The sequence below is a fragment of the Lichenostomus cassidix genome, chromosome 27, assembly GCF_008360975.1.
Source record: "Lichenostomus cassidix isolate B80296 chromosome 27, HeHo_3.0, whole genome shotgun sequence".
Taxonomy (NCBI): Eukaryota; Metazoa; Chordata; class Aves; order Passeriformes; family Meliphagidae; genus Lichenostomus; species Lichenostomus cassidix.
Window position 1 is genome coordinate 2,353,555 of NC_139507.1, and position 1,069,230 is coordinate 3,422,784.

The 1,069,230-nt window shown below is 52.5% G+C and overlaps 96 protein-coding genes, 2 long non-coding RNA genes and 2 pseudogenes across 178 annotated transcripts in view; 56 read left to right on the forward strand and 44 right to left on the reverse strand.

Annotated features, from left to right (window-relative positions):
* Positions 1-6,654, reverse strand: part of LOC146426524 (G protein-activated inward rectifier potassium channel 1-like) — an 8,500-nt gene extending 1,846 nt beyond the window's left edge. Inside the window, exon 1 of the mRNA XM_085083690.1 lies at positions 5,668-6,654. Coding sequence (XP_084939816.1) covers positions 5,668-6,318 — 651 coding nt within the window. The 5' untranslated portion in view covers positions 6,319-6,654. The remainder of the gene's footprint in view (positions 1-5,667) is intronic.
* Positions 6,655-6,710: 56 nt separating this feature from the next.
* MPP3 (MAGUK p55 scaffold protein 3) lies at positions 6,711-30,251 on the forward strand. Of its 3 annotated transcripts, XM_085083688.1 has the most exons (20): positions 6,711-6,921; positions 7,771-7,937; positions 9,807-9,917; positions 10,947-11,065; positions 11,558-11,635; positions 13,653-13,733; positions 14,249-14,386; positions 15,277-15,358; positions 16,163-16,248; positions 17,702-17,776; positions 18,771-18,967; positions 20,571-20,635; positions 21,828-21,848; positions 22,926-22,967; positions 23,419-23,583; positions 24,347-24,427; positions 25,853-25,946; positions 26,759-26,867; positions 27,853-27,975; positions 28,849-30,251. In XM_085083688.1, the coding sequence occupies exons 3-20, from the start codon at positions 9,893-9,895 to the stop codon at positions 29,029-29,031; spliced, it is 1,764 nt and encodes a 587-aa protein (XP_084939814.1). In that variant the 5' UTR covers positions 6,711-6,921; positions 7,771-7,937; positions 9,807-9,892; the 3' UTR covers positions 29,032-30,251. The 3 variants fall into 3 exon arrangements, with proteins under 3 accessions (XP_084939814.1, XP_084939813.1, XP_084939815.1); XM_085083687.1 differs by lacking the exon at positions 7,771-7,937; XM_085083689.1 differs by lacking the exon at positions 7,771-7,937 and having other exon boundaries at positions 6,713-6,921; positions 28,852-30,251.
* Positions 16,244-36,411, reverse strand: LOC146426526 (uncharacterized). Of its 2 annotated transcripts, XM_085083696.1 has the most exons (5): positions 36,027-36,411; positions 33,588-33,702; positions 32,651-32,717; positions 23,876-23,973; positions 16,244-16,436 (listed from the first exon to the last, which is right to left on the reverse strand). In XM_085083696.1, the coding sequence occupies exons 1-2, from the start codon at positions 36,313-36,315 to the stop codon at positions 33,629-33,631; spliced, it is 363 nt and encodes a 120-aa protein (XP_084939822.1). In that variant the 5' UTR covers positions 36,316-36,411; the 3' UTR covers positions 16,244-16,436; positions 23,876-23,973; positions 32,651-32,717; positions 33,588-33,628. The 2 variants fall into 2 exon arrangements, with proteins under 2 accessions (XP_084939822.1, XP_084939821.1); XM_085083695.1 differs by lacking the exons at positions 16,244-16,436; positions 23,876-23,973 and adding an exon at positions 31,259-31,845.
* A 68-nt stretch (positions 36,412-36,479) lies between these two features.
* Positions 36,480-48,561, forward strand: DUSP3 (dual specificity phosphatase 3). Of its 3 annotated transcripts, none has more exons than XM_085083694.1 (4): positions 36,552-36,679; positions 40,200-40,370; positions 42,536-42,762; positions 46,234-48,561. In XM_085083694.1, exons 2-4 carry the CDS (start codon positions 40,285-40,287, stop codon positions 46,437-46,439), a joined length of 519 nt encoding a protein of 172 aa, XP_084939820.1. In that variant the 5' UTR covers positions 36,552-36,679; positions 40,200-40,284; the 3' UTR covers positions 46,440-48,561. The 3 variants fall into 3 exon arrangements, with proteins under 3 accessions (XP_084939818.1, XP_084939820.1, XP_084939819.1); XM_085083693.1 differs by lacking the exon at positions 36,552-36,679 and adding an exon at positions 37,468-37,606; XM_085083692.1 differs by lacking the exon at positions 40,200-40,370 and having other exon boundaries at positions 36,480-36,679.
* Positions 48,562-53,094: 4,533 nt separating this feature from the next.
* On the forward strand, positions 53,095-58,934 carry SOST (sclerostin). The gene is made up of 2 exons (XM_085039838.1): positions 53,095-54,075; positions 57,107-58,934. Exons 1-2 carry the CDS (start codon positions 53,856-53,858, stop codon positions 57,523-57,525), a joined length of 639 nt encoding a protein of 212 aa, XP_084895964.1. The 5' UTR covers positions 53,095-53,855; the 3' UTR covers positions 57,526-58,934.
* A 120-nt stretch (positions 58,935-59,054) lies between these two features.
* On the reverse strand, positions 59,055-86,904 carry LOC146426529 (uncharacterized). Of its 2 annotated transcripts, none has more exons than XR_014846165.1 (3): positions 86,768-86,904; positions 83,827-83,931; positions 59,055-59,928 (listed from the first exon to the last, which is right to left on the reverse strand). It is a non-coding gene; the product is annotated as an uncharacterized LOC146426529 (long non-coding RNA). The 2 variants fall into 2 exon arrangements; XR_014846164.1 differs by lacking the exon at positions 59,055-59,928 and adding an exon at positions 80,484-80,927.
* MEOX1 (mesenchyme homeobox 1) lies at positions 78,193-84,118 on the forward strand. The gene is made up of 3 exons (XM_085039837.1): positions 78,193-78,781; positions 82,103-82,275; positions 83,129-84,118. Exons 1-3 carry the CDS (start codon positions 78,331-78,333, stop codon positions 83,249-83,251), a joined length of 747 nt encoding a protein of 248 aa, XP_084895963.1. The 5' UTR covers positions 78,193-78,330; the 3' UTR covers positions 83,252-84,118.
* Positions 86,905-101,386: 14,482 nt separating the features above from the next.
* ETV4 (ETS variant transcription factor 4) lies at positions 101,387-115,157 on the forward strand. Of its 3 annotated transcripts, none has more exons than XM_085083547.1 (12): positions 101,387-101,951; positions 102,024-102,123; positions 102,318-102,365; positions 105,831-105,884; positions 107,153-107,273; positions 107,737-107,883; positions 108,677-108,921; positions 110,763-110,837; positions 110,935-111,003; positions 111,364-111,536; positions 112,590-112,691; positions 113,327-115,157. In XM_085083547.1, the coding sequence occupies exons 1-12, from the start codon at positions 101,907-101,909 to the stop codon at positions 113,546-113,548; spliced, it is 1,401 nt and encodes a 466-aa protein (XP_084939673.1). In that variant the 5' UTR covers positions 101,387-101,906; the 3' UTR covers positions 113,549-115,157. The 3 variants fall into 3 exon arrangements, with proteins under 3 accessions (XP_084939673.1, XP_084939676.1, XP_084939674.1); XM_085083550.1 differs by having other exon boundaries at positions 102,027-102,123; XM_085083548.1 differs by having other exon boundaries at positions 101,390-101,951; positions 111,367-111,536.
* A 1,998-nt stretch (positions 115,158-117,155) lies between these two features.
* DHX8 (DEAH-box helicase 8) lies at positions 117,156-131,105 on the reverse strand. Its single transcript, XM_085083311.1, has 23 exons — positions 130,953-131,105; positions 130,501-130,586; positions 129,835-129,907; positions 129,411-129,496; positions 128,710-128,819; positions 128,288-128,602; positions 127,840-127,984; positions 127,109-127,312; positions 126,711-126,798; positions 126,307-126,404; positions 125,666-125,813; positions 125,162-125,343; positions 124,470-124,664; positions 124,084-124,269; positions 123,391-123,601; positions 122,891-123,072; positions 122,066-122,206; positions 121,662-121,817; positions 120,738-120,875; positions 120,195-120,323; positions 119,190-119,386; positions 118,864-119,043; positions 117,156-118,331 (listed from the first exon to the last, which is right to left on the reverse strand). The coding sequence occupies exons 1-23, from the start codon at positions 131,062-131,064 to the stop codon at positions 118,112-118,114; spliced, it is 3,582 nt and encodes a 1,193-aa protein (XP_084939437.1). The 5' UTR covers positions 131,065-131,105; the 3' UTR covers positions 117,156-118,111.
* An 897-nt stretch (positions 131,106-132,002) lies between these two features.
* NBR1 (NBR1 autophagy cargo receptor) lies at positions 132,003-149,982 on the reverse strand. Of its 4 annotated transcripts, none has more exons than XM_085040116.1 (21): positions 149,799-149,981; positions 147,435-147,497; positions 146,132-146,150; positions 145,731-145,753; positions 144,735-144,929; positions 144,141-144,215; positions 143,348-143,565; positions 142,158-142,322; positions 141,487-141,693; positions 140,728-140,887; positions 139,966-140,253; positions 139,387-139,539; positions 138,849-138,924; positions 138,432-138,542; positions 137,452-137,643; positions 137,200-137,334; positions 136,210-136,564; positions 135,832-135,932; positions 135,216-135,291; positions 134,650-134,755; positions 132,003-134,259 (listed from the first exon to the last, which is right to left on the reverse strand). In XM_085040116.1, the coding sequence occupies exons 1-21, from the start codon at positions 149,955-149,957 to the stop codon at positions 134,089-134,091; spliced, it is 3,048 nt and encodes a 1,015-aa protein (XP_084896242.1). In that variant the 5' UTR covers positions 149,958-149,981; the 3' UTR covers positions 132,003-134,088. The 4 variants fall into 4 exon arrangements, with proteins under 4 accessions (XP_084896242.1, XP_084896241.1, XP_084896244.1 ...); XM_085040115.1 differs by having other exon boundaries at positions 132,003-134,262; XM_085040118.1 differs by lacking the exon at positions 149,799-149,981 and adding an exon at positions 147,677-147,695 and having other exon boundaries at positions 132,003-134,262.
* A 228-nt stretch (positions 149,983-150,210) lies between these two features.
* Positions 150,211-169,321, forward strand: BRCA1 (BRCA1 DNA repair associated). Of its 3 annotated transcripts, none has more exons than XM_085083353.1 (22): positions 150,211-150,337; positions 151,028-151,134; positions 151,572-151,625; positions 151,979-152,059; positions 152,553-152,641; positions 153,540-153,685; positions 153,894-153,996; positions 154,832-154,877; positions 155,331-155,473; positions 156,033-159,290; positions 159,951-160,036; positions 161,219-161,397; positions 161,565-161,731; positions 162,191-162,516; positions 163,138-163,225; positions 163,824-163,901; positions 164,388-164,428; positions 165,083-165,166; positions 165,569-165,623; positions 166,801-166,874; positions 167,268-167,328; positions 168,288-169,321. In XM_085083353.1, the coding sequence occupies exons 2-22, from the start codon at positions 151,055-151,057 to the stop codon at positions 168,389-168,391; spliced, it is 5,343 nt and encodes a 1,780-aa protein (XP_084939479.1). In that variant the 5' UTR covers positions 150,211-150,337; positions 151,028-151,054; the 3' UTR covers positions 168,392-169,321. The 3 variants fall into 3 exon arrangements, with proteins under 3 accessions (XP_084939479.1, XP_084939481.1, XP_084939480.1); XM_085083355.1 differs by having other exon boundaries at positions 153,897-153,996; XM_085083354.1 differs by lacking the exon at positions 150,211-150,337 and adding an exon at positions 150,438-150,688.
* A 13,882-nt stretch (positions 169,322-183,203) lies between these two features.
* On the reverse strand, positions 183,204-199,349 carry RND2 (Rho family GTPase 2). The gene is made up of 5 exons (XM_085083264.1): positions 199,139-199,349; positions 198,963-199,050; positions 188,636-188,745; positions 185,406-185,540; positions 183,204-184,619 (listed from the first exon to the last, which is right to left on the reverse strand). The coding sequence occupies exons 1-5, from the start codon at positions 199,238-199,240 to the stop codon at positions 184,371-184,373; spliced, it is 684 nt and encodes a 227-aa protein (XP_084939390.1). The 5' UTR covers positions 199,241-199,349; the 3' UTR covers positions 183,204-184,370.
* An 11,936-nt stretch (positions 199,350-211,285) lies between these two features.
* Positions 211,286-219,691, forward strand: VAT1 (vesicle amine transport 1). The gene is made up of 6 exons (XM_085040020.1): positions 211,286-211,661; positions 212,503-212,710; positions 213,046-213,216; positions 213,304-213,393; positions 214,321-214,562; positions 215,567-219,691. Exons 1-6 carry the CDS (start codon positions 211,335-211,337, stop codon positions 215,666-215,668), a joined length of 1,140 nt encoding a protein of 379 aa, XP_084896146.1. The 5' UTR covers positions 211,286-211,334; the 3' UTR covers positions 215,669-219,691.
* Positions 219,692-219,994: 303 nt separating this feature from the next.
* LOC146426537 (uncharacterized) lies at positions 219,995-226,156 on the reverse strand. Of its 2 annotated transcripts, XM_085040011.1 has the most exons (5): positions 225,869-226,156; positions 225,464-225,567; positions 221,680-224,553; positions 221,138-221,346; positions 219,995-220,655 (listed from the first exon to the last, which is right to left on the reverse strand). In XM_085040011.1, exons 1-5 carry the CDS (start codon positions 226,044-226,046, stop codon positions 220,586-220,588), a joined length of 3,435 nt encoding a protein of 1,144 aa, XP_084896137.1. In that variant the 5' UTR covers positions 226,047-226,156; the 3' UTR covers positions 219,995-220,585. The 2 variants fall into 2 exon arrangements, with proteins under 2 accessions (XP_084896137.1, XP_084896138.1); XM_085040012.1 differs by lacking the exon at positions 225,464-225,567 and having other exon boundaries at positions 225,869-226,070.
* A 204-nt stretch (positions 226,157-226,360) lies between these two features.
* On the reverse strand, positions 226,361-229,460 carry IFI35 (interferon induced protein 35). Of its 2 annotated transcripts, none has more exons than XM_085040017.1 (9): positions 229,321-229,460; positions 229,152-229,244; positions 228,760-228,912; positions 228,318-228,425; positions 227,871-228,015; positions 227,517-227,704; positions 227,159-227,348; positions 226,780-226,886; positions 226,361-226,661 (listed from the first exon to the last, which is right to left on the reverse strand). In XM_085040017.1, exons 1-9 carry the CDS (start codon positions 229,333-229,335, stop codon positions 226,470-226,472), a joined length of 1,191 nt encoding a protein of 396 aa, XP_084896143.1. In that variant the 5' UTR covers positions 229,336-229,460; the 3' UTR covers positions 226,361-226,469. The 2 variants fall into 2 exon arrangements, with proteins under 2 accessions (XP_084896143.1, XP_084896145.1); XM_085040019.1 differs by having other exon boundaries at positions 227,517-227,650; positions 229,321-229,455.
* Positions 229,461-230,116: 656 nt separating this feature from the next.
* On the reverse strand, positions 230,117-232,314 carry RPL27 (ribosomal protein L27). Its single transcript, XM_085040025.1, has 5 exons — positions 232,175-232,314; positions 231,995-232,077; positions 231,647-231,816; positions 230,957-231,067; positions 230,117-230,203 (listed from the first exon to the last, which is right to left on the reverse strand). Exons 2-5 carry the CDS (start codon positions 232,073-232,075, stop codon positions 230,155-230,157), a joined length of 411 nt encoding a protein of 136 aa, XP_084896151.1. The 5' UTR covers positions 232,076-232,077; positions 232,175-232,314; the 3' UTR covers positions 230,117-230,154.
* Positions 232,315-233,216: 902 nt separating this feature from the next.
* On the reverse strand, positions 233,217-236,753 carry RUNDC1 (RUN domain containing 1). The gene is made up of 5 exons (XM_085040015.1): positions 236,308-236,753; positions 235,567-235,725; positions 235,099-235,297; positions 234,741-234,830; positions 233,217-234,210 (listed from the first exon to the last, which is right to left on the reverse strand). The coding sequence occupies exons 1-5, from the start codon at positions 236,635-236,637 to the stop codon at positions 233,345-233,347; spliced, it is 1,644 nt and encodes a 547-aa protein (XP_084896141.1). The 5' UTR covers positions 236,638-236,753; the 3' UTR covers positions 233,217-233,344.
* Positions 236,754-236,794: 41 nt separating this feature from the next.
* On the forward strand, positions 236,795-239,078 carry PTGES3L (prostaglandin E synthase 3 like). The gene is given in 8 exon segments (XM_085040024.1): positions 236,795-236,923; positions 237,315-237,428; positions 237,564-237,630; positions 237,918-238,016; positions 238,392-238,446; positions 238,449-238,481; positions 238,586-238,639; positions 238,869-239,078. Coding segments are annotated over 7 exon segments (423 nt in total). The 5' UTR covers positions 236,795-236,915; the 3' UTR covers positions 238,633-238,639; positions 238,869-239,078.
* A 36-nt stretch (positions 239,079-239,114) lies between these two features.
* On the forward strand, positions 239,115-243,732 carry AARSD1 (alanyl-tRNA synthetase domain containing 1). Its single transcript, XM_085040016.1, has 12 exons — positions 239,115-239,300; positions 239,374-239,496; positions 239,577-239,736; positions 240,174-240,231; positions 240,577-240,733; positions 240,821-240,937; positions 241,557-241,687; positions 241,862-241,928; positions 242,096-242,187; positions 242,661-242,715; positions 243,277-243,371; positions 243,510-243,732. Exons 1-12 carry the CDS (start codon positions 239,262-239,264, stop codon positions 243,643-243,645), a joined length of 1,230 nt encoding a protein of 409 aa, XP_084896142.1. The 5' UTR covers positions 239,115-239,261; the 3' UTR covers positions 243,646-243,732.
* A 1,425-nt stretch (positions 243,733-245,157) lies between these two features.
* Positions 245,158-248,050, reverse strand: G6PC1 (glucose-6-phosphatase catalytic subunit 1). Its single transcript, XM_085040021.1, has 5 exons — positions 247,758-248,050; positions 247,161-247,270; positions 246,742-246,850; positions 246,385-246,500; positions 245,158-246,285 (listed from the first exon to the last, which is right to left on the reverse strand). Exons 1-5 carry the CDS (start codon positions 247,985-247,987, stop codon positions 245,774-245,776), a joined length of 1,077 nt encoding a protein of 358 aa, XP_084896147.1. The 5' UTR covers positions 247,988-248,050; the 3' UTR covers positions 245,158-245,773.
* Positions 248,051-251,037: 2,987 nt separating this feature from the next.
* Positions 251,038-255,284, reverse strand: LOC146426544 (amine oxidase [copper-containing] 3-like). The gene is made up of 4 exons (XM_085040013.1): positions 253,381-255,284; positions 252,997-253,282; positions 252,161-252,290; positions 251,038-251,999 (listed from the first exon to the last, which is right to left on the reverse strand). The coding sequence occupies exons 1-4, from the start codon at positions 255,182-255,184 to the stop codon at positions 251,697-251,699; spliced, it is 2,523 nt and encodes an 840-aa protein (XP_084896139.1). The 5' UTR covers positions 255,185-255,284; the 3' UTR covers positions 251,038-251,696.
* Positions 255,285-255,978: 694 nt separating this feature from the next.
* Positions 255,979-260,792, reverse strand: LOC146426545 (amine oxidase [copper-containing] 3-like). Its single transcript, XM_085040014.1, has 4 exons — positions 258,730-260,792; positions 257,470-257,755; positions 257,120-257,249; positions 255,979-256,593 (listed from the first exon to the last, which is right to left on the reverse strand). Exons 1-4 carry the CDS (start codon positions 260,297-260,299, stop codon positions 256,309-256,311), a joined length of 2,271 nt encoding a protein of 756 aa, XP_084896140.1. The 5' UTR covers positions 260,300-260,792; the 3' UTR covers positions 255,979-256,308.
* Positions 260,793-262,173: 1,381 nt separating this feature from the next.
* LOC146426546 (amine oxidase [copper-containing] 2 pseudogene) lies at positions 262,174-268,252 on the reverse strand (annotated as a pseudogene).
* Positions 268,253-268,796: 544 nt separating this feature from the next.
* PSME3 (proteasome activator subunit 3) lies at positions 268,797-274,964 on the reverse strand. The gene is made up of 11 exons (XM_085040023.1): positions 274,814-274,964; positions 274,196-274,228; positions 273,831-273,893; positions 273,275-273,379; positions 272,931-272,979; positions 272,219-272,331; positions 271,660-271,728; positions 271,380-271,447; positions 271,183-271,237; positions 270,888-270,974; positions 268,797-270,382 (listed from the first exon to the last, which is right to left on the reverse strand). The coding sequence occupies exons 1-11, from the start codon at positions 274,853-274,855 to the stop codon at positions 270,302-270,304; spliced, it is 765 nt and encodes a 254-aa protein (XP_084896149.1). The 5' UTR covers positions 274,856-274,964; the 3' UTR covers positions 268,797-270,301.
* Positions 274,965-275,065: 101 nt separating this feature from the next.
* BECN1 (beclin 1) lies at positions 275,066-279,182 on the forward strand. 2 transcript variants are annotated; one of them, XM_085040029.1, is made up of 11 exons: positions 275,068-275,246; positions 275,335-275,402; positions 275,481-275,539; positions 275,900-275,990; positions 276,245-276,381; positions 276,549-276,743; positions 276,943-277,089; positions 277,582-277,731; positions 277,820-277,880; positions 278,349-278,491; positions 278,792-279,182. In XM_085040029.1, exons 1-11 carry the CDS (start codon positions 275,120-275,122, stop codon positions 278,958-278,960), a joined length of 1,347 nt encoding a protein of 448 aa, XP_084896155.1. In that variant the 5' UTR covers positions 275,068-275,119; the 3' UTR covers positions 278,961-279,182. The 2 variants fall into 2 exon arrangements, with proteins under 2 accessions (XP_084896154.1, XP_084896155.1); XM_085040028.1 differs by having other exon boundaries at positions 275,066-275,246; positions 275,335-275,539.
* A 350-nt stretch (positions 279,183-279,532) lies between these two features.
* CNTD1 (cyclin N-terminal domain containing 1) lies at positions 279,533-283,366 on the reverse strand. The gene is made up of 7 exons (XM_085040022.1): positions 282,985-283,366; positions 282,817-282,892; positions 282,412-282,571; positions 281,797-281,959; positions 281,214-281,358; positions 280,737-280,833; positions 279,533-280,343 (listed from the first exon to the last, which is right to left on the reverse strand). Exons 1-7 carry the CDS (start codon positions 283,154-283,156, stop codon positions 280,182-280,184), a joined length of 975 nt encoding a protein of 324 aa, XP_084896148.1. The 5' UTR covers positions 283,157-283,366; the 3' UTR covers positions 279,533-280,181.
* A 245-nt stretch (positions 283,367-283,611) lies between these two features.
* COA3 (cytochrome c oxidase assembly factor 3) lies at positions 283,612-284,337 on the forward strand. The gene is made up of 2 exons (XM_085040027.1): positions 283,612-283,867; positions 283,948-284,337. Exons 1-2 carry the CDS (start codon positions 283,627-283,629, stop codon positions 284,058-284,060), a joined length of 354 nt encoding a protein of 117 aa, XP_084896153.1. The 5' UTR covers positions 283,612-283,626; the 3' UTR covers positions 284,061-284,337.
* Positions 284,338-284,490: 153 nt separating this feature from the next.
* WNK4 (WNK lysine deficient protein kinase 4) lies at positions 284,491-296,730 on the reverse strand. 3 transcript variants are annotated; one of them, XM_085040008.1, is made up of 20 exons: positions 296,152-296,730; positions 290,853-291,025; positions 290,452-290,672; positions 290,215-290,372; positions 289,607-289,695; positions 289,313-289,532; positions 288,909-289,236; positions 288,618-288,748; positions 288,480-288,547; positions 288,248-288,389; positions 288,050-288,166; positions 287,821-287,976; positions 287,479-287,536; positions 287,204-287,338; positions 286,486-287,072; positions 286,135-286,231; positions 285,597-286,023; positions 285,281-285,483; positions 285,072-285,169; positions 284,491-284,989 (listed from the first exon to the last, which is right to left on the reverse strand). In XM_085040008.1, the coding sequence occupies exons 1-20, from the start codon at positions 296,623-296,625 to the stop codon at positions 284,972-284,974; spliced, it is 3,900 nt and encodes a 1,299-aa protein (XP_084896134.1). In that variant the 5' UTR covers positions 296,626-296,730; the 3' UTR covers positions 284,491-284,971. The 3 variants fall into 3 exon arrangements, with proteins under 3 accessions (XP_084896134.1, XP_084896136.1, XP_084896135.1); XM_085040010.1 differs by having other exon boundaries at positions 284,491-284,992; XM_085040009.1 differs by having other exon boundaries at positions 285,597-286,020; positions 296,152-296,729.
* A 4,691-nt stretch (positions 296,731-301,421) lies between these two features.
* Positions 301,422-304,120, reverse strand: VPS25 (vacuolar protein sorting 25 homolog). Its single transcript, XM_085083388.1, has 6 exons — positions 304,010-304,120; positions 303,752-303,897; positions 303,604-303,657; positions 303,149-303,237; positions 302,578-302,653; positions 301,422-302,067 (listed from the first exon to the last, which is right to left on the reverse strand). The coding sequence occupies exons 1-6, from the start codon at positions 304,054-304,056 to the stop codon at positions 301,955-301,957; spliced, it is 525 nt and encodes a 174-aa protein (XP_084939514.1). The 5' UTR covers positions 304,057-304,120; the 3' UTR covers positions 301,422-301,954.
* Positions 304,121-304,525: 405 nt separating this feature from the next.
* On the reverse strand, positions 304,526-307,151 carry RAMP2 (receptor activity modifying protein 2). Of its 3 annotated transcripts, none has more exons than XM_085083404.1 (5): positions 307,034-307,151; positions 306,737-306,887; positions 305,583-305,672; positions 305,094-305,196; positions 304,526-304,950 (listed from the first exon to the last, which is right to left on the reverse strand). In XM_085083404.1, exons 2-5 carry the CDS (start codon positions 306,795-306,797, stop codon positions 304,695-304,697), a joined length of 510 nt encoding a protein of 169 aa, XP_084939530.1. In that variant the 5' UTR covers positions 306,798-306,887; positions 307,034-307,151; the 3' UTR covers positions 304,526-304,694. The 3 variants fall into 3 exon arrangements, with proteins under 3 accessions (XP_084939530.1, XP_084939531.1, XP_084939529.1); XM_085083405.1 differs by having other exon boundaries at positions 307,030-307,118; XM_085083403.1 differs by lacking the exon at positions 307,034-307,151 and having other exon boundaries at positions 305,094-305,285; positions 306,737-307,023.
* A 588-nt stretch (positions 307,152-307,739) lies between these two features.
* On the reverse strand, positions 307,740-310,672 carry LOC146426554 (uncharacterized; annotated as a pseudogene).
* Positions 310,673-310,865: 193 nt separating this feature from the next.
* Positions 310,866-323,328, forward strand: EZH1 (enhancer of zeste 1 polycomb repressive complex 2 subunit). Of its 2 annotated transcripts, XM_085040056.1 has the most exons (21): positions 310,866-310,936; positions 311,496-311,616; positions 311,965-312,093; positions 312,353-312,472; positions 312,959-313,079; positions 313,764-313,937; positions 314,841-314,943; positions 315,212-315,375; positions 316,143-316,234; positions 316,806-316,980; positions 317,411-317,607; positions 318,024-318,115; positions 318,661-318,701; positions 319,055-319,180; positions 319,650-319,828; positions 320,324-320,419; positions 320,777-320,858; positions 320,982-321,062; positions 321,179-321,263; positions 321,366-321,465; positions 323,049-323,328. In XM_085040056.1, the coding sequence occupies exons 1-20, from the start codon at positions 310,926-310,928 to the stop codon at positions 321,424-321,426; spliced, it is 2,250 nt and encodes a 749-aa protein (XP_084896182.1). In that variant the 5' UTR covers positions 310,866-310,925; the 3' UTR covers positions 321,427-321,465; positions 323,049-323,328. The 2 variants fall into 2 exon arrangements, with proteins under 2 accessions (XP_084896182.1, XP_084896181.1); XM_085040055.1 differs by lacking the exon at positions 323,049-323,328 and having other exon boundaries at positions 321,366-322,621.
* Positions 322,991-331,524, reverse strand: CNTNAP1 (contactin associated protein 1). The gene is made up of 24 exons (XM_085040054.1): positions 331,367-331,524; positions 330,221-330,322; positions 329,829-330,022; positions 329,581-329,728; positions 329,177-329,380; positions 328,925-329,109; positions 328,696-328,839; positions 328,100-328,361; positions 327,870-328,019; positions 327,631-327,802; positions 327,436-327,542; positions 327,211-327,330; positions 326,866-327,069; positions 326,619-326,775; positions 326,336-326,463; positions 326,054-326,221; positions 325,760-325,978; positions 325,443-325,682; positions 325,132-325,368; positions 324,853-324,980; positions 324,649-324,742; positions 324,298-324,531; positions 324,128-324,175; positions 322,991-324,043 (listed from the first exon to the last, which is right to left on the reverse strand). The coding sequence occupies exons 1-24, from the start codon at positions 331,443-331,445 to the stop codon at positions 323,853-323,855; spliced, it is 3,915 nt and encodes a 1,304-aa protein (XP_084896180.1). The 5' UTR covers positions 331,446-331,524; the 3' UTR covers positions 322,991-323,852.
* A 1,598-nt stretch (positions 331,525-333,122) lies between these two features.
* Positions 333,123-336,198, forward strand: CCR10 (C-C motif chemokine receptor 10). Its single transcript, XM_085039828.1, has 2 exons — positions 333,123-333,711; positions 334,731-336,198. The coding sequence occupies exons 1-2, from the start codon at positions 333,700-333,702 to the stop codon at positions 335,811-335,813; spliced, it is 1,095 nt and encodes a 364-aa protein (XP_084895954.1). The 5' UTR covers positions 333,123-333,699; the 3' UTR covers positions 335,814-336,198.
* Positions 336,199-337,857: 1,659 nt separating this feature from the next.
* PLEKHH3 (pleckstrin homology, MyTH4 and FERM domain containing H3) lies at positions 337,858-344,918 on the forward strand. 5 transcript variants are annotated; one of them, XM_085083703.1, is made up of 13 exons: positions 337,858-338,127; positions 340,062-340,117; positions 340,767-340,855; positions 340,976-341,170; positions 341,352-341,509; positions 341,642-341,798; positions 341,980-342,277; positions 342,375-342,582; positions 342,820-342,956; positions 343,076-343,196; positions 343,281-343,730; positions 343,803-343,994; positions 344,075-344,918. In XM_085083703.1, exons 1-13 carry the CDS (start codon positions 337,975-337,977, stop codon positions 344,261-344,263), a joined length of 2,403 nt encoding a protein of 800 aa, XP_084939829.1. In that variant the 5' UTR covers positions 337,858-337,974; the 3' UTR covers positions 344,264-344,918. The 5 variants fall into 5 exon arrangements, with proteins under 5 accessions (XP_084939829.1, XP_084939825.1, XP_084939827.1 ...); XM_085083704.1 differs by having other exon boundaries at positions 337,860-338,127; positions 341,668-341,791; XM_085083699.1 differs by having other exon boundaries at positions 343,281-343,994.
* Positions 344,919-345,815: 897 nt separating this feature from the next.
* Positions 345,816-352,910, reverse strand: TUBG1 (tubulin gamma 1). Of its 2 annotated transcripts, XM_085039824.1 has the most exons (11): positions 352,750-352,910; positions 352,417-352,529; positions 351,733-351,900; positions 351,417-351,485; positions 350,528-350,607; positions 349,809-349,935; positions 349,007-349,093; positions 348,648-348,797; positions 347,195-347,347; positions 346,759-346,920; positions 345,816-346,530 (listed from the first exon to the last, which is right to left on the reverse strand). In XM_085039824.1, the coding sequence occupies exons 1-11, from the start codon at positions 352,796-352,798 to the stop codon at positions 346,333-346,335; spliced, it is 1,356 nt and encodes a 451-aa protein (XP_084895950.1). In that variant the 5' UTR covers positions 352,799-352,910; the 3' UTR covers positions 345,816-346,332. The 2 variants fall into 2 exon arrangements, with proteins under 2 accessions (XP_084895950.1, XP_084895951.1); XM_085039825.1 differs by lacking the exon at positions 351,733-351,900.
* A 60-nt stretch (positions 352,911-352,970) lies between these two features.
* RETREG3 (reticulophagy regulator family member 3) lies at positions 352,971-360,672 on the forward strand. The gene is made up of 9 exons (XM_085039826.1): positions 352,971-353,291; positions 353,829-353,935; positions 355,089-355,119; positions 356,184-356,310; positions 356,998-357,082; positions 357,502-357,639; positions 358,103-358,182; positions 358,533-358,665; positions 359,131-360,672. Exons 1-9 carry the CDS (start codon positions 353,098-353,100, stop codon positions 359,562-359,564), a joined length of 1,329 nt encoding a protein of 442 aa, XP_084895952.1. The 5' UTR covers positions 352,971-353,097; the 3' UTR covers positions 359,565-360,672.
* Positions 360,673-360,809: 137 nt separating this feature from the next.
* Positions 360,810-362,953, forward strand: PSMC3IP (PSMC3 interacting protein). Its single transcript, XM_085039833.1, has 8 exons — positions 360,810-361,224; positions 361,305-361,411; positions 361,482-361,571; positions 361,640-361,751; positions 361,865-362,010; positions 362,149-362,202; positions 362,283-362,342; positions 362,422-362,953. Exons 1-8 carry the CDS (start codon positions 361,194-361,196, stop codon positions 362,479-362,481), a joined length of 660 nt encoding a protein of 219 aa, XP_084895959.1. The 5' UTR covers positions 360,810-361,193; the 3' UTR covers positions 362,482-362,953.
* Positions 362,954-364,348: 1,395 nt separating this feature from the next.
* On the reverse strand, positions 364,349-367,363 carry MLX (MAX dimerization protein MLX). Of its 3 annotated transcripts, none has more exons than XM_085039830.1 (8): positions 366,945-367,363; positions 366,710-366,746; positions 366,496-366,585; positions 365,972-366,078; positions 365,658-365,757; positions 365,296-365,395; positions 364,869-365,070; positions 364,349-364,756 (listed from the first exon to the last, which is right to left on the reverse strand). In XM_085039830.1, the coding sequence occupies exons 1-8, from the start codon at positions 367,086-367,088 to the stop codon at positions 364,649-364,651; spliced, it is 888 nt and encodes a 295-aa protein (XP_084895956.1). In that variant the 5' UTR covers positions 367,089-367,363; the 3' UTR covers positions 364,349-364,648. The 3 variants fall into 3 exon arrangements, with proteins under 3 accessions (XP_084895956.1, XP_084895957.1, XP_084895958.1); XM_085039831.1 differs by having other exon boundaries at positions 367,044-367,358; XM_085039832.1 differs by lacking the exon at positions 366,710-366,746 and having other exon boundaries at positions 367,044-367,359.
* Positions 367,364-367,365: 2 nt separating this feature from the next.
* Positions 367,366-371,452, reverse strand: COASY (Coenzyme A synthase). Its single transcript, XM_085039823.1, has 9 exons — positions 370,787-371,452; positions 370,264-370,478; positions 369,982-370,113; positions 369,583-369,772; positions 369,185-369,249; positions 368,352-368,436; positions 368,129-368,226; positions 367,892-368,038; positions 367,366-367,623 (listed from the first exon to the last, which is right to left on the reverse strand). Exons 1-9 carry the CDS (start codon positions 371,400-371,402, stop codon positions 367,567-367,569), a joined length of 1,605 nt encoding a protein of 534 aa, XP_084895949.1. The 5' UTR covers positions 371,403-371,452; the 3' UTR covers positions 367,366-367,566.
* Positions 371,453-371,521: 69 nt separating this feature from the next.
* On the reverse strand, positions 371,522-373,367 carry HSD17B1 (hydroxysteroid 17-beta dehydrogenase 1). The gene is made up of 6 exons (XM_085039829.1): positions 373,218-373,367; positions 372,903-373,064; positions 372,430-372,609; positions 372,260-372,353; positions 371,979-372,162; positions 371,522-371,907 (listed from the first exon to the last, which is right to left on the reverse strand). The coding sequence occupies exons 1-6, from the start codon at positions 373,345-373,347 to the stop codon at positions 371,737-371,739; spliced, it is 921 nt and encodes a 306-aa protein (XP_084895955.1). The 5' UTR covers positions 373,348-373,367; the 3' UTR covers positions 371,522-371,736.
* Positions 373,368-373,732: 365 nt separating this feature from the next.
* NAGLU (N-acetyl-alpha-glucosaminidase) lies at positions 373,733-377,584 on the reverse strand. The gene is made up of 6 exons (XM_085083384.1): positions 377,050-377,584; positions 376,792-376,939; positions 376,518-376,664; positions 376,245-376,330; positions 375,823-376,079; positions 373,733-375,624 (listed from the first exon to the last, which is right to left on the reverse strand). The coding sequence occupies exons 1-6, from the start codon at positions 377,469-377,471 to the stop codon at positions 374,408-374,410; spliced, it is 2,277 nt and encodes a 758-aa protein (XP_084939510.1). The 5' UTR covers positions 377,472-377,584; the 3' UTR covers positions 373,733-374,407.
* Positions 377,585-379,031: 1,447 nt separating this feature from the next.
* Positions 379,032-406,366, reverse strand: ATP6V0A1 (ATPase H+ transporting V0 subunit a1). 9 transcript variants are annotated; one of them, XM_085083377.1, is made up of 23 exons: positions 406,238-406,366; positions 405,901-406,044; positions 405,634-405,712; positions 405,236-405,333; positions 404,606-404,734; positions 400,144-400,226; positions 399,261-399,387; positions 397,920-398,002; positions 397,199-397,292; positions 395,667-395,879; positions 394,903-395,053; positions 394,516-394,655; positions 393,574-393,731; positions 393,054-393,144; positions 392,233-392,351; positions 391,721-391,937; positions 391,037-391,144; positions 390,244-390,312; positions 388,050-388,157; positions 387,453-387,470; positions 385,554-385,671; positions 384,972-385,143; positions 379,032-380,406 (listed from the first exon to the last, which is right to left on the reverse strand). In XM_085083377.1, exons 2-23 carry the CDS (start codon positions 406,015-406,017, stop codon positions 380,313-380,315), a joined length of 2,586 nt encoding a protein of 861 aa, XP_084939503.1. In that variant the 5' UTR covers positions 406,018-406,044; positions 406,238-406,366; the 3' UTR covers positions 379,032-380,312. The 9 variants fall into 9 exon arrangements, with proteins under 9 accessions (XP_084939503.1, XP_084939500.1, XP_084939501.1 ...); XM_085083374.1 differs by having other exon boundaries at positions 400,144-400,247; XM_085083375.1 differs by having other exon boundaries at positions 400,144-400,247; positions 406,235-406,348.
* A 2,176-nt stretch (positions 406,367-408,542) lies between these two features.
* Positions 408,543-423,672, forward strand: CAVIN1 (caveolae associated protein 1). The gene is made up of 2 exons (XM_085083385.1): positions 408,543-409,166; positions 421,263-423,672. The coding sequence occupies exons 1-2, from the start codon at positions 408,747-408,749 to the stop codon at positions 421,926-421,928; spliced, it is 1,086 nt and encodes a 361-aa protein (XP_084939511.1). The 5' UTR covers positions 408,543-408,746; the 3' UTR covers positions 421,929-423,672.
* A 593-nt stretch (positions 423,673-424,265) lies between these two features.
* Positions 424,266-437,698, forward strand: STAT3 (signal transducer and activator of transcription 3). Of its 3 annotated transcripts, none has more exons than XM_085083597.1 (24): positions 424,266-424,419; positions 428,190-428,336; positions 429,093-429,237; positions 429,401-429,499; positions 429,747-429,842; positions 429,926-430,007; positions 430,382-430,476; positions 430,685-430,836; positions 431,277-431,435; positions 431,536-431,628; positions 432,333-432,392; positions 432,673-432,702; positions 432,814-432,907; positions 432,990-433,037; positions 433,256-433,339; positions 433,435-433,533; positions 433,686-433,821; positions 434,052-434,104; positions 434,190-434,284; positions 434,555-434,694; positions 435,058-435,273; positions 435,498-435,540; positions 435,877-435,989; positions 436,068-437,698. In XM_085083597.1, exons 2-24 carry the CDS (start codon positions 428,209-428,211, stop codon positions 436,121-436,123), a joined length of 2,316 nt encoding a protein of 771 aa, XP_084939723.1. In that variant the 5' UTR covers positions 424,266-424,419; positions 428,190-428,208; the 3' UTR covers positions 436,124-437,698. The 3 variants fall into 3 exon arrangements, with proteins under 3 accessions (XP_084939723.1, XP_084939726.1, XP_084939725.1); XM_085083600.1 differs by having other exon boundaries at positions 435,058-435,270; XM_085083599.1 differs by having other exon boundaries at positions 424,278-424,419; positions 428,187-428,336.
* On the reverse strand, positions 436,331-450,706 carry LOC146426569 (uncharacterized). Its single transcript, XM_085083316.1, has 5 exons — positions 450,647-450,706; positions 450,106-450,379; positions 449,605-449,973; positions 443,714-444,686; positions 436,331-441,651 (listed from the first exon to the last, which is right to left on the reverse strand). Exons 1-4 carry the CDS (start codon positions 450,704-450,706, stop codon positions 443,749-443,751), a joined length of 1,641 nt encoding a protein of 546 aa, XP_084939442.1. The 3' UTR covers positions 436,331-441,651; positions 443,714-443,748.
* On the forward strand, positions 443,815-459,327 carry LOC146426570 (signal transducer and activator of transcription 5B). The gene is made up of 19 exons (XM_085083669.1): positions 443,815-443,924; positions 453,652-453,789; positions 453,887-454,043; positions 454,126-454,215; positions 454,366-454,540; positions 454,615-454,745; positions 454,845-454,996; positions 455,068-455,223; positions 455,304-455,483; positions 455,623-455,710; positions 455,811-455,933; positions 456,082-456,174; positions 456,311-456,517; positions 456,690-456,784; positions 456,851-456,981; positions 457,647-457,817; positions 458,020-458,071; positions 458,291-458,398; positions 458,467-459,327. The coding sequence occupies exons 2-19, from the start codon at positions 453,662-453,664 to the stop codon at positions 458,591-458,593; spliced, it is 2,364 nt and encodes a 787-aa protein (XP_084939795.1). The 5' UTR covers positions 443,815-443,924; positions 453,652-453,661; the 3' UTR covers positions 458,594-459,327.
* A 309-nt stretch (positions 459,328-459,636) lies between these two features.
* Positions 459,637-462,887, forward strand: GHDC (GH3 domain containing). Of its 3 annotated transcripts, none has more exons than XM_085083625.1 (8): positions 459,637-460,006; positions 460,088-460,218; positions 460,293-460,869; positions 461,121-461,304; positions 461,394-461,465; positions 461,574-461,707; positions 461,839-461,927; positions 462,005-462,887. In XM_085083625.1, exons 1-8 carry the CDS (start codon positions 459,793-459,795, stop codon positions 462,107-462,109), a joined length of 1,506 nt encoding a protein of 501 aa, XP_084939751.1. In that variant the 5' UTR covers positions 459,637-459,792; the 3' UTR covers positions 462,110-462,887. The 3 variants fall into 3 exon arrangements, with proteins under 3 accessions (XP_084939751.1, XP_084939749.1, XP_084939750.1); XM_085083624.1 differs by having other exon boundaries at positions 459,654-460,006; positions 462,022-462,887; XM_085083623.1 differs by having other exon boundaries at positions 459,647-460,218; positions 462,022-462,887.
* A 1,222-nt stretch (positions 462,888-464,109) lies between these two features.
* LOC146426572 (inactive phospholipase C-like protein 2) lies at positions 464,110-474,564 on the forward strand. Its single transcript, XM_085083587.1, has 6 exons — positions 464,110-464,307; positions 468,580-471,069; positions 471,288-471,491; positions 472,001-472,076; positions 473,506-473,615; positions 473,722-474,564. Exons 1-6 carry the CDS (start codon positions 464,128-464,130, stop codon positions 473,905-473,907), a joined length of 3,246 nt encoding a protein of 1,081 aa, XP_084939713.1. The 5' UTR covers positions 464,110-464,127; the 3' UTR covers positions 473,908-474,564.
* Positions 474,565-474,724: 160 nt separating this feature from the next.
* On the forward strand, positions 474,725-476,340 carry HCRT (hypocretin neuropeptide precursor). Its single transcript, XM_085083667.1, has one exon. It carries the CDS (start codon positions 475,832-475,834, stop codon positions 476,147-476,149), a length of 318 nt encoding a protein of 105 aa, XP_084939793.1. The 5' UTR covers positions 474,725-475,831; the 3' UTR covers positions 476,150-476,340.
* Positions 476,341-476,763: 423 nt separating this feature from the next.
* KCNH4 (potassium voltage-gated channel subfamily H member 4) lies at positions 476,764-486,675 on the forward strand. 6 transcript variants are annotated; one of them, XM_085083581.1, is made up of 16 exons: positions 476,764-476,939; positions 479,390-479,623; positions 479,751-479,882; positions 480,037-480,179; positions 481,064-481,307; positions 481,520-481,677; positions 481,986-482,193; positions 482,337-482,531; positions 482,728-482,927; positions 483,301-483,550; positions 483,655-483,869; positions 484,820-484,867; positions 484,953-485,320; positions 485,434-485,537; positions 485,622-485,719; positions 485,787-486,675. In XM_085083581.1, the coding sequence occupies exons 1-16, from the start codon at positions 476,864-476,866 to the stop codon at positions 486,246-486,248; spliced, it is 3,135 nt and encodes a 1,044-aa protein (XP_084939707.1). In that variant the 5' UTR covers positions 476,764-476,863; the 3' UTR covers positions 486,249-486,675. The 6 variants fall into 6 exon arrangements, with proteins under 6 accessions (XP_084939707.1, XP_084939708.1, XP_084939709.1 ...); XM_085083582.1 differs by having other exon boundaries at positions 485,622-485,701; XM_085083583.1 differs by having other exon boundaries at positions 485,625-485,701.
* Positions 486,676-486,914: 239 nt separating this feature from the next.
* Positions 486,915-499,242, forward strand: RAB5C (RAB5C, member RAS oncogene family). The gene is made up of 6 exons (XM_085083662.1): positions 486,915-487,011; positions 495,045-495,289; positions 496,329-496,480; positions 496,763-496,885; positions 497,596-497,689; positions 498,082-499,242. The coding sequence occupies exons 2-6, from the start codon at positions 495,124-495,126 to the stop codon at positions 498,195-498,197; spliced, it is 651 nt and encodes a 216-aa protein (XP_084939788.1). The 5' UTR covers positions 486,915-487,011; positions 495,045-495,123; the 3' UTR covers positions 498,198-499,242.
* A 1,782-nt stretch (positions 499,243-501,024) lies between these two features.
* HSPB9 (heat shock protein family B (small) member 9) lies at positions 501,025-501,860 on the reverse strand. Its single transcript, XM_085083664.1, has one exon. It carries the CDS (start codon positions 501,755-501,757, stop codon positions 501,173-501,175), a length of 585 nt encoding a protein of 194 aa, XP_084939790.1. The 5' UTR covers positions 501,758-501,860; the 3' UTR covers positions 501,025-501,172.
* Positions 501,861-502,743: 883 nt separating this feature from the next.
* Positions 502,744-503,598, forward strand: LOC146426577 (heat shock protein 30C-like). The gene has a single exon (XM_085083663.1). It carries the CDS (start codon positions 502,835-502,837, stop codon positions 503,441-503,443), a length of 609 nt encoding a protein of 202 aa, XP_084939789.1. The 5' UTR covers positions 502,744-502,834; the 3' UTR covers positions 503,444-503,598.
* A 563-nt stretch (positions 503,599-504,161) lies between these two features.
* KAT2A (lysine acetyltransferase 2A) lies at positions 504,162-510,981 on the forward strand. Its single transcript, XM_085083596.1, has 18 exons — positions 504,162-504,745; positions 505,295-505,418; positions 505,497-505,642; positions 506,028-506,117; positions 506,260-506,441; positions 506,692-506,883; positions 506,973-507,079; positions 507,220-507,327; positions 507,414-507,550; positions 507,683-507,891; positions 507,962-508,088; positions 508,344-508,454; positions 508,546-508,689; positions 508,947-509,061; positions 509,154-509,190; positions 509,325-509,388; positions 509,593-509,677; positions 509,904-510,981. Exons 1-18 carry the CDS (start codon positions 504,518-504,520, stop codon positions 510,095-510,097), a joined length of 2,400 nt encoding a protein of 799 aa, XP_084939722.1. The 5' UTR covers positions 504,162-504,517; the 3' UTR covers positions 510,098-510,981.
* Positions 510,982-511,083: 102 nt separating this feature from the next.
* Positions 511,084-515,740, forward strand: DHX58 (DExH-box helicase 58). 2 transcript variants are annotated; one of them, XM_085083614.1, is made up of 12 exons: positions 511,084-511,693; positions 511,771-511,972; positions 512,071-512,261; positions 512,460-512,576; positions 512,793-512,919; positions 512,999-513,181; positions 513,265-513,521; positions 513,644-513,793; positions 514,022-514,183; positions 514,475-514,665; positions 514,832-514,928; positions 515,204-515,740. In XM_085083614.1, exons 1-12 carry the CDS (start codon positions 511,526-511,528, stop codon positions 515,381-515,383), a joined length of 2,025 nt encoding a protein of 674 aa, XP_084939740.1. In that variant the 5' UTR covers positions 511,084-511,525; the 3' UTR covers positions 515,384-515,740. The 2 variants fall into 2 exon arrangements, with proteins under 2 accessions (XP_084939740.1, XP_084939741.1); XM_085083615.1 differs by having other exon boundaries at positions 511,819-511,972.
* A 10,322-nt stretch (positions 515,741-526,062) lies between these two features.
* ZNF385C (zinc finger protein 385C) lies at positions 526,063-585,074 on the forward strand. Of its 5 annotated transcripts, none has more exons than XM_085083627.1 (9): positions 526,063-526,204; positions 544,281-544,529; positions 572,535-572,677; positions 577,150-577,260; positions 578,822-578,993; positions 579,420-579,749; positions 581,244-581,431; positions 581,596-581,709; positions 582,011-585,074. In XM_085083627.1, exons 1-9 carry the CDS (start codon positions 526,168-526,170, stop codon positions 582,233-582,235), a joined length of 1,569 nt encoding a protein of 522 aa, XP_084939753.1. In that variant the 5' UTR covers positions 526,063-526,167; the 3' UTR covers positions 582,236-585,074. The 5 variants fall into 5 exon arrangements, with proteins under 5 accessions (XP_084939753.1, XP_084939754.1, XP_084939756.1 ...); XM_085083628.1 differs by having other exon boundaries at positions 526,064-526,204; positions 581,596-581,694; XM_085083629.1 differs by lacking the exon at positions 526,063-526,204 and adding an exon at positions 540,423-540,585.
* C27H17orf113 (chromosome 27 C17orf113 homolog) lies at positions 544,436-568,618 on the forward strand. 3 transcript variants are annotated; one of them, XM_085083613.1, is made up of 3 exons: positions 544,436-544,529; positions 564,681-565,308; positions 566,297-568,618. In XM_085083613.1, the coding sequence occupies exons 2-3, from the start codon at positions 564,790-564,792 to the stop codon at positions 567,827-567,829; spliced, it is 2,052 nt and encodes a 683-aa protein (XP_084939739.1). In that variant the 5' UTR covers positions 544,436-544,529; positions 564,681-564,789; the 3' UTR covers positions 567,830-568,618. The 3 variants fall into 3 exon arrangements, with proteins under 3 accessions (XP_084939739.1, XP_084939737.1, XP_084939738.1); XM_085083611.1 differs by lacking the exon at positions 544,436-544,529 and adding an exon at positions 560,661-562,927; XM_085083612.1 differs by lacking the exon at positions 544,436-544,529 and adding an exon at positions 562,942-564,016.
* Positions 585,008-587,207, reverse strand: NKIRAS2 (NFKB inhibitor interacting Ras like 2). Its single transcript, XM_085083665.1, has 3 exons — positions 587,048-587,207; positions 586,547-586,788; positions 585,008-586,192 (listed from the first exon to the last, which is right to left on the reverse strand). The coding sequence occupies exons 1-3, from the start codon at positions 587,139-587,141 to the stop codon at positions 585,953-585,955; spliced, it is 576 nt and encodes a 191-aa protein (XP_084939791.1). The 5' UTR covers positions 587,142-587,207; the 3' UTR covers positions 585,008-585,952.
* Positions 587,208-587,319: 112 nt separating this feature from the next.
* On the forward strand, positions 587,320-607,985 carry DNAJC7 (DnaJ heat shock protein family (Hsp40) member C7). The gene is made up of 14 exons (XM_085083626.1): positions 587,320-587,564; positions 595,148-595,236; positions 595,480-595,604; positions 595,691-595,804; positions 596,123-596,197; positions 597,681-597,799; positions 598,126-598,279; positions 599,010-599,174; positions 600,188-600,279; positions 601,334-601,407; positions 601,710-601,856; positions 602,080-602,232; positions 602,723-602,785; positions 603,112-607,985. The coding sequence occupies exons 1-14, from the start codon at positions 587,335-587,337 to the stop codon at positions 603,147-603,149; spliced, it is 1,638 nt and encodes a 545-aa protein (XP_084939752.1). The 5' UTR covers positions 587,320-587,334; the 3' UTR covers positions 603,150-607,985.
* Positions 607,986-609,597: 1,612 nt separating this feature from the next.
* CNP (2',3'-cyclic nucleotide 3' phosphodiesterase) lies at positions 609,598-614,407 on the reverse strand (the record flags this gene model as incomplete). The annotated part of the gene is given in 5 exon segments (XM_085083317.1): positions 609,598-610,162; positions 610,651-610,790; positions 611,354-612,023; positions 614,049-614,066; positions 614,069-614,407. Coding segments are annotated over 5 exon segments (1,620 nt in total), but the record flags the coding sequence as incomplete, so codon positions are not given.
* Positions 614,406-623,548, reverse strand: ODAD4 (outer dynein arm docking complex subunit 4). Its single transcript, XM_085083622.1, has 12 exons — positions 623,366-623,548; positions 622,841-622,972; positions 622,424-622,577; positions 620,128-620,189; positions 619,278-619,428; positions 618,280-618,504; positions 617,741-617,948; positions 616,133-616,219; positions 615,741-615,937; positions 615,475-615,575; positions 615,186-615,261; positions 614,406-614,723 (listed from the first exon to the last, which is right to left on the reverse strand). Exons 1-12 carry the CDS (start codon positions 623,474-623,476, stop codon positions 614,497-614,499), a joined length of 1,731 nt encoding a protein of 576 aa, XP_084939748.1. The 5' UTR covers positions 623,477-623,548; the 3' UTR covers positions 614,406-614,496.
* Positions 623,549-624,313: 765 nt separating this feature from the next.
* Positions 624,314-650,173, forward strand: ACLY (ATP citrate lyase). 3 transcript variants are annotated; one of them, XM_085083584.1, is made up of 29 exons: positions 624,314-624,471; positions 630,821-630,990; positions 632,337-632,459; positions 633,456-633,518; positions 633,802-633,992; positions 634,935-635,014; positions 635,463-635,597; positions 636,926-637,040; positions 637,539-637,675; positions 638,074-638,135; positions 638,307-638,424; positions 638,565-638,719; positions 639,112-639,202; positions 639,617-639,646; positions 641,354-641,495; positions 643,222-643,390; positions 643,798-643,902; positions 644,144-644,340; positions 644,491-644,572; positions 644,897-645,007; positions 645,984-646,111; positions 646,304-646,397; positions 646,654-646,808; positions 647,161-647,311; positions 647,830-647,973; positions 648,151-648,264; positions 648,776-648,858; positions 649,102-649,178; positions 649,350-650,173. In XM_085083584.1, exons 2-29 carry the CDS (start codon positions 630,832-630,834, stop codon positions 649,442-649,444), a joined length of 3,306 nt encoding a protein of 1,101 aa, XP_084939710.1. In that variant the 5' UTR covers positions 624,314-624,471; positions 630,821-630,831; the 3' UTR covers positions 649,445-650,173. The 3 variants fall into 3 exon arrangements, with proteins under 3 accessions (XP_084939710.1, XP_084939712.1, XP_084939711.1); XM_085083585.1 differs by lacking the exon at positions 624,314-624,471 and adding an exon at positions 625,130-625,275; XM_085083586.1 differs by lacking the exon at positions 639,617-639,646.
* Positions 650,174-651,053: 880 nt separating this feature from the next.
* On the forward strand, positions 651,054-657,025 carry KLHL11 (kelch like family member 11). The gene is made up of 2 exons (XM_085083610.1): positions 651,054-651,561; positions 651,775-657,025. The coding sequence occupies exons 1-2, from the start codon at positions 651,065-651,067 to the stop codon at positions 653,369-653,371; spliced, it is 2,094 nt and encodes a 697-aa protein (XP_084939736.1). The 5' UTR covers positions 651,054-651,064; the 3' UTR covers positions 653,372-657,025.
* A 179-nt stretch (positions 657,026-657,204) lies between these two features.
* Positions 657,205-661,337, reverse strand: KLHL10 (kelch like family member 10). 3 transcript variants are annotated; one of them, XM_085083607.1, is made up of 6 exons: positions 660,742-661,337; positions 659,821-660,008; positions 659,522-659,730; positions 658,813-659,430; positions 658,213-658,362; positions 657,206-657,690 (listed from the first exon to the last, which is right to left on the reverse strand). In XM_085083607.1, the coding sequence occupies exons 1-6, from the start codon at positions 661,215-661,217 to the stop codon at positions 657,319-657,321; spliced, it is 2,013 nt and encodes a 670-aa protein (XP_084939733.1). In that variant the 5' UTR covers positions 661,218-661,337; the 3' UTR covers positions 657,206-657,318. The 3 variants fall into 3 exon arrangements, with proteins under 3 accessions (XP_084939735.1, XP_084939733.1, XP_084939732.1); XM_085083609.1 differs by lacking the exon at positions 659,821-660,008 and having other exon boundaries at positions 657,205-657,690; positions 659,522-659,768; XM_085083606.1 differs by having other exon boundaries at positions 659,522-660,008.
* A 449-nt stretch (positions 661,338-661,786) lies between these two features.
* On the forward strand, positions 661,787-665,929 carry NT5C3B (5'-nucleotidase, cytosolic IIIB). Its single transcript, XM_085083656.1, has 9 exons — positions 661,787-661,925; positions 662,091-662,189; positions 662,637-662,706; positions 663,144-663,190; positions 663,629-663,714; positions 663,892-663,981; positions 665,021-665,183; positions 665,296-665,496; positions 665,756-665,929. Exons 1-9 carry the CDS (start codon positions 661,923-661,925, stop codon positions 665,864-665,866), a joined length of 870 nt encoding a protein of 289 aa, XP_084939782.1. The 5' UTR covers positions 661,787-661,922; the 3' UTR covers positions 665,867-665,929.
* Positions 665,930-667,112: 1,183 nt separating this feature from the next.
* Positions 667,113-673,144, reverse strand: FKBP10 (FKBP prolyl isomerase 10). Its single transcript, XM_085083616.1, has 10 exons — positions 672,723-673,144; positions 671,190-671,335; positions 670,675-670,864; positions 670,271-670,416; positions 669,976-670,165; positions 669,588-669,733; positions 669,283-669,472; positions 668,805-668,947; positions 668,480-668,643; positions 667,113-668,204 (listed from the first exon to the last, which is right to left on the reverse strand). The coding sequence occupies exons 1-10, from the start codon at positions 673,142-673,144 to the stop codon at positions 668,019-668,021; spliced, it is 1,923 nt and encodes a 640-aa protein (XP_084939742.1). The 3' UTR covers positions 667,113-668,018.
* A 1,255-nt stretch (positions 673,145-674,399) lies between these two features.
* Positions 674,400-678,594, forward strand: P3H4 (prolyl 3-hydroxylase family member 4 (inactive)). 2 transcript variants are annotated; one of them, XM_085083637.1, is made up of 8 exons: positions 674,400-674,956; positions 676,322-676,471; positions 676,588-676,759; positions 676,831-676,959; positions 677,064-677,209; positions 677,296-677,379; positions 677,575-677,716; positions 677,808-677,950. In XM_085083637.1, the coding sequence occupies exons 1-8, from the start codon at positions 674,456-674,458 to the stop codon at positions 677,816-677,818; spliced, it is 1,335 nt and encodes a 444-aa protein (XP_084939763.1). In that variant the 5' UTR covers positions 674,400-674,455; the 3' UTR covers positions 677,819-677,950. The 2 variants fall into 2 exon arrangements, with proteins under 2 accessions (XP_084939763.1, XP_084939762.1); XM_085083636.1 differs by lacking the exon at positions 677,575-677,716 and having other exon boundaries at positions 677,808-678,594.
* A 2,448-nt stretch (positions 678,595-681,042) lies between these two features.
* Positions 681,043-698,692, forward strand: JUP (junction plakoglobin). 3 transcript variants are annotated; one of them, XM_085083601.1, is made up of 15 exons: positions 681,043-681,106; positions 690,594-690,826; positions 691,787-692,040; positions 692,264-692,502; positions 692,922-693,123; positions 693,541-693,685; positions 694,058-694,161; positions 695,127-695,465; positions 695,853-696,008; positions 696,153-696,272; positions 696,432-696,582; positions 696,702-696,823; positions 697,087-697,126; positions 697,457-697,624; positions 697,850-698,692. In XM_085083601.1, exons 2-14 carry the CDS (start codon positions 690,601-690,603, stop codon positions 697,600-697,602), a joined length of 2,244 nt encoding a protein of 747 aa, XP_084939727.1. In that variant the 5' UTR covers positions 681,043-681,106; positions 690,594-690,600; the 3' UTR covers positions 697,603-697,624; positions 697,850-698,692. The 3 variants fall into 3 exon arrangements, with proteins under 3 accessions (XP_084939727.1, XP_084939729.1, XP_084939728.1); XM_085083603.1 differs by lacking the exon at positions 681,043-681,106 and adding an exon at positions 681,142-681,251; XM_085083602.1 differs by lacking the exon at positions 681,043-681,106 and adding an exon at positions 681,250-681,339.
* Positions 698,693-700,840: 2,148 nt separating this feature from the next.
* Positions 700,841-712,085, forward strand: HAP1 (huntingtin associated protein 1). 6 transcript variants are annotated; one of them, XM_085083588.1, is made up of 17 exons: positions 700,842-701,280; positions 701,529-701,796; positions 702,260-702,451; positions 706,825-706,901; positions 707,021-707,137; positions 707,237-707,340; positions 707,588-707,696; positions 707,830-707,908; positions 708,019-708,149; positions 708,225-708,299; positions 708,395-708,532; positions 708,612-708,679; positions 708,757-708,924; positions 709,122-709,438; positions 709,524-709,742; positions 710,215-710,317; positions 711,067-712,085. In XM_085083588.1, the coding sequence occupies exons 1-17, from the start codon at positions 700,963-700,965 to the stop codon at positions 711,461-711,463; spliced, it is 2,880 nt and encodes a 959-aa protein (XP_084939714.1). In that variant the 5' UTR covers positions 700,842-700,962; the 3' UTR covers positions 711,464-712,085. The 6 variants fall into 6 exon arrangements, with proteins under 6 accessions (XP_084939717.1, XP_084939714.1, XP_084939715.1 ...); XM_085083589.1 differs by having other exon boundaries at positions 700,845-701,280; positions 709,125-709,438; XM_085083591.1 differs by lacking the exon at positions 710,215-710,317 and having other exon boundaries at positions 700,841-701,280; positions 711,067-711,260.
* Positions 712,086-712,215: 130 nt separating this feature from the next.
* LOC146426594 (gastrin/cholecystokinin-like peptide) lies at positions 712,216-713,848 on the reverse strand. The gene is made up of 3 exons (XM_085083668.1): positions 713,191-713,848; positions 712,516-712,710; positions 712,216-712,431 (listed from the first exon to the last, which is right to left on the reverse strand). Exons 2-3 carry the CDS (start codon positions 712,706-712,708, stop codon positions 712,310-712,312), a joined length of 315 nt encoding a protein of 104 aa, XP_084939794.1. The 5' UTR covers positions 712,709-712,710; positions 713,191-713,848; the 3' UTR covers positions 712,216-712,309.
* Positions 713,849-716,838: 2,990 nt separating this feature from the next.
* Positions 716,839-718,030, reverse strand: EIF1 (eukaryotic translation initiation factor 1). Its single transcript, XM_085083666.1, has 4 exons — positions 717,869-718,030; positions 717,377-717,540; positions 717,187-717,288; positions 716,839-717,059 (listed from the first exon to the last, which is right to left on the reverse strand). Exons 1-4 carry the CDS (start codon positions 717,897-717,899, stop codon positions 717,015-717,017), a joined length of 342 nt encoding a protein of 113 aa, XP_084939792.1. The 5' UTR covers positions 717,900-718,030; the 3' UTR covers positions 716,839-717,014.
* A 17,661-nt stretch (positions 718,031-735,691) lies between these two features.
* On the forward strand, positions 735,692-740,489 carry LOC146426596 (keratin, type I cytoskeletal 14-like). The gene is made up of 8 exons (XM_085083644.1): positions 735,692-736,252; positions 737,435-737,517; positions 738,043-738,199; positions 738,703-738,864; positions 738,951-739,076; positions 739,163-739,383; positions 739,851-739,882; positions 740,214-740,489. The coding sequence occupies exons 1-8, from the start codon at positions 735,755-735,757 to the stop codon at positions 740,309-740,311; spliced, it is 1,377 nt and encodes a 458-aa protein (XP_084939770.1). The 5' UTR covers positions 735,692-735,754; the 3' UTR covers positions 740,312-740,489.
* Positions 740,490-744,824: 4,335 nt separating this feature from the next.
* LOC146426597 (keratin, type I cytoskeletal 14) lies at positions 744,825-749,327 on the forward strand. Its single transcript, XM_085083633.1, has 8 exons — positions 744,825-745,384; positions 747,023-747,105; positions 747,353-747,509; positions 747,766-747,927; positions 748,014-748,139; positions 748,226-748,446; positions 748,817-748,866; positions 749,055-749,327. The coding sequence occupies exons 1-8, from the start codon at positions 744,887-744,889 to the stop codon at positions 749,150-749,152; spliced, it is 1,395 nt and encodes a 464-aa protein (XP_084939759.1). The 5' UTR covers positions 744,825-744,886; the 3' UTR covers positions 749,153-749,327.
* A 5,663-nt stretch (positions 749,328-754,990) lies between these two features.
* On the forward strand, positions 754,991-758,364 carry LOC146426598 (keratin, type I cytoskeletal 19-like). Its single transcript, XM_085083648.1, has 7 exons — positions 754,991-755,521; positions 755,883-755,965; positions 756,207-756,363; positions 756,440-756,601; positions 756,885-757,010; positions 757,106-757,332; positions 758,277-758,364. The coding sequence occupies exons 1-7, from the start codon at positions 754,991-754,993 to the stop codon at positions 758,362-758,364; spliced, it is 1,374 nt and encodes a 457-aa protein (XP_084939774.1).
* Positions 758,365-765,137: 6,773 nt separating this feature from the next.
* On the forward strand, positions 765,138-770,039 carry LOC146426599 (keratin, type I cytoskeletal 19-like). The gene is made up of 8 exons (XM_085083635.1): positions 765,138-765,760; positions 766,688-766,770; positions 767,130-767,286; positions 767,513-767,674; positions 768,092-768,217; positions 768,322-768,548; positions 768,870-769,015; positions 769,784-770,039. Exons 1-8 carry the CDS (start codon positions 765,188-765,190, stop codon positions 769,807-769,809), a joined length of 1,500 nt encoding a protein of 499 aa, XP_084939761.1. The 5' UTR covers positions 765,138-765,187; the 3' UTR covers positions 769,810-770,039.
* Positions 770,040-774,912: 4,873 nt separating this feature from the next.
* On the forward strand, positions 774,913-780,188 carry LOC146426600 (keratin, type I cytoskeletal 19-like). Its single transcript, XM_085083641.1, has 8 exons — positions 774,913-775,482; positions 776,427-776,509; positions 777,039-777,195; positions 777,609-777,770; positions 778,230-778,355; positions 778,531-778,757; positions 779,240-779,355; positions 779,890-780,188. Exons 1-8 carry the CDS (start codon positions 774,994-774,996, stop codon positions 779,913-779,915), a joined length of 1,386 nt encoding a protein of 461 aa, XP_084939767.1. The 5' UTR covers positions 774,913-774,993; the 3' UTR covers positions 779,916-780,188.
* A 7,030-nt stretch (positions 780,189-787,218) lies between these two features.
* On the forward strand, positions 787,219-792,411 carry LOC146426601 (keratin, type I cytoskeletal 19-like). Of its 2 annotated transcripts, XM_085083617.1 has the most exons (9): positions 787,219-787,857; positions 787,947-788,029; positions 788,637-788,793; positions 789,038-789,199; positions 789,480-789,605; positions 789,801-790,027; positions 790,315-790,703; positions 791,148-791,249; positions 792,089-792,411. In XM_085083617.1, the coding sequence occupies exons 1-9, from the start codon at positions 787,219-787,221 to the stop codon at positions 792,112-792,114; spliced, it is 1,911 nt and encodes a 636-aa protein (XP_084939743.1). In that variant the 3' UTR covers positions 792,115-792,411. The 2 variants fall into 2 exon arrangements, with proteins under 2 accessions (XP_084939743.1, XP_084939744.1); XM_085083618.1 differs by lacking the exon at positions 791,148-791,249.
* A 6,568-nt stretch (positions 792,412-798,979) lies between these two features.
* LOC146426602 (keratin, type I cytoskeletal 17-like) lies at positions 798,980-804,770 on the forward strand. Its single transcript, XM_085083619.1, has 8 exons — positions 798,980-799,750; positions 800,516-800,598; positions 801,042-801,198; positions 801,754-801,915; positions 802,270-802,395; positions 802,608-802,834; positions 803,631-803,998; positions 804,448-804,770. Exons 1-8 carry the CDS (start codon positions 799,037-799,039, stop codon positions 804,471-804,473), a joined length of 1,863 nt encoding a protein of 620 aa, XP_084939745.1. The 5' UTR covers positions 798,980-799,036; the 3' UTR covers positions 804,474-804,770.
* A 2,943-nt stretch (positions 804,771-807,713) lies between these two features.
* Positions 807,714-811,392, forward strand: LOC146426603 (keratin, type I cytoskeletal 14-like). The gene is made up of 8 exons (XM_085083645.1): positions 807,714-808,232; positions 809,037-809,119; positions 809,310-809,466; positions 809,662-809,823; positions 809,998-810,123; positions 810,216-810,442; positions 810,597-810,685; positions 811,108-811,392. The coding sequence occupies exons 1-8, from the start codon at positions 807,798-807,800 to the stop codon at positions 811,125-811,127; spliced, it is 1,299 nt and encodes a 432-aa protein (XP_084939771.1). The 5' UTR covers positions 807,714-807,797; the 3' UTR covers positions 811,128-811,392.
* A 4,922-nt stretch (positions 811,393-816,314) lies between these two features.
* On the forward strand, positions 816,315-820,311 carry LOC146426604 (keratin, type I cytoskeletal 19-like). Its single transcript, XM_085083640.1, has 8 exons — positions 816,315-816,852; positions 817,672-817,754; positions 817,908-818,064; positions 818,264-818,425; positions 818,600-818,725; positions 818,818-819,044; positions 819,599-819,678; positions 819,989-820,311. Exons 1-8 carry the CDS (start codon positions 816,397-816,399, stop codon positions 820,006-820,008), a joined length of 1,311 nt encoding a protein of 436 aa, XP_084939766.1. The 5' UTR covers positions 816,315-816,396; the 3' UTR covers positions 820,009-820,311.
* Positions 820,312-828,327: 8,016 nt separating this feature from the next.
* Positions 828,328-833,339, forward strand: LOC146426605 (keratin, type I cytoskeletal 19-like). Its single transcript, XM_085083646.1, has 8 exons — positions 828,328-828,883; positions 830,228-830,310; positions 830,640-830,796; positions 831,058-831,219; positions 831,348-831,473; positions 831,590-831,810; positions 832,532-832,560; positions 833,054-833,339. The coding sequence occupies exons 1-8, from the start codon at positions 828,443-828,445 to the stop codon at positions 833,089-833,091; spliced, it is 1,257 nt and encodes a 418-aa protein (XP_084939772.1). The 5' UTR covers positions 828,328-828,442; the 3' UTR covers positions 833,092-833,339.
* Positions 833,340-837,480: 4,141 nt separating this feature from the next.
* LOC146426606 (keratin, type I cytoskeletal 19-like) lies at positions 837,481-842,377 on the forward strand. The gene is made up of 8 exons (XM_085083638.1): positions 837,481-838,110; positions 838,595-838,677; positions 839,484-839,640; positions 839,933-840,094; positions 840,232-840,357; positions 840,495-840,715; positions 841,536-841,561; positions 842,060-842,377. Exons 1-8 carry the CDS (start codon positions 837,547-837,549, stop codon positions 842,140-842,142), a joined length of 1,422 nt encoding a protein of 473 aa, XP_084939764.1. The 5' UTR covers positions 837,481-837,546; the 3' UTR covers positions 842,143-842,377.
* Positions 842,378-845,769: 3,392 nt separating this feature from the next.
* LOC146426607 (keratin, type I cytoskeletal 23-like) lies at positions 845,770-856,138 on the forward strand. The gene is made up of 8 exons (XM_085083634.1): positions 845,770-846,399; positions 849,890-849,972; positions 851,347-851,503; positions 852,922-853,083; positions 853,172-853,297; positions 854,044-854,264; positions 854,946-854,971; positions 855,620-856,138. Exons 1-8 carry the CDS (start codon positions 845,770-845,772, stop codon positions 855,721-855,723), a joined length of 1,509 nt encoding a protein of 502 aa, XP_084939760.1. The 3' UTR covers positions 855,724-856,138.
* Positions 856,139-865,794: 9,656 nt separating this feature from the next.
* On the forward strand, positions 865,795-875,842 carry LOC146426608 (uncharacterized). Its single transcript, XM_085083318.1, has 16 exons — positions 865,795-866,306; positions 867,099-867,181; positions 867,381-867,537; positions 868,047-868,208; positions 868,290-868,415; positions 868,565-868,785; positions 869,369-869,418; positions 870,088-870,182; positions 872,007-872,744; positions 873,095-873,177; positions 873,407-873,563; positions 873,841-874,002; positions 874,101-874,226; positions 874,593-874,810; positions 875,075-875,157; positions 875,371-875,842. The coding sequence occupies exons 1-16, from the start codon at positions 865,884-865,886 to the stop codon at positions 875,466-875,468; spliced, it is 2,982 nt and encodes a 993-aa protein (XP_084939444.1). The 5' UTR covers positions 865,795-865,883; the 3' UTR covers positions 875,469-875,842.
* Positions 875,843-877,455: 1,613 nt separating this feature from the next.
* KRT222 (keratin 222) lies at positions 877,456-883,651 on the forward strand. Of its 2 annotated transcripts, none has more exons than XM_085083657.1 (6): positions 877,456-877,615; positions 879,232-879,360; positions 879,549-879,769; positions 880,059-880,135; positions 880,310-880,415; positions 881,763-883,651. In XM_085083657.1, exons 1-6 carry the CDS (start codon positions 877,520-877,522, stop codon positions 881,974-881,976), a joined length of 843 nt encoding a protein of 280 aa, XP_084939783.1. In that variant the 5' UTR covers positions 877,456-877,519; the 3' UTR covers positions 881,977-883,651. The 2 variants fall into 2 exon arrangements, with proteins under 2 accessions (XP_084939783.1, XP_084939784.1); XM_085083658.1 differs by having other exon boundaries at positions 877,577-877,697.
* Positions 883,652-886,458: 2,807 nt separating this feature from the next.
* SMARCE1 (SWI/SNF related BAF chromatin remodeling complex subunit E1) lies at positions 886,459-902,036 on the forward strand. 6 transcript variants are annotated; one of them, XM_085083651.1, is made up of 11 exons: positions 886,459-886,601; positions 887,333-887,383; positions 887,900-887,943; positions 890,813-890,917; positions 893,167-893,247; positions 894,351-894,482; positions 895,997-896,168; positions 897,782-897,954; positions 898,949-899,050; positions 899,574-899,784; positions 900,507-902,036. In XM_085083651.1, the coding sequence occupies exons 2-11, from the start codon at positions 887,377-887,379 to the stop codon at positions 900,713-900,715; spliced, it is 1,236 nt and encodes a 411-aa protein (XP_084939777.1). In that variant the 5' UTR covers positions 886,459-886,601; positions 887,333-887,376; the 3' UTR covers positions 900,716-902,036. The 6 variants fall into 6 exon arrangements, with proteins under 6 accessions (XP_084939777.1, XP_084939779.1, XP_084939780.1 ...); XM_085083649.1 differs by having other exon boundaries at positions 886,462-886,601; positions 900,504-902,036; XM_085083650.1 differs by lacking the exon at positions 886,459-886,601 and adding an exon at positions 886,791-886,923 and having other exon boundaries at positions 900,504-902,036.
* On the reverse strand, positions 900,670-904,954 carry LOC146426611 (uncharacterized). Its single transcript, XR_014856721.1, has 3 exons — positions 904,604-904,954; positions 903,506-903,589; positions 900,670-902,963 (listed from the first exon to the last, which is right to left on the reverse strand). It is a non-coding gene; the product is annotated as an uncharacterized LOC146426611 (long non-coding RNA).
* A 4,536-nt stretch (positions 904,955-909,490) lies between these two features.
* CCR7 (C-C motif chemokine receptor 7) lies at positions 909,491-919,317 on the forward strand. The gene is made up of 3 exons (XM_085083655.1): positions 909,491-909,780; positions 914,663-914,712; positions 916,004-919,317. The coding sequence occupies exons 1-3, from the start codon at positions 909,729-909,731 to the stop codon at positions 917,066-917,068; spliced, it is 1,167 nt and encodes a 388-aa protein (XP_084939781.1). The 5' UTR covers positions 909,491-909,728; the 3' UTR covers positions 917,069-919,317.
* Positions 919,318-936,302: 16,985 nt separating this feature from the next.
* On the forward strand, positions 936,303-953,371 carry TNS4 (tensin 4). 2 transcript variants are annotated; one of them, XM_085083604.1, is made up of 13 exons: positions 936,303-936,415; positions 942,384-943,021; positions 946,562-946,988; positions 947,147-947,562; positions 948,381-948,467; positions 948,924-949,040; positions 949,296-949,388; positions 949,670-949,747; positions 950,131-950,202; positions 951,187-951,355; positions 951,673-951,741; positions 951,956-951,982; positions 952,509-953,371. In XM_085083604.1, exons 2-13 carry the CDS (start codon positions 942,511-942,513, stop codon positions 952,636-952,638), a joined length of 2,196 nt encoding a protein of 731 aa, XP_084939730.1. In that variant the 5' UTR covers positions 936,303-936,415; positions 942,384-942,510; the 3' UTR covers positions 952,639-953,371. The 2 variants fall into 2 exon arrangements, with proteins under 2 accessions (XP_084939730.1, XP_084939731.1); XM_085083605.1 differs by having other exon boundaries at positions 947,150-947,562.
* A 2,745-nt stretch (positions 953,372-956,116) lies between these two features.
* Positions 956,117-964,052, reverse strand: IGFBP4 (insulin like growth factor binding protein 4). Its single transcript, XM_085083659.1, has 4 exons — positions 963,611-964,052; positions 957,594-957,748; positions 957,343-957,477; positions 956,117-957,051 (listed from the first exon to the last, which is right to left on the reverse strand). Exons 1-4 carry the CDS (start codon positions 963,990-963,992, stop codon positions 956,923-956,925), a joined length of 801 nt encoding a protein of 266 aa, XP_084939785.1. The 5' UTR covers positions 963,993-964,052; the 3' UTR covers positions 956,117-956,922.
* A 945-nt stretch (positions 964,053-964,997) lies between these two features.
* Positions 964,998-972,942, forward strand: LOC146426615 (uncharacterized). 3 transcript variants are annotated; one of them, XM_085083595.1, is made up of 23 exons: positions 964,998-966,522; positions 966,744-966,883; positions 967,227-967,295; positions 967,472-967,534; positions 967,618-967,683; positions 967,929-968,144; positions 968,330-968,695; positions 968,893-969,012; positions 969,089-969,142; positions 969,323-969,349; positions 969,653-969,754; positions 969,931-969,975; positions 970,147-970,227; positions 970,331-970,372; positions 970,502-970,529; positions 970,735-970,793; positions 970,874-971,008; positions 971,137-971,199; positions 971,297-971,365; positions 971,550-971,618; positions 971,777-971,971; positions 972,199-972,311; positions 972,462-972,942. In XM_085083595.1, the coding sequence occupies exons 1-23, from the start codon at positions 965,988-965,990 to the stop codon at positions 972,670-972,672; spliced, it is 2,868 nt and encodes a 955-aa protein (XP_084939721.1). In that variant the 5' UTR covers positions 964,998-965,987; the 3' UTR covers positions 972,673-972,942. The 3 variants fall into 3 exon arrangements, 1 of the variants encoding a protein (XP_084939721.1); XR_014856719.1 differs by having other exon boundaries at positions 964,999-966,522; positions 971,777-971,975; positions 972,462-972,601; XR_014856720.1 differs by having other exon boundaries at positions 965,000-966,522; positions 968,333-968,695; positions 971,777-971,975; positions 972,462-972,601.
* A 691-nt stretch (positions 972,943-973,633) lies between these two features.
* TOP2A (DNA topoisomerase II alpha) lies at positions 973,634-991,548 on the forward strand. 2 transcript variants are annotated; one of them, XM_085083575.1, is made up of 35 exons: positions 973,634-973,772; positions 974,124-974,267; positions 974,451-974,541; positions 974,970-975,033; positions 975,486-975,631; positions 976,167-976,264; positions 976,564-976,776; positions 976,982-977,155; positions 977,353-977,454; positions 977,885-978,022; positions 978,135-978,273; positions 978,549-978,706; positions 979,104-979,229; positions 979,680-979,790; positions 979,882-979,987; positions 980,361-980,470; positions 981,196-981,288; positions 981,735-981,849; positions 982,128-982,249; positions 982,618-982,766; positions 983,066-983,297; positions 983,427-983,561; positions 983,659-983,859; positions 984,409-984,604; positions 985,867-985,958; positions 986,144-986,290; positions 986,412-986,495; positions 986,593-986,790; positions 987,689-987,794; positions 988,083-988,223; positions 988,671-988,815; positions 988,955-989,016; positions 989,132-989,257; positions 990,242-990,441; positions 990,902-991,548. In XM_085083575.1, the coding sequence occupies exons 1-35, from the start codon at positions 973,740-973,742 to the stop codon at positions 991,037-991,039; spliced, it is 4,635 nt and encodes a 1,544-aa protein (XP_084939701.1). In that variant the 5' UTR covers positions 973,634-973,739; the 3' UTR covers positions 991,040-991,548. The 2 variants fall into 2 exon arrangements, with proteins under 2 accessions (XP_084939701.1, XP_084939703.1); XM_085083577.1 differs by having other exon boundaries at positions 989,138-989,257.
* A 1,435-nt stretch (positions 991,549-992,983) lies between these two features.
* Positions 992,984-994,839, forward strand: GJD3 (gap junction protein delta 3). Its single transcript, XM_085083661.1, has one exon. The coding sequence runs from the start codon at positions 993,275-993,277 to the stop codon at positions 993,992-993,994; it is 720 nt and encodes a 239-aa protein (XP_084939787.1). The 5' UTR covers positions 992,984-993,274; the 3' UTR covers positions 993,995-994,839.
* A 90-nt stretch (positions 994,840-994,929) lies between these two features.
* Positions 994,930-1,015,584, reverse strand: RARA (retinoic acid receptor alpha). Of its 2 annotated transcripts, XM_085083642.1 has the most exons (9): positions 1,015,338-1,015,584; positions 1,008,343-1,008,637; positions 998,056-998,204; positions 997,810-997,951; positions 996,742-996,902; positions 996,480-996,656; positions 996,194-996,398; positions 995,863-996,021; positions 994,930-995,545 (listed from the first exon to the last, which is right to left on the reverse strand). In XM_085083642.1, the coding sequence occupies exons 2-9, from the start codon at positions 1,008,518-1,008,520 to the stop codon at positions 995,334-995,336; spliced, it is 1,383 nt and encodes a 460-aa protein (XP_084939768.1). In that variant the 5' UTR covers positions 1,008,521-1,008,637; positions 1,015,338-1,015,584; the 3' UTR covers positions 994,930-995,333. The 2 variants fall into 2 exon arrangements, with proteins under 2 accessions (XP_084939768.1, XP_084939769.1); XM_085083643.1 differs by lacking the exons at positions 1,008,343-1,008,637; positions 1,015,338-1,015,584 and adding an exon at positions 1,003,012-1,003,283.
* A 3,312-nt stretch (positions 1,015,585-1,018,896) lies between these two features.
* CDC6 (cell division cycle 6) lies at positions 1,018,897-1,022,732 on the reverse strand. The gene is made up of 12 exons (XM_085040032.1): positions 1,022,641-1,022,732; positions 1,022,199-1,022,450; positions 1,021,735-1,021,944; positions 1,021,370-1,021,569; positions 1,021,119-1,021,282; positions 1,020,877-1,020,983; positions 1,020,602-1,020,741; positions 1,020,415-1,020,515; positions 1,020,217-1,020,281; positions 1,019,884-1,020,083; positions 1,019,634-1,019,774; positions 1,018,897-1,019,528 (listed from the first exon to the last, which is right to left on the reverse strand). The coding sequence occupies exons 2-12, from the start codon at positions 1,022,440-1,022,442 to the stop codon at positions 1,019,439-1,019,441; spliced, it is 1,662 nt and encodes a 553-aa protein (XP_084896158.1). The 5' UTR covers positions 1,022,443-1,022,450; positions 1,022,641-1,022,732; the 3' UTR covers positions 1,018,897-1,019,438.
* Positions 1,022,733-1,023,299: 567 nt separating this feature from the next.
* Positions 1,023,300-1,035,033, reverse strand: WIPF2 (WAS/WASL interacting protein family member 2). 2 transcript variants are annotated; one of them, XM_085040034.1, is made up of 8 exons: positions 1,034,893-1,035,006; positions 1,028,436-1,028,548; positions 1,028,118-1,028,250; positions 1,027,861-1,027,980; positions 1,026,788-1,027,438; positions 1,025,505-1,025,714; positions 1,025,289-1,025,390; positions 1,023,300-1,024,582 (listed from the first exon to the last, which is right to left on the reverse strand). In XM_085040034.1, the coding sequence occupies exons 2-8, from the start codon at positions 1,028,496-1,028,498 to the stop codon at positions 1,024,542-1,024,544; spliced, it is 1,320 nt and encodes a 439-aa protein (XP_084896160.1). In that variant the 5' UTR covers positions 1,028,499-1,028,548; positions 1,034,893-1,035,006; the 3' UTR covers positions 1,023,300-1,024,541. The 2 variants fall into 2 exon arrangements, with proteins under 2 accessions (XP_084896160.1, XP_084896159.1); XM_085040033.1 differs by lacking the exon at positions 1,028,436-1,028,548 and having other exon boundaries at positions 1,034,893-1,035,033.
* Positions 1,035,034-1,035,462: 429 nt separating this feature from the next.
* On the reverse strand, positions 1,035,463-1,043,593 carry RAPGEFL1 (Rap guanine nucleotide exchange factor like 1). The gene is made up of 15 exons (XM_085040030.1): positions 1,043,025-1,043,593; positions 1,041,013-1,041,091; positions 1,040,245-1,040,395; positions 1,040,077-1,040,174; positions 1,039,452-1,039,564; positions 1,039,104-1,039,271; positions 1,038,927-1,039,024; positions 1,038,632-1,038,754; positions 1,038,370-1,038,548; positions 1,038,206-1,038,296; positions 1,037,451-1,037,501; positions 1,037,150-1,037,237; positions 1,036,996-1,037,060; positions 1,036,678-1,036,732; positions 1,035,463-1,035,990 (listed from the first exon to the last, which is right to left on the reverse strand). Exons 1-15 carry the CDS (start codon positions 1,043,452-1,043,454, stop codon positions 1,035,866-1,035,868), a joined length of 1,914 nt encoding a protein of 637 aa, XP_084896156.1. The 5' UTR covers positions 1,043,455-1,043,593; the 3' UTR covers positions 1,035,463-1,035,865.
* A 4,113-nt stretch (positions 1,043,594-1,047,706) lies between these two features.
* CASC3 (CASC3 exon junction complex subunit) lies at positions 1,047,707-1,059,335 on the reverse strand. Of its 3 annotated transcripts, none has more exons than XM_085040036.1 (14): positions 1,059,032-1,059,335; positions 1,057,232-1,057,259; positions 1,056,906-1,056,943; positions 1,055,296-1,055,454; positions 1,055,068-1,055,219; positions 1,054,488-1,054,664; positions 1,053,599-1,054,284; positions 1,052,024-1,052,088; positions 1,051,704-1,051,818; positions 1,051,059-1,051,157; positions 1,050,260-1,050,474; positions 1,048,956-1,049,078; positions 1,048,734-1,048,797; positions 1,047,707-1,048,136 (listed from the first exon to the last, which is right to left on the reverse strand). In XM_085040036.1, the coding sequence occupies exons 1-13, from the start codon at positions 1,059,302-1,059,304 to the stop codon at positions 1,048,753-1,048,755; spliced, it is 2,175 nt and encodes a 724-aa protein (XP_084896162.1). In that variant the 5' UTR covers positions 1,059,305-1,059,335; the 3' UTR covers positions 1,047,707-1,048,136; positions 1,048,734-1,048,752. The 3 variants fall into 3 exon arrangements, with proteins under 3 accessions (XP_084896162.1, XP_084896164.1, XP_084896163.1); XM_085040038.1 differs by having other exon boundaries at positions 1,048,734-1,048,810; positions 1,059,032-1,059,334; XM_085040037.1 differs by lacking the exon at positions 1,048,734-1,048,797 and having other exon boundaries at positions 1,059,032-1,059,334.
* Positions 1,059,336-1,059,493: 158 nt separating this feature from the next.
* Positions 1,059,494-1,066,592, reverse strand: MSL1 (MSL complex subunit 1). 2 transcript variants are annotated; one of them, XM_085040039.1, is made up of 8 exons: positions 1,066,350-1,066,592; positions 1,063,170-1,063,393; positions 1,062,485-1,062,867; positions 1,061,760-1,061,824; positions 1,061,481-1,061,548; positions 1,061,125-1,061,249; positions 1,060,972-1,061,044; positions 1,059,494-1,060,835 (listed from the first exon to the last, which is right to left on the reverse strand). In XM_085040039.1, exons 1-8 carry the CDS (start codon positions 1,066,491-1,066,493, stop codon positions 1,060,745-1,060,747), a joined length of 1,173 nt encoding a protein of 390 aa, XP_084896165.1. In that variant the 5' UTR covers positions 1,066,494-1,066,592; the 3' UTR covers positions 1,059,494-1,060,744. The 2 variants fall into 2 exon arrangements, with proteins under 2 accessions (XP_084896165.1, XP_084896166.1); XM_085040040.1 differs by lacking the exon at positions 1,066,350-1,066,592 and adding an exon at positions 1,064,904-1,065,132.
* Between the last annotated feature and the right edge of the window lie 2,638 nt (positions 1,066,593-1,069,230).

A 1,069,230-nucleotide genomic window follows, 5' to 3' on the forward strand; every position in this document is an offset into this window, starting at 1 on the left:
GTTGTTTGAATTCTCCTTTCATTATTTCTCTGTGTTACTAACTTTTGCTTGGCAGACACTGTGATGTACTAACTCAAAGGTAAACATCATAGTAATTGTGCAGTATGTCTGGTTAGTGGCATTTTCACAAAACCAGCTGAATTGATACTGATGATGCTATCATCCCTTGTATGTACCATCTACTGTGTACTGAACTTAATAATGAACTTATTATTAAGCTAAATGCCTCATTTTTCTTCCCATCATTTCACGGGTCCAATAAAGATACTGATATGATAGCTTCCCTCCACCCCATAGCGTTCCCTCCACATTTTTCTGGTATTGAAAGTATAACTAAAAGTTACATCAGTTGGCTAGGCAGCTCCTCACCTGATTGCTTTGAAGGTCTCTGATTGAAATTGCCCATTTAAATCAGAAGTTTTGCACAGGTTATATAAATCCTATTTAAAATCCTTCCTGCTTATTATTTGATTTAAAAGCACCTAACTCTTTAAGAAGATGACTACTGATTATAAATAAATAAATAAATAAATATTATTATAAATCATAGTATCATAGAAGAATAAATAAATAGTTTTAACAGTGTTGCATTTGTATTGACAAATGTATTGGTTCCTCTGCTTGGAAACACTGTTCACTGAGAGCAAGCCAAAGGCTTTTGCCATCAACTTAGATCTGATCAGTATTCCTTTAAAAAAGTTTCTGTCTTTAAAAAAATCCCCAAGCAACTAATATATATCTTCATATTGTCTCTCCTCTTCACATGTACCTAAAAATGCTTATTATAACTGCCTGGTATTTCCTGGAGATTACATAACCAGTCAGACAGCTGCTAGAGTAGAGCTCCTTTTAAATACAATGCAGTATTTCATTTCTGTGCTGTATGTTTGCTTTGCCACTGAGGAAAAAATATTCTTCCTACCTAAGTAATAAAGTTCTCTCCTACACAGGAGGACAAGAGTCAATTCCTCCATTACTGATAAAGACAGAGAAAGTACCAGCTGATTGTGTGTAAAAGCATTTTCACAAATTATTTCTGATTTGAACCACAGAAGTGCTATGAAATAAAAGCAATCAAAACTGCTGCTATGTCTGTTACATGCAAAGGTGTAATCAACCTACTGCAAAACCATTTTTTCTCTTTTCCTGAGGCAAGCTGCAGAGCTCAGCTGCACACTGCGCCACTGCTTTTGTTGCCTGGCTGCTGCTCTTGCAGTGGCTGCACAGATTGATTGGCTGTGGATGATTTTCACTCCAAGGTAACATGAGCTCTAAGAACCAACATCTAAATCTCAAATTTGTCCCCCAAGTTTTGTCATATATTTACCTAGACAAAACTGTGCACCTCTGCACTAATTGCTGCCTGGCTGACTTAAGAACTGCTTGATCCACAAACCATTTTTCTTTGTGGAAGAGTCTTCGATCAAATGCATTCAATAGTAAACATATCCAGTGAGGAGGGTTAGAGGTAACAGATCTGGGAGAAAGCAAAAGGTTGTGTTTGAGGTATTCAGTATCTTCCATACAGGATTGATTTATGCAGGGCATGAAGAATTTTTAAAAGATGTTTGTTTGGTGAATAAAAAGAAGTTAATCTGAATGAAGATAGCTTAATAGCTCAAATACATTCAGGCTCAGCGACCTTTGTGTTTTAGATATATAGCTTTACTCAAAGGACCACAAAACAAGGCAGAGGACTATAAACTGTCAGCAATTAGTGTGGAAGGAACACTTGTGATGCTTTATTTTGACCATCCACATGACACAAAGACAAGTACATTTTGCAGATTTGAGCACACGTTGAACAAGGGCACAATTACTTAGAAATGCCCTAGCTTCCAATTTAAATGTGGTCAGAGATGGATGATCTAAAGGTCTCAAAGAATTTCTCCAAAGGTTAATTGCTTCACAGCTAAGGGGGAAAAAAAGAAAAAAGATTGCTGTGTCTTTAACTTCCTGCCACTGGATCTTTGTTTTGGTTTTTATTACAAGGCAGATTTCCACTGCATCACCACTCAGTCTGTTTTAGTGTCTGATCAAACACATTGTGCTCTTCAAATTGTCACTCCTATCCTTTATTCATTCTCTTTGCTTTTCTAGACCCTGTTGTTTATGCATATCTCTCTTTAACTGTACATGATGCAGTTTTATTATTATTATTAACTCTCTGTCAGTTCAGTCATTAGAGAACTCACATAATTATGTTTTGATATCCAGGTGGACTAATTAAGCCCTGGAGCAGAAAAAGTGGGATGCAAAAGATGCAGCACCATCATGCTTAATTTAATAGTGTAGCCTAGAAAATGCTAAACTAGTACATGCTCATTGCTCCTCCCCCACACTTAGACTATCAGCTGGCAAGAAGTCTTATTACATTTTATATTACTGGAATAATATGATCTTGTTACTCTGATATCATTGTAAAGGTTTGTGTGGAGTTCCATTCCAAAACCTGAGAGGGAGGTAATCAAGAAGACAGAGCCAGGCTTTTCACAGAGGTGCCCAGCAGTAACAAGAGAGACAACAGGTATAAGTTGAAACAAGGGAAGTTTGGATTGGATTGAAGAAAAACTTTTTCATCATGAGGACAGTTAAGCAGTGGAAAAGCTTGCCCAGCAAGGCTGTGCAGTTATTTTTCCTAGAGGTTTCCAAAACTATATTGGAAAAAGCCCAGAGTAACCTGGTCTGACCTCCTAGCTCACCATACTTTCAGCAGAAGGTTGGACCAGAGACTTCCTGAAGTTCCTCCCAACCTGAATAATTCTGTAATATTAAAAAAGATTTTTTTTTTTTGCACTTTCTGCCCTGCTTATCAGCTTATTGAAATCACAATATAATGGGTCTTCTTACTTACTCCCAACGCCTGTCACCTGCCATTTGCAATTTCTGTTACAATTTTGTTTGCTTTCAGCTTATTCAAAGCTGGTAGTAAGTCCAGCCTAAACAATAGCTGCTGCTGGTTATAACCCAAAACTCTATGGCTCTCATGCTTCACAACTGTATTTTAAAAACTATTGTTAGCACATGTGGAAAACAGGCTATGATGATTTTATATTCCTCAACTTTCTGAATCAAAATGTCCTACACTAGCTGAAACACTACATAGATGATTTTACACACCATCATGTTTACCAATGACATATGTAGTCACATCAAGAAAAGGTAAAAGTAAGTACCATAATTGAGTTTTAAAAATTCAGTACTGAAACTGCACATTTTTAGCAGCTAGTTCCAAATAGCTTTTTTCTATTTCTTGCTCCAGGATTTTGCTTTTTCCAGCTTCTATAGCACTCAATGTAAATTAGAGAGACTTGGGTTTCTGGAAAAGTTTTTTGCTGAAACACACACAATTAGTCTTGTAGCTGTTTTCCAAACTCTACATTACTTAGTCCAAAAAGAGCCTCAGAGGTTTCCAAGATACCACTATGCCATGCTGCTGCACAGTCCCTGGACCCAAAGAAAAGCCAGCCCAGTGTGGTAGCACTATTGTAGTCTACTGAATGCATTAGGGCATTTATCACCCTGTCAGAAAATGCTATTCAGACAGACTTAGATTACTATATTTTCATTACAAAGATAAATCCTCAGAGCTCCACTGGTCCAACCAAAACACCACATTCGCTACTAAATATATCTCCTATCTCAAGTGCAAAAATGGGATGTGCTTCTTCACATTCCTTCACTGTGACACCACTACAAAAAAAAAATTCTAGCTATCTAATCAGGTACAGCAAGTACAGCAAGATCAGCTGTTGGCAGCACTGCAGGGAAGAAGAGGGGACAGAGCTCAGATCACAAGGCAGGATTTGCTGAAGATAGCAAGAGAATTCTGGCACATTCACCTTAAGTTTGCAGGACACACCAAGCTACTTCAAAGCAGCTGATAGAAACTCACTGAGCAGCCACCACTGACCACTAGAATGGTGTGTCCAGTTCAGAGGGCAGCTTAATAAAATGATGAGGATTTACAGAAAATCCTGTGGGAAATAGATATGGGAACTAATACCACACCTTTCAGTGAGGACTGAGGGGGCAGCTATTGTAAATTCAATTTTAAACCTTCTTCTGTTCATAGCTTGTATTTGCCAAAGGTCGCAAAGCAGCTTGAAGACAAGGCATGGGCATGATGATCATACCAAAAATAAAAAAAATCAAGAATTGCTCACTGATTCATTGCCTACACAAAAGCTATCCTAAGACACAACAGTCATGCAGGTCCATCAAATGTCCCTGAGTTTTCTGTCCCAGTCACCTGCATATCAGCACTGTGCAGCAATAGAACTGTCAGCAGAAAGCACATCAGGTTGGATATTCAGTGTCTTATTTCAAAAGAAAATGAGTTACCCTATCTGTGTAAAACAATGGGACACCACTGTTATTCCACTTTGACGTGCATTCCATTTTGAATGATGGAATTGAATACTTTAGGCAAACTTTCTGCTGGAGAGCAACAAAAACCATGATTCAGCTGGCTTTGCAATTCCTACAAAAATTGCTCCAGTACAACTCCTTACAGCTTGTTCCCATATATATATCCAACTTCTTTTTAAATCTTAGCAGATTCTCCATTTTAACTGGTATTCTGTAACAGGAAAAATTAACAGCTCAGGCTAGCATTCAGCACAGAACAGAAGGAAAACAGCCTTTCATATTTAGCACTGCTTCATCACATACTGCTTCATTCTTGTTTATGCAGCTTATTAAAAAGGCCAGTTGCTCCAAAGAGATAATTAGTAGATAGAGTACAGAACATTTATAACACTCAAATATGATATCCTGAAATTAATGTCATCATTGGGATCCAGCTTTTGACAGCTGAGGAGCTCCAGACAGAGCTCCTGTGACAAGACAGAGCTGCTGTGAGATGCTACAGTGCTTAGCCTTGGCATGCCATACAGGGTTTTCTTCCATTCTATTCCAGTCCAGTTTATCTGCTGGACTTTCATGCCTGCCAAACTCTTCTGTCCTGATTTTTTTTTTGGTTATGGGCTCCTTTGAATTCCAGTTCTCTTGCATTCTGAATTATACTGACCATTTTCAGCAATTAATAGACACTGGTGACAATCAAAGGGTGTTTCCACTAAAGAACCTATCCAATCCCTCTGAAATGCTGGGAGGCCATTAGCTGGAACACTGGGATAAAGATCTGCAAGTCAAAGCTCACCAAGTTTCCCCAAGGGGAAGAAGGGGTCAAGGTTGATCTTCATCCTAGTTTAATGTCACCACAAATCAATTCTTTATTCCCAGCCATCATCTGCTAAGCAGCATGCCTCAGTACCTCTCCTTGCAGCTATCCTGCATCCCGACACATCCATCCATCCTGACCAAATTGGGTTTCAGAATCTCACAATCCCCAGAAATGCCCCTGGGAGGTCTCTGATCAGACCTTTTTGCCCTGTGCCTGCTTGGCTCTTTCTATGGATAGCTACGCCTAATTCTTCCCTAGTCCTTCACACCACCGCAGTCACATCCTCTCACCCACCTGCCAAGGGACAGGACAGCTGCCCCGGGGCAGGGCAGAGCTGCAGGGGCTGCACAGGGGCTGCACGGGGGCTGCACGGGGGCTGCCTGCCCCATGTCCACATCCTTACACTTGGCCAGCACCCTGCCCGTATCGCCCACCGCCACCCAGCTGCCCTCTGCCACCCTCTGTCGCGTCACCCTCACCTTGATGAGCTTGCAGCGGATCTGGGCAGACACCATGTGGCTGTTGCGGAGGTTGCCGACACGAAACATGAGGCAGAGCTTGGCATCCCGCTGCGAGATGACCGCGGCACGGCTGAACATGAGCGTCTCCGCTCGCTTCTTGGGCTGGGACATCTTGATGAACATGCAGCCGATGAGGAACGCATCGACAATGGAGCCCAGCAGCGACTGGAAGAGGAAAAGCACGATGCCCTCGGGGCAGCGCTCCGTGATGTAGCGGTGCCCGTAGCCGATGGTGGCCTCGGTCTCGATGAAGAAGAGGAAGGCGGAGGGGAAGTTGTACACGTTGGCCACGCACGGGCTGTACGAGTCGCCGTGCGCCTGGTGCAGGTCCCCCCGCAGGTAGGCGATGCCCCACCACATGGAGGCCATGACCAGCCAGGCCACCGTGTAGGTCAGCAGGAAGATGAGCAGGTTCCAGCGCCACTTGAGGTCCACCAGCGTGGTGAAGAAGTCGGAGAGGTAGCGGCTGCTCTCGCCGCCCAGGTTGCCGTGCTGCACGTTGCAGCGCCCGTTCTTGTCCACGAAGCGCTGCCGCTCTCGGCGGGCGCTGCAGCTAGCAAGGCCCACGGCCTGGTACTCGTCCCCAAACTTCCTGCGCACGGCTGACATGCTGCCGGCCGCCGAGGTGCTCCGCGGGTGCGGTGAGGATGCGGCGGGGCGGGAGGGGAGAGGAGAGCGCACTGCGCTGCCTGCGCGCAGCAGCCTCGGGACACGGGCTGTGCCCGGAGAGCCGCGGAGCCGGAGCGGGGCGATGCCGGCGCCGCCCGCCCGCGAGCAGGGCAGGGGAAGGGCCGGAGGAGCCGCGGGCAGACGGAGAGATGCCCGAGGGACCGAGCAGCCGACGGGCAGAGACGAGCTGGGCTGGGCTGGGCAGGGCGAGCCCGGCTGGGGCGGGGTGAGCGGAGCTGGGGCGGGGTAAGCAAGGGCTGGGGCGGAGTGAGCGAGGGCTGGGGCCGGGCGAGCCGCGGAGCTCGCCGTGTAACGCCGGGGAGCGGGGCGGGGCTGGGCTGCCGTGGCCCCCAACCAGCCCCGCCGCCCACCAGGCCACCGGCAGCTTGAGGAGGGAGGGATGAGGGCGTGGGTAGAACGGCTCTGAGGGCGCATGAGCGAGGTGCGCAGCGGGCTGCGGGGACGCGAGTGCCGGCGGTGCTCCGCGGCCGGCCGGGGCAGCCTCCAGCGCCGCAGGAGCGCAGAGCCAGGCCCGCTCCGCAGGTAACGCTGGCCCGGCGGCAGCGCCGGCCCGGGGCGAGGCGCGGTGGCTGCAGAGGCGGCCGGGCGGCGCCATTTTGCAGCCCGGCGCACCGCGCTGGGCTCTGCGGCTGCCGGCAGCCCGCGGCTCTGCCGGGTTCGCCTGGCGGGCTCGGGCAGAGGCTGAGCACTCGGGGCCGTCCCTGGTGGGTGTGGGGCTGGGGCGTGTTCGCCGAGCAGGTCGGGCAGGGATGTCTCGCTGCTGGCGGGCGGGCGGTCCGGTGCGGAGCGGAGCCTCGGTCCGTGCGCGGCCGGGCTGTGAGGCGCTGTGGGGCCGCCAGTCTCACCTCCGGCACTCAGCGCTCCCCGAGCTCGGTGCAGCGCGCAGAAAGCCCTTGCCGGGGTTGCCAGAGCGGGCTCGCCGTGCTCTGCCCGTGGGCTGTCAGGCAGATCCCCACGTCCCCTGAGGGTTGTCCGGCTGTCTCCATCCCGGCAGTGTCCAGGCCCGAGCGCTCAGCCGGAGCGGCGGCCCTGCCCTGCCCTGCCCTGCCGTGCCCTGGGCTCGGAGGAACGGTCTGCCCCGTGGTACCCAACATGAACCATGTGCGATCTCCTCCATGCTCTGCTCAGCCGCCAGAGCAGTCTCTCTTCCCGTGCTAGAGTAGGTACGGCAGCCCTTGGCAGGCAGCTTCACTCAGGTTTGGACAGGAGGAGAAATCCCGTGTGGCTATCAGCTATGGCTCTATTAGCACGCAGAGGTGTTTTCTGACCTGCTCGCTAGGGTGATAAAAAATGTTAAACTGCAGTTGCTTTCTGAAAGCAATTCCAGCTTTGAGTGATGCTCTCTGGATGACAAGCTTTGTGTTGTGTTAGGCTGTGAACCACAATAGGTTTAGTTTACAAGGTAGTGGGGATGCCATTCTTCTTGGCTGGGACACCTCGATGAACGTGCAGCCGATGCATATTATACTGCTGTGCTAAATCATATTGTTCTTCTCTTTGCTCTCCTACTTTGACCCCATGGAGAGCACCAGTTCAGGGTATTTAGCCCTTTCCAAATATTAACAGTCGTTTTCCTAGGTGAGAAAGGTGCTTCAGGCATTTGGTCTCGGGAGCAGCTGGGCAAGGATGTGTGTGAAAAAAGAAACACAGTTGGGGTAGATACTTTTAAAGAGGAAAAGTGTATTTGAGCCTATTCATACTGCACTGATGAGAGGACAGATTCATGGTTTTGAGATTCATCTTGTAAAATCCTACATTCAGGGACTGATCTTAATACCTTTGGTAGGCAGCCCTGGGTTTGGAATGCTTTTCATTCTTTGGAGTGTTCATTCCAGTCAGTCCTCTGTAACGGGATTTTCACAGAGCATGGAAAATGCCTCTAGGGGAAGCCTCCATTTTGATTGCTGTGCCTAACTCGACTAATTCTGATGCTCCTGAGTTTGCTGTCAGGGTTTTTAAATGCTAAAATATGTGTTTTCCAGATTCCTGTGTGGGCTGCTTTTTCACTGAGAATCTGGAAAATAACTTGGCCTTCCGTGGGGCTTGGTACTGAATAGGTTTGACCGTAGGAAGAACACATTGTTGCAAAGATAAAGCATGCAATGGAAGTTCTCTTTTGTAATAATTTGAGAAGATTTAAATATGTGTCAAATGAAATGCCACAGTCAAGGAACCAAAGCAGCTGAATGAATTGCCTATACATTTCTTTTGGCATGAAGTATGTATGGGGGGGTGAAATGTTTATTTCTTCTAAGTAATAGGTAATAAGAGTGTTTAAATAAAGGTATGGTATATTTAATACACTGGAGTACAGTCGATGGATTAGAGTGAAGTTTCAACACTCAGTTAATTTACTTAGAGAACTCCAGTTATGTTTTGATGCCCAGATGGATTAATTAATTCTAGTAGTGGAAAATATGGGGTGTAAAACACAGGTGACTGTTGAGCCTAGTATTTCACTATGTTGTAGAGAAGTTCAGGAATCCAGAAAATGCAAAATAGACATGTGCTAATTTGCCATGCAGTACTATGGTATTTTCATGGAGCTAGTAAAAAAAAATTGAATTGGAAGAGCATCAAATTTGTTTCATACAATCAAAATATCAGAGACTTATCGACAGATAGAAACACTAAGAGCATTTTTTTATGGTATTTAGCAAAGAGTTGGAGTATGTGTGCTGTTATGGAAGTTTATTTTTATGCAAATGTAAGTCCTAGGAATTTTATAAGCTTGAACAAGTGTCCTGAAACACAGTGTTTCATCTTGGACTGGCAATTATAAGCATAGATTCCATTTGGTTTTTCTTTTTTTTCTAAGATTACTCCGGAGTCATTTGCTCTCAGTGACAAGAGAAATCTGCAATAAAAGTATCTAAGGCAATTTCTGAGCAGTAGAAGTAGCCTTATTTTTTTATAACATCCTTAGTGACCAAGGCTGATGGAGTGACAGTCCTACTAGCTTTAATGAGCTGCAGGTAACTGTAGCCTGGTCTTCATCAGAATTCCAGGAACATGGAAATCTCTCTGAGGTGTGCTTTTAGGAAGCCCCAGAACATCTCGTTGTGGCATTTTCCTGCCTACTCTATTTCTGTGTAAGATATTTTTTCAGTGCTTTTAAACATCCCTTCTTTTCTGGATTTTCTTTTTTTAGACAGTTTTTTAGTTAACACTGTCTGTCTTGAGGGAAACTCTCTTTAGCATCAGTTTTAGCCAAGCTACAATATGGTTATATAATAACCTAGTATTTTCCATTTGTGTTACTTGCATAGCAGAATAACTGCAGAACTCTGCTTGAGTCGGGTTAAACTGAAAATTTGAGAGAGAGATGTACTAGGAATTCGTTATTTTTACATATTTGACATTTTTCTCACATGCTTGAGCTCAGGTATTATGTTTGCTCATTTCAGGACTGCCTCTGAGTCGCAGTCCAGAAAGAAGAAACAATCCTGTTGATTTAAGTTGAACATTTGTCTCTAAGATTAAGAACAAAGCCATGCCAGTGCTTTCGGAAGACTCAGGTAACTAATCTGCATGCTTTCAACAGCACAGTGACTGAAATCATACCATATGTGTTTCACACCAAAATTAATTCAAATTGGAGTAAAATATAACAGAATTAAGATAATTCAACTAGAGGTTTTTTGGCAATTACCTACAAGAAGGAAGGTGGAGTGTAAAAGGTGATAATTAATAAAGTTTGTCAGGAAACAGTTTCCTAAGTACCCAAGAGCACCTGAATGTATTCTGATAGACAAACTTGGACCTCTGAGTGTAACAGTGCCTTCTACATGTGCTTATCAAAGATCAGCCCACATATATCTGCTGCTTGCTGTGTCACTTCTTAATATTTTCTGAACAGAGGTTGGTAAACTTTGTTAATATTCTTCCTTGTAACTTAAAATACCACTGATTTCATTCAAGGCTACTTTACTGGCTTCTCCAGTATGCTGCTCAGGGTGAAATCATACATACTAAATGATACTTAGCATGAAAGCAGAAGTGAGTTTGAGTCTCCTGGATCAAAATGCACTCTGAGGTTCATGGAGAGAATAGCCCCAGGAACAGATTTTAACTCCCCTCCCCACCCCCCTTTTTTTTTCCCCTTTTTATGTTTGGTCTTGTCTTCCCAGACATAGTTCACCAGGAAAAACCTAGCAAAAACTTGTAAGCAAAGTTGCTGGGGAAGTAGAGCTGCTACCTGTGCAATAAGGGAAGTCATTCAGTCATTTTGAGAGTCTGCTGTGGCACTAAAAATTCAAAGGTTGTAAGAGAGCTAGTTGTTCTGGAAACAAAAGGTAATAAACATGAAGTGGGAAAAGTAAAAGGTAATTTCAAAAAATACATATTTCTTTGTTAGCTTTTGCCTTAGTGTGATGCTGTGTTTGCCATTCACGAAGGGAGCATTGCAAAATGAGTGGTAATTAAACACAAATCTCTCCACCAATGTGGTACCTAAATAAATGCAGTGACTGGTTAAATCTGCAGTAGAAGGTTCTGTGGGAAATGCTATGTACAATGGTTTTGTTCTGTCCTGAATCTAAACTTAGGATTGCATGAAACTTTGGCCCTTTTGACGTCTCAGCTAAGACCTGATTCAAATCATAAAGAGGAAATGGGATTCCTTAGGGATGTCTTCAGTGAAAGGAGTCTCAGCTACCTGATGAAGGTAAAAGTTTACATTTATGTATATATGTTTTCTTTACAGTTTACTTTTTCTTTGTTCCTTTGCTTTATCAACCATTTACTTTGCCAAAGCTTTTTTTTTTTAAGAATTCTGTACCAACCAAAGCATATGTGTTTAAGCACAAACATTAATAATGTTTGACAGTTAGCATATTTTGTTCAGAAATAAATTTTTCTGCTCTTCATGCTAAAATGATGATACAGTGCCCTGTAGCTAAAAGGTAGTGTGAAATGGCTTCATTTTTTCCCTTATGCTCTTAAAGTCTTATAAGATTTTCTGACTGTCTGAAACTACCATGAGCAAAAAGAAAATGAAAAGACTCCTAAAGAAAACAAAAATAACCCCAAAAGAGATTATTTTTCTGGCACATCTCAGATAAATTATGTTCTTTAAATAGAAAAATAATCCAATGTAGGTATATTTAGAAAGTTTTGTATCTCTTTGTAGAAATATCCCTGAATAATCTTTTTTCAGATTCATGAAAAGCTCCGACATTATGAAAGACAGAGTCCAACTCCTGTTTTACATAGTGCAGCAGGATTAGTTGAAGATGTGAGTAAAATTCTTGTCTCGTAATTTTCCTGTTATTTAAGCCTGCTTTTCTAACAGATCAAAGCTTTGCAATTGCACTATGTGTGAACATGTTTCTCATCTACCCCAACTGTCGTAATAATCTGTTGGCCATGATTAATCAAGGAAATGAGAGTTCAAAAATACCAGGCCATGAAATGTCTAGTGTAGATGGACACATTCAGGTAGAATGTAAGGAGATTATTAATGGCTTTCATAAGGGAGAGGCTGCAAAAAGCATTCAGTCCTCTCTTGAGAACAGGCTATCCCAGCTGGGCATTCAGTCTTACATTCAGACTTTAATCCATTACAACCCAAGCAGCATTGCTGTTGACATAGAGTGGTTTGGGTTGGAGGGACATTGAAAGGTGATCTCATCCAACCACCCAGCCCCAGGCAGGCTCACCTTTCACTAGATCACATTGCTCAAAGCCCTGTCCTACCTGATTTTGAACATTTCCACTGGTGGGGCATCCAAAACTTCTCTGGGCAGCCTTGTTCCCAGCATCTCACCATGCAGATGTTCTAGCATCTGACCACCTTCATCATAAAAAAGAGTTCTTCCTTATAGCCAAACTAAATCTTCTCTCTTTCAATTTACACTGCTGCCCTATGTCCTGTCACTGCAGGCCTTGGTAAAGAGCTTTTCTCTTTTTTGTAAGCCTCCTTTATATACTGAACAACAGCAGTAGATCTCCCCAAAGCCTTCTGTTCTCCAAGCTGAACAATCCCAATTGTCTCATCCTTTCCTCACAGGAGAGATGTTCCAGCCCTCTGAGCATTTTCATGATCCTCCTGTGGATGCACTAACAGTTAGGTCCTTGTGCTGAGGACTCTGGAATTGCACACTGTGCTCTAGGTGAGGGAGTCTTAGGAGAACAAGAGTAGAGGGAGAGAATGACCTCAGCTGGCCTTGCTTCTCTTCATGCAGTGTGGGACACAGTTGTCTTTCTCGACTGCAAGCACTCATTGCCATAATCTATCTGATTTTTCATCCACCAGTATCCTCAAGTCATTCTCTGCAGGGCTCTCAATCAATTCACCTCCCAGTCTGTTCACAGAGCAGAGTTGTGTCTTAGGTTTGTGTGCAACATGATGCCTGAAAACGTGAAATTTGCACTGCATTTGATGGCTCTTTACAGGCACCTATTGCCTGCCATAGTGTAGGAGAGGGCAGTGGAAGGTTTGGGAGCTGGAATATCTTCCTTTCAAAGTCAGGAGACCCCAGTGCCCCATCTTCCCATGCAGCATACCCCTCTCCCTTTTCCCACATACACTGTGCCACCTTCACAAAAGTTTTGCCATTGCTATCTGTCAAGTCATACAAAATTTCCATCTTCAGAATAGCAGAGAGGTTTTTTGTAAGACTATATGACTTCCCTATTTAGAGCCCTTAACAGGGTGAGGAAATCTCTTTTGTCTCAACCCATTTTCCCTTCCTCCTCCCTCCCCTGCATTCTCTCTCCTCCCACCCAATCAGGCCAGTGCAGAAGTGCCTCCATTATTTCTCTCATTTTTGTTTAAAAGGCCTGAGACTCCAGGGATATTTTGGTATCCAGGTTTTGCAGTGGAACAAGGGAAGTTATGTTGCATGTTCCCCACAGGTAATACTACATGATTGCAGAAAGGTTTAAAGTGTTGTACCAAATAATACAAGCACAGGAGTGTTGTCTCACACATAATTTGTGTATTCCGTATAGAATTTAAAATTTCAGAACTCTCTCCTGAAATTATATTGATAAAATAACTCTTAAAATGGATGTTTAGGGATTATGATTCTGATTCCTAATGCTGTCTTCTGTACTGTCTAATAAAAGTAGCTGGAAAAGTTTTGATTTCTTTCAGGTTTCATGCACTATGGAGAGAGATCAGTTTTGATCTGTGCCCACTACTTTGATGGAGGATAATATTAGCAAACACTCAACAGAAATGTAAATAAATACATGATGTTGTTTGGCAGACTCCTTTAATTTTGAGGTTGTAAATTTTTATTTTAAAGGTAATAGAAGAGTTGCAGACAGCACCAGTGAATAATGAAGAAAAAGAGCTACTTCAGTTGTTGTCAACACCACATCTCAGGGTAAAAAACACATTGGAGACTTTAACGAAATGCCTTCGCAGAATTGCAGTAGAACGTTTTGTAACATAAAAGTTACATTGAAGCATCCCTAGGAGAAAGGAAAAACCTCCTGCAGACTAGTTCTATTCCACTGGGATTTCCTGCACAGACTTTAGGATGTGAAGGAAATTGAAAAGAGGCACCATCAGCCTTTTCTGCATAATGGACCATGCTGTCTTCCATTCCTGTTTTCTGAGGGACCAGAAGAGAAAAGGATACTTATTTGCTTTTCATAATCCACTTAAGTTTGGCTTTTTTTAGGCTGAGCTTTGTTGTTGCCTGGATTTATTTTAAATATTGAGATATACCAGTATATAGTTTACCTGATGGGTAAGGTAATTGCTAAATATTTTTTGGAGGATTTGTGGTGAGGATAGAAAGGGGGAGGTTTAAGTTTGCTGTAATGCTGGAAACATGAGAACTGGAAATTTTAGAGTGACTCCATTACATTACTGTTTTTTATTTCCTTTATGCAGGCAATGCTTGTAGTACATGACACTGTAGCACAGAAGAACTTTGACCCAGCCCTTCCACCTCTACCTGATAATTTTGATGATGATTTTGATGAGGAATCAGTGAAAATTGTTCGGCTAGTGAAAAATAAAGAACCCTTGGTACATATTAGATAATCCATCTCTTGTAATAAAACTTGATAGTGCAAGAGTGTTATTGTGAGTATGGATTAGATATTTGAAGATGTCATCAAATAGCCTTCAAAAACTAGGAGTGTTCTGAAGTTAGTAAAATAACAAAAAAAATTTGGTAAATGCACCTTCACAATTTTGCATTTAGATGCTTTATGGGTGTGGGTTTATAATGCTGCTTAGCACAGGAAACACAGTGAAGAAACTATATGTTGAAGCAATTATGCTTCTTATATGTATTAATTATTTTCATACTGTAGCTAACATTCAGTGACTTAATATATATGCACCTGCAGGAAAGTCAGTGATGTATGGTAAGAGTATTTTTGGTACCTGTAGGTAAGCATTGTATTGTCCAGGTTCTAATTTTATACAAATGGAAGAAATGGAAGAATTGATTTCCTAAGAAGAAACAGTTGTGTTGGGAAAGAAATTTGCTTTTTATATCACAGTAGTAGAAGGGAGCAGGGACTGAATTCCTGATTAAAGCTTTGTATTGTCAGCAGAGGTAGGAGGAGGAAAAAAAAATCTAATTACTTGGCTTTCATTGTTTTTATATATAAAAGTGCTGACTGTATTATATAAAAATTCAGAAGAGGAAGAGAATTTATTTCAATAAGCTGTTTTGCACACTTGAGTGACTTTGATGACCACAATAATGCAGCCAGCAGAAAGGAAGGTGTGCACACCTTGTCATAATCACTTGAATAATGGTGGAAATCATCAAGGAGAAAGAGAAAATCCACAGAACAAATGAATTCCAGTTTAAAAGACATAATAGGATATGCATTATTTCACCGGTTGCTGTATTCAGAGCAGATTTCTTACACTTTTTGGGTGGGGGGTATGTTTTATTTCAGGGAGCTACCATCAGAAGAGATGAGCATACAGGAGCTGTGATTGTAGCAAGGATCATGAGGGGTGGTGCAGCCGATCGCAGTGGTATGATTGCAGTAGTGAATTTCTGAAGTTTCTGCATTTGTAAACTTCTAAACTTTCCTAAGCATGCACTTAGCATTTCTGTATTCCATCAGTAAACTGTTAAACTAATTACATATGTTTTTTATTCAAATGGCCATTAGGAAAAATGAAAACAGAGATGGAAGAAGTAGGTTTGAGCTTTAGAATAAATCAAAGAGTGTTTGTTATTTTTAATCTAGCATCTTGGTTTATTCAGTGTATCATGTGGTGTTTTCTGTTTGCTTCACTGGGAAATTCTTTTATGTCAGTTAACAGTAGCTATATATACAACAAGTACAGCATCTCTTATTGAACTGGATATACAAACCTAAAACTTGTAAAGCCTCTTCATGGCTTGTTTAAAAAAAAATTAGCATTCTTTCTGGGAGTGTGTAGTGTTGATCTGCCAGCTGGCAGACATGTCATTCCTGCCTTTATAGACAGCAGTGTGTCTTCTGACTTTATAAGATTTGGTCACACTCATGAAACTATTCCAGTTTTGCATACCTAATACTGATCCAGACAGTGATTTTCCAGAGAACCTCTCCACAAGTTGCTTGTTCATGCTGGTCTCCTTTGAGACTGTGCTGCATGGAAAGAAATGTGCCATGAGGAATAAAGGCAGGAGACTTTGAGGCACATTTCCGATAAAAACACTTGGCTCTAGTACTGAATCCATCAATCTGGATGAGGGAGGAAGTACATGCTAATGACTTTTGCTTGGTATCAGAGGAGTGGTGCTTTCCAGTCTGTAGACCTATTTTAATTGACTTACCATCTTTTCAGGTCTTGTCCATGTTGGAGATGAACTAAGAGAAGTCAATGGTATTACTGTGCTTCACAAACGACCAGAAGAAATAAGTCAGATTTTGGTCTGCACTGATTTTCATTTCAAGATCTTTTCTGTTTGGTGATCTAGTAATTGCAGTAGATGATGAAATTTAACCATGAGTTTAAAATATAGAGCTAAGAGATGCAATCCCTGCTTGTCTTTGCATTAAGAGTTTTTCTTCTCCCAGTGGATTAGTCTTCTCCTTTTGACTTCAGAAACTTCTGCGAACTGGATTGGTACCAAGTAAGATACAAATACAAAGTTAACATGTTGCTCTGTCAAGAACTTCCCTTTAATGCTTTGTTTATGACAAGCAAACTGCAAATTATAAGTACATTCCTAGAAGATTGTTCATACTGGGGTATGTTAGGAAGCTGAAGAAAGTATTTTCTGTGTGTTCAACAGAGCTGTCAGTCTGTTCTTTACCAGCAGATTCCTGGCCACACGAGCAAATTCTTGCTTCAAGCTTCTCTAACATGAATACCCACAAATTTTGGTAGAAAGTGTTGTAGCTCTTATGCTTCTTTATCTCTGGCTTCCTTCTTGTGGTGTGGTTCCCCCTTGTCTTGGTGTGGAGTTAGTTACACAGTAAGAAGACTGGCAACACTGAAGACTGGCATCAGTTCCATCACCTAATTTCAATTTTGATCAAAATAATCCCAAATAATGACAATAACTGCTTTTAATTCGGGGGGTGGGGAGGAGCAGGGGTGTCAAAATGACATTTTATTTGTGGGGACCTTGGGATGCTATTCATCTGTCATGTGTAATTGCTAATTACATCTGTCCCATGTGAACTAATGCCTGAAGTGTAACACTTTTCTTATGGTTTATTTTTTGAAGAAAAGCTGTAGATGTTTGTGTTTGCTTTATAATCTGTGCAGAACTGCAGGCTTCTCTACAGCACAGTTCATCTCATGCAAAATAATGCACCTAAAATGGATCAGAGAAACCCATTCCAAATTTCTAGAAAGAAGGACCTAGAAGTGCTTTTGCATTTACTATAGTAATTGTCATTTACTAGCAAAGATTTCTAGAGTGAAAGCAGTGTTTATTTTGTAGATGTTTACATTTCACTCTAGCAAGTTAGCCACTCCATGAAAAAAACACAGCAGTATTTTTCAGAGCAGCACTTCAAAATGATTAGTCTGCAAAAATTAAATCAGTGTCATACTAAAAGCCACAGAAGTGTTTCATGTCCTGTGAACTGTAGCCCAGAAATTAATGCAGTTACTAAAAGCAATCAAAGGAATTTTAATGGAGATCTTAATATGTTTTAGCCAAGTAGTTAGTGTGGATGTCTCCATGGGCAAGACACCGTTGTGGAGTCATGGAACATCATGATAATCTCTGTAATGCATTAAATAGTGGATTAGCTTGGCCTGTTAGAGTTCTGAGAAGAAGAGCTGTTATCTCCTTAAGTGGAGCTTGAATAGTCTGCATTGTATCCTTGTCCTGCACTCAAAGTAAAAAACCATTTCTGTTTTTCTCAGGCTCAGTCTCGAGGGTCGATAACATTAAAAATAATCCCAGCCATCAAAGAAGAAGATCGCCTAAAAGACAGCAAGGTACAGAACTGAAATGCTGAAGCACAGATTCACTGTCTGACATCTCTGTAAATGCAACAGTCCTGCTGTTTCAGTGGGAAGTGCCACAGACAGATAATTGAATTAGTAAAAGAGCAGAGTGGTTTCTTGTGCACTACCCTTTTATTCAATAGAATTACTTGGATGACTCTTCCCCTCTTCATCTTGGCATGTGTTCTTTTATGGCATTTCTGAAATCTAGCTTTTTCTTTTTGTAAGAGGCTTCATGTAATTAAATTTGGTGTTCTGCTAGTCTCCTCTTACCATGGCAGCTGCAATCTGTCCATTAGCTCTGGGCATTTTGCCACTTGCCTGAGTGAAAATGGACTTATCTCCAAAAAGAGCTGCATTCAGCATGTGACCCCATCAGCCCACTTCACCTGCCTGCCTTCAGCAGCAATAATTTACTGCTCAGCTGGTCCCTTGTAAGGTTCCTCTGTCAGTCTCAATGCTTCCTTACTTTTGGTTGCTGAATTTTTCCCTGAAGCCCACAAATCACTTTCTCAAGTGGTTCTACTCTTATGTGTTAAATAGTGTTAAGATACAAGTCCAGAGTTGAAGAGTAGATTTTGATGCATTAAAGGAACATTTTAAATACAGTCTTTACAACGGGGCAGCTTTGCCATAAATCCATTTGTATTGTTTTCTCCCTTCCCTAATTCCTTTTCAACCATTTCTTTATTGAATAATTTTGTACTTAAAGTAGATTGTGATTTGTGTTTCTTGGGTCTTTGGTCTTTTGAGTCTCATGTACCACAATGCAATATAAGGACTGTGTTGGAAAGTTAATTTATTTTTCTGCATAAATAAGTCAAAACACAGATGCAGCTTGCCAGGTGTCTGTATTTTTGAGTGCTTGAAAGAGGGATAAAATGTATATATAGTTAGCAGTGTTAGCACTGGGGAAAGCCTTTTAAAGGCAGTTTGACATTCCAGGTAGGACAAGAAGAAATAACTTGTGAACTTCCTTTTAAAGGTGTTCATGAGAGCTCTTTTCTGCTATAATCCCAAAGAAGACAAAGCCATTCCTTGCCAGGAAGCTGGGCTGCCATTTAAGAGGCGACATGTCCTGGAAGTTGTGAGCCAAGATGATCCCACGTGGTGGCAAGCCAAGCGTGTTGGGGACACCAACCTCAGAGCAGGCTTGATCCCCTCCAAACAGTTCCAAGAAAGGTTTGTCAGCAAAGATTACAGATTTTTTTTTTTTTACTTTTCACATGTATATAGTGTCACATTGATGTTATGCTGGGTTTCTTTCACAGAATATGAAGGGCACAGTCATGGCAGGGTAAATACAGCTGCTTAGAGGAAAGTGCTAAAATGCTCTGTCTTCACTGATTATATAATAAATTTCCTGACTTGATTTGGATAGTTTGCCATTGACTTAACACTTTATAGCATGAGGACTGAAGCACTTGCTAAACAAACATGAATGAAATCAAATGTGGAATATCAATCTCTTAACCCTCTTGGCTTATGGAGACACTGTGCTTCACAGCCTTGTACTTCCACAGATTTATTGTAGTTATTTTGAATTTATGCATATAATAATAGTAAGAAAAAATTTATCTGATCTTTCTTCTGGCACCTAAGAGAGTATTTAGCTTGGACTGGGATACCTTTTAGAGCTTGAAGTTTCTCTGCTTTCACAGCAAGATAACTTGTACCTTCTAAAGCAAAAATGTCCCTCAGTTCTTGTCTTTACAGTGCAGAAGTCCTGTATTTAAAAAGGAATCTGTTTTAAGCCACTGCTGTCACTTTGTGATTCTTACTCCACATCACTGTACATGTCATCTCTGGATTGTAGGTGTTACACAGGTAACACCTACAGGTTTTTTTATCTCAAAATGGAACAGCTCTGATTCTCTTGCTGGCCTGCATGATTTCCATCAGGTTTCTGATAGAGGACTTGACTCCTACTTGAGGAGGAGCAAATTCTGCCTGAACAGCTGTTTCCTTCTTCCTGGGCATGCATATATGTAAAAAAATGCTGCTGCACTGCACTGCATTCCTTTTTCTCAGATGTTGTAAACATGTAAAAAGCTGTATGTAGGAATTAGGAATATAGAAATTGCTTCAGTATCTGTTTCCCCTACATGACTGCATAAATACCTGAGCAGCATCTTTTGTCTGTTATAAAAATTGTTCTGTTGCAAAAAAAACACTTGGGAAGAAATTGTGATTTCAATTGCCAGCAGTGAGAGGTTTCTTGAAGGTTGGATTTTTTGCTGGATTCTTGGGTATTTTTGGTGTTGAGCAAGTAGGAATTGAGATCTGGTTGGTGATTTTTAACAAGAAAATTTTAGTTGATACTCTGTTCTTATATTTTCACACTAGTTGGGTAACTTGGTTTGTTTAGCAGTAAATAACAGAAAATTTCCTGACATGGCAAGCAGTGGATAATTCCTATGTATGCATAGCTGCAGTGACTGTTTTGGACAAAGGTTATCTACTTCTTGTAATGTTGTAACAAAAGATCATGTGGGCAAAAGGGAAATAGAAAAAAAAAGGATTGATAAACTATTGATTTCTATGCTCCAATATATGAAAGCATAAAATGTTTTAGAATCACCTCTCTCATTCCCTTATCAGTAACAACCTAGAACTGTCACAATTTTGAAGAAAGTTGTTTAAACAGCTGAATCAGAGACATTTAAAATTTTTTTGAGAAAAAGCACTATTTCATTCTTTATTTTCAGTGCAATGTGTGTAACATGCTATAAATTTCCTGCAATTCTGAGTTTACCTATGTAAAATAGAATTCTTTCCTGTGCAGACGACTGACTTACAGAAGAACAACAGGCACTCTGCAGAATGCCAGAACCCTGAAGAAACCATTGTGTAAGTCTGTTCTGTTCTTTCAGTGATGTTTTAATTGATACTAAGTTCTCAGTATTTTTCTGTTATTTCATTAATGATGTGTTGGAGTGTATTTTACCACTGATTGATATTTTGATTACAATCTGCCATGGATTGATATGCATGGACACAACAAGGGGGGATTTGGGTTTGAGCTTTATCCAGTGGTGCTAGTGCCTGTTATTTTCAAAAAGCATAGCTGTCCCTCTCTTCCTGCTCTCAAGAACATGAAACTTTACATATTTAGAGGCTTAAAATTTGCTGATGTTCACCTTTTATCTATGGTTTAAAACTTGAAAGCTGCAAAAATAACCTAACGCAGACTTTTTGAAATCCTTATATAAGTGCATGAAACTACTCTAAATTCGTATGAAAATAAACTGTAGCTTTAAGAAGGATAAAAATCACTGGAGCTGGAAATACAATCTGTATTTCAGGCTTTGTGTTACAGAGCTGGTCTCAAGTAGACTTTAGAGTGATTCTTGTTTGCAGCTCTGAAGTCTCTGTCACTGAATTACTCACCAAAAAAACCCACTACTTGTGATGAAATTACTAATAAGTGAGGAAATTACTAATAAGTGATGAAAAGCAGAAGCAGATCATCCCAAAATGTGTTTCTGTTGCTCATGGGTGCTTCAGCACAGGTGTTACTGCTGTGGGGGAAGCCCTGGGGCTGTGTGAAGCCAGGAATTGTGCTAGGAGTGCCACCCTCATGTAGACAAGGAATCTGGAAATTGTCCCTTTGAGTAAGAGAAGTGAATTCCTGCCCATGGTGCATGGCACTCATCATGAGGAGATACAGGTGTTCTTGTGCTACAGGGAAGGAAAATGCTCAATCAAATTATAAAATAGCATTGCTGATTTAAATGAAGCTTTTCCAAATTGGTTTCCATTGCATTCAGATTAGGAGACATGTGATGAGGATTGCTGATTAAGCTTTATACCAGATGTTTTCAAGACAGTTAAGCTGATAAGTGGTTATAATACTAAATTTCAGCCCAGAATTCTTTAATCAGTTGATAAGGGTATTGAACTGCAGCACTTCTTTTAAGGTAGAAAAGCCTGTTACACAAATCAAACAAGAAGAACCTTCCTTTCCATTTTCTCTAATTTTGCTCAATTATTTGTCCATCTTTTAATATCATACCAATTCTGCCTTTCATGCTAACTCTAGATGATCAATCTTCTGACAAAGGTAGGTACTCTTCTAACTCCCTTTCTGTCTGAATATAAACAACCAATGTATTTTCTAAAATACTTGATATGATTCCAAAGGGAATATATTGTTCCTAGGGCATTTTCTTTATGAGTTATTATCTAAACTAATTGAATGCAGATTGTTGACTTAAGTACTGATAACTTCCAAGTTTGCTTCTGATTCAAGAGAAAAGATTTGTCTTCTGATAGGTATTTACATGTTCTGTAGGCTTCTGAGTGAGGTTCAAAGAGCTGCAAATTAAATGCAGTCTTTGCATCTGGTATGTTTAAAAAATAGAGAAATATTGGAGTTTAACATTTTAGGGCACCAAAGTGATTTGTCTTCATTGTTCATTTGAACTGTTTTCTGTGTAATTTTATTTTCATTATGAGCAACTGTGTTTGGCTTATGCAGTTTACATGTCTCTGTACCAAACACCAAATATCAGGTATTTCCTGTTGAATTCTGTATGCTGTGATTTTTTTTTTTTCACATTACAGTTGCTTCTTGAGATTTCTATTCCAAGTATTAATAAGCAATTAATAATAAAGAAGTAATAAGCAATCATAATTTAACCTGATCAAAATGAGGGGGTTAGAGTTCATCTTGGGCATTTCTGATTCCCTTTTTTCAAGCCCAAATGAGTATCAGAAGAGGCAATTTTTGTACATAATCATATTTATTAAGTTATTCATTAAAAAAAGAGTTCTATGGTTTTGGAGTCTTCTTTTTTACTTAAGCCTGAGTATTATACTTTTACCAGAAGCACTGATCAAATGTCATGAATGCTGAAAAGCATAAACTCTGGGAACTGTAAATAGCAAGATGTAAATTTCTGTAGTTCAATATCAAAGTCAAGGATTTTTTTCAAATACAAACCACTAGCCAAGGCAAGTATTTTTTTGGTATCGGTAATGTTTATCTGAAAAAAGTAAGTGCAAACAATGCAGGATGTAATATTTCTTTCCTTGCCAATGAGTCAGACTTGTATCACACCCATTGTCTAAGATATCTCCCTCCTCCTTCTCACTCCTCTTTCCCCTTCCCCACACTTCCCTGCTTTTCCATTTCCAGAGGACTGTGACTGTGAAGGATATTTCAATGGACATTACATAGGTGAGTAACCAAAACCCCCTTACCTCATCCCTAACCCAGCCACCCTGAAAAACCCAAAACCAAACACAATGAAAACATGAAAACACAAAAACCCCACCAAATAAAACCACCCAAAGAAACCCACCTCCACATTAACAAATTAAAACTGCACTATTCGTAATTTCCCATACATTCATAAACTAGATTATCTCTGTGAGTGCATAATTGGATTTTGGCATAAGCAATACTTGGCAGTTTAAGGTTCTTTGGGGCTTTTATTAAAAATTGCTTTTCTTTCTCTCCTGCAAATGTTTAGTCTATAATATTAGCATATATGCACTGATTTGATTATTAACAAAATTTGTGGGAATAACTCATATCTGAAGACAATAACTTGTAGCTGAACAAGCTTGAAAATCTGGATAAGTGGAGACATATTAATATATGTTTTTTCCTGTGTTTTTCTGCCCAGCTGGTTTACGCAGGAGCTTCAGGTTGAGTCGGAAAGAGAAGGAAAACCACCTGAATGAAGGCAAGCAAGCCGAGCAGGCAGATGGAGCTGAGCTCCTCACCTATGAAGAAGTCACAAAGTATCAGCAGCAGCCTGGTGAGCAGCACAGGCTGGTGGTTTTGATTGGTAAGATACCCAATTGGGTCAAAATTTTTCATCTTTCTCCCTCTTCCCTTAAAGAAAACCACTTCGAGAGGTTTTCTTTAGATGTTTGGTTTGGGGGTTTTGGTGGTTCTGGTGGGTTTTTTAAAAGGCTTTTCTGGGTTTTGTCAGAACTCACTCTTTTTATTTTAAATTCCATTAAAAACCAAAGAAAAACAAAAACCAAACAAAATAAAAATAAACAAAAAACCAAACAGAAAAGACAAAAAAAGAAAACAAGAAATAAACACACACAAAAAAAAGGAATCAAACTCACCAAATCCTTCTTAAAATAGTGATGCAGAACTATTTCTCATTTTGCTGATTCACTTTTTCCTTTGGTTGTTACTCCAGCATTTGCTTAGGCTGTCAGAGCTATTGATGAAGAGGTAGATGTTAGAATTATCTAACAAGATTTTGCCTGCAATTTTAATTCAGCAGGCTTATCAGCCTTGTGTTAAGCCATTTCCCAGGATGCCTGAGAACTGAAGGGTATCTGATAGAACCAACTGCTAAGGTTATAGATTTTCTGACTTGCTGTCTGCCAGGTGTTTGTCTCACAGTTATTCAGGAATTCAGTTTGTTCCTGATGATGTTCTGTAAAGCAGAATCTGACAGAGCAAGTCACAAGGTCTCTCATGAGCAGCTTTCTTCAGGAACACTCCTGAATCATATTATTTGTATGAAACTGATTTATTTCTTTTCTGCAGTATTTCACTTCACACAGAAATCACTTCTATTTCATTAGGTTGTTTGGGGGCCAAGTTAAGTGAGCTCAAGCAAAAAGTTGTGTCAGAGAACCCCCAGGAGTATGGTGTTGCAGTTCCACGTGAGTAAAATGGGCTGATTTGTGTTTGGTGTGTTTTTGTTCCATAAATGCTGTCTAATCAATGTGGTGCCATCTGCACTGATGAATGGTAATTTGTGTTCTGACTATTGATTATGTGCATATTTCTGAAGTAGTTCAAATTATTTTTCTCATTTTAATGCACCGTGCTTGCCCTTAAAAGGCGAATAAATCATTATGTAACTTGGCACATAAGCATTTTGGAATTCAGTCAACTCAGTGGGGCTTTTTAAATTGTCTTTTCCTAAGTGGGCAGATTGCATTTTCTCATGTCTGTTGAATTAAAAACTTAATACAGGAAGAAAAACTGGAGTGTGACTTGCAAAGAGAGCTGATGAGATAAACTCGTTTATCTGAAGAGTCAGCTAGAACATTGTGTGTTTAAAAGAGAGTGATTTTCCTTAAGAATAGCATAACAGCTGCAGTTCAAAAAAAAAAAAAAAAAGCAGACAGCAATAAGCCAAGTGAAAATTTGGGCAAGATTTTAAGTTGTTGATTAGTATATCTAGGCTGATCAAACAGGCAAATTAGAGTAATAGAGAAGTTAGTGATTCTTCCATGGCTTTGTGGTTAGAGTTACACTGAATTTCTTTTACTGGTTTATTTTCTAAAATAAAAAAAAATCATCAGACACCAAAAAAAAATCCCATTGATACTTGTATTCCCCAACAAGCTACTTTTTGAATCCAAAAAATTAACATTGAGGGCACTGTTTCTATGTTATATAAGAATTTAAAAAAAAAAAAAATTCAGGCAGACTTCAGTAAGTTAGCAGGAGAAATCAAATGGCTAATTCCTGCTTGAATTTAAATATGTACACCAGAAAAAAACCAAAATAGCAGACATTACTTTCATGGTCAGGCATAGATTTGTAAAATGATCATCAAAGCTTCTCCTACAATTACAAAATACAATAACAATTACAAAAAGAAATTACACCAAAGGTAAGGAACTCTCATAATCATGCAAACTTCACAGTACCTTGGGAAAACAGCCATCAATAGTCTTACTGTAAATTCAAAGGCAAAATAATAGGACTTTATGTATTTCCTGGTTTTATTTTAGAGCTTTCAAAGAAAATGAGAGTCCAGGATTCCAAACAGTTCAATTACACTCTGTTCTGTAGGATTTACTCTACTGCCTCCACCAGGTGTAAGAAGTGTTCTTCCTAATTATTTCTGTTAGTTACAGCACTCTTGGGAGCAAAACAACTTCATGTGCAATCATACAGCTCTTGAGATTGAGTTTTGAAACAAAATTATATGGTTTGATTTACATTTTGTTCATTTCAATTTGCCACTGTGTAACTTTCTTTGTTTGAGGTCATGAAAATGTGAATGGAACTAGGTAGAGAAAATGTTTGGAAAGCTGATGTGTCTCCCATGTTTTGCTTCCATTCTCTTCCAGATACAACTAGGTCAAAGAAAAGTCATGAGAGAGAGGGAGTAGAATACAATTTTGTTTCTAAGCAATCATTTGAGACAGATGTGCAGCAAAACAAGTGAGTTCATTTCTTTAAATATTTGACTATTTAAAAATATTTAAAATTTTAAATATATTTAAATATATTTAAAAATATTTTAAAATATTGCTTGTTAAATCTTACATCATATGATTACCAAAATCAGGTGACAAGTTGGACTGGAAGGATTCAGTTGTATTAGAAGGATTCAGCTTTCTAAGTAAAAAGCTCTTTATTAAGTCTGGACTGTTAGAGCAAACTCGAAAATTCAGCTTAGAAGCAAGTTAGGAATAACACCAGTGGGAGGATCCTATATTAGAATTTAAACCTGCATAAGTGTTGTGATTGGTCAGAATTGAATCTAGTGAGAGAAACAGATATTTATCTGGGCCTCCTCCCTCTCTATTTAATATGAAGGGTAAAAAGTTTTATTCTCAACTCTACTTGAAAGTGTGTGGTAGAGTGAATCTGTATGTGGCTATAGTGGACTTTCAGTGAGGCTGAGTGTGTTTCTTCAAATTTCAGGTTTTTACTAGTCTCCCAAAAAATGGGAGAATTGCAGTTCATTCCCTTGCCAGCTTTGTTCTATTTTCTGTGAAAAATATAATTTCTTCTTCCCCTTTTTGTCAGTAGTGCTGATTAGCTAATACTGATAGATGAAGAATTGCTACTAAGCAAGGAAGGAAAACAAGACAGAAAACAGTTAAATCCCTACCCACCTACCCCTGATTTTCTGCCTTTCTCCTCCCTGTTTGACCACTGTGACTTCAGCAAACAGCTCTCAGATGTTCTAAGTTAAATATTTGTAATATTTTCTGCAGATGGTATTTAAAAATGTCTTGACTTTTCAGATTTGTGGAACATGGAGAATACAAAGAAAATTTGTATGGTACAAGTCTGGAGGCAATCCGGTCAGTGATGGCCAAGAAGAAGGTTTGCTTGGTGGATGTGGTGCCTGAGGTAAGTTCTGCAGCTTGTTTTAAAGAATGCAAATATGATTTACTGTGCTGCCAGCCTGATGGATAATGTTCCATCCATTACTACCTGCCCTGCAAGGAGCAGTGATGCTCACAGCTTGTTTCCTGGCTCTTGGGAAAGCAGTGCAGTGCTTACAGTTCCTGGATTTCTCTTCAGTAGTTCTCACTGTGGGATTTCTCCCTTGCTGTAGGACTAATGTGCATCACTGTCCCAGCCTGCTCAGGTCCTAGAGAGAATCCTCACAACAGAGTTGTTTTTCACATTCCAGTTCTGTTGCTGTCTTGGTTTGAGACAGTTCAAACTGGTGGGCACTCTGAAATGAGTAACCTTCCCCTTGACCAATCCCTTCCCACCAGTAAGGAATGAGATATGACTAGATAAAAGTGAAAAAATAAGTTTACTGACAGAAAGAACACCAACAGGCAAGAGGGGGGAAAAAAAGAAGTGCTAGATATCAAACTCAAAGATACAGTTCTGATTTTTGGGGGCAGACAGATGCAAAATACAGTAACATTTTGAACACCCCAGGAGGAGAAAGAACATGGTAAGCAGTGCTACTAGACCTGCTCTTAACACCTCCATACTGTGAGTTAATACTTGAGATTTTAATCCAGATTTTGTAACTGGGCTAGGAAAGGACTCGTGGTACTACCTCAGATGAATTGTAAGTTTAAAATTTGCAGTGTTTGACTGCTTATCTTGCCCATGAAGTCAGGGTTTTTTTACACTTCCCTGAGTATTTTTTGCCATGTCCTTGCTCCTCAGAACTTGTGCCATGTACTCTTGTGTGCCAGCCAGGACACTGGCATGAAATTGGAGTGCAGAGCAAAAGATTCTTGTGGTCAATGTGTTATACACAGGACTGGACAGCACAGTGTGTCAGCCTGTCCTGGTGAAACCATTGAAACAGATTTATCATTGACAAGCAGCAAAAAGAAGTCTGGTAACAAAAACCATCTGTTCACAGGCAGTGAAGCACTTGAGGACTCCTGAGTTTAAGCCTTATGTTATCTTTGTGAAGCCTCTCATTTCAGAAAAGAAAAAACATGTCTCAAAATCTCCCATGTCAGAAGAAATCTCAGCCCCTCTTGTAAGTATTCTAACTTCTAATCTCTTTTTTTCAGACACAAAAGAAGTATTTGGGCTAACACTTCTATTACATGAAAGAGTTCTCTTCCATGACAGGGGTTAAAGTGGGGCACTGAGTAGGTCCTGTGCACATACAGCCTTTCAGATGGAACTTCAGGATGGGATTTTTGACTCCTTATGTACTCAGGTTTTACAGTAACATGAAGCCAAGTCTTCCATATGGATCTGTACATCATCAAGGCTGCAGCAGGGGAAGTTGGCACTGAACTCAGCTAAACCAATAATCATTTTACATTTCTCATGAGCAGCCCCATCAAATGGTGAAGTGCCACCCACCCCAGTGTCACCAGCCTTCACAAACACAGCATGGGGGATGTCCTATGAGGATCAAACCTAGATCAACTGCAAATTGGTGATGTGTGAATCTGAACAGAAATACAGTGCATAATGGCATCACCTTGGGTAACTTTAAATTTGGATGTTACAGAACTTAGTTCACTTGCTTAGTTTTTAGTAGTTTTAGTCAAAATTACTGAACATGGGACAGTGTATGCAGCATTCCTTTTCAATTTTTGAAGAGTGTGAGTTCCATGTCTTAGCTTAGGCAGCAACTCTAACTACATAAAATGCAGTATCACCATTTTATGTCCCTCCTGTAACATATTTCCTCCCCTTGCATTTTTTGGAACAGCTACTATTAGCATACTGCTCCTTGATCTCAGTTTGAATATCTTCAATACCTTTTCCTAATGGTAGCAGCTTTTGTTTCATGTTCTTTCTCAAAGTAATGACTCATTGTGCTAATACACTTCAAAATGCTAATAACTAGAAAGACATTCTGTAAAACTCCATACCAACATCTTGTGTTGATCAGCAGGATGAAGAACAGCAGGAAATTATTAATTCAGCAGCATTCATTGAAGAGCAGTATGGGCATTTAATTGACACTGTACTGGTGAAAGAAGATCTCCAGAGTGCATGTAATGAGCTGAAAACTGTGTTAGAGAAACTGAACAAGGATTCCTTTTGGGTGCCAGTCAGCTGGGTTAGATCATAGCTTGTTGCCATGTTTGAGGGAAAGACTGTATAAAAATGTCTTGTACATACGTGAATTAGTAAAAGGGAAATAAGCTGAATTTGCTTCAAAACTTCTCTGATCTAGAAGGCAACACATCAAGACTGTATGAGGAAAAACCAAACAGAGTCCCAAGCTGACACTGCCTTTCTGAGTCCAAGTTTTGAATAGCAGCTGGCATTTAGAAGTTGATACTCAGACTAAATAAGCCAATCTTTTACTGATCTTTCGACTGTAAATAGTGCATTTTGTTACAAGGAGATTTCACAGAGGGTCCCACACTTCCAGAGCATTTTAGTGCTGAGACACTGACACAATGGAAGTTTTGCCCTCTGGCCACAATTCTAGCCACAGATTTTGTGGTTGGAGCTAAAACCTCAGAATAAAATACCCTTTGGGAACAAGCTGCTTTCAGCTGGGTGGGAAGAGTGTTCTTTGGAGAGTGGTTAGACCATGTCTGGCCAGCAAGACATGCTTCCCTTCACAGAAGCATTAATTGCAAATCCTTTCCCATCAGGCACTAAAAACAAGGCCAGCTCTAGAAGGGGTTTTTATGTCCATCCCATTTCCCAGTACTCCAAGTTGTCTTGCACAGGTATTACTCTCCTCATCCATAGATATTTACAATATACATGAAAACAACTGCATATGGTTCTAAAATAGGACATTTAAGAAGCTTAGTTTCTACAAAACATCTTTGCCTATGCTACCTGATGGGATACAGCCTTGACACCAATGCAACACCTCCAAAAAGGGCACTAAAAGGTGGAAGTAGTAAATAGCTGAGCTACAGGTCAAAATCATCACCTTCCAGCATTTCTGACTACTTTTGTTCTAAATCTGGTAAAGGTTTCCAGAGCATCTGATTGGCCTGAAGAAGAAAACTGTTAGAGGAGCTTGTATATATATTTGAGGAGACTTGAATATACAGTATTTTTAAGTGGGTCTCAATAAGATGCAGGGATGATTCTGCAAGTACCTGTGCTTTTTAACTGGGGGTGTGAGGGGAGAGCATTGTACAGGTGCATGTTAGCTGTAACTAGTTCTGTTGTCATTGCCTGCTGAGGTCTGATATTTCCTGTGTATTGTGCCCTTTAAACAAGACCTTTTGCTGTACCAGTCTTGTTCCTTATGGTGTTATTCTTGTTCCATGACATTTAGCAGAACTAAAAGCTGCATATTAAAAGCACATTTCTTACACACCAGTGTCCCTGAATCTACATTACGTCTAGCCCTAAAAATTGTGTAGAAGAGTCACCTCATCCATCTTCTCCACTCCTATCCCTCCTCTCCAAATGGCAATTTTCATGGCTGGTCCTGCAGTGGGTGTTGAGGTTCTGTTCCAACTGCTACAGAAACAAGAACTTTTCCCAATCAGATCTCTGCCCCAGCTTGTCAGACTGACCTCAGCAAACCCTTCATGTGCAGAGCTCTCAGCTCTGTTCACCAAAAGTCATTTGGCTTCTTAGAGAGGCACATTGCCAAGGGAATTTTGTGACAGATGTACCTTGATCCTATGAAAAACTGTTTAATATTTTAAGAACTCTCTCAGTAACAGCATTTCAAACTAAGTCATTTTGTGAAAATATTAAATGGCCAGATTGGTCTCACGCTAGATCCACAGTTCAGGTTACAAACAGATTTTTATAGTCTGCAACACATAAACATGTTTAGAAGATTCAGATTTAATTTAAAGAAAACTAAGGGTCAGAATTTATTTAAAGCAAGGTTGCTTTAAAGCATTTAATCTTAAAGTATTTTGAATGCCTAGCAGTAAATAAAGCTGCATGTTTGTTTTATGATCCAACATAGTCTAACAGTAGAAACATCCATTAAGAGAAGCAAGGCACAATTTATATTTTTAATTACTTTAATGTAAGTTACCAAAATACAATATTGCCATTAAAAGTGTAAAATGTAAAAAGATAATTTTGTAATGGGATTGGTGACAGACAGACTCATCTAGTGGAAAGTCTTCCAGAGGCAGCACAGGCAGCACAAATTTGGTTGCTGAATGAGGACAAGGGTGTGGCTTTGCAGAGAAGTGAGGGATTTTCCTGACAAATGTTAGAAGATACATCCTCTTCATGACAACCCTAACATTAACCAGTAAGTCACCTTTTTATCTGGGGACATGTAGCAATTTTGACTTTTCAAAACCATCCAAAATCAGGACAATGTGTCCACTGCTCAGGGTAACTCCTGAGGGTTAACTACCTGAAGGGAACTTGGGTGGCTAAAAGACTCCCACAGCCATCCCAGGGAAGAGAAGCTTTGCAATAATATTCAAAATTGAATACTTACTGATTGATGCTAAGGCAGGAATTCCAGCAAAAGTCCATGTTGAATGTCATCCAGCAAGAGTACAATGCTCTAAGCAGCACTATGATTGAATAGGGGAAAAACCTGAGAGCTACAGGAAGAATACCTGCAGATAGCAGTTGTGCAAAAGGGAAGGAGAAATTGTATTTTGTTAACGAATAAAAATGTATTTTGCTAATGAGTTTGTGTTTTGGATCTGCACAACTGATGGCACATCAACCATGGCACAGAGTAGAGCTTGGAATCTCACCCCCACCCTCTTTTTTTAAATTTTTTTAAAGTCCCCTCCAGTCAGGCACATTTAAATAAGTGGACAGTGTGCAGCACAAGAGCCTTTACCCTGCTGTGCAGGAGATTCCATTAGCTGCACTCCCTGCTTCCCTGGGCTTCTATCCCAAAGCCTTGGGGTCTGCAGGATCCTCACAAGTTCCTCAAAGGCATGGTGCACTCCATCCTGTGTCTTGGCACTGGTCTCTAGAGGAGGGGGAAAAAAGTTATTTTTGGGGATCAGAGCGAAGAGGGGATTTTTTAACGAGTGAAACTCCTCTCCATTCTCTCTTAAAGGTACACTGAAGTTGAACAGGATAAACAGAAATGCATCCCAGTCTGAAGCATCACATTTTTCCACCTAAAAAAAAAATCCCCAGTTCCCCATTTTCTCCATACTGGAGAAATTGAAATTGTTCTCAGGTTGTGACAATAAATCTACAAGATAATTATTCCATAACAAAGCTGAGAAACAAAGAATACAGAGGGAATTACATGTTGTCCCCTGTGTGTTTCAGTTTCTCCTAAAAATCTTTTCAAGAAGATTTCTCTTTAGAATCTGTTTGTTCCCCATCTTTATATTGTTCACATTGTACATTTTTTTTTCTCTAAGAATATTGTCTTTTGTGTAGCTGCAGCAGAAACCTGGAAATGAAAGATTAGCCAAGGTCCATGTTGACACCAGTAAGGAGAAAAACTTCAGTCTTCTGGGCTCTGAATTAAAAAATCCTGCTACTTTCAAGAGAATATAAAATTCATGCCTGTACAGTACATGCAGTAAATCTGTTTCAGAGAAAAGTGTATTTAGTTGCAGTCAGTGCAGAGCATCTCTGCAAAAAGGTGAAAGCTACATCCATGCATATGAATTACAGCAGAAGGAACCCATATTAATTAATTATTTTTTAAAAAAGGTATTTAAAGCAACCCATCAACCTGAAATATGATTGTACATTCATGCTTAGCAATACCAAAATAAACATGAATATTTAGTTTTTGTCACAGAGGTGCATACCTATAAAAAGCAGGGAGTGTTTCCTAGCAAACTGGATTCCTCCTTGTCTCTCTATTTCACAATCAGGCTGCAGAGACAAATTAAAAACATGACCAAAGCTACAATTGCCACTTTGAAGAAGCACCTCCCTGCAGAAGTGAGGTTTTGTTGAAAGGAAAAAAATGTCTGTAATATGTATGAATCACCTGGATTTCCCCACTCCATAGCTCACTGCTAGGCTGGCTGCTTGGGGGTCAAACTGAACAGCAGCAACACCAAACCACAGAATCCCAGAATCCCCTGAGCTGGAAGGGACAGGAAGGATCATCAAAGCCCCAAGAACCACACCATGTGCCAAATCAGTAGGAAATGAATGTGCTGCTATGTTCTGAATCAACTACAACTGGCAAGATCTGTGCCAGAAAGGCACAGCAGTCACATAGTCAGAAAGGCAAGTCAAAGGTTCTGAAACTTGCACAGGGGAGCCACACTGAAAGCTTCTTGTCACAAGGCAGGAGCAAAGCATCCCACTGAAGGCATCTAAATATGTCAGAAGAGCCCAGGAACAAGCAGCACCCAGAGCACCTCACAGCCACAGAGATCACACTGCAGAGCAGCTGAAGAGCTCAGTTCCCCTTCCCCAGCACCTGCAAAACAGACTCTGGTCCCAAAGCAAGGAGCAGCTGAGCTGCTGTGCTGCAGTGAACTTCACAGCTGGACAGCAGCTTTGGGCAGCTTTGCACCATCTTAACCAAATATTCTCAATTGCATCTCTTCAGAAAGTTTCCATTAAAATCTTTAATATCTGCTTCTAAAATGTTAGAAGTGGAGCTTTCCCAACTCAGCTGCAGAGTACATTACCTCCTCACACAACAGATGTGTTACTTGCAGCATTTATCTCACACTGATGAGTAAACAATCCAGGGAAGAACAGAAAAGGATGCATTCCCAAACTGACCTTACCAGTTTTATTGCCAACCAACATCTTCAGTGTTGCTTTTAGTGCTGTACATTTCCAGCTCCTTCAGCCAGCTTTCCAGTCCTGTGAAAGTCTTTTCCTGTAACATCATACACTGGTGACAGAGGAAAAGGAGCTTAACAGCTGCAGAGTCTTGAGCAATGTTTACTTCATTGTGACAGAACTTAGGCCACACTGCCTAACTGCTGCCCAGCAAAAGTAAACTACCAGGGAATTACAGAAAGAAAACAATATGAAATTCAAAAAAACCCTCAAAACAACCATATACTCTGCCCAGAGGTGGAACACATTGGGCTGTGCTCACCCAAAGTCACTTGAGGATTACTCTGCGAGTGAAAATCAAATTTACCAATAGAAATATTCTACCTGCTGGTAGTTCTCAATTGGGCCACACAGAGTATTTTAAAATAGGTATTTTGTTGCCTGATTTAATCTGTAAGTACACACACACTGCTGCTAAAAACACAGACTAAGTTAAAAGCTATTTTTGGGCACTGGTAACTTAATAACTGCATTTATGTAAATAACTAAGGTTTAAAAATCATAGCTAGGAAGAGTGTTTTGCACAGCAAGGTTCAGATTAACCTCCACAAACCCTGAAATTAGGAATCCCTTTGTTTTCTAATTGCTGTTGTCACACAGAAAAGGCTTAGCCATCCATTACCTGTGTACAAACCTTGAGTCTTACCATAATCACAACAATCACATCAATAGTTTCTGGTGGAAAAAAAGTAAAAACATGATGGGGAAAAGAACACAACACAAACCCTGATGAGCCTTATTGCCAGAAAATCACCAAGGTAATAACTGCAAAGCTAACAATTCATCCATTCAACAGCTTGCAGCATGACATCTCTGTTTTATTTAAAATATTTTGAAGCAGCAGTTTTTTCTGCCAGTGGTTTTGCAGGACAACCTCCTCTTGCAAGGACGTGCACATTTAGGAGTAATAAGGACCACAATTTCTGTAATCATGCTTTTGTTCCATTTACTTCATTCCCAAACCAACTCCTTGAGCTCCTCAGTAATAACTGGCAGTCAGAGCTCTAAAGCATTCATGTCCTGCTGTATCCTACAGAGGGAGGGGAAAAAAACCCAAACACACAATATCAAATGTATTTAAAACAAAAAAAGGTATTTTAAACTAAACAAGATGAGCAAATTTAAAATTTTCCTGACCAGTAAGGATATGTGAAACATTAAGATACAAGAATGAGGAAAGCAGTCAGAAAACAGCAGCAACAGAAAATGGTTAAGGAATGGTAGAAGAGCATGGAGAGGACTTGACTGCAAGCAAAGATGATAAGCAGAGAGCTGTAACAAGGGTGAGACAATAAGAAAGTAAAAGGGACTCTAGAGTAGATAAGAAATTTTAAATCAGTAGTTTCATTCAGTTATTACTGCTGTATGTCTCAAACTCATGAATAAGTAAGAATAAGCGAGGCACTGAGAACAACATGAAATTCAAAAAAACCTTTAAAGCAAACAATAAGGAGGCAACAAATCCCACAAATATTATGTTTTGAAGAAAATTTATTTCCTTTTATGTACAGCTTACAATTGATAGACTAACAGCTATATTGTATTTTTTTTTTTAAGAACCTAAATTAGGAGTATACTTACCTAATTCGATTAATTGTTACTAAGGACTTTAGTCCCAATCACTTAATTAGTAATGCCATATTCTTTCTCAAACACCTAAGACCATCCACATAAAATCTCTCCTTCCTAAGGCTCTTTCATTCCACTTACTTAGAAGAATAAAATGTTTCATTTATATCATAAATAATCCTGATCACACTGCTGCAAACAGATTTCCATTTGCAGATGCTGAAAATACAGCAGCAGGAAGTTTGGGACAAAAGTTCGACTTTCCCAGTAAATCTGAATCAACCTTTAAATAGCTCAACAAGGTTTGGATTTGGTTTTTTTTGCATGATTTTAACCAAAATAAAGCACCTGGTGTATAATACACACAGAGGTGCTACACAGCCCTGCAGGCAATCAACCTGTAATGTTGAATACATTGAATAATTGAATACAACCCAATAATTACCCAGAGTAAACCTTTCTGTGGTTTACTCGATTGATTTGCTTTGGGTCCTGCAGGCATGGAGCTGCTGCCTTTCTCCAAGCCAACATCTTCACAAGTTTAACACCTCCCAGAGCCTTTGAGAAGCTGCAGTCCAAGTCTCTGCTGGAACCGCAGGAATCCCAAACCTTGACTGAGGAAACCTTTCCAATTGTTTCTGTTTGTCTGTGTGATCCTGACAAACATCCCACATGCCCTGCAGCCTCAGCGTGCAATGGCAACGTGCAGAAGAGTTCAGCAAAGAGAGCAGCAGGAAGACAGAGGGGGAAAAACCACTCCTCGTGTATCTCAAACCCAACACATCCCCACCTGTCAGACAGGTGTACCCAATGGCCAGCTGTACTCACGGCCCTCCAGCACCATGCTCTTCACTTTAAAATCAATATCTGAAGAGTAAAAGGGCAGGTTTGTCAGCAGGAGCTGTCGAATGGCCACCTCAGCCACCTGCCGGGCCCGCACCATCGCTGCTCCGCAGGGCCCCAAGCAGCCCAGCCCGGGTGGTTCCCGGCTCGCCGCGGCGGGCTCCAGGCGCTGCTCGATCCGTGCAGCTCCGCGGGAGGCTGTGGGGACAGAACCCTGGGCTCGGCTCAGCGCGGTGCGGCGGCACAGCTCCATGGCGGCCCGGCAGCTATGCACTGCCCACAGCGCTGTCCCCGAGCAGCACCAGCTCCGGCGGCAGGCCCGCGGGCTCCATCCCCGCTGCACGGCTCACGGCAGAGCCCGGCGGTGCTGAGGATCCGCTCGCCGCTCACGGCGCTCCGGCCCGGCAGCTGACGCGGCTCCGCCTCTCGGGAGGGCCGGGCGGGGCCGGAGCGGCCCGCAGCGCCCAGGGGCTGCTGGCTGGCGGCGGCTGGGCCATGGCCGAGTACCAGATCTCGGTGGAGGAGCTCAACGACCTCCTGGCTAACGGCAGCGGCTGCTACAGCCTGCCGAGCGCGCACAGCAACGAGGTGGTGCCGCGCATCCACGTGGGGAACGCGTGAGTGCAACGGGGAGCCCAGAGGAGCCGAGAGGAGCGGAGCGGGGCCGGGAGGAGCAGGCCTGGCTGGGCCTCAGCGGCGGGGCTGGGCTGGGATGGGCCGGGCCGGGCCGGGCTGAGCCGGGCCGGGCTGAGCTGGGCTGCGCAGGGCAAGGCAGGGCTGTGCAGGGCAGGGCAGGGCTGGGCAGCAGTGCTGGGCTGGGCTGTGCCGGGTTGGGCTGGGCAAGGCTGGGCTGGGCAGCAGTGCGGGGCTGGGCTGGGATGGGCAGGGCTGGGCAAGGCTGGGCTGTGCAGGGCTGGGCTGAGCTGGGCTGGGCCGGGATGGGCAGGGCTGGGTTGGGCTGTGCTGGGCAGGGTTGAGCCGGGCTGAGCTGGGCTGGGCAGCAGTGCGGGGCTGGGCTGGGTTGGGCAGCAGTGCGGGGCTGGGCGGCAGCGAGCAGCGGCTGAAGGGCGGGCAGGCTGCAGGCTGCAGGCTGCGATCTGCGATCTGCTGGGTCCCTGCGGGGTTTGTTCTTTGCACCATTCCGATCCTATCCTGTTGATTCTCTTCCCCTTTTTTCGCCCATCTTTGTGCACTTTTTCCCAGTGAAATTGAGGATTTTTTAAAAAAATATATGTATAGTATATTTTTTTAATATATATATATATAGTGTAAATGTATAGTATAGTTGGGGTTTTTTTAATATATGTATAGTATACTGGCTCCCTGTTGTTATTTTAGGTTTGTACCTCCTAAAGAAATAGGAGTCAAGATCACAGGCTGTCATGAACTTTCTCCTAAGCCAAACCAGATGATGTTTGTCACTGCCAGTTGATGCAGGACATGCACTGGAGATGGGACTAAATTCATCCAGTCTGTGTCTGACAGCCACCATCTCCTCATATTTGCAGCAGTTGCCTGGAAGAAATGCAGTCATAGCTTGCGAGGTGATTTGTGCAGTAAATAATTTTAAAACTACTTTGAAGGTAGTTAGCTACTGCAGGGTAGTTTTCATTGTTCAGTAATTTAATTATAGAGTTTGGACTTTAACATGTTCAGATGCAAGGGTGTCTAGGAACAGAGCATGCATGTGTAAGTTGCACAGAGGAAAATCTCTGTCTAGTAGAAAACTTTACCGTTGAGAAGTGCTTTTTATGTAATAACTGACAAAAATAGTTGAAGCACCACTGCAGTTTGTAGCATAAGAAAACTTCAGCTGCTAGTTGGACAAACAGGCAACGTGAAGTTGTGTTGTCAGTGTTTTTAAAAGAACACTGAAAAATTGTGGAGGGCAGCAAGAAGTAAGAAATAACTTCGTGGCTGAAAAATTATTTCACAATGGGAACAGACAATCTACCTAATTTGTCAGCTTGAAGATTTAAGTCTGTCTTAAAAGATTTTCAGTTATATCTTTGAGGCATCCACAGATAGTTAAGGTAGTGCTGAGGTCTAGTTGAATAGATGGATGTCCATTAAGGTTTGGACACTGCATGGTGAACTTTGATATTCTCAAACTGGAGATAATATTAATTCTTAAGAGGATTTTTTGTGTCAAGTGGAGTTATGGCATATACTGAATTATAAGTAGCATTTGCTGTATTAGTCATTCTGAAAGAATATGATTGTTTTCACATCATTTTGATCTTTATGTCCTGCTTTTGTACTCCTGCTGTGTAAGGATAAGGCTGAAGAGCAGCCCAGTTTTCTGACTTGACTTCTCCTGTGAACTGCTGGGGAAGTGAACATCCTTTGTGTTCATTTTCCCAGGCATTGTGACTCCAACAGTGTGCATGGCATCAACAAAGATTGTAGTGCTCTGTGCCAATGAGCCATAGCTTGCTTTGGGGTGTGGATTTACAGTTCATCAGCCTGTCTTGTTCCTCTCCAGCGTCTGCACAGAGCTTGGAACATGTTTCAGATTTGCTATCTTGCTCCAGTGCAGTGCACTGATGGTGTTCATGTTTAGCTCAGTTTGGGCCTTGCTGAATCTCAGAGCAGGCAGGTGAAGCACTTTACCTCCTCCTGCAGGAGAATCAGAGCCTGAGGGAATAAAGCAGAGCAAAGTAATGTGGTCATTTAGTGTGGCATTCAGATCCTTGCTCTGACTCAGGTGGATCAAACCCTTCTGCAATATAGAGTCACCTTTAGGACAACGAGCAACAGAGATTTGATAACAATAAAAATTTTGATAACAATAAAAATTCACAGAGCAGCCAGAATAGGGGGATTGGAGTTCCAATACATGATATAAAAGCCAAAGAATTTGTACAGGAACTCACAGGAAAAGATTAAAACCTCTGAGTGAGATTCAGAAACTTCTATTGGTTACTTTTAGGAATATTTTGCAGAGGGGTGCTGCTGTCTCTCCTTAAGAGTAACTCATCTGTAGATAAAAATGACAGCATAGAGACATTCAGGCCAATGAGATTACATTGGGTCATAGTGCAGAATAACAGTTTATCTGTCAAATGACTTCAGGTTTTGCAGGCAGAGCCAAAGTAATTGATCTTCCAGGCAATACATGAAAGTCAAAATTAATAAAAATGCAGAGATAAAATGATAAAATATTTTTTAAATTATGGGTTTCCATATTACCATAGGCAATTCTGACCTCTCAAGAAGATTAGACAACAGTAAAAACATAGGATTCCTAAACCAAGAATTGCATAGGTGATAGACTAGCACAATTTCATATTTTTCAAAAAACAGCAAAATAACAATTTGGGATGCACTGCAAGTGCACATCGTTTTGTGTTCCTGTATGAGTGAAGATGTGTTGGAGGGAAGAATTGGACAGAATTCATTTTTGTCAGGGCTGCAGGTGACATCAGAATGGGGGCAAGAGGGAGCAGTCAGCACACTGGGGGGTGGTAGGTAGGCTTTTTATCCAGAGCAACCATGCTTGTGAAAACCAGTGTTTTGCCTCAAAACAAGCAGGCTTAGATTTCTGGACTCCTGACTGAGGGAATTTGTTTGTGGGGTTTTTCCCAGACAATTGGAAACCTGTACAATCCTAGCCATGTCTCCAGAACTGTGTTTGGTAAAAATGTTCTGGTTATGAATGCCCAACCTTAGTTTTTCTGTCTGCTTTAGTGTATGTGGGTAACCCATGAAGCAATTCTTTGTTCTTAATGGGCTAGAAGTGCAGGTGTGGTGTAAGGAGTATGGAGGGCATTCTCCCCAAATTCATATTAAATTCAGTGATTATAGGGGAAGTGTTGGTAAGGAAACAATTTTGCATGCACAGTACAGTGCAAATTAAAATGCAAATAGGCTGGCATTTTTTGCCATTAAAGACTTGCTTTGTTTGCTTATAACTCCATATGCCAGTAATTCAGTAATTGGTTGCTTATAACTCCATATGCCAAAATCATGTATCCTTAATTGCTGATGAATGAAACACTCCAAAACCTGTGTTTTGTGGCTGGTGAAATAATTCATCTCAGTTCAAAAGAAACACTTCTTCCTAGTGTTACTCACAGGATGAAGAACTCTAAATCTTCCATACTGAGAATGGACAGGACTCTGATTTTTTTTCAGGAGCCAGAAGAAGCTGATGTTAGCATCTCTCTGCTATTTGGAGGAGCTAGCATTTCAACATCAGGCATGATGCAGCTGGAATGAAATGTTAAGGATGAGAGAGATCCAAGGACTGTTTGCAAAGGGAGAAACAAATGCCATACAAATGCTCTCTTTTTCACCTCTAGCTGTGTAAGAAAATCATCTGTAAGATCTGCAAAAATCATTCAGTGGGAATGAGTTTGCCTCCAGGGAAGGCAGTCTGGCAGATTCAACCATGATTTTAGGATGGGAGTTCCTATTGATCCCAAATTCTGTATGCTGATCTATATAATATTACTTAAACAATATACTCACCCTACTGAGCATAGGAACTCAATGCTGAATTAACACTTTTTGGTTTGGCCTTGCTCTATAGGATTTTTGTGTTGAAAGCAGAATTCTCCAGACACTGAAACTTCTCCCCTGGCACAGATGATGTCCTGCCAGATGGAAAATCTGTCAGCATTTGTTTGGGTAATGAAGTCTTACAAATACTTGGTTCATTGCCATAGCTGCTTGGCACAGACAGCAGAAAATGTAGAAGCTTCAGTCATGCATAAGTCTTCATCTGCTTACACTAGAATTAAAGGGGTGAGCAGTCATCAGGAAGAAAGGAATTCTCAAGATGTTCATGGCCTTGAATTACATCAAAATTGTGAGTGAACTCAGAGATTCATATAGATGTAAACCAACTCATTTGGGTATTCATTTTTAGAATACCTGAGTGTCCAGCCAAAAGCCCTGGATGCATTGCCACCTCACAGAAACTTGTCCAAAGTGACACTTCACAAATGCTTCTCTGGAGTTCAGCTTAATATTAAGACTTCTTGTGTTTCCAATTTACAAATTGAGCTGTAGGGAGTTTTTAAAAAATATTTCTGTTTCCATATCCAGTTAGATCCATACTGAAAGCTGCTTTGAAAATCAATCTGTCTAGGTTTCCTCTTTTCACAAGGTGTGCAGGAACTGAGTTAAGCTAAAGCCTTCTGTCACATTCTGCTAATGTTGACCAGTGGGGCTTAGATTTTCCCAGGAGACCACATAGTGTGATAAAATATATGAGGTTTTCTTTTCTTCCCAGGAAAGTGAGGCAAATATTGTGACTGACACAGGGAATAATCAGATTCAGAATGAAAAGCAGTGGGTTTGTGGCAAAAAGGAGTCAATGCTCTCCTCATATTATTTAATGGTTAGCTCCTCTTGCTACAGGTTGCATTTCAGGCTCAAGTAAGGATTTGTGTATGATCAGTTGTGTTACTGAGCAGATGGATTGTTTGCCATTGTACAGCCTGGAGCTTTTATCAAAGCTTGTGGCATTATTACTGGATCCAATTAATTGTCATCATCAAGCCTGAAAGGCATGATTATGATGTAGCATCCAGCTCAACTGTTCACTAATAGGGTAAGTTACTCTTTTAGCCACCTGAAGATGGAAGGTAATGGTTTTTATTGGAAAAACTGAGGAGTTGGAAAGGACTTAGCTGACCTAAAAGCACTGAATGCTTTCTCAAGCACATTAACATCTTAAAACTCACTCATCTGGATTCTTTTACATTCGGATATTGATTTCAGCTGAGACACTGAAAATTGTAACACTTGTGATGAAAGCACTGAGCCTTAAAGACTGAATTGTATCTCTGTGTTCCTGGCCTCTGGATAGCCTTGGCAGATCTTTCCATGACTTCAAAGGTGTTAAATAGCACAGGACTACACCTCTTAGTAGCCCTCAGATGAGTCTTTTGAAGATGCAGGAACATTTACTCAGTTACTTTCTCCCTGTGGCCTGAGAAGGAGCCAGTGCTGTTTCACAGTGCTAAAAATGGCCCCCTAAAATGTCAGTTTGTCTGGACTGTCAGCTAAAGTAGCAAGTACTGCTTATCAGGTTCTGCAACACTGGTACATGACAGTAGAGGCTTTTTGTAACTGGTTTTTGAATTATCATATGTGGATAACGGTTAATCTTAGAAGTTAATGGTTTGTGTTACCATCTGCAGTATTTTCCTGCTTTGGTCAGGATTTTATATTCAGAAAGTTAGAATTTTATGCCATAGCAGGATCTAGCAGCTTCACTTTCATGTGTGCTTTCCTCAGTGTCAGCCAAGTAGCATTCTCTCATCCACAAGCAGTGACCATGGCTCTCAATATTCTTTTGAATTTATAATCTGTAGTTAATTCACTTTTGGGCACAGTATATTTGGCATCTATCAACAGACAAAAATCAAAGGGTTTGGTTGTCAATACCTTCTGAGAACATCATAAGTACTGAGATGATTCACCAGATTCTAATCATTTTCTTGACACTTCTTGTCACGCAGGTTCATAGCCAAGAACATTATGAGGCTGCAGCGTCTGGGGATAACCCATGTTCTGAATGCAGCAGAGGGGAAATCATTCATGCATGTGAACACTAATGCAGAGTTCTATGAAGGCACAGGCATCACATACCATGGCATTAAAGCTAACGATACACAGGAGTTTAACCTCAGTCGCTATTTTGAGGAGGCAGCTGATTTTATTGAGAAAGCACTTGCCCAGAAGGATGGTAAGGCAAACTGACCTATCTTTCTACCATGTTTTCTGTGCACTGCTTATGTTTCTTGGCAATTTACTGTTTGAGATGGTTCTTTGCTCGTATTATCAACAGAACAACCAAGTGAAAAATTCACATAAAGGCCCTGAATCAAAGACACAAGAATATACAGTAAGACAGCTTATTCTTCTGTTTATACATGCAGGTCTCCAGTATATGGCAAAGGGAAGTCTGTGACTGTAGGGGTGACTTTGAAATAGGAAACAGCTGCTGCATCTTATGATAGTGTCTTTCTGGGAAGAAATGTTTTTATTTTTCCTAAGAAGTGTTAAAGCACATTAAAAATAATTTTTAAAAAGTAACTTCAGGGTCTAAAAGTTGTTTTAGGACATTAGAAATTTCAATCCAAATGCAGAAATGATACAAGTAATTCAAGTACTGAAGAGTAGTCACATAACCTATTACATGGATTTTTTTCCAAATGTAAGAATAGAGAAATAAAAAATAAGAGACTGTCACCTTGCAGTTTGTATTACATTAAGTCATTACATTATTTTGTGTGCTGATTGCCTCTATTTCCTAGGATTGCAGGAAAGCTGAAGGCTATATTTGCCATGTTGTTTATTGCCACAGTTCTCTATAATGTGTTTCCTCAGAGCAGAAACCCTAGGACACAGTGCAGTGGGACAGATGGTGTTTGTGTTGACTATTTCAACATAGCAGTTACTTATTTCTACACGTGCTTCATTTCTTTCTTGCTTTGTGACTGAGCATTAAATAGGAGGAATGAGAACTCCCACAATTCTAGAAGTTCTTTCTCTGAAATGGGCAAAGGGTTAATGGAGCTGTGATGTGGGCTTTGACAGATGGAAATAAATTTTACATCCAGTTTGATGGAGTATGAAAAATTCTAAAAATTGAAATGCAGTTAGCATTGTGAATCACTGAAGCAGGCTGCAAGAGGAAATAAGGGTGTGCTGTGCCATGACTGGACCTGCTTAGTTTGATCTAAATACCTGCAGAGTCAATCTGAGTTTGCATAGCAGTTCTATTTGCTGATTCTTTCAGTTTTAGTAGTTGTCTGCCATGCCCACCACTGTTTACATAATGGTGCTACACAAACCTCTGTAGCTGGGTGATGTTGGAGCCAGACTTAAGATAAACTGGCTACTGCAAATTATTAGTTTTGTTTGACCTTGAGGTGTAGAGTAAGGATAGTGGAAATAAGAAAGATATAATAATATTCTCCCTCAATTTCATTTTAGAGTTCTGGAAGGCAGCCCTAAAGACACTGCCTTTCACAGGGAAAGGCTAGAAACCTTTTTGCTTCTGACCATTTGTGGAAAAGTCAATTCTCTTCCATGTATATGATCAAGAGTTTGGCTAATTTATGACTACAGACTCTCAAGAAATGTTGAGAATTAATTGTTTTAGCTTTTACCATGCTAGTGATTTGCCTTGAGCAGCAAAGTTTTTGCTGTTTAAGGCAAATGTGGTGAAAGGGTTTCTGCTGGTGTGATTCAAAGCAAGTTGTGGGTATGATAAGTGTGTATGTGTGTGTAGTTCAGCTGTTTTCTTATCTCAAAAAACTATTTACTCTGGGGAGTAGACTGAGGCCACCTGTCCCACTGCATTTGGAAAGGGGAAAATTTTTGTGTCTGGAAAAGCAGGTCAAAGGGGAAGCAGCTGAGAAACAATAAAATCAGGTTCAATATCTCAAAGAGAGCAGTGGCCTGCTTTTTTATTTTTGGATACCTGGCTATAGGATTTACCCTGTGGTGGGCTAACCTTCACTGGATACCAGGTGGCCACCAAGCTACACTATCACATCCCCTCCTCAGCTGGACAGGGGGAGGAAAATACAACAAAAGGGTCCTGGGGCAAGATAAGGACAGAGAAATCACCCAGCAATTCCCATCACAGGCAAAACAGACTCAGCTTGGGGAAGTTCATGTCACTTAATGCTAATCAAATCAGAGTAGGATGATGAGTAACAAAACCAAACCTTAAAAGACCTTCCCTCTACCCCTCCTTTCTTCCCATGTTCAGCTTCATTCCCTGTTTTCTCTCCCTCATCCCAAGCTGCACAAGGGGACAGGGAATGGGGATTGCAGCCTTTGCTGCTCCTTCCTCTTCATTTTTCCTCCCTGCTCCAGTCTCACCCATAGGAGACATCCAAGAACTTCTCCAATGTGAGGTTTTACCAGAAGCTGCAGTTTTGCATTAACTGCTCCAGTGTGAGTCCCTTCCTCCATGGGGCACAGATTGCTTTAGTGCAGATCTTCCACAGCTTCCCAAGTCCTGCCTGAAAACCTGTTCCAGCATGTGTTCCTCTGTCCATGGAGCCACAGGTCCTGCCAGCTCCTGCTCCAGTGCAGGCTTCCCATGGGGTCATGGCCTCCTGTTGGGAATGTCCCCCAGCTCTGGTGCTGGCATGGGCTCCCCCATGGGCTGCAGGTGGATCTCTGCACTCCTGTGAACCTGCATGGGTTGCAGGGGGACAGCCTGCCCTGGTCTTCCCTACAGGGGAATTTTCTCTCCAGTGCCTGGAATACCTTCTCCCCTTCTGTCTCCACTGACCTAGGTGTCTGCAGAGTTTTTTTCATATATTCTCACTCCTCTCTTTCCCCTGTTGTTGTGCAGCAGGTTTTTTTTCCCCTCCTAAGATAACATTACCCCAGAGGTGCTACAACTAGCACTGTTGGGTTTGGCGTTGGCAAGTCCATCTTAGATCCAGCTGGCTCTGACTAATTTGGACACAGGGGAAGCCTCTGGCATTTTCTCACAGAAGGCACCTCCCTGTAGCCCCCCCACCATCAAAATGTTGCCATGCAAACTCAGTACAGCCCACCTAATATGTAGAGTGAGTTCCCTAACTAGCTGGGAGCATTTTATTGGTGCTGATGAACAGCATGATTGGGTATTTCTGGCTCTTGTTTCTGCACTATAGCCAGCTTCATCTACTTGAGTATTAATGTGGCTTCATGAATGGCCAGAGAAGTAGGCAGGTATGATGCAGCAGGGAGTTAGCATGACCATTGGCAGCAGTGCAGCAAAAAGGCTGAATATCTTTGAAGAGATGCAGTACCTGGCAAACAGCATATTTGTTTTCAGTGTATTTTAAACTTCATTAATTTGTGCTCTTTGGTGCTGCTCATCTTTGGGGGCAAAGCTTGTCTAAACCACAAAAGACTGGAGAAGCGCAGTAAATAGTTTGACTCTTGTAATATAGTAGCAAATACATTTTAGTGAGATAGTTTGATATACAACCTAATTTTTTTTGTTTTGCATTATCTGTGGTCACAGACTAAGCTAGTCACTGACAGCACCTTCCTTCCAACTTCTCCATGTCTCCTACAGTGTTTGCAACCCACAGCTCTCAGTCTGCCACAGGACTGACATTAATAACTCTATATCCTAGCTATTTCATAGTGCTTTTCAGCCCTCAGCCCCACTCTAACACAGCTGCCTGTCTCCCTGCAGGCCAGGTGTTTGTGCACTGCCGCGAGGGCTACAGCCGCTCGCCCACGCTGGTCATCGCCTACCTCATGCTGCGGCACGGCATGGACGTCAAGGCTGCGCTCTGCACCGTCCGGCAGAAGAGGGAGATTGGTCCCAACGATGGCTTCCTCAGGCAGCTGTGCCAGCTCAATGAGAGATTGGTGAAGGAGGGCAAGATCAAGCCCTAGAACAGAGCGCTGCAGGGTTATTTTTTTTTAAGTTTCTCAAACCTTTAGAGGATGTCTTCAATGCTTTAGAGACCCAACTTTCAACCGCCAAGCTAAAGGGAAACAGAATTCCTGCTTGTCTAGTGAAAGTGTCTTTCTTGACCTCTGTGACTGTCTTTCAAGGTGGTACATAATTGTGTCACTGTTTGGAGCTGTTGCAATAAAGAGATGTTTCTAGAGGGGTGAGGGATAACTCCAGGGGTAACAGCTGTCTTCACATGTATTTTACAGCCCCTGCAGACTCCCTGGCAGATGTGGTTTGCACTGACATTGAATGTGATTCTTTTAAGCCTTGTCTTTAATCTCACCACAGCACCAGGTTCTGAAAGTCCCCACGCCTCTCTTCACTCATTCTTAATAGGAGCACTGTAATTTCTTTTTCATGCACACGGGTGCCTAAAGTTTGAATGTAGGAGCTTCGAGGAATTGAGAAGCATAAATACAAATGCACAGTTGCACTCACTTGGAAAATGAAGTGCATGCAGTGTTTTGTGTGGGTTTATGCAATACACAATGTGTGATAGTAAAGCCACTGAGAGCCCATTCTTGATGCACACTGTATTTCCAAGAATAGTTATATCTCTTGCTGTTACTATTGAGATGTAATAGTCTGTTATTAAATGCTCTTTTATTTTTATTTCAAAATCATCACTAGAAAAAAATGCCAAGAGCAAATGCTGAGGGAAAAACTTGAACAAGGAAGAAATCATATTTAAAAGTGCTTGTAGTTTATATATAATTAAGTCCTAAATATCTGAATATAATGGCTTTCAAAGCTTGTGTGGAATTACAGTATCTTTATCTCTTTACTGTCAGTGTTTAGTAACACAGATTGGAATGACCACACATGCAGATTACTTCCAGTAGGGCAGCACAGGTGTGCTCACAAAGCAGAACACTCTTGACTTCTTGGATTGCTTGCATGGTATCATTAAATAGAAATGAGCATTGTAATGTACCACATTGTATAGGAAATATTTACTTTCTATTGAAATAAATGATGTCTTGATTCTGTTTGCCATGCAGATGAAATGAGTCATTGCAGTGTTGAAAGAGAGAACTTTATTTGCACTGTGCCTGACTTAGTGTGTAAATGTGTTCCTGTGAGTTACAGCTCTGTATGAATGCAAATGATCCCCACTGCAAACTCAGAATTGGTGGTTAAACTAACAGAAGCCAGGGTGACTGTGTTCCATTCTTACCTGTGCTGTAGTGTAGTTCCAGAATGAAAAATCTTCACACTATTTTAAACAGAAACACTATGTCTTAGTAGTGTAATCCCAGATCTAGTTTTATCTACTCTGTTTAGTAATCAGAAATCACAAAGGACATGCATACATTGTTTTACTCCTGTTGTTGGGGTTGTGCAGAGGGAAGTTCTGTATAGCAAGCTGACTTCCTTGGAGTTAAACTCCAGAGGTGATTATTCTGCTTGAACACCAGTTTAACTGTTTTTCCTTCCACAGGGTGGAACTGCCAAATCAAGTAGCTTTTTCTCTATTGTGTCCTTCAAAGTGACACTTAGGGAACACTCTGCATGAATGTTTCCTGTCACATCTCTGCAGTCAATCAGTATTCAGTGCTTGCTTTGAGTCAGGTTGGGTCAGTAATAATAAGCAGTAATCAATCCCAGTAGCTAATTACATATCTGTTTGCTTTCTCCCATTAATCCATTTAATCAGGAGTAAATTCATTGCTTCTTCAAAATTCCTAGTTACTAATTCCATGTGTGAAATAGGAGTAGTGGCTTTAGAAATAGGAATACTGGCCTTTTCTACAATACTTGATTTTCCATAGTGCATAAATTACCCTTTTAAAATTTTTACTATTCGCATAGATTTTTTTTTTGTCTTGTCTCACACCATGTATTCTTAACACCTATGTGCACTGAAAGGGAAAAAAAGGGAAATTCATGTGGATGCACTTTGTCTTTCACCTGTTACTTGGAACTCAAAATTCCAGTCCATTAAAAAGCTAAGAAACCATGAGGCATTAGAACTTTGTTACTCTTGGGGTAGATTGTAAGAAGGCTAATGACTGTCAGATTGGAACCCGAATGGTTTATTAAAATGGAGTCTGTTTACCTTGTGGCTGTGTTTCTGTAGTTGTCAGTATCAAGAAATTTTGAAAATCAAAACAGAGGGGAGTGTGTTCTTATATTCAAAATAATCTTTTACTTCATGGGACATTGGTCACTTTAATGGTGACTCTGACACGTTTGTCTCAGTATAACAACTGATTTAGCAAATGTTTTCTAATATGAGGGTAAAGAGGTATAAGTAAGACAATGTTCTAAATTGGTTTTAAAAGTGAGGTGGTACATCATATTTTAAACTACTGATAGGCAGCTCAGTCATGAAACCATTTCTGCTTTTAGAGTAGGCTAAAAATAGTTCAAATGTCAGATCACTGCTCCATTAATGGATCATACCCTTCCTCTTTTAGTCTTGCTCTCCAAGTACAGTCGTGTTGCAAATTCCTCTGCCCGTTTTAGCTGGCCAGGAAGATCTTGTATCCTTCTAACCCATAGGGATATGCTGTATAGTTCTTCATTTCTCCTTGTGATTGTAGGAGGAAAGATTGTGTAAAACGTGGGAATTAGAGCTTTCTTTCCATGTAATATGAAACAGAGAAAATATTGGAAGAAATAGAACTTTGTATTCCTCTGAAATTGCTGTGCACCTGCCCTTGGCTGTGAGATGTTCCTTACAAACATTCTCATTCAGGAAGATACATTTTAAAAGAACTGTTTGTTGCAAACAGCAACACTGTTTTTGTAGCTGAAACTTCTTGGCCACAGCTATAGTAGTGTAATCAGGATTTCCATTAATATGTTTATCCTGAACAGCAGTGTGGTAATTTTTGTGTAGATAGTATTGTGGAGAAGGGATGGTGTCTCTATAAAATATGCATCTATCATGGAACAAAGATATCTACCCTGTCAAGTCTAGCACAATGAAAGAAAAAGCAATAGCTTTTGGCAATTAGCTTTAAACTACCTTTTATTTTTTTATCTTAGTTCTGCTAGTTCATGATGATGTTTTTAGCACAGAGAGACTGTCTAGTGGAATCTTAGTTTAGCGCAGAGGTTTCTTCTAAAATCACTTTAAGGGCTTCACCAGTGAGTAAAACTAGAAATAAAACAAGTCTGAGAGGTGTCTTTTAGGGATTTGCTGGTGAGAATTGGTGTACTGTTAATGTCTTCTGCAAATAAATCCTGGAAATAAGTGTTAGTTGCATGTTTTAATTTGAATTCCAATGTCGCTGGCTAGCTGACTCACCAGATGGAGCTGTAGGCTTGTTATTCTTCCTTAGAGAGTCAGCTCTGAATCCCTGAACAATGCTATTGTGTGAATCCAGTGTAGTCTTATCACTGAAAAAAACAACTACCAGAATGATTTATCAGTGTGTGGTAGAATACTAAAAATCCATTTATTTTGTATACTTGCAGGAGATCACAGCATTCAGACTGTTCTATTCACATTGTAGTTTGTGACATTGCCAAATTCTGATGAGACAGCTAAAAGCTGATTGGGAAAGGCTGCATCATGGAAAAAAAACCTCTGTTTGAGAAGCAAAGTTCCCAGTTGTGTCCAAACTGAATTCCTGGGCAGTGTGTGAAGCATGAGCCATTGTCCACAGTGCTCAAATTGCTCCCAGCTTAGGGCTTGGATGCTGAACAGAACCCCTTTGGCCCAGCTGTGGGCAGAGTGAGCACCTGAGCTGGAAGTGAGTGAAGCAATTTCAGCAAGTGGTTCAGATGTGTCTTCATTGCAGTGCTGCAGTGCAGGCATTTTGGGACAGATGCTTGAGTTCAGAAAGCAGCAGCAATGGACTCAGACTGAGTATGTGGTGCCAATTAACTCCTTGTGTGTTAATTAATGTGTCTGATTCCTTCTCAGAGTACTGTACTGGTTTTGGCTGAGTTGATTTTATTGCCAGTGTCTGCTAGGGGCTGTGTTTTGTGCTGAGCACAGTGATGATCTTACAGAGATGGTTTTGTTGCTGCTGAGCAGGGATTACCCAGAGCCAAGGCCTTTTTGGCTGGGGAGGGGCTGGGGGTGTGTGGGAAATGGGGGGAAACTCCCTGAGACAGCAGATCCCAAGGGACCAAATGGATATCCCAGACCATTTGGCATCGTGCTCAGCATATAAAGTTGGGAGTGATGGTGTTTGTCTTCCCAAGCAGCAGTTCCACGTCCTGCTCCCCTGGAGGTGTCTGAACACACCTGCCTGCCCGGGGGAGGCAGGGAATTCATTCTTTGCTTTGCTTGGCTTGCATGCCTGGCTTTTGCTGTTCCTATTCAACTGTCTTTAGCTCAACCCATGAGCTTTTACCTTGCAGATTCTCTGCCAGTCCCCCTTGGTGGGGAGTGAGTGAGAAGCTGCGTGAGTTTGGCTATGGCTGTGGGCAAACCACAACTCGTGACTAAGGCTGATATTTTTCAGCTCAGAAAATAACATCTCAGTTGTGAATATAAGGGCTCCAGCATCAGTCCCACCCTGCTAGGAGAGGGTTCATTCTGGGTACATACTATCCTTGATAACTCTTTTTTTTTCCCCCCCCTGTGCTTCATTAACAGTACAAAAATCAATTTTTTGTGGGGAGCTGCAGCTGCAGAAAGGACTGTGAGCAGGCAAGCAGCTACAGTATGTGAAAGAATGGGTTTGTAGTTAAGGAATCTGAATGTCTGTGAGATTTGGGTTCTTTTCTGGCATCTATTAGGCTGCCCTCCCACCTTATGGACAAGATATTTTAAGCCACAGGCTAAATACAGGTTCTGATTTTTACATTCAGAAAAATCTTTGGTATTATTTCTCTCAGTGGGTTATACAGATAAATGTTAAAACAACTAATACAGGGGATTGTTTAGGTACATGAGAGAAGCTACATCTGAAAAATTTGCATGTTTTGTGTGACAGTTGATTATTCTAAAGGAGATTCTGTCTAGTAGGATTGCTCTGACAATGATAGCTTTTGGAAATATTCTTCAAGCAGATATTCCATTAAAAGACATTAACAGAAACTGAGTTTTGGTGGATACATACAATTCTGAAGGCATTTAAACAGGGGAATAAATAGGTAGCAATGGTTCAGTGATTACCAACTTTGTTCTGCTCTCCTGTCCTGCTTTTCAGCTGAGCTCCAAGGTGCCACGAGCTGTGATGTCACTTTGGACAAGGTGAATAGCCATACATGGTGCTATTCCTAGCTGACAAAAATAATACCAAAATCTTTGTTTAGTTCCTGGTCCTTCAGGACTTCAAGTCCTTCACAACTTGTTCAGTTTAGCTCTAAGCCAAAAATAGATTTACTTGTAAGTAAGCAAAATTAGGCTTAGAAGAACATTTGCAATAGTTGAGAGTTTGGGTTTCCTGTATTGGTGAGACCATCATTAACTGCTGTGACAAGAGGAGGAGGCTGGTAATGAAAGATAATCAGTGCCACTGATGATGATGATAATGATGATGATGGTTATAGAGAAAAAAGAATCAGCATATTGGAGGCATATGATTGTCTGTGACAAATACAAATATTTGTTACAGACAATAATTGTTGTTTATAATACAGACTGTACAAAGCAGTCTGTATTAAAGGATGTATTAAGAATATGTCCTGACTGGCTGAAGAGAAAAAAATCTTGTAGAAGGAGAATAGTCTGTTGTATTTCTCCATAAAAACAGAGTGATTTCTGAGATGGGAGGATGCTGGGCTGGAGGCAAGGAGGAAGGGGAACAGGCAGTAAGGGCACACTGTTGTATGAAACACAATGCATGATTTCTTTTAGACATTCTTAGGAGTATTTGGAAAGGAGAACCTTCTGAGAATGCTGATTTCTAATTCTGGGCTGAGCAAAAGGCTAGGAAAGGAAAGCACCTTCCAATACATTGCAGATGCCAATATTTTAGGAAAGGACCATTGTACAGAGCAGGTGTGCTAAAGCTCATCCTGGTGCATCTGCTGTGTCTCTGTGTGACTAAAGAGGTGAAATGTCCTCAGGTCATTGTTTAATATCAAGGGCTCTCCAAGGCAGAACACACCTATATAGTAAATTTGGTGACACCTTTTTTCTGTTCCCCATCAGGGGAATTGTCAGAACGATGTGCAAGGCATTCTGAGTCTTACAGTAATAGGGGTAAGTCAGAATTGGTTTTGAATCTCTTCTACAGGAAATATTTTCATGAGAAAATATGTGACAAGCATGGCAGTAACACTCAGTTGTCCCTGTACTGCTTTGAGCAAACATTTTGTTCCCAGCAGCTGTGATGAGCTCAGTGTGGATCTAACCTAACTAAAGGCTGAGGTGCTTTCTGATTAATGTATTTAGCCTAACATCATTTGCAAATCCCTTCAAAGTGGATGTGGTCTTGAGACACAGAAATTATGATATTATCACCACTATCATCCCATTTTTGCAAGGAAGATCAGATTTTAAAACATGATACATGAATACATGTCAGGCACAGATGCTCTAGACATAAAGTCATCAGTTCTCTCTTTTTGTTGGTTCTATCATGACTGGAAATCAGTCTGGCCATGTTCTTGTGTTTAAAATAAACAACATGTTTTTGTGTTTAAAATAAACAACATAAATAAGCAGTAGTATGAAATGAATTTAAAGCAAATGCAAACGTGTTAAGATTTTTTTCCAAGTGTTAAAAATGTGAGAAAGAGCACATCAAAAACTATGATGTGCAACATTCTGGCTGTTTACCCTAAAAAACATACTCCAAATAACGTTTTTTATGGAAAAGTAAACACAACAACTTCTCATATTGAAATAAACCTCTTCCCTGTTCCTTCCAGTATATTTGTGGAACAAAATGTAGAGCTCCTTGTTTTGGAAAGGGAAAAATGCTGCCCTACCCCTAATCATTTCTCTGCAGAGACTGAAAAGCAGTTTGTAGGTTTAATTACTTTACACAGCAAGCAAAGGGAAAAGGAATAAAAGAGCAAAAGTAAAAAGTCTGAAAAACTTTTGGAAAAGACAATAGCCAAAGTTTCAAATATGGATGGAGGTAAAAGCAGGATTTAATTACAACATTGTTAGTAAAAAACTGCAGAAAGACTTGTCAGGTTGCAATTCATTGTAGTCTTGTCTATCACCATTTGTTGCCAGGCTCAAAAATTAAGTGAATATGAGAAGTTTTTTTGCATGAAAGTTGTAAAATATTGTCACCAGCCCACCCCCACACACCCATTTTATTTCACACTGACAAAAGCTGAGATGAATGAGTTGCTGTCTGGCCCTTCCCACTTTGTGTAGTCATTGGCTGGCTTGGTTCTAAAAAGGATTTTAAAAAGGGGAATAATGTGCCTTTGCCTGGGATCTGGGACTGTCAGGGTGCTGAAAAGCTGATCTGTGAGCTGCCAGCATGCAGATCTGCTGGGCAGTGTGCGCTGTGTGCGTCGTGACACAAATCCCATTCCAGCCGGCGGGAGGCTGGCAGATGTTTAAAAATGATGCCACAGAAATCATTCCTGAGATCACTGAGAACACAGAAACGCCGATGGAGCAGACTTTCAGCAACAACAATACAATGAATCAGGCAAAACATGGAGGAAGACACATACAACAAACTCCAGATCTTAACGGTAAGAAAAATCTCATTTTTACTGTTTTGGATCATAGCAGACAATATGTAAAAGAATATTTTTTATCATATATGTTTGTTTATTAACACTTTTAGGTGTGGCCCAACTGCTTTAAGTGATAGGGATTTATATCTACTATTGAGAAAGTATGAATATAAACATTAGAAAGAATATATTGGAGTTTACTGATGAAAACATCACTGCTGCTCTGCCCAGCTGCTCTCTGCAGACAACTCAATACATAAAACCTGAAGTAGATATTACTTACCACTTCTCTGTGTTTTATGCTTCCAGTGTGAGAAAATACCACAAGTCACTTTTCTCTCTTTAATATTAAGATGGGGGAATGTGCTGACAGTGGAGACAATAATATAAATTCTTAATATTTAGGGACATCCACACTAGTTGTGACTAAGATCACACATCAGAAATGGCACATGAAGTTTGTCTTCAGCTGGATGAGAGCAATGCTGCTCACTGTGCTTTGCTAAAAGACACATCTTCAGTCAGATTCCAGCAGCCAAAAATGCTCCATGATCTATTGTCACTGCACTTGACCAATTGTCTAACTTTAGCAGCAATGCAAAACATCTCCTCCTTTTGAGGAGAGACAGAAGGTGGAAAGCCAACACCAAACAGAGAAAGGTAGCTTTAAAAAAGTTTTCTGCTGGAAAATAGGGCAAAATGGTGCTCCAGACACACAGCAGAAAGCACAGAGCAGCACAGCAACAGATCAAACTTAGAGTTGCCACTGTTGTGCATTGCAGATCTCAGCCAGCCTTCTTTTTCTGGGCACACATGGAAGGCAATTGTGAATTTCTGCTGCAGCTGTCAGTTAAGGCTTTTAAAACCATAGGGTTAACAATATTGTAAAAGAAAGGAAAAAAAAAAAAGGAAAGAAAAAATTTAAAAAGGAAAGAAAAAATTAAAAAAAGAAGAAAAGAAAGAAAGGGAAAAAAACCCCTCAAACCAAAAATTCTAATGCTTTTGAGTTAATTCCTGAGGTTGGAGCACTCTGTTTCTCCCAGGCAGCCCCACCAGCCCCAGGTCAGAGCAGGTTGGTTTTCTTGTCACATCTGAATCCCTTCATTTTTTAGCCTCTTAACTACTCTAACATCAGGTGATGGGAATCTGCCCCATGATATGTGCATATTTTTTGAAGTGGAAAGGACATTTACTTAGGAAATCAAACAGTGAAGGACACTGGGCAGTTGTTTATGGTCTTGCATGTTCATTTTGGCATCTTTAACATAAAGAATCAAAATTATGACCCAAAGTGGGCAGATCTGTCTGGAACATATGGGGATGCACCAGACCATGAATGATTTTGCACTTTGAATGATTTTGCACTTTGTTCAACCTGCACATGACAGGACAGGGCATAATGCACATAATATCAGCCTATAGAGCTGAAGCAAAGGCCTGGATATTTAACAGTACCTGCCTGTGCATTATGGGGTACAAAACACCTTATTCAATGCATTTTTTTTCTTCCAGACAGGCAAAATTTTCGTAGATGCTTAGGGAACTCGGAGTTCACATTGCCAGTATTTTTGCCACAGCTGACAAGGATTGTTTAATTTCATTAATGCAGTCCTCCAAACTTCTAAAAAAAAGAAATCTTGCTATCTGTACTTTGACAAATAGAAATCTGAGCACCAAAAGTCCTGTTTCTGTACTTCACAGGAAAATCAGAAATTAAAAGGTCTGTACAAATACTGTTCTGTCACTAATGATTCAGGGTCAGAATTCTCTTTTGCTGAAGTAAAGAGGGAACTTTGAAGCGTTCCTGAGTTAAAACTGTCCTTTTGACTAAGAGAAGAACATTAATATGTGTTTATCTAGATGAAGTTATTTGATAAACACCTAAAAATCAAATTTTGTGTCTTCCCAACAAGTCAATTAACCAAGCATGTCATTTGGGAAAAGAGACACTTTTGGGAAAAGTTATGTCCCTACAACTGGGAAGTTTCTAAATACTTCATGCTAAAAAGACTTGTATTTTCTAATGCTTCTTTTGCCTATAGTTATCCATTGAGAAAAAGGAGAGGGAAAATCTGTAAGGTTCCTAATAGCCAGAAGATGCCTCTAGCTATCTGAATGAAACTATGTGGGCCATGTGGAATTACCACAGAGAGTAGTGAACTTGGAAAAACTAGTGCCAGAATAGTGGGAATTCCTCAGTGCTGCTGTTACCTGCAGTGATTTTTCTCACCTGGAACACATTGTGCAAGCTAAAAATCACTTAAGAAACACTTTTTGTGGCAGAAGGATTTAAATCTGGAGTTAACATCTGAAGTTAATAGAGTTAAAGTAGAGCCATGGGAGAAGGAGTTGTCCATGGGTAAATGAAGCCAGGAGATCACTGTCCAAATTTCCCATGAAGTAGCAGCTGCTGCTGGGGCTGAACTCCTGAAGCTCCATGTCCCTCTGCACAGCACTGACATGAAATGTCCCTGGTGGATTTTATTTCCCAATTTGTATATTGTTATTCAAGGGTCTCACAGCCAGAGCAGCCAAATAGCCACAAGCTGCAGGAGTGGCTCTTCGGTGACATTTCTCCTGAAAATCTGCTGTTCCAGACATTCCTCTTGTACCTATCTCAGAGAGACACCTGCTGCAGAGACCAAAAAGTGCTTTCTCAAAGAGGAAGCAGCCAGTCATTAATGAAGTTACTCTTGTTTGCAGTTAGCAGCCAGTAATTAATGAAGTTACTCTTATTTGCAGATAGCAGCCAGTAATTAATGAAGTTGCTCCTGTTTGCAGATAACAGTCAGTAATTAACAAAGTGACTATTGTTAGCAGACAGCAGTCAGTAATTAATGAAGTTACTCCTGTTTGCAGCCAGCAGTAATTGATAAAGTTACTCCTGTTTGCAGCCAGCAGTCAGTAATTAATTAATGCAATGACTCGTTTTGCAGCTAGCAATCAGTAATTGATGCAATGACTCGTTTGCAGCTAGCAGTCAGTAATGAATGCAATGACTCGTTTGCAGCCAGCAGTCAGTAATTAATGCAATGTCTCTTTGCAGACGCAGAGTTCAGCTGCCGCGAGATGCGCACCACGCGCTACCTGACCGACGGTCCTTGCCGCAGCCTCAAGCCCGTCAAGGAGCTGGTGTGCTCCGGCCAGTGCCTTCCCTCCCACCTGCTGCCCAACTCCATCGGCAGGGGCAAGTGGTGGCGGCAGAACTCGCTGGATTATCGCTGCATCCCTGCCCACAGCCGCACGCAGCGCGTGCTGCTGGCCTGTCCCCAGGAGGAGACGCGGACTCACAAGTTCCGAGCCGTCACAGCCTGCAAGTGCAAGCGCTACACTCGCTACCACAACCAGTCCGAGCTCAAGGACTTCGGCAAGGAGCCTGCCAGGCCTCAGAAGAACAAGAAACCCCATCTGTCCAGAGCCAGGAGTGGCAAATCTAACCAGCACGAGTTAGAAAATGCTTATTAGGAGGTGGCTCTGGGTGGCACAGACTGGCAGCTCTGGATGTTTTGTAAACCATCAAAAGGCGCTCAGAGGCCACAGCATGATGTTCTGACTGCAGTAGGTTCCAATTCCTTCTGCTAAGCTGGGTCAAAGGCTCACACAGACAAAAATTGATCAGATTGTAGCACTTATGGTCTGATAAGAGAATGAGATAAAGCGAGCAGGAGGGAGCTGGAGGGACACCTTGGAGGTTCATGCGAGTTTGTGTGTCTGGTCTGAGGAGGAAGGCAGAGGAAAGTGAAGCTGTTATGGTGACAATCAAGCTTGGCTAGAAATCATTCCACTCACTTGCTGTGAAAAGAACACTGAGATCCCTTTCCCAGACACGTGCCGTGATGCAGGACAAGCTCACAGTTAGGGAAGCACCAGTTGGCACTCTCTGAATGAGCCATGGAGAGTTAGGGGCAGCAGGGATTTCAAGTTACGGTGAATGAAGTCAAATTGTTGGGAAATTAACATGTTATCAGATGTCCTCATGCACCAGGTGTTTCCTCTCAAACACAGAAACCAAAATCTGACAATAGTGTCCTCAAAACAGAAGTAAAAATGTGACAAATCTATTTCACACTTTTGATTAAAAGAGTGTGGGACCAACAGGTTCCAAACTGAGATTTGGCAACTAAGACCATATTGATTTAGGAACAATGATTTGTTTTAGGGACAGTTCAGGAAATTCTACTAAGTGGAGCAGGTTTATGAAACAGATGCTCCTCTCAAACCAGATAACCTCACTGATGTTTGTCCTGTAAACAGCTAACAATATACATAGTTTACCATAAAAGATACTGATTACTCCTTATTTCCTAGAACACATTTGACTTTAATATCAGCTTAGATATGTCCATTTACATTTCCTGTTCTGTAGAGTTTGGATTATCCTGCACCACACTTTGTAGCCCTATAGCTGTGCAAACCAAGCTCTGTGAGTAAGGTGGTGGTTCTGCATTAAAAGTGAGCCTCTGCTAAGTCATGAATTCCTCTAGAAAAGTCTTTATGCAGCTTTGATAAGTCTTTAGTTTGGCAGCAACTTTCTTTTACTTAGCTTCTCGACACTCAGACTAATGTTTGTGTTTTTACATTAAAGAATATTGTTAGAAAGTGAATTGTATACGTCCTGTAGAATTTATGCTGAAATAATATAAGCTGTGGAAATTTGCAATGTTGATAGATTTTTCAATTATTTTATGTGGGATCAGAACCTAGAGAGAAAAGGTATCATTTCAGAGAGAGAATTATGTATTTATTTTTTTCCAGAAGTTATTTATGCAATGTTTTAACTTGTAGAGAATGAGGAGTAATACTGCTTTTAAAATATTAGTCTGTTATTTTTAATTTTAAATACATTGTTAATAAAGTTGAAACAATGATTAATTGTAGGAAGACTCCTTGATTTTCAGCTCCAGCATAAAGCTGATTTCCTGCAAAGCCAGTGATTTACAGAACAGTCAGGGTGTCAACTCCACTTTCTGTGCTCAAAAATGTTGAGGTCCTTATTTCCAACAAGCCACACATCTCTAAAGAATCTCCATTTTGGCACTTCTTGCTCTAGCACAGGATATTTCATTCCTGGGCAGATGAGTAGCTTAGAAGTATTTCTGTATTCTCATTTCTGTTTTCCCCAGTGGAGTGACATTTCCTGATTCATATGTTCACAACTGGATAAAGCCACCACAGAAAACAATAAATCTGTGAACTGTCAGCCAAGATTTCTTGATTGAAATCTGATTGCTTCAGGCTTCTTTCATTGGGAAAAAAAAATAAAGTAAAAAGAAGTCTGCAATCCCTTTGCAAGTGCTGCCAAGCAACAGTTAAAAATTTGTACAATTTGGTATTGTAGATTTATGCTCATTTCCCTTTAGTCTTTAGGAAACATTTTCCAATAAAGTCAGAGAAAACTGAGCTTGGAATGCACAAAGCATTCAGATCTTTCAATGCAGATGTAAACATGAACAGCTTTTTCAAGACAAGCAGTATATGAGGTGTCCTTTCATTACTAGAGTTCCATACATCGTATAAAACCCAAAATAAACCATTGTCATAACTGCCACAACATTTTCCAGACTTATCTTTAACTTCATGAATTTGACACTTGGGGCTTAATTTGCAGAATTCACTATTAACACTATGAGCACTGCTGAAGTGAGAAAAGCAGAGCAGTTCTCTGGCAAGATGTTCCACAGTCTCTAAAGCATCTAAAGTCACTAGAATATTGTTTTTAAAATGTTGATTGTGATAAGCCAGTGAAAGAGACTTGCTCCACTTCATGTCAGGCTTCACTCTGGGTTTCAGGCAATTCAGAAGCACCAGGCCTGCTTCAGGTGGACCAGGAATGTCTTTCTCCCAAGTATTTCACCTGAAAGAGGTTCTCTTCCCAAAAAAAAAAAAAATTCTCCCATATAATTCTTGTCTACCAAAAGTGCAAATGTTTCCTGCTGTTGAACTGCCACTCAGAATCTTGAGTTTTTCTGCCTTACAATGTAAGGATTCATTCTTTGCAAGTTATAAAAACTTTTACAAGAATCCCAGTGGATTCTGGGGCACTTTTCCTGCTGCATTTCCTCTTAACACCCAACCTGCTTGCAGGGACTTCTCACTGGTTTAGCCACAGGTGCAAAGTGGATGAGATGAGCAGTCTGCAGGTATCATTGCTCCTCTGTGACCTTAGTGCTGAAATAGTCAGCTCCAACCACCACTTCTGCAATTTATGTTATCAGGAAATAAATAAATAAATAAATAATTTATATATATATATATATATATATGAAATTGTAGTGTTTTGCAAACAGCTGGAGAAATCAAAATATATACGAAGTTTCAGAGGTAGACTGCTGCATTCTCCTCCACCTCCACATCCATGTGTGTTCTTTTCAGACAGAGGATTTGGGGTTGTTAATTCATTTATTTCTTTATTTATTTATGCAATCATCCTCTTTTTTTTTAACCTCTAATATGCACGATTTGCGAGGAGAAAGAATCCCTAACTGTGAGTTTTTAAGAAGTGTCTGTAGGAAATTGGAGTTTCTCTTTTACACAGAATTATATACTTTCAGTTCATTTCAGAGAATGGACAGTGACCTGATATGTGCTCCTCCCACAAAAACATTAGACATGGATTTTCTTCAGAGCTAAACTCTTCAAACAACAGTGTTCATTGGAATTTTTGCAATAAAATAGCACAATTGTGCATCATTTAGGTGCTGCTAAAATGCAAGTAGTAACAGATCACTGCTTTTACCTTCACTTGGCTGAGAACTGAACCATTGCCACAATGGGAAGTCCCCAGAAAAGCAATCAGGGCACTTTTTTCAGACAAAATTCATGATTTCTCCAAATCTGCTTTACCCCAACAATTTGTGTAGACTGTGGCACATTCTCTACAATATACTCACTGGCTTAAAATAGTCACTGTGCTTACTTCATTTCTTTTTCTGGCAAAAACACAACTCTGCTCTTATTCAGTGAAAAATAAACCTCCCAGCAGAAGAACGAGCCTGCTGGTGTTCATAAGGCCCCAAAGATTTTGCACGAGGTTCAGCTTTTTAATTAGAAATTGCACAAAAAAGAACAGAACTTTTTATTCCAGGGCCCAGAAAACACATTACATGTGTGTTCTGCAAGTGTGGTTGAGAAAGTCAGTGTTGTGAAACACGGAAGGAATAAACATGTATTTTTTTAGCCACATGACATCAACTCATAATTAGCTTGTTTCACTCAAATTAGTGCAGCATATGGGCACAGAGAACAACTTTTCTATAATAAACAGCCTTGAAAGCCTTAAATTATCATATAACATATTTATATGGAGCTGGAGCTTGGATTGAACATACTGTGCAGCTGGAACCTGAAATTTGATAAACTGGAACTCCCCTTGACAAGTCTACTTTTAAAATAATTCAGCATTTAAAATAAAGCCAGGACAAGCTGCAGGACTTGCAGCACATGCAGCCAAGGTTATTTTGCTGCACTAAGCATTGCAGCTGCTCCCCTTTCAGTCTCAGAGCATCAAAGCACAATTCAGCTCAAAGTTTTTTCAAGGGATTGACATTTCTCTTCCCACAATTGTGGAAATTCAGTTTTAATACTGGATGTTGTAGTGTCCAGCAGCAGATTTTTGTGGACAAGGCTCCACATGATGCCTTGTTGCCATTTCATTGAATTAGGAATATGGTGCTTTGCTGTATTTTTTCATATTATTTACCAAAATGAATTTTACTCCTGCTAGAGTATAACAAACATAGAGCATCTGATGACCAAAGGGAGGAAGCAATGCTGATTCTGCTGTCTCTCAACCATTTCTGATGCTGCATCCTGAACTGGTTATTCCTTTCAATCCTAAAAGCTTTCACTGTTCTTTTATGAGAACAAATTCTCACCATAAAAAGAGGATAACAAAACTAATCACTAAAACCTGAACAGAGGTAAAACTCATCAGCACAGGCTCTGCTAATTCTGAAGTAAAACAAATACAAAGAGAATCTTCAAAACATCTCACCTTTGTCACATCACAGTGTAGAGCTAAACTGAGCATGCCAGGGATCCAGGGGCAGCCACAGCTTCTCTGGGCAGCCTGTGCCAGTGCCTCCCCACCCTCCCAGGGGACAATTCCTCCCCAAAATCTAACTCTCTTCCAGTTTAAACCATTGTCCCTCATGCTGTCACCAGACTCCCTGATACAGATACTCCCCATGTTCCTGTAGATCCTATTCAGATCTACAGGATCTAAATAAGATGATTGCTCAGAGTTCTCCTGGAGCCATAAACATCGATTTTAGCCCTCCCAGGTGTGTGATAAGAATCAGATTTTTTTGCCCCATATTGGCCACTTAGATTACAGTAGATACCAGCAGGCCTCTCATGACATTTGGGAACTTTAAACTGAAATGGTGAATTTTCTTAGGAACTTGTGCTTCACCCATGCTGTGAACACATTGTCCCTCAGGGCAATACCATAAATTTCATCTCAAAGAGGAGTGCGCAACTCAACAGAGCCTCAGCTGAGTCCTGAGTCCCAAATGGTCCCAAATCCTTGTCTGAGTCACAAATCCAAACTCTTGCCTCTCCCTGCTGAAGATTCCCACATGAGGCTGTTTGGAGTGTTAACCCTAAGACTGAAGCTTTCTAGTTCCTGGCTTTCCAGGCAATTTAAATATACTCTCAAGCCAAGGAATAAAAGGGTATTTATTTCATGGTTACCAAGTCCCTATATTAAACAGACATCATTATCACTCCACTAACAATTTAGTGCTTGTAGCCTGACGTTATTTCAATTAAGAAAACAGCTCAGCTCTGGCTGAATAAATAAGTGATGTCATTCTTCATTCAGACCTCCAGATTCTTCGGTGTAAAAACTTCCCTTAGGAGAGCTTTTGGGACACGGTGGCTCCTCTGAGACTATTTACATCTCTCAATTTCTCTAATCTCTTCTTCCTTCCTTCCTTCCTCCTGTCTGTTTCCTTCCCTTTCACTATAAACTGGCCAGTATTTAACTCTAATGCTTCCAGTCTGCCCAACATGCTTTTAAAACTGGGTGGTTGTTGTTCTGTTGTTTTGTTGGGGTTTTTTTATAACCAGAAATAAAGCTTAATTTAAGGTAATTACTCTCCCATTTGGACAGTTTTGCTATTTGCAGGGTCTTATTTTTTTTCCCTAGTCAAATTAGCAGGAGAAGTTAGTTTTAAAAGTGATAGTTTTCTCCTAAAATTGTTCTTCAGATTAAGGGTGGCGCTCAAAACCAGAAACTCCTCACTCCTGTTGAATTTCTGCATGTCTAGAAACAGAAGTAGTGCTATCAGGGAATTATTGAGGGGAGGAAGAGGATAGACAATGACATAGACTTCCAGTGAATTGACAAAATACATGTTTAATTGATCACCAATTAGCATGGGCTTCCAAATAGATTAATCTTCAAATCAGAGGTGTCCAGAGCCCTCCAAGGAGCAAAAATAGGCCTATTTGAAAATAAGCATTTCTGTAGAACTGGTTTCTTTTTCAATAACATCTCTGATATGGCACTGAGAGCTCACAATCAGTCCTAAGGACTGAACTTGCAATGGAACAACTGTACTTTGTGGGGAAAAAAAGTGTTAATAAATGCAAATGTTCAATGGAGCATAATTCACTGCTAGGAATAAGTGAATGGGATATCCTTAATGGGAAAACCAGCATAATTCCAGAATTCAAGCATCACATCCTCAAACATATCCCTTTCTCCTATTTGGAATGCTGTCTGCAAGGATTGTAACTAGTTTTTCATTATTTTGGGGGTTTGGAACCTCAGCATGGCCATTGCATGTGGTTTGCAGCACAGTCTGAACTGACAGTTTGCATATGAGCAATAAACTCAGTCCACATCCAATTTCCTTTTAAGCTACACAGCCCTCAAATATGTCATTCTCTTTTGCTCAGCAGTCCCATCACTCTCTGCTTGCTGAAAAACACCTCTGCTATTTTGATCTGTTACAGGCAGACACACCAAAGGACCTTGGATTTACTTGCATTTCCCTGCAAACAGTGAAAATATAAATTCTAATATGTATTTAGGGTGCAGATAGAATGACACCTGCCAAAGAGCATTCATGCAAATATTTTTATGGGTGGTCTTTGGGGAAATGGCTAAAACATAGCTGGACCTGGCTGTCCAGGGAGACCTCACACACAAGTCCAGAGAAAGGCTGCTGCAGAAAACTTTAAAAAAAAATGAAATAAGAAAACATCAGTAAGATGAAAGTCATGCCCAAGAGATAACAGTAACTGATATGGGTTTCAGTGGAGCTGTACTGATTTTTGACATCTGGATCCCAAGACAGTATTTAAAGGGCAATCACCCAGATTGTCCTAATGAAGTTCAAAACAGGATCTTCTACTTATGAAAGGCCAAAAAAGCCACACTAATCAGCCAGAACAAACCCAGTGAGCAGTAATAACAAAAGTATTCTTTACATCTGCAGCCTGTGGCAATTTAAAATCAGTTAATTTTCAAAAAGTTCACTCTGAATCACTGGGAAGTATACTTAGTTCCAAGTAGCACATACATAAATGATACTGATTTGAAAGAAATAAACTAAAATAGAATAGGATAAATATATTGCAATTGTGTGGCAATGTATTTGTTATGCAAGAAAAGCAGCTGGAATATTGGCAAGTCAAATCAGGAAAGCTGAAATGGGGTCTGAGTTACTAAGTCCATTTTGTTTGGCTGACCAAAGCCACGAGACCTGTGCATGCTTGGTGTTTTGTGTCCTAAATTACAATATCTGGCAAGGAAAAAAAACGGGGTTTTGTCTTTGATCCTCAGCTAAAGCAGACTGAGAAAATCCCTTCATAATTGGTTAATAGTTCATGGGGCTAAAATCACTGTTGTAGCACAATCTGTGGGAACAACACAGGAGAAACATTTCCTGCAGAAAGAATGCTGAAGTTTAATTACTGCACATCACACCAGAGAGAATTTCAATTTTTAGGGCCCTGTGTTCAGGCAGTTACTAGGTAGCCAGCTTCTAGTGGAATATTGATGCTTTAGTCTAATCTCTGCTGTGCCAGAGAACAGTGCAGGGGCCTCATTCTCATGATGGGGCAGGAGGAATTCTACACATTTCTTAGCTCTTATCCTCATGTACATTGCTATGCCAGGCAGTTTAATTAATAACTGTCCACATCTTGTCATTTATCATGACCCAAACAGGAGGTGAGGACCCTTCCACATGCATGCTGTACAAATAAATTAAAGTTGTCTCCCCCAGTCTCACGGGTTTGCTGCTGTCACTCACTCGTGTTGTCCTTCCTGCACTTCAAAGAATTGCATCTTATCTGCTCCCAGGGCTGGGCAGCTATTTAGGTTGTGCAGCACAAAAGCACTAATGCAAGCCTGCTGGATAATCCACCAGCAATGAGAGAATTAAATTATTGAGTGTTTTATTCACCATAAAACATTTACCACTAGGTTTTCAATGTACAGCAAGGAAGGCTGTTCCACGAGCAAAGAAATGCATAGAAATGCATCCTTGAGATAATGTGGAAACACCACAGTCAGATAATGATGTCAAAATAAGCTTTTTCACTGACTTCAGACATCATTAGGGCAATATCTGATTTTCATATCACAAAGCTAAATACTAACTAGTTCAGTATAAGTAAATTGCTCCTCTTTCTTTGAAATTACAAGTGCCATTCTGCATATGAATACTCAGAATGGCTCTGGGTATTTTTCAAGATTTTCAAGCCTAAAAAACTTCCTCTCTGTGAATGCAATTTACAGGAAAAACCAATTCCAACTGAAATGAGAAGGTGGACATAGCTAGAGAGGGAGAGTGATGGACACACTTCCGAACACAATCAATTTTTGATAAATAAAAATAAGAAGTTTATCAGACATGCTCTATCTTCAGGGACACAGCATACCAGGGACCAAACACAGGGAAACAAGAGTCCCACAGATACTGTTATTTAAGTTTAAATAAAACCCCAAACTGAACTCCATTTACTCTGCACAATAAACTGAACTGTGAGAAATTTTCAATGTGAATTTGTGATTGCAGACAGAACTTCCCATGTCTGTCCAAGACAAATGATGGAACATCTCTGGTTGGTTTTGCAGCAGATCTGGCTGATGCTGGAATTGCCTTGTTCATGGCTGCTGAGGGGCAGCAGTGAGGGATGAACTCCTGCAGGGACTGCCAGAACCTTCCAGACAGAAGGAAGGTGCTGCCTGCCCTTAAATAATCATATTAAAGTATTGGTTAAAGCCACTAGGATGGTTCAGGTCACACTTTCACCAGGAAAACAGTAAAGAAAATAGTGGGATGTGCTAGTGTGAGCATATTGAGTGTCCCAGCTCTGTCCCACCCTGCCTCTGTGTGAGGGTGATCCTACAGACCCTACAGGAGCTTCTGTAGCCCTGGGGAATTGGTGCTTCTTTCAAACCATCCACCCAAATTTCATGAAGAGAAGACATGCTCAGACAGACACAACACACAGATCAGTGCCAGCAAGAAAATCATGCAGCAGAGCTCGTGAGATTCTCTTGTCTAAAATGTTCCAGGGACACAAAGCACCAAGGAAAAAGGTGTTTTGACCAAAGGAAAGAGACTTTTCACATTCGCAGAACCCATGGCAGACTTCAGGTGTCAAAGAGCTGAACTGGGAGCACATTTTAATAATGTGATCTGTGGTAATTCTGGCCCCTTCTGGCTGCAGTAAATTGCCCTGTTTGGCTGGAGCCAAGCTGAAATAGCACCTTGGGCATGCAGCAGGAAATTACCTCAGAATATACGAAGCCTCAGCCTCTAGGTGATAAGTAAGGACCCAACAAATTAATCTCATCATCTGCATTCATCTTTGGGTGCTGCTCTGTGCCAGGCCACAGCGTGTGGGCTGGAGACTATTTTTTTCATTTGTCTAACTGAAATGGGCAGTTTGAGTTACTATGATACAAATGTTCTATTCTGTGCTGTCTGCAGCGTGGATTGTTCTTACTGAAATAGGAAGAGGGATCATGTCATATTTTACAGACACGTGGAGAAATGATTGTGAGCTTTCTTTAGTCAACATATTCTGAATTATGCATTGTATAAGTCTGGTGAAGGGAATTTATGGACATCCTCGGTCTATTTTCCTTTAATGGTAAGAATCTTTATTAATAATTGTAACTTAATTATTTATTATGACATTCAGAATCCACTAGCTTTTACACTCTGTCTTTGAATTGCATTCCTCACGGTATTGTTAAGTCCTTTCAAGATCAAAAATCACATCTAAGTGAAATGGAAAAAAAGTTTCCTTAAACTCGTGATTGAAATTTGGGTATGCTATTAAAAAAAAAGAAAAAAAACCACATTACTTCACATTACTTTATAGAAAACAACCCACCCTCCATTTCAAGGAAATACATTTATTTTTCCAAAATATGTCAGTAAATTTTGTTGTCCTATGAATTTTTGAGCAGCAGAAAGGACAGAATCATTCCAATTCTCCCTTTTTTCCTTCACACACACAGTGACTCCATGGCAGACATAAGGAAGAGAGGCAAATCTTTATTTTGCCTATATTCTGTCTTTCTTATGCTCATTTTAGAGATAGCAAATTGAGGATTTTGGTGTTTTCTCCCAACCTATTATTTATTTTGAAAACTAAATGCTTTTAGGCACAGAAAGACCATTTTGTGGGCAGAGTTTTTAGACTCTTCAATAAATGTATGAATATGTGCTCAAGACACAAACAACCCACAGATTACTGTGAGAAATAATCCTTTTACTGTAATATCAGTCCCTAATGATTAATTTCTAATCCTTGGCAAATGACAAAAAGCATGGCAATAAACAGAGGAGAATATATGTAATATCATTCATTTTGCCAGCCCATTTTCTTTGTTCTGCAAACAGTAGCTATCAATGTATTTAATAAGTCATCTCTGAATGGTGATCACACATGACAGATGTACCAAAAGTTAATTTTCTGTTTGTCTCTGCTTCCTAGAAAAGGCAAATTATTCCTCTTGGATGAAATCTAAGGCATGCAAAGATGTCAGCACAAGCAGTACAAACGTGAATATTTCTATTGTAAGAATCTGTTATTTTATTTCTTCTACCCTTTATATTTGGGAATAGATTCTTACCCCACAAAACCATTGAACCAATGTCTCTCAAACAAGAACATTCTCCTGGTATTAGCCCATGGAAAGAAGTTTCCAGGCAAAAGTCTGTGGCTGGTGACACAGAAGGAAAAAGAGGTTTTCTTGTTCTAATGGGTTGTACTGCAGGAGACACAGTTTCTGGACAGATTCTTTCTGAATATTCCTCAATATCTGACTTTGCCATCCTGCACAGCTCTGCTCTGCACAAACACAGAGTTACCTGGCTTCAAACTGAGCTCTAGCTCCTGGCTGTGCTGACTGCCTGAGGAGAAACAGCACCAGAGGGCAAATTCCATGAGAGACAGACCCTGTGCAGCATGAGCTATGTTGGAAACCTAGGAGATTGGAAAACACATCTTTATCTCTCATAATTTATGAAAAACCCCAACTTCCCAGTCATCTGAAGGCCTAGGATTGACTTCTTTGGTGAGAAGATGGTCTTTAGTGAGAAGTAATTCTTACTCTTGCAAACACAGATCTAAAACTGGTCAAGGTATGAGAAGTTATAATTCAAAGATTTTTTTTCCTTTGCTTCTATGGTTAAAAGCAGTTTAACCCTTTGACTCTAAACTAGGAACAGTTCTTCATGTTCTAAAGGGAATTCAGTATGTTTGTGCATATTTGGATGGTTAAACAAGTTGAAACATAAAATGTTCACTATTGCTGCACAGTGGATGAGGCAAAGCTACTACCTTACAAATAAATTCATAAATTCATAAATTAATTCAAGTGACCCTTAAAATCTATACACACTAATGTTTAGTCCAGGATCCCCTACTGATGATACATAAACCCAACTGATTTACATGTGGGCTTCCAATGTTAGTGTGATAATGAAGTGGGAATAGTTATTCCACCTTTGAAAGTCCAAAGCTCTGTGGCACAGAATTCTACACTTTGGCTACAAGGCCAGAGAAAACTGCATTTTTGCAAGGAAAGGGGAGAGGAAAGGTCAGCTGCTCAATTATTCATTAGCCTCTACAAAAGCATAACACTTTGAAATTGTCACTGAAATAATGACTGCAGCCATAGGGACTAGAATTCAAATATTAGGACAAGAAGCTTAGTTTTTAATTCTCTGAGCAAGGGAAAACAATTCAGGTTTATCTTATGCTTGCTCACCTCTTTATTACACTTTTCTTTGCTGGAATACCCTGCACCAGCCTTGGATGGATCTGGCTTGGTCACCTGCTTGTCCTCCACTGTGGGGTCACTGTGACATCTCAGAAAGCCCTAAACTGGTGAATTCCCAAAGTTTTCTCCTCACTCTGGGATGATGTTGGCAGAACACTCCATTCTCTGCTCTGTTCCCTGTACTGGGTTGGCTCCTGGGAGGTGACCAGGAGAGCCAGGCTGGGGACACAACACACCCTCAGAGCTGCTTCTCTTGAGTGACAACCCAGCCAGCCTGGCTTCAGCAAAAATTCCTCTCTTCAAACCCTAATTACTGTGCTGGCAAAGCACTCCGAGTGGTTTTTCTAATTGTTTGTATTTATTTGCAAAGTCTCTACTGCACAGGGTCCTGTGATAAATATAATTCCACTCATGGCTAATTCGATGCTTTTTTGGGGGTAGAAGGGAGAGTAATTTCATGGTAAACCATAATTACTAGTACAAGAAGTACCTTAATTGCCAATCCAATCTGAGGGAGTAGCTGAGGCTCAAATCAGCCTAATTAGAATTCTACTTGTTCATAATAAATAAGTGGTAATTACTAATTGGATCTAGCCTACAGTATTCTAAAAGTGTGAATTTAATGTTAGTTTGTGTTTATTTTGGCCATTTCCTGCTTGCATTAGACTGACAGTCTGGCACAGAGGAGACATCCAAGAACTTTTAGCCTTCTCCTGCTGTCAGCTCCTCGTGGCAGAGACCTCTGGCAAAACAGACAACTTGATAGTGCAACCTATATCTGCTGAGTGCTGAATATCCAATATCTTGAATATCCAGTTCCAGCTGCAGGTGCAGCACACAGACTCCTACAGCTCTATGGTAACTCAATCACCACGTGGAAAAACAGTTCTAGCTTTCAGCTCCCCATTCCTCACCTTTTCTGATGAAACCACACATGTTAAAAATGTCTTGTGTTATTATTTGGGTCATTCATGGCTTCTGATTGATGCCAAATTAAAAGGGGAACTTTTAATATCAGTATATTGTTATTACAATATACTGATAACTTGGCTCCAGCTGTTCATCAAATATGCATTGAATCACAAGCAGAAATCACATTCTACATGAAAGGAGGTTGTAGCCAAGGGAGGATCAGCCTCTTCTCCCAGTGACAAGACAGGAGGACAGAGCCTCAAGCTGCACCAAGGCAGCTCTAGGCTGACATTGGGAAGAATTTCTGCCCAGAAATGGTGATCAGACCTTGCAAGGCCCAGGGAGGTGACAGAGTCACTGTCACTGGAGGTGTTAAGGACAGATTGATGTGGCACTCAGTGGGTGACAAGGGGGTGTTGGGTCTTGGCTGGACTGGATGATCCAGGAGTTCTTGTCCAGCTTGACAAAATAACAGAATTGATAATCCTTCTGTGATAACAGGAGGGTTGATTCTGTGGTAACAGAAGGATATCTCCCACACTTCTCCCCACATTTTACTGACCCAAATAACTGATGCTCTTGTAGGCCTGAAGCAACACTAGTAAGAATAAACAATGCATAATAAAAGTATTTCTTCTGTATAAAATGCATAATAAAAGTATTTCTTCTCTTTTTTTTTCCCTAAGAACTCACTAGTGGGTAATGGGAAGATTATCTCAGACCTACAAACACATTCCAACTTGGGGTTGGTACAAGTGTACAGCAGATTTGACAATTAGAACATTTTAGTAATAAAAATTCAGAGATTTTTCATTTCCAGTGACCTTTACCAGTCTACTTTAGTCGCTTTCCTACTAATGGGGAACTGAAATTTGTTAAATACAGCAGCTACAGGTGCAGCAGCTTTGCATCTTAAAGAATCCCGTGAAAAACACGGGTAAGAAGCAACTGTGGGAATCAGAACAGATATTTTGTGGCATCACCCTGGTCTTGTAGGGCTCTCTCTAATGGGTAAGAGTCATGTTAGCTGGTCACACTGACTGGCCAAAGGACAAATATCCAACCAAACCCCAAATGTCAGGCTGTTTAAATCTGTCAGTATATATCTGTCATATATCCCCCTAGCTACAGGCAGACACAGTGTAACACATCCTTGGAATGGAACAAATCAGTAACTCCTCTTCACCCCATTTCTACCTTTTTTTCCTTTTATTTTTTTTTCTTTTTCCCCCTTTTTTCTTATTCTTTTTTTTCTTTTTCTGATTTTGAATCCTTCAGAAATAAATAGAATTCCTTGGGTTTTTGGTTGTTTTGTTTTTTTTTACATCAGCTTCTGTTCTCATAGCTTCTGGGCAAATAGTTCCTTATTTGCAAGAGGGCTTAAGGCCCTGGGAACCCAGCAAGGGGCAAGTGGAGGAGCTGCTCACACTCCTCCTTACCAAGCTAAAAATCACTTTTTCTATCAATCAAACCCTACATGAGGCCTCCTTCAACTTACAGGCTCCTCACCTTTGTGTTATGATCCTGCCAGTCACTGTCGTGGCAACCACGGAGATCATTCCAGCTGAGAAAACTCCTACTTTTTTGGGGTAGCCAGTTGCTTGACACGTTAAAAAAATAAAGCATCCACTTGAAAAATTTTACCTTTTTTTTTTTCTTTTCTTTTCAGGCATGGAACTAAAAAGAACAAGACATGTAGTACCCTGGAAAACATGAAAATTGAATTTTTTCTCCTTAAACTATAACTGTTACCTCCTGAGTCACAGCAGGAACCATGGTGCCTCTCTGTCTTTGAGCAGCAAACCACAGGAGTGACTGTCACTGTCACCTTCTAGCACAGAATTTTGCTCCTCACACACATTTCTCCCAAAATAGCAACAGCCAGAAAAAAAATTAATGCCTCCCCTTACTCCCAGACACCAATCTGGCAAACACACTTGTAATTTGCTGCAGGGAGCTGGATTGTATGAGTTACAAGCATAAAATAAAACCAAATGAGGAAAGAGCTCCAAGCAGGGAGAGGGAGCATGGATTCAGCAAATCTGGGGGGTTTTGTGCCTTTGCTGCACCCAAAGGCTCGTGGAGTCTGAATGTCTTCACTCCTTGGCCTTGTTCTGCTGCAAAAATCAGCCTTCACAGCTCTCTTTTTCCTTATCCAGAATGGTCCTGGCTGCAGCCATGGTTTCCCTCCTCCTTTGCCATCCGTTCCAGTGTGAGGTGTGTGACCTCGTGGGCTTTTCTTGGCTCTCACTGCAGCATTGGCCTTTCCTGAAAGGAAATTCCAGCTGGGAATTTATTAACTGCTCCGTGTGCTTGGCTGGGAGCTTCTTTCATGCCAGTGAGTTCCTCCCTGGTTTTTTTGCCCCTCAGCTGGAATCTCCATCTCTCAGCTGCATCCTGAAGGTTGTGTGAGCAAATCCTGCCTGTGGGGCTGTGGAGCAGACTGTGCTCAATCCATGGAAATTCTCACATTCACCAAGCTACAATTCAATGATTTTTAAATTTTTTTAGTATAAACAAAAAGAATAATGGAGCTTCTTGATAAAGCATCTTCATACTTTTACTCTATTCTATTCTATTCTATTCTATTCTATTCTATTCTATTCTGTTCTATTCTATTCTATTCTATTCTATTCTATTCCATCCCATTCCATTCCATTCCATTCTGTTTATTTTCAAGGGGAAGGAGGGGAGGGGAAAAGCACCGTTTTATTTAAATTTCAGCTACGACTTCACAGCTGTTTCTTTACCCAGAATCGCAGGTAGACATCTCCACCTCGTGGTGTGAAAAAAAAGTATCTCTCAGAAAATTCCGAATTGCTGTTTTATGCGAAGGCAACGTTTTAAAATGACTTTTGTAAATTATTTTCCAAGGCAAACTGTCCTCGTCAGCAGCACATTTACTTAAAAAGTCAGGAAGGAAAAAGGTTTTGTAGCCTATTGGCTTGTATTTTCAGTACACAAGCTGACATGCTGGTTAGTGTAAATTTTGTTTTTGTGGTCTTCACAGCTTACAGTGTTTTGAAAACAGTGAAATTGATGCAATGAAATGGAAATGTGGTTACATTGCATTTAAAAATGTACCAATAGAGGGAGATACTCCACCATAACAATTTATTCCTTCACAGCAGAACTTACTGGCAGAGAGAATTTAAACTAACAGAAATAAGTAATTGTTGTTCTAGTTCTAAGATGTAATACAACACAAGGTGTTCTATGGTTTCAGCAGAATTCCCAAAAAAAATGGCAACTGACTGACTTTAATTACTAGATAGGATTACATAGGACACCTTTAAAACCAGAATTTACTCCAATCTCTTCAAAACTATAAACATTCTGTGACTATATTCCACATCATAATAACTTATAGAATGTTTTTTATGCCAAAAAAAATTCTTTTTCCATTACAGTCATTCAACATAGGACTGAATTGCGGCTCTTCCAAAATTATTTTACAAAAATTTCATTTAATTGCCTTTAGTTCGAATACTGAACTCACTGAAAGAGGTCACACAGCAAAAGGTGGTCTCAAGGAAAGCAGTGCAGACCTCTTAGCACTGAAGAAATTTAGCAATTTATCACTTGTCGGATAATCCTAGAACTGTATTTATTAAGATCTCCAGAAACATATGGGATTCCTAACACAACAAAATCTCAAAATGAAAATGTTGCATTCTGCTCTGCCTCAAAATATATTAACCATGCACTGAAGTTTAAGTGTAGATTTGTTAATCCATATCCACAAAAAATGGTTTTAAATGGCTGAATGTTCTGGTCCTCTCTGGTCCTTGGGGATGCCATGATTCCTGTTTCTTTCATGTTGTCTGATGAAAAGAACAGAAGAGTTTTGTAATCTGCCAAAAGCTGAGCTAATTTTGTATTTTTCAAACTATTTGCCAGCCAAACTCTTTAACTGTTCCTTTGCTGACCTTACAAAATATTCTTGATTTAATAGAAAGTTTCTGCTGCCTTGGAGCTTGCTCAGGACATTCAGCTCTCCACGAAATAGCTAAAATAGCATGCACAACATCAAGACAGGAGTCGTTAAAAAAAAGATGATTTATCAAAGTTTTTGGCAAATAGTCTTTCCTGTCTTAAGGATTAATGTGGTAGCTGAGACACTATTTGCTTTTACGACCTTTCAAGGGAAGGATATTCCTCATCTTTACATGGTCTTGGGCCTCAAATCCAGAAAAAGAACTGAAAGAGGAGAGACAGTGAGGAATACAGAAGTTGTGTCTGGACTTGCAAGCCAAGATCTTTGCTCCCTTAGCACACAGCTGCTGAAAAACTGAGCATGCTTTGCTTCCTGTAATTGCTAAATTTCAAGATATATATTTACCTATTTTCATTCATATTCACTTCTTAATAGTAGAGAGAACCCAAAAGGCAATGTTTAAAAAAAATTGCTTTAAAATATCCCAGTTAAGTGGGGAACAGATTCAAGGCACAAAAAAACCAAAAAAAACCATGTATGCATCCATCCACCCTAGAATTTGTTGTGTCTGATTTCCCATTTTCAATGACAGCAGCACCACTTTTCCCTTTTTTTCTTTTTTTTTCTTTTCTTTTTCTTTTTTTTTCTTTTTTTTTTTTTTTGTGGTTTCATGTCACTATTTTTAGGAATGAAACACTGTGTAACATTATAGCAGCTGCATTTCTGCAAACTTAAAGCTGCCCCCTCGTTCTTCTGCTTTTTGCTTCTATGGCTCCCCGTCCTAAGATAAATTATCATGTGAGTGTCTCTGAACACTTCTTGATGTTTCCTCTGCCTGAGGGAGGATTTCTTTTTTTTTTTTTCTCCCCACTACTGTGAAGCCATCAAATTTAATTAATACCGGAAATATTGACTTAGTGCTAAGAGAAACATTATCATTATATTAGAAATTCTTGTGGTGGTGATGCCAACTCCCCATCTGCAGAGCAAGTCAGACACTCCATCTCAGTGAGTGAACCACGTTTTAGATAAAAGTCTTTCGAGCTAAAAGCAGCATTTATTCACCTAACTTCAGGTATTTATTATACTCCTTCAGATTGAGAAGCTGGCTGTTTTGTATCTTCTCTTCAACACTATCTCTCTGACATTGCAGATAATTTATGCTTGAAAACTCCCCACAAATTGACTAAAAACTTGTTCCTAGAAGTTTAGGGAGAAGAGAGATAAAGATATCATACAACTGTGATATCACTGTTAAAAAATAGCTGCTTTTAATTTTTTTTTAAGAAGGAATGTAGGCTTTCTCTCTAAATCTCCTTCAAATTATCAAAAGTCTAATACTGATTTCCTGCAAACACAGACCTTTTAAACTTGACTAATTTGTCACATGGCATTACATCAAAATGCAAGTTAACATTTCATGATATTTTGTCCAATATCTAATGTCTTTTAATAGAGCTCTTTAGCTTTCTTTGGTGGGAGATCACTTTTCCTTTCCAGGTGCACTGCCTCTATTAGTCTGAGCTTTACCCTTCTATTCTTTTATCCTTTCAGAAAGGCTGAGAATGCTATTAGAATGACAAATAGATACACAGAGCCCACCTTTGGGCTTGGCATTTCCTTCCTAATTCTCCCAGCTGCTGGAGCTCCTTCTCCTCTCCTCAGGTGCTCACTGCTCCTGTCCTTGGCACCTCTTCTCCAGCTCTCTACCCTCTGCTGGCTCTGCTTTTTCCCTGGGAAAATCACCAATTGGACTGAGAAAAACTCAAAGAGAAATCTCCACCTCCCAGCCTCCAGCTCATTATGGGCTCATCCCTCACCAAAACCGACCTCCATTTTTTTCCATCCATTTTTTCAGCACTCGGCTGAAGAGATGTTGACTTTGCGAAGGTTAAAGGTGGCTGCCTCGGCCAACAAATGGGGTTTGGCAGGAGGGATGGTTGTTGTTCTTTCAGGGTGAAGTGTCAGGAAGATGCAGAGGTGCCTCAGCCCCTGCTGAGGAGCAGAGTGACAGCAGCAGCTGCCGAGGGTGCTGAGCCCTGCAGGACCTCAGGCTTCCCGCTTTCCCATCCCCTTTTCCCACATCTGAAGTTGGAAGAATAACAGTGAGAGCTCCATGAGGGAGGCAGGGTCCGAGCAGTTTGAGCTGGAATGCAAAGGGATGTGCAGGAATTCCCTGGGGCCCTGCAGAGCTCTGCTCAGAGCAGCAATCCTGAGTGGGAGCTGAAGCTGATCCTGACTGAAGGGGATGTGGGATGAAGGGAGAACCCTCCTTTCCCCTCTATCCCTGCAAGGACAAATGTTTGCCTAATTAGATGGATCTTTTTGTAGATCCATCAGACTTGGTCTGAATTCATACAAACCCCACATAACCTGTGTAAGTGAAGTGTTATACATATGACAACACAAAATATAAATTAAATATTCTGCATTTCTGGACTCTGACTTAGATTCTGCCACTGCCTGAAACACTTGCAGTGTTCACAAATTCATTATAACCTGATCTTTCCAAATAAAGATCAGTCTGAGGGTCTTCCTCCTGCCAGTGAGTATGAAGTACTTTGAAATGTTTACTATTTAATGCAACACAGCAACAGATTTAAATATTTAGGTGAGTTCTTCCTAGAGAATTAATTAGGTATTAGATATTGAGTATTTTGCAAGAAAATGAAGATTTGTGTGATAGAAAGGAATCTGATGTTCTTGTTCAGAATGATCTAAATTAAAATCACTTGGTTGTCTGGAAAAGGCCAAGTTCTAAGAACCACCAGATATAACATGATAAACACATTCCCCACCCCACTCAGAGTCCATGAAATTTTACAATTCTGAGCTATACAAAACCCAGAATAAAGTATCATTCCAGCTCCCGTGGAAAATGAAGACTCCACGCCTGTTAAATCTCTGTGTTCCTGAGAGAACACAAAACCCAGCAGCAGTAGTGGGAGAAGGGAAAGAGGCACAACCTGCAGCAAGGCCTGGGGGAGTGAGGGTTTGAAATGCTTGCAGGCAGATTCTGGAAACATGGAACACATGCAAACATAAATTGTCATTAAAAATATGGAGAACAACCTCGAGAGGAGTTGCAGGAACCCCAGCATAGCAGGGTTTGCCATAATTCTGTGAAGAAGGGATTGAGAACAGATTCCCTGTTAATGTCTTTTCAGCTGTGAGGGCTCTAGGGTCTAAAAATCTGCTTTCTGTTAGGAAAAACTATAAAATGTTCAACGAAAGATGAAAAACATGTCTTTCATTGGCTTAAAATCAGGAGATTTCCTTGCAGGAGGGTGTATTAAAAATTCCCTAGAAAGTAGAATACAGAAGGAATAACTGCCACTGGCAGCAAACTCCAACTCTTAGCATGTGTTACAAATCTAACAAAACAAACAAACATCACTCAAAGCCTTGTATGTGTGTACAAGCCAGGTTTAATAATTTTTTTTTCACTTTAGGGGTGGACCTTAAATTATATATAATTAGTGAAGTTCTTTCTTACTTTTATTTCCCACTTCAGTTCTTGAAATTTGGTGCCTGTTGAATTCTGGTTTAGGTCTTTTTCTAAGACCTAAGCCCAAGATGGAGGATTTTGTTAACAGTGCAATAAAAATAACTTCATAGTGTTACAAGGAAACATTAAAGACTTTTTTGTGTGCTGCTCCTTCCCTTAAAAAAAAAAAATACAGACATTGTTTCTTTAAAAGGCTCCATCTGCAAATCCCATTAGATGTGCATATAAGGTTTCAGATGATTAATAGCTGCCTGCTTTGCTTTGGTTGGAGGGGCTGAGGGGATGTGTGTTAACCCCTCCCTCCCCTTGCTCACATTTCACTTCACAAACTTGTCACTGTCTCCCCAGCACAGTATTTAAAAAGTGTTTCCCTCATGCCCAGCACTCCACAAGGAAGCTGCAGGCCTTGGGAAGCAGCTCATGGCAATCCCTGCACAGACCTGGTTGTCCCAGTCAGGGCAATGAAGACGTTTTTAGAAGAGTTCCTGAAGTAACAACCCTGAGACAGCATAAAACCCACCAGCAAACTGTTGTTTAGGGAGGAGATCTATTCTGTACCATTTGGAAGAGTTTCCTTCACTTCTCTCCTGCTCTGGAAGGCTGAGCTGTCACCAGGCAGGAGCCCTGCAGTGTGGGCAGCACTGGCAGCAGATGGATCCCAGCAGCAGCAGCTGCATGCGCAGCCCACAGCCTCCCCCTGCGCTCTGGGGGTGCATGAGGAGCACCCCGGGGGATGTGAGCACAGCCCCAGGGCTCAGCCACTACCCAGCAGCACCATTCTCCTTCCAGCAAAAGGCAGAGTTTGCTGCTTACTCTGATTTCTCAGCCTCCTGCCTGGTGACAGCTCCGCACAGCTTCCCACGCGAGGAGAGGGCGTTTGTGGAGCAGCATCCCTCCTTTCAAGGCTCTGAGTGGCACCTGGCAGCAGCTGAGGCCAGGAGAGGACTGAACCCAGCACTGGCCTTGGCTTCTGGGGAGTCAGAGGGCAGTAGCCCAAAGCCACTGAGTGCAGCAGTGGGTGCGGATGAAGATGATGAGGTGCCGGCAAATGCTTCAAATGGCGCTGAGAAAAAGCCATCCAAAAGGAAAAAGGAAAGCTCAGGTAGGTGATGTGAAATCAGGGTTGTGGCAGAGTGCTCAGAGAATGAGAACACCTGGTGAGATTGGGAATTCGGGAAGAAAGCTGATGAGCAAAACATCTCAAGTAATACTTGACTGGGGAAACTCAGAAAATAACATTGTAAGTAACCGTCTTATTCTTATTCTTATTCTTATTCTTATTCTTATTCTTATTCTTATTCTGGTCTCTGTACTTCACTCCTGCAGATCTTGTGTACTGAACTAGGCATTTTACTCAGCAGCTCAATGCTCATTTGCTGTAACTGAGCAGGAATCACATGGCATTTACACACAGAACTGAAAGCCCTAGGATGTGGAGTTAAACATTCCCACCTGCCATTTGTCTGAGCAAAAGAGAATGGCAAAGAGCAAAGATCCCTCATCCTGAGCTGCCTGTGGGAGTTGGAAATGTCATACTAGGATTTTGACATCTTGGTTTATGGTAAGAAGTACACCAGGAAAAGTCTTCCTTTAAATATAAATTCTATTTGGTCTCAGTAGATGTTGAATATTTTAACCTCAAAACAGGAGGTACTAAAACTCTTCCCATCAGCACAATGCCCAACAATGCAGAAAATGTACATAGTTTTCATGGTGTCAAACCACATTCTTTCTACAGTGTAAAAATCAATAATTTCATAGTTCTACAAACTCTAACTTGCTGATGTCTCAATCCAGATATTTGAAATATGCATATCTCGATCCAGATATATGAAATATGCATAAAATTGTTTTTTCCTAAGGAAGCTGTTAAAATTTAAGAAGCTTATATGCCTTTAAATGCCATAGCATTCATTTACAAAGTACAGTGTGCTTCTTCCCACAGCACTGCTTCCAAATGGAGAATATTTTCCAGTAGTCCCATTTCACAGGTAGAGAATGCAGGGATAAAAATATTGATTGGTTAATTTCTAGGTTTTGTAGATGTTTGTAGAATTTTAATTCATTTATACTGAAAAAGCACATTTGGGCAAAATTTTCCCAAATGCAAAGAAGTTTAAAAAAATAATAATTTAAAAGGTGAACAATGCTTTCATTAAATCATCAGCTAGTGATAGGTAAACAGCAGATTTCAGTTTACTCAGATCAGAGATATATCTTTATTCTTAAAGAGACAGATTCCAAAGCACATCTCCCTGTTTTAAGTGGAAGAAAAAAGTTCCTTTATTCTCTCTTACCAGCACTCTTCACATTTTCTTTTCATACTTGCCGCTGTCCCATACACTTTTCCTTTCAGGGAGCTGTAATCAATGACATCCCTGAAGGGTTTGGTGTTCCTGGTCACCTTCTGGTGACCTTTACAACCCTGGGGAGAGGCAGCTCTGAAGTTCAACCCAACACTGGAGCTGGTTGGAATCTGGAAGGACAAACACTCCATAGGAGAGACACAGATCTGCCTGTGATTCCTAAGCAGAATCTTTTCTCCTCTCCTCTCCTCTCCTCTCCTCTCCTCTCCTCTCCTCTCCTCTCCTCTCCTCTCCTCTCCTCTCCTCTCCTCTCCTCTCCTCTCCTCTCCGCTTCCCTGAACTTCTCTTCCTCTCCTTTCTTCTTTTCAAACTGGGAGTACGGTAGGAAAAACCTGCCCAAGATGATTTGTCCTTTCATACATTTGTCATTCTGTTGTCAAAACTGAAGCACCTAGACCACATTTTCACTCTTGGAATGTCACAAAACCTCAAGCCATGAATAAGCACCTGTCTCTTGGCAATACCCTGTGGCACACAGGATGAGAGATTCCAAGCTACACATCCTACTCTGCTCCCAGAGATACTTGTGAGCCTCTGGGAAACAGGGAACAGTGTGTTTGTGCTGTAAGGGATGAGAACAAAGGGGATTGCAAAACTACAGGCAAAAACTTGGGGAGAAACTTCTGGAGTTTTGTTCTCCAACTTTATTTGTGGATTTCTGAAGTAGCAAAACCAGTATGGAACAAACAAGGCTGATTCCCTTGAAATGGAAAGCAGCCCAGCTGCAGCAGGTGATGCACTGCTCCCCATGTGCATTGCCAGCAACCAGAGCTGTGTTTGATTTCTCTGTTTCTGATGGACAGAGATAAGCTCAGAGATAGTCACAAAGCCTACAACTCACAGATTTCTCCAGTTTTCCTATTTTGGCAACCAAAAGGACACCTAGAAGATGAAGCTGCACACCATGCTTATGTTGTTACCATTTTGCTTATCATTTCTATGTAGAAATATTATGCTAGGACACATAGGACTCCTTACCGGTAACACATAAAAATATATTAACTAATCCTCAGCATAACAAAACCTCTACTGTGTTTAGTTCAGAGAATCTAGCAAGAGGAGCCAGATGGGAGAAAGAGTCAAGGAACTTGCAAAACTGAGACCCTGAAAGACTGGCAATTTGGACTTTGGTCACTGAAAGAAATACGTATTTCCTTGCATTGCTTGGAGACTCTTTAAACACTGACATTAAAAACTCAGGAGAAAAAATAAAAGAAAAAGAAAGGTGGGGGGGAAGAAAAATTAAAAAAAGAGAAAGGATGAAAAAAGGTTGCCACAGTCTCAGGCAAAGTCAGTTTGTGTTTGCTTTTTATCATAACTGGGACAGCATCACTTTGACTATGGCTTGAAATTCAGCTTTGAAATACAGCTCTTGACCACATTGCAGAAATGCACACAGAGAGCAAAGAGCTTTTTCAGGACAGCACAAGGATGATACTGAGGCCAGTCATGTACACAGATACCAGATCTGCTTGTAGTTTTCATTTAGCAAGGATTAGAAAAAGTTTAAAAACTGCAGTGATTCAGATGATCCTGAGCTAGTGCAAAATACACTGTTTCTCTGCTTTTGCTTGTTTTACCAGCCCACATCCCCAGTATTTCCAGGGTGCTCACTGAGTGACTTGTTCTTGTGTCCTGCACCAAAGGTGGGCACCATACACTCCTAACATGTTGCACTTTGCCAGTACTTAGATGCATGGTAGATCAGGGGAGGGTGAAAATATGAATATAAGGAATAAAAGTAAAAATGGGGGGGGAGGAAATTATTTCACCGCAATGACAGCAAGGAATGAGAGCTTCTTTCCCACAGCCACTGTTCTGTGGCTGTGCAGAGCCAGGCAATGCTGACAGCACTCCCCATCCTGACTGAGCTGTGCCACCTCTGTCCCCTCCAAACCAAGGCAGCACCAATGAGTCGTGCTGAGCTCAAGGAGGCATAAAGCAAACGTCTTCAAACTTCCCCTGAGCACTTCCATGAGTCGTTTAGATCTCTGCAGCTGCACATGTTCACTCACATCAGCATAACCACGAATTACACAAGTGTGTTTGCCTCGTAGAAACCCAGAGCTCGAGCAATAAGGCAGAAACCAGCAGCAAATCACGGAAGGAAAGGACAGCTTTCACTAAGGAGCAGCTACGGGAGCTGGAAGCTGAATTTGCCCACCACAACTACTTGACAAGACTCAGGAGATACGAGATAGCTGTGAACCTGGATCTCACCGAAAGACAAGTACTTGCCAAACCCTTGTCTCCCCAGCTCCTTCTTCCTCCCCCACAACTTCTCCCTAATGCTAAAAACCAGATATGTTACTGGAGGGTTTGCTTTTGCAATGGCACAGAGGTGTTTTAAAACAAAGCCTCCTTATTAATCCAAACACCTTTGTTCCACGTTCCTGTAAGTAGCTAATAAATTTAATTATGTTTCTCTAAACTAAAGATAGACTTGGTAATAACTGGTCTCTACTGAGTTATGGTTTACCACCATTCATTGGTACATATTGATGTATCAAGGCTTACATATGGAATATGGATATCACCTTAGACTGTGACTAACAGGAAATTACTAGAATGAAATGTTTGATACATGCATTATTACTGGGTCAGGTGGTATTTTGAGGTGACAAGGAAAGACAAATATACAGAGTTTTGTGGAGAGAGGTATTTCTGTTCTCTCACTGTCATCTCAGTCCAGGTTTCCTTATCAAGGCTAAGTGGACAGCAGAAGAATTGTGTAATTATGTGAGGCAAATTAAAATTCCTGAAGTATTAGATTGGATGGCCTGGATGTTAAGAATACTTGAGAGGCACTGTGCCCATTGTGTTGAATGTTTATTTGACAAGAGAGATTCTAGGCAAAGCACTTGTACCACCTTTGAGGGTTTCAGAGGAACATCTCTGTGAAGCATTTTGGAAAGAATTGTTCCAGTCTATGTTACAGAGATGGATTAGCCAAACTTGTCAGGCTCTGTCCTCCTTGTCTCCTGCAATTCCACAAATCATCTGTCTGTTGATACACACATATGCTTAGCTCTTATACAACTCAGATTGAGGCAACAAGTAATTATTTTCTTTTGATCACCCAGGTCAAAGTATGGTTTCAAAACAGAAGAATGAAGTGGAAACGTGTGAAAGGTGGGCAAGCAGTGCTCCCACATGAACATGACACAGAAGATGTGGACTCTGCTGCCTCCCCCAGCTCTGAGTAATCCTCACAGCAACGGAGAGGAGCATGGAGAAAGGCATTGATGTGAATGTGGATGCAACTGCTTAGAATCAGCTACACAACGAGATCATCCTGCTTGCAAATCCTGCAGCTCATAGTGTTTAAAAGGTGCATGATGCTTGGGGTTACAGAGGCAATTAAAGAGCACAGGGGGAAAAAAGCCAGAGGAGAGCAGATTTTGATTTTTGTCTCTCGAACTGTCTTACTACCGCAGACTTGTCTACAGAAAAAAAAAAACAAAAAAAAACAATAACAAACACTGCATATAAAACAGGAGTAATGTTGTCTAGACTCTCAAACATCCAGCAAATACAAATTGTTGGTCAGCAAGTGATAATGCAGCTGTATTCTCACCCAGTCTTTCCCTGGTCACACCTATTCAGTCTGCATTTGGACTTGACAATGCACATTTTCCTTGTGCCCTACTGTGAGAGAAATAAATACTGTGATAGTTATTGATTTTGCTTGCAAAATGAGTTGAACACTTATATGACTAGGCAATAAGATTACAAAATAAAATGTGAGACTAGAAATATAGATACACAGAAGCTTGCTTACCAGTTTCAGAAGAGATGGCTTTCACACTGACAGTCCAAGAAGGTGGATGCCTTATTGATGGCAGCAATTTGCAGAGGGAGATTTCTTCCAAGCTTACTGTAAATCCTGAAATTAAATTGCTAGATCTCAGTTTCAAATATTTTTTCAAAGCAGTCATGACCAAATGTCCCAACAGGCACAGCAGAGACTGAACTCTCAACACCATAGATATCACGATTTTGTTTTCAGGTTTTCCAATAAACTGCCACAGAACCAGCACAAGAGGAACATTTCCACTTGAGGTTACCCCTGTTTTCTACCAAAACTTGTAGTGTATCAAATCACAAAGATGTACAAAAGCTTTATTAGATGTACAAAAACTTTAAATACTTTAATGTTTCAGTAAATGAAACATTTCATACTAAAATGGTTTAAATAGTTCAAAGGTAACCATTATTTGCAGCTACAGCACACTGCCTTCCTTTCACTTTGCTCTACTGCACTGCTATTGTGGTTTCATGTGAACTGTAGATATGCTGGGTACAAATTTGTATATCTGGATTATATGTTTATAAAGCTGTTAGTGGTAATTCCACTTGTAAAAGACCTCAAAAGAGATAAAAATCAACTTTTTTTTTTTAACAGAGATGTTGTATTCTTTCCAAAGAGCTGATTACTGTACCTACTGAGAAAAAACATACAATTACATTCCCTGCTAACATTTCCAAACTCTGATGGACAGATGAAAAAATCAACAGCTTAGAATATATATTTGTGCAAAACCATTTTTTAAAAAATTATTATTTTTAAAAAGAAGTTATTTAAAAATAAAGAAACTTGAGCAGTTTGGGCAGCTCTGAGGAAATGAATTAGGTTTCCCATACTGCATGATTTGCTCTTACCCACTTTATTAAAAAACAACAGTTATCCAAAACAAAATGCCAACAGTCCTCTGCCCCTGAAAAAAGAAAAACTGAGAAAACAGCATCACTGATGGCTCACACAGGACCTCTCCACAAACCATGTTGCAACCACAGCATGGATGTAAACCTGTGTAAGTCCTGTGAGTATAATAATTGCTATATAATCAGTTATGATTTTTAGGAGTATGTATGTTCTCTCTTCAAGCTAGATCTGCCCCTGTTTCTTCAGATTTTTATGGAAGGGAAAAATTACCCTCAACTTCCTCCTAGGACAGCTGTGTGCACATGGTGGATATTTAAACAGAAGGTGGTACAGACAGGGAGTTGTAGTTGGATCCCAGTTACTTCAGCTGTGATAAGCTGAGGTGGACAATGACAGAACACCCTGATTTTGGTTACAAACCTAAAGTTAACACTATTTTAAGAAGCTCACTACTCAAGTAGCATAAAATGAGTTGGCTAAAAAAATGTGCACAGATGAGAAGATACAATTTACTGTATCTTTAAAAACAGAAAATGTCTGTGGCTCTACCTCTTAAACCTTGGGGCCTTCTGATTAAACTTCTGACTAAACTCAGTAGTTTAGCACTTGGCAAAGACTAAAGAAAGCTGTGTTTGGTGAAGAACTCTGCTGCTCAGATATCCTACCCTCTTCTCCTGGAACACAACCATGGAGCAGGAGTTCTTTTTCACTCATATCCTTGTAACCTCTCAAGCCAACTAACACTGTCCATCACCTCCTCCCCACTGTGGTTAGAAAGTTTGCAACCTGCAGAAGCAGCTTCTTTTGAGGTGAAAACTTCCAGGCTCTTGGCTACTAACATAAAATAAAATCAGCTCCTCATCCGGAAGAGAGGCTAATAAAACTTCCCTTTCAAGGAAGCTGTCAATGGTAACACATTGAGTCCTAATTCACTTAAAAACTAATCAATGGGATCTCATCTGCACCCATAAGTACAGCTCCTAAACAGCTCTTGCTCTGAATTTTGAGAAATAAGCTATGAGTCACCTGTGAGACCATCTCATTCTTAGGCAGTTTCTTCATTAAACCATCTGCTTACTCTAAGATTTTATTGTTTTGAGAAGGAACATTTCACTCCTGACATCAAAGCATTTGACCTCTGAACCTCTGGTGCCAAGAATCTTTCAGGCAAGGCCTGTCTGGGAGTAAAATCTTTGACCTGCAATGATTTTTCTCAGAAATACACATCAGGCTGTGTTCTCCTCCTCACGGAGGGGAGGGGAGCTATCCAGGGATGTTTGGCAGTGTTTTCCACTGCCAATAATGCCTTATTCTCAATAAATAGTCGGAGCACACACTCATGGCATGGGAGAAGTCTGGCAGGCCTTCCCAGGCAGCACAGGCCAGCAGAGCAGAGAGACTTTTTGCCATTGCAAAGATCCCACAGGGAATGGGGATATCTGCATAAACACAAAAATATGTGCTGGAGCCTTTCTATCTGAGCTGCCTCTTCTAAACAGAGGAAGAGAAATACTTTCCTTCGAGTCCCAGACTTTATGGACTCTTTATCTCTGCAGCCAGATGCCAACACAGCAGAGGCCCTGATTGGTTTCACAGGTTGTGTGTCCTCTGCTGTTAGGCCTCAGTTTCTCCATGCCGTTCTACAGTGGCATAAAAATCACTCTGCAGTGATTTTTCCAGTCAGTGGAGCTACTAAAACTCCAAAGATAACCCAAGGCCAATCCAATGTTGCCTTGAACATCTCCAGGGATGAGGAATCTACAGCTTCTCTGGGCAACCTGTGCCAGGGCCTCACCACCCTCCCAGTGAAATATTTCACAGCCATGCTGTGAATAAGGAGCCAAACCCTCCAGTTCATGCTGTCTGGAAAACAAGAGAGCCCTTTCAGCAAACATTTCAAAGACAGAGATTTTGATTGGGACATATTCTACGTGAGCAAAGCTTACAAATCCTGCTTCCTGCAGAATTTCCTGCCCGTGGAAACAAGCACACACAACAAATCAGGGCATTTTACAGAGCACACCATTTTTCAATTACCCCCATTTGCTTCCCTCACCTCTAGCAGTGCTCATATTAAGTTTCACCAGCCACTATCTCATATTTTGGATAATTCCCTTCCCTTGAGGGAGGTGCACAGCCCCTTCAAGGAGTGTGTCTGCATTGCTGGGCTCAGAATGCTGGATCCACACAGCTCTTCTGGGCACATAGACAGGAAATCCACTTTCTTCCAGTGATTACAGCAGAAGGGCTTTTGTCTGACTGGAACTTGCTATAAAATAATCTCAGGCTCAGGCTGAGCCATTCAGGCTGTATTTATGAGTTAAAATGGGGTAGTTTCCACTGCAGTTCTGGTCCAGGTGTCAGCAGAGCCCCACCATCCCCACACACAATGCCACATTGTTTTAGTTTCCACGTGAAGGAAAGATTTCCATGCAGTACCAGACTCTTACAGCACTATTGCCTTCCTCTACACCATAATTGTTATTTTATTTTTTCAAATAACTCTTGGACAGGGATAAGCAGCCAGGTTGTCTGGAAGCTCCTTCGGGAGCAGATTGCAGAAGAGATAATGGGAGTGAGTAACAGAGAGGATGGTGACTTCATACCATGGAGGTTTGAGTCATGGTTCTCTTTCCTCATTAAAGAAGAAAACATTTTTTCAAACCTCCCTCAATTATGCTGTACAGCCCTGGCTTTGGAGCAGGAAACAGACATGTGAATGGACATGCTTTCTTGCAGCCTTTCATTTTTAATTCAGTGAAAGTTTCTGATGGCCCATGCTCATACCCCATGGTAATTTGTCACCCAGAATGGCACAAGTGGAGTATTCCCTACACCCAGGAATTCATCACCAGGTGAGTGTCAGCCCAGCAATGGTACAGTTAAGTCGATGTTTGGAAAGACACCAAAAAAAGGATTATTTCCTTCTTTCTTTCAATACTCCCCCAAAACTTCCTAACAATTTTATACCTCCATCTATTTTTAATTCTATTTTTCTATATTTTGACCCTTTTCTGTATATCTACATTTCAACACTCTCCCTTCTCTGTTTCTTTCCTCAGAGATGATCAAGAAAAGTGATATAACTGTTGAGAATCTGTGCAGTTTCCAATTCAGAAAAAGAAAAATCTAATTTAAGATCTAATTTGATTGCTCCATCCACTTTTCTTAGCTGAGGAGGACAGACCCCTGGTCCAGTGTCAGGGTATCTAACAAATCTGGTCAGGAAGTTATTTTCTAGGGAATAGAAGTATCACTCTCCATAAGTGATACAGTATATATATATATCTCCATAGGTGATATATGCATATGCACAGTTTTTTCTGTCTCAAGTTAATTGCAAAGGAGATTCTGGGGGAAATTGTAGCTCAAGAAGCTGATCTTCATTCAAGTGTACTAACATCCAATACTCTATGATTATACTTAGAAATGGCACAAAGTATAAAATAAGGGCTCTTATTTAAATGTCCTGGCAGCATGGACTTGTGTCAGGCTACTTGCTGTCTTCAAGTCACCTATATTTAGCTGGATTGAGTTATAAACTTCCTTAAAGTATCGCAATAAAAAAAATAAATCTATTTAAAAGAGAATAAAATAATGAGGTGAGAAATTGCCTCAGGAAAACCTTTCAGGCACATCTCTCACTGGTTTATTTGCAGAAGAAAACACAGACACAACTGGAGTATGTTTCACATTACAAGACTTAAGGGTTCTTGTCTGCACTGAAGACATGTTTATACTGTTGGGTTCCATTACGAATCTGTTTTATATCCTGGGAATGCTCAGAGTCCTTCACACACTCCAGGCAGGAAGTCTTTAATGCACACACTGAGAAGACATTTTCAACTATTCAAATATTAAATAAATAAGCACGGAAAAAAGTCATTCTATTGCAATAATTAAATTCTTCCTGTGCCTTTACAAGATTTCTGAAAAAAAACCCTAAAAACCAAAAAAACCAGGCTTCCCAATCCTGGCACAGTTGTACAAAAAGTCCAAGAAAGCCATAAGGGAAACAAACTCAGTGGAAAACCATCCACTTACCCCTTGCATTTTGTAGCACCATGAGATATTATTTCAGATCAGAGCCTCATAGAGTTTGGCTCAGAGGAGGCCTTGTCTCAAATGCATTTTGTGATTTAAAACAGGCAAATATCAAGAAGAAAAACAGAATTGTCACATGTATGTATTCCTTCCCAACTGTAAAATGGGGAGCTTCCAATGCTGGAAGAGCCCTGGTGAGGGAACTGAGACACCTGGAGTCCTTGTCTGGTTCAGTACTGATCTTCTTCAAAAGATTAGAACATGGCTCACATTATCTCCTCACTGCTTACACATAGTAGTTCCTTTTCTCTGTGCATTGTGAGCATTTCTCAGCCAATAACAAGATGAGAGAATAACTGGAGAGGAAGTTGTGCCTGAAACTTTCTAGAGCTTTCAGTGCACTTAATAATACTCTTAGTGATGAGCTCTAACTTCTGGTCAGCCCTGAAGTCAGGTAGTTGGACTGGGTGATTGTGACTTCCAATGAAAAAATCTCTTCTAGCTGCAGCTGCTTTGACATTTTCTACAACATGAATATGTAGGAAAAATATAACTCACCATATGGAAAACAATGCAAAGGTAATAATTTTGGATTTGTAACCTGTGTATAACTTCAAATATGAAACTGGGCTTGAATTTTCACTTTCCTTCACAGTTGCTAGGGCCAACTTGACCAGAGTTATTTTTAAGAGAAAAATGATCTCTCTTTTTACAGTCATCTCTCTGCTGTAATTCCTTTGTGTCTCTGCCAGAATCAAGATGAGGTGACGCCAAGAAAAAGGATGAGCTCATTGCATTTAATGGTATGAGGTTTCACAAATAAAAACTACATTACTCAACTGAGAAGTAGTCAGTGGTATAAAGCAGGGTTAAAGGCAGGTAGTTTTAACTGGAAACAAAAAGAATTCATTAATTTCTCATGCTGGTTGTCATTAGAGAACTGAGCTGATTAGCCTTCCTTAGGGATGGAATTGCAGAATATTCACCATTATTGTATTGTTACTGCACATTTATGATACCATTGAAATAAAAAGACAAATGTTATTGGTAAAACAACATCATGAAAGCAGTGAATTATAGGAAAGAGTAATTTGGATTTTCCTGTTCATATCCAGGGTATAAACCTCAGCCTCTGGAATGATGGATTCAGCACTCTTTCCACACCTTTTTGATTTCTAGCATCACACTGAGCTCAAAAAGATCTTACTCCACCGAACACTGAGTCCTTCTTAGTGGTGCTAGTTTAGAAGAATCTCTCAAACCTGGGGAATCTATTAACCATCACCTGTAGAGCAGTGCATTTTCCCAAAACAGCCAGAGGCACAGTCTCCTTTACAGGTCCCATGCAATCTTCGCAATATGTCACATAAAAACAAAAGAGCCTTCAACAGGGAAGGTGTTCAGGTGCCTCTAATGCCCATCTGAGCTCATGATGTGTTTGACTGGGTGCTAGATTTTTGCACAAGGTACAACTAAATCATTTTGTGCAAGGTAGGCATTCACAGGTGTCAAACATTATTCTCTTACGTGAGCAAAATTTAAATAAAACTTACAGATCTGTAGTTCTCCTGTATCCTTATGAAAACCAGGATATGGCAGCCTATGCTGCCAAGTATGCCATGACTCCTATCTGGAAAGCAATAGGAAGATATGATCCCTTCTGTCTCCTTCACTCTTCCTGCAGCATAACTGGATCAGAATCCCCTCTGGTGCTCCCAGTGGTGTCTGCTGCAGTGTCTCACTGACACAGAATGACCTAATTTGTTATGGCTGGTAAGAACTGAGAGGAATTAAATCCAGGGTCTGTAGTTAATTGGGGTCAGGTTGAGATGATTTATGATCGGAGGAATGTACTCACTCTTTCCACTATCACACAAACAACAGTATCAGTTGGACCCAGCAATCTTTGGAATCAAATTGAAATTGGGATTTTCCAGAAAATGAGTAGTAGCAGAGGCAAAACCCATGGGAGAAGGCAAGCAGTGGACAGATGAGGCTGGATCTGAACAAAGCCAGGTACCTTCTCTTCCCACCCTGCCAATCAGTTAACCTCCAGGCCCTGATTTACTGTGATTCAGAGGAGAGATGGAATAGGTCTATGCCAAGGAAATTTCATCTGTCTGGAATCTGACAGGAAGAAAAAAATGTTTGAAAATTTCAGGGGAAGTTGGGATTTGTCCCAGTTACAGTGTCTCAGCCAGGTCCTGTTACCGAGTTAAGCTTACTGAAAAATAGTGGCAAATGCTTTTCCATCAATCCAGAAGTCTGAGTTTGGTCCCGAGTCAAAGTTTGCTCCCTGTGCAGTGCAGCCCATGACCCTAAACAGGAGGAGCCTTCAGCAGGCTCCCCCTTGCCTTTGGCAGCATATCTGAAATGAACATCTTTCTTTTCTTTGTGGACTTTAGAAAAGGATTAAAAACGAGTTACTCTATTTTCGAGTTCAAGGCATTTTATCACACTTCAGCAGTTAAATAGAATGTAAAAATAAACCTATTCAATATTGGTTTCCTTTGGAAAAAAAAAATCACAGTTTTTTTTCTTCCCTAATTAGGACTCTGCTTCTTCATTTTTCCTAACTTCATGTCCTGTTTTTGATTACACAAGATGCAGCCATTCATGTGCCCAGTGACACCACTGACTGACTGGTTGGTTTTTTTAAAACTAGAAAAATCATCTCTATTCTTCTAATGTCTATCAAAATAGCAAGGAGAATGAAGGAGAGAAAGCAAAATTGTTCCAGCCCCAGGAGTGGTGGTTGTAAAACCCCTCTCCATGGGTTTCTGTGCCTCTTAATGATCACAGTTTTGCTCACACACACCTTAACCTTTCAGCCAAGTGAGAGCATATCAACCCTTTTTTTTATTTTCCTGTTTCCTAAGAGTGTCTTTGCATACTACTCCACAGAGATAAGATCTCAAAACATATAAACCTCCTCAGGAGAAAGAGAGGCCATTATGGAATGGTGCAAAATGCTGCATGAGGGCACAGATGACTGACAGTGCCAAATGCAGATGGAATCATCTCTGCTGTATCTCAGAGACTTCATCTAGAGACACATGCTGAAAGATGTGCTAAGACATCCCCTGAACCCAGTGGAAGCCCAGAGAGCTCCAATTCCAGCTCAGGAAACACCAGGAATGTGCCTTTGCCCTTATAAATCTTTCAGACTCCCTCTCATCCGTGGGACTGTCAGTGCATGCAGTGTGGCAATCCCTGCATTTGGCAGAGCTCTTTGCTACCTGCAGTTTAACTCCCAGCCCAGCAGACTGCAATAACACAGGATATTTATTCAGCTGCGCTTCTCTGGTGTATCCTGGGGAGAAAAGGTATGTTTTGGCCTCTTTAATCACTTCATTCTTTGCTGGAGTAAACAAGAGGAGCCACAGGGGGTTGTCTTTGCTTGTGAGGTTCTGCTGTGCACAGGGTTTGCTGCAAGAGACACCTTCAGTGTAAGAGCACAAAGCTCCTCTGCTGGAAGGAGGGGAAGATGAGCTGGGGTGACTACAGATGGAACGCAAAAATAATGAATAATGGTCCAAACAACTCCTTTCCATCCCTCCCAAGAGAGCAGGCACCATCTGAACTGCTGCATCCAAGGTGGGACAGGTTTGCTCCCACACAGGCACTGAAAAGGATGTGAATCAGTGGAGTTCAAAGTTCAAAGCAGCCCAGTGCTCTGCCGAGTTACTGACACGGAGTTACTAATTGAGTTACTAATACTGAGTTACTAATAACACTCTTGGATTTTTCAGGCTCTGTGCTCCACCACCTCAGCAGCTTTCCAAAGGGGCCACTGCAGCCTCTTGTGAAGGGAAGTGCTCTGAAAAGGGGGAAAGTGCTGCAATCACATGAGGAGAGCTCCCTAAGAAGTATCTGCCCAATACATTACCCTGAGTTTACACTAAAAACTCTGACAAACAGAAGGAACTGGTAGGTGCTTTAAAACATTGTGGTGGGACAAGACTTTCCCTGCTGCTCAGGAGCCTCCTCATCCCTGCACTCCAATCACACGGTTTCCCCTTCCCCATCTCCAGGCAGAGAACATATCTTGGCCAGATCCATGAAAGGTACTCAAATGGAAAAGGAAAAATCTTTTACTAATATTTACAGTTGGGTTAGCTGCACCATATAAATAGATCCAAAGTAAAAAAAAAAATAAAAAGGAGACACTATTTACTTCTTCAGAACCAAGGGTGGACTGGTCTATGAGGCACATTTATGTGAGTTAATATGGCTTGTAAATAGTGAATTTAAAATTAATTTCATCTGTAAGTCACGTTTGTCTATCTTTAGGTTTTCAGTATGAAATATTGGCCAGTTTGTCTGGCAAAGCAGCAGGAACTTCACTCCATCAGGGGCTTCTTTCAGAAAATGTCAAGTGCTCCAAACGGATGATTCACTTCTTCCCCTCACTCAGCACTAAGTTCTCTCTGGAAAGCCTACTTGGCCAAACAACAGGACTAAACAGTTTTTAAAGAAAAGACAGTAAGATTCTAATAAAGGAGGATCTTCATTTCAGACTTTCAGAATCTGAAGTTTTAATATAATGATTACCATGGAAAGAAATATCTCAGGTCCTATAGCTCTGTGACATTCCAGTCCCAATGCAGGTTCTTTAGAAAATAAGTTTTCTAGAATTGTAATTCCATGGGTTTTTCTTGCCACTTTTAAAAAGAGCAGAGGTTACCCACGTTTTTCACACAGTGTTCCAGTGCATATAAGTTTACTCCCCCATCCCTTTTCCGCTTACATGTAATAAAAAAAAAGTCTGAAGTAGCAAGTGAAGATAAAAGTAAAAAGGGCTAAGTGTCCCAGGGGGCAGATTTGCTGTATTACTTCCAATACTTTTAAAACTGAAAGTGTGAAAACACATTTGACTGATACTTCTACTTCTACATGGATATTCTTAGGTTCCTTAATGTGATTTATATGCAAGAATGAAGTCTATATTGATTGATCAGGATCTAGCTATGGATAAGGAACTTTCCTAGATACAGCACTTATTTTGCATCACTGAACTTCTCTTCATTTTTAAATAATGAATACTGATGGCCTAGCATTAAAAAAAAACCTGTAACGTAACTGAATCAAATTAATCTTCACTGGTATTTAAAGCATAGCATATTCTGAATTTTCTGATTTTCAGGAGGTCTGTGTTAATACCTTCCTTCAAGATGCTTTTCCCAGGTTTGTTGTCACTGAATTATGTTCCCGTGACTGGTGGATCCTTGTTTAGCTTCTCAGGAAATTGCACTGATATGGCAGAAGATACAAGGCAGAGATTCTGCTTTTTGTTTTCTAATCTTAACAATCAACCAATCAATACTGCCTGTAGCTAGACAACAGAAAGCTGATTTTTGGACCAAAAGAAGAATCCTATGAAAAACTGATTAATTTTCTTCCCCAAATTTAGTTGGGTGGAACATTTTGAGTTTGGTTGCCAGAAAACCCTTTCCTTCACAATGCACTCCTGGGTCCATCAAATTCATCTTCTGCACTGTCCCAGGCTTGGGATGCCAAGCTAGGGGCTTTAACTGACATCTTAGTACAAAAAGGCTGAGTGATAATTTGTAGAAAACTGGGAATCCACTGTTTAGCAGGGGCAGAAATTAGCTCAAAGTCTCTCAGGATGAGCCTCTTCCTGGAGCTTAACCACCCGCGTTGTTGGATACTCTGCAATCCACTCTCTGACGAACAGAGAGAAGTTTGGATTATTGTATTTCTTTTGGGCTGCTAAGAGTCATTTCAATTGAGTTCAGAGCTGAGGAATTTTTGCACCGTTGCTGCTGAGAAGTGTTCAGCAGAGCCTGAACACCCAGCCTGGTTTTACCACCCCATCCCTGCCCCATCCCCGGTGCTGTTGTCCCATCCCTGCCCCATCCCTGCCCCATCCTTGTCCCATCCCTGCCCCATCCCCGGTGCTGCCGCATCCTCCCGGCCCTCTCTCCCCCTGCCGGGCCGCAGCACCTTCCGGCACGGTGGCAGTGGGAGGGTTAAAAAAGTCTGCTCCGAGTTTTTTGTGGCTTCTTTCCAAAAGGTTTCAGTTAACACCAAAGGTCTCCTTATAGCTCACTCACTTTAATAGATTTTTCCCATTGAGTTCTTGCTTTATAGACTATCATTTCCTTTTCTGCAGGGGAGCTATTTTCTGGGTCACTGATCCAACCAACTTAAAAGGGATTTCATTGATTAGGTTTTATTGGTGGTTACTTCAACCATAATGGCACAAGTTGCTAGTACCTGCTAACAGCTGTGGCTCTGGCTTTGGTACCCTGGCTCTGGACTCTTCTACAAGTGAAGTTCCTCTCTCCTGCCTTGATTGCTTGCTAATTACTTAGCACCTTCTCTACCCCTTTGCTACCTCAGTTGCTTTTCTACTTTTACATTTCAGCACCCCAGGTCAGCTGCATGGCAAAATATTCCTGACAAAATCCCCAAATCCTCTCTTTTGTTGCCTGTGGCACCTCATTCCTCTCATTTCTCTGTGTTTACCTCTGGCCATCCCACAAATAACCTCCAGCTGAAGCTCTGTGTCCCAGCCAGCATCATGCAAACAGATGAAGCCAGGAGATCACCACTTCCAAAGCAAAATGAGCAGAATGTTCTAATGAAGGATTTTTTTTTTAAGTGAAAAATTACCTGACTAGCATTGAAGCATCCTCCCTTCATACTCCTGACTTTCAATGCTTCATACTGCTGTCTTTTCCTAGGTGAAAGAAAGATTGGCAGGTCATGTCTGTAAGAAACACAAATTAGTAATCAAGACAGGCATTTCTTCAAATACCCTACAAAAAGGTACAACTCTCCTTTGACTCCTGAACAATGCAGACTCCACACTCTAAGTTGTCCAAGTTGTTTTCTCAGCATTGTATTCTTCATGCTAGTGCTCATAAATTTGACACTATGTGGTATCAACTCTTCTGCTTAATTTTTTAGCATGGTTTATACTTTCACTAGGGTACTTTTGATGCCACAAGATTTTTGCCTTTTATATATTTTTCATATATTCATAGCTCTGTACATTATTATTGTATAGTTATATAGTTTCTTAGCTAACATTCAGTACTTTTCCAGTGCTTTGTTAGACAAACACATTCCTGGAATCCTATTCTAGTCTTGCTTCTTCAGTGAACCAAGGCCATTCTTCTACTCTCCTTAAGAGCAATAACGCAAGTGATTTGTAACTTGCTACTTCTAGATTAATTTCCTTCCCTCTAATATAGCTGCTTTCCTGTCTGGAAGCTACCTGCTTCTCTTTGTGCTAAACAAGGTATAATGGGCTTATGAGGAGATATCGTTTTCTTCCAGCTTCTTTAAAAAAACATCTAACAGCCCAAGAGGGTTTACAGATTGTTGAGCTCACTCAGAAAGGAACAGAAGGTCAATGGCTGGGTTGGTACCAAACTGCCTGGCTCCAGTGCCAATGGAGCAACCTGGCTGCTTCTGTCATTTCTGGAATCAATTCTGAAGCTCTTCTTCTTCCTGCATCACTGAGGTGAGCAGCACTGAATGAGACCTTGCAGCATCAGGCCATGAAAGCTGAAGTACAGAGAAATTCCCTGTCATTCTCTTGATGTCCCTTCACAGGATAAAGAGAAAGGGAATGGAGGGTGACAGCCTGCTGCTCATTCCCTTTTCCCTAGAAGACGTGGCCCTTTCTCTGCACTTCATCTTCTGAGCAGGGATCTCTCTATTTGCACTCACAACTGTCCTGGTACATTATAGCAATATGACAATCAATTAACTGCACACTCTATCAGAATAAAAAAGCCACCCAACCTTATATAATTCTTTTTAATTGTTTTCTTACATTATAGCATTTTGCTAAACTTATTCTGCCATAGTTCACATAATTTAATTTCTCAAAGTGCTAATAAAATAATTGCTTCCTTCCGGTAGACAGAGTGCCTGAACTGTCTTCTCTCGTTCAGAACATTATAAAAAGTGGCTGTCATGAATGCTTAAAAGGACTATTTTATTCACAAGGCTTGATACAAAACTGTTCTCTCCAGAGTCTGTGTTGTGTCTCAGATAGCCACAAAGGTGCAAGAAACCCACCCAGACACTTCCTTGCATACTGGGACTACCTGCACTAGAGAAAGTCACCTAGAGTTGAAAAGCATGGCAAGTCTCATAAGCAAAATTCTGTGGGTTAGTGGAAATCTCCTGTCCTATTGCCTTCATGCAGCAGCTTGAAAATAAAACAAAATTCAAATCACAAGTGAGTCATTTAATTACCACAGATTATCTCACTGAAAGAGACTGAAAAAAATCTTTGTGATTCAGGCTTGAGAAAGAGAATTTCCTATCATGAAAACATTCAGTGCATTTCAAACTTTGGTCTCATTCTGCATTTTGGACTTCCCTGTACTTCTGCCAGTTACACCCATCCTGTTCCTGGGAATATGGACTGATTATGCCACATCCAGTTTCGAGCCTCATAGGCCAAAACCTTTCTTTTCTGTGCTTTTTGTCTCAAAATGAATTAGGATGGGGACACCTCCAAACTGTGAAAGGTTCCTGGGGGTCATTCTTGTGGGATGAGCAGCAAAATGAGTGACCAGAGTGCTGCTGCAGCAAAGCAATTCAGCAGGGCTGCATCAACCAGGGCATCACCAGCAGAGTGAGAGAAGAGAGAAGTCACTGTGCCTCTCAGAGCTGGACAGGCCATGCCTGGAATACAGTTTTGATCTCTGCTGTACAAAAAAAAAAACCAAAAAAACCCCCCCCAAAAAAAAAAAATAATGTGGCTAGGCTGGAAATGTTCCAGAGAAAGGCCACAAAGATGATCCAAAGCCTGGAAAGCTGCCATATGAGGAAAGGCTGAGAAGTGGGTGTTTTAATTCTTGAGGGGAAAAAAGGTTTAGGGGAAACCTTATGACAGTGCTCCAGTATTGTCAAAATAGCTACAGCAGCCAGAGGGCTCAGTGATGGACACAAAGGAATGGATTGTAGAGCAGCCTGCATATTTCTGAGTTAAAATTCACATTTTCTGCTTCTGCCCAGCACCCAGCTGGAGTCTGATGATTAACTACTAAGCTTCACACTCTTCTAGCAGTCTTCTTCATGTTGATTCGGAAAATCCTCATCAGTACTCTGGCCCAAGTCAGACTGGATGGAAGATCACACAACCTCCAAAGGCAGAGGCTTTGCCCACAGGCTCATCAGCTGCCCAGGCTCCAAATTCCACAGCCTGGGCAAGACCAGCAGGAGGCTGCAGTGACAGCAGCATGCAGCAAAGCTGGCATGGATGGGGCACAAGGGCTTGACCCTCCCTCGGGTTTTCCATGTCAAAATGCAGCCCACTGCACTTTTCACTGAGCTACTGAAAAGCTGTGGAAACACAGCCAAGGTGATTTCCCTAGGGAAACAATCACACATGCAGTGCCCAACCTCTTCCTCACACACTGCCAGGTGCTGGCTGAGCTGGAGCTGCTCAGCAGTGCTTGGCAGCTGTTTGAGTGTCAGGATTTCTGTGTTTTCTCAGGTATTACATCACCTTACCAGTAAAGATTCTGGTAACAATAGACAGTTAGTGGACTCAGCACCTTATTCACGATATTCCTGTTCAAGGAACAACAGGGTATTGAAGAGCAGCTGGGCTGATTTCATGCCTGGTGTTGAGAAACCTGAGCTCTTCATCCAGCTGTTTATTATTATTTTTATAAAACTGCAGGTCTGTCCTTGCTCCATTCTGCAGTGCAGAGAGGTTTTCTTCTAACTTTCAGTATGTCACTTTCTGAGACATTTGTAATTTGATCCTGTCTGTGTCAGCATCTCTGTCTGAGAGCTTCACATTACACTAACCACAGCTGCTGTGGGCTGCAGGGGATGCAGCTGAAATTCAGGGTTGGGTTTTCTCCAACCCATACAATAGATGGGAACAGTTAAATCTTAGGGATTGGCACAGGAAGGGGAGGGGGATTGGCACACAATTCGGTTGGTAACTTAGAAAAATAAACTGTAAGTCCAGGGAAGAAACACCTCAGGCTGTGTGTATTACAGTGATGGAAGAAATCTGTTGCTGACACTTTATAAGCAAGAATCAGCTCACTGGGTTTTGTATCGCTGCTGAACTCTTCACACACTCCACACCTCGAGAAAAAAAAATAATAATAGAAGGTAATTAATCACCCTGAGAATTAATTGCTCACATTTGATTAGCCTGCCTTTGAAAACAAATGTGACATAAAAAATAAAAAAAGTCATTGACAGCACATCTCTGTCAGAGAAAAAATTTTTTAAAATAGAATTACTGCCTGGTTAGCTCTAACAGCAATGAGGGGCAGAAAGGATCACCTGGCTTTCTAAACTCCTTCTCAGAAAGGAGCCTGGGTTGTAGCCCAAGATTTTGTCAGCAGTTTATATCTAAAGGATAATAAAGGTATAATTGAAACTTTATACAGCTTTGTCCCACAGAATTAAGAATGGCCAATCAAATACATCAATATAAAAATAAATTACTTATGATTATGATTAGACTAAAAGATCTTAATCAGAATTATTTACTACATAATATGGAGAGCTGTAACTACTAGTACAGTAGAGTGCACTGTTTTTGAAACAAGATTGAAGCAATTACATTAAATTGCTTACATTAAATAGCCAATTACATTAAATAGCCAAACCAGTTATGAAGTAGATATTGATGTTACTCACCCAGACCAACAACTGTGGGCAAATCTCCTTCACTCAGCCTTTGAGGAGTGAGCTTGAGAGTCATCCCCTCTCCAGGGAGGAATTTCCACACACATTCTAAGGAGGTGTTAGAAGAGCCTGCTGTCAAAAAGTGGGGCTGGGCTTTTATGGCATAAAGTCTCAGGGCCATCTGTCAGCTCAGCAGCTTTAATTATCTGTAGTGTCACCTCCTGGTTCCTTTACCAGGTACTTTACCAGCTCTGCCACATATTCATCTCACTCTGAGCATGTTCAGCTTTGAGTTTGAGTTTTGCAGATAGGGTGAGGTTTGAGTTGTTTTACCCCCACTCCACGCAGAGCATCATGCTACATGGATGCTGGGCACTGTCCTGGATGCCCACTGTCCTGGGCAGCTTGTTCCAATTCTTGACAATCCTTTCAATGAAGAAATTTTTCCTAACATCCAATGGAAACCTCTTGTGCCCAACTTAAGGCTGTTTCCTCCTGTCCTACCACTTCTACCTGGGAGAAGAGATGAACCTCCACCTACCTACATCCTCCTTTCAGGTACTTGCAGGGAGTGAGAAAGTCCCCCTGACCCTCATTGTCTCCAGGGTGAGCACACCCAGCTCTCAGCTGCTCCTTATCAGACTTGTGCTCCAGAGAGTCACTAGTCTCTATTCTCAGTGACAGACAAGTGAAAAGACAATTATATTGAGACCTAAGGCTTCTCAGGCATCAGCATTCCTGTTCCTGCTAGTTGGACGGGAAATTAGAGCATCACAGAGTAAACAAATCTTTCAGTAGAAAATCCCATCCTGTTTGGAGTTCAGAGCACAGCCACGATTGAAGTCAGAGCTCAGTAACAAAGCTTCTATTATCTCTTTACTAGGGAATGTAGCTCTAATAACTGAGTGTCAAACTAGCATTTTTACTGTGATACATATAGGCAAAAGTGCAAAACATGAGTGTGTGTTAACACCTAGACTTTGTAAGGTATTTAAAGTATAAATTTAATAACAACCAGCTAACAGGGAGAAATATTCTCTTACCGTTGTCCAATAAAACTGGGTTAACAGCCTGAATAGACTGCTACAAATTATATGCAGCAGAAACAAATTTGGTAAAACTGAAAACCCAGATTAACTGATATGCATCAATGATTTTCTCGAAGCAGTGTAAGCTGGAATTCCAGTGCTGCATTTAACCACATCTACAATGTTTGGGCATGTGGGAACAGTTCCTGGCAGCTAGCATGTGTTGTTCTGCTCCCACAGATTTGTCAGAACTCTGTGTCAGTCAGGGTTCCTGACACAGTGGGGAGTTGTAGCCTATTAGCAGAAAGGTCAAAATATTTATTGACTAGATAGTTAAACTTCACAGACACTTCTCTCACAGTGAGCAGCAGTACAGCAAGCTGGGGAGGGGTGTGAGCCATAGAGGAAACATCAAAAATGTACATTTCCATTTAGCCTTACAGATAACTTTTCCCTTTTCTTTTCCTCGTCTACTTATTTTTCTTCCAGGAGTTGGCATTTCAGGAATTATTATCTTATTAGCACCAGGTCTTGCCTGTCACTAATATCTTTTGAAGGATAAAGAGGATTAATAAATGTTAAATAGCGTCTTGGAATTTTATAGGAGACATTTGGGGAAAAAAACAAAACAAAACAAAACAGGATGAATGCACATGGCCCAGGAGACAGCGTCTGGCATCTGAAAAAGCAAACCGATTTTTTTTTTTGGTGTGCAAATCCAAAGACAAGGGGGTTTCTTTTTTTTTTTGGTTGGTTTTGGTTTGGGTGTTTTTCATGTTCTTTTCCTTTAACATTTGTATGAGTAAACCTGATTTTGATAGGCAGAGCTTTAGTTACTTTCGCTCCAGCTGGAGCTCTGCAGCCTCGTGAATGAACTTCGGGAGATTTTTCTTTTTTTATGAATGGGAGCTCCGCTCCGCATGAATGGCAGAGTTCTGCAATCTGATTGGTCCCTCGGGGTAAAAGCCACGCCCACTGGTCAATGGATGACGGGCGAGCCGAGCTGCGATTGGCTGGCGTGCCGCAGCGCAGAGCTTCATTCACAAATTCCGTGAAACAAAGGAGTGGGCGAGCCGGGCGGTGAGCGAGGGGCCAATGGGCGACCAACCCCGGGCCCACGGTGGCCTCCGAGCGCGCTCGGGGTGGCTCCGCCGTGGGCTCCGCGTGGGCTGGAGCGGCCTGCGCTGAGAGAGGGCGCCGGGCAGAGCCGAGCGGGGCTTCTGTCCTGGGCGGCCGGGGGGTTCGTCCCTGCCGGGAGCTGCCGGGCTCTCTGCCGCCTGGTGTTCCGAGTTTCGGCAGCTGCGCCGCGGTGGCGCCTCGCCGGGGGAGGGACAGTGCGGGGAGCGGCGGCGATCGCGGTCCTGCCGCTGCTGCGGAGCTCGGCCGGCGGGGAGCACCCTGCCCGGCCCGGCCGGAGTGCCCCATCCCCGGTACGCGGCCCAGATGCCCGAGGGGAGCGGCTAGAGCCCCAGCAGCATGAAGGGGTACCTGGACCAGCAGGTGCCGTTCACCTTCCCGCAGGTGAGTGGCTGCTCCGCCGGCCGGGGGTTCCGTGCTCCGGCAGGGCTCTGCTCTGAACTGCTCCTCCTCCAGCAGCCCCCGGGCCAGGCGGCTCCCGGTGGCGGAGGAGCTCTGCTGGGCGCTGGGAAGATCCCCGGGGAGCCGGGAGTGCCCGCGGCGCAGGACTCGGAAGGTGAGGCAGGGCTGGGGGTGCTGCAGGCGGCTGGGCAGGCAGAGAGTGCTCCCCCAGCTCCTCCATCCCCTCCAGCCCCTCCATCCTCTCCTCCTGGTTCCGCCGCGGCTGGAGCATCCCTCTGTCCGCCCCGGCGCTGAGGATCCTTTCCCTTTCCCTTTCCTTTTCCTTTTCCCCTTTCCCTTTCCCTACAGAGCTGTTCCAAGACCTGAGGCAGCTCCAGGAGACCTGGCTGACTGAAGGTAAGCTCCTTCCCCGAGCTTTGCTTGGTTTTGCTCGTCTTTGAGTTGTTTGTCTTCTAAGGTTTGTCCTGCTCCTTGGCTGTGTTTGCCTGGCTCCGAACAAAAGTGGGTTTTTTCAGACTTGCCAACCTCTGGTTTGTGTAAATTAAGAGGCTGAATGACACTATTGTGCTGGGTATTTGCTTATGAATGGAGCTTGGCTGCTGGCCCGCTTTCCTGGGGACAGTTTTCGCTTCAGGCTATTTGTAACTGGTTCGATTTTATGCTAATTTGTCACTTATCTTTGTTGGTTGCCAGAACGTTGATATTTTCTTAAACAATAGTCTTTTAATTTGGGGAACAAAATGTTTCTCTCTTTCTTTTTTTTTTTTTTTAACTTTATATAATACTTTTTGGGGACCTCCCTGCAATTTACACACTTTTCAGTTTGGTGTCTAAACTGTTTAGCTTTGAACTTCAAGGAAAACTTCGAATGCCAGGAAGTCAGAATAATTCCAAGTGAAACTAGTTTTAAACGTGGTGAATTTGCTCTAATTCCAGTACTGCAGCTGATCCATTTACTAGAAAATTCAAAACACATCATCAAGTACAGACTCTTGATAAATACAGAAGTACTTATTGTGACCTAGGTACTTAAAAATATTTAACAATAAGGATATAAAGATGTGTGTGGCATCTGAGCAGGTTTATTTCCTCTAATTTTACTACAAGTGAAGGACAATCTTGTCTAACAGTTCTTTTATAAAGTCTTCAAAAAGGTATTCTCCAACTAAGCGAGATTATTAAGGAAAAAAAAATCAAATGTTTTATGTTCATTTCGAAATGAATTGAATTGAGATGACACTGATCAGGCAGTGTTTCAGGAGTGTGAGGATTGTAAGGCTGCAACAGGAATTACCAGGAGGTTGTTTCAATATTGAAACATGCAGGGAACTTCTATCAGAGCAGGAAAATAGGTATGAATTGCTGGTCATGTACCAGAGCTGCTGAATGTGCACACAGGCTGGAGATGGATTGCTTTGAAATCTTAGCACAATTTGAGCTGCCAATAAGTTTGCCTCAGAACTGAATTTTGGTAGACTTTTGATTTTAGATTTTCTGATGTCTGATAATATTTTTAGCTCACCAATCTAAAGAATTTGCATAGAATCTCTTTCAATATATTTGAGTGTTTGTAGGATGAATGTTGAAGTCCCCTGGGGTGAAGGGAAGGTCACACATAGCACTGGAGAGAAAGAGGTGCTCTGCTTTTATCCAGGATTAGGAAATGACAATGCAAACCTTATTGCATGCTTTTAGAATATAGGCAGAGATATTTTTTATATATTTTGCATAGCTCATAGCATCTAATCAGACTCCAAGTGAAATCCCTGAGACATTCAACATGTGTTTTAATTATGATTTTAGACTGCTTACCAGGGAAGTAGTTTCTCACACTGTCACTCCCATTTCCAGACTTATAACGAGGAAAAAAAATGACCTTCTGAAGCAAATTATCTTTTGGTTTTTTCCTACTCACCAGAATGTCAAAATATTTTCCTGAATGATGAAAATATTTTTTACTAATGTCTTTTGTGTGTCTCCATTTAAACATTTGTTCATGAGATGAAGACATCAGAACACTTGAGAGTACCTTCCTAAACAACGTGGAAGAAAAAGTGAAAACATGAAATGTTTTATTTATTCTTTTCCTCTATCACATTTTGGTTTTTTAAATATTTATTTATTTATTTATTTACTGTTCTTACTGTTATTTTTTTAATAAAAGAGAAACAAACCCAGGAAGGAAGCAAGCTAGAAATAAGCCATCAGCCTAAAATGTTAATGAATTTAAACCACATATACATCTGTATACGTGTGTTTATATGTGTCACTATATATATTTGTGTGATTTCAGTCATAGGTATATCTCTTTGCTATATTTTAAAAATATTTTTAATAGTGTCAATTGACAGCTGATGAGAGTCAAAGAATAATTCTGCATATAAATGGCTCTTAAAAGAAACATGCTGAAAAATCCTAGGCCTGGTTACTAAAAATCTAGTTTTGCTCTGCGCTGTTTTTCCCAGGCTCTGGTAGATTTCCTGGGTGTGGATCTGGCAGTTGGTAACTGGATGGAGCTAATTCCAAGCCAAATCATTTCTAGAAGTGCTTTAGCATTCAGAGAAAGAAAACAAAATCTTCCTTGGAGAAAAGCAGCTCAGGCAGCTCCCTGTGATGGCTGCAAGGAGGAAACTCCCATCTCCAGGTGTCCTGAGGCAGCAAACTTCATTTCCAGTGCTGCAGCTCCTGGAAGCTGAGTGGGGAATGGTGGAGTCTGTGCTGAGTGACTGTAACAAGACCAGAGTTGGGCTTCAGGTGTCTGATGATTATCCCAGTTCTTTCCAGGATAGCTGTTGGTTTGGGGAGAACAAGAAAATACCTATTTTGCAACTATATGAAGTAGATAATGAATATTCAAATTGAAATTGTCTTCTGGCAATTGTCTCTTCAGCCTTCCAGCACAGGACTGTAGCTGTCTGCAAATACCACTGCCCAGCAGTGAGGGTAGAAGTTTCCATTGCAGTTTTGCCCTTCATTTCCCACCTGTTCTGTGGCTCTGTTGCTTTCAGAGTGTAATTCTCTCAGTGACACTGTCAGTGATGCTTGCAGAGCCTCAGGGCAGCAGGCTGTGAAATCCAAACTCTCATACAATATGATCCCTGTCATTTCTTCTATTTCTATCTTTTTAAAATATTTCCATATTTTAAAATTATGCTTTTTAAAAATAACTCACAGAATGAATTTTCTAGGGGTTTTTTTCATCACTGCCCCACCTTTCAGTGTTTTTATTTCCAGTTTGTTGTCATACAGGTTATTTGAAGGAACACTGATCACAGAGCAAAGGGTTTTGAACAGTTCCATTCTTATTCACCACCTGTTAGCACAGTGTTGTTACTCCCTGAGGTTTATTTTTGTCATGTCTAGTATAGCTTAGTTTCAAGTGACTGACATTAGTGAGTTTCCATTCTTTATCTCACTTAACTTTGACTGCATCACCTTTGCTTTAGAGCTGAGAAAGTGCAATCTGCTGTCCTCTCTGCAATAACCAAACCTGCAGGTTTGCCTGTGATGTTCATGCAGCAGCATTTCCTTCAGCAATAGTGAGATATAATGAAATAACAACAACCTGCTGCAAGCTCTGCCTTCCCTGCAGTTAAAGGGATGTAAAAGTAACTGTTAGGAGTAATAAAATATGGGGAAGGTTCTCCCTAAGGTTTCTCCCAGGACACACATGTATTCATTAATTCCAAAGGGAAACTTTCCTTAGTCTCTGAAATCATCTCAGCAGAAAGCTCAGATCTTTCCTGCATAGATTTATTTCTGCCTTACTGTTAATTTTACTGTACAAAGTGCCAAAACTAACTCTTCCCTCCCTCTTTTTTCTCCCTTCCTCCCTCCCTCCCTCTCTCTCTCTCCTGACAGCTCAGGTTCCAGACAATGATGAGCAATTCGTGCCTGACTTTCACTCAGAAAACTGTAAGTAGCATGAGGATGATCACATCTCTTGGGGAAGGGGAAATCCAAATTTTGGTGCCTTTTCCCCCTGCCCCAGGCTGTTACCCCCCACATAAGCTGAAATGAAACACTTTTACTGGTTGCTCTTGTTTACCTCCTTCCCCCAGACTTGGCCTTGCAGCACAGCAGGTCTCTCTGAGTCAGATATCTTCTTTCTTTCTCTTTTTGACCTAGAACTGAGGAGAGAGATGATCCCACGTTTCACCCTGAGCGAATTAATGAGTCAGATGTAATGTGATATGGCTGCTCCAGCTAGTAGGGGCTGCAAAGAACTGGCTGCTCCTAACACATCCAGCTTCTTGAAAATTCCATGGAGTTCAGTGTACTGGAGAGAGCAGTTTGTAAATTTGGTTTTTTTGTCCCTGAGGCCCAGCTGACCCATCAGCCCTTTTTCTGGCCCTTTAGCTCTCTGCTTGCTTCTGAAGGGACATTTGGTCCTTTATGGGAGGGAGAGCTCATGGAAATGGCTGGTGCATTCTGAAAAAAACTCAGCAAAAATATGAGGTGTTAATGGATCAGGATGTTACTTCCCATCCTTAAAAGTAACCACAGTGCTGAACATCCCAGACCCAGAGCAGCACCATGGCAGCTTAAAGAGGTGGGAGTAAGCTGGGGAGGAAGGACTGGAGCTATCCTAACTAAGAAATTACAGTTTTGGTTTGAAGGGCAGATCTTTCCCTAGTTTGAAAAAGTAGCCTAAACTTGTGTACCTTTCTGGGGTTCCTTTCCTTCCCAAGTGTCAGTGACCTCCTAAGAGCAGCAGCAGACCACAGGAAAAGGCAGGAGATGCTCAGCTCATCCTTCAGCCAGGACTAGATTTTCTGAGGAACTGGGAAGCAAGTTTTGTCCCGTGCTGGATTCAATAAAGCATAAGAAGTAAATATCCACATCCTACTTCCGGGTGATGTAAACTGCAATCCACATTTGTTATTCATGAAATTCTGACAAGGCCAGAAATATCCCTCCTTGTCTGCATCAGGCTATTGCCACACACCAGTGCACTGAAAATGGAAAGAAACCTTTTTTTTTTTTTTCTCCCTGGACTGTCACTGATATTTGGGATGAGCAGAGCAGTTTTGAGATTCCCCCAGTCCCACATCAAGGGATGCTGGACTGTTAGCATAGAAGAGATTCAGCAAAGGGACACCTGCATTTGGAAATGCCTGATAATCACAGCTCTCCGTGAAGAAGAAAAGTGTCAAATTTGATCTTTCCTTTCTCTCCTGCAGTAGCTTTTCACAGTCCTCCTGCTAAGATTAAAAAGGAGCCCCCAAGCCCCTCGGAGGCCACGCTGTCCTGCAGCCATGAGCAGCCATTCCAGGCCAGCAGTGAGCAGTGCCTTTATGCCAGGTAAGGTGGGGGAGAGGCAGGAGCTGTTCTGAGATCAGTGCTGCTGCATTACCTGATGAGGGATTGTGTGACACCAGCCTGCTCTGGCTGTGTACATCAGCTCTGGGTTTGCCTCTCTTTCCTTCTCCCTGCTGCTGTTCCTCAGCCACCTTCACATCTACCCTATGCCTGTCCCCACTGCTTTCCAAAATCTGTCCCACACCTACAGCTCTGCCCACAGTGCCAGGCCCTTGCCTGGAAAAAGCCTCAGTGTGGCTTTTTCAGCACAGACCTTCCTTAGTTTTCTGCTTGAAGGGTTGTTGCTGTCAATGGACAATCAGAGAACAGGGAGTTGATGCTGGGAGTTTTCTGGCCCAGGTGGCTGCACAGAGAGCAGCAGCTTTGCCTGTGACATGTTCCCAGATGCTGCCACCAGTCCTTCTTGGAGAACTGTAATGCTGCATGATCTGTTTGACTGTTGCAGTGCCTATGATCCACCCAGCCAGTCCCCCAGCCCAGGAATCCTGATACAATCACAGCTCCAACAGCTCCCTAGACAGGACAGGAGCTTCCTGACCCCTGTGGGGCCACAGCACTCCACATCCAGCTGTGGATACCTCAGTGAAAACAGGTGAGTTCCTGCCAGGAGGAGGCAGCCACTGGCAAGGATTGGCCTCCTTGGCTGCAGCCTCCAGGTGGAAGTGGAAGTGGAAGTGGAAGTGGTCTGTCTGCAGCAAGCTCAGGATTCCCTCCTGTGGGACTCACCAGTGCTGCTGAGGGTTTGAATTCCATAACCTTAACCCTGTCAGATGCTGGGAATGCTGGGCTGTGTAGCAGCTGATGCCTTAGAATTTTAGCTTCTATATTTTTCATGTATCTGTAATCCTGTAATTCTTTAGTGTTTAACTCTAGGCTCCATATAGGGTGCTAAGCTGCCACTTTTAGTTAAAACAATTCCTCTCTAAGCCCAAAACTCAAGAACACCTTACTGTCTCAGCCCCTGAGATATGTAAACAGTGAACTGGGGGGGAGCAAACTTGGAGTCACTGGCTTCATTACCTGAAGCTGTAACTGGAGGATTAAACCTCAATATGCAAATAGGAAAAAATGTGAAATGTATGAAAAACTCGTGACCTGTTGTTCATTTTGGATGCAGCCCCTGGGTGGGCTGTGAGTGCCCTAAATGCACCTGTAGGCCCTTCAATAAATAGAACTGCTCTTTATTCTCCTAACTTTGTCTGGCCTCTCTTTTAGGTAAGCCCATCTTAGGCACCACAGCTACCCTTGGGAACATCCTTCCCTGGGCTCCTTTCCATGGCTGAGCTCCTACAGCTCCAGCAGCAGCTGAGGGAGTTTCTCAGCCAGCCCTGCAGCAGGGCTGAAATCATAGAGCCAAGCTGTCTCATGTCCTCTCTCTCTCCCAGCTCTGCCTATCAGCCACCTGGGGAGATGTGCCATTCCTTCCCATCCTCCCAGGCTGTGGCCCAGCAAGACCCCATTGCCTACCAGTGCCAGCTGCCCAAGGCCTGCCTGCAGTTCCCTCATCAGGGCTTCAAGCAGGAGCACCACGACCCTCAGTATGAGCAAGCAAACCAGGCAGGCAGCAGCCAGCAGTACCCAGCAGCTGTGGTGGTCAAGCAGGAGCAGATGGATTTCGTGTATGACTCAGGTAGGCAGAACCAGCTCCTTCTGACTGCAGGAATCAGGAATTCAGGGGTGAGAAACTCCTTGGTGGGCATCCAGCCCTGGTGGCCTTCGAGCTTTGAAGCTCAATAGCAGGATCTTGTGTTGTGTGGGAAAGTGGCCTGGTCAGTGGCTCTGGAGCAGGAAACTGAAACAGTTCTGTCTGTTCACAGCCTCCAGGATAAGGCTGGGACATCCAGCATGGTCTGAGAAAGACTTTCTGGTAGATAGCTGAAAGCTTTAGCAAGATAGGAGATAGAAGGTGATGTTAAATTAATTCAAACTAGATTAAAGCATGCTTTTTTTTTCCCCAAGGGAATAAGTAGCCAATAGGGAGACCAAAATCCATGATTAGCCCACTCACACCATCAGAAATGAAGAAAATAGTGTTTCCAGTTTTGTCTTGAAGGATATTCGTGAGCTGGAAAGTTGCAGTAAATAAGTGAGGTCAGCTTTGAAGAAATCATGCAGAAAACAGTCTGTGAATAGCAGCAGAAAGGAATGAATCAAATTTGTTGGATGTTGTACAGAAAAACTGTATTGGATTCTTGCAGCAGGAGGACTCTAATCTCTGGCAGAGGAAAGAGGCTCTGGGTGGACTCAGCTCAGGGCCAGGGTGCTGCTTGGTGTCCTTTGGAACATCAGCTTCCCCTGCTACTGCCCACAGAAACAAGGCAAGGAGAATAGAGATTTCAGGGGATGATGAGAGAAAAAAGTTTATAATGCCAGAAATAGCTCTCTAGATACCTGATCCACCAGGTGATCCCCTCATTTTTCCACAAGGGATAAATCTTAATCTTCTGTCAGACCTGCCCAAAACTCACTACCCTGAGATCACAATCTCCTCTTCCAGAGGGAATGTTACTTCTGGTTTCCTGGTATTTTAATGGACATCTGGAATTGTTCCCTTTAGCAGAAATAAACACATTAATAAAAAACTCCTGTGAGGGTACACAACTCACCACTGTGGTGATATTTATATTACACTTTCACTGGGTTGTTCTGTTCAGAAAATGTGCAAGAATGTTTTTTTTGAGAGTAGTTTATGGTTGTAATAACACCCACTCTGTCAGCTCAGAGCACTCTTCCCTTAGCATCAGCAAAATACCTGCTGGAAGCAATGGCTGGACACAGGTGTGTGAGGGAAAGGTAAATCTTTCCAGAGCTCCTAGTTCTAGTTTCATTTTCAGCTGAGAATAGCAAATAAGTTTGATTCAGGAAACACAAGATACAGAAGACACAAATTGCAGTGCACAGCCAGCACTACACACTACAGAGAGGATCATGAAAAGACTTCCTGCTTGTTTTTAACAAAGACTATTTTTCATTTTGTATTTTCTAAATGGTTTGTGAGAGTGCCCCACCATGATGTAAAAAAGCCAGGGACACCTGAGACGTCTGAAATGACATTTATGAGACTCTATCTGCAGAGACATTCAGATGCTACTGCTCTCCATTTACATCATCATAGTACCCCTGGAAAAATATAATACATTCTTAACTGGGAAAACAGCAGAGAAGTGTGTTGTTATCTCAAAGTAAGGTGAGGGAGAGGTCCAAATTTAGCCTGTTGCCAAAATTTTATATAAAAGTGATGTAGAGGTGACTGGCTGGCTATCCTGGCTGCTCTGAAGGATGGTGTGTGATAGTGCCACAAAAATGTACTACTCTAACTCCTGATTGGAAGGATATTGCCAATGAAGTTGTAGTTACCTGTCTGACACTAACCCTAAGAGGGCATTGGTTAGACAGCTGCACTCACCAGTCCACCTTATCATCCTGCCACCTGTGTTTTTGAAATAAAAGAGTTTGTTCATTGTCCTGTAGATGTTCCTGACTGTTCTTCCATGTACATAAATGTTGAGAGTTATCCAAGCCATTCAAACACAGAAGATACATTAGGTAAGAAATGCAGTGAATGTCTTCCTTTCCCTACACAGAATTTCCCTCTGGTACCACCCTGGCTGGCTGTGACTGCTGATGTTTCTCTCTCTTTCAGGCTGCAGCTATGACAAGCAGATGAGGTCCTTCACTGATGATGTCTGTGTTGTTCCAGAAAAATTTGAAGGTTGGAGAAAGAATGGCTTGGAGGTTTGGTGTAAGATAGGGTTACTCATCACCTTAGCTAGCCACTTGTGTCTACACTGTTCATTACACTGTGTTCTTGCAGGTGTGTAATGAACACACCCAGCTTTTTGGTATTCTATTTTTTGAGCTTTCTTAGCAGCAAACAGGCCTTCTAGCATAAGTAGCTTAATTGTGACATGTGCCAGAGCTGCTCTTGGAAGAGCTGCTTGGGAATTGGCCACTGTTTTATGTGAACTGAAATATTCCAGCTTTGTGAAATTGTGAAATGTGCTGGGATTTTTTCTTTTTTCCCCTGTGGTTTTTGCACTGCTGTTCTTAGGAACATCTTGTTTGTTGTCAGCAGGAGACATCAAGCAGGAAGCTGCTGGGTACCGGGAAGGACCTCCTTACCAGAGACGAGGATCTCTCCAGCTCTGGCAATTTCTGGTGGCTCTGTTGGACAATCCCACCAATTCCCACTTCATTGCCTGGACTGGTAGAGGAATGGAGTTCAAGCTCATTGAGCCCGAGGAGGTGAAGCCATGGAGGTTCTCTACAGGCTCAGGGGAATCAACCACTGTTTCTGGGGCTGCAGATTCTTAAGTGGCTTTTCCTTTGCCCTGTGAAGCTTCTGCCTGCCAGTGGTACTCGCTAGAGCCTGCAGCAAGTCAAGGCTTTTAGAAGAGGTCAAAACACTTGGGTGACACAAATACCAGGTTTAAGAAATGCTGCTTGTATGTAAGTTTAGAACCTCAGCTATGCAGTGAGTTAAATTATCCACTGCCTTCGCTTCTCTGCACACTTCACACTCAAGCTTGCAGTGACCTTTGCTGTCTTATCATGCTCCATACTTGAGGCTCACATTGAGGTTTGGAGTTTTGAACCTTACCAATTGCAGAAGTTTTCATAAGAATCTGGAAGCAGATATGTCCTAGTCTGAGTATGATTTCTATCAAAATTACTTTAACTAAAGTGTAATTTCAAATGCTGCCTTGTTCCAAGAAAAGCAGTGATACCTGACAGTATCTGGGAGATGTGTCCATAATGTCTGTTCTTATCTTGTACCAATTAGAGCTGCATTTAGCACTGCTCCTGCAACATATCAAAATTTATGGGCACTTTCAGTGCAGGTGAGTTGTCTTGGTGGGTTGATATCAGATTACAATGGATTTCTGAGTCTCATGGACAAAGCTGAAAGTCATGTAACAGGAGGAAGGTACAGGTTTTTTCCAGCTAATGTATCTTCCAGTGTGCTCCCTCATGCTTGGTCTCCTGATAAACATGGGACCCTTGAAGATGAAGTGTGACCCAGGATAAAGCAGCCCTTTAGCATCCTCCAGCTTTCAGAGTACTGCAGAGTGAGGAGCAGTGGTGACAGCAAATGAGCTCTGTAGTGGCCAAGAGAACTTCTCTGCAACACAGAGTGCTGGAGTTCTACTCATGTTAAAAAGCTGCTAAATCATTGATGAGTCTATTATCAAATGTTTGTGTGTGTCATGATACCATCCATCAAAGGAGCAACAGCTGGATAACGTTCTTTTCCTTTGGTTCCCAGACATTCCTACAGTTTGATGCTTCATTCTGCAGGTGGCCAGGCTGTGGGGGATCCAGAAGAACCGTCCAGCCATGAACTATGACAAGCTGAGTCGATCCCTTCGCTACTATTATGAGAAAGGCATCATGCAGAAGGTCAGTTTGCAAAGCAGGAGAAATCTTCGTGCTTTAAGTGATGCTTCTCTTGTTTGAGACAGGAAGTCCTACAGACAGAATGTCCTGGAGCTAGCCAGGCATCCCAAGCTTGCTCTCCCCAAAATTTTTCTTTGTCATAGTTAAATGGAGAAGCTGTGAAGGAGCTGAATGTGGGCAATGCATGAGAAATAAAACAAAGGGGGAATTATGATTTCTTTTTCTGTATACATCTGCGGTCAGGAAAGTTGGAATTTAGGCAGCTTCAAGGAGATATAATCAGTCCTTCCTCTTGTGAGAGAAAGGCTGCCTGGAGCTTGGTCCCATGTGGCAGGGATGGCATGTGGCACATCCAGGGCACTGCAGAGATGGTTGGGAGAGTAACTGTCACAGTAGAGACTGTTCAGGGACTGCTGCTGCTGCTGTTAGCTGAACAGAGTCAGCTGAGCTCCCAGGAGCTGTTCCAGGGGAGGTCAGAGCAGCAGAGAAGCAAGAGGACAACACAGGGAGAAATTTACAGCTCTGCCATGTCTCAGGGCAGGCAGATGTTTTTGCAAACCTTCTCAGGTGCTGGGGAGCATCACCCAGTGCTGCCCCAGAGCCTGCAGCACTCACCTCACCTCCTGTGGTCCCTGCAGGTGGCTGGGGAGCGCTATGTGTACAAGTTTGTGTGTGAGCCTGAAGCTTTGTTCTCCATGGCCTTCCCTGACAACCAGCGGCCGGCGCTGAAGGCAGAGCTGGAGCGGCAGATCAGCGAGGAGGACACAGTGCCTCTGTCTCACCTGGAGGAGAATGGATCTTACCTGCAGGACTTTGGCAGCTTTCCTGCACAGCTTTACAGCAAAGGCTACACCTACTAGCACTGCTGTGCCACACCTGGCTGCGTACAGGAGATGGATGGTTAGGATCCACTTGGGATCTGCATTGTTTCAGGCCAGCACTAAACTCTGGACACCTGCTTTGGTCAGGACAAGTGTTCAGGTACACAGTGGATAATCACCTCACAGGGCTCTCGTGTGTTTGTGATAAAAGTCTCTGAATGAGTCAGGATGGGGCACATTCTCAGCCCTGCAGACATCTTCTGAGCAGCAGAGCTACAGCCTCAGCAGCACAGCAGGTAATCAGTGTCTCGAGACATGAAACACGCCTGGCACAATCCTTCTCATTGCACAGGGAGGGGATGCTTTTTCCATGTACAAGAATGCTACAATGCTGCTGCTGACTCCATTCCTCCAGTACTGAACCTCTCTAGGAATTGCTTTCAGCTCTGACCTGAGGAACTCACTCTGCAAGTCTGATTTAGCCTTCTTCCCAGGATGGCTGCAGGACAGTGGTCACAGATCTTGGGGAATACTTGTTGTCCTGTATGTTTATTCTCCTGCCTTGTCACCTCCTTGCTCATGCCAGGAGTTTCTGGTATTTGGGCACTCTGAGCAGGGTAGGTTGAGCATTGGCCAGGATTAGACTACATGGCCCAAAACCATTTCTGGGAACTACAGAGGAGCTTGATTGCACTGGTCTGGGGCACAGTCTAAGCCAATGCCATGCTCAGGTAGAAGGAGTGTGGGAAGCAGCAAGGCCTGGGACACCAGCTCAGTGTTGTGCTGTGGCTTTTCCAAACAAAAACTTCTTCAACAAACATTCTCAGGATATTTGAAGAGCTGCCAGGCTTTTGAGTGTGTCCATTCTGGGCTTGGCTAGAAAATCACCTGAGGCAAGAGAAGAACGTGGTGGAGGTGTGATTAAAAAATGCTCTACAAAGTAACCTAAACCATACCTAGATCTTAATATAGGAATTCAGACTTAAACTCCACAGATGTTTGCATGTTTGAGGGGAATTCTGATGCGTTGAAAAGGCAACTCTCTGCAGCCTCATGCAGCACGTGCAAGTTAACTGGCAGATTTTCTACAAAAGCAAACATTTATAATGGGCACCACATCCTTATTAAGGGTATTTCATTTTTCAATTAGCAGTTAGACAGGGAGCAGTAGAGTGTAACCCATACAGAAAAAGTCTGTTTCCTACTGCTTCAGACTGGTGTTTCAGATGCTGAATACAGAACATTACCAATCCTGCCAGCATGGTAGCCTGTAGAGAAAATTCTGTATATTGATTGAAAGCCTGATTTCCCCTGATGACTCTCCCCTGCATGGCTAATGCCAACCCTCCCAGCCTCATCCCTGAGTGCAAGAGCCATGAAAGGCAGCATTCCCTGCCTGAGGAGAGGTCAGAAACCCAGAACAGTCTGCTCTGCTAATGCCTTTGCAGGCCCTGGGCAGACCTGGTGTTCTGCCAGCTCCTGACCCTCCTGCCTTGCCCTGCACCTTCCTGGCCAGCACAGTTCCTGTGCTGTCCCAGAAGTGAGGGTGAAGGGGAACCCTTCCTTTGGTATAAGCTGCCTTTACTATTTATGAGTGTAAAAATACTATCATTAATAAATTGGTCTGTCTTTGGCCAGTGCAACTCCATTGATTCCCTGACTGGTCCTCCTTTACCTTCTGAGCTTGCTTTGCATATCTTGGCACCAACTCACAGCTTTGGGCAGCTGATCCAGAGGGATCAGGCATGCATTGTTTACTTCTGAACCTTGATGGAGTTCAAGAAATTAACACTTTGCTCCCCTGCCATACTCACAGCCAGGCCTGCAAGATCCCAGTGAAATGTGTGACCTCCAGCTGTATCTAGTGTCAGGGGAACATCACTCATGCTCACAGCACACTGCCCTCTGAAGTTTAAATGAGTTTTTCACTCAATTTCAGCTCTGTCTCATGCAGCAGCACTTGCTGGGAAGGTGATCATGTGCCACCCCTGAGCTGGGAGCAGGGCCAGGGCAGAGCAGGAGGAGCACAGCCTGTCCCCAGCACAGCCAGGGACCTGCCAGGGCACAGCCACCCATGTGGGCCTCAGGCAAGGCTGTAGTGAGGAGTTACCTTGAGGGAGAAGAGCCTTTTTCACACTGTGCCTTCCTCAGGACAGTCAGGCACCTCCCTCTAAGGGAAGCATTTCTGCCTTCTGGAGGCTGCTGTGGCAATGCTTTTCCCAATGAGTGACACCAGAAGCTTGGTTTTCTTTGGTATCTCCATCTGTGGGATTCCCAAGGACTTTACATTTATCCAGTATTCTCTGGGCTACCCCCTCAGCCCAACAAATCTTCCTTCCAGAACTAGTTCACACATTTTGATGAAATTTTAGTTGCACATTTCATTCAGGGCAACAGATCAGCCACAGGGCAGTTCTGGGAATCAGCAAAGTAAGGTTCTCCTCACTGAGAGGCAGTGACCTCCAAAGCTCAGAGATTTATAATAACCAGATCAGAGAGTTGGGAGTCAATAAATAGATTCCACATTTCCAGTTCAGCTAGACTGAGAGGCAGCTGGGATGGAACTAATAGGCAAGAGACATAAATTTCTCCTGCTGCTGCTGAAAATGAGCAGGAGCTTCCAGGAGGGAGATAAACAGCTCCCACAGAACCCCATAAAACACTCTCAGGAAGGCTTCTCTAAGTCAGAGCCTAAGGAAGAATTTGTTTTTATTCCTAAGCACCACACCTCCACAATTTTTAAATCCCCTCTAGGGGTGGTGACTCCCCCACTGCCCTGGGCTGTCTGTGCCAATACCTGACAACCCTTCCAGTGAAGAATTTTTTCCTGATGTGGATTCAAAACTTCCTCTGGCACAACTCAAGGCCATTTCCCTATCACTGGTTGCCTGGGAGGAGTCCAATCACACTTGGCTCTCATCCCTTGTCAGGTAGTTGGAGAGAGTGACAAGTTCCCTCCTGAGCCCTACCAGCTCCTCCTCACCAGACTTGTGCTCCAGACCCTTCTGGGAGAGACTAAAACACTCAATGGCTCAAACTTTGTTAAAATCACCCAAGGGCTTTGCCCATAGTAGCAAAACTGCACCAAAGCCATCCCACTCCCCACAGTGTGACTCCTGACAGGAACCTGGGATAAGATAAAGATGGCACTATTGTGCAATTATCTCAGGTCTAGGGAGAAGTTAACAAGGCTAGGGGAGAAGAGCGTATCCACAAGGAAAGCCAAACCCAGCAGCTGTGCTGAGAATCAGCTCTGACTGGAGAAGGGGGTGCAGAGCCCAGACTCATTTGCTATGGCCAGGTTTGCACACTCTTCCCCCCAGGCAAAGGTGGAGGAGAGTTTTTGGGTGTGATTTAGAAATGTCTGGTACAGAGGAGCAGGGTGAATACCAATCCCTGGAGCATACAAGCCAAGTGAGAAGCAGACCCTGCAGAGAGTTCTCCCTTACACACACTGGCTCAGTGGTAAAACACCTCTGCACAACCCCAGAATGTCACATTCACACAGGACATTCCCATGAGAAGCAGTCTTAGAAGGGATCATAAATCATCAAAGACCCCCAAACCACCCCAGACTCATTCTCTTCATTTTAACAATAATTTCAGTAAATGTCCCAGCTTTGGAAAAAAAAAGTTTCTGCAGCTATGGAGTCAAATAAGTTTCATCTGTTAGCAACAAAAAAATATTTTACAGATAGCTTGGGTAAGACATAGTACACAGTGGGCAGTCACCGTCTTTTTAAACAATTTTTACACAATTTTTACAGACATTTTAGCTGTAAGAGCTCATTCTATTACAAAAACTCAACAGCTGTGATGTCACCAAACATTGCAAGTGAAAATGAAGCACATGTATAGGAAGTCTGAACATCTGTAACCACTTACATTTTCAGACTGAACTGTGCTGCAGAGGGGATGTGCTAATTACTGGTTGATAAACCAGCCTTCAGCACCCAGGAGATGGGGATGAAGGGTAAGACTTGCAGTCTGACCTGTGCCATTGTCCAAATGTACCTGACATTCTAGCTGGGTTTCAAGGATTTTTCCTGCCTTATCCCAAAGCCAGAGATACTAAGTATCTCACCACAGATGGCTTAAATAAAAGACAAATAGTTACAATGAATGAGAAAATGCATAAATTTGGTAAAATACAGAACAGGCTGCTCCCAAAAAGCAGTCACTGTCCAAGAGTGTAAAAAGAAATAAATCCCTTTTAGCAGGGTAAAGACACAAATTGTTCCAGCTTCTATTTGTCTGGTCACTCAGAACAGTCAGGTTGGTGAACAATCTGGTTTTGATCACTGGTTTTTTGTGTTGTTCAGCTCAGCACCCAGACTTCCAAGTCTTAGATTTTGTCTCTTGAAAGGGGAATCCCTAAAGTGCTCCAAGACCCACTTTGAGAGGCTGCAGTGGCCTGTGGAGCTGCAGCACATCTGTGCCACAGCTGGATTGCCCCTTGAGCTCCTGTTCTGCCAAGGCTGACTACCTGTTCATGGCACAGGTGAGCTTCCTGGGAGTGTCTGTCTTCCAGCACACTGGCACCAGTGCCAAAATCCCAATCCCACAAATACAAAAGCAGGAGAGTCCAGCAGGGAGCCGAGCTCATCGCCGTCGGAACGCTCGGGATATCCTCCAGGCATTGGGCTCCTCGTAGCGATTGTAGAGAGGCTCCAGCCGCTGCTGCTTCTTCTGCTTGCTCAGCTTGGTGGGATCAGAGACCTTGAAGAAAGCTGGAGCAAACTCCACCAGCCAGCGAGGGTCGATCGTTGTCACCTCACGCATGTACTCCTTGGTGGTCAGCACCAGCTCGTGATACACCACCCTGGGGAAAGGGACAGCAGCTCTGGAAATCAGTTTTTTCACACAAGAAGCAACAAGCGCTAGAGTAGCTAAGTTTGCTGCTTTATCTCCTTTTAAGCTCCAGTGCAGGCTCCAGAAGAACCATCCAGAAGAGCTATCCCTATTTCCCCTCTCCTACTTCCCAGCTACTCTTCAGCACAGAATTCCTTCATTCCATTTAAAACAATCCTCCCTCCCTCTTCAACACTCAGTGTTTTCAACTCACTTCCACAGTCCACAATACAGAAGCTGTAATGTGCTTCACAATACAGAAGCACACAACTGCAAACTTCAGGCCTGGCCTTGGCTCCAAAAGTCAGTCTCATCTCTGCACAGGTATTAAGTTTAGCAGCAAAAAGAGACAAAAGTAGACTTGAAATTCTTCTCACTCTGCTTGTTGCTAAGAAATCAGCAGCCTCTGCTCAGAGCTGTGCTCCACAAACAGCACACACCACAACTTTCTCTGTTATAAAGCTGAAGAGAAATGGAGAATTCCATGCTATTGGCTTCCTTACCATTCTGGCTGCCTGTTGAAGAGAGCACTGGATGGGTGGATATAGACCACTTGTTGGTCAATGAGTGTCCTATAACCTTCCTGGGGATCCTTCTTTGCTGCATTTCGGAAGAAACCACTACAAATGGCCTTCTGCACCCGAACTGTTGCCTTCCCACAAGATACCACATCCAGCTTATGCCTGCCAGACAAGAGTTAGAGAGAAACAGGTTAGAGCTCTCCAGATTTGGATGCAGCCACCAAGATCAGTTTAGCAAACTTTTTAGCTATTAAAATGTAAGAAAAATAAGAAACAAAGTCAGTTCTTGTCCTCCTTGACATGCTCACCTGTCCATAATGCCCAACATCTGCTTGCGGATGTCCTGTGCCCTGCGCAAGGATCTGGCCTGGATAAAATTTTCATAGCACCAGGGATTTGAAAATTTATTATTCTTCCACGAATTGTACACAGCCAGCAGGGTGAGGTGGTCACCTTCTGTTTGATGGAACTTGGCTTTCTTTTGATCAGCAAGTGCTTGTTTATCCTAACACATAAAATATACATCAGTCAGATATCTACATCATAGAGAAAATCCCTGTACAACACAAATTACACAGGCTCCTTGTCATTCATACCATGATGTTAAAACAGATGATACAACATTAATACAGCACAACATGTTTTATTCAATTTCAGTCCCTATTTTTGAAAGAACACATCAAAGTAAGTGGCTCCTTTATACTGCAGGAAGCATATACACACACTGAACTAGCTAGTTTTCTTACTGCTCTAGAAATAACTTCAGTTACTCATCAAAAAATGTGCTGAAGCAGTAGGCTTGAGCCTGGTGATCCACACACCTCTTCCCGCTTCTCCCATCTGCACATAAAACATTCATCAAATACTGCAGCTACATAGATCAAAACTGAAGTTAACAGACTACACTGCAGAAGTAATGGATCCAAAACAAACCTAATACTACAGCAGAGTCTGCTGCTTACTGACTTAAAAGAAAGCAGCACAAGACAGAGGTGCCATGAAGAAATACTTTCTGTGTGTCTGAAAATGCAAAGGCAATCTGAAGTCCAGAGCTGGGACTGACTTGGTTTAGGCTGTATGTATTTATTGGAAAATGCAAGACAGATTTTAAGACTTTTCACTTCTACCTTCCCATCTGCAAAGAAACTACCAACCCCACAGTTACAGACCCTTAAATGAAAAGGAACAGCAGAAAGATAATGCACAAGCAAATGGTCTGACCAAATTACAGGTTTCTTTTGGCAAATATGCTCCCACTAAACCCCTGAGGCATCCACACCAAACCCAGACTGTAGCACTGCCCAGTTCCTCACCTTTGGCCTGTAGAACACATTCTGCACAGACAGCATGGAGACTATGGTCAGCATTTCCTCACTGCATCCCAGGTGTACAGACATGATCAACATCTTACACAGCATAGGCTCCAAGGGGAATTCTGCCATCTGCAAGAAACAGGTTTCAGGGCATTCTATAACATCTTGGGAAAATCTTGAGTCTTCTCAGTGCAAAAGAAATTTTTCTCGCATATTTACTTTCCAAAGAGGTGTGCTTGACCCAGAATCACTTTACTCAACATTAAGCAAATTATTTCTCTGTATTCACTATCACAAGAATATCCCAATGCTTACAGGAAATTTTTTGACATGAATAAATGTAAACTTATGAATAAGGAGAAGCACTAGTTGCTCCTTAAAAAGCAGAAGGTAAGTGGTAAATGAAAAGCTAACAATGAAACACAAGAGAATGACAGCAAAAGGAAACCAACAATGCTAGGCAAGGCCTGCTGTGACTCCTCTCATGTCATCCCCTAAATATTGGCAACCAGGCAGAGGTCAGAGGAATTTTATTTTGCCTACCCTGCGCCCAAGTCGGGTGAGCAGTCCCTCATCATCCAGAGCTCCCAGGGTGTAGAGCTGCTCCATGGCTGTTATGAGAGTTTCCATGGGAGGAGCATCCATAAAGTCAAAGGACAGCAAATCGTTGATGCCCATAGCCTGGGAGGGATTGGAGAAAACCCAAGTTAAAACACTGACAAGGAAGACAACAAACTCCAGCCAGAGATAAAGCACCAAACAGAGAGGTACTACAAAACTTTAAGCAACCCCAGCCTCATGTTCTTATCCTGACTGCAGGTGCAGTCATGAATACAGAGCTGCCTTCCTGCACTTGAAATAATGTTCACTGGCCCATGGCATTCGTGCACTACTCAGCTTTCTGGTCTGTGCCACATATCTCTCAAGCAAGATGATTCAGTTGAGGAGAAACATAGGCTAAATGCTGTTTTTGAGGACTTCTTGTCTTGTAAAGCAGTGTGGCCTGACAGCTCCACAGTACATTAAATGTGCTCCCAGAAAGGGGAATGGCAGCAGCTTTCCCTATTGTGACTGGGTTAATCCAGTTCACAGACTTCCAGAGGGATGGCACACACTTAGACATGCCCATGTTTGCAGCTCTAAATCCACTCTAGAACAATGTGTCTCACCTGTTAACAATATAAATGTATCCTACATAGGAAATGTTACTGATCCTGACATTTCTGTTTCTCCTACATCCTGCAACTAACTGTTCTGTGCAGCTGAAACTCATCATTTAGGTGGATATCCAACAGAATAACCCTCAACAGAAAAACACAGGACCAAGCCCAGTGCCTGAGAATTGCTTTTGTTCAAGTCTCCCTTCCAAAATACCTCTGTTCACTAGGAGGATCTGAAATTACAGCAGTACTTCCTGAGATTCAAAGGCAGAGACTCTGCCTTGCTACAAGCTGGTGAAATACTTACCTTCAGGGAAAGCACTGTACTGGCCAGATTAGTTCTCTGGATTTCAGGCACATTGGTGGTTAGCATTTCATCTCGATAGGCTCGTTCTGTATATAACCTGTAGCATTTTCCTGGGCCTGTTCTCCCAGCCCTTCCTGCACGCTGCTTTGCTTGAGCCTAAAGGTAACAAGGCATCTCAGTAAACAGGTGAAAACAAGTGAAATAAAATGGTTATTCACAATTTTAGTTGTATCAATAGAAAGATTTTAAATACAACATAGGAAAGTATGTATTCCTCAGGCACAGCCTCAAGGAGCTATCAAAAATGTGGTTTTATCATTGCCTCATTTTGTTCATATGTGCTTGGATGCCACATTGGCAAGATACACAACACCCATGGGGAGAGGAAAACACAGAATGTCTACCTGTGAAATCGGTGTCACCACCAGCTGGTCAATTCCAGTCTTGGAGTTATAAACTTTCTGCTTCACAAAGCCAGGATCGACGACATAATAGATTCCATCAATAGTCAGAGAAGTCTCTGCAATGTTAGTGGCAATGACAACCTGCAAATGACAGTCTGAGTCAGCACAGCTCTGTGTCAAGCTGCCCAGTCAACCCCACCACCTGACCTCATCCATTGGAATAATATGAGCAGCTTGTTATAAATGCAACCACTGACACTTAATGTTCAAAGGAGAAGTGCGTTCACAGAGAACAGAAGGAGATATTATCTACAAAAATTGACAGGTTTTAAGTATCAACCTCTGTTTAAAGTTTGGGCAAAAATGGAAAAGAGTGTGATAAAATCCACAATTAAAAGCAAGAGAAAGCTTGTAAGCAGACTGCACTGCTTTCAGGGAGATTTTTTTATCTATCACTCAGACACAGCCTTTATTTAGAGAAAAATCTTCCTGAGAATATACCTCTAGATATTCACTAGTTTCTTGGTAGGAAATTTACCTCCATCCAACAGGAACTGCATTTAGATTTTAAAATTAACTAAAGTTAGTATCCTTTAAAGACTTCATTAAACAACACACCAAGAACATTCCACACAGAAGTTTCCTACACCAGATGTTTTTATACATGTTTTCAAAGGCTTAGGTATCTTGATATGTATACAACCAAAAATATGCTCTAAGCTATAAATCATCTTTTCTCCAAAAACTGTATCATTTCAGCAGTGTAATACACCCCACTATTAAAATGTATCAGCAGAAGGTGAAAGTGCACATAGATGGAATTACCTTTCTGCTCCCTGGTGGGGCTGGGTCAAAGATCCTGGTTTGCATTTCACTGGGTAAAGCTGAATATACTGGTAGGATAATTAACTCTGGAACATCAGGTCCTAGAGATTTCATCCTTTCATAGAGGATTTCACAGGCAGTGTCAATCTCTTCCTGACCAGTCAGAAAGACCAAAATGTCACCTACACAGGAAATAAACCAAAACATCCACAGATTCAATTCTATTTAGTACAACTCCAGCATTACCATATTCCCATTCCTCACCTTTTCCATTGATGAGGATCCCAAACTTTTGCTAGCCCCTGAGCAGCAACACTTAGCCAGAGGCAACATACTTCAGTCTTTCACCCAACTTTTTCAGCATTTTAGTTTCTGTATTTGCAAACAAGGATAGTCCTGACAGTATTTTGCTCATGTTACTAACATGATCCATGACTTATAGAAAGACCTTGCTCAGAGATCCTTAAATCACCAATAACCCAAGGCCATTCTCTACTCACCTGGTGGCTCTGTTAAGTGGATCTGCATTACTGTAATCAGACTGGCATCCAAATAATCTGTCTCTGGCTCTTTTGTGTACAGAATTTCTACTGGATATGTTCTGCCAGGAATTGTGAAGATTGGTGCTTCATAGAAATACTGAGAGAATTTCACAGCATCCAGCGTTGCTGACGTCACTATCAACTTCATATCCTGCCGTTTCTGCACTGTCTGTAGTAGGAAAAGTTCTCAAGTCACTTATTGCCTTTGGAACCATTAATATATGGCACTGGACTGAAGTCTGACAAACACAACCAGTAACAAAAGGTGGTTTAATGTCTGAGTAGAGGGGCAGCTCATCCCAGCACCCAGAATTTCAGAACACTGACCACTGAGGTCCCATTTGAAGCCTTTCTTAGCAACATTATCACAAGAAAGCTTTCGGCAGAGACAGATGAGCAAAGCAAGAGCACTCATCCACCATTATGAACATCCAGGATGGCCAATTCTCCTTGTTTCTGCTGCATTTTGCTTGCTCTGCCTTCACACAGAGGTCATTTCACTAATATTCAGACTACAAACCCTTACAAGCATTTGCTCTGCTTCAGAAGAGACTCTTGAAGCACACACATGAACCTGACTAGTCCCCTCTGCCTGTGCTCCTCTACCCATACCGAGGACACCACAGCAGTAAAAATCCAATGCTACATTACCTTCTTCAGGAGCCCAAAGAGCACATCTGTATGTATGGTCCTCTCATGGGCTTCATCCAGCATGATAATGGCATACTGGGTCAGATCTGGATCTATCAAGCACTCTCTCAGTAACATTCCATCTGTCATGTATTTGATGACAGTTTCAGGGCTAGTGCAGTCTTCAAAACGAATGGTGTAGCCAACCTGGAAGCAAGAGTTGCACAGAAACAGAAGTTACACAATTATCAGCTTCATTAACTCCCAGTTTGATTATTCCACAAACTCATTTTACAGCCTACAAGGGAACAGACACATGGACACACACAAGAAAACTAGCTCCAGCAGTGATTTTTCCTACTTTTCCTCATGCTTATTTGGGCATGTTCTTCAACATGGAAATTCACCTCTTGTCCCAAGCAGCAACCGAATTCCTCTGACACCCTCTTGGCAACAGACATTGCAGCCACTCTGCGAGGCTGAGTACATCCAATCTTTCCTCTCGAGGTGTATCCTGCCTCAGCCAGGTATTGGGTAATCTGGGTTGTTTTCCCAGATCCTGTCTCTCCAATAACAATGAGAATCTGGTTGTCATGCACAGCCTAGAAAAGATCAGGAAACATACACTTGTCAATATTTAAACAAAATCAAAACAAACCAAACAAATTCAGTATCTATCTAGGACTAGATTGAGCACCTGTTGCTATTGCTGCAGTTGACCCAGGCCAAAAATCATGTAAGTATTCCTATTGGTCAAGTCAGCAACCTGTTTAACTGCTCAGCTGATTTATCCCTTGCTCACATGATCCCAGTATCAATTTTGATTTACAGCAATAAATAGCTGGAACTTTAATAAAGTATATAGACATAGATAATACTTTAAAATAAATATTGTGAATTAAAGTTCAGCACTTAAAATTCCTAGCTGGCTCTTCACTTGTCAAAAAGCTAAACCAAGACTATTTATTTTAAATTACTAATTTACTAAATTTATTTATTTATTTAATTTTTATTTAATTTATTTAATTTATTAATTTAAATTATTTTAAATTTTAAATTACTGCTTGCCCAAACCAGAATGCCTTTTCAAGAGTCTTACTTGTATCAGCTGCTCCTTCAGTCTGAAGATTGGGAGGCTCTCTCTCTGTTCTATGATGGAAAGCTGGGTCTTTTTACCATAAGAAGCTTTGTTGCCACCAAATGCATGTTTCTTCCACTCTGGGATATCATTTGGCATCATCCCAATACCTCGCATGTTTGCAGCTATTTGTCTTCCATCCACTAGAAAAGAAACAATTTCATCATTACATCTAAGTTCACACAGCACAGACCCTGATGATCCTGCTCCAACTGCTCCACCACACATGCCTTCTTTTCTGTGTGTTTAAATGTTTTTGAAGTTCCTACATGTACACCCCCACTATTACAGGATATTGACATTCCTATTTCACTTCCCTTGACATTTCTATTTCCATTTCAGTGGGAAAGCATTTCTTTTTTGACTGCCTTCTACAGTGTGGCAGACAAACAAAATATCAAGACATTTCCCCTGGGTGGCTCAACTAGCACAAAAAACGCACAGTTTACCTGTGCTCAGACATACCATCAGGGAGAGGATCCACCCAGTGAGTGTTGAGGCCCATGGGGATAGAATCCATCTCTGCTTCTCTCTGGGCTTGTTTAAGTTCTCGCCTCTCTTTAGCTAAAGCACTTTGCATCATTGCAGCCTGGGACAAGGAACCATCTGGATTCTGGAGAGAAAGAAGAAAAGATTTCAAGCACTACCATTCCTTCAACTTCAATTATCTTTCTGTTGTCACTGTCCTTTAGAAGCATCTTCTGAAAATGCTTTAAAAAATGTTAAATTTTATTAGATTTTCAAGAGATTTCCATTAGGCTAGCCGCATGAACTTTCATGGTCATAACTAATATGGAGCATCCTTACACTGCCCAGTCAGAAGGATTATGGGTACAACCAATCAAAAGTATTTCTCTACTACCTTCTACTTTCAAAAGATAAGAAAAAGCAAAACAGAGAACGTACACTCTAACACACTTAAATAAAATGGCATTTCAGTTTCATTATTCCACTTTGTTGTCACCAGTTAAGTTAGAACCCAGCTTTATTAGGAAGGAGCTTCAGTTCAGTGGCTATATTTTTCAGGGTTCTCAGTAATGTTTACTTAATTACATATTTACTTAATTAAATCAAGTACATTGGTTTTAGCCCTGGAAACCTCTTACCTTTACTATTTTGATGGGACTCATATCCATGCTCTGTTTAGTGTGACCTCGAAGAAACGGTGGCTCTTCTTCAACTAGCTCAATCTCAAGATCCTCATCTAAAATCCACAAGTGACAAAGTTAAACATATTTCAGGTACATAAAATTGCCTCTTCAGATAATGCTTTCTGTGTATTCTTGGTTAAGAGTTTTAAAAGTGAAAACACTGCAAATAAAAATGCACAGACAGGGCACATCCAAATGCCATTAATAATAAAGCCACAGAAACCCTTGTTCCAAATGTACAAGATGTCAGCAAATTGTGAGATGCTTTATAGTTACTTATATCACCAATATCTTTTTGAATCAAAATACATCCAGAGGGACAAGAAATTTACAACAGTAAGACTACTGGGAAATACTACCTTCTTCATCATCGACTTTAGGAAGAATCCCAGTCTCCTCATCAAAGTCAGGAAACTCTTCCTTGGAAAGCACATTAGCTGCAATCATCTGGGAACAGAATGAATACAACATGAATATGTCCCCATGAATGAACACAACTCATGCCTATGACTCAGTTCTAACCCTATTCCTGTAAAACAGGAACAAAGGAATGGTCCTACATCCTGGCACACCTCTCCCCAGGTCATCCAGCCCCTGACCAAACAGCCCTTTTGTTATTCCAAACAGCACCAAAATAGTCCCAAATCAGAAGACAGCAATTCAGGGTTAAGAAGTTACACGATCAATTAATCCAGGAGCTGTATTCTAGTTCATGAAACTCCCTGGCAACTTTATTGACTGTGAAAGCAACACCCACCTGCTTGATTTCCCATTTCTCCGGGTCTGAAATGCGGGTGAGGCGTTTCCGCTCGAGGCTGTCGTCCTCCACCTCCGGGGCGCTCACCAGGGACAAGTGACTGGGTCTGTCTGGGTTCCTCATTGAGCTTTCTTCATTGATTTCTCCAACCAGGTTCCTCCTACGGTTTGGGTTCAAGTCTTCCCCAGTGTCTTGATCAACATCCTGCATTAGATTGATTGATTGATTGATTAGATCAACATCCTGCATTAGACTGATTGATTGATTAATCTATCAGCTCTAGACTTCTCCTTATCTATTAACTCTGGTGCTTTGTAATGCCAGTAACAGCCCATTCACAGAAAATGCTGGTTTGTAGGCTTTTTATTTTTTTCAGCTGGCACTGCCAAGTAAGAACATCCTCAGGTGTGGAACATTTTACTCGGTCTTGGCAAGAGTAGTGATTTAGCTTAAAATTAAAAGTTTCTCTCCTACTGAAAAAGGAAGACAAACAGCAACAGCTTGAGGTTTGCCTTGCCTCTTTGCTATCATGTCATGCCAAGAAATTGTTAAGAACACAACATCAAAACCAAGAACCTAGAGAAAACAAGTAAAAAGTAATAGGCCACTTAAATGCAGAACAGTAACTCAGTTTTTAACTCCCACTTGAATGGTTTTGTATTGGTTTCTACCAAAAAGTGTAAAAAATAGCAAAAAGAGGCATAATTTTAAGAATTTTAGCACCTCTGTACCTTCATGCTCAGGCTGGTTTTGGATCCAGTAAAGGATAATACTTTGACTTTCACTCTTTGTCCTTTGCTCACAACATCAGCAACATTGGCAACCCGTCCTTCCCTTCGCAGCTCTGAGATGTGAACCAAACCTTCCCAACGTTTCCTGGGGGTGAAACAAAGGGGCATGAGAGGGGCACACTATGACACTGACAGTCCTTCAGATCACTCAGAATCTATATTAAAATATTTTGCTGTCAACTGATTGATTGTGTACGTTCACAAACTGATTTTTGTAATGAGAATTTTATAATTCTCTGCTATCAAATTTATTTTTTGGAAACAGTCCTTCAGCTTGATGTCAAAGTCCAGCACACCTTCTGGTAGCCCCAAAACATCTTTCAGGTATTAGCAGAAAAGAGAAATCAGCTGAAATAGCAGTAGATCTGTTGTGAACATCAGAAGGTACCTTAGTCCTTCCAGCTGCACAAAGCATCCAAACTGCATTATGCTCGTGACTTTGCCGTTGTAAATGTCTCCAATGGAAGGCTCCTCAGCCGGTGGACGATCTATGTGTTTGTCTCTCCATCTCTCATGGCTCCTTTCCATGTACTTATCTCGATCCTTACGGTCCTTACTGGGACTCCAACTTCTGCTCCTTGAGCGGTATCTGGATTTCTTATCCCTGTTCTTATCCCAAGTCCTGGAACGAGACCTGGAGCGAGATCTGTGCCTTCGCTTCCTGTCCCTGCTACGACTGCGGCTCCTCTTCCTCTTCTTCGCCCTAAAAAACAAACAAATTCATCTTTGCAGTGAATTTCCAGCTCAGAACAGAGTGAGCAGGCAACGACAGCAGCAAAGATCTTCCCCCCAGACACACCAGACACCTACCGATGGTCGCTGCTCCTCTGCTTGCCCTGCTTGTCTGCACTGGGCATCAGAGCTTCGAGTTCTTTCAGGGCATCAGCTGCCACCTTCACGTCATCTTCATCCAGCATATTCTGCAAGAACAGAAAGCTGTTCTGCAAAAGGGCTGATAAAAAGCCTGTCACAGAGAATTAATCTACAGAATTATCATCATACGTGTATTTATTTAGAAAGAATGCAAGATAAAAAGAGATCAGACTCAATATGTGATACAGAAAAAAAGGAATAAAGCTCTCTCCCTATTTGGCCACAATACTGAGAAAATTCTGTGTTTATACAAAAGAAAGTTCCATCTCAATGCCCCAAATTATTATAGAAATACAAAATGCAAATGCCTTATAGCATCAGAATATACAAAATTTTTAACTAGTTTGTAACACATCATTACTTTGAACATTATGGAAGGAAGGCCAGGCTACAAATTTCCTGCCACAAGAGTCTCATCAACCATATATTCTCCAAAACAGTATCAACAAGGCAATTGCTAACAGCTATTCTTTGCAACAATGTGCAGTAAGTAACACCAGCCTTCTACCTCTTCCACATTTTACTTCTCATAGCTCACATTTATCCATGCATTAGACAGAGAAAAAAGGTTGAAACTAACTGGGGAAAAAAAAAAAAATTCACATAGTCACAAAAGAAATCTCAAATGAACGCCTTACCCTGATGTTGGGATTGTCTGGCCTGCAAAGGGCTGGATACAATTCCCTCAACTTTTCTTTCTCTGATTTGGGTTTGACAACTGCATCTGATTTTGAGATTAAAAAAAAAAAAAAGGCACAATGAAACACAAAACTTAGAAGTGCTACAACAATTCACTCTTGATTTTTCAACATAATTCAACATGAAGTTTAATTTTCATCTGAACACAAATGTTGATACAGCTTTTACAGAGACTCAATTCAAGGAATACTGTTTTACCTTCCTTCATATAGAATTCTGATCATTAATGAATATGTCAAAGACTGAATACTCTGAGCAGTACACTCAGAATAACAACAGCATGGTGCAATAGGATTTGCCTTACAAGACTAAAACACTAACTGCATCAATCTCACCAAACACTGAGCCACTGGCTCCACATACCTTTGCTCGTAGATGGTTTTGCTGGAGGTCGCATTGTCTGTATGAGACGTAGCAAGTTACTGATGAGGGAATCCTGAAAGAGTTAATGAGATACTTTAAGAAATGACTGCAACATTTTCATTATCAGAATGCACAAGTGAGGGTTTATTCACAGGACAAAAAAAAAACCCAATTCTGAAGATGCAGGTTGATTTTTACAAACTATCACTGGACTTTGTGTACATCCTATAAAGGTGTAAGTTGAAGCTGAAAATAATTATGATAATTTCATCTAAGTGACTTTTCTGTTAATAATTTTTAGTCACCTACTTAATCCAACCACAGTTATTCTGAGGAATCAACAAACACAGCATATTAGCATCATAAGAAGACTTATGACAACATATGCCTTCATGAAAAGTTGTTTCTTCCATATTTTATATGTTCAACATAGTAATAAGCAGTTCAAGTCGTCAGGAAGATGCTTTTCAAAGACAACAAAAGTCTTTAAAAATAGGAGGGAGGGGGAGGCAGGGGAGACAGGAATATCAGGAGCTAATCAGTACATAGTTTTCCAATTGGAGAAAAGCAATAATCACTCCTCACAACTCCCTCTTTAAAACAGAAAGCTCTATAAAATACACCACAGCAAGAAGAATACATAAATAACATTCAGGTCTCACTTACAGTGAACTCAGCACCATTCTTCAGCAGAATTGCTTTAAACGTATCAAACGTGGTGTTTTTCTCGGCAAGGCTTATCACAAACTCGGCTGTGAGGAAAAAAGCATGAAGTAAATGAAAACAAGTGACTAAAAAGCTGTGTAAGCACTGCACGGGGGACAGAAGCTGCTCTGGCAGCAAGGACCAAGCCAGGCCCTGAGCCTGCTGCGGGCCCAAGGGGCTTCTCCTCAGCTCCTCCCTGCTAGCCCAGACAGAAGCGTTCCCTCAGGCTATCGACAAGTTTTTATAAGAAAAATAATGGGTTTTATCCTCTAAATTCGAAAAGCACCTTCACAAAGCGCGTCCGGCCCGACAGCAAGGGCTCCAGCGGCCCTCCGCAGGCTGCCGGCCGGGACGCGATGCTCAGCAGCCGTGTGCCAGAGCAGCCCGGGCTGCCCACAGACCGCCCCGCTTACCCAGGTCCTTGTCGTTGATGCCCAGGTGGTTGTCGAGCTCGGTGCACACCTTGGAGACCAGAGACAGGTACTCGAGCTTGGCGAGCTCCTCGGCCGCCGCCAGCTCCGCCATGGCCGCTCGGCCGCGTCCGGGAGCGCCGGAAACGGAGCCGTGAGGGGAAGGGGCGGGGCCGGCGGGAGGGGCTGGGAGAGAACATGGACACAGCGGGGACAGAGCCGGGACAGAACACGGACAGAACACGGACAGAACACGGACACAGCCGGGACAGAACCGGGACACGGCCGGGACACAGCCGGGACAGAGCCGGGACACGGCCGGGACAGAGCCGGGACAGAGCTGGGACAGAGCCGGGACAGAGCCGGGACCGAACAGGGACAGAGCCGGGACACGGCCGGGACAGAACAGGGACAGAGCCGGGACACGACCGGGACAGAGCCGGGACAGCGCCGGGACAGCCCGGAGGGATCGGGCAGCGGGAGGGGTTTGCTGGGCAGAGGCTTCATGGGCTGCCAGCCTGGCCGAATCGGCACGGTCCTGTGAAGGCTTTCCTTAACGAAACCGGAGCGGTGCTTTCCTTCTCCAGCAGAGGACGGTGAGCTGAGGGTACCCCGAGTGCTGTGTGCGGGGGCTACACGGTGGGTACGGAGCAGAACGGCGTGGGGAGCGAACCCCGCGGCCTTACGGTGGGAGAAGTCTCAGCGCCGAAGGGCTTCGCTCCCCGGCTGCCCCCAGGCCCTGCCTGCTCCCCCCTGCCCGCCTGGGCTCTGGCCAACCCCTGGGTGAGAGCTGAAGCCCTGAGGCTCAGGGCTGGGGGTGCCCGTGCTAATCCAGAGCCTGCGGCAGGAGTAGGAACCCCATTCCAGTCCCATCCCACCCCCATCCCTATCCCAACCCATCCCACTACCACCCCAACCCATCCCAACACCATCCCATCCCATCCCATCCCATCCCACTCCCACCCCAACCCATCCCAACCCCATCCCAGCACCATCCCAACCCCTCCCAGTCCCACACGCCATGCACACCCGAAATAAGATACAGATGTCACATCTGCTCTATAGAATATATTATAAATTATATCATGCATCCATTAACAAAATATACAAAGCCAACGGAAATATATCTATCTTAAGCCTGAGCATACAGCATCTAAGCTCTAGTAAAAAGTAACCTAAAGAGAACAGAATTCTCACACTTGACATTTCAATCTGCAATGAAGCGTTCCTCCTCAAATGTCTTAGTTTTGTAATTTATAGAACACATTAACAGTCCAAGTACAAAGGTACACACAGCTAACATGGTCCTGCTGGGCCTGACAGACCCAAGCGAATAACCACACTATGCTTCAAAGTGTCATCAGCTTCTGCATTTCACCCCTCTCCTTTTGTCCTCCTTGTTCTAGACATGGCATTAGTCAAAAGATACTCAAAACAACACACCCTAGGTAAGGTGGAGAAAGTTACAGAAGGGTCTTTAACTGGTCCACAGCACACAGTTGTACTGGTGTACAGAGAGATGGCAAACACTGCAAAATACTTCTACTGTATTTCAAAATAAACATTTAAGAGTATATCTTCCACAATCTATAAAAATAGGTTTAAAACGGAAGTGGTATGATACATTTGTTTTCTTGAACTATTTTAATGGTATCTTATCTCTATGGGTACTAAGTCTTTTAAAAAATTACTACTGATAACCTGGTCAGTCACAATACTGACATTGCTTCAGCTATATTGTGACAAAACATAACACTAGTTTGAAGCAGGAGTAATATAAAATATTTTAGAATCAATGGTCTCTTACTGCAGCAAGGAAAAATGTTTACTTGAAAGTAAGAATGTAGCCAACACTGTCACCTGCTGAGGGACTGAACTCTGAGGAGTTACCTATGGATACCCCACTGCACAGCAGTGTCTGGTGCTCATGTCTCCTGATTCTCCACAATCAAATCTCTCAGCATATTTAGAAGGGAATTCTTACTTCCAAATTAAATATGGGCATCTAAAAATCTTATGAGAGAAATTAATTCTACAGGTGTGGCTATGGAAACACAGGACCAGCTAAAACCATCAGAGGAGACTGTACACTTGAAAGTGCTTAAGTTAATGCATTTTTCAAACTCAAATGTAAAGTTATGTGATCCCTGCTTCAAGCCCTCTTTCCATTCCTAAACATTACCAAAATTTGTACTCCAGGTCTGAGTTTCTACACATTCTTGAATTTTTCTATGTAGTATTAACAGAGTAAAATGTTTATACTATGGTGAAAAAAAGGTAATGGTCGAATTTTAATATTTTTACAAAGAGCCTGTAAAGATTCCTAGAAAGGCCTTTCCTACCCTTACACTCCATTTTTAACAAAATATTTTATGTAGATTATACTTTTACAGTTAGAGATCTGGTTTGCACTATCATGACTAGAGCTGGTTCAATTGCTGGTGGTAATTCTCCTGCTTCATTCTGCTACAAAAGCAACAACTTTACTGGTATTCATCAGTTTAACTGTAGTTACACTTTCAGACTTTTCAAAAGTCATTTGATAATTCAAGACGGCTTTCTTCTATGAGTAACTTCTTTTTCTTAGAGTAATTTGTAAGGTTTAAGTCTGTCACAATACTATCACACATTGGAAAACCAATTACTAAATCATCAGAAGAAACAACTTGCTAGTTTTGGGCATCTCTTGTAAATTAAGCAGAACTACATTTTACAGCAGCATTTTACATTGGCTCCTATTCCAAAGCTAGTTAAGCCAACAAAAAATTTCCAGCTGCCTAAAAGAAATGTGCACACACAATAAAATGGGAAGTTCTCATCTGGGTACAAAGTTTAGTGTTATACAATTCCCTGGTAAAAGGATTTGATGTGGAACTGAAGAGATTTAAAGACTACTCATTTAACTATGAGGTCCAAATAATACCTAAAATTCTGGTATCCATTTCAAGAGATGCCACGACAAGGGTTGTCTGACATTTCCATGAGGGTAAAAAAAAAATTAAGAAGTCAAATGCTCAAAGAAAAGACAAAATTTTAAGTCACACCTCCAACCAGAGCAGCTGAGCAGCAGCCTGCTACTGTTGCAATGTTTAATTAGAGTTTACTCAATGAAGACTATTCTTCTCTCCACCAGGCAGGTTTAGCACCTACTGTACCAGTCACTATTACTGAGCTGAAGCAATTCAGTTACCACTTGAATCATGTTATTGTTGTGTTTCTTCAGCAGCTGCAAGTTTAGCTGCCTGTCACAGAATCCCATCTCACACAGACTGGACAGCAGAGTGGCAGTTTGCTCTTCTGTAGCTGCAGGCTGCTGAAAACAAAACATAGTAAGATAAGCTAAAAATGGTAATTTATCTTTTGCCATTTGAACTAGAGGCCCTGCATTATACTAGAATTAAACTGAGGCACAGAGGCTCTTTTGGCCCCAATTAAGCCATTTATATTCCCTTTCACTGCTCACTTACAAAGGTGAGTTACTACTCTTACATGATGCTACAACAGACATGCTTCCATCCCTATGGCACAAATTTTCCAGTCTGCTGAGAGCAGCATACCTCAAAGGGATGCCATCAAGCTTAACATTTTATTCTTACATGAAGTCCAACACAGAATATTGATACACTTATAAAGCATACACCCTATAAATTTAACATTGTCATTCTATGCAACTCACATAACATACAGGAAAGACATTTACCTGTTCAACAATGGGTGGTCCTGCAAATAATGCTTTGTAGGCAGAAGCAGCAACTGACAAAGCTCCTTTCACAAGTTCTCCTGCAATGCTGCTTCCTTGAGGGTACCTGTGAAGAGAACAGGTGTTGCTTTAGGGTCAACAAAGCCAAAGGTTTGTTTCAGCGAAATGCAAGTCACTGCCTGTTGATGTGAGGACTGTTGGAGAGAACAGCCTATGATCCACAGGAGTCAGTGATGTTTGGGAACTGAGCTATACAAGTAAACCCACAATTAAATTGCGGGTGTACTTTCCACGAAGCGACCTTTTGTAAACAGCTCTTCATTAAAGAGTCTTTTGTAAGGAGCTCTTCATTAATTTTTGCTTGCCAATTCTGCATCCCTTAGATTTGTGTCCAAGCAGAAACCAAGATCTTACGAAAGCACAGCATGTTTCCTTTAAGAAGGGAGGCCTCTCTCCAAAATAATGACTACATGAAATCTGGAAGCCAGTGCTTTTTCCTAGGTGTCTAATTAAGCAGTTCCCAGTCTAAAATAGTACTTGTGAAGTCACAGCCTCAGCCTCATTACCTTGGGTATTCTGAGAACTTCTGTTTACTAGTGAGAAATGCAGAAGGTCCTGGTCCATGACTATCTTCACCACTGGGTTCTGGAAAAGGAAGGAAAAATGTCAATGTGTCCAGTTAATGACAGTTAAGCTGGAAAAATGCAACACATACACAAACAGAAAAAAGTGTCTCTTGGTACAAAAGGAATACTCTAAGTTTAGTTATGCAGACCAGCTATCCAGGATTCTCACTGCAGTGAAAGCAGTCAGAAGATTTTCAGAGCCATATGATTGATTCATCAGTGGGTGTTTAGCACCAGAGGAACTGCTGTCTCAGGGACTGTAACAGCAGCTTAAATACATAGCTCATTAATTCCAGAACAAGGTAATTTTCCAGATGCCTGTAAGTACTTTTGAGTATCCTCTTACCATTTCCAATAACAGATGTTCTTAACTGATCCACAAAGCCAATTATTTCTTTATTTGAAACATCCATACAGGTAAAGTTCAACACTTTACTTAAAAGTTCAAAATCCACTTAATTAAATTTCTGCTCCCCTCAAGAATAATGAGACATCAAATTCAATACTAGGCATAAGGAATAGGTGATGACAATAGTCTGCACCCTTCATTAAGTAGTGTCAATACCTTCTCTTTGATCATGAGGAGCAGAAGAGATATTCTCTGAAGCTGGTGTGTTTGGTTCTTGGAAGATGTGATTCTGAGGAGATGCAAGATTCCTGAGAACATAAGGCAAAAACATTACTACTATTATTCTACATGTAAACACATAAATAAGTCAAGATCAACAGAAAAAAGAAAAAACTTCACTTGCTCCCTTCTCTCCCTCTGTTGCACTGAACTAAATCAGTAAGCACAGGCTCTATAAGAAGTTGCACGATTTAGGACCATTTACTTCAAACTTTTGTTACAAAAATTCCTGTTTGAAAGTACTAGACCTTGCAGACTCTACAGCAATGCCAGCACCACCATCTCAGTCTGGTCCCCAAAGCATACCTTTGTGTCTGGGCTGAGGTGTCCACAGTCACTGGGGTTAATGGTCCTGCAGGCAGTGTTTGTGAAGTTGTCAAAGTGTCACTGACCCCCTGGATCTGTGGCTGGCTTCCCCCTTCTGGGTTCTCTGCCACTGTTTCAGGTTCTCCTGTCTTCTCTAAACCAGGCTGAGAAAGGGCTGAACTATACATGGACTCTCCTAAAGGCCGGCTGGTGTCAAAGCACTCAGGGAGAATAATGATATAATCCTCTGATGAAGCAGAGGAGCATTGACTCTGAACATCATCTTTATCATCTTCATCACAATTGCCAGTACCACTAGAGGGGTTTGTGCTCTCATCAGACAGTGGAAGGTCTCCTCGGAGGAAAAAAAGGTGAAGTATTAACCATTGTCCATTCTGTATGGACAACAACAGACACAGTATTGTTTCAGTTGTAAGAGACAAGTATTTAGAAACAACTGTAAGCCTCAGCTGCTGCTATTAATGCTGTAATTTGCCCTGTTTGTTGTGGGGAGGGTGTAGTGTGAAAGTGTAATAGATCTGAATGTTAAGCCTGTGCAAATATGCTGCTGGTATTAATGCTTATAGTAAAAAACAGGAATAAGAGCTATACAGAAAACTTAACCCAGAGTTTTCATCTCCTAAATTACACACATTAGAAACAGGTCAGAAACATTTCAAGCTACATGTACAAAATATGGAGGCACCAGTCATGTGTAACATATGAGCACTTATTTGAATATCCAACTGTAACCTTTTGTTCTCAATTTCACTTCTTTAAAGAACAGCTGTTAAACCAGCTGCTTGCTCAGAGTACTGACACCAATTTTCTCATGTCATGCTTTTTACAACTGGGACAATGTAATGATTCTCTTCATCTAATGAAGATCAGTTTCCTAGAACAGGGCCAGCTCTTTTTTCCCAGCTTTTCCTTTTTTTATTTTATTATTTTTTTACAGCTTTATCTTACATTCAAACCCATTTTACTTACCAGAGGAATTTTCTCTCATTGGCTCTGACTGATGAATCTGTGCTTCCTTTTTGGAAGTGGAATTACTATTTATCACAGGAGATTCTTCATTTATCATATTGCAACTGAAGCTGTCTTGCAATGTTTGTAAAGAGTCTAATGAAACAAACCAGGAAAAACAATTAAATGGTATCAACTACCTGAGCTGAGCAATTTGTGTCTCATGTCTGACTGCAAACAAGTCAAACCAGAGAAGGCAGCTAATGTACTTACTCTGGAGGATTTTGGGGGTTTTTTGGGGGGGCTTGTGGTCAGGTGCAGCATCCAGAGTCAGAGATCGAATTACAGTTTCACAGACAAACTGAGTCCCACTCATATCTTCTTCCCCTTCCTCCTGGTTCAGTGCATGTTCAGCTTTCACTTTCACCACGGAATTGTCCACAGAAGGGCAGGCTTCTGCCATTCCTTGGAAGGGGAAACATAATCGATTTTAGCACCACAACAAGAAAATGTAACTGTAAGAAGAGGAATTTCTTAGACTAGCCACAGCTAATATTGACTCTCCGTGTTACTTCTTTTTAAAAATTGAAAGATTTTTGAATTCAGCTCAAGTTGAACATGAAAGTGATTGAGAAGTATGGGGACCACACCTGGAGTGTTTTGAGTATAACCTAGTTTATAGAGGTCAGATTGTTAATTCTCCCAACAATTCTAGTGGTCAGACAAATAAAAAGAAGCATTTGATAGAACTTTATACAAGGGCATACAGTAATAGAACAGCAGGGAATGACTTTAAGATGGAGGAGGGTATATTTAGATTAGATATTAGGCAGAAATCCTTCCCTGTGAGGGTGGGGCAGCCCAGGCACAGGGTGCCCAGAGAAGCTGTGCTTCCCCCCACCCCCCAGAAGTGCCCAAGGCCAGGCTGGATGGGGCTTGGAGCAACCTGGGATAGTGAAAGCAGTCCCTGCTCATGGCAGGGGGTGGAACTGGGTAATCTTTAAGGTTCCTTCCAATCCAAACCATTCTGTGATTCTATGATTTGTATTTCCAGATCTACACATATTATGCTCCAACCTCTACAGTCACTAATGTGACTACAGACTACAGGTTTATGAGCCAAAAAACATTTTTTTTCTTCCAAAGAAGGGGAAGACAGTCGTTAGAATTCCTTTTAGACATCAGGTTTGCTGACTACACAGAAGTGACAATATCCTCCCTTCACCCCCAAGCTCCTCAGGACTACTGCTTACCAGGCACTAGTTTAAATCCACTCCCCTCGTTCTCCTCCTCTATCTGCCCTAAGCCAGGTTTCTCCAGCAAGGGGCTGTCACGTGGCAAAGGGGACATGCATGGAGTCATGTCTGGAAAACACAGGGAGCAAAGATAATTGGCACTAAAGGAGGAGCCTCCAGGAGGTAACATTTTTAGAAGTTACTCTTTTTAAGGGACATTCTTTCAAGACTGAAGAAACTTAGTTATTTTGCAAGATAATCTGATGGAATAAACAACTAGCTTTGCATTACACTGCGACTGGCTGTGCAAAGAAAATGGCAGCATTCCTCAACATCTGGAATGTTATGATCTTGGGGATATGAAGGTGAAAAGTAGCTAAGACTGAAAAACAGCTGTCTGTGCTGGAGAGAGCACACAGAATACAGGAGCCTTACCAACAGGAGTGTTGTGTGGCACTCGCTCCAATTCCTGCACAATATTAATGTCCAACAGCTCAAAGGACAGCAAATCCTACAGGAAGAAACACCACACAGTTCCCATGAGCAAACTCTGAAACTGAATCATATCTGTAGCTGGCAGCACAGATCCCACTGATGTACAAATAACACTTTGCTCCTCAACATGCCCTCAGAGGGCAGTTTTCCCACAGCATGTTTTTAAATCATGGAATATGGTGCACAAATCAGGGCAGCAAGAGACAAAGCTAAGAACTCTCTTGTTAGGAGCCAGAGAAAGACTCAATGCTGACTCTTTTTTCAGAACCTTAATCTGTCTTGCACATACTTTCCACATGCTGACAGTCCCTGATACCAGTTCAAGGAAACAGCTCTGCTATACAAAATGCAATATACTCTTTCTGAAAATAAAGTGGCTATTTTTAGAGCTCAGAAGTTTTATTCTTAGATGTCTGCATACCTAGACATCAAACCCAAGGTGGTTTGCTTTGTCTCTACCTGAATTTTAGCACTTTACCTGTGCAGTGAGAAGATCAACAGATGGGATGTAAAACTCTCTCTCACTTGGCAGGTTTTTGATCTTTAAAGGAACAGTTGGCAGAGATATTTCAGCCTGCTCTGTGATTTCACCCATCAGCTGAGCACCTGTTTCTGTCTTTAAGGTAGCATCCTGCAAAAATAGAAAAAACAGTGTCCCAGAAGCCCCTTAGGCACAGTAAATAAAACATCATATTTTCACATGAAAGCCTGAATTTTGTGTAAACACACAAGTAATTTGGCAGAGTAATTCAACTCATTACAGAGCCCAAAGGACAAGGCCTAACAAAGAGAAATCCTGCAGTGTTTCAGTTCAAAGAACTACACAAATAGCTGCAAAAGACTGCTAACTAATCTCATGCCTGTCAAAAAGAACAACTACTTTAGAACTCATAAATGCAGTATACATTGTGTTTCTTTCCTATTAAAAATAAAATTTAGAAGCAAATAGCTAAAAGAATTCCCTCAAATAGTTAGACAGGAATACTATGCCAAATAATACACAATGCTCCTCCCTAGGCAATTCAGAACTGCCCCAAATACCAGGTGAGTGACTTGCCTGTTTGGTTCTGGAAGCTCTGCTCTTCTGACAAGAGTCAGAATCCTTCCAATCAGTTTCTACATAGTCAGCAGCTGGAGAGGGATCCACAACAATACTGCACCAGATCCTTGGCCCAAACTGCTCCCCTCTGTGTGACAGTCTCCAGTGAGAAGTGTAAGTTCCTTCTATGTTGGGAGCTACAAACTCAACTGAAACAGTTCCTACTTGTCCAGATGGAAGGGATGGCACTAAGACATCTTTCTTCTCAGCAGATGCCAAAGTCAGATTTCCCCACATAAGTTTCAACTGAAACACACAACAGAAAAAGCCAAAAAGTTAACTTCACAAGAGTTCCTCTGCTGAAAGGTCTTGTAGATAGCAGGCATGGAGAAGGCAGGCTGCTAGTACACATTCTCACATTAGTAACTATCAACACAAAGATACCCCAACCTTTTAACACAAATGCAGCCACTTGTAAAACAAAGGGGTCTGGAGGTGAGAAAAGCAACAGACCAGTTGCAAACTGGGTCAAACTGTTCCATTATAACATGGGGGACATATTATTAATGGGAAACATGTTCAGTGATGGTACTCTTAATTGCTTTCTTCCTGTAGTCTACAGTTGTAAAGAGTACCTAGATAGCTTATTGCCCCACAATTCCCAGCTGTGAATCAACAGGCCAAAGGAAATCTAAAACAGATCCTAACAGAGAATTCACATACAAATGTTACCTTCCAGAATGATTTTAGTGTGTAAAAGTAAGAGCAAAGGCAAGATACCTTTGTGTCTGAGCTCCATTCCACATTGCCAGTATTCTTCATTCGCCAGTGTTTGATAAACTTTGTTCCTGGTTTCAAGTGAGTACCATCAGGCAAATTCTCATCCACAAATACTGCACTTAGTGTTGGGACAATTGCTTGGAAGGGTTGATTAGGACTCCTGGGATTGGAGAGAGGAAACAAACAAAAAAAACTTACACCAAAACTGAAAAAGTTCAGCTGCTGAGTAATGTTAATTCAGCTTTTAAATGCCCTACATGGCACATTCATAAACTCAAAGGGAATGGGAAATGCAAAGGCTGCAGTCTAATGAACCTCAGCCTAAGAGCACATAAAAACATAAGGAAGAAAAAATAGCACTGAACATAAATATACAGCATGTACTTGATTTTATGCAGACACACTTAATAAAGCAGGAAGACACAGACTTCTTTAAAATTGGCAGCAATATTAATTTATGCTGTATATATATGAATGTGTTTTTATAATCCTAGACACTCCCCTTCCTCCTAGATCTATATGAATCACTAACTTTCTGGTAATACCCATCAGCCACTATTTTTCTTTCTCCTACTCTCCGCTCAACTAAAAACACTTTACCTTGCAAATCCCATTTAGGCAAAATTCTCACACAGTCAAATGACAAATCATACTTCAAATGAGCAAATTCATAACCTTCCTCCTGTTACTTTAGCTTGGTCTCATAACAAAAGGTCAAACAGCACAACTACCAGATACTCAGTTAACAACAACCCTTACAGGAAGTTATTAGGCTGAAGACTCTCAGATTTCAGAGTAGGTGAGCCATTCGTTTCCAATACATGGATAGAGTTCCACAGATGGATTTTCCTGTGCAATTTTAGCTGCTTTTTGAGCTCTCGGACCTCTGCTTTTCGCTGTTTCTTTTCCGCTCGCAATCTTTGCTTCTCTGCCTTCAGAAATCTTTTGTCCATCTGTTTCTGGAGCCTGCAGAGCAATTCAGACACCTTATTACATTTAACTGATCAGAATTTATCTTTAGCCAACACAGTCTTAGTCTCAAAGCACCCCTTCAGGAAATGTCCCATGCTTCTAGACTGGATACCAAATGATTTTAAAAGAACATCCCAATAGCTGCTTGTGGAACTAATTCGAATGGTCTGTGAAAGAACAAAAAAGGGCAGACACAGAGTGCTCAAAGAAAAAGCAAGCTCTCAAAGTTTACTACTCATCTATGACACAAAGTCTGTCTTTTCTACTTTGTTATTAAAGATTTATGACTTAGGCCCTTTGTAAGTATGTAGCTATTTTTAGCTACTCATAATACAGTTTGAGTACCATTTCCATTTCTTGTTATCTCCAAAATCAAAGCTGAACCTCAGCTCCAACACAGGTGTTTCCACTGGCTATGAGGACAATCTTGTCAGACACTGACAGGTGCCACTATTTACCTGACTTGCTCCAGAGTGGCAGGCAGGCGTGGGGAGAACTCTGCAAGGCTGTAATTGTCAGCGACACAGAGGATGGGTCTGCGCAGCTTTAGCAAGACATGGTTGGGATCATGTGCATATGTTCCTGCTTCACACTCCTCACAGATATTGTAGGCTGGACAAAGGCTGCAAAGCAGGAAAGACTGAATGTTACCAAGAGGTAAAGAATTCCTGCAGAGAAATCCTGCAGAGAAACAACTCTGCATCGTGCTACCACGGTAAGCATTTCCCAAGTGACAGCAGCTGGTTGTCTCACTCATAGATCAGGATTTGGAGCCACGTGGAATACCTAGATGATAATCTCTATTCTTGGCAAAACTGCAACACAGTTCCCACTTCTTTCAACACACATTGAAAAAAATTCATGCTTCCTTTAGCAAAAGTGACTAAAATTGTTGCTAAAAAGGATAGAACATTTCGCTAAAATCCAGTGCCAAAACCAGCACCATGTTTATGAAAATACAGAGGCTAAGACAACAATACTGAAGGATGCAAACCAGATTGGTCCTGCAGAAACAGGGCTGATAAATAACAGACTGTCATCTCCTGCCAGCAAGGAAAAAATATCCAAAGAAAAACTCCTGTTGGCATTTCATCCACTGCTTCTGCCTAGTCCCAAAATGCTGATCTTTACAGCAATTGCCTCTTTAAATAAAACTCTCACTTCTAACACCTTACTTAAGACATTCATCAAAACCTATTTCATATTATAAAACTGACAACATTTTAAAAAGTATGACCTGCCCTAGTCTCACTGACTCTCAGAATCAAACAAACAGCTACTAGAGACAAGTGGTTCTAAGTCTTGTTTTGTGTTTAGTGGACTGAAGGAAACATTTTCCTTTACAATTACTGCATGTTATATGCAGATAAGGTAAAAAGTCATTGAGAACACAACACTATAAAGTTCTCTCACTTTAACAATCGCCTTTTCTCAAAATAGTATTAATCTTGCTTTTATGCAGATCAAGTCTAGTCACCACACGAGAGAACATCAGCTGCTGGTGAGACACATAGCAGACATTCTGAAACGTACAGCAGGCTGCAGATTAGAGAGCTAGAAGTCCATGACCCCAAGCCAGTTTCTCAGACTCACACACCATGCATGTTAGGTTTAGGCTCCCCACACTCCCAGCTCCATCAGACTCTACCTGCACTGGTAGCGAACGCCCACAATGCGAGCCTGGCAGTTGCAGCAGGAGATCAGCCAGTCACACTGCTTGCTGCTCCCCGACTGGCCCTCCAGAGGTGGAGGTGCTGCTGTGATTGAGCTCTCCGAGAAATCTGGAGGCTGACTGTGGTGAACAAGCTTCTCATACAGCTTCTGCTCCAGCCTCTCAACAGTCTCCTTAACTACTTGTTCCCTGAACTGGAAAGAAATTAAAGTAGTTGTGGATGAGACCCACCGATGAAGTTTGAAAAGCTGAGTTACATTGTCACAAGTCTCCCAATCTGCAAGTCATAGACTACTTCAGAATCATTTCCCCTACCCCTGGCACATTCTGCATGAAATCAAACAAATACCACATTCCTCAGAGAAGACTTTTATTTTATAAAATACCAACCCAGAGCTTTCAAAAAGGCAAGTTAAAAATCACATATTTGTGCTAAAATTATTGTTTTTCTTCCATAACCTTGCACGAAGGGAAGGAAACTCATCTCCAAAACAATCACAACTCCCAAACCCCTCTGGAGTCTCTACCATTAAGTTCTGATTTGCCCACCAGGGATGTTTTAAACATAACCATGAACTTTCCCATTTTTAAGTTTTCCCCTACACTGTAGACATGGTTATACATCTAGTTCCCATTAAGAACCTGGTCACAAGTGCTGATGGCAAATGTGTTCAGATGTCTAGAGTTAGGCATCACATAGATCTCTTCCATGCACAACTTCTTATCTATTTCTTTAAGTACAGCAATACTTGCAAGACAAAACACTTACTGTTTCCAAGTAGCTGGTAAACCATTCTGGAGGATTTTCATTTGTTCCTTCTGTCCTGGTCTGATTTAACTTTTGCTGGGGAAAAAAAAAACCAAAACAAACAAAAAGCATGCAAAGTTAAAAAAAAAACCCTCAACACAGCAAGTTAACTGCTGAAATAGCTTTTAAGTGTCTTTATAGAAAAATATTTAAAGTTCTTTAGCAAACAGTGGAGAAGCAACACAAGGTAGCCACTGATATTTTCCTGAAACATTTCTGCCTCATTAGCATTTGATTGTAATTATGCACCAAAGCCACAGAAGTCAAGTCAACCACAAGTTACTAGATGACAATGAGGGCTTCAGGAGACAAACTGCTCTTTTTATCAATATATTTAAGAACAGTCAACATGACAGCACCTGTGCTTCTAAAGACAGCAGCAAATTATGCTCTTAAAGACAATCAAGCTATTTGGTGAGCTTCAACAGGTGCAGGTAACTGAAAACAGAGCCCAACTTCTGAACTCAGTTTTTATATACAGGTAAAGAGGACAATCCATCTACAAAGTGCATTACATTTATTAATTCTTTGTTTGAAAGCAACTTGGCTTCCTACCTGAATGGTCATCTCCTTGTCACTTTTTAGTTCTTCCTCTAATTCCTGAGCTAGCATGGGGTAGTGCAAAAATGGTTTCTTCTCATCTTTAGGTACCAGCTTTTCTGTCACATTTTTTTCATGTAGTTGCAAAGCACAAGGAGAGGCTTTTTCATAGGCATTCATCTGAAGCTGATTTCCTTGTTTAACTGCAATCTAAACAAACAGTACATCCAATACACCACATTTTCCACTTACAATCAGCATACAAAATCTGTAAAAATACAGTATTACACTACATTGGAGAGTTTGGGGAAAGACTAACAGACACAAAAACTGAGATACCAAGTAGAGTCAGCTGATATTCTATTTCTAAAAGGTTACTAATATGCTCGTTAAAAAAAGTTGAGTAAAAGCCAAAGCATAATCACGCAAATATCCTACTGGAATTTTTCAGCCTACAATGAAGTATTCATAGGAGCCAGTAAACAATAGATTGTGTCCAGGAATTTATGATTATTCTGAAATTATCAGATTTGAAATTCAAACCATGAGCAAAAAGTTCTGAAAGACTTAATAATGTAAAAGAGAAATATAAAGAAATGCAATTCTTATTTTGTCTAATGGCTTATAAAGTAACTAAGCATGGACTCTCCTAAGTTTTAATTATATACTCTGGCAGTAGAGTCTATGTGGCAAGATTTTTGAAGGGATTCACTAGAGCCCAGTATTTCCAAATATGGCATTATTGCTGGAAATATTTGAGAAAGTCAGTCTCAACCAAGCCACTGCTCCTGAGGGTCCTGAATTTTAACTGCTTATTCAACTAATTTATAAAAATGAAGACTACCCAGGATGGAAGAAAAATGTAGTAAGACATTCAAGATACTGTTCAAAGCTCAGAAAACTGAGCTATTTTGATATCCTGGGCCAGGTAATGCTGGTTTTTTTCTCAGCTACACCAATTTGAATTGGAGAAGGATGAAGATATTGAAAAAAGTCAAAGAGCACATTTACCTTCAGAGCTTCTTCATATTCCTCTAAAGAAAAATAGAAAGAAATGTGAATATCCCGTATCTCAAAGAACAGATATAAGTTTAGCACACAGTATTTAGAAACCCTTACATGACAAGGGGCCTCCCCTACCTTCTGTAAATTCTCTTAAAATAGTGCAAGAAATTGTATATACAGCAACAAGCATACATTTTCACAGCTAAGAGCCACAACACTCCAGTAATTTAGTCACTTCCAATTTATTCCTATAGATCAAGAACTCCTTCCTTTGGGAAAAAGTCGATGCCAAATCATACATAAAATACAAATATCAAAAAGCAAGAATTCTCAACTCCGTCTCCAAAAACCACGAGCAACAGTTGGGGTCTCTTTCTTGGTTTCACCTCAACAAAGCAGCAGCTCACCTTTGCTATTCACAGAGACCTGCAAAGAGAAATAACAGTGAGCAAGAGCCACAGACACACTTGTGCAATTCTCTTAAAATTAACACACTTCAGAATAAACATACTTTTATTCACATGTTCTAAAACACCACTCCTTCAGACAGTTGTTATTGCTGCCCTGTTTAATCATTACCCAAAGCTGTGGTGTTTTGAAGCAGCTCATGTTTGTTACAGGATTGGCACAGGAAGGTCTGTGCACTGCTGGCACCCAGAACAAGCATGCTGTCCTCAGAAAGCCACTGTCTGTATCCCTGGGCTCACTGCACAAGGACAGGGCTTTAAATTTTGCTTAAATGCCCAGCAAAAGATCAGTTAAGTGTTTCATAAGCCCATTCTTCTACAGATACTCATTTATCAATTCTGCACATAGAAGTCACTAATACAAGAAGCTATTTAATCCCTACAGCACTGCAGGATTCTGAACAATGTTCGCTCAGTATTTCAGAAAAAGCTTTCACAAATGCCTCTATATATGTATATATTATACAGGCTGGCAAATAAGGGGAGAATCTTTCCCTGAAAGGTTGTTAGAAGCATCTTGAGATTTTGTCTTAGGGAAAAAAATAAGAACAAGGACCCCTATCTCATTTAGTAGAGCTATAATCCAAGCAGTTGAACACTGCATTTGCAAAAGGTCCCTCCTGTGTGAGGGTTACATTCTCCTCTGAAAATCTCTAAACAGAAAGAACATGAGAGGTTGAGAATATGCCAAGCAGGAAGTTACTCAACAAGGACAACTAGAAGTAACCAATTTGTTTTCTGAGTCAGTAATCTGCTTGGAGATTACAGCAATTGCATAAAGCAAGCAGAGGATTTGAGTACAGCAGATCACTGAAGCAAACATATGCTAATGACAGGGGACCTACATTTTCCAGAGGAAGGAGTCTAGATTGAAGAGACAGGGCTTTACCATGGCTGCAAACACAAATAGCTACAACTAGCTTATTCTCATTTAAAAAAAAAATAAAAATTCCTCAACAGAAACATTCCCCCTCAGAGCACAGAGAACCACTGGCGCTTTCAATGGGGTGGGAAAAAGAAAGGCAGTAGGTTCTAACAAAAATTTAAAATATGTATGCTGCATTAAGAGGAACACCACAAGACTATCAGCTATTTTCTTATTAAAGGGGCAAACGTTCCCCCACCCCAATCTGCGTAACAGACACTCCTGAAGGACCCACTAGAAATTATCACGAGGCAGAAAGGCTCCCCCACATCATTTTTTGGTTGAGCTACTGGGAGGGTGGGGTGGCAGGTATTTTACCTCATCATTATCCTCATCAATGTATTTGATCTGAATGTTGTCCAGGTCAAATGAAACTCTAACCTGTAATGAAAGACAAGAACACAAAACCATAGTGAGACAGGATGACAGATGTCCTCAGTTAATAATGATCTTTAATTGCAAATAACATTATAACCCTTCCATCCCTTCCTGCAGTTTCTCAGTTGAAGCAAACACTGCTTTACAAATCCATTCCAGTTGAACTCTTCCCAGTGCCTTACCTCCAACCTTTACTACCTTTCCCGAATGAAAACAACAGATTAATTTCTTTTGTGTTGTACCTTTCCTAGTTAATGTTTACTCCAAAACAAACAATAATAACCTTCCCATTCTAAGAGGACAACCTCGGTCATTGTAAACACTGCAAAACACGAAAGCAATGACAAACAATCCCTAAACTCTACCTTTAACATCAAAAAGCACCTGAAGACAGCTCACCTAGGTGATCAGCCTTTTTTCAGCCTGTCAGAATTTGGAGAATAAAGCTGAGCAGTTATTTTGCATTTTACATTAACAAGGCAGAACGAGCAGCACCAAAAGAACCATAAAATGAAAGCAGTTGTTTCCATTCGCTGAGTCTTTGAGGCTCTTGTACATTATTGCACCAGCTACCTACAAAAGCTGTATTTTTCTCAACACAAACCCTGTATGCAACAAGCATACATTTTCACAGCTAAGAGCCACAACATTCCAGTAATTTAGTCACTTCCAATTTGTTCCTATAGATCAAGAACTCCTTCCTCTGGGAAAAATTCGATGCCAAATCATACATAAAATACAAATATCAAACTGACAGGTCCTGCTAGCCCAAACCTAAGAGAACAACAGGAGCAGCCTCAGCCAACACTGGCTGCCTGGGACCACACAGCACCACCAGAGCACATGGATGCAGTGTACACGTGGGCACGTTTTGCAATGAGCCTGCTTCAGGCAGGTTCTTCCAGCAACATACCCCAAATTTTCTGAGTGCACTGAGAGAACCAACTCGTCTTGTCAAGAAGAAACTGTGGTCTGTACTTACATTGTCTAGTACAACTGACTGTTCCCCTAAACTCAATGTAGAGCAAGAGCTCACTTTATCCCTTATAAATATCAAACATATTTAATAAAAGATTAAAACATAAGAAAGACGTGAATTTAACCGATATTCCTTTGAAACAGTAATTCACACAACAGTCAAGCCGTGGTGCTACCCTGGTTAGGGAAACACTGTAATAGAACACCACACCTTGAACAAACACACCCTGGCTCTCAGACTACCCCAGATTAAGGGCGACGCAGTGCTTACACAGTAATCTGCTTCCAGCTTTGATGCAAGCAGGATTCTGACTAGCTCAGACATTCCTGCAGGGTCTGCTTGCCACTAAGTATTTTAAGGCTGAACTAGTGCCTCTTTCAGAGGACTGAAACACAAGTGAAAATGATGCAGTTCAAACTTTGAACTCGAGTAATTCATAAAGCAAAACCTTTCTGCACGTATACTAGAATATATTAGCCCAAAAAACAGCTGAAAAAGAGAAAAGAAAATTGTGACAAGATCTCTTCAGATACGACTTTGAAAGCATGCTACAAAAAACAGAACAGTTGCCACAGAATTAATAATCATCCCATTATTTTCATCACAGCCAAGGGAATCCTTACAACATGATTTCAACCTCAGTCAACACAGGAATTTTCACTGAACAGCTCTGAAAACAAGCATCCAAACAAACTCTGACCTACGCTAAGTGCATGATACACAGACCTTCACAAGCAGCTGCCCACGCATGCATAGCCCAGTCAGACTATTCCATCCAAACCAGCTCATCCAAAGCTCCCGGAAACAAGCGACCTGCAATGCATTACTGCCCCAGAGAGCACAGACAGATCTTCTGAAAAGCAGCAGACGTGTGTCACTTCACCATAGCTACTTCACGAAGTGAAAGAATGGGAGATAAGAGGAACAGAATGTACTTTACAGAGGGATACAGAGCCAAACCGAGCGTCCGCACCTGTGGTAAAGGGCAAAAAACACAACTACGAGCATCTGTTCACACAGGGAAAAAAGAACACAGAAGAAGCTTTTTCCAAAACACGCTTTTCACGTCACTCTAAGCATACAGCAGGAGTAAACCACACTAATAAAGAAAATAGAAAACCCAGCCGTATGAAGCAGCAGTTCTATAAGCCTGTGAAATGGGGGACACTGCTCGGGAAGGCGCGGGCGGAGCTGCCAGGCCCTGCAAGGCTCGCTGGCCTGGCCAGCGCCTCACCCACACGGCCAGCGCCTCAGCGCCACGGCTCCCCACGGCCGCGGCCCCGGAGGGACACCCCGCTGCGCCTCCCGCCGCCAGCCCGGCTCACCATGGCCTCCACGTCGGCCCAGGCCGTGCGCGCCGGGTCGGACAGCACGAAGCTGCGGGTGTCGCCGCGGCAGGTGACGCGCAGGGTGACCCGCGGCTCCATCGCGCGCTCCCGCGGCGCCGCCGACAGCCGCGCCAGCCGGCCGGACCAGCACAACATGGCGGCCCGGGGGCGGCCCGCCCCGCACCCTCTGCGCCGCGCTATTGGCTGCTCCGCCTGTCACTCACCCTGATCGCCGCTCTGATTGGTGAGAAGGCGGAGCCAGGGGCCGCGGAACCACAACAATAAACACAGCCGGGCGCGCGCGCGCACGGCAGCCACGCACGTCCGGCGCCTGCGCAAGGGCCGCGCCTGCGCGCGCCGGGATCACGTGGGAGCGGCAGCGCCAATCAGCTCGCCCAGCCCCGCCCCGCCCCGCCGAGGCGGAAGGAGCCCATAAGAGTGCCGTGCGGGGGCGCGTGCTGGCTCCGCGGCTGCGGATTGGCTGCGCGCGGCGCGGCGGAAAGGGCGCGAAACACAGTGCGGGGAGCGGCGCTGAGGTGAGGAGGGGAGAGGGCAGGGCAGGACAGCACCGGGCAGGACAGCACCGGGCAGGACAGCACCGGGCAGGACAGCTCGGGACAGGACAGCTCGGGGCAGGGCAGCACCGGGCAGGACAGCACCGGGCAGGACAGCTCGGGACAGGACAGCACCGGCCGAGCTCTGGCGGCCGCACCGGCAGGGACTGCGCTCCCTCCGCGGCTGCTGGGACGCCTCGCCTCAGCCGCCTGGCAGGCCTGGCTGCGGGGCCCGTCCGGAGCCGAGCTGCCGCCGCGGGAAGCTCAGCGGTTTCTCTTTGTTTTCAGGATTTCCACACTCGCTGTGGGTCTCACCTGTGCTGGCTCGTGTCGGTACGCCCAGGATACTCTGTATAAGCGTGTCTGCCCTCTTCTTTGTATGCTTTTCCACCTAGCGAGCCCCTCTCTTTTGCCGTTTTGTGCTTCGCGCCCTCAGTGTGTTTCTCCTGAGTGCTGCTCCTGTAAACCCTTTCTTTTTACTCCTTCGGCTACAAGACGCTCGAGAGGTTTGAACTGTAAAATTTTAGAGTAAGAATTCCTCTGTCCTGTAAAGTCTTGCTCAGGAAATAGCAGCAATGTATTTGAAACGGGAGAACGCAGTGATGGGATGCACCAGAGCAGAAACACAGCTGGTAACGGTTGGTGGTTTTTTGGTTTTGTTTTTTTCTGTAGAGTATTTTTGGATGACTTCAGCGAAGGATGGACCTCTCAGTGATTACTATCGGCCATGTACAAAATGTGCTTTCAGCGATGCAGAAGAACTTGGAGTGCCCAATATGGTATGCCAGGGAATAATATCAGTATAGTTAATTTTGGAGGTTTTATCTTCCTTTTTTTTTTTTCCTTTCCTTGAAAATACTTTGTCGGTTCCATGGCTAACCAGAAAGCAAAGAGATTTGTGCTTAGGACTAAACATATTGATGTTTTGTAAGGCTCAAGTGAGAAAGTGCAAGAAAGAACTTATATTTTGCTCTTATGTTGTAGTATATTTTGCTTCTCTGTTAGAACCTAAATGTGTCACTCCTGTATTCCGTGAGGCAAAAAATGTATCTGATTGGAGTACTGTTTGTAAAGCAGCTTTTTGTCACTTGTCTCTGAAAGGTAAATGAGGTCTGTAATTCTTTAATGCAAACAAATGCTGAAATAGCAAAGGTTCTGGTTGAAGTCTGGATTCCAAGTGTCTATAATTTCTGTGCTTTTGTTTTGCTTTTTGTAGCTTGGATGTGGTACAAGAGCCTGTTTCAACAAAATGTGATCACATATTCTGCAGGTAGGTTTGAAAACTTTCAAGTGCAATGCAATTTTTAATTTCCATGTATAATTCTTTTCGGTTTATCATTTTTAATTCCATAAATACTGGTTTAATTTCCATATATACTTCTTCAGTGCTAATCATGTATGTATACTGTGTTTTGATAACTTCATGTAATTTAGGGGAAAAATCAGTTCTGTAGAAGAGAGCACTGCAGCTTCACAAATGTGACAAAGGGGATCAGTGAACTCAGTGTAACACCAGAACAAGAATACACACTTGATTGCTGCTAAGTGATGAATGCACATACTCAGTTTTAGGGGAAATGATATCCCTCTTATGTTACCATCACATATGTTCTTTTTTCCAAGGTTCTGCATGTTCAAACTTATCAGCAAAAAGAAAAAAGGTGTGGCAGAGTGTCCTCTGTGTAAGACTGAAGTTACCAAGAGGTGAGGAATGCATGTTTCTAAGGGGGCTTGAGGATGGGATATGTGAACTCTGAGGCAAGGCTAATAGTCTTAAAATATATTAGCATAAAACTGAAATAAAGAAGAAAAGGTGGTTATTAACTAAGCTGTCTGTTTCTAAAAGAATAAATGTAGTGTCTTATCTCAATGTAAATTTTTTCCAAGTGATCACAGGTGAACACATCTCTCCTAACAAATGTCTCTGCTATATTAGTGTTTAGTCATTACAGCTCATTTCTTTCTACTAAACCTACCTGAGGAAAAATATTATATGTTCACTTTTGTCGCAGTTTTAATTCCCATAGTAATGGTTGTTTGGCAGAACTGTGTTGTTATTTCCTGGCAACAATTCCTTATTGTCTCATCTTCCACATTGGAGTTCTACCCCTTCTTTTGTTCAGTCAAAATTCTGGAAATATTTATAGTTAAACCGTTAATTTGTCTTAAAGTAACTGAAGTAGTGATGTTATTTCAGGAGTCTGAAAGAAAATTCCAGATTTAAGCAACTGATTGAAGGATTGTTGGAAACTATCCGTGCTTTTGAGCTTGACACTGGTGTGAAGTGTAAGTGTTGTCAATGGATGCCCCCAGGTTTTTATTTCAAATAAGATTTTGACATATCATGTTTATATATAAGGTATCCCATTTACTGTGCAGCAATAAATATGGGAAGAATTATCAAAAGGTTTTTTTCCGTTGCATGTAGAAGCATGAATTCCATCAAGTTGCCAAGATTTTCTTAGAAAAACCTCTTGAACAGTTTTATTGTGTGTTTGATGACTCTAACCAACCTTTTGTTCAGTTCCTGAAGCATGGCTGAATGTGTATCAAATAATGTTGAATCTGTAACTGTGAGGGAAAGTCCTGCTGATGATTGTGCCCAACCTTGCAGTTTGAATTTGTTAAACAGTTTCAGAGCCTGAATTAGCAGGTGATGTCACTGTGTATGTTAATTCATCCTGTTCAGATATATCCTCAGGGAATCCAAATTTACCTTTCTAGTACTCAGTGTCCTGTAAAGGGTATTTGTTAGGGTATTGGCGAGTCAGACTTGTGCAGTTTATATTTGGGTCAACAAGACATTGTGGGTGGGGGGAGATGGTAGTGTTCTGTATATTGTGCTATAAAAATAGACTTTATTTTTGAATTCTTTTCAAGTTAGCAACTCTAAAATGACTAGAATTAGATTCTGTTCCTACTACATTATCTATATAACCAAAATTGGTTGGGAAAATTAGTTGGCAGAATCAAGATTTTATTACTTTAAGTTAAAATAATCAGACTAATAATTCATCACGATTTCATTCTTGGATAAACATATTTTAGCTGTGTGTACACTAAGTGCATAGGGTGTCTGCAAGTTTGTTTCATTTCAATAATACTTGTACACAGTCATGCACTTTTACACAGTCATACTCTGTGTAAAAAAATTTTCTTTTTTTTACCAAATAATGTTTTTTAGTTTTAAAGAGTCATCACTTTCCTAAAACATCTACAGAAGGCACTGATGCTGAGCTCCTGTGTAAAGAAAGTTCTGTCATCCAAAGCAAGGGCTTCAGAAACAGGAGGAAAAGTGCTAGAGGAGATGGACAAGAAAATTGCACTTTGGTAACTGTTTTTTCCCATTTTTTTTTTCATGGATTGTTTGAAAACTGATATCAATATGATAAATTACTTGTACTGGAGTTGTGCATAGAAGCTACCAATGCATATGAACTAAGTATTTATTTCAACCCTCTGCTAAAGTTTAAATAGCTATGATTTTTTTTAATACCCCACTGTTATAAATAACTATTCCTTTCTGTTTTCCTGTCAGCAGGAAGCTAGTGTGAATATTCAGCTTACAGATACCAAAATGTGTCGCCTGAGAAACAAAGCCCAGAAATGTGACTCTCAAAAGGGTATTTATATGGAGTTTGGTAAGATCTGTTTTAAATCCACACTAATTGCTCTTATGTACAATGCCTGCAAAGTAATGAAAGGTGATTATGTTCAAAGTCTTTATAAACACTAATTTCTCCTTAACACCCGAAATGACAACAAAGAGACAAATTGTGGACAATTCCAAGTTGGTAAATCAAAAGGATTTTTTACCTAATTTATTGTATCATGGCAAATAATGCTGCTGTAGTGAACCTTTAAGCCTTGGTGTACAAAATCCAAAGAAGAGAAAATTACAGATGTGCAAAAACTTGCAGCTGTTATAGCTAAAGATAACTACTCTTTTCTAAAGAATACTAAGCTTTGTCACCAATGCTTGAGATGAGAATGAAATCTTTTTGAGAAATGAATATTTTATTGCTGTCTATCCTGGCTTTTCAGAATTTTATTTTATCTGGTGTTGACTGCTATGAGAAACAAGATAGATGCCAAGCATTATTTTTTATGCTGTTCCTTCAAGGAAGGAATTGCTGCTTTTAAAGGGTAGAGTTTGTTTCCTTGCTTTTTTCCCTATTGCATCTGCCAGATTCAAATTCGAAATTCTAAATATTATTAGTTTTTTCATGTATAAATTCAGAAATCAGAAACTAACTTTTAGCTAGTTAACTCTTAATTACCAGTCTGTTACTAGTCACTGTATTCAAACAGAATTTTATGCTGGAGCCATTTAGATAGTTATACATAGAAATCATTATAACTAGGTAAAATACTTCAATGATTTCATCTGCTAAAAGTTGAAAGCGTCTAGCTCTATCTGGCAAGTCACCTTTCTCTGAATCACTCCAACCAGAGTAACAGCTGATTTGTTTTCAGGCTCTGAATCATCTGAAGAGTTTTTTAAACAGACAAGAAAAACTGGGTGAGTAAAAGTGATCAATTCTTATTTTCTAAAGACAATAGTTCAATGTTCTTATTTCAAGTGTTCTAGTTTCCTAGCATAGGACTAGGATAGAATTCTTAAGCTGACAACTGATTTTCAGCTTTGAGGGCATTAGGGTAGAAAGAGTAGCTGAGTTCCAACAGTTTGCCATATTATATGCTTTAAAACTGTTTTCTAAATGTTCTGTTGCTTACATGGACATTCAATAGAAAAGTAAGTACCGTGCTTAGAAAGTAAATATTAAATTCAGGATTGCAAGGGAGGATCTTTGAACAAAATGACCTGAAACTCTGAAGGCATCTAGTTGTGGTATCAATCATGCAGCTTGACTTCTCCAGAAACTATTTCAGGGAGCAAAAAGGGAAAAATAAGTACTATCTTCTGTCTGTTGTGGTTTTATCTGTAATGAAAGTCGATTTTCTTTCCAAACAGGTCTGAAAACAAAGCAGCAGTTCAGATTCCTTCTCAAGACAGGCTAGAAGAACTTGAGAGTGCTGAGAAGGGGAATGAAAATTCTTGCAATGCACAGCCTGACAAGCTGTGTGCCAAAGAAATAACACTACTAAATGTCATAGGTGTGTTATTTTGGTGACAAAGATGATGAAGCTTGAAAGAGACCACAAGTTAACATTTTTATTTCATGGGATTGTGTGTGTATAAATATATATACACACAGTATATACATGTATATATTGTGTGTATATATACATACATAACTGTATATACATACAGCATATACAGCTTGCAGCCTATAATGTAGTTCTGTTGATCCCTACACCTAGTGACAGTATAATACAAGACAATTCCTGTAGACTAGACACTTAAAATGTTCTATGCACAGGAACAGAAAGGGGAATAAAAGTAACTTTATCAAAAAACTTAATTATTCTACATGAACCATTTTATGCTTTATAGCACAAATGGAGAGCACTGGTTGGTAATTAATGTAAAAAAAATAGAAGAACATGTAATATGATCTTTCTGCCTTTCTCTAGAGGGAGATTTGTGCAGTGTAATATTCGGGTTTGGGGGAAATAACAGTTCTTTTAAAACGAAGTAGCCATTAAGCTTGTTACTGTGCTTGTGTGTGTAAAATGGATCTTAATAATTTATAATACCTATAAATCTTCACAGGAGACAGTGATTTCTCAAAGGAAGGCTTGAGCGAGAAAAGCACTCCGAGCATCGCTGAATGTGCCAAACCTGACCCAGTGAATGTGACTGAATGCCAGAGTTCTCCTTTACATGTTCTTGCTGTAGATCCACTCCCAGAGCAGTGTGACAGGATAGGTAATGCCAGTCCCAGAGTGAAGGGGGACACACCATTCTTTAAGAACACAGAAGAAATGGATGAAAAGCAAGCCCAGTACAGCAGTGAAAGCAAAGAGTTTGATTTAGAAGATAGCTCAGAGAGCAGGCTGGATAAAAGCAAGGAAATGGATCCTGTTGTACAAAGTGTGGAAGCTGTAGAGGAGTGTGAACCTGAGAGTGACTCTTTCCAAGACAAAGAACTTCATCTGGAGAAGCAACTTCAGCCAGAGACACTTCACTCTGCCACCCTGAACAAAGTCTCCAAGAAGAGACTAAAGCGGAGCATTCAGAAAGTCAATGAATGGTTTTCAAAAAGCAATGAGATTCTGTCTTCCAGTTCTTCTCTGGATGAATCTGCTGGATCAGCTGATGATGGTGAAGGAGATCTGTGTTTATCAGATAAAGAATCCTGTATCTCAGAAAAGACTGACCCTATGTTAGATTCCATGGAAATCTCATCAGTTAAAGAAAACAAGAGGTCAAAACAAACGGTAGATAACATCAAAGACAAAATATTTGGGAAAACATACAAGAGAGAGAGGAAATCAAATTCCCCTTCTACCTCCAGAGACATTTTACCTACTACAAGAAAGGAGGATGTGGCTGCTGATAAGTGCCTGAATAATTTCAGCAAAGACAGACTCAAACGAAAAAGGAAGACTGCCTCTTTCCTGCAACCTGAGGATTTCATCAAGAAAAAAGAGACAGAAAAGGCAGATGGGGACCCTCAAAGTGGTAATCAGTGCCTTGGAGATGCTGAAAAGAAAAGATGTGATGAAAGTGTTGCTGTTAATGAGAGTCACCTCTCTTGGAATAAAGCAAATAATGCACTAACAGAACCTGAGGAAGGAGGAGGATCCACATGGAAGAAAGCTGCTGAGAAGGTCACTAGCAAGCTCTGTGATGGGGAACTAGAAATGTCTAACTGTGATCAGAAAAGCAGCAAAAAAAGAAATTCTGCAGCAAAAAGAGGCAGGCATTCTACCAGAACTATGTGTGCTCTGCAGTTGGTAGTGGATAGAAGTTCTGTTTTCCCTGATCCAGCTGAGCCACAGATTGATAGCTATCCAAGCAGTGGAGAGCCCAGGAAAGTTGATTCTGAGCAAAATCAAGTCAGACGCAGCAGAAGGCTTCAGTTACTTTCTGAAGAAATGACAAAAGAAACGAGAAAAGGCGTAAAGGGAGCAGGAAAGAATAACAATGACTGTGGAAGGTCTGTCTCTGGAGACCAAAGGAATGTGGCAACTCACTCTGCTGAATGCGAAGAGCTGTGTGAGCCTCAGGATAAATTGAGTTACAAGCCAGTTGCTGATTTGAAGGGAGGTGATCTGGAAGTAAATGAAATGCAGGTTAGTCTAAAGAATTTGCCTGACACTGTAGAAACTGGAAAAAGTCTGTTCAATCCATCTCCATGTCAGCCTTCAAACTGTGGTTCCACTGTGCCTCATACAGGTTCTGAAGACAGTGAAATAAAAGGTAGTCCTCTCCTTCTGCAACCTCCTGTTGTGCAAACTGCTTCCCACCAGACTGAAAAGATGACTGAATCACCTGCAGTTCTTCCCCAGGAGCGTGGGCATGATGCACAAAGTGTTCCAGGGGACTTCAAAACTGACAAGTTGCCAATGGCAAAAAATATTCTGGAATCACCTAAGGAAGCTGAAGACAGTGAATTAGACACTCAGTATCTGCGGAATATATTTAGGCATTCAAAGCGCTCATCCTTTAGGCTTTTTCAGACTTCCAGGCAGGCATGTGCAGTGGAAGATCCTGATTTTGAAACCTTAAATCTATCATGTGCTGCTCAGGTAGAAAAGCATAGCAAACATTTACCACCAGAAAGCTTGCAAGAAGAGAAAACAACTACTCAAAGCTTGAGCAGGGTTTCTGAGAAAGAGAAGTGTAACACCTGTGAGTCTGCATGTGTTGATCAAGGGACTCTGACACCAGCAAGAACAGGGACTGCTCAGACTGAGGGCAAAAACAGACTGTTAAAAGAACAGCAAGGCAATGGAAAGCCAGTGTCGACTGATGTAGGGATAGAAAGCGAGTTAAGACAGAATCCCATCAAAAGAAATAAAACCCAAAGGGATCAGAGTAACACAGAAAAGCATGATTCCAAACAAACTGATTTAAGCACAAGCCAGGAAATAGGCTTCAGTTCAGAAAGCAATCAAGCAGGAAAGACTGATGTTGGTTGCAAAGGACCAATTATGCATTTTCAATCTGGATCAATGATTTGTCCTGAAACCTGTCAGCAAAGCCCTGCTGAATCCAGTGGTGAAGTCATTAAGACAAGAAGCAGCAAAACAGGAAGAAAGTGTGTAAAGGGGAATGAGGAGCAAGCAGCCCAAGCTGTTAGCACAGCAATGCCTGACTGTTCATTGGCAGAGGCTCCAGAAGAACCTGTTGGAGGGAACAGTGATCTTACAGGTTTGTCTGAAACCCCTCGTGGCTTACTGTCCTCTGATACTGATATTGAAGAGAACACCAGCTTTTGTGAAATTGATAGGAAAGAGCAATCTGCAGTATTTGTAAAAAGTGACAATGCCCTGAGAAAAGAACTGCACAATAGAAATTCAAGTTCCAAGCCAAAATCTCAAGGTATTCAAAAGCCTCGAAGACGAGTTCAGAAACTGCCATCGTCAGAGGAAGAGTCCTGTGAGGATGAGGAGTTACCATGTTTTCAGACATTAATCTTCAGCAAATCAGTAAGCACACCTTTGCAGGCTGATAAACAAATTACATCTGTGGAAGAGTCTCCAGTGAGTCCCATCATGTTGCCTCACAGTGGCAGTAATGATACCAATATGCAGAAAGTGTCTGAAGCTGCCCTAACTAATGTGTGTGATTCACCAAGCCAGGAGTCAGAATGCTCTGTGAACTTATTTTCTTCCCAGTCCAATGCATCTGAAGAATCAATTAATGGAGCACAAGAGCCTGAGAAACATTTACCACAAGTTCATGGATCCAAACAAATGAGCAGTGTGAATGAGAGTAAAGAAACTTTTCCAAGTTGTAATGGGGAGCCTAAGAGAACCAAAGATGAATGCCAAGAGGATCCAGACACAGGAGCTAACCTAGGTACAAACCAGGATTTTTGTCTCTGCAGCTGTCTTTATAATGTCCTTGCATACCGAGGTTTTTGGTGTTTGCATGGGAACTTTGTTCTGTATTTAAGGGGTGCTTGCTCTTCTCAAGGAATGTATCAGCCTTAAACAATCAAACCAAAAACCCTCAGTGGTTTATTTCCTGGAAATTATGTTCTTGCAGTGTTCTTTGTTCAGAACACAAATGAACAGATTGGGCACTAGAGACTGTCTAATGGGAATTCATTTTTGAGGGAAATGCTAGTTCTCTTACAGCAATGTGATAGTTGCATTGTTAGCAAAATTTCACAGCCTATCCAAGCTTTTCCCCAGATGAAATGTTTGTTGAAATTGGCTGTAGAATTTTGTAGTGAATATTTTGACCTTTTTATGGCCTTTGTAAATGTTTAGGACTCTTTCATCACTGTTGAAACACTGAATTCTATTTACTTTGTGTGTGACATAGTATTCTTCAAAATGTTCACTTACAGTAGATCTGTGCTTCTAACCTCAACATTTTCAAAACTTGTCACTTTAGTATTACAGTTATTCTCTAAAACCTCTGTAGTTAAGAGATTATGGATAATGTTGGTTGGTTTGTTGTTTGGTGGGTTTTGTTTTTTTAACCCTGCAGTTTTTTTCCACCTTCCTCAAGGTGAAGCATCTGGATACGACAGTGAAACAAGTATTGTAGAAGATTCATGTGGAACATTCTCTCAGGGTGAAATCCTCACTACACAGGTGGGTGAGTTTGTGCACTAAATAGTAGAAGTAACTCGCATTTTAGGAGATAAGGACATGAAAACTGTGAAATCAATACAGTAGAAAAGTTCTTTCATCATGATTCTTTGCCACTAAATTACTTCCAAAAGCATAATTAATGAAGAACTGTAGAGCTGCTTCAATGCCATTATTTGTCCAAACACTGCAATGGCCACAGCTTGTTATGTGACATTGGTTTCAGGGCTTAATTGTGGGAGATGCTAATTAATGTATCTCTATGCTTGACCAATGCTGGAAATGTCAGCTCCCCTATATTTAAAAGCTTTAATGGTGGGAATTTATAAGGATTAGATTTGTTACAAAATGATATTTAGAAACACAGAGACTTATCCTCTGTGTATAAAGATTAAATAAAATAATTCCATATTAGAATATTATAGATACAAGTCCCAACAGGCAGTGTCTAATGAAAGGTGTGTCCAGCAGTGTATTTTTTTTCTGCTGTTAATATCTTGAATGCTGTTCAGTGGCCTGACTTTATGTATTGGGTGATTCTGGGGGTTCTTGTGGGTTCAGTAACAAAGAAGCTCCACATGGTGCCAGTGCTGGAGCTGCAAATGGAATACTCAGTTCTGTGGAAATTGCTTCATCATGTGAGATGAAGGGTTTGGGGTTTGAAAGCATCCTTTCAAACTCTGAGTTATTCTTATGAGGACCTGTCTATGGCATGTGTTTAGTCATGTAATGTAGTTTTTGGGGGGCAACATAAGGAAGAATATTAAGAAATATTTCAGTCCTTTAAATCATCTTCAGGGCTTTTAGTAATGGTGGAAAATGAAGATTCAATTTAAAATTTATTAGTGAACATCATGTATTGAGTAACTAATGCAATTTGGACTAAATTACTTTTGAATAAATTTGTGCAGGAGTTGTGTTGTTTACTTTTCTGATTGATTAAACTCTGAGAGATCTACACTGAAATAATGTGGCAAAATGAGTGTGATTTTTTTTTTTGGGGGGGGTGTTTTTGTTTCTGATGTGGGTTATGTGCAATATTTACAGTAAAAGCACCATAGTCACCTTTTGAACATGTGGCAAAAACTAATTCAGAACAATTTTGTTATTTCTCATTTTCAAGTGCTTGTTAAAGAAATTAATCCTGACTTTGCTAATGTTGGCATTCTTGTGCCTCCTTTGCAGCAAAAGAATGCTATGCAAAATAGCCTGAAAAAACTTCAGCAAGAAATGGCTGTGCTTGAAGCAGCACTAAAGCAGCATGGAAGTCAGAACTGTGAATTTTCACCTATCCCTGAGGAAGTGCCACATTCTAGTACTGAAGGAACACTTGGAATGGATCAAATGAGAGAAGAAAAAGAAAGGTCAGTGGTTTGTTTGGGGGTTTTTATGCTTATTTCTAAATTTTTTATATTAAAAAGTCTTAAATACCTCTGAGCTTCTGAGAAATTATGATATTTTCACTGTTGCTACTTTTTTTTTATACTCAGAAGAGCAAACATGGTATTAAAACCAATTTCCCTCTCTCAAGGTCTCCAGAATTGTTGCTTCCATCTTCTGATCTCCTTAACAAAAAGGATTTAGATCTGGAGAAAGGCCTTGAGCATGACAGGGATCAAAAGAACAAAACTCCCTCTGAAAAGACAAAACCTGTGCAAGAGGCAGTGCAAGAACACAGGCAGTGTCAGTTTGCAGCAGGTAACATCTAAGAGGAATCCCAGTGCATTTTGATTTCTGGTGTTTTTCTCCTTTTCATGTTTTTACATATCACCAAGATACAAATTTCTCCTGTAAAACAAGGATTTTAATTTATATGTTCCTGGTCATTTTAAAAAGGTGTTACTACTTTATTTGGCAGCTGTATGGCTGCCCTTCAAGATGGGGTGTGACAGCATTTTGACAGTAATAGGAGTTTTTCTGTCTCACTTCTAAATTCATAAACTTCAACAAATGTGCTACTAAAAGTTCCACAGGTATTCTAGTGTCTTGCCTATAGATCAGGAAAAAGTAATGATAGAGGCAAAGATGAAGTAATAAACACATAAGGAGAGGAAGCGACTGCAGGATTTAAACCTAAAAGAGAGAGCAACAGCCTTCTACTGTGACTACAAGAAAGAAATGCAATTTTCTCAAGGAGTTATTTCTCTTTTCCTTCAGAAAATGCAGAGGAGCAGAAATCTGGGATCAGGCAAAACAGTGCATCTGTCTCATCAAATCTCTTTGGAAATGTGGCCCAGAGTCCAGATAACTCTTCCTCCTCTGTAAGCCTTTTTACCCCTCAGACTGCAGAAGCCACAAATGGGCCTGTTGTGAGTCAGAGCACTGCTAAAAGCTCTGGCCAAGGACACAAATTGAAGAGAAATGTGTGTTCTCCTGTACCTGCTCTGCACAATGCAACTGGGAAAGAAAATGCTACAAGTCCAGCTGTGAGTAAGAAGAAAGAAATGTCAATTGTGGCATCAGGTCTGAATCACAGCGAACATGTAAGTAAATTTCAGAATTTTGAAATCTCTAATTAATGATTCCTGGTCACCACTGTAGTCCTAAACAGAGAGATCTCTAAGTATAATAGAAACTAATCTGGTAGGAATTGCAGGTGAGTAATGCAGCAACTTAAGTCAAACTTTATCGCTCCTAGAACTGTGAGAATGCTGCACTGTTAAGCTTTGAACTTTGGAAATTATCCCTAATGTCTGGGGGAAAAACATATGATTCCAAAGCCAGAGGACTTCCAAAAAGCCTTGGGTCTTGTGGAGGGGCTGTGTGGGTGTTTGGTTCAATTTGTGTGCTCAGATGATGCTGCTTTACCCAAATTGTGAGAATTTCTCTAAGTAGTAATCCTGAGTTGCTAATAAATCTGTTTCTGCCCTCAATTTTCAGAAGGATTTGGCTTTTGGGTTATAAAGCACATACCAAAAGCTCTGCTTTACTTTAGTCTGCTGAATGGTGCCAAAACTGACTTAAGGAGCTCTGTTGGCATGCAGAATGTACATGAAACTGTTACTTTAAAGTAACTATCCTATTACATTATGCTCCTACATACTGGGGCTGCTGGGGGAGTTTAAAACTGTTGCTAACTGGTAATTTTCTTAACTACTTTGCAGTTGATGGTCCAGAAGTTTGTGAAAAAAACCCAGAGCACTTTATCTAATCACATTACTGAAGGAACAACCCATGTCATAATGAAAACAGGTTTGTTGGGAGCTGGGTGATAAAATCCTGTATTGATAGACCATGGATAATTTTACTTTACTCTAGCCAGCAAGCAGTCAAATCAGCAACAAATTTAATAAGTTTGAGGAAAAGGTATTGATTGTTTTCTCTATTTTAAGTTTTTTGTTTAAGCTCGTGAATCTTTCTCATTCTATTTCACAGAATCAGTGTGAGGGAATGTTTTTCTTGTGTAATTCACAGTTAATGGTACTTGATATTGGTTTCTCCAGCTGCTTGGTCATAATTTTCAGGTGGTTACAGCATGCCTAGTGTGAAGTAGTTCAGAACCAGCCAAACAGAAACAAAGAGAGTTCCCAAAGAAATCATGCTTTTTCTTGCCTCTTATCTTTATTGACTAATTTATAAAAGGGTTCCCAAGTGGTACATGTGATTAGTTTCTGCTCATTTCCTTCAGTTTAGTAGGATCACAACAGTAGAATTTTGGAACTTTCGTATAGTTTGTATATTTTGCTTCTACACTTAGCAAAAAATGTTTGCTTTTACATACAAGTAACCTGACCTGTGTTTTTTGGTAATGGCAAAACTGAAAGAGATCTTCCTCTTGTTTGCTCTGCAGATGAGGAGCTGGTGTGTGAACGAACACTGAAGTACTTCCTGGGCATTGCGGGAAGAAAATGGGTAGTCAGTTATCAGTGTATGTATAACTTGTGTTTGAGCTAAATGGTCTTTGCCCTTCAACCCTGAATGTGGTCACTTGTTACAGGAAAGAAAAATGATCTGTTTCTCTTGCCATCTGATGTTTTGCAGTGTTTCTTCTAAATACTTTAAAATAAATTAAAATTAAAAAAATGCAAACAGCAGCATCAAGCTTCTTCTTACGCTTGTGAATACTTTTTCTCTTTTCAAATAGCCACATTGGATTGCTCCCCACCATAGCAAAAGCCTTTTGTCCCTCTTGATTTTAATCTTTGCAATGCATGGCATCAATTAGTGTAAAATTAGTGTTATTTATAAAAGGTAAAAAAATTCTTGACCTTTTTTTCGGTGTAGAAAGGAATCTCTCAGATTCCTTTAGTACAAATCCCTTCAATTTAATATAGCAATGAAGTCAGACTACTGGCAGTGGAAGAACAATTTTGCTGGATAAAATGACTTTTCTTGTTCTGATCTTTTTGTTTAGGGATAATTCAGTCTTTTAAAGAAGGAAGGATACTGGATGAGGTAGGTCTTTTATCTTGAGTGAAATGTCAAATGGTTAAGTAATGCTGTTACACTGATGGACTTAGCAGTTACTTCAGATATTGTGTAAACATTTAATATATGGAATTTTAGTTCTGAAACCTGAGATTCTAGTTTTACCAAATGCTAGGACCAACAGCCACACTTAGGCTATATGTGTTCGTTGTTATTGAAGACATAATTTTTTAACAGGTTATATTTTATTTTTAACAGGTTATAGATGTATTTTTGTAAGTGTTCCTACTGATTATCTATTAAACTGAATCTATTCATGATTATGGCATAGAGCAAAAGACCTATTCCTTGTTTAAGGAAGTAGTGTTATTTACAGAAAATTTCTATCAAATAAGACTTTACTGATAAGATAATTATGGTCTTTGAACATACTGCTGCTTTTATTCAGTTTGCTAGACTACTCTACAGCTTGACTATAATTTGTTTCTTTAAAAATTGCCTGATGCTGCAGGGGTTTCATTAGTCCAGCATTTCTCTTGCAAAGCCATTTAATTCATTTTCTGAACACACTCATAGATTTTCAGCTCTGAAATATAACATCTTCCTGTTTTGATGCAGAACTTTGACAGGAAAGTGTTCTCAGTCTCTAACTTCTGATTCCTTGCTTCTGTTATATTCCAGGAGAACTTTGAAGTTAGAGGAGATGTGATCAATGGGCGAAACCATCAAGGTCCTAGGAGGGCTAGACAGTCTCTGACTAAAAAGGTACAACACATCAGGGATGCAAACTCTGTCCTGCTGTGACTCTTTCAGATATGTGGCTGTGCTAGCTGAATATCTGGAACTTCTTCCAATTTCTCTGCTATTCTGCTTACTCAGAGCTGCACAAATTAAGCATTTTTACACATGAAAGGTCAGCTCAGTCAGCAGCAGAGCAGATATTCTGAAGTGACTCACGAAGCTTGGAGTGAATGCTATCTTTTTATAACATAGGGTTAGTGGTCCTTAATAATCTTTTGGTTTGTAGGTTACAAAGAGCTTTGGATATGCTTTCTGAAATACTGATAACTCACTAACAAGCCCTGGAAGTGCAATGAAAACAGCATATTAAGCATTGTGCTTTAAAAACCCCACATGAACTTTGTTAACATGTTCCTTGCTTTTCAGATCTTTCAAGACTTTGAGATCTGTTGCTGTGGACCTTTCACTGATATGACTACAGGTGTGTCATTTTAGTGGGATTGGAAGAATGGTTAACTGAAAAAGATATTTGGAGGGGCACTGTGCATTCACCAGAATTTTACATTTGACCTCCTCTTGGATAATTTTTTCCTCTGGAACTTTTAAAATACCTACATGGGGTAAAGTGTAGGTAAAGAACTTTATCCAGCTGTATCTCCAAATGGAGAGGAAATGGTGTTCTCCTCTATTTGGATGTCCTCAGACAACCCTGTGGCAATTTTGCTGTATTTCAAACTAGGCCTTTTATCTAGTTTATCTCTGAGTCTCTAGCACTGAAGGAAAAGCATTAATGTCACGCTGTCTGGTAATTGTTATTGATGCTCCTGAATATGCGAGTATTTTTTTTTCTGTCTTAGTAAACAGCTCCTAAGTATCTTTTTTCTAGCAGTTGACACATCCTTATTGTAGCCTTATTGTAGGAGCAGGTGTTAAAAGTAAAACACAGCAAAGCTAGAAGTTAATAAGCAAAGAAAAAGCTGTGCAGGATAGCTTCACTTTGTATTTTTAAAATTTAATAAAGTATGTTGCATGTTTTGAAAATTTAAGCTATAATTTTTCTACATAAAATATTTGTACCTTACTCCCCATTTTTGTGGTTTATTCAGCAGATACTTTCTGATTTGTCCAATATAACTTTGTTTTTGACTAGGTGAAAAATTCTCACATCTCTTGACATTTACAGTAATTGCTACAAGGGGTGCAGTGCTTTCACCTGCTGCAGTGATCCTCAGTTGTGGCACTTGACTTAATCTTCTTCACTACCAATTCAACAAATTGGTGGGAATTAAGTACCTTGGCTACTTTTGTTAATGAGAGATAATCACAGTTCTAACTTCTGATTTTTAATTTTCATTTCACGTCTTGCATCCTTATGATAAGAGGAAATAAATTGTGCCTTTAAGTTTTGGGCATGTGTTCCACTGCTTTTTCATGGTTTTGTTCTGTGCAGACCTGACTAGGGAGTGAGGGAAGAGGGAGTTGATGTTCCCTAGCAGGTTTGAAAGTGAAAGGATGTGTTTTCTACTGAGGCTAACATTTCTTTCAAATTAGGGTGGTTTGAGTGTTGGAACAAACACACAAGGGTTTAAGGAATAGTGTCAGCTTCAATGTGATACAAAACACTGAAGTATAACTGACTGTTCATCTGATTTCCTCAGAACATCTCGAGTGGATGGTGGAGCTCTGTGGTGCCTCTGTGGTGAAGCAGCTGGATCAGTTCACACACCCACCAGTGAGTGCTGAGGATGTTACCCTTCCACAGTTTCCAGAGCTGTCTGACAGCCTGACAGTGTCCCTTGCTCCTGGGCCTGGCCAGTCTGCACTAGAAGACAGACTTCCTTGTAGTGGAGGAAGGATTGATGTTGGCCAGATAACTAATTTGACTTGAAACTAGCACTGAGCCTTTCTTTCCAGCACAAAAAGCCTTTTAGTGCTTGAATGTAGTCACAGCATTTCTGGAGAGACATCACAGAAGGATCTTAGTCTTTCTCCCTCTACTACTTCTTGTCTCCCTCTCTAAAGTGATGCTCTGGAGCAGAGTTAGCCCAGTTATTGCACTGTAGATATGAGAATGATGTAAGGACAGGCAGATAACAATAGCATTTTTTTTATCTTAAAATCCTAGAATTCTACTGCTGTTGTGGTTGTGCAGCCAGATGCTTGGAAGGAAAACGTGGATTACAGAGGTAAAGCAACACTGTCATGAGCTGCTTTCTAGTCTTTATCACAGAGGGTTTGTAGAGGAATCAAAATTCTACTGCATCTGGAGTCTTGAAAGAAAAATCTAGAAGGTGAAAGTATATTGTGTCAAGAACCTGCAACAGAGTCTTAAAATCTACTCTGGCAGATGAAGGCTGTTGCCTCAGTTGTCCTCTGTGTATCCTCAGCTTTAGACAAACTTTCCTAATGGAATAGTTTTTAAAAGGTGGGGAAAGGTGACCTTGGAGGAGCAGTAGGATCTAGGAGAAAGCCTCAGATGGAACAAGATTCCCTTGGTCTGGAAAGGTCGTGTTAAAAAGCCTTAATTGATATAATATCACATTTTTTTCTTTTAAGCAAAATGCTCTGGAGAAACCATGAGACTTTGAAAGTGCAAGTGTTCCAGATTAATTTAGAGATAGTTGGGTTCTGGAATGAATGGGAGCTGGTTAGTCTACAGTGAAGTCCAGCAAAACAGTGGAGCAGGATGATGATGTAAAAAACCCAGCTGTTTCCATGGCACTGGAAAAATGAGAAAAAGATCCTGGAATGAGGGAGAACTGAAAGCACTTCAGTAATTTTCTGTTGCTTCTGTCATAATGAGACTTGTTGCTTGTCACACACTCAGTATGTGGAGGCAAACAGGAACCACAGCTCTGTCACTGAGATCCTGAATTAAGAGATAACTGCATCCTTTGCTTTTAGTGTTTATGCTGTGGTGGTCACTGCCTCCTGCTTGGTCAGTTCCCAAACAGCTCTGCTCTTTGGAGCAACAGCATTACCTGCTTTGGCACAGGGAGCAGCAGTGCCAGCCTTCTGGTTTTTATCAAGGCTTTTAAAATGTCACAGATAAAGCAAAGAGCTATTCTGAAAGAGTCAGTAGACTCACCTTAAGCTGGTTTGACTCCTTGCTAACAGTTGTATCATTTGTGTCTTTGTTTCACAGCAATCCAGCAGCAGCACAACGTTGCTATGGTGACTCGGGAATGGGTCCTGGACAGCGTGGCTTGCTATGAGTGCCAGGAGTTCAGTGCTTACCTCATGTCCTAGGGGTGAGCAGCACTTGTTATTAATGACTGAATTACTTAAACAGCAATTACCATCTGAAGATGGAATTACCCACTGTTCCTGAAAGCTTTGCGTTAACGTAAAGGACTTTTTTGCAATTATAAATGTTAAACAAATTTTAGAAGTTGGAAAATATGCATATGGCCTCCTCAGAGAAATGGAGGTATATTATTTGCTGCTGCAGCCAGTTCCTGTTTAGGTACTCGAGGACATTTTGGAGACAGTCATTTAAAAGAGGAATATTGGGCTCAGGGCTTGAATTACAACATACCTGCACTCTGGAGTAACCTCCATATTTTCATTTTGCTTAAATACAAACTCTGAATGCTATTTTGTGATTGATGCATCAGCCTTGGCCATGGATTGATTATGGTGGTGTTGAAAACTCTACAAACAGCTTTCCTGTTGTGTATCAAAATGCCACCTCACCCTAACCAGAAACACTGTCACATGTATGGTCTCCAGAAAGCCAGTGATTGAGTCTGAACAGAAAGCAAGTCTTGAAACCAGGAAACTTTACCAGTGTTGTCAGCCTGATTTCTGACAAGTGTATGTGGCACTGTGAAAGGATAATGAATAGGTGCATTTTAGTATCCCAGTGACCCATAATAAGCCCAATAAGAATCTGCTTCTAATAGTCCCTGCTAGCAAAATGAGGCTGCAAAGAAATTGGTTTTTTATGAAAGAAAATATCTTGCTTGTTTCTGTTGCCAAGCAATTCTACTTCATATCTTATTTTGTACTTCGAGAGCAGAAAGAGAACCTGTTCCCATGAACTGGTTGTTTAAAAAGAGCAAAGTGTAGCTAAGTTCAGGAAATTTTGTGATAAGATGCTGCTGTCTTGGAAAGTTACAGAAAGTATGTTTGTAAATATTTGAATGCACAAAGCAAATAAAATTATTTTGGCAAGTATTTTCCCTAATTGTTTCGCTTTTCTTCTGTGAACCAGTCCCTCAGGCTCTGCATTGAGGCAAATGTGAAAAAATACCAAAGTCCAACCTCCTGAAATGGGGAAGTGGAGACTGACTAGAGAAAGTAAAAAATGTAAATGAGATTTTCCAAGATGCAATCAGAATTGCAATTGCTATCAGCCTGAGACGTAAATGTGTTATCAGCTGTCTTGCAGCTGCCAAGTGCAGGTAGGCTGATCAAGCATTGCTGCTGCTGCTGTGAGTGCTTGAAGCATTTGCTCAGCTGCCACACGCCGCTGTTTTCTTCTGTGTGACAATATTCCATCAGCACGAGGCTGTTCAACACAGCCTCACTTGCTGCTGCTCCTCTTATCTCTGAAGCCCATGCTGGCAGTGGGTATTGTATAATCTACATTTCAAAGGATAGCTGGAGGCAATGACTAAACACTGCCTGTTAAATGCATGGAAAAGGCCAAGAAAAGCTGTTTTGCTTTGGCCGTTGTGAGATTGTCCCCCAGATGTTGATGCAAAGGTTCTGTCAGGTGAGGTATTAGCTCCAGCTGGGTAATTGTAGGAATGACACCCATGGTGCTGCCATTCCTCCTTGGAGGTGACCAGATCTGTGGGAACTCTGTTTTCCATAAAGTTAAGCATTACCTGTAAACTTTTGTAGTCACCTCCATCTCATGTAAGATTTGAATGAAGTGAAATGACTACCAAACAGCTAAAGCCAAGGCTCTGCTTCCAGAGGAACAGGCAGTTTAAAGGGAGCTGCATTGTGGAATCCATGTGGACTTCTCTAGTAAGGACTTCTCTTCCCAGCTTCAGTAATAAAGCCCCAGCATGTGGAGTTCTACAGCACTCTCTGGGTCATGCTATATGTCAGGATCAAGGTCCATTTCTTCCCTGTTTGCTCATTTGCCAGAGCAGCTTTGTGATACTTTGCAGGGTAGGAAGCCTGAGGTGAATGCAGTTTTCAAGTGTGGCTGGGCTGCACACTGCTCTTCTCAGCAGCTTTTGATCCTGTTCACTGGAGGGAGAGAGGGAGCACAGGAAAGGTTGGTGCCTGCTGTAAGTTTGCTGAAGCTTTGCCATCAGATAAGTACCACATCTGTAGTTAAAGCTGCTCTGGGTTTGCAACTCAACAGGAGGTTTTCTCACTGCAGCTCCATCAGGGTGAAATGGAGGAAACCTGAGTTCTGCTGCTGTTTGATGTCACAGCTGGGGTCCAGCTGCAGGAGGAATGTGGTGGACACAGAGTTTGGACCCCACCTTTCCTGAGATCCTGAGATTCCATGCTTCCTCTGACTCTGCAGGATCCAGATTCTTTCTGAATCTGCAAAGTTTTCAAAACCGCAGGAGTGGACAGGACATGGAATTCTTTCCTTCCCCTTCTCTCTAAGCTATTAATTGCTAAACTAATTTCTAATGCAAATGAGAGGAATTTGCTGCTTTGGGGCAACAGAGTGATAGGCAAGATGTGTGCTATTGTCTTTACAAACTGTTCATAGACTGTACACCAGGTAAAGATGGTTGTGGTAGTTGTTTGCCAGGAAACATCTTTTACATCCCTAGCAGGCTGGGGATAGCAGCTTCTGCTCAAAAGGAGATGGAGGGGGGGCTTGCTCTCTATGCTGTAGTGGAGAGATTTTAAAGGCATCTACCAGTCATTATGCATTGTAAATGAGCTGCTTTGAGGCTTGCTCTAAAAGAATATTAAAGTGGCAAATCCATTTATCATGTAGGAGGCAAAGGAAGACACAGCAGCTGGCATTCCCACAGCAGGCTCTCTTTCCTGCTTAGAGATTTAGTGGGGAAGCTCTTTAGGCTCCACTCCCTGCTGTGACATTTCTTAGGCCATTATGGTTTGGAAATGGACTTTAGTGCAAAAGTGCATCTTTAATTTATTGAAACTCCAACTCTCCTACCTCCTTCCCCTAGAGGAGGAAGAGGGAATTCCCTCCCCATGGGATGGATGGCAGAATTTGGGGTGTGTGCTTGGTATGGCACAGAAATTCAAGGAGGGAAAGCTGGGTTCCAGCAGGGCTGCAGCATTGGGTGGTTGGGGTCTTTACACAGCCCCTCTGTGGAGCACAAATTCATGAGCCCTCACTCATTTATAAATTTATATTGATTTATTTATGTAAATCTACATAAATTTGTAGATTTATAATGGCCTGAGCAGTTTCTGCCCTGGCACTGGTGCAAGCTGACTGAAGGATCAGGACACTGGCAGGTGAGATGTGCTGGCACTGCCCAGACTGTGAGGCTCAGTCATGCAGCAATCCCAGTAAATGGCTATTAAAACACTTTACAGGTGGGATTGATCATTCTCTCCTGACTGAGGTTAGGTATTACTGCCCCTGCTTTATGAGTTCTGCTGTTTCTGTAGGATTGTTTTCACCTTGGGTCTGGTGTCAGTTTTATTTTGCTGATGTTATGAGTAAAAACCTTGTGCATAATTTATAACAATCCCTCTTGGGAGGAAATGCCCATGAACCCATTTGGCTCACAGGACAGAGGATGTGATCTGAGGCCAAGTGCTGAAGCTGCCACCTTGTAAGCCTCAGTTTAGACTTGAAAAGCATCAATTCTTGTTTGCTTGTTTATTTAATGCAAAGAGCACTTCTGCAGAGCAGTTCCTTGCTCTGCTGTGAAGCAAAGCCATTCCAAACCCATCAGGCTTTGAGCCCTTAATGTTGAGAATGCTGGTTTGGAAGATTTGGAAGGCAACAGGCACTTATCTTCCCAGGCACATGAGGCAGGGCATGTTCCACAGGCTGTGGCTTATTCATGTGTCAAGGGCTGCTGTAACATCTAATTTTTAAAAAAGCTTTTGGGAGGTGATTTGCTGTAAATTTCAGCTCTTCAGCAGAACACAAAGTCTTTTTTGCTAAAGCAGAATGGAACACAATCACACCTTCAGATCAGCAGCCAGGCTGTCTCTTCCTCATTGTTCACTGCCATCCCTGCTAAATCCCTGCACCGCTCAGCCCTTGGAGAGGTTGAAGGCCTGAGTAGAATTCAAGGCTGTCATCTCTCTTGCCATGGGCTTTGGATGTTACGGTGACATGCCTTAACCCATTCCACTACTGAACTTGTTGGAAGTCAAGAGGTTGCAGGAGAAACTCTTGATAGAAATGGTTTTTTGGGTTTTTTGGGTTACATGTAAGTCTGTAACCAGACTTATAGGTCTGGTTATTGCAACCTTTGGTCTTACATCATTTTTTTTTTCTTTTCCCTTGGTCAGTAGCTAATTCTTGGGTGAAAAGCCCAAAAGAAAGTTGAATCCAGCTGTACAGAGAAACAGTTCTTTCCTTCTGTTCCCTGTGGGGATGGTACCCTACAGTATCAGAGCTGCTGAACAGTGCTGCTGGTCAACAAAAACCCGTGCAGGTGCACAGCTAATGCTGCTGCCTCTCTGGAGCAGCAGCTCTCCCAGCTCTCTGTGCTGTGCTCTCATCAGACAGGGTGCAGTCACTGTGCTCACCTGTCAGGTCGCAATCCAGCTGTGAAATCTGAGACTGAGCCCAAGTGATCTCTTAGTTCTCTTCTGTGTGAACCAGAAAGTCCAGAAATAAGAATGCTGTGTCATTACCAAAGCATTTCCCTGTGTGTATCTCCAGGTGTGTGCAGTGCAGTCCCTGTGCCCACAGGGACACTCCAGCTGCTTCCAAGCTCCCTGCTGAAGACACATCTGCAGTACAAACTCCCAGCACCAGGGCAGTGCCCTGCCAGGGGGGAGGACTGCAGGGGTGGCATTGGACTGTGCTGTGGGGAGTCTGTGCTGGGCTGGAAAGTCAGATGTGTCTCACTGTGCCAGAAAACCTTCACAAGCTGCAGGGCAAGCCAGAGAGAAAAGCCAGCAGCATGTGGCTGTGTCCTGCCAGTGAATCCTGCTGAAATGCCATGTGTGAGCTGGATGAGACCATTTCAGCTCCAGCTGGGGGTAGTGCTCAGCATGGACTCTCAGTGCTTGGAGCAATCTGCTCTGCACAGTGCAGGGCTCCAAACAGGAGCTGTGCTGGGGCTGCCTTGGGTCCTCCAGCCACACCCAGCTCTGGGAGCCTCTTTGGTGGAAAGGTGCAGGAGAGGAAGAAATCCCAAAGTTGAGAATGAGCCTCTCTTGAAGCTGGCAGAGCTGCTGCCAAGATCCTTTTCAAGCACTTACGAGGCAAGATTTGACAAAGGGCAGACTGGTCCAAAGGGAATGCAGTGAATCAGGGCAGCTATTTATACTCTTGTAGGGATGCTGGGTCAGCCATTTCCCACGAGCTCTCAATTCCTTTGTTCATTTTCCCCTATTCATGAGAACCTCTCCAGAAACTTTCCTAGGAGGTGTGTGGAGGCTTTCCTCCCCTCCTTGCACTCTCTCATGTTTCTCATTCCTGGCTTGGAAGACTTTGACTCACTGAGGCTTTATTTTGGTTTAAGAAATCTCTTGCAGAAAAATCATCAGTACTGCTGAGGGAAACACCTCAAACCAGCTCAGGATTAGATAAACAGAGATCAAAACTTTATACTTCAGGGGAAGAGGGAGTCTCACCATGAACCAAGTGCTGACAGACTTGTCATCATGGCTGGAACTGAGTGTGAGTGAGGAAAAACATCAAAGAATTTTCCATAACCTGTTTCTCACCTGGTGATTGTGATTATTTGTCATGGCAGGGAACCAGAGCCTTTCCTTGGACTGGTAGACTGTGACACACAAACTTCAGAGGTTGATTGTGGTAAAGGTCCCTTCCTGATACTGCTCAGGGAAACTAAGTTTTTATAGCCCATGCACCTGATCCCATCCCCCATTAGGATGCCCTTTTCCCTTGCCAGAATTTTTCTCTAGATCAGCAAATGAAGAAAACCTATTTTCCCTTGTCCCAGGGAGAAAACTCAGTGCCATTCTCTGTAAGGGGTGCAGACTTCAGGCTGTTCAGTGTATCATGCAGAGCTCTGTATCTATTCCTCGAGAACAGCTGAGCACAGAAATACTAATTTTAATCTCTAAATTATGAATTAAGTTTCTATGTGGTCAGTTAATTTAAGAGAGATTTCTGTGGTGACTCTTGCAGCTAATATTTCTCCTGAGAGTTGCAGGGAAGGGGGAAAGGAGCCTGAATTGTCTCTCCCCTTAGCCAAGCAACCAGCCGTGCATCTGTGTGAGTGTGTGCTGGCAATACTAATCAAAGCCCTGCTGGCAGAGCCCTGCACAGAAAACTCAGGGTTATGGGAGCAGCTCATTAATTTGCTGATCACCATGCAGCTTTCTAAAAAGCACTGACCCCTTCTTAATCCTGATTTGACTCTAACACCCAGACTACAGGGGTTGTCGTTTCCCCTGCCCAGTCGCAGAGCAAGTAAAATGCTTTCTGCTGTTATAAACCAGAGCCAAGGAGCTGGGAATCTGACTGGGTGTGGGGAAAACATTCATGGCCAAACATGGCCTTGGCCCTGCCCTGTAGAGCATTTCTTTAACTCTGCACAATTAGAGAGGATTGTAGGAAAAGCAGCCCAAGCCTGTGCTGCTCCTCTCACCCAGGGCGCTGCAGTAGGAGGGTCACACCAGAGTGGACAAGGTGCTCCAAGCCTTGAGAAATCTCTTGCAGAAAAATCATCAATACTGGGGAGGGAAACACCTCAAACCAGTTCAGGATTAGATAAACATAGATCAAAAATTTATATTTTAGAGGAGGAGGAAGCCTCACCATGAACCAAGTGCTGAGTTCAGCTGGGCAAGGCTTCCCTTGGAAGGATCTCCCAGGGTGTGCAGAGGGCTAGAGCTGCTCTGCCTCCTGCTAGCAGCCATTCCATGGCCATGAAGATCATAACTTCCAGGCAGCAGGAATGATGTTTCAGTCTCAATTACAATTTCAAAGCCCCGTGCTGGGCTTGTTCCATGACCTTGATATGAACAAGCACAGATAAAAAAAGGAGGAAATTCCATCTGTGTCTCTTGCACATAACTGTCTTTCCTAACAATGGCCTTTGTGCCTCCCCTTCCCACCTTTCTGTGGGGATAAATCAAGGGCCAAGAATATATTCATGCAATGCAGGCAAAAGCAAGAGACTCGAGGGGGAGATTCTGTTCATGGAGCCTCTCCAGGCCAGGGCTTGGCATGAAGTCATCTGCCAGAAAAAACATGTTTAATTACCTGCATTAATATTCAGGTCCTGAAGTCCTCAGCGTTTGTATTTATTCGTTTATATAAATGAAACAAGCTTTCCAGAGCATGGCTGCTGACAGCACGTTCCCTTGAGGCCCTTTCTGAGAGCAGCATTTGCCATTTTGCATACATACATTTCAATTGATTACAATGGTTTGATTGATTAAATGAAATAAGATGATTAATTGACAGCTGTAGGAATCAGCTGGGGTCAGAGTAAACACATGGAAATGAGCACGTGGCTCACTCTCAGTTCAGTTTCACCTTAGATCAGTGGTTCTTTGTCATTTTTTACATAAAGGGTTTGAGCATTTGATTGGAACAGAGGAACAGAGGAAAGGACTTTATGACAGAGGCAGACACTGGGCTCTGCAAAATAAAGCAAAGCCATTGCTAGGTGCCACAGTGTCACCTCTGTGCTTCTGGGCTCAGATCCACACTGAGCTGGGCAGCTCTTACCTTTTCTATTTCTCATGACTGTGCAAGGCTAATGGTCAGAGCTGGGAGCAATGCTGGATTCTTGCACTGATCTCTTCCCATCCACATGTATATAGAAATTGCAGCTCCACCCTGCAGTACCAGCACTGCTCCCACCCCCAAACCCACCCGCTGCCAGGTTGCCTTTGTCCAGCAACACCTCCCAGAGTTCTGGTCTTCATCTCAGCACTAAATAGGTGAAACTGGTCCTTAATGGCCAAATATCCCCCATTCCTGGGACTGACAGCTGCCATGGAGTCTCTGTACTTTCCATGTTCCACAAGAAAGCACTGACTGCCAAGGGATACAGGCAAGGGAAACTGACCTGCTCTCAAGGAGTATCTGAAAAGAATTATCAAAATAGGAACCAGTTTTGTCTGCAGAGCTTTCTTACTGTTCTTTCTTTCTGAAAGAGAATGTGGCATTTTTAATGTAAATGTCAAATTACTGCTGGCTAAATAGAGAGCTTAACCCCAGAATTAAGTCCTAGGGTCGGCTGGGTGGGAAGGGAAAAGCCCAGCCTGAGAAGCTGAGTGGAGCAAACATTCACTGCCAGACAAACTGAGAGGGTGGAGATAGGGCAATAGGTCAGATGGAAACAGGCATGGAAAGCACATCTAGAGTGGTGTTAAGGATGAATTCATGGCTTTGCAATGGTCAGCAGCACTGAGACACTCAGGAGAAAGCTGCCTATTTTGTAGCTGAAAGCACTTTGTGTTTTCCAGTCCACGAGGTTTCTGCAGCCCTCTGCTCTCACCTTGTTGCAGCTGCTCCTCCCTCAGATGTGCCAGTGCTATTCTTCATGCCCTCCTTGGTGTAAATGCTGAGTGCTGGTTCAAGGGAATACATCCTGGCTTCCCAATGTCCATAAATTATTGCCCAACTGGTATAAGGGTGACTAGGCAGTCCTAAGATTTTCATTTCCTTAAAACCCACTTGGCAACACCATGAACCAAAGGAGGCTCCTCGTGTAGACATTTAATGAGCTAAACCACTTCTGACAGCAATTACACAGCATCTCACACTGATATTCCCTCTTCAGACATGTCATGTATTGCCTGGGAAAATTATTTCCACATCCTTGTTCCCCTTCCATCCCTCATCACAGCCTGACTGACACTAATGGAAAATATTCATTGATCCACATGGGAAGCTCCTGATGGCCCAGTGGCTCGAGAGACTTGCTGTCCCCTCCTCTCCACAGGTATCCAGCTTGTTGAATAATTTTCTTGTGGTGGGTTGAGAAGTGCCAGTGAAATACAAACTGGGAGACTGACAGGGAGGAAATGTCATGGCTCAGCTGTTTTCCTCTTGTGTGAGGAGGAGTGAACCCACCTGCTGGGTATGGAGGTTTGCATCAGTGCCACTCTGGGGAACTTCCCTTAGGTCTATCTGTCGTTCAATGGAGATGGAAACCCTGTGAGAGATGATGTGTTTATTTGTGCACTGTGGGTACAGAGGCTGTTAAAATTTTGCACACAACTGATTCAAAAAGTCTGGACAGAAGTAACAAGTGTTTCCAGTTTGGGAACATTTCATTCCTGCCTGTAAATACGCGACGAGGGAGATGTATTTTCTTGGCAGGAAAAGCAAATGGCTTGTTAGCTGTTTGCTTTGCTGACCACTTGAATTAAGGTAGAAAATCAGAACTTCAGGTGTCCCCAGGTGAGAGCTGGATGGCAGCCTGGAGAGCACATCACTGCCCCTGTGCCAGCATCTTCCCAGTCCAGACAGGGAGGTTGGCTCTGTCTTCTTGGGGTCTCATCTGCTGTGGGTTCTCAGGTTTCTCTTACACTTATCATCTGTGTTGGGATCACTTTCAAATTTGCTTCCATCAACAAATCTAAACACAGACTGATCATCTTGGAAAAGACTCTGCCTAAATATGTTTAAGGCAAATACTTACTAAATAGAATAGATCATGCAGTCACCTCAAAACTGCCCAGATATTGTAACAACTGGAACAATAAAATCAAACTTACAGTCATACGTTGTATTGGGTTTGCTTGGCCTGGTTGTTGGTAGCAGGGGAGGCACAGAGGTGGCTTCTGTGAGAAGCTGCTGGAAGCTTCCACCACGTCCAGCAGAGCCAATCCCTGATGGCTCCAAACCTGGATGTGCCACTGGCCAAGGCTGGGCCAATTAGAAATGGTGATAACAAGTCTGTGATAAGAGATTTAAGAAAAACAAACGTTGTTGTGCAGTTGCAGTTGTGACTATGGAAGAGCAGGAGTGAAAACAGGTGAGGAGAACAGGCAGACATCAAGGTCATTGAAGATAGAGGAAGAGGAGGTGCTCCAGGCACTGGAGTTGAGATTCCTCTGCAGGCTGTGGTGAGACCATGGTGAGGCAGCTGTGCCCCTGCAGCCCATGGAGATCCACAGGGATGCAGAGATCCACCTGTAGTCCGTAGAGAAGCCCCATGCTGGAGCAGGTGGATACCTGGAGGAGGCTGTGATATGGTGGGAGACCCGTGGAGAAAGGGGTCCTACTCCCAGGCTGGAGCAGCCTGTCCTTTCAGACTGCACCCCGTGGAAGAGTGACCCACGCTACAGCAGTCTGAGAGGGACTGTTTGCCCTTGGGAAACTCACAATACAGCAGTTTTGGGAGGACTGTCTGCCTGTGAGATGGAGCCATGCTGCAGAATTTCCTGGAGAACTCCAGGAACCCCACAGGTGCAGCAGGGCAGTGACTCCTCTCCCTGAGCAGCAGGAGAAGCCTCAGGTGATGAACTGACCATAACCTCCATTCCCATCTCCCTGTGCCCCTGGGGTGGGCAGTAGAGCTGGGAAAGAGGAAGGGGTGGGAGGAAGGTGCATTTAAGGGCTTATTTTACTTCTCATTTATCCTAGTCTGATTTTGTTAGCTATAAAGTCACTTTATATCTCTAAGTTAAGCCTGTTTGGCCCTTGATGGTGTCTAGTGAGTGATCTCTCCTGGTCCTTATCTCAACCTGTGAACTCTTTTTTATATTTTGTCTCCTCTGTCCAGCTGCTGAGGGGAGTGAGTGAGTGAGTGAGTGAGTGAGTGGCTCTCATGGCTGCCTGGCATCCTGGCCTGGCCTGGCTCAATCCACAACATGCATATATCCAGAGGTATAGGGGCATCTACCATTACTAAAAAATACGTTATTAAATAATGGAGTTTGGGAATTGCAAGGTCAAATCAGAACAAAAATTATGAGACTGATGGTTTTGGAGCAGATGATCTAATTTTATTCCTGGAAGGGTAGAAGTCAAACAGTCTGGAGGTGGATATAAACATTACCAAATGTGCTGAAGAAAGATGCATTCTAATACTGAAAAAATAGCATGCCTAAAACCATCAGATCTGCAACGAAGAGCTACCTGGGTGAAGTGAGAGGGACAACTTCCATTTGGTTACATGTGTATCACTATATAAATATATAAATACACAAGCATATATCAAATATTCAGTTCTAGACCCCTTTTGCTGCAGTTGCAGAAGAAATGAACTCGTAGCTGCTTTTGATTTCTTTCTATTTGATCACCCAGTCTCCTTCCTTTTCCCTTGGGTCCTCTGATTGTTCATCTTACAGGTCATGCAGCTTTATTAAAATAACACACCAGGAAGACGTTATTAATTATTAATAAAGGCTTTATAGATTTCTTTTCAATAATTTAAATTCATTACAGTCAAAGCTATTACACTAAACACCAGATCAGTTAGTACAGATGGGATTGCTGACAGGGAATTGTCACTGTAATGTTATCCTAACTTGGAAGTTGTCCATTAATTAACACTTAAAGCCCAACTTGGAATCATAGTTTTTTTCTTTCCATCTCTCATATAGTGATTATGTCTCATTACCAACCTTACTGAAAGGACTCTTGAAGAGTTGCCACAGCCTTACAGACCTCCCAAGAGCCCTGGTGGGTCAGGAGATCACTCAGCCCCTGCCCTGCCCTTGCCTTTCCCAGGACTTTCCCTCCCCTTGCAGGGCATCACCCACAGGTACACAGAATCCTAAATTCACCTCCAGACCTGCTGCCCTGCCAGGGGCAGCACAGAGATCAGGACTGCAGGAGGATTTACCCCTCTGGGGAGCAGAACAATCCCAGCCTGAAGGGGCTGTCTGTCCCTGGCAGCTCCATGTACCCCATGGACTGGGAATGCTTTTTTTGGCAGGACACCTGCACTGGCAGTGTTGCTCATTAATTTTTCTGCCGGCACTAATTAGGGGCCTCAAGTCCTCCTCGCTGGCTGTGTCTTTCATGTGCCAGCTCCATTCCTTCCATCTGCCTGTTTGTGTTTCTCTCTTTCCTGTGCTGACTCATCTGCCCAAGCTCGGCAGCTCCTTGGCTGCACTGCTGGCCCTTGCTGAGAGCTGCAGAGCCACAAATCCACCTCTGGTGAGGCCAAGGCTTGTCCCGTGCCAGAGCAGGCAGGACAGAGTGCAGCTGGCATCCAAGGGGCTGGGAGCTCCACACAAGCCAGACAGCTCACAGCAGGTCCAGCACTGCCAGCTGACCAAGGGTGATCCAGGCTGGGATTGAGGCCAGCAGCTGGTTTTGGCTATTTGAGTCACTCTTTTGGGGAGCCTGGTTCCCTCCAAGGACATTGCAGGAGTCCAGGGAGACCAGCCTCCCATGCAGGCTCCATCCCCAGCTCACCATGAAGTCACCCCCTTGCCACCAGGACAATTCTTTCCTCTTCCCAAGGGTTGGATCCTCCTTTTCCCTCAGAGGAGGTGCTCTGATGAGTGCCTTCCCCACATCCATGAGGCAGCACGCACTGGGCTGAACCCACAAGCCTTTTCCACAGCTGCAGAGGCTGTCAGAATCCCCTGGGATCTGATGGGAGCCCCAAATGACATTGCTGGGTTACCTGGTGCTTTTTAACAAAAAACTCTGGTGTGTGGGAGTGAGAGCCACAGCTACATCCCCCACACAGGTACCTCTGCCTTTTTTTAATCCCAAATTACCTGCTATCAACTTCAGCAGATTCTTCAGAGCTGTTCCCATGCTGACAAGGGGAAAATCCCAATACTTTCATAGACTACTCTTCTATCTACTCATATATATATATATATACACACAAAAGACCCCCAAACTTCTCCTAGCAGGCTCTGGCTTGATTTGGAGGAGAAGAGACCCAACAATGGGTTCATTTGGTCTGTTCTGTGGCTCCCCTTTCCTGCTTCAGAGGTCTTTTTCTTTTTTTGCCTTTTCTATTCTTCTTTTGATTTTGCTTCCTGTTTTGTCTTGTTTATTCCTCTGTAGAGAAGGAGAGTGAGGGAGAGGAACTCCTTTGAAAAGTCTGGTTAAATGAGCTACTGTGGGAGTCCAAACATTCTTTATAGACAAGAAAGCTGGTGGAGAAGCAAGTGCCAGAATATTAAGCTGCTTACTGAATTGTGGCTGCAGAGAGCAGCCTTGGAGTCCTCTGAGGAGGGGCAGAGAAGGGGACAGGGACACTCATTTGCCCAGAATTCAATCCCACTCTGAAGCCCAAGCCTTCAAAGAAAGCTTCAAACAGTTGATGTCTGGGTTGTATACAAGTGTGACAGATGCATGCTTTGGGTTCAGCCCAGCTGTGGCAGCATTTGCATTTTGCCTTTCATGAGCTTCTCGTGGGTTGCACATTTCTGTGTCCAACTCTGCTCTGGTCAGGTCTGCATCTGAGTCTGGTCCTGCTCACTCTGGCAGAACTCACACTGTTTGGCTGCTATAATTTTTTTTTTTTTTCGTTTTTTTGGGGGATTTTTTTTCCCCTGCTCTAGAAGCAGCTGGGCACAAATCACTTCCATTCCAATATCGTTATTTTCATACCACGGGCTTCCAGTTAGTTAGAGCTGTGCTGAGGGGGGTGGGAGGTGGGTAGAAATGACATTTCCCTGCAGTACAGAAAATCAACAAATTACCAAAACCAGAACAAGGAGTTTTCCAGACAGATCCCATCCTTTCTGTGTAACCCCAAACACCAGCTGATGTTTGATGGGAGATGCCATGTGGCCATGGAAAGCAGAGGGAACACCATGGAGAATGCAGCTGCCTCTGCAGAGTCCTTCTTCCCTTCCTGGGGGAGCATCTTGTGGGCATTGTAGATTCCCCAGGCTGTAACTAACCTTGTCCTTGAAGCCACTGCTGAGCTGCAGGTCTCAATGAACAATGAAAAATGAATGTTGTGCTTTCCCTGCACTGACAGCCCTGTGCCTCCCCCAGCACAGCACAGAAACAGCTCTCTGCACTGGAACTGCTGCTGCTGAGGCTCCCACGTGTGCCTTGGGAGGGCTAGGTGATGTGCTTGGCCAACACTGCAGCAATGCAGTGCTGGAAGCCCTAAGGGAGGAGGTGCTGCTCTGTGCAGCCTCTCAGGACAGATCCTGGGAAATGATTTGCTTGTAGGGTGAGCTGACAAGTTAATACAGAGCCACTGTGAGTTCCATCAGTGACCCAGAAACTGCTTTTGTAGAGAGTGCCACATTAGATCTGAAAGTCTAAAAGATGCTAGAGCACAGTAAAAGGGAATGCACTTGCCAAACACTGCTGTGTGGACGTGGAAAGAAGGAAGTGACAGTGACTGTGTGACGTGAAGATGGTGAGGATGACTGCAAACAGATTATGAGGAGTGGCAATGACACCTGTGTGCAATTGATTGTTGCTATCCAAGCAGGGATCTGGTTTTGTTCAACAAGGTTTGCAAAGGCTCTGGGGACCCTAGAGAGTGAAAAAAAAAAGCATAATGATGCTGAGGGTTGCTCTTGACATCCTGCCTTGCTCAGTTCCTCCTCCTCCCAGACTGCAGATTGGCATTTTCACGCTCTTGCAGCCTGCACAGAGCACAAGTGTCCAGTCACTGATGGAGCTTTTCTTGTCCTGGTAAATCAGCAGCTCCAATTCACCAAAACGCCTTCACCATGCAGCTGCAGTCTAAGGCCTGGCTGTGAGAGCAGACACAAAATATTCAGTCAAAAGCTATTTCTGCAGTGAGGGCAGAGGCAGATCAGACTCTCCAGCTCAGACTGCTGGATCAGGCACAGACAACCTGCAAATACTCCACAGTATTTAAGGATTCAGGATAGAGGGAGAGGTTATTCAAGGCAGGTGTTTCAGCTCCAAAATGAATACAGGGAGATAAGTCCTCTGGGTTTTTCACTGCAGGGTATGCACAAGCAGATTTCAAGAGCTAGAGAGAGACATTTGGACACAAAGAGAAGTTGGGCAGTAAGAGATTTTGAGAGGATGTGTGGTTTGACTATTAAAAATGAACACAGTCGAGCACTATGAATTTTCCAATCATGTTTATTTTTCCTGTAGCCCACAGACACAGTTGGATCTGGCAACAGAGCAGATTCTTTTTTTCCATGAAGTGTCCATGTGACATCAAGCCCAGGCTAATACTGTCATCAAAGACATTCAGAGAGGGCAGCAGCAGAAGCAATGGGAGATGCTGGGAGAGGCTAGACAGCAAGGCACAAGGGCAGGGAGCACCTCCTCTCCCACTGCCACGGCAGAGACAGGGTGCAGATATGCATTAAATCATTTTTCTCATCTACACCAGACAAACACAGCACCATGCAACACAATCTGCAGCTGGAAGTGGGTGGAGAGCAGGATGTGGATAGTTATTGCAGTTCTTGTTGGAAGCTGTGTGTGCAGGACAGAGAAAGAGCCCAGGGAGTGACCAGGTGTCAGCAGCTCACACAGAGCTCGTGAGGGGCATTTGCTTGCTGAAGGGAACCACGACTTTCAGGATGCATCTACTGGGACAGACCTCTCCCTTGGAGCCAGATCCACTCAGCTGCATTTCAAAAGCAGTTCAAGTATCTAAAATATTGTGGAAAGAGACATCTGTCTATTGTCTTTGCAGGAGGTGGACGACTGTGGTGTCTCATCAGGTTAAGGTTCCTTCCCAGGGTGCCTTCCCTCCCAGCTCTGGCCCAGACCTGCACCTTCATGGCACTTGCTGTCCAACCGCCTCAAACAGCATTTCTCTTCTAAAGGAAGACTGGAAGAATACCTTCTCCTGATCACACTCTGCTGTTTGCAATCCCTCCTCCCTCCAGCCCAGGTCCCACGCAGCCCCCACTCCACCCTGTGTGCTGTACAGCTGCACAGAGCAGGGTCTGGGCTGTGGGAATGGCAGGGTGACACACACATAGCATTTCTCCCTTTTACTTTGTTTCACACAGACCTTCCAGCACCCGAATACTCCTCTGCCAAGTGGTTCCTTCATCCCAAGCAATCTGCACAGCAGCAGCCAGCCCAGAAGTCTCCACAGTGCAGGGCGACTCGTGCAGCCCTGCTTGCAGCTGGGACCTTTGCTCAGCCCTAGAGACTGAGAAAAAGGCTTTGGAAAGGCAGGCCAGCTCCTGCAGCCAGCACCATGCCCTTGTCTCAGCCACTTACTGTACAAATGGACAACACACACACATATTTACAGCCCATTTCTCACATGATGGAGCAGCTCTTGGCTCGGTCTTTCCTGATCTCCGTGTCACTCAGTAAGTCTGTCCTGCCAGGCATCTGTGACGCCCGCTTCAGTCCCCGTTTGGAGTTGCTGCGCTTCAAGTTCTTGTGCACCCTGTTGACCGAGGCGAGCGTGGTGACATGGAACACATCCCTCACGCTGTTCTCCGACACCTTGGAGGAGCACTCTGCGTACGCCACTGCCCCGATCTGCCGTGCCAGCGCGCTGCCCTGCCGGCCAGAGACAGCAGAGGGAGAGGGAGCAAGGTTAGGACAGCAGTGATCTCCAAGGAGCATCCTCTGCCACTGCCAGCAGCCCTGCCACAGCACAGTGGCACCATCGGGGCACAGAGGCTCCTCAGCAGCTGTGAACACAGTGCAGGGCTCTGTGAGAGCTCCAGAGGGGAGGGCAGCCTCCTGAGCAGAGAGGCCAAGCACTGGGCCCTGGGTTAATGGCACTTTCTCATTCCCAAAGTGCCACCCCTGCAACTGAGCAATCCCCCTCACCTGGACAGTCACCTGGGCTGCTCAGCATGGAGCCAGGCAGCAGCAGCTCAGAGCACAGCTGCCCCTGCACCACAGTCTGGCTCTGTCGCCAGCCTGGAGACACTGCTGGCTCCACTGGAGGCCACTGGCAGCCCTCAGACCCCCAGCCATGGCTTCCTTCCCCCCTGCAGCTTTGCCCCAGTGCAGTACCCAAGCAGGAGAGTCGCTGGGAGCAGAAAGAGCTGCACTGGACCAGGAGATGCCAAAGGACAGCACTCCCCTTTAGCCAGTCCAGCTTATCAAACCAGGCATTTTCACCTCCTTTGAGGAATTACTTTCTGGCTACTAACCATGTGGCTGCTCAGCAGAGCATCAGGAATCAGTCAGGGTCTGCCAGAGCTGGGGACAAGAGTGCTGTAAACCCGAGCAGCTCTGAGCCCCTGAGCCACAATCAACCCCTAACCCAAGCCCAGGGGGTCCCAGAGCACCCAGCTGTCCCCCCTGAGCCCGGGGGTCACTGCCCAAACCCACCTGCTCGTGTGTCACAGGGATGAGGCGCTGCTTGGAGAGCTCCCGCAGGGTGTTGAGGTCTGTCCTCATGTCCAGCTTGCAGCCAACCAGCACGATCTTGGCGTTGGGGCAGAACTCCTGCGTTTCCCCTTGCCACTGCAGAGGAAATCAGAGGCTCTGGTGTGTTTGGCTTTTCCAAACAGGGTGTCACTACTGTTCAGACACTGATTAGCATATCAGGGCTTTTTAATGACTGCCACAGGCAAGGATGGGAATGGCCAGAGTACCCTTTGGACAACTTTATGCTCCCTTTTTGCAGATTATGCCCTGCAAACCTGCAGCAGTCTCCTGTGCAAGGCTGTGGGAGGCCAGTCCTGGTTGTGGAAAAATAATGACCACGCAGTCAGATCTGGGACCCCAAGGGTCAACAAGGCCAGCAGGGAGCTCTTTGCACACTCACACACTATTTATTACTGGGAGCCACCTGTTAAAGACATTATGATATTCAAAGCACAGCTACAGCCAGGGAAATTAAGAATTAAAGCAATGGAAGGAGAAGGCCAGGGCAAACATCCATGTCCTTCATGTAAATGGCTCTTTTCAGAGCTCCCAAAATGAATGCCTGATGTCAGCTGTGTCTGCAGCAGTAAATAAATCCATCACCTGTGACCTCCCCCGGGGGGAGACCTGCACAGCTCCAGCAGCATGTCAATGCCCCAGTTACTTATCTAGTGGTACTATCTAGATAATAAATAGAGATAACCCCCAGCTGAAGTCGTCACTTGGAATTAGCAATTTCCTGCTACACTGACTGGTATATACCCTGGGCAATTAGAAGTAGAAAGGAAACTAAGCCACCACCAAGCCCAGAGTCCACAGCCTTGTGGGGAATGGAAGTGCCAAGAACAATCCAAATGTCATTCAACCAGCATCAGACCAAAGCAACTGCAAAATATGAAAAACCTTATTTTCTACCAGGAGATTATCTTGGGTAGCTTCAGCTGTCTGCTTGCCAAGGACATTTGTTCCCCAGGACTCAGGCACCCCCCAGCCCCTGGGCAGCATGCTGGACATCACAGTGCTGCAACCACAGAGCACCAAGGGCCAGCACACCCTCACAATGAACAGATCCAGATTCTTTTGCAGCTGGAATTCAAACACCCTAATTGACATGAAGGTGTGTTCACACCTGGCAGAGGTCACAGTTGTTCTAGTGACACAGGGCTCCCTGCTCTGTGGAGAGAGCTGTGACCCTCTCCCTGCATGCCTGACACCTCTGGGAGCCTCTGGGAGCCCAAGACCTGCTGTGCTATCAAGACTTGTCAGAGCAAAGGCACCACTCCATGAAAACTTCCTCTGTGTGAAAGGCAGAGCTGCTTGCTTGCACTCCCTCAGATGGCTCTGCCCCTTCATGTACATGCTGTACAACAGCCCAGGCATCAGAAGGAAGGCATTAATAGAGATTTCCTCTGCTGAATTTTTGCCTGAGGCTTGAACAGGAAATGTTATTTTCCTTATTTGCCTGATATCACAAGGTAAAACCTATTTCAGCTTCATGGTGTCTTAGGAATTTTCCTCACCGCCATAAGGCTGTGAGACTGCACCAAAGGAAACAAGGCATCTACTCAGAGGCACTTAAGAAATCCCGTGGGATTTAAGGTTTATTTTAAGTTACCATATCAAAAAAACATTGCCTAACAGCACTCAAAGCATCTGTGAGGCTGTACAGGGAAAGCCACGCACCGAGCAGGGTGGACTCACATGGAGAGTGTGCAGAGAGACAGAAATAACTCCCAACCCCACCTAATTATTGAAGGGTTTGTATTTCATTAAGGTGTAAGTGATTCACTTGCATTATTATTCTGCTGACTCCTAAGCTGAGCAGGGAATTCTTTCAGTCCACATGAAACAACCTCCCTCCACCCAGCCTGCTTGGTACCCAGGAGCTGCTCTGGAAGCCAACACTGAGCCATTGACCAGTTTATCTGAAGGGTCTTTGTCCCCTCACCAGGACACTCCTGAGACAAAGACCCAGTTCTCAGCCCTCCCAGCAGCTGAGTAAGAGGCACTTGCTTCAGCACAACGTTTGGCAAAATGTGGAGAGGCCAAGAGGGCAGCCAGTACAATGTGACATGTTCAGGCCGTGGCCATTCCAGCCCCAGCAGCCTGGGGCTCTCTGAGCAGAACAGCCACAGCAACCTCTGCTCTGTGGAGCTTTTCATGCCTCAGTGTCTCAGAGAGTGGCAGAAATTAGATACCAGCCAAGGCTCCCCCCAGGACAGGATGCAGCTGCCAGATGCTTTCCTGCACAGCAGAACCACAGCTCCCTGAATTTCATGGAAGGAAACAGGGTACAGCCAGGACCAGGGGATGCAACCGACCAGGAAACCACTTACCATCTCTCCTCTGAGCAGCATGCTGAGCTGCTGGACTTTACTCCATCTCAGAGGAAAGCCTTGTGTGGGACATTCTTCCAGAAGTGACCCACTGGAGACCAGCCTGTGGTGCTCCACAGCAGATCCCCAGCCCTGTGAGGCTCTCTGGGACCTGCCAGCTGGAATTTCACCTTTGCTGAAAGGCACTAAGGTGCAGGTAGAAAACTCTGGACTGCTCCTGCAGAGCATGGCCATTCAGCTCTGCTGGGGCAGGCTTAGGGCACTGCCTGTTCTCCAGGCCAGTGGCATTGAGCCATCTCATCTCATCTTATTAATTCACAGCCTTGAAATTCAGTGCCACAGCTCATTATTTTTGTTGACAAGCTCTAGAGGACTGATTGCTGTCTTTTTTACTATGCAGATGCTGAACTGAGGGGAGAGCCAAAAAACTGAGCACGCTGCTCACTTGGAAACACGCACCAGAGGCCACTTCTGAGCTGCTGCAGGCAATCCATAGTCACTGCTGGTTCTGCTAACAGAGATCCATAATACCTTCCAAGGTCTTAATGAAAAACAGAACAAATGCCCTGCATTTCTCTCTGTCCCCACTTTGTATGTGTGAATACACACAGACCCCACACACATGCTGCAAGCTAGCATGAGCTTCACCATTCACTGGGCTCCTTTCAAATGGAAATATCTTGCATTCTGTGCAGACCAAGCAGAGCAGCTGACCATCCTCCTCTGAGCACACAAACTCCAGCCACAGGGCCAGAGCTTTGAGCCCTGCTGAGAGCCTCAGGGCACAGGGACCCCGTGGTGGCTCCACAAGCTGCTGCTGAGCACCAGAAAGAGTGAAAGGCACGGGGGACTCACCTTCTTGAGCACACTGTCCAGGGTCTCTGGGCGGCTGATGTCAAAGCAGATGAGCACAGCGTCTGAGTCAGGGTAAGCCAAGGGACGGACATTGTCGTAATACGCTGAGCCTGCAGAGAGGAGTGAGGTGAGCAGATCCATCCCACTGACTGCTTCCTGACCAAAGAGACCCTCAGCCCTCTCCACCAGGCAGAGCTCTTTAATTCCAGTAGGAACTGGAGACACTGCCACACGATGCAGACTGCTCTTTTGGAGATAAAGGATGTGAAGCCAAGCTTTTGACCAACAACCAGGCACTATAAGGTTCAGCAGAGTTTGAATTGCAGACGATTTTGTTCCTCTGTTTAGGCCTGGAAGTCAGAGGTTTTGTCCTTGTTTTCTTATATTTACCCCTTTATAGAGTGAAGAGGTGAGTTTTGCCTCCCTCTCCCTCCCCAGTGAGCACCTGGCAAGTCCTGGTGGAGCTGAGCTCTGGGGATGCTGCTGAGGCAGGAAGGAGCTCAGCAGGGCTGTGGTGCCACAGCTCAGCACATGCCTCACTCAGCCTGGATTCCATCACTTGTCATGCCAGTGCTGCACCACTAACAGTGGAAAGGTGTGGCTGAGAGAAGACAGGGAATGCTACTGCTATTTTTTATCCTCTCTTGCTATCTTTATACCGGAGAGCTTGCTCACATATAGATTGTGAGCATTTATGACAGGTAAAAAATGAATTGCCTTTTTTTCTGGATTTGTGCTGGGAAAAGTCAGACAGATTCTTTTTGGTATATAAAAGAAGTGACAGGATTTGGTGAATAAGCTATAAATGTAAGGGGATGATGCTGCATTTCAGAGGAATTCTGTGAGCAGGCAAAGAGCCCAGCCTGAATCCTGCACAGCTTTTACTACACACATGTGCTCATGAACACTTCTTCAATGCAAATTTCAGGCACTAAAGTCACAGTGCCATGGTGTTTTTATTTGCAGTGCATGCTGTTGGGGAGTGCAGATACTCCAGCAAGCAGTCATGGAGCAATCAGCTTGCTGCTACTTAAAAACACTGTTTTGGTTTTATATTGCAAATACAAATGACCTAAACTTCCTGGAGGGATAAGAAGGAGATGTTTATTTATGAAAATTGGAACAGAGACAGCAGAGTCCTTGTTGATCTGCCTCCTCCAAAAGCAAAATTGCCCACCTTAGGCCGAGGAAACCAGACCTGCTTCTGCTGCAGCTCCTTGGGATGTCTGGACCCAGCCCTTTCCCAGCCCAGGAGAAGGGTGCAGCCCAGGTGTCAGGTGGCTCCTTGATGAAGTTCAGCACCTGATGAATTATGGATGATGGTGACTTATGTTTCCGGAAGGATGGAAATCTGCCTGGGCTGAGCAGGAGAGGAGAAAAGGCTGATTCTCTGCAGGAGCTCCAATGCTAGTCCTGTCTGCACAGGAGCTCCCAGCCAAGGTCCAGCACAGAGTGGGGCACAAAGTGTCCCCCAGCCCAGCACTGCACACCAGGGGCTCTGCAAACACCCTCAGCCCCTCTGCAAAACTGAGCCTGGGGAGCAGAGCCTGATGCTCCTGCCTCTGCCCAGAGCCCCCATGGGGCAGGCTGAGGGCCATGGGGAGCCTTCCCAAAGCCTGCCCAGTGCCATCCAGCTCAGAGCATGGCACCAGCAACAGCAGAGCTCAGGGGCTCCGACCAGCCCAGCCCCTGCCATTCCCCACAGCCAGGATTCAATGTGCGATTGGATTCCCAGCAAAACTGGGTCCAGCTGTGTCCAGCTCTTACTGCCAGCCCACAGCAGCAAAGGCACCTGCACCCCTTGTTCCCGTTGGGGAGAGATGGGTCTCTGTCCCTGCAAAGTCATGGGGAAGGGAAGCAGTTGGATCAGCACAGAAAAAACCAGACCCTGATGGCTGCAGAGCCCAGCCCTCTTCCTAGCGGGAAGCTCATGTTCCCCAGTGGAAAGGAGGAAGTCCCTGTGGCACCTTGGACAGCTCTGGGGACAGGGATGCCGGACAGGGAGGCACGGCGAGCCAGGGCAGCCCAGTGCCCCAGGCACGGAGATTTCTGACCTCGCCTCAGGCTCAGGCTGCTGCAGTTCACAGCTGGCAGTCACAGCATCTCTCCGGTGCCCACGGGGCTGCTCTGGCAGGCAGCACCGAGTACAGCAGCGCTGAGCTCCCCTTTGAACCGAGCTTTCAGTCTCACGTGTGGCGAGAGCTGACAGGACGGGACGGGATGGGAGATGCAGTGCTGATCTGCACGCTTGAATTAGCCTGGTCCTTTCTCCCAGCCGTGCCCTCTCCCCCGTGCACACAGGGGTGTCTGCCGGCAGATTGGGGCCCTGGCGCTGGAGGAAACGTTCCCACGCACATCCTCTCCCTGCAGCTTCTCAGTTTTACATAAACACTTCAGATAAATCGACCCCCTCCCAGCCAAGGAATGCTCCTTTTGTAGGGGTGGTTTTGGCTCATTCAGCACAGACATTGCCACAGCAAACTGTATCATAGCAACCTGCTGCTCCTCAGCAGCCAGCCAGCCCCTCGGCAGAGAGCTGACAGCGCTGCTGCAGCCCCCCATTATCCCAGGAGACCACCACTGCCTCATCCCAGCGCCAGGAATCACACTCTCGTCACCTGGGACCGCAGGAGGAGAGATTCCCATGCTGGCAGGAGGGGCAGAGGGAAGAGAAGCAGAAGATAAAGAACCTTATCGTTTTAATGAGATCAAAATTTGCTTGGCATTCATTGACTTTCTGCTCCCACTGCAAAGAGCAGGAGTCACCCAGGCACCTCGGCTGGCAGCTCAGCTCACAGCCAGCACGCCTGGCTGCAGAAGCTTCTATCCACCTCAGGAGACTGACAGAAACCAACAGTCAGGGCTGCCCTGTGGGGCAGGAGAGTTGCAGTGCTCCCAGCCAAGGTAATCCCCAGTTTGCTCTGGAGACATCTCTACTGAACCAGGAAATTCTGTTTGGGTGATTAGACTTCTAGTTTTTACATTGACTACTTTTCCATTGCATATGACAATTAAAAAAAAAAAAAACAAAAAAAACCACACCCCCCAAAAACACCTAAACAACCCACAAAACCCTCAGTGCCTTCAACTCTAGCTCTTCAGTTTTACTGATTATCAGCATTTGACACATTTCAGATACTCCAGCAAGACACTCCAGAGACCCCCAGCCCAGCATTTCCAAACACAAGCACCCAAGGCTGGTGTGTCTGCAAATTCAGCCTTCCTTTACTGCGTGAGTCATTCTCCCACTTGGCACCCAGGTTTGCAAAAAACAGGACCCATATGCATCTGTTCATGATTAAAGAGGAAATTGGAGCAAGCCAACAACCAGCTTAAAAATAAAATTGACACAGTTGTCTGAAATTCAGGGGTGGATACAAGCATGAGCAGCTCCTCTTTCCCCTTGGCTGGTAGATCCTGGAATGCCTGGCACCACAGCTCAGAGATGCCAGTCTAGGGCAGGGGATGGAAATATGAAGATTAGCACAATGTTGGTATAGATGAAACAGCATTTGTTTCTTCTTAGCTGTGGTAGAGATAATGAGCCTCCTCACACAGGCACCCTCCATCCAACAACAGCTATGATCTGCTCTACAAGGGGCTCCTGCAGCCCTGCTCTGGCTGAAACCATGAGATGAGCACTGCCAAAACCTCAATTTCTCAGCAGCACACTTGTCTTTGGGGGCTCACTGTAAACTCTCCCCATAGAGCCAGCAATGCTGAGGCACACGCTGCTTTCTGCAGGACTGCCAAGAACTGCCTTTGTGGAATGAAACAGAAATTCATCCCAGCTTTCTGGAGGGCTACGCTGACAAACTGAAGAGTTTTGGGTCACCTCCCCATACAGTGGTGCCAGATGAGCACCAGCTTTTAGGGATGACAGAGGATGTCCACTCTGACAGATCCCACCCACAGTTTAGCCAAGCTCTGGGTAAGAGGACAAAGCTGCCAAAGCAGGACCAAGACAACAACCCCAGGACTTCTACAACCTTCTGTCCTGCCTGGACTTTGACATTTGTCTTGTTTGTGCAACATCAGTGCAAACCCCTGAAGCAGAGGAAAGGAGCAAACTGCTCCATGACATAGAATAAACACTCTTCTGGGAAGTGTAAAATGACTGAAAAAAACAGCTCATCAGCTTGGACAATTAACCTCTGCTCCTAATTCTTACAATGCACATATAAAAATTAGTGGATTACTTAAGAGCCCAGCTGGCATACCTTGAGGATGAAGGGATTGGTATTTGCATAGGCTGAGGTGGCATTTCTGGGCCCTCCTCCAGATCTTATTACTGGAAGCCTGCCCCTCAGGAGGAGGCTGTTTTGCTGGATTTACCAGTGCAGGAATCCCCAGCTCAGGCAGGCACAGAGTGCTTCTGCCTCCTCCCAGCCCTGTGTCCTGCCTCACATACACAGCTACCAGTGGGCCAGAGAAGCTTGCTTGCAAACCTCCCTCCAGCAACTGTGAGAAGTCTCTGAAAACTCCTTGTGGAAGTCCCTGCTGGCTCCTGGGGAGCATCACTGAGTGTCTGGTGGAGGAGCCCACCCAGCCTTTTCACCATCATGCCTGCAGCAGCTGACGAGGGAGACAAATGGGGGGCAGAAGTCCCTTCCTGGCACTCTTGCCATGTCCCAAGGACAGCTGGCATTGCCACAACCTGCCTGTCACCCCTTCTGTAGGGTACAACAAGGACTAAGAGTGGCAACAGCTTCCCACAGCACTGCCAGAACACATTCTGCCCTTGAGGAACACGTCCGAGGGCTGAATGAACACAATTATCTTGATGAAATGCTGCACATTTCAGGTTTACTGTTCACAAGCTTTAGATCCCTCCCCAACCCCTTGGCTGCCAGATAAGGTTTCTTCCCACAGGGAAGGCTGGGCCTGTGCATTTGCAAAGTTTAATGAAGTGGAGATTTTATCTTCAGAATCTGGGGCAAAAGGAGCAGGGAGAGCAGAGCAGTGCTGTTCCTGCCACAGGAGAGAGCAGATCTCCTCCAGGCTGTGGGAAAGGTGTCTGCACTTGAGCTGGGAACAAACCCACTCCACAGAACACCCTTCCTTGTCTACAGGGTCACAGCAGCCAGCAGGGTCAGCTGGTTGTCACTAAAGACACTGTTCCTCAGCACCCCCAGGACATCCCATGGCCCCACAGAGGCTGAGCCTCTCAGATCTGTAGGGACAAAGCACAGAGGAATCATGCTGCCCTCGGTAAGTAACCTCCATCCCTGAGCCCCACAGCATTGCACACCCCCCCACACTGTGCACAGCCCAGTGAGATGATCCTCCTGGGCACTGCCCTGCCCTGCCATGTTCTGTCATGTCTTCTCCAGGTCCATCCTCCACCCACTTCAGTAAAAGTATTTCTGCTGCAACCTTTAAACTTCTGTCTGACTGGTTACTGACCTGCGTGAGAATGTGACCCAGCTGCACATATTTTTAGGATTAACCACGTATTTGTGCTGAGGCACAACACAAGCATGCTGGTTTTAGGCTCTCAGTCTCAACAGGAAGAATGGGAGGATCCCTTTTGGTATGGAAAGGGCAGCTCCACATTTCCTCTCTGCCTCAGTGCAAGTAGCATTGAACTCTTTCTGAGACAGAACTTGTTGTTACACTTTGGAAGAGGCAGCCATGGCAATCCTGGAGCTGCACACTGGGAATCCAGGCACAGACAGCCACAGCATCCATGGAGATGCCATTGCTAAACTCAGCCCCTTTCAGCTCTCTAATCTCATCAACATTCCTCAGTAGTTCCCTTAAAGAAGGATCTGTTATCACAGCCTGTGGGTTCCCACACAGGCCATTCCAAGGCAGACTGTTTGCTGAGTACAGGCAAAGAGGGAGGCGGAGGGGGATTTGCAATTCACAGTGTTATTCTTGTCTTGAAAGCACATCTGCTGAAGAGACAGCGGCTGTGGAGAGCTGGCAGCCACACAGCTCCTGTGCTGTGAGCTGAGCAGGGCACTGCTGGAGCTGTGGGCACTGCTGAAGCTGTGGGCACTGACCTTTGTGACGCTGCAGGCTCTAGCAGACCCTGAGACTCTCAACCACACTTCATCCTGATGGTCCACAAAGGAAAGTCCTCTCCAGCAGCTTTCTGAGGCAACAGTGACCTTGTGCAAGGCACAGTGCCAGCCTGGCTCTCCCACTGAGCACTGGCAAAATGTCCTTACCAGAAGCAGGCAGCTCTACTCTGCAGCTGGATCTGCATCAGCAAAAGATGCATCAAGAGCTCAGTGGCCTCAGGTCACTCACTGCTCTGCCTGCACTGTGAGGCCACAGGCACAGCAGGCAGGCAGGGCCTCTCAGCATAGGGGGATGAACCAAAAGCAAACAACTGAGTCCACACTGAAAGGCACAGTGTAGGTTCCTCCCCATTATTACCAAAAACAGAACAAAAAGTCTGCCAAGGTACAAGGTAAAGCCTCAGACCTGCCAGCATCTGTGCTGCAGCGCCCTGGCCTTGCCAAGGCACTGGGCAGCAGCATGGCTTGAGCTCCTCTCTCTCCTAGCTGGCAGCCAGTGCCAGAGAAGGGGCATTGGGCCAGTCCAGTGTGGGCAGCAGGTTCACTGGCAATGCCAGATCATGGTGGGAAACACTCCAAGCACAGATCCCTGGGAAGCAGGGCAGCCTGCTCGCTGAAGGCTCTCACTGCCAGAGACCTGCTGAGCACTGCAGTGGCTCTGCTTCGAGCTCCCAGAGCTGGACAGACCCGCAGACACTCCCAGATCCCACGGGGAAAGAAGTGTTGCACTGCTGAGGAACACCTCCCTGCCCCTGCACGCCTAGGGGTAACAATTACCCCTCAGACCTGAGTCACTGAAACGAAACTCACCCACTCCTTGCGGAGCATCGCTAATGATCACAAGCCATCCACCCTCCTCCACCTGCCGCGAGGAACAAAGCTTTTCCTGATGGGTCTGGGGCACTCGGGCTCTGGGAGGCACCCAGCCCTTTGGGAACAGCACTCCCAAGCCACCAGACATCTGACTGAACAGGAGTTTCCCCCACCACAAGATACCAGCACTGTGCAGAGGAGTTGTTTCTGCGCTGAGAACGTTCAGCCAACAGGCAGCAAAAGGAATTTGCCAGAAGAGGAGCAAGAAGAGCAGCAAAGCACAGTGTCCTCCATAAGGTTCATGAGCAGAGGTGCCAAGGCATGGCCACTCCTGGAGCTGGAATCATGTCCACCATGTCCAGCTGGCAGGCTCTGCACCCCTTCCCTCATAGACAAGGATGTCAAACTGATTTTCAATGGAGGCTTTATCAAACAGCATGTAGCACAGGCTTCCCAGGGGACAGGAGGAATGGGACGTTCCTGGAATGTTGTGAAATGGCACCTGAAACAGTTTTACTCCCACGGTCTGTCCTGAGCTGGGATACAAATGGAAGCAAACATGAAACACAACCAGCACCTGCAGATGCTGGAAATGGGGATTTTCTCCCCGGTACATTCCTAGATCTCAGGCACATCTAAGGCAGAGTCCCAGCATTTGGCCTATCAGAGCACCACAGGTTTCATCCTTGTGAAGGACTCTCAGTGCTGGGAACTCTCCAGAGTCACTCTCCAGCCTCAGAAAACTTTATCAATGGACAAAGAGTTAAAGAAAAAAAAAAAAACAAAAGAAAATCAGAAGTCCCAATACACCTCTGTCCATTCTGTGTCAATACTCCTCTAATGAGAGTCCCTGCCTGCCAGCTGCCAATGTCACAGCCTGTGTTTGTCACTTAGCAGGAAGGGTCAGTTCAGCACAAAAGGCTGCATTTTCTAACACACTACTCTCAGCCAGGGTGACAGGACACAGGGAGCAGTCAACAGCCTGGGCTGTACAGGACTACCAGTGGGATGGCTGAGTGGCCAGGTACACTGCAGTCACTCTCAGCCAACATAAAGGAAGTTTTCCAGGCCAGACTGCACTTTCCCCACCACTCATCACTGCTGAGTGATGCTCAGCTCACTCTGCACAGATTCCAGAGTCTCCAGATGCATCCTCAACTAAGTATGGGGCAAGGGGAATTTACAAAAAAGTGAAAAACAATATCCAGCTCTTCTCTCCAGGTCTCTGCTGATTTCTGGTGGAATTTCACTTCCAATTACTTATCTAAGAGATGGTGAGCATTTAAAATAGAAAGTGTTCCCCTTCTCATGTTAGGATCACCCTTTCTCCCTTTTCACTCTTGCTGGGATGGAATTTATCATGAACAATAAACCCCTGTGTGAAAAGCAGCTTAAAAGAGGGAGGAGGTAGCACAGAGAGAAGTGAAAGTGCCGCCAGTGCCTGTCATTCTCCATGGGGAGGGCAATGAGCTGCTCCTGATCCCTTCAGCTCAGCTGGTTCAACTCACTGTTGCACAGAACTTCTTCTGCCAAAGCTCCATTTATAAGGGGCTCCAAAGGGTAGTGGAAACTCAACAGTGGTTTGCAGCTTACAGCTAAAAATTTCAGTTTGGTTACTAGGGAAAATTGCTGTACAGTGCTTTACAGGATTGCTTATTAAGAACTAGCTCCTGTGCATTTCAAATCAAAGGGAATTTATCTGGAAAACTACCTGACTAACTCTATCTACAGCAAAGCTGTTAAAAAGGTCTGACATTTTTCATAGGAGAAGAGAGAAAGAATCAAAGTCCATTTCCTTTTGGCTGTGGAGATAAATACTGGAAAAACATATCTTTTGTGGCAAGGGAAAAAATGAATGTGTGACAGCATCAGATGCAGGTCTCAGACACATATATACAGCTTTAAGGACTTTTTATCATGTCCTTTTCTTCAAACATTTGTAAGACCAAAGCAAATCATTCTGGAGAATTACTAAAAAGTAGACAGTGCTTCAAACATGCTTCCACACCCTCTAAAGATGAAGTTTTTTATATCAAATACAGATACTCCAGAGCAAATCCATTCAGTGCCCAGCAAAGATAACCCACCCCATCCCCTTCCAGGGCTGCAGAAGCCCATGGTTTGGAAATCATGGCTGAAGGAGCTGTGGGTGAATGCTGATGTGCATCCTGGGGAGACACACGAGGTCAACCACCCCTTAGTCTTGGCATACCCTGAGCAGCAACAAGGAACCCTCTACACAGAAGGCCCCTGGGTTAGCCAGGATGGTTTCACTGAGAGGCTTCAAACACACATCAGCCCAGCACCAACCACCATGCCATGGTCGCCATGTCATAACCACCATTCCATGCTTCAAGCACAGCTCTCAGCCAAGCTCCAAGAGCCAAGACTTCATCCACAGCTCCAGCCCCAGGAGCTGCCCCAGGACTTGGTGTCCTTGTGGCTCACAGCACACAGCTTGCAAGCAAAGCTGAATCTAATTCCCTTTCCATCCCATGGAATAAAAACCAGCAAAACCAACATCTCCTGCATCAGGAAGCTCCAGAAGAAGACTCAAACATATTTTATATGTTTGAGCTAGTCCAAGATTCAGTAAAGCCACTACTCCAGGTAGAGCTATGCAGATTCTACAGCCGTCATTTGATGAATGCAAAATTACAGCAAGGAATCTGAATGAACAACAGCAAAGAAAGTCCTCGGATATGTTTTAATTTACTACTGCTCTTGGACAACCAGAAGACTTCATTTGTCATCAGGATGCCAGAAATTATGAGAATATGGGGAAAGAGCATCAGCAAGCATGTGATGAATATTCATCAGCAGAGCACAGCATTCAGCTGCACTGCCTCTACAAAGGAATCCAAAGGTAAATTAAAAAGTGCATGTGAACTTTGTGGGATGCCAATATTTCTATTAGCTCTGCATCAAGCACTTCGCTTGCAACTTGTGCCTCCAGTGACCGAGAGCACAAAGTTTGGGATGGCTCTCGGTGGGCTGGGACAGCTATGCCTGAGGCTTTGCGCAGAACCACAACTGAGGACACAGAAGCGAAACCAAACCAAGCCAAAAAGACGCCAGAGAACCCCAGAGGCTCTGTGGCAGCAGGCAATGACAGGCCAGGGCATCCCTCCCGAGGCGAGAGCTCCCTCCTGCAGGAGCACTTTCCCTCCTCCCCGCCGCTCCCCTCCAGCCTCCCCGGCAGCCAGAGCGCTTCCCTCGTTGCTCGCTGTCTCCCCGCACATCGGTGCGGCACCCAAAGGCCGTGCAGAGCCGCGGCGGCACCGCGCCGGCTGCGGGACAAGGGAGCGCCTGTCCGCCCGGCGGCACCGCGAGGTCCAACCCGGGAGGCTCGCAGGGCTCGGGGCCGCAGCTCCAGCTCCAACCCCAGCCCCAGCTCCAGCCCGGCCCGGCGGCCACGGGAACGGCGACACCGCCGGCCGGAGGGACGAGCCCGGCCCGCCGCGCCCCGCGCAGCCCCGGCCCACCTGAGGTGTCCCACATGTTGAGCTCCGTGCGCTGCTTGTCGATCTCGAAGCTGGCCGTGTAGTTCTCGAAGACGGTGGGCACGTAGCTCTGGGGGACGGAGGGGAGAGCAGAGGTGAGGTGAGCTGAGGTGAAGCGATGGGGAGAGCCCGGCCCGCCCGCCGCCCGCCCGCCGCACCTCGGGGTAGCAGTCCTTGGCGAAGACGTGCAGCAGCGCCGTCTTGCCGCACTGCGTGTCCCCCACCACCACGATCTTGCAGCGCGCCAGGTGCCCCTCCATGGTGCGGGGCCGCCTCGCCCGCTCCGCCGCTTTACCGGGCCGGCCCCGGCCTGGCCGCGCCCCCGGCCTCGACGGCACCAACCAGGCGCGGAGCGCAGCCGGCGCTGGGCAGGGCTCGCCGCCACGGCCGCGGCCCCGGGAGCCGCCCCCCGCCTGCCCCACCGCCCCTCGGGCCGTCCTCTCGGCGCTGCCGCGGCTGGGGAGGGCGGAGGATCCGGGACGGCGGTGGGCACTGCGCTGCCCCGCAGCCCCCGCCCGCCGCACCGCGGCTCTGCCCGGGGCTCTGCCCGCACCCCCGGTGTGCCCAGCCCAGCCCAGCCCCGGCTGCGGACCCTGCCGGGAGATGCCCTTTCCCCGGGGCCTCCAGCTCCGCCGCTGCCCGGGGAACGGGAGCTGCTCCCTGAGGAATTGGGCAGGAGCGGGGACAGCCGGCATTCTGGCCCGCCTCTCGTTCAGAGCATCCCGTATCCCCGATGTCGGTGGCCAAGTGACATCAGCAGGGGCAGCGAAGCAAGCTCTGCAGCAGCTGCAGCCCCCCCGGCCAGCTCACAGCCCTCTGCAGAGAGGGCAGCAACTTCTGCTCTCCATTCCTCCTTGAGCACAGATAGCACATCCGAAGATTACAGGCAGTGGTTTTAATTAGCAGAATTATTGAGAAAGGAAAGGCTTCTCTGCTCCTAATACTTTGCTGGTCACACTGCAGAAATGTTCACCTGAATGGGAAACTGACAAGCTGCCTGTCACAAAATGCAGTAAAAATAGACACAAGGAAGACAAAGCAGGCCTGGAGAAATGGAAATTAAAATGTTTTGGCAGTGAAACAGGATTATTAATGAACTGAGGGGGCAGATTGTTTCTGCTGAAATCACAGTCATTTTTTGTATATAAATATTGGTGCTGTGCATGATGTTGGGACAAGTAAAGGGCAAAGACTGGGTGCTAGGCAGGGGGGGAATGCCATGCAGGTACCCAGTGGTTTCAGGTGCTGCTTGGCCTTTTTACAGCCCTGCCAGCCAAGCCCCCTGGGACACATCAGCCTCAGTCAGCACTTCGGTGAGCTGGATGTCTTCATGTGGTCACAGTCCTCACAGGTCCCACATCTCAAGATGCACCCCTAGGACAGGAGCCAAGTGCAAGCAGGACTGAAGGTGTGTCAGTAGCACATTCAGCTGGTCAAACGGGATTTCAGGTCCCACCTTATCATCACACACCAAAGAAGACCTGAAAGCAAAGGGATGAGGTGGTCCAAGGAGACGAGGTAGCCCTGGAATCCCTGTAGTTTCTGTCCTCAATTGGTCTGTTTCCTGCATTTTGTGGACCAGGAACTGGCTCAGTCAGTTCCTTGCTCTGCAGCTTTGCTGTGGGTTTTGCTGCAGCATCTCCAGGCCTCTCAGTCTTGCCTTAAGCAAAATGAGTGACTGTCTCATGCTTGTTTCCTCCAACCCTCCCTGGTGGAGGGGAGGGTGCAGCACTGTGACAGGTTTTGTAAGGCCTGTAGGGTGTTTTCGCCTTCTTGTATGTCCGCATGTCACTCCATTTTTATGCAGAAGAATGGAATGAACAGTTCATTGTCTTGTGACTGCAGCTAAAGGAGTGTGGGGTCATGTCCCGGGTTAATGATGAAACTCTCTCTCCTCCGAGAGCGAAGGGCCCCGACACCCCCTCCCCCACCCACAACAGAGCCTCTTAGATGGAAGTGAAGAAAAAACTATTTATTTAACAAAACCACGCAGAGTGCCCTACAAGGCACAGGGGAAGGGGAAAAACAAGGTGAAAGGCAGTTATTCAACCTGATTAAAAAGTCCTTTTCTCAGACGCAGTCCCTCTCCTCCTCGCCCCCCACCCGGGGCCGGGTGGAGCTCCCTGAGAGCTCTGCTGTCCTCTGGCCCTCCTGGGTCTCCGGGTGGCAAAGCAGATCGAAGAGAAGGGGTCCGAACGAGGAAAAAAGAAGAAGAATGGAAAAAACGGGAACAGAGCTCACTCCGACCCCCGTCCAGCACGCAGTCTCTGCCGGGCGACGAATCCTCCCCCGAAGCGAGGCTTGGAGAAAATGTTTTCAAAACAACCCGCGTTTCTCTCTGCGGCTGGGTGCAGTTAAAGAGACAGGACCACACATTTTTACACATTTTTTTCTTTCTTGGGCATATAAGCCAACGATAGGGGATAAAGGATTATCATATCATCAATCCAAGACATTCCACCCCTTATTCCATAGCGTTGGCTTAAGGCCCACCTTAACATCTTCCAACTTCAAACACACACACATATATATATACACCTATATACATACATACACACATACATATATACATATATACACATAACTATGTACAAATAATGTCACGAACGGTGAACGGTGGTATGTTGCCATCCCAACCTTACATGTGGCCTTCACCCAAAATTAAATTTCCCTGAGGGACACATTGTGTTTTTCCATCTTCCTGCATTATCCACCAAGTACACCCTGGTCCCTGGGCAAAGACAACCCCACGGATGGGTTTGTCTTTATGTGAGGCAGAATCAATCCAGACAGTTTTCCCTAACAAGCCTCTGGCATGTACTGCTGGGACCTTATCTCCATCCACTGTATGTAGAAGCTCAGATTGGGCAGGACCTGCTCGGTTGATGGAGCCTCGGGTATTGACTAACCAGGTGGCCTCTGCTAAATGTCGCTCCCAATTCTTGTAAGTTCCCCCACCCAATGCCTTTAGGGTGGTTTTTAACAATCCATTATACCGTTCCACTTTGCCAGCGGCTGGTGCATGATAGGGAATGTGGTACACCCACTCAATGCCATGGTCTCTAGCCCAGTTGTTTATGAGGCTATTTTTAAAATGAGTTCCGTTATCTGACTCAATTCTCTCAGGGGTACCATGCCTCCACAGGACTTGGTTCTCAAGGCCCAGGATGGTGTTACGAGCAGTGGCATGAGGCACAGGGTAGGTTTCCAGCCACCCAGTGGTGGCTTCTACCATTGTGAGCACATAGCGCTTGCCATGGCGGGTTTGAGGCAGTGTGATGTAATCAATCTGCCAGGCCTCTCCATACTTATATTTTGACCACCTTCCACCATACCACAGGGGTTTCACCCGCTTGGCTTGCTTGATGGCAGCACATGTTTCACAGTCATGGATAACTTGAGAGATGCAGTCCATAGTTAGATCCACCCCTCGGTCTCGTGCCCACTTATAGGTGGCATCTCTGCCCTGATGGCCTGAGGCATCATGGGCCCATCGAGCTAGGAATAAATCTCCTTTATGCTGCCAATCCAACTCTACCTGGGACACCTTTATCTTTGCAGCCTGATCTACCTGTTCGTTGTTTCGGTGTTCCTCATTAGCTCGACTCTTGGGGACATGGGCGTCTACATGGCGGACCTTCTCTGAGTCTTGCCCTCCTTCAATTCACGCACTCGTCGTGCCAGGACAGCAGTGGGTTGTCCATCCCACCTGTTCATGTTTTCTCCACTGTCACACAGGAAATACCACAACTCATGTCGAGGGATATATCCAGTTCTCATAGCTGAGGAGCGTCTGCGTGGGGTAGCAGAACCTCTGGTCTGTACTGCTGAGATTTGGAGAAGGCTGTCTTTAATCTCTTTACTGAGTTTCTCATGATTCTTCTCTATCTTATTTTCTAGTTTCTGCAGATTTGTTTCCACAGCTGAGATTCTTGCATTCATTGGGCTATGCACGACATCTGCATACGCTCGGAGTTTCCTTGTCATATCACGCACAGTCTCATGCCCGTCATCTTGCTTCATAATGGCTAAAGCAGAAGCATACCCTGATGGCCCAAGCTTTAGGAGTTTCCGCCACATCACAGGTGTACATTCTATCCTATCTGGGTCTATAATCGGATCTGGGTTTGCTATGTCCTCTGGGAAGACAATTTCTACCACCGCCATTTCTCTCAAGCGTTGAATCCCTTGTTCTATGGTTCTCCACTGGGTTTGTTGCGAATAGAGATCGTCGGGATGTAGGTATCTGTCCCTCGCAGCTCTGATAGCTCGTCTCCAGAGGCTGCTGCAGTCAGGCCCATCTCGTATAGTTTGGTTGATATCTGGGTCACGTGACACAGTCCCTAAATGCCTTGCCTCAGTAGCATCTAGAAGTGTAACATCGCCTGCAGCATCCCAAAGACGGACTAACCAACTAATCACAGATTCATCATCTCGTTGGACATAATCTTTTCTTAGGCTGTGAAGGTCTCTCACATTCATGGATTCAACAATGACCTCTGACTCAGTTGCTGGCCTTGAGGGTCCCTCCCCACTGTCATCTGGGCGATCAGTCTTAAATTGGGCTTTCCTGCTCCTTGTAATAGGAGCAACTGCCATTGGCTTAGGCTCCCTTACTTCCTGTTCTATAATATCTGACAGGGTACGATAAGCATATGCCAGGGCCCAACATATTGCACTGCAGTTGTCTCTGCACTTCTCTTTCAGATACTTCCCCACCTCAGCTGGTCTCGGGATTTGTCCAGGGGGAAATTCCCAGTCTATTGGATCAGAGAATTTCTTTAAAGTTTTACCTATGTCCTCCCATACTCCACACCATTCAAATTTCCTCACATCTGGATTAGGTGCCTGCTCCTGCTCAGCCCCTCTGGACTTCTCAGCCCTCATTCTGGTAACACTGAACATCATATACACGGAAACTCCTAGGTAAAGCACCTGTACCACCAAGTTAATGGTCTCTTTAACATCCAGGGGAAACTGAATATTCTCAAAAGCTGATATACCAGATTTAAAGGGAAAGAGATGGGTGAGGAGCCAGGAAGCTTCACCCTCTACTTCTCTAACAGGTTGGGTAATATTACTAACAAAACTCCAAAACAGGTTACTAAAACTAGAGGAGGAAACTAACAGAGCATGTACATCTTTAACTGTTTCCCATACCTTCTTACAGATCGTCAGCATCACACACATTACTATAACAAGCCGGAGTCGTGTCCCTGATTGGTGGAAATTATACATTAGGGACAGGATTGCCCCTACCTGTTGGTAGGGAAACAAACCTATGTGCCAAACAGACAGTATTACATCAAACAACCTCCCATCAAACAGCATAGTGACTACTGATGGCTGTAATTCAATACCAAGCGTTTAAAACCAGAATGCAATTATTAGGGTTTTTTCTTCACTTTCTCTAACCCCACAAAAGGTGTAGAACAAGTAATCAAGGCCCCACGTTGGGCGCCAAATATGTCCCGGGTTAATGATGAAACTCTCTCTCCTCCGAGAGCGAAGGGCCCCGACACCCCCTCCCCCACCCACAACAGAGCCTCTTAGATGGAAGTGAAGAAAAAACTATTTATTTAACAAAACCACGCAGAGTGCCCTACAAGGCACAGGGGAAGGGGAAAAACAAGGTGAAAGGCAGTTATTCAACCTGATTAAAAAGTCCTTTTCTCAGACGCAGTCCCTCTCCTCCTCGCCCCCACCCGGGGCCGGGTGGAGCTCCCTGAGAGCTCTGCTGTCCTCTGGCCCTCCTGGGTCTCCGGGTGGCAAAGCAGATCGAAGAGAAGGGGTCCGAACGAGGAAAAAAGAAGAAGAATGGAAAAAACGGGAACAGAGCTCACTCCGACCCCCGTCCAGCACGCAGTCTCTGCCGGGCGACGAATCCTCCCCCGGAGCGAGGCTTGGAGAAAATGTTTTCAAAACAACCCGCGTTTCTCTCTGCGGCTGGGTGCAGTTAAAGAGACAGGACCACACATTTTTACACATTTTTTTCTTTCTTGGGCATATAAGCCAACGATAGGGGATAAAGGATTATCATATCATCAATCCAAGACAGGTCACCATCAGTGTCACCTGGAGCAAGCTCTTCCCCTTGCCCTTTCTGACAGCACTTCACCATGTTTCTCTATAGGAATTAGGTTTTTGCTCCCAACCAACAGGCTGTTGAAACCCTGCTTCGGTGGAGGCAGGACGCTCTCTGCAGGGAGTACTCAGACCTTTGCAAACCCAGCAGCTACATTTTCCTTCCCCAGGGAGAGGCAGCAAGTTGCCCTTCTTGCTCAGAGCTGCTGGCCACCATCGCTGCTGAGCCTCACATGCCCTTCAGTGCAGAGCACCTCTTGGCAAGCAGCACTTGCAGAATATGCTCAACAATCCACTGTCATGGTGTGAATTTTCCAAGTAGGCTGCAGAGACATGCTGTGACTGTCACTGTGTGTGGAGAGGCGACAGATGGCTCTCACACATTGGCTCCAGGAAATGCTTCCTCAGTGGCTAGATCCTCCCTTGCTGATCCACGCTCACAGGGTCTTGATTGCTATTATGAATTAACTTCATTGTGTTATATTTGTGCCATTTCCTGCGCAAAGAAACCGGAAGGCATCCAGACTACACTGGGAAAATATGCTGTGAGAAACCAATCTTCACTGAAGGACCCACAGCCTGAAACCTGGAGCCTGTGACATCTTGTTCTGACCCACAGAGCCCCAGACTTTGGTCCTGTACAGCCAATCACAGGCTCTGGACCTAATTTCAAGCGTGATGAGCAATGTCCTGTGCTCTGTCACATGGCCATGGTCCCTGCAAGGTGCACACTTACACCTGGAGAGAGGTGCACTAGTGTCACCCTGGGAACATGGACAGAGCTCCTGCTCATCACATCATGCAGTGACAGTGTCCTGAGTTTTTATAATGATTGTTCACTTTTTACTTTCATCTTCTCTGTGATGTTTGTCTCAGTATGCACTGTCTTATTTCCCAGCCTCTAAGCAGGGACAGAAATAAGGGATGTGCTTTAGTTTCTCACCAGATCTAGTCTTAAATATTTTTTTGACTTGTCAAATATGGGAAAGAGCTAGAAACTTCTCAGGCCAAGCTGTAGAGTTTTGCTACCTACGAACACTTGGAGTTAAATCATTCAGTCCCAAGTGGTGTGTTATTTGATGATTTCCTCTAGAAGATAAAGAGGTGGTAAAGCAGTAGAGATGCAGCAAAACAATACAAATCAGAAGCAATTAGGAAGGTTAAAAAAGGAAAGAAAAAAAATCCCAGCCAAATCCCCTTTCATGTGTCCAGCCTGTTTACATTCTGGGCTAGAATAGAGCTGATCTGACTCACTGCTGGCATTAATGAAGTTTGCACCTCTGGGTGAGCAATTTAATTTATCTCAGCAAGCCAAAGCTCATTATAACTGTCCATAAATGCTATCAGATGAAAGCAGCATCCTTCAGCAATCTCAAGGATTAAAGCAAGGAGGCATTCAACTGCCAAGGCTTCTGCTGGAAAGATTGCAGTCAGAGCATGTGTGCTAGAGGCTGAGGAAGCACAATGCCTCAATTACTGCTGCGGATTTCTCTGTATCGAGACAGTGATCTGGAGCCTTTCAAACACTCCTCTGGAGGTGAGCAGCTCCCTTTTCACCCCCTCTCTCTCCAGACATCTCTCCTTAGAGTTCATCAGGTCCAGTAGCAGCTGGAGAGAAATGGGGGTCTGGGGGACTCCATAGGTTGACCACAGCTGGTTGCTCTCCTCCAGGGAGCAGGAGGCTCCTTGGAGGGGCAGAGACTTCCAGCATGAAGGCATGAAAGAGACTTAGGGTGGGAGAGGGAAAATGGCTGATTCTGTCCTCTTGGGTGTAGAAAGTTCCCTGCCATGCATCCTCTCCCACGCTGGCTCCAGCTAGTTGAACTGCAGCTCCCAGGGCTGCTCTGGCCTTGCCCTTGCCCTCCCCTGGCTCTGGGTGGAGGCAGTGCAGCACCCACACGTTGTTCCCATCACTCCCTTTCTGCCAAGGCTGCCAGGGTGGCTGCAGCTCCAGCACATGGCCCTGGCAGTCAGGGTGAGCTCAGCTGGGAGTTCCCTGGCAGAGGTTCTCAGTGGCAATGACTTCTCCAGCAGTAGGTGTGATCTCCACTGCCTTCGCATTTGAAATCATACGTTCAGTTTTGCAATTCTTTTTCGTGTGGAGAGTGGTGGAGTTGGGGTGGACAAGGGAAGGACAGAAATAAACCCTCAAAACTTCTGTTTCTTTTCCATTTAGTTTTAAAAAATGAACTGCATATCTCAAACACAAATTCAGTAAAGAACACTTTTTAAAACTTCCTTTCTGCAGACCCAACTCAGTGAGGCAGTGTCCTCTAGGCTGTAGGGCTGCAGGCTGGAGGAAAGGTCTCTGATGCATCTGGGGGCTTCTGGGTGGAACTGCTTCCAGCCAGGCTGGGCTCAGGTGAGGGTCTGCAGAGGCACTGCTGTGCCCTGATGTGTTTCAGTCCCACCCTTGCTTTTCCCTGCAAAACTGCTCATGTCCCTGGGGTAAGCCAGGGGAGCACCAAGCAGCTGGCACTGCTGAAGCACAGTGGTGCCAGAACCTGCCAGGAACCAGGGCCCTCAGAGAGCAGCAGAGATGTTTGTGGTGCAGAGAAAACCACCAAGGCATAGCCACACTGCCCAGTCCTGCCTGCTGTACCCCTGAAAGCCTCAGCTCACAGAGGCAAGTCTGTTCATTTTCAGCGAGGTAAGACACGCTGACCAGATAATGGGCTTCTCATGGGTGCACAGCATGTGGATGTGCTAAGCCTGTAATTTTGGGACTGTAATTGTCAGTAAATTATTGATGCTGTGGCAGAAGGCTGAAGTTAAGAAGGATTCTCATTTCACACGGTTTCTCCAAGGACTGAGGAGGAGCAAGTGCCTCCTTCCAGAGGAGAGCACCGTGGGATGCTGTTCCGTGCACACCTGGGAGCTGGCCTTGTGCCAGCCATGCTGTTTTCTTGTGCTGCACATCCACAGCCTCTGTGCTGGGGTTGTGCAGGGAAGAGGCTGGAGAAGCCACAGTCCATGCCTTGTGGGAATGATGCTCTGTGCTGGGAGGATTTCTTCAGTCTGCTGCCTGCTTGAGGAGGGAGCTGCCGTCCACTGAGCTTCACTTACCGCTTGACAACTTGCCTCCATTTGTCTCTGTGATCAAAACAGCAGCACAGGGAACTGCAGCTGTGAGTGGCAGGTATGTCTGAGGGGTTGTGTCAGATCTCTTCCACCTGCTGCTCTACCTGTCAAATCTAAACGTAATTTACTGTGATACAGGCACAGTGTCACCCAGGAGGCACAGCATTTGTGGTATGTGTGATGCAGGTGGGACATCTTGTCTGTGTCTACCTCTCTGTGCAGCCTAGCACTCTGCAGACACAGGAGAAGAAAAGGCAGAACAGAAGCAGGAGGAATCTTTCTCTTGAGTTCTCAACAAATCCAGGTAGATGGATTGAGGTCAACACTTGCTGTAGAGCCAGGATACCAAACTATAGAGCCCTGAAAGCATGTGTGTGGGTCCTGGCACCCCATGGGGGCTGACCACAGCCCCACAGCCCCTTCCCTTGCCCTGGCCTGAAGCTGGGGGGACTGGGAGCAGCGGGGGGCTTGGGGACAGTGGGCAACACTAGCAGAGCAGAAGCAGAGGAGATGGTGGCACCAGGTCAGGGCCAGAGATGGAATGGGAAACCCCAGCTCTGAGCACCTCACTGTGGTGTGGAGCCACCCCATGTCCATCAGCCAGCCCCTGGCCTCCAGTGGGGTCTCAGGAAGCCTCACCCTGTGAGGAAAGGCTTTTGTGGGCCTGACCCTCTGGGATTCTGTCCTGAGAGCCCTGGGAGCAGGCACAGGCAGCTGCCTGCTGACAAGAAAACTGCTGCAAGGTTTTTTTTTAAATCTCCTGCCTGGTCATTGTTAAAATGTCCTTGAGAGCAGAGGAGAGGGACTGCTAGGGCCCTATGTAGAACTAAAAGGACATGGAACAAAGGGCCAGGCAGGGGAGCTGGCACTGCTCCTACTGTGGCACATCCTCCTCAGCCCCTTTCAGGGGATCAAGGGGCTGCAGGAGGCTGGAAAAAGCAGGACAGCAGCTTATGGGGAGGTGCAGGGCTGCTGTACAGCTGAGTGTCTGGCAGAGAGAACGAGAACAGTTACCTCGATGGCCTGTGCCCACCTCTGTCCATAAATCACACATCAGCACCATTAGAAGGGCCCTTGGCCATGTGCTTCTGTGCAGCAAAAGCTCACATTTGGAGGGCTTGCTGGAAAACAGGCTAGAGCAGTGAGCACCAATTCCAGTGGGAAAAGTAGTTTTCTCTAGCTAATGCTCCATTGCTGTTCCACACCAGTGTCTCATCCCCAGCAGGCAGTGGCAGCTGCTGTGATGTGCTGGAGATCCCAGGTCTGCAAGCTCAGAGTGCAGCTGCAAACACCCAGCCCATGCCCAACTACAGCACCTCCCTGCCTGCTCCCCAAACAGCTTCACTCACACCAATTCCAGAGCAGCAGCAAGCCAGAACCGACCTTAAACTTGCTGCTTCGATACAGTAAGAAAACTACCACAGGACACAAAGTGTCATGGGCAAAAATTTACAGGGAAAATGTTACCAACGGAGCTGATAAGAAAAGATTTATTCAGAAACATGAAAGAGACAAAGGCAGAAAGAACGCCCTGCCCCACCACAAAAACCTGCCACTGTGCAGAAATGTCCCTGTCCTGTCCAGTCTGCTCCAGAGCTTCACACAGCTGGAGCAGTCTTGCAGAAGAGGAACCTGACTTGCCAAATCCACTGCCTTCACTGACCACTCAGCCTCTGGGGATCATCCCCTGAACTCTGTGGTCTATAGAGGCTCCCTCTGGACCAGCATGTTCCATCCACCACAAGAGCACTGACAGTTGTGAAAATGAATCACTGAAAGAAGGAAGGCTAGGAAAGCTCCTAGGAAGAGCAGCAGAAGGTAGATGATTGTGCTTTTGCTGCTTCTTTCTAATCTGGGGTGTGAGAAATGCCCAGACAGCAGGAAGGTGCATCTGTATTTCTCAGAGCTGACCAACAGCAAACAAAGGGTAAAGCTGGACTGTGGTCCTGTCGTGCAACTGGACATGAGTTTCCTCCCTGTTCCCACTGCAGCCACCCCAACACCCATAAATCTGCCTCACAGCAGAATCACATGATGTGCAGCCTGCCCCAGGCTCTGCCCTCCTGCCTTCTTTCCTGTCTTTGTGCTGTTTCCGGAGCAGTTCAGAGGCTGCAATCTCAGGGCAGCACAGCCCAGAGTGTGGCCCTGCAGGGCACAGCCACAGCCATGCAGAGCTCCTGCAGCCCAGCTCAGCAGGCCACGCTGGGACTCCTGCAGCCAACAAAGGCCCTGGAGATGGCAGGGTTTGCTGATCCGTGGACCAGCCAGAGCTGGACAAGTGCTGTCAGAGTGCTGGGAGTGCCCTGCCCTGTGCAGACACTGTGCTGGGTTTTGCTTGGCTTGGGAATGACACAAACTTCCCCAGCACACTGATGCTCCTCCAAGTGGTTTGTGCTTTCTTTTTGGGCATGGATATTTTTCTGATTCGGGGGATCTTTGACTTGCTTGCTTGAGCAGTCACCCTGCAGTAGCTGGGGTTCATCAAGAACAGGCAACTGATGTGTGCATTCTGCTGTGCTCTGCACACACAAAATGGCACTGAATCAGCATTCCCGAGGGCAAGCGTGATATCTGGGAGAGGAACAGGGATCTGAGCCATGAGCTGATGGAGGAGGCTGATGTCTGCTGGCAGAAGGAGAGGCTGGATCCAGCGATCTCTCTGCACGCGCTGCCTAATTTATTTTTCTTTAGTTGCAGCGCTAGAACTCTGCTCCTCCCTCCAGCCTGTGCGCAGCCGGTGCCTCTCCTCCCTGTCGCCCGCAGCCATCGCAGGGCCGCGAGCAGAGCGATGGTCACTGAACTCCCCGCAAATGTCAGGATTTGCGCACTGTAAACTGTAGAAGTAACGCAGGGAAACGATGCTCCAGCAAAACTGCCATTTCAACCACGACCCCAGGAAGGACGCAAGCAGCGTGTTTGTTCGAAAGGAACCATTTAGCAGGGGGGAAAAGGGGGAAGGAATGTAAAAGACAAAAAACGCGGCGTGGAGAAGACAGTCCGTGGCGGAGGGGGACAGGGTGCGGCTGGGGTCCGGGCCCGGGGGACTGACAGGGATCGCCGCCACGCCCTTCTCCTCCGCCGCTCGGCGCTGCCCCGCCCGTCCCGCTCCGCCCCCGGCCGCGCCCCGGCTCTTCCCCGCCCGCCGCCGCCGCCGTGCGCCCGCAGCCGCTCCCGCCGCTCCGCACCGCCATGTCCGCCGAGCCGGCCCCGGCCGCCGCCGCCCCCGAGCCGGCCCCCGGCCCCGAGCAGCCCGCGGCTAGCGGGGAGCCTGCCGAGCACCGGGCGCTGGTGCTGACGGGGTTCGGCGGCTACGACAAGGTGAAGGTGCAGGCGCGGCGCGGCGCTGACCCGCGGCCCGGAGAGGTCTCGGTGAGCGTCCGAGCCTGCGGCCTCAATTTCGCCGACCTGATGGCACGGCAGGGCCTGTACGACCGCCTGCCGCAGCCGCCCGTCTGCCCCGGCATGGAGTGCGCCGGCACCGTCCGCGCCCTCGGCGAAGGCGTCCGCGACCGACAGGTGAGGGCGGCCCTGCCCGTTGTGTTTGCCGCGCTGCGGTGCCCCGAACCGCCCCGCAGGTGCGGCCCCGGCCCACCCCGCCCCTTGCCGGGCCCGGTGCCGGCAGCCCCTGCCGCTCCACCGGCGCGCTAGTGTCTGTCCCGGGGCAGGGACTCCCCGTCGGGCCGGGCGGCCCCGGCAGCGCTGAGCCCCCGCCAGCGGCCCGTCCGATCCCGCCCGCGGGGGCTTCGGCGGCGACCGGCCGGCGGACAAAGGCTCTGGACAAAGGGGCAGGGCGGGCAGGAATCCCCGGGCCGCCCTGCTGCTCCAGGATCACGGGAGCGCTGCCACCCACGGGCCGGGCTGAGGGGCTGGAGCCGCGGGGAGGAGCTGGGGGTGGCCGTGTGCCTTAGATGCAGGAGGTTTTCCTAAGGGTGGATATTGCTTTTCCATGATTGATGCTACTAAACGTCTTCCAAAGGCTCCTGCCTCTTGGCAGGATGATCCTTACAAGGAGCAGCAGTGATGCTTGCCTCATTGGGGATCTAACACGGATCCAGTGGTTGGTTTGGGCAACCACAGTTTGGGTTTGGGTACTACCACAAAACAAGAGCCTGGAGTGCCTGTGGTCTTTTTGAGGTTCCTGGTGTGCACCCAGGTCTGCAGTGAGAGGTGCTACAGTCTCCTGATAAGCAGGGCACAGGCTGTGGTCTCCTGCCTGAGTGCAGGGCTGCTGCAGTCCCTGCAGACCTCTGCACAGAGAGCAGTGTGCCTGCACTAGCTCTGACATACCAAGGCCGAGGGTGTGATGGCTTCTGCCAGCCTGGAGCTTGTTTCAGACCTCCTTGTCCTCTGATTTTAGGTTGGCGATAAGGTTATGGTCCTGGCTAGGTCAGGGCTCTGGCAAGAAGTCGTGAATGTGCCGGCCAGTCAGACTTTCCCAATGCCTGAGGGGATGAGCTTCGAGGAAGCGGCTGCTCTGCTTGTTAATTACATCACTGCCTACATGATTTTGTTTGACTTCGGGAACCTGAGACCCAACCAGAGTGTCCTCATCCACATGGCTGCAGGTAAAAAGTTCTTGCCAGACCATGCTGAGGCTCTTGGTTTCACCATGCAGCTTCTGAATAAGTGGCTTGGGTGAAGAAATGATCAGAATGGGGCTGGACTGACAAAATTCCACCTAGCAGAGATGTAGGCTTCATGCTGACCCCATTTCCCAGCAGCTGGGGTCAGTCTTCCAGTGTGTCCCAGGCATCAACCTCACCAGGCAGAGTGTCTATTCTGTACCAACTACATTGCTGTGCTCTGTGGTTGGTAGAGGCAGGGATAATTTACCCATTCAGAGGTTTTTCTGTCTGCTGGGGTTGTTTGCTTCTAAATCTTTCTCACTGCTGATTTTCAGGTGGTGTGGGAACTGCTGCCATCCAGCTGTGCAAGACTGTAGAAAATGTCACCATTTTTGGCACAGCATCTGCCTCCAAGCACGATTCACTGAAGGAGAGTGGAGTTGCTCACCCCATTGACTATCGAACAATGGATTATGCAGAGGAGGTCAGGAAAATCTCTCCCAAAGGTATGATGTGATGAAGTGCTTCTGCAACTGTCTTGCATTTCTTTCAATTGCAAAGAAACTTCTGTTTACTTCCAATTCCCTCTCTAGGTGTTGACATTGTCCTGGACCCACTGGGAGGATCTGATACAACCAAAGCGTTTAACCTGTTGAAGCCAATGGGCAAACTCATCACTTATGGTGAGTGTGAGCAAGGTGCCCAAATCCAGTGCCTGTGTGGAGGCACTGTGTGATGGTGGGATGGGATCCACACAGGAATGCTCTGTGTCAGGGTGCATGGCTGTCAGGCACCATCACTATTCCTGACTGCACTGTGTGTTGTAGTTCTGTTATTCCAGGATGCTTTGCCTTGGTGGGATGCTGAGGGGAGTGAGATTTGTGTCTTGTCCCCAGAGCTGTGTTCACACGTTCCAAAGCTCTTCCCTCCCATGGTGAAATCTCTCTTAGAGTAAAATCTGGTGCCTGCAGGGGAAGCTGGAATGTCCTCAGGGAGGAATATTGGCGTAGCTGCTTTGTCTAGGCTGAGTTAATGCACAGCCTTGCTTTTCTTTTAGAGGATGTGTGGGTGATGAGGTTTGAGGCTACTGAATACTTATCTCTCCATTGCCCAGCCCTGGAACACTGTGATTCTGTCCCATAGACAAAGCCCTCACACAACCCTCAGTGGAATTCCAGACACTTGCACCAGTGTGCTGCTTTGGTTGTCCCAGCCACTGCAGCTTGTGATTCCCCTGAAGAAGCAGGGCTGTAGAAGGGGAAAGCTGTCCTGCCAGCCTGGCTGGATGTCACTTGTAACCCTTTCTTACCTCTACCAGCACTCCAGTCTAGCTGCACTGCTGCTGCCTTAGCAGGGCCAAAGAAAGTAGTTGTTCTACATTTTTGCCATATGAGTGCTGATAATCCAAATTCTGCATATCTTGAGGATGAGGCAGGTGCCTGTTTTCCATTAAAGGTCAACTGGGTAGGTTCTGCTGTGACCCAGCTCTCTGCTCTGTCCATCACTATGCTGAGTGGCTGTTCCCCTGTGCATGGTCTGAGCTGTTCCATGGGATGCCCATTGCCTCTTGTGTTGTGTTCCAGCTTATCTGTGGCTTGCCTTCTTTTTAGGTGTAGCAAACCTGCTCACTGGGCAGAAGAAGAACCTCATGGCTATGGCTAAAACCTGGTGGAACCAGTTCAGCATCACTGCCTTGCAGCTCCTACACCAGAACAAGGCTGTGTGTGGCTACCATCTTGGATATATGGATGAAGAAGTTGAGCTAATCAGAAGTGTTGTAGCCAAGCTGGTTAACCTGTACAGTCAAGGCAAAATCAAGCCCAAAATAGACTCTGTATGGCCCTTTGATCAGGTGAGTCTGAGCAGTCGTACAGAGTGAGCACCTTGTTCATGGGAGCCCAACTGTTAAAAATGTCTAATAACCATCTGTTCTCAGATATTCAATGCCATTTTCCTTTTAAAATATTAAGGGTGAGTAAAGTGGCTGGGCTATTCTGCTCCAATGCACAGGGCTGGGCAACGTCAGACAGTGTCCCTGTGGAGCAGGGCAGGTGCTCAGCTGTGCTCTGTGGGCAGCAGCAGCCAGGAAGGGGCTGGAATATCCATCAGACTGGAGTATCTGAGTAGTCTGCACCCTGTAATTAAGCAGACAGATGGGAAGGTTGCTGCTTCCCTTCCAAGAGTGCAAAAGAGCTGAGGCAGTGAAGCAGAATGAGGATGTTGGAAGAGAGCAGCAGGTTTTTCAGCAGCTCTGCTCTGTTCAGGGTTATTGCATTGATATGTCCAGGCAGAGTCAGGCTCTTCCTTTGGAAATCCTGTCCTGGGGCAGGACTTGCTGCAAGAGAGCAAAGAACTTAGTGATGATCAGTCAGTGTTCATACCTGAGAGCTAGTCTGATGCAAAGCCTTAAGGAAACATTTGGTTCCAGGACTGGCCCCGGTGCTTAAAAATAATGATAATTATGATAAAACTCTGTGAATATATCATTTTGTATAGCTAGTAGGCTTTGTCCTCCTGGCAGATGGCCAGGTTCCTGCAGCTCCCCTCCCTTTGGAGAGGAAGCTGTGATGACACACACTGCACTTCCACATTTGTGTGAGCAGAGCATCCTTGTGTGTGTTAGGGTTGGTCTGTGTGAATTCTTGAGGATAGTTTCCTGTGGGCCTGCTGGGGTAGTTGCTGAGGTCTGTCCAAAAACACAGCTGTGCAGAGGCACCTGAGTGCTTGGGACTTGCTTGAACTGCTGGGGAAGCTTTCTTCCAGCTGTCCCTCAGACTGCTCTGGGGGGACTGAGGAGCCCAGGAAGGGCATGGAGTGTGGTGGGTGGGGGTCTTACCAGCCTCCTTTTCCTTCCAGGTGGCAGAGGCTATGAGGCAGATGCAAGAAAAGAAGAATGTTGGAAAAGTCATCCTGGTTCCTGAAGCACCCAAGGAAGAATCTAAAAAAGCAGAGAACTAAGAAGAAGAGATGTATGCAGGTTATGAATTCATGGTTAAACTCCCTGATCTCTTTGGGACCTGGAAATGGACAGATCAGTATCTTCCATCTTTCACCAGTACAAGAACATCATGGTTATCATTCAGATGAGGTTTGCATGCTCTTGTTGTGACTGACCCTGTGCCAGATATGCCTCCTGCTCTCTCTTTTGAAGCCTGTTTATTTCATACTGTTTTCTAATCACTTGTTTCTCTACCAAATTTCCAGACTAACCTTATTTTTCTCTCGCAGTGAGGCTGAAGCTTCCAAGCAGTTGGTGACTAACAACTGCACAGCCTGTCACTGTAAAGTCATGGCACGATGTACTGTAACAACTGCCAAGTACCTCTGCAGAAACTGAGCCCTGCTGAAGTGTTTGCACTGTCACCTTTGGGAAGCTTGCTCAGCAGAGGATTGGCCAAATGTAGGATGCTTCCTCCACAGCCAAAGGAAAACCACAGCTGGCCTAGTTTAATTTGAGCAGGGGGTTCTCTTCTGTTCACACTAACCCAGCTATACTCCCTCTGCTTTTTGTAGGCCACTAACACAGTCAGATAGTAACAGCTCATGTCACCTTTGCCTTGACCATCCTGGCAATTTGGAGTCTATGGCATATCATACTTCATTTGAAGTCACTTATCTGGGCAGTCAGTAAATACCCTGACAGGCTGGGCTGGGCTATGTCTGACTACAGAAGAAAAGTTTCGATTGGGTAATCTGATCTTGTCCATTTTCTATTTCCAAATTGTATAGAGAGATCTGAACAGTGTCTGATTCTTAGAGACCATAAGGACTCAACTGTGTCTCAAACGACTGGAAACAATTGATGTTGGCTCTGTGCTTTATTATGTTTGGCTCCAAGTTGGTATTGCTAGGGCTTCACCCTCGTGTTTGTATTTCCAAGGGCTGCAGTGTTGAATTGGTCTTCATCGAGATGGAAACAAAATAATCCCCTGTTAATGCTTTGTGCTGTGCCCTGTGCACCGAGGAGGTGTTGCAGTTTGGGAAGTAACTGTCCAGAGCCAGTGCTGTGGGCAGGCTGCCCAGTAGCCTGGGCTGGCTCTCCCTGTGGCACACTGCTTAGCAAAGCTGTTGCCAGGGTAGCAGTCAGATGATAAACAGCCCAGCTATGTGTCAAGCCTCTTGACCTGCACATTCTGTGCAGTTTTCCATTGTATCCTAGCTCACTTGCTGCAGTAAGGCTTGACTCTTCTTCCCCTGAATCTTTCTTGGGGTTCCAGTGCTGAGGGTTTAGGAGCTGCCTGGGGTGCTCCTCCTATACCAGAACTTTGTTTCTCTTCTACTTTCCTTCTGTGCATTTGGAAACAGAGCTGTGAAGAGACCCAATCCCAGTTCTGTGAGCATCTTGAGTCCTGGGTGATGCTGTCCTTCCCACTGGACTCTGCTTGCAGCTCTGGTGCTGTTGGTGCTTGCTTGTCATGGACTGTAGGTGTCGTGGGCTTTGGGGCTTCATTTTGGATTTGAAATGGTAAATCCAGGGGCACCAAGAAAAGCTGCCCGTCATGGAAGAGCTCAGGCTCCAGAAGCAAAACCTTGACACTAGAATCCTGCTTAACTAGCCCACAGGGAGGGCCCAGGGCCCAAGGAGGGCAGGTACCTGCTGGGCACAGGGCATGCAGCCCCTGCACCACCCAAGAGAGCCCACGCCACTCAGGGCTGGGGTTCCTCTATGGCTTCTTCCTCAGCCTGCTCCAGTGGGGCTCCTGTCTATCGGTGCAGCTTATCATTCAGGTGCTTGGGCTGAACTCTGAACTCAGTCCAGAGTTCTTTGGAAATGTATAGGTGCAGCCTCCAGGAGTCTTGACCTATTTAAATATTGCGACAACTCTGTTCCCTACAACCTCAGAGGCATGCTGGAGTCCTCTCACAGATCCTTGTCAGTTCATCTCTTGAACTTCATAAACACAGGCTGATGGAACTCACAAGCACAACTTTTTACCTTTCTGAATCCAAAATCTTGCTGCTTCTTTCAGCCTGCCCCGTCGTGCTCATTTAGATCAAATCCAACAGTGTCTAATGCTGCTTTACCAGGTGTGAAAACAGAAGGACTGTCTAAATTGCTGAAAAGGAAAGTCTGGACCTGTTCCTCTGAGAAACTGGACCTCACCTTGATGACAGGGCAGCATGCTCAAAAGGCGCACAGCCCCACACATCTTCCAGTTCTGCACGACTGCAAAAGGGAAAAGAATTACAGTGTGTTTCATAGTGACATCCTCTCCCTGCTTCATTCTGAGCCAAGCACGTGCTCAGTGCCTTACATGGATGGCCTTGGGTCAGGCGTGGCATGGTTCTCACAGCCTGGGAGCCTCACAGCTTCCCATCAGACCCCTCTGACCTGCTGCCTCCTGCTGCGCCGCAGGAAACAGCATCTCGGTGCCTTCTGCTACACGACTAGCAAGTCACTGGGGCCTTTTCCATTCTGGCCTTTCAAAGTATTGCCAAAACCCTGTTTTGACTCTTAGTAGCTCTGTTTTGTGAACACTGGTGATGTCGTTGGACTTTCCCTGAATTAGGTGTTCTCTCCCCAGGTGTTCCAGCCTTACCAGGGCTGACCTGGTGGTTCTGTACTCCCCAGTCCATAAGACCTGTTGTAAAGCCCTTGTCTCCCCCCAGGGCAACTGTTCGGCTCCAGGGAGAGCCTTGAGTGAGGCTTTATCAGCTGCTCCAGCCTTGGCTCTCTGGAAACAATCCCAGCTCCTGGCTCTCTTTGGGTAGCTGCTCTCATGTCTTCTACCTACAAATTCCTGAAACTCTTATCAAGGCAGGAATGCCAAGCAGCTACTGCCCGTTCGAGTTCAGTATTGGCTATTTTGTGTCCCTTGGTAGCAACACTGTTTTCTACAGACAGATCAAGGTTAAATGTAACCTTGCAATCCTCCGCCCCTGCACAATGCGCTGCTCTAGGTGGCTGTGGTTGGTTGTGCTTTGGTTTTTTACTTTTGTTTTTTGTGGGCCAGTAAGTATAGAACCTATGTAAAACAACTCCAAGTGTCTTAATCAAGTTAACCAGCCGCTTTGTATACTAAGGACCAAAGCAAAAAAACCAAAACGAAACCCTAGAATAAAAATCATTCCATTCAATGTTGCTTGTTTAGGGCAAAGTTGTGCTACTGAGGAACTGGGAGATTCCTGTGCTTAATCACGTGTGCCATTCCAGAAGTGCAATTTAACATTTATTTTACTGATTGTCTGACTCAAAGGTCGTGCCATGAGGAGTCCAAGTGGAAGTGTAAGGAGTTGATAAGCAGAGGTGTCCACAGCTCAGCATGGGGGGCCAGTGCTGTCATTGCTGTGGTGACCTCCCAGCCTGGTGCTGCTGGTCTTGGACAAAGTGCAACTCCTTTGCTATCACCAGACAGTGGGTGCCACATTTTTGACTCTTTGGTTTCTCTGAAGCTCACTTGTGTTGCAAGCTGACTGCAGGAGGGGAAGGGAGCAGAGGAGTGTGGCCCCTGCCAAGTGCTCTGGGAAGGAGTTCAGCTCTATGTTTTGTTTCAGACACCTGTATTAAGCTAGAATTGATTGGCCAGGGAGAAGTAAGGAGCACTCTGTGTGTCAGGCTTCAGTTGGTGCAGGATCCTCTCCTGCTGACAGCTGTTATCATAGGTGTTAAACCACTCTGGTTGCCTGAAGTCTCTGGTGCGCTGAGCCCTCGTGATGGCAAAGTGTTATTGGCAAGTAGTACATGAGCATGATGTGAAACGTGTTAGACTCTGAGTGAGCCTCTTACAGCATATGGTCTGGTCTGTACTGTCTGAATTGTGTTGATTTGCAGATATGTGATAGGAGTGATGCTCATCCTACAGACAGATAGCAAATCTTTTGTTTAAAAAATATATTTCGCTTTGTGTGTGTAACCAAGTTGGACAGAAAACAACTGTGCCACTGCTGTTTACATGACTACAATGTGTACTGCTCCTCTGTCAAATGTTACCATATGCCTTATGTGTTTCAAATGTTAATTAAAAGCATAACAAAACCTTCCACAGTATGCTGTTCAGGCTTCTGTTGCCATGATCCTGCTGCCCACAGCTCTGGGCAGGTTCAGTTTACAAAGTGTAACACTCCCAGCATGAGGAGATGCCTCTGCTCTCAGGCACAACTGTTATTTGTTGCCTTGAGTGTTGTTACTAACACCCTTCCTGGAAGGCAGCCCTGGTGAATTTTGTTTGCAAAGCCCTTAGCTGGGCTCTGTGCTTTGTGTCTGGGTGTCTCAGTAGCCAGGTGGGACTGAAGTGGGTGCCTAGGCTGAGGGTAAGACAAGGCATGAACAGCCACTACCAAACATGAGAATAAATCCTGTTTATTTGTATTTCTGCAGTTAAGAAACTGCCCTTGGGAGGCAGCTGTTGTGGGTGCTGAAAGCTGTTAATGTTCTCAAGAGAGCACCAGGTCACCTGCTGGCTTCAGAGCAGGTGCTGGGGAGGAGCTGGAGCATGGCACTGTCTGCTGAGGCCTGAACTGTCCGTGTGAAGAGCTGACAATAACGACAATTCATCTCTGGCCCAGGCTCAGGCAGCAGCTGAACTGGAACTGCCTGTAGTGGCAGGAGGTGGAAGAGACTTCCAGAAGCTGGGGCTGGACTAGGTGCAGACTCCTGCCCTGGTTTGTGTTGTGCTACTGAAAGCCACACAGGACTCAGCCTGAAATCAGCTGAAATAAGCTCTGTAACTGGCTGGCAGGACAGGCATCCAAGTGGAGCTGGAGTTTCTGGGAAGCACTAACCCAGGCTGAGGCTGCATGGGCAGGGATGGAGGTGCTGCTCTTTGCTAATATGCAGATTTCAAACACTTTTTCCTGAGCTGTCTCTGTTAAGCTGCAGTTTTCCCAGCAGGAAAGGAAGGCGAAGGGAAGCCACAGGCTGTGGCTGTGGGAGAATCACACAACACCCAGTTTCTTCAGAACTTTGTTGACCTCCTTGAGATACTGGGCATCTGGGTAGCCATTGCTGTGGGGCAGAGAGAGAAGCACTGTAAATCCTGCTGATGTGCCAAAACCACAGTGGGAAGCAGCCCTTTATTTTTGCCCCAAACTTCCAGCAGGGGCTGAGAGTGAAAGTGCTGCTCCTGGGATGTCCTGTTGCCTGCAGGCACAGGTCATACCCAGTGCTGGTTGCGTAGTGCTGTCATGGAAAAGGCTGTAAGTGAACAGGGCCCAGAACTGTGCATGGGGAACTTATGGGTTCCCACACCACGTATGGTTGTGGGATGGGCAAGGGCTTTTGCTCCAGCTGGAGGATGCCAGGGCTGGTCTGCCATGCCATAGCTGCCCTGCAAGCTGCAGCAAAGGGAGGCACCAACTCTGCCCCTGTGGGAGGGTGGAAGAGACATCCCTGCCAGGATTTGTTGAACTGGAGCCCATGGTTCTACTCCACCAATTGCTATAATACCCACAACCATACCCAGAAGCTTAGGATGAGCTGGGCCATACCTGGTTTTGCCTCCAGCCCAGGAGGTTTTGTGTGGGATAAGGCCCCATGTTACTTTTTCCTCTCCATTGCAGGACTTGATCTGGAATGTCAGCCCATGTTCAAATGCTTTCTTCAGCAGCATCGCTGTCTTCTGCCCTTCCCTGTTGTCAGGCAGGAAGGCACAAAACTGCCCCCCTTTGTAAGGCTGTCCTGGGCGGGGGTCCCCAACCTTAGAACAGGAATAAGACATTTTAAACAATGGCTGGAGTGCTGTGCCTATGAGGAGATTTCTAAGGTTTTGTCTAGCTTGAAAACAACACTGCTGACCACAGGCCCCATGGGCTGATAGTCACTGTCAACTAAACCCAGAGGTCACACAGGTTCTTGAGAAGCAACAAGCAGCTCAAAAACCAGGTGTGGAGATTTTTGCCTTTCATAGGTCAATACCTCTGCTGCTTTGCATGTGGAGTGGGGATCTGTGGCTGCTCTTTCCCCCCAGCCACCCTGACAGAACCCCCAGGTGGGTTACAGTGGTACAGGGAAGCCTTGGGGTGGTACCTACCCCCTGCACACCATCTGGGATGCTGTAAGTAACCTTAAGCGTTGGGTCTCGATAGTATCCAGGCAGGCTGTGAGACAGGGAGGAGATCTTGAATGTCCCCAAGATCTTGCAATTTGAGGCAGCTGAGGAGGATCTGCAGCAAGCTGGCTGCATACTGTCTGCTGCAAAACATGTCCTGCACAAGGCGTGACCACAAGGGCCCTGGCAGGTCACATCTGAGCCCTGGCAGGCATCACACTGGCCCAGAGGCATTGTGCTGCTTTCCTGTCCAAGGCTGGGGTCTCTTCTCTGCTGTGATGGGAGGTCATGCTCCTCCTGCTCATTGCTCCTGCTGCTTGGGAGCTGGGCCCTTCCCTGAGCCCTGGGCTCAGCTGTGGGTGCCTGTTGGGCCACAGCTGGTGGTGGCTCAGCCCTGGATAACCTGGTGGGCAGAGAGAGAGGAGCTCCATCAGTTGGAGGATCTGGAGAGTGCTGCTGTCCCATTGCTTCATTTTGGCCTCCTCTGCTCTTGTCTCTTGCAAACTGGAATCTGTCTGGCAGGACTTGTTTTCGCCGGGTGGTATCAGGCTCCCCCAGAGACAGCTTTGTCTTCCGCTGTTCCTGGGACTCCCTCAGAGCAGAAGGACTCAGCTTATCCCCTGCACCAAGGCTCAGAAGGCTGCTTCCTCCTCTCCCAGCCCCAGAATCAATGCAGCCCCTGGCCTCCTCCTGTCCCCTCCAGGGACTGGGGGACCTCTTTTCCTCAGCCTCTGGCGCCCAGGAAGCCCTGAGCACATCTGTAGAGTCTACTTTATTGCTGATGTTCAGGTGCTGTAGGGAATTCAGGCTGCCAGGAAGGGCTGCATCCAGCACTGGGTTATGGCTTCTGCTTGGCTGGATGACACTGGATTGCCCTGTACTCTGTGGTCCAGGAGACATGGAGGAAGACTTCGTGGCACTGAGCCTCCTGGAAGAAAATGTGTGGAAGGCCTCAGTCACTCCTGACAGCATCTCCTTGGGGCAGGCAAGACAGAGTTTGTGCTTGTCTTTGCTGAGTGCAACCTGGAGGGAATTTCCTTGCAAGAGGCTGCACAGTTCACTCAGGGCACTGTCATCTGGACCATCTACAGCGAGCTCTGAATAGCTCAGGCTCTGACACACCAAGTCAGGACACTTCTGCACAAGATCTTCCACCTTCCATTTAGCCTGGAACAGCCTTCTCCTGTCTGCTGCCTGCAGTGTCAGCACTGTGCAGTCCCCAGTGTGGCACTCCGAGATGTGCACCCCTGCTGCCCTGCACAGATCATCAATAGTAGCACGGCAGGCATGTTTCAGGTAAAACCACTGCAGAGAGTCCAGGCTCATTTCCTCACTCACACTGTTGCTGCTGCAGTCTCTGGAGTTGTTGCTTTCCTTTGACCTTGGCAGGGAGAAGCTGTTGGACCGTCGCAGCAGAGGCTTGGATGAAGAGGGTTTGGAGCCTAAAGCAGAAGAGGTCTGTGTCACATCACAGGTGCTGGAGGTGCCAGCAAGGGAGTGGTGCCCAATGGGACCTGTGCCTTTAGAGTCCTCAGGATGATGAAAAATGCTGTTTTCTTTGCCCACAAAGGGCAATGGCACCTTTTGTCCTGTAAGTCTGGTACTTCCTTCCCATTCTGTGGGGTTGTTCTGAGGCTCTGCTGCTGACCCCAGAACCTTATCTGTCACAGGGGTGGGAGGCTGATACTGCTGGGTCAGTGCTCTTGGGTTACTCAGACCAGGATCTTCTATCTCTGATGAATGTTTCCCAGAAAGCTGCATCTGTCCAACTGGTGGAGAATCCTGATTCAGCAAGAGGCCCTGGCGAGCCTGAGACCTGTCAGCTTTCAGGGCTCTGAAGTTGGCAGCTAGCTTGAACTCAGCCTTCAGCTCTGGCCTGCCTGGGCTGTGTCTTGTGGCTTGTCCTGTGTCTTGTGAAGTATCTGCAGGCACTTTGGCCAGGGGTAGCAGAGCCTCTGTGGTACCAGAGGTCACAAGATGTGCGGGCTGGGAGCTGCTCAGGCTGTCAATCATGTGTGCAGCACCTCTCCTGGTGATGGAATCCTGAAGGTACTGCTTGGCCTGGGACACATCAACAAGGTTTCCAATAAGATAAATCTGCTTCACATCCTCATGGCAGAGCAACTGGGGATATAGCTTCTGCAGCTCACGTGTCAGACCCCTGAGTGCCTCGCTGTCCATTCCCAGCCCTCCCTTAGCAATCTTCTCCTTGCGCAGGCTCACCTCCAGCTGCTGGTAGAGCTGCTGCAGGGCCAGGTGGGCCTTTTGCAAAGCCTCCATGCCCCCAGACAGACCTCCAGATGGTTGGAGGTACAAGATGGCAATGCCATCGCCACTAACATCCACCACATCCACATGATTTTGGCGCAGCACACGCTGGTACTCAGCAGCACAGAACTTCTGCATGTACAAGTAAATGTCCAAATCCATTGCTAGGGAAAAGTCTTCCAGCTTCCCCGAAAGTTCCACAGCTTTCCCATCCACTGGGCTCTGTGGTGATGGGACTTTAGCTGCCATTTCATGCACCTGGTCCCAGTTTGGCAGCTTTGCTGTCTCTTGTGCTGACTTGGCAGAGTCAGGCACTTGCTGGTGGTCATGCACTCCCATCTCTTTGGCCCCACGGCTGGAAACTGGCAGGTGGATCTCCCCAGTGGCTTGGCTCCTGAGGTTCAGGCTGCCTAGCAGATCCCTGCTGAAGGTCTGCAGCTCAGTGAATGGTCCCTGGACTACACAGTGCATATTCTTTGAGTTGAAGCTGAACCGTACATTGCTGTAGTCTCTGTGCAAGTCCCTCAGGAGGGTTTTGCCCGTGGGAAGCTTGCTATAGTCAATTGTCAACCATGCACGTATGAAGATCTGCAAAGTAGACAGCAAGGGAGTGAGAGAGCAAGGACCAAAACCAACCCCTTTCAAAGGCACAGAAGGCAAGTGCACCTGGCCCCTGCATTACTATGACACAAGAGATGAAACAGAGTCTTCCACCTCTCTCCCTCAGCATCCTACTTTCAAGAGAGATGGACCCTGACACAGACAGGATCAAAAGACCCAGACTAAGCAACTCCTTGACCTTTGCTAAAAGCTTTCTGCAAACAAGGAATCAGAGGGGGAAATTGCACAGAGATAAGGCCACATTTCTACACACTGGGAGCTCTCCAAAAAGCCCAAACCCAAGAAATCCACTATTGTTTCTGCATCTGAAAGGCAGTTACCCTCTTGCCCTTGCAGAGCTTCAGGTGCAGATCCTCAAGCAGTTTTGGCACCACATGCTTGCAAAAAGGTCTGCAAGGCCAGGCTAATTCCTATGCCCTTGTTTTTGGGGCTCAGACATGAAAACACAAGACTGCCACAATGTCTTGAGACTGGAGGGAGGGGCAAGAACTCTCCCGTGCTTCCCAGACACCAGCATGTCTGTATCCTAAGCTTTCCTAAGAAGGAGAGAGGAACAATACACTGTACCTCCAGCTGATGACATGGCAGAGGCATTAACAAGATCCCCTGTGTGGCACCAGATGGACTGGGGAAAAGAGCCTGTTCTCTCCAGCCTATCCTTCATTTGACAGGCAGAAATGCCAGATGACCGAGCGCACAGCCTGCCTGGCTGTCCCTGTGCTAATAGCTCAGAAAAAAATTCTTCATTTGAATATGAATGAAAATGGATTTAAGTGTAATTTGGATGAAAGGAGACAGTGAGGTCTCCTTTCCAGAGCTGTCTGCCAGGCACAGAGTCAGTGTGGGAGCAGCTGGGGCTCTCATGGCCCCTCAGTACCTCATCAGGGCTCAGCTCTGCAGCATATGGGGTCACCTCCAGTGGGTATTGAGTCCTTCCGATTGCCAGCACGTGGTTTTTCACCTTCAGGGTCCTCTGGGCCACTGGTGGGAAAAGCAACCCAGACCTGAGTCAGCCCAGCCAAGGGGCAGCAGAGGGGCTGTGGGGCTGTGGACAGTGGGACAGGGGATGGCAGGGCTGGGGACAGCAGGACAGGGGACTGCAGGACAAGGGAATAGTGGGGCTGGGGATGGTGGTGTTGGGGATGGCAGGACAGGGGATGGTGGGGCTGGGATGGTGGGACTGGGGACGGCGGGAGAGGGAATAAAGGGGCTGGGGATGGCGGGACAGGGAATGGTAGGGCTGTGGGACAGGCCGAGCCACCGAGGGTCCCACGGGAGTTACCTTCTGGCGCCTCGAAGGTGATGAGGGCGCAGGACGGAGACCCGGGCAGCACCCGGACATCGGCAATGTCCCCGCCGCCGTTGCGGGAGCGCAGGAAGTGGATGGTCAGCTTGTCGGCCAACCTGTCGGCAGGCAGCTCGGCGGGGAAGCCCTGCACCCTCACCGTGCGGCCCGCCATGCCCGCGGGGGCTGCAGCCCGGGCTGCCACACCGGAGCGCCTCCCGGGAGCCCCGATGGCTGCTCCCCCTCCTCGGCCCCGGTCCCACCCGGCTCTGCGGCCCCTGCCCGGCCCCGGCTCCGCTCTGGCCCCCGCCCCGGCCCCGCTGCGGAGAAATGAAAGCGAAAGCGGAACGGCCCCGCCCTGGGCCCGCGGGAAGGCGCAGCTCAACCCCGCAGAGCCCGGCCGGGAAGGGCCCAGCCTGGCCCAGCCTCCCCCAGGCCCCTGCAGGCAGCGCCCGGCCCGGCCCGGCCCCAACACGACAGACACGGTGCTCCCAACAAATGCTTTAATTTCCGCTGTGCCCGCGGGCCGACGGACACACCGAGCTCCTCAGCCTCGGGCTGACAGTGCTGGCCACGACTAGCCCAGAGCTGGCCAGGGCTAGCTGCGGTCCTCCACGAACACGGCCACCCCTGTCCGCCCTGCTGGGACGTAGGCGAGGGCATCCACCTCCCCGCCGCCGCGGCTGGCCTTCTGGAAGTGGATCTCCAGGGTGTCTCTCATGGACTCCTCACTCAGCACATCGGGGATGCCCGAAATCAGGACAGTCCTGGGGCAGCGGGAGGGCTGGAACTGGGCAGAGCAGGGGTGAGCTGCAGAGCAGTGCAGGGAGAAGGGCTTCAGGGCCCCCCATCTGTGCTGCCTCAGCCCAGGCTGGCAGGTGCTGCTTGCACAGGGTTCATGCCCTTACCTGCAGGTCAGTGATGTCTCCGTTCATGCATGGTGATATTTTGATTTCGTATTCCCCTCCCTTAATAAGCGCCAGGATGTGTCCTTTCTCAATCAGCCGCTCTGCCACTGCACATGGAGAGGAAAGCCCTGAGCTGTCCAGGTCCCACGTAAGCTCCAGGGGAGGTTATGTCCCTGGCACAGGCACCAAGGTTGAGCTGCCCAGCTCATTGCTCAGCTCACCCGCACCAGCACAGTTTTGGGGGAGGCAGGACATCCTGGGGCTCACTCTACCTTCCCTGTTCCCCAAACACATCTTCATCTGCTCTCAGATCTCCCCCCAAAGCAGGCTGGGCTGCTCCACCCTTGCCAGTCACCCAAGCCCAGCACACCCCATGCACCTCCATCCTGTGTGAAGGTCAGCACCACCAGGCCAGAGTCATCCAGGAATTCCCTACGCTCCACCTCGCTGCCCCCATTCTTTGTCTTGCTGAAGAAGAGCTCCAGCTTGTCCAGCAGGTCGTCCTTGGCTATGTCCAGGCTGGGCAAGTCAGACACAAGGATGCTCCTGCTGCTCTGAGTCAGCCTCATCTGTGGGTGGCACCAGCCATTCAGTGCCAGGGCAGGACTGGCCCCAGAGCTCAGTGGGGGTGAGTGGGGCTGGCAGCAGTGCCCTGGCAGAGGCAGGTTCAGACAGGGGGAAGCAGTGTGCCCAGGGCAGCTCCATGGCAGGGGCAGCAGGGGTCTCACAGGCCATACCTCGAGGGCAGATGGCAGCATTATCTCCACTGGCACTGCCTGCACTCGCATTCTGCACCAGTCGAGCTTCTCCAGTTCCTCCCCACAGCTCAGCTCCACCACATGCTCCCTCATCTCTATGATCCTCTGGGCCACTGCGAGCAGGGAGAGCCCCCAACACAGGGGAGTGACTGTCCCCTCCCAGTGCTCTACAGGATGGGACACGGCACAGCAAACGCTTTGGGGAGGGGCACAGCCCCACACAGGACAGGCAGAGGGACAGCACCAAACTCTGGCACAGGAAGGGGACACAGAGCAGGCCCCAAAATGATCGAGCAGGACACGTGGCCAGGGCAGTGCTCTTCTCACACTTACCTGATGCCTCCTCAAAGGTGATGAGAGCTGAGCCCCCTGGCAGAGGGTAGTGGATCAGCGGGGTGAGCATCAGCTTGTTCATATCCTGCTTGTTTACTACAAGTCCTTTAAAGATCATGTTCTTTTCTGGCAAGGCATTCAGCATCTAGGTTCAAGTACAGACAGCACATGGAGGAGACTGGATGCTGCACAGGGCATGTCCCTGCCAATCCACAGACTAGAAAAAAACTCATGGCTCAAATAAACTGCTGGAGAACCTCAGCAGAGTCTCTCCTAGGGTCTGGCTGTGCCTGGAATCCCAGAACCATGACCAGACCTCCTGGCCCTGGCAGAGGAGCTGCCTGCTAGCAGCAGCTGTTCCAGTCATCACACAGTGCCCAGCTGCAGCCTCTCCAGCCAGGCTTGCCCCTTGCCAGCAGACCCAAGTGCCCACACACACTCTGTTACCATCACAGGATCACTCCAGAGGACCCTCTTCTGCAATCCTTCCAGTTTATTTTTCAGGACCTGCTTCTCCTGCTTCAGTCTGTTGTTCTCCTCCTTTGCTGCATGAATCTGGAAGGAAGGAAAGTGGGGGCAGTGGGGAACACCAGGACACGAGGGGCTACAGTAACTTCTGTTCTGAGCACAGCACTGTTCTTGGGCACACAGCTCCACCCGCACCATTCTCCTGCTCTTGACTGCCTGCAGCCCTGCCCCGGGTCCTCTCCCTTGAGGACAACCCTCCCTTTGTCACAGCACCGCTTCACTTCTCAGCACAGGCCTTCTGTTTCCCCTGAAACCTCCACCCGATCTCAAGCAAGTGATCTCAGAGCAGCGACCGGCACGATGCAGCCCCTGCACCCCCTGCCACCCTTCCAAGCCAAAGACACATGCACTGAACACCGACCTCGTGGGCTCTCTCTATATCTCCATTTAAAGACATTTGTTGTTCAAACATTTTATTAAGTTCTTCTTTCTTCAGCTCTTGTGTCCTTTGCTCTGCAGCTGCCTTGGCCATTTGTAGCTTTGTACGGTCTTTTTCCAGAACACTGTAAAGCTCCTGTGAAAAGCACCATCAGACAGCAAGACCCTGCAGACATTGTGCCCCACATCAGCCACCCAGCCCTGGCTGTGCCTTTGGGAATGAGCCTGGATCCCAGAACAGGCTCTCTTCTCCATGGCATTGCCCCTCTCGGCCGCCTTTGACTCATAATCGAAGAAAAGACACTTGAGCTCTGGGGCAGGGCCGGCCGGGCAGATTCCTGACGCACCCCCTCTGACGGATGCAGCCAGACCCACCTTGCACAGCTCGATCTCCCGCCGGAGCTGCTCCAGACTCTCCCAGCTGTCGTCCTGCGGGGCCTCGTGGGGGGGCAGCCGGATGAAGGAGTCCTAAAGACAGGAGGTGTCTCAGCCGAGCTGCACCACCGCCCGGCCCGCAGCTCCCCGCGGCTCGGCTCTTCCTCACCTCCTCCGAATCCATCCTGGCGGCAGCACGGACGGCAGCCCCGGTCCCGAGGGGAGCTCTGTCCTGCCCTGTCCGCCGGGACCCCTCCCCGTGCCCGGTCGCTGCTGCCCGGGGCCAGCACCCGCTCCCGCCTTTCGCTTTCGCTTTCTCGGCCCCGCCCCGCCCCGGTCCCCTCCGAGCTCAGCCCCGGCCGCGGCGAAAGGCCGGGCCTGCCCAGCCCCGCCCGACATCCATCACCCCAATCTTCCTCCCGATTCCCGCCCCGCCTACCTCGCCTTCCCTGAGCACCCACCCGCCCCGCCAGTAGACCACTAGACCAGCTAGTAAATACCGAAATAACCTCTTCCCGCCCCGTTCTTGGATTTACACAGCAACCCAGCTCCTGCTGCCCGGATGGCCATCAGCCAGCACTGCCCCTGTTCAGGAACTTAACACCCACAGGGGGACATCACACAAATCACCACGCACCCAGATGACACCTGGATCACTTATTTGCATTCCCTCTCTCACCCTTTTTCTCACAGGGATTGACGCAGTTTTGGGAATAAGAGATTTTCACTGAACACCACAACATCAACCACCATGCAGCTGCAGAAGGGAAGCACAGCCCCAGCCCCACATGGAGCAGTCTCAGAGGTGATACCTGCACCAGTGGCTCTTGCTGCCCCAAAGCACCACAAACATGCTGACAAGTCACCTGGACTGCAATGGCTTTCCGAATTCTTAAGAGACAGATCACACATGATCATACCACAAAGGCTATTGCTTATTTGTTAAATAATGAATAAAACATATATTTTAATAAACATTTATTGATGCAACCTTGTTACACCCTTAGAATCGCAGCTTCTGGAAGAACCACTTATTCTTTCCTGTTTTGTACCTGAAAGAGAACACACAGGTTAGAGAAGGATCTGTACTAGCAGATAACAGCACCAAACCCATACCTGAGCTGTCCCAGACAGACAGAATAGCTCACCCAGAGGCCATTCATCTGGTCTCTTTGGCTTGGACTACAACTAAAACCACTTTATATATTGAAATTCCAAGGGAAGCATGTGCCAGGTTCCAGATTTGTCATGAAGGACACCTGCACAGTGACAGTTTCCACCACAGCAGGCACAAGCACAGGACATGGCCATCCTGCTGGATACCTCATGTGGAGGGCAGTCACTGGGAGATGGACTCAGAGAACAGCTCAGGGGCTGCCTGAGACACTCTGTGTCCCACTGAGGCCCCACAGCTCCAGAGGAAGGAGTTTCCAAATAGAAAACCATAAAGATCAGAAACCCAAGCACTCCCATGCAAAGCATCAGCACTGCCCTGCCCCCCCAGCCCAGTGATAAGAGAGAGGATGAACTGGCAGCATGTTATCAGATCATCCCCTGGCACCTGAAAGGCCCTGCACAGCCTGGCATGATGCTGCACACACATGATAAACATACACACAGTGCTGCACACGCGATGCTGCTGCACACATGCACAGGTGCAAAGAACATGCTCAACAAATGTGCATGCAAGGAAGCTGGGGCAGAAGTGCCAGCTTGGGAGACTCACAGGCTGTGGCACAGCCACACCAAGTCCTCACCCTGGGGATGAGCACCAACACCACTGAAGAGATGAGCTCCCAACTCACCTTTCCTCAAATTTCACCTTGGCTTCACGTCTTGCTTTGCGTTTCAGAGCAGGATCCCTGAACACATCCTTATTGACAACTGTTTTGTCCAGGGGAATATCCACAGAATACCTGGGAAAGAGAGCAGAATGGTTCAAAAAGGGCATGGTACCTGGCACAGGGCTGAAAACCAAGGGAGCCAGGACCAGTCAAATGCTTATACTACTGACAGGTCAAGCCACAACTCATAAAATCTCCTCAGTTTAGGAATCACCAAGTCACTAAAGCAGTCTCAGTTCAGCCTATAAAGAAAACAGCCACACGCTCTCTGAGGGATATGCAGTTCTGTTCGACATGGAGCATGGGAGCTGCTCTGGGAGCAATGAGGCACAGTAAGAAATGGCTCTGACAGCCTCACACCCTCACAGCTGTCTCAAACTGCTCATCTGCTGACACCCCCGAGCAAAACAAAGATCAGTATGGCTGAAATAAGAGTCGGCTGCCTCATTCCAAAAGTTCATTCATGCTTCCATTCAGCCTCAGATCCCCAACTCCCTGTTTTTGTAGAGCCTGAGCCTCACATTCACTCAACCACGGCATTAACAGTCCTCCTGATAACACCCGGTATTCAGCAGAGAATACAAGAACCACTAAAGCAACCAAGACTCCTCCAGCCCTGCCGGCAGCAGCACTCCGGGGGCCGCAACTCACCGGGTGGGCATCAGGTGGTTGTAGTTGTAAACCTTCACGAAGGACTTGATTTTGGACCTCTTGGCGATCTTCTTCTTGCCCATGGCAGCAGTCACCTTCCGCGGGTAGCGGTCGATGCCGGCCACCAAGGCGTGGCTGTACGGCCGGTCCGAGGTGCCATCATCGATGTTCTGAAACAAACAGGCCGCGGCGGCGATGGCACCGAGGAGCGGCGATGGCACCGAGGAGCGGCGGCCGCACGGGCCCGCAGGAACCCTGCCCGTGCCGCAACCCCGAGCTCCCGCCCGCCCCGGCACGACCCCGAGCACCCGCGCTCGGCAAACCCCGCCGGCTCAGCCCCACGCTCACCTTCACGATGACGGCCTTGCGCCCCGAGTAACGGCCGGCCAGCACCAGCACCACCTTCCCCGGCTTCATGAACTTCCCCATCTCTGCGGAGGCAGCAGCCGGCAGTCAGACCGGGTCCGCGCCGCGCCCCGGCCGCCACCCCCGCGGATGCCGACGGATCCCTCGCCCGCCCGAACTCACCGAAGCTCCGCCGCGATGGCGCCCAGGCCGGAAGAGAAATGTAAACCGCACCTCCCACCCAAACCCCGCGGCACTGCGTCACTTCCGTGCGTCACGGGGAGCCGCTGCGGACACCGAGCGGCGCTGCCGGCTGTCTGCCCGCCCCCTCTGCCCCTTCCCGGGCACGGCGGAGCCGGCTGTCCATGCCCCCCACCCCTTCCCGGGCACGGCGGAGCCGGCTGTCCATGCCCCCCACCCCTTCCCGGGCACGGCGGTGCCGGCTGTCCGTCCCGCCCCATCCCGCTCGGGCACGGCGGTGCCGGTGCCTGCCCCCTCTACCCCTTACGGGCACGGCGGTGCTGTCTGCCCGCCCCCGCAACCCCTTCCCGGGCACGGCGGTGCCGGCTGTGCTTCCCCCTCCACCCGCCCCGAGCACGGCGGTGCCGGCTGTCCGCCCCCTATACCCCTCCCCGGGCACGGCGGTGCCGGCTGTCCGCCCCCTATACCCCTCCCCGGGCACGGCGGGCTCCGCGTCACAGCCCCGGTAACGGACAAAGCACACAGCACGGCGGCAGGCTCGGCCCACAGGTACTACAGCGGTATTTAATACACCCCGCGGCACACGGGCTCCACTGACCCCCGCACAAAAGCCTGGAACAAGGAGCTAGATCCGTTGGGCAAAGCACCCGGCAGCCCAAGGGACACGGATCTGCCCCCACCTTCTACATCCACCTTGGGGAGGTCAAGTCCATGCACTGGGCAACCCCCAAGGTGCCTCAACACCTGCCAGCTCCCTCCTCCATGAGGGATCATATGTGCGCATGGTGTACAACAGAGACTGTGAGAAATAATCACAAAGGAGCTCAGCTGCACATCCCAAGGGCCTTTCCCCATCCCTAGGCCCCGTGCCCAGGCCTCTGCCCCCCACCTGAACAGTCACTGGCCACTGGGCTAGGCAGTTTGGCTCGAGAGCAGCAGGGATGGAGCAAGGTGAGGTGCTGCCCAACCTGCAGCCTCCAGCCGTTCTGCAGGGGCAGCATCAGACAACACACTTCCAGCATCATGACACCCTAAGATTTCCATAAAAGCAAATACCAAAGAGACAAACTTGGTCTTACAAAAGCCAGGCTTCTTGAGCCCAGCAGCTGCCTACTAGTGGAAAATGGATGATCTACAATTAAAAAAAACACATCAAAAAGCATCTTTGATGTTTTTCAGCTGCCGAACAGCCAGGTCAACTGGGAGGTTGAACTTCAAGTTGCTCAGGCGACTGAGGAGGGTGAGCGCACTTTCGAAGCCTGTGCTGGCCATGTAGCTCCAGGGCTGGTAGTGAGACTGAACCAAAGCTCCAGACTTGCAGATGAGGTTGAGCCATGAGACCAGGCGCTGCTCGTTCAGAGCCATGCACACCAGTGCCTTGAGCTCCGAGTCTGCACTGCGCTTGAAGGGGCTGTGCTCTGTGAGCACCGTGTGGATGGCTGTCAGCAGGCTCTGCTTGGGGGTTGCCACCACTGCTCCTGTCACAGGCAAGGCGAAGGCCTGGGAGAGCTTGCGAGCTGGGGATTCCACAAAGGCTTGTCCATTCTTAGCATTGTAATACTTGACAAAGAGTTCCCAGGGGTGCATGGTCCGTGGCGAGGGCGTGAACGCAGGAATCAAGCATGCGATGGGAGCCAACACCAGGCTCATGCCTGGGGAAGAGGCATAGAGCCCGTGAGCCATCAGGTCCCGCAGAGCAATCGTCAGTTCCCTGCGCACAGCCAGAGTCAGCTCGTCTCTGCCTCCAAGGGGAATCTCCTGCAGCTCAGAGGAGCAGATAACATGCTCTGCCTGCTGGTGTTTCAGGGCAAGCTGCCTCACCCGCTCCACCGACAATTCCAGATTCTTAATTAAGGGGGAGAAGTCCTGGTTGTCTTGGTCCTTCTGCCAGAGGGTGCGAGGGATCTGACCTGTGGCACAGCCAAACTGGCTGACAGCAAAGATCTGCAGCACAGCCAGCACACGGCGCATGAGCTGCAGGCCTGTTTCTTGCATCCTTCTGGTATCTTCTGGGTTCACTGACCAGGTTAGAAAAGAGAAAAACATACTCTCAATACAGAGTCAACAACTCTGCTTGCTCATATACACAAAGGGAGTGCACATGTCTGCAAATTCTATCAGGCCAACGTTCTGACTAGCAGCAGGTGCCTCAAGCTACATTACTGCATTTTCAGTAGGTTCATGGGATAAGGAGGGAAGTCTCAAACTCTACGAACACTGGATCCCCCTGGCTCACTGCACCTGCTCACAGAGCTCAGAGCTTGAAGATCACCAATTACCGTGCGCTTTGCACCAAGTTTCAGTAGTCTCTTCCTGACCCCCACTGAGGACCAAGCCCACCCTCTGTGCCACATGTTCAGCCTCTGTGACTACTCTGAGGATCCCATGGAAGGAGGGTAAAGGAACAGGGCACAGGCCTTCAGCAGAGGGAGTGTGGAAGCACAGAAACCAGCTGCCAGGAAAAAGCAGAGAATGACTGGTTTGTGCTCATTAAAGCTCCAGGGAGGTGAGGAGCTTTGCTGGCAATGTTGAGCCCAGCAGTGCCCACCTCTGTTCCCAGAAGGCCGGGTGCTGGGTTTGTAGGAGCCTCCACAGTCACAGTGTCCATCTTCTGCCTTGCCAGAGCTTCCAACTTCATCTACAAAAAGGATTTCACATCATTATTACACATTTGTGTATTTCAGCTGCATATCCCAAGTATTAAGGTCAACATTCCTCAGATCCCTCTGGACCTCTTTTGCCACTCTATTGATACTTTTCCTCACCATCAGTTTAGAGAGATTTGTACTTTCCCGTGACCCAGAAGCTGTTTCTGCATCTCCCAACATCAGTGACCTCCCTCCTCATGACTACGTCAGGGAATTACAAAACAATTCAGTCTGCTCATTCAAAAACTCATCACTGACCCTGAATGAAGTTGATGAACATTTCAAGGTCCCTTATCTGGGTCTTCAGTTGTTCCACCAGCTGCTCCTTCACCCTGGCTGGATTCACAATCTGTGCTATGGCAGCATCCACCCGCTGTCGCAGTTCCTCCGGAGAGAGCGTTGCAATATCTTCACTCAAGTCCATGTCCAGCTTCTTTATCAACTCATTTATAATCATCTGCAAAACACAGGTGAGCAGCACAATTTCACCATGAGGCACTGCTGCCCAGGAGCTTCAAATACGCCTTTTCCAGAGATTCCCCCAGAAACATGACACTTTTGCTGCACAGAAATGATTGCAAAAGACACAGGGCAGGTTCACACACATAGGTAAACTCCTGACACCCTGTTATAGCTGCAGGTGAAAATACAGATTGATGAGTGCCTACAGTCTGTAAGATACTCACAAGGGCAAGGAAATACAGCAGGAGGATTTGTGAACCTTACCCGTTGTCTTTCCATAACCACAGACTGTGGCAGAGAATCATAGCTGCCCTCTTGGTAAGCAAAGGTCTCCAGGTCATCCAGCTGTGTCTTGAGCTGCAGGATCAGCTCTTTCTGCTTCTCCTTCTGGGCCTCAATTTGCTCTTGCTTCTCTTGCTCACCCTGAAAAAAAGTTATCAGTAAATAAAATTGAAGACCTATTGTCATGTCCAAGCCCCAGAGAACAGGATTATGACATGAGGAGTGTTTCCTGCAGCTCATGTACTTCACTAGAGAGCACTGCAAACCAGTCTGAGAGAAAAATGTGTCAGAGCACCAAGCAGACATGCCAGCTACATCACTTCATCTGAGATAAGGGAGGGGAAACACCGAAACACCTCTCCAGACCTCCTGCATCCATGTCCTGTCCCACAAGGCCAGGATCCAGGAAGAAAGCAGCCAAATAACATGTACATATCACAGATCCTGAGTCACCTGTGCTGTACCAGGGCGTGGAGCGGTGACACACCACTCAGGGCTCTAGGGCACATCCCTGCAAGCTGGCTCCGAGTCACCAGGGGCCTGTGCATGTCTGCCACTGAGCTCTGAGCAAACCCCAACACCCCGGGCAGTGCAGTTGCCGAGCTCCTCCCGGCAGCGGGACTGCAGCCGCCGCTAACAAGGTGTTCAAGCCGGGTCAGACCCACACCGACCCCGGGGCTATGCCCAGCAAAGGCCCCACTCTGCCCTGCCGCGGGCACTCACCGGGGCGGCGCCGAGGCCATGGGGAAGCGGCGCGGGGCAGCCGCGGAAGGCGAAGTCCTCGAGGTCGCGGAGCAGGCGCTGCTGCTCGGCCGGGCCGGCCCGGGCCACCTGCCGCAGCCGGAACTGCACCTGCGCGAAGTGCGAGGCGAGCGCCAGCAGCGCCCCGTGCAGCCGCCGCCGCTCGGCCCGCAGCCGCGGCAGCGACTGCGGCGACCCGTCACCCGTGGCCGTCGCCTCCTCGTCCTCCTCGTCCTCGTCCTCCTCCGCCGACACGGCGCCTACCGGCGCCCAGCGCTCGCCAGGGCCCAGCGAGCCGCACTCCCCCTCCATAGCCGCCGCTACCGGCGCCGCGACACCGCCGCCATCTTGCCGACGCGGGGCGGGGCCAGGGGCGGGGCCAGCGCGCCCCCTGGCGGCCCGGCGCGGTGGCTGAGGCGGCCCGAGGGGCGCCCGCCGAAGGGGACGGGGCGGGGCGGTGACAGTCGCGGGCTGGCTGTCCCGGTTGGCTGTCCCGGGTTGGCTGCCCCGGGTTGGCTGCCCCGGTCCCGGCCTGCCCTGCCTGCCCGCGCCCCCGGCCCGAAATAGCGCGGGGCGGGGTCGGCACCGCCATGGCGAGGTGAGCACGGCCGGGACGGGACTGGCAGCGCCCGGAACCCTTGCACGGCGCCCGGTGGCCGGCCGAGGCACCACCCGAGAGGACCCTCCGACCTGGAGCAGAGGGGAACGGCGCCGGCCAGGCAGAGGGGAGCGGACACAGGCCGGCCGGGCCCCGCCGACTGCCCGGCCAGGGGCGTGTGGGGCGGGAGAGGGGAGCGTCACATGGCCACTGTCCACCGCTCACCGCCCGCCCGGCTCCCACCGCCAGGCCCGGGGCTCGGCCCAGGCAGAGCCCGTGTCCGGAACCCCTTCTCGGCCCCCCATCCGTGCCCCGCTAGGACCCTGCTGAGCACTGCTGGGCACCGGGGAAATGCCCGCGGGTGATACCCGCTGTTCTGCTCTTCTCCAAGGCAACCTGCAAAGACACTGTGGTATGACCGCCCGCGGTACGTGTACCTGGAGTTCTGTGTCGAGGACAGCAGGGACGTGAAGGTCATCATCGAGGACCAGCGCCTGGTGTTCAGGTGAGCTGCCACTGCCCTGCCGACCGACATGGTCCTGCTCTGAGGGTGGTTCAGAGAACCGGGAGGACTCTGTGAGAGGAGAGCACACCCGGCCTCAACCTTCTCCTAAGCCAGGTTGTTACGATATTTTGGCAGTTGCAAGAATGCAGACGGTGTGGAGTTCTACAATGAGATCAACCTGTATGCCAGGGTCAACTCCAAGGTGAGGTTTCCCACCAACAAACTGTTCTCCAACAGCCTGTCAGGCTCAGAGTCAGAGCCAACCTGTGTAGTCTTGAGCAATACTGCTTTGCATTGAAAGCTTCCCATCCTGAGAGCTTTAGTAGGGTGAGCCTGACAGACCCTGGGGCTGATGCTCACAATGCTGCCTTGAGCCAGAAACGACCTATCTCTGTGGTTCTGTGTCCCCCACAGCCTGCACAAGGCTGAGCTTTAACCCTGTGCAGAGAGGAGCTTGGTGGACACTAAGGCACCCCGATCTCTTGGCAGGACTCACGGGAGAAGCGTTCTGACCGCTCCATCACGTGTTTTATGAGGAAGTGGAAGGAGAAAGTAGCCTGGCCACGCATCACCAAGGAGAACATCAAGGTGTGTGTGGTGGCTGTCAGCCAGGACCAGCCTCAGTGTGTGTGGTATCCCCACTCAGCATCTTGTGGCTCCTAGGAACCAACGTGCCCTCAGGACAGACACAGAGGCCCCCACAGGGGGCCAAGACAGAGCTCCCAAAAAGCCTGACCTGATACTCACCACTAGTGCACAAACTTCTGCCCTTCAGGAAGGATGTGGCACCCCTTTCCTTGACACACTCAGGCTCAGGACCAGTGCTTGTAGGCAAAGGGACAGTCCTTGCTTCCTGCCTTTCCCCAGTCTGAGAAGGCCCCTCTCCTGTGCAGGAGCTGCCCCTGGGCTGCGTGTCCCTGCGGTGCTGCTCTCCCCCTCAGGGGATGCTCTTTGTGCCCACAGCCAGCCTGGCTCTCCGTGGACTTTGACAATTGGCGAGACTGGGAAGGAGACGAGGAGGTGGAGAGGGCCATGGTGGAACAGTATGCAGAGGTGAGCTGGGCCGCCAGCCTCAGGATCCTGGGGCACATCATGTGGGTGCTTGGGATGGGGGGACACCAGGCATTTGGGAGTCTAGCTGTCTGTTTCCCATCCAGATGCTGGAGAAGGTGACAGAAAAAGCCCCCCCACCAGCCATGGATGACCTGGATGTAAGTACCACCTGGCAGCTGCTTCCTAATGCCCTGCCGAGCACAGCCCACCCCCAGCGTTCTGCCGGCTCCGGGACACCGGCAGCAGCTCCTGCTGCACCCCTCGGGCAGCCTAGCCTGGAGCCAGTGTGGAAACGCTCTCCGGGACAACTGGCTGATGCCACCTGCTGCAACCGGGGCCAGCCCGGTCTCGGCCCAGTCCCTGGCACCTCGCTCCTCCCTCCCGCAGGATGACTGAAGCCAGGCCCCTGGGGACACCGCGGCTGCAGGAGGCCACCCGGTGCACCGGTAGCACGCACCGAGGAGCAGCGTGGGCAGGGTTCTCCGAGGAAGCGGGGCTGCCTCGCCGCGGGCAGCGCTCCCGACCCTGGCCGGCGGAAGCGGTCCGGTCTCTCGTACCCGGTTACTCGCACGGGGCAATAAACGTGAACTGCCGCAAGCGTCTGCTGTGCGCTCGGGCTGCCGCCGCTCGGGCTGCCCGGGAGCTATCCACTCCCACCGCCGGGAGCGCGCCGGCGCGTCACCCTGCAGGCTCCGCCCGCTCCCGGCACGGCGGCCGCTGCCGCCAGTCTTTGTCTCTCCGCGGCCGCTGGTCTCGTGTCGCTTCTGCCAAGCGGTCGTGATGGTGTTCCAGTGCCAGCGGGACAGCTGGGCCCGGCAGGTATTGTCGGGCCGGGGCCGGGGCGTGAGGCAGGCCCGGGCAGCCCCTCACGGCGCCACCGTCTCTGTCTCAGTTCACCACCAGGGTGGTGTCGTGCCGGGCGGCGGAGCTGCGGCCCGAGGGCGGCGGGGAGCCGGTGCGCGGGTTCCAGGTGGTGCTGGAGGACACCATCCTCTTCCCCGAGGGCGGCGGGCAGGTACGGGCCGGGCCGGGCGGAGCGGGGCGGGGGCCGGGCCGGGCCTGGCTGGCGGCACTGATCAGGTCCCGTGTCCGCAGCCGGATGATCGCGGCCTCATCGGGGACGTGCCGGTGCTGCGGGTGACCCGGCAGGGCTCCGAGGCTGTGCATTTCGTGCCGGCCGCGCTGGAACCGGGCACTGAAGTGCTGTTGTCGCTGGACTGGGAGCGCCGCTTCGACCACATGCAGCAGCATTCAGGTCCGTGCCGGTACCGAGGGTTGCCCGGTAACTCCCCGCGGGGCGTGCCGGTGGGGCGGCCTTGGGCGGGGGTTGGTCAGTGCCCAGCGTGTCCCCACCGTGGTCAGGGCAGGGAGAAACCCGACAGCTCTATGTGCTCAATCTGTTCCCGGGACTGCTGTGGGCAGCAGGTGTCCCTCTCCTCGGCTTGTAAACAAACCCACCGAAAACAGGTTTGGAAGGGAAAGTTGAACCTGCTTTGCAGTCCCCAGCGTGTGCTGCAGTGCTGCCGGGACCTGGGGCCCACGAGGCCAGAGCTGTCTCCTCACTGCTCCTGAGTGCTGGCAGGAGCCCCACAGCGCCCAGCACTTGCCTGTCGTGGAGAATGTCAACAGGGAAGACAGCCTGACTGAAAATACCAGTGGCACTGAGAGCTAGTGCTTGCTCGTCTCTTCCAGGACAGCATCTCATCACTGCTATTGCAGATCAGATGTTTGGATTCAAGACGACTTCATGGTGAGCAGGATAAAGGTTCTTTTGAGCCCAGTGCTTTCTTGTTTGGCACATGCTGCCTTTCACAGAACCTGAACCTTGAAACATCAAAAGCAATTTGGACATTTCACTTGAGCTCAGATGTTGCCGGAGGGGTGTCTGACCTGGAGAGAAGCTGTATAAAGTGTTTGCTCTGTCTTTTCCTCCTCAAGTGTTAGGCTTCTATCTGGTGCTTTGAACATAACAGAGAGAGGAGGGAAGTCTGTTTTGTTTCAATCTCCACATTACCAACAATGGTATACTGGTGCTGCACAAAGGGACCTCCCAGCTGGTCTCAGCTACAGCAGGAGATGTTCTTCCTTGGTGCAGGGAGCTGGGCCGTCAGCGAAGTGTCATTGAGCTGGACACCCCTTTGGTGACAGCAGAGCAGGTCGAGGCCCTGGAGAAGAGCGTGAACGAGAAAATTCGGGACAGGGTCCCTGTAACAGTGAGGGAACTGGCTGCAGGTGACCCTGAAATTGAAACAGTGAGTGGTGGGAGAGAACTGATGGTAGGGGTGGGACCGGAATAACTGAGCACAGATGTCACCTTGTTTGTCACTGTTTTCTGCCAGGTGAGGAGCCGGGGGCTGCCCGATGACCACGTAGGGCCAGTGCGCGTTGTGGACATCAAAGGCATCGACTCCAACATGTGCTGTGGGACTCATGTCTCCAACCTGAGTGACCTCCAGGTGGGCAGCTGCAGCTGGGCTGCCTCTGAGAGCCACACTCCACACGGAGCACAGCCAAAATCCCTGGCATCCACAGGCTCCTGAAGATTGTCCTGGTGGGGAAGGGGGTGGCAGCAGCCCCAGGCTGAGGGAGCCCCAGGAGGGTCACACACAGGCAGAGAGCCTCAGGCTCTTTTGTTTCTTTGTAGAAAAACTCAGTCCTGTGTGCAGCAGTGATGTTCTTGCTCTGCCAGGGGTGTCAGAAAGGTTCTGTCTGCTTAAAGCGCTGGTATTTTTGAGTGCTCATCATGGATGAGAAATCTTCTGTGCAGAGAAATGACGATAAAATTCTAGACCTGCCTTTAAGTATTTGTACCTTCTCAGTCATTGGCTGGAGTCTGTTTCCCAGCAGAGACATCCAGATGTGCCCTATTGAGTGAATCCTGTGGCTAGAGAGTTGCATAAATTCCACCGTATCACCATCCCTTCTTTTCTGTATGTTGACTTCATGGTTGATTTTAATAAACTTATTTTCACTGTCAGAGAGTCAATATTCCCCACCAGGCATAATCTGGCAGGAACTGACCACCTGTGTGTATTACCAAAATGCTGTTCTGACCAGGTTGATTTTCTTTTTAAGGTTATTAAACTCCTTGGTGTGGAAAAAGGGAAAAAGAACAAAACCAACTTGGTTTTCTTGGCGGGAAACAGAGTCCTGAAGTCAATTGAACAAAGTCACAGCACTGAGAAAGCTCTAACGTCCCTGCTCAAGTAAATACCCTTTCCACTTCTGTTATTAGGTTTTTACTCCTCCCCTGGAGAGATACCACATAAGCCCCAGGGTACATCTTGTGGAGCTGTGTATGATGTTGTCTGTTTTGCTCCTTTAGGAAATCCTTCCTTTGTCCTTCAGAGCAGTGATCCAAAGTCTCCTATTTCTTTCAGAAATGGACCAAGTGAGCATGTAGAGGCTGTGAAGAGACTGCAGAGCTCTGTGAAACTGCTCCAGAAGGTACAAGAATGGCTGGGGAAAGTGGGTTGTCACTATTTCCTGTAGAGCTGAGCTTTAGTTGTGGTAACTGGGAATCAAATCATAGGCTTCAGCTTTTGTGGATATTATGAAAAGTGCTCAAACCTCTGGGATCAAAACTGTGTTCACACCATTTACTTTTCTTTCAGAATAACCTGAACCTGCTTAGAGACATTGCTGTTTTGATAGCCCGGAACTTCAAGAGCAAACCTGCTCCTAGGCAGCTGTTTGTATTGCACAGGTATGGAGGAGCTCAGGGAAGAGGACCCAACAGTATCCCACACGTTTTAGGGCAGCTGGATCTCTCACACTTGTTCAGCTTGTTTTCTCAAGGAAGAATGTAAACAAAGTAAATAGAATATTAAACTGCCTTGGCCTGCTGGAAAGCTGTGTAATTAAAGGAATCTGTTTGTAATTCAGTCACTGAATTTTTCTGGTTTTGTAGCTGAGAAATTACTGTGTCCATCTAATTCCCTCTGCACTTGATATTTCCAAATAAAACCAGGGAGCTCTATTTCTTGAAGATAACACATGATTCCTAACATGTCCAAAGGAATGCCCAGTGAAGATTTACATATATAGACAAAGCCTAATCTCTATCATGAGAGCAAGAGGCCAAAATCCCTGATCAGGCCTTTGGTTTCTGATTAAAATTTTGTATTCTAGAGGGGGGTTTTGCTTCCTTCTGAAGTGTGTTTCTATCCATCCATACAGGAAAGAAGGTGATTCTGAATTTATGAACATCATCGCCAATGAGATTGGGACAGAGGTGAGTTGTTGATGAAGGCTAAACTGACACCACTGGTTTTTCACCCCAGTTATACACTAACAGGGGCTGGCCAGGCTGCTCTTCCTGCCACGGTCATGAGCTGCAATCTGGTTCCCTTAATAGGTAGCCGAGGTTACCTGTCCCCAGCAGCCTCAGTCTGTAGGGAAGTCCTCAAAAGTGAGAATTCAGAGCACTGGGGAAGAGCCTTAGCCCCCAAGAGCTATATAGAGCCTCATGGGCTGAAATAGGTTAGGATAGGATTGGATAGGAATAGAATAGAAAGAATAGAAGGTTTCAGTCACAATCACCTAGTTCAACTGCCAGCTGTATCCTTTTAATTTGGGATACCCCAGTACTGTTCTGTCCCAACAGCACCTGGCTGAACACAAAAGGTTCAGATGCCACTTCCCTTTTACTTGTTTCAAGCGTTCTCAGTCTCAGTAATGCACACAGACTTCTGAATTGTCAGTTTGCTGTTTGTGTCCTGTGGCCAGTGTCTGTCCTCTTCCTGAACAAGGAGGGCACTGATTTATCTGGAACAAGGCCCATGTCTGTCCACAGGAAACCCTGCTATTCCTGACTGTGGGAGATGAAAAAGAAGCAGGACTCTTCCTTCTAGCTGGACCTGTAGAAGCAGTTGAGAATTTAGGTCCCAGGTAACACATTTGGTGATTTGTTTAACGTGAGTAAGTTCTGATGCTGCAGACTGAGCAGCTGCCCAGTGTGATCCAGGCATGGATCAGTGTTTGGTGTCTGGAGCAGGTTGGGCTTCACCTGTGATGTTGTTGCTGCAGGGTGGCAGAACTGCTGGGCGGGAAAGGAGCCGGGAAGCGCGGCCGCTTCCAGGGCAAGGCAGCCAAGATGAGCCGTCGAGGAGAAGTGCAAGCTCTGCTCCAGGAATTCATTAGCCAGCAAAAGCCTGAGGCATAAGAAACAATTCTCAAAGTAAGGTTGTCTTCCTGTTGTTTGTACAGACTGCATTAAGTTCTCTAGCAGAGAATAAAGACCTGAACCCAACAGCTGGCGTGCACATGCTCTGCGTGGGCTGGTTTGGTGCTCACAGAAATGAGGAGAAGATCTGCCATTGACACTTTGCTGCAAGGGCTTATTTCTCAAGAGAAGTGGTACAGGGATTAAAGTAGTCTTTAGTTAACCACTTTGTAGGGTTCTGAAACCCAACAGAGGCCTCCCACTGGCAGTACTTTGGGATATTTTGCTTTGCACGAGTTGCTGAGGAGGAGTTACTTGGCACAAATGCTCAAGCAAGAGGGAGCTGGTCCCCCCAGACACCTTGGCCTGGGCAGGTGCCTCACAGGCAGGAGATCATTCCCCACTGCATACCAAGTCCTTTCCCTTGTTGGAGCACACGTTTTTTGAACATCGGTAGTTTCTTAGGCTGATGCAGCTGTAAACTCCCTCGGGATCAGGCAGAGCTGTTCCCGGTGTTCCCTCAGCTCACCAGGCCCTGGAGCTGCTGCAGTCTCTTCTGGAGGAGCTAAAGAGCACCGTGGAGCCATGAGGGGGCACAACAGGTAATTTGAGAATTTACCCTTCCTCTTCTTGCTAGAAATGGCATGACAGGTTTACTCCCGATTTGGTAATAAACAGAGAAGTAGAATAAAGGAAACTTCCATCCTAAGGAAGTTTATCTGTGATGAGCAAGGGGATGGAGCAGCCCCGGCAGATCATGGCTGCTGTGACTCCTGCACGGCCGGAGCCTGTGGCTGAGCTGTTGGGATGGCATCAGAACACAGGGAACACCACTGGGGCCTGGAACTGGGTGTGGGGTCAGTGCTGCAGGGGCTGGTGCTTTGGGGGAGATCCTGCTCATGCACACATAGAGTCTAGCAGGAAGAAAGTATCTGCACCTTCCTGTTTTCTACTATCTCAGACTGAACAAAGGTATTTACTGAGAAATTTACTAGCCAGGCTGCATAGCTTGGAAGGCAGCAGGTTGAGCCCACAGGACTTTCTGCTGCAGAGGGAGCACTGGGCTGAGGCAGGGAGTGGGATACTGAAGTGGGAAGGGCCTGACCCCAACCCCACAGCACAGCCAAGTGCCAGCTGTGTCCCCAAAACCCTGGGGGCTCAGCACAGCCCTAGCCGAGTCAGTTGGTCCCAAAGAGTTTGTTTCTGTAAACAGGAAGGTGACACAAGTTTGTCACTGTTACTGGCGCAAGGTGCACCCAGAAACCTTGGATAAACAGCACAAAAAGCAGCTCCTTGCCCTCATCAATGTTCAACTGCACCTCAGGGCAAAAGGTAAAGACCCAGGGCACCAGGCAGTGCCCTTCCCAGTAGCTTGAACATGTCTTGCAGGTGTTGAGGGTCCTCAGCACTCGGGAGAAGTGTCCTTCCTCTACCATCTGCAGGCCCTGCCACAGCCTGGCACCCAGGAGCTGATCCCCCATCCCACAGCACTGGCCAGCAGGACACCCAAACTCACCAGCTAAACAACCTTCAGCTTTAATAAAATACCTCCTGTGCACAACCCCATCCCCATGTCGTGTGTACAGATACACATTCCGTGTGTACACACATGGGGGTATGTGCACCCCACACTGTGCCACACACAGGTGAGCCCCCAACGTCCCAGGGCTGGGGGGGTCCCTCACACTGGCACTTTGTCTCCATGTCACAGTGTCTGCCCATTCCTGTCCCAGAGCTGTCTCTTCAGCAGACCCCAGGCACACAGAGGTGAGAGCCCTGCTCCCAGTGGTGCCGTCCCCAGCCCTGCAGCTTGCAGGTGGCATGTCCCCACGAGCTGTAAGGGAGTGCAGGATTGCTGCTGCTGCTGGGTCCTGAGCAGGTGACCCCCACCTGTGGGTGCAGGAGGGACAGCAGGGGAGTCCTGGGCATGCAGGGCTCTCTGTGCCATCAGCCAGCCGCAGACGGGCACAACTGGCACTGCAGGGTCCATGTTGTGGGAGCCACCCAGCAGCCCAGCCTCCAAGGTCTGCTCCCAGTGCAGAATCAGCAGGAAGCAAGCAGTGGCTGAGGTGCATCAAGGCCTGGTAGCTGCCCCTGAGCCCAGGGCTGGGGTGTCTGCCTGCCTGCCTTAGGCAGCCTTCTTGTCCTGTGCGGCCAGCAGCTGCGAGAAGCAGTAGGGGATGAGGCCAACAGTAGCCAGCGGCACAGCAGCACTCTTGCAGAAGGAGAGGGCGTAGAAAACCATCTGCATGTGGGAAGGTGGCTTGAAGGAATCGAAGATGTGGAGGATGAGGAGGGAGGTGACGATGCAGCCCAGGCGGAAGGGCAGCTGCTGGCCCTGCTTTAGGCGGGAGCTCTCCTGGTACATGTGGGAGTTGAGGGCCAACCCCAGCCCAAAGAGGATGCCCAGGTTCCGGAGGAGGCTGGCAAAGGGAGTGGTGTCAATGTGGACCCACTCAGGGTGGCTGCACCACCTCTGTGCTTTCTCCAGTGTCCAGAGCAGGTCCACGCCAAACACCCAGAGCAGCAGGTAGAAACCCAGGGTGAAGCTGAAGAGGAAGATGGTGATGCCCAGGTACCGACCGAAGCTGGCATTGTAGATGCTTTGGACATGCTGAAAGGCCTTGGCCACAGCCATCCCTGCCAGAAGCAAAGTGGGAGCATTGGTCAGTGCTGCAGGTACTGCAGTGCAGCACAGTGGGGCTGCAGGGAAAGGGATAGAGGGTCCAATACACTCACCTGAGAAAACCCCTGCGATCACCTGGTGGGGGAAGTGAGCAGCAATGAAGACTCGGGACAAGCAGACACAGCACTGAACTGCCCAGAACCCCATCCACAGCACTGCCCACAGCACCCTGCAAGGGACAGATGACCATGTTGGTGCCAGGGCCAGCTTGCACTGCCCATGCACTGTCATCACATACTCCATACAATGCCTGGCTGCCTGCCGAGCCTGTCCTCATGCAGACCCTACCTGGGGTGCCACAGCCCAGCTCTCTGTCCACAGCCTTGTGCCTTGATGGGCTTGGCTGTGCCTGTCAGTCCTTGGCTGGAGCTGCCCCTGCCTAGCACAGGTGGTTTTGGTACACAGCTTACCAGTATCCGAGTGTCCTTGACTGCTTCTTTCCCTTAGCAGCACAGAGGAGGGCTGTCACCATGACGTAGTAAACCCCTGCTGCACCCATGGCATGGCCAGACGGGCTCCCTGGGCAAGAAGAGAGACCCAGATCAGGCTCTGAAAGGGCCAGAGCTGAGCACAGGCAGGGGTTTGCTATGAGCCACTACAGTACACCAAGGGTCAAGGTCTGCCCTGCCTCCTTCCACTGCATCCCTGGGAGCACCACAGTAACAGCCCTCACTCCAGAGCTGTCCAGGGGCATGTGCCACCTGCAGGCTGCCAGCCACAGCCCTGGCCAGACCAGCACCCCGCTCCTTGCGTGTGCAAGTCAGTATGGACAAGCACCCCCTGCCCCTGCTTGGCCTGAGGGATCCTACCAGTGCTTGGGGATCCCTACCAGGGCCAGTCTCGCAGGTGAGTGGGAACTGCTGGATCTCTGGTGCAGAGCCGTTGCTGTAATAGTCCGTGTCAAGGACCCACCAGTATGGCCTCTCCCCAAAGAGGATCCTGAAAAGAAAAGAGAAGGGATCTGTTGAGGTCCTGGGCACAGCTGCAGTTTTAGAGCTGTCCTGGGAGATGGAAGAAGCAAAGGACCCACAAGTGGTCCACGGCATCCTGACAGACACAGCACCCAGCTGATTGCTTGGTTCTGACAGCTGACACTGTCCACGTCCCCATCCCCAGCTCTGAGGGGAAAGAACTTCCTGGGAGCAAGTCAGTGTGACCTCCTGTGGTGAGGGAACTCTCACCCCCACTCAGCACCACAGCCCTGGCTGATGGGAATCCCTGTTTGCAGGAGGCTCCATCTCTCTGCTTGGCTCTGGGAAAGGGGAAGCTGTTGCTGCATGGCTTGGGAAAGAGTGACCATTGTCACTGCCCAGCTGGGGCTGAACTCTGTTCTACTCCAGCACTGGGGCTGAGAGCGCCCATCTGGCCTGCATTAGTCCTGGTGTGCCAACACTCTCAGTGGCAGTGTCAGCTCAGGGCCACTCACCACTTGAAGACGAGGTTGAGCCAATCTCCGATTACAGACACCCAGATGAGCCTGATGCCCACTGCTTCATTGAAGTGGAACCAGATGGGGAAGAGAACATAGAAAGCGTTCCTGAGGTCAGCGGCGTAAGAGATGAAGAGGAACCAGTCCTGGGAGCCCTGGAAGCGCTGCTGCAGCCAGTGTGTGGTCCTGATGCCTGCATCATGCAGGAGGTTCATGTGCGCCTCCATCCTCCTCTGCTGCCGCTGCTCTGTGGCTCTGCCTGTCCTGTGCTCCACCGTGCCACTGGGGTTTTATACTCTGCAGGGTCTTGTTTTCACGGGCAGGTCGCTGTCCCAGCACTGATCTTTGGACCCAAAACCACTCTTGCCAAAGGTACATCACCAGGGGGGTGTAACAAACATGTTTGGAACGACTGACGTAAAACGGGAAAAGAGGCTTGAAGGGCGCGTGGAGAGCAGGGTGCTCCAGCACCAGCACTGTCCCCTGCCCCACACCATCCCCTCCTCGGGGGTCCTGCAGCCCTGACTCCTCCAGTGACACAAAACAAGAGTTCAGCTGCTCTGACTGAACCGCAGCCTTTGCTCCCTTATCCCACACTCTGTGTGACAGAGTTGCCATGTCCAGGGCTGATATTGCTCTCATCTCTCTGCCATCCCCCTGTGAACTACCATCAGAGCAAAGATGCCCAGGAGCATGGAGTGAGTCCATAGAGAGAGGGCAGACTGCCCACCCTCCTCCTTATCTGCCAGGCTAATTTAACCAGGACTTCACACAATGGGAAACTTTCAAAGCCATTCCTGGAGCTCTCTGCAGTCCTAGACAGCCAGGCCTGGGATGCTCCTGGCTGCCAGCCATGTTCTTCTGATCTCTAGTGTGGGGCTAAAGGACCTTAGCAAACAGGGACAGCATTTCTCCTCCCAGCACTGCTCCACAGGGTTAATCCCTCCTGCCCCATCAGACCCCAGCTGCAGGGACAGAGGCAAACACAGCACTCATCCTGCAGTGCCCATGGCCATCCCCTCAACCCCAGCCACACTCTGCTGTCCCTAGCAGCAGTGCTGGCACTGCAAATTTATCATCCACAACTTCCAGTGCACAAACACACAGGCCTGTGGCAGCAGCACAGGGTGCCCAGGCAGTACCCACTGCAGCTGAACAGGCAGCAAGGTGTTAATGATCAACAGCCAGTGAAACGCATCACTTATCTCCCTCCTGAGAAAATTCAGGTCAAGATCCTTGAACCACTGCCCTGTGTTGTTTGCCCCTGCGGGAGCTGTGTCCAGTGTTGAGTCCTGCTCACAAACAGCAGGAGTTACAGGTCCCATCCTGCCCCTCTGCCCACGCAGAACCCCGGGAGCCATGGTGTATGACAGGCAAAATGCCAGCAAACCTTGCTCCCTGAGGTATGGGCATGGATGGCCTGTGAGAGAAACTGTGCATCAGAATCAGCCCTGCTGCAGACTTGTCTTTCCCAGCCTGGCCTTGCTGCACCCAGAGAAGATTGTCCCAGAACCTGGACTGAGCTCCCAACCCACCAAACATCCCAGCGAAACAGAAGTTTGCACAGAAATTGAATTACTCTCGCAAAACAAATTCCCCAGCAGCTCATTCCAGGGTCCTCCACTGAGAGAGGCTTTGGCCAGCATGAAGGAATGCGACAGATTTGGCTTCTGTGTCAAAAATATTTTGAAACCATCAGCAATAAATCCTTCACAGGAGATTTCACAGCAGAAAATGGGGCAAAAGGTGCTGGGGGATGGGGACTAGTACTCCAGTCCTCTTGGAAAGAGTCACTGCAGGAAAACTGGGGCCATAGTGGGGAGAGGGCAGGAAGCAGGATGGGAACAGTCACCTCCTCCCTCCCAGCACAGAGGACAGAGAGGCTCAGCCCAGCAACCCCCTGTGCAGTGCCAGGTGCACATATCATGGGTTAGGACTCTGCCAGAGCTGCCAGGGTCCATAGGGTCCCAGCACTACTCTGTGCCCTGCCCTGCAGATGAAACTCTGGCTCCAAAGTCACTGTGTGGACCTGGGGCAGGTCAGGGCAGCAGGCACTGTCTGGGCACTGCAGGATTCTGCATCCTGGCCAGTCTCACCATGGCTCAGGGTCCAGCTCATCTCCTGCACCGTACAGCCACACCAGCAGCACCGCTGGGGATGTGCATTGTAAACTGGCTGGCTTTGCCAGGGAATGCATGGGGCCAGGATGGGGGAACCCGATTTCTACCCTGGGTCTGTGCACACCAAGGATCAGCTGGCAGCTCAGGAGCTGTGACTACAGTGGCAGCAGCTGGCTCTGGGACACAGTGTCCCCATGATTGCCAAGGTTCCGAATGCAGCAATGACAAGTGCAGCACAAGTGGTGCTCTGTGCCACATGCAATGCCAGTGTTTGGTCCAGAATGTTCCCAGCTGGCTGCAAGGCCCAGGCTGGGCTGTGCAGGGTGCTGGTCACTCCGTCAGCACGAGCAGAACCACACACATGTGGGCACGAGAACCAGCTGGCCACGACCTTCCTGTCCCCACACGACCTGGGAGGAGCCTCTGGGCACAGCCCCTGCTGTCACCCCAGGACACCCAGGGACCACTGCAGCCTCACACTGAGCCATGGCCTGAGCTGCCCACCCCTCCCAACACCTCTCCCCTGTGCTGCAGCAAGCTGAGCTGGCTCTCAGGGGGACACACCACAGCCATTAGGGCTTCTCAAGCCCCTCGCAGCAAAGTTCTGGACAGACCCATTCACTACAGCAAGGGGTCAGAGGGGATGGACACCCACCATGTCCCCAGGGACACCTTGGCGAGTGCTTAGCATCTGCAGCCACATGCCAGGGCTGGCGGTGGCCTCACCAAGCTTCTTGGTGTCCCCATCCCAGCCTGGCACACTGGGGATGAGCTCTGTGGGATCCTGCAGCCCAGAGCTGCACGTGAGCTGGGGGTGTAGAAGCAAGGGTCCCTGCATGGAGGGCTGAGCACACTGGGCAGCAGCCAAGCCCAGAACTGATTAACACAGCTCAGAACAACTGTTAAACATTAACTCCCTTGTTTATCCCATATCCCCTGGCAGGAGCCTCCTGTCAGCACCTGGGGTCCAGCAGCATTGCCAGGACACACTTGTGCAGCCATGCCAGGCACTGCACCGGGCACTGTGGCAGCCCCACGCCCCTTGGACCCCCACAGAGCTGAGCCAGGGCCATCCCTTCATGGCATCAGCTCCCACAGCATCAGCTGCACCAGGGTCTGGCCCTGGCCACAGGAGCAGCACCCATGAGCTACACCAGTTTGGTCAGGAAAAGCACTCAAGTGCCTGTTTATTGGGGAGGGTGACACAGGGCAGCCCAGCCCGGGAGTACCCATCCAGAGGCTCAGCTGTGGGCTCCTCCTGCAGCCTCCCAGAGAGCCCAGTGCTCCTTCTCTGTCGGCAGAGTTGGCACTGCAGCAGCAGTCAGAGCTCAGCAGTGCCTGGGCCCAGTGTCTGCAATGGCTGCGTGGCTGGGGAGGATGTTTTGGGCATCCTGTGGCAGGTCCACAGCAGCACCACACCACTCACTCCTGCCACTGTGGGCAAAACCTCGGGTGAACCACAGCTCGAAGGGCAGCTGCAGCTTTGTGCTATGGGCAGCCTCAGCCAGCACTGTCACCCTGTGTGCACCAACCTTGGAAAAGTGGCAGGAGCCTCATCCCAGAGGAGGGGAGTGGCTGTGGGCACCCCATAGTACATAGGGTGACATCCTGGATGAAATTAAAAAAAAAAATCACTCCTAGGGGCTGTTTTTCACAGGCTTTGGGTCCTCCTTTGGCAGTGCTGCAGTGCAGAAATGAGAGCTGAGCTTCTCCAAAACCTGACCCTGAGCACATGACACCCTGGGCAGGGGGAGGGCAGGTCCTGGTGTGGGACAGAGCCCCTCTGAGCGCCTACCCAGCAGCAGCCCCTGGCCCATCAGGCCCCACCAAGCGGTGGTGCCAGGCTGAGGTTAAGGAAGCCCCCAAATTGGAAGGGGGGCAGGTGAGGGGCACAGGCAGCAGCAGAGGACAGGCAGGCAAGGGGATTGGCCCCACATGCCCTGGCATCCTGCTCACTGCTGAAGTAGACACTGTCAGATGAATCCACTGAGGGGTCCTCGTTGAAGTAGTTGTAGGGCCTCAGGAAAAAGCCAACACCATTCCCCACAGTCACCGTGTTGGGAACATCTTCAGCACGGGGGACGTGCAGGAAGCCCACAGTGATCCAGGCAACCAGGTCCTGGGGAGAAGAGGAGCCAGGCATCTGTCAAGCTGAGCAGGACTCTTCCAGCCTAGCAGCTGCTCAGTCTGGCTCTGGGACAGGTGAAACCTCTGTCCAGAGCAGGAGCCAGGATGGCCCCACAAGGCTCATCTCCTCTCCAACCCAGGGACCCCACTTACCTCGTTGGTGATGGTCTCATTGTTGATGAAGTCAGCAAAGGTGACAGTGGGTGTCCAGGGGTCATTCTGGTTGTAGATGCTGGTGCTGGTGGGCTCCTCCTCCTTCCGCCGGGTGACAGCCAGCTGGTACCTGAGCACAGGGATCAGAGGGGATTGTCCAAGCCAGCACAGAGCAGGGCATGGCACTGCCAGCTGGGATGCACTGGCAAACTGGGGCTGGGTGCATCCCTGGTCTGCCCTAGGGTGGGGAGGGAAAAGGCTGGCAGGGATGAGCATGGCAGTAATGGGCAGCAGCACCAGCACTTTCAAACTTGCAGGGGATCCCTTGCTGCCCATGGCTTTTCCAGCATGGCTGGGAAACATGAATGGATCCAGGTGCCACTCAATGCCCAATGCACTCCCTTAAGCCAAGGCTACTTCTCCCCCACACAGACTTCCCCAGCATGAGCTCCCCCAGTTCACCCTGGCAGTGAGACTGGTCTGTGCTTATCCCAAGCATTCTCCAAAACACGTTCTGTCCTCATGGGAAGACATCACAACCTGGTGATGCCAGTGCTTCCCTTAGGAATTTGTTCTGCAGCCTACTTCCCCTCAAAGGGAAAAACACATGTGGTTGCTCTAAATTAGTCTGACGTGGGGTCAGATTCCTGCCTGTGAACTACCATGAGCAGTTGTTATTGAGCAACACTTCAAGGAAATTTCAGAGCCAAAAGCTATGCATGTTTGCTGATTAACCCTTCCCTGCAGCCTGGTGCAGACCTCCCCAGAGGTGACAGCCTCCCTCCTCCAGGAACAGAAAGAGCTGAGGCCACACGCTCCCCAGCCCTGGCACCCACCTGCCCCAGCTGACAGAGCGTTCCATGGAGCTGTTGGTGGGCAGGTGCTTCCCAGCAAAGCTGATGACATGGATCCGGTAGCTGCGTGGGTGACCCCACTTGTTGGGATTGGGGCTGGTAAAGGAGAGGTAGCGGGGCAGGGGGGCATTGAGTGGGAATGCTGCCTCATCCTCCTTCTCCAGCCTTGTCCAGCGGAGGTATGGCCGCTCAATGGTGTTCTGTGTGCTCCAGGGATCTTTGACAAACTCGTACTCCATGTTCTGGGTCTCCAGGGAATTCTGCTGCCCTGTGAAGCAGAAGAGAAAACTCTCTCAAGCTCTGCACCCCACGCAGAGCCTCAGGCCACAGTAAACCACACCAAACCACAGAAGTGGCCAAACCTACCATCAACATCCAGGTCCACCTTGTAGTGCATGTGGTGGAGGTGCATCGTCCCCAGTGTGTGGGGCCCAACCCTGTTGCCATAGTCAGTGCCTCGGCCATGGAGGAAAGAGGTGCTGATGTAGCCACTGGCATGCACCCGAACCTCCACAGTCCCATCGCCATGGAACATGAAGTCCCAGATGTAGTCATAGTTAATGAGCATGGAGATGGTACGGATCACCAGCGTGGTTTTCCGCAGCCCACCGTAGTAGAAGGACTGCGAGTCGGAGAAGTGGCGCCGTAGAGGGAGGGCGGAGTCATGCTCAAAAATGCAGAGTGAGTTTTGGTTGGTTTTGGGAGTATCTGCCTCTGCCAGGTAGTGCCGATCCACATAGGTGGCTGTGTAGGGGCAGTCGAGGCCCTGGACCAGCTCATAGGCAAACCTGCCGATGCCAAAGCTGCCATCGAGGTATCGGGTAGACATTCCCCCAGGGCAGTTGGAGCCGTACAGGGCTAAGGCTTCCTGGAGACTCAGCTCATAGATAATCCTCTCCCCACGGTACCTGATGTCAAAGAGGCGTGGGCCAGAGTTGGGGTTCATGCCGAAGGCGATGCTCCAGCCCTGGAAGGTGATGCGATTGTCCCTGACGCTGTAGCGGGGACCCTCGGGCTCAAACTGCAGGGGACCCGGGGGCCCAGGCGGGTGTCGGGGTCTCATTGAGCCCAGCACTGCATCAGCCTGGGGCTGCCTGAGTCTGACAAACTCCAGCACACCATACATAAACTCCCGCTCCAGATCCTCTATGCTGGCAAAGTATTGGCCATTGTAGAAGACTTGGCGCAGCTGCCAGCGGGAGATGTCGAGGTCCTCATGATCCACCAGCACCTCCAGCCCCACTGGAGACAGGTAGTAGCCAGTGCCAGCCACGTTGTGGAAAAGGACAAACCAGGTCACGCGGTCACCGGACTTGAAGCCCCGTGGGGCTGTGGTGAGGCTGACCAGGTTGGTCCCATCAGACTCACAGCATGCTGTGAGGAAGTGAGGAGCCTTTTTCAGCTCCATGTGAATGAGGGCGTTGATATCCATGTACTCCTTGCCGGTAATGGGTCTGCGGTGGTACGGCAGCTTCCCTCCGTACTTCTGCACCGTCACATCTCGGTGGTACACCGGTGTCGGCAGAGGACCCACCACGTACTCAGTGATGTTGGGCTCTGCCTGCTTCCCAAAGTACAGCACAGCCAGGGCCTCTCGGGCTGGACGAGCCCCACCGCCGTCCAGGAACTGCAGCACCTCTGCCTTGCTGGGGACCTGCAGATCCACGGAGGCGATGCAGTTGTCCGAGGGTTTGGCAAGGGAGGCGTCAACCAGCGGCACCCCGAGGTTTCCCTGCAGGTATCTCACTACTTGGGACATCTCCTCAGGTGTCAGGTCAGCAAACACCATGCTCTGGTCATCCTTGATGTCCTCCTGCTCCGGGGATAGGTGCTGGCAGGTTTTGGGGGTCCTTCCTCTGGTCAGCAACACACACACCAAAGCAAATATTGTGGCTAATGCCAGACCAAGTAGGATGAGTACAGTTTTCAGGTTCATTCCTGCTGGGGCACTGAGTGCTCCTGCAGTGTGCCAGGACTCGTTTTCAGCTGCAGAATCTCCCCAGCAACTCACTAGAACAAGGGGCTGGGTTTGGCTGGGTGTATTTTTCTCCCCTGTTTCCTCAGCAGGGAACAGCCCAGCAGGGAGGGTGCGAGGGGATGTTCTCACACATTGCCAGGATTTGCTGGGAACCATAAAAGGCAGCTTTGCTCTGCTTCCCTTGAGGGTCATAATTTTCAGTAAACCCTATGCTTGTACATCTGGCCTTCCCCTGTGGTTGTAGCTCCTACACTGCAGAGCTTGGAGAGGATGGATCCGGTAGTTTGGGGGAAATAAACACATCTCCCTGCTCGTCCTTCTCTTAACCCTGCAGATGCTGGGCAGGAAGCAGCAGCTGCTGGGATAAGCATTCCCTGTACAGAGCAGTGCAAAACACAGCACCACTGCCCCATCCTGACACAGCCCTTGTCACCAGCAGCCAACATCTCCATGGTCCGGTTGCTGCCAACATCCCCATGGTCCTGCAGCCAGGAGGGAGGGGACAGCTGTTTGTCACCCTGCAAAGGTGCCTACCAATCCTGAGCTACATCCTAACACAGATGGAGCTGTGAGGAGGGGAAAAAGGGCTCCAGAGCTCAAACAGCATCCTGGCAAACAGGCAGGGGCACTGTCTGTGCTGCATCACCAGCAGCCACGAGACCTCTTCCTGCAAGGTCCTGTCCAGATCCCTCCCTTGTGCCCAGCACTGAGGGCCTGAGAGCCACAACCACACAGTCCTGGCCATGACCCAGCCTCCCCCAACAGCCCCAGGGCTTGGTGCCAGCGCCCACCTCAGTCCATGCCCCCTGCGTCCTTGGCACACCCCAGCCCATCCCTCCTGCCCTCCAGCTGGACATCCCCATGCCCCAGTGAACACCCAGAGCCACATTGCTGGGCTGGTTTGTGGGCACATGAAAAACATGGCAGAGACCAGCATCATCCCCCAGGAGATGCTGCTGTGAGTTGCAAGAATGAGACACTTGACAGCATTGGACCAGCACCATTTTCATTATTTTAACCTGAAACATGCACTACACAGCACTTGCTTCTACAGCAGAGGAACAGTATTTTCTCCTCACTTTCCTCTGGCGACAGACTCAAATTCAGGAATTAACAGACAAAGTAGACTTCCATCTGGAATCATGCTAGGAAAATCATGCTTCTCTTTTCAAGAGCACTATTTCAAAAGCAGTGATAAGATGTGAAGTCACCAGACGACTGGAAATTGAGACAACTTCACTAAAAAGCTGAAAATGGGAGACAGAGCAGTCAGCCCGGTGTCTCTGACCACATCTCCCTCCCACCATCCTGTAGCATTAAAGCCTGCTCATATTTTGAAAACCATCAAAGGTGAATGGGGGGAAGTTTGGCAAACAAGAGGCACTTTTGGGCAGGCAGGCAAGAGGGTTGATTTCACATGCTGTCAAGTCCTGCTCGTTGGTGAAAAACACACCATCGTGGGAGTATATAGAGGGGTCCAGGTCATAGTAGTTGTAGGGTCTCAGGAGAAAACCAACCGAGTTTCCCACAGTCACAGTGTTGGGAATATCCTCAGAGTGTGGAATGTGAAGGAAGCCAGCAGTTATCCAGGCAACCAGGTCCTAGGCAGGGAAGAGCCACAAGCCCAGGGTTACTTCAGAATATGCAGCAGCAGTAACCAAAATACATATGGGGCCATGGAGAGTGACAGGAGAGAAGGAAGGGGACCCCCATGAGGACCAGCTGTCTGCATTCCCACACACCAAGCTCCCCTCTCCTGGGAAAGAACTCCTCCCTTCCCCAAAAACATGCTGCAGCCATGGCTGCAGATATCCACCGGAAGGATATGACCTTCTTGGCCTCACAGAGATTTTCACAGCATATTGCCAGCATTTCTCCACAGGGAGAAGCAAGCTTCTGCTCTGCACACTCTGATCTGTGTTCTCTGACCAAAGCACTGAGCAGACACACAGAGAAGGGGATGCTCAAACCCACTTTCCTCTTTCCCCTGGGCTGCTGCACTCACAGCTGGGCACATTGTCCCATGGGGGATGCTGGAGTCACTTCCCTCCTGGGGTAGACTTGGGTCTCCTGTTGAGCCTGGGGCTGGGATTACATTCCAGCCCCAGGTAAGGGGACCCAGCTTACCTCGTTGGTGATGGTCTCGTTGTTGATGAAGTCAGCAAAGGCAACAGTGGGTGTCCAGGGGTCATTCTGGTTGTAGATGCTGGTGCTGGTGGGCTCCTCCTCCTTCCGCCGGGTGACAGCCAGCTGGTACCTGAGGACAAGACAAGAGACAACAGCAGCCCCTTGAGGCAGGGCAGAGCTAAGTTAAAAGGCTCCTGGAAGAGCCTGCAGAGCACAGGCCTGCTCTGACAGAGCAACACCAGAAGAGTGTTGCCCTGTGCCTCCCATCCAGGGACATCCAGCAATGCCTTCCCAGCTGGCAGGGCTGAGGGGTCTTTGAGAACCTGCCATCCCACCCAGAACAGCCTGACCTTGCCCAGCTGATGGCTCTCTCCATGGAGCTGGCTTCAGGGATGTGATCCCCTGCAAAACTGGTGATCTGGATCCTGTAACCACGCTGGTGGCCCCACTTGTTTTTGCTGTTGGCCGCGAAGTAGATGTATCTGGGTATCTTTGACTGGAGTCGGAAGGCAGCCTGGTCCTCCGTGTCCAGCACTTTCTTGGTGAGTCGTGGCCTCTCTATCTGCTGCTCTGGGCTCCAGGGAGCCCGTGTCATCTCAAATGCCATGTCATGGGCCACGAGGGAGTTTTTCACCCCTGCGAAGCCAAAACAAAGTCACTGAGGAGCGTCCCCACCATCCCCTGTTCCCCAAGTACATCACTTCAGCCAGTGCCCACTCTCCCTGTCCTCCCTCCTTGCATCCTGGGCTCTGAGCACTGACACTGCCCGAGAGCAGTTGCTGCTCCACAGCTCCACACACCATGGCTGTACATGACATGTGTTGATCTATGGCTGAACACGTGTCCAAGCCAAGCAACACCACTCTGCAGCAGACTGAGAGACAAGAGGGGACAAGGGATGAGCTTCATCCCAGGGCAGAAGAACAGGTTTGCTTTCTGTACAAGCATAGTCTAATTAACTAGAGCACCAGCTGTGTTGCTGCTCATCAGCTCGTCCTGCACCATGGAGGCACCTGGAGCAGCCCAGGTGCTGAACACATTTGCACATCACAGACAAGAGCAGTGTTGCGCCATTCAGGTCCTGCCACAAAGAGATGTGGGCCCAAGGTTTGGAGCAACAGGAGGGGCAGGCAGCAAACTGATCTGGTGACAAGATGGCAAAGGGCTGCATTCGATGGCCAGCGCCTGTGCAGGTCTGGCAGAGAGGCAGAGAGTCAGCACCTCCTGCCCATCCCACCATGATGCCCCTCTGTGTTCCACTCCTTTTACACATGAGTTCCCAGCTTGCATAAAAGTAATTTCAGAGCTGAACGTGTGGCCATCTGTGAAAGTTTGAGCCCCACAGAAGATCCATGCACAGCCAACACTACTGAGCGAATTTCCTTTCTTTTTCTCGTATGAAAAACTTCTCACCCCACATCTCCCCTGCCAGTGTTAACAGTGACAGCCTGCCTTTTCCCTGTTCTGCAGTTTTGCCACCCCCCACTGCAAGCATGCCACTCTGTTCCACAAGTGGAAAGGAAAATTTGTATAAGCACCAAAAAAGTCAAGATTTGTGAGATTAAAAGAACTTGGGGAGTGCAAAAGGGAGAGATAAGAGCCAGACCTACCTCCCACGTCCAAGTCCACCTTATAGTTAATGAAACGGGTGTGTATCGTGCCCAGTGTGTGCTCCCAAAGCCTATTGCCATATCTCAGGCCATCCCCGTGGAGAAAGGAGGAGCTTGGGTAGCCCGTGGCCTGCACCTTGCCCTCGATGGCCCCATTCTGGTAGAAGATGAAGTCCCACACATAGTCATAGTTGCCCACAGTGGCAATGGAGCGAATGACCAGAGCCGAGTTCACAAGCCCCCCGTAGTAGAGCGACTGCAAGTTGGAGTAGTGGCGCCTCAGAGGGGAGCCCAGGTTCTGCTCAAAGATGCAGAGAGAAGCCTTCCTCTTCCTGGGCCTCAGGCTCTGGGACACAGAGTGTGTGTCCACATAGGTGGCCGAGTACGGGCAGTCCACCCCTCGCACCAAGGGGGAGGTGTAGCGCCCCAGGCCAAAGCTGCCGTCCATGTAGCGAGTGGACATCCCTCCCGGGCAGTTGGAGCCATACACCGACAGCGCCTCCTGCACGCTGATCTCGTAGGCAACCCTCTCCCCCTTGTGTCGGATGTCAAACAGCCGCAGGCCTGTGCTCACACTCATCCCAAAGGCAAAGCTCCACCCCTGGAACAGCACCTGGTTGTTCCTGATGCTGTAGCGAGGACCCTGCGGCTCGTACTGCAGCGGGAACAGCGCGGCTGAAGGCGCTCGAGGCTTCATGGAGGAGAAGTCCCCATCCCACGGGGCCTTCCTCACCTTCTCCACGCTGATACGACCCTGTACATAGGCACTCTCCAGCTGAACCATGTCCCTGTAGTACTGCCCATTGTAGAACACCCTCTGCACTGCCCACTGCGAGATGTCCAGGCTGCTGTGGTCCACCAGCACCTCCAGCCCCACCGGGTGCACAAAGAATCCACTCACATTCTGAAACAGGACAAACCAGGTGATCCGATCTCCAGACTGGAAGCCATGAGGGACTGTGGTCTGAAATGCCACATTGGTTCTGTCATACTCAAAGACTTCTCGCAGGAAGGTCGGTGCTGCAGCAAATGCCACCTTCTCCAAGAACACTCCCAGCTGCTTGTACTCACTGCCCAGCACAGGTCTGCGGTGGTACGGCAGCTTCCCGCCGTACTTCTGCACCGTCACATCTCGGTGGTACACCGGTGTCGGCAGAGGACCCACCACGTACTCGGTGATGTTGGGCTCTGCCTGCTTCCCAAAGTACAGCACAGCCAGGGCCTCTCGGGCTGGACGAGCCCCACCGCCGTCCAGGAACTGCAGCACCTCTGCCTTGCTGGGGACCTGCAGATCCACGGAGGCGATGCAGTTGTCCGAGGGTTTGGCACGGGAGGCGTCAACCAGAGGCACCCCGAGGTTTCCCTGCAGGTATCTCACCACTTGGGACATCTCCTCAGGTGTCAGGTCAGCAAACACCATGCTCTGGCTCATGGATTCTGTCTTCTCCACAACACTGGACTGGGATTCACAGCTGGGCAATCGCCTACCCCTGCTCAGCAGCATGCAGGATAGAATGAAGATTATCACTGCAGCCCCGACCAGGAGAACATAGGGAAGTTTGGGGTTCATCACTGCGAGTGCAGTGACAGCTCAGGCAGTTTGGCTGAAGAATCCAGAGTATGTCCTTCACCTGCAGACCAAGCTCTTTATTCATTTGCAACTGTGGGCGTAATGGTGACGCCTGTGCGGTGGGCAGGGAGCTTGTAGCTCCCATGGGGCTCTGAGAGATCACAGGTCCCAGCCAGTTTGGCTTGTTTCCTCCCCACCCCAGATGCATCCAAGGAGCCAGCCAGGGAGCCAATGCCTGGTTCACTCACCAAGCTGCTGATGGGTTTCTCTGCTGCAGGGTGACACCACAAAGAGCCGCAGTCTCACCTGTCCTCAGGGCCTTTGTTTCTTTCGGTGTCTCCCAGGATGCTCCAGCTCCATCTCCTGTGGGAGCTTGGCAATGCCACGGGGGAAGGCTCAGCCAGCCTGGTCCCTCCGCACCCAGTGCCCCTGGACCTGCCCCACTCCCCTGAAGGGCCACTCTGTGCTGGCACAGCCCAAGACCTGCTGGCTCCCAGCACCTCCACATGCCAGTTCTTCCTGTCGCCATTCCCTGTTGCCTTCAAGTCCTTCTCAGCCCTGAGGGAAGGGACCTGGCAGCTCCAGCCTGGCTCTGGCTGTGGGCAGAGCAGGGGCAGCTCCCTGGTGAGAAAAGGCAGCACTTGCTGAATCATCCCAGTCCCATTCCAGACTGATCTTTGCACAAGAAGTGATCTTTGCACAAGAGCTGTCATGGACAGAAATGGTGCGAGGTGGCTGCTGCAGTGTGGCCATCAGCTCCTGCAAGGCTCCCCCATGGCACCTGGCACCACACAAGGCAGTGACACATCACTGACAGCGAGGATGGCTTTTTAGAGATTAGGGTCCACCAAACACCCTCCTGATGGGGACAATCTGAGGCACAGGCAGGAGGGGCCAGAACCACCACAGCGCTGGAGCAATTTACCCATTTGCACTCATGTTAATTTAGAAATTATGTTTTCATTCTCAGTTCCAGCTAGGGAATAATTGCCCTTTTTCCCTGCAAGCCCCACGCCAGCCTCAGATCGGGATCCAAGAACCTGTGTGGGGAATGACCCACTTTAGCTGTGACACGGTTGTGCCCTCCCTGCACTGGAAGGTGGGGCTCCTGTGGGAATTTCTCAAGCTCCCTGCATGGCCCTGAGCCCTCCTGCCTGGAACATGGCTCCTCTCTCACCACAGGGAACAAGTCTGAGACCTTACACAACTCTGCTCAAGAGCATTTTGCAGCAGTCAAAGCTCAGGGTCTGTAAACAGAAAGGGGCACTGAGGGGCATTGAAGTCACAGAAAAGGACCTTGCCACCACACGGGACCTGTGTTTTAGCATGTTCTTGAGCTTTGCTTACAGGAAGGAACCAATATCAGCCCCAGTTTTGCCCGTAAAAACAGCAGCAGCACCTTTCAAGGCCACGCAGACCCCTGCATCTCAGACAGGTACCCAGCAGGACACGTGCTGGGACCAAATGCTTGCTCTGGAGTTAGCTGCAGCTTGACCAACATAGCTCTGAGATTACTTTCCACAATCCAGGAGACAGCCTGGATCCCTGGGGCTGAGCTTTTCCTTGGGCTGGTTCAGATGTAGCCACTGCCTACCAGCGACCTCTTTAGTGCTGTGCAGATGTAAAACACTTTCCCTCTAACTTTTACAGAAGTGGTTTTCAATAACAGATGCCGTGTGTGTCCTTACTATCCCCAGACTGCAGGTCCTGGAATAGCCTTCTGAGGGAAGCAAAGCTGCCCCTGAGGCTGAGCATCCCTGCACTCCCAGGGTGGCTGCCAGGACTTGGCTGTGAGCAAAGGGCTGCTCCTGGACTCAAACAACCCTGTGCAGACATCCACTGCCAGACTGTGACTCCACAAGGGAGCAGGGGAACTCGCTGGGCTGCTGTAGCAGCTTCACAGCTCAAGACTTGGGGTCCAACGCTCGAGTGTTTCCTCGAGAGAAGAAGGGGATAGAGCTGCAGGAGTTTAGCCCCACGGAGCACTAGGACAGCTGCCCTGCTTTACATGGGGCAGTGAGACATGAAGAGGATTTTCCCAAGGGAGAAGGAGTGCCAGGACCAGCACCAGGCACTCAGAAAGCGGTCTCACACTGTCTGTGCTCAGACAGGGCCAACTCCCTGTCTGCCCGCCCATGCCTATGGCAACACACACCGTGCCAGACATGAGGCCTCAAGGAAACACAAACATTTTTCAGCTGCTACCTTTCATACTTTCCTTGAGCTGAACACAGAGCTCCCAGAAATTCCCACTGCTTTCCACCCAATGACCTTGACCGACTGTTTTATATATTGAAAAATAATTTTGTAATGAAAGAAGAGGTTGGGAGAATAAAGAAGCAGAGTTCTGATGTCAGTTATTAGTGACTGTACAGACAAGGAGGCAAACCACAGCGCTCTGGGGTTTATCAGTACAATAGCAGGCATTAAAAGAAGAGCCAGACCTACCTCCCACATCCAAGTCCACCTTATAGTTGATAAAATGGGTGTGTATTGTGCCCAGTGTGTGCTCCCAAAGCCTATTGCCATATCTCAGGCCATCCCCGTGGAGAAAGGAGGAGCTTGGGTAGCCCGTGGCCTGCACCTTGCCCTCGATGGCCCCATTCTGGTAGAAGATGAAGTCCCACACATAGTCATAGTTGCCCACAGTGGCAATGGAGCGAATGACCAGAGCCGAGTTCACAAGCCCCCCGTAGTAGAGCGACTGCAAGTTGGAGTAGTGGCGCCTCAGAGGGGAGCCCAGGTTCTGCTCAAAGATGCAGAGAGAAGCCTTCCTCTTCCTGGGCCTCAGGCTCTGGGACACAGAGTGTGTGTCCACATAGGTGGCCGAGTACGGGCAGTCCACCCCTCGCACCAAGGGGGAGGTGTAGCGCCCCAGGCCAAAGCTGCCGTCCATGTAGCGAGTGGACATCCCTCCCGGGCAGTTGGAGCCATACACCGACAGCGCCTCCTGCACGCTGATCTCGTAGGCAACCCTCTCCCCCTTGTGTCGGATGTCAAACAGCCGCAGGCCTGTGCTCACACTCATCCCAAAGGCAAAGCTCCACCCCTGGAACAGCACCTGGTTGTTCCTGATGCTGTAGCGAGGACCCTGCGGCTCGTACTGCAGCGGGAACAGCGCGGCTGAAGAAGCTCGAGGCTTCATGGAGGAGAAGTCCCCATCCCACGGTGCCTTCCTCACCTTCTCCACGCTGATACGACCCTGTACATAGGCACTCTCCAGCTGAACCATGTCCCTGTAGTACTGCCCATTGTAGAACACCCTCTGCACTGCCCACTGCGAGATGTCCAGGCTGCTGTGGTCCACCAGCACCTCCAGCCCCACCGGGTGCACAAAGAACCCACTCACGTTCTGAAACAGGGCAAACCAGGTGATCCGATCTCCAGACTGGAACCCACGGGGAGCAGCTGCCATGACTGCAAGACTGGTTCCATCGTACTCCATTACTTGTTGCATGAAGACTGGAGCTGAGGGGAACACTTGGCTCTTTAAAAACCCTCCAATCTGCTTGTATTCAACAGCCAGCATCGGTCTGCGGTGGTACGGCAGCTTCCCGCCGTACTTCTGCACCGTCACATCTCGGTGGTACACTGGTGTCGGCAGAGGACCCACCACGTACTCGGTGATGTTGGGCTCTGCCTGCTTCCCAAAGTACAGCACAGCCAGGGCCTCTCGGGCTGGACGAGCCCCACCGCCGTCCAGGAACTGCAGCACCTCTGCCTTGCTGGGGACCTGCAGATCCACGGAGGCGATGCAGTTGTCCGAGGGTTTGGCAAGGGAGGCGTCAACCAGCGGCACCCCGAGGTTTCCCTGCAGGTATCTCACCACTTGGGACATCTCCTCAGGTGTCAGGTCAGCAAACACCATGCTCTGGTCATCCTCGATATCCTCCTGCTCCGGGGGCAGGTGCTGGCAGGTTTTGGGGGTCCTTTCTCTGGTCAGCAACACACACACCAAAGCAAATATTGTGGCTAATGCCAGACCAAGTAGGATGAGCACAGTTTTCAGGTTCATTCCTGCAGTTGGTCCAGCAGCATTCAGAGGCTTTCAGAGCTCTCCAGCTCCTGCCTCTGTCAGTGTATACTGCACTGGATGGATTAGCAGAGAAAGTACAAAAGACTGGGAGAGGCTAGGGGAGGAGATCTGAAATCCTTGGTGACCAGAAAGGGCAGATCTCCACTCTCAGCTGCAGCCTCTTCTGTCCTCCTTCACAGCAGTGCCCTGAAAGAACTTGTGGAGATGTAGGGTCAGTGACTCAGACAAGTTCCACATAATTCCGTTACTTTTTCAGTCCTGCCTGGCTTCCTGAGGCTGCCCGTAAAAACGGAGATCCTGCAGTCAGCCTGAGGTGGCTGTGACCACTGCGAGGCTCTGACAAGCTGGGAATTGTTGCCACACTGTACAATTTCACCTCTTTACAACTCACCGATTTTCCTTGTTTATCAGGCTGCTTCCTTGTAAACATTCTCCCTGGCAGCACCATTTCAAGCTTGGAGTTACTTTTTATTTTATTTTTTCCAGTCTTCCACACGGAAGCCTTTGCTGAAAACACATCCTTCTGTGTAGCAGCAGAAAAACTTTGGCAGGCATGGAGGTGTAGTTCAGGATGAGAATCAGGCCCCAATGCACTGTGAACAACCAGCTCTTAGTTTGCACCTCAGAACAGCTCTGAGCCAATTAATTCCCAGCATTGCACAGCCACAGGATCCTGCAGCCTTTGTCTCTCCCTCCAATTCACAGATAAACTGAGGTGCAGCTCCCAAGAGGTTCTCTCCAGGACAGGACAACCCTGAACCTGCACATAGCAGCAGCTAAGAGCAGTGCCTGCTCTCAGTGCAGCCAGGCCACAGCACAGAGGCTGGGCAGCCACAGCTGCCCTCTGCCACCCCAACAACAGTCCCTGCTGGCCTCACAGTGCTGTTCAAAGGCATGGCCAGAACAAAGCAGCCAGCAGGACTTGGTGCTCCATCCTGCCACGCAGCAGATGCTTGGGGTAGACAAGACACACCACCTTGGCTCCAGTCCCAGAGCTGGTGCTGAGTAGGACGAAGCATCCAAGAGAACCAGAGCTGGAGATTCAACCCACAATTTCCACTCCTGCTGCCAGCCTCACCTCACCTCACCTCACCCTCGTCTTCTTTCTCCTGTCAGAGTTTCCTGATGGGAGACAGCACCCACCAGCCTCTGTCTCTTCCTCTGCAGATCTTGCCTGGGGCTCAACCCCTCTGTGGTCCTCTGGCCGTGCTCACACACCACACTGGGAGACAGAAGGCCACGTTGCTGTAGGATGCACTCCATCATCCTCACCACCACTGGCAGCCTCAGCCTTCTTCAGGGCAGGCTGCAGCTGAGGCCAGGGACACGCTTGTGCTCTCTCTGCCAGCACACATGGCTCTGACTTGCCAGCCACCACACCAGGAGAGCCTCAGAGCCACAGCACTTGCTTCAGAGTTACAGTGCCAGCAAAGGGTTTCACTGCAGCACAGACACAACAACGGGCAGACAGGACAAAAAAGAACAGAGCTGTGGCTGCATGGGACACAAAAGCCACAGGTTTCAGGTGTACCTGCTCTCATTGGCTCACAGCAGCAGAATTAAATGCCTCCAAGTAACCCCAAATTAGGCAAAGCAGCGCTGATTTCCAAGTCAGCCTTTCAATCCATGAAGTCAGTGAGGCTTCAAGGATTACCCGGGGTTAGGCTTGGAAGAAAAATTCCTTTTTGGCATAGGCCTGGAAGGTGATGCCCATTTCACTTGGAGCACAGAGCAGAAGCACTGCTGTCCTGGTTCAGGTTTGGAGCACAGCCAGGACATCCCTCCTGCCTCCCAGGAATGGAACGAGGGTTCTGCTGCCACACATACTGACACAGCCTAGGTGAGACCACAGCAGAACCTCCACAGCTGCACGACAAAGCTCACATGGACCTTTCCTTGAAGTACACAAAGAGCAGATCATTCACGTTTGACTTTGCCTCTTGCATTTGCATCCATAGTCCCTCAAAGCCATGCCACAGGCTGCAATTACAGAAGGGCCTTTTCCAAGCAGCACAGCAGTAGTTTAAGAAAACTCCACAGGCCTTCCTGCCCCACAAATCACAACTCAACTGTGCAGCTGGGCTGGGAGAGATCTGAAAATAGAGTGTGAGAACACTCCTGGTTCTCTGCATGTTGGGGGGTTGGAGAGAAAGAGAAACCCTCATCTGTACTGACATCCCCAAGACTAACCGAACACAGCACACACCCTAAGGCTGCTGGACAAGGATGGCAGCTTTCTGCACTGCCTCTGCTCCACTGCAGAGCCTTTGCCAGGAAGGCCATGTCTGATACCAGATTTTTTTAGTACTGTCTGTTTCTGCTGGGTTTTTCAAGTTCTGGTTTAGAGCTCTGTTTCAGAATAAACAGAACAGCCCTAAATCCACCTTCATCTTGCAGTAGGAATTTCAGGAAGCAAAATAATTAACTGAGCCTGCAGAGCCAGAACCTATGTCAATAACTGACTGATGAAAAGCAAAGAGGGATCTTCAGGGGCCGCACATACCATGGAACTGCTCGTGTACCCTCTCCAAAAGAAGTCTGCAACAGCTCAAAGCTAACCTAGAATTAAAGAAATTGCACATCTCCCTAACAGCAGCATAACTTGTTTATGACCTGCTCAGCGCACGTACTGCTGCCCACATGCCAGTTCTCCAGTGTGATCAGCCCATCACTGACCCACATCTCATAAGGAGAATTCACATCCTACCCATGTTTTATTTTTGCTACAGCTGCTTTTAGGCACTGCCCATCAGCACATCTTATATTTGCTAAGTTGCCCACATTCCCCAAAGATGGGAGATGGGAGTGCTGTTTTTCACGCACACAGAAAGGTAGAGGTGGCAAAAATTAGCATCTGAAATTTACTGAAACCCAAACCAGACACAGACAGCTTTTGGCCTGGGGAAACTCAGAGACAGCAACTGCGACAGCTGGGGAAAGCAAGGGCAGAGCATGGAAAACCCCTGCCAACGCTCCTGACAGCAGCAAGGCTTGAGCAAGCCCCAAAGCAGAGCTCAAACTTTAGAAAGCTCCCACTCCCAATGCCTCACCTCACGGGGTCAGTTTATACAAAGCACAACAGTGGAACCTGCCTGACCCTTCCTCCACTCCAGCTGCGCTGCCGGCAGTGCCTGTGGCTGCACACGACTGCTGAGCCATTATTCTCCTCCCCTGCACATAAGCTGGGATGTATCTAGGAGTGGTGAACCGGAGCCCTGACTGCATGCTGTGACTGTTCCCACTCACTGGGATCACAGAAAACCTCCCTGCCCCCATGGATGAACCCCACTCCCTGCCAGCACCTGCCAAGACAATTGTCCTGGATGCTCCAATCTCCCATGTAACTGCTGGCACTGGCTTCCCAAGAGTTCAAATTTTTTTACTGTAGTGAGGAGGAGCCCCTCATGCTGCACCACATCAAATCCTGCCAGCAAGTCCTTCCTTTGGGCTCTGCTCCAGCTGCCTTGGCCCTGAGACCTGTTTGCAGCTCAGTGCCCCCCTCCCTGCATGGGTCAGGCACCTGCAGGGCTTTCCCACACCGCAGGAACTTTCCTGCACAAGTGGCTGCTCCTGTTCCTGGGCAGCCGGAGGTGCCACAGCTGGGAGCCCCGGTCTGCAGCGGCTGCTCCCAGGGCCAGTCACAGACCCTGCCCAGAAGCACCGTGGCCAGGACAGACACAGCCCCAAGCAGGCACCAAGCCCTGAACCAGGGGCTGCCTCAGAGGGGATACAGCCCTGCAGCTGGGGACAGGACACTCAGGAAAGCCTTGAGTGCCCCTCAAGAGGCCTCTGTGCCCTGGGAAGGAGGGAAGACAGGAACAGGATGACCCCCAGAAGAGCACAGGGCACTGTGGCACAGGGCACAGCAGGGCAGCTGCTTCTCCTTTGGTACCACATGCACAGAGCAGCCAGGAGAAACAGACTGTGTGCCCCACAGACACTCAGTGCTGCATCCAGGACAGCCGAGAGACACCTGCCCAGAAGACACCTGCCTGGCAGAGAAACCCTGGAGCAACTGCAGGCTCAGAGGAACACCAAGCAAAGTCCCCATGTCTGTTTGAACTGGGATGGCTCAAGTCTCACAGTGGGCTGAGATGGGATAGATTCCATCAAACCCAAGTCCACAGGCCCAATGTGAGGCATGCCAAAGGAACAGAAACAACCTACACAGCAGACTATTTTATGACAGAATCAAAAAGAGGAATGAGGAGAATGCACGGAAAAAGCAACTGAATATGGGAAAAGCAGAACCAGAACAGGACACTAAAACTGCACAGCCTAAGAGCCCAGCATCACACACAGGGGGCTGCCTTGAAAGAATTCCAAGTACCTTATTTTAATTTCTTGACATAGTAAAGGTTTACATATGTTCATCTGGCAAAGAAAGCTGAACAAATTAAAAGGAATCAATACAAAGAAACACAAGGGGAAGTGCTGCTCCCAGACAGCAGCTCAACGCAGTTGGTTTGTTACTGAATATTTATTAGCGGGAAGACTAAGAGTTGACTTACTACAAACAACAACAGAAGAGTCTATAGCAAGGGCCAGCAGCCCGCCACACTCTGGGCAAATCCCTGGGAAACCAGCAAGAGACAACATGGCTCTTAGATGTGGAAGCAGGAAAAAAAAAAAAACAAACTAAAAACAAAGTAAAAAAAATAAGGGAAGAAAATCCATTCCATTTGTCACTGTTGTTACAATGAGATTAACACAACTCTTAAGGCTACTGCACAATAAGAATATACAGGTGTAACAGCGAGGCCTGGGAAACAGCGAGGTTCCTGAAACAAATGATTTAACGTTCCCTGATTAGGGGACTTAAGTAGAAATACTATAAATAAGAAAATTTTGAAGCCTGCAGCGTTATGGGCCCACTTGCCACACACAAAAACTGACGCAATACAACCAGTCATTTCCAAAGGGGTTTGTAATGGACCACGAAATGTTCTGGCAGCTTAGAGGAGTCACGAGGCACAAGAGTGTGCCCTTTGCAGGGGAAAGACTGCAAGGTCTGCAAGGTACCAGGTGGGTGTCAGCCACCCTCACCATCAAGCACCAGCTGTGGCAGCCAGCTGTGGCAGCCAGCCTGCTCTGCCCAGGCACCAGGCAGCACTGCCAGGGACAGGGGGGCTCATGTCTGATCACATGTGGAGATATTAGGACTTTAGCATCAGATCTCCAGCCCCTCCCTTCCCTCAGCCCAGGCAAAAGGAACTCATGCTGAAGGGGCAACTGGGATGTATATGAAAGAGTATCGGTTTTAGCCAAGAAAGTGGCTCTAGTCAAATGGCAGAGGAGCAGAAGCCACCTGAGCTCATGACAGCCAGGACAGCACCAGCTCTAATTCCAAGCATTTGCCTCATGCTCTGCACCGATCCAGACAGAACTGGTGAGGCAGAGACCTGTGGGGCAGGCTCTGCTGAGCCAGGAAAGAGCCAGAAAAGGGAGTGCAGTTGGCTCAGTAGCACCAGAGCACAGCTGCCAAGGGGCAGGGTCCCTGGTCAGTGCAGAGCTGGTGGCAGAGGGGCCTGGCCACAGCCCACAGTGGGGAGAGAGCTTTCCTGCTGTGGCACTGCCGGGTCCACCCTTGTGCTGGGCTGTCTGCCCCATTCCCAGAGACCCCAGTGCAGCCACCAGACAAGAGATGGGACAGGACAAGGGCTTGGTCTATAGTGTTGTTCCCACTCAGGTAGGAAGCAAGGCATGAAGGAATGTCCCTGCCTGGCTGCAGCAGCCTCTGGGGTGTCCAATGCAGCATGGCCTCTACTACCAGTGACTAGAGGAAGAGGGAGAGCTCCTGAGACCTGAACAAAACCAATCACAAAACTAGGCAAGAATTTCTTTAGAGTTTAACTAAGAATGCAATACTATTTCCAGCCAGTTTCCCATCTCGATAGTCACGTAACAAACCAAGGCAATGACGGTCTTTAGTTGACTGAACAGTTCTCAAGTTCAAACGTTGACACTTAATAGAGGGTCTCAGCATTGCTGCTCCGAGGCCTCTTGATCTTCTCAATGTTTTTAAGGATCATGTCATGCAAAGTGACCTGCAAAAAGGAAGAACAGGACTCAGACAGGAAGCCATCCAACTTTCACCATAAGCACTGGTTACCACAGCAGCACCATTCAACTTGGCACCACCCTCAACCCTTGTGTGCAACCACACACCTGGTAAAGGTAAGGGCTTCCCTCAGCCAGACCTTACAGAAGCCAGTACATGTAATACCAAAAACACTTATTCAGAAACCCTAGGATTGGCTTGCACTGTATGAACAGCTTAGGATCAGATTTCCACAGAGGAGGCAAGAACATTTTGTGCTAGGCCCCTGTGAATACTGTTGGAAACATCTAGATCTCTAGGAGATGGTTGGAAACATCTGCATCTCCAGGAGATGGTGGAGGAGCAACATCTGGAGCCGAAGCGGGAAGCAGGCAGGCTTCCTGCCAGGAGTGGACATGCTCAGGGGGAAAGGGGAGAGGAGCAGCAGCAGGATCACAAGGGCTCTCCACTGCTGTGCAAGGAGCCAGTGTGAGCTCTGTGTTTTCACTTACATATTGATTTCTCAGCTCTGAAATGATGAGGCGCAGACTAATGTACTCCTTCTCGTCGATCTCCGTCACGGTGCGGCGATAGTCCTCCTGCCGAGAGCAGACACGGCTCAGCCTCCCAGAAAGGAAACTCCCTGCCCTCCACAAAGGAACCCCCTGTTTCAGCTTGCTGTCCTCAATCCTCGTATGATCCCCCCTCTTCCCCCCTCAGCTCAAAAAGGACAGTGACAAAGCAGCTCAAAGAGTCCCAAGAAGCAGCAGCATGAACATGTAAATCTCCATGTCCCCGGTGACTTACCACATGAGGGTACTTGGCTATTTTGGAAACCAACTTTGCTCTTGTGATATAGTATCTGGCAGGAAAAGGGAGAGACTAAAGCTCAGATAAACAGCACCAAAATTATTTTCACGTCCAAGCTGTCCTGTAACAACAGCTGGGGGACCTTCCCCAAAAACATGAAACCCCCAAAAAGAAGTCTGTCCTTGCATGCCTACCTAGAAATCTGGTCCAGGTAAGATGCTGCCTCACTCTCCACAGTCCGAAGCTCAGCAACTGTTTCTTCCTACAGGGGAGACAAGGAAGCTATTAGCTCCAGGAGGCTTCAGCTGGCTTTCCAGGCTCAGAAAGCAGTGTCTCAGCAACACCACATCCAGCTCAAGTTTAGGTTTTAAAACCTAAACCAACTCCATGACTGTAGCTGCTGGATACCATGAACTGAAAGATTCTGAGGAACCCCAGAGATCCAAACGCCTGGAGCACAGAGCAGTGTCTTACCTGAATAGAAACACCAAAGTTGTTCCCATCCTCTATCCTGGGAATGAGAAGCTGCACCCACATTTTGACCTGCAGTGGAGAGATCAAAACACTGACCAATGCCAACATCTACACACAGACTTCTCTCAGGAATGTCACCAAAAGCTTCCCAGGACCCAGCCTTTGCCACACAGCTGATGATAAACTGCTGCAGGTCCCTTATGCACCTGTAACATTTCCAAGATCACTTCCCACATGCCTGGGATGCCATGCAAACCAGCACAGGCCCAGCTTCCCATGGGAAGCTCTCCTCACCATGCCACAGGAGCTCTTGGCAGGAGTCTATGCCTGTGCAAAAGAAAGGCACAGCAAAGCCTCATGAGGCCTGGTAACACACATACTTCTTTTTCAGATGAACAACAAAGCTCCCTGAGGGTTTCAGCTGCCTCCCAGCCCCCGTCAGACAGGGCAAAGCCCTGCTTTTCCTCATCTACAGCAGAGGGAGCTGCTCTTTTCACAGCTTGGCCTCTCCAGGAATAAAACCATCCTGCTGCCTCCCCTTATCCAGGCTCACACCTACCGTATTGCACTTCTCAATGAGCAGCCTGATTTCTGGTTTCACTTTCTCAATGATGTCCACCAGCTGCTGGTTGCTCTTCAGCATCCCATTGGGCATCACAAACACTTTGGTACCTGTGGCAGAGACAAACCCCCAGAATCAGCAACTTGCAGGAATGGCTACACTGAGGTTGGACCAAGGGGTCACCTGAGCCTCAGCTCCCACAAAGGCCAGAAAGGGACTGAGCCAGGCTATGGCTACCTGTAGGGAAGGGGAAATGGGACATGGGATAACAGCAGTTACCACAAGGGAAGGAAAAGAGAAAACACAGAGCAGGATGAGACTGAAGAGCTGGAGGATGCTGAGGTTGAGCATAAAGGGTTTTCCTGGTGCACACGTACAAGAAGCTTCTGTCTCAGCTTAATCCAAAGCCTGGACTCTTTTTCCAGACAAAGAGAGGAACAGCAGAGCCACCAGGAGATCAGCTGCCTCTGTCAGCAGGCCAAGTTCAAGCCAAGTACTACTTATGTCTATCAGAAAAGTACTAATTATGCTTCTAAGAGCTGGAACCTGGCTCCTCCACATCAAGACATCTGTAGGTCAGGCTCTGGCCGGCATGAGCAGCAGCTGCTGTCAGGGCAGGGCAAGTGGGGCTCACATGATTTGCATCCCCAAGGCTCAGTGCAGCGGTTCAGGGGGCAGGCAGCAATACAAGGGACTTGGGGATTCTTACCCTGAAAGGTCTCTTCGTGGTCTTCCAGCTTCCTCTTTTTCATATTTGGCTAAAATATACAAAATGTTTTACTCACAAACTAGTCGTAAGCTGTAAAAGTGTTGCAAAGGAAATAAGGAAAACTTAGAGCCCTGCCATGTTCCTAGTTTCTAAGCATTCTTCCTTAAAGCCAAAGAAGGACTGCAGAGCAGTGTTATCTCCAGCAGACTTCCAGGCTTGAGAGATCAATCTCTAAAAACCTCTGGGCCAAGGCCTGTTATTAAATAAGAATATCCTACTCCAGCACAGAGCAAACCATGCAGTTTTAATAGAAGCTGGGATCATAGCCAAGAGAGTAACCTTACCCCATCCAGTCCATCATGGCTGTTGGTGAGAAGAATTGGGTCAGGCACTGGGAGGTTCATGTCCGAATGGATCTGAGTAAGATCATGAATATTCAGGATGGGTTCCTGGAAAATAATGCAGATTTGTTATTTAATTATGAACTAACAGATTCTGCCACACCAAACAAAATGAGAAGACAAAAGATTCAGACCTCCCTCTTATCCAACTGTAAAACTGGGATGAATGAAAACAATTAGGTTTAGCAATTGGCTGTGACCCCCCAGACAGGAGTGCCAGGCCACAGTCAGCTCCTGGTGTCCCTGTGAGGCCCCAGCACCGTCAGGGACAGCCCACTGGGGAACATGTAGACAGATAAATGTGAGAGATCACACAATGTAAAATGAAAAAGGCAGCACCCCTCCAGAGCCAGCAGCACTGCAGTGCACATGAGCCAACAGATGCTGCCTTGCATCTCTGCAACAAGGTGAAATGCACAGAAAACACCCATGCCTGCCACATCACTTTCAATGTGTACCTGAAAATGGAAAAGGATACAGAGCGTAAGGCACACCCTACCTTAAGGAACCCATCAAGTTCTAACAGCTTCTTTGGAAAAAAGTTTGCTACGAGGTCTTCAGCCTGAGAGAGAAAGAACAAACAATGATGTGACACAATGCCGTGAGGCTCCCACTAGCAGGCAGGAGCACCAGGGAAATGATCTGTCCATAAACAGGAAATGGAGAGAACCCAAGTTCTTCCTGCTGCCAAGACCACACTAAGCCCAGGTGAGAAGAAAGCCACCAGGCTCAGGAACCTCACTGCAGTGGGTGACTGATGCTCTGGGTGCTGCTAAGCTTCCAGGGCAGGCTCGACCCACAATCGAGTCTGTCAGGAAGGTGATGGCTAGAAAACCTCTGTCCTTCTAGACCTATGACACTCACCTCACTAGTGATCCGCTCCCTGAAGGAGTCAACCTGCAGAATGAAACACGGACAGGTCAGGGTCGCTCTCGAGCAGCGAGGCCCGGGGCTGCCGCGCCCTGAGCCCTACAGCCGTATGACCCTCCCAGCACAGCTCCCGCTGTCCCGGGAAACGCGGGGCAACGGGAGGAGTCTGCGAATACCGAGCGGGAGCTGCCCGGGGACGCCGGGAACGGCTCCGTCCGCCCGGCCCGGACTCCGGGCGCTGCGGGGAGCTGGAAACCGCGTAGCTCCCGCCGGGCTGGAAAATGCGCCGGGCCGCCCCGGGCCAGCGGGCACGCTCCGCTCGGGAGCCGCCACAGCACGGCGCCGGCCACATCCCCGCCCCCGCGGCGAGCCCGCGGAGCAGGGCCGGGCGGGGGTGGAGACACCGGGGGCTCGTAGGGGCGGGCGGGCCGCGCTCGGCGGCCAGCATGGAACGGCCGGGAGGCACCGCGGGGCGGCCCCAAGCCCGCCCCGCCCCGGGCCGGCGCCAGCCCAGCTCGGAGCGGGCCGGCGGGGCGGAGGCGGCAGCCGGGCCGGGTCGGGCCAGTGCGGGCCGGGCGGGGCAGGGCGGGGCAAGCGGCGGGACGGGCGCACCTTGAGCTTCACCTCCGGGTCCACCTTGAGCAGCGAGGCCATGGCGGGTCCGGTCGCGGGGCCGCTCCGCTTCCCCGGGCCCACACCGGAAATGACCTCACGCCGCGCGCCCGCCAATGGTGCGCGCGCCCGCCGCCCGCGTGACACCCCGCGCGCGCACGCGCCGCCGGGTCCTGGCCGCTCAGCCGGCAGCCCGGGGCGGGGACACAGAAAATGGCGCGGGCGGCTCGCGCACCCCTGCCAGGACCGCGCCCGCCTGCGTCACGTCCGGCGCGCGGCGATGGCGGGGCGCGCGCGGGCGGCGCGATGGAGGGAGCGCGGGCGGGCGGCGGCACCGCGCACGTCAGCTTCGTGTGCCAGCGCTGCTGCCAGCCGCTCAAACTCGACACCTCCTTCAAAGTGCTTGACCGCCTCACTATCCAGGAGCTCACCGGTACCGGGGCGCGGCGGGCTAGGGGGCCGGGGCCGGGGCTGGGGCGGGGGCCCAGGCCTGGGCCCGACTGACGCCTTCTCTCCCGCAGCCCCGCTGGTGACCGCCCCCCCTGCCAGGCCCGGGGACCTGCACGAAGAGGAGAGCGCCCTGACGGAGGTACGGCGGGGCCGAGCGCGGTGGGGCGCGGCGGCGGCTCCCCCGGGCCTTCCGGTAACAGTGCTGCCTTGCCCTCAGGAAGCCTTCGCGGAGAACCGGCAGGATGGCGTGTCCAGGAGGTTCATCCCGCCAGCCAGGTACAGCCCAGCTCGGAGCCTGGCCGCTCCCTCCGGGCAGCTTGAGCTGACGCTGTGGCAGCGCCTGAGAATGTTCCCCCCGCAGGGGTCACACTGAAGAGCTCGTGTGACCCCTTAGAGTTTCCCCTGCGGGATCCCTGTGGCGCTTGGGCTCCTTGGCAATTTGAACACAGAACTGCACAGTCCTTTGGGCACTGCTCCTTAGCTGTGGGTCAGCACAAACCCTACAGAGCCCCTAAAACATGGGCTGCCCCAGCCTCCTGCTCTCCCTTTTCCGTGACCCAGCCCCAGAGACAGGTCTCGTGCTTGAGCTGCCTCTCTGTGGCCTGTAGCACTCACTTCAGTAACATTCTTTCCAAGAATGATGTCAACAGAAAGCGCCAACAGTTTCACACTGATCGGAGAGGCATCAGATGGTGGCACGATGGAAAACCTCAGCCGGAGACTGAAGGCAAGTGGGTCACGAGCTGGTGAGCTCAGATACTTGGGAATGGAGCATCAGTTTTTCTTAATGCTCTGGAAAACTAAGCTGCAAAGTTTCCCATGGCACTTGCCTTGTGGGGGTTTGGTTGGTGAGTAGTTTAGTAAAGCTAGATTATTTTAACCAATATTTGATGTGCAAAGACTTCTGCAAACCGAAGCTGCAGAAAACCAGCAGGCAGCTGCCTGTGGTGTCACTTGCACTAATATGAGCTTTTTCTCCAGGTCACTGGGGACCTCTTTGACATCATGTCTGGGCAGACGGATGTGGATCACCCACTGTGTGAGGAATGCACAGACACTCTGCTGGACCAGCTGGACACACAGCTCAACATCACGGAGAATGAGTGCCAGAACTACAAGTGAGTGAGCCACAGATGACCCGAGAGAGAGCTGTGGTAGCTTGAAGCATGATCAGTGCAGAGAGCTCGGTGTTGACAAGAGGTGCAGGGGCTGCCACAGAACTGGGGACTGGCAGTGCAGGACTTACCAGGATACCTATTTTGGTAATCCTGTTGTTCTCCTTTAGGAGGTGTCTGGAGATACTGGAACAAATGAACGAGGATGATAAGGAGAAGCTACAGACAGAACTGAAGGAGTTGGCACTGGAGGAAGAGCAGCTGATTCAGGAGCTGGAGGATGTTGAGAAGAACCGCAAGATTGTGGCTGAGGATTTCGAGAGAGTCAGGGCAGAGGCTGAGCGGCTGGAACAGGAGGAGGCTCAGTGAGTGAACTGCAGCTGCAGCTTGTGGCGGGGGTTGGAGGCAACAGATAAATGAGGTTGTAACATGAGAAACCTGTAAATGTGCCCAAACACCAGTATTCTCTGCTGAAGAAAAGGTGGCCAGACCAAACTGACCCACAGAGCTGTCACTGATGGAGAAGCTAGCACTCAGCACTTGCTGTCTTGCTTTTGCTCAAAGGTATCAGAAGGAATACTGTGAGTTCAAGAGACAACAGCTGGAGCTGGATGATGAGCTGAAAAGTGTGGACAACCAAATGCGCTATGCCCAGATGCAACTGGATAAATTAAAGAAAACCAACGTGTTCAACGCAACCTTTCACATCTGGTAACGTAGATACTGGAATATCATATCTATTTTCTTGGAATCTGCAGTGTGAGGTTGTTTAAGTCACTGCATTCAACAGGAAAAGTGCAAGCCAGCTCACCGTTACCTCCCAGCAAAGCAATGAATGCCACCTCCTAGGAGTGGCAGCTGAGTAAGATGTGCCAGGCTGTGGGACTGGGAAATGGCTCCTTCACCAGCCCCAGTAACACACTGGGAACCCCTGTGCCAGCCAGCAGTGACACTGGCATCAGGCTTCACAGAGCCCATAGCTTAGAGGGTCTGGCTAGGGGTTTTTGTTGTGTTTTTATAACAAGAAGAGAACAAGTCTCTGGTGTTTGCATACACTTGTTAAGAATAGCCCCAAACTCTCTGTGTGCATGGCTGGCACTGTGTGTGCTGTTGGGACACAGTCTCTATTTGTTTATCAGGCCAGGAACTGTTCTTGAGCTGTTCCCAGCGCAGCACACTTATTTATAATTCTTCTTATCACAGGCACAGTGGGCAGTTTGGCACAATAAATAACTTCAGACTTGGCCGTCTCCCCAGCGTTCCTGTGGAATGGAACGAGATCAACGCAGCCTGGGGGCAGACTGTGCTGCTGCTGCATGCCCTGGCCAACAAAATGGGCCTGAAGTTTCAGAGGTACATGGAATACCACACATACTTCACTTACAGCCCAGAGAACGACAGGCAGACTCAGGTGCCTGTGAATTCTGTCTCATTTTTTCAGATACCGTCTTGTCCCCTATGGCAACCACTCATATTTGGAGTCTCTCACGGACAAATCCAAGGTAGGAGATCCCATACAAATTGTGGGACGTTGACTTTGAGCCCTGGTCATGCCAGGGACGCAGGAAACAAGCTTGGTGTCTATGAATGTGGAGTCTGGGAGAGCTGGCTGCCCCAGCTCCTCCGACATGGTAACCTCTCACTCCACATCCCATATCAAGCCACTGGTGCTGCCAGCCAGTGGTGTTGAAAGTGACAGAACTGTTGAAGGACTCACTACATCTGGCCAGAGGCAGATGGAATGCTTTGGGGTGATTGGCAGGTCGATGGCATGATTTGGGATTGATGGAAGACAGGAACATGTGCCTGCACGTGGTAGGCACTTGCACAAAACCAGTCACACTCACTGTGTGCCACAAGCCATGTCTCAGCATCCCATGACAAATTTAAGCTTCACATGAGGTTAAAAAGCTGCAGTGATCATATCAAAAATAAGTGCTTGGGGTGCCTGATACAATCCTCTTTTCCAGGAGCTCCCCCTTTACTGCTCTGGAGGCTTGAGGTTCTTCTGGGACAATAAGTTTGATCACGCCATGGTGGCATTCCTGGACTGTGTGCAGCAGTTTAAAGAGGAAGTGGAAAAAGGTGAAACTCGGTTTTGTTTGCCTTACAGGTGAGTGTTGCCACATAACTGTCAAATTAATCCCTGTGTGCTGCCCCTAGCGCTGCTTGCTGTTTCAGTCCTGGCTGTCAGAAACCATCTGGAATTCTTTATGATGTATGTTTGCTAGTTTCATTGAAATCTGAAGCCAGCCCCTTGGATGAAGTCCTGAGGCTTGCTTGATTCCCTTTAAAAACAAAGTATTCTTACAGGATAGTATGAATGTCAGATTTAAAATTTAGTGCTTGATGTCATACTGAGATTAAATGTTTGCAGTAGGAATGCACTAATTAAATCTTGTGTATGATACAGGATGGATGTGGAGAAAGGAAAGATTGAAGACACAGGTGGCAGTGGTGGCTCTTACTCAATTAAAACGCAATTTAACTCTGAAGAACAATGGACAAAAGCACTAAAATTTATGTTAACTAACCTGAAATGGGGCCTTGCCTGGGTCTCATCCCAATTCTATAACAAGTAACTGTGGTCAGGACTGGCAGCTGTGGAGTGTCTGCGTTGTGTTGGAGAAAGGCAAATTAAGATGTCATTAATATTAACCAGTACAAAATGTTTACAATACCAAAAATCCACAAGACACTTTATTTAAGATACCATTATTACAAGTAGTTTATAGAAAAGCAATATGCAAAGTTGTATCATTGAGCTGAACAGAATAAAACCCAGCTATTAAATGGATGCTAAACTGATACTTTTGGGGTTTATGGCCATGCATGTAAATCGCTGTCAAACTTCAGAACACTTCAGAACAGAAAAACAGAGTTTGATGCTGCTCTGTTACAGCTAACAGAGGGTTGGAAAAGCAGAACTTTACAAACACGGGAATAACATGGAAAACCTCCCTGAACTCTTCGTGGTCATTAAAGAGTAACTACACTTTGAAATAAAGTATTTTCTGAGTCCTATTAGCACTTTTTTGTGCTACTGAATGTAACAAGGTTTGATACTATTTAAAACACTGTAATCCCTCCTGCAGCCCGTGCCTGCACAGAGCTGCACTGAGGAAACAGTAAAACTATACCTCACTCAAGTGTTTTCAGCCAGCAGTGTGCCTCGCACAGCACAACCCCCTGGCACTCACAGGGTCATGCTGTGACTGTCACCTGCTGTCGTGACACTCACAGCACTGGCAGGATTCTGTACTCATCACAACGCTGGTCACTGCTGGCTGTGGTAGGGCAAGAACAGACGTACTCCAAGTGCTGGCAGAGAGGGAACAATGACAGGCAGCTGAGACAGGGATTTTATAAAAACAGCAAGAAGAGACAGTGCAGAGCCATTTGTAATGCAGGTGTGAGAGCTGATCCCAGCAATCCCAGTCCCAACCAAGCACCAGGTATGGCAGCACCTTTCAAACACAACTACTCTGAGGGATCTTTTTGGTCAAAGGGAACTTAGATTCACAACTTCACAGATGCAGCTCTTACAATAATGCTTTTGGGGCATTTCTAAACACTCTGGTGCTGTTGGGCTTCCCTTCAGGGCATGACTTCGATGCCTAGTGGGATGAAGTTGGCTAATTAACACATGACTGAGAGGCTGTTCCAGAATGCCTGGTGCTCAGAACCAAAGGTAACCCTGAGCTGTGCTGAGTGCCTGGGCAGTGTCACAGAGGAGGGAGGACTGTTGTCAGCAGTGTGACAGCTCCTGCTGCTGCACCACTGACCAGATGGACAAGGTGGTTCTACTTCTGAGACAGAATCCTCTCCTTGGGAGATTTGGTTCCACAGTTCTCCCGGTGCTGCTTGGGTGTGGTGCCACCAACTACACACTTCAGCACGGCATAGGAGAACTCCAGAATACTTTGTTGAGTAATGGCAGTGATACAGTTTAAATGCTCCACAACCTGAAAAAAAGAAAAGATACAGCACCTAAATGCTATGAGTTTACAGACTAAGAAGAGTAATTTACAGACTAACAGGAGTAACTGCTCCATGGGCACATTTCACAGGGAGGTGTCCCTGCCTTCTCTACCTACCAAACATTGCCTGGAGGGGTTTGTTCTGGCTGTGAAGCACTGAAAGTGAGGACACACACCAGTGCAAGCACAAGCTGCACACAGAATTGTGCCCTGCCCTCAGCTCTGACAGAGCCCCACGTGCTTCCTGCTAAAAAGACAGGTGGCCCTCCCTCATGCCACTCCCAGTGCAGCCCCACCTCTTTCCTTGCTGGGCTGAAATAGATAAACCACCTTGGCATTGTGTTCCCAAAGAGCCAACGTGTTCAGCAGTAACTGTACCTGCTCCCAGTGCCCAGAGTTCAGCATGAACATGCCTGTACTGATGATTCCAACGGCCAAGAGCATGAAGTCTTCCTTTACTGTTAAAAACTTGGCTCTGCAGAAGGAAAAGTTTGTTCAGGTGTAAAATGCTGCTTCACAGTTCAAAAGCAGCTGCTGCTGCAGTTGGCAATGCCCAGGACATGTTGGCTCATTCAGGCCAACCAAAGCCCAACATCAGAACCTGGAACTGACAGTGCAAGGCTGGACTTTACCAACCAAGTGAAACACTTCCCTTGCCTGTGAAGCAGCTGTAGAGAAGCATGTTGCTTTGAACTGGTTTATTAAGAAACAATGCCGAATGCCCCCCAAATCAGGGTTTTTTAAAAAACATGCCCCCACAATGGCATAGTGGGAATTATGCTAGTATTTATTAGCTTTTTTAAGGGTTTTAATTTCAAAGTGTTGATGTAAGTCATTGTGAGGTAAGACCCTTACATCTGCAGTTTGCTTGGTGTGGAGTTTTCGATGGCAATCTTCAGCAAAGTGTCATAGATGGTCTCTCTGGTCAGGTAGCAGAAGTCCAGTAGCTGTACACACACCTCATGTAAGGGTTTTGCAGGAAGCAAGCAGCCATTGTATCCTGGCAGAGATCACATCATCAGTCCCACATTTTGGGTCACTAAATTGAATTAGAAGCATTAGGTACCATAAAGGAGAGACAGACAATTCTGAGGAAAACTGCCCTGTCTCTGAATGCCACAGGATCCCTCAGCCTCAATATAGTTTCACTCTGAAATTCAGGTCACCAAGAAAATGGTGAGTGATTGTAGAAAATGTGGCCTTGCACCAAGTTTGGGGGCTTTAAACTCTTAATCTTTTACTGAATGAGTCACAACTGGCTGTCCAGCAACATTCAGCACATTCTACAAAGGACAAAGTTGTCATCTGAAAAGTGAAGCCATGGATAATCTGAACAGTTCCATGTGCAAAAATCTGGGATGTTTTGGTTCAGATCAGCAACAACTCTATGACCCCACTAAAAATCTTCCTTCCCATTCTCTCTGATTGATACTCTCACCTAGAACCTCCAGAAGCAATTCCACGTAGGCCAGTGGAGTTGACACATTGATGTGGAAGTGCAGAGTGTTTAAAACAGCAAGCTCCGACTCCAGCAACTCCTGTTTAGTGTAGGAATATTTTAAGGACTGCAGAAATTTTAAAGCTGCATCACTGGTCACTCTCTGAAAAGGAAAAAAAAAAGAGACAAAATGTCTTCCAGGCAATAAGGCACTTGGTAGGAGCAAAGTGCTCTACCACCTCTCTCCTGCTAAGCACGAGACTGCAGCTCACCCGCCTGTCCTTTGAACTGGCATGAGAAATCCAGCTCAGCTCTTTCCCACAGGTTTCCTCAGCTCAATAAACCATCCTCAGGCAAGTGTGAACCCCAGTAGACACACGATTTTTGACTACCACAGGCCAAGATGTTCCTGCACTTTTTTCCCCAGCGCTGGGAACATTTCCTGGCAAATTGTTACTGGATGAGTAGCAATTTGCCTGCCCTAAAGGGAATGTCATGTCCTTGGCATTTAATTATCACTAATGGTTTTCAAAAAGGAAATCTATTTTTAAGAGAGATTAATGCACTGCAGAGTTAACCACACTGCTAAAGCAAGGGCAGGCTGAGCTGGCTTACATTGTAGTGCAGGGAGAGTTTGCTTGCAAGCTGAACGCACGACACGAGTCGCAGGACAAAGGTGTTGGCTATCTGCTCCCTCACAGAGCTCCAGCTGCTCCTCTGCTCTTGGTCAAGACTGCTGTTATCAAACATCTGTTCTACCTGCTTGATCATAAACCTACAAAACCCACAATTGCTCAGAGAACAATTCTCTGACTGCTGAGAAGAAGGAAGAAAGGAAATTCCACATATAATTAAGAGTAAACATAGAACTAATAGTGTGGATTAAATGAATGAAGAGACAAAGCCCTCAACACACACATTAGTCATGTGTGGTTTGGGTGACAGGGCCAGAGTGGGAGAGGGCATGGGCAACATAACCTCATCAGAGTGGTAATGCAGTGGGTGTTTAGGACTCATTACCTTTCGAGTAACTCCACTGCCTGGTACCTTGTTAAATGGTCCAGATGCCATTTTTCAGACAAAAGGAATATAAATTCTGCAAAAAGCACAGCAGTAACTCATTTCAGTCTCCTGAAGCTCACTGTACAGCTGTCACCTCCCCCGGGAGTTGCTGTAGCTAAGCCTCACCCACGATCCGTGTCTCTTTGAAGTACCCAGCCTGCTCTGGCAGCTCACTCAGGTACTGCTCATTCTCCATGGCCAAGTGGATCAGTGTGTCCTCAATAACTTCAGGGGCAACCCCACTGAACACGGGGCCTGAGTCACGGCCCCGGCTTTCCGATGGTGTCTGAGAGCCCATTGAGCGGGTCAGGGCCGAAGCCGTAATGACAATGACTTCACTGGCCGCACAGGGACAGGCCGGGACAGGGCTTGGCCAGCTCCTCCCGGCCGCGCTGATTCCCGGCTGCTCGGAGACGGCACTGGCAGGGAACGGCCCCTCGGTGCGGCCGCTCTCGAGCAGGGGCCCAGCGTGGTTGGTGGCGGGGCAGGGACAGGGGCTCGGGCAGGGACAGGGGCTGGGCAGTGCTCGGGCAGGCACAGGGGCTCGGGCAGGGCCAGGGACTCGGGCCGGCACAGGGGCTCGGCCAGAGCTCGGGCAGAGCTCGGGCAGGGCTCGGCCAGGGCTCGGGCCCGTTCAGGCCTCCATTCCGCCCTCACTCCGGGCGCGGACGTAGCGCCGACGCCGCGACCGGCACGCGCTGGGCCTCAGCCAACCACTCGACGCCGCGGGCCGCTCGGGCATTCCGATTGGCCAGCGCCCGCCGCCGGATGTGGCGTCACGTCGCCGCGCCACTGCGGCGGGGGAAGATGGCGGCGCCGGGGCAGTCGGGGGACGCGGCGGCTGTCGCGCGGCGCATCGACCCTGCCCGGGAGCCGGGGCTCAGCCCCGAGCAGCGCCGCCTCATGGCGCAGGTGGAGTACGCCCAGCGCCAGCGCGCCCTGCAGCGCCGGCTCCGCAGCCGCAACGTGCTGCTGGCGCTCGGCATCGGCGCGGTGACGTTTGGCATCTGTATCCTCCGGGGTCAGGGCAGGGTGGGGCCGGGGCGCTCCGGGGCCGCGCACGCAGCTTTTCCTTAATTACCCCCGCAGACTGTTACACCTTCTACTCGGTGTCGCAGGAGCGGTTCCTGGACGAGCTGGAGCAGGAGGCGGAGGCGGCGCGGGCGCGAGCCCGGGAGCGAGCAGAGGGCGCCGCAAGCTGAGCGGGGAGCGCCCGGCTCGACCCGGCCCGGCCCGTGACTGAGCTGCCCTCGCGAGGCAGAACGGGCCTCGAGCATGGGGGAGCCGCGCCTGAGGGCTTGGGGCCTGCCCCGTGCTCTGCGTGGGCCAGGAGAAGGCCCGGGGGCTCCCCGCAGGCAGGGCCCCCCGCGGGCAGACCCGCCCTGCGGCCTTTGCCGAGGCCGTGCCCAAGGGAAGGACAGGGGCACCCAGGGCCCACCGCTCCCCACAATAAATCCTCTCACTGGAGACTGCATCAGCGACCGTTGTCAAGCATCTTTTGGGCTGAGCCCAGCTCAGGATCTCATCCCGCTCAGGGGCTGCTGAGGAGTAATGTTTTGTTTTGCTCTTTATCATCACACAGTAAGACAAGGAACCACACGTCCTGCCTGACAGACACACGTACAGACACAGTTTGTATTCAATCCATGTTTATGAAAAGACTTTCTCTGAACACCAGTTCATAACAAAGTGCTCCCAGATCCTGCTGCTCCCGGTGCTCCAGCAGACAGGGCCACGGGGAGCTCAAGCCACTCTTCAGGGTTGGCAGGGTCTGGTGCAGGGCCGGGGTGGTGTCAGTTTGGAGTAAGCCAGGGGTCCTCAGGGCTCTCTCAGTTCTACAGCCACGAGGTGTGGGGACACCTGGTATGTGTCCTCCAGCAAAGGGGTGGGGGACAGTGGGCAGAGCTGGGAGCACAGTGGGAAGACACCTGTGGGACAGGCCTGCACCAGGCCAGAATTCCCACCCCTGCAAAGCCCACGGCTTTCTTGCTGCAGGCCACAGCCAAGGGGAGCAGGAAGCCCAGGCTCTCCAGGGCTGGCACTACCCTTCAGGAGGTGCAGGGACTCTGCCCCCTCTGGGGCAACAGGCACTTGGATGAGGTAGTTCATGGAATCATTCTTGGCCAGCCAGCTACTGGGGAGAGAAGCAGCCATGAACCAAGAGTGCCACAGGATCAGCAGAGAGCACCAGGGGATCAGCCCCTGCCCCTTACCATGCGGCCAAGGTCGTCAGCAAATGTCACCCCCTTGTTCAGCCGCTGCTCCTGAGAGCCAGTGCTGCTGCCGCTCAGCGAGTTCCGGCGCATGATGCCTGCGGGGACAGTGGCCTTGAATTGGGACACAGGCCCGTGCAACACCCAGCCCGGGGGTCCCCATCCTGCATCCTCCCCACCCTGGAGGGAGTGGGGAGCAGGGCTGGCACCTGTGGGCTGCGCCAGCTCCAGGCGCTGCAGGCTGTTGCGACGGGAGGGGTTAAAGCTGCCCTTGGAGAGGCGGCGCTGGCGGCTGGACAGCATGGCAGCGGGTGACACGATGCCCAGCGGCGGCTGCTTCCCCATCCGCAGGTACAGCTCTTCGATCTCCTTCTTCTGGGCGCTCTGCAGCAGCTGCACCTCAGCCAGGTGCCTGGGGAGAAGACAGGGGCTGGCAGCAGGGCCTTGGGGAAGGGACAGTAAACTCCCACCTGGGGTGGGTGGGAAGACCTGTCGCCTCCCGGGTGCAGCCCACCCCCTGCTCACTTCTGGCGCAGGTTCTGCAGCTCCTCCCAGATCTCCTCATCCTCACTCTCGGTGTCGTCGCTGCTCCCGTAGGACAAGCTGCGAGAGTAGCTCAGCCATACCTGGCTCAGCATGGCCTGTGGCACATTTTCTGTGCTCTCTTCCCTGGGGCCCTCCCGGTCGCTCCCCACTGGCGCCACAGGCACCGTGCCTGCCTCAGCTAACACCTCCTCAGCCTTGGGGTCCTGCTCTGCCGCCTCCAGTACCACGTCCGAGACACTGCTTGAGCTGTGGCTTGTGTCAGGGACCACAGGCGGTGGGGAGTCACTTGCTGCTGGCTCCATGCTGTGCTGCTCCCCATCACTGCTGCCCAGCACCGGAGAGGTCACAGGCAGATCCTTGGTTGGCACCACCTGGAACCTGCCCAGGACCTGGGGCTTGGCTTCTGCTGGGGACAGGGGCAGCTGGTGGGGTTCAGGGCTCAAGGGCTGGTGGGGCATCGTGGTGCCCTGGCACAGGCACAGCCGCACAGCACAGCCTTGGCCCTGCCCCACCTTACCTTCACTGATGGGCGAGAGCTGGGCCTGGGGCACGCTGGGGGCTGGTGACTCCAAGACGATCAGAGAGTGGCTGGGCTTGGGGGCACTGGGTGGCACCTGTGGGCACCTAAGCACCGTCAGCAGACCCACCCCAGCTCCCTCCACTTCTCCTGTCCTCCTCCTGCTGCTTCTGTGCCCTGGGATCTGTGCCCTCCTGCTGCTTCTGTGCCCTCCCTGCATCCCAGTGGCTCCAAAAGCCGTTGAGACTCCCTGCCCCATCCCAGGGCAGCATCTGCAGCAATCACCCAGCCCTCCTGACACTGAGCTCCACCTCGAGCAGCCCTGGGCAGCCCTTGCATACCCCCACTCACCGTGCTGCCCTCTGGACTCCCAGATGTGGATGTGCTTAGCAATGGCGGAAGACTCCCCATGGCCTCACTGCCTGTGGTGCACACTGGGGCTGGTGCTGGGGGAAGGGAGGATATGGACCCCCCAGCAGTGGGGACATCTGCTCCTCCTGTCTCCAGGATCCCACTGCCAGGTGGGACTGGCTTGTCTCTGCTCGTGGGGTCAGGGTAGACAAAGCGTGGGGCAGCCATGACAAGACTCTGTGGCCGTGGCAGCAGGGGTGGGTAGAGGTGCCTGCCTGAGCTGGCCATGGTGGAGACACTGGGCAGCAGCGTCTGGGCCACACTCATCACTGCCAGGGAGATGACATTGGCCAGGGTCAAGAAGGGGGCAGTGGGGGACAAGGGTGCGTTGGTCACAGTGGGGCTCAGGGGACTGCTGGGCTCATAGGGGACAGGGGATGGGGGGAGAGGCTGTGGGGACAGGAGGGCTTGGGGCAGGGCTGGGGGAATAGGCCCCCCTGGGGTTGTCGGAGGGGTCAGTGAGAGCGCTGGTGACGACGTGAGCCAGGAGGGAGCCATTGAGATGACAGGCCAGGTCTGTGCTGAGCCTGCAGAGAGAAGCATCAGGAGTAGCCCCCAAGGGCCGTTTTTACCCCTGCCCATGCATCCAGAGCTTCAAGCCAGCGAGCAGCTGGCAGCCCTAGTGCGATGAACATGCCCACCCTGCCAGCACTGGTACCTGTGGGGGACTCCAGTGGCACTGGGGCTGCCAGTGGCTCCACAGGACTGGCCAGGCTGGTCTCTGATGGGGAGCGGCTCAGAGACGGCAGGACCGGGGACTGGACAGAGAGGCTGGGACTGGTGCAGCCCAGATCTGTGGCACAGGGGTGACAGCCAGGCTCAGCCAGGGCAGGACATGTCCTTTGAAACCCTCTGGGCTTGGCTGAGGCCACCACCTGCCCTGCATGGGTGTTGGGGGAGACAGGAAGGGCCCACACAGGGGCACAGACATACCACTGAGTGAGGATGAGGAAGAGATGGAGCGTGAGAGCCCCTGCAGCTGCAGGTCCACCTGCGAGAAGGATGAGCTGAGCCCAGCACCGGGGCAGAGGCCCCAGCCAGGCTGTGCCAAGCTCCCGCTGTGCCCCACCCTGGCCCCACCACCTGTGGCGACAGGAGCTGGAGACTCTTCCGAGCAGGGGAGCACGGTGACTTGTCACAGGAGTGGGCAAGTGACCACGGGAGGACCCTGCACCCCAGCCCCCTCCCCTGGACTCCCTGGGGCTAGGCAGCACCCCAAGCCATGCTCAGCATCAGCAGCTTCCCCAGCACTGGCAGGGCCAGGCTGGCACTCACGGGGCTGCCCACACCACAGTCAGCCTCAGGGCCCTTGGGCAGCTCCGTGCCGCTGCGCCCATCCTTGCGAAGCAGGGTCTCCACACGGTGGATGATGTCCCGGATACGGCTGATGAAGCTGTCCCGCTCCGACTTGAGGATGAACTCATTGTGGACCTGAGGGTGGAGGGGCTGATCAGCACTCAGCACAGCCAGGCAGACACCACCTTTGCCCTCACCCCGCACTCACCATGACAGCTGCAATTTCCTCTGGGTTGTCCCCATCCAGGTCGAACTTGAACGTCACCATCTTGTTGTTGTATGTCTGCAGCTGGCACTCCACCACTCGGTCGCTCTTGTCAGAGATCTGTGGGCGGCAGGGCTGGCTCAGCCCAGCAGAACCTGCCTGGCACCTGCCTGGCAGCTGCCTGGCACCCGTGGCACTCACGTTGGTGATGCGCAGCCTGGACCGAGCTCGGCGCCGCAGCAGCTTCCCCAACGCTCGCTTGGGCGGCAGCTTGGAGCTCTGCTCACTGGCCGAGAGTCCCTCACAGCCATCGCTCATGCCCGATGCCACATCCGAGGTGTAGCTGCAGGAAGCCCCAGCTCTGGAGCATCAGCATGGCCATTCTCAAGTACCACACCCCCTGTCCAGCCCCTGCCTGACCCCCCAGCCTCACCTGTCCACTGGGGAGGAGAAGCCACTGGCAGGGGGCAAGCGCTCAGTGGGCAGCTGCACAGCGATGCTCTGCAGGGAGAGGATGGCATGAGCTGATGCCACAGCTGCCCTGACCCCTCGCCCCTGGGGCTCTGCTCACCGTGGGGAAGCAGCGCACCGGCCGGCTGGGCGGTGGGCTGGTGGGGTCCACTGCCACAAAGCTGCGATGGGCCACGTCTGGGGAGTCCAGGAAGCCTGAGGAGCTCAGGTACCCATCTGTCTCACAGTCAGCTGCGGAGGAGTGCTGGCATGAACCAAAGCAAATCCCTTCCCTGGCTGGACACCTGGGAAAGGGCTGTGGGGCTGGGAGAAGGTGACAGACCCCCCATCCACCTCCCCCCCCAGGTCTGCTGCTGCCCACCCAGCTGTTGCCCCCTTGTTGCCTACGCACAGGTGGCTGAGGAGTAGCTGGTGTGCCGGTAGGTAAAGTGCTGGTGCTGGTCAGCTTCGGGCTCCTCAGGCTCCAGGGGGAAGGTGCTGAAGGCAGAGTCCCCAGAACCAGGGGTGGCCAGGGCAGGTGTGGGGGTACCAGGTGGCAGAGGCGATTTGAGCTCCTCCAGCAGGTGCAGGACACCTGGGGGCTGCTCTGGCTCTGCGGGTGATGGCACATCCTGGACACGCTTCAGCTTCTCCCTCTTGCGCTTGATGGCGACCACACGGTCCCGCACAGCCTTGGCCACCAGCTTGTAGTCAGCCTCACAGACAAAGCCCAGGACCACCTGCACAGGAGGCAGCTTGTCACTTTGGGGTGTAGGGACCCCACAGTGCCCGGGGCTCCCCCATCTCTGTACCCACCATCTCCTGAGCCACCTCCTCTGCCACATCCTTGTAGAGCTCAAAGAGGAACTCGATGGCATTGTTGTCCTTATATTTGCCATGCAGCTTCTTTGTGTCATCCATGCGCAGCCAGAGCTTGAGCCCAGACTTGACTCCATCATCTTCCTCAGCCAGCTCCACATGCACCCCTGTGTCCTCCTGGAAGAAGGAATGCTCCAGCAGGTCCTGGATGGTGTACCTGCAGAGGACACAGCTCAGTGCGGGCTCAGGGCCGGGGTGAGCCTGACACCCAGGCCCTCATTCTGCCCCCACCTCTCATTCTTGTCCATGCGGATGCAACCCTCAATAATCTCCTTCAGCTCTGGCACCTTCACCTTGTAGAAGCTGCTGGGCTTCAGGCCCTGTGGGTAATGAGAGTGAGAACCTCCTGTGCCCACCTGCCACAGTGCAGGGCTCCTAGGGCCCAGGGGAGAACCAGCCAGGGCCCCACTAGCTCTGCAGGATGGCCAGGCCACGTGTGCCTGCACAAGCCAGGACGCCCTGGGGCTCTGACTTTCCACCCCAACAGGCAGGAGCTGGCAGGAGCCAGCCGTGACTGGTCAGGGTGGCTGCAGTGCCCCAGGCCAGCTGGCTGAGCAGACAGCTCAGTACTCCCGTTCCACCTCATTAACGCACTGGTAGTGGCTGGTGCAGGGCCAGGGACGTGGGGTCTGGCCAAGCCATGCCCCCACCACCACCACCACCCACAGCTCCATGCCCTTGCACAGCAACCCCTCACCGCCCAGACTACCTTTAGCCACTCACACAACCTGCACAGTGACACATTCTGACAGCTCCAGCTGACCATCCCCCCAGCCCCTTGTCCTGGCTCCTGCGGGATCAGCCAGCAGCATCACCCCCAGCTGGTACCAGAGCCTCACCGAGGTGACCTTGCGGTAGATCTGGGCGGCGTTCTGGCACTCAGAGTAGGGGTACTCCGAGGTGGCCATCTCCAGCATGCACATCCCAAAGGCGTAGACATCCACTGCCTCATCGTACTTCTCCTCATACATCTCCGGAGCCATGAACTCAGGGGTGCCTGGAGGCAGCAGTGCAGCTCAGTACCGCTGGGATGCCCACCCCCTGCAGCCCCCATGGCTCCCACAGCCCAGCCCCACCTATGACACTCTTGGCAAAGGAGGCTCGCTTGAGTGTCGCCAGGCCCAGGTCCCCAATCTTGACAGAGCCCGTGGGGCCTGTGATGAAGATGTTGTCACACTTGAGGTCACGGTGGATGATGGGGGGAGAGCGAGTGTGCAGGAAATGCAGACCCTTGAGGATCTGCCGGCTCCAGCGCTGCAGCACCTTCAGCTTCATCTCTTTAAACCGCTTCAAATACCTGCCAGGGACCAACAGGGCTCAGACCTGTGTGGGTCAGACTCATGCCCCAGCCTTGGCTCCAGCCCACCCTCCTCCTATTGCCATGCCAAGTCCATCTGGACTCAGATGCCCACACAGGGCAAGCAACAAAGAACATCTCAGCAGGGACCCTGTTCCCTCCCCTGCACGCCCCAATCACGTTTTCAGGGTGCCGGACGTCATGAGTTCTGTGATCAGCACGATGCAGATCTGGCCCTTGATGGTTGACTTCCAGGAGTCGTAGAAGCGGACGATGTTGGGATGCTGCAGCCCCTTCAGCATCTCCACTTCCTCACTGAACCGCTGCCGCTCTGTCTTGGACAGCTTCCGTGTCTGTGGGAGCCAGTGAGGGTGTGAGGGGGGCATGTGGGGTCCTGCCGAGCACAGGGGCTACAGAAGACCCTCATATCCCCATCCCCACTCCCTACATACAAGGCAGCAGAGGTTCCTGTGGCCCCAGTGCAGAGCCAGGGTCAGACCTGCTGTCCCCCAGCACAGCAGTGCACACAGGGCTGGGGCTGCCCCGGACTCAGATCTCCGGCCAGCCCACCACTCCGGGTGGGTGCACGACAGATGGAGCATGGAGGAACCCGTGCAGGTCCTCATTGCCCTGTGCTGGGGCCACCCTTTCCCCTCACTCAGCTCCCAGCTGGAGCTCACCACCCTGCCTCAGGACAGGGAACCCTAGTCTGCAGCTGGAGGGGACACACAGGAGCTCTGCAGAAGCTACTGCCATCCTGCCCTGTGCAGACCTGATGGCCGTGGCTCCTCTGGTCCCACCGGGGCACCACCAGCTCTGTGTGGCCACGTGCTGGGCCAGCCTCAATGAGGCCTTTGTTGGGGAAAGCAGGAGGGGGAGGAGGCTCCAGCCCAGGTTTTTCCATGTTCCTCCTGCTCGAGTTAATTAAAGTGGAAACACAAGCCGGGAGTGCTGACTGCAGCTGGGGCAGGGGCCAGCGGAGGGGACAGCCCCCTCATCCTGGAGAGACACAGCCCCAGGGTGGAGGAAGAAGGGAGCTGACTGACCAGAGCTAGAGGAGCCAGCCAGGTCCAGCCACAAGTGAGGCAGCTGGGAGTACTCAGCCCTGGGCAGGAGCAGGAGCAGTGATAACTCCACCACAGCCTGGGGTCCCGAGAGGCTCAGCTGCTGCAGAACCTGGGACCCTCCCAGCTGGGACCCCTGCCCAGCCCACATTCAGGGGCCGAGGAAACTGGAGCTGCCATGGGGCTCCCACTGCCAGAGCTGCCAGAGCTGTGCTCAGCCTCTTGGCCAGTGGCCACTATCCATCAAGCCCATCAGCTTTCGTAATATTTTTATTGCATCACAGGCGGCCCCATGGCTTGGCTGGAGCTGCTCTATAATCCCCCCGCATTTAATACATGCTCAGGGACAGGCTGAGCCCAGATGAGAACCTGAGCTGCTGCAGCGGGATGAATGGGACCTTTCATATGCAAGGAGGAAAACAGTACCCGAACCCCTGCATGGCCAGCAGCACACACCAGCTGCCCTGCCCAGTGCCACAGCCACTGTCACCCCTCTGGCCCCCACTGAGAGGTGTCCAGAGGCTTCACTGCACCCCGCAAACCTGCAAGGGCATGAGGAAGCTTCCTTCCTCAGGCTGTGAACTGAGGCAGGTGGGGTGTCATGGGTAGCCATGGCTCTCCCAGATCAGACAGAGCAGACCCCAACTGGAGCAGTTGTGCCAGCACAGCCCTCACTGTGCCATGACCAACTCCAGGCAGAACTCCAGCACATGGCCACCTCCCCTAGAGTGCCTGGAGTAATGTCTGGGGGAGCCAAGCATGTACCCCGATCCTGTGCCAGGGCTGCTGAGCTCGCCTGGCACCTTTCCTCCCACATGACAAAAGTGGCAACAGCTCCCACTCCTGCACATGCTGATACTCTCCCCATGAGTGTGGGCATCAGAGCCCAGCCTGGCCATGGCCTGGCTAGAGGAGCAGCAGGGAGGGCAGGGCAGACAGGGTTGCCAGCACAGACATGCTGCACAGCATGGGCACATCGTGTCCTCTCCTAATAGCCCCTCCACAGGGTGGAGGAGGACGCTAGGGATAGTGGCATGGGGACCATGAGGAGCTGGGTGGCAGTGGTCCAGCCCATCCTGTGAGCCAGGAGCTGGCTGCTGAGGAGCTCAGCAGAGCCAACACCAGGAGCTGAGGCCAGTGCAGGAGGAGGGAGGGTGGGGCAGAGAGGCCGAGGATGGCTGTCCTCTCTGCCGCAGGAGGCTGTCCCCTGCTTGGCAGCGCTGGTGCTCAGTGCACTCTGCAGCACTCCCAGGGCTCTCCCATCCCCACAGCCCTTGGCTGTCCTGCTTCTGCAGCTCCCAAGGGCCCTGGCTCTGCACTGACACTTGCACTCTGGAGGGGCATTCAGAGCAACACCATGGTGGGGCACAGAGCCAGTGCTGGAAAGTTCCCAGCACTCCCTCCAGCCATGTCACAGCCACCAGGAGGTCCCAAGCCCCCTGCAGAGGAGCCAGCTCTATGCCAGCAGTGGGTGCCAGCGCCTCACTGTTCTCCCCGTGGCTCTGCCCTGCCGAGCAGGACCTTGTGCATGCTCACAGACATGTGAGCACCCAGACAAGGTGCCCTGCAGCCCCAGGGCTGCTGGTTAGGTTACCTGCCCAACCTGGGTGCAGGAGCCAGGGGAGACACAGCAGTGCCTGCTGCCCAGAATGCTCTCGCCCACTGGTGAACCCCAAGGGGTTCCACAGGAAAATCTCACAGTCAGGTATTTACAGCCCGACCCCGCTCTGGGCCTCTGGTTTCCTCCCTGCTTCCTCTTTCCCCACCGCCTGCAGCACCTACGACAGAAATAGTGCCAGGCTAAAGCTGGAAAGCACAAACAGTGGGGCTGTGGACATGGGTGGGAGGCACAGACAGACGCTGCGTTCAGGAGAGGGGACAGGGATGGGCAGGTCCCCAGAGGGGTCTCACAGGAAGACAGAAGACAGGCAAAACCAGCCTTCAGTTTGTCACGCTCTGAGGAGGAAGGACAGGGTGAGGACAGTAGGGAGAGCTGGGATTTGGGACTGGGATCCGTCACAGGAGCTGAACCAGGTTCTCTGGTACAGAACAGGTCAGGCCTGAGGTTACGTATTCATTTGGAACTGAAAGGCAATAGAAGGAGAGCTGTGAAGTGCACAGGACAAAGCTATTTTTAAAATGGCAGAACCACAACCATTTTTATTTGTGGTTCCAAATCCTGTATTTGTGTCACAGTGTCCAATTCTTTGCATGATTGCTGAAAAAAAACAAACTTCTAAATGTCTGCATCTGTGCTCTTAGCCCCTTGTGGGACACAGATTTGGGTACAAGAGACACTGAATAAAGAGCAGTCAGTGGAATGGAGCCAAACACTGGGTGGGGAGGGGAGAGGGCTGGGGCAGAGGGGTTGTGGGGACAGACACAGGGGTGGCATGGGGTGGGAGCAGGGTTGGGGCAATCTACAGCAAGGGTGGGAGGGTGCAGACCAAGAGAAGTCAGATCTGTCAGGTCTTCCAACACCATGGGATGCTCACAGGAGGGTCCCTGGCAGGATCTCTGCCTGGACCCCAGCCTCTCCACACCCACCCCAGGGGACAAGTGAGTGGCTTCTGCCACTCTTGCCTGGCTGGTTCGCAGGACTGGCAACGAGGCCAGCATGTGCCTGCTGGACTGGGGCACAGAAGCATTTTGCTTCCCAAATCCCTTTTCCCTGCCCTGAGACAGTGCAGCCTCATCCACTCGGCAGCAAGACACCAGCACTGCCTGCACACAGCCACAGGGAAGAGCAGGGGGGCAAGGAACAAGACATGCTGCCAGCCTCACTGTGCCTGCCAGGTACCAGTACAGGGGAGCTGGGGCACAGCTGTGACATGAGGCTGAGACCCACAGGGAGGGACACGAAGCCAGCTGAGTGGGAAGCACTGGAGACAGCTGACTCATCCAGAGAAGGTCCTGGGCTCACCAAGGAGAGCCTGTTCCAGCCAGTGGTTGCCACCTGAAGGGACACAGGACTGAACAGAGTTCAGGGGCATTTGGACAGAGCTGTGGGACTGTGTGACAGCAGAACTGAGCAGGTTCTGAACTGGACTCTCAACAACTGAAGCAGCTGTGCCACCCATGGGGATGGGGGGCAAATCCTCACCTTCCTCACTAAGAGGTCGCACTCAGCCTCTCTAGAAACCACCTGCCACTCTCTCAGGATCTCTTCTTGCTCTGCTGCCACCCCAAGGGCCCAGCCCAGGCAGCTACACTGAGCTTTTAGGAACAAGACAACAAAGTTGCAAGATGCATTTTCTGTGTCAACAAGGACTTGGACCTTCTCACCACATCAGCCATCCCAGGGTCAGGAGGCTGTGGAAGACTTTGGACTTCACCAAAGCCCCTCCCCAGGAGCTCCAAGGAGAAAAGGTAGCCCCAGAGCATGGATCTCCCTGTGCACCTCCATGGACAAGATCATCAAAACCACTTGAGTAGGCAAAGGTATTGCGCAGGCAACACCATCACCACTGCTCTCAGCATCCTGCTGTCTGGCAGCAGGGCATCCAAGGGAATGGAGGAGTGTGGCAGCAGAGAGGAGAAGAGGATGTTCCTCACAGACCTGGAACCACAGGTCCAGCAGCTCCCAGCAGAGAGCCCCTGGCAGCATCACAGAAACCATTCACAGGTGACCATGTACGCTGCTTCAGCCAAGGTCAAGCAGGCAGAGAGCACCAAGGTCGTGTCATGCCCTGCTCCCAGCTGACAGCCAGCCCCAGCTCACTGCAGCCACGTGCCCCAGAGCACACCAAGGGCTGTCGGAGCAAATCTTGGAGCCAGCTCCAGAGCAAGCACAGGCATGCGTGCAGAGAGGGCACTGCTGCCCTCACTGCCCTCCCAGAGGGAAAGCTGCCAGCTGGTGAGCATCAGCAAGACAGTGAGATGCCCAGCCCCGGATCCACCTGTAAAGTGCCAGAGCAGGGACTGGCATCAAGAACGTGGGCACCTTGACATGCTCCACAGTGCAGGCAGCAAGAAGGCAAACGGAAAACAGCACGTGATGGGCAGGAGGGCCAGGAGCAGCGGCACTAAGCAGGAGCCTGGGCCCGGGCCAGGAGACCCGTGAGGCACCGAGGCACTGGCAGCGATGGGCGCAGCGGCAGGCAGCGAGGGGAGCCCTCACGCAGCTGCAGGTCCCTGCCCTGCCCTGCTGCTGTGGCCCGACTGCAGCGGGACCCTGGCAGAAGCGGAGGCTCGAGGGTGCCTGCCTTCACCGGCACAGGCTCCAGCCCGGGGAAGTGCCCCGCGGGTCCCACACAGCACCCAGGCAGGCAGCAGGCTGAGGGCCGGGGAGGGGCTGCACACGCCAGGGAAACTGGACAGAAGAGGGTCCAAGTGCCTCCCTCGAGCCCTTTGCTTCGGGGCGGGAGTCTGCAGGTGCGGGCAGGTAGGGGCGGAGGCGCTGGCAGGGGTCGTACCTGCAGCTCGCACCAGGCCACCTCCACGGTGGTCTCGGTGTCCAGCCCCTTGTAGACGGTCTTGAAGGAGCCGCGGCCGATCTCGATGTCGAACTTGAGGAACCGGCCGTCGGGGGAGGTGGCGACCGCCCGCGTCTCCACCTCCTCGCTCTCCGTCTCCTCGGGTTCCCGGAGCCCGACGGTGCCCGGCGGCGGCGGCGACCCTCCGCGCACCCCGTCCGGCGCCGGGTACCCCAGCAGCTCCAGCTCGGCCGAGCTCCGCCGGTTGAAGCGGGAGGAAGCCCGTCGGGAATCGCGCCCCGAGAGCCGCCGGCTGCGGCTACGGTGCGGGGCCCGTCCGGTGAGCCCTGGACCAGGCTCCGGCTCCGGCTCCGGCTCCGGCTCCGGCTCCGGCTGCTGCGCGGAGCCGCTGCCCGTCCGCTCCGCCTCGGGCTGGGACATGGCTCCGGCAGCGGCGGGCTCGGCCGCCAGCATCGGCTCAGCCCGGCCGGAGCGGCCGCTTCGCACCCGTCGCCGCCGCCACCCCGCAGCCAGGAGCGACCGCCGAGACCCGGCCCGGGCACCGGCCCCGGCACCGCCACCGCCCCGCCCGGCGGCACCGCCCCCGCCCCGCCCGGGCCCGCCCCCGCGCGACCGCCGCCCCCCGCCCGCTCTGCGCCACCGGCCCCGCGCCGGGCAGCGGCCCCGCACCGACACCGCACACGGCAGCGGCCCCGCACCGACACCGCACCGGGCAGCGGCCCCGGGACGGCGCCCAGCGCTGCAGCTGCGGGCACGGGCTGCGAGCAGCGGGCGAGAGCCCCGCACCCGGCACCGCGCCCGACTAGCCCGGCGGGAGCGGAACGGTGGGCATCCCCCTGGGATGCCGGGACGCCCCTCCCAGCCGGCGGTCACCCACCGCCTGGCGCCCACCTGGATCGGCGCTGCCCTGGCTGCTCCAGGGGCTCCGTGCTTTCCCCTCCCCGCAGGACAGCCCCTTCCCTGCCGCCGTCCCCGAGGGGCTCCGGGGCCGCTGTGACTAACGCAGCCGGAGTCGGGACTTAGGAACGTCTCTGGTTTAAACATTTCCTCGGAGTTTCAGACTCTGGTCCCGGAGCAGCGTGTCCTGGAGCAGCCGAATCCCACTGCCCGGCCGCGGGTTCCCCCTCACGCTGCCCCAGACAATCCCACTCGGGGTCACTACGGTCCGAAATCCTGAAACTAGGGTCACGCAAATAGGAAGAGTCGAAGGTGTGTGTCAGCCCCGCGGGAGCCAACAGCCGGACAAGAGCGTGTTGTCTCTCCAGGCTGAAGGAGGAGGTTGTTCTGCCGGTGAGGCTGTTTACACAAAACACAAAGCAATTGAGGCCACCGCTAATTTCTTTTCCCTGAGGTCAGATTGTTTCTACTCAACGATACCGGAAACATTAAGGAGTGGATCGACAAGGGAACTCAGTCATGGTCTCCTAAACGCCGAGCTGGCACCCGCAGGGTGACGCCGAGTGACTGGGGCTGCTGACCTGCAGTTCGGCTGTGGCCACGTCCCGCACGGCTGCTCCCCACAGATCCCCGCTGGCAAGAGGAAGGAGAAGCATTTAACGAAATGTTCCTACAGAAGCCCTGGCCGACCTGTGTCCCACTGCTGATCTCTGCTCTGCTATACCCACCCGACCCAGCTCTTCCAGCCCGAAGCTTCCTCTCCAGCACCAGAGGAGCCAGATACTCCCTTCCCAACAAGGAGTTTGACCGATGCCTCTCTGCCAAGAGCTGCTCATGCAGTGCTGGCCAGTGAGCAGGGAGCAGCAACCACATTGCCACTCAGCCCTGCACTCCTTGGAGCATGGGAGTGGCATGGCCCCAGGTGAACAACCAGAGCCTGCAGAACATCGTGTTCTGCACCAGCCCCTGCAGGGCTCTGCCTGCTGCAGGTGGCCACTGGGTGCCCATGGCCACCAGAGCCAAAAGGCCAAGACTGACAAGCCACAGACGCAGTGTTTGCACTGGCCCTGCCATGGGTGACTCTCAGGTTGTAAGATGCAACCAGAACCTGCCCACTTCTCAGCATTGCCAGAAATGGGGGCATGCTGCCCAAGCCCCTGTAGGCTGACTCTGTAGCTGCCCCCACACGGGGGTCCCTGCCGGGGTCCATGGACTGCCTGGCCCAGGAACACAGCTCAGGCTGGCAGAGAGCCCCAGCTCTCCAACAAGAGACACAGAGCCGGGTAGGGATCTGAGCTTGGTCCCTGGCAAGCTCATGTCTCCTTATCAAGGCTTTTCATCATGAAACAAGATGCCTTGGAAGATCCCAGGAGAGCAGGAGAGTATCCCAGTCCAGTGAGGCCCCCACAAACAGGAGAGGAAATCAGGGGTAAAGTTTGCTCTGACTGCTGCCCTCCCACACATCCCTTGTGAGTGGTCTGAGAAATTCCCTGACTGATTCTTCCAAATGCCACTACACACCAGAATTGGGTAGGGGGAGGCAGCTCAGGCAGGGGAACAGGTCCTCTCCTGGCCTGGCCAGGAACACCAATCTGCAGCCAGCTTGGCCTGAAACCAGAAGGCTCCTGTTCCACAATCAGACGCCCACTGCAGCTCCCTGGCGTTATCAGGGTGACATTTCTGGGCTGCAGGTGCCAGTGCCAGCCTTCGCTTTGAGGAACCGCCACAATCAGGGAACATAACCCATTTCTCGCCTGCATTTGCCTGCCAGGAAGAGTACAGGGGACTGTGTAATCACTCTCCTCAGAATTAGATCATGAATCAAAGCCCTGCTCAGCTCCAGGCTCCACCAAGCCCTGCCAGGAATTGTCTGTTCTGATCCTGGAGCTTGGGGCAGGATCACAGAGAGGCCAGGATGGGTCTGGATGAAGGTGTTCCCCCTCAGATGAGGCTGCACAGCTGGGACTGCACAGCACAGGGTGCCTGTCCCAGGAAGGTCCAGGGCTCCAGGGACACCTAGGGCTTGTTTCACAGCTGGCTTCACCACCCCATACCCACGGGAGCCCCTGTGTCTCTCACCCTAACTCATGTGAGTTCAGGGAGGGGAAGATGGCACCCAAACCTCAGCTGTGGTGTAACCCTGGGCAGATCACTGCAGAGGATTTCCTCAGCCCAGAGGTACAGATGGGACCCACCTACACATTTATCCCAACATATAAATTTATCAAACTGAAACAGCTCTTGCTCCTAAGCAGCTGCATTAAATAAAACCTCTCTCGGCATCTTTCCTCCCTGACCAGTGGGATCCGAGTGTGCCTGGCCTGATAGTGCCTTATCTTGGCACCAGCCCCTCGGAGCTCTGCCCCACCCTGGTCAGCAAGCCCTAATCACCACGGCCAGACATGGCAAGGGCCTCTGAGGGGCCACAGGCTGGAGGAAGGGGTTGCACCAGCTGCCCTCCCCCCGAAACCACCCCAAGCCACCTCCTCCAGCGAGCCCCTCCACAGGGCTGTGTGGCTGGGCTGGGCAGCACCTCTGCAGAGGGACAGCTGCTCCCTCCAGGGCGGCAGCACCAGTCGGCAGCAGCTCTGCTGCTCCCAGGATCCATTCCACGGCCTCAGCAGTGATACCTCACTGCAGGGGCACTGCCCAGCCCGGGGAAGCTGCTCCCACAAGGTGCTCACAGGCACGGCTGGATGTGGTTTCTGGTAACCAGCCCAGAGGGTGTGGAAAAGGAATTTTACACCATGTCCATTCTGCAGAGGGGACATACTCTTCCTCCTCCTCCTCCTCCTCCCCCTCTCACTGAGTAAGCAAATAAATAGGAAGCTGAAAAAGAGAAGGGAATTGCTGCCAGGAGTGCCTTGGAATGAAAAGCTGGGTTTAGGCTTATCTAATGTCACATCAGCCATTTCCTAAGAAGGGAGCAAATTTAATTAAGAACACAGACTCCCTCAAGGACAGCCAGGTTACATACGGCACTCCCAGCTTGGAACACAGTGTTGGGAGGTCAGCATCATGCAATAACAGCAAGAACAGACACTCCAGACCCGGCTGCGGAAGGCTCATTGTTTGGGATCAAATGCAGATGCTTCAGGCACAGAACCCCAGCTCTCTGCAGGGGTGCAAGAGCAGCAGGGCAGACAGAGCAACCAGGGAGGGAAGGGGCAACGTGGGTGGCATGGGGAAGAAAGTGGAGGCAGATCTTGGACATTGAAACAAACCCAGGGCAGACACTGGTAGCACATGAATCCTACCCAGAGACTTTGGTGGCTGCAGGCATAGAGGGAGGATCCCTGATCAACCAGTGAGCTCCGGGCTGGGCAGAGCCTGTGCCAGTTGTGGGGTCAGATGCACTGCAGGGCTCATGGCACATACCATGGCACAGCCTTTGCTGCTGGGCTTGCTCAGCACTGTCAGTGCACAGCAGCACCATGACAGAGCCTGTAGGGATGATGGTCTTCAGAAAGGAAACCACACCAGCCCACTGTGTCAGTGACTCATCACAAGCACAGCTGGCATCTTTCTTCAGCAGAGAAGTGCCCAGGAATTCCTCCACAGCACTGCTGTGCCTGGCATGGAGAAGAAGCCTAGGCTCCAGCCAGAGTTCCAGAGCAATGTGCCCACATCGAGGCAGCACATCCCACCAAGTTCAGGTCAATGGGCTCCTGCTACAAAACAAATTTTTGAGTTAAAATTTTAAATTTCCTCAATGCTGACATCAGCTGTCAGCAGCAGCTGAACCAGTGCCAGGCTGTCCCCAAGGGCAGGGAATGCCAGACACGCTGCTCAGCACCAGACAGGGGCAGACAGTGGCAGTGTGTGAGGTGCAAGTGCCATCTGCTCTGCCAGACCCCCAGAATGACCACACTGGTCTGACCAGAGGTCATTCCAGCACTGCCCCCAACCTCTGCCAGTGACATTCACACAATCAGGGAAAGGTGATCCTGCCCCAGCACAGCCATCTGCTTCCCCAGGACTGACAGGGTCAGTGACTGTACCTGGGCCATGGCTTCTGACAAGCTTGGGACTTTGTTATCAGCACTGAGGACCTAAAGCTGAGTCATTCCTCTCCCAGCCACGGTGGTAGAGCTTATCCCATCACCCCTGCACAAACCCAGGGGCTTCCAGCAGGCTGCACATGCAAAATTAACTGTTGTCCTGAGAAGGGCAGTGAGGGCCCCCACAGGCCACAACTCTGCCAAGTGGAGAAAAGCACTTGTGCTGCTGCTTCCCACCCTGCAATCACTGCACTTCCCTGGGGCAGCAAGGAAACATGACTGAAGAGCAAAAATCTGGTACACTGGTCTGTTTTGTTTCTGATGGAAAAATAAAGATGAAAACACCCAGGCTGCTCTATAAATACATCTCATTTTAATCACCTGAAATTAGTTCCCTGGCTCCCCCCAGGCTGCTTGGCAGCAAGAGCATTTCCTTCTGCCACCAAGGGCTTCCAGAGCGTAGCAATAGCAGCCAGTCCCCTGCTCCTGCCTCAGCCCCTGGCACCACAGCAGGACTGCAGGGCCCAGGCACGTGGCTGGCAGGGGGACAGGGGGGCCATTTGAGGCCAAGCTTGACCAGCCAGCTGGGACTGCTTCGAGGCCATCACAGGAACAGGGAGCAGCAGCAGTCCCCAGTTTCACTTCTGGGTGGTCCTCTCAGAACTGCCCAGAGCAGCTTTAGCCTCTCAAACACACCAACAGGGAGAACAGACAGACAGAGGATCTCAGGATATTCCTAAGTCTTTGGAAGGGTTCGCAGACTCATCTTGCCCCAAGAAATCCCGAGATGCAGCTACTTGCAGTCACGGCCTGAAGCCAGGCCCAGAAAGTGACTCTTGGCAGCAAGACCCGAGACTGCAGCAGGGAAGAAGAGGAGGCTCCTGTCAGAAGAACTTGACGCCTCGGCCGTCATCCAGCGTGATAATTTCAGCCTTGTGCTCCTGCTGCAAGGCTTGCAGGGCACGGAGCAGCATAGCCTCATCCAAGCCATGAAACTCTAGGGAAGGACAAAGATCCCCATCAACAGGAAAAAAAATCATATCAAGAAACAAACAGACGTGTGAGGTCCAGGGACTGGAGGCAGCGATGCAGAGGGCTCTGAAGAGCACCATAAAACTACAGCAAATCCAGAGTCATGGCTACACTGACAGGCTCATCTCTACATCTCTGCTTTGGGAACAGAGCCTAAAGGTCAGCAGACAGCAGGGATGAGTCACAGCAGCCTGTAAGGCAGTGCAGGAGCTTGGCTTGAAAACAAAACACCCTTCACTGCACCAGATAAAATGCTGGGCACTGGGGAAGTGAAAATTCAATTACAGAGGAGGACATTCCTGCAAAGTGATAAAAGTCTTTGGAACAGCATGTGCCAGTGGTGGGAAAGCATGAGTTTGCATCTGAGATTTCAAAATATTTAACCTACAAAACTGTAATCTGGCAATCATCTGTTTACATGCCCTAATCCAGTGTGCTCTGAAAACCTGATCCAGAACGTGAGTCTCAACATTACCTTCACTCTCTGTATCATCCCCGCTGGCCAGTTCGTACAGCGTGAACACAGAGTTGGTCAGGCCATTCCTTGACACCTGGAAACACGAAGGCAATATAGCAAATTTTGTCTGTGTGGCTGAACATCCTTGTCTGATCTCTCATACAACCTGGAGCATGTAACATGAACTCTGCACAGCACTCAATAAGCAGAAGCACCGTGGACACACACCGGGGGAGAGAGGTCAGGAAGTGCAGCCTGAGGGAATGAATACAGTTCCTCCCCTGCTGCTCTGCTCTTCCTGCCTATGTGTTTCACAGTGAGGACCTGGGCCACACAGAAGCCAGGCAGTGACACTGCCTTGTCCTCCCCCAATGGCACCAAGGGTGGACAACAAGTGAGCTCACACTGCGGCTCACAGCAAGTGACAAGCTGCTAGTAAGTCCTCACCTCTCTGCAACAGAGGGAAATCGAAGGAGAAAGGTAAAAGCAGCGAGGAAGCAAGAGGAGGACATTGCAGTGGTCTTTCCCAAATACCAACCAGGACCCCTCATCCTCATGGACACTGCCTGTGCAGCCCCTGTGCTCTTACCCACTGATAGATGAGCTTTCCCCATTCTTCCGGTCTCTTCCACATGATCAAAAAGCTGGTTTTGTTCTTATCTAACCATTCCAGGTTCCCTAGAAACAACATGGAAAAAGGACTGAAGCAGAGCACAAGTCAGAAGCAAGGACCAAACATGCAGATTTCGGGATACGCGCCAGACACTGAGCCCAGAGGCAGCCTCACAGACCAGCCTCTCCCCTACAGTCGGCACTAACTTCCTAAATATTGCCATGTCTACAGAAAGTGATTTCTCTGTAGAGCCCTGTCTTCCCAACGCAGCTACATCTGCCTGCAAAGGCAGGGTTGGGTCCCGCGGAGCCGCGAGCAGGCGAGTGCGGAGGCACAGCCCACGGCCCGGGACGGAGCTGCCCCGTGGCTGCTGCCCTCCCTGCCCCGCTGCCTGCGGATTGGCACAGGCCATGGACGGCCGAGGCACCCACCGTTCTTGCGGAGCTCCTCCAGCACCACCTGGATGGATTCCAGCGGCAGCTTCCCTGGGCGCGGGTTAAGGAGGCGCTGAGGGAGGCGGGCAGTGGGGGCGAAGGGGGCGCGGGCGAAGGGGGCGCGGGCAGCGGGCGCAAAGGATACGCTGGAGGCGGTGGTTGGCGAAGAGCGGAATGTCCTGAGCCTCCCGTACCGTCATGGCGGGCAGCCGGTGCTGCTGGCTGTAGGCGAGCGCCAGCGCGCACCAGGCCGAGAGCTGCTTCTGCCGCGTCTCGCCGTTGGGCTGCAGCCTGCACGGTCGGGTCAGCACGGCGGCGGAGGGGCACCGGCACCCCCCCCCCGCGCCCCCGGCTCCCGCGCTCCCCGCCCCGACCCCCCCAGCCCCACCCCGGCCGCGCTCACGTGAAGAAGGGCGGGAAGCTGTACTGCCAGGGCCACTCGAAGCTCATCGCCGCCGCCGCCGCCACCGGAACCGCCGCCGCCTTCCGCCCCGCCCCACTTCCGGCCCGGCCGCGGCCCCGCCCCCCGACAGGGAGACCCGCCCCCCGCCGGGACCACGCCCTCCCCGCCGTGCCACGCCTACGCCAGCGGGGCCACGCCCTCCCCTCAGGCCGCGCCCCCTGCCGGACCGCACCCCCGTTAGATCACGCCCTCCCATTGGGCCACGCCCCCATTCGGGGGTGACGCCTACTGTGAGGCCACGCCCCTCCTGTTAGCCCCGCCCCCTGAACCATCCGCCCCTCCCGGCCGGCGGCGGCCTCGGTCCTGGTGTACGGTGTTGGTCTCGGTGTCCCGCCGGGCCCGTTCCCCACGGCAAGAAGCTGCCGGCGGAACCGTGCCGGGGGGGCACTGGCGGTGGGAGCTGGCCCGGGCCGGGGCCGTGGAGGGATCGAGCTGCCGAAGAACCAGCGCCAGGCGTGGGGGGAGAAGCGTTTAATCCCGGGCCGCGGGGCGGGGGAAGGCGCAGGAGGAACCGGCCGCCTCAGCAGCGCGGGTTGGTGGCCCCGATAGCCCACCGGGCGGTTCGGGTGGTCGGGCGGCCCCGCAGCCTGGGGTCCGTGCCCCGACGCGGGACGGGACGGCAGCTCTAGGCCTGTGCCTTGCCGTCCTTGCTGCGCCAGATGACCAGGGTGACAAGGAAGGGGATGAGGCAGATGGGCGCGATGATCATGGCCAGGAGCACATCTTCGGGCGGGTCGCCGTACACTGGGTGCTCCACGGTGCAGTTCTGGAAGTAGCGGTGGTGGCTCTGGAAGATGTACTGCTCCGCCAGTGCATTGGGGTAGCTGTAGTTCAGGTGGTCGGCCCAGGACTCCAGGCAGTGCTGCAGCTCGCTGTAGGGCCTGGGAAGAGAGCCGGGACGCTGGCAGGGGATGGAACACCAGAGGCACAGACCGCCTGGGCTGACCCCAGACCAGCACAACCCCTCTGGACTGGCCAGCCCCTGCACCCTGCTACTAGAGGGGAAGGTCCTGCTGCCCCATACCTGCTGATGACTTTCCACTCGCACAACTCTGACGTTGTCACATTCCTCATCAGGTAGACGAAGTAATCCCAGCACGTCTGTGTGATGTCGGTGTAATTCCCCTCTGTGAGGAAAGGTGCTGAGCAAGGGCAGCATGCTCGCAGTGTGTCCCTGCCTGCCTCTGCTGCCAGGTGACACCTGGCATCTGGAGCCCTGCCCAGGCCAGTGGGAGAGACATCGGCACAGTGAGGGATGGACCCTGCAGCAGCCCTGGGGTACTGCCTGGAGCCTGCAGCAGCCCAGGGCAATGCCAGGGGCACAGAGGGAGGGCAGGCTGCTTCTGGCTGCCCCCGCTGTGGGCAGTGGCAGGGAGGGCTTCATGGCATGGGCCAGCTATTCTTGCGATGGTTAGGGGAAAGGAGGGGTCATCCTGTGGCACAGGGCCAGTCCTGGGCAGGACACCGTTTGCCCTACAGTGCTGCCTGGCCCTCACTGAGCCCCAGAACTCACCCATGGGGTGGACTGTCTTGCTGGTCCCAGCATCTTGGTCGAAGCTCGTTGTCACATTTTCTGTGTGACAAAGGCCAGTCCCCAGGAGCACTGCAGAGGGAGAAACACAGGGTGAGAGGGGACATAGGGTTTGGGGAGGATAATGGGTGCTGACAACGCTCCACAGACAGGAGCTGCCCGGGCAGAGGCTGGGTCTACAGGCGATAACAGCTTTTGGTGTCCCTCAGGGAACACTGGAGCTGGCAGGTGGGGCACAGGGAGCTGCCCGGAGCTTGGCACAGGCTGAGGCTAGGGTGTCCAGCCCCCCGTATGGGCAGGGGCTGTGGGGAGGGGCTAGCCAGGCTGCAGGCAGCTGTCCAAACGTTCAGAGGGGCTGTTTAGTGGCTACTTGCCCTGGGCCGTGGTGACAGCACAGGGGCAAACTAGGACCCCCACCCATGGGGAGCCAGCGTAGTGCTGCGTTGCAGCCGGACAGGGCTGGGGCAGGAAGAGGAAGCACTGGTCACAGCACGGAACTGCTGGAGAGACCCTCCGCCTGCCATCAGTCCCACACCCAGCACAGCCTGCCAAGGGCGTGGGGCACGTCTCGCCTGGCCCACGGGAGCACCATGGCCCAAGGAAACTGCCCGATCCATCTCCCACCCTTGGCTGAGGGCCTGCAGTGTGAGGCGCTGATGATGGCTCCGCGGTGAACTGCCCGAGTGCGCCCTGCCTGAGCTGCTCGTGGGGAGCTCCGGCACAGCTGGGCACCGGCCACGGTGTGCTCCTGGGCTGGTACACTGGCTGTGGTAAGGGCAGCCCACCCTGTCCCCATCTCTGTCCCTGATGACCCCATCCAGCCCCTCTGCCTGGGCACGTGTAGTGCCACGGCTCCGGTCCCAGCCCGGGTTTTTGCAGGGCTCCCTGCCGGATCGTAGATGAGTGTGGTGGGAGCTGCCCCACAGCACCTGGTGCTCACCTACCACTGCCCCCCGGCCACACTAGCAATGGCTGCCCCGGCTAACCTCAGCGTTGCCAGGCTGGTCACATGTTGGGGTGGGGCAGTGGGTCGGGCTGAGTCAAGACCCTGGCCCCAGGCCCCACGAGTGGGAGGGCGGCCACGTGCGGGGTGGTTCGGAGTGCGGAGCCCCCCGGGCAGCCCCCCGCGCACTTACCCCAGAGCAGCAGGAGCCCTTGGGAGAGACGGCCGGAGCTCCTGTGCGCGCGCGGTGCCATCCTGCCAAAGCCTGCCGGCTAACGACCGGGACAAGGATTTCAATGGAAATAACAGGAAGCAACTCCTTTCCTCTGACAGGGGCAGTTTGACTACAGGAGACGTGTGAAAAATGAGATTGCTCAGCGCTGCTCTGAAGCGGCTCTCCCGGCGGGACCGTGCGCTGTCCCGTGCGGTGCCGGCCCCCGCGGGCATCGCTCCCGCACCCCGGCACCCACGACACCCGCGCCTCACCCACCGGCCTGGAGGATCCACTCTCTGCACAGCACGTCCAGCGTTACGAGGCCGCGATTTGTTTACTTGTGTATTTCTCTTTAATCCTGTCTGGGCTGGGTTGTGAAATCCCTCGTCTCCTGCGTGGAGGGCAGGCAGCCCAGCAGCGGGGGGAGTGGACGGGAAAGCATAATGTCCCCGGACGGGCGCTGCCGCCCGGGAATGGGGGCGGCAGGGGGATCCACAGCCCCAATGCCACAGTTTCTGGTTCACCCGGGCACCTGCCCCACAGGCGGCACCGCCGGGGCAGCCCCAGCTCCTGCCCGTGGCCAAGGAGGGCAGGGTGATGGCACAGCCTACCCCCAGGCACGAGGCCGAGGAGGTGGGGAGAGGGCAGACACTTGGCCGACCTGCCAGTCCTTGGCCCCAGTGCCCTCCTACCGCACTGTCCAGCCTGGCGCCTCCTTGACTGTGCCAGAGCCCCCCTTCCTGGAGTAGTTCCTGCCCAGGGGCCCATGTCCCTCCCACAGAGGGTGACTTCAGCCTTCAGGTCTGTGGCATTCCCACACAGGACCTGGCTGGGGCTGGGTGAGTTCCTTTCACACCTGGCCAGGGCAGAGTGCAGCCCAAAGCCTCCCCTTTAACAGCTGCCTGCAGACACGCAGAGCAGGGACTGGAGTGCAGTGAAGAGCAGCTCGGAGGGACCCTCCCTGCTGTGGATCGCACTGGGCTTCAGCTCCCCAACAAAGGTCCTGGCAGAGCTGCCTGATCCTTCCCGGGCTGCAGCAGCCACCTCCTGCAGGCGAGTGGTCACATCTGGAAGTCATCCCCAGCACTCCAGTGGCCACAGGGCTGGAGCCCCTGGTCTTGCTTTCTGGTGGAGCCGGCAGAGCCTCCGGCCGGGTGGCAGGAACCTCTGCCAGGGAGACACCCAATGATCTCAGCGCGGCCCCAGGGCTGGGACAGCCGCCCCCCTCCTGGGGCGTCCAGAGGGGATGGGCAGGGACAGGACGGTGGCTGCCTGCCAAGGGCCTGGGCTCCCCACCCAGCCTGGCATCCCCGGCATTCCCTGCCAGCCCCTGCCTGGGGTGTCAAGGAAGGGGCTTGGCCCGTGCAGGGTCAGTTGGCTGGAACTCTTCTCCCAGTGTTCTCCCCAGGCAGATGCAGACATCTGGAGCCCCGTGCCCAGCCTCCCCTCATGCCATGGGACCCACTCTAACCCCAGGGACTCCCAAACCCCCTATCCCTGTCACCCTCACCCTCAGTCCTCTCCTCCCACTCATTAGTTGCCAGGACTGGGAGGGAAGGGGGCTGTCACTGGTGCCTCACAGACATGGGGGCACACAGGAGATGGGCAGCTTCTCCCTGGGATTTGGGCCCCTTTCTGGGCTCTGTTGAGTGTGAGGGCAGCTGCAGGGGGCATGAGGCAGCTAAACTCTGTGGCCACAGCCACACTGGAGGCCAACTGCCCAGCTTGGGGAGCCTGGCCTCCATGTAGCTGGTGAAGTATTCAGCGTGAACCTGCAGGAAGAAGGTGTCCAGGATGACCCTGGGCCAGGACAGGAGAGCAGCAGAGTCAGCAGTTGGATGCAGCTGGAGAGCTTGCTGTAGGTGCTGTGAAGGGGACAGCATGACACCGGCCTGCTGGGCTGGGGATACATCCTCAGGATGGCCCTGCTCTGTGTGCACGCTGCACTGCTGGGGCTGATGCTGACCCACCCGCTGATCTGGTCCCAGTGGCAGCAGCTCCTCTTGAGGATGGCCATGAGGGTGACATGAAAAGGGGCCAACCTGTAGAGGGAGATCCAGCCCTGGTAGGTGTTCTGGCAGTAGGCTGGCATCACCTGGACTTCCAGAGACCCTGCAGAGCACCAGACAGACCCTGGGATGTCACTCCAGTCCCAGCTCTCCCCCAAGTGTGGTTTCAGGAGGGCTGTTTGGGGTGTCCCCTGGACTCTGCGCAGCATGGGGCAGGCACTCCATTTGTTGCGCAGTTCAACATAGAGCTCTGGGGGTCCCACACTAGAGCTGCCAGGACTGCCTGTGACTGTGGGGGCTCCATGGGCTCAGCCAAGCCAGGACTGAGTCTCTGAGGCTCTTTTGAGCCCCAGCACAGATCACAAAGGCCTCACCGAGGTCTGCAGTGGATGGGGAAGACAGCCAGGATGGCAAGAAGGCAGGTCTACTCACCATCCTCATCCAGGTACAAATAGTCACCTGGAAGGACAGACTGTGCCATTGGTGGTGGTGGGACCTGTGGGACCATGCGAGGTCCAAGGGATGCTGGACATAGCTCTGCCAGTGGTAGAGCCCCCCACTATAGCACTGCTGCAGAAGCCAGGGCTGGAGCTGCACTGGGATATGGCACAAGGGTATTACCTACATCTTTGAGATCCCCAAATCAGTGTTCCTGTGCCCTGCAGCAAAGAGACACAGGCGCTGCACAGCTAGGAACGGCCCCAGTGCCCAATCAGTGGTCCCAGCACATCAGAGACCCCTTGTCCTCCTCTCAGGTTGAGCTGAGAACAGTAAAGGTGAAGGAGCTAAGGAAGCAGGGGGCTCCTGGCTCTGTCTTAGGCCTTGCAGCCTGGCAGAGAAGTTTCTGAGACAACACCAGCCCTGGAGGCAGAGAAGTGAGTGGCAAACCCTCCTCAGAGATCCTTCGAAAGAAGGCCAGGAGGGGCCAGGGGAGCACAGCTACACTGGGACAGAGGAGCCAAAGAGGCCAGGGGCCCTGAGGGACTCGCTATCTGCCCAACCCCCTGTGCCCAACCCCCTGGGGCCTCCGTGCAGCACCCCAGCTGCCTCTGCCGCACCGCAGCAGCCCCGGCGGCAGGTCGGGGTACCCCTACCCCGCGGGAGCAGAGACAGGAGCAGGTAGCAGAGCAGCCGTAGCCCGGAGAGCATCCTCATCCTCCCGCCACCGGGAAGGCTGAGGCCGCACTGGGGCTCCCCCGGGCATTTATCCCGGTCCCCGGCCGGTCCCAGCGCTGCCCGCCCGCTCCCGAGCCCCAGAAGGCCGGGGAACGCCGAGCCCCCGCCGCACCTGACTCAGCGGAGCTCCCCGATACGGGCGGGATGCAGGGCTGCGGGCGCGGGCTGGCCCTGCTCCTCTCCCGCTGTCACCTCGCCAGGGCCGCGGGAAAAGGGTGCCCCGGGCAGCCGGCGCTCCATACCGCGGACGGCGGACGGACGGGGCCCCCGCCGGGGCAGGAGCCAGCTCCGTCCGCTCCCCAGCGCCGGGGCCCCCGGGGCAGGAAAGCTGCCGCCAGCAGCCGCTTCCTGCCCGGCGCCGCCACAGGGAGGCCCGGCGGTGGGGCCAGAGGGACCCGGGACCACCAGGGCGACTCGTCGGGGAGCGCGGCCACGCCGGGCAAGGCTGTCCCGGGGCCCGGAGGGCGGCGGAGCCGGTCCGCATCGGCGCTGTCCCACCAAGCGCTCTCCGCGGGGCCAGGCCGGGCCCGCAAGAGGGGTCGGGGCGGCCCGCGGGGAGACGGGGCCACGCACACTGAGCACGGGCGGGCACCGGGGCGTGCTGGGCACCGAGCCGCCGCGCTTAACCCGATCACCGCAGCTGACAGGGGTGTTCTCCAGGCTGGAACGGGTCCGCTCCGCCGGGACAGCCCCGTGCGCTCCAGCGCCACCGGCGGCGGCGGCGAGGGGCGGGGCCTGAGCAGGGGGCGGGACCTAACCCGGGGGCGGTCCGGGTGGGGCGCGGCCTGACACGGGGCGCGGTCTGCGTCGGGGCGTGGTCTAGGGCGGGGCGGGGTCTGCGTCGGGGCGTGGTCTAACACGGGGCGTGGTCTGTGTCGGGGCGTGGCCCGGCGGGGGCGGGGCTTGAGGCGGGGCGGGGGCGGGCCCGGGGTGGGCCGGCGCGCGCGCAGTGTGGCGGGGGCGCGTGGCCTCCCCCTGTCGCGATGGCCGAGCAGTGAGTGCGGGCGGGGCCGGGGGATCCCGGGGGGTCCCGGGGGGCTGCGGGTCCCTGCGGGTCCCTGCGGGTCTCTGCGGTACCGCCCGGGCCCTGGGAGGAGGGAGCTGCGGGGCTCGAACCCGCTTCCCTGGCCTGGCGGCGCCGCCGGCCTCGGCTCGCTCCGGTTCTTCCCCCGGGCGCGGGGAGCCCTCGGGCCCGGCCGGAGCGGCAGGGAGGGCGGCGGGAGTGGAGCCGCGGCTCTCCGGCGGCGTGTCTCGGGGGAGGGCGGGGACCCCAGCAATCTCCGGGCTCAGGCGCTGCCCCGGCGGCTCGGGGGGACAGGAGGGGCCGGTTCCGATCAGCGCCGCCCCTCGCTGCTGTCCCGGGCCTGCCCGTGCGCTCCGGCTGTGGGTGTTCCTCCCTCAGGAGCACTGCAGAGCGACGCCGTTATTTTGCTTCGTTTCGGTCTATGATGCATAGAGTGTTTTTACCATCCACACGGATGTTTTTCTAATGCCGTTTGTTTTGGGCTTGAGGTCTTTGCTGTTTGATATTTATTCTTTCTGTACTGTTACAGAAAAATGGAAATTACAACTCCTCCGACATCCAAGTGCATCATGTACTGGAAAAGGAAAGTCAAGTCGGAGTACATGCGTCTACGGCAGCTGAAGAGGTTCCAGGCGAACATGGGAGCAAAGGTAGAGACACAGCAAGGACTGGGCTGAGATGTCCCCAAAAAGCCTTCATTTCAGCTCAGAGTGTCTGAGCGGTGCCAGAGGGTATCAGCAAGGTGAATTGATAAGCTGTGCTTGACTTGCAAGCTGGATCAATGGGAAGAGAAGGCATTTCTCCTCATGCTCTGCCTTGAGCCGGGTGTGCAGCAGCTGTTGCACACACGAGGCCATTGAACAAGCACTGGAGTTACTGCAGCAAGAGAACTCATTTCCAGTTGGTTTTTACAGGATCTCCCTGCTGAACCCTTTCTGTGCTGTGGGGGTTCTCAATGGGTTTTCTTAAATTTTGAGAGCTCCTTTCTCTCTTTTCAGGCTCTCTTTGTGGCCAACTTTGCAAAGGTCCATGAAAAGACTCAAATCCTTAATGAAGACTGGAAGAAGCTTCGCGTGCAGCCAGTGCAGTTGATGAAGCCAGTCAGTGGGCACCCTTTCCTGAAACAGGTGTGCAGAGAAAAAAGGGCAGCAGCAGCAACAGCTCTGGGGGGATGTGGGATGAGCTTTTGTCTGTGTTGTCCTAGGTCAGTGTCAGGCCATGCCTCACACTTCTGGAATGCAGAAATGGACAAAAAGTACCCCCAAGGCTTTTTCCTGCGATGAAGTTCACAGAATGGATATCCGTGTTTGTCCTGAATTCAGTTTTCCTCAGGCTGTGGCAGCCTCCCAGAGTGGTTCCTCACTGACCTCTGTACTTGTATTCCAGTGCACTGTTGAGAGCATTTTCCCTGGATTTTCAAGCCAGACACTGTACATGAGGACCCTGAACACAGTGGCACTGGTGCCCATTATGTACTCCTGGTCCCCTCTTCAGCAGAATTTCATGGTACGTGGGAAGCACGGGGTCTCAGTGCAGTCAGTGTCTGATTGTGACACAGCTGGGAAGTGGTTCTTTATCCCACTTGTTTAGGGCAACATCTGCTTGAAAGATAATGGAAAGTGTTGCTTTAGTTGCTTGTTTTGTAGAATCCCATAAGCCAGCCTTGTGTCCACACTACCTCACCCAGGTAGTTCCTTTACATCTGACTCCTTGACAGAGTCACCACTGCTTCACAGGATTCAAGGAGCAAATATGTTTTCTGAGTGGTTTTGTTTGTTTATGTTTTTTTCCTAAGATTTTTATTTCCTTTTAAATGAAGAGTTTTATTTCTTAGGCAGGTTCTTTGTGACTGGGTTGCAATGGAATGATGTGTCAGTGATAAGACATCTGCACCTTAGCTGTGCACCTTGTTGTTGGCAGAGCAGCCTTGGGCACAGCCCCATTGACATCCTCAAACACTGCTTTTCTGAGCTGTGTCTTATCTCTCTTCAGGTGGAGGATGAAACAGTTCTGTGCAATATCCCTTACATGGGCGACGAGGTGAAGGAAGAAGATGAAACTTTCATTGAAGAACTTATTAATAACTATGATGGGAAAGTTCATGGAGAGGAAGGTAACCTGGGAGCAGCCAGCTCTGTCCACTCAAGGCCAGGTTGGATGGGGCTTGGAGCAACCTGGTCTAGTGGCCTGTCCATGGCAGGGAATAAGATGAGCTTTAATATCCTTTCCAACCCCAACCTTCCTATGGTTCTGTGATTCAGTCTCTTGCAAATAATGTATCCAAGTAGCTCAGAAGTCAAAAGGTGGCAGCAGTAACCAGCTTTTCTGTGGGAGCTCTCAGAGCAGGGAAACAGGGTGGTGCCTGCTGTTCTCCTTTGCAAGGGCACATTCCTGCCTTTGGATACTTCACTCCTTTCTAGTGCCTGGAGTGCTCTGGAGCAATGCTCCTATGTACAGGGATTCACGGACATCCTCTGGGATGCTGAAAATGTGCTGGAGGGTGGGAGGAGCTCAGCAACCCTGTTCTGCTTGTTGCCTTAGCCGAGAGTTTAATCAATGAAAAGCGCTGCCTGCCCCACCATAAAATTCCCCAGGGGAAGGAAGACAGGGACAACTGGTGTGGCCTGTCCCCAGATTGCTGAAAATGATACAAAGCTACTGAATCTAGTGCTAAAATCCCACCTACCCCAACAAAACTGAGAGAAGGGCTCTGGTTGGTAGCAGAACACATTGGCTTGCAGTTTGCCATGGCAAGAAATGAGAAAGATGGTGGCACACCCACTTCTATGTGTTTCAGAAATGATCTCAGGGTCAGTCCTCATCAGTGATGCTGTGTTCCTGGAGCTGGTGAATGCTCTGAATCAGTATTCGGATGAGGAAGAGGAAGGACACAATGATTCTGAGGTGAAACAGGAGGATGGGAAAGAGGAGCTGCCAGTGACAAGGAAAAGAAAGCGAATTGCAGCAGAAGGTGGGTTTGGCCCCCAGAGAACTGGGGTTTGTGTTGGTCACATTTCCATCGTGCCCTGCCTGAGCACTGGGCACTGCTCTCCTGCCATCACTGGATTGTTAATGTGTCGCCAAGAGCAGTTCCAGCTTGGCAGATTCTGTAGCAGAAGAGAAATTGTTCCCTGTGGACAGAAGAAATCACCAGCTCACTGTCCCCTGTGGACAGAAGACATCACCAGCTTAAAGTGTGGTGAGGACTAATTTAAATGAGTCATCTGGAAACCCACTTCTGGTGAGATTAGCAGAGCTGAGTGTTATCTGAGAGGCTGTGGGAGCTCTGCTAGTGGAGGTTTTCAAGTGCTGGTCTGGCAAGCACCTGTCAGGGAGGTGTGGGTGGATCTGTTTCTGTGGGAGGCAGAGAGGTGGACCTTTTCAAATCCCTTCCAGACCTGCTTTCCATGTATTAGTGTTCCTCTTCCCTCTCCTGTGCCACCTGGAGCTCCTGTTGCCTAGAGGAAGCTCTGGTTTGTGGGATTTTCATGTGTCCTCAATGACCTTCTGAATGCTGATAGGTAATTTTGTCTTTGTCCTTGATCTGTAGTGATGCAGGTGGCACAAACAGCAAGATTTTCATGGATGTAGAAAAGCCTTGTCTGCAAGTTCTGACCTGGCAGAAATAAATAGTAATAGCACTTAAGAAAAGTTGGTACTTCCAGCAATACATTGTGCTACACTGAAAGTGGCCTAACATTGCTTCTGGAAGTGCCTTTGCCTGGTTACAGGACACAAGGTTTATCTGTTGTGCATGGGATTATGTTTCTGTCTTAAAATACAATCCTGAGTGTCTCTGGAATTGTTCTGTGCAAGAAGGAAAGACCCATTCATATCAGCTTGGCTGAGGAAATGTGTCTCCTCTTCTTTGTAGGTAACAAGAAGTGTTCCAAGAAGCGGTTCCCCAATGACATGATATTCACTGCTATTTCTTCCATGTTTCCTGAGTATGGCTTCCCAGAGGACATGAAAGAAAGGTAGAAACTCCCTCTTCTGGATGTCTGTTACCTTTCTTAGCAAGAGGTGAAATCTTTATCTCAGAAGCCAGCACTGTGGGCTGGCTGGGCCACAAAGCTCAGTGCCTGCAGGGCCAATAGACAGAGTGTGTTTTGAGCGTTACAAACTGCAGTTTGGCCTTGAGCTACCTGGGCCAGAGCCTGATGGGCCCAGACAGTGATGTAGGCTTGTAAAGTGTCACAAACAGGGAAAGCTTGCACATCCCTGGGTGTTTGTGTTTGTCAACAGGTACCGGGAGCTCACGGAGGTGTCAGACCCGAATGTGCTGCCGCCGCAGTGCACTCCCAACATCGACGGGCCGTGCGCCAAGTCGGTGCAGCGGGAGCAATCCCTGCACTCCTTCCACACCCTCTTCTGCCGCCGCTGCTTCAAATACGACTGCTTTCTGCATCGTAAGTGCCGTCTCAGCCGGACGCTTCCCTAGAGCCCTTTCTCCTCAGTTTTCCTCTGCACACCTTGCTTAGTCCGTGCTGCAGTCTCTGGAGGGTGGTGCCTCGTGAGTTTGCAGTGGGGCCTTAAGAGCTGACAGGTGCCCAGAAGCCTTTTGCACAGACGGCTCCACTCTTTGCTCACACGGATGGCAGACCGACCTGCATGGCCGTCCCCTCTCCACGCTCAGCACGCCGCCTCCGAGCTCCCGGCAGTTTGTGCAGTTGTCCTGCCACCACCAGACTTTGCTCTTGCTTTGCAGAAGCTCGTCAGTGAAAGGCATGAATGTTTCACTGCCAAAGTCTGGACATGCCCCTGTGTTTTGTTGCCTCACTGGAACTTACAGCTTCGTCTTAGTCATGTTCCTGCGCTTGGTCCTGCCAAAGCCTTTTGGATACTGATTAGCTGCTGGACCTGCTGTTCTCCAGGTCTAAGAGCTTCTTTGGGAAGTCACAGGACTTTTTCCAGTGAATTATTTATTAAAAGTTATAATATTAAGATCATGTGGTCTTTTTGTTTCAGTGTGAAAGCAGATCTTTTTCCCATGGCCTCTCCCAAGCTGCCTAGTCCCTGCTGTGGGTTGGAGCAGGGCTACCCCATGGGTCTGGTCACCTCAGGCCCCACTGCCAGGGGAGCCCTTGAGCACACAGGCTCCTGCTTCCTGTCCCTTGCAGAGTGGGGGGAGACTCTTGGAGAATGCTAATAGTAAAGATAACTGTTACTTTTTCAGCTTTTCATGCTACTCCTAATGTGTACAAACGAAAGAATAGAGAGACCAAGATTGAGCCAGATCCTTGCGGCGCAGACTGTTTCCTCTGGCTGGTATGTTTCTGTGTCACTGCTTTAGAAACCGTGAGAGAGAGAAGTGCCCTGGCCAGCTCTGCTTTGCAGAGCTCTGTGGATCTTTTCCATAATTTGGATGATTTTTTCAGAATTAGTTCTAGTCCTTATTGGATTCAGGGGAGCATGAATGCAAATGCAGACCTTACCAGATGCATATTATAGCAGATCTCCAACAAAGACTAATTCTAGAGGTGGCAGATGGGAAATTGTGTGACAGATGATTTCTCTGGACTCAGTGCAGTGTTATAGAAATTAAGCCCATATTAAAAAGGAGCAGAGTGAGAAGCCAGGAGGATTCAGAGGAGTGGGCTGGGGGTTGAGGGCCAGGGAGCCTCTGCTGGCTGGGCAGTGATGCCGAAGGGAACAAAGTGGGAATCTGCAGCACACGCAGCTGGCAGGGTTTGACACTTGCTGAAGGGACCACACGTGGCTGGCCTCTTCCACCTGCTCTTGGTGGTGGCAGGACAGGGCTTGTCCCAGGGCCTGTGGAAAAGCCTTCCTGCATTCCCTGGTCATCTGCCACCTGTCTTGTCTTCTGCTCTGCTTGCAGGAAGGAGCCAAGGAGTTTGCTGCACTGCACAACCCCCGGTCCAAGTGCTCAGGCCGTCGCCGGCGGCGGCACCACGTGGTGGGTGCATCCTGCTCCAACACCCCGGCTGTCACTGAGACCAGGGAGGGCGACAGCGACCGGGACACAGGCAATGAGTGGGCGTCTAGCTCCTCGGGTATGGTGCCAGTCCTGAGACACCCCACTCCTCTCTGGTGGGCAGTGAGGGCAGGCAGCTCCTCGCTGCTGGAGCTCTCCCGGGCTCCCCTCTGCTTCCTGCACAGCTGGAGAACTTGGAATTAGCAGGCAGTGTTCCCACAAAACCTGAGGGATGCCAGCCCTGCCCTGCCCTTTCTGCTGTGGGATTCACTGTCCTTTCCCAGGAAGGAGGAATGTTGCCAGGCAAAGCAAGAACTTTGCTGGGACCTGCAAAACCCAGAGCGAGCCCTTGGCTCCTGACACCATGCCTGGCCAGAAGCAGGAGTGTGTGGCCGGGAGTGCAGTGCAGGGTTGCAGGGCACTATGGGGAGACCACTGCCCTCCAGAACCATGATGGCCAGGTGCCTTCTTCTAGGTGTGTTTGGCTTAACATCTGCCTTTCCTGCCAGAGGCCAACTCCCGCTGCCAAACCCCCACTAAGCAGAAGCTGAGCCCAGCCTCCTCCCAGCTGTTTGCAGTGGAGACGCCGCAGGAACCCGTGGAGTGGACAGGAGCTGAGGAGTCACTCTTCCGTGTCTTCCATGGGACCTATTTCAACAACTTCTGCTCCATTGCCAGGCTGCTGGGGACAAAGACCTGCAAGCAGGTGGGTGCTCAGAGCAGGCCCAGGAGGGGCCAGGGCTGGAGCCACTTGGTTTTATTTCTCCAAAGCCTGCTGGTTTTATTTCTCTGCCACAAACCTCCCTGAGGAAGGTGCCACATCAATGCTTTTGGAGTTCAGGGTGTTACTCTGCAGCAGTGCTGCTGTTGGCAGAGTGAGTGCTGTGTGCTGGTGTTGTGGGTTCCCTCCCATGCTCAGTGTCACAGCCAGGTGTGTGGGCACTCATTTCCCAGGCAGAAGGAGCAACAGTGCCAGTAGGTAGGAAAATGGGGCAGAGCTGCTGCTCTCTGGACCCAGGCCTGGGAACCCCACTGTGCTTGCTCACACTCTCCTTATGCTTTCGATAAAACGACTTGAGTGCACTGAACTTGTTTCTTCTTCTTGCTTGTGTTCTTCGGTAGGTCTTTCAGTTTGCAGTAAAGGAATCGCTTATAACGAAACTGCCAACAAATGAGTTAATGAATCCATCCCAGAAGAAGAAAAGGAAGCACAGGCAAGTGCTGGACAAGCTTGTTTTGTTCTTAAAATGCAACCAGATCCGCTGCTTTTTGTGCCAACGCATTCCTGGTAATCCCCATCTGGCTCCCATCTGTGCGCAAGTCCTGCTGTCACATGGGGCTGCTGCTGCTGCTGCTGGGCGCTGGCCCTGGCCCTGGCCCAGCTCCAGGGCTGCTGCCCTGGTTGGGGGCTCAGTGGCCCTGTAGCCCCAGGCTCAGATCAAGGACAGGGCAGCACTGGCTGTTGCTCCTGGTGCCACTTCCCGAACAGCAGCCTCAGTTCCCTGACCTGTAACCCCCTTTGTGTGCTGATCCCAATATGTCCAGTATTATTCTGGCTCTGGTGTTTGGCTTGAAGAGCTTCCCTTCCTGCTGCAGCTGCATCACTCTCATCTCTCCCCACTTTATGGTGGCTGCTGATCATTAATGCATGAATCTGCCAGGCCCATCTCTGCTGTGCTGGCTCCTGGTGCTGAGCAGCGCTGGCTGGCTCTCCCTGATGGCTAATGCATTCCCTCAACCCTCTCTGCTCCTTTTCTAGGCTGTGGGCTGCTCACTGCAGGAAGATCCAGCTGAAGAAAGGTATTGTCGGTTGTGGCTGTGTCGTGGGAGGTTTGTTAGCATTGACTTCTCCAGCTCTGACTGCCACAGCGGGGTGGCCACATCCTGCTCACCAGCCTGGCAGGTCCAGCAGCGTGGAGGGGACTACCCCTGGCCAGGCTCCTTGGGGTACCAGGGGCATCGTGGCTGTGCCAGTGCCCGCTGAGGCTGCACGTGCAGTGGGGTTTGCTGCAGCCAGGGGCGGCTGAGGGCTGGTGTGCAGCCCTGCTGTGGACTAGGCTGTGGTTCTTGGCTCCAGCACCCTGCATGTGCTGCTTTGAAAAAGTTCCTGCAGCATGCAGCTTACAATCTCAGCTTTTCTCTTCTTGTTCTAGATAATTCACCGACCCAGGTGTACAACTACCAGCCCTGTGACCACCCCGAGCATCCCTGTGACAGCTCCTGCCCTTGCATCATGACTCAGAATTTCTGTGAGAAGTTCTGCCAGTGCAACCCTGACTGTAAGGAGAGGTCAAGGACTATTGGGCAGGAGAGCAGCCAGCTCTCCTGGCACAGAGCCCAGGGAGGGTGCAGAGCTGGGGCTTGCTGCGGGACTACTTTATTCCTGCACTCGCTGTTCTGTCCATCCACAGCAGTTCTGTTAGCAGCCTGCTAAAGTCCTAAGGGAAATGGTTCTGTGCTGCCCTGCAACTCTTGGCAGCTGAGAGACACTCTGTTAGTGCTCATCTCTGTGTCTATATCCTGCGGGTACTGCTGCTGGTCCCCTGTGAGCAGGATGTGTCTCCAGCAGTTAGCGTGGGTGTTGGGTCACTGTGATGGAGACAACAGCCAGACTTTGTTCTGTCCCTGCCCAAGGCCTGCTATGGCAAGACCTGGCTGGGGAGGAGCATCTGGGGCAGGGACCCTGCATGGCCCCTCTGTTCTCTGCCAAAACTCACAGTGCAAATCCATGGTCTTGTGTTGTTCCAGGTCAGAACCGCTTCCCAGGCTGCCGCTGTAAGACCCAGTGCAACACCAAGCAGTGCCCCTGCTACCTGGCTGTGCGGGAGTGTGACCCAGACCTCTGCCTCACCTGTGGAGCCTCAGAGCACTGGGACTGCAAGGTGGTCTCCTGCAAGAACTGCAGCATCCAGCGAGGCCTCAAAAAGGTATTGACAGCACTGTGGCAGGGGCTACCTTAGGGCAGAGCTGATACACAACTGCTGTTGTTGTGTGGGAAGAGGGGAACGACTTCCCTGCAGCTGCCAGAGTGACAAAGTCTGGAAAAAAAGCTGTTCTGCCCTGGTCCTCTGCAGCTCTTACTCTGGAGTAAGGATTGTAGATGTGAAAATCAGGAGATGAGAGTTACATGAGGAATGGTGAGAGCAAGGGAGTGTATAAAGTGACTGCAGAGAAAAATTTAGTCTTGAATTCTGCTGGTCAGAGCAAGGGATTGAGCATTAAAAAAAGAGAGAGAAAGTTGCAAATTAGCGTGTGTCACATCCTGTGCAGCTCCACGTAATGGTGTAAGTCTGTAGGGAGCTGTGTATCACTGTAACAAGAGGATGCTGGATGGACACTGGCTCCCCTCTGCTCCCATTATCTGGTGTGTGGCAGGTGCTGTACATGCCAACTCTCCCCATTTCCTTTCGTTTTGGTTCCAGCATTTGTTGCTGGCCCCATCGGACGTGGCTGGCTGGGGGACTTTCATCAAGGAGGCTGTGCAGAAGAACGAGTTCATCTCCGAGTACTGTGGGGAGGTCAGTGCTGCTGCCTGTGCTGGGGCTGCATGTAGTGGGACAGCTTCCTTTGTCCTTGGGGACAGCTGCCTTCCCCAGCTCGGCTGTGCCCATGGGCTTACTCTGACCAGGTTTGGAGAGCGAGCCTTGTGCTATCCGGGGACAGGTCTCAGTACCTCTGGCCCTCCACTGTGGAGGAGTGTTGTGTGTGTGCTGCTCCCTGGGAACCCTGCTCTGGCCTCTGCCCCCTCCCTGGGAGCCCCGGCAAGCTCCTGCCCATGAGGTGGGAGGGAGAGGAGGAGGGTGTTTCCAGGAGGCAGGCAAGCTCCTGGCTCAGCCCTCAGCTGCTGAGTCTCTCAAGGTGCTTTCCCTCTACAGCTTATTTCACAGGATGAGGCTGACAGGCGAGGAAAGGTCTACGACAAGTACATGTCCAGTTTCCTCTTCAACCTCAACAATGGTAACTTCCTGAGGTTGCCAGGGGTGGGGAGGCCAGGGCTGCTGGCTGGGTGGGCAGGCTTAGCCCACCTCTGGGTGACAGGCCTGGCCTTACACCACAGTTTTCTTTTTTTTTCTTGAATAGATTTTGTTGTTGATGCTACTCGCAAAGGAAATAAAATCCGCTTTGCCAACCACTCGGTGAACCCCAATTGCTATGCGAAAGGTGAGGTCCCCCTGCCCACCCAGACCAGGCAGGGCACAGTGCTCTGAGAGCTCCAGCCCAGGCTGGGGCAGTGCATCTCTGATATTGCATCTGTGATGTTGCATCTCTGGTTGCAGTTGTGATGGTGAACGGAGACCACCGGATTGGTATCTTCGCCAAGAGGGCCATCCAGGCAGGAGAGGAGCTCTTCTTTGACTACAGGTACCTTGGCCAGCAGGGACTCTGGGCTGCAGGGTTGACCCCACCTTCTGTGCAGGTTTGTGGGGGAGGTCACTGCTGCAGCCATGACTTCTTGTCCTGTAGGTACAGCCAGGCAGATGCCCTGAAGTATGTCGGCATAGAGAGGGAGACGGACATCATCTAAGCTCTGGGGTGGTCCTGGCACACCTTGCTGCTGCACCTTGTAAGCAATGCCATGTTTGCTTCACGCTGACATGACTGCTGCTGTTCCTGCTGCTGTGTGTGTCACAAGTGCTACTTTCCATCCAGACACCAGAGAGACTCGGAGCAGGAGTGTGAGCAGTCCCTGGGCCCCAGCTGCTATCCCAGGGTGGTTTCCCCTCTGCCCCAGCTGGCTGGGAAACAGGGAGTGCCCAGCTGGAGTGGCACCAAGGGATGCCTGGGGATGGGAGAGCAGCACTATGCAACATGATACTTTGAGTAGGGGTGCCACTGAGCTGGGTAGAGGACGATGTTACACTCACTGCCTGTGGTGACCCAGGGGAGGCTCCTCAGAAACCTTCCTTGGGCTTTGTGACCCCCTGGCCTTGGGAGTAAAGGGGAAATCTTCTCTGGCAGGGTGAGGTTTAGCCTTGGCACCCCATGCAAAAAGGAAAGAAAAAAGCACTTTAGTATCTTCAGCTGGTGGCTGGGCCCTGTATTTTGCGCTGGGGTGGAGGGACTGCAGGTGTGTGAGATGTCCTGCATCTGTCAGCACCTTTGTAGGGATGTTGCTCCAGGCCTGGGATAGGGCAGGCAGGATGGGGCCTGGGCTGACCGAAGGTTGGGGCTGTCCCCTGAGAGCCACATATGCCACCAGCCGCCTGCCTGGCCTGGTGCTGGGTGCTGAGCTGTGCTCCACCCAATATCCAGGGCTCCAGGATGACATGGGGAGCTTGCCTGAGCCCTGACCTGGCTCCAGGGCCCCAGCCCCCTCCCAGCTGTTTAGTCCAGGAACACACAGAGGTGCTGGGTTTGCCTGGGAGCCAAGCCCTCCCTGGCCCAGCCCTCACCATGGTTTCCCAGCCATGGCAGGCCAGGCTGTCTGTCTGTCCTTCCCGTTGTCCATGATGGGCCCCTGGAGCTTGGAGGTGTTTAGGTCTGTCTGGAGCAGTGCTTGTATCCCAGTACCTGCCTGAGCCTTGCTCCCTGCCACCTCCATCTGCCCAGCTCCTGCCAACCCTGCTCTTGCCTCAGCGTCTTCTGCCACTTTGGCCATATCTGCACTATGCCAGGCTTGTGTCTGTGGTTTGTTGACGGTGAATAATGGTAATAATAATGCACTTTAAATAACACGGCTTGTAGCCTTTGTCATAATAAAGTGGTAGCAAAGACCCTCCCCTGCTTGCTGGCCTCTGTTACCCTGGGGAGCAGCTGGCAGCAGCCTGTCCCCTGACTGTCCCCTGCTTGCTGGGCTCAGCCTGGCTGTCCCCGATGTGGCTCCCAGGGTCCAGGGGGATTCGTGAGTGTCCCAATGCCACTAGCTGCCTGAATCACACACGGCTCAGGGTGGGAAGGGGGCAGAGGGGAGAGCAGGACATGATGTGTGTGTGCAGCAGCAGCTGAGCTGCTTCCAGCCACAGTTCACTACACCCTGCATCTCATTCCGGGACCAGGAATTGCTGTTGTCCCTGAGGTCCCTTACTTGGTGCAGGCTGAGCTGGGGTGGGAGGAGAGGTTCTGCCCAGGCTGCCAAGGTGAAGGCTGGGGAGTGTCAAACGCCATCATTCTGCCTTTATTTGATACTCTTCACATCTCATTCAACAGAACAGGTTTTTTAAAAATAAAGTGCCCAGTGGAGCCAGGCCTTTGGGTAGATAAATGCATTTCTGTAACATCGTCTTACCACGACACAGCGAGTGAACAGGAGCTTTCCCTGGGCTGGAGGTAGCCGGCAGGACTGGCACTTCATACAGAGAAGTAGCAAACTACAGACCACATACCACGACACGCGGAACGTCACGCCCGCGGGAGCTTCCGTTTGGTTTTTTATACAAACCGATAGAATAAAAAAACCAGAGTGTAGTAGAATATCCAGCAACAAAAACGGTAGAAAGGATCTGTACCTGATTTATGAAAGCAGCATCTCAGCAAGGCGCGGTGGCGGCATGCGCGGCGCCGGTGTGGAGTATTGCTTGGCAGCCCGGCTGTGCGGGGCCGGTGCTCATGGCTCTGCGTGGTGCTGGCGAAGCGAGCAAAGCAGCGGGTCATCTACGCGGGCAGCACTAACGGGCGGCAGCAGCCGGGTGCCCCCGGCCAGAGGGAGGGTGGGCGCCGGGCCTGGGACTCCCCGACAGAGGCCAGGCAGGATTTGGCAGCTGTAGAGGCAGCAGCCTGCCTCCGGCTTGGGGGCTGTCGGCGTGTCCGGGGCGAGCGAGGCTGGGGCTCGGCGGACCGTGGCCGCACTCCAGGGGCCGGTCGGTGGTGGCCGTGGGGAGGAGGTGGCGTTCAGTCTGGAGGTGGGTGTTGGCAGTTCAGGTGTGCTCGGCCCTTTGGTCCCACGACGCTCGCTCGTTCCCGGGTGCCTCCCGGGGCTGCAGGGGCTATGAGCCCATCCCACCCCCAGCCCCGCTATTCCCCTCTCGCCTCCTCCAGGATCTGGGGCAGGTTCTGGTCCTTGCGTGCTGGCAGCTGTTTGGTAGCACTGCCGTAATCCTGGATGGCCTTGGGCTCGTTGGTGTGGTAAGAGCCCTTGTAGCGATGGTGGTAGAAGTACATTAGCACCAGTAGCCCTGCCAGCAGCAGGAGCAGGAAGATCACGACTGCGGGGAAGAGACAGCAGTGAGGGGTTGGGGAGGGGCCGCAGGGCCTGCCAGTGTGGAACACCAGCCAGAGGCTTCACTTACATCCAATGATGATCCCAATCCAGCCGTCGTCATGCACGTGGGGGAACTCTGCAGAGATAGAGTAGGCAGCTGAGACCAGGCTGCAGCAAGGTCTCATGCTGGAGCATCCCTTCTGCAGCCGGTGCTTCACGAGGGCTCCATCCCCACCAGGGTCCCACCACAGCACCCACCTGTGTCCATGTACCACGGGTCCATCTCAGGAGGGATAAGGAGGGTGCTGAGGGGGAGCATTGAGGCACAGCTCGACTCCACCAGTTCCCCCCGGATTCTGTAGGGCCGCAGGGCACTGGTGGGGTGGAAGATGGCTTTGAGGGGCACGAGGGTGTTGAATTTCACCCCTGAGAGGCAGCCTGAGAAACCAGGTGTGTTGTAGCGCTGGATCTCTGGGTCAATCACACCAGTCTCTGTGGGGCCACAGAAGGAGATTACTCATCCCTCTCAGCGGGCAAGGGCCATGCTGTGCAGAGAAGACCCCAGAGAACCCATCATGGGAACCCAGCTGAGGGCAGGACCCAGCTCACCCATCACACGCCCCAGGTACAGGTTTTTGGGCGAATCCAGCTTGCTGTCCACAAACAGGGAAAACTGCTGCTCCATGACGGGGAGATAGTCCACCTGGGAGGTAGGTGCACAGCATCAGTGCCCTCAGAGCCACCCTGCCCATGCCCCCTCTGAGCCTGACCTGAAGCCCCCAGGCCCCACTGGGAGGGTGTCCCAGCCCATACCTGGGTGTACAGTGTGCGGTGCAGGCGGGTGATGTTGACACGGTGGGGTCGCCCGTCCGTCACTGGCTTGTTGGTGAGAGTGAAGACATAGGGGCTGGTGCCCAGCTGGTAGCGCAGCTGTAGGCTCCCTGTGGGCAGCACAGGGCTGTCAGCAGGGCTGGACCTCTCAGTGGGCATGTCCAGCCCATCTATGGGGTTGGAAAGTGGCATCCCAGAGAGGAGCATCCTATGCAGCCCTATAGAGGAGAGTCCTCCTGCAGGCTCTGGGTGGGCCCTCACCATCATCCTTGATGAGCACAGCCATATAGTCCTTGACGAAGGTGCTGACATAGAGCAGCACAGCAGGCGCTGAGGTGGTGCTGAAGCTGAAGCTGACCTCCTCGCTGGTGAGGTTGTAGCCAGGCAGAGGCTGCCAGGGGCTGCTCACAATGCTGGCAAACTCGCGGGCGGCATACAGCGACATGGGCAGGATGTTGTACTGCACCCAGGTGCCCTCCTCGAAGTACCCACCGATGTCTGTGGGAGAGCCAATGGGATGAGGGGAGTGCCAGCTCCTCGTCCCTCCCACCCCCTGGAGCACAGCCACTCACCGTGGTTGCAGAAGGGTCCGGTGAAGGCAGAGATGCTGCAGTTGCAGGTGTAGTGGCTGTAGCGCTCGACACAGAGCCCGCTGTTCTGGCAGGGCACCGGAGGGTCCTGGCAGTAGCCGGTGCAGTTGACCCGCACACCTTCGGTCTCGTTGGCTTTGCCCTCCAGGTTGAGCGTCACCCCGTTCATCCGCAGGCCCCGCAGGCACCCCAGGAATGGGCGCATCTTGTGCTCTGCTGCGCCTGCAGCGGGACCAAGGCTCAGCGCCCTGTGGCACACGGGGACCTGGGGGTGCAGGGACGTGGCCAGGGGCTCTCACCAACATAGAGGGGCCTGTCGAAGTCCAGGTGGACGAAGCTCTGTGGGGGAGCTGGCCGCACCACCCAGGGCAGCTTGTCCACCCGCAGCCGTGCCAGCTTGACGTTGAGCTCAGCCTTCACCTGGTGCCACTCATCGTCATTCCAGGGTACCACCGACCGCACCGTCAGGTTCTCATCCCCATTCCCAATGTCATATATAAACACAACATCCCTGGTGGCTGCAAGGACATGGTGTTGAGAAGAGGCCCCAGCAATACTGCCCCCAACAGCCCTGCACCCTCTGTCCCCCTTACTGTTGAGCTCAATGCGGATGTAGTATCGGGAGCCTGGGTTCTCCAGGAAGACTCCAGACAGGGCAGTGGTCTTGAAGTAGAAAGAGATGTCAAGGCTGTGGTTGGCCTGGAAGGTGGGGAAGATCAGGGCTGCACCCCTGTTGAAGGAGACGGTGTTCCAGCTGTTGCCTGTGGGGAACAGGAGGGGCAGTGAGGGATAGGCAGGGTCCCTCCATGTGGGACCCTGCAGGCGGATGTAGGCACTCTGTAGGCAGGGGATGTTCTGTGGGGTCGGTCACTTACGGTCTCCATAGCACCGCAGGGGCCCCAGCAGGAACTGAGCTTCGGAGCCAGTGCGGTTGGTGTCTCCCACCACAACCTGGGTGACGGGCAGGTGGTCCACAAAGGTCAGCAGACCCTTGTCTGTCCTCCTGCAAATGTGAGTGCATCAGAGGGGCCATGAGGTGTTTCTGTCCCTTTGGTAGTCCACAGCCCTGTTACCCCCATCTGAGTGCCCCAGAGTCTGTGCTCCCCATGACTGCAGCCTCCACCCCACAGCTCCCATTCCACAGCCCCCACCACTCACCAAATTGCATGGTCAGCATCGCAGTTGCAGAAGTACTGGGGGTCAGCACAGTTCTTCTCCAGCCCGCAGGCGCAGCGCTGGATGCCCGGTTGTGAGCCCCCCCAGTAGTAGTGCCGCTCATCATTCCGACCCATCCAGAAGCTGAAGGGCAGCCCAGCTGCAGGCACAGAGGAGGGTCAGTGCACAGTCCCGTGTCATGGCCCTGCAGTGCAGCCACACAGCACAGCCCCACTTCCCCAGTACTCACAGGGGGTGTTGAGCAGGCGGGAGTTGTAGCAATGGAGCTCGATGCGCTGCTCGCAGTACTCAGAGGCGTTGGCCAGGGCTGAGACCTCAGCCCAGGAGGCATTCCAGTACTCCACAGCCCCCAGGTAGGGCTGGTCCACACTGGAGCCTATCACCCGTGTAGCATAGTGACGGTTGTGCCGGATGATGGTCCACGCTCGGTCCTCTGCAGGGAAAGGGGAGCTTTTAGGACCTGACCCCCAGGACACCCCTGCTCCATCCATCCTGTTCCAGCTCCAAGACACAGTCAAGGGCTGGTTCCAGGGGCACTGGACAGAGGGACCCCCTGCCCTCCTGCTACCCCCACCTCGGATGTCACAGTACACTGTGAAGGGCTTGAGCGGCCCACTGCCATCTGGGTCGATGGTGTAGTTGCCTGAGGTCTTCCCACTGACCCGGTAAGCATCACATGATTCCTTGTAAAGGGCTGGAAGAGAAGAATGGGGTGGAGGTCAGTGCAAGGGAGGCACCAGGCAGCAGTAGGGGCCGCAGGTGCGCATGTTGTCCCTGATCCATGAGGCTCCAGGCTCACATTTGTGGCACGTCTCCCCCTTGTAACCCGTCAGGTCGCAGATGCACATGAAGTCATCCCAGGACTGGATACAGCGGCTGTCGTGCTCACACAGGTTGGGGGTGCACCTGAGGGCATAGAGGGCTCCTGTCTCAGCACTAGCACAATCTCCCAGTGCCCCCCACTCCCAGGCAGCACCCTTGTCCTGGTCGATACCTGTCCGTGATCCCACAGACATTGAAGAACACGTTGTGGTACTGTGCCAGCCGGTGCTGTGCCAGCAGCTCCACGTCCACAGGCTGCATGTCTACATTCAGCATCTGCAGGCAGCCGTGGAAAGCCGTCTGGTTTGACCGGCAGCCAGTGACTGAGGCCGGCTTGGGGCAGCCTGCAAGACAGATCAGGGTGAGCAGCCCTCAGGCAGCCATTGCCCCAGACCCCGCCCTGCTGCCCACCTCCAAAGAAGTACTGGCTGCCAGTTCGTAGCTGGAAGGGGTGAGCCACCCGAAACTCAGCGCCATCATCATCATCAATGGTCACCACAGCTGAGCCTTCCCGTGCCACCAGGTGCACCGAGTGCCAGAAGCCATCATTCAGGCGATGCCCTGTGTGGAAGAGAGGAAGGTGCATGGAGAGGCTCCGCTGCCAGACTGACCCCCTGCCCCACACTGGCTCCCCAGCCCACCTGCGGCAAACTCCAGCTTCTTCTTGCCGGGCTGGGCAATGGAGACATTGACCTGCCCCTCACTCAGCACCATCTCAAGGGAGCCCAGGCGGTCAGAAAAACCAGTGTAGAGCAGGAGGCCAATATGGTCCCAGGAGCGGAAACGGAAGCTGACAGCCAGGCGATTCCTTCGAGGGATCCCCGGCACCCGAATGTAGTTGTTGATGCCAGCAAAGGTGATGGGGGTGGTCAGCTGGTCCTGGCAGTAGTGGCCCACTCTGCCCTGGGAATGACCATAGGAGGGGGTGAGAAAGGGAATGTTCCCATGGAGGGGAGGCCCTCTCATCCCCACAGTCCTGGCCTCAATCATGCCCAATTGATCCCAACGCCTGGCAGAGCCAGGCAGGCGCCCCAGGCCAGGGACAACCTTGCGCGGTCAATCCGGTGCCGCTCGGCTGAGCATGGTCACTGCCTGACCCCATGTCACCCTACAATGGGCAGGGAACGTAGCCCCAGGGAAGGGGTCACCCCACAGTGGGGCTAAGGACCACCAGGAAAGGAGTCCCCCCACAGCAGGGAGAGGAGTCCCAGAAAAGAGGCCACCCCCCAGGCTGGACCTCAAAGCGGATGTTGGATCGCCGGTGCCGGGCCAGTTCAGCAATGTTGACCCCATTGAACATGATGTTCTCCACACAGCCCCGGAAGTTCTGCCGGTAGGTGAGGTGCTGCTGGTCATGGTTGATCACCCCTCCAAAGAATATCTGGGAGGCAGAGGGAGGATGTCAACCCCGCTTTGGAGGACACCACAGGTCAGCATCCTGGCAGCCTCCTGCCCGCTGCACCCACCTCAGTTTCGAGGTCAAGCTGGTCGAAGGTGCCATGGCAGCGGAAGCGCTTGACCTCCCCGTCCAGCGTCAGGTTGACGTGGCGGCCAAGACGCTCAATGTGCAATGAGTGCCAGTGCTGATCATCCAGGAGGCTGCCCACCGCCACCGTTGTGTGGCCCTCACTGGCATGCAGTGGGCTGCTGCCTGGGGAGGACCAGCATCAGCCGGTGGCCCCCTGGCCCCATGCCCCCAGCCCCTGCCCCCGGCTCACCTAAGCTGATGTGCAGGAGGAGCTGGGCCTGTTTGAGCTCCACCGTGATGTAGTCACCCTGTGAGCCCTCCCCATGCATCAGCACCCCATCCTGCTCCAGTGTCTTGAAGTTGAAGGAGATGTCATCCTCAAAGGTGCTGACCATCTTGGCTCGGAAACGGTAGGAGATGGCATCATCCCCATCAAAGTAGAGTACATGTGACCCTGGGGAGAGCAGAGCAGCCCCACCCATGTCACTGCCTGCAGCAGCAGGTGCCCTGGCACAGGGAGCACACCCTTCTGCTATGGTCTATGCCATGGCCACAGATTGCTTGGGCACAATCCTCTCTGAAAGAGGTTTCCAGGTGTGCCAGAGCCAGGGTCCCACCACTCAGGGCTGCTGGAGCCCCTGGCCAGGTACTCACAGTAGGGGCAGCCATAGAGGCCCAGGCGCAGTCCAATCTTCCCACGCGGGTTCCAGGCCACGGGAATGATGCGAATGTAGCGTGCAAGGATGGGGTAATGCAGGTCATGCCGCACCACCCCGCTATTATTCACGTTCCCAAAGAATGTCTGGGGATGAAGGGTCACTGTCAACACCTTGCTCCAGGCCAGGGGTTTGTACTCCCCTCAGAGGGCTCCCTCCCATAGGGAACCCCGGGCTCCCCCCTACCCAGTTGCTGCCCTGCTGGAAGAAGGGTTTCCAGCTCGTAGGGTGGTCTCCATAGAGCACAATGTAGCGTGTAAGCCAGTCATAGCTGTTGAAGGTTCCCTGCGTGGCCACTGCGTTGATCCGGTGCTTTTGCATCAGGTCGATCTGGAGCCAGGGCTGCTTGTCCCGGGGGTCGGGGGACCAGCCGCTGGTGCCTGCAGAGGGAGCGGCTCAGCTGTTCTCATAGCCCCACGCCCATCGATCGGCTCCCGACTGAGCCGGGGCTGATTGCTCAGCCCCACCGCAGCACCTGACAGGACCCCTCAGCCCCGCGAGACGCAAAACCCGGCCGGGAACACGCCCTGCCCACGTCCCCTGCCCCGCCTGCATCCCAGTTCCGCGGAGGGACTCACTGTGCAGACGGGCAAAGCTGGCCGAGTAGAAGATGCTGTATCTGGAGGAGGCACCGATGGAGTAGGAGTAAAGGGGAGCAACGAGCTCATCATAGCAGGGTCCTGCGGGGAGAATGGGGCTGGGGGCAGGCTCGGGGCACTAAACTGGGCAGTGTCCCTGTGGGAGCTCCCCCGTCCCAGCCCTGCGGACCCTGAGGCTCTGGAGACCCCGCGGGCCGGCGGAGCGGCGGGCCCGTTTTGCTCTCCCCTCCCACTGCAGCGGAGCTGACACACCTCTGCGGGCCCCGGCGCCGGCACCAGCCGCCTCCGCACTGACGTGGGCGACGGGACCCCCGCTCTTCCTCGCCCCGCCGGGGAACGACCCCGCGTGGGAGCCCGGGGAATCCCCTGCAAACCCTCGCGGCCCCGGCAAAAGACCCTCCGGAGGGCCGGAGTCCCGAACCCCTTGCAGGGTCCCCTAGCGGGTCGGACGGAGTCCAGGAGCATCTCCAGCTCTCACTGCAGGAACCGTGCTGCATCACCCTCCAGTCCACCGCGCCCCGACTCTACCACTCCCTGTCCCACTGCCCCCCGCCTCGATGCCCCTTCGCCCAAGCTCTGGGGAAGGGATCCCGGGCGCCGGCTCAGGGGGCCGCGGGGAGCTGCCAGGTGCAGCCAGGACCTCGCCGATCCCCGTTCCCGAGCCCAGGTGCCGGGGCGGGCCCGGTGCAGCCCCGCGGCGGGGCCAGCCCGGCGGGTAGCGGCGCTGGCCGTGGTGCCGGAGGAGCCCGGCCGGTCCCGCGGGGCTGTCCCGCTCGCCTTGGCATTCCCGGGCATCCCGGATCCTCGGGGCGTCCCAGTTCCCCCGGGTCCCCAGAGGCTGCGGTCGGACGCGGGGCCGCCGCCGGCGGGGGGGCTGCGGCGGGGCCGCCTCGGGCGGGGTGCGGTCGCGGGGAGAGCCCGGACGCCCGTGTCCGGCGGTGACCTTGGGAACGATGCGAACAGGGGTAGCGGAAGATACCGACGGATGCCGGGGGATGCCGGAGGGAGAGGGGGGATGCCCGAGAGACCGGAGGGTGCGAAGGCTGCTCGGGGATGCGGAGCTGGGACGGCGGGCGCGGTCCCGCAGTGCGGAGCGGCCGCTCCCGGGACTGCGGCCCCACTTACGTGCGAGGCAGCCGGGGCCGGGGCGCAGGAAGCCGGCGCAGGCGGCGAGCAGGAGCCCGAGGAGGCGGCGGGCGCCCATGCTGCGCGCCCCGAGCGCCCTCGGCGCCGCCGCTCCCGGTGCTGCAGCCGCGCGGCGGAGCGGGGCCGGCGGCTCCGCCCACAGAGCGGGGGGGAGCTGGGGCCGGGCCGGGCGCAGCGCAGAGCCCCGGCCATCCCCCGCGGCACCCTCCGCCTCGCCGCCGGGAGATGCTCCGCCCGGGCGCCCGATTTCCCCCGCTCCTCGGCGCTGCGAGTTGTCGGCCGCCCCGGGCTGCACCGGGACACGGCTCTTGGGAGCGGGGGTAAAGGGGGCAGAGTGAGGCCGTGCAGGAGCTCCCCGGGTTTCCCCGGTGGGTTCCTATGCGGCGTCTGGTCCTGGCCGATCCCCCGTGCAGGGAGGGTCGGAGCGGTGCCCGCAGCCCCCGCCGCAGCAGATGTGGCGGCAGTTTGTAATCAAGCCGTGGATTAAGGCATGCAGGTCTCGAGGTCGCTGCTCTCTCCAGTGGTGCAGAAGGGATTTAGCTTGTATCTGCTTCCAACCACCCCCAGACGCCCACAGAGGGGCTGGGGGGGCTGGCGGCTGTGTGTCCTACATACACCCACGGACCCGCGGTGCCCCCTGCCCCCTGGCCCCGCAGAAGCAGGACACCTACTCTCCCAGGGGCCCCGAGCAGTCCCGAGAGATGGGGATGCCCCAGCAGCTGTTGGGTCCGGGCTGGCTCCAACTGTAGAGCAGGAGTCCGGCCAGGTTGTGCCCGGTGCAGGCGGCACAACACCGGTGGCTCCAGACCTGGCAGCATGTGCCAGACCAGGCTGCCGCGGGCAGGGCAGCACAGCCGTCAGCTGCAGGCGGCCGGTGCTAAGCCTCCGCCCTGCCCAGGCAGAGCCCAGGCCGGGGCTGGGGAGTGAAAGAGCTAACAGAAAGCCCCAGGTGTGGCAGGGATGTGGGACATCTGGCAGTGCACGAGGAGTTCTGCTACCAGGAGCTGGAACTGTATGCTGAGGACATTGGCACCCGCCCTCCTGTGCTCCAGACCTCGGCAGTGCCTGCAGGTCCATGCCCAGGAGAGGCACAGCTCACCTGGCCTTATCCTGACACCCAAGGGTGCTGCCTGCTCCAACCACAGCCCCACGTCCTGACCCTCTGCTGGGTCAGGTCTGTGACTGCCGCAACGGGGACATGCAGAGTCCCTGCTCTGCACCCACAGCTGGCTGTAGGGCCAGCATTGGGCTCAGGACCATCCTCCCTCCCCTTCCCCCAGGATGCAGGGGACGGGAAGGCACCCCCAGAGCCAGCACAGGGCAGAGACCTGCAGCTACCATCCCTGCACTGCAGAAAGAGCAGGAGAGGGGGAAGAGACCCTCCAGCAAAGAGCCCTGGGGACCCCCTGGAGGCTGGGGGCATCTCTCCCGCTGCTCTTCATCCAGGGTGCAGCAACTCCACAGCTCCACAATGAGCACCCTGGATCCCATACCCGTCTGGAGGCAGCAGGAGGGCCGAGGGCAGAGCTCGGATAAGCCATGGCAAAGACAGCTGTAGCTGGGAGAAAGGGGGATTGAGGGATTATGGCTGGGAGCCCATTAAATCTAGAGATCAGTTTTCTCCCCCCTGGGGAGAGGAAAGTGGGGCCTCTGCCCCACAGGAACTAATCTGCTTCTTAACGAAGAGCTGGAAATTTTGTTGTCAACAACCAGCAACACGCCTGCTCAGCACTGTGGGGATGCAGCGCTGGGTTGGGACCTCTGGGTGAGGGATATGGCCTGCACCAGCAGCCACCAGCTTCTGGAACCACCATGTTTGCCATCAGGAAAAGATAATCCTAGACCAGACAGGGCTCTGCTGATCCTGCTGGAGGAGCATCCTGCCTGAGCCCAGCTCAGTGCCAGCCCACAGCAGCTCCTACTCTTAGCCCCATTCCCTCTGGTCCTGCAGGAGCTAACAATAGCCCTGGGGTAGGCTGGGGTTTCCTGAGTGTGCTGGGTGCCCTCAGACAGACCCTCCTCCCCTGGCTGGATGCTCTTGGGTTTGGCCTGCACACCCACATGACATAAACTGAGCAGAGTTACTATTTCTATCCCCAGTACGCAGATGTAAAAGACACACCAAATAAAAGATTCAGGACAGGCTCCAAAGTGAGGTCACACCTGTCATCTCGCTTTCCTCCCCAGGGCTGGGCCTGTGCTCTGTACTGTTCTCGGTATCAGGAGCGGCACGTGGTCAAACCACAGGTTACAGAACACTGAGACACCAACAGCTTCAGACCCACCGGCCAGGGGAAAGGTCCTGCCGTGCAATGATGGAGCAGGTGAGGGGACTGCAGGGTGAGGGGGCTGCAGGGTGAGGGGTTTGTTGGGAGCCAGGCAGGACTCCCCATCACCGGCTTTTCTTAGTTTTTTAGGTAGCTTTCTTGTGTGCCCTGTGGGTTTGGGTGGAAAGGCAAAACCCTGGGGAATCAGGGCAGCATCTCATGCTCCGGGCCCCTGGAGTCCAGAGCAGGAAAGGAGCTAGAGGAGCTGCTGGAGAGTCAACCTGCCCTAGCACCATGTTCAGATCTCACCTGTGTCCTCAGAGCTGCTGAGGGGCTCAGGCCCAGCTGCCCGGGCTCGCTGACAGGGGCCAGAGTGTAATTGCTGTTGAGAGGCTACTCTGAGTCAGAGCATGTCCAATCCTGATCTCCAGGGCAATGGAGTCCCGACTGACCAGTACCAGGCTGCAGCACTGTCTCGCTGCCCCAGGCTGGGAGTTGGGAGCACTGTGCTCAGCTGCCTGCAACCTGTGTGAGGCAGCAGGATGTCCCAGGACCTCCCTGTCTGGGAGCAGGACTAGGCAGTGGAAGGCTGTGCTCACACCGGCATCCCCAGGCTGGTGCATGGGTGGGTGGGTGCTTTGGGCACCTGGGGATGCTGGTGTGGAGCCCCAAAATTCGACTGTCCTGGGTGGCTGGGGTCATAGGCTGGGTGCTGAGCCCCAGTGGATTCCAGAGCAGCTCCCCTGACAGCTGCAGGGCTAGTTTGTGGGACGTGGTGCAGTGCTGGGGACACCGTGGCTGGGGTCATGTCCCTTCCCCAGCTCTGCACTGCAGGCGGCTGCTCGGGAAGTGTGCGGTTGCTCTTGCAATGACTGAGCATGGTGAACCTCCCGCTGCTGCGGGGTGGGTGTGAGATGGAAACAACCCCACGCGTGGGGCCAGGGACCTGCGGCTGCAGCACACCCGGGCTCCCAGTGGCGGGGCTGGGTGGAGAAAGGCTGCTCTGGGTGTGGTTCTGCACCCCGTGGCTGGGCCACCGCTGCCGAGCCCTCCTCACTCAGTCTCCCTCTGCACAGGTGAGCCCCAGCCCCGTCTCAACAGAGCTGATGGCCACCACTGACTTCTACCTCTGGCAGGATGGGTACTCGGGCGAAGCTGGCATGTTGCCCGAGCTCTGCGAGAAGCAGGCAGTACAGGGCTTCGCCCGCACCTTCCAGCCTGCCGTCTACCTGCTGCTCTCACTGCTGGGCACAGCGGGGAATGGGCTGGTGCTGCTCACACACACCCGCTACCGCCAGGCACACAGTGTCACCGATGTCTGCCTCCTGCACCTCGCCCTATCCGACCTCCTGCTGCTCCTGACCCTGCCCTTCGCCATCACCGACACACTGCAGGGCTGGTCCCCAGGCACGGCTGCCTGCAAGGCGCTGCAGGGACTCTACGCCCTCAACTTCTACAGCGGCTTCTTGTTCCTCACCTGCATCAGCGTGGATCGCTATGTGGCCATCGTGCGGGTGACGGCTGCCTGCCGCCTGCGCCCACGAGCTCGCCGCCACGGCTGGCTGACGGCGGGGCTGGCCTGGCTGTTGGCCATGCTGCTAGCACTGCCTCAGTTCATCTACAGCCAGGCAGAGCAGCACCAGGATCTCCGGCTCTGTCGTGTCGTCTTCCCCCGTGTGGTCTCACGGGCAGCACGGGGGGCCACCAACCTGGTGCAGGTGGTGCTTGGCTTCGTGGTGCCCTTCCTGGTGATGGCATGCTGCTACGCAGCTGTGGCAAGGACACTGCTGGCATCCCGTGGTGCCCAGCCACACCGAGCACTACGAGTGTTGCTGGCTCTTGTGCTGGTGTTTGTGGTCCTGCAGCTGCCCCACAGCCTGATGGTGGTGCTGGACGCGGCCGAGCTGCTGACCAATTGGGAGATGAGCTGTGCCCAGAGCCACCGCAAGGACCTGGCACTGCTGGTCACCGGCGGGCTGGCGTACCTGCGCTGCTGCCTCAACCCCCTGCTCTACGCCTTCCTCGGCCAGCGCTTCCGCCGGGAGCTGTGGCTGCTCGCCAGCGATGTCGGCTGTGTGGGGTCCCCCGAACCGCGCTGCTCCGGCTGCCCCAGTCCCCGCCGGCGGACATCGCTCTCCACCTGCCCGGACGTGGAGTAGGAGCACGGTGCCCGCGGCAATGAGGGGAGCAGCGCCCAGGGGTTCGGCCCCTCTGCGGCTCCCTGGGGACAGCCCGGTCTGTGCATGGACCTGCCCCAGTGTGCAGCCGGGAACGAGCAGCACCAAACAATCCGCGCGGCGCCTGCACCCACATGGGCAGAGGGAAGAGCAGCCCCGCAGCGCCTGCATGCCCTGCGAGTGCCTTCACTGCCCGGCGACACGCCGCAATGTCAGGCGTGTTTAGGGGAATCCTTCAATGTCACCCGCGTCGCGGTTACACGTGCTCAGGGGCTCCGTACGGTGCCGATGAGCCGGGTCGGTGGGTGTAACAGCGGGCCCAGGCACGCAGCTGGTTCCCATTCTCATAATAAACCCCGAACGAGTCCCGCTGGGCGAGCGCAGTCTCCGTCCAGGGCGGCGCTGCCCCGGGGGTTTTGTGGGGCCGGGGGCGGCTCGGCGGCCACCGGCACTGGCGGGCGATGCCAGCAGGAGGCAGCAGAACCCCGCGCTTCTTGGCCGCCCTCTGCTCGTCCCTGCTGCTGGAGGGACAGGAAGCCCCCGGACTGGGGACAGCAGAGATCCCCCGGGAGAACCCTCCTTGGGTCCTGTCCGCCGGGGCGAGGGCAGAGAAACGTTTCTCTCCCTTCCTTACTCCTCCCCACGAGCTCCTCTGCCACGGCACATCCCGGCCCGGAGGCTCCCCAGCACTAGGGTGCTGCGCTGGTCCTGGCCCGGCCCGGACACGTGGCGACCAACACATGACCACGGCCTGGGACATGGCGAGTGACACATGTCCGGCGGGCTAGCACGTGGTGCCGTGGGCCAGCAGCGCCGGGGCCGAGCGGTGTCCGACTCAGCAGGTCTGGCTAAAGAAGCACTCCAGAGTGTTGGCTTGGCTCTGGTACAGCTGCTCGTGAAGTCTCCCAGTGGAGCTGTGCATGCAGAGAAGCACCTCCCAGTCCTGCCGGGGCAGGAGGCTACTTCCTGTTCACCCCGTGGTCTGCTTGGGATTAGCCCAGGGCTCGACTGGAAGAGGCCATTCCAGAACCTTCACTTACTGCTGGGCCAGAAGCAGGTTACTGCTGACTCAGCAGCTGCAGAGGTGGCGTGATGGGCCTCAGTCCCCCGCAGCCCTCGGTGGGGATCAAGGGCCAGATTTGGGCCAGACAGCACAGCTGCCCCTTCTGCCCATCCAGCCTGCGGTCTCGGGTGGTCCTGTTCCAGTCCTCCGCTGCCCCCATAGCTGCTGCACTCTGCTCGATACCCGTGACTGCCCTGGCTGCACAGCCGGCCCCACAGCGGGGCTCAGCCCAAGGCACAATCCAGCACAGGCTGCGTGGGAGAGGAACTGGCAGCCAGTGCTTCCTGCCTGTGCATCCCAGCACCCAGGCTCCCAGGGACGGCGGTGACCCAACAGCTGTAGCAAAGCCGGAGCCTTAACTCCTGGGGCTTCGGGAGTGGGGCCAGAGCCTGGACGCTGCCACGGCACCCATGCTCAAGGGTGTCACAGACCCCCTGCCACTGGGCAGAGCCCAGGGCTGGGCTGAGCCACACAGTTGTGGCGCCGGGTGTGACCCCACCATAAACGCCTTCTGCCAGCTTCTTTCTGGAAGCGCTCATGAGGGCCTGCATGACAGGCCTGCCTGGGCATGGTGTCCTGCCACCGGCGCCCTCCTGTCCAAGCACCGAGCCCATGGTGCTGCCCACTTGGCACCACACCGGGCTGAGTCGCCATCCTGGGACGGGCGCCAGTGTTGCCGCACGCAGGGGCCAGGGCAGCACATGCTGCGGGTGCCGCGGGGCAGGGCAGCGACCCGTGCCCGGTGCCGGTGGCCACATCGGGTGCGGGCAGTGCTCAGTGACGGTGCGCCGCCAGGTGCCGGGGGTGCCCGGTGCATCCCGCCGGCGGTGGCTCCGGCAGCACCGGCCCTACCGCAGCCCGGCCCCGCGCTGCCCCCGCCCCGCAGCTGACGCAACGGCAGCTCCACCGCCCCGGGCACTGGCTCCGCCCCGGGCCGAGCGCGGCGATTGGCGGCGGCCGGTGACGCGCGGCCCAGCCCGCCCGGGGCGGCGGCGGGGCCGGCGGCCGGTGCGCGGGGCGGGCGGGCGGCGGGCCGGTCCCGTCGCGTCCCGGTGCCGTCCCGTCGCTATCGGCGGGGCGATGCCGTTCCCGGGCGGGCTGTGGTGGCTGCTGTGCTGTCGACGGGGCTTCACGCTGCTGCGGCGGGACTACGGCGAGGCGGAGCGGGACGTGGACGGCGAGGCCGAAGAGGAGGAGGAGGCGTCCTTCGAACTCCGCGCCCAGGGAGACCAGGTGGGGCCGGCACCGGCTCTGGGACGGCCACCGGGACGAGCACCGGCGCCGCCGCCCGGGTGGTCCCTCGGGGCCAGGGGTGGGTTGTTCCGGCGGTAGCGGGCGAGCCGTAGCCCAGGGAAGCCTCCGTCGGGGGAGCTGCTGCCGGTTGGGTGCAGCCGGAGCCAGGCTCTGCCTGTTCCTGCCTGCTTCGGCCCGCGCTGTCCGCCTCTTCGGACAGGAGCTGCGGGGCGGTGCCAGACCCGCGCCAGCCCTGCCCCGGCCCGGTGCGCGGAGGAGCCCCGGGCTGTCCCACTGGAGCGGGCCGGGGCTGTCCCGGGAGCACGTGCCGGGCGCGGAGAGCGGGCCTGGATCTCCCCCGCTCCCGCTGCTTCCTCTCTGGAGGGAAACGGATTGGCGGAAACCGGTGCTTCCTCCGGCCGGGCTGCGTGTGCGACGGCTGATAGCGCGGGGTGCGGGGGGAACCCTGGCTGCCGGGGGCCTCCCGTCTGTCCCGGCGGTCTCCTGCACCAAGGGCCGTGGGGCCGAGTCCCAGCCCGGACTCGGGGAACACAGTGAATGGTGACAGCCTGGTCCTGCTTGCTGTGGCTCATCTCCCCTGTCCGCTGCAGTGTCTGCAGCACGGCCCTGGCTGCGCAGGGCTGGGGGCAACCCTGAGCCACCTACGCTGTCGGTCCCCTAACAGCAGGTCCCGTTTTCCAGCACTGGCAGCCCCGTGGGATGGTGGGAAGTGGGGACAGTGACAGGGCTGGAGCTGGGCCCTCTGGGAACTGGTGGCAGTGCCAAGGGCACGACTATGTCAGGAACCGTCTTTGGGCTTCCCGCATCCCATGGGCCACACTGGCTCCAGGCTGGCGTGGGCGGCTGGTGACGCCAGCTCCCCTGAGAGCCCTTTGCTGTGGCCAGGGGGTCCTTGGAAGCCCACAGTGCTGACCGCCCCTTTGTGGGAGCGTGGGAGCAGCTACCCTGGCCGTGCTGCCGCAGCTCCTCTCCTGTTTATTTATATCCCTGAGAAGGAGCCGGCTGCCACTGCTGCCTCCTCTGGACTGCCCACGAGAAACTGGGCGCTGCCTCCATGCCGGCAGCCCTGAGGAGCGTGTCAGGCCCTCCCCAGCCTTGGCAGCAGGACAGTGTCTGGAGGTGCTGGCCCCGTGCATGGGTACCAGCAGTATGTGACAGGTGCCCTTAATGCCACAGGTCAGTGGTGCCCAGCCCTGCCCCACAGCACAACCATACCTGCGGCAGCTCTCCCCTCCCTGTCACTATTTTTAGCATCTGTCTCTTTTTCTTGGCATTGCATGCTCTGGCCTGTCGTGCCTCTGGCTGCCCTGTTGGGCTGCAGCTGGCAGGAGCTCCCGTGCATCTCCCAGGACAGCACTGCCGGTGCTTCCATGTCCCCGCACCCCGCTCTGCTGGGCGCCCTGCCCGACCCGGTGCCTGCCTGTGCCTGGGCTCTGCCTCGTGTCCCAGCATGTGTGCCAGGGTTATCACGTGAGTGGCACTGTCCATGTCAAGTTGTGCTGCGTGAGGAGGAACTGACCCTGTCCTGCTGCAGGGCCAGGGACTTCCCAGTGCTGCGTCCCACCGCCGCGGGCAGGAAGTCAGCAGCCCCATTACAATGGGACTTTGTGCCGTAAGCGTATTACTCAGCACTGACCTTGTGCAATTCTGCACGGTATTCAGCCAGCCGGGTCAGCTGAGGACACACGGCTAGCGCGCCCGCCGGCTGCCCCCGCACCCGGGGAGCCCCAGCTGCAGCCCTCGCTTCAGCCTTGGCCTTGGGGGTGCTGGGGTTCTTCTGCCCCATGGCAGCAGGATTGAGCCTGCCCCTCTGGGACCAAAGCTGGGTTGATGAGGAGGCATGCAGTCACAGGGGCGATGGTCAGGGGTGCCAGCTAATGACCGTGGGGCTGAGACGTCTTCTTCCTCCCCAGGCATCCCTGGAGGTGAGTCTGAGCCAGCCCACCCGTAGCAGCAGTGGCTCGGAGCGGTGAGTGATCCCCTGCCTCTGGCCCACATTGTGTCCCTTGCATGGTGCTGGGGGACTGGCATGTCGTGGGAGGTTGCCCTGGTGCTGGTGTGCACCGAACCATCCTGCCCACAGAGCTAGCACCAGGCTGTGCTGCTCTCGGGTAGAGCAGGGAGTGGCAGAGCCGGGACTGCCGTGCTTGTCCCCATCCCTGGCGCATCCTCAGGCATGCCTCCATCCTTCTGCCTTGATGGATAGCTTGACTGCCTCAGGCTTAGCCGATGGGGCTGTGCATGACTCTTCCTGTGCCAGGAGGCTCTGCCAGGCTGTGTCCATCAGCAGATGCTGTGCCCTGGGGTGGTCGGTGCTGAGGAAGATGGGGTGCCGAGACACAGGGGCCTGCTCTCTCCCTGTACTCGCAGTACTGACGCTGCTGCCAACATTCCTTCCTGGTTGTTCATTTTCCGAATTCCTTGGCAGGGCCAAGACTGCAAACAGCTTATTTTTAGCTGGGGTCACTTGCACCCAGTGACTCTGCCGTATTCCCACCGCAGGGCTTTGGGGTGCCCAGAGCCCCTTGGGACACAGCTCGCTCCAACCCTCAATTTCCTGCTCAGGGGCTGTGGGAGACACCTGCAGGCACCTGAGCTCAGCCCTGTGTTGTCCTCAGGTCCCTGCTTGTTGCAGAGGAGATGCGCAGCCTCATCGTGGACAAGGGCCCAGGGCCAGTGGAGGATGACCCTGATGCTCTCGTGAAAGGTGGGATTGTGCCCCAGCTGCCACTGGTCCCATCCCAGACCTGGGCAGACCCTTCCCGGTGCTGAGAAGCCAGTGGGGTGGATGGTGCTGTCAGTGGGGGCTGAGGGTTCCCCTTCCTAGGCTGGCTGCAGCGGGAGATGCGTGGCTGCATGAAGACCCCCTGGATCCGTCCTCGGAAGTACTGGTTCGTGCTGACATCTGACTCCCTGGACTACTATAGCAGCAACGAAAAGGGGGCCAGGCGGCTGGGCTCCCTCGTGCTCACCAGCCTCTGCTCTGTGCTCTGGCCAGACAAGCAGCTCTACAAGGAGACGGGTGAGGTGCTCCTGCCCCTTGGCTGGGCTGAGTTTTCCCGGTCCCTTGTGCCCTGTGTCACTCTCCCAGTCCTGAGGGCCTCTTTCACCCAGAGGAGGGGCTATGCTGAGCACTGGGGTGCTGAGCCAAGGGGCCCTTGGGCAGCTGATGGACAGGGGGTGAGTGGATCTGTCCCTCGCAGGCTACTGGAGTGTGACGGTGTTTGGCAGGAAGCATTGCTACCGCCTGTACACGGAGCACCTGAACGAGGCAGTGCATTGGGTGTGCGCCGTGCAGAAGGTTATTGACAGCAAAGCACCTGTCCAAACGCCCACCCAGCTACTCATGCGTGATGTCGAGGTGAGCCCGTGGCATGGGGCTGCCCATACCCATAGCCATAAGCAGCACTGGGATGGATGTTTGGGGCCTTGCATGCCCCAGGGCGGTGGTGGAGGTCTGTGCCAGGCACTTGACCAGATGACCCCTCTGCAGCTGCTGCCATCACTTTGCCCCCCCAGGAGCACAGAGAAAGCCCTGAGGTTCTGGAGCAGATCTATCGCTGCAACCCCATCCTGCGCTACACCAGCGGTCCCCTCTACGCTCCCCTGCTGCCCTTCCCCTATGGCAGCCTGGACCAAAGCGGTGAGGGGTGGGTTGGGGGGCACAGAGCTGCACTCTAGGCTGGTGGCAGTGGTGGCTGGGCACTGTACAGGGCTGGTGGGCACTGGGCTGGGGCCTGGCTGGCCTTGGGTGTGAGGACAGTGCCCAGCTGCTGGCAGGGAGAGCCTGGGGAAGACTACGGGTCTCTTAACCCTCATCCCATCCCACAGCCCCTGGCCCCCGCAGCTACACCACCCTGCGTGACGAGGCTGTGAAGCTCTTCAACTCGCTGCAGCAGTTGGAGTCAGAGCGGGACCCAGTGCCGCTGATGCAGGGTGTCCTGCAGACCTGCCTGGACCTGCCGCCACTGGTGGATGAGATCTACTGCCAGCTGGTGAAGCAGACAACGGAGCCGCCGGCGCCAGGCGGGCAGGGCGACCTGCACTACTGGCAGCTCCTCACCTGCATGAGCTGCACCTTCCTGCCTTCCCCGCCTGTCCTGCACTTCCTGCACTTCCACCTGGACAGGTGAGTGCCAGGGGTGCCAACTGCCATCAGGGAGCTCTCTACGTGTCAGGCGCTCCTCAGATCAGTGCCACCATGACCCTTCTGGCATTTCTTTCAGGACAGAGAATCGTTTCCCTGCCTCTGAGATGGCCAAGTATGCCTGCTTTATCCGGGAGGCGCTGGGAAAGACAAAGGGGCGGGAGTGTGTGCCCTCTCTGGAGGAGATCCTGGTGCTGATGCAGCGGCAAGAGATGATCTGCACGGTGCACTGCCCTGGGGCACCTGCCTGCAGCGTGGCCATCAGTTCCCACACCACAGCCGAGGAGGTGAGGGGTTATGGCTGTGCCAGGCAGGGGGCTGGGAATGTTTTGGCACACAGGGCTGGGTGGGCAGTGTGCCGCAGCAGGTGAGCAGCTCTTGTGGGTCTCTCCCAGCTGAGCCGTAGTAGAGAGGGCCAGGGGATGTCTGCCTTTGCCCACCATGACCTGTCTGTGTCCCTTTGCAGCCCTGAGTGCCGTGGCCAGGAACACGTGGTCACCATCGGTTGCCTTTGTCTCGCCCAGGTGGCCCGGGAGCTTGTGTCACGCCTGGGGCTGTCCCAGAGCCCCAACCTCTTTGCGCTCTACGAGCAGTCCCGGCGACGGGAGCAGCCAGTGGGCAGTGCCACACTGCTGGCTGATGTCCTCACCAGGTTTGAAAAGTAAATGTCCTCCTGTTCTGCTGCCTATGGAGGAGAGGGGCTGGGGGGCCACGGGTGGGAGGGGAGGAGCGGTATGGGGCATGTCCACAAGCTGATGGAACTGGTCCTGTCTGCTGCAGCCTGGCTGGAGAGGACCGGGAGCAGGACCCGCCGTGCCGGCTCTGCTTCAAGCACTACGGCTTCCTGGACACAGACAATGTCCCACGGGACAGCTTGGAGTTTGCCCTCCTCTTTGAGCAGGTGAGTGACACACAGGGGTGGGTGTGTTGTGCCATGCCGTGGTGGCCATGCCATGCCATACCGGCTCACCCTGCTCTCTCGCAGGCGCACGAGATGGTGCTGCGGGGCTACGTGCCCACATCAGAGGAGACGCTGCAGACACTGGCGGCCCTGCGCCTGCAGAGTCTCAACAGCGACTTCTCCACCCACGCGCCCTTCCCGCGCCTGGAGGAGCTCTTCCCACCCCACGTGCTGCATGCCCGCTTGCCGCCCCCGCCCCACCGGCCTCCCGCCAAGTGCCGGGGGGCCCGGCTGCGCGCAGGGCTGCTGGCCGGCGGGCTCTGGGGTCAGGCGCTGGCCAAGCAACGGGCGGAGCGGGACCAGCGCCTGCGGGGCCGCCTGCGTGAGGAGGGGGCCAGCACCATGGCTGCCATTGTGGAGAAGTGGAAGCTGCTGCAGGGCATGGGCCGGCCCGAGGCCATGGCTGCCTACGTGGCCTTGGTGCGGGAGTGGCCTGGTTTTGGCTCCACACTCTTCGATGTCGACCTGCACGCGGTGAGGCCCCGGCTGGATGTGGTGCAGGAGCAGCCCTGGAACTGGGCAACCCTGACACCCCTCTCCCCACAGAGCCCGGTGGGCTCCGGGCCCCAGCGCCTGTGGCTGGGCATCGGGGCCAAGGCCGTCTCACTCTACAAGCCGGGGGAGCCTGAGCCCTTGGACAGCTTCTGCTACGGCCGCATCTCCTCCTTTGGCGCCTCTGACAGCAGCACCTTCCGCCTCTCCGTGGAGGATCGAGACCTGCTCTTTGAGACCTCCCAGGTAAGGTGCTGCCATCCTTCCACCGTCCCCTTCCCCCAAGGGTGTCCCAGACTGATGCCCTATGCCCCCTCTACCTGCAGGTGGATGAGATCGCCCAGCTCCTCAACACGTACCTCGCCTCTGCGGGTGCCCAGCGGCTGCCCCGGCTGCAGGACCCTCCCACCAGCCCCCCTGCCTCGGAGCCCACTGTGCTGCCCCAGGGGCTCTGCCCTGCACAGGTGGCCAGGCCATGGCAGCACCGGCCACCAGTGGGTTCCTCCCACAGCTAGCCCAGCAGCCAGTGTAGCCATGCAGGTGCTCTGATGGCTAGTGTGGGAGGTCAGCCAGCCCGGCAGCGAGTGGCAGGTCTGTGCTGGCCCCCAGCTGCTCCACAGAGCAGGGGGCCAGGGGGTCATGCTCCCCCCACTGCCATTGCCTTTCTGGCTATTCCCTTAATTTATTTTGAGACGCCTGCGCGCCCCACGTCTCCCAGCACTTTCCCTGGAGGGCAGCGGAGCCGCCCAGCTGCGGTCCCCTACACTGCCCCCAGGCCTGTCCCTGTCCCCTGTACCCTGGTGCCTTTGCCTACAGCACTTGTATTGCCTGGCCACTCTTGTGCCCCGGGGGTCTTCGCCCAGAGCAGAGGGTACCAGGCAGTAGTGCTGTGCCATCATCTGTCTGTCCGTCCGCTGGACTCACCCCTTCTGGAAAGCTGCGGGCAGCTTTTGGCCAAGCTGCCCTGGGGACCCGCGGGCTCCTCCTGGACAAGTGGCTGGGCTCTGCGGTGGCCCTGTGGCCAGGCTTATGTCACAAGGGTGACTGGTGGAGTGGCAGCTGGTACAGCTGGGGCTCGGCCCCTCAGTGTTGCCTCTGTAGAGTTTGTCAGTTCTGTCTTGGGATGGGGGGGTTGGTTGGTTGTTTTTCTAAATAAATGCACAAAGGAAAGGCTGGGCCTCCTGTCCTGGAGCGTGGGTCGACAGCAGGAGGCTGGGACAGTCAGATCCCTGGGGCAGCAAGGGCAGCAGGGCCTGGGACAGGCAGCGGGGAGGAGCGGCACAGCGTGTCCTTGGGGGCAGGGACTGCTGTCCCTCTGGTCATTGCCAGGCGACCTTTGGCATTTCACCAAGAGCACAGGCAGCTCCAGCTCCCCGGCAGCCCCTGGCACTGGCTGCCCCGGCGGGGGGAACTGCCCCAGCCACGGGGGCTGCTGCCAAAGAGGGCGTGGGAGCCCATGCTGCCGTGATCGCTATATTTTTAGTCTCCTGCTCTGTGCCCCACAGGGTAAGAGGAAAACGCTAATTTTCACCTTGGACTGCCTGGGCTTGGGATGGTGCCAGCACTGCCCCTTGTCCCCAGCCCACAGCCTAACTCCCACAGGGCAGGACCAGAGCTGCTGTGTCCATATCCCCTGACACTGTACTGCCCCAAGCCTATATCCTTCCTGGTAGTGCTGTACCCTGCCTTGAATCCTGAGTGACAAGGGCACCCCCAGCCCCTCATAGCCCACCCCTGCAAGGGGCCTCACCCCTGCAGAACACCTGTGTGGGCGCTGCAGGCCCTGTCGGCAGGGCGGTGCCCATCCTGGCCCTGGTCAGCCCTGCCGGCAGGTCCTGCCAGTATTTCTGGCTCTGCTGCAGCAGTTGCCCAGTGCTGCCTGGGCCCCATGGCACTGCCAGCCGGGGGCAGAACTGTCCCTGCACACCCCAGGACATGCTGGTGCGCAGCAGCCATGGCGCTCCTGTGCAACAGGGCTGGCTGGCCAGACAAGGCAAGCACCAGCACCAGACCCAGTCTCTGCAGCTGGCTTCCCTGGCTGTTCAATCTGGAGTCATGTAGGCAGCATCAGTGCAGGAACAGCCTTTATTAAAGCAAAATAACCTACAAAAATATAGATACAGCCCGTGCCCCTGGCCGGATCTGGCCAAGGAGGAACAAGGCTCCTGCCCAGGGCAAGGACTAACTCAGCCACACGGAGCCTTTGGCCACAGGGGTCGTGTACACCCAACTCAGGGGGCCAGGCCTGTTCCCAGCCTCAGGGTCACTCTCCTCCTCCTCCTCATAGCAAGTGTTGCTCCCACAGGCAGAGGTTCCCTCCCAGCAGAGCGCGCAGCTGCCCCAGTCCTGTCCTGGGCCAGGGCACATGGTGGGGCGGGGGCTGTCCCCCGCTGAGGGGCTGCAGGCGCAGTGCTGCTCCCTGCAGAGGGCCTTCCGCAGAGGAGCACAGCGTGTGTGCGGCTGGCACGAGGGCTCTGCCACACCAGGCAGCGCTGAGGGGTGATAAACGTGGGCACGGCAGAGACAAGCCCTGCCGGCGTGCGTGGGGGTGGCCATGGGACCTTCCTGTCTCCTGGCAGGGAGCTCACTGTTCCTGCGTGCCCCAGGAGATGTAGTCAGGGCGTGTGGCTGCATGATACTCATCGATCAGCTGCTGCACGATCTCCCGGGAGTTGTCCAGCTCATCAAAGTTGTCCTTGAAGATGTCCTCCTTGCGGAACTGCTCCAGGAAGGCCTCCCGCTTGCGCAGTTTGTCATACTGCCGGCACGTCCGCTCAAACAGCTGGAGAGCAGCACAGGGTCAGGGGGGGCAGAGCTCCCCAGGGACCCTTCCCAAGAGAAAGGCACCTTGGCCAGTAGGACTGATGGGACCCTGGACCAGAACTGAGCCCTGCTGAGAGCTGCCCACCCCGTCCCTGGCAGCGCATGCCCTGGCTTCATGACAGGCTCAGACTGAAGAGACACAAGGTCTGGGGCTGCAGGGCCCAGCATGGTGAGGGAGGACACTCACCGAGGAGATGTTGGTGTGGTTTGCCATCATGAGCCCACTGACACGGTGAGCGGATGGCAGGTAAGGAGACTTGCGGGACAAAGCCACCTGGATGCTGGCAGGGCCCCAGGGGATGAAGTTGGCCAACTTCCTCTCCCGGATTCGCTGCAGACTCTTGTGAACCTGGTGAGATGAGAACAGCAAGGGGCAGCAGGGTGAGGGACAAACAGTTTGGCTGCAGCAGACCCAGGAGCTGCTCCTCACAGGAGGCACAGCCACAGGAAGGTGGATTTCAGCATGACTGCAGCCTTTCCATGAAGCTAGAGCCCAAACAGAAGCAATCTGAAGCCAGCTCTCAGGCACTGCCTAGTCTCACTCCAGGATCCCTACATAGAGACCATGCTCTTCCCTGGGCCACATCATGGCCATCAATACCTGAACATCCATGGAAACTCACCTGTGTAGGATCCACCTCGCCCTGGATGATGTTCAGGATGGCAATGTAGCAGTGGTTGGTCTGCCTGTCTCGCCCTGTGGACACCATCACGTTTTTAGGCTGCAGCAACCTTCTCATCACATCCAGGACTGTGGTTTTCCTCACGCTGGCCACCTGCACAGGCCAGCCAGGGGTCAGAGGGAGCAGGTCTATGGCTCCCTGCCCTCCTGCAGCCTGATACACACACACAAAGGAGCAAGAGGCATCTGGACAGAGATGCCCTCACTCTGGGGATGGAGCCACATGCAAAGCCACATGCAGGACAGGGAAATCCCAACATCACGCAACAGGCACAGCCAGGCCAAGAAACGGAGTGTCAATGGAGGCTCCAGCATGGGGGCTATCGGCTCCCCCACATCCCCTCTACTGCAGCACAGCAGTGAAACTCAGCTGGGGGTAAAGCTCAGCTGAGAACAGAGGGGTCTGGGACCTGTTTCATGTTGTTGCTGTCAAACATGGGTCCTGTCCCACTGACAGGCAGGGAGCAGTGGGGGTTCAACAGGAAAGGAGTTGTTCCCCACTGCATCCCCTCCCCACCTTGCCCAGCTCTGAGCCATGGGCAGGCTGGCCACTGCCCTTCCTAAGTGCTGTTGGGGCTTTGCCGAGCTGCTACTGGCCAGGTGGGCCACAGCCAGGGCCAGCACCCAGACTGCTCACAGCAGGGACAGCTGGGTGAGGTGGCAGCCCCCTCCTGCACTGGTTGAGCCATTGGCTGAGCCCTGCCCGCACTCCTCTCTTGGAGGACAGATCACACACTGATACCCTTTTCAGAGCCAGCAGTTTTTCAGATTTGCTTCTCTGAGAAACATCCTGAGGAAATGCACAGGGAGAGGAGAAGAGCAGCTGTTAGTTCCTGCCAGACCACAGCGGGACAGTGCAGGTGAGCACCTCCCGAAACAGAACTGTCCCATTTGCACTGGGGGGCTGGGGTCACTGGCTAAGGATGAGCCAAAGGCAAGCAGCAGTGTTTGAAGTGCTAAGGGGGGGCAAATTCCCTCTCAGACACAGACTGAACTTCAGGAAGGGGCTGATACCTGGAGCCCATCACTGACAATAAGCACTAGTGTTTGGACCTATATTTCCCAAGTCGATGGCTCACAGGGATGGAAGGACTGGCAGGGCCATTCTCCTGGCCTTACTCTGATTATTACTAAGGGTGGCTTTTGCCAGTCCTGACCCTGATGATCTCAAAAGCCACCCTGATGCATGCAGCAGGTAGCCTGACACAAGCACAACTGCCTGCTCACGTCTGATTCATTACACATGCAGCTGTCACGTGGTATGAGCACATGGGCTTGGGATTTGGGGCATGCAGTGACAGCTCACACTGAGACGGGGCTGACAGATGCTACGAGGTGAGTGTGGCAGCTTCTCTGTCCTTGGGCATGGGAAGGAGTGCCTGGGGCTGCCTTACCGACTGGTCGGTGGTGAGTGGTGTGTACCCCGTCATGAGGAAGTGCAGCCGGGGCGTGGGGATCAGCGAGGCGATCAGCCCGATGAGGTCATTGTTCATGTACCCGGGATACCTGAGCGTGGTGGTGCTGGCAGACATGATGGTGGAGACCTAGGGGAGAGGACAGGGTCAGCAGAGGGTTGCAGAGTGTGCCAAAACCTGCCTCACGCAAGGAAGGTGGGGTGCCTGAAAGGGCAGAGGGCCCTTGCTCACAGCTCCAGGCTGCCCACCCCTGAGCCAAGCCCACGAAGCAGGTTCAGACTAAACTGAACACAGCAGGGAAACCCCATGCTGGCTTCTCCTGAGAGAATAGTCCTCACCAGCTGGTTGATCTGTGAGAATGATGGGTTCTGAATGTGCAGCCGGTCTGTCGCAATCCGATTCAAGGCCGTGTTGTCCAGAACCACCTGCAAGAGAAACCTGGCTCCATGAAGGGCCCCTGAGACAGCTGAGGAAGGGCGGTCCTGGCCATGTGTCCCAGGGCACTGGTGGCCCAGCACAGGCCCTGAGTGGAGCCCTCTGCCCAAGTGGCAGACACCCGAAACCACAAGCTGACTCATCTGTGGCACGTAACTGACACCATCAATGGAACCTCTTCCCTCCCTCCTGGCTGTGCTCCCCATGCTCTCCCAAAGAGCTCTGCCCCTGGGCCAGCACTGCGCAGCAGTGGCAGTTCCAGCAGCCGCAGCACAACTGCTCCTCCACTGCCACATGCACAGATCAGCTGCGGGGGAAGAGCAGCATCTCAGTCAGACCTGACCGAAGGCCCCAGTGCAGGCTGAAGGTGCTGCCTGGCCAGGGATGTTGTGGGTGCTGCAAATGACACAGGGATTGAGTTCAGGTAGAGGCTGCAGCACAGCTGCACAGAGCAAGCACAGCCAGTCTGCACTGCCTTGGGAAGATCTGAGGCAGAAATGCCAGGCAGCTCTGCAGGGGTTAGCACCAGTGAGGGTCCCTGGGACCACATCTGCTTGGCCTTTCTGTTTGGGGCGTGCTCATTGCTGCACTTGGGGCTCACAGACACATGGCACTGCCGTGGCGTTGGCCGCAGTATGGGCTGCAGTTCTGAGCCGTGGGGACAGGGCTGTCATCCCAGGACTGGCTGCACCACGGGCCTCTTACCACACAGTCAGCATTCTGTGTCAGCCTCTTCAATGTCAGCAGAGAGTTGTATGGCTGGACTACAACATCGCTCATCTCATCCTGGTTTGGGAACACCGAGTAGGTCTCCACCAGTTTCTTGGGATACCTGGTGAGAAGTAGAGCATCTCAAGGGTTAACACCATCAAGCTGCACTCTCCCCTCCCACAAGCTGCCTTAGCAGTCTCCAGGGCTCAGGACAGGGTGAGTCACCAGAGCTGCAGCCAGAGTGGCTCCCAGGGAGGGAGAGAATGTGTCCCAGCAATGCCTACCCCAGCAGCACAGGAGCCGGCTGCCAGAGGAGCTACAGGGAGGCTGAGCCATCCACAGGCTGATTAAGCAGCTGCTTACAAGTCTTTTCAAGAGTATGCAAGCTGAAACAGGCCAGGATGGCAGCTCACAGCCTTCAGCCAGAGCCTCCCACCCTCCCCTGCACTGTCAGGGTGTCTGCAGGCAGCTGCCTGATAAGAACGGTCAAGGGAAGGCAGAGCTTGGACAGAACAAGTCCACTTTCAGAGCCTCTGAAGTCCCCAGGCGTATCAGGAGCCATCCCTCCGCAGGCAGCATGCCAGGGATTGCACAAGGCAGTGTTTGGGTGGGGGTGGTGGCTCTGAGTCAGCGCTCTCCAGCTCTCACTCCAGGCAGGGTGCCCAGGCTGGGCCAGGCACTGTGCTGTGGGAAGGAGACAGGGCTGTACTCACCTGTCATTCAGTCTCTCTAGGAGGTACGAGCCCAGCCCAGAGCCCGTCCCACCAGCAATGGAGTGGCAAAGCACAAAGCCCTGGAAGGAAGCAGAAGGCAGGTGCTGAAGGTGAAGCTCAGCCCCACAGCAGACGATGTGTCATCCCCACCACCTCCAGCAGAGACCTGCCAGACAGGGCCAGAGCTCCCTATGGCAGTTGGGAGCAGGAATACAGCAGGGACTGACCCAGCTCCTCCAGACCCCAGCAGCAGCCACAGCTCCTCAAGCCCTGCCCACACAGTGGGATCTACATCTCTGCACACCCTGCAAAGTGCAACAGCTGCTTGGGAGCGTTCAGGATTGCTCCCACCCAGAACAGGATTCGGAATAGCTCCAATGTCACCTCCAGGGTCCAGTTTGTCACAGGAAATGGGGGTGCATGTTCTCAGCCCTTTCCTGGGTCCTCCACACCCCTGCCTCCTTCTAGATGACTAAGGCCAAGCTCCCACTGCCTGACTCTAGGGCAGTTCTCACAACAGGCACTTGAATCTCCTGCCAGCTTGTTTTATATGACATTCTCCCTTCCCCTGCTGCCATGTGACAGCCTGACATGAACACCCAGCAGCCCTGTCTGTCAGCACACAGGGTTATAGGTTCACATGCACAGTGTAAAGAAAAATGCCTCACAAGCAAACAGTGAAAGAACTTCCAGGGCAGGCTGGCAGGTGGAGTAGGGATGGACAGACCTCCTATCCCTAGACCCCCTCTCTACATGCTCCCTGCTCAGCCCCAGAAGCACACTGAGCAAGTCTGTGCCCATCTGAGTGCCGGGCTCAACCTTACAGGGAGCAACCTGGCTGGGAAAACACCAGGCAGGGCTGCCAGATCCAAATCCCTTGTTTACTTACTTCCAAACTGTCACTGCCATCAGCCTCTCTGTCTATTATATCAAAAATATCTTCATGGATCTTTTCTCCCTGCAAGAAAGACCAGGACCGGTTTTGTTCCTTTCCCAGAGAACATGGAGAAGAGCTGCTCAAGCTCAGTGTGAAGCCAAGTCAGACTGGCAGTGTGGTCCTGTGCCCCTGTGGCCAGGGTGCCAGGCATCAGTTCCTGCTAGTGACAAGGTGCTCTTCAGAAACTGGGACTGAGCTGACAAGAGGCAGCCATGACAAAGCCTGATGAGCTGCCTTGTGTATCACACAGCAGCACTAGAGCTGGTACCTGTGAGAAGCCACTGGCCCAGTTGTTCCCAGCTCCCCCTCCGTGCTCGGACAGGTAGATGTTCTCTGGGTTGTAAAGGTTGGCATAAGGGGAGTTGAGGATGGAGTGGATGACGCGGGGCTCCAGGTCCAGCAGCACAGCCCGCGGGATGTAGTGCTCATCATCTGCCTGCAATGGAAGCAAGAGGATCTTGACGTTGCTGCAGCTTGGTACCACTTCCACTCCAAGAGCTCGAGACACCCCCTGGCTGCAGGTGAGCCCCACATGGCAAGGGGGAGGAGGGAGGGAGAGAGGCTGGTCCTGTGCAGCCTATCCTCAATGCAGTATCTCTGTGCCCCAGGGCACTCCCAGCGTGCGAGGGGGGGACTCTTGGTGCTTACATAAGACACTATCTACGGCAGCCACAGCCTCGTGCCTCTGCTCCGCCTCCACAGCGCTCCGCTAACAGACCCGGAGCGCAGGCGGCAGCCCGGAACGGGCTATAAACAGGAGCCTGGGCTGAGCCGCCGCTCCAACTTGCACGGTCAGCGCCCGCCCACCGGTCCCTGCGCCCGCGGGGGCTGTGGAGGGGGCTGCATGGGCACAGACCGCCCAGCTGCATCCATCTCGGCATGGAGCCCCGCGGGGACCAGGGCAGCACACGTCGCGCGGTGTGCCCGCTCTACGGTCCGGGGCCGCCAGTACCTGGTAAAAGAAGACGTCTTTGCGGTCGGTGCCCTCGGTGGCGAACTCTTCCACGATGCCCTCGGGGCTGATGCCGTGCTCGGCGCAGAGCTGCTTCCAGAACTCGAACCCGACTGCGGGGAGGCGCGGTCAGACGGGCCGGGAAGCGGGACCGGGACCGGGACCCGGACAGGGGCAGGGGCAGGGCCCGGAGCGTCCCGGTCCGCAGGCCCCGCCCCACTCCCCTGGAGCCCCGCCCCGGCCCGCCCGGCCCCGCTAACTGGCCCCCCCTCAGCATCCCGACCCCGCCCGGTGCGCGCTCCCCCGGGCCCACCGCGGCCGTGGCGCGCTCACTCTGGTTGCCGCACTGGCCCAGCTGCAGGGTGATGATCTCCCGCGGCATCGCGGCCGAGGCTCCGCTCTGCTCCGGCGCCCCGCCCGACTCCGGTACCGCCGCGTCTCCCGCCGGCGCCAACGGCAGTGCGCGTGCGGACTGCTCACTTCCGGGGCAGAGCCGCTCACCTCCGCCCGTGGCGGCGCCCTGGCAACGCGCATGCGTTCCGACGGGATGTGCAGGCTGCGCCTGCGCCAAGATGGCGGCGCCCAGAGTGGCGTTGCAGTCGGTGGCGGGGGCCGCCATGCCTGCGGCGGGCGGGCGCGCGCGCGCGGCGAGCGGGCGGATGTTGACGCCGTGAGGGAGCTATGGCGGTGGCGGCGGCGGCAGGGCCCGGGCCTGGGCCCGGCGAGCGGCAGCGGCGGGTGCAGGCGCTGAGCGCGGCATTGCGCTGCCACCTCGGGCCCTACGAGCCGCTGCTGGGCGCCGTGCAGGCCGCGCTGGTGTGGGAGCGGCCGGGCCGCAGCGCGCTGTGCTGGGCGGCGGTGCACGGCCTGTTCTGGTGAGCTGTGGGGCTGAGACCGGGACCGGGACCGGGCCGTGCAGGGCGGGCGGCGGAGCGGCCCCGCCTCGGGAGGCGCGTCCCGCCGAGCCCCGATCGCTGGGGCTGGGGGGTCGGGGGCTGCGGGGGAGCTGCTCCCGAGGAGGAACGGTCCTTGAGGGGCCGCGGGTTTGGTCCGTGTCCCGTTCCGGACAGGAGGGACTTGGGAGCGCTGGGTCTGCTGCAGCCTCGTCCCCGTCCGCTTGCTCTCCTTGTACCTGAGAGCATCAAACTAATCGGGAAAACCCAGCCTGCTCTGTGGCAGTGCAGGGAGGGCATCTTGCTTGGGACAGGAACTGTACAGCAGGGCTGTTCCGGGAGAGTTGACACGAGCACACCAGGGTAGCTTGGCAGCTGCCCTCGGGGCACACTGGGTGGTGACTGAGTAGCAGGTGCTGAGTTTTCCCTCTGAGTGACTGGTTTTAGGTTGGTTTGTGCTACCCCTTTGTGTCTTACACAGATCTGGCCAGTACCGACTCGTTCATTTCTTCCCCACAGGTTCTTTGCTCTGACTTCCCTTCGTTTGCTGTTCCTGGTTGCACTTACCCTCATAGTAGTAGTGTGTCTAGATCAGTGGAAGCACAAAATCTGGCCAGAAATTGGCGGTAAGTTGCAGCATTTTGAGCTCATAGCAGCAAATCAAGCCCCGTTTCCAGCCCCACAAGTACAAGCTCTGCACTGCCTGCAGTTAAAGTGTTAAAAGCTGCGCCTTTTGCTTTGAGGGTCCAGAAGATGGTAAGAGTACTGCAGGCATGCTCTTCCTGGAGTTGGAAAATTCTAACCTGTGTAAACATAAGTCCTTTTTGTGCTTGTGACACTGGTATTTGTCTTGTAATCCTGAACCACAGGGTGTACGTGACCTAGTGCAGGTTTGAGACAGTGATTCACTTTCTGAGCATTCAGTACCAGAGTGAGAAATTAGAGCATATGTGGAACTCATCTGGATTCCTCCTCAGGATCCATAATAATCCAGTTTAGGACGAAGACAAGTCCCAGCATTGCTGTTGATCAGAGATTTCTTAGGGAGAAGAGGCATCTGAACAGCTGTTAATGAAGTTAGTCTTCAGCTTTCAGTAACCAAAGCAGTTGTGTCCTTCCTTTGTGACATTAATACACTGATGAACACCCCTAGTCTGAGCAGCTTGAGGTCCCTTGGCTTTGCATGGACAGGTTAGTTTGGAGCCATGTGAGGGTCTGCATGTTCCCAGGGCTGGTTCCCTGACTAACCAGCAAGTTCAGCTCCCAGCTTTCTGCTTCAATCTGTGTTCTCTGTAGTTCCTGGGAAGACATTAAAGCTTTCCTCGGTTTCAAATCTTGGCTCAGACTTCTTAGGAAACAGTGTCTGTCCAGCTCCGTCATCCCTCTGATCTCTCAGGGTGATTGGTACATCCTTTGGTCACTTTTCAAGTCCCAGCCTGGGTGAGAAAGTATCAAAAGACTTAAAATCCGGATGCCTCCAGCCTGTAGGCTGTTCCTCCTCCCCAGCTGGTGTGTGCAGGGAGTAGGGGAGAGGGAAGTGGGCAGCCTCTAGTGTCCAACAAACACCGAGGAGCAACAGGGAGACTCTTGCAGTCCTGTACTGTCACACGTACACACTCAAGACTTATTATGGAGTGATACATCTCCATCCTGTAATTACAGTTAATGTCTTTTCCAGGTGTTCCCCAGCTCATTAAAACTTTACTTAAATCCCAAGAGCTAAACATTCCCATGGCAAATTCCTTGCAACTAATGTAGTGTCTGTTCTTAATATTTTAGTGGCAAGACCTGATGAATTAGACAATGAGAGGTAGGAAACTAATTGACTCCTCTGCTGTGATACTTTGCTGTGATACTGTGTTGTTACCTGCACATGCTTGGGATGTTGTCTCCTTTGGGCAAGGAGGAGGGGGAGGAGGGAGGAGAGCTGGGAGCTGGTCAGTGGAGGGCAGTTGGAGACCCAGATGCAGCCAGGTGGTCGTGAGAAGTTTTTGACTTGCCCAAGCCATTTTATTACATTCTGCCTTCATACCAGCCTCCAGATATGCTTGCTTGATTCCCTGCCCCCTGAAGTTAGAGCTGCTGCCTTAGGAGCAATTCCTCTTGTATGGGCTTCCAATAGCAGAAAAACAGCATTTCTGTGGGAATTAATGAAGTCTTCTGAGATTTGATAGGGAATATTTGACAGGCTTGTTCCAGCAGTTGTTCCTGCATAGTTATGATCTGACTGCAGCATTAATAATGGGTTGAGAAATGTTGGTGTTGCCTCACTGCTCACACCTGCCTCTCTGGGCACACCTTCCTGCCGCCACTGCCAGACTGTGCTGGATTAAATCACCTCAGCTGGTGCCAAAGGACAATTGTCTTTATTCATTTTTTTAAGAGGCCCAAGCACAAAAGGAATTGCTCTTTCTAACCTTCAGGTACTCGTGACTAGCAGTTAAGCACTAACAAAACTGACCAATTCAAGGCCTCCAGAATAACTGAGTATATGAATTGAAGTGCAAGGCTGCTTCTAGACCTCATGCTGAACACTTGGAGGCTGCAGTTGGCCAGATAAACACAGAAAAAGTAAATAGATTCACATGATTTGCCTCTGCACTGTGCACTCCCTCCAGCAGCTTGGAGACTAGTGCAAGGCTGTTGACTGAAATTCCTGCTCTTCAGCTGCTGTTGGGGGCACTGGGATGCTGCTAGAGGGGCTGTAGATGAACTGCTTTGGGGAGGGCACTGCTTGGAGGGCATGTGACCCACATCTCTATAGCTCTGTGTTGGGCAGGAACAGAAAGAAGCATTGAGACAAGTGCTTGTAACAAGGGACTTCAACACTAACACTGATGCAGCAATATTTCCCAAATTCTGCCCTCACTGCAGCTGGGGATATGTCCACCCTCGGCTGCTTGGAGTGCCAGAGCTCTGTCATCATTTGGCTGAAGGATGGGTGACTGTGACCAACTTCTTAAGTAATCTGTTCGTTTTCAAGAGGCAAAATCCTGGCAAGGTAAGAATGTACAGACTTCAGAAATAACCTGTTTGGTGTGGAGCCTCTGCTGACCACAAGGATCCTCCTGCGCTGGCATCCAGCTAAACACGTTCCTGGATGAGAGGTTGCCACAGGAGGTCTCCCACAACACTGTGCCTATTAGGTGGTGGGGAAGAATGGAAAGCACAGGCAGAATAATCAGGTTGTGGAGGAGGGAGGAGAAAGTGAATGTCAGTGCATGGATTGCACCACTGAAGTGAGAGCGTGGCTGCTCCTTCTGTAGGCTTCTGGCTTTTCAAGTGTCTGTCAAACTTGTCTCCTCACTGGGTTTCAACAGTTTGAGAAAGTGTGTCAAGCCTTTTCTTTCTTTTTTTTGAGTTTATGGTAAGAGAAACCTGTAGCACAGTGATACTGTCTTTGTCCTCTTACCTGGAAGAGCTCTTCTGTTTAGCTTCTTCCTTGCTTTTGGTGTCCCTGCTTTGGGAAGATCCTCTTGCCCTAAGGCAGGAGCCCTCAGCTGCCTGTGGCTATGAGGGCAACTATTCCTGTGTCTTTGCCTGCACTGGAGCAGGTGATTGGACACTGTGAAGGCTTCACTCTCCTTGGAACAATGACTTGACCCAGCATTTGCAGAGACTAACACGGTCAAGAAGTGAGTGAACCTGCTGCTTAACCCTGGAAACTCACTGTCTCCCATGTCTTCAGTTTTGCCTTCTAGTGTGTGGAGTGTTCACTTTCCTGGCTGTCCTGGGCCGGTATATCCCTGGGCTCTTGCTCTCATACTTGCTATGTAAGTAAATCTCTGTGCCAATACAGACTTACATATGAAAAGAGATGAGTGGGTGCCAAGTGTCTGAGGAACAGGGCTCCTCTGGTTAAAAGGAAAGCTTGTGTGAGTGGCTTCAAAATTTAAAATAATACATTCTGCCAGGAGTGTTGTGGTTCTTGACCAGGACTCAAAGTCTGGTCTGGAGAGAACATGTTTGAGTGCTTAGTAATCACAGATCTGAGCACTAACAAGTTGGCCTCTCAATTTTGTTAAATTGGCAGAGGTGATGGCGCCAGTTCCAACGGCCTCCCACAGCACTCTGAGCCCTCAGTGCTCAGATCTGCTGTGCTCTGTGTGTTGTGCTGCATCATGAAACGGACAGGATGTTTGCTAAGCAGCATCCTAAACAACCTTCTAACCCTCATTCCCGCTCACTCCAGTGCTCTTCATCCTGCTGTGGCCCCTCGCCGTGTACCACAGGCTGGGGCAGCGCATGTACCTGCGGCTGGAGCCGGCTCTGCAGCGGCTGGATTTCAGCGTCCGGGGATACATGATAGCGAGGCAGCGGGAGAGGCAATGTGAGTTCTGTGCTGTTTCTGGCCCCGAGGTTTCAGACCTTCATCTTTGGTACCTGAAATGGGCTATGAACAGAGGCTCCGGCATTGGTGGGTGGTAGGACTGCATGTCTGGCATGGCAAATTCTTGGAACTGCCTTGGGAAGAGAGAGAGGCTGCTCTGCCTCTGCAGCCATCTCGTAGGAAGCAGCTGCTGTGTGCTTTTCACAGCACTGAGCTGCTCCCATTCTTGGCTGCCAGAACTGTGTGTTCCCTATGACGGAAAAAGGAGGAAAGGCTCCGTGCAAGGGAGTTCTAAACATGTTCATCTCAGCAAAAAACGTGCTACAGCCGCAGTCGGAAATGATCACGACTCTGCTGTGGAACAGAGCTGTCTCTGCTCTGTTACGCCCAGTTCAGGGTTTTCTGGTCCTGCACAGAGCCCTGTCCCAGCAGCAGTAACAGCTTTGTGTCTGGTTTCTAACAGTGCGTGGCCGGGCCCTTGGTCAGGAGGCCACGGACGATGGGAGTGACAGTGAAGAGGAGCTGGCTGCATTCTGCCCCAAGGTAACAGAGCATCTGGGAGAGGGAAGAGCTCAACTGGAAAGAACAAGCCACACTGTGGGGTCATGCAGCATCTGGCCGCGTGTCAATACAGTGTAGCTGAGAGTGATGGGAGAGCAGATGAGGACACTCTCAGATGGGTATTTCCCATTCTGTCCCACTAAAGGATGTCCAGAGCTGCTCATGCCAGCTTCAGTTTCCTGGACTGTGCAGTAAATGTGAATGAACCTCAGATACCAGTCTCCTGTGAGTGCCAGGTTTAACTGGAGGCCACTGGATCATCTGTTTTGTCCTTAGGCACAGGGATAAGCTTTCTAGTGCTGATATTTTTAATTTTATCTTTTATTTCAAAGCTGGATGACTCCGTGGTCGCCAAGGAACTGACCATCTCTGACTCAGAGCATTCAGATGCTGAGGTTTCCTATACTGAAAATGGGATGTTTAACCTTTCAAGAGGCCAGACTCCCCTGACAGAGGGATCAGAAGGTGAGAGGAAAGTTTCTGGAAGGTGTGGAACGCCAAGCAGGCACCAGTGTGATGGGTTGGAGGGAGGACGTGTTAACTCCCGTCACTGAAATCTGACTGTTTGATGTCAACCTCGCTGCTGGAGATGAGCTGCAACTGCCTGTTCTGTTCAGAACTGAAGCTTCCTCTTTCATTCCTGTGGTGCTTGAGTGAAGTGACAGCAGCAGCTCTGCGAAGGCAGATCCGGCTCTGCCAGTCTGGCTGTGGGTGCGGGTGCTCCCCTCTAGCAGGTGGCTGGTTTGGCACCAGCATTCCTTGCGAGTGAGCTGGGAGGTCAGTGGGATCTGAACAGTTGGGATTGGGGCAGAGGGAGGTTGAAGGGAGTGTGGTCTGTGAGCTCCTGACAGTCTGCCCAGGGGAGGTGCTGGCCCAGCTACAGCCTGGGCCTGTGGGTGCTGGCAGTTAAAGCACTTTCTCCTCTTCCAGACCTGGATGGTCACAGTGACCCAGAAGAATCTTTTGCCAGGGATCTCCCTGACTTCCCTTCCATAAACCCAGAAGCAACCGGCATAGATGATGAAGATGACACCAGCATTGGGATCCCGAGCCTGGCATACCGCTCACAAGGGACAGAGGATCTGCAGCTCCCATACGAGCAGGAGGAATTTGGCACACTGCCATCAGTGCAGAATCTCACCAACAACATCGCTGGCTTTGTCACCAGGGGCATGATCCAGCTGGCACTGTCAGGAGCCCCTCAGCCAGGCTCCTCACGCAGCAGCAATCCCCAGAGAGGGGCAAAGACTCACCTCAGAGCGGCCAGTTCGGACTTGGACACTGATGCTGAAGGGGATGACTTTGAACTGCTGGATCAGTCTGAGCTGAACCAGTTGGATCCCACTAGCTCCCGGGGCCAGTAAGCCATCCTGTTGATTCCCTCTGGTTTTCTATTGTGCATCATGGAGGGAATCCTAGAAGGAAAAGCCTTGCACAGTTCTCTCAATCGTCTCCTGTGAGTCTGAGTGATGTGACAGCCAGTCTTGGTTGGGTACACACTGTGACTTGTGACTCTGTAGCCTCGCTTGGATTTTAAAATAAAGGACACTGGTAATCTGTAGGGAAGAGGCGTTGATGGGATAGCTCCACAATCACCCTGTGCTGTCTGACAGGATGCTGCCTGCTCCAAACTTTTTCACCTACGACAATAAATCTGGTGTCTGCAGCTCTCAAGTCCAGTGGGACCGACAGCATCGCCAGGGACAATTGTGCACTGAGTTCTGGCACTGAGGTGTATCCAGGGGAACAGAACAGAGGCCCTCAGATGTGGTGTCTGGGACTCAATGCTGTTCTGTCTCTGACAGCTGTTCCCCATTCCTAATATGTGCACAAATCCAAGTCTTCTCTCCCAGCAATATCCAACTCCAGGTGGAACCAAGTCCTTTGCTCCATTGTGGATGTTGTGCAGCCGCAATGTTTTCCTTGCACTGGCTGCTCCCTCGGTTCCAGCTCCTCATGATGCTGTTTTGTAAGAGCTCAATGGCAATAAGACACCTGCTGTGACCACCAGACCACCTGCAAGAACATCCACGTGTAGCTCCTGCTCTTGTGTTGCTTTTCTGAACTAACAGCTTTTGTTAACAGCAAACTAACACTTTGCTAGAAACCCCTGTGCTGCTCCAGTGTGTTCCCGTGGGCAGGGCCAAGGCTGGGCATCCCCCAGCAGTTTTCCTGGAGGAAGGAGGAGGTGGAGCAGGGCTGCCAGGGCTGTGATGTGTCCCCTGGGCCCACTTTGCTGCATCCAGCCTTGTGCAGGCAGAACCCAGCAGTGGGAACTGGACCGGGGACGGGCCCAGACCATCAGTGACTGAGGAGCTCGTGCCTGCCGCGGTCCCACGAACAAACCAGCAGATCCAGGGCGAGCTACCCCTGCTCTGCCCACCGAGTGCCCCCATTACCTTTCCTAAGCCATAGACCCGGTTCTGATCACGTTTGTGCAGCCAAGAACGTACCTCATCAGGGACGCCGTTATTGGCTGCTGTTTGTCTGACTGCCTAGCCGACTGCATCGGCCGTGCCGGGGCTGCGGTCAGGGGCGGGGGGGAAGGGGAGGTCGGTAACGGGTTATTCCATACGGGCTCGAGCCCTTTCGCTGGCTGCGTCCGGTGCAGAGGTGGTGGGTAGAGGGGGCTGCACTTCTCATCCCGCGGCGGGAGCGCCGGGTCCGGTCAGTGAGTGCCTGCCCCGGGCGGGTGGAGCAGCCCTGCCGGTCCGGCGCCCTGCGGCCGACGCTTCGCCCCTCGCCCTGCGGCACACGGGCCCAACCCACTGCCGCCCCGTACCGGGCTGTGCGCGCACCCGTTCCCGCGGGGGCGGGGCAGCACCGGAGCGGCGCGCTCGGCCCCGCCTTAGGGGCGTGGCTTTCGGTCCCGCCAATCACAGTGTGCTCCTGCCTGTTCCCCGGTTGGCGGTGAGCGGGCGGCGCGCAGGAAGTGCGCAAACGGCGCCAACCGGGAACGGAGCGGAGCGGGGCTGGAGGGCCGGGGGCGCGGGATGAGTAAAGGGCGGGAGGCCGCGGCGGGCGGTGAGTGTGGGAGTGGCGGGGGAGCACCGGGTGGCCTCTGCGGTACCAGGAGGCCGCGGTGACCGGGGCTGGTCCCGCAGGAGGCCCCACCGCTGTCCTGCTGCGGTACCTACGGGAGCAGAACCGCCCGTACAGCGCCCAGGATGCCTTCGGGAACCTGCAGCGGGAGCATGGGCTGGGCAAGGCGGTGAGCAGGGTCGGGCCGGGCCGGGCTGGGGCAGGGCGGACCCGGGCCCGGCTGACGCCGCGTCCCGCAGGCCGTGGTGAAGGCGCTGGAGCAGCTGGCGCAGCAGGGCCGCGTGCGCGAGAAGGTCTACGGGAAGCAGAAGATCTACTTCGCTGACCAGGTGAGCCCCGGCCGCCGCCGCCCGCTGGCCCCGCTTACCCCGCACCCCTGACCCGCCGCTCCGCGCAGGAGCAGCTCCCGGCTGCCAGCGATGCGGAGCTCCGCGGGCTGGACGAGGAAATTGCCACGCGTTCTGCCCAGCTGCAAGCGCTGCAGCAGAGCTGCCGGCACATGGAGGCGGGTGAGTGTGCCTGGCCGGGCAGCCCCGCGGCACCGGGGGGTCCCCGAGGACACGGGCAGCTGTGCCCTGTTGCCAGCTGGCAGCTGGGCCGATGATCGGTGCCACCTTCCCAGAGCTGAAGGACTTGAACGGCTCCATGACAACCCCTGATATGGCCAGAGAGATCGAGGCACTGAGGAAGGACTGTGCCAGTTATACGGAGAAACTCGAGAGGATTAAATCTGCTACCAACCACGTGACTCCAGAGGAAAAAGAGAAGGTGAAGAGCTGCTGTGTCTGAATCCTGGGCCAGTCTGGACTAGGCCTCTGCCAGGATCCAGCACTTCCCGTACAGGCATTGCTTGCCCTGGGCTGATGGCAGCTCTGTGGGGTGGCTCTGACCTGGTGCTGTTGGCAGGTGTGCCGGGAGCAGCAGCTGTACCGCCGGGAGTGGCGCCGGAGGAAGCGGATGGTACTGGCTGTGGTGTGGGTGGGCGGTGATGGCCCCGCTGGGACAGCTGCCCACAGCCCTCACATGCCCTGTCTTGCCAGGCCACTGAGCTGCTGGATGCCATCCTGGAGGGGTACCCTAAGAGCAAGAAGCAATTCTTTGTAAGTACCGAGGTTGGGCCCTGCCCAGGGCTGCTGAGCCTGAACCTAAGCCTGTTCTGATCCACTCGGTGCCACGCAGGAGGAGGTTGGGATAGAGACGGATGAGGACCACGGCGTTGTGCTCCCAGCGACCACGTGAGGTGCTTGGGGGACCCTTTGTTCTGGGGAGAAGCTTCTGCAGAGTTGCCTCTGGAACTTAGCTGTTGGGTTGTTCTTTTTCTCTTCTTGCAGGACTTGGGCTTGTCCTGTGTATTTATTTGTTTTTGTTTTAAAATGTTTTGCAGTTGTAAGGGTGGTGGGTGGGAGTGACTTGGCACTGGCCCTCTCCCTGCCATGGAATGTTGTTTTTTTCTGCCTCACAGTGCACAGAGCTGCCTGGCTGGGGTCTGACAGGGCTGAGGGAACGGGTGGTACCATATCTCTGGTGTTCTGGTAAGAAAAGGGATGTGGGGGCAACTGGTGCTGTGTCCGTGGTGTTCCAGTAAGGAAAGGGAGCAAGGGGCTGCCTGGGCTGCAGAGCTATGTATGTGTTCTAGCTGCTTCCCACCATGTCCCTGAGTGGACACATGAGAATATGATCCATTAAACACCAGGATTTTGGTTCAGCTGCACATCTCTCTGGTGTTTGTCTCTTCAAAGGGTGTCAGGGCAGGGTTCAGGTCCTGAGCAGTGGAGAGGGCAGGAGCCAGGAGAGGGTAACCTGAGTTACAGGGGCTGGAATGGGCTTCTGGAAACCACCAGCTCTGAGGCACAGCTCCAGGAACTCAGCATCAGAAAAATCATTAAAATATTCAGTGAAATTTATTTAATTACTTTCCACTATAAAAAAAGACGTCACTTTCATGTGTGAGGTCTGTAAAACTCCACATCCTCTTCCCAAGGCAGGAGGCAGTGCTCCCTTCTCAACACTGAAAAAACTGCCTGAAATAAACATTCCCTGGATGTGCTCCTGCAGCAGGAGCACAAACATGGTTATGGAGAACAAACCCTGCTGGTGACAGCACCCCAGTTCCATCGCTCTGGACAGTGACGAACCCTGACCCGGGCAGAGCTGTGACCCAAACTGGGTGTGGGACAGGGTCAGACATGTCCCTGAGAGTAGCTGCTTGTACAGCTGGCACAGGCCGTGCTTTGGGACCATTTCAAAATTAAAAAAAAAAATAAATAAAATTGAGGTTGGTCAGGTATGTGTGTGTATATAAAAGTTCTAAGGAGGAGCAGCAAGGCCATGTGGCCATGCTGTGCTACAGCTGCAGAACTTTCCTGTGCAATATGGCCACAGCTTCTGAAAAGGGAGACATGTTCCAGCACTAACAGGAGCTTTCTGTGTTCCTTCCCAGGGACCCACGGCTGCAGCAGCACATGGGGTTCTTCAAGCCCCTAGCATGTGCTGCCAGGGCCACAGCTCCCAGCTCTTGCTGGGCTCATCCTGCTGCCAGCACTGCCAGGATCCCCCAAAACGCAATAGCTGACTCAAAACAGCTGCTTCAGAGGGGCAGGGGACAGTCCAGTCGGTCCGGGAGAACCAATTCCTACTGCTACACCAGAAACCCACTGTTTTTAGTATTCGTTTGTCATATTTTCCCACCCTGGGGCCTGGCGGGGCTGTCAGAGGCCTGAGGGCACAGGATGGAGCTGCTCTGGGATCAGCTTTGTAAGGAGAGTCAGTGGCACAGGCAAACCCCTGGCACTGCCTGAGCCAGAGACTCTGCCCCCCACCTTCTGCTCCACACCACCTTTCCCCCTCCCCTCTTGCCCTGTCCCTACAAAGATTTGGTGGCACTGACTGGAGCAGCAGTGTCTGCACAGTCACCATTGGACTTCAGAGGGAACACAATAAATAATTCAGAGAACCTTAAAAACAGTCATAAGGGAGAGGGCACAGGGTGGTGCCTGTCACCCAGGCCCCTGGGCAGGAGGTGCCCCATCCCCACGGGCATGGAGGTGGCACGGAGGGCTCAGCAGATCTGGCTCTTTGTAGCAAATGAGGCATGGACCGTCAGCGATTCCAGCAAAGAGAGAGGTTTATTACAACTAAGCAAGGCTTTTTGTACTGTGCTAAAAACATTCTTTTGTACTGTGCTAAAAATATTATTGATAGCATTCTTGTTAACTAAACAAAATCCCAAAATGGCCAAACACTGGCCACCTGCCACATCCTTATCACCTCCTGTGTTGCTGTTCACGCGTTCCCTCGACCAATTAGCACTTTGAGCAGGCGTTGTTCACGTGAAGCTTATATAACATGTCCGTCCTTCTTGTCTACATGTCGGCTGTACATTTCTCAAAGTGCTTTTCGTGAACTATCAGTGAGCAAAAGTGAGCAAAGGCTCTTTATTTATTCCATAAGACTTTTTTCGTCTCCCACAACTCTTCACCTGGTGCAGGACCGCGATGACAACGTCCCGCAGCGTCTGCGGCAGAGAGGGGACACGGTCAGTTGGTCCATGGGGGAACAGCCACCCCTGTGCCACTGCCTCTGCCCCCTTAGCCATGGCACCAGCCCCCTTGGAGCCCTGCATTCACCTGGGGTTTGCAGTGCTCCTCAATCCAGCTGAAGACACATGCTGAGAGCTCCTGAAAACTCGTTACAGAGATTGAGGCATTGAAGGACTGGAACAGGGAGTCCATGATGCCTTGGAAAACACTGAACTTCATCTCATCAGAGACCTGGTTTTTCCCCTCATTTGGGTTGTCCTGATGAGCTTTCACAATCTGCTCATAGTTCCTGAAACAAGCACAGCACACCAAGGTCAACAGTGAGACCTCCACGCTTGACTTCGAGCTGCCACTCCCAGCTCCCACGTCCCAGCTGTGAATTCCCACACCCAGCTCCTGCTCCTGGTTCCAAGCTCCAGACCTTCCCCCAGATAGAGAACCTCTGCAGAGCCCTGCAAGGATGTGAGGAAACAACAGGAAGAAGAGGGCATGACCCCAACAGCTCTTCCCTTACACTTTCATGATCTTCAAGGCCATCACATCTTTCCTGAGAGTAGAAACTTCCTCCTCCTGCTTTTTCTTTTCCTTGTGCAGGAACTGTATGTAGTCGATGGCTAAGCATGAAAACACAGAGTGAGGACTTGGGAGCACACATGTGTCCCCAGGATCCCCATGGGAGGTACCTGAGCCAGGGCACCATCAGCTCCCACTGACCCAATTCCCCTGGGGAAGGTGGGTGGGTGCAGGTGAGCAGCACCTGAACTCCCCAGAGCCTCATCACACAAGGTTCTAAGGTGCTGCACTTTGCCCTGCGCAGCTCAAGGGAGGAGGTTTAGCGGTTGATAGCTCCTCCTTCCCTCCCATCCCGGGACTCACTCTTTTGGAGGACGATTGCCTTGCTCAGCTTCTGCGAGCCGATGGAGAAATCCTGCTGCTCGCAGGTGGGGACGATGGCCTGCAAGTCATCGTAGCCTTTCTGCAGGGAAGCAGAGCCACAGTGTGTGGGCTCATCCTGAGACTAGGTCCACACCCAGATCCCACCACACAGCCGGTCAGAGTCAGGGCAGCTCCCAGCACACAAGAAAGCAGGGAGGGCAGATCCAGCAGCAAAACAGAAAAGTGCTAGAAAAGCTGAGTGCCAGAGCGGCCTGGGAGCAGCACTCAGCAGTGCTTGCTGCCTCTCGCCTCACCTTGATGGCATCTCGGCGCTTCTGCTCAGCCTGGGTGTGTGCCCGGCGGCGCCGGTCCTTGTACGACTCCTTGTAAGGCTCCTGATGGTAGTCACTGTCCTCATCATCTGTGGGGACAGAGCGTGGCTGGGGCTGAGGAGGGCAGAGGCACGAGGAGGAGCACAAGGGACCACTATGGCTGCAATCAGGCCAAGGATTAGCCCCCACCCTGGTCAGCTACAGCAGGCTGGGCCACAGTAAAGCCTTCCAAGGGGTCCCGGCAACCCTTTCCCTCTCCTTGGGAAGCTAAGGAGGAGGCATATGCTGGCAGCTCCTTTGGAATGCATCAAAACCAGAGTGATTCTCAACTCCAAACCCTGCTGGGAATCACAGAACCCTGATGCTGTTCCCACCACCTTCCTCCTCCTCAGGATAGGAATCCTGCCTAGCCACTCTCACCCCCTCGGCACGGAGCAGACCTGGAGCCCAGCCCGTGCCGGATTCCCCAGGAGCAGAAACACCCGGTCACGGAGGACAAACCCCACCTGTGTTGGGGACAGAAGAGGCACTGGTGGAGCCGATGCTGTTGGCCCGGGACACTATGCTGCCTTTCCGCGCATTTTCCATGAAGAGCGCTGGAAGAAGAGCGTCCCTGGGTCAGTGCCCAACGCGGGGTGCGACCGGGCGCAGGGACGTGAGGGGCGTCCCTGGGCAGCCGCTGCCACCCTCGAACGGGGGTGGCGCGGGCCGGACACGTACCAGAGTCCAGGCCATTGTCGCCGTAGGCCGCGTCCACCTGCTCGGGGCCGGCGGGCGGAGGAGACACATCAGCGGGACTGGGGCGGCGACCGCGGCCCGCGCCCCGGAGCGCCCCGGCCCGAGCAGCACCCACCACCCCCGAGGCGCGGCTCCGCCGGGGCCTCTGGCCGCCGCCCCTCGCCCAGGCACTGACTCCAGGCGCTCCCCGCCCCAGCACCCCCAGCCCGGCGCTCACCTCGCCCGACCGCCACGAGCCCCGGCCCGGCCCGCCGCCCTGCGCCCCCGCGGCACCCGCGGCGCGGCCCGGCGCGGCCCGACCCGATCCCGATCCCACCTTCCCCCACGAGTCCTCGGCCGCGGCGCCCGGCGGCTCCGCCATCTTCCGCGCGCCCGGTCATGTGACCGCCGCACCGCCCGCCGGGGAACGCGGCCCGCCCCGCGCCGCCAGGGGGCGCCCGCAAACTCGTGACGTCACGGGCGGCGCGTCGCCGCCGCGCGCTCCCGGTGCGGGACCTGGCCGGGGAAGCGCCTCGGCACCGGGAGTGCCACACCGAGCCCCGCGGCGCCGGGGGCCGCAACGGGAGCTGGGAGGGCCGGCGGCATTGGAGCCCTTGCGGGGGCGAGTGAGGGTACGGCACCGGCGCACGGACACGCACTGCGGGAGCAGCCTCTTTACTGTCACCTAGCGGGGCTCAGCCCTGCAGGGTCCCCTGCACCGGGGCATGGCAGGGCGCCCCGGGCTCTCGCCGGGGCTGGACGGGGCCGGCGGTCTCGGTCCCGCGCTGCTCCGTCCGCCGGTTCACCGCGGGCAGTGGTGGCAGGACGCGGGCCTTCACGGGACCGTGTGGGACTGTCCCTCACGGGCTGGGCTCCGCGCTCAGGCGCTGCTGCAGCAGGTCCCAGGCCTTCTGCACCTGCCAGAGAACCAGCCGGGGCGACACTTGAGAGCCCGTGGATAAGGTGAGCGGCACCTCGGCTCAGGGCAGGAGCGTCCCACGAGGGTCTCACACCTCCTCTTCCCTGCTGGCTGAATTTACATCCCCAAAGCCACCCCTCTGTGGTCGTGTCCAGAGGCAGCCTCGATGGTGAGCAGCACACCCAGGCACACCAGGCACTGCCTGAGCACAGCACTGAGCCCTCCTGTTCCTGTCACCCCTGCTCCTGCAGGAGCCCCAGGCTCACCTGCTGGCGGGTGATGTCCGGCTCCCAGAGGGTGCAGAGCACCACCTGTGACTGCTCTACCCGCTGCCTGTTGGTCATTTGGCTCTGCAGCCGGCGGCGAGCAGCCTCCTCGCTCAGCCCATCCCTGGCCACGATGCGCCTCACAGCCTGGCAGGGACACAGGGGACACTCAGGTGCTTGGCGAGGGAGGCTGAGGACCAGCCCCGGCAGCAAGTGAGGGGCCCAGGGCATGCCCACCTCCTCCTCCGGGATGATGGCTGTCCACACCTCGTGGACCATGTCCTGCCAGCCAGCCTCCAGCAGCACAGCAGCGTCCAGCACACACACTGCCTTCCCTACAGAACAAGGGCATTCCTCAGTGCCTGGCCATGGATGGCAGCAGCCTGGGCTCAGTCCCACCTTCCTGCTGTGCAGATGCTTCATTGCTGAGCTGAGGCTGTCACAGAGCCACCCCCCTTACCTTGAGCATCAGCCTCCCTGACCCTCTCCTTTGCCATCTGGGCTATTTTGGGCCACACAATGTCCGTCAGGCTCTTCAGCTGCTCCTAGAAAGGACCACAGCAGGATTTGAGATTTGGTCCCTTGCCCTCAGAACCCCATGGCAGCCAACCAGGAGAGTGGGGGTGTAAGCAGTCAGGGGACACCAAGGAAGGGCTGAAGCTGTGGGGTGGGTCCAGCCCGTCGCCAAGAACTGAGAAGGAAAGCTTTCATGCTGGCTGGAGGCTCACATTCCTGCAGACAGGATTGGGTTGGTTTTCCCTGTTATTTTCCTTGTCCTGCCATTAGGAGAGACCTCAATCTCCACTGTGAGAGTTGCTTTGCTCCACAGCCCAGCAGGCTCCCTGTGCAGCAGGTCCCAAGACCTGTCAGACCAGGGAACTCCTTGGGCTGCCTCCACTTTGGCCTGGGGCAGCAGCAGAGCAACAGGCTGAGCACCTGTAAAGGCCAGGTGCCACTGAGCCCCCCTGGGTACAAGGGGCAGAGAGCACTGGGTCTGGGTATGCCAGGTCTGTGCTCCGAGCTGGGTGAAGGAAAAGCATGGTATAGAGAAGACAATGGGGACAGGGACAAGAACAGGGAGACAGCAGCAGCTGCAGGGTAAGAGCAACATATCCACCACAGCTGCTGACTCAGCTACAGAGATGGGATCTGTCCCACCCTGTCCACAAGCCACTGACAGGGAATACAACCAGAAAGGTGTCTTCATCTTAAGGGCCGAAAACTTTAAACCCCTGGTACAAGAGGATAACTGCCCCCACTTGCAGGATTAAGTATTTACAATAAACCTTTTACCTGGTTTCCAAACACTTTGGCCCCAAGGACTTTCCTGTTAATCGTCCCATCTTTGTTCAGGATCTCTGCAAGGCAGAAGAACAACAGGTTTGGGTGGGACGAATCTCATCCCTGTGGCAAGTCTGGGTTGGGGAAACGGCTTTGGCACAGGCTCTCAGCAGAAAAGAGCTGTAAGACCTAACCTATCAGCTCTTCAGCTGACTCCTGAAAAGGACAGGGAAGACCTTTTTCCAGGCAAACAGCAGCCTGCTTCATCCCTCCTCACCAGCAGCTCTGACATGGGACACATAACACTTGGGGAGCCTGAAACCCATGGGGTGGGAGTGGGACACAGGCCAGGGCTCTCTGGGACGTCCCTCCCTCCCCTTCCTCCTCCCCACATCCTCCAGTGACTCTACCTGCCCCAAAGGCCGCCACCACTGGCTCGTAGGCTGGGCCACCAGGGACATAGACAGCATGGCCCAGCTTGTCGGCATCGATGACAAACGCGCCCAGGTGCCCCAGGAGTTTGGCGATGGAGGTTTTCCCACTCCCAGTTCCCCCCGTCAGGCCAATCACATACGGGCGCAATGGCAAAGTTGGGTCTTGCTAAGGGAAAGAGGAAAGCCGTGACAGCAGACAGAGAACTGGGCTTTGCTGGAGAGGGATCCTGACACCCCAGCTTGGAGATGACCATGAAAGACCCCAGCCTGCAGAGCAGCAGGCAGCCTTCCCAAACTCTTTGACTCCCGAAACTCCCACCCCTCCTCCCGGGCACACCACTCCCACTGCAGCTGTGGCTCTACAGGTCCCCTCACCCGTGGGGGCTGCAGCAGTGTCCCCAGCAGCCTCTGCCGGAGGCTAGAGGAGCTGATCTTCTCCTCCTCGTTCTGACTGTGGTCGGGGTCCTTCATCAATTGGATTTCATGAAGAGCCAGCTCCGGGAGCCCCTGATGAGAGAAGGGAGCCCCGAGGGCTGTCAGCCATGAGAATCCAGTGGAGGGAAGAGACAAATTGAGACTAAATTTGCCCCCAGGCAACGTCAGGCAGGGCGAGAGGGTGGGCAGGGGTAGCCCACCGGGCTCCAGCGTGGAAATTACGTTTTCAAGTCTCTTCCTGTTCACAGCCTCCCCTCCACGGCGGGTCTCCTCACTGACCACCAGGCACTGCAGGTCAGGGTCTATGATTGAGGGGCCAAAGGGGTCGGCCAGAGGCACGATGTCATAGCACAGCGAGGGCTTCACGTCCTCCAAGAACTCGCGCAGCTTTGCCGCCCGCAGCTCGTACGGCTCGATCAGCTCCGGCAGGACCTTGTCTGCCAGGTGCCAGGAGGGCAGAGAAGCACAAGAGTGACGGAAAAGCAAGACCAGGAGATGGAAGACAACACCCATTTGGGACTTTGAGCGCTGCCTCCCCCTCCCCCTGCCCTCGCTGCACATGGTTGTGGACAGGACACTAGGTCCCTGTTGGATCCCCAGTGACACTCTGCCTGGGTGGCACCACCTTGGGTGGGTGGCTGCCACGATTTCACGTGTCACTGGGCCCCGAGATCACTGCCCTGCCCCGGGGAGCACCAGGCTGACCCCTCGACCCCACGCAGTGCCATGGCCGCCCCGGACTCACGGCGGAGCAGGTCTCCGTCAGCCACCCCGGCCAGGAGCCGCCGCCGGGCCAGGAGGCAGCAGGCGCTGAGCAGGAGCCGGTGGGCGCCGTGGAGCCGGTCGAAGGTGCCGCCAACCGCCACGTCCGAGAATTCGGGGAGCGCCGCGTCGGGATCCTGCTCGGGGTCCCCCTCGGGGTCCCCCCCGGCGTCCCCCGCGGTGTCCTCGCCCAGCAGCATCGCGGGCAGGCTCGGCGGGCAGCCGTACACAGCCGCGGCCAGGCGCTGCAGCCCGAGCTGCACCGGCTCCGGCGGCCCCGGCGCCTCGGCAGCGGCTGCCAGCAGGACGCGGGGCGGCCGTGCCAGGCGGCAGCCGGGGCCGAGCAGGACGCGCAGGTCCAGCCCCCGCCGAGCCGCCGCCGCCGTATACAGCGCGGCCAGAGCCCGCAGCAGCGCGGGGCCGGGGGGCGGCGCGGCGGGACCGGCGGCGGGGCCGGCCAGCCGCAGCCCCGGCTGCAGGTGCACGTACAGCGGCCCCGCCACCAGCCCTGCCGCCGCCGCCACCAGCCCCGCCGCCCGCCGGGGCAGCGCGGGCAGCGGCGCCGTCAGCACCAGCAGCCCCGAGGCGAAGGGCGGCATCTCCCCGCCGGAAGCGCCGCCGACCGGAACGGCGACGGGAACGGGACCGGAACAGCACCGCCTCCCGGGCAGCCCCGCTGCGGGCGGGCGGTGTGCTCGGCTCCGCCCGCGGGGGGAGGAGACCGGCAGGCCCGGCCACACTGGAGTCCCGCCCGCCTTGCGAGGGCACGGGGGACCTGGCGGGGGCACGGCGTGAGAGGGACGGAGTCGGAATCGGAATCGTGCGGCTGCAAAGGGTTTTATTGGGGACGCGGCGGAACCGAGCACGCGACCGGGTCCGGGTCCGGGCTGGGGGTTCGCATGGCAGTGGCTACCGGTGTTCTGGCGGCTCTGCTCAGGGCTGCTCCCCGCTGGCTTCGCTGCCGCCGAAGACGAAGTCGTGCATGGCGCGGACGTACGCGGAGCCGTCGGGGCTGCTGAGCCGCAGGCGCCAGAGCGGGGCGAGGAGCTCGGTGCTGGCGCAGCGGAGGGGTGGGCAGGGGCTGCCGATGGCCTCCAGGAACACCTGGCACGGCAGACGGGTCAGAGCTGTCCCCGGCACGGCCCCACGGCCACCCCCGCCCCGTGGTGACTGACCGGCAGGACCTCCTCCACCTCCTGGGCCGCGTCGCGGAAGATGCTCTGACAGTGCCACAGGTAGCGGCGGTACAGCCCCTGTGTCTCAGCGTCCAGGGCCCGCATCTCGCTGCCCTCAGGGTCGGGGTGCTGCAGGTTGGCCAGGAAGCTGGTGTGGACGGGCCCACACTCCACCAGCGTCAGGCTGCAGGAGGGAGCACATGAGCTGCCACCGTACCCCCACCCTGGCATCCCCATTCTGGTGGGAAGGATCCAACCCTCGTGGCACCACCGGTACTCACTGGATGTTGAAGGGGCGCAGGACGATGGCCAGACTCTCGCACAGCCCCTCCACTGCAAACTTGCTGGCACAGTACACAGCATTGAAGGGCAGCCCTGGGGCAGAGCCGCAGCCTGAGCACCAGGGCTCTTCCCCGCGGCTCCCTGTGCCACAAGGTGCTGGGGGTCCCACCTTGCAGCCCCCCAATGCTGCTGGAGACAATGATCCGCCCGGCCCTGCGGCTCTTCATGGCAGGCAGGAATGCCTGGATGGTTCGAACAGCTCCAAAGAGGTTCACATCAAAGAGAGATTTCATGGCCTGGTCAGAGCAGGTCTCCAGTGGTCCCATCAGTCCCACGCCGGCATTGCAGACTGCCAGGCATAGTGCAGTCAGCTGGGCACGGTGCCGTCAGCCAGTCACTGTAGCCCCACACACCAAGTGCCAGAAGGCAGAAATGGGGGGGCCTTTCCCTGTTAATGGGCCCTTGGCACCCCCAAATCCATCTCCTGCACCTCTGCCCCTCTAAACATGTCCTGTCACAGCCCTAGGTCTGCCGCACCTCCCATGATTTCAGATCTGCTCCTGGTGCCCTGGGGTGGGTTGTGACCCCGGAGAGGTCCTCCAGCCACCCCAGGGACACTGGGGGCACCAGGAAGAGCCATACCCAGCACATCCAGCCGCTGTCCCTGCACCCGCTGTGCAGCAGCTGCCAGCGAGCATGGGTCAGTGACATCCAGCTGCAGGACCTCCAGCGTGTCAGGGCAGCAGCCTCCCAGGCGCTCCAGCAGCCGCTCACCCTTGGCCAGGTCACGCATGGTGGCATAAACTGGGGAGAGAATGTGGCTCCAGGCATCAGGGTCACTGAGCACCAACCCCAGACCATCCCCAGGCTCCCACTGTCCTCAGTGAGGCACTGCCTGGCCCACCCCAGAGACCACCTGGGGCTGCTGGACCCCCCGGGGCACCATTGACCCTTTACCTTTGAACCGGCGAGTGGCGTCGGCTGCCAGGCGTGCAGCCAGCCCCAGGCCGATGCCTGAGGAGCAGCCTGTGATCAGCACTGTGGTTCTCTCCATGACTGGCAGTGCTGGCCAACAGGGCCACTCCATTTAAGAGGGCTGGGAAGGGGTCCCCCCGCCCCATGCCACCGTGTTGTGTCTGCTGCCTTATCTCAAGGCCAGAGATAAAGCCTTGAGACCACCTCCACCCACCTCCCTGCACATGTCTGGGGCTCCCTGTGCCTTGATCCTCATGCAGGTGGTGTGATAAAGGCTCCACCGAGCCAGGACACCCCTGCCAGAGGAGGCTCTGGGGCACAAGGGGAGCCGCAGCCCCAGAGATCTGCACCAGCTGTGCTTTGCTGTGCCAGGCATCCTGGCCGCCAGGATGCCTCTGGCAGTGTGTTATTCCTGCTATGCAGGCTCAGGGCTGAGCTGCTCCTCTGCCCCCCACGTTCCACACAGTCCTGAGCTAGCAAAAGGAGTTGGACACTCATGGGAGAAAAGAGTCTTTATTTGCTCCACATGTGGGCTCTGCCCAAGCCCCAGCTGTGGAAAAGGCCTCAAAAACTCCATCCTGGGAGTGCAGCCCCAGCAACACTGCAGGCAATGCTGCAAAGTCTTCTATAATACAAAAGGCACCAAATGTGGGGAGGGCCATGCAGTACCATGTCCCCACAGGCACTGGGGTCCAGGGCTGCTCTGCCCCCCTGCCCACTGCAACCTCCCTATCTGCTTCTCCCCCGTCACTGCCCCTGCTAGCCAGCCAAGGCCCCATGGCATGGACACATTTGTCCTGACCCTCTGCAGTGTCCCACCAAGCTTCCAGCTGAGAGCACTGGAGCAGTCCAGCTATCCTGAGAACAGGCTCTTGGCAGGCAGAGCTGAGTACAAAGCATGGTGCAGGATGGGTCCCTGGGGCACAGCCTGGCCCCTTCCATCTGCCAGCCCCTGCTCTACCTGCCAGCCCCTTGTCCATGTGTCAGCCCCTCTTGGGTTATGTCCTGCCCATTCAGGGGAAATGGGGGGTCCAAGCTGGCTGGGGGCCACCAGGACCCTATGCTCCTCTTCCAGTACAGCCAGGAGCCATCAGGCCAGGAACCCAGATGGGGGAGGGTGCAGGGGCTCTGTCTACCCTCCCTGGGGGAGGCTCTGGAGGCAGAGCCCAAAGTCACGCAGGCACAGCTTGGCTGCGCCTCAGGGCGCTGGGGTAGTATTTGAGGAACAGCTTCCTGGAAATCTCCATCGTATCCCCAGTTGGCACAGCTGGGTAGCGCTTCTTGTTGTAGATGAAGCCTCTCTCCACTTGGAAAACAGCCTGGTTGAACTGGTCCTGGTGGAAGGGGCGGCCTGAGTTGAGGCTCTCCACCAGCACAGAGACAAAGAGGCTCCAGCGCACACTGTAGTAGTCCAGCACCAGTCCCCCCAGCTGCTTGTTGGCATAGTCCAGAATGTTCCCGCTGGGTCCCCAGAGTGTCACCTGGTTCCGGGCATTCAGCTCATACTGCTCGGCCTCCTGATCACTGGTGGCCATGGCACGGGCATCCTCCAACCAGCGGCCAAGGAGGAAGAGCCTGTGGCTGGAGAGGAGGCTGTCCAGCTCTGGCAGCAGGTCGTACACCAGCACGCCACCGGTCGTCAGCAGCTCTGGCAGCGCGTGGCTCTGGAAGGCCTGGCGGATGCTCAGGTAGTAGTCGCTCACCAGCTGCTGGGCTGCCTGCCGCGTCACATCCACCAGGTCGTAGAGGAAGGTGGGACTGGAGCCCAGCTCGGTGCCAGCGCTCAGTAGCAGGCGCCAGGCTTCGTACACATCGCTGGCGTTGTACCAGAGCTCCGTGTCCATGTGCAGCGAGGGCCGGCGCACCAGCGGGCTGCGGTTGTGGTTGACGCAGACACCAGTGCAGTTATAGACACTACGGAGGAGCAGGCGCCAGGCACTGGCTGCAGCAGCGTTTGGGGCACCATAGCGGCGCTCAGCGTAGCGAGTCACCCAGCTGGGGAGGTCAAGGGGCTCCTGACGCCAGCCCAGCTCGTTCATCAGCTCGTACACCATGTCGTTCTGCTCAATGCCCTCTGGCACCAGCCCCGTGCCCACTATGGTGGAGTTGGGGAAGCGTCTAGCTGCGAAGGGGCCGTGGTTGATGGCCTCCACAGTGCCAAAGAGACCGTGGTTGCCCCCGAAGTTGTGCAACATGCACCAGATGAAGGGCTGCCCATAGAAGGACTCTGTCCACTGGTAGACGGGCTTGGACTCAGCAAAGAGGTCGAGGACAATCATCCTGCCGAGGGGCACACCATGCAGCAGGGCCCGCACCTGTGCTGGCTGCCAGAAGTCGGGTTGGTGCTGGAAGAGCCAGCCCTGCATCAGCCACAGTGCCTTGGGGTCAGCTGGAGACAGAAGAGCACCAGGTGAAGTTCTCTCCAGGCAGGGCCCACAGGTGTCTCATGAGGCCCTGAGGCCACCAACCACCCCTCAAGGGGGTTTTGGGGGTCTGGCACCAATGGGGTGTGCATGGGGCCCACAGACACCTCCCCCAGCCCTGCTATCCCACCTGGATCCCTGCAGCTGGGCCAGCACTGACCTACCTCCTGTCATTGACCTGAAAACAGCATTGCTGACTCTTGAGAGATAGGCAGGGTCAGAGGAGAGGGGGGTCATCTCGTTGAAGGTGTCTGCGGCATAGACGTGGTCTGTGCCAAACTCCTTCATCAGCTCCTTCAGGAAGAGGGTCCCGATCACCTGGAACATGGGGTCCTCTGGGTCCAGCAGGTAGATACATGAGTAGGCACAGTCAAAGTGGCTCCAGTGCCCCAGGCGAGTGGCATTCACACGTGGGAAGACCCTGCACCAGCAGGAAGAGATGGAGTTCAGGAGAAGGAGAGGACAGGACCACTGTGCCCATGTGGGGACAGGGCAGCCTCCCACGGAAGCCACAGTGGGAAGTGCTGCCGGAGGTGAGACCCGGGGAGGGCCCAGGGCTGAGCCCCCGGGCAGGAACTGCACCTACCGAAGGATGCCCTGCGGCACGTGGCCCGCGAAGGCCGGCAGCACCGTGGTCATCCCCAGCGAGCGCATCCGCTCCACGATCCGGTACTGGGAGAGAGAAGGAGGGAGGGAGCAGAGGGAGAGAAGCCCCCACTTTCCCGAGAGGGGACCCCGGGCGCTGCTGCAGCTCGGGGCGGGGCGGGGGGAGCCCCGAGGCTCCGTGAGAGCAGCCTCGGCCAGGAGGACCAGGGGGTGACAGGGGTTTGCTCCGGGCGGGCGGGGCCGCCCCCGGTACCTGCAGGTAGAGCTGCTTGAGGTGCCATGCGGGCGGCAGCGGCCCGGCCCAGCGGCGGAGATTCCCCATTCGGTTCCAGGCCAAGAACGCGGGGCCCGTGAAGTACTTGTCGATCTCCGACTGGTTCAGCCCCAGGTTGAGGTAAACCTGCGCCGGGCGCCGGAGGTCAGCCAGTCCCACGGCTCCCGGTTCCACAGGTCCCGCCACCGCCACCCTTTCGGTTCCGGTTCCGACGCCCTCCCGGTCCCCGCCGCCCCTCGGCCCCGGTCCTCACCCGCTGCCAGATCGCCTCCTGCCCAGCGAAAGCCGGCGCCAGGTTGATGCCGCTCAGCGCCATCCAGTCGATCTCCCGCTCCCAGCGCGCCCAGTCCCACCAGGCGAAGGAGTAGCTCTGGGCGCAGACGTTCTGGTAGTAGCGGTACCTGCGGGAGCGGCGGAGGCTGCGCCCGGGACCCCGCGGCCCCCTTACATAACACCGCCTTGTCCCGCGCTAACGAGGCGTGAGCGGCGCCCGGCCCCGCGTCCCCGTTACCTGCCGGGGGCGGCGGCGCGGATCTCGGCCCGCAGCCGCGGCAGCGGGTCTGGCAGGCGGAGCTGCGCCCCGGACCACGACAGGTGGCAGCCGCAGAAGTCTCGCAGGTAGCGGTAGAGGCCGGCAGCCGCCGCCACGCCGCTGGAGCCCGTAACGGACACGGCCACGGCAGCGCCGGGAGGTGACCACAGCCGGTAGATGTCGGGCCCGCCAGCCGCCAGCTCCGGGTCCACCGACAGGGACACGGCGGCGGCCCGTGGGCCAAGCAGGCGTCGCGCCAGCGCCCGCACCGCCTCCTCCTGCCGCGCGTCCCCCGCTCGCGCCGCCGTCGCCGCCAGCAACAGCAGAAACGGCAGCGCCAGCCCAGGTCCGGGACCCAGTCCCCGTTCGGGTCCCAGTTCCGGGCCTCGCCGCACCGCCATCGCCGCTTCCTGACCCTGCGCCGAGCCCCGCCTCTCCCGGTACCGTCCCGCCCGCCGCAGGTCCCGCCTCTCCCGACCCCGCGGCGCTGGGCGGTCCCGGTGGCGGGGGGCGGGCCCGATCTGTCACCGGCCGCACAGGGGAGCGGGGCTGGTTCCGCGGGCAGGTCCGACCCCTTGGAGCAGGGACGTCCCGGGCCGGCCGGTTCCGGCAGCCAGGGCGGGTTGGGGCAGGGGACAGGCTCTCCCTGAGCCCCGGGGCCACTGCGGCCCCTTCCCCGCCCGCCCCAGCTGCCCGAGCAGGGGCCGGGTTTGCAACTGCTGCCCGCGGCAGCGGGACTCCCGCGGCTCCGGGCTGTTTCCAGTTTCGCGACACCCGTGACGGTTCCGCACCGCCGGGGCAAGCGGGCCGCGGCGGCCCCGCCCATCCGCCAGCCCGGGAGCTCCCGGGACTGACCGGGACCCGCTGCGGCCGGCCGGGGGCGCTGCGAGACCAGGCAGCGGGGACACCGCCGGTGCGTCGGGCGGGGGAGCGCCCCGGTAGCCCCAGCACCACCCGGAGCTGCCCCGTCCCTGGCCGCCGAGGCGAACCCCGCCGGGGAACGGGGCAGAGCGGGTTCGGGCTGCCCGGGGGTTCTCTCTGCTCCAGGGGGAATGCGTAGGGACTTCCAGGACAGAGCCGGCTGCGGAGCGGCTCGGGGAAGGGATGGGGGAGCTCGGGGCTCCCTGCGCATCCCCAGCATAGCCCAAGTCACCAGGGCTGCGCCTGAGACCCCAAAGCCATGGAAACGGACAGAAATGTTGTGAATGCACAGGAGAGTGGTGAAGAGCAGAGAGAACATCCCCCCAGCCAGCTAGGACCTACAGCTGCAGGAAAAGCATCCCCTGGACCAGCGGGAAGCAGGTTCCTCATTCAAGGGGTGCCGGGAGGCTGGGGCCACAGTTCAGCAAGGCCTCTCACCCTCTCGGAGGTATCAGATGGGAAACACACCGACATCAGCCACACAATTGCCAAAACCCTGCAGAACCCTCCCTTCCGCACATGTGGAAATAACCTCAGCGGCAGGAAGGGCCTGAGTAAACACGGCTCTCGGGGGAGCAGGGGGTCCCTGCGGCTGGGGAAAGCAGGAGTAGGGCACAGCCCCAGGCAGGCAGAGCGTTTCCCCACCACCATCGAAGGATACCCAAAGCACCCGGGTTGAACAAGCTGGAACTTTTCCTCCTGCACAGCTCCTCGTTCCATGAAGTTACAGGGTCTATCAGGGTGGGCAGAAGGCCCAAGATAAATGGCCCTGGCCAAGCCTTTGCTCAGGATGTCGCTGGGGCTCGATAAGCACAGAGACATGGCAGCCCAGGCAGGGTCACGCTGGTCTTGCTGTACAAACCGGCCCTGCCCACCCCATGGTTCTGGCCATGGAGGTAACAGGATCCTGGGCAGAAATGCCTAATGTTCCAGCTGCCCCCAGGAGCTCTGGGAACATTGCTCAGTGCAGATCAGGGATGAGGGGCTGCCCCTGAGCCCCCTCAGTGAGCATTGAGAAAGCAGAAAACAGACCACAGTGGTTGTTGTGGAGTTAATTTAATTTATACAGTGACTGTCAGCAACATGTTTCACCCAGGCAGCAGAACACAGCAGGACTCATGTCAACGCTCCACCTGCAGCCATGCTTTGATTTCACCCTTCAGTCTGCAAACACCTCTGTGAATAGCCACCGTGTCCATCTGTAACACAGTGAGCGCCCAGGGCTTGCCCAGGTGCAGCACAAGGGTCCCTGTGCCCCATGCACGTGTGCACTGCAGTGTGCAATGTACATGTAACTTTCTCACCTAATTTTAAGCAGCCTGGCTCCTCGAGGCATTTGCTACTTGCTTCCAGGTTGTTAAAAATTCTCGTTATTGTTCTAATCTGTTCATACACAAATACTCAGCTCCACTGCGAGAATTCAACACGACAGTCACACACAGCACTAACACACACCCCACTGCTGCTACAGCTACATCGAGTTGAGGAGTGCAAGGAAATATTGACAGCTTGGACAGGAGAGAAAGCAACACAGCTAATGCAGGGACACACCACAGAGACCTTCCTGCCATGGAGCTATTTTGGCAAGACTGGGCCACTGATCTCCCTTAGAGGGCTCCTCAGACCCTGAGTGCACAGGACAATGTGAGTTACTGGTACCTCCACCTGTGCAAAAGCTGCCTCCACCAATGCCAAGCCCACGAAGGCACTATCTGATGTGCCTCAAGGGTTTTGGTTTTAAACCAGAAACCACCCAGAAGCTCCACTGCCAGTGGCAGTACCTGCAGTGAGCAATGCCAGTCTGCACCAAGGCTCATCCCCGCTCATCCTGCCCTAGGTGACAGTCCCAGTGCATGAGGACTCCCCGCCACCACCTCCAGTAATAAGAGGGGGAATGGCCTTCATTCTTCCTGAGCTGAGGTTGTTGGGCCTTTTCTCCATGTGCTGTTTTGTCCCCTCAGCACAGCTGCATTTCTTTTCTGCCTGGATTAGCTGCCAAGGAATGCACAATACAAGGAGCACACGACTGCACACCAAAGAGACACCTCATGCACTTGGTACCTTTGGGAGTAAACTTAAAGAATGAAAAGTTTCTGTGATCCAGTGTTGTTACCCCAGAACGTGAAAGCTTTTGGCTTTGGGATGCCATGGTAACGCTCAAGGGTGCTGCAATAAGTTATTGTCACTATACACACGACTCAGACACATGGGGAGGGGTCAGTCACACACTTGGTGTTGGAGAGGGTCAGTCACACACACACACTCTCTCTCACACACACACACACAGAAACTACATTTAACACTGCTGGAGTTGGGGGGCCTCAGTCATCAAACCTCCCCTCACGGATGATATCAAAGGAGAAAGGGAGAAACTTGAACCCAGTGCCAGTGTAGAACTTGTTCTGGAATTCAATCCTGCAAGATAGAAGAGTGATTACTCATTAAAAAGGCAGTTTTCAATAGGAACAATTTCAATTCCTTTTCAATAGGAAAAATTAGCAAGAACTCCATTAAAAGTAGGATTATTGACTATGAAAAAAACCTTTAAAGAGAAAAATAGGTGCTATAACATAATGTGTCTTTTGGCACAACCATCTATGTGTGATGCTTCTGTGTGGAGCAGAGAACTGTCCAGAGACTTCGGTCCCACCCTCAGTGAAAGGGCAACAGGAGCAGAAGGCCAGCCCTGACTGCAGTGCCCCAGGAAGCACAGGGAGCAGAGACAGCATTTTCTACACCAGCTGCTAAAGTTCCCTTTTTCATTAGCACAAGCCTCAGCCACGTGACGCTGAGCTCAGACTCCCCCAGCAGCCACTTCTGTTTATTCCCTGCAGCACATTTGCACTGGGTCGTGCCCGCCAGCTCCAGCCAAGCGTTAGCTCAGCCCCATTTGCTGCTGCCCCTAATGAACTTGGGCAAAAAAAGAATTATTCTAGAGAACTGCCCAATGGTCAGTGACAGCCAAATAGGGACAGGGGAAACTAATCCCCTGATTCCCAGCAAATACAAGCCCAGGCTTCACAGACACTTTCCACTGCACAATCCACTGGAAAACAGTCTCTGCAGAGCGCAAATGACAGCAAACTGGGGAGCATTTAACACAGTTCAGGAGAAGGGGTTTTTTCAGCAAAAAAAGACAAACTTGAATTATTTTTCCCCAAATGGGGAATCATGGCAAATTCCAGAGCTATTGGATTCAGCTAGCAAAAAGTGATTTCCTCACAGAGCCCAGGAGAGAAAAACTCAGGAAAACCAGCTTTAACTTGTATCTCCTGGTGCCTCACAGGCCAAGGGATCCCCAGGATGAGCAGGATTTTCCGTGTGGGAGGAAGGGCTCCTTGCCAATGTGCTCCAGTTTTTCAGGAACCCTGATAATCTCTGTAAGTATCCTGTGACTAAGTAACTGTTCTGTAAGCAAAGGGAAATGAAAGGCAGAGGGTTGGGTATCTGAGTCACCCAAGCCCACTGTGAGTGACATGTTAACCCTGATGATTCACAATTCCAGCTGGCCCCAGCAGCCAAACACTCCCTTTGGCCATTCCGTTACAACTGGCCACAACTGGAGGCCTGACGCTGGAAGAGAAGCTGCTCTGAGGTTAGAGAACTAGTGAAAAAAGTGAATTTAACCAAATCATCACAGTGTAAATGGTCCATGGGGTTTTCTGCAGGTGTCTTCAGGAATACCCAGAACCCAGCAGGAGGCACTGCTGTTGCTGGGCTCACTGCCTGTCACATGTCCCAGTTTACTGCTAAACTGTCTGTGTGTCTCCCATCAGTGACCAAGTTCGGCAGAGAATTTATAGATTGTGGCCCTATCAGCAAACAGGCCAGAAGTCCTCTGGAAGCAGCGTTACAGGAAACACGCTCTGCATCTTTTTGCATTAATAATTAGTGTTTGTCAGATTGTAATTCTGTGGATTTTACAGCACCCCAGAGCCAGGGTACCAACACTGGAAAACCAGGCAGCTCCAGTCCCGTGAGCAGGAGGCAAGAGTCCAACAGGGATCCTGACTGTCACTTGGTGCAACTGCAAACTGCTACTCTGTTTGTGTGCCCAAAGACAGGTGCCAGAGCCTGGGGTCAAGTGTAAAGCAGGCACACCTCAAGGGCAGCACACCTGACAGTCAGAACCCCCTGAGGTGTCTGTGCAGAGACTGTTGCAGTTACTCCTTCCCAAAAAGGACAGAGGTAACATATCTGTCACCGTGGGATATTCCATCCTGCCTGACAGGAGGCTGCTGGCTTATGACCTTTACAAAGGAAAATCAAATCCTGGTAGGTGGGTGAGCAGCTTCACTACTCCCACTCACTGGATTGAGAGTGGGATGCAGCTCCAACACACCCACGCCTGTCGGGAAGCAGCACTCTGAATCCAGTTACAAGCTTCTCCTTTTGGGCACAGTCTGTTTTGGCTCACATTAGAAGAGGTGACTAGCGTAAAAATAGGGAGGCTGCTTTAATCTGAACGTTCATGTCAAACTGCATCACTGAAAAGCGATAAATGGAAAGGTTAAATATTTCTGGAGAGTGATATATTTCAGAAGAGTTACAGCAAAAGAAGCTGACAGCACGACAGCTCAGACACGTACCAAGCTGCAGTGCAGCCCTGATTCACACCCTGCAATCCTGGCAGCAATCCAGAGTGCTGCCTCCACCCCAGACTGCCCTGGAAAGCCCAACCTGCTCAAAGAATGCACACTGAAAAAGCACAAAATAAACCTCCCTAATTTGGGACTGCCAGGCACAGCATATGGAACAACCTGTGAATTCCCTGATCAGCAAAACACATGCTCAATGCCTCCTCCTTTCCAGGAAGGCTGAACCACCCACACCTCAAATTCCTGATAGGTGACTGTTTTCCCATAGCCAGAAAATCCCATCTGCTCCTCCCAGGACAGCTGTATCTGACCTCCACTCTCCCTTCCTCCTCCTAAAAAGGGAACACCTGCCATTGGAACACCCTGTTTTTGGCTCAGGAGCTAAAAGGAATCTGAACTGCATGCTCTTTGGAACCACTGCAGGTGCCTCCCTGTGATAACCAATACCCAGCAAACCCAAAATCATTTCAGCAAGTCACTTCCAGTCTGAAATAGAGCCTTAAACTTGATTTTGGGCTCTGAGTCTGAACAGGTTTTCTCTCTGAGCCTGTACATGAAAGGCTTGCAAGTTTGAAACATGCTTAGGCAAAACAGGACTTTGTTAAGCACTCCAACAGCTGCCAGGCCGTGCCCTGTGCTGGTCTGCATGGCCAGAGCAATCTGTGAGCTCACTGCTGCTGCCCTGGGTTTGCCTGTTTGCCCTTTCATTGACATCAGTCTTCCCTTGACACACACAGATTTTTTTTTTTTGAATAGTCCTTTAGGGAAGACTAGCAATGTGAACCACAACCTCCAGCTCACACCTGTTCCAGGTGTCTGAGCCATATCTGGAGGTGTAGTTTGTGATTATTAACACATTACAAAAATCTTCTTTCCCAAAAATGTGCTTTCTGCTCCACGGAGCCTGTCTAGAGCAGCTGCTCAGAGCTGTTCCCCTGCTGCTGCTTAGAAACAGCCATGCAGCTCCACAGCCCAGAGAGGCCACACCCTGGAAATCCTCTAATCCACAACGAATTGCAGAGCAAATCCACCACATCTGGAGTTACAGCACTGCTGCCCTCTGCTCCCCTTGGACTGCTCTCAGTGCCCAGAAGGGTACATGGGGCTCCTGCCATCACTGCTGTGGTGGCCCAGCACGGTGACAGCAGGGAGAGGATGAGGGACCTCTGGCCAGTCAGCGAGGAGCTCTCGAGTGACTGCTATGCAGGGTTCAGGCTGGATGCCAGGAAAAACAGAGGCACCATCCAGCAGCCATTTCCAGGAGTGCCCCCCCGGCTCCCTCTGCACAAGATGGCTTCGCCCCAGAATCCTGGGATCAGCTTGGCTCACTCAGCTGCAGAGACACAGGTGGACCAGGACACCCCAGCCTGCACCCCCCAGCCTGCACCTCACCAGCTGCCAAGGGAGAGGGCAAAAGACCAAAGCTTTCCTTCCCCACAAGCAGGGGAAAAGTGCAAAAAGGCTGATTTTCTTTTGCTTTTTTTTTTTTTTTTTTTAAGAGGCACTGGCTTCTTTTTGCACTTACAGGACTACTTTCAGAGAGTAATCCCAACCTTTTCTTCCCTTTTAAGCAAGACAGAATACTTCTTGTGATCTTCAGGGACTTCCCTTTGCTCTCATGACCCCCCTAGGAAATCAGCAGCCTGAGGAGGTGGCAGAAACCTGAACCCCTCAAAGGCACAGACTCTCCTACACTTCAGGCTGAGAAAATCCCACTCCCAGTTGCTCTTCTGATCCCACCAGTGCACCCACCAGGGAATCTGAAGTGGAACAATAAAGCACTCTTAAACATGGATTAGAGAAAGCTCTTGAATACTTTCCATACTTGGGAGCAGAGTAATTCCTCCTGCTTTGCTGGCTGCATACACAGGCGCTTAATGACCACAGGAAAGGGGCTGCAAAAGGAACTTCCAAAAGCAAGACCAGCAAAAACTCGCTGCCATCCCAAAGTACCCCAAGGGCAAAAGGCAAAGTTGCTCCTGTCCAAGGCAAGGTCTTGTAGTGATGAACAAGAGCATGAGAAGGAACCTGCAGTCAGTGGCTATTGCACAGAAAGGACAACAAACACGGGAACCAAGGAAAAGACCAAGAGACAGAACGAGAAAGTCCTGCTGAAAGCCACAAAGCACACTGCTCCAGCCAGCTCAGCCTCCCCAGTCCCTGGTCCCAAAGCTTTAGTCTTTTAGTGCTTATTTCTAAGCAGAGCTCCACAGCTTTAAGCAACAATCAGGGAGAGGCGTTTTACTACAAACAGGATTGGAATCTCTAACCCTTTTAAAGACTTTCTGCCTTCTAGAAGATGGCATTTCTGCACAGTCCAGGTGATATAAATTTTCTTGTTATGAAGAGCTCTCTGAGTTTCTGCATGTTTCAGTAACTCACCAGTGCAAGCGCAGAGCGTGGAGGAAGGCCGAGAGCCCCTCCATGACCAGCAGAATGGCCACTGTCAGGGTGGCAAAAGCAGCAAAGATGAAGACGAGGCCCAAGCCTCCCCCCAGGCTCCTCACGCTGAGGCCGACGTGGATCACCATGGTCCAGAGCACCTCCGAGAGCTCTGCCGAGAGAAACAGGAAAAGACTCATGTCAGCAGGAACAGGGGGTTGTTCACTTATAAAGCAAAAACTAAAGTCAAGCAAACTCCCTCTACAATGAGGTAGGAAACTGAAGAGGGACAAGAGCTTTCAAAGCCAAGTGTGTCAGGACATTGCCTCCAGCTGTCACACAGGGCAGGGCAGAGTACTTGCTCAGCAGCTCTTAATTCTGTGATTTTAACTCACTCCCTCTCATTCAGCAGAGCTGTGGGAACAGTCCCTGATGTGTGGAGCTCACTGCTCCCAGGTAATGCACACACAGCACTGTCCTGTGCCAGCTGAGCCCCGACAGGCCTCTGGTGTTCCTGCCTCCCACCTTCCCGGGCTGAGCAGGCACACAGAGCCACAGCTCAGCCCCCTGAGGGACACTCACGTGCGTGGGCCAAGCTGAGGGCCCAGAGCCTCAGATAGGATGCCGTGTTGGAGATGCAGCCCAGGCAGTACTCGATGGTGTGGATGGCCTGGTACACCACGGTGTCACCGAAGTCAAACTGCAAAGGGAACACAGGATGAGGGGAGCTGGGAGCCTGGGGCCAGCCAGGTCGGGACAGGGGCAGGGGAACTGCTGCTATCACCAGGGAAACTGTGTGTGACGCTGCACACTGACACTGTCTTCTCCTGGTTTAGCACGTCAGCTTCACAAATGAAAAATGAATCTTGTCTCGACAGGTTTTGCAGAATGACAAATGCTGTGATGTCAATATTGTTTTCTCACTCTGGCATGTGAAAGTCAGATATTCCAAATTCATCCATGGGCTTAGCCAGGAAAAGACTGTTCAGCAGAAGATGGTGCTGGTGTGCATTCCCCAGTAACCTGGAGGTGCTGCTATGGGAAGGAGGCAGTGCTCCAAGCCGTACTGTGTGTGCCTTTGCAACAGGAGCAAGAGGAACATTTTGCAAGACATGAACTTGCCCTTTTTGAAAGCCAAAATAAATGCATTAAGCTACCCTGAAAAAGTCACATCTGTGCACCATTCACTGGCAAAGTCTCTGTGTCTCGGTTATTTTCTGCAATAATAACAGAAGAACTTAGAAGGAAGTCTGCCATGTAGGGCAGTTTCTTATTCTGCAGTTTGGGAAAGCATTCCCTGCATTTTGGATTTAATCCATGCTTCAGAAACTGCTCAGATTTAAGTGAACACGATGTTTTAAATACATCCAGTGACTAATGCTCTAGGCATGCACACAAAGCTATTTATATTCTTAATTCTCCCCCAGTATATCCAAGGCAATAAATATTTCAAACAATTCAGTTAAATTAGCTGTCAAAAGCCTAATCCTTTCTCCACAGAACATGAGCTGTGAAGTTCTTCACTAAAGGCAGCTCTAACCAACAGTTCCAGCTCCCGGACACACGAGCCAGCCGGCAGCACCGGGAATGTGGGAAATGTTTAAAGAATGACCTTTCAAAGCTGAGTGCAACTGCCAGAGAGAGCGACCACTGTGCCAGGAGTGGGAGCATCGGGATTGCTATGGCACAGCCCTTGTGGGTTTACACATTTTCCCCAGGTTCAGTGAGACATCAGGCACACCAGAATAGGACCCTCCCTCATTCCACACAGGTCTGTGCACAGCAGAGCTCTGAGCAAACCACTGGCAGCACAATTTTCAGCAGCAGTGCCCTGGTCAAGCTGTTCTGATTTCACGCCATTTGTATTTTTGGTAGTAAAATTGGTTACCTGATAGTGCTGAAACCTACACTCAATTGTGCATCACTATTTCTAAAACCCCATTTTTAAAATACTTGTTACAAGTGCTTATGCGATGAGCAGTTTCTCAGAACGGAGCTTCTCTTTTACACAATGCCTCTGGCCAGTTCAGCTGTTGAACTACATGGAACTGGACTGGTTTTGCTGCATTTGCTCTCTGGGTCAACCAGCACCATCCTTAACATGGCAGATAGTTTGTGGGAAGAAATCTCTTTAAACAGTTTAATGCAGCACAGAATTAAGAAAGCACAATGTAAAAAAACTAAGACTTCTCCAGAGGCTCAAAAATGAAAACTTTTCCGTTTCAGACCTCCTGCTGAACAGTTTCCCAGGTAACTGGGAACAATCTGCAGACAGGGGATCAGACAGACAAGCTGTACAGATGAACTAATTAAAAATCTGGTCATGTATGTATGTATAAATTAAAAATGGCCCGTAACATGAAAACAGCAAGATCTTTTGAAAAACAAGATGCTGTGACATAACATGTTCAATTCAGCAACGTTTTACATTGATGGGAAATGGCCCAGGTACACATGAAGGCAAAGCTGCTGTGCTCTTACCACCTCGTCCTCTGTAGGCTTGAAAACATAAATTTACATTTAGTGAAGTGTTTTGATCACATTAATCACGAACACATTCAGCAATTCCCTCCTACGCACGCCACGGAAAGCATAAACACATCCCATGCACTACAGAGGCAGGATCTGCTGCAGTCGTTCAGAAGCACCAGAAAACTCCCAAACTACAAGAGATCAACTGTTTTTCTCCTCTCCTGGAGGAAAGGGAAGTAATTAATATCACCCCCAGAAGTCAAAATGAAGATATAAACAAAATTTCAGTGCTGCCAAAATACAGCCCCTGAATTTCCCCTGGCACAGGAGAAGCAAGTAACATGTGGCACCTGGGAGTGCTGTGCCCCCTGAGATGGTGGCTTTCGGGGGACAAACAGAGCCACATCTCCCAGGATATGCAAGTTATGCTGCTTTTTCTGGAGTCCTGGGAGTGATCAAGAGACAGTCAGTGAGAAAACTGCTATGAAAACATTTCACTGGGAATGTTGCTGTTTAAACAGCATGGAAATGAGTAACTACAGTCCCAGTGAGCTCATCCTGCTGCCGAGTGCAGTGCCCTGAGAGCGAGGATGCTCAGGTGCTTACCTCTTCCCCCTCCTCAGAATGGGTAGATAACTGGTCATGTTGAATGATCTCAGCATCCTCCTCCGTTGGGCCATTGCCCACCCGGATCCCACCAAAGTTGTGCGTGCCCTGACACATGCAGAAAAGAAAGAGCAAAGTGTTGTTTGGGTTTTAGTGCAAAAGTGCAGGTTTCTCATGACTCCATGTGCAGCAGCAGCTCACAGAGGAAAAGAGAGTATTAAATATGAAGGCCCAGATTAAGGCAGGTAGAATTCTATTTCCCAGCTTGGATGGGAAAGGTGCTGATTCCTGCTGGGGCTGGGGAAAAAAAAGTCTGTCTGAGTGAATCCTTGGCACATTTCTACAGTGTAACTGCAATCATGAGGACAATAAAGGCACATCTCTCAGAGGACATTTGCTGGCTCTGACACGCAACAGCCCCACATCCTGCCCAGCACTGCTGGACAAGCACTGACACACCACTGCTGGGTACTGGAGCAGGTCATGGAGCAGAACACGCTAACACAAACACACACACACTTGCTCCCACCAGCCTCAGGCACACCAACACCGCACGGAAAACCAAATCTTCCCCTGCTTGGAAACTCTACGTTGTGCAAGCAGGTCCTTTTAGAGACATTTGTTCTGACATTCAGCATCTGAACCTCAGCTGCACCTCCAGGACTCCAAAGGGAAAGAACAACACACAGACTGAGCCGAAATGCTGAAATCGAGAGCAGCTCCCACCTGACCCTTCAGTCTGACCCCTAGGGAGGCAAACTCCAACACCACAACTAGAAATAAACCCTGTGTCCAACTTCAGCAATGTCTTGGGTCACCTGTGACACAGGATGTGATCAGGCTGACTTGCCACATCCAGACTGCAGAAGTCCAGGGATGCCCATGCAGACAAAAAGAGGCTGAAAGTCCTGAGACCTGGCACTTGCACAGACCAGCAGAACGGCTACCCTGCGTTCCTCTACCACCTTTGTCCTTAGAAGCCTCCTTTTATTTTAGGCTGAACTATAATTTGCCCAAAATGGCATATATGAATTAAAGATTTTGTCAGGTTTCTCAGAACAAATTAGGTAGATGCTTATGCTCTGAAAAGAGAAACAAAATTTAAAAACCCTCCATATTTACAACTAAGACAATGCTTTTATTAGGATTTTCAGTATGCCTGAAACACCACAAATCACTGATGACTCCTTTCAATATTCTATTTATGTATTTCTAGCCTGTGTGAACTTGCACTTGAGCAGCTCTTCCCTTGCACTCAACTCATATCCATTCCCTGTAAACCATCCAAGCTAAACACCGCTCCAACAGCTCCAGTTGTTTACTTGACCCTTCTAAGCACACTTCACACAAGACCTCCCCTTGCAGCTTCCTGATGGAGATGCATTTCATACACTGGATGGATCATGCACAAAAGATCCATTTTCATTCTGACATTTCTGTGAGGAGACTAAAATGTCATGAGAGAACCAGCTGATATGTCCCTCCCAGCACCTCTGGCACCTGGAGAACGTGATGTGCTTCACACAGTCGAAGAGATTCACACTTCCTAGTCAGCCAGGCAGATTCAGAACTAAAATTGAGCTGAAATAGGCAGCACTGGGGAAGGGCCTAAGTTCTGGGGGCTGCTACAGTCCTCACCTGAAAGCTCTGGCAGGAAAGGGCCATCTATAGGCTTAGAAACATGTAAGTTAAAACAACTGCCACCATTTTATAATAATTTCAGGTCAAAGTGTGTACAGGACAGATGTGTCACAAATCCAATGATTACTGACATGGAGTTGCTGGAGGCCATCACATCACTGTGTGTTTGGGAACATGTAATGCAAACAGAAATGCTGCACTGAGAAGAATCCTAATCTATCTTAAACAAATACAGAAGCAAAAGAAAAAAAGGGAATTTAACACTGGGGGATGTGGCAGCAGGAAATCCTGTGCTGCTCTGCAGGTTGGATTCAGCAGCACTCCTGCAAGGAAGTGTCTCTGTGCCCACATAACTACCATCCTCCAGCCAGGGTGTTCATCCAGAATGTATCAATTTGGCTAAACTTTGCTCTTTCCAAGAGAAAGTGTTTTTCACCCTAATGGTGCACTTGCCATTCCCTTACGATTCAGATACATTCCATGCTCCCTTGATAATCAGACACAAAGCCAACTCCCATCTGTAATGCATCAGGCGAGTTTGAAGTGCACTCACTGTTGCAGCCGCTGCTGCCTCGAGCGCCTGCGCGTTCGTGCTGCCCTGGGCCTCCTCGGGCTGCCCTTCCTGGGGGTGGACGGAAGAAGAGAGAGGGAGGAGGAAGGAAACAAAGAGAAAGGGAGACGAATGGAGGGGACATGGGAGGATGAAAGATGGTCAGAGAAGGGAGAGGGAGTGTCTGTAACTGAACTGATCTTTGACTCGCTGCACATCCTCACAGTGCTGCCAGATGTGCAGGGAGAACTCGCACGTCTCCGCAGTGCACATGTGCCACATTCCTGCATCTCACACACAGGTACTTTACAGTGCAGCTGGAAACCTACAGAGCACCCCAGCAGACAACCTCTCACACAAGTCTATAAGTCTCTTTTTCCTTTTAATTGTTTTTTTTTACCATTCAAGCTGCTTTAATAAAGATAGCTGAGAAGTCTGCCAGCCGATTCCATCTCTGTTTCCCACTGCCAGCCTAGCCCAGCCACAGAAGTGCATCCAGCAGCCAGTGAGACTGTTCCTAAACCAGCTGCCAAAGCCCAAGCCAGAGACACTGTTCTGATCATTACCAACATAGGGGGGTTTTAAAGAAGGTTTGATGCTGGATCCAGATCTGGGAAGCAGGCAGGCAACACTCTGTCTCCAGTAACACCCACCTGCTGGTATGCCCAGGAATATGTAAGAACACTTTACAGGTCTCAATGTAGTGTGAACCCATGAATCCGAGCTCAGGATGGATAACACAGCTTTTCAACCAAAACCAGTTTTCATATGTCAAATATAAAAGGGAGTCACCCACCAAGTGTTTTCTCCTTAAATACTGCTGGCGAAGGACCAGGGGTTTGGCTACCAGCATCCATGGCACACACAGCAACGCTACCACCACAAGGAAGCACTGAAGCCCTTTCTGCAAAAGAAACAAGTCTCAGGTAATTCAGTTGCAGCCCCTGCTCAAACACACACAGAACCCAGCAAGAATGGCTGAATTCCCAGTTTGTGGAGGCTTCACTACCTATCTCTCTTCTGGGAACAGCAATTAAGTTCTTAACGCCTGCAGCTGCTACCTCTGACTGAGCATAGCATTTAATGCTGAGACTGGGTTAGATTAGGGAAAAATCCAAAAGATCCTGCAGGGAATGAGAATTTGGCAGATGTCTGATACTGCTGGGGGGAAACAGCGTTGGTGTCTGAGCTAAGCTGAGAGGTATCACATTGCAGACACGGGACAATATTCCTAATTGCTTTCCGCTATTAATCAGGATCCACACGTTCTGAAGCCACTGTTGACTTATGGTCAGACAGATAAAAATTCCTGGTATAGGGATTATTCTTTCCTTCTTCAACATTACATAGTATCAGCCTTCAGAAACACTCTGTCACAGTGGAAAAATGTTTTATGCTTGATTTCACAGTTATGACAAGGTCAATGAAACACTCCAGTATCACGAAGCATCTCTAATTCTATTCTAGCAAAAGCACGCACCTGCCCACTATAAAGCATCTTATTACTGGTGTCCTCATAGGAGAACAGAAACATGTTGATAAAGTGTATTAAGAGGCTTGGTGCTTCCTTGGATGTGTGAGCATCGTAGGCTGTCCACTTGTAAAAGATGAGAATAACAAGGTATCCAAAGAGGGCGGACATGAAAATCATTTCTGGTATAAATCCAAGGTATATGTTCAGCGGCTTCTTAAAATAGCTACAGGGGAAAAAAAAAGAAGGAAGTTTATACCACATTTGGTTAGAATCAGGGCAAAAGCTTTTAATAAGAGTGTGCAGTGACAGTGCAGGGGTTCAGCAGCTCAACAACAGCTGGGCCTGGACACAGGAACTGCCTGACAGGCACAGTTCCACACACAGCCAGAGACAATTGCCCTGAACCTTCTATCAGGAGATGTGGGTTCATGGGTTCCTGCATTTTAAACCAACACACACACGACACCCAAAGACATTCCATTCCCCCCACGACGAGAAAACCAGAGCAAAGCACTTACATGTGGTTGAGCAGACTCAATGCAACACCAAAGAGCATCTGGAAAATGCCAAGAATCACAGACATCTTCATCTTAAAGGAATTGAGGAAGGCTAGCTTATTGGTGGCAATATTCCAGATCTGTGAAAAACAACACCCAGTCAGGCAAATACCAGGGAAAGGAAAACAGGAGAAGGAAAACACTCCCTTTAAGCTAAACAGAATGAACCAGTCAGGAAGTGTCAAGCTGAAAAAGCAGGTTTTTAAAAATGCATTTGTCCCATGGATATCTTTTGGGGAAATGAGCAGACAAGCTCACAGAGAGCATATGATTATCCATTTAAATGAACAATTGCATACAGCTCTGATTTCCTGCACCTCCTCTTTATGTGGAACCCACACAAACTTTGTGTCATTTATTACAAGCAGAGTTAAGAGCAAAGGTGTTGATGCAGGCAGGTACAAAGTGACAGGATTACTGAGAGGTACACATTTCCAGGGTTGACTGAAAAGAGATTAACAACTTTTCCCAAGGTAAACAAGTAACTTCAGAAAGTGATTTTCAAGTCTAATCAGATTTGATTAAAGCACTGCAGGTTAGAAAGGGTGAGAAAGCAACCTTTAATGGACCTCAGAACAAAGGTCTCTATCCCAATCTGGCATCTCGGTAGGAACTGGATTAATTCTATCATTCAGGAGTATTCCCACCACTGATGGACTTGCTAAGGGAATGGCCAGGCTGGGGAAATCTTTCACAGAACAGTGAACAGACAGATACTACTTCTCTTTCTGCTAATACAGAGGATGTTCCCAAAAGACTGCAGAGGAAGGATGAGCTCTTACCGGGTCAATGCCAAATGGGTAGGGCCCACCAAACACCCCCGGGATAGCAGGATCCAGCTGCAGCAGGGGGGTGGTCTCCAGCAAAGCATCTCTGTTTGGGAATAAGATTATACAAACATTAACAAGAGTAATGCCACCCTCCTTCTGTAAAAACTAACAACACTCTCCCTTTGTGAGAGCAAGGAATAGCTCAAATTGAGAGAACTTTAGGGTTCCTGGATGGTTCTAGAGATTTTCCCAAAAGAATAAAACCCTGTTTCTCGACTCAGTGTCACAAGGAAGACAGGTGCAAGAGATAGGAATCTTGAAATGACTACAGGGAAAAAGGTGAAAAACTGCATCTTTGCAAGTTTTCTGGGGAAAAAAAAAATCAGGTATCATCCTATTTATACCTCTTTTCCAAATCTACTTGAGACAGAATTCAGAAGTTTTTGTTTTCCTGAGCTGGGAGGACAATGGGAAGGACAAGTCACCTGCTTTTCACTGTCTCTCTTTATGAAGTTACCAAGGGTTTACTCACGACCAGTTGGCTTTAGTGAACATTGGCCTGACACTCCACGAAGAACCAAACATGTTGAGGGACTTGGAGAAGCAGTCATTGTAGATGAGGCCTGTGTACGTGGAGAACAGCCCCATCAGCAGGATGATGTATCGACCACTGAACACCATGTTGAACATCTGGTGTAAAAACCCAAAAAGAACAAAGGAAGTCCATGAGAACAGGGAAAATCCCTCCTAAAGCCAAACCAGGGAGATCAGTCTGCTGCAGGACAAACATGGGCCATAGAACCAAGAGCCTGAAGTCTCTATTTCCCCTCAGCAGGAATTAAGGGTGCAAGAGGGAGCATGGCAGCACAGAATCTGATAATGAGGATAAAGGGGCAGCATGGCTCTCCACAGGGAATCGGGATAAGCTGGAGAGGACAAACTGCACTGCACAGCCTGATGCAACTCCCAGCTGGCAGCATGAGTTTGGAAAGCAGAAGCACAGACCCTATCAGCCTCCTCCATGTTCTGCCAGTGTATCTTAACTCTGGTTCAGCTCCTGCAAGCCCTGAGCCAGCAAAACCCACCTTGAGCAGCAGGTAAGAAAAATGCTGGGGATAGCATATTGTATAGAAACTGTTTTTTTTGCAGTGACTGAATCCCACTATGATCCAGCTAAATTTGGGGTGACTTGTTTACACCAACTTACCTACTACACTTGATAATTACCTTCAGACAACTGAAATTAATAATTTCCTATAAATACCCAAAAGGAAAACCAAGGGAACTCAATACTATTACGAAATTACACTACTCAGTGTGTGTGTGCTCTTCAGACTTCCCAGCCTGTCCATGCACTTCAAAAATTTCAAAGGAGGAGTAATGGGCATTGTCAACTCAAGGGTAAAATGATGGGAGTAAACCAGGCTGCATCCTTTGTCTGAAATGCAAAGCTCAGCATGATCTGCCACTTCACCTCATTGTCACTCTTCTGGGACAGAATCCGGCTTTCCCTCACCACCATCCAGACAGCAATCAGAGTCATCAGGATTCCGTGGCCAAAGTCCCCAAACATCACAGCAAACAGGAATGGGAAGGTGATGATGGTATAGGGTGCTGTAAGGTAAGAAACAACATTTCCAGGGCACTTTGTGTGAGTCAGCCCAGATTCACCATGGTACAGTTCAGGCAATTTACCAATATAATTCCACAACTTCCCCTCTGCTACTGAAAGCTGCTGAGTCTCTACTAGAATTCTCTATTAGAAATTTCCACATAGGACGTGCAATACAGATAAACATCATGACTAAAAAATTTGAGAAACTGAGACAAAAGTCTTGGACTTCTCCAAGTCTTAATTTACCTGGATTTATTTCCCGATATGTCCCAATGCCGTAAGCATCAACAATGTTTTGAAAGCCAGAAGTAAACTTGTTAGTTTTGTTGTATGTGGGTGGGGTCTGATTGGTTTGCATCCTGTTTAAAATAGATGGGACAGTGGATCCGCTGTGCTCCTGTTTGAGAAAAACAAAGAGAAGATCAGCAAACCCACCCTTGGAGCACTGGAGGACGAAGTCCAACACAGCTGTCCCATTGGCAACTGGAAAACTGCAAGCTTGAGTGTTTGCAGTGTGCTTGCACAATGAGACACTGGAGCAGCTGAGGAAGGCTGCCAGAATTCCATTGCCCTCCACTTTGTGTAGCAGGAGTAAAGGTGAATATTGTCCGTGTAGGACAGACGAGAAAATAAACAGCAAGTGGAAGGACTTCAAGAAATGCAACTCTTGTCTATCTGAGCAGAGGATGAGTTTGCCAGCATCCTGGAGAGCTCCTGTATCCACTCACCACGACTACAGAGCACACCCAGGGTAGATAACTAAATGTACCAAAGGACTCACACATGAGAAAATCCTTACCATTCCAGCATTTTCCTGAACTTTAAGCTTCACACAATGTTTTTTTTACTTCTTTTATCTCTAAGTCATCATTCCTTCATGCTAACTAAACTGTCCTCTGTGAGGGCTGATTCCAAAAGCCCAAGGGGATGGTGCTCAGAGGCACACAATACAGAAAAAGCAATGAATCCATGCAGTGCCACCACAGCTGACTGGCACAGCAGCTACTCACAGTGCCTCTCCTGAGAGCAAACTGGATGGAATCGAGGTCAGCAACAGGACACCACACTTCAGCAATCAAGCACTTCTGTGTCACGTCGATGTTGCACAGGTTCAGGGTGTGGTAAATCGCCTTCATCTTCCGGACTTTGATGAACCAGACACGGATGTTTTTAGCAGCTGCCTGCAAAACCCTCTGGCGATGATCCTCTGTTTGGTTCAGCACCTTTCAGAGAAGCAGGAAAAAGATGAGGCCAAATCATTGACCAAAGCTCAAGGTGCACCAACAAGACAAGCCTTACCCATAGGAGGACAAACGATGAGCCTACTCCCAACCCCAGGCATAGCTGCCTCATGCCTGCAGTCTATGCTGTAGCCCCCATATTAATTAGTTCTGCTGAAAGGCTTAAGGGCTTTTTCCAGGGACGCTTTCTGATTATTTTCCTCCTCCAGCTCCAAGGTTGGTGGTTGTTTTAAACAACGAACTGTGCCAAGATCACAGGGAACAGTTTTACCTCCACCCAGGTTAAAAGAGCAGAGGAGAGTTCTGCAAGTAAAGGGTTTGCTGCCATGAGAAAACATACAAATTAACCTGAAAGGCTTGTTTACTGAAGGGAAAAGGAGAAAGTGTTTCCTACTGAGGGTGTTTTCCAGCTGGAACATATCAAACTCAGGCCAAGTCAGATTTCCAGAGTGGAAAGTCTTAGATTGCAGGGAAATTGAGGACACGAGGCACATATAGCTTACAGCAGTTACACTGCTTCTGAGTTCGTCTACTTTAGAATATCTTTTGAGCTACACTGCACAATTCCCAGCTTGAGACAGTTTCTGTATCAAATAAGCAGGCCACATTCAACCCTTTGTCCTTCTAGTTTCTGAATCTTTTCTTAATTTTAGTCTTAAATCCCTTAAATCTTTCTGCATTATCACATACTGCCTTTCTTCCTTGAAGCAAGCACCAGGTATTTCAGAGGTGGCACCCAGGAGATCTGGGTACTAATTACTTTTTACCAACACTCAGGCTGCTGCACAAGAGATTAGTTGTAAAGCAGAAGCTCTTCAGGACAGCACAACATGAAAATATAAAGACAGGCAGAAAAAAGAAGAGCTAAGTTAATGTTAGCATTGTTATCTCAGCTTGGAAAAAAAGTTTAAATGTTTTCAAAGTACTTGTGGATGAAGCAGACAATTACACAATGTACTTTCAGAGCTGGAACACACAGGATCTCCCTACACACGCTGAGTTCCTCTTTGCTCCCTGGTATGGAGTTCTCAGTACTTACTTGTACATAATGAATTGCTCAGCCCTCCAGAAAGATCAAACCACCCCATCCCAAACCCTGTCACAGAAACAACTGAGCACTCTCCAAACAGCTCTCTTACACTGCTGGTCTCAAGATACCTAAAGCTGAAAACATGGTCATCCAATAGGGCCAAAAATCCTCCTGTTTTAACAGGATCCAAAATTTCCAAATATAGTTTTCAACCATACTATTAAAGAGAAAAACAAAACCAAAGAAAGGTCGTTGACCCCAGTTATTTTACCATCTGAAGATCATCAATTCTGGTATTGACACCAGAAGCCATTTCCTTCCGCTCCTGGGGTGTTTCTGGGCATGGGTAGAGGGAGGCCCGGAACCTGGAAGACAGGGAAACATCTCAGTGACAGAGATGGAAAGAAGATCAATTCGTCAGGGGTGAGCCTGAGTGCAGAAATAAAGCCAGAGGCACCTTAAGAGAAGTTTCTGATCAGCAGAGACTGCCAAGCAGAGCTCCAGTCTCTGTATCAAAAGGATGCAGAAGTTTGCTTTAGGCCAAAGCAGAAGCTGAGTGCTAAAGAAAACAGAAGTGGGAGAGAATCCTCTGCTCCCTATGCTGCCAGTGTCTCAAGGCACTGTCACGAGGTTGGTCAGCCATCCAGCTGAGGGGGATGCTGTCATGCCAATGCAGCTGCTGATAAAAGCAGTCACTGTTGTCTCCCCTGTGAGAATATCCCACTGATGTCCCATCAGGTCTGCCCCAGAAATCAACACTCCCTTGGTTTTTTGCATTCCCTAGCACAGTATTTGTGTACTTTAGGCATTACAGGCTGGGGAGTGGTGAGTTTGACTGTAAAATGTGTTTCAGTTACTTATGGCACATTTCATTTGCTGTCAAAATGTGCTCCTGCAGCCTCTGCAAAACAGGGAGTTGAGAAACATCGATATTAAGTCATGTCAGTGTGTTTCAAATAATTGAGAGCTGCCCAACTGTCAGACTTTCATACCCTTCACAGATCTTCTTGACTCTGTTCTTCAGCTGGTCACCTTGGAAGAAGATGATAAATACAGACTTGTGAACATAATCCCCCTAGAACAAAGGAAAGAATCACAGAAATTAGCATTAGCTAATTACCAGAGTTCTACTTTTCCTTTTGCTGAGTCCGTGCATCACAGCTCAGATCTGCCCAGCAGGTCAAGAATGTACCCAAGTAACACTGAAATAGTCACAAGGAGAGCAATTTTCTTAGCCTCAGTACAGAGTATCTGCACTGTATTTGTGTTTACTGAAGCAAAATGCCCCAGATTATCCATTATTGATTTTATGCAATACAGCAAATGGGAAAACCTGGTAAGATCTCAAAAAATAACGGAGATGCAACGAAATATTTATCAGCACTTATTGCAGTCAATTCACCTACAGAATCAAGCCAAAACCACAATGAATTAAGAAAAAAATAAAGTGGAGTTTAACCGCTGTGGTTCCCAGGGAGGCCACAGGCACATTCCTTACACAGCTGTGTCCATGGGGCAGCCAGGGCCCCTTTCCTGCATTTGTTGACAAGTTATTGTTCTACCTTACTTAGGAAATTTTAACATAATGTTTCACTAATAATTACATTAGGTGTAACCTCAATTTAAGGAAGTTCTGCACAATAAGAAAAAAGTCTGTCCTAGCAGACAGATGATTCCACAGGTCAGCTACCAGTGGTTGGTGGGACAAGGGAACACATCAGCCTTACGTGAGAAAGAGAGGCTGTTACTGAACTTCATCTCCCGAGTCTGTGTTCCAGGGCAGCCCACAAACAGCTTTTCCTAGGTAAGAGCAAAGGTGCCCCAAGTTTGGGCAGTGCTCACTGGTTTGAGCACAGAGGACACTGGATGTAAAACCAGACCCAATCACAAATTCACTATTTGTAACTGTACTAATGCAAAAGTACTAAGGTGGATATTTAAACTATTGATTAGCGAATTAAGAAAAAAAGGAAAGGTTCAAGTTCAGAGTAAATGACCTTCAGATGTTACACACTGCCCATGTCCCAAAGAGCCTCTTCCAAGGAGGATCACTGCTCATTCAGAACTGCACTTGTAGTTTGGGGCAGAGAAATCACTAGGGCCTGCCACAGTCCACATTTTGAGGTTTTTTTCCCCTTTTCAACAGCATTCCCCATCCAGCCTTATTTTCGCGTTCGTTAAATGAGAAAACATTTGTTGATGAAGCTCAGAGGCTGCAGTAGGTGCTGGGATGGACCTCACTGAGGGACAGAGGCTTCGATCTACAGATCCACAGCTCTTAGATCCTGCTACACCCTGGAGGCTTCTGCTGCTGTACCCAACAGTCCCTTTACCGTGACAGGGTCCTCCAGTGGGTTCTCGATCTCTGCCTGGCGCAGGAACACGTTCCCGCGGCACACGCGCCACAGCATCCGCTCGAATGTGGGGATGCGCTCGCGGTTGATCACACCAGCCACGAACCTGCAAGGGGACAGCACGGCCTCAAGGGCTGCACCTGAACCACCCCAGAGCCTCACACCCAGCACATGATGGCAACTGGGGGTCAGTGCCACACTGAAAGCTACAAAAATCTTGTTTTAACGAGGAAAATGGAACATCCTCTAAATACATGGAGATGGCACACAACAAAACAACTGCACTATAGCACAGGCTCTGTTTTTTAACAGAATGAAATAATCTTTAAAAAGGATAAACCACTGCTTATAGAAGAAACAAATGCATTTAGATATACAGTTTCTAGCCTCATTTCCCTACAGCCCTGGTACATTGGCTGCAAGGCCACTAGCAGCCACGGCTGCTAGTGCCTGTGTCCCAGGCTCATACTTCAGGCCTTACTGGACCAAACCCCCACACCCAGATAAAGAATTACACACACACAAGGAAGCCTGGAAGCAGCTGATAAAGAGGATGTAGAACTATACAGTTATTTCAGACCATTTTGTACCAACACTAGTTACAACTTTCAACAAAGCTGTGAGATCTCAGAATGTATGAGACTTATGTGGAACAAGCTGGGTTAATTGTTTGGTGCCAAGAGAAACGTGTGAAGCACAAACATGAACTGGGAAGTTAAAATGGGCAGAAAAAGAACAGAAAGCAACAGTTGGTTTTAGATCAGCTTTCATCTGCTTGGTGTGGAAAGTTCCACAATTGTGCTCAAATCATTGCTGCTTCCCCAGGCTCCCCCCTAATCCAGCAATCCTGAACTGCAATTACCCGAGTCGGAGCGGGGCACCTCTTCCCATCTCGCTCGGCTCCAGCAGTGAAGAGGATTCCTCCAACAGGTCTGGATCCGCCATCTGCTGATGATGCAATTCAGCCTGAATTCACAAATCAATTAATATCTAATGAAACCAGTTAGTGGCATGCAGGGAATGAGGAGCCAGGAGATAGTTGTGGGAGACAAAGAAAGAAAAGAAGAAAGAAAAGGAAAGAAAAGGAAAGAAAAGGAAGAGCGAACATAAGACAGCAAAAAGAGGAATGAGATGACAGAAAAGACAGCAAGAATCACACATGGAACAAGGAAAACAAGAGGAAAAATGGAATGGCTCAGCAGGGCTTCCGTACAAGAAAGGTTTGAGGATTGCAACAAAGGGGCTGGGGGATATATAAGTATGAAGAAAGGCAAAATTTTAAAAAAAATTTCAAGTTTTAAATACAAGTGATGTTCCCAAGAACCATTTTTAATGGCACAAACCAGAGAAACACACTTGACTCACATATTTTCCCAGATATTAAATTATTTTATCCTTATTCACCATACGGTTCACCACCAGACACACACATTGCTTATGGGCAGTTGGCAACATGGCTCATCTCTTAGCCAGCCAGGCATTAAAACAGGACGATTTTACACTGCAACTCATTTGCAGGCTAAAATTCTTAGGAATGTGGCTTGTAACTGTCAGAAATTCAGGTCAAGGATGCTCAAATCACATCCTTTTGTGCACCATCTTCACACTTGTTCAATCCCGCCTCACACTTAGTTCTACCTCTGCAGCTTATATAATGAAATGCCAAAAATTACAATTCCTGAGCACAATCAAAGGGCCAAAGTCTACCCTCTGTGGTATGCAGAAGGTCTGTTCCACAAAGCCACCAAGGGAAGTTGCTAAATCACACTGGAAGGCAGAGTTTGACCCAAGGACATGTCATATCCACGCACACACACAAGAGCACAGCCTTGCAAAATGTGTGTGGCAAGTGCAGTAACTTAGCCCCACTCTCTCTATTTGGGTAACAGCTGTGTCAGAGTGAAAATATCTCCGACACTTCACTTGCTTGACAAATTAAAAGTGCCTTTACAAGAGAGTTTTTGCAAGGCTGACATCTAATGCAGCTCAGCTGCTTATACACACACTTGCTACATCTTAGGATGTTACACAAGGGAGAAAGCCCTTCATTCAGCTTGGAAAGGCAACATGGAGTATTCCTGATCCTTTCAACTTTAAGGCAACTTGTTGCAACATCAAAAACTGAACGAAAATTCTGCTTCATACAAAACACAACTAAAATAAGTTTGGTACCTGAAAACAAAACACACAGACCAAACATCCCAGCAACTGTTTGACATCTTGACTTCAGGATGTTGAAGAACAGTAAGTTACACTTTTAAGAGGCTTGCATTGTATTTCCAGTAATCAAGACAGTGTCTGTGGTAGTTGTTACGTGCAGCATATTTTAGCAGATGACTCATGAAAAAGGAGGGACAGCAGATGTGACACTCTTGGACTCGCCCCACCTGAGAGAGAATTTGTTATATATGTTTAACATTACCTTGGTCCATTTGGGCTATTTGTCCTTTACTCAGGACAAGTCCTGCTTGGAGGGGGTGGAATTACAAAAAAAACCAGTTTAGGATAAATGTGGATTAAACTAGTTTTACTAAAAGGGAACTTACTTTTGCAAGGATTATTTGCATTACAAACCCCATGTTCATTAAATTAATTTCTCAACCACTCCACTTTGATGAGCACACACTTCCTAGAAAGGAAATGGCACAGCAGCAGCAGTTCTGCAGCTAAAAGGATAACTAAAGCACTGCTGTGGCATTTAACAGAAATAAAAAATTGAGACTATGTGGAAATGGAAGAGATATCCAGTTCCAGTGTGGGAAACCAGGGTTCTGGGAAATTTACACTGAATATGCATTTTCGCCAGCATTGAGTGAAATACCCAATTTACTGTGGAGTACTTTTTACTGGATGAGGTCGTTCAGGATTGGAAGCCCCCAAGCATTTCCATGCTAGTAATCAAGAAGCAGAGCTTTCATTATCAAACATTATAAAATTCCTTATTGATCCCCTGATCAGCACTGAAATCAGCACCTTTAATCTCAAAAAAGGTTAATTTTCTCCACTCATTATTCCAGTCCTGCCCTGTGATGGTTCTAGATGCCCAGTGCAAGCCTATACAATTCAAGCCCCTTCCAGATCACAAACAGGACAAAAATCAACGTTCACAAGAACTAAAAACTATTCATATCACCATTTAACTATTAACCCAGAGCCAGACAGAAGTGACAGATGCAAAGCAAACAGAGAAAAGCAGATGGCAGAAGAGTAAGAGGGGGGAAGAAGGGACTGCATGCCATTAACCGTTACTTTTCCAGTCTTCTTTTACGCTCACACTCTAGGCAATCTCAGAGAAATCTCTCCAGCTCATATCGTTCTTCATAAGCAAAGACAAGAAGACTGAGAAAAGGAGCATAATCATCAACATGGTGTGTTGGAACAAGAAATGGCTGCTTGGACTGGAATGGTCACAGGAAGAACAAGGGGACATTTTGCCACCCTCCCTCCCCCCATGTTCAAACTCTGGAGAGCAAACGCCAAGCATGAAGGAATTGGAGAGTCAGCCATTTCTTGTGCAACTCATTACTATGAATAACACAATCTTAATTACAAGTTATTATAGTCTTCAAGTGTTGAAAGAGTTGTGCAATGGCAGCATGGAGAAAGGAAGCGCTGCCCACTCTGGGCTGGTGAGCAGAAGCACGATGAGCACGCGCTCTGGGCTGCTCTGGGCTCTCCCCAGCTGTTTGCTGAGCACAGCGTGAACTGAAACAGCTTTAAATTGTCCACACTTACGTTGTACTGAACATCACCTGTGAGCTGTTCCATTTGCTTTTACATAGAGCAGCACATGTTATTTGGTATATTTTGTTTTATTACTACAGAAAGCAGTTATCGAAGAGAACATATCTAAGCTTTCTGTGGCTGGTTCATGTAAGGCTGCCATGAGCTCCTTTCTACGGGTGCCCTGACATGGACTGTGTAGAGAATTGATTTTGATCTTTAAATTTAGTTTGATCAAACTGCAGTTGAAAAAGAGCAGTGGGAAGCTTTCACTGTAGAGGACAGTAATTAACAAGACCAGGTTGAATGGGGCTTGTAGCAACCTGATCTAGTAGAAGGTGTCCCTGCCTATGGCAGGGGATAGGATGGGCATGAGCTTTAAGGTCCTTCACAACCCAAACCAGTCTGGGATTCATTCTCAATATAGAAGTGCTCAGCACCTGGTTTTACCTGATACTCAGAACAGGCAGTGCTACTTTAACGCAGCAAAGTAACAGATTATCAAGCTAATCCTGTTTGCCAAAGGGACACTTGTAAGTGAACATTCAACACTCGAAGACAAGGGTTTTTTTGTACTGAAATCAACCCCACAACCCATCAGCCCTCACACCAGCAGCAGTATCTGTGTCAGCAGTGACTATCACTGGCACAGGACCAACCTTGGTGCCTTAAAAGGCAACATCTTGTGCCAAAACAACAAAAAACAAACGGTTAGATAAACGGCCTGAAGTGTGCAGGAGTCCAGCTCCACTTGACAATAGCCCTTGAAAATACCAGGAGCCACTTCCGTTAAGAATTCTTTGATCAAATCCTGAGATTAGAGGAAACAGGACATCTACTCGGCAAAAACATGTCCTGAAAAACATACAGGAGCTCTTTGAGAGAACTGCCAAGACTCTTGAGATACTTCAGCTTTACAAGGAAGGGTTATGTCTTCTCCCAAGCAGGATTTATGTCGGTGCCATGAACGACATCGGAGAAGCTCCTCTCAGGTCCAATGAAAGTTGCCAGTTCCCAGCCCAGATGGTATTTGACAAAATGTCGAAGACTTTAAATGTCAGCTTTACTCCACAACTGACCTCTGAAAGCTTCAGGGTTTGATCAAAGGTTTGATCAAATGATCAAATTAATTAACTACTTAGTTAATCTATTATTTCAGTATTTGTATCTATTTGTATTATGACCTTGATGAGTTTCCACATAACACTTTAAAGGCTGAAGAGAAATTCAGCTTGATTTTAACTCCTCTGCACGCATGCCAAAGACACTCTTAACCCACTGGGGACAGTGCTTGCTGGAGCACCAAATTTTGGGGCTGTTGATGTGCTTTCAAAACTATTCACATCTTAGCTGTTTTACACAATTTTTAGACAAACCATTGCTTAACTACAACAAGCCCAAATCAGCATCGTAGGAGGTAAATCATAGGTAGCTGTGTGTACTGCATGAAAAATGGAAAACAATTTGTGCAGCTTTCTTAAACAAAGCATAAAATGACCTTGCTGTCCAAAACAGCAACTAAAATATATTTGAGAATAAAAAGGGTAATTTCTATAAGAAGAACCAGCTCCCCAAGTGTTATGTCCCACCGGTATTCTGACCTCATCAAAAAACTGCTGAGTTTTACGCAGTATAAATTTTAATTCTGTCAGCTCCAAGAAGTTTCTCTTCAGAGCCTCCTGGTTGGTGTTGATTTCTTTAAGCTCATTTTCAATTTTCTCAAAGTTTGCCTGGAAGATGTGAAAAGGAGAAAGAAAAGGGACTTAAAGCAATTCCACAAGTAAGCGCTGTTCAGTCTATCAACACACAGAAGCAGGTGAGATGCTTCACATCCCCACTTAATTTGCAGGGATTTACAGGTGCATCTCCAGCCTGCTGTGGCACAAATTCAGATCTGCCGTATCTGCAAGCAACTGCAGACTTCTCACATTCAGCCAGACTTTCATGGACTAGATTGACAGTTTCTTCAAATCATTAAAATAGTGGTAAACTTTATGATGCACTACCATAAACCATGAGGTTCCAGCAGCTTTGGCTCATTTCAAGTGGTGAATCTGTATTTGGACAAACATCGCCAGCTCAATGAGAGGCAGCAGAGCTGCCTCCAGGGACAGCTGGAGACTGAGCTAATGCCACCCTGCCACTAAATTCTGCAGGCATGGACCAACAGAGACAATTTTCCCTGCTTCCATCCAGAGTCACATACTAGTCCAGTCTTAACACATCATTACCTCCAGGTCAATCATGTCACGTGGAAAAGGCACCTCCGGGTTTTCACCGGTGTCCATGATAGGAATATTTGCCTTTTTAATCTCCTTCTCCACAAACCCTGTAGAGATAGCATTAAGTGTTAACTACAGACACTTCAGTTACAAACAGTCACCCCAACAAGCAGCTTGCCCCAGCAGCAGCTGATTTTTTCACCTCCTATTCCAAGATTGTCTGACTTGGCCAGAGTTACCTTTCAAGGGGGAGGTGAATTCCCGGAGGCAGCAAGCTGTGCCTGTGCCCTCACCCCTCTGCTCTGTCTCTAACGCTGCCCTAAAGTTTCAGCCTGCGCTGACTGTTTTGGTTTTTTTTAAGCAAAAGCTGCAGAGTCAGAGCCACGGCAACCCCAGTGGGAACGTACGGAGCTTTCGGTCCATCTCCTCGCACCTCCGGACTTCATTGACAAATTTACGGTGGAACACGTTCACGTCGGGGTTCAGCTGCAGGGAGAGACACGGCACTCAGCACCCCCCACCCGCGGGGCCGAGCGGCCTGGCAGCGGGGCCGGTGCCGCTGGGCCCCACCGGGCCTCACCGGCCCTGAGGCGCGGCGGGCGTGGGGGCGGAGCTGGCCGGGGCTCCCGATCCCCCGATCGCCCCGATCCCGCGGGGTGCGCAGGGACACTCACGTCGCGGAACTGGACCTTGCCCAGCTCGCCCAGCTCGCTGACACAGCAGTACGCGGCCTCGGACTGCAGAAAGAGCTGGGCCAGGGTCATCTCCTCGCTGCGGAACAGCTCCCCCATGGCGGCGCCGCTCCCGCCGCGGCCTCTGCGGAGAAGAGCCGTGACAACCGGGCCGGGGGCATGGACCGAGGCCTCCCCGCCTCCGCCGCCCCGTCACTGCCCGGCTGCAGCTGGACTCCACCTCGGCCTGGCCCAGCCCGGCACGGCACGGCGGTCCCCATCCCATCCAGTGCCGATCGCATCCAGATCCGTTCCGTTCCCCCCATTACCTGCCGCCGCCGCCGCCGCCGCCGCCGCCTGACCCGGGCCGGCTCCCGTCCGCGCCCTCACGGTCCGCGCGGGGCGGTGTCACGCGCACGTCTCCTGGCGACAGCGCGCGGCCCCGCCCCGGAAGTGATGATAGGGGCGGGTCCGCATGCCGACTCGGTGACGTCACGTGCCGCGTGGTGATGCAATGGTGACGTCACGCAGAGCGTGTCCTAGACGCGAGCTCGCGGCTTGTCCCCGCCGGTCCGGCCCGGTCTCGGTGCGGCCCGTGTGTGGCCGGGGCAGTGACATCCATGGCACAGTGAGTGAGGAGCAGCCCGAGATCCAGCCGCTGTTCGCACCGGGCGAGATCGACTCCAAACTGAGGCTCCAGAGGGGAGGCTGCAAATTCCCACCCACTGGCTGTTCCTGGTGTGTCTCCGCAGCAGAGAAGGGACTGAAGTGGAGTTAATCTAAACACAGATAATTACTCCTGGCATCCGGCTTGGGACAGTTGCTGTGGGCATAGAGGCACCCAGTGGGGCACTTCATCTCATTGAGCCCCAGGAACAGATGTCAATCCCCGTCCTGTTGGTTTATCTGGTTCTACCCACACTGACCCGCTCAGCCAATTTTTTTAAATTATTCTCAAATGGAGACCCAAAGGCAGAGAGATGCACTGGAGTCACACGTGGAATGGATGACAGGTCCACAAGGAGCATCCTGTCCTGTACTTGAATCCCTACACAGTTACCTGTGGAAGCCCACCCTGGAGTAGGTAACCCCAGGGACAAACAGCTCTGGGGCCTTGGCCTGGCTGCCTACAGAGAGGGTTCTTTTCATGGAACTCTCAGCAGCAGCAAACACTGGAAATTAATGCTCTGGAAAAAGGTCCCTCCAGGAAAACACAGTGTTACAGAATGCAGCCTGTTTTCACTATGGCACAGGGTACAATTCTGTGATTCCAGAGCCACCAGGCCCAGGTCAATGGGGAGTGAGTGGTCACAGGGCAGGGACATGGCAGAGAAAGTGCTGACTGCTGCGAGCATTGTGAATGAACAATGTTCCATCTGCACCCGTGGGATGTCCGGGTTCCCCAGCGTGTAGTTGGGATGGATCATTTCTCCCCGTCTGCCCTGAGGCAGCTCAGCTGGATGGAGCCCAGGGCTCTGGGGCATTCCTGGTATTTGCCAGCCAGTGGCAAAGGCCGAGAGCAGACTTGGCCTGGCAGGAGGTAGGAGGTGCTGAAGATGAATAACTGTTTTCAAAGCTACAGAATGAGGGAAACTGCCACCTTCCCAGTGTGCCCACAGCCTTCCCAAGTGCCCCCAGGCTGGCAGCAAAGCCCAGGCCAACGAAGGCTCTGTGGCAGCTCTGTCCATGGGAGCTTGGTTCCCTCTGGCTGAGCCAGCTCCAGAAACAGCGAAGGGTCTGGCCCAGGGTCACTCCCAAGATCTGAATTTTCCTTCTCCACATTCCTGGCATGTTCCCGCTGGGTTGTTGCAGTCTGTGGTGGCCCCTCCCACGTGTCTCCCTGTTTTGACTCAATTAGGGGTTTTACCACTAAATCCACAAGTAACCCACTGTATTTGGTCTTGTTTACAAGCACAGTTTTGTGCAGTGTACACTGCACCATGTCCCGCATCTAAAGTCTGATGACGGGATCTGTAGAAGGCTCAAGGATTGCGGGGCTGGGAGAGCTCCTTTAGGGGGAGTGCTCAGCTGCCTCACTTCAGGAGTGAGTTATCCTTCTCTGTGTTAAATCTGTGTGGACATGTTGCACCCTGCATGTTCTATGTGTGCCTGTTGTACATTGACATACATGGGAAGGGGCATTCTTGAGATACAGATGTTTCCATGCTGTAACTACTGAATTGAAATTGTAGCATTTCTTTAAAATATTGAAAATCAGGCTCTCATAGCCCTGGGGGAAAAAAAAAAAGCCCAAAGAAACCAAAGTTAAGTATTGGCAAAAGATCTGAACTTCCAGCTGAACTTTCAGTGTGTGCAGTTGTTTAAACCAGCCTTCAATGCACACAGCTGTGCCCAGATGGGGCTGCTTGCTTCCCACTTTCTTCCCAGCAGCTTCCCGAGTCGTTTACTAAAGGATTTTGTTTTTTCCTCCCGTTACCTACTGTGCCTTTAGACTGAGGGTAAAGAAGGGGCCGCTGCAGTTCCAGAGCTTTGCATTCCTGGCCGAGCTGTGCTTGTGTTTGCATGCAGAGCCATCGCCTCCCCTCCAACTATTTTAATCATTTCAAAAGGGTGGGTCAGCAGGCATTTGGCAGCGGCTCCTTTTCTATAGCTGAGGTGGAGTCAGCCAATGACCTGCAAGCCTGGAAAATTTTGCAGGGCAGTTCCACTGGACGGCTGTGCGGAGCTGTGCCATTTGAATTTCAGCACAGACACTCACTCACTGCGCTCCCCATTCCTGGCGTGTCTCCCAGTGCGGAGTTTAGCTGAGGCTCGGGCTCAGTTTTCCCTGCTCTCTCCCTGCAGTGACAGCTTCTCCGGGCTCCGTGAGCCAGGACTCCCGAGCGACCATGGAGGACACCACCTTGCAAATCATCGAGCCACCCACTGTTTCTGAGACCTCAGAGGAACAAGTGCCTGAGGAACCCATCAAATCAGACCAGATCAACGGTGTGATGGTGCTGACCCTTCTGGACAAGATCATCGGAGCAGTGGATCAGATCCAGCTGACCCAAACACAGCTGGAGGAGAGACAGCAAGAGATGGATAGCGCAGTGACCAGCATCCAGGGAGAGCTGACCAAGCTGACCAAGGCACACACCACCACCAGCAACACTGTCAACAAAATGCTGGAGAAGGTGCGCAAGGTGAGCGTCAACGTGAAAACAGTGCGGCAGAACTTGGAGAAGCAAGCCGGGCAGATCAAGAAGCTGGAGGCCAACGAAGCGGAGCTCCTGAAACGCAGAAACTTCAAAGTCATGATTTACCAGGTAAGGAACTGTTTCACGATATCCTTACATCCTGTTAGTGGGTGTTTTCTTTGCCGAGGGTCCTGTCACACTGCATGTTCGGTCCAGCCCTCTCCCAGACTCCCCAGATTGTCCAGCAGTCCAAACTGAGGCGGCTCCCCCGTCATTCTCTCTTGTGGTTTAACATTTTCCGTGTGTCGTAAGGCAAAGTTTGACAGAGTTGTCCCATTTAACAGGAATTTTAATGCAGATAGGGAACGAGGCCTTAAGAACTCACTGCAATGGGCCAGAAGTATTAAAATAACCCGATTTTACTGCTTAGTCCAACAAAGAGTGCTCTGGGATCTGGAAAGGGGTGTTGCAAATCCATCTGCCAACGTCTCTTCTACCAAGAGACACCATGTGTATGGCTACGTGGAGACCGATAATATTTCAGATTTGTGACATGCATCTGGTAACAAGTGACAGTAACCCCGGCCTCGGGGTTAATCTGTCCAGCCAGGGCAGATAGAGCTGTCAGAGAAAATCCAGCCCAGCCCCCTGAGCTTGGCAGTGCTCGGGGCAGCCTTTGCTGTGGGCTTGTACAATTCCCACCTTCTTTCTTCCGCATCCTGCAAGCCTTGAGCCTTCTTGTTGTTTGGTCTCAATAACAGCTTTGGTTTGCTTGATGTTCACCCCCTGCACTAAGTGTTGGAGTTTTCATTTAACGTTAAACAAGGAGAGAGAGAGGAACAGGGTTCTGTCAGGTTTCCTGCCCGGAGTTAGTTTTCCGCATCAGAGCAAACTCTTCTGTTGGGCCATGGGAGAAAAGTGAGCGAAACAGTTAATGCTACAGTTGGAAGCCTCTGGGTTAATAATAGCCAGCGCCAGGGACAAATGGAGAAGCTTCGAGTGCTGATCATGGGAAGAGAGAGAAGAAAAGCGGAATAAAAGGGAGAATGGCCCTTACTGTGAGGTTTGAGGGCGAGTGGCTCATGACAGGCTCAGGGATCAGATACGTACAGGGCCTGTGGGACTCCTTGCTTTGGAGTCTGAGCATTTGTAGTTTATCACAGCTGAAAGTCTGAAATACTTGAGCACGTTCAGATAATACAGGAAACAAACAGTTATAGACAGTTTATAATATGTGTATGTATGTATTGCAAGCTCTTTGTATCAACCTGTGCATGGAAAAGTGAAATAGAAGCAACAACCATTGCAAAATGAGTGGAGTGAAGGGAATTGTTTAAACATAACATTCCATGTCAGTTACGGAAATAGGTAGGAAGTTGGCAAGGTTCAGTGTCCTTGGGAAGCATCCCAAACATCTGCAGGTTAGTGTTTCATGAGCAGTTTGTGTTGGTTTGCTGTGGCTTACTGATACTGAGCAGAGTTTCTCTTCGAAAATTAAAAAGCAATCCTGCTTCTAAAGGGCTTGGGGCCTGCCCTTGCTGCTGTGGTGAGGACAGAGAAGCCTTGGAGAGAGTTGTTTGGCCAGGGACTGTGCCAGGGACTTGGGGAATCACGGAGGTATTAGGGGAAGAAGTTATTTCGAATTTGGAATAATTTCCCAGCATGGAATTTAGTGTGATTTGAATGAGAGGCCACAGAGCACAAGTAAAGAATCCTAGAGGTTTGTACCATGTGAAATGGAGCTGTTTGTGCCCTCATGGACATCCTGGCACTTCGAGGGGAGCCAGAGCAGACCTGGCTGCAGCAAGAAAGCATCCAGCCGCTGGGGTCCACCCTGGGTGCTAACTGAGAAATTCACTGTGCTTTTCTAATGGTGTCTGTAATTAAAACCAAATAATTACAAAATAACTCTCATCTAATTCAGTGGCTCAATTCTCAGACACCCCCCCCACCTACCAAAGTGTCTGTCGGGTACATTACTGGACTGGTCATGTAATTAATTCTGCAGTGTTGAGCACATTATCGCTCCTCTCTGACTCAGGGAAAGCTGCTTTGCCAAACTCAGAGTGACTCCTATGTGTTTTCAGTTGCTGTGGCAAAAAGTCCAAAGATTTATTAGTCTTTTCTTTTGGAGGACAAAAGATAAATTCGTCCTAAGAGACGTAAAATATTCCATAATCCCAGTGGTGACTGTTTTCAGGTGAGGGAGCTGAGCAGAGCAGAAGTCGAGCCCTGTAAGTTTCAATATTGCACAGTTCTGCAGTTGGAAGAAATAAAAGAGGTAAAGATAAATGAGCTTTTTGCTGGTTATTGATGTTTGATTATTCTCTCAGCATTGAGTCCAGAGGCTTCAGCAATTGTGAAGGGATTATTTCAGGAGTGCAAATAAGATCTTTTGCACCTTCGAGGGGAAGTCAGACTGCCTGTTGAGAATTGTGTTTTGCTTGCTGTAGATTAGGAGGGAATGAAAACCAAATTTTATTCAGGGAAAGCCTGACCTGTGGGATGATCCTAAACACATCTGCTGGGGTAGTTTCAAAATTTGGGGGAGAAAGTGCAGGGATATCACTCCCACGTCCTGGCTAAGGGGAGGTGTTGAGCAGAACATTTACCAATGTCACTCAGTCCTGTCCATGCTTGTGTTTTCTCACTTGCTTACCCTCTTTGAGCTGATTTTGCCAGGAGCTGGTCTGAGTTCTACAGAGTTAAGAGTTTTTGTACAGACTTAATGTAGGGAATTAGATAAATTCTTGAGAATAAAATTTGAAAACAATCATGCCCCTCCAAATTGCCCTATCTTTCTCTTTTGAAAACTTGCCGAGCCAAAGCAGAGGTGACAGCTTTGACAGGCCACTGTGTATGCTGATGTTCACTGCAGAACTTACCTTCCTAAAAAGTCTGACATCAGTGAGTGCCTGCACTGCTCAGCAGCCCCTGGGAACAGAGCTCAGAGCTTCCTTTGTGCCTCAGGTCCAGGCTCCTGCCTTTCAGAGAAATCAGGATTCCAAAACTTTGGTGAGAGTGGTTGCTAATAAAAACAAACTAAAGTGACTTCATCCCAAATCTCCTGGTTTTAGGATCCTGAATCTGGGGGTGGTTACTGCAGTTCATGGTTAAATAATGGATGTCCTGTGCAAGCAGCTACTGCTCTGAAACCAGACTTTGTGCCGTGTTCAGCTGGAGAGTGGCACGTGGCAGTTTATGTAAGCTTGGCATTTTCCTCCAAACAGTTTTTGACAATTATTCCTGAAAATGTCAAAAGCTGATTTTCTTACAACCGGACAAACCCTTGCAGCACTCTGCTCACACACAAGAGTATTGAATTTCTAAAGTGTGCTGGTCCTTTATTTTGAGGCTCGTGTGGGTGCCAAGCTCTGGGAACTCTGGCTTAGGATGTGCAGCATTTTTGTTGGGAAGAGCAGCCTTTGTCTGCTCAGAGGGGTGTGAGTGAGTGCTCCTCACACTGTCCAATTCGGAGACTCCAGTGGGGGTCATCTGCTCTTTGGGGGCTCCGGTGGCTGCTGTGAGCTGTGTGAGATGTGAGTTTCCATGGGAAGGGCTGTGCAGTTGGGAAAGCAGGGTGGGACCTGGACCCCAGCCATGCAGTGTGGGGTGGGTAGGGCTGGGCAAGGAAATATAAATAGCCCAGCCTGGCTTTGTGCTCGCGTGGGCCTTATACGGATGGGAGCAGCAAGACTGTACATCGTGAGAAGGAGGGGTGGATTTCAAACCCACGCATTAATGTGACAGATTCAGAGGCCAGACCTGAACTGCCTCGGTTTTGGGTCTGTGCTCCTCAAAACAGAGTGTGGAAAAGGACATGAGCTCAGGGGGCTGAGGAGAAGCACGGGGCAGGGAGCCCAGGACATACAAACCTATTGCCCGGGGCTGCAGCTTTTCTCCACTGCTCAAACAGAACGGCAGCTGCCCTGAGCTATGGTTTTGTTTTAAATTAATCATTCAGAAACAAAACTATGATGAGTTTAATGGCAATGGAGCATTGACAAGAGCCAGCAAGATCCACAGGCCTGAGGGACAGCCTGGGTGGGTGACGTGCCTGCAGTTCAGTGGAGCTTGCCTAGTTACCAGCATTAAAAAGTAAATAGGAATTTCCAAAGCAATTTGGATGACAGCACTGGCATAGGCACAGGCACCAGATACCCACAGGGTGCTTTTCCTGCAAGACCAGCTGGCTCCGTGTGGCTGAGAACTCTCTGTGCTGGAACATCCATCCCTCTTCCCAGTGGGTCGCTGCAGGGATTTGCATTGCAGCAGCCACTGTATTTATTTTCTGATAACATTTTAAAAGAAAAAGCTGTTTTCACTTTAACTGAGAATCCAGTCTAAAGCAGCTCATGTCTGTGCTCCTTCCATTGCAGGGGCACCACGTGAACATCCCAATGTAAAAAAATCTCACATATTCTCTGCATATTACAGACTTATAAGAGGCTCAAGATAATAACTCAGAGGAGACTGAGCCTTAAAAAAAAGTCAGGATGTTAATAGCTCTGACTTCCAGGATTTTTCTTAGTACAGATTACCAGTCTAGTAGTAGACAACTCTGGAGCATGGATTTCTCTGTTGCAGTCTGGAATCAACTGCATTAATATTTCATTGCTCAGCTATTATTTATAAGCAGTTGGTGCCAGAACTGTTTGCTTTGCTGGAATCCTTTCACCATTATAGTTACAGACTGAGCTGTGCAGCCATAAATTGTCTCAGAGCAAAGGGCCAGAGGCTGCCCAGCCATTGGGATGGGGTTAGACTGGACAAATAGTGGCTCATGAAAACAAATCCAAGGTAATATCCCTCCTGATCACATATTCCTCCCTCAGGCCTCTCATGTGCACAGCAATGACTCATAAACTGTTCAGCAACAGACTTAGCCCTCTTTTATCCCATTTGGGATTGTCCTCTTCATTCTGCACGATCTCCTACAACTTACAGAGCACCTGAAGAATTGTGGGTCCACTGTCCAGCTGCGAGATAGACAAAGAGCAGAAACAAAATGTTCAGTGTCAGTAAAGGAAAATCAAATATTTAGAATAAAAAGCCTCAGGATGTTTAGTCTCCAGCTTTATGGGAGGATGCAAATGTCAGTGTCTGCAAATCATCTGTAATGCAAACCCCATCTATGCTGCTTTGCTGCTCAGGAGCAGCTCCGGAGTCATCAATCAGCTCAGACAGATTTATCTGGGAGGAGTAGATCTGAGAGCAAAGCCAGTGGTACAAACAGACTGATAATGGCATCAAAACTTTCTAATGCTGTCAGAGGGGGGGAAAGCACCTTTTCACTCTCGATCTATTTACTTCTCTGTTTCCTACAGCCCTGTCTCTCCTCTGACTCACTATAGGCAAAAACATTTTTCCAAGCACAGCCTCCTCCTCTCCCCACCCTCTCTCCCTTCCTTTGCACCAGCTCTGGTGCCTGTATCAGGCTGTTGTTTCTCACAGCTGATGAAGCAGATCCAGCTTTTCAGACACAGGGTAACTGGATGTGCCTGATAGGAAGGAGTGCCAAGCAGATTGCACAACACCCGGAATTTCAGAGGGTGGTAGGATTCTGCTAGTCAAGGAGATTCTACTTGAGAGTGAACTACTTATCGCTCTAACATTTACCTAATCCCAACCTGATTTGCTTTCTCCCCTCATATTTTAGGTCTTTTTCTCTCAGCAGTATTCCTTGGTGACTTCCTAGTGCTGGACTCAAATCTCATCTCTAAGGCTTGAGGCTTCTCTTTTCATGAACCTCTTGGCACTATTAGAGACAAACTTTGTCCAACCCTTGGAACCCAGAGTCAAGGCCATGCATGACTTTGCTGTGTCACTGGGTGCAGAGATCTGGGAGCTGCTGGGAATTATTCGGTGCTGGTTTAGGGTAAGGTCAGTACGTGACAAAACCAGCAGATAGAGTTCTGGAGTTGCACCCGGCTGTTTCAATCTCTGCAGCCTCTGCACTTGAATTAATAAACACAGGGCTTTCAAATCACTACACTTTTTTCATGAGCTACACCACAGCAAAGGGAGACAGGCGACACTGAATCACTCTGATGGTGAGCAGAGTTTAGCCTGTGACAGTGTCATTGTGAATTTGCCTGAACCCACAGAAGGGATCCTGCATCTCCTGGGACCTTCTGAATCAGAGACGGACACTCTTCCATCTCATAGACCTTTGCTAACTCCCTTTTCTGTCAAATTCTGCTTCTGCTTCTCCCTTTACTAAAATGTACCCCTGTGCCTTTTCTCTCTGCCTGTTCTTGTGCTAACCCGGATCACTGTTGGCGTGTTCCCAATCAGATTCCTGGCAGGAACAGGTAAGTGTTTCCATTGTGCTTCCTTTCCCCGGCCATTGAAATGCAGTTTTCCTCATCTTAGCCCGAGAAGATCCCGCGCGTGTGCCTTGAGCCTTCGCCAGGGACTGCCCTCTGAGCCCACCCCGTGGAGACAGGCCCAGGGCAGCAGAAGACATGCGAGGAGGCAGCAGTTTAGGGCCTCGTCAGCGGCACCCCCTGAAGATCATTCTGAACCTCTTCTGAAGCTCTGGGAGCTGCTGATTCCTAGCCTTTGCCTCTTGCCTGCTTGGGGCTGCCTCAGGCTCTCAGACCTGCAAGGCTGATCCTGCTGCTGACTAATGCGCTTGCTGCATGAGCGTGGGTGTGAGGAGCTGGGATTTTCCCTCAGGCGATCTGAGAGGGAGGAGTTGCTGTGTGACTTGCATGAAGGGTGAGTGGCCAGGGGCAGTTGGCTCTGCTGGGCTCTAACTGGGCAAATCCCACTTGTTCACTCAGCCGCTGTTTCTCCCTCTGAAACAGCCCCGGAATACCCACCTCCTCAGGCTTCTTGTGAGCATTAGTTTGTGATTGTGAAATGGTTTGAAGTTGTTGTTTTAAACAGGTAGAAGACACGCAGAGAGCACAAACTGCGACATAAACTTCCAGTGCCTCAGGCAGGCCCTGTAGCATCTCCCATTTCTGTCTGGCCATAGCCTCTGGAGCTGCTTGCTCGGAGCCAGGCCCTGCACACACTTTAGTTTAACTGCTGTTCATATCACATTTAGGCCACGGAGGCCACAGTGGCCTATTGCCTTCCTGTCATTGTGCAGCTACTGGAGAAAATGCCCCAAGCTCCAGCTGCCCAGCAGCATGCGCTGCACTGTCCAGTGGGAATGGCCACCTGGTTGGACAGGACTATTCCAAGAGCCAGGTGAGGGTGAACTCAGCCCAGGAACTGGGGTCTCTGGGCAAAGCTGCCGGGGAAAACTTCTCCTTTCCAAGGAGAGTCAGACATAAAAAAATGCCATTTTTGTGGTCTATTTAAAAAAAAAAAAATCTAGCAATCTAGCAATTTCAGTCCCCACAGAAAGGGTCTGTTCCACCAAGGCACCAGAGAGGGAAGCACAGCCTCCTCTGTGCAGGACATCTGGACACCCCAGAGCCCTGCTAGGTTTGGGGTGCTTCTCAGGCGTGCTGCTGTTATTCAGGAATAGCTGAATTCTCCTTCCCATGACACTGCTGGAAGGTCAGCACAGAACAGCCTCCTCTGAGGCCTGGCAGAGCAGAGCAGTTATCATGGCAACGGGAGAGAAGAACTTGTTCTCTTCTGGCACGGCTTGATCTGACCTGGAGGGCTGTTTGCTGCCCGAGCTCCTAATCCTCCCCCGGGCACTCAGGCCAGGGCTGGGCTGTGCTGCCCAGGGTGGACAGAGGGAGAGCTGGGGCACAGGAGGGGCTGTGGGCTCCAGCTCACCCATCATTGGGATCAGCCCAGTTTGGTCATAGTGGAGCCTGGGAATGTGAGCTGGTTGTTGACTGCACGTTATGGCTGCAAATGTCAACCAAACTCACTGTTTGTGCTATTGCAGTTGTGTAAAAATAACGGAGTGAAATGAATTGCAGATGTGATTTGCATGTGCATGTGAGAACCTTCCATTAAACGGTCCAACTGGAGATTGGAGTGGCTGGGAGTGCTGGGACTCCATTTCTTACACACTGACTGGGAATGCAGTTCAGCTCTGCGTCTCCTTGGCCTTTTATACGCCAGGGGAAGTGTTTACGTGTGTTGTAGCAACCAGGCGGGTGTCCATGGCCGTGGGCTGCGGGTGACTCACTGCCAGGGAACTCGAAAACAATGTCAGATAAAAGCCCACTCAGGGGAGCTGGGAAGAGGCTGCTGTGGATCCAACAGTTCGGAATTGTTTGAAGTAGGAGGACACAGAGCAGCTGGCAGCCAGCTGCCTTTGGGGCTGGCTGTGGGCACTGGGGCCCCTCTGGGTGCCCACAAAGTCCACAGATGGACCAGCCTGGTGCCAGGGAGCTTCCCAAAGCACACATCTTCCCGGGAGGTCTGTGCTGCAGGGACAACACACACTCCCTCTGCTGCTGAGTGCAGCTTTGCAGGGCCAGAGTTTGCTGCTGGTGGTACCAAAATCTTCTCAAAATGTTGTTTACCCACTGTCCTTGTGCCAGCTGGATCCAAGCTGAGAGGACAGAGCTGGTTTGCCTCTGCTGATTGGGAGCCAGGCTTTGAACACCCCAACAGGCAGGGATGCCAAGACCCAGGATTTTGGACTCGCCCACTTCAAGATCAGTGTTTTCCAAGTAAAAATAGAATGCCTGGTGTTAAAAATGTGGCTCAACTGGATGAGTCATGAGTGAAATGATGTGCAGAGAGCATAGTGCCTTGCTTGGAACAGGGATTTGTGCAGTAGCCACCCATGGACCCAGGATGATTCTTGATTGTTCTGGTCACGTCCCATTATCCTCCACTGCTGTGTCTGCAGGCATGTTCTGCCCACACCAGGCAGTTCCCCTTCCCCTCCCCGCTGGAGAAACCTCCCAGGCAGGGAGGAGTTTAGATGGCAGCTCCCATCTCTAAACTGAACATCAGCAATGCACATGCAAATCACAAAAGCCACTCTTCGTGGCATTTTGGCAGTGCCTGGGTGCAGGGAGGAGGTACATGCAAGGGATGCTTAGCAGAAGGTGCTCATCCCCATTAAGATGTACCAGAGCTGTGGATGTTCTCGCACCAGCTGTGCTGTGCTTGAGCCCACAGGAATGCTCCCTGAATGCAGGTGACCCCACAGCACACTGCTGAAAATCCTCCAGCTGTCCCCCCCGCTGGTTATCTACTGATCGGATCAGCAATCAGAGTGAGGAAGAGTGGGAGTGGGAAATGCAGGAATTATACCAGGCTTACAAGAGAGAGGCCGGGAGCAGGATGTGAAGGATTTCCCAAGCACAGCTGGAGAAAAGCTCTCAGAAACAGTCCCAAGGGCAGAGGCTGGGATCCTCACGTATGGGAAGGGCTGTGCTCCCTCTGTGCCTCTGGCTCTGATCCATGAGGTGTCTCCTGACAGAGGTGAGAGCAGAGCCATGAGCATTGCTGGGCTGGGGCTGGGCTGTGGGGATGGAACGGGGCTAGCAGAAGTGGTGAAGTGCCTTAGTGCAGCCGGTGGGATCACAGGGCAGCTGCTGCTCTCTGGGTGAAGTGCAGGAATAGGGAGAGCTGCAGGCACCCCAATAGAAGCTGCTGCTGCTATCCCATGTATCCACAGCTGCTGCTGGCCATGTCTTCATGGCTGTGAGGGAAGAGCTGCAGGATGCTGCTGAACATTGCTGGGAGCAATGCTAACACAGCCCACCCCACCACCTCAGAAAATTCAGTCAGGAGCTGGATCTACTGGTGTACCACGAGGAAAGATGGTTATTTATGTGACAGATGTGGAGTTTTTGAGGTGGTATTTCTTTCTGCAGACACATATTCTGGAGCTGACAAGGGACTGATAGGATCAGAGTTTGCAGGATATGGCCCATTTCCAGGGACAACAGTGCCAGGAGAGAGGGGGATGCCTTTGTTCTGGCTCATTGTGTTGCTGCAGAAGGAAGGAAGTGGCTGGAGTTCCTGATGTTCTGCTGGCTGGGCAGGGTCCTTGGGAGTTTCTGGGATTGCTCTGGCAGGTGTTGTTGTGGAGAACAGGATCCCTGCCTTCCCTGTGATGTGGGTTTGCCCTGGACTGACCTGGCCCTCTGGAGAGCATGTGTATTGTTTTCTGCTGAAGTGGCTCATCAAATGAAGAAAACATATGTTGGCCACTTCACCTTAATTTCCACAAAGTGTTTGGGACCTGACATGTGATCTGGAGGGCGAAGAGCTTCACGCAGCACTGCCCTCTGCTCTGAAGAAAACCCAGAATGAAACTTATGCTCCAGCAGGCTCTGTGTTTTCACCACAGACACTGCAGCCTGTGCCACCCTCACTGAGCCCAGTGCTCCATGGAGCTAGCTTGTCACTGCTTGCAAAGGTTTCTCCAGATGCCCTTGTGCTTCTAGAACTTCAGCTGGCCCAAGAAACAGCACCTGTGCTTGGGAAAAAATGAGAAAGCAGATGAGAGCATCTGGATTTCACCCAGGTGAAACTGTGCTGGAGTCACGTATACAATGAGTTGTGTCACTTCTTCAGGGGTGCAAGGGAAGACAGGGCTGGGGACAGTGCAGAGGGCCGACCACAGCAGCTGTGTCTGCAGGGAGGGCATCTCCTGCTTTTGTTCAGGGGCTCAGGCCAGAGCACAGTGTGGCAGTGACCTTGGTGAGGCAGGGCAGTGGCATGCAGTGGGACAGCGCTCAGGGTGCTGGTGTGCACACATGCCGTCCCTTCCGGTGCTGAGCAGGGACTGGGATGTTCTGTCCCGTGGAAGCAACAGGGACGCCCCTCCTCATGCTTGATGGAATCACCATCCCCAGTGTCCCGGCTCTTGGCACCTGTGCAGCTCATTTGCGCACAGCTGAAGTGGAGCAGTGGCGGCTGCTGTGACATGCAGAGCATGGGAGATGCCGCAGCAAAGTCACCCTCCTGGGTCACATGGCACCTCCCCAAGCCAGGGGCAGGCAAATCACTGACAGTGTTCTAGGGTTTGCCATGCACTTCAAGCACTCAGGGTATACCAGGCCTGCCACTTAATTTCCCTGGGCCTGGCTCCTGTCAGTGCAGGACTGGAATCCCATCCTTGCTCCATTCTTCTACTGCCCGCCCCAGGGCTCAGAATGGCACCTGGCCGTCCTGCTGCCCAGGCTCTTCTCCAAACCTCAGCCCAGCAGCTCCGCCTGCTGTGTGCCCATTCCACACGTTGCACTTTGGCTGCTGCTAGATTTCTGACAGCGCTGGTCCTGGCAGCTCCCACCTCTCCCACCCAGCTCTGTAGATTAGAACTGCTTGGGCAATAAAATTCCAAGCGTGGGCTGCAGCCCCGCAGCTGTGACGCTCCGTACAGTGATGGGCTATTTCCAGCCTGTCCCGGGAACAGAGAGGTGAATCACTGCAGCAGGGACGCATGCTATGTGCTGCTCAGATGAAAACCAATCCCACTCCAGACCTGTGCCCCTCTCCCGGCACATGCTTGTCCTCTGCCACTGGGATCAGAAACTTGGCTAGCTCAGGCTTGTGGAGAAGCTGAATGAATCTAGCCCTGTCCCAAGTAGAGCTGTGTAGCCTTGCAGACCAGGCTGTGTGAGTTGCGGCCACTGTCTCCACCATCTCCAGATATGGACTTGGGCAAATTCTCTAACTTATTCCCCAGCGGACAAATAGGAAAACCAGGGCAGCCTGCTGCATCCCAAGAGATGTCCCAGCCCCACATCTGGATCCTGAGGCCTTGGGAAAGTCTGAATGCAGACTGGGGGTGGCCAGGACAGCATGTGCATGCTGGTGGTGTGGCCTGACTCCCAGCTTCGGTTGTGCCTCTGCAGCCCTGTGCTGCACCCGGGGCCATGGCCAGACCCAGCCAGGCTGGAGACCTGAAGACCACCATCCTGCAGCCAGGGGCTGCAACGGCCAGGTCCTGGGATAAAGATGAAACTGGAGGGGACATGACTGTGACAGGGGCAGAGGAAGAAGGGAAAAGGCTCCAGTTTCAGTACTGGGCTACCTTTCCCGTACTTCTAGGGTCACAGATGAGTTTGGAGCCAGCCCAGAGTGAGCAGAGCTGGTGCCTGAGTCCTGATACAGGACAGTCCTAAGCAGATCCTCTTCACAATAACTTACCAGCTGCAGTAAGGGAGAATGAGCCCAGGCCTGAAGTACCTGGGTCTGTTTAGCTGGGTGGAGGCTGATGTCTCCGTGGCACTGAGGGAGGGAGGATGGGCTGGCTCCTGGGCTGCCTGTGTGTATGTGTGCGTGTGTGTGTGTGTGTGTGTGTGTGTCTCACTGGCTCCGCTCTGTGTCTTGCAGGATGAAGTGAAGCTCCCATCTAAACTGAGCATCAGCAAGTCCCTAAAGGAGGGTGAAAAGCTGGAGAAGGAAGGTGAGGGTGAGGAGGTGCCTGTAGGTGAGGACCATGCAGAGGAGGACCACATCCAGCTCTCCTCGGATGAGGAGGTGGAGATTGAGGAGATTATCGAAGAGTCACGGGCAGAACGCATCAAAAGGAGCGGCATGAAAAGGGTGGATGACTTTAAGAAGGCATTCTCAAAGGAGAAGATGGAAAAGACTAAGCTAAAGACCAAGGAAAACCTGGAGAAGACCCGCCACAACTTGGAGAAGACCCGCCACAACCTGGAGAAGAGGATGAACAAACTGGGCACTAAAATTGTGACTAACGAAAGGAGAGAGAAGATGAAGAGCTCTCGGGACAAACTGAGGAAGTCTTTCACCCCTGACCACACCATCTATGCCAGGTCCAAGACAGCCGTCTACAAAGTGCCACCCTTTACTTTCCATGTCAAGAAAATAAGAGAGGGTGAGGTGGAAGTGAAAGCCACAGAGCTGGTGGAGGTTGGTGGAGAGGAGGGAGAAAATTCAGATCTGATGCGTGGGGAGAGCCCCGAGATGCACACACTGCTGGAGATCACAGAAGAGACTGACGCGGTACTGGTGGACAAGAGTGACAGCGAGTAGGACAGGCTGCAGCACGCAAGGGTTGTGGACGACGGCTGAACACATTATCACTCACATTTTGAGCTCTCCCTGCCCTGGAGCCCTAGGGAAGTGTACACGATGCATCCTTCTTATCCTGCAGAGCCGACGCCAATCCCCTGCCTGCTTGTACAAGGTGTATTTTATATTTTAGTTTTAGCACACAAACATTAGGAACACGGAACTGTTTTTCTTACACTACTAAATCACCCTCAGAGACCATTCCTGCTGCAGCCTTCTTGCTCTACACCTGAAGATGGGCTTTGAGTGACAGGGCCCCAGCCTAGCTGGAGAGTGCTGATCCCAAGACAATGGCTGTACAGCTGAAAGTTCAAGAGTCCTCCATAAGAAAAACCTGGTATCAAGAAAGCTTCCTGAAAGTAGCCCCCCACCCACACCACCCGGCCCCCTGTGCCAGGCTGCACAGCTGCCCCCCAGTCAAGAAGACTCCCAGCACCCAAACTGGCTGCTCCTTCGGGGGACCAGAGGAACTGGGATGCAGCCAGTGCGTGGGAGGGAAGAGTTGAGCAAGTCCTGTTCATGGGCAGAGCATGGCAAAGCTGAGCTGGTGTGGTGCAGGTGGGGCTGCTCCTCTCTGCCCTCCCAAGGACCAGGTGACCTCTGCATGAAGCCACCCTGCAGCTGGGCCTGCCATGGGTGCCTTCAGGGTGTCACACAGCTGGGGTGTGCTGCTCCTCCCCACTGTGCCCCGGGGCCGTGGCAGGAACAGTGCAGACTGCACGCTTCCCTGCCTGGGTCCCGGATCTGGCTGTCAGAAATCCAGGGTCCATGGTGAGTCCTGGGAGCAGGGAGCAGCATGGAGGTGGGGTGCTGGATCTGCTCCCTCCACACCCACAGAGGTGGTGGCAGCAGGCAGTGAGGTCCATACTTGCTGCCCTGGGAGAGCGGAACACACAGGCAGTGATGCCGGAGGAGCCACCAAGGCTAGCAGCTTGTTTCCAGAGGGATATGGGATGCACTGCTGCCATGAGAGACTCTAGACCATCAGAGAGAGGCCCTGACACCTGTCCAGCACCAGACCTTGAGCATTCCTGAGTGTCTGCTCTCTGCAGGAGTCCTGGCACAGCTCAGGCTCATGCCCACGTCCTGTGCTTTCCTCCCTGTGTCCCTCTTTCTGCAGCTTCACTCCGTGCCCTGAGTGAAGCAGCTCGAAGGCAGCACACGGTGGCTTGGGGGCTCTGCCTGGCTCAGCCCTGCTTGGCTCTCACATACTCAGCCCAGCTGCAATCCCCAGCCCCGCATTCCCCATCCTGCTCCCCCAGCACGAGGCTGCTGCTGCTCACATAACCCAATATATAAACTCGCTTTTCCTTTAAGAATTATCTTCCTTCACATTGTCCAGTGCCTCCAGGCTGTCCCGGCCTCGGGGTCCTGCCGCAGCTTCCCTCCCCACAGAAGGTGTGACCGGCCGGTTCCGTGTGCCGGCTGCAGGCAGCCCTGAGACACCGCTGACCCCGAGGCTCCCGTGTGGGGAGGCACTGGGCCCTGGTTCGTGGCTGCCAGCGGGGCAGGTCGTTCCCAGCCCAGTGTGGCCCCCAGCCCGCAGGTCACCTGCCCTCACGGAGTCTCTTGCAGGCCCCCGGGCAGTTTTCACGCGGGTTTCCTCTGAGCGGCGGGGCCAGGGCAGCGGAAGCCCGGGTGATCCTGGCCTGTCCCTGGCTGTGCCCAGGCAGCAGCGCAGCAATAAAGTCTCTTTTGTAAACCACCAGCGTGCGGCCTGTCCTTGGCACCGGGTGTTGGGGAGGGGCTGCCACCCAAGGACCGACCACCACAGTTCTGCGTGGGGCTGACCCCAGAGCCCCACAGGGATCCATCCCCGCAGCCCTATGGGACTGAACCCCACAGCCCTAGGGGGGGCCGATCCTCACAGTCCTACGGGGATGATCCCCACATTCCCACAGGGATCGATCCCCACATTCCCACAGGGATCGATCCCCACAGCCCCACAGGGATCGATCCCCACATTCCCACAGGGGCCGATCCCCGTTTCCCCACGCGGGGGCGCTGCTCCCAGCATACCGCACGGGCCCGCCCCGGGAGGCGCGGCCCCTTTAAGAGGCTGCGGCGGCGGCGACCGCGTGACGTCACGGCGCTGCCCGGAACTCAGCCGGGTTTCCCGGACGGCTGTTCCCGGCAGTCGCACCCCGCCCCCCGGTCCCCTGCACCGCCTCTGCCCGGCGCAGCCCTGCGGCGGGAGGCGGTGCCATCCGGGAACAGCTTGGGGGGGCAGCCCCCTCCGGCTCGCGCCGTGACGCGCCGCGCGGTGCGCGAGCTGATTGGTTATCGGGGGCCGGCCGGGGCGGGGCCGCGGGAGCACAGAGTCACCATTGGCCGTGAATTGGTGACGTCACGGCGGGGTGGGGCCGGGCCGCAGCAGGTCCCGTCCCTCGGCGGAGCCGGACGCGATCGCCGCCGTCACCGGGAGCCGCCGCCCCGCCCGCCGGGACCGCCGGTGAGCGCGGGAGGCGCGCGGGCGCTGCTGGTCGCCGGGAGCCGGTGTTCCCGGGGCCGGTTTGGGGCCGGGGCGGGAGCGGGGCTGGCATAGCGGGGTAGCGCGGGGGGGGCCTGTTCCGGCTCCCCCGTCACTGGAGGCCCGAGCCCCGGTGCGTAGCGGGGCGGTCTGTGCGGTCCGCGTCGGTCTTCCCGGCCCGCACCGCACACTGCCCGGCACGGGCAGAGCCCGAGCCAGCTTCTCGGAGAGCGAAAAGCGTCGGGACCGGCAGGGCCAGAGGAGGTGCGGCCCGCCCGAGTCCAGCTGGAGTCGGGCCGAGGCTGACCCGCCGTGGCTTCGGGGTTCCGGTGCGGAACGGGGCAGAGGCTGGTGCGGCTGGTCCCAGCGCTGGTAGCGTTGTGCTGGTGGCAGGACTCAGAAGCAGGGCTGGAAGACCCGGCTGAGATCAGTGGAGCTGCGAGCTCAGGGCTGTCACATGCCTCTTGGACTACAGCAGCAGCTCGGGACCTCCTGCCTGCACCGAGCCTTGCTTTGGTCGCTGTCCCTGTGGGTGCGTGATGTGACGGATGGTGGCCGAGCAGAGCAGTGGGGTTCTGCAGCTCGGGAGAACGAGCCGCCCGAGAGCTCTGCGGGGGCTGACAGTGCTGCCCACTGCTCCTGCCCCCCCGGGCTCCCGGCACTGCGCTGCCCGGGTGTGGGTGGCTCCTGTCCCATGGACCATGGGACACCCCTGCGTTCCTGTCAGAGGGACACAGCCACGGAACTGGCACTGCGGGGGGATCTGGGATGGTGGGCGGCCCTGGGCCCACTCCATCTGCACCTGCAGGGACTGGCCCTGCCTGTTGTGCACATCGGGGAGTAGACCCTGCTTCCATCCTGAAGGTGATTGCTGTCACTGTCACTCCCCTGGCTGACTCCCCCAGTCTTCTGCTTCCTGTGGATCTGTTTGAGCCGCTGGAGCAGTGGTGATAGAGAACAGGAGGGGTGTGGGCTGGGTGTCCCCTGCCCCTCGGTAGGTGGTGACAGTGTCACTCGCAGCTCCTACAGTGGGAGTTCTGCTGGGATGGAGCTTGGAGAGCTGTGATGAGGAACAGCCTGCCGTTCCTCATCATGTGGGGTGATTGGGGAACTCATGCTGTGGCTGTGAGATTGCCCAGAGCCATCTCCCCCCTCCTGCTGCAAATCTCTGCATCACTGTTTCCCTCCTCCAAGGCTGGCTTTGAAATCACTCCAGAGAAGCAGAGCCAAATTCTTCTGACAGCCTTTCCAAACTGGCTCTTATGCTGCCAGAACAATTGGCTGCTGTGTCAAACAGTTTTCCATTGGGCTGTTGATGGTTGGGTGGAAGAGGGGGCAGCGAGGTGCCTGGTGCAAAGTGCCTGATGCGGGGATTCTGTGAAGTGTTGTTGATGGCATCTCTCATGACCCTGTGATGACACCTTGATGATGTCTCTGCAATGCTATTGGTGACTAAGCTTCATCCTACTCATGTCACTGCAGGGTACATGGAGTCCCAGGGTCCTTCCAAGGCCCTTTCCAGTGACACCCCCATACATGTTGTCCTAGGGCTTGTTGATTGTTGTGGGGGCACATGTGAAGGGTATTCCCTGGTGTGTCCAAGAGACGAGAAGGCAGACAGAAAGCAGTTGCAGGGTTGCTTCCAGGGCACTCCTGTTTTGAGTGAGGTGGTTAGAGTGTGCAGAGCTGTCCCAGGCTGCCAGTGACACTGCGCAGTTGGGCACGACTCTTGTGCTCTGCCCTTGCAGGGAGATAAAGAAAGATGAACTTTAGCTCTTGAGCTACTTTTAGCAGCTCTGCTCTGAGCTCTGGACAGCACGTTTACCCCCGAGCTTGCATCATGCTGGCCATGTTGGCTGCTCTCTGGCTCCATTCCAGAGACAGAGGAGAGGCAAACCGCAGAGATGGGCAAGCCCGGCAGAATTGGAAAGGTTCAAGTCTTGGATCTTTCACCCAGGCAGGGGATGCCTCCCATCGGTGGGGCTGACCAGGCAGAGGCTCTTGTGTGGGGTTTCAGGGCTGGCAGGGTCAGAATTTCCCTGATACTGGGGCCAGCTACAGTAAGGAGTTTTAGGGACCCTTTTCCTCTAGGAATGTCAGTGCTGGCTTGTGTGGATGCCAGGAGGAGCTGGAGTTAGTGCTCCAAGCTGGTTTGTCCTGCAGCTTTTTGTGGCAGTGGGAAGTGGCTGATTCCTGTCCAAGTGCTGCTGCTGCTGCATGGCAGCCTGGGAACTTTGCACTTGGCCCTTTGGTGCTCTCAGACTGGGGCTCCAGCACTGCCCTGGAATACCGAGACTGTGGCTTCCAGGTGGAATATCTGCTTGGATCATGGGTCTGGATGTGGCTTCTGGTTCAGTTTCTGCAGCCTGAGAAGAAGGTCCGCCTGTGAGCCACTTGGCACTGGGCACTGCAGGGGCTGCCCAGGTAACTGCCTCTTGTGCCATGGTGCTGCAGCACCGTCCTTGGCTCAGGGCTGGAAACACGGCCCTGGCAGGAGCTGGGCTGGGGCAGCAGCTGCTGCTGTTTCCGGAGGGGCTGGTGCAGCCTCCCCTCCTCCCCCCCGTTCATGGTGCAATAGGAAGCGAGGTGGCTGAGCTCACCATCCAGGCAGGGCACTCCCTGCGGGGCTGGTGGGCTTTCACTCTTGCCTGGCCTGTGCATTTGTTGGGTTTTCCCTGCAGCAGCAGCACCACTCTTGCTAAAGAACTGAGTGGAAGGGCTGGAGCCCTGCAGCTGCTGGGGCAAAGAGAGTGTTCCTCGAGCTGCTGCAGCTGAGAACTGGCCACAAAGAACTAAACACATTGTGGAATGGGGACTCTGCTGTGCTGCTCCACACACAGCCCTGGCCTATGGCTCACAGCCCAGCCGTTGGTCTGCAGCATCACAGAGGTTCTGTCACATCAGCCAGGTCTGACTCCAGGGCTCAAGGAGTCTGTCGTCTGCAGGACCTTGCGCAGCCACCATCTCTCTCCTTGTCTGTTCACTTGTTCCTCCATTGAAAGCAGGTTTGGTTCACGTGGACTTCCCTGAGGATTGCACCAGAGGGTTGTGGTTCAAGGTTAATGTCCTGTGGAGGCTGCTCCTGCCTTTGGGGCTGTTCAGGGCTGTAAAGTTCTAAAAATCTCTCTAACGCCCAAGTCAGTGCCAATGTCTGTCCCCTCCCTGTGTCTCAGCCCACAAAGGATGTTCTCCCTTTCTTTCCTCACACCAAGACAAATGGGAAAAGAGTCCCTTGGGAGAGCAGGATGTGCAGTGATGCTACATTGCTCAGCACAGGGATGTTTGGGAAAAGCAAACCACTTTCTGCAGGGAAGTGACTACTGATGTCACGTGGAGCTCTATCTTCATTTGCCAGCACAGCTGGAGTCCCCTTGTTAGCGTCAGTTTGATTTCCATTGATACAAGTCATGAACTTGAAAATTGCTCCTTCCTTGTTTCTGTAGTTTCCCGGTAGTCTCCGCCTTCCCCACTTACTGTAAGCTCCACAGTCACTTTCCTGGCTCCCGGCAGGGCCAACCAGGAGTGCCTGCAAGACCAAATTAAAGCCTCCTTCCTACCTGTTGCTAGTGACCTGCCTGCCCGTGCTAGCTGTCCTGGAGCACTGTGCCCTGGGCTCGTGCCCTGGCTGTCTCTGGTGCTGGCCACCTCAGCCCTTCTCAGAGGGGTGCAGTGGTCACAGCTGGGTCCTGGCAGGAGGGAGCCAGAAGCCCCTGGGAGCCAGCTCTGAGCTAAGCGTGTGCCCATCCCAGCAGGTCTCCGGAGCCGGCCAGGATGGCGCAGTGGAACCAGCTACAGCAGCTCGACACACGCTACCTGGAGCAGCTCCACCAGCTGTACAGTGACAGCTTCCCCATGGAACTCCGGCAGTTCCTGGCACCATGGATTGAAAGCCAGGACTGGTAAGGCCTTGTGAAATGGCAGTGAGGGAACTTTGCTTGGAAAACCCAGCACAGGGGCCTTAGTGGGCTGGAGGAGCTTTGTCTCTTTGCCTGGGTCCCTGGTGTGGTGGGACTGGCCTTCCTTCTTGGGGTTCGTGTGGCATCAAGAGAAGCAGGGCTATGTATGGAGTGCGACTCTGGTGCTGTTTGACCCCAGACCAAGAGAAGAGGCAGCTCTGAAGCTGGGGGATGTCCCCGTCCGGGGCTGGCTAACACTGACCTCTGTTGTAAATGGGGCTGACACAGAGCACTGATCTCTGGATCCCATCCGTGAGCCTGTGGGACATGCTCACAGACATGAGGTGCTGGTGTGCACTGCCTGCCTGCTACATGGCCAGACTGCAAGCCTGAGTCCACAACTTCTATCACCCAGTCACTTCGGGAGCAAGGGTTTGGTTTGTTGATGTGAAGTGAGTCAGGCCTGCACTGGCCCTTGCTGTGGTGGAGGTTAGGGTGGCTGGTAGATTGTGGAGTCAACCATCCCTGGAGATGTCCAAAGAATGACTGGACATGGCACTCTGTGCTCTGGTCTACGTGACAAGATGGTGATTGGTCACAGGTTGGACTCAGTCTTAGAGGTCTTTTCCAACCTGAATGATTTTGTGGTTCTGTAAGTTGCACAGGGGATGGTGGGCATGAGCAGAGCCCCCTTGCATGGTCCCCTGCTTTGCCCCTTGGCCTGTGCCAGGCACCCAGGGCTCTCCCTCTCTGGCACAGGGCATATGCTGCCAGCAAGGAGTCGCATGCCACGCTGGTGTTCCACAACCTGCTGGGGGAGATTGACCAGCAGTACAGCCGCTTTCTGCAGGAGTCCAACGTCCTGTACCAGCACAACCTGCGCCGCATCAAGCAGTTCCTGCAGGTGAGGTGGGAAGTGCTGGCTTGGCAGGGGTAGGCATGGTGGGGGAGGTGGTGAGAGTCCAAGCGATTCCTTGGCACAGCTCACCGTCCACAGCCCTCAAGGATGTGGAGATCCTAGGGGTTGACCTGGGCCTGCTAACTGGTGAGTATTTGACCCTTTACAGAGCAGATACTTGGAGAAGCCAATGGAAATAGCCCGCATCGTGGCTCGCTGCCTGTGGGAAGAGTCCCGGCTCCTCCAGACAGCTGCCACTGCAGCCCAGGTCAGTGGCCAGGTATCTCAGGGCCTCTGTCCTGATTCCCAAGAGGCAGGACTGAGCCTGTGTGTTTTGGCTGGGTGAGGTGAGCTGGGTGCCCCCATCTCTCCTTTCCCTAACCCTGTGCCACCCTGGAGCTGATGCTGGAGTGAGCAGCCAGCTGCCCTGGTGTGTGTTAGGGATGGGGTGAAGACCCATCCAGCAGCACCCAGGTTACAGCCCTGTCACTATGCCCTTCTTGTCCCCTCTGCAGCAAGGGGGACAGGCAACACATCCAACAGCAGCTGTGGTGACAGAGAAGCAGCAGATGCTGGAGCAGCACCTGCAGGATGTCAGGAAGAGGGTGCAGGTATGTGTTTGCCTGTAAACCTTCTGTTTTCCCCAACGTGGTGCTTGGCTGCTTTGAATGAAACCACATCTCTTGCCTTGCAGGATCTGGAGCAGAAGATGAAAGTGGTGGAGAATCTCCAGGATGACTTCGATTTTAACTACAAGACTTTGAAAAGCCAAGGAGGTAATGACAGCTCATTAGCATCTGCAAACCACAGAGTGTTCCTGCAAGGAAACTTGCTGGAGAAGTATTCCAGCCTCCACTCCCAGCGGGAATGTGCTCAGGCTCAGGGCATTTGCATGGCAATTGGAGAAACCTGGTCTTTTGTTTCTGCCACTGTGATGCTGCCCATTGATGAAGCTGAACTGAGCTCTGCTGTAGGCACAGCAGTGACATGGGGAGGGATTGGCCATTGAGGTGTTTGATGGCCGTGCCAGATTCCTGCTTGGCTACAGGGGACTTTCAGGGCTTTTGCCATGGAAGTGTTGTGTTGTTGTGGCACTTGGGAAGGTGGGAAGAATCCTTGTGTGTGGCTGAAGCTTCTCACCTCTGCACAGACATGCAGGACCTGAACGGGAACAACCAGTCAGTGACCCGGCAGAAGATGCAGCAGCTGGAGCAAATGCTGACAGCACTGGACCAGATGCGCAGGGTAAGTGAGGCAACTGGCCATCCAGATTCCCCCAGGTGCAGATTGCCCTTCTTTAGAGTCCAAGTTTGGTAGTTCCTGCATGGCCAGAACCAGGAACAGTGCAGCAAGCACAGCCCTCCGTGACTTCTGGCTTGTCTGTGAATGTGAAACTTGTGGGTCTGTAGGGGAAGTCACAGAGTGCTGAAGGTTCTGCTTTCTCTCTTGGCAGGGCATAGTGAGTGAACTAGCTGGCCTGCTGTCGGCCATGGAGTATGTGCAGAAAATGCTGGCGGATGAGGAACTGGCAGACTGGAAGAGGCGGCAGCAGATTGCCTGCATTGGTGGCCCACCCAATATCTGCCTGGACAGGCTTGAGAACTGGTGAGAGCTGGCCTGGGACTGTGTCAGTCCCCAGAGCAGTGGCACTCATGCACCTGCTGTGGAAATGAGCTCTTGGTCTCTGGAAATGTCTTTGCAAAATGGTTTCTGATGCCTGCACCTGTGAATGTAACCCACTGCTTAGACTGAGCCATGATAGTGGGCACAGTGCTGGAATGGTGTCCCTGTGTCCCCAGCTCCGTGCCTGGGGGATTCTTAGGCTGCTGAAAAGTTTATGGCCCTGGTGTCACCTGGGCATGTGGAGGTTTTGCTTGTAATGCATGTTCTAGAAAAATGCCCTGGGCTTGGAGCCAGAGACACACTCAGTTCTTGACTGGTTTGGCATGGAGAGCATCTTCTGGCATGGGAGGGGGAGGGCTCTGCAGGCTGGACCATGTGGGCTTGGCAGCCAGAGCTGATGCTGGTTCTCTCTGCTCCCCTAGGATAACGTCTCTTGCTGAATCACAGCTACAGACCCGGCAGCAGATCAAGAAGTTGGAAGAACTGCAGCAAAAAGTATCCTATAAGGGTGACCCAATCGTCCAGCACCGGCCCATGCTGGAGGAGCGGATCGTGGAGCTGTTCAGGAACCTGATGAAAAGGTGCAGAGGGCAGGCGGGAGCTGCAGGCAGTCCTGGTCCTGGCCATGGGTGGAGGGTGGGCACTGAGGGTTTGACTGTGGTCCCTGTGCTGTTCCTGCAGTGCTTTTGTGGTGGAGAGGCAGCCCTGCATGCCCATGCACCCCGACCGGCCCCTCGTCATCAAGACAGGTGTGCAGTTCACCACCAAAGTCAGGTGGGTCACTGTCACCCGCGGGTGAGGGACGGGAGATGTGCAGGGAGGGCAGAGTGGGATCACTCTCTGACAATGCTGGTGCAGATGCAGCCCCCAGCGTACCTTGGGAGCACTGGTGCTGGGAAGGGATGGATACCAGCAGGCTAGATCGCAGAGGGATGATCCCAGCAGGCTGGAGCGCTGCCCACATGACTCAGTGCCGGGCTGGCTGGGGCTCCGCCATGTTCCTGCAGGCAACCGGGTTCTGGTAAATCCCATTGCGGGGGTGGGAAGCATCAGTGCATCCCTGGCCAGCTGCTGCTCAGCTGGGCCGTGTTCCCTGCCAGCCTCCATGGAGGGAGGCTGCTCTGACTCTGGCCTCTGCCTGGAGCTTTCTTGCCCTCTCCCAGCTGGGTGTCCATTGCCCTCTTGGCCTGTGGCAGCCTCTGGCCCAGACTAGTGTGGAGGATGTTTGTTCAGAGCCTGGTGTGGGCAGTCAGCAGCCCAAATGAACTCCTTGGGATGCTCAGGGGAGCATCAGTATCTCCCTGGTTCTGGGGACAAGTGTTGGGGCTGACATGTCCTATGCCCATGTGAATGTGTGCCCAGGGCCACCGGAGGAGCTGGTCCATACTGTTGGCTGCCGGCTGTGCCAGGTGCCCTGTGGAACAGGAGGTGTTTGTGTGCACAGGATGTTTATGTTCTCTGTCTGCTGACTCTTGCAGGTTGTTGGTCAAGTTTCCAGAGCTGAACTATCAGCTGAAAATCAAAGTCTGCATTGACAAGTGAGTCCTGTGCTTCCCTCCTAGAGGCACAGGGTGGGTTTACTGGGATGGGATGATTCCTGCTGCCCTTGGATTGGGCACCATCTCCACACCAAGGGCCAGCATTGAAGGGGAGGGTGCAGGGTGGTGCTGAGTTCTGAGGGTTCACCTCCACGTGGGGGTAAAGCTTGTGGGGCTCATGGGACTCGTGCAGGGATGCAGCTAGCACAGCACACCAGCTTGTCTGCATCAGGGTGGGAAGGCCACTGCCATGACCTGGTGTCTCTTTCCCCTTTCCTAGGGACTCTGGGGATGTTGCAGCACTTCGGGGGTAAGTGCACTGTTTGGTTGTTTTTTCTTGTTTCTGTTTTTACTCTGGGCAAATATCCTACCACACATTCACTCCAAGACAGCCCTGTCAGCCACACTTTTGTCTTCCCAGGTCCCGGAAGTTTAACATCCTGGGGACCAACACCAAGGTCATGAACATGGAGGAGTCGAACAATGGCAGCCTCTCAGCAGAGTTCAAGCACCTGGTGGGTACCATGAGCTCCTGGGCTGCTCCTCTATGGCCATGTGTCATTGTGGTTCTGCTGCAGCCTTTCTCTCTCTCTGCAGACTCTGCGGGAGCAGCGGTGTGGGAATGGAGGCCGAGCTAACTGTGATGTGAGTGCAGGGATCCCTGGGAGGGGGACTGGCCCTTGACAGGGGCAGCTGAGCTGGGAGGGGAGGCAGGAGCCCTGCCCTGAGGTGGGGGGTCCACTGGCACCGATTGGAGCATTGGCAGCTGCCAGGCCAGTCCCCGCCAGTGTTGGGCCTGGTGGTCATGCTCTTGGCTGAGGATGGATGTTTTGTTGTGCTCATGGTGTCCCCTTCTGCCCCAGGCCTCACTGATAGTCACTGAGGAGCTGCATCTCATCACTTTTGAGACAGAAGTGTATCACCAGGGGCTGAAGATTGACCTGGAGGTGAGGCCTGGGTCACTGCTTTCCGCTGCCATGGGCCTGGGTGAAGAGGAGCCGTGGGAGTTATCCCAGCCCATGGTCACACCCTCTCTTTGCAGACCCACTCGCTGCCTGTGGTGGTCATCTCCAACATCTGCCAGATGCCCAATGCCTGGGCGTCCATCCTGTGGTACAACATGCTGACCAACAACCCCAAGGTAGGGCTGGCGTGGGGAGGCAGCTGGGCAGGTGTCAGGATGGGGGTGTCACAGTGAGAGAGAGAAACTGAGGCCAGGGAGTGAGGCTGAGGCAGGACCTGGCCCTGCTCCTGTCCCATGTCCCGCTCAAGGCTGTGTCTTCCCTCGTGCAGAACGTGAACTTCTTCACTAAGCCTCCCATTGGGACCTGGGACCAGGTGGCAGAGGTGCTGAGCTGGCAGTTCTCCTCCACCACGAAGCGCGGCCTCAGCATCGAGCAGCTGACCACACTGGCAGAAAAACTGCTGGGTAAGTGCTGTGTGACGTGGCGTGGTGTCCTGCCCATCCCTGTTGTCCCTTGGCATGACTCCCCACCTGTATGTGTCATCTAAGAGTGAGGTCCGGTGTTTGGCCTGGGAGCTGTAGTTTTCAGTTGCTTGGTTTTCTCCCAGATGACACAAATCTTGAGTTGCTCCCTGGAAATGGTGTCTTTGAAAGAACAACTCTATTTAAATGGTAATGTTTCTGTTCTCTGCCAGGACCAGGTGTGAATTACTCTGGCTGTCAGATCACCTGGGCCAAGTTCTGCAAGGTAGTAATCCCTCTGTTCCCTGAGCACCTTCCCTTAGCTGTTCCCTTCCTCTGAGCAGTGCTAGCAGCCTCTGTCTTTTCCTCAGGAGAACATGGCTGGCAAAGGCTTCTCCTTCTGGGTCTGGCTGGACAACATCATTGACTTGGTGAAGAAGTACATCCTGGCACTATGGAATGAAGGGTGAGTGCCAGCCCAGAGCTGGGGTTAGGCTGGGACTTAGAAGGGTCCCACGGGTTCCATCCTGATGGCGTGGGGTGCCTTGTCCATGTGCAGGTGGGCTCTCCTGGGGTACTTTCTGCTGGTTCAGAGTGAAAACTCACCTGGGTATCCATAAAATGTCAGTGCCCAGGCCAAGTCCTGCTGTTGAGCAGAGCTAGCAGGGCTCAAATCCTGGAGGAGCTGCTCCTGTGCCCTAATCCACATTTGTTGTTCTTGCTTCCTCCTGCCCAGGTACATCATGGGGTTCATCAGCAAGGAGAGGGAGCGAGCAATTCTGAGCACCAAGCCCCCAGGGACCTTCCTGCTGCGCTTCAGTGAGAGCAGCAAGGAAGGTGGCATCACCTTCACGTGGGTGGAGAAGGACATCAGTGGTACGAGTTCTACCCTTGCTGCCCCCAGTTCCTGGCTTGGCATTCCAGGCTCCAAAGGGGCCTTGGACCCCCTGATAAGTGCTTGTGCTTTGTCCTTGTCCCAACAAGCTGTCTGCCTGGGTTAACTTCTAAGCCTGCCTGCCCTTTGCTGATCTTTGCCTCTTGGGTGTCAGTGCCCACATGCTGCCCATGAACAGTTTTCTATAGCACTGAACCCAGTCAGGTCCCAGTCCTGCCCCATGGTCTGCTGGCTGCCTGGTAGGGCAGAACACAGCCCCAGGCCCATCTTGTCCCTACTGCTCCAGGGGTGTCTGGGGGCAGCCCTGCCTCTGTCCTCTGCCAAAATTCTCATTCCTTGCACAGGGAAGACACAGATCCAGTCAGTGGAGCCTTACACCAAGCAGCAGCTGAACAACATGTCGTTTGCGGAAATCATCATGGGCTACAAAATCATGGATGCCACCAATATCCTGGTGTCCCCACTGGTGTACCTGTACCCAGACATCCCCAAGGAGGAGGCATTTGGAAAGTACTGCCGCTCTGAGAGCCAGGAACACTCAGAAGCGACGGACTCAGGTAGTCGTTGACTTTCTGTGACTCCTTTGTCACAGGAAGGCTCTGGGGATAGCACCAGCTGTCACCAGCCAGGACACTGTGCCATCCCTGGAGGGCACAGCCACAGTGTGGGGACCAGACATGGGGTTCTGTGGGCTATGGGCAGAAGGTGGGCACTGCCTGTGCTCCGAGGGGCAGAGAGGATTCATCCTTGGGTGGCTGGTGACAAAGCTTCTCCCTCCTCGCAGGTGCTGCTCCATACCTGAAGACCAAGTTCATCTGTGTCACCCCGTGAGTGTTCCTGAGGGGTGTCTGTCAGTGATTGGGAGTTGTTTGTGTCCTCAGCTTTACTTGAGGGAGAGATTTCCTTCCTTTCTTTCCACCTGTATCTGAGCTTTGCTTGGGTACTGTGGGGTTCCCAGCCTGGGGTGTTGGTGGGGGTTGAGCCAGGCTCCGGCTGCTGCCCAAACCACAGCCCTGCTCTTCCCCTCCGGGGCCCCTTTCCTCTGGAGAGCTCTGGGGGCCGCTGGGCTGTGCCCGGGGGCCCCTCAGCGGGTAGAGGGGTTGTTAGAGAGCTCGGGCCAGGCCCTGACTCGGGAGTTTCTGTGCTTTTTCTCCCTTGGACAGCACCTCCTTCAGCAACACCATCGACCTGCCCATGTCCCCGCGCACCCTGGACTCGCTCATGCAGTTCGGCAACAGCAGCGAGGGCGCAGAGAACAGCGCGGGCGGGCAGTTCGGTGAGTCAGGGGGGGCCCCAGGGGGGCCAGGCTGCGGCCACACGCGGGCCCCGTAACCCTGGCTGTGTCTGCCCGCAGAGTCGCTGACCTTCGACATGGAGCTGACCCCAGAGTGTGCGTCCTCGCCCATGTGAGGGGCTGCGCCGGCGCACGGGGCCCTCCCTGGGCTCAGCCTGCCCGCCTCCAGAGCGCTCCCCTGGATTTGTCCCACTCGGCTGCAGCTGCTCCGGGCCTGCCCTCGGGAACAGCTGAGGGCTTGGATGGGTCAGGTCCTCACCTCACCCAGCAAGCAGCCCCTCTCTGGAGTGGTGCCCCTCATCTCTGGGGGAGGGGGATGAACCTTTTTCTATTTCCTTCCATAACAGTTTTTTATTATTTTTGCTCATTCAAGTGCCTATTTGCCCCCAATTGCAGCCACAGTTTTTACAAACGCTCCCACAGCCCCAGTCCTGCTGCTGGAAGCTGCTGCCCTGAGTGCCTGCACTCAAACCCACAAGACCCTACAAGCCTGGAATTGCAGAGGGGATTTGCCATGTGGCAGGGTCTGCCCTGCTGCTCCTAGCACTTCCCAGAGCTTGCAGGGTGCTGGGATGGGTCCTCTCTCTGCTCCCACCTAGCCCTGGTTTTGGCCAGGATGACCAGCACAGGGCTTGGAGCTGCAGGTGGATGTATCCAGGTCCTCCCATCCTGACAGGGCACTGCCCCTGCTGGACTCAGCCTGGGTTTGCTGGGAGCCCAGGGGTTTGGGAGCTGCTTGTGCTTGTCCCCAGCTTCCTCTTTGGACACCACAGTCTGGCCAATGCAAGCAGCCCAGGCTGCTGCTGGGATGGCTGATGTCCTTGGGGTAGGGCAGTGCTGCTACCCAGTACTGGCACCTGCGTGTAAGCAGCATTTGCAGCTGTGGCCCATTTTGGGAGCTGGGTGAAGCCACAGAGGCTGCCCTGGCCCTGGCTTCCCTGTGGCCAGGCTGGTTTTGGGAGCACAGTTGTGTTTCCAGCATTGTACCAAGTTAGACCAGTTGGACCCTGGGGAACTGGTGGAATCAGCATGGCTGACAGTGGGGCCTGCTCCTTTGTCTCTGGGTAGTGAGGGGCCAGGCATGGGGACTGCAGCATTCTCAGGGGCTTCTTGTGGCATTTCTGTTGGAGGTTGGCCCTCACAGTTAAGGTGGGAAGGGGCAAGAGTTGAAGGGAGCAGGTAGATGTGAGGAGGGGAACCTGCTGCGGGGCAGTGCAGGACAGACATGGTGTTGTGAAGGGCCGGTGTCCTGACTTTTGGGGGGTTGGTGGTTGTGGTCCTGCATTTACCAAAACTGGCGGAGCCTTCCTGCCTTTTCCATGCAGTGGGCATACAGACACGGATGAGCAGTGGAGTGTTGGGGAAGGCAGTGGGAGAGCTGCCCCCCAGGTTGCATCACAGCTGGTGGTCAGGGAACGAGAGGGCATGGGGGAGGATCCCCATGGCTGTGGGGTCTGGGCAAGTTCCTCCAAGATGTGTGAGAGCAGGATGGGGGGTCCGTGGCTGGCCCTGGGGATGCTCAGAGGGGGTGAGCGCCCTTTTCCCCCTGTGCTCATTCGCCATAGCTGTCTCCAGCCACAGTCCCTGGAGCCCAGGGCAGCATTCAATATTGTAAAAAATTTTATTTTTTGTATATTTTATTGCTGTATCTACAGGCGTTAACTTTCTCCAAAATAAAGGCCCTGACGCGATGTGCTCTGGGGTGTGAGCTTGCCTCTGCCTGCAGCACCCTCCTGACCCTGCTCCGGGAACTGGGGCCTCCGTCAGCGAAACACGGCCGTGGTGCCGCAGCTGCGGTTTGCTCGGTGCGAACCAGCGCCGGTGCTGCCGACACCTGCCCGGCACGCGTGGGCAGCTGCCCCGTATCGGGGCCTGCCGGGCCCTTCCCGGGGCATATGGGGGGCTGTTGTCATGTCCCAGCCCGGGGTTGCTTTCTCTGCCCCAGAGACATGCCTGGGTCTCCTTCACTTGTGTAAAGGAAATGCTGGTGCCAGCGTGGGAGGACACGGCTGCACTGGGGCCCTGCTCTGGCTGCTCTCAGCGCAGGGTGTCTGGGGCTGCAGTGGGGCTCTTGCAAATGCTTCTGCCCTGGGTGTTGATGGGCTCTGGGTGGAGCTGACTGGGCTGGAGCTGGGGCTGGGGGGAGCAGGTCCTAGGCTCTGCAGGGCAAGGGGTGGTAGATAAAAGGCTGGGAGCACTGGCTGGTGACAGTGACATGCTCTGCCCACAGGGCCCCGGTGGGTGCCACCCCAGCACTTGCACCCCTGGCCCTCTGCAATGCCGTGGAGGACAGAATCATTCCAGGCTTTGTGCTCTGGTGAGGCCAAGAGGGAGAGATTATTTCTCTATCAGAGCAGGATTAGGGGGATTGTTCATGTGGGTCATGTGGAACTGGCTGTGCTGGATGGTTTGAGGCGCTGGAGGTGCCCTGGAGCCTCCTCTGCCCTCTCAATGCCCTGGAGCATCCTGCTCAGGTACAAGCTGACCACGTCTCTGCTTTGGGAACCAGCCCTGCTCCAGGACCCTCCATTTCACTGTCAAACCAAACCAGGGCTTGGCCCAGACCCCACAAACCCATTCCTGCTCCCAAGGAAGCTGTGTTGGATCATTACCTGCCTCAGCATGCTGTGGGTGGTGGGCAGCTCACAAAGGAATGAGGTCCAGCCTATTGGCAGGGATCTCCTTGTCCTGCCCTGGCAGATGCCAGCTCCCCTCTGGCGGCTGCAGGATGGGGTTGAAAACCAAGGACTGGAGAATTTTCTTACCCATCTGCAACCCCTGGTTTCATCCCATCCCACATTCCTGGGGATCAGGGATTTTTTACCTCTCTGCACCAACTGCATCCCTCTTGGAACCTGCCCTGCTCAGCGAGGGGCCAGCCCTGAGTAAAGGGCTTTAGAGGCCACTCCTCCTGTCTTGGGGTTCCTGCTGTCAGTGATCTGTTTGGCAGCAGGCTGGGAACTCCTGAAGCCTGATGTGCAGCAGGAGAAAGTGCCCAGTGAAGGTCCCTATGCTGGGCTGGTGAAACCCCTGCAGCACCAGGGGCAGCTGGGGAAGGGACAGATCCTGTCCCCCTCCTTCTGCCCCAGCCAGCCCTGCAGGGCTGCAGCACTCACATTCTGCCCGTGCTGGGGCATTGGGTTGTTTGTGGCTCCAAAAGGAGGTCACGGGGTGGCTTTGCTCCTTGCCCAGGGCAACAGCACAGTGGGGAGGAGTGGGGATGGTGTCTGAGCCAAGCGTGCAAACGGATTAGGGGTTTCCAAATGCAGATAATCCGCTTGGGATGCGGACACTTGCGTGACGGGCACAGGGCGGCCCCGTGGGGATGGGCAGCCACCTGGCAGGGCAGCCCTGGACCAGGGGCAGTCCAGAGCAGGCAGCTTGTGTAGGGTCCCCTGGTACCTGGGGTATCTGAGCTGTGTAGTATTGACAGTTCCTTGGGAGTACACGAGCAGACAGGGATTAGAGAGGCCACAGCTCATCTGCAGCTCCAGCCTCATCCCCAGGGCCAAACAACTGAATGAACACTGCTGCAGTGGGGGGTAGGAGGCAGAGACGCCCCAGGCCTCGGCTTCCACATGCTCAGGGACCTGCCTGTGGGTCTCCTCTGCCTTTCCAGGTGCTGGGCAGGGTTCTCCCACAGCAACACACACTGAGCTGCAGAGCACAAGCCAAGAGCTATCCCAATCCCTGCTTCCAGTCCTCAGAACATAACAGTCAAATATTGCATCACACCCAGACTAAAGCACAGCAGAGCAGAGCCAAGCAGCAGTGGTGTCCACTGCCACATGTGGCAGAGGTCAGACCCGGAGCTCCAGCACAGCATGATCTCCAAAGCCACCACCTCCCAGCCATTTCAGGAGGACACAACCTGCCTGTTTCCCTACAAGTGTCCCATCCTGGCTCAGGATGCAGCATTTGGCTGTGGTGGCACCAGCACTGAGGGCTCAGCTTGCCCCCACATGGGGTGAAGGGCCCTGGCCCTGGTGCAGCCACTGGACTAGGCTGACCTGTGACACCGTCTTTGAGGTAGGAGCAGCTGGGACTGAGCGGTTACTGTGGCAACCTGAGCTCTGCAAGGGAGAGTAGGGATGCAGAGAGAGGGCAGGGATGTGTGGGGATGTGCAGGGATGTCGATGCAGCAGCATGGGGTGGGAGGCCAAGTGCAGCCCTGGTGCTTGCACTCCTGATGCCTCCAGCCAGTCCCAGCACTGTGGTGGGCATGAGATGATTGTGTTCTTGGTCCCAGCTGGGCTGTGGGTGCTGCTGGCTTCCCCTGCTCTCCCCGTGCCCCCTCAGGTGCAGCGATGCTCACTGTGCTGATGGGGGGTTCTGGTGCCCTCTGCAGACCCAGCTGGGCTCTCGCTGCCCTGCATGTTTCAGTAGCAGAAACTGGATGTTCTTTCCTAGCTGGGAGAACTGTGGAGTAAACAAAGAGTCTTTGCCCAAGCAATGGCACTGCTTGGCTGCTGAGGCCAAGTGTTTGCTGGGTTGTTCCCAGCCGTATCCGAGAGGCTGGAAGCAGAGGTTTCCTGTGGAAATTCCCCCTTGGACAAAATATAATTTCCATTTTTTGCTGGAGCAGATCATCCCCTCCTACTGGTGCTAGGCACGATCAGGCTGAGCCTGTGCCAGTGATGAGCTTCCCTGGTGCCCCCATTTTCCCCTGCCCACGGCTCCAAGCGCTGTGCTGCCCATGGGCTGGTTGGGCTCCGGCAGAGTCTGTGCTGCTGCCCCATCCCCTTGGCCGCTGGCCTCACTCTCCACAGGCTGCCTCTTGTACCAGCACCAGGGTTGGAACCCCGCAGGGCCCATCCGGACTGGTTCTCCAATGGGACCTTTGTGGGAAAACATGAATCTGTGACTAATGTGGCGATTCATCTGGTTTGCATTAGCTGGGCTGGACTATCACGACTGGATTTTGTGGCCTCAGCACAGACCTGGGAGTATGAGGGACCCAGAGCAGGGGTGGGATGGGGCTGGGCTCCCCCATGAGACCTGCTTCCCAGTAAGCAGGAAGGGATGGAGCCAAGGCTGTGTCCTGCCCGCAGGTGACGTGGTTGAGTGTTTGTGCCTTGACCAAACCCTGTGCCCTGCACATCCCAGGAGCAGCAGGAGGGTTGCAGATGAGCCTCGCATACAGGATGTGCCCGGAGGGCAGTAGCCAGAAGCGTCAGGACCTCTCCAGAGCCGCCTAAATAAATGTTTCCACTCCTGAGAAATAATTAAGACCCTTGAGATGCCACTTAGAGAGGAAGGCTGTTCTGCCTGCACTCTTTGCGCTCCTGCTCCAAACACAGAGGCAATTTTCTCAGAAATCCATTACAAAGCTCCAGGCTCCCTCTGTCCCCGGAATGCACAGCGTCATTCGGCATCCTGCTGAGCTCATGCGAGGTGACCACGCGTCCGGCTGCGGCTCAGTCTGAATAATGCTCACCTACCCAGAGCCTTTCTGAGACTTTTTGAGGACCAAAGAGAGCCAGGGCAGAGCTATGGCTGCTTTGGAGCATTGCTGGGGCAGATACGGGGGCAGCCTCTCCACCGGTCACTGCAGCAGACACAATTCTCCTGTTTTTTCCTCTGGAAAGGAAGAATTTCTCCTGGATAACATCCCCATCAGCCAGATCGGAGCTTTCCTTGGGACCTGGTGAAAAGAAGTAGTGATTGGATTGGATTGGATTTTATTGGATTCCATTTGCCCTCTCAGCATGGAGCACTCTCCACTTTCTCTCCCATCAGAAATTTATTTTCCCTTTTTTTCCCCCTTCCTACCAGAAAGGGGATGGAGAAGGGAGGGGAATTGAGAGGGAAAGGAGGGTGTTTTGTGTACATCTTCCAGCTCTCCCAAGCACACGTGGCTGTGCAGGTCTCTGGCATGGGGATCCTCCAGATACCCCTGGATCTGTGGTGCCCAGACAGAGCCCCAGCAGCCACAGACATTGTGTGTGACCTTGATTCTCTGGCCCGAGCAGCCAGTGCCCGCCCGGCTGACTGCGCCAAGGGGTTATGTGGGCCAGGGATTGTGAAAGCTGCGTGTCCTCGTGATGCAACTCACCAGAGCAAGAGCATCCTGGCCAAGCAGGGTGGGCAGGCACCAGGGCCCTGCACTGCTTTCTCCATTCGTTTTCTTTTGTCTCAGTGAATACAGACAGTGTGGGAGCTGCTGGCTTCACATTGGGCACCCGTCCTTGCTTGCCAGGGTCCCAGCGCACCTCTCTGTGAGGTCTGGAGTGTCCCAGGAGCACTGGGAACCACAGCCAGGGCTCTGCTGGCAGCAGCTCAGCAGCGATGTGTCAGCCTCTGTGCGTGAGATTCTCCCGAGCGGGTGAGCGCAGGCGGCAAAACATTTGGTGGGAGCTGGGGGCTGTTCAGGCTGGAATCATTCATTCACCAGGGCTGCTCCAGGCACAGAGTGAGGCTGGCAAGTTGGGAAGCACTGTTTTGGGGCTGGCGTTTACATGGAGCAGGTGCCGGGCTGGTGCCTGCCCAGCCCACAGGTATTTATCTCTTGGAAATGTGGAGCCAGATGAGGCAGTGAGGAGCCCGAGCTGGAGCCAGAGGACTCTAGTACAAAAGCAACAGATAAAAGCAGTAGAGAGGTGGGAACTTGGGGCTATGCTCTGACACAGTGGCCAAGTGATTTGCAATTGCTGGTGCATCAGCTGAGGGCAATCCTCTTCCAGCGCTGGCACAAGGAGAGATGAGCCTGTCCCTCCTGGATTCCCACTGCGGAAGGTTCACCTGTGCTTCTACCAGCCCAGAGCAGGACAGGGACCTGTGCTGGCTGAATTTCCCTTCAGAGTTTTTTCAGACCACAGAAGATGAACTGGTAATGAAAGTGAAAGCCCAGGAGATCCCATGCAGCGGCTGCGAGCGCTGGGGCAGAACGAGCACACCCAGTATTGCTTCCTGCCGCCGCCTCTGCCCATCACCGCACAGCAGCCGCACCCCGGCATGCCCATCACCCGGGGTACCCCACTGCCCTGGAGTGCCCGTGCTGCCAGGAGGAGACTGCTGGGGGTGGCAGCTGCGCAAGAGCCCCTCAGGATGGTTTTCTCACGGCCACTGTCAACTTTCCCTGTTTGAGCAACCGCAGAGGAGCTGACAGCACCTTGGGTCTTCTCACAGCTTGCAGGAGATGTGGCAGCTTGGAAGAGGGGGATGCAGCATCTTGTCCCAGCAGGTGACTGAGGCTGCAGCAGCCAAGTCAGATCCCAGTGCTGGGGATCTTGGCCGTGCATGTGGCTACAAAGTGTCAGCCCAGGCCTGCGGCGGGAATGAGCACCACGCAGCTATGGTTGCTTCACCCAGAGGGCCTGGTGTCAGCACAAGGCAGCCTCGCAGCAAAACCTGTGGCCACCCGGTACTGATTTGATCACTCCTGCTTCCAAAACCAAGGCCTGGTGCTGCTTTGGGATTCCCCAGTACTTACTGCCAAATTCTGGCGCTGGTTTGTGTCCTGCCAGAGCTACTGGTGTTGAAGCTTGAAGCTGTTTTGGATTCTGCCCGTGCCTGGTGCTAGTGTCACTACTTACTTTGGACACCCTGTGCCAATACCTCGTGCTGGTGCTGGTACCGGTGTCGTTAATCAATGCTGGTGCCCGGTGCTGTCACCCAGTGCCACTGCCTGATGCCATTATTCAACGCCTGGTATCGGCACTGTTACCCGGTGCCCGATGCCCAGTGCCGTCACTCAGTGCCATTACCTGGTGCAGTTACCCAGCAGTGGGTACCGCTCCCGTTACCCGGTGCCGTTCCCGGTGCTGGCGGGGGCAGGAGGGGGCGGAGCCGTGGGGGGGGCGGGGCCGCGCGGGCCGGGCCGGGGCGCGGCGGGGGCAGAGCGGCGGCGGAGCCGAGCGCCGGGAGCCTCCGGGAGCCGCGGGAGCAGCGGAGCCGCAGCCGCCGCCGCGGCCGCAGGTGGGCGCGGGCACGGAGCGGCCTTCGCCGCCGGGACAGGACCGGGCGGCCCGGGACCCCGTCCGCCTTCCGCGGCAGGGCTGGGCGGGGTGCGGCGGGGCCGGGGCGGTCCGGTCCGGTCCGGTCCGCGCTGTGGGTGTTTCGTAACCCCGGGCGGGCGCAGCTGGGCCGGGCGCGGGGCTCGGCGGGGCCCCGGCTGGGCCCGCGGGCCGCTGGGCGGGCGGAGGCAACGAGTGGGGCCGCTCCGAGGGGGCGGCGGGTACGTCCCGGGCCCGTCCTGGTGCGGCGGCGCATCCCGGGGCGGGGGCGCTCCTCGCCCGGCGGAGCGGGGCTGGTTTTCGCACCCGGGCCCCGCCGGAGCGGCGGCCGCGGAGGGCGGCTCCGAGTCCCGCTCCCGGGCCGAGGGGAGGATCCGGGACAGCGCGGGACGTCCCGTGCAGTGACGGGGGGGTTCCCGCCGCAGGCAGCACACCGGATCGGGGTGGCGGGAGTGGGAGCCCCGTTGCTGTCGGTGGGACACGCGGCTCCGCGCCGCGGGGCGGGTGGGATCGTCCCCGGGCGGGAGCGGCGACACGGCGGGGACCGCAGCGCCCAGTGGCCTTTCACCCAGCTCGGGCGCGGCCGGTGACTGGGAGCCCGCGGGAGCTGCGGCCACCTGTCCAGCGGGATACGGAGCTGTCAGGGCTCCGTGCCCGGCCAGCCCCGGGCTCGTGCCAGGCCGGCTCCGGGCAGCTCCTGCCGAGCGGCTCCGGGGCTCCCGTGCTCAGCTCGCACCGGCACTGCTCAGCGCGCCCTGAGCTGCTGACGCGGTGACACCACCGATGGCACCTCTGTGGTGCTCCGCCGGGGCTGTCGGCTTGTTCAAGTCGTCGTGCACCGTACTGGGCACCCCGTGGCACAGGGCCGGGGACAGGCGGTGACCAGCAGCAGTTTGATTGCAGTCTGGGTCGCGTTGTGGAGGGGAGGCAGGGCTGGGCTCAGAGCAGGTCCGCGTGGTCTGCTCATGGCAGTGGCATGGCACACAATGTCCCTTTAGTGCGGGTCGCTTGGTTAGAGCAGGACATTTCTGGCTGGGAGCTGGAACACTGTGCTGGCTGCCTGCAGCCAGCTCATATCCCTGCAGTGCTCGTGCCTGTGGCTAGAGCAGTGCGAGCCCCAGCAGTAGCATGCATGGAGGCACTTAGTGCGGGCACCATGAGGTGCTCTGCAGAGCCTGACCACTGCTGTGGGCACCAGGAACCAGTCCTCCACAGTGGGAGCTCTCCCCTCCAGGTCCTGACTGCTGGCTCAGGTCCTTGTGCTCCTGAAACCATCAGGATCACAGCCAGACCTGATGTCGTTCCAAGATGCTGTGTGTGAGGATGGAGACTGTTCCCCTGGGTTTTATAACCCTTTCTGGGGAGCTGCTCGTCCCTGGGGTTGGAGAGGGCTGGGCCATGCTGTGCAGTGCTATGGGTGCAGCATGAGGAGGAGGAGGAGCTCTGGTGAATGCTGAGAGGTGCCAACAGCCTGTGCCCAGGGACACGGGAGAGCTAGCCTGGGAGTGGGTGTGACGGGTGGCTGTCACCTGCTCTGTGTTTTGTGGCACTTTGACAGTGCCTTGCCTCAGGGGTGTTGGGCCCCTACAGTTGTCACTGGAGCCACCTCACTGGGTCTGCTGCGCCTGCCTTTTGCCAAGGCCAAAACTTTGGAGCAGGATTAGGGATGCTGTCACCAGACAGGGAGCTGCAGTTGGGGATGCTTAGTACAGGGCACACAGAGCCTCTGGAGGGACCTTCCCTTCTCACTGCAGGGGAAGTGCTGACTCCAAAGTGACTGTGAAGGCTTCGCCATGGGGTTTCCCAGCTCTCTCTCGAGTGATAGCAAAACTCAGATACCCTACTTGCAAAAAATCCCTGCTCCCTGCACTGCTCTACATCGTGGGCGGCAAGTGATGACTGTGTTGGGCCGAGTACAGTGAAGCGGCCCCATCAGCTGGGAAATGACTTTCTAGTTTGCAAGGAATGACTGTAAGCTTGGCTGCACCCAACAAGCTTCACAGCAGCCCTGGGGAGCCAGTGGGAGCCCATGCACAGTGGGACAGCAGGCAGGGCGAGTGGGACCTCCCTGCCATCAGCATCCCCTGGGTATCTGTGCTGGAGGCTGCGCCCCTCTGCCTGTCTGGCTGCGGTGACTCCCAGTGTCACACACCCTGTGAGTGCTGCCCTCAGAGCAGCCTCTGCAGGGAAGCCAGGGCATGGCTAGGGCTAGGATTAGGGTCCCCACCTTACCAGGATGGGTCAGGACTTGGCTCTGTGGCCATACAGGCAGCTCCAGTCTGGAAGGCTGTGCTGGCTTTGGGGCTCCGGCATGCTCCGGGAGAAGTAGCCTCGACAGCTGTAATGTTTCTGTGGCATGCCTTTCCTTTCATGGGGTGTCTATTTTGCAACCCCCAAGTGTTTTGATCCCGGGAGGAAGGGGGCGGGGGTGTTTACCCTGGCACCGTGTGGCTGGTGCAGGGATCCAAGTGGCGCTGGGCATGCCTGAATTTCACATGCAGCAACAGTTCTAGCAACATCTGCTGGCTGATAAAAGGTAGGCTGCTGCGCGCTGCTGCTCCCGCGTTGGGAAACGTCGAGGGGGAGGCACACTGAACACGGCTTCCTGGCCGATAGGGCTGAGCTGACTTGCTGATAAAGCAGAATCCACCCATCTGGCTGCACCAGAGGGGCCAGGAACACAGGCTACTCGCGGGCGCTTTGTGCCCAGTGCTTCCCGGATTGCCAGCTCCTGTTTCCCACTGTACCAGGAACGATGTGCCGCTGGGCTGGGGCAGCCACAGCGGTGTAGCCGAACCACAGCATAGTCACAAGCCATTCCCGGTTGAAACAGTCACTGGTGAGTTTTGCAATATCCATTTTCAATGTAACTTTGTGTTATGGGCTCTAAATGCTGGTTTACAGTACAGCTGTCCTGGGGAGGGAACTGGGGAAAAGGCTGGTGCTAGAGAGCCACTGCCTCAAAGAGCCAGAGCAGCATCGACCCGGCCCTGCCCACCATGTGCTGGGTGCTCATTCTGTCTGGCCTCTCATTCCTATCACTCAATGGCCCTGCAAAGCCTTTAGCAGAGGAAGAGGCTGCTCTTGCTGGCAGTTCTGAGTCTTTGCACCAGCTGGAACCACTGTAAAATGATCTTTGTCCTCTCCAGTGGGAACATCCGATCCCAGTGCTGTTGGGCTGTGGGCCCAGGGGTGCAGCTTCTCTGGCCCCACTTGGAGAGATGCTGTGGTGTTGCTTATGGTGCAGCTCAGGGGCAGGGGCTCTGCTGCCGCCTCAGGGGCTCCATCCTGGAGCCACGAATGCCAAAACCCACCTGGACATGTTTGTGTACATGTGGATGCGCACTGTGCTTCACCCCTCTCTGGATTTGACTGAGAATTTTGTTGTACAAGCCATTGGTGTTTTGGTTGTTTTATTCTCTACATGACTAGTCCCCCTCCTGCCAGCATCCCGGGATGTCTATGGATGCCCCTCTTCCAAAGGCAAGGCTTTACCCCTCTCTGTCCTGCTCCACTGACTTGGTGTGAAAGCATCTCTGTGTGCAGAGCTGCTGCAACTACTGGGGATGAACTCTGGAGTGCAGTGGGGGATATGCAGGAGCTGCTCTGGTGTCACTCTGGCTCTCCCAGCTCACCAGACATCCAAAAGCCTGTACCGTGCCAGGGGTGAGGAGGCTCCTGCACCATCTCCCCAGCCCCAAGTAGAGCTGGAGCATGGTGATGATCTGAGGGAATGGATGTGGCCAGAGCAGTGTGGTTGGTGCCTGTACTGCCCACATGTTCCCCAGCCCACCTGGGTCCTGCCCAGCAAATCCAGTCTGGCTGTGGCTGGATTAGTGCCATTGTGTGTGCTCACTGGAGCATGGCAGAGAAAATGAAATTGTGTCTCCAGACCCCAATCAGGACTAATTCGATGCTGAAATGAGCTTAATCCTCAGGCCCTTCCAGCCTGTCCCTCCTGGGCTGGTGCAGGTCTGAGCAGGGATTAGCACTGAGCCAGGGGCTGTGCTGGATTTGGCCTTGGTGCAGGGGGCTGGCACAAGACCTGTGGGACCCCAGGGCTGTGCCCTCAGCATGGCATTACAGAGACTTGGCGTTGGTCATTATTAGCATGGAGGGAAAATCCCTTCCTTGAGTACCCTGGCACAGGGCAGCTGCACATCCCTGCCTAGGCAAGGGCTGGAGTCTGCCAAATCAGGATGCTGTAGGTGGTCAGTGGTTCTGTGCCTGCCCTGGGATTCCCCCACCAAGCTGGGGGAAGCCCCAGGACCCTGAGACATCAGAGATGGCAACTCCCTGCTGTGCCAGCCCCAAAGCCAGTTAATTCGGCTGCTTGGCCCCAGGGAGCCAGGAGTAATTAAAGTTCTGCCCGGCATCTCTAATCCTGTCTGGGGGTTTATGGTGGGGGTAACACCACTGCTGGCAGGGACTGGGCTCCTCATGGTGGATGTTCTGCAGGAGCCAGGCTGGACTTGTGCCCATGGGGCTGGTTGGGCACTGGGCTCTGCTGATGTGGCTCCACCATGTGTCCTGCCCACGAGTGCTGGTCCTGCTACATGCTCAGTGTCTGGAGGAATTCCACTGGTGCCAGGGCTGCACCTGTATCTGACAGTGGCTGCCCTGGGGTGGCTCTTGGTGCACTGGGGTTTTCTCAAAGTTCCAGCCATTGGCTTCAAGGGATTTTGCTGGGATTTTACTGGGTATTTTGGTGGTTTTGGTTTGACACATGTTTCTGGGCCTCTCTGATTGGAAGAAGAAATCTGAAGTGAGGAGGAAAACCTTTCCCAAGGATGGCAAGTGCTGGCAGGCAGAGAGCCTGGCCCGTGGTGTGAGATCAGATGTTGACAGCCCCCAGCACTGATGCCCCTGGCACTGGTGCCCAGCTGGGGCATCTCTGCCTGTGTGGGGCTGGTGTCCCCTCTGGGCAGCATCAGGTCATGCATGTGGTTTCCTTGTTCCTGTAACGGTGTGAATTCTCTGCTGTTGGCTCACAGAGTTGCTGGGACACCCGGATGGTCCTGGTGCTACAAGTCCCAGCTCTGCCTACTGGCTGTGGGGCCTGTCACCTCTGCCCTTGGGGGGCACGTTGGATTACTAGAGCCAGCCATGCCTCTTTCATGAGTGTCATGGTGCCTGGCCCCAGATGTTTCCAGCGTGGGCTGAGTTGTTCGGCTGCCGCCTCCCCGATGCCACCAGGGTGAAGCCATCGGTTGCTGCCACTTTCCGTGGGAGACAAACAAACCCCATCAAAGCACAGAGCTTCTAGAAGGAGCATGCTCCCGTGCCAGCAGGTGCTGCTGCCTCCCAGCCAGAGCTGGAAACCACAGGCCAGTGTAAAACAGGAGCAGCCTTGGGGCCTCTGTGCCAGCTCCAGTGTGTGCCGGTGCCACCAGCCCTGGCCATAGCTCTGAGTGGGGCTGGGGACTGCTGACCAGCACCGGAGTGTTCCCAGTGCAGGCTCTGCTCCAGGGCCGTGCGCTGCGGGTTGTGAGTGAAGCTGGGGGGTGCAGGTGAGTGGGTCCTGTCCTCCCCATGCCAAACTCCTGGATGGGTTCCTGGGGTCCCATCCCTGGCTCTCAGCCAGCCACAGGGGCTTGGTGCCACTGACCTGCCGAGGATAGAGGCCGTGCCTGCTCTGGTACCGGCGAGGTGTGAGGGGCCGAGCGGGAGAGTGTACCGGCCCCGCTGCCCGGTGGGCACCCCGGAGGCGGCAGTGGCAGGAGTGGCTGCCAGTAGTTGGGGACAGGCTGTCCTGCGCAGGCAGCTGACATTTTGGAAGGAAATAGCTGCTCTCTGCTCCTTCCTGTAGTGCGCAGCCAGCGAAACGGCCGCCCGGGAGCCCGGCTGTGCCGGCTGCCCCCGCCGAGAGCCGTAGCCGGGCTGTCCTGGGGCCGGACGGAGCGGCGCGAGGGGCAGAGCGGGGCCAGAGCCCGGGTGAGTGCGGCTACAGGACGGGGCACTCCACACCAGCTCGGGGGGCCCCGGGGTGAGGCGGTGCGGACAGGGGGCCGCTGTGGGCGGAGGGGTGGGTGTCTGTGGTGGGGTAAGCGGAGCCCCTCGCTGTGCCGAGCGGCTGCTATCCCGCTGTCATCCCCACCGTGCCCGGGGCCCCGTCGGGGGGCTGGATCCCGTCCTGCAGGGACCTTGCTTGGGGCCGCCCACCTTGGAGGGCTGCAGGACACCTTCTGGCCAGGCCTGCCGGGGGCAGGGGCAGCGCCGGCTGGGGCAGCACCTAAGCCCCTGGGCAGCACCACCGTAGGGTGCAGGGTCCAGCCCTGCGGCCACGAGCGAGGCCGGCTCTGACCTGGAAGCGATCGCGGGTTCCCGGAGGTGCCGAGAAACCACGTGTCCGTGTTTACTGCGGCGGGAGGCGCAGCGGGTGCAGGGCCGCTGCCGCCGGAGCCCAGCGCCGCGCCCCTGCGGGGGGAGGACACCACTGCGGAGACCCCCGGGCTGGGAGAGCACCGGGCAAAGGGCAGTGCGGGAGCCGCCGCGGCGGAGGGACTGCGTGGGTCCGGCGCGGGAGTGGGGCGGGAGGGTTACAGCTAGAGCCCCTTGCTGTGGTCCCCCCAGGCCTTTGCCTGGCCCTTGGCCCCTGCCTAGCCCCTTCAGGGCGTGGGTCTGGGCAGAGGCTGCCCAGAGGTCGGGAGCTGTGCCAGCAGCAGGGCAGGGTGTCCTGCTCACGGGGAGGCCCTCGGGATGGCTGTGTGCAAGGAGCGTCCCGCGGCTGATTGCAGTGAGCATCCCGCGCAGAGCGTGCTCCGGCCCCGGGGTAGTGTCTGCCTGTGTTTGGATTTTGCCGTGCCCATGGCACGTGGGAAGGTGCCACTGCCGGCCTCACCCTGTAAGGCATTTCCCTCCTTTTGTGGGCCCACGGATGTGCTCTGGCTCTGCCGCAGCTTGGGACTTGTTGCTGGTGCCTGCTGCCACTGTGACTGCAACCCTTCCCCAGTGTGGTCATATCAGTCCCCTGGTTGCCCCCAGTCCCAGCAGAGCTGCTACCTCCCCCGTGCCTACCCTTTCCTGCACTGCTGCCTTTGGCCTTCTGGGTGCCCTTTTCTCCTGTGGGTTTTTCCTGTTTTGCATTGGATTTGGCAGTGCTTCCCCATCAGCAGTGGGCAGTGGGGCTATAAGAGGCAGAAGCAATGACTGCTGGCATCTCCCTCTCTCTGCTTGGTCCCCGTGGCTCTGGAGTCCCTCCCCACAGCTCTGGGGTCCATCTCCTCAGCAGTGGCCCTACCCCGGGAAGCTGCTGCCTGTGCCGCTTCACAGGCAATAAGTCTCCGGTGAGCGCGTTGCTGTGGCTTGTCGAGTGCTGCTGGTTAACCGAGCTGCAGTGACGGGTGGGTTCCAGCTCGCTGCCAGCGAGTAAATGCAAAGTAGCCTAAACCACTACAATTATCTGCCTCTTGCAGTTGTTGGAGTGCGCACGGGGCCGGCGGCTGCAGCATGGCTGACCCATGGCAGTGCTTGAGGCTGCAGCTGTCCTGCTGGGGCTGGTGGGCTGGAGGTGGCACTGGGGTGGGTGAATGTCCCTGGACACGGGGGTGAATCCCTTGAGCTCCCATGCCTTGGGCAGCCGGTGGTGCCACTGAGGAGTGTGGTGTTGGAAAGTGGTACTGAGCATGGTCCAAGCCAGGGCAGTGGCTGCCAGCAGCAGCCAGGTGCAGGAGGCAGGGCTGCCTGGAAGGGCTGGCAGTGGCAGCTCAGCTGCATGGTGGGACCATGGTGCTCCAGCTTATGCTGAAGCAGAGCTGCTGCCCCAGCCATGCTGAGTCTCAGGGCCAAATGTCTGCCCATGGTAGGCGACACTGATCACTTGTGCTGGGGTGGTTAGGGTACCCTGCAGCCCATGGGGAGGTTTGGTTTGTCCACAGGTTGAGACACATGAGACAAAAATGAGGTGTCTGGAGAAATTGCATGTCCTGCTGCCTTGACAATGTCCATGGAGGTTGTGCCCAAGCCTGGTGCAAATGGTGTTTTGGGGCACACACCAGGTGAGCTCAGCCACTGCACAGCCCCTTGTAGAGGCAGATGTGATGCTGGTGCTCCTGCTCCCAGGCTGGCACTGGCCAAATGCGATGCCTGCTGGCTCACCACAGAGCAGCCAGAGACTCGTTGCTTAACAACATGCTGGAGTGGAGTAGGAAGTGTTTTGTCACTCTGAGATGGGAAGAGATCACCATTTTATCAACAGGCAGGGCAGTGTCTGTTTGCTCTGTGTCCATGCAAATGTCCCCACAGTCTTGGGGACTTCGGTCGCTTTGTGGTGCAGTGGCACCAGCGTGGCCATTCTTGTCTCTGCCCCTTATCAAGCGTCTGCAATTTCCAACAGCAGCATGTCCTGCTGTCGGCCATCCCACCTTCCCTTTCCTCCTTGTCAGCATTCTTCTGCCTCCCCAGGCCCCTCCTTGCCAGCAGCATTTCCAGCTTGGTGATTTCTGTGAATGTGGAAACGTTCCTCCCTTTTTATAGGGGAAAAATTCATTTTTAGCCAACTCTGGGTTATTGTTCCTCTTCCTGTTCAGGGGCGGGTGTGCTTGGCTCAGGGGCTCCGGCTGTGGCTGCTCTGCTCGGACCTGCTGCCACTGTCCCCCAGCATGTGCCCCTCACCATATGGCAGCACCAGCTCTTTTGGAGCCCTGTGGGCCACTAAGTATTTCTGAGGCTGAACAAAATGCTATGGGGAGAGGGGGAAACAGCCCCCATTGGCTCAGTCCCTCTGCTTGTGACCAGCCAGTGCAGTGATCAGGTCCTGGCCTGCTCACCCAGCCTTGGGACACACCCAAGGCCTTGCACCCCAGCCTGGCCCCTCGTGTGGTGCCAAATCCCAGGTGGTTTGGGTGTGAGTGTATCTAAATGCTATTTACTGCTGCCTTCTCACTCGGGGACCTTTAGCCCCCCAATCTCTCCTGTGTCACTCACCATCATATCACCCTCAAACACTCAGCTGCAGATTGTTTCTCCAGCTCCCTTGAGCCACAGGTGTGACTTCCCAGGGGACGCGCTGGATTTTAGTAGAGGTGCTGTCCCCACCATCTCATCCCTGCCTGCCCCCAGGGGAGCTGAGGCCATGTGGTGGGTGGAATCCCTTTATGGAGCCAGAGTCACACCAAAACCGCTTTGGGAAGGTCCGTGCGTCTCCACCAGGACATGGGGCACACAGTGGCCCTGGGACCGGGGACTCATCAGGGACTGCGATGCCACAGGGGCTTTTGGGGCTGGGGCTGCTCCTGCCTGTCAGCACTGCCAGGGTGTGGGCAGGAGCGGGGTGAGTGCAGGGGGGGCCTCCGCTCTGCGTCACCCTGGATTTCTGGGCAGCCCTTCCTCCCCCTGGCCTGTTTCCTCATTCGCGTGGCCAGCAATGGCTGCCATCCCGTGGTGCAGTGAGGGGAAATGAGAACCATGTGGAGAGGCCGCGCAGAGGCACGTCCTTGGCTCCGGGCACCCCCAGGGCTGTTCCTAGAAAAGAGGGGGTGACTCAGAGCCAGGGTCCCCTGCCCCCGCATGTCCCTTCTTTCAGAAGCTGGAGACAGCACTGGCAGCACCGGAGACTCCAGACACTCCTTCAAAGGGCTTTGGGATCGCAGAGGCTCCTGCAAAGGGAGTGGGGACAGCCAGGGCCAGACCCCTTGCAGCACAGTGCCTGCCTGTCTCCAAGAGGTGCCCTGACAGTGCGTCTCCCGCAGGTGCTGAGCCATGGCGGTGTGGATCCAGGCCCAGCAGCTCCAGGGCGAAGCCCTGCGGCAGATGCAGGCGCTCTATGGGCAGCACTTCCCTATCGAGGTGCGGCACTACCTGTCGCAGTGGATCGAGAGCCAGGCATGGTAGGTCAGGGTGTCCCATCCCCAGCGGGGTGCTAGGTTTGGCAGTGGGTGCTCCCTGCCGCCAGGCTGCCCTGACACTGCTCTTTCCCACATGCAGGGACTCCATTGACCTTGACAACCCCCAGGAGAATGTGAAGGCAACGCAGCTTCTGGAGGGGCTGATCCAGGAGCTGCAGAAGAAGGCAGACCACCAAGTGGGTGAGGACGGCTTCCTGCTGAAGATCAAGCTGGGGCACTATGCTACGCAGCTGCAGGCGAGTGGGGGGCTGTGGGCAGGGGTACAAGGCCAGGGGGGTCCCTGCCCTGTGGCTGACTCAGGCAGTGCTCTCCCCACAGAACACATATGATCGATGCCCCATGGAGCTGGTGCGCTGCATCCGGCACATCCTCTACCACGAGCAGCGGCTGGTGCGGGAGGCAAACAATGTGAGTAGGGGCTGGGAGGGGTGAGGGAGAGGGTTCTGCAGGGTTGGGGGGATACTCAGGGGCTCTCCTCCATGATGATGTGAGCAGCCCTGAGGCAGGGAATGGAGAGGGTCCCCTCCCCATGCTGAGTGTACCCTGTGCCCCATGCAGAGCCCTTCCCCAACTGGCTCCCTGGTGGACGCCATGTCCCAGAAACACCTGCAAATCAACCAGACCTTCGAGGAGCTACGGCTCATCACGCAGGACTCAGAGAATGAGCTCAAAAAGCTGCAGCAGACACAGGAATACTTCATCATCCAGTACCAGGAAAACATGCGCCTCCAAGGTGGGTGGGGGGCCGAGGAGCATGGGCCTGGGTCGCTGCCTGGGCTAGCCCTAACAGCATCTTCTGTCCCTTAGCCCAGTTCTCCCAGCTCTCCCAGCTGGGCCCCCAGGAGCGCATGTCGCGGGAGACGACGCTGCAGCAGAAAAAGGCATCGCTGGAGGCCTGGCTGCACCGTGAGGCCCAGACACTACAGCAGTACCGCGTGGTGAGTGATGTCACCCCGTTCTCCATGACGCTGTCCTCTGCTCCCCGTGATGCCCTGTGACACTGTCCCTATGCCCTGTGATGTTGTCCCACCTTGCAGGACCTGGCTGAGAAGCACCAGAAGACGCTGCAGCTGCTGCGCAAGCAGCAAACAACCATCCTGGATGATGAACTGATCCAGTGGAAGCGTCGGCAGCAGCTGGCGGGTAATGGGGGCCCACCCGAGGGCACCTTGGATGTGCTGCAGACCTGGTGAGTGCCTGGTGGGGTGGGATGGGACAGGGTGCTGAGCCCCAGTGTGTGCTGAGCTCTGCTCCCCCCAGGTGTGAGAAGCTGGCGGAGATCATCTGGCAGAACCGGCAGCAGATCCGCCGTGCCGAGCACCTGTGCCAGCAGCTGCCGATCCCAGGCCCGGTGGAGGAGATGCTGTCAGAGCTGAACGGCACCATTACCGACATCATCTCTGCCCTGGTCACCAGGTATACGTTGAGCCCAGCTGGGTGGGGGGCCGAGTTGGCCCTGCCCTGCCCATCCCGACCTGATCCCCCTGCTCCCTCAGCACCTTCATCATCGAGAAGCAGCCCCCCCAGGTGCTGAAGACACAAACCAAGTTTGCAGCCACCGTACGGCTCCTGGTGGGGGGGAAGCTGAACGTGCACATGAATCCCCCTCAAGTGAAGGCCACCATCATCAGCGAGCAGCAAGCCAAGGCCCTGCTGAAGAATGAGAGCACGCGCAAGTAATACCAGGGGCTGGGAGTGTGTGGTGGGGGTGGCTGGGGCTACCAAGGCAGCGGGGAGCAGGGTGTGGTGGGGCGGCTGCACCTCACACTGCTCCCAGTCCTGGTGGTTGCCTGACTTTGTGCATTCCCATGGCAGTGAGAGCAGTGGGGAGATCCTCAACAACTGCTGCGTCATGGAGTATCACCAGGCCACTGGAACGCTCAGCGCCCACTTCCGCAACATGGTGAGCGCCCCTGGTTCCCCTTCCTGTCCTCTTGTGTCCCTCTGTGTTCACCCTGGTGTCTCCATCTATTGCTCACTGCTCACCTGTTGTGTCCCTGCAGTCCCTGAAGCGGATCAAGCGCTCAGATCGCCGCGGGGCTGAGTCAGTGACAGAGGAGAAATTCACCATCCTCTTTGAGTCGCAGTTCAGTGTTGGTGGGAATGAGCTGGTCTTCCAGGTGAAGGTACATCCACTATGTCCCCTCTGCAAGCCCTAGGCAAGCCATGGACACTATGCCCACAGGGGTGGGGCTGGGCTGGGGCCACAGGGTGCCTGTGGGCAATGTTCCCTTGGTGACCCACAGCCCATTCTGGTCTCCTTCCTCTTGGCAGACACTGTCCTTGCCTGTGGTGGTGATTGTGCATGGGAGCCAGGACAACAACGCCACAGCCACCGTGCTCTGGGACAATGCATTTGCCGAGCCTGTGAGTGCCAGTGTTATAGGGGGCAGGACAGGCCCCATCTGCCCCAAGAGGGTGTAGGAGCAGGGCTCAACCTCCAAGTGGGGTATGCCCTGAGGCATCAGGGAGATCTAGTGCTGACCCTGCTCTCTGCCCCCAGGGCCGCGTGCCCTTTGCTGTGCCTGATAAGGTGCAGTGGCCACAGCTCTGCGAGGCGCTCAACATGAAGTTCAAGGCAGAGGTGCAGAGCAGCCGCGGGCTGACCAAAGAGAACCTGGTATTCCTGGCACAAAAGCTCTTCAACAGCACCAGCAATCACCTGGAGGAATACAGCAGCACCACAGTGTCCTGGTCCCAGTTCAACCGGGTGAGCGACCTGGGCTCTGTCCAGAGCTCCCCCAGTGCTCATGCTGGGGGGCTGGATGGGGCATACCCACCTGGGGTCCCTGAGTCTTTGCTGCTGCACCCAATGTCTATGCTGTGTAACAGAGGCTCAGAGGCTGGTGACAGGAGTGCTCATTTTCTGTGGTTTTCAACAGGAAAACCTGCCTGGGAGGAATTACACCTTCTGGCAGTGGTTTGATGGGGTCATGGAGGTGCTGAAGAAGCATTTGAAGCCACACTGGAATGATGGGTAAGAGCCGCCCTGCCCTGTGCTGCCTGGCCCGAGCCCCAAGCCCTGACGCCCTGCTCTGCCTAGGGCCATCCTGGGCTTCGTCAACAAGCAGCAGGCGCACGACCTGCTCATCAACAAGCCCGACGGGACCTTCCTTCTGCGCTTCAGTGACTCTGAGATCGGCGGCATCACCATTGCCTGGAAGTTTGACTCCTGTGAGTGTGCGCCAGACGCTGGCACCCCTGGACCAAGTATCCCTGGCCCCAGCATGAGCACTGGGGTACTCATGCCCATGGGGTCCTGGCACTGCCAGGCCATCTCAGGAAAGAGGCAAGCCAAGAGGCCCCAGAATGCCTTGGCTGTCCCATGGGGAGCAGTGCTGCCCTTGCTCACTGCAGCCATGGGTGTGTCAGGCCCGCATGCTGGCAGCAGCAGGGAGGAGGGACCAGGCTGAACCCTCTGACCCATCCCTGGGGACTGATGTGGACTCTATGAAATCAGTGACTTGGTGGTGCTCCCCAGTGCATGGGTTTTCAGGGGTGGCCTGACCCCAAGGGGTCTGCTTGTTGCTGTTTGCAAGAGCATCCTTTGGAGGGCCACGTGGGTGAGAAGTACCGCAGAGCCCCACGGAGCCCCATGGTTGGGGAACCTGCCCCCCATCTGTCAGGATGAGGCCATACCTGCCTTGGCTTCACTGTGCCTCCTGCCTTATCCCATTTTCTGACGACCTGTGCTTTATCCTCAGCTGTTGCTGGGGGAGGGATGCAGTGTGAGGCATGCTGTTTGCTGCTTGGTATGACCTCACAGCCCATGTCCTGAGCAGGGCCAGGAGCTGCTGCAAACTGTGGGAGTCACCGTGGTCCTCACTCTTGTCTTGCAGCTGAGAGGATGTTCTGGAACCTGATGCCTTTCACCACCAGGGACTTCTCCATCCGCTCCCTGGCTGACCGCCTGGGGGATCTCAGTTACCTCATCTATGTGTACCCCGACCGGCCCAAGGACGAGGTGTTCTCTAAGTACTACACGCCGGTTCTCTGTGAGTCCACGCCAGGTAGCGCTGTCCCTTCACCCCATGTGTCCTTTCCTTTGTTCATCCGGCCAGGATGGAGCTGGTGTTCTCAGCATCCCCCTGCCCCGGGGCCACACCGGCCCCACAGGGCTTCTGCATCTGGCCACCTGTGAGCCCCCAGTGCTGCCTGGGGTTGTGGCATGTGCTGGAGCTCGGGGCCTCAGTGCTGCCTCCTTCTCTCTAGCTAAAGCTGTGGATGGATACGTGAAACCACAGATCAAGCAAGTGGTGCCAGAGTAAGTGTGACCCTGAAGGCAGATCCTGGGCAGTGGTTCCCATGGGTTCCCAGTGTTGAATTGGCTGGGTTGGGCAGCAACCCAGGGCACTGTGGAGCTCAGGTCTAGTGCTGCCAATGGCAGTACATGGTGCTGAGCCTTGGGAGACCCCTTTGTGATTTTCACCCCTGGGGCACCCATCTTGTCCTGCACCAGTGCTCATGAGACCCATCCCCACAGGTTTGTCAATGCATCTGGCGATTCTGCCCCTGGAGGGGCCACATACATGGACCAGGCACCCTCGCCTGCCATCTGCTCCCAGCCTCATTATAACATGTACACCCAGAAGTAGGTATCATATCCCTTGTCCCTGTCCTACTGCAGCTGGTCCTCCCCTCACCCCTTGCCTCCCACAGTCCTGACCCTGTGCTGGACACCGAGGGTGATTTTGACCTGGAGGACACGATGGATGTGGCGAGGCATGTGGAGGAGCTGCTGCGGCGCCCCGTGGACAGTCAGTGGATCCCCCATGCCCAGTCGTGACAGGCAGGCACCTGGTCCCTTGTCCCGGGCCCCAGCGCTGTGGGGACTGTGCTGTGTTCGTGTCTCTGTGCCAGGGGACAGCGGGTGGGCCCTGCCCCCAGGATTTGCTCTGTGCTGCCCTGAAACACAGGCTGGCGTCCAGCTCTTTGGTGTTTATGCCCTTGTATAAACGGCAGCGGATTTGTCGCATGGTTTTCCTGTATGTTCCTTTTAAGAGGCCCAGCTTCGGCTTTCCGCTTCTGCCAGCACTGGCCCTGCAGTCCCCATTCCCCCGTGGGGCTGCTGGGGTGGGGGCCACCAGCCCGGCCTCAGGTTCGCTTTTGCAGTTGTCACTAAGAATGTACGTGTCGCCTTCTTGTTCTCCCCCGCGGCTCTGTTCCCAGGGGTGCGTGAGGGCAGAGGGCAGAGGGGGGGTTCGGCCAGGGCTCCCCCAGCCCGTGCTGGTGCTCTGCTCCACAGTGGCAGGGTCCCTGGACCTCATCTCCTTTGCCCCCAAGGATGCAGGAGCCCCTCCGGCTCCCGGCCTCGGTGTCCCCTCTGGAGCCGGTGCAGCATGAGAGTGGCAGGGTGCGAGGGCACCCAGCGAGGGCAGTCGGCTGGGCAGGGAGTTTGGGGAAGCGGAGCCCTCTGCCCTCCGCCTCTCCCCTCGCTTGGGCGGGAAACTCTGGGGTCCTGGCCATGTTATTTTTCTATCACAGAGTAAATAAAGCACGGAATATTTTTGTAACACAAAAGCTCTGCGTGCCACGTGTGTCTTGGGGCAGAGGTGGGTTCCTCTGGGGAGCTCCCCCTCTCGAGTGCACCATATGAATGCCGGGGCTGGGTCACAAGCTGGGCGGATCTGGGGACTCTGCCCGGGCAAGAAGGCTGCCGTGGGGAGCAGGAGCTGGGCTGGGGCCGTTTTTCCGGGCAAAAAAGTAGACCGGATCAATTGCCCTGTTTTTCTAAAGAAGGAGCTTGGTCTTGATGGAGGGGCAGGGGGCGCTGGTACTCGGGGTTCAATTGCGGTTGAATTCCCTGCCAAGGGAGGGCTCCGGGGATGCTGTGTAAAGGCAGAAATGAAAATAAAAGTAAAGCGGAGAGGGGGGCGGCGCCGGGCGCGATAGTTCTCCGTCATTTCTGCCGGAGGCGGAATAGCCGGGTGGGCTAGAGGGGTCCGGGGCCAGGTCCCTGCTCTGGGGCGGTGTCCGCATTCCGCGATGCTGCCGGCGGTGGCGGTCGCGGTAGTGGTGGCCGTGACTGTGGCCGTGGCCATAGCTGTCCCCGCGCTGCGGCACCGCCTAGTCCGTTCCGCGCTGCGCCGCGCCGCGGGTCGGTACCGGCGGAGGCTGGAGGCGCTGGGCAGCGACGTGCGGCTGAGCCAGGAGTGGCGGCTGCGGCGGCTGCGCGGCACCGGCACCGGGACGGCCGGCGGTGAGCGCGGGGCTGCGGCGCGGGGGCGGGAAGGGGGTCGGTCCCATGGTTGTCCCTCTCACCCTGTGCCTCTCCCGGCAGGCTTGGAGGAGTTCCAGGAGCGGCATCCCCTGGAGCAGCCCTGTCGGGACGGAGCGCCAGGAGATCCGGTTCCTCCGCTACGCCTCTGGGCTCTGCTCCGCGGCTGCTGGGACACCGATCCGCCTCTGCAGGTACGAGGAGCAGCGAGCGGGGTGGGCGCGGACCCCCGCAAGGCCTGCCCTCCTGACCCTCTCCTTCCCCGCAGGGATCCCTGCTTTACCTAGATGCCCTCGGCGCCGCCTTCCCGCGGGCACTGGCCCGCCGGGGCACGGCCCTGCTGCACTGGACCCCTGGCTGTCCCCGCGCCCCGGCGGGGTGGCCGCTGCCCACCCTGTACTGCACCCCGGCCCTGGCGGGTACCCTGCTCTCTCGGGCCGCCGCGCTGCGGGTGCAGCTGCTCTTTGCCCTGAGGCAGCGTGCGCTGCACGTTCTGGAGGCCGGGCTGGCAGCCGAGCTGCACGACGCGCTGGTGGCCCTGCGCACTGAATGGCCCCAGCTGGCCCAGGAGCTGGCGTTGGGCAGGCTGAGCCCCCAGCCCGGGCTGCCCGAGGGGGTGCGGGACCAGCTGCAGGCACTGCTGACCCCTGATGCTGCCCGGGCAGCAGAGCTCCGTGCTGAGTGCACCCACGGCTTTGAGGGCATCGCGTTGCGTCTATGGCCACAGCTGGAGGTGGTGGTGGTGAGAACGGCGTATGGCACCGAGCGGCTCTACTGCGACTCCCTCCGCCAAGCCGACTGCCAGGGGCTGCCCTTCTACTGCCCCTTCTACCAGGCAGCAGGAGGTGAGTGTCCCCCACGCTGGGGTGTCCCCATGCCCTGGGTACCCGCAGGGAACTGCTGCCATATGGCAACACAGAACTCCTTGCCCCACCACATGCTGGTGCATCTCTTCGCTGCATTCCCTTCTTGCAACCTGAAAACAGCTCTGTCCTGGCACCAGCAAAACAGTTCCCCCGTGGATGGGGTTGAGGCTTGTGTGGGCAAGTCTGGGGGGTCTGTGGAGCTCACATTGACACATGCTGCTTCTGCCCAGCCCTGCTTGGTGTAAACCTGTGGCCAGTGGAGCCAGCACCCCGGTTCCTGCTGTGCCCTGACTGGGCTTTCTACGAGTTCCTGCCCTGCCCGGCCAACAAGGAGCCACGGACAGTGCTGCTGGATGAGCTCTGGGAGGGACGCGAGTATGGGCTGGTTGTGACAGCCCAGCCAGGAGAGTACAGGTGCCTCCACCCTGCTGTGTAGTCCTGGGGGGCTGCCTGCCCCAGTCCCATGCATCTATCTCCCCCTCACTCTCTCCCTGCCCATGCAGGTGCCGTACTGGGGAGGTACTGAGGGTGGTCAGCTTCCACAAGCAGTGTCCCATAGTGGAACCTGTGCGCAGGTGAGGACACCCCAATCCCTGCCCCTCACCTCAGGGAGCTGGGTCCATGTGCTGGCAGGGTCTTAACAGGAGGGTGCCAGTGACCCATCCTGTGTTGCTGTACTGCAGGGAGAGCCAGATGCTGAGTGTGCGAGGTGAGAGCATCCCTGAGGAGCAGTTCTGCCAGAGCCTGTGCCGCACCCTCAAAATGTGGCCAGGCTCTCGCCTGATTGACTACGTCTGTGTGGAGAGTAGCCTGCTGGGTGAGCTCCCCTGAGCTGTCCGAGTCCCCCCAAAAGTGTAGCTGGTGCTGCATGGGGCTCTGCCAGCCCTCCTGTGCCCAGCAGGGCTGGGGGCTGCGGGCAGCTCTGACATACTCATGGTGCTGCTCCAGGTGACTCTTCAGGGCCCTGTGCCCCTCACTACGAGGTGTTCACGGAGCTGCAAGGCCTGCGGGACCTGTCAGAGGGGCAGCGCTACAAGGTGAGCAGGCTGTGCTCTGCGTCTGTGTGGGGTGGCTGAGGGGCACTGCTATGGCAGTGTGGGACCAGCACAGGCAGCTGCCCTCTCTTTGCAGCTGGACCAGTGTCTCCAGGAGGATTTCCCCGTCTACAAATCCTTCCGCTTCAAGGGCAGCATTGGGCCGCTGCGCCTGCACCTGGTGAGGCCCGGCACCTTCACCCGGCTGCGGGAAGCACTGGGCTCACCCCTGCCCATGCCCAGGGTCCTGCACGAAGAGCAGCTGCTGCGGCTCATCCAGGGATCCGTCATCTCCTAGGGCAGCCTGGGGGTCCTGCAGCCCTTCCATCCTCGGGTTCACTTGGCGTGCACCCTCTGAGGAGGGGCCATGTCCCTGGGGCGGGAGGGCGTGGGGGTGAGGGTGCCCAGCCCCAAGGGTTTCGCTGAGTGGAGCAGATGGAGACAGTGAGCTTCACCATGATCCGTGGCAGCAGCAGGCACCGGTGGGCACCCACTCAGTGCTGCCGTGGGGATGGAGCAGGAGGTTGAAAATGTCAAGGGTCAGTGGGGTCCTGCAGCTGCAGGATCCCCTCACTCAGTGCCTTGGCAGCACCTGCAGCCACAGTGGAGCAGGTGCCCGTGCCTTTCCCAAGGGACACCTCAGCCATCACAGCCCATGGCTGAGGCAGAGGACATAATGGAAACCTCTGTGAGAGCAGGAGGAGCAGAAGAGCCTTCGCTCATCACTGTGCTGAGCACTGGGGCCCTGTGGCATTTTGTCCCCTGGCACGGACACTGCCGGCAGGGCTCAGGTGGCTGGTGGTGGCAGGTGCCACAGAGCAGCCCCAGCCAGGCTCCAGTGCATGTCCACTGGTTTAAGAATAAGCTCCAGCGAGGGCTGCTTTTAATGTTTTAAAAACCAGATTCAAAATAAAGGAGGATTATCTCTTAAAAATAAATAAAGGACCCCACTCTGGGATTGAATTTTAGACTATTATTTTTAATCCTCATTAAAGAGATTGCTTGAGCAATCTGACTGCTCTGGGGGCTGAGGAGTTGCTGCTGTTCTCGGGGGTCCTGGGGAAGGGGCAGCCATGAATATTTAACCGGATGAGCGGCTGCTGCTCTCTGTGGGCACCAGGCTCTTTGTGCCTTTGAGGCACACGTGTACCATCGGGAGGGACTGGTCATTTCTCCTCCTGCTCATTAAGGGTTATTTCAAGGGCTGGTGAGGGTGTGTGGGGCACCTGCTGTGCCGCAGCTGCTGCTGGGGGGCAGCCGGGCTGTGGGCAGGAGATGATGTCTTGAAGAAGGCTCACACAAAGCAAAGCATCCCCCGGCACAGTGGAGACTCCCACAGTGGGGGGATCCATCCACAGGGATGAACTGCAGGGATGAACCAGACTGAGGCTTGCTCCCCCATCCCTGTGGGAAAAAAAAATGGAGCAAAATTTCTCCTCCAGGTCGGGGAGAAGCTTTTCTGTGGGCTGGGGGTACCCCGTAGTAAAAGCCTTGAGCCACTGGCCTGGAAGAGTCGTGCGGGGCCAGGGCTGCACTGGGTGGCTCTGCTTGCACTGCCCTGCTTGGGTACCACCCCAGTGGGAGTGGAGGTTGGTGGGGTGGAACCCGCTGGGCAGGGCCAGGCCGCCGAGTGCCCGGCTGGATTTGGATGCCAGGCTGCAAGGTGCAAGGTCGATTTTGAGTGCCCGGCTGCAGGGTGCAGCTTATTTTGGGCGCAGGCTTATTTGTGCTGCTGGTACCAAGGCTGGAGGGTGCGGGTGCCCGGCTGCAGGGTGCCAGGCTGGGTTTGCGTGCCCGGCTGCAGGGTGCCAGGCTGGGTTTCCGTGCCCGGCTGCAGGGTGTCAGGCTGGGTTTCCGTGCCCGGCTGCAGGGTGCGGGCTCGGCTGGGGTCCCACCGGGATGGGGCGGCTGCCGGGCCCGGGCGCTGCGGTGCTGGGAGGAGGTCGGGGATGCCCCGGCGGTGGAAGATGCCGGTGCCCGGTGCCCGTCCGCGCGCCCCGCCGCTGCAGCCCGGGGCGGGGGGGCCGCGCCGGCCCCGTCCCCATCCCCGCCGCGTCCCCGCCCCCGGCCCGGCCCGTCCCCTCCTCCCGGCCGCGCCGCCTCCCGCCCGCTCTGCCACTGAGCCCGCAGCGGCGGCGGCGGCGGGCGCAGGCTCCGGGCGCCCCGGGGCCCCGCGGCGGCCGCTGCCCTGAGGCCGCGGGGGATGGCGGAGGGGCCCCGGGGCGCCCCGCCACCGGGCTCGCCCCGCCCCGCCGCACCGCTGCCCAACGGGCCCCGTGGCGGCGGCGGCGGCAGCCCCGGCTCGGGCTCAGGCAGCAGCAGCCGCGAGGACTCGGCGGAGCGGAGCCCCGCGCCCGCCGCGCCCCGGGCCAGCATCATGAAGGTGAGAGCTCCGCACCGGCAACGCACCGGCCCGGCCCCCCCCGCGCCCCGGGCCCGGCACCTGCGCAGCGCTGGGGTGCCGAGCCGTGTCCCCCCCGCCGAACCCTGCGTCCCCCCGCACCGGCTCGGTCCGCCGCTCCTCGCTCCCCCTGTGCCCGTGGAGCGGCTCCGAGGAGCTGCAGAGCAACCGCATCCCCAGGCGAGCGAGGGTCGCCACCTGCCCACGGTACTGGTCACACCGGGACTGACACGGCGTCCCCGCGCCCTGCCCGGACCCAGGGTTTCCAAGGGCACAGTCTAGCCCGGCCCGGCTCTGTGGGGTATTCGTGGGTCGACCTGTCAAGTGCCATGGCCATGCTGGCCGCATCACCCGGTCCTGCTCAGGGCACCCCTGGGTGCCAGTGAGAAGATGCCCGCTCCTACCCCTCGAACAGCTTCTGCTCTCCCTTACTCTCTCCTGCCAAGCACTGAGCCCTGGGCCTGGCCTGACCAGCTTGCAGTCTGCTCCCAACAGCTGATGTTGGTGTTGCCGGGCCATGGTGGGGCCGGGGGCCAGGGAGGGTCTCGGAGGTCGCCCACCTGGATGGGCAGTGGGTTACACGTGTGCTTTCCTAAATGAACCCCCCTGATTGTGCTGATGCCAGCGGTACTCGCTGACACAATAGGTCATGTCCGCTCGGGACTCGCCTCCCTGCTCCCAGCAGCCTATTTTAAGCTGGGATTGCTCCGGTGCTATTAATACGCCGTGAGGGGGCTGTTCCCGTGGTGCCCCAGCCCCGCTCTTCTGTCCCCGGGATTCAGTTTTTTGGACAGCGGTGTCAGGACCCTGAGTCCCTGCCCGCGCCCGCCTGGGCTCTCGTTGCAAACTGTTGCGGGGGCGGTCGGGCTGTGCCCACGCGGTGACGGCACGGAGACCTGCCGGTGCTCCCGTGCAACCAGAGGCTGGTGACAGTGCGCCGTCTGTACCCGGGTTCCTTGGGGATATTGCAGGGGTCTCCTGCTCCTCCCGGGATGGACCAGCATCCTTCCTTGCCTAGGGACCATCCGTGGGCACCGCGAGCTGGGGGTGGGGAACCTCTCGCTTGCCCCCGGGCTGGGCACATCCCTGTCGCCACCTGCGTCACCACGGGATTTGGCCTCACGTGAAGGTCGGGTGGCTCAGGGCCAACGCTGGCGGGGGAGGGCGCTGGCCCAGGAGGAGGTCAGGTCCGGACAGTGTCCCCAGCTTGTGCCGATCCATTTTGCACCTCCTAGTCCATCCGGGGCCTGAGTGGTAGTGGAGGCACATGTGGAAAGAGCTGCCAGCTCTTTTATTTTTTGGGATTTCCAGAAAAGACTGGAGGAGTGAAGCTGAAAGTGGGACTCACTGGCTGTCTGGAGACAGGGGGCCAGGGGCAGCAGGGTCCAGAGGTGTACCCTGCAGTGTCCCTGTGCCCTGGCTGGAGGACCTGCTCCCTTCTAAGACAGAAGGCTGAAAGCAGATGGGGCTGGTGGTCCTGTGGGCTGGGAGGATGCTGGAGAGGGACTTGGAGGAACTGGATCTGTTCTTCCCTGCTGCAGGAGGTGTACCTTCCCTAGCGCCTTGCTCTCCTGTCCCCTGAGCCCCCTTCCCATCGTGTGCCAGCCCTAGGAGCTGTGTGGTGCCTCTGCTGGGATCTGACTCCAAGGCCCCTCGCTGGGGAGTAGCAGCTGGTGCCGCGGGGAGTGGATGTGTCAGTCGCTCTCTTCTTGGCAGGGAACAAACGATGGTAGAAAAGCCCTGACTATGCCTGGTCTCCCACTGCCTCAGCTCCAGGGCTGCTGCCTGCCTGCACCCCTACCCACACAGGGATAAGAGAAGTGGGGAGACCCGGGACCTGGGGAATTCAGCTGCAGATGAGTCACATCACGGCCAGGCTGGGGGATAAAGGGAATGGAGGGACGACTGATGGGCCGTTCCCCAGCCCTTGCTTTGAGAGTGGGTTACATGGCCGGTAACGGTGGCTGTCACGTGAAGGCTGAGATTAGGGCATCAGCATTCACCAGGGCACTAATGCAGGAGATAATTGGCTGAAGAGGTGCTTAACACATGCTGCAGAGCTGGGCAAGGCACAGGCAGCTAGGCTGGGACGTGCCCTCCGTGCCCAGCCCACCATCACCTCTGGCGTCGTGGTCGGCATCCGCATCGTGGTCAGTGCTTTGCTCTGCAGAGCCCTGCCCACTCCCTGCCAGCTTGGTGGCACAGTGAGCAGGATCCCTGCTCCGGCCGGAGCTCTGCCCTCTGGCCGGGAGTGTTCCGTGCTGCCATGGCCATGGGCGCCATGTCCTCCCGGCTCCACTGCTGCCTTACTCGTCGCCCGCCTGTGCTGCTCCTGCCCGCGGCTCGCCCAGCACTTCTTGGGGTGTCCCCAGGGTTGAAGACTACCTGGAACAGACTTTGAAGGGGCTGCCAGGGCGCAACAGCTCTTCCCTGCCTGTTCCCAGGGCGCAGTGAGGAGTGTAGAGCAGCTGCAAACAGGAGATTCCTTGCACCCACAGCCGCCCGCTCGCTGCTTGCCCGTGCAGAGGGAGAAGCGGAGCCTGTGAGCTGCGGGGCTCTCTCGGATCTGTGCCAGACATCTACACCCCAAAGGGCTGCAGTGGGCACCCCTCCCCAGTCTAAGCCTGCGAGGGTGGGAGTCTGCAGGGAGAACGTTCGGGCTTTCTCCCTGAGCCGGGGTGACCGGGGTGCCGGCGGGGTTGGTGCCGGCGGGGTGTGTCTGGCTGCCTGCGGTGGGCGCAGCTGGAAGCAGGTCCCTGGCGCTGGGTGCACGCAGGCCCCCCGCCCGTGTTTCCTTTCCGGATGGATTTCCTGTTTTCAGCTGTGGGGCCCGGTGCGGAGCCGCCCGAGGTGGGTGCGCCGGGCGGGGAGCTGGTGTGCAGAGATACGGGGGTCCTGCCGGGGCAGGAGGTGCTGCCCTCGGTGCCCATCACCCCGCGGCGGGGTGGGGCCGGGGCAACCCGTCAGTTGGGCGCTCAGATTGCAGATTGCAGCAAGCATCCGGGGTCGAGTCCTTCCCCGCAAGGCTGGCCGATGGCGTGACCTGCCGCTGAGCCCCTGCCGACCCGGGATGGCTGGCACCGAGGCAGGGTCTTGGAGCTCGACCAGCTCCCTGGAGCAATCTGGCAGCGAGAGGATGCAAACAGCTCCCACATCCGAGCTCCAGGATAGTAGGATGTGCCTGGCTCTATCTAACAGGAGGCTGAGGGCTGGTGCTGGTTCCTCCTTCCCTGGGCCGTTGTTTCCCAGGCATCCTTGGACGATTCCCCATTCCTTGGGGAAACTGTGCATCCTTCTGTGTGACCTATCCCGAATGCCCTTGGCTGGGGCTGCCTGGCCCCAAGGGACGAATCCCGACCCTCCAGGATCAGGCACGGGGATGTTCTTGCCCAGGCACAGCCCCATGCAGGAGTTGTGGAAGCTCTCAGGGCGCTGGAGGGAAACAACTTCTCACCTCCAACCTGGGCAGCTGAGCAGGACCTGCCTCTGACAGAGACACCACCAGATTAGAGGTGACTCACCATAATCTTGAAGAAGTGGATTAAATCTCCTCCTACTGTGCTACTTAATGAAATCCATCCCATAATACACTCCTGGCCCTGCTGTTCCCCCTTATCCCCTGCCCCTGCCAGCCCCGTGGCAGCTGGGCTCCCCCTCCCTGTAGTGAGGCAGGACAGAGTGTGGGCATGAGGTGCTGGCAGCAAGCAGCCCATGCCCTCGTGACCCTGTGCTCTGTGGGACAGGGCTGTGGCCATGGTTGTCCCCAGCACGTGGCACTGGCAGGGGCTGTCCTGCTCTGCTCCTTGCAGAAGAGTAGGGGGTCTGGCTTGGACTCCCCAGGAGCAGCTCTTCTCGTATATCACATGCCAGGCATCTGTTTTCCTCTGGTGTCCCCAGGCCAGGGACACAGGGACTGTGCTGGGTTGCTGGCTCATGGCTGTGCCTGTGAGGGTGAGTGAGCAGCGGGGAAGGATCCAGCTCAGGGCCAGGAGCAGGAAGGAAGGAAGGAAAGCAGAGTTAAAATAAGCCAGGCAGTGAGCTGTGAGGGAAGCCAGGGCTGGAGCTGGCTCCCAGCCCCCAGGAGAGGGGCGGACTGGAATGGACTGGGCTTAGCGTGGTGCTGGGACACCCTGGGGCAGTGCCATGCTCTTCTTTGGGCTGGGGCAGGGGAACCATGGGGCAGAAGGATGCCGGGAACTGGTGGGGTGTGTGCTGCCTGGCTGTCCCTGATGGCTCTGCCCCTTTCCCTGGCAGGATGGTTCCCGGCAGCGGCCGCCACACAAGAAGAAGACAGTGTCCTTCAGCTCCATGCCCAATGATCGCAAGATCAACAGCACAGCTGCCTGCATCTCCCTCATGCTGGAGGGCTGTGAACTGAAGAAGGTGCGCTCCAACTCCCGCATGTACAGCCGCTTCTTTGTGCTGGACGCTGACATGCGCTCTGTGCGCTGGGAGCCCTCCAAGAAGGACTCAGAGAAGGCCAAGATTGAGATCAAATCAGTCAAAGAGGTGCGTGTGGGCAAGAAGACGCCTGTCCTGCGCAGTAATGGCCTCTCCGACCAGTTCCCGGATGAGTGCGCCTTCTCCATCATCTATGGAGACAACTATGAGTCCCTGGACCTGGTGGCCAGCTCAGCAGATGTGGTGAGTGCCTGGGTGATGGGGCTGAGGTATCTGGTGTCCTATGGAAAGCATAGCCCTGAGGCGCCTGGGACTGGCCACCCCAGCCTCCGGACGTCCTGGATCTCCTCTGTCTTCGACCTTGCTGACCTGGAGAAGTCTGGCCGGATCCCCGTGTCCCGGGCTGTGCAGCTGATCAAAGCACTCAACCCTGGCATGAAGACCTCCACCATCGAGCTGAAGTTCAAGGAACTGCAGAAGGCCAGCGAGCGTCCCGGCGCGGAGGTGGCCTGTGACCTCTTTGTGGAGGCATACTGTGAGCTCTGCACCCGCCCTGAGATCTTTTTCCTGCTTGTCCAGTTCTCCAGCAACAAGGAATACCTGGGTGTGAAGGACCTGCTGATGTTCCTGGAGGTGGAGCAGGGCATGGAGGGGGTGACGGAGGAGAAGTGCTTGGAGATTGTCAGCAAGTATGAGCCCTCCAAGGAGGGCCGGGAGAAGGGCTATCTGGCTATTGACGGCTTCACGCGTTACCTGCTGTCTGCTGACTGCTCCATCTTTGACCCGCAGCACCGCAAGGTCTGCCAGGACATGGCGCAGCCCCTCTCCCACTACTACATTAGCTCTGCCCACAGCGCCTGCCTGCTGGAGGACAACTTCTGGGGCCGCTCAGACATCAGTGGCTACATCAGTGCCCTGGGCCTGGGCTGCCGCAGCATCGAGCTGGTGCTGTGGGATGGCCCGGAGGGTGAGCCCGTGGTCTACACCAGCCCCTCAGCTGCCTCCTGTGTGCCCTTCCGTGCTGTGGTGGGGCTGATTGACCAGCACGCCTTCACTGCCTCCGCCTACCCCCTCATCCTCTGCCTGGTGGTGCGCTGCTCGGCCCCCCAGCAGCGCCTTGCTGCCCAGTGTCTGCGCAAGACACTGGGGGAGAAGCTGTACCTGGAACCCCCCAACCCTGTGGCCTCCTACCTGCCCTCCCCAGAGGAGCTCAAGGGTCGCATCCTCATCAAGGGCAAGAAGCTGCCACCCACCTGCGAGGACAGCGAGGGGGAGGTGTCGGATGAGGAGGAAGGCTGGGAGCTGGCACGGCGGCTGGGCCAGGAGGACCGGGAGGCACCCGAGGGAGGTGGCCTGCGGCGGGTGCGCCTCAGCCGTGAGCTCTCAGAGCTGGTGAGTCTCTGCCAGGCTGTCCCCTTCCAGGACTTTGAGAGCTCGCGACGTGGGCAGCGCTACTGGGAGATGTGCTCCTTCAGCGAGGTGGAGGCGGGACGCTTTGCCAACGAGTGCCCGGCTGAGCTGGTCAGCTACAACAAGCGTTTTCTCTCCCGCATCTACCCCAGCCCCATGCGCATCGACGCCAGCAACATGAACCCCCAGGATTTCTGGAAGTGCGGCTGCCAGATGGTGGCTATGAACTACCAGACACCCGGGCTCATGATGGACCTGAATTCGGGCTGGTTCCGGCAGAATGGGGCTTGTGGTTACGTGCTCCGCCCGGCCATCATGAGGGAGGAGGTCTCCTACTTCAGTGCCAACGCCAAGGACTCCCTGCCCGGGGTGCCTGCCCAGCTCCTACACCTCAAGGTCATCAGTGGGCAGAACCTGCCCAAGCCCAAGGGCTCGGGGGCCAAGGGGGAGGTGGTGGAGCCCTATGTCTGTGCTGAAATCCATGGCATCCCGGCTGACTGTGCTGAGCACCGCACCAAGACAGCCCTGCAGAGCGGGGACAACCCCATCTTCGACGAGAGCCTGGAGTTCCAGATCAACCTGCCAGAGCTGGCTGTCCTGCGCTTCGTTGTGCTGGACGATGACTACATCGGGGACGAGTTCATTGCCCAGTACACCATCCCCTTTGAGTGCCTGCAGCCTGGCTACCGCCATGTTCCCCTCCAGTCGCTGGCCGGGGAGCCCCTGCCCCACGCCACCCTCTTTGTGCATGTGGCCATCACTGACCGCCGCGGCGGGGGCAAGGGGCACCGCCGGGGGCTGGCAGGGCGCCGGGGCCGCCGAGTGCGGGAGTACACTTCCACCAAGGCCACTGGCATCAAAGCCATTGATGAGGTCTTCCGGACGGCTACCCAGCCGCTGCGGGAGGCCACTGACCTGCGGGAGAATGTGCAGGTATGGACCCTGCAGAGGCACTGGGGGACCTGGTTCCTGCAGGGGAGGATGGGGCTGGACTGAGAGTGGTGGGGAGCCCAGGTGTCCCCTTTTTCTGGGGGGACATGAGTGAGGAGCCTTATCTGGAGCCTGAGCCATGGGAAATGGGGGTGTTCCTACTCTGGGGGGCTCCTGGGGACCCTTCCAGCTGCACTCCTGACATTGGTCTCTGCCTGCAGAATGCATTGGTCTCCTTCAAGGAGCTGTGTGGGCTAACACCTGCTGCCAATATGAAGCAGTGCATCCTGACGGTGTCCACATGGCTGCTGCACAGTGACAGTGCACCCAGCGTCACCCTCAACCTGGCAGAGCAGTATCCCCCCATGGAGGCCCAGGGCCCCATCCCTGACCTGCTGCGCAAGGTCCTTACTGCCTACGAGACGGTAAGTGCTGTCCTGCCAAAGCTTAGCTCCTTGGGGATGCTCCTTGGGATCAATGGCATTGGGACCAGCACCCTGCCAAGGATGGAGGCCCTGAACTCACTGTACCCATCCTGGGGTGGGGGAAGGTGAGTGGGCAGGGGGCTGCGTTAGGGCTGCCCAGGGATGAGTCTTGCCAAGGAACAGGCTTGCCCAGATCAGTACGACCCTGGGACACTGCAACCCCTACCCAGTGCCTGCATTGCCTGCTCATTGCCCTGGTCCCACTAGGTGGGAGAAATCCCATTAATATCTACAGCCAGAGCTGCTTCCTTCCTTTGTGTTGAAGGGAACCTGGCCACTGGCCAGGTGCTGGTCACACCATACCTGGCCATGTGTGGTTAGTTGGGAAGGACCAGACCCCAGGCACTGCACTGGGGCAGAGGGCAGCCCCTGATGAGCCCTTTCCATGCACTTGGCCAGGGGGCACAGGGCTGGGGCTGCCCAGCCCCTCATGCCACCTCTCTTCCCAGATGATCCAGACCAGCCGGACGCTGATCGAGTCTGCCGACGCCGTGTATGGGAAGCTCATCCAGGCACAGCAGGCAGGTGGGTCCCAGAGGACAGCCTCAGCTCTGGCGTGGCTCTGGCTGCAGACCCAGGCATGTCCTGGGGTGCTGGGGCTCAGGGCTTCCTGCACTGGGGCAGGGTGTAGGTGGGTGGGCTGCAGTACTGTGCAGGAGGGAGCAAGCAGAGTGGGGGAGGCTGATGAGGAAGTGGGGAAGAGTCATTAGCTGTCAAACGCCAGAACATAATTAGTGCCAGAAATAACAGGCTGGGGCTGACGGCAGAAGTGGCAACTGAATGTTAAGACTTCCCAAACACATGGCAGAACCCACACAGGCAGGTGCTGCTGCCACCTGCCCTGGTCCTCCCCACAGTTGCCCCCACTTTGGCAGCTGCCTAGGGCCTCTGGCTTCACTCCCCACCCCGATGTGGCTATATGGCCCCTCTGTTGGCTGGGACCCCGCTGGGGTAGCCCCACCAGCCCCAGGGGTGTCTGTGGGCTCCCCATGGGGCTGGGAGAATGTGAGGAGCTGGAGAGTCTGGGGAAGAAGGAGGGAGCCCTGCTCTTCTGTCCCCGCCATGCCAGCCTTGCTGCCAGCAGCCGTGCTTGTTCCCTGCCTACGCGGCAGACGGAAATCTCCCCAAGCTCTTGGCTTTCAGCTCTGCCACTGCAGCGAGCTCTGGGGGAGTGGAGCAGTGGGGACACGGGCTGCAAGGCGCAGGTTGGTGCTGTGCCCTCCTGTACTGCTCTGGCTGCTGTGCTGGAGTGCCGCAGGGCAGAGGGACTCTGGGGCATGCAGCCCCTCAGGGTGGTGGTAGGCAGCAATTTGAGGGCTGCAGCCCCCACCCCCTGGTGCTGCCTGTCCCCACTTTCGCTCTGGCCACGCTGTGGACAAGCCCCTGTGGTGCTGGCATTGCCAGTACCCAGCGGCGGGAGCTGGGGGTCCGGGGAGGTGCGGGCTGCGGCGGGGGCACAGGGCTGTGGGCGGGCTGATTGGCAGCGCGAGGGCGAGCGAGCTGCGTGGGAGCTCTCGTGTGGGCCCAGAGCCGGTGCTGCGTCAGGAGGGGTAAATATAGCACCCACTCACGAGGATGTCACATGGTGTACAGTGACAGGGCCCACGCTCTGGTGGGGGGGCCTGCTTTGAGTCCCCCCAGATGAGCCATGGGGTGCAAGAATTGTACCTCTGCCCAGGGTGTTCACTACCCTTCTGGACCTCACAGTCTCCAGGGCCCAGAACGGCCGCAGGTTGTGGCTGACCATGGTGCTGGGGTGTTGGGGGCTCTGTTGGCCCATTATTCGAGGCCTGGAGGAGTCTTGAGGCTGCTGGGGCAGTGGGGAGCCCACCCAGCCTGCAAGCCCATAGTGGGCAAAGGGCATCCCTCTGGCGTGGTCCCTGCTGGTTGTGGGTGGTGGCTGTCCCTGTGCCAGCATCCCTGCACCCACTGAGCACTGCTCCCGTCCATGCAGGGATGGATTTCCACAAGGAGCTGCACCGCATCGAGACCAAGGAGGGGCTGCGGGGCCGCAAGCTGCAGAAGGCACTGGAGAGCTTCGCCTGGAACATCACTGTCCTCAAGGTGAGGGGCAGGGACTGCGCGGACACACCTGCTCTGCCCTGCCTTGCCCTGACTCCTCACCCTCCTGCCTCCACCCTAACACACCCCGCAATGTCTCCTCCCCCAGGGCCAGGCTGACCTCCTCAAGCACGCCAAGGCGGAGGCACTGGACAACCTGTGGCAGATTCACAATGCGGGACAGTCCTGCGGCATTGGCAGGAATGGATCAGCCTCGCCAGAGCCCTCCCGGCTGCGTGCCCCGCTGGAGCCCATCCCTGAGACAGATGGAGGTGGCGACACGCCATCCTGCTGACCCCGGTCTGGGGCTTGGGGGCCCGGACTGAGCACCCCTGGCCACAGGGGCTGGGAGCAGGGAGCCCCAGCCTGCCTGGGGAATGCGTGTGAGGCTGGGTGCCTGAGCTCTGCTGTGTTGAGGGGCTTGCACCAGAATTCAGTGGAGAGGTTGGGGAGAGATGTTCTGCTCCTGCTTGCCCCACCAAGCTCCCAGGGAACTCATCCATCCCTTCCACCTACTTCTGGAGCCAGTACTCTGCTGTGGGGCCAGTGGGGATGCTGGTACCCTGGTGCCCATATGCATGTGCCCCCAGCCTGCTGTGCTAGATGCCATTTGGAAAAACAGCCCCAGGTCTGGGCTCCTGCTCACCCTCCCCAGGGCTGCAGGTTTGGTCTTCACCAGCCCTGGAGAAAACCTGGCTGGCAGGAAGGGTTCTGGCTGGTCTTGTCACCTCCATAGCATCCCTGGGGTCCTGACTGTGCAGAGGGGCTGGGAGGCTCTCTGGTGCAGCAGGTATAGGGCCAAGGTGTCACTAAACAGCAGATGTGGCTTCTGGCATCAGGGAAATATTTGGGTTCATCCTCCAGGGTAAAGGAGCTCCAGCACAAGCAAAGGCTGGAGGTGTTCTGGGGTTGGCCTGGGTCTGTGGAGTGTCATAAAGAATGTGAGACCCTCCCTGCTGCCCTGCGGCTCCCTCTCTTCCAGGCACAGGGCCAGGGTGGGATGGTGTCACCAAAGGGAATGGAGGGTGGCACCAGGTACAGGACCCTGTTGGCACCATCCCTCCCTAGTTCCAGCCAAGCACAGGGTGACAGCTCCCCACGTCAGTCAGGGAGCTATACAGCTGCTGGCACCCCTTTGTTCAGGGGGTTAATTAGCCTAATGGGGCTCTGAGCATTGGCTTGTGCACTGTGCTGCTGCGGAGCCAAGCCACCACTGACCTTCAGCCCCTTTGTGCCAGCCCAGCCGCTCAGCCTGTGGGCAATTATGGCCTCATTAGTGCCAGGCACCCCATCCAGTGAAGACCCACACAATGGGGAGCTGCAAATGAGGGGAAAGGCCTGGACGGTCTCCGGGCTACCGGCCACAGCGCTCCCACGTCTCCCAGAGACCGGTCGCTCCCGCTGCCCCAGCGGTATTTTTGGCAGCACTATTGTGCTGGGCCCTATAAAGTGGCAGTGGCAGTGCAGGGTGCTGTGCTCTCAGCTGCCCGATGGGACATGCCCCAGAGCCGCTCGGCCGCCTGAAGACCTCAGGAAGAATGGAGGTGCCCAACACCAAGGTGGGGCTGGGGTGCTGCAGTCCCTGGGGACAAGAGGACAGTGATGGGTGGGAGGTTGGTATGTGGGGCTGGAGGTGTGGGAGGGCCTGGCTGGTTTCTTGGGAAGCTCTGAGTGTGCAGCAAATTGCCAGGACTCCCTGACTGTAGCCAGCAGCCGATGAGGGGGCTCCTCGGGAAGGAGCTGGGCATGCAATGCCTGTAACATGGGTGCTTTCACCACTTGTTCTGTGGCACTGGACAGTGAGAGGGGGTGTTTGCCACAGCTGCAGTGTGCCGGAGCAGGGCGGGGGTGCAGTGGGGACATCTGGCTGCTGGTTGGAGTACAGGTGAGGATGCTGGCCGTGCCCCAGGGTGCCGAAGGGTGATGCTCCAGGTGCACCTCGGGTGTGGGACTGAGCGCCTGCGGCAGCAACCAGGGCAGGTGGGAGTTGAAACACCAGTGAGCACAGCAGGGGGAGTGCTGCTGGGGCTGTGCCGTTCCCCTCTCTCTGCACTGTCGTTGCCCTGCACTAATGCTGCCCGTTGCTCCGGCAGCCCCGGAGAGCTGCCTGCCTCCTGCTCCTGCTCCTGTTCTGCTCCCTGGCTGCTGCCCGGCAGAACCTGCCCCACTGCTGCCGGCAGAAGACCTGCGCCTGCCGTGTCTACGACCTCCTGCACGGCATGGGCAACCACGCCGCTGGCATCCTCACACTGGGCAAGAGGAAGAGCGTCCCCCTGGCCTTCCAGAGCCGGCTCTACCGCCTGCTCCATGGCTCCGGCAACCACGCCGCGGGTATCCTCACAATGGGCAAGCGCGGGCAGCACCCTGGCACCACTTGCCACGACGCACTGGGCTGCCCTGCGGGCATGGACGCCCAGCCGACGCCGGTGCCGCGAGGTGCTGACACCAGCCCTGCCGGCCCCAGGGAGTGCCAGGGACACTCAGGGAAGGACCTGAGCACGAGCCAGGCCCAGGGAGCTGCAAGGAGCTTTTACTGAACGGGATGGGGGCAGCAGGCACAGAGAGGGGATCCCTGGCAGGATGGACTCCGGGGATACACAGCTGGAGCTCAGTGTAAATAGCACTTTTAGATACCTCCTCCCAGCCCTGGCCCTGGCCCAGCCTGCTCAGGGCACCGCGGGCACCGCGGGCACCGCGGCCTTTTACAATAAATGGTAGCCTGATGTCACCCGGCTCTGTTGTCTCTCTGGGGAGGGTTTGGGCGGGCACATCTCAGCGCCGGGGCAGCTGCCGGAACAAGTGTCCTCCTCCGCGGTACTTGGACTGGGATCACCTGTGGCACCTGCACTGGGGCGTGCGCGGGACCAGCTGCCTGAGTGCAGTACCAGGACAGAGGTGAACCGAGGTGAGGCCAGTCCTGCTTCTTCTGCAGCCTCGTGGGCCCGGGAGGGCCGGGCGTGAGCGGCTCCCGCGGCCGAGCGGCTCCCGGTGCATCCCGGTACGGCGGCTCCAATGCCGAGCAGGTCCCGGCGCCACCAGCCCAGTGCCCCGCCCGGGACAGATCGCCCTGCCCGCGGGCGGGGGACGGTGCTCGACGGTGCCCAGGCCCCTCCCGGTGCCGGGGCGGGGCGGGGGCGGGGCGGGAGCCCCGGGCGGGCCGGGATCAGCCTGCGGCGCTGCGAAGGGGCCGGGGGCGGCGGAGGCAGCCCCGCCGCCGCAGCCCCGCGGCGGGCGGCCGGTCGGGCGGGACGATGCCGGTGATGAAAGGGCTGCTGGCGCCACAGAACACCTTCCTGGACACCATCGCCACCCGCTTCGATGGCACACGTAGGGCTGGGACGGGACCGGGGAGGGGCTGTGGCGGCGGCCGGGGGGAAACCGGGTGGGGGAAGCCGCTGCCCGCGGGGGATGGCGAACGGGACAGGGCTCGGTCAGGCCTCGCAGACCCCGCGACTCGGCCCGGCGCGACCACCCACGCGCTGTACGGGGACCGTCCCATATCCGGGCTCGGTGCTCCGGAACTCCCCGTGTCCGCGTCCCGGGCGGCCCCAGCGATGCTCTCCCCGCTCCCGCCGCCGGTGCCGCTCGGTGTCGCCGCAGCCGCGCTCAGCACCAGGGACAGATCCCGGTGTCGGCTGGAGGGGCGCGAGGAGCCCCGGAAGGGGTGAGGGAGATTCGGTCGGTCTCAACACTCCCGGTCTGACCCGGGATCCCCGGGCCCCCGCGCTGCCCTGTCCCGTGCCCGAGTGGTGCCCGTGTTGCCGACTGCTGAGTTCCTCTCCGTGTCCATGTGCCGGGCCCGGGAGGGATTGAAGACAGGATGGGTGATGCCCGGGAGCCACATGCTAGCTCCAGCACTGCTAGCAGCGTGCAGCCACCCGCGGACGGGCCATGCTCAGGACCGACCTCAGCTTCCCCTCACAAACACCTGGAGCAGGTGTCTCCCCGGCCAGCTGCCCGCATGGCTAGGTATCTCCTCCCTTGCTGTGAGGGACTGGCATGACACTGGGAACCTGCAGCCACCTCCCGGGGCGCCATCGAGGCACTTGGAGCACCCTGGAGCATGTGTTTGCTGCGATGCTGAGCTGTCTCCTGGCCTGGAATGACACGGGGCAGCCCTGGTGGTGCAGGGGGTTTGCCCAGGGGAGCTGGGATTTGGGATGTTACCTTTGGGGCTGCAATGTGTGAGAAGTCTCTTTTCCCTGACTCCGACCGAGCTGCGCCTGGAGGTGACAGGGCAGAGCCACACGTGCCTCATGATGTCCCTCCAGAGGGGCAGAGCTCCTGGATCTGGCTCTCCAAGGGAAGAGTCCCCGCGGAAGCTGCCTGCAACACCACGACCAAAGCCTTGGGAATTTGCCCCGAGGGGCCTGGCTTTGCCTCCAGTGCCCTGGCAGTCCCCTGCCCAAAGCTGCCAAACAGCCTCCGGGCACTTTTAAACAGTGTGGGGCTTTGCGGGTTTGATGTGTCTCTTATCGGCTTTATCTGCCATGGAGAGGGGTTTAGCGCAGTGATACCCTGTGGGGAGTTAACCCTACCTCTCCAGGGCAGCCTCTGCTCTGGGTCCCAGTGCAACCGGCCAGGCACAGTGGCCACCATGGCTGGGGTCTGCCAATCCCGCCAGGGCCACATCCTCCAGCTCAGTAAGCCACTCCCAAATCCAAACCCTTGTTTTCTGTTCTAATAACATATCCTGGATATCACCATAATCCCGGCTTCCCAGAGCCAAAATGTGGCCTTAGTCACAGCTTCAGGCTATTTTTGATTCTCCGAGCTAATCCTGAGCTGAGCTGTGCTGTGGTGGCCCCACGGCACCCCCATCGGCTAGGGCTGCCTGCAGTTGTCATTCCCTCCCCTACCTCCCACAGCCTCTTGCTGCATTTGCCCTACGCTGGCACCACTCTGCCCACGGTGTGCAGGTATCACCTTGGGCTCCTTTCTTCTGTGAGAGGGGGCAGAGCACATCTATCTGATCCTGGCTGTGTGGTACAAGGGTGCTGTGCTGGGCACCCACCTCTGGAGACCATGTGGGGATACCCTGATGTGCCCAACACTGGGTGCCATTGGAGTCCATGCGAGACGCACACCTGCTTCCTTGGCAGCCTGCTAACACTACCCCATCTGTCCCACTGGCTGGGGGCTGTGGGGCAGAACAGACTTTCTGTGATTGGGCAGGGCACAGGGCTGGCGAGGGCTTTACTGTGCCTGGTGCCACCCCCCTGTGGGGACTGGGTGATGCTGGGGAGGCTCTGTGTTGCTGAGAGGCCAAGGATGCTGTAGTTCATCCCTGGCTCATGCCAGCTGGGCACTGGCCCTTGACTTCCTGACAGCTTTTCTCCCACCCTCTCAGCTGGTGCCCTCGCTCCCCACACCTCTGGGGATCTCAGCACCACAGCTGGGCACCCCTGGGCTGGATGTGCCCAGCCGGGAGCTGCTGCTCCCACTAAGCTCCCTGAGCCCCGGCGGAGCTGAAGTGGCAGATGGCGAGGGCGAGGGGGAGGCGTGAGCTGCCTCGCGTGGGTGATGGGGGCCGGGAGATGGATCCGGGCACCTTCCCTTTCCAGTTCATGGGGCTGGGGTCCTGCCCGGGCTGGGGCCTTGGGGGCAGCAGCATAGGGGATGAGCAAGCTCTGGAAGCAGCGGTGGGCAGCCAGCAGCCAGATGGAGATCTGGCTGCACTTTTCAGAGGTGCACGTGGGGGACCGGGAGAGCTGGGCTGCTGTTTGTGCCCCCTGAGGTGGCCCCAAGGCCTCGGGGGCAGCTGTGTCTCCTTTCAGACAGCAACTTCATCCTGGCAAATGCGCAGGGCCGCAGTGGCTTCCCCATCGTTTATTGCTCTGATGGCTTCTGCGACCTCACCGGCTTTGCCCGCACCGAGGTCATGCAGAAGAACTGCAGCTGCCGCTTCCTCTGTGGGGCTGAGACCAGTGAGCCCATCCTGCAGAGCATCGAGAAGGCACTGGACAGCAGGCAGGAGTACCAGACCGAGGTCTGCTTCTACAAGAAGGGTGGTGAGTGGCACATGGGGCTGGGTCCCTGGCCATAGCTCCGTCTGGGATTTGGCCCTGTCATGGTCCTGGAGGAAGGTGCTTAGTGGTGGTGGGGCTGCCCTGCCTTCACCAACTCTCCTCCATGCAGGAGCTGCCTTCTGGTGCCTGCTGGACATCATGCCCATCAAGAATGAAAAGGGGGAGGTGGTGCTCTTCCTCTTCTCCTTCAAGGACATCACAGAGAGCCGGGGCAGGAGCTACCCGGGTGAAAAGAAGGAGGGTGAGCCATGGCTGCAGAATGGGGATGGGATTCAAGGAGCAGTGTGTGCAGTGGCCATGCGGCAAAAGGGTTCCCTGTTTCTTGGTGGGTCCTGCCTGCCATGTACACCCATGGCACAGCCCTCCCACTGACTCAGTGTGCTTGTCCACTGCAGAGAAGCAGAGGAGTGAGAAGCAGAGGAGCAAGAAGCCTGGAAACTCTCACCTGCGGGCTGCACGGAGGCAGGGCCGGACCATGCTGAACCGGCTCAGCAGCCAGTTTGTCCGGAGGGACCGCAGCGAGATGAAAATCAACCGTGTAAGGACCTGGGGGACCCTCAGCTTGGCCCAGTGCCTTCCAGGCTGGGGTGGTGGTGAACTGGCACTGCAGCAGCTCCCAGCAGAGCTCCGCCTCACCAGGATGCTGTTCCCATGCACATCCCTCCCAGGCATTGAAATGCCCCCCAGCCCTGGCAGCCACATTGTAGCCAGGCTACACATGTGTGTGGTTGGCAGCAGGAGAACCCAGTGGGTGCCCAGAAATTGCTGTAGAAACAACAGACCTGGTAGCTTTGGCAGAGCTGTGCTTCTCCTCACACACTCACTGTCAGGAAACTCCAGTGCTGGCTCTGAGCACAGCCGTGCTGGCTCTGGGGAGCGCTGTTACCACAGGAGCTGTGGAGCTGCCAGATGGGGCAGGGACCAGAGTCACTCTTGTGCCAGCCCCTTCACACTGCTGTGGTGCCCAGTACAGGGTCCTTGGGCACCACCTGCAATTGTGGGGCCAGAGAGAGGGTCTGAGAGATGCTGGGCCCCAGAGCTAAAGAGCAGGCAAAGGATGTCAGTGCACCAGTCTTGACTTTTGGGGGCTTGCAGGGGATGGCTCTGGGTCTGTCCTCACCACTGCTCTCCTCTGCCCCAGCATGTGAATTGGCACCTGAGATGGTTCAAGGCAGCAGTTGGCATCGCCAGGGGATTACTGTTAATAGCATTGGCATCGCGTTAATTGATGTGACGTAATTGGGCATTCTGCGCCCATCTCTGAGGGTGACCTCAGTGCAGGAAAAGGGTGTCCATCACCCTGGCATCACAGGCTGCCAGCTGGCTGGCAGGACTCAGGAGGAGGGGTGGCTGTGGTGGCCCTCACTCTTCGGGTGGGATGGCCCCTGCACCATCCACGTACCACCACTCTTGCTCCTGCAGAATGTGTTTGAGAACAAGCCATCCATCCCCGAGTACAAGGTGGCCTCGGTACAGAAGTCTCGCTTCATCCTGCTCCACTATAGCATCTTCAAGGCACTCTGGGATTGGTTGATCCTGCTGGCCACCTTCTACGTGGCTATCACTGTTCCCTACAATGTCTGCTTCACGGGCACGGAGGACAGTCTCTCAGCTGCCCGCAGCACCATTGTCAGTGACATCGCTGTGGAGATGCTCTTCATCCTGGGTAGGTCTGTGTGCAGGGCTGAGCACTGATCCAGGATAGAGGACATGGTGGGGCAGGGATGAGGGGTGATGGAGATGGGAGTTGGGATTGCTGTGCTGCTGCTGTTGGTCCTGAGCACACCAGAAGTGAGACTGATGTTGGTTGTGGACCCTGGCTCAGCTCTGCCAGCCATGGCCAGGGTGGTGAGGACTGGTCCTGCTCTCCTGTGGCAGACATCATCCTGAACTTCCGGACAACATATGTGAGCCAGTCGGGCCAGGTTGTGTACGACCCTCGCTCCATCTGCATCCATTATGTGGCCACCTGGTTCTTTGTGGATCTGATTGCTGCTCTGCCCTTTGATCTGCTCTACATCTTCAATGTGACTGTGGTGAGTGCTGCTGCCACAAATGAAGCCTTCGATAGCAAATCCACTGCCCACCTCCCTGCCCCTCTCCAGCACCCAGATCTCCTGGGGATATTCAGTGCCCTGACAAGCTGTGACCCTGGCTGTCTGCTGAGTGTTGGGCACAGGGGTGCAAAGCTGCTTGGGGATGAGCTGCTCCTGGCACACCCTATAGCCCATGACCCTCCTGGCAGCTTTTGGGGTGGCAAAGGGTTCCTGCCCTGGGGGTGGTGTTGGGGTCCCTTGTCCCTGCCTGCAGCTCCACCAGGCTCACCTGCCTGTCTGCCCCCCAGACCTCACTGGTTCACCTGCTGAAGACGGTGCGGCTGCTGCGGCTGCTGAGGCTGCTGCAGAAACTGGACCGCTACTCACAGTACAGCGCCATGGTGCTCACACTGCTCATGTCCATGTTTGCACTGCTGGCGCACTGGATGGCCTGTATCTGGTATGTCATCGGCCGCAACGAGCTGGAGAGCAACGACCCCCGGACCTGGGACATTGGTGAGTGTGGGGTGGGGGCACGCTCAGGGCACTGGGGTCCCCCCGTGCTGCAGGCAGAGAGCACTGCTGTGGGGTAGCAGTGCCAGGGGTGCAGCCCTCACAGCTGGCTCCTGCAAGTGCTAACCCCACGCTGTGCTTGGCAGGCTGGCTGCACGAGCTGGGCAAGAGGCTGGAGGCTCCCTACATCAACAACTCGATGGGGGGCCCCTCCATCCGCAGCGCCTACATCGCCTCCCTCTACTTCACCCTCAGCAGCCTGACCAGCGTGGGCTTTGGCAACGTCTGCGCCAACACTGACACAGAGAAGATCTTCTCCATCTGCACCATGCTCATTGGGGGTGAGGCGAGGAGTGGGGCTGGGCAGGGCACTCACCTCTGTCTGCCAGAGCATTGTGTCCTGGGCAGGGCACCGGGGAAGGCAATGGGCACGTGTGCCCTGTGAAACAGCCCTGGGCTGGTGTTTGGGGAGCAGGGTCCCCATGCTGTTGCCCCAGCTGCTCCTCGCTGGGCCTGACGCTTCCCTCCTGCCTCCAGCACTGATGCACGCCGTTGTCTTCGGCAATGTCACAGCCATCATCCAGCGCATGTACTCCCGCCGCTCGCTCTACCACACTCGCATGAAGGACCTCAAGGACTTCATCCGTGTCCATCACCTGCCCCAGCAGCTCAAGCAGAGGATGTTGGAGTACTTCCAGACCACCTGGTCGGTGAACAACGGCATTGATGCTAATGAGGTAGGAGGTGTTGGTGGGGCTGGGCCAGCCCCCTCCAGCCCCAGTCTGCACCCAGGGTGGGGGTGATGGGGTTGGCAGGGCCAGCTGTGAGAGTGGTGCTGGCTGGCGAGACCAAGTCTGAGGCAGAATCCTGCCACCATGGGGAGCGGGACAGGCATATGGAGCAGCAGCAGCCAATTAGTGCAGCCAATTACCACAGCCAGGGCTTGCCTCTGGTAGCCGGGACTGCTGGGCACTGCTGAGACACCAGGGCTGCTCAGCAGCGAGATTCCCCACTCTGGATGGAGACCTGTCCCCTGGGGCTGCCGGGCTGTAGGAAAGCTTCTCCCTGCTTCCTGCCCCTCATGCCCAGAGCCCTGGCTCCTCTCCCCAGCTGCTGCACGACTTTCCCGACGAGCTGCGGGCAGATGTGGCTATGCACCTCAACAAGGACATCCTGCAGCTGCCCATCTTTGAGACGGCCAGCCGGGGCTGCCTCCGCTCACTCTCACTCCACATCAAGACCTCCTTCTGTGCTCCGGGGGAGTATCTGCTGCGCCAGGGTGACGCACTGCAGGCCAACTACTTCGTCTGCTCCGGATCCCTCGAGGTGCTGAAGGACAACGTAGTCCTGGCCATCCTGGGTGAGGGCAGGTGGCGTGGGATCTGCCCCAGCCCTTCCTGCTGCTTGGCAGAGTGAGGGGCTCAAGGCTCATGTCACTAGCCCATCCCTGGTTCCCTCCTCCAGGCAAAGGGGATTTGATTGGAGCCGACCTGTGCAGCACGGACCAGGTGATCAAGACCAATGCAGATGTGAAGGCACTTACCTACTGTGACCTGCAGCACATTGGGCTGAGAGGGCTCTGTGAAGTGCTGCAGCTCTATCCTGAGTATGCCAGCAAGTTTACAGCCGACATACACCAGGACCTGACCTTCAACCTGCGGGAGGGCAGCGAGATGGAGGTGGGTGCGTGTCCTCCTTCACAGGACCCTTCCTATCCTCACAGCCCTGGCCTGGGGCTGTGCATGGCCATGGAAGGACAGTCTGTGTGTTCCCTGCCAGTAGTCCCCAGGCTCCAAGGCCAGGGCATGGGCTGCAGCTCTGCCACCCTGGCCTGCAGGTATGTCCTGTCCTGGCTCTGTGCAACCCAGGGAATTGGCAGAAAGAGCATTTGCAATGCAGGAGGTTGAGGCAGATGGAAGACTTGGAAATGAGGGTGGAGAGAACTGGGAGGGCATTGCAGGAGAGCCAGCCAGGGCAAAGTCCCCCAGAAAGCAGCATGCAGCCAGGGGCTGTGGATTTAGTCTGATAGCTCCAGCAGCCAAGGGGATGTTCTGCTGCAGAAATGGCTCTGCTGCACTTTTCCTCCCTCGCCTCTGTTGTGATAGGCTTGGAGCTCCTCTGGAGTATCTCCCTGGTATCCAATTTCCCCCCTGGCCCAGTGGAGGTGGTGTGGGGGGTCAGTCTCTAGGTCCCAAACAGTCCTACTAAGACCCACCATGCCCGTAACACAGGAGGGGTGTAAAGAAACCAAGAGTAGAGAATACCAGGAGTGTGTGCCAGGTTCAGCAGAAGCCTCGTCACCCTCCCCAACTGGCTGCACGCTCCAGAAGGAGCTGGTGCTCTGATGGCTGAGCTGGAGCTGGGATTTGGGATGCAGCCTCGGCTCTGGCTCAGGACACTCAGGCCAAGATTGGGCAGCTCATCATTGTCATGGCAGCAGCAGAGGAAGGAGAGCGGGTGAGGGGTTGCAGAGGCTGGTGCTGAAGTTGATGTGTGGGGCTGGGGAAGGTTTGGTTGTCCAGGGGGGCACCGAGTGGTTCGGGGGGCTGCGGGCCCGTGGCTGGTCCCCGTGGAGGTGTGCGGGGCTTCCCTCCTGCTGCTGAACCGGTACTGTCTGCTCTCCCCGCAGGGGCTCTGCCGCTACTCCCGGGCCCCGAGGCTGTCGCAGGCGCCACAGGTTCGTCCCTTGCCGAGGCGATGGGGGAGGACGGGGCAGGGATTGCTGTGCCTGGGACCAGTCCTGACCTCCTGCCCGCCCGCAGCCTCGTCCGGAGAGCGGTGCTGCCCCGGAGAAGCCCCTTCCCTCCATTCTGGAGGCTGAGGAGGAGCCCGATGAGGTTTTTCAGCAACCGGCTGCCAGCACCCCCTGCCGCAAGCTGCTGCTGCCCCAGCTGAGCAGCTCAGTGCGCCGTGGCTCCCTGAGCAGCCTCCTGGGTGATGACCTGTGCCAGGTCTCAGCTCTGCGGCACAGCTGCCCCTCCCCAGCCCGCGGCAGCCGCGGCCGCAGCTCCTCTCCACAGTGCCGGCGGGACACCCGGCTCCTGGAGCGGGATGGTGGTGTGGGCAGGAGGCCAGCCAAGCTTCTCATCCCCTCCCTGCACACCTACGGCCCACCCGACCTCAGTCCCAGGTATTGCTGCGGGTTGTGCCAGCCAGGCTGCGAGGGGCCCTGGGGGGCTGTTCAGATGGTGGCAGAGGGGTTAGGGGATGACACAGGGCAGCCCTTACCCCCTCCTGCTCTAGAGTTGTGGATGGGATCGAAGACAACGGAGGGACATCAGAGCCACAAACCTTCTGCTTCAACATGGACCCGCCGCTGAGTGCGGCAAGGGACTCCCCCAGCTCAGGTACTGCCAGCAGCTGCTGCGCAAGGCCAGAGTGGGGCTGGGAGGCTTGGGTATGCACTCCGCCACTCTCTGTGTCCTCCACAGCAGGGACTGACACAGGCGGCCCAGCCCTGGTGATGGAGGCAGAGGAGATAAAGCAGAACATCTGCAGGCTCAACCAGGAGGTGTGGTGGGGACCACAGGTGGGTGCATGTCCCCGAAAACCCCGGGGACGTCGGCCGGTGCTCACTGCTCTCTGTCCCTTTCCAGATCAACCACCTCAACCAGGAGGTTTCGCACCTCAGCCGGGAGCTGCAGGGAATGATGGAGCTGCTGAAGGGTCACCTGGGCACCCCGCAGAACCCCGCCTGTCCCTGCCGCCTGTCCGCAGCCGTCCCGCCGCCCTCCCGGCCCTCGCCGCCCTCGCCCCCGGTGCCCCACTCGCCCCCGGTGCTGCCCAGCTCCCGCAGCTCGCCCACCGCCAGCCCCCGGGCCAAACGCTGCCCCGTCCGCAGCCGCTCTGCCCACGCCGCCGCCCTGCACCCCTGGGTGGGCGCCGAGGGGCAGCGCCCGCCGCGGGGGGACACCCCCGGCCCCGACCCTCGCCGGGGCTCGGACTCGCAGACTCCCTCGCTGCCGCCCCGCTCCGCCCGCTCCTTCCCCGGCTGCTCGGCCGGGGCTTGGCCCCGCGCCCGCCCGCAGCCGCGATCCGGCTCCACCAGCTCCCACTGACCCCGCGGGCACCGGGGGGACCCTCACCGGGGGACTTCGCTCCGGGTGACCCTGCCCGGGGGGCCCTGCCGCCGCCCCCGGAGTGCCCCGGGACGCCTCACTCGGAACACTCGCAGGGATTTTGATACGGTTTTATACTCTTCGCCCACGGGGCATTTTCTACTACCCGGCCGGGCCCGGCAGCCCCGCCCGGGGCCGTGGGACGCAGCGGGGCAGCGCAGCCCCGGGGAGCCGCGGGGCCAGCAGCGGCGGGCGGCGGAGATCTGGCGGGGGGATTCCGGCAGGGATCCACAGGGACCTCCGGGAGCCTCCGGGTTGCCGAGGCGTCACGGCCGCTGCCGCCCCTCCGCCGCTGTAGTTCGTGTTGTTCCGCCCCGCCTCTCCCATGTTCCCCGCACCACCGAGAAATAAAAGCTCTATTTTTCCAGCCCCGGCTCTGCTGAGTCTCTGCCCGCGGCCGCCCCGCCCTGCCCGGGTCCCCCCCCGAGTCCCTCGCGTGCCCTGTCGCGCCAGGAGCCCCACCGGACCACAACTCCCAGCAGCCCCCGCGGGCGCGCCATGACGTCACGCATAGAGCACAGGGGCGGTGCGTCACAAGGGGGTGTGGCCTATGGGCGGAGCGAAGATGATTGGCAGCGACGTCTGCCTGTGGCCGGCGAGCGGAGGGCGGAAAGGGGTGGTCAGGTCCGGAAGCGGAACGGGTGAAGGCGGAAGTGAGGGCCGGGGCCTGCGAGACGCACCGGCGGGAGCGGCGCTGCGGGCGGTGAGTGGGGCCGCGGTCGCTCGTTTCGCCCCGAGGTGGCTGGGCTCGGCCCGTGGATGCGGACCCGTTCCCCGGGATCTCGCCCGGCCGGGGGCGGCAGCCGCACCCCGCCGCTTCAGGGGCCCCGTGGCCGGAGCGGAGGGGGGTCTCGGTGGCGCCGCTGTGCCGGGCAGGGCGATACTGGGGCTGGACCGGACAGGCGCCCGCGGGGCGGGGGCTCTGGGCGGTCAGGTGCCCTCCTGTCTCGTCGTGTGGCGGCACAGCGGGGCCTGCGTGTGGTGCGAGCCGGGGGAGCGGCGCTGCCGCGGGACACCCACAGCTCCGGCCTGGTGCTACCGGCGTAGGGTGAGCGGTAACGGGAGAGGAGCCACGCTGGCTGGGTGGAGCGGCACGGCCGAGGGGACGGTGCCTGGCGTAGGGCAAGCGTCCCGGTGGCGCTGTGGGCTCTCGGGTCAGGCTGGAGCAGGAGGGACAGCAGGGACGGACACCTGCAGCCGGTACCGTGTGACTGACCGGGAGCTGTGCCCCGGCTCCAGTCTCTCACAGTCATGACTGATGGAAGTTGAATGGGGTTGGGGAAGGTGTGATGTCAGGACAGAAGTGGTGTCATGGTGGGATCATATTTTGTTGTAGCTGCTCAACCTCTGCAGTGGAAATAGAAACTCCAGGAGCTGGGAAGGCCAGCTGGGGAGTGCTGAAATGAGGGGGGTGACTTGATTTGCTGCGAATAAGCTCCAGGGGAGACTGTCCTGGGTCACTGCTGGTGCCAAACACAGCCCTGTGCCCCTCGAGGGCCATTGTGAAGAGAAACACATCGTGCTGTAGGGCACTGAGCGAGGCCCATGGGCTGCAAGGACATTTTGTGGCTTGTCTGGAAGGGAATCTTGAGCAAGGCTGTCCTTGGATCTCTGTCGCAGCAGGAGGGATCCTGGTGTGTGAACTGGGAGTGCAGTCAATATGGGATCCTGGTGGGATTGCACCAGGAGTGTAGGTGTGAGTGTGAGCAACAGGTTTGTCCTGCTAAATCCTGGGAAAGCTGCTCAGACCTTATTGCTGGTGATGCTCAAGGTGCCGACAGAGCTCCCATGGCTGTGCAGGAGCTGTGAGTGGTGCTGTGACCCTGCAAGGAGCCCAGCCCAGCTCTGACCCCGGCCCAGCTGATCTTAGTTGCTGCCCTCAGATGTGGCTGTTGGAGTTCTGACCTTGGCTGTTTTCAAGTCCATAAAGAAGTTGGGGAGGAGAATATGCTGAGGGACTATTTTAAGTCTGGTGTGGAACAACTTGCCTCTACTATTCTTAGCTTTCTGTGTGGAGGGTCAGCACACTTGAGCTGCCCTGTTTACAGCCTGACATTGGGCCTGCACTCTGCTGGGGCTCCTGAGCCGGCTCTGAGCTTTGGCTGGGGCCAAAAATGCAAACTTAGTCCAGTTGTCTTGACATGCCACGCTGTCTGAGTGAGCTTCCTGGAAATATCCCACTGATGTCCACTACTGCCTTGACTCTGAAAGTCTTTTACATTTCTTTTCAGCTCACCTGGATAATAAGGTGAAAGAACTGTGGTTGGAAAAGGCTAAGAATTCAGGATAGTACCTGTAGGCAGCTACTAGATAATGTTGGTCTTGATGTATTCTTGGAGTGAGGTGAGCAGGTAAAGCATGAGCCTGGCTGGATCTGGGAGGTCACGGACAGGAATTCTTTGAAATTACATTGAAATCACCTCAGACTCCTCATGAGTCACAAATAGTTTGCTGGAATGGTCAATACCTTCAGACCAAAAATCTGCTTCTGGGTTACCTTCCCTCCTAAGATACTCTGGCTGATTTAGGTAACATTTGGTTGAAGGTTGTGCAGGCAGTGAGGATCCCTGGAGGCTCTATACGTAGGTGCTGATGACTCTTCAGGTGATGGAACAACCCAGGCAAGGTGAGATGGACTCCTGGAGAGGGTTTGAGTTACTGGAGACCATGAGGGAAAGGCTGACTTGGCATGTGGATATGAATATAGTAAGATAAAACATTTATCTAATTTTGTATTAATAGAGTACACTTTACTTTCACGTGAAACAAATGATGGGCTGGGCAGTGTCTAAAGGAACTGTCAGGTGCTGTGTGTGTGTGCTTGGCCAAACCTAGTTGTTGTTCTGAGATGCAGGATTATCTCCATCATCTCCAGAAAAGCTCTTCTGCATCTCAAGAGGGATCAGCTCGAGGGTTGCTCTAGGCCCTGCCAGTCATTAGCTCCAGATCCAAACTTCTCCAGCTGCCACACAGTTAGTGCATGGTGATCATGGCATCTCCCTGAAAGGGAGGGGGAAGGAATGCCAAGTGCTTTCAGACACAGGAAATGAAATGGGAACGCTTCTAATGAAGTGGGTGTAGCCCAGAGTATTCCTGTCAGCAGACTTAAAAGAGGATAGAATGTAGAAATGTTGGAGTCAGCTGTTTTCTTCCCTTGGGGTATGAAGTTTGCAGCCTCTTATGCAAGTCCTGCGAAGTTGTTGGAATAGCACTGAAAACACCCCAGACACTGGCCAGAAACAGAGAGCCTTCCTGGATGTGACAGTAATGGGGAAGTATAAAATTCATCTCAGTTCTGGAGGGAATGCTGTCCTCCCCTGGAGCACAGGAATGAGCTGCTGGAGCAATTCTGCATAAACAGATAAGAAAACACTGGTTTTCATGTTTGCTTTGGTTTGGTAGTGCTCCAAATAAGGAGCTGCTTGAGGAAGGAGATCTTTGTGCAGTCTGGGAAAGATATTCTGAAGGTCACAGATTCTTTGCAGTGCAGGTGGCAGTTTGCTGCTTTGCATTGCTGATGTTGCCTTCTTGCTGACTGAATAGTGGGTGTTATCCAAGGCATGTGTTGCGGAGTGTCTGGTCAAAGTGAAGCTGTGTCTGTTGAGGGCATCTGAACTGGGGTCAGTGTCTGGAACAGGAATTAAAGAACCTTGGCTGAAGATGAACCTTGATGCTTTTGTTCCATTTGAGTTGGTGCAGGCTGCATCCATGAGTTGCTCCTCCAGCCTTGCTGTGCCAAGGATAACTGGAAGTGGGTGAGGACTGCCAAGAGGGAGCTACCGTGGGATAGGGAATGGGGAGGTTTTGCTCCCTAGAGTTAGTGAGCAGCTCATGGGCGATGAAGGTGGCATAAAACTCTTCCACAGAAGTCTGTGCTGGAGGGATTGTAACGGCAGGGTGGTGGCCTTGAAATCTCTGAGGATAGAGTTGTTTTGGAAAAACTGCTTTGGAAAACAGCTGGCTGCTGGGAGTGCTCCAGAGGCCATGGATGTGCAGATGTCAGGAAACAGATGTGTATATCAACAGCATGACAAGGAGCTGGTACTACAGGGTCTCCTAGACTTGTTCAGGAACGTAGCTGAATCAGTAGTTCAACTTTGGAATGGAAATCCTATTTACCTCTAAATTAAGATGAATGTGTCCATGTCTTTGTGAGTCTTGGAGATGGGACTGCACAGAGAAGTTGTGACATTATCCTAAGTTAGTCACAGCCATAGGAGCACTGCTAAAACTGCTGTCCGAGCTGATTTGTGTCTGTGAATCTGCACTTTAGGACTGTAGTGCAGCTCCTGCCAGCTGCAGTGGAGAGTGGCCCAGTTCAGAGCAGTTCCTGAATTCCAGACTGTCCTCACTGATCAGGACACTGAGAGCTCATTCTTTGTGGAGGGAAGTACACGTCTGTAGAAAGGTAGAGTATTGAAACTCATCAGATTTGATGGGACTGAGGTCTGTAGGTTGAGTCTGTTTCCTGGTTCACCTCTATAACAGCTGGGTCTGTTCTTCCTTTCTCTGCAGCCTGGACCCTCCAACAGTCAGGCTCTGGAGGTTTGTTCTTATTATATGAATGAGTTGGAATATTAGGTTGATGTTCCATGCTGTGCTAGCCTGGGCTAATGTGGTCCGTGTGTGGTTCTGGTGGGACCTGCACTTTCTGCTGGTCCTGCTCATGGAGGTTGCTCCTGATTCCGTGTCCTGAAGCTGTCTGTGCAGCCCTGGGGAGAGCAGGGCAGCATGGGCCAGCTGCCTGTGCAGTGTGAGGTGAAGCAAAACCACTGGGTAACTTCAGGGCTTCCTCTGCCAAGGAATTCATGTAACGCTGTCAGCTATTTAACAAGATAAATACTTCACTGGGGCTCTTGTCTTGAGTATTTTGGTTCTAAGCCAACAAATCCCCAGTGAAGCAACTCCTTGCATAGCTGAGAGCAGCAGCAGTCCTTTGGGTAACCAGAGTCTTCAGGATTGGGTTTCTAAATATCCTCAGCTTTCAGAGTAGTCCTTGGTACTGGGTGAACACAGGACAAAAATATCAGATTCTCTAACTTCTGACACCTTAAATGAGGAGCTTCCCTGGGATGGGGTCTCCTGCAGGGGTTAACATGGGGATCTGACAGTAATTCCCAGTGGAGATTTGGGTTTCTGTCCTGGGTAGGTTTGTTTGAAATGGCCTCTGGTGCTATTCCCCAGCATCCTGAGAGGTCTGGAGAATGGCCTTGCGCTTGGGCAGTCAGGGTGTGCAGTAGCCATGGCATGTGCTTTCTCATTTAAGGTACTCAGATTCTTGAATTTAATATTCTTGGCTGCGTACAGCCCCCTCCAGCAAACCCTGGCAGGCCAGGGGAGGGATTGGAGAAGCACAAACTGCAGAAGTGATAAACCTGGAGCTCTCAGTTGTGGGACAGCATCAGGAATTGGTACTTGACTTTGATCTCAAAGCAAGCAGGAGACTATGTTAAGAGCTTACAATAAAGAAATCAGTGCTTTTGCTGTGGGATGCAGAGCTCCTGTGTGTGCTTCAGTGAGCAGGAGGTGGGTAGGGCAGGTAAACAAAACAGCATGAGCCTTTTCACGGGTCTTGTGATCTCCCAAGTGCTTGGTTTCTCTAGTTAAAAGAAACTAGTAGGAAAATTAATGCTTGTTAATCTTGATTACATGAGTACCTCACCATTCCCTTCCTTTTCATGGCCTTGACTGCTTGAATTAGTGTGGCAAGCTGGGACAGGCTGGCACTTCAGCTGCTTTCCCTTGTCTGTGTGGTATTACTGTGGTTATTTTGGTCTGCCTGACCTGTGGCTCGAGTGTCCATGCTGGGGTTCTCGTGGGGAGCAGGGAGGGGTGAATGCCCAATTCTCTGCTGGAAGAGATGGGAGGATGAGCAGCTCCCCAGGCATCAGAAATGGCTTCATACAGCAGGATGCACTCCCTGTTCCTCAAGCCAGTGTCCACTGGTGGGCGTAGGCTGATCTAGCACAGGTCCAGGCTGTATAATTCAGCTTCCTGTTCCCTCTGCAGAGCTGAGTTCTGTCTGACAGGAATCCTCAAACACGTTGGCATTGACAGAAAGTGCCTGTCCTGCCATGGAGTGTGCTTGCTGTCTGCAGTTTTGGTGGGCACTTCTTCAGTTAATTGCTTTTTCCTGTGGCCATCAGCTGGTCATCCAGGTCTCAGGTATGTCCTTAGCCTGAGGCTGTCAGTGACCAGTTAGGGTCTGTAAGTTCCACTCAAACATCTGAAAGATACGGCAACTTCACATGTGAATATGAAGTCATATAATCTTGCATCCAAACTTCAAACCACTCTTAGATGATGATCCGGTTCTCCATAACTGGCTCTGGCTGCTGCCCTGCCTGCACTGACCAGCGGCTTTGCACAATAAGCTCAACATAGATGTGCTTGCCTGAAATTCTGTTGGAGTTCATGGAGCACAACCAGATGGCAAAATGCATCAAGATCTGTGAAATATAGGTCAGGCTAAGACTTGAGGATGTCAACAAGCTCATTTCCTTGTTTTGCTCTGGGAATCACCCGTATCGGATTTCAGGAGGCCATAACTCAGAGACACTGTGATTCACACCGTGTTTAGTGTGCAGAATGTTGGTCTGGAGCAGAGGTAGAGCTGATAGACTGCCCAGGGAGTTATAAATACAAGGTTAAACCAAAGCTGTTCTCTTGCAAGCTCTGTTTAGAGGGGAAACTCTAAAAGGTGGAAGCCTCTTTGGCCTGGTAGAGATGCAGAGCTACTGCTGAGCCTCTTGAACCTGGCAGTGACCGAGCTGCTCCTGGCCAGAGCAACAAATGCTGCTCCCTCACTGTCCAGCAAAGCCAGTTGTTGGTTTGCTTCGTATCAAGCTTTCTCATCCTGTCAAACTGTGTTTGCCCTTCCTTAGAAGAGGGAGGGAGGTTCCTGGCAGTGCTACTTGGATCTATCTCTGAATTAAAATATCTTCACTGCTTAACCCAAGATTGGACTCAGAGCAATGGCTTCACAGCTCTAGCTCCTGAAACATCCCACAGCACTCAGACATTTCTCTCCTTGGTTTCTGTCCTACCTGCCAGCTCCAGTGACTGGTACTGGCTTAACAGCTGGTGTCTGACTTGCTCATGGTCAGAGCAATTTGAGGTGAAATGTCTCTAGGTCAGCATATGCTCAAGTGCTTTGTGTTTTGAAAGCTGCAGAGGTTCTCCGGCTGCTGGCACTCATGGGCTCCAGAGTAGCTCTGAAATGACTAGAGGTTCCTTGTCAAACTGTGGAATGTTTAAACTTGAGGCATAGTTAAAGTAACCTCAAGCAGTCACAGCTGGACAGGCTTTGCCCTGGAAAGCAGCTGTTTGAAACTGTCCTGTGCTGAGAAGGCTTGAGCCTTGTTCACAGGACACTCTGCTCCAGTTCAACCTGCTTTAAACTTCTTATTCATGGATATCTTATATTTGCTGGAAAAACGCAGGATGTACACAGAATTTCATTGGGGGTACTCTCAGAACAAGGAGAAATTGGCTTTTGGGGCATTTTCTTTCAACAAACAGCCTGTGTTAGGAGAGGAGAAGGGAAAGTGGTGATCCAGAGCAGATGCAATCAGATGTAGCATTTATCATTCACAGGGAAGTGGGAGTTGTGATGGGTACAGGAAATGTGCCTAAATCTGTAACTGTGTACTTGGAAAACATTCCTGTTCTCTGCAGGCAGCAGAGCTTAGTGCTTAGGAGGCCCTGGGATTCACTTGTGGGTAACTCTGGATGCAAATGAGCTTGTCCTGCTGTTCCTGCCATGGTTTTGTGCTTCTGCACCACTCTGGAGGCTGGTGCTGGGGAGTGATTGGCAGTACTGATCTCAGGGGATGCTGCCTGTTTGTGCTGGATTTGAACGGTCCACGTGAGGAATGTGGCCGGTATCCTGATGACCTGGAATGCTGTGGGATAAGGGTGTTGAGGCAGGGTGTGGGAAGAAGCATTAGGTGATGCCTCTGTGTGGATCAGGTGGGGTGGTGGTTCCTGGTGTGCAGTGAGGATGGTAGGGGGAGCTGCTGACAGCTTCTGAGGGGATAGTCTGTGCCCAGAGAGCAGCTGCTCTCAGGTGCCTTCCTGAGGTGGACACCTCCTCAGGTGCCTCCCCCTGCAGCAGACCACCTGCCTGGCTCGAGGGCCATCCTTGGGCCTGCTGGGAGGTGCAGAATGTCGTGGTGTAAGTGCCTTGGGACAAATAGGTGGCTCTAGAAACTCCTTTTGTCCAAATGCCTCATGACCTGCAGAGCTGCCTCCTGGCAGTGTGACACTAGGATGGTTCTGTATATCATTGATAGTCTGAAGTTGCTTTGTTGTGAACTCTGGAAAGGAGGAAGGAGCTAAAGGTCAACCTCAGTTACCTCTGTGAACTGAGTAATTGCTGTTTGAATAGACAAAGCTCTAATAACACCCGTTGTGTGCTGGGTGCTCCTTACCTGCCTCACCCTGGTAAGGTGTGTGTAACATCCACACATGGTGGAAGTGCTGGAGGGCCCAGTGGTGGGGAGGAGAGCTTGTATTACCATTACCTCTTTTCCAGGGAGGCTCTGCAGACTGAGATCCTGCTGCAGGGACTGCTGCCTGGCAGGAACTGCCCTGCGGTGCTTGCAGCTGATAACTTTCCACTGTGGGAAGGAGCCACCACCAGTCTGCGCTGATGGTGGCTGCAGATCAAACCACCCTCTAGAACTGGTACAGCTGGTCCCTGAGCGTGTCACTAACTCTGACCTCCTCTTCCAGTTGCAACCTGCCTACAGGTGGATTCCAGTGCAGAACCTGCAGCATCCTTAACTCTCGGCACTCCTGCACTTAGACCACAATGGCAGGTCGAGGTGGAGCTGCCCGACCGAATGGACCAGCTGCTGGGAACAAAATCTGCCAGTTTAAACTTGTTCTCTTGGGCGAGTCAGCGGTGGGGAAGTCCAGCCTGGTCCTGCGCTTTGTGAAGGGGCAGTTCCACGAGTACCAGGAGAGCACGATTGGAGGTGAGTGCCAGCTCCAGATGCCTGTGGCCGGGAGGTGCTGACCTTGCTGGGGCAGTCTAGGGTGTCAGAAGCAAGACTGGCTATTTTAGTCTGGTCTGGGATTTTTGCTATAAATAGAGCCAAACAGTTAATGCTTTAACTCTTGGTTTGCAATTTGTTTGTTGGTGTGAGGATCAGCACAGCAGAGAATAACACTATGGCAACCCCACACTATGCCTCTGAGGTTTTGCTTTCAGTGCCTCAGCTCCAGCTTCTAATTAGAACTGAGGCCTTCAGCTTGGTTTATAGCCCTTAATTATCTTTTCATACCATGACCTCGGATTTTGGGATTGTTTCTAGCCTGATACTGCTAACTACGTTCACAGTGCTTTCAGGTCTAGTAGTTTATAGCTTGAAATCATTAGCGCAGTGTCACCAATCAACCAAAGGCTGCTCAGCACGTGGGTCTCTGAGCAGCAGTCCCAGGGAGCATTGAGAAAAGGCGTGAGTTGTCCCTCTGTGACCTGTGCAGGGAGTAAGCACAGCTGTAAGTGTGGCTTACTGGCAAGCAGGGCCTAGTACTCCTCTGGAGGGCTGTGCTCCACCTCAGTCTGTATCCAAGGCTGGTGCCTTTGTCCTGGGTGTAACACGTTGGTGTTAGACTCACTGGGACAAGAAAACAGCCAGTTACCAAACTAGGGAGTGTGGTGTCACTGGGCTGAGTTTGGTCCTGTTATTGGTGCTCCCCAGGTCTGATCTTGGTGCCACATTTGGACTGCGTGATCCCTGTCAGGGGCTGCTGGGAGGGTCTGACAATGTGGATGCTCCAGGGACCAGCTGCTGCCTGGGCCCTCCGGGCCACCTTCCTGTCACTTTGTGGTGATTCTTGGTTCCTGTGAGCAGCGAGTGTGATACAGCAGAGCTGCAGCTGCCACAGCGGGTGGCACTGGCCTCTCCAGGGCTCTGCTCGCTCCCCTGTGGCAGCAGAGCTGCCCTGAGCTCCTGTGCTGGCTCTGGGCCCTGTCCTGCTGGAGCTGAGGCAAACCCCCTTCTCTTGCAGCTGCCTTCCTAACACAGACAGTGTGTCTGGATGACACAACAGTGAAGTTTGAGATCTGGGACACGGCGGGGCAGGAGCGGTACCACAGCCTGGCCCCCATGTACTATCGGGGGGCTCAGGCAGCCATCGTGGTCTACGACATCACAAACACAGTGAGTGTGGGCAGGGCTGGGGGGCTGCCAGGAGGCTCCCAGTGCCCTGGGAACGTGTCTGGGTCAGAGCCCTGCAGGTACCTGGCTGTGGGTGCCAAGTTCTTGAAAACTGCTCACGGCCTCTTCCTCAGCTCTGGCCAAGGCTGTGAGCTGATAAAGGATCCTGCTGCCAAGTGCTGCAGAGGCAGAATACTTCACAGGAAAGCCTTGTTCTAATCATATCTGCCCTGTGAATTCCTACATGGCTGCCCTTCCTGACCGCTGCCTCCTGTTTTTTTCCAGGACACATTTGTACGAGCCAAGAACTGGGTGAAAGAGTTGCAGAGGCAGGCTAGCCCCAATATTGTAATTGCACTAGCAGGAAACAAGGCAGACCTTGCTACCAAGAGAGCTGTGGACTTCCAGGTGAGTGGGAATCCAAGTAAGTTGTTACCTAAGCAGGTCAGGAAAGCATCTTTTTGTTTAACTGAGGGAAATGGTGGTTGTGTAAAATATGCTTTGCGGGAGAATGAAAGTGATGTTTTGTGCTGGGGACTGTAGGATGCCACTGAGCAGGGTCTGTGCATTGCTATTCTGTCATAGCACATGTGGCCCTGGCTGGTGAAAGTTCTGATGAGTGTGGAGGAGGAGGCCCACAGAGCACAAACTCCTGTCCTCAGTCTCCTTTGCTGCCTTACTCATGCGGGGATGTCTGCAGGGTGTGAAATACCATCTTCTGGGTACAAGACACATGAGGAATCATTCCCAGTTTGTTCTCTGCTCTTCACAGCTCTTATCTGAAGCAAGCATTCAGGAGAGGTTCCTAACCAGCCCTCTCACAGGATTGCTTGTGATGCTCTTGCAATGGGTGACACCCTCCCAGCTGACCCAGCTACCAGGCACTGTGTGTGCGTGTGGCTCAGTCAGCTGGGGGACACTGGCCTTGCAGAGCTGCCAGTGAGGCATGTCCCTGGGTTGTCCAGGCCAAGTGGGGGCAGGGACTGGGGAGGGAATTTCTGGCCCAAGGTGGGACATAGCCTTTCTCTAGCAGTTAGTGTGTTGACAAGTAAAGTGCATGAAGTCTGCTTGGGCCTCCTGGCAGGGTGCCTTTAACACTCTGATGTGATTGCTTGTAGGATGCACAAACATATGCAGATGACAACAGCTTGCTGTTCATGGAGACGTCAGCAAAGACAGCGATGAATGTGAATGAAATCTTCATGGCAATAGGTAATGGCCTATGTGTAGGGCTGAAGTAGCTCTGAATGCTAGCACTGCAGCCCAGGAGGGTCCTGTGTCATGAAGGGCTGGTGGCTCTTACTGGGCCAGGTGTCCAGTTTGCCACACTGGCGTGATCAGTCATTCCCTGAGCGTGTGGAGCCTTAGCCTTGCAAAGCTGCTTCTCTCTCCCTGTGTCTGGTGTGGTGAGGAAGGAGCAGGTCTGATGCCAGCCAGAGCCAAGGATGGGGTGGTTTGCCATGCAGTCCTGCTGGCAGTGTCCTCTACCAAACTCCTTTGGCAGTGGGGGCTTGGGCTGGAGCAGGCTGAACCCAGCCTGGGGTGTGTGGTGGGAGTACGTTGACCCCTCTAGAGGACCCTACTAATAACCTGTCTCTTTCTAGCCAAGAAACTGCCAAAAAATGAACCCCAGAATGCTCCTGGTGGCCCAGGCAGGAATCGGGTGGTGGACCTTCAGGAGAGCAGCCAGCCGAGCAGAAGCCCGTGCTGCAGCAACTGAGCAGCTGCTCTGGCCTGCGAGCCCTTGGAGGACGTGACTGGAACCCATGCTAATGATCGCACTTACCGTAGGGCGGCTGCTGCCGGCGCCGCTGTGATTCTCCATCCCTTTCTGATCATAGGCTGGAGGGAGTTCTTCCACCTGCACCTTTCTGTACAAATACTAATTCAATTCTAAGTCTTAAGTCACTTTTTTAATATATGAACTTCTGCTCTTCCCTCTTCCTGGTGGTGGTGGATGCAGGACCTGGTGTCTGCCCAGCCAGCATGGCTGTCCCGCGGGTGAGGCCAGCAGCACCCAGGTCCCACAGCACTGTAGTTCACTATGGGAAACAAAGGGATATTGGGACACGTGTTTAAAGTTCCCTGTCTGTAAGAGCTGAGGCTGATCCCGTACGATGTGCCCAGAACAACCACTAAACTGTAGCATTAGAGACAAACTCCGGCTCTCGGGCCACTTATTGACCAAATCAATGATGAGTATTTGGGGTGGGGCAGAGGGAAGCAAAACTGGTTTCTTCTGTATTTTGTATTGTATGTTTCTCCATGTAACCAATCAGTATCTTGTCAATATAGTACATCCAACGAGCTGCCTGTTGTCTTTCTTTGTGTTGGACTCCAGCATGCCAACTCTTCTTTTCTCTCGGTTCTGTCGTAATGCACTAATCCTGTTGCAACTTTTGCAAAAAATCTTGTATAGAAATTTGTCCTTTTCTTGATGGTTGTGATGCCACTAATATTGTTAACCCTGCTCTGGTGGGAATACACAAGGTTTACTGATGTACAGAGGTGGGGTGGGGGAAACCTTGGGTAACCTGTCAGTGGGAATGACATGTATTGCAAAAGCCTGTAATTCCACAAAGAATGAAGGGAGGTATTAAATGGCTTCTGTTGCCAGACTCTAACTGATGTTGGCTGCTGCCTAGTGCCTAATGCAGTGTCTTATGCATCCTGGTATTTAAGAGGAACTGTTGACTTAGTCTTCATCACAAACTTCAGTTTTGTGTGATTAAAACAAAATTTTTATAAACCTATCATAACAACAATGTTCATGTTTCTTAATGCAGCAGGGACTGGACCTAAGCACAACCATTCTGGTGGAGGCTGAGCTATGCTGGGCTGTTCCTGGTGTGTCCCACACCTTGGTAGGGAAATGGGGCCCTTCCTTCTGAGGAGGGAGGAATGGGGCTCCTGAGCTTGTGCTGTGTGACTGCTCCTGCACAGCTGCTCTCCTCACAGTGATGCTACTGGTGTTCATTGGTTCCAGTGTGCTCAATGAAGCTTGAGGGGAATAGTGGGAATTACTCCTTGCCTGATACTTATGGGGAAACTCTACAATGCAAGTTGGAAAGAGGTGGGGGAGCAGTGTGCAGAGGAGCTCAGCTCTACAATGGGACAGACTTGGGAATGGTGCTCCAGAGTTAATGAACACAATGCGTCTGTCCCTGGAGCATGATGGCCTTGGAAGATGCTTCTCTCCTGTCACTGCTGCATGGACTGTGAGACACCAACACCCACAGCTGAGACCTGGAGTCAATATGGAAGAAGGAGCAGCCTGTTGCAGCTGCATCCCTACCGTGCGTGCTGCTGGCAGCACTGTTCAAGCTCAGGAGAGGCTGAGGATGGAGATGTGCTGCATTTGGAACCCCTTGTTCCCATTGGCTGAAGGGCTGTGAGAGGCTCAGTCACAGGAGAGCTGTGAATAGAATTGTATGAACAGCCTTGGCTTGTGTGCCCTTTAGCCTCTATCCAAGGTCTTGGTGCCTCTTCCTCATGCTGTATTTCCTTAAAATCCTGGAAGCAGGAAGGGTGTGGGGTGACTTAGTGATGGAGTGCCTGGGATCATGCTCGAGGCAGGGCTGCCTATGGGTTGTGGGCTCCAGTGGCCCCCAGTGCACCTCACTTGTGCACTTAGCTGCTGGAGGAACTCAGGACCCCTGCAGGACTACCCAGTGCTAACAGTGTGGGGTGGACTGATGCTGCTGGTTTCCCCAGGCAGCCAGAGATGGACCAGTTGGAGAAGGGCTTCCCAGATCCAATTTGGAACAATTCTCTGGACGCTGTGTGCAGTGCTGTTGCCATCTGCTGGCTCCTCTCCCTGAGTGCCTGGTTTCTTCCTGGACTTGGGGTCTCTGTGAAGGTATCTGTGATACCCTAAGAAGGGTCTTGCTGCTTACCAGAGCAGGTGCTCAGGAGTTCAGTATCGAGGCTGGGGATCTGCTGCTGTTCCTGGTGTGTCTGGGCAATGGGTGGCTCAGGGTGGCTTATAGCACAAACAGGCGTTCCTGCTTGCATACCTGCTGCCTGCCCACACACCTGCTGCCTGCCTGGGCCTGAGCGCGGGTGTTAGTGGTGGTTATGCACCGCACCCGGGGTTGGGCTTTTCCCTCCCTGCTGCTGGGAGCTCAGCGTGGACTCCAGCAGCCCCTTGCCAAGCTGGGAGGGGGAAAGTGAGGGTATAATAGCCTCACACCACACCCAGCCAGCCTGCCCAATGGGGCTCCCTCCCCATTCTGTGGGGAGGTGTATTGGCTGAGGCTATGGAGTGGATGCTGGTAGCAGTGTGAGGAAGAGGTGAGGGCAGACCTTGCTTGTCTGGGCTGCTCCTGTACAGGTGAGTGGGAGGGTGAGGTCCCTTCCTGCCTGCCTCCCACCCTTGGCAGCACAATACTCCCTCCCTCACAGAACCCTCTAGGTCTGCTGTCTGGCCCCATTTTGTGCTGCCCTGAGAAGCAAGAGAGATTCTTCCCTCTCTGCATCCAGCTTGTTTGGCATCAAGAGTAGGGCACAGCCTCCCCATCAATCAACACCCAGAGAACACAAGAAGATTCAATGCAAAAGTATTTTTATTGGATACAAAAGCATTCCAGTGTAGTGAAAAAAGTTACATCATTGCTGATGAAGCTTGTCTGGGCTTAAACCCGAGACTTGCTCCTGTCTGCTCCGGTCCTGCCGTGGCTGTCGGGTCCCATCCAGTTACACCTGGGCTTTGTTGGTGGCTCCATCCTCAGAGGCTGCTCCGGTCTGTGGGGCTGCAGGGCTCATCTGGATGGGCACGTTCCTCTCGGGAGCGGCCGGCAGTGCCAGCTTGGGGGCCTCGATGCGGAGCTGCCCATCCTTGGTCAGGGAGCAGGTCAGAGCTTCGGCATCCACCTCCTCGGGCACGTCCCACTCCCGCTTCAGCACCTCGTACTTGTAGGAGAAGGAGCCCTTCTCATCGACATTCTGTGTCTCCTTCTGCCCCACCAGCACCACCTTCCTGCCCACCACTTTCACCGACAGCTGCTCGGGAGCGAAGTTCTTGACGTCCTGGCAGACAGAGAAGCCATCTCCGGAGCTCTGGGCCAGGGTCATGCTGGTGCTCGGGCTGCGCTCCGCAGCGATGGCTCCGTGGTTGCTCAGGAGCTGCTCGAAGCTGCTCATGAACTCCCGAGCTTTCTCCATCTCCTGCTGCAGCTCAGTGAAGATTGTCTCTGCGTGTGGCCAGAGGGTCCTCACTGTGCCCAGACGGCTGGCCAGGGAGCTGGAGGCGAAGGGTGCGAGGTGCATCCGGCAAAGCATCGTTGTTGTTGTTGGTTGCTGCTGCTGCTGCTGCTGCTGCTGCTGCTGCTGCTGCTGCTGCTGCTGCTTCTGTCCCTTTTCCAGTGGGTTGGAAGCGTTCTGCCCCGCTGCTGCCGTCGGAGGCTTTTATTCCCGCTCCCGGGAGGCGTGGCCTTGTCCCGCACATTACGTCACCCTCGGGAGAAAAGCTCAGCTCTTTCCAGCCCGTTCCAGCTCATTCTTGTTACTCACCCGAGAGGAGAGGCACCGCTGACGTCGTGCCCGGCATACCTTCGCCCTGACTCTTACAGCTCTCCTCTCCTGGCTTATAATTAGCAGCATCACCTCAGCCTCTGAGCGGGATGCCTGAGCCACCCCTGCCAAAAATCTATGCCCTTTGCATTTCCCAGGCATGGAGTGAGTCTGGGCTCGTCTCCTCCCTGACTCCCCCCACCCTCAGCTGTGGCCCATTTCCCCCTGTCTGTGCCCAGGGAGGTCCCCTCAGTGAGACCAGCGGTCAGCCCGTGGGCCCCTGCCCAGGTGGGGTGCACAGTGGGGTGCTGAGGGGTCAGGACAGGATCAGGGTGGTCAACAGGGAGAAGGGTTCCAGAACGTGCAAGAGGTGGCTGGCAGCAGATGACGTGGGACACATTGCTTTAGGGGTGGGACTGTCCCTGTACTGGCAGAAGTGATGTGTTCCTGGTACAATTGAGCCTGGCTCCACTGAGGCCCCCGGCTGGGGTGGGGGGAGGGTTCAGGGATGGGCTCTGTGGCCCCCCGGCCATGGCCCCATGAGCCCTGCTGCATCACGATGGCTCTGCAGAAACCTGAGCTCCCAGCAGTGACTGCGGCTCCCTATTTGTGGCATGTGACTTGTCCCCAGAAACAGGCGCAGCTATTTTGGCTGGTGGATAATCAGCCTCTCAAAAATAGGCGATGGCTCCAGGAGGGTGCGTGGGGAGAGAGCGTTCTGGAAGGGACACACCCCTGGGCAGAGGAGGATAAAACCCGCTGCTCCCCTGCCCCAGCCCAGCACCGCTTTGACCACTGCACAGAGAAGAACTGCAGCACAACCAGGAGCACTCGCTGGGAGCAGAGATGCTTTGCCGCCTGCACTTCATGCCACCCATGTCCAGCTCGCTGTTCCCCTGGCTGGGACCTGTCCGCACCCTCTGGCCACATCCAGGCACCCTCTTCGCCGAGCTGGAACGGGAGATGCGGCTGGAGATGGAGAGGGCTCGGGAGTTCATGAGCAGCGTCGAGCAGTACCTGACAAGTGGGAGCAGCTCCGGGCGACTCGGTATCACTGCAGACCGCGCATCGAGCACCAACGCTGCCCTGACCCAGGGCTCCGGAGATGGCTTCTCTGTCTGCCAGGACGTGAAGGACTTTGCACCCGAGCAGCTGTCGGTGAAGGTGGTGGGCAGGAAGGTGGTGCTGGTGGGGCAGAAGGAGACGCAGAGCACAGACGAGAAGGGCTCCTTCTCCTACAAGTACGAGGTGCTGAAGCGAGAGTGGGACGTGCCCGAGGAGGTGGATGCCGAAGCGCTGACCTGCTCCCTGTCCAAGGATGGGCAGCTCCGCATCGAGGCCCCCAAGCTGGCACTGCCGGCCGCTCCCGAGAGGAACGTGCCCATCCAGATGGGGCCGGCGGTGGCACAGCCAGCTGGCAACACTGAGGACGGAGCCGAGCGGGCCAAGGCATGACGAGGAGCAACGGGGGTCAGGCTGAGCCTGGCTAATGGGGCAGCTGCTGACCGCAGAGCAGGACCGCGCTGGGACTGCGCGATGGCCCGGGGGGGGGTGGTATCTGCCCAAAACATGCAGCTTTTTTGATATGTAATAAATATTCCTAACTTTTATTTGCGTGGTTTCTGTGTTTCTGGTCTTGCCCAGCCTTGTGCTTTGCAACGCTCGTGCCTGTGCCCACGCAGCGCGATGGCAGGGTGGGGAACGGGGCTGTGCCGGCACACGGCATGTCCCTGGCACCTCTCCCCAGCTCTGCCCTGGCAGAGGTTTGGCGAGGGGCTCCAGGCCAGGTGCAGCACTGAGAATCCCCGGGAACTCCCGAGCATCCCCCTGGGTAGCCTTAGGACACCTGAATCCCATTTTTGGGATGGTGCTGGAACACTCCCGTGCTGCGCCCCCGCCCCCCGTGCCGTCCCCCCCGGGCCAGTGCTGGCACCTTCCAGGCGCTGCCCGCAGCTCCGCGCTCCAGCCCGGAGCTAAGCCGCGCCCCCGTGGTGAAGGTGGGCGCGGCCTCTCAAAAATGGCCATGCGGGCGGACCCGGTTCAGCGGTACCGGTCAGGAGGCGCGGCCACGCTCCGTGCTGGGCGCTCGGCCGCACCCCGTGCCGGCGGTGAGCAGGGGAGGGCGGGTCACACGCCACTTTTGGAGAAGCGGGCGTGGCCATGCTCCATATTTGCGGGAGTCCGCGGAGTGCGGAGCGCGCCGTGCGCCGGCGGACCGGGCGCGGTACCGGGTACCGGTTACCGGAGGGGCGGGAGGGCTCCTCCGGGCACCGACGGCTCGGCATCGCCCTGTGAGGGGCTGTCGCCGTGGGTCGTCATGACCGGACCTCGCTCCTCTCTGGACGGCTCACGCCACCCGCAGTCCCGAGTGGGAGCTCTGCTCCCGCTGGGGACAGCGGGTGAGGTGAAGGGGCCCCGGGAGCACCGTCCCGGCAGCACCGACCCCTCCTCCCCAGCCGCCGCGGACTACCGATCCCGGCGTGCCCGGCGCGCAGGCGCAGTGAGCGCGGAGCGCACGCCGGGCCCGGCATGGCGGAGCCGGAGGCCGCGCAGCCCGGGCGGCCCCCGCCGGGCCCGGGGACGGGAACGGCGGGGGCGGCGGGGGCAAGCGGGGTGACGGCTGGAGGAGCGGGATCCAGCGACCCGGCACGGCCCGGGCTGAGCCAGCAGCAGCGGGCGAGCCAGCGCAAGGCGCAGGTGCGGGGGTTCCCCCGCGGGAAGAAGCTGGAGAAGCTGGGGGTCTTCTCGGCTTGCAAGGTGGGGGACACCGGGACCGGGGAGACAGGGAGGGCGGGAGGCAGGGTTCAAGGCTGTGCGTGGGTGGGGGATGAAAGGACGGGCATGAGTGGGGGGGTGCAGGGGATATAGGAGTGGGGATTCAAGGCTATGCATGGGTGGGGGATGTAGGAGGAGGATGCTGACCTGAGTGGGGGATGCAGGAGAGAGTTGCAAGGACGCTTATGGGTGTAGGAGGGGAACTTAGGGGTGCAGGAGGGGAACTTAGGGGTGCAGGAGGGTGAGTGCAGGGAATGCATGGACAAAGGATGCAGGATTGAGTGCTGGGATGCAGATGAGCTGTCCAAGGGAGATGCAGGGATGTCTCTGGGCAGCGACTACAGAGTCCTGGAGCTGTGCAGGGAGATGTTGGGATGGTAGGTGATGCAGGGTGGGGGCTGAGAAAATCTGGGAGGGGGGTGAAAAGGAGTAGGTGGGAGCCAGGGAAATCATTTGGCCAGAGAAGGTGGCAGCCTGAGCACGTGGCAGCGCGTGAGCCACCGTGATGGCCATTCCTGTCCCTCATCCCAGGCCAACGATGCCTGCAAATGCAATGGCTGGAAGAACCCCAACCCCCCCACAGCCCCTCGAATGGACCTGCAGCAGCCGGTGACCAACCTGAGTGAACCGTGCCGGAGCTGTGGCCATGCACTGGGTAACTCCTGTGGGACCTCCCGGGCAGGGTGAGCAGTGCTGATCCCCTGGTCTCACCATGGCTTTCTCTCTGGCACAGCGGACCATGTGTCCCACCTGGAGAACGTCTCAGAGGAAGAGATCAACCGTCTGCTGGGCATGGTGGTAGATGTGGAGAACCTTTTCATGTCAGTGCACAAGGAAGAGGACACGGACACCAAGCAGGTGTATTTCTACCTGTTCAAGGTGCGTCTGGGACTGTGCATGTCTCACTGCCCTACTGCTGGGGGACTTGTGTGGGGTCTCTGGTGATTGTGGGGGAGCTGGGGCTGCTGTCCCGCTGTTCATGCTCTGTTGGAGCTGGAGCTGGAGCTGAAGCTGGGGTTGTAAACCATCCTACAGCCTAGACACCTGGAATGCTGACCCTCTCCTGGACTGACTGCTTTCCTGGCTTTGAATTCCCTAGGGGGTGGTTTCTAGGGGGTGAACAGGTGTACTCCAAGGCCAACCGTGGTGCTTTCCTGGCTGTAGAAATGGGATCAGCCCCATGGCAGCATTCAGCCACCTCCACCACTCCTGGAACATCTGGTTCCTGGGATTGTGGTGACCATGTGTGATGGTGTCTTTGTAGCTGCTGCGGAAGTGCATCCTGCAGATGAGCCAGCCTGTGGTCGAGGGGTCCCTGGGGAGCCCCCCCTTTGAGAAACCAAACATTGAGCAGGTGAGGCTGCTGTCAGGCTTGCACACTGCCTTGATGACTTGTCCTGTGTTCTGCTGCTCTTGCACAGTCCTCTCACTCCCTGGGAGGCAGCACAGAAGAACCTGGAGCAGTCCCTGGCACTCTCCCACCATCCCATCCCCAGGGAGTCCTGAATTTTGTGCAGTACAAGTTCAGCCACTTGCCGCCTAAGGAGCGCCAGACCATGTATGAGCTCTCCAAGATGTTCCTGCTGTGCCTCAACTACTGGAAGCTGGAGACACCGTCCCAGTTCCGCCAGCGCTCCCAGAACGACGATGTGGCCACCTACAAGGTCAACTACACCAGGTGAGGGCAGAGGGAGCACTGAGCCAGCCACCCTAGGGTCTAACTCCTGAGACTCTCCCCAGCTCTGCCAGAGTGTCAGTCCACTAGGAGAGCAGGCACCCAGTGGGGCCAATGCTTCTCAATGTCAGCCACGCCCCTCATCCATCTTCTCTTCTTGGCCATGCTCCTGGCAGTGTTGTCCCAGGAGGGATATGGATGCTCTGGGGTCTCTGTTTCTACCCTGTCACGGGAGCCCCTTCCTGTCCCACAGGTGGCTGTGCTACTGCCATGTGCCACAGAGCTGTGACAGCCTGCCCCGCTATGAGACCACCCACGTCTTTGGGCGCAGCCTCCTCAAGTCCATCTTCACGGTGACCCGCCGGCAGCTGCTGGAGAAGTTCCGGGTGGAGAAGGACAAGTTAGTGCCAGAGAAGCGGACACTGATCCTCACCCATTTCCCCAAGTAGGTGCCCAATATGGGGATGGCTGCTGGAGCACTGAGGGGACTCCTCCTTTGGGATGCTTGCGTGCTGATGTGCCACTCCCTGCCAGGTTCCTCTCCATGCTGGAGGAGGAGATCTACGGTGAGAACTCTCCGATCTGGGAGGCTGATTTCACGGTGCCAGCTGCAGAGGGTGCCCAGCTGGTGTCTCGGCCAGGTATTTCAGGAAGCAGCCTCCCCCTGTTTGGAGGCTGTGGGATAAAGGATCAAGGTGTGGATGAGCAGTGGCAGCGGCTGGGCTGCCACAGTGTGACGAGGAGCTTTCTGGTGGTCATGGGCACCATGGGTCTGTTCCAGCTGCGGTCAGCACCGTCGCTGTGCCCACTACTCCTCTCTTCAGCAAGAAGCTCAGCAGCAGCAGCTCAGCCACCAGCCTAGACACCAGCACCCCGGAGCCTCTGCCAGGTAAGGTCACATGAACCCACGCCACAAAGCTGGAACTGTCCATGGTCCCTCCCGGCACTGGATGTGCCGCTGTGCTCCAATCCCAGGGGAGAAGCGGAAGCTGCCTGAGAGCCTGACGCTGGAGGATGCCAAGCGGATCCGTGTCATGGGAGACATCCCCATGGAGCTGGTGAACGAGGTCATGCTGACCATCACGGACCCTGCTGCCATGCTGGGCCCCGAGGTATGGGCTGGGGATGCTGGGGCAGCTCTGGTGCTCTCCAGGGCCCACAGAGCTGCTTTCCCAGTGTGCCAGGGTGGAGTGGGGCTCCCTGAACAGAGAGTGTGCAGGGCCAGTGACCCCCTATACCCCTAGACCAGCCTGCTGTCGGCCAACGCGGCACGGGATGAGACGGCGCGGCTGGAGGAGCGCCGTGGCATCATTGAGTTCCACGTTATTGGCAACTCGCTCTCCCAGAAATCCAACAAGAAGATTCTGATGTGGCTGGTGGGGCTTCAGAATGTCTTCTCGCACCAGCTGCCCCGCATGCCCAAGGAGTACATCACTCGCCTCGTCTTTGACCCGTGCGTGGCTGGGGGATGCGGGGGGGCCAGTGTGGGGGGCTCCCCTCACCCTTGGCCCTGCTGCCCACAGGAAGCACAAGACCCTGGCACTGATCAAGGATGGCCGAGTGATTGGGGGCATCTGCTTCCGCATGTTCCCCACCCAAGGCTTCACGGAGATTGTCTTCTGCGCTGTCACCTCCAATGAGCAAGTGAAGGTGAGAGTGGGGAGAAGGCAGATGGGCACACACATGTGGCCCCCAAAGCCTGGCGTGGGCAGGATGGTCTCTCTGTAGCTGGTGTAGGGCTGCCCCAGCCCCTTGGGCACCCAGACCTACTTGGCACTGGGCAGGACCGAGTGGTGGTAGCTGTTCCAGGACATCTTCCGGCTGCCGTTTCCATGGGTAGGAGGGGGCTGTGTATCCCAACTGGGGCTGCCTGGGGGAGTCCCTGTCTCACGGTGTTTCCCCAAGGGCTATGGGACGCACCTGATGAACCACCTGAAGGAGTACCACATCAAGCACAACATCCTCTACTTCCTCACCTATGCGGACGAGTACGCCATTGGCTACTTCAAAAAGCAGGTTGGCTCTTTCCCCTGAGCAGCTGCCCCTAGCCCTGCTGCACACCTGCCCCCTCCCACCTACCCCCTCCCACCTGCCCTCTCTGTCCTAGGGCTTTTCCAAGGACATCAAGGTCCCCAAGAGCCGCTACCTGGGATACATCAAGGACTATGAGGGGGCGACCCTGATGGAGTGTGAACTGAACCCCCGCATCCCCTACACCGAACTTTCACACATCATCAAGAAGCAGAAGGAGGTACAGCCCAGGGGTGGGCAGGAGGGTGGGTGAGCACTGCCAGCTGCCCCCTGAAGGCAGGGGAGAGGTGTGGAGCTGTGCTGGCCCTGAGAGCAAACTTGCAGGGCAGAGAGGGAGCACTGGTGGTGTTGTCACAGGCCACAGTTGTCTCTGGCCCAGTGTGGTGGGTTTCTGGGGTCCCACATCTCGCTGTGGCTCCCTGGAGCACCCTGCAGCCCTCACTCATCTTCCCCCTTCCAACCCCCCCTTCCCTGCAGATCATCAAGAAGCTGATTGAGAGGAAACAGGCACAGATCCGCAAAGTCTACCCAGGCCTGACCTGCTTTAAGGAGGGTGTGCGGCAGATCCCCATCGAGAGCGTCCCTGGCATCCGTGAGTCCTGGCAGTGGGTCTGGTAGGAGGGCTCTGTCCTCCCTCCCTGTGGCTGCAGGGCAGACATGATGACACTGGCATTTGTCTTCCAGGAGAAACAGGATGGAAACCACTGGGGAAGGAGAAGGGGTGAGTTCTACATGGGTGGCAGGGTAGACCTGCAGCAGCAGGGCTGGGAGCTCAGCTCAGGCTATGCCTCAGTCCTGGCATTGTCCTGGCTCTGGAATGGAGAGAGGCTGATGGGCACTGCCTTTGTCCTGCAGGAAGGAGCTGAAGGACCCGGACCAGCTCTACAACATGCTGAAGAACCTGCTGGCTCAGATCAAGGTGTGGGGAGGAGGTGACCCTCACTCTAGGGTGCCTGTCTGCCTGACAGCCATCAGAACTGCCTCCCCTCAGACAGGCTGTACAGGGCTTTGCCCTTGGGGACTGCTGGGTTGACGTGTGGGGGGGGGAGCAGGACCCCTGGGTGCTGGAGCAAACAAGGGTTGTGTGTGTTCATTGCTCCAACTATGCTCTGCCTCCCTCCAGACCCACCCAAGTGCATGGCCTTTCATGGAGCCAGTGAAGAAGTCAGAGGCACCAGACTACTATGAAATCATACGCTTCCCCATTGGTAGGTTGCTGTATCCAGCCCCACAGGACAGGCTGGCAGAAGAGGGGGCTGAAGACCCCCTCATTCATTGTGGGATGTGTGCTGGGGCCTCAAGTTTGGGGTGGTGGGAGCCTTGGGATAGTCCAGAGTGAGAGAGGTATGAGTTGGGACCCATGGTCAGTGTCCAGCTCAGTGGCTGGAGGGTGCAGAGTCCTGAGGAGGGGTGCTGACCCTTCCCCACTCCCAGACCTGAAGACCATGACGGAGCGCCTGAAGAATCGCTACTATGTCACCAAGAAGCTGTTCATCGCTGACCTGCAGCGCATCATCACCAACTGCCGCGAGTACAACCCGCCCGACAGTGACTACTGCAAGTGTGCCAACACCCTCGAGAAGTTCTTCTACTTCAAGCTCAAGGAGGGGGGGCTCATCGACAAGTAGGGGTGCTGGCCTGGACCTGCGGTGGCCACTGGCCCTCCCATGGGAGGGACAGGGCTCCTGTGGGATCCAGCCCCACTCTCTGTGGGTAGGAGCTGCTGGAGGGATTGGTGCTGCTGAGCAGCCTGGGGAGCTGGGCTTTCCTTCTTTGGGTGCAAGGGGCCAGGGGGGTTGGTGCTTTTATCCCTGAGGCACTCTAGCTGCCTCTACTAGGGAGTGGGGGTGAGGCTGGAGCTGCCTCATCAGGATCTGCCCAGGGCAGGGACAGCACTGAGTTCCTGCCTCTGCCTGGGGAGGAGAAGCCCCCTGACCCCTGTGCATCCCCCCTACCTGGGATTGTGCCTTCTGCCCTGGCTCCCTGTGACAGGGCAGGGGCACACAAGTGCTTTGGTTTCTGCTCCGTCCATGTACAAGCAGCCCCTACCCCTCATGTTGAATGTACAGCGGGGTCAGCCCTGTGGCTGCCCGCAGAGGTGCTGCTCCTGGGCCAGGGTCCTGCTGGGCAGAGGGCTCTGTCCTGCACACCCAGCTCCTGCTGCCTCTGTCAGCTCTTCCCTCCCTCCGGGGCAGGTCTGCCTTCCTTGCCTGTACATCTTCCCTGCCTGCCCTTGCTGCCAGCTGGGGGGACGGGGGGCTGCGAGCACCTGTCCTTCCCCTCTGGGTGCCAGGGAGGGTGGCTGCCCGGTGCTGTTCTGGCCTCTGTTCCCCCTGCTCTGCTCCGGCTGGCAGCCACCTCTGCTCGTCTACCCCCTTTCTCCCCACTCCTTGTGCTCCCCCCCTCACCCTCATTCCACTTGACTGGTGTTTCGTTGGTTTGTTTGTTTCGGATTTTTTTGTTTGTTTTTTGTTTTGTTTTTTTTTTTTTTTTTAATAAATGTCCTTGTGCAGCCCCGGCTTCATCCTTGGGGCTCACCTCAGCACATGGTGGGTGGGGGGACAACCTGGGATGTTCAGGGGGATGTTTGTGTTGAGGTGGGGAACAGGAAGAGCTCGGGATGGGGAGAGTGTAAAGATCCCCGTGGATGGTCTGGGGTGCAGTGGGCAGAGTTGGGGTGCAGGGGTTGGTTGAGGTGCACGGTGCTGCGCTGGGGTCCCGGACAGGGTCACAGGGACAGTCTGTGTGTGCGAGGCGTGCCGTAAGAGCTCTACTCTCTTTCGGTTTCGGTTCTCAGCCGGGGTTCCCGGGGGATCCCCGTGCCGGCCGGGCGGCTCGGCTCGGCTTGGCTCGGCTCGGCTCGGCTCGGCTCGGCTCGGCTCGGCTCGGCTCGGCTCGGCTCGGTTCAGTTGGCCCCAGCGCGGCCGTCGGGACCCCCCCTTGCTGGGCCCCCGCCCGCTGCCACCCCCGCCGGGACTGGCAGGACGCGCCGCCTCCAGTTTCGTTTCCCGGCCGGTCCTGGCTGCGGCGGCTGCGGAACACGGAGCGGCGGGGAAATGGAGCTCCGGGGGTACCAGCGGGAAGCGGCGGCTCCGGCTCTGCGCGGCCGCAACAGCATCGTTTGGCTGCCCACGGGCGCCGGGAAGACCCGCGTGGCTGTCCACGTCTGCCGGCGGCACCTGGAGAGCCGGCGGGGCGGCAAGGTGGCCGTGCTGGTCAACAAGGTGCTGCCCTGCCCCAGGACCGCGGCAGCCACTGGCAGTGGTCCTGGCCGGTGCTGAGCGTGGTCCTGTGGGCACAGGTGCACCTGGTGGACCAGCACACCGAGAAGGAATTCCACGCACTGCAGGACACCTTCAAGGTGACGTCCATCAGTGGGGACACCAGCCACAAAGCCTTCTTTTCCAGCCTGGTGAAGAGGAGCGACGTTGTCATCTGCACAGCCCAGATACTACAGAATGCCCTGGTCAGCACAGAGGAGGACATGCACGTGGAGCTCACAGGTGGGCACCAGATCACATGTGCTACTGACCCCACAGCCCTGGCTGAGCCCCTAGCTGAGCTCCCATCTCACCCCACTCCCCTCCCTGGTTTGGTGCAGATTTCTCGCTGCTGGTGATAGATGAGTGCCACCACACACACAAGGATGCTGTCTACAAGAAGATCATGCTGAGATACCTCCAGCAGAAGCTCAGCGGGGAGCAGAACCTGCCACAGGTCCTTGGGCTGACAGCATCCCCTGGCACTGGAGGGGCAACATCCTTCAAGGGGGCCATCGAGCACATCCTGCAGGTGCGTCCTGTGCCCCCATCCTGCTTCAACACAGCTTCCCCTGGGGTACAGCAGGGTGTCCCTTGGGATGCAGGTTGATGTCCAGGTGTGCCAGACAGAGGAGTCATCCCCAAGCTGACCAGGTTGCCAGAGAGCACCATGTGCTGCACTGTCCTGAGCAGCTGGGCTCAGGGTGGAAGCAGGGTCTTTCCCTCTCAGATCTGTGCCAACCTGGACACTGAGAAGATCACATCAGTGCAGGAGGAGGTGCATCACCTGCAGAGCCATGTCCCCCAACCCAAGAAGCAGTTTGACCTGTGCCAGGAGAGAGTGCAGGTGAGGGATGGCTGTTCAGAGCCATGGGGCTGCTCACTGGGGGGAGGATGAGGCCCCCTGCTGGGTGAGGGGCTGTGTCCCTTTATCTGCTTTGCTCAGGCCAGTGTGAGAAATCACTTGACCCAGAGCTTTAGTGCTGGGGGATCCTGCAACTGCCTGGGTCCCAGCATGCAACCAGCCATGATTCCTGGGTCCTGAGCCCCTCCCTGCTCCCAGGACCCCTTTGGTGATCGGCTGAAGAAGGTGATGGTGCAGCTCCATCACTACATGGAGAAGCCAGATCTTCTGCGGGACTTCGGCACGCAGATTTACGAGCAGCGCATTGTGGAGCTGGAGAACAGAGGTGAGAGTGTGGCAGTGCGGGCATGGCAGGGCCAAGCCGCGGGGACAGGCTGTGACTGTGGTGTCCCCTGGCCCACTAGCCGCAGAGATGTTTTGTCGCAAGATGCGGGTGTGTGCTCTGCACCTGCGCAAGTACAACGATGCTTTGCTGATCAATGACGCCGTGCGGATGGTCGACGCCTTCCAGTGCCTCCAGCAGTTCTACAGCGCTGAGAGGGATGAGAAGGACCCCACCGAACAGTTCCTCACTGCCACATTTGAGGGTAACAGAGGGGCCTGGAGAGGGGTGATGCTGGCTATGTTTTGCCTGCAGGGAATCCCCCTGACACCTCATTCACCTGTGCAGAGAACAGGGAGAGCCTGCAGGCACTCGCCAGGGATCAGCATTATGAGAACCCCATGCTGGGCAAGCTGGAGGAGATCCTGCATGAGCACTTTCAGCCCCTGGGCACTTCCCGTGGCATTGTCTTCACCAAGACAAGGCAGAGTGCATACAGCCTGCTCAGCTGGCTGCAGACCACGGCCACACTCCGTGGGCAGCACATCAGGGCTGCCGTCCTCACCGGTGCTGGCTACAGCAACCAGACCAGGCACATGACACAGGTGAGTAGAGGGTGGGCAGGAACTACACTGACCCCACTCTGCACACTTTGGGGGTGCTGCTGGTGCCACCCAGGTCTCAGACCCCTACACAGCTGCTGAAGCATCACCCCCTTGTCTACCAGAATGAGCAGCAGGATGTGATCAAGCAGTTCCGTGAGGGAACCCTCAACCTGCTCTTCTCCACCAGTGTGGCCGAGGAGGGCCTGGACATCCCTGAGTGCAACATCGTGGTCCGCTATGGGCTGATGACCAATGAGATCGCCATGATGCAGGTGCTGCCCAGGCTCCCTCTGGCCCTGCTGGGATCCCCCAAAGCCACGGGGGTGGGACATAGGGCTCTTGCATTCCCTTCAGGCAGCTCCTTGGGGAGGAGTGCAGGCCCTGGCAGAACATGTCCTGTGCAGGGGAGGGTGGAGTTGGCTCCATCCTCACATGGTGGCACAGAAGGGTCGGCTGTGTCCCTCTTCTGCTGACTACAATGTTTGGCCTTTGCACTGCAGGCCCGGGGCCGTGCCCGTGCTGAGAGCAGTGTCTACTCTGTCCTCGCCAAAGCCAACAGCAGAGAGGTGTCCCGAGAGCTGCTCAACGAGGACCTGGTGGAGCTCATGAAGAGGGCAATTCAGGCCGTGCAAGCCATGCCTGAGCAGGAGTACTGCCAAAAGGTGGGTGCTAGGTGCTGCCGTGAGCACTGGCAGGCCCAGGCAGCTCTTGCCCACCTCTGCACTCTGCATTTGGTTTCCTGCTGTGCCCCGGGGCAGCATCAGATCCTGGGATGGGGTTGTGTGAGGGGCATGGGGCAGCATGTGCCCGTCTTGCCTTGCCCTGCCTGTCCTGCCCTGTGGCTTGTGCTCCTGGGAGGCTGCGCTCCTCAGTGGCCATAGATCTTGCTGTACCTGCCATCTGTGCCTGCCTGCAGCCCTGTGCTGACCCCGGTTCCTCCCTGTCCTCCACAGATCCGGGAGCTGCAGCGGGTGGCCGTAGCCAGCTGGCTGATGAAGGAGGCCAGGATCAGTGAGCGGCGGCAGCTGCACAACCCAGACGATGTTCGCCTGTACTGCGTCAACTGCAACAGGGCTGTGTGTCGTGGCAGTGACATCCGCATGGTGGAGGACATGCACCATGTCAACGTCAACCCCAGCTTCAGGTAGGAGTCTCTTCGGGTAGCAGCTCTCACCAGCCTGCTGCCAGCTCTTTCTCAGGGACCTTGCTACAGGGAGGTTGCAGGAACTTTGATTGTGAGAGCACCTGTGCTGCCCTGTTTGTGTCCCCTGGACCATCATCCTTACTGTCTGGTGGCCCCTTCCTTGCAGGTCATATTACAGAGTTTCCTCTGGAAAAATACAGTTCCAGCGGACTTTCAGGGACTGGGAGCCCGGCTGCCGTATCGCCTGCAATGCCTGCAGCCAGGTGAGCCACAGTTCCCCTGTGTCTGCAGCCTAGTCAGAGCTGGAGGGTCAGGAAGGGCTGTGCCTTGTGCCCCCCAGCTTCCAGCTGAGGAATGGAATTGTGTCCCCCCTGCACATGGCCGTGGCATGTGTGTGCTGTAGGACATGGACACAGCATGCCTCCAAAGGAAGGACATACCTCGGGAACAAGGGTCTGTCACCTCCCTGTGTGTGTGGCCCTGCAGCCTAGGGACACTGTGTGTGCATTGTGTGACTGTCCCCTCCCTGCCCACACAGGATTGGGGGATGGAGATGTTGTACCGGCATGTGAAGCTGCCTATCCTCTGCATCAAAAACTTTGTGGTGGAGACACCAGCAGAGAAGAGGAGGTACAAGAAGTGGAGTGCTGTGACATTCCCCATCAAGGCGTTTGACTATCTGCAGTACTGCTCTGACACCCATGGCCTGTCCTTCTAGCACAGGCTCTGTCCAGAAAAGGCACTTTCAAGGTCTCACATGAAAACGGGAGGCTTCCTTGACCCTTGGACAGAGAGCCACAGCTCACTCCTCTCTTCCTCAGTGGTCTGAGTAGTGTATCCCATGCTGGAGCCCACGGCTGCTGAAGGATCTTTGCTGCACCCACGTAGGAAGGATGAGATGCTGAGATTGAAAATCACCCAAACCCTTCCTTGCTCCCTGTGCTGCTGCCTTCCCCTCTGCAATCCTGCCAGGAGAATCATCTGTTTCTGTGGGCCCAGGACATAGCCCAGCACTTCCCCACTCTGACTTGTGAATTCGATGGGTCTCCATTAAAAATGCATATGCTAGACTGAAGGGGCAGGTTGGCTGAGTCACTCGTGGCCAGAGCTGGCTGGTCACAGGAGGGTTCGAGGAGGGACATTGCACCAGAGCCAGACCCCACTGTGCACTGTGCTGGCAAAACAGGGGTCTCCAGGGGACAGTGGAGTCTGTGAGGCCACCCCGGCCCTACCCCACCCACAGACAGTGCCCTGAGCGACCTGCCTCATTCCCCCATCCAAGACCGAACCTTCCCGCGGCCCAGAACGAGCCTAAGCCTCTTTGGGGCAGCCCCAGGGGTCCCTGCGGGGCTCCAGGCATCCCCTCGGTCTCACCTGTGGCAGCTCTGGGAAGTCCTTTGCGTCCCAGCCGGGGGGGCTGGGGGAGCCGCGGGGCTTGCAGCAGGACTCGAGACCGGGATCAGGACCGGGATGGGGCCCAGGACCGGGCCGGCTTCGCGGCGAGGCATTCGGTACCGGGGCGCGAAACCCCAGACCGCGCGACCGCCCGTGCTGTGCCCCGCCGGCCGCTAGAGGGAGCCCTGGGCCGGGCTGGGGGACGCCGGGGATAGCGGGGGATGCTCCGGCGGGACCGGGGGATGTTCGGGGAACCGGGGGATGTTTGAGGAACCGGGGATGCTCCGGCGGGACCGGGGGATGTTCGGGGAACTGGGGATGCTCCGGCGGGACCGGGGGATGTTCGGGGAACCGGGGGATGATCCGGCCGGATCAGGGCGTGTTCAGGGAACCGGGGGATCGTCCTGCTGCGTGTTCCTGTGCTCCGGCGAGTACAGGAGGCTGCAGCGCTCCCACCTGCCGCTCCACGCGTGTCCCTTCCCCGCGGGATCCTGCCACGCGTGTTGGTGCTGGCCCAGGGATCCCCCCTCCCGCCGGATGCTTGGCAGGTCACGGGTGGCTCCGCAGGTGTTGGGGAGCTGCAGAAAGGCTAGGATACGTGCAGGGGATCAGAGTGCTGCTCCTGCCTGACTTTGGTACCAGAGGCTCCCGCAGTGTCAGGTGCACATAGCCCGTTTTCAGGTGGAGATGGCCCCGGGGAAACCACGAAACCAAACTCCTGTTCATCAGAAACTGGGTAATGAGGCCATTTGAGTTATTTGTAGCTCCTTGTGGGCTGGGATGGCCTCTCCTCCCGCTCCCTAGGCAGGATCCCTCCCGCAGGGACCCCAGATCGTTTTGCTCAGCTCAAATTGCCCTGATTTGTGCTTGGAGAATTCAGGTTGTGAGTTAGCCCAGTGGGTGCCCACAGCACTGGGTGGTGCAACCTCTCACCAGCTGTGGTAGATCTGCCTGTCCACTTGGGTGCCCCAAACCAGAATTTCTGTAACAAAACTTGCCCCTTTTGAGGGGGTGCCGCTGACTTCGTGGGATGCAGGGCCAGGATGGCATTGTGAGTCGCTGTGGGTTTTGCAAGTAGGTCTGTATCCAGCCTCTGCTTGTCCTTCCCTCTGTGTCCCTGATTAACATCAGCCCCATCTGACTTCTCCTTCCCAGGGGCTCGGTCACCTTGGGCCTGGCGGCAGGGAGCAGCCGAGCTGCAGTGATCAGTGCTGCCACCTTGGTCGATGTCCTTCAGGGCTGGCATCCTTTTGAGCCTGCATCCTTCTGAGCCAGCATCCTTCAGGACTGGCATCCTTTAGAGCTGGCCTCCTGTGGCCAAATCCCTAGGCTGGAAGAAGTCTGTGGCTTGGAGCACCTTTGCTTATCTCAGCTCCCCAAAGCACTTATATTCCGGCCATCATGACTTGCTGCCTGTAAGCAGAGATGGGCACCATTAGCCCCGCAGCAAACAGCTGCTGCAGCAAGTTCTCCTGGCAGAAGCATCAAGAAGGGGTTTGCCCCTGGCCCACAGGCTGCCAGGATGGGCACAGCCCCAGGAAGGTCTGTGCCCTCCTGCCCCAGCGGTCCCCATGCCCCCCGCAGCTGGGCGTGCTCAGAGTCAGGGCAATGCAGCCATTTGTTTTTCACAGCTCATTTCATTTGTCATCAGTGCGTCAGGAAGCACCGATTCCCCTCTCAAGGCACCAGCTGGAAAACCTCCGGCTCCTCCACCTGGCAGTGCCTCAGGTCAGCCCTTTCCCCACGCTGGTGTATAGTGGGACTTAGTGCTCAGCCTGTTTGACTTACTGGGAAGGAGCCTGAGATGTGACTTGATTACAGCATGCCAGTATCTTCCTGGGGAGAAAACTGCTGGGTATTAAAGGGCTCTTTAACTTGGCAGAGAGAGGAATAATGAGAACTGAGGCTGAAAGATAAAGTCAGGCAAATTGAAATTTGAAATCCAGGGCAGGTCTGCAGCAAGGAGGGCACAGAGCAGCTGAAGCAGGACGCCAGGCACCTTTATCAAAGATGCCTGGCACTGGGGGTCCTGCCCTGGGGATGGCTCCATCCTGCTTCGTGCCTCTGGCTCAGGCAGCAGCAGGATGAGCAGCAGGAGTCCAGTGGCATCCTGGGTGAGGGGGATGGGGACTGAATTTTGCTTCCCAGGCACATCTGAAAATCTGGCTATTGCACAGTATCTCTTCCAGAGCCCGGCAGCACATCAGACCCCGAGGTGACCTTTCCTGGGACAGCTGGATCTTCCCTCTCTGTACTAGGGGAAATTCCAGTCTGGAGAAAAGTGCTTGTGGTGGAGGAATTTTATCCTGAAACCAAGGAGCCTTCTCCCCACTTTGTTCCTGCATCCCCTCTCCACTGCCAGGAGTATCTGGGAACCTGCAAAATGTCAGGGGCATCCCTGTCCTGCCAGGCTCTGCCAGCCCTGCAGACGGCCGCATGTCGAACGATTCCCGCCGGGAGTTAATCCTGACTGTTCGCATGTCAGGATGCTGGTGGATTAAACAAGGGGATTAGCATCAAACAATTTCCCTTGCGCCCCGAGCGGGAGGCAGGAAATATAATCACTGCAGGTTTATTCTGCTGAGGTTAAAACAGCTCCGCGGCATGTGGCGGGCGATGCCATCCGAGCCAGTGGCACGGCGAGGCTCGTGCCCAGGGCATTGCCAGAGCACTAGGATGAGGATGTCAAGACCAGGGAATGCTCATCCCAGGGGAATCAGGAAGGTGTCCTTGCTGGGTGGCACTCTTGTACCCACTGAATCCTGTGCCCGGTGTGGATCCCACCAGCCCAACCGTGAGGTGCCAGTGCACAGGAGCCATCTGGGCTTGGGGAAAGGGCTGCAGCCACCCATTAGGTGCCCCCAGAAGGGCACAAAAGCCAGGACTGGGGAGACTCCAGCCCCCCACAGTCATCAAGCCCCCCGGCACCATCCTTCTGCCTGCTCCTGCCAGCCTGGGCTCAGCTGCGGATGGCAGAGAACGGAATAGCAGATGTAAAGGCAAATCTGTTTTTCCAACAGCTCCTGGGTTCCCGAGCCAGGGGAGGAGATGCAGCTCTGATCTGATGGCAGCAGTGCTGCAGGCTGCCAGCTTTCACCCCAGGCTTCCTGCCCACCTGTGGTCTCAGGGTCTCCTGTCAGCACCAGGGCAGAGCCCTGTGCTCTCAGCCACTTAGAAAAAGTAAACCAAACTTCCTAATCCCAGGTTTTTGATGGAACAAGCTCATGCAGCACTGGCTGGGGCAGGACGGCCCTATGCCTGGCAAAGAGACTTGATGTCTCTTTGGACCCAAGCACCATGGGAGCAGCTGGACTCACATCACTGTGTCCTTGCTGGCCCAGACCTTCCAATCCCTGGAGGTTTCTTGGCTGCTTTCCTCGGAGGATCATTCCCAGGGCAGCCAAGTCCCTGGTCAGCCGAGAACACAACCATTGCACGTGCCCACCTTGTTTTTCTAGGAAGGGGCTAAAAATATCATCCAAGGGGCTGTGTGGAAACGCCTGGGCAGATCCTCAGCTACTGGGAGTGGAGTGACTTACAACCAGTAGCCTGTGTGTGATCCCAGGGACAGGGGCAGGGACAGTCCCTGCACCAGGGCACATCTCTGTGGGGCAGAAGAGCAAGGAGGCTGCAGGTTCCCCCTTCCTCAACACTGCTGGGGTGGCTGCTTTCCCTCTTGCCATTTTTAGGTGACTTTGTTTGGGCTGGTCATTGGCAGGATGTGGCAGAGAGGGGACATAGCACAGTGGGGTAAGACCCAGGGACAGCTGGCAGGTGCTGGCACAGTCTGGGGCCTGCGGGGACCTCTGGCACAAGCTGCAATAGCCGAAAATTCCCAAACAAAATTTCATGCACTAAATCTTAGGGCTGCAATTCTGCTGAGACCTGGCTTTATAATTGGATCTGTCAGAAACCCGTCACACTTAATGTGCAGCTGCCAGCGTGCGTGTGACTCCTCAGCGACTGCGCTGGCTCTGTTGGGCACCAGGAAATCTGGTCTTGGGATTTTCCAGCTTGAGGAAAGGTCTAGTTCATACCTAAACCCCCAATGCTGGGAGCAGGGCAGTGAGGACCAGCCCTAGTGTTAACTCAAGGTTCCTCAATTTCCCTCTGTGCTGGGAAGGCAGTGGGATGGGGATGATGCTGGCGAGGCATGGGAGCCCAGTGTGCGTGTGTGTTCTTCACCTGAGTAATCAAACCCGTTATGCAGTGTTTGATTAAAGGCCACAAAACATATTATCTTTGATTCTTCCACTTTATTTTTGTTGCCTTCATTTGTCCCTTGGAGATGAGAGTTGCTCTGGTACTTATTAGTCACAAAGCCCCAACCTCGCGCTGCGTTCCTGCTATCTGAGAAATGAATTATTAATGGTGCATTAAACAGAGACTGGAAAGGGGCCCTGGGACACTGATAATCAGGAGCTAATTGAGGAAGAAATGAGATACTGCTCCTGTTGCAGAATGAGGACTGTGCAGCATTGCGATACCAAAGGTGACCCTGCTAAAATTCCTGGGCCAACTGCGCCCAGCTCTGCCTGCTCAGCCCTCTCTGGTGGGTCATGTGTGCACCTGGCCAGGATGTTCTCCCTGGCTGGGATGCTCTGCTCTGGCCAGGATGTTCTCTCTGACAGGGATGTTCTTCCTGACAGGGATGTTCTCCCTGGCTGGGATGTTCTCCCTGGCTGGGATGCTCTGCTAGGGCCAGAATGTTCTCTTTGACAGGGATGTTTTTCCTGACAGGGATGCACTGCCTCAGGCATCAGAAAGACAAATGCATTCATGGCCTTGGAAAGCTGCTGCATCCCAGATTTTGATGGCATGAAGCAAGTCCTGGGGCTGGCCAGATGTGTGGGCACAGGCAGTTCCCTGTGTCCTCAGAGATAATGTCCCACCTCAGTGGTGGCTGCTCAGGGTGCTGGATCCTGCCTGGACCTCATCTGGACTCCTGCACAAGTGACTGGGGCTGAACAATTTCAATCAATTATATTTATGTTTCCTTGCTGTTTTCAACTGGGGCCTGTCAGATTTCTCCTCTTCCACTCTGGCTGCATTAAATGCTCACCCTGGGCCCAGCACCATTTGCCTCAGGGGTCCCGTGGGACTTGGCCACAAGGTTTTGAGAGCTGGGGAAAGATGGTAGCGTGGGAATTGTCACTGTCACTGACCTCCCTCGCCATGGGCAGTGGGTGCTGCTGCTCTGACAGTGTCAGACTGACATGGCCCCAGAGTGTCCCATCACCTCCCCTCTCCAAACACCAGTGGTGGGTTGGGTTTAGAACCAAACTGTCCCTCTCCCCTCAGCACCACTTCCCCCCAGGGCCCAGCCAAGGCTCCCTGCTCCAGCTCTGCTCTGACGTCACGCTGAAGCAGCCGCAGTTCACCCAGACTCCTTGCATAAATATTTATGCACTGATGCAACGCTTTTCTAAATATAAAGCTTTATCTGAAATTTCATTTAAACATTAAGTGTAGATAATTTATTTATAATTAATGTAGACATCAAGCCCCATCTCTGGAATGCCTGTGAGCTTTCATTTATAATTGGGAGGTAAGTCAGGAGCTAGAGGCTGGGCTCTTATCAGTTTCATTTTAATTTTCCTCCTACAGCAAATGAAGCTGCTGCAATTCATCTCTCATTAGAAGGAAGCACAAAACTCCCCTAAAATAAAACAGTTTTATGGGGAACAGGTAATAAACCCATCTTTGTTCCTCTTCACACCTTTGATAATGTTACTGGGGCTCATAGATCCCTTCAAAGTGTTGCTCTTCCTTAAAAATAAGTCTATTAAAAATTAAAACCACTTTCCTATATAATAAAATTTACTCCCTGCAATTATGCAGAGGGAGCAGTTATCGGCCTTCCGTAGATTTTAATTAAAAGTTACAATAGGAAGGAAGTAACAACAGCCATAAAACAACAGCATCCTCTCCCCTAACAATGAGTTATCAGGTGCCTCTCGAAGTGATGCCCAATGCTGGTGAGAGGTGCCAGGGCCAGCAAGTTCCAGGAGTCAGTGTGAGGGGTCCCTCTATTACCCCCACAGCAGTGAGGGGTTTGCTTCACCCATGGGTGCCCAAATGAGTGCTCAGCTCAGCTCTGACCTGTTTGTGCTCTTGTTTCTGCACCCCAGTTAGAGAATGGGGCTGTCCTGCCTGTGGTGCCCATGGGTTGGGGGTGCTGATGTTGGGGAGAATGTGGCTGTGCTGATCGTGGGGTGCAAACCACGGATGTCAGGCTGTGGAGGCACAACTGCCCCCATTTAATCCCCCAACCTGGAGGCTGGGTTCATCCAGCATCCCCAAATCCTTCCTTGGGAAGCGTGTTCTGGCAGAGTAGGGCTGTGGAAGCTGCGTGTGCCTGGCCCAGATATTCTACAGAGCTCACAGAGGGACCATCAAAGGCAGCTCAGCACTCAGGCTAAAAATAGCTAAAAATAGCAGGTGCCCGGGATGGCGCAGGGGCTGCTGGTGGGAACACAGTGCCTCCAACACCTGCAAACACCTGCTCATGTGGAAAGGGCTGCAGCCATGGAAAAGCTTATTCCATGTTTACATCAACTCTTCCAGAATGCAAACCTTTGCTTTTGAGGGCACCTTAGGCTTGTCTGGATTCAAACAAGGGTGTTTGTGGGGCCAGTGTTGCTCGCCTACTGTAGCTGTGGGGTCAATCTCCCCAACTGGCCAGAGCTGGGTCACTGCTAATTGAGCTGATGAGAAACAGGTGAGAGCCACGACGCTGCTATTGCTGGGGCTGGTGCAGCTGCACTCACCCAGTGTCAGCTTTTTGCACTCTGGAGTCTGGAGGTGCTGCAGTTCTGCATCCCAGCATCCCACAACCCTGTCAGCAGCATATCATGGGAATCAAGGTGAATTGAGGCACCTGGAGCCCAGCTGGGCCCTTGCACCCAGGCTATGGGCTGGGGACCAGGCTGGGGGCAAGGGCAGTGCAGCCTCACTCATGCCCCCTGGGCTGGTGCTGCCCAGTGCTGCTGTTCCTTTAACCAGCTACGGCTGTTGAGTGTTCCACTGCTGGTCTTCTCATCGCCTTCCCTGGGTCCTGGCTGTGAAGGTGCTAAACCCTCCCTGATCTGGCTCTGAAACGTTTATGAAATCTTTATGGGCTTTTGAAAAGATTTTAATTCCCTGACAGTGCTGCTTTCACTGGAAGAAAAAAAAAGAATTATGACTCAATGAGCAATTACAGCTCAACAGCTGCTGAACGGCCACGGCAGCTGCCGGAGCAGCTTGGCACAGCTCAGCACAGTGGCCAAGGAGCCAGCGAGCCTTCCTGGAAAGTGATGATGGGCTGGAACCACCCCACACCGACCTTCCCTGGCTGTGGGACCCTGGCTCATCCCCTGGGCACAGCCCCTCCTCTGCCCACCTGTCTTCCATGGCCCTCTGTACCCAGAAGCCTGAGCTCTGCCTGCTGCTGGTCCCTGCCATGCAGTGCTAAGGAAGGAGATAGAGAGATCTCTCTGCACCTGGAGAGCTGGGCACTGCAGGCAGCTGGTGTTGTGGGACCCCAGTGGGTGCTGCAGGAGGGATCCTCCCTCCCTGGGGTTCTGTGTTTCTGTGTTTGAGATGGGCAATTTCTCAAAGCACCTTGTCTGGGACAGCTCATCACCACTACCCACCACCTGTCTCACCACAGTGTCCCCGGGCAGTGCCAGCACCTCCCTGTGTGTGGATGTGTCAGAGCTGCCAGAAGATGTAAAACACTGGGGTAATTGTAAAACTCCCTGTTTACTGAAAGCAGAGCTGCTGAGCTCCACAAACATGAAGAAAGGGGAAGCATTGCCCTGACAGTGCCCATTGCTTCCTGACAGTGCCCATTCCTTCCTGGCAGTGCCCATTCCCTCATAGTTCCCTCTCGCCTGGCAGTGTCTGATCCTGTTTTCTTGTAGGCTCATTTCTGCTCCTTTGAGAGCCCAAAGTTGCTGTCCAGGACCGAGCATGGGGTTGGGAGAAACTTTGTGAACAGCTACAGTGTGATGGAGGGGCTGGATGTGCTGTGCCTTCTGCTGCTCTGTCCCATGACACTTCAGGGCACTGCAGCTGGAGATGACCTTCTCTTTGTTTAAAGTTTTGTCTTCAGCTTTGGAGATATCTGCAGCAAACCAAAATGTTCAAAGGTGACCATGGTCTTGGCACAAACTGTATCTTGAGGAGAAGCAATGTGGAGGGCTGTCCTTGGGAGAGGGAAGACAGAGTTCCCATGGAGGGAAAGAAATGCATCTATGCTCCCCAGTGCTGGAATGCTGGGAGATGTGGGTCAGGTAATTGGCCTCATCTCTGCACTTCCTGATTCCCATGCCTGGAAGGGGAGTACAGTCCCTTCACTGCCCTACAGTGTAGGCAGGATGAGGCTGAAAGGGTTAAAGTAAATGAAAAAAGTGTGGAGGAGACCCAGCGCTGTCTGCTCCTTGGGGAAGAAGGCTATACCATCATCATCAGGCTCCTGACAGCCAAGGTACTGCAAAGTTTGAGATCCATTAGAGTGCCTGTAATTATTTATAGGGAGGTAAAAAAAACCATCCTACATTGTGAAAATCAGATGGCACAACAAACAAATGCACTGAGCTTTGGTGAAAGGGTTCTGAAAACCCAAAGTGATTTATGATGAGAGAGGCTGAAGCTCAGTGCTGCTCCTGGAGACCTGACTCTGACAGCAGTGGGGAAAGGGGCTTCTGGTATGGACAGGTGGGATCTGCTGCTGCCTATGGGCCACTGCTTGTGTTCCAGGATTTATAAACCCAGAAGTAGTTCAAATTAGGACTCCTTGCTGCTGGCTTCCACCTCCCTGGCAGCTGGTGGCCCTGGAGCCTCCTGAAGGCATGGTCACCTCTGGGCTTGGAGGGGTTTGGAGCAGCAAGTGCTTCTGCAGCCTCCAGCCTCTGCCAGTGACAGCACGGGGCCAATCACACCTCTACCTCTTGGCATCAGTTCTGCTTTTTAGCGGAGGCAAAGCAGTGAGCAGTGCTCTGGGAGCACAGGAGCCCCTGGGTACCTGCTCCAGAGGAGAGGGCACTTGGCCAGAGCAGTTCCCTCCCAGCTGGGCTCTGAAGCTCAATTAGCAGTTTTGGGAAGTGCTTTGAGATCCTCTGTGAAGTGTCCTGGCGGAGGGCAAAATGTGATTATATAACGTGTCTAGACAGCGTATTCCTTGGGGCGGGCAGCAGGACGCTTTTATATCTCCTCTCCTGTGTCAGCACTGTGTGGCCCCGCTGAAAGGTTCTGGGAGCTGCTAAAATATTAACAATGATGACAGCGACAGGCCAGCGCAGACTTTTGCACTTAAAATTGTTGATCTTAGCACAAGGCAGGAACATGGCAGCAGAGGCGGCTTTGCCTGGCGGCACCTTGTGCTCCAGCTGCGGCGACTGAGGAGCAAGTAGCATCTCCCTGCAGGGTCCCTCCCTCCATCCAGCCCCGGACTCTGGTTCACCCTCCTGGAGCAGCCGGGCTGCCCGGGTATGGCCAATGTGTTGTCCCACCCTGCTGCCTGCTGGGCCTGGGTCAGACTAGGAGCTCTGCTATGGGCAAAGAACTGCAGCCCCCGGGGGTTGAACCTCCCTGGAGAGCCGGGCTGTCTGCTGCCGCTCAGGGTGCAGGACTGGAGACCCTCATCCTGGCCGGTCTAAGACCTGCTCCTCCATTCTCCGCGGCGCTGGTGGCACAGGGCATCTCCGTACCTTGAAATTCAGGTGCCCTCCCCACAGCCTCGCTGTGTCTCCCTCCTTTGCGTGCCCAGCCACACACCTTACTGATCCCCCAAATCCCCTGGAAAGAGCCTGGGGAGCCCCTGTGTCCCCACCGTCCCAGCCCGGGGCAGCCGTGACCCAGGGGTACGCGACGGGAGGATGCCCCCGAGCCGCTGGCGCCGCTGCGGGATGCAGCTGCGGGATGCAGCACCGGGATGCGCCGCCGCGGTTCCCCCTCCCACTCGTGCGGGCGCACGGCGCCGAGGGGGGGTTGGACCGCGGCGGCGCGCGCGCTGCCTTCATCCCCCCCCTTCCTCCTCCTCCTCTTCCTCCTTCTCCTCCTCCACCTCCTCCTCCTCCGGGAGCGCGCTCGCACGGCCAGGAGCGAGAAGCCGGCGGGAGGATGCTGCAGACAGCGGCGGAGCCGGGCGGCTGGGCAGGTAGGGCGTGCGGGGGCGGCCGGGCTCCCGGTATCGGCGGCCCCGGGGCTGGGCTGTGGGCACGGGGAGTTGCAGCCCTAGGAAAGTTGTGGGAGGTGGGGGATACGCCGGAGGGGCCTCGGGAACCGGGATCGGGGCCGGATGTTCGCCCGGGGCAAGCGCCGCTCCCCGCGCTCCATCCCGGCGGTACCGGGCGGCGGGGCTGACGGAACCCCGGCCCCACTGACCACCCGGAGGGGTCAGGGCAGGAGGGAAACTTCTTGAGCAGAACTTTACCGAGGCCCCGGCGCAGTCCCTCTCCGGCGCGGGGCTGAGGTTCCCGCGCCGAGCGGGACCCGTTGGGTGCCGGTAACCCCGGCTCGTTCCCGCCGGGGTGCCCGCGCTGTGGGGTGCACAGCGTGGGACCCCCGCGGGTGTGTGATGGGCTGGGGTCTGCGGCAGCACCTGGGCGCTGGTGGCATTGGCCCAGGTATCCCCGTGTGCGGCACGGCCGGGGCAGGGGCTGGTGGGGTGGTCCTTGGGCCCCTCTGGGCCCGGCTGCGCTGCTCGGTGCTCTCAGCACACCCTGCGTGTCCCCTGGCTTGTTCGCAGGGTGCCTGGAGCTGCATGTGTCCATGCTGGGATCGGGACATGGAAAGCTGTGTTGGGAATGGAGGCTCTGGCTGCCTCCACGGAGACACTTGGCTCTCACGGAAAAAGACCTTCACGGAGCTGTACAAAAGCGCTTTCTGTTGATTGTGTCTCCGGGTGGGAGCAGCGGGGTCCCCTGGTCCAGGAATGTGGAGGCAGAAGCAGGATCCCCACTCAGCGGATTGACCACTTTCCCCTGGCCATCATCAATAGACTTTGCTGTTAACTCGCAGCAGCAGTGAGTTATGGTGGAAGCTTTTAAGGAGTTTGCATCGGGCTGGGCAGGGCTGGGGCTTGCTGTGCCCCAGAGCGAACCCCACAGATCCCGGCACCGGGATGTGTCTGTGCCTGCCCTTGGCAGCGCCATGGCAGGGCGGTGAGCGCCGATCCTGCTGGATGGGCGTGTGGGAAAACAACATCTTGGCACAAGCGGCCGCGATTTGTTTTCAGAGCAAAATTTGAAAGTGCTGCTTAAATAGAGGAGGTGATTTGGTGTGAAGGTGAGGCATCACCTCCTGGCATTGCACTTCTGGAGGCTCTAAGGGGCTTCTAGGTTGATTCACTAGTGTGGAGGGATCAGCACCAGCTCACTGGCACCTTGCTGCTGGAGCTGCCCCTGCGAGGGCTGGATGTGCCTGTGGGTCATGTGAAGTATGGCAGCACCTCTGCCCTACAGGGAGCAATTTTGGGTGAAGATGTGAGGCAGCAGCTGCCCTGCCTTGCTCAGCACTGTGCACACATTGGCTTCACCCCCTTGTATCTGGGGTGTCTGAGTGGGGAGTGGAGATGTTTGTGTGAGCTGCTGTGTCTGCATGTGGGGCACAGCGCCCAAAAATAGCATCAATGGGCAGTGCCGCCGTGTGTGACAGCCCGAGGATAAATGAGGCTCTGTCCCGGCTGCCAGCCTGGCTGGGAGTTCCTGCAGCCAATGCCATCCAAATCCACCACTACTGGCTTTTTTTCTTTTAAGTGACTGCAGGTGTTTTCCGATGGAGCATCCAGCCCAGCAGCTTTGCTGAATGATGTTTGTCACTTGGCTGGAATAGCTCCATGGGGACTGAGGAGGCGAATCGGTCCCTCGGTAGCTGCCAGTGTGATTCTACCGACCAGAAACTCTCCTGCCATATGCAGAGTTCAGGGTGGGATAATGATAACTGTGTGCTGTGGATTTCATGCTTGTTCTATAATCTGCCACGTGTGTTGGAAAAAAAAAGGCTGGTGTGACCCTGGATGTGGCTCTGTCTGTGAATGCACAGAGCCAAGCTCTGCGTTAGCAGGGCTGTGACGTCATGCCAGGCTGTGACTTCCCACTGTGAGTCTTGTACACGAGCATCCCTGAGCGAGCATCGTGCTTGGCTGGAGCTCCAGAGTGGCTGCTCTCACTGCCAGAGTGCTGCTTGACTCTGACAGAGCAGCAGCCTCTGTATGGGGAGATCAGGAGGCTGGTTTCATAGTCCCAAGGATAAGAAATATTTCTGGGAGGTTGGTGGCTCACTGGCCTCAGGGCTTTGTCCCCAGTTCTGGACTGTGGAGGGCTGAATGTCCTGGCCATGGTAGGTGAGGCCTGGCTGCTCAGGTGAGGAGGTGCTGTCCTGCTGGAGTGTGCACTGCCAGTGGGCTTGGAGCAGTCATCCCATCCCATCCCATCCCATCCCATCCCATCCCATTCATCCCATCCCATCCCGTCACTCCCCACCCAGCTGGCTGATGTTCTCTGCACTGTTTAAGGTCTGCCTGGTGTTCCCAGCTGTCCTGGGACAAGGCTCCTGTCCATGTGCTCACTGGACAGGGAAAGGGCAGAGCTGCTGCAGCTCATTCCGTCTGTACCTCCTGCTGTTCATCCCCATGGGCTGGCAGGAATGTGCAGAGCCTGGAGCGATGCTGTGGCCCAGCAGAGCAGCACCAGGAGCTCACCTGGCTGTGGTCATCCACAGCCATTCCAACCCAAAAATACTCCTTGAGCATTGTCCCAGCATCTTCAGACATCAGCTGGTGGCTGGTAAAGGAACCCTGGTCTTTGCGATCTTATTTGTTGTATTTCTGAAGACCTTCTTCCTGTTTGGCTTTTATCTAATGCTTCTGGGGAGGTCAATGTATTTGTACAAGTGCACAACATAAGTTTGCTATTGACTGAACAAGGACCTTTGCACGGATGTTCCCAATCCAGCACTGGATATGTCAGTCACGTTGCTTTACACTGGTGAATTTCCAGGGCTAAAAACAAACCTGTCATGAAAGCACAGGACAGTCCCCAAAATGTGCCAGACTTACACATCACGGGGCAAAGATTCCCTTTCCAAGCCCTGCAGCCCTTCCAACTGCTGCTCCTGTTCCTCAGCTCGATCGGGACTGGAATTTGAGTTTTCCAAAGCCAGAGCCCTCAGTTCTGCAGCCCTTTAATCATTTCTAGGGATGATAAAAATGCAAAAATGTGCACCCGGAGCAGAATAATGAAGCCCATGAGGGTCTATTTGTCAATTTAGCAACGATATTGTGATATACAAAGGCTGTTTCTTAGTATGATGTTCTGAGATTGCCTCCAAAATAGCACCATCATTTCTATGTCAGAAAGCCCCTGTCAGGAATTATGTCTGTGCTCTCAAGGAAACCCAGGCTGCAGCTGCATTGTAACAACTGCTCCATTTCTGTTAGAACTACAACAATTTACTTGCCAGTCATCAAAGGCAACCTGCAGATTTAAGGAGCTGTGAGCCACTCTGTGGGCATAGGACACCCCAGGTCCCGTGGGAGTTCCCCTGGTACTCCCCCAGATGCAGATGTTGGTATTTCAGAGGTATCACGATGTTTGTCTGTGGGCATGCTGCCTGTGTGCCCAGCCTGGCTGTGGTGGCATTGTCACCCTGGCCATGGCAGCGGGGCTGGCACAGGGGTAACTTTGCTCTGCGTGGCTGTGGGGCAGAGTGGGTGCTTCCCCAAGCACTCCTGACTTCCCAGGGGCTGAAGGCATGGGGAATCCCTCAATGTCAGAGGGCCTTTTATGATTTTTTTTCATAAAACCCACCGCTTTTTCCCCCTGCAATGTAAACAGCCTTTTCCCCAGGATGAATTCCCAGCAGGGTGCCAGGGAGAGGGGCTGGTGGTGGGCTTGGGGCTGCAGGGGTGGGCCCAGGATGAGTCCTGGTCATGGAGGGGGTTCTGGGATAACTGGGCTCTGACGAGGGCTCTGAGCCCTTGATACCGAACAGATCTGTGCTGCTTTGAAATGGGAACGTTCCTGAGTCGTGATTTTCCCTGGCCTAATTATGGAAATTTTTTAATTAGTTGATAAGAAAGATCACTGAGAAATTGCAAAGGAAACATTTTGAGGTGAAGCCCTAATCTGTGCCTGTGTCTGCCTGGAGTCAGGAGCTGCTCCAGCTGCTGGACCTTGGTCAGGCAGCAGCGGCCAAGCTTGGGGTGCTGAGGGGACTGGACATCCCTGCTGCTTCCTATGGGGAGGTGCTGGGTTCCTCTGGCCAACAGGTTTGATCCTGGCAGCTCTGTGCCAGCTCTGCCCACTCCTCTGCCTTGTGCCCACCAGACAGGGGACAAGCTGGGGCCTCTCTGGTGGGAATCAGGCTAATGCTGCTGGCTGTGATCTGCACTCTGTCTCCAGTTTGAGTATTTTTGCTTCTGACATCTGGCCAGCGGCTCTTGCTCCACATCAGAGATGAAGGAACTGTTAAATGTGGGGTGGGTTTTGCCTGTGTAAGATCAGAGGGGGTTCTCACCTTCCTATCACCTCTCTGTTCTCTGAGCTCTGCCACCTTGGAACTGGGAGAATTCTGCAGACACTGCCCTGGGGACAGCAGGTCTCTTCTTTGTAAAACCGTGCGGCAAAGGGCCAAGGGCTTTTGGGGGGGAAGTTTTCCCTTTATCTGGAAAAATAAAGGGAGAGACATGGGACCAATGACTTGGTCCTTTCAGGTGTCACAGTGATGCTGCCCTGGGTGTCCAGAGGCTCACTGGATGCTGCCAGAACCAGGACCAATGTGGCAGAGATGCCAATGACCACCACTGGTGGTGACTGGAAACCAGCAGAGCAGGACCCTAGCCTGCCTTTTTTTGTGGATGCGGGTAATTTCTGGCACATTTTTGGGGGATTGGGTTTTTTCCCAGACTTTCTCTGTTACTGTGTGTGATTTACTTCCCTCGCCCTCCTCAGCCACACGCCCAGGGGAAGCGGCGGCACTGCTGTTTGTCTTGGTTGGAAGAGCTGCTGCTCTGCATTCGTTTGAAGGGCTGAAGGCACAGAGCCGGTCTGTGCACCAGGCTGGAGGCTCTTCTGAGGAGCCTGAAATACTCGTAGGAAAAAAACCCATAAAAATCCCAAACAAGGGAAGCTTGTTACAGAGCCAGCAGGAGACTGGGAGTGGCACAGAGAGGCTGCTGGGCAGGCTGGGGGGCAAAAGCTGAGGTCAGGCAGGAGGTCTCCCCCAGAGCAGGTTCCTCCACCTCAGAGCTCTCCCGCCCAGTGCTGGGTGCGCTTTGTCTCACGCAAGGCCAGAGCCTATAAATATCCCAACTCCAAATTTTCAAGAAGTATTAGGAACTCTCCAGGCTTATTTTCGAGGGCTGTTACGAAAGGGCTTTAGCGGATTAAAGCTCTCCCAGATTAATCTGTGCTCAGGAAGGCGGAGGGTGCAGGAAGGGCAGTGCTGGAACCCCGGGCATGTGGTGCAGGGGGTTCACCACGACTCTTGGGCTCCCCACTCCCCATCTTGTTGGGGCAAGGGGCAGCAGCAGTGGGCTGATGGGGCAGGGAGGGACATTTCCACAGAGCCATGTTCCCAGTTCCCCGCTTCACCCAAGCCCTACTGAGCCCCTCAGACCCAGCCAACATCTCTAGGGCTGCAGGTTTGCACAGCTCAATGTCAAATTTATGTTCCCTCTGGTGTCCAGGGGAGGTAATTAGCCAACAGGTGTAATAATAATTTAATAAGTGTGTCAAATAAGCCAGCCGATTGTGGTATGGAGCATGCTGTGCCTTTGGAGGAGTTTTCCAAGGGCTGGGGATATGCCAAATGGGAACACAGCAATTCCCTTGTCCAGGCTGGGGTCTGTCTGTCCATCCTGGGTCTGTGCAGGAGCTCACTCCTGTCTGGGATCTTCTGCAGAGCTTTGGGAAGGACCTGGGACTGACACCCTGGCGTTCACATCAGTGCCAGAATCTCGCCTTCCTGGCCACATTTGGAGGGAGATGATGACTTGTGTGCTCCATTACCACTGGAAGGCACAAAGCAGTGCCGGAATCTCAGAGCAGGATGAGTGCTGACTGTGCTGACTTAGGCAGCAGATGAATCAAAGGGATTTACAGACACCCAGCAGCCACCTGCACCTCCAATGCTGGCCTGTTGCTGTCACTGCCAGTGCTGCTTCCATGGGCATGGGGCTCTGGCCCAGGGAAGTGCCAAGGTGGGTTCTGGCAGCAGAAAATCAGCTCCAGCACCTGCTGGCTCTTGGCCTCTGCTTGGTGCTGGGAAAGCTTTTCAGTTTTCCTTGGGAACAGTTCTGCTCCTCAGGACTTGGGCAAACCCTCTGGCAAGTGCATGGTGGTGTGCAACAGTGAGATGCTGGCAGGTGACAGGATCACCCTGAGCACACTGGGAGCAGCTCCCCACTGCCTGGCTGGCCAAGGAACTTTTCCTTCTCCTGCCAGTGGTGGGAACCCCAAGCCCTCTGCAGCCCCAACTCAGGGACCGCTGGCTGTGGAGTGACAGATAATGCAGGTAGGGCAGGATGCAGGACCCTTGGGGGGTCAGAGCTGTGTGATGCTGCAGTCCCAGGCAGGATCCCTACCAGGTGTGTCCCCCCATGGGGAGGGTGATGGGGAGAAGCGCTGATTGGTGGTGAAGTGCCTGCTGCATGATGGACAAACAGCTGCCCCTTTGAATCCTGATTAGCACACGGCCCACAAAGCCTGTTTTGGCTGTGGATGAACTTTGGCTGATCCCAGGGGGCTCATGCAGATGGGGGTGCTCAGTCTGTGGGAAGGTGGTCACAGGTTTTGAGGGGCCACAGAGGGCAGTGCGTGGTCCTGCTGAGACAGGGACTGCCCCCGGCACAGAGATCCTCATGTGGGCAGGGCAGGCAGGGTCACTAAGACGCCTCTGTGGAGGATTTGGCCTCTCCCTGCCTGTCCTGGCTCCAGCAGAGCTTTGATGGGTGTGAATCAGTAACAGAGAGCAGGAAACCCTGCAGAACCCAGACCCAGCAGTGCAGGGGTCTCACATTCTCACCACCAAGCCTCATCCTGCAGTGGGACCAGGCACTGGCTTCCCAGCACCACTGGCTATGCCCATAGCCCTCCACTTATTGCCAAGTAGAGTGCCAAAAATCCTGCCTTTCTTCACCTGCTGACAAGGCGTTGGAAAAGGGAGAATACTTTAAAACATAAAACAAATAAAATTAGGTCTTCTGGTAAGGGATTAAATGGGGGCCCTCCGCTGTATTTATAGAAGGTTCAAAAGTAAATCTGTTCCCAGACTGAATAAACATTTTGCTCAGGCAGGCACGATCTTCAGTTCATCTGTCTTGGAAAGACTTGAGTGAGAGGGGAATTGATTTTCTCCAGCCTGAACAAGGCAAGCGCCTCTCAGACCCAGATAGAGAGTGAAGTCCCATTATCGGCTGAAATGGGGAAGCAGCTGGGAAATCATTAAAGAGAAAGCAAAGACAAAGCTGCTTTAGGGAGGTGAAAATTCGCTCTCCCCCCGCGACTGCCACCCCTGGAAATGCTTCGAGACTGTGTCACTCTTACCCCATGAGGGAGTTTAGTGACACTGAGTGACCATTTGCCAGCATCAGCAGCAGCTCCCCATGGGAGATAGGAGCGGCTGGCGGCTGGCACTGGTTGTATTGGTCACACTGGTTTTGCGGCTGCACAGATCCGTGAACGAGAGAGGTGGCAAAGGGGAACCTGTGAGTGGCTCAGCTCATTCCCCTGGATGGAGGGGGATCTGTGCAGGTACGGTGGTGGTGCCAAGGACATTGACCTCATTCTCTGCTCCTACACGGATCACCTGGAGCTGCAGACACACTGACAGCCAGGTTAGCGCTGCTGGACACGGAGGCAGCCAGGGCTGGACCTGCTCTCACATGTCGGCTCTCTGCACTCCTACGCCTGCCGTGCTGTGTCTGCCCTGTCTGTAAGGGTGAGAGGAAATTGATGACGCGTCCCTGTCACTGTCCCCAGCCTGCGAGACGCAGCCATTCACACGGTCCTTGGGCTGATGCAGGTGGTCCGGGCAGAGGTTCCTCTGGCATCATTCACCCCAGCGCTGGGTGTTCAGCACAATTCCAGCTCAAAGAGCTGCTTAATTCAAGCCGGCACCTGGTGTTTGCAGACATCAGCTACCGCCAAGACAAGAGCACAGTGCTTTGCTCTTGATAAAGGCAGCTGCCGGGTCAGCGCCAGCTCGGCGAGAACTGCGCAGCCGGGGCTGCCGGGGCTGCCCAGCTCCCCGCGGCTGCAGCGCTCCCCCTGCCTTCTCCCAGGTCAGAAAGGAAAGAATAAAAGGCAGAATGAAGAACAAGCCAAAGCCCTTGGCAGTGTTTTCCAGGCTCTTCTCCCTATTTTCCATGGCAGAGCCACATCAAACAGCTGCTTGCCTGCAGAAGGTCCTCAGCCCCAGGTGGGTGCTTGGAGCTAGGACGCTGTGAGGAGCGGTGGCGGTGCCTGGCGAGAGTTTGCTGTGTGAGCTCTGTCCGCCCCGTGCTAAAAAAAGGCACAAAATGAGCAAAATTATGCGCTGAGTCACTAATCGTTCACCCGCTGCTTTAGTCACCAGTGCTCCCACACCGGGGGACGTTTGCTGAGGGGGCACAAACTGAACTGTCATCGCGTTAAATGGATGTGGCCGAAAGCAGTGAAGAGCTGCTGCTGCACGCATGGCTCCTGATACCAGACAGACCATTGGGCTCCATGGCCACAGGAGCTGCTCAATTAATGACAACTCCCTGATGAATCCATCGATTAATCGCCGCCGTGTGCTGCGGCGCCGGGGCGTGCTGCCCGCGGAGGTGGTGGCAGCGGAGCAGCTGCTGCCCGTGTCCCATGACAGCACGGGTCGCTGTCCTGGTCTCTGTCCTCCCACGGACATCGCAGCTCCTGCCGAGGGACGGGAGCTGCTGTTCCACGGTGCTGGAGCGGTGGGAGCAGCCCCTGCTCCGGGGGTGGTGGGGCTGAGCCGGGGGGCTCTGAGCAGCAGTGTCCTGCCTGCCGGTGCTCCCCAGTCTGCCCCACCCTCCCCAGGGCTGTTTTAGCCGCGTAACCCGCCGTGCCGGAGCCAAGCGTGTGTGAAAGAGCCTGTCTCAGCGCAGGGAAGAGCCATAAAGGGCCTATTTATGGAGCTGGCTCCTCACAATGTTTTCAGACACAGCCCTCGCATGTTTTCATAACAGCAACGCCTCCACCTCCCGCCAGCTGCCAGTGGAGCTGAGCCTCTCGCCGCTGTCCCCCGCACGCCCCGGGGAGCCGGGAGCCCTGGCAATGGGCTGGCGACTGCGGGGCTTCCCGTTGGGATCCCGGCCCCAGTGCAGCCCCGAGGCAGCTCGTAGGGCCGTGCCTTGGCTGCCTCTCCCATCCCGGCTGCGACCTGGCACCGTGCCCATGCTGGGACATGCTTGGACCCTTGGCACGGATGGGCTGCTTTGAGGGCAGGAGACAGACTTGTCAGCAGCCCCTCTGCCCGGGCCACCTCTCCACCTCGCTACCACGTTTCCCATTGCCTGGAATTCGCTGGCGGCCAGCACTGAGCGCAGGGCTGCATCCGGCGCCCGGCTGGAGGAGCAGAAGCTCCTAAGTTTCATCCTGGGAATTCCCTATGGAAGGACCAGACTCTGCTCTAGCCATGGCTCCGTGCTGCTCACTGGCCATACGCGTGGGCGATGTGAGTCGTGCCCGGCCGGGCCGTGTCTCCCCCCTGTGCCAGGTACCCTCCGGTGACAGTGTGGCAGCCGCTGCGGTGACAGAGCGGCAGCAATGGCAGTGTCATGCACGTGTGGGAGGCAGGTGAGCACAGAGAGGGAGCAGGGAGATCTCTCCTGCTCAGCGCGGATGCACAGGGGGGAGCAGGAGTGGGGCTGTCTCTACGGCAGGGAGACAAGTAACTTTTCGTTAGTCCATTTAGGAATTCCTTTCAAGGAGGAACGCTGACCCACCCGAGCTCATTAAATAACGTTAATGGCGCTGCCCAAATAAATACTCCAGCTGCCACCTGCACCGCCAGCCAACACTCGCTGCCCTCTGCCCTTCTGGGAGCAGAGGTTTCCCAGTCTAATTGGATACACGTGCTTCTCTCCTGACACCCATGACCTCCAACACAGCACAGGATTCTCACGCTGCAGTGACTGGGCTCCTGCAGCTTCATCCCAGTGCTTCAGGAGCAAGTTGCCGCTGAGTCCTGGGGCTGGCAGGAGCCGGGAGCTGGGAGAGGAGCAGAGACACCAAACCATGGCGAGAGGAGGGAACGAATCCAGGCCAGGCTTGTCACCGAACTGATTAAACCCAAGCTCTGAAACTCTTCTTCTGTCCTCTAGCCAGTGAGCAATGTATAACTTCATTACTCTGCATCCAGGAGACACTGAGGGATGTGGGCAATTCATTATCATCTGTCCCGTTTCATTTCCCTGCCTGTCAGCGCTGGCATCCTGGTGTTCACAGACAAGTTAGGGTTTCAAGGTGTGAATTGAGGCTGCAGACCAGTGTTCCCGCAGCGCAGTTCTGACAGGACCCTTGCACACCCATCCCTCTTGGGGACCCCTCAGCAGCACCTTGGGGGACTCAGGGATTTTGTGCCACCCCCGGGTGTGGCACCACCATCACCAAGCTCGAGGCTTTAGGGGCTTGACTTCAGAGCTGCCTCTGTCAGCAGGGACCTCAGGTGCTGGAAGTGCAGCATCATTTGGGGAGACCCCACCCCAGCTGAGGGCAATGCAGAAATGAGGGATGGTTTTGGACCCTGGTTTCTGACTTCTCTCTTCCCCATGGCTCTGGTGCCATTGTGCTGTCCCCTCCTCAGACAGGTCCTTCCTGCTGGCACTGCCAGCTCGATCGTTTCCCCTCACAAGCTGCTCTGAGCAGCAACACCAGGGTGCTCCTCCCCTGCTACAGGGCAGCAGCAGTGGGTCCTGCTGGGTGCTTGCCTCAGATCCTGGTGACTAATTGCTCTGCAAAGAGCATTTCTCACAAGTTTCTTTCATAAGAAATGGTAACAAGGCTTTGATTTTTCTCTTCTTTCCCTTTCTTCCAGTCTTTTTTTCTCCTTTCCTACCCCAAATGCAGAAGGCCCTTTGATCGTGTGGGTTCAGGCTCCATAACAAGCATCTCTGTTTGTGTCGGGGAGTTGTCAGTGTGGTAACATGACAGCACGTCTCCTCCTTGCCTCACACACAATGAATTATTCCTTCCACTCTTTCTTTGCACCATCTCTGGGATAAATTACTGCTCCCAGATGGGTTTGTCACCCAGTGAAGCATCCTTAACCTCTGAGATGATCCCTGCCCAGCATGAAGTGCTGGCCACTGCTGCTAACCCAAGGCTGCAGCAAAACATTGGAGTGGGAAGTTGTCAGCCTAGCTTGAAAGCAAATTGCTTTGCCAATTTATTTTCTTCCTTGTGTATGAACATATTTTTCTTAAAGGGATGCTGTCACATTAAATATGGAGCTGCCAACTGCAGGCATTAAAAAATCATGGGTCGTCCCATTTTCCTTCCTCCCACTCTAAATTCTGAGAAAACAATAAATTCGGGGTTCTTTTTACTTGTCATCTGCCTTTCAGCTCGACATGCTTTTTTAAACTTTTCCCAGTAGCTGGGAGGTTTGGGAGCTTCAGCACCGTGACAAGCACCACGGAACTGGGGCAGACCAGGCTGGCGGCAGGGAGGCACCTCAGCCACATCATTGGGGTGTCCAACTGTCCCTGGACCCATCTTCCCAGAGCTCTGGGCCAAGGGCAGATGCAGAGCAGTCCTGGGACAGTGCTAAGGAGCCTCCCCTCCCACCACAGCTGATGGGACTGAGCCATGTGCTGGTAAGGAAATCTTCCCAAATCTGTCCGTGAAGGGCGTTCACTGTCAACAAGTTGCCTGAACTCTGTGTCTCTTTGTCACATCTCCTGTGACAGATGCAGAAAGTCCTTTTCAGCCTTTATGTTCCCAAACCCTTTCTAGGGAAGGTAATGAAGGTAGGTTTGTTATACTTTGACAAAGAGTGTTTCCGTGCAGCATTGTTGAGCTGGGGAAGGGAATCAGGGATTTGTCAGACTGAACAACCTCGTGGCAGTTTCTGGAACATGTGTCTGAGGGATCTAGGATGGGATCATGTCTGATCTGGTGTCAGGTAACAGAAACCTCTCATATATAAGAGATCTGATTGAAAACAGGTTCCATCTGGGGCTGGGTCAGTGTTTTCCTTTTTTTCTGCTGCAGTGAATCCACAGCTGCAGGTGGGGGTGAGTCTCTTGCTACTCTAAAATACTAAAGGAAAATCCCTTCCAAAGCTGCACCGTACAGCAGTCTCACAGCTCAGCAGGGCTCAGCTGCCCCCCAGCCCCACCACGTGGGCTTCAGAGCCTCCCCCAGCAGGGTGTTTGATAACATTGATTTTAATAAAGCTCTGGGCTTGTTTTGATGGATGGATCCAAAGCACTACACGGATTTAAACAGATCCCGTTGCAAATATCTCTATCTGATACCCCCGCCGTGACCGGACTGCAAATGTCACTTGCTTAACACTATCAAATATTTAATTTACGTTGTAATAGAGGAGTCTTTGAGAGCTCCAGCTTAAACTGGAGGTCTCCTGTTAGCCAGCAGCTCTCCACAGATTTGCCTAAAAGCCAATTTCTGCCCTGGAAAGCTCCTGACCCAGATGCAGGAGTGAGGGGAGCTGGGAGAGAAGACCATGCCCACCTCTGCTGTGGAACTGCTGGAACCCTGCTTATCACTGTAAGTGCTCGTGGTGGCTGTGCTCACCTTTGCCATGGGAACACGTGGGTGGAAGAATGGGACCAGCACTGCCACCACCATGGTGCTCATGCCGATGTTTGTGGTGTTGTGCCTCCAGTGGCACTGCTGCTGGCCTGGTTGTCAGTGTCTGCAGTGGGGGTGGCAGCTCCCCAGGAGCTGGCCTCGATCTCATTCTGGATCCTGCACTTGTGGAAAATCGTCTTCTCTGGGAGCTTCCCTGTGGCAGCTTCAGCAAACAGTGAGGGGTGCTGCCAGGGCTCAGACTCTCCCTGTACATCACCAGGTTCATTGGATTTTATTTCCCATGAGACCATAGTGGCTCTGTGAGATGTGGATCTGCTCTCATCTTTGTGCTGACCACGAGAATCCTGAAGGATGCTGTGATCCTGTCGGGTTCTCCTCAGCCAGCAGAGTGGCTGGGGGAGCATGGCCAGTGTGGGTGATGAATTATGGAGCCTCAGTCCTTCCTTTCCCACTGCCCCCTGCACTGTGCTCACACCTACAGCCAAACCCTGGGACAGAATGTCACACTCTGCCTCTGTTTACTGTTTTCCCTGCTGGTTTGAGAGCAGGTGGCACTGCCCAGGTTTTGCTTCCTAGAGTGGACAGGCATGTTCCTTGCCCTGCTGCAGAGAAGCAGTGTTGTTCTCTCCATGGTGTCTCCTTTAGCTGGTTTTCAGCTGTCCTCACTGCCCAGGAACAGGGCTGGGATCTGCTGATTCAGGGGACACGCAGCCCTGCGGTGTTAATGATCTTGATGTGCAAAGGAGAGGACAGGCGCAGTGGCACCGTGCTCTGTGTGATGCTCCCTGCCCTCCCGGGAGGATGCAAGACGTCCCACTGCCCTTCAGCATGTAGGAACAGCACTGAGGGGAACCCTGGAGAGCATCTGAGGGTAAGAGCCGGGCATTTGGGGGGCTCAGAACTGAGGGTTGTGGGTGATCTGAGCCCCCTGCATGCCCTGGTCCCTGTGCCAGGAGCCAGCCTGCAGTCCAGAGCCCTTGGAGAGAGGCGGCTCACACTAATCCTTGCTCTGACAAGGGATGGTTTACAGACTGATCCTAAAATGTGCCTTGCTCTGGCATTAGTGAAGCATATGTCAGGGCTGGGGGGGCAGCTGGTTTGATGCAGTGTTATGAAATACTGAAAGTGCTGCAGGCATGGCCAGGCCCCTCCAAACCTGCGGTCTGCCTGGATCTGCTCAGCTCTCACGCCAGGACATCGAAACATCTCCTGATGCTATAGCAGGTCCCCTGGGCTGCCTCCATGTCCAGGGCAGAGCTCCTTGTGCTCATTGAGGTCAGTGGCTTTTCCATCCCTCCACCGGCAGCCAGTGCCTCTTTATGAAGTTGCACTTGGAATTCTCTGGGCCCAACCTTCGAGGCAGCCTGGGAAGCTGCCCCATTCCCCCATTTCCCCTGTCACTGAGAGCTGCTGTCAGGTGCATCCGCCTGCTCTTGGCTCAAGGTAGCTCGTCCAGTGCCACCCCCTGCCAGCTGGCGCCCGCTGCCCCGCGTGACGCTCGGGGCTCTTTGGGAACTTGCTGAGCCACAGGCACCAACTCGGACGTGCCGGCTCTCGTCTGGAGGCTGCTGATGAGGGCTGATTTAGTGGCGATCGAACAGCATTTGAAGTGCTCCTTGAAATACGAGACAAGTGTCTGGAACTCTCCGGGTGCAGGGGCGGCTGCGGTGCCCTGACGGCCGTGGCACAAGGGCAGGAGCCGGCTTAGCTCGGCAGTGCCAAGGGCAGGGCTCGGCGTTGCCTTCACCAGCACCAGGTAGGAGCTTCCTGTGCCAGGCTGGGGCACCAGGTGCTGCCTCTTCAGTGTCTCTGTATCCTGAGCCCAAATGGGTGGGTGGGTGGGCTGGAAATTGCCTGTGCCAGTGGTGAGGCATCTATGAGGAGGCAGGCTGGTGGGGCTGCTGCCAGGGGGTCTGGGGTTGCCTGGTGAGGGGCACAGGCAGGGTTTCAGGTGCAAACATCCATGGCAGTTATAGGAGCACAGAGCTGCTTAATGGTGCAAACCCTGAGGTGACGGGATGCAGTGATTTGAGTTGTGCTGGGGTGAGGGGTTGTGGCATCTCTGACTTTCCTGAGGGTCCTTACAGATGTGAACAGGGACCATGAAATTGGTATTTACTCAGGGGGTTTGAGGGAATTTTGTAACAGGTGGCTGTGGATACTTTCACATCAACATTTTCTTTTACTTCTGCTGCTTTTTACTGTTGTGCGTGCTCAACTGGAGGCAAGGAAGGTGGATTCAGTAGTACAGAATCTAGTGAACTCAAAACAGATTTTTTTTCCTTCAGATTTCTCGCTGTCTTACCAAGTTCATGCACTTTCTGTTTTCCCGATCCCATATTGCTGAATGGAGGGATCTCCCAGTTAGCTGGTGTGATGTCCCCTCAGCTCTGTGACAAAAGCAGTTTGATCTGCAGGGAGGTTCTGGTCCCATGTGTTGGCTCTGCCGAGTTCAGGCCAAATAATATCCCATGGGACACAAACTAGTGCTGATGGCAGAAGGGAACATTAGGGTCTCTGCTGGGGCAGGACACTGGGAGAACATCCCAGTGCAGATGTTCAGGCTGTGTGTGCATGGGATCCTCTGACCAGGCTGGGATAACAGCACTCCCTGTGCCTAGGGTGGCCTTTATGGGTCTGTCCCCAGGTTATCCAGCATACAGGGAATGAGGGAAAGGACCTGACCTGCACCAAACCTGCTCTCTCATCAGGATTTTGTAGTTTGGCCAGAACCCCACTGCCCTGCTGATGTATCTCATACTCAGCCAGCTGCTTTTCTGGGATGCTGCGGGATACTGTGGGATGCTGTGGGATGCTGCTTCAGCACAGTGTATGGGCAAGGAGCCATTTCCAGTGACTGCAGCCTGTGCGGGAAGTTGTGGTTTCTGGAGTTTGCTTTGCATTCAGAACCTGAGTAAAGGATGTCCCAGCATGAGTCTCCTTCAAAAAATCAGTAGCCAAAGGGACATCCCCTGTGAGGCCAGCAGAGCCCTTGGCTCTGAGGGAAGGACAGGAAGAAGTGCAGGTGGCAGGGTGTCACTGGGGTCCTGGGAGGTGTCATTGATGTTGATCAGGCAGGTCAAATGTGGGCAGTGGTGGGTGAGTGGCAGCTCATCCCCACCCATCCAGGGGATCCCTGCAACCCTGGGAAACCATACCCCAAAATTTGCAACTCCTTGTGGTCCTCCTGCACGGAGGAGACAAAAGCTTGACCTCATTGGTCCTGGGATGGGATAGGATGGGTGGTGGAGCAGGGATGTGGTGACCCTGTGTTCTGAGCTTGGTTTGGTTCAGACCCCCTGAGTCACCCTGGGGGTGTCACTTAACCTTCACCTTGCCTTAGTTCCCTTCCTGTGAAAGGTAACAGCCTACCCCGCCAAAAGTTCCTTAATGCTTTGCAGAAAAGGTGAAATCTGCTCCAAAGCAACCATCAGTCAGGGTGGCGCCGGCTTGCACACGTGCCATGACCTGTCCCGTGACCTGTCCCAGCCACGAGCCACCCCATTTGTGGCCCTGACACCTGAGAAGCAGAACAGGCTCAGAAGAAATTAAGTGAATGAGACAACAAGTGTGTGAGCAATTAGGACAGACCTTCAAACGCTGCCCCGGGAGCTGGTACAGGAGCTGCTGCCTAATCAGAGCAACAGCAGTGCCTGTGTTAAAGACGAGGGAGACTTTGGGGATACTTTGTCCACATAATGTTCCAATTTTAGCTCTGCGTCCTGGGATGTAATTGCATTAAAAATACCCGGGGAGGGGGAGGATGCCAAGGGCACCCGGCGACCTGCCTCGGCTGGCGTGTCCCCTCCAGCGTGCCGCGTGTCCCGCTGTGTCCCCGAGGCCCCGTCTCACATTCCTGCTGTTGATCGTCTCCCAGATCTGCTTTCCGGTTGCTCTGCTAATGGTTATCCTGCGAAAGGCCTCCAGCTCTATTAACAGCTCGTGGGAAAACCTCCCGCTCCTTTTGGCTAAACAAGACTATTGATAGAGACACTCGTGGCCACCTCCGGGGTGCAGGAAGGCGCAGGATGGGGCCGAGACCCGCCGAGGAGAGCGGTGCTCACCCGGTGGGTGGGTGGGTGAGTGGCAGCGCAACCCCGCCCTGCGACGGGGAACCCGCTGCCCTCTGTCCCCGCTGTCCCCAGTCCCCTCTGCCCCCGCCGCCCCGTGTCTCCGCTGTCTCCATTGTCCCCCAGTCCCCGCTGTCCCCGCTGCCTCCCCGGTCCCCGCTGCCTCCCCGGTCCCCGCTGTCCCCCCGCGCCCCCGCTGTCCCCAGTCCCCGCAGTCCCTGCTGTCCCCGCTGTCCCCGCTGTCCCCGCTGTCCCCGCTGTCCCCGCTGTCCCCGCTGTCCCCGGTCCCGTCTCCCGCCCGCCGCGGGACCCACGCGCGGAACCGGCGCGGAGCGGTGGCGCCACCGCGGGGCCGCGGCCGGGGCTGCAGCACCCGAGACCCCCCCGACTCGCCGGTGGGCTCGCGGACCGAGCTCCTCGCGGCCTGCTGGGTGCTGAGCGCTGCAGGGAGACCCCGCCGGCAGCACACAGCAGGGTTTTGGGCTGCCCGCTGCCTGAGCCAAAGCCCCGCTCTGGTCCCTGCTGCCCGAGGAGCGTGCGGGTGGCTGAGCCCCCATGCAGCCCTGCCGAGGAAGCCGGGGACATCTCTGCAGGGCACCCTTGGGTCCTGCCTGGCCACCCACAGACACCCCGGCCCCTGCCTTGGCCCCTTGGGGTGTCTCGACACAGCGTGCCTGCGGGTATTTGAAAGCCGCAGCTGCCAGCTCCAAGGCGGTAACTGGATCACAGGGCTCGGGTGACCTTCGCGCCTCCGAGGTTGTTCTGGATGTCCCAGCTCGGGGTCGGGCAGCAGGAATAGTGCCCCTGCAAGGCAAAGGCCACCGGAGTGCTGTCCCCAGTCGACCCCAGTCCCTCTATGGGCAGTTCTTCTCTGTGGTGTTCCTATGCGGGTCTGGAGCTCCAGCTCCTGCTGCAAGTTGGCCCCACAGAGCCCCATGTTCAGGACAGGCACCTGCTGGTGGCCGATGGTGCCAGTGCCAGTCGTTCTCCTGCCGTGGTGGGGACAGGCTGTGGGACACCTGCACCGCACACGAGTCCTGCCAGCTGAATCTCTTGCCTGCAGAGAGTTGGTTCCATCCTAACTCTGCCTTGGGCCAACCCACAGTGCTGCCCACGAGTGAACAGAGAGACTTGACCTGGCACAAGGAGTGTCGTCTGGAGCTGGAAACTTGGAAGAAGTGGGTTATTCTCTACTCCAACACTAACCTCTTGGGAATGCCGCTGCTCATTTCATCTTGCCCAAATTCTGTTGCGCTTGCTCAGGGATGCCCCCAGATTCAGACACACCACACGCATGGGACCTGTGTTGGGCTCTCCTCCCTCACCTGGCCCCTCTTCCTGTCCCTCTGTCCTCACAGTGGGTCTGTCCTTCCTCCTGCAGGCATGAAGCGACCCCTGAGCCCATCCCACAGCCCTGAGAGCGCAGTGCAGCTGGTGGAGGAGGCCAGCAGCCCCCCCAGCCAGCCTGAGCAGCGCATGAAGAGGGAGAAGAAGCACCAGTCGTTCACGCTCTGTGAGGTCTGCAATATCCAGCTCAACTCAGCTGCACAGGCGCAGATCCACTACAACGGCAAGTCCCACCAGAAGCGCCTCAAGCAGCTAAACAAGGGGAAGATGCCAGCAGCCCAAGGTAGGAGCCCACCCAGCAGGTCAAGGTTGCCCAAAGGCTGCCCTTGCTCTGGCATAACTGCTCCGTTGGGCTCGTGGAAAGTTTGGGAATGCTGTATTTTGTCCTTGGCATCTGTCATTTGCTGGTCTACCTGAACTGCAGTGCTGCCCCCAGCTGTCACTGCTAGTCCTCAAGTGGTTTTGTGGCCCAAGAGCCCACGCTGCAGAAGCAGAGGGATGGACACACGTGGATCTGTCCATGTGCAAGCGTGGCTGCTGGTGCTCTGTCTTTGTGGGTGTCTTCTTGAGTTCTGTAGATGGTTTGTGCAGGGGGGACATGCGTGTCCAAGGTTGGAGTAGCTGTTGGTTGCTGGGCTACTGGATGCTGCTTTCTGGGTGCCATCCTGACCGTGTCCCTCCAGGCTCCTGCTGCGCACATCTCCTGTATCTGTGCTGAGTTGGATGCAAAATGCTGCTCAGATGTTGGTGCTGAGGCCCCTCACCTGTTGGCTGCTGGCATACAGCAGGGATGCTGGCACATGCAGGTGCTGTGCTTCTGGGCAGGAGCTTGTGCAAGGGCAAGGACTCACTTGCCCTCTGTGCCATCTGCCAGTGTTCACCTGGCCAGGCCCAGCTGGCTGCTGCAGATTTTATGCACAAAAGCAGGGAAATGTGCCCAGAAATGTCACCCTGTCACTATGGCTGACCTGGTCCGCCTGAGCCCTTGGCTGTGAAGGTTTGTTGTTAGCAGCAAACCAAGGGAATTGCATAGAATCACAGAATGCCTTAGGTTGAAAGGGACCTTAAAGATGATATGGTTCCCTGCTCCTGCTCCTACCAGAGACTGGGTAGGCTGGAGCCATAAATTCCTAGCATGGCAATAATCATCTTTGTGCCAAATCCTGCCCTGGCTGGTGCTGGTTTTGTTTGGGTAAGGCCTGGGATATTCAAAGGAGCAGGTCTGTTCATCAGCATTACTGACAGATGGAAATATCGCCGGCTATTTTAATGGGGACAGGGCTCATAAATTCCAGCCTGCAGCTTCCAGCTTCTCCCCTCAATCTGATTGTGGCCTGATGGGAGGCTGTCCAGGGATGCATTTCCCACTGAGCCAAGGAATCTCGGAGCATGCCAGTGTTCTCTTTGTGCTTCTGCACCATCCCTGACCTCTGCCAGTGTCAGGGAGAGCAGCCTGTGCACCCCTGGGGCCCCACACTGTCCACCCCATGTGCTCTGCTCTGCCAGGCAAGGCACAGTTGCTCCTGCGTGCTCAGGGCTCTGATCTGCTTATGTGGGGAAATTGCAGGCAGTAGCTGCTCCCTGCGCCTCCCTGCGCCTCCCTGCCCTCCCTGCCCCTCCTGTTCCCGCCGGAGCTGACCTTTCCCTGCACTTTTGGTTAAAAATGTCACTTCCAGCGTTGTCACTGTGAGTCTTTCCCAGCCTCCTGAGGTGTGACCCTGGGCGGCTGGGAACTGGCTGATGTGACACCTGTGTCCCCTCTGCACTGGTCGTGACACTGGCACTGGGGGTGCTTGGTGCCACATGTGTTCCCCCAAAACCCAAAGGGGACCAGCTCTGTCTGCCTTGCCCCAGTGAGCTGAGGACAAGTGCAGGACAAGCTCCTGGCTGGGCTGCAGTGCATGGGCAGGAGGGCACAGGCAGGGCTGGCAGGGTGATGGAGTGCTGGGGAAGCCCTGCCCTGCCTCGTCACACTCCTCTAGGAGCCCTTCACCGGCCAGACCTGCACCTTGGGGTACTGAGAGAGAGAATGCATCTGCCTGCAGTTGTGGGAGCAGTCATCCCTTCTGGGGCAGCTGCCTGCTCAGCCTGGCACAGCCAGGAGTGGCTAACACGGGTCTCCAGTGGCATGTCAGCACTGGGGGAGCCTTGGGAGGTTAAAGACAGTGAATTAAATGAAATAATTGAGTTAGACAAAGACGGGATTTTCCTCTGGGCTGGAATCTCTGTCTCATGCTGACATCTACAGCTACATCAAAGGCAGCTTCCCAGCCACCACTCAATCTCCCCATTCCCCTCTGGCTCCTTGGAACTGTTCTTCCCATGCAGGCTGTGATTGCTGGCGTCTCATGGAGCAGAGCTGCAGAGGAGCGTCACTGGCAAACATGCTAATCAGTGTCATTACGATTCATTAGCTCCGTACCAGAAAGCCCCCAACTTAAAAAACAAATTATTGCTTCTTAGACGTTTCACTTTGCAAGACAGATCCCAGATCCTTGTTGTCCTGTATGGAATCATGGTGAAGGTGCTGATTAGATACAGGGTGCCCACAGATGAAAGACGTTTTCATGTCGCAGATGCCAGTTCTAATCCAACTGGGTCACGAGTGATTTAATTACTGCCTGTGATTTCCCAGGGAGCCCAAGAGATCTCAGTTTGCTTCCAGAGTCCTCGGGAACCAAACAGCTGTCTGCTGAATGAGCAGGAAGAGCTGAGCCACCCCAAAATGGGGACTGGTGGCTGAGGGGCCATCAACAGGGGGCTGCTGCTTCCCCTCGTCCTGGATGATCTCTGGGGCTCCCAGCACAGGACAGGCTGAGCTGGAGCATTTCAGGAACTTACACACTGATCCACTGCTCTCCCCAAAAGGCATTTCCACCAGTGTCTTGAAAAAGTCACGGGATGTAAAGAACAGCTTGCGCTCGCTGCTACCAGAGCATTGTCTCTGGGCTCTGCCAGCTCACATCTCCCTGAAAGGCAGTGGGAAGCACTCTTCTTTGGAGCACGAGGCTCTGCTTTCCCAGGCAAATCTGAGCTGACAGCAGCTCATACCCCTTTGGCCAGAGTCCGTGGGAAGGACACACTGTTCAGGCATCTCCTGTGCTAAGAGGGTTCACACAAGCCCTGAACCCAACTCAAACCACATTTCTTGGCTTTGGAGGCTGCTGAGCTGCTCCCTGAATCTGAATGCCAAGGCAGGGGCAAAACACCCAGAGGCAGCTGTGCCCTGAGGCTGATTTGTGTCACAAGCTCTTCCTCCTCTCCAATACCCCATGGCATTTTGTACCCTCACCCTCTCCCTGGCTGCCCGGTGCCATCACCCCGCCTCACATTGGGGCTGCCTGGTGCTGTCCCCCGCCCTTGGCAACACAGCCCTGGAACAACAGTTCCTTGCAAAGGGAAAGGTCCTGGTTTCCCCAATTATCTGCTGAAATGTCTGTCCATGCGTGTTTGGGAGCAGAAAGGTTTGAGATGAGCAGAGAAATTGCTGTGACAGCTTCAGCATCACTGGGTCTGCTGCAGAGACCAGGGCCCCTGGGAGGGGACATGGGGACCCCAGGGGAGCCTGGGCTGCTCTGGGAGTCAGGGGGGCTGGGGGCTGATTATCTTGGGTTAAGATAATCTGCTGGTGGGATTATCTTGGGTTTCACAGGAGGTGCCAGATGAACTCCCTGATTTTGGCAGCTGGCAAGGATCCCACTCCCCTTGAATGGCTCCTGCAGGGCAGAGCTGGGGTCACGGTGCCTGAGGCTGAGTTGTCACCAGTTGCACTGACCAAGGAGCCCATGGCTGTGCTCTCTGCAGGGCTGGGATAGCCCTGCTGGGCAGCAACTCCTGAAAACCACCCAGAACAGCACCTGGGAAAGCCATGCCCTAGTGTGGAGAGCAGCAGAGGGAGGGGAATTGGTGGCTCTGACCATGGACAGCCTGGCAGGTGTGTGATCCATCATCCTGCTCTGTGGTCCTGGTCCATGTTCCTTTTCCATGACCCTGCTCTTTGTGCTCCGGCATCTCCTTGCTCAGCTGCATTCCCTCCTCCTTCCCCCACTGCTCTCTGCTGTTCATTACCCAGCAAAAGGGTGCCAGTCTGTTTCAGCAATGTTCAGCAGGGCTTTGTCTGCAATAAACTCAATGTATTGATGTAAATAATCTGCAAACATGTGGGATTATGGTCTAATTGGGACTAATCAGGGTGCAGCAGTCATGTCACCACTAGGTTGTGGCTGGGACATTCTCACATCTGCCCTTGATGGAAGCCTTGGTGCCAGCCTTGGTGCCAGCCAGGACCTGCTCCAGCAATGCCAGAAGAAAAGTTGTTCTTTCTTGCTTCCTCCTTAACTCCTGCAGCAGTTTGCTGCTCTCCTGCTTTTGGGACCTTTAGGAGAAATTTGGCAGGGACAGGCCAGGATCTGGCTGGCATGGGAGCCATTTTACAGCATCCATCACTGGGTACGTTGGCAACACATCAGGCTCTCCCAAACTTCCCAGCAGCAGATCCATGCCCAGCCTAAGTGTTAAAGGGGATTTAACACTTGGCTGAGGCAGACCCTGCATCTGCCCGGTGTTTATCCATACCTTGTGCCCAAGCAGCACCAGGGTTCAGATTTTAAGCTTCTGTGAGTTTACGAAGGACAAACATACGGAGTCCTCCTGCTCCGTTGGCCTCGGCTGCTCCCTTCAGCTGTGAGCAAAGATGAGCAAAAATAGCTTTTCAGATCAGATTTGAATAACCTGGAATCTCAGTGGGAGAAATATAATGGTTTTTTCATGTCTTAAAGATGTTGGCTCGGATCAGGAGTAATTTGAAGAAGCTCAGTTGGGTAATTGTACATTTTCCTCCCTCTGCTCATTCCCAGGCTTCTCCCTTCCCATTGGGGCATAGGGATGGGGTGCAGGGATGTCCCTTGGCGCTCCTGGGGGCGGAGCTGGGAGGGCTGAGAAGGGGAGGGATTTACCTCTGCCACTGGAAACTGGCAGAAAAGCCCTTTTTCACTAAACACTTTTGTTCCACCCAAAAAGCCAGTTTCTGTGGGGGAAAGGACCTGTGGGCTCCATGTGAGAGGTGGCACACGAGCCCAGACCCTGCACATCGACTTTGTACTGGTCCATGAATCCAGAGAAAACTGCTCCCTTTCTAAATCCTCAGAAAATACCCCATTAGCTTGCTGGCTCTCTGAAAAGCCCACCTATTCAGCGTTCTGTGGATTAATAACTGTAGCACAATTAATCTCTGATTTTATTGAGTCAGTAACTTCAAATAGAAAATGAATTGATTAGCAGTCAGCTTTGGCTGGAAGGTTTTTGTGGTGTGGAGTCTTCCCCACCAGGACTCTGACCTCCATCTCTGCACCCCGGTTCTGGTCAGAGCTTCAGGGATATTTTTCCCTGACACACTTATTCTAAAAAGATCCTTAAAATTGAAACTCTTGACCATAAAATGACACGAAGAAGCTGCAGGGCTTTGCTTGTGCTGCTGGGAGATGAAAGAGGGGGGAGCCCCCCGTGGCAGGGGCTTGGGGCGCCCGGGTGGATGCTCCAGATGCATCCATGGAAGGGTTTTGCCTTAAGAAATATACAGACCAGGCCAAAATATATCAAGGTCAGATAGTATATATAAAATATCATCTTTGTGTGGGCTGATGGGGGCTGCCCAGCCCGTATGGGTGTCCGGGTGCTGCTGGATGAGGCGCTGGCAGAGGCTGTGCTGTGCTGCTGGCAGTGGCGATTTTTCCCAAAATCAGTAGGGAATTGCCTCATGTTATTTTTAAGCCCTGCAGTTGTGAGCCATTTCTCTTTAATCGCGGATTTTGCTGTCACTTTCTTCCAGTCGGTTTGCTGTCAAGTTGCCTCAATAGTGTTTCATGGCCACTCAGCTCAGGGCTGCAGCACACGTGACATTAATTAGAAGTGGATTAAGAACAACGAGGAACATGTAGCCATGGAATATTTCACAATTTCCCACGTAGCATTCAGCTCAGCAGGTTTGGAAGAGGAAAGCCTGCGATTTATTTCAAGCAGGGAAAAAATGGTCAAAGCAGCAGCTAAATTGTGAGCATGTCCCAACTCGTCGGCACCCGCTGGTCCCCATCCTGAGAAATCTCTGAGCCTGAAGGGGCCTTTTCCAGGGCTCCATCAGCAGCTCTGAGCTGGTGGTGAGGTCCCCAGGATGGGGGTGATGTCCCCTAGGAAGGGGACCCAGTGCTGGGGACGCTCTAGGGTCAGGCTCCTGGCTCTTGTGGCCACCCCGGGCACCAGATCCAACTGCATCCTGTTTGGAGGGCAAACCCCGAGCATTTGGGGGCTGCTGCGTCTTAAACATCCCCAAGGAGGGGTGAGGACATGGGGGACCTCGGCATCCCCGGGGGGCTCTGCTGTTCTCAGCAGCCGCTGTCCTGCTCTGACATAGGAGAGAGACGAGCATCCTCCTGCATCCCGCAGCACCCGGCTGCATCCCGTAGCTTCCCGCTCGCAGCCCGGCTGTCACTGGGGATTAGAGGTGCTGGATGGAACAGGTCGTGCCGGGCTGTGCGTGCGAGAGCTTCGCGGCCGCCCCGTGCCCGGGCGCCCTCCCAAAGAGCACCGGGACTGAACGGGGGGGACTGGGGAGGGCTGGCAGGCACGGGGAAGTGACTTGTCCGGGTCTCAGTGATGGAACCGCAGCTCTTCCCCCCCGGGCTCCAGCCTCGGGTCCCTCTCCGTGCCCGCTGTGCCTCTGCATGTGTGTGCACACGCGTGTGCTACTCGCCCGCGGACACGGGAGGAGCGAGCGTTCGGAACCAGACGAATGGGGAGGGGAGGCAGGTCGGGGGGAGCTGGGGGAGGGCAAGCGGGGGGTTATGGGTAGTGTAGAGCTGTCATTGTGATTTAGGGTCGGCTGCTTAAACTGTTTTATGTTCCCAGACAGTAAGTCGTAAGCAATATAAAATTTTCTCTGAAGAGATGATCTCCCCTCGTCATGCTTCTGCTTCTTTCCCACAGTGAGGTCTCCTTTCCATAACCCCGTGGAGTCAGTGCAGAGGGAGAAAATGGGATTCTGGCCTTTGGGGCCATGTCCACAGCCTAGGACTGGGAGCAGGGATCCAGGGGCCTCTCTCTGGAACATCCCCTCTCTCTGGTCTGCTGCTGCTGGGAGAGCCAGTGATGCTGGCAGCAGAGAGGTGCAGAGCTCTGGAGGGCTGTGAGGTGTGCATAGCCATGTATCCTTCCAGCACAAGGACCATGGCCTTTCCCTGTGGCCTCCCTGGGCTGCCCCCAGCTCTGCTTTTGGAGCATGTGAGTCGGATCTGGGCTGTCAGAGCTGTTGGAGTTGCTGGAGCAGTTGGAGCAGGACTGCCTCTGCCTGCAGGCACTGCCTGTTCACCTCAAATTCAGTTCCCTTACTTTTCCATGCCCCTGAGTTATCACTGCATTTGGAAAGCTTGCCCACAACACTGCTCCAGCTCACCTTCTGTATTTTCCACAGCCACAGATTTATGAGGAATAGTTCCATTTATTTGGCCGTTGCTGTGCCAGCTGGAGTGTCTCGGTGTGCTCTGTGCTGTGGCACCAGAGCGTGTGCCCAGATGAGCTCCCTGGCCTCAGCAGCTTCTGAGGGGCCAAAGCTAAGCAGGAACCTCATAGGTGAGACCAGAGCCAGCATCAGCCCTGGCTAATTAAGCATCCAGAAGATTTTGGGTAGCTGGTTTCTATGTCAAACCCCATCTGACTCCATATGGGCCCCGTGGCCCCCCAGGGAATCTGCATAGGGCTAGGGGGAACCAGAGTGTGGTGGCAAGGTGGAACCCTCTGCCCTGTGTCTTCCAGGAGGGCCCTCCTCGATTCGATAGAAAATGTTACACTCTCTCTCTGAAACTATTTCCAGGTGTAATTTCCACCCCTTTTCTTGGTAATTAAATATTTTTAGGTCATCCAGTTTCTCCACCCTATTCACAGAGCTGTCCTGGATGCCTTTGTAATTAGGCATCTCCCTGGGAAAGATGATGAAGGTGAGAGGCACAGGCCATTGCTCTGCTCCCAAAGCTCTGCCCACATTGGCTCATTCTTGGGGGTCAGAGATGGGGGTGTGTGTCCCCTAAGGTCACCAGACCCCTCCTCTGACACATGGTTCCCAAGTTTGCTTTTTTAAGATGCATAAAAGCAGAAATCTGCAGGAAGGATTCATTTAAAAACTGTGGATTAATCAAAAAAGTGGATCTGAGTGGGCACTGTGAACTCAACAGTTTGGCAAATCTCTGTTTACCAGGGGGGTCAGGGGGGGACTGTGAGCTACAAACCCCATTCTCTTTGTGTGGGAAACCCCCCGGGGGAGGGTTAAAATATGTTACCTTAATCCTGAGCAAACTCAGGAGCAGGAAAGGTCAGCGCCTGCCTTCCTGGCCCGGCAGGGATGAACCGCCGGCGGCTGCTTCAGCCGGAGCCTCCTGCTTCTGTTGGGGCTCAAGTTACAGAGCAGAAGAAAACTGATACACATCCTCCAGGTGTATCGGTCTTGATCCTATCTGGCGTCTTTCACCCCCAAATTATACCCTAAATCCTTGGTGAAAAAAGCCAGCCAGAAAGGCTCTGGAAGGCTTAGCAGACTTGGGCAGGGGAGCACTTCCCGCAGGACTTTTATCCCTGTCTCCCTTCTCCTTTATTGATGTGGTCATTGCCCAGTTCTGGTCACTGTTTGCCTGGCTGCTTCTGGAGACTAAGACTGGGAAGAGCCAGTCCTGGATGTCCCTCAGCCAGCGAAGAGTTTAACACTGCCTTCGGTAGGGTTCGGAGTAATCACTGTTGTGGATCCTGGAGTCTGTCCTCACAAAGAGCCCAGTGAATTGGTGACATTAATGCCCCAACCGAGCCCAAGCACCCTCCCTTTCTCCCTGCCCTCCCTCCCTTTAAGCCACAGGCACAACTCGAGCAGACCTGCCCAAGCAAGCCCGGCTCTACTGCGGCCCTTGGCAAACACTCCCCCCTCTTAATGCGTGTTTGGGATTTGCCTCTCCCGGGATGTGTGATGAGCTGCAGGGCCTGGGGCCGTTTCACATGGAACCCTCTGGTTCTGTCCCCATGCTTTTGGGATGCTCGGCCATCAGTGTCCCACATGTGGATATCAACCTATGTTGGAAAGCAGTGACCACGAGGGGCTGTGGCATCTGACCCATGTTGGCCTCTGGGGTTTTTTTAGTGCCTCCCACGGGATGGTGGAGCTGGTTGTCATGGCCCCTGGGTGCCCTTCTCAGCCACTCCACGGTAGATGCTTCAGCAGCTTTGTCCCACAGTGGAGGCTATGGGGAGCAGCACTCATGGGCTTTGCTCCCTAGGATGTGGGGCAGCTGGCAGCACCACTGGGAAGGAGATGTGGGTCTGAGCCCCGTGGGAGGGTTTGTGCTGCTGCCCTATGCCAGCACTGGGGTGCACGGACAAATATAGCAAGTTATGCACCGGATGGACCCACACTGCAGTGCTGGGAAATTCCAGTGATCCACTGGGCTGGGCCAGGGAGGGCTGGAGGCGTTAACAGCACGGGCTGTAATCAGCACCTGCAATTAGCCTCTGCTCCAGCTGGCCTCAAAGGCTCGGCCACAAAGCGCAGCATCCCACACCGCCGTTCCTCCCTCCCACCCCTCCGAGTCACTCCAGCCCGAGCCCTTTCAGCCACGGCGATGCCAGCCAGGACCTGCTCGCCTGGCTGGGATAAACACAGCATGAGCCGCAGCTGGGAGAGGATTTATTGAGAGAAGTGCTGGGTACAGCTGGAGGGGCTAGTCAGGGCTGGGAGCGAGGGTGAGTGGAGGATGGAGTGGGAGTCAGGGCTGTATGTTGGTCCAGCCGGTCCTTGCCAGAGGGGCAGGAGGTCAGGAGATGCCAGCCTTGCTCATGGCTTGTGGTTATCCTAGGGGAAAGTAGAACAGCCATCCTATGGTTGTCAGTCCCCTGCTCCTCCAAGTCTTTACATTTCCATGCTCCCTCTGCTCGATGCCCCTTGCAGTAACGCCAAACTGCTGATGACATTAAACAAATTAATATCGGGTTTAAATAGCCTGCGGGAGGCCGGGCCAGGCGCGCGGGGCCAGCTGTCAATCCCGGATTAGCGAGTGCCCCGGCTAAACTTACTGCTGTTGTTAACGACCCTGACAGCAACACCCTGCCCGGGGCTCTGCCAGTGCTGCCCCGGTGCCAGCCGAGCCAGGGTGGAGTTTGGGAGAAGGACCCATGGTGTGCCCCGGCCCAGCAGCAGCGCCCAGAGGGGTACTAATGGCTTTAGTGCTTTTCAGCACACCAAAATTCTGCAATTTACGCCAAAAGTGCCTGGTCTGACTGTGGCACACGGGAGGGGACTTGGGCATCTCATAGTTTAACATCTTCATTTTCACTCTGCTTATGGCCCAGTGGTTTCTGCCCAAATCCTTGAATTGTTTGGCTGGAGGGAAATCTTTAAATCCCTCCTTGTTTTTGTCTCCCATTCAGGGAGGCAGGGGAGGCAATTGTTTCCCCTTTTCACAAGCAGGTTTTTCATAATTTCCCTATTTAAAGGGCAGCAATGTAAGCAAGTCATAAGCCTCACCTCCCAAGAAGAAGAAAAAAATCACCACAGAGAAGGTGCTGCCGTGGGGACCCCAACAGCCCAAGCCTTTGGTGATGAACTGATGGGGAGGGCAGTAGGTCCTGGGCTCCTGAAAACCCCAGTCATGGTGGGCTGGGATGAGCACCCCACCCAGGCCAGGCTGCCCATGTCCACTCGTGTCACCCCACACGGTTGGGTCAGACCCTATATGTTTCCACAGCTCAGGGCTGGGGTTGAATGGAGCAGAGACCCACAGCCACCGAGCGGAGATGCAGCCATCAGACAGGGACATGCTGTCCCTGCTGTCGGGGAGCCTTTCCCGGGGCTCGGAGTGGGTGGCTGCTGCTGAGTCTCCCCTCCCCGAGCAAACCCCGCGGTGCAGACCCGCGGGGGCATTCAGCACGTGTCACCCCAAAGCATTCTCCTTAGAGGACTCTCAGAGACAGCCCCGGAGGCGCAGCGGAGCCGCTGAGGGTTCCCTCCCCTTGCCCCAAGTTTCGGGGCTCGGGCAGCTCCGGTGAGGGGGCGGCTGTGCGGGGGGTGGGCGCCCAGTCCCCCCGCCCATTTCCACGCTGATACCCGGCACCTCCGGCAGCTTCTCCCCCCGCGCTCCTGCGGGGCCGAGGCGGGGCCGGACGCGGGGCGAGGGGCGGCAGCGAGCGGGGCGGTGGGAGCGGGGGTGCGCCCGGCCGGCCCTGCCCGCAGCTCTGCCCGGCGAACGGGAGGCACCAGCAGCGCGGAGGCGACGCAGCCGCATCCAAAATGCTTCTAGGTGGGTGAAACGCAACTTTCCCGCAGCCTCATCTCTCCCCGTTGCCCTCCATCTCTCTCCCCTCCATCGCTCCTTCATCCCCCGGCTCGCCGCTGGCGGAGCCGCTGCTCGGGGGTGCAGAGGGACCGGGGCAGCCGCGGAGCTCGGGGGCCGTGCGGAGGGTCGGGTGCTGGTAGGGTTGGCGGGGAGGGGACCGGGGTATCGCCTCGCCGCTGTCCCGGGGCTATACCACCCCGCACGGCGCCGGCTTGAGCACTCCCGGCTTCTGCCGGGTTCCTTCAGCTGGAGGAAAGGGCACTTTTCAGCGTCCGAGTCGTTCGTTATGGACAGAAATTGGTTCTTATTCTGCCGGTAGCTCTGCGCAGACTGTGTGTGTGTGGGGGGGGGGGTTCTCTTCTCCACTTTGCAATTTTGGTCACAAACTTAACTCCAAATAGTGAAACATTGAGGTGGGTTATTTACTGCCGGGAAAGGGCCTCGGGAAACGCGGTACTCAAGGAGCCCGGGCTCAGAGTGAGGGGCTGGGAATGGGCTCGGCATCAAACTCAAGTATAGATTCACCTGTAAGGTCCCCATCCTGTTCCCACCAGGGCTTGGCAACCAAAATTATCCTCATGAGATTTTCTTGTTTCTCAGCAAATCATGTTGTTCCCATTCCTTATTGCCATTCTGCCTGAAAATCCCGTTAAAGAGCTGCTCGTGTTATTTGCATCAGCTGAGGCTGTACCCTACACCCACAAAATGGTCCCTCCCCGCCCAGCACATAGGCAGCCTGTTCCCTCGGCTCCCAGCCTGCTAATCCTAATTACTTACGGGATTCAAGCTGAGTTTGACTCACTGCATCTTATTGATTTTTCCCAGGGCTGCAAAAAGAGGAGGGAAAAGGTTGTGTGCTGACGGGGCTGGATTTTGCCCTTGCTCTTTGTCTGGGTGTCAGCTCCAACTTGTATTTCTGCTGCACCTGCGATGCAAATGTTCAATGCTATTTGTGTGAAATGAGGCTGGGGGAGAGTGACGGGCAGTGTCCTTGCGAGGGTGACCGGCGAGGGTGGCCAGGTGGCTGGTGGTGGAGCTCCGTGGCCAGGCTTGGCCGGCATGGACTCAAGAAGCGGAGCGGCGGCAGCAAACAGAACGTGACGCTGTTCTTGGACCCGTTTCATGTGAATTCAGGGCTGGTAATTTTAGTGGTTTTGTTGTTATCAGCATTAACTTTGCGGCAGGCACTGGGGAGGGAGTGTCACCCCTGGCTGCTGGCGGTGATGGGTCTGGCGTGTCCCTGCAGGCAGCAGTGCTGCTTCTCTCCATGCATGTCCATGTGTGTGTGGTGTGCACATCTGTGTGAGCACGGGCACATCTGCAGGCTGCCATACACTGGTATTGTGTCGCTGGCGTGTGCTTGTAGGTGCCTGTGGCTGCCAGGGATCAGCCAGGTCAGGAACACTGATGTCGTTGGACTGACACATTGGTCAGGGCCACGCCGGGGTGCCCATGTTGGGGTGGCTGTCTCCCACGGATCAAGCTGGCCCCAGCTGTCTCCCATGGATCAATTTAATTTTTCTAATAGTTTGAAACACAATCTTTTCTCTGAGCCGTCTTTCCCTGTCTCTCTGGAACGTGTAACACTACTCGGGATATTTATCTGGAATACTCGTCAGGCAAAGCAGGCTTAAAAGACAAACAAAAATCCAACCCCAGAGCTTGTTTTTCACTTTGTGGCGTCAGATATGGAGGAAACATTGAATAGCCACTAAAGCTTCAATTTTGACCCCGCAGTGTCTTGGGCTCACTGATGTTCGCCGTGCCAGCACCATGTTGTTCCAGGTGGATGAATGTGGTGGTGGGATACTGCTTTCATGGTGATTCCAGCCCTTTTGGGACCTGTGGGTATGATGGTGTGGGGAGCCTGGCCCCACTGAGCTGCTGGGCTTGGCTTTGGGGCTCCTTTGGCAGATGGCGGGACAGAGCTTACCCTGTGGTTGTTTTGGGTAGATTTCCCTGTAAATGCAGTGGTTGTTTTTATTACTGGGGCTTGCTCTGAGCAATGTCCTGGGGCAAACATCTGTCCCCTGGTTTCAACCCTGAGCAAGACTGGGGAGGGGGGCACAGGGGGCTCTGACCTCCTCCAACAGCCTCAGCCTCCCCTTCAGAGTATTTTTAGATCAAGCTGTCATCTAATCGTGACCTCCAGGATGATGTGGGCTAGAAAATATCACTGTGTCTCCAGCATCAAGCTGAGGATATAATTCACAAATCTCTTTAGTCCATTTTTAATTATGCCTCACCTTGCTGCAATAATGAGCTGCTAACAAGTATTTTGAGCAAATGTGAACTTTTTTTTGAAGTTTCTCAGTGCCGATGCTCCTGGCAGGTGCTGGCGGCTCCGAAGCTTTGATGGTTTGTTTCAGCACCCACCTGATGTCCCTGAGCTTGTAATGACTGCAGGGGCTGGGGATTTAGCAGATTGCTTTTTTTTGCCTTTCCTGAGCGGGATGTTGGAAGGAGTGGGCTGGCTGCTCCCACTCTCCTCCAGAGTGATTATATTAGCATGGCCTGGGTAGGAGTGGCGGAAATTACAATGAAATACTAGAGGTAGGAAATAAAAATCTAATTAAAAATTAATGACAGATGTGTGTCATCTTCCAAACCTTAGACATAACCATCCTGGCTATGGGGCAGCCATGGTTTTGGGGGGGGTTACATGCTTCACATGCTTCAGCTCTTGGGGAGCTGTGCTCAGGGAATAATGCCGGGAGCAGAGAGCAGGTGAGGGACAGTGAAGGGTTTTGATCTCTCTAAAACTTGGGAGGGGGAATATAAGAGTGGATTGGGGTTTGAAAGCCCTCTTGGCCTCCCAGGACTTGCCCCCTTGAAGTCTGAGCTGGTGGGCACCCTTGGGGAAATTCCTCTTTCCCCTCTTCCCACGCAAAGCAGAACTAACTGGAGCCCATGTGGTTTCACTGCTAGGGGGGTTTTGGGGACACCTGTGACACCATCACGTGCAGTGGTTTGGGTGTCACCTTGGTGGTCTGTGTGCAGCACTCTGGCACGTCTGGGATGGCACCACTGGGAGGGGACAACCCTGCAGGGATGGCCACTGGCTTGGAGCCTGGCTCTGCCACTGACCTACCAGGTGGCCCTGGCCATGTCACTTAACCTCTCTGAACCTGTCTGTCTTCTCGTGGGTCTTCTTGGCACTCCGGGGGCTTGGTGCCAGCCCAGCCCCAGCTGTGCGAGGGAGGCACCTGCCTTCAGGTGCTTCAATAATAGAAATCATTAATTTTCACTGCTAATGGAAGAAACGCAGCACTATGAAAAATGTGCGTTGGCTTGGAGGCAATTCAAAAGGCTGGTGGAGACGGGAGCCCCTAATTTGTTCCAAATTGGTTATTTCACTGGAATGGTGAGAAAGCATCAATCTGAGGAGCTTTTCTCCCTTTTCATTTCTGTCAGTCGTTCCTTGGCTGTAATGAATTGGACTTGGCTGCAATTTTTACCATTTAAATAGTGTCCAGAATAAAGGCTGAACTGATCGGGCGCTCTGGTGCACTCCTGAGCTCTCCATCTCTCAGGAGGACCCTGGCCTCTCCCCCACCATCCAGGGAGGGACAGGCAGGGCTGTGGGTAGAGGAGCCCAGATCAGGGTTCAGTGCTTGCCACCTCCCTTCTGCTGCCTCCAGTCCAGAAGAGCCCACATCCCTCCCGAGCCCCTCAGTAGCTGCGGAGGAGGTCGGTGGGGTCTTGGCTGAGCTGCACCAGCCTGGCAGCAGTGCTGGCCATGACACAGGGGATGCTGATCTGATTGGGATCCCTGCTGGGGGAGGCATCCCTAAATGCTGATTTTTCAGATCATTACCTGGCAGATGGGGAATTAAAATCCAAAGAGAGTTGGGCTCAATGCTTGTGGACAAGGGAGGAAAAGATGCTCGATAGAGCAAGACTGATGTCCAGTTTTGCTCCTCAGCAGCTGTTTTTGGTATCAGTGGTGTGGGGTGAAATTCCCTATGGCTCCCAAGGACCAGATGCACAGACTGGAGGAAGCCCAGGGAGGGAGAGCACCCTGTCCCTGCTTCTGCTCCTTGACAAAAGGGCTTTGCCCTTCTCAGCTGCTGCTCAGAGGAGCCTCAGCCCGGAGCTGGGGTCGCCGGCGGGGAGAGATGAGCATGCTCCCCGCCCTCCCCAGCCCAGTTCAGTAATCCTGTTGTGGCCATGTCCAGAGTTTGCAGGAATGTCATCTGAGTTTATTTCAAGGCTTGTTCCCTGCCAGCTGCAGTCACGCAGCTGAAGGTTGTGACAAGGCTGTGCAGGGGAAGGAGGCACGAGGCTGCATCCTGCAAGCTGGCAGTGGCTGCGGGGTGTGTGGGGTGTCATGCCAGCAAGTCAGGGATTTTCTTCTCCAGTAGCACTCCATGGTTCCCTATCTATGGCCCACTGCCCACCCAGGCCCCCCCCCCCCCCAAGGACCTGAGCATGCCAGAGCCAGAGTCTCTGTGCCCACAGTGGTGCTGGAAGGGCCCCCCCAGCAGAGGAGGAACAGCCCCCTGAGTACCCCGAGTTGTGCAGGAGAGCTGGGACACAGCTGGGAAATACTGGGGTCCCCCAGTGTGTGCCCCATCTCCTTCTCAGTGTGGGAGCACCTTCTCCTCCTTGTGTGCCTTCCAGTGTATGCAGATCCCGCAGGCCACGTCCTTGCCAGATCCACCCGTCCAGGCACCAGCCCGGGGGCTGCAGGAGTATTTTTAATTTGGCTGAGCTGACACGGTGCCGGGTGCTCTCTCCCACATGAGACAGCGGCTTCTTGCAGCCTCCCCGCTCCGCCACACACGGCAGAGATGGAACTGAGCTGTCACCACCTTCGGGTGCGAGGGATGCAGCCGGGCAGCTCCCATGAGTCCTCCCTCCAGTGCATGCTCCCAGTTCATTTTGGGGGCTGTCACAGTCGGGGTTTAGGGTGCAGAGGGTGACCAAGGACCTTCTGCAGGGTGCTGGATCTTTCTTACCCCATGCCCTGTGATGGCCAGGGGTGAGAGGGCTGGTGGAGCCAAGAACAGCAAGGTGGGTGGGCTGGAGAACTGGGGGCTGCGCAGGGATGGGGCTTCCTAGGGTCAGCAGCTTTGGGAACACCAGCACCTCCGCTTCCCTGCGGGAAGAATGTGCGTCATTTCCCAGAGCCTGACTGGCTTAAAGCAGGGATGGAAACAAAATCTCATAAATATCTTTGGACTCGGGGATTTAAATTTTTTTTGGGCAATATAGCTGGGTTTGGGCTCTTCTGCTCAGCTTCTTAGAGATACAGTAAGAAATCCTCGGGGAGTCCATCCATGGATGTGGGGCTGGAGTGCTGGAAGGGGTGCCAGAGACCAGTCTGGAGCATCCCAGTGGGATCTATGTGCCTGGGGTCTTCTCTGGCTGCCGGAGGTGTGGGACGCCAATGGAAACTGGGACTCAGACGGAAACTGTGGCTCATGGCTGCCGCCGCCCTCGTGCCGCGGATGATGGATGTGCTGGTGCGCCGGGGCACCTGCCCACCCAGCTCCTCAGGCACGGCACAGTCGGGAAAAATAGCAACAATTGGCTCGAGCCAAGGCGGCTGCTGCTGCACGGGGGTAAATAGGAGTATCTCCACTCCAGTTCCTTTAGGAAGGACGTCTGACATCCGGCAGCTATGCGAGGGCAGGGTGCTCGGCAGGGTCAGGGACATCCTGCAAATGCTGCCCAAAATTCATGTTAACGCTTGAGGCTTCCAGCAGGAATGGGTGTGCAGGGCAGAGGGGATCCGTGGTTTTAGCCATGCCCCTTTCATGGAGCAGAGCATTCTCGTCTGGAGTCCACAGGTCTTTCTGGCAGATCCCAGTGCAGGGGCTCGGTGGAGGGGTCCCCAGGGGAAGTGGAATTGGTCCCAGCCACTGCTCACTTAGGGCCACTGACCATTGCAGTCCTCCTCTGGATGCTGGGAACCATGGGATGGGACCAGGGGATGCAGCAGGCTTCTGCCTAAAAACTCATTAAAAAGGCTCAATCCTCTTTTATCGCGGCATTAGCACAAGAATAAATCGGGCGTGTTTTCACCCCAGGAGCCGGCTCTGGTTTCACCACCTCCTGCTCTCATTAACCCTGGGCTGAGGTGGCTCAGCAAGAATGTCCCCAGAGCAGGAAGAGCCTCTTGCCCCGGGATATGTGGAGGAGCCTAAAGAGAGGAATTCACCGGGGGCCGCCAGACCCCCCTGGTGCAGAGCCAGCCGGAGCCAGGTACAATGCAGCTCCTAATCCAGGCACATTCCGGTGGGCCACATCCCTCCTCATGGCCCAACTCCACATCGGGAGAAGGGCAAGTCTGAGTGGGAGCATCCTTCAGCTCCCAGGCACGGGGTGTGTGCTGGGGAAGAAGGAGCCGGGTTCCCAGCAGGGTCCCACGGGACACTGGTGCCCCTTAGTCCCAGTGTCCTCAGGAGCCTTGTTTGGGAAAAGCAAAGGTGGCACAAAATACTCCTTCTGGAAGTATTTGAGGGGCTCTAAATTTCACCTGCACGTATTGCTAAGTTTTTTGGGATGTGAGGAGCCCCTCTGTTCATTAGGGAGCCCTGGGACAAGGGGCTGCATTTCAGCCCCAGCCCTGCAGCTATGGACCAGGAGTGCAGGTAAGCAGGAACACCTTGTGGTGTTCCCTAAAGGGGAAACTTTAGGGAAACCTGGATCCTGCCAAAACTCCGTGTCCATGGCTGGGGGCTGCTCTGCCCTCGGCTGCTTGCAGGGCACTTGGGTCCTGGCTCAGCCGAAACCCAAGGACACCCGTCCTGGCTGGACGCAAACGTTCCTGCAGCTCATCCTGCAGCTCTCGGCAAAGGACCCAGGATGGGGGTCCTGAGCACCCTTGCATCTTGCGGGAAGGTGTCCCGCCAGGTGAGCCTTCGGCAGGCACAGCTCCGTGCGCTTCCCCTCCCCAGGGACCGCAGCCACCACGGCCACTGTCCCCGCAGCCCAGCCACGGCCACGCGGCCTTCCCCATCCCGGCCACCGCTAGTGGCCACTGCCGCCGTGGGCTGCCGGGAGCATCCGTGAGGCAGACAGTCCTCGCAGCAAGATGGCTGCTCCCGTGCTCCCGTGAGCGCGGGCGGCCGCCGCAGGCTTTGTTCCCGCAGCCGCCGCGCTCGGGGCCGCGGGGGCTGCGGGGCGGGGGGTGCTGCCGCCTCCCGAACACCCCGCTGCTTTTGGGGTTATTTTTGGCTTTGCGTTGCTTGGCTGGGTTTGGTTTTTTGTTTTGGTGTTTTTTTTTTTTTAATTGGATTTTTTTTTTCTATTTAAAAACCAAAATCTGGGAAGTTTGCAAGCCCCCCACCCCAAAGCTTATGGCAGCCTTTCCATGGTACGTATGTAGGGGCGGGTGAGCGGGGTGGGCACGCAGGGCTGGGCGCTGGGCTGGGCGCTGGGGCTGCTCCGCTCACCCTCTCGGGCACAGGGGGACAAGGGATGACAAGGGTCAGGGCAGCGGCTTGTCCTCTCACAAATAAATCCTGATCCTGCCCAAACTTCCCGGCGGGGGGAGGAGCAGGCTGGTGGGGGGACCGGAGTGTGACCCCCCCATCCCGAGCTGCTGCCGAGTCCCTCCCGATGCGCAGTGCTGCTCTTCCCCGTGGGCAGCAGCAGTGAGGGTGCTGGGCTGGTGCCAGAGCACCACGGGTGCTGCGGGAATGGGTGCCGTGGGAAGGGATGCTACAGCGCTCTGCTCCATCCCAACCCCCGCCCCGGCCTCGTGCATCCCACACACTAATTGCTGCTCTTTTTTTTTCTTTCCAAGGCAGCAGTTTCTGCTGGAGCAAGTGCTGGGGGGGGGGGCGTGGGGATGGCTTGGGAGAGAATGGGGTCAGTGACGGGGAACGAGCACAGGAATTCACGCCCTGGGGCCATGCACCGTCCCATTGCAGCCAGGGAGCTCCATGCCCGCCCAGCGTGGGGATGGGGCTACTGTGCCAGGTGCCTTTCGTGCTGGTCGCTCCAGGGCCACTCGCCAGCGTTGCCCAGGGCACGCCGTGGGGAGTGCCGGCTCCTTTGCGGGTGGGCGTTTGCAGCGCTGGGAGTCGTAGTGTTTTTCCAACGCTTAAATTGTGAGGGTTCCTTCCCCCTGCTCCCACAGTGCTGTGGCAATGGCTCTGGTTTGGGGACTTGTTCTTCAGAAAAACCACAAGTTCCTCATCAGTGCCTCAGTGAGTCACGTGGACTGATGGTATTCCCCAGTTTCCCTGCTGCTGAGTGTCCATGTTCTTTCTTTTTTCCTCTGCGTTTTGGTTCTCCCCCTTCCCCCTGCTGCGCTGGGTTCTTCCTCCTCCTCCTCTTCCCACCACCTTTATAAATGCTCAGTTGGGATTTTCAGTCCGGTTCATCGAGGAATATGAGGATTAGACTGAGCAGGGCTGAACTGCAGGAAGGGGATCAAGTGAATACTTAAATTCTTCAGGTCCTGGTTTGGTTACAAGTGTAAAGTGCTTTGCAGCCTCTAGCTCAGTAGATATTCAGGAGCCTGGCCTGGAGCGGATCTGGTATGTCACCCCCTGGGAGGGACACTGAGATGGCACTGAATGTACACAGCATGGCTCTGCTGCTGTGGGACCTGCTGTGGCTTCAGCAATTCCCTGGGATAGAGACAAGCCAAGCAGGACTGAGAACACATGTGTGCACCCAAGCACGTGTGTCTGAGCTCCCAGTCACCCTTTTTCAGCTCCAGAGCCCTGGCACTCACTGCCAGCAGCAAGTGCTGCACCTCCAGGGCTGAACGCTTGTTTTGGGTGTTTCAGCCAGCACTGAGCCTTCCTCACCTTCCCGGTGCCAGCACAGTGAGGAGGGCTGCTCTGGGGGGAAGCACGTGGGTGTTCCTGTGGTGACGGGACCACGTGTGTGTGTGCCAGTCCCACCAGCGACACCGAGAGCTTCTGGTGATGCTGATGAGGTGCTTGATGGGATCCCCCCATGTGGTGTTGGGGCTGTTGCACAGCCTGGCCTGCCCTGAGCACCGCCATCACCACCGCTGTCACCGTGCCACCGTCGCTGTGCCACCACAGCTGAGCCCCGGCTGAGGTTTGCAGGGCCCTAATCCCTTTCCCTTGTGTCTCTTTCATCTCCAGTCGGACCAGGAGAGTGGTAATAGACCTTCTTACTAAATTAAATGTACAGGCTGCTCCTCAAGGCACAGTGCAGTTCGGCCATAGCATTTGATTTCCCAGCCACAGCAGTATGGTGCCTCCAGGGAAAAAGCCAGCTGGGGAAACTTCCAATTCCAATAAAAAGTGTAAACGCTATTTCAATGAGCACTGGAAGGAAGAATTTACCTGGCTGGAGTTTGACTATGAGAGGAAACTCATGTTTTGCATAGAGTGTCGGCAGGCACTGGTGAAGAACAAGCACGGTAAAGCGGAAAACGCCTTTACCGTGGGCACGGACAACTTCCAGCGCCACGCGCTGCTGCGGCATGTCACCTCTGGCGCACACCGCCAGGCGCTGGCCGTGAACCGGGAGCAGCTGGCCTTTGAGACTCGTGTCCATGGCCACCCTGAACTGCGCTCAGTCATCAAGGTGGAGGTGAACCCGGCGAAGGTGGCTGTCCTCACCACCGTCTACTGGATGGCCAAGGAGGAGGTCCCGGATGAGAAGTGCTCCTCACTGCTCAACTTCCAGAAGTTCAACCTGTGCCAGGCACTGCTGGCCTCGGAGCACAGCGAGTACTACCACCCTGGCAGCATCAGGGAGATGCAGGTGTGTATGGGGGGCTGGGGGTCTGCACCTGCCTGATGGCCACGATGGAGCCAGCTGGTGACACGTGACCACGTTTGGCAAAGCAGGGACAGAGCCTGCGCCCACCAGCTGTGCTGGAGCTCCCTGAGCCTGCCAGGCTGCTTTGCAGGATGAAAGCTCAGGAGTTCAATTAGCACACGAGCACTGTGGGTTTTCCTCTTTTGCCCTAAACTGAGTGATCAGAAAGATCAAGTAGCCGGAGAGTTTAGAAAGGATTTTCTGAATTTTACAAACGCTTCATGCCTGCTAAAATCAAATTAAATTTTTAGTGAGTCTTGGCAGTTTGCCAGGCTTTTCAGCTCTCTGCAGAGTCTTATTTTGCTGCAGATAGACTAAACCCACTAATTAGGTTTCCCAGCCTGTGGTGATCCTTGCAGCAGTCACACACACAGGAAGTTTTCCCTTCACAAACTGGGGAGTTTGCCTGAAATGGGGGGAGTGTGAGTCAATGAGTAAAGATGGAAAAAATATTGCAGTTTTTCTGCTGCTCCTGTCCCTGCCAGGCCAGTGAAGTGGAACTGATGGAGATGCATGGGGGAGGAGGATTCCTGGTGTCCTGCCTTACTGCCTGCATAGGTGGGGGCTTGGGGACAGTGTGTTGGGGGCTGGGGGGTCAGTGCTGCAGGTGGTGGTGTGTCCTGCTGTAGCTGTGGGCCTCTGACCCCAAGGTCAGAGCAGGAACCCCCAATCTCAGCAGCTTCCTGTGATGCTCGAGCTGCTGAAAAGGAGCAGGAGGAGACCGCTTACTAGGGAAAAAGAGTGATTTCCAGCCTCTGTGTGTGCAGCTGGCATAAGAGCTTTTCCCTGGCTCAGGCCCTCCTGCACTGTGGGAGCCTGTGGGAGGGAGCCTGCTCACTCACTGTGTGCCAGTGCTGCGCATCTCCCGCTGCCTCTGAATCTCATTTGTGTTTCTCTCTCCCTCCCTGCGCCCCTCCTTCAACTGGCCCAGGCAGCCATTGCCAAAGTCCTGCACAACGAGGACAGGCACAGGATCAAAGCCTCGCCGTTCGTTGGGCTGGTGGTGGATGAGACGGTGGATGTCCTGGAGCACCGCAGCCTCGCCGTGTTCACCACCACTGTCTCCCCCTGCAACGGGCAGACCTCCACCACCTTCCTGGGCAGCTTCGAGCTGCCCACAGGGGAGGCCTCCACTGTGGCAGGCAAGGTGGGTGAGGTGATGCGCTCCTTCGGCATCCCCACCATGAAGCTCACCTGGCTGAGCGCCGACAGTGCCTCACTGGTGGCTGAGCGGCTGAGCGGGGTGGGGACCGCGCTGACCTCGCTCTGCCCGCTCCTCACCGAGGTGCACTGCCTGTCCCATGGCACCTCCCTGCTGCTGGCCGAGACCATCGGCACCATTGAGTACCTCCAGAAGTACGAGACCACTGTGGATGCTGTGTACAGGCTCTACTCCAGCTTCCGGGGGGAAGGCGATAGCCTGCAGGAGCTGCGGAGAGTCCTGGACCTCTGTGAGATAGACCTTGGGAGCCCCAAAGCCATCCACTGGACTTCTATCTTCCCAGCTGTAGAAGCCATCGACTCCTCATGGCCTGCACTGGTGCTGCTGCTGGAGAGCGAGGCAGAGCGCTCACCTGTGGCGTGTGGCCTCTGCGAAGAGCTCAAGAAGTTTCAGTTTGTGGCTTTCACCAAGATCCTCCTGGATGTCCTCCCCATCTTCCAGAAGCTCAGTCGCTTCTTCCAGATTGAGGACTTTGACCTCTCCATCTTGAAGCCCATTGTCTCAGCCACAGCCACCACGCTGCAGGCCCAGCAGAACACCAGTGGCCAGAACCTCCGGGAGTTCCTCAGCGAGATGGACAAGCACCCTCAGGCCGGCCGGGAGGGCGAGAGCCGCCTCTACTACAAGGGCATCGAGCTGGCCAACTGCTCCCAAGTGCACCTGAAGCACTTTGAGCGCTTGAAGGAGAGCTATCTGGAGAAGGTGCGGGGCAACCTGCTGGACAGGTTCCCCAGCAGTGTCCTAGAGGCCATCAGCTCCTTCTCTGCCATCTTCAACCCCAAGTGCTACCCCCAATCTCTGGAGGACATTGGCAGCTATGGGGTCAGTGAGCTGAATTTCCTGCTGCAGGTGTACTCACGGGTGGTGGTGAGTGAGAGGGCCCTGAGCGACTTTCCCCTCTTCAAGCGCATCGTCTTCAGCCTCAGCCAGCTCTCCTTCAAGGACCTCTGTGTCAAGCTGGTCTACAGCAGCTCCGAGATGCATGAACTCTTCCCAGACTTCGCTGTCCTGGCAGCTATTGCCCTGGCCTTGCCGCTGGGCTCGGTCCTTGCTGAGAAGATCAGCCGGGGCCGGGAACTGCTGAGGCATGGTCGGTCACGCCGTGTGAAGGATGAGGGACTCTCTGACCTCATGAAGATCGCCATTGATGGGCCGGCCATCAGCGAGTTTAACTTTGCGTTGGCCATCGAGTACTATGAGAGCATGAGGGAGTCTGGGTTCATCGTGGCACAGGTGAAGTGAGTGTAGCTGGTGAGGGCTGAGCCCCTGGGCAGGAGGCAGGGCCTGCAGGCAACCCCCAGCGCCAGCTTAACGCCGTCTTTCCACATCAGTGGTCACCGCTGGGGCCAGGCAACCTCGGTAGATGGTGACCTGCTCCATGCTGGGAAGAGAAAACAGGATCCTTCACAAAGCCATGCTGGTCCTATGACCACTCCTCTCTCATTCCCCAAGCATTTCTGAATCGCCCAGAATTCAGGATCCTGGAGCCACCTGAGATCTCACATTGTGATGAGTTTTTTCGAAGGGTTTGTCATTATTTTGTTTTAGGGAGATGAAGGCAAAGCTCTTGAGCTCAAATGTCACGTTGCCTTTGCACAAAGATACCCAGCAGCTTTTGCTTAATGCTCTGCAAAAATATGGGATTTCTGTTATGCTGGGGCCTGGAGAGTGAATGCAGAAAAGGCAGCGCATCCTCCCAGCTCTGCGCCGACCCCAACATGCCTGGCGGTGTCGTGTTGGTGTTCCTTGCGCACAGCACAGGGTATTTTTAGCAGTGGCATCAAGTCATGATAATTTCAAGAGCAAGAGATTTAGGGAATGGTATTGTAATGGCTGAGGAAATAGTGACGTTAAATGCATCATGTACATATGTGTATGTGTGTATATATATAAAAATATACATATATAAATATCTATATTAAAAAGGTCTATCTTAATTTTCGTAAAGTTTAAAGTATAAATATATCTAAAAGGACTTTTTTTTTTTTTTTGCAAGAACAGAATAAATTATGTGCAGAGGTCCAAAACCAATCAGTAGCTAATTCCTGGTCTTTGCAAAATATCCTCATATCCTGGAGTTCCCTTTGCACCCTGAGCTCTTGGCAACCTGCATTCCAAGAGAAAGTCCTTCAGCACCTGCTTTCAGGACCAACAGGAGGTGTTCAGCTCATATTGCTCCTCTGAAGTGTTATTCTCTTTATCCTGAGGTGAGCAGAGCTCTTGGTGCCTGCAGCTGGCAGGAGCTCAGGCCCCTCTGCCCAGGGGTCTGGGGGTGCCAGGGCAGTGGCCAAGCGGGGCCAGGGTGCTGCTGGTGTGTTCCAGAGTGACAGGGCTTTGCTGGTTTCGACTTGGAAGGCTGTTTTCTTCAGTTCAGATGGATTCAATCAGCAATTAACCCCGTGCAGCAGCATGAAGCATCACCTCAGTTGAATCCTGAGCACCAGGTCCTCTGCTGGGGCTGCCGAAAGCTGGAAATGGGAGGATGTAGCAGATTTGCTGCCCCATAGTCCAGGTCTGGCTGCTCTGGGAGTCCAACATAGTGCAATCTGTTCATTACTGGTCCAGATCCCAGAGGTGCTGGGGCTGCACTGGTGCTGCCATCATGGTCCAGTGTTGTGACTAGGTGTTGCTCCTCTGCTCTGGCCATCAGCTTTTGGCATTGGAGAACCTCCTGGCCAGAGACAAAAGCTTTAAAGCCCTGGGTAAGGATTTAGACACACCATCAAAATTTGCTGAGAACATCTCCCAAGCAGGAGGGAACCTCCGTGTGAATAAACAGCTCCGTCTCCATCTGGCCTGGGCAGACTCGGCGCCAGATGCTCTCTGAGGCAGCGGCGTCTGTGGAGATGGGTCCTTGGCAGACTCATGTTGGTATGAGAACCTGCAGCGTTGGCCCTGCTGCCTTCAGAGGCAGCTCTGGGAGGTTCACACAGGCGGGTGTCAGAGCACAACAGTTGCTCTGCTCTGCCTCTCAGGGACCAGGAGAAAAACCTGCTACAGGTTTGTGTTCAGTGTCTGTGTTGAGTGAAGGGGTGGGGGACAGGCTGGGGATGGCAACCAGGCTCAGTTCAGGTGAGTTTGGTTAAATATAGGGCTGAAACACAGTTTTAAGTTACAAGGGATCCCTACAAGAGTCACTTTGTGGGATGGGAACTGGGCTAAGCTCTGGGGGGCTGGGAAGGGGCTGAGCAGCAAGCGGAGGACACACAACACCACAGCAGGGACATTGTGCCTTTGGCATCTCTTGGCCAGGCCTGGACCCCACGTGTGGAACTGGGGGGGGAGGGGGTGGGCACAGAGACAACCCCCCAGACTGCAGCAGGTGCTTGTGCCAGGAAAACAGGGCTCCTGTGCTCTCCACCCTGCCCCAGCCCCTTGGAATGTTCCACAGAGCCTGGGGCACATCCTGTCCCAGCACAACTCGCAGTATCACAGCAGCAGGGTTTGCTGTGGAGGTGGGGGTTCCTCTGCCACAACGGGAGGAGACAGAGCCAGGGCTGTGACAAATGACACCCCACTGCAGAGCTGCACCTTTGGTGTCCATTCATCAGCACTGCCCTGCCCGCTGCTGGCCATGCTGGTCACCTTGGGTAAGGTCGTGTCATTCTATACAGACCTGGGGCCCTGCCACTCTCCCAAAAGCAAATCCCCTTAATTGAGGGTCTAATTAATACCTAAAAATACTGCCCTCAGCTGCTGCCGGAATCTGCCCTGCAGCAAAGGTAAGGCAGGACCCACAGTGCCATGGCCCAGTAACCTTGGGAAGGTGCCCCAAGAACATCATGTGGGTGCCCTAGCAGGGTGCTGTGACATGCTGGGGAGCTTCACTGGGGCAGCCTCAGCCCTCTTCCTGGTCCTGGGGGTATTGTCTCCTTCAGGGGCAAAGCCAGGTGGGAAGGGACCTGCCCCATTACAGAGTCTCACTGGGGTTTCTGGGCTCTCTTCAACTGCCTGGTTTATCCCAGTCCAGAAATGTGTTTAATCCACAAATTTAAGCTCAAAGATGCATCAAAGAAGTTGGTGTGTTTTGTCTGTACCATTGGTGGGCAGCAGCCACTGCAGGTGGTGGCTGATCCTGATAGTCTGTGTCTCCTCAGTACCCATCCTGTGCCTGACCAGTGCAGGAGCTGCTCCCCAGAGAGTGAACCCTTCAGCCGCAGTGTCGGCTGAGCTACAGCATCCCTTTTTGCAGTTATTGATTCTGGGGGACGAGGCAACCACCCACTTCTTGTTCCTCCCATACATATATATATTTATGCATGTATATCTTAGGTTTTTAAGGCCGGTGCAGTCAGTGCAAAGTGCGCTGACTGTGATGAGTGGTACCCCTCGTGATCCAGCCCCAAATGCCTTTGCTGCTCTTGCGGCTGCGTGTGCTGGGGGGTCCCAGGGCAGCTCCTCTGGCGCCGGCCCGGCCGTCTTAGATGATTTGATGTAGAAATACTGTTTCACGCCTCAGAAGGTTAATTATGCACCGCTCACCCAGTCCTGCTTGCTGCTGCTGCAATGTTATTTATTTATTTTTAAGCGGTTTCACAGATTTCCCTTCTGGGCGACTCTGGAATTAACTCGATCAGTGCACGCCTGATGAAGCAAACTGTAATTCCTCCCCGGAGTCAGGCCTGGCTTGGGGATGCTCCGGCGCCGTGGCAGAGCCGCCGCGTGCGCTCGCCCAGAAAGAGGTCGTTGGTGCCCGTGGGGCTGGCGACGAGCACTCGCTGCTCAGATCCAGGGGATCTCTCAAACTTTGAATTTCAGATGCATGTCTCAGCTCCTGCACCAGCTGGGATCGGCGCAGGGTTGGTGTGGAGCAGAGTGAGGAGCAGCAGCAGCTTGGGGTCCTCATTCTCTATAGCCAGCACTAGAGTGTGGGGGGCTGGAGGGGGGCTCAGGCTCGGTGCTGTCACAAGAGGTGCTGGTGGTGACCGTTAATGCTCTGGGTACTGGCCACTGTCAGCCTCCCACGAGGGGTGTTCTCAGGTCCAGGGTGGCCGTGGGATAGGGTTGTGCTGTGCTGGGTCAAGGGATCCATGATGCCTTTGAGGTGAAAAAGAACCCAAACCTCAAAAAAATTCAAAGGAACAAGGGACGTTGACCTTGTCCTTGCTGCAGGCAAAGGGACAGGGCTGTGGGTGGGTTGGAGGGGGTGTGAAGCTGTGTGGCATGTGAATGGGCTCTTCTGGCTCACAGCACTCTGAAACCATTTCTTATTTATTGTGTTTGATTAATTCATTTTTCTATTATTTTAGCTTTTCACCCTCCTTGCTCCCAGAGCTGGGCAGGGACTCTCTCTGCCACTTGGAGGATGCTTTCCTGTGCTCATCATCTATGATGAGTCCACATTGGGATGGGGAGCAGGCTGGAGGCAGATCCTTCTGCTTGGCCTTCCCTCCCTCCTTCTGTGTCCCACGGGTGTTTTCTGTTTAAACAGAACATTATTAATAACTCTAGGCTATTTTTAAATCTCACGCTGGAGCGCGTGGTTCGTTTGCGGGGGACGGGGAGTGGCGGCAGTACCGCCAGAGTGGGGCAGCTCAGCCTCTGCCCCCAGTCCTTCGGCTGCTGCCGGCAGCCAAAACCTCACCAGCCCTGGCGAGGAGCCCCAGTGGTGCTGTTGTGGGGAGCCCAGGGCTGTATGGCTCCATGGGAGAGCCCAGGGAAGGGGCTGCTTCCCTGGGGGAGGTTTTGACACCTTTTGGAGGATTCAGACTCCTGCACGTGTCCAGCTCTGACGTGGAGGTGGTTGCATCCAGCTTTGAACTGGGGTGATGGTTTTGAGCCTGAAAGGCAAATGGGTGCCCAGGGCCACCCTGAGCTGTGACCTTCCCTGGGGGGGTCCCTAGTCCTTGGCAGATCCCCCCCACATACCATGTCTCGTGTGCTCTGTCCTCCTGCTGTGAGCAGGGATCACCAGTGCTAACACTGCTCTTTCCCTCTGCCTGCCCAGGTCCCTCCGGACACAACAGCCCCCTCTTAGCGTCGTTGCCCATCCCTGGCCGGCCTCTTCACCCACCCTTGGACATCAAGCACTTTCTGACCTTCAGGCTCAACGGAACATCGCCGCTCAACCTCTTCCCCAACTTCAACACGGTGAGTCCCTGGGGCAGGTGGGCATCAGCTGCAAGACCCCTCCTCCCCTGCAGCAGTCCCTCCTCTGCATGGCACCATGAAACCAGGTAGTTTCTGGTTTAATTCCTGGGGTCTTTGGCTGCTGGACACCCACTTTGCCCTTAGCTCAGGGAGGTTCCTGTCCAGCCAGCGCCTGTCAGTACCAGAATGAAAAACATGGTTCGTTTTAACCAAGATCAATTGGATTTTGCCCCTGGAATCAATAGTAATAAAGTAGCTCTGGAGAGCAGTTCATTAGTTGAAAATTAAATAAGGAAAAGCAAAGAAAGAGAGAGAATGCATTACAGATATGAGGAATGTGGCTGATGCTGTGGATGTTGGGGGAGTCAGAGTACTGGGGGCTGCTCCCACCCCCTGCTTAGGCTCCAGGTCCCCAGCCTTGACCCAGGTGCCCAGGGTGGGCAATGACAGGTATCTTCAGCGATGTTCCATTAGACAGTTAAACTGACACGAACTGAATACTCACCACTGTTTTGGCTGTGAAATGGTGTTTTCCCCATGCCACGTTGCTCCCACAGGCTGGTCCTAGCTTCATGGGGGTCTCTGTAACCCCTGGGTGCTGCCTAGAATTTTTTTGGAGCTGGTTCTGCTCAGAGAAGGGCAGGGTGCCTGGGGGCTGCCCCCCACCTCTGCTACAGAGGCACTGCAGGTTGGTGTTTTGGGGTTCAGTAGATGCCCATAATTTTCTCTTTCCTGAGCCCCCTCCCTGCTTGTCATCCTTTTGTGAGTGGCTTTGAGCTTAAACATGCTCAGAAGGTGCAAATTATCACTGAGATCCTCAAAGACTGTTCAGAAATTAAGCGCAGGATTCCTGTTGCTGTTGAATGGGATTCATATGTCTGAGTCCTTTAAGCTCTTTTGAAGCCACAGCCCAGCCTCTCCCCGGGCTAACGAGCTGGAACACAGGACAGGAGGGGTTTTGATGCCATTATAGTTCCTGCTCTTTGTCTGGGCTCTTTTTTTAGTCGCTGGAGTCAGGAGTGAACTTGACCCAGCGCCTGTTGTTCGCTCCTCTTGGCTCCCACCTGCCGCTGCCTTGGCGTGTGTTCACCCACGTTTGTTGCTTTAAAAAAATTAGTAATTTGGAAAACGAATCTGGTACTCGCTGGAGCCACACAGTGTCACACGGCTGCTGTGCTCCGTGTGGGCTTCTGCCACAGAGGATGGGTCAGACATGGACAGAGATGCCAGGGCAGGCTGTGCCAGCCTCCTGGGGACGTGGAGTCAACCACTCTGAACTCAGACCGGAGCCTGGTGTGTGCTGTTGGCTGATGGTCTGGGGGCAGGAGCTGCCCCTTGGGGGTGTGTCTGTGCTGGAAATGTGGCCGAAGGAGGCTGGGTGAGGTTCAGGGAGTGCCTGGAGGAGCCAGCACAGAGCCTCCATCCCACAGGATGAAGGGCTGGAGCATCCCTGCGTCCTGAGCTGGGCTGGTGACTCCCAATCTCTGCCCAAGTGACTGTGATGCCAGGTCAGACTCCACTTGTGTCTCAGGTCAGGGAGAGGGGAGAGGGCAGCAGTCAGGGTCTGTCCCTTGCTGAGGGACATTGGAGCTGCTGTACGACAGGATCCGACGGTTCCACTCTCATGCCCTGCATTGCTGGTGATGCTGTGAGGGCTCAGCAATGCCCTGTGGAGTGGAAGCTGTTTGCACTGCCCAGCAGAACACTCTGCACTCAGAGCAGGTCACAGGGCTCCCATGAACCCAGCAGATGTTTTACTCCAGAGTGAAGGAAACCCTTCCAAGCTGCCTCCTGTCGCTTAGAGCAACAACCAGGAAAAAACCCCTAACACAGTGCTGGAGGCATGTTCCTTGCTCCAAAGGCCCTTCCCTGAGCTTGGGATGTTGCAAATCCCCAGGACCCAGCAGCGCCTCGTAAAACTCCATCAGGAGACACGATCTGAACGGATGCTGCATCCCTGTGAATTCCTGCTCCTGACCTCAGCGGCCGCAGGGAGCTCAGCACAGGGATCGCTATTTATATCGGCAGGAACATCCAGGGATAAATAAAGTAATGTGAGTCAATACGAATTGACTATAAAGCCAGGATCTTTATTCCCCAAGACCGCGGTGCCCAAAGCCACCTCTGTTGCTGGCTCCACTCTTCTGGAAACCACCAGGAAGAGCCTCAATCCCTGGCTGCAGGCACCGGTATGTATGGCTGCAGCACAGCCCCCTGCCAGCCCCATGGGAGCTGGGGGGACTTTTCCATATCTGAGAGAGCTGTGAGGGCATGCAGTGGGGAGGAGATAGAGGGATGTTTGTGTTCACATTCGGGGAGAAGCACAAGGGCTCTCAGGTGGCGCCAGGCCTCAGATGTGCTCCGTGTGGGATGGAGCTGGGCTGGGCTTCTGGCAGAGCACCTGGGACCATGTGTGCTCCCATGGGGGTGGGCAGCTGAAGACTTGAGACAGTGCCTGTATTCACTTTGGAGCAGCAGTGGCCACCAGTTGCATGTGCCTTGGCTGGGATGCCTGGGGCTGGGGAGAGGAGCCAGGTTCTGAGTGTGCTGGCCAGCCCAGCCCCTGGGAGCCTGGGAGCCCTGTGCCTGCTCAGAGCAGTTGCAGGTGCTCTGGTAGACACAACTCCTTGCTGACCCACAGGGTCGAGCAGGGTGGACTTGGCAAAAGCACAGGGGATGGAAAGACCCAGGTTGGTGCCATCATTCTGGCATAATCCCAGGAGGATGAGGGTTGGGGCTGTTCAGCATCACCATCATGCAGTTGGTGCTCACATGTGGCCCTGGCGCCACTGGCATCACTGGCAGGTTCAGGATGAGGCTGTGACAATCTCTGGTGTCATTTGTGTCCTTGTGCCAGTATCTCCCTTTCCTCTGCATCTTCCTCTGACCCTCACCCTGTGCATGTCGCAGTGCTCAGGGTGTGGATGAGCCCATGGGAGCTGGCAGTGCTGGGTGGGTGCCAGTGTTGTATGGTGGGCACTGGTGGTGCTTGGTGGGAGCGACTGGCTGGAACCTGGTAGCTGACATTGCTGGGAAGGCTAGAGCCATTTTTCTATTCCGAATTAAAAGGTGGGTGTTTCTCTGGAAAACAAGTGCTGGCCCAGCAGCCCAGCAGCACAGGGGTGCTGCCAGCAGCACATTGCAATGTTTGTTGTCAGGCGTGGAGCAGCATCTTGGCCATCTGTAGCTTCCTCCAGGTCTCTGCCGAACCCCAAATGCCTCTTCATTTATATGGCAGATAAGTGAGTAAAATTTCATAGCAAACAGGCACTTCATTAATCACCTGCTTTTACCATTCTGCTCACTCCTGGAAAGGAATTTGGGGTCTTGATAATGGCGCTGTTGTCCAGGCATGTGCCTCGAAGACTGATGCACCTGTCTCGGCAGCAAAATAGCTTTGCAGAGAAATACGATCGCTGAAAACCCCAGGCTCTCCTGACAGCAGGACTCAGATAAGATAATCTCCCTGTGCCACAGGGTAGAGAACAATACTTGCATTATAGATTGGAGCCACGCTCAGACAAAGAGGTTATTCTTATGTTTTCTTCCTTAATAAATGCATTTTGTTAAAAACAATTATGGCTCTTGGAAGCAGTTTGGTGCTTGGGCTGTGGAATGAGGCCGAGCCCTGGGGCAAGACAGAAGGGCCAGGGCCTGGCACCGGCCACATGCTTGGCCCCACCATGGCCCCAGGCAGGCTGGAGGACAGACATGGCTCCTGGCAGGTCATCGAAGTGGGTCTGTGTGTTTCCAGCCTGGTGAGCAAGTTGTCGTTGTTGGGTTTGAGCAGGTGAAATGCACATCTGGGCAGCAGTGGGGCAGCCCAGAGGGGCTTTTGTAGGCACTGTGTCCTGGGTGAGCTGAGTCTGTGGCAGCAAGCACTGGTGTCCCTCCTGCCCTGGCCCCTGCACGGGCTGTTGGGCTGGCACACGTGGCCCTGCTCATGCGTTTGGCATTGCACAGGGACATTCTAGCTCTCTGGTGAAGAGCACATGGAGAATGAATAGCCAGTTACTTGTTTTGGTCACCTCTGCCCCCCATTTTCATGGTTTCTGCTCCTGCTGAGGTCAAGGGTAGCCACTGAGGTTCAAACAGAAACTGGTAATTTGCCACCTGTGACACAAGTATCTGTGTGGGGGAAGAGGGGACATGAGCACACACTGGGGCAGATGAGGTCTCGTCCCTTCTGCCAGACCACAGGTGACATTCAGTGGATTCAGGAATGGTTTAAGCAGAACAAGAGCCAGTGTTGACACAGTGTGTTGCCCTGTACAGGGAAGCCTCCATGGCTGCAGGGCTCCTCGGCAGATGCAGCCCCTCGCTTCTTCCAGCCACACAGTGTGAGCTCTGTGGCATTGCCAGTGGCTCCTTGGGTGCGTGACGGGTGTGGGGGTCAGCAGGTCACGGTGCCATGCCCGGGTAGCCATCAGGACATAGCACCCAGCCGCCCTCTGCCTTCCCTCCCCTTGCAGATGGACCCGGTGCAGAAGGCGGTCATCAGCCACACCTTCGGCATGCCGGCCCCGCTCAAGAAGAAGCAGTTCATCTCCTGCAACATCTGCCACCTGCGCTTCAACTCTGCAGTAAGTGGGGCCACAGACGGGGCTGGGAGTGAGTGGGGGCACAGGGCCAGCCCCTGTAAGGAGCATCCCCAATGATGGGCCAGTCTGATCCACCAGAGCTGCGGGTGCTTGGTGTCAAGCAGCACGGGGGCTGTGGGCTACTGGAGCTGCTCTTGGCCCCCCAGGCCTGCAGACGAGCCATCCCAGCCTGGCCATGCTGGATCTGCAGTGCCTGGGGCTGCTGCTGCTCTGCCAGCAAAACTCCCTGGTTCTGGGCTTCATGATTCTGCTCCATAGTCGTGCAGCTCAGAAAAAGCATTGCTTCCCTGTTTCAGGCTGCATCCTGGCTAGAAGTGCTGTGCTGGGAGATTCAGTCCCACTACATGCTTCCTGTGCCCCTGTGAGCACCCCATGCCCCCATCCCCACTCTGCCCATCCCTGCCTCTGTCCCTCCAGGTCCCCACTCTGCCCATCCCTGCCTCTGTCCCTCCAGGTCCCCCTAGCTGGCCCAGACCCTCACAGCCTGTGGGTGTTCCAGCGTGGTGACTGTGACCTACTTTGGCTGCACCCAGCCCCGTTCCAGCCCTGTTATCCAGGGGGTGTTTATTGTCTTTGCTAATGAGGCACCACGCTTGGACTGGCCCTTTGCTTTCCCACGTACCAGCCATAGCTCTGGCCCCCGTTCCCAGCCCTTGGAAAGACACAAGGGGAGGGAAGAGAAGGGATGGGATAGGATGCTTCCCCCTGCTGGGCCCTGGAAGCCTCAGCTGGCCCCCGGGAATGCCGTGCAAATTAATCTGTACTACTCAGGGGTACTAATTCATACTGGGGTTCCTTTCCATAAATTGCCAAACCAGAGTAGTTTTGGGGGACAATGCAGCATTGTCCCTTTTGGGAGGGCACCAATGTTCAGGGGATTTTTTTTTGTGGCCGTTTTTATCAGTTTGGTGCAGACACGAATCCGTCAGAGTCACGCTTCATTATCCAGCATTCACTGAGAAGAGGAGCTGGGGACGTGAACCATGTGTTGGACACCCCTTAGGATACAGTGGGAGATGTGTCCTTCCCACCAATGGACCTCTTTATTCCATTTTTACAGCAACAATTCATTGTACGTTTCTGGAGTCATAAATTTTGCCTGAAAGCTGCTTTTAGGACTGACTTGATGCATTTAATCAGAGCAGGGTCCTTATCTCAGCCAAGCAATGTGGTGATGTCTTAGAGAGTGATACCTTGGCCCCAATATGTCGGTGTCAGAGCAGGCTGGGAGGAGGAGGGACACAGCTTTGTGCTACACCTCACTGCCAGCACGCCCTCTGTGTCACACCTGCTTCCAACACCCCCTTTGTGTTACACCCCATTACCAGCCCTCCTCAGCTACACCTCATCCCCAACACCTCCTCTGTGCTACACCCCACTCCCAACACCCCTTTGCAGTGGTCCCAGCCCTGGGAGTGGATGTCACCAGGGAAGGTGCCTGAGTGGCCACATCCCAGAGCTGACCCCATGACCTGCCCTCCCCATGTCCATCTGTCTCTCTGGTCACTGCACTGACATGGTCATCCTGATCTCTTCTGCCCAGAACCAGGCAGAAGCCCACTACAAGGGCCACAAGCACGCACGGAGGCTGAAGGCCATCGAGGCCATGAAGAACAAGCAGAAGGTGGTGGGGGCTGCAGCAGGGACCCCTGGCCAGGACAGTGCAACCGACCTGGACCCCAGCCCCGTGGACAGTGGGGAGCCAGGCAGCACAGGTACGAGGAGGGGGACTGGGGCTGAGGAGGCTGCAGTGAGCTCATGGGTGTTTTCCCTGTGATTTGGTGTCTCTGTGAGGTGCTTTGTATGGATGTGGGAGAGAAAGCAATCCCTGTCTCGCACATCCCCAGGGCTCTGCCACATGCAGGGATGGGGTGATGGGAGCTGCAGCAGTGCTGGAGCTCACCCGGGGTTTTGTGCTGAGCCCAGCTTCCACGCACTGCAGATAAAAGCTGTCATGGGAGAAACCTTGGGAAGAGCTACCCTTTGCAGGGATGGATGCACGCAGACATTGTCTGAGATGGTCTTGGGGAGAACAGGGCTGCTCCCTGAAATCCAGAAAACCTGTTCAGGCACAAGAACTTTCCCTTTCTGCCCATTTCCTTCTCTTTTCCCCTTTCCACCTTTCCTTCTCCTCCTGCCAGCTGATGCCAGTAGCCCACAGGAGCCGGAGGGTGAGGGCAGCAGTCTGGCGCTGGTGCCCAGCACTGAGGAATCGCCCGTGGAGCTGCCAGGCAGTGTTGCCCCACTGGGCTCCCCACCAGCCTCCGAGCTGTCAGAGGGCACCTCAGATGCCACCAGCGTGGCCTCCTCATCTGCCCAAGCAGCCGAGGCACAGGCAGCTGAGTCGAGCAGCAGTGTCAGCTCGGCTCCCGAGAGTGAGAAAGAGGGGAAGAAGAGCAAACAGCACCTGTACTGTCCTACCTGCAAAGTGACCGTCAACTCCCTGTCCCAGCTGGAGGCTCACAACACCGGTAAGAGCATTACTGGGGGGACAGGAGGATGGGCCCCCTGTCACTTTGTAGGGGCTCTGAGCAAAGCCCAGCCATGCCTCATAGCCAAACAGCCTTGCAAGGAAGTAGTGAGCATTAATGAATGTTGCTGTAATTAAAAAATGTTCATTAAAATGACCTGCACAGATAAGCCATGGGGCTTTACCTGGGCTGCAGCCTCTAGGGTGAATTTTCAAAAGGTCAAACACCTTTATTGTTCATGTGTCAATTAAGGACATTTCCAGCTACTTTTCATCAAGTGATTGAGGCTACTTTATATTCCATTTGGCTTGAAGCTGATAGCCAGGGCTTCTTCCAAACCCGGGATAATCCTTCCCAAAGCAGCTCAGTGGTTTGGGCTTGTGGCCCTGTGGAGAAGAGCCCTGGGAATCCAATGAGCTGCAGATCCCGGTAGCCAGTGATGGCTCCTGGGCTGTGCGGGGCAGTCCCTTTGGGTGGGCACGTGTGGGAGCTGCTGAGGGTCCCCCTGAAGCCTGGGGGTGGCCAGGCCCACCCCAGGGCGGTGGTGGGGGATGGCAGCCATGGTCCAGTGGTCCCCGGTGGGGTCTGTGGGCCCTGCAGTTCCAGCTCCTGGCTCGCCCCATTCTCTGAAGGATGCTTAAGTTGGGCACCCCAGCTTTAAATGGAAGGTCCTTTTCTCCCCCAGTTCAGCAAGTACTGGGAACCAGTTCCCCCCACTCCACTGCCTGCTGGGGCAGCAGCAGCAGCTGTGTGCAGGGTTGGCTCAGGACACTGCTGCGGCTTAGCTGCAGACGTGTCCTTTTGCTTTTGTCAGCTCCAGTTACGAATTCAGGAGCTGATTTGGGGAAAAAGAACAAACAAACAAACAAACGTTTGCAGGCTGGCGCTGCTCTGTGGCCGTCACACAGCTCCTTGCTTCACGCCTTAAAAAATAGAATGAATTAGCAGGGGCTTAAATTACTTGCTCCCCATGCACCCTCGCCGTCCTGGCGCTGGCAGGGGTAGGACGGAGCACCCTGTCCCCAGGTGTGTAGGGATCTTGGGTTCCTCCTTCCCCACCTGCTGTGACCCTGCTGAGCTATTCCTGGCTCCACGGCCGCCTCAGCTCTGACCTTGGGCACGGCTCAGATGCTGCAGCACGGCGGGCGACGCGCGCTCGGCTCCGCAGACTGTGCTAACGCCCGGGGACAGGCGACAGGCTCCAGCGCACACTCAAAATAGCAGCTTCTCCGAAGCTGGCACATGGAGGGGGGCCTCTGGGAAGCCGAGCATCTCTGCTCTGCCCGCGACGTGCAGTTTGGCAGGGTTTGGGAATGGGCTGCACAGCACTGGCAAAAGTCTGGGCTCCCAGGCAGCTCCCTGTCCCCTCTGCCCGCAAGTGCTGCTGGGCACAGGTTGGTGGGGTTCCCCCAGTGCTCTTGGAGGGCACTGTTCCCGCTGCTGTGGTACTGGCACGGGTCTGGGCTGGGTTTGCTGAGTATCCCCTCTTGCCAGGTGCCAAGCACAAGTCAATGCTGGAAGGTCATGGCACCCAACTGCGGCGAGGCCGGGGCAAGCTGCTCTCCCGGGCAGGGCACAAGTCCAAGCGGATCGGGAACAAGGGCAGCATCAACATCCAGAACAAGGCATTTCACTGCCAAGTGTGCGAGATCTACGTGAACTCCGAGACCCAGCTCAAGCAGGTAAGGATGCCCTGGGAGTGCCCGGGCACAGGGTGTGGGCATGCAGGGATTATGGGTGTGGGGACTTGGTGGTCCCCACAGGGTGATGGGTGTCCCCACAGACCTGAGCCACACAGTGCCCTGGCTGCCCTGGCTCCCAGTGATGCAGCTGTTTTCCTCCCCAGCACATGAGCAGCCGGCGGCACAAAGACAGGCTGGCAGGGAAGCCACCCAAGCCCAAGTACAGCCCCTACAATAAGCTGCAGAAGAATGCTGCCCTTGCAGTGAGTATTCTCAAGGTACCTGTCTCCCTGCACTGCACCTGCTCGGTTTGCTCGCAAAGCCTTGCTCACCATCAGCCATCCTCGTAGTGAGTCACAGGAGCTGCTTCTCTTTAACCTTGGTTTCCATCACCACAGTTCAGCTTCTCCCCTCAGGGAGGGTGAGCTGTGGTGGTGGTGGGTTTTGAGTCTTTATTCCTGGGAAGGCCAGCATGGGGATAACTTGGGAGTGCTTTGGCAGCAACATTCACAGCAGCAGCACTTGTGATTCCTCCAGCTGTTCTGCAATCTCACTGTGTCTCCTCCTCCCTCCCTGCAGTCCAAGCTGGCTTTGCAGAAGCACCTCACCAAAACCCTGGCAACCCGTTTCCTGCCGAGCCCGCTCACCGCCGCCGCTGTCTGCGCCATGCCTGGACCCCTTGCCTTGCGACCAGCAACTGCCACTACCCTCTTCCAAGCCCCGATCCTCGGACCAGCCCTTTTCCGAACGCCGCCGGCCCACGTCCGCACCACACCGGGTCCCATTGTCTTCGCACCCTACTAGAGCCACTGGCCCGCCAAGGGTCTGTCCACCGTGGCTGGGCTGTGCTGTGGGGGCTGCGTGCTGGGGGCAGCGCTCCTGGTACCTGCTCTCTTGGCTGGTGGGAAAATGTAGTGGTAGACATCAACCCCAGCTTCTCCTTTGCTTGGAGCGGGCTCCCACTGGAGAGAGGTGGCCTGACAGAGCCAGGCCAGCCCCGCCGCGCATCCCCACCGCTCCCCTGGCCTGTGCTGGCCCCGTGCTCGGCAGATGAGCACAGGCAGTGCACAGAAGAGGACAGTGTCCAAATCAGCAGGACCATCTCGTGGCCAGGGCCTGCCTGTCCTTGGCCTGCTGGCTGCTTCTTCGTTGCCCTCCCAGTTACCAGACTGGAAGGAGAGGAGCTGGCTGGTCCCTGGTAGAAGGACCAGCCTGCCCAGTGGGAAGGAAACTAACTACAAGGGGTATCTCAGCCCAGCTCTTACTGGGAGAAACAACCCCAGCACAAGTGGGAAGCTGGCAGTTCCTCTCTCAGCCTGGGCTGGCTGTGCCCTTGCCAGCCCTGCACCTGCCTGTGCTGGCAGGGGGTTTCTGTGCCACCCACCAGCCCCCGTCCCCACAACTCCCTATGTCCCACCAGCCAAAGAGCCCCCGCGGTGGCGGGCACCGGCCACACTGACCGTATCCTCACTCCGAGAGCAATAGCTGACCCCAGGGCCGGTGCCTCCTCCCTCCAAAGCACACGGGCCCTGCCCTGGCCCCAGAAGCACACGACAGGCATGTGGCCGAGCTGGGCCCAGCTCATGCCCAGCAAGACCAGGAGCACCAGGCTGTCTGGTGCTGGCTCCCCGAGGAAGTGACCCTGTGCTTGGCGCCTGTCCTTGTCTCTGTCCCACTGCGGGGACAGCCCTGCCCCTACCTCCCGGGAGATGCTGTGAGGCTGAGTGAATGTCCCTAAAGCACTTTCGGTTCTCCAGTGAAAGGCAACGCTGCTGCTCACCTGCCATGTCCTGCCCTCCAATCCCATCCCTGTTAGGAGCTTCCAGGGAGTTACTGATGATTCCCGAAAACAAAGGTGTCCCCAGCAGCCTGGACAATCAGGTACGAAGGAGCAGGTGGTACCCACAGCCTGCAGAATGCTGGGCTCTGGAGGGACCCCGAGGCCGTAGCTCTGCGTTTCACTGTGCTCAGACAGCCCAGCCATGACCTGTCTGGGACTGTCACCGCGGCGCTCTGGGTGCCCAGCACGCTGCTGTACATAGAGTTGCATCCTAAACGGACCTTTTGCTGGAGGAACACCCCACCCCAATCTATGCAATCCAGGGGGGCAGCTCACCACCACGTTTGCCGCCTGCGATTCCCTTCGGTGCTGATGCATCCATGCAGCCAGAGCAGTGGTGGGAGCAAAGGAACCAACCTAACACTGAGCTCAGCCCAGGGTGCTGGTTCAGACCTCTGCTGTGACTCCCATTCCCTCCCAGCCCTCAGGAAGAGGCAGGTTGGTATGTGCACCTGGGAATCCACACGCACAAGCACACATATCTGATGTCTTGGCCATAGGGAGCGCCTGGATTTCAGAAGGATTTTGCCCAGTGTGCTCCGCCAATGCTGAGGATGGGTCCTGGCATGGGGAGGTGAACAGGAACGAGCCAATGGGTGACTCAGATGGCTGAAACACATCTACTTCCCAGGGCTAGAGCCTCGGCAAGGGCAGGAAAGCTGCAGGAGGGAGCACACACCTGCAGGGTCTGTGAGCAGCACCAACCGTGGAGCCACCACTGTGCTCCTGCCACAGAGACAGGAGGGTGAGGGAGCCCCTGGGTGTGGATTTACCTGCTCAGCATGTCCCTTCCCCAGGAAAGGAGGAGAGTGGAGAGAGGGCACCAGGAGAAGAGTCAGCAGCTGTGCATGGAGACGACGGAAAGGTCTTGCAGCAGTGGTGGGATATGTGGCTTGGAGCGCACCTGAGGGAAGGAAGGTTCCCAGCAGAAACGGCTTTGCCAGGCAGATGGGGAAAGGGGAGATGGTCCCACAGCCCAGGGGACATTTAGGGACCCCACATCCCAGGGGACAGTAGCCTGCACTGGTGGGGCCTCAGGGGACAGGAGGGATGTTGTCCCTGCTCCCCAGTGCCAAGTAGCCCGTGGCCGGCTCGTCTCCAGCCACCCCTGCCCATCTCACTGTGCCCTTCCCAGGCCCTCGGGGTCACCCCCAGTCTGGCCACAGCAGCAGGACAATGGGTCCCCTCCTGTGCCATGAGCCCCCGGCACTCTGCCCAGCCCCTCAGGAGCATGGGGAGCCGGGAGCAGCCAGACTCCAGCTTGCAGAGCCACGTGGCATCAGTGGGCCTGTTCCCCTCCATAGTTCCAGAATGCCTGTGCTGGAGCCATGGCTGCTCCATCGCCCCTCACCAGTGGAGTCCTGATGCACTCCTGTACTTGGCACTTTAACCCTGTGAAAGCCATTCCTTCTAGTAACAATAATACTGCAACGAGCTGCGTAAGAAACCCCCGTTATGGCATCCCCCCGAATCCCCTCCTGCTCTCCAAAGCATTTACTGCCTTTGACTTAGCACATGCTGTACTAGGAGTAGGGATAGTCCATAGCGCTCGGTAACGTGTGCCCCTCTGTAAATAACCTTGGAGTGATGTGAAGTTTGATTCAAAAAACAGAAAAAAAAAAACAAACCCAAAATGGAATATCCAGACTCTAGGGACTTGGCCAGTACCCTCCTGTAATGTTCATTGTATATTTTTTTGATGTACTATAACTGTTGGGAAAAAAAAAAGGAAAATATTTTGATAATCGAATCTCATCGCTTTATTGTGTTACTCAGTAAATAAAAGGAACAAGTATAAACACACTGGGACTTTTTGTCAGTTTTTTCTACATCTGGACTACTTGAAGGGAATGAGCATTACTGGGTAGGACTGGGACACCCGTGCCTTGTGTTATGGTGGTTCTGAAAAAAGGCAACACTGTGACAAGTGGGCAGTGAGAGCTGCCATAGCCCAAAGCATCTGGAGTGTGCAGGGTAAGTACAGTCCCATGTACTCCAGGTGTGCAGAGTAAGTACAGTCCCAGCTCCTCCAAGGATCTAGGTGTGCAGGTGAAGCACAGTCCTATCTCCGCCAAGCTCATGGCTGAGTCTGCACTCAGGAAGAGGAAGGCTGGATTGGTGGGTTTGGGCACCCTGCCCCCAGGAACAGCACCTGCCCTGCTTTAGGCATTCCCTGGGGCAGCAGGCCTGCATATTCCTGTGCATAAAGGAGGAGTAGACACTGCTGGGGTAAGGGACTAACCACAGAGCCAGCAGGGGCAGGGCAGGGTGAGTTGCTTGGCTGGAGGCAGGGCCAGTGAACAGGCTCTTCTTCCCACGTTATCAGGGAATAGAAAAAGATGGAGTTGTTCCCTCCAGACACAGAGTTGATCCCCACATTCCAGCCAGCCTGTGCTGTGCCTCTCCAAGCCTGTATCTGAGAGCAGAGGGGGTCACTGAGTGAATCCTGACCTTGTTGTAGCACCTCTGACAGCTGCAGGGGCTGGGCAGGGAGCGGAGTGGTCCCTGTCCCACTGCCTCTCATCCTCCAGCACCATCCCCAGCCCTGGGATGCTTGTTCCTCCTGCCACCTGCTTCCCACAGGCTCTGTGACACCAGACAGGACTCGGCAGGAGGTGTGTGCGAGGGAAGCCGGAAGGTGAGAAAGAGGAGGTGGCAAGAGAAGGGAAGGGGAGGAAAGCTCAGCCATCCATGGATCCACTGCCCTTGTTCTTGCGGCTCAGAGGAAACGCAGACTTGCTCTGTGGCTGTGTCATCTTGCTGGCCAGGTAGATGAAGGGCTCGATCAGCGTGCGCCTGTCAGCCACAGACACCTCCCACAGCTTCACCTTCTCACCCTTGGCCCAGTGCTGGGCTGCATCATGGTCCACCCGGCGCTGCTCCTGCAGGTCACACTTGTTGCCCAAAACCACAATGGTGACCTATTCCAAAAGGGCGAGAAGGGCCCCTGAAGGTTCCAACCGCAGAGCAGCAGGGCTGGCTGGCTCTGCCATGCTGTAGATTCCCTGTCCATGCCGAGGCCTTCTGAAAACCCACAATCCCAGTCCTCCCTTCCCCTCCTGGTGGGGTCTGTGTGTCCCAAACCAGCCCCAAAGTGGAAGGAGCTTTTAAGCACCTGTATGCTCAGCGAGCATCCCAGGAGAGAGCCTGTTACTGCTGGGAGTCTCACAGATCAGGGACCCACCAGCATCTTGTAACGGGCTGGACAAAAGAAAGGTGAGAACTGCCCCAGGGGAGTAGATCCCACTCCACAGCCTTTCCCCCGGGAGACTCACCTCCTTCTTGTCCTTGGATTTGTCGATCTCCTTCTTGAGCAGCTCGACACGCTTGAAGGACTCCTTGCTGTCGGTGCTGTAGACCAGCACGTAGCCGTCAGTGCAGGAGAAGCAGTGCTTGGGCAGCTCCAGCCCGTCCCGCAGCCCCCGCGTGTCGTAGAAGCGCACCTGCTCCCGCACGCCCCGGTCCGTCTCGATGGAGCCCACGTAAATGTCCTCCTGGGTCTCGATCATCTCCGAACCTGGGGGCGTGGGCAGGGGACACATGGGGACCCTGCCCGGGGGTCCGGCCCTGCCACAGCGCGGGGAGCTGTCCCGCCGGGCGCGCTGTGCCCTCCTCCCCCACCGCTGATGTGCTTAGGGGGTGACAAGGGTGACAATCCCCTCTGCCCAGGGCGATCCCCACACCAACACTACCCAGGGCCGGACCTCCCCGCCACACCCGGGACCGGCCCCTCCCGGCGGAGCCGCGGAACGGCCCCTGCCCGCCGCCGCACTCACCGACCACATGGTTCCCGTACAGCAGCTGCTCCAGGATGGAGGTTTTCCCCACCGAGGCCTGCCCGCACACCACCACCTTGCAGCTCTTGCCCATCCCGCCTCACCGGGGCGGTGGCGGCCGAGACTCACCGGCGGTGGCGGGAGAGGCGCAGCGGCACCACAGCGCCCCCGTGCGGCCGGGCGGACCGCGGGCCCCGACGCCGACCAGCGAGGGAGAGGCGTGGTCTGTGTAAGCCCCGCCCCCTCACCCGTCTAGTTCCGCCCCTGCCCGGTACCGGACCCGCCCGATGCCGCCGCCGGGCCCGTCCGCGAGCACCCCCTGGCGGTCGGGCCCCGCCCCGCCTTCCCGGCGGAGGCCCCGCCCGTTCCGGCGCTCGTCCTGCCCCGCCCCGCCCCGGTCCGGCCCAGCCCCGCGCGGTAAGATGGCGGCGGCGGCGGCAGCGGAGGCCGAGTGCGATGTGGTCATGGCGGCGCCCGACGGGCCCGGCGACACCGACAGCGACGAGGAGGCGCGCAGGTAGAGCGGCGGCCCGGGCGGGGAGAGGGCGGCCCCTGTCCCTCCCGGTGGGCGGGCCGCGGCCCGGCGAGGCTGCGAGCGCCGCAGGGCCCGGGGCCGCTATGCAGGGCGGCCGCAGGTGCTCGGCGGGGCCGAGAGCGCTCCCGGGAACGCCGGGCGGTCCTTGCCCGGGCGCGCCCCGCAGGCAGAGTCCTCGGTCCGGGCCGGCCGGGAGCGGCGGCGACCCCGGGGCTCCGCAGCGGGTGGTGACAGCCCGGGCCGCACGCGGCAGGGCCCGGGAGCTGCTGGATTTCGATGCGGTGCCGGTGTGTCCCAGTGAGCTCCCGCGGCCTCCGTGTGCACCGGGATTAGAACATGCACCCGTTACCGGGGTGTCCCAGAAATACAGTTCACACCCTGTGTCCCGAGGCCACACACCCTCACCGGTGTCGGGGGAGCGCGTCCTCCCCCTCGCTGGGGAGGGAAGGATTAAACGCGTGGGAAGAGGAGGCTTCAAACTCCTGAACCCTTTGCTGCTTCATCGCCCTATTCCCCTGGTTCCTGGTCCATTTGAAACCTGCCCACTGTGGGTTTCACCCTGTTCTGCCTTGCTGTGGATAACGGGAAAAACACCTTGGGCAGAGCCCTGCTCCGGGAATGCTCCATCATACAGGAGCTCCCGGTTTGTCCGTGAGTGCTCTGGTGCACCGTGCCCGGGGGAGCTGCCAGTGTCACCTGAGGTGGGGGAGGTGGCATCCCGACCTTTACTGCAAGTTTTCCTCCCAGGAGTGAGTGAGCTGGAGTGCTGTGGGCAGAGAGGTAGGAAGGTCCCTGTCCTGGAAACTCCGCTGGTTTTCCATAGTGGTAGGCGCTGGGTTCATCTCCCAGGGAGCTGGAAGGAAAGAGCTGTTCCTGGAGGGGTGGAGGTAATTGGTCTGGACATTTACTTAGTGGAATGAAGAGGAAACAAAACCGAAAGTGGCCTCTGAGGAATGGTGGTTTCAGACTCCCATTGATGGCCCAAGGGATTCTGTGGAGTTGATGCCTGAGGAGCAACTCCCTGGGGAGGTCCCGCTGAGCAGGAAAGGAGGAGCTGCTGAAGAGGCACTTGGGGCTCACAGAACACTGGGATCGCCCAGCCGGTGAGGCTGGGACAGGCCTGTGTGGGCACATCATTCCTGCCCCCTGGGCAAGCAAAATGTGGTGTTTGAAATGGTAAAAATTCCCAGAGGTAAAACCCTGGCTGAAGGCACAGGTGTCTGCAGGTAGTGACCTGTAACTCTTTCTTTCCTTCCTGAGGCTGTGCCGTGCACCGCTTTCATTAGGTGCCTTCGCTGTGTTTCCTTTTAGTGTTCTTTTTGGGATGTTGCACCTTTCCCTTGCTAAAATGGACCCAAATGTGCAGGAGCTGATTCCCTGGGGTTGCTTTGGAGGAGCTGGCCCTGCACATTCCAATTTCTTTGCAGGTCTGTGCATTAACCTCTTCCCTACCCCAGCCCTTCCTGTTTCACTGCAGTAGCTCAGTTGCCCTCATGGAAATCAGAGCAATAATCTCTGTACTGGGGAGTGGAGTTGGAGCCTCAGAAGAGGTGAGATGTTTGTGATACATCCCCTGCCAGGTGAGGGCTGGGTGAACTCTGCACAGGACAAAGTGATTTGGTGCAGCCTTCGGGATGTGTCTGCACTCACGTAAAGATCAGCAAAAATAAGAGAATACCTTTTCAGGATCCTTATGATAACTCAGCAATGAGTGTTCCATGTTTTCATTTAGGAATTACGGTACGGCAGAATAAGGATACTTTGCTTAAGAACTCACCTTTGTCCAAAGGCACAGTTCTCTTCTACATGGCTTAATAAAACCGTAAAGTTAGAAAACAAGCAAAAGGGAGATCTGCGTTTCAGAATGGCTGTAACTAACGCCCTGAAGCAGCTGCAGACATGCCAGAGGGCTCCCAGGGTGTCCAGGGCACAGGAATGGAGTGTGGTCACAGGATAATTATTGTCTGCTGCTGCCTCATGGATTGTTGGGGTCCTGGCGGAAAGTGTTGATGTAATTGTGTTAATTTTATCCGTTGGTGCACCAGTGCAGAGCAGCTGATGAGCAGGACTGGGCCACCCCCAAAAACTCACTTATTCCTTCATTAATTTTAAAGGTTTCTCACCCATGGGAACAGTTTTTCCCTGCTTCCAGCTGCTCTATAAGCTTGGGCCCCTGGAGCTTTTCCAGGGAGAATTTCCTTGTCATCTTCCTGGCAGCTCTGGGTTCTGGCTCCTGTGCATGCTCCAGGCCGGATCCTTCTCCTTGTTCTTCAGCACTGGAGCATGTAGAAGCCTCTTAAAAAGAAATACCTCCAGTTGTTGGGAAAATCCTGTTAGGAGATTGCAGAGCCCCTGCTGCAGACTTGGGATGTCTTGATACCTCTGTGGGGAATTGTCATTTTCCACAGCAAAGTGATGAGCACAGAGTGGCCCACATGGAGTCCAGGAGGTTCCAGGCCTGGCTGGGCTGTGGGTCACTGATCAGGTCTGCAGGTGTTACCTGGAGGTTGTCAGGTGTTGGTGAACACCAAGAGGCTTTTCCAGTGCATGCAGTGAGGTGCATCTCAGTGAGACTCCTCCAGAAAAGATGACGTTTCTGGCCAGCTTTCGGGGCAGCACTGGCAGGAGGGGGTGACTCATCTGAGGGGCACTAGGTCATTCTGGGATACCCTGGAGAAGGAATAGCTCTGCAAAGGAGAAGGAATATGCCCTGCAAATGGGCACTTGGGTTTCCCAGGTGATAAACTAGTCCATTTTACATATCTGCAATGTTTTATGATCTTATGATCATACCAGAAGCAACAGAAGGTACTCGTGTACTTGTTTGTTTTCCTGTGTATCTGCAGAGTATTTGAATATCTAAGTTAGGCAGTTGATTTATCCAGTCGGAAAAGATGATCCATACCTACAGTTTCAGCCTGTTTCCTTAGCATGAAATGTGCTTTTTGAGGTGAATCATAATGTAGATGCAGTTGTTTTCCCATGGAATTCTTAAGCTGGCTGGCTTCCTTCATTTGAAAGGAATTGCTTCCTTCAAAAAAGCAGTCTCAGCCTGATTCTAGACCCTTCCATGGGTTTTCACAAAAGTTACGCTGTGGCCCTGCCAGGCGTGATGGGGCCATTGCTGGGAATTAGGTTAATTCCGAGCTCCGGGAATTACATAACGGTACAATTAAAGTTGAGGCTCGGATGCGGTTCTCACTCATGGCTGCAGGGAAGGTTTGGGTCAGTACTTGGATTTCTTGTGGCTCTTTTGGTCTTCCACAAATTTGCCCTTGGGTATGGGGAATGTTCTGGGGATTTGAGCACCTTCTGGGTTCAGGTTCAGTTCTGCTCTTGGAGAGTCCTCTGTTGCGTTTCAATGGGTGAGTCCTTTGCCCATCTGTGCAGATATTTGCATGTCCAGACTCGGATTTGGCAGGCTGGGGGCTGCATTGAGTCGCTGCCATGGTGTCTGTGCTGCTGCACAGAGCAAGCCCGCCGGGAGTGCGTTGGGGGGAGCTGATGTGCTGGGAAACTGCTCTGCTCTGCCCTCGGCGGGTCAGCGCTGCCCAGCCAGGGCCTCGCAGCATGTTACATACAAGTGTGAGTGACCACTGCCCTGCAGAGCCTGTCCCGGTGCCCAGTCACCATCTGGGGGAAGCACCTTTTCCTAATATCCAACCAAACCCTCCCTCATCCAGCTCCAGCCGTTCCCTTGGGTCACTTGTCACCAGAGAGAAGAGATCAGTACATGTCCCTCTGCAGCCCCTCATGAGGAAGTTGTAAATATATATTGTATCTCTAAATACAAACCACTAAACCCTGTATCTCTAAATCCTCACTCAGTGTCAAACCTCACCTGAGAAAGGCTCTCTGAAGTGTGTATTTTTCTGGCACATGGAGTGTTTTGTTTCTCTTCCAAGTCCTGAAAGAAGGGAGGGGAGATTGTTGTATGTCCAGGGCATGATGGCTAATTTTAAGCTCTAGACATCTGCCTGCTGTAAACTGAATTGAGATCACCCAACTTATTTTACCCCAGCAGCTGAGTCACATCTGACAGCTGAGAATCTGGGCGGGATTTCACCCCCAAAAATGCCTGATAAAGGCATCATATCCTATTAAAGAAAAAGCCTGTGCAAGAACTGCACAAAATAGGCAGGTGTGTTCCTTCTGCTAAAGTATAAAAGGAAAGATTGTTGGTCAGGACAGGATTTTGGAGCCTTCCTTAAATCCTGGCTATTTTAGGGTTTTGCCACCGTTTCATAACGGAGGCGGGCAGTGAAGTGGGAGTGAGGGTCAGGAGAGCTGGGAGAGAGTGACTCTGCCACCCGCTTAGCTGTTGGATTTCTGCCACTGGTGGTGTTGCCTTGGCACATCCCTGCCCAAGGGCTGTGCCAGCACACCTGGACCAAGAGCTGCTGCGTTACAGATCCCTAAAGGTTCCCATGACAGAAAATCAGGTGTCTGCAAGATAGGTCTGCGGGAGTCTCATTGGGAGCTGGAGTGGGAGGTGGAAGCCACGATCGGCACTCGAGCGGGGGCAGCGTGTGGAAGCTCTGAGGAGGAGGCAGGAGTTGTTAGGGAAGTGTGGGATTGTGTCACTGTGCGCGGGATGGCTTCTCCGAGCGCTGCTGTGCTGGGAAGGAGCAGAGGCTGAGCTTTCATGGGGCATGGGGAGGAGAAGGAGCCTTGTGCTGGTTCCTCTCTCCCCAGGCGGGCAGCAAGCTCCATCCTCAGCGCTTGAGTGTGCGAGGGAGTGTCAGCGCGCACAGCTGCTGCTTGTCTTCGTTGGTCTCAGGCTGTGCCAGAAGAGATTCAGGTTGGACATGAGGTGGAACTTCTTCACAAAAAGAGTTGTTAGGCATTACCCAGGGAAATGTTGCAGTCCCCATGCCTGGAGGCATTCGTGGAACGATTGGGCATGAGATTGGGTGTGACGCTCAGTGCTCTGGTCTGGCTGACAAGGTGATGATCAGTCACAGATTGGACTCAAAGGTCTTGGAGGCTTTTTCCAGCCCGAATGATTCTGTGGTGGGAGGTTCTCTGGGGTGACAGGGACCAAAGTACTTCAAGTATTGGAGATGCTGAGAAATATCATAAAAGAGAAAAAAAATAATTGCCTCTCTTACAAGGAGAGTCACTCCCACCAGCCCCTCCTGTGCCTGTGGTGCATGTGAGTGATGAAAGGCAAGCTTCTTCCCCAGCTCCTTGGTGCAGCTCTTCTCCGTTTCTGTGTCCAGCATGGAGCAGCCCTGCGAAGACACCAAGCCCGTCACAAAGCCACCCATTCAGCTGGGGGCGTATTTTTAGCAAAGCACGATTCTTCTTCAGTGTCAAAAGTAGCAAGTGGGGAGCGCAGGCCCCAGCAGCGCGGGAGGCAGAATGAGCTCATTCAGGCCACAGCATCTGTTGGGGTGAAACAATCCCCAGTGAGATCAGGGGCTGCAGTTCTCCTTGTTGGAGCCAGAGCCATGGTAAACAAGGGCTGTGTGCTCTGTATGTCAGCAGGGCACAACAGGGCAGAGCTGCTTCTGTCCTGGCGCTGGAGCTCGAGCCCAGCCAGACAGCTCCAGCAGGTCCTTTGCCTTCTTGCTGTGAGGGTGATTTGCTTTCACAATTTTTATCGTTACGCTTTAGGCTGTGTGAGCAGCAGAAATATCTATGCTCTCCTTTCTGCCAGCGTCACCCGAGGCACTGGGACTTGTTAATACATTGATCCGTATTAAAATGCTTAAAAAGAAAACAGACAAATGAATAAAAAAGACTAGAAAACAGTAATCCTTGTGTAGGCATGTTTCTCTGGCATCTCAGAGTACCAGTGCTTTCTGAAAATTGGTTCTGCCAGGGTTATGTTTTCTTTCTCCTTTTTTTCCCAGCTCTTCCCAGCAGTTTGTGGCAGATGGGATGCTCTGGCACCCAGCCTTTAGCTGTGTCTGTTAGATGGTAATTCCTCGTGTCATGACAGGTAGAATGGCTAAAAGACTCTGCTGGACAGGTTGTGGTGGTAGCTCAGGTGAATTCTGCCATTAAGACTGTTCACCCATTTCTTTAGACTATGCAACAGGGACCTTCTGAGGGAAGGAACTTTCACAGGATCTGTGATGATTACAAAAACAAGAGAACAGTGAAACACTTTACTGCCTGGGTTCCAAAAGTGCAGAATTGCTGAGTGGTTTTTCCACCATATTTAGATATTTGATTTGTAATATTCAAAAAAGGAGGTTGTGTTTGGAAATAGTTTAATCATGCAGTTTGCATCCTGATGATTGTGATATGGATCCATCCCACAGGCACATCCTTGTTGTAGATCAGTGTAGCTGGGATGGTGCAGAGCTCCTGGGGCTCTGGTGGGTACTGGTTCCTGAGAAAAAGCCAGGCTGCAGCACCTGCCTCAGGTGTGAAGCTGGGAGGGCTGGGGTGGAGGAGAAATGGCAGTTTCCCATCCCTGATGGGTGAGTCCATCACTTTCTAGAGCAGGAGTGGGAGGAGCTGACCCGAAAGCCAGGACAAGGCCCTTGGGGGGCAGCAGGTGCATGTGCTACGCCATTTCTCTGCCGCAGGTCTTACTCATCTCATCCCAGGGTTTAACTCCCACAGGGCCATGGCTGGACTCGGCTGGGGTGTAGCCCACAGCAAAACTTAAAACTGAAAGTGAAGAGCACACTTCCCAGCTCCCAGTGTCCATTGTTCTGCCAGCTGGGAAGTCTGCAATGGCTCAGTGAAAACAACCCCTGCATGAGGTGGTTGTGTGGGAATGGCCAATGGCAGCCTGAGCGAGGCTGAAAACATGGGAACTTGTTCCAACACAATTCCCTTTGTTCTCTCCCAGGTCAGCCTGCTGAGCACTGCTCGCATTCGCTCTTCCATCACTGTGATGTACTCTCCCTCTTGGCCTGTGCAGCTGAAAGGCTAAAGGGAGATGAGGGAAGAGAAGAGGCTTGGTTTCACTCAGGGGAAGCTTTGCTTTCGAGAGTTTAAGGGAAGCTGCTTTAAACCATATGTTGTGTGTTTTTAAATGTCCCAAACTGTCTCTGCAAATGCTCGCTCTTGAGTGTGAGGACTATTTCTAGACCTGTTGCCAAGGCAGTGCCAGGCTTCTGTTGCAGGCTTGTACCCATATTTCTCTTTGATTTAGCTGTCTTTTGAACATGGAAATTGTTCTTGGCTCTGGTTTGTAAGTACGTGGGGCTCCTGAAAGATCCAGCACTGTCTCTTTTGTTTTGAGGTGCAGCACCTTGCAGGAGGGGGCTGTTGGATGAGCCCCATACCAGGGAGTTCTGATGGACTCCCTGGGGGGACTCAAAGGTGGCTTTAGGCTGCTATTGCACCCCTGTAAAATTTGGCCAGGAAATATCCCTGAGTATCCTTGATAAAGCACTGGAATATCTGAGAGCCATCAGGAAATGAGGTGTGCTGCTTTCTCCTGGGCAGAGTGTGCTGAGGAGATCTCACAACAACCAGCTACAAGCATTTGGTGCATTGAACAGTTATACTGAGATTGCTTGGGGTTCAAATGCTCATCATAGTCAAAATCTGTTTGATGCTCAGTTCCTCTGAAAATGTGGTGTTTTGCTTCCTTTCAGGGAAGCGGAAGCATTCAAGGAGCAAGGAAACGCGTACTATGCCAAGAAAGATTACAACGAAGCATACAACTACTACACAAAAGCCATAGGTGAGAACAGCTGATAATATCAATCTTTGCTGGATACCATGTCTAAAATTGGAGCTGGTTGCTGATTTCAAACACACCAGTGGGGTTTCTGGCAGCACATGCTGAATGAAAACTTTCTGCCTGCCTTAATTGCCTTGGGAAATGTCACCAGATCAATAACGCCAGTCAGGGCCAATGTTCTTAATTGCCACAAGTTATGTAGCTGCTGCATTACGCTGATAGTGAGTCTTGCATTGTCTCCAGATACGTGTCCCAATAATGCCAGTTATTATGGGAACAGAGCTGCCACGCTCATGATGTTGGGACGGTTCCGAGAAGCACTGGAGGATGCTCAGCAGTCAGTCAGGTTGGACGACAGCTTTGTACGGGTATGTGGAGAACTTCAGGCTCCTCATTCAGTACCTTGTCTGCACCTCTTACAGCTCTTGCAACTCCCTTTTACCTGTGTTCCCAGGGCCATCTCCGGGAAGGGAAGTGCCACCTTTCCCTAGGGAATGCCATGGCTGCCAGCCGCTGCTTTCAACGAGTTTTAGAACTGGATCATAAGAATACCCAGGCACAGCAGGAGGTAAGGGGATCTTCAGATTTAACTGTCTCCAGTAGGTGCTGTGGAGGCTGAGCTGGCCAAAGGAGAAATGGAGAGCAGTGTAAGGCAGCTGCCGCTGTTGTGGCTCTTTCACAGGGTACATTTTCCTGGCCACCCAGTTTGGTCACTTGATTTCAAGCTGATTTTAATGCTGGCAAAAGTATTCATGTCATCTGTATTATTGGTCCATGGTCTGCAGTAGTTTTGGCTCTGACATTCAAGAGTTGGCAGCTCAAATGCTGCTTTGTGGCATTTCAGAGCAGAGACTGTCCTGCAGCACTCGTGTGTTCTGTCTTTCAGCTGAAGAATGCCACGACTGTGCTTGAGTATGAAAAAATAGCTGAAGTGGATTTTGAGAAACGGGATTTCAGGAAGGTGAGATTAATTTGTTTGGTGTGGTCTTATATAAGAACTGGTGTGTTTGACATGGCCCATGCAGGTGTGTGGCTGGTTTCCTTGCTGGGTGTTTCAGAGGTGCTGTGCCCCATCTGTTGGAGTAGGGCTGGCTGGTGAACTGTGTCAGCTCTGAAAGTGGCAGAGCTCGTGGTCTCTGAGCACTGACCAAATGACAAGTGAGGAGGTGACTGGCTTAGGCCAACCGTCTGTCACTGTTTTCTTTGCAGGGTGAGTGGAGTCATGAATGAGCTGTTTGAGACAGATTTTGTCAGCAGCAGCATTTGATCATGCTTTGCTCCTGAAATGCATATCCAGGATTCTTCTTTCTCAACTCTTTAAAAGAAAAAGAAAAAGGCAGGCTGTGTGTCAGCAAGGGTGGCACAAGGAAGAATGCAGATCTCCATGGGGCATTCTTACAGCTTCCAAATCTTTCTTCCCAAGGGTTGTAACAGGATGCAGCTGGTACTGACCTGATAAAACAAGAAATGACAGCATGAAATCTGAAAGGCACCAAGCACTTCTCATGCAACTGTTTCTGTGCAGTGGATGCATGTAAGGCTCAGATTTATCCCAGAAAGGAGATTGTCCAGTGCATTGAGCTCATTGTTCAGGTCACTCTTAGGCTAAGCTCAAGATTTTGGAAGGGTAAATTCCAGCTTTGTATCACCTGTTTCTGAGGAGCAAATGAGATGTGTGGTCAGTCTGAATTTCCTGTGTAGGAATTGTCCTGCCTGTGTTGCACGTCCTGGGTGTCTGCATCTGTCCCTCACTTCCCTACTCCCACTTCACTGGGGAGGCTAACATGAAACGTGATCTTTGTTTCTGCAGAGCTGCTCCTGCCTCACCCAGGAGCCCTTGGCTCTGGAGCACAGTGCTTCCCACAGCAAGGCCCTGTGATGTCACGGGCTGAGGAGCAGATGAACCTTGGGGAACAATGCCCCGTTCTTGCGCAGATGTCCCCACCAGAGTGCAGTGATGGAAAAGACCCATTAGCTCACTCTGCCCATGGCTGTCAGGCTAGTGGAAGATCAGCCCTTGCACTGTACTTTTTTGTGTTTTGTCCAGTCCAAACTATCTTGATCTATTGAATTTCTGTCCCTCCCACATGTCTTTATACTGCAGGAAACAGGGGCAGGATTGTCCTTCTTGGCCCTTTCTTTAGGGCTTACAGTTTAGAAGAATTAAGGGGATGAACCTCCTACAGGTGTCCCTTGAGTCTTGTGTAGTGCACTGTCACAGTAATGTAGCAGATGCCTCAGACCTTGAAACACAAAGCCCTTTGAAAGGCACAACCTGCACATGAGGAAAATTTTCCAATGAAATGTGTCTCCAGCAGCAGTGGAGGTGGGTGTCTGCACGCTCACTTTCCTGGTCAAACACAAATCTCAGGCGTGAGGCAGCTGTTCAGACTAGGCCCTTGGCTCTTTGCTGTGCTCACGCCTGTGGTTTTTTCCCACCCCAGGTTGTGTTTTGCATGGATCGTGCTTTGGAGTTTGCTCCTGCTTGTCACCGGTTCAAAATCCTCAAGGCTGAGTGTTTGGCGCTGCTGGGCAGATACCCTGAGGCGCAGTCTGTGGCCAGGTGAGTGTCCAGGGGCTGGGGCTGAGAAACACCTGCTGGGGTATCCTGGCTGCTCCCTGTGCTCCACACCTGGAATAAGTGAGGGAATATAAAATACAAGTAGTCCTTAATGCATGTGGTGATGAGGAGGGAGCGTGTGATTTTACCCCATTAATCTTCCTGGGAAGCTGCATCCAGAGCCCATTCACAACCAGCCATCCTGCTTGAGCAGGCTTATCTGTACCAGACTTGTTAAAATGACTGGGTACCTCAGTAGAGAAAGGTGCCTGTAGAGGTCAGAAGGAAACAGAAATAAGAAAGATTTCCTTTATTGCTGTGTGTTTCAGTGATATCCTACGGATGGACTCGACGAATGCTGACGCTCTGTATGTGCGTGGGCTGTGCCTGTACTACGAGGACTGCATCGAGAAGGCTGTGCAGTTCTTTGTGCAGGCCCTCAGGATGGCCCCTGACCATGAGAAGGCCTGTCTTGCCTGCCGGGTAAGTGGTGGAGACAGGGCTGCAAAATCACCAGGATTTGGGTTTTTTCAACTAAGCACGTAGTTTGGTTCTGCTGGATCAATCCCTTCTCCCTCGCTTAGCATTGCCATTCCCAGATCTCCAGGAGCAGGCAGTGTCCAGGCCTTCCCAAAGACAACCAGCTGCTGCCTCAGATAAAACCAAGCTCCTAGAAACTGTTTCTCAGCAGATTGCGATACTTTGAGGCAGCCTTCCCTTCATTTTTCTTTGTTGCCTGGTCAGGTACAGAAGCAACAAAACCAGATACAAAGGTTCTACAGGAACTCCTGACTTTCAGAACCAATACTCGTGCCAACACCCTGAGTTTTATTTAATACTGTTCCTTCATGTTGCTCCTTCCCTGATGTAGTTCTTTGACTGACTTTAAATCTGTTTATGTGTGTAAAGCTCTCAAAAAAAATGAGCTTCCAGTCCTTTTATTTTAATCCATAAATTTACTGCACTATCCTGTTCTCATCTTAAAAACTAGGCAACCTTTTTCCGGTGGAGAATGCCTGGAACTGGCACTGGCTGTTCCTTAGTGCTTCTCTTGGGGGAAAAAGAAAGTGCTTCCAGATAATTTCTGCTGCTGTATCCTGCAGCAATGTCTGAAACCAAATTAGAACTATTGTGTTTGAGGGCTCTTGTCCAGCAGAACAAGGTGCTTGGCCCCCCTGACCTCCTGTCCTTACCCAGGTGTGTTTCCTTTCAGAATGCCAAAGCACTTAAAGCGAAGAAGGAAGACGGGAATAAAGCATTCAAGAAAGGCAACTACAAACTAGCATATGAACTGTACACAGAGGCACTAGGAATAGATCCAAATAATATCAAAACAAATGCCAAACTCTACTGCAACAGGGGGACGGTTAATTCAAAGGTAAGGGACACCTGGCAGGTGTCTGTCACCATATCCCTCACCACAGCAGTGATAAACCACAAATAAGTTATTCTGGAAAGCACAGGCTCCCCTGGCTGCTGTGCAGCTGCATCTCTGAAGCCATGGGCAGTGTTTCAGGGTTTTGTGCTTGCACAACACTTGGATCAGTTCCCAACAGCCAGCAATCGACTCCTGCAGCAACAAAACTCAAATACTTGGGCTGCACAGAGTGGGAGGGAGATGAGGGACATGCTTTAGCCTTATCTTAGTCAGCAAAAGACACCCCTGTCTCTGTTGGTTTCCTTCCCAGGAACGAGCAGATTTACTTTCTTATTCTTCATGTAAATCATGTCTTGTTTTGGATTTTTGTGTTAAAAAAAAATGACCTGATTTAAAGCCCCGTGACACTTCTTTAGCTTTATTGTTGAATTTTAGTCCTGCACTATCCAGAGAAACAGCCAGTCATGTGACAGTGCTCCCAATTCCCACCCTGTATCCTCTGGGCATTTTTCTTCCTCAGCTGTCCCAATGTTGATGCTTTTTTCCCAAACACCCCCACTTGGTCAAGAGACACAGGCTGTTCCCAAAACATAGGAAGTGGGATGAGCTGAAGGCCACATAATGGATTGTCTTACATGGCTCTTTGTGTCCGAAAACAAACAATGCTTTTTCTAAAAAAAATTTCTTTTAAATATTTTTAGGTTTATCTTCCTGCCCAGGAATTAGTTTGGACACAGAATTGGCATTGTTTTCAGGGAGACCCTTGGTTTTGAGTGCATTTCTTACACAGAAGCACCACATAGCTCTGTCATGTCACTGGCCATGCTTCTGATTTTTTTTTCCCAGGGAACAAAAGCTCAGTGTTTTGGGGGAAACTGGAAAAAAAATTCCTAGACAGAGACACAGAAAACAGTGAGATATTCCCAGATTCTTCACAGCTTTAATTTACCTAAAATCATGATGCAGAATTTGTTTGATGTATGGGATTCACTCACTCGTGTCTGACTTTGTAGCTTAGGAAACTTGAAGAAGCAATCGACGACTGCACGAACGCAGTGAAGCTGGATGACACATACATCAAAGCCTACCTGAGGAGGGCACAGTGGTGAGTGCACCTTGACATTGGGCGCCTAAGCAGGTGTGTGGGCAGTAGTATCTTCCCAGCAGCTCTGAGGGACAGGATAACAAACCTGGAGCTTAACTGAATGGAGAGGGAGCCCCCTGATTTTATTCCTCTTCCTTATGCTGCTGAGGAGATGGGGGAAACCTCTGTGGCCTCTCCTGCCTGCCTGGATCTGGCACTGCCTCTTGATGGTATATTTATAGAATCATTTGGGTTGAAAAAGACCTCCAAGATCATTGACTCCAGCCTTTGATCAATCACCATCTTGTCAACTAGACCAGAGCCCTGAGTGCCATGTCCAGTTGTTCCTTTGAACATCTCCCAGAATGGTGACTCCACCCTGGGCAACCAGTTTCAATGCCTGACCACTGTTTCAGGTGGTCAGAAATTCTTCCTGATATCTGATCTGAACAGGATTTAGGGAGAATTTGTTCTAAAACTTTACTTACTCTGTTTATAGATGAACTTAAGATGTTCTGTCCCAGAGAGCCTCTCTCTCTCTCCATGTTTGCAATTGCAAATTTACAGTGGTTGGAAAAGAGATTGAAAAAGACCTCCAAGATGAATCTTTTCCAACCTTCCATCTCTGTAATTGCTAAGTTGCAGTGAGAAGTTAATTTGTGAGTAAGGCTGAGGGGTGACAGACAGGCACATGTCCCTTACAAGTGCCAGGGTTGTCACTCCTGACCAGCACTGCCAGTGTGAAGCTCTGTGCCAGCTCTGACCCTGCACCAGCTTCCTGGAGCTCGAGCTGGCTGGGATCAGTTCCTGCAGCTGCATATCAGAATTATCAGGTCATTAAAGCAGAACTTGTGCTGCCAAAGGAGGTTACATTGTCCCCTTGGAGCCCTGGCAGGTTCCTGTGCCAGGGTTTCCCAAAGTGTCAGGGCTCCCTGTGTGGTCTCCTCTGAGGTCTGATCTGCTGAAGTCCAGGGCACTTCTCTTCCTCAATCCACATCCACCCAGACAGCCTGTACTGAGCCCCGTTTGATGTGTCTGTGAAGGACACCTTGGCCACGAGTGTTTCTTTCCACAGTTACATGGACACAGAACAATATGAAGATGCTGTAAGAGACTATGAGAAGGTTTATCAGACAGAGAAAACGAAAGGTGAGCACAAGGGTTCTCTGTGTGCATGTGTAAGTTTCCCATAACTGTCAATATTTTTGTTCCTTCTTTTTCCCCACAGTATATTCTTATTTGCAGCTTTATACCCCAGCAGGACAATATGGGGAAGCCCTCAGAAGCACTGGAAATGCCTGTCACCAGTCTGATTTCTCTCCCAGCACTGAATGCTGAGATGATAATTCAGTTTGTGTCTGAGGCAGTGCACTGAGTTCAGAATGTTTTGAGTGGCCTGAAGTGGAAGGGATGAAGTAACCCTTCCCCTGTGGTGTTGTGCTCCTTTCCAGAACACAAGCAGCTCCTAAAGAATGCACAGGTGGAACTGAAAAAGAGCAAACGGAAAGACTACTACAAAATCCTGGGGGTGGACAAAAACGCCTCTGAAGATGAGATCAAGAAGGCTTACAGGAAACGAGCACTAATGCACCATCCAGGTACCCACAGCAGTCCTTATGTGCCCTGTGCAGCCATCACTGAGGCAGAAATGCGTATTTCTGAGGAAGAAATATGTCCCTCAGGGAGGGAACTTCTGGACAAATAGCAGCTCTGACCCCACAGATCTAGAGCATGTTCCAGTACAGGAGCTTGGGAATGTTTAACATTTGCCATTTGCATTAGAAATTAAAAGCTTTTTCCTACTTGTCTGTTTATCCCCAGACCGACACAGTGGAGCAAGTGCAGAAGTACAAAAGGAGGAAGAGAAGAAATTTAAGGAGGTTGGTGAAGCCTTTACCATCCTGTCAGATCCCAAGAAGAAGGCCCGTTACGACAGTGGGCAAGATTTGGAAGAGGATGGACTAAACATGGGAGGTCAGTGTTCTTTACAATACTCTGCCATGGGACCATTTAAAAGATCAGACCCTTCAGAGTCTGCCTTAGCCCCTCAAGCAAGCCTCCCATTGGGAATAATTCCATGAATTGACTTGGTTTGGTCCCTGAAAGCATTGGGATGGCAGGGCTACACTGTTTCTAGTTCAGAACAGGCTGGGATACTGGTAGGTGTTGTCCTTGGCTGAGCTAGTGGGTGTTAGCTGCCTTTAGGCAGAAATCTGTCACAGGATGTATAAAATAGTGTAATTATGGGTCCCTAAATGCTGCTTATCCAGATCCTTAGGCTGCCCCGTGGCAGGCTCTCTCTGTGACAGCTGCTTTACCTGTTTGTGGCCATTCCATGGCTCCCTTTGCTCAGAGCCAACACTGTGTCCCCCTGCTTGGCCACTCTGTGAGCTGACAGCTCCTGAACTGTGGGTCTGTAATGGCTACTTCACTGCAGCTCACAGATTGCTTCTCTTCCCTGTAGACTTTGATGCAAATAACATCTTCAAGGCCTTCTTCGGCGGGCCAGGGGGCTTCAGCTTTGAAGGTAGGTGAGGTGCTCTCCTTCCAGCCATGGAATCGTAAGTACACAGATCCCCAGCAAGGCAGCTGGGGCTCCCAGTGGATGTGCTGCTTGAGGAGGCATTTGGCTGTTCCACACACCAGTATCTAAGAGCTTTTTCAAAGTTCTGCCTGGACAGCATCAGCTGGTGGTTGGTTCTGGTTCTTTTGGCTTCAAAAACCACAAATGCGTGGGTTCCCTGTTCCAGAGGTGTGTGAGAGCTTGGCTATCCATGTGCTACTTAGGATTGCACTAAACCCATTTGTCTTTGGATTTGGAAAGTCCTGATTATCTTCCATTTTCTTTTTCAGCTTCTGGGCCTGGAAATTTCTTTTTCCAGTTTGGCTAAGAAGCAAACAAACACAAATCAAACCACACATACCTGATCTGCTTCTTTTAACCTCGAATACGGACAGCCCCAGACTCCTCCTCCATCACGTCTCGTTGTCCTTAGAGCAGTTTCATTTCTGGGTTGGAGCCTCTGTTTGTGTGTTGTGTGTGTGAAGAGGAAACCAGCTCGGGAGGGGAAGGCTTGTGAATTTTGTTTTACTGTTAACTTTATTAAAAAAAAAAAAATAAAGCTTTGAATCTCTTGGTCCCTCCATGCTGGCCCGTGCTTTCAGCTGCTTCTGCCCCTCAGCACAGAGGATTTCCTGGAATCTTCCCAGAATCTCTACGTGTGAGAGGGTGAAGGAATTCCTGGTTTGTTCTGGTTGCTTCCAAAGCAGCATGTCCAGGGTTTGGAGTAACTTGTAAGTTATCTTAATATTTTGGAAAAACTGCCAAGGCTCAATCCAGTTTCGTTCAATCCCATTTCACCTGCCAGCCTGGCTTCTTGGCTCTTTTAACCTCTTTTTTTTGCCATGGTCCTCCCAGCAAGGCCCACGTGGGCATTAAACTTCCGTGATAACGTGTGAGCTTACAATTCTGTATCAGAGAAATGCTGCTTAGAGTTTAAAGAGCAGCTTATGTGAGAATTCCCTGTGATGCAGCTGGAATTAAGGGCTTTGTGTTCCCAAGATTGTCCTGTTTAAGGGAATATTGAATTTGCTCTGGGCTGAATTCCTTCACTGTACTTTTTTTAATTAATCCACTTGAATATTTTATATTTGTGCTAAACTTGATTCTGTTGAGCTTGATGTGTGATTTCCTGTTACTGATCCATGACGTGGGTGAGTCTTTCAATGCCAAGTGAATTCCAGGCAGGGATCGTGGGTGGTTCGGGATGTGCAGCGCCGAGCTCCCAGTGTGCAGCAGCTGTGTGGTTGGTTAACCTGGTTGGGTGCTTTTCCCCTGGCAGTGATTTACTCCTGCAAAGCGGCAAGAAAATGCAAAGTCCAGCTCTGAACTGACCATCTGTACTTGTTTCTCTCGTGCAGTGTCAGGATGGGAGCTGGACGGATGGATGAGCTTCCAGCCTGGAGCTGTGTCCTGATGGGTTTGGTGTGGGACACTGCCTGTTAACGGTTTGGTTTTCACCTAAAAGGTAGTTATACAGCAGGGTCTCAGCTGGGAGAGGGCTCTGCTTCTGGAATTCCCCCCTTTTCTCTAGAGAGTGGAGAACCTTTCTGTCCAGGTGCTCTGTGTGAGTTCAGTCCTGTCTGTGGCAGTTCTGGAGTGCGGTGCTGTCAGGCCCAGTCCTGGGAGGTTGTGCTCAGCCTGGGATGTGAGGAGAGCAGGAGGCAGCAGGGCCATGGCTGGGGGCCCTGGGCTGGTGCTCAGTGAGGGTCAGAGGGGCTGTGGCTGGGTGTCCTGGGCTGACCCTGGCAGCATGGGGCTATTGGAGGCCAGAGTTTGCTCAGAGAATGGTGTTTGTGCACACAGGCTGGGCTGTGCTGAGACAACCTCACACTGACTCTGTGTCACATCTGATTTACCTTCCCACGGCAGAGCAAACACTGCAGGGAGTTCATTGCACGAGGTGATCGCTCTGAATGCCATGTCTTTGTCTTCCTCCCTCCCGAGAGGTGTGTGTGTCCTTCGGCAGGACAGGGACCTGGGTGGGGCCACGAGGTCCCGGCGGTTCCAGCAGTGACGTTGCTGTCATGGTCCTGCCATGGTGTTTGGTCAGGATTCTTGACAATCTGCTTTCGTGGAGGGAAAATTTAAGGGCTTAAATTTTAGCACTGCAGAATAGAGTATTTTACAGCTCATTTGAAACTCGGCTTTCTAAGTGAGCCAGTGCTGGGTAATACTTTCAAAACCTGACTCTCCCATGTTTATTGCGATGTCCTTCATGCTGGTGTGAGGGATGGACACACCCAGGTGCACCGAGAGCAGCTGGGTCCTGGCACTTTTCAGGCTCTGAAATGGTGAATACCTGGGGAACTGAAATACTGGTCTATGCACATTGATGCTTCCCCAGCTTTCCTGGCACTGTAAATCAGAGTTTACAGCACCTGTTTAGTGGCATTTTGGATCCATGACATCTCATCCTGTGTGCGTTGATGTCACTGTACAGTCTGGGCTGTTCTTGGTCTCCCATTGCTGAGCAGAGCCATGTCCTGTGTCTGTCAGTGGGTTTATTCTCATTTCCTCCTGCCCCAGGGAAGTGTGACTGGCTTCCTTCCTCCCTTCCTTCTCTCCAAGCTGAGTGAGCCCATTCCTTGGAGCACAGGAGTGGAATGGCTCTGCTTCTGTGAGAGAAAATGTATACAGCAGCTATTTATAACCTGTACATGAATGCATGATTTAATGTAGTTAAATATTCATATGGTGAGTGCCAAGACTTTCTACAGAGCATTGTTATGTGAATCCAAGTGAAGGCAAATGCATAGAACCATGGAATGGTTTGGGCTGGAAGGCTTTTCAAGGCCATCGAGTCCAACCCCCTGCTATGGGCAGGGACACCTTCCACTAGCCCAGGGTGCCCCAGGCCCTGTGCAGTCCCCTTTCCCCCCAGCACAGAGCAGGGCTCAGTGGCACCTGGCACCTCAGGGCAGCAGCAGTGTCCAGTGGCACTGTGACCTCCACCGTGTGCCAACACGGCTTGGGGAGATAAAACTCTGCTTCTTTCCAAAAAATGGGCTCAGATGTGCATTGCTTGGAGTGGTGCCTCCACACACAGTGGTTCCAGGACATTATCCATAGGTTGTGGTTGTGTGTAGCTACAGGGAAGCTGAGTGCCAATACTCCAACCAGTGGCAGCCCACGTGCACGTCCTGCAGCCCCACAGGAGCCACCAGCACAGGGATTTGCTGCAGAGACCACGAATGAGCATCTTCAAGCTGTGTTGTGCCTGCACTGTTTCTAGAAGGACAAAGAGCACAAAGAGGGGCAGGAGGTGGGTGCTGCCCAAGGCACGGGTGCAGTGGGATGGACATGCTTTGGTGTGACTCTCAGCCTGGCAACTCCTGCCCAGGGTCTCTGAGGGGGGATGGCTGGTGCTGTGAGAGCTGCTGCCAAGGGAAGGACCTGGAAAGAGTGGAGCTGCCATGGCTGAGAGCCAGACCAGGCTGGTGTGTCAGGGGGCATCTTCCACCAGCCAAGCTAGGAGTAGTTGCTCTGAACAGCTTGAGAGCTGATGAGTGAGTGACTGCTTCTCTGGGAAAATTGTGAGCTGCAGGAGATGTGTGTGAGGAGTGTGGCTGTGGGCAGAGCCTGCATGTGGGGCATCTGCTGTGGGACTGCAGTAGTGGCAGGGAGATCAGGAATTGTGTGGCTGTTAGGCTTTCCCTTGGATGTGGTTTTGCCTGGTCATGCTCATGGAATCATGGAGTAGCTTGGGTTGGAAAGCTGTGAAGACCTTTCAGGAGGTTCTGGCCACCCACTTAGGCTCCTTGTTGTTTTGGCTGCACAGGAATGTACCTGGTTTGGTTTTAAACCTGGGAGTGTTCAGTGAGCAGGGTCTCCAGTGCTGACAGCCACTGGCTGCTGTAAATACAGAACTGCAAGTTGGAAAATGGGAGAAAGACAAAAGTGTTCAGGGACAAGAGTATTCCCTATTATCCATGGAATAGTGGGTCCCTCTGCTCTCTGTATATGCTGAGATAGAGTGGATGCTGCTGTGCTGTCACAGTTTGTCTGACACAGAGGCTGGTGCTGGTCCCTGTCCAGCCATGCTGGCCCTGGATCTGTAGCCATCAAACAGCCACAGGGTTGGGCCAGCTGCTGCTTTGCCACTTCCAAACGACTTCCTCAGTTTCAGTAATAACTCCAGATATTCTCTTATTTCCAATGGATGTTTTTCATCCTGTTTAAATTCGTGCCTTGTCCTTTCCCCTCCCCTTCCCTAGGGAACAGAACCACTGTGCTGTGCCCACCCACTGGAGCAGTGCTGGTCCCTGGGTGGCTGTGGTAGGGCTGTGACAGGGACAGGTGGCAATAGCTGGTGGCTGTCCCTGCCCTTGGCTCTGTGGGGCCGTTCTGGGTCCCTGCATGACTGTGGGAGCCAATGTGAAGTGCTTTGCCCTTCTGGCCAGGCCTGGCTCTCTCTACTCCCACCGTCATGGATGGGGTTATCCCTTCTTGGAGCAGTGCTGGGCATTTTCCCTTACCCAGATCGGAGCTTGGAGGGACAGCTCTGGTCTGTTGCTGGGAACTGGGACACTGCAGCTTAGCTGGAGCACCAGGGGTGGTCCAGGAGAGCAGGATCCATAGGGGACTGGATGCTGCCTGCAGTGGGACGAGCAGCCTGTCTGTCCTCCCAGTCTGCCTGCCCCATCCCTGTCCCCACTGTCCCTTAGTGGCTTGTGTCAACAGGGTGTGGTGTGAGGCAGCATCCGAGGGGCTGCATGGGGAGCACCCCAAGCCCCGCAGTGCACATGTGTCACAACGTTATGGAGTAGTCAGGACAAATCCAGGCACCGATGCGAAGCCACTTGGAGAGGAGCTTTTCCCTGTGCTGCCGTATTTATCTGAATTGGAATTCGGAATGTTTACCTCAGTGTACATAGCTCAACCTTTCCCTGGGAGGAAAGGGGAATTGCATGGAGCAATCGCTATCCCATTGCTTTGCCAAACTCCTCATCCTCTCCCAGCCGGGCTCTGCATCGGTACCGACTGTCCCTGTTGGACCTTTCTAGGATGTGAATGGTAAAAATGTGAATATTTGTTGTTTACTTCCTTAGCAGAACTCCCGATGCCGTGTTTGTATGGGAAATCAGCCTGAGCAGACCCATATGCAATCGGTTTTACTTTATTATAAACTGTATATGATGTACAAACTAATAAAAACTCAAACGACGACAGTGTCACTGTTGTTCTTGAACAGGCAGATGAAGGAGATATTCCAGCTGTGTATTCTGTTGCTGGAGTGATCTGGGCGCTGGGGGTGTGGGCTCAGCCAGCCCCTGAGCAGGTGCTGCCAAATACCTTGTTGAGCTTTGGTGAAACAAACCCTTGAGGTTCTGTCAGGAGAGGCCCTGGCTGAGCGTTGGGCACTTGGCTGCTGCCAGTGTGGAAATTTGGAAGGGTTTCTCCATGGAGGGTCACAGGTGCTCTGGGTGGGTTTATAGCTCAATATTTTATGTTATAATGAGAATTTATTCTCATCCTTTGTTTTGTAACAGCAGGGACTATTTTGCTTTCATGACAGTGTTTGGTACCAGACAAGCACCAAAGCTCTCCCTTGCTTTTGGCCTCAACATTCAGAGGAGAAACACTCCTTGCCCTGGCAACATTGGACTCAGGGTGAGCTGTGCCCAGCGACAGCCCCAGCCCAGCCCACGCCTCAAACACAGTCAGTATTTACAGTATTAGTGCAGGTTAATGTCACTCTGCTGCTCCCCAGACCCTGAGCCAGAGCAGGAGGTCGAGCTGGAATCTGACCTGGGGCTGTTAGTGGAGCTTTGTGTTAAACAATGCCCAGGAGCCACTGCCCTGCTGGGCCAGGGCCTGGCAGAGCACAAACCCAAGTTTCAATAAAACATTTAATGACAGAAGTACTGGGTCAGTAACTTCCAGCCGGGGTTTAGGTTCGAGCAGATGTGAGTTACACGGTTACAGTGCCTCTGCTTCCTACACTACAGCGTTACTCCAGCCTAACTCTTAACATTCAAGTGCATTAGAGGAAGGGAGTAAAATCTTGCATGAAGTCCAGTTGTGTACTTCAGACATGATTTTAGTTTCTATCAAATAAGATGGAAAAGACACTAGTTCATCTCTTCCACTCCCTGCCAAGGCAGGATTGTTCCCTACAGGACATGGGATGATGCTTGGTCCAGCCCAGGTGGATGGAAGTGGCCAGAGCCACTGCAGGAATTGGCTCTCTGTCCTGATGTTTCACTTGATTCCCCCTAAGTCCATGGTTGGTGTCTTTAAGATATCACCTGGCACAGTGCCTTCCTCCTGGCTGTCCCCAGAGCATCTCTGCTGTGAGGGACAGGAGCTGGGCTGGAGCCCACTGGGCAGCTGTGGGACTGGCCTGGGATTAGGGCTGCCAGGACCTGCTGCCCTCAGCAAGGTCTGTCCTTAGGGGCCAAACCCTTGGTAAGGACAGGACTCCTGAGAGGAGTGACCACGCCTCGGTCTCACTAGTTCTGACCTTGTAATCGGCTGCCAGAATGGCCGATGTCAGTCCCTGGGTGTGGGAGGGGAGGGACATCCTGCAGTTGCCTTGGCTTCAGACCAGCGACTGACAGGCTTTGGTCAGTGCCAACAGGTAAAGATCGAACGATTGTGGTTCAGAGGGAAGCGATAAAAGCCCAGAGTTTATCTTCCTCCAAGGAAGAAAACAAGCAGGATATCTTGGCTGATTCCCTCCAAAACTTGCATTAAAATCCGTGACAGTTTCAGTCAGGAGTTGCTTGTTTTCTTCCTTTTCTGAGGCCGATAACCCCAGAGGCTTCACGCTGGGGTGGGCAGAAGGGTTGACTTTAGTAAAGGTAGAATTATTTCTCTTTACACTTTAAGGTTACAGGAGTTACTTGCCTTTTAAAAACAAACCAAGGAGCTGCCCTCCCTGTGCTCCTAGATGATGGTGCAGGAGCTAAAGGCAGAGCCCCGTTTGTTGGTGCTCTGCGTTGGCACCAGTTTTCCCTTCCCATAGTATCCCGAGAATATTGCCCTCACATCTATCTTCTTAGACAGGACGAGCATCCACATACCATTATCAAAATACAGCAGTTTCCCTCCTCCAATTTCCCCCACTTGCTCCCCTTTGTTCCCTGCCTTTTCCAGCTTCACAAACTCCAGCAGGTCAAGCCCGGTCTGGACAGCTTCGACCCCGTTGGCGCAGCCCAGGGTGATGTGGGCCCGGCTGCCCCGCGGGAGGTTGTCTGTGGGGAGGATCTTGTCAGCATCCCCAGGCCAGAGCTGCAGCTGCTGCTCGCTCAGCTCGATGCGAGCCCCAACAGTCTTTGTGGTGATGAACAGCGCTGAGATGGAGAGGGTGAAGCCTTTGCCGTAGGAAGCCTTCACAGCCTGGAGAGGGAAATGCACACAGAACAGCGTTAGTGCCTCAGCTCTTGCTGTGACATGCTCAAAATAACCAATGCAAGGAGAAGGTCAGTGCCTGATGTCCCAGCTCTGTGGATTCAGAGCTGGTAACATCTTTGTCCTTCACAAATTCCAGTATTTGACCTGGGCTTATGTGCTCTGAAATAATTGCTCTGGGAATGTAAATACCTCGATTTATCATCATTCAACTCAAGCTGTTAGAGATGATGCTGGAAGTCACGTGTGATTGGGGAGAGTGGGAGTATTTTGTTTGGAAATAGGAAACAACCACCATCTCCACAATTCCAAGTTTTCTCTTGCACAGGCCACATGGATGTAACTCCTATCCCTACATTTGGCCTCTTAGCTCAGAGCAAAGCCCATCCCCACCCCTTCCCCAGGCTCCTGGACACCCCTCTGGGGACGGAGGGGACACTGGGGATGTGGGGAGGAGGTGGGACCCCAACACTCACTTCCTGCTGTGCATATTCCTCAGCTCCAGCTGCTTTTCCAAACTCGGTGTATTTTGTGGTGCAGTGCAGGACTCCAGGTGGCCTCTTCACAAAGTAGCTGGTGAGATCTATTTTTATTTTGGGATCTTCGACAGAAGGAACTGCAAATACAGGAAAACAATGTCACTGTCACAAAGTGACCCCCTCATGTCACCCTATGAGCCCCAATCCCATCTCAGCTCCTTTCCCACCCTTCACACCTCATCTCTCTGACTGCTGGGGAGCACTGGGTGGGAAACCAAACCCCTCCCTACTCCCAGGCTCACTGCAGATGGAGCCAGAGAACAGAAGCTTCTGTGCATCATCATGGCTCGTCTTAAACCTGATGATGTGAGAGTCCTCTAAAGGACAGGATTGTTCAGCCTTTCCCATTTCTCTCTCTTTGTCTTTTTCCCACCCAACCCACTGGAACCAGGGGACACCCAGGACCCCACATCCTGCTGCTGCCACTATAGTCTGGCACCCTGTGGGGCCAGAGCCAAACAGACTTGGGAAAAACTCTAATTTATTTTCACTTAAAAAAGCAACTTTGTCAACTATGAGGACCGTGTTAGTGGCTTTAAAAAGCTTTTCTTGTTGACAGCTTCAGAAATTGAATTTAGAAGCTGATCAGACTTGTTAGCATCAACAGGTAAGAATGTAGTAAGACAACATCTATACATACAGTATTTACTCTCCTTTTTGAAGGCTTTGAGACTCCCAAGCTCATCCAAGAATGCCTGGCCAGCCTTCCTCAGGATCTCTGAACTTCTTTTGCTCAAAAACCACCCAAAATACATGGGGAGGAATTCCTTCTCCAAGCTTGGCTTCATCTTCTTCAGCTCTTCCACAGACAGTTTCCATTGATTCTTGTCCTTTAGCTGGGGACAATCCAAGCGCCACGGGGTTTTGGGCTCGGCGAAGATGACTTTGTAGCGGTACTTGTCAGCAATGTCAAAGAGCTGGTCCAGCCGTTCCCGCTCGTGGTGAGTGTCATCCAAAACGATGACGCTGATCTCCCGTTTGCAATAGTCAACTAGATCCTCATCCACCTTGGAGTACTCTTCGGGAACAGAGCTTCTTATTAACGGTGTAATTTTATAGTGATCAACAGAGATGACCCTGCAGGCATCTTTGTACCGATCGTGGATGGCCTGGGCCAGGGTGGACTTCCCACTGCCGGGCAGGCCCCGGAGGATGAAAAAGGTTTTGGATTCTTTGAGTGTGGAGATGGTTTCTTCATCATCCAGGAATGGGAAGTGCAAACTCTCGGGTCTCTCTTTCGCTGATTGAGTAGACATTTTTCTAAATATTTTAGGCAGGAAAGGGTGACTCTTCTTGGAGAAGCCTCTGTTCTGAAATGGAAGGAGAAAACACTTTGCAGGGCAGGAACCGCAGAGAAAATGTGGCCCTGCTGGGACCTTTGGTGAGAATGCACAGAGAGCATTTCCCCCGCACTTCCTCACTTGGGGGCTCTGCTGAGCTGACACCTCCACCCACAGCTGCTCTGGCTGGTCCCACAGCAGGGACCTGCATCCCACCCAAGGGCTGAAGGGTCAGCCCTGCTCCCCACTCTGGCCTCGGCAGCTGCAGTCCTGCCCTGCCAGGAAGGGGTTTCTCAGGCACCAGGAGCTGCCACAAAGCCCCAGCCCAGGCAGAGCTTCTCGTGTGGCACATTTAGTCTGAACAAACACCTGTGGCTGCCGGATGCGAGGGCAGTCACCCATGGAGGAGCCCAAGGGGAACTGAAAGTCCCAGCAGGTTGAGAGCTGCCACCCTCTCACCCCTTCACCTGAATCACAAACCTATTCCCAGGGAAGAAGCTGTTTCCTAGAGGAGCCTGCAAGGATGATGATGTCTGTCTCTGAGCTGCACTGCGGATCAGCAGCTGAGTGCCTTGCAGGAGGGAATTTGGGCTCCTCTTGGGAAGAGCAACTGACACAGCTTCCAGGAAACCCCTCCCAGCAGCTGCTAGGCAGAACTCGAAAGTGAAACCTCGAGTGCTGGGGAAATGAAACACTCATGGTTGGCAGCAGTGGGCGGGAAGTGCCGCTGGGAGCTGGCATGGGCTCTCCCTCCCCTCCTGCCAGCAGCTCCGGTAAGTGGAATCCCAGATTAATTCCCAGCAGGGCCTGGGAAAACACGGGACTGAAATGAAACGAGGGATTTCTTCAGCTGTGTGAGTCCTCCGTAGCATCAACGAGGCAGACACTGCTTGTTGGGTCAATATATGACCTTTCCACCTCCCCAGCTGCCTGTGGGTCAGTCCAGCCTGGGACCCACTGGACCTGCTGAAGCCAAAGACCACGGGATGCCCAAGGAGTGAGTTTTGCCTTTGATGCAAAAATTGAGAGGTTTTACATAAAATATAATTGCTCTGCCTGGGCCATAAAAATGTTTTTTCCAGTTTGCAGAGTTGCTGTTTTAAAAAAATATTTTTCAGGTGTTGAGTTTCCCCATCTTTTTATTCCAGAAGGTGGAGATGGGTTTTGGTTCCAAATGCCCTGAGAGCAGGAGCAGGACCCCACAGCTTCCACGGGCACTTGCCTGCCCTGGGGTCAGCTGCAACCGCACACCCAGACAGGGACCCCGAGTGCTCCGGGGCTGCTGTGGGGACAAACGGACCCCCAGGAGCAGCGGGGACCTCCGGGCTCTCCAGTGCTGCCTTCCCCGCGGACTTGGGGCTCAAAGTGCTCACACAGGAGGAAGCCGGTGAGTTACCTGGAGTGCTGCTCCTTCTCCCAGCGCAGGTGCGCCGCTTGCCAGGGGGTCACCCGGCCGGAGCCGGTGCTGCGGTGGCCCCGGGCCGGGCTGTCTCCGCACCGGGCGGGGGCCGAGGCCGCTGTTCTGCCACGGCAGCTGCTGAGGGGACTGAGGCGCTTTTCAGCCCCGTGAACAAAGGAACAATCGCGGCCCCCCCGGGCCATTGTTCGCCGCCGGCTCGGGGACAACGGGCGCCTTCACGGCCCGGGCCGGGCGGACAAAGGCTCCGCAGAGCCCAGGGGAGCGGGGTCTCGCCGGACAATCTCCCATTGAGCTGGGCTCGGCCCCCCCCGCCGCCCCCACAAAGCTCCCGCTTGTCTCCGGCTCCCCATGGAACAGGGGCTCGAGTGGAAAGTGCGATCGCTCCCGGTCCCGGGCTGCCCGTTCCCCGGCAGCCCCCAGAGTGTCCGGGGACCCCCGGGACGGAGCCACGAGCCACGGGGCCGTTCTCGGTGCCCGGCTGCCCCCGCGCCTTCCCCAGACCCAGCGTCCACGTGTCGGCGACGCCGCCGGCGCTTCCGCCCTCCTGGGACTCGGAACCATTGCCCGGGCGGAGCGGCGGCCCCGATGCCGATCCTAGTTGCGATCCTAGTCCCCATCCCGCCGGCCCCACTTACCATGGTGAGGGCAGCGGCTCCGGGGCGGCCGCCGGTGCGGAGCGGCGCGGCGGGGAAGCGGCTCTGGGGCGGGCGCGGCGGCGGCTCTTTTCATAGCCCCGGGGCCCTCCCGCCCCCGAGGGCCGGGCAGAACCCTCCCCGGGGAGGTGGGGGGGGCCCAGGCTCAGCCCCCCGCCCCGCCTGGCAGCTCCGCGGGATGCTGTCCCGGGATGCTGCCGGGACAGTCCCCTGCCGCGCGCGGGGCCGGAGCCGCCGGAGGAGGGTACGGGGCGGGGAGAGGCAGCGCTCTGAGTACGGCGGCGACTCAGACCAGCTCCTTCCCTGCTAGGGACACACCACTCCAGTGCTGGGTATGGCTCTTATTATTAAATATATTATGAAATATTTATTTCATCTTCCCAACTCGGTTCTACTTTACCCCATTGCTCTCCGTTGTTTCGTTGTCCGTTTACCCCTCTTCAACGTTTCCATCTGCTTCTGCATCGTTTCTGTCTGCTTCTGCATCGTTTGCGCCTGCTTCTGTATCATTTCTGTCTGTTTCTGTATCGTTTCTGGCTTCCTCTATCGGCTTTTCCTCTTTCGGCTTTTCCTCTTGATTCCCTCTGTGTTGTTCCCCTTCCTTCTTCTCTTCCATGTCCTCGATGCTTTTTATGTTTTCTTGAGTGATGGGATGACCTGGGAAGGAAAAAGTAAACTTAAGCCAAGTCTTAGCACTCAGCAGTTGAGCACAAGAAAGGCCTCCCGGCTCCCTTACCCTCCCCAGGAATCTCTCTCCCATCTGGGTCCTGGGACGGCAGGTGCTGGGCTGCATGGCCCGAGGGGAGCAGCCCCGGGGGCACAGCGCCCAGCCAGGACTCTCCCACCGAAGCCCAGGAGGGGCAGGGCAGGGCCGGGGTGTCGCTGACACCGGGCCGGGCTGCAGGGGACACTCAGAGAGCACTGCCATCTCCTGCTCTAAGCTGGGCACAGCCGGACCAGGGAGCGCACCTGGAGCAATGCTGGACTTCCACCAAGATTTTAATTCAATACTTGCAAGGAAATGGGTGCTGTGGGTATTCTAAGGTGCTGTTGATGAGCAGAACAGGAAAGTGGGTTTTTTTTTCCATTTCTGGGCACAGAGGTGTGAATGACAAGTACCTTTATGTGAGGGAAACATCTCTTTGCCGCCTTTGTTCAGCTCCTCAATGAAGCTTTTGCTCACATTATCCAAGGCCTGAAAGGGATGTGGTTCTTAATAAAAGACCTAGAAATGCAGCTACATACCCAACCTTCTCCTATTTTCTTTTGCTCTCTGCTATCATTACCAGGTCCTTTCCTACTGTAAAATTTCATTTCCATGGCATTACTGGCTGGAGTATCCCAGCTGGGTTAACAGCTACTCACAGATGCTGCCCAGAGCTCCTCCTCCCCGCAGCTGCCCCCTTACCGCAATGATGCCATTTTGAGCAGCTTCACTGGGCAAAAGCTTTGCCTTCTCCAGGGCCCTTTCAAAGTTCATGATTGCAGACCGGTAATCTTTCATTTTCACTGGAACATACAAGGATATCAGCTGGTTTAGCCCAGGATCAGGAGAACAGCAAGAACTAATCAAACCAGTCTTGATCTGAGCAGTTGCTTTGGTGATTAAATCCCAGAGATGTTTTCAGACCAGCCCCTCCACCCTGAGAGCAAAACCTGTGTCCATATCTTTACCTTGTGCCTGTGCCACCAGCACAGTGGCGTGGAGCTGCCACTCCACATCTCCCTCGTCATCTGCTGATTGCAGGGACCTCTGGCCATATTCTTGGGCTGCTTCAGCATTATCCACCTCAAGGTAGCACCGGCCAATTTCATGGAAGAGCCAGGCCTTCTCCAGGCTGGATCTGGCCAGTGGAATTTTGTCCTCCCAGCTTCAAACAGAGTAAGACAGACATACCTTTACCAACTCTCACTGGGTACGGTAGCGATTCAATCACTGATTTGATAGCAAAGGGTTCAGGTGTGAAAATTTCCCCAAGCCCTGCTGCAGTGAGAACACACAACTGAAGAATCATGACCTGGGTCCCTCCAACCCCCTGCTGCCTTTCCTGCTGGGCTGTACATACGTGTAGATGGCCTGGTAGAACATGCCGAGTCGGGCGTACACGTGGCCCATGTTGTCCAGGGCCCGGGACATGGCCTCCGGCAGAGCACTGCGGAGAGGAGAGGAGACAAAGGGATTGTGGCACTGACATTGTCCTGTTCCTCACTCAGTCAGGCTTTCTTCAGCCTCACGGTCCCTTTGGTGCTCCCCATGTCCTCAGGGAAGCGTTGGGAAGTAAAGGGCCCAGGTCAGGCTGAAAGTCATAAAATCAAGGTTGGTTTTTGATTTTATCTACAGCTGTGGCAGCTGGCCCCAGGAGAAATGGGGGAAATGGTTTAGCTTTGCCTTTGATTATTATTAATTTCTGTGCAAATCTGGCAGCCCTTGGGAAAGTCTTTGCACTTTTCTTTGTCTCAGTTTCTCTCTGGGTCCCTGACACTTATGGATGATTTCTGTCTTCCAAAGCAAAGACCCAAAAAGGTGTCTGCAGTGTGCAGGTTCCTGACACCAGCCCTGATCCTGTTCTTAGACAGAGCTTTGCTCCATGCTACAGGCAGCTCCTTCTGTAATAACGGAGCCTGTGGGCTTTAATTATTTTTCTTGATTATCCTTGTTCTCATCTTCAGAAGCAGGTTTGCCTATTCTTACCTTGGGAATGGAAGAACCTATGAGAAGAGTAGATAAATGCGATGGGAGTCATGGAATCGCAGACCGGTTTGGGTGGGGAAGGGACCATAAGGATTATCCAGTTCAAACCACGCACCCTCCCCATCACGGGGTCATTAACGCAAGTCATTAACGAGTCATTAGTGGTGTCTCCAGCTGCAGCCGCCAGAGGGCGCGGCCCGCCCGTCACCGCAGGTCCTTCACGGTAACTCCGCCTTTAGAGAGATCCCAAACCCAGGTATCTCCTCCTGCCTCTGTCCTGCCAGTTCCTGCCTTTATCTGGGGTACTCGGGGAGTGGGATCACCAAGAGAGAGGCTGCCAGCTTTTTCCTAAACCAACATTCATTTCCAAAAGGATTTTTGAAAGTGAGAAATCACCACTCAGTGACTTTTTGAAAGCCCAGTGCACTACTGACAAAAATAAATCCCAATTCACTTCAAGCCACTGTTCCATGCTCTCTGCTATGCTTTGCAAACTCTTGCTAAAGCTAAGACTACAGTTTGCTCCACTGTGGTTCAGCTGGAAGAGCTGTGGGATGTGTCTGGTGCATCCAGGTAAGTGTAACCTGGAAGAGACCTTTATTTCAAGCCATGCTTAATGGTCTGTAAGAAAAGGGGCTCAAGACAAAATGTAGCAGAAAACTGATGCAATTTCAAGCCTGATCTTCCTGAGAAGGAAGTGCCTGCTCAAGGCTCAAGTGCTGAGACTGGGACTTGTGTCCTTTTGCTTTGCTTCAGCAGAGGTTTTGATGTGCCCTGTGCTGTGGGTCCTTAAAAATCTGCTTCAGGCTCCTTATTTTTTAAATAGTGAAGATAAAAAGTCACCATAGACCCTAATACTTGGGCAGAGCTGAATGTGTAGCCCTGTTAAACTCCCAGGTGAGAATTACATTACGTAATGCTAAAACACCTCCACAGAGGTACTTTCCCCTTTCTCCACCCACCTGAACTTCCCAGAACTTACTACCGCTTGGCATAATCCAGATCCATCTCATGGCTGCGCAGAGCTTCCTGCATCTGTCCCATCACCAACTGCGCATTGCCAATGCAGCTGTAGAGGTCCCCAATCAGTTCATACTTGTTGGGAACTTCCTCCTCTGTCCACTCTTGCATCTTTTTCAGCAGACGCTCAGCTTTCCTACAGCTTTCCTCAGCAGAGCCTCTGGCCAGCACTGGGGACAGGGAGCAGAGTTGGACACTGGGGTGTGACACAGAGACATTGAGAAGTTGTGAATTCCCCATCCCTGGAAGTGTTCCAGGCCAGGTTGGACAGGGCTTGGAGCAGCCTGGTCTCTTGGAGCAGCAGAAGGTGTTCCTGCCCATGGGAGTAGAGGGAGTGAAATGGGATGAACTTCAAGGTCCCGTCCAACCCAAACCATCTCCAGATTCTGTGATACTCAGGAAGTGAGACCTGGTGAACTGGTTAACCCTCACATAAAGCTTGGGAATAGTTAGAGCTACCCACAGCAGTGGGAGGCACTCAGCTTCCAGTCAGGAACTTACACAACTCAATGTCCTCCATATCCTTTGCAATGGATCTGACAATGGCAGCTATTTTCCGCTTTTTGTCCTGCAACCAACCCTTCTGCAGGCACTTGCGCTCGTACACGCGGGCGTAAATCGGCTTCTGCTGCTGCCAGAAGTCCCGGCGGTTGTTCAGGTAGGAGATGCCATCCAAAACCAGGTCCAAGACTTTGACCCCGTGCCTTGTGTTGGTCTGCATCAAGTCTGGAAATAAGATAATGTAGAACCCAGGAGAGAATCAACAGACCTGAGCTGCAGCTCAGTGGAGAATTGATTTGGAATGTTGTTCTGCTCTGACACAGCCCTGGAAATGAGAGTCCCATGCTCCTCAGAGCTGAGGTGACAGGGGAGTTAAAAAACTCTGTTACCTATCCTGTGGGGTTCAGTGAGCTGAGCTGGTGTTCCAGCCCCACATCTGCTGCCTTCCCTGCTGATTGGAGCCAAGAAGGGGCCCTGTAAGTGGGACCAGCTGTGTTGAGCACCTGTCCTCTGGTACAGAACATCTGTATGGCACATCTGTATTGACAGGGCACCTTGAACAGTGCTGTGGATCAGGTTGGCAGATGGAAACTGAGAAGGCTTTTACTTGCCTAGAAACCAGGCCGCCCACATGTATAATTAATACTGGCAATAGCATACAAGCTGTGAGCAGACCAAATCTTAATCACTTCTCTCTTTCTGGGTGAAAAGTTCCCTAGAAATATGACTAAAGGAGAATCATCTTTGTGCCTTTTTCTAAAATATGATACTTCTCCAATTCCTGCAGCCTGACCTTAACAGCATTTATAACAAATCCACAGAGGAGTCAAGGCCCCATGAGCAGACATGCCTGTGTCCCCACCACTGCAATCACCATGTGCCATGTGAGCTCTGGTACAACTAAGGAAGAGTCACAGGGATATAAAAGAAGAAGAGAAATAAAGAAGAATTAAGAAAAGGATGAAAGGAAAATAGAATCTGCTGAGAAGGAGAAACACCTTCATCCTCGAGCAACTTCTCCAGGTACACCTTGTCAGCATAAAGCTTTCCCAGAAGCTGTCGCTCTGTTCTTGCACTCTTCTTCTTCGTCTGTTTTTGATCTTTAGTCGGTTTGGTCTGCTGGTTCTGGTTGTCTTTTTTGCTCTTCAGCTAGAAAAAAGCAAAAGGAGTTGGGAAAGATCAGTGGGGAACAGTGGAATGAGCAGAATTCTGTTTACACTCCATATAAGACTGCTTATTTTTAAAATAAAAGCAAAACGTCAGTGTCTCACCAGCTGCTTTGGCCGTGAGCAACTGAAATTCTGTAGCCAATTTTGCTCGCTGGGGACCACAAGAGTGTTACAGAAAGGGCAAGAACTAGTTCTGGCCTTTCAAAGGAACAAGACACTACTGCAATGGAGCACCCAAAAGTGAAGAAATAGAGAAAGTGCCCATTGTCAAAACTGTGACCCCTAAACATCAGGTAAACCCAAAGTCAATATTGGAGCTCACTGTACCCTCCTCGACCTCTGGGCTGTTACTCATTAGCCTCGGATGGGCGACTGGCAACACCCCCAGATATGGGCTGGAGGAGAAATTCCAAATTTGGTTTTATTCCTGCATGGTGACTCTTCCTGCCCTTCCACCTTTCCCTTTAAATTCTGGGTGGCTTGAGACAGACCTGCATTAGAAGCAGGTGACAAACACTCTCATGGCAGGCCATGTGTTTTAATGCTCAGGAGGCCCTTCAGCAGACCACTGCTCCCATAGCCATGTCCCTGTAGGGACTGTCACCCATCTCATGCCCATTTCAGGTAGTTTGAGCATTACAACTCTAGAAGGTTCTTCAGCAAGAGCCCTGTGCTGTACCTCTGCCTGCCTGCTCACGAAGCACAGGTCTTCCTTGCTCTCCAGCTTCACCAAGGATGGACCTGCAGACACAGAGGAGTCTGGGTTAGTGCTCCTCAGCAGCCATGCAGGGTGTTGTGAGTAAAATGCCCATAAAAGTGCCAAGCCCAATACATTCAGTTTGAATCAAAGCTTTTCTAATTCTTTCCCATGGAATAGGGGGTGTTGGTGTGTTGTGGGAACTGGGAATGCAGCTCATCCACCAGCTCCTCTTGGGATATGAATTCACATGGCAGCAGGGGCTCCTGTTGCAATATTCCTACAGACATGGTACATCCTGCATGGAAACTGAAGGAGGAGAAGGATGCAGGTTCTTCTGGGGCATCACAGCTGAAGCATAAAATGGAAGGAAAGCTCCTGCAATCCAGAGAATTATTTTAAAGGTTTGTGCACTGATTAGGGCAAAACACCCATTGTGTTTTCATTGACCCCCAGTTCCACTGTCCATCTGCACTCTGGGAGGGGAGAGTGAGGAACAGCTCTTTCTTTGGTCCAAGGGAAGACAGAACTTCCTAGGCTGCTGCAGAATTCCCAGACCAGAGGCACAAACACAGGTGAATTACAGGAGCACGTGTTCCTGATCCTTCCACGTGAAGCAGATCAGGGAAGCAGTTTGGGGATGTACCCTGCTAATGTGTGTACATTCCCCAACTATTCAAACATCCAAATCCATGCTGATGTGTTTCCATGCTTCCCTGCATCTCAGAGATATTGACTGATTTTAAATGAGTTTTCTAGTTTTTTAATCTGTTCCTGTGCCTGCAGCCCAGGGGCCTGAGGGTGGTTAGAGCTCTGGGCTCGGGATATGGAGCTGGCAAGATTTCAGCTGGGAGCTGTGACAATATCTGAGCATTGTGCTAAGCTCAGGAAGCAGCAGGAATGGAGGAAAGCAAGCAGATCTGGAAACCTTCCCTGTTTTTTAAATAACTATCCCACAAGAAAGTGCTGCAGGCTCTGGTGCCACTGGCATGTGTTAATCCCTGGTGCTGGGGGAGGGATGAAGTTTTGAAATTTTGGGAGAGGAAGGCCCTGGTGTATCTGGGGATCTGTGTAGGGTGTGAGCAGGGTGTGCTGGGCGCTGGGCAGGGACAGGCTCTGGGATCCACCAGAGCAGTTCCAACCCGCCAGACAGGTTTGACAGCCCCAGATGAGCCCTGCACAGGTGCTCCACTCACGTGTCAGAGGTGGCAGCCCCAGGTGAGGTGTGTCTGTGCCCCACAGTGGGGCACATCCTGTCCATGTCTGCTGGCAGGGCTGAGAGAAAAACTAAGGGAAAAGGGACAAGTTTTCCATTTATTTTTAACCCCACAAGGTCCTTGGCCTTTCCTGTCTCTACAGGACCCACTACATGATCTGAGCCAGGAGTGATGAAAGCAGAGCTTGTTACAAGAGTCAACAGTTTCACTGCTCTTGTGCAATGAAAATTGGAGGAGAGTCAGGATTTCAGGAGGCCAGTCTGAGGTAGCGTGGCACATTTCATTCCAAACTTTGAATACAGGGATAAAGGTCTCAAAATGGATTCCATAATTAGCACTTGAGGTAGATCATAGGATCATTGAATCCCAGAATAGATTGGAAGGGACCTTAAAGCTCATCCAATTCTATACCCTGGAATTCCACTTTCCATGGACAAGGACACTGTTAGACCACTAGACCAGGTTACTCCAAGCCCTGTCCATCCTGGACACTTGGACACTTCCAGGGATGGTACACCCACAGCTTCTCTGGGCAACCTCTGCCAGGGCCTCACCACCCTCACAGGGAAGAATTTCTTCCCAATATCCCATCTAACCCTACCCTCTGGCAGTGGGAAGCCATTCCCTTTCGTCCTGGCACTCCAGGCCCCTGTAAATAGTGTCTCTGACTTTCTTGTCAGCTCCCCTCCTGTACTGGGAGGCCCCAGTCAGGTCACTGATGAGATGAGCTGCTCTGGTCTGTACTCCCTGGAACATTTTCATGATGACTTTGGAAATTTGAGTGTCAGGATGTACCTAGAGAACTAAAGGGATCAGACACTGTGTATGAACAGGCATTCAGAGGAGAAAGAAAGGATAAAAGAAAAAGAGAGCAGGATTGACTCTTTGTGGTGTGTCTGCCATAAATCTTTGTGGATTTATCTCCCACACATAACATGGACCCAGAAGCAGAGAGACTCTGGTGTGGGGCCCTTGGGTCACTTGTAGAGCTGATTTGCCATCAGCTGTGCCCTGAACAGCATCGCCCAGGCTCATGGGGGCCAGAAAGTGACACTGCTTACTCCCAATGCAGTTGACAATTGCCTCCTCAGCCTTATTGATGCCCAGCTGGAACTTGTGCACATCTGGACGGAGCATTCGGCCTCGGTGGTAGAACACCAGTGCGAACTCAAAGTCACCCATGGTGTAGAGTGTCTCTGCTTTTTGGTAAAGCCCCTAAAATGACATTTGGAAAAAGAAATTATTAAAATGAGAGAAAACTTTCATGGATCTCAAGTAACTCCTGCCAGGCAGAAGTGAGAGCTCAGGGCTATAACAACTTGCATACATTAAACCTGGAGGTGCCTGAGCACTTCAACAGCTCTGAGAGCAATAGAAATGTCAGGAGTGTTTGGAGGGAGCTCTTTCCTCAGACCCACAGGGTCTCACAGATCCAGGCCAGCCCTTGGCCAACCCCTCCTACCTCTTCAGCTGGTTACCTCAGAGTATGTTTTGTCAGTTTGGAGAGAGGCTTCAGCATCTTTCAAGGAGTTTTCTGTGTCTCCAAGTTTCAGGAAGCACTTGGAGCGGGTGACAAGGCAGCGCTTGTCTCCTACCCTCAGCCTCAGCGCCTGGAACCACAGACATGTCATGTCACCAGTGCTGGACATGTCACCAGACATGGCCACGTCACCAGCGCTGGCTCAACACCACAAATACACAAGTGCAGGTATTTATTGCCAGCTGCACAGTTTCCACGTGGAACTTGACGATGGATGAGGACAAAACCACAAGGTTTTTACTGAAAAGCCTTGTTGTACACAGGTTCTCTGCTGCAGGTGCACAGAGGTGCCTCATGCCGAGACCTTATGGGGACACGTCCCTCCGTGCCTCCCCCTCTTGCCGCGGGTCCCCCCACTGCCTCTTCCCCCGCCTGAACCGAACCGCGTCCCGTCGCGGCGGCACCTCCCCGCCGCCCCTCCCGCCGCGGGCAGCTCGGTGCCCTCGGGCCGTGGCGCCCTCACGTCATTGAAGCAGCCCAGAGCCTTGTCGTGCTGGCCACGCCGGCTCAGGGCTGTCCCCTCGGTCATAAGATTCCCGAAGGTGACGACGGGCAAGATCTCGTCGTCCGCCATGGCTGCGCCGCGGCACCGTTGCCGAGCAACGGTTACTGAACAGCAACCTCCTTCCGGCGGTCTGCCCCGCCCCGGAAGTGACGGGACGCGCCCTGCCGGTGCCCACGTGGGGTCCCGGTGTCCCGGGCGGTGCCCGCGGCCGGATCGCGAGTCCGCCCGGCGCTCGCTGCCGGCGGGTGCTCGCGGTGCTTCTGAGCCAGCCCGACTCTGCCCGTGGGGCTCATGTTCTTCCACCCGCGTTCCCGGAGCCCTGCGCGGCCGGGAAGAGTGGGAGCGCGGCCGCTCAGTACAGCCGCGGTGCCGCGGCGGGTGCCGAACGCTGGGCAGAGCCGGTTCCTCTGCCCCTCCCGGCAACGACCCGTGTGTTTTCCGCAGGGGCAACACGGGGGCAGCCACCGCCTCCCTACAGTCTGTTATTCGGTACCGTTTGGTGCTCGCGGCTGACCCCGGTACCGGTTTCACCGCTGAGGGGGTCTAGTCCTGGCCAAAGAAATGACGAACGGGGAATGCTGCTGGTTCACTCCCCTCAGCACTTCAGTCCTGACTTTATTTTGGCGCTGGGTCAGACGCTGCGCCAAGATTTGTGCTTGAAACACTTTGTTCCTGCCAAGTGACTCAGAGTAAGGGGGAGGCATCTGTCCCCCTCGCAGCCGGTTACACTGAATGTCACGGCGAGGCCGATCAGCACTGCCGGGCTCCGGACGCCGCTCGGAGCCGCCCTGGCCCAGCCCCGCTGGACGGCCGCCGCGGAGGCGGGAGGCGGGGTGGGGGTCACGCCAGGGTGGGGAGACACGCACGGCCGAGCTCTGGAGTGGAAGGGCGGGCTGACACACCCCGTCCCCGGGGAGGCGGGCAGGGAATTTCAGGCAGTTTAAGCGTTCGGTAACTGTTTTCCAGGGATATTTTCTGCCACCGTCACCGCCGGGTGTGAGACGCCGTCCCCAGCGGGGTGGGCAGGAGCATCGTGCTCGTACACGACATCCCCGGTCATCGGGGTAAGGCTGCCGGCTCTCGTCAGACGCCGCGCCGGGTGCTCCCTCGGCGCTGCTGATGAGCGCGTTAGTCACAGGCGTGAATACCAGGGAAAAAGTGAACGTGAGATAAGTATTCCTGGGAAGCGGAGAGCCGTGGCGGCTCCCGTGAGAGGCTGGCGAGGAAACGGAGCCGCGGGGAGGCAGGACGCCCGCGTCCCCGAGTGCTCCCGGTGCTTCGGAAGAGCCCGTGAGCCCCACAGCGGTCTCGTCCCGCCGCTCCGCTGCCGCTGGCCGCGTCCCCGGGGATCGCGCTCCAGCGGTGCCGCTCGCAGTGGCACTGGTGAACCGGCTTTGGCGGTACCGCCACTCCCCCGTGGGTACCACCGGGCACCGCCCGCCCCGCAGTCACAACACGCCATGGGAGGTTTCTCGGCCTGTGCCGGCGCGCTGGGCAAGGAGCCCCCTTCCCGCCGCCGGTACCGCTGGGCGGCGGGCCGGTTGGCATCATCGTGGCTGGTGACGTCAGCGGCGGCGGGTCCGGCGCGGGGGGTCACGGCCGCGGGCGCAGGGAGGGCGGGGCGAAGGGACAGGAACTACGACTCCCACAAGGCTGCGCGGCTGCGCCCCACCGGCGGCGGCCAATGAGCGTGTGGCGGGCGCTCAGGCAACGCGCACGTGGCGGCGGCGGCAGCCAATGGGCGGTTGCGGCGGCCGTAGCCCGATGGGCCGGGGAGGCCGCGCTCCGCGAACAAAAGGCGGTGGCGGCGGCGGGAGCGGGGCCGGAGCGGCAGCAGAGAGGGACAGCAGCGGCCGAGCGGGGCCCAGGTGAGTGCCGGGGCGGCCGCACCGCCTAGCGCCGCCGCTGCGGCGGGGCCCGCCCTTCCCGGAGAACAGCTGTGGCTTTGATCGGCACATGGTGGGGCCTCGCGCGGCCGCTCTGGCGGCGCTGCCGCGGCGCCCACGCGTCTGGGGCGGGAGCGGGAGGGCTGTGCGGGCCGGGAGCCGCGCTGCTCCTGGCCGGTGCCGGCCCCGGTAGCTCGCGGTTGGGCGGCCGCGCCTGGGAGCGGCCCTCAGCCCACGGGAGTGCCGCGGGCTCGCTCAAGTAGCGGGTGTGTCGGCGGGAGCGGGGAGTGGCCGTGCCGGTACGGTCCGGAGTGGAGCTCCTCGCTCCCCCCGGCACGGCTGCCTCTGACCTTGCGGGCGGCGCCGCCGCCACTCCGCCGGGCTGTCCTCGCAGCGGTGCTGATGCCCGCTAGTGTCCCTGTGGCCGGGGCGGCTCTGGGGCAAGGACAGTGTGCGGGTGCGGTGGGCACAGCGCAGAGATTACCACGGGGTTGGGAAAGGGCTCCAGCTTTGCGCGTTTTTTCGTTTTGCTCCTTGTCCAAGAGGGCCTTAGCCAAAGCACTTCCGTCCCCTGCCATAAGGAAAATCCTTTCGTGGTCATCCTGGAGGAGCAGCCCCGCGTCAAGATCTCGCTGTTCCCGTGCGAGCAGCAGTGTGTACAGCCCGTGTGCCGTTCCCTTCCCGGGACAGCTGGCTGTGCTCCAGCTGCCCTGTTTGCTGCCTGCAAACACCTCCTGTTTGTCTTGCTGCTTTCGAAATTTTCATCCTGCAGTGCAGACTCTCCCTTCTCTCTGCTGAAGTTTGTTGTCTGCTGTAGTGCCTAAAGGCTGAAAACTGAGTTGGACCCTGACTATCCTGTTTGTAGGTGTTTGTACTCTTTCTGATCCCTGACTGGGTTTGGAGCTCAGAATATCAGCTCTGCTGTCCAGTGCTGTTGCTCAAACGCTGTTGAGTTTCCTGCATCTGAGACTCTGGAGCTCTCTCCAGGTATCAGGGCTCTTCCCACTGTTCCAGCACTGCCTGGAGTGGTTCCCACACAAGGACAGCCACAGCTGGAAATCCTGCCCAGCTGTGATGACCAGGGAACCTGCTACTGCCATAAACTGTGCAAGTGATGTGGGAACGATTTAAGGAATAAGCTTGTTAAGGAGCCCCCAGGGTGCAGAGCAGGATGATTTTTAATTACAGAGTTCCCTAATTCTCTCGTTGTGGCACTGGGTGCCCACCAAGTGTGGGGAGCTTGTCTGCTGCTCTCCGTTAGCCACATGTAACTAGTCTGTGGTCCATGCTCCTTGCTGGCTGCCATGTTATTCTCAGAGGTTCCATGTGTGCAGGGAGCCTCCCCCAGAGCTGGGCATGCAGCACCTGCTTTCATCACCCCACACAGCGTTTCCCAACCGCAGCTGCGGGACCATGACCTCGCGTTGGCCGCAGCACTGAGCCCTCACCATCCTCTGATGAAACACACGGGTTTGCCAGGTGGGAGCTGATGTAACTTTTCATGCTGCCGTGGGCTGAAAATACTGGCTGAGCTTGAACTGTGTTAATAAATTACCTGGGATGGAGGGGGGAGGCTGCTTTACAGTGTGGGGTTTGTTGACACAATTCTTGGGAGAGCAGGCATGAAGTCTTCACTGGAGAAGGAGTCCTTTCCTCCTGGCAGAAAGTCGTTCTGGTGTGGCTGGAGGACAGTATCAATCTGAATCTAAGGGAATTCCATGTGTGAGCATCACATTCTGTGTGAACACAGACTGGTGAAGCTGAGTTACACCTCTTTTTCTGGTTTGAAGAAAAACAAACTAAATCAATGTCTGTCATATTTTTCTCCTCTTGCAGAGCAGACCGTGTCACGCTGAGCAGTGCCACAGCATTGATCTCTCGGGAGTCAGGGAGACCTTACCCGGGTTCTGTGTCAGGAAAGCCTCCCTGTTTCTCCATCTGTGTTTCCTTTGGATTTGTTGCATGCTCCCTCCAGCTGTTTGCTGATGTATTGGGGCAGATATGTCAGTTGTGTCACAGCAAACACAACATCCAGCTCGAGGATTCTTGTCTGCCTTGCCAATATGCCACTGATTTTCTCTATTAATACACTCAGGAGACTTTCCCGAAGCATCAACTTCTTTGCTTCATATATTTGACAGGTGATGTTTTGAGGGGATAAGTGCTGCTGAGCTCTCAAAAATATGCTCTAATCCATGTCTCTTACTTGTTCTGGACTTGCTAGCAAAGGCTGGAATCTGGCTCCTTTTGAATCAGTGGGTATGGATGATGAAAGAAGGGTGTCTGAGGTGTTGCAGGGAAGCTGTTAGTGTTGGAGTCTCAGTAAATGAACACAAATTGTTCATGGAAATCTGTGGCACTTGTGCTAATGACATGAATCTGCCCTTATGTGTGGTGGATGCAAGGTCTGGGACCTGAACTGGTAAGAAAATTGCAGGTCAGTCTTGGCTAATGAATGTTGAACAGAGCAGCATCTGGGTGTGAAGCAGTGGAAGAGAGCATTGTTATCCCACAGCTCATGTTTAGGGCAGAGAAAGGGACCTTTTTCCTGAGCTTTTCTTCAGAGGTGCAGCCGTGCCCCTGCTTGGTGTTTGCAGAACAGATGCAGTGAGTTCATGGACCTGCTCTGATCCTGTCTCCCTGGTTGTCAAGGGACCTGCACGAGCAAACACAGCCAGGAATTGCTGATGCCCTATGGATTATTTTCCTGCTGATCTCTTAGCTTAACAGTTCAGCAGACTGAAGCAATTGCTTTGTGCTCTCAGCTCCATGAGAAAGGCAGTGTTAGAACAATGGAAAAACTGAGTGAGGGGTGTGATTAAAGACTTGATAATGTTTAGGAAATGTGAAACTTGGGCAGATAAGGTCAGAACAGCCTCATTTCTGCTGTTGTGTTGCCATAACACAATGATGTTATTTTTCATCTGCTGCTATTGTAAGAATTCTGTAGTTTCCTTTCTTTACCCCAGTAGTGTTACTGCAAAAATGAGGTGATGAAGTTCTGAGGGAAACCAGGGGAGCAGCCAGAGTGGCATGAAGAAGACCAGAAATGGTTCTGAGAGAGGATCAGCTCCACTTTGTGTCCCTCAGGTTTACAGCATCCCATGTGTGTCACTTCTTCCCACTGAGGTTTTTTTACAGGACCCAAAGAACACCTTGGGTCCAGTTTCCTGCAATTGCAGGGTATTTGTTGGCATAACCACCATCAGCCTTGAATGGTTTAATTTGTAAACATGGACTGAAGTTCTGCAGTGCTGTTCAGGGGCTCTGTGACACCCTGGAGAAATGACAAATACTTGGATATTTTAAAGAAATATGTTTGCCATTTTCTTCTACCCATCTGCTTCTGCTGCAGTGAAATGAGATGCTATTTCTCTGGGACAGGCCCTGAGCAGATTGTGGAGTTGATGGATTTCGAAGGGGTTTGAAGCAGGACTATTGTATCTTCCTCCCAGGCAGAACAAATGGTGGCTGTAGGTACCATGGGAGCAGGGTTTGCTCTCAGAAATAGCTCTGCTTAAAGTACAAATTCCAATGGAAAGTTTTGGGCTCTACAGTACAGATGAGTTGTGTGTGTGCAGCTGTGAGGCCAGGGAGCAGCACGGTGCCTGTGAGAGTGTCTGTGTGTGCCTGCAGAATCAGGCTGGGATGTTGGTTTGGTGGTTGGTTTGGTTCCTCTGGCTGCTCACAACAGCTCCCCTCTTCTTGGGCCACCTTGGCTTTGGCACTGGGCTAATAAACTGACAGGGGCTGTTTCAGTAGGCAGCGTTAGGGGCAAGTGTTTCTGGTGACAGGAGTGGAGGTTGATTCTGATGAAAGATGGGGTGCTGCAGAAACTTTGCCTGAGCCCGTTTTGAAACGGGATTAAATTGGAAGCTGAACTGCAATCATGCTCAGGTTTTACATCAGAACTCTTTGAAAGCAGGCCTGCTGTTCTTTGTCTCTTGCCCCTTCTGTAGCTTTGCCTTTGTTATTTTTAACCCTGGAATGGCATTTGAAAAGGTGTCAGTGGCAAAGTTGTCTGCTGGTCCTTAAGCTTAGTTATCAGCTTTCAGTAATAGCACTTAGTCTGATCTGTTTGGTTCTGGAGGCTCAGGGAATGCAACCTGCTTCCTACTGTCGTAGGGATGGACCAAACCCCCTTCTTCCTGCTCTAGGGAGAAAGTTCTTTATTTCTAATTATGGCTAGTTAATCGCTGGCTATTCTGTGTTTGCTTATAGGATGAATAGCCCAGCTGATTACTAATGGTTATTACCCAAAGAGCAACCCAATAAATAACTGGAATTTTTAACCTGTTTCTCTGCAGGTCTGAAGTGGGGTATCTGTTTTGTGAGGGCAGGTAGTCTCACTGAGCTGTTTGAGTACTTGGCTGTCCAGGTGCTCAGATGGAATCTGAGCTGCTCTTCTCTGCACCTCTGCTATGCAGCTCTCCCAGAATCCATCCCAAGCGTGCTTTTGTTTCCTGCCACACTGGCTGTGCTTGGGAAACAGTGACATGACCCCAGTCACTCAAAATGCAGCAGGAGCTGCTGCTTGAGCCTCCCTGTCAGCAGTCTGACCTCCCAGACATACCAAACCCGCCAGCTGATCGCAGCACTCAGTTCTGATGTGTGACACATGCAGACAGGGTCACTGAGATGAAGTATGCTTTTAAATAAATGTTTACGGCAGTTAAAAATAAATGCATCTTTGACATTTATGACTTTGTTGCTGCATATCAATAAGAATAGTTACACTCTTGAGGTCAGAAATCACTTGCTTACATCAGTTTGGAATATACTCGAAAAGAGAAGAAAACTGTCCACAGGAAAGGGACCGAATTAGGATTTTTTCTTAAAACCTAATTAAAAACCTTAAACCCCAACCCAAAACCAACTGTCTAACCTTAATCTTTGTTGTCTTGAGCATCTTATTCTGTCAGGTGTGAAGCTCTTTCCAAGATACCTGTTTCTGAAACAAGAAAAAACAATGATGTAAACCGATTCTAGTTTTGGTAATCCTGGCAGTGGTTTTTTTCCCTTTATAGAAGGGATGGGCATTGCTAATGCACCCACAGTCAGGCTCGACTGGGAATGTGGGATGCCTTAGAGAAGTGGGTGGGAGGGAGGGGTTCCCTCCCTGGAACTGCACCAGAAGAAGTGGTAGGTGTGTTACAAAGACCCCCCAGCAACAAACCTGGGGTGCTGCGATGTTGGAGAGAAACTTCCTGAGCTGGGCACCCCCTGGATGTGAGGGGATGCTCCAAGCTGAGGACTTGGGAAAGGCTTGGTGGTAGCTGGGACAAGCTGCAGGGATTCTGCCTTTCCCTGCAGACAAGGCTGGAGCAAAATAGTGTGCAGGGCAGCAGAATAGGGTAGAAGTTTTAAGCAACATGAATAGTCCTTGCTTATCAGGGGAATTTTATGATCTTACGTGTAATAGGGAGACTTTGGTTTGCTTTAGGTTTGTGTTGAGCTGGGTGATGGGGAGTTTTTGGCCAGAATAGGGCTCTGTTTCTGATGGATTTTTGGTTTTTTCCCCATCCAGACTAGGTAGCCATGTCAGCCAAAGCCATCTCTGAGCAGACGGGGAAGGAGTTCTTGTACAAGTACATCTGCACATCCTCTGCCATCCAGAACCGCTTCAAGTATGCCCGAGTCACCTCAGCCACAGACTGGGCACGGCTCACCCAAGACCACCCATGGCTTCTGAGCGAGGTAAGGACAGGGACAGCAGGACCTGCCTTCCTGGAGCACCTGAGCACTGCTCCAGATCCTTCCTGAAGGACCAGTCACTGTTGCTGCTCTGCCACAGTCACTCCCAATGCTGATAATGAAATAAGCCTTGCTTAAAGGCTCGGTACCACCTCATGGGGGGTTGATTATTCCTTTAAGACTGTGAAATACAAGAGCAGGGATAGCTGTAAACAAGTTGCTCATAATTGCACAGAAGGTGAAGGATGTTGATTTAGACAGAGATGTCAGTCTCTGTTCTCAAAGCCTTGCTCTCTGAAATTGGGGAGTATTCTCTCTGTGTCTGGCTTTTAAATTCAGTTAGGACACTGCTTAGTTTTCTTGAATCCAAGCAAAACGTCAGGGAAAACTTACTTTTTAAATTTTTCAGCTGTATTTAATTTATCTCTGTATCTGATATCCTCACACTTTCTGTAAAGAAAACATACCCAGAGCTCTTTTTATTAGCTGTCCAAGCTGGCTGCTTTCCAGTGGTTAATTATATTAAGTCATTGGCTGGAGAACATGAATGTCTCATAGTCCTTGACTGACTGACTGATAGAAGCCCTGCACTAATTAAATGTTCCATGCTCAAGTGCGTGAGTGAGCTGCAGGAAGAGATCAGCAGTGCTTCTAAAAGCCTTGCAGGAAGCCAGAAGAGAGCATGGTTACTCTCAGACCTTTAAGGCAAGTTCTGCAAGGCTGGAAAGGGCTTCAGGGTCCAGCAGCAAGCCCATGCTTAGTGTCCTGTACCGCAACACGGTGTGTTCTGACTCTTAAGTTGCTGAAGTTCCAGGACATATCAGTGGTACAGGAGAATGGCACCCAGTTGCTGTTTGGTTTTTTATAAAGATATTTGCAAGCTAGAGATGTGTGTAACCCAGGAGCAACCTTATCCATGGGTATCTTATAAGGAGCCATGGTGAGTTGACGGAAATGTGCATGACCCTGGCCCTAGCCAGTCACATAAGCAAAGTGTAGTGACAGCAGGAGCTTTTCTCTATTTGTATGTGAGAAACTGACTGTCTGCCATGACTCTCATTGGGCTTTTTTAATCAAAGAAAGCTAGAACAAACTGTCCCCGCAGCGTCTGATGTCTGCTCACAGCTGAGTAGAGACAAGGCGACTTTTCTCAAAGTACAATGTAAAAAAACCCCAAACCTGCAGGCATGTTGTACCAGCAGCTGGATTTGCCAAGATTAAAGGAATTTTGCAAGGACGTGTGCCGTGCAGAACTGATTTAAGTTTTTATTTCACTGTCTGCAGAGAGTGACTCGACCAAAGTCCCTTTCTAATGCTTCTTCCTTTATATCTCTTATCCAACCTTGTAGCGTTTAGTGGTGAAGCCAGATCAACTCATCAAGAGACGTGGGAAGCTTGGACTGGTAGGGATTAACCTCACTCTGGATCAGGTGAAGGCTTGGCTCAAGCAGCGCCTGGGCCAGGAAACCACGGTGAGTGCTTCCCTTTTGTTCCCAGCACAGTATAAAAACTGTCATAAGCTGGTCCTCTACTACAGCCAGCCCGTGTGTTTTAGCTGATGACTGAGTGTTACTTCAGGTCCTTACTTTAACTCACTGCTGTCCTGTAGTATTTATTTTCCTGGGAATGACAGTGCAGTGGTAATGATAATGAAGTGCCTGCCATCCCTGCTGCCGTGTGTTGGGAGCTGATGGAGTTGTGCTGCCTGAAGGAATTTATGCCTTTGGCCCTGCTGGGATTGATTTGCCGCTGGCTCCAGCTCTGAGCCAGTGTGGCTGCCAGACGAATTGGGAAACAGCAGGAACTGCATCTTGAGTGCTCCCCATTGGGAAAACGATGGGTGTGGAAATCACTCCTTTAGCACAATACAACAGCCACATCTAAAGCAACTGGGCCACAGACTTGTGTCCTTAGAAGCAGGGGGTATCCCCCAATGTCTCTTGAGCCTGGAAACATGGGTTTGGAAAACATGAAAGTGCCTACACAGAGCAGTTCCTGAACCCATAAGCAAAGGCTAAAGGATTCTCTTGCTCTTCCATGTTCCCTGATACCATATCAGGGTGAGCACTACTCTGAGGCCTCTGCTCCTGCCACTAGCTCGGGAATTCCTCACTTCTGATCTTGATTTTTTTTTTTTTTTTAATTCTTTTTTTTCACTACTCGAAGAGCAGCTCAAGCCCTCATGTCTCACTATGCTGAGCAGGGCCCAGTGACAGTGCTGTCTCTGGGACAGGAGAGGAGAGCAGCTGTCCTGGTGTAATTCTGATACCCCTCTGTCCTGTTAGGAATGGGAAAAGTGGCCGACTCATGTAACCAGATATCCTGGGTGACAGTGCTGAATGCTGTGCTGGAGTGGGTGGAATGGTTTTAGAGCAGTGCTGATTAATTCTCAAAGCTTTCCTTATGCTGTCACAAATGTGGAGACAGGACAAGTGGTTATGGGTGTTTATTTTGTTTTCTGTCCCCAGATTGCTAATGCAAAGGGAATCCTAAAGAATTTTCTGATTGAACCCTTCGTCCCTCACAAACAGGTTAGTACACCATTAAAGCATTGAAAAGGGCTTTTAAGTCTCTTTAGACTTGCATGCTTAGCTGGATTGCTACAGTGCAGAAAGAAGAAGTTTGGGAGTGTGCTGTTGAGCTGACAGTGTTGGTGCACAGCCCTGGGCAGTGTCAGGGCCACTCCATCACTGCTGCACCTTGGGAAACTCGATGGTGGGCTCAGCTGCCCCAATCCCGGCATTGCCACAAGAGCCTCTTCAAGGTCTTCTCTGGGTGTCACTGGTTAATTCTTGTCCCTGCTCTGTGGTGCAGGAGGAAGAGTTCTATGTGTGCATATATGCTGCCCGTGAGGGAGATTATGTGCTTTTCCACCATGAAGGGGGCGTGGATGTGGGAGATGTGGATGCCAAAGCTCAGAAGCTGCTCGTGGCAGTGGATGAGAAGCTCAATGAATCGGATGTGAAGAAGCATCTCCTGCAGCATGCACCAGCTAACAAGAAGGAGTAAGTAGAGATGATGTTCTGGGCAGAACCAGCCACACAGCAGCTGTTCTCTTTTATCTCAATGCCACATCCCTCTATTTTGTTCACCCTGAAGCTCACTCTCCTGCCCTTCTTGCTGCTCTCCAGAATATGCCATGCATCTTGAATCTAACCTCTCTGACCTTATCTGAGCTGCCTGTAAAGCCCAAAAATAAGGTTTCCTTGTGCTGAGCCTTTACTTGGCAGCAGCACTTGTCAGCCTGCTCAGGTCTCAACCTCCGAGACTGGAGACATGTGCTGAATTCTGATCCTTTCTGCCAGCATAGAAGTTTCTTTTGTTTAGTGAAATGGTGATGAGATGTGGATCTGACTGCTAATTCAGAACTTCCCTCTCCCTTGCTCTGGTCTGGTCTCCAAAGTTATTCTCCTGTTCTTCCTCCTGCAGGCTTATCTGTAAATCTCAAGGCTTCTGCAATCTCCCTCAATTAGCTGACCATACCTCATTATCTTAATATGAGTCATAATTTTTCCAAACATAGCAAAATCCTTGCTGGCATTGTGCAGCACTGAAGGGCTGAAGGAGCCTGTCACTCTATCAGTTCACTGCAGTCTCTTCCCCATCACAGCTAACGAAGCTCAGATCTGACAAAGATGGGTATCGGCAGGGAGGCAACGATGCGCTTCTGTCTTGTGGGGAGATAAATCAGACTGCACAGCTCTGACAGTTGTGAGCAACTGTGTCCTCAGCAGAGTTTGGTGGAGGGTAATTAAGATGAGTCATCAAGGTCTTCTTTCCCTTGAGTCATCCATCACCCAAGCTCCATCCAGAGAAGATGAATGAGAATGAAAGAAATTGATGCCGAGTAGATTTGTAGATTGCTGCTAATACCAACGAACAGAGCAGGCTGTACTTAGATTTGGCTGCTTTCATTAACTTATGTTACTTTTTTCTTTTTTTTGCAGCATCTTGGCCAGCTTCATCTGTGGCCTGTTCAACCTTTATGAAGATCTGTATTTTACGTACCTTGAGATCAATCCATTAGGTAATGGATATTTTTGAGAGCAGAACTTTCTGTTCCAAAATACTGAAATGTGTTCGTGATCCTTCTTTGGGTTCTGTAATTTACAACAGCATCAGGTGCCATGTGCAGAAGTACGGAAGTGGCAGTGATACATCTTTGAGCTGCTCATTCAGTGAATTAAAGAGGAGGAAATGAAAAATTCCCTTGAAAGGACTGTTAAGGCAGAACTGAAGAATGTAAAAATTGCACTGTTAGAACAAAACAGCCCCTGAGACAGGGCCTGGACCATAGCCACAATTACTGGTTAACTCCTCAGGGAACGTTTCTGGGGCTGGTAGATACTTCCCAGTGCCAGGGAAAACAGCATTAACCCAGCTTTTGCAATGATCTGTGTGGTACCAGATGCTGGAGTAAATCTGTAATGTGTCTCTGTACAATCCAGAGCTAATTGTGATGTTTTTCACTGCAGTGGTGACTAAGGATGGTGTTTACATCCTTGATTTGGCTGCAAAGATTGATGCGACGGCTGATTACATCTGCAAAGTGAAGTGGGGGGATGTGGAGTTCCCCCCTCCTTTTGGAAGGGAAGCTTACCCTGAGGCAAGTGACAGCTGGAATTCCTTCATCGTGTCCTGAGTTTCTTAATGTTTGTACACCCATGGCATTGCGGTTTCCAGTGGTTTTGTTGCTGTGTCTCAAGCACCTTGGCAGTGCTGCCCATGATAACCTGTGCACAGGTAGCTCTAGCCCTAGGACTGCTCATAAGCACACTCTGAACAGTATTTGTTTCCCAGCTCTGCTTGGTCAGTTCTTTAATTCAGAACTGACTTTTTTTTAAATGGATGCCGATATTTAACTTTCATAAGCTGTGTGCCAGAGCTTCCTTCTGTGGTTCCTGCCCACATTGCTCCCCTCAGCATTCCTGTTTTTCTCTTGGAGCAGTGATTACTGGTAGCCCCGTGGGAGCTGATGCTCCCTCACTGTTTCAGTGACAGTTCTGAGAGCAGAGCAGCAGCTGTGTGCAAATGCTGCATCCAAGTGTGAATCCTGAGAAACTAATCACCATCTCTCAAACTATCAAGTAAAAAGTTATTAATACTCTTGTTTTTCCAAAATGTGAGGGCAAGATGAGGCCTCTAGGCAGCCCTTCATTGTGAAGCTAGCAGTGCTTGTTCCCTCTCTAAATTCCCAGGGTCTCTACAGCACAAGCACTGCTCCAGATGTGGGTCTCAGCAGCTTCAGAGGTTGTTGAAGTAAAGCTCTCTCCTTAGTTATTCTGTTACTTATTTCAGGGGTCTGTTCTTCTCTCTCCAAAAATATTTCTGTCCTGACTTTTTCATTTTAATAATTATAATTATACTTCAGTTGGAAAGTTTTTGTACTGTGGCCAGGAAATCCATTTAGCTGTTCCTTTCCGTGTAGCTTGCTGGATGCCAACACTCAACTCAATTTGCTCTTAAAAGGATTAGTTCAGGTTTTGTCTCTGAATCATCCCTCTCCAAGTCCCTGGGAAGGTTGTTATGGCAGAGTTTTTGCTGGGAATGTTAATGAACTCTGATGAAGTGCTGCTCAGCAGCCTGGCACACTGGGCTGCAGGAGCACCATGTTGAGCCAAATTAAAGCTCTCAGTGATTATGTTCCTGGCTGCAACAGAGTGGTCACCATGGGTGAGATGATTTTTAGATTTCTGCAGGTCTCAGACAAGGCCAGAACATACCTTACAGTTCTGTTTGGATTTTGTGACTGTTGTGTGATGGAGGGATGGAGCTGGGCCTCTGTCCCTGACGAACTGTTTGTAGCTTTGCTGTTCCTCTGCTGTAGCTGATGTGATTTTGCTCTGCATGTCCAAATGCACCCAGCACTATGAACCCTTGGGATGGAAAAGGCAGATGCAGGAGGAAGCTGAGGTTGTGCTGCTCTCTCTGCAGGAAGCCTACATTGCTGACCTGGATGCCAAGAGTGGGGCCAGCCTGAAGCTTACAATCCTGAACCCCAAAGGCAGGATATGGACCATGGTGGCTGGCGGTGGTGCTTCAGTGGTGTACAGGTATCAGGAGCAAAGTTTCCAGAGTGGGGATGATTTATAGTGCTGGAGGGACACAGTTGCTGCAGCCTCTGTAAAGTAGACTCTTCTAAAGCCATTTTTCCCATATTGTTACTGTTTGGGATCTCTTCAGAAGGAAGATGCTATGCAGATTTCTCACCAGCCTATGGAACATAGTGTCGCCTAGGGAATTTAGAGGAGGGTTAGTGTTAAATACAGTTTCTTACAGAGATACAGTCCTTTTCTGACTTACAAAGAAACAAGGTGTCTGGAGGCTATTGAGGGTAATATGGTTGTTGTAGTGGTCACTGAGTTTGTATCTGGTGAGCATGACAAGATTAATCATGACTGGTACCAACAGGAGAGCAGCTTTGTTTTCAGCAGACAGCACTGTCCCTCTGTTAAGAGTCCCACTTCCCCAGGGATTAAGAATACTTTAAGACCTCTATAGTGATTCAAATCATAACTAACCTCTTAAATAGCTTTTTTCTTTTGTTACAGTGACACTATTTGTGACCTGGGGGGTGTGAATGAGCTGGCAAACTATGGGGAATACTCAGGAGCCCCGAGTGAGCAGCAGACCTATGACTATGCTAAGACCATCCTCTCCCTCATGACCCGAGAGAAGCACCCAGAAGGTGAGGGAGACACTGCAATTCCAAAGCTGTGAAGCTGTGTCTGGCGGAAAAACCTGGACAGATCTGGGCTGTTACTATGCTTAGCCCTCCCTGTCACAGCTTTCGATGTACTGCTGTCTTCTGAAGGAATTAGGGATGGATTTCTGTCAGCCCTTGCTTTGGAGAGAGGATCTGTGGTTTTCTATGGGGCTTGAGAGATCCTTATCAAACATTTTTGCTTGGTACAAAGCTCTTACCTTTCAGGCTCTATTAAACACAACTGCTTTAGGTTTTTTTTTTTCTACTAAACACAAGTGGCTACTCTGCAGCTTTGTTTCACTTCATGTCATTAACTGTTTTGTTATCTTAGAGTACTCTGCTCTTGAAACGGTTTTATTTACATGTGTTTCTTCCTGCAGGGAAGATCCTGATTATCGGAGGCAGCATTGCAAACTTCACCAATGTAGCAGCCACCTTTAAAGTAAGTGACCAGTCAGAAACATCAGCAAACACACAATTGTCAGCCCCAGGCTCTGCCTCCCAATTTGATGTTTGGCTGAGGCTCATTGTACATCTCTTCCAGGAGTTCCTGAGATCATGGATCAGGGTAAATATCTGGCTGCCTGGGTCACATCCTGTGTGTTTCTTTTAGGGCATTGTGAGAGCAATTAAGGATTTCCAAGGCCCTCTGAAAGAGCATGAGGTGAGGATCTTTGTACGAAGGGGAGGCCCAAACTACCAGGAAGGATTACGTGTCATGGGAGAAGTTGGTAAGGACCAAGCTTTTCATTAAGTTTTCTTGCATCTTGTTTCTTCCACTTGCTTTCTGCTGAGCTTTCTCAAGGTTAAATGCTTTGCTTTGGCAGAGCTTTCCCCTGAGGAGGCTGACTGCTCTTGTGTACCTCCACAGGGAAGACCACAGGGATCCCCATCCATGTCTTTGGCACGGAGACCCACATGACTGCGATTGTGGGAATGGCGCTGGGCCACCGGCCGATCCCCAACCAGCCACCCGCCGCAGCCCACACCGCCAACTTCCTCCTCAATGCCAGTGGCAGCCCCTCGGTGAGTTCCCTCCCCACTGTGAAAGGGGACATGGGTGAGGAGCCTCGTGAAGGCAGCTTCCCCTGTCCAGACAGGCTGGAAACAGATTTTGGCCACTAGTGTATTTGTAGGAAGCCTGTGCAGTTTATCAGGACAGCCCACCCCAGCACCCATCTCACTCATGCAGAAAACGTGGCCTCTCAAAGCTAGCAATGTGACTGCTGAACCTACTTCATTTAGCAGGTTCATTTTGTTTTCTGTCTGTTGACTGAAATGGTCATATCTGAAAACTCATTTCCTTTAGTTTTCTTTGAGGTAGACCAGTGTAGCCAAAGTGAGGCCATCTCCTCCTCTGTGCTCCAGGCTATACCTGGTGTGCTGTCCCTCACTGACTTGGCTTCTGAATCTTTCAGACTCCAGCACCGAGCAGAACTGCCTCCTTCTCTGAGTCCAAACCAGATGGTATTGCTCCAGCTAAGAAGGCAAAACCAACAGCACCTCTTGGTAAGTCCAGTCCTGGGAATGCTGCTGCCAATGTTCTGCTCTTCCCAAAGGCAGGATGGGCATGAGACAAATGTTTGGGTTTTTTTATATAAAGGGAAGCTTTATATAAAAGTTGTGTGGTACCTGCCTGTCATTGTCCTGAGGGTAGTTAAGTGGTTTAGCAGCTCACTTGTGCCATGAGCTCATACACACAGTGAGTCAGAGTTGCCCTGATCTGGGATATTCAGGAACAGCACATCAAGAGGAAGTACAGTGTGAAGGCTCCAGTCCGCTTGTTTTTAACAAGAGCATACCCAAAAGCCCTGAGTGCTGTGGAGAGGAGGGCTGCTGCAGCACCTGCCTGGGTGCCTGGCTGGTGGGCTGGCAGCAGCCAGCTCTGTCATACCATTGCATGAGTGATTCTCTCTTTAACAGATTCAATCCCAGCCTCTAGACCTGGTTCAGGTAGGACCTGTGTGACCAGCTGAATGTGCCTGGCCTTGCTGGCAGCTGACTTTTTTAGTTCTTGGTTTTGTTGCTGTTTTTTCTCTCCAAAAGTTTGCTGTGTTGTCTGGTCCTTCCCTCCTGCCCAGCATATTTAGCTGTCACTGTGTGAAATTCTCATCTGGATTTTGAAGTGCAGATCACTATGTCTTTGCACAAATGCTTCCTATTTCTGGGGGAGAGAGGGCCAGGTCTCAAACAAACTTTATTTTTTCTTCTCTTCCCCTCCACAACCATCACAGAGAAGAACAGCCTGAGGCACATAGTGAAAAGCTCTGTTCCCTTTGCTTTCCAAAAGGAGGAGTCACTAATTGTGACCAATGACTAGTATCTTGTTTCAAAGGGAAATAAAGTAATACAGGGGGGCCCTGACTATCAGGTTTGGAAAGTACAGAAAAATCACAAATTAACTAAATGCTCCCATATCAGTCCAGCAAACAGTTAAAGCTTGTGCTCAGTGAAGTTATTTTGTAGGGACTTTAAGACTATTGGGCTCTGTGCTGGGTGAGAATAAACTGCTGAACTAGGGGCAAAGTAGAGCTTAAAGTTACCTCCCTTACCATGAGGAGGGACAATAGAAGAGGAATTCTCAGATTACTGCTTGCATGCTCTCTAACAGCATCGCTTCCGAGTCTGCATTTTGGTGTTCCTGGGAACACTTGTGGTATTCCCCTGCAGGCACCTGCAAGATAAACAGAATTTTCTGGGTAAGCAGTTCCCTCATGACAAGTCATGGTGCAGTGAATCTGAACTGTGAGTGTGTAGGGCTGGAGAACAAGGACTGTTTTTTTTTTTTTTGTTTGTTTGTTTTTTTCCCTTTTGTTGAAGCCAGAGGAATGGTGTCCTATTTAATCCCTAATGCTGTTTACCTTTGATCCAAGTCCAGAAAGACCTCAGAAGTAGCCCAAGTTGGCATCAGCAGGTGGATCAGCTCTAAATTTTCATATGTTTTAAAGTTAATTCTGCCTGGAGTCAGAAGGAGGGACTCAATGTTGTGCTGTGACAAGTGGTGTAAATAGATTTTAAGCCAACAGTTCATCCTCACTGGCTGAACTGTTGCTTTTCCTGTGACTCTGTCTCCTGAAGCCAAGTTTTGGGCCATATATAAATTCTTGGAGCCATCAAGTTACTGATATAAAAAAAAAAAAAAAGAAAACCTGAGTATGTTAAGCTTCTTTACATTTGTCCCCTCCATTTCCTGCCTTTTTTTTAATTTCTTGTCATTCTCCTGTGGTGCCCTGAACAATCTCCCATGGTTCACCCAGACTGTGGGCTACATGCAAATAAATAAATGAAATTCAAAGTTCTCTTCAGCTTTGCATAAGAAAACTGGGAGGAAGATGAAAGGCCCACGGAAGGAGAGGCAGAGGCAGTTTTCACTTCTCTCCTATACCAGCTCCCCTCTGTGATTCACTTTCCCATTTAGTGAACCCCAAAACCTGGCTGTTGTGTTCAGAATCCAGGGAAGGAGTTGCTGCTTCATCTACAGTTTCTTCCTTAATTTGGATAGTGTGGCTACTCCATCCTGCAGTTCATCTCTTGGGTTCAGTTTGGAGGGAGGGGAATACTCTCATCCAGGTGCCTCAGTAGACATTTGGCAGTTGCAGTTTGTGTCTTGCTAGGTGTACAATTTGAACATCGTTTGGTTTTTTTCCCCTCTCTGAGCAGGTAAAGCCACAACACTGTTCAGCCGCCACACCAAAGCGATCGTGTGGGGGATGCAGACCCGGGCTGTCCAAGGAATGCTGGACTTTGATTATATTTGCTCCCGGGATGAACCATCAGTGGCTGCCATGGTTTATCCGTTCACGTAAGTAACCTGTGACTGCATCACTTTTCCATTTCCCTCCAACTCTTCTGTGACCTTCCACCTCTCTGTCTCTGCGGTTCTTTAGTGGAGCTCTGCCCTGGTCTCCATCCCTGCTGGAACACCTTCTCCTCTGCTCCCTTCCACCCCTGGGTTGGCTTTGTAGGCTGCTCTGTTTCCTTCAACCATTGATTTCGGGCTGCACTGTTGAAACAGCTTAATGTTCACCACAGAACTGAAGTTCCACTTCACATGCTTTTAAAAGATGTCCAAATTCTGTTCTTCACTCAGTGAGTAAGGCAGGTGTGACTACCTGAGCTTTCTTTCTGGCCCCCTGGCTCAGCAAAGGCAGGCAGGCTGTGTAAGGCTTTTTCCACTCATCTGCTGTTATCTGTGTGCTTGTCTGAGACACCTTGATTTGTGCCTGCAGCAGTAGGAATTACCCCTCCAGATATTATCCAGAATCATAGCAGCTCTGCTCACAAACTAAAGCAGGTATGCAGCCAAACACATTTAAAAAAAATTAAATCTTGTTCGCAGGAAGCCTATGGATCCTTCAGTGGATTAGAGAGTTCCCTGGTGGTGTTCACCCTCTTTTACTCACCCCTACAGGGATGAGAGGGGCTATGGGATGTGCATCAGCTGTTCTATTGTACCTCCTCAGTGTGGGTGTCTCCCTGTGGGACAGGGCAAGTAGGGAGAAGGGAAACAGCAGCTGTCACTTCCAGTATGGTGAGATGGGAGCCCAGAGCCAGGCAGGAGCCTTGGTTCATTCCTGTGGTATTTACAGACATCCTGGAGCGCTGATGTCTAATCAACCTCTGTCCTGCAGAGAATTTCTCCTCTTGACAATTAAGACCTTGTACTGTTATTCTGCAGCTCTGATGGTAATTGCAATTCTGTAATAACTTCTCAGCAAGTGCAAACCTCAGGGTACTGAGTGCAGGCACAGTCACGTCTGTAGGTGAGTGGCAGCCCCTGGCAGTGCTGCAGTTGATTAAGAAAGAAAAAGCAATAGGGATTAAAGTTTAAGGCTACCTGTAATTATCTAATTATGCTTGACCTTTTGGAGGGAGTCCGGCTGGCAAAACCTGGAATGTTCTGTCACAAATGTACCAGTATGGGAGCACAGCCAGTATCCACACACTGAAGTGACTGCCCAGTCAGACTTCACTGCAGTTCCAGTCAGAGCATCTACTGTGTATGAAATACCAACAGTGAAACCTTTTCAGGTGCTTCCTCTCCAGTGTCTGTGGGATGGGCAGAGTCCCACTGTAGCAGGATTGGGAAGCTGACTGGCCCTCCATTGCTGTCCTGGCTGTTCACCACAGATACTGGTTTCCTATTCCCCCAGTCCAGTGTTAGCACCAGCCCAGTGACACAGCTTTGCACGCCTCTCATTCATTACTCTTTCTGTGCCTCATTCTGTCTTCCAGCTTGGAGTAGAGTTAAGGCTCTGGTAACTTCACTGTGGGAGAGCTTATTCATCTTGCTGGATGCCTCTGTCCCCATTAGCCCGTCTCCTTCCATACGCTGCTCTGTCCTATTCTCTGAAGAACCTTCTGCTGTCATATGGTCCCTCCCCACACACGCTCACGTGCTCGTGAGTGTCTCAGTCAGTCTCGGGGGCTGAGAATGGGGTTTGTAAACTCCTCTGTCTGCATGCGCTGTGTCCCTTTGCCCTTCCAGCAGCCTGAAGGTCAGGCCTCTTCCATCTTCTCTTCCACAGTGGTGACCACAGACAGAAGTTCTACTGGGGCCACAAAGAAATCCTGATCCCAGTCTACAAGAACATGTCAGATGCCATGAGGAAGCACCCAGAGGTGGATGTTCTCATCAACTTTGCGTCTCTGCGCTCTGCCTATGACAGCACTGTGGAAACCATGAATTATCCCCAGGTGAGTGCAGGATCCAGAAGAAGCCCAAAAGAATGAAGACCCTGTCAGCAGGGTACTGGTATTTCTTAAACTGTGATGGCATTAGCAAATTGTCTTGGTCTTCCAACTTAGCAGATAACCCCCAATTCTAACCCCTTACAGACTATAAGGAGAATACTGGGGGTCCTGGCAAATCCTAACGCTGGACTTGCAGTTTGTTTAAGAGGAACTTGGTGCTTCTTGGTTAGCAGTAACTACTTCAGGCTGATTAAAATACAGTGCTGCTCTCATGTGCAAGGAGCAGAAAATTCCCTGAGCAGAGCATTGAGGCTGTTGTGAAGATCACGGCAGTGCACAGAGTGACCTCCCAAGGGCCTGACAAGGGGCAGCTTCTGGAGGTACCAATGATTTTCTTTCTCTTCCTACAGATCCGCACCATTGCCATTATTGCCGAGGGCATTCCAGAGGCCCTGACACGCAAACTGATCAAGGCAGCTGATAAAAAGGGAGTCACCATCATTGGGCCTGCAACTGTAAGTACTGAAGGCTGCTTTCTCCTGTCTTTCTTAACCTTCAGATCAGCTTTCTCAGATGGATGAAGTGTATCCTACAATCCACTTTGTCTTTAGTCACAGGACACGTTATTCTCTCATCTTAAGGTGTTTGCTGTCCTCCCTTGTCTATACAAATGCTGACAAGGCTGCCCTCTACAGAAATTCTCCTGAGTTTCATGATTTTAAAGGGCTTTATGCTTTTCTCTTAATTCTTTCATAGGTTGGTGGGATCAAGCCAGGTTGCTTTAAAATAGGCAACACAGGAGGCATGCTGGATAACATCTTGGCATCGAAGCTGTACCGTCCTGGCAGTGTGGCCTACGTGTCCCGCTCTGGAGGGATGTCCAATGAGCTCAACAACATCATCTCCCGAACCACTGATGGGGTCTATGAGGGAGTGGCCATTGGAGGAGACAGGTATGAATTCACACCTTCAGCAGACACTGGTTTTCAAGTTGGTCAACAGAAGAATTGTTGGTAATTTGGAGAAAGAAGGGCAGGTTGGGTGTTACTTTTTCTTTCAGAAAAGTGTATGAAATAAATTTCTACTATTTCCTCTGCACACAGATATCCTGGTTCAACTTTTATGGATCATGTCTTGCGTTATCAGGATACTCCAGGAGTGAAGATGATTGTAGTACTGGGGGAGGTGAGTGACACCACTTCACTACCTGTGTGTGGTTTTGTTTTGGGAGGATCCAACCTGTCTTCAAAGACGCTAAGTAGCAGCTACTTCTAATGTTCTTGAATATTCCAAACTTTATTTCTTGCTGCTTTTGTCAAAAGAAGTTGAATCTTATACCAGAGGCGTAGTCTTCCCTACTTACAAAAAAAAATTCAGGAAGCTTTGTTCTGAGACTTCAGCCATTATTCAGTGAAAAAAGATGAAAAATCCCAGCAATGCCTCTGTGTGTCTTGGAGCTGGTTTTATCAAAAGTGCAGTTTGGAATCATCTCTCTCTCTCTCCCTGCAGATTGGAGGCACAGAAGAGTACAAGATCTGCCAGGGTATTAAAGAAGGCCGGATCACTAAGCCAGTGGTGTGCTGGTGCATTGGTACCTGTGCCACCATGTTCTCCTCAGAGGTATGTGCAAAAATGGGGGCAAATGCATAAAATAAGGATATATTCACAACAGGAAGAAAACCACAACTTCAGTCATTATACCTAAACCTTCCAGAAATGGCAGCAGTAACTTTAATGTGCAAAAGTTTGTCAGTATAAATGATAACGATATCTTGTGCTTCTATAGTTCTGTCACGGAAAATTTCCAGGGGATTCTGTTTATTTGTGAAAGGAGTCCAAAGATCCCAGGGAGCACAAGAAATTCCAATAGCCACCTGCTTCTGGAGTGGGAATGGAAAATATCTATGTTAAGCAGCTCTGAAGTGGGGCAACTTAGGGAGGCAGAACATGAATGGGTGAGCCTGGAGTGATTCCAGATCAGAATATCCCTCTGATTGTCCTGCTGGCTCTGGCTGGAACCAGGAATTCTGGTAGCTCAGAGTAGGCAGATACAGAGTCACTAGTGTTCCCAGTCAGGGCTTTATTCTGTTCTGACGCCTTAGGATTTTAGCTGCTATGTTTTTCCATGTATCTGTAATCCTGTAGTGTTTAACTCTAGGCTCCATATAGGGTGCTAAGATACTGTTCTCAGCATTTTTAGTCAAAACAATTCCTCTCTAAGCTTGAAATTCAAGGTCACCTTACTGTCTCAGGCCCTAAGATATGTAAACAACAGTGCACTAGGGGAAACAAACTTGGAGTAACTGGCTTCATTACCTGAAGCTGTAAATGGAGGATTAACCCCAGATATGCAAATGGACAAAACTTAGAAAGTATGAAAAACCCGTGACCTGTCATCCATTTTGGGTGTAGCCCCTCGGGGGGGACTTTGTCTGCTGTAAATGCACCTGAAGGCCCTTCAATAAATATAACTGCTCTTTATTCTCTTAACTTTGTCTGGTGTCTGTTTTAGGTAAGCCCCTCAAGACATCATCAGTTCCACTCTCTGCAGGTAACAGCCTGTATTCTTGACTGCTCTTTCTTCTCCTGTTTGTAGGTGCAGTTTGGCCATGCAGGAGCTTGTGCCAACCAGGCCTCTGAAACTGCTGTAGCAAAGAACAAAGCCTTGAAGGAAGCTGGAGTGTTTGTTCCCCGGAGTTTCGATGAGCTGGGAGAGGTCATTCAGTAAGTTGCACTCCCAGGGCACCTTCAGCAGGGGGCAAAAGCTGTCAGGGCACTGATTCTGGCCTGATAGGAAATGTATTTCTGCTTAAGGAAAGTAGCTTCTAATCCTCGTGGGGATTTAAGGTCTGGGTTAGATCACCTCGGCTGGATCTCTTAGAAGGACCCCAGTTACTGAATAGATTCTCTCCCTAGGTCTGTATACCAGGATCTTGTGGCCAAGAGAGTGATTGAACCAGCTGAGGAAGTGCCTCCTCCAACTGTGCCAATGGATTACTCCTGGGCAAGGGTGAGCTGTGCTGGTTTACCTGCTTTTGGGTTCCTTGGAACCAGACAGGGCATTTGCTGAGATTCTGGATGCCACATTGGGGTTATACCTTGTGCTTTATAGTGTTACTTGTGAGCTGCTGGCTGTGCTGGTTCTGGGCTGTGGATGCTGATGCGAGGGCAAGCCTGAGGCATTGCTTTTTGCCAGCTCTGCCCTGTGCTACCCCTTTCTGCTGGTGTGGGTTGTTTAACATCCTGTTTTTATGCTGCAATTCTAGGAGCTGGGACTGATTCGCAAACCAGCTTCCTTCATGACCAGTATCTGTGATGAGCGAGGACAGGAGCTGATCTATGCTGGGATGCCCATCACTGAGGTCTTCAAAGAGGAGATGGGAATTGGAGGGGTTCTGGGCCTGCTCTGGTTTCAGAGGAGGTGAGGCAGCTCTTGTGAAAGCTCAGATTCTTCGGTTCGGAGTTTTTCTATATTATTATTAGGCTTTTAAGCAAAAAAATAACTCCAGGATTCCTTTGTGAAGGTAGATTCACTGAAATGCCATCTCTGTATTCCCTCCATGACACCACATCAGCATTTTGGGTTGCATACGGTGTGTTTTAGTATCGCAATGAAGTTTTCCATGAGTCTTGTGGTGCATTGAGGAAATTTCTGTATTCTGGGCCTGATTCACATTCTCTGACAACTTGTGTCACCTCAGCTCTGCAGAGATTGGGAACTTTACAAACATTTGCATTTGTGTTCTGTCCCTGACTGATGTGTCTCTGCCCAGGTTACCCAGGTACGCCTGCCAGTTCATTGAGATGTGCCTGATGGTGACAGCAGACCATGGGCCAGCCGTGTCCGGAGCCCACAACACCATCGTCTGTGCCAGGGCTGGCAAAGATCTGGTCTCAAGCCTTACTTCAGGCCTTCTTACTATTGTGAGTACCTGATACCCAGGAGGTTTAGTTTTATTACTATTACTTTTCTGGGGTTTATTACTATTAATTTTTGGATTGGCTGCATGCAGAGTCAAAGACTTGTGGTGTCTGCCTACTCGCACTTTGAATTTCAGCTTTAATGGTTCAATTCTCCCTGTTTCAAATCTGGTCCATTTTTCCAGTAAGCCAGACTAGTTTGTCTCCTTTGCATCTAGAAATACTTTGTAGTAGCCAAATTGCTGTCAGCATTGACTGTGTTTGGTTGCCTGAACTCTGACAAGTGTTACTAAAACAGACTTTGGATTGCATTTTCCCCCCACGTTGTCTCTAGCAGAGATGTACTGGTTCCAAATTGGCACTCATGTGAGAGATAAGCAGATGCTTTCTCTCAGGTGCCTGCCCAACTTTAATGTCATGAATGCCACAGAGACCAGGAGGGTGGATGGCAGAGATAATCTTGGGTTTATATCTTAATTGTGGAGTGCTTTGCTGTAATTGCCTTTGTGTCCTGCACCCAGGGTGACCGGTTTGGAGGAGCACTGGATGCCGCAGCCAAAATGTTCAGCAAAGCTTTTGACAGTGGGATTATCCCCATGGAGTTTGTGAATAAGATGAAGAAAGAAGGGAAGCTGATCATGGGCATTGGACACAGAGTTAAATCAGTAAGAAAACTGCATTAGGACAGACTGGAGGGATTTTTAGGGAATGGTGTGGGAGAGCAAAAACAAAGGAAAGAAAACTGGCACATTTCAGAGGCAGCTATTGACCAAATTCTCCCAAATCTACAGAGTATCTGTAAAAGGCAACGTCATTGACTGTAATGTGCTCTGAATTTGCAGATAAACAACCCTGACATGAGAGTTCAGATTCTCAAGGACTTTGTGAAGCAGCACTTCCCAGCCACTCCGCTGCTGGACTACGCACTTGAAGTAGAAAAAATCACAACTTCCAAGGTGAAAGGCGCCAATATTGAACTGCTCTGGGAACTGGTTCTCATGGGGAGGGAAAGTGACTGGGGCTCAGCTGTATTTTCAGTGCAGTGCTTCATAAATTGTTGCTGGGGATTGTGTCTGGGGTAGAGTTGACACCAAGTACAGCTGCAGTTTGGAAAAGCTGGAGGCATTTGGCTACCAGGAGAATGCTGAACATGCCAAACCATCATCTCTGTGGCCACTGTCCACACTGGCGCTGCTGGGTGTAAATCCAAGGCTGTTGGCACATGTGCTGGCCCATGATGGGGAACTTCTGGGGTTTGACCCAATGGATCCCTTGTTTGGGGCTGGTTTTCCAGCGTTCCCATTAAATGTGGCTCTTGTCCACACTGCTGAGCAGCCTCTCCATTGCTGGGCTGGTGTGTCCCCAACTACAGGCAGCACTCAAATATCACCCTTAGAGTGGAAGGTGTCAGGTGAACACCACTTGCACTGTTAACATCTTTATTGGGGTGTGTTTTATTTCCTGCAGAAACCAAACCTTATCCTGAATGTGGATGGCTTTATTGGAGTGGCCTTTGTTGATGTGCTCAGGAATTGTGGCTCTTTCACACGGTGAGTTTGTGGGAGGGGGGAAGATGTTCTTGGATCATGGTTCTATGAAGCTGCACTGCCAGCTCCTGAGGGGCAAAGTTCCAGGACACTGGGAAGGAAATGTAGCCTGGCCTGGCTTTTGGGGGCAGAAAGCTATCATGGGAGTTCATGTGGCTTCTGGCTCTACAGCAGGCTCCCAGCCTGTCTGAGATTGACTCCTTAAAGAGATGATTACCAGGAACACTTTTTTCCTTCCTTTTGCAGGGAAGAAGCAGATGAGTATGTTGATATAGGAGCTCTCAATGGCATCTTTGTACTGGGCAGGAGTATGGGATTCATTGGTGAGTTTACCACGTCCTCCCTGCCCCTTCCTTCCTCCTTGGGCTGCCCTGCCCCAGAACACCAGACAAACCTGAAACCTGGGGGCTTTTTGTACACTCCAGAACTCCACCTCAAGGCAAAGACTAAGAGGAGGGATGGGAATTTTGTAACATAAACCACTCCCATTCCAGGCCACTACCTGGACCAGAAGAGATTGAAGCAGGGTCTGTACCGTCACCCTTGGGATGACATATCCTATGTCCTACCGGAGCACATGACCATGTGAGAAGCTGGTATTGCCTTGGAATGCACGAGGACAGAAGCCTATCCAGGGACAGCCACAGTGGGACTGTGATGTAGAAAGGCCATTATTGGGACAGAGACATCAAGCTGCCTGGTCAGACTGTGCAAAGTGACTGTTTTATAAGGATAGAAACTTACTCTAATAAAACCAAAACTTGTGCTATTCCCTCTGTTATCTGCTGTATTTAATACTGTCTCTCACCATTTTTTTTTTTCCTCATTTCACTTTGTTTCCAGAAGAGATTTAGGGTTTGGGGGGTAGAGTTTGGCTCATAGGTACGCCTTACTGAACATAACTCTGGTAACAAGCTGTACCTTTCCCATGAGGGGAACATGCCCGTCATTCTCATAAGCCATGACTTTGGATTTTTTTGTTGTTGGTTGTTTTTCAATTTGTTTACTGTGTTCTTTTCTTATCCTTGGTCTGACTGTACCTGAATCCTGGGACCACTGCTGATGTATAACCAATGTTACTCAAGAGCTGGTGTAGTAATTTAAAGTGTAAAGTTGTAACATACTGCTGTGAAAACTGTGAAATCCCTGTATTTCAGTGTCTGTATTTATGCAAACAACCTCTCCTTTCCTCTGACTGCTGCCCTGCGCACTGTCACTCATGTTATCTGCAGCTGCAAAAATATCTCGGTAATAATTTCAGTGTCCTCCTTGTCTGTGTATTGTAACCAAACTCAAATAAATACACATTACTAATTTATTCTTTTTTCCATGTGTGACTCCTGCGAGTTAGTCCTAAACAGTGTCTAAAGGGGATGTGTGACAAGAGATGTCATTTAACAAAATAACAACACTCAAGGCCTCAGCGTCTGTTTCAGGTGATTTAAAAGGGGAGAAATAAAAATCAAACTGCCTCTAGCCTTCACCTTTCCTGCTTCAGTGTAGGTCAGAAAGATGAAATTTAGTAAAGTCGAGAATAAACAGAAGGATTGATTAAAGTATTATACAAAAGTTAGGGAACTGCACTGTGTCTATCACAAACATGAAATAATCAACTACAGCTCACTTGATTGTAATTAACCTTAGTTGGAGTAGAGAATTCCTGATTACTCAGGAGCAGGCTGGGAGGGCAGGGGGAGGCTGTGAGCAGAACCAGGTGCCTCTTGGCCATGGTGCCTGAGCTCCCCGATGGCGTACGGGGCACCGGGAGCACCAGGGCGCCCCACGACGGGGACAGTGGGGGGCCTCCGGGTGAGCGGATGGAGACCCGGGGTCGTTCGGGCCTGAGGGGATGGGGGATATGGGGAAGTCCCGGGAGGTCCGGGCTGAGAGGACGCGGTGTCCCGGGGGGTCCCGGACTGAAGGGATGGGAATCCATAGGGGTCCCGAGCTGAGGGGACGCGGGGTCTCGGCGGGTCCCGGACTGAGGGGACGCGGGGTCTCGGCGGGTCCCGGACTGAGGGGACGCGGGGTCTCGGCGGGTCCCGGGCTGAGGGGACGCGGGGTCTCGGCGGTCCCAAGCTAAGCGGACGCGGGGTCTCGGCGGGCCCCGGGCGCTGCGCTGGTCCGCACTCCCCTCACGGCGCCGCCGCCACTGCCATGCAGAGGCGCTCTCTCTCCGCCAGGGGGCAGTACCGCCCGCCCGCCCGCCATGTCGGACAAGATGGCGGCGGCCGCGGCCTGTCCGCAGCCTCAGCCCGGCCCCGGCTCCGGCTCCGGTCCCGGCCCCGGTCCCGGCCCGCCGGCGGTCGAGGTGGAGCGCGGGGGTCCGCGCGGCGGCGGGGTGGACGGGGAGGCCGAGGCGGAGGAGTTCGGGTGCCCGGCGCACTGCTCCGACCTGGCCTGGCGGCAGAACGAGCAGCGCCGCCACGGCCTGTACTGCGACATCACGCTGGCGTTCGGCGGCGCGGGCATGGCTCGCGAGTACCGGGCGCACCGGTCCGTCCTGGCCGCCGCCACCGAGTACTTCACGCCGCTGCTCTCGGGCGGGTTCGCGGAGTCGCGCTCGGGTCGCGTGGAGCTGCAGAAGTGGAGCTCGGAGGGCGGTCCCGACCCCGATACGGTGGAGGCCGTTATCGGTTTCATGTACACCGGCACCATCCGCGTGAGCCCCGGTAATGTCCATGAGGTGCTGGAGATGGCGGACAGGTAAGCGCGGCTGGGGTGGGGGCTGGCGGGGACCGGGCCGTGGCATCAGATGGTCACAGACTGATTTGGGTTGGAAGGGACCCTAGAAGTTCATCTCATTCCACCCCCTGCCATGGGCAGTGACACCTTCCTCTAGACCAGGTTGCTCCAAGCTCCATCCAACCCGGCCTTGAACACTTCCAGGGACGTATAACTCCCTTGTTTGTCCTGCAGGTTTCTGCTGACCCGGTTAAAGGACTTCTGTGGAGAGTTTCTGAAGAAGAAACTGAACCTCTCCAACTGTGTGGCAGTTCACAGCCTGGCCCACATGTATTCTCTGAATCAGCTGGCCCTCAAAGCACAGGATATGATCAGGAGAAACTTCCACAAAGTCATTCAAGATGAGGAGTTCTACACTTTGCCATTTCACCTTGTCCGAGACTGGCTCTCAGACTCAGAGATCACGGTAGACTCTGAAGAAATCCTCTTTGAGACCGTTTTGAAGTGGGTTCAGAAAAGTCCTGAGGAAAGAGAGAGGTACTTTGAAGATCTCTTTAAGCTGCTAAGATTGTCTCAGATGAAACCCACATACCTGACTCGCCACGTCAAATCCGAGCGGCTGGTGTTGAGCAACGAGGCCTGTGTGAAGTTGGTGTCTGAGGCTGTGGAGAGCCATGCCCTGCGCTCCGAGAACCTGCAGTCTGGGAACCTGCAGCATTCCGCCTGTCCTGCCGCACTGCTGCCGCGCTTCGGCCAGAACATGGATGTCATCATGGTGATCGGCGGCGTGTCCGAGGGCGGCGACTACCTGAGCGAGTGCGTGGGCTACTTCATCGATGAGGACAGGTGGGTCAACCTGCCTCACATCCACAACCACCTGGATGGGCACGCTGTGGCCGTGACGGAGTCCTATGTGTATGTGGCTGGCTCCATGGAACCAGGGTTTGCCAAGACTGTGGAAAGGTACAATCCAAACAGAAATATTTGGGAGCAGGTCTCAAATCTAATCACCAGGAAGCATTCCTTTGGCCTTACTGAAGTGAAAGGCAACTTGTACAGTATTGGTGGACATGGCAATTTCAGTCCAGGCTTTAAAGATGTGGCCATTTATAATCCTGAGCAGGACAAATGGGTGAACCTGGAGTCGGCACCAAAGATCCTGCGGGATGTCAAAGCTGTCTCCGTGGAGGACCGGTTTGTGTATGTGGCTGCCCGCACTCCAGTTGACAGCGACAGCGAGGATGGGCTGAGGGCTGTTATTATCAGATACGATGCTGAAACCAGGCAGTGGCAAGATGTGGAGTCCTTGCCCCTCATCGACAACTACTGCTCCTTCCAGATGTCTGTTGCCAACACCAACTTCTACCACACAGCATCGTGCTGCCCCAAGAGTTACCCCATAGACAATGAGGAGGCCAAGGGAAAGATCTCCAGCAGGGCCTCGGATGAAATCCTGGAGTCCTTGCCCCCTGAGGTCCTGAGCATTGAAGGAGCAGCTATTTGTTACTACAAAGATGACGTGTTTATCATCGGGGGATGGAAGAACAGCGATGACATTGACAAGCAGTACAGGAAGGAGGCCTATCGCTACTGCGCCGAGCGGAAGCGCTGGATGCTCCTGCCCCCAATGCCGCAGCCCCGCTGCAGAGCCACTGCCTGTCATGTGAGAATCCCCTTCAGGTGCCTGCAGGGAACACAGAGGTACCCCATGCCACAAAATCTGATGTGGCAAAAAGATAGAATAAGGCAAATGCAGGAAAGGCAGATGCAGGAAATACACCGATACTCCCTGAGCTTGCGGAGGATGCCGCGCTCCCAGATCGAGTGCTAGTGTCTGGACTATCACTCCTGATGAGCGTAGGAAATAAACCCTTCTGTTAGGCTTGCTATGTCTTTATAAGACATGAGGGTGTGGATTGGATTTGATGCATAAAACCAGCATCTGTTGTGTACTGAAAATTCAGAAGCTCAGAAGTTGAGGGTGGGTGAGAATTGAGACACTCCATGAATCCAACAGTATTCCTTAATGATGCCCAGGGAAAAGTTGTAGCCTGTATCGGGCTGTGAAATGTCTCCGGGAGCATTAAGCCTGTTACTTCTCTCCTCAGATCTTTGGTTCCAAGGGTTTCTGTAGAGTAAGTCTCTAACAGTACTACTTGGAAGATCAAAGCTCTGTCTCTTAATAATTTAGTGGTTACATTTGTGTGTGCTTGAAAGCACCTGTTTCATTTGCACTTATCTCTTGACATTCCTTTGATTCTCTCCTCAGTGACTAAACTTCACAGGATTGGTGTTGATGTACTTGGCTTTCCCAAGCTGGAGGCAAGTGCAATAGTTCTGTATGAAACAAAAGCACAATCTTTCTTTATGAAATTACTTCAGGATGTTTCTATGTGTATTAAATATTTTGTATCTGTGTGTTGTAGAGAGGCTGCAGAGTTTGTTTATAAATGGATGATTGGTTGGACAGAAGACACTTGCTAAAAGAGAGCTTGAGGCAATGGATTTTTTTTCAGGTCTGTTTGCAGGTTTGAGTCTGACTCAAACTTAGGAACTTGGGTCAACAGCCTGAGCGAAGGAGTGACAACCAGCCATGAGCCACCCACCCACACTGGCTGTTCAGTTCTGTCAGAGTGGATCAGTGAGAATGGGATTATTTCATGGGAATATAGTGAAACCTGAGCTACTCGTAGGTCTTTTCTCAAGTGTTGCGCATGTTTCAATTCTAGTGAAAAGTGATGGAAGAGCCCCTGCTGTTCCCAGCCTGTCTCTGACAATCAGAAGGCTTTGCCCTCCATGTGCTGTCCCAAGGGACTCACAGCAGCTGTGCTGCAGCTCTGTACCAAGCTGGCACATATGCTCCTACAGGGGGGAGAGCTGGGCTTTCAGAGTCTCAAAGCATCTTAATTTCCCCTCTTGCTGTGGGGGTGAGATTTAATCTCATTTAAACATCTTTTGGCATTCTGAGGTGGCTGTACATGCAAGTGCCCTGGTTGGCTCTGGATTGCTTTCTGCTGTACTCCCAGCGAAGAGAATGTGGGATATTCCCTTTGGAGTATCCCTGCCTCTAAGTTACCTGTCCCACTGAGCACTCCATCTCCCCAGTCCAAGAAGCTCCAGGACTCTTTCATTCACCAACAGTTTCAGTGCATACTTCCTACCTCCTTTTCTCCCCATCCTTCCCTTTATTTGAATGTTCCAGGTTTTCCCATGCCGTCTAACTCAGGATCTTAGGGAAGGGAATGGGAGGAGTAACCTGGGTATTAGAAAATTTATCTAGACAAACCTTTTTGGAAAATCTGTTACTGTTCTTGGTTCATTGATTATTTGCTGGTGGTTTTGATGTGGGTGACTTCTTTGCAAAGAACTTTTAACCAGTTTGGGGTTTGTTTTGGTTTTAATTGTTTTGCTTCCTGAGCTGCTCCTTCTCCTTTTCCAGTTCAACAGGCAGCCCAGATCGTATCTGAAACTTGGGGTAAGTCTTTCCACCACTCAGTGTGTAAAGGTTTCTCTGATGTGTACATCTCTTTAATGCTCCACTTTGTGGTTCATGGGCCATTTTGGTATCAATAACTTGTCTGTTTGTGAGAGAGTCTCCAGCCTTAGTTAAAAAAACTACCAGACTTAAAATTCTGAACAGTTTGTCTCAGTTTACTCCTCTGTGGTGACTGTTGCATTTTCTTTGCCTGTTGGGTTGTTGGGGCAGGTGAAGTTTATGCTGCTGGCTTCATGCAAGAGGAAATAGGTGAGTTTAAGGTGATGTTTGCAGGTGACTGTTCCCAAACAGCTCCTGAAGGTGTGTAAGCTGATCCATGGAGTTTGTCTGGTGGACTCTTGCAGGTCTGGCTGGAGTAGGTACAGAATTGCTGTTCCTGCAGCAGTTTGTGATAAAGTGTGCAAATGCATCTAGTGCTGAATCCATTGATGTAACAGCAATTTGTGGGAGTTGATTTTAGGGTACTTTCCCAGACTTTGTACCAAAGCAACAGAGAGGAGTTCATGTCCTCCACCCTGCTGAACCAGCTGGAGGGATTTAACTGGCAGTTGGAGAGTGGCAGTAGGTCACACCACTAGAGCTCTCTCCAAGCCCTCTTGTAGGCTATCATCAAATGTGGACAATTTGTAGGGAGAAACACCAAGATGATTATTTCAGTTGGAGTAGGAGCTGAATATTTAATGCATGGCACTGTGCAACAAAGAGGCCAGAACAAACCTTTCAGTCCTAGTTTTTGTAAGCAAAATTGGTATTGCACTTCCCAGGTGGACTTTGGGCTGATGGACAAGCTGTGGCATTTACTAAAAGCACTCCACTCAGAGACAGTGTCAGCCCAGCCCCATCCCTGGACAGGTAACCTGTGTGTGCCAGCTGCATGCTGTGTGTGCCGTGCTGTTCCTCCATGTGCTCCAGGGTGGGGGGCCTTGGCAGCAGCACAGGCTGCTCTTAATGTTTGCTCTGCCAGTTCTGGGATAGTTTTAAGCAGTTAGGTTTTTTTAACCTTGAATTCCAGTGGACCAGTGGCACTGATGTGGTTTGTGACTGATAGGTCAAATGATCCACTGCATCACACGAGGTGTTGGGAGAATTGCATTCATGGCCCTGGCTGTAGTTTAGCCCACGAGCCTGTGAATCCATAACAATTCCTTGTGGCCCTTGACCACCATAGCTTGCTGGGTATTTATCAAATGATCCCATAAAGGAGAGCCTGGGTATTCTTCCCACATGTTTCTAGTGGCTGGTCAGCTGTCAGCAGGATCCCAGTGTGTGTTCAGTAGGGCAGAGAAGGCAGACTGCTGGCCTCACTGAGGGAAAAGGATATTGGGGGAAGTTTTCCTCCTTAGGACAATCACACCTCTACACCTGTCCTGATACCTGCCACAAAACACACATTTCACGTCCTGGCTTTCTGCTCAAAGTACCAGTGGCACCAGCGTGTGTGTTGTGGAATACCCTGGTGTCTGCCAACAAACCCAGTCCCAAGGAATGACAATTTTATGTTCTTAACACATCCTTGTAACAGGATGTTGTAACATCCAATGGGCTTTGAAAAGCAAGAGTAAAGAAAGCGGTTTGTGGCTTGTATTTATTTTCAGCTATGTCCACCTTAGGCTGGGGTATGAGCCATCTCCTGTTTGATAGTCCTGGGTGGAATCTAATAAAACAGGTGCTCTTGAGGATCTAACCCTGTTACTAATATGAATGTAGAGTGTGGAACTAACGAGCTGTTTGATGACAATTAATAGTCAGATTCTCCTCGTGGGTCCATGTCACTGTGGGTCACAGCAGCTCTGCTCTCCTGGCATATTAACAGTGGGACAGCAGTTTGCTGGGGAGCAGCAGTCCTGTCCTCACCTGTGAGGTAAAGTAGTGTGTGTCATAAACCCTTTGAAACAGATCCTGCTGTCCTGTTCTTGACCTTAAATACACTGTACTAAAGTTTATTGTAAGAGGTGAATTAATGAAAATAAACCGTTTATTTCTCTAGCATTCTGTTGTGCTTTTGATTTTTTAAGTTCTTTATGGGGTGTGGCTGATATGAATGTAGTACTGTGGAGGGAAAGTTTTAAATCCTAAAATCCTTTTGGCCTGTTACAATTGTTTCTGTTTTAGAACAAGAGAACACACTCCCTTGCTCCCATGGGGACTTTATTAACTAAAGAGCACTATTTACACAGGTTTCCAGTGATGGGATGCTCAGAAGACTTTATTAGATACGCAGAACTATTTACACAAGCATCCAGTGATGGCTGATCACAACACTCCTAGCTAAGGGGAACTATTTACAACGGCGAGCTGCGAGTTGAACTGCTGAACAAGATGTCCATGGAGGAGCTGTGCTGGTAGTAGTGTTGCCTAGCGATGTATTCCATAACGTTGGAGAGACCTGGCACCACGCAGCAGCTGACGGCACTGCGGGTGATGCCCATGCTGTGGGCGTCGTACCACTCATTGGTATCCTCCTCGTAGCACTCGGTGGCAACGGTGGTGCTGAACCCATTAAAGCCCCCAACCACAAACAACAGGCCATCCATCACCTCAATGCCAAAGTTGCTGCGTGGATTTAGCATGGAGGGCACAGCGTGCCAGGCGTTGGCAATAGGGTTGTATGCTTCCACGCTCTGGAGCCGGCTGTTCCCATCAAACCCTCCAACCTGTGAATGTCAAAGGGACAGAGCTGAAAGGGGTCTTTCCTCAGTCAGATCCTGACACACACACATGAGATGGGAACTCCTCCTGGCTGCCTCCCTGGCTGCAGTCTGAGCATGGTGGAAAGCACAAGATCACCAAACATGGCTCTGGCTTATTGCAGTCTGCTCCCTGCTCTCTGAGGAGCTTTCCAAAGCACTTTATGCAACTGTCCATTTTGACAGTTCTCCAGAAGTTGGATGCCTTCTATGGAGAGGATAAACAATAGATGAACAGGCCCAAGTCCCTGCTCTGTGCTGCTGATGTTGGCAGTGGCAGAAATTGTGTTCTTTGTTGCTGCTGTTTAAACATTGCCAAACACCTTTTACATACCAAAAAGCATGTGATGGGTGATAACATTCTCGAGAAGTACATCAACCATTCTGGCTCTGACTTCCCTAAACCTGATGTAAACACATGGCCACCCTGGAGATCTGGGAACTGCAGACATCCAAAGGACTGCAGTGCTGGGTGGTGTTAGCCCTTACCGCATACACCTGGTTCCCGTATGCCATCACCCCAACTCCGCTTCTCCTGCTGCTCATTGGGGCGATCAGGGACCACTGGTTTGTGGTGGGGTTGAACACTTCAGCTGAGCTGAGGCACTGATCGCCATCAAACCCACCACAGATGTACACCTGAGGACAGGAGATGGGGGAAAGTGTGAGTGGGGTGGTTAGACCCTTGGTGGGGAAACATACTGAAGAGAAAACGAATGCTGTCACTGGATTTTTGGGGTGTTTTGTTTTAGAATGGAAATGGCCTTGTCATCCTGAGTTTCAAGTAGCAGCAGTGCAGAGTTGATGCCAGCAAGATTTAGACTCTTGATTTTCCAAGCTGCATGAAGCAGACAGGCCTGATATCACTCCTGTGGCCAGGAAAAGGGCTGTGGGGCACCAGGGGGGCAGCAGCTCTGAAAGTCTTTGTATTCCTGGTTGCATCTCTGCCACACCAGGCAGGCTGCTTTATATCTGTAGCTCCAGGATTTAATGAATTTTTATGAATTTAAGTATTACAAATTTAGTGGAGGTTTATGTGAATTTTCTTCATGCTGCAACCCCAGCTGCTCTTAGTTGGGGTTAGTTTACCTTTCCATTCAGCGTGGTTGCACTGGCGTCACTCCTCTGCTCGTGCATGGGGGTGATCAGGGTCCACTGGTTGGTGTCTGGGTCATACCGCTCTGCTGTGTTGAGCCGCATGTACCCATCAAACCCTCCCATGGCATAGATGAAGTTGTCCACAACGGTGACGCTAACGTAGCAGCGCCGTGAGTGCATGGGTGCTACCTGCTGCCATGTCTTCTGGAGTGGATCAAACCGTTTGACGATGTTGAAATAATCTGTACCATCAAATCCGCCGATAACGTAGACATGGCCTTTCAAATAAGCTGAGCCATGATAGGCAACGGGGCTCTCTTGCTCCCAGGGGATGTTCAGCCACTTGTCAGTGCGGCCGTCGTAGGTCTCGATGGCGCTGGTCGCGCCGCCCCCACTCCAGCCCCCGATGGCAAAGAGGATGGCGTAGGGCAGGCGCGGCCGGGTGAGTGGGTTGGCGTTGACTGAGGAACTCTGGCCGTAGGAGTTCAGGTCGTAGATTTCGGACAGGGCACTGATGATGAGATCTTTGCAGTTGATATTGTCCTTCACGTACTCGTGAGCTTTGACGTTGTTCATGAAGTAGTCGGATTGTAGGAGTGCCAGTCGAACCTGAAACATGCAAGTAGGAGGTTGGAGTACTAATACTGATGGCTACCCTTGGTAGCCTTTGGGGACATCTCCAAAGCTGGGCTGCACCCACCTTGCTCAGCAAGCAGGCGATGTGCTGCCTCCTGTTCTGCGGGTCATGAGAAATCCACCTCAGCACAGCCTCAAACACCGCTTCTTCTCGCCGCACGTTAAGCTCATCCTTCTCAATGATGTGTGCCAACTCCTCGGCAGAGAGGTCTAGGAACTCCTCGGACACTTGGGACACCTCCTCGAAGTGATGCAGGATGTACACGCAGGCAGCTGCGCGCAGGTCGGGGCAGTGGTAGTAGTCAGTGAGTCTGCAAATGCCAATGCAATTCTCAAAGCACAGCCTGGAACTGAGGAACTCACAGCACAGGTTGACGATGCCCATGACATTGAACTGATCTGCTGCAGCCAGCAAACTCTCAACGTTGTCCTCCGTGATCGGTACTGTCCCGGTGTAGGCGTAATTAATGATGAGACCCATCATTTCAGCTGAAATGCCAGGGATGTGATAGACCATCTTGTCTACGGTGTCCCAGTTGGTAAAAAGAGTCCTGAAAACATGGTGTTGCTGCATTAAACCCTGTCCCTGGATCCCCTGTGCTCCTCCTGCCTCCAGGGCACCAGGTTTGGCCCTGGTAGGAGCCATTCTGGGAAGCCACATGGTTTATTGATTAATGTTTTACTTGACTGGTGGTTTGAAAAAGGAGATGTTGCCACTGGAGCATACCAGAGCTGGAGGCAGCAGGGCAGGGAGTTTCACCCGAGAGGAGCAGAGGGGTAGAATCCCCCCATCATCTGCTGCCCACACTGTGGGGGTGGGCCCAGGACAGTGGGGGGTTTCAGGGTGCTGGTGCACATGGCTGGGCCATGTTCAGCCTCTCACCCACCAGCACCCCAAATCCTTCTCCCCAGGGCTGCTCTCAATCCGTTCATCCCCCAGCCTGGATTGATACCAGGATGGGGTTGCCTCAATCCAGGTGCAGCACCACCACTTGGTCTTGAATCCCAGAGAGTCACAGGGTGTGGGGAAGGCAAAGCTGCCCCATGGCAGCCAGGCCAGGCTGGCCAGGCTCCAGCCCTGCGCTCCTCTGACACCACTGCCAAGAGCCATTGATATATGCTGGGCTGTGGATTAATCCTAGTGTTCAGGGAGGTGTGAGGACTATGGGAAATCACTTGATGAGAGGTTCAGTGTAGGCGGAAGTCCTGCAGACATGTTCAAGCAGGGTGACCTCAATCAGGGAATACTATTTGTCCCCGTTCCCTTGTGTTTCAAGTACTGACCTGAAGTAGATGCTGCAGCAAGAGAGGATGAGCTTATGAGCCTTGAATTCCACCCCATCCGCACTGATGATCACATCACAGAATCTCCCTTCCAGGCGGAGCTCATTGGAGATGCTGCAACTCCTATCGCTCATCTTCCTCTCCATGTTGGAGGATGAATATTTGGTGGGTGCCAAGCTATCCCCCACGTTGGAGCCAGAGGCAGTGGACCTTGCTGAGGTGTGTGGAGCACTCTGGTGTTGTCCCCAAACTTCCAGCACTGAGCCCCCTAGCTGGTTCTGGACTGTGCCCCATAATGACATCACAGATGCAGGGGTGACCCAGGCCCAGCATTCTGTGGTTGCCCCCAGCCTTTGCTTCCCCACAGCCCGGGTTATGCTGGATCTGGACCTGCACCGAGCTGATGATTGCCTGGAGCAAAACCAGCCATGTGATCGATCCCCCAGCAACTCTTCAGTAATGTTTCGCTGGGGCATAACAGCCCTCAAAGGTGGGCACAAGCCACTGTTGAAGTGTCTTGTGCCACCTCGCCCAGGAGGAAGCTGTGCTACTTGTTAGTGCTGTCACAGACGGTCCCTGCTCACTTGGCACTGAAGTTGTGCCAGGGAAAGTTTAAGTTGTGTGTTGGAAATTTTGGAACTTTTTTTCCCCAAGGGGCTGTCCAGCCCTGGCACAGGCTGCCGAGGGCAGGAGTGATGGATCCTCATCCCCGGAGGAGTTTAAAAGTCTTGTGGATGTGGCACTTAGGGACATCGGTTAGTGGTGGCTTTGGCAATGCTGGGGGATGGCTCTTTGCGGGCGTTTCTCCCCGCCAGGGCTCCGTGACTCAGCGTTCCCGGCGCTGCGGAGTGGTTCAGTGCCTGGACCCCTGTGGGCACGAACGGCCCCGCCGGCGACCTTTTTTTAATTTTTTTTCTTTTTCTTTCTTTTTTTTTTTTTGATCTTTCGCCTTTTCGGCTCGTCGCGAGGGAAACGCAACCGCCGGTGCCGGTCGGAGTGGCTGCGGCCGTGGCGCGGAACGCGGAAGGGCTCCCCAGCCCCAGCAACCACCTAACGCTCCCCGAGCAGCCCCCGAGCCCCTCCGGCCCCGCGGCCCCGTTCCGCTCCCGTTCCGGTCCCGCCCCGCGCCAGCTCCTCCCCGCGGCTGCGCGGCTCGAGCGGAGCGGAGCGGAGCGGCCGAGATGGTGAGCGAGGCTGCGGGCCGGGAGCTCGGGCTGGCGGAGCTGCTGCCCCGGGGTAGCGGCTCTGAGCGCAGCCAGGACGGAGGGACAGCGGGGGGCTGGAGGGTCTCGGTGCCCCCGGAGCTGTGGGGGCCCCGGGGCGGCACCGAGCGGGGTCTCTGCCTGCAGGTACCCGAGCTGGAGAAAGCCACGGTCCGGATCCGGCAGCCCGAGCGTGTGCGGGAAATCATCCAGTCCCTCCGGGAGCAGGGGGTGGCCAAGCTGCAGGTACCGGCCCCGCGGTGCATCGCCCACGCTCTTGTCTCTGCTGCCCCTTTCTCGTCCCCCGGCTCGGCCCGGCTTTTCCCAGCCCCGTGGGAAGCCCCTGCGGCGCGGGATGCCCTTGGAGAGGGAGGACGGGGCTGGTGGCTGTCCCCGGACAGACCTTTTGGCTCCCCGTTATGAAGCGGTAACTATGGGCCGGTCCCCAAAGCCCTGCTCCGCCCAGGCAGGATAAAGCCATTCGGTGCCGATAAGAGCTCCGGGGTGGGAGGGTGAGGCCATCATCTGCCTCGCGGCTGGCCGGAGCGGCCACGTCGTCGCTGTCAGTCTGTGCCCACGGGAGACCAGTGGTGCAGAGTGCATGTTCTCGCGGGTGGCAGCACCTTGGGCTCACTCTGGCCAGGGCAGAATGCACTGGGGCACACACGGATTTGGTTTTCTTGCCTCTTCCAGGTAATTTCTGACTTTGACATGACGCTGAGCAGGTTTGGGTGCAATGGCAGACGCTGCCCCACATCATACAGTGAGTGAAGCCGTTGTTTTTACTGTCACTCATTCTGTTTGGTTTCTGTGTTTGTATTTGACGTGGTTCCTGTCATCCTCTGTGCCCTCCTCTGCCTACTCTGTCCTGTCCTCCCCCACGCGGCTCTGGTCCTCACTGCCTGGCCCCAGCTGCCCACTGCCCACTGCAGGAGTCAGCTCCTGGGCTGGCTGCCTTCATCCCACTGCCCACGGGTGCCAAGGCTGCTGTCCCAGCTGAGCCAGGCCCTGTGATCTGTGCCTGCTGCGGGCTCACAGTGGGAGCTGCTGTGTTGGGACCCCACAGCAAGCCTGTGCTCAGGTCACGGTGTCACCACAGCTTATATTGGGAAGAGCCGGCACTGAGACACAGGGGAATTGCTGTTAGAAAGTCTTTTTGTATTTCTGTGTTACATCATTCGTGTTTTACTTTCTTTGCAGATATCCTTGACACCAGTCGTGTTATAAGCGAGGATGGCAAGAAGAAGGTGGGTGCTGTGTGTAAGGCACCACATCTTAGCTTGGTGACTGTTGTATCTGTCACCTGTCACTGGGAGGTCTCACTGGCTGGTGTGGCAGCTCTCCCAGCTGTGCTGGCTGCCAGGATGGAGTGGGAAAGTGTCCAGGCTGTATTTCAGCCAGCAGTGACAGAGGAGAAGTAAAAAAGGGAACTTGAATTTGCATGTGCAGCTGTGGGTGTTTCAGTTTAATAAGAGGAGGAAGGGGAGGGGTCTCAGTAGCTGCAGCATTTGGAGCAAGGTGAGGGCCAGCCAGGCTGGCGAGAGTCCAGGTGTGCTCAGTGACAGGGTTTTGGTTGTGTTTAGGAAGAGTGATGCTTTGGAGGACTTCAGAAATGCTAGTTTCATTTATAGCCTCTTTAGATATGATGTTCACTTTGTTCTTTTTCTCTCTATGTGACACTCCAGCTGAAGGATCTGCTCCACTATTACTATCCCATTGAAATAGATCCTAACCGGACCCTGGAAGAGAAATGTCCCCTCATGGTAGAGTGGTGAGTGCTGTGTGTGATGATCTTGACCTTGTCCTGACAACCTCTTGTCCCTGAGGACTACAGGACATGAGCCTTGAACCGTCCCTGGGCTTGGCAGCGATCCCGCGAGGTTTAGTTCTTGTTTCTGACTGCTGAGAGCCTCTGCCTGGGAGCTCTGTCACTGCTGCCTTTCCCCAGGTGGACCAGGGCCCACGAGTTGCTGGTGCAGCAGAAGATCCACAAAGGTGACATAGCCGAGATCGTCAGAGAGTCAGAAGCGATGCTGAGGTATGGACATGGGGATGTGATGTTGAGGTTTGGGCACGGGGATGTGATGTTGAGGTATGGGCCTGGGGATGTGACACTGAGGTATGGGCCTGGGGATGTGACACTGAGGTACAGCTTGGCTGCCCACAGCCCTTCTCTCCTGCCCATGCAGTCAGGTCTCTGTGCTGTCACCATGCCGCAGCATGACCAGTGCCAGGCTCCCTTGCTCACTCCCTGGGGCTGAGCTCTAATGTAGTCAGAACATGAGCCACAGTCTGAGCTCTCTCCTTGGCTGGGCTGCAGGCTGCTCCCTTCTTGCTCTGAAACTGCTTCCCTCTCTCAGGCCTTGGCAAGGAGCAGCTGAGGGGCTGGTGCTGGGCACAGCTCCTCATTTGCCGGGCAGGATGCAGAGGCAGCGCACAGAGATTTGCTCTTTGCTCTGGAACTGCCAAGCCTTGTGCAGGCCCTTGGCTCAGCAGCAGATTTCACCCACAGCACAAAAAGGTTGAGCTAGAACTTGCTGCTAAAGCTGCCCTGGCAGCTGTGGCCCTAAGGCTGGCTTGGGGAGCTGGGCTCTGCCAGGCTCAGGGAGGAGATGGCTTTTCATGAGCCCAGGTTCCACTTCTGCCAGGAGATGTGTCCTGGCAGACTGAGGCTGTCACAGGTTGGTCTGATCATCCTCCCAACCAGTCCGACCTGTTGCACATCTCCCACGTGGTTCCTGGCAGCACCCACTCGCATGGGTGTGTGTGGGCAGGCTGTGCCCTGTGCCCCTGCTGAGCAGCTGATGTGCTCAGGAGATGCTGGGCAAAGTGCTGGAGTGCTTTGTGTTCCCACGAGTGCCCACCCAGCCGCTGCACCCAAAACTCTCTGGGGTTCTGCGCAGGGAAGGCCATGGGAGTGTTGGTGCCACAGAGAGCTCATGCTGTTTGCAGAGCTTACATGTGTGTTTCTGTTTGGGAACTGCTGGGCAGGAGCTGGGCTGAGCATGCTGCCAGCCCAGGGCACCAGACACCGTGCTGGGTAACACAGCCCCATATAATGGACACTCCTGCTCTAGGGATGGCTTCAAGGAGTTCTTTGATCAGCTGCATGAGAACAACATCCCCCTGTTCATCTTCTCTGCTGGCATCGGTGATGTCCTGGAAGAGATTATCCGCCAGGCCAACGTCTTCTACTCCAATGTCAACGTGGTGTCCAACTACATGGACTTCAATGATGATGTGAGTTCTTGCTCTGCATCTGTGTGGTGAGAGGTGTGGGGCTGGGACTGAAGGCTGGGACTTGATTACAGTGACACCATCAGGTTAAGAGCTGTCTGTACCGTGTGCTCAGGGAGTCCTCACACACTTCAAGGAACCCCTTATCCACACCTACAACAAGAACAACACCGTGCTGCAGGACACGGAGTACTTCCAGCAGCTGAGCACAAAGACAAGCATCATCCTGCTGGGGGACTCCATGGGCGACCTGACGATGGCAGACGGCGTTCCCAGTGTTGAGAACATCCTCAAGATTGGCTTTCTCAATGACAAGGTGGGTGTGAGGAGCAGTTTAGTGCTTCCAGCCTTCTCTGGGTGCCAGGCCTGGGGCCAGCAGGGAGGGACAAGAGGCTGCCCCAGTGATTTGGGTGTGTGAGATATTCGTATGAGCTCCCATGGGGTGTGCAGAGAGACCTGGGGGTGTCTGCTGAGCTCCTGCCGTGTCAGGATGGTTATTATGCCCCTTTTCGGTATCAAGGGCTGCAGGTGCAACATCTTCACCCTGAGCTGTTGGTTGTTCACGGCCCTGACAGGTGGAGGAGCGGAGGGGGAAGTACCTGGATTCCTATGACATTGTGCTGGAGCGTGATGAGACGCTGGACGTGGTCAATGGGATTCTGCGGTACATCCTTACTGAGACATGAGCTGGGGAGATGATGTCCCAGCTCTGGCCACACAGCAGGCACTGGGCAGGGAATGTCCTTCAGAAGACATTCTGAAGAATGACAGAGCTGGACAGAGCTGGAGGGGACTTGCTGGTACTCCCGACCTCACTAATCCCCTCAGCCAGCCCTGGAGCAGGAGAGGTGAGATGGAGGAAGCTTCTGCATTCCCTTTACCTCAACTCTGCCTGGCTCTGCAGTTTCCCACCCAGACTGACTCTATCCTTCTCAGACTTCATCCCACTGGGAATTCATTCCTGCCACCTCCTGAGGCCACGACAAACCATTCCATGTTTCAGACAGAGATGCTCTGCACTTGCTTCAGCAACCAAGTGTGGAATGGAGATAGTTTACTGTGGGCTGAGGACAGACCTGGTTGAGATGAAATTTTGGTGTCACTGTGTTCCTGGCTAAGAAAACAAGTCTCTTGTCCTGTTTTCTGTGGGCTTCAAAGCTCCCAGGCTCACCCTGGTGCCAGTGCAGCTGCTGGGCTAGTGTGGCCCTGCTGGACATCACACCACCCAGCTCCACATTCCCCGTGGAAACCTGCAGCTCCCTGGCCCCATGCCTCAGCTCACCCATCCCTCTTGCACCAGTACAGTTCTTATTGTGGAAAAAAAGCTTTTCCAGCCGTCCCTGAAGGCCCTGGAGCCAACTTGGCTGCTATTGCTGCCCAAAGGCAGAAGTAAATTTGTCTGCCAGGGATCAAAGGAGGGGTGGGGATGGGGGAGGAGGAGCCGATGGCAGAATTTTGGTTTTTAAGGAATGTTTTACCTGGCCGTGTTTGTGTGTTAAGCTTCTGATCCTGGGCTCTCAGGGCAGCAATAGGAAAAACGCATTTTATTTCTGTGTAACCTCTGGTTATGTGTGACTTTGGGAAAAGCAGATTTGTTCTCTGCGTTGGAATTAAAAACATTATTGGCTAAAGTTGGGTCACGGGTGGTTTGTACCCAGGGCTGAGGGGCTGGAGCTGCTCTGCTCCCTGATCTTGCACTGGCAACTGCTTCTGCTCCCCATCCCACCAGAGCCCCCCAGCCCTCACAGGGTGCTGGAGCTGAAGCCCTGCTGGCTTTCGTGGAGGATCCCAGGGGGGAATTTTGGTTTCTTCTGCCAGACCCAGTGGATGCTGGAGCCTGGAATGCCCCTAAGCACCAGCAAGGCTGGTGCCTGTGCCACTACCCCAACACACAGGAGTGTTTCATGGCAAAGTAACTAGACACAGTCAAACTCCTTGGAAACCCAGAGGAATTATTTATTTTTTGGTGCAAGGCAGAGTCACCATTTGAGGAGTTTGCTCTGCACTGCTATGCTCCTGTGTTTCTTCTATCCCTGTCACAGGACAGACTGTGCAGAGGCTTTGGGAGCTGGCACGTACTGGAACTATGCTGGTCCCAGCCTGAGAACCTGAGCACTCCAAGGTTGTGACCTGCATTTAGGCATTGAAACAAAATTGGTCTGATTGGTCTCACTCACTGGGGGCTGGGAGGTGGGGAGAGCGTGGAGGGAGATGATGCTGCTTCCTGAGGGCTGGGGAATGAGGGGTTTGTTTCCCTTTTCCCAGCTGATGAGGGGTTTGCCAGGTCCCATCCTCACATTTTTGGGGGGACTCAGACTTTTGGAATGGCAGATGCCTGCAGAGTATCAGGGTTTCACCCTGAGAACCTGAGCCCCCTCTGGACTCTTGTCCAGGAGAGGATGGCAGCAGGGACACAGCAGGGACTGGGACAAAAGGCTTCTTTCTTCTCTCTAAATAATTTTAAGTGTGTATATAAAAAACCCAATCCCAAACCCTAAACTACAAAATGCTGGGATGGAGGTGAGGGGAAGCCCCCCTACATCCTGCCTGCCCCCTGAGACAGCATGGACAGGCGAGGGGGCTGGAGCTGGACCTGCAGTCACTGGTGGCAGATCAAGGGGTCAGGGAGGGGACATCTTCTTGTCTGGGTTTATTAGCTGGGGGCTGAGTTTTCCTGCACAGGAGAACACATCAAAATACCCTCAGCTAATAAGAGGTGAAAATCAAAATCTGCCCCCCTGCAGGACTGGGGAGAGGCAGGGGCAGATTCCCAGGGTGGGAGACTGGCCATGACATGGCCAGGATGAGTCCTGTCTCCAGCAACAGTGGGATTGCTCCTCAGAGCTCCTCATGAATCTTCTCCTGGTCCTCGTCCGACTTCAGCTTCAGCTCGTCAGGTGTGATCTTCCCGTCCTGGTTGCGGTCCTGGTTCCGGAACATGTCGGCAATGACTTTCTCCGGGTCAGAGCTGGGCATGAGGCGGCCTTTCCCCTCTGCCACCTGGGTCTTGATGAAGGTGGAGAACTGGAGAGGGGAGAGGGAAGAGATGTTGTTTGGCTCCACACAGCCAGCACCGGGCAGGGCAGGGAGACCAAGGACAGGCAGGCTGGAGCAGAGGCTGCCCTTGGGGTCCCTGCACACACCCAGCAGCAACGCTTTGGGCTGGGGTGTTCTTCCTGCACAGCTCTGCAGACTCTTGAGTGCTCAGGGGCAGCAATGCCCTTCAAGTACTCCCACCCTGATCCCCTGTGCCCCCATTTCCCATGCCCCCTGCACCCCACCCTTTGGGACCCACTCACCTCCTCAGCAGGGATCCCCCCGTCCTTGTTGAGGTCCATCTGCTCGTACAGGTTGGCTGGCGGCTCCCCATGCCAGATGAAGAGGTAGCCCTCAGGAACCCCCTCCTCCATGGAGATCAGCTCCACCTCAAAGCGAAGCACGGCGCTGCCAGGCACTCCTCGGGCTGGAAACACAGCGAAGACTCCAGCACCACGGGGAGCATGGCAAAGCCCAGGCCCTGAGCCCCATAGCCCTGGCAGGGCAAGGAGGGACAGAGCCCACTAGGGGCCCAGGAAGGCTGAACCACCCAGTTTGCATTGCACACATTGGACGCTGCTCCCCTACCTCCGCTCTCCCCGTGGCCCAGGTGTGGGGGGACAATGAGCACCCTCCTCTCTCCCGCACACATGTCCAGGAGGCCACTGTTCAGTCCCTCGATCACCTTGTTGGCCCCCAGAGTTACCTCCTGGGGCTTCTCATAGTCGTGGCTGCAGGAGGCACAAAGAAGATGGTGCAGGTGAGAAAAGTCCCTCGAATCTAGCCTGAAATCCCAACCCTTCCATCCCACCATGGCCCAGAATTTCACATCTTCCATCCTGGTATGCCATGAAGTTCCACACCCTCCATGTCACTGCCATGTCCATCCCACTGTGTCCCTTGAACTCTCCTCCCTGCTGCCCCATCCTGCTGCCCCGTGGCTGATGCTCCAGTGCTGCCTGTTGCAGAGCTGATGGCCCTGGTTCTGCCCGATCCCTGCCCACCCCCAGCTCAGTGCCAGCCAGGATTTGGCCTCAGGAAGGACAGGAGTGCTCGGGGCACGCACGAGGAGAAGAGCCGGGTGCCATCCAGCAAGGAGCAGTTGTAGTGGTAGCGGACAAAGTCGCGGTCACGGGTGGTGACATTGCAGCCCTCGGGCCGGAACACGGTCTCAATCTCCACCGGGTCCTCAGGGTTGTGGAAGTCGATGACGTGGACATCAAAGATGAGCACGGCTGAGCCGGGAATTTTGTCTCCTGGAAGAGGAGGATGAGGAGAGCTGCTGGAACACTGCAGGGCTTGGAAAGCCTTTCCGTGCTTCTTCCCACACCCCTTGATGTGTCCATTCCTCAGAGCCCTCTGCACATTTACCTGCGCCATTCTCCCCATAAGCCAGGTGTGGGGGGATGACCACTCGCCGCTGCTCTCCCACACAGACGCCCTGCAGGCCCTGATCCATGCCAGGGATGATGTAGCCCTTCCCAATGTAGGTGTTGTAGGTCTGATTGCGGGAGTAACTGCAGCAAGAGAACCCACAGCACTATCAATCCCCCCCAGCCCCTACACCACAACCCACACCCCTTCTCCCAGCCTCTCCTGCTCCCCCAGGAACCAAACCTTGCTCCTAGGAATGCAACAAACAGATACTGTCCTTTTTAGCCTATTTCATGCCCATTCTCCCCTCTCCAGCCTTTTCTTGCAGCCGTGGGGCAAGGAGAGGACATCAGGGCTCTCCCCACACGGCCGTTTCCTCCCACACCTGGAGTCAAACAGCGTCCCATCCATGAGTGTCCCGTTGTAGTGGTAGCGGACAAAGTCCCCGGTCACAGCCCGACGTTTGCAGGACGCTGGCACCTCCAGGTGCTCCAGAAAGACACCATCCTTGGGATTGTGGAAATCCACCAGCAGCACGCTGAACACCAGCGATGCCTGTGGTGGGATCACGGTCCCTGGGAGAGGACACGGGTAAGCCTGAATGAGGGCCCTACTGCACCAGTGGGGCTCTGGTCAGAGCTGGGAAGGAAGGGGCTGGCATGATGGGGGGCCTGGCTCACCGTAGCCCTTCTCCCCATAGGCCAGGAATGGGGGGATGATGATGCTCCTCTTCTCCCCGGCGCACATGCCCAGCAGCCCCTGGTCCATGCCCTTGATCAGCCACCCTGTGCCCACGTAGGTGTCATAGGTGCTGCCCTTGCTGTAGCTGGTGGTGGAGAATGAGGGTGGGGATGGTTCTGGGGTCACACCAGCAGCCCCAGCCAGAGCAGTGTTGTGCCAGAGGCTGGTTTGGGGGTCATGGAGCTGCACCAGCCCTGCTGGGGAGTGGGGAGGGAGTACATACAGGATGAGACTGCTCTGACTGTGTGCCCAGGCCAGTGTCCCTGGGTCCCAGCCACTCTCAATGGCCCAGTGTCAAGGCAGAGGGTGTCCTGAGGCCAGGGTGCATGCCAGTGGCCCATACCTGGAGTCAAAGGGGGTCCCATCCAGCAGTGTGCCATTGTAGTGGTACCGCACAAAGTCCGAGTTCTCCACCGTGCGGTTGCAGCGCTCAGGTTTGGACAGGGTGGTGATCTGCAGCTTGTCATTCTTGTTCCAGATGTCCAGCATGACCACATCAAAGTACAGGGTGGCATCTGGGGGGATCAGCCCCGCTAAAGGGGCAGCAGCAAAGACAGAGCACCTTAAGTGGGACCACCACGGAGCCCAGGCCAGCCCCAGGCTCTGTCCCCTGAAGCCTCCCCTGAGCATGGCACTGCTCAGAGATACTTGAGACCCATGCCAGCCCCTGGGAAAGCAGCAGAGTCCATCTGGAGGCAGGACCCCTCATTCCCACGGAAGCCCCACTTAGGCACCACTTGGGCTGACCACGGAGCCACCCTTAGGCCACACCTGCCAGGAGTGCACCGGAGCCCTGTCCCTGCCAACGCCAGCCCTGGGGGGTTTGCTCCCTCAGCCCCCCGTGGCAGGGCTCCTTACCCACGCCGATGCTGCCGTAGCCCAGGTGGGGCGGCACGATGAGGTGACGCCGCTCGTTGACGCACATGCCCTGCAGCCCCCGGTCCATGCCCGTGATCAGCCGCCCAACGCCCACCACTCCGGCCACCGTGGCCCCTCGGTCATAGCTGGGGCAAAGGGACAGACCCGTCAGAGGGCAGAAAAAGGAAAAAGTTCCCAAAGCTGCCAGAGCTGGCAGGGCAGAGTTGAAGGACAGAGCTGCCCCCTCGCCAGGGTGCAGGTCTCCCATCACAGCCTGTGAGTCCCTGTGCTGCAGGCAGAGCCCATAGCTCAAAAACATGGAGCCTGGTGGGCTCAATCCCATGCTGTTGGAGGGCAGCTGGCTGCTGGGGCACTGGTCAGGACTTCAGCCTGACCCTGCAGCCCCAGAAACCATCAGTACCCTCCCCAGATCTCACCCACTGAGCTGGGCTGGAGGCCAGCAGCTCTGGGGCTCCCTGCTGCTTCCAAATCATTTTGCATATTGCACATTATAAATTGCACCTAAAGCTCCTTAGGCAGTGAGGAGGAAAGACGACGCCCCAGCCTCATTTTTAAACTGCAAATTTGTTTTTATTTTTAAATCTTAAAATGCTCCAAGAAACTACTGGGGCAGCAGATGTCCTCCTGACAGAAAACTCTTTTAGCAGTGAGTGTCCCCAGGCTCCCACTGCAGTTACTTTCTCCCCCATTGATGCTTACAAGAAAGATAAGACACATCAAACTGTGAACCCCTTTGCTTTCCAGAGCTCAAAAAAAAACTGCCTGAGAAATTTTTATTGTTACATGGTGCTGGGGCTGAGCCCCAACACAGCCCCAGTTGTTTCTGTGTCCTGGTTCTGCTCCCTGCTCATGGTGCTGCAAACCAGTGGCTGCCCCAACTCCAGCCCTGATTTTCAGCCAGCATGAGCAGAGCAGGGACGATGCAGAGCTGAGGGACACTGAGCCCAGCAGAGCAAAGCTTCTGGGATAATGAAGGGTTTTGCCGCTGCCACGTCTCAAAGTGCCCTAAGCATTTTCCTGCCTGTGCAGCACATGCAGATATGTGTTCTTAAGTGCAGAGCGTCCCACACAGGGTGAAATCCTGCCTGTGCCTGGGACAGACTTCCCCACAGCACTGCGAAGCTGAGGGGGTGCAGACTCCCTGAAGGGCTGGGAGCTTCTGTGGGACATGGTGGGGCAGCCAGGGCAGGGGCTACAGAAAGGGGATGCAGCCTGGGTTGGGGGCTCGCTTCAGACCAGGCTGACACGTGTACAGGGCTCCCTGGCTCCCTTTGTTTGCCCCAGCACCCACTAAAGCCCTCCCCGAGCTCAAAGCTGGGGGATCTGGGCATTGTCTGGCGCAGGCAGCTGCCTGCTCTGGCCTGGCTGCCCCTGCCCCGGGGCTGGGGGAAGCATGCGGGGTCCAGCAGCTGCCTGCCTGCCCCGGGATGCGGGCTGGGGGCTGGGGGAGGCATGCAGGGTCCCGCCGCAGCTGCCCCCCGCATGCAGCCGGCACAGAGGCGCGGGCGATACCTGGAGTCAAACTTTTTGCCATCTTTAAAGGTCCCATTGTAGTGGTAGCGAATGAAATCCCCCATCTGCGCCTCCCGCAGGCAGATTTTGGGAATATAGTATCTGTCTATCACCACGTCTTCTAGGGGGCCAGGGTCGCCCAGCGCTGGGGCCCCCAGGATGCCCAGGAGGAGGAGGAGGAGGCAGCAGCTGCCCGGGGCCATGGCCATGGCGCTGGGGCTGAGGCGGCGGAAGGGCCCGGCGGCGAGAAGGAGGAGGGCGGGGGGTTCAGGACGCCCCTTTCCTGCTCGGGACGCCCCTAGCCTTCGCCTTCCCTTCCCCTCCGCCCGCCCAGCCCGGCCCTCTTGGAATTTCTGTAGACGTGTCCGGGCCCCGCCGCTCCCCCCGCCGCGCCGAGAGCTGACACCGCGGCAGAGAGCCATCCACGGCGGGAGGGGTTATTCTTTTCACCCTCTTTTGTTTTTCCTCTTATTTGTTTTCGTCCTTTTAAAATTTCTCTTCTTTCCTCCTCTCTTCCCTCTTCCTCTTTTGTTTACTGTCCTCTTCTTTTTTTATTTTTCTCTCTCATTATTTACTCTTTCTCTCTCCCTTTTTTTTTCCCTTGGGCAATTCCTCCTCCGAAGAAATAGCTGACGGAGGCAGTGGGGAGCGGCTGTGTGGCTGCAAGCCTGGCCCGGCCCTAGGTCCTAACGCTTCTGTGCCTCCTCCTCCTTCTCCTCTTCCTCTTTCTGCTGCCACCAGGTCATTGCACTCGGCCCAAGATACTGCTGCTCAGTTCCAGCAGTTCGGGAGAGTAAATAAAAGGAATTAAGTGTTTTAATAACACTTCTGCTGCTGGCAGAGCCTTTACTGAGTGGTGATGATTAAAGACGTGAAAGTAGGAGTCCTTTTCAGCCAAATGCAGCCTCAAACGCACATGGAGGTTTTGCTCACACACCCCCGCTCCCCCAAATCTATCAGCAAGGTACAGGTCCCATGGCAAGAACCTTTGGCAAGTCCCAGGTGGGAAATGAAACAGGCTGTGAACCCAAACCCCAACCCAGCTCCTCTGAGGCTCAGAGCTACCAGTGAGAGCAACAGCTCCAGCAAAGCACCGTCAGCTCCCTCTGCTCAGACCTGGGGTGCTCTGCAGGCCCAGCACACCACACCGGGTGAGCAACGTCAGCACTGCTTGGAGCAGCCTGGGGGGACTCGGGGCTCTCCCTATGGCACTGTGTCAGAGCCTCACTCTGTGTCAAATGAGTGCTGACAGGGGTGGTGGCATCACAGCCGTGGGTGGCACTGGGCACTGCCAACAGCCTCTGCTCCGCAGGGAGAAACCTCAGCAGTGTCCTGGCTGCTGCCCTGCGCTGTGATATCCCTCAGTGCCACCGTCCAGCCAGCGACAAAGCGTTGGGTTTGGGCCGGGGCCAGTGTGGCCATGCCGAGGCCTGGCACAGGGCGTGTGGCCTCGGGCTTGGCACCGGCCAGCGGCGGGGCCACCTCCTGGAAGTGGCCCGCGCACGGTAGGTACTGAGGCACCTCGCTCAGTGGTGCGCAGCGCCGGGCACCCCCCGCGCAGCCCCTGCACGCACCTAGCGGGGCCGGCGGAGCCGCACTAAGACCCTGCGCGCCCTCCACGCACCGCCCACCCCCGCCGCCCGCCCCCTGCGCGGGGCTCGGCGTGGAGCGCTGCGCGGGGCGGTGCGCGGACGGTGCGCGGCGCGGTTCGCGGGCAGTGCGCGGCGGCGGGGATGGGCGGCGCGGTGCCGGTACCGGGTCCACTGCCGGCGCTGCTGCTGGCGGTGCTGGCGGCGGGGCTGTGCGCGGCGCAGTACGAGCAGTACAGCGTGCGCGGGTTCCCCGCGGACGCGCTGGAGCCGCTGCAGCGCGCCTACGCGCGGGCGCTGGAGCAGTACGCGGACGCGCAATGGGGGGAGAGCGCTCAGGGGCTGGAGGCCAGTCTGCGGCTCCACAGGCTGCTGCGGGACAGCGAGGCGCACTGCCACCGCCGCTGCGCCGGGGAGCCCCCCGCGGGCGAGGATCCCGCCGAGGAGCCCCGCGGGGACCGGGAGCCCGCGTGGGAGTGGGAGCGGGAGCTGCGGCTCTTCGGGCGGCTGCTGCTCCGCGCCGGCTGCCTGCGCGCCTGCAAGCGTGAGCTGCCTGTGTTCCAGCTGCGCTACCCCCCCGCGCAGACCCTGCGCGACTTCCAGCGCCGCCAGCCCTACCAGTACCTGCACTACGCGCTCTTCAAGGTGAGGCCGTGCAAATGGCAGGGGGCAGGGGTGGGGCGGGGGGGTCCTGCTCCTCTATCCTGCACCACTCTGATCTTTCCCCTCCATCCTGCACCCCAGCACACTGCACCCCCATTGGGCACACCCCTTCCCGTGTCTCATCCTGTGTCCCTCATCCTATACCTCCACTTCGACACCCCCATCCTGGGGTGCATGCGTCCTCCACATGCATCCCCATTCTGTGTCCCCATCCCATACTGTCAGCCTGCACCCTCTGATATGCCCACCCTGAACCCCACTCCCCTCTATCGCTGAGCCCCCCCTGCTCCACTCCATCCTGCACTCTGCTGTCAGGTGCTTCCCCTTTCCTTCACTCCCCATCTGGCATCCCCCGCCCTCCTCCATCCTGCTCCTGAGCCGTGGCACGTCAGCATCATCTGGGACACATCAGGCAAAACGTGAAGGGTGCACCCACGACTGGGGGCCCCCTGTTGCTGTGTCCCTCTACCCCACCTTGTGTTGCCCTGGTCCCCCAAAGTCCTCTGGACAGGCACAGCATTGCCTGGGGGAGAAGGCACAGGGGCTACCCGAACTGAGGGGCCAGAGCTGGCGAGTGCAGTGCCTCTGTGATTGTGATGGGACACGTGTCTGGATGCTCCATCAGGAAGAACAGCTTGCTCAGCTTCACAGTGCAGACGTGGAGGGAGGTTTTGTGGAGGGAGGTGTCTTAAGGCATTGCCCTGGGGTGCCTGTGTATTGGCCAGAGTGTCTCTGGCAGGGGACAATCCCCTGCTCAGGGTCCTTGTCCCTGGCTGCCTGCCAGTGCGGGTGCTGTTTTAGCACTCAGTGCTGCAGCCCCACTCACCTGGCAGCGACGAGGGACAGCCTGGCTTGATTCTTAATGCCTTTTCCTCTTGCTGCTCTGGCCCAAACCCTTTTCGTGGATGGGTCATTCAAACCACCCCCTCTCCCTGCCATCTCATTCCCCCAAAACTGCAACCTGAGAACCCATAAAGCAGCAGGGGCAGCTGGCCAGGTCTGGTGGCAGTGCTGGAGAAGAGCAGATGCACAAGTCAAACCCACACCACGTGGATCCATCTCACATCATGTGGATCATTCCTGGCTGGATGTGGGGGCCCATGAGGGACTGGGCTGTCCCTGCTCCCACCATGGGCACAGCCAGGAGGTTGGCGTGGCTGGAGTTACCTACAATGTCCACGTTCCCAGATCCTGTCTGTTCATCACGGCCAGTGGACGATTGGGCACTGTGGGTGCTGGGCTGTTCCCCACAAGGGGCCTGGCTGAGTGCTGAGATCCCTTTGACTGCAGCGTTGGCTCAGGCTGCCCCGAAGCAGGTTTCTGCATGAGCTCTTCCTCCCTCTACAGTCAAATAAGATTGAGAAAGCAGTATCTGCTGCACACACCTTCCTGCAGAAGAACCCCAAGCATGAGATGACCTTGAGGTACCTGAACTACTACAGGACGATGCTGGATGTGGATGAATACATGGTCGACCTGGAAGCTCAGCCCTATGAGGTAATGATGGGATGGGGCTGGCATGGAAGAGGGGCTCCCCAGGGCTTGGTGCACACCTGGTCCTGCTGAACCCCGAGGGAAGCAGCTCTCCCTCACTAAGCAGTGGTCCTCGGCAGCCAATATTCGTGCGGTCGGTGAAGCTGTACAACAATGGGGATTTCCGAAGCAGTGCAGCCGACATGGAGCAGGCGCTGACCGAGTACTACAAGGCATACGAGGACTGTCTGGCTGGCTGTGAGGGTGCCTACGAGCTTCAGGACTTCAAGGACTTCTACCCCGCCATCGCAGGTAGTGGAGGGCTGGGGGACTGCAGACTTGGGGAGGTGATCAGGGGCGCAGCACCTGCCATCTCCCCCCAGATCATTTCGTGAGTGTGCTGCAATGCAAGGTGGACTGCGAGACCGAGCTCACCCCCAATGTGGGTGGCTACTTTGTGGAGAAGTTTGTGGCCACCATGTACCACTACCTGCAGTTCGCCTACTACAAGCGTGAGTGCCAGCGGGACCAGGGGACTGTGTCCTGGGGCAACCTGGGATGCTGTGGGCCCTGGGAGGGGTGTCACCCCCTCGTCACCTGGCGCTGCTCCCCGCAGTGAACGATGTGCAGGACGCGGTGCGCAGTGTCTCCAGCTACATGCTCTTCGACCCGGGTGACACTGTGATGCAGCAGAACCTGGTCTACTATCGCTTCCACCGCGAGCGCTGGCGCCTGCGGGAGGAGGACTTTGAGCCGCGGCCGGTGAGGACCCCCCAGGCCCCCCTGTCCCATGGCTCTGCACTGACTAGACAGGGGCTGATGCAGCCTCTCTCTCCCGCTGTGCCCAGGAAGCCGTGAGGTACCACAACCAGACAGCCGCCCAGAAGAAGATGCTGGAATTCGCCCGGCAGTACCTGCAGGATGATGATGAGGTACCTGATGGCCCCGATGTGGGATACAGATGGGTGCTTATGGGGGTGCTGTTGGGGTTGCTAGGTGGTGTGTCTGGGTGCTGCAGGGATGTTCCTCAGGCAGCGGGGGTCTGATCCCCCAAACCAGCCCTGGAGCAGAGACTGCAGATAAGGCTGCCGAGCCCCCCTGCCTCCTCTTGCCCTCCCATGCTGCAGATGGAGGTGGATGGTGGTGAGGGACCAGAGGTGCTGGACCTGCCCTCTGATGGCGAGTTTGAGGGTGAAGGTGACTACGAGGAAGGCTTCTTCGCAGAGTGGTGGCAGGAGCCCAAAACCAAAGGAGACAAAGATGAACAAGGTTCCTGATACCAGGGCTGGGGGCCATGCTGCAGGGTGGGGGGGGTCTGCTGCCCACATCCCTGGTGCTACCAAACTCTCCTTGTTTGCAGAGATCCTGTGATGAGCCAGGTGAAGGGGCACCCAGCAGAGCTGGATGGTGGTGGCTCTGTGATGCCATCCTGGGGACGTCGGGCTTTGGGCTCCTGCCAGCCACCAGGCAGAAACTCAGACTCATGGGGAAGGATCGATCCTGCCTGGCATCCTGCAGCAGGGCTGCCTCTGCTACCTGGATGTCTTCTGCCCTGGCACAGCTCAGTTCCCATCAGTGGAACACCAGCAGCCTCGGACTTCCCTGCCTGCCAAGGAACTTCCCCTGGGCCACCCCTGCCCCCAGTGTCCCCAGGAGCCCTGACCAGCAGTGATGCCCCACAGAACTGGAGTTTTCTGTGTCCTTCAGCTGCTTCCCAGGATCTGTGGATGATGCACCAGGATCGACCCCTGTGTTGTCTTGAGGGGCTTGGGAGGTTGCCCCTACTCTGGGAGCAATGCATGGTGCTGCTGGAGCTGGTCCTGCCCCTACCAGAGGCTCCCTGAGACTCCTGCTCCTGTTCCTCCAGCCTCCTGGGCAATCTGCCAGTCCCCAGAGCCCATGTCTCCTTGGACTCCCAAACCTGGAGCTACAGGGGGCTCCCGGTGTGCCATGTCCCCGTGTCACCATGGGGCTGCAGCCTGGTGAGCCTGCAGTGCCCATGCCCTGCCTGTGCCTTGAAATTTTGCCACACCAGCCCTCTCTAGCCTTAAGCTCCGTTAATTTAAGTTTCCCCTTCTTGCACAGTTGCTCTTTTTTATATATTTACTGTTGGTGAACTTTTAATAAAATCCAGACTGGTCTTTTCATGGCTGCCTCCACCTTGGGCTCCCTGGGCTGGGGTGTGCTGCCACCATGGGATCCAGCAGCTCAGGGTAGGAGAGGCCCTGCTGTGGGAGAGGGAGGGATGAGTTCAGGCCTGGATGTCCCCACAGGTGACCTGGGGGGAACTTGTGGGGCTGGAGACCCATGGAGGCCATGAGAGCAGCCAGGCTCCTGCGAGGCTGAGGGCTCCCTGAGGGGGCCACAGCCACACTGGGAGCCTTGTGAGGATCTGTGACCCCCCTATTGTGCAGGGGAGGCTGTCATGTGGGGTGGGGACCTGCAGAGGGCTGGACAACAGCATGTGCCACCCCATATGGGTCTTTGGGGTGTGATATGCATGACTGATGGTTGTTTTTGGGGATGCATCATTGTGACACTTCTCATTGGAGGTGCATCATCCTGCTCCTGGACCGGAGGGTGCAACCTGCATCCCCCCATGAAGGTGGGGGGTAGCAGGGTGGGATGACCCCCTTCCTGCCCGCATCAGGGTGTTTTGGGGCCCACTGGGGGTCGCCGTTGGTGCTGACAAGCCTGTGCCAGTCCTGGGCACGAGGCGTCGGGCAGCGTGTGGCCTCTCGCTCCTCCCTGCTGTGTTCCCGCTCTGCTTGGAAATTGGCTGCGAGGACTGAAACTGAGAGGCTGAATCACGGCGTTGGCCCCGGGGGAGGGAAGGGATGGGAATGGAAGGAAGAGGGTGGCAAGAGGCTGTCAGCACCCCACCCTGCCCTGCCTCGAGCCCCTATTCACCGGGGCTTTTCCAGCTCTTCAGGGCACTAGGCAGGGGGCTCCCTGAGCCCCCAGACCCATGGGCAAGGCTCAGGGCTCAGGGAGGCAGTGCTGGGAGGGAGCACCCACTGCACCCCTGCACCGGGCAGGGCTGTCCTATCACTTGGGAGGAGTGGGGTTTGTCAGCGATGGGTCACAGCCACCTGGTGGGGTGTGGCCGGCGGCACTCGCGCAGGGATGAGCGGGGAAGCGCTCAGCCCAGCGCTGGCACAGCAGCCCAGAGGACAAAGGCCTGCGGATCTTCCCAACAGGGAAGGTGGCACTGGGCCGATAGGGCCTCCGCCCTGCTCTGACACACACCTGGGCACCCTGTCCCCTCCCCAGCCCCACACTCACGTGGAGAAGACAGCTCTCCTTGCTCCCACTTATCCACTGGCACCCGGCAAAGCCCCTTACAGCCATGAGCTGGGCTGCCTGGGGTCCCTTCCCTGCTCCCACCTGCAGCCACTGGATGTGCAGGTCCTGGCTGCATCCATCACTCCAGCCGGGCTGCAGCAGCAGCTCTGGGAGCAGCGGTGTGACCCCAGCAGTGGCTGCAACCGTGAGCGTGGCCACCATCCTGTCCCCGAGGACACTCAGAGTCGAGCTGCGGGGCAGTGCCAGGGATGCAGAGATGGGATGCAGAGATGGGATGCAGAGTGACTGATTAGGGACACAGAGGTGGGATGCAGGGGGATGCAGGGGCAAGGCTGCAGGAAGCCACATGGTTACATGATGAAGGCATCGTTATGTTTCCCTGACACCCTTGACCTTGAGCAAGAGGGAGCATGAATGAGATTTTCGGCTGACACCTCAGCTGCGCTGTGTCCTGCCCTGCCATGTCGAGCCGCGCTGTGCCGTGTGCCCATGTCGCTGTGCTGGGAGCTCTTTCGCTGTGCTCTGGATTTCCCGCTCAGCGCACAGCGATGAATTCTCTTTTTCTTGCAGGGGCGTTGGAAACGCTGTCTCTCACCTCCCCTTCGGAGCTGAGAATCCTCGCCTGACAGCGCTCACAGCCAGACGAGGGAGGGGACCGTACAGGCAGAGGGGACGCAGGATGCTCCTGTCTCATCCTCACCCGGGACAGACTCCTTCTGCTCCCCACACCTGGGGGTCCTGAGGACCTTCCCCCCCGTATGGGGTCTGGGACGGTACCCCATGGATGACTCGGGCACTGGGTGACGGCGGCTGCGCCCGGGACGCGGAGGCAGTACCCGGCCGGACCGGTCCGGCGGGGACCGGGGTGACGCAGCTCCGGAAGCCCCGAGCCCTTCCCGAACGCCGCTTCGTGCCGCCCCCGCGCTCCTGCCCAGGGGGGACCCCTCACGGCCCGGGGGTCCCCGCATGGCCCGGAGGTCCCCGCGCCCCCGGCCCTGCCCAGGGGCGGTGCCCAGCCCCGCCCCCGGCCACACCTGGCCACGCCCACTGACGTCACCCAGGTGGTCCCCGCGTGGTCGCGCCCTTCCTCTCCCACCGCCGCGCCCCGCGCGCCCCGCCCCGCTGTCCAATCACCTGCGGGCGAGGGGCGGAGCCGCTGCCCTTCCGCCAATGGGGAGCGGATAAACACGCCCGGTGTGGGCGGTGCCCGGAGGGGCGAGCGGTTGATGGGCGTGCGGAGCATCCAATAGAAACTGGGCGGTGCGGGGGCGGGGCCTATGGCGGGCGGGGCGGTGCGCGGGGCGCTGCTCGCCTTTTGTTCGGGCAGGAGCGGGCGGGCGGCGGAGAGCGACGGTGAGCGGGGCCAGGGCACCGGGCGGGGAGGGACGGTGAGTGGGGTCGAGGCAGCGGGCACGGGGAGCGACGGTGAGCGGGGCCGGCGCACCGGGCACGGGGAGCGACGCTGAGCGGGGCGGGGCACCGGGCACGGGGCGCGACGGTGAGTGGAGCCGAGTCACCGAGCACTGGGCATGGGGGAGCGACGGTGAGCGGTGATAGGCCGGCGGAACAGGACAGGGATCGCTCCGGTGAGCGGGGACGGGTCCGGAGGACCGGGCTGGCGGAGATCGCGGTGGGGAGTGGTCCGGTGAGCGGAGTTGGGGCGGCCGGAACGGGGCCAGGGCCGTGGCCGTCAGTCGTTCCTGGCTGGGTTGCACCAGGGCCGTGTGGGGCTGGGGAGTGGCCGCGCTCGGGGTCGGGAGGATCCGGGTGTCCGGACCGGGCGGCACCGGGTGTCCTGGCTCGGCCCTGCTGCCTCCGCCTGGGTCAGGGATCCCTCTGTGCTCTCCGTGATCTCGGCCGGTCCCGCGCGGGACCACTAGGGCGGGTCCCCGGGGCTCCCCCATGGGCGGCCGGGCTGCCCCGGGCTGTCCCGGCTCCTTCCCAGTGCCGCGGGAGTCACTCGGAGTGTCGTGGCTCCGCGCTCCGGTGCGAGGCGGCGACTCTGTCCCCATCCCCGGCCCTGCCCGGAGCTGCCGCTGGGCGGGCGAGGCCCTGGCACGGCGCTCGCCCGGTGCTGTGGGGCTCTTACGCAAACTGGGCTGCTCCGTGCCCAGAGTCACACCTGGGGACACCGCGTGCTGCTCTCGAGGCCACCTCGGGACGCCTTGACATCGCCGTCCTTACCCGCGCGGCCGGGGCTACCCTTCGCCCGCCGCCGGGCATGTGAGGTCTGGGGGCTGAGAGGGCCGAGGAGTATGCGGATGACCTGACATCACCCAGACAGCCCCCCTGGGGGTTAGGGATGCTGGGCACGGTGCGAACGGGGGGTCCCAGCTGAGCCCCTGACAGCGGATATCCGCACCGGGAAACGAGGAGGGGGAGCGAAACTTGGCTGTTTGTCTGATGTTTGGAGAGGAGAGAGCGCTCTAATTGCGTTAGCTGAGTGATTAGCTTAATTAATCAGGTTTACAGCGCAGATGAAAGGATAATTCTGAAACGTTGCTGGGAGTTGCCCAGAGAAGGCAAACGTGGGCTGTCATACGAGCAACGCGGGGAGACGTGTGTGCTGCGAGTGAACGCTCAGGAGGGCACGGCTGCTGCTGGGGACGGGACAGGGTGACCTGCGCCGCCGTGGTGCCTGCACGGGTGTGAAGACATCAGCCTGCATCCTCTCCGGCCAGGCTGCAAGTCCTTGCACCCCCGACTTCCCCGTAACGCTGTTGGGGTGCCTGGGTGAGCCCCATATCTGGTCTGATGTTCCCTTGTCAGCTTGCCCATACCAGAAGGGTGGTGGGGGCTGGGGACGCCCCGTGACACAGCCCCCGCAGTCGCTTCACCTCCTGCTCCAGCCCACGTCGTGCTGGTTTTGGCGCTGGTGCCAGCCCCGACGCTCGCGGGTCTGCTGTCCGTCTGCCATCGGCTGGTGGGGAGCCGGGGGCGCAGCGTCTCCCTGCCAGCTGCCGCGGGGATGGGGCTGGAGCGGTGCCGGGGGCGTTTGCTCCGGGCTGTCACCCGCATCCAGGGCAGGTGCAGTGTCCGCGGGGGCTGCTCCAGGCTCAGCTCCCGGGGCGTCCGGCCCAGCCGGAAACGGGGATGGGAAAATTATAGGGGTCCAGTTCTGTGTCCTTGTCGGTGTGGGAGCTGGTTGGAAGGGTGCAGGGCACCCACTGGAACTGTGTTTGTGCATCTGAAGCCTGTGATCGCTCCTTGTTTTGGAGGGTTTCCATGAAGTGTCATGAAAAACCCATTTTCCTGCTAATTTGGCCTTAACAAGCTGGCCATCAGGACGGGGACGCACAGAGCTCCTGGCAGCGGTGGCTGAGGATTGTTCTCCCTCCTAGCACCGTGGCTGCTGTGCGGGAGCAGGGACAGACGTGGGTCCCCAGGGCTCAGGGCGCTGGGGGAAGGTGGGGCGGCCGCGCGGGGCCCTCCTTCAGACAATGGCGTTACAGTCTATTGTCTGGGCGATGTGCCGTGTCCTTGCCGGCTCCAGGAAGCGCGTTCATCCCCGGGGGAAGACGAGCCGGGCTGCTGGGAGGGGTCTCCTGGGGCTGGGTGTGCGAGGAGTTTGTGCACCGTGCCTGGAACCCTCGCGGCAGCGCGGGTGAATCGTGGCCGGGCTGCAGCCGGGGACCTTGGGGAATGTCCCCTCTGGTCCTGGTGCTGCATTTCAGTGTATCATTCGGCGCTACCCTAATCCCATTAACTCACCCCTTTGTTTCGCCCACCTGAAACCCTTACTCAGCCCTCGCAGCCGGGCAGGCACTGCGGTACAGCTGCACAGCTCCTGCAGCTTAGCCTGTTCCTGGGAGGACGGCTTCCCTTCAAGACTGTGGTTTGGTGTGGGAGCGCTTGATGGGATTTGGCTTTTTATCACACTTCCAGATCTCCGGGATTTAAGACGGCGCTTTTGCCGGGCGCGCTGCCGCTCGCAGATGGCAGAGCCTGGGAGCGAAGCTGCCCTTGGCCCCGCTCCGCAGGCTGGGGGAGCAGAGCCTCTGCATAGAGAACTCGCAGAACTTTAATTGCAGCAGCTGTACCGACGCTTGTGCTGGTTTTTGAAAGTTTAAATTAGAGTGGCTGCTAATTAACACAAGTTAAAAAGAAACGTAGTGTCTATTAAAGGAGTACAAGTTACCTTGGACTTCACGGGGGTGCTTTCCCCCTAGACGGGGTTTGTGGACACCCAGCATCACCCAGAGCTGGGGGTAGGTGGTCGCTCTCAGTCCCGTGGGCTGTCCCAGTTGGGTCTGTGTGAATGGAAGCAGCTGGGGGTGGCAGCTTGGGAGAACAGCAGGGCTGCACTGGTGCCTTGAATCGCGTTCTCTGCTCTGACAGGGTTGGTTTTACCCCTCTTTGCTCGTGGACGCTGATGATGTGGTGGCCAAGGGGGTGGCAAGGTGCAGGTACTCCGTCTCCAAGAAGGCTTAAAACTTGACCTGAACACCATGTCTGTGATTAAACAGAGCTGGCTTTGGAGCCACACCCGGCTCGTCGATCGCTGCTGGGGGAGGTGAAGATGTTTCTATTTAAGCAGAGGTTTGAAATACCCTTCTAAATACACCAGCCTCGATGGGTTCTGCTGCGGCTGCTGAGAGGCCTGGAGGCATCCTGGCACGCCTTGGACTCTCGGCTCCGGCATCGCTTTGCAAACAGGGCAGGAGCCTCGTGCTGCGGCTGCCGGGGCTCGTCGGGCAGCCCGCGACATCTGCGCTGTCTGTTCCCAGCGAGCCCTCGGCCTCATTCCCAGCCCCGGAGCTGCTGATGGGGTGGAGGCGGAATGCTCGGTGTTTTCCCAATATCCCACGCCTGGGTGATCAGACCTGCGAGGGGGTGGCGGTGCCCTCCAGGGGGGCTGCCCCGATGCTGGCGGGGGGCACAGACCCCGTGGTGGGTGAGCTGGGGTCCCGTGTGGCTTTTGGGGGTGGGTGGCTGGATGAAATGCGTGTGCGTCCGCGCCGGGGGAGAGACCTTTGGCTGCTGGCAGAGCCTGCCGTAATCGCAGTGACGCGCGGGCAGAGCCCTGGTGACAAATCATTAACTTGCTCCGACAGGCCGGGTGCTGACGGCTGTTGGTGATAATTTCTTATGAAGCGTCTGAACTTTGCAGCTGCAATGCAACTGGATGGAGAAATTAAGCCGGGGCTCAGCACCTCAGTGCCCCTCCCCACTGCCCCGGCTCCTCTGGCAGGGCCAGGTGGCAAACCCTGTGTCCTGGACACCGTGGCTGGAGCTGCAAGGTCCAGAACCTGCAATTGTAGTGTTCTTAAAGAACAAGTCGTTCTTTGTGCTCATTGAAACAAAATAATGATTTTGATTTTTTTTTTTTTTAATCCAGACGGAGTAATTGTGATTAATCTCACCATGCCAGTTCTCTTTTCCATGGACAAGTGGCAAATTCCCATCTTTCCCAGACATGATTCTAATGAGAGCAGCAAACCCTCACTTGAGGAGGGGATAAGCCCACGTGGGTCCTCCTGATCCTGGTGCCTCTGAGGATGGAGGTGTCTGTGCCAGCGGCTGGGGAGGCAGGGAGGGGGATGCACTGCCAGAGACCCCACAGTGAGCCTTTGGCAGGTGAATGTCCCTGGGAAAACCTTCCCTGGGCTGGGGTCCTGTCATGAGCCCTGCCCCTGCACAGCGACTGGGGGTTGGGAGTGTGTGTGCTCGCAGTGGGAGAGCACTTGATGGATAATACTGTGTCGTTTTTTGATGTGAAGTGCCAAAACATCACAGCCTGGGCCTGGCGTGTGCTGGAGCTGTCAGGAGCTGTTAATTCAGGTGCAGGCGAGGCGTTTCGGGGACATGCTCTGGGTTGATGGAGAGCATCAGCTGAGCACAGGAGGTCGTGGCATAGTTGCTGCGTCCTGGGGCTGCTCTGCTGCCAGAGCCTGGTCTGGTGCTCAGGGGGATACAGCACCCCCAGTAATAGGAGCTGGGGCTTTGCATGGGGTATTCAGCAGCTCAAATGTAGCATCATGGTAGCTGAAATATAAAAAGAGTTTAGACACCCCCTCCAGTGAAGGAGCCTGGATCTGAAGCTCCCACACCCCACTGCCCTTCCTGAGTGCCCCAAAGTTGTCGGAGCTGGTGGGGCAGCCAGGATCCTTTCTGGACCTGGGAGCATCCGTGCACAAAGGCCATGGGCTCCTTTGTGTGCAAGGCCAGGCCAGTGGTTTTGCCTGCTCTAACGAGAGGCTGATCCCCTGCCGCTGTCTCCTCCTCATTAAACTTCAAGCTGCTCTCGTTCCCCTTTGAATTCTTCCACTCATCTTCTCTGTAAAGCCCCATTGAAAGGGCTCCTGGTGCCGGGATCTGACTCAAACGCTTCCCATTGATGCTGGTGAGGTCTTGACAAGCTCCTTTCTCTGCCTGCTCCTGCTGCGTGTTCCTGAGGATCCTCTTCAAAACCACTGAAGCTTTTGTACAGCATCTGCGGGGGCTTCGTTAGCGGCTGCCATGACTTTGTCAGCCCTCGGTGTCGCTTCAGGGCACCTTTGGGCAGGTGGTGTGGGTGTTGGGGGACTTTGGGGTGCAGCTCTCCAGGGTGCACTGGGCTCTGGGTGCCCTTGTCTGTGGAAGACTCTGTCTGTGGCTGCCGAGGCCAGGGCTTTCCGAGCGGGCAGTCGCTAATCCCCGGCTGCTCCAGGAAGGGGGGGACCGGAGATGGCTTGTGTGTAGCGTAAGTGCTTCTAAAATAGAGTCTTTTCTTGTGCTGCATTTATTGAATTGCCTTAACTGCCTCTTCCCTTTCCTTAAAAGCCTCAGCGACTGTAATTGCAGCTGCTTGCATGTTCCCACCACCAGGCTCAGCCCCTCACATGCTGCGGCTGCATGAGGGGCCCCCCAAGTGCTATTGCCCTTTGCTCCTGGAGGATGTGAGCAAGGACAGGGCTCTGGCAGCCCGCTGCTGGCACCCACACTATTTTGTGCTGGGGTGAGGGCAGGCTCGACCTGCACATGAGGAGTTCAGGCTGCCACTCACACCCGCTGACTCTGGGACCCAATGCCTGGTCCTGTGGTGCCCCTGCCTGGGGCTTGTGAGGGTGCTCTGTGCCCCCCACCTGCTCACTTTGGGGTGACCCCATGTTGGGCATCGCAGCCACTCACCCCAGGGACTGCTGATCCCCGAGAAGCCCCTGTACAGTAGATATTTCTGCAGGAAGCAGCACTCATGGCTTCCCTGCTGCTGTTCTGGGCAGCTCAGCCCTGTCTGCCAGCTGTGTCCTGCCTGGTGAGGCCAAAGGCTTCACAGCAGCCGGTGAGAAGGGCTAGTCAGGCCTGGGGCTGCATGTTTGCCTGAGACTTCCTCCGCAGACAGTGTCCCGGGGGGCCGGTGCTGCTTGGACGCCGATCAAATGGCTCTGGGGGCGGATGAGCCGCTGGCCGGTGCCCGACAACAGCCGCGGGAGCTTCCTCTGCCTTCCGCAGCCAGGAACGCAGCGGGAAGTGGTGGGAGAGGGATTAACCTTTTCCTGGCAGTGGCCTGCTTGAGTGCCTGGACACCCTGCCTGTCCTGCATCCCATGGCTGAAGCCCCCCAAGTGTCTTGGCCCCTTCCCCATGGTGGTGTGGGAGCAGGCTGGAGGTTCTCCCCACACCTTCTGTCCCCTCTGAGGGGTTTCCCACACCTGCCTCACTGTTTTCCAGGGGATTTCTTACTGTTCCCAGGAGTGAGTCCCGTTTCCGTGGGGTCCAGGCTGTGTGCAGAGTGGGGCTCAGGTGAGGTCTGGTGGCACCGTTCTGCCCTCACTGTTCTCCCCTTCCCGCTGTGCCAGCCTGGTGCAGGGGAGATAAAGGTTGGGCTCAGCAGCAATTGTCCTGCCCACAGGCCTGATGGGGGAGGGCTGGAGCCCACCCAGACATGCCCCTGCTCATGGCTGATTCCTCCAGCGTGGGTATTTTCACATGTGCCCCAAATAACCCCCTGCTTCTCCCTGCTGCATGAGCTGCTGCCCTCCCCTTCGCAGCTGGGGGTGTCCTACCCCACTACAGCACTTCCCTAGAAGCATTGCCAGGGAATGGCCCCTGATAAGGTGAACCCAGGTGTAACCAGCATCCCGGCCCCCCTCTCATTCTGATCCTACTGAGGAGGAGAGAGGACACCTGAGGTCAGAGCCAAGCTGTGGATGATGGGGGAGAAGCTTGTGTCAGCGTCTGCCCCTCACTGAGTGATGAGCAGGGCACACTTGACACAGGGTTCAGAAAATGTCACTGCTCACCGTAGGAGCGTCTGACATTTGGTCCGCCAGCCCTGTCACCTCGCATGCTGTTGGCCTCGCTGGCCCCTGTAGTGATGAGCAAATGCTGTTGAGGGGGATGCTTAGGGGAAGGACAGGTGCTGTGTTTAGTGAGGTGCCCGTGGTCCCTTCTGGGTGGCTCCTGGACCCAGTCTCCTGCTTGGAGCTCATCTGGGGCCAGTCACCAGAGCTTATGTCTGAGCTTGAGGAGCTGTGCTGGCTTTTGATGTCCCTGGGTGCTGTGGTGCAGACGAAGGGGTGGTTCATGCATAATGCAGGGCTCTGTACGGTGTCTGAGCCCAGCTCCTGGAGGTTTGGAAAATTAAGTGCCTGTCTGATGCCTGTAAATTGTGGAGTGGATGTCACTGCTCGACTGTGGTGCAGCAGCATCAGCCCCTGCCAGATCTGTCTTGCTGCTGCCCAAGGTCCCTGCCCTGGCCTTGGTTATATGATCTTTTCTGCCCTCAGCTTTACTCTTCCCCAGCCCACCTTGTCCAAGGCAGCTTTCCAGTGTTTGCCTGGGGTGTTGGAACCCTGCTGCTGGGGCTCTGCATGCCAGCTGGGATGGGTGACAGCTCACAGCACCACGGTGATGTGCCCTGCCAGTGCCACAGAGCGCTCTTCTGCCTACCACTTCCACATTTCCTAAAATGGGATTATTGCTTCTCTGGAGCTTCCTGACACAATCTGGAGACTGCCACCGTGGCCAGGATGACCCAGCTGAAGGACTTGACCTGCCAAATACCAGTGCAGCAGCTCACAAGTGCGGGTGTGCTGCACCGCGCCACTCCCAGCTCAGCACTGGGGCTCTCACGGCCCATCCCTGCCGCGACGCGGGGTGGGGAGCAGAGCTGCCTCTCCTCTTGCCCCTGGCACCATGTGTCACACACTGTCCTGCCCCACTGATCAGACATCCCAGCTCCCACCCGCCGTGGGAAGGTTCTGCCCCCGCCGCCCTCCATTAGCGGGTTCCTCCATTGCCTGACCACCCTACATTATGCACAGCACATTACAGCTGCTCTGAGTCTGCCAGTGCTGCTTGACAGCTCAAAAAAAAATTGGATTGGCAGGAGCAGCGCCCTGCCGCGGCTCCGGGAAGGCGGCTGGGGCTGGGGCTGGATGCGGGGGATTGCAGGATGCACCCAGCCGGGGGGACAAGCGTGGCGGGGCTCCTGTTCCCCGTCTGCCCGCTGCCCCCGCGACTGAGGGCTTGGGATTCCTCGCTGCGAGCGCCGGCAGTGCAGCTGGCGAGGGCTCGGCCGCTCCTTGGGAACAGCCGGCAGCGGTGGGACGAGCTGCGCCAAGCCCGTGCGCGCCGTGCCCCGCCGGGACGCCCCACGGAGCCGCGTCCTCGGCCACCACCCGACGCCCTGAGTCAGCCGCCGGCCTGGCTGGGGGCTCAACTCCGTCCCCTCGCTCCCCCAGGAGGGTGCTGGGGCCCGAGGCTGCCGCCCCAGCCCGGCTGGTCCCTGCGGGTCCTGCGCTGTGCCGGCGGCTGGAGCGGAGCCAGAGGTTCGCGGCTGCCCCGGTCCAGCCCGGCGCAGGAATCGGGGCCGGTGCAGGTGGTAATTAGGCTGTTTGGAAGCGGGTGCTGCTGCGCCCAGGTATGCCGGGCGGCAGCTGCTCCCTTCGCTGCTTATCGCCTCTGAAACTGTGACTCATCCCACTCCTGCGCGGCCGGGAAAGGGATAGGAATCCTGGCGGGTGCCTGGGTGATGGGTCAGCGAAGGGCTGGGCGGGCGCTGTTTCCATCCCTCCCTCCTTGGCTGCCTCCACCCCTCCCTCCCTGCCTGCCTCTATCCCTCCTGGCCGTGCCGGGGGCCTGCATGCAGGGCTGGTGACTCACAGCCCTGAGTGAGCTCAGGCATTAATCCATGAGCCATCCTCCCTCCCCCTGTATCCCCAAATTACAGACAAGGAAAGCTCAGCCCTGCTCCCAGCAACCTTGGCTGGTTTGTCCTGAGTGTTGGGATGTGCCGGGCTGCCCTGTCCTGGCACTGAGTTGGGAGCACCCAGCCCCAGACCATGCCGTGGGCGCCTGTGGTGCTGAGCACCCATGGGAGAGCCAAACCAGTGGCTTTGCCTGCTTATTTTTAGGCGCTTTAGGAGTGTCCCAGGAACTTTCTGAAAAGGTTCATTTTATGCTTGGAGCTCCAGCCATGTGGAGCTTGGAGCTTCTGGCATATCCCCAGCTCTTTGCGGGTCCTGTCTCTGGAAAGGGGGCTTAAAAAAGCTCATGGGCAGCCAGGGGAGCTGGGCTGTGGTGTCCCACTGCGCCGGGCAGAACCTGCCCACACCTTGGCCGTGGCAGTGGTGAGAGACAGTGTTGTGAGACACAGCGTTGTGAGATGCAGCCGTGGTTCAAGTCTGAACACGAGCAACAAAGTGCTGAGCTTTGGGTTCGTCATCCCGGTGCCGCCTTTCATCTCCCGTGGGGGAGGAGGGCAGATAGGGATCGGCTCCATCTGCTCGTGGGCTGCGCCGGGGCTGGCTGCTGCACCGGGGGCTACTACACTGTTCAGAGGCAGGAGAGGGGCAGAAGGGTTGTGCGGCAGTCTGGGCTCTCCCAGAGGTGTAACCTCTCCCCTCCCCACCCCGCAGAGCAGCCATGGAGGTGATGAACATGATGGAGCAGCCGATCAAGGTGACGGAGTGGCAGCAGACTTACACCTACGACTCCGGAATCCACTCCGGTGTCAACACGCAGGTGCCCTCTGTCAGCAGCAAGTGCCTCGGGGATGATGATGAGGTGTATGGGAAGCAGTACACCATCAAGAAGACGACCACCACGAGTTACTGCCAGGGAGGGAACCAGGGCCAGAGCCAAGCGCAAGGTAAGGGGCTGTGGGACTCGGCACATCCGTGGGCTCAGCTGCTCAGCTCCTGCCTTCCTCTTCCTCCCCCGTAGCCATGCTGCTTCTGGGCACTCCTCCACGCTGGCTTCCACACCCCGGGAGTTATTGCTGCCTAAAATATGCTCCCTCCTGTCCTCCTTCCCAGCGCCGAGAGGCTCTCGCGCGGGGGTGGCGGGCAGCCAGCCCGTGCTGGTGCCGAGCTGCGCACACATCTGAGCGCGCCAGCGGGTTGGCTTGAGATGGGAACAGCTGATCCCGGCCCACGGATCTGCCACCTGCTCTACTGCCTGTCTGCCTGCTGGGAAACCTGTCCTAGCATGGCTGACAGAGCTGCAAGTGTGCTCTGTAACTCCGTGTCACTGCCACGGCTTCTCCCGCTGAGGCGAGGACGACACGGAGCCGCATCCTGGAGTGAAGGAGATGCTTCCCCCAGCTTTATCCCCTCGAAGGAGGCTGGTTTGCTCTGCTTGCCTCTGCAGTTCCCTGTCAGCAATAGCCCCTGGAAGGTTTATTTGCCAGCTCCTACTGGGATCAGAGCCTCACAAGCCCTGTATGGTCCCAGTGCCGCAGAGGTGGGGACCACGGGTGTCTACCGCAGTATCACACCTCAGCATCCTCAATGGGGAAGGCCTCAGTGTCCTCCTTTATTCCAGTGCCAGCTGGTCCCAAGTTGCAAATATCCTTAATTTTTTAATTAATGGGCCTTGTGTGACAACTGCCTCATCATGCTGCCTAATTGAGTGTTGTCTTATCTCTGTGCTGCCGTATCTGTTTACGCTTTGAAGCTCCGGCTCTGTGCAGAGCGTGCTGGGACTGCTGACGTGGCTGGTGTCACTGCGCTAAGCTCTTGCTCATCTAGTTGGGATTGGGAAGCAGGGCTGGGAGCACTCCTTGGAGAGAGCCTGAATCTTAACGCTGCCTCCCTGTGCTCCCCCACAGCGGACATGGAGGCTCAGCTGGCCATGACCCGTGCCCAGCGTGTCCGGGCTGCCATGTACCCTGAGACGGTGGAGGACCGCTCGCTCCTCATCACCACCCAGCTGGAGGGGCAGCAGACCAATGTGCAGCGCCTGGCAGAGCCCTCCCAGATGCTGAAGTCGGCCATTGTGCACCTCATCAACTACCAGGATGATGCCGAGCTGGCCACACGTGCCATCCCAGAGCTCACCAAGCTGCTCAACGATGAGGACCCGGTAAGGAACTACATTTGCTCTGTGTGTTTTAGGGCTTTCAGCTGCTGCACAAATGGGTTCCCATCCCTGTGGGGCTCTGTGGCTGTGTCTGTGTCCTTCCTCTTGGCCAAATTCCCGTTGCCTCCGCCCTGCACCAGGACTAAGCCCACCTCTGCCCACCCGTGTCACCTCACAGCACCTTGCTGTGGGTCCCCTTCCCACATGCTGGCTCCTCTCCCTCCAGGTGGTTGTCAGCAAGGCAGCCATGATCGTCAACCAGCTCTCTAAGAAGGAGGCGTCGCGCCGCGCGCTGATGCAGTCGCCGCAGATCGTGGCGGCTGTGGTCCGCACCATGCAGAGCACCAGCGACCTGGACACTGCCCGCTGCACCACCAGCATCCTGCACAACCTCTCACACCACCGTGAGGGCCTGCTCTCCATCTTCAAGTCTGGTGGCATCCCAGCCCTCGTCAGGATGCTGAGGTACACAGTGGTGAGGGGGACTCCAGGGGGGTGGCAGAGCCTGGCAGCCCCTCCTGGGCAGGGGGCAGAGGAAGGGAGGGCTCATGCTGCCGTCAGTGGGGGTCCTCCTGCTCACTGAAACAACAGAGTGGGAGACTGTGAGCCTGTGAATGCCCCCAGGGTTTGCAGTGTATGAGGCCTGCATAGGGGCAGGAGGAGGGGAGTGGCTACCCCAGCCCCACTGCTCTGGCCACATTGATGAGGCTCAGGCTCTGAGGGTCCCTTCCCTGGGACCATGCAGCACGGTGGGCTTGCACAGCGCCTTGCTGAAGGGTGCTGGTGGGTGCTGGGCTCCAGGGAGCAGCCCTGGGGGCTCCACTGCAGCCCGGTGAGCGTGGTGGAGCTCCTGCACTGACGTGGTGTGTGCTGCCTGCCTGCAGCTCGCCTGTCGAGTCAGTTCTCTTCTACGCCATCACCACCCTGCACAACCTGCTGCTGTACCAGGAAGGGGCCAAGATGGCTGTGCGCTTGGCCGACGGGCTGCAGAAGATGGTTCCCCTGCTGAACAAGAACAACCCCAAGTTCCTGGCCATCACCACTGACTGCCTCCAGCTTCTGGCCTACGGGAACCAGGAGAGCAAGGTGGGGTGGGGATCCCAGACTAACAGTGACATGGGGAGGGCAGGAGGGGGGTGGTTGCTCAACCTTGCACCTTGCAGATGGAAGACCAGAAGGCAGCAGTGGAGACCCCACCATCTCATGTGTCTCTGGCGAGGTGACCAGAGCATTCATGCATGCTGAGGGATTGTAGCTCTTGCCTGGTTTGTGTCCTGGCATGAGCTGGGGAATCCAGAGATGGGGTCCCAGCAGCCCAGTGTTGCCACATGCCTCAACCTTCTGTTCTCAATGCCCCATCGGTAGAAGTATTTAAAATCAGGTTGGACAGGGCTTGGAGCAACATTGTCTAGTGGAATGTGTTGCTGCCTGTGGTGGAGGGTGGAACTGGATGGTCTTTAAAGTCCCTTCCAGCCCAGCCCATTCTGGGATTCTGTCTTGCAGCTGATTATTTTGGCCAACGGAGGACCTCAGGCCCTGGTGCAGATCATGCGCAGCTACAACTATGAGAAGCTGCTCTGGACCACAAGCCGCGTGCTCAAGGTGCTGTCAGTGTGTCCCAGCAACAAACCTGCCATTGTTGAGGCTGGTAAGAGGGGCTGGGGTCTGCAGCAGAGGCACAGGAGGATGGTGGTAGTGGGGTCAGGGTGATGCGGCTGAGGACTTGTCCTGCCACACGTCTGTGGGACAGGCAGATGTCTGGCACAGCCAGGTGAAGCCACCTGTGCTGGCCTGGATTCCTGCTCTGAAGGCTGCTGAGGCATGTTCCTGGCACTGTGTGCAGGCAGGATCCAGCCTGGCTGTCCGAGAGCTCTTTCCACACCACATTTGGCCTATGCCAAGCCATGAGGCTGCACTGTGTACAGGAGCATTGGCTGATGGTGCTCAGCCCACGCAGCCCTGCTGTCACTCACTCCTGGGATGGCTGAGGATGCTCACAGGGCTGTCCCCTCCCCTACAGGTGGCATGCAGGCACTGGGCAAGCACCTGACCAGCTCCAGCCCCAGGCTGGTCCAGAACTGCCTCTGGACCCTGCGGAACCTCTCTGACGTGGCAACCAAACAGGTGAGCCTGCAGGACCCCTGGTTGTGCTTCTGTACTGCATTTCAGAGCCGTGTCCATGCTGGGTGCTGGCCTGCTCATGCCAGGCTGAGTCCAAAGCTGTGTGTTCCCTGTTCCGTGTGCTGCAGCAGCACATGTGCCTGCCAGGGTGAGGGGATGCCCTGCTGTGCCCAACTTACCCTGCATCAAGGGGGGCTGCTCACTGCCCGTGGCCCTGCCCATGCCAGCTGGCTGCCAGCACTCCTGCGTGTCCCCAGCGTGGGGCCGAGGCCACCGCGGTCACTCGACGGGTGTCACTGAGGTTTGCTCTGGCTCGGGAGCGCCGTCAGCCTGTCCTGGGCTGGCTGCCTGCCCGGCTCCTGTGGGAGCTGCTGGTGGAGCTGCTGCCAAGGCTGTTGTGCCCTGCAGCAGTGCAGAGGTGACCCCAGCCCTGCTCTGGGTCTGCTCTCCCAACCCTTTGCTGCCTCCTGATGAGTTTTCCCATCTGCTGGGGCCGCTCCATGTGGATTAGCTCTGATGCAGCCTGGAAACTATTTTGGCTGTCATAGAACCATTGCTGGCTCTGATGACTGAAGGGTTGAAGGAGGACGTGGTCATGGCATTTTAACTCCTTCCTGTCCCTCTGCTGGCTGCTGGCTAGCATGGCCAGGACTGGGGTCACTCTGTCACCATGGGGAGTGCTGGCGGGGGCATCGGAAGTGTGATTCCAGTAGGGAAAAGCTGCTGGAGACATTAAACTCTGAGTGAATCTGCACATGTCAGAGTGGATGGGGCTCATTGTGAATGAGCAGCTCCAGCTGTGGGGGATGGAAAAGGAGCTGTGGGAGGATGGAAAAGGAGCTGTGTGGGAGTTAGGAGCACTGTAGACCCCCATGTCTGCCTGCTCGGGGCATGTGGGGCCACATACGGGGCTGTAACTTGGGTCTGGCTGTGTGTGCTACTCTCACCTCCCATCCCCACTCCTGCAGGAGGGCCTGGACGGCGTCCTCAAGATCCTGGTGAACCAGCTGAGCTCTGACGACGTGAACGTGCTGACCTGTGCCACTGGCACCCTCTCCAACCTGACCTGCAACAACAGCAAGAACAAGACACTGGTGACACAGTCAAACGGGGTGGAGGCCCTGATCCACACCATCCTGCGGGCAGGCGACAAGGAGGACATCACCGAGCCGGCTGTCTGTGCCCTGCGGCACCTCACCAGCCGGCACCCCGAGGCTGAGATGGCACAGAACTCGGTGCGGCTCAACTACGGCATCCCCGCCATTGTCAAGCTCCTCAACCAGCCCAACCAGTGGCCACTGGTTAAGGTAAGGGGCCAGAGGGGTGTTGGGGGCTAGAGGAGGCAGGAGTGAGCACCCAGCTGCTGTTCTGTGGTGGGTTGGGCTGCTGAGGGGGTTAGCAGCTGGGCTGTGCACCAAGTGATGGTGGCTGCTGCTGGCACAGCCCTGCTCCTCTTGGGTCATGTCCTTGACAGCAGCTGATGAAGGAAGTGGCTTCTGCTGGCTTCTCACTGGAATTGAATCTCAGCCTGGGGAGGGGATGGTTCCAGTGCAGGGGGAAAGCTGACTCAGCCTGCACAGAGGGGATGGGGTGGGACCGATGGGGAGGAGCTGAGCCGCTGGGTCTCTTGGGGAACACATGCTGTTCTGATCCACAGCTGAGACAAATCTCTACTTCTTCCTCGTCTCCTCCAGGCTACCATAGGCCTGATCCGCAACCTGGCCCTGTGCCCAGCCAACCATGCCCCTCTGCAGGAGGCTGCTGTCATCCCCCGCCTGGTCCAGCTGCTGGTCAAGGCTCACCAGGATGCCCAGCGACATGTGGCCGCTGGCACACAACAGCCCTACACGGTGAGTCCCCACCTGTGCACCCTGCTCCTGGCACAGCCTGGCACCTCAAAACCCAGCCTGTCCCTGCGGGTACCCTGTGCCCACACTTCAGGTAGCCATGCCCCGGCGTGTTGGGGCCCTGGCTGAACTCTTGTTCCCCGACAGGATGGAGTGAAGATGGAAGAGATCGTGGAGGGTTGCACGGGAGCTCTGCACATCCTGGCCCGGGACCCCATGAACCGCATGGAGATCTTCCGCCTCAACACCATCCCTCTCTTCGTGCAGGTCAGGACTGGGGAAACACAGGGGCTGCACTGGGCCACCTCCTGGCCAGCCTGTACAGGAAGCTGCAGCCCTGAGCTGATGGCCCTGTGCATCAGGACATGCCTAGAGCTCAGGGACTCCTTGCTGGCTGCTTCACAAGGCTGCTGATCTCTCTGACAGCTCCTGTACTCACCAGTGGAGAACATCCAGCGCGTGGCAGCCGGTGTGCTGTGCGAGTTGGCCCAGGACAAGGAGGCAGCGGATGCCATCGATGCTGAGGGGGCCTCGGCTCCACTGATGGAGCTGCTGCACTCCCGGAATGAGGGGACAGGTGAGCACTGCCATGCCAAGGGCTGTGCTGGGGACTTTCCTGGCACTGTCGCAGCTGGGCCTTCTGGGGCTCTGGTGCTGCATGGCAGCAGGAGCTGAGGCTGCTGCCCATCCCTACAGCCACCTATGCTGCTGCTGTGCTGTTCCGCATCTCAGAGGACAAGAACCCTGACTACAGGAAGCGTGTCTCTGTGGAGCTCACCAACTCCCTCTTCAAGCACGACCCAGCAGCCTGGGAAGCGGTGAGCATCCTAACAAGCTCTTTTCCCTGGGGAAACTAGGGCCTCGAGGGATGACCCCATCCTGCTTCCAAAAGCTGTTGCCAGCAGCTCCAAGCAGAGCTCAGACAGCAGCAACTGGCAAACAGTGGGAGGGGGGAGGTGGATGGGCTGTGGCCTCAGCTCCTGGGTCATGGCACCCACTGCATGGGACAGGGCTTGACCACCACATGTCCCCTGAGCATCATGAGCATGAATCTCTTCAATTGTGCCACCTTCTTCCACAGGCTCAGAGCATGATCCCCATCAACGAACCCTACTCAGATGGTGAGTATGGCACCAGCCCTCTCTGCAGGGTCCCTGAGGGCTGGGTTCTGGGGGGGCAGTTGCCTCATATCACCAAGCCAGGCTGGTTTTAAAACCTTTTTCAGGTTTTAAAAAGTGAGTCAAGTGGCAGCCCAGTCTGCTGGGGATTGGGGGTGCACAGTGGGATGCTCAGCTCCCAGGGAGCACATGAAGCTTGGGCTAGGAGTGGTGGGTCACTTTTGCAGCAGCACGTGTCACATGCTGCCCTGGGCTGGGGGACAAGGAGGTGGCTGAGATCTGGAGAAGTCTTTGGCCGATGGGAGCTGAGGTTGCCACATCCCTTCCCTGCAGAGCTGGACCCCGGTTACCGCCCCATGTACTCGGGTGACATCCCCCTGGACCCCATCGACATGCACATGGACATGGATGGGGACTACCCCATGGATGCCTACAGCGATGGTGTCCGAGCGCCCTTCGCTGACCACATGCTCGCCTAACCCGCCCGCAGCCCCGCACCAGGTACCTGCTGGCATGGCTGGGATGTGGGCTCAGCCCTGGGGCAGGATGGGTGGCCTGGGGAGGCAGGGTTGGCTGATGGCATTTGGCATGCTGGGGCTGCCACCACGGGGTCCCTAGCACTGCATGGGTCAATATTCTCATCACCTGTGGGCTCAGGGGGTTCCAGGCTCTGGTCTCCTTCCATATCCCCCCTCGGTGGATGACAGGAATTCTCTGCCACTGCAGGTGTTCTCTCCATACAGAAGAGGGTGGCCCCAGAGCTGAGCATTCGCGAGAAGGACTTGGGAGACAGAAGTGCCTGAGAAGACAAAACTTTTCCATTCCCACGAGAGGTTTTATTTTTCGATTTGTTTTCTTCGCTGTGGGTCTGTGGAGAAGGTCCTTCCTCCTGGGACTGCTTCGAGCACCTACTGCCACATCCAGCATCCAAGATACTGTTTCTGAAGCTTTAAAACACAAACCCTGCACCGTTAGTGATCTTTCATTGGCAAAATAGTCTTTTCTATGAATATATATTTCTTTTTATTTTTAATATGGTGCCAACGGCTTTTGCCGTCTTTAAGTTTGTGCTTTCTAACTTCCCCACAATTTGTTCTGCGTGTTAGTGTTCTAGGAGATGAATTTGACATGGAAAAACCCTTTGCTTCCTGCGAACTCCAACTGAATCAGGCCAATCCAGAGTTTGCTGGAAGCAAAGGGTCCGTGTCCCAGGACCTTCAGGGTGTCTGAGGTTTAATTCTTTCCCATCAGCCACTGGGAGCTGACTTCGTGTCCCTGTCCTGCCAGTCCCCATAGAGGAGTGACTCCAGCATTAGGAACTGTGTCCTTGTACCGATCTTTGTTGCACATTTTAACCTGTTTCCCTTCTCTTTGGTGAGTGGTGTGTTTCCGTCCCCTCCTCCCTTATCTAACGCATTTTTTAAAGAGGCTTTAGATCTGATGGTGGTTGAACACTCCGGCTGGAAAGGGATGGACAGTTACTGGAGTGTGGGTCAGGAACGGAAGATTTTATTATTTCTGTAAGTTGTTTTTGTATAGACCAAAGCAAAGAATAAAATAACCCCTGCAGCCCCGTGCTGCCCTGAGCCTGTTCTTCTGTGGGCTGGGGACAGTCCCTCGGGGCAGCCAGGGGAAGGCAGCCATTGCCCTCTGTGTGCCCACAGTGAGTCCCTCCGTGGGGCAGAGTGGTCTCTGTGAACTCATTCCCATGCTTGGCACCTGCTTGGCCTGGCCATGGGCCCAGGCTGCCACAGAGCACAGCAGGACACTGAAGTTCATGTGCCTTGCTCGGGACAGGAGCAAGCAGGGACAAAGCAGCAGGAGCTGGTCTGGGAAGTGGGACTGGGGGGAACATCCTGCCTGAGCTCAGTGCTGTGGCCACAGCCAACCCCAGTGCTCAGGGAAATGGATCTGTTTCCTGCTGCAGCCCGTGCCAGGACCAGCAATGAGCAAAACAACAGCTGCTTTCCGGGCAGTCCCAGCACAACCCAGCACACTTCCCAAGGGCAGTGGGGATGGGGTGGCTCGTGGGATGAGGCTGGGGGCCAGAGCCCTCAGCCTGCTACAGCTGCTGCCAGAGCAGGAGACAGTCAGTGACAGGCTTTGGCTTCAGCCCTATGTGCCTGGGATGGGGGTTTGGCTGTGCTGAGCCTGGACCCCACCTTGTGGCTCCCAGTCAGCCCTGCTGCGGGCTGCAGGGATGTTCCTGCTGTCATATCAGGCTGTCCCCGAAGTTCTAGCAGGTCTGGAGGTGCCCTAGGAGGGGTTGGTTCCTGCAGCCACTCTGGAGCCATGGGCAGGGATGTGCCCCCCTGCACACGTTGGGGCAGGAATACACATCCCGAGATTCCCAGTCCCACTGCGGCAGAGCTGCCAGGGGACATGTCCGAGATTTTGGGGGGAAGTGGAGCCGGAGAACACCCGGACCAGAGCAACCGGAGCTGCTTGCGGAGTCCCCAGGGAGCGGCATCCCCGGATGGGCTCCGGGAGTGACGGGACGGACTACAGGTCCCAGCATTCTCGGCCCCTCCGCACCTGCCGGGGAGCGGCTTTCATTACCGGCGGGGCCCGGGAGCGATGTCCGAGGGCTCCACAGCCTCCGCAGCGCCGGGAGCAGCCCGGCTTGTGTGCAGACCTCCTGCCCCGGGACCACCCGCTGCACCCAAACCCGCCATCTCCCGGGTGCACCCGGGTCCCACCTCCGGGGCACACCCGGTGCTCGCTGTCACCGGGTGCGCTGTGCCTCCGGCTGTCACGGTGTCCCGCGTTCCCCCAGGGCACCCCGAATCCCCGGGCAGCTCCCGCGGGTGAGCCCCGGGCCGTGCCCAGCCGGTCCCCAATTGTCCCCTGGGGTTGCCACAGACAGCGGCTGCCGAAGCCCCCGAAGAATTTGCCTCGTCTCTCCCCTTCTCACGGCGCTCGGCTGCTCCTCGGGAGGTGCCCGGGCAGGAGCTGCAGGACGGCATCTGGCAGGGCAGGGAGCAGCAGGCACGAGTCTGCACAGGTACCGGGGGCGGACTGAGCCGGGACCTCGCTCCGGCTGGCCCATGTCCCATCGTTGCCCGGGAGCACCGTCCTGCTCTAGCCCAGCTCCCGTGGGGCAGCTCCCCGGCTCATGGGCAGCCGCACGCTGGTGGAGGGGTACAGTGGGGTCCGGGGTCAATGGGACCGGGGGGCGATGGGAGCAGCGAGTGACGGGAGCTTCTCGCACATGTCTGAACAAGGCTCCCCCGGGGAGAGTGAATGTACGTGCAGGAGCTGGGCCAAAAGCAGACGCAGGGCTCTGGCAGTCCCGGCTGAGCTGACTCACCGGCCGGGCTCCCTCCCCGGAGCCAGCGGCAGCGCGGCACCTCCACACGGTGGGTACCTGTCCTTCTCTGGGGAGAAGAGGGTCTGAGAGCTTGGGGCTGGGGAGCTGTTCTCTGGGCAGGGTTGTCTCCGAGGTCTGGCGGTCCCATTGCCATGGGGCAGAGAACTGGGGAGGGCTGTGGGTGTGCTTTGGGGTCTGCATGTTGCCTCGTGCTGTCCCTGTCTGCCGGGGGGGTGCAGGGTGGCCTGGTTTGGTGCTGTGCCTGTGGCAGTGACCCTGAGCACATGCTACAAGAGAGGGCTGCAACGCCCTGGCATGAGCCTGCAGCCAGGAACGAGGGGCCTCAGCTCTCACAATGGTGGAGGTGGGAGCAGGGGTGGAAATGGGGCAGGGGGCTTGTGCAGAGGCTCCTGCCCCTCATGGCCAAGGGGCAGCAGTGCCAGCAGCGGCTGCAGCCCTAGCCAGAGCCACTGGAGGTAGCAGGAGAGCAAGGACATGTTGGATTTATGGCCGGTCTCATGATGTGTTTATGGCTGGGATGGGGCAGCCGCAGATGCTGCCCAGCCCTGCCCTGCGCTGCACGGCAAGTCCCTGCTCTGCATCCTGGTACCGACAGGGTGGAGGTTCACAGACGGACTTTGCCCTTCGAGGTGGAGCTCCCCAGAGCTTTCCTGGCACCACTGCCGTGTCTGCCCACTGCCGGGCAGCTCGACAGCTCCTTCCCTGTTCGCCCCACAGACAGGGACCCAGCAGGGACCCCGTGGGGGGGCAGGGTCCTGTCCTGTCCGGCCCTGGCGCTGCTTTGGTGCTGAGCCCCCTGCATCACGTAGCAGCCACCACAGAGCAGGTACGCCGACCCCTTGCCTCTGCCAAACCTGCCCCATATTCAGGGGTGGGGCTGAGCTGCAGTCTGTTCCCACAGCCCCCCGTCCCAGCGGCAGGGAGCAGGGACACTGGCTGGGCCGTCCAGCTCCCGAGCTGGCAGACGTTGCCTCTAGGAAGGTGTTTGTCCTACGGCAGGATGCTGGGGGATATGGGGGTTCAGGATGTGTCCCTGGTCCCTAGAGCATCACCCAAATAGCTCCTTTCCCCCAGGCAGGGGCCGGAGAAGGGACTCTGCTGCCCGCCAGTGCCGCTCCAGGGAGCCAGGGCGGACGGTGCCTCTCCCCATGGCAGCCAGGCCCCCACATAACACCGGCCAAACTGGACACCCCGGTCCCACGAGAGACCCTCCCCAGCCAGAGCCCACCCACCTGCCACCTCCAGCCCAGTCCGGCCTCACCTGTCACTGCCTGTCCCCAGGCCAACCCAGCATCCCACGGGTCAGACAAGGACACACGCCGCGATGCCGCGACCATCACAGGTGGGTAGAGCTGGGGGTGCCAGTGGGGTGAGGGGCGTGAGGAGCTGTGTCTGCTTCGGGCTGTTTCTTCATCCTGTCCCCATTCTGTGGCCAGAGATGAACCACTGTCCTGGCATCCTTCGCCCCACGCTGCATCCCACGCCCGCTGTCCTCAGCGCCGCTCGGCCGGGCAGAGCGTGGCCAGGAGATGGCAGCAGGACTCTGCCCGCAGACAGCGGGGCGATGAGGGGGCAGCAGGGCAGAGCTGGGGCAAGGGTCCCTGAGTGCCACCGTGTGGAGGACCCCCCAATGCCCACACGAGAGGCTCTGGGGACAGACCCAGCTGGTGGCACCAGTCCCAAACCCCGAGGGGACAGAGTGGGCTGAGGGGAGCAGGAGGTGCTCACCTGCCACAGCCCCCTGTGCAGCCCACTCCCTCCATATGCCCCCCACCCCGGGCTGACACCATGTCCCTCTGTCCCAGAGCTGTGCAGCGAGGATGTCCCCGAGGTGGAGCTCATCAGCCTGCTGGGCGAGCAGCTGCCCCGCTACACGCTGCGGGCTGACACTGTCTTTGGCTACGACCACGGCGACTGGCTGCGAGCCCCCCCCGGCCCCCTGCAGCCGGTAGCCCCCCTCACCCTCCAGCAGATAGAGGAGACCCTGCAGTATTTCCGTGAGTGCCCGTGGGTGGCGAGGGTGGCAGGGTTGGTGAGGGTGGTGGGCACAGGCCGCAGTGTCTGCACAGGGCTACGATGGAGAGGACAGCCTGGGAGCTAATCGCTGCTAATGGGATTGACGGGCTGGACTTCCTCACCCAGAACATCCCGGGCTAATTCTGGGAGCAGCTTCTGCTGAGCCAAGCCGGAAGCTGGGAGAGAGCCCCCATCATTTCCTGGGACCCCCTGCACGTCCCTGCTCCCCTGCACTGTGCCGTGGCTCACAGCGGTGGGACGCTGGTGGGACTGGCAGGTTTGCCAGTGAATAGTGAATCCCAGCACTGCTGCTCACCCCAGCACAACAGTCTGGAGTGGGGCTCAGGGTCCCTGCTGCCAGTGAAGTCCCCAGAGCTGTGAGGATCACAGGGGAAGACCCCTGCAGCCCCCATGGCTGGGCAGGGGCGATGCCCATGGCACTGTGACGTGGCCCATCCTCTGCATGAGGTCAGGGTTCAGCGTGGGGCACAGACGGATTATCTCTGCTTTGTTTCTGCCTCTGCCCTGAGTGTCAGGGACAGAATTAGAGCAAGGAGCTAGGAGATGGATGTGGGGCAGTGGGAGACAGATGGGGCTGAGGCGTCCACCCACCTGCTCACGCCAGGCTGGGCTGGGGGTGAATCCTCACCATGCCTTGCCTATCTGGCTGCTCCCCTCTCTGTTCAGCAGGTGGTGTGGTGCACCCCTCACCATTAGCACTGGCCTCTGCAGTGACACTACAAGGGATTGAGCCCCAAACCCCATCTCTGTGCCATAGGGCAGGGAGCACCCAGCACCACAGAAGCCCGGCACCCCATGCCTGGTCCATGGGACCAGTGGTTCTCAGTCCCAGACTCCTGCAGGGCACAGACACCAGTGCCACTGGCATGTGCTGGTGCAGAGCCCAGCCCAGTGCCACTGGCATGTGCTGGACCCATGGCGTCATTCCTTTACCCAAACCTTTAAGCTGCCATCAGAAATAGCCCCCTGTAATCTGCTTGCGCAGGCATAGGGAACCTGCCCAGAGGAGCAAATCCTGGGCCAGGGGATTAGGAAGCAGCAGCTCCTGCCTGTCCGTGTTGAGACGCGTGCTTGAGTCCTTGGGGTCCTTGGGGGTGGGTGCCTGGTTGGTGGTGCTGGCTGTCCCCCAGACCTTTTCAGAGGAAACACCAGTGCCAGGAGGAGGGAGAGGCTGGGACTGAGGGCACCTGCTCCAGTCCCCACTCTGGAGGGGGCTGGTGGTTATTGCAGGATGTGGTCAGGATCCCAATGGGTAGGAGTCGAGCAGGCAAAGGTGTGTGATGGTGAGAGGCAGCTTCAGCTGCATCCATTCACTGATTGTTTGGGTGACAACAAGGAAGGGCATTGGAGCAGGTGATGAGGACAGAGCATGCTGGCATTTCCAGCATCACACCCACACGGCTTGTGCTACGTGCCTGCCAGCTCCTCCATAATTCAGCACACCATGATTTATTCAGTTTTCCCACTTCTGTGCTGCTCCTGCACCAGTGTGGTTGTGGGGAACTGAGGGTGCCAGTCAGGGAGTGTGCAGCATCCTGGGTGGGGCACAGAGGGGACCAGGCTTGTGCCAGCCTATGCTCAGAGTCAGGGGTGGTGGATGGGGAGGTTGGAGTGGGATGGAAAAGCCCTTTCCCTGTTCAGTGCTGGCAGGTCCCAGCACTGCATTGGGCACTGCATGTGCAGGGTTTGTGGCGTAGGTGATGATGGGGGGACCAGGCCTAGGGTGGCACAGCAGGGCTGGTCAGAAAAGCATGCCCTGACCCTCACGGGGACCCCAGCGCTGCACAGTCACGACTTTGTAGGCATGAAGGGCCCAAACCTGTCCCCATCCTTCCCAGGGGGCAGAAGCGGCTGGCTGTGCATGAGCCATACATCAACCCTGCAGAGCTGCTGCTCGGGCCCCCCCCCAGTGTCCCCTCAGCACTCATCACCACCCATGGGGGCCCACATGCCCAGACTCCCTGTGTCTATGGGTTGGGACCAGAGGTGGGACACAGAATCCGCGGCTGAGCACGATCGTCCCGGTGGGTGCCCCAGCAAGGAGCCCGGTCCTAGGGTGCCTGATGGGGACCGAGTCCCCGAGGCGGCCCGAGAAAGCGGGGGCAATGGGCACTGCCGGGCAGCCTGTGGCAGCCCCCGACCCCCGCATCGCCCCCGCCCCGCTCCCGCCCGGCCCCGCCCCAGTCCCCGCTCCAGCCCCGGCCCCGCCGCCGGGGGATGCGCCGGGCAGGTGCGCGAGGATCGAGCGACCCTATAAATAGGGGCGGGAGGGACCGCAGCGGCTCCGCTCGGCGTGGCGGGGCTGGGCACGGCAGGGTGGGCACAGCGGGCTGGGCGGCTGCGGTGGGCTCGGCGCGATGGAGATCTGGAGCAGCCCCGCCGCCTACGACGAGTTGAACGGGAACGCGGAACGCGGCGGAGGCGCGGATCCCATCGCCCGGGAGCTGGAGGAAGGTGAGGGCGGCCCGGGCGGTCCCGCACCGGGGATAGGGATGCGGCTGCGGCAGGGCTGGGCTCCCTCCGGGGCTGGTTCGGAGCGGCGGAGGCCGAAGTCTCCCCGGGGCCAGGGCTGGCTCGGAGCGGTCAGGGCCGGGGTCTCCCCTTTGGAGGTGCCGTCTGCTCTCCGCCTGTGCGTTTCCCCCGTCCCTCTCGCCGCTCTCTGGCCCAGGGTTGCCGCCTCCCGGTCCCTTGGGGATGCCCAGGGTCACCCCGACCCCAAGGAGACCTGTCCCCCCGCCGCGAGTGGCGGGGAGAGGGCGGACGGACGAGGAGAGGGGCCCCGCCAGGTCTGCGTGTGCCCGTGGGGAAGGGAGTCCCTCCTCCCCTGGGAATGGGAGTTCTCCCCTCCCGCATCCGCAGGATCGAGCCCGCAGATGGGTGTTTGTTTACATGTTTGCCAGCGCTGCAGCCCCCATCTCCCAGGGCCAGCCGCTCGCTCCAACCGTAGCGATGCTCATGCTCTAATTATTTCCAATTAATGGCTCAGGGCCTGACGAGGTGCAGTTGGGGACCCCCGCGGGGAGCGGGTCCTGTCGGGGTGCAGAGAGGGGGGTGTACTGGGGTTGGGGTTGGCTCTTCTTCCCACGGACGTGTTTGGGGTACGTGTTTGGGGTACGTGCCCGCTGGGGCGTGGGGCAGCACCCGGGGCAGTGAGGGCTGGACGGGACCGGGGTGGCGAGTGGGGGCATTGCCATGACAACACACTCACCATTACACAACTCCAGCTGGGGTGGCCTAATGGGATTTGTGTGGCTGAGCTTCCCCGTTAACCCACTTCATCTGCGCGGCTGGGGGTGGCTGCGACTGGGGACGAGGGTGGGGGGCCTGAGTGTAGCCAGCGCTGTTCTGCCAGAGGAAACTGAGGCAGACGCACACGCTCGGGGCAGCAGAGCATCAGAAAGAGCATGGGGAGTGCTGTGTGCTGTGGGCAGGTGCGGGGTACAGGCAGGTCCCGGGCTGTAAGCAGGGTCTGGGATGCGGGCAGGGCTCGGGGCTTTGCGCCTGCTCCCGGCTCTCTCCCACCGCACGGCTCCAGCGCCGCCGTCTGGGTGCGTGCCCGGCGCTGCCTGGCAGCTCCTGCGGGCGCAGTTGGCAGCATCCGTACCCGGGGGACCGACGTCTCCATCCTTGCACCTCCTTTCCCTGCCAGAGACTCAGAGGGCAGTGGGAGAGGCAGAGCTGTAGCTGGGGCCCGGCCTGGCGCGGCGGTGTTGGCGTGGTGGGCAGCTGCCTGTTCCCACAGCGTCCTGCGCGCAGCTGCCTCTGCCTCTGTTGCTGTGTGGATTGTTGTGTTGTGCAGCTAGAGGGGCATCGAGTGGGTGCAGAGTGCAGCATCCCCTCCCCCAGAGAGAAACTAGGGCAGGAGGGGATCTGGGGGAGGGGGCTGGGGACAGATTGGAGGGGACGCTGCCTGTGAGCCCGGCTCGGCACGGTGCCACCCACAGCTATTTATACTGGAGCTACAGCCTGCTTTCTGCTGGAGATGTCACCTCCGATCCTGTCTCCGCTGCTGCCTTTCCCCTTCCCTCCTTTCTGTCTGTGTGTCCTGCAGTGGGGTTGGCACTGTGTCTGTGCTGAGGTCGTGGGGGTAGTGAGGGGGCCCAGCGAGCTGCAGGCAGGCTGGGGGTGAGGCTGAGCCCCCCGTTTGCCATGATGCTGTCACGGCTGTGGGGATACCTGCCTGCCTCTGCCTGGCACTGCAGAGAAAAGGTCCATTTTGGAGACCAGCCTGGAGCAGCTTGAGGGGACAGTGGGTCCCTGGAGCAGCCTTGAGCCCCTGGGTCAGTGCTCCTGCAGTGTCAAGGTTCACTTTCTGGCCCTCTCCCTCCCCCAGTCCTGTGCGCTGAGCGGATGGTCAGGATCACAAAGACCTATCATGATATTGATGCTGTCACCAACCTGCTGGATGAGGTATGTTGGAGTCCCCCACCTGTGTGAGGGCTGGGGTCTGATGGGACCCTGGGGACACAGGGGTAGGTGAGGACTGGGGAAGGGACAAGTCCTGGCTGAGGCACGCCTGCCCCTTGCAGAAAGAGCGGGACCTGGAGTTAGCAGCACGCATTGGGCAGTCCCTGTTGAAGCAGAACCGGAGCCTGACGGAGCGCAATGAGCTGCTGGAGGAGCAGCTGGAATTGGCCAAAGAGGAGGTAACTCTGGGCACAGTTCTGGGCCTTGGCCCCCTGTGTGTCCCCCTGGGGGCAGCTGTGGTCCCCTCAGCCACGTCCTGAAGCACCTTGCCTCTCCAGATTGCGCAGCTGCGCCATGAGGTCTCCATGCGGGATGACCTTCTCCACTTCTACACCACCACAACAGAGGAGAGCGAGCCCACCACCACCACCACCTCCACACCGTGAGTGAGAGTCCCTGTCCTGCCACTCCCCCGGGGCAGAACGGTTCCTGTGGGTTGGGCAGAAGCCATCACCATCGCTGGGGTAGCACTGGCCACACTCCATTCCCTCCCTTGGTGGCTGTGGGTCCAACCCCACAGATCTTGGTCACCAAGATGCCTGAGAGCTGGGGGCGTGGGCAGGGCTCTGGGTGGGCAGCTCCATCCTGCCTGCACTGCAGGTGCTCAGCACCATCCCTGCTGTCCCCAGGCTGCGCCGGCACGAGTCCTCACTGTCCTTGCAGCAGTACTTCCAGTATGACGCCTTGCAGCAGAAACTCAAGTGCCTGGAGGAGGAGAACCAGAAGCTCCGTATGGAGGTGAGCAGAGCCAGCTGGTGGATGCCCCTCAGTGCCCACCTATGCCCTGCTCTTTGTGGGGGCCCCAAGCTCCCCCTCGGGGGGATGAAAGGTCCTGCCTGTCGTGCTCAGCCCCTCCAACCCTCCTCCCCAGGCCAACAACATCACCACTGAGACCTGTCAGTACGAGGACCAGGAGCAGCAGCTGATGATTGACTGCGTGGAGCAGTTTTGTATGTAGGGCTGGGGGGTCTGCAGGCACTGCCCAGCAGGCACTGTCCAGCTGCGTGGGCTGGGGCTGGGGACCGTGCCCCGGTGGTGACAGACCCCGGCCCTCCCCCAGCCGAAGCGAGCCAGCAGGTCGTTCACCTGTCGGAGGAGCTGGCGCACAAGGCGGAGGTAGAGGCGCGGCAGCAGGAGGAGATCACCCAGCTCCTGGCGCAGATCGCGGACCTGCAGCAGAAGTGTCGCTCGGTGAGGTGCCCTTGCCCGTGCCGGGGGGAGGGGAGTGCGGGCACAGCTCCCTGACCTGGCCGCTCCTGCCCGCAGTACGAGTCCGAGGTGGAGGAGCTCCAGCAGCACCTGGCCGCGGAGAAGGAGGTGCAGCAGCAGCTCCGGATGGAGGTGAGCCCGGGGGAAGCCGTGGGTGCCCGGCCTGGTGAGGGGTCCTGCCCCGCTGCCCCCCGGGCCGTGCTCGAGCTCTGCCAGTGTCCCCGCAGCGGCGGGATCTGCAGGAGAAGTACGCGGAGTGTGGCGGGATGCTGCAGGAAGCCCAGGAGGAGGTGAAGAGCCTGCGGAGCCGCAGCATGCCCAACAGCACCGTCAGCCGCTACAGCGCGGCCAGTCTCCTGCCCGTGGTGAGAGCGGGGGGCCGGGCGGGGCAGGGTGGGGGTCCCTGCTCTCCCTTCTACTGACACTGCGTGCCCCCATCCCCAGGACTCTCTGGCGGCTGAGATCAAGGGGATGATGAGGAAGAGGACAGACAGCTCCTCCTCGGACTACAAGTGAGTGCTGTCACCGGTGGCTCGTGCTGTGCCATGGGATGGGGTCCGGCTCACCCCCACCTGCTTCCTGCCCGCAGGAGCTACCAGCGCGTCTTCGAGACGGTGAAGGCGGTGAACCAGGCAGCCAAATCCAAGTCTTGCTCTGAGTCTCCCCACCACGTTCCAGGCTCCAAGCAGCTGTCGGCTGCCCACTCTGGGGGGGCCAGCACCCCCCACACCAGCTGCTTCGGCTCGGAGGACACCCGGTGAGTGCCAGGGTAGGGGGGAAATGGGGTCGGGTGGGACAGCGGCTGCTCCTGCACGGGAGCTGGGATGCTGGTGAGCTGCCGGTCACACCCGGGCAGAAAACAGTCTGGGGCAGGCAGGGCAGAGTCTGGCTGGGGTCTAGCACAGCCCGAAGTGCAGTGTGCCGGCCGGGGCACCCTAATACTGTGCCCACCAGCAGGGCCGAGGGGCCCAGCGAGGACTCCTGGGCAGCCCCGGGCCGGCAGGACCTGGAGGCGGCGGTGCAGCGGCTGTCGGTGCGGCAGCAGAGCCACGTCTCCGAGGAGCGCTCCTTCTTCGAGGCCGAGCGGGAACGCAAGCTGTGGCGGCTGAGGGATGGGGCGAATTCCAGTGGCTTCCTCACCCCCGAGGGCAGCGTCGTCTCCACTGGAACCAACTACTCGGGGGGCTCGGAGCTCACCGCTGCCTCCAGCTTCTCCCTCGGCTCCCTCAGCTACCTGCCCGACAAACTGCAGATTGTGAAGCCTCTGGAAGGTGAGAGGCAGAGGGGGTGCAGAGCTGCAGGTGCTCTGAGGGTCCAACACCTCCACCTGAGTTGCCCCTGGCTGTGTCCCCCCAGGCTCTGTGACTCTCCACCACTGGCAGCAGCTGGCACAGCCCAACCTGGGCGGGATCCTGGTGCCCCGTCCCGGGGTGCTCACCAAAGACTTCAGGCAGCTGGACATCGACCTGGAGGAGGTGTACAGCCTCAATGACCTGGAGGAGGATGATGTGGATGCCAGCTCCTTCAAGCTGCTCCCTACCTCGACACCCGCCAAAGCCAAGGAGCGCCCCAGGGGTGAGCACGGGGTGAGGGGACGGAGGGGACGAAGCCCTCGGGATGCCTCTGTCCTCCTGTCTAGACGGCCCCTTGCCCCGCCCCGTGCTCTCCCCTCTTGCAGCAGCCTGTCCCGGCCACCCCGCTGTCCCCGCCACCCCGCTGTCCCCACGGCGATGCTCTGCCTGCAGCTGCACAAGGGCTGTTCTCGGGCAGCTGCCCCGGCGGGATGAGCCCTTGCCATCACCCTGGCCAGCCCCTGCTGCCCCCCGGCTGCCTGGAAGGAGCAGGTCTGGGACCGATGGCGTCTCCTGGTCCCACCTGTGCTTGCTGTCTCCTCTGAGCAGGGACCAGAGCACAGTTGCTGCTGGAGCTGTGCACTGGGCATGGAGCTTCCAGCCCAGCTTTGGCTGTCCCACCTGCTCTCCACCATGCCTTCCAACTGTGTGCTGCCCCCCCTCCCCATTGACCCCTTGTCTCCTGTCCCTTCCAGTGTTCCTCTCTGTTAACAACCTCCCCCAGACCCCGTCTACCTTCACCATCACCACCTGCCACATCCTCCACCCCACCACTGCGATCACCACGGTGACATCCAGGTAAGGCGTGTGGCCCCCGCCGCCTGCGCTGCCTGCATCAGCCCCGCTGTGCCCCCCGAGCTCTCTCCTCACCCCTTGCCTGGTTCCCTGCAGCTCAAGGAATTGGCAGGCCAGGAGCTGCATGCAGTCCCTGCTGCTCTGAGAGATGCCAGCACTAGAAATATCCCCAAATCTGGCTGCTGGGGTGTCTGTGTGCCCGGGGCTGGCACCCTGCTGGGAACTGGGACAGCCCTGCTCTTCTGCACTGCAGCACCCTGATGGATGGAGAGATTTCCTCGGGTGGGCTCACCCAGGGCATGGAGCAGTGAGGGTTCCTGGCACTCTGGGGAATGGACACAGCTTTCCTCCCTCCCTCCACACTTGGGCAGCAGCCAGGACGTTTTCCCAGCCAGGCGCTGGGCTGTCCCTTCCCTAATGAGCACTGGTGATTAGCCCTAATGAGCCCCCATCGAGGCTCGTCGGGGGTTGGTGTGAGCTGGAGTTCACTAGTAGACAAAACCCTGGCGTCTGGAAATTGCTTGTGGAGCAGTGATTGTGTTCCAAACCCTCCTGGCTGCTGAGGAGCATCCCTCGGGCACTCCTCTGGGACCTTTGGGGGCTTGAGCAGTTTGCAGCACGGGAGTCTCCTACAGGTGAAGGAGGAAAGGGAGTCCTGCTCTGCCCACAGCCCTGCCTGGCACCTTCAGCAGTGCTCCCCAGGACTGGGCTCCCCCAACTGATCCCCACATCTGCTCTCTCTTCCCTTCCAGTCTGTATCATGCCGTCGTGCCTTCTTGTGGGCCCTTTGAGGGGCTGAGGCTCAGCAGCCCCTCACCAGAACAGACTCCCCCCACACTGGCACTTGGCCCTGGACCCCCGAGCACCTCCATGGGACTCTTCAGGCTGTTGCTGGGGCGAGATTCCTACTTGGCACCAGGGACTGGACCACGGTGGGCCCCCTCACTCCACTCCCAGGACCCCCAGCACTCTGAGCCCCAGCCCTCCCCTGTGTCCAGGGGTCAGGATGGACCCCCACCCAGGAGCAGCATCTTCAGCTGGAACCTGGTGGAGAAGCTGCAGCGCCTGGGGCTGGACAAGGTGGTGGCCAGAGGTGAGATGTCCTACACCCAGGCAGGGCCCAGAGGGGCCCAGGGCACCCAGAAGTGATGCTGTTGCAGAGCCCCCAGGCTCAGGACGAGACACATCCTCTTCCTCACCCGTGCATGGGGACATGGAGACAGGACAAGCTTCAGCCTCAGCTCCTGGTGCTGCCCCAGGTCCATCACTGCTTCCAGCACCAGGGTGGGTGGCTTTGCCCTGGCTGCAAGGACAGAACCTGGCACTGCTCCCCATGTGCAGGGGATACTGGCTGACCCTGTCCCTGCTGGGGGGATTTGGACACTTCACAGGAGCCAGTTTCTGGCAATAAAAACTGTTCCTGCTTCTGCTGAGCCTGTCTGCGGAGCGAGAGGCAGCTTGGCCCTTTGGGGCTGTCCAGCTGCTGCAGCAAAGGATGATGCTCAGCCTGGGCTCAGGTGGGTCCTGGGGCAACCTGCCAGGGCCAGGGGGACACCCCTGCACCCCGGGCTGGGCCCTTGGCCAGCACCTGGACTGGACTGGCTTTTAAAGGGAATGGTGGTTTAACTCTTTCCTGCCCACTGAGTAGCAATAGTAGCAGCACCCACAGCTTGGGATGTTTCTGGGGGCGCAGATGTTGCTCCCCCTGGCTGTGTCCCTCCCTCCAGGCTGTGCTCCTTTCCCTGGCAAATAAATGTGAATTCACAGAGCAGCTCCTGTGTGCTGTGTCTGCTGCCATGTTCTGCAATTGCTGCCATGAACAGTTCAGTCTCTTCCCTGCAGGTCCCTCTGGGGTTGGGGGCAAATCCCCTCTGCCTACCCTCCCAAGGTCTCCCCAGCACAGCCAGCAGTGCAGAGGCCATAGTGCCAGAGTTTTATTGTGGCAAAGGACAAAGGAGTGTGTGGGTGCTCTGCCTGGCCAGTCCAGCCCAGCAGCTACGCAGCACCAGCCTCGTTCTCAGCACTGCGGCGGCCAAAGTCCATCCAGTCAGGGTAGTAGTGGTCGTGCAAAGCCTCCATCCCCTCGTCCTGCACAAAGGCCTTGTGCTTGTTCAGCTCTGCCAGGGCAAGGGCAGCAGTTAGAGCTGGGACAGGGGCCTGGCTGTGCCCCCCGAGGGCTGCCCACCCTGAGCTCCCCGTACCTGTGAGGATGTGGGGCAGGAACTGGGACAGGAGGTGCTGCTGCTCCTGGGACAGCTCCTGGGGCCACTCCCGCCGGGCCAGGCTTTGGGAGTGCTGGTGGGTGTCCCCCATGGCACCTGGTGCTGCTGGCCGGCACAGGCAGGCGGTCACTGCGATGGTGAGGATGAGACTGAGGCACAATGTCACCTTCATGGCTGCAGAGAGATTGAACAGCGGTAGGGAAGTGGGGGGCTGTGGTCCCCGAACTGGGACATGCTCAGACTGGGGTGAGGGGTGGCCGGGGGGAACAGACAGTTCACAGTCCCCTCTGTCCCTTCCTTTGCCCCCTCCATCCCTTCCATCTTCTCTCCAAATCTCCATCCCTCTCTCCTGGCTGGTCCCCAGTTCTCCTAGAATCAGAGTCAAGGCAGAGGGCTCCATAAGGATCGAGTCCCACTCCTTGCTCCTTGCTGAGAACATGGCTGAGAACATCATCCAGCTCCTTGAACTCCAACAGCTGAGGAGCACGGTGTCACCTCCAGGGCACAGCCAGGCTCCAGGTCCCCTCCTGTCCCTCCCAGGGGGTCTCCAAGTTGCTCTGTCCCTCCCATCTACGCCTCAAGTTTTCTCCATCCCTCTCTCCCCACTGGTCCCCAGGTCACCTCTGAGCAGTGCCAGAGCCCCGTGGGACTCACCTGCAGGTTCTGGGGCTCAGCAGGGTGTCCTGGTGCGTGTCCTGGCGGGATGTCCCAGTGGGGTGTCCCGGTGGGTGTCTCAGTGGGTATCTCTCTCCAGAGTGGCCCCGGCTCAGTCCTACTTTTAACGGTGCTGCCAGGGCTGCCACACCCCAGGGCGGCTCCACTCCACACCCACCCACCGCCGGGGGGGCCCTGGGGCATCTGTGTGTGCTCACAGACACACAGAAACAGACACAGACAGACAGACACAGAGCGTGGCAGAGTCATTTCCATATATACACATATATAGGTGCACACGTGTCCATATACATACCTAACTAGACATGCACACAGGCATGTTCATGGCTGGCTGGTGGTGTGTGTATATATATACACATATATAAATAATACAGTATAATAGATAACATTCTATACAGTATAAAATATAGATAATATGGAATGTATACACATCTAATAGATAACATAGCTTATACACCTACGTAAACACATCCAGGTATCCGTATGTACACACGGGAACAGATACATAGCTATAGGCATGGACACACATGTGCATGTGTGTGTTTATATGGATGATGACTCCATGGGGTAGTTGTATGTCATGGAGTGATGGAGGGTATGTATGCAGTGAGATGGATGCATAAGGCATACAATGACAGATCTCTATACATCTCTATATATCTCTATAAATCTCTTTATGTATCTCTATATATCTACACCTATATATATATATACACATATGTGCCTGTGTATGTATGTATAGAAACACAGATATATGTATACATAGATATGAATGCTTACATATATATACATATGTCTATATACATATGTCTATGTATATCTGTATATATACACACACATAAGTATATACACACATATACATATATACATCCATACACACACACGCACACACACACACACACACACACACACACACACACACACACACACATATGCTGGACTTGATTTTTGGTGGTATTTTCCAATCTAAATGGTTCTGGGATTTATATGTATATGTATGTGTATATGTATATGTATATGTATATGTATATGTATGTCTGTAAATATAGACACACTTATATGCACATACATACATACCTATCTATGTCTACAAATATATATGCACGTATGTGTATGTGTATACACAAGTGCCCATATGCATTTGTGTATACATACATGTACACTTACACATGCACATATATGTACTCACACACCCACACCCAGGTGTGTGTACACACTTACACACGTGTTGTGACAGGGGTCCCAAGGCCTCTGTGCTCCCAGCTGTTGGGGGCTGCACAGACCTGGGGGGCAGGGGGGCTGTCTGTGTGCATCTGAGGCCCCTCACCAGGACACAGGCCCTGGAACTGCCCATTCTGCAGCTCTGGATCTCTCCCTGCACCCCAAAAAGCTTTGGGGTGTCATGGAAGCAGCAAGCACCACTCACTGTCACAGCCCCCTAAGATCCTTGTCTGCCACCATCAGCCCCTCCTTCGATATCGACAGTTCCTTCTGCCCATATTGACCCCCATCAGTGTATTTGTGGAGACCATTTGTCTCCCTCCTTCAGTAAATCCCGTGAATGACAACCTGGGCTGGGGCACGTCACTGTCCTGTGTCCCCCCTGGGTTCCCAACGAGCCGTGTCAGTGCTCCTCAAACACCCCTGAAACAAATGGGTTTTGGATAGCCGGAAAGCAGCAGCGCTCAGCACCCCGCGGTCATTGATCGCTCGCTCCTCCGAGCGTGCTGCACAAGGAACAAACAAATTGTTTTCCAATTTCTGGCTTTTAATGGCTCAATCTGGACCAAATGAGGCGTCAGGGTGATGGGGACACGGCAGCAGCTCTCTCCAGAGCCATGGGTTTGGCATCACCTTGACGTAGATTCGCCACCAGGCCAGTGGACACTGGGGCTGGGCCCTTCTCTGGGTGGACAAAGGCCGAGCTGGAGGATGGACCAAGCATCCCTTGCCCTTGCCTGGCTGGGGCTGGCTTGTCCTGACAGTGGCCAAATCTGGGAGAAATCCAGGCTGGACCTGCTCCGACACAGAGGGGCACAGGAATTTTTGGTGCAGCAGCAGCAGAGCAGAGATTGGGCTGTGTCAGGCTGTGGGCACAAACACACACCCTGGTGTGAGTGCAGGCCTTGGTGCTGCCAGCACCTGCTCTCGATGTGCAGGGCTGGTCACCTGTCTGCCATGACCTACTCCCCGAGGTACAGGCAAGGCTGGAGGTCACTTCCAGGTACAGGCAGGGCTGGAGGTCACCTGCCTCCTCAGTGCACTCACAGCTGCTTTGCATAATTGCAGCAATTTGGTTTCCAAGAGCAAAGTCTCCCGAGAAAGCGACAGAGGAACAAACCCAGTGCTCCTGAGCAGCACATGGAAGATGGGGGTCATTGTGGCAGTGGATGAACAGCAGTGACCTGCCCTGGGGGCTGCCAGGAGCACCAGCAGGTGACTAGGGTGGGAGCAGCCTGCAGGATACCCCAGCTCTGCCAGCTGCAGGACAGATGGGCCAGGGGCAATGGGGAGAGAAACCCAGGGACCTTCCGTGCACTCTTAGGTATTTCAGTACATTTCACATTGCCCTTGTGCAGGAGGCCCCCAGAACCACCAGCCCCAGAAGCAGAGCTGCCCTCAACCAGTGCATTTTACCAAGATTTCATTCTTGCTTGTTGAACTTGAGCTCTAATAAAGAGGCTGCTCAAGCCCTGCCCTGTGGCAGAACCTGACCCGGGTGCCAGAGCCTCCCCCTCCTCCCCAGAGCAGTTTTCGGGAACCAGAAGTGCTGACCCTGCCCACGGGACTTACAGGAACACGGGAGCTGGGTTCGAGGGTTACAGAGTTCTGGCAGGGAATGACTCAGCACCCACCTACTCCTTGGCCTTCTCCAGCTCCACGCAGGAGCTGCAGAGATGGCACAAACTCAGCTTCCTCTTCCTGCAGTGGGTGAGAAGGGGGGACAATCCCCAGGACCCCAAGGAGCCCCCAGAGCGGGGAATCACACCACAGCCCCCTGAGCCCCACGGTTGTGACACTGCTGGCAAGAGAAGGTGCTTTGGCTCCTGGAAGCAATGGAACCCACCACACACAGGTTTTTGAAAACCAGTTTTATTTAAATAAGAGTTTAAATACATTACAATAAAACATTAGAAATGAAACCAAAGCTGTGTTACTGCACAGGGTGCGAGGCAGCAGCACTGCCAACACAAGGCTCTGCACCTCCAGCTACAGGGATGCTCCTCAGGTTAGTCCAACATCAATCCCTTGTCACAAGTTTACCCATGGGACAGTTCCTTCATTTGCCTGGTACCTCGGGGCTCACAGGACCCAAACTGCAGCCATCCAGCCTCCAGGTCACTCTTCTGTCACTCCTTCCAAGCCAGGCTTCCCCAGATCCCTCTGCCTCCCAGGAGCCAGCACTGCCCAGAGAGATGGTGCCAGGTCCCTGTGCCATGGTGCAGGGCCTTGCACCAGGCAGGATGCAAATCCCCTCTGTCAGGATGGAAACGCAGCTGCACTGAGGAGCCATCAGGACAGGCCGAGTCCCTGGGCTTAGCTGGCAACAGCTGGAACTTTTGGCTTCAGGCTGGATGGTGCCACTGCCTGCATTACCTCTGGGAAATGAGGGACAGCCAGACGAGATAGCATGGGCTCGTGTCAGTTTATTACATCACCAATTACAACAGTCCAGACTCAACAGTGGACCCAAGATCGTTACATTACATAAACCGGCTGGTCTTAAACTTATGACAAGGGACAGGTGGGAATTTCATGGTAAGGAAATCTTCTTGCATAAAGCTCCAGTAGCCCACAGGCACTTAAAACCCGTGGACTTTCAGCTGGTCGTCTTTAGCCAGTCCAATCTGCAACACAGAAAATGCATTCACAGCATGGAGTGATGCCATCCAAACGCTGCCCACACCCAGGAACCCGTGTGCATTTAACAAACTCATGTTTATTTTGGTGAGCAGCAGGCCCACGGCGCCCTACCTCCACGAGGAACTGGCAGATGTTCTTGCGCTGGTCACCCTGCAACTGAATCACTTCTCCATACTCGGGGTGCTCAATTACAGTACCATTGCAGGCAAATTTCTGCAGCAAAGACACAAAAACCTCTTTAGCATCATTGAAACATTCCTGCCGGGCGTGGCTGCTGCCGCCCCTAGCCCCGAAGCCCCACCTTCTTGAAGGCCTTCACCAGTTTCTTTTTATCGTAGTCATCCGCGATGCCCTGGACTGTGGTGAGGGTCTTCCTGCCGTTGCGCTGCTGGATCCTTATATGGATGTAGTCCTCAGTGCCGGCCGGGAGCAGGTCATCACCCTTACTTGCATCCGCAAAGGGGTCTGCGGAGAGCGCCGTCAAGCCCCGCCCCCGCAGCCACACCATTGGCCGCCGCGCCCGCCCATCACGCGTGAGTCACGCCCCATTGGCTGTCGCGCCCGCCCGCCCCACCTCTGCCCCACCCCCAATCCCCCCTCGCGCCTGCCCGTCACGCGAGGATTCCGCCCCTGCCCTCACCCCATTGGCTGCTGCACCCGTCCGTCACGCTCAAGCTCCGCCCCCACCCCCCCGCGGCTGACGCAACAGGGCCCGGAATAGCAACTGCGCCACGGGGCGGGGCCGGGGCGGGGCCCGCGCGCTCCCCCGGCCCCACCGCACAAAGGGCCTCACCGAAGGGCTGGAGGTTCTGGATAGCGGACATACGATACGCTTCCCTTCCCTCGGCGGAGGCGGCGGCGGCGGCGACGGGGGCGGCTTTGGCGACGGGAGCGACTCTGGGCGGAGGATGCTCTCGCGGCGGCGGCTCGAGGCGCTGTCAGGGGGGCGGGACTGTCGCCGACCGCTTATATACCGCCCGCGCGTGACGTCAGCACGCACGGCCAACGAGGGTGGTGATTGGCCGCCGCGCGGGGGCGTCAGGACGCATCGGGCGAACGCGGCCGCGCCCAGCTGGCGCGGGGGGAGCGGAGCGCATGCGCGGGAGGGGGGCACGGCAGCGCGCGGGGCGGCGCGTGCGCAGTGCGGGGCCTGGGCCGGGGCCGAGACCCCCGGGACCCCCGTTACCCCCCGATCAACCCCGCCGTCCCCGAGACCCCCCGCAGCCCCAGGATCCTCCCGGAACCCCCAAAATCCCCGTGGAGCACCCACCCCTCTCCCTGAGACCCGCAAAACACCCCCATGAACCACAAAATACTCCCCGGGACCCCTCAGACGCCTCCAAATCCCCTTGGGACTCCCCTCAAAAAAGTACCATACCCCCCGGAACTCTGACGGGGACCCCAAGTTCCCTCAAGCCCTCGGAAATCTTCCTGGGACCCTCCAATCCTCCCCCAAATCCCCTTGTTAGCCCCACACAACCTCCCCGTGACCCCCCAGTCTCCCCGGGAGCCCCAAAGCCTCCAGCCCGTCCCCAGCCCTCCCAAAGTCTCCTTGGGGCCCTCGAACCCCTCCAAACCCTCTTGGGACCTCAAAGGACTCAACCCCTTTCCCGCTGGCCCCTCGCTGGCCCCACACTGCCCAGCTGTGGTGACCATCAGCCTCTGGATGGCCGCAGGAGCTGGGGGCAGCTGGATGCAGTTTGCCCGTTCCCATCCCTGCGTCTGTCACATACATCCAGCACGACAGCCCAATGCTGCCCAGGGCTGACCAGAGCCGTCCAGGGCTCCTGTGGCTACTCCAGGTGTTTCCCCAGCTGCCTGTGCGTGTGGAGAGGTCCTGGGTGCTGCCAGTCCAGCGCTTCATCTTCTGGTGTCATGCAGTGATCCCCTGCTCCAGCCCGGGGTGACACTGCTGTGCCTGGCTCAGGGTGGCCCGCCCAGCCCAGGTTTGCCTCGCTGAGCCTGGCATATCCCAATCACCACCCCACGACTGTGGTGCTCTGGGCACGGCTCTGCTGGAGCTGCAGCCTGGGAAAGCTCGGGGCTCACCTGTGGATGTGGGTTTGTCACCGGGGGTTTGTCACCGGCTGTCCCCACAGTGACACCGCACCTGCAGCGTGCAGGGAGCTGTGTGCAGACAGAGAGGAGGGTGCTGTTCCCAGGCTGCTGGCAGGGAGATGCTCAGAGGACACACAGTTCTGGAGCAGGCCTGGGGCTCTGCTGCCAAAGGGGAATGCTGAAGGTGTCACCAGAATCTGACAGGAAAGGAAGGTTTTTCTCCAAACGAGTGAAACGAGTCCCCTGGCACTTACTGCACCTCAGCTCTGTCTGTCAGGCCTCAGCAAACCTCAGCCTGTGGCGGGTGAGCTCAGGTCTTTTTGCTGTCTATTCTGAGAGCTTGCCCATCCTGCCCTGGCCTGGCTGGGTCAGGACACCCCAGTAACCCCAGTCACGGTGCTTGGGAAGGGGCAATTCCTGTCCTTTTGTAACGTGAGACAAAGGTGGTTTTGGGAGTCGGCTTAGGAGGGCAGTGAGCCCAAAGGGGCCCACACCAGGGTCAGTGGCAACTGATGATCTCAGCTTTAAACCTGCTCCTGAGTCTTAATTTGAGGGCCAGAGCCTGGCTCTCAGTGTTTGTATTGGGCTGCTAAACACGGACATTCCATGGCTTTCCCAGTGCTACTGTGGATTAAACCCCAAACTGGTGTCTCCCTGCCCTGGCTCAGCCCAGTTCGGGGGCTGCTGCCACAGGAACATCACATCCTGCTCAGAGACGTGGTGCAGGTGCTAAAAATACCCTGAGACTCCAGATACGAAGAACAGTAAATCTCTGACTATTAACGGGGTCAAAAGCCACGTAGATCCAGACAGAGCATGAGCTCTCTCCTCTGGGAGCAGGTTAGAGCTGCACATGGAGCGGGAACATTGCCCCAGGGAGGCCTGGGCCTGCTGGGCTTATCTGCTGGGCTGGGGATCGTTTATCTGGAGCTCCTCAGCTCCATTTGGATCCCCTGCAGCCCCAGCTCCCTGTGTAGGTGTTCCTGCCCTGCTTTGCAGCCATCTCTGAAGCACGACGTGGGTTTGACACGTTATTGGCAGCTGGGTGTGCTGCCATCTGCAGCTCTGGCAGACACCACCCTGGTCAGATGTTGCGTCATTCTTGGGGGTTTCATTTAAGATAAAGGCAAATGATTTCTCTTGCACCAGGCAGAGGAAATTGTTTGCGTTGCTGTATTTCAGTGTCTCTCTGGTGTTTCTGAAGCATGTGTCTCTTCTGTGTGACAGATCAGCTGGAGAACTGGCTGAAATTTCCATTAGAATGTGAATTTGCTCCATGACCACCATGAACAAGCAGATGGCTCTTCTCTCTCCTCTTTTTCTGATCAGATTTTCTTCCTCTCCCAGAGAAGGAGCCATCTCTAGCAGCCGCACGGTGGAGTAGCCAGACAGGAGAAACAATTAGAGGTTTCCACTCCATCTTTCTGCTGGAGGCATTTCCAAGTCCTCACTGCAGCCAAAGGGCTGCTTTTCATATTTATTTTCATATTCAACACCAAACACTCAAGCATGGCCATCGGTTCGTCTAGTCTGGTGTCAGCTCTGGGTGGACTGGCCCTGCTGCTGAGCCAGGATACCCCAGAGGATTGATTTATCAGTGTCACTTCAGATTTGCAGAGTCCACAGGACACATCCTGGTTGTGTGCTCACCACTGGGCCCCCAGAGCCTTTGGTTCGACACCAGAAGAGGTGAGTGTGTCAGACACGAGTTGAGCCCACCGTTGGTGAGATCTGAGCGCTGTCAGGGAAGCGTTAACATCCGGTTTTGTTCTGTGAGCAGGATTCAGAGCTGGCACCTGCAGTCATGAGTGGCTTCGGCGGCTGAGCCCCCGCACCCTCCTCACCTCTGCCCTCCTTTGTGTGCTGGTCCTGTCCTGTGCTGGTCCTGTCCTGTGCTGTCCTGCCCGAGCAGGTGCCGCTCCCGGCTCCCCACGAGGTGGCAATGCTGGTCTCCTGCAGGAGCAGCTCGGCAGGCAGATCCGAGCTGCTGCTGTCTCCTCATGCCCAGCGCCTGGCAGACAATCCCTTCTGTCCCCCCGGGCTGTGCGGGGGCTCCGTGCAGCGCAGCCCCGGTGTGTAGAGCCGTGGCCATGCCAGGGGAGCTGCCAGAGGCTGTTCGGGGGCGGCAGGAGAAGCAGAGGGAGCCCAAAGCCATCTGTGTCCTGTGACACCTGTGCTGTCACTGCTCACTCAAAGGCATTGTAGCCGTGTCAGGGTCTGGGGGTGCTCCTGGGGACCATTGTGTCCCTTGGCAGTGAGTGGCACATATGGTCCTGTGACAAGGAAACGTACTGGTGGTGAGGGCAAGGTCTACCCAGCACTGGTGCCCCTGCCGGTCCCGGGGATCTCATGGGCTCCTGTGCACCCCTGGGTGTGTGCAGACAGCAGACCCGGAGACCCCATTGTGGTGCAGCTCAAGACTCTGTGTGGATGTCCTGCAGCAGCAGTCCTGGGGCTCTGGGGGCTCTTGGTGGGTAAGAGTAAGCAAGCACAGACTGTGCTTACTGCAGCTCTCTCCCTGTTGGGTCCTGCAAGTCCAGTTCACCCTGTGCTCTGAGGTGGGGGGTCTCGGTGCCACCCCCAGTCCACCCAGAGGCTGCAGCAGAAAGGAAGGAATCATCCTGGCATTCAGCTTTACTGCTTCTGCCACAGCTCAGCAATGCCCTCCGGGCTGGGACATTCCTAGAAACCAGCTTTTCTCCTCCAACATCCTTCCTGCAGCCTCTGTGTGACAGCACAGACGGGATTCAGGCTGAGCTGGATGTTTGATGGATATTTGATCCCATTAATCAGTGCGGGCAGCACTGACAGGCGTCAGCCCTGGTGATTAACCTGCTCCTGGAAAGAGCTGTGGCATGGCAGGGTGAGCCCAGCTGTCATGGGACCAGAGGCAGTGCAGGGATTCCCTGATCAAGTACTATGTTTCCTTTCCTTACAGAGCTATTCCTGGCATTCACATCCCAAATTTGCAGACCTCTGGGTGTTGCATGAACTGACCACTGCCCATCCACAGTTGGGGCCTGCAGAATGCTTGCTGTGGTCCCAGCTGTTGGATGCTCCAGATGGATGCCCTGGACATGGTGTAACACACATCCAGAGGGTCCCACATGCCCCTCCCCTGTGTGCACAGCAAGAACTGGCCGTGGACACATCCTGATTCATGTCAACCCAGTGACCTCCGGGCACTGACGTGGCCCCGGGTGTGTTACAATCACTGTGTTTAAGGGTATTTATTCAGCCTCCCTCACACTGCTCAGCTCCTGCTTCCCCTGGCAGGGCTCCCTCCCTCTCTCCTGTGACACCACTGCTCTCCGCGAGGTGCCAGGAGAGCTCCAAGCACGGGCTGAGCCTGGCTGTGCTGCTGGTGCAGGAGAGCAGGAACAGACCTGGAGCAGGTAAGCGGGCAGGGACCTGGCTCAGCCTGCACAGCCACTCCCTGCCAGCACCCGAGCACGAGCGGTGGAGAGTCAGCTCTGTCTCTCCAGGGCTGTGCTGAGGATTCTCCCAGGGAGGGTTCTCCAGCATCCTGGAGATCCCGTGGGTTTCCTGCAGAGAAGGGGTGTTGTGCCCCCCAGTGCAGCCCCAGCCAGTTCCTGAGTCATTCCCATGGGCTCTCTCCTGCACCTGTGGGGGTTCCCCAGCTAAGGTCGATGCCCCGTGCAGCCATCACTCCATGCTCACATCGCAGGGAATATATTGAATTAACATCCACCTTGCTGGGGTCATGGGAGGCCGAGAGCCCCAGCCCTCAGCTGGGGACTTGGCATCAGCCTGGAGCAAACCTGACATGGGAACAGGGATCACAAAGACCAGGAAGGGTGGGAGCAGCTCAGGGCAGTGGCTCTGCTCTCCATCAGACACCCACAGAACTGCTGGGAGTCCCAGGAAGCACTGGCCCCTGCCTAGTGACAGGGAGCAGGTCCAGAGGGTTTTCTGCAGTAAAAGGGCCCAGACCAGACACTGAGGGCACCTCGAGCATCTGGGACAGGAACAGGCACAGCCATGATACGATTTTCATTCCGTCTCTCCTGATGGATTCAGGAGGTGTCAGCACCAGGCACAGCCAGCGCAGGGCTGACTCAGAGCCTCAGCATCAGGCTGTGCTGGGAGGGAGCACAGATCATCCCTGCATGGCAGCTCTGCCTGTCAGCCCCACACTGCCTGTTTGCACATACCAGTGAAGCTGCTCCTGCCAGACACATCCTGCTTTGCTACAATTTGTCACACGAGGGCTATGGGATACAGAACTGCTCCAGTGCCACAGAAATGGGCCCAGCTCCCACGGCTCCCTCGCCGCAGCACAGCTGGACTGGCCAGCATGGCCAAGGAGCAGACTTGGACACAGGGTCCAGCTGGGGACATAACTCATCTCCCACTGCTGCCCTGCATGGCTCCAGCCCTGCTCCAACCATTCTCAATGCCCCGTCTCTGGAAGTGTTCAAGGCCAGATTGAACAGGGCTTGGAGCAACCTTGTCTAGTGGAAGGTGTCTCTGCCTTTGTCAGGGGCTGGAACTGGATGAGCTTCAAGGTTCCCTCCAACCAAAACCCTTCTGGGATTCCATGATTCTATGATCTATGTGGGCAGGACAATGCAGCTGTCCTGCCCTGAAGCCCCTTGCTTTCATCTTGCCCTTCCACTCTGCCTGAGTCAGGAAGCTCCCCTCCATTCTGGAGGGAATTCCCTGCTCCATGCCAGGGAGAGAATTTGGGCCATGGAGGCATTCTGGGATGAACCTTTGCTGGAATCTTGTGGGCCAGGCAGGGCCCTCCCAAGCTGGGCTCCTGGCATGTGCCAGCTCACCACCAGCACCAGATCCAGCATCAGTACTGGCAACATTTGTAGACATGGAATGGGAATACCCTGAAAGCGCTGGGAAGCGCAGTGAGACCCTCCTCCCAGGTGCCCTAACCCCTGCCATGTGCTGCCAATGCTGCCTGGCACAATGGGGATCACAGCAGAGTCCCCTGTCATGGCACAGCAAGGACAAAGGGGACAAACCTTGGTGAGCAACTCTCCATGTCCAGGGGCTCTGAGGCCCATGAGAGGAGCAGCCCTAGCCCATGGGGAGAGCAGCCCCTGTCCTCCTGGAGCACCAGTGCCCACTGTGCATCGCCCCTGTGCCCCTCAGCTCCTGCCAGGGGAGGAACCAGCCCAGCTGCCAAACAGCTCAAATATCTGATCCTGTCCTGTTGTGACAGCGGGTGGACACCAGGCTGAATCCACCTCTTGCTGATCCAGGGGTAAGGGCCAGGAGATTTTTGGGGTAACAACAGCAGAAATGGCAAGCACAGGGCAGAGCTGTTCCCACTCTGCTGACTCGAGCAGAGAGAGGGGCAGGTCAGGCCGAACACCTTGGTCAGCACCTGCCTTGCTCCAGTTCGTATTTCACTTACAAGGCAAAACCCGTGCGGGGTGTGAGCACATCCCCACGCAGCTCCAGCCGCAGCCCAGCCCCTTCCCTGCCCCACGGCCAGGCACACTCATCCCTGCCTACACCAACTCCCTGAGGGCCAAACACTGGACGTGAGCCAGCGCTCCTTCCCGCATGCTGGCAGCGCCCAGCCTGCCCGTCCCAGCATGATGCTGGCACTGCAGGGATTTGCCTCTTACAAAACACTTGGCCATGGCACACCCCTGCCAGGCTGGGAGCTGGAGCTGGAAGCAGGGGGCTGGGATGGCCACATTCTGGGGTCCCAGTGCCACCGTTCCCAAAGCCCAGACAGGCACTGGGACAGGCTGTCCCATGAAGGGCACAGGTGGCAGTGGCAGAGGACACTCAAGGGGTCACTGGTCCCTGGGGAGCTCAAAAGCCACAGCTCGTGTTTGCTGCCATGTTGTGCAGCTGCCTGGCCCCCTGTGCCTGCTCATGCTCCTGGGGCTCCCCTGGCACCCCAAAGGTGCAGGAGCAGTGTGTTTATCCCAGAGCTGCCTAGACCCCTTATCTCAGTATCCAGTGAGTACCAGCCAGGCAACGGGAGAGGAAAACCTCAGCAGGCACTGCCTTGGGGGTGCAGCTCTAAAACAGCTCGGTGACAGCCCCTTCTTTTGGTTATGAGATGTCAGGGACCCCTAAGTAGAGACATTTCCATATAATAACACGGTTCAGCTGCTGTGTGCATGGCCTTCCCGGCAGCCACTGCACTCACCCCCTGGCATGGAGCTTCCTGGGAAAACCAGGTCAAGATGGAGCCTTTCAGCATGTGGCTCTGCTACAGGTTTTGCTATGCTTGTGCCACAGGCTCAGTCCTGCACTTGCCAGAGGCAGAGCCACAGTGGCTGAACCAGCGTGAAGCAGGACGGGCTGGCAGATCAAGTGGGTTTTGGGGGCACAGGGAAGCCCAGGGTTGGGGTACCAGGGCAAATACTGGCCCTGAAGCTGTGTGGCTAATATTGGCCCTGAACCCCCCAACCCTACAGCAGGTTCTCACCAGGCTGGGACCAGGTTTTTTTCAAACCTCATAGGGCTGAGATCAGAGGTGGGCACTGCCTGGTTCCTGGGTCCCCAATTATCCCTCTGCTCCAAAACAAACTCTGGCTGCATTTCTGTTTTCCTTCACTTCTGAACCGGGAACAGGAATTAAACTCCCCACCACAGCCCTCCCTGCTCAGGAGCTCTTTCTGAGCCCATCAGCCTCGCTGGAAGCAAACATGACACAGGGAACAGGGGCTGCGCAGAGGCCCCCAGCACGCAGCCCAGGGCAGGAGACCCCCAGGTTGGGGGTGCTGGGCTGAGCTGCAGGCGTGTTACCGAAGTTGTTTTGGCTGACAGGGCAGCGTCCCTGCCGCGGCTTGTCCCCATGCCCAGCGCTGGGCTGTGATTAGCGAGGCGGGTCCTGCCCGCGTTCCCATCTCCGCGTCAGCGCCGCCGCCCTCGCGGGCAATGCCAGACGGTGCCCGCAGCCAGGTGTGCCCCAGCCAGGTGTGCCCCAGCCAGGTGTGCCGCCCCGCCGCCGCGGTGCCAAATAAGGAAACCGCCCGCTCCCTTCTGCTTGCAAAACACTTTGGACTTAGTGCTCTGCTGACGCTGCCTGTTCCCAGCAGCTCCTGGGACGTGCTGGAGGCTGAAGTGGCCCCTCTTCTGCTTGCTGGGCTGCAGCCGAGAGCCCCCGAACCCTGCAAAGACGATGCTCTGCGCCCCAACAGGGCTAGTGTCCCAGTGCCCCGTCAGCAGCGCAAGGGACACGGAGAGGGGACACAGGCACGGACCCACAGTGTGAATGTGGGGCAGCCCTGGCCGTGGGACACACATCCTGTGCATGGAGCTCGACTCCCAGGCCCAGCACATGAAGGAGTTGCTGCCTGGCTGGCAGTGCCGGTGCTGCGCCATGCGGCATGCTGGTCTGGCTGGGGTGACCCATGTCCCTGGTGCTGCCAGTAAGCCACAGAGCAGCACTGGGTACTCACCTGCATTGTGGTTAAGGCTCACATCCCTGAGACAGCTGCTGCCATGCAGCTGCAGCATGCTCGAGCCAGGGCCAGCGGCAGGGCAGCAGTTCCAGCCTCCCAGCGATCCCACAGTGGGGTCACAGGCACAGGGTGGGAAACATAGTGGTGGCTGGAAGAGAAGGCAGGAGGCTCTGGCAAAGCTGGTTCAGGAACTGGCTGCCTGTGTCTATCCATGTTCATGGCAGACAGGGAGAGGCTCAGGGAACAACAGGGGGATCTCAGGTCCTTCCTCACTGGTTAAGCATCTGGGATGCACAGAATGTGTCCAAGGGGCTTGGCGGGTCCAGCCCTGTCTGCAATTTGGGAAGGCCATGTGCCGGCTGTGGGTGACAAGAGTGCCCTCAGCAGACAGAACCCCTCACCCAGTGAGTCTCATGTGTGCCCCAAATACCCCCCAGTTCCTCACAATGCCCTGGGTCAAGCCCTGGGTCCCAAGCAGTCACTGGGGAGCTGTCCCCAGCCAAAGCAAAGGTGAAGGGCCTGACAAGGCTTCAATTGAAGGGCCTGACTGGCCACCCATGTGGCTCCAATCTCTTGGGGACACAGGTGCAAACCCCCTCCAGTCACCACAACCACCCACTCTGACCCCAGGGAAGGGTGGTCAGACCCTAGCAAAGTTAGGCACTGAGCTGCACTGACCCCACGCAGGGAAAGAAGGCACCAGCACCCTTCAGGAGCTCTCGGGACAGCGGGAGAGGGGTCGGGGCTCTCTGCTGAGAGACAAAGCCAAAATGGGGCCGGCAGGAGCCCTCCAGTCCCAGTGGGCTCCCTGGGCAGGGCTGCGGCTGGGCCACGCAGGTGGAAAGTTATTTCTCAGGAACTGGCTGATGGTGAAAGTTCTTTCCCAGGTGTGGCCCAAAAGGAATGTAAATCCTCTGAAGTCCTCACCTCCCCTGTAATTACTGTCAGACAAGTTTCAGCTTGGAGCTGGGCCGCCCCGGCCCCGGGCGTGGGAGCGAGGGGATGACGCACCGACCTGTCCCTGCAGTGCACATGTCCCCTCCTGCCCCAGGAATGCATCCCATGACTCACGGGGACCGCGGGGGCAGCGAGACGGACGATAGGAGGGGAGCACCCGCAGTCGGGGTGCTGAGTGGGTGCACACCAGTGGGCTCATGCAGGTGTGGGGTCCCGTGTTCTCCAGCCTGGACATCCCATGGGGTGACTGAACACCCAGACACTGCTCTCCCGCAGGGGACAGAGCCTTGCCTGTGCTGGCACCCCAGCAGTGTCCCAGCCCCAGGGTCTCAGCAGACCCAGGAGAAAGGTGCCTCCCTGGCTCTGTGTGCGGTCTGGCCATGCAGGACATGGCTGGTCTGGTCTGTCCCTGGTGTCCCTCAACCTGACCAATTCCACACGTCTCATCCCTGGGACATGATCACTTAGCCAGTGGACATATTCCTGCCAGCAGATTCCAAAGGGTCTTGGCTCATGGGGCTATCAAAACAGGGGCCATTGCAGAGGACTGTCATGGTCCGACCCATCTCAGGGGGGCTGTGCAGCTGGATCAGGAGCTGGAGTGGGCACTGGAGCAGTGCGCAGTGGCATCCCGGGCCAGGGGCTCGGGGTGAACCCGCTGGGGGCATCCCCGGGCGGGAATCACTCAGGAAAGAGCCCTGCACTGTTCCTGCATGCCACGGTCGGGGCTCTCACCCTTGTGCTGTGCACCTGGGGTCAGTCATGGGCACGGGGCTGCAGCAGAGCAGGGTCTACACTGCCAAGCCCCGTGTTCCCCGGCAGTGCTCCGTGCCAGCAGGACTCTCCCCGCAGCCTGTGGGGAGCAGCCTCGGGTGCGCGTCAGATCTGCGCACGCCAGGCGAGCACACGAGTGTGCTCACCTTACACACCTGCTCACGCTCTTCTCCTCCCCTCCGCCCGGCTCTGCGGCAGGACGCGGGTGCCAGCTCAGCGCCCGCCCCGGCCCTGCGGCGGCTCCGACCGCGGGCCCGGCTCTGCGGCACCGGCACAGGGGGCTGCCCGCCCCGCTGGGGGGCTGAGGAGCTGCTGGGGCGCGGGGAGCAGCGCAGGCAGGATGCAGGCTGGGATCGGCTGTCAATAGGGCACCTGTGCACGCCCCTGCACACCTTACTACTCCCCCCCGCGCACCGCAGAATCTTCCTGCGCCCCCTGCACACCCCAGTACCCCCCGCACACCCCTGCACACCGTAGTACCCCCAGCGCACCGCAGCAGCCCCTGCACCCCCCGGCACTGCAAAACACTTCTCGCTGCACCCCGCGCTCCGCCCCGGCCCGCAGCGCCTCCCGCTGCCAGCAGGGGGTGCCCGTGCGCAGCGATCGCGCCCCGCGGCATCGCCCCGCGCTGCTGGCTCGTCCCGCCGCTCCCACCGGGATCCCCGGATCCTTCCGCTCCCACCGGGATCCCCGGATCCCAACCGGTCCCACGGGGTGTCTACGGGACCCCCGGATCCTCCAGGTCCTACTGGATACCCCTGGATCCCAACCGGTCCCGCCCCGTCCTACCGGTTCCATGGTCTCACCGGGTCCCCTTTGATCTCCCCGCTCCCCAGGGATCCCACCAGGTCCCTCTGCACTTGCCCACAGCCCAGAGCGGGCTCCCAGCACTGGTCCCCGGGGCAGGTCCCAGCCCAGCTGCCCAACTGTAGTCTGATCACATCCGAGGTTCCTGCAGCATGGGGGGCACCAACATCATGGGGACACCTGGGACCACCAGCACCACCAGAACACTAGGCCTACTGAGCCACCAGGGCATGGGGACCATTTGGACCATCGGTACTGCCAGGACCACTGGTACACTGGGGAATGGGAGCTTCTGGGACCATTGGCACCACTGGTACCAGTGGGACACTGGGGCTTGAGGACCACTGGGACAATCAGCGTCACCAGGGCTCCCACCATTCAGTTCTGCCTGAGAGTTTCAGCCCAGCCGTGGTGGTGCAGAACCACATCCATGCACTGAGCAGGGTATGGAGTTTATCCCAAGCACCCACTGGTCCTGCAGCACTGGGCTGAGCCAAGGGTTTGGATTAACAGAAAAATAACAGAGGCGAAGCTGATTACGGAGCTGTGGCATGTAATTACTGTTACGTATTGGAGAATCCGCCGCGCTCCGGGCGAGAGCAGGGCTAGCGTGTGCCAGGCCCAGGCAAGCCATCACCTCCTGCCAGACACGGCTGATGGGCCTTGGCTCTGCGCTCCCAACTCGTGTTCAGAAAATCATTAGTGTCATTAGAGCTCTAGGGTGGAGCAGTGGCCCTTGGCCAGGAGTGCCGTGGGCATGGAGAGACAGCAGGAGAGGGAATGGAGTCCCAATGGGGGTTTTAGCAGGGCTGTGGGTGGGGGGCTCAGGTCCTTGGGGGGAGCCAGGGAGGGATGGGTCAGGTTTATTGCCAGGGGCCTCTGGTAGGCACCAACTGTTTCAGTCTTGTTAATGACTTCATAAAACTCCCTGCCAAGTAAAGATTTACGAGCAGCCAAGTCATTACCATAGTGTGGGAAGTGACAGCACAGCTCGGTTACAAGGACTGCTCTGGGGTACATCTCTCCAGCACAAGGGCTGGGCAGCCCCTTCCCTTCCCAGCAGCCATGGTGGCCTCCTGGGAGCATGGCCCCATTGTTCCCTCAAGTGCACAACGTGACAAGGCTCTGCTGCACCAAGGCCACGGCACAGCCTCACAGGCAACACCTGCCACAACCATCAGCTCTCGAGGAGCAAGAGAGAGGGAGGGCAGGAGGGATCCAGAACACACAGCATGTCCTACCTGAGGGGCCAGGCCACAGCCCTCTTCCAGAGGGGACTGAGCCCAGAGCTGGGGTCCCACTGAGGAGAGAGGCTTCCCTGGGGGGAGCTGAAATCACAGTCTGTGGGGGCTGTTTCCATTGCTCCTGCCCATCCTCCTGGTCATCAGGGCTGTGCTGCTGGGAAGGGTCTGCATGGCGCCAGAACAAGGCCTGGATGCAAGAGGGTACTAAATGCCAGCAGAGGCTCCTGTAGAGGAGTCACAGGGCTGGTGGAGACCCTGTCATCACCAACAGGTTTGTCACATCTCCCTGGGGTCCTTTGGCTTGATTGGCCTCACCCCAGAGTGGGGATTAAATCAAGATTCCCTTCAGTGAGCGCAAGCATCCTCAGGCCAATGCTGGTACCTGCCTCACCCCAGCACCAACGTCATGCATGTCCCAAGCCGGGATTCCCATCCGGCTGAAGACCTTGCCCCGGGGGTGCAGCAGGTGTGGGTGCAGGATGAATGTGGGAGCTGCTGTTTGTTGCCCACAGTCAGCAGAATCTTTGTGTGACTCCCTGCCGGCTCTGCCGTGCTCAGTGAGGAGAGAGGAATGAGCAGACAGGGTGTGATCATATTGCCACACCGAAGAATGAGACATGAGAAAATGCAAGAGCTGCTGCTACCTGGAAAACAGATGCTGAAAAACTAACGTGGGAAACTCCAAAGGTTGGAGTTTGCTGTGGAGATAGAACTCAAGCAATTTCTAATAGCTTGGGAATTTGGCTCCACTCAGACATAAAAATATTCTTCTGTCTGAGTAAAACAAGCCCTGAGGTGTGTCCGTCTGCCCTTCTTCTGCCTGCCAGAGTGGCTCTAGTCACATTTTTGACTCCAGCTCAGGGAGATTCACAGGGACAGCCTTGGTTCCACACAGCATCAGAGCAGCTTGTCCCTTGGGCCCTGGACCAGGGGATCCCCAGATTTGATCTGTAGTTCTGCACATTGTCACTAGCCTAGGCCTGGGCTGGACTGTATGAGTTGGGATGTCACTGGAGACAGCCCACAGGGAGCCAAACTGATCAGTGCTGAGCTGGCTGGAATGGGTCCCTTGTTCCCAGGCAAAGGCAGGAGGGCTGAGCCAGCCCTTGGAGAGAGGACTGGTGTGATCACACTTTGTTCAGTATCTTCCTTGCTATGCTGTGCCAGCAGAGAGGCTGTGCTCAGCCTGGGGTGGGTTGGCAGTACAGGGGCCTATCACAGCACCTGGGTGGCCACAAGGATGAAAAACTGCAGCAGGACTAGGGGGAGGAGCTTCAACAGCCATGGAAAGATGGGCCCATGATCCCTGAGGTGCAGTAGAGAGAGCCTCACTGCCCCACACTGCCTGGCCACTTGGATGAGGAGCAGAGCTATGGACTAGCTGTGTCAGCAGTGCTGATTCTCTGAGAACCATGAGGGGATCTCCTTGGCACATGTTGTGCCAAAACAGGCAGAGCGGGTCTCTGCTGGGAAGCAGGTCTGTGCCCCAGCATGCCCCTCACTGGTGGAGGTGGCTCATGAAGCATGAATGACACAGGGCTGGGACCTTGTCTGATGCTCTGCAATCCTCTCGAGATCTGGGCCAAATGGAGGAACATCACCCTCTTCCACATCCATGGAGAGGAGAGGAGAGGAGAGGAGAGGAGAGGAGAGGAGAGGAGAGGTCATCAGTAACCCAGAGTGGCCCGGATATGGGGCTGCCAGTGGGGCAGCTGGAGGTCCCATCAGCACAGCAAGGTCTGGCTTCTCTGCTCCCAGTCTGGAGCCTGGAGAAGGACAACATGGAGTAACTCCCCTTGTCCTCTCCTTCTCCCGGCTGCCTCCATTGCTGCCTCCTCCTCTCTGCAGTGGCTGTGCTGTCCTGTCTGTCTCCCAGTCTCTTGGGGTGGGCAGGAAGGGATTAAATGGGGTGAGCATCACCCCCACCCCACAGCTCGGGCAGCTGAGGCTCAGCAACACTGATGGCGACGTGCCTTGCACTGCCCAGAGGGAGTTTCCATTGCCCACAGAACTACTGTTTCCTTTCATGGTAATAGGATCTGGGATCGCTTTTTCCAGATAATGTGGGGGGCTGTCAGGACACGTCTTGGCAGATGGTAAAGAATCGACAGCTGAGATAGAAACAAAGACATCATATGTCACTCCACACCTTGATATATTTGTTACCTATTTTGTGTTGCTCAGACTTACAGAGCAAACCTGTCAGCAGGGGTAGAGCCTGCGCCTGCCATTCCTCACATGCAGGAGACACCTTTCCCAGGGCTGCAGCCCTCAGTGGGTTCCCACTGAGCTGGGAATTTCTGTGGAAGGCACTCGGGAGAAGCTGGCCCACAGGGGAAACCCAATGACTGCTAATTAGCTCTTATTCATGACATTAAAAGCACAATTAGGTGTTATTGTTTGAGGCAAATGCAACACACTGACCATGGCCGTTTCACACCAGCCCTCCCCACTCTGGGCACTGTGTGTGCAGTGTGGTCACCCCAACAGGTAATTTCACCTCCCCTCCTATGCAGACTGAGGAGTTCAGTTCTTTCTTCCCTGCTGCAGCACACGAGGCAGAGATAGCATCTCCGGCGTGCTTCTTGCTGGAACAGACTCCGATACCATCTCCCGAGCATTATGATGTGTTCTTTTTTTCTTTTATCTCAAGGGAATTTGTTGTGGGTGAGTGCTCCAGGAGAGCCTGAGAGATTGAATTTTTCTGGTAACATGAAATAGCTGAAGCAGTACTCCTCCTCTGTCTCCTGATGTCCCATTGACAGCCAGCGCAGGGAAACTTTGTGCTGAGAGTTCCTGATGTCAGACTGGGGCTGATTGTGGTGTGGGATTGTTGTTCAGGAGCTCGGTCAGGGGCCAGGGCAGCAGCTGGCCAGCAAGAACATTGGTTGGAAAAGACCAAGAAAAGCTGACATTGCAGGACAATCTCCAGATTGTCAGTCTGACCTCTGCCATACATGGTAAAAGATGTGAAACCTGGGCTGAGGTTGTGATAATGCAGAATCAAAAGCTGTAAGTCCAGGTGTTCCCTGCCTGTGGGCTGTGAAATGGCTTTGCCTCGTGTTAGGGCAGTTGTCACCTTCAGCTGACTTGTAACTTGGCCTAAAATGCGAGGGTGACCTGAGGGGGGTCAGACCTCACAGCACAGACTTCAGCCCATGTGGGAGGCTCAGGGCCAACATGGGAATTGCCTGGAGCAGGAGGGTGTTTGCTGGAGCAAACAGGAGCAAAGTGAACACATCTGGAAGAACTGGGAGCAGGGGTGGCCTGGGATGGCTCTGGAGCACAGCTCTCACACGATGGCTGTTGGGTAATCCCATACCCCCCACTGCAGAGGGAAATGGGCCAGGAACACTTGATCTTTGCCTTGCCAGGTTGTCCCAGGATGGTGCTGGAAGCTGAGCACAGTCTTCTGCTCACTCTGCCCTTTGCCAGCGTTGGGTTGTGCCTCCTTCCCCAGCTCTCTGAGGGATGTGGAACGTGTGCATCCCAAAACTCCCAGGTTTTGCAGCTTGGGGAGTCAGAAATCCAAATCTGAAGTCCATGGATGTGAGGCAGTGCTGCCCAGAGAACAGAGCCCTCGACTCAGAGGATCCAGAGTCTCTCTCTGTTTAAGGTGTTTCCTTGGTGACCGCCCAGAAAGTCACCCCACACTCCTGGAGCTGCTAAAGGGAGCGTGACTGCTGTGAAGTCCTGTGAAGTAACAGGAGGCAGATAAAGCATTGTTGTTATTGTGTCCTTCGGGGAACATGAAAGAAAGAAGGCACCATGAATTACCGAGGGTGAGGCTCTGGGAACATCTGAGCACCTCCAAAATCAGTTAAGTGCATTATAATGTGAAAACAGCCGGAGGGGGCCGGGAAGGAAGGAGATCACAACGGGAGGGGGAACACAAAAGGGTTCCTAATCCCTATAAACTCCTTCACTACCTCACAGGCACCTCTCCTAAAAGCAAATATAACTTCTCTTATTGAGAATGCCATGGCTGGAGCCAGGCAGGCCGGGCTGGGTGTGCGATTTTCCACTGTGCACAGCAAGAGCTGGCGTCACATCAGTGAAGGGCTTTTTTCCCAACAAAGAATAAAACAGTGCAGTGTCTAATTTCCTGCTTCTTTGCTGCTTTTTTCACATCAATACCTGTCCAGCTATGTTACTGTAATCACCCTGCTGAGTCCCTCAGTAGCCCAGGGCAGGTGTGGCCAGCACTGTCCCTTCCCTCTGTGCTGTTCTGGTCAAACCCTCGGTGCTTGCAGGGTCCTCACCCCCAGTGTTGGGTGTGTTGGTCTTTGCCCATCAGCACTTTTGATGGAAGTGATGCTCGACCTGCTGAGTTACCATTGTCATTGCTGTCTTCAGCTGCAGATCTGTAGGAAAAAGCCCATAGCACAAGCACTGATAAGGATTGATCATGCTGTTCTGATTGATAAGGATTTATCCTACTCTTCCCATTGATAAGGACAGATTATGCTCTTCCCATTGATAAGGATTGATTCTTCTCTTCCCATCAGGAATTGCAAGCAACATGCCCTAGTTGTGGGTGTTTGATGCAGTTTCAGTCCCACTTGTCTCATTAAGAATGTTTAAACAACAAAACCTGCCTCAGTGTTAAGAGAGAGGAAATTGTGGCACAGGATTTTTTAGCTTCTACACATTTTTTAGAAGTCACAGGCTGTTTCTGGGGAATTTGGGAAAGGTGATGGAGCAAAGCAGGTACCACTGGGAAACATTATTCATCTGCCCTTTAAACTGACTGAAACCCCACTAGAGTAGGGACTTTCCAGTCTCCGTAGGGAGATTCAGCCCAGACTGGTACACAAGCAGAAATTGCTGGAGTTTATTCTCTTTTGAGCTATAATATTTCTGCCAAATCCTGTATCAAAACACAAATCCAGCCAGGTCTGTGCTTGTCCTGCAATAGAGGTCCTGACAGAAACGTTTCCATCTGCCTTTGGATTGGCCCATATAAAGATTATGGATGCACAGAGCTCTTAAGTCAGCAGCTTTCCTTGGCTTTAGACTCTTTAAAAAAGCAAATAAATGGATTTGTAGATTTTTGCAATGATACTTGCGAGAAACTTGGCAGATGACTGAGTATTCACTTGGGTTACTTCATGAGGGAGCAGCATGTGGAGCTGGGATGGATACTGGGAATGCCAAAACATAGCCCTGAGCAGGGATCTAGATCACACCAGGTGCTGGGAACGAAAGGGGAAGGAGAAGATCCCGTGTGAGCCATAGTGTTACCGGTGGGATGTGACAAAAGATGTGAAATCAAGGGAAGGAAAATGATGATTCTGGAATTTGGCAGGGGTGTCGAAAAGCACCGGCAACGCCTCCTGGCCGGGCTATAAAGAGCCCCGAGGCACGGCACAGAGCACTCGCTGCTGCTGCGCTGCCGAGCTGCCTCTCTCTCCACCTCCAGCCTCCACCATGAGCACCACTGTCAGGCAATACTCCTCCTCCACCTCCCTCAAGGGATTCGGGAGCCTGGGGGGAGGCTCCAGCCGGCTTTCCTCCGTGCGTGTTGGGGGAGGAGGCTACAGGGCCCCCAGCGTCCACGGGGGCTCTGGCAGCTACTCCGTCTCTTCCCGCGTGGTCTCGGGGCTCGGCAGTGGCTTTGGGGGCAGCTACTGCAGCAGCGCAGGAGGGGGCTTTGGGGGCAGCTATGGGGCTGGCTTTGGGGCCGGCTTCGGAGGAGGCTTTGGAGGAGGCTTTGGAGGCGGCGATGGCATCCTGCCGGCAGGGGAGAAGGAGACCATGCAGAACCTCAACGACCGCCTGGCCGCCTACCTGGACAAGGTGCGAGCCCTGGAGGAGGCCAACACCGACCTGGAGGTGAAGATCAGGGAGTGGTACAAGAAGCAGGGACCTGGTCCTGACCGTGACTACAGCCCCTACTACAGGACTATCGAGGAGCTCAGGAACAAGGTAGGATGCTGGGATTAACAGAGTGGGACGTCGTGTGTCAGAGAGGAAGCAGAAACAATGACTGTTACCTCTGCAATTAGTCAGCACTAATTATGTCATAAAAAGTGTCCCAGTGGCATGTGCAGAGCGCCCAGCTGGAAATTAGAGATGTCTCACTGTCAGCTCTTGGTTGCATCCTCTTAAGTCGCACAAGTGGCAGCTTTCACTGGCAGGAGCAGATGTAAGAGGACATAATGCAAAAATGAAGAATACAGACAAGTCTGCACTGATCATGTGCGCTCTTGAGAGTTTAAAATAAAGGTGCAGGGAAATTTGCAGCTGTGGGCAAATATGACACTGATGTCATATTTGGAAACATTCAGGCAAAGAATTTGCAAACTTGTTTCAGCGGCTCCTATTGAGGAGATTTAGATGATAAAGGGAAAAAGATGGAACTGACCAGTAAAGAGTTTTCTGCCTTTTTTTGGCAGTTGCTGCTTCAGGGCTGGAACTGGTGCAAAGCCCCCAGCCCAGGCAGCTCAGGAGAATTCCTCTCCATTTTACTTGAGTCCCAGCATACCATTTTGGAGGAAATGCTCGAGTTTACATTGTTCTCTGTTACTTCCCATGTATGAATTGCCCTCAGGAATTCCGGAAGCCGTGTACATCTAGAGCTGCAGGAGTGCTGGCAAAGGATGCAGGGAGTCCATTTTCCTCCCCTCTGCTCAAAAGAGTTCTCCTGAACTCTGACTTGAATCTCCTCCCAGTGTGGGTTATTTGCTCCTGCCTTGGTAATATGAAAATCAGAATCTGTAGGCACCTGCTCACTGCCTTTTGCTCCATTTCTGCTGCCAACAAATTAAATCCATCACAGAACAAGGTGTGCCAAGCACAAACACCCCACTGGTCCCACTGACCTTTCCACAATCAGCATCTGCCCTAAAGGATAGGAACAAAGGCCACCATCAGATCTCACACATCTTAATGCCTCACTCTGTCTTTTGAAACACTTGATGGATTTTTGGAAAGGGAGGTCATGGAGTAACCAGCCCATTCCTGCAGTCAGTCTCAGCTGCATCTCTATTTGTCCTGAATCCAGACACACTTCTGCTAAGGAAATGCCCAACTTCCCCAAAACTGTTGCTCCTGTCCCAACACTCAGCCAGGAGGAATTCCTGACACTCTTTATCTTTCACTGCCCAGGTGTTGGTGGCCACAGTCGACAATTCCAACCTCCTGCTGCAGATTGACAATGCCAGGCTGACAGCAGATGACTTCAGGACCAAGTAAGCCACATCTCCTAGAAAAGATGGAGCAAAATACGCAGGGTAGTTTGAAGAAATGAGGAGAAAATCCCATCCAAACCCCAGAAAGGGAATGTAGAAACAAAGCCTTCAAAACGGTGCAATTTCCAAAGCAGATGGTCATCTCAGTCTTACAGGCACCCAGGAATTGTATTGCTTCCATCCAAACCCACTATTTTATTCCTGTTCCTTATGCATTTGTGGCATGGCCTGTCCTGTGCCTCACTGTGCATTTAGTGTGCATGTGCAGCTCAACAGAGCCCCAGGGCCAGCACTGAGGCTCGGTGGTGTCAGGAGCAGAGTGATGTTATGGACTCAGGTGGACACTTTTTTGTCAGTTTTCCCCCACTTTCCTCAGCATTCCCCATCAGAAAGTTGTCAATGGGGCCATGTAGTACTGCCACAATGCCAAAAGCAGTGTGGAGGGAGCAAACAGCAAACCCAGGTGCTATGTGCCCAGCTGGGCAGGAGCTTGTGCAGCTTTGCTGACTGTGTGTGTGTCCCCAGGTTTGAGTCTGAGCAGGCTCTGCGCCTGAGTGTGGAGGCTGATATCAACGGCCTGCGCCGGGTCCTGGATGAGCTGACCCTGTCCAGAGCCGACCTGGAGATGCAGATTGAGAATCTGAAGGAGGAGCTGGCTTATCTGAAGAAGAACCATGAGGAGGTGAGCATAGAACCAGGCTCTAAAAAGGCCACTCTGGGCCCTGAAATGCGAGTTCTGGTCCAGCTTTTAAGGCTACGATGAGTTCTGAACTGCTGGGCGGGAGGTGAGAAGTGCTAGTGAGGCAGCAGAGGGGATACACTCTGGACAGCAGCACATCCCCCCTGGAGCCTGTGGAACTCCCACTCACCACTTGCCATGTCAGTAATACACCCTGTGGCTGTTAGAGGTTTATTAACAACCTTTGCAGCTTCTGGCTGGGAAGGTCTGTTCCCTGAGAAATGAACCAGCTACAGGCTCTGCTTCATTCTCTGGAGAACTAACTCCAGTGGGGATTTCTCAAGAATTTGAATTATTTTACTTATGTTCATGGAGCAAAGACTTCAATTTGCTTCCTGTTGATCAGCCAGCTGATGCTTCCTTTCCTGAACAACTCGGTCTCAAGAGGAACATTTTATATGCTGGTTCTTGGATTGCATAAAGATGTGTTTCCCTTTCTGTGTCAGGAAATGAATGCCCTGCGCGGGCAGGTGGGTGGAGAGATCAGTGTGGAGATGGATGCTGCTCCTGGTGTCGACCTCACCAAGATCCTGGCAGAGATGCGGGAGCAGTACGAGAGCCTGGCGGAGAAGAACCGCAGGGACGCCGAGCAGTGGTTCTTCAGCAAGGTGGGGAGCTGGCGGCCAGCAGTGGGCACAGGGCTGGGGCTGTGCCACTCCTGGGGCTCTGAGAGCACAGCTTTGCCTCGCTGCAGACGGAAGAGCTGAACCGGGAGGTGGCCATCAACACGGAGCAGCTGCAGAGCGGCAAGACAGAGATCACGGAGCTGCGGCGCACAATCCAGAGCCTGGAGATCGACCTGCAGTCCCAGCTCAGCACGGTACGAGGCCTTGGCTGCTGGTGGGGGACGCAGGGCTGTGCCCACCCGGGCCACCCCCTGAGCCTGGCCCTGTCCCCATCCCACAGAAAGCGGCACTGGAGGGCACCCTGGCTGACACCGAAGCGCGCTACGGCACCCAGCTGGCCCAGCTGCAGATGCTGATCACCGGCGTGGAGGAGCAGCTGGCCGAGCTGCGCTGTGACATGGAGCGCCAGAACCACGAGTACAAGGTCCTGCTGGACGTCAAGTGCCGCCTGGAGCAGGAGATCGCCACGTACCGCCGGCTCCTGGAGGGCGAGGATGCCCAGTGAGTGAGGGGCTTTGCTGGGAGGGTAGGCGGGAGGAGATGAGTGACAGCAAAGGAAACATAAAATGAGCCACCTGCATTCCCTGGAGAGTCCTCTCAGCCCATTCCCTGACCCATCACATGCAACAGGGTCTCCCTTTTCAGTCCCACTAGTCCACAACAGCCCAGTGGTCATAACAGTCCTGCAGCATCCCTGGGCTCTACCTCCCATCCTCTCATGTCTGTGTGATCCTGGGCAGGGAGCAGATTGCAGCTGGGATGGGTGCTGCACTGGTATCTGAATCTCCGTGGCACACATCCATCCTTACAAGTTTCTTTCTTCAGTTGGGACGCTGGCCAATTTTCAGAAGCATTTAAACCACATATTGGTACAAGAAATAAAGGCAGGGTTTAAAGAATAATTCAGTCTTGGACATTACTCACTTTTTCCTGTTTCTCTCCACCTTTTCCCTGTTCTCCTCCTGCAGCATGTCTTCCCACTACATCTCGCAGAAAGAAGGTAAGAACAAGTCTTGGCTGAAGCTCTAATCATACACAGCTCTCATACCCTCACCCACCTTCTTACCACAGACTCCTTTTACTTTTCTACTAAAGTTACTATTTAATTGTATTTCTAAAATGTGAATTGATATAAACCACTCTTACGATATACCAAAACGTGTCAGAAATTACCTGAGCAGACTGAATCTGTACAATCTAGCAGGGGGAATGTGGTGCTATATTGAGTTTCTGAGGTGTTGGATGTAATAACAAATCTTTAAGACTAAGATCTCTAAGACACTTTCTCCTTGCTGCTCTGGAAATAAAAGATCCTTCTTTCCCCATTGCAGGACCAGTAACCACCCGCCAGATCCGCACGATCTTCGAGGAAGTCCAGGATGGGAAGGTGATCTCCTCCCGGGAGCAGATCACCCAGGCTGCCCACTGAGGCACTGCCTGTTTTGCTGCAAATCTTGCCCAGCACAGCAAAGCAGATCCCAGCTGATGCACTCTTGCCATATGGATCATCAAAAGCACCTTCTCCCGCTATCACCCTCCCTCACGCTTCTCTCAGCTCTGTGCCACACAGAGAAATCAAATAAAGCTTTTCTTAGCAGTCCTGCAAACCAAGGTCTGGTCTTGCTGCTCTTGGGCTGTCCCACTCCTGCAGCCGCAGGACAAAGCTCCTCCCTGGAAGGAGCAACATTCTCCATCCTTGGTACCCCGATGATGGAGCCATCACACCTACACCTCTGTAAGACCCGAGACCTGGTGGCTTCAGGGAAGCAGGTGTGGGGGGAGTCTAGAAAGGAACTGATCCCACAGGTACTGGGAGGTGAAACCTGTGAGAATTCCTGTGTTTTATCTCAGGCTGGACACTGAGAGGTTCAGGCTGGGCAAAGTGCTGCTCCCCTGCTGCAATGCTCAGTGACAGCAGCACTAAAGCTTTAACTCAGTGAGGCCAAGCAAGTGAACAAAGCCCAGGTGATGCAGACAGGACCCTGCAAATGCCACCCCAGCTCTACCCCAGCAGCTGTTCCCCAATCTGGATCCCAAGCTTTGGGGTGAAATGGTCTGAAGATGCAGGCAGGGCAGGGATACATTGGCTGCTGTACTTCCAGACAGGCAAACTCAGCCATGTTTGGTTTCTGCTTCCAAAGGCGCCACTGAATGGTGAGGAAAATAGTGATGGGAAGAGAAGGGTATGGTCTGTGCAAGCAAAAGGATTAAAATTCTTCTGGGAGTTCTTGTGGCACTCCCCGGCTGCTGGTGGCTGCTCCTGACACAGCAGTTCTCACTGCCGTCAGCTGGCCCAGCGTTCCTGGAAAGCCAGTTCAGACACATTCTTGGCTGCTTTCTGACACATTTATTACTTCATAAATCCAACTTCTAAATCAATGACATGATTCAAAGCCAGGCAACTAAGTGAGAGTGAGCAGAGCTGGCCACAGGGCTTTATGACCCTTCTCCAGAAAATCTGTCTGGAATTTAGGAGGCGATAAGAGAGAATTCTTTCTTTTTCCCCAAACATTGGAATGATGCCTGCAGTGCATCATCTGCCCCACAGCCAGGTTGGCTCCACAGTTTAGAGGCCCCCGATGTCCCTGCCCTGCAGCTCTGCCCAGTGCTGTGGGCTGTGTCACCCCTGTCCCCTCGGAGCAGACACCCTGTGACCCTCGTGAGGCATCGGCTGCCCTGAGTACCCCCAGCATCCACTGAGCTGTGGTGACACGGTTCTGGTTTGAAGTTTAATGGTAACAATCAGTGAGCTCATCACTGGGGTCAGGAGAATGGCCGCTGCACGTCCTCCTGGAGCATCAGGGATGATCCACAGGTCAATAGAGGCACAATTCCTGACCCTCCCAACCCGAGGCACTGCCAGCCCCAGCAGCTCCCCGGTACTGCAGACTGCACTCCCTCCACTCCCACAGCCTGAGGGGGGAGCACAGAGCAACCCGGGGTCCTCCCTGGGGGAATTTATGACCCAGGGCTGGATAAAGGCAGGGCTGAATCACTCAACATGCCTGAGGAGGGTCGGGACAGACACAGCCTGCATGGCCACAGGGCTTCCCAGGTCACCTCTTAGGGACCCCACTGTCCCCATGGGTGATACAGGGACCACCAACACCTCTTGGAGCTCCTCTGAGCCCCTGCCATGGCTGTGCCCCTCCGGCTGTTGCCCCTGGAACACACAGTGCAGGGATGCTGAGGTGCGTTGCTGGAATTCACCCTTGCTTTATATTTTCCTCCTGTAAAAGTCCGGGCACACCTGTGTTCCTATAGAAACAACAAATAACACTTTGCTAATGAAATCCCCTGCTTTAATTACTCCTGCACAGGGTGAGGGAGGTGTGGAAAATAGGTGTCAATTTTCTCCTGCCTTGAGCATTAATAATTAGCCCTGACCTTAGGAAACCCGCCGAGGAGGGAGCTGCAGGGGTGGCTCATGCTGGCAGGCAGCAGCAGCTTGAGGCAGGTCGGAAAGTGGAAATTTAGGCCAGAAAGATGGTTTGACTTCTCAGGCAACATTGAATTCCTCTGACAGAAAAGACCACTTTAGAAACAGACATTAATGTGTGGTTTTCAGCTCATTTTAGGGAACTTTTCTATGATAATGTGATTCCGGGGCAAACTTTATAAACATGTAAAAAGAGGGAAGTGGTTTTATCCAGGTAGTCTCTGGGTCTGTTGATATGTAATTTTGGAGCCAGAACTTCACCTCCATTTTCTCCCTGAAGTAAGATCAAATTGCATTTTTAAACACCATTGTGCTACCATGAAGCTACTGTTATGCTGTAGAACTGAAATTCTGATTTTGAAATATATTAAAAATGGGCTCACAGTGTGCACACGCTCATGAACAGAGGCATGATCTGGTTTAATACACAGTCTTTTACTTCAAAGGGTGTGATAGAAACAACATGCAGTCCTTGTGGTTGTGTTCAATGGGAGGTCATGGAAATAATGTCCTCGAGTGGTTAATGTAGTTTTAAGTCTTAATTAACGCTCATGATTTTAATTGCTGCCCTGTGGCATTATCAAAGTATCACAGATATTCTGGGCAATGTGTATTTTTATGACATAGCAGTTCAATGGCAAACAAAAGATGAAAGGCAATTCCCCATACAGGAAGAACTGTGAGTCACCTGTGTGACACAGACGGTGATGCGGTGATGGTGTAACAGTGTGACACCCCACACCACTCTGAGGGGCTCTGCTCAGGGCAAGGCTGAACGTCTGGATTCACAGGGGCTCTGTACCAATTCTGTCTCTGACATTCCCCTTTCCCCACATCACTGCTGCAATCGGAGAGGACAAACCGCAGCATTGCCCGGGCAAAGGTGAGGAAATGAAGATGGGGACGAAGCACATTCCTGGGAGCAACACGTCCCGCCGCCCCCGCGCTGCTGCACCTTTTCCATCCACACCTGGGGAGGATGAGTAGAGAGTGGGCGTCCCCTGGCTCCATGCCTAGTGCTCACACGACACCAACACGCTGACTCCAAGAGACAGAAACAGCCAGAGCCAACACGGCGGAGATTCCCATCCTCCAGATCTCCAAGTTGTGCAGACTTGTCTCCATTCACCAGCAAATGGGAAGATGGGGAACTTCTGCATAGCAGCCAACTCCTGATATTCCAAGGACACATCCCATTCCTGTACTGTCTCCAGCTTTCTGCAGATGGAGGGGAGGGAGTTGTGCCCTTTGAGCTCCTCAGCAATGTACCTTTGTTCTTCCTTCCATACCCTTTCCCCCCTCCTTTGGCAAATGATCTAAGGAAGAACTTGGCTGTTGGGAAGGGGCTGTTGGGACCTGTCTGCGGAGACAGCCCAACAATCCACCGTGTGCACACATGAGCAATCCCTTCCCCTCCACACCCCACACAGTGAGCCAGGGCCCATCAGATTGGTGGGTTCTGCCCGTGCTGTGGGTCAGCGCAGAGAGGTGACAGTGGGGCCTGACCACACCACTGCACTCGGTTCTGGAGTCTTTTTGCTCACCAGAGACAATTGCTGTCTCCCCTGAAGCTCTGTTTATATGGGAGCCATAAACTCCAAACTCACAGTGAAGCTGTCCTGCCTGGTCACAACTGACAGAATTGTCCATCACAAAAAATATTGCTGGCTTGAGCTGCTGAGCTGTGCTACTGTCAGCTTTGTGCTCCTGTTCACAGGGCTTACACACCAGCAGCTTTTTCCTTATGTCCTTCCTCTAGTTTATGCTATTTTTCCTGGAACATCTCATAATTCCTAGCTAGCAGCCATACCCCGTCCTTTTGGGATAGTTTGCTAGTGCTCATTCACAAAGAACACAAACCCTCCCTATTACCTTTTCACAGTCTCCCACTCTTGGGTGGTCTCTGAAGTGAAGATTCCAGCGAGCCTTGGAGCACAAATCCCCTTTTCATTGCCTTTTCAGTACTGATCATCCCTCTCCCGGTGGATAAAAGAGCGGACTTGTATTTCCAGGATTGGTAGCCAAGTTCCTTCCAGCACTATTGTACTCACGGGGCTGTGGAGATGCATTCAGGGCCTCAAAACACGGCTGCTGTCCCTGCAGGTGTGTGTGTGCAGCCCAAACAGGGACAGGAAACTGTAGCTGGGACAAAAAGCCACAGTAAAAGAGATGCTGAGTTAATGTCTCAAATGCTACCTGCACCACTCTGTTTCAAAGCTCACAGTGCAGAGGGAATTAAATCATAGCCCTGAGCAAGGAGCCTCCTCCTTTTAATGACACCTGACGATTTACTTGGAAACGGAAGAAGCATAAAGACGCCCTTTGTAAGAGAAAAAACTTCTAGTGGAATATGACAAAAAGCATGAATAGAACAAAGGCAAAAATGACGATTCTGGAAGTTGGCTCAGGTTTTATGAGTGATGAAAATCGTCGGGAATGCAACAAAAAAAAAACTCGTGTGGCAACGCCTCCTGGCCGGGCTATAAAGAGCCCCGAGGCACAGCAGAGAGCACTCGCTGCTGCTGCGCTGCCGAGCTGCCTCTCTCTCCACCTCCAGCCTCCACCATGAGCACCACTGTCAGGCAATACTCCTCCTCCACCTCCCTCAAGGGATTCGGGAGCCTGGGGGGAGGCTCCAGCCGGCTTTCCTCCGTGCGTGTTGGGGGAGGAGGCTACAGGGCCCCCAGCGTCCACGGGGGCTCTGGCAGCTACTCCGTCTCTTCCCGCGTGGTCTCGGGGCTCGGCAGTGGCTTTGGGGGCAGCTACTGCAGCAGCGCAGGAGGGGGCTTTGGGGGCAGCTATGGGGCTGGCTTTGGGGCCGGCTTCGGAGGAGGCTTTGGAGGAGGCTTTGGAGGCGGCGATGGCATCCTGCCGGCGGGGGAGAAGGAGACCATGCAGAACCTCAACGACCGCCTGGCCGCCTACCTGGACAAGGTGCGAGCCCTGGAGGAGGCCAACACCGACCTGGAGGTGAAGATCAGGGAGTGGTACAAGAAGCAGGGACCTGGTCCTGACCGTGACTACAGCCCCTACTACAGGACTATTGAGGAGCTCAGGAACAAGGTAGGATGCTGAGATTAACATGACATCTTCATCCGTGTCACTTGTAAAGAGATGACTTTGTTCCTAACAGCTGGAGGGAAGAGGATTCTTAAAAGGCAGGTAATGAGTCTGAAATGAAAACCAGAGCTCTGGATAACAGCTACTATGAACAGCAGATCACCAGGCACCAGAATGGGGTTTCTGTTGACTTGTCCAGTGTAGGGAGAAAGATGGGGCTGGAAAGCAGGACTCAGACACTGATTTAGGTTAGCTGATGCTACTTGCCTCCACATCATCACCTCCTGCCTTCCTTCATGCTCCTTGGGCCTGATCTTTGCTCCCTGTTTGGCTCCTGATGGAGCTCTCAGCAGGCAAGGACTTGTTATCTCTTGGCCCTGTTCACTGCTGAGTGATATGCAGATGGAGATGAATAGTCATTCTCACAAATATCCTGCAAATCAGTTTTTTTTTTCTACCTTGCAAGGAGGCTCAAGGTAGAGGTTAAAATAGAAAGAAATTGAACAACTGATGGTTGCTCCTTAGGAGTTACAGACGCAAGTCCAATCCAGGGTTGGAACACACTGGGCTGTGGCTGGTGCTGAAATCAGATGTGTGCCCTGCTCTAAAATGCAGCAGATAAAATCATGTTCATGGTAATTTCTTTATTCTTACCAGCTCCCTGGGTGATTTTAGTCAAAAGTCCTTTGGCTAAACCACAAGATTCTGCCCATCCCTCCCTGCTCTGCAATCGCTGCCCCCCTCAGCCCTCATCACTCATCCTGAGTGAGCTCTCAGGTTCACTGAGGGAATGAAGCGTGGGCGGTTGAGCAATGACATACCTGGTCCGTGAGAGTAAATTCCTGGGAAATGGGGCAGGGTCAGCCCTTGGGGGAACTCACATTCCAAGAATTTCTAAGTTCTTTAACTGTTCTCTTGGACTTCACCCTGGGGAAAAGGGCTTGCCTTGATGCAAGAAGCTCTTCTGCAGATTCCAGCACATCTGGTGTGCTCTGATGGAGCACAGAAACATCTGGAGGCAGGAGCTGTCTTGATTTGAGTGATGAAGTGCTGGGTCTCACAGAAACCCTCTGCTCCTGTTCCAGGGGTAGGCAGACCCTTCCCTCCCCTCCTGCACCACAGCGGGGAAATGACCACATGAATATTCCTGGATTATTCCTTGGATATCCCCTGAAGCAGGAGAACTCAGAGCTTTTCATTAGCTTGTGGCTACAGAAATTCCTGCTCACTAAATGGCCAATCATTTTCATAATCCCAGAGCAAATACTTGCACCTCAGGTGTAATTATGAAAGCCAAATGCTACAAGTCACAAGGCATTCCTTCCTTCCTCAATCCTTTTTTCCTTCTTAGCTGGGCTGCTCCCATTCCCAAAGCCTGGAGTGCTGCCACGGCTCAGCATGGTGTGAGCACCAGGAGGTGCCACCTGGGCAGGGCCAAGTGCCCATGGCAGTGTTCCCAGAGGACCAAATCTGTGCTGTTGGGAGATGTATGCACCCAGTCTCCCTCTTTGCAGAGCTCACATGGAATTGCAGCTCCATGTGCAGGAGGCCCAGTGCTGCTCCAGTCCTTCCCTGGATGGGATCACTCAGAGCATTTGAAATGACATTTTAACTCTTTTGCTTTCATTTATTCCCCATCAGATTCTTTCTGCAACTGTTGAAAATGCCAACATTGTCCTGCAGATCGACAATGCCAGGTTGGCAGCGGACGACTTCCGAACCAAGTGAGTCCAATGCCTCCAAGACCTCTTGTGGAAAGGGAGAAAGGCCTGGCTGTTCAAGGCTTTTCTTTCTGCACCTGGGGTTGCTCCACTGGAGTGGGACATTTGGGAATAGTTAATCTCTTTCTGGGCACAGCACTGACATTTCTGAACTGTGAGGGCTGTGCACACTGAATTAAAGCTTCTTGGCAGAAATACACTGAGCTGGGGAAGGAAAGGACAAGAAAAATGCAACTGTGTGTGTCCCCAGGTTTGAGTCTGAGCAGGCTCTGCGCATGAGCGTGGAGGCTGATATCAATGGCCTGCGCCGGGTCCTGGATGAGCTGACCCTGTCCAGAGCTGACCTGGAGATGCAGATTGAGAACCTGAAGGAGGAGCTGGCTTATCTGAAGAAGAACCATGAGGAGGTGAGCACAGAGTCTGGCTCTTGGGACCTTCTAATGTTCCAGGGAAAGGGTCAGGCCAAACACACAGGAGTCTCTGCAATTAGGGCTGTTAGGAGACACTGGAGTGGGAAGGAGAGAGAAATAATCCCTTCAGGCAGGACCTCCAGGAGGGTTCTTGTGCTGGGTGCAATTAAGAAATTTCTCAGGATGGGAAGATGCCATGTCACTCTGACATGTATCTGACACTGACGTGTATCATGTGTCGTTTTTGTGTCAGGAAATGACTGCCCTGCGCGGGCAGGTGGGTGGAGAGATCAGTGTGGAGATGGATGCTGCTCCTGGCGTCGACCTCACCAAGATCCTGGCAGAGATGCGGGAGCAGTACGAGAGCCTGGCGGAGAAGAACCGCAGGGATGCCGAGCAGTGGTTCTTCAGCAAGGTGAGGAGCTGGCGGCCAGCAGTGGGCACAGGGCTGGGGCTGTGCCACTCCTGGGGCTCTGAGAGCACAGCTTTGCCTTGCTGCAGACGGAAGAGCTGAACCGGGAGGTGGCCATCAACACGGAGCAGCTGCAGAGCGGCAAGACGGAGATCACGGAGCTGCGGCGCACAATCCAGAGCCTGGAGATCGACCTGCAGTCCCAGCTCAGCACGGTACGAGGCCTTGGCTGCTGGTGGGGGACGCAGGGCTGTGCCCACCCAGGCCACCCCCTGAGCCTGGCCCTGTCCCCACCCTACAGAAAGCGGCACTGGAGGGCACCCTGGCTGACACCGAAGCGCGCTACGGCACCCAGCTGGCCCAGCTGCAGATGCTGATCACCGGCGTGGAGGAGCAGCTGGCCGAGCTGCGCTGTGACATGGAGCGCCAGAACCACGAGTACAAGGTCCTGCTGGACGTCAAGTGCCGCCTGGAGCAGGAGATCGCCACGTACCGCCGGCTCCTGGAGGGCGAGGATGCCCAGTGAGTGAGGGGCTTTGCTGGGAGGGTGGGCGGGAGGAGATGGGTGACAGCAAAGGAAACATGAACTGTGTTGCCTGGGGCCTCAGTCCAGTCATAACTTTCAGGGCTGGTCTCTCTGTTCACACCAGCCATGGATGCCCAGTGGCTCTGTCCCTGGTTTCTGGCTGTAGTGGGATGCTGCACCAGGTCCCTTTCCCTGCTAGAAAGGGCCATGGTCCCTCTGTCCCTCAGGAGAGGCCAAATGGAGCAACACTTTTAGCAACCGCCATGAGCTTTCTCTGTTTTGCTCCTGTGTGAACACAGAGCCTGTGTAACAGCAACAACCAATGTTTGTCCCTAACATCTCTTTGGTTTTGTGCTTCTCTTGTAGCATCTCTTCCCAGTACTCCTCCGCCATGTCCTCACATTCTGGCAGAGATGGTAAGAACCCACCTTTCCCCTCAGCCTGGCTCTTTCCCCTTCCCAGTCAAAGTAGTATTGTTTAAAACAGCACTTTCCAGTTCCTCGTGGAGTTTCCACCAGCTCCTTTAGAATGTGCAATATCTGAAAATGTGTTTAGGAATTTCTCTCCTTCCTGCCAGGAATAAATGTCCCCCTCTCCTTTGCAGTCATGACATCGTCCCGCCAGGTGCGCACGATCGTTGAGGAGGTGCAGGACGGGAAGGTGGTCTCCTCCCGGGAGCAGGTCGCACTCACCACTCGCTAGGACAGCCGCCGGCTCAGGAGAGCAGCGAACTGAGCCAAGCATTGCCTGAGGCCGTGCGTGGTCGGGTTGTGTCCCAGAACACTCCCTTCACCTGCTCCTCCTGCCTGTTTTGCCCTCATTCCATGCAGGTGTCTCTGGACACACTTAATAAAGCTTTTTCTCCTCGCTCGTGCAACTGTAGACTTGTCTGTCACTGATATGTGATCCCTCAAAGCCTCAGGGTTCTGTGTTCATGTCAGGCAAAGCCCTAATAAACCACAAGAAGCCAGTGAGAGGAGGGGAATGGAGGGACAGGGGTTCTGCTTGGGACAAACATAATTGGAGACAGCTTTTTCTAGTGAACTCTGATTGTAAATACATGGGACTGGCTAAGACATAAACTGTGTGAGCAATACAGAATGAAGGCAGTTATGGAAAGATGAGGTTTTGAGGTCAATGTGCCACACAACTGATAATTAAAGTCTCAAAATAAAGCTCAGTTCTCTAACCCTTGGGCTATCAATCCAAAAATCACTTTCTCCTGTAAGCTGAACTTAGATGACTTCAGCAAGACTGCTGCTGTCAGGTGTTCTCTCTGAGACACAAGCCCAGTATCTGCCCAGTTGGCAAACCTCATCCCTACAGGCCTGCTCTCTCTTTGACTGTCTTTAAATCACACTATCAGGCACAAAAACTTTTTACAGGGCTATTAATGCTGCCCCAGGGCTGCACTTAGGAGAAACTAAAGTAACCATTGCTTAATCCACACGGGGATGAGTAGCAGTAATTTTTATCACTATTGTGTGTAGCAGATCACTGCTAAAACCCTTCCTGAAACACACAAGGTAGAAACGACGCCTGAGGCTGAGCTGCCACTCAGGATTAGTAATGCAGTTGGGCAGCAGCAGGTTCTGGCTGTGCCTGTGCCCACTCGCCTGCTGGAGAGCAACCGAGGGAGGGCCAGAGAGGAGAGGAAATTGTTTTAGAACCAAAAGCCTGATGAAATCACTTAGATCCAACTTCATGCTTTCTAGTCCATGGTAGCTGGGAGCCTTCTCCGTACCACACCTCAAGGATACAGATTTGGGGCTCAGACCAAAGGAAAAGGGAAGAGTTTGCATGAAATCAGCTTCCCTCATAACAATGGACAAGAGGCTGCTGTGGCTGAGGCTCAGCTTGCTTGTCCTTTGGGTGATCGGTGGTTCATTCATTGTCCCTCATTCTCCCCACGGCACTACAGTCCCACTGAACACTCCCCAGCATGCTCCATGACCCAGCAGGTTTGGAAAGAGCTCATGATGTCACGCTGGGCATGACAGGACAGGCAAAGCAGAGGAAAGGAGATCGAAGAAGTGGGGAACCTGCCAGGTCTTTCCAGAGAAGGGAGTGTGAGATATTATCGTTCTGTATCATCATTCAACAATTACCGAAAAGGGAAGGAAACGAAACAGTAGAGTGCAGAGTTCATGGACTGTATTGTGCTTCTCCCTTTGCCAGAATGACAGACCTTCCTTGGAGAAATAGGAAGTCTTCCAGGCCAAATGAATCAGAGCTATCTCAAAAATTTAAACCAGATCAAGCAAAAATGTACCTGAGCCTCAAGCTGGCTCAGACTCTCTGGCATTGAGCAAGGCTGCAGGCTGGAAATCCTGAGCAAACTGCTCATGTGCCTCCTTTTTTTTTTTTTTTCTTGTCATTGGAAGACAGCTGTTATATTTTAGCTGTAAATGGCAGCTTTTTAAGCCTTGAGCCATCTGCAGAATGCCCCAGGCATATGAATACAGAAACGTTTTCTGCAAACCACAAATATAACTGAATGAATGTAAGCAGGAGGCTAAAAGAAGATGTCAATCCAAGAGTAATTGGCTCTGCTGGTAGTACAGAGAAACACAGCCCCTTCTGCAGCCAAAAAGGCACAGGGCAGAGATTGATCCAGCAGAACACTTAGTCCTCTCTGGTATCTGTCACTCTGTGCTGAGATATTTACATCTGTCAGCAGGAACAGCCTGAGATGAAATCCTGAAGAGAGCTGGGGGAACAGCTGGGAGAGCTGGTGGAAGAGCCTGGTTTGTAATCAGTGCATTCAGTTCCCCTGGGAGGATCTCATGAGGGGATATTCATCAACATATATTTGCATAAATGAAAAAGGTTTTAATTTTGCATACAGCACAGTGTAACCCTGTTATCACAGAAGCGAATGAAATCCAAGCTCAGCACAAGTGAGCCCTGTGTTCCATTACAGTGCTCTGAAGAAGGAAAATACCACAGAACCATTAGGCGATCTATTGCTTTTTATTTACTCTTTGCTACACACATTTGTGTCTGTGAAACATGGACAAATTGTCTCTCCAAGAGATGGACAAATACTGGTTTTGGAGAGCATTTTTCTGATTTGCTGCAAGCTGCAAGCACAAGAAGAAACACCTTGTTAGGATTCAGCTGGGAGTCACAGAGGCAAGTCCTCAGTGAATGATGGTAAAACTTTAATGGACAACAAAATGAAAAATGGAAACTATGAATGTCCTTGAAAGGTATTTCATGACTGAGATTCAAAGAGAAATCTATGGGATGTGCCTGTGCCAAGTGTAATATAAAATAGCAAGAATACTGACAACAAATAATACTGAAATAAATATCGTCTTTCCAATCTTTAAAGCCCCATGTGCACCTCAGACAGTTGTTTTTACAATGCCCTTGAGGAGGAGGATTATTGTTATTATTGTTTCCATCCTGCAAAGCGTGAAATTGAGATTTGGAGGAGCTGAACGATTTGCCTGGAGTGACTTGCAAAGCTGGGATCAGACCCTGGAGCACCTGGTGTCACCAGTGAGATGGAGATCAGTACAGCCAATAACAGCCTGACAGAAAGTGGTGTGACAGGTACATCACCAGCCAGATAAGCAAATACTTGTAAATACTTCATAAATACTTTGTAAATTGAGAACAACAGGATTTTCCATAGGTGTAACATGGAAATACAGCTGGCAGTGAGCAGAGAGGAGCTTGGGATGCCTCCCAATGAGCCTCTCCCTGCCCAGGCTGGGAGCTGCTGGCAGTGCCTGGCTCCAGCACCTCTCTGGCCCTCCCTGTGCCTGGGCACCAGCAGGGACTTGGGGTTTGGTGCCTTGTCTGAGTCATCGAGTCCCCAGAGAAGTTCTCTTGGACGTGAAAACAGCTGGTGGTTCAGGGAATATTTGTAGTAACGTGAAATGCTGGATCTCCTTCTTGGGGACACATTATCTGCATTAGTTTAAGAAACAGTCTTAAGCCTTAAAATATCCTGAGACTCCCAAAGGATTTCCCTCTAGGGAAATGTAATCTTTCTCATTTCCATTGCCCAGTTGAATCTGATAATTCTGCCGTAGAGCACTCTTGGGAATAATTCCAGCATGTCCATCATCTTCTCCCACCCCAGTCTCCATCACACAGCCCAGGACGCTGATGGAAACCTGAAATATAATCTTTTTCTTTCTATTTTTTACAAAGCTCATTACGTGGGAGCAACACCTTCGCCTGGGGGAGGCTCTTCTGCTCATTTGTTACTTGAAGTAGTAATTTTTCCTGGTCAGACCTGTGCTGCTGTTCCTGAAATGCCCGCGGGAGATCCTCGTGCGCCGTCATTCCTCTGCTCCCCTGTCATTCCTCTGCTCCTCTTCCTCCCCTGGGGCACAGCGTTGCCTGCAAGGGGCTCCCAAGTCAGCCGAGGACAGCGAATCAGAGCATCGCCCCTGGCTGCCTGCAAGGATGTGGGGAGCAAATTTCCATCTGCAGACTCCAGCCAGGAAGTCAATCAAAGTTAATTCTGGAAAGAGCCTTCCATTAGGCATGGAGATCCCATCATCAGCAGGTTTCCTCATCACAAAGTGAAAATCTCTTTAATAAAATGAGGGCTGTGACTGCTGGCAGGGCTTGAGGTTTGTTCTTGTGTAAAAGTAAGAGCTGGTTTAGGAAAAAATTTTGAATTTTGGAAAGGAAAAAAGCTGCTATGAGGAACACACAATTCCAGGAAAATCATGAATGAAATTACTGTTCTCCTTTACAAAAGCTGTAGAAATTCTAATCACCTTTGGTAAGGTCTGAAGTTCCAAAAGTAAGAAAAAAATATGGACATCTCTGTTTAGTTTGTAGTAACTGAAAAAAAAAACCCTCTACTCATTGTGGGTTTTTTCCTCATTGAAAAAATCACGCAGTCACAGGATGGTTTGGGTTGGAAGGGACCTTAAAGACCATCTCCTTCTACACCCATGCCATGGGCAGGGACACCTCCCACTAGGCCAGGTTGCTCCAAGCCCTATCCAGCCCAGTCTTAAAAAATGAAGGACCATATAAATCTCAATTAAATGAAATTAAATGTTTGCTCAGCTGTAATTTTATAATTCTGTGATGGAAAAAAGATCAGTTGTAGTCAGGCTGCAGGTGGGCTCGAGGCAGCCCTACCTGACCCTGATCCCTGGCTCCAGGCAGGACCTGGCTGCTGCTGTGGCACCAGAGAAGCCTGGCAGCAGCTTTGCTTCCTGGTGACAGCTCTAACAAAGGATGGCACCCACAGAACCACCCCACAGTCCAGGAGTACTGGGTTTGCAGTGTCAAGATAAAATCGAACTTAATGAACTTGCCCAAATGGCAGAAGCAATATTTGTGAGCCAGGCTGCGCCTGACACATCCTTTATGCCACGTGTCCAGGTGACCTGGATGCCAAACCCAAAGCTGAACCACACGTGGGTGAGAGCCAGCCAATATTAGCATGGCTATATTAATGTTATTAATAAAATGAAAGATTCAGATGACAGAACATTTTAATTATTTCCCTTCTTCCTCAATTCAGCATTCCAGGACTAAAAATTAAGTTTAATAAATTTTTAAAAATATCTTTTCTATTGTCCTTTCTAAATTTAACACCTAGATTGTATTTGGAAATCTTTCATGGTGCTGGTTGCAACTGGGTCAGATCTCTGTAGAGTCAGGCATCTCCTGAAATTCCCCACATTAGTGTTTCAGAAATCTTATGAAACATCCTGTGTGGGAGTGAATATTTAGTGAACTGCATGTTTGATGTCCAGGAAATATCCTTTTGTATTGCGGATAAATATTTGACCATTTTGCCTACCCTTGAAAGCAGCAAAACAAACCCACACCTCTGCAAGAGGATGTTTTGATGGATGCAGAATGAAGACAAAGAAGAATGAAGACAAACCATCCCTGGTACATTCCAGTGCAATACTCCTCTGTGCTCTCCTTGAGCATTTGAGGTCCCACGACCCAGACCCAAGGGTTCACTCCAATGATGGCTACATGGAATGGGACAGACTGCATGGCCCAGGGTGGTCTCCTGGCCCTGATCCCAGGGACTGAGCGCAGCTGAGTGAGGGGACACCCTCGCTTCTGGTCACAAAGGGGTCGAACAGGCTCTGTCAGATAGGACGCCTTTCCCACAGCTTTCACTTTCCGGGTAGACTCGCCCACACCAGGGATGGATAATTGCTGTGGTGTTTCATTCCCCGGGCACTCTTGGGTATCGTCGGGTTTTTGTGTCACTGTTGTTGAGTTGTCATCACAAGTCAGACCTGATGATTCAGGAAGTAACATTTTTGATGTAGTTTTGAAACACGCTTCTGTTAACCAAAGCATCTTTCTGTTGTGGGATTTCTGGAGACAAACGCCTTTGGGGAATTATTTCCGGCTGAAAAAAAAAAACCACCTCCTAGCCAGGTCACAAGGAGGAAGAATAAACAGCCCTTCTCCAGTGGCACGATCCACAGGGACTGGTATAAATAGAGGACAGGGGACAGAGGGATCACAGTCGGATCCTGCAGCGACCTGAGCACTTGCCTTGGGCTCTGTCGGCTCCGCACCCACACCATGAGCTGCACTGTCAGGCAGGTTGTCACCACCTGCACCCAGGGCAGGGGCAGCACAGGCAGCAATGCAGCTGGCACCGGCAGGAGGGTCTCCTCTGCCTCCTCAGGGAGACACGCTGCCTATGACTTGGGTGGTGTGGTTGGCAGCTTTTCTGGTGGCAGTGTAAGCGAGGGATTACTTGGGAAGCAGCTGAGCGCCGGCAGTGCGGCTGGTGGGAGCTTTGCAGCAACCCAGAGGGCTTGTTCTGCCCTGGGATTCAGCAGTGGAGGCATCTGCACTCGAGGCGGTGGTGGCTTTCCCAGGGCTGGCGCTGGCTGTGGGGATGGGATCCTGTTTGCTAACAACGAGAAGGCAACGATGCAGAACCTCAACGACCGCTTGGCCTCGTACCTGGACAAGGTGCGGCTCCTGGAGGGGGACAATGCTGACCTGGAGTGCAAGATCAGGGAGTGGTACGCCAAGGTAGGGCCCAGCTGCGAGCCGCGGGACTACAGCTGCTACCACAAGGAAATTGAAGATCTTCAGAACCAGGTAAGCCCTTGTTTGTCAAGAAAATCCTAGTATTTCTTTGGGCTTTGCTTTCACATGTGAATGGAGCCCCATCAAAGGGAAGAGGCAATGGTTCTGGAGGGGCAGGTGAAGCCATGGTTTATATGAAATGATGGTCGGTGGGAGAGAGATCCTGCATTGACTGAGCACTGAAACTTCAGCACAGCTAGCTCCACCCAGCTAGCACATAGGTTTCCCCACTGTGATGCCACCTAACTGAATAATAACCCCAATATATGAAATAGTTATAAATTACTCCAGGAGGAAGTAGGACCCCTCCAGGGTCTTCTGGAACCAGAGGAAGCTGCAAGCCCACCTCTCCTTCTTACGTTTTCTTTTCCAGATCCTTTGTGCAGCCATGGAGACTAACAAAATCCTTCTGAACATTGATAACAACAGGATGACTGCTGACGACTTCAGAGTGAAGTGAGTACAGCCCCTGCTAGCCCATGGAAGGGTAGGTGAGGGCTGATGATAGGAAAATCCCAACCCTCTCCCTGTCACACTGCATTGTAAAACACAGATCTCTGATACCACTGGCAACATTCATAGCACTGCATGCCTGAAGCAAAAGAAGTTAATCCTAAATTTTTTTCCCCTAGCCTCAACTGAAGGGCTTTCCCTGCATTTCTGACATGCTGATCTTTCTTTCTGGCTGTGGTTTAAGGTACGAGACTGAGTGTGGTCTCCGGCAGAACGTGGATGCTGACATTTGCAACCTCCGGCCTGTCCTGGATCAGCTGGCCAGCTGCAAGACTGACCTGCAGCTGCAGTGTGAAGCTCTGACGGAGGAGATGTGCTGCCTCAAGACCAACCATGAGGAGGTCAGCTCCTAAATTCAGCTTTATAAAGTCTACCCAAGGGTGGATATTACTGATACGGTGCATGTATTCCCTGCAGGAAATGAGCTGTCTGAGGAAACAGGCGACTGGGGATGTAAGCGTGGAGGTCAATGCCTGCCCTGGCCCAGACCTGAGGAAGATCCTGGAGGATCTGCGGTGCCAGTATGAGACACTGATGGAGCGCAACCGCAAAGAGACAGAGCAGTGGTATGCCTGCAAGGTACCCAGCTCTGCCCCTCGGGGAAAAGGGAAAAATGAGGGATTAGGAGGTGTCCTAATAACAGCAAGTGTGCCACAGATGTGCTCAGATCTAACTGTACTGTCCGATTTCTGTGTTCTGTCCATGGCAGAGGGGCCACCACATGGTGTCACAGGATTAGAATGGAATAAACAGGGTTTAAGCCTTGGACACACCCAGGGCGCTGCGGGGTGTGGGGAGGCCCTGGCCACCTCGAGATGCAGTGTGGAGGTGACGAAAGGGCTATTCTTTTCCGTCCTTGCAGGTGGAGGAGGTGAATCTGGAGGTCGTCACAAGCAGCCAGGAGATCGAGTCAAGCAACAAGCAGGTCACTGAGCTGAGACGTCAGCTGCAGGCCCTGGAAATCAACGTACAAGCCCAGCTCACCATGGTAGGCAATGGCACGACAATTCACAGCTCCAGCTCTCGTGACCAGGGCTGTACCCACAGCAAACCCAGATCACTGTGTGTTGGTTCTATTCTCAGAAAGAAAACCTGGAATCCTCTTTGACTGAGACCGAATGTCGCTACAACAAATACCTGGCTGAGCTGCAGAACCAGATCTCCTGTGTGGAGCAGCGGCTGGCTGAGATCCGAGCGGAAATGGAGTGCCAGAACCAGGAATACAAGACCCTCCTGGACGTCAAGTGTCGCTTGGAGCAGGAGATCCAGACCTACCACTGCCTGCTGGAGGGTGGCCAGCATGACATCATGTACGCAGACAGAACCAGGCACCCCAAAATCTCTGTGTTTTGCCTTACAGGAATATGAAAATTCACAATCCTGGTAGTAAAAGCAACATTTGGTGAGGAACCAGTGCTGACCTGTTACCAGAGAGGGCCCATTAGCACACCATGAGGCATCTGAGGATTTGGCTCTGAAAAATGTCCAGGGAGCACACCAAAGACCATTCTTGTGTCGGGGAAGGGGCAGGGAGAACCCTTAGAGCTGTCCCAGCCCCTGGCAGAGTGCAGCAGCTCTTTAAGGGCAACTTCACCAAGAGCTGGGCAAGGTCTCCTGCAAACACTGTCATGTAACTGAGTTTTATTGGCTTGCCAGAATGAGACAGGATTAGGGACTAGCAGCTAAATTAACTGAAACAATAAATTATCTAAACATTTTCAGTTTCACACAACAATTTTAATTAAAGTTTTGGAAAATTTAATTTGTATGCAAAGCAGCTGGCTCTGCCCTGCCTCCCATTGACTGAGGTTTTGAAACAGCCAGGCTGTTAATTCCAGACATGGCTGCACACACACAAAACTGGCCTGAGCACCCACCTGCTCCTTTTGTTTTGTTGGAAAAGGAGGCTGTGGAATGATGGTGCCCTGATGTGAGCTCCTGTGGACCTAGGGCTCCAGTCCTAAATTAGTTACGTGAAAAATCAGCTTTTTTTCCAAAATGCCTATTGCAAAGGCTGAAGTGAAACTGTTAGTGTTTGCCCAGGGTAATCCTGAATGTCAGATGGAAAAGCATCAGCTGCCAAAACACAGGCAAGAGGGGGTGGATGGTGGCTGCAGCTGACCCTTGGGGCTTGGAGGGGGAACAGCAGCTTTGACTGAAGAGACAGAGCTAAAGCCAGTGAGCAGGGTAGGGTGAGATCTCCAGGGTGGGAATGCTGGGGACCTGAATGTCCAGAGCTGTTTCCTTTCCACAGAGGGTCGGCAGGAAGAGGAGTTGGTGCCACATCAGCTGGGAGAAGTGGGGGGCTGAAAGCCAGCCTGTGCCAGCCCTGCCTGCCCTGAGCCCTGCGCTGTGTCAGGTGAGGAGGCCTCTAGGGCAGTGGGACCATGAGCTTCCTCTTAAGTGCTGGGTACCTGGGGAACAGGAGGATGAGAGGCCTCCAGGCTTTTTTTGGTGATGTAGAGGGGCTGGAGGGGCTTTTCCCTCGAGAGAGGCTGGGCTGGAGCCAGACATTTGGGATCACAGTAGCGACTGTTGATGGTAGGGCACTGGGATTAACTGGGCTGTTGTGGGAAGCAGTGGCAAGGGATGCAGCTATGGGATATTTATTTATAAAATTCCGTGCAGAAATTATGTTTGACACTGGGGGGTGCCCAGCAGTAAATGTGTGTTTAAACAACACTTTCAGTACAATATGGGAATGAGGAACTGGCAGGGAAATCAGTCAGTCACAAGTCTTTCAACAAATATAACATTTAGCAAAGCTGGGAAGAAGAGGGAAGAGGAAGGTCAGTACAAAAGCAAAGGGGTGTAAGAGAAAGGCACAGGATGCAGAACCCCCTGAAAAAGTGATTCTTCCCACTCTACTTCAGGTCACTGCAGACCAGACACTCCCCGCCAGCCCCACTGCACATCCCCTAAGGAGCTCTCTGAAGAGTAAGTCATCTTGCAAAACAAGGCAAGAATAACCTGGGAGTTCTTAGCTGTGCCTCAGCAGCAGTCAGAGGGACTGTGCAGGATGGCACCTCCTGGCCACCCCACTCTGACCATGGCCATCCCACCACTGCCCCTCACTCAGGCTCCCCTGGGTTATGACAGCTCTCTAGCAGCAACCAAGATATGTCTTCAATAAAACTTTGCTCCTGCTGACACAGCCTTGAACCTGAGAAATAATTTCCACAAGTAAATAAATATACAAGTATTTAAAAAAAATGTTATGCAGACAGTGATATTTATCATACACCTTTAGTTAGAATCCACCTCTGACCTCCATCCACACAGCAATCACTACAGGGAAAAAGGAAAACAAGCCATGTTCCCATCAGTGCTCCAGCTGAACTTAGAGGATGAGGATGGGGATGGAGGGTGGAGGAGAAGCACCAACCGATGTGGAAATGGATATTTACTGCCAGAGGAGGAAGCCTGAGCCAAGACATGAAGCGGAAGGTGATGAGGAAAGAAACATCCAGGGAGGCTGGGCAGAGGGCAGGGAGGGATTCTCAGAGCTGTCTGACGGACAGTCTGCTACCGAGAGAGACCTCAGAAAGAACAGGGAGTCTTCATTAAAGAAGGTGTGTGATAATAAATAATATAATATAATATAATATAATAATCACATAGTATAATGTAATACACAACACCTTTGAGTGATTACAGATGTGCACTCACAGAATAAAATCAAGAATAACTTTTCTCAAATAATACCAAAGCAGGAATTTTGAAAGCCAGGCTCTGCTGGACTCTCCACACCCTTCTGCTGCAGGAAAAAAATTCCCAGAGAAAATACTAAATAAAGGACCTAGAAATGTATTTGTAAAAAAGACAAACAGGAAGAACCAGCTGGCAACAAGTGGGAAGATAAAAGGGTGAGACAAATTAATATGTGGGAGAGAATTTTTTTAAAAGTGAGACACAATAAACAGCCAGAAAAAAAGAGCTGCTGGTGTTTTATTACCCCAGAGAAAGGAATGACAAACACATTTAGGAACACGACTGCATTTTGCTGCGTGTGCAAGCCAAGGCTCAGGATCCAGCCTGTCCCTTCTCGCTGGCAGCAGTGTCTGAGTGATGTGTCGAACGGGCTGGGAGTGGTGGCACAACCCTCACTCCTCACTGTGGGGCTCTGGCAGCCTTTCTCTCATGAAATGTTGGATGGGGTTTGATGACTAACCTTAGACAGAGGCCTAACATGAAGGCTTTGGGGGATATGATGAGTCTAAATTAGTGCCCATTTCTAAAGAGAGAAACAGCTCAGATGATTCTGGAATGGCCTCTTCCTGGGCTCTGTCCAGGACACTCGTTAGCCCTGTGGAGTAATTGCTCTAATGAGCTCTCGGACAAGCTCTGTGTTACTTTCCCTGCTCAGTTCTGCATCTCCCATTCGTGGAGCACTAATTACACTGAGCATTTCAGGGTGATTTAACCCACCTCAGTGCTGACATGGCACCTCTGAGGTCACTGTGTTGCATCTGTGCAGAAAAACAATGCTGCCTACCCTGCCCAGCATTTATAACCTGGACAGTGATGGGAAATGATGACAGCTGTGGAGACACAGGAAGAGACAGGGAAGGGAAGATGAATGAAATGGAGAGGATACAGGACAGGAGCGACCTGGGACATCACCACAGGCAAATGTCTGCAGTGTTCCCCACACAGAAGCTCACAGGTTATGCGGCTCATAGGAGCTTGTTCTGTTCTCTTGTGACATGCAAATCTTGTAAAGCAAGAACAAACAAGTGTATCCAAGACAGAGAGACTTGGGCTGAAGGTAGAGGATGGAGAGAGGAACCCAAGGGTAAAAAGAGCAAGGGTGGGTGCCCCAGAGAGAGAGGCAGGGGTGATACCAGCACTCAGGCTGGTAAGCAGACAATGAAATGCACTGTGACTGCTCCAGCAGATGTTTCTCTGTCATACAGAGAGCAGCCATGTGGAAACTACACCACCATCAGGAAAAATCCCTGAGGAGTAAACACACCAGAGGATTAAGGGATCAGTGAAGAAATGGGAAGAAAACGACTAGTTTTGCAAATTACCAATGCTGGAAATCAGCCACAAGTTCCAGACTGCACAACACAGGCAATTACCTCTGATTACAGACATGGTGTGTTTGGAAAAGCAGGCCATATTCTGGTGTGATGCATATACTGTAATTTCTCCATAAAAGTCTGTTTTATACAGCACACAGCCAGGTACAGTCTCACACCCACAGTAACTATCTGTGGGGTTCAGAATTTTGTTTATTGGCTTGTGTAACATTTGTAAAGAATTACAAGAGACAAGCAAACTGCTGCTGTAACCCAACAGGAGATCTCTCAGCTCAGCGCACTGAATAACATAATATCCACTGCCAGTATAAGCCACATATTGAAAGTGTATTGAAACTAAGAGACTTTTTAGCACAACTATGATATGAAGATAAAAGAAGATAGTTTGGGGAGCTCTGGCTGCCCTACACCTTTGCCTGCCTGGCTCTGTTGCACTACTGGAAGATGTCTGAGCACAGGAAGCACCCAAATACTCCAGGTTGTCAAGCTGTGGCATCCTGTGGCTCTGCAGCAGAGACCACAGGCTGAAGCCTTTGTTTCCCTCCCACCCTGTGCCATGCTCAGCTCTCTGTGCAGAGTGGAATTGCTGCCTTTTCATCACCCGTCACTGTTCCCATCTGTCCTAACAAAGTTTCCAGAACTCTCCTCTGCTGTGATAACCAGTATGCCACCAGAGATGCACATGCTGTGCTGTCAGCACCTGGCAGGTGCTGGAAGGAACCAACACCTTCCATCAAGTGAATCAGGGGAGACTGAACTTTGGTAGGAAGAAACCCTGTTGTGTCCATCTCCATGTCCTGCTGAACTTCTCTTTCAGCACTGCAAATGCTCAGAGTCTGGAGATGTGAACACTCAGCAAGAAAGAAACTGAAGCAGCGTCATTCTCTCGGTCTCCGAGGCGTATTTAAGCCTGTCCTGTTACCAAACCCACTGTGGTAATTATTTCAGTTGCCTTACAGGATTTGGCTAAACATGGTGGTATAAACCAATGAGTCACTGGCCAGGAAAAAGTCGTGGTCTGCATTTGAAAGATGGGAGTATGGGGCCTGGAGCCGGCTCAGTATCACATCAAAGAGGTGTTTAATAAGTGATGCCTAATGGCCATTATGCAAATTATTAATGGTAATTACAAGTGACAAGATAAAATCATATTTCAGTGTGGTTGCACAAACATCACTGAGGCAATGCTTATGAAAGCAAAGTTCTGTGCAACCAGACACACCTTTCTTGTAGTTGACACAAGAAAACATTATCAGCTTTGATAAGCAAAGCGAGGTGAGCGTGTGGAGCCGGGCTGGGCACAATGACAGCCAAAGCTCCCACAGGACCAGACTGTCCTGCCCACAGCACCCCTTGAGAATGTGGCATACTCCTGCCTCCTCCATCCCTGTGCACCAATATTCAACCTTATCCCCTCTTCCTCCACTTTCACTCTCTCTTCTTGTCCATCAAGCCCACAAGACTCAGCAGCACTGGCACTGACTTTGTGTGACCATTGCCGATCATCCTGGTTGAGGGCTTCTTGTGGCTTCCTGCACTTCCATCTGCATGAAACCCTTTGTTTCCTCCAGTCCTACACTGAGGTTGTAAATCCTTTTGGGACACGTTTATGTCTTAGACTTGCTCAGTCCTTTCCCTGTGTTCTGCCCCAAGGCTGTGTCCCAAGGCTACAGGAATGCAATAATAACAAAAGTGGAGGTAAAGAAATCAGTTTAGTGGGAAAAAAAGCCTGTACTGAGGGAACACAGCCTCTGCCTGTCTCGATGCTGAGCCCCAGAGCCCCAACACAGCCATGAGGAGTAGGACAACACCACAGTGTATTTTTAAGATACAGCCAAGTTAGCCAGGGACTGAGTGCATTTGCTGTATCAGACCCATGTCCCATATCCCAGTGAAACTGGCAGGAGCCCAGAAAAACTCCAAAGAATGCAATTACATCCTAAATATGAGTTCTTTGGAAGAATTGTACAGTCATGTCTAATCTTCCTGGTAAAATGGGAATTGGGAGTCTGTGGACTGTTCCACCAGGACACAAGTGAAAGGTTGTACAGTGCTGCTGTTTGTTTTGTGGAGCAAGACCTGCTCTTTCTTCCTATCAGAGAACTGCTGAAGGAAGCAGAGGTGGGTGCTCCATGCCCACACATAGAAAAGTGCCCAACATCTGCTGTGTCTCCTCCTAAACCCAACACTCTGAAAGGGGAAAGAAAGGCACCCCCAGCCCGGCTCTGCAGGTTGCTCTCGGGTAACTCCTGAAAACCTCCCCAGCAGAAGTGAAGCTCCAAGCAAACATTATATTAATTTCTGTTGGCTCCAACAGCCACACCCTGTCTTCAATTATATTCCTCAAAATGACGGATGAAAGCTAAATTTGCTCCCTCTCCTCCTTTTTGCTCATGATTTTCCCGACTGTGAGTCTAGGCTGTATGAAGAGCATGGGGGCTGTGTCTAGAGGGAGGATGGACTTGTATTTCAGGCACTGCAGTCTCAGTGAGGAATCCGAGCTCCAACAGACTCCAGGTCTGTCCTTAAGCAAGTTATTTCCCTGCACCATATGAATAATGAATATTCCTGGGTGCCGCCAGCCTTGGGTAGGCGGCTTTTTATCATTTTTGATCTAAGTAAAGAAATAAATTATCCTACTGGAGAGTGGAAAGCTTTAACTCATGCTGGTGTGAAGACGATCCTATCTAAACATGCTTGGGGACACTCTCCTACCATGGTGACAGCAGCCACCAACCTCCCACCAGTAAAGAGGTGGCTGAGGGTACAAGCGTGGGTTTTGTCTGCTCTTTCTCCTGGAGGTGATGCTGCACTCGGGGCTCCCTGAGTGTCACCCTCACTGCCAACAGGGATCTGTCACAACTGCGCCTGTACAAATGGACATCCTCAAGTCAAAAGCTGCTTTGTGAGTAAGAGCTGCATGGAAATTCCACGCTGTAGGTAACAGAAGCTGTAGTCCCCCGGAGAGCAGAATATCCTCTCATTACAGAGTCGGCTGGAGAAGGACACTGGCACTGGTGGAGCCAGTTCTTTGAAGGCTCCCTTGGCTATTGCCTACCTGGTTGGGCGGTTGTGCTCCCTTGGTCAGCTGGGCTGCGCTGATGCCTGTTTCTGCTTCGACAAATTCAGTAAGAAATGCAGAAAGCTTTTCTTCTTCTTACTCGGTGCACAGCACAATCTTAGTAATGGCAAAGACCCGCGGGGTCACACCTCAGTTCAGGGATCTGGATGTATTGCCTGTGGATACTCCCTTTTCTGTCATCTCTTCATCTACCATCACCACAAACTGAGGAAGCATGGACAGCAATTAAAGCAATTGAAAAAGAACTTCAGGTCCTTCATACACTGCAGGTGACACCCACCCATGTGTCATGCACACACAGGGGACACTGAGCAGGCCTGAGCTTTGCAGTGTGAGCAACTCAACTTCTTCTTTTTATATGACCAGAGGAATTTAAGCCATAAATAGGGAATTAAACTGATGGGGGAATTACCTCAGTGATTTTGGAAATCTCACAGTAAAGCAGGTATTAGAGCTGTGCCAGGTGACCAACATCCATACCAGAGCATCCCTGGTCTGTTCACTACTACAGTCACAACCATTCACACTTTTCAGGAGTGAGAAATTCTATTAGTTTCCCATTTTTCGTTTCACGAGCTGTACCATAGCATGTGATATAAAAATGGTTATTTGACTAAGAATAAAATAAATACAAATTAATAAAAGATAAAAGGCACTTTGATGTTATAAATACCAATGTTTCTTCTTTGTACATAATCTAGGGCAACTTTTTTTCTCGACTTGTTGCAAAGTTTGCATCATACAAAAAGCTGATGACTCATAAAACACTATTTTACTTTTTGGAATAAGCTGCTGACATGTAAAGTATCTTCCTTGTGAACTGGGATTTCTAGAGGGAAACTGCCTATGGGCTATTTAATCTTGGCATAAACAGCCAGACTAGCCAGCCCCGTGGGAAGAAGAAACTCCCCACAGGTGACACCCCCTTTGGAAGGTATAAATGGAGACTTGCGGCAGCCGCCAGCCTGCAGTCGGACTCAGTATCACGCTCTGCATCTTGCTTTGGGCTGTGGGTTGGCGCTGCAGCTGGGCCTCACCATGAGCTGTAGTATTAAGCAGACAACTGGCTCTCTCAGGGGCAGGACCAGCGGTGGCAGCTGTGTGATTGGTGGTGGTGGTGGTGGTGGCGGAGCGCGGATCTCCTCCGTCTCCTCTGGAAGATACACGACTTGTGGGATGGGCGGTAGCCGAGGGTTTTCTGGGAGAAGCTACTGTGGTGGTGTGAATTACGGAGGAGGACTGAGCACTGGCAGTGTGGTCGGTGGAAACTACGGAGGTGGCTTAGGAGCCGCTGTCCTTGGAGGATGTCCAGGCATGGGATTCAGTGGTGGCAGTGCTCGCTTTGGCGGTGGCATGGGAGGTGGCATGGGTATGGGTCTCGGTGGAGGTGGTTTTGCTGGTGATGGCATTCTTCTTTCTGGTGACGAGAAGGTCACCATGCAAAACCTGAACGACCGCCTGGCTTCTTACCTGGACAAGGTGAGGTGCCTGGAACAAGAGAATGCTGACCTGGAGTGCAGGATCAGGGAGTGGTACGCCAAGCAGGGCCCTTTTTGTGAGCCACGGGACTACAGCTGCTATTACAAAGAAATAGAAGATCTTCAGAACCAGGTAACATCTCTTCTCAGCTACTTTCTCCTTTGCAAGGCTCTCTCTGGTGCTGGTTCAAAACTCAGTGCGTTATCGGGAGTAACAAATCATGGTTGTAAAATCCTTATTGCAAACAGCCATTACAACATCTGTCTGTGGAAAGCCCAGAGCTCAGAGGTAAAACTAGAGGGTTCAGGCTGTTTCTGCTGCTTTTATTCATCAGATATATTGAAGGGGAAAATGTTACTTCATGGAATGCATTGGGATGGGCTCAATAGTCTCTTTGAATTCAGTTTGTGCTAAGGTGGTCAAATAGATATATGGCAAGAACTAAAAGATAAATAAATTATGGATCATATTAATTTGTCTGAATTTATATTATTCTCATCAGTCTTGCAGAATTCCAGTTAAATGTTATTTCCTTTTATTATTAGTTTATTCTTTCATGTAGAATTGGGAAATATAGGACATCTAATTAAAACGAAGAAAAAAGAGAACATTGCCATAACACATTTGGAATGGGCAATTTAAAATGAAAAATATTTGCAAAGTGTTTGGCAAAAATTTAGGATGTCAATGCACAAAAAATAAAGAGAAAAGAATCCAGGAAAGGGACAGAATGGGACAGGCTTGTCATTAATTCTTGAAATAAAACTTCAAATCTTATAAGGTTTAGATTTAAGAGGCTGAGGTTGGTTGTGGCAGGTGCTGGACAGTAATAACATTTCCTGGACTCTCTGCACCTGAATCACAAAGTTTATCATTTTCATACCTTCACTGCATTTCTCTGAACATCCCTGTGAGTGCTGCACCCCTCAGCTCCCCATCCCTGCTACTCAGGATTTTTAAAAAAGAGTGGGAGAAAGAGGGTCTTGTTGCACCAGGCAGAGGGTGCCCTTGAACTGAAGGCCATGGAACAGAGCCCAAGAGCAACTGTTCTTTTTCCAGATTGTCTGTGCAACCATAGACAACAACAAGATCATTCTGAACATCGATAACAGCAGGATGACAGCCGACGACTTCCGAGTGAAGTGAGTATCCCGGGCTGTCCCCTCCCCTGTCACCACCCTCAGGGCTCTCAGCAGCTCTCCTGTGACCCAGGACAGGCTGGAGGCTGTGCAGAAGAACTTCCACATTCAATGCCTCTAGAGTTGCCCTAATAAGGGGCAGTTCCAGGAGGGGAAGTTTGGGATGCCAAGCTGCTTTTGAGTGGAGATTAAAGGAAGCAGAAGGGATCTGCAGACCAGGAGCAGTGGGGGTTCAGCCAAGCTGCTGTTCCAGCATGTGCTGTCTTTCAGAGGGGAAGGTTTTGTCTTTTCCTGTCAGAGCTCAGAAACACTGGTGGTGTCAGACACTGACTGCTCTTTCCCTTTTGCTTCCTCCCTTGCAGGTACGAGACGGAGCTGGCCCTGCGCCAGAGTGTGGAGGCCGACATCAACGGGCTGCGCCAGGTGCTGGACCAGCTGACGCTGTGCAGGTCTGACCTGGAGGCACAGCTGGAGTCGCTGCGGGAGGAGCTCTGCTGCCTGAAGAAGAACCATGAGGAGGTAGGTCCTGCCCCTCTCCTGTACAAAGCATTCACTCCTGTTGGATCCATCACCCTGGGGTGCTCCTGAGGAGGGCAAGTGGTTGATGAAGACCATGGTGTGGCCTGGGAGCTGTGAAGGTCTGGCAGAGAGGGGCTCTGCAGGCTCTGCCCCCTGTGGGGAATCTTGTCTCCCTCAGTTCTTTCCTTCTATTTAAAACCTGACCTGATCTGGGTGGTGTTTCCAGGAAATGTGCTGTCTGAGGAAGCAATCGACTGGAGATGTGAGCGTGGAGGTCAATGCCTGCCCTGGCCCAGACCTGAGGAAGATCCTGGAGGAGATGAGGTGCCAGTATGAGACGCTGATTGAACGTAACCGCAAAGAAGTTGAGGATTGGTACGAGTGCAAGGTGAGTAAATTCCCACAGCTCTGACTTTCCCTGGCTAACACCCAGGCAGTGTCCCACAGGGATTTATTGCATGTTAAAATCACACAACAGACTGTAAGAACATTTAGTGTTGGTTCACACTGACCAAGTGACACAAGGGAGGGACACCGCCACTCTGTGTCCTTGTCATGGGCTGAGGGAAGCACTGCATGTTGGTGGGATTTGAGGCAGTAAGTAGTCAGAGAACTGGCAGCAGCACTATTTAGAAGAGCAAGAGGAATGAATGAGCAGCCAGGTTTACACTCCCATTAGGATGAGTGTTTTCACTCAAACCTTTCTCATTTTATGTCTGCAAACTTCTCTGCTCTGTCCTTAATATTTGATCCAACTTACATTGCACATTCCCTGAAGCTCTTTATCCTGGATTGATGATTTCAGATTGAGGAGGTGAATCGGGAGGTTATTACAAGTGGTCAGGAGGTGGAGACCTGCAACAACCAGGTGACTGAACTGAGACGCCAATTGCAAGCCCTGGAAATTGATCTTCAAGCTCAGCTCAGCCAGGTAGGTGATGAGCTGCTGCAAACCTCAGCCATCTCACAAAAGTCGTAGCTAAATGCAGTGTTTCTCCTGCCTGTATTTGTCTGATGACCGATGTCACTCCTCAGAGGGACAACCTGGAGTCCTCGCTGGCGGAGACAGAGTGTCGCTACAACAACCACCTGGGTGAGCTGCAGAGCCAGATCACCTGCGTGGAGCAGCAGCTGGCTGACCTGCGGGCAGAGATGGAGTGCCAGAACCAAGAGTACAAGATCCTGCTGGACGTCAAGTGCCGCCTGGAGCAGGAGATCCACACATACCGCTGCCTGCTGGAGGGCGGCCAGCAGGACCTTATGTAAGTGGGCTTGAGACACACCAAGAAAATACAATAAAATACCTGTGTCCTGCTTATTTCAACATAAGAGCAAAGTGAAGGAGCTGCCGAGCTCCTTTTCCCTTACTGACCTATTTGGCCTGCTTGGGGTCATGGTGGTGACCTGTTTACACCCCTGTGGCAGCTGCTGCCACAAGGAGAATGCCACAAGGTCACTGCAACATTCTGCCAATTTTCTGCCAAAAAGGGAAACAGACTGAGAGCAGCAGGGACACTGAAAATCTGTAGCTCTAGTTTATCTGTCTTTTTCCTCACAAAAATGTTATTTTCCTGTCCCCTCAGTCAGCAAGGAGGAATTGGTCAGTCTTCTGGTCTAGGAGGAGGAGTTGCAAGAAGCAGTGGGATAGGAGGAGGAGGCATCATTAGGACAAGCCACACTTACACTTCGTCTGCCCAGATCCCATCCTGTGGAGCTGCGGAGATCCAAGGTAAGAACTGTCCCACTCTAAACATTTCCACAGTCTTCTCTGCTCTAATGCAACACTGACAGCCTGGAAGAAAGATCTTTCCCACGTAGCTTACAGGTGCTACTTGAAAGTTTTATTGTGGGCCCCTTGGGAAATACAGGACAGGAGCCACAGAGGAGTGGCTGAGAGGAGAGCTTTTGGGAGCTGGTACTCTGCTGAGATGCATGAGAACTGCCAAAGGGAGGAGGGGAAGAGGGATAGAAGGGAGAGGGACAGAGCAAGCAGGCAGTCAAGCCATGGAGAAAGGACTGATGTGAAATGTGGGACAAAGGAAAGAGCAGGAGAAAGAAAAGTACTCAGAAATCAGGTGGGCAGGAAAAAGCAAGAATCGTAGGAATACTGGCAGATTACCACTAGCCCTAATTCAAGGGGAGACTTAAGGACAAACTTAAAAGGAAAAGAAGAAATATAGGACAGTTGTTCCAGGAGAATGATGTGAGCAGGCCATTGCTCTGGCATGGACCCTAATGCCATTCCTTCATCCAGATCGCTGCTGAAGCAGTGTCTGCAGCTTCCACCTTTTGGTATTTTGATGCAGCCCATGCTGCAGCCAGTGATAGATCCATCTGCCTGGCTGGCAGGAGCTGTCAGATCTTCCCAGGAAGGGGCAGTATTTATCTGAAATTCTAATTGAATTGGCTTGTGAAATGATCACGTGTAGGGAATGACAGTGTGGGAAAGAATCTATTTTTGCTATAAACACAGTAATGTTTCCTTTGATCTCTCCAGTGCCTTGCCGAAGGATTTGTGATTAAGCAGAGAAATGAGAATATGCAACAAGAGAAGCCTGAAGCAGAGCTACAGATGAAGAGAGAGAATATTTACTGCATGTGTCTGCGGAGAGCACGGAGTGTGCTCATCTGTGTCGCTCAGCCGTGCTAGGCAATGTGTCAGAGGGATTGAGCAGAGCATTGGGCCACATTCTGCTTAATTTTGCTATTTGCTTTTTCAGTCTGTGTTGCTGTGTGTGGCCCAGCACCACTACTATTGCGTTGTGGTGCTGGGCCACAACTCCAGATATTGCTGGAGTCAGCCAGGGCTATGATCACTTATGTGCCTGCTGGTGAAAATTGTCGCTAATAAAACTTTGCTTTTGCCTGATGCAATCAAGAACCTGTGTCTGAAACTGAGTTCCTTTAGTTCTGTTCATGATGCTGATCCATGAACAAGGGCACCTGAACTGGTCAGGATCATCCTGCACTGGGAACAAAGCTGCTTTGCCAGTGGGAGCCAGAGAATGGCCTCACTGACCTGGCAGGTCTTGTCCAGCTCCACCTTGTTGTCACAGCCTGGGGGAGATGTTGCCTGTTCCTGTGTGACACCTGCCCTGACCCCCATGGACAGGCAGGTCAGGCAGGGCCTGTGTCCTTTCCACACAGCATTGGGCTAAAACATGGTTTTAGAAGAGTTTCGAAAGTCAGTGATGGAACATCTGGAGACAATTTGGTTGTTGTGGCAACACTCTGTCTCTGCCAGCGAGGACTCCAGGTTGTCCCTCTAAGGAGTGACATGGGACACTCATCTGGAGACATCTGGGGCCAAATTTGCCTTGGCCCCAGTTTAGTGCTGACAGATCTGTGCTGAGCCCTCTCATGCTCCATCCCCCAGCCTGGGGACTGTTGAGGATGAAATCTTGGTCTCCAGAACTGATTCAGTTTCTGCTGACATGGCTTATATTCCAACCTATCCCTTTCATTTTATAGGAATCTTCACATTGGGAACAGGACTGGAGGCAAAATCTTTATCTCTTTTCACATAGTGACTGAGTCATTAACTGGTCATCCTCTGATTGCCAAGAGTTTCAACCGGAACATCAGGAATGGTTGGAAGATCATCTTTATGTTAAACACACCTTGTCTGGGGAGCTGAGGAGGGCAGGGTGGGACCTGAAAAAGTGCAGCTTAACAGAGAATAGAATGGAGAAAAAAGCCAGGTAGGGCCTTTGGACACCCAGAGCCACACAATTGTCACAGGCAAGGCAGGTTGCTCCCTCCTTGACCTCGACCAGCAGCTGTGTAGCTGGTGCTGAGCTGGTTTGTCCTGGCACTGACCTGCCAGAGCAGCTGTGGGCCATGGTGAGCTGGCAGAGTCCCCCTGCATTTGGAGAACTGGCAGTTCAAAGTATTACAAGAGTATTTTGAAGATTAAATTGTTGGTCCAGAAAGCCAAGCAGTGGTGGTTTTGACTGGCTGTTACAGAGTCACGTTCACCTGTGAGATGACCTAGTAAAGCAAAATTCCTGGTTATTCTTTTTCCATCAAAGGCTGGAGGTCATGCAGCAGCCAGGGTCAGGGCAGGAGGACAACAAGTACAATGACAGAACCACTTCAGCACTGTACATACAGTACAGTGTGGCACACTTTTCAATCACCAGTTTTTCATAGAGACACCAACTTCTCTGTTGATACAGAAATAGGCTTAACATGGTAGCAAGTGCCTGAAGAAGCTCAACAACTAATGTCTCAGGGAACTGGTGAAAGGTGCCCTTCACCTGTTGTAAGAGGCCACAGAGAGAAGACGTCTCCATGATATTTCTTTATTTCATGTACCAGACACTACATTTAATAGTATTCATGGGTAGGACAAGATAAGGCAGCACTGGAACATCTTCAATGACTCAGAAGAGTGGCCAAAGGTAGAAGTTTTCAAACCAAGACTAAATTAAGTCTTATTTAAAGCTCCGTTCCAGCTCTACAGGAAGTCCCAGACTTGATGCAGAATTCTTTCAGTTGACATGTATGGCCAGTGCTTCACAAAGAGATCAAAAGAGATACATATCATGCCTATAATGCAAAATTTCCTTGTGTTGGCCTACAACGGATATCCCAGCTGTTCTCAGAGCTCTGGCTGAGAATTTGAAAAGCAAATTCTTCCCTTTTCCATTCCCATTGTCTCCTCCTGCCTTGTTCAGTGCACAGACAAGACAGTGCAATGTGAGATAACCCACTGCTGCCCTTTCTGGCCTTAATCCTTCCCAATCTATGAGTCCTCATACTCTTGTTTCTAAAAATATAAAGAAAATGCACTGAGACTCCTCCAGTTTCCAGTCTTCTGGAAACTTTCAGCTACCTATGGTATGTAAAAGCTTTCCAGTTTCTTCTGGCAGTCCCAGCTGATTCCCACCAGCTCTGGGCTGGTTCCTCCTGTTGCAAACTGCTACTGACATCTAGCTGCTCCTCTGGATTCCCTGGGCTCCTATCAAAGACCTTCCCACCCTTCCCACCACGTTCAGCAGGTCCAAAGCATGCACTTTCACAAAGGAGCTGTCCTGAATTCCTGAGAGGTGAAAGAGACCTAATAACATGGCCAGAAAGACTCTAATGATCCAGACATAATGAATGTGCCTCTGGAAAGCCCCTGGGGGGTACAGCCTCAGCTCCTGGGACGCTGTGATGTTGTTTGTGGACCTATGAGTTGGGATGAGGCTAGAAGGCAGCTCAGAAAAGGCAGCTTGTGATTAACAATTCCCCAGCAGAAAACACCCTGGAAACACTTCATTTATTACAGACCTGCAAATTATGGAGCTGCAAATCTTGGAAACTATATTTCCATATAATTTCCCTATTTCTTTGTGCTGATGAGACAGACCCAGGAAGCTTATGAGTTCAAGTAACTGAATGAAAACAGGAGGGAAAGCTTTATTTAATTTTTTAAGGTCTCAGAACAATTACTTAAGTTTGACTTAGTTTAAGTAGTGCCCTCATTTCCTGAAGATGAACAGGAAAAATAGCAAGATAGAGGGAAGTGTGTGCAGAGCGAGGTTCCTGGGCACAGGTGGCTGCTGCAGGCACACAGAGGTGTGAGAGGCGGAGGGGACTGAGGTGTCTCAGAGGAGCAGGAGCGTCCCCAGGGTGCAGACACCCTCCACTCCCACGGAGTACAAGTCATCCTGTGTTTCTGCCTGCGCTACACTGATGTGACTGATAACTGCGGAGCTGGGGAAGGAATGTGTGCTCACTCAGGAGAGATGCTTGCTGCAGACAGCTGTTGGGAAATTCCTGAGGAATCATCTGCAGACCAGGAGAAGCTTCCAGCGACGCAGCTTACAGCAGTTTCGGTTCGCTCCTGCCACCACACCCTGACTGCCAATTATGTTCTCCAGTCCCAGGAATGAAATCCAGTGATTCCTTCCTATGCACAATAACTTTATTAGAGCTTTTATCTATTCTGAGATTTGTGTCTGTTTTGGGCCAGAGGGAGGCCCAGTGTGTCACACAGGGCAGGCTGACATGCAGGCACCATGTCTGGGTCCAGCTGCAGCTCTGCCAGCGGCAAGCACTTTGTCTTTGAATAAATCACTTTGGGAAGCCTCTCCACACCCATCTCGAGCCTGCTGGAGATATCACTGGAATGCTTCTGCCTTTCATGGCATGGATAAGGAACATCCAAGGCGGCAGGGATAAGTGGAGACATCTTTTCAATAGAAATAAGAATAAGAGCAATAAAGTGATGAGTAAATCCATGAATAGTGGGATAATCCAGTCCTTCAGTAAATGAGATCATTTACCTGCCATAACAATAGCTATTCCAATCCACAATCCTGACACCGAGTGAGAATTTCAGTCCTTCAGTAAATGAGATAATCTACCTATCATAGTAATAGCTATTCCAATCCACAATCCTGACACTGAGTGAGGATTTCAGCAAGAGTTTGAACTCACTTTTCCTGGCTGAAGGAGATTTGGAGAATTTCTTACAATGAACAATTGGCTTCAGAAAGCCATGGAATGCCTGTCCCTTGCTCCATGGCCACTGGAAAAGGGGCTCCCTAGGGAGAAGGCCAGTGCTCTGCAGTCTCAGCAAAGCATCTCATGAAAAGCAGCTCAGCCTGAATTTTCATGTCAAAAGTGTGAAAGGATTCTTACTTTTTATTTTCCTTGTCTAGTTAAGATTTGAAAACATTACTGACAGAGACCCTCTGGTTTGTACCAAATCCAGCTTCTCCAGCCCACGTAGAACTGCACAGGGCAGTGACTGCTCCACAGCTCTATCAGCAATTCTGTCTTTATATGTCACAAGACAGAAATCTCAAAGGTCTGATTAAAACACAGCATGTATTGACAAAGAAATTTGCCACAGGATGTTCCCACTTCCATCCACTTCCATCCTTTCCCAGCAACAATTACAATCCATAATGAGGAGAAGTGCAGAAATTATCTTTCACTGAACAACAGGAAATATTTAAAGCACTTTTACCTTCCTTTACACTCTCCACATAATAAAACAAATCCTTTGTGAATTACTGGAGAGCCACAATCATATATGAAGAACCTTTCATCCCTGTCCATTAAGAGATCCCTCCTCGGTCTCACTTGTCTCGCAGCACAGTGTTTCAGATTTGTCATTTTGCCAGTGGAGAGATTTAAAGGTTAATCTCTGTGTCTCTGATCTTTTCAGAGTTCTTACATCATTCCTGATACATCATTCGAGAAGCAAACGTAGTATTTCTTGTTTCTTTTTCATCTTACTTATTCCAACCTCAGCAGCTTGCATGAAAACTGCTTATTCAACTCAAAATAAAATGAAAATAAATTAATGAGAGATAAAGAGCTCTTTGATGCAATAACCTTTAATGATTTCTTCCTGGTATGTAATTTAGGACAGTGTTTTTCCTGGCTTAATGCTGTAAGTTTGCATCATAAACAAAAAGCTGATGATTCATAAAACATTATTGCTAATGTATTTTTGAAATTAGCAAGAGACATGTAAAGTATCTTCCTTGTCTACCAGGCTTCTTGAAAGGAAACTTCCCTTTGAGAAATTATTCTTGGCACCAATGGCTGGAGTAGCCAGCCTTATGGGAAGAAGAAGCAGTTGGTGACACCCACTGTGGAAGATATAAATAGGGATCGGCGGCCACGGACAGCTCGCAGTCTGATTTCGTATCAAGCTGTGCATCTTGCTTTGGGCTTCTGCTTGCATTTCCAATCCCTGTCGCCATGAGTTGCAACATTAAGGAGACTATTACTGTGTCTAGCAAAGGCAGGAGCAGTGGTGGCAGCTGTATCATTGGTGGTGGTGGTGGAGCACGGATTTCTTCCTATGGCATAGGCAGTGGCAGAGGTTTTTCTGGAAGGAGCTACTGCGGTGGAGTGAATTATGGAGGGGGCCTGAGTGTTGGTAGCATGGCTGGTGGGAGCTATGGAGGCGGCAACTGCTATGGCAATGGCCTTGGGTTTGGCCTCGGAGGCGGTGTGGTTGTTGGTGGTCTTGGTGGCGACTGCTTGCTTTCATCCTGCGATGAGAAGGTCACCATGCAAAACCTCAATGACCGCCTGGCTTCCTACCTGGACAAGGTGAAGTGCTTGGAGAAGGAGAATGCTGAGCTGGAGTGCAGGATCAGAGAGTGGTATGCAACACAGGGGCTCTCCTGCGAGCCCCGTGACTACAGCTGCTACTACAAAGAGATTGAAGATCTTCAGAACCAGGTAATCCCCCCTCGGGTTGTTCCTCCCCTTTTGAAAGCTTGCTGCTGAATTTCTGGGTTGTTTTCTCCCCTGCTGAAATCTTACTGCTAAATTTCTGGGTTGTTCCTCCCCTATTGAAAACTTGTTGCTGAATTTGTGTTTAGAACCTATTGCAGTTATTGGAGGAAACTTTGGAAGCAGAAGTTTTGGCAAATTCCCCTATGACATTGCTGAGTGTGGGAGCACATCAAGGATGGGTACTGCAAGGTGATAAGGGTGGGGGAATGCACTGAAAAAGGAAAAGGATGCTTTAGTACATTGTGTTTTGACTATACAACTGTAAATGTGATATTACCGATGTGCTCTGAGGAAATGCAGTGGTGTCAGCCCCACAGGAAAAGCAAAGCGAGCTATGGAACAAATGAAAACATATGCATCTAATGCTTTATCAAATGAAATGTTATAAATCCTAAGCGAGAAAAGCTGAGAATTGAAACTGATTGTTACAGTGGCACACACAGCCTTGTACTAGAAAGTCCAAAGCGAAACTTATGGCTGATCCTAAGGCTTAAAGACACCGTCCCACCATCTTCCCTAAAGATTCTTAAATCTGAAGCCTAGGACATGCCAGCTTGAATGTCAGTTGAGATTTAGTATCTTAAGAAAGGTTCTTTGGGTTGACTTCATGAAGCATCTTTGGAATTTGCCTTCAGATCTTGAAAGTGGGAAGTCCCATCTCACAACTCTTTAATTCTCTACATGGTTGATCTCTTTTCTTTACTGACTGTGACTAAAGGAGGCTAAGCCACCTCCTTCAACGTCTCTGCTCAAGGGACAAGTTACTTAAGTAACAATGTAACAGAAGAAGGGAATTGTGAGGAGTTACTACCTAACTGCAATGTAGAAAGACCTATAGAGTAGAACAGGGGAGAAAGAGACATCTCTCATGGTCTGCTGTTTTCCAGATCGTCTGCGCAACCATTGATAACAACAAGATCATCCTGGACATTGATAACAGCAGGATGGCTGCTGATGACTTCCGCGTGAAGTGAGTGCCCCTTATGAACCTGCTGCCTCCCCCCTGCTCCTTTCCACCTCCTTAGGAGGCTTACAGCCCTAATTACAGAGGCTCCAGACACGTCTCCCCACACCACTGCGGTAGGGGAGGATGATGAAAGGCATTTTGCTCCTGGTCACCAACGCTCCCTTAATTAGTGTTCTCGGTTTAAAAATTTAGCAACAGTGTTTGTGGTGAGGTTGGGGACGGGCACCTCAGGGAGTGGCCCATTTTCACCCCAGACCAGTGCAGATGGGATCAACAAAGCAGAAACGCAGCTGAATAAGTGATACCAAATATACAGTGAGCAGGAGCAGGGAAAAAAGATGAGGAAGGAAAACTTTTCCGTAACAGACCTTAAGCGGTGCAGAAATCCAAGGCATGGTACATTCAGCTTGGGCAGCAAAATGCAGGTCAAAGCATGGAGCTGGGAAAGGAAATCTTGGCAGATCAGATCTTGGCAAACAGAGCCCATGTAGGACGTTCCCATCCTGAATCTGTGCTTTCTGGCACAACCCAGGTACGAGACAGAGCTGGCCCTGCGCCAGAGTGTGGAGGCCGACATCAACGGGCTGCGCCAGGTGCTGGACCAGCTGACACTGTGCAGGTCTGACCTGGAGGCACAGCTGGAGTCGCTGCGGGAGGAGCTCTGCTGCCTGAAGAAGAACCACGAAGAGGTAGGTCCTGCACACCTTACGAGCACCATGGCCATGGCAGAAAATTTTGCCACTGTGCTTGGAATTTAACAGATTATCCACCTTCAGATAACAGCTTCCCCACCAAACTTTCTGGGGCTCAGGCCCCTCTGTCTCAGGAGGGAAGGGAGCTCTGGCAGGGGCAGCTGCTGCTGCCAGGGTTGTGTTAACCCTGGGAGTGCCAGAGGGGGGAAAGCTGCTGCTGACTCCAGCAGATGAAGAAAGAAATTAGCCAACAGATTTGTTGGGAAAGCACTTGCACCATCCTCCAGTGCCTTTTACAGCCACAGCAGGGAGGAAACTCTCACAAGGAGGGCAGTTCTTGGCCACTGAGCTCTGCTCTTATCTGCTGCCTTCCAAAAACCAGTATGGTCTGATCTGGGACTTTTTTCCAGGAAATGAATTGCCTGAGGAAACAATCAACTGGAGACGTGAGTGTGGAGGTCAATGCATGCCCTGGACCAGATCTCAGGCAAATCTTGGAGGATTTGAGATGCCAGTATGAAACACTGATAGCGCGCAACCGGAAGGAAGTCGAGGATTGGTACGAGTGCAAGGTAAGCGACACACTTTTGCTGCAAACCAGACTGACACACACAGCCCCAGGCTCAGGAGCCTTTCAGCGACCAGACATGGAGACAATAAGCAGTTCTTCCTTCTCAGAAAAGCCCGAGAGCAGCACTTATTATACCCTGTGTTTCACAGAAGCCACAGGCCTGTCTGACCAGTTTGTTTTGTCCCATCTGGAAAAGCAGTATTTGCCACAAGGCCTTGTGGTGTGTTGTTGGAACAGAGATATTCCACATTTGGATTAAAGAGATTTAATAGCCATGAGGTTAATGGGATTTGTAAAACGAACAAGCAGTAGAGCTGGTGGGGAACGCCCTGTGCACAGAGAACCTGCCCTGCTCCCTGTTTCCTTTTGCTGAACACTTACCATGCTCGGCTCCTGTGAACGCAAATCCAGTGTGCCCAGATATTCCCTGAAGCTCTTTATCCTGGATTGATGATTTCAGATTGAGGAGGTGAATCGGGAGGTTATTACAAGCGGTCAGGAGGTGGAGACGTGCAACAACCAGGTGACTGAACTGAGACGCCAATTGCAAACCCTGGAAATCGATCTTCAAGCTCAGCTCAGCCAGGTGGGTGATGAGCTGACTCACAGCTCCGACTGGTCACTGCTGGGTTTCTTAGCATGAACAGCCAGACTCGCCAACCAGCACAATGGTGGTGAATGGCTTGTTCATTTTTGGATTGGAAATAACAAACTCCAGGGCGACACTTAAATGACTGTTATTTTTTTGCTTGTCTTATCAGAGAAATAACTTGGAATCATCTCTTGCTGAAACTGAGTGCCAGTACAACACCCTCCTCGGTGAGCTACAGAACCAGATCACATGCGTGGAGCAGCAGTTGGCTGAAATTAGAGCAGAAATAGAGTGCCAGAACCAAGAGTACAAGACCTTACTGGACGTCAAGTGCCGCCTGGAGCAGGAGATCCAGACCTACCGGTGCTTGTTGGAAGGAGGACAGCAGGACCTCATGTAAGTACCTCTCTAGATCCACTAGAGCATAAATGAAAATGTCAAGGATCTGGGTGTATCCCACCATTACAAACTGGGGATACAACCTGGTATTTAGTCCTTTTTAATGCTTTCTCTGAGATGAAAATGTTGCCTCATGAGCAACTTCCTTGTGATGAACATTCCAGTCAGAACTAAATATCAGTCCTCGGGATACGCAAAGCAGAACACCAAATCTGTTAACTGCTGTTGATGACACTGTCACTCCTGGCATTATGTCATCATTGGTGACAGTCCCTTTTCTATAGTGAGATGGATGAGAACTTTCCATGCCAAGGGGGACGGCAAATGCAAAGAAACTGTGAAAGTAGAAGAAAATGTAATGTAAAGTACCGTAACCCCTATAAAGGCCATAGTTTGAGGCTTTGTGTCATTTAGTCAGTCAGCAGTGACACATAAAGTTCTAAAATTCCCTATTTCTCTCACCAAATTTATCCCACTAGTCACGGAGGAGGAATCGGAACTGGTGGAGGGGTCATTAGGACGAGCCACACCTACACAACTTCAGCTGCCCACTGCCAGCCCCAGGTCCCACCCTGCAAGACTGGAGACATACAAGGTAAGGGCCATGTTTCCACAGAAGGAAAACTGGCTTTGTTCACTTCCTTGTGCACTAAGGCCAGGAGACAGCACATTTTCAGGACATGTCATTGGCACACTCTCAGTCCCTGTGCACAGGGGTGATCTGTTACAGTGTCATTGAGAAATAGGTTTAAAGAGAGCTTGGACTGAACACGGGGTGCAGGAAGCAAACGGGAGACAAGAGGGAATGGTAGAACGCAGAGGAAAAGGTCCGGGAAATCAGGCATGAAGGGAAGACTTGGAAGAAGAAGTAAAGAAGACAATAGCCAAAACTTAGCAAAAGAGTCTGGAAAGAGGGAAAAGTGGAAGAGTGAAAAGAGTGAAAGGGTAAATCTATAACCTTACAAGTGAAAAGTCCCATTAAAACAAATTATTTAGGGAATTTCTGGGGTTTCCTGGGTGCTGCCAACTTCACTGCTTAGCAGTGCGTTCCAGAAACAAGGGCACCACACACAGCCAATTTCTATTACTTGTGTTGCAATCAAATAATGCTGCTATATTTTCTCTCCAGTGACCTGCAGGAGAATTTGTGATTAAGGAGAAACAGACTGGAAGGTGACAGGGAAACCCACAGACAACCCAGGAACACTCCGTGTTCACTGCACCCTCTGTGCAGAGAAAGTAGAAGTAACTCAGCGACGCTTGGCCACGTAGCTAAAGGGGGTGTCAGGAGCCACCTCCTCTGTTCTGCTCTTCTGTTCTGCAATGCTGTAATCTCTAGAAGTTACCTGAGTTAGTCAGGTCACTTATGTACCTGCTGGTGAAAATTGTCTCTAATAAAACTTTGCTTTTGCCTGATGCAATCAAGAACCTGTGTCTGAAACTGTGTTCCTTTAGAGCACCAGGTGCTGATCCATGAACAAGGGGCACCTGAACTGGTCAGGATCATCCTGCACTGGGAACAAAGCTGCTTTGCCAGTGGGAGCCAGAGAATGGCCTCACTGGCAGGTCTTGTCCAGCTCCTCCCCGTTGTCACAGCCTGAGGCAGATGTTGCCTGCTCCTGTGTGACATGGGAGGAGTCAGACAGGCTAGCGGAGCTGGAGCTCATCAATGAAAGAATAGTGACAGAAATTTCCCTGCCAAGGCTCAGGCTGATGTGTATCCATACACAGGTACTACCTCAGCAGCCCTCTCTGGTGCACAACTCCAGCTGCTCTCCAGATGTGTCAGGTGTTAAAACTGGGAGATGTGCTGGTGCTGGGGAGCACAATGTCTGTCAGTCACATCTCAGCAGGTGTCTCCTGGCCCCACCTGTCTCCCGGACTTGTGCAGTGTGAGCATGTCTGGGTGGTGCTGCCCCTCGGCCGAGTGAATCTCACCTCCTCCAGTGCTTGTCAGCAGAGCAGCACACGCCGAGATGACAAATGCTTTCAGCAACCTCCTCTGCTCTTCCGACAGCCAAGGGATTGTTGGATATCCACAGCTGTATGGAGACACCCACAGGACGGGAAGAGCTGATTGCCTGGAAGCTGTTTTTGTACCTTAAGTGACAGGGTACAAAGATTTCTCACACCTAAACACGCGTCAAATATTTCGGACTCCTTTCCTGAGAAATTAAAAAACATTTGAAATGTAAAGGCAAATTCATTTCCCCAAGCCCCGCTCCTGACTGTGCCACACGTGCAAAAGAGCATTTCTGCCTCTCCTCCGGCCAGTTTCTGTGCTGCAGTAAGCCGGGAACGGTACCGAGTACGAGGAGGGTGGAATTTTGGCTGTGAGGAAGCGGAGAAGGGACAAGAGTGATCCCTGGCGGCCGGGAGGCGGCGGGAACGATCGCTCCCGGAGCGGCCGCGCCCGGACCAGATGCTGATCCCGACAGCGGGGAGGACACTGGAGTCTCCTGCCGGCAGCACTGCACCTTCTTGGGGCCCGGCCAGGGTCTCTCTGCTCTCCCCAGACTCGAATTTCTCCCTGCAGCTGCCCAAACCCTTGAACAAAACCCCGGAGCTGCTGCTCGCTCCTCTCAGCAGAACAGCGTGAATCAGGTCCTCCGGGAGCGAGAGGCAGATCCTCACCGAAACTAAAATCCTGGGAATTTGGCATCTGACTTTTCACCTTCTGCTCCATCGGCACTGCCCCTCTTGTACCACAGAATGAAATACCAACCTGAAGCACATATGAAAATATCTATACTGGGTTGGGTTTGGCTGTTTGTTTTTCCCAGAGGAAAGAGACATTTAAAATACTTACACTGGGTTGGTTTTGTTTTATATTATTTTGCTTTTCCAAGAGGACAGAGGCATGGAACATGTCTGAGAATGCAGGGTAAAACTGGCCAATCCAAAAACTGCCCATTTTGGACCGAGTCTGAAGGAAAGGTTTGCCTCGGTATTGCTATATTTAAAGTCACATAAAAATTTAAGAGCAACTGGAATAATTTGTAATCCTGACTGACGTACAAAAGCTTCTTGTGCTGAAGAACAAGAAAATGGAGAAAGCGCCTGGGAAATCCTGGCAGTTCCCAGCTCTCCCCATCAGGTGTCAGCTGTTCCCACCTGGCAGATCCAAAGGAAACATTGACCTGTCAGTGTTCTGGTCCGGAGTCCCTGTCCTGGCCCGGCCTGTCCAGTCCCTGCTCTGCCCCAGGTATGCAAACACTGTGTTACCTGAGACCAAGGTAAAAAGCAGGGCTCACATTTTCCTAAGAAGCCCAGAGATGCTAAGTTAGTGGAGATGCTAATCCTGACTGTGGCTAAGTGGAAGCAGTTGCTGTTAGCCTATCCAACAGAAGTACAGTGACATGTGATTAAAATAAGATGATATAAAAATGCATTGATCCACAATCTATAGCAATTTCAGCCGTGTCCAGGCCCCCATGCCCTGCAGTGGGGTGGGCACTGTGCCACCGAGCCCTGCGCCCACCATGCAGAGGGATCCTGACACATTTTGCCGTTCACCACACGGGGTATTTGGAGATGCAGGAGCTGAATGATGCGCAGCCCTGGGCAGCAGGTGCTCTCTAGAGGGCACTCGGCTCCCACCGAGCTGCCGAAGGAGTCGAGCGGCAAAGGCAGCGCTGGGGGCTTGGCTCATCCCCTCCCAGCAGAGCCAGCCGGCTGAAGTGTCTGCGGGATGTGCTGGGGAGATCCCAGTGCCGCAAAACAAGGAACACTCTACCAGCCCTGGCCTCCTGCTCCAGCTCCACCGGTATTTAATGGTCACACTCACAGTAAGGCTGACGTGACCCGGTTCTGCGTGTGACTGCTCAGGGACGGTGCAGGTGTCCCCTCTGCCTCCCGCAGATCGCAGGTGTTCTCCCGTGCGGGGGTGCCTGGGACAGACGCCAGCCTGAAACTCTCTCACCCATTTGCTAATACCTGTTTATGTTTTCCAAACGGCACTGGAATATTTGCATTGTGTTGTTAGGTGGGAGCACAGTGAAACCCAGGGTTTCCTCAGGGGTTGTAAATGTGCTGTAATGACCCTTTGCTAATGAGGCTCGAGCCGATGGAGCAGCAGCTGAGACCCCAGAGAGTCGACTGGGCAAGAGGCTGTTCAGACCCCAAATGAAGCAGTTCAAAACCAAAGGGTTTGTGCTCTGAAAGTCTCTTACGGCTCTGACTCACCTAATTACTGCTTCTATCACAGCCACCATCGCTCTGTTGGGTGGTGGAGCTTTTAAAGGTGCTCTTTAATGTTTCATCACTACTCGGCTCTGCAATAGTGAATGAGTAACAGATCGGGTACAATGTAGGCAGGAATTATGTTTTTTTCTTAAAGCAGAGATGTTTGCCTGGAGTGGATACTCCTGACTGCCCTTCCCTGGAGGGCAGCAGGTCACCTGCCCATGCTGAGTCGAGCTTTAACTGACCAGCGGCTGAACGTGCTGCATTAGGAGCATTGGACACAACAGGACAGATTCCAGGGATATTCCCTGTGACCACACACCTCGGGGTGTGGGTGGACGCCAAGATTACACCCTGTCTTGCAGAATAGCACAGGAGAGGCGGGGACTTTCTAACTTCAAAACAGATATTTAAAAACCCTTCACTTAAAAAAGGTCTAAATAGTTTTTGGTATAAGGGAGCCTCAGAATTATTTAGGCTGGAAAATCCCTCTGAGATCCTTGAGTCCAGCCCTTAACCCAGCACTGCCAAGGCCAACACTTGCAGATGATTTTCACAGAGTATCACTCAGATCTAAAACCATACTGTGTGTTTTGGGTTGTGGGAACGAACCTAAGGCCACTGCTGAGGAGCCCTCTGCCTGGAGAAGAAAGGGACACTATCTTTTGACAGAACTATTTCTCATTACTAAAATTCATTTGTAGAAAATCATACTTTTCACTGGAAAGTGTAGGAACTGACAACATTTTCAACCTCAAATATTTCTGGATGGAACTGCTGCCAGGCACCCACAGCTGTGTTAGTGGGGAAAAAATAAGATCTCAAACACATTGTGCCCTCACTATGAACAATTAGGAATAATTGGATAGGAATTGCTTTTTGCTTAGAGCTTTCAATTAATCCACTATTAGAACTATTAATAAACATGATTGAGCTCTAATATGTTACAACAGATCTAAATCAGATTTTTCAGTTTCCAAACATCTAGGACTAAAAAATTCCTCATCATTTAAATTTTTAATGGAGAACAGTTTCAGTCAGGCAGCTGAACCTCACTGGAAGAAAGAGCCGAGTACAAACAAGAATGACGTTCACCCTCCAACACAGTCACACTGCATGGCCTGGCTTTCTTTTCTGCTGTGGAGAAATCCTATGGGATTATCTGGTGGTAATAAAACTGCCTGATGATCATATAATGGGAGTCAGTTTATAACATATAATTATGAGAATGAGTCATATTCCCCAGGTAGATATTTCACAGTTTTTCTCAGCATAGCAACATACAAGAATTGAGTTTTCCTGACAAAAACTGACCAGAAGCAGGAAGGATGGAAAAGGATCCCAGTGAAGCACCAAAAAAGTGGACAACAGCCCAGTTATGACCCCACAAATGAGCTCAGCAGCCTTGCAGGTTTCTCCCAAACACATCGGTGTGGGGACGGTGTGGATGCAGAGCTGGGGGCTGAGAGGAGTCAGTGTGTGCTCACTCACATTTCCAACCTGGGCTATCCCCAGCCCCTTCTGCTGCCACATTCCCAAAGGAAAAGGATTTAATTCTCCCACAGCCTCTGTTTCAGGCAACACACATCTGGGGTGTGCAGAACACATGGGAACCCTGCCGTTGAAGTGCTGAGTGCATTCCTGCCCATCCTGGGAGAATTTCTGCCAGTGCTGGGTGAGCCATTCAGGCTTAAATAGTCCACCCTCCTCTTTGGGCAGGAGCTCGGAACAGTTTCATCACAGGAAAAGGGAGAGGCCTCATTGCTAACAACTGTGGTGCCACCTGCCTCCATGACATTTTCCTCCTCCTCTTTCTCCTCTACCCTCCACCCTCCATCTCACTTTGGCTCTGCCCAGTTTTTGGCTCTGCTGCAGCGAGCAGCACCAGCCCCAGATTCCGTAACATTTCACTGTCCCATTTCACAGGTACCACTGGGGATCCTTCCAGTTCCCACAGAAGTTGTTGCAATCACTTTTATGTGAAGGTTTCCCAGCCCTGCAGCTGTACTTGAGCAGCATCTCTAGATTTTGCTGGAAACATTATCTAAGATCACTCAGGAAGCTCAGTGTGTTGCAAGGGCCTGGACAATACTATGAGACATGTCTGCAGAGAAAATTGCCACCTCATAAACCACTTTCCACCTCACAGCTCTGAAATAAAACATTCCTTTCAGGAACCATTTGTTCTGTAATTTCTATCTCTGATTCTGGCCAGGATTTCCAGACACAATGAATCTGTCAGGCTTCTTCAGTTTTAAGGAGCTAAGTTTCAGCCTTGAAGTATGTTGCCTGCACAAATTCTAGGAAATAAATGGCATTAAATCTTCCTTTCATGTAGCCATGAAGTTGCAAGCATCCTCACTGATATTCAAACCATCCAAACGTTCTTTTGTTAAGGGAAGACAGGAAGGTTGGTCATCCTAAAAGGAATGACTGATATAGAAGATATAACATCTTTCCAGAAAAAAAAAAAAAGAAAAAGAAAAAAATAAAAAAGGAAGAAGCAAAACCCTTCTGCAGAATTACAGAGAACAATATAGATTTGTTCCCATGTCCCTGTATCAGGGATGCCAGCAGCTGAAAGCAACAGTTAAATGGGACATAACTCAGTTGCTCCTTCAGCCAAAGCAGCTGAAAGTATAGGAAATTATTTCATTCACTTTGAGAGAAAAGGATTTCTCACTGGAGGGAGAAAAAATTACCCCCCAGACTCCCCTAAATGTCACAGTGAACCATTTAAATTCCTACAATGCAGGGGAGGCCTTGCTCCCTCAGTTGTTTCAGAGATGAAGTGGAGCAGCAGGTGGAATGTGAGCCATGTCCTCTGCGTGGGCCAGGGTGTGCTGGGAGGTGCCTGTGCCAAAAGCTGTTTCCACAAACAGTAGCTGTAACAAACAAACCTTAATTAGCAACAACCACCACCACAAAGGCTGAGTGAGAAAACAGTAATATCCCAAATCAATACAGGAAATTGGGTGTCACACAAGGAGTTCCACCTACGAGGTGTGACAGGCAACAGATTGGGATTTTTTAAGGATCGTGTGCCTGGGCAGGAGGAAAAGGGTGAGAGGTATGGGAGAAATGTCACAGTCTGAGGTTTAGGGTGCTGAGAGGGCTCCAGGGCAGATGCGCAGCTGAACTACCCACTGCATTGGGCAAAGATATGATCTTAAAAGAAGAAAATGGAAGATAGCAAATATTTCCTACCCTTGGTCATGCTGTGTCTGTGAATGGAAAACAACTGAAGAAAATATGCTATTTTGATGTAGTTTATTGACTTAACCCTCAAACCAAGAACTTTATCTTTCTCCTCCAAGTATGTTTGCATTTGTGCTGCATAGGCAAAATATCCTGATAAAATTCTGAATTCCCTATAGGAACACGACCAGTGATACTTCCAGGGATATCAGGAGAGACCACCTCCAAGTCAGGAAGCTTTCCCAGGTCTCTCAACCATCCAGTACCTGCATTTGGTCCAAGCACGTGAAGGGTTTTTCCCTGTAACAACCTGCCACACTTCCTTCCCTCAGCCTGACACAGAGCTGTTCTGCAGTTGTTGTAATACCCTTTTTCATAATTAATTTGTTATTTATAAAACACAATTAGAGAGGTGTGATTGGAATAATTGGTGACACGTGATATTTGCCAGTGCTCACTGAGTTTTTATGAGATATTACTAAGAAGTCAGAGTGATTCCGTGTACCTACATCATGCATCCTGCAATAGGCTTTCCAAAGGCATAAAGCAATAAAGGACTAAAAATAAGGAGCACACAGCATAGAATAACCATAAACCTATGAAAATAACAGTTATCTATTAAAAAATCAGCCAGAATTTCTTGACAAATATGTGAGCATTGGAAGAGACATAGGAATATCCACTGCTGTCCTGTATTGTGGCAACGTGTTGCCATGCTGAGAGGGATGTGACCAGGACGAGGTGAGTGGGATGAGCTTGTTTCGGGTGACTGTAAACCAGTGCACTAGATCTCCCTAATTCAGAGCCACCCAACAGAAATTACATGTTTTGTATTAATAAACAAACGGTCACAAACACTTAGAGGAAGGGTTAAGCTTCCTGACACTGCCAAGCATCTCCCTTTGGCAAATTAAGGCTTGCAACCGCACATGGAAAGCGGGTACTCCCTTCCTCGGCGACACCCACTGTCTCAGGTATAAATGCAGAGGAGGCCAGCTGGAACTTGGAGCCATGATTCCAGAACGACTGTAAGACCAGCTTTGAGTTTTCACCTGAGATTTTTGCTGCTGCCACCATGAGCTGTGGCTCTAAGCAGCCCCTGAAAAGCTGCCTGCGAGGGAGCAGCGGTGGAGGGAGTGGAGGGGGTGGAGGGGGTGGAGGGAGCAGCTCACACTCCTCGGCCTCCTCGAGGACAATCACTTCCAGGACAAGTGGTGGTGGCAAGTTTTCTGGCAGCAGTTGTGGTGGAGGAAGCTCCCGCAGCAGCTATGGTGGGGGAGGTGGTGGTTGTGTCAGGCGCAGTAGCTATGGAGGAGGAATGAGCAGCAGCAGCTGTGGAGGAAGACTGGGTGGTGGATGTTATGGAGGGGGAATGGGCCACAGCAGCATGGGAACAGGCTTCAGGTCAGGTGGCAGCGGGTTTGGGGGCTGTTATGGAGGAGGCTTTGCTGGAGGTGGTGCTGGTTTCAGTGGTGGCAGCTTTGGCAGTGGTGGCTTTTATGGAGGGAATGTGGGAATTCTCGCCAACGACGAGAAGCTGACCATGCAGAGCCTTAATGAACGCCTGGCTTCCTACATGGAGACAGTCAGGAATTTGGAACTGGAAAATGCTCAGCTTGAACAGTTAATCAGGGAGTGGTACCAGAAGCAAGGTCCTACTGGCCCAAGGGACTACAGCCACTATTATGAACAAATTGAAGAACTTCAGAAACAGGTAGGATGCTCTTTACCAGAGAAGTTTGAACACTGACAGTCCGAGAGGTCCACAGGGAATGTTTTCCTAACATGTTATTTCTCTTCTAGATTGTGACTGCGGCTGTGGAAACCCACAAGGTTCTTTTGGACCTGGATAATACAAAGATGACTGCAGAAGACTTTAGAATAAAGTAATTATATATTTCTCTTTTCCAGACACTGACTTCCTTCCTCCTGCTTTCCTGAACTTAGTTTCATAGATTCATTCCATAAACAAATATCAATCCACAGGGACCTGGCTTCCTCCTGCTTCCATAGCAGCACAACTGAAATAACTTGTGTAACTTCAGAATTTTCAATATTTCTAGAATGTTCTTTGAAGGAAATGCTGCCTATGGCTGTGGAGCCAGAGCTTACAGAAAGCTTTATTTTTAAGAAAATTGGGATTTTCTGTCACTGAAAGTCAGGTGAACCAGATATATCGAACTTGCATGAAGTTGCAATAAGATGATGAAAGAGAGCACAGAACATATTTTAATATTAAAGTTCAATATTAATATTAAACTTTAAATTTACTTAGTATAAAGAACAGTAACTTTATGTTATTAAGTAATATTAATATTAAATATTAAGTACTGGCTGATGATTTCCTAATTCTGCTGGCTGAGAGATGCTGCATGCTCCAAAGCACAGCACACTGATACTGGAATAGGTGAACTTTTCCATAAATAATGTCAGTAGGAGAAGGACTGAGGTGCCAGGAGCAGGGCTGACCTCTCTGCACTGTCCCTGGCACAGGTATGAGATGGAGAGTGGGCTCCGGCAGAACGTGGAGAGTGACCTCAACGGCCTGCGGCCCTTGCTGGATAACCTGACCCTTACCAGGTCCGACCTGGAAATGCAGTTTGAGTCTCTGAAGGAGGAGATCATTGACCTCAAGAAGAACCATGAGGAGGTAAGAGCCAGCTCTTTGAAATGCACCCTGGAGGTGTGGGAAGGTGACATCCCCTGCTCGAAACACCAAGGGGCAGTGCCAGGCTGCTCCAGGGTGCCCCTGAGCTCAGCCCCTTCAACAAGCAATCATGGGAAAGGCAAGGCCAAATAATTGCAACACAACCCATCCAAATATATATAGATACATATGTTGTTGAAAAGCTCCATTTGTATTCATTGTCCTTGGGCCTGGATTTTCTCTGCAGGAAATGAAACTGCTGCAATCCCAGTCCAATGGGGAGGTGGATGTGAAGATGAACGCTGCTCCGGGAGAGAACCTGCTGAAAAAACTGAATGAGATGAGGCAAGAATACGAAGCTATTATTCAGAGAAACCGTGCAGAGGTTGAAAAGTGGTACGAAAGCAAGGTAAATGGTGACAACTCGTGGTAAGAACTTCCTTACCAAGAGGAATGACAAAACATCCATTGCTTTTAGGAAATACTGGTAGAGTCCCTTTGGTCAAAATGAAGTGAACCACAACTGGGCTTGAGCTGCTCTGGCAGAGCCACACAAGCAAGTTTAACAGCCCCATTTTACCAGTGGCCCTTCTGCAAATTGTTGTGTTCCAGATGGTACCATGATAAACTGTTATGTTAGCACTGTAAGTAAAACTCAGAAACTTCAATTCTGTACGTTAATTTTTCAGATGGAGGAAGTGAGTCAACAAGTCCACTTAAGTAGCCAGGAAATGGAATCAAGCAACCACCAGATCTCTGAGCTGAGACGTGAATTTCAGAGCCTGGAAATTGAGCTGCAGTCACAGATCAATCTGGTAGGTAACAACTGCTCCTGATTCTCTGGCATGCAAAAAAATTGGGAGCTGCTGGAATGACAGGAGGGCAGCTGCAACAACCAATGAGGATCTTTGGTGCATCTGACACCATGTGGGATTTTTCTCATGTTGTGCATAAGAATTATCTGATCCTGCCACATTCCCATAAACACTGGATTTTGCTTTCCTTTGCAGATAGACTCTCTGCAATCCAACCTGGAAGACACAGAGCGTCGCTATAATATCCAGTTGCAGCAAATCCAGGGCATGATTTCGCCCTTGGAGGAGGAGCTGGCCAGCATCCGCTGTGAGATGGAGAGCCAGAACGAGGAGTATAAGATGCTCCTGGGCATCAAAACCCGCCTGGAGCAGGAGATCCAGCAGTACCGGGCACTGCTGCACGAGGGACAGCAGGGCATTAGGTACAGACATCAATTCATTAACTTTCCATCTATGCAATCAGGGAAAGAGGAGAGCAGCAATATTTGTGTTAGAAACTGGTGTAACTGGTTAATCATCAGTGTATTTACTATAAGCACAAGAATTCACATGGAATCAAAATCTTAGCTGGCAGCATGCAAAGCTTTACTTTTACAAAAGTATTTAGAATTCTAATTTGCTGTTTTTTCCCATAAGTACCATCAGGAAGTGCCATTATTTGGGAAAATGAAAGGTAAGAAAGAAGTAACACACCCCTTTCTCCTTACAGCACTTCACAGGGAGGAGCTGGTGGTGGATCTTCAGGAGGAGGAGGTCATGGAGGAAGTAGTGGAGGAGGAAGTCATGGAGGAAGTAGTAGAGGAGGAAGCTGTTGGTCCTCAGGAGGAAGCAGTGGAGGAAAAGCTGGAGGATCCTATGGAAGATCTCCCTCTTCTGAAAGTGGAGGAGGAGGGAGTGGAGGAAAAACCGGAGGATCCTATGGAAGATCTCCCTCTTCTGAAAGTGGAGGAGGAGGGAGTGGAGGAAAATCAGGAGGTGGAATCTGTGGTAAAACTTCAAGTGGAGGAGGTGGCAGTGCTGGAGGAGGAGGGGGTAAATCCTGCCTCTCCCGCTCTTCATCTTCCCAGTCCCAGCCTGGTGACTCTAGTGAAAGCCAAGGTAAAAACGGAATAAAAAATACATCCTGCCATGCAGAATTCCCTCTGAATAGCAGGAAAGGATATAGCAACTTCCTTCCTGGAAATATTTTTGCTATTTTTTCCCCAGTGTTGTTTTAAGGCCACTCTGACATTTGTTCTTAGGCAGTGACAAATCAACATAAGGAGCATGAAGGATGGCACGAAGGGTTGTGTCAGAGGATGTGTGAAAAGAGGAAATGGAGGGGGAAAAGGGAAAGTGGTGCCAAATCCAAAGCATGCGGGGAACTAGCAAAGTCAGAGGTTAGAAATGTGACTGACATTAAGCAGAGGTTGGTTAAAGGAGGGTAGAATAGTTGGAAAACTCCAGACATTTTAAATATTGGCTGCAAAATATTGAAGTAGCAAAAGATAGGGAGTGACCAAAAGGTCTGATCCGTATCTGATTTCCTGGCTGTGATTCCAGGAAGTGCTGAAAACATGAAGCTCTGCCTGGAAGGAAACAAAACATTGGAGAGAGGAGCAACCATGGAGGAAGTGTCTGAGGCCATAAAAAACATGAGAAAGGGTAAGGCTCCAGGTCCTGGCAGCACCTCAGACAAAAGCCTAAAAATGATGAAAATAAGCAGGAAGATGTAATTTTTAGAAAGGTTCAATTCCGCTTTTGATTTTTTATGAAAAGATGTAAAATGGTCCTGCTTTGAGGTTTCCATTCATTCCTTATAATCACCAGGCTCAGTCAGGCTCTGTCCCAAACACTGTTTCCATCGCAGACTGACAGTCAGTCATGACATGAGAGTTGGCTCTCACCCAAAGGGCCTGAAGCCAGCAGTGCAGACAGCAGGAACATTGCACAGACACTCCTGATGCTGAAAATAAGGCAGGGACTTCAGGAGGATTTTGTGTCATGAGGAAGATTATTTGCTAAAATTTGGTGTAGGTGAGCCTTAGTTTTAAAAAGATTCATACATAGGCTTTGCAAACTCCTCCATAAAAGTTTGCTCCTCTGATCAAACATCTCCTCTGACTTGCAACGCTTCAACATATATTAATGCTTGGTAGGCAAGATTAAAACATATAATGTGCCATCTACCTTTAACTTATAAAAATTTGCTGCAAATATCCGTACACACATAAATGCAGATTCTAAATTAATCTGTATTTGGTTTGTACTGCTGCAGTCACTCTAAATTTAAAGTGATTTGCACTCCCATGGCTGAGAACAGAAGTAGATCCATGTAGTTAATTGCTAAAACTGCACAGGTCTGACACTGTCCAGACCTTTACGGAAGGCTGGGAACGACCCTGGGGCACCGAGAACTGCACAGGCAATACTTATGGAGTATTGTAAGGTTTAAAATGGTGAATTCTTCAAAGAAATTCTTTCTTTCCTCCATCTTTCAACAGGGAGTTTTAGAAAGTTTGAGGAATGATCAGCAAGACCAGCATCTTCCACTGAATGACGCTCCCAGTGAGGCCTTTGGACCAAGCAAGACTCTACTGAGCATGGCTGAACACGCCCTGCCACGAGCAGGAGCAAACACTTGTCCAACTTACTCAACACTGCTCACTCCAGAGACTCACTAAGAGCTCTCTGGATGTTCTGTCTGCTTCTTCCATCCGTGTTTCTGTTCCGAATCACTGTTACCTGAGTTAATCTCTACCGTGATTGGTGTTCCTGTGGAATAAATGCTAATAAATCTTTGCTTCTCTGTGATGCAACCAGAAAATGGTGTCTGGTCCAAGTTCCTTTAGCAGAGATTTTTGTTTGAATCAGTTACAAACATCGGGCCCTACCTCTGGAATGCACAATGATGGGTCAGATTACCCATAAGACCCAAAGTTTGCATTGACATATTCATCACTTACGACTCGCTGTGCAAAACTTTGCAGTCTGCACTGCCAGGAACAACGTTCTACTGGTCCCTGTGATGGGAAAACTCACAGTCAAAATCCTTCTGCTATTGACTTCTATCAGGGACAAGAGGGTGGGTTTAAGGAACTGACTATTCCCTAAAAAAACCTCTTTAAAATGTGAGCTCTATTGGAAATTTCACTTGAAAATAATCCAGGGGGTTTCTCATATGACACCTGCTCACAGATACATCTTTTCTCCTGTGCACTTCTCCCCTCACCTGCTAAAGCCCAAACAGTACTATCACTCTTTCTCTCTCAGTTTTCTCTCAGTTTTTCAACCAGGAGGTTGTTTATTTTTTTTTTCCCTCTGAGGAAGGGATCACCCATGGGAGAAAGTTGAGAAACAGAGACTGAGTGCAACATCGTGGGAACGGGAATGCTAAACAGTGGAGTTCAGGCAGATCTGTGCTGGTGATTCACAGTGTTGCCTTATGCCAGGCTCTCAGCCATGAATTAGCATTGGAAAACAAAAAAAAAAATTTTTTTTCCTGACCAGTGTCTCTCTGTGGGCTAGAGGAACCAGCTCACCTGAAGGAAGGACTCCTGCACACACAAGCAAGTGCTGATACACCTGGCCTGATACCACAGCGAGGGTGGTGATTGTTTCCCAGGACAACCCCAACTCCCACCTGTTGCAAAATCATCTTCATTTTTAACCACTTGCAGCATCACATCACACTTGTCTCTGTTTTGCTAGCTGTCCCCTGAGCCTTCTTCCTCCAATTGCTCTGCTCCTTTTTTACCTCTGGCAGGTGGCATGGTGACAGCTCTTTCTCAGACCTGGCTGTTCAGGGTACTCAACCAGCAGCCCAAATTAAGGAATACTCCCAATCCAAGAGTCCTGCTTCTCATACCTCCCCTAGGAGCCTTCCAGGTTAACCTCAAAAATGTTCCTGCTCAGTACTTGCTTCCTGGCTCTTTCCAGGGTGTTTTACAGGCCATCTCCTGGCCTCTGGCCTCCCAGTGACACCCAGGAGGCTGTTGATTTAATTGGAGGAAAAGCCTGTCCATGCTGGTATTCACTGCTCTGTGCCACTGTGGCAGCTCTGAGCATTACTGACACCTCTTGCTCCTGTCCTTCTTTCCAAAAATACGACTTACATTTAGTATTTTACTACCAGTTATCTAATTCTCAGGCATCTCTGCATTTAACCTTGCAGAAGAAATTCCCCTGAAATGATCCCTGAGGGAGGAAAGCAGAAACTGGAATTTGGAGCGTGGGAAGAGCAGTGAGGCAGTTCAGGGGCTGAGAACCCAGCACTGAGCACAGACACGTACGAGGATGCAGCATGTTGCAATACTCAGTGCAGTTCTGCTGCTGATTTAAATGCTTATGTTATAATAACTAACAATTTCTGAGCCATTAGGATAAATACTATACTACTACTACTACTTTTGCGACTCTGAATTGATTGTACTGTCTTCTTCCTTACCTAAAATCTGTGGCTTTGTTAACAAGGTGTTTTTTATAATGTTCATACATTTAATAAGTCTGCATCTACAATGTAAATCAGCTTCATAATATGGTTTATTACATATTATGGTATGTGACAAAATAAATAAGAACCACTGATAAACTCACAAAGCCCCCTACTTAATCATGGCATTAGTGCTCATTACAGACAAAAAGCAGACTAAATTGAGATGGTTTCTTACCAGACCCAGGAAGAAAATGCCAGTTTAAGGATTCTTTCCTTTTTACATTTTTCATTACAAAATCTGCACCTGTGTTATCACTGGCACTTGCTTACTAAGAAAACAGGCTTACATGGAGGAAAAGACCTGGAAACCCAAACCACTACAAAGCAGAGTAAAAAATACAAATACTGTAGTGTCAAAACTTGGGGCAGGCTCAAAGTGGGGCAGCAGCAATACTGAGGAGTGAGAAGAACTTTGCACTTTTTATTTGCATGCATTTCATTAGTCATTAATTAGAATAATAAGCTTTAATTTTATGAGCACAAAGTGTTGCAATTCGGATACTTATCTGGTGTTCCTATTAGTGCTCTGAGAAGGTAATTGCAGTACGTGTTGGAACAAGACCTTCAGAGCAACCTTAGGCAAAACTCAATGTGCACACACTCCTGCGTGTTTGGCTTCAGAGCTCCCAAGCAATCCATGAGTCCATTTGAAGGCAAACATATAATTTCCAAATTGCTCTTGTGTATATCATGCTGATGTCTCTTTTGTTGAGCATTCATTGCCAGCCCTGTTAACTGCCAAATGCTACCCAAGCCATCTTCATAGGCTGCAGAATGAGGAAAGCAAAGTATGTCATGTGCTGGGGGGAAGGCAGAGCCCACCTGGGCTGTCCTGAGTGTGTAAATCCTCTGCAGAGCTCAGCCCAGCAGGACCTTCCTCCCTGGGCCACACTGCCAGGAGAGCAGATGCCATGGATGTCCTCCTTCCCCACCCCACATGAGCTGTGATAACAGAATGTGCCACACCAGTGCCTCCACAGGGATCCCAATCTCCATGTGCCATCTCACAGGACACTGATCAGAGCCATCCAGGTGTAGGTGCCTACAGCCCCGAGAGGCTCTGAGGCTGCACAGCCCAAATGGACTGAGTCATCTGACCCCCAGAGAGGCAGGAGCCTTGCCAGGTGTTCTGACCTTGTCCTCCAGTTGTTCTGTTTTGGTACCAACAAAAAGAATTATTCCAATCTAAATGCCTTCATCCTTTAGGAGACTGGGAAATGACAGAGGGACAACTATGATTGCGGCTCAGAAAGTGCTAGAAATGCTGACAGCTGACAGGAGGGAATTAGCAGCCTGCAAAGTGTCCCCAGCTGTGGGGCACACACACCCTGACCCACAGCTCTCACAGCCACTTGACAAAACCCATGTGTGCATTTTTAGGATCTGAGGAAAAGCCACGCTTCCTGTCAGCCTCCTTGCATGGAAGGTCCAGGTTATCCTGCACAAAAGGTTGTGCTGGGAGAATGTGGAGGTTTTAAATTTCACAGGCAAGCCCCCTGCTGCCTTAGGAGTCCTTATTTGCTTTGCTGGGTCTAACCTAAATATTTTCCAGAAATTACTGTGGTTTCACTAGAACATTCTGAGCTGAAGCAGGAATGAGGAGTGAGCACTGACTCCGAGGTGAAAACAGACCCTCTCTTCTTCCAAAAATTTCTGGAAGAGTGATGAGAAGAGATTATTAAATCTATGAAAAGAATAAACTCTAGCAGTTGCCTGAGGCACCAAAATGACATTGAATTAAGTGGAAGTGTTTCAGTTTTTCAGCTCACAGGCACAGAAGTGCGAACACATTTTCTCCAGCTCTGTTTGGAATGCAGCAGCTCCAGCCTGTCGGAAAAGTCTCCCAGTTTTGCAGCACAGGCTGCTCCAAAGGTTTGTCATCACTCTGGTGATTGGGAGTCACTTCTTTGATACCAGTCATGGAGGTCTGATTAAAAGGAAAACAATAACAGAGCAAGAGTGAAGGAACGCTGTCTGGGCTGAACTGTGGCATGTGCTGAGCCCGAGCAGAAGATGCACGCAGAGTTGGAACATTCCAGCACTCTGCAGGCTGGACAGTGCTGGTGGTTGCAGTAATAAAGGTCCTTACCCTGCTCCCTTTGGGAAACAGCAAAGTTATATAAGGTATGGATGGTTCTGTATCAACACAGAAACATGAATGATTCAGCTGTGCATCCTATAAGGGAAAGAAGAGAGAAGGTCCTAAAGCCGATGGTTCCTTTTAGTTAATTCCGTAAGTTCATACCATCCATATAATACATTAGAGAAAAGCATCAGAGAACAAAAATATTTAAAGGCTCTTTTAATGAGTTCAGAAATTAAAAGTTCATCCTGTCCACAGAACAGATCTGCTCTGGTTTATAAGTATTTGCACAGTCAAATATTTAATAATCAAAACATTAAAATCAGCCAGGAGGGATTTTTTCAGGCACTTCACTGTCGTGCTCCAAAGAGACACACAGTGACTGTGACAGAAACCAAACATCCCAAGGGCAGTTCTCAGCTGCAGGAATACATGAGAATATGGCCCAGCCTCACGGCCAGCTCCTATAAAACCACCAGTGTGGAACTACTAACAAAAATTAAGTAACAGCAATGCTACAGACAAAACAGGAACATCCTATGAGCATGTGACTTAAAAGTTACCTTAAATCTAAAGGTAAAATCTGTGATTTATGATCCTCCTTTATATATGAAGAGTGGTAACAATACAAAGCTAAAATGAAATGTTGAGGTCAGTGAAAGTTCTCTACCCGTAGTGGATTGAATCTTTCTTCTCTTTGATTGTTTTTATTTTAAAAAATATTTTCCAAGCCTGAAATAAGACTTGCCTTTATCAGAAGAACTCTCCAGTATAGACAAATCCCTGCTATGAATAGTTACAAATGGAAAAAGACATCAATAATGAAATACGAAACAATGTGGGTTCTCAGACGATACAGAAATATATTAAGAGATTCTTATAGCAATTTTTTTACTTTTTCTTTAATCAATCCAGGGAATTTTCTGTTCACTATCACTAACAAACCCACAAATCTTCTAGCTTGGCTATGAAAAGCACCTCTAAGGAATATCCCTGGAATCACTGATGGGAATTTGAACACGACAATAGATTTTACTCACCACAGCAGAGTTTGTGACAAAGAGCCTCACTGACCAAAGTGACATTACCCAGACCAAGAGGCAAAACAGCACAAAAAAAACCCAAAACATTTTGCCTATAGCAAACTCCGTCTTTCTGCACCAATGACAAACTGTGCTAAAGCCCAGAAATTGTTTATGCTTTTGAGATGTCACTACCAGCTTCCAGCTGAGAATCAGAAGAAATTATTCCATCACCAAACTGCTCAGAATCTTTCATCATCTTCCAGCTATTGAGAGATCAAATAGCAAGATAAAATCAGGAGGTTTTGAAAGTTATTGCCTAAGCAGCAATAGAGCAATGCTGGCACAGGCATGGCACAAAGGCAAAGACACTGGCTGCGGTCAGGAAATGTTAAATAATCCTGAATCTACAATCAACATCCCACCAAGGCAGCCTTTGGAAAGCAAGGACTGTGCTGCATTGTCATGTCCAAGAGGTGGTGGCTGGGAGGACAGCAGAGCACAAATGGCAGTTCCTCAGGCATGACCTCTGCTCCTGCACCTGAGGTTTAGGGGAGATTGCTACATTTCATAACTACCTGCAGTCATTAAAGGCTCTGTAACCCCACAGAGAGGAGGGCAGGCAATGAAGACATTGTAGACAGAACTGTCATTGGGAGACTGTACACGTTCTTCCAGACAAACTGGGATAGTTTGGGTCCATCTATAGCAAAACACAAATGCTGCTGTTTTGCTCCTATTTGCAAATCTGCCTTCAGACACTTGGCTTTGGCATCCAACCTACCTAGTGAGGATGGAACCCCTTCCATCTCGGGTCAACTTCTGGGGATCAGGGCAACACTGAAGTGTTGGGTCATTTGCTTCGTGGTCTCAACAGTCTGATTTCTACTGATTTGTGTAAAAAGTCTTTGCGCTTTTATCTCAGGATGCTATTTTAATCTGAAGGATCTTTGCTTTAAGAATAGTAGATATAATTACTTTATCACCTACAATATATGACACATTAACAATAGAGAGAGTGAGTGGCTTTATATTAAATGATAAAAAGTCTTCCCACACACTAGTTTTTAGATCATTGTCTGCAATAAAACAACTTCTAATTGGGATACAATTGATTTTATAATACAATTAAAGCGTCCTTGATCTTCCTCCTATTTTAGATCAACAGTGCTTTGGTGAAAAAAGTCCAATATTATTTTTCTCTTTGAATTCTAGGACTTGGCTGGCTGTGTGCTGCCCTAGTGCTTTCTTCACAAAGGAAGGATTTCGATGTTTAAATAAGAATCCCTCTGCATTGCTTGAAATAGCCTGTTCATATCAAATGAGATGTTCTCTAAGTGCTGGCAGTGATACACGAGTTGGACAATCTCTACAGACAAGTCACACAATCCTATTAATAAAACTCTTGAACTATCACGTATGGTGAGAAATTGAACATAAGCTCTAGAAAATCTGAAGTGCACAAAATTGGAAAGAGCAAACGAGAACAAACAACAGTCTTTAGCAATAGCAGCTACAAAACCTTAGCAAAGATAGTACCTATTCCAGAATACACTAAATGAAAAGAATGTCACCCAAAAGAAGTGAGATGTTCAACCTTAACCAAGCCTCAGAAGCCCAGCTGTGGGTTGAATTGCCTGAGGTAGCTGCACAAAAATACTGTTCAGCAAATTATTCTTGGCACAAACAAGAAGTTTGGTAAATGCCCTGGGAGAAGGAAACACCCTGACGGTGACACCCAATGTCAACTGTATAAATAGAGAGAGCTGGGGATGAAAATTTGCAGTCCTGAAATTTATCAGGCTGTGCAGCTAAATTTGGGGTTGCGGTTTGACTCTTGCCTGCTGTCACCATGAGCTGTGGCACCAAATCTTCGAGCAGTACCATTAGAATTAGCAGTGGAGGGGGAGGAGGTGGTGGTGGTGGAAGATGTAGTAGTGGAGGTGGTGGAGGTGGTAGGTCTGGTGGATACTCTTCAATGTCCTCAAGAAAATACACCTCTTCTGGAGGCAGCGGGGGCTTTTCTGGGAGAAGCTTTGGTGGAGGAGGCTCCAGGAGCAGCTATGGAGGAGGCTTTAGCAGCGGCAGCTGTGGGAGGATTAGCCGCGGTAGCTACGGTGGGAGAATGAGTGGTGGTAGTTACGGAGGAGGAATGAGCTGTGGAAGCATGGGAGGAGGATTTGGATCAGGAGGGGGTGGATTTGGGGGAATGGGAGGTGGTTATGGAGGTGGTGGATACAGTGGAGGTGGAGGATATGGTGGTGGTGGATTTAGTGGCTTCGGGGGTAGTGGTGGCTTTGGTGGTGGTAGTGGTGGCAGCTATGGTGGAGGCAGTTTTGGTGGCATGGGCTTTGGGGACGATGCTGGCTTGCTGTCCACAAACGAGAAGTTGACCATGCAGAACCTCAACGATCGCCTGGCTTCGTACATGGATAAAGTGCGACGCTTGGAAGAAGAAAATGCCCAACTTGAGCAGCTCATCAGGGAGTGGTACAAAAATCAAGCTCCCTCTCAGAGCAAGGATTACAGCCACTATTACAGGACAATTGAAGAGCTGCAAAACCAGGTATGACACACTTTGACTAAATTGGAAGAGTTTCTCATTGGAATGGCTCTTTCTTCATGCAGGACAATGTCCCTGTTTGGGGTGATATTCCCCTTCCTGTGTCAGGAACCAGAGTGGTGTGGGGCCCAGCTTCTGTCTGCATGTTCTGGCACACATGTATTTGGCACAGGAAGCACTGCTGGATGCTGTGGCAGATCAGCACCAGTGTCCCCATCATGCGGCCTGTCCCATGCTTCCTTCAATGCTGGGCTGCTGCTTGCTTGTTCTTCAGTCTTGAAGAGCAGATTTAATCCTTGCTTGTATCGTGCTATTACTGCCATTTAATTGGATGTTTTTGTGAATATACAGGATGAGCCAGCATGAATACTTAGTCTCATTCCAGTCCTCAGCCATTTGACAGTCATGTCTCTCTTGCATGAACATGGCTCTTGTCGAAAGTAATGGCAATTTTGCTTTCCCACTGGTTTTTGTTGGTTGGGTAGGGTTTTTTTGTTTGGTTGGTTTTATTTTTTGAGTATGAGGAGTTTTAGTTATTCTTTCCAACAAGGTATTTTTAATGGGTATTTGTAAACCAAAATTAACAGTAAAGGCACTTTCTTTTATCTGGAAGCAATAAAATCATCTCTCAGTAGCTCCTTCAGCTCTACTAAAGCTTGACATTGCCAAAAACCCCTTCTGCGAGGTGTTTGTGCATAGGTGTTTCTTCTCTCTGTTGTCAGACTGAAAAGACAACTGACTGAATAATACCTGCCCTCACCCTTTCAGATTGTTGGGGCAAATGTGGACCTTAACAGGATGCTTCTTGACATGGACAACACCAGAATGACTGTGGATGACTTCAGACTGAAGTGAGTCACTCCCTTCCTGGCTCCATCCACTCTACCTCCCTTTATCCCCACAAATTCCCATTGTCAATTAATCTTTGTAGAGGCTGGAGCCTCTGGGCTCTGATGACAGAATGTAGAATTGTTGGGAAAAGCATTCTAAGAAGGATTGCTTTGGGTTTTCATTACTATTTTTCTCCAAACAAGTTTTTGAAGAGACACATTTAAGGCACTCCACTCTAAGTTTCTCCATCCTTGCATGTAGATTTATAAGAATAATCCTCATGGTATAAATCTCACAAAGAGAAACTGCACTGAAATCAAGAAAAGCTATTTGAGACAGAAAGATAATGGGGTCTTTTCTTTTAAGAATTGACCAGAGATGTAAGATGGGAGCTGTCCATAACTGAGACACCAAACAAAGAGGTCTGGCAGCACTTTTACTCTCTGTCTTGTCTGTCATTCAGGTATGAGACTGAGTATACTCTCCACCAGAGTGTGGCAAGTGATATCAATGGATTACGCCCACTTTTGGACCAACTGACTCTGTCCAGATCTGACCTGGAGACACAGTTTGAATCCCTGAAAGAGGAACTGATTTTCCTCAAGAAGAACCATGAAGAGGTAAGTTTCCTCACACTTCAGTAACTAACAGCAACACAACACTCAGATAATTTCCTGTGGATTTTTCCACCAGCAGTAACCAGGTTTTGACCAATGGCTTTGATCATCCAACTTGACCCAATCTGGTTTTGATTTTGAAGAGTGTGTAGAGTGCATAGCTGCCCACAGCTGGTGTAAGGAGACACCACGTCAACACGTGAGACCAGGGGATGAGTGGCTTTCAGTACAAACCACAGTTTGCTTGCTGAACTCATGGAAAGAAAATTGGATAGAATATATGGAGGAGTCAAAAGAAAGCATTTGTACTCTCTGCAATGAAATTTCTCCCATTGGGAAGAAAAGATTCCCACACAGGCATACAGTGCCTGGCTGTGAGCACTGGAGCCTCAGGAATGCCAGAATTGTTCCATGGCAAGGGCAAGGAAGGCCCTTTTGCTGGACTCATGGACTGTGTGAGGGTCTATGTCCTTTTTCTTCCCTTTATTTGAACTGATGCCATTCCTTCTTGCCTTCACCCTTTGAGAACCTCATGGGGTTTTTGTGATTATTTTTCAGGAAATTAGAGGACTGCAAGGCCAGTCTGGTGGAGATGTCAATGTGGAGGTCAATGCTACTCCTGGCATTAACTTAATGGAAAAATTAAATGAAATGCGCTGCGAGTACGAGAGGCTCATTGAGAACAACCGGAAGGAGGTGGAAAGCTGGTATGAAACCAAGGTAAAGCACAGGCAGCCTTTGGTAATTAAATCTTTCACAAAGTACTAGACCTATTTACAGTAGGTGAAAGGCAACTTATCATATATTATTTAAGGGACAATAATTTTAAATTACTTTAAGCAGTTTCCTCTAACAGGTCAGTCCTGGAATATCAGGTTATGTGATAAAGCACGTATAGCCTCTGTGTTCTAGCAGCCAGTGAATTACCAGGATGCTGGCAGAGTGGTCTGTGGGAAATAAACAGTCTGCATTGCATCTTTATTCTTATTAACTGATTTCATGGTGCCTTTATGATAGGCCCACAATGTTTTCTAATTCTCAAAAATGCCTCCATTTTGTATGTTAACTTTTCAGATGGAAGAAGTTAATCAACAAGTCCATACAAGTGGGCAGGAGATACAATCAAGCAACCAGCAGATCTCTGAGCTGAGGCGTGAATATCAGAGCCTGGAAATTGAGCTGCAGTCTCAGATCAGCATGGTAAGGAACGGCATTTGCTTCACCTGTGATACAGTCTGTATGTGAGAAGAAGGGCTACACCCAGCAAGTAATCCATCCAAGGAGAATGGGATACTGGATTACTTAACTTCAAAGATACACTTTTTCTGAGGATTTGTGAAGATCTGTTTTCCCACAAAAGTAAGGTAAAGTCCCACGCTCCCATAAACACTGGATTTTGCTTTCCTTTGCAGATAGACTCTCTGCAATCCAACCTGGAAGACACAGAACGTCGCTATAACATGCAGCTGCAGCAGATCCAGGGCATGATTGGGCCCTTGGAGGAGGAGCTGGCCAGCATCCGCTGTGAGATGGAGAGCCAGAACGAGGAGTACAAGATGCTCCTGGGCATCAAGACCCGCCTGGAGCAGGAGATCCAGCAGTACCGGGTGCTGCTAGAGGAGGGGCAGCAGGACCTTGTGTATGTATTCTGACAGAACACAGTGCTGTGTGACACCCAACTGCTGGGCCAGTTACCGGCAGGAAATTTAACAGCTGAGATCTGAAAAACAGATTTTGTACTGAAATGAAGTAGATGTAGCTGTCTTGGCTAATTGCCTCCCAGGTGTGAGATATTTCATTCCGTTTAGAATGTAACTCACGTGAAGAAAAATTAATGCAGAAATGCTGAACTACCAGATTTGGGATTGGACAGGGAAACCCATGTAAGAGAGCCTGGTTCTAGGAAAGCCAGGAACTGAACAGGAAAAGAATGTAAGAAAAAAATAAAACCCACAAAAACCAAAAAAACACAACAACAAAAAAAAAAACCCCAAAAACCCAAAACAAACTACAAAACGAAAAAACCTGAAGACCAAAGTTTTCCAAACCTTTATAAAAGTTTCTGAGAGTTCAAGCTACTTCAGCTTCCCTTATGCAGTGTGCCAGCTTCTGCTCAGAAGTGGTGCCTGAAAGAGCAGCTAAAGCTTCATTCTCTTCTTTCTGATTTTGAGCTATACACTAATGTATGTGCCAAATGTTGCAAGAAATCCCTAGGCATAATGTGGGAAAGGCAAAAGCTCTTGCATTAGAGCTGAAGTTGAAAGAGGATAATTTTTGGCACTGTTTTAGTTGTCTTGCTGTGCAGTGCTGGGTTGCAACCAGCAGTACAGCCCAGAGAGGTGCTGACTCCTGGGCAGCAGCTGTAGCTCAGTTACCTTCAGGTATCATAGTACATTTGATTAACGTTTTTCCCCCTTCTTTCTCTCTCTTTGCAGAATGCCATCAGGAGGAATGGGAGGAGGCATGGGAGGAGGCATGGGAGGTGGTAGAATTGGAGGTGGTGGTTATTCTGGAGGAGGAAGAATAGGAGGTGGTAGCATGAGTGGTGGATATGGAGGCGGGGGCAGCGGAATGGGAGGAGGAAGTTGTGCAGGAGGAATGGGAGGAGGAAGTGGAGGAGGAAGTGGAGGAATAGGAGGGGGAAGTGGAGGAATGGGAGGAGGAAGTGGAGGAATAGGAGGGGGCAGCGGCGGTGGATGCATTGGAGGAGGAGGAGGAAGAACCTCCGGAGGCATCAGCAGTTCCCACTCCTACTCTTCATCTTCCCAGTCCCAGTCCTGCAGGACTGGTGGTGAAAGCCAAGGTGAGAACTGTGGTACAGGCACACTGTCCCCTCAGTCATATCCTGAATAATTTATGCAATAATTTATACCAACATACTCTTCCAGAGGCAAACAGTACTGAGGATAAACTAACATTTCTGGAAAGTAATTAGATTTACTGTTACTACCAATTCTTTCCTCTTTGTATGCAAAGGCTCAACTCCACTTCCAGAGCACACAGTCCAATTTCTATTCAATTTTGTGGGTGATACCAACTCATCCTGTAGTTTGACCCCAGCTGGTTTTCTTCATCCATCTCATTCTCTGCAGAACCTCATAAATACCACAGCCTTTGTGCCATGCTGGAATTTTCCTGCTTTTGGAATGCTTATGGTCTCTCCCACATAATCCTAATGTCTGGGGAATACTGGTGGCTTGGAGGTTCAGTGCCAGCACTGATGAAGTTCATGCTTGCTTTGTCTCTAAACAGGATATGGAAGAAAATCTTTTGACTAAGAATATACATCAAGGATCCTCCAGTGCAAGACCTTTCAAAAAGAAACTTGCCCAAATCCGCTGCATTCCTCACACTCCCAGGGAAAAATGATGTTCTCAACAGTACCTGGGAGTTGCAGATGCCACCTCTCCCCCTGCCCTGCATGCTCTGTACTGCTTCTGCCCACCAAGCTCTGCAGCTTCAGTCATCAGCACTGGAACTGCTGCTTTACAGATCCAACCTGTTTGGTACTCAGGTTGTTCTGAATCAGGAAAATGTCTCTAATAAAATTTAATTTCTGTCTGATGCAACCAGAATCTTGTGCAGAGTTTTTCTTACCTTCTGTAGGTGTAAAGACTTAAAAAGAAAATACTAAGCCATGCCAAGACACACCTCCAGGTACAGAGATTGATGATGCACTACAGTCGTTGATAATGAAATTTAGAGTTAAAACACAATTTCTGAGCAGTCAGGGCAGATCAGAATCTTCTTGGGCTGTGCCTTTGTTTTTTAATAATGTGTTAGATATTCTCATTAGATATGACTGCAGAACTTCAGCACTCAAAGACTCTAATGGTGTTGGCAGCACACGAGTGTCCAGAAAGGAACAAGAACGATTACAGAGGCATGGTTGTGAAATGAAAGGAATACTTCAATTCACAAAACCATGACTGACACTCATTGGTTTAACCTGGATATGCACCGATTAGGGACCTGTTTTGAAATGATAAGACAAAGAAGTGAAAGGGAAATATAATTTACAGGAACTTTACCAAGTTCATTTCCATAAAATGTTAATATTGACAGCAATTGCCTTCAACCTGTGAGAAATAAGGTACATGTAAAAGGGTCTGGAAGGTTCACTTTTGGGTATAGCTACCAGAGTATCCCAGGACTTGCAGGGCCAAAATTCCAGTGAAGCTGCCCAAGGGGAGGATACATCTCACCTTCACATGACCTTGCAGGCTGAGCTGCTGATGCAGGGCTGCACACAAGGGAGGGCCTCTGGGGCTGAGTTGAGAGTGAAAGAAAACGTGGGTTCCAGGGAAAAGAAGTAGCACTGCTGAGTAGCACAATAGATACTCAAAAGTATGGATTGAGAGATCAGATACAAAACTGATTTCCAGAAATACACATCACCCTGCCATGCAAACTTTCTCAACACTTGGAAACCATTCAGGGAAACAGAAACACTTGACTTACACAAAGCCGAAGTGTGCTGGCATTGTGCTGGCATGAACGAGCCTTTGAAGGCTTGTTAAACAGAGTTTGTGCTGCATAAATGTGGCCAGGGACACAGAACAGGAACAGTGAGATTCTAGTAATGCTGATTTCTCCTTCTTTAGGTTAGAAACTTGTACTACACACACCATCCATAAAGAGCCATGGGGTTCATGGTAAATGGTCTGAGGATTAAGAGTAAGAAACTGTGCGTATGCCAGAGCCCTCTAAAGGAGGGAATTGCACTGTCACCTCCCACAGGTGCAGGGAGAGGGACAGGGACAGGGAGAGGTACAGGGACAGGGACCTCCCGAGATGTCAGCCCATGCTTTAAACTAACCTTGGAAGACTATTTATTTCCCTGACTCCTAATTCCTTTGCTGCCCAACAGGCACTAAGTGCTACACATCACACAGTGAAGTTCAGAAGGGGTTAAAACAGGCAGAATGGAGGCAGCAGCTACTGAGAGACCCAGGTGGAGGGAAGGAAGGATTTCCAGGATAATTTTACATCCGTGAGGCACAGTATTGGGTTTGTGCCCAAGGTTTCAGTAGCAGGGGGTACAGGGGATTTCTGTGAGAAGCTGCCAGAAGCTTCCCCTGTGTCCGATGGAGCCACTGCCAGTCCAGGACAGCCCTGCCACCAGCCAGGGCTGAGACCACCAGCAACGATGGCAGCGCCTTGGGGATAACAGAGTTACCAAGGGTGGACAAAACTGCACAACTGCAGCCAGATACAGGAGTGGCTTATTTCTTCTTCTGTAATATGGAACCTCTTCCTAAAACACTTCCAGGTTGAATCCATGCTCCCTTTCTGTGGATAGATTTTGAGATGGCAATTCACAGCAGGTCCCACCAGCTCCTCATGCCTCCTTCGCACAGCGCAGTGACTCTTCCGTAGGAGCTGCACTGCTGCTATTTAATGCACAGCTGGAATCCAAGGAATTGTTTCTGTTCAAGGCTCTCCTCAGTTTCACAGGAGCTTGATCAGTTAAGATGGAAAAAGCAACTCAGTGCACATTTCCTATTGCACGGCCAGTGGAAAAAAGTACACAAGTGTTTCTGACTCTCCGTTGGGTGGTGCAAGACATACTGTCATGGTTGCAAAACACCGTTCACTGTAATGAGCTCCGGTAATGGTCATATTTTTTTCAGATCTAATCTCTGGCTCTTTTAATCAAAGTTATTTTTCCACAGTATTATATAATTCAAAGATGTATTCTGAGAAATTACTCTTTAAATATGGTTATGAAAATACGCAAAGTAAAATATTTCTCTTTTCAATGTCCTCTGAGTCCATTTAAAACTGTTAAAATAAAATTAAGAGCTCCTTGATAGGAAAATATTTAATTTTTTTTTTCCTTGCACAAGGTTATTTTTGTGGCATTTACACACAGTTTTCTTCAAAAGAAGAAAGACTGTGGCCCCCATCCTACATCCCCCTGAATGCCAGTAGGACCTTCTTCAATACACACAGGGACGACAGGGTGAAAAATTAAGAGTAAAGTTCTTTTCTATAACAGACATGAGATTGCAGTTTTAAAAGTTTTATTTCAGTGCCTTAAAGTAGATTGCTATAAAGTTAATGTAAATTTGGAATAAATCAATGAATGAAGACTCCCTTGGAGGCTGCTGGTGTTACGAATCATCTATAACATCTTCCTCTGTGATCACAGGAGAAAGGAAAAAGCTGAAATACTGAGTTTCACCACATAGAAGACTGAAGGAGACAGACAATGAGACACAGCCTTCATTAGCTGGCATTACGAGCAAGAAATTTCCAGGTTAACAGAAACTGAGATATGTTATATTGTTCAACAAAATATCCAACAAGGAGCCACCCACATAAAATTATAGTGCAACTAGCTCTGAATCAACAAAGACATATTTGCACTGAATGGTAATGCCTGTTACTTACCTCAGACAAAATTTCCCTTAGCACATCACTTTTGGCATGAGTACTATGGCTGGCAAGCCCCATGGGAAGCTGGACTGCCTGGCAGGTGACACCCACCTGAGCAGGTATAAATAGCCACCAGCACGGATGGGCTGCTGCACTTTGATTTCCTGTATCTTGCTGTGCACTGCTTTGCACCTGGGGCTGGATATCTGATCCCTTCCACCATGAGCTGCAGCGTCAAGAGAACATCCTGCACCTCGTACAGGAGCGGAGGAGGAGGCGGTGGAGGTGTCTGTGGTGGCAGCAGTGGCCGCAGCTCCTCCATGTCCTGCCGGCGCTATGCCTCCTCCGTGATAGGCGGGGGCAGCTATGGCGGGGGCTACGGAGGTGGCCTGAGCATGGGCAGCATTGCTGGGGGCTTTGGTGGGGGCTTTGGAGGTAGCTGTGGTGTTGGGGATGTCCTTCTGACTGGCAATGAGAAGGTCACCATGCAGAACCTCAATGACCGCCTGGCTTCTTACCTGGAGAAGGTGCGAAGGCTGGAGGAAGAGAATGCTCAGCTTGAGCACCACATCCGGGAGTGGTACAGGAAACAAGCTCCCAGCATTTCCAAGGACTACAGCTCCTACTACCAGACCATCGAACAACTCCAAAATCAGGTAGGATCACCTTGGCACACAGGGCTCCATCTCCCACATGCCTTTCTCTCCTGTAAGGCCTTTCTGCTTCCTCTTTGCTCCTTTCTCCTCCCTCCATCCCCAGCACCTCCTCCCTAGTGCCTGCGGGACAGCCATGCCAGTGGTACCAGAGGCACAAACCTGCTGAGCTGCACCTCCCATGCCCTGGGTGAGCAAACTCCCACAGGCAACAGGGACGTGCTTCAGGGGCACAGCCTAAGGCACCAGGAGCTCCACCAGCCACAGACACGCTGGTGCACGGAACGTACATCCCACGTTGTGCAGGTGGCTCCAATCCAGCCATGTGTGGTTTGCAGTGCTTTCCTCAGCTCCCACCCAGTTCAGCTGGATGGTGTGCAAAGCCAAAGCACCTGGATGGCAGGATGTGAGCTCCCCTTGTCCCTGCACACACCTACAGACACCAGGTGGACGGACTGAGGTCTTCCCATACAATCAGGTTACACAGTACCAAGAAAGCAGGGTAACCAGACTGTGAAGAAGTATATTATATGGAAAGGGCTGAAAATACTCATTGGGACACACCGGGGACTGTCCCTAACTTGAGAAAGGCAAGTAAAGAGCATGGATTTGGGAGGATGATCTGTGATAGAACAAGTTTTCCTGAAAAGTAATCTGGATCATTACCTCTCCGTATGGCCATTGCATTACTGCAAGAAACAATTCTAAGATCCGCAACAACACCCTACCAAACATTAGCACCTTCTTTGTGTTTGTCCTGGAAATCTAGAACACAGAAGAATTCTTATCCACCTTCCTCTTTTGCAGATAATTTCTGCCACTGTGGACAATAACAGAATGCTTCTGGACATTGACAACAGCAAGATGACTGCTGATGACTTCCGAATGAAGTGAGTACCTCCCAATGAAGCTTGCATATCTGTCAAATTCTTCTCATCATCTCAGAAGACAAGGGAGGACTGCCCTGGGTGGTATTACTGAGTCATTCTGTTTATTGGAATATTGATCTTGGAAGGATGTGTGCTATTGCCTGTCAGCATCTCATTTGCCCATTTCTCTGTCTCTCTTTGTGTGACACAGGTATGAGAATGAGCTGGTCATCCGCCAGACCGTGGAGGCTGATATCAATGGCCTGAGAAATCTCATGGATGACCTGACTCTGGTTAGATCTTCACTGGAATCTGAGCTGGAGTCCTTGAAGGATGAGCTGATTGCTCTGAAGAGGAACCATGAGGAGGTATGATCCAGTGATAAATAGCACAGCCAAAGGCATAATCCTTTGATTCATCACAGTTCCCACCATCACCATCACAATTCCACCTTATGCCATGGCATTGTTGTTCCTTTGCTCCTTGGTTCTGCTTTGCTCACAGTCCCCTGCACAACAAATGACATGTGTGTGCTCTTATGTCTCTCTCTGCACTCCCTGCAGGAAATCAGGCAGCTGCAGTCCCAGACTGGTGGTGATGTGAGTGTGGAGGTCAATGCTGCCCCTGGACAAGACTTGACAAAGATCCTGAATGACATGAGAGCTGAATATGAGGAGATCATTGAGAGGAACCGCAGGGAGGTGGAGCAGTGGTATGAGGTCAAGGTATGTAGCAATGTCCAGAGTGGAGTCTCCTCTGGTGGGATAGCCCAGACACCCTGGTAACGGGACTGGGTGAGAGGGAGAGGTTCTGTGGAGACCTGAGTTCTCACTCAGCAAATCAGCTCCCTGAGGAGCTATTGTTGCTCAGGAAGTGTCTCTGGGGTTTTATTTCTGTAGATCGAAGAAGTCAATCGGCAGGTCACTTCCAGCACCCAGGACATCCAGACAAGCAGCCACCAGCTCGCCGAGCTGAAGCGTGAGATGCAGAACCTGGAGATCGAACTGCAGGCGCAGATCAGCACGGTATGTGGGCAGGATCTGCAGGTGCTTCCCTCCCTGGCATGGGCAGGGAGCTGTAGAACTCTGCTCCTCAACTCCTGTGTTTGCCCTTCCAGAAAAGCTCTCTGGAAAACTCCCTGGCAGAAACCGAGTCTCGCTACAGCTGCCTGCTGCAACAAATCCAAGGGCAGATCTGCGCTGTCGAGGAGGAACTGGCCAGCCTCCGCTGTGAGATGGAGAGCCAGAACCAGGAGTACAAGATGCTCCTGGGCATCAAGACCCGCCTGGAGCAGGAGATCCAGCAGTACCGGGCACTGCTGCAGGAGGGGCAGCAGGACCTTGTGTATGTATTTCATATTATAGCAAGGGAATAAAAAGAAATCCTCATGTACTTATTTGCTAATAGAGACTTTTTGTCCCTGAAGCTTCATCAATATCTCTTTCAATGGAGTATCCAATGCTACTGGGTTTTGATGAATTCTCTCCTTTTTTTACAGTGCCTCCCAAGGAGCTTTCCAAGGAGGTGGAAAATCCTCCCAGTCATATTCTAGTTCCTACTCTCATTCCCAGTGTGGGGACATGTCAGGTAAGCCAACATTTTGTAAGGGTGTGATTATTAGTGTGTTACATCTGCCCCCAATGTCTGCAATGTATTTGCTCAGAAACAGGTTTTGTAGTTTGGGTTGGGCAAGATTCCCATGTCCATTAGCCCAGGAATGAGAAACCTCATTACTCTATCGCAGAGGAATCAGGGGTTAAAATATAGCAAGTCTTGCTCTTCCCTCTGCCTAATTATAAAATACAGATTATAAACTTTACGGGATGGGAAGTATTTTTTTGCTCCCTGGAATAATAAAAAAATACCATTCTGAGAAAGCACCCAGGGTGCTGCTGGATGTGGAGTCTCTGCACTTCTGCTGCTGAGACTGTGTCAGGTGTAAGAATTCCACTCAGCAGGAACACTTGGTCCTTCCCCTCAAGGCAGTGATTTGCTCTGTGTTCACACAGGGCAGTCAAGAGTGTGCTAGAGCAGCAGCAGCGACCCTGGCACCGTCCAGCTGAGATGCACCAAACATGGGCACCAAGAGACACCCGAGAGTTTCTGCAGCATGGCCAAGGCAGCGGGAAGGATTTGGACGACAAGCCTGCTCACCTGCCTCAGCACCCCTTCCTCCGCCCTGCAATGCTTGGCTTACTCAACTTGTCTTTGGCAACGCATTCTTTGTTAAAGAGCTCACACTCCGCTGGTAACTCTGCTCTAATAAACGTTTACTTCTGCAATTCAAATCACAACATGTCTGAGAAAATAAATTTAACCAACCTCACGCGAGTACTTATCCAGATCACCCATCAAACACAGGCTGTGCAATCGTACAGGGGAATGCGGTCTCAGGACAATCCATTTTGCACTAGGAAAATGGGCACAGTGCTGAGATAAAATCACTGAGTGAAAGGATATATCAGGAATTGTGAGCATAGCTGTGTGAGGTGTGACAACTGCCAGGCTCTGCCTAAGAGAACTGCTCAGTGAGGCTGGCAGAACTCTGTTCACAAGCAAAAGGTGTAAGGTTGAAAACAGAAATCTTGTCAGTTCTCAACATAATTTTTCTCCTTCCTGAGACATCACAAGCCCTTTATCATTTTGTTTTTAATGGTCACTAAGAGATTTCTTTCTGTCCCCTTGCCTTGCCACTTGCACTAAAGAGAATGAAAGATGTATGAGTGAAAGGAGAAAGAAAATACAGATGATGGTTAACTATCAGGAGATTCTTTAATTAACTCTTAATTTACTAAACTGTGCCCGGTGGTACTATTGTGACTCATCTGAGTCCATTAATCTTATCACAGCCTGTGATGAGTCCTGTGGGAAGGAAGGTGTGATTCAGGAGAGGTTGTTCCAGTGTGTAGGGGCTTCCTCAGAAGTATTTCTACACCTTTAGCTGCACAGAGAATTACATATTGTTGACTTCTGTTAGGAAATACAGACAACAAGACAATGGGTCTGTTTCCTTCAGTGTCATGCACCAAAAACATTCCAATGTTTTATGACAGAAATTTCAATTTAAATACTGATATAATACCAAGAACCCAATTTCTGTTAGTACACGCAGATGGCTGATACTCTGTCTTAAGAGAAATGAGAGACACATTCCTTTCACTGAAGGTATTTTCTGTATTTTACTGCTTAAGAAGATAAAATATGCATTAAAAATAGAGATGAGAGAGCAATACTAAATTAGGGCAGCCCCTTTAGACATATTTTGCTTTCTGAAGATCACCGCAAAGCTCCTTTTCAATTTCTGTATGCACCAGATACACGGAATCAGCCAGTGTCACTTACAGGTGCCTGTTGGTCCCTTCCTCACTGATTAAACTCCTAGTATATCCCATTTCATTTTGGACTGAAGGCTTGATCTGTTAGGGTAATGAAATGAAGCACTTTCTCATTACAACCAACTTACAAGAGTTTGATTTAGCTTAGGTCTTCTGCAGTCAGAGTGCTGGAAGGGACACTTTCTACTCATGTTGAAAAGCTGACTTTTATCAGTCCAACATCAGGAATTTGTGTGAATAAAAGCCTGTCTAGTATGAATAAATAGCTCATTTCAGGTTTTAACAGTATAGAAAGTGATGTAACGCAAATGCAAACATGACTTTGGTCTCCAGAGGCTGCCGAATTCATTCAGCTGTACTTACCGTAGCCAAAACAGCTGAAGGAGACATCTCTTTTGAGACCTGATTATGGAACCTTGAACTACTGTTAAGGTGTATAATTAAGCACTGAAAGGTTATTTTGCTTCCTTCTAATGTTCCAAAAGCACAGAGAAGTATCAGAATTATCAAAAAGACACTCCTCATCCAAAGAACTCCTGGGAACTCCTGAGCTGCAGTGTCTGTCCCCATTTCTGAGCTGATTTGGGAGTGTGAGATCTTGGTGCAGTGGGTGGCACTGGAGAGAGTCCTCAGGAGTGCAGTCCTGAGGAGAGAGAGTCCTCAGTCTCTGCAGCAGGATCAGCTTACTGTGGAGTCCTGCTGCTGACAACACAACACACTCCACACATTCCCACTGATCCATGGGGCACTAACCCCACCCAGGGATCAGGCAAGACCTGTCCTGGGGACAATGCTTTGCCACAGGTGTGCCAAAGACCCAGAGCCTCCATCTAAGGCTGGCAGGTGCTCCAGAACCCTTGTGCTATTTTTGTGATCAAGTATCCTGACACTACTGCCTGCTTCTGGTGCCCACTTAGCTTGTCCATGGTTCTTACAAAAAGTCATACAGTTGCTTAGTGTTCTGAAAAGATCTACAGCATAGGAAAAAAGCTTTGGCAGGGAGGAATGTAGAATTCAATTAATCACCATCAAGAGCACATGGCAGCAGGTAGAGAGAAAGAGAACAAGAAAGGATCGCTCTGCTGGAAGAGCTTGATTTCTCTTGGGAAGTATCTCTAAATTTTTCCTTTTTCAGTGGTAGGAAGGTCTATGAATAACAATTTAGATCAACTGCAGAATTAAAACAGCTCACATTTAATAAGATTTTCTGTAGGTCTACACATATGCAAGTTTACAGACCCACCCCAGGGAGTCATAAAAGAGAGAGATGAGCCCAGAATGTGGGGATGTGGAAATCCTTCAGCTCTGAATGAACAGAAGAAACACACAGGTGAGCAATGCTTCAGGACAATGGGCAACGGATGAGAAATGCACAAATGGAGTTCCTGATGAAACTCTTGGGAGTAGCACTCTTCTTACCAGGACGCATTTACTGTAAAACAATTACCAGTAATTGTTTCTAGGATTGTTCTCTCCTTCTCATGTGACTAAAGACATACATCAAAGAATGGCATCACAGCCTCTGTAGAAACCATGGGCTGCTTTTGGTTCTTCTGCCAATTTGGAGTATCTGTTTGTGGCTCAGCATCCAACTTCACCAGTGAGTAAACAGCACTGGGAAAAGATTCACAGCACTCGTACTTCAAACAAACTTCTGACTAGCAGAGTCCATGGGATGCACTATGAGCAAAAGGTCTGCCAGGGAAAGATGTGATTTCAAAGCTCTTACAGTCCCTTTGAACGCCTGAGGATCCTCAACACCTTCTACAGCAGGACATGTCTGACCTCCTTCTGTCATCACAAGGACTATGAAAGGTAATGGCTCCTGAAAGACCTGGCTCTTCTGGCTTGTGAAGTAAATCAGCAGGTCCAAATGGATTCACAACAGCCAACTCAGGCTAAAAGCTATATATGTGGGGCAGTGGCCAGAAATGCACACGGAGACAAGGAAATACCCCCAAGTTACAGAGTAGAAAGTCTAAAAATTAAGTGTTTGGGATGCAGTTATGGCAGTAAGGACAGTTAAATCACTTATTCAAAAAAAGAAAGGGACAGAGAGACAGAGAAAAGGCACTTGGTGATAGTATGAAATTACAGCATTGGGAAATGTCAGATATTGTTGGGTCGGGTGTTGTGATGCAATGATGCCAAGAAGTAGATATAAAATCAACAACTCTGACACTAATGCCAATCTGCAATAAACATCTCATAGGGGAGAATAAAAGTGCATTTCAACAACCTAATGAGGAAAATATGACTAAGGAATCACACCCTGTGAGAAAATAATTTTTAATTTTTAATAATGATGACTCAGTCTCAATAACATATGCAAAGCACCCAGTTCTGACGTGCAGACAATTAGAGAGCTACCAATAAAACAACAATCATAATTATGCACATCAAAGGATTACATTATCTGTGAGATGGAGGTGGTGGTGTGTCAAGACAGAGGGTGAATGGTTTTCCATGATTCTTCAGTCAGCCATAACACACATTATAAGTTTTATGGATACCATAATGGTTGTGGCTAAGAAAAAAATCAGGCTTGAGCCACAACTACAGGGTGTGTTTAAGTAACAGCATAAATGAAGAAACCAACAACAAAATTAATGGGTAAATTGTAACTTCCAAATAAAGCTGAATTCCCATCAAGGTTAAGCCCTCATATAATGAGGCCCCTTGTCTTTCAGGCTTAAAATTCACAGTTTCCAAAAGTTATTTAAAGGCAAAATTTCCTTTCCAAAGAAGGGCTCATCACATCCTGCCCCCTTACAGAAATGGTGCAGCAGTTCAGCACAATGGGACAAAAGACCGAAGGTAAGTGGGATCTAGGGGGTCATCACAGCTACGTCTGTTATACAAGGATAAAATCTCCAACATCAACTGACCAAGATCAGACTTGAAATTCCTCCCTCCAATGTTCTTGCAATGGAAGCTCTTCCAGACCCTTCTGCCTTCTATAGGTAAAAAGTTCCCGTTAGATTCCAGCCCAAACACACTCAAATACAGATTGTGCCCTTTCCTATTTGGACAACAGGATTCTCCTGTATTTCAAAGAGCCCCAGTACCTCCTTTCTCAAGAGCCAGCTGATAACCATCTCAGCCTCCCTGTGGCCAAACCAAATCCTTCTTTCCTCTCCCAGGTTACAGCCAATGCAACCCCATAGATTTTACACACATATTTCAGTTTAAGATAACCTCTGAGTAATTGGAAATTTGCACAAAATTTTCAAAAACTCACAACTTTAAAATGGTATCATTGCACACCCATGGCTTTGCACGAGACAGGATGATCTGGAAGTGATACCACCAGAGTTTGGTGAGAACAGAAATAACATTGCTGCAGTTATTCTACTCATTCTACTGTGATTTACCACTAAGTACTCTGAGAGACAGGGCCAACAATCAGCTTTCTTTTTAAGGGAAAGATATAAATTCTTAGAGATTCTCTTTCCAGAAGTGGCAGTTCCACAGGCTAATTTGAGCCAGCCTCGCACACAAGGTGTCTGAGTTCATACTTCTCCAACTCTGACATGAAAGCAGTGTGATTAGGTGGTGCTTTCACCACCTGCTTTCAGGACAAAAAAAAATTACTCTGAAGAACAATTATTAAAATGAGTCTCACTCACTAAGTAGCCAGCAACAAACTATCTCCAATAAAATCTAACTCACAGCCACCCACCTGAAATTGCAGTGCAGGCTTGGTGTGAATCAGCATGCAAACACAGTACCAGGGGGAAGGGCCGTCCCAAGCCCCAAAAGAAATTCCCCTTAGCACATCACTTTCAGCATGAGTACTATGGCTGGCAAACCCCATGGGAAGCTGGACTGCGTGGCAGGTGACACCCACCTGGGCAGGTATAAATAGCCAGGATGTGCACGGATGGGCTGCTGCACTTTGATTTCCTGTATCTTGCTGTGCACTGCTTTGCACCTGGGGCTGGATATCTGATCCCTTCCACCATGAGCTGCAGCGTCAAGAGAACATCCTGCACCTCGTACAGGAGCGGAGGAGGAGGCGGTGGAGGCGCCTGTGGCGGCAGCAGTGGCCGCAACTCCTCCGTGTCCTGCCACCGCTATGCCTCCTCTGTGATCGGCGGGGGCAGCTATGGCGGGGCAGCCTGCGGGGGCTACGGAGGTGGCCTGAGCATGGGCAGCATTGCTGGGGGCTTTGGTGGGGGCTTTGGTGGGGGCTTTGGAGGTAGCTATGGTGGGGGCGACCTGCTTAGGGGCAATGAGAAGGTCACCATGCAGAACCTCAATGACCGCCTGGCTTCTTACCTGGAGAAGGTGCGAAGGCTGGAGGAAGAGAATGCTCAGCTTGAGCACCACATCCGGGAGTGGTACAGGAAACAAGCTCCCAGCGTTTCCAAGGACTACAGCTCCTACTACCAGACCATCGAACAACTCCAAAATCAGGTAGGATCACCTTGGCACACAGGGCTCCATCTCCCACATGCCCTTCTCTCCTGTAAGGCCTTTCTCCTTCCTCTTTGCTCCTTTCTCCTCCCTCCATCCCCAGCACCAGGCTCTAGTGCCTGCAGGACAGCCATGCCAGTGGTACCAGAGGCACAAACCTGCTGAGCTGCACCTCCCATGCCCTGGGTGAGCAAACTCCCACAGGCAACAGGGACGTGCTCCAGGGGCACAGCCCGAGGCACCAAGAGCTCCACCAGCCACAGACACGCTGGTGCACGGAACGTACATCCCACGTTGTGCAGGTGGCTCCAATCCAGCCATGTGTGGTTTGCAGTGCTTCCCCCAGCTCCCACCCAGTTCAGCTGGATGGTGTGCAAAGCCAAAGCACCTGGATGGCAGGATGTGAGCTCCCCTTGTCCCTGCACACTCCTGCAGACACCAGGTGGACGGACTGAGGTCTTCCCTTACAATCAACTTATTTCATAATGGGATGACTTACAGCATTCGGGTGAAAGCCTACCCTGCCTCTCACACCCCAAGTGCAGAACTCTACAGGGGTTGGCAATTTCTCAGCATAAATGTTCTTCTACTCTTTTCCCCATAAATATACTCTTTCATCAAAATCTTTGGAAAGCCAAAACCTTGCACACACCAGTCCCTGTGGCATGGCAATTCAAGAACTTTCTGTGGACCCTGCACTACTCCATCAAATAATTCCAAGATCAACAGTAACGCTCTACCAAAGCTTTGTGTCTTCCTTCTGCTTGTCCTGGAAATCTAGAACACAGAAGGATTCTTGTCCACCTTTCCCTTCTGTAGATCATTTCTGCCACTGTGGACAATAACAGAATGCTGCTGGACATTGACAACAGCAAGATGACTGCTGATGACTTCCGAATGAAGTGAGTACCTCCCCATGAACCTTGCCTCTTTTGTGTCGTGAATTTTATGAGACTCATGAACACAGGTGGATGATGCCCTGTCTAAAGTGGTACGATCAAGCCTATGTGTTGCAACGAAACGAATGTGCAATGTTTCGCTTTCCTTTGGTACAGGTATGAGAATGAGCTGGTCATCCGCCAGACTGTGGAGGCTGATATCAATGGCCTGAGAAATCTCTTGGATGGCCTCACTACCACTCGGTCTTCACTGGAATCTGAGCTGGAGTCCTTGAGGGATGAGCTGATTGCTCTGAAGAGAAACCATGAGGAGGTACGATCCGATAATAAATAGCACAGCCAAAGGCATAATCCTTTGATTCTTCCCAGTTCCCACCATCACAGAGCAAGTCAATTCCACCTTATGCCATGGCATTGTTGTTCCTTTGCTCCTTGGTTCTGCTTTGCCCACAGTCCCCTGCACAACAAATGACATGCGTGTGCTCTTATGTCTCTCTCCGCACTCCCTGCAGGAAATGAGGCAGCTGCAGTCCCAGACTGGTGGCGATGTGAGTGTGGAGGTCAATGCTGCCCCTGGACAAGACTTGACAAAGATCCTGAATGACATGAGAGGTGAATATGAGGACATCATCGCAAGGAACCGCAAGGAGGTGGAGCAGTGGTATGAGGTCAAGGTATGTAGCAATGTCCAGAGTGGAGTCTCCTCTGGTGGGACAGCCCGGACACCCTGGTAGCAAGACTGGGTGAGAGGGAGAGGTTCTGTGGAGACCTGAGTTCTCACTCAGCAAATCAGCTCCCTGAGGAGCTATTGTTGCTCAGGAAGTGTCTCTGGGGTTTTATTTCTGTAGATCGAAGAAGTCAATCGGCAGGTCACTTCCAGCAGCCAGGACATCCAGACAAGCAGCCACCAGCTCACCGAGCTGAGGCGCGATATGCAGAACCTGGAGATCGAACTACAGGCACAGCTCAGCACGGTATGTGGGCAGGATCTGCAGGTGCTTCCCTCCCTGGCATGGGCAGGGAGCTGTAGAACTCTGCTCCTCAACTCCTGTGTTTGCCCTTCCAGAAAAGCTCTCTGGAAAACTCCCTGGCAGAAACCGAGTCTCGCTACGGCCGCATGCTGCAACAAATCCAAGGGCAGATCTGCGCTGTCGAGGAGGAGCTGGGCAGCATCCGCTGTGAGATGGAGAGCCAGAACCAGGAGTACAAGATGCTCCTGGGCATCAAGACCCGCCTGGAGCAGGAGATCCAGCAGTACCGGGCACTGCTGCAGGAGGGACAGCAGGACCTTGTGTATGTTCTTTGTTCACAAATAAGGGCACAAACTCTATCACAAGCTTTTCTCTCTTGGCAATCACAGATGTCAGAGCAGAATATTTTACTTATCTGTAGCTAAATCTAAATTCAGCGGCTTCTTTTCATGGCATCTCCACTGAAATGTGTCTATCAGAAATTTTATAAGCATCTCAAACATCAAGGGAAAGACAGAGCAGATTATTACCAACAGGTTTTGAGTTAATCAGTTCCTCTTGACCTGTTTGTGCAGAGTGAATTCCATGAGAGGAATCACCTTGCCAAACCAAACTGTAATGAAGTTTCTTCTGTCAGCAGATGAACAAGCACAGCTGGTCTGTGAGAGTACAAAAATTATACAGCAACAATCTATTGCTGTCTCTGCTGTTACAAATTCCTAGGAAAATACAGCGGAAGAGAATAAAATTTATATATATACATATAACAATATTTGCAAGATCCAGGAAAAGCCAAGCTGTTACATGCACTGCACATGATGTCAGTATGTATTTATTGTTCCTTTCATTAAAACTCTTTTCTTTTTCCTTTCGCAGGTCATGTCAAGGAGGAGGAATGTCCTCCCACTCTTATTCTTCTACTTCCCACTGTCATGGTCAATCTAGTGACAAGGCAGGTAAGAAACAACATCCAGTGAGGATCCAAACTTACGGCTTTCACATTTTGTGTTTCATCCTTTTTCCTGTTAATACCAACCTTGTGCTATGGCTTCCATGTCTGCAGTTGCGGCAGGGATTAAACCATTCACAATTAAAACTCTTCATTTCAAAGTGGTTTAGCTCCAATTCCAGAGACATGTTAAGATCCTTTCCCATGCTTTTGCTAACAAATGGATATTTAAAAAGTGGATACATCTGAAATACCAGTACTGCGAAGAGACTCTTGGTTCCCTTATCAGAGCAATGGTTTTTTCTTTCTTTCCACAGGGCAGTCAAGAGTGTGTTAAAATACCCCCAACATGCTGGGCTTTCCCTGATCCAGTCAGTGCCATGGGAGCAGCCCAGCCCACGACTGAGAACGTACAGACCACACCCGCTGTGACCTACCCCACGCACAGACTGCTCTACAAATGCTATTCATGAAATCAAAATTAGTAATTCCTAGTCTTCTCCTAAAATTATCTGCGTTTCCATTTTCATCCTGTCCATCACTGTGATCACTGTACTTACAGGTGTCTGCAGTGCACTTAGTGTTCTACTGCACAACAATGCCTCAAATAAAGCTTTACCTTTCAGCAATGCAAAGAAAACTCTGTGTCCAACAGTCTGTTTGGTATATTAATACTGTATTTACATTTAGGTGTAGCAAGTGAGATACACAAAGAAATTAAGGTTGGGTGAATTATGTAATATGGCTCCAAAGAAATAGGTGAATCCTAAATCATTTAATTGGATAAAATCCTGGAGACGAATGAACATATCCACATTAAACTCAAGGGTGACACCTATAGGGAAGAGAAGGGGGTGGGGGAATCCCTTTTCCACAGCACATGTTGCAAGGAGTGTGCAAGTAGCTGATTTGCCAATTGAGCAGTTGAACTGAAAAATCAGGATTAATTAACCCCAAAATTTCATGAAAATTTTGTCAAATCAAAACCACTTTCCTTTGAGTCACTGAATGAGAAATGAATCCTATCCAGGCAGCCTTTTCCCAGCTTCTAGATGAGAGCTCCGTCCAATCTTGTTCAATTAAAGCAAAGGGTTAGATCAGGAAATGAGTGAAGAGTATGAAAGTTCTACTAACACAACATTCAGTTGTTGGGATTATTCCTCCTGCCATGTTGGCAAATCTGAGCTTACTTCTTTTATCTGGTAGTTCCAGATAAAAAAGAAAGGGTATGTTCCCTTATTCCATAGGGTCATTCCCAGCTCCATGCTGTGCAGAGCTCTGGGTGGAGAATGGCATGGTGCAGGCAAGGTTCAAGCTTTTTTACTAAACCTGCCCCATTTCATGTACCACACTCACCTTATTAGGGCTCAACAGAGGCAGAAACTGGTGAAATAACCAGTCATTTCAAACTTACAATCTGCATTTCAGTGTTTGGTTTGCAGGGCCGAGGAAGCTGCTGAACAGGGTCGGCCACATAGCAGGGGAGTGACTCCACTGCCACCCTGTCCCAAACCCGGGTGGGTCTCACAGGCCCCATTGTTCCCTGAACATCTCCTAAATCACCGACAGTTCTTATGCCGTGGCACAGCTTTACACTTACACTTTGGTTTGCAATGAGTCAGGACAGGTGAAACATCATTCTGGATAACAAAGTATTTTAAAAGACATCAAACTCTTCCAAGTTACAATCCAAGCTGAAATCTCGGCACAGCAGGAAAGAGATGAGTCAGAGAAATTATTTCCCTGGGAAACAAAGATTTGTAAAGTCAAAGCAGAACTGCCTCTCCTTGGAGTAACAACAGGACTCTAGTGCTCTACGCAAATAACAGAGACTATTCTGCCTTATGCTCCCTTTTACTCCTCTCTCGTAACAACCAGTGCTGACTATCCCCAAACCCCTCAGCACCAGCCAGCTGGAATGGACTTTGGGATCAAATACCTTCTTTAGGCACAGTTTAACTAGGAAGAATGCCTGTGATCCCAGAAAGGAGCCCACTGTGTTCCAGGCTGTCTGTAGGGAACTTTCTCTAGCCTCCCGATTCCTTTTTGCTCTCTTTTAGTTGGGACACATTTGCAGAGACAGCATGAGGGCATGCTGTGCTTGAGCCTCATCCTGCTCCAGTGGCGTGTCCCACAGCTCCATACCAGGGATAGAATTTATCTGTAGGTGACAGTGTGTCTGTCCATTCCAGTAAGCTCACATGGCATCTTCTGATGGCAATTCAGGAAATACAAAGTAGGGTTTGTGACAGAAACTGCTCAAAATACTATCAAAATTAAATTAAAACCTTGAGTCTGGGACACGGTTGGTGCAAGGAAAGAACAGTTTAATTAATAAAGAAATCGGCACGTTTTTCTTTTTATTTCGTGCCTAATTGGATTCGATGGCTGTGCTTAACAGCTGAGCCTGCAGGGGGCGCTCTGTGCTGCTCCCGCTTCCCAAAGCCCCAAATCCAGTGGATTGTGGCTCAGTTCTGGAAATTAATCACCTCCAGCTGGATAATACAACATTCTCAGGAGGTTTAATGAAGATATGTGGGGTAAATGGCTGTACAGAGAGAAATTCAAGACAAGAACCAGAATTCAGTGGACTGAGTTCTCCGAGGGGCTTTGCTCTGGATCAGGACTATGACATACCTGCAGGATCTACACCCGCAGCAAATGCTTCCATTTGCAAAGGCAGCTGTCAGGCATGGACAGGTACGGCAGCCCACTGCTACTCCTGGTGCCTTTGTGCACAGCCCTGCCAGGCTCTGGCACTCCTGGCTACAAGGAAATGGAACCACGGAGGTGGCAAGGCAGATTTCCCTCTCGGCCCACCACTGACTCAAGGAATGAGAAAAGAAACTCTGACTCAGTGTGCCTGTAACAAAAAGCAAGAGGAGAGGAAGCTGCTCCTGTGATATTTTTGACATTTACCAGCCCACCATAACCATGAAAAATAGCAGCAGCCAAGTTAAGCAAGTACAAGAATTCATACAGGAAAATCCTCTCTCTCTGTAACAATTTCTGTTAGGTTTCACACCGCATATAACACTTCAGAGTGCTAATCCCAAAAAACCTCAGAATTTCTATAAGTATTTCCACACTGTAGCTGCCCTATCCCTGGAAGTATTCATGGCCTGGTTGGAGGGGCTTGGATCAACCTGGTCTAGTTGAAGGAATCCCTGCCTGGGGCAGAGGGTGGAACTTGGATGAGCTTTAATGTCCCTTCCCACCCAAAGCATTCCATGATTCCATGATAAAGGACAAGTGACAGTGAACACGTAGTCTTAGGTACACTGGAGCTGACTCTCAGAGCTGTTTTAGTACCGCCTAAAGAGAGGTTTCTGCATGCTGCAATTACTCCTAATAGTGCAGTTTGGGAGCCCACGCTCCCGTGGCTCCGCCAAGCCTGGCTCCAGGGAACACCTTTCCCTGGCACACACCTGGCAACCCGCACAGAGCTGCGATCAAAGGCACCCACAGCCTCAGTCATCAGCATTTTCTAACAACATTCCCAATCTTATTTCAGTGCTTTCCCACAACCTGAAGTCAGACTATTGAAAATCACAGCCGTACCCAAAAGTTCACGGCGATCACACACATGCAAGATTTTAAACCAATGCCAAGAATGCCTTTCTGTTGAAAATCCTGTTAGAAAGAATGTCACCAGATTTTATCAGTTATTAAAGCTGTATCCATTAGGAAACTGTGAAAAGGCACTCAGCAAGCACTTTGGTCGCTTGCTTTGCTGGCGGTGGGCTGCCCAAAATACAGACAGTTGGCACAGACCTCAGTTTTTAATAAAAAGAAGATTTAAAGCTGAATAGGGGTGTCAGAGTCTGGTGGAAAACCACAGCTCTTAGTTAAGGTAACAGCCAGGACTGCCTGGGAAGGGACTTGCCTGGTACACATAAACATGGGGAAAACAGTCCTTTTTGAAAGTGGCACAAACTGTCAAGAGTAGCATGAAATCCCCTTTTGCTCTCTTAAAGGTGTGTGACCAGCCAGGGCAGCCAGAACCAGGACTCCAAAGGCATTTCCGTGGGCTGAGAGTTGCCACGAGAACCAAATGCCTCCCTGGCAGCAGCTCCACAAACATGAGGCTTCAGAGTTGTTGCCCTCATAGAGCAATAGTTGGGTTTTCTCACTGAGCCAAATCAGAGATCTACAGGTTGTGAGAATTCCTGTCAGGAAAAGCTAAGTATGAAACCTCCAGTAGGATCAGGAAAGTCCAAATCCAAGGATCCACCAGGAAGGTACTAAGAGAGCTCTTTGTTTTCTAATTAGATCCAGAACACATGTTTAAGACTTGCACAGTAAAATCTCCCCCCTCACTGGAAGCTGTTGTTTAAGCCCTATGATCAAATTCTTGTAAAATTAACAAGAGAAATAATAATCTATACGTCTATATATATTCAAGTATGTGCATGTAAATATGAGTACATAGATACAAATAATAGACATACAAATGTTTTACAGACAGGAACAGAATAAAACAGCTCAGCTCTGTGCTATGAACCTCATCTACTCTGTATCTCTCCCAAGTCTAGGATTTATTTTTGAGTAGGAATTTTCCATGTGGTGTATGAGAAGATCCCTGTGGATAGCCCCAGGCCTCCTCCCTCAGTGTGAATCCCAGCAGCATGCAGAGGCCATGGCAAGTGTCCAACAGCCACTGCTCCCCCAAGCCCAGGACAGGTTCAGTCCCCTCAGGTTTGGCAGAGGCTCCTGCACTGCCATTGCTGCTGCCTGCAGAAACCTGACTTTTGGAACACATCCTCCTGTCAGTTGGATGTTTGACTCTCAAATAATAGTTTCCAGCCCAATCATACCTTGCTGAGATTTACCAGCCAGATAACAGGTTAAAGGAAATGTGAAAGTATATCCAGTGAGTTGACTTGCACTCCCTAGGGCTTGGTGCCCCAACTGAGCCTTCCTTCCCACACAATCTCTATTAAATGATAAGAAAATCTGTTTTATTTTCCTGTGTTGGGTACTTTACTCCCCGACTTGCCTTATCATTAGAGTTCTGGAATGATAGAGGAGTCAGGAGTTAAAGCTAGTTATGTTTCTAGGGAAACAGGGACAATAATGAGGCATATTCACACCACAGCTAGTTTCAAGGATTTGCCAAGTATTTACACTGCTCTCAGTTATTGAAGTGCTTGAGCTCTTCAGGAGGACCTTTTATGTATTTTCCTCATACTAATCTGTTAAAATGTTCTATAAATGACAATCATTGAGAAATTAAACTGTGTCCCAATAGCACTGCGGCAGCCTGGGCAGGAATCGTTCCAGATCTGCGCAAATAATTGATCCATCGTTTCTGTCCTACCACAAACAAACCAGAGCCCTGCACAGAAATGTCTTATCCTGTGTCTTACTCACACAATTTCTGTTAACACAGAACCCTTACAGGACCTTATTTCTCATCTCTGTCAGTGCAGAAATTATGCATTCCCTCCACCACAATCCCCCTATTTTGCAAAAATAGTCATTTTGAGCAAATTCCCAGTGTTGCTCTGCTCTTCCCTACCCTCTTCTCCAACCACTCACAGCTGTGTGTGCATGTGCTGGGACCTGTCTCTTCAGCACAGCAGCATTCTTGTCTCACAATCTATTGGCACATTCAGAGAATAGATGCCAGGTTTGTGGGGAAAAAAAAAAAAAAGATTTATGATGGGCTGTAAAAGCCAGACAGCTGAGAGTTGTACCTTGGGCAAACCTTAACTGCAGTTACCTTGCTACTGGCTGCAGATCAGAGATTGTTGTCACTGGATCTTCCCACAAGGAAGTTTAAAAGAAAAAATTGAAAAATTTGTGCTTGAATTAGGGAGCTGCAAATGTTTCATGCCTCTGATCTTCTAAAGGGGAGGAAAACATCCCAAGCTGTGATCTTAAGAGGGCCTGTAACATGATCATTTGGGAGGGTGGACAAAGTTCAGATGAGCAAGAGAAGAGATGGATACTAAAAATGTGCATGTGAAAAAGCAGCATATTTCCACTGATGGAAGCAAAGGTAGAAAGGAAGAATTACTAGAAAGGACAAACAGTTAAATATTTAGAAGGTAAATCCAGAATAATGAATTTGCTTTGCTCATCCATCCACAGATGCATCCATGGAGCTGCAGGTTCCATGCATCATTTAAAGTTGGTTAAAATGTTCAGCAAGTTCATTTAAGTGTAATTGCATTAGCTATCCCTGGAAGCAAATTCAGCAGGATGTGAGAAGAGAGAAGGATATGCCAGTGTCCTCAAGGGCAAGAAAAAAAGGGTTTACAAGACAAATAATAAAACTACCCTGAAACAATATGAGTGATTTTATAAAGCAGCAGTGACTGGCAAGGCAAGAAAATAAAGGTAAAGCAGAATCAGGTCTCAGCCAGGAGCCTGGGTGTGACTGGATGAATTCACTTGAAAAAATGTGTCTCCCTTCCCCTCTGATAAAGTGCAGATAAAGGAAATTCCCTGTGCTGACCATTCCTTATTGGGGAAAATCTGAGCCTACCATAAATTAGGTTTATTGTACTGGGAGAAAAAGAGCCCTATGCTGAATGTTAACAGCACTTTCTTCAACTTTCAATACTAAAGGCTTTTCCAAGCATTTAAGTACACATTCTCATCTTGACTCCCGACAAAAACACATGCAGCCATTGAGGTAAAAAATCAGATTAATCCATTTGACAGTATGTCACAAGCTTTTCTTCTCCTGACACTTCCAGCTTCCAAACGGCCACTAAGAATTGCAGTTCATTCTCTGGGAGATTCTTCCCTGTAAGTTCATGGAAGCCCAACTTGCCTGCAGTACCTGATCTATATTCTGACTATAATATATGGTGATTTCTGCTTATACTCAAGAGGTTGCAGAGGGAATGCAGAAGCCTTCCCAATCCCACTTTTCATAAGCTGGATCATAAAATATTATGCAGCATCATAGATATGCATTTTATTTTGCAAAACCCAAAAATACACTGCATTGAAGTCCTGATATGGGAGTCTAGGGAATGCTGAAGGAATACCTAGAGGGACAGATGTTCATCTCTCCTTGCAGAAGGAGGTAGATCTCAAAAAGAACACATTGGTATTTATTCTCCTTTCATCTTCTTGCATTTCTGTTCAGTGAAGAAAAGCACATGGACTGATGCTCTTTATGCTCTAACTATGGACTTTGATATTTAACAAAAAAAATAACTGTTCTCCAGTTGATTTCTCTCAGTAACCTTCTGACACCACTATTTCCCCTGTTCACAGCCCTTGGAGCTGTTACTGGCTGGGCAGGTTTGTCCCACCCAGGGCTGAACAGGACATTCAGGTCTCTGGAAGGAGCAACCAGCGTGTCTCTGGCAGCAGGGGTGTCCCTGGGCCTGTGAGGAAAGCTGTAGTGTGTTACAGTGCAGGATGAAGATTTGGGGAAGGCAGCAGTTTGTACAGAGAGGAAAGAACTCTGCTGTGGTGTTCCAGGCTGAAGTGTGGTACATATCCTGTGTGTATCCAGTGATATATTCTTCACCTGAGTCACTGCAGAACTTCCTTCTGATACGGCCTCCTCATTACCTGGTGATACAGGTGCTTTGGCCGGCCTCCCATTTACTGTTTGCTCTTTCCCTCCCTGAATTTGCCCCGCAGTTTGACACCTCTGTACATAGAGAGTGCAGCTCTATTGTGTAGCCTGAAATACCTGGAGCATTTTTTATGGGTATAGAAAGGCCTGCCTGCTCCCAAGAGCTGCAAGTGCTGCCAGGACAGCACTTCCTCTTTCTCCATAATACTTCTGGGGAGTTCCAGTGGTTTGGAGGGAATGAGAAAGAAAGAGAATGGAAGGAAAGCTCTGAGTATTCCCTCAGATACTCATAGTGTTAGGAATGCTCAGGGAGGAGCTCACAGTAACAAAAGCTTTTGAAAATCCATCTTGGATAACAGAGGACTTGAAAATTTTAGAAACATTTTCATGACTTGCAAAGACGACTAAGTGATTCTGTTTCTTCTCTTTGCTTCTCTCTTTCAGTAGCAATCAAAGGACTCAATGTGCAATCAGATACTTGTGTCTTTTCACTCCCCAGGTACCCAGGGATCTTACTGCTTCTCTCTGCTACAGATGCAGCCATGGCTGGTTCAGAAGGATTCTCGTGTCTGTAGAAAACCAGACTCTCACACACAGCATGTTCTCTGTTGGCCCAAACCGAACCGAGAGCAAAGACAGAAAGAGTGAAATGAAAACTTCATTTCTGAAGGAACTTTTCTCAAGGGGAATGAGGGAAAAAGAGGGGTGGGGATATGTTTTGTGAAGGTCCACACACATTGTTCACCATTTGGGCTTCTTACAAGTTCTGTTATCAGGCTGAATCACTCTGTTAAAACAAGTCTTTGTGTGACTCCGCTCTGGCCGCGGCGTTGGCTGCAGTGGGCGCGCTCCTAGCCCCTTTGTTTCCGTGTAGGTAAACTACGGCGAGGTTTAGGAACGCTCCCCTCGGTAGGGAGGTGCCTCCTCCAAATCCCACCTTTTGCTTCAAGCAGCAGCGGTCAGGGGGAGGGGATCGCCTCCCGTGTGTGGAGGTACTGGGGAAGGAAACAGCCCACGGCACAGCCACTGACCAATAAGGGGAACCGCCGTGTTGGCAGAAGGCTTAGGGCTGATAAATTCCATGGGTCTCAGATAACACATTCTGGAGACAACTCCCATTGTCACCGGCATAAAAGCGGTGGGGTGGGGGAGCAGGGCACTCTCCTGCCTCAGGATCTCGAGCTGCTGAAGTGAAGCTTAGGTTGGGTCCTCGCTCTTCCTCCCCATGGCCAGTTACAGCTTCAGGCAAACCAGCTCCTCTGTGGCTGGGGGGCCCGGCGCCTCCTCCCTCCGGTTCGGGGGCAGCTTCAGGGCCCCCAGCATCCACGGGGGATCTGGTGGCAGAGGTGTGTCCGTGTCCTCGGCCAGGTTTGTCTCCTCTGGCCTGGGAAGCAGCCTGGGAGGGGGTTACGGTGGAGGCAGCTACAGCAGCAGCTTTAGCTATGGGGGTGGTCTGGGGGGCGATGGCCTCCTGTCAGGAAACGAAAAGGCAACCATGCAAAGCCTGAACGATCGCCTGGCCTCCTACCTGGACAAAGTACGTGCGCTGGAAGAGGCAAACTCTGACCTTGAAACCAAAATCCGAGACTGGTACCAAAAACAAGGACCAAGCCCAGCTCGGGACTACAGTCCTTATTTCAAGACTATTGAGGACCTTCGAGACAAGGTAGGTGTTAATATTAATCAAAAATCATATTAGATTTCCACTTACAAAGGAAGCATGAAAACCCAAAAAGTTCCTTAGGGAACCCCTAGAAAGCTTTGCAGGTCATGAGAAGGAGAGGGAGATGAGATGAACATGTAAGGAATGGGCAGGGGGATAAAATCAGTGTCATGGTATTTTCTACTTTTTTAAATGCTAGCCAAGAGAAGGCACAAACCTTGGGGGATGCCCCAAGTACTTAACTCTGATAATGTCTGCTTTTAACAAAGCATATGTTTATACACACACATATCCACATGCTGGTCATGTACACACATATGACCAGTTAATGTATATATGACCATATATAAACTGATATATAAAGAGAGCCAAGAAGTGACAGCAACCTGCTTGTCTATGCAACCTCTCACCTGCCACAGAGCTTGTAAATCCTCAGAGGCCCAGACATACTGCTTTAAAAATTAAAATAATCTTAATCTTGGTAATCAAAGAAGTGAACTGAAACATCTGGCGTAGGAAAAAAGGAAACAGCAGACATGAAGTAATCAATCCTATATATAAATGCAGGATTTGCCCCAAGAGCCCATGGGTACCCGATAACAGATTGCTGAGGTGATACACACCCTGCAAAACACAGGGAGTAGCTGATTAACTATGTAAATAAATGAAAGAAAACTTGAGGTTTAGTTTTCTGAGTTCAGCCTGGAGTTCATGACCACTCCCACGCAGGTTGCTTCTCCTTGCTGCAACCCATCTACATTCACTCCTGATTTAAAATCTGAGCTCAGCTGACAGCAGAACTGGCAATGGGATTTTCTCCTTTTAGTATTCTTTTCCCTCCTTTCTTTCACTCCCCTTAGTTAGGGGAGGGAAAATGTTGTTCCAGCTGGTTTTGTGGATGACCTTTTGAGTTTTAGAAATGGCAGGCATAGAAGACATGCTTTCCAGGTAAAACTGAACAGAGATTCCTTCTAAAGAAAACTTCCTTTGGAGGTTTCATGATGCATTAAAATAATCAATAAGCACTATTCTGGGTATTCTAGGAAACAGAAATGTGATCAAAGATGGTATCTCCAAGTCCTCTCCCTCTCAGCCAGCATGTAGTTTTGTCTCACTGTGGAACTTCTGCCTAAAGCCACTCCACACAACAGAGGGGAGGATGTGTCCAAAACACAGTCCTGGCAGAAGTACGTGATAGATCTGTGTGTTTGCTGTAGATCATTGATCCTTCCCTACACCTCTGTTTGCTGTAGCTACAGATTAAATAGACACTTCACTCTTATCTGCAGAGCAGGGAAGCTGATAACAGTTTTTTCAGCCTCAGTAATGAGCTCTCATTGTTTGTAGATCCTTGATGCCACCATTGACAACGCCAGGATTGTGCTGCAGGTTGACAATGCCAGGCTGGCTGCAGATGACTTCAAAACCAAGTGAGTCATGTCCAAGAGGAAAAAGATGTTGTGAGTGGGCAAAAATCCTTGTTGAGCCAAAGGGCAGCGAAACGGGAATGGAATGCCCCTAAAACCCCTGTCTAAACATTGCTTTGATCCTGTCCATGCAGTTCAGCCCTTCATGTCTTTGCTAAGAGCACCATCTGCGCCACTGAAAATTTTGCATAATGTGAAATATGTGGAGAAAGGTTTAATGCTTGACAACATTTGCTACACCATAAATCCTACAAACCCACATACATTCATACTGTGTTTCTTGTGGGCTGGTTAATCAGTGAACCTGAATGGGTTTGTTTTGGTTTTTTAAGGTTTGAAACTGAGCAAGGTCTTCGCATGAGCGTGGAGTCTGACATCAATGGCCTGCGCCGCGTCCTGGATGAGCTGACCCTGTCCAGAGCTGACCTGGAGCTGCAGATTGAAGGATTAAAGGAGGAACTGGCCTACCTAAAGAAGAATCATGAGGAGGTAAACCCCAAGAAACATGTTTGAAAGTGGCACTAGAAAAACCGCCTGTGGAGATGTGGAGTCCTGTGGAGACATGGAGTCCCTCAGGATTGCCCTGTGCTCTCCAACAGCGAGGAAAGGATTTCTGTGTAGACTGGGATCCCTCCTGCCAGTATCTCAGTGGAGTCAGTCAGCCTTAGCCCTTGAAGAAAGAACAGAAGGTTCATAACGTTTTCAGTTTACAATTGTATCCTCTTTTCTCTCCTCTGCCATTGCCCACAGGAGCTGAGTGCCCTGAGAGGGCAAGTAGCTGGTCAAGTCAGTGTTGAACTGGACTCTGCTCCAGGCATTGACCTTTCCAAGATCCTGGCAGATATGAGGGATCAGTATGAACACATGGCTGAGAAGAACAGGAAGGATGCTGAGGCCTGGTTCCACAGCAAGGTAAAACCCCTCCATACTGCACAAACTAACCAAAAAATCCATGAAAGAAGCAAATATTAAAACACAGAAAAATGCTGTGACACCCTTACTTCCCCCATATTTCTCTCATTGTGTTTTCCTTGTCTCAGACAGAGGAGCTGAACCGTGAGGTCGCTGTTAACACTGAACAACTGCAGAGCAGCAAGTCCGAGGTCACTGACCTGAGACGCACCCTGCAAGGGCTGGAGATCGAGCTGCAGTCCCAGCTCAGCATGGTACGACACAATTTGCACTGTCTGCCCACCCCCCACTGAAAAGGCCCTGTATTTCCCTCCCTACATAGAGTCCTGCACTGGCAGCAACCTTTCCTGTCTGTGGTTTCCCCTCACAGAAAGCGGCGCTGGAAGGCACCTTGGCCGACACGGAAGCGCGTTATGGGGCACAGCTGGCACAGATCCAGGGGCTGGTTGGCAGCATCGAGGCACAGCTGGCTGAGCTCCGAGCTGACATGGAGCGCCAGAACACCGAATACAAGATCCTCATGGATATCAAGACTCGGCTGGAGCAAGAGATCGCTACGTACCGACAGCTCCTGGAAGGCCAGGAGTCCCAGTAAGAATCTTTGCTTGGCCTCATAAGTCTGACCATACCATGGTGCTTATTGGCCACAGCACCTCAGTAAACACAATTGCAAATACTATTTTTAACAAACTAATTTTTCTGGACCATGGTGGAGCTAGAAATATTATAGTTGCCGTTTACATGAAGTGAGACCCCAAAGAGTTTCTAAACAGGAAGGGGAACTGACAAGCAGCACAGCAGATTAACTGCAACCAGCAGTTGAAGTGATCAGCCACATCACAGTCAAAAAAAGTGCAGTTGATAATGTTTTACAGAATATAAACATTAACACCGAATTCCCGTAAACCCCCTGCTACCACGTAGAGCACTTTTACCCAACAGGAATCAGTGTGGGAGGAAATACTGGGAAGACAAGTGAAGGCAGTCACTGAGTGACTCCCACACAGGAGCACAGCTCAATCTCATCTCACACAGCCTCAAGGAGAAAAAAAATGGGGCAGGGGTTGAAAGGTTTTGATTTCCCCTATTCCTTCTTTTCCATAATGTCTTTTCCCAATGCAGTTGTTTAAAAATATATTTCCTGCAACAGCTCCTTTTCCTTTGCTGAGAAGGAGCACAGGGAGATGGGGATCTCTCCCCTGACTGCACACACAATGTACCTGATTGATAGAGAATTTGCTTTCATCCATCCTCATCTCATGCAGCACTTGATATATTAACTCCCCTTTCAACTGTTCTCTTTGTTCCACAGGATGTTTGGCTCCCTTTCAGGAACTGCCGGTAAGAATCCTTTCTCTTTCAGGAGTTCTATTTTGTAAAATGAAATACACATAACTCTGGTAGTTTTGTATGTTCTAGAGGCTGGGGTTTGCGTGATTTGTCACAGAAAAAATAATAAGTGACAAATGATATCTCTGATTAGAATGGAACAACTTTCAGCCATTAAAAGATGTCAGACATCAGAAAAACATCTCAGACTCTGCTACAGTAAAGGCTAAGTAAAGCACTTAATCATTTCCCCAGATGAAAGGACAGGGAACTGAAGCTTGGCCAGCTCAGGGGCATTGCAGGAACATGCCAGTAAAACCTGCCTTGAGCTGTTAGAGGTCAGCGGTGTCATAAAAGGGATGAGTCAAATCCAGGTGATGGAGAGGAAAAGTTCTGATAGAAGGGAATGAGAGATGAGGCCCAAGCCAAGCTCAGAGCCCATCACAGAGTGGGCTGTGTGAGATGGGCTTAACTAATTGCTGTTTTTCTCTCCATGTTACTGCAGACAAAAGAGACAAGCTGGGAGATGGGAAACAGCACTGAAGGTCCTCCAAAGGTCATCTGCAAACTGAGAAAAAGCAGACAACACATGGATTGAGACAGAGAGGAATCACTCTGAACTGCTGGAAATTACTGTTAAAGCACAGAAAGTTCATGGTCACACAAAGTTTAGGCAGATTCATTCACTTAGTGGTGCTTAAGTTGCAAATTGGGTCAGCTTCACAATTATTTCTAGGTTTTGCATGTACTGAATTGCTGCATCTACTTGAATAAAGATGATGTTCTTGCAATCTTCGCTTCCTTGGAGTTACTCTGATATTTCACTGACGTTTGGCTTTACTCAGGCAGGAATTAGCCAGCCAGCCTCCCCAGGAGTGCTCATAAAGTGGTAGTGGCTTGGGCTGTGTCCCTTGTCCTTTCTGGGGCTCCTCTTGCTGGCAGGAGCTTGGAATACAGAGGCAGCAGCATCCCCAGCCCCTCAGTGGGGGACACAAGAGTGGCCTGGGTTTCTCACTATGACACTGTGTGCTCTGCAGAGCAGGGGCATTGGGATGTGAAGTGGCTCTGGAGAGCAGCAGGAGCTGGGAGATATTCCATCAGGTAAAATAAAAAGCTGTTAAACTGGCTCATAGATAACTCCTACAGGAGCACATGGGGCAAGCAGCAATGGGGAGAATTCTTTACTTCCATTCCCCATTCATACAGACCTTACAAACCTTTAGCACCAGTTTCAGCACCCTTTCCTCTCATGCCATTGAAAGGATATTATCCCAGCTGAAATTCCAAGTGGAATCGCTTTTAGTTCTGACACCCAGAAATCAGTGACTTTATTTCCTACCATCCCTCTCCAAACTGACAGCCAAGGAAACCTTTTGAGCTTGTGCTAAAAGCAAACCAAGGCTCCAGCCCAACCAGCACCTTCCACCTCCTGCTGTTACCAGAGGCACAGTTTGCTACAAAGCTGAGGGGAATGAAAACAGGGATATGCCCAGACTGAAAGCATCCTGACACTGCTCTCCCTCTGAGTGGATCAGTTTGGAGCCCGTGTTTCAGGGAGACATCATCAAATCCTTCAGCACTTCTCTCCTTGGCCCTGGGGAATGTCCATGATCCCTTATTCACAACTAGATTAATGGAGTGTTCACATGGCTTGGAGCACCCCAAGGCTCTGGACCTGCTCTCTCAAGGTGGGGCAATCCTCTTCAATCCAAGGGTTTTGGTGTTTGGGTTTGGTTCAGCAGTGACTCAGGTGACCTGTCAACATCAGCTGTCACTACTGACACCCACAATCCCAGCTCAACCTCTGGAATGAAGCATGGTGGCATTAGGCAGTGGCTTCACTTTGACAGGGGAAAACTGTGACAACAGAGCAGTCAAAAAAAGTGAGACACAGAGAAAGGGACAAGATGGGGAGAACAGGGGGAAAGATTGGCAGAATCCAAGGGAACAGTGGCCTGAGAATCACACGGGGTGCAGGGGATCCTTCAGGAGCTCACCCTTTTCTGTGGGGTTCACTTCTGGGAGAGCCAGGAGGAGAAGCTCTCATACATTCAGTACAGGCAGTTGCTGAGTGCAGACACAGTAACACATGCTTTGTACCAAACTTATTCCCTACAACACTGAGACCTGGAAACCCCCCTAGATGAAAGAGCAAACAGCTCTAGGTTTGTTTTTTAATCTTAACAAATCCCATTCCCTGAGAGCAAGTTGTTGTAACAAAACCAGTTAGGGGGGGAAGTCACTGGTGCAGATTTCTGGTCTTGTCCAGTTGCAAATGCAAAAGTCTGACAAGAAATTCTCATGCTCCAAGAATGCAAGCTTTAAAACTCCTGAATTCTTGTTTTTATAGCCTAGTTTTAGTTTTATTTTATAAATTTATTTTATATTTTTATTGATTTTGTCCCATATCTGTAGGGCAATGAAGGATTTCTGGTGAAATGTTTAATATAAATCATTCAGACACTAAAATTTTAGAGTATAGTTCAGGGAAAAAAAAGCGTGTTCTAAAGGTATGTTATGTTTTCTCTGAGTGATGGTTTTATCACTAACAGAGTGATCACTGAGATGACAAACAAGCTGCTGCTTGACTGGAACTTGCTGTCCTGAGAGGAGGGGCTGGAGTGTGTCAGATTCATTAATCCCACAGCAGAGGTAACAAAAGAGTTTGTGCAGCACAGACATGTCAGGGAATGTCTTCCAGGAAGGCTCTGTGGAAGATGACAAACCAAGGAGTTCGTGTACCCCAGGTCCAATGCTGAGACTGTGCAAAGGACAAGTCAAGCCATTGGATAAAGAATCTCTGAGCAAAGATAGTGAGACCAGAATAAAGGCAGAAACTTGAAAGAGCTTTTTTTTCCCTTTTTTTTTTTTTTTCTTCAGCACGTGATTGGTTTCTATTTCCTTGTACAGCCTGTAAGGAGAAAAGGCTGTAGGAATTATTGTCTAAATTATGTTATGGGGCATGATGTATATTGGCTGCTTGATTTATTGTGTCTCCCAATATTCAGAAAGGTAAATATTCAGAAAGGAACACCTTTTATCTGCTACCTGGTTTTTTTTAAGTGTTCATCTGATACCGTTCCAGTGTGATGCCCGGGGCATGTTAAAAAACAGCAAGGTGTGTTTCACCAGTGACTTTCCAAAGGAGTTATCAGGCCTGAGTGAAAGAAGACTGAACAAAAGCTCCCTAAAGTTTCCTGATAAATTTTGTGGTGTTTCCTAGAAGTACGTTTGCTAGTTTCTTGCTAGTGGTTTTTTAATGGAACATGATTTGCTTATTGTGGGCTCTCTTGGTTGAACAGCCCCTAGCAGTGCACAGACATCGAGGCATTGACATTACAGGGGTCTTTCAGACAATTTTACATCTTCAGGATGGCTTGTCTAAACTTGTTTGCTGAGCCACTAACCCTTGGAGACACAGGGATCTGGCAAGGTACACAGACCATTAATCTGCCCAGCAGCAAAACTGAAGGGCTGTGGCAAAGGGCCAGGTTCAGTTTGAAACATGTTTCCAGAGTGGTGAACACCCACCCCTCTACTCTGCTCAGCCTGCAGTGAGTGGCCGTGCCCAGAGCCAGCCTGTGAGGGCACATCTCAGTGGGACTCTGCCATTTCTTCCCTCCTTGGGCACATCCCCAGGTGAAAAGGCTGCGCATTCCCCACGCTTGCTTTAACATCTCAACTGGCGAGGTCAGAAACCCCCTTGGTTTATTCCAGTTTCTCCTGTGAGCCCTGGATTATCCAAAATCCCCATCCTGAGTTCTAAACTCAGTTTCTGTACCATCAGAGACTGTGCTAAAAATAATGCTCTCTTTATGATGTTTTTAGCAAACACATCAGTTTTCTTCTTTAAGCTTTATTTGAGGTCCCTGTGTTGTGCAGAGAACAGGGCTCTCTGCAGACTCCTCGTGATTCCCCACATACCTCATCCCCAGCAGGGCACACGGGCAGCTCATGGTTCTTCACACATCTCCCACATCTGCCTTCCCATGGTTGTGCAGTGCGAGCAGAGCTGGAGGACTGAGTTTCTGAATTTCAATGGCAATTTATTAGCTCTGTAATCTACTTCTGTTTCAGATTCATGCTTTAAATGTAGGATTAAGGTGACTCTTCTGAGTGTTTCTCAAACCTTATTTTCAGCTATTACTCCATTTGCTAGTGCACATTGGCATTACACACATTTAGTGCTATCAGAACAGTATATCTTAAACTCATCTATTTACATTTTCCAAAGTAACAGGATCTTGGTCCTCCCACATTTCCTCTTTTAACTAAGTAATTTCTGTCTTGCGTTACCCTTCTGGACTATTTCACAACCATTAATAAATCTCCTGTGCCCACTCTCCCTTGCACACCAATGGATGCTGATTGTTCCTCACACAATGCCATGAATCGATGCTTTTTGTACTAAAAATTCAGACTCCAAAATCTAAATACTAGTTACAAGAAAAAATCAAGAACAAGAACATTTCACATGCAATTCCAAAATTTTAAATGGAAAAAATATGGATAGAAAAGAAATAATAATGGTGAGATGAAGAGATGATTGTACATTTTTCAATGAAAGGAGAATTTTACTTAAACCTCCTATTACGAAAAAGTTGATTTTCTGAACGTAGCCATGGTGAGCATTGTAAATAGGCAAGTGGGTGGGGCTGAATTCACTTTGTTTTTCCATTCTTCTCAGAGAAGTAAACTCCAAGTTTCAGAACTATAGCCTGAAGAAAAACATCATCTGATTCATGCCTTTTGTTTAATTAAAAAAGAAACCCCAAGCCCAAGCCCCTGCGATGTGCTGCCAGCGCTGCTTGTCAGGAATGTCATCATAGTTGGCCTCACCTCTAGGGAGGAGGAATTTTGGAGGGAGGGTTGCAGTGGGGTTTGTCTCCCAACACCCGATCATGAGGATATAAAAGAGGCACCAAGGCAGTGAAGGCACAAGCTCTCTTCTATTGCCAAGCTGCATAACTGACCCTTGCTCCTTCTCGTGCTGCAGCCATGGCCACTTCCTTCATGAGCTCTTCCTCCACCTGCGGGGGTGGCTTTGGGGGTGCTGGGGGCAGCAGCTGTCGCCTGTCCTCGGTGCGTGCCGGAGGCTCCTACCGAGCCCCGAGCATCCACGGCGGCTCGGGCGGCAGGGGTGTCTCCATCTCCTCGGCCAGGTATGTCTCCTCTGCAGGAGGAGGCTATGGTGGAGGGTTCTCCTCTGGCTTCGGTGGGGGCTATGGAGGAAGCTTTGGAGGGGGGGCATCCTGTGGCTTTGGAAGTGGCGCTGGCTTTGGAGGGGGCGCTGGCTTCGGAGGTGGCGCTGGCTTTGGTGGAGGCTTTGACCTCGGTGGTGGCTTTGGTGGTGGTGATGGCCTTCTCTCTGGCAATGAGAAGATAACCATGCAGAACCTGAATGACCGGCTGGCTTCGTACCTGGACAAGGTACGAGCCCTGGAAGAGGCCAATTCAGATTTAGAAGTGAAAATCCGAGACTGGTACCAGAAACAAGCTCCCACCAGCCCCGCCCGCGACTACAGCAATTATTACAAGATAATTGAAGATCTCCGAGACAAGGTATGATATTCGTATGTAGAGGAGTTATGAGAAGGCAAGAGAATTATGGAACTGCATGTTCCATGTGTTTAAAATAAGTTTGAATAATTGGAACAGAAATAACTAATTCCTCAACCTCAAATACATTGAGGTCCTGTGCATTCTAACAGAAAAGAGTAGCCTCTTCTCAATTTAAACACAACATGTCTTATCCTGACAATGTGATGTTTGTTGAAATTAAAATGATTGCAGTAAAAGTTAGCAAATGTGTTTAGAATTATCAGTATATTTATTCAGGAATCAAATAGTAAAGCATGTGACAGGTAGGCCTCAAAGGCTGGAAAGATAATTCTCCTGGCTACAGATAAGATCAGGTGTTGTACAAATGTATTTTCCTGTTATGGTTCTAATCTGAGTTGCACAGAGTCTCACAGCTCATAGAATGTGGATCAGATATTTTCACCATTATTCACAGGAACCTTTCTCTCTGTTTCTTAATTGCCAGATCCTTGCTGCTACCATTGACAATTCCCGGGTCATTTTGGAGATTGACAATGCCAGGCTGGCTGCTGATGACTTCAGACTGAAGTAAGTTCACCTGGAGCACATTTGTCTTCACTCTGCTTGTCTTCACTCTCTCAACACGGTTTTTTCTTTAGTAACTTCTGATGCAAAAAGCCCTGGCAAGCGGAATCAATTGGTGAAGGACCAATTCAGAATATAAACCTGACAGAACATGGCATTCAGTTCACGGAGCTATTTGCAATAATGAATTATAGCCATTATGCAAACATTAGGTCTTCTTTTTTTATGATACTTAAATATTTTTACTAGCCTGAATCTCAGGGGAAGGAAGGAATAGGTTGGCATTTCACTTAAAAGGAGGCAGGAAGAGGTTGCTGTGAGAGTGCAGCAGTCCTCTGCTAGAGTCTGAAATTTAAAGTGGGGCTTCTCCAGCTCCCAGGCTCGGCAGTACATCAGATGATAAAGGTCCCAGTGCAGCTGCTTTCCCTGCAGCAATGCACCTGCAGGTTTCTCTTTCCTCTCCTGTGTCTCAGGCAGCCCTGGGCCACCTGTGCTTTCCTACACACCAAATCAGAGAGGACACTGGAAAATGCCTGTCCTGTATGATGTTTCTATTCATGATGATAATCATTATTAGGTTCTGCAAGGTGAAATGTCATGTCCTCCTCAGGAACAAAATCACATGGCAATGTCTGTGCTTCTTTATGCCATAGCTGGATATCGGAAAAGACCACTTTTATTGCTTTTACACTTCTAAATCTGTATGTTTTTATCCATAGCCCACTGTTCCTCCTATATGTGATCATTTATAGCTCTACTGAATACAAACTCGGACATGTTCCAGTGCTTGTTTCTTTTTGGAACTGCAGGTATGAGAACGAGCTGTTCCTGCGCCAGAGTGTGGAGTCTGACATCAACGGCCTGCGCCGGGTCCTGGATGAGCTGACCCTGTCCAGAGCTGACCTGGAGATGCAGATTGAGACACTGAAAGAGGAACTGGCTTATCTGAAGAAGAACCATGAAGAGGTGAGAGTCCTGACAGTGCAGAGAGGAGATCACTTCCCTTTGGAATTTATGTGTCTTGTAAAAGAAACATACATGCAAGTTACATATAAGTACATATGTGATGTGTGAGTACACAGAAAGTAGAGAAGCTGGCGCAGCAAGAGACAAAATGTGATAAAAGTTTTATGTGTGTTCCATCTGTGATACTTGATAGCACAGGTACTGTGTACCATGGCCGGGATCACTGGGGGCAGGAACAGTGCGAGAGGAGAGAGCCTGATCTTTCTGTGTCCTCTGCCTTCTGCCCATGCAGGAAATGAAAGAGTACTCAAACCAGCTGAGTGGAACTGTTAATGTGGAAATGGATGCAGCTCCTGGCATCGACCTGACCAGAGTTCTTGCTGAGATGAGAGAACAGTACGAAGCTCTGGCTGAGAAGAACCGTAAGGATGCTGAGGCCTGGTTCTTCACTCAGGTACAGTCACACTGATGAACAGCACAGCAATGCATTGCCTCAGCATTACTGCCCTGGCAGGTCCCTACCTCCCTTTCTCAAAATAATTGATTTTTCATACCATTGTATGTGATTTTACAGTTGTTCTTTCCTTTCAGACTGATGAGCTGAACCGTGAAGTTGCCACCCACACCCAGCAGATACAGACCAGCAAGTCGGAGATCACGGAATTGCGCCGCACCCTGCAGGGCCTGGAGATCGACCTCCAGTCTCAGCTCAGCATGGTACGGAGCTGCCCTGAGCACATCACAGGGCATTGCCTCATATTCTCCCCTTCGTGCCTCGCTGTCTTGCCTCTCCTTGACTCCCCCTCCGTGGGACAAACTTCACTCTAACCTGTTCTGGCATTATTCCTCTTTAGAAAGCTGGGCTGGAGGCCAACCTGCGGGACACGGAAGGCCGATACTGTGCGCAGCTGGCTCAGATCCAGGCCCTCATCACCAGCGTGGAGGAGCAGCTGAGCGAGCTCCGCTGTGACATGGAGCGCCAGAACCAGGAGTACAAAATGCTCATGGACATCAAGAGTCGCCTGGAGCAGGAGATCGCCACGTACCGCCAGCTGCTGGAGGGCCAGGACTCACAGTATGTCACCCTGTCCAAGTCCCGATGAGCAGATAAGGGTAACAACACATATTTAGCAGCGGGAGCTGTGGCTGCCAGGCTGATTCTGAGTGCTGAGTCACACTCCCTGAACACAGCCTGTGCAGCACGGGCAAAGCAGGTGCCCAGCAAAGTCCCTGGCACTGCCATAACTCAAGCTAAACCTGCACATCAGGGATTTGAAAATATAAATGACACCATTTTGACTATGATTAATTACAAAAGGCACCAGGCCCCATATATATATCTTACTTAATCCTCTGGTTGCACCGGAATTAAAGCCTTCAGCCTGAGACAACCTATAAAAACCTCCTCTCAGTATTTCTTTAGCTCCTGGTTTTCTCTGTTGGTGCACAGAGGTGAAAATACCCATCCTCACACACCAGTACCCCCAGCTAAAAAAGCGCTTGGTACAGATTCCAGCTTACTTCACTAAAATCTGTATTTTTGTGCCCATCTCTCATATTTCATCTATACATGGAATTACTGTTGATTTCTGAGGAGGAATCAGCTCCTGATGTAGTTTCTAGAAGAGGCATTCTGAGGAGAGGAGCAGTATAAAGAGACACCTCAGGATAAGGAACTGGTCTGACCACTGTTCCCATTCCCTATCAAGTACATAGGGGTGGATTTCAAAGCTGAAAGCACCTTAACACCACCTCTACTAACAACACACCTCAGAACCTGCCATTGAGAGCAGCCATGTGAAACCCTGGCTGTCCACACAAATTCCTAAATGGTTCAATGGTTTCATGAGACAAGGGTCAGGAATGGTCATTGATCAAATATTTCTTTTCTACAGGTTGTCAGGACTGAACCCCAAGGATGGTAAGAAACATTTTTATTTAATGAGGGGCTGAAATGAACAGGCAAAATAAGATTACATAAACCTTTTAGCCTTGAATTTCTTCTTACTACCACAGATTTCATTGTCACCACAATGACCATGTTCTGTATCATGTAGAGACAAAAACATAATACTTTATTTTATGTGCATTTTTTAATCCAGTAGATTTTCGAAACAATTGCATGAATTCCTCATGGGATTCTAAAATACCCAAATCTCCCAAAAATTCCTAAGTTCCTCTGCTGATTCACATAACATACAAGATACTTCCAAACCCATATATGACGTGCACTCCTAAGGTTTTGTGGATGAGAATCAGGAGGGAAAGTAGATAAGATGTAAAGGCAGTTCTGCCTTTGATATGTGAAAGATCTTGTGAGGAAACAAACACACACAACCTCATTGTTCAGCTCCTCAGGGTCTTGGCAGGGCTTTATCGGTTTTTTGTTCCCTATTTAATTTTTTCCCCCCTACAACAGTATATGGGAGCGGTGGAAGAATTCGCTCTGGCACGGAAGATGAGGGAAGATCCACTTCTACCCGTGACAGGAGATTCCCATAAAGAAATACTGAATTCCCACATGGAACCAGTGCAGCCTCCATAGTGGCTAATGCTGAGAGAAAGAGCCTTTCACTTCCCCAAATCACAAGAATGTATACAAGAATGTCTTTTCTTAGATTTGCTCTGCCTTTGTATATGAGCATTGGCTCACTGGGTCGGAGATGCCAAGCCTGTTTTCTGCTGGTGCTCTATTGTGTCTTAACAATAAAGTTTCTGTTCTGCTTCTGCAAATAAATCCAGTCTAGTGGTGATTTTTGGAGCCATGGTGGCACTGCCACACACAGCCCACACACCCTCCCCGCATAGACTGCTAGAACTCAGCCTGGGGACACACTGGGAATAACTGCACTAACAATCATAACTTTAAAAATAATAATAAAGATGGTGATGAATTGACAGATAAAGTGCCATTTGATTCTGCTGGCCATCTGGAGCTGGTATCCATTAAAAACAGAGAAGATAACATAAAAAATCCTTAAGATGTCTGTTCTCAATTCCAAGGGCACAATGGGGCTGCAATTCACGCACAAATAAAACGCACCTCTGAAAAAAATTTTATTTTTCCACGTGTATATTTGTGTTCCCACACTGCCTTCAGCACCAAGGCAAAATCCCTCAGGTCCTAGGGAAGCAGCAGGCACAGTCCTGGTGAAACGAATTGCTCAGAGTTCACTGTGACTGTTTTGGTTTTCATCCATCAGGAAGAATGTCCCCAGCCCATGTCAGTGCTGTGGCTACTGTTTTAGCCACACCACCCGATTTTTAGCCCAGCTACAAATCCCCACCAGTGGAACTGAAGAGATGCTGATAAACTTCTAAGAGCCTGGTGAATCCCAGAAACACACAAAGCAGATACCTAAATGCTGTACTTTTCTCACATAACATGTTGGAAAAGGCTAAATCCTTAGCCTCATCACTGGGTATGCACATTATAGTATATCCACATTATAGTATCTGCAAAAATGATATAATTGCTAGAATTACGTGTTTTATTTTCCTTCCAACCCCCTTAGCGACACTATTTTTCTGTCTCCTATTTTATGACATTTAAGAAAAAGAAATATACATTATGGCACCACCAGTTTGGCCATGAGCGAGGCTGCAGGATCATTGGTGCTGCTGGTAAGAAATGCAGATCCTGCTTGATTCCCACTGGAAGGAGATGGGAAGAGGTTCTGGCAAACTGCAGCAAAGCAACATCACAATTCACCAGAGAGGAAAACCGAATGGTACAAATGATATTTTTTCCTGATCCAAAACCTGTGTGACTATTGTTTGTATCACTCAAACAGCAAGAGAGGGAATTCCTACAGCTATAGATGGCTATGCATCCATTTGTATTCTGGATAGATAGAGCTGGGACATGCAAAGACAGGTAAGTCAGAGCTGGGACAACAATCAATCAGTGATTGTTGCAGGATACTGACCTGTAGTTATCAAAATACTCTGTCTGTATTTAACCTGCAGCCTAGAAATTCAGCTCAGTTTGCTTCCCAAGTTCCAATTCAGTAAAGCAAGCACAATTCCCAGATGAAGCAAGCCAGGACTGCAGAGCAGCACCCAGGTCCCAGGGAGCAGAGCAGTCCCCATCCAAGGGTGCCATCTGCTGACAAAAGTGTATTTCCTTACTCTGAGTGTCACTTCCAGTCTTTACTCTGGATTAAAGAGTTGACTAAACCCAAATTGAATATTGCATCCTGCAGATTTTGAAGTAGTTGGGTGGTCTTTTTCAAGGGTCCTCAACATGTGTGGATCAAAACTGTGTGGCCTCTTTTCCAGTTTGGAAAGGCTGAGCTTCAGGGCACTTCCCATGTCCCACATCACCTGTACTTTGGATTACTTGCAAGAGAAAACACAATTCTGGTTTTCATGATGTGGTAATTCCATGATATTCTCAGGACAGAGGGTCTCCAGTCTCACACACTGCCAGGCTTGCTGTCAGGCAGGGTGGGAATGTCATGAAGTAATTTCAGGTGAAACAAAGGATTAATTCTATTTCACATTATATTCTGTGCATACATGTGTATTTCCATTTCAGTGTGATGGTTCATAGGCACCAGCTTGCTAAACTGAAAATTCAGTCTGAAATTGATCTCTGGTGAGATCTGCATGATATCATTGGCTCTCTTATGATTTGGGGTTTTTTTTCAAGTTAGGCCCTTGGTTTTTGTGTGGTGCTTCAAGCCCACCCCACTCTTCAGCAGCAGGGTTGACTCCAAACTGCAGCTATGGATAGTGGCTGTAATCAGAGTATTTCGGGAGAGCCAAACCTCGTACTCACTGGAAAACCCTATTTTCACTGATTGCTTTCCCCAAATAGTTACAAATGGCAGGATTTCTGCACAAGGAGGTGTCTGAGGAAGGAAGAGGAGCATGTGCTCAATGGAAAGGGAGCTGAGGAAAAGGAAAGGAGCAGGTGCTGGGCAGAGTCAAACCTGAGCCGCAAGGAGGAGCCCGAATCCTGCTCTGTCAGGAATGACAACAAAGGAGGTACCAGGGGAGCTGGAGTGCAATAATTCCTTATTGCTGCAGCATTCCAAATGAAACAAACAGGGAAAAACACATCCTTTCATGTTTCTCTCAGGACAGTGTAACTCTGCTTCATGCAGTCTTCCTGACCTCACCAGTCAGGATGAGCAGCAGGACCAAGGCAGACCCTGGGAAAAGGCTGAGCCTTCAACTAGGTAAGGAAAACAGCTGCAGCATTTCTAGAAGAGCCGTGCACACTCAGCTGTCTGCCTCTTCCCAAATCTTCCTCCTCTATCTCATCCCTAAGTCATGGACTAGAACAAGGCAAGGCAAACCCAGTAAAACCAGCAGTTGCCATGGTAACACTCCCCAGTTTGCCCCCCTTACCAGCATGAGGAACAGGACAATCTGCAACAGCCACACTCAACCGTTCCGTGTTTGATGGGTGCAGTTTGACAGAAAGACTTTTGAGAAAGACTATTCCTGCATGACTGCCAGGTCAATTTTTAGGGCTGGTAGCTTTAAATAATCAATTAATTCTTCTGAGTGTTGTTACAAACTCTTAATGTGCATCTTTTCTATAGCTAAGATATAAATATCTTAATAGTATTAATGCTGGGGACAGCAAGAAATCCCTGCCTTCCTGCCTATTGCGACAAGACCACTGAAACAGTATTGCACCTCAAATAATGAGAAAATCAGTAGAAAAGTATCTAATTCTCATGTATTCCCCCTGGAAATGGGCAGCAGAAGGGAACAGCTGCACATTACTGACTCTGGAGTTCTTTTTCGTTTAGAAGCTAGATCACTTCATGAAAGCCTCACGTCTCCCACAGGCTGGAGCTGTTTGGTTGCTAATGACGGTTGATAGGACACACTGCATTTGAGAATCCACAGGTTTGAGGATCCACAGGCTGCTGTAATTCCATAGCCTGAGAATTACGACAGAAGGTATGTGCAGAGCCCCATCCCTGCCCCAGCTCCCCATTTATTCCCTTCATGAGGAGGAAAACATAACATACTAACTACAGGGTTAGAGAGAATTCTGAGGCAGAGCTGATCCTGTTCCACACCTACGGATTTTGGCCACACCTCACTATTATCATATGAAAAGAAAAAGAAAAAAAACCCAAACAAGCGAAAGGAAAGCAGCCCGGTATGTGGCTGATTCCAAACAACAACAGTGTGCAGGCTCATAAATGCTTCAGAATTGACCAAGAGGAAGCACGTTTCATGATGACACAATCTTGTTGCTGTAGTCATTCATCGAAGGGAAACTCCCACAGGAAAAGGCATAAAGCTGCCCAGGGAAGGCGAAGAGGCTGCTCAGTGCTAGGCAGCCAAACCTGGGGTTCGATTCACACAGAGCTAAGCATGAGCACCAGCCAAGGCCCTTTCCAGTTTTTTTCTGCGTCCCTCAGGGGTAGTTCAGGGTGTGGTTTGGCCCAGCAAGGAACTTCTTACAGAGCGTCAAGTGCAGATGATGGTGCCAGCAGCACACATCCCTGCTTCTCCTCCGCCAGACCCTTCTGGCTGGCTGCAGGAGGGGCACCCTGGGGAGGCTTCGGCGAGCACTATGGGGAAAGCATCTTCCTGGGTGGGAATGAGAAACAGACTATGCAGAATCTGAATGAGCGCTTGGCTGCCTACCTGGACAAGGTCCGTGCCTTAGAAGCAGCCAACGCTCAGCTGGAGAGCTGCATCCTAGAGTGGCACAGGACAAAGTCTCATGGAAAAAGGCATGACTTCAACCAGTACGAGCAAAACGTCACTGACATGCAAAGACAGGTAAGTCAGAGCTGGGACTGTGTCATTCTGTGCTCTTCTAAGGAATCTGGGTTCTCCTTTATGCTGATGGCTTTCTTTTAAAGAAGTTAAATAAAACCTTTGAAATGTTAGAAATCCTCAGGAAGGTTGTTCCAGGACCTGGGCATAAACATTCCTTGTGTTCACAAGGAGACTGGGCACAAGAAAGGCTGGAAGGGGGCAAGGGGGATTCTGCAGAGACTGGCAGAATAAAGGGATCCATGCGCTGCCAACTGTTCCTTTCCGTACTGAAACTGGGGTTTGAGTAACTGCGTCTGGCAGAACTTGGTCTTTTTGACTGCACAGGTATTGAGCAAATTACAAAGCAGGAGTGCAGAGCCTGCCCCTCTCCTGCCGCTGTCTCCAGACAGACTGGGGCATTCCAGCTCTTTGATTCCTGCGGTAGCAGACAATGAAACTACAGGAGTTTTGGGACCAATGAGCTTATGTAATCAGATGAAAAAATACTTCATTGTAATTAAGAAAATAGCAGTGACAAATTCCTTGTGGATGTTTTCACTATAATTAAAAGGAGAATTTCTGGTTCCTGCCAGTAGTTAATATTAATGTTCAACAGTAACTCTTTAAATCTCCCAAACTCACGTGTCTTCAAATTTAAGCATAATATTAATCTGTATTCATAATGAACATCCTTAGTACTGTAACCATCTGTGACTAATCAGTGTAATTAACTTTACATACCCATATGGGGCAAAACCCAAAGCTCTTCCAAATGGAATGTTGTCATTTGCCCTCCACTTTTTATAATACAATTACTTGGCATTCTCAAGATCCTGAGAAATTATTTTCAAAAAGGCTTGGAAACAATATTAATCTGCATCTTTGCTGATTAGGGCCAAGGACTTAATCAAACTCCGTGCTCACAGTTAAAAGTGTTGCCTCCAGGCAGAAGATGAGGTGCTCCGACCACAGCCTGTGTATGGAGAGCCAGAACTGTCATCACCCATTTCTGTTTTAAGGATAAAGAAAGGTCACTATCCCCAGACCTGGCACCTGGGCACTTTCCTTTTGAACTGAAAGAGAAATAAAAACTTGTTCATCAAGAACATAAATGTGTTCAGGTGGATTTGGAATTAATAAATCAGAAAGATTTAGGAAGATAATAGGCATAAAACCATGATGCTGATTGGGGTAAAGCCCTCACTTTTTGAATAGGTTGTACCCAAACCGCTTATTTTTAAGACTCACCCCTTTAACAGCTGTCCCTGGCCACAGACATCTGGAGGCTGATGGCTGGGCTGGATGTGGGAGGAGAGGTCAGGAGAGGATCTTTTACAGGTGACAATTCAGTGATTGAATCCAACATTTTTACTTTCTCTATAAATTATTGCAATTAGCAACATGTCTGCCAGTAAAGTGAGTGAAAATATAGCATCTAATTATTAACCATAATTAAATTAATTGTTAATTTAATTGTTAATTTAAAAGGTCAAACTAATTTAGCACCTAAAATAAAATTTAGGCTAAATTTAGGGTCCTATATCCAATAACCCAGAATGTCTATGTTATGCTACCTGTCTGAACGTGGAGGCATATAATCATTTGGGTCCTACATTTTTAACCACACTCTCCTGGATACCTGAATTCAGGATGAACATGCCAGATGGAGCAACAAGTTTTGGGAAGAGCCTTGCTCTAGCCTGACTCCATTCTAACCCAGATACACAAGGAAGTAGCACCTGTTCTTCAGGTAACTGTCTCATTCAAACACCTTGTGCCGCTAAATAAGCCAAGTGATCTATAGAGCGTTCCAGGAGATGGGACAAAGGCCATGAGGCATGAGAGGTAAAGCCTTCTCATGTTTTGAGAAGGAATTGGACTGTATTTCTTCTATAATAGTGCATGAGTTCTTAATGAAGCTGTGTGACAGTTTGCAGACTGGTACGAGAGACGCAGTCACATTCATGACAGATGCTGTAAGGAATTCCATGTCATTATTAAGAGATAACTGCCACATGTCAGATTCTCTGCTGGCTGCAGAGCAACCAAGGCCACATGGCAGTGCACAAAGCACTAACCAGTGCTCAGATAGCCCAGAAAGAGTCACACAGCAATTCTGTACATAGCACAAAGCTGGGGAACTCGTGTTGTTTTCTCACCACATTGGATGTTCTACAAGGCTGGATTCAAGAATTGCCTTTTCTCTGACACCAAATTGCAGGCAGCCACACATTCAGGGTATTGTTACAGCTCTTGAGCTGGCCTTGATCGTGTCCCAGGGCAGTATGCAAGGTGTGCTGCTAATTGCGCAGGAATGCACAGTCTCTTAGCAGATTAGTTAAACATTCCTCAGCACCTTCTTCTTTACTACAGAGGTGAACCTTTGACACTTCAGGAGAATTTTGTCATTTCCTTGTTTCGTAGTGATTCATTGAAGTGTGGGAAGTTTACTCCAAGGTGTTGGGAGCACTGTAAATGACTTCTGTACAGCCACAGTGCCCCTTGGTTTGCTCTGTGGGTGCTGAGTGAAGGTAGCTGGTGGGATTGCAACCACAGTCCTCTTTTCTCTCAGTTAGAAAAGGACATGATGCCCTGCATTTATGATTTCCTATTTCTATTATGATAATTATGTATGAGTTCCTGCTGGAATTCTTTCAAAGATTTCACACAGAATACTGAGCTTTTTGCATTCAGATCCATAGTTGAAAGCTATTCAAGGTTATCAGGGACTCATGAGTCTTTCCAGTGCATGCTGAGTGCACCAAAGGAATGAGGTTATGCTTCCTCCTGCTCCTTTTAGGACAATTTTCAAATCCCAAAGCAAAATCAGATACCTGAATCCATCACTCCATGCTGCTGGTCGATTCAGAGCAGCTATAGGTGCATAACTGAATGGAGCACAACAACCAGATGCCAGTGGTGTTGTGCATGCCACTCCAGGCTGAAGCCCATGGTGGACTGAGGGTCCTGCCAGTGAATCGCTGCCACCATCACCACTGTGGATCACAACACCGACTCAGCAAGGTGTTCATGCTCAGGCTGCTTTTTAGCATAACATTAATTGAGCATTTTGATTGTACTCAGACACAGCTTAATGGTTCTTACTGAAATTTGCCCTAAAGATGCCCAAGGCAGCTTTGTCAGCAATGCTGAACAGGATCAGAATCCGGTCTCAAAACCAGAGGAAGGCAGTGACTGTTACTCTGTAATAGACCATGAAGTTTGTGTAATGTCATTAATATCCTCCACCTGGTTAGGAATAAGATGATGCCTCCTGGTTCACACCCTCAAAAAAAGTAAGAAAAATAGTAATGTAAGATTATGGACAAAAACTGCAAAACACCTAATTTAATCAGGCAACTGAGCTGCTTTAATTCCTGTGCTCTCTTTAGTGTGGGAATTCTAGTATTTAAATTCTTCCTACGAGCAGCAAAGAGGCTAAACAAGCACAGATTATTTGCTCTCACCCCATGGCAACACTGACTCTCCTGTTGGATTCTCTGTTTTCCAGATTGAGGACAGCAAGATCACCAATGCCAGTATCCTTTTACAAATCGATAATGCTAACATGGCAACTGAAGACTTCAGGCTCAAGTAAGCTCTTCTTTGGTTTTCTCATATGGTTTGAAAGAAGATTAAACTAAACATTGCTCTTTTTTGTTAATCCAATAGGAAAGTTATTTTACTGAGGTTCTCTGTTGATACTGGATGAATAAAAACAATGTAGAACAGGGAAAAAAACCCAAAAGGATGTAAAAACCACAAATGATTGCTGAAGAACCTTGAGTCACCCTGTTTATGATACTTAGTGCAGGTCCTGATGAGCAGGTTTGACAGCAGACACTTGATGCTTGTGACAAAAGGCACTTAAAACTGTCATCTGGGATTACAAATTATCCCCTCTAAGTACTGCACTTCCCAGTCCAGCCCAAAATCTATTTCCTGGACTTATCACCTCTTTTGTCTAACTCCACAGGGAACACCTGTCCTTCTGTAGCTTCTGCTTTGGAGTTCCATGTGTTGTGCACAGTAACTGGGTCTGTGCCTCCCTCAGTCTCAGCACAGTCTCGTTTCCAGTACATTGAAAGACAGTTCTTAGATCAACTAAAAAGACAAAATGTTTGGATAGAAAACTCCCAGACGGATCTTTCCAAAGGAAAGGATTCGACACTTCTCTAAGGCTTCTTAGGAATCAGGAAGATTTGCCTTTCTAGCAGCTGGTGATCAGCTATAAAAAAAAAATTTCTCAGTTTTTGTTCATATTGTGACAAACTCACAAACCCTGAGCACTGCCAGCCTTTCATTGTCAGTCAGTCACAAAAGGAACCAGTGGAACTACTTTGAGGGATGGTAGTCAGACTGGGTTTACTGAGTGAATGGAGAACTACCAACAAAGCCCACAAAATATGGAGTAAAGGGAGAGATGTTGAGAAGCAAAGTGCTTCCCATGCCCAAGGGAAGACACGGCAGCAGCTCCCTGCCTTTGGCTCACTACAGACACTGCAAGAGGTTAGAGAGGCATATTAGTAATTGGCTTTCACCAGATTTTTCTTGTTTTTCTGAAGGAGTCAAAAGAAGGACATTTTGGAAAAACTAAAGCAAGCATTGATTGCTGATACTGTTTTTAGAGAATCATTACATTCTCAAAGTTTTCACAATCCAGTAAATGTTAAAATGCAAAAAAGGGAAGTGAAAAAAAAGAAAATTTATTTCCGACCATATAGGAGAAGTTCTCCCTATGCTATGAGGGAGAAAGGAAATCTAAATACAAAAACAATGAAATCCATTCTATTGTTAAGACTATTCAAAAGCATTTAAATAACGTATTTTAGAAACAGAATTTCTTTCCTTGGTTGTTTATTCTCTCTAGCTCCCTACATAGCCTAAGCAAGTCTACGTCTCTTTATACAAGAGCCTGAATCGGGCAGTTCTCAACATGCACGTTGTGTCTTCTCTTTCCTCATAAAGATACGAAGCCGAGAAGTGTCGCAGGCAGGGAGTGCAGCTGGATGTGGAGAACCTGCGGAAGGAGCTCGACGGCATGACCATTATTACCACAGACCTGGAAATGGAAATTGAAGGCTTGAGAGAAGAGCACATCCTTAGGAGGAAAGACCATGAGGAGGTAGAATAAGTTCCACTTGGTAAAATCCTATCGCACAAATCTTTACTACCATGTAATTAACTGAGTAAGACCCACAGTCTGTAAGTGGGATTGATGATTCAGGACCTAATCCTGTTTCTGAAGTAGCCAATGAGAGTCAGGTGAGGCAAAAAGTCTGTGTCTGCTTTACCAATTACACTGGGGTTTCAGAGAGAACGGATTGCAAGAGTCTCTCCCACCCATCTGTCACACACAGCTAATAATAACTGACATATTGGACAGAAATGTTCTCAGAAAGACTTAGATATAAATACACAGAGTGCTGTTGGGTTTTACTCATCACAGACTTTCCTCAGTTCTGAATATATCATTTCCCACACTCAGAAGCATGGAGGGTTTGAGGGGTGGAAAAGACCTCTTTTAGGTCCCCTCCAAACTCAAGCAGGGTCACCCAGAACAGGCTGAACTGAGCAAAACAGACCTTGAATTCTCGAAGGATCAAAATTAAAAAGAATGGTTGGTGAAGCCAGGCAAAATTACTCATTCTTGCAAAATCCTAAGAGCAGTAATTAGATAATAATTCTCAAAAACCACACTACTCTGAATTCTTCCACAGCTATACTCAGTGCTCTCTGTTATTCCCACATTTGTAATTCCACTGCTTTAAACACACTGGTTTCGCTTGATCTGGTGTTGTTTGCAGTTATTACCTAACGCAGGACCAAACGTCCTGCTCAGTGTCTGTGGGTTATTAAAGCAGAGAATGAAACACAGGGTTACACAGCAGCAGGTGAAGCTGCTTTTGGCTGACTCCTTACAGCCAAGGATAGTTCTTGGACACAGGGGACAACAGAGCCATCCCTGTGTCCAGCTGATCTGCATACCATGATGTCATACCCCAAAAGGCTCCTTTGCCTGGGCGCTTTGAAAATGGTACCAGGCACGGAAGGCTGTGCTACACCAAAAGGAATGTTACCCTACCTGCCTGACTGGTCCTGTAATTATGTTGTTTACACAGTAATTATATGCTTTAATCCAATTATTCCTTTAACAATTACATAGAACTTTTACATTACTCTCCTGTAAACTTAGTTATAGTTCCATAAATATTAACATAAAGGGTAAGAAAGATTAAATTACTGTTAGATTTTCATCAAAAGTTTTGGGTTTCTAATAGATAAATAAAAAAAAAATGTCAGTGCTTTTTCATTAAGTCCACTTCTTACAGAAACAGTCTATGAAAATATCTTCTCACAGGTTTTCTATTGAGTTCTGCCACAGAAGCAAGTATGTTACTGGTTTAAGTAATGTCAGAGTATTATCAATATATAAATTTTTCAAATAATGTTAACTTCATATATATGGAATTCTGTAGCTCCATGAAAGCTTTCCACTTTCATAAATGAGTATGTTTGTTCCCTCTGCTAACACATGAACAGGATATGGAAGCCAATCGCTCCTCACAAGACTTCAAAGTCAATGTAAAAGTAAACGCAGCCCCACATGAGGACTTAGGCAAGATTCTGGCAGAAATAAGAGAAGATTATGAGGCCATAATTGAAAAGAATCGTCAAAGCCTGGACAACTGGTACAAAGAACAGGTAACAGCTATTCCCTGCTCATTTCCAAGCACCCTGTGGCCATACATGCCTGACCAGAGTCTGTGAGCTTTTTTCTTCTGCTCCACAGAGTGCAGCAATGTCCCTGGCAGTAACCCCTAATCCTGAGCAGATCCAGCGCAACGAGAACGAGATCAAGGAGTTAAGGAGGACTTTGCAGTCCCTGGACATCGAGCTGCAGGCACAGATTAGTAAGGTATCTGCTGCAGACATCTCGGGCTGCTCACTCACTCCATACTCTCTCAGAAGTTGTCATGGACCAATTCTCCATCTAAATTCGTGGCATAGCATAACTTTATTGCAGTTATTAAAGTATGAGGGAAAGTGGAATTCAGATCATGCTCGACTTTGCCAAAATATGCAAAATAGATTCAGCAACCATCACCAGGAAGTGAAAAAATTTATGTCTCTTCTTATAACAAAATATGAAGAGAAGAATATAGGGATAGCTGACTCCAACTCTAGAAAGAAAATGTGTCCAGAAGACGACAGTAATGCAAAGAATGCAAAGTTCATATTTATTGGCCCTGTTATCATGCATGAAATACTGGAGTTGTGAAAAATATTGGTGGGGAACTTCCACAGTTACATTAGTCAGCTCTTACACAGGTTAAAGCTCACATCCCAGTGACCTGGTGACTTTGGAGTAATTCTGGACAGTTCATGCACAACTGACAGGACAGACAGCAGTTCCAGGAGCAGAGCTTTGAGCAGAACGGATATGGCAGGGATAAATGACTCAGTTTTGCCTCTCATGCACACACGGCAGAGCATCGTGGTTCTGCTGCCTTCACAGGAATAGTTATGCAAATGCATAAGTGTTTAAATTACCACAGCCTTAATTTTGCAATCTTCTAGCTAGAGACCAAATTTGCTGGCATTTCTGTGTTATATCTACCACATAAATAATAATCATGGTCTTGGTATTATCTGCCCCGTCAGAAACACATGCTGGAAGACACCTTGGCTGACACTCGGAACTACTATGCTGCTGCTCTTCAAAACATGCAGCAGATCATCTCCCGGTGTGAGGAAGAGCTGAGCCAGCTTCGTTATGACATGAAGCAGCAAAATAACCAGTATAAGGTTCTTCTTGGGATCAAAACCCGCCTGGAAAAGGAAATTTCCACATACCGCCTGCTGCTGGAAGGGAGTGCTGACGGGTAAGGCAGAGCTGCCCCGACTGGAACAGATGAGAGGAGAGTCCTCATATTTGGATTATTTATTTGTTTGTTTGTTTATGCTTAATCAAAGCATAAGTGAGTTCCACACTACATCAAGGGTTGGTATTTTAATGTGACGGATCATAATAAAAAGCCAGAGTCACTTAGAGTACAGAGACATTTGTATCCATGTAATTTGGATTACCTATATTAATATAACTTTTTATTAAAAAAAAAAAAATCTTCACTCCCATAGCATGGCCATCGCAGCATTGGAGAGTGCTGGCCTCATCTTTATTCTCTCATCTGATTTATACAAAGTCAAAAAAGGAAGATCAGCAGCCTTTAGAATTGAAACTCTCAGGCAGGCAGGACAGAGTGGGCCCAAGTGTAGGGGTATTTGTCAGAAACCAAACTGGTATCAGCCTGAGCAACTCTGAATACACAAGAACCAATGCACCTGTCCCTGGAAGCAATAGTGAATGAGCACAGGGATGGTTTTCAGTGAGTATCTACCAAACAGAAATCTCACATGGTATAAAAGCATAATTCTTTATCCTTCTTTTCTTTTAATTTTACCTCATAGTGGGATGAGGTCTCCTTAAAATCAGCAAGAAGGGGATGATTAACTTCTTCAAATTAGTATAACGCTGTTTTTTCTCTATTTCATTATCTTCACAGGACAGCGAGGAAATCTGAAACTGAAGGTAAAATTTCCTTACTTTGTCCTCTGTTGTGACTCTTAATTATTGTCATTTCCAATCCAATTTCACTCAGAGGAATTTTAACCTCACTAGAGTGAGCTGTGGAAGGTGTGTGTGGCAGGTACAGATCATGGAGGCCTTTGAGAACCATTTCAGTGGCTCCTGGCTGCTGTGAAGGGCTCACTGCAGAGCCTGTTGGGCTGTGCCTGCCCATGGGCTGCCTCAGCCCCAGCCCTGTCAGTCACACACGTGGCCACAGCTGAGGCTCCAGACTGAAGCTTTCCTGGGATTTGAGGAGGCACAGAGACTCCACTGGGTGACTAAAACAGCGTTAGGGCTTGAGAGCAAACCGAAAATCTGCATGTCTGGAAACTCATATTCTGGCATGAGCATGACCTGCAGACATCCAGGATAATCTGCTGGATTTGCATTGGCTGGGCTGTCGCTGTGTTATTCATTTGCCCTGACCTGCACTAGACCCAGGGTGACTTTCTGGCAGCACATTTCACACAGAGCAATAACAAACATTGACTTAAAGGGAAACATGTAGAGATAACTCAGTTGAGGAGGCAGCAGGCAAATGACTGTAAATGAATCTTTCCCTCCATCACCTTGTCTCAGCATTGCTAATTAAACTTCCCTTTCTTTCAGAACACTCTCGGCTGAGCAACCAAAAGCTCAAAGCAATTGTCCACGACAGTGTGAACGGGGAGGTGGTGTCCTCCACCATCAACGAGATCCCCCCACAAGCCTGACGGGAAGCTCTGCCAACCACTGGCTTTCCCGGCAGCAGCTCCCACAGCCCCTCTGGGAACAGCGTGCTGTGGGCTGGCTCTCTGTGTCAAACAGGGATACTGTAGTGAATGTGCTTCTAAAATGATCTGCAGCCTAACACCAAGGTGCCACACAGAGCTGGGTATGGCTGACATTGGTAGTTTAAAGAGCTTTTAGTCACCAAAATGCTGAAGAAAAGCTGTTTAATTAAAGTGACTGGCTGAGCTAGTGACAGATGTATTGTGCACATCTCCCCAGGGCAGGAATATCCATCTGGGATTCAGTTATCGTTCTGCAAATTAGCTATAATTTAAAGGGAATAGTCTCTCAAGTTTTTTCCTGGTCTTATGCCTCTCATCATATACCTCACTGCAGCCAATAAATTTTTATCCATTATTTGTTCTGGTCCTTGGAATATCTGATTTTTCTTTCCTTTACATATGCACTGTGCACTGTGATAGTGTCACTGACATCAGTCAGGACAGCGAAAGCCTCTTTGTTTCAGGAGGACAAAACTAGAAGGACACAGAAAAGAGGTGACACAAATTTCAGGTGATATTTACATGAGCAAAACGGTTCAACTTCCCTATATACAACTTATCAATGTCATCATTTGAAACAGCATTATGAGTAGGAGTGTTGCAAAGTCAGCTTACTAAAATTAATCCCCCAGAAATGTTTCTTTATTCTTCAGTTTGAGAGAAATTTTCTTGCACTGTCTTTACATGCTTTCCTTCAGAGCCTGTAAGTACTTTTCCAGACACTCATTCTTCCTTGTTGACCCAGGTAATTCAAAAAACCGTCTCAGTTATTTGGTCTCAAATTAATGTTCACTGTCTCTGTCGAAGAGTTCTGCAGTCAGGCCAGACTGGTGTTTGCAGTGTGTACTAATGTCAGGGAGACTTGTTAGGCTTTAGCCAAACCCAGGCATCCTCCCTTTCTCAGCTCAGCCCAGTGCCCGACTCAGCAGTAGACCCTGACAGCAATAGAGCTGTGCAAAGATAAAATCTGGGCAAGGAAAAGGGCAATATCATTAGGATGTTTAGACGAGGAAGACTGTAAGGCAGAAGGAAGAGAGACCAAATGGAACATAATGAGTGTATGAGGGATTTGCATTCCAAAGTCACTGTCTGCGTGTCCAGGGCAGTCTCGCATTCATGAGCGACACTGTCATCATGCCCTGTCATACTCACTCACCATGGACTCTCACAAAAGGCCTTCTGTTAACCTGCCTTGCTTTGAAACAGGACTCACAAAGGAAAGGGGAAATCTCAAAGGAAATGCAGATTAAACTGAACAAAGTCCACCTCTGTGATACAGAACTACTGGCGTGTTCCGACCAGTTCCTGATCCCCCTTTGCCCCCCGCACACCAACTCTCCACCCTTGTTGCACAAAGAGATCCCAAAAGCATTGGATGGATTACCTAATGGTTTCTTTAAACTAGGTAAAACTTGTAATACAGGATTAGTAACTCCTGGCTAATTAAGAGTGTCCTTCCTTATGGCTTACCAGATCCAACAAGCCAGACCTGGTGTTTGCAGCATCTGGACAAAATGTGCCCAGGTTTTTTTGAGCTATTTTCTGTGTTATTCAAAGATATGTTCATTTATCAGATTTACATAAAAGAGCCACATTGCTGTGACACAAATAATTATAAAAACTTCTAAGTAGCCCCTTATTTCTACATCAAAGGAAAGTATGTGCTTTGTGCTGGGTTATTGTGCTGAACTACAAGAAAGAAGAAGAAAAAGCGAATAATTGAAGTGCCTTGTGGAACACGCCTGTCCTTATTTCACATTGCTGAGCAATGCTCTGGCTTTACTCTGCCCTGGTGTCCCCTCATGGGGAGGTGAGATGTGCTCCCTGTGCCCTGTGTTGCACTCGACTGTGGTCCAAGCAGTGCTGGATAATAGGCAGCAGAATTCCTGTTCTCCTCTGCTAAGAGGCAGCAGAATTCCCACTCCACCCCATCACTCTGACGATTTTAACCTTCTCTTACCTCTGTGCCATTGCAGTCTGTACAGGTCAGACCAGTACAGCTCACAGCACCATCCTCACAGCTCACTCCATGATTGACACCATCATGCACTGATGGCTCCAACACAACCATTCAAGTGTCTTTTACTAAGTGGAGTAAACCAATTAGTGCTTAGACATACAAATATGTGTTACAATACATTCTGTTTCTGGCAAAAATTGCTTATTTCTGGAGAATCTTTCACAGGTCCAGAACACTCTGCACAATTGCAGATTTCCTTTGTGTTGAACAGCTCGTGACACCATGTCACCAGCTATGTGTGCCCTGTATCTGATGGTTACTCATTACCTCTGAATTTGTGCTCTGGTAGATAAGCTATGCATTTCTAAATGTATTTAGGGTGGGTCTGCACCCTAAATAATAAATAATGATGCTAATATTTACCACTTGCATGCACTGTTAACATCACATTCTCACACCACGCTGAGAGATTAAGTCAGGGAGATAATGAATGGGGGCAGCATTATCATTCCCATTTTATTGCCTCAGAAATTGGAAAAAGAGATGACACAACTCGCTCAAGGCTGCAAAGAAAGTCACTGAGAGCCACTAAATTAGAATCCATCACTTCACAGCTTCTACTTAGCCCAGCTATTAGATAATACAACTTCCTGAAGAGCCATTCCCCACTCCCAGCAATCCAGTCTGTATCTGATTGCTCAGAAGAGATAATGCCATTGATTCATTCCAAGTGTTTATGGCTGGTCAGGACCCTGCACATACTCTGATGATGTTCTTCAATGTACCTGTGCCAACAGCCTGATTGAAATGAAGCCTGTACAGAATGCTGTGCTGGCATCTTTGGGAGCTTTGTAGTATTTGGGAGACTTTAAGAGCACAGGTAGTGCTGCTTCTGATCTCAGAGTGGTGGCTTTGAAGGGAAGGAAATCTTCAGGAGTGTGATGACATATGGCTTGAAAAATTGCTTTATTAATTCATTGTATTGAAAGTGATTGAACTCTGCCAACTTGTATGTGTTCTCCTTTAGTATTCCATACACACAGAAGTGCCATTTCAACCCCAAGAAAGTGACGGACCTAGGTCCAAAAAAAGTGCAATTTCAAAAATACGAAGTATCATAAAAAATAACACCCTCCAAATGAATAAATTCTACATCTCATAAATGGAAAAGGATGGCAAAGAAACATCAGCAGGAAAGAAGAGCATTTCTCAGTCTAAGTGAATGATGCAACAATACTTCTGCAAACCAACAAGATACAGGCACTCAGCCTATAAAAGGAGGCTGAAACCATCGGCATTCACAACCGGCTCCTTGCAGTTTCACCTGCCATTTAAGGCAGTCCTGCACAGAATAATCCTCAGCATGATTTCCAAGAGCCTTGACTGCACTCCAGCCTGGGCATGAGTCACAGCTCATTTCACTTGTAGAAATGTTAAAACTTATTAAGGTGTATTACAATAGGCAGCTTTGGTAAGTGAAGTGTTGATCCCCTGGAAGAAGTGTGCGATGAGGTAATGCAGTCATGGTTTGTGCTATTAATCACACATTCTTCTGGGGAGCTGGCCCCACACTGCTTGGGGTTCAGCCTTATTTATCAACAGCCACATCTGTAGAATGAAAATTTTTGCTTTCTGCCTTCCTGGTTAATGCGGATGCAAAATTAACAAAGTCATTTCATAAAGAGAAGAAAAGAAATCTTGCCTTTATAGCACTGCTAAACCCACTGCTTCTATGGATTATTGAAGCAGAGAGAATAGGTAGAAGAGCTGGTAAAATATTTCACAATGTCCACACCCTGACCTATAAAGGTTTCTAAAGTTTTGCTAGGAGATGCCTGTTCCTGTGTATGAATCATTTAGAAAAAGGAAGAATCTATAAACAGGGAAGCAAGGGAAGAATAATGCTGGAGAGGCTGCACCCCCTGTCCCCCCATGTCCTGCATTATACAGCAAAAGCATCTTAATTATTGACTCTATCTGGACATTTGGCTTAGTGAAATCCCAGCTTAAGTTTTACCATGTTGTTTCCTCATCATTCCTCCCTCTGTAAAATTTTTCATTCTTTTCAAGCTGCACTTTTATGATACCTTTAATTGTGTGACTGTACTGAAATGACCTACTTGACTAATGCCAGGCCTAGGACTGGCACGAACCAATTGTCTGCAAAACTATTCCATGAAACAGAAGCATCAATGTTGGACAGCTTGGAGTGTCCCTATGGCAGGAGCTCCCAGTGTGAGACATGACCTAATGGTGAGGCAGGTGTAGAGCTGCTTCTTCTGGACATGTTAATTTGCTTTTTGAATGTCTGAATATGCATTAGAAGCTTAAAGGCATAAAATCATAACACCAGCTGTGGTAAAGACACTTTCAATAACTATATAGACTTCGGGGGTAAATTTTTTGGCTTTCCAATGTCCTAAGGACAAGTCCAAAGGAGTCGATGTGACGGGCGGTAATTAGGCTCTATAGAAAGCAACAAAAATGAGGAATATAATTTGGAAAAATGTGTTTCAATTAAGAGGCATAATTAGCTGGAGCAGGCAGGGAAAAGGAGAAACAAACAGGCTGAAGTAGCTACAAACTACAGGTCTTCCTTAGAACAGAAGTTAAAGGTGTGCTGCCTTCAGAGAAGTACCGGCTTTGGCTCAGCTCTGCACCCCCAAACCATCCATATGAGAAAATAAAACATCAAATGCATCAAACAAAAAACTGGGAGTGACTCTTGCCAGAACAATTTCAAAGCAGGAAATCTGTAACGTTGCTTCAAGCAGACAGAAATTGTGATCGTAAAGTTGCCGGTGCAGGAAAGAAAAATCTTTTTTATGTCTTATTAGTGAGACAAATGATTAATATTTGAAAGCCATTCCAGAACCCAGGCTCTGCTTCCAGGTTAATCTCACAAGAGACACTCTGAACACATTCTGAGAATGGATTCACTGGAAATAACATTGCTACTGTACAGAACAAAACCCACAAAAGCACAACTAAAGAAACCTTTTCTTTAATGTCTACAGCCTATTGCTGACTAAAACTTGATATACTCAAGCATCAGGCGTAAAAAGGGCATCATTTAAAGGGATAATGCATACTCCCTGTCCTCAAAGACTCAGATGTCAAAATTTAGAAAAACAGACTATTCTTGCCATTGCTTCCAAACCCACTCCACACACAGCACTGAACTCCTTAACTACAGCTAGTGGCTCTGAAGAGAAATATGCCTCTAAACGTTTGGCCACAAGAGTAATGCAAATAAATTTCCTCTGGGTATAGGGCCAGCAAAGTGGATAATATGAGAAATTTCGTTATGTAATCCGCGAGTTTATTCACTTGCTCAAGTTCCGCACGGTGAGCAATACACGGAGGGCTGGAGGCAGCTCCGTTCCAAAGGCCGGTGGTGGCCTCTAGTGACAACCAGGTAGATCCGCACGGATCCCCGTGCCTGTCCCTGCTCCTGCTGCTCCTCCTGGGCTCCTGCGGCTGGGGAACAACTTCTAACTGGAAATTTCTGCTGCAGTATTTGTGTAATGTACGTTACTAACAATGCCAGACTTTCTCCAGAGGAGTATGGAGCCGGATTTTCAGCCTGTTTCCTTTATTTCGCTTTTTTTAGTACCTGCTCTCCTGACACAGATCTTGACGCTGGAATGGTATTTTGTTTTCCAAGCAGCCCATAGCTTGCTTCTGGTTGTACGAACCCGTGGAGTGGGGATCCCGTGAGATCGCTGGGATGCACTGAAAGGGTGAAATTCCAGAGCAGCCCCCAAACAAGAAGCTGCAGCTGTGCCTCTGCCCAGGCACCTCCTGGCACTATGAGTGCAATTATACCCTGGGGAAAAATCGATCTGGGGGCTCCAAGTGTGACACAACTGAGATTCCCAAAAGCAAAAGGATTTTTTTTTTTTTAACTTTGGGGAAAAAAATCTACAAATATGTGAACTCATGCAACAGTGTGTTCATATGTATCTTTTATGGCATACGATCAGTGTGTGCGTATTTTTGCACAGGGTGATGAAAATTGTATTTGCTTCCTGAATCATAGAAATACGCAATATTTTTCATGGATACTAAACTACTCCAGCATTATGGAACTGAGAGAGCCAGTAAGCTGAAATTCTCTCCAGTTCACTGGTTTTCTCATTCCCCTGACACTTCAGTTGCACAGGGTATTTCCAAGGGAGAGAGATCTGACAGCAGTCCTGTTAGAGCCAATCTTAATGGCACTTTTGGGGGAGAAAAAAGAGAAGCTTCGTTTGTGTGGCCTGGAGCTGTTTTTGTTGGCACTGAGATCTGATTCTGTTCGAGGAGAGCAGCTGAGACAGGAAAGGCAGCTCCTGACTTTCATTTTCCACCTGTGGCTGGGGAGGGATGGAACCCACACACTGCCTCATGCACAACTCCAGGAGCTGGAACAGCTCTCTAAGTACCATAAATATGTAAAGTAATGTTTTAACTTACCCCTCTGGTCAAAGCTCCAAGCAGGAAGAAAATGCAGTGGTTTGATGATTGAGATATTTTCATTGGACAAAAGATAAAAAGGAGAGGGAAATGAGGGGAAAAAAATATGTGAGGCAGACTGTAAGATCTTGAGTTGCAAATGTTCAGGGCTTAGGTGAATCCAGTTAAGTTGGTGGCATCATCCAGAACTTTCTCTCCTCTGACTCCGTTCAGCAAAGCACAAAACACATTGCTTTGCTTTTTAGAGAGAGCAGGCTTTGTGGACATTGGCATTAACGGGAGGTGCAAAGGTAGTTAAAAAGAGAAGGAGGGGAATTTCTCAGACCCAGAAAATATTGAATACTGGAACATGGCTGGAATATTGGACATGGAATGCATCTTTCTTGAATGCACATTGCACAGCAGACATCCTTTCAGGACTAGAGCGTAGATGCTAAACCCAAACACAGTTACAGGAACCAAGAAAAGGGTGTTGGATTTCACCCCTAAAATGGATCATCTCTACAGACTGAACTAAAAGACTTTGCTTTATTTAAGTCTCTATGTCATCTAAAAGAAAAGCATCCGTTCCACCTAAAGGCAGCAGAAATGCAGACCCACAGCTGGGTGTGTCTTTTTTCCTTGAACTCTCCAGACTGGTTGCCCATGGCTGGTTAGCACAGGTGAGTCATAGGGAACGGCATCCACATTATCAGAGCCCTGCAGGACTTATCTCCATGGCCCTCTAATGCACATTAAACTTCTGTCACACAGCTGACATTTCTTCATGAAATCAAACAATTCATTAGTGTTGCTATAAATGTTTTATTATGTCTAGAGCCAACCCACTCTGACCAAGCACGTCACTGAAGGGAAGTGTTACCCATGAACCCACAGACTGTCCTCTACAGCTCTCACAAATTAGTCTGGAGCTGAAATTGCTCTGCTGAGCTAAAGCACCAGCAAACTGTTACAGCACTTCTTCAACAATGCCGACCAAAACTGTAGTACTGGACAATAGATTTTTAGGTTGTTCCACATGTATTTAGACAACTTACTGTTACAACCACAAAAATTTTTAAAAATAAATAAAAATGAGGCAGCCCATGTTCTTGCAGATAATTCCTGGGCATAGTCCAGGGGTGTAGGAGGCTGAAGTCCCAGCGGACAGCCTTGAGGAGCCCCTTGTCCTCCAGCCTGGCTGGGGCCTTGCCCTCCCCTCACTGCCATGGCTGCAGCTTTGGGGCTCCCTCTGGCAGTTTCCAGTGACTGATGCAACCAGTCAAGGTACGTTTCATGGAAAAAAGTGTAAGCCAGGAGCAAAGCCCACCTCTGATGTGAACCTATCCTGATCCTAGCAAATATTCATGCCAATATCCTAGCTTTTTGAGGGGGATAGAAGCATATATAAAATGTTAAGACCAGAGAAATTGTCAGTAAAGAATTTAGGGATGAGAATAAAAAGAACACTAAGAAAATTCTGCCATATATCTTTTCACATCAGGTCTGCACAATGCCATTGCTCCATGCTTCCCCTTGCATACATCTGGGACACTTCTGCTTAATAGTCTAGGTGATCCTGGAAGGAAAATAATTGCTAGAGATTCAGCTTGAACTAAAGCAGAAGAACAATAACACAAGGCAAATGTCTGACCTAAGCCTGATGCTCACATTAATTCAGATCATTGACTTCTTTTTTCATTTGCTCACTAAGTGAAAAAATAGAACCCCTAAATTAAGTTTAGAAAAAATATCACCAAGGTAACATGGAAACTAATTTTAATAAATACAGAGAAGACAGAGCAGAATATCTGCTCTTAAATAGACTGCCACAAAATCTATTTAATTCTATATATTTAAATCTATATAATGCAGAGATCTAGGCAGTGAGATATAGAGCCAAGGGATGTAAGAACAGCAGGATCTCTTCTGTACTCCTCCTATATTCTAAAGGTATAAGCTCTGCTCTACTAAAATGAATAATTCTTCCTCAGCCTGAATAATTTCAATGGACAAAGGACAACCCACCCTGAGTCTCTGTAATGACACACCAAATGTCATGGCCAGTGTACTTTGGTCTCACATCTCATTAAAGTTTTTTATTATAAGTTACACCCAAAGAAGCTCAAGGTCCAAAGACAACCCACAGCATCCTTCTAGAAAAAAAATCCTGCCCTGGACACTGATTGCTTTGGTTTGGAAGCTGGGTTTCCAGAACAGCCAAGTATAATGTTAGTTTAACTCTCTGCCTTGAGCCAATACCAGTTAGACTAATCCCTAGCACAGTAACTTAAAAAACTTGGCAATACTGATTGCCTAATATTCTGGGCTGGGTGCTCTCAGAAACCTGAAGGTACCTCCAACACGCAGTGCAATGCCTCCAAAGCTCAGTGTCTCACCAATTTCTGCCCCCCAAGGTGGGAGATCAGTACGTACGACAGCTGCTGTCACTAACACAAGCCATGTGTGTTCATTGTTCTACCTGACATCAGTAACACACTAAAGCACTGTCAGTGCAATGCCCCAGGAGCTGCACCTCCACACTGTCCCAACACACACCTGCCACCTGCTCTCCTGCAGCACCAACAACCCCGCAGCAATCAGGCTCTGCTCTTGCTTTCCAAATTCTCCATGCACTTTCTGTATCAAGTGAACAGCACGGTCAGCCCTGGAGCCTCTGCACGATCAGCAGCAGGATTGTTGGGTTTCATCATGCCATGGAAAGGCAGCTGGTTTCCTGTTAATGACCACAGCCCCAGGGCTGGGGACAGACCCCCCAGCATGGCTCTTGTTAGCTGGTGTTCTCTGGACCATTGATGAGGCAGGAGGGAAACTTCTTTTGCTTCAACTTCAGCCACACAGGAGGGCTGGAGGCTCCTTCTGCTGGAAGCTGGAAGTCAACACTTCCAGCCACTCTGGACCTCAGCATCTCACATGTGATTTACAGCAGGCTGTGAAGGTTTCCAATATTCTCATTCCTTTTACCTCACTTAAGGACAAAGAAATGCCCTTCCCACTTAATCTCAGCTGTACTGAAAGCTCAAATTCCATTTGCAAGGGTCTTCTAGTACCAGAAAAATGCATAGTCCATCCAAGCTGATGGCAACAGCCTCCACTCAGCACTGGCAGTGCAGATATTGGTTTGTGCTTACTATGAAATTAATTCATATGGTAGTACAGTTGCCTCCTTTCTAATAATTTATACACTGTTCTAGACTGTCCTGAGGCCCAAATTATCACTTACTCAACAGAACACAAATATAAATATTTTAAGTCTCTTGTCACGTAACAGGCAACTCTCATTTTAAATTCATGCACTGCACAGGGGGCTAAGAACCTACTCATTTGTTCCAAAGGGCTACAGAGGGGATTGGCTGCAGGTACATGGTTATAAATGATTCAACAGATCATTTGTGCTTTATCTGTTTTTCAAAATAACAAAGCAAGCAAACTACCCAGGGAGTGTTCCTCAAACACAGATGAACAGATGAGAACCCCTTCAAATTATGGGAGGGGGGGCAATATCCTGTGTGCTCTTTGTGCTGATAGCAGTGACATTCTACATCAACATAGGTGGGGTTTCCAGCCACTGTGCTTCCTCTTGGACCTGGTATAAAGGTGCACAGTTCACACTCAGCTCCTCGTTGCCCTGTCTCTCTCTGTGCTGATTCACCTGCTGCAGTCCAGAAGACAAAGAGCACAAATGGCATTCTCCACCCGCAGCATCCAGTGGGGTACAAGCAGCCGTCTCCAGTCCTCCGCACCCAGTGTCAGTGGTTTGACCTCCAGGAAAATGTCCATCCAGAAGATCCAGGCACCCAGTGTCTATGGGGGAGCTGGGGGCTATGGCACCCGCATCTCAACCAGCACCAGCTCTGGCCAAGGCCTCGGAGGGAGCCTCCAGCTCAGCATCACTGGTAGCGATGTGCTGCTTGCTGGCAACGAAAAATCAACCATGCAAAACCTGAACGATCGCTTGGCTTCGTACCTGGAGAGGGTGCGCTCACTGGAGAAGTCAAACTCCATGATTGAAATGCAGATCAAGGAATGGTATGAAAAGAACACCATAAGCGTAGGGCAGGACTACAGCTCCTACTTCAAAACAATTGAAGAACTCCGAAATAAGGTAAGAGATCATAGAGCCCTCTATAAATACAGGAATTGCAATTATCAGTGAGAGAGAGAATAATCCGTTGTAGAAAATGTACTTTTCCAAATTGTAATTGGCCCAGCTGAGAAAAAAAGGAGCTAATTTTCATAAGCTACAAATTTGTGACAGATTTTACATCATTTGTAATACCAGATATATGCCTGCAGATGTGAGTAATCTCACACCTGAAAAATCTTTGACTCAAAATTAACTAGTTCTGTGATATTTGCCTTAGGTGGCTTTAATTAGAGATACTACTAATGGTAATCTACATATTTAAATATAGTTTAGCAACAGTATATTTCCAAGTGGGTTTTTAGAAAAGAAGGGCAAACACTCAGAAAAAAATTAAAGATCACTACTTAAACTGGTAAATTACCACTGGAAACCATTACATAGTCCCAGCAATCAACTGACAAGTTTGTCAAATCTTTCCAGAATCTTTCCATTTTCTGTCAAATGTTTCCAGAATTCCTTCAATCTTTCCCCTGATATTTTTTATCAGTTCTACTTCATAGCATTTAAAAGCAGATCCCTTCAGAGAACAGTTTATCCCAACTATTCAATATACTTATTTTACAGCAAGACGATTTGCCTTTTGGACACCCCTAATTCCTTTCACGCACTTCAGATGGAACTTAGCTTTAAACCCAGCTGACTTACAGACAGCTGAAATGAAGCGGAATGAAGCCCAGTATTCACTCCCAGGAAAGGATCAAGTGTGAATTTCTGTGCAAAGTTTCATCACTTGTCCACCATTTCTTTTAGGTTTCTGCTGCCCAGATGGAAAATGCCAGGCTCATCCTGCAGATTGACAATGCCAAGCTGGCTGCTGATGACTTTAGGCTGAAGTAAGTTCCATGATTTTGTATCAATTCTCTTTCACACTCCTCTTATTTAGAAAGCTTCCAGTCATTGGAATCAGTGCTGGCAACATATTCAAATTTTAAGTTTAATGAAAATTTCCCAGTGACTGTGATAGTTACTGATTCTAACATTTACATCAAACCACTTCATTCCAATGATGACAAAAGGAACCTTATTGCACAGGTTTGAAAATGAACACCTGCTGAGGCAGAGTGTGGAGAGTGACATCACTGGACTGCTCCGTGTCCGTGACGATCTGACTCTGACGAAAGCTGACCTGGAGTCCCAGATTGAGAGCATAACTGAGGATCTCGTTTTCCTTAGGAAGAACCATGAGGAGGTGAGAGCAGCTGAGCACTGCCAGGGAGAGGGGTTTTGAGTGGCAAACAGAAACAGTCTCACTAGGAAGCATTTCTATCCTTCCTGAAAGCAGCATAACCATGTGTGGCACTAAGGGATATCCAAGCTGTCAGGGAGCAAAGCCTGAACACTCCTCCATTCCAGGAATGAAGCAGTGAAGGTTTTCTCTAAGAATAATTTATGGTTTAGGAATTACTACCCCAAAAAGTACACAAATGGGAGCCATGACTTCTGCCCTCCATTCCATAGGTCCAGTTCTGAGGAAATCATTTCTATGATACATTTATCTATGATATAGCATTTATTGCTATATAGTCATTAAACTGCTCTGAGATGAGGTGCACTAAACAATATTTACAAGGTGATTAAGTTGTCTTGCCCCCAGGTACTATTGAAGGATTAGTGCCATGTGTGTAGATGTTTAGTTTATGTCAAATACCCAGCAGTGACAGCTCCCTGCAGTCGGTGCTAACACAATCCCCATTGCAGGATGTCAACAGACTGCGCAAAGAGGTGACTGGCTCTGTGGAGGTGGCAGTGGATGCTGCTCCTGGCATTGATCTCGCAGCTATTATGGAAAACATGAGAAAGCAATATGAAGAAATGGCAGAAAAGAACCGCCAAGAAGCCAAAGAACGTTTTGAAAAGCAGGTAAAGCCAACTGCTTAAAGATCAGCAAGAAACTTAGTCATGCCTAGCTGCAGTTAACAGTCCCTCCATTTCTCATTCCAGACAGTAGAACTGAACCAGGAAGTTGCCCTCAATATTGAACAGCTGGAGGTCCAAAGGAAGGAGATCACAGAACGGAGACAGGTCTTCCAGACCCTGGAGCTGGAATTACAGTCCCTGCTGGGCATGGTAAATAACAAAAGGCAAAATAAGGACTGTGGATAGCAGAGAGTTACAAAGATAAATAGAGGAATGAGTGGCTTTACAATCAAAATGCTATTTTAACACAAAAATTTATCCTCTAAATAATATCTCTCTGTTCTTCTCATGGACCATAGAAACAGACCCTGGAAGGCTCTGTGGCTGAAACAGAAGCAAGGTACAGTTTCCAGCTTGCCCAGATACAGGGAGCAATTTCCAGCCTGGAGGCTCAGCTGAGGCAGCTCCGAGCTGACATGGAGGCTCAGAACAATGAGTACATCACCCTGCTGGATATCAAGACTCACTTGGAGATGGAAATCGCCACGTACCGCCGGCTGCTGGAGGGAGAGGAAAACTGGTGAGCAAACACGTGGCTTTGCGTGCTATTTTGGGTTTTGTATCAAATCTGCCACTCTCCAACTGCTTTGGGGTGGGGCAAGTCCATTGCCCAGTTCTCAGCCACAGAATCAGAGCAGGCTGCACTTCAGGCTGGGCTGCTGAAGCTGCTGTGGAATTCTGAGTTGGGCTCTCCCAGCCCACAGACTGTCACTGTGTGAGCTGGGAAGTTGGGTAGATGTTCACTTGCCAGGAACACCAGTAATGCAGGTTTGGATCAACTTGTCCATATGGGTTAAGCAGGGAATGGAACTTCCCCTCAGATTCTGCCAGTTCAGCTGTTCTGGTTCAGGAACTGTATCAGGTATACCTGCACGAGCTGAAGTCTTGGCATTGCAGAGATATGTCTGCAGGTTAATTGCACCTCCAGCTTAGCAAGTTTTGGTTTAATTGAGAGAACTCATTTTACTGAGTTATCTCCTGGTTAAATGTCTTGATGAAAGGGGATTAGCTGTCCTGATCAAATACATAGGAAACGCACAAGGATGTTCTTTCAATGCATGAGTTGCCATACATTTATACTTTCTAATTTATAATTTTAACAGGGAAAAAAATGAAGTGAAACTGGCAGTAATGCCACCAGACTATGATAAAGGTATGTCCCACCAACTTCTTTCTGTTTTGATGGCTGCCTGTTGAAATGCTATGGAATGAAGTAGGCTGATATAAAACAACAGCTTCAGAGCAAATAATCAGCCAGCGGAATCTCACATTAAGAAAGCAATCAACTGTATGATTACCCTACAGGGACTGTACTAACCTCGGTTTATATATACAATTCAGGTGCCCAGTGTAAAATCACAGACTCACCCATTCTGTGATTCTGTAGCTTCTCGCAGAGCCAAGCAAACAACAGAGAGTTACTGAATTTCCCTCTGGAGAAGCGCAGAAGCATCTGCCTCTCCCCACTGGCTGCACAGGGAAACTGAGGCTCCCAAGTAACATATCCAGTTTCATAGAAAATTTCCAATTTGGTGTAAGTCTATTCCAAGGTTTTAGGTCTACAAGTTTGTGCTAAACTGAAACAAAACTATCAAGAGTGATAGAGAGTTACTGAACCCAGTGTCCACTGCAGTCTATGGGCAACATACTCAATACTCAAAAGAGGAGAAGCCACACCCTGCTCACCACAAAAGTTTACCTCAAGTACTTGTGGACTGAAGATGCTTTTTGCTATTTCCTCATTGACTGCTACTACTGCAGCAATATTACTCTGTCAATGTACATTGTATTTAATGAATTATCTTTTCAATTTTGGTAACAGAATCAAGCAAATTTAAGAAGATCAAGACAATAGTTGAAGAGGTGGTTGATGGCAAGATTGTCTCCTCTGAGGTCAGAGAGATCGAAGAGAAGATGTAAATGGCACCAGCAGTGGAGATGCCTCTGAGTTTCCTGGAGCTGATGCCAAAACAAAAAGATTTATAAAGAATCTGATCTAATTCACCCTAAACCCCAGCAGGGTTGAAAAATGCCAAATTATCAAATCCTAAACAATTTTTGTTGGTGGTGTTTTTGTGGGGGAGCATTAATAAAAATGTGTAAGTTGCAACATAAAATACTGGCTTTACTTACATTGTGACTAAGTACCTTGATGGAAAAAAACCAAGTCAGCCTGGTATAAGTGCTTCCAACACAGATAAAAATGGAAGTATTGGGTTTTTAAAATGCATTAAGGCATCAGTTCAGCACACCTTTTCTGAATGTGAACTCCCACTCAAACATAAAGCAGCTTCACCTCATTAAAACTCGATTTTCCAACAAATAAGAGATGTCAATTTGTTTTTTACAATAAATTAACATGAAAAATAAATTGAAGAAGCCTATTTGATACTTTTCATGCTCTGTGAATGATTATGTCACCAGGGACTACAGCAAGCCAAGATATTTTACCAATATAGATAAAGAATATATTTGAAATTATCTCTCTCAAACCTTTCTGTGCCAGTAACGTTCCCTGTCCCATAGGGAGGCCCCTGTGCCACACCTGGATCCTCAGTCCCAGGAGTTTACATTTTTCTCTTGAGAACATAAACACACAAAGCTCTTTCCTATGAAACCTCACCTGTCCAGAGCTATTTACTGTACATAAATAGCTGCCAAAGAACTAATCCTCTGCTTTCACTGCCCCGAGTCACTGAGACCAGGCTATCAGCTCATTTCCATAGACATGCTTTACTTACACCTTTGATCTTCCGCTCCTTTCTGCCCCAAAAGCACCCCATGCTCCTGGGCGCGGATAAATCAAAAATTAATACGTTTCAGTTGACAAATCCAATGATATAATTAAGCCAGGAGAAAGTAAAAACTATTTTCCATTTATCAAAATAACTTCAAAAGAAAAATATACTGGTTTGGGAGGGTTGCCATGCCCAAACCTGCACCCAGAAGCACTGCATTTGATCTTTAGACTTGTATTATAAAAAGTACCAAATACAGAAATCAGATTTCTGATTTTGAGATAACAGCAAACAATTTAGCAGACACAGTGGTCAGTTCTCAGCTCCAAAGTACAAACTGTTATATGCTTTATGAATATAGTCTTATATTCTTATCCCTCTGAGGTATTTCAATGATTAAATGTTTAGGGCATAAACCAAATTCCAAATCCTATTGGGTATAAGTGTATTTACATTTTCATATTAAGGATCACCCTGCAGCTCACTAAACACCCAGTCCAGTGGACACCTGGTGGTCACTTTTCCTACTTCTTTTGAAGCATCCAGAAACACTAATCCAGCAGAGGCTCCTGCCAGAAAAGCATTATGAGAAGAAAGACATTCCTGCCACACATGCTGGGAAGCAGGGATCAAAGGGATCACTCTGCTGACATAGCAAACTCCTGTAATAACAGCCCCAAACCCAGGAAGCACTGAATCTGCAATGACAAAACAATTATTTAGGAGGGATTTACATGCGGAAAGAACTTTTTGTGCTCCACTGCACATAGCACAACACAATCGTGATGTCTCAGCTCCACTCCACCCATTTCCCCTCATACAAATACCTGGAGGGCACCAGATTTCCACTCCCATTGGCAATTTTGGTTGGCACATATCATTTCGGTTGGTCAGAGCACACTAAACTGACGTCCCCTCCAAACAGGAGGGAGAGAGAGAGTGAAAGCTCTCCCCAGGAGGTGGAGACTCCTCCTGAAACACCCACTGCTGTCCCTCTATAAAGCTGACCCTTCTCCCACTCTGCCCTGCTCTCTGTTGCATCCTCCACGGAGCAGATCCAGGCACCTCAAGCACCATGGCCCTTTCCGTGCGCACAAGTGGCGGGTCCCGGCAATTCTCCTCTCGGAGCGGACTTGGCGGAGGATCTCTGAGGATGTCCAGCTCTAGTGGTGGAGGAGGCTTTGGTGGCAGTGGGCTTGGGTTTGGTGGGGGTTCTGGTGGAGGGTTTGGTGCTGCTTCTCTGATGGGTTCAGGCTCTGGGTTCGGTGGGGGCTATGGAGGCAGCTCAGGTGCAGGATTTGGGAGCAGCTTAAGCAGTGGCTTTGGTGGAAGCTTTGGAGGTGGTTTGGGTGGTGGCTATGGAAGTGGCTTAGGCAGTGGTTTTGGGGGAGGTTTGGGAAGTGGTTTTGGCAGTGGTTCAGGTGCTGCTTTTGGAGGTGGCTTTGGTGGTGGCTCGGGGACTGGTTTTGGAGGTGGGTTTGGCCCTGCTGGTGCTGGGTTTGGCCCTGCTGGTGCTGGGGATGGTGGCATTCTTTCTGGCTCAAAAAAAGAGACAATGCAGAACCTCAATGACCGTCTGGCTGCGTATCTGGACAAAGTGAGATCTCTGGAGGATGCCAACACTGAGCTGGAGCGCAAAATCCGTGAGTGGTATGAGAAAAGTGGCCCTGGCACTGGCACCCCTGGATCTGGAAATGACTACAGTAAATTCTACCCGGTCATTGAAGATCTCCGAAACAAGGTAGCAAAGCAGTGTAGCAGTGTATTTAACGTATCTTTATATTTGTAATTCACTTAATGGTATGAATGAAAACAACAAATTTCTTTCAGAAACCAAGAGCACATTTATCCTTTGGTTCTGACGCAGTGACCTCTGTCACCTTGCACTGGTGACATGTGCTGAGTTTTTCCTGTACATTAAAGCAGTTCTGTAGCCGTGTCACACCGTGATTTGTCTAATCTGAATAAAGGAGAAGGCAGGGATGCAATGCAGATCTACAAACCCTTGTAGAACACAAAGTTTAAAGCCATTACAAAGCCATGAGGCCTTTGGGCTGTAACATCATTCTCTGAACGCTGTTTCTATTCTAGATCATCAATGCAACCATTGACAATGCAAGGATCATTCTGCAGGTCGATAATGCCAGACTGGCTGCTGATGACTTCAGACTGAAGTAAGGATATCTTAGTGCTACAAAAAGTCTTACTAATATCTTTAGGAGAAAAATATTTCATATTAAAAATCTCTTTCCTTGTAGAAAACTTGTGATACAATTATTAAATAATATTATAATATTTATGTGTATTAAGTTTTCATGTTAAAGCCACAATAAAACACATCAGTAGTTTGCATTTAACCTCATTGGCCACGTTAAAAATAATATTTAATCCCTTTATGCACAGATATGAGAATGAAGTGGCTCTTCGGCAGAGTGTGGAGGCTGACATCAATGGTCTGCGCAGAGTCCTGGATGAGCTGACCCTGACCAGAGCAGATCTGGAGCTGCAGATTGAAAGCCTGAATGAAGAACTGGCTTATCTCAAGAAGAATCATGAAGAGGTTATTTTTTTCCTTTGTGAATTCATAACAAGACACAGGAAATTGTGAAACATCAAATTACTCCCTTATTTAGGCCAGTGGGAGTTCCTGGATTTCATTATTTGTTTTGTTTGCTGTTATTTTCTGAGTTTGCTAAGTGAAAGAGTGAAAGAAATACGTACAGTATTTATCTATAGAATAATAGAATCTATATCACATATATTTCTTTACATAAATTTTGGTAGAACTATTTTTCCTTTTATTAACAGAACCTTCTCTTTATTTTCAATCTCTCCAGGAGCTTCAGGGTATCCAAAGCAGTGAATTTGGCCAAGTCAGCGTGGAAATGGATGCTGCTCCAGGGACTGACCTGACCAAGCTTCTGAATGACATGAGGGGACAGTACGAAATCATTGCTGAGCAAAACCGTAAAGAGGCCGAGGCGTGGTTCAATGAAAAAGTAAAAAACAGAGAGAACAAACTCAGAAAAATGCTTGGGAAAATGAGTTCCCTAGTTGGAACAGTAAAATAACACCCCATTCTTCCTTGTCATTTCAGAGCGGGGAGCTGAAAAGGGAAATCTCTACTCATACTGAGCAGCTCCAGTCAGGAAAGAGTGAGATCACGGATTTAAAACGGACCCTCCAGAGTTTGGAAATAGAGCTGCAGTCTCAGCTCGCCATGGTATGTTCTAGGGAAGCTGCTGACTGCTCAGAGCCAATTCGGCAACTTCAAAAGTCTTTTTAGACCTTATCCTATTCCATAGGATTGAGGATTTGTATTTATTTCTGACTAAATCCTATATTCTTTTAGTTCCTAAATAGCAGTAATATATCTAACTGGATTGCAAAAAGCATGTCACAAAGGAGATGAGTTTTTACATCACATTTAGGGAAGCGACAAGGGAGTTTTCAAACTGGTGTTTTCAGAAAGAAAATAAAACCTTCTAAGTAATGCAGCTGTACTCACTCCCTTAAACTACTTCAGTTGGTTCTGTTTTTGTAAAGAGGCCTTTTTCTTAACCAGAGATTATTTAATATCCTTACACAGAAAAAATCCCTGGAAGACACTTTAGCAGAAACGGAAGGTGGTTACTGCGCTCAGCTGTCACAAATCCAAATGCAGATCGGGAACCTGGAGTCCCAGCTTTTCCAGGTCAGGGCTGACATGGAGCGCCAGAACGCAGAGTACCAACAGCTCCTAGACATCAAGACTCGTCTGGAAATGGAGATTGAAACCTACCGGCGCCTGCTGGATGGCGAGTTTGTGTAAGGAACTGTTTGACACAAAATATCTCCTTAGGTTTATTTTCTGTAGCAAAATCCTTTCCAGGAAGAAAAGAGGTAAAATAAGTGGAACATTCTCCAAATTACAGTAAAGCACATACAGCGATCCGAAATATCACTCTGACTGAGGAGAGTGAGCCATTCTGCTCAGTATTTAAATAATCTACCAATGTCACCATGAAAAGGCAATTTATCCCAATCCTATCAAACATCCTGCAACAGTGCATGTCTCTGATTTCCTTTTAGGGGCGCTGGACAGGCAGTTACGCTTGAAAGCTCATCCCTGACAGGGTCCAAATCTCAAACACAATCACTGGATTCTTCTCAGGGTAGGTAGAACTTGACTGAATAAAATTTTGTTTCTAAAATCATTCTCATAAATCAAATAATACATGTTATCCTGTTTAACTACATCATCGCGCTCATTAGAATCAGAAGCCAGTTTGAAAGGAAAAGGGGGGTAAAGGGTCATGTACGTGCTGCTTGGGTTTATCATCTTTAATATGTTGATATATATTTTTTGTTTTGTTCATGATGTTTAGATCCAACCAAAACTAGAAAGATCAAGACAATTGTCGAAGAAGTGGTAGATGGAAAAGTTGTTGCATCCCACGTTAAGGAAGTTGAAGAGAAGATATGAGGCACAATCTGATGTGGCAAAGGATCCATCTGCTCCAAGCCAAAATGGATAAATAACTTTATTCTTTTGTATGAAGTGATAAAAAATTTGGCTTTGTACTAAGAATCTTTTAGATAAGAAAAAGTCAGCACTTTCATTCCTTGCAGACATGCAATATATTTCCTGCTTCACTCTGTCAGCATTACCCGTATGATTTCTATGGTGCTCTTTAAAAATATCATCAAATCTCTGTTCAATAACCAGAAATATGAAGCACACATTTAATCAGCTTTGCCTTTTTATAATCTTTAGTAATCAATAGATAAAATAATTTTGCTGTTATAACCTCATTTTCCAGTTTTCATCATTAATAAAAAGGACTCAACAAGCTTTAAGGTATGAGTGTCCATTCATTCTCCATGACCCCCTCCAGCTGTGTGGTGAGCCAGCAATAAAATATGAATATTGAAAGCAGCTAGAATTCAAAATTCCATAAATCCTAGGAAAGATGCAATTGCTTATACCTGCCTACCTGTAGCCTTCAGGGATCTCATAGCCAGGTGTTCCCTATGCACCTGAAAAAAATAGGTAGAAAAAGAAAGCATTAATTTATACCATCCCAAGTACAATACTTTGTGTTTGTTTGATGGATTGCTAATGGTTTTCTTATGTAACTGTTCTCATCCCATCAATGACAAACACTGCCAATATTTTGGGTTTAGAACTACATAGAACAAGGACAATTGAGACACTTGTAGAAAAGAGAGTGGACAACAAAACCTTTCCATCTCAGTCCAGGTCAACTGGAAGACAGTCAGCTAAGGAAAATAAAATCCAAACACAGCATCCTTTCACATGTGCCAGCAGACATAGCCAAGAACAGGGAAGCCTTTTCTCAGCAGGAGACTTTTAAGTGGTACAGTACTTTGACTTCTAAAAAGATGTGTGTCTGGTAAAAGTGTACTGTCTGTTTTATCATTTCACTGATGTACATTCTTATTTAGAGCCTAAAATGCATTCTTTCTTTGGTAAATTTTAAATTTTCATTGAAAGCTGGATTTTTTTTTTTACCGTATATCTGATATTGTGCACTACTGAAAAAAATTAAATAGGTGAGACGTAAAACAAAATAGGTAAGACCCATTCTTAGCAGACAAGATCATCAGGATCACACAGTGCTCCAGTGAGCCAGGAAATGAAGAAACACTTGCAGAAAGCACGGCACAGCAGACAACCTGTGCTGGACCTGCCTGGGTGCTGTCAGAAAAGGGGTAAGAACCCCATTCACACTGCGTGTTGTGTGTACTGAGCACACCAACACTTGGCACAGGTACTGAAACACCATCAGAGATAACCCAGACCCTTTTTCTGACAGCAGTGATGTGTCTGAAGTGTACATCACCAGAACCTTGCTCTCTGCAGAAGAAGCCAAAGCCCTTACTACAAGTTGCACCAGCGCTATTCATCACCACTACTGGTTCCTCTCCCTCCTTGTGTGTTTCTGCCCATAAACCCACCGCAGTGTTGGGTGAGAGGATGCCCAGGAGCTCAGCTCGTTTCCAAAACAGGACAGTCCTCAACACTGAGTCAGGTCAGATACCTAAGGCTTTGTCTCTCTGAGTCTCAAACACCTTCAGGGATGGAAATTCTGGGACATCCCTAACAATGGTGGAGGCACCTGCCAGCGGCACTGCCAGCAATCCAGGTGTGCTGCTGGGAGGCTCTGCCCTCCATGTCCTCCTGCCAGCGCACTTCATGCTGGGCAGCTGTAACTTTATCCTTTGCTTTTTCCCTCTTATCCTCGCATTTCTGATGTTATAATACCCCATAGTCACAGTGTAACAAAAACATTAAGACATGGATAAATTAATTTCGGCACATAATTTAGGAATAGATACTTCAGTGCTATCCTTTGCTGCATTAACCTGCTGCCAGGACGGACTGACAGGCTCTGAGGCCCCCGCGCTCCCCGAAATGGGCCACTGCCGCTTTAACGGCCCCGCGGCCGCAGCCCCGTGCCGCCGGCAGCGGAGCCGGCAGCCGGGGAGGATGGGAGGAGGAGGAGAAGGAGGATGGAGCCGGCTCGGCTCCACCGAGAGATCAGGGCAAAGTATGAATCGCTCATCACCCGAAATCAGATAAAGACCGTCAGCTCAGCAAGGACGCAGGTAATGCCTCCTCACAGCCACACACCTTGCAGAGTACGTAGCCATTCCCTGGCCGTACAGTTCCTCCCGCAGCCTCTATGAGGTACAGTAATTCCTTTCAATGCAGCAGATTTTTGGGAAAGGGATGTGGATTTTACCGCAGTAAGATGTGAACTAGAAGAATCGGAAGTAGATTTTGTTAAGGGTATGGATTCCTGCTGAACCAATGCTGTGTAATTCTTTGGGATGCTTTTCTGTCCCTGTAGCAGGGCTATTGCTGGGATTTAAGGGATGATGACATAGGCTGTAACACGGTAACCTCTAGCTCCATGTAGTTATCTCAGAGGAAAAAATGAATCCTGAAGAGAATCTTTCTATATACAGCAATCTTGGCCAATTTTGGCCCTTTAGTAACGAAAGCTGTACCTTTGCAGGAACTATTTTCTATTGCTCACAGTATGTTCTCTTCAGCATATATCAGTTGCTCTCTCATACAGCTTGATTAAATGTTACCAACACACAATGCTGCTGTTAGGTATTTACATACAAACAGCTCTAAGCCCAACTGAAGTCAAATGGCAAAACAATTTTGAGCCATCAAATGTAAAAAAATTCAGGGGGGAATCAGGTATTCTGTCACCTTGTACTCAGGTATTGCAGGAATCCCGGAGGTTTGTTTTAAGGACAGGCCAGACACTGCTGCAGCCTGGCTGATCCACCAGCAGTGTCAGACACACGGCAGCTGCACATCGAACAGGGAAGCCAAGTTTATCTTTTTGTTGGCACAAAGCAGCCAATGCACATTGGTTTGATCCTGTCAAATTCTGCAGTACCCAGGCAAGAAAAGGGAAGCAAAGAACATTGGAGGTTCACTTGTGAATGAGCCAAATCTAGATTTTTCTCAAAAATGATGGCCTGGAAAAGTTGCAATTTGTCAGTATGTACAGGGAAACAAAACCCTTATTTTCCTTAGTTCACAAGATCTGAATTAAAGAGATTCTTTTCTTAGAGTCAATGTCATCATAAGAACCTGCATAAAGCAGTAAAATATGCAAAAGAGCAGGTGCTGTTTCAAGGGCTTACAGCATCTCCACCACTTGCAGGGAAACTCAGAATCAAAAAAGAAAAATAACTTCCATAAGCCAAACAATCATTCTGGAAGTTACATGCAGGAACATACAATCGAAATCAAAGTCTAAATCTAAAATGACCCTACACATGATCAGGATTGGTTTTTAGAAACTACTTTTAATAGGATAAAAGGAAAAAAATAAACCAAACCCTGAAATCAAATATACATTAAAATCAAAGCAGTTTATTCAAACTTGGAAGCTTAAACCATCTGCACCTCCTCTGAGCCCATTTGCTCCAGAGGTGAGTAAGATCTCAGTACAATTGGGTAATTTGTAAGAGAATTCCTCTAGGACAAAGGTGCCAGGGACAGAGATTCGGCCAACCACTTCTGGTTAAACACAGTGGGATAAGAGCTTTTCCGCTACAGAAAATATTAACTCCTCATTGTGAGCTTTCACACATTTATACAACTCTAAAAAAATTCCAACTAGATATTATGAGTCAATTTATTATCATTACTTGAATATTTTGTAATATTGTTATCTTTTGTATGTCCACTGTAGCGAGAAGAAGGTTCAAGTGAAAGAATGGACAAAGATGCAGAAGCACTAAAGGCAGCCAGAGCAGAACTGTGCGAAGCCCGACGGCAGTGGCACCACATGCAGATTGAAATCGAGTCTCTCCACGCTGTGGTAAGAGTCAGAAATGAAACTTCTGGTAAAACTTCAAGTATTACCTTGATAGCTTTACTCCTGTTCTTAAAGAATAATCTTAAAAGAACTGATGCAAAAATACATCGTTTGTTAATGAAACCATGTAGGTATATAACATCTCTACACACAAACTTTCCAAGTCTTAAAACATGACTCAAATTTCACAGGAAAAGGGTTTGGAACGTTCATTGCGTGCTACGGAGCAGCAATATCATATGCAGCTACAAAATTTGGAAGGTGAGATTGAAAGCCTGGAGAAAGAGCTGCTAGAAGTGAGAAGGGGAATTGAGAAACAGCTTCGAGAGCACGAAATTCTCCTGAACACAAGGATGAAGCTGGAGGAGGAGATAGCGACATATCGCAGTCTGTTGGAGCAAGAAGAGAGCAGGTACTCGCTGCTTAGAGAAAAAGATCTCAAATTTGTCTTCCATTTCTGAAGGTCTCATTTAAATAATCAGAACTGTAAATACATTACCTAATCATTAAAAAAATTACAGTATAAAATCTTAGAAAAGGTTTCATTGTAAGGTAGCTTCACTGACTGCAGAACTTCTGGTGCTCATTGTTTCATACACATTGCAGAGAGCAGCACACAATTTTTCACAGCTGTTCATACAAATTTGGGATTAAAGCAATTCAACATTAATAAATGCCTGTAATAATTTTTATTTTTGCAGGTTCCGTTGCTCAATACCTGCCCAGAAGGACGACAAAAAGCCCAGCACTAGCAAGATCACCTTTACGCTGCCTTCAGGTGAGTTTCAGACACCTCCTCCTTAGGGGATTTTGGCCCTAATTGTTCACAACTACTGACAAATTTCTAGGTATTAAAAAGGACCTTTTCCAATGCATGGAAAATATCTCCAGGACCTGTATACTGCCTCTGCCCTTCTGCATGCTCAGTGTATACCTGCATTTTCCTTTGCAGATGGTGTAAAGAAGCACAAACCAAAGAAGGTGGAACTGATGACAAAACAAGCAATCCTAGATGGAAATATCTTGAAGGAAAGTGCTGAAGCTCATGGCACTGTACAGTAAGATAAACAGGAATTTCACAACATAACAGTTGGAAGTAAAGGGTGGAGGTTACGTTTCAGTAGCTTTGAATTTTCCGTTACTTGGTATCTGTTACATCGCACCCACACTGCCCAGGAGCTTCAGAACCACACTGAGAGCTCCCGAAGGTGGACTGAATGGCAGTGTTTAACAATACATAACATTTAAATTTCTTTTTATTAGCATTGGCTTCATAAGCAAACAATACCATGATGGTGCTTCTGATTTATAATTTCAATTTCTGTTAAGAATGAAACTATGAATAATTCATTTCACTAAGGCTGAAGGCAAAGAGCCCAGACCACATTTGGGAAGTCCCTCTGGGGCATATTTATGCACATAAATTCAGGCTCGGCTGCTCCAACTTGCTCCTTGGAAACTCCTACGTTTCTCCAAACAGGGGAGGGAGAGCCTGGCTCCCAAGTAGGCATGTGAAAGTCTGTTAGGATGTGTTATTCACCTGAAATTACTTTAATAGTATTGGATTGCCTCATTTTATTTTCTTCTGCTGCTCTTTAAGCTTTTTTGTATGTTGTACATGTTGTATTTTGTATGCTGTTTTTTAATGTTACCTTTAAACACACTGTAGTGGGCCATTCCTAACACTGAACCATAATCAGCTGCTGAAAAAATTATTGCCATCATAAGGTCCACCAGACACACCCCATAGCTGACATTTATTTTTGTGCATGAGCTTTGCTCATCACATAGTCACTCAGATCTGCACGGGGCTCCTCGGCCAGGTGCAGTTTACTCAGCTCAGTGAGGCCCCAGAGCCCAGCTTTCAGATCTGAATTCTGATATGCACATAGAAAATTAAATCAACAGGATTTGGGTGCCTCAATATTCCTGAATCAGCTGGCTTTTCAATTCTCCCTATTCTACTTGTGCCCTTTTTTCTCTTTAATGTAATACAGCTCTACATTCTGAGGTTTAAGTCTAAACTAGATTTTCTCCTCCCTATTCTGAAGGTTTTCAGATGCAGGAATTCTGTCCTGCCCACGACAGTACTGAGGTTTCTTGCAAAATTTTTGAGCTTGGATTCCAAACTTTCTCCTTGGAAACAAACTGCCTAATGTGTTTGGAGCAGTGGTTTTGTAGCCATGTCTACCTAAAAGTATGAAAACAAGAACATAATGAACTCTCACCCTTTATTTAGCTTCTCTGGAGAATGAACCCATGAAAAAAAGGAAACCTCTGGTGTCTCAGTAAAATAACTCAACATTTTATGATGCCATTTCTCTCTCTGTTTTAAAAGCAGTCCTGAAGATAGATAACTAATATTGCCTAAAAAAATCATAAATACATTTGCTTTATTGTTTCAGGACAGAAAAAGTGGATGAAGTTATTAAGGAATGGGAAGGCTCTTTCTTTAAGGACAACCCTCGCTTAAGGAAAAAGTCCGTTTCCTTGCGTTTTGATCTCCACCTGGCAGCCACGGATGAAGGGTGTTTGCACACGAAAAAGAAAACCCTCCCCGACATTGAAGTCAGGCTGGTGATGAGAAGATCCTGCAGCATTCCATCCATCAAACCTTAACCTCAGCTAATTCCCCTGAAGTGCATCTACAGCGGGCTTGGAAATAAACTGTAGGTGGACTCCCATGGCTGCTGTCTGCTACAACCACAACATCTTATCAAGCACTTGGATCAATACAATAAAACCATACAAGTCCTTTAAAAGAAAGTGTGAAGAGCAAGGGGGTTCAGATTCCAAGAAACCCAACTTCTGCTGGTTTTATACTCTGGGTGCAGCCCTTTCATTTTCTCATTGTTGTTGTTTTGTAGAATTTCACCAAATATTACAAAAATTAAACTAGAACTTTATAGTTTGACATATTCTGCCTTTGTAAAAGAGAACATGTTTTCTCTTTCTGGAAATGAGAAATGCATATTTGCTTCTCTTAATTACTCAGTATTCCATTCATATAATGACTGGTGAATCCTTGCAATAATTTATATCACAACTGTCATACTTCTAGAAAAATATTTTAAAATAATACTTTCTAACAGCAAAAATTAGATACAAAAATACTGTTAAAATACAGGAACTATTAACAAGGAGTTTTCTTTTGAAAGTGGCTAGTATTTTTAAATTCCTTTTTTCTTAGGCAACAACTGAGCAAAAATGTCTTTCCTCTACATCCTTATACACCCATTTTAAAAGTGTTGTTACAATCCAGTAATATTTTAGCCATGTTGTTCCCCTGATTTTGAAGCAGTAATTTCCCCTGAAAAATCAGTCATTCTCTTATGTGTCCACACACACGTGTACTACAAGTCTCTTAGCCAAGGCAAGTGAAATTACTCTCTAATTGTTCAAATGGGAGGAGTCAACCATTTTAATGCTGGTATTCCATTAATTTTGTTTATTATAACAATGTGCATTAAAATATCTTCAACAAATTCCTCTTCTGACAAACACTACAGGTAAGTGATGCTCTCGATCTAGTACATGTGACAAGTCATTATTACACCAGGGTACAACTGTTACTACTTCAAATTAACTGGGCAAAATAAGGGCTACAAATTCAACTCAACCAGACCCCTAAAGCATCCCCCAGTCCTACCTAAAGTAGCTGTGGGCAAACACCAACCCCAGCAGACAATCCTGCACCAGTACACAGAGGAACAGCCATCCTTCTTTAAAACCTTATGGAACAAATTTCCAACTAAGACTCAGACAAGATTGTACTAAGACAAGAATGATTGTGAGGATTCCGAAGAGGGTGGATGTCACAGCTCCCACTGGAACACTGGGATTGCTGGGGCTCAGAGTCTGGAAAACCCACGCACAGAATTTGCTGGATTACAGCAGCATGTAAAGGATTGATTTCAGTGTCAGTATCTGCCTTACTACCTATGGCATGTGTACAAAACTGATACTAAAGATTCTTTCAGAGTTAATTTAGGCTTCTATCCTTTGTTTGTGGTAAGAACAATGCATCAATATCGCCCCGTCCAGTCTGTACTGTATCAAACTTGCTAATTATCCTTAACCTGAATCATGAGCTGATGTTGTTACCACTTGGCATCCTGAATGTATCAGCCTGCTCCAGTATTTTCACTATGCAGCTTTTTTTTGTGCTTAGACTCTGTACATTTTACAATACTTGAATTTAAACTAAGTTTTAATTGCTTTAAGGCACTTTAAACAGGGATACAAATTTACCAAAGTAAATGATAGTACTACAATAAAAAAGTATTAAAATGGAGTTTGTCCATGCGTATTTTGTGTGTGTCAATGTCTACTCCTTAAAAGGAAAGGAGGAAAAGAGAAATGCAAAATAAAAGTTGCAGATAGGAAAATCTTAGCACTGTAACAAGCGTTTTCTAAGACCTTCTCTGCAATTAGAAAAACACAAATTCCCTCAGAGTCTTTACCATAAGACCTGAATGTCGTCCTGCTACAAACTTACTCTTTTTTTCTGGTAAATCCAGTAACCCTGGCTATTTTCTTCACATGGGACTTCCTGACACTGACTTCAGTAGTGCTACTCTAGGCCTGGTTCAAGTGGGCATTCTGGTTCTAACTAAGTTTTCACCCCTTTCAGTAAGTATCTATTTTTGCATTATTCACAAATTCCATCTCTTCAAATGTGAAGAACTCTTTTTTGTTAACAAACTAGTGAACTTCCACAAGTGTCAGTGTGAACTCCACGTGGGTATCAAAATAATAACATTTCACTTTCCTTTTTAGGTCACTTTAAAGCTGAATTTAAAAAATTTAATACTGAAGCTTAATACTATGGCCCAGAATTCTTAATTCTGTGCTGCTAATTAAATCCAGACTAGTTGAGCCTCTGCCAACCAGCACCTGCAAACGGCTGATGTAAAAACGAGTTTCATTGTCTCAACCCACTTCCCAGTGAATGTCTGTCCTCATTCCAGAGCTTATGAAACTGCTGGTAATTAAAACAGTTGGGTAAGAATAAGTTTTTACATCCCCCCTGGTGAGCATGGTGCAGTATAAACAATTTCATTAAATCAGTAAAACTACTTATATATTGTACAGGATATTAAAAAGTGTACGCAAGCAAAACTATTCACTATCATAAGATGGAACTGAGGCAAAGAGCACAGTAAAAAAAAAAAAGTGAATAAAACGAAGTAGAGAATACATTGGTGGCTTTGAAAACATATAATGATTTAGAACTATTAGTATGGAATGTTTCAGTAAATGTACCTGAACACCATAATAAATAACTCAATTTTAAAAATAAATACATTTAAAATAATTCAAATTTTAAATTTAAATTTCAAATAACTAATAAATATTTCAATTTTCAATTTAACATTAAATGCAGTTTACACTATCAATGAAACCATGTAATCAATTAACTAGAAATGAATGCATGACACTAGGGGGAAACCTGGTCAAAAGCAGGGGGAAAAACAGGTTATTTTTCACCTCTTACAAGTATTTTCTCACCTTTTCTTTACCTTTTCCTGCCCCAGTGAAGCTGGTGAACTAGAGTGATGTATTTTGCTGGCTGAGGAATGTTTTCAACTCTTGCTTTCATATCAGATTGAAGTCACAGATTATTCTGACAAATGTCCATTGTGGGCAGAGTCTAAGCGGATGAGGGCAGAACTCTTGTCTCTTTATTTGTTCATAAAAACAAGTTTTTTAAGCATGAAAACAAACTGGGCCAGTGGAACTGTAGGCATCAAGAAAAATGGGCCAAACTTGCAGCAATACATGTTCAGTTAGTTTTTCTTCTTTATGCCTTCTGCCATCCTTTTGGGTTACAGCAGGTACCATCCCGCTTGGCTTTCCTTCAGATACACACAAATTCTGCCTCATGAATGCGTGGAAATATATCTCATTGGCCATGTGAGAGCATTTCAACACCAAACATTCCATTTCAACATCAAACATTCAACATCAAACTTTCCATGTCACGTTTCACTGCCAAAGTTTTCATATTTAATTCAGTCACTTTGATAATTTTCAGTGTAAAAGGCTCTTAAAGCTGAATGCTGAGGTCTGGAACTCTTCATCCTCCTCACACCCTCAGAGCCACCTGGTTCACCTTGATATTTGTGAGGGTTTTACCTGTGTGTGATACTTTTGCTGATCTCTGCAAGGAATTGTGGACAATTCCACTGCTTCCAGACTACTGGGTAATTTATAATCCTGTGTGATTCAGCAGCAGAGCGTTTTGAGTTGGTCAGGCTGATTTAGTTGACAATTATATATTATCATATTTATTACCCGGGGTCCTTCTCGCCGCGCTCCCAGCCGCCCCTAACGCCATCCGCTTCCTCTGGCCTTCCCCCACACCTTCCTACTGCCCTCAGAGCTCGTCCTGCTCCTGTCAACAGCCTCTGGAACCTCTGCCATCCCCAACCGCCATTTCAGCACCACACTGTGCACAGACCAGGATCCCCCAGCACTGCCGGGCGGTTCACCTGACTCCATCGCTGCCTTTAAGGGATTTATTTGAGCTCGGACGTGACCTCGCAGCGTTTTCCCGTCGCCTCACGGCAGCCCGGGGCGCCTCAAGGGCCGCGCGCTGCCCGTGAGGGGAAAAAGGCGCCAAAAGCCCTGAGGGGCCGCGCGCTGCCCGTGAGGGGAAAAAGGCGCCAAAAGCCCTGAGGGGCCGCGCGCTGCCCGTGAGGGGAAAAAGGCGCCAAAAGCCCTGAGGGGCCGCGCGCTGCCCGTGAGGGGGAAAAGGCGCTAAAGCGCAGCGGGCACAAGGCGTCTGCTGCGCGCCCGTTCTGCGCCGCTGATTCGCCACCAGCAGCCACTACTCGAGGGACCGTGACCGGGCTGACCGGGGTACCCGGCGTGGGGGAAGGGGACGGGCGCGGTGCTGAGCACTGCGGATCTGGGGCGCCTCAGGACCCCGCTGATATCCCGCACCCGGCGAGGCAGCGCCTCCGCGCCAGTAATGGCGGTCAGAGCCGCCAGTCGCGCGGCACTTGGGTTGCATCCCGCAGATTCGCCACGGCGCCTAGGGTCGCCGCCGTCCCGGAGGGCGCGGGGACGGCCCTGTCCCCTCGGTGGGGCGCGGGACAGCCAAACAGGACCCCCCATACTGAGTAGGGGGCCAGCGGCGGGCCGGGGGCGGCGTGTCGAAAGTGCGGAGCGGAGTGCGCAGGCGCCGCCGCCGCCGCCCCGGCCCGTGGGAACAAAGGGAACGCGGCCGCGCCGAGTGGGTGAGTCCGGGGGGCCCGGCGGCGCTGACCGCAGGGCTTGGGGCTGTCCAGGCCCCGCACCGGGAACGCTGCGGGGCTCGGGAGGGCCCTCGGGCCTGGGGAGGGAGCGGTGGGGCGGGAGAACCCGCCGGTGGCCGCCTTGGGCCCGCTCAGGCTTCGCTCGATCTCCCCGAGCAGCCCCGGGTGCGAGCCCGGAGCACGTCGTTAGTCGGGATTCTAAAGGAGGTTGCAGCTGCTGTGGAGTTATTTGAAGAGAAAGGCCGAAAAAACACTTTGTTACAGCGCTGTTTGACGGACGCACTGCTGGGTTCGGTGCTAAAAGGTTAAGCATTGCCTGTGAGACCGCAGCTGCCGGGCTCGGTGCTTGTTTTATGTACACTGTAAAGGATATTTATTATTTTGGTCATTTACTTATTAATACCAGATTTCTGAAAGACGAGTGTGAAATAATGGGGTATGGCCCTTTTCTTCCTTAAGGGGCAAAATAGATTTACTTAGACCCTTTTACATGAAGATGACCTAAACCTGTGTGCTCTGGCACAGCTATTTAAGGCCAGATTCCTTGAAAAGTCCATTAATTTTTCGAAGAGATAACACCTTGGTTTCTGAAAATTCTTTTGTCTGTGTTCCAAAATTGACAGACTTTGATAATCAGTGGTATGGATAACAACTGAAGATCTGAGGGAACAAAGGCACAACACTTACTAGCGTGATCTTCTTTTGTCTTGCAGAAGTACAAATATAATGTCAGGTGGCTGAAAATTTGACTGTCAAAATGTCAAGTAAGTTTTTTTCAGATTTTTCTTCCTTTAACTTGATGATTTAAAGATCTGCTTCAGCAGAACCTGTTTGTGAGATAATCCCATTATTCCTGGCATTAAAAAAAAAATACAGGAAGTGTAGTGACTAAACTCTTGGCCTTAAATCCTGCTGTGGCTGATTCCTGGCATATTGTTTTCATAGGAAATCCAGATATCACAGATTCTAAATCCTGTTTGACTGCATTTTTGCTTTCCCTCCCTGTAATTGGTGTGCATATAAATGGATTTCATATTCTCTAGTCTTCTGCTTGAATAAAAGGCTGGGGCTAGAGCAATGAGTGGGCTTCAATTTTTCTTTCTTTTCTTTCTCTTGTGGTGCCTTTTACTCTTCAGTGGCAAAACACAAAGTCTTTCAGAGTAGAATTTGTCTTGTTTTTGTAAATGGCTTTAAAAAGTTTGGCCACAGCAGATGCCTTAAGAATTCCTTCAGGTTTTCAAGAAAAAAAAAAAAATGTGCTTACATTTCTATCTTAACAGAAAGGCCATCCTATGCCCCACCTCCCACCCCAGCTCCTGCAACCGTAAGTATAGTGATTTTTCTCATTAACACAGAGCCTTTAGTAACTTCCCAGAACAATAATTGTGGAGTTGCATCACCTTCTTGTATGGGAAACACTATACTAATCAATGTGATATGAATTATTTCAATTAATTTTTTTTAAGAATTTTGGGAAAGAGAACCTGATTAAATATGTTTCGCCTTTAAGGCTGGATCTTGCAGACACTGAATTATCTGTGGGCAATCACTTGTCTCAAACGACTCACAGAGGGCCGTAGCAGGACTGAAATAGTAAGAATTAAATTATATATTTAATTGTAAAACATCCTGCTCAGCCTGTGCCCAAATCATGGGCAGACAGTGCGTTTTTCCACGTTTCTGTTTTACAGATCTGCTTTTCAGTGGAATGTAGAATTACGAAAAATCTTGTTATATTGGGTCAGAATTATGAAACACACCTGATGTCAGTCTTCCATTCCTTGAAATCACTGGTATTTTAGAGTCTGAGGCATGGGAAATGTTTTACTTTCTAGTAAAGTGATGTGGCGTGATACTGAGGAAAACATGAACAGGAGCTTTGAATCCTGTCCAGTGACATTCCTGGAAGTACAAAGGTGCTGCAGTACCAGCGTGCTGTTGGCAAAGAACTGTTTGAAAGCAAATGCTCCTCTTTGGTCACATTTCTGAATAGTTTGGATTTTAGGACACATCTTTTGTACAGAAGAATGAGCAAAGATGCTATAGTGAATTTTTTTTACCAAAGTAAATTGGAAAACCGTTACCCAATAGTGTGTCCAATAGTTCGAAGGTATGTGAACCTTCAAATTTACTGTGCCATACTTTACAGGAAGAGGCTTGAAAAGTATATAATGCATACGTACAAGTTATGTTTTTACAAGTTTACTTAAATAAAACTTGATTTGCATAGTTTGCTCGGAGTTTTCATTTTGCACACAGCAAAATAGATCTGTGGCAGTGTTAAAAGGAACATAATGGATCCACTCTGACCACTGGATTCCTGCATCAAGAGCTGTGCATACACATGCGATTCCTTTGGGATTTAGCATGGATACAGATGTTTGATGTTGGTGTGGTACAGTCCTTCAGAAGGATACATGAAGCACATGTCAGAACTGCAACCAGTGACATGCACTGTCTTACAAGCATCTTTTCTTACATTTTGTATTATATTTTATACAGTCCTTCAGGTGATGGTCTGTGCTCTGTTAATGCAAGTCACAAAGTAGCCAAATAACCTTGCTTGTTCTTCCACAGCCAGTTCCAGGTGCTGCAGTCACCAAAATTCCAGTAATTCTCATAACTGCAGTACTGTAGCTGAAATAAAAATTCTCCATGTGATTCAAGGTAGTTCCCTGGTAACATTTAAATCCTGTCTTGCAGAAATAAAGAATTAAGCAGACGGAGATTACAATTGTCACCTGCTTTTATTGAAGAGGTGTAGTTCAACATATTCAAAACCTGTTGTTATGGTAATACAAAGAACTGTAGTAAAACAGTGTCTTATGAAGTAGTGAATGTGTATGTCATGAGCCCAGGCATACAGATGAACACATCAGCTGCTGTGACTGAGTTAAAAAGCTTGGCAATAAAACCTATAATGAAGACTGACTGTTAAAGCATAATTTTCCTCTGCACTTGTATGTTTAGAAGTAAACTCCTGCAGTGTGTGTGTGTATTGACCTAAAACCTTCTTAGTTACTGTAGTCAGCTCCTAGGGCACTTCTGTTCGGTGTTTGGATGTGTCATTCTTTAGTTTTTCGAGTCCTTAACCTATTTGTCAAATTTTTATAGCTGTAATCTGGAACAGGTCCAGTCAGCAAATCCCTGTGAAAGACTCTTGGAATGTTTATTAGGGCTACTGGAGAGTGGGACACTGTGGGAATGACACTTAAATGTCCAGAAACACTACAGGCTCTTGTGAGTCCTAATGGAATCGTAGAACCACCACAGTCAGGACTTAATCAAAATTACCATTAAATAGTTGATCTGTTTTCCCAACAGAATTTGATTGGGGAAGGGGGATAATGGGAAAAAGAAATTTATTTGAGATGGGGAATACAGAGAACCTGGTGAAACTTGAGTGTCCATAGATAGGTGAGAAGGGAATGTAAAGAAACAAGACTTTTTTTTCCTGTGTGGCTGAGGTGAGAACATACCAATCCACTTTCATGAATGAATGAAGATGTGTCGATTAACTTCTGAATTGTATTGGATTTGGTGATGTGTTCAGATTAGTTTAAAGTTTCTAACTTACAGGTATTACTGCAGATGTAGAATTCCTGAGCTCTGTCAGTCTACAGCCTGCCTTATAACAGATGGGTGTTTCTGGGAGTTGTCTTCAGCCACTGGCAGTGGTGCACAGATGGTGCTTTGAGAGATTTCCTCCCTGGCCCCATTTGTTGGGAAGGCAGAATTCTGGGAAGAAAAGCAGGCAGGAATTTTCACTGGCATAGTAAATGTGGATACTGGGGATTTCTGCCCAATCCCTATGTGCTGTGCTGCCCTGTACCTTTCACCCTTTGGAGACAAGAGTCTTCTGAATTCCATGATGGCTTCTGTTGGAAAACTTTATTAGCCATGAGCTGAATTTACAGAGTACTTGTTTAAATGAGTTACACAGTTAATAGAAATAAAATCACCAATTTCAGACAGAAATTTATAGTGACACCTTTGCTTAAAAGTCCTGTTTCCTTACTAGGTTGATACTGGAGTAAGTTGTGTGTGTTGGGAAGACACCAACTGCTACACCTCATTGCGTGTTTGAATTCTGGTTGCTTTTGCATGCCATATTGCAGTTCATTTTCATTTCTGTGTTTTCCTCGTTTGAGCTCATTTCTCATTCGTGTTTTTGTCTCATTTGTTTCCATCAGCAAATGCCCAGCACCCCAGGGTTTGTGGGATACAATCCATACAGCCATCTGGCCTACAACAACTACAGGCTGGGAGGGAACCCGGGCACCAACAGCCGGGTCACGGTAGGAGAATCAACTATTACATCCTCCGGCAAACACCAGGAACTGACCAGAAATGGCTTTAGGGTTAGGTTCTTCGGAGTCTTGGCTGCTGCCACTTCTTTATAAAAGAAAGAAAAAACAAATTCTGATTCTTACTCCTCACCCTCCCCCTCTTCCCCTTCACTCTGAAACCTTTTGCAGGAAAATGGGCTTTTACTCAGCAGGGAAAACTGGTAATGGTGTATAATGCACACATCCAAAAAGACTGACTTTGTGGTCTTCAGTGACCACTGCATGCATAGGAAAAAATTCTGTAGCTGGGTATGAATTCTTGGAGGGAGGGAACTGCTCTTTTTGCTGAAATTCATTGGCACAGAAATAAGGAGGAACATTTTGCAAACTGAAGATCGTTAATAGTCATTGCATCATCCTGTTGAGCCATGCGAGAAGTACAGGCCTTTATTTTTCTTTCCAATCTTAGTCTGGTAATAACTGCACAGTCCCAAGTTCAGTCATTATTTTTTCAACAAAAGTGTGATGATGATAATAAAGTGGAATCCTTTCTGCTCCTATATATGTCAGTGTGTGGGAAATGGACGTTACATTCATTTTTCATGGAGTAAACAAAGTGAATTGGAGACAAGTGATGAGGGAGGTGACAGCTTCTTTCAAACATGAATCAAGTCCTGAGCACTGGATGCTGTTAGGAAACAAAAATAGACAGTGGAAATGTAACACTTTCATACCACAACAGAAATAGAGTAATTCCCTGATATTTTCTTAAATATCTCACAGCTTTAAGGTTTATCCATGTAAAACTTTGTACCTCAAAACTTCGGAACAGTTTGGAATGTGATACAAAGATTTCTCAAGGACCAAACACATGGTGCTTTTTATGCCTCTCCTATAAACTTACTTTCAGACTTCATACATGAAGTTCAATTTGTTAAAGCATTTACAGAAAGGACCTTCCCCTACAAGCTGGAATGGACTGTCTGAATGGACACTGTTTCCTTCTACAAGACTTAAGTCAGATTTTGTCTGAGAACTTCCATTGTTTCTGTATGTCACAAGCATACACAACCTGCTCTGCCATGCATATCCCAGTATATGGATGGTGTCTTTAAATCCCTCTTAATTTAAAAGCATTAAACAGTTTCCGTTAATGTTTTTCCAACCCATCTGTATGTGTATCTATGTATACATTTTGGTAATGCATATACCTCATGCACATTATTTATACACAGTTCTGTATGCATTGTTCATAGAGCTCCATAAATTCAGAAAAAACCAAAAACTATCAGGAGGAAAAAATAGAAAACTGAGTATTGAACATGAGCCTTCTGGGCTACACCCAAATATTGATCAACAGGCCACAGTCCTGAAAGATCTTGAACCTGCTTTATATTTTCATGTAAATGCTCCCACTTAATAGAACTCCTGGCATGTGGAAGTGCTGGAAGGGTGGAGGGTTTCAAACCCTGCAGTTGTCAGGGGCTGTGATGTCACTGCACTGTTTTAGGAGCAAACCTTATCAGGTGTTTCGTGGATTGAGGGAGGGGAGGCAGCAGCTTTGCAGCAGCAGCATTTAAAGCTCAGTGGCCTTTTGTGTGGTGCCAGCCCTGTGTCTGGCAGCTTATAGCCAAAGGAAGACTGAGCACAGGAGCATGTTCCAGGCTAATTGGGGACAATTCATTACAGCTTGGCTACAAGTAGAACACACGTTTACAGCTTAGCTGCATAGGGTTGTTTTCATAGAGTCTGTTAATTGGCTCCAAATTACCACTGACAAATTTCGCAGACAAATAATTGCTAAAATTATTTGATAATATCTCTAACTTAATGCTTTGAAACTTTCTTCCTATCTTTTTTCGCCTGTACAGTACACTCCTTAAATTTATCAATGTAGGTAAAAGAAATTGGTCATCAGAAGTGAGACAAAACACCCTGCTGGGATTGGTGTCTCCATGTCAGTTCCTAAGCTGTGTAGTTCAGTTTTAAGAATATGGAGCCCTTTTGAGGATTTATCTAGTTAGTGCTCTATAAACTTACAGAGAAAATAACAAGCTTACATTGGAAATTATTCCTGTGAGGACCAGCTCCAGCTAGTGCTTGTTCACTTACAGACTGGGTAATTTTTTTGGTGATGTTGTTTGCTTCTCTTGGTGGGGGTGTGTGAATACACAAGAATGAGTGTTTTCCAAAACTAGTTGGTGTAGAAACTGTCTAGCGATCCCATTAACAAATGGATTTATCCGGTTCTTTTATAGGCTTCCTCTGGTATTACCATTCCAAAGCCCCCCAAACCCCCAGACAAGCCCCTGATGCCCTACATGAGGTACAGCCGGAAGGTGGGTATTACAGTGTCCATCAGTAATAAAGTCAGTGTTCGTTTGTGCTAACAATTAATTGCTATGATCTTAGTTTCAGCTTCTAAACGTTGACTCCTAACAGCCTGCGCTCTCTTAAGGGGATGTAAAGTACAGAGTCTGCCCTGCAGAACAAAGGCAGCAGTAGTCTGGTCACACAGTTGCCAATTTCTGGGGGGAAAATTGCTAAAATGCTAATTCCTACCACTGTCTGCTGACAAGGATCCACCCTGCCACATTCAGAAGTTCCTGTGACTTACTGACAGAACTTTTTTATATAAAGGAAGTATTCCTTGCGTTTTCTGGGCTTGGTGCAGTGCTGTAGCTGGACTGAAGAGTAGCAATGAGTGGACTTTGCATGTTCTCCTTCACCACCCTAGCCCGTGGCAACGTTCGCTTCGCTATTCTGTGAACTGTTTGACAGAAAGTAGGAGAGAGACTCTTGTGGAGTCTGGAATCTGATGGGGCATGGGGAGGGCATGGCAGCCTGGCTGAAGCGGGTGAGCCAGAAGGAATTTCTTCCACTTCTGGTAAAGTATCTTTACCAGCATGTCTGTCTTAGGCCAAAAAACATCAACACACACAAAAAAAAAAAAAAAAGTCAAGTGGCGCAGCAAGAAATTACACTGGCAGCTCTCCTTTTTTTTTCCCTATAAAGTTAGAAACCTTTTTGGTGGAGTCAGAACTTGTTGGAACTCAGATTGATCAGCAAGACTGAAATATTGTGAAATGTTACATTCTGATCTGAAAAGCTCAGTCTCTTTGTCATAATCTACTGCTGGATGTGTTTACTCAGTAGCATTTTTTCCCCGAGATGCAGCGATGTGCATTTAAGAAGAGAATTGAGAGGGTTAAAAGCAATATTCCCATGAGACCAAAGCCACTCAGCAATTGCCTGGTTCAGTAGCTGGCTTCCTACTGACTTCCTGCCCCAGAAAATAATCCAGATAGTTTAGCCAGACTCATTCCTAACTTTATCCTGTTTTTCATGGTGATTCCAGAAAGAACACTGAGATGACAATATAAAATGTTTAATTTGGAAGTATTTAGATATCATTAGTAAAGCTCCAGCTGTTTCTGTTAAGGTCTGGGACCAAGTGAAGGCGTCCAATCCTGATTTGAAGTTATGGGAAATTGGCAAGATTATTGGAGGAATGTGGCGAGATCTCACTGATGAAGAGAAGCAAGAGTATTTGAATGAATATGAAGCTGAAAAGGTAAATGGAAGAAATCTGGGATGTTTATTACAGCTGATTCTTCTAGGAACTGGTCTGAGAAGAAAAATTCATCTTCCCCATGCAGGGGTGTTTGAGGCATTCACGAGAGCCCTGTATGTAACTTAAATGGAAGTTTGTCCTGACACGTCTCTTAGATTTTTTAAATAACTGTGCATCAACTGTGACTGGTCAGTTTTTAGACCTAATTCAAAATGAAGTATTTATAATTGAGTGTCGATTTTAACTGTGTAATGAATGGATTTGATTGTACAACATCAGTATTGAAAAGATTGTCTCAACACCAAAATCCTCTTTCAAAACTGGTGCTCTGCAACTACTGCTGTTGTCATGAACGTGTTCCTAAGAGACTTCCAGTCACGTGGGGTTTGGTTTTCCTGGTGGAACTCCACGCTGTGGCATTAATGTTTTCTTTCTTAATAGAAAATGCTACCACTTGCAGGGTTTTCTTGTGCTTTTGTTTTGGTTTTATTGATCTTAATGACAAGAGATGACCGCTACCTCATGTCTAGGTTGGTAAGTGTTGAGCACCTGTACGAGACTGTTCTTGTGATTCTCAGGTACAAAGGGAGAATTGTCTAGCTGGTATGTTGTGCTTACACCTGTCAGGCACCTGAGGCTGTGAATACGTGGTCAAATCTCAGCTGGTTTTATTCCAAGGCAGTAGAGAAGTACTGCAAAGCTGGGTGCTCCTAGCTGAGAAAAAAATCCAGGAATTCTATTTTTAACTTGGTAATGATGTTTAGATTGTAAGCTCCTTGGGGCAGGGGCCAGCTGGTTTCTATTTGTGCAGTGCCAAGGCAGAAGGATTCTGGTCCTGATCGTAAACAAGAGTTTTAGATACCTTTAACAATATCATAGATTATATCCACTTTCCATTGGAAATACCTCAAATCATTGTACAAAATCTTAAAAGTGAGATTAAAGAAAGCAATTCAAAGGGAAAAGGTATTTCAAAGAAGGTAATAGTAGTGCTGCTGTCCTGCTGCCAGGTGGAGACAGGAGCCTGGCTGCAGCTTTCTGTGCCATCCCAGTGCAGGGATGGGTCAAAGAATGGACAAGTCTAAAGTGATTTTGAAAACTGGTTCATGACATACTGGCATAAAGAAAGAGAAGAAATCAGAATCACAATTTTAGTTAGGACTCCAGAGAATTACTGAGAATATTTTCGTTTGCTAATTTCATTTTACCAGAGTTTGATCATAAATGTTCTGAAGTGTTTGAATTTCAAATCTCAGAAAACAAAGCTATCATAAGACTTCCAAGTAGTAAAACTGAAAAGGACCTAAAAGACCAGCTGTGTTTTTAAAACACAGATGACTATAGAAGAAGTTCTAATTTGCAAAAAAGAAAGACTGAGAGAATCTGGTCATTTGTATCTCAGCCAGACAATTCAGCTTTATCTATGTAACCACAGTGTGAGCTACACAGAGCGCAGTTGGGGCAAGGTGGGAATCACCCAGTGGTGCAATCAAACCATTTTGGTCACCTTTCAGATCGAGTACAACGAGTCCATGAAGGCCTACCACAACTCCCCTGCCTACCTGGCCTACATCAACGCCAAGAGCCGCGCCGAGGCGGCGCTGGAAGAGGAGAGCCGGCAGCGGCAGTCGCGCATGGAGAAGGGGGAGCCCTACATGAGCATCCAGCCTGCAGAGGATCCTGATGGTAAGGAGCTTGTGTGCACTCCTAGTGGGACCCCCTCATGGCAGGACCAGCCATGGAGATAGAAAACCACCTGTGGGCACCTTCCGCAGCACTTCACGTGGCTTCATTTCTGCCTTGGTGCTTTAATGCTGATTTTTTTTATCACATTTTATTCCACTAATAAAGCTGACTTTGCTCCCAAGAGTAAGGTGGCACCCGTGGCAGAAGTTATTCCAACCCTTAATTAAGTGTGAAGTAGTGCTTAATAGTTCAAACCAAATCAGTCTGCTTACAGCTTCGTAATGACTTTAGCACATGCTTTAGAAAAGGCTTAGATGCCTGATTTAATCCGGTTTGGACGGAATGTTGTGCTTTATTACCAGAAGCACATAAATCTGACAGGTAGGGTTCTGGTGTGATTAAGAGCACCTGAACTTTGAATGTGTTCAGCAACTGTCATTTGAGATTGTTTAGGGAGTGAGGTGCCCTTGCTGCTGACAAGTTGATGAGAAAATTCTGAAAGTTTATTTGACTGCGAGGAAATGCACCCCACCCAGTGGGAAAAGTCAGCCTCACACACCTCATGGCTGCTTTTAAATTCATCACCAAATACTTGTTGAAACCTGAGGGTGAAAAATGTACTCAGTTACACCCTTTTTTTCCTTCCCCCTTGTAAAAGCACACCCCTGAGATAAAGCTCATGGCAAACGGCACTTTCCCCCGTGTGAGGTAATTGCAACATTTATGTAAATACATTTCATGTTGGAATAGCTGGAACCTGGGGACTTGAGATTCTGTTCTGTGCTACCTGAGCCAAGCAGACTCAGGCAGAACCAGCAGTTACCTCTTTTTTGCTTTGTTTAATTAGATACTTCAATGAGAAACTGAATATAACACTTTGAAATAAAGAAACTTTCATTTAACTAGTTCTCTTCCTTGGTAGTATCTGCTGGCATCATGTTCAGCTTCTTAAGATTTCTGTGAATAGTTTGGATAGTCATCTCCAGTAAGAATACTTACTGTAAAACAAATTAAACTTCTGGGCTTTTCTATATAACATTCTGGGAGATAATTCATACTTGTTGCATAACTGGTTTCTCTTTAGAGAAATGCACTTACTAATAAATAATCGAATACTCTTAATACATGCGTGAATTTTCAGTGATGAGTAAACATGTCTCACTGCTTCATGCTTTCAGTCCTCAGTGTTTCAAAAAAATAAGTGTTTTTGATCTGTGCTACGAAGGTTATTTATAGAGGAGTCACTGTCCTGCTTGCATTTTGTTCCTGGAAACATGATTAATCAGGAAAGGGTCTTCTGGTGTATTAATAGTCCCTCTTACTGTGGAAATGTGGAAAGCAACAGAGTGAATAACTAGGTCAGTCCCAATTTCAGCTGTGGGAAATGCATGTGAAATCAGCCTTCAGAGCTGTGCCAGGTAAATGCTGCTCTGGCCTCACTTTGTTTCAGTCTCTCATTCCCTGATGGCTCTGTGTGTGTTCCTGTGAACTTTGTGATGTGACAGCTACTGGTCTTAGGGCTCATATTTTGTTTTTAGTGAGTGGTAATGTGGATTAGACTTGGCCCTCATTTTGTGGAATCAAAGCAGTTACGCCTTGAACTCCTGTTCCAGATTACGACGATGGGTTCTCCATGAAGCACACGGCCACAGCTCGGTTCCAGAGGAACCACCGGCTCATCAGCGAGATCCTGAGCGAGAGTGTGGTGCCCGATGTCCGCTCCGTGGTCACCACAGCCAGAATGCAAGTCCTGAAACGCCAGGTTCAGTCTTTGATGGTTCATCAGGTAAAGAGAAAGGACACTGATGCAGCTAAAAAGCAGTGGTGTTGGGCTGGACTCCAAGTCGTGGATCATCCGATCACCTACATGACTGTTCTTGCTGGGTGTCAGTGTTCTGTGTGCTCTAAGAGCTAATCCCTGGGATTTCTTGGGAACTGCAGAACGTGACACTTACCTTCTGTGCTATTTTGTTACAGAGGATCATGTTAAACTGTATATTGTTCTTTGGGATATGCTTAGTGTTAATTCCATAGTTGTTCATTATTGCACACAATCCTCTGTATGCGGTGTGAGTCTGCTGGTTAACAGGTACTGGTAGGGTTGTGATTTCTGGTACCTGACAAATCATGGTGTTGTTTGTATCAATTCCTTTTTTGCAGTGAATTGTCCCTATTCTGCCATTTTTCACTGAAAGTTAAGTTCATACAAAATACCTGGTGAAGTCACACCTGCACATTTCACCCAGCTTTGGGCACATGCCTGTGTTTTCCAAACACTCATGTTACCAAAAGAACCCTTTCAGCATGGTCAATGTGTGTGTGGATGAAGCGAGACCAGAGTTAGGTAGAGATTTGTTGGGGGGTTTTTAATTACTGAAGATTTGGAGGGTGGAGGGGGTGGTTGCCCTTCTTTCCTGTGAATTGTGGTCTTTATGTGTTAAAGAATATAATTGATGTGGAGGGTGTGTCTGTACCTGTAGGATGTGTATATACAGACCTAGGGGGTGCAGAGTAGGAAAGAAAATGTGCAGATTTGATGCTGGAAGCTTCACCTCAGGTACACAGTGTTTCATTTACAATATGCACAGACCCATTCACTGTTCCTTCTTTTCAGTATGAACCTCTGAGTTAGTGGGTATCAAAGGCAAGGAGAAGGATGTTTACATATTAGACTAATATTTAAAAATAAACCCATATGAAAATTTGTATGCATAGCTGTACCTTTGCCCAGTTCTTAGGTGACTGCACAGTGAGGTTCTTGCTGTTTGTTTCACTTCCAGCGTAAACTTGAAGCTGAGCTGCTGCAAATCGAGGAGCGTCACCAGGAAAAGAAGAGGAAGTTTTTGGAAAGCACAGAATCTTTCAACAACGAGCTTAAAAGGGTACAACTCTTTTTTCTCACTTACTCTGAGGAAGCTGCTGGTTCCCCAGTGGTGCAAGTGCTTCAGTTCTGTGTTCAGTTCTGTGCAATTGCCCAGCTGCTAGGGCAGTGCCCTGGTGTGGGTGGTACAAAGCATGAGATGATTTCCTGCTCCTTCAGTGACCTTTAGTGGGGTGAATTAATCTATACAGTTTAGAAGTGCCTCCAGTCTGGGCTGGGTGAATTCACTCAGAGCAGCTTGAGGAAGGTGGCCTGAAGCCACTGTGGAGGACACACTGCTCTCCTTAGCTGCATTCAAATAACAAGTTTTAGGTTGTTTATTTATTCCCTCTCCCCTGTTTGTTAATATGCCTGTATCTCCCTCTCTAGTCACTTTTAATATAAACTTTGTCAAATCAAGAGGACTGTGCTGCATGTAGGGATAATGCACTCATCGTTGGGGTTTACTGATGGTTTATTTCTCAGGGTAACTGAGGTAGTAAAAGAGCTGAAGAACTTAGTTTTGTTTTGTTTTTGATTGCTAGTTATGCAGTTTGAAGGTGGAAGTGGATATGGAAAAAATTGCAGCTGAAATTGCTCAAGCTGAGGAGCAGGCTCGCAAGAGACAGGAGGAAAGGGAAAAGGAAGCAGCTGAGCAAGCTGAGCGCAGTCAGAACAGCCTGGCAGCTGAGGAGGAGCAGGCAGCCAGCAAGGGGGAGGAGAAGAAGGAAGAGGAGAGCACTCCAATGGAAACAGGTAACTGCATCTGAACATCTGCAGACAAGGATCAGCATTCTCTGAGGAGAACAGTTCACTGCATCTTGGTGAGCACAGGCATTTGCTTTCTTCTCATTAAATTACTGATTTTTTAAAAGAGGAGAGAATAAGATCCCACAGAGGCCCATGTCATGCTTTGTGTGTGAGGTACCCAGGGGAAAAAATACTAAACCCAAAGTTAGACTTTGGTTAACTGGGAGCAACTGGGAATGTTTCCTTGTGTCAGTGTGCAGCCAGGAGGATGCAACAGCACTGCTTCCTATGCTGCTGTCAGGCAGATTTTCCAACTGCTGTGTGCTCTGGACAGGGACAGTAGGAAGTGCTGCTGGATTCAGGAGCCTTAGTGACTGGTGCATCAGTGAGTCACTACTGCAACAGCAGGAGTGTAAGGAAACAGGAACCAAGGGGTTTTGAATTCCAGTGCTTCTGCTTTAACAAGACACATGGCTTTCTTATGGCTGGAATTCTGAGGTCAGGTGGCTGTGGCTGTGGCTGACATCAGGATGCTGTGGCAGGACCACATGCATCCTCAGCACTGATAGATCACTGAGCTGTGCATGTCACTGCACGTTCTAAGTGACAGAAGTAATTGCTATGGAATACTCGGATTCATTACAGCTTCTGTTTATCCCTAAATCCTGTTTGCACAATCTAAGCAAATATTGTCATATAAATGACAGATAATTGTGTTATTCCAGAAGAGCCTCACCCGGAAGAGAGCACAGAGAACCAGCAGAATGGTGAAGAAGGAACCTCCACCCCAGAGGACAAGGAGAGCGGGCAGGAAGGGGTGGACAGCACAGCCGAGGAGGGAACCAGCGACAGCAACACCGGCTCAGAGAGCAACAGCGCGACCGTGGAGGAGCCACCTGCAGACCCCATCGCTGAGGAGGGCGAGAAGAAAGAATAATCACTGACTCGGTTCCTGTGTCTCTGTAATGAAGTACTGTTTGATTTCAGAACGTGCTCCGCGGCTGTTGTACCTTCCCTGCCTCTGTCACTTGTCTCCAAAGGACACCGGGAGTTAATGACACATCAGGTTATCAGCGTAGCAATGTGAAGGGGCCTGTAGAGGCACAGGGTGTCTTGCAGCAGGCAGAAAGGGAACCTCGTGCATCTAAACACAGCTGTTACAGTGTGGAGGGGTGTTTGAATCGCTTGGAATTCTTCCCTGGAAAGACACCACTGATTTTGGCTTCTATATGAGAAATCAGGCCTTCTCCCTTTCTTCTGGTGCCATGGACACAGTGGCGGTTTTCCCCAAAGGCTCTTCCTGCCCCTGTGTGGCAGCAGTGAGGTGCAGCTGTCCTGCCTGTGCTGCAGTCCTGGCCTGACTGTACAAGGGACCTGCTCCTGGCAGTGGCACTGGCTATCTGGAGAGTGGCTGAGGCACTTAAAGCTGGTTTTTGTAAGGAGCAAAGACCTGATGCCTGCCCAGGGTGTAACCTGGAGCCTCTCCTTACCTAAAAACCCCGTAAGTCCCCTGTAGCTGCTCTCCATGCTGGCAAGGGCAGTTCTGCTGCAGCTGCCCCAGTCTGTAATTTTGAAAGAAAGCTCTCGGTTCTCAGGAGCAGCTCCAGAATGAGGCTGAAAGTCTGGGGTTTTGGGGTTTTTTGGTGAAACTTGTTTTTCTAGAGTAGCTACTTTACGGTGGTGGGAACTTGCTCATGACTGTGTGTGGCATGTCAGGAGATCCAGTTCCAAAAGACTCGGTGTAGTCTTGCAGGAAATGACACATCTTGAGGGATTTTTTTTCTGTGGTGCAGGATTCTTTTCAACAAGCCTTTGCTTTTCTTTACCAATTAACTCCCTTTATTTGCTACCAAGAGACCCTGGTGTGGCCTCAGCCAGAGACCTGGCACAGTACAGAGCAGGAGAGCGTTTAAACACGCACATGTTCTCTGAGCAGACAGTCACTGATATGGCACAAATGGTAAAAAATAGTAGTTTTGCTTGTCATGAGCTTTCAGAACCTCTGGGGACTCTACAAATGTACTGAAAAGGCCACAATTTGCCCTATATAAGCAAAAGCCCTAAAAAAAAATATGCTGAATTACAACAACAGCCGTGGGCCACTTCTTGACTTTACAACTGAGAGAACACATGATGTTTCAATGAACCGATGTGTTTTTGCAGAGCAATGGGTCTATCAGATGGTGTTTTTTAAATCCTTTTTTTTTTAATGGTCTAAAACTAATAAAATCCAACATGTTTGGTTTTTTTTAAATTCACAGTGGTCTGTTCTTGTCTTTTAAGGTAATGCCAGTGTTTGGTTCAGAGCTTTCAGCAGCTGTTCTACATCTCAAGCCAGAGGAAAATAAACAAACAGGATTTGAGTTCTTAAACGGTACCAGCTGCTGGCTGGACTGGAGCCCCCCTCCCTCCCTTGACTCCATGGGGCCCAGGTGAGGCTCCACACCTGAGGTGCTGCAAACCCTTGTTGTGCAACAGCTTTTATCTTCAGCAGCCCTGGCTTCTGTAGGCCGGGGGTGCTTTTCATCTGCTCCAAATTCTCAAGGTGTATGTAAATAGCTAATTATTGGCAAAGACGGGTGTGTGCAGCTCAGGGTGTGTACCTGAGGGTGTAGGTGTCATCTTCACGGATGAAAAAACTTGTCCAAGCGCATGAGAACCTGAACCAATGTGTGTGGGCAGCATTGGAGCACTGACCAGCCCTGTGGTGCCTGGCAGAAGTGCCCACAAGGGACAGGAGCATCTGGGACCCAGCCCAGGAGAGGGACTGGCCTCAGGAGAAACCTGGCTCCTGCAGCAACCCTTCCCTAGAGCAACCTGGAGCGCCTGGTGGGCCCTGTGCCCACCTGTAGGTCCCCAGCAGGGCCAGGAATCCTTTCTCCCACGAGGAAGAGTTCTCCTGCTTTGCTGCTGGTCTCGCTGGAGCTGCTCTGTTTCCTGGGTATTGTCTGGCAGATGGTGGGTGCAGGCTGGAGATCTGGGGTGCAGCCATCCCCCATGGGGTGCTGAGAGCTGGCAAGTCCCTCACACCCCCAGGGGACCGAAGTGAAGAGGCAAATCCAAGCCTTGCATCATGCAAGGGAGTTGTTTTTCTTCCGTTTGTTTTCAAGAAAAAAGAGGGGTTTTCGAGTCTGACTCAGGCGTTGTGACCTCTGACATCACCCTGGTGCTGCTGCTGGTTTGCTCTGCAGGCAAAGGTTCTTGTCTGTGTTGGGTTGTTGTCAAAAATATGCTTTTATCTCACCACAAAAACAGACTAAGTAAAAGTTAAAGAAGCCTGGGTTAAAAAAAGAACTGATCTTAAAGTTTTTTTGTTGGTTTTGGGGATTGTTGGGGTTTTGGGTTTTTTTGCATTAATGTAATTACCAGATTTTATCACCCCAAAAACCATCTAACCTACAAAGCTGGTATAGAGTAACGGGTACATAGCACACAGCAGGCCCAAAGGGTAAGTGTTGGAAGGGATTTGGATGTTTAAATATGAACCAGGCACCTTGTGAGGTTATTCAGAAATGATTCACCAGGCAAAGTGAACCCAGAGCCTGGACCTCCGACAGATTCATGTACCCAAATCCCTTCCAAACCCTTCACCTACATACAGGACTGAGCTTGGCTTCCCAGAAAGACAAAACCCTCGTGTTTGTTCAGCAGCTGAACTTTCAGAGGAGAATAAAAGACCTATGGAGAAACAAACACGGTTTTTAAAAAAAAAAATATTAAAAATCACCTGTGTATCACCTGGACAAGTCTTGCCAAGTTGCTCTGCCTGGAGCCAAACGAGCTGCAGACACTGCTCACAGAGAGGATTATGCTGGTGACAGAAAGAAATAAAACAGATTAAAGGAGCTTTACAGAAATAAAATATCAAAGCAAACCCGAAGGGTGGCTGGGGCAGCTCATGTGTGTGAGACACAGAGCCTGTTCAGAGCCTTGTGCTGCCGTGACACAGCTCAGGGCTGGAGCAGAGAGACCTTGAACCCTGACCTCAGAGGGTTTTGGGGCACAGAGCCCTTGATGGGGGAACCCACAGCCACACTTGTGATAAGCTGGGGGTGAGGAGGGTCCTGAGAAGAGGAGGTGTGGGTGAGCAGCACACAGGGAACAGGGTCAAGGTTCCTTCTCTACCCCAGGATGTGCTTTCCCATTTCCCACCAGCTCCAAGTGCAGCCAGCCTCTGTGCCTGCCCTGCCCCAAGAAGCCAGGGATGGTTTATTTCTCCTTTTCTTCCACCAGGTTTTGCCCTGAACCCCCAGCCAGGCAGGCTTTGCTGTTCAGGTTTTTTTTAAAGCTATTTTGGATTTTTTTCCCTCAATTTATCAAGGGCTACTCAAAGCGCGCATAATCAGCCACCAATCCAAACCTCCCACCATGCTGCCACTGCCACCAAAACGGCACTGTCCTTGCTCCTGTGTGACCTCCCTTCGTTTCCTTAACTGACAAGTGTTCCCAGCAGTCCCAAATGCTGGAATACTGGGGAAAAGCACCCCTCATGGCCAACTGGAGATGGAATTGGTACATGTTACGTGCTGGCAAAGGTGTGTGAGCTGCAACAGGCACTGCCACCAGGAGTCCCCATTAACCTGCCCAGAGAAGGTCACACAGCCCTACCCTTGGCTGTAAACTGTGAGTAGTGCTTTCCTTGTACAGGACCAACAGTAGCTGTGGTAGCTCATGTTCTGTGTGACTGCTCAGGGCTTGAAATGGCACAACTGAGAGCCGGAGTTCAACTCCCCTCACCCTGAGAGCTGCTAGTTGTATCAGCTCAGAGTGAGATTCAGTGGCACCAAAGTACCAACTCAGGGTGAGATGCTCACAGGTCACTCACCTGTGGCTTTGAGTTCTCCAGGCACCTGGATAAGAACTGTGGTTGCTGTGCTGCAGAAGTGAGGGTTCAATCATGCCAGGCAGTCAGAGAGGCTGGAATTCCATGTGTTTTCCCAGGCAGGTACCTATCAAGTCCCGGTTCCATCCTGACCCATTGCAGCCAGGACTGTTAGTGCCTTCCACAAGTTGCAGCAACTGCTCAAGACTTCAAATGCTCAGTCCAGGGCTTGGATCCTGGTTTTAAAATCCCTGCTGTATATGCAGAGTGTTACTTACCGTGACTGGCCAACCTTTCCCAGTGGGATCTGATGACCAAGTGGCATCAGGCACTCAGATCTCAAAGCCCAGGTCCTGCTTCAGTCCTGTCTAGCTGTTTGTGCTCTCAGTTCCCTTCTTTCACATTGACGTTTCTTTTTCCACAGTCTTCGAGGGGTTTTTTGAAGTGGTTTTGCACGTATCAGGCTGGTGCTTTATTTTGCTGTATCTTATCACGTACAGCTTCACTTATGACTCCAGAAGCCAGTAATTTCTGTCAACAACCAGTTTCAATTTGTTTTTTTCACCCGATTCTGTTAAAAAGTCAAGAAAAAGCCATTTTCATTCTGGTACCAGTTTCGGAGAAGGAAAAGCCAAATCAGAGAGAGTGACAGTAACAACAGAAACCAAGTGTAAAATCATATTATCATGGGTTTATTACAATTTTTTAATCCCAGGCATGAGAAATGCCAGAGCTGTAACAGAGAGCTGTTCTTAGAGCAACCACTGATGGGATTATTTCCAGTTTCTATACCCAGTTTTCATCCAAAGACAGCAGCAGATTGGTGTTAAACCTTCCACCTTTTGAATAAAGTAACACAGCTTGCAGGAAGGATGTTTGCTGGATGGTCAGGGACACTTCAACCCTCAATTATTTTTAGGGGGTCATAATTCTTTATCTCCCTAATTCATATCTCTTTATCTCCCTAAATCATATCTTGTAATGTCTCTAAATGATTCACTGCTCATTAGTGTTTGATATCCTGAGGGAATTGCCCAGCATTTTTTGCCCACCTGTGTGGAGAGGTTCAAACCATCTCTAGACACAATTGGTGCTCTTGTGCCCTCCCTGGCACAGTTCTGTAATATCCCAGAAACTTTTCTTCCTATTTTTTATCTCCTCTCCTTTCCCACCCATCATTCTGAGGTGACCACTGTCTCCTTCATGTTCAGGACAGAAATGATCCTTTTGTTCATCACGGCCCCTCTGTATACAGCCCAGGCAGTGTGGGCAGAGAGGAGGGAGCAGATCCCATGGGAAGCTGCCCAGCCCTGCCCTGAGGGACAGAGGGACCAGCAGTGTGTGTGGTCAGTGGCAAATCAGCCAGATTGCCCTTCTCACCCCGGTGTTGGAAAGGGAAATGTCACTGTCACCGTCCCTGCCAGCCTAATTGTTCCCCACCAGCCTCTCTGGGTCTGTTTCCTTCCTCATGTCTCAGTTCCTGGGCTCCAAGATGAGGAAGATGCTTTTATGGAATAGAATCATAGAGTCATTTAGGTTGGAAAAGACCTCCAAGGTCACCAGGTCCCACCTGTGACTGATCCCCACCCTATCAACCAGACCAGAGCATTGAGTGCCACATCCAGCCGTTCCTTGAACACCTCCAGGGGTGGTGACTCCACCACCTCCCTGGGCAGCCCCTTCCAATGCCTGACAAAATTCTTGCTGATGTCCAACTGTTTAGTGCAGGGCAAATGCCAATTTTGTATATCTCTTCTTTTTTCCCCTCAAAAAAAGAACTGGAGAGCCAGGACATCATGTGGACACAAAGCAGGTGAATTCCCAGTGACACTGGGTGTGCCCTTCTCTGCTGTGGGTGACCACCATGGGCAGCTGGCACTGCACAGATTGCTTCCTCCCTCCGGAGGATAAGGATCTGTTAATAACCTGGTGGTGAGATCAAAATCACAAGATGTTTCTCAGGGCATCCCCTACACCGGCTCGAAGAACTCTGCTGGGTGAAGAATCCCAGCTCGGTGCCTCTCTTAAGGTCAGGAATTTACTCACAATTTCACTTCTGCTATTTTATATTTGCCTGAGGAACGAGAGCGTCAACACCCCACTGGAGCGACCCTGCTGACTTCCACCACAAACCCCCCTGGATGTCCCCAAATGTCAGAGGGGGGTCTGGGCAGGAGCAAGGCCAGAGCTGGTTCCCCAGGCACCTCGGGGTGGCATTGCCAGGCAGAGGGACAGCAGGACAGACGTCAGGGTGCCTCTTTGACGTCAGCGCAAGAATGTGACTGGGAAGTGCAGCTGGGAAAGGTCCACCCTGAACTCACCAACACTTCTGTCTGGGCACTCCTGGCTTCCTCCAGCCAAGGGGACAAACCTTCCCATGGCTCATTTCAGCCAAAGGGAGGAACAGGGGGCGGGAGCTGCTGTTTCCATCTCAAATCACCTAAAGAAAAACTGGTGGAAAATAACAAAAATTTTTGAATCCAGGATGTAAGAACATCCCGTGTTGTGCTTCTCTCAGACTGAATTCCACCTCCTTAGGCAAAGCTCTGAGTTCTGATTTCCAAGGTCCCCCAGCCCATGCATGCCATCCAGGAATGCTCTCCTGGAGCTCTGGGATCTTTCCCACCTCAGGATGTCTGTGAGACTGTGTTGGAACATCCCACAGGAATTCCAGTTTCACACACAGGCCAGCGATGTGGAACACAGAACTAAACTTCGTTGCAATGTTCCATTGCTGAGTGAGTTGCAATTTAACGTCAGGTCGATTCAAGATTACACAATATAGTTCAGTTCAACTCAACATTTCAGTTCAAGTGGAACCAACCTGAACTGAACTGAAATCTCTCTGAGCAACTTCCTGTGGAATTTATCAGGACCTGCATTTTTGTTGAGAAGTTTATTGATGAAAGCTGCCACCCAGCTCCTGCTGCCGCCTGGGCTGCAGGTCTGAATCACTGACTTCCATTCTCCTGGGTGCCAGAGGGGAGCAGAGGGACCCAGGGGCTGGAAATACCTGGTTACTTGATTATTTTTATATCGTTCATTAATTTTGGGATAACAAATATGTTTTAGCAGCACAGTGCCATGGCTTTCATGGGCACAGCTCAGGCCTGGCACTGTCTGAGTTTGGTCTGTTTGCTTACACAGGGTCACAGTTTTGTGAAAAGCAGCTCATGGAGCGCCCAGGTTCAGGGAACGTGTTAGAGATGGAAGCACTCAGGCATGAAATAGGCTGCAAATAAACACAATCAAATTAAGCAAAGTTTTAATGAGTCTTCTGAGAACTCCCTGGGTATAAAACGTGACTGTACAAGAAGTTCAGCATCATACAGAGACAGCAAATTGTTTATTTTAAATATTCCCATTGTTTTTAAGAAAAGCAATGTGTTTGAATAAGCTCTGAAAACACAGAACTTGGCAGGTACCAAAACTTTAAATTTGAATCCTGGGACAATGTGCAGAAAACAAACTGCAAACCACCTGCCTGCCTCCCCTCTCCTGTCTTTGTCTTCAGCCAGCATGGACCTGGTTATGGATTCAGCAGGGCACTGTCTGGTTTCTTTTCCTGGAGCAGTGAGCACAGAGCACCCTGAGAGGCCCATGCCCCTCTCTGCACACCCACAGCTCCCCAGGCAGTGCTGTGACCCTGTGTGAAGCCTTCACACCCCTGTTACACCCCTTAATTCCGGGTATTCTGCCGCTACCCAAGGGAAGCCTTTCATCTCCAGCCCTTCTCGGCGGAAGTGGTTATGAGATAGAGCTCTCGAGGCAGTGTACCTGCCCGGATACCTGGTGAGCATAGGCAAACAGCAATAAATAGCTGCAGAGATGTGAAGGGCACCTGCTGACTGAGATAAGTGCCTGGCAAGGTGCGGAGGCGTCAGTGCTGTGTGCTCAGAGAGCACCGAGATAAGTGAGGGTCACCCTATGTGAGCAGAGGAAAACTGTCACAGCTCTCCAGCCCCAGAACCCTGCCCCTGAGCACCCCAAAATCCTGTCCCTGAGCACCCCAAAATCCTGCTCCCGAGCACCCCAAAATCCTGCTGCTGAGTACTCCAGCACCCTGTTCCCTGAGCAGCCCAGAATGGGCTCAGAACCACACCAGCACTGTCCCACTGAGAGGGAAGCACTGGGAAGGATTTTGAGTGACTATTGGGCTGGGACCATGTCTAAGGAGGGTCTGAAACTGCATCTGGGTCTTCATAAAGGACCTAAGACAATCCACAGGATCTTCAAAACTATCCTCAACTTCAGATATGTTTAATTTGGGTTGGGATTCCATTCTGTAATGCCCTGTTTTTCTACCTGGCTGCAGTAACAGCACTGGCATAGCATAAAATTATGTAAGCCATTAAGAAGATGGAGAGGACAAAATGCCAAAGGCATCACTTCTAAGCGACTCTGGCCTGGAGGAAAGTGAGTTTGTGAGGAGCTGGAGACGTTTCTGTCTGAGGAACAACCCCTTTATCTGACACCCACCAAACAAAAGCCACTGGTTTGCCTTGGGGTAAGGTGCGAGACTGACAAAGTCAGTCTGAGATTGTCAGTTTGAGACTGACAAAGGCAGAGCCTTTTGGGGAAGACAAAAATACACAAAATACCCAGAAAGAGAAGGGGGGAAGTCACTGATCTGCTGACAGTGTAGCGAGAGAGAAGGGCAAAGGGCTGTTTGCCATGGGTGGTCCTGTGTGCTAAGGCTTTTCATCCTGAGCATCCTTCCCGAAACAGGTCTGGTGGATAGGATGCGATCCTGTTTCCTCCAGCACTGAGGGCTCCACAGATTAGGCAGGATTTGCTGGAGAGGGGAGGTAAGAAGGAGCCTCCTTCTCCTGTTTCCTTCACCACAGACCATCTCTCATGTGATTCTCGGTCCAAAAGCAGAGCCCACTTCACTTCCCCGAGGTTCAGGAACAGCTCTGGGTGTGCGGAACACACCGAGGCAGCACCTGAGCACCCCGAGCGCTCAGCACAGCTCTGAACACATGATGATGAGGAGGAGGAGAGTCTACTAAATGTCAGTGACATCAGGGTGCCCGTGAGCTCCTCGCAGGGGGGCAGGAAGTATAAAAGCAGAGTTCCCCGAGGAGGGTCCCTGGCAGGAGCTGGGGAGGCGGCGCTGCACTGGGTGATGCTCTCGCTACCTCTGACTGAACCCTGCTGGAAACACACCATGGATGGGGGTGAGTACCCGGCTGCAGCCTCTGGCTGTGTCTGCAGCTTTATTAATGATGCCCAGTCCCTGCCCTATGACACAGGAGTAACACTTCTATCAGAGTATTTAAACAGTATAAAAGACTTTCGTCTTCCTCATTTTTACTATTTGAAAAAAAAAAATGCACAGTTCTATTTTAGAAGCTCAAAAACCTCAAATCACTTCAGAAACAAACACCAAAAAAAAAGAGGTTTGGAGGCAATTTTAAGAGGCCTTTTGTTTCAAAGCAAATGGGATCTCATATAATTCACACCTTTTCTTCTGTGTTCTCAATTAAACTTTAAAAAAGAGAGAGAGAACACTCTCTCCCTGGCAACATTTTAATTCAGTGAATCAATCGAGGAACTGGGAGCAAGCAGAGCTGAGCTTGTTCACTAAGTCCATTCCAGTCTTTTGCAAATTATTTCTATTAAAAATATCTGCAGGAACACTGTGGCATGCAGGATGCACTGGAAATGCAGGCGGCTCTGGGGATGCAGAAAGTTCTGAGCAATAAAGGAGGCTCTGGGGATGTTCCAGCAATGCAGGAGGCTCTGGGGATGCTCCAGGGATGCAGGAGGCTCTGGGGATGCAGGGACAAGAGGAGCCAGGTCCCACAAGACACTCCAGGCTGAAGCAGGGAACTGGGGAGGGAGTCTTCATTCTCGTGGATGTCTCCTCACAGCCTCTGGCAATCAATGGTTTAGGGAATTTGCAGGGATTTTGGAATCCCTGCATCCAAACAAACACCCAGCTGGACCTGCCCACCACACATCACTTTTCTCTTGTTTAATTTTTTTGGCCTCACCCATCAAGTGGGCACTTTGTGAGCTGCTTCTTCCAAGGGGTTTTGTGTCTGGGGGCAGCTGAACTTGAACTTAGCCCCTGGGCAAGGTTAATCATGAGAGGGGAAAGAAAGAGTTACTGAGAACCTGACAAGATTATGATAATGTTCCTGCTTTGGGTTTTTTGTCCTACTATTGTATTTCAGAGGAATATTTCATTTCCCTGGAAGATGCACCATCATGGTGCTTTGTTTAAAACACAACTGGCTCACTTCAGCAGGGAATGTTTTACGTGCTTCTCTCTGCTTATCTTGTCTTTTGATTCACAGTTTCCTGAAAGGAGTGGAGGTAGATAATTATTAACTTTCTTCTGTAATAAATCAGTGAACACATGAATTAAGAGCATGACTGGGTTTCGCTGGGTCCTCTCACTCCCGAAATGACAATGTCTTTCCTCTGCCAGTTGAGAGGAGGGCAAGGGGGAAGAACAGGCTGTTAACTGCCAATAGGCATTAGATCGCTTAAGCATGATTAACTTTTCTCAGAAATATCTGGTTCTTCCCCCAAAAGCCTCCTGTACTGCTGGTGAAGGGGCACCAGGAACTGGTACATGTGTAAAATACAGAGAGCAGGTTACTCACTGCCTGCACATGTGCTGAGGCGGGAACTTTTGCTCTGCAGTTCTGAATGGCCAAAAAATATTCTTTCATCACGAGGATTTGGCCAGAGCAGGTGTGCTCAGCTTTGCCAATGCTCCCTAAAGCACTCCCAACTCCTGCTTTGCTCTCATGCATCCCTCAGCTGTGGCAGCAGCCAGACCCTCATGAGCTGCCCTGGCCACTTGTGTGGTCTGATTAATCACCCCCAGGGCTTTGTCTCTCTCTTTCTCTGGGCAGATGTCCTGATACCAAATACTTCCACTGTCAGAGGCTTTTCTGGGTGTACCTGAGGGGATTCACTGCTCCTGCAGCTGCTCTTAACTTGCTTATAATTAGTAGCTGATGCTGAGGGAGGGATTTACCTGTCCAAACTCACTCACCCTTCTGCCACAGCACAGCCTGAATGTGCTCCAGGTGACAACCCCAGGTGCCAACCCCAGGGCACCTGAACCAGGGCTTCAAAACAGCTGTTTCTTTCCCTTTCCTATTGAGGGAGCCTGAACAGCTCAACAGGTGTCAAGGGATGAATGCCACTCCTTGGGCTTAATCTGTGCAGGAAGATTGTAAAACTGGTGGGTTGCCATGCCCTGCTATGAAGAGACCTCTTCTCTCCTCCATTCCCATGGAGCAATTCTCCTTTCCACCTGTTCCCAGGTCCTCCAGGACAGGGATGGCCTCAAACCAGCATCTCCCAGCCTGAGAGATGTGGGGGCTGACACGGGGCTTCAGAGCCAGGCTGACTCATTTGCTGTGGTGGGGTTTTGGTATATTTTTATAAACGAGGTTTCTAGTGCAACTGTTTGCAGGGACTTTTGAGAGGGGTTTTTTTTCCTTAATATTTTGAGGAACAAAACTTTAAAAACTTTAAGAAAATACCCACAGCAGTCAACTGCCAGGAGGTGTGAAAAAAAGAAAGAAAAAGTAAAGAAATCTACCTAAACTGCCTGATAAACTTCGGAGCACGACTCATGTCCTCATATTTGCTTCTGCCCAGTGCCCCAGACCACAAGACAAGTTGGGGAGATGCAAGTCCTGTCCAGTCTGACTGAAACCAGTGACACAAACATGCTCAAACTGGTGCAGTAGGAACAGGAGGTAGCAGTAGGGCCTCTCTGGTTGTGCTTTTACAAATGTGTAATCTGAGGTGGGGGCACAGAAGAGAGGAGGGAACAGCACAGGCTTTCTTCATATTGAAAAGTCGTTTGACATTTAAGACACCTGAAACAGCAACTGAGAAGGGGGAGAAAAAAGAACCTATGATGATCTTCAAAGGAATGATTTCAGCTGAACTGTTCCAGGAGTTGAGTCACGTTCTCAGTCCTGTTTTTCTAGACCTCCACAGGATGATAAGAAAACAGAACAGAGCAGAGCAGCCCTCACCAGGGCTTGCTCTGGGGCTGGTCAGGTTGAGCCCAGGCTGGAGCTGGGGTTTGCAAACCAAGCCATGGAGAGCTGGTGGAGTCTGGTTTAGGTCGGTGTGAAGGTGGTTCTTCTCTGCCTCTTATCCAGCAGCCACAGGGGTGATTGCCTGGTGGGGCTGAACTACCAGCACAGGCATTTATCACCCATCCACAGGCAGGCAGGAGCACCAGCTCCAGGAGTCCCAGGGAAACCAGGCTATTTAGAAGGTGGAACAGAAGACTAAAGGCTCCTATTGTGTTTGCAGTCAGGGACTCAGTGCCCATATCCCAGGCAGGGAGGGCAGTTACAGTCTGGGGTTGCATAAATCCACCTTGTGGGTCTCAGTCCCTGGGGTTTTTGGTGTATTTCCTGTGTCATATGCAAAAGTCAGGGCAGCAGCTCAAAGGGAAGACAACCACAGCAGACACCAAACCTCCTCCTGCAGCCTGGGACTGGTCAGAGTGAAAGCCACTGGCTGGACAGAACAGACAGAAATTCTACAGCACCCCTCAGCCCCAGCCTTGCTCTCCTCCACTCCTGAGCCACCTGCACTAAGGGTTCCCTAGGGAACATCTCAGATCCCCCCAGGAGGATTTGGAGAAGGTGAGGGGTGGATGAACACAACTGAGCATGCAGCTGCACAAGCATAAAAGATGAAAATAAGGGGGCAAGGTGAGACAGTTTCTAGGAGGCTCTCACACAGGTCTGGGGATGAGCAGTATGAGTTTTCACATGTGGCTGAGGATCTCTCACCCACACATCAACCTCACAGTTAAGAAAACCAGTCACAGGTACAAAAGTAACTGTGTCTGTTATTAGTATTGCATGTGATTTAACACAGGGATTTGGTGTGACGGATGCTTTTACCTGCAGTGGAAGTTCATCCACCAGTTCAGTGCAACATGGGCAGCAGCCTGGCAGAGCAGGGAAGGCACAAAGGAGCTCTGAAACAGAGCAGAGCTCTGTCCAGTAGACACTTAAGGACAGGAATCAGTCACATTCATGAACGTGAGGAGCAAGGCAGAGCTTAGGAGGAGCAGGCAGCTGGAAGCCAAAGGTATCTCCTTGCCCAGTGCTCCCAGAGCAGCAAACCTGCAGGGAGTGAGGGGCTGCAGGGATCAGCCAGTGCCTGGAGGGACATCCTGGGGGAAGGCACCCATCAGGGAGGGACACATCTGCTCACACCAGAGCAGAGCCCAGGGCTTTACCACTGCCAGCTTCCAGCTGTGCAACTTTCAGTGGCAACTGCCTGAGGCAGATGCTGGTATGAACTGTACAGAATGAGGAGAAAGCTTTTCCTGGCCCCTGCCCTGCTAACCACAGCAGGAAGAGCTGCTCACTGAGATTGCTCTCACCACCATCACACCTGGCTCTGAATTCAGTTTTTCCTCCCAGCTGTCAGCATCCTGTATTTTCACATCCCAAGGCAGCCAAAGCCAACTCTGACATTTAGAGACAAGCAATAAATTTCAGACAGTTCTGTCTGTCCCAGGGGGAGCTAAGCTCTCCCTCCACAGCTGAGCCAGATTTATGCCCCTCACAGCTGGATGTTTTCACACGGGTTAAGCTGCACCCTCACTGCTTAGGCACAAGGGAACAGGCTGCTGGCTGCCTGCAGGGAAAGGTAATGGATAAAATCAAAACAGGTGCACTGTGCCTGAGTTAAGAGTCCTCAGCTCTCAGCTTTCACTGGATGGGGCTCTGAGCAACCTGGTCTAGCTGAAGATGTCCCTGCTCACTGCAGGGAGTTCTGAATGACCTTTAGAGGTCACTTCCAACCCAAACTGTTCTATGATTCTTCAAAGCCAGAGGGTCCAGGCTCCTGAAACTCCACCCGTGCTCTTACAGTAACATACATAACCCAGAGTTATCTCACTGGAATCTTCACCAGCTTTTGGTTTCCTCAGTGGTGAGGGCTCTGCAGGGTTCACAGTGCCATGGTCAACATGATCCACTGATTTTTCAAAGTGAGAACCACGTGGAAACCCCCACACAGCCACTAACACGGCATCTCCTTCTTCCCTAGGCAAGCAGCTAAAGGTCATCCTTGTTTTCAGCCTGCCGCTCATTTTTCAGGTAAGATGTTTTCAACAACATTGTTGAAATCCAGCTGTTTCGTGTTGTGGGTAAAAGGAGATTTCAAAAACTCAGAGCAGCCACCCACAGTCCCAGAAATGTGTGGGGACACAGCTGCTCACCCCAGGATCCTGCCGTGGGTGGTGGGAGGTGAGAGCACAGCCCAGCTACAGAAAAACAAACCAGAGAAACAAAACCAAGGAGAGAAAAACAGTGACAAACGCAGTGATTTTCAGATGGTCTGAGCTGTCAGAGTCCCCTTTTAGCCCCAAAATGAGCATTTCCAGGACAGACAGGAGCACACCACGTTGATGGAAGGGAGCAGCTGGTTCTTGCTCACTGAAAATCCCTGGTCAAGGTGCTGGGCTCTGGCCAAATGCAGTGCTGGAGAGGGATATGCCCAAGGAGGAAGAGTTCAGCATCTTCCTCTGCCTGTTCTTGCTCAGAGTCCCCTGGCACAACAAGGAGGACCCTGAGCATGGAGCTGTGCCATGACCTGCTGTCAAACCCAGTCCCTCAGCAGCACCAGACACACCATGGCACGTGGGGCTCCCCGGGGCTCAGTGCCACAGGCAGAGCCCAGCATTCTTTTCCCTTTCACTGCTGGTGGCCTGGCAGGCAGGATGTGGTGAAAGCCCAACCTGCTGAGATGGAGAGCGCCGAGATGCTCACCGATAAAGGGTGGGGGTATCCAGAGGAAACCTTTCATCTCCGTGTGATGGGGAGAAGGTTCTGGAGACTAATAAGTGACAAAAAGCAGGGCACAGATACCGCAGGCTCTGTCTGCCCCAGAGGTTATGGCAGTGTAGGAAGATGAAACGAGAATAATCAGAACTGAAATCAGGGGCCTGAATGAGATGCCGACACGGAAACAGCTTCCTGCTGCTCTCACTGCACTTCCTCACAGTTTCACCGGCACCTTCGCTGATTTTTAATTCGGCTGAAGGATGTTTTATTTCTCACATTTTATCTGACAGCCGGCTGTGCACACACAGCTGGAGGCAGGTCTTGGAACACTCTGGAAAGCTGCCACGTGTCTGAGGGTTTGCAGGTGTTACTTTGGCTGAGACATTTCTGGTGGAATTCCCACTTGGAGGCCCCCCAAAAGCCCCAAACCTCACATCTTTATGGGAAACACTTTCAGCCACAAGGTCGTGTCAACTTTGTTTGTGATGCTGGCATGAGCCAGCACTTGGGAACTCCCTGGGACTTCTGTCCAGGCTTCCTTCCCAGCACAGCCACTCAGGCACACAGTCCTTGTCCCAACACACTCTTCTCTTTCCTTTTCTAGTTCTGTGCCGGGGACAATGTCACTGATGACTATGACTCCAACACCACCATCGACTACAGCATGTTTGAGTCCCTGTGTGAGAAGCAGGAGGTCCGTGACTTCCGTGCTGCCTTCCTCCCGGCCATGTACAGCCTCATCTGCTTCATGGGGCTGCTGGGGAACGGGCTGGTGATGCTCACCTACATCTACTTCAAGAGGCTGAAGACCATGACAGACATCTACTTGCTGAACCTGGCTCTGGCAGACATCCTCTTCCTGCTGACCCTCCCCTTCTGGGCCACAAGCGCAGCCACATACTGGCTTTTTGGGAGCTTTGCCTGCAAAGCTGTCTACTGCCTCTGCAAAATGAGTTTCTTCAGCGGGATGCTGCTTCTCCTGTCCATCAGCATCGACAGATACTTCGCCATCGTCCAGGCTGCCTCGGCCCATCGCCTGCGCCCCCGGATGATATTCATCAGCAAGGTGACCTGCATCCTCATCTGGCTCCTGGCCTTCATCCTCTCGATCCCTGAGCTGGTTCACAGTGGTGTGAACAACTTGGAGAGCAATCCCCGTTGTTCCATCATTGCCAATGACTTGCAGACCTTCAACACTGGCATCAAAGTGTCCCAAATGGTGTTTGGCTTCTTAATTCCCCTCCTGGTCATGTCTTTCTGCTACCTCGTCATCATCAAAACGTTACTCCAGGCTCGCAACTTTGAGAAGAACAAAGCCATCAAAGTCATCATCGCTGTGGTCATCGTCTTTGTCGTCTTCCAGCTGCCCTACAACGGTGTCATGCTGGCCAAGACCATCACAGCCTTCAACCAGACCAGCTCATGTGAGGAGAGCAGGAGGCTGGACATGGCAGATGATGTGACCTACACCCTAGCCTGCTTCCGCTGCTGCCTCAACCCCTTCCTCTACGCCTTCATCGGCGTCAAATTCCGCACCGACCTCTTCAAGCTGCTGAAGGAGCTGGGCTGCCTGAGCCAGGAGCGCCTGTTGCAGCTCACCTCCTGCCGTGACAACAAGAGGTCCTCCTTTGCCATGGAGACAGAGACAACCACCACCTTCTCCCCATGAGCTGAGCACCAGGCATGCTTCGGCAGACCTGGAATGGTTTTGGACACTTCCTCTAGTCTGAACTCCTGGCAGAGCAAGATCTGTCACACTGCAGAGAAGGCGAGGGGAAAACCCAGGAGCCTCCTCCTGTTTCAAGCAGCAGGGACTGCTGGCCAATATCCCATGCATGGAGAGACTTTACAATAAAGTTGTCACTAACAGCAAAGCAAGGGAGAGGTGGTGAGTCTACAATTTCTCCTGTCATTTCACCTTTAGCTCAGCCTTTCCCTGTCAAAATGAGAAATGCTCAAAATAGAACATTTACCCTAAAAGCAACAAATACCACGAGAAAACACGTTGGTGCCACAGAACTGCCGTTTGGAGCTGAGATTGCAGGAGCATCCCCCTTGCTTTGGAGGTTGCTTTTAACAACACAACCCATTGCCCTGCAATCCCACAGAAATGCCCTTGCACTGAGTCACTCCAAGGCAAACCCACACCTGCAGCCTTGGGCTCCATCCAACACACAACCCCAGCTGTGGAGTACGAGCCCATGACTGCTCTGCCTTCCCCCGTGAAAAGTGAGAGATGCCCACAGCTAATGCTAAATCCATACATACTGTAGCTATAATTTCAATTACTTTTCATAATATTGTAGCCACTCATAGCTCTGTCAGGAAAAGTACAAATTCGACTTTACTTCTGCCTGTATCCTTTTTCTGCACTATCACCGGCTGACCTCAAGAGATAAATATGAATGTGGGTTTTCTCCTCCCTTCCCAGTCCTTCTAGCAGGACTTCAGCTGCCTTTGAAGTCAGATCTGTATTTCACTCATAAGCTACTGGGGCGTGTTTGCATCAGCGCTGTCGGCACCAACAAAGACACTGCTGGCTGAGGTTTGATCTGAGTGAACAGGACAATCCCATCCCATCCCACGGCAGCTGAACAGCAGATTATTGCCGTGGAAAGTCAGACCTTGGAGGAGCCCAGACTGTAATTCCAGTTGGCGCTTGTACGGGAAGAGTGAAGATTCCTGCTGACAGATGAACACTCTGGGAGCTGCTGTGGTGGGACAGCTGAATGTCTGCTGGGAGGAGCTGATGCAGAGTCTGTGCAGCTGTCCCTGTCCTTGTCCTGTGTGCTTTCATGCCTCAGCTCTCCCAGAGCCATAGCCAACAGAGAGCTCTCTGCCTGGAGCTGCTCCTGGGGCTGACAGGAGAGACATGTCTGTGTTCCCCCGAACACACAGAGCTATGAGCAGCAAAACACTCACTGAACAGACATTTATCCTTTTATTCAACACATGGGTCCATCAGGAGTGACACAGAGAACTCTCTGGTTCATAGGTTGGAAAGTATTGCTTTAGAGACAGAAGGATTAAAATCAGCCTTCCAGGACAGAATTCACTGCCTGGGTCCGAGACAGCACTGCCAGTTATTTACCTGGCTGCCACCAGATCTAAATAAATTCTCCATAAACCATTCGTCTCTGGAGTACAGGATTTTTGCCGAGGGCTGGGATTCAGGAAGAGAGGACATTCTGCTCTGTGTTACCTACCTGTGATGAACTGTTGAGCTCATTTTCTTTTACCATGTCCAGGTAACTGTGCAGGAGTGCTGCTTCTCTGTCGGATGAAACAGGGGGTGACAACTTACACTGAACAGCTATTTGTCCTTGGTTTCTTCCTCATCCTTATTTGGGCAAGACACAGCTATGGAGAGCTTGGCCAGAGGCAGGGACACCCCAGACATTGGACACCCCCAGCACAAGGTCTTTGCAGTTTTCCTCATCAGCAACAATAGATTGTTAATGTGTATTCAATATGTAAAGCTGCTTTACACAGACAAAGCTCAATCTGTTCATGAATGTACCCTGAGAAAAAACACATTTCTTCCACGGAACCTTTTCATGCAGAATCCATTCACCCTATTCCAGCCAGGAAACTGCTCTACCAGCACACAGAGCTGGAAACTGAGAGGTCTTCAAGTCTTTATAGACCAGATGTATTCCACCAAGGATAACATACAGCTGCTTCCATAAAGGAGATGCAGAGGCACCCTCTGGGACAGCTGCAGCTGGTGCCTCAGTGAGGCAGTGGTGATGTCAGCTTTCCCTGGTTAAATTTAACGGACAGAACAGATTTGCATCTAATTTAGATGAGTCATGTTAACGTTGGCCCAAGATCCCAACTTGACATTCCCCACGGATGTCTGAAAACTGACTGTATTTTGCTATTAGTGAAAAATAAATTATAACTATTTGAATAGAATATTTTTGGCTTTCCATTGCATTTTCTGCATCCTTGTACAGTCCTTGCCATATCCTTCTGTCCTGTCAGGAGCTGTTTGATCAGCTCAGCTTCATACCAGCGCTGCCCTGCAGGAAAGAGAATGTGGAAAATAAACTAATAGAAAAATGTTGGTTTACTTCATCTGCTGATGGATTATAAAAGAAACAGGTCACCAGCATGTTAAGGAGTTTTTATTTTAACTATTAAGCCACCTGTCCTGATGCAGCTCCACAGCTGGATACACCTGATAGCTACTCATCAACATTTAAGTGAAAATTTTTGAGCTGTAGCATTTCATTGGTCACGTTTAATTAAATTTCAGTAATAAACCACCACGTTACTGTGGGAATTGCTCACAGGGAGAGGCAGCAGCTCTGGGGGCTACAATCCCCACCCACATCCAGGGTGAGAATAGGAACTGCAACTAAAATAATGAACCCAGTTCTCCTGCCTGACCACCCCAGTTAATTTGTGCCTCAAAGCACGAGGGGAGGGAACCTTATCCTTCACAAAAAGTGTCTTGTGAGTGTAACCACGGAATCAAAGAGGAAGAAACTCAAAGAACATGAGGAGACAGAAGCCTGCCACCCAAGTGCCAGAGCTAAGGCCCATTTCTGCTTTCACTGAGCAATGAAAGTCTCATGTTTTCTCCCAAAAGAGAAAAGACAAGGTGAGTTTCAGCAGCTGGCCCAGAGTCTCAAGAAGCATCTCCAGACTACAGCACAACACAACTTTAGATGCAGAACTCCAAACCCAGGGATCCTTAAATAAACATTGGGTGATGGAGCCAGAACTGGGGGTCTGCAGAGAGCCACAGCACTTCTAACCATTCCCCTTGCTCCTCTGAGGTGAGTGTGAGGCAAACTCTTAATATTCAGGAACTTTCTTGATTAAGAAAGCAGGGACTCCACCTTAAAGCACTAACTTAAACCAGCAAAACTTACCTACCAAGCAACCACACAACATCACAACTTTGGCCACAAATAATACAGCCAAATCACACAGAACCTGTTACAGGAAAAAATATGTATTACAGCCAAATCACACAGAACCTGTTACAGGAAAAAATATGTACTACTATGGATTTAACCCATTTTAGTACCTTTCACCAGCAAGAGCTGCCAGTTGCCTTTCACAGTTCCAAATCTTCTTTAAAAAGCCAGAAAGGGGACACAGGTTTGCCTTAAACTACATAAAGGTAGGAGAGGGAGTGACTGCCCAGTCCCAGCTGTGTGGAGTCTGGGTGGCTCTGGCAATACCTGATCCATGTTATTGTGGGGAAACCTTCCTCACTCAGAAGCCCTGAACTCCTCATTGCTCTAGAGAAGTATCACTGCTGACCATTTCTCCTGCCCTGACTGTTATCTCTGTGCACTTACATTTTTAAGCTATGGTTTGAAAACCCTTAGTGCCAAATGGATCTGAGCTGGGTGGGAGCCAAACTGGAATAGGGGGGAAGTGAACTGGCATTGGGGGAGCTGGCAAGTGCTCCCAAAAATCTCAGAGCAGGGCACTGGTGTGTCCCCTCCCTCTCTGTGCTGTCCCAGGCACTGCCCCCCATGACTTGCTGGTAAATCACTTGATGGGAAGAGGAAAACTCTCCAGGCAGGGCTGTGGTTTCTCATGTGCCACCTGGGCAGCTGCACGAGGGAAGTCCTTGTCACCCTAAAAAAGAATGAGCTGGAACTGAGTGAGGCAAACAAACCCTAAAAATAATGCCCGTGCATGATGAGGAAGGGTGGGGGCACACTGCATCAGTCAGAATAGCTGAGAGCTGGCCATGGCTTCCTCCCCACAGCTTCTTTTGTAAGGAAAAATAACCCAAACTCCTGCTCTGGGGGTGGAGGCATCACATCTCAGGGGAGAACTTCTTGTACAGCCAACTGTCCTTGTTGGCACAGCTGCCTTGCCTGGTGCACCTCCGCCAGGGGGAACATGGGGTTCTATCCACCCCTAGCCCACTGTAAGAGGGATCTGGGGAAACTGAGGCAAGCTGCGATGTCACCTGCCCTTTCTTTGTGTCGTCACAAGCAGCTTCATGACCTCAAAGCAAGTAAAGCAGAGTCTGACCAGGACTTTCTATGGATTAGAAGGTGGCAGGATCAGCTCAGAGCCAACTGCTGGCACCAGGCAGGGGACAAGAACATGCAGTAGGGACATAAGGAAAAATAACCAGATAAGCAGCATCATACTGCATTTAATGACAGCAGCACAATTCACTGCTAGACCACCTTAGAGCCCCAGAGTGGGGATCGTGTTCCTATTCCTGCTCTTTAGGGAGCCCAGCCTGTCCTGCTCCTTCCCCAAGCACTAAAACCAGGCAGAATGTCCCTGGCTCTGCCCTCATACCATGAATGGGAGCCATCCTGGCCTCTTGCTGAAATGAAACACAATTTCACACATTCACAGTTAGCAGCAGTTGCCAGTTTTCAAGCCCAGCTGTGGCAGCCGCTGACCTGCCCAAAATGAAAGTTATTTTTCACTTTCACCTTTCACTAAGACCCCAGTTCTGCGGAGCTGCGCGTTAACCAAGCAGAAAGTGTTGATATTAAACCACCACCTGTCACTGCCACAGCTTGTCCAGAAACCTTATTCAGGTCTGAACAGGTATGGAGCCTTCTGGCTCCACGTGCAGGGCAGCTGCAGAGCCAGCCCAGGCATTTGTCACTGCTGAGCCCCTGCAGCTCCTCATGTACAGGAACTGAAACTTCCCTTCCTGCTGCTCTGTTTTTAATTCAATTGTCTAAAAAAAAAAAAAAAAGAAGATAAAAAAGAAAAAGAAACCAACAAAACAAGCAGAGAGCTACTTTCCTTTCTGTGCTGGCACAAAAATAATTGTGGAGTGATTAGGGGATTTACTGGGAAATTTCTGTGACTGAAGGACAATTCTAATGTCCAGAATCATCCTGCAGAAGGGGAAGAAGCCAAGTAATTTCCAGTGAAACAGACAAAAAGGCCTTCCAGGATTTCGAGTCTGTGAATGCTGCTTGTACCAAAACCCAAACTTCTCTCACCAGTTCCAGTTCCTGGATCCTGCAGGTTTTACCCACAGCTCTGTGTGTTCTCAGCAGGGAACATCCCACCTCCACGTGAAGCTCAGTGAGCACACACATGTCCAGGTGTGCACACGTGTCCCAGCAGCCCTGCTTTCACTCCAGAGCAATCACATCAGCATCCAACCCCACTGGGGCAAAACCCAGCTGTTGGGGCTGTGCAGAGAGAAACTCATGTTTTCAGGGCAGAGTTGACTGATTCCCTGGGAGATAACACGGTTATTCTAAGTTCTGGCTGCACCAAGCAGTGAGAAACAACCTCAACCCCTGTGCCAGGGCGGAGAGTGGGATAGGAAAAACAAAGCTCTTGATGGATGACTAACCCAGGCTCGGCTCCTCGGCGGGTGTTGCGTGAGCCCCTTTGAAGAGGTTCACACCTTTGCAGGTGGCTCCTGGCTCTGCCTCTGTCCCAGGCAGGGACAAGGCTGCTGCTCAAACGTCACCCCCGACCATATGCAGAGGGTGGGAGCTGCAGAGCATCACAGACCCCACAGGTGTGCCTTCCACCAGGCTGTGGAGGATTGCAGCAGACCTGGAAAGGCACCAGATCCGGACAAGACTCATCCAGCTGTGCTGCCAGCAGCTCCTGGCAGGTCCCCTCATCCTCCCCACACTGCAGCTTTCACGTGCCAGCGCTGCCTGTGCTGCCCAAACAGCCGGAGGCGTGAGGCTGTTTTGGAGCTGCAGAGAACACCCAACAGAAAAGGTCTCCCCAGCACCACAAACAAGCCCTGAAAGGCTGCCAGAGCCTCCTGCCTCCACTGGGCAGCCTGCTCCAGGCACTACCCAGGCTGTGGCTGTTGGACCTGCAGCCACTGCAGCAGAGAAGGTCATCAGGGAATCATGGAATGGTTTGGGATGGAGGGACCTCAGGGTGGGGGAGCAGCCCCACAGCTGTGCCACAGGTCCTGTCCCAGCTGCCCCAGGGCCAGGGCATGGAGGTGATGCTCTAGGGAGACATCAGCTCTGCAGAAAAGCTGCTCTTCCTGGGGAGCTTCTGGTATGTGCCCACCCAAATCACCTGCTCTGAGCTCTGGAGGGAAATGAGCCCCCTTTATAATCACCCATGTAAAAAGAGCTTTCCCTCACAGGGCATTCCCTCCTGCAGCCATGAGGGAGGTCATGGCACCACGAAATGGAGCTCCAGTGACAAAGATGGAAACATTTCCTTCTCCTCCCTGCTATCTGAAACAAAAAAATAGAGCTTATAGGAAAAGCCCAGAACAGAAGACACTTTCCAACGCGCTGGTGACCTTCCCAGGGCCTGAGTGACAACCTCGGGAATGACAGGACAGCCCAGATGGGCTCTGAGTGACCCACAGCACGTCCAGCACGAGTCTGTGGTCACCATCCCCTTTTGGCTGCAGCCATCCTGGCCCTGGGAACCAGCAGACAGAAAGCAGGGACAGGGCAGAGCAGGGACATGGTCTCCTCCATGTCCTTCCCTCAGAACCACCCTCCTCTCCTCTTGCCTTCGGTCACAAGTTCCCTGTTCCCGGGAGAAGGCTCCCAGCCAAACCCCTGAACTCCCCACAGGCGACCAGGACAGACCACAGAGCTCTCCTTAAGAGCTGCTGACACCATGTGGGAAGGGCTGGGAAGTGAGCCACAGACACCTCCTGCCCTCCAAGCCAGGACTCCGGGAAAAACTGGGGAAAAATTACCCCTGAAGTAAAGATGTGGGTTCAGATCGTATCAGTGGAATCACGTTAATCCCTCCATGGGCAATCAGGCTAAAAAGTGGAGTTGTTCTACTTTGGTTTAATTTAAATCTGCTGGAAGTGATTTGAAATGGCTTTGATTCATTTGATTTTTCCCTCTGGATCAGCCCATGCCTTTTCCATGTGATTTCAATAATCCTGTTTCTTACATCTTCCCATAAAAATGACATCTGCCACAGATCACCTTCCACTGGCTTTGTACCCAAATTTCCTAGACAACTCTGAAAACCATAAATGGCGTTTTCCAGCCACGTCCTACCATGTGAGACCCTGTGGGAAACTCCAGTGCAGCTGCTCTGGAAAAATCCCAGCCAGGAAAATGGGATTTGTCAGGCAGCAGAAGATCCTTCTTTCAAGCAAGCTTTACAAACACACTCTCCTCCCCACGAGGCTTCATTGTGCTTTTGAATCCTCTCACCACGCAAGAATGGGTGGCTTCAGCTGCTGAATTTGGAGATGAACTGAGAAAAACTGTCATTTCAATGATCAGTGACTCAGAGACCTGTCACCGTTATGCCGGTGACAACGAACGCTGCAGAGGTGTGAATTTGGCACCAAGGTGAAGCTACAGCTGGCAGAGGCTGCGACAGAAACTCTGACAGCAAATGGTCCCTCTGCTGGGAGGTTCTGTCACCCTAAAACCCCACTGTGTCAACCAATTGTTCTGGAGTAACTCCTGTACAAATGATAAAGATCTAAAGGTGTTTGAGAGCATCCAAAGAAGGCTGTGAGGGTGGAAAGGGGAAAGGTATGGAGAGGAAAGGTATGAGGAGCAGCCGAGGGCACTGGGTTCTTCAACATCCTCCTGAGAGGCAGGAGGATGTTGAAGGTCAGGAGGTCACCTCCAATCTCTGGTGACCAGGAACATGACCCAGGAAACAGCTGGAGCTGTGTCTGGGAGGGTTAGGTTGGATATCACGGAAAGGTTCGTATCCCAGAGGGTGGTTGGGCACTGAACAGGCTCCCCTGAGAATGGCACGACCCCAAGGCTGACAGAGAGCAGGGAAAGTTTGGACAATGCTGTCAGGGATGCACAGGGTGGGATTGTTGGGATTGTCCTCTGCAGGGCCAGGAGATGCACTGCATGATCCTTGTGGGTCCTTCCAGCTCATGATATTCCCTGATTTTGTATTTGTCAGCAAAGCTGCACATGAAAATTTACAGAATTTAGCACAGAAACACATTCAATTCCATCATTTCCAGCACGTTTTCCAGGGGGTGGCCGAATTCCTCAGATGCTCTCCTGGCACCTCTGTGCTCCCCCTGTATGTGTGAGGTTCAGCTGAACTCCCCTGCTTTCACCCCCAAACCTGCTCCCTACGAACTGAAACCTCCCCAGCTCCACGCAGGTTTATCCGCTCACGTTTTGCCTTTTCCCCCTTGTTTGCATAGCAAAAAAAAAAAGTCCTTTTTTGTGGCCTCCGCAGAAGACAAACGAACAAAAACAACCCAGTTGGCCCCACCTATACCAGCGGCTTTTATCTGCGGGGGCCAGAGCCCAGCGCCCACCCCCTCCGAGCTTATGGAAACAAACACTCGGTGACATCAAATCTGTTTTCAAGGAAAGGTTCCTACACGCCCTTACAAAACACTGCAGTGTTTTTTTCCCCGAGATGCTGCCCACGTGTGTCCCCCTGTACAGCACAGCACTGGCACTAGGTAGGGAACCCTCACCTGCCTCTCCCCCGTGCCCACCTGGCCCCAATTGTCCCCACCTGTCCCCTCCTGTCCCCACCTGCTCCCCCCATTCTCACCTGTCCCCACTGCTCTCTCCTGTCCCTATCTGTCCTCACCTGTCCTCCCCGCCTCCTTGTCCCCACCTGTCCCCAACACCCTCTCTTGTCCCCACCTGCCCCCAACACCCTCTCTTGTCCCCACCTGTCCCCACTGCTATCTCCTGCCCCCACCTGTTCCCTACCTGTCCCCACCTGTCCCCACTGCTCTGTCCTGTCCCCACCTGCCCTCAACTGTCCCTTCTTGTCTCCTCCTGTCCCCACCTGCCCTCACCTGTCCCCCCGCTCACCTGTGCACGCGCACTCACGTGCTCCCCCACGTGCCCCGCGCGCGCCCTCGCTCCGCCCCCCCCGGCAACTGCAGCGCCCCCTGGCGGCCCCGGGCCGAGCGCAGCTCCCGCCGCCGCTGGGGGGAACCGGAGACCGAGAGATGCACCGGGAGAACCGGATCCACCGCAGACCACCCGATCCGCCGCAGAACCGTCCCTGGTACACCGTGCCCCGAACAGCCGCAGCTGCCCCTGGATCCCTGGAAGTGTGCAAGGCCAGGTTGGACAGAGCTTGGAGCAGCCTGGGATAGCGGGAGGTGTCCCTGCCATGGCAGGGGTGGAACTGGATGAGTGTTAAGGCTCCTTCCAACCCAAACTATTCCATGATTCTATGATTTATGAACATAACTGTCACTGTGAGACGGTACTGCCAGGAGTGGAACTGCAGCAGGATGCAGGAGCTGCAGCTGCCAGCGGGATCAAGCCCTGATTAACCTTGTATGTGTTTTCTTCCCTATGTTATCTCCCAGGGAACTTTCTGAATCTGTCTCGGAGCTGTGTGGTCTGTCACTCTGGGGCAAGGGGAGCAGTTGGTGCCCTTCAGTATTTTTGTTTAGGGTCTAAAAGCTCAGTTTGGTGCTCAAATGTCCTCGTTGCCTCCTAAGCAGATGCTGTTCCCACTTCCCTTCTCACCACTGCCACAGGGAGGAGGTGATGCCCAGGAAATCCACAAATAATATTCTTGGCAGCAGTTGGCAGCTTCTCCTTCCAACACAGCCTTACACCAGGTAAATCCTGGTGCCCCTGTCGGTGGGCACTGAGCACAATTCCCATTCCTCCAAACCTTAAGCAACACAGTGAGAAAACCCAGCTGGAAACCAGGAGGGAGAACCACACTTTTCATTGCTCTGGTACCTCCTGAGGGTCTCAGGGCACTTTGAAAGTGGGAACCAAGTGTGTGTCACAGAGGGAAAGAAACGAGTCCAAGGTGATGCTCGGGTGTGAGCAGAGCCCAGAGCTGGGCAGCTGTTTCCAATGTCACAAGCTCATTCCCGGTCCCGTTTTGCTGGCACAGCCCATGGCACTGGAATTCGCAGGGCTGGAAGAAGCAGCACTGCAGCACTCGGGTATGGAAATGAGCCGATAAATAGAGCATGACCCGCCTGCGGAGCACGGGAAGGGCACTGCAGCGGTCGGTTCCTGGAGAAAGTCTGGGAGCTGATCCCTTCCTCGTGCCGAGCCGTAACACCGTGGGTGATCCCCGGTGACAAGTGCTAATTCACAAACTCGCAGGGAAACAACAAAACCACGGAACAAGCCGTCTTGTTCTTCTAAATTCTGAGCAGCTCTTTTTGGTTTGTTCTGTTTACCCCACGGCACGTTTTTGTCACGAGAAAAGTCCTGAAAATTCCTGATGGCAAAATAAAAATGAAAGAGGCCAGCGTGTCACTCCTGGCACTGGGTCAGCTCATCCCTGTGCTCAGGATCCAGCCCCGGCAGTGTTTCACCTGAGAGCTCCTCGGAGGAGGATGTCGGTGTTGCCTGGCCGAAATGGGATGCTGGTGAGGTATAGCGTGAGATCCCCAAAATCCTCTGGAGTAGTGGCACTGGCCCCAGATTTCCCAACCCACCTTCCTCCGTGGTTTGCCTGGAGCTGCAGATCTTCCTCTGCTCTAATCTGCTGAAGCTGTGACCCCGAGGGATCGTGAGAGCGACAGCCAGAACAGCCGGGGCAGTGCGAGTTCGCTGCTTTTCTCCCTCCAGGACAGCTCTGCTGCCTCCCGGGAGGATCCTCACAGCTCCATTAGCGTCCATTAGCAGCTTCCCCTCCGCCTGGCAGTGAGTGTGGTCCTGTGGAAGGTGTCAGCGTGGTGCTCCCGGGGGCTGCAGCAGCCCAGCAGCCCCGGACCTTCTCCGGCTCCGGGCAGGAAGGAACCGCGGGGGCCTCTGCTCCTTCCTTTTCCTGCAGGTTTGGACAATAGCAGGGAAAAGGCTGGAAAGAGGAGAAGCAATGGATTCCCCCATGTTAAAACCAGGAGTTTTGATAAAGGGGCACCTCTTTGTTTGTCCCGTGCAGGGATTTCAAGGCGCTGGTTCTTTGCTGTGAGCTGTCCCTGCTATCAGGTTGTTGTGGGTAGTTGTTATTATTATGGATAAAGTGGGCAAGGATGGTGAGATAGGTGAAGATTACTCGGTGCTGGAGGGCTGTCAGGGGCTGTGAGTGGGACAGGGAAGGGATAAGGGGTGCAGGTCCCTCTCTGTAGCTCTGCAGGGTCAGGCACACACACATCTCCATCTTACAACGGCTTAGCCCCACTGAAATCTGTAGCAGCCTCTGAGGGACTGAGGATCAAGCATTCCCTCAGCAGCTGTTCTCAGATTTTCCCATGCCATGGCTTTACCATTCCAGTGAGAGAGCCCTTTGCATCCCTGAGCCAAGGGCAAAGCCTGGAAAGGAGGAATTGCAGGACCATGTGGGACAGGAATGGTTGGACTCATACGGAGAGCTTTGGCCAGAACAAAGACCACCTCTTCACTGGGAAGTGACCCAGCCTGGAGCCATGGGGGGATCCAGGTGCCCTTCCCATGCTGTGTCCCCGGCCAGGGCACTGTGGGCTGGGCTGAGGGTGGGGAAGGAGGGAGCCTTTGGCCCCGCTGCACCCGCACTGCGGCTGGGAACAGCCTCCATAAATACCAAAATGCTTTCAGCGTGACAAGTGTCAGCAGCTGTGAGTCAGCCCTTGGCACTGCCTGCAGTCACCAACCATGCTCCCATTGTCCCGGGGTCCCCTGGAATGTGAGCCCACCCTGGCTGCTTCCCTGGGCTGCAGACACGGGAGAAGCAGCACCTTGTGATTCCCAATGCGGTGATGCCCAGGCTTCAGGGATCCGAGGGAAGATGCCTCTTCCCAGAAAGCACTGGAGGGCTTTGTGTATGGCCAGGGTGGGATTCAGTGTGGAAAACAGATCCTGAGAGCTCATCCCAAGCTCTTCTCCCAGGAAGAATCTGCGAACAGCTGCTTGGAGAGTGCTTGATCCTCAGTCCTGCAAAGGCTGCTGCAGATTTCAGTGGGGCTGAGCCGTTGTAAGATGGAAACGTGCATGTGCCTGTCGCTGCACCCCTCAGCACCTCCCTGCCCCACTCACAGCCCCTGGCAGCCCTCCAGCACTGAATGATCCTCACCATCCTTGCCCACTTTGTCCCAGTAAACCCAGAATAATCAGCCTATTCTTCTCCAGCCCTTTGTTGCTGCACCCATCCGGAGGCCCTCAGTACACCTTGGCTCTACCTTTCCCCTTCCTGCCGTCTCTGCTCTCATTCCTCCTCACCCCTGCTATTAGCTGTAAGAGCTGTAATTAACGTTCTGGCTGTGCCCTGAGTCCTCTCCCTTCCCTCCTTGCAGGGTTTACAGTTTTTCCGTTGAACAAATATGGGAGCAATTCCCCTGAATTGCCAGTCCCTATCAGTGTTGGCGTGGGGCACCACAGCTAGAGCAAACAGAGCTGATTGTGGAGGAGAAAAGTGAGTGTGGAAAGCAATTGTTCTCCTTGAGTTCACCTTGATAACAGAGACGCCAGCTCCAAGACAAAAAGCTGTTTCATGGTTCTATGCCCTGGGGTTGCAGGAGTCTCATTCCTGAAAAGGGAAAATTTGTGGTGTTACTTTAAAATGCAGCTGAGAGGTGGGAAGGAGAGCCCAAGCATCGTGAGAAGAGCTGGGCTTCATCTCCTTTTCTTCCACCACTGTGAAACCTCCAGCAACTCTCCTACCCTGGAGAAGAGAACTTTGCCAGGATTGTTTGTTTGTAAGCTGTCAGCAGCTATAGCTCAGAGGTTAATGTCTCTCCCCTCGCCATGCTGTCAGCATGTGCAGAAATGCTTCTGCTGAGAGGTCACTGGAGCGCAAACAAGGACAGGTGTGATGGCTCCATCTCCCTCCATCCCCACCTGCACACCCACACTGTGCGCCCAGCTGCCAGCAGGATTTAGGGCCAGCACACCAGGTTTCTCTACAGCAGGAACAGCAGGAGCAGCCCAACCTTGCACTGATGGGAAACAAACCCCTGAGGATCTCGCTCTGGAGAGGAGAAGCCTCTGTATCTGTGGCTACACACAAACACAAACACAAACACAAACACCTCCAGGATTTCTCCTCCTGGATTTCTCCTCCAAGAGAGCTCCCCCTCTCTGAGGAGCTCTGGAGGCTTCTCCCAGACAGCTCCCCTGGGATAGCCAGTGGCCAGTGAGTTTGAACCAGCTTATGTACTTAATGATGCAACTGCTGCTGGCTTACTGAGGAGGGCGAGTTCTGCTGCCCAGCAGCTCAGCCTGGGAGTGACCAGGACAGTCTCCTCCGAAAATCCCTGGGATTTAGTGCTGATAGTTACTGGAACAACTCCAAGTGTGGGGTTTTTTCAGGCAGCATCTCCACAGCCCTGTGTCACTGATCACGTAGGGAAGGAGTGTGGAAGTGCTCACTGATCCATGGCTAACGTGCTCCTTGGAGGTGTCTGAGGTGTTCTGGCTCTGGCTGGCTGTGAGCAGAGCCCGAGGCAGTGCCTGCAGACCAGTGGAGAGAGAAACAGCTCCCAGAGGCTCAACTGCAGCAGCAGGAGTGTCGCTGCTCCCCTGGAAACACGTTACAGTTCCAACCTGGATGGTCCCAGGGCCTGTGCCTTTACACCACACTGTCCTTGAGAAGCTCATGAGGGACCTGGAACAGGCACTGGGAAGATCCTCTGGTTCCTGAGAACCGCATTTTGCAGAGCCCCCTCAAGCAACCCAGCTGAGGGTCCCCGAGGCTCTGCTGGCAGAGGTGGCTCCAGGGGGTCTGTGATGACTCTCTGCAAGGTGATGGTGTCACTTGGCACAGGCTGAAATATGTCTGTGGTAGGGAGCCAGGTGGCTTCGTGATTCATTCCACACCTGACATCAATGTGGAATGGCTCATGGCTGGATCCGGGGTGGATCCTGGAAGCATCTTTCCAAGGAAAGTTTTGGACAATGACGTTGCAGCTTCTGACGATGGATGATGCTATGTGGGATAACCTGTGCTGCCCTTTCCTGCCTTCCCACAGCAACAGGGAGGCAGGTATTCCCCACGTGAGGTTTCCTCACTGGAAATGGTCCATCAAAAGCTGCTGCAGGGAAAGGGATTGCTGCTAAGGAAAGAAGAGCCCAGTCTGTAACTCTTTGTGGTTCTGAGGGCAAAATTCACCTGCAGATGCAGGCTGTGGAGAGCTGTCCCATGCTCCTCTGCTGCCTTTAAACCTCTGGGAAACACCCCAGAGACATCCAAGGTGTTCATCCTGAGGAACTCTACCTCAGGGCAGTTATGTGCTGAGCATCAACATCCTTGGGGCAGGGAGCCTCGAGATGCCAGTTTTCTTTTGGGCTTGTCTGTAGCCCTTTGGCACATGGTCAGCTCTACCAATGTCACACAGCCATGGCCAAAAAAGGAGTTTTCTCCATGCTCCACCTCCACAGCCAGGTAATTCCTCATGGGAGGCAGCAGGAACCACCTGGTGCTGCCCCTCTGGCCCTGACTGTGCAGGGCAGCAGCAGAGCCTCATCCTGTGTTGTTGACGTCAGTGGTTTTCCCCTCGCAGCGCCCAGCATGTGCAGGCACAGACCTGGAGCTCTGCTCAGCCCTGCCCATGCCTCTGGCATGTTCTGGGCCAGCCAGCACCGCTGTTCTTCCATTCCCTCCTGCACAGCCCCAGCTGCCAGCTCGGGACACCCCGCCAGCCCCACCGCAGGGCATGGGGAGCTTTCCCTGTCCTTTTCCTGGCTCCCCACCGGGTCTGACGCGTCATCGACGCTTCCAAGCATGATGTGACTTTCCCCGGAGCCTTGCGCTTTCAGACTGTGAAAACCATAACTGTGAGGTCTAGAAAACAAAAGGCCCTTTCTCACTGAGAGGAGGCTGATTAACACCCCCTCAGGGGAACCAAAGGGCTTCGTCACCCTTCTGAGTAAATATGTTTTGTTATTCCATGAAAAGGGTGGCTCACCTGGCAAGATTTCGGAAGCCTGAGGTCCCTGCAGCCGCACGTGGCTGTTACAGGAGCCGTGTGCTAACAGGGTCCAGGGGAGGTGTGTGGGGCTGTCCTTGCCCCAGAAACAGACTCTCCTTGGGTTCCTAATCCCGAGGAGCTCAACCCCCCCAGTTCTGGATGCTCTGGGCTCCTCGCAGCCAAGCAGTGCTGGACACTGTGCCCACCAGCTCCCACACCAAAGCAAGGGGCTGGTTTGGCTGGCAGAGTCTCAGGGTGTTTGGATGTGACAACAGGACCCAGTTCCACACCTCGGTGGCTGTTGGGGATCTTCTTCCCTGCTCTGTGCCACTGGTTGGGTACAAGGCTGGTCAGGAACCCCTCAGAGGGTTCCCTGGGAGCTGCCCAGACCTGCTCTGCTTGTACCAGCTGTGCCATCAATCCCCGGGATGCCACAGCCCTCTGTGGCTTTTTCAGGAAGGTATTGCAGCACTTAACATGTTTTCTGCATTTTTGAAGGCCCCAGAAGAAGGAGGAACACTGGAGGAGTGAGGAGGAGCAAGAGGAGGGAGGAAGATAAAAGCAGTCTTCTTCCTGCCCAGATTTACTGCTCGGTCAATTTCTCATGACACTTCTGAAGTGCTGGACATGTTGTCACTTCGCTTCACCCGTGTCAGACTCCTGGAAGGTTTTCCAGAGCTGGTAGCAGGAGGGAGGTGGTGTCAGTGGCAACTCAGGACACGGAGCAGAGCAGCTGCTTGGGCCAGCTCACGCATTTTATTTGTTCTTTTTTTAGCTGTCAGGTTAATACTTTGTCCTTTATGAGCATGTCCTGGGTAGGGCCATGCCTGGAGAAATCTGCTTTGCACAGACAGGTCGGGTTTAGCCAAGGAAAGAAGAGGCAGAGGAGGCACTGGCAGAGGGATCACAGAGGATTCTGCCACGGGTGCTGCCAAGAGGGGTTTGTTCCTGCAGTGACGAAGGACCTGGAGGTCCTTCTCTTGTTCCAGCCCATCAGCATGGCCCCATTTCAGGTCCAAGGCCTCCCACCTTGCCCCTGGAGGCACTCTGTGGATCACCTCCTTTCACACAGGAACCAAACCCTCAGATCCAAGCAGAGGTGACAAAGAGAGGGATGTTTCATCCTTTTCTCCTCGTTTGCACAGGTGCATTCCAGGGAAGCACTCCCAAGTCTTATTCATAACCAATATTTGTTCCTTTGAAAATGCTCTTTTATGTTGGGTCCCTCATCGGTGTCTGGGTGTTTATTTTGCTCAAATCCCAGAAACAAGGAACCACACATTTGCAGCCCTGCAGGAGGGACTCCGTGGCTCTCTGCCTCTCTTGTTCTTCCTCCAGCCCATCCTGTGGCCACTCCAGTTTTCCTCAGCTGTCTCCAGCTGTGAGCAGAGTGTTCTCCCCCAGTCAGTCTCTCACTCCTTCTCATTTCCCTCTTCTTTCTCCTGGAAACACAAAAGAGGCATTAACTTGCTGCTGACCACCTCATCCCACCTCAGAGGAGATGTACTACCATGGTCTTGCCCACCTGCACATCTCTATCACCAACATTTACACAGCTAAGGGATATGTTGTTTGTTAATAATGTTTAGGGCCTTCAGGGTGGGAAAATCCAGGATGATGCAGAGGCTTGTTCCTGGTGGGATTTTCACTGCAGGGGAAGTTCACCTGCACAGGTAACTGGAGTGTGGTTCTCACAGACATTGCTGCTTCAATCCAAAACCTCTGCAGTAAATTCAGTGTAACCCAGGTTCTAATTGGGGTAACAGAGCCCTGATGCAAGATTTTTACACCTGTGTGACACAGATTCAGAGACAGGGCAGAACACCCTGTTGTGTGGACAACTCTCCCTGCACCCCATTAATTTTTCCCTGCCGACCTTCTCTGGATACAGAGAAAACAAAGAAAATGTAACAGCTTGGCCAAAGATTCACTGAACTTGGCATCACTGCAGAACCAACAACGTCAAAGCCAGAGGTAAATTATGGGTTTTTTCGGAGGGGTCTTGCAATATCTCTGCATTTGCTTCATCACTGGGGAGGAGTTTGACAGCCCTGCTGCAAACAAGCCATTTTCTACAGCAGCTGCTCCCCCAGGCCATCTCCTCATGCCTTGCACAACACAGATGGAAAAGCAGAGAGAAAAGACAGAAAAGCAACGTTAGAACAGCACAAGAATTGCAATTTGGCTTCCTAAATGCCAATAGCAGTAACATCCCACTTCCTTGACAGAGAATTGCATCACTCCAGGACACAGAGGCCTCTTCAGCCTGGGGCCAGCATGGGATGTGAACACACAGCAAACAGCTTTGCACTGATTTCTGGGTTGCTGAGCATGTTGATGTCAGTGGAGTGACAGTGGAGGTGACAGTGGAGGTGACAGTGGAAGGTGACAGCACCTTCCTTTGGGGAGGCCACTCTGGCTCCACAGGTGAGTTCCATCCAATCCCACCTCTGTGAGCCAGGTGCTGGCTGGAGCTGGGCACTGGGATGGGGTGGCCCAGCACAGGGTCACTTCGGGGTGCTTTTTTCCAAAGGAGGTGCTTAGCCCTGAACACATTTTATCCTGCTGAGCTTCCAAGGGCTGTGAACAGAGTCAAAGCCTGTGTGTGCTCAGAGCTGCAAACAACAGCACCATAACACGGAACCACCTTGTTTCTGCTGCCAAAACCTTCCTCTCCCCCCAGCCCTGGTGTTTCCCTGGCCTTTATAACCACCCAAGCACCCCAGGAGAGAGAAGATGCTCAGTTTGAGGGACCCAACACAGGTCGTGGTTCCCCAAATGTTACTCTCCATTGTCTCCCTCCAGCTGGAGTCACACTGATGTGTGTGTGACGCTGAACATCCTCCAGGTTAGAAATTCCATCTGTCAAGGACCTCATCCAGGTGAATTTTACCAGCCAGGAAAAGGAAAGCTGCCGGGAAATCACTCCCACTGCAATCCCACAACTATTGCAGATGGAAAGAGGCTGTGCTGGCAGTGTCAGAATGTTTGCCCAGGGATGTAAGGACAGGAAAAAACAATGCCTGATAATAAATGAAACGTTGGAAAGATTGTAAAGTGAGATGAAGGAATTTAAGGCAGGGAGTTTATATGGCCTATTTCCTGATAAAATCAGGCATTTCAAAGTGTCCTTTCACAGTGTGGCAACACTGCAGCGAGCCCAAGGCATTTATGGGCAGCAGAATAGGCAGTTTCCTTGAAAAAGGATATTTCAGAGACATAGTTTTAAAGGTTGCTCCATGGCTCTGTGCCCACTGACACTGGAAGAAACCCTTCAGCCCAAATGTACAGCAATCCAGAAGGATGCTTGGGGGTTATTTATTATCCCCTGCTCCCGACATGGGAGTGCTGAGTGCAGCAGTCAGGCCAGTCTGCTCTGGGCTGGACATTGCTGACATGTGTTAAGAGACATGGTTACCTTTCAAAATATTTTTCAATCTTGTCCCTGTAATATAGCAGGGATAACAGTCAAGTGATGATGGCGTGGACAAACCCTTGGAAGGCGAGAGATTACCTTTAACCAGACTGATGATAATGTGTTTCCCTTTGAACCAATCTCCCTCCTCGAGGCAGCACCTTTGCCACGAGGTAGGGACACAGCCCAGGCAGACACCTCGTCTACTGCTCCTCCCAGCAAAGGGTCTGTGGCGTCTGCAGCACTCGGGAGCAGCTGGTACCTCTGGAAAGGAGCAGGAGGAACTCACCTCTGATGTTACAGCTGGAGGAGAGTCTGTGCTAGTTGTTCCCTCCTCATTTATTGTTACAGCGGACAGCTGAGGTTTGGAGAGGCTGAAGCACAGTCCCCATCAGTCCTGCCCCACTGACAGTGCTGTGGCTGAGAGCTGGGCTGGGGGATGCAGGGACAGAGATAGTCCTTGGCAGCTGTGGCACCAACTCCTCACCTGCAAAGCACAGCAACGTTACCTTGCTCTGCTCCAGCTGAAAGCCATCCCTAGCCGACAGCTGGCAGCTCTGTGCCTCCAGAGTACTATTTGCCTCCAGCCCTGCCGTGCAGGGTGCAGCCTGGCCCCTCGCCAGCCCTGCTCTGCCCCAGCTCCTACCCCGAGCCTGGCGCCTGGGTCTTCCCTGTTGCACCACACCTGCAGGGCACGGAGGGGCGGCGAAGCTCGGCCCAGGTGGGAGGGACCGGGCTCCCGTTAAATCCAAGCTCCCAGAGGACCCGGTCCTTGCACAGACCCACCCTTTGTGGTTTATGAGCTCCAGGTGCTGGAGGTGCTGCAGCGGAGCCGCGCGCAGGAGTGGGGACGAGCCGCTGCAGCCCAGGTACCTCCGAGTGCTGATTCCCAGAGCCCTCTCTGCCTTTGCCATGCCTCTTCCAAGCCCTTTCTTTCTTTCAGTTCTCATGCTAATGCTGCGTGCAGTTCGTATCAGTTCTTCCCTTCCGTCGCTCCTCCTGCTGCTCCTTTGCATTTAGCTGGGGGTTATTCTTGTGCTTTGGGAGGAATCTGCTGCAGGGATCTCAAATAAGCCAAGATGTGGTTGCTCCTGCCCCAGCAGTGCTGCCGGTGGACAGAGAGCGAGCAGTGCTGATCCAGGGTGGGGAAGGCTGCTGGATAATGCTGGGAGCAATGGTGTGGAATTACGCATATTGCTCCGGCTAAGGTTTTGAGGTTTTCTCAAGAGTCCATGGGGTTTATGACATGAGCAATTACCTTTCTTACCCTTTTGAAGCCTATTTAAGATTTCCAGTGGTGTTTGTTGTCTGTGCATGTGTCCAAGTGCGTTTTTCCTTCACTGCCTCAAGCGAGCTCAGCTGAGGTGACGCGGCTGGGATTGTGTGTTCCGATGCGTGTTCCAGTGTCTGCTCCGTGTCTCCTGCCTCCCTGCGGGAGGTTGTGGTGTGGGAATTGTGGAGAGTTCAAGGCAATAAAAGTGCCACGTGGGAACAGAAGTGTCAGTGGCTGAGGCAGAGGTTTCTGTGGAGCCCTGAGTTACTCAGAGTGTTGTGGTACCATTGTAACTTAAGCCACAGACAGCCAGGGAGGTCAAAGCACTGGGAATGGGGTCAGCAGCAAAAATGCTGTGAAACCAAACGCAGGTTCTGGGCCTCCATCCTTGTGTCAGAGGAGAGGGAGCATCGAGAGGATGGCACAGCAGCCAGGGCTCCAGGTGGGAGCACTCAGATCTGCTGCTGGTGTGGGTGGATGTTTTGTGAGAGAGATGGAGTTTGAGGAGGGGAGGAAGAGAATCTAGTCCCACCTCTACTGGTTGGAAGAGCCTGAAGCATGTTCTGCTGCTTCACGAGTTTTCAAGGCCTGGATGCAGCACTGTGCACTGCAGGGGATATGTGCAGGAGAGCACAGATGTGCAGAGCCCTTCTGAAACACCTGCAGGGTGCAGAGCCCCCTGTGCAGCAGCTCCCACCCTCTACCTCCCCTTGGCACCCCTGAAATGCAGGGAAAGAGCCTCTTATGCTGCAGCTTCCTATGTCTAATGCTGCCTAGTGAGTCCCACAAGGGCTGGAGGGAGATGTTCCCATGGTCTCAGAGAAGAAACATCCTGGCTGGTGCTCTGAGGAGCTTGTTAGTGTGTCTGTTCCTGCAACTCATCTCAAACATTCTTAGGATTTGCTAATTTAGCCTATTTTTAGACAGACACTCTGTTCTAAAGACACTGTTGTCCCTGAGCCTCCCATGTCAACTGCTCACCCACAAAGAGGGGAAGGGAAACTTCTGGCTGTGCTGGGACCTCTCTTAGACACAGGGACTAGGATCTGTGCTGATCTTGTACCCAGAGAAGCTCTTGCCAGCGGGGAAAGAACTGCCCCAGGAGAGGAAAAGGGTGTAAGGCAGTGGGAGGGGGAGCTGCTGGAGCAGTGATTTCAACATTCTTAATAACCCGCCTCCTCCAAAACCCTGGAGACCCTTCCAGAAGTCTGAAATGTTGCTAAACAAGCAACACATTGTGGGGGTCCTCAGGGCTGTGGCTGGGGGTGGATGCCTCCTGCTGTGGATGCTCTGGGGTTGCACTGAAGGGTTTCTCGCTGCCCCACCAAAACATCCTGCTCTGGTCATGTGGAGGCTGCTCCAGGGGCTGGTCAGATACCAAGATGCTGTCTGGGATTTCACAAACGCTTCTTCTTGCCGCTGAGATCCCTAATTGCTCATGTCTGAGCGAGGGAGGAGGCTCTGACAGACACCCCTTCTCCCCCGGCCTGGGAGGGCAGCTCCTCCTCGGGCACCAGCTGCCCCATGCCCCAGGTGCTGGAACCCCGCGGAGCTGAGGATATAATAATATCTGCCATGTGATACCGTGGCTCTCCCTGCTCTGCAGGGAAAACACCGCATAACCATGGGAACTTCTTCCCTCAACCCCCTCAGCACGCCCCTCTAATCCAGGCAAGCCGCCCGCAGCCCTCGCAGCGATTAAACTGCCTGTAATGAGCTCTGGAAATCCTGGGTGTCCCAGCAGTTCCCTCTGCCCTTCCTGGCGAGGGGATGTGTAACAGGCTTGTCATCGGGAGGCTCCCAGGGCTCACGTTGCAAGGAAAAACAACCAGACTTGGCAGCTGGCGGAGCTGTTTTGGGGTCTGCGCAGACGGGGAGAGAGGCTGTGTCGCGGCTCGTATGTCTGAGCTCGGAATAACCGCGCTGGGACACCCAGAGCGCAGCTGCCGCCGATGCTGCGGGGCAGCGCTGCCAGCTCCGCCCGTACCCTGCCCGAGCTGGTGCCAGGGGGTCCCACCGGGCTCCCCGAGCTCCCGCAGGCTGAGCAGGAGGGACTTTGCTCTGTGTGGATCCCCGGGCTCGGCCGATGCGGTGTCGCGGGGTTGCGCAGTGCCCGAAGGGTTTGGGAAGGGCGGGCGGTTATCGAACAGCCGGGTGTGCCGGCACAGCCCTGGCCCTGGGGCACCCTGCTTCTCCGAGCCGCGCCCAGCAGCGCCCTGCAGCCCTCCAAACCTGGCACACCACCTCCTGCCCCATGTGGGTGCTCCAGTCCCAGTGCTGACACCCCGAGCCCAGCTCATTTTCCTGCCGGGGTCTGCCTGCCAAGCTGGGCTGGAGCAGGAGAAATGGGGTTACTGGGCTGAACTGAAGCTCCTGCCCCACAAGCTGGGTCTCTTGCTACAACAGGCAGCTCCCTCACTGAGGGCATTTCTAAGAGTGTCATCTGCATCTGAAATCTGTGACTTGTCCCCTTCAGCTTAGGGAGAGTTGTGTTCCACAGTCTGATTCCGGTAGCAGAAACTCTGTAATTTCCAGTCTGGGTGTGTTTGTGTCAGCTTATTTCCATCTCCTTCTCTGCTATCCTTGACTTAGCTGAGACAACAGAGCTCCTTCCTCGGAATTTCCATACAGCCAGTAGATCCCCCAGCCCTGGCTGAACCAGCCTGGCCAGGCACAGCTGCAGTACTGGGGTTCCCTCTGCCAAGGTTGCCCTGATTCTGTCACAGAGCTCGTTCTGCTGCTGCCACAGAGCCCAAGGCATCACTCCTGGCACGGTGTGGATGTGTGTGATGCAGGTTCTTACCTGTGCCCATGCCTGGCCTTTCTTCCCTTCCCGGGGGGCACAGCCAGACCCTGCCCAGCCCTTGCTGGGTCTGAGCACGGGGACACTGCCATTCCCAGTGGCTCTTGGGATGTCCTGGTGTCTGTGGGCAGCATTTGCTTGTCCCACTCTGGCGGCCAGCAGCCACCCTGTGATTCCCCTCCTTCACCTCCACCCTGCTCCTCCAAGCAGAAGAGCCCACAGCCGAGGCTCAAAATTCCTGTGAGGAGCCTGGGAGACCTCTCACTTCAACCCAGAGAAGGGAAGGGAGGAGAAATGAGGTTTGGAGGCTAATTCTGGCAGCTTCACACATGAGAAAGATCAAAAACTCGGGGCAGGAGTACAAGAAAGGAGGGAAGCTGTTGCGTGCATGCTCCTGGAAGCCCCGACAGCCCTGGTTCATGCATCCTGCACGTTATTTCTGTACCTACTTAAATTAAAACCAGCCTTGTCTTGCGGATGCTGACTGGAGCCAGGCAGTTCTTCTCCCCAGGGGAGAATCCAATTTTCACTCCATCTCGCTTGTGTTTTTGACCTGGAATGACTCTTCTTTTTATATTTAACAAACGCTCCCTCTGAGCCTCGTACCACACTGCACTTCTCACGCAGAGCTGGCGGTGCTGTGGCACACGATGCCCCAAGGCAGGAGACCTTGGGTGGTTTCCCAAGGTGGGCATCTGCTTGCCTGGGCTCTGGCCACCCCCTGACAGGGCCGTGCTGTGACCCAGCTGGAGGTGACACGTGCTCTGTGGGCAGAGCATGGCCAGCCCAGCTGCTGTGGGAAGTGGAGGCTGGCTCCCAACCTGCTCCTGTCTCCACTTCACCTTGGGGTTTGGGTCCAGAAATGCCAAGGAAGAGCCACATGCTGGTGCTGGCCATGGCACGGCCAGCAGAGAGGGCACCATGGGCTGTGGCATTGCTGCAGTCATGGGAGGGACCTCACCACCTGTACCCCAGTGTCTGACAGATCCCTTCACAGCTGGTTCTCCATGGGGATAACCTGCTCCAGACTCAGTCCTTCTCCCCTAGGAGCTGGAGCAGAACTCGCTCCACCAGCATAGCCCCAAATTCCCAGAGGTTCCCATCTCTAGGATTAATTAGCTGCAATTCAGAGGTGCCTTGGACCTGTCTAATCCAGGAGCACATCCCTGCTCCTGAGCCACTCCTATGCCAGCCCTGCAAATAAAACCTCAGAGGCTCAGGAGACACTGCTGGGGCTGAGCTGGCAGGAAGGTAAATGGGGTTGAGGTATTTATTCACTCCTGCAGCCCTCCATGCTCTCAGAAGCCCTGGAGAGGGCTTTACCTGCTGTGACTCGCCCGGGGCTGGGAGCAGACAGCAGTGATGTTTTGCTTCTAACTCCCTACTCTTCATGAGCCCGGGGTATTCCAGGTGTCTCTCTAGCAAGATGTGGGGCTTCTCCAGGGTTATATAACTCATCCAGGGCCACCCTCTGTACCTGCTCTCAACACCTGGCTGAGCAATGAGTCACCGATTACAGACAGTGACGCAGGGCACCAGCCCTGCTCCTGCCCATGCCCACGGGGCCGAGGGACTGGCTGCCTTGGAGCAACGTGTCTCGTTCCTAATCCTGTGACTCCATCGTTAATCAGCCCAGGATAAGCGAGCAAATAAGTCCGTCATTGGAGACTGGTGCAGGACAGGACAAATATTTTATGAAGTGTACCCCTGTGTTTGTGAGTGTCACACATCAAATCCGCACAGGATATGGATGGGGAGCCCTGAGCTGTGGGATTAACTCCTGCCAGCAAACCTTTGGCTCTGGATCTCTGGATACCCCGTGGCCCCCACCAGTGCTGCACTCCCCAGGGAGCAGAGAGGATGATGTGGTGCCAACACAGGGAACGTGCTGGGCTTGGATGTCCCCAGCATGGAGACACTGGGCTTGGCTGACACAGCAGGTACAGAGGGGGATGGGGATATTGTCTTCATCCCAAGCCAAAGGAGTGAAGGTCCTTCTGTGTTTGGTGCCAGCACATTGTTGAGAGACAGCTCCCACCAAGCAGGAGGGGAGCAGCAGCTGGAGGAACCCCATTTGATTGCTGATGCAGCAGGACAACTTCCCCACCTCCAAATAGCATCCCAAGACCCTTTTTCCTAGACCCCTGAGAGAAGCAAACCTCATTCCATAAGGCTTTATGATGGGGAATGAAAGAATACTTTCCACCTAAAGCAAAGCCAGGGAGTATTCAAAACGTATCAGTAGTCAGATTCCTTGAGCAGCGCCATGACTGAGGCAGCAGCCACGTCCGCAGGCTTCCAGACTCACGTTGTACCAGGAAAATAAAATCCTGGATTAGCTGTACACCCACTTGCAGGACGCTGCCCTGGCAGGCAGCTCCAGCTTTCTGCCCCACAGGGCTCCAGGCTTGCTGGCTGCACTTGGATGGCTCCTGGTGGTCAGGGTCCCACGGGAAGGCTGTTAGAGTGAGACTTCATTTCATTCTTAATCCAGAAAATTAGCAAATAAAAGCAGGATTCCATTTTAGGCCTTTGAATCCTGAAAAGCTGCTGCCAGTGAGTCTTTCATGTGCTTGCCCGGCTACGCTGTGGCACAGGGAGCAGAGGCTGGAGGGGGTGGAAAAGCAGGACAGGGTGACTTGTTTTCATACAAGCTGAATTCCAGCTTTCACTCCAAATCCCCGTTTTTATAGACTTTTCCGCTGAAGTCTGCTCCTGCCCGGGGCATGCCTGTGTAACCGCTCCTCTCTGCATTCCTCAGATTCTTATTCCGCTGGAGACTGGATTGAAGACGGGGTCTGAATTCCCTGGTGGAGGAAGGAGGCGAGGAGGAGGAGAAGGAGGAGGTTTCCCTTGGCCTCTAAGCTGTGAAACCGGAAAACCAAACCATGTCCCAGGTCATAGAATCCCACGTGCTGCGTGTTGGACAGACTGTGTGTATTTCCTCACCGGAGGAAAGCAAGAGCCTGCACCCGCCGGGCTATCCGGGCTGCTCCACGCTGCCAGGCAAGTATGTCTACTACTCCACAGAAGCCTGGACTGATTCCCACTCCATGGTGCATCCCAAGGCTCTCCTGCTTCCTGGTGGGAGAGTGTACGGAGCCCAGCCCGTGTCGGAGCATGTGGCAGCTCACACACAGGGGAAGGTGCAGCAGGATTCCTCCTTGGAGAGACCCCCTGCTCAGTGGCAGCCAAAGGAGGAGGAGAACACCAGCATGGATCCTGACGCTCAGCCCATGTCTCCCTCCCTGGACATAACCATAGAGACTCTCAACCAGATGATCCTAGAAATAGATCCGACCTTCCAGCCGCTGCCGTGCAGGCCGGTGAAGGACGCAGCCCAGCCTGCTGCTCAGGGTGACACTGCAGCCACCAAGAAGCAGGACCCGGAGGCAATAGGTGAGGCAAAGGCAGCACTCGGGCTGTGGAGCTGGAGAAGCTCCAATCTGCTGGAAACCCTGAGCCTGGGGCAGAGGGTTGGGCACACACCTGTTCCCATGGGCAGAACAAGGTCCTGTGCTCCTGGGCAAGCTGGAAATGGGCATCAGGGACATTCCCCACTGTCCCCAGTAGGACCAGTGTGGGGGAATGTTTCCTGGCATTGGGGCTCCATATCAAGGAGCAGGACAGGCTGTGTATCCAAGCTCTAACACCAGTGCTTGCATAGCCCTGGTCTGATCACTGTTGACACGTCTCATGTCCAGCCAGCTCAAAGGGATCCAGAAGGGAACAGGGTAAACAGCCTTTAGTTCTACCTGATGTTTCTTTCCTTGTGTTTGGAGAAAACAATTCTCATTACAAATGGGACTTGCAGTTCTTGGAAAAACTTCTAATCCCAGTTGTCACCATCAGTGACTGGCCCTGGGCTCTGGGTACCCTGTGAGGACTCAGCTCCCCTCAAGGGCAGCAGAGCCTTTCCCAGGGTCACACTTGACCTGTGGGAGCACATGGATTTGCAGCCAGATTTCCAGAGCCCTGGGCTAAGGTATCGAGTGTTACACAACCATCCCATTTAAGTGTTCCCAATTCTTGTGCCAGGGAAATTCTTTTTCCAGGGCTTGTGCACTCCTCGGGCAGCATACCTGGCATAGGCAAGGCACCAGCAGCACATACCAGCCCTGTCTCTGCTCACGAGTTCCTTATGTGAACCCTTGTGCAACTCTTCCCTGTCATCCCCGAAATCCATGGTCTGATCTGTGAGCTGCTCCTGATACAAATATTCCTGCCGGGGCTCTTCTGCTCATTTTAGGTGTTCAACACCCTGTGCATGGGGCAGCCCCAGCACACAGGGAGCTGAAACTGCTGACGGGATGGATCTAGCGTGGTTCAGCTGCCTCTAGGCTCACTGCTTCCCGAAAGCCTTACTGCCCATCCCACTCTTTACACATGGCAATACCTTGACAATCTGTCCCCAGGCCTCTTTCCACATGAAGGTCAAATGTGTGGGTGTTAAAGGCAAGAAAAAAATTCAGTTCTCCCTGAGCCCTTGTGCAAACACAAGGATGGCAGGGCTGGAGCAGGATGAGGTGGGTGTAAGGGTCCTGGCACTGCAGCAGGGTAATTCCAGAGCAGACAGTGTCCCTGCTTCCTGCCGGGATGGGCAGGGTGGCCTTGCAGATAAAGAACTGTGACAAAGTGCAGATTCAGCTCTGACTTCTCAGTCCTTGACCCATTCCACTGCCCCACTTCAGGCATTGCTCGGGGAATGGAGTCTTGGGCAGCTCCACAGGTAATGTGCTAGTGGTTTGGAGAATCTGGTTCCAAGTGAGGAACTGAACATATGGAAAGCTGGCCACGAATTCAGAGGGAAAAGCCTCACTTCAGCTTTCATTTTCTTCTAACAGCACTTGGTTTTTACACAAGCTTCCTCCCACAGTGAGGCATCCCCATTCACCCACCTTCTCCTGCTCCAGCCTTGCAACCTGAGCCCTGATGTGAGGGTGGCAGGGACTGATGGTGCCCAGAGAGGCAGAAGGGCTTGTTCTTGTCTAGTGGAGACCGTGAGGAAGCTTTAAACATGGCACTCCATCCTGATGGGTCCCTTCCAACTCAGCATATTCTGTGTTTCTATGAAATGGTGCAGCAATAGGAGACATGTTCATGAGAGTCACTGTTGTCTCTGGAGCTCGATCTAGAGGAGAGGAGAAAGCAGATCTTAGCCCTCGGCTTGCGTGACATCTGGGCGCCGTGTTTGCGGCACTTTTGCCACTCCTTGAGGCTGGAAAACTTGCCAAGGTCTTGAGCAAATATTTGAGGTTTAACCACAGGTGATAAGAGGAGCAAAGGCAGAGAAGTAGGAGGTAAAAGGCCTCATGAGCCTGGTGCACAGACGCCTGTCAGTTCCTTAAAGGACAATTAAAATCCCCATTTCTTTCTCCTTTTGAGGAGGCATGGACAAAAAGCACCTGGCCAGGAGCTCTCTGCAGGGCTTTGTGCACTGATACCAGGACACATGGCTGCAGAGCTGCTCCAAGGCTGGGCACTGGAGGAGCTGCTGCTGGCAGCAAGGCTGTGGAGGGGCAAGGCTCTGGCTCTGTCCTGCCATGATCCAGCTGTGTCCCCACCTCAGACCAGCCTCCCTGACTCACCCAGCACCTCCTTGGTGCTCATGGCTGGCTGTGTTTATCCAATCCTGTGCTGGGATTGGCATGGAGAAAGGGCTCAGGGAGTAACTTTTGTACAGACCTGTGCTTTTCCTGCTCATCCAGCTCCGTGCCCCAGAGTTCTGGTTGTTCCTTGCAGTAGCCAGGGCCAGCAGGTCCATCAGAGCTTGTCACACCCTGGCCAGGGAGTTCAGGGCTGTCAGAGCAGTTTGTCTTTGCTGCAGCGAAAAGGTTTTTCCCTCTCCGAGAAACACCTTTGAGAAGGGGAACTTTCCTGAACTCCATGACAGGGCAAGAACCAGGCGATGAAAGCAGAGCTGGGCAAGTCCAGACTGGAAGGGAGGTGCACACCTCTGGCACTGGAGTGATTAACCACGGGAGCAGCTTCCCTGGGATGGGATGACTCTGCCATTGCTGCAAGCCTTTAAATCGAGTCTGAGTGTCTGAGTTGCTAAAAGACCTCTTCCAGTACAGCCAGAAATGCTGGCTTTGTCCAAGGAAGCACTGTTGACGTGCACCAGGCACCCCTGGTCCTGGCCATGAGGTTCCACTGAGGGTCTTGAACAAGAGACACTCAGTCAGGTGTGTTGTCCTGTCACCAAAGGCAACTGGAGGGGCTGGAAGTGCCTGGCTCTGAGCACAAATGGAAAGGCAGAAAGAATCCCACAGCAGGACACAGGCACAGAAAAAATTCTCTAGAGAGATTTGTGCAGGGTGGGAGGAGGGATCAGCCAGCCCCTGCCTGGGTCTGTGCTTGCTGCCAGCATGGCAGGTCCTGTAGTGGACACCACAAGTATTTTAACTGCCCCTGTCCCACGTGGATTTCCTCTGCCTCGCACCCTGCTGCCATAGTGTGGATGGAAGTCCAGCAGTACCTGGGGTCAGGTGACATCCCCCTGCTCCCCTGCCCAGTCCCCTCCCAGGGTGTGCAGGGCCACCTTCTGAACCTGACGTCATCCCGGGGGGAGCAGGCAGATGTTTTTCTCTTGAGTCAGGTACAAACAGAGCTGCTGCTGGAGGGAACACCCACCTCTGGCTGCAGGTCTCGGCAGGTCCTGGCTGGGTAATGCTGGCGAGGGGGGTCTGAGCAGCCAGACATGACCGCACATAACCCCCTTCCTGGGAGCCTGCCAGCACCGGGGCGGTCGCTGCACTTTGGGATCTGTGAGGAGTCAGCCCTCACAGGGTCTCAACAAAGGGTAGGGCTGGACCCCCAGCCCTGCAGAGGGAGAGCCAAGATTCATAGCAGGAAGAACAGACACGTTTCCCAGGGAGCTTTGCTGAGGAACCCAGCTTGGTCACCAGATCCTTCACGACCTCCTCTCTCTCCTTGCAGACATCAAGTACATAGAGCTGACTCCGGGCAGAGCCACGGGGCCTGACCTGCCACAGGGCTCCCCCAGCCCGTCAGGCACCCCCTTCTCCAGGTCCCCCCAGGCCAACAGCTTCCTGCCCCAAAAAGGGGGACTCGGAGGCAAATACAGCACCAGTGACAGCGTGGTTTTCTCAAGCCCACCCGGACCCTCAAGCCCCCGGTCAGCCACCCTGAGCTGCAGTAAAGCATCTGAGAGCACCAGCGCACCCCAGCAGTGCCTGGCAGGACACACAGACACCATCTCCTACAGCCCTGGGACCCCTGGCACCTCCCCAGGCATCGACAACCTGCTGAAGCCCATGCATGTGTTGAGGGCCCAGCAGCGAGGCAGCTGGGTGTCCCAGCTCTCCACCAGCCCTGGCTCCGACACCAGCTACATCCTGGGCAGGTAAATGCCACCCATGCCTGGCAGAAGTGGCACAGGGCAGTACCCCAAATCCCACATCCCATGGGCTGGGAGATGATGCCCTGCAGGGCTGGTGCAGTCGCTGGGGTGGGCTCTGTGTGCAAACACCCCCTGATCTCTGCTCTATGTCCCTCTTGCAGCAGCACCCACTCGCTCCACAATGAGGACTCGGATGCTTCAGCTGCTGCCTGTGCATCGCCCAGCAGCTCCCTGGGCAGCCCCTGCTCCCCTTCCTCTGGCATCGTGTCTCACTCCAGGGAAGCTCTTGGCCAGAGCTCCCCCCAGTCCAGGGCAGGCAGCTCCCCCAGCACCAGCACCTCCCTGGCCCAGAAGGGTCAGGCCAGCAGCTGTCCCCCCTCCATCCTCACCTCCGCGGCAGACATCCCGGTGCTGCTGGTGAATGGGTGCCTGGAACAAGGAGATGGATCCCCCCGGCTGGCCAAAGCTCCCCCCAGCTCTGCCATGCAGCTTCCCCCGTCTGGCTGCAGCCCAGCCTCGAGGCTCGGTGGTCTGAACAACGCGGTGTCAGCGCCAGCGCTCAGCTGCCTCTCGGACAGTGAGTCACAGGGCAGGGTGGGGAGGAGCTGCAGACCCAAAAGCTGCTGGGAAAGGGGAGCAAACCCCATTTCCCCTCTAGTTTAGCTGTGGATTATAGACACAAAGGATGAGAGGTCCTTGCTGGAGCTCCTTGCTCCTTGTCTCCCCGTGGTCCAGGTGGTCTCCAGGTCATGGCTGGTGACCCTGGATTAGCCACAGCCTTCTGCCCACTGGTGTCCTGGGGTATGGGCTCAACAGGCAGGAATGCTCTGCTCCCTCAAGGAGGTGCAGATGCACCTATTTATAGTACCTGAGAATGAAAAACATCATTCTGTCCTGTCCTGCTCGTTTGCAGGCCCAGACTGGGTCAGGAGGAGGGGTTGGGGTTCCCATTTGCTCTGAGGATACCAAAAGGTACCAGAGTTCACAAGGTCCCTCATTCAAGGGCAAACACTGGGGCTATTGTTCTCTGGAAGAGATGAGCAGAGGCAGCTCTCGGGGCAGAGGGCTTTAATTGGGATCCTTATGGGAATAGCAAGAGGGTGTGTGGGTCAGATCCTGGTGTAAATCCCATGGTCCAGTGGGTTGTGCAGGGCTGGGCAGGCTGGCACTGCCAGGGGATTCCATGTGACCTTCTCTGCACTACATCACAGCCTGCCAAGAGAGATAATTACGTGGAGAACAAGCTATTCTGAGGAGTGGGGAGGAAAGGATTCAAAAGGATTGAAAAAACTCCAGCCCTGGCCAGCCTGAGAGAGAAATGTCTTTGCTGGGCTCTGTCACTTGCAGAGGTCCTTCAGGTCCCTGCTGGCCTTTACACCCTGGGGTCTCTTGCAGGTCCCCTCAAGGCTGGGCAGCCCACCATGAAGTTCGTGATGGACACATCGAAATACTGGTTCAAGCCAAGCATCAGCAGGGACCGAGGTGAGGCAGGGAAGGCTCTGCGGGTGTGACCCCACCTCGGGTTCCAGCCTGTCCCTGGAGTTCTCCAGTGTCCCTGTGGGGACTTGGTGGGGGGCAATTCAAAGCCTACTGGGGGCTGATGGGTGTGGAGAGACCTTCTCACAGGTTCAGGGTTGAGTGCCACAGCCCCTCTGTGTCCTCCAAGTCCAGCAAAGCTCCTCCTGCCTCTGTGCTGTCACACAGCATGGCCTGGGCTGGGGCTGAGTGTCCTGGGGACTGCAGGGACCTCTGGGACCGAGCCAGGGCCCTGCAGGGATGCTGCAGTCAGTGCCACACAAGCGTTGTGTGCGTCCTTGGCACACGCTCCAGAGCTTTTCCTGCTGCTGCCAAGGAGTGACTCCCTGCAGAGCACCAGGGCACAGTGTGGGGAGGTCCCACCTGTTGTGCTTGGCTGAGCCCCTGCCTGTGCTCTGACAGCCATCCAGCTGCTGAAGGACAAGGAGCCAGGCACGTTCCTCGTGCGGGACAGCACCTCGTACCGGGGCTCCTTCGGACTGGCCATGAAGGTTCCTGGCTCTCCATCCGGCCAGACAGGTATGGGGGGCTAACAGGGGGGTTGCTTCAAGAGTTTAACTGAAACTACTCCAACTAACGCCAGATGAGAAGCCACAGGACTCTGGTGTGTGGGAGATGCTGGCAGTGAGTCTGTGGGTGCCCATGTCACCTCTCACAGGGGAATGGCAGAGCAGCACAGCTCCAGTGATGCCCAGCAACAGGACTCTGGGGTGGGCAGGGGTGACACAGTGGTGCTGGGGGTGGTCCTGATGCTGGTTTTGGTCCCTCTTGCAGGCGAGGAGAGCAGTGACCTCGTCCGGCACTTCCTCATCGAGTCCTCCACCAAAGGGGTTCACCTGAAAGGTGCCAGCGAGACGCTGTATTTTGGTAAGGACGGTGCTGTCACCCACAGCAGCCCTGGCAGCCCCAGGAGCTGTTTCCAAAACCCCCGGAAACACCACCAGACAGGAGAGGGTGAATGTGTTGTGCACCCACCAGCACAGGAACCCCCCAGCCCCTGGTCCTGCCCACACTTTCCTGACAGTGAGGCCATGGCAGTGGCTCCAAAGAAGGAACAAGAGCTCCCTGGGACATTATTGTGGGGTTGAGACATGTGGGTGGGGGGTTTCAAGCAGTAGCACCCCCCCAACTCACGGTTCTTGTTGCAGGGAGCCTCTCTGCATTCGTCTACCAGCACTCCATCACCCCACTGGCACTGCCCTGCAAGCTCAGCATCCCCACCCGAGGTAAGTGATGGGACAGGAGGGATGCTCTGAGCAGCACCTTTAGGGAGGTGGGGGTGGTCCTGAAGTGGGGAGGGGGCTGAGCCCCCCGGGTGCCTGTGAGGAGCTGCTCCCCTGGCTCCAGGTGAAGCAGGGACCTGCAGAGTTGACCTGGGCACGGGACAGGGGTGACTCCCTTCCGCTGGGGATGGGGAGAGGGCAAGGGAAGCAGGAAGATCAAAGGTGAGCAGAGCCAGGAGAAGGAAATGGAGGACAATTAAGTTAATTACTGCTCTAAACCCCTGCAATTAGAGTGGTCCTGAGCCTTATCTCTTGTGAGATAAGGAACAGCCAAAGAGGTGACCAGCACAGCCCAGCCTGTGGCATCCTGCTTGTCCTTTGTGCAGATCTCGCTGATGGAGAGGACAGCCCTGACTGCGCTCCTGAATCCACCCTGGCCCTGGCCAGGAAAACTGCAGGTGAGGACAGGAGGTGGCCCTGAGGACAGCCTGGCTAGCAAGAGCTGGAGCCCTGGGCACACCATGACAGCAGCAGGTCACCCTTGTGCAGTGGTGGGGACCAGTGTGACATCCCCCCTCCAGCTTCCCCACCATGCTGGAAATACCAGCAGGATTTCTACAGATTTTTCCCTGGGATGCAAGGGAACCTGATATTTTTAAAGAAAGGAGACTTTGGGCTCTTAAGATGCTTGAAAACACAGTTCTTGAGGTCATGAGGCTGATAAAAGACCCCCAGATTCCACAGTTTTAAATAGTTCCTGATTTTTAAGCCTCTCTCCTGGATGGGCTTCAATGAAGATTGAACAGCTGGAAGTTTAGGAGAGGGATGGGCAGTCAGGGGCTGGTTGAATTGCTGAGGGATCTTATGAGGGATGTGTGGGAATGGCAGAGCAGGATGAGGAAGGGTCTCTGCACCCCAGCCTGGGTGGGCTCCAGGTGAGAGCAAAGAGCGAAGGGCAGGAGACCACATGGATGGGTCACAACGCAGGCTGGGGAGCTGGGAACTGCTTTGTTTTGCTGGAAATTCTGAAAAATCAGTTGGCAAGCTGGAAAGTTTAGTTTGACCCAGAACAGCCCTTTAAACAGCTCAATCAGCCTGAAGTGTCATGTTTTAGGTTGGCCTTCAGCCCTTCGTTGGCTTGGGGTATTTCTGCTTTTCATTAAAGGAAATATGTAACAAACAGAAAAAAAAACCCCAGCAAATGTGACATTTAGAAACGGGAAATTAAATACTTTGACTTTTACAACAATTAGTGCAAAGAATTAAAGTAAACCAAACTAAATTAGCGAAGAATTTCTGAGTCACCAAATCTTTTAATTTTCGTCAAAACAAACCTGACCCGGGTCCGTGTGAGGGATCTGCAGGATGACCCCTGGGACCCAGCCCTGGACCTGGCCCGTGGTCACATCCGTGCTGAGTCGAGCCCTGTGCTGTCCTTGCAGTGTGCAACGTCCTGTACCTCAACTCGGTGAATGTGGAGACGCTGACGGGAGCCCCAGCCATCCTGAAAGGGATCTCCTGCACCTTGGAGCTGGAGACGCTGCCCACACCCACCCTGGTGCACTTCAGGGTGACAGAACAGGGCGTCACGCTGACTGATGTCCAGAGGAAGTAAGAGCCCAGGGTGGGCCAAGGGGGGCTCGTGGAGAGGCAGCTCCCTCCTCACCTCCCAGCCTCAGGAAAAGCTGCCCTGGTTGGACAAACCCATTTTTGTCCAGGGATGGACTTGACCCCGTGTTACAGCACACAGTGCTGCGCATGGCAGCATGGCAGGGGTGGGATGCAGGAGCCAACTGCACCCAGGGTTGGCATTTTGAGATGCCTTGAGGCCCTCGTTCCCCCACAAGCATAATCCAGGCCTTGGATTATCAAACTCATGTCCTTGCCCAGGCCCTTCCCTCTCCTAACACTTCCCTCTCTTCTTCCAGGGTGTTTTTCAGGCGACACTACCCCTTGGCTGCCATCAGGTTCTGTGGGATGGACCCTGAGAACAGAAAGTGAGTTTTGGGTGGCCATGCCTGTCAGAGTCACCCACTGTGCTCCCTTCCCTGTGGTTCCCAGTGCCTCTGCACCACTTCAAATCCCAAATCCCATAAAACTGCCCTGGACGCACTGTGCTGGGGTGGATCTAAACATAACCCTTGGCTTTGCAGCTGATGGAATGAGTTAAACATCAGCCTTTGAGCAACTCCAATTCTGTTCTTCCCCCAGGTGGCAGAAGTACTGCAAGTCCTCCAGGTAAGAGCAAGGACCTCCCGCGTGGAGTGGGGGTTGGAATCTGGGGGAATTCTGCTGCTTTGGGAAGAAGCTGAGTTGCAGAGCAGCAAAGAATCAGCTTTAAAATGAGGAGAGGATGTGGTGGAAGTTACCATGGTGGCAGGATGAGGCGTGGGACTGATGGGTGAAGCTTTAGGGAGGGTTTGCTCTGTAGGTTTGGATGAGAGGTTTGGCTGAGCCCAGTTCTCCACATCCCCTCATGCAGAACCCCCCATCCAAATCCCACAGCCTTCCCAGGGACTTGTGCTGGGCTCAGGAAGTGAGTTTATATCTGGCTCTACCTTGTGCTCAAGAATCCTTTCACAGCTGGAGAAGCCTTGCCAAAAACGCTCCTCCCGGCTGCTTGGCTTCCAAGGAAACGTGATTGGGGAGCAGGCCAAGGTGGAATTGCTGGAACTGGGATTTGGCTTTGAGGCTGGGGCTGGTTTCAGCCTATTCCTTCATATTCCTGGATGCAAACTGACTAAGCCTCTCTCCTTTCTCAAAGAATCTTTGGGTTCGTGGCCAAGAGCCAGACAGACTCGGAGAACCTCTGTCACCTGTTCGCAGAGTATGACACCGTGCAGCCAGTGTCACTCGTCATTGACCTGCTCCGCCAGCTCCTGCCCAGCCCATAGGGACAGAGCCCAAGGATGCTCAGGGCTGGCAGCTGCCCACACACTGCTGAGCTTCTCCTGCTCCCCTTCTCCTGCTTCTGGGTTGCATTTTGGCAACAGCACGTATTTAGACTTTTTTGTTATGCACCATCACACATCAGGAGCCTCAGCTAAAGACTTTCAGCTCTGGTGGAATGAGATGCTCCTCCAAATCTCTCCGTGGGGCACTGGCTGCCCAAAGGAAGGGACAAGAGCTGCCTGGGCAGGATGGGAGCTGTGCTCCATACAGAACTACTGCCCCTCACCTGGCACCATCAGCTCTGAAGGACCCCAATGCTCTGGCTGGGGTTCCTACTGGCCGTGGGGGTCCCTTGTGCTCAGGGTGTCTGGGCTGAGAGAGGTCATGGAGCTGAGCTGAGCTGAGCTGAGCTCCCACCACTGGGGACTCAGCCCTGACCTCCCAGTGCTGCGGGAGGGGAGGTCTGGGGCAGGCAAGGGGGAGGAATCACTCCCTGAGCAGCACAAAGAGGCAGCTTTGCAAATCAAAGTGTATAAAATCACCAAGCCCTGCTAGAAACCTGCTTCCCTCAAGGAGCAAGCAGCATCCACAGGCAGGAATGACAGAGCAGTGCATTTCTCCTGGTGCTGGGAAATTCTCCTGCCCTTTTACGCAGCATGGGGTTACAGGCGGGTTCAACCTCCCAGCCCTGCAGAGAGCTGGGAAATAAATGGTGACATTTTCATGACAGTGAAACATCGGGTTTTTTGGAAATGACTTGCCTGAATTTGGGCCGGCTTCTCAGATGACGTAAATTGGCAGGGCCTGGAGGAAGCCAGTGCTGCCATGATCTGCAGCAGATGAAGGGTCAGCTCATGCTGTAGCTTGGAGCAGAAAGTGTCTCCGAAGCCACTGCGCTGTGCTCTACCTTAGTTCTCCCTTTGTGCCTCTGCATTCATTTAATTTTGGCCCCAGTGTTAACAAACCCTCTCAGGGGTATTTTCAATTAAGCAGTAGAATATTTATCCTGCCACAGGCACCACAGGGATGGCAGCAACAGACATTTGCTCTGCTACGGAGCAGCTGATCAGATGTACCCAGGGCAGTCCCTCTCCTCCAGCTAGGCAGTGGAGCAGGTCCAGTTGCAGCAGCTCTTGGCAATGACCAAAACACATATTAGGGTCACTGTGGGGGGAGCACATGGGACTCTGAGAGGAGACATGAGCAGCTTTGTCCCCCTGGTCCCTCTGTCCCAAGCTGTGCTTAGCCAGAACCCAGCACTGCAGGGTGGGTTCCGGGCAGGTCCCCAGGGGATCCCAGTGCCTCTGCTGTCCCTGTGGTGCTGCAGGGACCCAGGGGATGCAGCTCCCCAAGGTCACAGGCAGTTCAGGCTGTGGCCCCGAGCCCTGGGGCCCTAGGGCAGGTCTGGGACCCCCAGAGCCAGACTCTTGTGGTTATCATGATGCTAGTCAGGATCAGCAATTAGTAATGAGGACAGGAAAAGGCTTTGGCTCTAAACGGTGCTTTGAGGGGGTCGTGCTTCCCCCCCGAGCCCAGCCAGCCCTGGTAGCCATCAGCACAGGGCTGGGGCATGGAGCCGGGCTCCCGGAGCGCTGGCGTCGGCCCTGGTCCGGTGGCCGATCTGCCGTGCCAGCGGATTTCTGGGCTGTGGCCACCCCCAGCCTCGTCCCAGGGGTGTTTGCACAACGCCAGCAGCGCCAGCCGCGCGGCTCCGGTAACCGGAGCATCCGACTGGCGCCAGCCCCGGATGGCACTGCCGGCCCCGGGAGCCACCAAACAGGGACTCGGCGAACGCCTGGGCCGTGACCCCGGGCAGCGCTGGCTGCAGACACTGGGAGAGAGCCAAGCCGTGAGCGGGAGGCGTGCGGCTGTCGCAATTCCTGTGCCTGGGCATCTGCCGCCTGCATCCTGACACCCTCCCAAAACACCGGGCGGGGCTGGAGATGCCCGGTGCACCCTGGCACCAGCAGGCACCTGCACAGGTGCCTCGGCTCGGCTCACCAAGGCCGGCGGCACTGCCTGGCTACGAGCCCGTGTCCCTGGAGCAGCCGGTGCCTGTCCCTGTCCGCCCCTGAACTTTGAAGCCGGTCCAGGGTCCCCTCCCCAGCCTGGCGCCGACGGTGACAATCCTTCCGGTGGCACCGGTGGAGACGCTGAGCTGGGAGTCACGAGGAGGCAAGAAATCGTTTGTTTCCCACCCCATCCCTGCTCAGTGAAGTTCTTCCAGAGGCTTTTGGGCACCTGGGGTTCCTGAATCCCAAACCCAACACAGGACCAGGAGACCAGGTCCTCAGGCATGTCTTCACACAGTGGGATTTCACAGCTCCCTCATTCCTGCTCTGCCACCCTCCTCTCCCATTATTTAAAACCATAAAATATAAAACACACTCGATAGAAACACATCAAATAACGGGAAATTAAATACAGTGATTACCTTTTTTGAGGATACAAAGGTTCAAGTGTACTGTAAAGGTCGGTGCTACATGGGAATCTGATGGGACAGGCTTGGCCCGGGAGGGACGGACAGGGACCCCTTGGGTGCCAGGGGACGCGCTGGGGTGGGGGACACTGGTACATGGTCGTGTGTAAATACAGCCCTAAACTACAGGAGAGACGCTACGAAACACTGGAGCCCTCAGAGCGGGACACAGAAAGTGCCATGGGGCACCAGCATTGCCAGGAACCCCCAAACCAGGAAAGGCCCTGCTGGATCTGCCCTGGTGTACACCGGGAGAGGCTGAGTAGCCGAGGCCACCAGGCTGGCACTGCCACTGCACCGTGTCCTGCTGTGGTGCTGCTGCAGGGGACTGGCACTCTGACTGGCCCCGGGAATCCCTTCCTTGGCACGGTGGCTCTGGGGGACTGGGGGGTGGCAGGGACAGGGATTCCCCTCCCCACCGAGGACTGTCCTGGTGAATTGACTCAGGTTAGAAGTTGTGTGTGAGCAGGGCCATGGGCAGCCAGGGCAGGCAGGGATCTGGCAGGGCACAGGGGCAGGCAGGGGATCAGGAGGGCAGAGGGTGTTTCACTAAAACTGAAACACTTCATTCCCGTCGGGGGACCTTGGACAGGACAAATCCACATGGAAAACCAAAACCTACCACTGCAGCCATGGAGCCAGAGGGTGGGTTGGGAGGGGATTGGGAAAGTCCCCTCTGTCTTTGGCACACTTTCCATGGCATATTTATGTGAAAAATTTCCAGCCCAACTTGAGAAAAAAAAGAGTAGCTACAAAACCAGTGACAATTTCTCAGCTGAGAACTTTGTGCTGGTGAAATCTGCACATCCCGTGACAGAGATATTCCATAATCCATCCCGGTTTTGTCACATTGGCCAAGAAGAGAAGACAGGAGTCATCACTGCAGTGCCCCAGTCCCTGGGGATGGAGAATCCCAGCCTCAAGGCCACACAGTCACCTTTTAGATCCCATCAACAACATTGTTTTAAATATTAAAAAATTTGGGGAAGAAAGAAAAAATGCAAACCAAAATAAGCTCTCTTCCCCCCGGGATGTGTTTCCTGGGCATCCCTCGTCCCTCCATCCTCCGCTTGGACTCAATGCATGTGAGGGCACTCTTGCCCCTCATCCCAGGATGGAGCAGGGGGAGACAGGATGGATGGGAGGCTCTGTCCCTGCACGGGGAGCAGGATGGGGCTGGGCCGTGGGGAGGAGGTCCCGGGCTGTGGGGCTGGGGGCTGCAGCAGCTAGGGGGAAGGTCTCTTATTGCTCTGTGCGGCCACACTGCGCTTCGCACACACACGCTCTGGGTGGGATGCAGGCAAGGGGGTCTCTCCAGGCCCCCCAGTCCCACTTGGGCAGCCTCTCACCTCCAGGGAGGGCAGGATGAGGCACTTCTGCTGCTGCCAATGCAGAGGTTTGGCGTGGAGGGCACTGCAGTGTGGATGCAATGCTGCCACCACACCCCCGAGGTGTCCGGGGCTGCCTGCGGGGTCAGGATGAAAACCAGGGGTACCATGGGGCAGCGGCAGCAGCGTCAAAGGTGCCTCCCACCCGCTCCACCCAGGCAGCCCAACCCCAGTCCTAGGGCAGCATCGTCCAAGCTGTGTCCGTGTGGGATGGAGGTGCTGCTGGCACATGCCAGGACCCCCGGCAGTGGCGGCTAGTGGTCATGGCGCAGGTCACGGTGCCGTGGGCAGCCCGTGGCACATCCCAGGGTCCCCCAGCACCGGGGCACTGCTCAGCAGTCACGTCCCCTCTCCTTCTCTCCTAGGCAACCCCGGCAGGGGTCCTGGCCCCGCATGGCGCGGGGCCACCACGGTCACGCTCACATGCTGTCCGCCAGCTGGTGACAGTCCAAGTCGCCCTTCAGCTCCAGGAAGCCCGGCAGCTTCACCCCCGTCTTGCGGTCCACGCACCAGCACTTGCCCCGCTGCCCATCCAGCGCTGGGTGACACTGTGGGGACAGGTTTGGTGAGGGACACCCAGTCTAGCCCCCACGGCCCCATTCCCATGGGCTGCTTGGCAATCAGGAGCTCTCGCATGGGCTTTGCCACCCCCATCCCACACCGGGGCTTTTGCAAAGAGCCCCCAGCACCCCAAGGGTGATTCCCACCAAAGCCAGGAGCCAGGCGGGCTCTACCATGCCTTGTCACTGTCCCCTCCATCCATGTCCCACTCCCAGCCTCACCCTGACTCTACAAAATGCCCCTCCCAGTGCTCTGTGATAGGTCAGAGCCCATCCTACCTGCTTGGGGTGGAAGTTGCCGTTGCGGTCGCAGTTGGGGATGGGGATGACGTACAGATCCTCGTGCGTGCGGGTCTGCGAGGCTGCCAGCTTCTCCAGCGCCCGGTGCAGCTCGCTCTGGCACGAGCCCTGTGCCTGGGGAAACGGGGGGCTGAGCTGGCTGCAGGGCTGGCACATGCCCCCAGCCCAGAGCCCCAGCACTCCGACCCTGCAGCACCCACCCTGCCCTCCCCAGCCCTCCTGGTGCTCACCATGGGCCGTGTGTCCTCGCGGTGGTGAGGGCTCCCGCTGCTACGCATCTTGTTGCCGTTATTGACTCTCTTCGCCTGCTGCTTCTGCAGGCACTTGCGGTCATGGATGCTGCAGGGGCTGAAGCTGTTGTTGGGGTGGTCGATCTCCTCCTTCTCTGCAGGGACACAGACCAAGGGGGCTCAGTGCCACAGGGCAGCTCTGGGGATGGCAGAGCCCCCACGGTGCTCCCGTCTGCACAGTGCCACTTGTACCCCCAGGAACAATGTGCAGTGATTTCTGACAGGCTCCATATCACCTTCTCCACTCTCCACAGGTGTCACTCCCAGCCCGAGGAACCCTCCCGCCCCTTCCACTGCACTGGGCTGAGCTCCCTGCAGCACTGGGAAGGACTCCTGGGAGTTTTTCCTACTCATTAGCCACCACTAACAACTTGTTGCCTTGTGTCTGTTATTTTAGGGTCACAAACGCACACTTCAAGTGCTGGGCAGTGGCTCCAATGTGCTGGGTCTGGCTGTGCCCCTGCCAGCCACGCATGACCAGGCACCAGGTGCTCATGCAGAGCACTGGAGCTACGGGCCTGGAAGCTGACCCTGCGGCACACAGACAAGGAGCCCCAGGAAGGCCCCGGTGTCCCCCAAAATCTGCCTCTGATGAGCTGCAGTGGCAGTGGGGGCACCAGGGCGGTGCTGAGCCCCTGCCAGGCCGGGGCGGCACCGGGCGCCGCGGCCGGGAGTGGAGCCGTGCTCTGCTGCGGGGCACGGCCCCCGCCAAGACATGAAAGAAGAAATTCCTGGAATAAGAAAGTTAATCTCCCGCGGGGCCGATCCCAAAAGGCGGCGCTTGGCATCCCCGCCTGCGCCAGGAGCGCAGCCAAGCTGCCGGCCCAGATGTTGGCAGCTGGACAGAGCGTCATGAGACGAGTGCTCGGCGTGACTTTGGCTTTTAAAAAGCTGCCGGTTCCTCTGGTTTGAGGCCCGTGAAGACTCTGTGGAGGGGAGACACCCCAGGAATCAGGGTTCCTCCTGTGCTCAGAGCTGTGTCAGGCACAGCCCAAGCAGTGTTTTGCCCCCCAATCCACCTGGGCTGTACAGGGAAGTGGCTGAGGTTATTCTGGAGCTGGGATTAAATGAATCAATATTGCAGCTGGCAGCAGGGAAAACCTTCCCAGACTAGGCAGGGGGTGGTCACTGTCGGGGGTCACACGCAGGGGGTCGCAGCACCGGGACAGAGGCTACTGGGTGACACCTGGCACTGGCCCTTCCCACAGACATGCAGAGGTGTCGGAGCTGCAGCTTCCTGCTCACCCTACCCCACGGCATCCTGGCCCTGGTCTCCTCCCATGGGCACCTCTTGCCACGATCCCTGCAGTGTAGGGCTCCTGGCCCAGCTCCTGGGGGCCTGGTTAAAGTCCACAGCAAAGCTCCAATCAAAGCCCACTCCCTCGTGGGTGTTATTTGCTTTTTGCTTAATCTGTCCATTTTTTCCAGGAAATGGCTCATGCCCTTGAAATTTGAAACACAAACCCTAAGTCTCCAGGACCCTGCGCAGAGCGGTGCCAGCGCCAGCCCCGGCGGCACCAACCATGAGGCAGTGGCGCAATGCGGGCGCTGGTGGCAGAGCCCCACCGGAGGCTTGAGGGTCTGGAAGGGATGCTCCTTCCCTCCCCTGCGCTTCCAGACGCACACAGGAAGAGCTGGGCAGATTTGGCACAGGTGGGGACCACCATGCCAAAGTTCCGGCACCTCCGAGCGCTGCTCCCACGCCGTGGAAAGGCAGGAGCGGGAGGTACCGGCGCTGCCCCAGCAGGGGAAGCCCTCGCCGATCGCCGGCACAGCCAAGCCCCCCTCCTCCCCCCGCCAGCCGCCTCCAGAGCATCAAATCTCCCGGCTTAAATAAAACCAGATGCCAATAACATTTTCATAAGGTCACATGAAACGCCGGTGCCTCCGGGCAGCGAGGCGGCTCCTGACAGCGCTCAGGAGCCGCGGACCCCCGGCTCTCACGGCAGCTCCAGCATCCCTCCCTGCCACGCCGATCGCTGTCGTCCTTGAGGCTACTGTCCCCCTGCTAAGTGACACACAGCAGCTCAAGGAACCTCTCGCCTCTCCCTGGCAATCCGGCTGGACCAGAAAACTCCTCACCCTCAGCACAAAGACATGGGAAAAGCAACGTGTGTGGAGCCCCGTCTTGCCACTCCCCACACTGCCCTGATGACAACTAATTTGTCACCTATGCATGGGGACCACCACCCTGGAGGGATGGAGAGCAGGGGGGTCTCGATTTGACCAAGGGAAGCCCCTTTGCTCAGTTTGGGATGGAAGTGGGTGCCAAGGGGATGGGATGGGGTGCTGCCCTCGCCGGACACATAAAACAGCCTCCTGTCCCAGGAGGAGGAGGATTCCTGCCCGGCCTGTGGACAGGGGACACAAACGAGTCATTCAGCATCGCCTTCAATTAACGGGAGCTGCAAATGAGGTTGGTCACGTGCCGAACTTGTGATTCACAGCGCTGAGCCCGAGGGAGCAGTGAAGGGCTCCGGCTCCACCGCGCGGATCCCGTGGGAGCAGAGCTTGGGGCAGCCAGCAAAGCCCTGGCACCTCGTGTGTGTGTCCGTGGGGAGAGACAAGTGCCACTGATCCCCACAGCTCCGGTCCTGCTCCCCACTGTGCCACCAGCACGAAGGACCTCACATGCCTCAAAGGCCAGAAGGGATATCCACGTGTCCGTGGCCAACATGGCACGAGCCACAGTGAGCCTCAGCACCTTCCATGTCCTTGTCCAGCACCCCCAGTGTCACCTGTGGGTGGGCCTGGCAGGGCCATGGCAGTGCTGGTTCTTGGCTTCCTGGGCTCTCAACTTGGCAGGCAGCAGTGCTGGGAGGGCCATGCTGGTTCTGCCAAGTGCTGGCCCTAGCAGAATGTGGGGAGCCAGGGATGGGGGTGACAGGGGCACAGGCACGAGGCACCTACTGCCCCTTGGCCTGGGATGCCAGCTGGGAGCCTGGCCCATCTCCATCCTGCAGGGACACACTGCTGTCCTCAAACACGGCTGAGCACCTCCCACCTCAGTGTCCAACGTGCCTGAGGGAGCAGAGGTCAGGATCCAGGAGAGGGAGTGAGGGATGCAGATGCAGGTGATTTCCCAGAGGGACCAGAACCTTGCCAGGAGCAGCACCCAGCCCTGAGAAGCCCAAGCATGGATGAATCCCCATCCCAGGGGACAGATGGAACATGGCTGAGCCTTCCCTGGCTGAACCCAACCTGTCCTCCCTGCCTGTGCACTGTCCAGCCATGGTTCAGCCCCTGCCATCCCTCCCAGTCACTGCACACAGAAAGGAAACAGGATCTGTCCCTGCTTACAGAGACCACACGGGATGAACGCAGCTCCCATGGGTCAGGTTTTCCCAGACATAATCATTTACCCAGCACTAAATCACTCATCATGTGTGCTGGGGAATATGTCCTCACCTCCTCCTGGCTGCCACACACGGGCTCAGCCACCACCACCCGCCGGCTGTGCCGGAAAGCCACGGCTGGGACCTTCTGGAGCCAGCCCCCGCACAGGGCTCTGGCTGAGGAGTGGGAGCCCAAAGCCAGCCCTGAGCTGGCAGGGCCAGGAGCAGGAGGTAGGGACAGGATCCAGCACAAGGTGCCCAGACCCGCGGCCACGGAAGAAGGTCTCGAGTCAGGCAAGCAGCTACCACTCCCTCACTTCCTAAGAGTCACGTCCAGTGGGTGCCACAGGTCCCGGGTAAGCAGAGAGGATGAGCTCCACCTTCCTCGCGATGGAGCCGGGAGCCATGTCCAACCGTTCAGAAAGCCCAGCCTCAGCCCAGCCCCCTGATCCTAGCCTCTTCCCTGGAATGCGGAGCCCCCCGGACAGAGCCCCCAGACAAAGTGTTTACTGTACGAGCTGCGCGTTAACCGCTTCCCAGCCGCAGGCACCCGCTCGGCCCTGGGGCTGCGGGCACAGCCGGGGGCACCTGCTCCGTCTGCCCCCGCCCCTGAACAGGCATTTAATTCCCTTTTGCTGACCCAGAGGGGACACATCAGAGGCACTGACCATGCCACGGTGCCCTCGTTGTGCCAGGCAGGGCTGTGTAGGAGCAAGGGAACCTGCAGCCCCCAGCCCCACACTCCCACTGGCTCCGGGCTGTGGAACAGGTCAGGGACCCGCAGGGGGATGTACCTCTGGGACTGAACCGAGAAATTTGCTGTGGGTGTCCTGCCCACATCCTGACGGGCTGTCCTGGACACAGGGGCTCTCACTGCCCTCTTGCCCATCCTGCTACCTGTGACGCCGCTGGCCAGCACAGTGCCCGGCGGGCGACCCTGCTCCCATAGCCACCCACCCGTCCCCAGCCAAGCCAAAACACCGCGGGAAGGAAGGGAAAAAATGCAAGTCTGTTTCCTAAAGGCTCTGGGAAAAAATGTTGCATTACACGGGGCACGGCCAAAACCAACAGGGCTTGGCAGCACGGCTCAGCCCCGGGCCAGGGAGCCCAGACAGCTCCTGCAGGATGTGGGATGAGGACAGACAGGCAGGACAGGGGGGCTACAAGCACTCCCAGCCAGCTCCTGTCCCTGCAGGGGGGTGGTTGGAGGGGCTTATCCACGAACGGCACTCATCACAGAGGGGACACCAGCGGAGCTGCCATCGATGACACACAAGGAGGGAATGGAACTGGGATCCGGCCCCCTGGATGGGCAGGGACAGACACTGCTCCAGTCCCTTCTACCCCTCAGGGAGCTCCAAGCAACCCCACGTGGGGACCCAGGGCCAGGCCAGACCAGCTTGTGTATTGTCCCGTGCTGGGATGCTACTCCCCAGCTTCAAGGCACATGGTCCTGGTCACAGCCTGCAGGATGGGAAAGGGGGAGCACAGTGTCCAGACCCATCAATGGACCAGGTCCTACACTCATCCCCTAGGAGCAGCTTTGTTCCCATGGTGTGATCTGCATAGCTCTGGGGTGGGCTCCTGATGCCAGCTCTGCTCCCAGCCCCCAGACCCTGCCCGAGCACCAGGGGGGTGGCAGGGGGCCATGATCACCACCTGCAAGAGAGACAGTGCCTGCCTGCACCCCGCTGCCCTGTCCAGCACGGACAGATACAGCGCCAGCACAGCACCCAGCCGGACCTGCCTGGAGGGAAGCAGGTGCCCCGTGGCCTCTTTCCTGTTTCCTTCTGTCAGTGCAGCCAAATCTGCCGGCAGCATCCCAGGGAAGGGGCAGCCCAGGGGTCACTGCAATGGGAGCTTCTCTGGCAGCTCGGATGTGTCCCCGAGGACTGCAGGTGCTCGCGGGACACTGGGCTGTCCCATGGTCCAGGGACACATTGCAGCCAGGGCACAGCAGGTGACATGTTCTCCCTGAAGGTTTGCCTCGCCAGCACATGCGGTGCTTTGACACTGCTGTGTCCACAGCGGGTGAGGATGGCACAAACATGAGCCATTTGTGCCAGGTGTCCTGCAGCCCACCTCTGCTGCCTCCCTGAAACGTGCTCCCTGGATTCCCATTCTGCCTCTAAGAGTCATGGAATGGTTTGGGCTGGAAAGGACCCTAAAGACCACCCAGTTCCAGCCTCCTCCCATGGGCAGGGACATCTTCCTTCAGACAAGGTTGCTCCCATCCCACCTGGCCATGAACCCTTCCATGGATGGGGCATCCAGAAATATTCTGGGCAACCTGTGTCAGAGCCTCACCACCTTTATGGGGAGGAATTTTCTCCTAACATCTAATCCAAATTTTCCCTTTTTTGTTTAAAATCCTTCCCCTTGCCCTGTAACAATCTTTCCGTGTAAAAGTCACTCTTCATAATTTTTATAAGCTCCCTCTAAGTACAGGAAGGTCCGTGATGAGTCCAATCCTGCGGCCCCAGCTCTTGCCGAGAGAGCAGGGAGTGGGTCGGTGCCAACAGGGGTTGTGCCACTGCCCCTGTCAGGGACAAGAACCCCTAGGCACCCACCCAGGGTACCCACCCTGGGCACCCACCCTCTGCCGCCCCTCCGCCGCCTCACCTGGGGGCTGGAGGCTCTCCTGGATGGCCTCGACTTCGGCCAGGTCTGTGCAGATGCCCTGGCCGTGCATGAGGGTGCGGAGGGGCCGGGGCTCGCCGCGGGGTGGGTAGCAGCGCAGCCCCGCACCGCAGCGCGCGGTGTAGACGCCGCAGGCGGTGCCGCGGGGCAGCGCGCAGGTCGCGCAGCACCCGCAGCCCGGCTCCCGCACCAGCTCCGCGCAGCCCTGCGGAGCCTTGCACCGCGCCAGCCGCTCCTCCGAGCACGGCGGGCATTGGATCGCCTCCTCGCCGCTGCCCGGCCGCGCCGCCGCCGCCAGCAGCGCCAGCACCACCGGCAGCACCGGCAGCCCCGGCAGCCCCGGCAGCCCCGGCCCCGGGCGCATGGCGGCCCCGCTCCGGCCCCGCTCCGCGGCGCTCGGCTGGCGGCGGGCGCGGGGCGGCGGCGGCGGCTTTATGCGGCTTTATGCGGCCCCTGGCCACACCTCCCGCCGCCGCCACCGGGGCCACCGGCGGGGCCGCCCCCGTCGCCACCGGGAACCCACCGGGCAGCGACGCTCCCCCCGGCGGCGGCCACACCGGCACCGGCACCGGCGGTGGCTTCAGCAGCGGGGCCACTGGCGGGGCAGCCCCGGCGCCAGGCAGCGCGGAGAGCCGGCCGGGAGCCCTCCGGCCCCGCGCCACCCACCCGAATTAGCCACCACCTCGCCCCCTACTCAGTCCCGAGAGCAACCGGGATGAACGGGGTCACACACACCGTGCGGGGCTGCAGCGCGGGGGATGCGGCCAAGACCCCCGGGGTGGGCTCCGGGCTCCGGGCGTGGGGGGCCCCGGCGGGAGGCAAAGCGCTGCTGGCAACGGATCATCCCGTGCGTCTCGGCCCCGGTCTGTCCGGGACGGCCCAGGGCGGCCGGCTCCCCGAGCCCACCTGCCCCGCGTCCCGCACCCGCGGCCTCCCGCGCCCCCCGCCCCGCACAGCCCGGGATAGGTTGAAGGCTGCCGGCACCTAGCGGCTACTCGGGAAAAGCGGGAGCGGGCGGAAGCCCCGGCATCCCCCTGGGGCCCTGGCCCCGCCACTCCCCGCAGCACCGGGCGGGAGCGGCACAGCGGGAGCGCGGGAGCCGGGGAGACGGCAGGGAGCAGCCACTGTGCCCGGGGAGACAGTCCCCGAGCATCAGCCTGGGCTGGTGACCCCCGAGCTGTGCCTTGGGGCATCTCAGCCAACAGCACGCTTGGGGCAGCTGGTGGGACCTGTCTGGATGTGGCAAGGGGGTCGTGGGCACTGCAGGGGGGTCTTGGGCACAGCACGGCTGTCTTGGACATGGTGGGGGGGTCCCTGGTGGGGGGGTCAGTGTAGTGGGTGGGACAAGAGGAGCAGAGGCTGCATGTAACACAGGGCCTGAGCTGAGAACCCCGAACTCATCTCATGGGTGAGTCAATCCAGTGATTAAACTGGTACTTTGAGGCTCGAGTGACAGCACTGGTGGCATTGCCACGAAGGCTCTCAAGGCCATCTTCTCTCTCCTGTGCAGGAGAGTTGGGCAGCACCAAGTGCAGGCAAGACAGGGGCACACAGGGTCTGTGTCCCCAACACTCCCTAGCCTCAGGCCCCACAAGGCATTGTCAAAGAGCACTGCTCTAAGTCCCTATCCTGCCAGGCACTGCTGTGCAGTGGCCATGACTCAGGGCAGAGGCACCAGCCTTGACTCAGTGTCCCAGCAGAGACCAAACCCAAACAGGTGCCCAGTCCCACGCAGGCTGTGGCACCTTATCAGGCCTTGGCAGTGCTGTGTGCCCGCAGGGGAGACTGTTGTGTCTGAGGGCAGAGGCAGTGAAGCACTGCCAGCAGCCCACAGTGGGACACAGAGGGGACAGGGACAGTGTCCCCCCACCTCTGCCCAGGCACTGCTCCTCCAGATCCCTGTCCCAGCACCATCCTGTGAAATGGAGTGGGGCTGGGCTGGTGCCCTCCACAGCCGTGTTGCCCCCACCCCAACCACAGCCCTACAGCCGTGTTGGTGTTCAGTGTAGCACAGGTCCTTGCCTGTGATGGGACAGCCCCATGCCTCCAGTCCATGATGGGGAGCTCTTTGGGGTTCCCAAGGCTGTCAAGGCCTAAACTAGCTGCTGCTTCTCAGCCACTCACCCCAGCAGGGTCTGGAGCTTCCCCAGCTCTGTTTGCAGGTCAGTAGGAGGCAGGAGCAGAAGCGGGGCTGGGGGCCAAAGAGGGCTGGAGCCCCCCCAGCCGAAAGTGACTTTGATGGAACCAGCGAGACCCCAGGCCCTTTGCACGTACTTTGGGACACAGTGCCTGCAGAGGTGCTGCAGGACTCCAACACCTCCCATCTCCAAACATCAGCAGCAGGGAAGACCTGCAGCCAATGTTCCCTGCTCTCAGCCAGCACCTTCCTTCACTGCATTTACTCCCCACTTCCAGGCAGCCTCTCCTCCCCAGCCCTCCCTCGCATCTATTCTGGCATCTCCTCCGGGCCCTGGCTCCTTTCCCGTGGTTCCCATTGCCTTCCTTTCCCTTGGCTGGCAGGGCAGACAGTGACCTGGCTGCGTGGGTGCTCAGCACCCGCCGGATGCGGTCCGTAGGGTGCGGGTGTGGATGCCGGGGCGGGCAAGGGGCGTGTCAGGGGCTGCCGATAACAGCGGGCGCTGTGCCGGGGCCGCGGGACCAGACGGCGCAGGCGAGCGGGATGAGCCAAGGACCCCCATCCTGGGCAGCCGGGCCCCGAGGCAGCGGAATGGGGTCCAGCAGTCCCCAGTGCCTCCTCTGCACCCTCTGCATCCTCTTGGTGCTGGCCGGGTGCCTGCAGCCTTCCATGGCCCAGTGGTTTTCCCTGGGCTCAGAGGACACCACTCCGGATCCGGGCACCAGCCCCATGGCCCCCACCCTGGATGGGGAGGAAGGTAGGCATGGCAGGATGGGGATATGGCTTCCCCAGCACCCCAAATTCCTGCACTTCAGTATGGAGGGGGCACATGGAGGGTGAGGTGTGGGGTGTCAGGGTCTAGGGCTGCTGGTGGCACCACTGTGGCCATGGCAAGTGCTGGGAACTGGGAGTGCTGTGCCACCCCGGTCCCCCTCCAGCCCTGCCACCTCCCATCCCAGCATTCCTTTGCTCCTGCAGACACAGACTCCATCCTGGAACCCAAGGAGAAGCTGCTGCTGAGCAAACCCCCTCTGGCAACAGCCTCCAGACGCCGGGACCAACCGTCCAGGGGGGCAGCAAAGGGGTCAGGCCATGCCCCGCTGCGCACCCGAAGCCAGGTGCATTTCCTTGGGCAGTGTCTCCCCTCTGGCCCCTCCAGCCCTCCCAAAACTTCCAGCCGCTGCCAGGCTCCTGGCTATGTCCTTCCCCTTATCCATGCCCTGCTTGCACACACCAACCTGGGCACCGTGCTCCCGACCCGATCACCACTCAAGCTCCCTCTGCCCCCTTGAAAAGGAGTCACAGCAGCTCCCGGTGTCCCTTGCATGGTGCAGCCCCACAGCAGCGCTAGGGCTGGGCCCTCACACTGGGCTGAGGGCAACCACGACTGCGGGAGGGTCTCACCTCCCACCCGGAATCCCCCCGAGCGCTGCACTGAGCACTCCCTGTCTGTCCCAGCAGCACCGACCCACGGCTGCCCCGGAGATCTTTGAGGGAAGCGCAGTGGAAGAGGAGTTCCTGCAGATCCAGGTGGTGGAGGGGTCCTGATCCCCAGGGGAATGTGAGAGCCAGCTTGGGATGGACACCCGGGCTAGGGGCTCCGGGAGACAGCGGCTGGCAGGGCGGGACAGGATCGGGACGGTGGGAGTGGGGAATAGGGATGGTCTCAGGGGTCTCGCACTCAGCTCCTCCTCTCCTCCACACAGACGACGGCGAAGGGGCTGCCCCGGCGGGTGCCCACGGCCCCGAAGACGGACCTTGCCCTCCAGGTGAGAGGTGGGCATGGGGTATCCGTGTCAGACCCGTCACTCGGGGCTGCGATCCCGCGGCTCATGGCTCTCTCCCTCTCCAGGTGCACAACGTCTCCGGCTGTGTCTGCCCCGTGCGCCCCGGCCCTCCCGGCCCTCCAGGCCCAAAGGTGGGGTGGTCCTCCCTGAGGAGGGGCAGGGGGCTGTGGGGACCCACAGGGACACACTGTGTGAAATCCTGATGAACTTTTGCCTGTGCAAAACCCTTTTTGCTCAGGATTTGGACTCTAACTTTGGGGTCTGGGTTGGGGAGTGACTCAGGTTGCCCCGGGGAGGGGATCAGCAGGTGCCCGTGGTGGGCTGGATCGGAGAAAAGTGCCAGGAGGTGGAGCTAGGCTCTGAATTTCCCCGACAGGGAGAGAGAGGTGACCGAGGGTACCCGGGAGAGAGAGGCCAGCCTGGATTGTTAGGGGAGAGAGGGAAGTCCGGCAGCCCAGGACAGCCAGGTCACCAGGGTCCCCGGGGCCCCCCGGGTCCTCCAGGACCACCAGGGCCCCCGGGACCCCCGGGTGCCTGGAAAGCCCGGAGCCCACCCGTGCCTGCTGCACTCCCTGAGAGATCAGAGAACGAGGTGAGCACCGGAGCAGGGACGAGGGCAGGTGACGTCGGTGCTGGCTGCGGTGCCCATCCCCGGCAGGACGGGCAGGGATGGGAAGAAATGGGATGCGTGACTGTGCGGGTGGGCAGGGGGACCAGGGGATGGAACATGGAAATTCATTGACTCTGCTCTCTCTTGTCTCCCTCCAATCGGACAAGAAGCCGGGAGTCTCCAATCCTGTGGGGAACCCAGGACCACCAGGGCCCCCTGGGCTGCCCGGCATGCCCGGACCCCCAGGTTACCCAGGCCACGATGGCCCCCAGGGTGCCCCTGGGCGGGAGGGAAAGCCAGGACCCCCAGGCCCTCCAGGGCCTGTGGGGCCACCTGGTTTCCCTGGGACTGAAGGACTTCCAGGGTCTCCAGGCTCAGCTGGTCCAGATGGACCCCCAGGGGCACCAGGACTCCCAGGGCCTCAGGGCCCCCCTGGGGTGCCTGGGCACGAAGGACCCCCTGGCCCACCAGGATCTGCATCACTCCCTGGCAAACCAGGGCTCCGAGGGGAGCCAGGATTCCCAGGACCAAAGGTAAGGGTATCCCAGCCCAACATGTCCATGGCCCTGGGGTACCTGGGCTCACCTGCCCCTCACCCTGCCCTGAGGAGAGCAGCTGCCATTACCAAGCCCTCAGAGGGCTCCAGGGCTGCTCCAATCCTGCCACCGTGGGCCCAGGGGAACATGGAGGCTCAGCCCCACACTCACTACCCTGTGCCATATGCCCCCAGGGCGAGAAGGGCGAGTATGGACTGCCAGGCATGCCAGGGAGCCCGGGCCGGACTGGAGAGCCAGGGTCCCCGGGCATGCCCGGTCCCATGGGGCCACCAGGACCACCAGGGGACAACAGGGTGAGTAATGGGTCCATGGATGTGGATGCTAGGGAGGGGACACCCCAGTGTCACCCCACACATCCTCTCTTTGCAGTGCGACTCACGCCATGCTGGGTACCACGGATCAGCTGGGCTGCCAGGCCCCAAGGTGAGCCAGGCAGTGGCACCAGGGGTGGGGGTCCTGGAGTGGGGGCATGGGCACAGCGCTGGCCAAACATCTCCTAGGCTAGTATTACCCTCACTGTGAGGCACAACACTGCCTGGGTGGCTGGTGGAGTTGGGGACACCCAGAGCCAAGCACTGACAGGACCTCTCACTTCCCTTCTAGGGAGAAAAGGGCGACCCTGGAGAGCCGGTTTGTAGCCACAAGCAGCAGCATGGGGGAAGCTGGCTGGGGGTCCCATTTCCACACCTGAGTGTGCACCCCTGAGCCCCCTGTGCTGCCTCTGCTCCCCCAATGCCCTTCACCTCACCCCAGGGCACAGGGCACAGGGTGGGGCTGAGGGACACCAACCCCTGCGGCACATGCAGAGGCACAGGTGTACACATGTGCACACCTGTACCAGCACACAGTGCACCCATAAACATCCCCAGTGTTCCCCCCATCCCCAGCACCCACCACAGGCTCTAATTCTGCCTCTCTCTGCGACTCACCCAGGGGTGCTGCTACGGGGAACACGGGTGCAAACCAGGCCACCTCCCCTTCCCCAGCACTGGCAGCCAGCCCGGCTCCTGGGGGTCCATCAGCAGGTACCAGATGGTGAGTGCCTAGGGTAAGGGGTACCCAGAGACCCCAGCCCAGCCTTGGGGACATCATTCACCCCACTGGCAACCCCACAGGAACCAAAGCCCCAGGTGGGGTGGAGGAAGGAGTGGGGGAGAATGGAGGATGGAGATGGAGGATGGAGATCAGTCTCAATCCCTCTTCCTTTTCAGGACAGCAAAGAGGAGCCAGAGCTTTACGGAGCAATCATCCCCCATGTGAGAGTCCCTGCCTGGCCGGTGTCTGCACTGCCCCAGCCAGGGACATTCAGCCCTGGGAGGGGACAGGAGTGGGAAGCACGGGGGATAGCAATTGGGTGTCTTATAGCTGCCCCCACAAAAGGCAGCACCAAAATAGCCCAGTCCAATCTCCACACTGCTCTACTGCAGGGTCTTCGAGGTCCCCCTGGGAACCCTGGTCCCCCCGGGCCCCCTGGACCCCCTGGCCCACCAGGTCTCCTCTACCTCAATGTAAGGCCCAGGGCGGGTGTGCACACACCTATACCAGAGCACACACAGGTGTGAGTGTGCACAGCACCAGGGCACTCCCAAACCTGCCTGTCTTTCATTCTAGAGGATGCACCCTGTCCGTGCCCAGCCACCCTGCAAGCAGCCGGTAAGCCACAGCCTCGCTGGCCCCAACAGTGTCCCTGTCCCATCCCTCTGCACCAGGAAGGGGACAGGGAATGTCCCTGTCCCTCTCCCTGTGCCCAGCAGCAGCAACAAGTCCTGTTTGCCTTCACAGGCACCCACAGACCGCAGCTGGCCGTCAGGTGAGGGCATTTTCCAACATTTTGGGGGCTCCAGCCTCCTTGGAAATACCCTTCCTGAAGTCACTCCCTTTGGCTCCGGGGCCGTGTCAGCACGGGTTCCTGTCACCACTGCTGGCTCTCCCACCCATTCCCACTGCATGGGGCCAGCTCTCATGGGAGCATTCTGGCCCTATGCTGGAACACTTGTGACCCCCTCCATCTCCAGGTTCTCCAGATGCCAACGTCCCTCAGGCAGAGCCATCGGACTCCCGCACTGATCTCCGGGTGAGTCCTGGCTGCGGCCCTGGGGGAGTCCCCCCAGCTGGTACCCCACAGCAGGACCCTCACCCTCTGCATTTCCCCAGCGCCAGACGTGGGTCTTCAAGTCCAAGGAGCTGATGGTGAAGGCGAGCAGTGCTGTGCCCGAGGGGAGCCTGGTCTATGTGCGGGAAGGGAGCAACGCCTTCCTTCGGACCCCCACTGGCTGGAGCCGCCTCCTGGTACCCTGTGGGGCCCCTTCCAGGGCTGGGGGGACAGGATACAGGGCTGGGCTTGGCACTGGGGCAGCAGATCCCCAGGAAGGAGCAGGTTCCCCCTAACCTGTCCATCTGCTCATGTCATTGAGCAGCTGGAGGATCCAAAGTCGTTCTTGGCTGGTGATGACCCTTCTGCCTCTACCCCACAGTACCAGGTGAGGGGTGCAGGAGTTGCAGGGTCCACTCATGTCCCTGCAAGGGGACAGACCTCACAGGACTATCCTCTCCCTCTTCTTCCACCTCTCCATGCAGGAGGCAAAGAGGGTGCAGGCGAGAGGTCCCAACATGCTGTCACCCATGCAGTCTCCAACAGACTCACTGGTGAGCCCTGCTGAGGGTCCGGCCTTGCTGGGAGGGATGTGCCATAGGGATGGGCTAAATGTCAGCAGGACAGTGCTGGCTTGGCATGACCAGAGCCTGGGGTCACGTTGGTCTGGGGAGAGTGCTCCCCACCCATGGCACAGGGATGGGTGTCCCCAGACTGATCTGAGCTGTGTTTTTCCAGGTCCAGAAGGAGGAGGAACAAGGGCTGCCCCAGAGTCTGCCAACCACCATCGCCCCACGGATCCCATCTGTAAGAAGTGCCTGGCCCCAGGGTGGGGATGAGTGGCCCAGTCATGGGAGAGGGAGGAGAGATGCCTGGGAGACCCCAATCCTGACCAGCACTTCCAGGGGCTCACACCCTCTTGGAAGTGGGGAGCAGAGACCTCAATTCCTCCCTGCCATCCCCAGCTCCGCCTGGCTGCCCTCAACGTGCCCCTCTCCGGTGACATGAGCGGGCTCCGGGGTGCTGACCTGCAGTGCTACCGGCAGTCTCAGGAGGCTGGGCTCTACGGCACCTTCCGGGCCTTCCTGTCAGCCCCCACACAGCACCTGGTGTCCATCGTCAAGCGGACAGACAGGACTCTCCCCATTGTCAACCTGAAGGCAAGTACCCCATCCCCGGGGGGGCTGTGGGTGGCAAAGCCCCATGGCCCCCTTGAGCGGCAGTGGGTGGGGGTCTCCCACCCAGTCCTGCTCTGGGGCTGCTGCATCCCAGCCATACTTAGGGCTTTTGGGGAGCTGACAGAGCTGAGAGGACATTATTGCCCACACATGGTGGGGACAAGGGCATCCCCCAGACCCTGGCTCAGCACCGTGGCTCATGCCCACAGGGGCAGCTGCTGGCCAAGTCCTGGAGCTCCCTCTTTGAGGGTCAGTCTGGTGCCACCCTGCGGGGTCCCATCTACTCTTTCAATGGGCGCAACGTCCTGACAGATCCCCTCTGGTGAGTCTGGACATGGGGGTCCTCAACAGATACCCCTGCATGGGAGCTTGTGGGGTCTGTGGCAGGTCCCTCCCTGCTGAAGTGCAGGAGCAAAGAGCTGGGGATGCCCCAGCGTGCCCCCAGCCCCTCTCACCCTGTCCTCACCCACAGGCCCCACCGGCTGGCCTGGCACGGCTCCACACCACGGGGTGGCCATGCCCGCCGGTGGGATTGCCAGGGCTGGCGTGGCTCCAGCACGGCCGAGGGCATGGCCACTGCCCTGGGTGAGGGCCGGCTGCTGGCTGGGCACCGGCACAACTGCTCCACACCGCTGGCTGTGCTCTGCGTCGAGGTGGCCTTTCCCTACCGGCACATGTGGTGACAATGGTGACACCCAGCCACACTCTCCAGGCATTCCCCCAGTTCTGTGCGGCTGGGGAATGTCCCTGGGGGCACCATGGACAGTGCTGGAGCTGTGCCTGAACACTGAGGGGACACCAGGTCCACCGCCAGGCTGTGCCATGCCCATCCCCAGCTGTGCCATCGCACAGATCCCTGTGCCATGGGGCAATGCCAGGCTGTGCCCACAGCCTCCCAACCGCCATTGGAGCCAACGTGATCACCACCCAGAAATAAAGACACAAAGATTGGATTTTATGACATTCTTTGTTCATGGGGGACATGGCTGGCTGCAGCAAGAGGTCAGGTGGGCACACTGGGACCACCTGGGAATGGGAACAGAAGCTGGAGCGGCTAGGAGTGGGCTCCAGTCCCCTTGGGATTGGCAAAAACTGGGAGAGACCCTGGCACAGATCTCCATGTCAGTGAGGTCAGCTGCGTCCCCAGAAGCTAACTAGTATGTCTCAGTATATCCCAGTGGGTTCCCAGGGCTTGCTCAGTGTATTCCTGTGGGTTCCTGAGGCCTTCCCAGTGTATCCCAGGGATTCCCAGTGTATCCCAGTAGGTCTCCAGGGTTTGTCCAGTGTATCCCAGTGGGTACTAGTGGGTCCATGGGGCGTGTCCAGCGTGTTGGAGTATCCTAGGGTGTCTCCAGGGTCTGTCCAGTGTATTCCAGTGCTGCCCAGTGTGTCCCCGGGCCTTGCCCAGTGTATTCCAGTCTCTCCCAGTGTATCCCAGTATATCCCAGTACATCCCACCGCCAACGAGCAGAGCCAGTGCCCGCCCTCTCGCTCCTCTATTGGTCAGTCCCGCTGCCCGTCTCGCCGCTCTCCCTCCCGACTGGCCGGTTTGAACGTGCCGTGCGGCCTCTGATTGGGTGAAAGGCGAGGGGGAGAGAGCTAGCACTGTGCCCGCCCCTGATTCCGATTGGCGGAGAGCAGGGAGCCGCGGGCGGGGATTGGCTGCGCGTTTCGGCGGGACGAGCGGAGGTTTGAAGGGGACGTTGAAGCCGCCATCGCCGCTTCAGCAGCTGCCGCCGCCGCCGCTGCCATGGATCTCTCTCAGCCCCCGTCCCCGCTTCGGGTACGTCTGGCGACCGCCGCCCCCATCCTGCGGGGCTTCGGGTTCCCCCGCCGTACCTTCCCCTCGGGATCTCGGGCCCCCCTCAGCCCCCGCAAGGCACCCACAGGTTCTCCCCGGGCCCCCTCAGAGTCTCCCCGGGTTCTTCGCAGCCCCCCTCAGGCCTCCCTCAGGGTCTCCCCGGGCCCCTCTCTCGGCCGCTTTCTCCAGCTCTCCCTCTCCTCAGATCCTCCGCTCCTCTGCGATTCCAGTTCTCTTCGCCTCCCCGTCACAACCCCGATCCTCCTCTCCCCGCCTGACCCCCTCGTGTTGCCCCTGTTCACCCTCTCACCGCCGCCGCCTCTCCCCCGACAGCCCGCGGACGAGAACGCCCGTGTGCACAAGGCCGATGGCCCCAAGAAGCTCACGGTGGAGCACATCTACCAGAAGAAGACGCAGCTGGAGCACATCCTGCTCCGGCCAGACACCTACATCGGCTCCGTGGAGCTCGTCACGCAGGTAGGGGCAGGGGGACTCGGGGCTGAGCCTCCCGAGCACCTCGGGGCAGGCGGGGAGTCATTAGCAGCTGTTTACAAAGCACAAAACTCCTGCTTATCAATCACAAAACATCTGCCTTACAAACGGATGGCACAGAAGAGGGGCTGTACCTGAGCACTTACAAATTTCTTTCTTTTTTTCCAGCAAATGTGGGTTTATGATGAAGGCATTGGCCTCAACTGCAGAGATGTGACCTTTGTGCCTGGCTTGTACAAAATCTTTGATGAGATTCTGGGTAAGCTGACAGATCCGTTGAGTCAGTGAGTGACAGGTTATTAACAGGGGTTGAATATCTTAGAAATTGGTACTAAACATAAGAAACTATCAAGAATTTATTAGCACTACTTAATAGCAAGCCATTGATGGAAACAAACGAAAAAAAATTCAAAAATCCAATTGCAAACCTGATTTCATTTTGCCCAAAATTCTCCCTTTTATGTTAATGGTTGCATTGGAGGAATTCAGAGGTCATTTCCAACCTTCATAATTCCATGATAACTTGTTGCACTCCTCTTTGTAATTTGCAAAATATTTTCATGCCGAGATGATTATTAGTAGCATTGTAGTGAGATTTTGTGTTCATTCTACTGGAACACTTCATAGTTCATAGTTTTCCCTTGATTGAGAATGTAATAAAATAACAATATTCTCTTTCCTTTCTAGTCAATGCTGCAGACAACAAGCAGAGGGATAAAAACATGTCATGCATTAAGGTCACAATTGATGTGTAAGTCTGATTTCACTGTTGTTCATTGCCTTCAGCTGTTCTGCAAAGCTGGGGTGGCACTGCAGGGCTCTGCCATGGGGCTGATCCAAGATAGCCCAAATTTAATTCACCATTTGTGAAAGCCTTTCTCTCTGCTTAGTCCCCTGGTCTCTTACAGAGGGCTGACTGGGGAAACAGCTGCTCTTTCGATGCTGTTCTTTTCCTCTTCCTCTCATTTTTTATCCTGATTGAGCACAGACTGAGCTTTTTGTGTGTGGGTCCATTTCAGAGCCAGCATGTGCAGAGCTGGGCATTTCTGTGTTGCCTGTTCCCCCTCTGCTGGCAGCTGCTGCACTTGCTGAGCACAGATTTGTTCCCAATGAAATGGTGCCTTTCCCCAGAGCCTTTCTGTGACTTCTTTTACAGCTCAGTCATTTGCAGCCTTAAATACAGACTTTTCTTTCCCTCCCCAGAGAGAACAACACAATCAGTGTGTGGAACAATGGGAAAGGTATCCCAGTTGTTGAACACAAAGTGGAGAAGGTCTATGTGCCTGCTCTGATCTTTGGACAGCTGCTGACATCCAGCAACTACGATGACAATGAGAAGAAAGTCACAGGTGGGGAAGGCTCAGATATGCACTAATATCTTTGAGCAGCCATAAATGTGTGACCTAAACTTGAAGGGGGGAAGAGGGTCTTTGATGAAGTGTGAAAACTGAAAGAGGGGAAATTTAGGTGAGATATATTGAAGAAATTCTCTGTGAGGGTGGTGAGGCCCTGGCACAGGTTGCCCAGGGAAGATGTGGCTACCCCATCCCTGGAAGTGTCCAAGGCCAGGTTGGATGAGGTCCCTTCCAACCCAAAGCATTCTGTGATTCTATGAAAATTATGTTCTGAATCTATCAGAGAAGTCTCTGTGCTCTGTTTAATGATAATAACAGTGCAAACATGGGAAAAAGAAAAATTGAATAGTCTCTTAAACCCTAACTAAATTCAAGTTTGTAGTTGCATACTGAGCTTGTAGAATATTGTTGCTTGTTGACAGTTGTCTTTGCATTGGGCTGACATTGACAAACTCCAGTTAGTCTTGGATTCTTTTAGATGGTTTTGGAGAAAAATAATAACACAAGTCCATGTTCCTTCTAATTCCAGGGGGCAGAAATGGTTATGGAGCCAAACTGTGCAACATATTCAGCACGAAGTTTACTGTGGAAACTGGATGTCGCGAATACAAAAAGTTATTCAAGCAGGTAGGAACACTATTCAGGGAGGTTTTACCCGAAGTTTTCAAATGAGACCCTCAGTTTTTGTTTCGAAACTCTAGGCATACTTTGCAGCCAGTGCATTATGATTAGAGTAAATTTGACGCACAAAATGTAATTCTAAGGAATAATGAAATTAACAGACAGCATCAGAATCTGGTTTTTAACCAGAGTTTTTGTTAAGTTTAAAAGTATCTAAAACTCATAAACCAACTTACTGCTTCTAAAAACTAAGGTAATTATTTGCCTGTATTTGACTCACAACTCACCAAAGCTCCTTTCCTCAGACCTGGACAGACAATATGGGAAAGGCTGGAGAAATGAAACTGAAATACTTTGATGGAGATGATTACACCTGTGTCACTTTCCAACCTGATCTGTCCAAATTCAAAATGACCGTTCTGGATAAGGACATTGTAGCATTGATGTCTCGAAGAGCATATGATGTTGCTGGATCCACAAAGGATGTCAAAGTTTTCCTGAATGGACAGAGGCTGCCTGTAAGTGAGCATTGAAAAGAAACACAAATATCTGCATTTTTTGGTGCCATTTAACCAGTGAGATTCTGTTCATGCCATTCTTGGCATCACACACAAGAAAGGAACTCATGCAGGAGGGATTTCTGCACCCTCTTTGCAGGAGGATGTGAATTAAGTATTTATAGGAGCTGTTATCAACCAGTTGTCTGCTCTCATCTGTGTGCAGGTAAAAGGATTCCGCAGCTATGTAGACCTCTATCTGAAGGATAAGGTTGATGAAACTGGGAATGCACTTAAAGTTATCCATGAGGAAGTCAATTCCCGCTGGGAAGTGTGCTTGACTTTGAGTGAAAAAGGCTTCCAGCAAGTCAGCTTTGTTAACAGCATTGCCACCACAAAGGTAACTCTTTAGTGTGTTTAGTCAAGCTAAACATTAATGTTCTTCAACATTAATATTCTTGGCTATTTGTGAGTGTACGTATGTTAGTGAAAAGTACTTTCATGTTGTAAAGAATGTGCTTGAAGTTCTAAATATATATTTATAGTTTTGTGGGGTTTAGTGGCCTCAGTCCCAGGCCCTTGTCCTGTTCCCCTCAGGGTGGCAGACACGTTGATTATGTAGCTGACCAGATCGTGACCAAACTCATTGATGTGGTGAAAAAGAAGAACAAAAATGGAGTTGGAGTGAAGCCTTTCCAGGTACAATGTCAGAATTTCCCAGGTGGGAAACACAACTTGAGCATTACTGCAAATTATAACTTCAGCTAAATGCATCACTGCATTAATTAATAACACATTTCCATTGTACAGACAATAGATATAAGATTGCTAATTATAGAAATTTCATATTGTCCAGTTTAAGCCAATTTCTCTTTGCTTAACTGCTGTGTTTTGTAATCACTGTAAGTCAGTGTAGTTGCACTAAAACTCAGTATCTGTTATATAACAACTATTTAGGCTGAGATGCCAATTCCTTGACATCCCGAATCACCTAACACAGTTCATGAATGTTCATTAGCTGTCCAAAATTAATAAAATTGCAAACCAAACAGTGCAGAGAGCTTCCACTGTGTATTGACGAGTGAGGTGAGCTTGTACAGTGTGTGATCCTTCTTGTATTTAACTACAGGTGAAGAACCACATGTGGATTTTTGTGAATGCCTTAATTGAAAACCCAACCTTTGACTCTCAGACTAAGGAGAACATGACTCTACAGGCAAAGAACTTTGGCTCTACCTGTAAACTGAGTGAAAAATTCATTAAGGGTGTAAGTCCTGATGTACACAGGCAGTCAAAATGTCTGTAAAAATACATAACAAAAGTTTCTGTCATTCTTGATGCTTTCCCCATAACTGTTCAGATTGGGTTTTGTATTGCAGGCAGTTGGCTGTGGCATTGTTGAAAGTATCCTAAATTGGGTAAAATTTAAAGCTCAGAACCAGCTGAATAAGAAGTGTTCAGCTGTGAAACACTCCAAGATTAAGGGTGTTCCTAAGCTAGATGATGCCAACGATGCTGGTAAGTATTTGACATCCTTTGTAACCAATTAATGAAAAAACAGTTAAAACTTGTTTGCTAAATGACATATTTGTTTCCTAAGAAAAAGTGAGAAAACCTGTCATTGTAGTTTTACCCCCATTTCACGGTCCTAGTTACTATGATTATCCACATTTACCGTGTGCAGTGCCAAAAAAACTATGCTAGAAGATTAAATATACTCATTCAGTTGTGAATGTGCAGGCTTGGATTTCATTCCTTAAGTAGAAAACTGAGTTGATTTTCTTCTTTTTTAGGCAGCAAGAATTCTCTAGATTGTACACTGATCCTGACTGAGGGAGACTCAGCCAAAACTCTGGCTGTCTCTGGTCTGGGAGTGGTTGGGAGAGACAAATATGGAGTATTTCCTCTGCGTGGGAAAATCCTCAATGTCAGGGAAGCTTCTCATAAGCAGGTTGGTTGGAAAATGGTTACAGTTACGTGTTGGAAGGTGTGGTGTGATTTGTGCAATGAGTCGGTGCAGCTGCACCTGGAGTACTGGAACTCCAAGGAGCAGTGTCTCAAACATCTGAGTCTTCCCTCACCTTGAGCCTGCCTGGCTGGTTAAGTGGGAATATTGATTAAGTCCTGTTCAGTGACTTGCCTGAGGGGATGATGTTTGTGTTGTGGATTGGAAAATCTTTGGAATGATCTAGAGTAATTTAACCATTAGAAATTACAAGTTTCTAAACACAAAAAAACACCGACAGGACAGAACTCAACCAATGATACACTTATAGATAATTTTATACTTTTTTGAGCTGCATTTTGAGTCTGAAAGACAAGTTTTTATTCTGTGTGATCTCTTTCAGATTATGGAAAATGCCGAAATCAACAACATCATCAAGATTGTGGGTTTGCAATATAAAAAGGACTATGAAGATCAAGAATCTTTAAAAACTCTTCGCTATGGAAAGATTATGATCATGACAGATCAGGTTAGGTTCATTAAAATTGAAAGCTGGGAGAGGATAATAATTAACATTTAAATAAACAGAAAGGAAGAAAATACTGCTTTTCTCCAACTGCCGCTGTTGTTGTACCTAATTCTCTGTGATTCTTTTTCCCATTTTCCATTTTATTGGGTTATAATGTCTTTTCAGCCACAAAAAGAGTGAAGTGGGGAGTAACATCAAACAGCTAAACACTATCTTTCCAGTGTGCTGATTCAAGGTCCTTGACCAGTCCTTGACACCTTTTTTCACCAAGAATCTGCCTTTTTCTGTTTCTCTTAATTTTCAGCAATTAACACATGATCACCTTTTTAGAGGTGAAAGTTAATAGGGTCGGTTAGGTGGAATTAGGGGGTCATTTACTATTAAGCCAACAATTGTCATTTCCATCATTACCTGATAAAATATGGTTTGTTTTTTTCTTTTATAATTCAGGATCAGGATGGATCACACATCAAAGGTTTGCTGATTAACTTCATCCATCACAATTGGCCATCTCTTCTAAGACACAACTTTTTGGAGGAATTCATTACTCCCATCATAAAGGTGAAGGCTGGGGGATGATGAGGTGAATGACTGAAGATCCATTGTCTTAAAATGGATCTCATCTCACAGTTAAAATATTTGTCCATTGTAGGCCTCTAAAAACAAAGAAGAAATTGCATTCTACAGCATTCCTGAGTTTGAAGAATGGAAAAGCAGTACACAGAACTACAACTCATGGAAAATCAAGTACTACAAAGGTTTGTAAAAACTTAATATGGTGAAACTGATGCAAGCCAGAGCACTGACGATTCGATGCAGTCAATCCTGCTTTGCAGAAAGGATTTGGACTGAGTGTCCTCCAAGTCTCTTCCCTCCTATGATAGTCCCATTAGATTTCAGATATCTACAGGAATTATAGACAAAATCCAAAGCATGCTGCTGCTCACTTAATTGTAATTCTTATGACTTTTGCCATACATGTCATTTTGAAATAACTTAAGTTTTCAGGAAGTCATCTTCACACTATGTTCATATGATGCATCACAGAAACTAAGTATAGCAAGATATTTCTTTGAATTGGAACTTAATTTAGGCAAAAAGTCGTTAGGCTTAACTCTGTTGTCCCTGCAGGTTTGGGTACCAGCACATCGAAGGAGGCCAAAGAATACTTTGCTGATATGGCAAGACACCGAATTGGCTTTAAATATTCTGGGCCTGAAGATGATGCTGCGATCACCCTGGTAACTAACACTTGATTTAATTGCTGACTTACTACCTTTGGTATTTCACCTTGTAGAGTGCTCTGTATTTTCTCTTAAAATGCTCTTTGAGGCCTTTGGGCTGGAGACGATCTCTGTGTTACCAAGGCTACAGCTTTAGTTGAACCAGGAGCAGCGAATCTGCCCCTCAACCTCAGGCCAAGAGTACCCTTTTAATGATGGGTTTAAATATTGCTTGGAACAAACTAATCACTGCAAACCAATTGACATTTTCAGACACAATAGTAAATATTCCTTTAACATTTTTCTGCGTATTCTGCTGCAGTTTTCTCCAAGTCAGATCTTCCTTTCCTCCCCAGTGCAAAACAGTGGAATAAAACAGCTCTCTCTTCTGTGAACTTCACCCTAATTAGTCTTTGATTCTTAAATATTCAGACATTAGGCAATGCCAAAAAATCAAGTTTTCCCCCAAAATATTAATTTTCCCTCAAATCTGCTTTAGTCTTTTGTTATATTAAAGATCTATAAATTTAAACCTAACTACTCTGTCTTCTACAGAGTGGTGGAAATTATGTTCTTAATATGTTTAGCTACAGAAACCTTTTGTTGCATTTCTCAGGCTCCTAAATCAGCCTGTTTAGCATGTTGTTCTCCTGGGTAAGCTCTTCCTTTTTCTCAAGTGATCCAATAGCGCACAACCACAGAACATTCTGGAATTGAGTTACTTTTCGTTTTGTAACATCCAGGCCTTTAGCAAGAAGAAGATAGAAGAGCGAAAGGAGTGGCTGACTAATTTCATGGAGGATAGAAGACAACGGAAGCTGCACGGTCTGCCAGAGGTAAAAGGTTTATGTTTATAAGGAAACTGGTTTCCAGTCTCTGCCTGGGGCTGTTCTCAGCTTCATCCCAGCACGCCAGAGCTGCATACAGCTCAGTCAGTGAGTCAGGCCCGGATTATAGGACGTTGAAAATGTGTCAGGATTTTGCAGAGCAGCTTCTTCTCTCATCTTATCAGTGTAGCCTCATTGTCAATTATCCAGTGGTTAATTTCATTTTTAACTCTCATCTTTCAAGCTACTGTATCAATAGGAAAATGATAACTCAAGCAGAGCCAAATGAAGTCTTTATTTCCTCCTAATTGGGGGAAATAGTGCATCCTGGGAAATGTTCAACACTTGAGCTGTATTTAGCTTGTCTTACAAGGAGTTCCCATTTCAGTGAAACTAGCCAAGAAACTGATTAGGTCCTGTTAAAATGAAGGCAACCTTCCTCTTGTTTTTCTTAGGAATATCTGTATGGGAAAAATACCGATTACCTCACGTACAACGACTTCATCAACAAGGAGTTGGTGCTGTTCTCAAACTCGGATAATGAGAGATCAATCCCATCACTGGTTGATGGTAAGTGATTTCTAAGTAGTGATTCTGCATGGTGTATCCCCAGAAAGTTGGAAATGGGTGTTTGATGTCACATCAGAGTCAGGGAGCATGCCAAGGTTTCAGGATCAGTGTCTGCTGTCCAAGCAGAAAACATCTTATCCATTTTGTATTGCAAGGGCCTTTACTCACTTGGTACAGAATCTTTAGGTGTATAAGTAATTCTTGCATCTCTAGAGAGCAGAAGCCAAGTGCATCACATCCCTTGGTCTAGCCAGGAGGTCTTTTCTTTTACTATACAGGTTTGAAGCCAGGTCAGAGGAAAGTTTTGTTCACCTGTTTCAAACGAAACGATAAGCGGGAGGTGAAGGTTGCTCAGCTGGCTGGTTCTGTCGCCGAGATGTCCTCATACCATCATGGTGAGGTAAGAACCTGCCTGGGTGTGCAAAACACTTTAAAGGAAAGACAAAATCCCTTCTGTTGGTGTGAGTTACAATGTCTCTAAAACAGAATTAGACATTTGAGTGTGTACACCAAAGGGAAGTGGCTGTTTCCATAGTTAATTCTTCAATATTAATTTAATCTGATATTGCTCACTCTGCCTGTCCTGTCTGGACTTCATGGGTGCATAGTTCATTCAAAAAGTAGAACCAGAAAAACCCACTGCATTTGTGATGGATTTAGGCAGATGTTAATAACCTTTCTGTTAAGTTCTTGGTGTGAATGTTGCCTTACTTTGTCCATTCCCTGAAGCATTCTTCATGTTCAGCTTTGCACCTCCCTTCGTTGCAGGCTGCACTGATGATGACCATCATTAACTTGGCTCAGAACTTTGTGGGCAGCAACAACCTCAACTTGCTCCAGCCCATCGGTCAGTTTGGCACTAGGCTGCATGGAGGGAAAGACTCTGCCAGCCCTCGATATATCTTCACCATGCTCAGGTCAGCATTCCAGAATTCTTACTGTCTTAAAAGACTCTTTTTTATAACAATTAGAATGAAAAACAAATTGGCTTTTTCCCTTTGAAACTCTGGGCTACTTGCATGCTCTGAGTTGCAACAATTGAGGTGAGATTCACGTGCTAGATTCTGTTGTGGAAACGTGGCTATCAGAGAATATGGAAATGGAAGCAGAAACAAAAGGAGAAATTTGGGTGGGATAGTAAAAATTAGATTTCTCTTTGCATGGCGATCATGTTCTGTAACAAGAATTTGGGCTTTAATTCCCTTCTCCATTCCAGTCCTCTGGCACGGCTGGTGTTCCCACCAATGGATGACAACATCCTGAGGTTCCTCTATGATGACAACCAGCGTGTGGAGCCAGAGTGGTACATGCCCATCATTCCAATGGTGCTGGTCAATGGGGCTGAAGGAATTGGTACTGGCTGGGCCTGTAAGATCCCCAACTTCGATATCAGGGAAGTTGTGAACAATATCCGTCGGCTGATGGATGGAGAAGAGCCATTGCCAATGGTAAATAATATAATTTAAAAATATGTGTCTTGCTTGTTGGTTCATTGAGCTCATATTGAGCATTTTTTGGGCATGCTTAAAAACAGAGCCATCCACACAAAGCTGAATCCAGTGTTTCTTTCTCCTCAGCTTCCCAGTTACAAGAATTTCAAAGGAACTATAGATGAGCTGGGGCCTAATCAGTATGTGATAAGTGGTGAAGTGTCCATTCTTGATTCTACCACCATTGAGATCACTGAGCTGCCAGTCAGAACATGGACACAGGTAATAAACAAGGAATTTGCTCTGGGAATGTATAGTTTGCTCTATAAAGCAAAAAGGGATTAGCAGGTTTTGGGTCTGACTTTCTTTCTTTCCTTAGACATATAAAGAGCAGGTTCTGGAGCCGATGTTGAATGGGACTGAGAAGACCCCTCCTCTAATCACAGACTATAAAGAATATCACACGGACACCACCGTGAGGTTCGTGGTGAAGATGACTGAAGAAAAACTAGCAGAAGCTGAAGCTGTGGGGCTGCATAAGGTCTTCAAACTCCAAACAAGTTTAACATGCAACTCCATGGTATGTGGCAGATTTTGCTGAAGGAATTTCTTGGTTTAACTCAGACTCTGTGGACAGCTGCAGTCGCGTGAAACAAAAATCCTCTTTGGCAGTAACCTATTCACTTCGATTTTTCTGCTGTTACTGGTTTTAAATCAGCTTTCAAAGGTCAAGAGCCTGGCTTAGGAGCGGGCCCGGAGTAGATGGTTTGCCTGAAGGAGGCAAAATGATCTGAAATCACAGTTTGCCGAGCTCTTTGATCTAGCAGCAGAGGCACTGAACGTCTGGCTGCTGACAATGTGTGAAGCTCAGTGCGAGATGTTTGTCCTGCACAGAGCTCTAAGATTCAAGTAACTTTAACCCTACTATGCATATTCAAGAACACTGAAATTCTAAAATTGTCTCTTGCTGCTGTGCTCACAAACTGAAGTAGTTTCTAGAACAACAGTGAGATTTGATAATTTGTTGGTTAATAATTCAGTGGTACCATCACACCTGTGTTACAGGTAACTTCCAGTGGGTTTGGAATCAGATTTATCGTAATGCCTGTGTTCTTTCATTTTCCTCCAGGTTCTCTTTGACCATGTCGGCTTTCTTAAGAAATACGACTCTCCCCAGGATATTCTTAAGGAGTTCTTTGAACTCCGGCTCCGATATTATAATTTGAGGAAGGAATGGCTTATTGGGATGCTGGGTGCTGAGTCTGCAAAGCTGAGCAACCAGGCTCGCTTCATCCTGGAGAAAATAGACGGCAAAATCGTGATTGGTATGTTATTCTTGGTGACTGGGATTGTAACTGGGAGAACTGGGTGATTTCTTGAGCTTTGTCAGCACCCCCTCAGCCCCAGGCTGGCTTTTACAAAGCACACCAGAGCTTATCTCTGCTCCAGTGACATCTAAGAGGAAAATGCTTCACAGAGTATCCTTGGTCTGTGTATTATACACATAATAATGACAATGGGGTACTTATGCAGCTTCCCTGCTCTGTGTTTGAGAATTTTTTGTGAGAATTTTTAAAATAGTTTAGCAATACTTCCTATTTATTTCTCACTGGGTAGGAATAAGAGTTAATAATTTGTGAGGTTAGAAAAGGGCAGTGTTTGCTGTCAAATGCATTTTTAAGAATCTGTATCTCTCTCTATTATCTTTGTGAACCTCTGCAAAAACATTCCAAATCACGTTCTCGGTGGACTGGGGGTTCAAACTTAGATGATACTCAAGTAGCAGCATCTGAGAATCATGAGCTAGAAAAAGAAGCAGATCTTTGTTCCCAACATACACATTTTTCAATCAACTTTTCCCCCTCGGTGTAAAAGACAGGCTGTGTTCTGCTGCCTTCACGGAGGATGCGGCCAGACGTGTCATAAGATGCTTTGTGGTTTGTGTCTGAAGGCAGCCCAGTAATCCCAGCAGCCCAAGTCTGTCTGACTGAACTCAGGAAGAGAAATAATACCCCTGAAATGCATTTTCTTGGGTTTTTGTAATAAGTAGTTCCAAGGCTGCCAGAGCTGGTTTCATTTGTATTTGTGTCTCATGGTTGATGGCTTCTGATACCTTAAAAAGCAGCAAATTCCAGCTGAAGCATTTCCAGTGGTTGAACACTTAGAGCATAAATTTCCCGGGTGATGTCTAATGAGGTGCAAGTTATACCAAGCTATCCAGGGTTTTTTTTTCTCCACCTGCCTGTCATCATGAAACCTGTTTTATGCCATCATACCTTTTATCCCTAGTTCAAAAACTACTTAAAGCAGGGGAAATGCATATATGGAAACAAAGAAAACTATTAACATTGTTTTGGCAGGTATAGGAGCAATGCTGCCCTGACAAATCACCTGCTAAATAGGAGCTTTTCAGGTGTTGTTCAGGCTCTTCCACATATCCCAGCTGTGATGTGGAAAGGCTGGTTTGGATCTCTGTAGGATGCTGGGCTGCTACAACCACAGGATCCAAAAAATAAAGCTCATCTGCCACTGTTAACAGCGACTGGTAGTGGGCACTGAGTGACAACCCTGAAATGTCTGTTTGCAGAAAACAAACCCAAGAAAGAGCTGATTCAAGTTCTTATCCAGAGAGGGTACGAGTCTGATCCGGTGAAGGCTTGGAAGGAGGCACAAAACAAGGTAATGCCTCAGTCATCCTCTGAATACGCCCAAACCGGCCCCAAGCTCTGAGGTCTCATAATCCTTAGAGAGGCCCAAGTTGCTTTTCCATTTGCAGGATTCAAGAGTTTCCGTGTTTGATCAGTAGCCCTACCCTTGTGTGTCAGGGTTTTTGTTGACTATGTTTGTTTCAAATCCACATTTAGGATGAAGAGGAGGAGGAGGGGGAGGAAGAGAATGACAAAGAATCAGCTGCAGCCTCTGGCCCAGACTTCAACTACCTGCTGAACATGCCCCTGTGGTATTTGACCAAGGAGAAGAAAGATGAGCTCTGCAAGCAGAGGGATAACAAAGTATGTGCCTTCCTTTCCTTAAAAAAGCATTATATTTATATATATAATGTGTTAGATAATTTGGTTTTGGATGGTGGATTGAAATATGTGACTAATGATTATCATCTGTGATTTCCTTTAGTTAAAGGAGCTGGAAAACCTTAAGCGCAAGAGTCCCTCTGACCTGTGGAAGGAAGACCTTGCAGCCTTCGTTGAAGAACTTGATGTATGTCAATGCTCAGTGCAGATGATCAACTTCCTCATCCACCAGCCCTTTATTGACTTTTACATTTTTTTGCGTTACTTTATGCTCCCCTCTGCAGGTAGTGGAGGCAAAGCAAGCACAGGATGAGAGTGCAGGGATTGTTGGCAAACCTTTGAAGGTGAAAGGAGGGAAAGCGAAGGTGAAGAAGGCACAGCTGCCAGAAGTAATGCCATCCCCTCATGGCATCAGGGTTGTTCCTCGGATCACTGCTGAGATGAAGGCAGAGGCAGAGAAGAAAACTAAAAAGAAAGTAAAGGTAAAAAGGAACATTCCAAATGTTCAATTTTTTTTTTACACCCTCTTCAATACAGTCCTACAGAAATGTGAGTCCTTGTTAGCTGCACTTGTCCTGTTGAAGCAGTTATTCAGGGAGAGGGACAGGACGTTAGGATTTGGGAAGCACTGGGAATGGGGGTGTCTCAGTCTGAAGGAGAACAGATTCAATGTATCAGGAGATGGCTTAGAGGGAAATTTTTAGCACATTGCAGTGCCAGGGATGGGCTGGTAGCTCAGAAAAGGGGGCGGATGCAAGTAAGGTTGTTCCAGGTGTCTTGGGAATTTGATAAACCCTCTAGCAGGCAGGAAGCACAGCCAGTACATTCCCTTCTCCAGAACAGCCTTTGCATTCCCAGCAATGCTTTCAGCCACTTAATGCCATCATTGTTCTCTATATCAAGGAGATAAAAAAGATTGAACTCTTTTTATAGGACTAGTTGAAATGGTGCCATTCAGTCATTTCCAACAGAGAGAACTAACCCATCCCCTCACCTGTTTGGCCCTGGAAGCCACACAGGTCACTCCTTTCCTCCACATGATTCCACCCAACAGTTTTTCCAATAACTCCTGCTTTTGTTTTTATCCCACCCTGTCCAGTCCCACACAGCAGCAGGACCAGAGCGCTCAGGAGTGGGGCCAGAGTTCCTGTTTTTGTTCATGTTGGATTTTGCCTTTTAAATCACCTGATTTGGGGGCAGATCCTGTCCAATTTACAGATCCTGTCTGTAATCAATTCTACACACAGTTTGTTTCACAGACTCAGATTTCTTGTACCACTAACTTTTATGTGTCTAAAATAAGCAGCTCCTTCCTCCATTACCCGGTGTGCCTCTTCTCCATGAGCTGACTCACTGTTTGCTATCTGCTTGCATCTGCAGAGTGAAAAAACTGAATTTGATGAGAATCAGGATGAAAACATATCCGGAGAGAAGGAGTCTGTAGGCCTGAAGCAGAGATTAGCTCAGAAGCTGAAGACTGAGCGAGGTAAATGCTTTGATGTTATTCCCTCTATGGAAAGGGAGGGGAAGGATTGTCAATTTGGTTATCTGACCTCTTCCTGAAGATGGTGAGCAACACCTAGGATCAGTAGTTTTGGAAAAACTAGGTGAGAAAATGATCCTGGATTAACAGTCAAGTGAAATAGATTCCTATTTTTCTTTGTTTAAACCAGAATCCTCTGAGTTCAGTGTATTTCTAAGCTCAGCTTGAACTGCTGAGCCTGAAGTACACATGGAAGTTTGCTGGTTCATCCTGCCTCCCAATATTTTTCAGGAGCTAAGAGACAGGCTACTCTGCCTTTCAAGCCATTAAAGAAAGCCAAGAAACGAAATCCTTGGTCTGACTCAGGGTCTGATTCAGAGTCTGATTTTGAAGCACCTCCTCAAAGAGAGCGAGTGGTTCGCCAGGCAGCAGGTGAGTGAGGACATGGATGCAGGAGAGCAATGGTCCTCCTTGTGCAGAAGAAAATGGAACAGACTATTTAGGGAGCTCCCAGAGCCTCAGATCACATTTAGAAATCATCTTGAAAAGGCTTCTTTATTTTACTGTCTGAAACTGTTAAATATTTCTACCATTTGTGCACATTTTCAAGGAAAAGCAGAAATGGGCAACTAGAGAAATATGGTTATTGGGTTTAATTACACAACTGTCTTGGCAAATTAAATGTGTTGTGGGTGAGGTTGGAAGACTCCAAATGACAGAACACACTTCTCATTTGGAGTCTTCTCCCTGGCAGTCTCAGCATCTGCTTGTTTTTATTCAGGTCTTTATTTTTTAATAACTGCAACTAAAATATTGAAAAAGAAACTGAGCTGCATATTGCCAAATGTGTAAAATAACACATCTGTGTCCTTCCATCAGCCAAAGTCAAGCCCATGGTCATTTCGGACTCTAATCACTCCAGCTCAGATGAGGAGTCTGAATTCCAGGGTGACGGTGAAGGCAATTCTGAATCGGACACTAACTCCAAGAAAAAGCCTCCTCCCAAGCCCAGACCTGCTCCCAAGTGAGTATTTTACCATAATCACTGGAAATTAGTTGTGCTTAATGCTACACAGAAATTAAAAGCACCTTTTTTTTTCTTCTAATGCACCTACGGTAGTGCATCATAAACTGAATAAAAAACTTGGGGGTTTGTTTTCCAGGGAAACCACTGAAAAAGCAGTGAAAGCTCCCAAAGAAAAGACAGTGCCAAGTGCTGTCCCCGGTGAGTGTGAGACCTCTAAACCATGTGGATTGTCCTAAAATCCCTCAGCAGTGCCCAGGGAAGAGCAGAGGGGATAACTTGGCTGTTTCAGACTGACTCTGCTTTCTTTATCCAGTTCCAGTCCAAGATGTCCCTGAGGACAAGGAGAGCCAAGCTCCTGCAGCTCCATCCATCCCAGTGCCCAGCACCAAGGCTGCACCCAAAAAAACTGCTGCAGCCAAGAAAGCTGGAGCCACCAAGGGTAAGGGCAGCTCAGCAGCATCAGTTTTAGAGAACAATTATAATTCCTGTGGGAAACAGTCCGAGTGATTTCGTTTGGCGTTACAGGGCTGGGCAACTGGAGTTTGCATTTCAGCAAAGATCTGAGGTTTGTGGCAGAGGTTCTCTAGTTGTCATGTTTGAGGTCTGTTTCCAAACATATCATGTTCTAGTTCATGTTGGACATGCTTGGAGGGAGGGAATTTTAGTTTGGGAACAGGAAAAGTGAATGCTTCCTACAGCGCTATGTAATACTTGGCAGGGATAATCTGAGTGGAATTTGTGTCTTGCAGTCAATGTCCTACTTCATGTCTTTTTGGGAAGAAAGCTGCCTTGGAGCAGACAAACTTTTGGGGGTAGTTTGATCTATTCGGTGCTGGATCCATCTCATCCATCTCCAGCATTTGACTCGGGGTTTTTTAAACTCAACTGCCAGACTTGGACACTGTTTTGCATATTCCAAATGGAATCAACTCGGTGTTGATCCCAGCAGGAAAATAGTGTTACTTCCACTCCTGAATTGAGAAAGCCTGTTATCACTCAGAAATGGCCTGAAATGAGCTGAACTGGAAGTTGTGCTCCAAGTTGCTTTTTAAAAAAGTGAGATTATAGGTGAGAAGAAACCAGTGAGTGTTTAGGAAATTCCTTCCTCCCTGTGCAAGAGTTTGAAGGTCTGAGATGGCTTACAAAGCCTTGAGAAATCAGGACTTTTCAATCTGAAATAGTCTGTAAATTGCTCTGGGGATGCTTTAATTTGATCCTCTAAATGTAGCAGAACTGAGCAGATAAACAACCTCATTCCTCACCATCTGTGGAAGAGGGATCTTTCTAGAAAACCCGGCTTCAAACGGAGACGACCTGTGCGCTGACCCTGCGGCAGCGCAGAGCCTGTTTGTGTTGGAAGTAATTCCCAAACTGGGAATGAGAGAGGAGCGAAACAGGGGTTTAACACCGTGTTCTGTTCCAGACAACCAGCCCTCCATCATGGATGTCCTGGCCAAGAAAAAGGCTGCACCCAAACCCAAGCCAGCAGCAAAGGAGGGACCCCTGCGCGGCGAGGGTGACAACGCCAAGGGGAAGAAGGTTACAAAGAGGCAGCCAAGCTCTTTGGATTCAGATTCCGATTCGGATTTTGGCTCAAAGCCTGCCAAGTCTGTTGCATCAAAGGTTTGTGCAATGCTGTCGGCACTGAGGGAACAGCTGAGCATGGGGTTGGTTCTTCCAGCAGGAAAAGCTGGTGGAGGTCGAACCTCTACCTGGGTGTGGGCAGTGGGGAAAAAGGGGGGGTCACAGAATCATGGAATATTCTGAGCTGGAAGGGACCCACAAGGATCATGAAATCCAGCTGCTGGCCCTGCACAGAACAATCCCAACAATCCCACCCTGTGCATCCCTGAGAGCATTGTCCAAACGCTCCTGGAGCTCTGTCAGCCTTGGGGCCGTGCCCATTCCCTGGGAAGCCTATTCAGTGCCTGACACCCTCTGGGATAAGAGCCTTTCCCTCAAAAGGGTCAGACAGCCCAGATCCTTGGTCTGCTCCCACCGTACCCATGGCACAGCAGGCATGTGAATCTCGTGTTCCTTGTGGTTGCTCAGATCCATGACTCCTTTCCTGCTTTCTCTCCAGAAATCCAAGCTGCAGGACAACACCTTCACCGTTGACCCCGGTGCCGACAGCCCTGTAGCTCAGCCCCGTGCCAGGCCTGGTCGCCTCAAAAAACCTGTCCAGTACCTGGAGTCATCTGAGGATGATGATATATTTTGAGTTTTTAGGAAAGTTTTAAACTTCAGATCCACAATGACCCTTCAGCAGAGCTCTGGAGCTCCCACCAAAGACCATCTCAGCCTAGGAAATCTTCACTGAACCTAAGCTGCTGAGGTTCGTTACAGGTGAACACAGCTCGTTGGGGCTTTTTTGTTTTGTTTTAAAGTTAGATTTGTTTAAGCAGGAGCATCCCCTTTTTGGTGAACACTGGAGCCATGTGCCCAGCGAGTGCTGCCGCACTTCCCTCTTCCCCATTATTTGACACTTTTTGGTCATTTTAGTGTTAAAGTTGACTTTAGAACATGCCAAATTTTTTAAAATTTATATATCATTCTTGAAATATCTTAAAGTACTAAAATATATGAACTTTTACTTCCACCACCCAACACAGGTGAGCCATTTTTCCAGCACTATTCCATTGCTATGTAAATATTTTCTGTGTTTTGTTTTTTCTTTGTGTCCTGAGTTCGTCCTTTTTCATATTTGTCTAATAAAAGCGGGTTTGCTTATTTTCTTCACTGAATTTGTGTGTTTTTAGGGCAATAACCACTGCAGAGCTTGTACTAAGCCCTCCCTCTGTCAGAGCAGAGCGCTTGGCACAAGCTCTGGGGGGTGTTGGGCTGGTTGGCCACTTCCCCACTGGCTGTGGCCACTGTGGCTACACAGCCGAATTCCTGTGAACACCCCTGTGGTCCCCAGCATGGGGGGAGCTGCTTGCCCAGAGAAGCTGTGGCTGCCCCATCCCTTGAAGTGCCCAAGGCCAGGTTAGAGCAGCCTGGGCTAGAGAAAGGTGTTCCTGCCCGTGGCAGAGGATGGGACTGGATGAGCTTTAAGGTCCCTTCCCATCCAAACCATTCCATGATTCCACAAAACTCCAGGGCCCCCCATGCTATCTGTGCTTTGCTGGAACCCAGTCAAGTGTGGAAAGCACTGTCAGATTTTCCACTGGCTCTGGAGAGCGTCTCTGGCGCGTCCCCTCCAAGGGCCAGGCTATTTACAGCTCCTCTTGCTGCAGAACATGACCCATGACAGAGCCACGGGTGGGTTGTGGGGCTGCTCAGAATCTGGCATCACCCAAATGTGGATGTAGAGCTCTGGGAACACAGTGGACCACAGTCTCCATACCAGGAGTTTCCCCATCCCAAAATCTTGGATGGGGTGCTGGGGATGCTGCTGGATGGGAGCTGAGCTGTGGGACATCAGGCACTGACCCACCCTGGGCATTGCATGTCCTCGAGGGGTGAGGGGGGTCTGAGGATGACCCATGTTGTTCAGGGCTCTGCTCCTGTTACTGGAAAGGGGATTTGAGGCACCAGCAAAGACCATCAGCACTGGCCTGGGCTGGGCAAGGGCTGGCAGGAGCCCTGGCCATGCCACAGGAAATTTTGCAGGGATCTGTCCACAAGTGCCAGAGCTGGGGACAACGTGGGAAGATCCATGGGACCTCCAATAGCCCTAGCACAGCGTCGTGGGGCAGGGAGGGCTGGTGCCAGCCATGAGCATCCCCCAGGCACTGCAGGGCAGCAGCTGTGGCAGCAGAGCTGGGTGTACCCAGGCTCAGGTGGCTCAGGGGACTGATGCCCCGGTGGGGGGGGCTTTTTGGGGGCCGAGTGCTGTGGCCTGGGGACACTGAGGCCCTGTGGGTTTGGGAAGACCAAAGTTTGGGGGTATTTCTGCACTGGGGGAGCCACCGCCCCTCTGCCAACCTGTGCCCTGGGCAGTTCCCGGCCCTGGGCAGGGGCAGCATTTGTCCTTGAGCCCCACCGGCAGTGCTGAGCCCTTCCCTCCCTCCAGGCGCCCCTGCGGGTGCTCTGTCCCTTTAAAAGGACTCCAGGCGTGGCTGTGGGACCATTATCCCATCCCAGCTGGACAAGGGACTGGACAGTCCTGGACAGCCCTGGGCAGCCGGCGCCAGCAGCGTTGGCACACCGTGGACCGCAGCCTCCGCAGGTATGGGGCTGTTGTGGGGGACTGCAGGGATCTGTGGTGCGGGACAAGGGATGGGGAATCAGCTCGTCCTTGGATCCATTCCTGGGGGAGCGAATCCTGGGCACAGCGGGTGCCTGGGGAACACTCCTGACAGGGCTGAGCCGGGCTGGCACTGCCTGGGCACCCTCCCGTGAGCGTTTGGGAATGGCGGGAGGATGGAGAGCTGGAGGGGCCGTGCTGCCGCCGGGGTCCGACCTTGCGGACACTGCGTCCCCCCAGCGCTGACCCCGCTCCCGCAGCGCGGCCATGGGCGAGTGGGGCTTCCTGAGCTCGCTGCTGGACGCCGTGCAAGAGCACTCGCCCATGGTGGGCCGGTTCTGGCTGGTGGTGATGCTCCTCTTCCGCATCCTGGTCCTGGCCACCGTGGGCAGCGACGTCTTCGAAGACGAGCAGGAGGAATTCGTGTGTAACACGCAGCAGCCGGGCTGCAAACCCGTGTGCTACGACGCTGCCTTCCCCATCTCCCACTATCGCTTCCTCGTCTTCCACGTCGTCGTGCTCTCGGCGCCCGCCGCCCTCTTCGTCATCTTCACCGTGCACCAGGCGGCCAAGCCGGGCCGCGGGGGAGCCCCGGGCCAGCGCGCCCGCCGCCTCCAGCCCTTCTACGTGGGCAGCGTGGTGGCCCGAATCGCCGCCGAGCTGGGCTTCCTGCTGGGCCAGGCGCTGCTCTACGGCTTCAGGGTGCAGCCGCTCTTCGTGTGCCGCCGCCGGCCCTGCCCGCACCGCGTCGACTGCTTCGTCTCCCGCCCCACCGAGAAAACTGTCTTCATCCACTTCTACTTCGTGGTGGGGTTGGTCTCGGCGCTGCTCAGCCTGGCCGAGCTCGCCCACCTCCTGCGCAAGGGCCCCCCGGCCCGGCCCGGCTGCTGCCACCGGCCACAGGAGCGGGGTCCGGCGACTGGGCAGCCGGCGGGGGCTGCGGAGGGACCCTGTGGTCCTCACCCGCGGGGGGACCTCACCGTGTGACCGTGCCCCGGCTGCCACTGCTGCCATGAGCTGTGGCCGGACTCAGCCCGGCGGGGACTGCGGCTCTCCCTACCCCAGAGGGGTCTCAGCCCTCGCTGTGAGAGGGAAGCCGGGCCGTGCCGGGCTGGGCTGTGCCCCGCTGCCCCTGCTGCCCCCGGTTCCTGTTGTGGGCGGTGGATGGGCCTCACCCGGCAGCTGCTGGAAAAAAAATTAGGACAGAAAGAAAATAAACAGGTCCCATCCCCACACGGTGGCAGGAACACCCCTGACCGCCCTGTGTCCCCCAGCCCAGCATGGGGGGGTCAGGGCTGCCCCCAAACCCTGTGCTGGGAGTGTCACAAATGCAATCAGGGCTGGCCCTGGCATAGGAGGATATGACTGTGGCCTCAGGACTGGGAAGGTCAGAGCTTTGGGGTGCTGGGAGGACCCCAAATGGTTCTGTCCCAGCCTTTGGGGATGACCAGAGGCAGGGAGAGCAATGGGGGGGTCTTGGGCTGCCCTCCTGCAGCAAAGAACACCCACATTCTACAAGGACTTGGGGTGCCACAGCCTGACCATCTCCTCCCCACCCCTGCACCCCTCCTCCCCAGGTACCCCCACAAGAATAACGAGCCAGGCACTAGAATAAATAAACTTTATTCTGGAGCCAGCCCCCCCCGTCCCCCCTCCCCGTCCTCCCCGTGCCGGCAGGGCCAGGCCCCCCATCCCGCGAGGCCGGGACTGGCACCACCGTGTGCCTCCCCACAGTCCCCTCCCCGCCTGGGGGGCCGGGGCAGGGCCCGCCCGGTGCCCCCCGACTCTAAATCCACTAAAATCTCAACAACAACAACAAAAAAAAAAAAGAATTTAATAATAATAAACCGTGTGCCCCCCCCTCCCCCGGCAGCGCCCGCCGTGCCCCCTCCACCTGCACAGGCCTAAAAACCCCTCCAAACTTTTACAAAGGTTTTAAAACGTATTTATAGATATTTATAGATATTTATATATATATACTTTGCTTTCTTTTCTCTTTTAAATGACTCTGCTTCCTCAGCGTGCGGGGCTGGCCGGGCCCCCCCGCGGACGGCCGGGGCGGGGGGGTGGCTCGGTGGTCGCGATCCCGTGGGTGCTGGTGCTGGTGGGGCCGGGGCGTCCCCGGGGCCGCGGCCGAGGGTCCCCGCGCCCCTGAAATGTGACTCAACCAACGCGCTGGGCCCGGGGCTGGGGGGTCCCCGCGGGGGCCGCTCCGGCGGGGGGGCTGCCGAGGAGTCCGCCCCGGGGGGGCTGCAGCCGGGCCGGGCGCAGGGACCCCCCTGGTGCCGGCGTGCCGGGCTCTGTCCTGGTGCGCGCCGGGCGCAGGTCACGGCGAGTGCGTGGCCGGGCTGCTGCGGTTGGAGCTGGGCGAAAGGCTGGGGCTGCAGCTGCCCGGGGGAGGCCCCAGGCTGCCCCCGCGGGGGCCACCCGCCTGCCCCCCCAGTGTGTCCATGCCCTCCGAGTTCTCCAGCATCTCCTGGATGAGGGGAGGCATCGAGCCTGGGATCTCCATCTTCAGTGTGATCACCCGCTCGGCGCCTGTGGGAAAGTCGGGGTCAGCAGGGTGCTACCACAACCTGGCACTCCCAAAGGGCACCCAGAAAAACCCAAAATTGCACCCCCAAAACGGCACACTAAAACTGGCACCCCAAAATCAGCACCCACAAAATTACACACCAGGCTTTGTTTCTCCCTGGGCACTGAGGATAAGAGACATGGTCATATTCCCAGCATCTCTGGAAGATGCGGTGCTGGGTGTGTCTTCCTCTTCATCCTCCCTGGAGGATGCTGAGTGACCCAGACCTCCCACAGCCCCCTGGATGCTCCCTCAGCACCCAAAGCCACAGGATCCTCACCCTTGGCGCTGATGCTGCGCAGGTCTGTGATCTTCATGAGCATCTTGGGGAACATGTGGGGCTTGTTGGGCCTCCTCTTCCTCACGTAGATCTTCAGTGCCTCCAGCAGCGGCTCCTGCAGCTTGTCCACCTTGTCAGGCTGCTCCAGGTCCTGGCGGTCTGGGGAGGGGGCACACAGTGGTTGGGGGGAACAGTACATCCCCCTTGCCATCCTGTGGGTTCCCAGCTCCCACTGCTTGGCCTTCATTTGGGGTGTCTTTGCTCAGCTATTGGGGGAGGATGGCTGGGCCGCGCCGGTGGGCGCTGGGCAGGTGCCCATCCCTGCACCCACCTCCACAGATGAGGCAGATGGCACTGAGCAGCCCCGTCTCAGCGTCATCCATCTCCAGTGGCAGCAGCTGGTTGGCGAAGGCAAAGACCAGGTCGGTGAGAGGCCCGAACCCCGCGTTGTGCATCTGCGTGCGGTTCAGCGTCAGCCCGTCCGAGAAGGTCATGGTGTCCTGCTCTGGTGTGTAGCGCGTGCAGATCCGCAGGATCTGGGGGGAGAGGGCGTGGGACTCAGCTTGGTGTCCCCTCCCCGTCCCCGTCCCCATCCCTGTCCCCATACCCACACTCACCAGGATGTCGAGGCAGGCGGCTTTGAGGAGGGTGATCTGGTCGGCGATGGTGAGCGTGGTGAAGCCGGGGAGCTGCTTGGCAAACTCCACCGTCTTGATGATGCACTTGGTGGACAACTCGCTGAACTTGTCCCACAGGTCAATGTCCAGGGACACGCGCTGCTCCGAGCTATTGTTCTGTGGTGGGAGGTGAGGGATGAGGGCACAGGGGAGTGCCACCCTCCCCAGGCCCCCCAGACCCCTGGGACCCTGTGACACTCACCGTAGTGTATTTGCCGAGCTGGCAGAGCGCGGGGAAGGTCTCCTGGTGGGCTTTGCGCACCTTCTCGATGAGCTCCTCCACCTCAGGTGTGATGATGTAGCTCTCCGAGCACTCCGGCTTGGGCACGTCCTTCTTCTTCTTGTTCCGGTCATTGCGGACGGCTGCAGGAACGGCAGGGTCAGTGTCACCTGTCCCCAGTGCCACCCAGCCCCTGGCCCACTGCACTCTGTCCCCCAAGGCAGGATGGGGACCTGCCACCAGAAATGGGCTCAGCTTTGGTGACAAGTTCCCAGCGAGGCCATCAGCCCCACAGATTCCTTTAAACAAGCCCCAGGTCATTAGGAGAAATTAGGGGTGCAATTAGACCCTGCACCCCTGGGGGGGCCCACACCCTGCACCACGAGGAGGGTGCTCAGCAAAGCCAACACATGAGAGAGGGACCCCAGGGACAGAGAATGGCAGCTGAGCCACTGCATTGGGTGAGGGGCATGGGAGGGGCCCTTGGGGTGGCAGCTGGGAAGAGGGGAGCAGCTGGGGGAGCCCCAGCCCCACAGGGATCACCCTCTGTGGGCTCGGGGCCAGGACCCCTCTTAGGTGCAGGGGGAGCCCCTGGGATGGTGAACTCTCCTGGCAGTTCCTGGCCCCCCAGGCTCTCCCAGCTCCTCCCAGGCCCCCAAGGGTTGGCAGATGGGGCAGAACTCGGGGAGACAGCTGCGCCTCAGCAGCCCTCACCCCCGGGCACCCACCGCGGGGGCACAGCCGGGCACCATGACAACTGCCAGCAGAGCCGGGAGGCCTCATCAGCGTCATTTATCTCTGACATTATCAATCACGCGTTGCCTGGGCAACTGCTGGGCTGTGACACAATCCCAGGGGGTCCCCATCCCCCCCGGGCCTCGCTGGGCACACGGTGGGGGCTGCTGGGATGGCCCATCACACCCAGAGCTCCCTGACAGGGACACCAGGCAGGGTGTTCCCATCCCTGTTCCCATCCCATCCCTGGTCTCCATCCCTGTCCCCATCGCCATCACTGACCCCATCCCTGTCCCCATTCCCATCCCCACTCACACTCCTTGGACATTCCAACTTCGAAGCACTTCTGGAGCCGGCAGTACTGGCACCGGTTGCGCGTCACCTTGTTGATGATGCAGTTCTTGTCCCGGTGGCACGTGTACACCATGTTCTTCTGGATGCTGCGGCGGAAGAAGCCCTGGGGACCCCACACACCCTGGTCAGCTCCTAGCACAGGGATCCCGGGCACCCTGGGGACCCCAGGGAGCTGTGGGGGCGGTCGGGGCCAGTGGCAGTGCTCACCTTGCAGCCCTCGCAGGCGCTGACCCCATAGTGGTACCCCGAGGACTTGTCCTGGCACACGAAGCAGGGCTTGTAGATGCGGGGCAGGGGTGGGGGCGAGGGGGGGCTGGGCACGATCTCCTCCGAGCTGGTGCTCTGCGTCTCGACGGCTGTGGGGAACGGGTGGCACTCAGGGAACAGAGCCCCACAGGCAGGGACCCCCCACACTGTACCCCTGGCCTGCTCCCCAGCTCCAGGGGTCCCAGCAGCCCCAGCCCCGTGCTGCCCACCCTGGCCCTGGCGCCAGGTCGAGCGGGGCCAGCGGGGAGAGGACGCGAGCTGGGAAGATGCAACGTGACATTTCCAGGTCACAGAGACGATGTGGAATTCAGGCAGACAAAAAAAAGGAAAAAAAAGCAAAGAAAAGGGCCGGGATCCCAGGAGCCCCCAGCCCAGGCGGCACTGCCGGCGGATGGGGGGAGCAGAGGGTGCGGGGCCAGCTTGAGGGGGCCAGTGCCACACACTCACTCACACGTGTGGGCACATGTACAGTGTGACACCTGTACATACAGGGTGACCCTTACAGCCTGGGGATCACCCGCCACCCCCAGCCAAAGCATGGCTCCCCAGGAGGGGACAGGCAAAACGGCACCCAGCTGGCACCCCAAGGTCCCACAGTGGAGGACATCCCCGAGGGCAGCACTGGCTTTATCCCCATAACAAGCCCTGCCAGAGAGACACAGCCAGCGTCCCTGCACCCCAAAACCTCATGGAACATGCCTGTTCTCCTCTTGCACTCCAAAACGTCGAGGGATGGGCCTCTTGCATGCCAGGAGCACCCCTGTACCCCAGGACCCTGCAGGAGGTGCCCAAACCCCTTGGCCCCTGCCATAGCACAGCCCAGGCTATGGGGGGTTTGGCGCAGTTGGGCTGCACCCCTGGAGCTAGGGGGACTCAGCACAGCTGGGGTGCACCCCTCGAACGAGGAGGGGTGGTTCAGCACAGTCAGGGTGCACCACTGGGGCTGGGGAGGGGCTCAGCACAGTCGGGGTGCACCCCTAGCATGGGGCACAGCCAGGCAGGGGTTAAGCGCTCCCCGGCTGCTCCGGGATGTTTGCGAATGTTTTTCTGCAGCAGAGCCAAGCGAACCAGTCAAACAGGATATTAAAGGCCGGGCCCGGCGGGGGAGCCCCGGCCCCCCCCGTCCCGCTGGCCCCTGCACCCCAAAAAGGGCCCCATGGCCGCTGGAGTCCCCCCGGGGCCGGGGAGCCGTGGGGAGTCCTGGCCAGGGATGCCCAGCCCAAAAGAGGGGCCCCAGTGGGATATGAGGTTTTGGGGGTGATGGGTGAGGGGTAGAGGTCCCCAGCTTGGCAGTATCACGGGCCCCTCACCAAAGGCCGCAGGATGGGGCCAGGGAGGGGACAACAAGACAAAGCCACCCCTGACGCTTGTCCCCAGGCGCCAACGGGTACGGGGAATGTGCGGGGCGTGACAGGAGCGCGCGGGGCAGGGTGGGGAGTACATGGGGTGGGATTTGAGGTCATGGAAATGAGTGTGTAAGGCAGAATACAAGTGTGTGGGATATGAGTGTGTGAGGCACAAGGGGAAAGTGAGGTGGGATATGAGGGCACGGAGGCGATTGTGCAGGGTGGGATATGAGCGTGTGGTGCACAAGTGAAGTGTGTGAGGCAGGATATGAGCGTGCAAGGTGGGATACAAGTGTGTGGTGAGCTGTGAGGGTGCAGAGAGGGATGTGAGTGTGCAAGGCGGGATGCAAGGCTGCGAGGTGGGATGTGGGTGTGCGGGGTGGGACACGAGGGTGTGGGTGGGACACGGGCGCGGGGGCGAGCGCCGGGCAGAGCTCCCGGGCTGAATAAATCACCGCTGCCACTCGAGGGAGCGGAGCCATTAAAGTGACTGAGCGAACGTCGTCTATAATTTATCGCCTCTTTTATATAATTTAAGAACTTCCTCGTGGAGAGCTGCACTCACAAAACGCGGATTTGACAAGATTTTGATGTGCTGGGTGCGGAGGGGGGAGGGGACCCGGCTCCCTCCGCGTCCCTGCGCTGGCAGCGCTGCGCCAGCACCCCGGGAATCCCCTGCCACCCCCGTCACCAGCCAAGGGACCGCGGTGCGGCCTCGGAGGGGACACCGACACAGGCACAGCTTTCCAGGAGCTGGTGGCATCAGGCCTGGGTGTCCCTTGCGCCCCTGGGGGGCATGGGGAGGGCACAGAGCAGCACCCAAAGGCACTGAGCAGGCAGGAAGGGTGCCAACCTCCCCTGCTCGCGAGGGTATGGGTGACAGGGTGCAGCTGGGGACACGGGGGACCCCAACGCCCAGGCTCATCCCATCCCCCAGCCCGCCCCCCCCGCAGCAGGGGGGACCCCGCTGTCCCCCCCGGCCGAGGCAGCAGAGCCCGGCTCCAGCTGCAGACCAGATGCTGCGGCTCCGCCAGATCCCGGGTGAACGCTGAACGCGCCGCCCCCGCCCGCGGCCCCGCCGGCTGCTTCCTGCCCGCGCCGGGGGACCCCGGGGCACCCCGACACCCGCACCCCCGCCCTGGCGTGGGAAAGCGCCCGCGGGGACACCCCGTGTGCCAGTGCCCGGGGGGGACACCGGCCTCCGCGCCGCCACCACGCCGCTACGGCTCCGGGACAGACCCCGGCCGCAGGAGCGGGGAGGACGACGATGGGGGGGCTAAAGAGAGAAGCCCACCCGAGGGTCGCAGCGGGGTTCACCAGGGGTCCCCGCAGCCCGGTACGGTGGCAGTGCCGTGCCAGGGGTCACAGCCCCCACAGGAGGGTGGAGGCCCACCCAGGGCTTCCCTGCGGATGAGAATCCCACGTGCCCCGAATTCCTGCGCCTCTGCAGGAGAAGGGGGAGGGAGGGAAGAGGGTGCCGGGAACCCTGAGCCGTGGGGTGATCGGTCCTGCTCACGTCCCACCGGCCACGGGGCTCAGCCCACCGGGTACTGCCTGGTCCCTGCGGGGCATCCTGCCCAGGATTTGGTGTCTGCCTCCTGCCAGCGCCAAATCCGGGGGTTCCTAAAAACCCGACACACCCATCTGTGACCCACAGCTTTCGCAAGGCCATGTGAGGCCACCCTGTGCCCAGCGGGGGAGGGGGTGCCGCGCACAATCCAACCCCTCGAACCCCTCCCACACCCCTAGAGTTTTAAGCACTCTAAAAACCCCCAACAGCACGTGGCCCCACATGGGCAGGGGGTTCCTACTATCTTGGTGGGGTCCTACAAGATCCTCCACCACCCTCAAGAGCTGCCTCGTGCCTCCGTTTCCCCATGGTGGCAGCCCCAGTCCTCACTGGGGGGGTGGGTGGGCTCTCCGTGCCCCCACAGCAGCTCTGGCTCCGATGCCAGCGCAACACGCCCCGCCGGGCAGGGCAGTGCCACGCTGGGCCAGCAGCCAGCACCGCGGGGCCAGTGGGCACAGCCGCAGCTGCTCTGAGGAAACTGAGGCACAGCACGGCTGCCCCGACACCACCGAGCCCTGCCCGGGCTGGCACCCCCGGGCTGGGGAGACACGGCACCTCGTGTGACGTCGGGAGCGGGGCACCCGGCCAGGGAGTCCCGCCAGCGCCCGCCGCCCACGCGCCCGCCAGGTCACGGTCACCGTGACCAGAGCCCCGAGGTGCCCTAGCCAGGGCAGGGGACTCACATCCACCCAGCGCTGCGGCCCACGGGGAGGGGGCTCTGGCCCCCGCAGGACTGAGGGGACACAGAGAAGGGACAGTGGCCCCCAGCTACCCTGCTCAGGACAGTCAGAACCAGGGGGCACTGGACTAAAAGATAGCACTGGCGCCTGGGACCCCTCTGCCCACCCTGCCTGTGCGAGGGCTCGGAGGCAGCCCCCCCTCACAGAGGCAGCGGGAGCCCCCGCATGTCCCCAGCGCAGACAAAGGGCCCTCGGCCGCGCTCGGTGCCAGCGCAAAGGTCGAGCGGCCCCGAGACAATGGGGGGAGCGAGACCGGGGGTCCTCGGCCACACACCCTTTGCACACTGCCGGCCACGGGCACTCCGCCGTGGGCCCCGCCATGGATCCCCGCCCTTATCGGGGTGAAAGTCCCAAGGAACCCGGCAGGACTTTCCCTGGGCCGTTGTGGCGGTCCCTGGGTGCCAGGGCATTGGCTGCCCACAGCGGGGGCACGGGACTCCTCCAGCCCCCCCCAAACTTCACTCGCCCCCCACACCGTAGGCACAAACCACAGCAGGGCCCCACATCCCTGTTGGGGGGCAGCTCCCAGGCTGGCTGGCACTTGGGGTGCGCTGCCCGCGTTCCCCTGCTGCCCACCGCAGTAAGGCAGTGTCCTCCGCTCTCCGTGCCCCCCCGGCAAAGCGCATGGACATGGGGGGGCGTACCGGGCCATGACCCCTCAGGGACACAGGGCAGGGTCCGGCCAGCGGGAACAGGACTGGCTGGGCCCCACATCCACAGCCAGGACCCCCCTGCCCAGGGGACCCCCCATCCACGGCAGGGTAGGGGCCCAGGATGGGGCTCCCCCGCGCCTGGGCAGCAGCGGCGGCTCCGTCTGTAGTTAATTGGATTTTCCCGGAGCCTTTATCATGAGAGAGCGAAATTCCCGGCGGAGCCGGCGCTGCCCGGACCCCGCTGGGGGAACGGGGGACGAGATGCGACCCCCTGCCCCCCTTCACCGAGCTCGGCCCCGAGGTCCCGACTGCCCTCGAAATAGGGCAGGGGGTGTTTAAAGAGCCGGTGGCATCTGCGCATGGAGCGGGTGGGGAGGAGGCTGGGGGGGCTGAGCCCCGCACCCCTCCGGGACCAGCACCCAGCATCCAGCTCAGCCCCCCGCCCACGGCCAAGGCCCCCGCACCCAGCACCGCACCCCGCACCCATCCCCGCAGCCCCCCCCACCCCCTCCCGGGTTTCGGGGTCGCTCTCCCCGGCCCGATGCGGCGGAGAGGGGTCCATCCGCCCCCGGCGCGCAGGTACCTACAGCGGCCGGAGCTGCTCCACGGCGGGGGGCGGCGGGGGGGGCAGCCCCGGGGGCCCGGTCCGTAGAAATCCATGCGGAGGAAGGGGCCGGGGGGCAGCCCCGCCACCGCCGCGCCCTCGTACATGGCCCCGGGGCGGCGGGGGCGGCTCCCCCGGCCGGGGCGGCCCCGGGCGGTCAGTGCCCCCCCCCGCGCCCCCGGGGCGCCCCGCGCCGCGCTGCCATCGCCCCGCGGAGCGGCCCCGCCGCTCGCTCCGCGCCCGAGCGGCGGGAGGGGGAGGAGGAGGAGGAGAAGGAGGAGGAGGAAGAGGAGGAGGAGGAGGCGGGGGGAGGGGAGGAAGGCGCAGCCCCGCCGGCTCTGCGGCTCCGCCAGCCCCGGTCCCTCCCGGCACCCGCCGCCTCCCCGCGCTTAACCCGCTCCGCGCCGCGGGGCCGCCCCGGCACCGGCACGCGGGGGGACACGGACACGGAGCGCGGACACGCAGGGGGCGCGGGGACATGCGGGGGAGAGGCACGGACACGCAGGAGAGAAATGGACACACGGGGGGCAACACGGACACGCGGGGGGACACGGACAAGCACAGGCGGGAGTGGTGGGGCATGGACACCGAGGTGGACACAAACATGCAGGAGGGCAACAGACGTGGTGGGGGCACGGACACATGAGGTGACACGGACACGCAGGAGGACACAGATACCCGGTGGAGCAATGGACACATTTACCCGGTGGAGAGGGTAACGGACACGCGGGGGCAAAGGGACACGCAGAGGACCACGGACATGCAGAGGGACACGGACACGCGGGGGCAGCGCCACGCAGGAGAGAAATGGGGAGGGGCTCAAGGCGGAGCTGGGGGGGCCCGGGGGCTGCCCGGCGGAGATGACGGGGAGCCATGGGGGTCCCGGGGGGGTCCCGGGGACTGCCCGGCGGCCGCGGCTCATTTGCCTAATGGGATGCGGGTGAACTGCGGGTGAACCCTCGGGAAGGGCTCACCTCGGCCTGACCCTCGGCCCCCCCCCGGGGTGAGCGTGGGTCTGTGTACATGCATGTGCACATGTGTTCATGCATGTTCCCAGTGCATGATTCGTGTCTGCATCCCCACTGCAGGGGGGCCACGTGTGCTCCCGCTACACAGATGCACGGGGAGGCATGTGTGCCTGCACAGGGCAGCCTGTGTGCACACACATGTGTGCAGTCCTCCTGCACACACACCACGTGTGTGAAGCCATGCCCCACCGAGCACAGGAGCAGCTGAGCATGTGAACACACACATGTGTGCACAGCCCACTGTATCTGTGTGTGCGTGCACACATGTGTGCTGGCATATGACCCATGCAGGGCAGAGCACCATGTGCCACCACTCCCCACCACGCTGACCCTTCATACAAGCCACCGCTGAAGCTGACACTGCAAAGCCAGGGATCCCTGAGCAGTGACAGCGCTGCCAGCGCAGAGCGGGGACGGTCGCACGCCAAGGACAGGCCCTGGGGGTGCCACTTCCCTCCGCAGCAGTGATCTCCCCGCTGCACAGTGGGCACACCACGGCATCCACAGTGGCCTGGCTCTGCACTGCCCAGCCCAGAGGTGCCCTTGGAAGGAGAGGGCTCCACTGATCCCCAGCTAGGCCCTGCCATGGGCAGGAGGAGGACACGCATGTGTATGGCTGGACACGGGTGGGAGGATGCAGGCACTGCCTGACATCTGCGTGTCCGTGTGTGTGGCTGTGCGTGTATGTGGCTCTGCATGTATGCATGTGGCTCTGGCCCTGTGCATGTGGCTGTAACTGTGTGTGTGTGCACTGCCTGCATGTGACTGTCCTGTGTGCATGTGTGGCTGTATATCCGTGTGTGCCTGTGCACGCGTGTGGCTGTATGTCCATGTCTGGCTGTGCATGCCGGTGCGTGTCCATGTGTGGCTGTGCACACATGTGGCTGTGCGTGTGTTGCTGTGCACGCGTGTCCGTGTCCATGTATGCGTGCGGGGCTGCGCAGCACAGCAGCGCCTGTTTAAATAATAATGGCAAGTCGGGGCTTTGCTTAGCCAGCAGGTTTCGAACAAAAGCCCAGCGCTGCTCCAACTTCCTGCAGCGAACATGACAAATGTCTGCTCTGACTCATTTACCAGCGCTGGAAAGAATGTGGCTGCGATGGAGGGGACTGAGGGGACGGCGCAGGGGACACGGGCGGTGGCACCGCGCGGCCGGGCCGTGCCAGCGGCTGCCCCGACGAGCAGCGTTTCCCATCCCGCATCGCTTCCTGCACTGCTTCCCACATCCCTTCCCGTCCCGCATCCCCTCCCGTCCCGCGTCGGCGGCAACAGGAAGAAACAGAGATTTAAAAAAAAAAAAAAAAAAACAGAACCTTAATTCCAGAGCCAAGAGGAACTGGGCGAGGGGACACCCCGCACGCAATCCCGCGGTGTGAGGGGGACAGGGACACCCCGCCCTGAGCCACATCCCACCAGCGGCTTGGGGACATGAATACAGGCCCCCTCCAGCAACACCTCCCGCCCCGCATCCTCCTGGCCCCACTCCCAGAGCGATGCTCCGGAGGGACACAGATGCTTCCAAAAGCCTGATAAAAACCCCACCTTAAAGCCCATGGGGACCCCATAGAGGAGCCCCCCGTGCCCAGAGGGAGTCGCTTTGGGATGACAGGGTCACAGTCCCCACGGACAAGATGCCCGGGACCTCACACAAACACCCCCAGCTCAGCCCGGGGTATGGGGTGTTGGCTGCAGCCCCTTCCCCCATCGCCACGCCGGCACCTCGGGGCCCCGCAGCGCCCCCGGGCCCCGCAGCCCCCCTCTCGCCCGCCCACTTCAAAAGACCCCATTTATCCCCTTCAGCCGCTTTTGAGCCCGGCAAATTCCCGGCTGGAGCAGGCGGCTCCCCCCGGCCCCTGACAGTGATAGAGAACCTCCGCCTAATGGGCTTTCCCAGGCTGGGGGCCCAGCGCCTCATCAATCTTCCCGGGGCAGGGATGGGGGGCCAGGGGGTCCCCAGCACCGCACCCCGCGGGGCTCCCCGGACACTGCCCTGAGCGGGGCCCCCCAGCCCCGCGGCCCCCCCGCCCACGGCCCCCAGCCTGCAGGGAGCACGTTTTGCTCATTAATTTTTAAAAATTAATTAATTACGGGGCGCTGCGGGGGAGCGGCTGCGGCGCGGAGGAAACCGGAGCCAGCGGGTAGGGTGACAGGCCAGCCCGGGCGCGGGGCCCCCTGTCCCGGCAGCCCCGAGCGGGGCCGGGGGGGCCTGGCTGCAGCGGGGGCTGGGCTGGGGTCCCACTTCCCGCAGCCAGGCCTGGGAATCAGGGCGAGGGAGGGTCTGAGGGGGGTGGCTGCACAGGGAGTCCCGCACGGACCCCCGAGCCACACCACGGGCCAGCACTGGGCAAGGGGAGGGGACCCCCAGGGACAGCCAGGCACCATGGAGCCCCCAGGGATGGGGATGAGGACACAGGCACAACCTGGGACCGCCACACACACCAACACGCGTGTACACACCCGGCACAGGGACACGGGCAACCCTGCTCTGCATGTGGCATCAACACACAGGCACAGAGGGCACTCACACACATGTGACACGCGTGTGCATGCTCCACACAGCCCTAGCTGTGCACACACAGGCACAGTGGGCACTGACACACACACACATGCGTGGCACACGCGTGCACACCCTGCACAGCCCCAGCTCTGCAAACACACACGCTGGCACTGCCAGCAGCACAGTGCCACAGACACACAGCTCCACACACACGCACCCAGCCCACAGTGGGCACATGCATGTACATCCACCATGTGAGCACATACGTGCCCACAGGCAGCTCCCAACCCCCCGGATCCCCATTGCAGCACCCACAGACCCGCTGAGGTGCCCAGTCAAATCCTGAATCCCGGGAGGGACATCTGCACCCCCAGGAGGGCTCGGCCGATCCAGCTGCACAGCTGCAGCACATCTGGTGAGGGCCAGACACATGGTGAGGAGGGGGTGGCGGCGGCACCAGTCCCCCCGCAGCCCCCCCAGGCGGACAGAGGCATTGGCACCTCCCTGCACCAGGAGTGAGGGCAGCAGCATCACAGGACACCCCAATATTGCAGGACCTACCCAAACAGAGCACCCACCAGGCTGTGCAGATGCTACGGGGAGGAAGCAAGACATGGTGCCCCCACCCTCTGCATCCCTCGGGCACCCAGCAGGGAAGGCCAAGGGGAAACTGAGGCATGGTTCACCACCAGCGCCAGGACATCCTCCAGCCGTGCCCACAGCCCTGTCCTCAGTGTCAGGGAAGGGGGGGACACAGGCGGCCCCCCCAGCTTGTTCCCACACGCCCGGAATGGCCCCAGAGCCAGCGCGGGGGAGTGGCCCCACCCGCCGACACCCAGTCGCTGAACTGGTCCCACTGGGTCCCACCGCCGCCGGGGCGGCTCCGGCGGGGGACAGCACCCAGGACCGGCCCTGCCCGGACCTGCACTGGCCCCCGGGGCCAAGGACGGGCCGGGGGGGCCCTGCCACACCCCGACCCACGGGGTTCTCCCCGACAGCAGGCGCCGCGGGGCACTCATGTCGCAGGGAACAGGCGTTGGCACCCACCCACGGTGGGGCTGGGGTGAGAAGGGGTCCAGCAGCCACCCCATGGCATCCAAGACAGCATCCAGGGAAACTGAGGCACTCTGAGGGGTGCTGGTTTGGGGGGACCCCCGGTGGGAACCCACCTCCAGCGGCTCCCGGCTGCCGTCACGGCGGGCGGTGATTACCGGGGCCGTGATGGACGACCCTGTCACAGGGAAATGGAATCGGGAGCAGCCGCGATGATGATTGTCTTCATCGCCTTCATCGCCTCCCCCACGGCAGCCCCGCCACCAGTGAACAAAGAGCCACCATGGGGACACAGCACCCACTGAGCCCCTTGGCACCCAGCCTGGTCAAAGTGAGGGAAGGGGACATCCTGGCCAGAGCCCGCGGGCCGTTAATAACCAGCGTATAAAACAGCCACTAATGAAGGCAGCCGCAATTAATGACACAACCCTGCCAGAGCCGCTGACCCCTCCCTGCCTCAGTTTCCCCAGCAGCAGCACTCATATGGACACACGGGGAGAAGCACCCATTGAGTCATGGAGCCCCCAAAATCAGCTCTGCACACGTGTGGCTGGGAGCAGGGAGACCTTCCCTCACCAGTGTCACCTCCTCGGGGCACATTATGGACATGTGCTGGAGCAGCAGGCTCGGATTAGCACCCACATCCCATGCTGGACACAGAGCCCAGCCTGGAGGGGTCCCCACATACCCCCAGCACTGGGGGTCCCACCATGCCCCGCAGGGCCGCAGTACTCACTGGCAGGTGACGGGGTGCTGTATCCACTGACAGGGAGCTGGTGCTGGATGCCAGCCAGGGTGCTGGGTGGTGAGAGCCCCCCCAGCATGTGCGGGAAGAAGAAGGCGTAGGGGGGCACAGGGTAGCCATTAAGGTGCCCCCCGCCCGGTGTGGGGCAGGAGCTGCTGTTGCTGGCCATGGTGGGGTCTCTGGTGCAGGGGCTCTCAGGTTCGGGGGCCGGGGAGCGAGCAGAGCATGGGGCCCGTGGGTGCCCCGCTGCCGGGCTGTCCTCACGGATGGCGCTGGTCCTGCGGCACTGTGGGGGAAGCAGAGAGGCGCGTTAGCAGAGGGGCTGGGACCCCTGACCCCCACCCCGTGGGGTCACCCACCAGCTGTGCCTCAGTTTCCCCAGCTCCCCCAGGGCCACATCCCCTCCTGGCCCCAGGAGGGCGCAGCCGACCGGGCCTGGGGCTCCTGGCGGGATTAACGCCAATCCCCCCGATTAACGACACCGGGACGGCGGCACCGGCAGGCGCAGCTCGCTAATCCCAGCTTAGCTGAGTGGGGGGACGGGGGGACGGCGTGGGGACGGCCTGGGGACACTGTGGCCCCACAGGGCACCCCCTCCGGCCAGGGGACACACCACAACCCCAAACCCACTCCGCCAGGCCTGGCACCAGCGAAGAGGCATGCAGCAGGGCCTGGAGGCAACAGCCCCTGCCCCAGCCTGGGGGGCTGTGAGGCAGCTGGGGACGGGGGGGACACGGGCACACCGGGGTCCCCTGAGGACAGCGGCTCCAATCCAGCCAGGCTCTGCCGTCACGGCCACGCGCCCGCTCCAGCTTCACTCCCCCCATGCCTGCACGGATCGCGAGGGGGCTCAGCCACCGGGCCTCGGAGGGAGGGGGCTCAGCCCCCGCGGGACCAGCACCGGGGGGCTCAGCCTGGCCGCAGGGCAGGGCCGTGCCGTCGCGACGCAGCCCCCGCCCCATGCCGTGTGCCACGTGCCTGGCCATGCCGTGTGCCGGCAGCTCCCACGCCGGGCCGGTAGGCACGGACCCTCGGCCCCGGCCAGTCGGGGGGCGGTGGGAAGGGGGGCGCGGGGCTTTCACAATCCCGGGCTGGCTGTTTATTTAAGCGCTGGCGCGGGGCCCGGCGGGGGCTGTTTATTTGCCGAGAGTGCTGGCTCCCGGCCCCGCGGAGGCGGAAAAGGATCCAGAGGAACAAGGCTGGGCCGCCCGGCAAGGCGCTGGGGAGGGGCCGGGATGGGCATGGCCCTGCCCGCCCCCCCAGAACCCAGCTGAGCGCACTCACTGGAGGCAGGACCCCCATTCTCCCAGCTCACACCAGAACCCACTGACTCAGTGGGATGTACCCATGGGGAGACCCATGGTCCTGTCACCCCTGAGGTGGGCACCCATCAGTGGCTGGGTGGGAGTCACATCACCCCCAGCACAGGCTGCCTCAGTGGATTCCCACAGGCATTGCCAGGGCACGGTGCCGGACGCTGGGTCAGCATTGGACTGGGGACAGCCCTCGCGTGGAGTCCACAGATGGCACTGCAGGGACCCTGGCCTGTGGTGTGGGGGACTGCCCATGGCCCCCCCGGCCAGACCATGGCCCCCGAGTTGTGCTGGCTGGGGGGAGCCAAGGGAGGGAGGTGCGGGAAGAACTGTTTATGTTTGCCGGTGCCAAGTGCTCGCCGGGCACCGTGCCAGCCATGCCGGGGCCCAATTACTCAACCCGCTCCGGCCCCCCCTGCACGCCGGCGGCCAGGGACCAAGCGAGGCCAACGCCGCCAGGCTGGTCACCGTGCACCCCAACCCAGCCAGTGACCCCTCCTCCCAATGCTCCACACAACCAGCAGTGGCCAGGAGGGTCCGGGGATCCTGGCCAGCCTTTCTCCTTGGGATCCTGGCGGGCAGGAGGAACAGCTGCCCAGAGGAGCTCCCCCGGGACCATGTGCCAGCACAGCCCCCAGCACACGGCTGCTCCCCAACTGGGTGTCATGGGCATCCCAAATGTGCGTCATGGGTGTGCCAAATGGGGGTCCTGGGTGTTCTGATGAAGCTGCACTCCCAGAGCCCCCCAGGCCAGCAGTGTGGGGGCAGGGGCTGTGCAGCCCCTCGGCAGGGCCCACGCTCACCCGCCCCGACGCCTTTTCCTCCAGTCCCCGCAGGAGCTGGACGAGGCCCGGAGCTTCCTGGAATCCAGCGCCTCGTTCCAGCCCCGTGGAAAACGTTGCTGCGGGGCCCGGGCCAAATCCAGCCACGAGGAACCTCCCGCCCAGGCTGGGGGTGGCCCCCGGGAGCGGATGGACGGATGCACGGACACACAGCTCAGACCATTCCCAGGGCCGGCAGCAGCACAGCTGGTGGGGGACATGATTTGGGGGGCCATGGCTAGGAGGAGACACACAGTTGGGGTGAGATGCAGTGGCCTGAGCCACCATCCCACTGTGACCCCAAAGAGTGCACAAAGCCCTCTGCAAAAATCTGTGCACACCCAAACAGGCCAGACCGCACTGGCACAGTCCCCCAAGAGACCCCTTCCAAAAAGGCAGCCCCCCACTGTGACCCCTCCAAGGCTGGGTTCAGTGCCCACAGCCACATCGTGCTCCCCTATGTCCAGCCCAGCCACAGCCAACTGCAGAGCAACCAGGATCCCTCCAGGAAGGCTGCACCACGACACCCCCTCCTCAATGACCACCCCAGCCAGTTGTACCTCCAGCCCACCCTGAGGCTCCCTGAACCCCCACTGCAGGCAGCACCCCAGCCTCGGCCCATGTCGCACCCCCAAACCCAGCTGTGCTTCCTGCCGGGGCTCACAGTGATGGCAGCACCAGCGCCCGGATGTGACACGCCGGTGAGCGGGGGCACCGCCCTGACCCCCCCGACAGCAGGGGGCAAGCAGCCCTGGGGGTGCTTGGGGGTGCCTGGCAGGGCAGCGGGCAGCGACCCAGCCCTTCCTGTCACGCCGGCGGGCACCGTGCTCCAGGCCACAGCTTCCCCTTGCCACTCTCGATTCCCAGGCGGACAGGTTTCAGTTCAGCCCTGGCCCAGTTGTCACAGCCCCTGTCAGCCCAGATCCTCTCACCCTGCTCCCCTGCCACCCTAGAGAGTCTGTCACCCCATTGACTTATCACACCATTGACTAATCACCCCACTGACCTGCCACCCCAGGTCCTTGTGCCTGCTGCCATCGCAGGGTTCACAACCGCAGCATCCTGCACTCCCCAAATCTGGCAGAGGCTGCTGCGTATGTCCCCCACCCTCACTGAGCAGGCAGTGGGGACCCCTCCTGTGCCAGGCTGTCCCCACGGTGTGTGGGCAGAGCGGGGTTGCCATGCTGGGGTACGGGGGCACAGGATGGCAGCCTCCGGGCAGGGCAGGAAGCGCCTGCGGAGCCGCTGCGGTTGCAGCCTGCGGTTTCCTCGCTGGCGGCAGAGCCAGCCCGGGATGGCCTCGCACGCGAGGCCAAGGGCCTGGCTGCCCCCCTCTGCCCCCCGCCACCACCGGCCCCTTCGAGCCCCCCCAGGCCAGCCAGCGTCATGCAGAGGGGCTGAGGTGCCCTCCTGACAGGGCTGCTGAGAGAGACCCTCTCCCCGTATTCCCAAAGCTCTCCACAGTGAGTCACCGTCACGTTTCTCACGTCCCCGGGCAGGCGTGAATCATGCCCAGCCTGCGGCACGGCCGGAGCCAGCGGCACACACTCGGCCAGGCAGCGTGTGCCGGAGTTGAGGCTGCTGAGAACAGGAATCTAAGGGTGCTGAGGCCAGTGCAGAGCCCAGGACCTACATCCTAATTCCCAAGGCCAGCAGCAGACCCAGGAGCTTTCTCGGCCCCACCACAGGTCCCTGGGCAGCATTGTTGTCCCCACATCCCAGCACCACCTGCAAGATACACCAGGCCACCACCACTCCCCCAGCACAGATACAGGGCCGGGGACACTGCACTGGCCCATGGGGATGGTGTCCACGCTGACCTCCCCAACCTACAGGGGCACATGGGCACCCCAGGGAGTGGCCACTGGCCCTGTGGCGTGGGTCCTCACCCCGGCACCCCACATCCCGCTGCCGCCAGGAACCACAAACTGAAATTCCACCTGTTGCGGCGGGGCCAACTCCAGTTACACTGGGAACGCGCCGCTCCGGTTACACCTCCCGCACCCACCACCAGACACGCCATTCTTTTGCGGGAACAGGTGCCCAAGCCCCCGCCACGGCCCCTGAGATGGCCACGCCTATGCCACACCATCTCCAGCACCGCTCCAGCCTGGCTGCACCGTGGGTGCCTTTAGAAGAGTAGGATAGTCCCAAAGGTCCAGTGGTGTCCAGGCCAGCATGACCTACCAGCCCCTCACACTGTGGTGTGCCCCCACAGCACCCTGGGGGACACACAGGCACACCCACCACTGCCGACCCATGGAGGGGACAGCGCCAGGTACAGCCCAAACCCCACCCTTCATCCCAGCCCTCAGGATGAAAGCAGGGAACCGCAGGCCCAGGGCTCCTGGTCCTGGAGCGCCCCATCCCAGAGGTCCCAGAGTGCCCCATCCCAGTTGCTCAGGGACTCGCGGGAAGCAGGGGGATGGTGCCCCGGCAGCCACTCGCAGCAGTCCCGGTTGTTTTTAGCCGAGGCTGTGGCGGCAGCCGGCGCCCTGGGAATGGCGTGCCGGGAACAGCGCGGCCCCAGACAGCCCTTGCTGGCTCGGCGACAGCCGGCAGACAAGTGCAGCTGGCACGGGGCCGCTCGGGACACGGCGCGGGGGGACCCGGCAGGCAGGCGGCCGTGCAACACCCCCGGACACCGGGATTTGGTGGCACTGTGCCCCCGGCCTGGGCAGGCTATCAAGAGCAGAGACCTGATGTACCTAAGGGGGCCAAACCACTCCGTGCCGCAGCCACCACAACCCACCACGTCGTGCCCAGGCTGGCTGCGGGCGGGCAGACAGCCGGCTGCTGCTGCCACGTCCCCTTGCCATGTCCCCTGTCACTGCCTGGCAGCCGGGGCTCAGTGGGGACAGCGGAGGCCACGGCGGGCACACGCGGCCCCTCGCCGGGCCCTGCCACGAGCCACCCGCTAAGCCGCCTCCAGCCGCAGGGAGATTAACCCATTTTCCGTAATCAGCACATGTGTCACCGCAGATATGATCGCACCCCCCGCACCCGCTGTGGCCCCCCCGGGGCTGGCGCTGCCAGGGGGCCCTGCGGCACAGGGGTGCCCTATGCTGTGGGGCACCTTGAGGCTCCGGGAACGCACTGCAGGGGACCTACAGTTCCCCCAGCTCTGATGTGCTGCAGCAGCAGCACCCCAAAAAGAGCTGGGGGACTCCAGAGACCAGCCACCCTCTCCGTGGCATCAGCGCTGGACATTGCCAGGACAGTGGCTCAGGGCATGGTGGCTCAGGGCACGCGCGGCCAGTGCAGCCGAGTGTGGCACGTTGTCACGCCAGAACCTCCTGGATATAAATAGATCCGGAGCGGCGGGATGGTGAATCCCAGCGCTGCAGGGCAGGCGGTGGCGGTGGCACGGGCCATCCCCAGGCTCCCCAGCCGCGACGCTGCTCCTGCCACAGGGACCAAGTGCGGGGACGCAGCGGATGTATGAGGACAGCTGGGTGAAGCCAGGCGTCCCTGTGGGATGGAGCAGCCGCAGGCACCAGGCAGCGCCGGATGAGGCACAGGGCACTGCCCTCCCTGCTCCTGCCATCCTACTGTTGGTGGCTGTGTCACCGCGTCACCTGGGGCTGCGAGCAATGGGCAATGGGGCTGGACACCCACCAGGGCACCCACGGGCATCCCTGGTGTGAGCACCCCCGGGAGCAGGTGCATCCCCGCGCCGCAGCAAGGTCACCCCCAAGGGCAGGGTGGGGGCCCACGGGTGACATATGGCCCGGGAGCAGTGGCCGCGGGGCCGCTAAGCCACCGAGCCGTCACCCGCTAATCCCGGCGCGAGGACGCGGCGGGTGCTGCACCCGGAGCTACCAGCCGGTGCCCGCCCGGCTCCCCGGAGCGGGGGGACCATCTTGGGGATCCCCGTGTCCCCCCCACCACGCGCCGCGCTGCGGGGCGGCCCCTGCCACCAATGAGGTCAAAGGTCAGAGGCACAGATTTGGGGGATAGAGGCACAGATTTGGCTCCGCACCGGCCCGCCCCAGCCTGGGGCGCTGCTGCCCACCCCCGCGGGGGTCCCCCTCTGTCGGGGTCGAGCACCCGGGGGGCAGCACCCCCAACCCCGCCCGGAGCCCGCGGGGGCTCCGCCTCCCCCGACCCGGCCCCGGGCAGCTGCTGCGGGAGGGAGGCGGCGGGCGGCGGCCGACGGTCCCCTCCTCGGCCCCGCCGCCCCCCGCCCGGCTCCCCCGGGCCCCCCCGCCCGCCGCCGCCCTGTCAGCCGCGCAGAGCGATGGCTTCCTCCGCCCGCCGGCCAGGAAACGGCGCAGACGCCGCTCCCGCCCCCCGGCCCCCGGCCCCCGCCGCCCCCCGCGCTCCCGGCCCCACTCCCCCGCCGGGCTCCGGCCCCGCGGCACCCCGAAAAGGGGAAGCGGCCCCGGCCCCCCCTGCCGCGGGAAGGTGGGGGAAGTGTGGCTGCGCGCACCGGTGGCCCGGGGGAGCCCGGTAATCCCGGGGGGCGAGGGGGGGTTCCCCAGCACCGCGCTCCGTGGCGGTCCTCCGGTCCCCGGTGGTGTAGAGGGTACCGGAGCCTCCCCGGAGCCCTCACCGGGGTGGGGAGGGCAGCGCTGCCGCTCGAGAGCGCCCAGGCGGTCGGTACCGGGAGGGGGAACTCCGGCACCCCCAAACCCAGTGCAGGAGGCAGGGGCCAAAGCCGCGATCCGGAACCCGCTGCGGCTCCGGTGCTCCCGGCAGCCGCAGCCCGGCGGAGTCCCTCCCCCGCTGCGGGAACCCCGGGATCCCCCGTTACCGGAGGGGGATCCCCAGAGGCGGTACCGGAGCCGCACCAAGACCCTCCTTCCCACGGCCCCCCTCCCCACGAGTGGATCCGAAGCCCCCTCATTACCTGCTCACGGAGACTCCAACACCGAAATCCTTAAACCCGGGGAGCTCCCGGTGGTGGCTGCATGGCGGCGGCACCGGGAAGGAGCGGGGGGGGTTCGCCCCGGCTTAGAGGGGTGAGGGAGGGGTGGGGTGGGGGTTCCCGGGGGGGTTCACCGAGCGGCGGCCGCGGCCATTGCGAGTCATGTGCTCGCGGGGAAACTTTACCCGGGGCTGGGCCGGGCGGGGCAGCGGCGGCGGCGGCGGCGGCGGCGGCGGAGGGCGGGGGGGAGAGAGAGTAGACCACGCCCCTCCCGGTGACCACGCCCTGACCCGCCCCGCTGGCCAATGGGGAGCGGGCGGGGGCGGGAAGGGGGCGGAGCCATCCCTGCATTGTAACTCTTTGAAGTCTCCAGAAAGCGGAAGGGGAGAAAGTGGGTGCGCGCGCCGCGCCGGGGAGGGGGGGCTCTTAAAGGGACCGCGCACCGCAACCTTGGTGCCCCTCTTCCCTCTCTTCCCCCACGCTTACAGGAGGAGGTGCTCCAACCCCCCCCCAGCCCACTTCTCTCTTGTCTACCTCTGGATGCCCCCCGGGTGGAGGATCGGGGCACCCACGTGAGGGTGGATGCTCCAGGGTTGCAGGGAAGAGATGGGAGCACGCTGCAGGGAAGAGGGGAGAGGGACGGGGAGTCCCTGAGCTGCCCCCCCAGGCTCAGAGGGGCAGGGTTGGGGGCACCCATGTCACCCTGGGACTATAGAGTGCCTCTGCCCGGGGGGATTCCCTAGTCTGTCTGTCCCCAAAGAGATGGTGATCCCAGGATGGCGATGGCGATGGAGACACAGACATGGGCACAAGCTACCCAGCCACACTTCTGGGAGGCCAGAAGAGGCACCCAGGGCACTAAACCCATCAGCACAGCCCGGACCCTGCAGCACGAGGGCTGGGAGGGCCGTGGGGCTGGAGCATCCTTGGGCAGACACACGTGAGGAGTGTGGGCAGCCTCAGCACATGCCCAGGGGGAGTCACACTGGCCCTCAACTGTCCAGGACCCCCGGGTGCCTGCTGGGATCCCACAGTGCCCACAGAGGAGGGCGGTGCCCACCAGGCCACTCAGCACATTCCCGTGCCTCAGTTTCCCTCGTGTGCTCACCAGAGTGAGGTGGGACACTCTGGCCAGTCGTGGGCAGCTAGACCAGGGCACCCCCGGCCCGCAGCAGCCGCTGGCCTCCTCCCTGCACACCGGGGCCGCGGCGGCGAGGCCCAGGCGCCGGCATGTGCTCAGCCCAGTGGAATGTGCCAAATCACTCCCAGATGTGCATGGCGGCCAGTCCGACCCCCCTCCGCTCTCACCGGGACAGCCACCGGGCACCGGGGACCCCTGAGCACAGCACCACGGAGCCGAGCCCGTCACCAGCCGCCCGGCCGCGGCGCCCAGCCCCGTCCCGTCCCGCGGCGTCGCGGCACCGAGGCTGGGCAGCGGGGCGGGCAGGACGGCAGCGGGTGCCAGGGCGCGGCAGGAGGTGCCGCGGGGACAGGGTGGCGGTGTCCCCATCCCGCTGAGGCCCCACAGACGTCGCCCGGCGCGGGCGCGGCGGGGTCGTGTGGGGTCCTGCCCCGCACCCCCGGCCCCGGTGCCAGGCGGGAGCAGCCGAGCGGAAAGGGGCTGTCAGATGGAATCTGGGTGCCGGCGGTGACGGCGCGGCGGGAGGCGGCCGTGCCCGCCACGTGGCTGCTTATGTAAGGAGAGTGCAAGGGAGGACAGCGAGGCAGCCGGGGCACTGGGGACACCGCCGAGGGGACACCGAGCCCCCGCCGCGCACTCGGGCGGGCGCGCGGCCGGACACGCGCGTGGGGCTGCCCGCGGCACAGCTGGGCGCTGCCCGGCCCCGTGGGCATGGCACGTGTGTGCGGGGACAGGGGACACGGGCACGCGTGTGGTGGAGTGGGGGAACAGGACCCCAGTGGCCCCTCGGTCTCCCCACACCACTGCTGGGTGTGCCGGGGTGTCCCCTCACCACGCTGCCCCAACCGCAGCACTGCCAGGCCGTGGTGACGAACGGCTCCGGAGGGAGCTCCAGCACCCACGCGCCTGGATCCAGCTGCGCCATCGATTTTTCATCCACTGCGGCAGAGTGGAGCTGGGGCTGGCACTGGCATGGCCAGGGGGGCCGCATCCCCCACACAGCTCTGCTGTCCCCATCCCCACCCACACAGCCAGGACATCCCAGGGAGAGTGCCAGGACAGTGCCCTCCAGTCTCACCCCATGGCAAGTCTGGCCCAGATGTGGGGATGTCCCCACACCCTGCCTGCACCTGCCTGTGCCACCATTACATCACTCATTACCGTGGGGTGACACAGGTGGCTAGGGATGGAGCAGCTGGGGGGACAGAGAGAGCAGGATGCCTGCCTGCATCACCACCACGTCACTGCGGCCCCACAGGCTGCCAGGCGCTTCCTTCCTGACACTGTCACTGTGTCACCGTGTGCCATGTCCCTGTCCGTGGGGCTGCATCACTCCCTGGGTCTGGACGTGGCTGCCATGGTCCGTGGGGAGCTGGGGACCCCCGGGCAGCCCATGCTCAGCCCAGCTCTGCCCACGGGCAGGACAATGCTGGTACCCACTCAGCCCCAGGGCTGGGTGACAAGTGGCAGGGTCACAGTGCCCGCTGAGCCCCATGGTGTGGGGAGGGGCAGGGACAGGGTCCCCCCGGGCCCCTGACATGATGAGGGCACAGGGACACAGCCCAGAGCGGGCACAGCCTGGGCTGACCCCGGCGCCCGCCCGTGCCGCCGCACACGTCCGACACATGGCAGTGCTGGCTATAAATAGCGCCGGCAGCGAGGGCTGAGCCTGCTCGGGGCCCTCGGGGCTCCCAGATTCCCCCGTGCCATTCCTGCCTCGGTTTCCCCACAGCCAACAGGGACTGACATGTCCCGAAGGTGTCCCCTGGCCCTGCAGCAGTGGGGAGAGGGGGTTGCCCAGTTCGTGGTGGCACGCCGGAGTCTCCCCAAGCTCCCCTTTGTCTGTGTCCTTGTCCTGGGCAGCCGGTGCCAATGTCCCCATGTCCTGTGCCCTGCGGGGATCCCACAGGCCACAGAGCTGAGGGGCAGAGCCAGGGTGGAAGCTAGGACAGAGCAGGGCCACCCTCAGGGGCCACAGGGAAACTGAAGCACACCAGGGACTCTAGTACCACATCCTCCCCTGCCACCAATACCCCATCCCTGGCCAGGAGCTGCTGAGGGTCAGTCAGGGGTCCTGGGGGACAGGGTGGGATGGACAGAGGTAGGGTGTGATGGAGGGACATGGGGCAAAAGCAGAGCCTCATCCCCTCCCACTCCCCCCCCTCATTTGGAGCCCCCAACACCCCCCCGCAATGAGGAAGCTGCAAAATTAGGTCAAAGCGTCCATTATTTAACAGAAACGGAGGAGCTGTGGCCAGGAGCTGGAGGGGGGCGGGCTGGAGCTCAGGAGAGGGGTTGGAGTCCAGGAGAGGGGCTGGGGAAGACAGGGCCAGGTCCCCACAGCCCTGGGGCAGGCAGGGACTGGGGGAACAGAGGTGAAACAGGGAGGTCACAAGCCAGAGCTGAACGAGAATGACTTTAATAAAGGCAGGAGATAAAAGGGTCTCCGTTGTCCCCCCACCCCCAGGGGTCTCTGCACCCCCTCTGCCACTGCCTGCACTGGGACCCAGAGCAGGGCTGGCACTGGGAAGATTCTCCCTGTAGCCAGAGTGGTACAGAACATTCTGGAGGGTCCTGGAAGGCTCTGAAAGAGTTGGGAGCAAACATGGTCCATGATGCATGGCAGCAGCAACACTGAAACTCAGGATTACACACTGGGGTGCAAGGGGAGTCAGGAGCACCCACCACTCCCTGCAAAGGTGCTGGGGGAGCTGCAGAGGGGCTGGGGGGTGTCCCAGCATCCTGCCTCAGCTCCCGCCACAGAGAAATCATAATATAACATTAATAATATTATTATATTAAAAATATTAATAAAAACACCCCAGACTTGACAGCCCCAGGGCAGAACTTGACAGATGTCCAAAACCTTGAGAGCCATTTGTCTGCTCTTGCTACAGCAGCGAAATCCCCCTTGGGGCCATGGGGAGGGGGCTGCTGAGGGGCTACTGCAGCCCCTGGGCCAGAATGCTGCCCACCAGCGCCGTGTCCTGCAGCCTGTGCTCCAGTGCTGCCTCCTCCAGTGTCAGGGAAACCTGGGTGGGAGAACAGGGATGCTCATCACCATGCTGCCAGATCCTGCCCCAGTCCCACCACCAGAGCCCACTGTCACCAGACACTGCCTTGCAACCCCACGATACCTTGGCCAGCCGGGCCTCCTTGGCCTTCTTGAGCTCGAGGACACCGCGGGACTCCAGGAGGGTGACAAGGGACAGACACTCAGCCTGGTCGACGGCGGGGAGCTGCTGCCGCCGGCACACCTGGCTGTAGGTATCGTGGAGCTGGGGAGGGCAGGAGGGGTTACATCACAGCAAAGCACCCAAGGGACACCCCAGGGACACATACCCGCTGCCCAGGGCCAGCCCCTGACAGAGTCCCACTGCCACTCACCTTCCCCAGGGTCACCTCACGGGCGTGCGAGTGCCGGGCAAGCAGGAGCAAGGAGCAGAGCAGCATCTTCTGCTGCAGTGGGAAGGTGTCCTGGGCCCCCCGGGACCCCCCTGCCAGCCGGTCCCCGAACACCTCCGAGAGTACCCGGGAGATGTGCAGGAGCCCCACGCGTTTGGGGACAGGGGACACTGGAGAGTCACCTGTGGGACAGAGAGGGAATCCCAGGAAAGTGAGAAAGGGGAGGTGATACTAGAGAAGAAGGAACACAGACTCCCACTGAAGCAACCCTGAAGGAGCACCCCCCAGGTCTTGCCTCTGGCAGCAGTGACTCACCCCCAGGCAGCGGCTTGAGCAGGGTCTGGCCTCGCACCTCCAGCTCCACCACCTCCACGGCACGCCTGGGGAGGGACAGCCCTGAGCTCCAGGCAGAGGAGGCACCCCTGGCACGAGCACCCTGGTGCAGGGAAGCCACGGGGACTCACAGGGACCAATCTGGCCCTAGCACCACTGGGTTTTGGGGCACACACTGACCTACAGATATCCAGGGCCTTGCGAGCATCACCGGAGACTGCGGAGACCTTGCGGGCACAGAATTGAAGCGCAGCAGAGTCCAGGACAGGGTCACCGGCCACCTGTGAAGCACCAGGGCCATCAGTGCTGCCACCCGTGTGGGCAGAGGACCCCATGTCCCCCCCCCCGGTCCTCCCTGTGTCCATACCTGCCCCAGCCGCTCCTGCAGGATGCGGGTGAGCTGCTCCTTGGTGTAGGGTGGGAAGTGCAGCAGCTGGGGGCTGCCGGCCGGGTGGGCTGCCAGCCTGGCCAGGCTCCGGTCTGTCAGGTCCAGAGCATTGGCCAACCCTGTGGGGTGAGCAGAGGAGGATGAGGGCTGCTCTCCAAGGAGGGAGCAGGAGGGGGCTGCAAAGCCAAGCCCCCATAAACCCCCCAAAAGAGGGAGGGTGCCCAGGGCAGCAATGCCATGCTCTGCACACTCACCTACAAGGACAAGCCTGGAGCTGGGCAGCCGGGGCCACTCAAAGAGGGTGTAGAGCACGTCCTGGCCTTTGCTCTCCAGCTGGTCCAGCTCATCCAGCACCAGGAGGCTGCAGGAGAACACAGATCAGCCCCTACTCTGTCCCCTCACAGCACCCCAAGCAGGGAGAGCAGAGCTGCTGCCAGGCTGCCCCTCCTGGCATCCAGGGGGATCCCACACCACCCACCAGAGACACGGAACTTACACCATGGGCCCCTGGGCAGTCAGATGCTTCTCCAGGCTCCGGACACGCTCCCGGCCAGTGGCTGCGGGCAGTCCCAGGTGCTGTGCCAGGGCAGGGAAGACACCCTGGGGGCTGCCCAGTGCCATGCAGTTCAGCACCACAGTCCTGCTCCCAGCCAGCTCATCCTGCCAGGAATGGGAATGTTACACTGGCCCCCATCCACTGCCCCCAGGCCCCAGCTGCAACCCCATGGCCATGGCCATGCCACACACCTTGCAGTCGAGCAGAACACGGCTCAGACAGGCTGTTTTCCCTGTTCCAGGGGCTCCGGATACGTAGAGGCTGCCGGGACGGCGCCCCAGGACGTGCTCCCGCAGGAACTGCCGGAGGATCCCAGTCTCTCGCTCCCTGCCCTGGAGCCGGTCAGGCACGGCTGCGTGCAGCACCTGCTTGGCCTGCTGGTAACAGGTACCTGCATGGGGAGCAAGAGGGCTCAGGGAACCTCATCTCCAACCCTATCCTTTGCTCCACCCTCAACTCTACCCCTATCACCATCCCTATCCATACCCCTAACCCTATCCCATCCCCACATCCCCATCCCATCCATAACCCCATACCCAGCCATGCCCACACTCACCTTCCTGCCTGAACAGCCGGGTACGTGGGTGCTGCCCCGAGCTCCGAGGGGTCTCTGGCCCCCCACTCCGCGGGGACAGCCCCGGGCTCTTGGGCTGCTCGGGGGAGGTGGAGGGGTCCCCGAAGAGCAGGCGACGGCCCCGGTTCTCCTTGCTGCGCTTGGCCGGGGAGCCGGGTAAGGCATGTGGGACATTGCACAGGTTGTCATCACCTGCAGGGGCAACAGGCTGGTGGTGACACGGGGCCACTCTGCCTGGGGGACTTCACGCTTCAGCGCCCCCCCGCAAAAACCCCACGAGAGCAGCTCTTCCTCCCGAAACGGGGGTGAAACCGCAAACGCAGCTGGGCCAGAGCCGGAGGGGGGCTAGACCCATCTGCCTGCCCCAGCCCTACGGGGTGAGAGGGGGGATGCGCCCCCCACCATTCCCGGGGGATCCCAGGGGAGGGGGCAGCGGGGGGACTCACCCAGGCGCTTGCGGGGGCTCAGAGGTTGCACTTTGGGGCTCAGAGGCTGCGCTGCAGCCCGGCCTGAGCGTATGCCCGGGTTGGCCTGGCCGGGGTCGGTGGGGCCCGAGGCTTTGGGGTGCGGCGAGATGCGCAGGGCCAGGGCGTCGGGGTCACTCTTGGCCGAGGGGGCGGCCAGGCGGCGGGCGCTCCTCGTGCGGGGGAAGCCGATGGTGGGCTGGCTCTGCGGGCTGTTGCTGGCCATGGCGGAAGCTGAGGGTGAAGGCGGACAGCGGTCAGAGGGCAGGACCCCGGCCAGGTAAGGGAGAGCCCCAGCCCCACGGGTCCCGGCCACCCCTTGCCCCCCCAATCCCAGCCCCCACCACGCTGCCCCCCATCTCCTTCCCCGTGCCCCCTAAGCCCACCCGGGTCGGACCCGAGTCCCACCTCTGCCACCACCGACCTTCTCGCGCCAAATCAGCCCCGGCTCAGCACTTCCCGCCACCAGGCCGAGCTGGCCCCGCCCCTTTCGCCCCATTGGCTGCGCTGCCGCCTCCGCCGCCAATCGCCGCGGTCGGAGGAAGGGTCGCAACAGAGCAGCCAATCAGCGAGCGCACCCGAGACACGGTCGACGGCGCCGAGCGCGGTGCGCGGGGCATGCTGGGAGCTGTAGTCTGCCGGCGGGTAGCCAGCTCTCCCAGTACCCCCGGTGCTCCCACGGCCCGCACCCCCCAATCCTGCATTCCCAGTGCTCCCAGTGCCACCAGCACCTCCTATACTGCCTTTCTACTGCCGCCCAGTCTTCTCGCTCCGTGCTCTCAGTACTTCCCACCCTGCCTCCCAGTATTCCCCGCCATGCTTCCCCCATGCTCCCAGTGCCCCCACCCCACAATTCCCCCTCCGGCTGCTCCCAGTACCCACAATCCTCCTTCCCCATAGTCCCAGTGGCACCAGCAATTCCCATCCTGCCTTCCTACTGCCTCTCTGGGTTCCCAGTACCCTCCACTCCTGCCTGCCAGTACCAGCCTGCCTGCAGGCAGAGTGCCCTGCCCGCAGCCCTTGAGGCATCATCCCCCAAGAAAGAAAAGGGGTTCCTGGGGATCCCCCTCTTAGACAGTGTCCTTGACATCATTTATCACTTTATTACTTTTATTTAAATGCAATTTTCAGCTCCTCCAAGTTCCTTTGTTCCCTTTTAAAAGGGCCCCTCACTCTGGGAGGGGCAGAACCGTGTTGAACCTTTATTTAACCCAAACGGCAGCGCTGGGGGGGCTCATCCTCCAGAGAAACCACCCCCCTCACCCCTTACCCACCTCACTCCAGCTTCAACAGGGAAAGATCCATCATCATAGAAAAAATCCCCTGAACGAGCCCCAAATCCGTCTGGGGGGGTGCAGCCCCCCTGCACCCCCTCCCCTTCTTGCTACGGCGCTTTACAGGTACAAAGAGATCAGTAACTACATTAGTGTGACCCCCCCCCGCGGGAACACGGAGAGTCCGGCCGGGACCACCCGTCGGACAGGGAGTGTAAGGCAAAACATCACCGGCTCCCCCGGCGTGGCCCCAGGGCCATCCCCACACCCCTCAATGCGCCAGACCCAGCACGAACGGCCCCCCCCAAGTAATTAGTGTTTTCATGTTAAAATGCTCAAGTTTGGGGGGGTCAGCGGTGAGAGCCAGGGGAACCCTGGGGGGGAGTGCCAGGGGAGCAGCAGTTTTGAGGGGAGCACATGGGGGTGCCCCTCCATGTGGTCAGAGAAAGGGGGTCCCCACCAGCCCGGCACTGTTGGGGTCTCCCCAGATGGTCCCACTCACATTCCCCCCCTGCCTCCACCGGCTCCTGTGCAAAAAAGCAATGGGCTGTGCCAGGATAACGAGGTTCTGCCAGGATCATGAGACTCTCCCAGGATAACAAGGTTCCACCGGGATAATGAGCCTTTCCCAGGATAACAAGGCTCTGCCAGCCTGTCCCTGCTTCCCCTCGCTCCAGGGGTCTTGCAGCATGTCCATCCCGATCCCAGCCCCTCTCCATGAGCCCCCCTGGTCCCAACAGCTGGCACACAGCTCGGCCCCGAGTCCTGTGCCCAGCTCCCAGGTGGATCCCAACCCAGGATACATGAGGAGGAATGAGAGATGGACCCATCCAGGCTTGCCACGAGGTCACCGAGTCCTGGGGGGTGCATAGATGAGGTGGGGCTGGCGGAGGGCACTGGGCTGCAGGGATCCACTCGTCCTGGGAAAACTGGAGAGGCTGGGAGTGTGTCATGCAGGATCCGGGGGTCTGGGAGCTGAGGGGGTCCGGCTGAGGAAGGGGAAGGAGGTCCATGTCTCTGCTCTGGAACAATCCACCTGCACAGCCCGGTTTCACCTGGGGATCGGGGGCAGAGGGGGAGCCCCACGCGTAGCTGGAAGACAAGGAAGCCTGTTGGAAGAGGGAGCTCCGCAGAGCCGGATCCAGCACGTCTGCTTTCCCTCCTCCACACCCCCGCGCCAGCTGCTGGCCCCCCCCCCCCGACCTCCCCGCGGAGATCTGGAGCCTGGGATTTGCGCCTGGCAGCAGCCGCTGCAGCCGCACCGAGCTCGGGGCTTTTCAAACCCGCATTAAACATTCATGGCTCTAAAAATAAACGAGCATCCCATTCTCCCCGGAGTCTCCGCCGGGATCCGCAGCGCTGACGCGCGGCACCAAGGGCACTTTGAAATCTACTGGGTCTGAGTGCCGGTGCTCAGGGCTCATCCTGGGATATATGGGGGTCTGCACCCCCATGCCACTGCCCAGCCTCAGCCATGGGGTCCTTTAGGATCCCCTCTGGCACCAAAGGTGCTTAGCACAGCCAGGAATGAGCCCTGCGGCATTTCCCAGCAGGCAAACCGGGAGCAGGTGGGATAGGGCATCCACACAGCCCGAATTTCTGGCTGCCCCGCAGCACAGAGAGCTCCTTTCAGGGCTCAGTACCCCTGGGAATACGGCTCAGCACCCCCAGGAACACAGGCAGGACCCAGAGCAAGGCTGCCGCACCACCCACCCTGTGCAGGGACAAAAGGGATAGTGCCAGCCCCAAGGGCACAGGAGGGGACAAAGACTTTGGGACACCCCTTCCTCCTCCTCACCTCTGTTTGTTTTGCTGGGGTAGATTCTCTGGAAGTATTTATATTCCTCTGGGGCTGGGAAGTCTTCGACAGGATGAAAGGAGTATTTGGATTCAAAGTCATCTGTAAAGAAATGGGAAAAGGGGCAGGTTGAGAGAGGGATGGGGGCTCTGGGGGAGCCTGGCCAAAGCCACAGGGCTTGGCTCCGAGGAGGATCCATGCGGGGGTCCCACTCACCCAGGAATGCTCTGACGGTGGAGATGGAGTCCCGGTGCCCGTTCCGCACGGGTGGCGGTGGCGGCGGCGGCCCGGCCGGGGTCCGGGTGGGAGGTGGCGGGGGCTTCCCCCGGCTGGAGGGCTCGGCGGGGCCGTGCAGTCTGTAGGGAGGCGGGGGCGGGGGGGCATCGCGCCCTCCGTTCCGCAGCATCGGCGGCGGGGGCGGTGGGGCTGCAGGGACACCAGGGTCAGCGCCGCATGGCATTCCCGGGGCAAACCCAGGGACATCCCCTGGAGCGTTCCAGGCCAGCTGCTGTGCCAGACCGCAGCCCAGGGATGCTCCTATGCGTGCCCAGAGGTTTCCTGCTCACTCCTGACATCTGCATTCCTCATCCCTCCACCAGCTGCAGTGCAGGGACCAGCCAGCCCTGCTGTCCTCAGGCTCACAGCCCTCCCCAGGGGCTGCTCCAGCCCCACATGCTCCCAGCCCACACTGGGCACAGGTCCCTACACATCAGAGGGGATCCCAGGAGCAACCATGATCCTGCACATCCCCGAGTCTGAGGGTAGCGGCTCCACATGGAGCCAAGATGCTGCCTGCGAGGACTGGAAGCCACATCCGCAGTGCCACCGAGGCGGTGACAGGACCCACGGCCCCTCTGACCCACCTCTCGCTCCTATCCAGCCTCCCGCAGAGGCTCGGTGGCAGTTCATGCTCCTCATTAGCCTAATTACACCCAGGCTGACAGCGCAGATCCCCAGCCGTAGCTCTGAGGAGGGATTCTGGCAGGGCCAGAAGGACGGAGCGGCTTGGCAGGGGCCCAGGCAGGAGCTGCGGTCTGGACACGGAGCCCAGGAGCACGGGGGGGCACCGGGACGCAGCCAACACCAGTCCCAGCTGCAGGGACACGCTCCCGAGGGCTGCACCACCCAGGGAAAGGCTTCTCCCTGCTCTGCCATGGCTGTTTGCACCCTCCCAGTGATATTTAGGAGGCTCAGGGGAGCAGCCACAGCGCACATGGCTCTGCTTTGCCATGTTCTCACCTCCCGCCCCAGGAGAGCACAGGTAAAAACTGCCCAGCCACAACCCACCGCCAACACCAGGCCAGGAAGGAGCTCGATGGACATGGGACATGACCAGGGACATGCATTAAAACACAGCACTGCAACTACTGCCCCAGCTCAGCCCCTACGCCACATGCAGAACCCTCACTGTGCCCCAAAGCCAACTCTTGCCCATCACCTTCCACCAACTCCTGATCACCCCAGCTGCCCCCAGGCACCACAGAGCAAATGGCTCTTACCTGCTCCACGGCTTGGGGGGTCTCTGGCTGGCGGCGGGGGGCGGCTGCTCTGCAGGGATGGGGAGGCAGCAGTGGGCGGTGGCGGTGCAAGACCCCGCAACGGGCCTGGCGCCTTCCTGTGCAACGAGTTGTGTCTCTGTGGCAGCTCCGGGGCCAACTCACTGCTGGGGCTGGAAGGGCCGTTGGGGACACCGGGGGGTTGCCGGTAAGGGGGAGGTGGGGGAGCGAGAGACTGGCCCTGAGCCCCTGACCGGAGACTGACTGGGGAGGGAGGGGGTTTGATGGGCGGCGGGGCTGGGGGTCCGTCCCTGCTGCTGGGCAGGCGCTGTCCCGGGGTGGGCGGCAGCGGCTTCTCCCGGTTGTAGGGTGAGGCCTTGGCGTGCGCTGGAGGAGGGGCCGGGGGGGCGGCGGCGCGGCGTCCTGGCGGTGGGGGCGGCGGGGCCGAGGAGCTGTGCTTCATGCCGGTGCCGCTGGCGGTGCCGGGCCGGGACAGGTCAGGCAGGGAGGGTCTCTGCGTGCGCGGCAGTTCCGGTGGGGACCCCCGGCTGCTGTCGGCATCGTCCTGAGGGCGGCTGTTGCTGGCTGGCACGGGGGGCCGGGGGGCGGCTGCTCGGGAGCCAGGGACTTGTAGTGTTTGCTTAGTGGAGCTGTCTGCGAGGAAGGAGAGCACAGTGAGGGGTTGGGCACGGCACGGGAGCAGTGCCCTGTCCCTGCCCAGAGCCATGGCTGAGGAGGGCCAGGCCACAGGGATGGCTGTCTGGCACAGGCAGGGAGCTGGCACCGAACACAGCCACACATGGCTCTCCTCTCTCACTGCTCTACTCTGTGGCCACCACAGAGAACACAGAGCTCAGCAACACACGGAACTCCTGCACACCCTCCAAGAGGTCTGTTTATGGGACACCGAGGCATGGGGAGCACACAGCCAGCTTGTGCCATGTGTGGGGTGTGATTTGAGGTCCTGCCTCTGAACAGCTGAAACCCCCAGGGAAACACAGTGAGATCCTCAACCCCCTCCTGCTCAGGGCCCTCCCCAGGAACCCTCACGCAGACCATGGGCCCGTGGCCATTACCTGAGCTGTCCTTGGCTCCCACAGGTCTGAGCTTGGGAACGCCACCTTGGAAGAGGCCGCCCTTGGGCTGGATGGCGGCTGAGCCGGAGCTGTAGCTGCCGCCGCCACTGCCCTTGGGCTCTGGAAGGAGGGAGGCAAAGAGGTTAAGCCTGGAATTATCCGCTCCTCCAATGAGGAGCTGCTGGGAACCAGATGGGCGAGCGCCCTGAAGGGCATGGCAGCAGCCGGCATGGGCCGGGAGCCTCCCAGGGACTCACTCTCCAAGATGGGTGCACTCCGGTCATTGATTTGGGTCACTTTCCTGAGCTTGGTCCCTTTACAGATGTCCTGCAGGAGGGCTCCGCGGCCCCGCTGCTCCTCTCGGCTCAGCTTCGGGGGTTCTGTGTTCGCCTGGAGAGGAGCAGCAGCTCAGCACCTCCCCAGGACCCCCCAGCACAGGCACAGCCCAACTCCACATTCCCACCCCCCGGAGCACCCCACCCCTGCCACAGCCGGCCTTCTCCAGAGGCAATTCCTCTGGCAAGTGGCCCCACGTGGGGACAGGCCACCTCCCTGCCCAGCGAGGTGACCCCTACCTGACTGAGGGTGGGGGGTGGCGGGGGGCCGGGGGGCGGCGGTGGGGGAGGAGGGATCGGCATCCTGGCGGCTCCGGCTGCTCAGTGCTGGGGGCAGGCCTGGGCACTCATGCCTGCGGGAAGGGAGGAAGCGGTCAGGGAACGCAGGGAGAGCCGGCGGTGAAACACAGCCCCGGGGTACTCTGCTGGTGCCCTGTGCCCAGAGCTTGTGCAGAGCAGCAGCTGGAGCAGCTCTCCCAGGTTCTCCCAACACCCTGAAGCAGCAGGTCCCAGAGGTGGGAGCCAGCACATCCCCACTCCAAACCCCCAGGGCCCCACAGCGCCTGCAGCCAAAACCCAGGACGTGTCTCACACAACCACCTCACTCGGCAGAGGAAACCTAGCCAAGCTGATCCTGCACCATCCATGCAGCTCCTCCAGCTGAAGCCGGAGGCTGCTCGCTTGAGAGTGTGACAGTAGCCCGCCAGAGGCATGGCCAGCGCTGGCACACAGCCCCATGGCCATGGCCGGGACAAACCTGCCAGATGGCTCTGACTCCACAGCAGCCGGAGCAGCACGGGACTGTCCTGTGGCTCCAGTCGCCGAATTTCCCAGCCTCTTGCCTCCTACATCAATAACTCCGCAACACTGAAGGCTCTCTGTACCCCAAAGCCCCCTCAAAGCTGTCCAAGCAATCAGGGAAACCAGCTTTCCCAGCATGGATCTGAAAACGTTCCAACCCAACTCATTACATGCCCAGAACGAACCTGTCTGGCACCACGGCACACCTGGAACAGCTCCCGGGGCTCCGCAGGGCCCAGCAGCTCCGGTCAGCACCAGAGACGGAGCACAGAGGAAGCAGGGACAGGAAGAGGAGCCTGAATCACTGGGAGGTCACAGTCCCTCGTGCTGTGCTGACAGCAGCACTCAGGTAGGGCCGTTCGGTAGCACCGGCTCAGGAAATAGGAATGTGATGACTGGAGGCCTTGCTCACCACATGGAGACTCCCAGGTGCTCAGGGCAGACCCTGAGGCAGGGGTCAAATGTCCCTCTTTGGGCCACAGATGTCTTTCCCCCAGGAAAACCTATTCCATAGTCATTAACGGGAACCACCTTACCAGGAGGTAAGGACAGGGCAGTTTCACACCTGAAACTTCCGATTTCTGAGCCCTGACCTCCAGGGCAGGTGACAGAGGGCATGGGAACAGCCCCCACCGCAGGGAAAGTTCCTTTATGACTCAGGTTTGTACCAAGTTTTAACAACCAGATCCCTTCTCACACTCATCTCCTGCTAGATAAACTACAACTTCCTAATCCCACAGGACACAGGTCCATCCTCTGTTAGACATTCCCGACATGTGAGAACAGGAAGCATGTAGCAGCAGCACGGCTGCCACGCCAGTGGCTCCCCTGCCCTCAGGCAAACCACTGGCTCTGGGGTTCAGGGAAATAAATAAATAAATAAATACCTAAACTGCCTTTTAATTAAAATCAGCTCGTCTACCCTGTGAGAACTTCTCAGCTGCAGCCTTGTCGGGAAGACATTCCTCCCTCTATCTTTTGGCATTTTCCAAGTCAGCCGAGACTCCCAGTTCCCCAGTGCCTGACCCTAACAAAAGCGGTGCTCCTTCACCCCAGCCCAAGCTTGAGGCTTTGCACCCAAGAGCCGACATCCACTGATCCCTCCGGATACTCCAGGTCAGGAACAGCACCCAGCAAACCCATCCAGCCTGTGCCTTTCCCACCGGAGCAGGATCACAGACAGCTCCAAATGGGTTCGTCTGCGACGTGTCAGAACAGGAATACTTTTCCCTGTGCTCCTTCCCACCCGCAGTGTGATTGCGGGGCCAGGGCGGCACGAGTGGCTCCGGGCAGAGCCCTGGCCGTGCTGGATCAGCTGCCGGAGGGAATTAGCAGGGATCCAGCCAAGGAACGCGCCAGGTAATGAGACTCCTGACTCGGGCTCGTGTGTCACAGCCCTGAGCCAGCACAGGAGTGATGCCAGGGCCACCACCTCTGCTCCCGACCCACGGGAATGTCACACATTGTGTCCCCGCTCTGCTCCCGTGCCAGCTGGTTACTCCCAGGGTGACACTTCCCTCAGTGGCCCCTGTGACAGGGACACATCTCACAGACAGACAAACAGGGGTTTGTCAGCTGGCAGAAACCACTCAGTGCCACCCGTACCAGCTCTCTTCGTGTGACCTGCTGATACCCTGTGACAGGCATCGGACAGACCACAGGGACAATCCCACAGAGACCTTTAGGAAAAGTGGGGTATTTTTACAAACAGACCACGAGTCACTATCTTCCCTCTAAGGTGCCCTTACAGCAAAACCTGCGCTCAGATCCAGGTTCTGACCTAGAAGAGTCAGAGGAAGGGAGGGAAGAGTTTAAGCTAAAGCAGCTTGAGGATAAACTGGAGCTGAATTCCCGAGAAACAGGTCATTCTGTTTCGGCGCACGGCCCCGTTTGGGCTGGGGATTAACAGCAAAGGTCACATTGAAAAACCAAAATCAAGAGGCCCCGAACTCAGCACACGGCTGGGAAAAGCTGAGAGCTCCGGGTGGGAACGGTGCCTTTGAAATACAGCCTGGATCTTTCATGTGCAAGAAGACAGACCCAGCTGATACAGATTAGGGAGACAGGAGCTAAATCCTCCAGGAAAAGAAAAAAGGGGGGAGTTCTCCTCCCAGCACCCCTTCATGCCTGGCAGAAGCCATTCCTGTGAACAACGCTCTGACTTCTCCATGCTCTTTCTCCTTTGTTCTTCCTTACCAGGACCCTTTCACCAAGACACATCGGAGCCCCCGAGGGCTCCATATGCCATGATGGCAACTCCCAGTGCTCACAGGGAAAGTGGCTGGGAAGAGCTGAATCCAGAGACACCAGCGGATGAAAGCTGGGCTGAGGCAGCAGGGGCAGGTTTACACAGTGCCTTTGCTTTTCCTATCCCAACCAAACCTCAGGAAAGCCCTGAGCAAAGCGTGAGGAAAACACGGTGTGAAAAGCTGTCCCTTGGGAGGGGGGAGAGGTCAGGAGATCGAGGTGACCCTCTGGAAAGCTGCTTCAGAGCTGCTGTTCCACAGGCTGGAGTCCACCATGGCCACAGACCCCTTGGCAATGTTTTGGATCCGCACTTCCCTGTTGCCCTTGGGATCAAAACATTATTAAATCCCAAGAACTTGACATTCAGCTGCCCCTTGTCCCCTAAAAACAGCTGGCTCGGATAGATCCGGCCCGGCCAGGGAGACACGCCACGTTTTCCAGGCATTTTTCAAGTCCCTGTTTGCCGTGGAGGGAATTGAAACGCCCTCCCCAGCAGCAGCCCCCATCCTGCTCATCCCGAGGGGATTGCTGCTGGAGCAGGACAGGCAGCAGCAGTGACCTTCAGCCGCCTATTTCCTCGCTTTTCAGGGAGATTTGGGCTCCGGGCGGATTTGTATTTCACATTTGCAAGCCGGAGCTGCAGCGCCTCATCCTCAGGGAGGCTTTGAACTGCAGATCAAGAGGAATTTCCACCCTCTGATGTCGGTGCAGAAATGCGGCCGCACCGGTTTGGGAACGACTTCCAAGGCTGGACCTCTCCAACACCCGCCCCCGCGCCTTTATCTTCCCTCTCTTCCCATCCAAACCCGCAGTTCCTCGTTACCCCCTCCCAAATTCCGAGCCTGTCCTCCGCAGCCTGACATTCCTGCCCGCTCCCGAAGAGCTGAGGATGCTACATAAATAATTTATCCTGAGCGACAGCCATCGCAGGATTTAAGGTCATTCAGGCTTTTAAAATCCTATCAGCATGCTTCCCGAGCCGAGCTGCCAGCTCCATTTGGAGCATCCTGCGGAGCCGGCACATCCCTGCGTGCAGACAGACAGACACGCTCCGGCCCCGCGGGATCCAGACGCTCCCTGTGAATTATTAACAACCAGTGGGCTCTGACGAGGCATTTTTAACAAAAACCCTTAAGTTTCTAATTCTAATCCAGAGTTTCTAATTCCTCAGGGACGAGCTCCACAGCCTCAGTTTCCCCATCCATCCACAGCTTCCACATCCTCCGTTTTCCTATCCAGTTTCGTCGGTCTCAGTTTCCCTATCCATCCACAGCTTCCACATCCTCCATCTTCCTATTTACAGTTTGCTCAGCTTCAGTTTCCCTATTCACTGTTTCCCCATTCTCAGCTTCCAAAGTCTCAATTTCCCTATCCACAGCTTCCTCCTCCCCAGTTTCCACTGCCTCAATTTGCCCATCCACAATTTCCCCATTCCCAGCTTCCACAGCCTCAGTTTTCCCTGCCCTGGCTTTCCCATTCCTGACCACAGAACGCCCAACTCAGTCTGTCCCTTGCTCCGAGCTCATCTCAGGTCACTCAGCAGAGGAAACCTTTAATCAGGAGCAAGGAACCCTGTCCTGAAATTCCACTGCAGCAAAGTGAAAAGCAGGAAAAGCCCGTCCCGCCAGGCCCACAGCCTTCCCTGCTGCTCCCCCTTTCCCGAGGAGGCAAAAGGAAGCCGGGAAGGGAGAGGTGGCACACGAGGGGTTGGGCAGGAACAGCTGAATTATTCCAGAGGGAGGAAGTGGCAAGAGACACAAGGACTTCCCGGTTCCTTTCAGCCGGAGCTGGGAATTCCGGGTGCAGCGATCCCTGCAGCGATCCCAACAGAGTGGATCCCACAGTGGATGCGTGTTCCCGGTCCATTGGTCTTCCCATCCACGCTGCCCTTGGCACCGTGGGCAGGAAGCCATTGGATTGAGAGTCCTGGATGTGCTTCCCTGGAGAAGAAGGGACAGCTCAGATCCAGTGTTGTCCAGAAAAGCTGTGGCTGTCCCATCCCTGGAAGTGTCCCACGTTGGACAGGGCTTGGAACAACCCCTTTCAGTGGAAGGTTGGATTTAAAGTCATTTCCAACTCAAATCATTCCAGGATTCCATGGAACTGTGTGTCCATGGTCATTCTTAAACCACCATAGGCTCCTGAAGCTCCCCCATCTCCTTCTTCTGTACCCCAAAGAGGGTCACTCCCCTCCCCAGACAGGCCCCAGTGCATCCCCAGCCCATGTTGGTTCTGGGCACTCACAGGGTGGGGGTCCAGGGGGCTCCTAGAAAGGGTGGAGGAGTCCAGGGGGTCAGTGTCGGGGTCCAGAGGAGTCCTGAGAGTCAGTATGGGGGTCCCAGGGGTTACAGAGGGATCCTGGGAAGGGTGGAGGTGTCCCAGGGGTCACAGTAGGGGTCCCAGGGTAGACACAGGGGTCACATTGGGGGTCCCTGGCCCCTGGTCCTGCCAGTTCTGGACCACCCCTCAGGGTCTTGGGGAGGGGACCCTGGGTTGACCCAAGAGTCAGGGGACAGGGGTCGAGGGAGTCATGATGAGGGTCTCAGGGGTCATAAGGGGAATCCCAGGGGACACTCTGGGGTTAGAGTCTCCATGGGAGGGGTCCCAGTGGGGTGTCCCAGGCCCCCGGCCCCACCATTACTGGGCACCCCCAGGCTGGGAAGATGTGGAGAAGTCCAGGACATCAATATGGGGATCTCAGAGGGGTGCCAGGAGTCACAGTGGGGGTCCCAGGCCCCCAGCCCCGCCAGATCTGGAGACCCTCAGGCTGGGGGTCCAGAGGAGGGGTCCCTGAAGTGACCCAGGGGTGAGGATGGAGTGGTCCAGGGGTCAGGGTGGAGGTCTCAGGGCAGTCCCAGAGGACACCCTGGGGTCAGGGTGGAGGTCTCAGACCTCTGCCCCTGCTGGTTCCAGCCACCCCAAAGATGGGGGGTCCAAGGAGGGGTGAAGTCCAGGCGGTCAGTGTGGCTCCCAGGGGAGGCACAGGGGTCACAGTGGGGGTCCCAGGCCACTGGTCCTGCCATTTCCAGGCACATCCATGGTGGGGGTACCAGGAGTGTCCTGGGGAGGGATCCCAGAAACGAGTATGGGGACAGGGTGAGGGGATCAAGGACAGTGTGGGGGTCTCTGTGGAGGTCAACGGGGGTCCTGGGGAGGGATGCTAGAGGAGACCTAGGGGTCAGAGTGGGGGTCCCCATGGCGAGGGGGTCCCAGGCCCCCAGACCCACCGGTTGTGGGCACATCCAAGCTGGGGGTCGGGGAGGTTCTGGGGAAGGGTCCCTGAGAAGATCTAGGAGTCAGGGACGTGGGAGATCTCACAGGCGTCCAAGGGGTCGGGGTGGAAGGGTCCAGTGGGTCAGTATGGGAGCTCCAGCCTCCCCGGCCCCGCCGCTTCCTGGCACTCCACAGCCAGCCCCAAGGACCCCTCCGACAGCTTCAAGGACCCTCAGCCGGCCCCGGAGAGCCCCCAGATCCGCGCAGGCCTCAGCGCTCTCCCCGCCCCGCCGGCCCCGGACTCCGCGCAGGCCCCACGCGCCCACCCCAAGCCCCCGCACCCCTCACAGGGGCCCCGCGGCCGCAGTCCCGGCCCCCCGAGCCCCGCGAGCCCCAGCCCGGCCCCACCGGTCCCCCCAGGCCCTCCCCCGCTCACCCGCGGCTCCTCCCGCCGCTCCCGGCCCCGGCCCCAGCCCCGCCGAACGAAATGGCGGTCGTGGCCCTTCTGCGCCTGCGCGACCAAACAGGATATGGGCGGGGCACGGTGGGGCTGCGGCGCCATGATGAGGAGGTCGAAAGGCCATGGGGAAGCGGGGGTGTCTCCTCCATCTTGAGAAGGTCACGCCCGTTGTGTGAGAGTCCAGTGCCGCCGCGCCACGGTGACCGAAGGGAGAGCGGCGCCACTGGGAAGAAATTCCACACTCTGTGCCGAAACACTGCTGAATACCCATGGTGCCGAGACAGAGCGCGGCTACACCTCCCCTTCTTCCTTGACGCCATATTGAGAAGGTCGAACGGAACCCCTATCAGTCGCCATGTTGGAAGGGTCGACGGGAAACCCTTGTGGCCGCCATATTTGGAAGGTCAGATTGCGAGTCCGAGTTGGCACCATTTTGAGAAGGTCGGATCCACCCGGGCACTACCGGGACCGTGATGTCACCGAGAGCGGGGCTGTGACGTCACTCTCATCATACCCTCAATCCCTAGCATGACATCAGAGACAGGCGCCGGGACAGACTTTTATTGGGGCTCCCCGCCCCACCCCCAGCTTGATTTTTTTTTTTTTTTCCTTTTTTCCTCCTTTTTCTTAAAAAATAAATGTACAATTCCGGACAGTGGCGGTACAAAATATACACGTCTGGGCGGGGCGGAGCGCACATACAAAAATAGAGGGGACGGGGGGGGACATGGCCCCCCGGGGGCCCCAGCGCCCCAGCCAGGGCAGGGGGCAGGAGGAGGGGGGGATGCGCCAGGGGGTCCCCAAACCCACACCCCCCCCCAAGGGTGGGGGCAGCACCCAAGGGCCGGGGCTGGGCAAAGTGCGTCAGTGCTGGGGGGCTCCGGGCCCCCCGGGGGGGTCCCCGGGGTGGGGGGTCCCGGGGTTTGGGGGTCCCGGGGTGGGCTCCCCCTCACTGGCTGCCGGGCTCCAGCTTGTAGGAGAGCTCGAAGAGCAGGTTCTGGTTGTCGATGACGCGCAGCTGCCGCACGTAAGCCTTGGTCTGCAGCTGGGCAGGAGACGCCTCCAGCTCCAGGCCTGGGAATGGCCCCAGAATGGGGAACAGAGGGGAGGAACAGGGGTGGAGAGATCGGAAAACGAAATGTGGGAATGCGGGTTTGGGAATGGAGAGGATGAGGATGGAGGGGATGGAGGGATGGGGATGGAAAGATGGAAGATGGGAGTATGGGGTTGGGGATGGAGGAATGGTGATGGAGGGATGTGGGGATGGAGGGACAGGGATGGAAGTACACAGGGATGGGAATGCAGGGGATGTGGGGATGGAGGGAGGAAACACGGATGGCAAAGTGAGAGTGGGGATTGAGGGATGGAATAGATGGAAGAGATGCAGGGGATGCAGATGAAGGGATGGGGATGAAATGGCAACATGGGAATGGGGATTCAGGGATGCAGGAATGGGGATGCAGGGATTCAGGATGCAGGGTGAAGGGATGAAGAGATGAAGGGAAGGATGCAGGATGAAGAGATGAGGGATGGGTATACAGGGATGCAGGGTGAAGGGATGAGGGATAAAGGGATGGATGAGGGATGAAGGGATGAGGATGCAGGGATTTGGGGATGCAGGGACATGGACAAAGAGGTGTGAGGATGCTCTTGCCACATCCCCAGCCCTCAGGGCCAGCACCACAGGGTCAGGGCAGTGTGGCCCCCCCAGCAGTGCCCCCCTACCCCCGGCAGTGCCCCCTCCCTGTCCCCCCCACTCACAGAGCGGGCGGCTCCGGTACTTCCGCACGGTTCTCACTTTCTCGGCGATGCAGTGCTGGGACACAGAGAGACCCCAGAGTCAGCCCCAGCCCCCCGAGACCCCACCTGGTCCCCCCAACCCCCCAGGAGCCTCCTGCACACCACCCACCCTCAGGGACCCCCCCAGGATCCTGTTCTGCACCCCGTGGACCCCAAACCCACCCACCCCCGACAGGGGAGCCCCAAACCCTCAGGGGGGTCCTCCAGCCCCTCGGGGGGTCCCCTCTCCCCTGCCCTCATCTCAGGGGTCTCCCAGCCACATTCCCCCCCAGAACCCACCAGTTTCTCCACGTTGACCAGCCCATCCAGGAGGGTCTTGCTGCCTTCGTGCAGGAAGGTCAGATCTGGGGGAGAGAGGGGGTGACGTGGGGGTCCCATGGGGTGTCAGAGGGACCACAACCCCCCGTGGGGCAGCCTCTGAGTCCCCCCTCACCTTTGAGGATGAGCGGCACGAAGGGGATGAGGGGGGGCTTCATCTTGGCCAGCACCTCCCGGTAAGTCTTGTGGTTCCTGCAGGGGTCCTGGGGGGAATGGGGGATCAGACTCTGGGGGGGAGTTCCCCAAGAGTGCCCTGGATCACCCCCCATGCTGGTGGCCATGGGCATGGGGCTGGTGGCTTGGGGTGGGGGACAAAGACACCCCGGGACACCTTGGGAATGTCCACTGCTCACCAGATCCCCAAACACCCTGGGGATCCCCCAAAACCCACGGGAACCCCCACACCTCTCACCCACCGTCAGGTTCTCGAACTTCCGAAACAGGTTCTTGAATTTCCCGGGGAGCTTCTGGAAGACAAAAAAAGGGGAGAGGGTAAGGAGCACCAAAGGGGGGCTAGGAGCACCAAAGGGGAGGGCAGAAGCATCCAGGGGGTCCTGGGAGCACCCAGAGGAGTTCTGGAAGCACTGAGGTGGGGGTGAGAGCTCCTGCAGGGTTCCAGGAGCACTCAAGGCAGGGTCTGGAAGAACCCAGGGAAGGTCTGGGAGCAACCAGGTGTGGGCATGAGACTCCCAGCAGTCCTGGGAGCACCTGGGCAGTGTCAGAGAGCACCCAGGGATGGTCTGGGAGCATCCAGAGAGTCCCGGAAGCACTGGAGAGGGGGGTGGGAGCATCCAGGGGCAGTCTGGGAGCACCTAGAGAAGTTCTGGAGGTACTGAGGGGGAAGGGAGTTCCTGGAGGTGTTCCAACAGCACTCAAGGGGGGTCTGAAAGAACCCAGGAGGGGTCTAGGAACAGCCAACTGTGGACACAAGCATCCTGAGGGTCCTAGGAGCACCCAGGTAGTGTCAGGGGGCACCCAGGGGTGGTCTGGGCGCATCCAGAGAGTCCTGGGAACACTGGAAGGTGGGGTGAGAGCTCCCGGGGGGGAACAGAGAGCACCTAAGAGTGGTCTGGGATCACCTAGGAAAGGGTCAGGAAGCAGCTGGGGGTGTTCAGAAAGACCCAGTAAGGTTTGGGAACACCAGGGGGGTCAGAGACCCCCCAGCCCTCACCTCCCAGGTGAGGCGCAGGCGGCTGACGGCGGCGTTGTTGAGGCCGATGACGATGGCGTAGAAGGAGAGCATGTCCTGGTTCTGCTTGCAGCTGGTGGGGGACAGTGTGAGGGGCGGGCTGGGCACCCAGGGACCCCCCGAGTCCCCCGCGGCCCTCCACTCACATAGCAGCGATCTTGATGAGCTTCTTGAGCAGGTGGGCGCGCTTGCCCAGCGCCTCGCAGAGCAGCAGCTCCGTGCCCACCCAGTGCTGCACTTCACTGCAGCGCTGCAGCAGCAGCTCCAGGTTCGCCGTCTCCCGCCGGCCCCGCTCGCCGTGGAACACGTAATCCACGAATTCCAGCTGGGGGGGGATACACACATTCCATCAGAGCCCCCCCGCCACAGCGCGGCAACCCCCTGCCAGCCCCCCGTGCCCCCCCAGACCTCGTGGATGCAGCGGAAGAGCTCCCAGTGGAAGGCTGTGAGGTGGTTGGCGATGTCCTCCGGCTCGGCGCGGTGGATCTCGGTGTCCCCTGGGACCACCTGGATTTCCTCGGGCAGTGGCACCTGCGAGGGGACACCGGATGGGGCACTCCGGGGGTGCTGGGCCCCAGGGTGGGAGCACAGGGGTCCCGCAGGAGGGTCCCCCCTGTTGGGCGCAGGGGGCGATGGCAGTGCCAGGGCCGGGCAGGGGAGGGGAGGGGTGTCCCTGCCGGGGTGTCCCCAGCACGGAGCTCACCAGGGAGTCGAAAGTGTCCCTGGTGCAGGCGAAGAGGTGGCTGTTGATGCCCAGGGTGGTGAACACACACTCCTCGCTGGGCTGCAGCACCGCTTTCTCTGCCGCGGGGCACAGGGTGGGGTCAGCACCGGCCGGACCCCCCAGCCCTGCCCGCAGCCCCCCCGGACCCCCGGGCACCTCCGGACGAGGCCATGGTGACGAGGATGAGGGCGTCCCCGCGGGTGCTCTGCTCCTCCGAGTACTGGAGCTTCTCGGTGACCGAGGCCAGGATGTCCTGCACCGAGGCCGAGAGGCGGCTGCGGATGGTGACGTACGAGTGGTCGGGCATGTACACGCGGCAGAAAACTGGGGAGAGGGCGGGGGGTCAGCGCCGGGCACCCCCACACCACCCCGGGCACTGCCCGCCGGTGAAACTGAGGCACGGGGCGAGCACTGAGCAGACCCAGAGTGGGCATGGCCCCGTCCAGGGGCTGGTGGGTCACGGGGGGGACCCCAGTCCCCCTCAGCTCCCCCGCAGTCACTCACTCTCGTCAGAACCCCGAAATGCCACCCGGGTCTGCAGGCAGGAATCGATGCGTCGGAAATGCCGGAACAGCGGCTTCACCTGCTTGTTCGGCGGGGGGGTCTCGTCGGCCACTCTACGGGGGCACAGGACAGGGCTCAGGTAGGGCCCCGGACCCCCGGGACTGCACCCCGAGGCCGCCCAGGGCCTCGCTCTGGCAGGAGGTTGGGCACTGGGAGGGCACCGGGGCACACCGAGGGTGGGCACAGGACGAGGGTGGGCACGACGGTGCAGTGAGGGTCCGAGGCTGTGCATGGCAAGGGCGTGACGGGGACACGAAGGTTACGGTGAGACCAGGAGGGCAGCAGGGCAGGCTGCTACTGACCTCTCCAGCCTCCTGGCACCCCCAAGGGCCACAAATCCTTGTCCTTCCTGGGGACTCCCTGACCCACAGGGACCCCCAGGACCCTTTTCCCTCTCTGGGGACTCCCTGACCCACAAGGAACGTCATGATCCCCTGACCCATAGGGACCCTGGACTTCGTAGGACTCCCTGCCCTCCCCGGGAACCCCTGACCGACAGTGACCCCTGGCCCACCAGGGACCCCTGACCGACAGGTACCCCCAGGACCCCCTGACCCCTTCTCACTTGAGCTCCACGGTCTCCACGAGCTGGTGCAGCTTGATGATCTCGTCCTCCAGCTCGTGGTAGAGGGACGTGTCCTTCATGATGAGCAGGTAAAGCTCCTGCGGGGCGAGAGGGGTCAGGGCCGGCGCTGCGGGGACTGGGTGGGGGACACGCGAAGGGGACACCCACCTTGATGACCTTCCCGGCGCTCTCCTCCTCCTGCAGTAGCCCCTTGTAGGTCTCGAGGAAGTGCAGCAGCACGGCCAGCACCGCTCGCTTGCGCCGCAGCCCGGACCCCTCCTCCCAGTGCGCCGGGGGGCTGCCCGCCGCCAGCACAAAGGTGGCACCGTCAAGGAGGTGCCACGGCAAGGAGGGACCCTCGGCCACCCCCCGGCACCCGCTGCACCGAGGAACCCCACTGAGGGTCTCTGTGCCCTCCCTGGTAGCACCACACTGCCCATCTTGCACCCAAACCCGCAGCCCACCCTCATGGCACCCCAATCCCCTTCTTTGCTGCTCCTGTGAGCCCCCCAAAGCACCCTACCGCCCTCCCCATGTCCCACTGCTCCTCGCAACCCCATGTGCAGCCTTTCGTCTCCCTCAAGCTCACACCCATGCCAGTACCCTCCTGGTGGCACCCTCATGCCAACCTTCATGCCAACATCATGTCCCCTTCATGGTCCCCTTCTGCCCACTCTCACTGCATCCCAATACCCTCCTCATGCCCAACCTCGGACCCCTCCTCCCTGCACCCTCGTGCCCGCGCTTGTGCCCCCCTCATGCCCTCCCTGTGCCCAACCTCGGGCACCTCCCCATTGCACCCACTCTTCTGCCCCTTCACAGCACCCCTGTGCCCACCCGCTTTGAACCCCAATACCCTCCTCATGCCCAGCCTCGGACCCCTCCTCACCCACCCTCGTGCCCACCCTCGTGGTCCCCCAGGGCCCCCCAGGATATTGCTGATGCAGCTGCTGCAGGAAGCGCTCGGTGGGCAGGAACAGCGAGTGGGTGAGCACGATGTCATCCAGCAGCGACTCTGGGGGGACAGGAGGGGACAGGTGTGGGCACTCCAGCCCCACAGAGCCCCCCGACACCCGCGGGGCCCGTGCCCGGCGGGGCGGGCGGGTGAGGGGAGCGATGATAATTCCCAGGGTGACACCGGGAGAGGCCGAACCCCACGCGAACCCCCCCGCGCCGCCGCTGACTCAGGGCCCGCTCCCAGCCCCGGGGCAGCCGGGCCCGGACGAGCCGGTGTGGGGGCAGAGGCGCCGGCAGGGCGGGACCGGGGCCGCGACGCCCCGGCACACCCGGGAGCCCCGTGAGAGCCCGGCCGCGGGCACACAGGGACACGGCGAGGGGAAACTGAGGCAGGCAGCTTGGGGCACACCGGGTGGGTGCCGCAGCCGGGCTCTCCGGGGCAACACGGGTGGCACCACCTTGGGAAGGTGTTTTGGCAAGGGCAGGTGAGCCGAGGGCTCGGTACCGGCGTCAGTGCCCGTCAGAGCCGCATCAGTCGCCACCACGACCTTTGGATGAGGCACCACTCCCTCGCCCGGCACCAGCGCAACTCTCGGCCCCGAGCGGATCCCCAGCCAGGGGTGCCCAAGGCGCTGTGCCCAGATGCCATGGGGACACTGTGGTGGGACGCCAGAGCTCTTCAGAGGCCCAAGGACCTGACCCACGGAGGGGCCATGCAGAACATCTCCCCAGACACCCCCTGGACCATTAACCCGGTCACAGATCCGTGCCAAGGCAAGGCAGAGGGTCCCCTGGCACCCCCGCGCCGAGCTCAGCACCCATGGGGCATCAACTGCTGCTGAAAGCAGGACACGGCAGTCTGGGACACAGGGACAGGCAGGGGCACCTGCAGCGTGGGGGGCGCAAGTACATGGCGCCCAGCTCTGGCAGACCCCTGCCATGTTCTGACTGTGGGGCAGAAGTTGAACGCTCCCCCCATCCCTTCAGGCTGCAAGCCCCTCCAGTCCTGCCTCAGTTTCCCCATCCCTCTGCAGCACCCACGTGTACCCCAGAGTTGCAGGGATGTTTTCTCATGTCGGGACCCCCATGCTGGCTCCTGCCCCGCTGCTCCCTGCCAGCTCTGGCACCGCCAGGCTGGGCAGCGTGTTGGTGCAGGCAGGACCTGGTGCTGCCTGTCCCAGCTCGCCCCTACCTGAGGGCTCCTAGTGGCGGTGGCTGCACCCAGTCCTGGCCCTGGCACCACTGGAGCAGGGGGCTGGCGGTGGCCTGAGGTCCCCGATGGTCCCCCTGGTCCCAGTAGCCGAGTGGGATTGGCCAGAACAGGGATCCCGATGGTGTGGGAAGGCTCCCACCCACCCGCACCCAGCCTGGCTCCCACCCAGCTCTGGCACCGAAACCACCCCAATACCTGGGCACGGGGAGCCAAGGTGGGACAGCACCGGGAGGCCTGTGCCGGAGGAAAGGGGCGTCCAACCGACCCTCCCTCCACTGCAGCTCCCGTCGGGGCTAATTTTAGCACCAGGATGATGTTAAGGACCATCCAACCGGGAGGTAGATGCTGCAGTGACTGCCGGTGCCCGGCCACCCCCGGCCACCACCGAGCTGGCGCTGTCATTGAGCCCATATCCCCTGCCAGCCCCTCTACCGCGGTATCTTGCCCAGGGAACCCCTGCCCACGCCGCAGACTCCTGCCCACCCCGCTGCCACGGGCGCCCTGCCCCGGCGAAGACCCGGCCTTGACCTTGTCACCAAACCGGGCACCGCTGTGCCCTGTACAGGGCCACCCGCCTCACCGGGCACCGGGGTCTCCCACCCTGGTGTCTCCCTCTCCGCCATCCACCAGCGCATTCCCCGCCGCAAGCAGCAGCCGCCCCCGGTCTCTCCCCGCTCCGCCGCATCGCCCCGCGATCCACGCGCTCCCCGCCCCGGGCACCACCGCAGCCCCTCCCGGAGGTCCCACAGCCCTTCCCGGGGGTCCCGCAGCCCCGTACCTGCCCCGCAGCCCCTCCCGTGTGTAGCCGCCGGCAGCCGGTCGAGGAGCGCGGCCAGGAGCCGCTCGGGGGGCGCGGGCGCGGCGGGGGCGCAGCCGCAGCCGCAGCAGCACCGGGCGGCGGGCGGCGGCTCCGGGCTCGGCGGCTCCCGGTCCCGGTCCCGGTCCCGATCGCGGTCGCCGGCCGGTGACGGGTCCTCAGGGGAGCGGAGCGGTGCCTCGGGCGGCCGCAGCTCCAGCCAGCGGCCCTCGCCCCCCGGTACCGGCCCAGCGGGCCCGGCCGGCTCCTCGGGGGAGGCAGGCGGGCGCGACAGGCTGTGCCGCCGCGGCGCCGGCACCGACCCCGGCCCCGGTACCTGCCCCGGGGGGGCGGCGGGGCGGACGGGCAGGTGCGAGCCCGGCTTCTTCAGCAACTTCTCCAGCGGCTTCATGGCCGCCCGGGCGCGGCGGCGGCAGCGGCTCAGGGGCCCATCGGCGGCGGCGGCGGCTCCGTTCGGCTCCGCTCGGGCTCGGGCCGCGGCGCCGCTCCCCGCCCGCCCCGCACCGGCTGCGCGCTGCGCCCGCCCCGCACCGGCTTCGCCGCGGCCCCGCCGCCAGCACCGCCCCGTTACGGCCCCGCCGCCGCCCCCGGCACCTGCCCGCCCCTTTCCCCGCACCGCCGCCGCCCCCGGCCCCGCCAACGGCACCTGCCCGCCCCCTCCCCGCACCACCGCACTCGTCACAGAACCCGCCCCGGGCATGCGGTGACACCGGCTAGCACCAGGACACGGTCACCGCCCCCCTTCCCCGCAGCCCCGCAGAGGCTGTGCATTACACACCCCCGCATCCATCTCTCCGCATTTCCCCCTCACATCCCCGGGGTACGACCACCCGCCAGCCCCCCAACACCACACCGTACAGCCTGGGGCGACACACAGCCCCAAAGCCTGTCACCCGCTGCTGTCACACACCGCGACCAGGGGGCACAGCCCCACAGCCCCCTGCCACGTGCTGCCTCACACCCCCGGCACACCCCCGGCACACCCCCGTGCCCGGTACGCCCCCGCACACCCACAGTTTCCCCATGCCATCCCAGGGGTACATGGCACCGCCCCCCCCATCATGTGTTGTCCCTCCCCAGTGTCCTCTGCACGGGGAGCACATCTCCAGCTGTGGGGTGACCCATCCCCGAACCCCTAGCCCAGCTCTCTGCACCCGCCGCGGTGTGGGAAAGGGCCGGGGGTGGGCGAGGGACCCCCCAGCCTGGCACCCCTGGGGCTGGGTTCCCCCGCGGGCAGGGCGGGCAGGTCGGGGTGGCTGCCAGACCCCCCCTCCACCTCCTGCCAGGCCGGAACGGGCCTCGGCGTGCCGGGGCAGGTGCCGGGGCAGGTTCCGGGGCAGGGCAGGGAGAGATGTGGCGCTTGCCTGGGGCTGAGCCTCCTGCCCCGCACCCGTGGGGTGCTGAGCATCCATCCTGCCCATGCCCACTGCCCCCAGCCCCACCTTGCACTCTCTGGACATTCAAACGGGTGAAAACAACTCAGGGACAGACGCTGTGTCCTCCCAGTCGTCTTCTCCGGCGTCCATCCCCCTGCAAACCCACGGCCACGCGGCAGCCTCGGGGTGGGATGGTGGCAGCGGCTGGAGGGACACAGCAGGTGACCCCATGGTCTTTGCTGGGCCCCACTGCCCGGGGTGTTCGGGGGGGGAAGGAGGAACGACGGTCCCGGCAGCTCCCGCTTTGTTCCCGCTTCGCCTCCGCCCGGCAGTTGCCTGGCAACTCCATCCATGCGGCTGCCAGAGAGCGGCAAAACATGTCCCCACATCCCCATCCCCGGCTGCACGAGGCCCTGTCGGGATGGCACAGCACAGCACGGTATGGCCTGGCACATCCCTCCTCTGTTCCTCCAGCCCCCAGTGCTCAGATCCCCCACATCCCATCCAACACTCCCAAAAATTCCCACTCTGCTGAGCTCCTCCATCCCCTTTCCCTGGGGCATCCAGACAAGGGTTCCCCAGGCCTGTGTGTAAGTGGTGCTGCTGGCTGGGCTCAGCCACGCAGAGAGGGACTTCTCCTGACAGCAGGATGGGAAACTGAGGCACGGAGAGACTCAGCTCGCTGGTGGCAATGGGGATGCACTGGTCCACACAGGCAGGAGGGACCTGGAGCACTGTGCCGTGCTGAGGGCAATGTTCCCCCTGGGAAAGGTGCCCCAGATCCGGCCTGTCCCATCCCCTCTCCCAATCTCGGCAGGGACAGGGGCACTGCTGGCGCACAGCAAACTATTGGCTTAATTAATTTGCTGTTATTTCTTCTAACGAGCTGGGATCTGGAGCGGGCGCTTCCCTCGGTTGGCAGCCAGCGCATTCCCCCGCCCCGGCAGTGAGCCGGGGGTGCGAAGCCTCCAGGCATCGCTCAAAACAGACCGTGTGTAGGAGGGAAAAATTACACCGCGGGAAAAATCCCTCCCCAAGCCAGCGCTTTAACCCACTTCCCAGCTGCAGCACTGGGAGAGGAGAGCAGGGAATTTGGGGAAGGGGAGAACCCCCAAGGGATAGGGGCAGCTCCTCCATGAGAGCCCTGTGAAAGGCTAAGCCAAATCTTGGACCATGCTCACTCCTGATCCTGCTGCCAAGGAGAGAAACTGAGGCAGAGGTGCTGGGGAGAGATGGGGCAGCACAGCAGTAGGAGCAGGAAGGTGATGCCTCCTGCTTGTTACTGCTGCTGCTGGAAGGGCTCTGGGACGGCCACCCCACTGCCAGCAGTGAGGGCAGGAATTGGGGATACCCGAAGTGAAGGGAGGAAAAGGGGGTGGGGATGCAAAGGGGGGAGTTGGGGTCCTCCCTGCCCTCAAAGCTGCCCTTCCAACATGGCACTGGCAGGTCCCACCAGCATCCTTCCCCCACCCAGCCCAGCTCCAGGAGGGCAGAGCCCACCATCACATTCCATCCACAGGAGCCGGGTGTAGCAGGAGTGGGGTACATGCCCCCCACCCCTATTTCGCATGGGCAGGTGGGCAGGGGGGCTGGCAGGAGGCTGCAGTTGCCGAGGCAGAGGCAGTGCGGCACAAACGCGGGGGTGGCAGCTCCCGCACCACCAACACAACAGTTGGTCCTTCCCCGTGAGCCAGCAAGCTGGGGGAGAGGAGGAGCCTCACATCAGCCCCCAGCCCCAGAGAGAGGGGGGAGCTCCCTCCAGCCCCACTACCGGGGCAGAGCTGGGCTGGGGACGGTGGCAGCTGCTTCCAGGGATGTGGGGGCGAAGGCGGCTGGCGCCAGGCACAGCGGAGCTGTAATTCCAGTCTCGCTGGGAGCTCCTGGGAAGGGCAGAGCTGCACCCAGGAAGAGTGGCTCCTGAGAAGGGGAGAACAGCTCCTGGGGAGGAGCAGCTTCTGGGACACAGCGGTGACACTGGTCGTGCCAGGGAAGCTCAGGTGGACACTGTGCCTGTGGGTCTCAGCCCCAGGAAGGACACAGGAGAGCTGTCTGCTTCCTACAACGCTGTTAGGGATGTGCATCCCACAGGACAGGAATCCAAGTAATACCAAAACACCACCATGGGGCATAAAGTCCAGGATTCAGTTGTGTGACCAAGAAGTCAATGACACACATCAGCCTTAAGGCAGAGACATGGCAACACCTAAAACATGAGGGGGTTCTGCTTCGGGAACATGGCTTTGGTGGCTGAAACGAGACACAAAAGGTCACGGAGTCACAAACACCAAAGAAAGAAGGAATGCCTGCTGGAAAGCCAGGCATGGATGAGGGATCCAGAGAATGAGCAGGTGGGTGCTGGGCCCCCATCCTGGCCACAGATGGGGACAGGGCGGCCGGGCCACCACTCACTCAGTGACGTCCCCCGCGCCCGGTGCCTGTGCCGGCAGCTGGCACGTCCCCACGGCGTCCCGGCACATGCTCAGGAGAGCAGCAGGAATCGGCAGGAATGGGCAGGAATCAGCTGCCGGCGCTGCCAAGTTTCCTAATGCAATTTACAAACGGCTGTGAGGACATGGCCAAGCTGAAGCCGGAGCGGGGCCGGTGGGACGCGGGATGCAGAGTGGCAGCACTGCGGCACAGGTGAGCCAGCCAGGATCAGCGTGGCACAGCCGCAGTGACAGTCACCCCATGGGATCAGGAATCCCAATGGGGACACGAGGCTGCCGTGGGGAAGTGAGGAGGGAGCTGGCGCAGGGCTGAGGCACTTCCTCGAGGGGCCAGAGCCCAGCCTGGTGCGTTGGGGCGAGTTCCAACATCCTCCACAGCTCCAGCAGCAACACCCAAGTGCTGGGAGCAAACGCGGCCCTGCTGAGCTGGTTTGGGTGCGGGCTGGGCTGCTTGGGCAGCTTCAGGGTGCTGGGTGCCCACAAACCTCCCTCTCTCTGCGTGGATTTGTCAGAGGGAGGGTGAAAACGTCCCCTTGCACTGCTGGGGGTGGTAAAAACAGGGGTCACCCCGTGGATTCCCACCTGAGAGCTCACACACACGGGTTACCACCAGCTTGTTGGGGTGGAGCTCCTAAATTAAGTAGTTCCTGCCCAGCCAGCGCATTCCCAACAGCTTCCCACAGCTCCACTGCCCTTCCCCTGCTCCAAAAGTGGCAGAAATCAACTTGCTAATTGAAAAGAGAATTGAAATGAAGAATGGACTGGGGTGGGGGGATGTCACTGCTGCTGTTTGCTTGTGAACAAATAAATACACAATACCCAAAAGAAACAAATCAGCTTTACTGAAGGAGCTGCTTCATTCCTTAAATAAAAACAGAGACCACGATCAAGCCAGCGGAGTTTGGCATCCCAGGAGGGAGCAGGGAACGTTTAGTAACGGGCAGAAGTTGGGAGAACGTGTGGCCAAAGACCGACTTGGGGGTTGGTTCTTCGGTGGCCCCAGCGCAGGGGAGGAGGGGCCTGGGCAGCAGTGAGATGGATTTCGGGAAGGCACTGCTCGGGCCATGGAGGAGGTGCCTGGCCCTGAGCAGGGTGCAGGTGTCTCATCCCGCTGCCTCACCTCCGCGCAGGGAAGGAGCCATTCCTAGGAGCAGCTTCCTCCTCGCCAAGGTGCCGAGTCTGGCGCTGGGATTGCTGTGGCCGTGTCCCTACGTATTGCTCCTCTCCTTTGATTTTTCACCTTTGCTGTCCTGGGAGGGGGAAGAGGGAAGAGCAGCAGAGGTTTAGAGCCCCCCAAACCCTCACATGGGAGGAACAGTGCTGTGGCTGGGTCTTGCCAGCAAACCCCCCCACACTTGGGTGACACCCCCCCCCACCTGCCCCTCTGGACACAACCAGCCCACTGTGCCAATCTCTTCTCATGGTTCCAGATTTTTCCATCATGAGGCCTTTCCAGGGCCCCTCCATCAGACAATTTGCTTCCCAGCCCTCCCTGCGTACAGGAACCCACCAGCACATGCCCGCCCGGGTCCAGGCTTGCTTGGCTTCCGTATGTGAAGAAGGTATGGAAAGGGAAACCAAAAACACACACGTGGCATTCCAGCACGCTCACACATGCACAGCTCACAGCACTGGAGCAAGGAGACCATTCCCAGCACAGGGAAGCATTTGAATCCTGAGAAACCTTACACTCTACTGCCTGAATTATCTACTGAGCTCTCAACATTTATCCTTCCAGAGAACTCCCTGCCTCCTAACTCCTCCAGCAGGGCTGGATTTTTCCCTCTCTAAATCGTCCTGTTTTCTATCCTGAGTAAATAAAATAAAAGAGTCAACTTCAGACTTACTTTTTACGTGGTTTTAGTTTTAAAGATTTAAGTAACTCAAATTAACTGGAGCCCTGCTTACCACCTGCAACGAGAAGCTGAGGTTTGGGACAGGTCAGAAATGAGACAATTTAAGATTTCCCCAGAACAACGTTATTTTTTTGGGATGGGAGGGGGAACTGCAGCCTCACACACACCAGTAGCACCACACACACAGAGGGACTGATGGTGAGGGAATGGTACCTCTGGAGGGGGTGGCTTGATGGTCACAGGCTGGGACGTCCGGCGAGGCGGGGAGGGCTTGGGCTGCACCTGCTGCTGGACAGTGTTGTAGTAGGTGACCCCCCCATACACCTGGGACTGCGCCTGCAGGAGCAGCAGGATCAGAGCTCCGGGCTGGGGGGCCCTGCGAGCCCCTCTTGGCACCCACCAGGGCTGGGCACGCCCCCAGCCAGAGCCAAGAGGGGCTGTGCCCCCCAGATATCAGCTCCTGAGGCCCCTCGTGTGTCCCCACCCCTCTGCCAAGGTCCCCCAGCTCCAGCAGGGACAGGACACAGCCTATGCAGATGGGATTCCCTCACCCTGCACTCCATAGAATGCCTGAACTTCCTCAACAACAGCTTTTCCCCCTGGACACAGCTCCCCAGCACAGCCAGCCCTGCAGCCTGGGGGGGAACTGCTTTCAAACCGGGGTGAGGTCCTGCCAGGATCAGCCAAAGCAGTAGGAAGAGCAGGGACGGTTGGGAGCTCAGGGAATGTGCAGCTCTCCAGCCTTCCACGGCGTGTCAGCCCTGCTCCAGCTACGGCAGCATTGCTGGCACCAGAATCTGGTCTGCTCTGGTCTCATCTGCCTTTTCAAAGATCTGGTCTGATCTGCCTCCTAAGGGATTTGATCTATCTGCCTCCTCACAGGGATCAGATCTGGTCTGATCCTCACAGAGATCCGATCTGCCTCCTCAGGGATCTGATCTGGTCTGATCTGCCTCCTCACAGGAATCTGGTCTGCTCTGATCCAGGTCCCTGCAGGATCTGGTCTGATCTGCCACCTCACAGGGATCTGATCTGAGCTGCCTTCTCAGGGATCTGATCTGCCTCCTCAGGGACCCAATCCAATCTGCCTCCTTGCTGCCCGGAAGCAACCTTAGATACAGAGTTGGGCCGTGGAGCAGGAAAATCCAGCCCCGTGCTGCTCATACCAGCCAGTTCCCAGCCTCAAACAGAATCGACTTGCAAAGCCATTCCCAAGGTATCCTTGACTCAGCAGGGACCTGAAGTGGCTGTTTCCCTGTTCCATAAGGGAACACCTCAATTCCAGACCCACCAGGACAGGATTTCTGTCCTGGTGGGTCTGCCCACTGCGCCCCCATGCTCAGGGAGCTGCACAGCAGCCACGGGAACAATCCTTTCCAGGATGGCAGCAGCCTCTCCCCATGGAGCAGCCCAGTTGCTCCACATCCTTCCCAGGAACACCTCGGAAAACACACCCCACACTCCACAGTCTCCCATCTGCTCCTGCCCAGGAAGGAGCCGCGGCGCACCCGGCTTACCTGCGTGTTGGAATAGAGATGAGGAGGGGGCGGAGGGGGCAGAGCTCCAGGGGGGTAGGGGTAGCCAGGATTCCCGAAATTCATCACTCCAGGGGCGGAGAAGTAAGTCGGAGTGAGCAGCTGCTGCGGCGGGGGCTGGCCCGGGGGCATGGACACTGGTGGGGGGTAGATGCCGGGGTTTGCCATGGCAGGGGGCGTCTGGTGGGGGTGTAAACCTGGAGGTGACGGGAAGTAGATGGATGTCATCCGAGAAGCCAGAGTGTCCCGGGGTGGCAGCAGGAAGGAGCACACTCTGCTCCAAAGCTTCCCTGCAGCCCCACACTGGGGAGGGACACAGAGCAGCAGAGCACGGCCCCCTCCCCAGTTCCACATTCACCGGAACCAGACTTGGCCCTATCACAACTCCACTGCAGGAAACAATTTGTGTGGGCAAGCAGAGAACATGTTCAACAGCTCCCAGTTCTGCTTTTTCCTGAGCTACAGGGCCAGGGAGTGAGGAACCAGCCCAGTGCCCACGGAAGGGAGAGGCCCAGCCTGGTGAGGCCCCAAAGGGACCTGCAAACATCCAGCTGGGAGCTGCCAAAGGTTCAGTTTCCCCTGTCCTGCACTGGCTGGAAGCTCCAGGAACACTTGTTTTTTCTTTCCTTAAAACTGATACTGGCTCAGCCTCACTGCAGGAGGGAGAAGTTTTCTTCCATGTTGTAGAAATAAAGGAAAATGGATTCCCCCCACAACAGAAGCTGTGGGAAACCAGAGTTCTCTGTCCCCCAGGTCCAGGGGTGTCCCACTGGCTCCTCACCTGGATGAGGGAGGTGCATCTCCGGCTGCACAATCATCCCTTGGGGCGGCAGCGGGGCTGGGTTCTCACCGTGGGTGTAGATTGGTCCCTGGAATTGTACTGCAACAACACATGACAGGCTGTGAGGAAAAGCTCCGTGGAATTTCATTCCCCTGCAGCCAGGCACACACAGCTCAGCCACCCTGAGGGTTCCCATGGCACACAGAGGCTCCCAGATGCCACATACTCCCAACAGAAATGCCTCCTACCCGCTTTAGAAAGCAGGAAAATACTCAGGGAATTTCTTCTCTAACACTTTAAATGCTGGAGGGAATTCCTAATCCATCCCCAGTTCTGCTATTCCCATGCTCAAACGTCAAAGACCTGATTTAAAGTTCATTTTAAATCCCAGCTCTCAGGAGGAATTGGGGTGTCCTAAGAGCCCTGGCATAGAGAGGGGATAACACTGAGGATAATTCCATGGGTTTAAACACAACCAGGGAGGCTCCCAGTGCCTTTCAGACACTGCATAAGGGGACACAATGCCACTACAACAAAGGAAAGAGAAGACAAAGTCCTGACCGCAACAGGAGCAGGGGAATCCCTGCTCCGGCTGCTCAGCTCTGAGCACACATGGAGCCACAGGAGCCGGAGGGAAACACTCACGTGGGTCATAGTAGTGCCCTTCCATGATGCTGATGTGCATGGGGGGCGCGGGCTCTGGCACAGGGGGTCTCTGCCGCTGTGATGAGTAGCGCTTCACACGGCCCCCTGGCACTGCCTGGAAGAGTCCAGGGGTCAGGGAGGCTGTGGGGCACCCATCCAACACCCCCTGACCCCCAAACCTCCCCTGGGTCGCCCCCAAACACCCCCACAAGGGAAAGGCTGAGGTGTCAACAGCCTGTAATTACCGCAACCCCAACACAATTAGAGCCCATCTCCCGCGCGCCGCGGAGCCGGAGTCATGCTCCGGGATCACATGTTACCATCTCCTCCATCCGGTTAAACTGAGGCGGTGGCCCAGTTCCCACGTGCATATGGTTGGGAATACCTGAGGAAGGAACAGACTGGTTATTACTGCGGTTTGTGTTGGTTCCCAGGCTGGAGCCACCTCGCCCGGGGGCGTGGCTGTGGCTCAGCTCTTGCTCCCATGACATAGAATCTTTGGACTTCATTGCCCTGGTGATGATTTTAAATATTTTGGGACAAATTAGAGGCTGTTATGTCACTGCACACTCACCCATGGTGCTCAGCAATGCCTAAATCCTGCTTCAAAACTAAATCCCCAGCTTGAAAGTCAGGTCCTACACTGAGTTCTGTGTCTGCTGAGACATGGATCTCTTGTGGGTGGATCTCCATGTGGGATCTGAAGCTGCAGTTTAAACCCTCTGCATGGTGTAAGCCTTTTATCCCAGTCTCCTTTGGATTCAAACAGCAAAGTGAATCCAGGTGAATTCACAGCAAAGTGAATTTTAAACCAGTTTAAAACCACAGTGCCAAGGTGATCACAAGGTGATCACAAGGTGATCACAAGGTGATCAAAGTGATTCCAAGGGAGTGAAAATGGATAAAACAAACACTGGAAATACTCAAGGATAACTGACAGTGTAAATACAGGCAGAGGGATACAGAATGGACTGATGGGAGCCAAATGCTTCCCAGAATTAACTCCTCCCTCATCTGCTGGGGACAAAAAAGGGACAGCAGAGTCATCTTCCTTCTCACAGAACAGTCCTGTACCTGCAGCCAAGAGCTGCCTGTGGGAAATTTGTGAAGGTGTTTCATTTTTGCGTGTTAAAAAAACCCCCAAAACAGACAATCTCAGCACTTTTGAATTATCATCCCATCACATTTCCAGCCTGTGCAAGGGTCTGTTCACACAGACTTCCCAGTCCCACCAGTACCAAATGACTTCTGGTTCCATGACCTCAACCTCACAGACGCTTATGAAAGCAGCAAGTCGCTTCCTTCTCCTTGCTCCAGTTTTACTCCCCTCGGGAAGCATTCTAACACTTCCCAGAACAGATTCTAATTCTGCAAAGGGATAATTATACCTGGATGACCTCTCTGTAGATGCGCAACTGGAACTGTCCTCAGCCGGCACCAGGGTAACTCTGTCCCATGTCCCTCCCTCCTCCCAGGCACAAAGGCATTTGGCAATCCCAGCCAGGCCTCAGCTACTGGGAACCAAATTCCAGTGCCAGGAAATGAGCTGATAAACAGGGAAAAATTCCTTCCTGCTCCAAGCAAGACACCACAAAGCCCAATTATTGATCCTTATCTTCTGCTCTCCTGCAGCAGGGGCTGGTCTTGTGATTCATGCCACAGAGAAAGGATCTCCCCTTCCATCCTTCCCAGTCCTAACTCCATTCACCTTCACTGAAATGTTTAATTTCCCCTTTTTCTCTACTGTTGAATCTATCTTTCACTTTCTCAGCAGGAATCACCACTCTTCACCCACCCTGGGATGACGCTCACGTAGACACAGCTCAGCTCTGACCAACTGCACAGATCAGGATGGCACTGGGCTGCTGTAAAACCAGCAGGCTGCTCCCACTTACCCCTCAGCTCCCGGGGCGGGATGAACTGGGACTGCCCCTGGCTCCAGTTCTGCTCCGTCAGGTTCATCTGGGTCATCTCCTGCTCAAGTCCATCCACGCTGGATTCCACTGGGGACTCCCAGTTGCTCTTGGCTGGCGGTGGGGATGTCTCAGCTGGCGTGGGTTTTGGAATCACAGGAGTCAGCCCCTCGGAAGTGGGCACTTCATCTGCCAACTTCCCCACATCCCCAGCCTTGACTCTGGTCCTTCTCGCCCGGGAATAAGATTTCTTCTCAACTGGTCTGTCTGGCGGTGGCTGCGCAGCATCGGCAGCTGTGGCTTGGTTTTCCAGAGCCCCCTCCTCCTTCCCAGGGCTGCCATGGACATGAGCCACCTCCAACTCGGGGGATGTGTCCCTCGACGGGCTCTGCTCTGCGCACTTCCCGCGGTAGCTGCTCTCGTGCTTGGCTTGTTCCCCATTCCGGTGTGGGACAGTCGCTTCCGAAGTCCGGTAGCCTGGACGGGTCTCCTTGTAGCCCCCCATCCTGGGGTAGTTCCTGGTGGGGGGCATCCTGCCGGTGCCAGCGGAGCTGCGGCTGTTGAAGGAGCGTGGGGGAGCTGAGGGGCTCTTGGCACCCTGGTGCCTTGGGGGCTTGGGGGGCCTCTCGTTGGACCAGTTGGGGTCTCGCTGAGGGGGACTGCCAAACCTGGGGGAGAAAAATAGAACAATTCACTAGAAAGAAACCCTGGGGTGGGAGGAATTGCTGTGCCAGGGAACCCTTCCCTGGGATGCACATCTAGAAATCCCAGGAACAAGGTCCCACATGAAAGGGCTTTCCTTCTTTGGAGCTCCAGACCTGGCTCCCCCTCCTCGGGACAATCCAGGCCCTAGTGTGACTCTGGGGCTCACCGTGGTTTGCGCATCCTCCGGGGTTTGATGTCATCAGGGTTGTGGGCTGACCGGATGTCATATCCGTACAGTGCAATGAGCTCCTGCCTGGTCTTGGGTGCCTGCTCGTCCTCCCGGAATTTGTCATGTTCCCAGCGCCCCTCATCCTTCCACAGCTTCCGCTGACGACCCTTTGGCCTGGAACATGGACACAGGGAGGAGCAATGAGCTGTAAAGCCAAGTTGTGGCAGCTTCGAGCAATCCCACACACAGAGCCTGAGCATTCCTGGGGCAGGGAATGCACTGGAGACAGCATCCCTCCTTCCTCCCGCTCTTCCTGCCCAGCAGCTGCTGGTGACCCACTGCTGTTTGAGAAAAGCAGCTGGAAGGGTCACTGCTGCCTAGCAGGAGGATTTTTTTTTGTTGGTTTTTTCGTATCTCTCCTTTGAAACAAAGAGCTGAAGTGTCCTGGCAGGACACAGAGCAGGTAACAGAAGCAGACCTTCCCTGTATATCCCACTAATGCAAGGAACCCTGCTGCCAGAGGCTGGCCTGGAAGCTGGCCTGTCCCTCCCAGAGCCCCAGGGGGACACTCACATACCTGACCTCCTCCTCCTGCGTCTGCCCTCGGAGATCATGCTCGAAGAAGAGCCCCTTGCGTGGGATATACGCCGGGTTCTTCCGATCCTCATCATCGTCCAGGTGCTTGGGAACCTTCTTCCCAACTTTCTTCTCCACAGGCTCCGTGCTCTCCTGTCAGAACCAGCAAGCTCTCACCACTGCAGCAGTCCTGCTGCCAGCCCCCAGCCCGGAGCCGTGGGACACCCACCTGCCCATCCCCGCTCTGCCGCTCGCCCGTCACATCTCCCTTGGGATCCGCCTTCTCATTCCCTTTCTCCCCTCTGGCCGCCGACTCGCAGGAATCGTTGCTGTCCTGCTTCAGCTCCACCTTGGAGCTTTCTTCCTCGCTGTAATCCTCTTCCTCTGCCTGTGAGACACCCAGTGACTCAAAACGTGCTCCATTAGCAACAGATCTGACAGGAATCTCCCCGGTTTTGGAGTTAGATCCCGCAAGAGATCCCCCAGGACATCTCCCAAATCTGGAAGTAGATCCAGCAACAGATCCCCCAGGACTTCTCCCAAATCTGGAGTTAGATCCCTATTCCAGTTGTTAGACATGACTCTTCCAAAGCAAAGGTTTAGCTCCTAAAATTCTTCCTATCCCTTATTATTACAGGAAAAGCAAAGGTCAAACTCAACCTCTCCCAAAAGATAGAGGATCCAACAGGCTTTCTGGAATGGAGATGGGATCAGCTGCCCCACAAAGATGAAGCATCCCACACTCCAAAAAGGCTCCTGCAGACTGGGGAGACTGGTGATCACAGGCCCTTCCTTCCACACTGAGGGCCCAGATCCAGCCAGGGCCACGTTTCCAAATTCCCTGGAGTTCCTCAGCTGACTCACTCTGCTCAGGAGCATGACCTGGTTTCACCCCCAGGAGCCTCCGGAGGCTGGAGCTGAACTAAAAATAGCTCGGGGTGATTAACCAAACCCTGCTCCATTTTCCTCTTTCAACACAGCCTTTGCACATCGGCTGCTCCCGGTGTTTACGCCGGGGAAGCCCAGGCCGGGCATTATTTTTAGGTACAGGAACAGAGTCATCCTGGCACGGCAGTGATGCAACAACCCTGCTGCCACAGGGAGCCTCCACGCGGGATTCCAGGCTGGAAGAGCTCTGGGAGCAGCCCCATCACCTCTGCAGCCTGCCACACTCCTTCCTTGTTAAGAGCATAGATTATTTCCCAAACTGAGATTAATTCCCAAATAAACAGCTTGGATTTTCTCTGCCTGGTGGTTTGCATGTTCTCCAGCCACTGTTTCCCTCAAGATTCCCCCAATAGAGATGGATTTTCATTAGAAAGCCTTTACTATAATCCTTAGAAACCAGAACTTCTCCGAAATCTCCTGGAAATCTCAAACTTTAGAGTTCTGAACTAAAAATCCAGGGGAACCTGCAGCCCCCAGGCACGGGTAGGATGGGATTCCCTCAGCACCCCCCCAAATCCCAGGGTGCATCCCCCCTCTGGCTGCTCCCTCAGAACAGAGGGAAGCTCCTGGGATGCATCCAACCACCACTTTGCTTTTTAATTCCAACTAATTAAAACCCAACAAGCATCCCACACTCCTCCCACGCCCTTCTTGGCCATGGCAAACCCAGTTCCCAGTGTGAGGAGCCAGGAGAGTTTTCCCTAGCACACACTGGCCCTACACCCTCCCCAGCAGCACAGTGACACTGTCCCAGTGCCAGGGGCTGGGACTGGGGGAGGTTGTTTCCTCAGGAGACAGAGGGCTCCATGGAAGAGATCCAAAGACACAAACTCAGTTTGTGCTAAAATTCCAAAAGAATCAGTGGCTCAGCAGGACAGAGCCTGCCCTTACCTCTGAGTCCTCGGCGCTTTCGTAGTCGGAGAGCACAGCTGTGGAGAGAGAATGGAGGTGGGGTCAGGGCAGCACTGGACATGGCTCCTCTCCCATGTGACCAAAGCCCTTCCAATTGGAATTTTGGTTGCCAGCATCATCCTGGATCAATGCCACAGCCAGCTCAGGAGGGAGCTGGGGTGACTTTGGGGTGCCCTGTCCCTGCAGCCCACATTTGCCTGCTGTTACAAGTGGATATTTAGGATGGCAATAACCACAGGATTGTTGGAAAAGGTATTTTATCTTTTTTTGCCCACAAGCAACCCTGCCCAAGAGCCACCACTCACCATCTCCTTCAATGCCATCCTCACTTTCCTGCAGAGAGGAGAGGAGAGTTAGAGGAGGGGAGGGTAGCAGCCAGAGCCCAGCAACATGGAATCATAAAACCATAGAATCATGGAATTGTTTAGACTGGAGAAAATTTTTAAGATCAAGTCCAACTTTCAACCAGCACCAGCCCCACGTCACCACTAAACCATGCCCCCAAAAGCCACATCCTCACTTCTTGTAAACCTCCAGGGATGGGAATTCCACCACTCCCTGGGCAGTCTGTGCCAGTGCCTGACCACCTCTTGCATAAAAAAAATTTCCCTAAAAAACCTACTTTCTTAGTATCTACTATCCTAATATATTTTACTAATAGCTACTATTTTGTCCTAATTTCTATTTTTTCCAGCATCCTATGACCCCAAACACAATGACAGCAAAGTCTGGCCCCGACCCTACTGCATTCACCCTTGGAAGTTCAGCTCCGGTGACCAAGAAGAAACAAATTCCAGCCTCCCAGAGCCTTTCTCCAAGAACCTTCTAGAGCAGCTGGGGGTCTTCAGGGAACATAGTGACAGTGACAGGAGAGCCAGGATCTCTCCCTCCCCAGCCGAGAAAGGGAAAGAACAGGGAATAACAAAGAGATGCTGAGCAGGACCCAGCTCAGCGAAGGGGCTGGATGAAGGGAACAGCTCAGAGCAGGAAAAAAAACTGCTCAGTAAAATTGCTGCCCAGAGAAGCTGTGGTTGCCCCATCCCTGGATGTGTCCAAGGCCAGGTTGGACAGGGCTTGGATTAACCTGGGATAGTAGAAGGTGTCCCTGCCCACGGCAGGGGGTGGAACTGGATGAGCTTTAAGGCTCCTTCCAACCCAAACCATTCCATGATTCCACGATAAAGGAAAAGATCAACCCAAGTGTACAAGAAAAACAACCCCAGAGCACAAACAACCTGACCAAGTCGACAAAATAAACCCAAAACCACCAGGAAAAAACACACTGGGAGTCAGGGGGAGCTGGAAACAACCAGCCCTGGAACCCAAAACAGGAAAGAGCTGGAAATAACCAGCATTAGAACCCAAGCCAGGAGGGAATTGCACCTGGATTGAACTGCAAGAAGAGAACTGCACAGGGAGGGGGGAGACAGCAGCATCCACCCACCTGCCCCTGTTTCAGGAACCCCAGGAACAGGGACAGGACCCCAGGAACAGGATCCCAGACTGAGGGAATCCAGCCACAGGGCACAGGGAGCCAGAGCAAAACCCCAGCCTGTTTTGGGGGGGCTGCAGAGCCCACCCCACCTGGGGATTTAGCCCAGCTTCCCCACACACACTATAGGGGGATTCAGCCCAGTTCCCCCAATTCCCCAGACTGGTGCTGCCTCAGCTCTCCACCCACCACTTTGTCCCCAGTGTCCTCCCACCCCACAGATCCTAATACCAGTCTCCCAACTTCTCCCACACTCCCACCGACAGCAGAGCCCCCCAGCCCACCCACTCCTCCCCAAGCCCTCCTTAACCACCAGAACCCCTCTCTAAGCTCCCTCCTTGCCCTGGATCCTCAGTGTCCCAACTCCCCCGGCTTCCCCCGCGCCCCCCAGACACCAGAACATCCCTCAGCCCTCTCCCTCCTTCTTTCCCCAGCGTCCCCCCTGAATCGCCCAGACACCAGAACACACCCCTCAGACGCCTCCCTCCCCAGGCTCCTCAGTGTCCCCAAGCCCCCCGATTCACCCCCGGCCACGCTCAGACACCAGAGCTCCCCGTCCCCACCCGCAGTGTCCCCGAGGCCCCCCAGCCCCTCCCGCCCGTCCCTCACTCACACACTCCGACTCGGCCGCGCTTTTCCCCCCCGCCCCACCGGCGCTCTCAGCCCCGCGGCCCCGCGGCCCAGCTCCGAGGGCCCCCGCGGTGCCGCGCGGCGGGCGGTGCGCCGGGCGGGGCGAGCCGGACCGGGAGCGGGAGCGAGATCCGGAGCCCGAGCGGGAGCGGGCGGAGCGGGGGGAACCCGGCGCGGAGCCGGCGCTGTCGGAGGCCGCCGAGCCCTCGCTGTCCTCGCTGTCCTGCGAGGCGCGCTGCCGCCGCCGGTCCGCCATCTTGGCCGCGGAGCACCACGGGAGCGGCCCGCGCGGCGCCCCCCGCCGCCCGCCGCCGGTACCGCGCTGCCCCCGCCGCCGCCCGCCAGGGGGCGCGCGCCGCTCGCGACGGTGACGTCACCGCCCAGCGGAAATGACATCACACCGCAGGGCGGGTAAATGGGGGAGGGGAAAACACCAGCAGCCAGAGGCCTTTTCCTTCTTTATTGTAAAAAAAAACAAAAAAAAAAAAATCAACGAAAAGCAATAAAAAATAATAAAATAAAACCAACGAGCGGGTGTGTCCGCGTGTGACCCCACCCCCTCCTGTAACGTCTTTAGAACTTGGTGTTTTTAGAACTTTATCGGTTTTTTTAACAATTTCCGGGTTTTTAAGGTTTTTTTGAAGTTTTTTTTTCTTAAAGTTTTTTTTTTTTTTAAGGTTTTTTTTTTTGTAAACGAGTTTCCGGCGTTCAATAAGCTCGGGGTTAATTAAAGAGAGGGGGGCAGTGGGGGATAGAACTGGGGGGGCACAGGCTCAGTGTAGGAGGAGGACAAAGGGGGGAAAAGGAGGAAGAGAGTGTGAAAAAGGGAGGGTAAGTGAGGAAAAAGGGGGGAGATAGGGAGAAAGAAGAGGGAAAAGGAGGATACATGAAGCCCCCACCCATGGAGCCCCTCCCCACCCATCCAGCACCGAGAGGGTCCAGCAGCACCCAGGGGCTCGGACAGGCAGTAACCCCTCCCCTCACAGCAAACCCCTCGCCCACCTCAAAACATTTAAATTACATTTTAAAAAAACATTAAAACCCCCCAAATTGTGCGCACAGGCTTTCTATTTCACAAAAAAAAAAAAAAAAAAAATTTTGCTTTTTAACTCTCCCCTCTGCCCCTACCAACCCGCTCCGGAGAGGAAAACCCCCAAGAGGGGGGAAAACCCCCAAAAGAGACTTCCAGGTGCTTCTCAGTTCCCAGGCCCCAGGCAGCTCCAACACCATCCGCTGTTTATCCTGCTTTCTAACTAAACACAACATGAAGGCAGCAGCGGGTGAGTCCCAGGGGATGTGGCACCCCTGGACACGGGATCTGATGCTGGTGATCCCCATGCTCCCACTGGACATGGTGGGAAGCCCCATATTCCAGATCCCACAGGCTGCGGTGTGCAGAGGCGGCACACTGGGGACTCGAGGATGGGGCCAGGATCTGCCTGCTGCCCTGGGGAGCGGAGCCTCTGGCTTGTGGCACTGGGAAGCCGGTGCAGTGCGGGGGATGAGTCCGGGGAACGTTCCAAAACCCAAGTGAACAAAACTGGGATCGCGGAAGAACGAAACCATCCGTCAGCGCAGAGCAGGCAGCGGCCGGCGGTGACCCGGTAATGTCAGAGCTTCTGGTGCCGTAGAGGTCTTCAGAGCCCTCAAGGACATATGGAGCTCCTGGAGGTGTTTGGAGCTCCCAGCATCTCACTTATTTCCGACAGGTCCGGTGTGGTGTCTGCTTCTTCTGCACCTCCAGCCGGCAGCGACTGCGCTCATCCAGCCAGGGCAGCTCGAAGTTCCTGCGGGCACAGCTGGTGTCACTGTGGCACTGTCCCAACCCAAACAGCACTGTCCAGACCCAAAATGGGCTGGGCACCTTTCTAGGAGTGACATCAGCAGAGCCCAGCCCTGTCCCCTCATGCCTCCAGTACTCACTGTGGGGTCAGTTTGGGCAAGGGCCGGCCAAAGGCGACGACGGGCAGGTAAGGGGTGATGAGCAAACTTTCCACTGTGGAGAGACACCAGAGTGTGTGAGAGCCCCCATCTGTACCCTCACCTACCCCCCGACACCACCTTCCCAAACCTCACCATCATCTGGCTCAGGGAAAAATGAGGTAACTTCAGGTTCCGACTCCTGAATCCCTTTCCTTTTGTACATTCGGAGCTGCAGCCGCTGTAGGATTCTTTGTTCCCTGATCCGCTGGATGTCCCACCTGGAAAACAGGATGGCTGGGAAAGTGAGGAACCACAGGCAGTGCCAGACTCCCACGGGGGGGATCAGAGCGCTGCACTGGCTGCCAGTGATGTGGGAGCATCCCTCCTCCTGCAGCATTCCTGGTTCCTATCCTAGCTGCACCCTGTCCTGCCCCCTGCTCCAGGTGACAGCCCAGGATCCTCCCTGTAAAACTGAGACCCCAGACCCCCATCACTCCCTTTGCTCCCACCTTTTCCTTCGTTTCTCATCCAGCTCCAGCTTTGCGTGCCGTTTGGAAAAGACGCTGTCATCCAGGTTCTGCAACGACACCAGATTGGGATCAGCACATCATCCCGGGGCCAGATCCTGTTCCCATGGCCCTGGGAGGGGCTGGTTCTTCCCCCCACCTCAGCCCCCCAACCACAGCCAGCGTTTATGCTGGATGAGGGGATGAGATGCCACCAGCTCTGGGACTGTGGGACAGCCTGGAAAGCCCCTGCAGCACTGCCAGCTCTGATGGCTTGCGTACCTCCAGGAGGTCCGAGGGGTTGGGGTCTCTCAGGGGCTCCACGACATGGTCCCTCCAAGACGGAACTGCAGGACAAGAGGGAGGGTGGTACCCCACACCAGAAACCCCACAGCCCCTACTCCATCCCACCACCTTCCTGCTCCCTTCCCACCCGTCTGTCCCCTTGGAGCATGGCTTGAGATGCACCAAATCCCCATGCTGAGCCAGCCGTGGGAGCTGCCTGGGGTCCAGCGGATGGCAGAGCTCACCTCCACTCCCTTGGCCAAGCACATGAGCAAACCTGAGCCACTCCCAGGGACATGCCGAGCTCTGTCTGAGCCGGAGCGCTGAGCCACATGGCACAGTCTGGTTCCCATCACCAGCACCAACCTTGCTGGGCCCAGGGTAGGACAAGCACCGGATTTGGGCACAGAAGGTGACCCGGGTGCTGTGTCACCATGGCATGAGCCAGAGACATGTTTCCCAACCACCCATGGGAAGTTGCTTCACCACCTGCTCCAAAAGGCACCAGCCAGGAGCCCTGCCTGGAGCGGGGCAAGCTAGAGATGGGATTTGGGAGAGTCCAGAGCCAGCACCCATCACAGTGGAAAGAGCCAGCACTTCTCCCAGCACCACAGGCACTCCCTTTGGGAACCTGGGAGCCCTTTCCCAGATTCAGGACAAGGGTGCCTGTTCCCAGGCCAGCTCAGCCCCAGAAGCTTCTCCATCATTCTCTCCATCCTTACTTGCTACAGTCTCCTCCTTTTTTGGGGAAGGCTCCCGCAGCGGCAGCGGCGATGGGGGCGGCTGGTGCCAGCGGCACAAGTACATTTCGGTAGTGGAGAGATAGGGCAGGTCGTCGGCCTCGCTGACAAAGCCTTTCTCCTTGGGGTGGGTGCTGGGACCCTTTGGTGGGGCTGATGCTCGGAGTGGGGTCTCCAGCAGCGACCGGGATTTTTCTGGAGTCTCTTGGCTCCGCAGTTCTCGTTTACAAACAGTTTCGGCCAAGGAGCCGCCCGATTCCTCCTTCCCCGGGGAGTGCTTTGGAGTTTTACTCTTCACTTTGGAGAACTCCGACACTAGTTTTTTAACAGGCGTCTTCCTCTCCGTGCTCCCAAATGTTGGCTTCCTGCGGGAGGAAGAGGAGCTGAAATGGATCCTTGCCCTGCACCAGGGTTCCTGGCACCCCAAAACAGTTGCTGCACCAGATGACAGCAGTTTACAGAGAGGCTTCCCCAGCATTTTGGGACACCCAACTCCCCACCCAGGCTTTCTTGAAGTTCCCCTGGATACAGGGACATGCTCTGCTGCTGGATGGCATCTCCGAGCAGCTCAAAGGCCACTGGACAGTGCCAGCCCCATGCACAGAGGGTGAAGCCATAGGGAGTGTCCCCCTTTTATCCCCATGCAGCCCCCCCATGCACTCTGTACCTTTTATGCCCCTTCCCGTTCCTGCCGTAGGGGAAGTGCTTGGGCTGCAGGGTCGGAGGGGGCTCCAGCAGGTCCTGAGGACACTCCAGAGGCAGCTTCTCACATGCCTCCGCCTCCGGCTTCTCATCCACCTCAAAGCCCTGGAAGATGCGGTGCTTCTCCCGCTCACTGTCCTTCTTCACCAGCTGCACCCGCCTTTCCATGCGCTCAATCCGCGCCAGGAGCTACAAGGCAGGTGAGGGAGGGCTCACCTCGGGTGGGGTCATCCCCCGTGGGCACCCCAGGGCAGCTGCCTCTGGATGTCCAACGGCACAAAATGGCCACTCAGGCTGCTTCTCCTGCTCCAGCACTGCACTGCCCATGCCTATGTCCGGTTGCAAACCCCAGTTTGATAGGGGATTTCATTCCATCAAAGAACCCAGGAATGGTTTGGGTTGGAAGAGACCTTAAAGCCCCTCCAGTCCCACACCCTACCATGGGCAGGGACACCTTCCACTATCCCAGGTTGTCCCAAGCCCCATCCAACCTGGCCTTGGACACTTTCAGGCAGCAGAAACCAGAGAATTTGGAGATCCCACCCTCTGTGTATCCTCCCCAAGGATGTGGGAAAAAGAGGGGGGGTTGCAATTACTCATGGGCTTCAAGAGCACCTGGTGACCTTGCCTGTGGTCACCTGTCCCCAGCCCTCCCTAGCCCCCTCAGCCAAGGCCTGCACCATTTAGAGACATCCCTCTGGACCTCCCCACAGTGCAGTGGTGGGTCCTGGCACCCCCCGAGGATGTGGCTGTGGGGTGACACAGCCTCGGGGAGCGGGGACATCCAGGGTGTGGCAGTCCCATCCCCCCACCAGTGTCATCCCAGGAGGCTGTGCCTGGGGGAAGCCCCTGAAGTCCCATCACAGCCTTGCCGCAGTGGCTCCTCCATGTTGGGGGACGCAGCACTGCCTGCGGTGACATCACGTGGGGTGTCCCCGTCCTTCCTGCCACAACCGGGGCCACCACTGCTGCCACTGCCACTGCAGCTGGACATGGCCACAGCCGGTGATGGCACATGGCCACGGGGCTGTGAGGCTGGCAGGGGGGTGAGCCATGGCTGTGGGGGAATGCAGGCAGGGCGCCCATGGGGGGAACACAGAGCATCTGTGGGGTGACACGACATCCATGAGGGGACAATGCAGATATGGTAATGGGTGGGGGGGGGAAGCCATACATGTAGGGCACCTAGGGAAGGGGGGCACACAAGGCATCTATCGGGTGACACAGACAGGACACCCGTAGTGGGGACACAGCTCAGCTGTGGGGACCCCACAGTGTCCCCCCCAAGGCTGGAGGACTCTCGTGGCTGTGGGGGACCCCAAACCCCCGGGGCGTGCGTGTAGCCCCACCTCAGCGGGCTGGCCCGCGCAGCAGGGCGATGTCCCTTGGGGCCGTGTCCCGCCCGGTGCCCGCGGCACCTTTAAGGCCCCCCCCCGAGCCGTCGCCACGGTGACGGGCGGCGGCCCGTTAACCCCCGCCCCGCCCCCGCCCTTTGTGCCCCCGCGGCTTTGTCTGGGGGGGCTGCGACCCCCGGGGGAACCCGCGACCCCCGAGGGGAACCCAGCCCTGGGGGGAGGCAGAGACCCCGGGAGGGGCTCACCCCTCGGGGGGGGGTTGGGCAGTATTGCCCCTAGGGAGTGTTTAACCCCTTGGGAAGGGCGGCATTACCCCCCTGGGGGGCTCTGTACCCCCCGGGTACCTTGGAGAGGGGGCCAAATGCTCCCACCGAGGGTATGACTTCTCAAGGAGGGGGGTATTAACCCCTGGGGTGCCACGGGGAGAGAAGAGTAACCCCTAAGGAGGGGCATTAACCCTCAAGAGGGGGCATTAACCCATGGAGTGCCAGCCGGGGTCGTTAACCCCCAAAAGGGGACACGTTAACCTCCAAGGGGTCTCCCCCACGAGCGGAGAACAGTAACTCCCAATGTGAGGCATTAACCGCCAAGAGAGGGGGATTAACCCCTGGGGTGCCACGGGGGGAGCAGGTTAACTGCCATGAGGGGCACATTGACCCCAAGGGGGTGCACTAAGCCCTGGGGTGACATGGCGGCTGGACATTAACCCATATGGGGGGACATTAACCCCCCAAAGAGGGCGCGCATTAACCCTTGAGGGGAGCAGAATTAACCCACAAAGGGGAGGGCATTAACCCCCATGGAGTGCAGAATTAACCCCCACACAGGGGGGTTATAAACCCCCAAAGAGGGGCTCATTAACCCCAAAGAGGGGTACAGAACTAACCGTCATGGGGGGAGGACGCATTAACCCCAATGGGGTGCAGAATTAACCCTCAAAGGGGGGGAGACATGAACCCCCAAATATGGGACTGAATTAATCCCCAAAAAGAGGTGGAATCAACCCTCAAGGAAGGGGGCATTAACCCCAAAGAGGGGGGGCATTAACGCCCACAGGGTACAGAATTAACCCCCAAAGAGGGGGACATAAACCCTAAAGAGGGGAGCAGAATTAACCCTCGAGGTGGGGGGGACCTTAACTCCCGTGGGATGCAGAATTAATCACCAAAGAAGGGTGGAATTAACCCCCAAACAAGGGGGAACATTAACCTCTAAAGAAGGGGACTGAATTAACCTCCAAAAAGAGGTGCAATCAACCCCCAAAGAGGGGGACATCAAAGGGGGGGCGGGGGCATTAACCCTAAAGTGGGGGCCATTAACCCCTTGGGTGTCACGGGGTGGTGGGAACTTTCCTGTTGGTGGGCAGAATTCCACCACAATCCCAGGGACCCCTGAGTGGTATTGGGGATCCATTAACCCTGGGGGGAGGGGGCATTACTGTTAAACCTAGGGGTGGTTAAAACTAGGGGGGGCTCACCCCATGAGGGGGTGTTAAACCCAAGGAGGGTCACCCCATAGGAGGGTGTTAAGCCTGGGGGGTTAACCCTGGGGTGGGGGTCACCCCGGGGGGGGGGGTGGGTTAAACGTGAGGGTGGTTAAAACTGAGGGGGGGGGTAACCCTGAGGGCGGGCTAACCCTGAGGGGGGGAATCACCCCACAAGGGAGTGGGTTAAATGTGGGGGGGTTAACCCATGAGGGGTTAACATTGGCGGGAGTTAACCCCTTCCATGCCGCATTCCCGCCCTCCTCCCCGGTCCCCCCGGTGACCCCCCCCCTTTCCCCCACCGTACCGTGTCGCGCTCGGCCCGGAGCTCCTCGATCTGCCGCTCCTTGGCCTGCAGCTGCTGCTGCTGCTGCTCGATCAGGTCCAGCTGGAGCAGCAGGATCTGCCGCAGGCAGGCGGCCTGCCCGGGCGACCCTCCGCCGGCGCCCATCGCTGCGCGGGCCGCGGGCCGCCGCTTCCCCGGCTCCGCGGGCCCCGCTCCCGGCCCCGGCCCCGCTCCCGGCCCCGCCGCCGCCGCCTCCCCGGGCAGCCCGCCCGCATCCCCCGCCGCGGCCCTGCCCCCGCCGGCCGCCGGCCCCGCCGCGGCCCCGCTCCGCTCCCGCTCCGCCACCCCGCAGCCGCGGCCCGTGTGTGCCCCCAGCGGCGGCGGGGCCCGGGGCCGCCGGGCCGGCGGAGCGGGGCCTTCCTCCCCCTCCTCCCCCTCCTCCTCCTCCTCCTCCCCGCCCGCCCCCTCGGGCCGCCGCCGCCCGCCCCCCCGGAACGCCGTGGACCGCATGGCCGGGCCCCGTTACCGCCCGCCGGCACCGCGGGGCGGCGGCGCGGGGGGCGCCGGGGGCATCGGCACGGAGCGGCCCCCGCCCCGGGGATGACCCGCGCGGGGATGAGCCGCGCGGGGGGGCGGCGGGGCGGGGGTCGGTACCGGGCACGGGACCCCGGGTACCGGCGAACGGGGCTCGGCGCGCATGCGCCGGCGGCGGTGGGGGCGGTGGGATCCCCGGGGGTGAGGAGCGGGGCCGGTCCCCGCCTGGGGACCCCCGGGACGGTGCCCACCCGCGCCGCTTCCCGCGGGCCGGGGGGGTGGTCGCGACACGCGGACACGCGTGAGGCGGGGGTCCCGCGCCGCAGTACCGGGGGCGGCCGCTCGGGGGCCCCCGAGCGTGGCTGTACCGGCTCTCCGCGCCCGCCCCCGCCCCACGGGGGGGTCTCGGGTCACGGGCCGGTCCCGCGGCGGAGGGGGACACGGCGGGGCGGAGGGACCCCCGGCTTGAAAATGGGGATTGGGAGCCACCGCTACGAGCGCCCCACGCGGGGAGGGCCGAGAGGGGGGTGGTTGTGCTCTGACCCTCGGAGTCTGCACCCCCCCGTGGGCGCACACCCCCCACGGGGGCTGAACCCCCTCACGGGGACTGAACCCCCCCGTGCACGCACACGGAGCTCTGCAGTTCTTGCTGTACGTGTGCAAGGACGCGAGCACACACACCAGTCCGTACCGCCCCTTCTGCAGAGGCTGCAGCCCCAGCGCACTCGTATGTACACGGACATGCACACACATGCACACGCCTGCAACAAATCCCTGCGGAATCTGGAGGGGGGAAATCCTGGACAGCTGCACAAGCGCAGCCCGCAGGAACTGCAGCCCGTGCACATGCATCCCCCGACTGCAGTCCCAGAGAACATGTATGCACATGTATGCACACGCATGCACATGTATGTGTACGCACAGCCCGGACTGCAGCCTCAGAGTGCACTTATGGACGCATACGGACATGCACGGACATGCACGGACATGTATGTACACGTATACACACACAGAGGATCATTTCCCCCTCTCCCGCTGAAACTCCACCCCCCGCAGCACACGGGGCCGTGTCACCGGGGACACACAGGGGACACGCGTGGCACGTGCTGGGGACGCACAGGGGACACGTGGGGGACGTGCCTCTCTGCAGAGCTGTGTTCAGGGACACACAAACACACGCGGGGGGAGATCCCCCTTCACCCAGCCCGTCGCGAGCATCAGGGTGCCCCTGTGCCTGGTGCCCGGGTCACACTGGCGGTGCCACCCCCACGGTGTGGCACGGGGGAAGCCCCTCCGCGGTCCTTGCTGTGACACGGGGGGGAGCATGTTTGTCTCCTCATGTGATTGTGCACATCCACACGTGTGGCTGTTGTCACATACAGAGGTGGCAGTGGTTGTCCCCCTGCCTGGCTGTGCTCACACACACGCGTGTCCGTGTTCAAACACACGTGTAGCCATTCTCATACACACACAGAGCCATGGTTGTACACACACATGGCTGTGCTCACACACACGTGTCCATGTTCAAACACGTATGTAGCCATTCTCATACACACACAGAGCCATGTTCACACACACGCCTGGCTGTGCTCTCACACACACAGAGCCACGTTCACACACGTGTGGCCGTGTTCACATAAACACACAGAGCCATATCCATACACACACATGACTGCACTCACACACATGACTGTGCTCACACACACATACAGAGCCATGTTCACATACACGACCATGCTTTCACACACACAGAGCCATGTTCACACATGCCTGGCTGTGCTCTCATACACACACAGCCATGTTCACACACGTGTGGTCGTGTTCACACAAACACACAGAGCCATATCCATACACACACCTGGCTGTGCTCACACATGACTGTGCTCACAAACGCATACAGTGCCATGTTCACATACATGACCATGCTCACACACACATACAGAGCTATGTCCACACACATGCCTGGCTGCACTCACACACAACTGTGCTCACACACACATACAGAGCCATGTTCACATACATGACCGTGCTCACACACACACACACAGAGCCATGCTCATGCACACGCCTGGCTGTGCTCACACACACATGACCATGCTCACACACAGGTCCGTGTCTGCACACACGGGTGCCGTGTCCCCGCCGGGCCCGTCCTGCCCGGGCCGGTGCCGGTGCCGGTGCCCATCCCCGCTGCGGCAGGCCCACGTGCCGGCCGGCGCCCGCCCGCACATGGCTCTGCAGCAGGGAGGCTGCTGGGGCTAAAAATGGAGCAGGGCGCACATGCCAGCGCCACGTGACGCGCATGGAGAGGGCTCCCCGCGCGAGGAGGAGGAGGAGGAGGAGGAGGAAGAGGAGGAGGAGGAGGTAG

What these genes read in the sequence shown, in the direction of transcription:
- PSMC3IP (XM_085039833.1), top strand. Translation starts at nt 361,194, where the DNA reads ATGAGTAAAGGGCGGGAGGCCGCGGCGGGCG. An exon ending in CTGCCGGCACATGGAGGCGG is followed by an intron (nt 361,752 to 361,864) that starts GTGAGTGTGCCT and finishes CCACCTTCCCAG; the next exon opens with AGCTGAAGGACTTGAACGGC. An exon ending in AGAGCAAGAAGCAATTCTTT is followed by an intron (nt 362,343 to 362,421) that starts GTAAGTACCGAG and finishes GGTGCCACGCAG; the next exon opens with GAGGAGGTTGGGATAGAGAC.
- SMARCE1 (XM_085083649.1), top strand. An exon ending in ACATGAGGTACAGCCGGAAG is followed by an intron (nt 893,248 to 894,350) that starts GTGGGTATTACA and finishes GTTTCTGTTAAG; the next exon opens with GTCTGGGACCAAGTGAAGGC. An exon ending in GAGCACTCCAATGGAAACAG is followed by an intron (nt 899,785 to 900,503) that starts GTAACTGCATCT and finishes GTGTTATTCCAG; the next exon opens with AAGAGCCTCACCCGGAAGAG.
- LOC146426615 (XM_085083595.1), top strand. Translation starts at nt 965,988, where the DNA reads ATGTTCCCTGCTCTCAGCCAGCACCTTCCTTCACTGCATTTACTCCCC. An exon ending in ACTCCCGCACTGATCTCCGG is followed by an intron (nt 970,794 to 970,873) that starts GTGAGTCCTGGC and finishes GCATTTCCCCAG; the next exon opens with CGCCAGACGTGGGTCTTCAA. An exon ending in CCTCTACCCCACAGTACCAG is followed by an intron (nt 971,200 to 971,296) that starts GTGAGGGGTGCA and finishes CTCTCCATGCAG; the next exon opens with GAGGCAAAGAGGGTGCAGGC.
- DNAJC7 (XM_085083626.1), top strand. Translation starts at nt 587,335, where the DNA reads ATGCCGCCGCCGGGCCCGTCCGCGAGCACCCCCTGGCGGTCGGGCCCC. An exon ending in AGGCCTGTCTTGCCTGCCGG is followed by an intron (nt 598,280 to 599,009) that starts GTAAGTGGTGGA and finishes GTTTCCTTTCAG; the next exon opens with AATGCCAAAGCACTTAAAGC. An exon ending in TCAGACAGAGAAAACGAAAG is followed by an intron (nt 601,408 to 601,709) that starts GTGAGCACAAGG and finishes GCTCCTTTCCAG; the next exon opens with AACACAAGCAGCTCCTAAAG.
- HSPB9 (XM_085083664.1), bottom strand. Translation starts at nt 501,757, where the DNA reads ATGCTTTGCCGGATGCACCTCGCACCCTTCGCCTCCAGCTCCCTGGCC.
- CNTD1 (XM_085040022.1), bottom strand. Translation starts at nt 283,156, where the DNA reads ATGGGCTCTCAGACACCATCGGAAAGCCGGGGCCGTGACTCAGGCCCC. An exon ending in CAAAGAGACACGGATCGTGG is followed by an intron (nt 282,893 to 282,984) that starts GTGAGGCTTAGC and finishes TGCTTTTTGCAG; the next exon opens with AATTTATATTCCTTTTGTCT. An exon ending in ACACCAAGCAAACTGCAGAT is followed by an intron (nt 280,834 to 281,213) that starts GTAAGGGTCTTA and finishes TTCCTTCTGCAG; the next exon opens with AGCCAAGTTTTTAACAGTAA.
- CDC6 (XM_085040032.1), bottom strand. Translation starts at nt 1,022,442, where the DNA reads ATGGCCAGCAACAGCCCGCAGAGCCAGCCCACCATCGGCTTCCCCCGC. An exon ending in AAGGCCCTGGATATCTGTAG is followed by an intron (nt 1,020,282 to 1,020,414) that starts GTCAGTGTGTGC and finishes GTCCCTCCCCAG; the next exon opens with GCGTGCCGTGGAGGTGGTGG. An exon ending in GTGAGGTGACCCTGGGGAAG is followed by an intron (nt 1,019,775 to 1,019,883) that starts GTGAGTGGCAGT and finishes TGCCCTCCCCAG; the next exon opens with CTCCACGATACCTACAGCCA.
- LOC146426526 (XM_085083696.1), bottom strand. Translation starts at nt 36,315, where the DNA reads ATGGAGCTGTGCCGCCGCACCGCGCTGAGCCGAGCCCAGGGTTCTGTC. An exon ending in TGAGTACAGCTGGCCATTGG is followed by an intron (nt 33,703 to 36,026) that starts GTACACCTGTCT and finishes CTCTGTCACCAG; the next exon opens with TGTATGATGTTACAGGAAAA.
- RND2 (XM_085083264.1), bottom strand. Translation starts at nt 199,240, where the DNA reads ATGGAGGGGCACCTGGCGCGCTGCAAGATCGTGGTGGTGGGGGACACG. An exon ending in CCAAGGACTGCTACCCCGAG is followed by an intron (nt 199,051 to 199,138) that starts GTGCGGCGGGCG and finishes TCCGTCCCCCAG; the next exon opens with AGCTACGTGCCCACCGTCTT. An exon ending in TGGACAGTGTGCTCAAGAAG is followed by an intron (nt 185,541 to 188,635) that starts GTGAGTCCCCCG and finishes TTTCCTCTGCAG; the next exon opens with TGGCAAGGGGAAACGCAGGA.
- DUSP3 (XM_085083692.1), top strand. Translation starts at nt 36,558, where the DNA reads ATGGCCGAGTACCAGATCTCGGTGGAGGAGCTCAACGACCTCCTGGCT. An exon ending in CGCATCCACGTGGGGAACGC is followed by an intron (nt 36,680 to 42,535) that starts GTGAGTGCAACG and finishes CTTGTCACGCAG; the next exon opens with GTTCATAGCCAAGAACATTA. An exon ending in AGCACTTGCCCAGAAGGATG is followed by an intron (nt 42,763 to 46,233) that starts GTAAGGCAAACT and finishes GTCTCCCTGCAG; the next exon opens with GCCAGGTGTTTGTGCACTGC.
- CASC3 (XM_085040036.1), bottom strand. Translation starts at nt 1,059,304, where the DNA reads ATGGCGGACCGGCGGCGGCAGCGCGCCTCGCAGGACAGCGAGGACAGC. An exon ending in GGATGGCATTGAAGGAGATG is followed by an intron (nt 1,056,944 to 1,057,231) that starts GTGAGTGGTGGC and finishes CTCTCTCCACAG; the next exon opens with CTGTGCTCTCCGACTACGAA. An exon ending in ATCTCTATTCCAACACGCAG is followed by an intron (nt 1,049,079 to 1,050,259) that starts GTAAGCCGGGTG and finishes CTGCTCCTGCAG; the next exon opens with GCGCAGTCCCAGGTGTATGG.
- RPL27 (XM_085040025.1), bottom strand. Translation starts at nt 232,075, where the DNA reads ATGGGGAAGTTCATGAAGCCGGGGAAGGTGGTGCTGGTGCTGGCCGGC. An exon ending in GCAAGGCCGTCATCGTGAAG is followed by an intron (nt 231,817 to 231,994) that starts GTGAGCGTGGGG and finishes TGTTTGTTTCAG; the next exon opens with AACATCGATGATGGCACCTC. An exon ending in AACCACCTGATGCCCACCCG is followed by an intron (nt 231,068 to 231,646) that starts GTGAGTTGCGGC and finishes TCTCTTTCCCAG; the next exon opens with GTATTCTGTGGATATTCCCC.
- LOC146426597 (XM_085083633.1), top strand. Translation starts at nt 744,887, where the DNA reads ATGAGCACCACTGTCAGGCAATACTCCTCCTCCACCTCCCTCAAGGGA. An exon ending in TTGAGGAGCTCAGGAACAAG is followed by an intron (nt 745,385 to 747,022) that starts GTAGGATGCTGA and finishes ATTCCCCATCAG; the next exon opens with ATTCTTTCTGCAACTGTTGA. An exon ending in TGCAGTCCCAGCTCAGCACG is followed by an intron (nt 748,140 to 748,225) that starts GTACGAGGCCTT and finishes CCCACCCTACAG; the next exon opens with AAAGCGGCACTGGAGGGCAC.
- ZNF385C (XM_085083627.1), top strand. Translation starts at nt 526,168, where the DNA reads ATGCTGCAGACAGCGGCGGAGCCGGGCGGCTGGGCAG. An exon ending in ACCTGCGCTTCAACTCTGCA is followed by an intron (nt 577,261 to 578,821) that starts GTAAGTGGGGCC and finishes TCTTCTGCCCAG; the next exon opens with AACCAGGCAGAAGCCCACTA. An exon ending in TGGGGAGCCAGGCAGCACAG is followed by an intron (nt 578,994 to 579,419) that starts GTACGAGGAGGG and finishes TCCTCCTGCCAG; the next exon opens with CTGATGCCAGTAGCCCACAG.
- KLHL10 (XM_085083606.1), bottom strand. Translation starts at nt 661,217, where the DNA reads ATGCCCCAGCGAAACATTACTGAAGAGTTGCTGGGGGATCGATCACAT. An exon ending in TGCTGCAGCATCTACTTCAG is followed by an intron (nt 660,009 to 660,741) that starts GTCAGTACTTGA and finishes CCATGTTTTCAG; the next exon opens with GACTCTTTTTACCAACTGGG. An exon ending in TCGCCTGCTTGCTGAGCAAG is followed by an intron (nt 659,431 to 659,521) that starts GTGGGTGCAGCC and finishes TGCATGTTTCAG; the next exon opens with GTTCGACTGGCACTCCTACA.
- BECN1 (XM_085040028.1), top strand. Translation starts at nt 275,120, where the DNA reads ATGGAGGGAGCGCGGGCGGGCGGCGGCACCGCGCACGTCAGCTTCGTG. An exon ending in AGGTTCATCCCGCCAGCCAG is followed by an intron (nt 275,540 to 275,899) that starts GTACAGCCCAGC and finishes ATTCTTTCCAAG; the next exon opens with AATGATGTCAACAGAAAGCG. An exon ending in ATGGGCCTGAAGTTTCAGAG is followed by an intron (nt 277,732 to 277,819) that starts GTACATGGAATA and finishes TCATTTTTTCAG; the next exon opens with ATACCGTCTTGTCCCCTATG.
- LOC146426608 (XM_085083318.1), top strand. Translation starts at nt 865,884, where the DNA reads ATGGCATTCTCCACCCGCAGCATCCAGTGGGGTACAAGCAGCCGTCTC. An exon ending in AAGAACGTTTTGAAAAGCAG is followed by an intron (nt 868,209 to 868,289) that starts GTAAAGCCAACT and finishes TTCTCATTCCAG; the next exon opens with ACAGTAGAACTGAACCAGGA. An exon ending in TTGAAGATCTCCGAAACAAG is followed by an intron (nt 872,745 to 873,094) that starts GTAGCAAAGCAG and finishes TTTCTATTCTAG; the next exon opens with ATCATCAATGCAACCATTGA.
- COASY (XM_085039823.1), bottom strand. Translation starts at nt 371,402, where the DNA reads ATGCCGCCCTTCGCCTCGGGGCTGCTGGTGCTGACGGCGCCGCTGCCC. An exon ending in CACTGCTGCAGCCCCCACGG is followed by an intron (nt 369,773 to 369,981) that starts GTGAGGGGACCT and finishes TCTTTCCCTTAG; the next exon opens with CAAGACCCAACTTTGCCATT. An exon ending in CCAAAGTGTTTGGAAACCAG is followed by an intron (nt 368,437 to 369,184) that starts GTAAAAGGTTTA and finishes GGTCCTTTCTAG; the next exon opens with GAGCAGCTGAAGAGCCTGAC.
- MEOX1 (XM_085039837.1), top strand. Translation starts at nt 78,331, where the DNA reads ATGGATCCCAGCAGCAGCAGCTGCATGCGCAGCCCACAGCCTCCCCCT. An exon ending in AAGGAAAAAGGAAAGCTCAG is followed by an intron (nt 78,782 to 82,102) that starts GTAGGTGATGTG and finishes TTTGCCTCGTAG; the next exon opens with AAACCCAGAGCTCGAGCAAT. An exon ending in TGGATCTCACCGAAAGACAA is followed by an intron (nt 82,276 to 83,128) that starts GTACTTGCCAAA and finishes TTGATCACCCAG; the next exon opens with GTCAAAGTATGGTTTCAAAA.
- KLHL11 (XM_085083610.1), top strand. Translation starts at nt 651,065, where the DNA reads ATGTCGGACAAGATGGCGGCGGCCGCGGCCTGTCCGCAGCCTCAGCCC. An exon ending in GTGCTGGAGATGGCGGACAG is followed by an intron (nt 651,562 to 651,774) that starts GTAAGCGCGGCT and finishes TTTGTCCTGCAG; the next exon opens with GTTTCTGCTGACCCGGTTAA.
- LOC146426605 (XM_085083646.1), top strand. Translation starts at nt 828,443, where the DNA reads ATGGCCAGTTACAGCTTCAGGCAAACCAGCTCCTCTGTGGCTGGGGGG. An exon ending in TAAAGAAGAATCATGAGGAG is followed by an intron (nt 830,797 to 831,057) that starts GTAAACCCCAAG and finishes CATTGCCCACAG; the next exon opens with GAGCTGAGTGCCCTGAGAGG. An exon ending in AGGCCTGGTTCCACAGCAAG is followed by an intron (nt 831,220 to 831,347) that starts GTAAAACCCCTC and finishes TCCTTGTCTCAG; the next exon opens with ACAGAGGAGCTGAACCGTGA.
- NBR1 (XM_085040115.1), bottom strand. Translation starts at nt 149,957, where the DNA reads ATGTTGTGCTGGTCCGGCCGGCTGGCGCGGCTGTCGGCGGCGCCGCGG. An exon ending in GCCACTCTGGAGCAAGTCAG is followed by an intron (nt 141,694 to 142,157) that starts GTAAATAGTGGC and finishes ATTGCTCTGCAG; the next exon opens with GCTCCAGAAACAGATGGACA. An exon ending in AAGTTCTCAGAATACCCAAG is followed by an intron (nt 134,756 to 135,215) that starts GTAATGAGGCTG and finishes TTCTCTTCACAG; the next exon opens with GTACCCTCAAGGAAGCAGCA.
- EZH1 (XM_085040056.1), top strand. An exon ending in AGGCGAACATGGGAGCAAAG is followed by an intron (nt 311,617 to 311,964) that starts GTAGAGACACAG and finishes CTCTCTTTTCAG; the next exon opens with GCTCTCTTTGTGGCCAACTT. An exon ending in TCTCCGAGTACTGTGGGGAG is followed by an intron (nt 320,420 to 320,776) that starts GTCAGTGCTGCT and finishes TTCCCTCTACAG; the next exon opens with CTTATTTCACAGGATGAGGC.
- PSME3 (XM_085040023.1), bottom strand. Translation starts at nt 274,855, where the DNA reads ATGGCCTCGCTGCTCAAGGTGGACCCGGAGGTGAAGCTCAAG. An exon ending in ACCCGGAGGTGAAGCTCAAG is followed by an intron (nt 274,229 to 274,813) that starts GTGCGCCCGTCC and finishes TTCATTCTGCAG; the next exon opens with GTTGACTCCTTCAGGGAGCG. An exon ending in TACCTGGACCAGATTTCTAG is followed by an intron (nt 271,238 to 271,379) that starts GTAGGCATGCAA and finishes TTTTCCTGCCAG; the next exon opens with ATACTATATCACAAGAGCAA.
- HCRT (XM_085083667.1), top strand. Translation starts at nt 475,832, where the DNA reads ATGGGCAACCACGCCGCTGGCATCCTCACACTGGGCAAGAGGAAGAGC.
- HAP1 (XM_085083588.1), top strand. Translation starts at nt 700,963, where the DNA reads ATGGCTGGGATGGGGCAGCCGCAGATGCTGCCCAGCCCTGCCCTGCGC. An exon ending in TCACCAACCTGCTGGATGAG is followed by an intron (nt 706,902 to 707,020) that starts GTATGTTGGAGT and finishes TGCCCCTTGCAG; the next exon opens with AAAGAGCGGGACCTGGAGTT. An exon ending in TGCAGCAGAAGTGTCGCTCG is followed by an intron (nt 708,150 to 708,224) that starts GTGAGGTGCCCT and finishes TCCTGCCCGCAG; the next exon opens with TACGAGTCCGAGGTGGAGGA.
- LOC146426569 (XM_085083316.1), bottom strand. Translation starts at nt 450,706, where the DNA reads ATGCTCACTGCAATCAGCCGCGGGACGCTCCTTGCACACAGCCATCCC. An exon ending in GGTGGGCGGCCCCAAGCAAG is followed by an intron (nt 449,974 to 450,105) that starts GTCCCTGCAGGA and finishes CTCCGCCCACAG; the next exon opens with CGGCCCCCTGTCCGCACCGC. An exon ending in CGGCCCCTCACACCTCGCCG is followed by an intron (nt 444,687 to 449,604) that starts GTACCAGAGCAG and finishes GTGCGAGCTGAG; the next exon opens with CACGGGAGCCCCGGAGCCGC.
- GHDC (XM_085083623.1), top strand. Translation starts at nt 459,793, where the DNA reads ATGCTGCCGGCGGTGGCGGTCGCGGTAGTGGTGGCCGTGACTGTGGCC. An exon ending in CTTCTACCAGGCAGCAGGAG is followed by an intron (nt 460,870 to 461,120) that starts GTGAGTGTCCCC and finishes GCTTCTGCCCAG; the next exon opens with CCCTGCTTGGTGTAAACCTG. An exon ending in ATAGTGGAACCTGTGCGCAG is followed by an intron (nt 461,466 to 461,573) that starts GTGAGGACACCC and finishes GCTGTACTGCAG; the next exon opens with GGAGAGCCAGATGCTGAGTG.
- C27H17orf113 (XM_085083613.1), top strand. Translation starts at nt 564,790, where the DNA reads ATGGTGCCTCCAGGGAAAAAGCCAGCTGGGGAAACTTCCAATTCCAAT. An exon ending in GCAGCATCAGGGAGATGCAG is followed by an intron (nt 565,309 to 566,296) that starts GTGTGTATGGGG and finishes CAACTGGCCCAG; the next exon opens with GCAGCCATTGCCAAAGTCCT.
- LOC146426603 (XM_085083645.1), top strand. Translation starts at nt 807,798, where the DNA reads ATGAGCTGCAGCGTCAAGAGAACATCCTGCACCTCGTACAGGAGCGGA. An exon ending in AGCAGTGGTATGAGGTCAAG is followed by an intron (nt 809,824 to 809,997) that starts GTATGTAGCAAT and finishes TTATTTCTGTAG; the next exon opens with ATCGAAGAAGTCAATCGGCA. An exon ending in TGCAGGCGCAGATCAGCACG is followed by an intron (nt 810,124 to 810,215) that starts GTATGTGGGCAG and finishes TTGCCCTTCCAG; the next exon opens with AAAAGCTCTCTGGAAAACTC.
- WIPF2 (XM_085040033.1), bottom strand. Translation starts at nt 1,035,018, where the DNA reads ATGGCGCCGCAGCCCCACCGTGCCCCGCCCATATCCTGTTTGGTCGCG. An exon ending in CCCCCCAAGCCGTGGAGCAG is followed by an intron (nt 1,025,715 to 1,026,787) that starts GTAAGAGCCATT and finishes GTGTCCCTGCAG; the next exon opens with CCCCACCGCCCCCGCCGCCG. An exon ending in CCCCAGCAAAACAAACAGAG is followed by an intron (nt 1,024,583 to 1,025,288) that starts GTGAGGAGGAGG and finishes CTTGTCTTCCAG; the next exon opens with CTACGCGTGGGGCTCCCCCT.
- MSL1 (XM_085040039.1), bottom strand. Translation starts at nt 1,066,493, where the DNA reads ATGGGCGCCGGCGGAGGGTCGCCCGGGCAGGCCGCCTGCCTGCGGCAG. An exon ending in AAAGGAGGAGACTGTAGCAA is followed by an intron (nt 1,061,825 to 1,062,484) that starts GTAAGGATGGAG and finishes CTTGTCCTGCAG; the next exon opens with TTCCGTCTTGGAGGGACCAT. An exon ending in GATGAGAAACGAAGGAAAAG is followed by an intron (nt 1,061,250 to 1,061,480) that starts GTGGGAGCAAAG and finishes CCTGTTTTCCAG; the next exon opens with GTGGGACATCCAGCGGATCA.
- KRT222 (XM_085083657.1), top strand. Translation starts at nt 877,520, where the DNA reads ATGGAGCCGGCTCGGCTCCACCGAGAGATCAGGGCAAAGTATGAATCG. An exon ending in TCGAGTCTCTCCACGCTGTG is followed by an intron (nt 879,361 to 879,548) that starts GTAAGAGTCAGA and finishes CAAATTTCACAG; the next exon opens with GAAAAGGGTTTGGAACGTTC. An exon ending in GAAGCTCATGGCACTGTACA is followed by an intron (nt 880,416 to 881,762) that starts GTAAGATAAACA and finishes TTATTGTTTCAG; the next exon opens with GACAGAAAAAGTGGATGAAG.
- SOST (XM_085039838.1), top strand. Translation starts at nt 53,856, where the DNA reads ATGCAGATCTGCTGGGCAGTGTGCGCTGTGTGCGTCGTGACACAAATC. An exon ending in ACAAACTCCAGATCTTAACG is followed by an intron (nt 54,076 to 57,106) that starts GTAAGAAAAATC and finishes GTCTCTTTGCAG; the next exon opens with ACGCAGAGTTCAGCTGCCGC.
- HSD17B1 (XM_085039829.1), bottom strand. Translation starts at nt 373,347, where the DNA reads ATGGAGTGGCCCTGTTGGCCAGCACTGCCAGTCATGGAGAGAACCACA. An exon ending in CTGCGCCCCTTCAACATCCA is followed by an intron (nt 372,163 to 372,259) that starts GTGAGTACCGGT and finishes TCCCTCCTGCAG; the next exon opens with CCTGACGCTGGTGGAGTGTG. An exon ending in AGGTGGAGGAGGTCCTGCCG is followed by an intron (nt 371,908 to 371,978) that starts GTCAGTCACCAC and finishes CTGCCGTGCCAG; the next exon opens with GTGTTCCTGGAGGCCATCGG.
- RUNDC1 (XM_085040015.1), bottom strand. Translation starts at nt 236,637, where the DNA reads ATGGAGGGGGAGTGCGGCTCGCTGGGCCCTGGCGAGCGCTGGGCGCCG. An exon ending in ATGGCCTCGGCGCCGCCCCG is followed by an intron (nt 235,726 to 236,307) that starts GTGAGTGCCCGC and finishes ACTTTTTTTCAG; the next exon opens with GGTGAGCAAGAGAAGCAAGA. An exon ending in CCGGCCTTCTGGGAACAGAG is followed by an intron (nt 234,211 to 234,740) that starts GTGGGCACTGCT and finishes TAACCTGGTCAG; the next exon opens with TGAACCCAGAAGATACCAGA.
- CAVIN1 (XM_085083385.1), top strand. Translation starts at nt 408,747, where the DNA reads ATGGAGGACACCACCTTGCAAATCATCGAGCCACCCACTGTTTCTGAG. An exon ending in TCAAAGTCATGATTTACCAG is followed by an intron (nt 409,167 to 421,262) that starts GTAAGGAACTGT and finishes TGTGTCTTGCAG; the next exon opens with GATGAAGTGAAGCTCCCATC.
- LOC146426607 (XM_085083634.1), top strand. Translation starts at nt 845,770, where the DNA reads ATGTGGCTGATTCCAAACAACAACAGTGTGCAGGCTCATAAATGCTTC. An exon ending in GGAGGAAAGACCATGAGGAG is followed by an intron (nt 851,504 to 852,921) that starts GTAGAATAAGTT and finishes ACACATGAACAG; the next exon opens with GATATGGAAGCCAATCGCTC. An exon ending in ACAACTGGTACAAAGAACAG is followed by an intron (nt 853,084 to 853,171) that starts GTAACAGCTATT and finishes TCTGCTCCACAG; the next exon opens with AGTGCAGCAATGTCCCTGGC.
- ODAD4 (XM_085083622.1), bottom strand. Translation starts at nt 623,476, where the DNA reads ATGGCGGACGACGAGATCTTGCCCGTCGTCACCTTCGGGAATCTTATG. An exon ending in CTGACAAAACATACTCTGAG is followed by an intron (nt 622,578 to 622,840) that starts GTAACCAGCTGA and finishes ATGTCATTTTAG; the next exon opens with GGGCTTTACCAAAAAGCAGA. An exon ending in GAAGTTGCTCGAGGATGAAG is followed by an intron (nt 618,505 to 619,277) that starts GTGTTTCTCCTT and finishes TCTTATTTCCAG; the next exon opens with ACTTGATGCAGACCAACACA.
- RAB5C (XM_085083662.1), top strand. Translation starts at nt 495,124, where the DNA reads ATGGCAGGTCGAGGTGGAGCTGCCCGACCGAATGGACCAGCTGCTGGG. An exon ending in TCTACGACATCACAAACACA is followed by an intron (nt 496,481 to 496,762) that starts GTGAGTGTGGGC and finishes GTTTTTTTCCAG; the next exon opens with GACACATTTGTACGAGCCAA. An exon ending in AGAGAGCTGTGGACTTCCAG is followed by an intron (nt 496,886 to 497,595) that starts GTGAGTGGGAAT and finishes GATTGCTTGTAG; the next exon opens with GATGCACAAACATATGCAGA.
- CCR7 (XM_085083655.1), top strand. Translation starts at nt 909,729, where the DNA reads ATGCTCTCGCTACCTCTGACTGAACCCTGCTGGAAACACACCATGGAT. An exon ending in GAAACACACCATGGATGGGG is followed by an intron (nt 909,781 to 914,662) that starts GTGAGTACCCGG and finishes CTTCTTCCCTAG; the next exon opens with GCAAGCAGCTAAAGGTCATC. An exon ending in GCCTGCCGCTCATTTTTCAG is followed by an intron (nt 914,713 to 916,003) that starts GTAAGATGTTTT and finishes TTCCTTTTCTAG; the next exon opens with TTCTGTGCCGGGGACAATGT.
- NAGLU (XM_085083384.1), bottom strand. Translation starts at nt 377,471, where the DNA reads ATGGCGGTGCGGCGAGGCCCGGAACTGGGACCCGAACGGGGACTGGGT. An exon ending in CGCGCCGCCGCCCCCGGCAG is followed by an intron (nt 376,940 to 377,049) that starts GTAACGGGGACG and finishes CCGCTCCCGCAG; the next exon opens with GTACCGCTACTACCAGAACG. An exon ending in GTGCCGCAGGGCATCCTTCG is followed by an intron (nt 376,080 to 376,244) that starts GTAGGTGCAGTT and finishes CTGCTGGTGCAG; the next exon opens with GGTCTTCCCACGTGTGAATG.
- LOC146426602 (XM_085083619.1), top strand. Translation starts at nt 799,037, where the DNA reads ATGAGCTGTGGCACCAAATCTTCGAGCAGTACCATTAGAATTAGCAGT. An exon ending in AAAGCTGGTATGAAACCAAG is followed by an intron (nt 801,916 to 802,269) that starts GTAAAGCACAGG and finishes TTAACTTTTCAG; the next exon opens with ATGGAAGAAGTTAATCAACA. An exon ending in GACTGGTGGTGAAAGCCAAG is followed by an intron (nt 803,999 to 804,447) that starts GTGAGAACTGTG and finishes GTCTCTAAACAG; the next exon opens with GATATGGAAGAAAATCTTTT.
- LOC146426544 (XM_085040013.1), bottom strand. Translation starts at nt 255,184, where the DNA reads ATGACCCTCAAGGGAAGCAGAGCAAAGCTGCCTTTTATGGTTCCCAGC. An exon ending in GGTGGACCTGGATGTTGATG is followed by an intron (nt 253,283 to 253,380) that starts GTAGGTTTGGCC and finishes TCTGCTTCACAG; the next exon opens with GGCAGCAGAATTCCCTGGAG. An exon ending in ATGAGACCATCACCAACGAG is followed by an intron (nt 252,000 to 252,160) that starts GTAAGTGGGGTC and finishes TCTTCTCCCCAG; the next exon opens with GACCTGGTTGCCTGGATCAC.
- RAPGEFL1 (XM_085040030.1), bottom strand. Translation starts at nt 1,043,454, where the DNA reads ATGAAGCCGCTGGAGAAGTTGCTGAAGAAGCCGGGCTCGCACCTGCCC. An exon ending in CTCATCAAGATCGCTGCTAT is followed by an intron (nt 1,038,297 to 1,038,369) that starts GTGAGTGGAGGG and finishes GTCCCCCACCAG; the next exon opens with CTGCAAGCAGAACCAGGACA. An exon ending in CGTGCCGCTCATCCTCAAAG is followed by an intron (nt 1,037,061 to 1,037,149) that starts GTGAGGGGGGAC and finishes TCTCTCCCCCAG; the next exon opens with ATCTGACCTTCCTGCACGAA.
- NKIRAS2 (XM_085083665.1), bottom strand. Translation starts at nt 587,141, where the DNA reads ATGGGCAAGAGCTGCAAGGTGGTGGTGTGCGGGCAGGCCTCGGTGGGG. An exon ending in GTACGGGAACCATGTGGTCG is followed by an intron (nt 586,789 to 587,047) that starts GTGAGTGCGGCG and finishes CCACGCCCCCAG; the next exon opens with GTTCGGAGATGATCGAGACC. An exon ending in AATCCAAGGACAAGAAGGAG is followed by an intron (nt 586,193 to 586,546) that starts GTGAGTCTCCCG and finishes CTTTTGGAATAG; the next exon opens with GTCACCATTGTGGTTTTGGG.
- NT5C3B (XM_085083656.1), top strand. An exon ending in GCGAGGATGGCAAGAAGAAG is followed by an intron (nt 663,191 to 663,628) that starts GTGGGTGCTGTG and finishes GTGACACTCCAG; the next exon opens with CTGAAGGATCTGCTCCACTA. An exon ending in TTGGCTTTCTCAATGACAAG is followed by an intron (nt 665,497 to 665,755) that starts GTGGGTGTGAGG and finishes CGGCCCTGACAG; the next exon opens with GTGGAGGAGCGGAGGGGGAA.
- LOC146426596 (XM_085083644.1), top strand. Translation starts at nt 735,755, where the DNA reads ATGAGCACCACTGTCAGGCAATACTCCTCCTCCACCTCCCTCAAGGGA. An exon ending in GCAGATGACTTCAGGACCAA is followed by an intron (nt 737,518 to 738,042) that starts GTAAGCCACATC and finishes GTGTGTCCCCAG; the next exon opens with GTTTGAGTCTGAGCAGGCTC. An exon ending in TGCAGTCCCAGCTCAGCACG is followed by an intron (nt 739,077 to 739,162) that starts GTACGAGGCCTT and finishes CCCATCCCACAG; the next exon opens with AAAGCGGCACTGGAGGGCAC.
- PLEKHH3 (XM_085083699.1), top strand. Translation starts at nt 337,975, where the DNA reads ATGCCGTTCCCGGGCGGGCTGTGGTGGCTGCTGTGCTGTCGACGGGGC. An exon ending in TCCGCGCCCAGGGAGACCAG is followed by an intron (nt 338,128 to 340,061) that starts GTGGGGCCGGCA and finishes CTTCCTCCCCAG; the next exon opens with GCATCCCTGGAGGTGAGTCT. An exon ending in TGCTCTTTGAGACCTCCCAG is followed by an intron (nt 343,995 to 344,074) that starts GTAAGGTGCTGC and finishes CTCTACCTGCAG; the next exon opens with GTGGATGAGATCGCCCAGCT.
- WNK4 (XM_085040008.1), bottom strand. Translation starts at nt 296,625, where the DNA reads ATGCTGGCGGCCGAGCCCGCCGCTGCCGGAGCCATGTCCCAGCCCGAG. An exon ending in ACGTCCGGCACCCTGAAAAC is followed by an intron (nt 290,673 to 290,852) that starts GTGATTGGGGCG and finishes GGTCCCTGGCAG; the next exon opens with GTATTTGAAGCGGTTTAAAG. An exon ending in CTTTGCCAAGAGTGTCATAG is followed by an intron (nt 290,373 to 290,451) that starts GTGGGGCTGGGC and finishes TGCTGCCTCCAG; the next exon opens with GCACCCCTGAGTTCATGGCT.
- AARSD1 (XM_085040016.1), top strand. Translation starts at nt 239,262, where the DNA reads ATGGTGTTCCAGTGCCAGCGGGACAGCTGGGCCCGGCAG. An exon ending in GGGACAGCTGGGCCCGGCAG is followed by an intron (nt 239,301 to 239,373) that starts GTATTGTCGGGC and finishes TCTCTGTCTCAG; the next exon opens with TTCACCACCAGGGTGGTGTC. An exon ending in CCACATGCAGCAGCATTCAG is followed by an intron (nt 239,737 to 240,173) that starts GTCCGTGCCGGT and finishes CGTCTCTTCCAG; the next exon opens with GACAGCATCTCATCACTGCT.
- TNS4 (XM_085083604.1), top strand. Translation starts at nt 942,511, where the DNA reads ATGTCCCAGGTCATAGAATCCCACGTGCTGCGTGTTGGACAGACTGTG. An exon ending in GCTCAGCTGCCTCTCGGACA is followed by an intron (nt 947,563 to 948,380) that starts GTGAGTCACAGG and finishes GGTCTCTTGCAG; the next exon opens with GTCCCCTCAAGGCTGGGCAG. An exon ending in AAGTACTGCAAGTCCTCCAG is followed by an intron (nt 951,983 to 952,508) that starts GTAAGAGCAAGG and finishes CCTTTCTCAAAG; the next exon opens with AATCTTTGGGTTCGTGGCCA.
- LOC146426604 (XM_085083640.1), top strand. Translation starts at nt 816,397, where the DNA reads ATGAGCTGCAGCGTCAAGAGAACATCCTGCACCTCGTACAGGAGCGGA. An exon ending in TCGAACAACTCCAAAATCAG is followed by an intron (nt 816,853 to 817,671) that starts GTAGGATCACCT and finishes TCCCTTCTGTAG; the next exon opens with ATCATTTCTGCCACTGTGGA. An exon ending in AGCAGTGGTATGAGGTCAAG is followed by an intron (nt 818,426 to 818,599) that starts GTATGTAGCAAT and finishes TTATTTCTGTAG; the next exon opens with ATCGAAGAAGTCAATCGGCA.
- ETV4 (XM_085083547.1), top strand. Translation starts at nt 101,907, where the DNA reads ATGAAGGGGTACCTGGACCAGCAGGTGCCGTTCACCTTCCCGCAG. An exon ending in TGCCGTTCACCTTCCCGCAG is followed by an intron (nt 101,952 to 102,023) that starts GTGAGTGGCTGC and finishes CTCCTCCTCCAG; the next exon opens with CAGCCCCCGGGCCAGGCGGC. An exon ending in GGATTTCGTGTATGACTCAG is followed by an intron (nt 108,922 to 110,762) that starts GTAGGCAGAACC and finishes ATTGTCCTGTAG; the next exon opens with ATGTTCCTGACTGTTCTTCC.
- G6PC1 (XM_085040021.1), bottom strand. Translation starts at nt 247,987, where the DNA reads ATGGAGGCGCACATGAACCTCCTGCATGATGCAGGCATCAGGACCACA. An exon ending in CACCTGCGAGACTGGCCCTG is followed by an intron (nt 246,851 to 247,160) that starts GTAGGGATCCCC and finishes CTTCTTGCCCAG; the next exon opens with GGAGCCCGTCTGGCCATGCC. An exon ending in GATCGCAGGGGTTTTCTCAG is followed by an intron (nt 246,286 to 246,384) that starts GTGAGTGTATTG and finishes TGCTTCTGGCAG; the next exon opens with GGATGGCTGTGGCCAAGGCC.
- EIF1 (XM_085083666.1), bottom strand. Translation starts at nt 717,899, where the DNA reads ATGTCCGCTATCCAGAACCTCCAGCCCTTCG. An exon ending in CCAGAACCTCCAGCCCTTCG is followed by an intron (nt 717,541 to 717,868) that starts GTGAGGCCCTTT and finishes CGCTCTCCGCAG; the next exon opens with ACCCCTTTGCGGATGCAAGT. An exon ending in TCTGCCAGTTCCTCGTGGAG is followed by an intron (nt 717,060 to 717,186) that starts GTAGGGCGCCGT and finishes TCTGTGTTGCAG; the next exon opens with ATTGGACTGGCTAAAGACGA.
- ATP6V0A1 (XM_085083374.1), bottom strand. Translation starts at nt 406,017, where the DNA reads ATGGGGGAGCTGTTCCGCAGCGAGGAGATGACCCTGGCCCAGCTCTTT. An exon ending in CACTGGAGGACCCTGTCACG is followed by an intron (nt 398,003 to 399,260) that starts GTAAAGGGACTG and finishes CCTTTGTTCTAG; the next exon opens with GGGGATTATGTTCACAAGTC. An exon ending in ATTTAAGGAGAAAACACTTG is followed by an intron (nt 390,313 to 391,036) that starts GTGGGTGACTCC and finishes GTCCACCCCCAG; the next exon opens with GAAGGGCAGCCCGAGGAGGC.
- DHX8 (XM_085083311.1), bottom strand. Translation starts at nt 131,064, where the DNA reads ATGGCGGAGCTGGCGGCGGCCGAGGAGCTCGCCAAGCTCGAGTACCTG. An exon ending in CAGAGGAGCAGCGACCATCG is followed by an intron (nt 128,603 to 128,709) that starts GTAGGTGTCTGG and finishes TTTGTTTTTTAG; the next exon opens with GGCGAAGAAGAGGAAGAGGA. An exon ending in GTTGCTGCTTGGGACAAGAG is followed by an intron (nt 124,270 to 124,469) that starts GTGAATTTCCAT and finishes TCTTGCTTCCAG; the next exon opens with GTTGGCTACACCATTCGTTT.
- LOC146426594 (XM_085083668.1), bottom strand. Translation starts at nt 712,708, where the DNA reads ATGAAGGTGACATTGTGCCTCAGTCTCATCCTCACCATCGCAGTGACC. An exon ending in CCTGCCCCACATCCTCACAG is followed by an intron (nt 712,432 to 712,515) that starts GTACGGGGAGCT and finishes TTGCCCTGGCAG; the next exon opens with AGCTGAACAAGCACAAGGCC.
- IFI35 (XM_085040017.1), bottom strand. An exon ending in GGGAGATCGAGCTGTGCAAG is followed by an intron (nt 228,913 to 229,151) that starts GTGGGTCTGGCT and finishes TGCTTTTCACAG; the next exon opens with GAGCTTTACAGTGTTCTGGA. An exon ending in GAGACATCACTGACCTGCAG is followed by an intron (nt 226,662 to 226,779) that starts GTAAGGGCATGA and finishes TGCTCTGCCCAG; the next exon opens with TTCCAGCCCTCCCGCTGCCC.
- MPP3 (XM_085083688.1), top strand. Translation starts at nt 9,893, where the DNA reads ATGCCAGTGCTTTCGGAAGACTCAG. An exon ending in GTCTCAGCTACCTGATGAAG is followed by an intron (nt 11,066 to 11,557) that starts GTAAAAGTTTAC and finishes ATCTTTTTTCAG; the next exon opens with ATTCATGAAAAGCTCCGACA. An exon ending in ACAGATGTGCAGCAAAACAA is followed by an intron (nt 25,947 to 26,758) that starts GTGAGTTCATTT and finishes TTGACTTTTCAG; the next exon opens with ATTTGTGGAACATGGAGAAT.
- VPS25 (XM_085083388.1), bottom strand. Translation starts at nt 304,056, where the DNA reads ATGAGCTTCGAGTGGCCCTGGCAGTACAGCTTCCCGCCCTTCTTCAC. An exon ending in GAAAGCTCATCTATCAGTGG is followed by an intron (nt 302,654 to 303,148) that starts GTAAGAGCACAG and finishes TCGTGTTTCCAG; the next exon opens with GTGTCAAGGAATGGCCTGAC. An exon ending in GGATGATACAGAGAGTGAAG is followed by an intron (nt 302,068 to 302,577) that starts GTAATGTTGAGA and finishes GTCCTTCCCTAG; the next exon opens with AGTTTCATGGCTTGGATGAG.
- KAT2A (XM_085083596.1), top strand. Translation starts at nt 504,518, where the DNA reads ATGGCGGAGCCGGAGGCCGCGCAGCCCGGGCGGCCCCCGCCGGGCCCG. An exon ending in ATCCTCACCCATTTCCCCAA is followed by an intron (nt 506,884 to 506,972) that starts GTAGGTGCCCAA and finishes ACTCCCTGCCAG; the next exon opens with GTTCCTCTCCATGCTGGAGG. An exon ending in CACCCCGGAGCCTCTGCCAG is followed by an intron (nt 507,328 to 507,413) that starts GTAAGGTCACAT and finishes CTCCAATCCCAG; the next exon opens with GGGAGAAGCGGAAGCTGCCT.
- GJD3 (XM_085083661.1), top strand. Translation starts at nt 993,275, where the DNA reads ATGGGCGAGTGGGGCTTCCTGAGCTCGCTGCTGGACGCCGTGCAAGAG.
- DHX58 (XM_085083614.1), top strand. Translation starts at nt 511,526, where the DNA reads ATGGAGCTCCGGGGGTACCAGCGGGAAGCGGCGGCTCCGGCTCTGCGC. An exon ending in CCATCGAGCACATCCTGCAG is followed by an intron (nt 512,262 to 512,459) that starts GTGCGTCCTGTG and finishes TTTCCCTCTCAG; the next exon opens with ATCTGTGCCAACCTGGACAC. An exon ending in CCTGCAATGCCTGCAGCCAG is followed by an intron (nt 514,929 to 515,203) that starts GTGAGCCACAGT and finishes CTGCCCACACAG; the next exon opens with GATTGGGGGATGGAGATGTT.
- BRCA1 (XM_085083353.1), top strand. Translation starts at nt 151,055, where the DNA reads ATGGACCTCTCAGTGATTACTATCGGCCATGTACAAAATGTGCTTTCA. An exon ending in AACTTGGAGTGCCCAATATG is followed by an intron (nt 151,135 to 151,571) that starts GTATGCCAGGGA and finishes TGCTTTTTGTAG; the next exon opens with CTTGGATGTGGTACAAGAGC. An exon ending in AACACTACTAAATGTCATAG is followed by an intron (nt 155,474 to 156,032) that starts GTGTGTTATTTT and finishes AAATCTTCACAG; the next exon opens with GAGACAGTGATTTCTCAAAG.
- RARA (XM_085083642.1), bottom strand. Translation starts at nt 1,008,520, where the DNA reads ATGGCCAGCAACAGCAGCTCCTGCCCCACACCGGGCGGGGGGCACCTT. An exon ending in GCGCCTGCGAGGGCTGCAAG is followed by an intron (nt 997,952 to 998,055) that starts GTGAGCACTGCC and finishes TGGGGTCCCCAG; the next exon opens with GGCTTCTTCCGCCGCAGCAT. An exon ending in CCGCCTGCCTCGACATCCTG is followed by an intron (nt 996,399 to 996,479) that starts GTGAGTGTGGGT and finishes CTCTCCCCCCAG; the next exon opens with ATCCTGCGGATCTGCACGCG.
- COA3 (XM_085040027.1), top strand. Translation starts at nt 283,627, where the DNA reads ATGTGGCGTCACGTCGCCGCGCCACTGCGGCGGGGGAAGATGGCGGCG. An exon ending in CGCGGTGACGTTTGGCATCT is followed by an intron (nt 283,868 to 283,947) that starts GTATCCTCCGGG and finishes TTACCCCCGCAG; the next exon opens with ACTGTTACACCTTCTACTCG.
- LOC146426601 (XM_085083617.1), top strand. Translation starts at nt 787,219, where the DNA reads ATGAGCTGTGGCTCTAAGCAGCCCCTGAAAAGCTGCCTGCGAGGGAGC. An exon ending in TGACTCTAGTGAAAGCCAAG is followed by an intron (nt 790,704 to 791,147) that starts GTAAAAACGGAA and finishes CTGTGATTCCAG; the next exon opens with GAAGTGCTGAAAACATGAAG. An exon ending in CATAAAAAACATGAGAAAGG is followed by an intron (nt 791,250 to 792,088) that starts GTAAGGCTCCAG and finishes ATCTTTCAACAG; the next exon opens with GGAGTTTTAGAAAGTTTGAG.
- P3H4 (XM_085083636.1), top strand. Translation starts at nt 674,456, where the DNA reads ATGGGCGGCGCGGTGCCGGTACCGGGTCCACTGCCGGCGCTGCTGCTG. An exon ending in AGGACTTTGAGCCGCGGCCG is followed by an intron (nt 677,210 to 677,295) that starts GTGAGGACCCCC and finishes CGCTGTGCCCAG; the next exon opens with GAAGCCGTGAGGTACCACAA. An exon ending in ACCTGCAGGATGATGATGAG is followed by an intron (nt 677,380 to 677,807) that starts GTACCTGATGGC and finishes CCTTGTTTGCAG; the next exon opens with AGATCCTGTGATGAGCCAGG.
- LOC146426600 (XM_085083641.1), top strand. Translation starts at nt 774,994, where the DNA reads ATGAGTTGCAACATTAAGGAGACTATTACTGTGTCTAGCAAAGGCAGG. An exon ending in GGAGGACAGCAGGACCTCAT is followed by an intron (nt 778,758 to 779,239) that starts GTAAGTACCTCT and finishes TTATCCCACTAG; the next exon opens with TCACGGAGGAGGAATCGGAA. An exon ending in CAAGACTGGAGACATACAAG is followed by an intron (nt 779,356 to 779,889) that starts GTAAGGGCCATG and finishes TTTTCTCTCCAG; the next exon opens with TGACCTGCAGGAGAATTTGT.
- IGFBP4 (XM_085083659.1), bottom strand. Translation starts at nt 963,992, where the DNA reads ATGCGCCCGGGGCCGGGGCTGCCGGGGCTGCCGGGGCTGCCGGTGCTG. An exon ending in GGAGAGCCTCCAGCCCCCAG is followed by an intron (nt 957,749 to 963,610) that starts GTGAGGCGGCGG and finishes GTGTCCCTGCAG; the next exon opens with AGAAGGAGGAGATCGACCAC. An exon ending in GCGAGGACACACGGCCCATG is followed by an intron (nt 957,478 to 957,593) that starts GTGAGCACCAGG and finishes CCGTTTCCCCAG; the next exon opens with GCACAGGGCTCGTGCCAGAG.
- STAT3 (XM_085083597.1), top strand. Translation starts at nt 428,209, where the DNA reads ATGGCGCAGTGGAACCAGCTACAGCAGCTCGACACACGCTACCTGGAG. An exon ending in GACTTTGAAAAGCCAAGGAG is followed by an intron (nt 430,008 to 430,381) that starts GTAATGACAGCT and finishes ACCTCTGCACAG; the next exon opens with ACATGCAGGACCTGAACGGG. An exon ending in ACTGGCAGAAAAACTGCTGG is followed by an intron (nt 433,822 to 434,051) that starts GTAAGTGCTGTG and finishes GTTCTCTGCCAG; the next exon opens with GACCAGGTGTGAATTACTCT.
- LOC146426545 (XM_085040014.1), bottom strand. Translation starts at nt 260,299, where the DNA reads ATGAACCCCAAACTTCCCTATGTTCTCCTGGTCGGGGCTGCAGTGATA. An exon ending in AGAGCCATCAGCTGGGCAAG is followed by an intron (nt 257,250 to 257,469) that starts GTCAGGCTGTTC and finishes TCTTGTCCTCAG; the next exon opens with GTACCAGCTGGCTGTCACCC. An exon ending in ACGAGACCATCACCAACGAG is followed by an intron (nt 256,594 to 257,119) that starts GTAAGCTGGGTC and finishes TTCCCTGCCTAG; the next exon opens with GACCTGGTTGCCTGGATAAC.
- TOP2A (XM_085083575.1), top strand. Translation starts at nt 973,740, where the DNA reads ATGGATCTCTCTCAGCCCCCGTCCCCGCTTCGG. An exon ending in AATCTTTGATGAGATTCTGG is followed by an intron (nt 974,542 to 974,969) that starts GTAAGCTGACAG and finishes TTTCCTTTCTAG; the next exon opens with TCAATGCTGCAGACAACAAG. An exon ending in AAGCCCAGACCTGCTCCCAA is followed by an intron (nt 988,816 to 988,954) that starts GTGAGTATTTTA and finishes TTTGTTTTCCAG; the next exon opens with GGAAACCACTGAAAAAGCAG.
- RAMP2 (XM_085083403.1), bottom strand. Translation starts at nt 306,990, where the DNA reads ATGCCCGCGGGGGCCGGCACCGCACGGGACAGCGCACGGTCCCGCCGG. An exon ending in CAAGACAGTCCACCCCATGG is followed by an intron (nt 305,286 to 305,582) that starts GTGAGTTCTGGG and finishes TGGCCTGGGCAG; the next exon opens with GGCTCCAGATGCCAGGTGTC. An exon ending in GAGTGGAAAGTCATCAGCAG is followed by an intron (nt 304,951 to 305,093) that starts GTATGGGGCAGC and finishes CTCTCTTCCCAG; the next exon opens with GCCCTACAGCGAGCTGCAGC.
- LOC146426599 (XM_085083635.1), top strand. Translation starts at nt 765,188, where the DNA reads ATGAGCTGTAGTATTAAGCAGACAACTGGCTCTCTCAGGGGCAGGACC. An exon ending in AGGATTGGTACGAGTGCAAG is followed by an intron (nt 767,675 to 768,091) that starts GTGAGTAAATTC and finishes TGATGATTTCAG; the next exon opens with ATTGAGGAGGTGAATCGGGA. An exon ending in TGGAGCTGCGGAGATCCAAG is followed by an intron (nt 769,016 to 769,783) that starts GTAAGAACTGTC and finishes TGATCTCTCCAG; the next exon opens with TGCCTTGCCGAAGGATTTGT.
- LOC146426572 (XM_085083587.1), top strand. Translation starts at nt 464,128, where the DNA reads ATGGCGGAGGGGCCCCGGGGCGCCCCGCCACCGGGCTCGCCCCGCCCC. An exon ending in TCCTTACTGCCTACGAGACG is followed by an intron (nt 471,492 to 472,000) that starts GTAAGTGCTGTC and finishes CTCTCTTCCCAG; the next exon opens with ATGATCCAGACCAGCCGGAC. An exon ending in CATCCAGGCACAGCAGGCAG is followed by an intron (nt 472,077 to 473,505) that starts GTGGGTCCCAGA and finishes CCGTCCATGCAG; the next exon opens with GGATGGATTTCCACAAGGAG.
- CNTNAP1 (XM_085040054.1), bottom strand. Translation starts at nt 331,445, where the DNA reads ATGGGCGCCCGCCGCCTCCTCGGGCTCCTGCTCGCCGCCTGCGCCGGC. An exon ending in AGCTTGACCTCGAAACTGAG is followed by an intron (nt 328,840 to 328,924) that starts GTGGGTGCAGCG and finishes TCTGCCTCCCAG; the next exon opens with ATATTCTTTGGAGGGGTGAT. An exon ending in ACCGCACACTGTACACCCAG is followed by an intron (nt 324,743 to 324,852) that starts GTATGGGCTGGG and finishes CCTACCTCCCAG; the next exon opens with GTGGACTATCTCCCCGTCAT.
- LOC146426537 (XM_085040011.1), bottom strand. Translation starts at nt 226,046, where the DNA reads ATGGCGGGCCGCACGGTGAGGGTGCAGGGCTTCCCCGCCGAGCTGCCT. An exon ending in CACCTTCGAGGCGCCAGAAG is followed by an intron (nt 225,568 to 225,868) that starts GTAACTCCCGTG and finishes TTTTCCCACCAG; the next exon opens with TGGCCCAGAGGACCCTGAAG. An exon ending in CAGAGCTGAGCCCTGATGAG is followed by an intron (nt 224,554 to 225,463) that starts GTACTGAGGGGC and finishes TCTACTTTGCAG; the next exon opens with ATCTTCATACGTGCATGGTT.
- TUBG1 (XM_085039824.1), bottom strand. Translation starts at nt 352,798, where the DNA reads ATGCCGCGGGAGATCATCACCCTGCAGCTGGGCCAGTGCGGCAACCAG. An exon ending in AAGACGTCTTCTTTTACCAG is followed by an intron (nt 351,901 to 352,416) that starts GTACTGGCGGCC and finishes CTTCCATTGCAG; the next exon opens with GCAGATGATGAGCACTACAT. An exon ending in ATGGCAGTGACAGTTTGGAA is followed by an intron (nt 350,608 to 351,416) that starts GTAAGTAAACAA and finishes GCTTCCTTCCAG; the next exon opens with GGCTTTGTGCTTTGCCACTC.
- LOC146426570 (XM_085083669.1), top strand. Translation starts at nt 453,662, where the DNA reads ATGGCGGTGTGGATCCAGGCCCAGCAGCTCCAGGGCGAAGCCCTGCGG. An exon ending in TGCCTGGAAGTTTGACTCCT is followed by an intron (nt 456,982 to 457,646) that starts GTGAGTGTGCGC and finishes CTTGTCTTGCAG; the next exon opens with CTGAGAGGATGTTCTGGAAC. An exon ending in TCTCTGTGAGTCCACGCCAG is followed by an intron (nt 457,818 to 458,019) that starts GTAGCGCTGTCC and finishes CCTTCTCTCTAG; the next exon opens with CTAAAGCTGTGGATGGATAC.
- MLX (XM_085039830.1), bottom strand. Translation starts at nt 367,088, where the DNA reads ATGGCGGAGCCGCCGGGCGCCGCGGCCGAGGACTCGTGGGGGAAGGTG. An exon ending in GCTCGTGGCGGTCGGGCGAG is followed by an intron (nt 366,747 to 366,944) that starts GTGAGCGCCGGG and finishes GGCCCCGAGCAG; the next exon opens with GTGGACGCGGCCTACGGCGA. An exon ending in GGCAATCGTCCTCCAAAAGA is followed by an intron (nt 365,396 to 365,657) that starts GTGAGTCCCGGG and finishes TTTCATGCTTAG; the next exon opens with CCATCGACTACATACAGTTC.
- FKBP10 (XM_085083616.1), bottom strand. Translation starts at nt 673,144, where the DNA reads ATGGCTCTCTGCCGCGGTGTCAGCTCTCGGCGCGGCGGGGGGAGCGGC. An exon ending in GGGACGCTGTTTGACTCCAG is followed by an intron (nt 669,734 to 669,975) that starts GTGTGGGAGGAA and finishes CTCTTGCTGCAG; the next exon opens with TTACTCCCGCAATCAGACCT. An exon ending in GGGGGATCCCTGCTGAGGAG is followed by an intron (nt 668,205 to 668,479) that starts GTGAGTGGGTCC and finishes TCCCCTCTCCAG; the next exon opens with TTCTCCACCTTCATCAAGAC.
- ACLY (XM_085083584.1), top strand. Translation starts at nt 630,832, where the DNA reads ATGTCAGCCAAAGCCATCTCTGAGCAGACGGGGAAGGAGTTCTTGTAC. An exon ending in GTGGCCATTGGAGGAGACAG is followed by an intron (nt 644,341 to 644,490) that starts GTATGAATTCAC and finishes CTCTGCACACAG; the next exon opens with ATATCCTGGTTCAACTTTTA. An exon ending in AATTGTGGCTCTTTCACACG is followed by an intron (nt 648,859 to 649,101) that starts GTGAGTTTGTGG and finishes TTCCTTTTGCAG; the next exon opens with GGAAGAAGCAGATGAGTATG.
- LOC146426577 (XM_085083663.1), top strand. Translation starts at nt 502,835, where the DNA reads ATGCTTTGCCGCCTGCACTTCATGCCACCCATGTCCAGCTCGCTGTTC.
- KCNH4 (XM_085083578.1), top strand. Translation starts at nt 476,864, where the DNA reads ATGCCGGTGATGAAAGGGCTGCTGGCGCCACAGAACACCTTCCTGGAC. An exon ending in CTGCTTCTACAAGAAGGGTG is followed by an intron (nt 479,624 to 479,750) that starts GTGAGTGGCACA and finishes TCCTCCATGCAG; the next exon opens with GAGCTGCCTTCTGGTGCCTG. An exon ending in CCACCCGACCTCAGTCCCAG is followed by an intron (nt 485,321 to 485,433) that starts GTATTGCTGCGG and finishes CTCCTGCTCTAG; the next exon opens with AGTTGTGGATGGGATCGAAG.
- RETREG3 (XM_085039826.1), top strand. Translation starts at nt 353,098, where the DNA reads ATGGCGGTGGCGGCGGCGGCAGGGCCCGGGCCTGGGCCCGGCGAGCGG. An exon ending in GATGAATTAGACAATGAGAG is followed by an intron (nt 355,120 to 356,183) that starts GTAGGAAACTAA and finishes CCCTCACTGCAG; the next exon opens with CTGGGGATATGTCCACCCTC. An exon ending in AGAGGCAAAATCCTGGCAAG is followed by an intron (nt 356,311 to 356,997) that starts GTAAGAATGTAC and finishes CCATGTCTTCAG; the next exon opens with TTTTGCCTTCTAGTGTGTGG.
- LOC146426606 (XM_085083638.1), top strand. Translation starts at nt 837,547, where the DNA reads ATGGCCACTTCCTTCATGAGCTCTTCCTCCACCTGCGGGGGTGGCTTT. An exon ending in TTGAAGATCTCCGAGACAAG is followed by an intron (nt 838,111 to 838,594) that starts GTATGATATTCG and finishes CTTAATTGCCAG; the next exon opens with ATCCTTGCTGCTACCATTGA. An exon ending in TGAAGAAGAACCATGAAGAG is followed by an intron (nt 839,641 to 839,932) that starts GTGAGAGTCCTG and finishes CTGCCCATGCAG; the next exon opens with GAAATGAAAGAGTACTCAAA.
- VAT1 (XM_085040020.1), top strand. Translation starts at nt 211,335, where the DNA reads ATGTCCGCCGAGCCGGCCCCGGCCGCCGCCGCCCCCGAGCCGGCCCCC. An exon ending in AAGGCGTCCGCGACCGACAG is followed by an intron (nt 211,662 to 212,502) that starts GTGAGGGCGGCC and finishes CTCTGATTTTAG; the next exon opens with GTTGGCGATAAGGTTATGGT. An exon ending in CCTCATCCACATGGCTGCAG is followed by an intron (nt 212,711 to 213,045) that starts GTAAAAAGTTCT and finishes GCTGATTTTCAG; the next exon opens with GTGGTGTGGGAACTGCTGCC.
- LOC146426598 (XM_085083648.1), top strand. Translation starts at nt 754,991, where the DNA reads ATGAGCTGCACTGTCAGGCAGGTTGTCACCACCTGCACCCAGGGCAGG. An exon ending in TTGAAGATCTTCAGAACCAG is followed by an intron (nt 755,522 to 755,882) that starts GTAAGCCCTTGT and finishes TTTCTTTTCCAG; the next exon opens with ATCCTTTGTGCAGCCATGGA. An exon ending in TCAAGACCAACCATGAGGAG is followed by an intron (nt 756,364 to 756,439) that starts GTCAGCTCCTAA and finishes TATTCCCTGCAG; the next exon opens with GAAATGAGCTGTCTGAGGAA.
- JUP (XM_085083601.1), top strand. Translation starts at nt 690,601, where the DNA reads ATGGAGGTGATGAACATGATGGAGCAGCCGATCAAGGTGACGGAGTGG. An exon ending in GGGCCAGAGCCAAGCGCAAG is followed by an intron (nt 690,827 to 691,786) that starts GTAAGGGGCTGT and finishes GCTCCCCCACAG; the next exon opens with CGGACATGGAGGCTCAGCTG. An exon ending in GCCCTCGTCAGGATGCTGAG is followed by an intron (nt 692,503 to 692,921) that starts GTACACAGTGGT and finishes GCCTGCCTGCAG; the next exon opens with CTCGCCTGTCGAGTCAGTTC.